Below are 1,101,343 nucleotides of genomic sequence, written 5' to 3'. Positions count from 1 at the left end.
CTGAAATTGACACACATAGAAATATTACTAGGTGCTTACACATTTATGATTGTTCTTGACAATTTACCCTTTTAGCATTATTCAGCCAATTTTCCATTTTGTTATTTACATTTATTTGCCACCTTCTATGTACTGGGCACTGTGTTGGTTGCTGAAATTTTAAAAATAAATTAAAAGTCAGTCTTTCTCTCAAATAATCCATGATGTAGATGTGGAGGAAAACAGCCAAACTGATCATCAAAATTTGGTGTCAGAAGTCCTTTATTTTCAATTATACATCGTGTAATACGAGAGCACAGAGAAAAATGCTCCTTACAGAGGAATTAACACTTGAACAATCTGTAAGTTTCCTCCAGGGATGTGTGTACAACAACACTTTTCTGGACATTTCAGTGTGTCGCTCTGCCTGATGAGGGTAGCTACATAAATTTTGAGTAAAGACGTTTTATCACTGGTATAATCCAATTTTCTGACATTAGAAGGATTGATGTATTGCCTTAAACTCTTGTTCAGACATAAACACACTTTATCTAATTACACCATTCTTTTAAAAGTTTTAATGTGCCTATAACCACATAGCGCGGCTAATTAATAGGATATGAAGTAATTCCAAATATAGTTTCCCTCCTTTATGCTAGGATGTTCTGACTAAATTGATACCCATCATAGGTACCCCTCAGGCAGAATAGAATTCTGATTTAGTGACTGGGGAATTGTAATCTTGTAAATTTGCCAGTGCAGTGACCACTGCCAAGATCTATACTTCCAATGGGTAGTATAGATATTTTCACCAAGAAGCAGAAAGGTCACCCTAGGCTTAGAGATATCACTGTATCTTACCAAATAAATAAAATGATGGATGAAATAGTCTCTCTCACAATTAATAAAAGACAATGCAACCTAATTTCCAAGAGAGGTTGTGTCTGCCTTCTCATGTGGGGTTTCGATTTATGTCTAAGGAACTGTAGAAGCATACTGTGAGTTTCGTTGCTTGAAAAAGAAAGTGATGGATAAATATCATGTCGAGAATTTGTGCCTGTCTACAGGCAGTTATAAACTAGGCAGTAATACAATGAGTCTGTCACCCAAAACCCTCCATCACCTGTCTCATCATTAAGATAGCTTAATTTCCATAATCACCAAATTGCATAATCACTTCTCAATGCATAGTTATTAAAGGCAGTTAACCATTGCATAGGCAAAGTGTCTGGATCATCAGTTCCAAGCATTTCAATGCCTTAAAAGTGAAGCCAATGGCTGTGTCACTCAGGCAGCAGCATGTTTCTAGAAAGAATTAGCAAATTAAGTGGAAAGCATGATATCTACATATTATAGATTGTATGGGTTTTTGTAAGCTCCAAATTGATACATTTCGGTTATTTTACAAGTCATTTGCTCCTTTCATGACCATTAAAATCCACTGAGCTAATCATTCTACAAATCCCTGGAAATCCATAGCTCTCACCTAGATGAAAATTTATGTAAGCTCATCTTTCAGAAGTTAAAGGTAGTAATAAAATATAAAACCTATACACCTTTGAAAATTTAGGGAGTATATGAACACGATTATTAAAAAAGATTTGTGATATTACTGTGCTCAAACAAATATACACTGCATCATAAACGTAATGTGGCCCATTTCCTTTTATCATGGGATCACAGAAGTTCCTTAAACTTTAAAAATACGATGTTAAAAAGGTGACCATTTATAGCCATTACTTTGCAGGACATCAGTAAGTTCTTAGGTTTCTAATCAAGGCTGTCATTTCCCGCTGACTTTTGATGCTTCCTGAGGAAGAAAAAAATATTTTTCCTCTTGATTTATTCTGCCTGTCTAATACACAACCCTAACTCTGAATTTTTATGAGGCTTCTTTCAAACATACATTGGTATGTGAGCTGATGTTTAGACTAATAATTTTTTCCTGTGGGTTTATACAAAAGTATTGGGTTCTAGAGATTTCCTTTTGGTAAAATACTGAAACATAATGTTTATATAATAATTTGGGGTGGGAGAGAGATATTATGGGAATTGGTTTAAATTAAATACATCAGCTAAGGAATGCTGTAAAATTCATGTTCTTTCTCAGTGTTGTGAAAACTTCTTACAAACCCATAGATAACATCTGGATGTACCAACCCTAATTAAACAAACACAGCAGGAAAAGATCTCCTTACTGCTAACCCATCTGACACCTGCAAATTCCTCATTAAACCATACATACCAATGAGAAGAAGGTTTTAGACATTAGCAAAGCCTACCTTTACCCTTCACTGCCAAACCTAACAAAAGTCAGTGAAATGAGAAATCTACTTTGTGTTTAAATGTAGACTCTCAACTCCCTTGTTTTATTTTTAAAAGTTAGTGCTAACTTCTAATCTTCTAACATCTAATCCTTTAAAATACACCACATTTTGCATACTAATTTGACCATGTAGCTGTTAAATTCAGTATGTAACTTTATATTTGAACGTACACTATTTTAGGCTTTGCGTTTTAATAAAATCCGAAATAAGGCCAATAATTTCTCCCTTTAGGAATGTGTTATCTCTTCCTCAAGAAAAATAATCCAAAAAGGGCTCCACGTAACTCTATACTTGAGAATATTCCTTAGGTGTTTTACTGACAAACAAGATTTGGTAAACACTACAGTCTTTATCTATCTTGAATGGTCATGTTTCGTATGAACATATTAAAGTCTCTTAGAATTGCTGCAGTAAAGACTCCTGTTTTCATTGATGATAGAACCTTTTTTCCCACTAAAATTCCTGTTAAAAAGATAAACTCTGGTACAACCTATCCTAGAATATTCACCGATCTTAATTTCATTTAGTATTTGCAAAGAATATTAGTATTCTTAGTTTCATTAGTATTCTTAGAAATTAGTATTCATTAGAAATTCTAATTCTTAGAAATTAGTATTCATTAGAAATGAGTATTCTTAATTTCATTTAGTATTTACTATCTCATAGAGTAAAGCTAAATAGCCCCTTATGTGATACCAGGTTCCTGTGCCCTGAAAGGACTGGCTTGCCTAGGACGATAAGCTGAGAAATCATGAAACGCCCACCATCCGGCAGCTGGAAAACTGGAATGAAAGGTCTGAATCAAAACAGGCCATGGTTTTCAACCCCTAACCCCTCTTATCTTCCAACTTTAAAAAAAAAGTGGAAAATGTCCTTTATTCAAATGTAATGCTAAGTAAGTTCCTCTCTAAATAACCATTCAGTCAAGTGGAAAAGCCTATCAGGACTACTAGAATGCCATCATTTCCATGAATCTGTTGGGTTGAAAAACTGCAGAAGTCTCCTCTGGAGCAGCTTCCTTTATTCCAAAGATGACACAATAATTCGTCTTAGTAATTCTTTTCTTTTTTTTTTTTTAATTTATTTATTTATTTATTTTTATTTTTTGGCTGTGTTGGGTCTTCGTTTATGTGCAAGGGCTTTCTCTAGTTGTGGCGAGCGGGGGCCACTCTTCATCGCGGTGCGCGGGCCTCTCACTGTCGCGGCCTCTCTTGTTGCGGAGCACAGGCTCCAGACACGCAGGCTCAGTAGTTGTGGCTCACGGGCCTAGTTGCTCCGTGGCATGTGGGATCTTCCCAGACCAGGGCTCGAACCCGTGTCCCCTGCATTGGCAGGCAGATTCTCAACCACTGCGCCACCAGGGAAACCCCGTCTTAGTAATTCTTGCACTGTCCTTTTTGTCATGCCATCACAAGACTTCCTTTGATGGAGCACCATGGAATTAAAGATAAACATACAAATTAATTTTTTTTAATTTTATTGATTCTTTTCTCTTCTATTGAGTATAATGTACAGATTTGAAGCATACCATTGAGTTCTGACAAATTAATACACTCATATGAATGACACTCCTATAAAGATTAAAAGTTCTTTTTGGCCTTGCCAGGGGCCCCCCATGACCACCCCACACACGTGGTTTAGTGATTGCTAGGAGGATCCCAGGACTCAGCCTATAACTGTGCTCACAGCAGCAAAAGGATACAAAGTAAAACCAGAGAAGGGAAAAGGCACACACAGTGATGACTAGAGGAAACCAGGTGAGAGCTTTCAAGAGTCATCAATCAGTAGAGTCACACAGAACGAGCTTCATTCCCCCAGCAGTAAGCTGTGACGACACATGTGGAATGCTGTCAACCAAGGGGGCTCCCTGGAGACTCAGCACCCATGGTTTTTATTGGGGTTGATCACGTAGACACAATCGGTCAAGCATGTATGAACATTTCAGACTCCGAGAAAGAAAGCAGATGTTCAGAATCAACCAACTCTTTGCATAAACAGTTTAGTCCATGGAACCATTCTTATCAGAGAGTGGTGGGAACCCTTCCGAAATACAAATTCCCAGATGCCAGTCAAAGGCCAATCTTGCAAGCAGGCCTTGCTAAAGTCTCAGGATTGCTATGCTAACTCTTTTATGCATGTGTGTCCATTGCCTGTCAATCCTTCAAGAAATCACAGATCTATTTTCCAGCAAAATAAATTAGTTTTGACCATTCTATACATTCATGTCAATGGAATCACATAGAATAGCAAAATGTTATTTAACCATTTAATTTTCATGCATAATTCATAGTTCTAAAAGATTTAGGGTTTGATTTAGCTTGCATTTTGAATTGCAACATTTTATATCTCAGGAACCAGGGCCCTCTGCAGCTCCTGGCTCACCTTTACACAGCTTGGCCCCTCGAAAGGAAAATGAAGTCTCCAGTCAAGTGCCCATTTGAAAACCTCAGGTCTCTTAGTCCATTTGAGCTGCTATAACAAAACATCATAGACCAGGTGGCTTATAAAGAACAGAAATTGATCTCTTACAGTTCTGGAGGCTGGAAGTCCAAGATTGAGGCACCAGGATGGTCACATTCTGGAGAAGGCCCTCTTCAGTGTTGCAAACTTCTTGTGTCCTCACATGGTAAAAGGGGCTACAGAGTTCTGTGGGGTCTCTCTTATAAGAGCACTAATCTCATTCATGAGAGCTCTACTCTCATGACCTAATCATGTCCCAAAGCCCCCCTGCCCCATACCATCACCTTGGAGGGTTAGGATTTCAACATAGGAATTTTGGGGAGACCCAAATATCCAGATTATAGCACCAGGGAAGAGTTCTGATTGGTCTTTGTTGAGTGATGGCTCACTTCTGACCAAGGCCTGGAGCAAAGAAGGTGGTTCAGCTGGCATTTAGAGCTTAAGTAGAGGTTATCGGGGAGGAGCAGTTTTCAGAAAGAACAGGATCCAGCCTCTAGGGTTGAGGACATTGAGGGAGACCACCATTCCAATGCAACCATATGATATGATGTTAGCGTTTTAAGATGTCTATGAATTTTCAATTCCAAACCAAAGAATTTTAATTTATTCAACAATGTCATCACTCTGCTAGGCACCTGGCACAATACAAAAATGAATAGGAGGAAGGTTCTCTCTCACATAATTTGTTGTAGACCATTCTAGAGAATGGCAGTTACAGCCAGCCAGGTGAACATTCAGTAGACCATATAAAGTGGACAAAAAGCACTCCACTGGAAACAATTACATCTTCCACTTTAGAATCAAAAATATTTTCCCCATTGCATTTTCATCTTCTTTGACTTCTTGATAAGGAAACTTATCTGACAAGTATTTAGCCAGAAAACTAAATGCCAGGGTTCAATCCAAGACTCACCATCACTCTGCCTTTCCAGGCCGACAAGAGACTGAATAAAAAGTACTCCCTAGTCAAAACAGAAAGTAGACTTCATAAGTTATTTACTACCATTTTTTAAAATTATGGTCCTAATAGTAATACTTATTCTAATTGAACTGCATCATGGATTAGAAGATGACATATTGAGTGAATATTTTCCCAAACTGACCTATATATTTATTTCAATTTTTATCAAAATTCCAGCAAAATATATATATATTTTTTAAATATTTACAAGCTTGATCTGAATTTTATTTTGAAATGCAGATGAACTAGAAGAGCCCACACAAGTTTGAAAAGAAAAGTCCGATTTCAAAACTTTCTTAAAAGGTACAGTAATAAATAGAGTATGCTAATGCAGAAAAGATACACATAATGATCAATGTAACAAAGTAGTGTGTCCAAAAATAGACTCACACACTGAGTTTTGGCCAAGGCCAAAACCAATTCAATGGAGAAAGAATAGCGTTTTCAACAAATGGTGCTGACACAATTAAATACCGTATGACAAAAAAATTAACATTGATCCTTACCTCATATGTTATGTAAAAATCCACGCAAACTGTTTTGTAGACCTATATGTAAAACTTAAAACTGTAAAACTTTTCAAATAAAATACAAAAGAACATCTACTGTGGGTAGGCAAAGATTTCTTAACTATATAAAAACCATGATCCATAGTTGTAAAAATGATAAATTTGTTTTAAAATGATGACACTATAAAGAAAATGTACAGAGAAGACAGCCAGAGACTAGAGAAAATATTAGCAAATCACATATATGGTGAAGGACTTGTACCAAGAATATATAAAGATCTCTCAAAATTCGATAATCAGAAAACAAGTTATCCAATAAAAAATGGGTGAAAGTACATGAAAACAGGTTCAACATCACTAGTTACCAAAGAAATGCAAATTAAAACCACAATGTAATACCAAAATAAATCTAATAGAAAGGCTAAAAAGAGCACCAGAGAAACTTTTGGTGTGATGGAAATGTTCTATATCTTGATCATGGTGTGGTTTCATGACTGTCAAAATTCTGTCAAAACACAAAAATTAAACTAAAAAAGCTGAATTTTACTGTATCTCAATTAAACCTTGATTTTTAAAAAAGGAAAACAATCATGACAGACCAATAGTATTCATACACAGATGAAATTGTAAAGCGAATCTTTTACTTGGCTTTTTGAAGTACGTTCTCCAATTATATTCCAGAAATTATAACTGTTAAGAAAATTGGATAAACACAGTAAAGTTATCACAAGTGAGTAAAAATTATCTTATTTATGTCTATGGATGGAGATATTGATGGATAGATAGATATGACATAAATATGGAGATAACTGTTCATTTTCAATAGATTTTTCTCATAAGCTTTTTAAAAGAGTGATTGTTAAGTAATTACTGACAAGTTATAGTCATCTAAACTAGACTAAGTAACAGAAACTATAATAAAAGACCTAACAACTTTAATTTAAAACAAAACAAAATGAGCACAGTCTAAAGCTATTTTCCTGAGACATCTAAGGAACTGAGTGATTTCTCAATATTTTGTAACTAAAGAAGTACTGGACTTAGATAAAATGCTTTGGCAACGTCATGAAAAGTCTATGTATTAAATGCAACATTTCCTACAGGTGACTCATGATCTGACCTCCATTTACCACCCTTGCAAAGTTTCTATATATATGTCAGGCTGTGTATGCTTTTTCTGCTTCTACTTTTAAGAGAATCGTTTAATGTGTGCTTTACACTTGAACTTAACATTTACAAAAGAGTACAATGAATCACGGAAAATTTTACCAAGATCGATAATTAGTAATAATTAGTAGTGGAGCGAGGCAGTCTGAATCTGAGTCATCCCTCTTAAAGACTATAGAATATCATTAAGGAAAACTCCCTGTGAATTTTGATGTAGATAGATTTATATATCAATCTGTGAGTGCTGTTTGATATTTGACCTTCTGGGCCTAGAGCTTAAGGCAAATACATATCAAATCACATTCATTAAGGATACGTTGGGGATAGGTCATGAGAAAGCATCCCGAAAAAGATTAATTTACCAAGTGGTCCAAGAGGGTGGAGGAGACAATTCAAGAATCAGCAGATGTCTCCTAGAGCATGGCCTGTGGGGAAGCGATCAGTCTTGGAGTCTGGCTGGAAACACAAGAAGGCCAGTTGTATGGGTCAAGGAAAACTCTGCAAAGGAAGAAATCAGACTGGGCCAGGTGTCCTTGAGCACTCCTACTTCTAATTAATTAGGGGGTGCATCGTAAAATGTCATATATATACATATATATATGAAGAATCATTTTTATCATATTTACTATCATGAATATTTCACGTTGAGCGAAATAATGCAGATATTGTTACCACTAATTAATGTTGAAGAAACCGAGCCTCCCTTGCCTGCCAAGGTTATACATTCCAGAAACAGAGCTCAAACTTGTTTCTTTGAACTTCAAATGAAGTGTTCTTTCCCCTTTCCAAATTGCTTCTTGTTTAATAAATTCTAGAAACACAGAGAGCTAATCCTTAATGTCGAATTAATTCATTATTGAGGTATCTGTGCTGCCACACTTAACTCTGTGTATGAAAAGGAAGGAGTGGTAAAATCTTAGAGTGTTGATGTTTTTCAGTTTTAACATAGGTGGTGCTTTTTAGCACCACCTTTTTAGATAGAGGGTCTGCAGGAGACAACAGCTTGGAGTCAAGGGCTAACACTGAGATTGTGATTAAACCAAAATGGTTTAGATAATCCAGAGTCTAAGATACCTGCGTTTATTTTTCATTTGCTAGGAAAATCCAACTACGTATATGTATGTATTTATAATTAATCAAAGTGTTAAATTAAATATGTATATATTACATATGAGTTCATGTGTACTGTGACGCATACCGTATGCCCAGCCCTGCTCACCAAACCCACTCAGCACCAGCCTTCAGCATCTTGTCAAACAGAATTGATTAGTTTATTCTGAAAACTTGATTTCTTAAGTGCCCATCTCCAACACCCAAAACATCAGAATGTTCTGCCTTCAGAAAGGGAGCTCAGCTCGGTGCTCTGTGATGACCTAGATGGGGGGGATGGGGAGGATGGAAGGGAGGTCCAAGAGGGAGGGGATATATGTATACAGATAGCTGATTCACTTCTCTGTACAGCACAAACTAACACAACATTGTAAAGCAATTATACTCCAATTAAACAAAAAAAGAATATATCCTCCTCTGATCACTTGTCACACCTTGTCAAGCCGGTCCACACTGGGCCAACGTCCGTCATCTCTCACACGGCTTCCTCTAGAAGCCTCCTTCTTTTTCCCATTGTCTCCACTCTTTACTCGCTATAGTCCAATCTCTATACAACTACCAAAGGGAATGTTCTAAACTGTAAATTATATTGTATGTGCAATCCTCCTGCTTGTAACTCTTGAATGGCTTTCCATTATTTGTGACATTATATTTGAAATAAATCCCAAACACGTACCCATTGCCAACACAGGCCCATATCATCTACCCTGCTAACTCCTCACTTCTGTCTTTATCACTCTTGACCTCTCTCAGGATAAATCAATAGGGCATGCCCTTCTCCATCTCAAGGCCTTTATATTTGCTGCAAACTCTGTAACTCACCCTTTCCCCAACATCTCCCCAGAGCTGGAATCTTTCCCATCCCTCAAGTTTTTGCTCAAATGTTCCCTTTACAGATAGGTTGTCCATAAACAACTTCTGGGGGAAAAAATACTCTCCCAACTTCCATGTGATCACTATCCAGTTACCCTGCTTCATTTTCCTATGGCAATTATCATGGCTTGAAATTACACAATTTTTGCATTTATTTACTGTCTGACCTCTACATAGGGGGCTCCAAGATAGCAGCAACTCATCTGTCCTGCTCCTTATGAAATACCCAATGCCTCGAACAACTTTGGTTTCTCCAAGGGGCTCACAGTAGATGCCAGTACTAGCGGCCCCATCCTTTCTTCTGGCAAGTGCAGCCATTCCTCAGCTGGAGTGAGTATTGGCTGATAATAAGCTGCCTTCTCAGAGGAGTTCCATCGCTCTCCCCTGAGAGGCTACACGTTCCTTAGCACATGTGGGACTTGGCTAAGGATGACTGACACAGAGGACAAAGGTCTGCCTGCCTTGCACCAACCAACTAAAATGATGAACATTCAGTCCAGTTTGTGCTCCAGAGTTTCTCGGTGGGATTAGAGTGAAACCAGTGCCTAGCTGAGTCCCTAAACCTCATTCTTGCCTAGCCTCTTCTCTGCCATGCTACTCTGCTCCCCTTATTTCCCCTCTGAGAACATGCCCTCAATAAATTACTTAAAATAGAATCAGCATCTCAAGCGTTGCTTCTAGGGAAGCTGAACAAAAACAGCATTCGATAAATTTCTTATGAGTGAATGACTATTGCCCAGCAAGCCCGGTTAATGAAGGCAGCAGACTTTGAGCCCCAAGATTAATTCCTGAGAACCAGAAGAAAGATGTGAACATGAAATGCTTTTTTTATATTGGTTTAACTGAACTTTTCTGAAAGTCTCAAAAACCAACATCTGTTTTTTTAAAAAGAAGAAAAAAGAAATAGATTTCCTAGTCAAATATTTTTGAGAAACATTATATAATCTAATCCTCCCACAAAAATGCTTAGGGATTGATATCAGCATATTAAAGGACCTAAAAATATTTAAGCCCCTATAAAGTATTCACATACTAATCCTGGAACCTGCAATTCTGCCATGTTAGATGGCAAGAGGAATTAGAGTTGCAGATGGAATTAAGGTTGCTAATCAGCTGATCATAAAATAAGGAGAGTATAATAGATTATCCAGGGGGGTTCAGTGCAATCATAGGGCCCTTTAACATCAGAAAGGAAGGCAGAAGAGGAGTTCAAAGTCAGAAAATGACTCTCAGCCTGCTAGTCTGCTGGCTTGGAAGCTGGAGAAAGAGTCCAGGAGCCCTGCAATGAAGGTGGCCTGTAGAAGCTTGAAAAGGCAATGAGTGGATTCTCCCCTAGAACCTCCAGAAGGAACACAGACCTGCTGACACCTTGATTTCAGACCAGTGAGACCCACTCTGACTTCTGACCTCAAAAATACAAGATAATAAATTTGTGTTGTTTAAAACCACTTTGGGAGTAACCTGTTACAGCAGTGATATGAAACTAAGAGATGAAGTAAAGAAGCTGGTTTACTTTTGTTGAATTCAACACTCATCAAATACAGTGGAGCAAGAACCATATTTTCTTTAAATGCCCGTTAACATTTTTTGTTAAATTTAACCATCATTATTATTAAATAAATCTAACCACCATTATTATCATACCTAAGTTAAACCTGATTTTCTGAAATGTAGAAAAGTCTTTTTTTTTTTTTTTACAATATAATGCTTCTGTTTCTGTAAACTATCTACAAATTGTATCATAGGGAGAAAAAAATCATGATTAAATATTTAATCATACTCAAATCTTGGCTTGGCAAATAATGAAAATATGCTTTTTGTATAATTTTTGTAGCATGTGGATCTGGATTGACTCCTTTTAAAATAAATATTTATTCAAAAATGATAGAAAATAATTTTGCTCACCATGTAAAATACAAAGAAGACCTTTAAACAAGTAGTAGCAGTGCTATTAGCTTTTGAAGCCTTAAACATGAAAGAAAGGTCTCAGCAGCATCTCCCAAAACATCCAATACTTTGCCACACACAAAAAAACTTCAATAAACGATGAATAAAGTCAGTTTATCCTCTGTGTCCTCTGTGTTTCCCATTCCAGAGATTCACTACTCTCATCCTCTAGCCTGTAAAATATACAAAAATAAATTGTCTTTGATCTTCAAATTACCCTACCCCGCCTTTCTCTACCACCACTGACATTCTTTTTTTTTTTTTTAACATCTTTATTGGAGTATAATTGCTTTACAGTGTTGTGTTAGTTTCTGCTGTATAACAAAGTGAATCAGCTATATGCATACGTATATCCCCATAACCCCTCCCTCTTGCATCTCCCTCCCACCCTCCTTATCCCACCCCTCTAGGTGGTCGCAAAGCACAGAGCTGATCTCCCTGTGCTATGCGGCTGCTTCCCACTAGCTATCTATTTTACATTTGGTAGTGTATATATGTCAATGCTACTCTCTTACTTCATCCCAGCTTACCCTTCCCCCTCCCCATGTCCTCAAGTCCATTCTCTACATCTGTGTCTTTATTCCCGTCCTGCCCCTAGGTTCAACAGAACCACTTTTTTTTTTTAGATTCCATATATATGTGTTAGCATATGGTATTTGTTTTTCTCTTTCTGACTTACTTCACTCTGTATGACAGACTCGAGGTCCATCCACCTCGCTACAAATAACTCAATTTCGTTTCTTTTTATGGCTGAATAATATTCCATTGTATATATGTGCCACATCTTCTTTATCCATTCATCGGTCGATGGACACTTAGGTTGCTTCCATGTCCTGGCTATTGTAAATAGAGCTGCAATGAACACTGTGGTACATGACTCCTTTTGAATTATGGTTTTCTCAGGGTATATGCCCAGTAGTGGGATTGCTGGGTCATATGGTAGTTCTATTTTTAGTTTTTTAAGGAACCTCCATCTGTTCTCCGTAGTGGCTGTATCAGTTTACATTCCCACCAACAGTGCAAGAGGGTCCCCCCCTCTCCACACCCTGTCCAGCATTTATCGTTTGTAGATTTTTTCATGATGGCCACTCTGACTGGTGTGAGGTGATACTTCATTGTAGTTTTGATTTGCGTTTCTCTAATGATTCCATCACTGACATTCTTGACAAGGTGATTTATGTTCATTAACCACCTTCCATGCACTGTTATCTGATTTTTACTCACCCTCCTCTTTTGGCACCAGGGATTCAGGCTTCATATTAGTAGGTATCCATGCAGCATTTGGTCTGCATTAGCATAGCTTCAGGTGGCCTTGAGAGAAGCGCTCTAGGTCTAACCCATTACGTATATCTAGAGGTCTTGAGTGGCGTGAAGTAGTGTGAAGGCTAGTGTGTTCAAGAGGGCAGGTCCACTGTGGTGGAGGTGCCTTAGAACTGGAAACAACTTTAATTGACTCTATATCTAGAGGTTCAAAGAATGTCTGTGGAAGAGGGCACGTGGAGAGGCCCTCCAGCCCACAGCCCTTGGGCTCTCAGCCAGCCACCGTAGAGAGCTGTTCAAGACACCCAGCCCAGTCAAACATTCAGAGGACTCATCCCCAGCCTCCTTCAGACTACACCCTAGGAGACCCCAAGGAAGAGCTTCCTCTATGATCAGTCAACCTAGAGGACCATGAGAGATCATAAAAACTGAGTGTTGAGCACCTATGTTTTGAGCGTGTTGTTAAATAGCAATAGATAACAAGAGCTAGTTCCCATGTTGCATTTAAGCACTGTTTATTTTTGTTCCTCTACCTGACTCCATCTTCCATCCTGATAGGCAATAAATACTTTTGTGACTTTCCTAGGGGAAAAAAAAAACACGTACACTGTCTGTGGACAGGTTTCTAATCTTGGTAGGTTTTCAGGCAAACAGTTATACATAGGGAATTATATCTCTTATATAATTAAATGTTTAAAAATTACTCTTTTTTTTAATGATGGAATTCTATAAGGAGTAATGGCTTTATTTTGCATCTGAGCTTAATTCAGTATGTTTGTGGCTCTCAGTTTGTGCTGGACAGTTGTATCATAAAATGCATAATACATTTCCCAATTCTTTACAAAGCTCAGTAAACATATGTTATTGTGTAAGTTATTCCTTAAGACTAAAGTAAGTACTTAGGTACTCATTGAGAGTATTCAATTTATTAACTAATACATTAAGTAGAAAGCAGTGCTAATTCAATAACAGAATTACTATGGTTTAATAAAATCCACTGATCTCTGGGTTTTGTAAGTTTATGTCCTCTCGATCAATGTGAACATGCAGAATAACCTAATTAGAACACATGTATACTTCCCCAGTTCTAAGAAATTTAAAGTGAAACTGTGTTTTATTCCATATATTATTCTTTTAATCAATGTTTCTTTATGAAATAGCCAAATACTAACTTGCATGAAATTTATACTTTAGAAAACTTTAAACATACTTCCAATTTCATGAGAAAAGGTAGATGCTCAAAGGCATCAAAAGTATTGATGTTATATAATGGATGATCTTCCAAAAGACTAAGGCACAGCCAGGCATGTAATTTGTAACATCCTTTCTCAAAATTAAAAGCCACATCTTTGGCATGTTGTAACTTTTTCACACTGACATTTTCAAAACAAGCTGCAGAGTTAAAATATCCAAGCAATTACTCTCTATTGCTAAGGGTTTTATTATTTTCTTTAAATCTGTGTTCTTATTTTTCAAATAAGGAAGTCTGTTTAGTGTAAAATAGTTAATATTGATTAAAAACATCACTGAGTACCTGCATTTAATGACCAGGAAAAAAATCAGATTCCATTTTAGCATGTAAAAGTTTTAACTTTTATAGACATTTTAATTTTATATATGGACATCCAAAATTAGCTGTCTTTCAAACATACTGAAATATATTTCCTTCTTTTTTGGGTGAAAATGGGATAAACTAGAACAGTGATTCCATTTACTATGGTTTGAATGATAAAACACATTTCTAGAAGTAACTGAATGAAAATGTGAGACATCTAAGTGAATGAAATGTATTTAATAAAATGAAGTTGTATTTTTCCTATTTTACATTTGTGTTTTCATATTACTTTTGTAAGTAGCAGCTACTTGATTAGACATCCTTAAAACTGGTAATATTATTTATAAAAATTTATATAACTTTTGTTTCCAAAAAAATATTTTAGAAAGGAGCTGGTAACTCAGAAGAATTATTTAAACAATACCAAAAGAAAATTAGGTTCCAACCATAATCTGGAAAGTATGAAAGTTTATAATCTAATGACTCCTAAAGAAAATGTGAGAGTGTTTTTGTTCAGCAAGTTTCTGAAATCTGCAGTTGTATTCCTGCTGAACAGAAGGTAAATGGACCTAAATTTTATAGGCTCTCCATTTCTGTGTAAGAGAGAGTTGGAGAATTATCATTCAATTGCTTGGGGAGCATGGCTTCAATTGGTAGATTTAATTTATTAATATTGATTTTTGTACCAACTTCACAAAGCCACATGTTTATTTTCCACTCAAAATAAAGTATCCTTTTTTTTGCAGGTGAGAGGGGGTTAAATTTTTACCTTAAGTTTTGCTGGTGAACCAGTATCAAGATAATATTGAGCTAATATTTTATGAAATCTACAGTGTGAGACCCTAGAGAGAAGAAAATGAAAGGAAAGAGTAATTTCCTATCAAGATGCATAAATTCTAGTGAGGTAGGTAGACATAACTTGCATAAAGGCTTCTAAGCAGACCTGAGTGCCAGGAAACTTGCTGGGGCCGCATAAAGGACAGATTTTAATTCTGATGGTTGGGATCAGAAATGACTTAATGGGGAAGGTACATTTGAGATGAAGCATGATCGGAGCTTCTCTTGCTGTCAAGATGGAGATGGAGTGGCAGAGCATTCTGAGATGAAAAATAACAGAAAAATATGCCAAAGTGGCTGGGCATGGTAAAGCCAGAGCTAACAAATGGTCTGATGTGGCTGGAACGGATAGACAAAACACACCAAGAGAGATGTAGAAAGACAGTGCAGGTGTTAGGAGAAAAGGATGTAAATTAAGACAGTGTGACTGGTAAGTGAGAACAGGAAATAGTATAGATACCACTGTCCAGAGCTAGAACCTGCCAGACTTTTCCAAGTAGATGCAAATACTATTGTAGGATCCGTGTTAGGAAACCACACAGGCCAGCACCCATCTTTATGTTTTATTTTATTTTATTTTATTTTTGCCACACCGCACGGCTTGTGGGACATTAGTTTCCCGACCAGGGATTGAACCCGGACCCCTGGCAGTGGAATCGCAGAGTCCTAACCACTGGACCACCAGGGAATTCCCAGCACCCATCTTTAGATCTCCTCCAGCTTCTCACACGTTCTTGGTCTCTTTTTATCAGGTCCTACATGTTCAATCTACTTTCCTCCCAAAGTCCCATGTGTGGGTCTAGAACCCAAACCCACCTGTAATGTCTATTCTTCAGAACAATGTGTAAAAGTAAACCATGTGAAGTTAAAAAGGAACTTAAACACCTTTCTTTATTCCTTCATTCTGCTTTAAAAATAGCAAAGGAATCTTCTTTCCAGGAGCCCCCCCTTCCTGGTTTCAAGTTTTAATCAGGCTAAAAATGCCCACAAGTGACTCATTATTTCCTGTGAGTAAACATCATCACACAGGCCTTTCAGCCATAAGTCCAGTCCCCAGGCCTCTGCCTGCTGACGAGAGAGCACCTTGTAGACTCACGTCATCAACGAGGTTTAGGTCCAAGGTTTCCACCTACTGTGACAAGGAAGATAACTGTGAAACTTACCACGAAACAAAATAAGAAGCAAAGAGAAAGAATGGAAAAGAAAAGGGAATACAGGAAATGTGAGGAGAAGACAAGGGAAGAAAATGACTGCTGTATGTGTTTGGTGTAGGCTCTTGGTACCGAAGCTGGGGTTTCCAAGCTCTTGTTAATCCAGGTCTGTGATGTGGATTTCAGGGGTGAAACGTTCTCATTCACCCATGCAGCCAAAGTCTGCATTACATCAGGAGAAAGATACCTGTCTGCTAGTGTGCTCCAAAGAAGTCTTCTCCTATCTCTAAGTACAGACAATGAAATGTTAGGTTCCTGAGTCTTAGAAATCTGTTATTTGTTTTTAGAATTGTGAGGCCTGTATTTGAAATAAGGCAAATAAATTTTTTTTAAAAACTCAAATTGATACTCATATTACTACTTGAATAAATATAACAATGTATGATTCCATATGAAGTCTTCATACATATGTCAATCTTAAAATTTATGCTCTCTAATTTCTGTCCAAGGTCATGTTTAACATTACTTCAGTTTAACTGTACTTTATAAGTTTACAGGAAATTTTCTTTTTTCTAAAGTGTTAATAGTGAACAAGTGGTTGGTACTTCTAGATTCTCTATTTGGCATTTCAATTTCAGTCATCATAGGAGTCAGGGACACATTATTAATGAGAGTTCAGGGTTCATCTGTTCAGATGCACAGAACAGAACCTTGATAAAGGAAGAAAATATCAATAAAAATTCAGATGCTTTACATGACTGTCCAAAGCTACAAAACAACTGTCTTTAATTAGAACCTTAAATGATGTCGTAAAGAAAATTTTTGGATGCATTCTTCATAGTTTATATTTAGTGGATAATGCAATAAACTGTTATGTATACAACATAAACATATCTGCCACAAATAAGTGCCTATTAAGGAAATTAATGCTAAATTCTTACTATCAGTAAGACAGTGTGCTGTACCAGTAGTGATAATGATATTGTTACAGATTACACATATAACATATATTATTTGATAGTTGCTAGTCTAAGTACTTGACATATTAATTCACAATGATACTATGAAGTAGGCAATATTAGTATCCCCATTTTTCAGATGAGATATTGAAGTTTGGGAAGTTTACTCTGCTTGCCTGAAGTCACATTGTTATTATGTTTGCCAAGATTGGATTCTAGACTGTCTGGTTTCTGAGTCTGAGCCTCTGACCACACTCTAATTGCTAGCACTCTAACACATCATGTCTTATTGTGCCGACACTATTTCTATTCCACAAAAAAAACACCAAAATGAGTTCTGCTACTCTTTGTTCTGTAACAAATTAAAATACAAATTAAAATTTTGGAAAAGATTGTTTTGATGGTAATTGTCAATAATAATGATATTTTCCTTCTGAGAAGAAATTGATATGATTAATTTTAAGAGTTTTGGATAATAATTATTCACATAAATATAATTCAAATTTAGAGAACTAAATCTCATGGATTACAAGTTTATTCATGAGATTTCTTGTTAATACTGAATCATTTTCTCATCTAAATCAGCACATTATAATAATAGTTTTAGATATTCATTTATTCAAGAGTATTACTGAATATTTCCTATGTACTAAGATAATTTCTAGGAATATCCGGCCTGGATAAAACAATGGATGTTTAAAGGTATAGATGCAGAGTAAAGAACTTACTAAAAATTCAGAGGAAAAGAAAGTACATCAATACATTACAATTCTTATACTGCTTGCCATAAAAATTACAAGAAGATATTTGAGCTTGGATTCACTTTTATTTCTCAGTGACAATAAAAAGCCATGGGATGAGAATTCAAAATGCAGTTTTAAGCAGCCTCTCATTGTCCTCCACTGAATGATAATTCTTTCATGTCTTATTACAAGACAATATAACTATAATTGCTTAAAGAGGCTCCTGAAGGCGTGACATCACCAAGAGGGTGACGTAGGTCATTCCTAACTTCCCTCCCCCTCACAAGAGGAACTAACAACTGTTCAAGAACAGGACACTACTGAGAGAATTCTAGAACACAGGGGTGAGGCTGAAGCACCCCCTGCACCTCAGAGACCAAGAGACCAAGACAGATTCCATTAGAAGGTAAAAGAAGTGTCTACACACTGGCTGAATTGCACCCCCCCAGGCCAGCACAGCATCACAGGGAGAGGCCTCCCCAGAGCCTCCTGGTCCTTCTTCTGGGAAAAGAGAATCTGGGGGGACTAACAACATCCCCTATCTTGTGGGTCAATTTGGGGAGCCCCTACTCTGACCCTGCACCACGAGGGTTGCAGAAGTACCATTGGGACACTTGAACAGAGAGCACAGCCTATTGCTTCCCCACCAGAGTATACAGGCAAACACAGAGCCCATCCTACAGCCTCACTTAGGTAGGGAACCAGGCCAGCAGTCCTATCTAACTATTCTCAGCCAGTGGCAACCCCCCACCCTGCCCTCAGAGCCCAAACTGTTGTCTTACCAAAAAAATAGGCCATAATATCAGGACCCACCTGTCCAAAAAAATTACCAGCAGTTACACCCAGAGACCCAAACCGAGCTGACTGGTGAAGAACTGCTTCTGCCAAAGAAAAACCTGTGAAGTCTGGGAGAAGAGCACCATCATTCAGGTGTGCAAATACAAACATAAGGGATCAAGGACCACAAAAAATCAGGCAACCATCACCAAAGGAAACTAATAAAGATCCAATAACAGATCCTAAAGAAATGGAAATCTGTGAACTGTCAGAAAAAAGAATTCAGAATAACTCTCTTAGGGAAGTTTTGTGAACTACAAGAAAACACAGGCAGATAACTAAACAACAGTAGGAAAATAAAGCACGAACAAATGAGAAGTTTTACAAAGAAACAGCAACCATGAAAAAAATGCAGAAATCCTAGAGTTAAAACATACAGTAACTGAACTGAAGAAGTCAATAGTTTCAAAAATAGACTCTATCATACAGAAGAAAGAATCAGCGATACAGAGCATAGGACAATGGAAATTACCCAGAGTTCCAAAAAGAAACAAGAATGAAAACGAGTGAAGAGAGCCTATGGTAACTATAGGGAACAAGGAAAGTAAACAATATTTGCATTATGAGAATTCCAGAAGAAGACAAAGAAAAAGGGACAGAAAGTATATTTAAAGCAATAATGGCTGAAAACTTCCCAAATCTGGGGGGAGAAATGGACATCCAGACCCATGAGGCCCAAAGGACCCCAAATAGGTTGAAGCTGAAAGGGTCACACTGGGACACATTATAATTAAATTGTCAAAAGTTACACACAAAGAAAAAAATGTAAGAGCAACAAAAGAGAGAAGTTATATGCAGGGGAAACCCCATAAGACTAGCAGTGAATGTCTATACAGAAACTTTTCAAGCCAGAAGGGAATAGAATGACATATGCAAAATATTGACAGAAAGTAATTGTCGACTGAGAAATCTATAGCCAACAAAGCTGTCCTTCAAAAATGAAGGAGGGATAAGGATTTTCCCAAACAAACAAAAGCTGAGGGAGTTCATTACCTACAGGACTGTCTTACGAGAAATGCTAAAGGGAGTCCTTTGAGTGGAAGTAGAAGAACACTAATTAACATCATAAAAACATAAAAAGGTATCATAAATCTCACTGGTAATGGTGAATATATAGCAATGGTAGTAGTGGTGTATAAGTCACTTACAACACTAGTTGAAAAGTTAAAAATAGAATAGAAAGGTTTCCCGTATTCATGGATTGGAACAATTAATGTTTTTAAACTGTCAATACCACAGAAAGTCTCCTATAGATTTAATGTAATCCCTATAAGATTCTAATGGCATTTTTTACAGAAGTAGAAAAACGCTCCTAAAATTTTATATGAAACCACAAAGGACCCTGAATAGCCAAAGAAATCTTGAGTTAGAAGAACAAGCCGGAGTCATCACATTTCCTGGTTTCAAGCTATGCAAGTAAAGATATAGTCATCAAAACTTTTGGAACGGCATAAAAACAAAGACACCAATTGAAGAGAACTGAGAGCCTAGAAATAAACCCAAGCATATACAGTCAACTAATATTTGACAAGGGAGCCAAGAATACTCAATGGAGAAAAGACAATCTCTTCAATAAATGGTGCTGGGATAATTGAACATTCACAGGTAAAAGAATGCAACTGGACCCATATCTTACACTACTTACAAAAATTAACTTGAAATGCATTAAAGATGTAAATGTAAGACCTGAAACCATGAAACTCCTAGAAAAAAATATAAGAATAGGAGCTTCCCTGGTGGCGCAGTGGTTGAGAATCTGCCTGCCAATGCAGGGGACACGGGTTCGGGCCCTGGTCTGGGAAAATCCCACATGCCGTGGAGCAACTGGGCCCGTGAGTCACAACTACTGAGCCTGTGCATCTGGAGCTTGTGCTCTGCAACAAGAGAGGCCACGATAGTGAGAGGCCCACACACCACGATGAGGAGTGGCCCCCACTTGCCGCAACTAGAGAAAGCCCTCGCACAGAAACGAAGACCCAACACAGCCAAAAATTAATTAATTAATTAATTAATTAATTAATTTTAAAAAATATATATATATATAAGAATAAAGCTCCTTGACATGGATCTTGATAACGATTTTTTGGTTATGATACCTAAATCACAAGTAACAAAATCAAAAATAAACAAATGGGACTACATCAACTAAAAAGCTTCTGTACAGCAAAAGAAACCATCAACAAAGTGAAAAGACAGCCTAGAGAATGGGAAAAAATATTTGCAAACCATTTATCTGATAAAAGGTTAATATTCAAAATGTATAAAGAACTTATACAACTCAATAGCAAAAAGCAAATAACCCAATTAAAAAAAAAATGGGCAAAGGACCTAAATAGACATTTCTCCAAAGAAGATATTTAAAAGGCCAACTGGTACAAGAAAAGTTGCTCAATATCACTAGTCATTAGGGAAATGCAAATTAAAATCACAGTGTGATATCACCTCACCCATGTTAAAATGGCCATCATTAAAAGGACAAGAGAAAACAAATGCTGATGAGGATGTAAAGAAAAGAACACTTGTGTACTCTTGGTTAGATTATAAATTGGTACAGCCTCTATGGAAAACAGTATGGAGATCCTCAAAAAAATTAAAACAGAACTACCAAATGATCCAGCACTTTTGCTCTGAGAACATATCCAAAAGAAAACACTAACTCAAAAAGATATCTGCACCCTCATATTCATAGCAGCATTACTTACATAGGCAAAGCTCGGAAACAGCCTAAGTGTCCACTGAAGGATGAATGGATAAAGAAGTTGTGAGGTAGATAGATGATAGACAGATAAATAGATAGATAGATAATAGGTAGATAGATAGATAGATAGATGATAGATAACAGATAGATAGATAATAGATAGAAGATAGATACATAGATAGATAGATAGATAGATATGCATAAAATGGAATATTATTCAACCATAAAAAATAAGGAAATCCTATCATTTGGACAACACAGATGGACCCTGAAGGCATTATATGAAGTGAAATAAGTCAGAGAAAGACAAATACTGTATGACTCACTTTTATGTGGGATCAAAAAGAAGAAATCCAAACACCAAACTCATAGAAAAAGAGATCAGACTTGTGGTTGCCATAGGCAGAGGGTCAGGGGGAGGGAGAAATGGAGGAAGTTGGTCAACAGATACAACATTCCACTTATAAGAAAAATACTAGGGATATAATGTGGCTAACACTGACATACGATCTACAGGAAAGCTGTTGAGAGTAAATCCTATGATTCTCATTGCAAGGAGAAATTTTCCATCTTTCTTTTCTTTTTATTGTATCTATATGAGAAGATGAATGTTAGCTGAATCTACTGTGGTAATTGTTTTGCAATATATGTAAATCAAACAATCATGTGTACACCTTAAACTTATACAGTGACGTACGTCAATTAGCCTTTTTTTTTTTTTTAAAAGAACTAGGTGCCTCTCTTTTAGTTATTTATTTATTTATTTTGTTGCACCAGGTCTCTTAGTTGCAACAGGTAGGCTCCTTAGCTGCGGGAGGTGGGCTCCTTAGTTGTGGCATGCAAACTCTTAGTTGCGGCATGCATGTGGGATCTAGTTCCCTGAGCAGGGATCGAACCCAGGGCCCCCTGCATTGGGAGCACGGAGTCTTAACCACTGCGCCACCAGGGAAGTCCCTGTCAATTACTTTTCAGTAAAACTGGGAAAACAAAGATGTTCCTCAGTCTAATTATTTATAATGTGTACATTGTAAAATTCATGAATTCTTTCAAAATATGAAAGGTGAATATTTTCATCAAATATCAACTGCAAAGTATATAAATCTCTTATACAAAATAACCATATTTGTATGACTTCACTCACAGCATTTTCTTTCTTTTCTTGTTTGTTTATTACTTGGTTGTTTTTCTTACTACTACTATGGACCATTCCATCAAGAGTTTGAACTAAATAATGGACAAAAAAGAAATAGAAAGTTACAATGTACAACTAAGCCATCTTCTACAGTGAACTCTGCTGTTTTAAAAATAAATAAATACGATTTTTTTAAAAAAAAACGATCTGTGCCTGTGGTATTTCATGGTGTGTCCCAACTACAAAACAAAAGGCAGCATGGAGAACAGGAACTTCTCTTAAATTGAGACTAAGTAACTTTTGTCCTGGTTATACTTCCAAGTCACTTTCACTTGAATAATTTACTTTTCTTCTAAATTAAGCATAGCAAAATCAATATTTCCTCCTCTTTTCTCTGGAGTACACCAGTTCCTAGAGCTACTAAAATTATTTCTGAAAACAAAAACAGAACAAAAAAATCACTGGGGGGCTTCCCTGGTGGCACAGTGATTGAGAATCTGCCTGCTAATTCAGGGGACACGGGTTCGAGCCCTGGTCTGGGAGGATCCCACATGCCGCGGAGCAACTAGGCCTGTGAGCCACAGCTACTGAGCCTGCGTGTCTGGAGCCTGTGCTCGGCAACAAGAGAGGCCGCGATAGTGAAGAGGCCCGTGCACCGCGATGAAGAGTGGCCCCCGCTCGCCGCAACTAGAGAAAGCCCTCGCACAGCAACGAAGACCCAACACAGCCAAAAAATAAATAAATTTTTTTAAAAAACTACAAAACATATCAGTGATTTGATGGTGTTAATATACAAATCTCTCGATGAGACTTTTCATACCCATGAGCTTATTTTATAGGGAGTCAGAAAAAACAGAAAAACAATCACCCAAATAAATAAAAAATTTTATGTTGTAACTCCCAGAAGGAAAAGCGCCTGGGGTCATAAATATTCATAGAAGTGGGGCATCCCTGTTTTGGGGTGTTCAGACAGGACTCCCCTCTGAAAGAGATATTAGATGAGAGAGTGGAAAAGTGAGGTTCCTTGTTTTTTACCCTATCTCCAACAGTGACTCTATGAACGTGTTGTACACCTTTCCCTGTATATGTCATAGCGTTGCTGCAGGTAATGTACCTAGGGGTGTAATTTCAGGGTTTAAGGCTATGCATATTTTCACATTTGCTAGATTTTGCCAAATTATTTTCCAAATGGTGTATTCCAATTTATCTTTGCATTTCCACAATCATTCCCATGATTTGACATCCTCATTGATACTTAACATTATCTAATTTTAAATTTGTTGCCAATCTGATAAACATGAAGTGGTATTTTATGATGGTTTTTCCATCTCCCTGACTACCTGTGCATTTGATAATCTCTCATATGTTCATCAGTCATTCTTATATTCTCTCCTTTAAATTACCTGTTCATTTATGTCTCCTATTTTTCTACTGAGTTACTTATGTATTTTTATTTAGATTTAGATTTTTCTGTCTTAGGAATATTATACATTTCATTAATGTTTTGCAAATACATTTTCCCAACTCTGGCCTATTATTTCACTTTTTACACTTTTTCTTTTTAATTTTGATGAATAGCAAGTTTTTTTCACGTTTCAGTTTTGGAGTTTTTCTTCATTTTAATGTGGTTGACAATATTAATCATTTCCTTTGTTGTTTTGCTTTGTGTTACTGGCTCAAGAAATTCTCCCATTAACTAAAGTCATGAATGGATTCTCTTATTTTATCTAAAATTGTTTAAGCTTTGCATTTTATATTTGAATTACCTGAAGTGTATTTTTTCAATATATAAGGACAGCATCCAATTCTATTCTTTACATATGGATTACTAATTGCCCCAGAACTCTTTATTAAATAATTCATTCTTTCCCATCTGATCTATATGGACAAATCTGTCATGTATCAGATTTGTGTATACCTGTGCCACTTTCAGCTTATTATATTTCTTTGATCAATTTGCCCATTGCTGGGCCAACAACAAACTGCTTTAATTGCAACACTTTATGTCTTTATATCTAGAGGACAACTCCCTTCAACCTGTTCTTCTTCCCTTGTGGGGGTCGGGGGGGGGGGGTGAAGAAGAATCATAGATTTAAAATATCACTATGACAGCCTAGGAAAAACCAAGGTAACTGGCACTAAGGAGGCGGTGATCTGAGAGATGAATGAACACTACGAATATTTACGAGGTAAGACAGATGCAATAGTTGGTTGGATATATTTGGTGATGGAAAGAAACATTTGATAGATGACTACAGTATTCTTCCTTGAAGAAATAAAAGAATGATGGTGCCATGTTTAGAGACAGAAAAATACCGAAAGAGGGTAAAGACGATCTGCTGCTTACTCAGGAACTAGCAAATGTGTGACTCAGCCAGCATTAGACTAAGGTCTAACCTACCAAAACAAAACATGGTTGTTATCTATGATTCACTTGGATATTCTAATTGTCCCTGCACTTGACATACTTGTGTTGAAAAGGAGAGAATGTTACCAGATGGATATTACTTGAATACATGAGGTTGAAGGATAAACTGTTGGCACCGTAGATGCTAGTGCTATTTCTGAATTGATAAATTGGTTTTTATTTTGAAAAATGTATTAGCTCTACAAGATAATCATTTCAGACTTGTCCCAGCTAGATTTCCTGCTTTTTTAGAATTTTATCTTCTAGAGATTTCACTTTCCATCCTATTTTTCTACCTATTGACATTCAAGGGAATTAAGAATTTTGCCATGTTAGAACAGAAAGGAATTTAAAGCTTGTGTAGTTATATTACCTACACTTCAAGGGAAGCAGCTATGACATAGAGGTTTAGAGTTTAGACTCTAAGCTAGATCGTCTGGGTTCAATTCTTCCCTAAAAGTTATATGATTTAGGAAGTTACTTAACTCTCTCTGTCTCAGGTTTCTCCAATTGTAGTGGCAATATTTTTACTACTTCATGTAACTGTGATTACAGTGTTTATGCATGTGATAGTCTGAATGGTGTCTGGAACATAGTAAATAGTCAATAAAAATGCCTACTTTGTTATTAAATTTTACTTCCATAGAAGAGATACATGAAATTCCAAATCACTGCCAATTGCCCTTCTTAATGTAGCCAGCCTCTTGGGCATAGAATATGGACCAGAATCTATTTCTTTTCTTTCTGATTTCAAATTCTTTCCAGAAGTCTGATTTACATTTCTCCCTCCACCCAACATATACAGTAAAGTAAAATGCATATCCTATACTACAATATTTTCATTCATTTATGACTTGCTTATTGATCTTCACCTATGTGCCAGGAGGAAAAGAGAAATGATAGCATAAAATAAATGATAAACTATACTAGTGATGCTTTATAATCTAATGGATGAACTGATGCTAGAGAACAGTTCTTCTTAACACGTGCTCCCTTCTGAAGAGTACAAACACCTACCACAAACCTTCCAGAATGGAGCGAAGGGTGAGTATCCCAACCCCAGACACAGAGCAAGTGAGTTTCCAAATCAGGCCAGTGAGGGTGGAGACAATGGATCTGAGACCTCAAGAAAAAAACTTTAAAAAACTGTAGGAATGGGAGAAAATCTTTGAGGTTCCTGTCTTATTCAACTTTGAATAGATTGTATATCAGTCAGGAGACGAAAGTACATAAATATTTTGAACCATTATAACCATCTATGGTAAGTTAAAGGAAATTTTGGCAATGCACTGTACGTGAATGCTTGCCCAGAGTCTCCAGGGCATAATAACGGCTACAAATCTATTACATTATTGCATCATAAGTAGGGGCATATATTTTCAATAAGGTTAACATACTTCAAAAAATAATCATTTTCTGTACATAAAAGTTTAAAATCCAATCTGTGAGGGTGGATTTAAGAGTATGTATAAATTGTTAAACTGAGGGATATAGCGGAATTTCAAAGGCTTGATTGCAAAGTGCATGATTGGTGAGAAGGGAGGGTTGATTGCAAAGACTACAATTCGGCTTAGTCTGAAGTGTTAAAACAATACTTTTATATCCGCTATTATTTAAATGGCATAGAAAGAAGAGTGGTTAAAACTAAGAGGCAAAAACATTAATAATCTTCTACCGGCTTTAATGTAGTAAAGCAAGACACTTTGTGTTCCATAAAGAAAATTTCATTAAGATTATTTTTAAGAGAATTTCTATTATTAGGAAAGTAAGATAAAAAGCAAAACTCCATTATCACCCCATTACAAAAGGTCTTGCTGGGCTTCCCTGGTGGTGCAGCGGTTGAGAATCTGCCTGCCAACGCAGGGGACACGGGTTCGAGCCCTGGTCTGGGAGGATCCCACATGCTGCAGAGCAACTAGGCCCGTGAGCCACAACAACTGAGCCTGCGCGTCTGGAGCCTGTGCTCCGCAACAAGAGAGGCCGCGATGGTGAGAGGCCCGCGCACCGCGATGAAGAGTGGCCCCCGCTTGCGGCAACTGGGGAAGGCCCTCACACAGAAACAAAGACCCAACACAGCCAAAAATAAATATAAATAAATAAAAATTTTTAAAAAATTATAAACAAAGGTTACTCTATATTTTAAAAACAAAAACAAAAAACAACTGGCTGTTCTCATTTCTCCCCAACTAAGCAGTTCTCAACCTCAAAAAAAAAAAAAAAAAAAAAAGGTCTTGCTGTTCTATGAACACAATTGTATTTCAGGAGAAGTCACCTGCCCCATGTGCATACTCACAGACAGTAAACTCTGGCTAACCTCATGGAAAGCAGTCATGGTAGAGATGTTGTGAAAGGTGCGATTCTTGATCTCTTTAGAGGAGTATGGTGTGGCCATAGACCTTAGAATTTAGTGAGAAACATACTTGGGATTTAATACTGACTCCTACTATCTGCTACTTTTGACAATTAAATTGGGGGGTTTGTTCATAAGATGAGAAAAATAGTAGCCACCTCACAACTTTGTTTCAAGGATTAAATAATATAATGTCTGTAAAGCCCCTTACAAAAATCTTACACCTATCCCATTCACCATTGCAACATAAAGAATAAAATACCTGGGAATAAACCTACCTAAGGAGGTAAAAGAACTGTACTCAGAAAACTATAAGACACTGATGAAAGAAATCAAAGATGACACAAACAGATGGAGAGATATACCATGTTCTTGGATTGGAAGAATCAATATTGTGAAAATGACTATTCTACCCAGAGCAATCTACAGATTCAATGCAATCCCTACCAAACTACCAATGGCATTTTTTATAGAACTAGAACAAAAAATCTTAAAATTTGTATGGAGACACAAAAGACCCCAAATAGCCAAAGCGATCTTGAGGGAAAAAAACAGAGCTGGAGGAATCAGACTCCCCGACTTCAGATTGTGCTACAAAGCTACAGTAGTCAAGACAATATTGTACTGGCACAAAAACAGAAATATAGATCAATGGAACAGGATAGAAAGTCCAGAGATAAACCCACGCATCTATAGTCAACTAATCTATGACAAAGGAGGCAAGGATACAATGGAGAAAAGACAGTCTCTTCAATAAGTAGTGCTGGAAAAACTGGACAGCTACATGTAAAAGAATGAAATTAGAACACTCCCTAACACCACACACAAAAATAAACTCAAAATGGATTAGAGACCTAAATGTAAGACCGGACACTACAAAACTCTTAGAGGAAAACATGGGAAGAATACTCTTTGACATGAATCACGGCAAGATCTTTTTTGATCCACCTCCTAGAGTAATGGAAATAAAAACAAATAAACAATGGGACCTAATGAAACTTAAAAGCTCTTGCACAACAAAGGAAACTATAAACAAGACAAAAAGACAACCCTCAGAATGGGAGAAAATATTTGCAAATGAATCAGCAGACAAAGGATTAATCTCCAAAATATATAAACACTCATGCAGCTCAATATTAAAAAAACAAACAACCCAGTCAAAAACTGGTCAGAAGACCTAAATAGACATTTCTCTAAAGAAGACCTACAGTTGGCCAAGAGACATATGAAAAGCTGCTCAACATCACTAATTATTAGAGAAATGCAAATCAAAACTACATGAGGTATCACCTCACACCAGTTAGAATGGGCATCATCAGAAAATCTACAAACAACAAATGCTGGAGAGGGTGTGGAGAAAAGGGAACCCTCTTGCACTGTTGGTGGGAATGTAAATTGATACAGCCACTATGGAGAACAGTATGGAGGTTCCTTAAAAAACTAAAAGTAGAATTACCATATGACCCAGCAATCCCACTACTGAGCATATATCCAGAGAAAACAATAATTCAAAAAGACACATGAACCCCAATGTTCATTGCAGCACTGTTTACAGTAGCCAGGTCATGGAAACAACCTAAATGCTCATCGACAGACAAATGGATAAAGAAGTTACGGTACATATATACAATGGAGTATTACTCAGCCATAAAAAGGCATGAAATTGGGCCATTTGTAGAGACCTGGATGGACCTAGAGACTGTCATACAGAGTGAAGTAAGTCAGAAAGAGAAAAACAAATATCGTATATAATTGCATATATGTGGAATCTAGAAAAATGGTACAGATGAACCGGTTTGCAAGGCACAAATAGAGACACAGAGGTAGAGAACAAATGTAAGGACACCAAGGGGGGAAAGAGAGGGGTGGGGTGGTGGTGGGATGAACTGGGAGATTGGGATTGACATATATACACTGATATGTATAAAACAGATAATTAATAAGAACCTGCTGTGTAAAAATAAATAAATAAAATTCAAAAAAAATCTTGCACATAAAACAATGAATAGATATTAAGTATTATTATTAGTATTATTATATAATTATTACCCTTATAAAAACAATAATATAAATCTACCAGGTTCAAATCATATACTTGGAGAAAGTGTGTCCCCAGGCAGAGCAATTTTTTTTTAACCGTTATTCAAATCTGATACTTTAAAGACTAATCTATACCCAGTTCTCCTAGGAATCCTATCAGTGGATGCTCCAGCCATCGTTCGTCATCTCTCTTTGTCTGAGAACTCCAACATGTAACACATTGTGATTTCTTTGTAGGTAATCTGACTTTTCTCCCTAACAAATTTTTAATGTCTCGCTTTGTCTTTAATATGTTGCAGTTTTACCACTATGCATCTTGGTAAGAATTTTTCATTTATTTTGCTCAATATTCAAAGCACACATTTGACCAAGACAATCAAGTCCTTTTATCCATCCAGAAAAACCAGAGTTTTGTCTCTTGAGTACCGTTTCTGGTAAAGTTTTTACATCTTCTCCTGAAATTCCCGATGGACATAAGGGAACACAGATCATCTCCTCTCAGTTTTCGTTTAACATTTTAGGTTTCATATTTTCCAACTCTCTGTATGCTGACACCACACACGCTTGTCTAGTTCTCTATTTTCCTGGGTGTAATCTTCTGTCCTACCTGCTGTGTCAGGTTGTGTGGACCAAAGTCCAAAGACAGCCCTGTGGGAAGCTAGCCACGATGTCACATGAATGACGACCCTGGAGGGGCCGGGAAGATGAGACAGAGCACCGTGGAGGGAGAGGCTCTGGGGGCAGTGGGTCCTCCAGCCCCCCAGTGTGGATCAGAGATAAATATTGTCCATCTTAAACTCATCCCAAATTTCCAACCCTCAAAATGTGAACAAAATAAAATGGTTGCTTTGCAGCAGTAACTTAGAGGAGGGGTCTATTTTTACTTGGCCATAGATATCAATGAAACAGCTGTGTCTCTTTTTATCATTTCACCCACTTTAATATTATTTTAGAACTCCCTTTGAAGGTGTCTATGATTTTCAGTTCTTGTGTGACTGATGTCTCTCCTTCATGTTAAGCTGCTCTTTTCTGTAGTTGTTTTGGTTTTGAGTTCATTTCCAATGGAGGATGATTTGATTGATTGATTATTGATTGATTGGCATATATGTGTCCCTGTAGAGCTGCTTTCCCCCCTTTTAGAGCCACATGGTTTCCTTGGTCTTTTCAGCTATTTTCATGTTAATTTGACACACAGAAACTCACACCTAGAGTTTTCCATTTCTTGCAGTTGGCTTTTTCCTCCATTCTAATTAAGGATTTGTTTGGTAGCAGCCATCCTAGCAACTTCCTTGTGCCAGTATACAGAGTTTCCCTAGTCTTTTCATTGTGAATTGGGCAGCACTTACAGAAATCTAGCTTTGGGCAAGGGTATTATTTTAAGCGCCCTCCCTGTGGGCGCTCAAGCATTTTCTCTTGTCTCTTACTTGAATAATAAAGTCACCAACACCTGGGCATTATTTAGGTACCAAACAAATATGGTGGCCATGGTGTTATTTCCCACTTATTGTTCTGCATCTCTCTTCATTTCTGCACATAAGGACTTTCAAACTTGACAACATTTTAAAAATAATCTCTTTGGGTAACTTCTTCCACCCAGGATGCACAAATCTGGGATGAGTGTCACTGCACCCTAACAATCAGAAAAAGCTGGTTATACAATTAAACTCAACCATATATATGAATGTATCTAATTCCAATGCTGGGCAACAACATAGTTCATATATGTAAACTTCTTCTTCCACAGAGAGAACTCTGGCTCCCAAATATTTATATAGTTACTCATGTACTTAAATCTACTCTACAGATAATGTTGTTTAAGAATTTCTTTTTTTTTTTTTTAATTTTATTGGAGTAGAGTTGATTTAAAATGTCATGTTAGTTTCAGGTGTACCACAAAGTGATTCAGTTATACATATATATACATATATTCATTCTTTTCCAGAAGAATTTCTATTCTATGACATTAATAACAAAAACTTAATAAATTCCAAAGTTTTCAGTTTTTTTTCTTCCTGTGTTTAGAATACATTCTTCCCAGATATATATGACTGAAGGTATAGACTGTTCAAAAATAACTTGGATTAGTTCTGTATTTCTTTTTGGAGATGTTATTGTCAATGTGATATGCAGCTAGAGTTAGCGGTTTTTTTCATATCCTTGTTGATATCAATATATAGGTTATTTGTTTTTGTTCATTTGTTTGTTTTTACACTCCTAAGCCCATCTCTTTTGTAAACAGCTTTATTGAGGGGTAATTTACATACCACAACATTCCCTCATTTTATATGTACAGCTCAATAACTTTATTAAATTACAGAATTATGCAACCACCACCACAATCTAATATGAAACATTTCCATCATTCCAAAAAGAAATATCATGCCATTCGCGTCCATCTTCATTCCCACCGCCAACCCCATGCAACCATAAATCTTCTTTCTGTCTCTACTCTTATTCTGAAACAAAGGTTAACTCTATTAAGAAAAATATTAACTAAATTAATTAAATATTAACATTTTTTAATGTATGACATAAAAAATTTGACAACAAAGAAAACAGTTATAAACACAATTGTCAAATCATTTAAAAACATGGTATGGTGAAGTGATATGATATGTGCTTTATTACTAATGCATTAAAGAACAATATCTAGTATTGACTCTAATAACAAACGTAATTTTAAAGTAATGATGAGTATTAGTGATAATTTGAGTATCTGCAACAAGTATGATATGAAAGAAAGATAATTCCTATTGCTGATAAAGTCTCATTATTCTTAAGGTTTTCTACTTAGATTTATAAATGAAGAAAATGTTAAATTTCAGAAAAATAGGATGTACGTATTTTCTATTCATGTTTAATATAGATTCCCCTAAGTTCTCTTCATGGCCCCCTATGAACCATAAAGAATTCCTGTTCTAGAGAAATAGAAGACAGTTTGATACGGTTCAGTCATTGGATGTGACTGACTGTGTGTGTGTAATGTCATGATGGATTCTTTCTTTTTAGAAAGGTCTCTGAAGGTAGGATAAGTGTTCAATAGCCCCAGGAAACCTCAATAGACGGGATTTTCTCCAGGTAAAACTTTAAAGCACTGCCACCACACCCTTACCAGTCACATGGCTTTTAAAAGAAACTCATACAATTAAGAGTCCAATCTCTTTGGAATTTTTATGAATATAGCTCTACTTATGATACAATTTATTGGATTGACATTATTTGAAAAAAATTTCAGTAAAATATTCTTGAAGGAAAAAAAAATTCTCACTGAAAGCCATCTGAGAGGCTTTCCATCTTCAGGTTAGAAAATTTATTTAGTCAAAAAGAGAATCAACAAAAACTATTTTCAGAGGAGAACTTGGCCCTGACATCAGATACTCCTTTGCTCCTAGTTGGCAAATAATTTTGCTGTATCCTCAGTTTTCACAGGTGTCAATTCCACCTCAGTTCAACTAATTTTTAAAAATGTGTTCGGTACTTAGCAAGTACCATGAAATATTATTATAGGTAACTGTAAGGGAATATGATATAGAAATGGCTGCCATTCTGAATCCTCTAAAACTCTGGTTGATAAAAACATATTAATATGGTATACAAGGTTAATAAAGACATGAATTTATTCAATTTTAGATCATGTATATAGAAAAATATTTTTTGTGTTTTCTGCCACCTTTAATTGTTATAAAAAAAGAAATATATGTATATATATATATATATATATATATATATATAGCTGACCCTATCTCTTCCCAGTTTATTCCAAATCATTTTTTTAATTTATTAGTGTAACTAATCATATTTTCAATAGTTATTCAGTATTATTTAGAGTTTATGTTTTTAAGCACTGTGATATTGATTTTATGATATTGGTATTGAACATTTGTCTTTTGGGTTAAGGAGTAATTAACATAATCTAGTATGGTATTAATTTCTAAAACCCCTTCCCTACACTGTAACAGAATAAGGAGAGAAAGAAAAAATACACTTCACAGTTCCTCATTGATATCTCACAGAAAGTATTCCTGAAAGCAAACAACATTATATCACCATCCAAATATAAACTCATCATAAATATAGCTAAAGTTATCAACAAAATAAAGCTATAAATAAAATAAAAGGTAATATTACTCTCTACCTGCCTCAGGTACCAGCCCAGATTAAAAAATCCTTGAAGTTAATGCCATTCTGACTTTAATTTCCTTATCACTTAACTGGTTTATAATACAATATACCAGTTATCTCGTATATTTAAGCCCTCAAAGGATCTAAGGTCAAATCAAGAGCTTCTCACATGCAAATCAAAGAATACATTATTCAAAACAAGAACATAACAAAGTATCATTATGTAAAAATGTCTATTCGGAGAAGTCAAAGATTCTCATATTCTATGATCACATTCCTCAGCCCCTTCAGGTTAAAAAATATCAGGGTAGTTAAATTTGAATTATCTTTTCATATATTCTCTACTCTTAAGTAATTAGAAATCCATTAATAACATCAGATTTTTCTTTACCCAGTAGAGGGCAGTGCTACATATGGAAACCAATATATTACTAGGTTCTTCCAGAGTTAGTGAATGAATGACCCCATTAACTCCCATGCCTGGAATTATTTAATTTGGCTTCTTGAAACAGAGAATCAAATCCAAAGGAAATAAGTGGCGATAGAGATATAGAGCAGTAAAATGTACACATAGCTAAGCAATAACTACAGAGCCGGCCAGCAATGATAACACTAGTCTTATTGTTTAATACGAGTTAGAGAAGTGTTTTCAAATAACAAATCAAATAGATAGGTACATGAGAGTCAGAAATTAGACAGGTTTCAAAATTAATAGTCAAGAGTATTAGAAAATATATAAATTATCTTGTATTTTCCTCTTGCTTACTAGAATTAAGATTGCAAAAGTCATCCAAGACCAGTGTTCTGGATGACATCATAATTTGGTAGGATGTAAATTATAGCTATTGAAATTTTCACTCCATTTGGATCTCCACAGTGAGTGACTCATTCTTTTGAATCAAAAACCCCAACTTCATGATCCAGTTTTACTTTGCTATATATCTTATGACGACATAAATATCCTAGCACCAAAAAAAATTGAAGTATTATTTCCTAATAAACCTTCTTTTCAAAGATACTGAAATAATAACAGAATGACTTTTTTCAGCATTTGAGCACCTCACTATATTATTTTTTTTTAATTTTTATTTTATAATGGAGTATAGTTGATTTACAATATTGTGTTACTTTCAGGTGCACAGCAAAGTGATTCAGTTATACATATACATAAATCTATTCTTTGAGCACCTTACTTTAAAAAACCAAGAGCTGTTATGTGTGTTTGGTCCTTAGAGGAAGACAGCATCTACTCTTTTCTACTATATATAGTTTCATTTGTTTTTACACTATATACATATGAAACCAGCTCCTAAAAATTGCTATGCTAGTTTATCACTTTACAACTTTGTTACATATCACAATGGGTAAAATGTTTACCTTCAAACATTTCCACAATATTTTTCATTTGAATCATTCCTTTAAAATTTATTTGTTTTTTTTATTTGTAAATGTAAATATAATTAACTGTTGAAAATGATTTCATTCTGGATGTTTAGTCCTTAGACTGCCCTCTTTTCAGATGTTACTTTTAGGAAGTAGGAATTGTGTCTTCTGTATTTTGTAAAGTGCTTAGAAATAAATGTTGGGTGATGATAATGATGATGATGATGAAGTGTCCATGGGATTTCTCCTCTAGCCCATTATTGAAATCTTGACTAAGAGGAATGTCTGAAAAAAAGATTTCAATAAGCATGACTTAAACATTTCCAGCTAGTCTATGTGGCAGCACCTGAATCAACAGTGCTATATGCTGACTCTCCTATTAGAGCACTCTGCAGGGAGGAGAAGAAATTGGTAATTTGACAGAAAATTACTATTCGAAATAGTGGCTTTAAAAAAAAGGTACTGCAGAAGGTTTCTGCAGAAATCTCCAGGAAATTACTATAAATTATTCTATATTTAATCATTTGACCTGAAAAATATGGACCCAGATTATTCTGCTATCATAAAAAAATTCATTGATATAAACTATTAAATGAGGAGAACAGAAGCTAATACGAAAACTATTTTATGACTCACAGTGAAATGTTCTTCGTTTAGTTCTAGTCTCTGACACTTACTTAGCTGGGTTAACGTCTGTTCTCCTGTCAGTTAATTGGTAGTAACATTAAATCCCTTGGAAGGTTGATGCTAGCATCATAGGCAGATATATACAGGGCACCTATCTTTATGACCAGGCTGTTTGTTGCTTAGCAAATGCTGATGACTCTCATTAGTTCTGCAAATCACATTTTATTTGATGTTGGGCAAATGATTGACGTCTCTGAATCTTTTCTTCATCCCTCAAATTGGAATTATAATGCCCATCCTTCTTACCAAGGAGTTTCGTTGATTTGAAATGAGATAATAATTGTGCAAGTGTGAAAACTTTGCAAGTGATAAAGTGCTGTATAAATATTAGGGTATATAATTAATTGAGAATATACACAGGAATTAAAACTGGCATAAGAGAAGCTCTTTGGCCTATACCATCTTCTGGGAAATTGTTAGAAAGATCACTCTGAATGAAAGTTTACATTGACTGTAGAGAGCAGTTCATTATTTATAGCATCATTATAATTTTTGTTTGTTTTGTGGAAATCATGTTTACATGTTTCAGAGTTTTGCCTGAATACTGATGGATTGATTTAGTGGGTCAGAACTAAGTGTTGACTATACGTATGAAGTACGAGACTCCCAAGATACATTTACATTTACGCTTCTAAGATAAATTTTATTCCCTAAACAGGAGAATTTCACATTTTCACTCAAGGAAAATTCTGTTACTGCAAATTTACTGATAAGAAAAGCTTGGCCAATATTACAAGGATTTGTATTCAGAATTACTGTATATATCTGTTACTTGGGAGTTCCTTAAGAGGCAAAGGACATGGATGCTTTAAACCTATAGTCTCTGAACAAAGCTATGCAAATGTGGAAAAGCAATCTTTTTTTTTTCTCCTTTTCTTTGTCTTTTAATTTGAACAATAACAACCACAGAAAACCAATTACATTTTATTCACACATAATTATCTGAGCTTAATAACTTGCAATTATGCTATTTAAGGTAGGTTTAACTCACACAGACAGCTCTTCTTCTTTTTGTTTGTATTTTTTGTTATTGTTATTTTTTTAACATCTTTATTGGAGTATAATTGCTTTACAATGTCATGTTAGTTTCTGCTGTGTAACAAAGTGAATCAGCTATATGCATACATATATCCCCATATCCTCTCCCTCTTGCATCTTCCTCCGACCCTTCCTACACCATCCCTCTAGGTGGTCACAAAGCACTGAGCTGATCTCCCTGTGCTATGCCGCTGCTTCCCACTAGCTATCTATTTTACATTTGGTAATGTATATTTGTCAATGCTACTATCTCACTTCGTCCCAGCTTACCCTTCCTCCTCCCCATATCCTCAAGTCCATTCTCTACGTCTGTATCTTTATTCCTGTCCTGCCCCTAGGTTCATCAGAACCAATGTTTTTTTTTTTTTTTTTTAGATTACATATATATGTGTTAACATACTGTATTTGTTTTTCTCTTTCTGACTTACTTCACTCTGTATGACAGACTCTAGGTCCATCCACCTCACTACAAATAACTCAATTTCATTTCTTTTTATGGCTGAGTAATATTCCATTGTATATAAGTGCCACATCTTCTTTATCCATTCACCTGTCGATGGACACCTGGGTTGGTTCCATGTCCTGGCTATTGTAAATAGAGTTGCAATGAACATTGTGGTACATGACTCTTTTTGAATTATGGTTTTCTCAGGGTATATGCCCAGTAGTGGGATTGCTGGGTCATATGGTAGTTCTATTTTTATTTTTTACTGTTCTCCATGGTGGCTGTATGGAAAGGCAATCTTAACATCTCTCTTTTACAAGACTATCATCATCAAGAGCTAAGTCCTTCCAGAGGACTACTGTAGAAAAAAGCGTGTTGAATAGCCTTTAACTTCTTTCAGTATCTCTTCTCCACCAACAACCACAGCTTCCCTGTCTCCTCTGAGTGTCTATTCATATCCATCTTCCTTGGAGGATAGGAAAAGACAAGACTACTTCTACATTTAAGCAAACACTGTTGGTAGTTGTGAGGATATTGGTAAGACCAAATTTTTCTGTCTAATTTATCTACTTACTTAATTAGGATTCCTTAACCTCCAAAACACACACATACACAAATAATCACTATAAAATTTAAGTAGATGACAGTTGATAGATAGATAGATGATAGGTAGATAGATAGATGATAGATAGATTTTAAACTTGTGGAATTGCCAAGCCAAAGGCTCTATCTTTAACTTATAAGTGGTAATGACTTATCTCTCTAATGGACCATATTCATAAGAACCAAAAGTGAATGCGAAAGATACATTGTTCACCTTGATGAGGAAATGCCCCAGCCGAGGGTAACATTAGAGGCCTGTTTGAATTGTTCCCTCCGTAGACATCTGAATGGACATCAGATCCCACAGTAAATCCAGTTGCCTAATAAATCACTCAGAGCATCATACTTTAATACACACATATCATATACTTTTTCCTTTTTTACACCTACAAATTCTTTTTTTTTCAGTTCTTAAAACACATCATGCTACTTCCAACCACAGGCCTGCTTGCTCAACCTGGAATGAAATCTCCCTGCATCAAAGTCAGGCTCCTTTCAGATAGGCTGTCCTAGAACTGAGGCCCCTCCCTTGGGAGTACCCCTCTGTAAACAGGCATTGTATGACAATGTCTATCAATGTGTCTTTCCCACTAGATTGCAAGCCACAGAAGAAGCAGGGCTGGTGTCTATTTTCTCATTACTGTACCTAGAGACCCTTGCACAGTGTAAGCTCATAGTAGGTACCCGGTAAATGTTGCTGAATAAATAAAGTTGGGAGGAATGAGCATTTTAATCAGAGAAGAAGGAATTCCCTTTTGCAAGAGTTTCAGATTATAGTGTCTCATTTTAAAAAGCAAAAGATATTATGGGGCTGTTTTATGGTTAGTTAAGGAGAAAAGAGTTAGCATCAAATCCGCGGAGAGGCAGAAAATTATGGCAACAGAGGGGGGGAAATGATGTGGAAAAAATAAAAGTACGTTCTGTGGAGAATTTTGTAAACAGTGTTGGAAACAGTACGTACATTGAAAGTTGCTCAATGGAAAGTGAGAGGTGACCTAAGAGTATCAAATGGTCCATACACATGAGAGGAGATGGTAACAGAGAATGACTATGAAAGATGATGATACAATACTTGTTATACGATTCTTGCTGCTGTGAAATCATGTACATTTTCTCCTACACCTAATTAGGTCCTTGTGGAGTTACTTTAATGTTTATCTAACCAACTGAAAGTAATATCATGATAATACCTAAATAAGATAGAACAAAAGAATCATAGAAGGGACTTCCCTGGTGGTCCAGTGGTTAAGAATGTGCCTTCCAATGCAGGGGATGTGGGTTCAATCCCTGGTTGGGGAACTAAGATCCCACATGCCACGGGGCAACTAAGCCCATGCACCACAACTAGAGAGCCCGTGTGACGCAACTATGGAACCCACGTGCTGCAACTAAGACCCGATGCAGCCAAATAAATAAATAAATAAATAAATAAATAAAAAAGAATCATAGAAAGTAATCCATGGAAAGATGGAAAGTCAGCTAGTTCAACTCCTCCAGTATGAAAACTCAGAGGCAGAGAGCTCAGTGTTTTGTTTCAAGTAACCAAGCACTTTAAGGATACGGGTGGGACTGATCAACTTCTTTTTCACCAAATTTTACACCAAATATGACAAAGGCTTATTAGAATTTGTTACGTATTTTTTCAGTATACTTTAAAGGGATGCAAAGTAGAAGCTCTTGTTCTACAAAAATTGCTTCTGCTAATTAAATCATAATTAGTTAAAACCATGTAATTTGATTTAATTTTGATGATATGCCTTTATTCTTCAGAAACCGAAAGAGTGTTTCTATAGTTCTGCTTACATTTTTCATTTGGTAGCTATCCAAGTACAGCTCTTTGCAAGTTATGTATCATAAAAGCTAAAAATAATGTCTGGGTATTTGTTTCAGAATAGAAGGAATTCAAGACTAATGTGATAAGTGGCATTCCCCCAGCTGCACCCATCACGATTCCATTTTGGTTATAGAGTCAGCTCCAAGACTGTATAGAGTCTAAAATGTCTACCTTAATGTACTTTAAATTGATGACATTCAGAATTTCAGAGATGGGAATGCATTTGTTTCTGTGTGCTTTAATCCATAGGTATAATAGTGAATTCTAACTCTTATTTTATTTTATTTTATTTTACTTGAGCATCATTTGAATGGCCAACATTCAGAACATTTAAGTGAAAAGTATCAAAAAAGGAGCCATGGGGGGAAGAAAAAAAAAAAAAAAAATATATATATATATATATATATATGTATTTATGTGTCCCAATGCCCAAGTCTGGTAAGGAGAATGCCAAGGTATATATTTTTTCCTCTTTTTAAAAATTCATTTATGCCCCCTTGAAACTCACATGGACATTGCTGTTATGCCAAGTAAGAAGAGAAAACCATTACTACTTAGAGAGCTAAGAATTTAAGGATGTTACAATCACATTACCAATGATCAGAATTAAATTATTTTCTCTCAATATATTCCTTTCTGGTACAATCATGTCTTCAGTTGGAACCACAGAAATAATTTCTAAATGGTGAGGATTTGATTCTAAAGAATATCAAAAAGAGCAAAAAAAAAAGTTCCCAAATTCCACTCTCTGATCCATCCTTTTAAACATTTTTTTCAAACGTGTATTTCCCATAATTACAAACAAATCTTTCCAGCCAGCCCAGAACTAATTCGTCAGCAGCAGAGGAATAGACATCATGGCACCCTGAAATATACATACCATCCTATGTGTCAAAGCTATGACCAAGAAATGGTGACTGTACTTATTTGTACCAATTCCATGGAGTAATAGTGGCGAACAGTGGGAAATGGGGTTGAGTAATCACTGGCAATGAGGAAAAGCTCTATAATCACTTGCTGGTTGTGACAGAGGCTTTGTCCAAAAGGAAGAATATTTTACTTTTGGTTAGAGATGGATTGGCAAGAACTTGACTCTGAACTAGCAATACAATGGATACTCATTAATTTTAATTGAATGAATTGAATGTCCAGTCTAGATACAATTTTTCAAACCCAGTTAATAAGGTACTTAAGGTATTGACAAAAGTCACTGCAAGACTTCTAGCTACAATTTAGAGAATTTGAAAGGTGGGCAAGATGCCTAGAAATTATAAAAGAGTCAATGCAGTAATTCTAGTTGAAAGCAGGAGAGAGGAGACGACGCTGTATGCACTGGAAGACTCAACTTGTTTATATACTTGTGCACAAGAAATCTGAATTTAAAATGTCAGTTTTAAAACACCTGGGTGAGAGCAGAGCCCTAGGGAGCAAACAACACTGCCCAAGAAAGAAAAAGATATGTCAGAGTCCTTCTATTTCTCACTGCGCACAGGAGCCAAAATTAACATCTTGTGCTGGGAACACGTTTAATCTCTTCAAATATTATCTGACTTGTTAAGAATATTCATATTTCGGACTTCCCTGGTGGTGCAGTGGTTAAGAATCCGCCTGCCAATGCAGGGGACACGGGTTTGAGTACTGGTCGGGGAAGATCCCATATGCCTTGGAGCACCTAAGCCCACGAGCCACAACTACTGAGCCTGCGCTCTAGAGCCCGCGAGCCACAACTACTGAGCCCGTGTGCCACAACTACTGAAGCCCATGCGCCTAGAGCCCGTGCTCTGCAACAAGAGAAGCCACCGCCATGAGAAGAAGCCCGTGCACCACAACGAAGAGTAGCCCCTGCTCCCCGCACCTAGAGAAAGCCTGCGCGCAGCAACGAAGACCCAACGCAGCCAAAAATAAAATACAAATTAATTAATTTAAAAAAAAAGAATATTCATATTTTTTTCTTCCTTTGGCAAAATGTTTAATATTTTCTCCTCTAAACTGGCCCATTACTTATGCTTAACCATCCCTCTCCAGGCTAAATTTTACTGAAAGATTGATTTGTACATTCTAGCATGCCTTTTTAAAACTGGTATCACAATATATGCCAATGTCACACGTCACGCTTTCTAAAATAAATACATTCAGATCGAGTTACTTATTCAGTTTGATCTTCACAAATGTCTTGCATGCAGAGCCCTGTTGGCTTTGCTAAGTCAGTTCTAAGTAAGAGAAGGTTCCCTGGGCTCTGATGGTGGGGCTGAGAGGAAGCTGGCAGCCGGCTGCGGGAGGAGGAGGGGCGGGGGCTGTGGCTGCGATCGGGAAGATTGAGAGCTAAACCCTATGGTGTGGGGCATCGATCCAGAGCTGGCAATGCGGCTCTGACCGGAGAGAAACCTGAGTGACAGACAGAGCGGATGCAGGAGGAGGGGGCTGATGCCCTGCGTCAGGTCCAGTAGGCAACTAGAAGCAGCACGGGCAGAAGGAGCCCAGCTGCGGAAACTGGCGGCAGGTCGGGGTGTCAGGTGTAGAATAGGTCCACGTGGGACTCAAGTGGAGCGGCTATGTGGGATCAAGGCTGCAAATCATGTGAGGATGCAAAAGAACTATTTCATGTTGCCCGGGCTCCAGGCTTTAGGGATAGAGTTAATGATTTATGAGACCCTCAGAGTGCAGACAGAAACGGAGGCCATAAGAATGAAAATGCTAATTCTTAACTTACGGAATTATGTATGTTATATTAAGAGAGAGAGAGAAGCTGCTATGTACATAATAACGTGCTAGATTCGGATCATTTTAAAATAATAAACCTACCTTCTGTGTGTGTATGCCTGCGGTTGAATCTAATTATAATCCAATTGAGAATCGAAGCGAGGAGGTATATACTGATCTCAGCCCTCCCGCTGGAGCTGGCCTCACCAGAACCCCTGAAGGGGACACAGGGGAGCCCCGTAAGAGATGACCGAGGGGCTCCAGGACTCAGCAGGAGGGAGGCAGCCCTGCCTCTGGAAGGGACTTGAACCAGTACTGGAATCCCTTCTGATTTTCTTCCTCTCAACTCAGCTCATCTCAGTTCTGTTTACTGAATCTCCTTCCTCATCAGGCCTGCATCTTCTTTTTTTTCCCCTGCCATATGGAAGAGAGAAACAAATGTTCTCTCCATTTCCAGACTTACAGATGTTGACGAGATGAATGCCTGAGGAAAGCACTGCTCATTGGAGCAGATCAGTCACCTCCGTGTAGGGCTGGGTTCAGGGCATGAAACGGCAGCCTGTGGCCTCTGCTGTACTGGAGGGGAGAGACTTTAATACAAATGGGAAGTGTCAAGTTTTTTAAATGAGGTTGTTTTTATGTAGATCTCACATATGGTAAATTTTGCTCAGATGTCTCATTATTTGTCTGGATTATGAAGTCACATACATGAATGAAAGGGTCAAATGCTGCTTAGAAACTTGTGGCAACTGGGTGGGCTTTGTCAAATCCCAGACTGACAGGGAGACAGTTGCAAAGTTGCAGGATCACTGAAACTATGGTTATCTCTACCTGGAGGTATCCTTGTTTTTTCCTTTTTTTCCTTTCCTTTTTTTTTTTTCTTTTTCTTTTGTTTTCTTTTTTTTCTGAGGGTAGGCACCTGATGTCTGGTATTTGTGAAACGGAGGAAGGGGAGTTGGGAAGGGTGAAGGAATGAAAACCAGAGAAAAGTCGACATTTTGCTTGGGAGTTTCCTGACTTCGTTTCCTTCTTTCATTAAGAAAGCTGTGGTTGGTTACTTGTTTAATTCTCATTTTCATTGAAGAGAAAATGTCAGTTTCCAGCAGCAAAACTTCCCCCGGATATTATCTGCAATAAACATCATCACAGCGGGTCCCACATAGGCCATGCGTAGGGGGATGATACACTTCCTTACATAGTGCCATTTCCTGCAGCAGCTCTTCATGAGTCAGTGGGAAACTGCCCCAATGCAGCTGCAATTCTGCAAGCTTTCAGAACCAAATGGTCCCTGGATACAGTGCTCAGGTGATCTGACTTAATTAATGATGAAATCTGAGAGAGGAGAGAGTCAGCTTGGTCTTCCAGAGTAATCCATAATTACAGTCTCTCAAATCACCCTCTGCTAATGCTAAACAGAGACATTTCCGGGTTGTGTTCTTTGGTGAAGACTTGGATTGTAAGTTAAGCAAATCTGCCCACTGATATTTAACTCTATTTTATTTATTTTATGTAATTTCAAATGATTTTTATGTTTTAATATTTTTTAAGAATTTATCCAAGAGAGCATGATTACTTCCCTTGGAAAGTGGGATCCATACTTTTTCTACCGGGGTTACCAATCATTCCTTACCCTTCTCATGTCCTTTTTTGAATGTATCCCTACGCGTGTTATGGGAATACCTCCACACAGTGGCCTGTGGTCAGTACTCTGTGACGCACCAAGACTCTGTGAATCCATGGGGCCAGAAGTATTGTCGTTCAATGATATGCGACCTGTTTCACAAAGTTAACCTGAGATCATTATATTCTCTACCTTGAGACTCTGGACCCACCCAACAAGACAATTTGAGGGTGAGGACTTGAGAAAATATGTCACGGAGCTCTGAGTTGGGGACAGCCTTCATGGAGCAAAAGGCACAGGAAAGTGGGTAGAATGTATATATCCAGACACAACTGGTAAGAAGAAACAGACGAAAAGTTGCAGATGCACAGAGAAAGGGAAAAGTCATGAGTAAAACATATGGAGATTAAAAACTACTTGTCTATGAGCTGCCTGGAGTCCTGCGTTTGCAAGCTCTTCTACGTTCAACTTTTCCCAGAGTCAGAGAGATGCCTCTACATTTTTTGAGCATCAGAGAAATCAGGGCATAACAAACAGCAACAAAAATGGCACGGACCTGCAAAGACCATCATACAAAAGCACAATTGAAAGAAAGCATCAGTGTCTTATGATAAGAGAAAGTTACCTTAAGCCCAGAGATCCCAGGTCTCAGCCCCAGCAATACTCTCCTTACTTTCCTGACCTCTGTAACTCAGATCACTATGGAATCCTTGCAATGAACCACCTCCTCGTTTTTCTTGATCTAGCTCAAGAGCGTCTCTTTTCCTGTAGAAAAAGAAATTCAACATTAATCAGCATCTCTTTCTTTTACTAAAGATAAATAATAAATGCATAACTATGTATTACGTTTCCTTGTGGAAAATACGTAAATAATCCTAGCTGTTACTTATCCATTGTTTTTTATAGCAAATGTTATGTCTCAGTTAAGCTTCACAAAGCATCTTTTTTGCAATGAGGAAATTGAGACATTAGTTGCTATTATTACTATAATAAAAATTCACCTAACAACAGGCCCTCTTTTTTCTTTTTTTAACATCTTTATTGGAGTATAATTGCTTTACAATGGTGTGTTAGTTTCTGCTTTATAACAAACTGAATCAGCTATACATGTACATATATCCCCGTATCTCCTCCCTCTTGCATCTCCCTCCCACTCTCCCTATCCCACCCATCTAGGTGGTCACAAAGCACCGAGCTGATCTCCCTGTGCTATGCGGCTGCTTCCCACTACCCTCCCCGTGGCCTCAAGTCAACAGGCCCTCTTGAGGAGATCAAAGAGATGGCATATAGTTTAAGGTAAAATATCTAAAGGAATAAAGTAGAAAACTATTTACAATTTAATCCCAGGTTAATTGAAACTAGTTTAAATTAAACCTTAATAAAATGTTATAAATAAAAGAATTGACTGAGTTTGGCTTTATGTTATGAAATTTAAAGATAGGGAGTGAAATCGAAACATATTTCACATTATGACTTGCTTATATATATAATTCAAAGCACAAATCTTTATCTTTTTCCCAACTACAGCATATTAGCTGGTTAAGTCTTTGATTGTAACATGTACATATGTTAAAATACTTGGAAATGCATAAAACAAATTATAGCAACAAATAAATTCACTTAGGCATGTTAACATATAGTAAACATGTTAGTTTTAATCATACAAAAATATTTGTTTATTGTCTATCAGTCTTTTGTGCAATGTAATATAATAGCTTTTATGAATCCATTCTACTTGTTTGCATGGGTTGTAACAAAAACAACCAAAAAACAAACAAACATAAAAACAGAGAAAGAGGAGAATTTGTGACTCTATGAGGATGAGGGAATTTATAAACCAGTTTTCAAAGTCTCAACAGGGCATATATTTTTGAAATCCAAATTTTTCAATTCAGTGGGTTATTGCAGATAACTCATGCAGATAGCAAAATGGGAAAAACATAAAGCATTTATGGGGTAGAAAGATATTGACATTACCCCATAAAAATAGAAATGTTAAGAGAGGAAACTAGAAGGATGGAAGGACACTCTACGAAAATGAGAAGCTAAAAACCCAAGAGCTGGCAGAGGCCAAGGAGGAGACTGGTTGGTATTGATCCCACATTAGATGCATCTTGCAAACCCTGTCTGTGTCAAATTCAGTCTTGCACTGGCTCACATGCTTGGCCAATATCCTTGCTCTTTCTCCAGCCTTTTTCAGAATCTTTCTGTTTGATCACAAAGGGGTTTGATGGTATTCTCAGCTGCTAATCCAAAGAGAATTTTCCCAGGCTGATTTCTAAATGTCTAATATGTTAACTGGATCTAAAAGATCTAAGGGGACTTTGGGGAACCAGGAAAGAACCAGAGTGTTTTCTTTTTTCCCACTGAAAATTTAGAGCATTAATATCAAATCAGAGATAATAAAAACCCAAAGATACTCATGAGGTCTCATTTAAACCAGTATTTTCAACTTCTTTCATTTTGAAATTGAGGCCAACTCTAAAACTGAACAGGGAAATGAGTGCTTTGACCTCCGTGTTCTCTTCTACATTTGTCTCTGTGTGGTATGACACTCAAGATTATTGAAAGGGCATCATTTGTGGGCAAGGGAGGAAGGTGAAAGGGAGCAACCGTTCTTTTAACTTCTTTAAGCTTGATAATTAGATCAAAAATATAATGACTGTACTCAAGAATGTTTAACTAATAGAGTAGATTGGGCAGCTAAATATATCATTCAAATATGCTTTTAGCATACATATTTTTTTAATTCATGTACCCCACACTAAACTGTTTATTAGGAACATATTCAATTACAAAGAGTTTGATATGATTAGTACATGTCAGAAGTTAAAGAGAAATTAATGCACACCCCATCTCTTTTCCCATGGAAGGATATTTGAAGGTTGGTCAAATCGACTAGTCTTATACCATAAAGGAACTGCAGCAATTTCTACCACACGGAAGGGGGTAGAAAAGAAAATAAAAAATAAAGGACTTAAGGTTTTCTGAGTGCCTACTATGGACCAGAAACCTCAAGAGGAACTTTTCTACATGAGGTCTAACTTAATTGTTATAAATATTTTACTGGGTATAATTATTCTTATTTAAAGGTGACTGAAGTGAGGCTCAGAAAAACCAAGGCTTGCTGTAGATCACACAAGTAGAAAGTAGCTAAGCTTTTGTGAAATTAATATTCAGGCATGTCTAGGCCCACAAACAAATTATTTTAAATCTGCCAACTTGTTCATTAAGTTCCTTGTTATCACATCAGAGAAACAAGTTTGGCGTTACTGGATCTTTGAAGTCAATTTCTGCTGCTAAAAAATTGGTTGGGAAAGTGGAAATCAAGAGCTACAAGATCCCATCCACAACTTTAACTAATAAAAAGTTAGACTATCTCTTGAAGTACAGATGCATTTAATATATTTAAATCCATGAGTTCATAATTATGGGGAAAAATGCATTGGGTACCTTTAAATTGTACTAAGAAACCAACCAGTTAATTTCAGAACTGGTAGATAACGGAAAGGAATTTGTTTTTCCATGTGTTTTTCCTTTCCTATATGAACTGTACCTTAAGGTAACCGAAGAGTTGATGTGGGAAAGTTCCTTACTGTAGAAGTATTCCAGATGATAAATAAAGTACTGATAGAATTAGGATATCACCAGTTAGTAACCTGGTTAAAAGCATATATCAGTTATCCATTATTCTATGATAAATCTTCCCCAAAAATAGTGGTTTAAAAGAACAGTCATGTGTTAGCTTATAGTTCTTTGGAGAGGCAATTCTGTGAATGTAAGGACTCAGCTGAACAGACCTTCTGTTGGTTTCTCCTGAATCACATCTGGATTCAGTCAGATATGCTGGTTTAAGAGAGCATCAGGGACTTCCCTCGTGGTGCAGTGGATAAGAATCTGCCTGCTAATGTAGGGGACACGGGTTCGATCCCTGGTCCGGGAGGATCCCACATGCTATGGAGCAACTAAGCCCGTGCGCCACAACTACTGAGCCTGCGCTCTAGAGCCCGCGAGCCACAACTACTGAAGACCGCGTGCCTAGAGCCCGTGTTCCGCAACAAGAGAAGCCACCGCAATGAGAAGCCCACGCACCGCAATGAAGACCAGCCCCTGCTCACCACAACTAGAGGAAGCCCGTGTGCGGCAATGAAGACCCAACACAGCCAAAAATAAAATAAAATTAAAAAAAAAAGAGAGCATCACTCACACATCTGTCCATTGGTACTATCAGCTGGGCCTCTATCTCTACACATCATCTTTCACATGTAAGAGGCTACTGTAAACTTCTTCAACTAGTGGTCACAGGCAAGAAGGTCTCTCTTAGGTTCTCCATTTCAAACCCCCAAATTCATGTCCACTGAATTATGTCAATCACAGCAAGTCACAATACCAGCCCAGAGTCAAGAGGGTGAGAAGTGAATATATCCTCCCTATATCTTAATGGGAGGATTGGAAATGTCCATTGCAGACAGAGCAGGGCTAATGGGATGAGAAGAATTTGTGGCTAATTTTGAAATCTATCAATTTTTCATAGCAGCATTATTCATAATAGCCAAAACTGGAATAATCCAAAAGTCTCTCAACTGATAAATTGTTAAACAAAATATATATCCACACATTGGATTATTATTTAGCAATGAAAAGAATAAAGTACTAATACATGCTACAACATGAATGACCCTGAACGACACTGCTATGTGAATGAAGCCAGTCACAAAAGACCACATCGTATGCTACTTTTGTGCGAAATGTCCAGAGAAGGCAAATCTTCCGAGAGAATATAGATCAGAGGTTCTGAGGAATGGGGGATAGTGGAAAACGGAGAGTGACTGCTAATGAATATGAATTCTTTTTGGGTATTGAGAATGTTGTGAAATCAGAGAGTAGTGATCATCACACAAGTCTGTGAATATACTAAAAAAACACCAAATTGTACATTTAAAAGCCTGAATATATAGTATGTGTAGTATATGCCAATTGAGATAAAATTTTTTAAAAATAGTAAAATCTACTTGTGACATCAGCATTACTTTCAATTTAAAATCTCTTTTAGGAATAAATAAAAAGTGCTTAATACTGTATAAATTTTTCAAGGGCAATTTGAAGATATGCCAATTTCTTAGAAACTAGAATAAAAAGTATATTATCACTGCTGAATTTTTAGACCCAGAGTGGGTCTTCCTTATCTTTTCATTTATTAAATTGCCCATTTTAGAATTATCATTCATTGAACCGAGATAAATTGTCTTTTTGCAGATGAATGAACCAAAGTCAAGTGAAAGAATTTAGAACTTTTAAATGATGTCCAAACTTTAAATTATGAAATGATGATATTATCCATTTTAAAGAAATATCATTTCATTTTCCGTTCATGTTATTTTACATTCCTCCTGCTGATAAGCCTAACAGATCAATGAAAAATACTAACAGTATACATTTCAACAGAAGGAAAAAGGAGAGGATCTTGTATGGTGATTATAAAATGCTGATTGTAACCCAGTCATCCCTTATAATCATGCAAACTTCTAGTTTTTGTTTATTATTTTGGGCAGATTTTGTTCGCTTTGATTTATTAGAATGTTTTACACAAGGATATTTGCTCATTGCATATTATTTTAGCTAGCATAAGATATAAGTTTAAAATAGATTTCTACTTTGTCCTTTTAAGTTGTAAATAAAACAACCCAGGTTAGCAGTATTGCTGGAACTAAAGAAATAAAGGATTAAATACATTGGACTTGTCTTTGGAATGATTTATCAATATGCCTAGAAATAACTGGGCTGGTTTAAACAGGAGTGTATTGTATAAAAATCATGGGACATACAGCTGTGTACAATGAAATCACTATCAAGGTTTACTACATTTAAATTCTCTTCTGAAACCATCATTTTCATAGTTGTTTAATTTGTGTATTTAAATAAATTTAGTGATGCCCCGCCCGCCATGTTTTATTGACTCTAAAATTTTTTTTAAATAACTTTTTTTTTTAACATCTTTATTGGAGTATAATTGCTTTACAATGGTGTGTTAGTTTCTGCTTTATAACAAAGTGAATCAGTTATACATATACATATGTTCCCATATCTCTTCCCTCTTGCGTCTCCCTCCCTCCCGCCCTCCCTATCCCACCCCTCTAGGTGGTCACAAAGCACTGAGCTGATCTCCCTGTGCTATGCGGCTGCTTCCCACTAGCTATCTATTTTACATTTGGTAGTGTATATATGTCCCTGCCACTCTCTCACCCTGTCACATCTTACCCCTCCCCTTCCCCATATCCTCAAGTCCATTCTCTAGTAGGTCTGTGTCTTTATTCCTGTCTTGCCACTAAGTTCTTCATGACTTTTTTTTTTCCCTTAGATTCCAAATATATGTATTAGCATACTGTATCTGTTTTTCTCTTTCTGACTTACTTCACTCTGTATGACAGACTCTAACTCCATCCACATCACTACAAATACCTCCATTTCGTTTCTTTTTATGGCTGAGTAATATCCCATTGTATATATGTGCCACATCTTCTTTATCCATTCATCCGATGATGGACACTTAGGTTGCTTCCATGTCCTGGCTATTGTAAATAGAGCTGCAATGAACATTTTGGTACATGACTCTTTTTGAATTATGGTTTTCTCAGGGTATATGCCCAGTAGTGGGATTGCTGGGTCATATGGTAGTTCTATTTTTAGTTTTTTAAGGAACCTCCATACTGTTCTCCATAGTGGCTGTATCAATTTACATTCCCACCAACAGTGCAAGAGTGTTCCCTTTCCTCCACACCCTCTCCAGCATTTATTGTTTCTAGATTTTTTGATGATGGCCATTCTGTCTGGTGTGAAGTGATACCTCATTGTAGTTTTGATTTGCATTTCTCTAATGATTAATGATGTTGAGCATTCTTTCATGTGTCTGTTGGCAATCTGTATATCTTCTTTGGAGAAATGTCTATTTAGGCCTTCTGCCCATTTTTGGATTGGGTTGTTTGTTTTTTTGTTATTGAGCTGCATGAGCTGCTTGTAAATCTTGGAGATTAATCCTTTGTCAGTTGCTTCATTTGCAAATATTTTCTCCCATTCTGAGGGTTGTCCTTTGGTCTTGTTTATGGTTTACTTTGCTATGCAAAAGCTTTTAAGTTTCATTAGGTCCCATTTGTTTATTTTTGTTTTTATTTCCATTTCTCTAGCAGCTGAGTCAAAAAGGATCTTGCTGTGATTTATGTCATAGAGTGTTCTGCCTATGTTTTCCTCTAAGAGTTTGATAGTGTCTGGCCTTACATTTAGGTCTTTAATCCATTTTGAGTTTATTTTTGTGTATGGTGTTAGGGAGTGTTCTAATTTCATACTTTTACATGTACCTGTCCAGTTTTCCCAGCACCACTTATTGAAGAGGCTGTCTTTTCTCCACTGTATATGCTTGCCTCCTTTATCAAAGATAAGGTGACCATATGTGCATGGGTTTATCTCTGGGCTTTCTATCCTGTTCCATTGATCTATGTTTCTGTTTTTGTGCCAGTACCAAACTGTCTTGATTACTGTAGCTTTGTAATATAGTCTGAAGTCAGGGAGCGTGATTCCTCCAGCTCCATTTTTCATTCTCAAGATTGCTTTGACTATTCGGGGTCTTTTGTGTTTCCATACAAATTGTGAAGTTTTTTGTTCTAGTTCTGTGAAACATGCCAGTGGTAGTTTGATAGGGATTGCATTGAATCTGTAGATTGCTTTGGGTAGTAGAGTCATTTTCACAATGTTGATTCTTCCAATCCAAGAACATAGTATATCTCTCCATCTATTTATATCATCTTTAATTTCTTTCATCAGTGTCTTATAATTTTCTGCATACAGGTCTTTTTTCTCCTTAGGTAGGTTTATTCCTAGATATTTTATTCTTTTTGTTGCAATGGTAAACGGGAGTGTTTTCTTAATTTCACTTTCAGATTTTTCATCATTAGTGTATAGGAATGCAAAAGATTTCTGTGCATTAATTTTGTATCCTGCTACTTTACCAAATTCATTGATTAGCTCTAGTAGTTTTCTGGTGGCAGTTTTAGGATTCTCTGTGTATAGTATCATGTCATCTGCAAACAGTGACAGCTTTACTTCTTCTTTTCCGATTTGGATTCCTTTTATTTCTTTTTCTTCTCTGATTGCTGTGGCTAACACTTCCAAAACTATGTTGAATAATAGTGGTGAGAGTGGGCAACCTTGTCTTGTTCCTGATCTTAGTGGAAATGGTTTCAGTTTTTCACCATTGAGGACAATGTTGGCTGTGGGTTTGTCATATACGGCCTTTATTATGTTGAGGAAAGTTCCCTCTATGCCTACTTTCTGCAGGGCTTTTATCATCAATGGGTGTTGAATTTTGTTGAAGGCTTTCTCTGCATCTATTGAGATGATCATATGGTTTTTCCCCTTCAATTTGTTAATATGGTGTACCATGTTGATTGATTTGCGTATATTGAAGAATCCTTGCATTCCTGGAATAAACCCCACTTGATGATGGTGTATGATCCTTTTAATGTGCTGCTGGATTCTGTTTGCTAGTATTTTGTTGAGGATTTTTGAATCTATGTTCATCAGTGATATTGGCCTGTAGTTTTCTTTCTTTGTGACATCTTTGTCTGGTTCTGGTATCAGGGTGATGGTGGCCTGGTAGAATGGGTTGGGGACTGTTTCTCCCTCTGCAATATTTTGGAAGAGTTTGAGAAGGATAGGTGTTAGCTCTTCTCTAAATGTTTGATAGAATTCACCTGTGAAGTCCTCTGGTCCTGGGCTTTTGTTTGTTGGAAGATTTTTAATCACAGTTTCAATTTCAGTGCTTGTGATTGGTCTGTTCATATTTTCTATTTCTTTCTGGTTCAGTCTCGGCAGTTTGTGCCTTTCTAAGAATTTGTCCATTTCTTCCAGGTTGTCCATTTTATTGGCTTATAGTTGCTTGTAGTAATCTCTCACGATCGTTTGTATTTCTGCAGTATCAGTGGTTACTTCTCCTTTTTCATTTCGAATTCTATTGATTTGAGTCTTCTCCCTTTTTCTCTTGATGAGTCTGGTTAATGGTTTATCAATTTTGTTTATCTTCTCAAAGAACCAGCTTTCAGTTTTATTGTTCTTTGCTATTGTCCCCTTCATTTCTTTTTCATTTATTTCTGATCTGATCTTTATGATTTCTTTCCTTCTGCTAGCTTTGGGGTATTTTTGTTCTTCTTTCTCTAATTGCTTTAGGTGCAAGGTTAGGTTGTTTATTCGAGATGTTTCCTGTTTCTTGATGTAGGCTTGTATTGCTATAAACTTCCCTCTTAGAACTGCTTTTGCTGCATCCCATAGGTTTTGGGTCGTCGTGTCCCCATTGTCATTTGTTTCTAGGTATTTTTTGATTTCCCCTTTGATTTCTTCAGTGATCACTTCGTTATTAAGTAGTGTATTGTGTAGCCTCCATGTGTTTGTATTTTTTACACATCTTTTCCTGTAATTGATATCTAGTCTCATAGCATTGTGGTCAGAAAAGATACTTGATATGATTTCAATTTTCTTAAATTTACCAAGGCTTGATTTGTGACCCAAGATATGATCTATCCTGGAGAATGTTCCATGAGCACTTGAGAAAAATGTGTATTCTGTTGCTTTTGGGTGGAATGTCCTATAAATATCAATTAAGTCCATCTTGTTTAATGTATCATTTAAAGCTTGTGTTTCCTTATTTATTTTCATTTTGGATGATCTGTCCATTGGTGAAAGTGGGGTGTTAAAGTCCCCTACTATGATTGTGTTGCTGTCGATTTCCCCTTTTATGGCTGTTAGTATTTGCCTTATGTATTGAGGTGCTCCTATGTTGGGTGCATAAATATTTACAATTGTTATATCTTCTTCCTGGATTGATCCCTTGATCATTATATAGTGTCCTTCTTTGTCTCTTGTAATAGTTTTTATTTTAAAGTCTGTTTTGTCTGATATGAGAATTGCTACTCCAGCTTTCTTTTGATTTCCATTTGCATGGAATATCTTTTTCCATCCCCTCACTTTCAGTCTGTATGTGTCCCTAGGTCTGAAGTGGGTCTCTTGTAGACAGCATATACATGGGTCTTGTTTTTGTATCCATTCAGCCATTCTGTGTCTTTTAGTGGGAACATTTAATCCATTTACATTTAAGGTAATTATCGATATGTATGTTCCTATTCCCATTTTCTTAAATGTTTTGGCTTTGTTATTGTAGGTGTTTTCCTTCTCTTGTGTTTCTTGCCTAGAGAAGTTCCTTTAGCATTTGTTGTAAAGCTGGTTTGGTGGTGCTGAACTCTCTCAGCTTTTGCTTGTCTGTAAAGGTTTTAATTTCTCCATCAAGTCTGAATGAGATCCTTGCTAGGTACAGTAATCCTTGGTTGTAGGTTTTTCTCCTTCATGACTTTAAGTATATCCTGCCACTCCCTTCTGGCTTGCAGAGTTTCTGCTGAAAGATCAGATGTTAACCTTATGGGGATTCCCTTGTGTGTTATTTGTTGTTTTTCCCTTGCTGCTTTTAATATGTTTTCTTTATATTTAATTTTTGATAGTTTGATTAATATGTGTCTTGTCGTGTTTCTCCTTGGGTTTATCCTGTATGGGACTCTCTGTGCTTCCAGGACTTGATTAACTATTTCCTTTCCCATATTAGGGAAGTTTTCAACTATAATCTCTTCAAATATTTTCTCAGTCCCTTTCTTTTTCTCTTCTTCTTCTGGGACCCCTATAATTCGAATGTTGGTGTGTTTAATGTTGTCCCAGAGGTCTCTGAGACTGTCCTCAGTTCTTTTCATTCTTTTTTCTTTATTCTGCTCTGCAGTAGTTATTTCCACTATTTTATCTTCCAGGTCACTTACCCGTTCTTCTGCCTCAGTTATTCTGCTATTGATTCCTTCCAGAGTATTTTTAATTTCATTTATTGTGTTGTTCATCGTTGCTTGGTTCCTCTTTAGTTCTTCTACGTCCTTGTTAAATGTTTCTTGCATTTTGTCTATTCTATTTCCAAGATTTTGGATCATCTTTACTATCATTATTCTTAATTCTTTTTCAGGTAGACTGCCTATTTCCTCTTCATTTGTTAGGTCTGGTGTGTTTTGACCCTGATCCTTCATTGCTGTGTGTTTTTCTGTCTTCTCATTTTGCTTATCTTACTGTGTTTGGGGTCTCCTTTTCACAGGCTGCAGATTTGTAGTTCCCGTTGTTTTTGGTATCTGTCCCCAGTGGCTAACGTTGGTACAGTGGCTTGTGTAGGCTTCCTGGTGGAGGTGACTAGTGCCTGTGTTCTGATGGATGAGGCTGGATCTTGTCTTTCTGGTGGGCATATCCACGTCTGGTGGTGTGTTTTGGGGTGTCTGTGGCCTTATTATGATTTTAGGCAGCCTCTCTGCTAATGGATGGGGCTGTGTTCCTGTCTTGCTAGTTGTTTGGCATTGGGTGTCCAGCACTGTAGCTTGCTGGTCGTTGAGTGAATCTGGGTCTTGATGTTGAGATGGAGATCTCTGAGAGATTTTCGTCTTTTGGTATTATGTGGAGCTGGGAGTTCTCTTGTGGACCAGTGTCCTGAAGTTGGCTCTCCCACCTCAGAGGCACAGCCCTGATGCCTGGCTGAAGCACCAAGAGCTTTTCATTCACAGGGCTCAGAATAAAAGGGAGAAAAAATAGAAAGAAAGAAAAAAAGAAAGAGGATAAAATAAAATAAAATAAAGCTATTACAATAAAAAATTTTAAAAAATTATTAAGAAAAAATTTATTAAGAAAAATTTTTTTTTAATTTTTAAAAATAAATTTATTAATTTTTTATAATAAAAAGAAAAAATTAAGAAAAAAATTTAATAAGAAAAAAAATTTTTTAATTTTTTGAAATAAAAAATAAGAAAAAATATTAAGAAAAAACAATTTTTTAATAAAAAATAAGGAAAAGATTATTAAGAAAAAAAATTTTTAAGTTAAAAAAAAAAAAAAAAACCGGACAGACCGAACCCTAGGACAAATGGTGAAAGCAAAGCTATACAGACAAAATCTCACCCAGAAGCATACACATATACACTCACAAAAAGAGGAAAAGGGGAAAAATTAATATATCCTGCTCCCAAAGTTCACCTCCTGAATTTGGGATGATTCGTTGTCTATTCAGGTATTCAACAGATGCAGGCACATCAAGTTGTTTGTGGAGCTTTAATCCGCTGCTTCTGAGGCTGCTGGGAGGGATTTCCCTTTCTCTTCTGTGTTCGCACAGCTCCCGGGGTTCAGCTTTGGATTTGGACCCGCCTCTGCATGTAGGTCGCCTGAGGGCGTCTGTTCTTCGCTCAGACAGGACGGGGTTAAAGGAGCAGCTGCTTCGGGGGCTCTGGCTCACTCAGGCCGGGGGGGGGGGGGGGGGGGGGAGGGGCATGGAGGAGGCGGGGCGAGCCCGCGGCGTCAGAGGCGTCGTGACGTTGCAGCAGCCCGAGGCGCGCCGTGCGTTCTCCCGGGGAGGTTGTCCCTGGATCACGGGACCCTGGCAGTGGCGGGCTGCACGGGCTCCTGGGAGGGGCGGTGTGGAGAGTGACCTGTGCTCGCACACAGGCTTCTTGGTGGCGGCAGCAGCAGCCTTAGCGTCTCATGCCCATCTCTGGGGTCCGCGCTGGTAGCCACGGCTCGCGCCCGTCTCTGGAGCTTGTTTAGGCGGCGCTCTGAATCCCCTCTCCTCCCGCACCAGGAAACAAAGAGGTAAGAAAAAGTCTCTTGCCTCTTCGGCAGCTGCAGACTTTTTCCCGGACTCCCTCCCGGCTAGCTCTGGTGCACTAGCCCCTTCAGGCTGTGTTCACGCCGCCAACCCCAGTCCTCTCCCTGCGATCCGCCCGAAGCCCAAGCCCCAGCTCCCAGCCCCGCCCGCCCCTGCGGCTGAGCAGACAAGCCTCTCGGGCTGGTGAGTGCTGCTCGGCGCCGAGCCTCCATGCGGGAACCTCTTCGCTTTGCCCCCCGCCCGCTGTGGCTGCGCTCTCCTCCGTGGCTCCGAAGCTTCCCCCCTCTGCCACCCGCTGTCCCCACCCGCAAAGGGGCTCCTAGTGTGTGGACACCTTTTCTCCTTCACAGCTCCCTCCCACTGGTGCAGGTCCCGTCCCTATTCTTTTGTCTCTGTTATTTCTTTTTTCTTTTGCCCTACCCTGGTACGTGGGGGAGTTTCTTGCCTTTTGGGAGGTCTGACGTCTTCTGCCAGCGTTCAGTGGGTGTTCTGTAGGAGCAGTTCCACGTGTAGATGTATTTCTTATGTATCTGTGGGAAGGAAGGTGATCTCCGCATCTTACTCTTCCGCCATCTTGCCGCGATTTCCCCCTAGATAACTTTTAATTGGTGGATGTTATGATCAATAGAATTTTTTGTTACTGTGGTTAATGTTGCTTTCTTTTTTTTTTTGGCTCCTATTTGTTCATTGTGCCATGGAGGATCCATTGTTAGTCTGAGTTTCATGTTTCAAAGCCTCTGTTTAGTGCATACATTATATTTGATTAACACCTTGACTTGGATAAAAATAAAAATTTCCATCTTTATTTTGTCTTGACTGGCTAAAATACAGGGTCTCACTTTCTTCCCCTCAGAATTTTAAACATTACTCCATTATTTTTTCACACCAGAAATTGCTGAGCAGAAATCCTTTTATAATCCTTTTATAATGAAAAACAAAACACAATGAACATTTTAAAAAATCTTGTAGAAAATAGAATCAAAGAAATTCCCCTACTGATTAAAAAAAGCAACAGTATATATTATATTTAACAATAACAAAGAAAGGGAGACTAGGGATAAATTTAATTAAAGATGCCGGAGAACATTTTGGAGAAGATTACAAAATGTTATTGAATGACATTAAAGAAAGCCCAAATAAATAGAAAGCTAATTTCTCAGATTGCCCCATTCTTTGCATAAAAGAAGGAGTGATTTGGAATCCAAAAGCTCAGGCTGATTCTTATTCTAGGACATTTTGCTCAGCTGTTGCTAAAGAGTTTTTTATTCCAGGATGAAGAAGATTCACACAAGGAGTTTGAAAGATGGCACAGACTCAGTCAAGCCTAGATAGAATGATTTTCTTAAATTAAGTATAAAGTTAATTCCCCAAATGCTACCCTATTCTAGATGATTTAAAGAGCCATTGCCTGATACCTCCACCTGCTCCAGCAAGCTGGGTTAGGGCCCAGCACCTAATAAATGTATCAACACATGCAATAATGATCCCAATTTCTGTCTCTACTCCACCAGGACGGGGTCCACAGAGGGAAAGAACCCTTTTACATGTGTCTTTCATTACTGTGACTAGCAAAGAATAGGGGTTAAATAAATAGGTGTATAAAAATGTCCTGGATGTAAGCCCTGACTTCACAACTACATATGTGAATGAATTACCAAATGTGCAAATTTGAATTTTCTCATTTATAAGATGAGGTCAGTGATCCTGCCCTTCCCACATTCCAGCATGGTTTAGAGAATCAAATGAGATCATGTGAGAAGGTGAGCTATAGATTGCCAGTCAATTTTATTAGTATTGATTTTATTGTTATTAATCATATACCTTCCAACAATTACAACTTATATAAACATATGGCTAGTGTTTTATAAATAGTTCTTTTAAACATGAATTGCCTCCAAATTTTAAAAATGTCTTGTATGTTCTAATGCCTTCATACTGTGATGTCCCAAGTGTGACACTTACATTTAAGACGTTATACAGTCATATATTCAATAAAAATGTACAGAAATGAATTATGAAACGATAGAACAGCAGGAGTAAAGGACCATTGATGAAGTAATATAAATAGGTTGAACTTTGCCTTCTGAATTGAGTAATTTATAAATTATTATACAAAGAGAATCAGATGTTTGTGTTGGTTACAAGTCATGAAATTTCACTGTGACAAAGGAACTTGGAGCACTTGCTTAAAGGAAATTAACATATTTATTTTCATTAACCATTAACTAAAATATGCCCTTTCCTTCAATTATGTACTTGTGCAACAAACCACGGTGGTATCAATAGTACTTGTGACTGTCACAAATAGAAATCACAGATATTGTCATATCCTACTGTGGACGTCAAACATCTCAAAATATCACTATTTTGAAATTGTAGAAGTTATCAGACCCAAGGTTAGGACTTGATATTTAATGTGTTAATAATGAAGCACGTAGATTACCATCGAGCAAACTGTTTTATAATTGTTTGATGCTGGCATTTATAATTGCTCCTTTTGTAATCTTATTTATTTTATGAATTTTATTACATTATTTTGAGAAAGGTCCACAGGCTTCATAAACTTATCAAAAGAACGCATGACATGTATTTTTAAAAATGATTAAGAACCTCTGCCCTACAGGGTATCTAATCTCACTCCCCATCCCCTGTGGCCTTTCTACTAAGAGTGATGACCAGCAGCATTGACGAGGAACTTACTAGAAATGCAGACCCTTCAACCCCACTTCAAAACCACAGAATCAGAATCTTCATTTCAACAATATTCTTTGGTGATCTGGACATACTTCAGTGTATAATTCTATAATCTTAACATATTCCCTAGAGCAAGACCCTCTTATTACCTATATACTTCTCGTGACATTACCTAAACTATAGTCAATCAGCCAAGATCAAAATAAAACAGAGAGAGTGGAAGGCAGGAAGGCAGGAATGAGGAAGGAAGGAAGGAAGGAAGGAAGGAAGGAAGGAAGGAAGGAAGGAAGGGAAAGAAAGAAAACCAAAAGAACAGCAATACTCTATTACCAATAAACAATGCATTTTCTGGTTTTAATTAGACACAGACACTACTTACCTAAAGTAATTATTTATTACATTAAATCCATGGAGGAAATTATCTTTCTAGGTTCCAAGAGATATGACTCTGGAACTGCCCAAAAAATGAACACACCTTGTTTCTTTTTAGTCCCACTTTGTAATTTAAAAGTCCATGAAAATATGGGTTTATCTTGGGGGCAGGGAAGAAGGAAGAAGAAACAGGTCACGAGGGAACATGAGAGCATTTGGTTAGCAAAAGCATCTATATTAAGATTTGTGAAATGAGAACCAAGAGAGGAAGAGATGGCTAAAGGAAACTGACATTGGCTAATTACTTCAGTTTATCATACAGTTTTGAAAATTAAACAGATATATTAATATACTCATTAATTTAAAGGGTACTTGGAAGTCACAGAAGTGTCTGCATGATTTTCATAGAAATCCAAAATGATAATGAACTTTTGGAAAGCAAAGTTCATAAAGTAAATGATGCGATATCTTTCTACGAAAATTTTGACTCAGTGATTTCCTGCCAAAAATGTCTTTAGCAGTACTGCTTTCCAAGAATATGAATAAAATGATGAAGCACAGAATACCTTTAAAATATGAGATAAGGCAACACGCTTGTGTAATGACACTTTCTGAAATAAAATTAAATGTGCATTTTTATTATTCCTTGGCAGCAGTATTTATTGACTATGATGTCAAAATTCTGAGCAGCTCGTGAAGAAATAAGTGGAGAAGCAAACACTGATGCTGCAACTTTCTTTTAATTCCATTTATTAAAGTTGAAAAGCTATAAACAGCCAGTTATTTTTTAAAAATAAATAAATAAGATGCACACACACACACACACACCTACTATTTAACCAGGAGATCTAAAGTGAGGATTTTTTTCTTCTAGTTGCATTAGGAAAAAGTATATTTTTAAAAGAATATTTTTCCTGAGGGAGCAATCATTTATCAGATCAGAAACTAAGACTTTTTCATCATAAGAAAAAACTGAAAAATACAAGTGAAAATGATGAAACATACACATTTGGAAATAGAATGGAATCTGTATTATCAAGTATAATTACTATCAGAACTCATGAATAAATGGACATAAACAGTGAGCAAATTTAATTACACTTCTTTCTAGGGAACAGAATTCAAGATTCAGAGTAAAAAAAAAATGGACTCTCATTGAACATGAGCCACTTTGGAAACTAGACGATGATGCAAAAATTACTCATCATTGAGAAGAAATAGCCCAGTTGTAAAGAGCAACTACAATAGAGCCCCTTTCCTATCTCACAGTGAGGTTTTACCCTTATGCCTTCAGGTGTGGAAAGTTTCCAATGTAGTCTGCCATTTTGGATTTCTCTCTGCATCCCTGCCCTGATCGTCTAAGAACACTAATTTATACCTCATTGCCTTTATTTTTTTAAAATTTTTAATTGAAGTATAGTTGATTTACAATATGGTGTAAGTTTCAGGTGTACAGCACAGCAATTCCATTATATATATATATATATATATATATATATATATATATATATATATACTTGTTCAGATTCATTTTCCTTATAGGTTATTACAAGATATTGAGTATATAGTTCCCTGTACTATACAGTAGGTCCTTGTTGTTTATCTATTTTATACATAGTAGCATGTATATGTTAATCCCAAAAGGATCACATACTTTAGACTTGACAGGACAGAGGGTCTCTGTCTCAGTTACTTCACTCCATCATTTTAACATAAAAGCAGCCATAGGAAATATGTCAATGAATGATTATGGCTGTGTTCCAATAAAACAATTTTTGTGGACACTGAAATTTGCTTAATAATCAATCATTTTGCAATAATTTGTGAATATGTACCGTGTTTTCAAGGTTTTGAAACTTATCAGGACACAAGAAAAGTAACTTTTGTGCCCGTGACAGGACATGGAGACGTGCCATCCAGACTTCCCAACAAGGAACGACGTCTTTCCACTGATGCTGATGTGGCAAAGCTGAGAGCCACTTCAAGGACTGCCTCAGCTGCAGAGTCGCCCGTCCCAAGACTGTGGCCTTTGTGGGCAGATCTGCATCCAAAGACTTATGAGGCCGGGCTATAAAGGCGCAATCATTTCATCCAACATGGGACAACTCTTCAGGCCATTGTAGCCCCAGAGCTGCCTGGGAAAGGGACCAAGCTTTTGCCAGTCTCCATTGTACCTTTACTCCTCCCTCTTCCCAACCTGTTCCCTGGGTGATGTTGAACCTAAAGGCACTCCCTAATAAGCACCTTGCTCTCTTGCGGACTAGTACTTTACCTCAGAACCTACTTTCCGGGGAACCCCACCTGAGACGCTGCCACTTTAGAAAACCTAAGCAGGCAAGGATGGTCTTTGTTCTTTTTCTTTTTTTTCTTTTTTTTTTTCCTTCCACCTAATAGACTTTCTCTGTCTAGCAGTCTATTTTTAAAAGTGTTCCAGTTAGCTAACTGCCAATTTAGTTGATGCTTAAGCACCTCCCAAGAGTGCATTTTAATGAGGAGATTTTTGAAGATGATATTGCCTTGACAACCCAAAGGAATGAAGCAAAAATGATAGGAAAAGAGGTAGAGGTCAGTATTTTGATGCAGGCAACTTCTTAGGATCAACTCTTACACCATTAAGGAGCATAGCAATGACAGGAAAACCAATGCTCAAAAGGTCTCTGACCTCAAAAGTAACTCATAGAGAACCAACTAAGAGCAACAGAATGGAGCACATAGCAATACACCAAATGAATCTCTACATTCAAGGATCCACTTGAATTATTCCTTAAGCATCTGGGGGGAATTACACCTAAAAGACCTGGAGACCTCACCTTTACCTCTTCCTAAAACACACTTATAAGGATGTTCTATTGTTTGTTTGGAAATTCTAATGGGTCACAGACGTTAGAATGCTTGCTGATGTCTATCATTCTCATCAACAGCCTTCCCAGAATCATCCTTGGTAATGATCAGAAATCCAGGCCAAGGTGACAAGTTACATGGTGCCATAATTTGGCCTGTACCAAATGCCCTTTATATACTTTATGTAAATCATATAAAAATTATTTATGGAAATGATTTTGGATTTGTTCAGGAGCTTTGTAAATATGTCCAATATGTCTAAATTCTCCTTAAATTCATGGGCATATTAACAGATCTGTTTAACATCCAATACTGGGTAACCTTGAATCCACCCTAAAAAGCAAACTAATCCCCAAGCTACTTTTCGTTTGCATTTTAATTTATGACTTCAAGGAGGTAGGTGTGGAGAGAAATCTAAATTCCTTCTGGCAGATTTTGTTCCTCCTCTGAACAAGAATACTCTTCTCTTGAACAGGTTCCATTTCTTTCATCCTTTTACTTCTGCTTCTGGTCTCTCCTCTTTGTTCTTTTCGTCTCCTTCTTATTAGGTCATAGGTGCTGGGGAGTTTGTGGTGGAGGGAAGCTAATAGTCCAAAAATTTTTTCAGAGCTCAAGGTTTACTTACACAGGTTGTGGACAAAAAGACCTGCCTTTCTTTCCGGGCCCCAATTAACTACATACATTGATAAGTTCCTAATTCAATTAAGCAGGGCACAGGTGGGTCCTCAGCACAAGAATCCCCAAAGATTTGCCTCTCTGTTGCTGACTCCACAAACAAGGTCTATTGCATAGTGCTTTAAAAAGACCACTGAAAAATATAAAGAACTGTAGCTGGTAAATAGAGTTGAAATTATTTGTAAGTAATGGTATCACAATAGTGAAAGAGGAAAAAAAATCACTCTTTACTGAGGTTCACTTAAGGTAAGTACAGTGGGTGTGGTTGCAGTGTCTCAAAACCTATTACAAAATTCAATTCTAGCAAAACTCACGGAAATTTTCAACCATCTGACTCCAGAATTATGTATATTATTTTTCCAGTGGTATGATTAGTTTTATTTCTTGCTAATCTAAAGAGAAAACAATAAAATTTTATTTTTTATTTCTTGAGAAATTACAAATAATATTTAGTAATGAATCTAAATAACCATTGGTATTTTAATAATGTACGTAAAAGCAATAGTGGAATATTTTATCATACATTTATGTATGTACTTATGTACAATTTCTATATGGATTTTTATTTAAGTAATATAGCTTAAATACTATAGATATTTAGAACTTCTTCTGTTACTTCAAACTGGTATCTAGCCAATTACTCTTACTAACAGTAAATCATATACTTTAGGGCAGGGTCAGCCCCGGTGTGTTATAAACTGTCAATGGAATATACATCCTTTAAAAATATATATACTATTGGGAATAATTAGTATGTTAGAAACTACTGAATAGTATAATGAAAAGAGACAAGGGCTAGAAGGCCAAGTATTTTATATGTATAAACTCTCAACATGACTTTAAAAATGTCTCTTCCACTGCATCTCATTTTTCTTGCAGGCTCAAATATCCTCATCAGTACAATTTAAAATTTTAACTAGACTAAATGAGCTCTAAGTTTCTTTGGCCACTTCCAAAAAAGGTCATTATACCAGTGTATCACTTTAATCAATTTTATGATATTCTAAATATCTATTGTTAGGTCTATAAATAAAATATGTAAAATAGTCTGTATTCAACATGTTACATGATATCTATGCATACATATAGCTCTTCAGCAAAAAGCACTCTAGTTACATGGAAATAACTATTTTTTCTTATTGTAAAAAAATAGTTTTGCTTCTTTTATTTTTATATTGAAAAGAACATGTGATCAAGCAATAGAAATTCATAACCACTCATTACATTTAACCACTTAACTTTTCATTCAATATTTGTTAAAGCACTGAGCTTTTTATACTATGACGAACACGTGAGTCAATAGATTTTTTCTGAGTCATCTAATACCCTTGAAAAGAATAAAATAAGTGGAATATATATAACTGACTGAAGCCACTTAACTTTCAAAAATATATCCAACAGATGTTTTTAAAGAAAGCATACTATAAGCATTTTTCCATGTAAAAAAAAGTGAAATATTCTCTTTGGCATAGCAAAAGAAATGAAGTAATTTATTGAATGATTCCAACATAATATGATTTTTACTTGAAATGTGAAAATTCCACTTGTTCTGTCACTGAAACAAGATAGATTTTTCCATAGTTACTTTGTTTGGGAATGATATGCTGAAAAAGTAATCAGTTGGACATTTGTAGTAACACAGGAAAATGTTAAATACCTTTAAAATACTATTCTTAGTGAATTTAGAGATAGAATTATATTAATTTCACTTGCTTCTTAAAGTAATTTTCACTATTAATAGAATATTTGATGTAGAAAAAGTGACATATATTTTAAAGCCATCATAGTAATTAATACATATTTTGTGGAGGACACTCTGAGACTGTACAAATATTGTTTCTTGTTAAAATTTAGCCTAATAATTTTAGCATTAATTTGTAGATCTTGCCTGCCACAATTATTATTGTGATGTTCTCATGATGATTTCTATTTCCCTAATTCCTTCTACATTTATGGAATGGAATTCTCTCATGAGGAAAAGTTGTTCCTTCTATTTATTTCCTTATTTATTCGTTTAATCATTAGTTTATGTCAGTATACTCACAGCATTTGAGTTCTATTCACAGGATTTATTTTATTTTGAGAGTTAAAATCCAAATACTATCATTATTTATTTTGCTACTCAAATTGTTCCAGATTTAGTCATTGAGAGCTCTTTAAGTTTTTTTTCTTATGTTCTTTGGACATGTCCATCTTTATTTTCTCCTTTCTTACTTCTTTTTTTCCCTTTGCTTAAGGCATGTTCTTACTTTCTGGTACAAGACACTCTAGACTCAATTATATTTTCCCTGTCTCAACACCATCTCTCCAAGAAACTCTTCTCTCTTGTGTTAGAGAAGGGGCTTTAGAAACCAAGATCTGGACATTAGGTATATTCATTGCTCAACATGCTTAATTTTATGTACACTAATCGTTTTCACAAAATCATGACATTTCATTAACTTTATTGCCAGTCCATGTCCTTTTTTTCATTTTTTTCTCCTTGTCTCTGTGCTACTCATTCTTCAGTATTTTCTTCTGATAGTGTGATACCAGAGCACACTAAGACATCTTGTTAAAATAAAATAAAACAGAGACCAGGCTTGAAAATCACCCAAGCAGACAAAACCATTTAAGCCACACAAGCAAAACTATATCTAACTTATTTTGTGAACACAAGCAAAACTTAACATATGCTATTTCTTATAACTGCTCCAAAAATCATAAAAGAATTTAAGTCATCTTCCTAAAACGGCATAAGATAAACACTTTTAACCAATCCCCTGCCATCTGGAAACTCCCGTTGTAATGTCCAGTCATTGTAGAGGTCAACAGATTCCTCATTTTCATCTTAGAAGCCATCCTGAGCTTCAACTCAGTTTTGGATTTGAAGACTCCCAATTCTTGAACTGTTCTTTCATGCACAATAAACTCTTACTAAATACTATTTTACTAATCTAGTTTTCATTTTTACTGGATTTTTGACAAGCTCTTACTTTTGGATTTACTTTTCTTATTTTGTCTGTCTAAAAACCCACTATATTCTGAAGGGGTCATACTTCTGCTCTCCTCTTTAGTATCTGTCTTAGAAAGCTTAGCCCATTTCACCGATTCACAATTGACCTACAACGTGGACCTCCTTCCATTTCCTATCTGAGCCCTCCTTTCAGGTTAAATTGCTTCAAATGTTATATTTGTCATATCCGTCCTCAACTGTCTTCAATAATACTCCATTTATTTTCACTAGAATTTTCATGGTGATACAAAAGAGGACTGCCAAAGAGTAGTTTGAAGAGGGAGTTGAATTTTTGAAGGATTTTTTTTGTTTTCCCCCTGGCTTCCTTTCCATTCTTGCAGGATGTCCGCTAGCAATATGAGAACAATAAAGCTGCCTAGAGCTGGATGAAAGCCTTCTCTCTGTAACATGGGTCCTCGGGAAAGCCATCAAATTAGAAAGGGACAAAATCCTGAAATTGTTTAATAGACAAATGCCTCATCCATTAGGACATAAGTTCAGATACTACTATAACAGAAACCCAAATGACGATGGCTTAAACTAGTTAGGAATTTATCTGTCTCCTACATTAATGTTGAGGTCCAGGGTTGACACAGCAGTTCTGCTTTATCAGGTCATCAAGGGACCCTGGTTCCTTCTGACCTGGAATGTTCTGCAGTCTTTAGGGTCCTCCACATGATTCAAGGTTGCTCAACACACTCTCTACACTTCAGCACACAGGAGGGGCAAGGAAATAAAGGAGAGGGCCTTCCAGAAGTCCCAACACCTCTTTTCCCTTTGATATGTTTCCTCTCTACTCTATCCTTGCTCAGGTTGCCATCTCCTTAACTCTGAAAAACCTCACTCATAGATAATTTTAACATGCTCTAAATCACACTCCCTAGATGTTGGATTTTGTAAACCCATTCACGTATCTTCTTAAGGATCCTGTGATATGTAATGTTAACCTGTACTACACACTTCCATGTATATTTCTTGTGAAATTATCCAAAAACTACTACTCCATATTTGTTTTGCCCCCTCAATAAATATCACTAAAATTTTGGAATTCTCTTGATTCCACTGCTTTATTAAAATATTATTTGGAAATATTATTGCTTCATATATTATTAATAACAAATAACAAATTTCTTGTGACATGATACCAGGCCGCCGTTATCATGTCAAGAACCCCCTGTATTCATGATTATTATGAAACACATTAATGATACATTATTTTTCTTTGGAAAAAGTATCAACTGCTTCTCATTGTCTGGAGCCTGGATGAAACTCTTTTGTCTGATTTTTATACTTTTTGGATTTAGAAATTGGATACTTGCTAAAAATTCTATATAGATACTCACGTCACCACTTCTTCCATTCTATAACAGTTAATTTCCATGTCTGAGTTTTTCTCTGGACTGCATTGTTTGCTCACTGGCACAGGGATATGCAAAATTGGTCCCATGGAATATCATATTTGTTTTTAGCAGCCACCCTACTTCTGATTTCCCAAGTCTGCCCATCAACTAAAAAAAGCATTTTCCTACAGAACCAAGAATACATAGTCCTTTGATAAATACAAGAAATTTTTGTTTCTTTGATCCCAGGAATTTTTTTTTACTTGCTCACCTTATTCTGTCTTTCCTGTATTCTAAGTTGCCAATGACCTTACCCTCCTCTCCTAAGGAAGTCCTGCTACTTAGAGCAGCCAATGAAATATTTCGATAATGATAATTTTTCTTCCAACTATTCATTGGTCATTATCCTCTTCGTATTAATAATGGGAAAGTTTCTCCCCTTAAAAATATTTTCTAGTTTTCCATTCTTTGAGGTACATTATGATTCAAGGTATCACACAATGGTCATTAGATTTATGTAAAGAAAAACTAGTGGAAACCATGCTTTATTTCTAACTTATGATCCATCGTGGAATTTTAATCATACAGCATATTTCAGCTCTTCATTTGATTCAACTAGGAATCCCATCCATCTTCAATTCATCTGAAAACAAAACCATTTCAGTTTTACTTTTCATATTATTTTTCCCAGGAGGAAACCATATTCTTAGAAACTTGCACACACATCACTTTGATTTTACTTTCCCATAGAAATAACAGAAGGTCTGAACTACACTGTATGTATTTATGTATTCGCTCCTTCTGCCTGTCACCTCTGTGCTACCTTCCAAAGTTTATCAGGAGCTCCTCCACTATAATTGCGCTGTGAAGCTTGTCATATGGCATTTTTTCAGTTGCCTTTCACAAAATGCCACCATTTTCTGTATTAACACTTAACTGGCAAGACATTATGCGATATAAGCAGGTTCCTCCAAGATGAAACTCTCACATCTACCTCCAATTTAAATTAGCAGTGTCAGGTGTGGGTCCTGGTGCTTGGTCTGGATCAAAAGAAGGAAAGAGGGAAATAAACATGGAAATCAATCATTCTGTATTAAGCCATAGCTTGAACCAATCATAAGAATTAGTATGTTTGCATTCCAAAGCACACTTGGCAAAATATAATTATCTGTTACTCTTTCCAAGCTCCCCCTTTCCACAGTCACAGTCAGGAAAGTTCTGAATTACCTGCAAAATAGAAGACTTAGACCAATGGTCTGACGATAGTTAAAGATGTTATTTTGCTCAGCGGAGTTCCCAAAACGTATCTAATTGGTGCATGTAATTAAATACATCTACAATCATCATCAAATTATCCTCTGTTCCAAGCCATAAACACCTAGATATTCCCACGCTTGAGTGAGAGACGGTGCATCATTCGGAAGAGCATTATAAGAAAGATGGAATAAAGCTCACCTCTGTAATACCTGCCTGTTGTCCTGGAAACTTCTCCTTGTGATTTCCTACCATTTCATGACCTTTGCTACAAGCATCAAGGTCTTTCCAGACGTGTGGCACCAAGTGTTTTGGATCATCCCTATACATAAAATTTTCAGACCCAATGAGTATTAAGGTTGCATAGATCCTACATGAATGCCGGGAGTACCAGCATTATGAGAAAATAAGAATAGAGGGAAAGCAGTCATCAGACGGACATTAGATAAGGAATTACAAAATGATGTTCAACTCTAATGGTTTAAAAATCCTAGGAAGCCTCTAACTCTAAACTCCTGAGGCTAAGGAGGGGCTCTCAGAAGAATGCCACAATCTAATTAAACCATCAATTACCAACTGTTCTCAAAAAGAGCATCAGTCAATGATCTCACTGTCCAGATGAAAACCAATGGATGGTTTTCAGAGATTAGTAAAGACAAGTGGCAACACTTTTGAATACATATTAAAGTCCAATTCCTGATTGCTAAAAAGACAGAACAGGCTTTTTTTTTTTTTTCCAAAATAAAAGTTCAGTGCAAGACATAGGAGAGAGAAAAAGTAGCCACTGGAGAAAAAAGTATAAAAAAATATTAAAAAGGAAAGGTTTAGTGGGAGCTTCTAAAAAATGAATAGAGCAATGAAGCTAAGCAATAACACAGAAAGATGGTAAATTTTGATATGTCATATTTTGGCCAGCAATGGAAGTTGGCTTACTAGTGAAGAGACAAAGATCGCCCTGGGGAGTAATAGAAGCAAATAAGTGGAGAAAGAAAATATGCTGTGTATAGTCTCATAGTTCAAAATCTGAGTTTAATTTTTAAAAAGTCAGGTTTCATAAGAAGGAGATATACAGAAGAAAATAAAATAAAAATTTTTAACATACAATTGAGTATATCTGAAACTCTTCTACTCTTGTTTCTTATTAAATCCAATCTCAAATTAGATATTTAATTCTGGATTTCACTACACAATACAAATTTTTAAAGCCAAATAAAGAAACTCCCCTCAGCATTTTCTGGAAGACTTAGAAAACATATATAAGGCACCGTGTGACTATGCTTATGCTTATTAATTTAATGCTGATGAATCTGAAGAGAAATTTATGATTGTATTATCCAATTACGTGGGTCCAGCCTTGTCAGGAGATAAAATTTGTATACATTCTTAATAGAGAATAACCACCCTTAATGTTCAGATTGCCAATTGTCAGCAACTAAAACACAGTAAGTATACATACCTCTGTTTTTACAATTCCTACTTTCCTACCACTTTCCTCAACCCAACCTCCACCCTGAGTATATTTTCTTAACTTTTCTTCCATGCTGACAACTACATTTCCACTCAAGTTGCATTTCCGATTTCAGGATTGGAGCATCCAATCCTTTCCTGATGCTCTGCATTAACAAAAATGGTCAGCCATTGTGTAGGTGAGTATGTGATAAAAATTTAGTCCAGTTTAGATAGTGGAACAAGGACCAGTACTCCTATACCATCTGTATTAATGTAACCAGAATTTCCTTTACAAAATTACATGGCTTTTTGGGGAGGTGTTTTTATTTTTTATTTTTTTTAGTTGTAATATATAGTAGATATACAATATTACATTAGTTACAGTTGTACAATATATTGATTCACAATTTTTAAAGGATATACTCCATTTACAGTTATTTAAAATATTGGCTATATTCCCTGTGTTGTACAATATTTACTTGTGGTTTATTTTATACCTAACAAATTTAAGTTTTTTAAATGTTCATTGTGCATGTGAACTTTGAGTCATTGCACAAATTCGTATTCAGTGTTCCACAATATTGTAAGTCAAAAGTCATAATCTACATTCATACTTGACTTATACACCCTGCTTATTATTCATTTTGTAGTAATTTTATGTTATCACTTATGTTACTTAGCTTTTGCTGCATAACAAATTATCATGAAACTTAGCCGCCTAGAGCAACCAGTATTTCTTATGTCACCATTTCTGTGGATGGGAATCTGGCACAGGATTTCTGGATGTCAGTGGCTGCAGGTCTCTCACAGGCTGCAGTCAGGGTGTCATTCAGGGCTGCAGTCTCACCTGGAGGCTCAACTGGGGGAGGATCCACTTCTAAGCTCAGTCACATGATTGTGGGAAATCACGTTTTGAGTTTCCTTCTGGGTTTTGGACTAAGTTGTCATAGTTTGTCACTGTCTGTTCACTGGGGTCTCCCTCCCTGTCTGTGGAGCACCACAGAGGGAAGCTCACAAGACGGCAGCTGCCCTCCATCAGAGTAAGTAAACTAGCAAGAGAGGCTGCATAAGATGTCTCTTTACACCCTAATCTCAGAAGTAACAGACTATCCTTTTTTCCATATTCTAAGTGTTCGAAGTGAGTCACTAGGGCCAGCTCACAGAGGGAAATAGATTACACAAGGGTGTGAACACCAAGAGCCGCAGAATTTGGGCATCCTCTTAGGGGTTGCCTGCCACCACTGATTTAACCACTGATTCCCTGAGTCCATGTGGTAGACAAACACTGAAATGACCCCAACGAATCTGGCCTGTATAACTGCATCCCGCCTCCCTTGAGTAGAGCCTATGAATGTGATGAGATACCAATCCAGTGATTAAGTATATGAGAGAGTTGACTAAAGAAAGGGAGATTGTCTGCGTGGACCTGTCTGAATCACTTGAGCCCTTTGAAAGCAGAGAGCTTTCTCCATGCTGTGGCAGAAGAGAAAGTCAGAGGGAGTAGAAGTTTGAAAGGGATTCAAAGTAAAAGAGATTATTCATTGTTGACTTTTGATGAAGGAGGGGGCCACATGGAAAGGGACAGAGAGCAGCCTCTAGGAGCTGTGAGGAGCCCCAGGGTCACAGCCAGCAAGAGAGCGGTGATCACAGTCTTATAGCCATGAGGAAATGAACTCTTCAACTGTCAGGATGAGCTTTGAAACAGAAACTTCCCCAGAGCCTCTGGATGAGAACTTAACTCAGCCAACATTTTGCTATCTACCTTGAGATACCCACAGCAGAGCATCAAATTGCATTGTGCCAGACTTCTGACTTACAAAGTGTGAGATAATAATGGGGTGCTGGTAAGTCACTTGGTTTGTGGTAATTAGTTATGCAGCTGCAAAAACGAATATACCCAGCTAACTAACTTTAGCCTCCGGAGGCACATTCTCCCTAGAGACTCTTTGGTGTTCAGACAAGCTTATACAAATATAAGCATCTGTGTAGTTGATTTGACTTTTTGAATTTTTTAAACAGGATATTTAACAGCATGTATTACTGTTACATGCATGCATATCTATATGTCTATATATAGACATATGCACATGTACACATACATATACACATATATGATGACATATTCAATATATTATATCAATAAGTAATATATATTTAATTGTTTTTAAATATATCTCTGAAGATTGCCTCCTCATTTATTACAACTTGGCCATTCCCCCAAGTTCATAGCTAGTAATCTAGATCAGTAGTTCTCTAACTTTTGTGGGTGGTTGACAGCAAGGTCAAAAATATTTTCATAATAATACTAAGGCTTTAGTTGCTTTCTTTACTTTCATTCTCTCACAAGTACGTAATGGAGTCTTCCAGAAGCTACATGAAGTGTGACATCACAACAGACTGAATGTAGAAGCAGCTATGATGACACAGGTATCTTCTATTAAGGCAGGCATTGAAGAGATTTTCCAAATGAAAACAATGCCACTCTTCTTGATGTTATTTTTCATTTTAGTAAACATAGTTGTTTTCTTTGAAAATATAATTTATCTTAACATGTAATGAATTTACAATCATTATTTTTAAATGAATGAGTACATATGATTTTGATGTATCCTCAGTATTAATTACTTCTATGGTAAATATTGATAGGTAACACCCATTTCAATAAAAGCTCTTTGGGTTCTCAATTGTTTTTAAAAATATAAAGCAATCCTGTGACAAAACATTTAAGAAGTCTTATTCTAAACCTTTTCTTTTTGGAGGTGCTTTATTAGCTCACTGAGTGAAGGAACCACATTTTATACTGGGGTATTTGTTGATTTTGTGACTGTGAATTGCTTCACCTTTTGTTTCAAAGTATTCTAGCAAAATATAGAACCTAAAACATACATACCTTTGATCCAGCAGCCCTATTTCTGGGTATCTAGTCTAGGGAAAACAAGTTGTGATAGGAGAGAGGAGAAAAAAATGTAGTAGCTGTATTAATTAGGGAAGGCCAGGCTAATCCTCTTGGAACAAAGAAACCCAAAATATTAGTGAATTCACACATGAAAGGGTTAAGTCCCATTCATGCTGTATGTCCACAAGGAGGCAGGTGGTCTTTGCTCCACAGGGACCAAGAAAAAATTAAGAACTATTCCGAATACTAGACAATTTATTTATAGATGTATGAGGTCAATTGTGCAAAAAATAAAGCACTAATGAACTTGTTATCTTAAGACAACACTCACTATGCCACATTAGTGTTGTGATAAAAACATAAAAATAGATTGCTTTATGTGGAGAGGATTAGAAAGAAGTCATAGAAAAGTATTTAAGGTTTTTTTGTAACGACAATATAAGGTGGAAGTATATATTATCGTCAATGGCTTATTGTCTTATTTCATCAAACTAAATATCTCATTTTCTTTCTCTTTGCATAATATTCTGCAAAGTGTACCCATACTTGTCTTTTACATCAGTTAAATTTTAAGAGAAATGTATTTTAGATAGAAGATTTTGGATGACGTTCAAAAAATAACATTTTTGTGAAGTTGCTTTGACAAATAATTAGATGTAAAATGTGTATTTAAGTTTCAGACTAGCAGTTGCTGCCTAGCAGTGTTTTTTTTTAAGCCAATAAAGCACAAGTAGATTGTATGGATGACAGATCTAAAAGTTCATAGCTTTTTTCATCAAACAGTCTATTGTAGATACAAGGGAAAGTGGTTGACATATTTTTGAACGGTGGTAAGTTTTTCAGAACATGAGATTTTCAATTATTTTTAAATCTGAGATTCCACTTCGAAGGTGGAAGGAAAATATCAACAAGGTTTTTCCTGAGAGTTTGAGTATATGAGTTAGGTGCTCAAATCTGAGAGTAATGCACTAGTCACATGTACATAAATTGAAAAATATATATAACCTCCAAATAATTCTAGATTTCCAAATCTTTATTTTATTTGTTTGTTTTGGTATCAAACTACCCTGATCAAGGATGATTTATTGCAAAAAAAAAAAAAAAAAAGTCTTTTGAAGATGTCATTGACATAACCCTTCAGGACTTTGAGATTTTTATACATATTTATTCATACAGTCTGAAATCTGGCTTCTGCTGGCATGGATTTGCCCAGCAAACAAAATTGCAGCACAAATTATACCCCCAGATTCTGGTTTTTTCTTCATTGTTGTTTTTGTTGTAAGAAAAGACCAAAATATAAAAAGCTAACTATGCATACTGAGAACATCTCTGCTGTGACATTCAGTAATCAAAGGCCGTGAAAACTGACAGAGCTATGCATGATGAGAGGCATAATCAAAGAGCTCAAAGTGAATTATTTAAAAAGCTATTCCAAAAGATGCAGACGTAGAGAATGGACTTGAGGACACAGGGAGGGGGAAGGGTAAGCTGAGACCAAGTGGGAGAGTGGCATTGACATATATACACTACCAAATGTAAAATAGATAGCTAGTGGGAAAAAGCCACATAGCACAGGGAGATCAGCTCAGTGCTTTGTGACTACCTAGAGGGGTGGGATAAGGAGGGTGGGAGGGAGACACAAGAAGGAGGGGATATGGGGATATATGTATATGTATAGCTGATTCATGTTGTTATACAGCAAAAACTAACACAACATTGTAAGGCAATTATACTCCAATAAAGATGTTAAAAAAAAATAAGAAGCTATTCCATACTACTCAGCCATAAAAAAGAATAAAATAATGCCATTGGCAGCAACATGGATAGATCTAGAAATTATGACACTAAGTGAAGTAAGGCAGAAAGAAGAAGACAAATACCAGATGATATCACTTATATCTGGAATCTAAAATATGACACAAATGAATTTAGCTACAAAACAGAAACAAACTGACAGACATAGAGAACAGACTTGTGGTTTCCAAGGGGGAAGAGGGTAGGGGAGGGAAGATTTGGGAGTTTGGGATTAGCAGATGCAAACTATTATGTACAGAATGGATAAACAACAAGGGCCTACTGTATAGCACAGGGAACTATATTCAATACCCTGTGATAAACCATAACGGAAGAGAATATGGAACAGAATATATATACATATATAGAGAGAAATATCTGAATCACTTTGCTGTATCCCAGAAACGAACACAACATTGTAAATTAACTACACTTCTATAAAATAAATTTTTTAAAAGCTATTCCAATGTGGTGTAGGAAGCAAAAAGAAGTGAATTTGGAATACGGAGAAATAGATGCAGACAGTAGATAATTTTCACGGCACCTCTAAGCAGCTCTATTTGGAGGGAGGAGGATGGAGCCTCCATGGGCTCCCTATGTGGTTACAGCAACTTTCTTGTAGGCACCATCGATCACTTAACCCAAATCAGCCCCACTTGTCCCCTGCTTCAACTTGCTTCAACTGAAGAAAATTCTTCTGGGAAAAAGGAACCATGAGGCAGAAGAAACTTTAAGATAATGTTCTAAACCTAAATAAATATATACAAACAAACATTTGAGGATAGGGGAAAATACCATGAATCACAACATATAAAACTAAGAACAGGGTTTCCCTGGTGGCGCAGTGGTTGAGAATCTGCCTGCCAATGCAGGGCACACGGGTTCGAGCCCTGGTCTGGGAACATCCCACATGCCGCGGAGCAACTGGGCCCGTGAGCCACGACTACTGAGCCTGCGCGTCTGGAGCCTGTGCTCCACAACAAGAGAGGCCGCGATAGTGAGAGGCCCGCGCACCGCGATGAAGAGTAGCCCCCGCTCGCCGCAACTAGAGAAAGCCCTCGCACAGAAACGAAGACCCAACACAACCAAAAATAAATAAATAAATTTATAAAAAAAAAAAAAAAAAAACAACTAAGAACAGAATTCTGTTTGAAAAAGGAAGAAATGGAGAGTTGATTTACGTAGGAAACAAACAAACAAACAAAAAAGATAGAATAATCTTGGAAATGAAGCCTAGACCAAAAGGTTTACAAGGTAAAATTGACTTCAGTGAAATATAATGAGGACCACTGAAGAAGCACTGTAAAATGACAAGAAGAATGAAAATGAGATTTTAAGAAAGGAAGTAAAAGAAGTCACAATGGGAAGTGGTGGCAAAGTGGAAAGCAAGAAAGGAATAATATTCATATCATCGATGTCTCTGGGAAGAAACACAAAACAATGGAACAGACTAATATTGAAACATGAGCCAAGAAAATTTTCCAAAAAACAAAAAAGGGCTAGAATCTAAATACTGAAATAACCTACCCCATAATCCAGAAAAATTAACTCTGAGACATCTCCTAGTAAAACTGTAAGATTCTAAAATGAAATCTTCAAGGCTTCCAGGTACAAAGATAACTTACATGGGCAAAAGACATCAGTTTTTTCACAAACAACACACAGAACAAGGCAACAATGGAGCAGCTTCTTTACAAAACCCATTAAAAGAAAGTATAAGCCAAAAAATTTATACCAGCCAAGTTTCCCTTCAAGAACCAAGGCTTTGACAGAGGTGCCAAGAATGCACAATGAGGAAAGGATAGTCTCTTTAACACAGCATGTTGGGAAAACTGGATATCCACATGCAAAAGAATGAAATTGGACCCTTACCTTACATCATACACAAAAAATCACTTCAAAATTTAAGATCTGAAACTATAAAACTCCTAGAAGAAAACATAAGAGAAAAGTGTCATGACAGGTCTTAGCAATGATTTCCTGTGAGTAAAAAGCACAGACAACAAAAGCAAAAGTAGATGAATGAGACTACATCAAATTAAAAATCTTCTGCACAGCACAGGAAACAATTAACAGAGTGAAAAGGCAACCTATGGAAAAGAAGAAAATAATTGCAAACCTTATATCTGCTCAGGGGTTAATATCCAAAATACCTAAGGAACTCGGACAACTCAAAAGCAAAAAAACAAATAACCTGATTAAACCATGGGACAAATAATTTGAGTAGACATTTTCCCAAAGACATATAAATAGCCAACAAGTATATGAAAAAGTCCTCAACATCACAAACCATCAGGGAAATACATATCAAAACTACAGTGAGATATCTGTTAGGAGACCATTATCAAAAAAACAAGTGCTGCCAATGATGTGGAGAAATTGGAATCCTTGTACACTGTAAGTAGATGTAAAATAACTAGAAATGGTGTAGCCAGTATGGAAAGCAGTTTGGAGTTTCCTCAAATAATTAAATATAGAACTACCATCTGATCCAACAATCCCACTTCTGATTATTTATCCAAAAGAATTTAAATCAAGATCCCAAATGGATAGCTGCACTTCATGTCCACTGCAGCATTATTCACAATAGCCAAGAGGTGGAAACAACCTAAGTGTTTACGGATGGATGAATGGATAAAGAAAATGTGGCATGTGCATACAATGGAATATTATTCAGCCACAAGAAAGAAGGAAATCCTGCCTTATGGGACAACACGGATGTACTTAGAGGACATTATGCTAAGTGAAATAAGCCAGTCACAGAAGGACAAATACTGCATGATTCTACGTACTTAGGTGAGATATCTAAAATAGTCCTTGACAGGACTCTGGACCAGGAAATTTACATAAGTGAGACAATGGTCAAAATTGAAAGTATACAGATTAGTTAGAAATCCTGTGTCAATGTTAATTTCCTGGTTTTATTAAGTGTACTATGGTTAAATAAGATTTTAATATTTGGGAAAGCTAGGTTAAGAGTATAAGGGAAGTCTTTGTGTTATTTTTGTAAGTCTGAAATTTTTTCAAATTAAGAAGTGTGAAAATAACTTTATTTTGAAAAACTGTTGGGATAAAAATATGCATACAAGCATTATGAGGCTAAAATGTATTTACATTTTGAACTGGGTAAGAATAAGCAGAGAGAAAAATAAAATGGAGACAAACTCAAGCACAAATGGAAACTGAGAATATGATGAAAATGGCTATTCAAATCAGTGGGAGAAATGATTATTTCATGGTGCTTAGAAAATTCATTTGCTGTTTAGAAAGGGGAAAAAGATTAGGTGTTACAAGATTTAAGCTTATAAAAATAACTATAATTATAAGTATTTATGAGTGTGAGGAGGAGAAGGCCTTTCTGAACAGGACAGAAATTAAAAACAGAAAATGTAGAATACAAAAAAGAAGTCTAATGAAAGACTATTAGAAAAAATAAAAGGAAAAACAAAGAGTAGCCCAACAGAAGATAAATGTAAGGCCAAAGGCTATAAGTAGGTATGTCACAGAAAAACAACAGGGCACATAAATTTATGAAATGATGTCCAAATTCACTCATAGTTAAATAAGTGCAAATTAAAATAACATTGAGATGCTAGTTGTGGGAAACAAATTGGCCAAAATTTTAAAAGATGTACAGTTGGTGCTCCATATCCTCAGGCGTCACACTCACAAATTCAACCAACCATGGATCAAAAATATTCAAAAAGAAAAAAATTCCAGAAAGTTCCAAAAAGCAAAACTCTAATATGATGCACTTTGGCAACTACTTACAGAGCATTTACATTGTACTAGGTATTACAAGTAATCTAGAGATGACTTAAAGTGTATGGGACGATGTGAGCAGGTTATATGCAAATACTATGCCATTTTATATAAGAGACTTGAACTTCAAAGATTTTTGTACCTGAGGGGATCCTGGAACCAATGACTCCTGAATACTGAGGGACGATTGTATAAATCACAGTGTGGATGAGGTGCTGGGAAACAAGCAATCCCTTGGATGGCTGATGGGTTTGTCAACAGAGGTAACCATTCTGGAGATCAATTTAACAGTATCTAGCAGAATTTTTAAAGTACATACCCTGTCTTTCAACAATTTCCCTGCTAGGAATTTACAGTGTTTTCTACTCTCAACAGTGACCTAAGGATGTTTATTTCCTGATAGCAGAAATTCCATGAGCAAAGGGATTGTCTGTTTATTCCCTATCAAGGTTCTAGAAGAACTTGGCACATACTCAGTGTTCAGTATTTTTATGGAATCAATGAATCAATGAACAAAACAATCAATCAATTTTTGTAGAGCATTGTTTGTACAGCAAAAGCTAAAAAGAAATGTCCATTAAATGACCTATGGTACCTCATATAATGTAATGCAGAATGTTTTTTTTAATGAAAAAAAATCTGTATGTCTGATCTCCTAGATTACAAGTTACATGCAAATCAGTCTATCAACTATTTATTGAGAAAACTTAACTCGATACTATGTCTCAATAACATTTTATGTTTTCTTTTTATTGTCCCTTCAACCTATAATGAGAGCTATTTCGTCCTTAATGTTTGAATGAAAACTTGAACAGTTCTTCATAACCTCCCTAGTCACTCACAGATAATAAAAAGGCTTCAGGTCATTTTCAGACAGTGACACTGTTGTTTCTGAATTAAAATCCCCATCCCCAGTTGCATTTGCAACTCCCTCTCTCCCCCAGCCTTCAGAGTCTACGGGGAAAGAGGCGTGTCTGGTGTCAACTGAAAATTGACACCTGCCATCTGCCTCTACAAGGATTAAGTCACTGGCCACTGCAGCTGCTGACTGTCAACACCCCCTGAAAGGAGTTCAGGGTGGAGATCAGGAATGAGGCACTCTGCGCTCTGGAAAAAACTGGCAGAACAGGTCTTCAGATAGGTAGATATTTTCAAGAGAAGATTTTTATGAGCCCAAATTCTTGCATCTCCTCATATCTAGAAAAGCACTAAAATCATTAACGGTGACATCTGTTCCTCGTGACTAGCAGCCAGCCTCTGCCAACGTGTGTACTTGACTGCACGTGCCCCCTTCACTAAAATCACATATATACTGACCCCTCCCCTACCTCTTTGGACCAGTTCCTCAGAGCTGAGATGCTGTCTCCCGGGCTACAGTCCTCGTTTTGCCCCAAATAAAACTTAGCTCCAACTCTCACCTTGTGCATTGTTTTCAGTCAACACTAGGAGGGGCTGAGATTGGCCATCCTTCCTCTCTCCGAAGCTTGATCATTTTCCTTTCCTCTTCACTTCCCTGAAGTGCCTGTGACTACCTTGTGGGGAGGATGGAGGTGGGGAGGGAGGAGGGATGAGTGACAGGCTCAGGTGCAAGCCAGGCTGTGCCCTAGGACCGTGGCAGATGCCCCTGCTGATTCCCTTCTCTCCTGTCTTCTTGGAGGCCCTCTTGAGCTCGGATTGGACATGGCCCTGGACCAGCTCTCCCCTCAGAAGCTCCCTTGGCTGACTCTCCTCCCATCAGTGAGTCTGGCCCCCGGCAAGGCACATCACCTAATCCCAGCCCCGCCCTGAAGTACCTTCTCCCATTGCCCACCTCCACCTACCCACATGCCCAGAAGGGCTAATAGCACATCTAATAGAGTTGAATCTTCATATTCAGAGTCAAATGCAAGAATGAAGTTTACTTGGGGGCATTTTAAATGACCAGATATTAAAAGTGACCTAAGACTTGATGTGTGCTGCTGAAACATAAGGAGTCTCATTCAGATAAATTTCTTTCAAGCTATTTTTCTTCTTTCAGGCTCAGTCAGGTTAAAACAATTGTTAAATATAACGCATTTAGCCAAGGTTGGCAGCAGTAACCCAGGACTTTGGGGTGATAATCCATATGATAATAATTCTTTAAAACTGAAGAAATGCTTTGCTTTTAACTGTCAATTTACATCAACTCTAAAATACAGGTTTTGCTTTTTAAATTAACAATAAGAACCAGGCTCTATATAACTTTAGATTTTTATATACGGTAGTTTGATAAGGGTTTATAAAAATAAACACATGCACTTTTTATAATGCCAAACACTGAAATCTGGCATCATGTCTAGTGGATATAGCTACAGACGGAAGTGTAGGATGGTATATGTTTTAAAAAATCTATTTTTGGAAACACTGCAATAACAAACAAAAAAATGTGTCTGAAACTCTTCCTTCTTACGGACAATGCCAGCCTGGACATCATTTCTCTGATAGATCGTGTGTGTTCACCTGGCTACAAGGGCATGGTACTAAGTGAGAGGTTTTTAATTACGTTTAAAATTGTTTCACTTACAGAATATTCTTAGCAACTAAGGGATATAGATTCAATTAATTAATAAAGGGACACACACACACACACACACTCTCACACATAGAGGGAGGATTAACGTATTCCACACTGAGCCAAGAAGACCTCTTCTTTTTCTGGATTACATTCCTATACCCAGAGGTGATATGTTGATGAAAGTGTCTGTAGATAAAGAAGACTATAATATTCCTGGAATAACCCTTTCTTTTCCTAAGAAAGTAGGGGTGGGCATATTAGCTGAGGTTATATGTAACACAAAGGCATTAAACAACATGGAAATTAAATTTACAATAATTATGAAGCTCTACAATGCAAATCTAACAGAAATGAGTATTATTTATTAAACTGGATGACATTATTTTTCATGAAGTAGAAATTTTAGGAAGTATATAAAGAAGGTAACATAAAGAGGTAAGAAACTTATATCATTTCTATTAGCCCAGATTAAATGGGGGGAAAACATATAAGCCATGTAATATAATTAATTAGGCAAATCTTATTGATGTATTTATATGAACTACTCTATTTGTATTTATCTGTACAACTTCTTAGCAATTACCCATGAAACATCTGAAAAGCTTACCATTAGCCAAAACTAAAACTTCATGGTATTCTTCAATAAAGCAGGAAACTAAGAAAAATATGAAACATGAATTGCTGTACCACTTAGAGATGTTTTTTAACGATGATCAAGGAACTCTAAGACCAAAAGGAAATCAAACCACAATTCAATAAGATATAGAAAATAATGATGAAGACGTTATCTCCTAGAAATTATCGAATGTCAACAAAGTAGTGCTCAGAGGAATATTCAAGGCCAAAAATGCATTCATCATTTGGCAAAAGTAAATTAAAATAATTTAGGCATGAAATTTAAAAGTTAGAACTAGAACCACAAACTAAACCTGTGAAAAGCATACGAATGAATTAGTAAAGATTAAAGCAGAAAATAGTAGCAAACCAAAAATGTTCAGAAAGAACAATACAAAAATCCAGTGGCTGTTTCTTTGAAATAAAATAATAATAGAAAAAAGATAACTAATCAAGAATTTTCTCAAAAGAAGAACAAATTCACATATCATAGTCAGTATCTTACATACACATATATTCAAGAAATATAAATTAAAAGCAGGAAGCGAAATCCAGCAGTGCATTAAAAAATTCATAAAACAAGTTAAAATGTATTCCAAGAAAGCAGGGGTAGCTAAACATTTGGCAATCTATTAATGCAATTCATCATATTAACACATTAAATAGAAAATAACTTATGAAAATGGTAATAATAAAACCCCCATGAGAGGTAGGGAAATGGCTTGGAAATATTCAACACATCTTTAAGATAAGTTGCAAACAAAGAAGCTAAGAAACTTTCTTACAATGATAAGTGTATCCATTAAAAATCTACATCCAACACCATATTTAATGAGAAAAAAGTTGAAGCATTTATTTCAAAATTAGGAACAAAACAAAGGTAACCACTCTGGCTGAGAATATCAGCATAAAAACACAGTAAAGACTATCTTATACAATAAGACAAAAAATGATAAAATATTTGAGATTGGAAACAAAAAATGAAACTATCATTGTTAAGAGAAAATACTATTTAGCAGAGTATTACAGACAAACTGAATTTATCATAAATTTCAACAATGTTGCTGGTTACAAGATCAATGTAAAATAGGAAGCTTTAGATGAAACAACTGTAACAATTAGCAAATTTATTCAATAAAATAAAAATCCCATTCTGACAGCAACATAAAATAGAAGTTACCTAGGTGTGAATCTTAAATGATGTATAAACCTCCATGGAAGAAATGATAAATTCCAAGTATAAATAAAGATGACTGTAACATCAAAATTTATACTATTATGTAGAATTAGAAAATGTCTATTTAAAAATCACACTGCCCATCTGGAGCTGGTTTTTAAGTACTATGGTGCTAATAGCCAAACTTTTTAAGCATATTGATTGTTCTTCAAAAATCAAGGATGTTCCAAGATCAAAAAGAGTAGTATTCCAAGGGTAACAAATTAGATAATATATTGTCTAAAATGTACTTAATACACAGATTTAAATATGCAGTGTGTTATTTAACCTACAGCTGGCATGGCTCAAGGGTTTTTAAAGCAGCCCAAAGACTCTGTAGATTGCTTTTAACTGACAGGCAACCCCACTGGCACTAATTTCACTTGACCTTCATGCGCATATTCCTGAATTTTCCCAATCAGACTGATTATACTGACATCTATTGTGATGTTAGCTTTAACTCCAGCACACAACTGGAGTGCCCACAATTCTGTCCTCCTTCTTTTTAAATCTTTTTCTTTGTTTTGCTTTTCTTTTTTCTTTTTTTTAAACAAAGCTCAAACAGGACTTCACAGTTGGTACCTTGGCTACTGCCCCATAGGGTTTCACAACCTTCTCTCTGAAGAACTGCTATTTCCAAATTGAATTTTCCATTTAATGAGCAAAATTTCATCAGCCCTAAGTATTTAGGCTTTAGAGACAATTTGCAGGGAAAACATACAAAGAGAGATTTTAACCACTGGATTAAAAACACAGGGTTCAAAAGTGGCCACTTTAAAGGGGACAATAGTTTGGATGGGTAATGTCACTTCACCCCAAATATTTTTGGAGTACTTTCTGTTGAAAGCAAGCAAGAAATTCTCCACCTCTGCTGAGCATAACTTTTTAAATACATTATTTTAGAGTCACCGTCGATTTTTAAATTTAATAATTTATTTAAATATGTATTTTTTTTTACATTTCATTGAAACCAAGGTGTGTTTATTTGTAGAACAATATTTTGTTGCAGGAAGAACTCACGCACCTGCATACAGAACTGTGACATTCTTAGGTCAAAAGTCAACTTGAAATTAAAATAGTTTATTATAGAATTAAAAGATCTAAAATAAAGTCCATCCCAAAATTGTCATCCATATTCATTTTCTCCCCCTTCTGGATGATTGAAATATTTAGAGCACCAAGTTCAGCTACAGGAGGTTTTGGAGGAGATGAAGGGCAGATAAAATCCCTTGAGGCACCTTCACCACTAGGACTTGCTGAGGTCTGCGAACTATTTATCTAGGGGATCTCTCCTGAGAAAATCGTTCCTCAGCCTCTGTTGCTGCTTTCTCTTGCAAAATTTCTCATCCAAATTAACTAAAGAGAAATGGATACCCTAGTTGAATGGCTAATCATAAACAATAAAGAACAATAGAAACAGAAACAAATGAACTATAAAGACAAAAACAACAATAATATTTATGTGCTTCTAGACCAGTGATGCCTCCCATTTATATGTCTTAATAAAAATTCAGGAACTCTTTTATTGGAAATGGGGTTTTTACAGGTTTACACACTTATAACTCTATTAAAAACAAAATTAATGTATTTAAACTAAAATGTCAAGTAAACTAGAAAACAAAGTTTGTATGTACATACATTTATTCACACACACGAATACTAATGCAGCTCTCTACGCTAAGGGATCATAAAAATTTAATGATACAAAGCAGGATATTCTGAAACTGTTTCAAACCAATTTTGAATGTCTTTGAAAAGAATAGTCATTTATAGTTAGAGTGATTTTCTTGTTGTTTCTAGAAGAGAACAAATTCACTCTTCACCATTATCACATTTGAGTTTTTTGAACAAAGTAGTCTCTCAAAAAATGAGGTCTCTAAAAAAACCCTTCCCAAAAATGTTTATAATGGTGAATGTTCAAGAAAGAGTTTGGTTGATTGACTTTTATATTTACATAAATTACTTTTTTAAGACTCCTTAATGCCTTACTGTGCTTCTACCCTAAATAATATATTGATAATAATTTGATAATTTGAACAAGATTGTATTAGTCTCTAATGCTCTTACTCAAAAATAGACAAGTGACATAATGGCATTACTAATTACTTTTATGTTCAATTTTCCTAATCTTGTGAATATTATTTTTGAAGCCATGAAAAATAAAATTTCTTCTTAAACAATTTATTTTTTTCCTCTACAAAGAACCCGAAATAATAGTGAGAACAAAGTACACATCGAAGATTCATACTTTGTGAACAATGCTAGTCAGTTTATATTAACTTTATTGGTTTTACAGTCCTTTGATTTGATTTTTAATTTAGAGACAATTTTGGATTTCTAAAACAAGGAAATAAATAAAAACCATTCTCTTGAGATAAGATGATACCTCTGACATATTCTATTCTATTTGATACTTGTCACCTTTTGATGACAGTGAAAAGAAAACATTCTAAGACATTTTTATGAATCATAAATCTTAAAATTCAGAATATCCATATCCCAGGAATCTAAAAGTAGTAACCCCCCGACCCTTGTGTAGTGCAATCCAATAGAGTTGGCCACAGGGTGCAAACATCAAAATGATACGGAACTCATTCAAAAGGCAGCTTACAGGTTTCTAGAATATTAATTTAAAACAATTACAATCAGATGGAAGGTATATTAAAAGATGATGGAATGTTATACTTATAGGTGATTCTGAAGAAACTGAATCTTGTGAAGTTTTTTCAGTCTTCAATCTTGAAAAATCGTGTGAAGAATCTTTCATGAATCTTCACATGAAGAATGTGAAGAAAAAGTTTCCTTCATATTGTCTTAAAAAATGACGGTTTGTCTCAATGATCTAATATATTTTATGGACCATTCATTAATCTTCTCATGTCTGTGCAGAATTATGTTCAACTAACCCTGGAATTTTTAAAAAATAAAACACTAAATCCATAACATTATTTACAAAGACATTAAAAATTCTAACTATAGAACACAATATTCTATTTCTTGGTCAAATTAAATAGTTTAATAAAGCTAAGGATGGGTATTATTATTTTAATGACAACATTTTTTGCATAACAACAGTATAGAAGTGAACACATCTAAGATTCTGATGAATGAGCTGAGAGATTATAAAGAGAAATACAAGCTCTGTGGAGAGAGGGTTATTCACGTTTTTTAAAGCATGGAATAAATTATGCTTTGATGACGTTACAGAAAAGGATACTTCTTAAAATTTATTTATTTTTTATTGAAATATAGTTGATTCACAATGTTGGTTAGTTTAGAAAAAGGATACTTTTAATAAATTAGCATCTCTAGAATATTATGGTAAAAAGTTATCAAGCAAAATACCTATAAAACATGGTAAAATGTTAACTAAAATTTTACTAGCTATCTGCAACAGAGTGGCATGGTCCCCTATGTCCTAATACATGATACTGGTGTTCAGATTCCTGAGACCACTCTTCGAATTCACCTCTTCACTGCCTGATTGCTTTGGAAAGGCAATTTCTACGTGACCCGCAGACATCTATGAAAATCAAGAGTTCCTTTGTTACAACTCAGAAACAGGAATCAATTTTTTGACACACAGAAAGGAGTGCCTCCTTTAACCTTCCAAAACTTATGCTGCTTCAGTGATTGCAAGTTAATTGATCTTTTCTCCTCTGTGAAAAGCCAGTCTAAATCCATGGTTTTCTCTAAGGATGCTCTAATGAGAAATGTTCTTGCCTCTTTGGAAGTACGTATTTTAAACCAATCTGAAAAAGATTTTAAGTGTAAAAGTCTCCATCATTTCAAGTATACAGTTAATTTTCTCTATAATTTTATTCAAATCCAACCTTAGAAATATTTTTCTCACAAGGTATTTTTATTTATTTATTTTATTTAATTTTTTTAACATCTTTATTGGAGTATAATTGCTTTACAATGGGTGTGTTAGTTTCTGCTTTATAACAAAGTGAATCAGTTATACATATACACATGTCCCCATATCTCTTCCCTCTTGCATCTCCCTCCCTCCCACCCTCCCTATCCCACCCCTCTAGGTAGTCACAAGGTATTTTTAAAATGAAGCTTCAAGAGAAGGACTGGGAGAAATAAAAGAACAACCCACAAAAGTATAAAGCTCAGGGCTTCCCTGGTGGCACAGTGGTTGAGAATCTGCCTGCCAATGCAGGGGACACGGGTTCGAGCCCTGGTCTGGGAAGATCCCACATGCCGCGGAGCAGCCGGGCCCGTGAGCCACAATTACTGAGCCTGCGCGTCTGGAGCCTGTGCTCCGCAACAAGAGAGGCCGCGATAGTGAGAGGCCCGCGCACCGCGATGAAGAGTGGCCCCCGCTTGCCACAATTAGAGAAAGCCCTGGCACAGAAACGAAGACCCAACACAGCCAAAAATAAATAAATAAATAAATAAAAATTAAAAGGAAAAATAAAAAGTATAAAGCTCAGCTTTTTAGTGTTTTCCCTCATGCTTCTTTTGTGAAAAGAAATGAAATGGAGGCGGAGAGTTTTTCTACTGAGAACTTGGGTGTGAGATTTATATATTTGTTTCCTTCCTTTGAGTAGTAGCAGTAGAAGGAAAGCTATCAAAACCAAACCTCTCAGATTGCCGACAAACACATGAAAGGATGCTCAACATCATTAATCATTAGAGAAATGCAAATCAAAACTACAATGAGGTATCATCTCACACCGGTCCGAATGGCCATCATCAAAAAATCTAGCAACAATAAATGCTGGAGAGGGTGTGGAGAAAAGGGAACACTCTTGCACTGTTGGTGGGAATGTAAATTGATACAGCCACTATGGAGAACAGTATGGAGGTTCCTTAAAAAACTAAAACTAGAACTACCATACGACCCAGCAATCCCACTACTGGGCATATACCCTGAGAAAAACCATAATTCAAAAAGAGTCATGTACCAAATGTTCATTGCAGCACTATTTACAATAGCCAGGACATGGAAGCATCCTAAGTGTCCATCGACAGATGAATGGATAAAGAAGATGTGGCACATATATACAATGGGATATTACTCAGCCATAAAAAGGAATGAAACTGAGTTATTTGTAGTCAGGTGGATGGACCTAGAGACTGTCATACAGAGTGAAGTAGGTCAGAAAGAGAAAAACAAATATCGTATGTTAGCACATATATATGGAATCTAAACAAAAGAAAATGGTCAGAAGAACCTAGGGGCAGGACAGGAATAAAGTCGCAGACCTACTAGAGAATGGACTTGAGGATACAGGGAGGGGGAAGGGTAAGCTGGGACAAAGTGAGAGAGTGGCATGGACATATATACACTACCAAATGTAAAATAGATAGCTAGTGGGAAGCAGCTGCATAGCACAGAGAGATCAGCTCGGTGCTTTGTGACCGCCTAGAGGGGTGGAATAGGGAGGGTGGGAGGGAGGGAGATGCAAGAGGGAAGAGATATGGGGACATGTGTATATGTATAACTGATTCACTTTGTTATAAAGCAGAAACTGACAAACCATTATAAAGCAATTATACTCCAATAAAGATGTTTAAAAAAAAAACAAAAAAACACAAAAAACCAAACTTCCTTGTACAGGGTTTCATGTGAGAGAAGTTAATCTGAGTACCAAATAGCATCAGGCTCTTGCAAGTGTCTGACACTTCTGCCCCAGGGCTATTTTTAAACAATTTTCCCCTTTCCTGTCAATGAAATTTGGCATACAGCTCCACGCACTCCCTTATTACTAAAGGAGGAGGGGTAAATAAAGGTCGTTTTCCCACCTAATGAGGTGTCAGAGGTGAAATCAACAAAATAAAGCAAACTCGGACTCCAATGTGGAAAAAAATATTTCACGTGTAAATTTTGTATTATGTGGACTCAGTTCTTCATCAAATTAACAGTAGTCACACAAATTATGGATTAGGATTATTTGGTTTTCTGTGAATTATCTAAGTCCTGATAGTTTCATTTATAAAGATGTATGAACATTAGCAGTATTGGAATTTCACCTGTAATATTATTTGCAGGAAAAAAATTTAATTCCATGATCTCTGTTAAGAGGAAATAACACAATGGAAAAAGTTCCAGAACCATATGTAAAATACATGAATAACTTTTCAGAAATGACTCCAACTCCAGCTGAAATGTTTCTAACGTTTTAAATACGGTCCTTAGACAGAATATGTTCTTTACCTCCAAAGGCAAAAATTTCTCTGATATTTGTTTAGAGATTTTTTTACTTGTTTATTTCAATAGCAGGATGACATTTTTTAAGAAATGTCCTTTCAGCTAATGATGTAACCAAGTTACATTATTTGCTATCAGCTATGATTTTTTTATTAAAACCTACACACACATACTTATAGATTCATGGATATAAGTTTTGCCTTCAAAATAATCTAAAAGTGTTATTTTATTAAAACTGAAGCATAGAGACATTAAACGACTTGAACTTGTACCCAGATAGCTACTAATAGAAACTGAAATGTAATAAATTTCTAGTGTAATGTTTGCTTTCTTGTTCAATGATAAAATGTATGCTACCAGTGAAATACTTGTTATTTTAGTATTGGTTGATAAGTATTAATGAGAATAGTCATAATCATTTGTCTCATGCTATTTGCCTTCTGTATTTGTTTTACTTCAAAGTACTTCACAATCATCTTTGAAAAGAAGATCTAGATTGTCTAATGTCAGAGATGGAAAAAATAAGACAGAGAGAAATTGAAGGAAAAGGTCAGCCATAACTAAAGATTCAAGCAAGAATTACAACTTAGATCTCTCTTGAAAAGAAATTCAGTTCTAAGCTACCTATAAGACACTGTCACTGCCTGTAAAATTAGTTTTTTGTTTAACATCTCCATTGTTGAAGTACCTCATTTGCCAGATTTGCTTTCAGTGCATTGTATCATTGTTTTATTAAGGTTACATATAATAATAGAAGCAAAGACCATTAGAATAAACATTGCATCTCTCAATTTATTTGATAACTCCTTTTTACACATACCAAACTGTAACCTTTCTTTAAAGTAAACTTTTAAGTGCACCAAACATACTGACCCCTTTCTTAAATACTGACATAACATTAATGGAAGTAATGGGATTGTTTCACGGTATTATCAGAGTATTCATAGTGTAGCACATTAAGACTGGAGGTTACAGAGATCTAAAAATAATAATGAGCAATCAGTACAAAACCATATTTAGATTCCCAGGTGTAAAGCTGTAATATCTTCTGAATCCAATTCCTGAAGGGATAGGACACATTTACAGCAATTAAACAACACTCCCTTTTATCTCATGAAATGGTGAAAATCTATTTTCGCAATCAGCGGCCATTATTGGTCCATTATCCCATTTTCCCTCTGAGGATTGTTCATGATCTTGGACCTCCTTAAACACATGAGCTCCCATCACTTTAGCCTTAAGGGAATAGCCATCACCATGTAAAGACAGCTTAGTAACGGCCCATCATGAAATAAAGATAGAGCACTCAGGACAGGTGGCCTCAGAATATTCAAGTAAATATGTAAAATTTACAAGGGCATTCTGAAAATGCACATCATAAAACATAATCAAACATATACTGATTATGTCAATATAAATGGTATTCTCTAGAGCGGAGGGAGAACTCATAAGAATTAAGATTTGGTAATCCACACATAAAAACCAAGCAAGTGCCTAATTATATATGGTTTCAGGGATATCATCCCAGATCAAAATAGCAATAGATAAAATAAATTTATCAATCTAGTATTCAGGGAGATAAGACATAGAAGGAAGTGATTAATGACAGCAGTTTACCTTTTCCCTTGAAGGATTTCAAACTACTTTGTAAACAATAAAATTACACCTTAAAAAAAAAACCCACCATGCAAGTGCCTTTCATATGCAAAGCACTACTGGGGTCTGGTGATGCGGTAGCCTCAGAGTTATAAGCAGAATTCTACCCACCAAAAAATTTAGTGAGGAGGTCCGACAGGTAATGACTTCAAGGTGAAATGTGATTAACGACCTCTAAGTGGGCAAACCATGCTGGACAGTTATAGCCACTTAAATCACTCCTGACTGGAATAGCCGGGGAACATTTAATTTAAAAAAAGGAATATTTCATCTGACTTTTATCCTTTCTGGGGGAATCTCAAATATAGCTGGACAAGTTAAATTTATGCCAATGCATTTTCTGATACAGGGCAGGGTGGAAAGGCATCCCTAAGACCAGTATACCTCTCCGTTCCAGGCTATTATGAAAAAGGAGACATTCATTCTAGGAAGGATGCATAGCTACAGTTCTCAAGCCAATAGGTGTATGGTGGTAAATAACATGGTATCCTTTGGTTCACTAAGGCCTAAAGATTGTTCTGTCCTCCTGTATGCTGTACCAGGTGACCCTCCTTGAGACAAAGGTGAGAATGATTTTTTTTATTGAAGGTAGTTGATTTACAATGGTGTGTTAATTTCTGCTGTACAGCAAAGTGATTCAGTTATACGTATATATGCATTATTTTAATATTCTTTTCCATTATGCTTTATCACAGGATATTGGATATAGCTCCCTGTGCTATACAATAGGACCTTGTTATTTATCCATTCTGTATGTACTAGCTTGCATCTGCTAATCCCAAACGCCCAATCCATCGTTCCCCCATCCCTCCTCCCCCTTGGCAACCACATGTCTATTCAAGGTGAGAATGATTTGAAGCTCCATGACTTAGAACTTCTGACCTCTAAGAAAAGTGACTACATGCTCATAAAATAAATGGAGTCACCTGGGTAAATGCTGTCTGGGTTCACATGAGTCATAGCCATTTCCACATTTCCTGGAATATGATTCCACTGGTTAAAAATTCCCACCATGGAAAAGCAATCCGAGATATCATAGCTATGCAGTTTGTTTTTACCCAAGAGCTTCCTCTCCAGATATTGATCCAACTGACTCTCATCTCTCCCTCCAGCTAGCAGTGTTCAAAATCATTACAGGGCACAGTAAACGACGGTTCCCAGCATAAGAGAGAAAGCAATTTTGTTAGGAAGACTAAAAATTCTCTTATCTTCATGGTACTTTCAAGCTTACCCATTTGCTTTACAAAGAAGTAGTCTCGTTCATTAAGGTTTAGTTAAAGAGTTAAGGAACTCTTTAAAACATTTCCCCCTTACTATAAATTAAAGAAGAAAAAAGATAGAACCAATCGTGCATATGTATTTTGTTTATGCCAAAGTAAAACACAGATCTCATCAGAAAGTCTCTAAAGTGATATCTTAAAAGCTCTTCCTTACAAAACTTTCCACAGTAAACAAGTGTTTATTCTTGAAATCAGGTCAAAGAAACATATGTCTTAGATCCTGCTTTATTCTCTTTCTGTCACTGCAGAGTTAAAGCTATTTTTTACAACTTTAATTACTAATGTTTATCACAGTGCAAAATATTTAAATTTAAATCATATGTTCATATTATTGTGCCAGTTAATTTCTAGTTTCTTATCTGCAGCATTGTTTTTTCCTGTACCCATCTCAATACTTTAGAAGGAAACGAAGGGATGGCGGAAAATAAGGATTCATTCAATGATACTCAAGATTCTCTTTTATCTAACTAGATTAAGGTACTCACTGTAAAGACTTGGAGTTTGGGATTAACAGATGCAAACTGGCATAAATAGGATGGATAAACAACAAGGTCCTACTGTACAGCACAGGGAACTATAGCCAATATCCTGTGATAAGACATAATGGAAAAGAATATGAAAGAGAATAGATACATGTATAACTGAGTCACTTTGCTGGACAGCAGAAATTAAACACAACGTTGTAAATCAACTATATTTCAATAAAAATTTTTTAAAAAGATGCTCACTGTAACTGATATGAAAACTTTCCTGAAGTTATTCCGAGTCGCTAGCATGGTGTTTTCCCTTATTCCTGTGAAGAAAATCCTATCGTTCATTCAAGATTCACTTCAAATCCAAACTCTGTTCAGCATATTCACTATAGAAATTAACCACTATGATACTAGAGCATCTAACGTTGCCACAATCATAGCATTTATCAAAGTTTATATTTTGCCATTATCATTGCATTTTTATGATATCTACATGTTTATTGACTCAATTATTCAATTTTATTGTTTAATAAATGCTGTCCATTATTCTAAATTCTGAAGAGAAGAAAACTGAGTCAGACTTGGATGTGCTACTCACAAATCTTTCTGTCAACGTGACACTTTGGACGTGTACATAGATATGTGTGATGTGGAGTTGAGATTAGAAAATAACATGCTAGGCCCCAAGTAAGAGTTATAGGAGCTCATAAATTGGAAAAGGGAGTATCAGAGGATGATGAAGAAGAGTATAGTGTACCACATGGTTGCGTAGTTTGGGCTTTCCTCTGTAAAATCAAAGTGAAGTTTTTCAACAGCAGAGTTAAATGGTCAGGTATAGCCTTAAGGAAAATTAACCTGACAGCAATGATTATGCTGAATCAGGTGGAGCATGGCTGGAAGGTGAGAAAGCACGACACTATTTGAAATTTAATGGGAACCCAAATTAAGGAAGTGTCAGTGAAAGAAAAGAGAAAGAAACAGTCTCAAGATAAACGTTAAAGGTAGATTTAGCTGCACCCAGACGCTGATGATGAGATATTGGAGGTAAGGGTGGGAATCAATGTTTTGGGAACTGAACGACTGAAAGGTTTGTGAGGAGAGGAATCAGACATACAAGAAAAGAAACCTAGTCTGGAAAAGAGGGCAATTTCAGATGGGACACTCAAGAATGAAGGTTAGTAAGATATGCATCCAAATTTTAGGAGACATGTAAACAATTCCATTACAAAATATGAGCAGGAATTTAAAATCCACATAGAGATATGTGAAATCGTGATCTAATGAAACTTCTGGGGGGATATATAAAAAGAAAGACAAAGTTGGCCCTTCCTTTTGAGGGTAATTCTTACAAGGAATTTTTTAGTAGGTTATGGTTACTCTGGGCTGAACTCCTACGTGGCAGGGACAGACAGTATTGAGAGATTTTTATAGGCAGACTTTCAAAACGTGTTTACGATATTTAATCATTTCAAAATCTGTGCCAAGGATTTTATGCATGTTTTTATAAGGCAAATTAAGAGGAGTGGATTATGCGCTCTATAAGTTTCTGCTCCCATCTTTGCTTATTTCTGCGCAACAAAATTTCTTTCTTTGCAACATAATAGTTTGCTGATAATATTACTGCTAATGGTGAATGAGAGGCTAAATATACAAATGGACGCTAGTCAGACCACGTATGACAATGTAAGTCTGAATCACCACCCCTGCAGCAACCAGCTCCGGAAGCCACACACCAACCTCTGTAAGCTTTAGACCCAGAAAGATCAGGACTTGGTCAATGACTGCCAGCTTTATTCATTTTTGTCCCCGTTAGGAAGCAGGACCAACCAAAGAAAGCCAAATATGTTCCTCTAAGCAATCATATGAGGTGCCCCACTTCTAGTTACCTGTGTTCAGCTTCCCCACGCCAACAGCGTCCAGTTAGAGCACATCTGAAGTCTTCTCCTTTTACACTATAAAACTTGCCCACTCCCATGCCGGCCTTGGAGTCTCTGCCAAATGCAAGTGATGGTGGCCAACCCCCTTTGCTTCAGCAAGCTCTGAGTAAATAGCTTCTGTTTTTCTCCTTTGGGTGGAACTTACTTATTTCCGTTCTTCCTGGAGAAAATTTCTGCGCTGCTCATCCTCAGATCCCAGCCTTCAAACAGGTGCAGGACCCATGGCATCCCCTTGTGCCTTGCCTCTCATAGCTTGTCAAGTCTGCATCGATGTGGTATGTCAACACCAGGTCTGAAATCTGCTCTTTGTGTTGGGGTCCTCAACTATTCTCAGAATGCCTGTAAATATCGTAACAGAAGGGATACTGGAATAAAGATTGTCCTGCCAGTAAAACAAACAAACAAACCAAAAAAAAACCACTGAAGATACTGATTTTTTCAATCAGGACCATAAACAAAATTGTTACCCCTCAATTCCCAGTGGTACCTATCCCAAATATCATCCTGTCTTCAGTTCCTCTGGAGCCACTTATTTCATTGTAATAGAATGTGCCTTTTGCAGTGTGCCTGTAGACTAGGATAGTCAAGAGCTTTACACCTTTACCTGGGGAGGACAACAATATACCTGGACACTTATGTTCTAGGGATTCACTGAAGGCCCCTCCTATTTTTCTGAGGCCCTCGATCAAGACTTAAAAGACCTAAATTTCCTTTGTGGTTCAGTTCTGATACAATAAGTAGATGATCTCCTACTGTGTTGAAAGAACAAGGAAATCTATTAAAAGCATCCCATTTTCTTGCTCTCAAGGTTAGAAGAAAAAAAGACATAAATTTGCAGAAGATAAATTACAATTTTACCAAAACACAGTCCATTATTTAGGCCATGACCTATATCTATGGAATAAAAAAAAAATTCTCTCTCGACAGACTAAAGACTATCCACACTTATCCTAGAGCTCTAACATAACAACAGTTGGGAAGATTTCTAGGTTTAACTGTGTGTTGCAGACACTGGCAACCAAATTTCTCTGAGACTGCAGCTCTCCTTTGTTAATTGCCTCAGTAAGAGACCCATGGCTTTGGGAACCCAAATATGAACAGGTCTTCTAGAACCTTAAGGAGTTTCTTTAAAAGCTTCCTTAACTACAAAATACTTTTTATTTTCATGTATTTATTTATTTTTGCCTACCTGTGCATGAGTGATTTGGACAACCCTTTCTGCCCTTTTGATGGTTTATGGGAACAATCAAAAATTCATCACTTACTACATATAGTCTCACCTTTTACCCAGTTGCAAAGGCTTATCTCCAACCGCCCCTCACACCCATCTTACGGCAATAGCTACCACTAAAAACTCGTCAATACTTGTGCTAAACTAGCTCTAGGCTCCGTACTTCACCTTCTGATTCTCAGTCAGTAGCCACACAACAGCCAGCTAATTGATGCTGTGAGATTCTGTTACTTTCTTCCTCTTATATTACTATTCACCACTACAACATCCTGAGTCCCACCATTCTCAAACCCCTATCTGAAGAAGAGGGACCTTGGGATTATCTTATGTGGGTTAGGAAACTTTTGGTACCTCACTTAGATGTATCAGAGGCTCCCATTGAGAACACTGACCTAATATTACTTGTTGGTGTGTCCTACTTCAAAACCGAGTCTGAAGGTTATCAAACTATATGCTACCACTAATTTAAACTCTCCTTTAGGGACTTCCCTGGTGGTCCAGTGGTTAAGACTTCACCTTCCAATGCAGAGGGTGCATGTTCGATCCCTGGTTGCGGAGCTAAGATCCCACATGCCTTGCAGCCAAAAAACCAAAACATAAAACAGAAGCAATATTGTAACAAATTCAGTAAAGACTTTAAAAATGGTCCACATCAAAAAACATCTTTAAAAAAAAATAATAAACTCTCCTTTAGATACAGTCTTCTACCTGAGATAAAATCTGCCCAGATGGAAGAACTTATTGAACTTGCTAGAACTTTTCAATAAGCCAAAGTTCAGAGTGCATATACATATTGATAGCAGGCATGTTTTTGGAGTAGTACATGACTTTGGGATGCTCTGGAAACAAAAAGTTTTCTCATTAACTGGAACACCCACTGAAAACAAAAATGGACTGCAAGTCAAGAAACTTTTAGCTGTACTCCTACTTCTAGAGAGACGGCTCTTGTAAAGCTTTAAGCCCATATAAAAAAAAAATAATATGGAAACTAAAAGAAATTCTCCAGCCAAACAGGTAAGCTTAACCAGTTACAATTCTATCTAAACCCTCAAAGGATAAATCTCTGGAGAGATTCAAAGAGGCCATTATAGAATACAATGTTTAGTCTCTGATTTTGAAAAAGAAGAATGAAATGATCTGGTTGTACCCTTCACTCTGGTAATCTCACTCCCAAAATAGACTCTTGGTGGTACCAGATGATTTTAAACGGAGATTAGCTAAATTTCTCTATGAAACTTCTTGTCATGATATATATAAATTGATTACTTTCTTCAATCAACCTTAGTGGAGAAAGTTTAAAAAGATAGCTGACATATTTTCATGGCTTATGTCAACTGTCAACTGTCAACAGCATAAGTGTAAAGGTGACACACAGTCATGAACCAAAGCTTCTTAGGTCCCTCTGAACACCTTGAGATGGATTCTTATTCAAGGTCATTGTTCAGTAATTGTATATGTATATTTTCAGGATGGATTGATTTTGTTTCCAACCAGGGGCATACCAAGTTTTTATGAAGAGACTGAGACTATACTAACTTTACAGGATGCATTACAAAAAACAAAAACAAAAACAGAAACAAAACAAAACAAAAACCTCTGTAAGGCATGAACACTTACTCAAATACTACACTGCCATTATTACCTACAATCTTCTGGGAAGGTTGAAAGAACCAATGACATCCTTACATTAGAATTAGCAAAGCTTTCAGAAACCCTGAAGCTCCTTTTTCCAAAGGACCGCCCACTAGCCTTTATGGCCATATGGTTCCTTCCCTCAGAGACATATCCATTATCTTCCTATGAATTGGTAGCTGGAAGACTGGTGCCTGTAGGAATTTCAGCTTCTTACTAGACTCTTCCCTGCTGCATGAAGACATGGCAAAATGTTCCAAGGGACTCATGTACTCTAGCCAGTCCTATCACCAACAGGTTAAGCTCAGCTTCCCATAATATCTTCCTGAACAATCTCTTCATAATGTTCAACCAGAAGATTTCATGTACTAGAAGACACATCAGAGAAGAAGTGCTCTTGAACTGACCTTTGAACACCATCAGATGGATTTTATCCACCTCCCACTCTCCAGGGGATTTGAGTATATTTTAGCTATTGTATCTTATCAGTTAACAACAAATATCCTATTGTTATCTTACTGTTAACAACAAGTACAGCAGTGAAATTTCAGGGAGTCAATCCTTAAGTTGACATTTCACAATTAAAGAATCAGTTCAGAATTCCACACAATTCGAAGACTATTCCAAGAGAAGGTCCCATGCTAAGGATTCTCAGAAATCCAATGCCCTCAGTCTTACAGACTGCTGGATCAGTTGTCCATCACCAGACCCCCTGATATATTGCCTTTGGGCAACTCTGGTCTCATCAAATGAAACCTTAGAGAATTACAGCTGATGGTATTTCCACTTGCTCCTCCATGGGCAAATGACCTTAAACAAATCCATCTATAACCGGAAAAAAAGCCAATTGTTACAATCTGTTTGTCAGACCCTAGGTAATTCTAAATTTGAATTCAACAACCTTCATAGGACAATAAGCTAATTATTTGCCACCTAGAAGACACTGATAGAGATCCAAATATGTAGCCCAGATAATGTAAGACCTTGGTTCTGACCTTATGTAATAATAAGTATCTTTTCTCCTCCATCTCCATGTATCCCGACCAAGTATTACCTTCCTTTGTGATCAAGATACATGGACCTGTTTGTCTCAGACTAAAGCTTCCTGCACTTCAGGATAGTATTTCAAAATTTGTCTATACACAGAGACACTAATCCCATAAATAACCAAGGCAGGAGATTCCAAACAAGACATGAGCTTCAAAACAAGGCCATTCTTGACTATGCAGGCAATCTACCTGGGAGAAATACTGACTCATTGTTTCTGCGAAAAATTAGAGCAGTGTTCCCAAAGGAAGAGAATTATACAAACAGAAAAGACTGTAATAAATTGATCGCTAACTTTGACAAATATAATTAATGATAACATTTTGCCATAAATTGAACGCAGATCAGTCTCAACATGTTGGCAAAAGTCATGATGAACAATTATTTTGCTCTAGATTTATTGTTGGCGAGTCGTGGTGGTGTCTGCGCCATTGCTAATATTTTGTGTTGTATTTGGATCAATGAAACAGGTGAGGTATAACAGGCTATACATCGCCTTAAGGAAAAAATTACTTGGCTCTCTAAGGTTGATTCTCATGCCCTATAGGGTTTGTTTTCTTGGCCTGAGTTGGGCAATTGGGGTTACTGGTGCCAAAGTATCTTACAGGGAATGTTATTTGTTCTTGGTGTGTGTGTGTGTGTGTGTGTGTGTGTGTGTGTGTGTGTGTGTGTGTGTGTGTGATAGTGGTCCTGACGCTGGTCTGATGCATTCTATCCCAGAATCTTAAATCTTCTGTGCAGTTGCTCTCTTGCCAGGTAATCTCCATGATGACACAACAACAAAAAGGTCAAGAAGATCTCTAAATACAGTTGACTAAGGAGAAATATGGACCACCCCCCAAGCCATAAAGTTCTAGAAATTTAGCCTTCCCTGAACTGTTCAACTTCTCACGAGCAAGAGGGGGGATTAAGACTTGCATATACAAATGAATGTTTGAATATACAAATAGACAATGACTAGACCATATATAACAACAGAACTCTGACCCACATCCCCTGTAACTACTAACCCAGGAAGCCAAACCACAACCTCTAAAGCAATCAGCCCAAAACATTAAGGACTTGTTCAGTAATTGCCAACTTCCCTGTTTTCTGTCACCACTTCTAAGTCAAGCCAGTTACTTTTAGCTAGCTCACCTCCAGCTTCTCCATGTCTACACCCGCAATCAGAGCACACCTGAAGCCTTCCTTTTAAATCAATACAGCGTTCCCTCTCCCCTCCCTGACTTTGAGTCTCTGCCGTATGCAGAGTATATACACGGACTGGGCGTTATGCATGGAGTTAGTCCAGACCCTCTGAGAAGAAAAATGGGATCAGACACAGAAGAGATTCACTAGGGAAAGCAGCTGTGCAGGAAAGTGGGAAGAGAACTGGGGAGGGTCAGGAGAGCCCTCGGGCAGCGATGCTGGTCTGGCCCCTGGGAAGGATGGAAGGGAGGAAGGGAGGGAGGGAAGGAGAGAGGGATGGAGGAAGAATTTAGCTTACAGCCATGAATGCTGTTCTAAGAACATTTCCATAAAGCTAAGGGGAGTCCTCAAGTCCTGAAACAATGGCCTTCAGTGTTTCTGTCACACTTGGCCACTGGCCCAGAGGAGCTGCCTGTTGGAAGAGTGGCCTCAGAGTGAACATATTTGGGGTTTCAGAATTGTAGCAGCTTGGGCCTTTGGCCAATTACCTTCTGCAAGGTAGAAGATCCAAGAGGTTAGCTATGGGCTGAATTGTGTCTCTCCACAATTCATGTTGAAGTCCCAACCCCCAGTACCTTAGAATATAACTGTATTTGGAGATAGGGCCTTTCTGGAGGTGATTAAGTTGGGGTGCGGCCATTAGGATAGAGCCCTATTCCCATGCAACCAGTGTCCTTATAAAAAGAAGAGACACCAGGCGTGCATGTGCACAGGGGAAAGGCCACGTCAGGACACGGCAAGAAGACGGCCACATGCAAGCCAAAGAGAGAGGCCTCAGGAGAAATCAGACTTGCCGACACCTTGACGTCAGAATTCCAGCCATTAAAACTGTGAGTAATAAATTTCTGTTGTTTAAGCCACCCAGACTGTGGTATTTTGTCAGGGCAACCAGAACACACTAATACAAGGCACATTTTCAGGATTGCCACAGAACTGTGAAGTGTGGGTTTGTGTGTGTGTGGGTGTGTGTAGATTCATTTCATCTTTACAAAACCCTGTGAAATAGGTACCATTATTATTCTCCTTTTCTGAGACAAAGATAGCTTAAATTTGTCCAAATTTGTGCTGCTAGTAACTGGTGAGGTCAAGATTTGCACTGAGATAGTCTGGCTCCAGAATCCTCTTAAAAATATGGCATTGCACTTCATGTCATGGCATTAGATTCTAAACCATAGTGTTTCCCCTTTTTATATTGTATGCTTCTGTGTAACTAACTTCAGGGATCTCTCATTTTGCCACAATTTTTTTTTGAGGAATTTAGCATATAAAAAACAAATGAGTGATTCTCTTTTAAAACTATTTTTAACTTTTCAGTAATATGAAAAAGTTACAATTTTAAAATGAAATTATTTGATTTAGCAATCTAATGTGGTTTAATTCCATGCTAATCTGTATACCCAGGAAGATATTTATTTATTGCATGACCAATGTGTATTGGTTCTATGTATCATTGTGAATGCTACTCAAGAAGTCTTTATTCTGCTTGAATTCCTCACATTTTATAATATATAAATAATATAAAAATTATAACTATATCATAGAACATTTATATGTAATATATAAATGTAGTTTATTTATATAATGTTAGATTTATTAGATTTGTATCATGTATATATATTATATATAATTTATAATATACATATAAAATTTAATGTCACCTTAATTTCGTTTACTTCAATAATGTTTCTCCTGTTAGGAGATAAAACAGCTAGTAGCTTGACCTCTATGTATGTCTCCAAAATGCATCCTAATTGTAGACCTTGGGCCTTCATAAGACGGTAAGGCAGAAAGACAGGCCCTAGAGTGCAGACAGAACCTCAGAGTTCTCCCACTAACTACCTCCTTGTCTTTGGGACAATTTCTTCCCTCCCTGGGCCTCTATTTTTTTTTTTTTTTTCATCTATAAATTGAAGAACTTGGGATCAATTGCCTAAGACAACACATGTGATAGGCCTAAACCAAAACAGTATCGCTCCCATCCTATGCTACCAGCACATTTTCTTATTAATTTTCTGTCCCTGGGCAACCTGTAATTCTCCCTGCTGATTCATCAGTTAAGCTTTTGCAACTCATGCAAACTTCTTGGTTTAAACAGGAAAAAGTGAAGCTCTACACCAAGGATTTCAAAAGAGCAGTGGCTTCAATAAGCTCAGGAAACTTGAATAGAAGAAAAATGATTCTCAGGTGAATATTTCCTAAATTAGGTATAAAAGATAAGCTGGACACTAATATGTATAAAATAGGTAACTAATAAGAACCTGCTGTATAAAAAAATAAATAAGATAAAATTCAAAAATTCAAAAAAAAAAAGATAAGCTTGAATCAGACATATTTTTGCCCCAAAAAACTAGCATCATAGTGTTTGAATACTATTGTCTTTATACTAATAAATTAACTTTAAACATGGGCTTATAACATCATTATCCTGTTGACCTTGACACTTTATTTACTGAAACAATTTTGGCTTGGTAGTTATCCAGTGGGCATGATATAAGTATAAATTTTTATCATTTATTGTTCACTGGTATTAAAGGTTGCAAAATGTCTTGTGAAAGATGCTGTATCACTAAGTACTCATTTTCAATTATTGTGACTTCTTTTATCAATGTGTATTGGATCCATAAAACTGAATAAAAGCTGAAAATAATTTCATATGAAAAAAATCTATTTAAAAGCTGTTATAGTTTTATAGACCTTGGTTTAGTATCCATGTTCATAACAAAAGTCTGTGTCAAATATTTCTTTTGCTATTAGGAATCATATTTGCTATAGAATTGAGAGCAAAATACAATACTAACTCGTTTGTAATTTGTTCCAGTGTTCCTTTTGATTATGTTGCTTTTTGTGGTAATTTATAGAATAAAAAAATCCTGAAACTTAACAGCTTTTCTTTAACTGGTTGGATTTTTATCTTCTAACTCAAAAGCATATTTAAGTCTATTTTTAGAGATATCACCTCATACAATAACTTTTTAACTACTAAATGTGATCTAACCTAATTTTCATTTCATATCAAGATCGAATATATGAATGAAAAGTATGATCTTTCAGATTGTTCAGAATGTAAAGTTTGGATCCTCTTGAAACCCTTATTCCCCAAGCCTATTTATATGGAAAGGGTATAGACACCAATAAACAAAGTAGGATCTTGGATTGTGTAGTTACTGTAGTATTTACTATGGAAAAAATCTGTGTATAAGTGGACCTGCACAGTTCAGACCTGTTGTTCAAGGGTCAATTGTACTGCATTTTGTTTGTCAGCTAATGGCCATTTGGGTTGTTCCCACTTTTTACCTATTATGAATAATGCTGCTATGAATATGTGTATACATGTTTTTGTGTGACCATGTATTTTCATCCTTTTGGAGACCCAAAACTTGGTCCTCTTACCTAGAGTCCTAGTAGGCCTATGGTAAGTCTGTGACCACACATCACATACAAGAAGTGTGTGAGTGAGTTTGTGTGTGTGTGTGCACATGTGTGCATTCCCTGTGTGTTGGGGGTGGTACCTGTGGAGGTGATGGGTTGTTTGTTTTATGAGATGAAAGGAATAGAAGAGAAATCCTTAAATGGAAATTAAATATAAACGTAGCCTTATAATTTAACAGCAAATATGTTTATTTTAGGTTTCTTTACACACAAAATAGACATAGAGACATAGCATTTATAGTTTGTGATACTTTTTAAAATATTAAAAATATTTCTAACTTTACTCTGTCACCTAAACAATATCCCAACCCTAGATTCTATTTATTACCTGTTTTAATGAAAATACGACTTTGAGACATTGAAGTTTTCCTCATTCTCTTATATGTATCTTCGTGTTAATCAACAATTATGCCATTGTTTCCTTTAGCTTGCTCACATGCTTCAGTCAGCTGAGAAAGACCAGCCTGCCACTTAATGGTGTAGAATGGATGAGAAGAATATCAGATTCCATGATCTCCAGAGCAGGCAAAGTGGTGCAGCAAAGCTGAGGGAGGGAGAACACGCCTCAGTCCAAGCTCATCCACCATTGGCCTCACTTAGAATCTGCTGAGGATGAGCTACTCCCGGAGAGTGGAAAATGGTTAGATCATGGATGAGGAATTAATAAGGTGAGTTAATATGCTAGTAAATTTACTACATTGGATAGCAGATCAATACCTAAATTATATAACAATGTCATTCAATGTGACTTTCCAGCAAGGATAGGCAGGTTTTTTAATGATAAGCCTCTCTTTTATATCCCTTTACTTCCCTGTTAGTTGAAAATGCAAATCCAAGTCTCTGATGATTTTAACCCAGATTCCTCTCTCCTATGGTGTGCTGTAAAACACACCATCCACTATTTCTGCTCACAATCCACTTTAATTCTATTTTCCTGTTTCAACCACCCATATTTTTCTAGTTATTGTTACATAATATGTGAATGGGATTTATGAACTCTAAGGATGAAAAAATTGTACTTTAAAAAAAGACTGATATTTTTCTCATAAATGAGAGATTATTGGTGCAATAATGCAGTTATTCTGTCTGGTCTGTTGAGAAACCTGTATTAGTCTGCTTGGGCTGCCATAACAAGATCCCACAGTCTGGGTAACTTAAAGAACAGAAATTCATTCTCTCACAGTTCATGTGGCTGCAAGTCCCAGGTGATGGTCCAGCAGAGTCAGTTTATAGTAAGACCTCTCTTCCTGGCTTACAGATGGACACTTTCTTGCTGTGTCCTCTCATGATCTTTCTTCAGTTCATGTGCACACACACAAGACAGGAGAGGGGGAGAGAGAAAGAGACAGAGAGACAGAAGAGTTCTCTGGTGTCACCTCCTCCTCCTCTTATAAGGACACCAATCCCATCAGATTAGGGCCCAACCCTTATGACCTCATTTAACCTTAATTGCCTCCCTAAAGCTCTAATCTCCAAATACCACGTGGGGGTTAGGGCTTCGACATGTGAATTGAAGTGGTGGTGGTGGGGGGAGGCACAACTTAGTCCATAGCAAACCCAAGCAGTTTTGGGTAATTATACATGAACTCAGGTTGTGAGTTTTCAACTTTATTGATTACATAATATCGAGGCTAAACACTATATTCTAATGACACATTCTGCCCATTCTAACTATGTGCTGGTTATCTGACTGAGACTTCCATGTATGCTGATACATCAATTCATAAACGAACATCAGCATTCCTGGTAATCTATTCCAATTTTTAAAAGCAGGATTTTAGTCATAGTTTAATTTAAATAATGTAAACTTATTTCTAACAGATCATGAGATAGAGTTGAAAAAATCTCCTTTCACATCAGATATTCTTGAGTATGTTTAGGAGAGAGAGTATTGGGACTTTATCAAACTAAAAAGTTTCTGCACAACAAAGGTAACAATCAACAGAATGAAAAGTCAACATACAAAATGGGGAAAAAATATACACAAACCATATATCTGAGAAGAGGTTAATATATAAAATATTTAAGTAACTCACAAAACTCAATAGCAAAAAAAAAAAAGTATCCTGATTGAAAAATAAGTAAAGGACCTGAATAGGTATTTTTCTAAAAATGTCATATGAAAAAGGTATATGAAAAAGTGCTCAACGTCAGTAATCATAAAGAAAAAGCAAATAAAAAACACTATGAGATATCACCTGTTAGGATGGCTATTATCAAAAAGATAAATGATAAGTGTAGGCAAGGGTGTAAGGAAAAGAGAACCCTTGGACACTATTGTGGGAATGTAAACTGGCACAGCTTCTATGGAATGCAGGACAGAGTTTCCTCAAAAAATTGAAAATAGAATTACTATATAATTCAACAATCCCACTTCTGGGTATATATCCAAAGGAAATGAAATAAGTATCTCAAAGAGATATCTGCACTCCCGTGTTCATTGTAACATTATTCACTACAGCGAAGATATGGAAACAACCTAAGGGTCTCTTTAGCAGATGAATGGATAAAGAAAATATAATACACACACACACACACACACACACAATGGAATCAGTAGACCATTATTCAGCCATAAAAAGGAAATCCTGCTATTTTTGACAACATGGATGAACCTGCAGAATATTATGCTCAGTGAAATAATCTAAACACAGAAAGCAAATACTCAAATATATAAGCAAACATATAAGTGAATGATCTCACTAATATATGAAACCTAGAAAAGTCAAACTCACAGAACCATAGAGTAGAACAGTGGTTGTCAGGGGCTGAGGGGTGAAAGAAATGGGGAGATATTGGTCAGAGGGTACAAATTTTCATTTATAAGATGAATAAGTTCTATGGATCTAATGTACAACATGGTGAGTATAGTTAATACTGCTGTATTGTGTACTTGAAATTTGCTGAGACAGTAGATGTTAAGTGTTCTCACCACACACAGAAGAAAGTAATTATGTGAGGTGATGGGTATGTTAATTAAGTTTATTATGGTAATCACTTCACAATAAATACATATATTGGATCATCCTAGAATTTTTATTTGTCAATTATACAAAATAAATAAGACAAAGAGTATTCCCATCACTAGGATTAATTTTGAATTTTTAAGATAAATAATATGTCAGTCTTGGAAGGCTGCTATTTTATGAAGTTGTCAATAAAATCCACTAGTGTCCCATATTTTTTCTTATGTGTGAAATATATACAGATTTGACTGTCTTGTATACTACTTATTGTTCACAACTGTAATCAATTTTACTTTTTTTTTACTATGCGCAATAAAAATGACCATTAGTAGTTTCTTTGTCTTGTGGAAGAAAATTATGTTTACAAAGATAAATCATGTCTGATACAGAGAAAATGTCTACTCAACTGCTGTTTAATAATCAAAAATTAAAAGACAAACTTGCTCTGGTAAAGCTGCCAACAACATTCAGAAATACCTGTGTATGCATGTGCTTCCCTTTTTCCAGCAAATTTAGACTACTTACTATATATAGAACTTCGAGTGGCATTCTGGTTGTAAAATACAATGTTGATGCATCAAATGTCAGGCTGAAATTTACAATATTAACAGCAAATACTTTTTCATAGTTACCTTCTGCAATTATCACCACATTTAAAATTTTTGCATAATCATTTTGACTGATGTTGGATAATGTTCTTCAACAAGTGTCCGCTATCATTCAATGATGAATCTAGCAAATAATAGGAAGCATGTCAATATCAGTGTGGTATCTTAAAGCATAATTTCATTTCTCTAAATTTTTTTTAATTAAAAATAAGTTATAATTAAAGCATAACCTTGGGTCTGATGTTTCATCTTAACTCCTGCGACCTTGGCCAAATAGCTTATCTTCTTTAGGCTTCACATGCAAAATGAGGGAGTTTATTCAAATGATTTATGATATCCTTTTAGGATAAGACTTTCTGTGATAATCATGTGAAATAAAAAACTCATTTCCTTCAGGCAACAAACATTTTAATCAGACTCAGATTAAAAAGTCTTCTGTTTAGTGGCATCCCTGAAAAAAATGTGATTTCTGATTCAACCCCCGTTTCCTTTCCAAAAAAAAAAAAAAAAAGAACACAATCACTCAACACATACACAAATATTGAATTTAATAAAAACAGCAGTCTAGCACAAAAAATTAATGATTTATCAGGAACACACTTGCACTGTCTGTGTCTTGCCCTCCTATGGTGTGAACAGGAACTGGGGAGGAGTGAAGGTCTAACGGTTCCCTGTTATCAGCCTCGGGTAAAAAGACTTGGAGTGTAAAATATTCGGCAACATCCAATATTTTTATATAATTATACATTGATGTGATTTTGCCTAAATACAGTAAAAAAAAACAAAACAAAACAGAGAGACTCATTATTTGTCTCATGGAAGTGATGTCAGGATTCCATGACAAATGTGGTTAAAACACTCATACAGTATCAGGCACACAAAACGCACACTGATGTGGGTTCTTTCATCCCTGTGGGAGTGTATTTTATCTTATCCCTCACCTCTTCTTCCAGTGGGACAGGCGCTCTTCCCACAGACAAGAGTGGTCTGTCTCCTCCCCCTGAAACTGGGGTGGGGGGGATTCTGGCCCCAACTGACCAATGGAATAAAGGTGAAGTGATGCCATTGACCTTCTGAGGCAAGGTCATTCAAAGAACACGGCTTCTTCCTGGTTTTCTCACTCTTTCTCTTTCATTCTCTCTCATTCTCACCCTCTTCGCACAGGGAACCAGCCACCATCTTGCGAGGAAGCCCGGTCCACACGGGGAAACCACATGAAGGTGTCCCAGCTGAAGGTGCCAGCTAAGCTTTCAGCCAACAGCCAGCATCAAACCCAGATTCATGGGCGGATTAGCCTCAAGTGGTCCGAGCTCACAGCCTTCACATCTTCCATCAGAGACTCCGTGTATGGAGCACAGGACAGCTGTCCTCACTGAGTCCCCTTCAGTTCCTCACCTGCAGAAACTGGCAGGTCAGTAAAGGATTACTAGGACTTCCCTTGTGGCACAGTGGTTAAGAATCCGCCTGCCAATGCAGGGGGCACAGGTTCGAGCCCTGGACTGGGAAGATCCCACATGCCGTGGAGCAACTAAGCCCGTGCGCCACAACTACTGAACCTGCGCTCTAGAGCCCACGAGCCACAACTACTGAGCCCGCGTGCCACAACTACTGAGCCCGCATGCCACAACTACTGAAACCCGTGAGCCTAGAGCCCATGCTCCACAACAAGAGAAGCCACTGCAATGAGAAGCCCGTGCACCGCAATGAAGAGTAGCCTCCACTCGCCGCAACTAGAGAAAGCCTGCATGCGGCAACGAAGACCCAACTCAGCCAAAAATAAAAAAATTAAATAAATAAAAATTTTAAAGAAAAGATTACTATTGTTTTAAGCCACAGAATGCTGTGACAATTTGTTACACAGAAAAAGATAGCTAATACAACTTTAAAAATTTTTCTTCAGTGACGGAACATTTCAAATGGACACCTCCTCAGTACCATTGTTACTTAATAAATGTTGATTGATTTGAATTAAAACAAATTTCATATCACAAGCATACACTAGGGTATACCTCACATGCTGTAATCAGATAAAACTCTTGAGTAATGATTATTATAGTAAAGATAATGATAGTTCTAATATTGGGCCCTAAAAAGATGGGGGAGTAAACATAGACACCATATAATGACAGTTAAAGTCATAATATATATGTTTTACATCTGTTGTCAAATGTTAGTGAAAACATACATTTTATAAAAATCATATTATTTAAATTAACTAATCAGTAATGCAAAAGAATATTTTAATATAAATGCTTCGTTTCCCCTATTTTGTTGCCCCCCCCTCACTGAGCCTTAGCCAGGACCACAGTGGCAGCCTGTGATCCCACGTAATATAGTGTCCCATAAGGGGATCCACTTTACAGCAAAGGAGGTGCAGGAAGAGGCCCATTTCCATGGGACCAACTGTTCAGTTCACATTCCTCACCACCCAGAGGCGGCTGGTCCGAAACAGTGCTGGGCTGGGCTGCTAGAGGCATAGATAGATAGCTAGAGTGCCAGCTCAGAGGCGGCATGCTCAAACAGTGGGTGCTATTCTCCCAGGACACAGCATGCACTTCGAGTCAAAGGCCTTTCAATATCGATGTGTCTCTGAGAAGAAGAGTACACGGGTCAGGAATCAAGGGGTAAAAACAGGAGGTTCTCATTTTACAAACTGTGCTTTCTGTCCTTGCAGTGCTGGGTTCTGCAGGTTTTGAAACCCTGGTCCCCAAAGAAGGGACACTTCCACCAGGGACACACCAGCTGTTGCTGTCCTACTGGTCCTTTGGCCAAGAAGAGAAGTGTATTCATTTCCTAGGCTTGCATTAACACAAATCACTGCATACAGGGGGGATTAGAAACAACAGAAATGTATCCTCTCACAGTTCTGGAGTCTAGAAGTCTGAAATCAAGCTGTCAGCAGGGCTCTGCTCCTTTTGAAGGTTCCAGGGAAGAATCTATCCTTGCCTCTTCCTAGCTTCTGGTGCCTCCATGCCATCCTTAGCTTGCAGCTGCACCTCAAATCTCTGCCTCTGTTCTCCCATAGCCTTCTTCCTTGTGTGTGTCTGTGTGTCCTTTCCTCTAGTAAGGACCCAGCATTGGATTTAGGGTCCACCCTAACCTAGTCTGACTTCATCTTAAGTTCATTGTTGACATCTGCAAAGACTCCATTTCCAAATAAGGTCATATTCTGAGCGTCCAGGTGGAAGTGGCTATTTGGGGGACACTATTCACCCACTCCAAGGAGTCACTCTCCTGGCAAAGTCCACGGACTTTGATCACCAGCAGAGAAAGAAAATACATTGTACAATGGGAGTAGGGAGGAACCTAATAAATACTGGAAAATCCCTAAATATAAGCTATGATTTTATTAATATGTTGTATATACTGATATTTTCTCAGATATATTTAACTGTATATTTTTCTATTAAGGTATAATTTACATTCAGTAAAATTAATTTGGGAGGGGATACTGGTCTATCAGTTGTCAGAAAGGCATTGGAAAAATTTATTAGCTCAAAGGGAAATCTAACTTACAGGATTGTATACGCGAAACACAAGTTTGTTCTTCTAAATCATCTTGGTAACCCATATGGTGTTTATTCTAGCAGCTTATAATATTTCAAGGCTGGCGGCTCATATTTCATATTGGTGAAGCTTGCAAAACCGATTCTCCAAATCACAGAGAATTAGTGTTAAAAACTGCATCCACACATGGGGTCACGCTTCCAGATAATATTTCTTACCGAGATAAGGGATAGCCTTACAAATTCATCCTCTTATATTGACACAACTATGCATTTGGATGTCATAAATACACTCCCCTTTGCTCACAAACAGGAGTTTTGTCAACAAGTTGCTTGACCCCAATATCTTCAAAAGAGTGTGAATATGCTCTGGCACTGGTCACGTTAGTGATGTGACAGTTTTCAATGTTTCCTTGAAACAAAACCCCTCCCAGGGCAAAGCACTAGAACAAGTTCACCTACAAGTTAGTCTTACAAGCAGTCAGTCTTATAAGCAGTCACTCTTACAGGCTGTCTAAGCTGTATTACCTCACCCCGTGATCATTCACAGGGACCTGATAGGGCAAAGGTTTGAAGAGTGAAGTTTCTTTAAAACAATTTGGTAGAAAAAAGTATGAGGAGAGGTAGTAGTTAGTAGATAAAGCATAGACTTCTTTTTCCTCTTTCAACTCTGAAAATCCAGAGTTTTATTTTTCCAGTTCAAAAGAGAAATGCAAAAAACAAACAAAAACCAAAAATGACCCCCAAACCAAGGTCATGTTTCAAAACCCTGCTCACCTTGAAGTGGTAAATCTATTATCCACGTGCCTCATTGCCCTGAGTAATGTACCCTTCACTCCCCATGTGCAAGGTTGTGTGCAAGTTCCTCGTTACCTATGCTCAACAAGTAACGGTAGGTTGTTTATTGATTTCTGGGACATTTTGAGATTTCATGGACACAAACGTGAGTACATACTGCTAAAAATTGTAAATGTATATATGACAAATTAGTTAAATTTCCTAATTTGTTAAAATGTAAGCTTTTCCTGAAGAATCAAGAAACACTTTGAAAGAAAAACTAAAAATAAAAATAGAGCTTTAGCCTGGATCCTAATAAAGCGTAGTTATCGGTCGAGGCAACCAAATCGGGTGAGACTGACACTGAGTTGAGGAAGGGCATTCTACACAAAGAGAAATCACGGAAAAAGGGACTCAGAAAACGTTGACCCCATAATGCAAAATCTGATAGAAAAATCTTATATGGGACATCATACTTTATGGGAAAATTTTACGCTCATTAAAATTCAGTGTAATGAGATAAGGAAAAAAGGTATGAGATTTCAAAAGGGAAGACACCAACCTGATGATTTGTTGACAATATAATTGTCTACTTAGAAAATCAAAGGCAGCACTCTTTAAATATATAGCACCATCTTCTTCACTATTTTTCCTCAGAGACCTTACCACTCACAATCTGGTGGTATAATATGGAAAAATGAATTTCTGTGTTTGCTGTGATGAGGTAAGTAATATTGCTGTATGTTCAATGCCTAGAACATGGTCTGTTGCTGAATTGGTATTTAGTAAATAATTGATGAGCTGATGAACGAATGAGGGAATGATTGGTCCAGGAGAGTGAAATTGAAGGGTGATTGACTGAAAGAGAACTAAACCCTCAATTATCATTACAAGCAATCAATAGATGGTAGCTAAATAGGATAAACCAATCAGTAGCAGAGAAACTTATTTAGAAATACAGAAGTGAACACAGTAAAAATAGATGAAGGAACTAGTACTTAGTCTATTAAGCAAATTGATTCAAAATTTTAAATCTAGCCTGAAAATCTTTTTAACAAATTAGGGAAATCACATTTCTGGCAAAATTTTATTAAGAAATTCATGTAAGTTGCTAAGTAAAAGGCATATGGATTACCTATTGTTAAATTTTGCTGGAACTAGAACAGATTTTATCTTTAAATAAAAGAGACTGAGGGCTTCCCTGGTGGCTCAGTGGTTGAGAGTCTGCCTTGCCAATGCAGGGGACACGGGTTCGAGCCCTGGCCTGGCAAGATCCCACATGCCGCGGGGCGACTGGGCCCGTGAGCCACAACTACTGAGCCTGCGCGTCTGGAGCCTGCGCTCCGCAACAAGAGAGGCCGCGATAGTGAGAGGCCCGCGCACCGCGAGGAAGAGTGGCCCCCGCTTGCCACAACTAGAGAAAGCCCTCGCACGGAAACGAAGACCCAACACAGCCATAAATAAATAAATAAATAAATAAAATTTAAAAAAAAAAAAAAAAAAAAAAATTTTAAATCTAGCCTGAAAATCTTTTTAACAAATTAGGGAAATCACATTTCTGGCAAAATTTTATTAAGAAATTCATGTAAGTTGCTAAGTAAAAGGCATATGGATTACCTATTGTTAAATTTTGCTGGAACTAGAACAGATTTTATCTTTAAATAAAAGAGACTGAGGGCTTCCCTGGTGGCTCAGTGGTTGAGAGTCTGCCTGCCAATGCAGGGGACACGGGTTCGAGCCCTGGCCTGGCAAGATCCCACATGCCGCGGGGCGACTGGGCCCGTGAGCCACAACTACTGAGCCTGTGCGTCTGGAGCCTGTGCTCCGCAACAAGAGAGGCCGCGATAGTAAGAGGCCCGCGCACCACGATGAAGAGTGGCCACGGCTTGCCACAACTAGAGAAAGCCCTCGCACAGAAACGAAGACCCAACACAGCCATAAATAAATAAATAAATAAAAATTAAAAAAAAAAAACTGAAAAGTTTTTCAAACTTTTCAAACTTGCCTTTAAAAAAGACTGAGTTAAATAAGCACAAGTTGGTTGAATACTCCTGATTTAGAGCAACAGCTACTGTAAATCTATCTACTAAAGTTGAAATTTAGTTTTTGGCCACACTTTAGTACATTGATAGTTAAGCAGTGCAGGTAAGTAAGAGTAATTTATGCTTAATGAAGAACAATGTTAAATCATATGGAAAGAGTGAGAATTATGAAACTCGAAGTTAATGGATACATGTCAACCTGAAGAGGTCTCTTAAAAATTGGTACAAGTTAATGAATTTTAATAATAAAATTAAAACTAATTAAAAATAATAATGTAGGAGGGTTTAATTGTGTTAAGCCAAAAATTCCAAAAGAGTACACAGAATGGTGACAGGGTGACAATTAATGAGAAGCAAAGTGACCAGAGGGTTTGAATATTACGTGACAGCTGGGGATGGCAGTGCTGAGAGTCACAGCTAAGTGACTCTGAAGAGGATCCAGGTGGCGTCAGAGGTCTGCTAGGTATAGTAGACTGTAATGGGGCTTAATTTTCATGTCCATACTAGGATGAAGATAGCTTTCCAAGCCGGTGGGGAATTAGATTAGCTGGTGTCACTGATGCTCACCTCTGAATAGAATTAGCAGCAGTTTGCAATAGTTAGGAAATTCAATCTTCCCTTGAAGGCACTGGAAGGAAATTTTCCTAAACAGATCAAATGGCGTGTGTATCCGTTTGTTCCATGAATACTCATGTTCCCAAGGTCTGGGAGCAGCCAGTGCAGGCCTGGTACAGGGGATCAGTGTCCAGAATCTATGACATCCCAAGCTGGACTTGTTCGTACCATTGTTTTAACCTAAGGGAAGGACTTTATGCTTCTCTGCAGTGAATTTCATTTTGTTAATTTTAGACCACTGTGTTCATCTCCTGAAATATGTCCTGAAACTTTATGCTCTCTTTCAATCCTTTGATTTTTATTTCTTGCATGTCCAACCTCATATTATGCTTTCTGTGCCTTCGTTTACTTTTATGAGCTTACAGTATGAAACAGGGCAAGGTCACTTGCAAATCACTAAGAAACCTCTTTTCTGATTGACATCTATCCATTAAACAACCCCAGAAATCCACTCCACAGCAAAATCATCCTGCTCAGTATTTTTCATTCTTTTTGGTCTGGAAGTGTTTTGCCAAATATTTTATTATATGTCCTGGAAAAATAAAGATAGAAAAGTCCTAAGGAAGTCTCGTGATCTCTACCAGAGCAGAGACTCTGTGACGAAACGAGATAGGTATCTTAATTTTGCGTGTGTGCGTGCATGCATGCGTGTGTGTCGTGAAAGCAGAGGCACTCAAGTAACCTATATTGATAAGTTCTTGCTTGGTTATGGCTAGATGTTCAGAGACCAGGATCATTTCAAATGGGGGCAAGAGTTACAACAAGGACACCGGAGACTATCATGGCCTCCTAAGTGCATTAACATTTAAATTATTGCTCTGAGTAATCATAGAAAGGTTTGACTGTTTGCCATGCTCTGCTTAATAAAAAAAGAAATATGCCCTTCAAAAACATTTTACACAACATAGACAAAGTTTGGAATGTTTTTCAGGATCTTGTCATATACTGCAAACTAACCACTAAAACTATTATGATAAATGTGCATTTTATTAGCATTTTTCCATTCTAACCAACACTGAATATTATAAGTGAAGAAGAGTTAGCAAATTTGATAGTGGCATATTGGCATGGTAAAACTGTTTTAATTATTATGCCTATTTTTACTAAATTCATTTCAGTGATTACATTTTACATATTTTTGTGTATTTTATATAGCTATATGTGGGTGTTATAAATATTCCATAATCACATGCACAATCAATCATTTTAAGATTACATCCGTATACTTTTATTCCTAGTGGTACACACTGACTTTCCAAGGGTCTTGTTCAGTTTAAGGAAGTTGCTTTCCATATAATCAATTTCCATATATGTTCTTTAAAAAATGTTATAACCCCATATTATGATTGTTGTATAAAAGGAGAGCTTTCTTCCCTACTCCCCCTTCCAAATTTCCCTCTTTGCCAATCAGACAGAAGAAAGGTGTATCACTCATTCAATCCTAATCTTTTTTATCTTTATGAAATGTTCCTCTTTATCTCAGTAAATTCTCTTTGTCTTAAAGTTCATTTTATAGACACTATAGCATTCTTTTGCTTACTTTTGTGTGGTAGATCTTTTTTCATCTTTTACTTTCAATATATTTCTACCTTTGTATTTAGTCTCTAGTAGGATCTTCCTTGTTACTCAGCTTTTAAATGGAGTGTTTGAACAATTAACATTTAACATAATTATTAATATGGTTGAATTTAGATGTACCAATTTATTTTCTTTTTCTATTTATTCCTTCTTTTTTGTTCCATTGTTTCCCCTTGCCTACCCTGCTTTGGATTACTTAGAATATTTTAATATTCTATTTTAACATGTCTATTGTTCTTCTAGCAATATCTCTTTGTATTATTTTTATTATTGGTTGCTAGGGGAAATAATGCACTACTTCAATGAAGACATAGAAACCTTGCAACCATATAAGCATAAATGCCAACTGACATTTATGTTATAGTTGCTAAATGTGTTACATTTATGTAAGTCAAAAAACACACCAGAAAACGTTAGAAGTCTCGTTTTTAACAGTCATATATCTATAACCAAACTTAAGAGGAGAGAATAGTCTTTTGTATTTGTCCAGATATTTACTATTTCTGTTGCTCTTCCTTACTTCCTAAAGTTTCAAGTTTTCCTCTGATATTTCCTATCAGCCTGAAGAACTTCCTTTAACTTTTCTATTAGAGCAAGACTGCTAGTAATGAATTTTCTTGTTTTCTTTCATTTGAGGATGTCTTTATTTTGCCATTCATGCCCAAAGGATATTTTCAATGAATTTCAAAATCTGGGTTGATATTCTTTTCTTTCTGTTCTTTTAAAGATTTGTTCCATTGTTTTATACTTCCACACCTCTTTTGAGAAATCTATGGGTTTTTCCCAATTGTTATTTTCCTCTATGAATGTATTGTTTTTCTCTAACTGCTTTTAAGGTTTTTAAAACGTTTTAGTTTTCAACAAATTTATTTTGATGAGTCCTTTTCCTTCTTTCTTAGTGTGGTTCTTTCCCCTTCTTCTTTCCATACATAATGTATTTTTTATTGCATTCTGAAAAATTCAGATAATATCTTGAAGAGGCACTGGGTTACATTATTTTTCCTCAAAAAATACTGTTTTATGTTGGCAGACAGTTAAGTCCAATGGGATATGTTGATCTGTCATGCTCTGGTTTTAGGCTTTCTTCAGAGAGGTCTATTACAGTTTTTTCTTTTCTTCCCCCATACTTCTAGATTGTAGCCCTCAGTCCTAACGTGCAGCTAGCTTTACTTTTTGTATGAGTTTGCTAGGACTGCCATAACAAAATCCCACATACTGAGTGGCTGAAACAATAGAAATTTAATTTCTCACAATTCTGAAGGCTGGAAGTCCAAGATCAAGGTCTCAGCAGGATGAGATTCTCTGAGGTCTCTCTCCTTGACTTGCATATAGCCGCCTTCTCATCATGTCTTCACATGGCCTTTTCTCTGTGTGTGGACATCTGTGGTTATCTCTTCCTTTTCTTATAAGGACACCAGTCCTATTGGATTAGAGCCCAATCCCTCTGAACTTATTTAACCTTAATTACCTCTTTAAAGATTCCATCTTTACATGCAGTCGCACTGGGGATTAAGGTTCCCACATATGAATTCTGAGAGAACAGAATTCAGTCCATACACTCTTTAACCTGATATCTCAACTCAATCTTTGATTTGCTCATAAAGATTTTCTACTCTATTTAGGCCTGACCACCCACGTCTCCATAGTACAAAACAAGGTCCAGGCTCTCTGCTCAGCTCGCTGCCTCCCAGCAGTTACTCTCTACCTAGCTTTTATGTGTCTTGTGCCACTCTAATGAACCCAGGATTTGGTCAAGACACCCAAGAGGGAGCTCAATGGAAACTTCTGGATTTCCCTATCCATGACTCCTCCTTTTCAAGTACCCTCTTTTCCAGATCACAACCAGCTTAGTAACCCCCGACTCTGATATCTACCTTTTCTGTCCAGTGAAACTACTGCTCTTGTTTGCATTCTATATAAATGCACCACACCCCAGAAAATTTTCCTAGGAAGAAAACCAGTATAAAAGTAGGACATCCTTTGTAAGTATCCTCTCTCTGAAGGACCTCAGCCTCACATTGACTGCTGTCTAATACCTGGAACTTCTTGTAGTTCATATATTTTGTACATGACATAATAGGTTTTATGGATACTGTAAAGATGTCATCGTTGCATCTCACAGGTTTTGATATACATATGCTTATCATTTATGTGAATATAATTCAACCTTCTTAAGTAGATTTATTCTGAAGTAGTATAGATAAATCTCCTAACAGGGAGAATTTTCTGCTTTCTATTTTTTAAATTGAGTTATAATTAACAAGCAATATTATATTTGTTTCATGTGTACCACATAGTGATTCAATACTTTTATACATTATGAAATGATCACCACAATAGTTATTGATTTCTGACTTAATTCCACAACTGTCTGAGAATATGTTCTGAATGATTCCAAACATTTCAAACTTGTTGTGACTTGCTTTATAATCCAGCATGTGATAGATTTTGTCAAATGTTACATGTGCATTTGATAATATTTTGCATATAATGTGTTAAATTAAATTTATTATTAAAATTAATTTCAGTTGTTATATTTTTAAGTTCTGGAATTCCCAGTGGATTCTTTCTCATAGATTCCAATTCTATGGTGAACTTCTCCATCTTTTCATGTTTTTCTCTATTTATTCCTACATTCCTATATTTTCTTGAACATATTGATCATTATTATTTTAAAAATCTTGTCTGCTAATTTCAATATCTGGGTCACCTATGTTTCTATTTTTATCATAGATTTGTTGATTGGCTATTGGTCATTTATTCCTATCCTTGCATAATAAATTTTACTGAATAATGGACACTGTAGATTAAAAATTGTGGAGTTTTGCCTGAAAGGGTTCACTCTTTTCTCTGTTAGTCAAATAGATGACCTGGTCACCTCTAATGTAATCAGGGACTTTTAGCTGAATTTAGCTGGGATCACAGCACTGTTAAGTGTCCATCTATCTCTGTTTTTCCCAGTTCTCAGAGAGCAACCTTCTAGTAATTTTTAACTTAAAACGTGATGAGTTTCCCAAGACACTATCTCAGGAAGGTCTTGGATGCAAATGTTTTTCTCTTCTGCATAACAAGACTGTTAAAATTATATTCTGATTTTCAGAGGCTCTTCTCTTAACTTTTTAGCCCAACGCAGTTTCAGAAATTAGCAAATTTTTGAAGGGAAAATCAGCCATGTTTCAGCCTCAGTTCTCTCTCTGTTTCCCCCTTCTCACTGGGATCTTGATTAGGTTTTAATTTGAAGCCCTAGGAGATCAGCAAAGCCTCTGCTTGCATCTGTGTCTCAAACGATGACCCTCTACCCAGGAAAATTCTCAAAACTCAGCCTCTTCCACTGCATCCAGTATTGGTAAAGGTTCCAGGGAAAAAGCAGATATACAGCATCAGTTCAACCCTCCATGTCCTCCCCTGTCTGAAATCTTGGAGTCTCTAGTCGTTTTTGCTTCAGCAGATTTCTGATACTTTAGAGAAATATTTTTGGTTTTTATTCACTAATTATAATTATTTTCAGTAGAAGCATTGGGCTGCCACAAGTGATTCCATCTTAATCAGAAATAGAATTTCGATCTATTTTTCAATTGGGATGTTTATCATTTCCAACAACTTGAGAAAACAGTCTTAATTGAAACTTTATTATCATGGAAGAAATCATGTAATAACAGCCAAATGTATAAAATAGAAGATTGGCTATATAATTAATAACCTTATAATAAGAAAGTATAGTCATAAAAATGAAATGGGAAAATTACAAGAATATAATTTTAACTGAATAAGAGGATGTACATTTGTGGACTATAATTTAAAAAACTGCTTTAGTTCTGGGTCATGTGATTATGATTTTATTTCTTTTTCATAATTTTTTGAATTTTCTAATTTATTTATTATGAGAATTTGTTGCTTTTAAAACAAGCAAAATTTTACACAAACTTAATGTTCAGTTATTTGGAAAATTCATCCCCAACAATTCTGCAAGCTTGATGGGTATGACTGCAGGAAATATAAAGTCTAACCAGCCATGTACATGTTCCATGTACACAGACAAAATCTTAGAGAATGTGGGAACTATTCGATAACATTATTATCAACAGATAAACTAAAGTGATAAATTGTATACAATACCCAATTAATGCATATAAGATATATACCATCATGAAATTTAACAAAGAGGAAAGCTACTTGACTCTGGTCTGGATGTTATGCATCTTGGAATTCCTAAAAATTCAGTGAAAGCAATAAACACAGCCGGTTTACAAAATGAAGATCAGTGTAAACTCTCATCATTAGTCTACAAGATATACTTATCTGCATGTGGAAGAAATGCAGTTAATGCTTATTAGGAATAATGAATATGAAAAGCATTCATTGACAAGAGTGTATCACCTCTGTGTCTTGATGACTGAATAAGATACGAACAATCAGATAATAGGTGTGCTTTGCTATAGCAGCTAAAACAGCAGGAGTAAAAGGGCATTTGAATGTCATCACTCATATTCTCCATAATTTATTAGTTGCTCACTGTATGCTAGGCATAGAGCCATTTGTTTGCCATAGATTGATTCATTCATGTAATTCTCACAATAATCTAGGAAGCAAAATTTTGCTTATACTACCTAAAAAATAGGTAATAAAATGAGATCTTCAAGAATTTTAATGAGTAAATTGATTTCAGAATGTGAACTCTATACAAACTTAAGAGTAACATTGGAATGGTGGAAAACATTAAGGAGACCCAGAAACTGAAAATCATTATTCATTTTGGGAGATTGTGTTAAAATCATTGGGTTATGTAGGGTGGACTCATTTTGCAAAACTTTGAACATGACTTCATTTATTGGTCAGTGACAAAAATCTCATCCTATATTAGATTTTTTTAATCATTGATTTATCTTCTAATACGTGTAATTTCCAACCATATTCATGTAGTCATTTCACTGAAAAAAATTTAAATTTCATAGAAATATATTGCAAGGGAAATACTTAAAGTGATAACAGCTGTAGTAAGCAGAGGGGCGAGATTACGAACATATGTATCCGAGATTGCATTTGGCTGCACATAACAGAAACCTACTACAATGGCTTAACCAAATAAAGGTTAATTTTTCTCCCATAATAAGAAGCTCAGGGAGTAGAAGTCCCAAGCTGGTAGAGCGGCTTCAGGAAACTTCAACATCCTTCTATTTTAGGTTTAGCCACCTTTGGTCTGTGGCTCTCATTCTATGGAAAATTCCCAGTTGCAATGTGGCAGGTCCAAATCCAGCCTGCAGTCTGCATTTCAGACCGTGGGAAGAAGGAAGGAACAAGCAACATTGGGGAATTTTCCACAGAATCAAACTGCTCTCTGAACACTCCCTTAGACTCTCACATTTGTCTTGATGACAGATGACATGCAGCAGCAATAGAAGCTGAGAAGTGTTTTTGGTTTTTTTTTTTAAATAAATTTATTTATTTATTTATTTGGCTGTGTTGGGTCTTGGTTGCTGTGTGCGGGCTTTCTCTAGTTGCGGTGAGCGGGGGCTACTCTTTGTTGCATTGTGTGGGCTTCTCTTGTGGATCATGGGCTCTAGGTGCATGGGCTTCAGTAGTTGTGGCACGCAGGCTCAGTAGTTGTGGCGCAGGGGCTTAGTTGCTCCGTGGCATGTGGGAATCTTCCCAGACCAGGGCTTGAACCCGTGTCCCCTGAATTGGCAGGCGGATTCTTAACCACTGCGCCACGAGGGAAGTCTCAGAAGTGTTGTTTCATAGGCGGTCACATGCCTCTCCAAACAAAATTTGGGTCCTGTACAAAAGGAAGATGGGGAAGATAGATATTGGGAAGGTAACCAACAGCGATTTGGACTTAATTAGATTAGCTTGGCTTAATTAGAAGAGTGAATAGAGAAAGTAGAGGATAAATAAATTTGAAAGGCCAAATCAAAGTTCTAAGGCAAAACAACACAATAAATAGTGATATCGACAAATACTTAGGATTCAGGGAAGAAGCTGAATCTGAGGTTGTAAGATTGAGGGAAAATCAGGACTAATTTGTAGATTCTTCCTATGCGTGCATGCCAATTTGAGGCCTGTGTATGTGATTAATCATTAATTATAATTTTTACACTATAAAAATAATAGAATAATAATTAACACGTTTGGTGGGGTCCAAACTTGTTAATGAACCCAGCTTCCCTTCCTGGGGCTACAGTATACATGATTATAATAGATAACTATTGATTTTCCTAAGTGAATCATTTAGATATTTCATTCTCAAACCTATTGAAACCCAATGCCCTATTTCTATAACAAATATTGTATAATGCTTAATTTGCTATTTTGAAAAGAAATTCACAGGTATTAACTGATTTTTAAGGGCCTACACAATACTTTAAGATAAATATAGAGAAGAAACAAAAGGAAAGTTATTTAAAATAAAATATTGTGTTTTTCTTGATGTAAATGCTTGGTCACAACTAGGTTTGAAGAGCTAACCAAATAATCAGATACTTCTCCCTACATGTAGCATCACCAAAATGATAACGGCTGTAACAACAGACTGATACAGGAGTCTTCTTTTGGTGAGATGCATACTACTGGGACATTGTTCTTAATCTTCTGAACAAACCATGGTCAATTTCTGAACAAAACAATGTTAAATCTTTCCATAATTTATATCTTAATAGCATTCCTGCAAAATTCAAGTTATATTAAAAGCATGCAAAAGTTTTTCTTGCTTCTGTGTAAAATGGAGTAATGTAGTAGGCTTAGTTACGTGTGAACAGGTTCTTAACAACATGGATGAAAAGCTGTGAGGGATACAAGATTCCTGCATCCTTCCTCCTGTGGGATTGTCACATATATTGCAGAATGTTTAAAATGTGTGGCTCGTGACCACAAACTGCTAGTGGCAATAAGAAAATACCCTCTTACACATTTCTAAAATGGAAACAGTAATGCTTCCATTAAGAACCATTGACCTAGATGTTTGGTGTAAAAACTGAAATTTTGTTGATGAAATTTTTATACTAAATCAACTCTGCCTTAAAATTCATCTAGAAAGTCTGGATGAACCTTGATAAGAACTTCCCTGGTCCACTCTTTGGATCTTATTTTACAGGATTCTCCTTCCTATTCTTTGTCTGTAGGTATCAAGCCAGCCAGTGTGGGGAGTCAATTCCTTCATCTTCTAGAGGTCCATTAAATTTATAAGCATTGCTGATAAATCATAGCATAACATTTATTTCTCCTTGTTACCAATGCCTGTTATTAAGATCCTGTGTCCAGGTCCACACTCCATAATTTGATGTTTTCTTTCTGTATATGTAATTCACCAATGCCTGTTGACCTAGACTTCTGACTCATTGCCCAGTTCTGATCAGTAATGCTTGACCTTCTCCACGCCTGACCAGCCTACATTGGATTTAGACATTTTAATACTAGGCTGTAACTTTTGATACATGTAGGGGCCTTCGTTAGATCCCTCACTGCTCTTTGATTCCTTCACTGGGTTCACTCCTGTTCCATTGTATCTCCAAGAACCTCAGCCCTTCCTGAACACACTCGCTGTATCCCTCTTCTTGCTTTGCTTCAGTACTTTAGGTCCTATTTCCTCACCATGCTACCCATGTCCTGGCATAAAACACGAAATTCCTGGAAGAGGCAAAAACAATGAGAAAACATGGAAAGAAAGACATTGATTAAAAAGAATCATCAACACCATAAGCATATAGACAATTAGAAAGAAATGAGGCTATATGAGTGTGGTTACCTCGTCAGTGTTTTTCTTTTCTCCCATCATCTAATAACCCCAATTTATAATTAAATTCCATAAGGACAGGGATTTAGTTTTCTTGCCTATTGTGTGCTATTGATTCTCCAAATTTTATCCAGTGTCTGAACCACAGTAGATGCTCAATAAACGTTTGCTGGTGAATGAATGAATGACACCATCACATGAAGAGTAGCAGCAGTAAAAGGTAGTTTGTGTGAAAGGGCGAGGTTTCAAATCAAATAATGAAATAACCCACACATTGGTCTTAATTATAATGGTTAATTCAAATTAGTTAACTTACTTTGAAAGTCTTTTAATAACATTCTCTAGTAACAAATGCATACTTTTATGACCAGTAACAGTGCTTATTAGCCATATATATGTATATAGTTTTGTTCCTATTTTAGAGAATTTGATTTGAAATTTAAATTGCAAATTTTAAAGGAGTATCATTACTCTCTCTGTTTAAATGCTGGACGGCAACAACAGTCACTCACATAGTTTGACTTTCCAACTTGAGAAATTTCCACTTGTTTATCCAGTGGGTAATTCACTTTAAAAATTACAGGAATACTATCTTCTATTTGAACCTCAATGGCAAGTTACATCGCTATATTTAAATCACTTCGAATCAAACAAGAGTGTCACTCTCCTAAAATTGGCATATTTTGAAGTATAAAATATGATACATTAATGTATAAGAATATTTTAAGCTATTTGGTCTTATTCCTAAAAAAATAAGTAAAATTCCCATATAAAATATATTTGCTTCAAATTTTGAAGTGATCTGAAAAATCCAGAGGTAGAACACTCAGTATTTAGATGTGATTTCTGTATCACATAACTCTTTTGATGTAGAACAGAAGAAACAGTAAAAATTTCCCTTTTAGCATTGAGTACTATAATTCGAAAATAATACGTTAATAATTGTCTGGTCTCATGGTGAACTAGGGAATTCAGAATATTCCTTTTCACAGAAACCATCAGAAGCAGGAGGCAAAAGATGGCAGCAGTGAGTCATTCCAAGATCTAACACTACCCAGGATCATTTTATTTTATTTTTCAATATTATCAAATTGTGCATTTACTAATATCTTCAGTTACAAATTATTTTAGAAGAACAGAAATCATCTGCCCTTTAAAGAAGTCTATAGGGACTGCCTACGGGTCATTTCCAAGGCATGCAATTAGTGAATAGGGTTTGCTATTGCTCAGCTCAAAAATAACTCTCAAAAACTTTAGAAAATTATTTTCTTAACTTAGATCTATACGGGCATAAAAGACACCTGTATTTGCTGTGGATGGTATCTATACACCTACTTCAAATTTAATCCAAAGTGGAACTGACCTACCCTCCAAGTCTTCATTTCCCCCCCCCCCACCACCCCCCGCCCAAGACTTCCTGAGTTAAAAGATGCAAAAAGGAGTACAGGTTAAAATTTTTTTTTCTAAAAATCTGACCAAAGCTACGGTGAAAACAAAGAACATCCTTTAAAGTATAATGTGGCCTAATGGATACAGCACTGCTAATTAGTCTTGTACCAAATACTCCACAGTAACTGAACTGCCTTTCTGAGAACTAAAATAAAAAATACAGTTCAACATCTGCTGAAAAATGGCCCAGCAGTGTCCTCCCTCAGAGTAGTCAGAAGTATATTTTTTTAAATAAATTTATTTATTTATATTTTGGGGTCTTTGTTGCTGTGCACGGCTTTCTCTAGTTGTGGCGAGCGGGGGCTACTCTTCGTTGTGGTGCACAGGCTTCTCATTGCAGTGGCTTCTCTTGCTGCGGAGCACGGGCTCCAGGCGCATGGGCTTCAGTAGTTGTGGCACGTGGGCTCAGTAGTTGTGGCTTGTGGGCTCAGCAGTGGTGGTGCACGGGCTTAGTTGCTCTGCGGCACGTGGGATCTCTCCCGACCAGGGATCGAACCCGTCACCCCGGCCTTTGCAGGCAGATTCTAAACCACTGCGCCACCAGGGAAGCCCCAAGTCAGAAGTACTTTAACATAGAGCCAGCTTTAAAACTTGGAGCCAGGCTGAAGAACTACTTTTGGAGGTGAGACCAAGCCTATATATGCCTATCCAGCCTTGAGGTAGGAGGATTAAAAACATACATTTGCACTGTTGTCAAAAGTCCTTGCTTAATCTTGCCCCTTGCATATATTTCTACCCGTTTAACCTGTCTAAACACTTCTCCTTTGCTCTTACTTCAAATTTTAACTTCCTCCAAAGTATGCTAGAGAATAGCCTGGGATAAATGTTCAGGTCATTTAACTTTGTTGGATAATCTCTTCTGACACAAAAGAGAAATACTTTGTTTCTGAGAATCACAAGCCCCTGGAATCCCTCTGATGACAACTTCCTGTATGCTGCCATGCTTATCTGTGTTTTGGAAACCAGCTCTGGGGAGGGGAGGAGTGGAGAAGATCACAACCTCAGACAGTCTAGGATCCACAGGGTCAGGGATGGTGCGCGGTGGCATCGTTAGGAAGGGTGTTTGCCCTGGTCCCCGGGCACGCTGCGCTCTGCCTGCCCAAGTCTTGTAATTGCAACAGGGGTGAGCCCCGTCATGACTTCCAAAACCGAGGGACACGGGCGAAGGCCCAGAGGACTTCCTTGGCACAAGGGTCTTGTTTTCTAACAAGACTTTTCACTGTTCACTGCGGTGATGCTACTTGCTGTATTTCACAGCAAAGAGAGGCAAAGAGAAGTCCCCATGGAGCCAACGAGCTGTCAAACCGGGAGGTGACACAGAAAACCAATCTGAAAGTGACAAGAACAATACAGGGGGTATAGGAAGACTTTGGGGGAAGAGACGGGTGAGGGTTTTCATCTTAGCCTGGGAGAGGGGGTAGGGGAGGAGGAAGACAAGGTGGCAGAGGTGCGGAAGTTGGAAGAAAGAAGAGGCGGCGCTGGAGGAGGAGGTGAACTTAGCATTACGATCCATTCAAGATCCAGACTAGACAAAGGTCTTTCTCGCAGGAAGTTACATACTCCCAGGTTCAAAACCAGAGGGATTTCGTTTAAGGAGAAAGTCTCTCCACCCGCGAAAAGCATGTTTAATCGAAGCACTGGAAGTGACAGAAGATTGGACAGACGCGGTGGGGAAGACCGGAGATGGGTGTCCTGCCTTCTTTGCTCTAGAACCACAGGACTTGAGAGCCTCCATCTCCACATTCAGCCTGCCGCCTGCCCCAAAGCACACACATGCTATCTTAGAACCCCCTCCATCCCTGCCCTTTGTTTGCACGCTGACATCTGCCAGACCACCATAAACTGTCAGCATCTTGCACGTAAATGAAGGCTCTGGCCCTATGAGCACCTTTCTAACCCCGGGTTCCAGGCTTTCCTCGGGTCCTTCCCAGCTTTCGCCGGGTTCGCGAGCATCCACCCATCTGAGGGCCGGAGCGTGCGTTCGCAAGGATGCTCGGCCCTCTCCCAACCCGCGGCCTCCTCCCCTCTCTCCTGCTGCTGCCGCTGCTGCCGCGAAAACCAGGAGAAGTGGAATGCGCGCGGCGAAGCGCGGCGCTCTCGCGGCGGCACTGGGCATGCTCGGCACCCAGGGCAGGTTCGGGCGGCGGGGCGGACGCTGCTTCACTAGCCGGGCGCCCGAGCCGGCCGCTGAGGTATAGGTGGAGGCTGAGGCTGCCGCGCGCCGCGGGAGGAGCCTCGCCCGCGGCGGCGGCGGCGGCACAGGTGGCGCGGGCCGCGCGCGGGGCGCAGCACGGGAGCGCTCGGCGCCGGGCGCCGCGGCGGCCTCAGGCTCGCGCCCGCGGCGGCAGCCGGCCGAGCGGAGCGGCGGGCGCGGCGGCGGCGGCGGCTCTCCCAGCCCGGCCGGCCGGCGGCGGCGGCGGCGGCCGGAGCCCGGAGGAGCCCCGAGGAGCCGGGAGGAGCCCGGAGGAGCCGGCGGGAGTCCGCAAGAGCCCCGAGCCCGCGGAGCCCGCGGAGCCGGGCAGGGGGCGCTGCGCTCGCTGCGCTCGGAGGGGCCGCCGGGCCGGGCGCCGCGCACTGGCGTCGGGAGCCGCCTCTCCCCCGCGGCGCTCGCCCCTGCTCCCGGCCGGCATCCCTTGTCCCGCGGCCGCGCTCAGACAACAAAAGCGGAAGATGCTGCAGTTGGGCAAGGTCAGGACCTTGCCCTGAAGCCGGGCGGCGGCGCGCACGCCTTTCCCCGGACTGAGAAGCTGTCGCTGGTGGCGGGTGCATGTTCGCGAGGAGGCAATCGGGCGCCGCGCCGTTCGGTGAGTTGCCTTCCGCCGGGCTGCTGGGGCCAGGCGCATCCTGCTCGGCGTCGTCCTCCTCCTCCTCCTCCTCCTCCTCCTCCTCGCCGCCGGTGGGGGTTGGTCCTCGGCTGCTCCCGGCCGGCAGGTGACGGCGGCGGCTGCTGCGCGGTCCTGCCAGCCGGGGGAGGACCGCGGTCGCGCCGGGTCCCCTCTCGGAAGGCGGCTCTGCCTGGAATGGGGGCCGGGGTTAGTGCCTTTCTCGGAGCGGTTACCAAGTGGCTTCTCCGCGTGCTCCCGCTCCCCGCCGCCCATCTCTCCCGGAGGAGGCGTATATAGGGCAACACCAACAATACTGCTCCCTGCCTCCCTCCCGAATATACCCGTTGCATCCATGACGTCCCTAATATACGGGAGAAGACGGGTGGGGGTGGGGAGGACTTCCCTCCAGTCTTTCGCCCGTATGTTCAATGTCATTACGATGTTTGGCTAGAACAAAATGGAAATACTTGGTCGTATGTGTCCATGGCTGTTTCTTCAGTCTCCCGCTGCTTGCCAAACCCAGAGCCCCTGTGGTCTATATTTAGCTGTTTCAGAGGAAGCATTTGCAGCTCGATTCACAGGTTTCGGGGGCTTCTGCGTCCTGACAATAGAGAGCGAGGCTCCGGCAAGCGCCGCCTGAAACCCAGGTTCGGAACGCTGTGCATGTGGGTGGGAGGTGGCTAGGCGATATTTGGGTGATCGGTAATTAATGGCCGAAAGCAAAGCTGCTTTTCTTTTTCGCCGACCTTCCTCTCATTCTGGCGTGTAGTGTGTTTCCGTCGATTGCTGCTCAGCTGGTTCCAACCACTACGTTCCGAATTAAGTCGCTAGAGAGGTGGTGCAGCCTCCCTGGTCTGTGTGGTAGGAAAAGAGTCTGAGGGGTTTTGGGGTGTGTGGATGTCTGTGTGTGTGGTTCCCACCACGAACAGTCACTTATAAAAATGCCTAAAGTTGTGTTTCCCTGCGAATGTTGGGGTAGGGAAGGGTGTGGAAAAAAAGATGGGCAGGTTGTGGTTCCAAGATGTTTTTTTTCGCCTTGCGTGCTTCTCTTGAACGGATCTGATTAGCTTTGGCTCTGAAAGGTGTTTTTAAGCATGCATGCCTAATGTTACCAAGCAAATAACGTTAGTTTCGAAAAGGAATATGTTACAAACATAGTGTCAGGTCTGATATGTATATATTTTCACTTTTAAGAACTAGGTGACCGATATTTGAGATGCTTGGAATTTTCTGCAACGACTTCTGTGAAAATAGGGAGGTGCTGAAACTACCTAAGAGTTATCTCATTGTGCATCTTTCCATCTGCAGCTTTAAATTACCATGGCTACTGATGGTAGTTTAGTTCACCTCTTTGCTGTTAGTAGTTCACCTGCAGGATTAAAAGGCTTTAGAGCTGTACCACTTTAAAAATCTCATGGAAGAGTGTTTGATATGACTCATACCGAATTACAGGGCTGAACCTGTGCCGCATTTGGGGGGCTTGCTTTATGAGAAGTGTGACAGGTGGGGGTGGGCATCCTCAAATATGGACTCAATGCTTTTAAGCTCCGTGAAATCTCTTTGCCACATGCAGAATCCATTTTTAATGTTTTGGGGAAAACGTTCGGTGGCATCCTCACTGATTGGTGGGTTACACGATCTCAGGGCTTGAATGAAGATGATTGCATCTGGAGTTAGATGTTGAAATTTGGGAAGCCTGTAATTATACAGCTAACAAGGCTGAGCGTCGCAGAAGGACTAGCAAGGTCTATATGGCTCGAGTTAATAGAAGATTGTGATTAGTTTTACCAGTGTTGCTTTAGTTTCACCTTATTCGTATTCACAGAACTTTCCAAGAGCACTCTGAACACACTCTTGTGCTTGTTGCATTGTTTTAATATCCGATTTCTTGCAGAAAGAAGCAATAGGTGACGTACACATTCATTTCTCTTTTCAATTTTCCTTTTGAATCTAGTGTTTCAGTTTTAAACATGATTCTTAGAGGACTAGTAGAGATTACTCTGTGCCTATGTGTGCACACGGAGAGCAGCTGATGGGCGTGGGAAAAACTACATGTATCGGATGTGTGAGTTTTATGTTATATTGCGGGTTGAAAATGATAGTACTTGATTGAACGGCAATTGTAGTGAGTACAGGAGGTCGTTGCCCTAATAAAATTGTCATAATCTTGTGGAAAGGAGTTATTTAATTTGGTGTATGTTTGTGTCGTTGTAGAACCTAATCATTAGAGATGTCACTAATGTTTTCGTTGTTCGCAATAATACTCATGCACTGTCAAATTACAGTAATTCCAGCAAATTCACATCTTTCACAATTAGAATACAAGCCACTTCTTTCTTCCACTGAAATAGTTCATCAGAGAGAAAAAAGGAATTCAGATGATATTAGTTGAAAATGGGATCTGTAATTTTGTTAAATAACTTCTAAGGATAATATCACATTCATAGTGACCTTTAAAATTAAAATGAAGTTATAATATTATCAAATATAACATTACTTTTGACATGTAAGTGAATACGCAGTACTTTTCCTGACAATGTTTTGGAACTTGACAGTTTCTATTGTGCTTTTTCAAAGTTCTGTTTTATATGGTATGCATTTATGTAGAATTGTTGAAGAGTTCTCCAGAGTAATTTCATCAGGTTGTCTTTATGTAAGAAAATACTAAAGTTACATTTAAAATAATTTATTGTAATTTGTCCATAAAGTGAGGGATAGTTTGTATGGACCAGTATTTCTAGTTGTAACAAGTCAGTTGAACTAAAATAGGAACTGTTGCCATTTTGAACTGCCAAAAGTGTTCTTTTTTTTTTTTTTTCTTTCTTTTTCTGATGATTATCCCCAGAAGATATGAATGCCCATTAATGGTTATTTCTCTGTGTGAACTTTATTTTAATTTATTTAGTGGGGAATTGGTTATGCTAAGATTTACTATTCCTAAAAGTTTTTATTTTTTTATAAAGATTTTTATCTTTAAAAGATGCCACATAGTTGAGAGTACCTAAACTTGAACACACATAATTCAGAGGGTGAACAAATAATCAAGAGAAGACCAACAGGTGTTTTTAAATTCAGTACTTCCATTGAAGGCGTAGTACAGTGGGTCTTTGCTGGGCTGAAATACACCTTCAAGCCAAATTCTTCAGTTGGTTTCCATGATGGTTTTCATGACTCATATTCCAAAGGTGTTCTCAGGGCTATGGTACTTTGATGGCTTTGTGATAAGTGTCACATGGCTAGGGATGAAAAGTTAATTTGAGGGAGAATAGTTCATGATACTTGTTGCTGGCTTTAGTTTATCTGATAATATGCCAAAGCAACAGGTTTTTATATTAATGTAAAATATTAAACATGTCATAGATAAATAATTTCTATCACATTCTGTGCCAGTCTAGCCTACTGATTAATAAACTGCCTGCTTGGCTTTAATGAATCCAGTTATATTTACAAACAGTACCTCCAGCCCAGGAATCTCACAGAAATATTTCACCATACTGTGCTTTTAGGCCATGAAAAATGTTAAGACTCATTACAAAAATGTGTAGTTATGACACCTCCACTTGTTTATCTTTTGATCACGTAGCAGCTGAGTGTAATTTGAAGTTCTGTATCATGGTTAATTGCTTTGTAGGAAATGTCTTAGCTATATTAGGCTATGGAAGTTACACTCTGTATCAATTAGTTTTTGACATACTGCAAATAATGACTAAGTGAAACAGTGCTTCCTAGAAGCTTTCCATCTTAGGCAAATATTCACCTGTGTCCCTTGGTGAGATTCCTGAAAAGTTATCTGTGAAATGAATTACATATATTGAAACTTATTATTCCAGGTCAGAAATATATTTCTAGAGAAAAAGTTGGGCTTCGCCCTATAACATATATATGTCATATTTTTACTATTTAACATATTTATATATAATATTAGAATATATATATCATAGTGTAATGCTATTTTGGATTCTGCTTCGAGTAAGTGGAGAGGTGAGAGAGAGCACTGGCTTTGGATGGATCCCTGCTCTGTCTCTACTAAGCTGTGTGTCCTTGGCCATTTATGTGATCCTCAATTTTTAGCTCAGTTTTTTCAGCTGTAAAATGGGTACGATAAATAAATGTATACATTCAATAAATAAATAAACAAACAAAATGAACGAGTCATGGGGATGAGATGTACAGCATGGGGAATATAGTCAATAATAATGTATAATAGATTTGTATGTCTTATTTTTAAAAATGAGTACAATAACACAGGATCTCAAAGGGTTTTAGGGTAAAGTAAGTGCATAAGTGGCTTGTAATTATAAATATTTGTACAGGTACAAGAGGTAGATATCTACATATTAGGATGAGTACTTATGCTTCATTTATGTATTATTAAATACATTATAAAAGCCACGACCCTCTCTAACAAAGGCTATTAAATAGATATATTCTCTCCCTACTACTATTGATATTATTACTGTGTTATGTAGATGTACATATAAAATATGTTTTCTGCTCTTCAACATGCCAGTCCTTTACATATGAAAATACATAATAGTTAAGCTAAAAGAGAAGCAAATTATATCTCCTGGCACCATTATTTAAAAAGATTCTAATCTAACAGTCAGAAATTGCAAAATTTTAATATTCTCTATTAGCATTATACTATTCACCTGATTACAGTCAAATTTTCTACAAAGATGAACATTGTACAAAGAATATTATAGACAGTTTAATAAACATCCCTCTCCATGAGGTCAGATGTTAAACATCCGCTTTGTTTAGAACCACAGAGCATGAATCCCGTCATAGAATCATTGTGACAAAGAAAAAAAGAAACTTAAACAGCTATGTTTATTGCATAAGGAGAAGACACACCCTACCCCCAATTACAATCAAGTTTTTGGGGAAAAAAAAAAGTGTGAGTCCATTGATACCTTTTTGAAAATAAATGGTCATTTCCACTTGTCCTTTCCCTCTTAGTTGCTTCAGTGAAGTGCTGAACTCCTCTGGGTTTGATTCTGCCCAGCTCCTGTGAGGTAGAACTGAGATCTTCAGCATAATTTTTATGATAATAACGCTTGGATGAATCTTAGACTTTGTTACAGAATGTGACCCGTATAACAGGAGGCTAATTTATCTTCAGTCAGAAAAACATTTTGACGATAAATGTGGGTATTTATATTCAAATTTATGTATTGCCGTGGGAACTGCCAGTTATAAGTTACCAGAGTGAAATCCATGTTACCATAAAAGACCGTTCTGCTTTTTGGATCAAAGTACGTGGGTGAGCCAATTATGTTTGGTTAAATAACTATGTGTCAAAGTTTCTATAAGTTTTGAATGATACAGAGTGTGTTACTAGATGGGATGTTTAGTTTATAACATTAGATGATGGGGAACAGTTAATTCTATCATTGAAATTAGTTATTACTTTATCCTGAATAGGTGAGGACTGGAGATTTTTCATTAATAACATTTTTTGCTTAATAGATGTCATTATAACAACTTTCATTAGACATTTGGTTCGATATATATGTATTAAGAAAAATGCATTTTGTACACATGTTTTGAATAATTTATGATTTGGTTTAGAAGCATCTTCATAATCTTATAATGCTTATTGTCATCTTTTCTCCCTTAAATATGCAACAACATAAATCACAGAAAGGTATGCATTTACCTCAAATTATAAAATGTGCAGAAATGTGGACCGGTGGTGTCTCTAAGGAACCCAGTAAATATCAACCCTCTCTCCAACCCTCCCTGATTCTGAAAAAAGTTGGGATGTGGGAAGAAAAAAGGGATAAAGGGGTGGCCACCATGGGGGATATATCCATTTTGATTAGGTATAGCTTGATGTGATGCCAAATGACATCCAGGACCCTGGCCTTCCTCCCCTCCTCCCTTCCCACAGGGACAGAGCTGGTTCTGAGCTCTAGAGCCCAAGCCTTGCTCTCTGCAGGCAGGGAGATCTCCAGAGGAAGAAGGAAGAAGCTAGCCAAGCTGCTTCCTCTATTCTTCAGAGGCAGAGAAAACCAAGGGCTGGGGAGAGGCCGGAAGTGTTACATTAATTAAGTTCCTTTCGCCTGGAAGGAAGTATCACCAGTAGGGAAAAAGTGTTCCTTTTATTGACATGGTTTATAAAGAATTCTGGTTGTAGAATTCTGGATATAGTAGCTTTAATGGTATTTTGCTTGATGGTTGAACTCTTTAAATATCTTACGGTATTTTGACACTATAACAGGAATTACCAGGGGAGTGTGCAATGCCCTGGCTGATGTATAGAGTATGGTCCATGAAATTCAGCTGATTTATGTATTGCCAACTTAAAAATAACTCATTTCTTCCCTTACTCCCCATGCTAGACTTTGACTGTCAGTAATTGGATGGCCTTGTAAGTGGTGTGGATTGGACATAAAAAGGACAGTGTCAGAATCTGACTTCCCAAACTGTATATAAATGATGACCGATGCTAGCTATTACAGCACTTTCTGCCTCAGTGTAGATAATTAGAGTTTGGCTGTCGTTTCATGTTTTAACTTTGAATAGGAACAATAATGGACACCATTAAGAAAGAAGAAAAAAACTGAATTTCCAGGGACATGACTTTTGATTTGACTTCAAGCATGACTACTCAACCTAAAAAAAACCCAAAAAACAAAAAGCTCATTTCTTAAAATAAATTTTATTCTTCTCTCTCAAATATTTTATTTGGACTTTCAAACATTAGAGTAACATAGCAGTCATTACCTTCAGTAACACAGAATAATTTGGTTTCCAGGAAGAGCAACTTCTTTGGCAGCAAACCAAGTCTTCCGAATATAAAAGAGCCAAAATTCAGCCTCTTGTTTCTAACACATTCCTCATTGGTGCTGAGCGTGGTATTTTTAGGCTCACTGGATGAGGAGGCAAGGAGTTCCCCAGAAAGACAGACAGGTGAAGTGGGCATCGTGTAGACAGTCTCAGAGGCGGCAAGAATCATGTCACATTTACCCAGGGCATGGAAGGTAGTGCAGGAAGACTGGGGCTTGTAGTGTGTGGATCAAACTGTTTGGCTTGAGTTGAGTTGGAAAAGAATATAATGTTGAATGCATAGTAGATGTACGGACATGCAATGGCACCTTTATCCAAAAGAATATTATGTAGCTATGAGTTATCTTTTCAAAGAATAGTTGATTATATGGGCAGTATTCATGGTACTGAAGGTGAAGAAGAAAATCCAGACAAAAATCTGTATTGAATAGGATACCCATCCTACACATCCACTCACGTGGACACACAAACACAAGAACATAGTATTTATGGCAGAGTTTCAAGTGTTTTGTTCTTTATATATTATCTCTCCACCAAATATATCATAACTTGATATATAATACATCACCACACAGGAAAAAAATCATGCTTTTAAATTTTTGAAAAGAATATTATATATTTGCTTTGGGATAAATTTCATTAATCAGCTGAATGTCTGACTCAAAGTTAACAGAGTTCATTGTTCGTGGAGTGCATACTACACATATTCTAATCAGTGCCATACCTAGATTTTCTCTGCTTTTAAATTTAAGAGATGTATTGTGTAGTTTTAGTAAGTTGTTGTCTTCTTGAGAACTCCTCAGCACATTAGTGAAATATTTTTCTCTTTTTCAACTAATGCTTTATTGTTGTTTTCCGTTTTTAAAAGTAATGCACACTTATTAACAATTTGGAAAATAGAGAATTGATTCAAAGAAGCTAAAGTTCATGTATGATCTGAAGCCCCCGAAATGAGTATATTTTTAGTAGAAATGCTATCCCATACACATATATAAATTTAGAAGACTTCTCATATTCTGTTTTGTTACCCTTTTAACATGTAAAATGGTGTTTGTCATATAATTAATATTCATCCATACCTTTATATAACATCAGTTACTTAAATAACTTGCTGTTTTTGGAGATTGATGGCATTTTCATTTTGGGGTGGTATATATGATGTTATAATTAAAGCTAAACAGTTTTCATCTGGTTATTTTCTCTAGGTTACTTCCCTAGAACTGGATGTTTTCAGGACTATTGATATATGTTGTCACATTGTCCTCCAGAAAGATTCTATAATTTATATTTCTTCAGGCAAGGCAAGAGTGTGCCAATTTCCCCATGATTTTGATAACACTGGGTATTATAATTTAAAAAAAACCCAAAACAACAATTTTCAATTAAATAGGGGAAATATCGTGTTTTCCTGTGGTTTAGTTTGCTTCTCATTGAATATGGCTGAGGTTAAATATTGTATAAGTTTATGACGCACTCCTAATTCTTTGGTGAATTATCTTTTTGTATCTTCGGCATACTGCTTAATTGGTCTATTTGCCTTGTCCTTGATTTGTGTTCTTGTTGACAGTAATTACATTACCCTTTGCCATGATTTATCCGTTTATCCCTCATTTTATGAATTTTTATTTTTAAAGCATAATTCTAAAGTTTGTAGTTCAGTATATCCCCATTTCTTAGAAGGAATTCTTTTTTAAGGAAACTTTCTACTGCTCTCCACTTCTGTGTGTCCCAATAGTAAAGACACCAGTGGAACACGTGGAGGGAATAGCTTAATAGTTGTAGCTCAACATGACGGAGTTCATAGGTCAACTTTTGCATTTTTTAGCGAGTAGGTAAGTTACCACTGAGTGTCAAAGTTGATGGAGGGGAAATAAAAATTCCTGTGTCTTCAGGTTTTTGTGTGGGCAAACTAAGAGAGTATGGACTTAAAATACATAGCGAGAACCTAGTACATTAGTGAACCTCAATTACTTTAGTAATTTAGTAATCATATATACAGGTACATATATATCTACATATATCATATATACAATGTACAAGTCATAGAGGACCATGCTTCTCCCGACGCCCACCCCATATTGGTAATCAGTCCCTTTTTATCAACGATTCTAAAATCCTGGGACATAGTTGGCCCACGGTAAACATCTGCTAATCATGGTGAGCTATATGTACACTTTTTAAAAAAAATTTATTTTATTTATTTATTTATTTTACAGCAGGTTCCTATTATTTATCTGTTTTATACATATTAGTGTATACATGTCAACCCAGTCTCCCAATTCATCACCCCCCCGCCACTCTCCCCCAATTGGTGTCCATACGTTAGTTCTCTACATCTGTGTCTCTATTTCTGTCTTGCAAACCGGTTCATCTGTACCATTTTTCTAGTTCCACATATATGCGTTAATATACAATATTTGTTTTTCTCTTTCTGACTTACTTCACTCTGTATGACAGTCTCTAGATCTATCCATGTCTCTACAAATGACCCAATTTTGTTCCTTTTTATGGCTGAGTAATATTCCATTGTATATATGTACCACATCTTCTTTATCCGTTTGTCTGTCAATGGGCATTTAGGTTGTTTCCATGACGTGGCTATTGTAAATAGTGCTGCAGTGAACATTGGGGTGCATGTGTCTTTCTGAATTACTGTTTTCTCTGGATATATGCCCAGTAGTGGGATTGCTGGGTCATATGGTAGTTCTATTTTTAGTTTTTTAAGAAACCTCCATACTGTTCTCCATAGTGGCTGTATCCATCTACATTCCCACCAACAGTGCAAGAGGGTTCCCTTTTCTCCACACCCTCTCCAGCATTTGTTGTTTGTAGATTTTCTGATGATGCCCATTCTAATCAGTGTGAGGTGATACCTCATTGTAGTTTTGATTTGCGTTTCTCCAGTGATGTTGAGCAGCTTTTCATGTGCCTCTTGGCAATCTGTATATCTTCTTTTGAGAAATGTCTATTTAGATCTTCTGCCCATTTTTGGATTGGGTTGTTTGTTATTTTTATATTGAGCTGCATGAGCTGTTTATATATTTTGGAGATTAATCCTTTGTCTGTTGATTCATTGGCAAATATTTTCTCCCATTCTGAGGATTGTCTTTTCATCTTGTTTATAGTTTTCCTTTGCTGTGCAAAAGCTCTTACATTTCATTAGGTCCCATTTTTTGTTTTTATTTCCATTACTCTAGGAGGTGGGTCAAAAAAGATCTTGCTGTGATTTATGTCAAAGAGTGTTCTTCCTATGTTTTCCTCTAAGAGTTTTATACTGTCCGGTCTTACATTTAGGTCTTTAATCCATTTTGAGTTTACTTTTGTGTACGATGTTACAAAGTATTCTAATTTCATTCTTTTACATGTAGCTGCCCAGTTTTCCCACCACCAATGATTAAACAAACTGTCTTTTCTCCATTGTATATTCTTGCCTCCTTTGTCATAGATTAGTTGACCGTAGGTGCATGGGTTTATCTCTGGGCTTTCTGTCCTGTTCCATTGATCTATATTTCTGTTTTTGTGCCAGTACCATATTGTCTTGATTACTGTAGCTTTGTAGTATGGTCTGAAGTCAGGGAGTCTGATTCCTCCAGCTCCGTTTTTTCCCCTCAAGATTGCTTTCGCTTATTCGGGGTCTTTTGTGTCTCCATACAAGTTTTAAGATTTTTTGTTCTAGTTCTGTAAAAAATGCCATTAGTAATTTGATAGAGATTGCACTGAATCTTTAGATTGCTTTTGGTAGTATAGTCATTTTCACAATACTGATTCTTCCAATCCAGGAACATGGTATATCTCTCCATCTGTTTGTGTCATCTTTGATTTCTTTCATCAGTGTCTTACAGTTTTCTGAGTACAGGTCTTTTACCTCCTTAGTTAGGTTTATTCCTAGGTATTTTATTCTTTTTGTTGCAATGGTGAATGGGATTGTTTCCTTTATTTCTCTTTCTGATTTTTCATCATTAGTGTATAGGAATGCAAGAGATTTCTGTGCAATAATTTTGTATCCTGCAACTTTACCAAATTCATTGATTAGCTCTAGTAGTTTTCTGGTGGTATCTTTAGGATTCTCTATGTATAGTATCATGTCATCTGCAAACAGTGACAGTTTTACTTCTTCTTTTTCCATTTGTATTCCTTTTATTTCTTTTTCTTTGACTGCCGTGGCTAGGACTTCCAAAACTATGTTGAATAATAGTGGCGAGAGTGGACATCCTTGTCTTGCTCCTGGTCTTATAGGAAATGCTTTCAGTTTTTCACCATTGAGAATGATGTTTGCTGTGGGTTTGTCATATACGGCCTTTATTATGTTGAGGTAGAATCACTCTGTGCCCACTTTCTGGAGAGTTTTTTTCATAAATGCGTGTTGAATTTTGTTAAAAGCTTTTTCTGCATCTCTTGAGATGATCATATGGTTTTTATCCTTCAGTTTGTTAATATGGTGTATCACATTGATTTGCATATATTGAAGAATCCTTGCATCCCTGGGATAAATCCCACTTGATCATAGTGTATGAGCCTTTTAATGTGTTGTTGGATTCTGTTTGCTAGTATTTTGTTGAGGATTTTTGCATCTATATTCATCAGTGATATTGGTCTGTAATTTTCTTTTTTTGTAGTATCTTTGTCTGTTTTTAGTATCAGGGTGATGGTGGCATTGTAGAATGAGTTTGGGAGTGTTCTTCCCCTGCAACTTTTTGGAAGAGTTTGAGAAGGATGGGTGTTTCTCTTCTCTAAATGTTTGATAGAATTCACCTGTGAAGCCATCTGGTCCAGGGCTTTTTGTTTGTTGGAAGATTTTTAATCATGGTTTCAATTTCATTACTTGTGTTTGGTCTGTTCATATTTTCTATTTCTTCCTGGTTCAGTCTTGGAAGATTATACCTTTCTAAGAATTTGTCCCTTTCTTCCAGCTTGTCCATTTTATTGGCATAGAGTTGCTTGTAGTAGTCTCTTATGATGCTTTGTATTTTTGCGGTGTCCGTCGTAACTTCCCCTTCTTCATTTTTAATTTTATTGATTTGAGTCCTCTCCCTGTTTTTCTTGATGAGTCTGGCTAAAGGTTTATCAATTTTGTTTATCTTCTCAAAGAATCAGCTTTTAGTTTTATTGATCTTTGCTGTTGTTTTCTTTGTTTCGATTTCATTTATTTCTGCTCTGATCTTTATGATTTCTTTCCTTCTGCTAACTTTGGTGTTTTTTTTTGTTCTTTCTCTAATTGCTTTAGGTGTAAGGTTAGGTTGTTTATTTGAGATGTTTCTTTTTTCTTGAGGTAGGATTGTATTGCTATAAACTTCCCTCTTAGAACTGCTTTTGCTGCATCCCATAGGTTTTGGGTCATCGTGTTTTCATTGTCATATGTTTCTAGGTATTTTTTGATTTCCTCTTTGATTTCTTCAGTCATCTCTTGGTTATTTAGTCGTGTATTGTTTAGCCTCCACGTGTTTGTATTTTTTATAGTTTTTTTCCTGTAAGTGATATCTAGTCTCATAGTGTTGTTTATCGAAAAGATACTTGATCCAATTTCAATTTTCTTAAATTTACCAAGGCTTGATTTGTGACCCAAGATATGATCTATCCTATAGAATGTTCCATGAGCACTTCAGAAGAAAGTGTATTCTGTTGTTTTTGGATGGAATGTCCTATAAATATCAATTAAGTCCATCTTGTTTAATGTATCATTTAAAGCTTGTGTTTCCTTATTTATTTTCATTTTGGTTGATCTGTCCATTGGTGAAAGTGCGCTGTTACAGTCCCCTACTAGTGTTGCACTACTGTCGATTTCCCCTTTTATGGCTGTTAGCATTTGCCTTATGTATTGAGGTGCTCCTATGTTGGGTGCATAAATATTTACAATTGTTATATCTTCTTCTTAGATTGATCCCTTGATCATTATGTAGTGTCCTTCTTTGTCGCTAATAATAGTCTTTTTTTTACGTCTATTTTGTCTGATATGAGAATTGCTTCTCCAGCTTTCTTTTGATTTCTATTTGCTTGGAATATCTTTTTCCATCCCCTCACTTTCAGTCTGTATGTGTCCCTAGGTCTGAAGTGGGTCTCTTGTAGACAGCATATATATGGGTCTTGTTTTTGTATCCATTCAGCCAGTCTGTGTCTTTTGGTGGGAGCATTTAATCCATTTACATTTAAGGTAATTATCGATATGTATGTTCCTATTCCCATTTTCTTAAATGTTTTGGGTTTGTTATTGTAGGTGTTTTCCTTCTCTTGTGTTTCTTGCCTAGAGAAGTTCCTTTAGCATTTGTTGTAGACCTGGTTTGGTGGTGCTGAATTTACTTAGCTTTTGCTTGTCTGTAAAGCTTTTGATTTCTCTGTGGAATCTGAATGAGATCCTTGCTGGGTAGAGTGCTCTTTGTTGTAGGTTCTTCCCTTTCATCACTTTAAATATATCATGCCACTCCCTTCTGGCTTGTAGAGTTTCTGCTGAGAAATCAGCTGTTAACCTTATGGGAGTTCCCTTGTATGTTTTGTTGTTTTTCCCTTGCTGCTTTTAATAATTTTTCTTTGTCTTGAATTTTTGTCAATTTGATTACTGTGTGTTTCGGCATATTTCTCTTTGGGTTTATCTTGCCTGGGACTGTCTGTGCTTCCTGGATTTGGGTGGCTATTTCCTTTCCCATGTTAGGGAAGTTTTCGACTATACTCTCTTCAAATATTTTCTTGGATCCTTTCTCTCTCTCTTCTCCTTCTGGGACCCCTATAATATGAATGTTGGTGCATTTAATGTTGTCCCAGAGGTCTCTTAGGCTGTCTTCATTTCTTTTCACTCTTTTTTCTTTATTTTGTTCTGCAGCAGTGAATTCCACCATTCTGTCTTCCAGGTTACTTATTCATTCTTCTGCCTCAGTTATTCTGCTATTGATTCCTTCTAGTATATTTTTCATTTCAGTTATTGTATTGTTTCTCTGTTTGTTTGTTCTTTAATTCTTCTTGGTCTTTGTTAAACATTTGCTTCTTCTCGATCTTTGCCTCCATTCTTTTTCTGAGGTCCTGGATCATCTTCACTATCATTATTCTGAATTCTTTTTCTGGAAGATTGCCTACCTACACTTCATTTAGTCGTTTTTCTGGGGTTTTATCTTTTCCTTCATCTGGTACATAGTCCTCTGCCTTTTCATTTTGTCTATCTTTCTGTGAATGTGGTTTTCGTTCTACAGGCTGCAGGACTGTGGTTCTTCTTGCTTCTGCTGTCTGCCTTCTGGTGGATGAGGCTATCTAAGAGGCTTGTGTAAGCTTCCTGATGAGAGGGACTGGTGGTGGGTAGAGCTGGGTGTTGCTCTGATGGGCAGAGCTCAGTAAAACTTTAATCTGCTTGTCTGCTGATGGGTGGGGCTCCATTCCCTTCCTGTTGGTTGTTTGGCCTGAGGCGACCCAGCACTGGAGCCTACAGGCTCTTTGGTGGGGCTACTGGTGGTCTCCCCGAGGGCTAACGCCAAGGAGTACTTCCCAGAACTTCTGCTGCCAGTGTCCTTGTCCCTGCAGTGAGCCACAGCCGCCCCCTGCCTCTGCAGGAGACCCTCCAACACTAGCAGGTAGGTCTGGTTCAGTCTCATCTGGGGTCACTGCTCCTTCTCCCTAGGTCCTGATGCACACACTACTTTGTGTTTGCCCTCCAAGAGTGGGGTCTCTGTTTCCCCCAGTCCTGTGGAAGTCCTGCAGTCAAATCCTACTAGCCTTTAAAGTCTGATTCTTTGGGAGTTCCTCCTCCCATTGCTGGACCCCCAGGTTGGGAAGCCTGACGTGGGGCTCAGAACCTTCCCTCCAGTGGGTGGACTTCTGTGGTATAATTGTTCTCCAGTTTGTGAGTCACACACCTAGAGGTTATGGGATTTGAGTTTATTGTGATTGTGCCCCTCCTACCATCTCATTGCGGCTTCTCCTTTGTCTTTGGATGTGCGGTATCTTTTTTGGTGAGTTCCAGTGTCTTCCTGTCAATGATCGTTCAGAAGTTATTTGTGACTCCGGTGCTCTCACTATATGTACAGTTATGTTTTCGTTGTCCAAAATGATTCATGAACTAAGATTTGTTTGCTTTTGGTTCGTTTTGGGTGCTCGGCACTGTGGCTCTCTGGAGGGAACACTGGCTTAGACTTCCGAGTTCTGGCATCCAGATCATGCTTGATACTAGCTTTCTATTGTGACTTTGAGTCTGTGCCTATTTTGTCTTCTGCTCATTGGGATCAAAATTCACAGGGCTTTTGTGAATGTGATAATGATAATTCATATGAAAATGCTTTGGGAGGCCGAATCATAACAAGCATTTAAGTCTAAAATATATTCCCTGGAACTTTCGATGTGCTTCAAAAATAGAGTAATCTTTTTTTTTTTTTTGCATGAATTGGAATCAAAAGATTTTCTTGTCTGTAAAACTAAGTCTCTGACCTCCGTTACTAATAGTGTCATAAACTGCCCAATTCTCTGATGGTTGTAAAGATACTGCTACATTTCACACCATTGGGTATCGCCTAAAGGAAGAATTCTCCTTTATCCATCAGCGGAAGTAATTCCTGTTCTTTCTTTATACCACTTCAAAAATTATATGTTATACCAAATAGGCTCAAAAAAATTCCTTCTATTTTTTTTCTTTTTTGCACAGATATTTGCCGCTTAAAAGGGAAGTAGAATGAAGCCCTATTGTTCCTCAGAGATTGAAGTCTGTAGAAATGTCCCAAGAATATTATTTTCTCTCCTGGTGGGCTGCGGAGTCTGGCGCCTGGAAGGCTTTATCAGAACAGTTTTAGAAGTGTGAACCATAGCTGGCTTCCATTTTTTGAGCAGATTTCCTTAAATACTTGGAACAAAATTTCAGAGAATTCTTATCACTGTAACCGTAGCCTGCCAATAGGAAGAAATCATGTGTAAGTTACAGAAAAAATAAAAAACCCCTTTAATTTGTTCCCTATTCTTATATAACTTTTGAAGGAAGGGGAGTTAATATGCGTCATTGAGAGCATTTCTTAGTGAGTAGCAAAGTTTTAGGTACTCAGGAGGAGATGCAAATTATGGTTTTGCTCACTGCTTGGAGCAGGCTCAGGTATGATCCTTTTTTCTTATAAATATGAAGTCTTCTTTCTGCAGCTGAGGGCAGGTTGGGTGATAAATTGGATAGTGATTTCATATTTCCTGGTTCAGCAGTTGAGATGATTCATGGGGTGCTTTTAGCTTGTACATATGAACCCTAGAAAGAAGCAGAGTGTGAGAAGGTGGGGCAAGAGGATGGCTGGGGGAAATTGACACTTGGCGACATTCCATCTTCCTCCACAAATACAGACTGTGGCACACAAGACAGTATGTTCTGGAGAGCTCTGATAGATGGTGTGGGAATTTGCTAACACCTGGGAAGAAGTGTGGAAATTTTAAGTGAGAAGGAGCAGGCAGCTTAAACTACTTTTGGCAACATAACTTTTTTTACTGGGCTGGTCAACTGTTCACTGATTAATCCATTCAGTCAACAATGGGCTGAATATGAGTTTTGAAGGAGCAGTAAGTTATAAATAGTGGCAAACAACATGCAACTTCAGAGCCAGATAATGTGCCCTGCTCTGAGTAGTTTAGCCATTTTCTCTAGTTGGAGAGTAGCTACTTCTGTCCTTTTCAGTCTTGGATTTCAAACTCAGGTGGCCATGCTGCTTTGTTTCCCATCACACCTCTGAAATCTTCCCTTCCTCCCTGCCAGTTCTATTTAAAATGCATTCATTGCTGCTAGGACTCAAGATCTTTCAGTGCTAAACATAAATACTTTACGTTTATATAGTGTAATAATATGAGTTTATGAGGCTTCCTGGCAGCCTGACAAATAATGCATTTTATAATAGCAGGTCTACCTACAGAATGGCAGGTGATACAGACCTACAAGGGGGAGAGCTGGGGGCAGCCTGATAAAGTGCTGTCTTGAGTTGAACAGGGTGTGAGAGGAAATATAAGCAGAGTTATTCCTTTAAGTTTCATAGCATGTAAGTCATTATAGGTGCTTTCCCATATTTCATCTTTTGAAAGGGAGGATAAGGATTTTGAAAGCAATGTAACAGAGTTTTGAACCAATAGGAGATTTTGTCATTTTCGCTTATTCTCGGAAGCTTCTTAGGTGATTTTTTTTTTTTTTATCTGAGTTTAAATATATATGCGGATCCTTGCTGTTATTCATGATTTTAGTTATTTGAGATGTGGCGGGTTGCGGGTTTGGTGGCTGGATGAGTTTTTTAGCTCTGACACAGAGAAGATGCTTTTAAACTCAGAACTAGTTTCACAGTTTCTCTCAGCGTCTTAATGTTATGCTTACCCAGCTGTGTTTGGTGCCTCTTGTCTTTTCTTCTTCTTACTTTTTAGAACAAGTTGTTTTGTGGACTGTCAGGGAGAATTCTGTTTCTTATTTATTGTACCTTATTTTCAATACGTATGCCCATGATTTACTTTAAAAAGCTGCTCACATACTATAGGAGTAATTTCAATGTTTCTGCTACATAGTTTTTGTATAAGTAGATCATTGTTACCTACATGTTTACTGCTAACGTATCTCTGAAGATAGATATCTTTGGGCATTTGGCAAAGGGTCAGGCTGCTTCTATATTCATTTCAAGGCATTGAGAAGGACAGTGCGGGCAGGTGGGTCATCCCAGTATAACCATATGGTACTCAACACTTTGCAGTGATACTGTTGGCACATGGAAAAGTTGCCACCATCATATCAAGAAGCTAAGCTGTGCATGCATATTAAGGTAAAATTGTAGATGCGAAGTGCGATTTCAGGTGTTGAGATGTGCAGATGTGTGACGTTATAGAGAATGTCATGATGTCAGAGGAATTTGTGAAGTTGTTTGCAGATCACCAGGAGAACATGGTAGAACATTCTGACAAGAGATCTATAGCTCCTCTGTAGCACTGAGTGGATAATTGAATACCTTGCTAAATGGTGGGACTTTTACCTCATTCAAAAATGAGAACACACCATGTCCCCTCAGTCACAGAATGATATCATTTCACGACTCACTACTAGCCCTCATATACAACCCATGAAATCCCCAGGATGCACCTAGGGTTAGGGTTGCTAGATTTAGCAAATGAAAATACAGGACACTTAGTTAATTTGAATTGCAGATAATAGTGGGGGTTGTTTTTTTTTTTTTTCCCAGTATAAGTATGTCTCAAATATTGCATTGGACACACTTATACTAAAAAATATTTGTTGTTTTTCTGCAGTTGAAATTCAACTGGACCTACCCATGTAGAATCTTTTGGGCACAATAAGGACCTGCAGTTCTCTGACTTTAATAATAATAATAATAATAATAATAATAATAAAAAGTTGTTGAGCCTTTATTGTGTGTCATAGACTGCCACACCTTACTTGTGGTAGAAGGCCTTCTTGGTTTACTAATCATTCAACATCATTATCTTAAATGCCACTTTCTTGTGCTAATAAGCCTTTTAGTCTTAACCTCAGGCCAAAGTGAACTGCTACAGAAATTTTGTTTTTCATGTATGGAGTATTTCATGTATTGCCCTTTGTATCAGTCATCTAGGAAAGAATCTGTTATAATTCTCTGGGCACCTCATACAAATGAACATAAATATTAAAATATTTTATGATTGAACGAGGAGGTTGTGTATCCTCCTCTAGGATAAGCTAGATTATGCTGCTGTAACAAACAGCCCCGAGATTTCAGCAGCTTAAAAGGGTAAAAGTTGGTCCATCTGCAGCATGGGGTGGTGAGAAGTGGGAATGGAAACTTGGATAATCCTTGTTACTCTGGGACTCAGGCCAATGGCTCCCACATCTTTGCCTATTCCATGATCATTGAGGTAGCGAGAGGGAAATGGAAAACTATGTCATATATCATTCAGTCCTATTCCATGAGGCAAACCAAATTATGTGGCCATGTGCAAATTTAAAGGGAGGGGGAAGCCCAGTCCCACCATATGCCCAGAGGATGAGGAGAACCAGCATACTGGTGAGCAGCCCTGAACACATCATAGGAAAAAAAAAAAAAAATATTGGTGGAATCCTTGAATGAGAGTTGGACAGCTTACATGTACTTTAACTTTAGGAGATAGTCTTTGTGAGCCTACAGTTTTTATTAGTGAAACAAATCTTGCTTCAGAATTCTTATACACAAAATAAAAACCGAGGATTTCAGAAAAGTAGGAGAAGGTGAATGTCAAAGTCTCATTAATGGCACAGACTAGGGAGTGAATCATGATCGGGAATAAATATTATGATAATGTGCTCGAATCAAACGGTACATTCCAAAGCCCTCTTGCTGTTTTTCGATATTTCCATGAAAATTAACTCTTTGATGTTGGGAAAAGGCAGATCAGACTTTTCCTATGTATACACACACATGCATATGAATGCATCTGTATCGTTTTTTAAATAAACTTGAAGACCTGATTTTTACATTTTATATTGGTAGAAACAGGGCATCATATCCAGAGACGCTTGCCAATTCCAAAAGTCCCTTTCGCATCTCAGTTTGTTTTCTGCCCTATCATTTCCCCGCCTTCCCGTCCCTGTCGCTGACGTGTCTGTCCCGAGGAGCTCAGGAGGCCGTGGTGTGCCGGTCAGGTTCCGCGGCTCCACTTGGCATCTGCCTGGCCCCACCCCCCCGCCCCGCCTCCGTGCGGGCACCGTCTCCATGGAAACCGCAGGCTGCTCGGCAGGCAGCTCTGCGTGCGGGGCGGCTGGAGCTGGCAGAGGCAATCAAAGAGCGAGCAGGCCTTGAAGAGCCCTGGAAAAAGCTTCCAGTGTAATTGCGGAGACAGGACTGAAAAATGTTATTAATGTGAGACATCCAGGCCAGCGGCGCAGCTCCCAGGAGGCCCCCCATCTGCCCTCGCATCTTGCAGATGTGATGCTGCCACGTCCACGTGCTTCCTGCTCCCCTGTGCCTTGTGTTCTCTTTCGGGGTCTGAGGAAATCTGGGGAGGGCAGCGTCCAGGCTGAGCCCCTGCTCACATGCAGGAAACAGGCATGGCTCTTATGCAATAATAATCCAAAAAAAGATGTAGACACCGAATTTCATGGTCCATGGGTCTTCAGCTGCAAACTTCAGCTCAGGGTTCTAGAAATAACTTCTAGTCACTGTTGCAGCTCTAGGAGCTGTAGAGTTTTCTAATGTACTCAGTTTGAGTGCTGGGTGATAGAACTCGGCCGGACATTTGCTTCTCCTCTTTTCTCTAAGCATTGATCCACCCTAAGGATGGAAGTAGAGAGCAGTACAAATGTCATTTGTTTCTTGAGTTCCTCTAAACCCTGCCTCACTTGGCCCTGACCTGTTCTCTGGGAAGCTGATCCTGGCGACAAGGAGCAAACTTTTACAAGACATAACACATCTTGGTGAGGAGAGAGAGCAAAGAAGACAGAGAAGAAATTCTTCAGGGAAGAGACTGAGGAAAATGTACGATGTCTGTAATAGTTTTTTAAAAAAATATAGCTCTGTTATAACATGTTTGTTAACACACAATGATGTAGTTTTTCACGTATAAAATGAAAAACAATTCAGGAAAAACATCGCATTTTTGAGTAGGTCTCTGATTGCTTCCCAAATTTCTGTTCCTTTGTGTGTGCCTCTGTGTGTGTATATAACATTGTTAAGCTGTTCTAGAAAGCGCTTTCAAAAGCAGAAAGCTTGAATAGGAGATAATTGTCTTCTGCATTTCTTTTCTTATATGCAAGATTCGCTTATTTGATTCCCGCAGAAAGTTTCAGAATTTTGCATGCTGCTCTTTGGTGCTTACATACTTTTACTTATTAGGTGGATTTATATATAGTCTTATAGACTTTGATGTTTATGACTTGAAATTGTATTTTTCTTCCCTTTGTACTATAGCACTTCTTCCCAAGTAAAATAAGGCATTAGTCCTTCACATTTGATTCTCTTACGTCTTTGTCCTAAAGATCAGTGACAGTTGCAAACAGAATATGATGATAATGATGTTGATGATGATGGTGATGATATTAAAAGTGAGGAAAATTTTTTCCAAACCTTTTATTTTCCAGCTGTGGATCAAGCAGTAATATGAAGTAAAAGCTTCTCAATAATAGATACCTTAAACACCGGGGATTATCTCCAAACATACTCAAGTGTTGGTAATACAGTTTAAAAATTATTTCCTTATCTTTTGAAAAATACTTCTTTTACAAATTAAATATGATTTATTTCTTATAAGTTGGATTTATAATGATAATTCAAAGTTATTTTTAAAAGCTAACTTTGAGACATCATGATGAATTTTAGAAAATGTAACAGAATGCCAGTTAAAACTGCAAATAGCAACATTCAAAGAATGTACTTAGTGTAGTGCATAGAGACCAACTTTTCGCATTCATTGCATATATCAGAAAAGAAGAATAACTGCTAATTAATGAGCTAAGTGTTCATCTCCAGAAATTAGGGAAAAAAAAAAAAGGCACTGGAGTAAAATGAAAGAAAGCAGATAAAAGTCAGCTCTTATACGAAGATCCATGCTACAGTCATTCCTAAGAATCCAAGTATGATTTAGTAATAGAAATTTGTTTCATTAGTCACAGACCGCTTGAGTATGTACAGCAGAGAGAATTTAATGTAGGGGATTGGTTGCCTTAGTTGAGAGAAAAACTGCGAAGTCAAATAAGGAGGCAGAGAAAACTCAAGAGACTAGCCTCAGGAAGCATGACTTCCATCAGCCTAGAGCAGTGTTTCCCAGTCAGGGACTATGTGGCTTCCTCTCCGCACCAGGAGCAACTCATAACCTTTGGAGATGTTTTGATTGTCATGACTGGGTCGGGGTGCTACCAGTATCTAGTATATAGAGGCCAGGGGTGCTGCTAAACATTCTGTAATGCATAGGACAGTCCCCACAGCAAAGAATTATCTGGCCACAAAATGTCAGCAGGGTGGAGATTGAGAAACTATGGCCTTGAAAGATAGGAGGAGGCAAGGCCGCCAGAACCCAAGGCCTGGACTTCCCAGAGGGAGGGAGCCATCCAGCAGGACTTAGAGACAAGGAGGGGATGCAGCAGCTGTCAGAGAGGCTGTGGGAGGCCAGAGGAAGGGAGAGTGATATTCTGCCTCCCCACTCCTCCCACCCAGCCTCCCCACTAGGGCCTCCTGTTGGCTGAACTCAGCTGGAAGTCGGCTGTTACAGAAGCACAGAAAACTGCCTGCAGGGCAACCCCATGAGGCAGGGCAGAGCCAGGAAGGGGGACGGGTGGATCTGAGGACACAAGGAAGAGACCAGCCAACAATCACTACATTAACACGTGAAGGAAAGCCACCAATGATCATTTCAATCAATGTTTTTTAAAAATAATAAATTTTAATACTAGGTCATAATTAACAATTCTTAGTAAACTGGGAATTAAGAATATTCTTAAACTAAAAAATACTGAAATCATAAGTTGATAGTACCATTTTAATCACAAGAACAAAAGAATGCCTGCTGTCACCACTTCTTTGACCTCAGACATCACAATAAGACAAGAAAAGACATAAGAAGCAAAGTTAACTTTGAGACATTATAATAAACTCTAGAAAATGTTTATAACTCAGGGCCAATTAAAGTGGCAAAAGTGCAAAGCAAAACAATACTGGCTATGAATACTTATTTCAATTCATAACATTTTTAAATGTTCATGAATATGTGGTATGTTTTGAAGATAACTTTTTATGCAGGTTAGGCTCTTAGACTATATCTCTCAGCTTCATTTTCCATGCAAAGTTATCTTTCTGTTTTGTTTAAATATTTATATGCATTTTCATATGTATGTGTGTATACACACACACACACAGTTTGTTGAAGGAATATGATTATACTGATTTAGCTCTGTGAGTAACTGTTAAACTTGTAGAATTTTAGAAATGGAATTCTTCTCTATGAAGTGCATTTGTGACCCGAGTTACCTTGTTGAAAGATTATATGTATAAATTTATAAATATATATAAATGTATAATCACACACATGACATAGTCTTTCTGTTCTTTCAAGGGAATAGGAATAGGAGTAGACCTGGTCTTCTTCTTTTTTATGTGAATAGCACCAGGTTAAATATCTTATGTAACATTATTCAGTCATGATATGGCTGTTACGAAAATGGAGAATTTATATGCTTTCTTTATGACTTTATTTAATTCCTTACCAAGGATGCTCCCTTAAGACTGTTGTGGAAGCAGTAACATTCCTGATGGGGAGCCAGTGTTTGACTTTGATGACCTTGATTGCTGTCTTACCGATGTTTATGGATTGGAAGCTCCATGTGCTAGTAGTGATTCTTTCTAGTAAAACCCAGAGTCTAATCCCAAGTGCTAAGGTGCTTTGGGTAGCACTTTTTCTTTGCCGGGTATGAAGATTTTTTGATTGAGTTACATATCTTTGAGTAATAACCATAAAAGCAGCATACTTGCATGAGGTGGATTTAGGGGGTTAGGAAGCAAAAATTGAGACTGTGGGGTAAGGGCAGTATTATAATTATGAAGTTGGCCACTTGGATAGGACAATAGGCTGGTAGCTAGTGTTTGAAACTCAGTAGAATACAGGTTTCTACCAGAATGATTTAGCAGTTTGGAAACCTTTGTTCTTAAATGGATAAAGGCTTTGTAGTTCTATAGGAAAATTATTTCTAAATTACTCACAAAATTGGAGGATGTAGCCATGAATAGTGTAAGAGGTTAAAAGTCTTATTTGTTTTCCACTTGTACAAACAAATATTGGGGGTTAATTTAATTTTTTCAAAATTGGAAATATCAACTTAAATCACTGGTACATATGCATTCTTTTATATTTGGGATTAGTTAATTTTTGCAAAAGTGAAAATATCAACTTAATCACCGGTATATATACATTCTTTTGTATCTAATGTGAAAGGTGTCTGGGTTCTATTTTCCTTTGAAAATTAATGATGGGCTTTTACCTTGACTTAGTACAGGTTATCTGGGTGAGGGATTGTGGTGCTAATTTCCTAATGTAAATGTTATTACACATCACTGGTTCAATGACATTTGATTTTAATACCATGTTTTTCTGCAGTGTGGAGGTTATGATAAGTTTTTCACAAAGAGATGGTAAGAACGAGAGAATTTTATCATTAAAGGTTGCCGTTTTCACATAGAACTAGGATAGGGCCTCAGTGTATGGGTAATGAGTTCAAAGTTTGTCTTTTTCCCCTCTTTTCCTTTAAAGCAAGTCTATAAAAGTGATCAACTCTATTTACCATAGACTAGTAGGGCTTGAAAGTCTATATTAGTCAAGATATGGCTACTATGAAAATGGAAAATTTATGCATTTATACACAAACATGACAATTTAACCAAACTTATAATACCTTTCCCACAAGTTGTTCTCTTTGGGACACAGATATCATGAGCAAAAATGAAAATGTAACTAGCCTATTTTTTATAATTAGAAGAAAATAACAATGTCCAATGAAATGAGAAATGTGAGATCTTTTATGTGTTCTTACGCATGAGCTATGAAAGTGTTTCCCTGCAAAGGGAAGAGCCTTATTGCATTGTCACAAAATGATGGGGTGTGCAGGGGGAAGGTGAGATATAAAGTCATTAACTGGAATAACAAACAGTATGCACCTTGGGTGTTAGCAAAAGCAAAGCTAAGAAGTTATAAAAAAAATGTGAAATATATACAGTGAAAATGATTTCATATACATCTTAATTTAAAATAATGCCATCAGAACCCGTTGTATGACTTTAACCCGAATATCAAATTTAAGAGTCCAGACATGTTACCGTGGCTCTTCTGCACATGTAACACACACACGGTATCAAAAATAATTTATAAACCCTTCATATTCTTGACTCTAGGTTAGTGACGTGTTTCTCTAAAAATCTTCCAAATAAATAGCTTTAAAAAAGAAAGTATATCTTAAGCCTGTGCTAGTTTTCCCATCCCCTGCACTCCCTGGATGTGGTACTATTAAATGGTCTCTTCTGGGCTCTTTCTCTGTTGTCTTCTTTGTCACCACCAGTGAGGGTGTGTCACCCCACTGGTCCTTCTATTGGAACGAATGCGTTGAAGGTCAGTACTCAGTGCAAGGCTGCTGTCAAGTGCATGTTCTCTCCTTCTTATCACCTTCTCCTTGGGCCGATGTCACAGGACAGGCCTCTGTTCCAACCCCTTGCCCAGTTGGGAAGGCTCCACTCCGAAAGGGAAGTTGTAGAGAGGCTGCTCTGGCCTCTAGTCCAAGCTGACAGTTTAGCTCCGCCAGCAGCAAAGTGGATGCTGTGTTTTAAATTCCATCCACTCCTTCCTAATTGGTTCAGAATAGAGAGATGACTTATAGGCAGTGTTGTTTATATTGATTTTAACTTTATGATAAAGTGGTAGTAAACTCATAGACAATCAGTAAAACCTCCTTGTGACCCAGTTCACCTTGGAAGATAAATAGATAGGGGTTAGTGAGGAGAATCCTCAGCCATCCCAGGATACGTCTCGGTCCACGCCCTGGTCCTGGGAGTAGACACACTATAGCTCGCCTTCCGCTGGCTGCCTTGTTTGGTTTGGAAAAGATGGTCACATTTTAGGGTAACTGTTTCCATCTTAAAGTGTCACTTCAGGTCATTTCAGGTGGTATCATGATAGTGATTAACGTTTAGATACTTGTGTATGAGTGTGCTCTGCTTTAAATACTGTAAACATCTTGGAACTACCTTTGGCTTTTTTGTTGTTGTTGTTATTGTGTAGGAGTTTTGGACAGACATGCAAGAGATTACTGAATAACTATTTAGGAATGAATAGGTTTTCTGCAGGAAATATCCAGAAGTTGTCACATCGAATCATACTGCTTCTTTACCCACTCTCCCCCAAATGGTTATTGGTTTCTCCTTCCCAATAATAGAATAGGAAATTTGCCAGTGACAGCTCTTACTACCTCCACTGTCTCTTATTCTTCCCTAATCTCAGGTCTCAAAATGAATTGTGCAGAGCGGCTTCACTTTAAATTGCTGAAACATTACCAGCATCACTAGGAGGAACTACATACTCAATGGGGAATCATTTAGAGACACAAGTAAATCCTCTAGAGGGTGCCAGAAAGTCTGTCTTTGGTACAGCTTATGAGAACTTGGTAAACTGTCAGTTAAGCTTCTGAAGATTTCAGCATCTTTTCTTTCTTAAAAAAATAGATTGTTACAAAATCTGATAGTTCTGAACAAAACGAAACAGTAGAGAGAAACAAGGGGTTCCATGAAATCAGCCTGCATCGAATGCATTTTGTAGGTTTGCTTCAAAAGCAGTATAGGACATGAGCTCACTTTCCTGTGAAAAGGAGACCTTGCTGGGGCCTGAGACCCACTTGGCCAATACTCACATGCAGAGTGACTGTGAGTGGAAAAGAGGTCACGGTCAAGTCCACCACCCCTGTCATAATGGTCCCGGTGAGAGGGCCAGAAGGGAGAGCATGGGGGACTGGCGGGGGCATTGGGTCTGGTAAAAGCCTCTTTTGATCTACATCATGATTCTCATCCATGGGTGACTTCCCACCCCAACCTCCAGGAGACATTTGGCAATCTCTAGAGACATGCTCGTTACAGCAGGAGCGGGGTACCGCTGGCACCTAGCGGGTAGAGGCCAGGGCTGCTGCTAAACGTCCCGCAGTGCACGGGGTGGCTCTTCACAACCAAGAGTTACCCAGCCCGCAACGCCGCGGGAGCTGCGGTGGAGACACCCCGCCCCCGGAGAAAGCTGATCCTACTCAGCAGTCAGTCCAGCCATTAAAACTGTGCTTCCTCTTGTATCAAACATATTCATACTGCATGTAATATACACACAGAGGTAAGCCCACAGTCATTTGAAATTAAATTAAACTTGTCAACGTCAGGCAAATATCTCTCAAGTTTATGGACAAATAATTAATAGTTTTTATTCGCAAACCCACAGGTATCAGTAGACTGGGTGCGACACTGTAAAGAGATACCCCCCAGGCACTAGCGTCCATCGTTCTACTTTCTCTGTCTCTGTGACTTTGGCTATTCTAGGTACAGCCTATAGGTGGAATCACACAATGTTCGTCCTTTTGTGTCTGACTTATTTCATGTAGCATGATGCTTACCGCTGAATAATACTCCTTTGTCCGTGTAGACCATATTTTGTTTATACGTTCGCCTGTTGATGGGCACGAGTTGTTTGCATCTTTTGGCTATTGTGAATCATGCTGCTATGACATGGGTGTGTCTCTTTGAGGCCCTTCTTTCAGTTCTTTTGGGTGTATCCTAGGTGGGGAATTGCTGGATCTTATGGCAATTCTGTTTCTCTTTGCGTCACTGCTCTATGTTTTCCATGGTAATTACACCATTTTACATTCCCACCAGCATTGCACGAGAGTTACAATTTTTCCACGTTCTCACCAACACTTATTTTCCATTTTTAAAAAATTATAGCCATCCTAAGCGGTATGAATCTGTATCTCATTGTGCTTTGAATTTGCACTCCCCTATGACTAATGACATTGAGGATCTTTTTACGTGCTTCTTGGCCATTTGTGTATCTTCTTTGGAGACATGTCTCTTCAAGACTTTTGCCCATTTTTGTAGTTGTTATTGTTGTTGTTGAAGGAGATACTTTTAAAGAACAGGTGAGTTCCGTGGTCTTCTTGATTCTGACCATCGCATCCAGTTGTTTAACAGCAAAGGCCGTTAGTTTGGTTCATTTAGTTTACATGGGTTTCATCCCTCATTTGAACTGGTACTGTGTCCTAATATTAATGTTTCCCATATGAGACTGCCTTGAGGTTGAAATTCACACAAAAATGAGGTCACACAGGAACACACGAAGGCTGTCCTGACAAGTGGTCCGGCCCCAGATCTTAGTTGTGGTCAACCTGGTCATAAAGCAGCAGTGCAGGGAGAGAGGCTGTAAGGGAGGCCGGAAGACCTGCCACACACTTCACATCTCACTGTGGCAGTGTCTACACTTGACATCTAGCCTTCGTTTAGATCGGAGGATTCGTACCTGCATCCCTTCTCTCCCTGGAACCCAGTTCTCTGTCATGGTGCACAGAACAGCTTGGCAAATCTCGATCTGAGTCATAGGATCCACTTTCCATTTTATGGTGAGAACTCACTGTAAAGAGGTTCATCCTAATCATTGCTCATCAGTGTGAAGGTGGCAGAGTTTCTAAATATAAAAACCAGTAAAACCCCCCAGGAACCCTGTGAGCATGGAGGCGGCTCTATAATATCGATGAGAAAGATGCGGATAAGAACGGGGGAGTGACTTGCCAGAGGTCACATGTTGTCATGATTGTCACAGCCGGTCTCTACATTGGGACTCTGTGCGTGCTGTTCCTGCTTCTGCACGGCTGGTTTTTCTTGGATGATCCAAGATGATGCTGAATGGCATCGACCCCATGATGGCTGGGGAGAAGAATCTGATGAGGGTTAGATCATGAAACAAGGAGAAATTTTACATGTCCAGCTCTGTGTAGATTCCACTTCTGTTTTTCATATATTCTTACAATTTATGAGCAGTCGATTATTTTCTTTAGTTACAACGTAAGTTGGCATTTTAATAGGCATGTCGATTGATCTGTGAAAGTTCTTTTTTTTTTTTAAATTTCTTTCCTTTATTTATTTACTTATTGGCTGCGTCGGGTCTTAGTTGCAGCACGTGGGCTCTTTGATGTGGTGTGTGGGCTTCTCTCTAGTTGTGGCCCACGGGCTCCAGGGCAGGCCTCTGTAGTTTACAGCAGGCGGGCTCTCTAGTTGAGGCACGCAAGCTCAGTAGTTGTGGCTCGAGGGCTTAGTTGTCCCGAGGCCTGTGGGATCTTAGTTCCCCGACCAGGGATCGAACCCACGTCCCCTGCACTGGAAGGTGGATTCTTTACCACTGGACCACCGGGAAGTCCCTGATCTGTGAAAGTTCTTGTCTTAGGAACAGCTTTGTTACTGATTTGCTGGGTGCTTCAGGGTCCACGTCTGACTATTTGAGACCTGCACAGGCCTTAGAGAGCATAGATATTATTGTTAAATGAACGAATAAGCGAAGAGTCTCCCTATCTGTCACTAAGGGCATAAGAGATTGTTCTTTCAAGTTACCCTCAGCTTTAATCCACAGTAATTCGAAAAGTGATGACTGATCATCTCTCAAGCAATAACCTCTAAGTTTTCTGCCTAGGTGACAGAGCATTCTGTTGATGGGACAGAACTGCCATCTCCATAGAGGACAGAGAGAGAGAATCTTAAACAATTCATTAAAGTTCTGATTGGCTGATTATAATAATCTGAGACGTTCCTTTTCGTCTGTAATGTTTTCTCTGATTTTGTGTTTTCTTCCCCCAAATAGAAACAAAAACAGCAATTATTTCTTGCTTCAAATAATTATCGGACATCTTTTTCTGAAATCAGTACAAAGTCTGAGCAAAGGACAGTTTTTCCTGGCTAGAATTAACGTGATACAAAATTAGCACTGCAGCCTTTAGCGAGTTCATGCTTCTCTGGAGTAACGTAACTTGTTGACACCATCCCTGGCTTCACCGTCTGTTTGCATCAGTCAACCAGCTGGGTATTCTAGGCAAGGCCATTATGCCTTGACAGTCTAGAAGGCGTTAACCTGCAAGCTTGAATCAGAATCGTGAGGCCTTACATGCAGACTTGTGTTATTAAAACAAGGCTGGGTGGAGAAAATAGAACGCCATATCAAGCATTTGTCACAATGATCGATGTGCTTGCAGACATCCAGAAAAACTGTTACTGCTTATCTACTGCTCCTGATAAGGTGTCAGGGAGGCAACAGCTTGGAGTGAGTTCATGATGACTGGAATCGTGTATCGATAGGGACCACACAGAATAGAACACAGTTATCGATCATCCTGAGGATTCAGAGAGACGCCTAATGGCATGTGATTTGTCTCCCTCCCTGTGTGTTTTGCATGAGCAGAAGTGTAGCTTGTTGTCAGGCCAACACAGGAAAGACTATTCCATTGTGGCAAAAGCTTCTTCTGTTTGTCCTCAGGGGAAATGCAGTAGAATATCCATGATAAGCATTTATTTAGCACTTAGGATGTGCCAGGCTCTGTGCTGCATGCTCTATGTACAAAATCTCCTTAAATTCTCCCAACGGGTCTCTGAGATGGATTTCTTTTTGAATTTCCTGTATCACAGATGTCAGCTAGGGCCTCCTGATTTTCATAGATGATGAACTGTGGCCCACACTCCCATTGATAAGGCTGTTGAGATATGGGCATCTTTCACAGAACAGTCTTTGAGAAAAGTTTCTTAACAATTAGTCCATATTTATATGAAACAAACGTGGATATTTGGTTAAATCAGCAGTTGGAAGAAGTCTTGATTTTTATTTTCCATTTCATTTCATTTCACCCAATTAGAGGAGAAGGTGATAAATGCTATGAAAAAGCATAGAGCGTGGTTAGAGGGATCAGCTTTTAAAAGATAGGGTGCATTATTTGAAATTTTAAAAAGGGTAGTCAGAGTAGGCTAGCTTGAGAAGTGTCATTTGAGCTACACTTTCAAGAAGGTGGGGGTGTTAGCCTTGTGGCTAGCTGCTGGCTGGAGAGCGAGGAAGCAGTGGATGAGGTCCCCAGGTGTTCAAATGCCCAGTGTCCTCAAGGGATAACAAGGATGCCAGTTGTGGCTGGAGCACAGGAGGGGTGACTAATAGGAAATGTAGTCATGACAACAGAGCGGCAATGCGAGGGCACATCCAGTGACTTTGTCCTCACCACCTTGAGCACCCTTCCACTTTCATTTCTGAAGTTTTGAGAAGAGAAGTGACGTGATCCAATCCATGTTTTAAAAGAATTCTCTGATTGCCCCAGAAGAGTTGGGGGGGTTGCCGAGGGTGGAAGCAGGAAGCTCAGTTGGGAACCTCTTGCAGGGATCCAGACAAGAGCTGTTGGCTTGGACAGTGGCGTGGAGATGGTGAGAGAAGTGACCGTATTTTGGATATGTTCTGAAGGTCAAAGAACTTGCTGACCAATTGGACAGTGGCGTAAGAAGCAGAGGGATGAAAAATGACTTCAGGTTTCTGACGGAAACTGGAAGAATTGACTTAGTCCTCTGATGAGAGAGGAGAGAGTGACGGTTGGAATGGAAGTTCAGTAGATCACTTCTGTGATGTTATTATGTTACCGTTATGTTATGTCACAGCATTTTTTATCCGATATTAAAGTGAAGGTGTCCAGTAGGCTATAGATTATGCAGGTATGGCCTTGAGCTCTCTGCTTAATAGGACTAGGAAACGTGAAAGCATGAGGTTGGTAATCGTTATATAGACATAAAAGTGGACTACATATGGGTTGAGAATATGTGTGTGTAGTTTGTTTTCTGTTCAAGTCTTTTCTGTGGTTTACAACTTAGAGAACAGTAACAGGAAGAACATTCCAGTGCTTTTTAGAACGCTGTCATTTAACAATATTATTTAGATTGTGATTTGCGATATAGAGAGATTTCAGAAGACATTATCTTTAACCTTTAACAACAAAAAGAAACTTATGTTTTATTGAGAGAAAAATTCTACTCCCGTAGTACAATGTAGAGGAAAATTTAGTCAGACCTTGTGCCACGCTCCGTACTTAACAACACTTACAGAGATGGAATGTTTTACGTGAGATCTTGGATTAATGGGATTTGCCAGTCTTCTTCCAGAACTATTATATTTAAATGCCACATCACAGTTGCTGAGGTCACTGCTTGAACTAAAGCAAATTAACAGTTCTAATTGGTGTCTAAATTACCTGGTTTAGCTTCTTTGTGTGTTTTAAGGTAAATTATAGCACTTGTTTACTTTTTAACAACCAACTGACCTCTGGCTTCCGTAGGATGTAATTGTTACAAGAAGTAAAGTTATGTGTGTGTGTTTTACTTTTTCCTGTTGTGTAACTGGAACACATCTCATGTGCATTATAGAATTTTATGTATAATTACCAGAAATTCAATTAAGATTCTGAAACAATAAAATTTACAGATGAGCTTAAGAGTACCTAGCTCTAACAGAGAATTGGTTATTCACCTCTGTGTTAAACGTTACTGATCATGTGTCTTTTGAAATGCTACAGAATATATTATTATTTTTTTTTAATTTATTATTATTATTATTAATTTTATTTATTTATTTATTTATGGCTGTGTTGGGTCTTCGTTTCTGTGCGAGGGCTTTCTCTAGTTGCGGCAAGTGGGGGCCACTCTTCATCGCGGTGCGCGGGCCTCTCACTCTCACGGCCTCTCTTGTTGCGGAGCACAGGCTCCAGACGCGCAGGCTCAGCAATTGTGGCTCACGGGCCTAGTTGCTCCGCGGCATGTGGGATCTTCCCAGACCAGGGCTCGAACCCGTGTCCCCTGCATTGGCAGGCAGATTCTCAACCACTGCGCCACCAGGGAAGCCCAGAATATATTATTAAAACAACAGCATTCACAACTGTGCTCTAAAATTTGCTGAGAAGGGAATTGCCCAGCAAATGTGATTACAGGATTGACCAGTGGTTGAAACATTAGTAAATCTGCAAAAAGCAGTTACAAGGAGGGAAGAGTGAGAGCTGTTTTACTTAGAATATGTAATGCGTCTCAACAGAAGAATTGAACGTGAGATTAAACCATTTGTATAGCCAGTACGTCTTGGTTACAAAACATCCCAATTTTTTTTTTTTTTTAATGGTGTGTTATTACAAATACCCCATCTATACGTTCATATTCTCTAAGGATTTAAGAGCATCCCAATGCTATATAATACTTAATGAAATCACTTGCTATTTAATTCCAGTGTGAGCCAGTATAATAGAGGAAGCATACTGCTTAGAAAAGTAAGCTTTAGAGCAGGAATTGCTTGCAAAAAGTAGCAATTTTTTCATTCTCAGTACTCCTGCAATTTCTATTTTCTTGGGAAATGGAAGTGGTAGGGCTGAAATACTGATAGAATCACTGTTCCTCTGGCATTCCCTGGCAGATTAGAAACCCAGGACGTCTAAAGCAGAGTCCAATTTCTGAATGAAGTTGTACTTCACATTTACTGTCCAGGAAAGTTGTAGAGGTTTTACCTTTTTTTTTATCCTAGCATAATCCAGTTGAACCAGAAGTACTTCAGAGGTTTCGCCTGATTGATTTCGATTCATAAGATGAACCAGTGTATGATTGACATGTGCATAAAAATAGAGCACCGATTCAAGTGACATTTTGTTTGGTTTTGTTTTGTTTTCTTACTGTGACAGTTCTTTGTATAATAAGAATATTATACATTCCATCTCTGTAAGTGTTGTAAGTATGGAGCGTGGCACAAGGTCTGACAAAATTTTCCTCTATATTGTTCTTTGTAAATAAGACCGGGGGAGAATCTATTGCTGGTAGTGTCTACACTGTGCTTATACCGCGGCAAGTGTAGGCATTGAGGACAGCGTGCTCAATCCAGAGTAGCTGTACTACCTGCCCTCGTGGTACTCGGTCTTGTGGCAAGCCTGAGCTAAAAGCTAAGCGGGAGGAAAGCAGGATGCTGGCAGAGAGAATACTGGACAGAGGCTAATGTGTGGGGTGTACATGAGAAACAGACATGTAAGTAGGTCTACAGAATGAACAGTAGTTACAAAGGTAGGAGTCAGAGATAGAGAGTTCTGGGGAGAGCGCGTGCAGAGACTCTGGGACAAGAAAAAGCATAGACCCTTCCCTGAATTGAAAGAAGGCCTGTGAGAAGCAGGATGGGGAACAGTGGAGGCCCTCCAGGTCCGGGTAGAGATTCAGAAGGGCCAGATCATGCAAGAACTAGATTTCTCCTGAGAATTGGAAATTTATATTTCCTGTAATAATGTCATGAATTGAAATTGGGTCTGATGATCGGCTGAAAGATGTTTTGATGATTTTTGTCATTGTTGTTGGGTTTTTAAAATACATTTATTTATTTATTTGTTTTTGGCTGTGTTGGGTCTTCATTGCGGTGCGTGGGCTTCTCATTGCGGCGGCTTCTCTTGTTGCGGAGCACGGGCTTTAGGTGCGCAGGCTCAGTAGTTGTGGCTCGCGGGCTCCAGGGCGCAGGCTCACTAGTTGTGGCGCAAGGGCTTAGTTGCTCTGCGGCATGTGGGATCTTCCTGGACCAGGGATTGAACCCGTGTCCCCTGCATTGGCAGGCGGATTCTTAACCACTGCGCCACCAGGGAAGCCAGTCATTGTTGTTTAGTATATCTTGTTTTGTTTTTCCAGACTTGTTGCTACACGAAGGTATACATGTGGAACTTAACTCGTGCAGAGAGAGTGTGAGCTATAGCTCCAAGCACTATGGGTTAGGTATGATACCTGTAGCACAGAAATGACCTGCTTCAATTATTTGTAGGAAGCAGACATCAGTGTTAAAGGAAAGTGAAGATTCCATACAGGAATGGAACTTGGGCTGTGTCTTAGCAGACTGTCCTGAACAAGATGCTATGGGAGGGGTTCAGAGTGTGGGTCTGGGGTCAGGCTGATTCCAACACCGATTAGCCTTGTAACCATGGAGTCACCCTTAAGTCTTAACTGTGAAACAGAGACCATCACAGAGCCTACTTCATTGAGTTTTTCAAACAAACAAGACAATATAGGTAAAGCATTTAACCCAGGGGGCAGCGTATATATCTAAGCTTGCTGACATAGTATTGCTGCTGCTCTACCATTTTTCTTTTATTGTTATTTGATTAAGTTGGTAACGAGAAAGGTGGACAGGCACAGAGTAGTTAATACTTTGGAGCTAAGAATAGGCATCATGATAAATAGATGAAGAAACTGGATATGGGATTCATGTAGAGCAGTACTAGTAGGTAAGATTAGAAAAGTAGGACAGATATTGATGTCTTATTTTATTTTATTTATGTTGTAACCTTACACTTGAAATTCTGGGTTTATTCACTCAATAAACACTTCAGGTTTTCTGTATCACACAACCCTCCACCCCCTCACTCCGCTCCTATCAACTGGATATTTAACTACCTGTAAAACTATGGGGATTTCTTTGTGTGCATTTCCATTGACATCATTATAAGGAAGTATTCCGTAACACCACCCATGCCACCTGTTTCTGTTGTTATTAGATAGTATCCAGGATTGTTCTAGAAGATGTTTAAGAAGGCTCTCAGGGATGCATGCGTAACAACGAAGATCTAATTAAAACTGGAGGGAAACAAGAGTGGACGGCAAGCAGGAGCAAATCTAGTGTAAAGCTACTTTAACGAAGGGTACATAGCTGGGTTTGAGCCACATCGGCTCTAATTTTATCCTATCACATCATTTTGAGGCAGTAAGTCCAGCCACCCAGAGCATGCCGCAAGGAGTCTCAGTCTTGCTGTGGGCCCCAAGCACATGTTCCTAAGGAATTCACAGCGTACGTGTCTCCTATCAGAAAGTTCTCTCTCCTCCAGCCTTGTGCTGACCGTGAGCAGCCCTCGTCAGCCTTTCTTGGATCCCAGTTGGAAGGCTTATTTTGAAGTCGAATATATTATGTTGTGTCTTCTTCTTTTTCCTATATGCTTGTGTACTATATCAAAACACATAACATAGCAGACTGGCATAGTTTCCCTTAGAGGGAGATGATATTTTTTTCTTTAATAGAAGAGGTAGTCAGTGATTAAATATGCACATTTGTAGCTTAGCTTATCTTGATTACATATGACATTAAGTGGATTAACCCATACTTAATGTATATTAGCTCGTATGCTTATTGACCCAACAGATACCCTTATGAGTCAGGAGTTTTTTTTTTTTTTTTACGTTATTCTGGGTCCGGATGACAAGATTTGCATTACTCATTAGAACATAAGCATAAACTCATCGGCAAAGAGTAACTGGATCATATTATTCTTCTGCTTACCACCCTCCCCAGCGATTCAGTGCAGTAGGGAGACCACCTTTTCCGTGGCCTGCAAGGACATGCCCCTTTGGCCTCTGGGTCCCACCTACACGTGGTGTCTCCATTTCTGTCACACACCAAGTATGTTCCTGCCTCAGTGCCTTTGCATCTGTCACATATTCCTTCACAAATGTCTTTGACGGAGCTTCACACCTTGATGTGGCTGGTTGGTCCTTATCATCTTGGACTCTTTTCAAATTTTCCTCCACAGGGAGGCCCATTTCTATATCTGTTATCTTATACCAGATTTAAATTAATCACATGCAAGTAGAGAACATTGAAATATGAAAACAGATGTTTTCAATGTTTAGAGCAAACTTTAGGATTTGGGAATCTAGTCCTGATGTTGGTAGTATAGGAATGATTTTTAAGTACAGATATCTGAAGAAGAACGTGAAATTTTTAAAATGCACATTCTCAAAACAGCTAATTGGACATTGGTATGTCTTTATCACTGACTAATTTCAGCTGTATAAGTGGATTGTGTGGGAATCTGATAACTTCGAGAATAAACAGTCTTGCGTAGTATTAAAGGGGTTTCCATAATCACGTTTCCATTTTGGTTTGACACTCTAAAGTGCTGCGATTTTGGTTTTGTTTCCTGTGCAATAACCCATCATATAAAGCTCAATTTTTTTCCAGTACGAATATACATTTTAAACATATTATACATAGCTTAGCTTCAACCACATTATCAGCAGATGCATCATATCCAATGCCACATGCATGTTGAAGGAAAATATATTTGGGGGTTCATTTTAGTTTTAAACCTGGGACCGTATCTGACTCATGCAGTAAGTAACTCATCCTGCAGATCTAGCCATTGATGCCCTTGTGGGCTCTATCCTAATTATGCTTTGCGGTTTTTACTTCCATTCCATCCTCATCACTTCTCCCTCTCTGCACAGCAGTCTATTCTTCAAATCTCTATCTAGCCTCTTTCTTCCCTGCACCTCAAATTGCTACTAAACTATCATCCTGAACTGAGTTTGGTGGACATGGAGAAACTCTCTAAGACCTTCAACAACTTTGTACTGAAAAAAAGAATAAAGATCAAACTCCTCAGGATGACAACCAAGTCCCAATAGCACATCCAGCCTCCTCTCTAAGAACATTCTTGTTACCTCCTTGCCTCCTGCCCTGCCTGACCAACTACTGTTGTGATCATTCCTTGCGTGTTTAATCTTCCAGAGCCTTGCTCGGTTGCTTCTTAGTTGTGACATCAGGAGCTACATTTGGCTTTGTATTTTTGTTAGTCTTAACGGGTCTGAATACCTCATAATGTTATAAACTCCCAGGGGAAAAGGCCTATGTTGTATTCTTGTTGTCTCTCCTGGTGTATAGGGTGGTGGCCAGGTAGATATTTGTGAGTTGAAGGTTTTGTGTCCTGCCAAACCAAATACAATTTTACCATAAATACTATTTACACTTAATGTTTTCTACAGACATTTTCTTGCAATCAAACACTGTAAACTAGTCGCCTAGATAACACAGTGGAGAGTCAAGTGTGATCCTTCATTGATACCTTGTCTTCTCGTTTGGGAGTTGATGGCTTAGGGCAGTGGTTCTCAGACTTTGGAGCACGTCCCCATCATCTGGGGGCTCGTTATAACTCAGATTGCTGAGTCCCAGACCCACAGTTTCTGATTCATTAGGTCTGTGTGGAGGCCCAAGAATATGCATGTCCTCCAGGCTGCCAGCTGGTGTGGATCCTGCTGTCCCAGAACCCTGCTTCCTAAGGGAACCTCAGGTTTAGGGTGACCAGGAGTCGCTGGTACTCTGTCCTAAAGTGACTGAGTCAGAGAATGCCCACTCTGTGGGTAATCTTAACACTGGAGGTTCAGGCAGAGTCAAGTCATGTCTATTTCATGTCTATTTCCATATCCCCTTTGGCTTTAGATTTTCTTTGTTTCTCCTCCTAATGAGAAGGTGCTTCCGCACCTCCCCTCCACTGGCCTTTACTTAATTGGCAGGGAAAACGTTTTCACCCGCTGTATACATATATTGAACTTTGTTTTGTTTGTTTCCCCACGCTTGGTTACCCAAGAGAATTCCTTGGTTGACTACAGGTCTTTTAAGTGCTCCATAGGTGGTAGCTCATGTAATCCTCAGGCTAAGCCTAGGGATTGTCTCCATTTTTCAGATGAGGGGGAGGTTAGGCAGTTGGTCCGAGGCCATTTACACAGTCAAGGTAGGTGAGCCAGGGGTTGAACCCGGAAGTCTGGCACAGGAGTCCGGGCATCTCACCCCTCTCCTCCGGTCTCTCTCCAGGTCAAATAAGCTGCTGTTGTCCTTGTCTCAACCTATGGCTTGATGCCTTCTCCGCAAATCCTTTTGGCATCTCCAGTTAATCCCTGGTTTAAGGCTGCCTTCTGGGCATCACAGGATTCTCACGCTTGAATGGGCAAACCCAAGTAACCATCACTCTTTAAGGAACTGTGTCTTAATCAGATTTATTTTGGTCTGTGAGTGCAGCTGCACATCACAATTACAGTGTATTTTTATTACTTGCTTTGTAAAAAATGACAGCACATGGCAAATGGTCCAGTGCAGGGGGAAGAGTGGACCCTCTTATATGATCTTGCACTTTTGAATTTATCGTTTTACATGCATCGTCATATTTGGTCTTAAACATAAAAACAACAACAAGAAACTGTGAAACTGTGTATTCTGATTTTATAGAGGAGGAACTGAGTCTTGGGGAAATGAAAGAAATTCTTCAAGGCCAAGTGGTAAGAACGGGATCCCGGCTCAGCTCGAGGCTTTTAATTCCCAGTTCAGTACTGAGTTCAGTCTACATTAGGAATCTGCCTTAAGTTGAAATATACGCCTTTTGTAAATTTTAGGGCAGATTTTGCAAATATTGCATACTATTTTCAAGTTAGTGCTTTGAGTATTCATTTATTCAACAAGTGTTCACGGAGCCTCTTCTTTGAGCCAAGCACTATTCTGGGTGCTCAGAATATATTAGTGAACAAAATGCAGAGACGTGTTCGTGGGGAGTTTGTGCTGTCATGGGGGGGACTGACAGTCAGCAGTAAGCGTAGATGAGTAAACTATAGTGTATGTTAGAAGCCAACAAGTGCCATGGAAAACTAAACAAAACAAGAGCAAGGCGAGGGAGAGCGGTGAGCAGGAAAGAGGTTATTGAAATTTTGCACTGAGCAGTTAGGAAGAGGTGCCCCTGAGCAGTGAGTCAAGGTGAGGGAGTGAGCCGGGGACCTGTCTGGAAGAAGACTGGTCCAGGCACTGAGAGCAGCCGGGACAAAGGCCACATGGACGTGGGATTTAGGAACAGCAAGGACGATATGGCTATGGGGAGAGGGGTAGGGGAAATACATCAGAGAGCTGATGCTCAGCCGGATTTTTCTAGGGCCTCGTGTCCCGTGGAAGGTGTTGATCTCAGGACCGGCGTGATCTGACATGGGCTTAGATCAGTCTGGTGACTCTGTTAAGAATCCACTGTAGGGAAGTGATGGTGGAAGCAGGGCACCAGTTAGGACGCTGTGTCATGAGCCCGGTGAGTGAAGATGGGTCTCAGACTAGGGACAGAGGACAGTGGAGGTGGTGAGAGGTGGCCCAGCGCTGGATGTATCTGGAAGGGAGAAGCAAATGAATGACCCAAGGGGGGTTGGGCAGAGGGTGGGGGGAGGCAAAGCCGGGTTAAGAATGATTCCCAAGATTTTTGGCCTGAGTAACCACGAAGGATGGAGTTGGCACCACATGAGACGTCGTAGAAGGATGTGGGTAGAGTAGGTGTGAGAGGTGGGTGAGCTTGAGAGATCAGTGCTGAGTTCAGAAGGCCTCTTGGGCATTCGGATGTCAGTGTCGAGTAGGTGGGGGTCGGGGAGGATTTAGGCGTCTGGGTCCAGGCTGGAGATACTGATCATCAGCAGGTGCGTGATGTTTGAAGCCACCAGACTGGCTGCAATCCCCCAAGAAGCGAGTATAAGTAGAGAAGAGGACATGAGGCCGGTGAGCCGTGGCGCACGTGTTATAGGGAGGTCAAGGTGAGGAGGAGATAGCAGAAGAGTGAGCTCGAGTATGGCCAGTGAAGTAGGAGGAAAACCATCGGAGTGTGATGTCCACGAAGCCAAACAAAGCCAGTCAAGACCTTGGCTGTGGGGAAACCTGAAAACACTGTTGGTGGATGAAGGAAGGCAGGCCTGAGAATCCACCCTGAGTTTACCAAAAGGATGGCCACGCGGGGACCGTGGCCAAAGTGGTTTTGGTGGAGTGACGGGAGCAAAGCTGAATGGAGCGTTTCCCATGGAGTGGGAGACGGGGAGGGGTGTGGGCACAGTGGATGCTTCACACAAGTTTGTTTATTCAGCTTCCAATTTGGAGATGCTTTGACTAGGTTCCTCGGATTGGAATGTTATTTGATTATTTGGGGGAGGTTCAAAAAGAGAAAGAAAAAAAACATTGAAAGATAGATAACAGGGAAGCAGATAAGAGACAGAGGAGAAAGAAAAGAGAGGTGTAACAGAATGAATGACTCTCCTGATCACTGGGGACTTTCAGCTGTGAAAGTGCACAAGGGCAGATGCATCATGAAATCAGTTTCCTATTGTTCATTTCCAGCCACCTGTTTCTTCTAATGAATAACAGTTGGGTCTTCTGTGAACACGTAACTCAAATACATGTTTTTGGCCTTCTGTTACATTTCTTACCTGGTTAAGCTTCGGATGTATCCCATAAGCCATTTCCAAAGGGTCAGTGGAATTCCAAGATCTAGGAGAGACTGTGTTCAAACCCCGTTTAAACAAAAGTTTTGAGGTTTCAGAATGTAAGTGTAGAATATCTTTTCACTAGATGTGTAGTTTTGAACTTGATGCTATTTGGACGCCTTGGTGGTGTTGAGCCTCTAATGTAGTTTCTCTGACCCGTGATATTGTCATAATCTCTGTTGAGGAAAGGGAGTGTCAGTGGGTTCCTTTGTATGATGCTGTACCATGAGGAGGTGCCCTGTGTTTACTCAAATATGATTTCTTACAGTATCTTCCTCAGTTTTCTATTGATTCTTGTTATTGTTTGTATTACGATTAGACCATCACTGGGGTCAAGGGAGGAAAATAATAGTTTAGAATTGTACTGATCAAGTTTTATCTATCACTAGCAAACAGGGATTCCGTTATCATTTGTTTCTAGTTTGAAGAATGCACTTTTCTTTTTAATCTTTTTTGGACATTTAAATATCACCTTTGATTATAACGAATGGCTCTGCAGTGAGCCTTTCGAGGTCAGTTGCTGGGTGATGTTCTTAGAGCAGTGCCCATGGTGGGCACTGAAAAATGTAAAGTTAATAACTGGAAGCTAATGAATGAAAAAGTAAAGGAAAGGGAGAACAAACAACAAATAACACTGGGTACAGTGAAGGAGGGAGCAAGGCCAAGATCTATAAGCCTATTCTCAGTGAATAGAGGGGAACAGAAGGAGATGGAGAGGGAAAGAAGGCTTGTGGTTGACTTGAGGTAGAAGGAGAAAAGGCACCATGGCTGTTTGACTAGGAAATCATACTCAGAAGCTTTTACTTACTCTTTCTGGAAAGCATGGAATGCATTCAGCTGCCCTCTGACCTAACCCATTTGTTTACCGCTGATTAAAATATGAATAACTTGTTCTGGCTAGGTTTTTGGAAATCAAGACTTAGATTTTTGAGATTACTTTTACCATCAGCACCTTATGAAACATATTGTGTTTACCAACATCACAAATGGCATTGTTTATTGCCAAAATGGAGAGCTGGCAGCAACACACAGGCCAAGCAAACTCCCAGAAATATAAACAGTCTTGCTGGTGGATTCAGGGCTACAAGCAGAATTCAGCACTTATGAGAGAATGTCCTAGTGAGACTCTGTTGAATGACTTTAGAAGTAGGATCACCTAACAGGCTCTGTGTTGATTAACAAGAAGGCAGAGAGCCAGCTGCTCCTGTTGACTGCGGATGGGTGGAACCAGCCACCATCAGGCCCTAGAGTGGAGTTGGGAAGTTACCCTGAGAGATAAGTAGAGCTGAGAATACAGAGCGCCAATTCTTTCAGTCATGCAGAGTAAGGACTTTTCTTCTTCTGATAGGTAGAGTTTAAGACAAGATCTTTTTTTTTTTCTTTTTAAGGGAACGGTATTTATTTATTTCGGCTGTGTTGGGTCTTCGTTTCTGTGCGAGGGCTTCCTCTAGTTGCGGCAAGCGGGGGCCACTCTTCATCGCGGTGCACGGGCCTCTCACTGTCACGGCCTCTCTTGTTGCGGAGCACAGGCTCCAGACGCGCAGGCTCAGTAGTTGTGGCTCACGGGCCTAATTGCTCAGCGGCATGTGGGATCTTCCCAGACCAGGGCTTGAACCCGTGTCCCCTGCATTGGCAGGCAGACTCTCAACCACTGCGCCACCAGGGAAGCCCCCAAGATCTTTTTTGATGGCATTTAAATCTCATTCCAATAAAAGAAATCCACTATGTGGTGAACCACGTGACCATATTCTGTTTTATCCTTGAAGATGTAGATTTTCATTGGTAAATGTATTAGTCAGGATTCATTCTCGCTCTCTCTCTCATATATGTTTATAACATGTAAGTAATATATGTATATATTATGTATAAAACATATTTACATATATCTAGAGAGAGAGATACATATCTATCTATCTATATATGGATTTATATATATATAGATCTTTAATCGATTTTGAGTTTATTTTTGTGTATGGTGTTAAGGTGTGTTCTAATTTCATTCTTTTACATGTAGCTGTCCAGTTTTCCCAGCACCACTTATTGAAGAGGTTGTCTTTTCTCCATTGTATATTCTTGCCTCCTGTGTCATAGATTATGTGACCATAAGTGCATGGGTTTATCTCTGGACTTCCTATCCTGTTCCGTTGATCTGTATTTGTGTTTTTGTGCCAGTACCATACTGTTTTGATGACTGTAGCTTTGTAGTATAGTCTGAAATCAGGGGGCCTGATTCCTCCAGCTCCATTTTTCTTTCTCAGGATTGCTTTGGCTATTCATTTTCTTTTGTGTTTCCATACAAATTATTTAAAAAAGGCTACAAATGAACTTATCTACAAAAATCAAATAGAGTTACAGATGTAGAAAATAAATTTATGGTTAAGGGGGAGGAGGGATAAATTGGAAGATTGGGATTGACACATACATACTACTATATATAAAATAGATAACTAATAAGGACCTACTGCATAGCACAGGGAGCTCTACTCAATACTCTGTAATGTCCTATAGGGGAAGAGAATCTAAAAAAGAGTAAATATATGTATTTGTATAACAGATTCACTTTGCTGTCACCTGAAACTAACACCACATTGTAAATCAATTAAACCCCAATAAAAATTTAAAAAAATATATATATATCTATAGAGAGAGAGTAATAAAATATACTAGGGTTCTCTCTCTCTCTCTCTCTCTTTCCCTGTCTTTATATATAAGAGAGAGAGGGAGAGAGAGTGAGAAAGATACATATCTGTCTATCTAGATTTATTTTAAGGCATTGGCTCATGTAATTCTGGGGACCGACAGATCCAAAATCTGTAGGGCAAATTGGCAGATTGAAATTTTAGATAAGAGTTGATGTTGCCGTCTTAGTCCATTTGGGCTGCTATAACAAAATACCACAGACTGGGTAGTTAATAAACAAATTTATTTCTCACGGTTCTGGAGGCTAGAAGTCCAAGATCAAGGTGTCAGCATGGTCAGGCGAGGACCCTCTTCCCTGTCTGTTGCAGACTTCTCCTTGTATCCTCACATGGTGTAAGGGGCAAGGGAGCTCTCCCAGGCCCCTTTTATAGAGGCATCAATTTCATTTTATTGGCTCCACCCTTATGACCTAATTGCCTTCCAGAGTCCCCACCTCCTAATACCATCATATTGGGGCTTAGGATTTCAACATATGGATTTTGGGGGGACATACATTCAGACCATGGCAGTTACAGTCTTAAGTCCAGAATCTGCATGGCAGACTAGTCAGATAGGAACTCAGGCAGGGTTTCTATGTTGTAGTCTTGAGGCAGAATCCCTTCTTTGGGAAACTTGAGTCTTTTCCTAAGGCTTTCAACTAATTGAATGAGGTCCATCCACACCTGGAGGGTAATCTGCTTTACTTCAAGTCAGCTGATTATAAATATTCATCACATCCACAGACACCTTTACAGCAACATCTAGACTAGTTCTTGACCAAAGAACTGAGTACCATAGCCACAGCAAGTTGACACACAAAAGTAACCACAGTAAATGGGGAAGCTTTAGGTAGTAATTTACTTTATAAATAAATAGTATGTCTGAACTGTATTTAAGGAAGCTTATCTCAGATGGTATAAAGGATTATATCTATTTGAAATGGAAACTTTCATTTTTCATTAATCAGAGGCAAATGTCTATGAGTGAAATACTGTAATCTTAGATTTGTATCCAGGTGCTATTATCTTTATTTATTAGTGCCCAGTAGCAGAATAGATTTGAAAATAAATGAACAAAAGAATTCCCCTCTATAAACAATAAATACTGGAGAGGGTGTGGAGAAAAGGGAACCCTCTTGCGCTGTTGGTGGGAATGTAAATTCATACAGCCACTATGGAGAACAGTATGGAGGTTCCTTAAAAAACGAAAAATAGAACTACCATATGACCCAGCAATCCCACTACTGGCCATATACCCAGAGAAAACCATAATTCAAAAAGACACATGCACCCGATTGTTCAATGCAGCACTATTTACAATAGCCAGGTCATGGAAGCAACCTAAATGCCCATCGACAGACGAATGGATAAAGAAGATGTGGTATATACATACAATGGAATATTACTCAGCCATAAAAAGGAATGAAATTGGGTCATTTTTAGAGACATGGATGGATCCAAAGACTGTCATACAGAGTGAAGTAAGTCAGAAAGAGAAAAACAAATATCGTATATTAACATATATGTGGAACCTAGAAAAATGGTACAGATGAACTGGTTTGCAAGGCAGAAATAGACACAGATGTAGAGAACAAACATATGGACACCAAGGGGGGAAAGTGGTGGGGTGGTGGGGGTGGTGGGATGAATTGGGAGATTGGGATTGACATGTATACAGTGATGTGTATAAAATAGATAACTAATAAGAACCTGCTGTATAAAAAATAAATAAAATAAAATTCAAAAAAAAAAGAATAAAAGACGTTTTCTTATATTAACAACAACAACAAAAAAAAAAGTGTCTTTCCTCAACTGAATTGCTCTTGAACCTTTGTCAAAAATCAGTTGTGTAAATTCAACGACAACAACAAAAAACAACCCAAGTCAAAAATGGGCAAAGGACTTGAAGAGACATTCCTCCAAAGAAGATATACATATAGCTAATAAGCACATGTAAAGATGCTCAACATTACTAGCCATTAAGGAAATGCAAATCAAAGCCACAGTGGGATACCACTCCATACCCATTAGGATGGCTGTTATTTAAAAAATGGAAAATAATAAGTGTTGTCCAAGATGTGGAAAAATTGGAACCCTTATGCATTGCTGGTGAGAGTGTAAAATGGTGCAGCTGCTGTAGAAAAGTTTGGCAGTTCCTCAAAAATTTAAACATAGAGTACGATCCAGAAATTCACTTCTGAGTATATGCCCAAAATATGAAAGCAAACAGATACTTGTACACCAGTGTCCATAGTAGCATTATTCACAATAGCCAAAAGGTGGAAACAATGCAAATGTCCATCTATAGATGAATGGATAAACAAAATGTGGTATTATCCATTAAATGGAATTTTATTCAGCCGTAAAAAGGAATGAAGTATCGATACATGCTACAACATGGATGAACCTTGAAAACATTATGCTGAGTGAAATAAGCCAGACACAAAAGGACAACTATTGTATGATCCCACATATATTAGGTTCCTAGGATAGAGATAGATAGTAGAACAGAGATTGCCAGGGAGTAAGGGAAGAGGGAAATGGGGAGTTATTATTAAAGGGTATGAAGCTTCTGTTTGGAATGAGGAAAAGGTTCTGAAGGCAGATGATGATAATGGTTGCATAGCATTTTAAGTATCCTTAGTGCCACTGAACTGTACACTTAAAAATGCTTAAAATAGTAAATTGCTATGTATATTTTACAGTAAAAAAATTTTTTAAATCAGTTGAGCATTAAAAAAAAAAGAATTCCCCTTATTTTTAGGAAAAATTATGTTTTTACATTAGTAGTATTGGCCTTCCTTCTCATTCCCCAATCCAGTTTCTTCTGTCAATTTAATTACTTATTAAAAATGTGCAGTAGGAATAATACTAGTATTCATAAAGGACATAAAGCTGGATATTTGGTAGAAATAATGCAAATGAATCCATGCTTTCTGTATAAATGAGCAGTTGATTGTTAGTAGCTATTTTATTGCCAATGTATTACCTTTAGAATTTCACATCTAGGAAATGTGCTTGTCTTTATGAAACAAAATATGTTCATCATTTTTAATTTGACACACAATTTAAGCCTATGTTTTCCACTTACGTTTCTCCTTTCCTTGGAGTTTTTGGCAAAGTGGAATGAAACATCCTTCCTGTTGATAGTGTCTTGTCTTTGGATGTCATGTATAAATGAAAACTCCTAGTTTATCTTTGTGCCTAGAGCATGCCCTCTCAGCTGGCTTGATATATTTTTTTATATTTATTTTATTGAAGTATAGTTGATTTACAATGTTGTGTTAATTTCTACCATACAGCAAAGCGATTCAGTTGTACATATATATACATTCTTTTTCATATTCTTTTCCATTATGGTTTATCACAGGATATTGAATATAGTTCCCTGTAGGAACTATACAGTATAGATACAGTAGGACCTTGTTGTTTATCAACAAAGACCCAACACAGCCAAAAATAAAATAAATAAATAAATAAATAAATTTGTAAAAAAAAAAACAAAACAAAAAGATGCCAGTATAAAACAAAACAAAACACTGGATGTTCTTTGTTTTCCTTGAAAGATATACCACTTTAGACCAGGTTATATTTTTTCTCCCATAGAACCTAGAGTGTTTGAACATAAGGAGGCGATTTGGTAAATAGTTTACTGTTCAAGTAGAAAGAACAGAAGGCAACCTTTGGCCCTGCACAGGATGAAATCTGTGAAAATTGTGTGTAGCAGTAGAAAAAGTCCTCATTACTATAAGAATCTTGAATTCTCATTAAAATATAGTAAAGTATTGACTCACTTTTTTTTACAGAATTTTAAACAGTGGCCAACTTTTTGCATAATTACTATTATTATTGAAAGATTTTTTTTATAGTACTTGACAGTGTAATCCACAAGTAATTCATTAGGGGGGGTATCTATGAATATGTTACCGCATACATATACACTTTTCATTAAAAATTTCAGAATGTATTTCCACATTGTTATTTCTAATCACCCCTTAAAAGCACAGCAACTTTGCCTTCTGCACAGCATGAGGCAAAAATTTGATAAATACTTCTTTGAAATGTTGAAAATGTCATTGTACTTGTGTTTTTCTCCAGCTGAGGACATATGGCATATTTCTAATTTTTCCATTAGGATTTCTTTTTTAGTGACTGACATATACTTGATTTTTTAAGAAGAAATGGTAAACAGTTACTTTTTTATCAGCCTATTTCTATTTTCAGTTTTTAATGTTTTACTAAGCATGTTCACCAGTTTGCTCCTGTATTTTGAATTATACTTCTCTGTATTAGCCATTCATTCATTCATTCAACAAATCCTTATGGTTTTTGGCCATAATGTGCTAGGCTGCATTGTGGCTACTGGGGATAAGTCAGTGTACAAATGAAAGTCTTTTATCAAAGGGCTGGTTTAGATGTTCTGATTTAATTTAGTTCATCTGTTTATGCTTTTCTAAACCTGGATTAGGTACAAGATTTAGGGATCTAAACATTAAGTATAGTGATAAACACACCTTGAAAATCTGTTTTTTAGCTTTTATGTACTTTTGATTTTATTCAAAGTTAAACTTTCCACTTTTGTTTGTAAATATCGAGGCATAGTCTGTCTTGATCACTGTTTTAGTTTTTTAGGGCTGCTGTAACAAACTACCACAGACTGGGTAGTTTAAATAACAGAAATTTATTATCTCGCACTTCTGGAGGCAGAAGTCCAAGGTCAACGGTATCCTACTGAGGACTTTGAGGGAGATTCTGTTCTGCACCTCTCCTAGCTTCTGGGCTCCTGGCAAACTTTGGTGTCCCATGGCTTCTACTGCATCACCCCAGTCTTCGTGTTCGTCTTCCCATGGCGTTCTTCCTGTGTGTATGTCGTCTCTTCAAATGGGGTTCCCTTGTGAAGGACACCAGTCATATTGGGTTAGAGGCTCACCCAACTCCAGTATGACCTCATCTTAACTGATTACATCTGCAATGACCCTTATTTCAAATAAGGTCACATTTTGAGGTACTGAGGATTAGGACTTCAACAGGTGAATTTTAGGAGAGACACAATTTAATCCGTAACAAGTACTATATAGTGGATGAGATTTATATATTCATTGAACAGATATTTATTTAGATAACCAACAAGGACCTACTGTATAGCACAGGGAACTATATTCAATATCTTGTAATAACTTATAATGGAAAAGAATATATATATATTTTATATATATATATTATATTTGGGGGAACCTGTATATATTTCACTGTGCCGTACACCTGAAACTAACACAACATCATAAATCAACTACATTTCAATTAAAACAAACAAAACCCTACACATATTTATTATGTTCCTACAGTGGCATTGTGTTAGGGAAAAATGATACAGAAGTTATTAAAAAAAAAAAAAAAAGACACGTTAAGGCCCTTCTTTTATAAAACTGACCACAGGGTCATACTCATGATGGTGGTGAGACAAATGTTGATACCACTGGCTATTCCAGGTCCTAAAAGTTAAGGACAAAAAGCTGCTTTCCACTTTGGAACTGCTCTCCCAGCACAGCTGTGGCTCCCTGGTTAGTCCTTCGTCATCGGGCTACTGGGCAATCAGGTCCTGTGCCATGTCACATTAGGTGACCCGGTTCTGGGCACGCTCCAGCCCCTGTGCGTGAGGAAAGTGGCACCCCGTCATTTACAGGATACCTCCCTGATGTTCACGTTCCCACTTAACTTACAGCAAGCCTGGTGACCTGCAAATTCGACTCAGTCGCTTCCCATGAAGCTTGATTAAAGGCACCAACAAGACTTCCCATGCATGAAGTTTAGTAGTAACAAAGTAGTTTACCAGCTGAATATAGTGATTAATAAGAAAAAGGACCCAGTTAACTGAGATTTCTGAAAAAACCATCAATGCATCAAAAAGCTGGCAACAGGGTAAACATGGCATCTCTAAAAGAGGTGAGGTTAAAGTAAACAACAGGTGCTCTGTGAATCCAGCAGTTCTACAATGAAAAACAAAGTGATATAGATGTTCTGGGCTATACTACTTTATGCTGTAACCGATTTCTCAATTTGCAGAATGAGTGAAATAATTATAGCTAGGAGATTGCTTTCATTTTAATGGGAATTTGCACATGTATATCCTGATTTGCTTCAGGAGTTGCAATGTTAGACTTCAGCATCTGGCAAGGAATGGTGTGTGTGTATGTGTGTGTGTGTGTGTGTGTGTGTGTGTGTGTGTGTGTGTGTGTGTTTCAGTCTATCCATCCCTTACTTAGGAGTATTCATAATGCCTTCAAGATAGATGGCTTTATAAATTTAAAAAAGTCTTTGGGGAACTACTGTACATCCTTCTTAGAAATATGTATTAAAATATTTCTGTAAGGTTATTCAATCTTAAATATCACATAGGCTTTATTTGGATGCATATGGGTTTTCTTGGGTTAAAAAGGAGGTCCTATTTTCCTTCCATTTACATAGGAATATGGACTAAGGAGAGTGGAGCTGGAGGAATGAAAGTTCAACACCCAATGATCTCGTTAAGCACTGAGCAAACTAAAATCTCATAATCTAACCATGATGTGAACTAGGATTCAAACTGAGTTCTCTTGAATCTAAATCCAAATTGCACAGCAGTGTTTGAACCACTTTGGGCTACTGATATTTTTTAATTCAAAGATAGATCCAGCAACTCTTAAGATTCTTTGTGCCGGATCCAATAATATTTTTTCTCTTTAAAAGCCTGGTCTGTTAAAACCACATAGCCCTTGAAAAAATTTACTTCTTGAGATTTCATTGATCCAAATAGGGTCAGAGTCAATCTCGTAGGACCATAAATAATCACTTAGCATTTTTAATAGGCAGCTAGAAGATGAGTTACTTAAATCCGAAATATGAGCCAGAATTTTGTAGCTTTGTCTTGGAATCAAGAGAGTTAATTGTTTTGTATTATCTTCAATATCATATTGGTGAGATAGATATTTCTTGCTAAACTCTATTGTCAGTCTTCATCATATATTGTTGATCAGATTTATGGAAACAGGAGACTGTATTCATTTATTTATTTTCTCCTCCTGCAGTAGTGAAGCAGGCTGGCTGGGAAGCTTGACAGTCTCAACACAGCAATATTTGTTGTAATGGGTGATGTGTAATTTATCCACATAGACAATAGCGAGGTTCCATTGCATCTTTGGGAAGATGTCCACCTGCAAGCGTGGATATCCGTTCCTCTGATGATGCTCTAGCCTGTCTACACCTCCACCAGTCCTTCTCCAGAGACTCTTAGATTCAGTGATGAATCTGTGGAAGTGATGACATTCCCTAGTGGGCGTGTTTGGAAAACAAGAGATTTCTTTACCTGCTCTGGGTCATATAACATTATGAAGTCCTGGTTCTAGTCTTTGGTTCTGTGTGAGGCAGGTTAATATTTCTTCCCTACAGTGGTGCTCCACACATTTGAAAAGAACCACCATGTCTCCTCCTGGGTGTCTCTACAGTAGCACTGTCAGATAGAAATAAAATGGGAGCCATGTAGGCAATTTAAAGTATTCTAGTAAGCCATGTTAAAAAATGCCCATAGATAACTCCATTTCGTTTCTTTTTATGGCTGAGTAATATTCCATTGTATATATGTGCCACATCTTCTTTATCCATTCATCCGATGATGGACATTTAGGTTGCTTCCATGTCCTGGCTATTGTAAATAGAGCTGCAGTGAACATTTTGATACATGACTCTGTTTGAATTATGGCTTTGTGACCACCTAGAGGGGTGGGATAGGGAGGGTGGGAGGGAGGGAGACACAAGAGGGAAGAGATATGGGGATATGTGTATATGTATAACTGATTCACTTTGTTATAAAGCAGAAACTAACACACCATTGTAAAGCAATTATACTCCAATAAAGATGTTAAAAAAAAAGTCCATAGAAATAGGTGAAATTAATTTTAGTAATATATTGGAGTTAATCCAATATATCCAACATATTATTTCAACATATTCAGTATAAAAATTATTAAAGAGATATTTCACATTCATTTTCTTCTTACTAAGTCTTTGCAGCTAGGGGTGTATTTTATGCTTACAGAACATCTTAATTGGGACTAGCTTCATTTTAAGTGCTAAATATTTGCATGTCTTTGGCTAGTGGATTTGTGTATTAAGAGCATATTCTGAACTAAGCATCCCCAGTGCCTTTGAATAATCCTGATAGTTATAGGGGTTTAAGCTTATCCCCTGTCATGGTTTAACTGATCTACATCTCATTAACATGTGATTACAGGTACTCCTGTATTGCAAGTGTGGTCTCCCTAGACTGGACTAGAGTTTCACCTGGTCTGACCTGGTTAAGAGCTTGGGGTGGCACTTCCCAAACTTTGATGTGCATACAAAATCACCTGGGAACCTTTGTAATCTGCAGAGTCTGCTTACGTATGTCTGGGGTGTGTCCCAAGATTTTGCATTTCTAACCAGCTCCCAGGTAATACTGATATAGCTGGTCCAGAGACCACACTTTAGGTAGGAAGAGCCTAGGGCGACTGCCTGCAAGAATCTCTTATTATAGGTTATTCCAACATATACTTATTACTGCTAAAACTCCTAAGGAGATTTTCTTCATATGTGTTGCTACCCAGTCTCTCCATGCAATTCTTGTTCATTTGGTTCTCTAATCCCTAGTGTAGAATTTTGCATTTGTTATTGATAAATCTTACAGGATTCAGCCCATCAAACTGGACTTAAGAGGTCACTGAGGATCCTGGTTCTTCAGCCAGTGTATTCAGAATTGTCTCCTCCCTTCATGTAATCCCTAGTCGTGGTACCACGTCCTCAATATCATCTTTCATATCATTAAAAAAAAAGGTCAGAGTTTCTGCACTGACATTGATTTCATCGATTACAATTTTTCAGGTTATGAGGATTTGGGCAGTAAATAATCAGTAACAAATTAGATATCTTACCTGGTCAACAAGATAAGTTAACATGGAATCCTGAAAATTCCTTGCTAATGTTCAGAAATATTATGTCTGTTCAATAAATGGTACTGGCAAACTGGACAGCACATGCAAAAGAATGCAACTGGACCACTGTCTTACACTGTACACAAAACTTAACTCACTGGCTTAAAGACATGAGTGTAAGAGCTGAAACCATAAATCTAGAAGAAAACATTGGTGATAAGCTCTGTGACATCAGTCTTGGCGATGATTTTTTGTATCTGACTCCAAAAGCAAAGGCAACAAAAGCAAAAAATAAACAAGTAGGACTACATCAAACTGAAAAGCTTTGCAAAGCAAAGAAAATCAGTAACGAAATGAAAAGGCAATCTATGGAATGGGAGAAAATATTTTAAAGTATATATCTGATAAGGGGTTAATATCTAAACTGTATAAAGAACTTATACTACTCTATAGCACACAAACAAACAGACCCCCCAAACAATCTAATTATAGAATGGGAGGAAGATCTGAATAGACATTTTTTCCAAAGAAGACATACAGATGGCCAACAGGTACATTTTGGAAAGATGCTCAACACCACTAATCATCAGGAAATACAAATCAAAACCACAATGAGGTATCAACTCACACCTGTTAGAATGACCATCAGCAAAAAGATAAGTGATAACAAATGCTGGCGTGGATGTGGAGAAAAGGGAACGCTTGTGCACTGTTGGTGGAATTATAATTTGGTGCAGGCACTATGGAAAACAGTATGAAATTTCCTCAAAAAATTAAAAATAGAACTACCATATAATTCAGCAATTTTACTTCTGGATATTTATCTGTAGAAAATGAAAATACTAATTTGAAAAGATATATGCACCCCCAGGTTCATTGCAGCATTATTTACAATAGCCAAGATATAGAAGCAACCTAAGTGTCTATCAGTGGATTAATGGATAAAGAAAATGTAGGGCATATATATATATGAATATTATTCGGCCATAAGAAAGAATGAAATCTCTTCATTTGCGACAACATGCCTGGACCTTGAGGGCATTATGCTAAGTGCAATAAGTCAGACAAAGAAAGACAAATACTATGTGATCTCACTTGTATGTAGAATCAAAAAACAAACAAACAAGAAAACAAGCTCATAGATACGAGAACAGATTGGTGGTTGCCCGAGGTAAGAGTGGGCAGTGGGCAAAATAAATGAATGGGGTCAGAAGGTACAAATGTCCAGTTATAAAATAAATAGGTCATGGGGATTTAAAAAACAAAATTAAAAAGTGTTATGTCTATTTTATAACAATATTTGCTAGTTAAACAGCGTTCTTAGATTAAAAAGAAGAGAGCAGCCCTTGCCTCTCGGCGGGAAAGGTTCATAAGGAGCTGCAGCATGGTGGTAGATTGATGATGTTGGTTCCATTGGAATCAGAGGGTCTTTAGTTAGTAGAACAAACTCTTCACTGTAAGGCTTTCTTTTGAATGAAAGGTCTCTGAGTGACAGAACTTCAAAGCCTGAAGGTCCATTAAGTGCCATTCTAGTCTAATCTCTAATTTTACAGATCAGGAAATTTGGAAATAAAAGGTTATGTGGTTTGTCCAGGGAAAGCCAGCCAGTTTCTAGATAAGCCATAAAATATAATGTCACCTCTGCTGAAATGTCAACCCCCTAGAAAGGCCATCCCTGCCAGGGTCACTCTCTACATTCCTTGCCCTGCTTCATGTTTGTTTCTTACCACTATGTCTTTACTTTGCTGTTTATATCTTGTCTACTTCAACTTCTAGAATGGAAGCTCCAAGAGAAGAGGCATTTGTTGTTTTAACTGTTTTATTATTTTGCCTGTCACGGAATGTGTGTGGTCAGTAAAGATTTTCACTGACTTAATCAATTTAAGGCTTAAATTCGGTGATCATGTTCCAAGTTTAATTAATTCTTTAACTGCAGTGACTTACGGGGGTGGGGAGGACCCAGTGTCTCATTAGATCTTTTTGTTTTATTTTGTCTGGGATTAATTGATTGCTGGTCTGGGAACTAGATATCCTGTAAGGCTGATGGTAGTGATTCTGTAAAGGACTGGCATGAGAAAACAGGGGCTTCTAAAATGGACTAGTGAGAAACAAGAGGGTGAAGATTGCCTGTTGGAAGGTTATCTTACTTCTTTCATTATTGTTTGTTGTGAACAGTTGAAACGATTCCTTGAGCATTTACAGAAAATTGGGTGATTTGTACACTGGGTTTCTTAGATCTAAAATTGAGAGGATATCATTGGTCTTGTAGGTTTGTGGTGAGAATTCAATGAAACAGGTATTTCAGGCACTCAGGATGGTGTTTAAAATAAAATGTGTTTCATTAATACCATTATCATGAAAATATCTTAATTGAAATATTTTGTCATCAATTTCTCTATTACATTGAAAACATATATATGTATTTTTAACATCTTTATTGGAGTATAGTTGCTTTACAATGGTGTGTTAGTTTCTGCTTTATAACAAAGTGAATCAGTTATACATATACACATATCCCCATATCTCTTCCCTCTTGCGTCTCCCTCCCTCCCACCCTCCCTATCCCACCCCTCTAGGTGGTCACAAAGCACTGAGCTGATCTCCCTGTGCTATGTGGCTGCTTCCCACTAGCTATCTATTTTACATTTGGTAGTGTATATATGTTCATGCCACTCTCTCACTTTGTCCCAGCTTACCCTTCCCCCTCCCCGCATCCTCAAGTCCATTCTCTAGTAGGTCTTCGTCTTTATTCCTGTCTTGCCACTAGGTTCTTCATGACCATTTTTGAAAACATATTTTTAAACTTTGTCAGTGGCTGCTTTTTAGGATAGGTATGTACATTAAAAAGTGGAATTTCTATCTGCCTGCTAATGCAGGGGACGCGGGTTCGAGCCCTGGTCTGGGAAGATCCCACATGCCACGGAGCAGCTGGGCCCGTGAGACACAACTACTGAGCCTGCGTGTCTGGAGCCTGTGCCCCGCAACGGGAGGGGCCGCGATAGTGAAAGGCCCGCGCAACGCGATGAAGAGCGGTCCCCGCACCGCGATGAAGAGTGGCCCCCGCTTGCCGCAACTAGAGAAAGCCCTCGCACAGAAACGAAGACCCAACACAGCCAAAAATAAATAAATAAATAAATAAATAAATAAAGTGGCTATAAAAAAAAAAAAAGTGGAATTTCTAAATTACTTTAATTCATAGCACCTGGACAAACAGATTTTGGGTGTTTCTTGTTTTATAGTTGAATACATTATTTACCAACATTACCTACCTCCTATTAAATCTATGATTTCCCCTTGTGCCTAATTCCCATTGAAAATCAACCTCAAAATGTTAATTCTGGAGACTTTTTACCCTACACAGCATAGATTCTCATTCACATATACTCATGATCTTAAATAACATGAAATAACACAGAATTACTTTGGGGGGCTTGGCTTGCAGCATTTAAATCCGAGTGTGCAGGTTTTTAAAGTTGAGTCTAAATCACAGAGAGTGGGTATTGCCCACTTAATGTTTATTTCATTGAAGAATATAAAACATATAGAGCATGTTTGTTGTTTTGATTATTCAGGTCACTAGACCTCACATTTCTCCAGATGCAGTTCATAGATAAGAAAGAAAACCTTCCGCTAACCTGAGATAATTAATTCTGAGGGACACAGATCCTTTCATAGCATTTTGAAACTGGTCTTCCACACATGGTAGTAAGCAATGAATATTTCATAAAGAAACATTATTTATGGTATTTTAAGCAACTTTGTTGAGAGATTTTGTATTGATACAGTTTGTCTTTAGGAAAGGCATGCTTGCAGATCTGTGAATTTTTTTTATGTTGTTTAGAATTGTTTGCCTTGGAAGAATACTTACATGTAGTTATGATATTTTTTTCCTACTAGTCAAAAATATTGCAGTAACTTTGATAACTTCTTTAAGAAAAAAAAAATCAGATTTTTCAGTGATTAACTTTCCCAGTAGAGATTATTTAAAATAGAAGGCTTGACTTTAATGTTCAGAGAATGGTCACTTTTTAAAATTTAAAATACCTCCTTGTGGCAGCTTTAAAACATATCCATAAATTTAATTATCTGCTCCTTGAATATAGACTGGGTTTAGTGATCCAATTCTAATAAATACTATGCAGAGGACTCATGACTACGTAGGCTGCGTCATAAAGAGCTAAGCAATTTCCATAGGCTCTCTCTCCATTTCTGTCTCTCTCTCTGTCTCTGTCTTTGTCTCTCTATATCTATATCTGTATCCCTACCCCTATCCCTGTCTCTACCCCATCCCTATCTCTAACTCTATCTCTTTCTCTTTCTCTCCCTGGAAATACCCACCTTTGGAGCCCTGAGCCTACATGTTAAGAAATCTGACAACTAGAAGCCAGCATCCTGGAGAGACCTCATAAACAGGCCACATAGAGACTGAGAGAGTTGCTCAAGGAACCCAAATGTCCTATCTCCAGCTGTTTGTGTCTTTCCATCCCGGGCATCATATATGTGAGATGCCTCATGAGATGCCTCATGAGATGTCGCTCATGATCTGGCTGCAGCCACATGCAGGACCCCAATGAACTCCACTTAGTTGAGCCCAAAGTAACCCTTGCAGCCATGATAGGTAGCAGTAATTTTTAAAATTGTCATTGTTTTATACTACTAGGTCTGGGATAGTTTGTTATGCAGAAATAGGCAACGCTGGAACGCTCTGTTTTCTGAAGGGTGCTCATGATGAACCTGAGTTTGGTGACCCACAAGTCAAGAAATTCAGAAATGAAATGTGGTCCAAGTCCCTCCATTTCATGGCTCCTGACAAGCCAAATTCACTCTTGGAAGGAAAGACTTCAGTTCTCTAGGTGATTAAATACTAGATCACCATGTCAGTTTCTCTTTTATACTTTCATATTTAAATATCCTAGACTGAGTTAAATAAATCATTTTAATATTGTATCTTTCTGCCATCTTATTTCCATAATATTATTTGAATTGTTTGGTTACAGCTTCTCTCTTGTCTTCATGTTACAGTAGGACTTCCTTATCTTTAAATTTTGATTGTCAGTTGCACCATTATATTTGGTGTTAATGTGAAAGAAGAGATGCTGGCAAATATTTTTAAGATGCAGATTTTAAAACATAATCCCAACATCAAAGACATTAAAATGTGAAAAAAAATGTGTCTCATAGATGGATGCAATATAATATTTAATATTGATACTCTCATATTCTAGCAAAGAATACTAAAAACTAAAAATTACATTTCAAGATAGACATCAGGGAGTGGCACGTGAGTTGGGTGAGTCTATTCTAGGACCTGACTTTCATTCTAAAATATAGAATTTGGTAGTCAGTTACTCAAAACAGAACCTTTCTGGGGCAGCTGAATCATACTACCCCAGATCCACAGTAGTATCTTTCAGATGTCCACATATACCAGAATCCTTGCCGGGAGAGCCTGTAAGGCACAAAAAGGCTGACATTCATTTAAGGAGAGGGCTTGGGCTTCTGCATCTTTACCGAATCTTCCATCTGACTCTCACACACCCCAAAGTTTAAGAACCGTTACTCTGGAACATACTTAACTTCACATCTGGCAGAAAAAAATGCAAAATAAATGTGCCTGATGGTTGTGAAAGCCTTAAGGGACAGCTCAGGAAATCTAAAAATGCAGAGCTGGAAGAAAAGGAGTTCCAAGAAGCATAAGTAAATCCTAGGAATTGTGCTGTTTGGTGGAAGCAAAGGTCTGAGGTTTGGACAATTAGGAAATTCCTTTATGGGGAGAGGAAATATATGAGATATGAGACTGTCTGGGATGTCAGGAAGGGCGGCTTCTCTAAGGAGGGAACACGAGGATAAAAATGAAAGAGAGCTTGAAGAAGATGAGTGGTGTTTTCAGAGCAGAAACTGTGTGTAAACTGTCCCAGCACGGGTGAGGGACCAGAGTCAGGGGAACCAATTATACGTGCCTCGTGCTGGTCCAGGGGGAAGGTAACGAGAGCTTGTCATGGGGCAGGGGCTGTTGTAGTGGAGAAGAGTCGAGGCCCTGGAAATATTAATAAGAGCAAAAGTATATACGTTTGACTCTTTTCAGAATTGATTTCTTCTCAAAATATGATCCAAAGTCCCAGTAACCAACTGCTTTGTGGATATTCATGACCAGAAATTGTGTACATTATTTTCTCAGTCTAGAACGTGTTCTCAAGTCTTTGAGCTGAAGAAACAAATTCAAGAAAAGATTGAAAAATCTTTGAGCTGGGAAAAACAAGAACAGAAACTTCAAACCTCTTGCCCAAAGGGTCTGTTTGGTCCTCAAAGATATTCATACTATAAAAGTTAAAATACATGTACAGATCCATTTTCGCACAATCCAACAGCTAGGGCAGTGGCATAAATGCCCAGCTATGGATTGTGATTCCAGATTGCCACCTGTTACAGTGACTAGTCTTCTCTGCCCTTGACTAGTCTTCCCTCCCTGATCATATGCTGGTTAAAACAAAAAGTAAATAAAGCTAATTAGTTAAAAATTCCATAAAAGCACTGAAGTCATGAGGCCTTATCAGTTCCGTTCCTCAGATATTGACCACTGGCAATAATGTCCTTATTGTATATTTGCAACTTCCAAAGCATTTTAAAAAGGAACCAACCTCAAAAGGTTACATATTGTATGGTTCCATTTATGTGGTATTTATGAAAGGATAAAATTATGAGTGACAGAGAACAGATCAGTGGTTGCCAATGGTTAAGGGAAAGAGGAGGGTGTAGCACAAAGGGACCAGGGAGTTTTTTGAGTGGCGGGTATGTTCTGTGTCTTTATTGTGGTGGCGGTTATGCAAATTTATGCATGTGTTAAAATTCATAGAACTGTACATAAAAAGGTAATTTTACTGCCTGTTAATTTGAAAATAAAATTCAAAAAATGTGAACCCTAAAAGTAACGGAAAGGATAGAGTTACGGTAAAAGCTGCAAAAAATATAGAGAGGATAAAGATTCTTGAGGGGGGAACCTCAAGTTCTCCAAGTCCAAGTTTCTCTGGACTTAGAAAAATAGTATTCCATACACACACACACACGTATTATGTGTGTTTATAGCTGAATTACAGTTGATGAAAATAATATATAACTTGTAAAATTGAAAATTTTAGATTCATTGTCATCTTAAGAAACATAACACTTCTAATATGATCACGTGCTCCATGAATAGATTTGGTTTGTATGCTGTTTTCTAGGAATGAATCTGAAATGCTCCATGTTATGTGATAAATAATCATATAAAAATTATACACTCATCAAGGAGGACAATATATATAGAAAGTACTGCAGAAATTCTAGCAACTGGTTTTGATTTTCTTCTACAAATACACAAGCTATTCATCAACAATTTCTGTCTTAAATATTAGATTAACTTAAACGAACCCGTTAGAGCAATTCGTTGGAAATGAATTGTTTTCAACAGGTAAATTATTACCTTCCAGTGGTGGTGTTACCTTTTTATTATTATCGATTACCAGTATTAAATGGCCATTAATTATGTTTAGTGCATGCCATGTATTTTTTTAAAGTTAATTAATTAATTAATTAATTTTTTGGCCGTGCTGGGTCTTCATTGATGCGTGCGGGCTTTCTCTAGTTGAGGTGAGCAGGGGCTACTCCTTGTTGCGGTGCACGGGCTTCTCATTGCGGTGGCTTCTCTTTGTTGCACAGCACAGGCCCTAGGCCCGTGGGCTTCAGTAGTTGTGGCACGCGGGCTCAGTAGTTGTGGCTCATGGGCTCTAGAGCGCAGGCTCAGTAGTTGTGGCACACAGGCTTAGTTGCTCCGCGGCATGTGGGCTCTTCCTGGACCAGGGCTTGAACCTGTGTCCCCTGCACTGGCAGGCGGATTCTTAACCACTGCGCCACCAGGGAAGTCCCGCATACCATGTATTGAGTAGATTCCTTCAGTAGTCTCGCTTCATGGGAGAACATAGGGTAGGGTAAGCCGAGAGCCTTGTAGAGAGCAGGCACTCAGTACATTTCTGTTCTCTTCCTTTCCTCAGCCATCTGTTTAAGAAGTTCTGTAGTCATGTGTTTCCTACAAGGGATCTCACCTTGAAAGGGGGCAAGTTGAGAGACCTGTGAAATCAGGAGATGTGCTTCTTGTGTTTGTCGTTCTGGTTTCCCCAGTGTCAGAGTCAGAGTTCAGTACTCTGTCATGTAATAAAGCGACACTCACAATGGCATCCATCCCAAGGCCCTGCAGGCCTTGTATTCACCCTGCAGGTGTTCATGTATATTCCAACTTAGCTGAGTGCTTTCAGATCACCTTTTATCTTATGCTCAAAAATCAACACTGCACAATTGCTTGTTTTGGCTTCTCCTGCTATCTAGGGAAGCAGAATTAGAATGCATAGAAAAAAATCTGTGGATACTAGTGGTTGCAGGTGTTGCAGATGAAAGTAAACATGGGTGGACCAGGAGAGAGAAGCAGAGGAAGAGATCATGATTTGTTTTGTAAAGCATTTATTTTCAAATGTGTAGGTTTACTAAAGGGGTGGTCTTAGTATTTTTGCAGGCATTTTGATGGCGCAAGGATTAGGAGTATTAGCTCTTTGTCACTGGGTGTGTGCTTTCATTTTATTCCCCAAAGTCCTCTTTTCCTTTAGTTTTTTTTTTTTCTTTGAGATTTTATTTTTTAATTTTTAAAAACTTATTTATTTATTTTTTTACAGTAGGTCCTTGTTGGTTATCTATTTTAAATCTAGCAGTGTGCATGTCAATCCCAAACTCCAGGGGAGGGATAGATTGGGAGTTTTCCTTCGGTTTTTAATCTTAAGCTACTGCCCAGCTGCTCCGAAAACACACTACCCCCTCCCCTCCTCCAGGCTCAACTGCCTCTTCCACATGTGTTGAATTTGTCACGGCATTAGTCCTTTGGATCTCTGTCATGTGATTCATATTTTTCAAAATTCAAGTATGTTTCAGGATAGATTGAGGCTTTGGTGCATAATATCCATACAATAAAAGTCAATTTTTTAGGTTTAAATCCAATAAGTTTTGACAGATGTGTACAGTCTTATAACCACCACCCGAAGTGAGATATGAAATAGTTCTCTCCTTACACAAAGCTCTGTCCGGCCCCTTTGTAGTCATCCCCTCTCTCCATCACATCCCCTGGCAACCACATCTGATGTCTGTCCCTGTAGTTTTGCCTTTTCCAGAATGTCATGTATGAGATTCATACCATATGTAGCCTTTTGGGTCTGGCTCTTCACTCAGCATAATGTAGTTGAGTTCCACTATACTGTATCTGGCATCAATAGTGCAATAAAAAGCTACTTCATAGCATTCTGTATGGATGTATCATAATTTGTTTATCCATTCACCAGTTAATGGACTTCTACATGGTTTCCAGTTATTAGCTATTATGAATAAAGTTGCTATAACCATTTGCTTACAGATATCAGACATATGTTTTCATTTCCCAAGTCCATGCCTCCGAGTGGGATTGCTGGGGCACATTCTCAAGTGTATGTTTTAGCTTTTTAAAAACCATCAAACTCTCCCCAAATTGCTGTTGCACTTTTCCATTCCCATCACCAATGTATGAGGGTTCCAGTTTCTCCACATCCTTGTCAGCACTCTGAAGTTTTAATATATTTCTCTTTTATACATTTTAGTAAATGGGTAGTGGGATTTCATTGTGGGTTTACTTTGCATTTCCTTAATAGCTACTGATGTTGAACACTTTAAATGGCCTTTTTGCCCTCTGTATTATTTCTTTGGTCAAGTGTAAACACTCCAGTACCACAGTCCATGGTTGGTTGAATCCAGGGATGCGGAAGAACAGAGGGTGTGGAGGAACCATGGATACGGAGGACCCATTATGAGTTCTATGTGGATTAACCCCTCCATTGTTCAAGGGTCAACTTTATTTCAAAGAGCCGAAGTTTTAGATCTTAGTGAAGTTCTGTTTTGTCATTTTTCTCTTTGATGACTCATACCTTTTGTGTCATATGTATGAGATCTTTACTTAACTCAGGGTTATTTATAAAGACTTCCATGCTTTCTTTGAGCATTTTTACACATTAAGTTTTACATTAGGTCTGTGACCATTTTAAGTTGATTTTTTGTCTACGGTGTTAGGTTCCTTTTATGTATATGTCCAAAAATACAGCATCATTTGTTGAGAAGACTTTCTTATCTCCAATGAATTGTGTTGATACATTTGTCAAAAAGCAGTTGACCCCCTATGAGTGGGCATATTTCTGAAATGTCTTCTATTCCTTGGTTCTGTAAGTCTGTTCTTATGTTAAAAAGATATTGCCTTGATCACTCCAGCTTCATATTAGGTCTTGAATGAGACAGTGTAAGTCTTCCAACTTTATTCTTCTTTTTCAAATAATAATGAGTATTCCAATGCATGAGAAAATTACCTTTCCTTTAATTTCCTTACAATTTTCACTGCATAAATCTTGTTATTTTATGATATTTATCCCTACATATTATGTATGCTTTGATACTATAAATAGAATTGTTCTGTTTCAATTTCCAATTGTTCATTGCAAGCATATACATAAAAAATAAATTTTTCTATATTGATCTGTGTCCTGCAGTCTTGCTAAGACAACTCATTAGTTCTAGTAATCATTATGTAAATTCTATGGGAATCAGTACATAACCAATTCTGTTGTCTGTGAATAATTACTGTTTCATTTCTGTCTTTCCAAACGATGTATCATTTATTTTCTTTCTTTTATTTTACTGTCTAACTCTCAATGTTAAATAAAAGTGGTGAGAATATACATCCTTACTGTATATTCATACTTAGAGGAAATCATTAACTCTTTCGTCATTGAGTGATTTTAGTCATTACTTTTTTCCTAGCTCTTTGTCAGGTTGCGATTGTTCCCTTCTGTTCTTAGTTCGCAGAGAGTTTTTATTATGATGCTGAAGTTGGTCAAGTGCTTTTCCTTCCTCTGCTTCCTGCAGAGGTAGGATGGAGGGCTACGCTCTCCTCTCCTCAGGAGAAGGACACTTTTTGCTTCTACTACCCGCCCCCACTACCTCCCTCACTCAGGCCTAGAGTGAAAGCATTCTCTGACCTGCCCCCCCCCACCCCGCATAATGCTCTTTTTCCCATGTGAGAAGGATTTGGGGATGAGGGCTTTGTTTTTTGCCTGTTGGTTGCATTTTTAACTGTGTACTATGGACATTTATGAGGCGACTTCTCATTGGCAGAAACAGTGCTTATGTCTAACTCACTTCTTTTCAAGTCTGGATGGATTCTGAGGGACCTGGTGAGAAGAGCATCTGTCTCATGTTTTTTTAACCTAAACATTTTTATTTGTGTTTATAAATGTTTTCTAAAATTCCAAATATATGTACACATATATACATATACATGCATATATATATACATATATAAAATTATGACATTACACATATATTGAAAGATAGTAAAAACTACAATGAAATGGCATGTATTACCATAGCATCCCTATTCCCTGTGTGTAAGAGCAGTGTAATCTCTTCAAGTTTCACGCCTTTGTTCTCTTCCTTACCCATTCCAAACCCTCCACAAAGCTAATCTGACATTTTATACTTCTCTGATACAGCAGCTTTAAATGCCTTTCATGTACTTCCCTGTCAACATAATCAATCTTTTGGAAATTTCTATAATTTTAAGAATGACTTAATTTAGTCCTACTTCTTGTCCTCAGAGATAACGGTTACAACTCATCAATTAACTAAAACAAACAATTCACTAATGTTTCTGTAAATGTGTCAGGTGGAGGACTCTGTACATTTAGCTTGTTTTTTGTTGAATGTACAGGTCAGAACAGAAATGCTTGATACCCACTTCCTTTTTGATGCTTTCCAATTTTATTTAAATTACCAATAACGCTTTATTATTTTGCTATTGATGCTTTTGTGCAAAGTGCTTAAGAAAGGAAAAAACTATCTTTATTCTTAAATTATTTAACTTTATGCTCGTGTGTATCTATACAAATAAAGACGTCTGTGATAAGCATGCTAGTGACGGAGCATAGCAATATACCGTTGGAGCTTAGTGATTAAAAGCGCCTCACATTGTGTATCACACTTTTCATGTAAACACTTCCCGGGATGTCATTCATAATTTCGAATAAAGATTTAATTTTTAAAGTAAAACTGTATGATATAGCACTAAAGTGGTACCTAATAGCGTAGAAACCTTTCACATATCATCGTGAATACCTTCCCCCCAATTAATTACTAATATGAGAACATTGTTCTACCTTATAAAATTTTTGTCGTGTAAGGAAAATATATAACATCAATTTAGTTAATGAAAATGAGCTGCATAACAGCTAAAAATTCAATGGTTTGATAATGACTTATATTTACACCTTCATCATGATTATCTTCAGATGTGAAAATATCCTCAGTGATTAATATTTGGGTAGGCTGCTAGTATATTTCCATAACTGTGACTGTAATGCTTTTAGTATCAAGCTAACAATAAATAATGAGATGTTGTATTTGAAAATATTTGAGAACCAAATTGAGTCAGTAACATTCCTGATAGACTATAATAATCCTCCCAGTGCAACCCAGCCCAAACTCAAAAACACAGTAATTGGGAAAAATTGCAGACATCTTTAGTGGTTTTCCTTAATTTGATCTTTTCATCTTCTTTTTTAGAGGGCAGTAAGTGTCAAAGCTTAAAATCTTCACCATGTGTAGCTCTTTAATTCTTCTCATTTTAATCAGTGTTTTACTTCTGAACAAAATTTCTATTAATTTAGTTCAATATATATTTGAATTATTGACACAGGTATTAAAATTATGCTTAGGATATGGATTCAAGGAAATTAGAACTAAATATAAATAATCAATGGCTACAATAATTGAATCATTTTAACATAGCATTATTGAATGTTTCATTGTCTTTTGTTTTTAACAAAAAAACTAAACATAACAGCTTAAGGCAATATACATTCATCATTGTATGGCTTCTGTGGGTAAGGAATGGCCTTAAATGGGTCCTCTGTTTCATAGTCTCTCTCAAGGCCTGAATCAAGATCTGCAGTCTCATCTGAAGGTTTGACTAGGAAGAGTCCACTTCCATGCTCCCTCATAGTTGTTAGTAGCCTTGAGTTCCTTGCAACTTGTCAGAGTGAGGTCTTCATATCCTCATTGGCTTTTGACCTCATTGGCTTTTGACCAGAGACCTCCTCAGTTCTTTGCCATGTTGGCCTCTCCACCATGGCAGCTTGTTTCATCACTGCGTGCCAGCAAAGAAGCAATAAAGAGAGTCTACTAGCAATATGAAGTCACAATTTTAACCTAATCATGGAAATGACATCCCATCAACATTGCCTGTTACTGGTTAGAGGGAAGTTATTCATGGGGAAGGAATTACACAAGGCTGTTAATACCAGATGTGGGGGTCATTGGGGTCTGTCTTCAAGGCTTCCTACACATTGAAATAAGCATTCGTTACACAAACCAGGTATTGTTTGAATCTTTTGTAAGACTAACTAAAATTCTTTATCCTAATATTAAGTTGCTTTGGAGAATTTGAAACTCATACACTGTTCATGTTTTTTTTTACCATGTCACCAAAATTTCTTCTCAACCAAAATTTTTATCTGAATTCAAATTGTACTGTAATTTATAACAACCTTTCATTTCAAAACACAGTGTTAGAAATACAGATGAAGATGGTTACTAGGAACATAATAGAAGAAGTCAAGACATGATTTTATTCAAATTCTTTTCCTGCCAGTTTTTACATATCTTTGAGACTCATTTTTTCTTTTTCAAATGGAGATAGCAATGCCATCCCATTTTATAGTTTTTACAGTTTAACATAAGGTAATAAAAATAAAGCACTTAATATAGTACTGGTACACATTGTTATGTAAATGGGCTTTATCAGTATTATGCATATCATTACTTAAAGAATGAGGAAGCCTATTGATGAAAAACTTTTAACTCATCCTTAGTAAACTGAAGTTGTTTGCTAATTTTGGAACATTTTTGCTGGTAAGATTGTTTATTTAAAGTGGTATTTAAGTGAAATAGAATTGAAATGATCAATTATTAATTAGTTACTGAATCGTGGGCTACAAAGGAGCCATGTCTTATTGAGAAGTTTCAATAAATCAATTATTGAGGTCGTATGTCCAAATTTAATATTGTCAAAATGTCCATATTTTCCAACATGATTGACATTGATGCAATTCCTATCAAAATGCCAATGGCATTTTTCACAGACACAGGAAAAAAATCCTGAAATTTGTATGAAACCACAAAAGACTTCAAACAGCCAAAGCAATCTTGAGAAATAAGAAAAAAGATGGAGGTTTCACACTACCTGATTTCAAAGTATATTATGAAGCTATAGTAATCAAAACAATATGGTACTGGCATTAAAATAGACAGATAGATAAATGGAACAGAGTAGAGAATCCAGAAGTAAACCCATGCGTATAAAGTCAACTAGTCTTTGACAAAGACACCAAGAATACACAATGGGGAAAGGATTGTCTCTTCAATAGAAGGTGTTGGAAAAACTGGACAGCCACATGCAAAAGAATCAAATTAGACCCTATCTTACACCATCCACAAAGGTCAATTCAAAATGGATTAGAGACTTAAATTTAAGACCTGTAAGCATAAAACTACTAGAAGAAAACATAGGGAAAAAAACTCCTTGACATTGGTCTTGGCAACACCTTTTTGCACGTGGCACAAAGAGCACAGACAATGAAAGCAAAAATAAACGAGTGGGACTGCATCAAACTGAAAAGTTTCTGCACAGCAAAGGAAACAGCAAAATGTAAAGGCAACCTACAGAATGGGAGAAAATATTTGCAAACCATATATCTGATAGGGAACTAATAACAGCCAAAATATATAAGGAACTCATACAACCCAATATAAAAAACAACAACAGCTATAACAGCAACAACAAATAACCTGATTAAAAAATGGGCAAAGGATCTGAATGGACATTTTTGCATAGAAGATTTATAAGTGGACAACAAATACATGAAAAGATGCTCAACGTCACTAATCAGTAGGAGAATGCAAATCAAAACCATGATGACATATCATCTCACACCTGTTTAGATGGCTATTTTCAAAAAGTCAAAAAATAGCAAGTGTTTGTGAGGATGTGGAGAAAAAGGAACCCTTGTGCACTGTTGGTGTGATTGTGAATTGATGTAGCCACTATAGAAAACAATATGGAGTTTTCTCAAAAAACTAAAAACAGCACTGCTGTATGATTCAGCAATGCCATTTCTGGGTATATAGGCAAACAAAATGAAATCAGTATCTCAAAGAGATATCTTCACTCCCATTTTTATTACAACATTATTCACAGTAGCCAAGATATGGAAACATCCTAAGTGTCCATCAACAGATGAATGGATAAAGAAAATGTGACACACACACACACACACACACACACACAAGAATATTATTCAGTCTTAAAAAATAAGGAAATCCTGCCATTTGTGACAACATGGATGAACCTAGAGGATATTATGCTAAGGAAAGAAGCTAGACACAGAAAGACAAGTACTGCATGATCTCACTTATATATGGAATCTAAAAAAATTGAACTCATAGACACTGAGAGTAGAATGGTGGTTTCCAGAGTCTGGAGGGAGGGAAAAATCAATCAATAGATGTTAGTCAGAGGGTACTGACTTTCAGTAATAAGATGAAGATTTGAAGATCTACTGTACAGCATGGTGACTATAGTTAATAATAATGTGTACTTGAAGTTTGCTAAGAGAGTAAATTCCAATTGTTCTCATCACAAAAAAAGAGGCATATATAGGAAAAGAGAAAGTTTAACTTAGACATAACCTTTTTTTCTAAAATTTGTTACCCTGCGTGGAGACAAAGTGAAATAATAAAGTAATTTGCAATTAAAAAAAGTAAGTTGTGTACGTTAAGTACTCTATATTCACTGTATATTTAAATACCTGCCAACTAGTGTTTAATATTGTCTACCGTCAACTAGAACTCAGTATTTCTTTATGGTTCCTTCTTAGGTAAACTTTACATAAAATGGTTTGAATAAACGTGTCCATTCAATAAGTTCTGATGAATGAATTTTCCTTCAACCATAGTTTATATGTGATACATATTTTAAAAAATCAGTGTGAGAAAACAGAGACAACTGGCCAAAGTTACCTACAAAAAATCATATGAATTAAAGTTATAAATAGAGATTTTATTTTTATAATAAGTGAGAGACATTGTTAGAGAATGCCACGGACATCAGTAGTTTGACCAATAAAAGATGGTTAATTTGTGAATTATGAATCCCTCTGCAAGCTTAATTTACCACTGAGCATCATTTCTGTTACTGTGAAAATGCTGGGACTGTCAGACTACTGCCAATTGTGGAATGAACTGAACTTGACATTTACTGTAAGTGCAGAGAGCGAGCATCCTTTAAAACGCACTTCATGCAATGCCCGAAGTTGCAAGGAATTTACTCAACTTGCTTAATAGAAATAGAGCAACTATCTTAGCGAGTGCCATGTTGACAGAAGACCTTGTATCAAAGTAGCACATTAATTTTCAGACCATATAGAAAAAATCTGAATTGGAGAAATTCTGTAAATTGTGAGAAATTAAATCCTGTTTGTAGGGTCATTGGCCAAGAGAATTTCATTTGAATATGTAAAACTTTTTATGAACACATCTTAGTTTGAGAGTTGGGAATGTTGTCATTGTGTTAATTTACCATAAAGTGTGTGTCAATACAGACTGATTAATTTTGGAGCAGACACGAATGTAGTATGGATAATATTTTGCAAATATTAGAGGAATGCATTTAAATTTCTACGTGCAGACTTGTTTGGTGCACCATTCTCATTCTACATTTGGGCCTTCAGGTTTATAGTGCTGGGGAAGGAGATAGATATTAGCTAGTGTGGAGAGGCAAGTTTGCATGTCAAGTTGACTTTCTTGTCCTCTTAACGTGACAGAGACGTGAATAGCATGGGATGTATAGACATAGAAGGATTTTCCAGATTCCCTTAATCCCATTTACCATATAACCAGGATTGGCAGATTAGACTATAGAGTTTCATATCTGAGTCCTGATCAGATGAGGAAGTGAGAGCTCCCATTTTATGCCTGTGGGTGCTGGAAAGAAAGGAGGCGAAGTAGCGGAATCGGGTAGTTGGACATGTGGTCCTGTGTCCCCCTCTTCCAACCGGAAGTTCTGAAAAGAAGGAGGTGTGTTAGGTCAGTGTAGGAGAAAACCAAAGGCGGAGGGTGATTGAGGGCTCTTTATGTAGCAGTCAGAGAAGAATTCGCTTTCCATACTGCCAAGTAAGAACAGACTCATTAAAGTAAATTTGGGGGCTTTTTGTTTTTTTTTTTTTAAGAGTGCCGGCTTTGTTTAGCTCTCCTGTACCATTCTGAGATCTCTTATCAGGGAATAAGTCACGAAGTGCCCCGACAGGACCCAGGAGTCTGCTGAGATGCCTCCTGGAGAGTTTGCCAAAGGTGTTGCCAAGTCAGAGGGGCCGTGCCATCAAGGATGCAGCAAAGATTGCCTTGGCCTGGATTCATCCGAACCTCAAGAGGATGGAGAGCACCTGTTGGCTCACCTGAGCCCTAAGAGAGGCTGAACTGACTCTGCTCCAGCAGAGCATGAGAAGAAATTCTGACGTTTCACCTGCTTCCAGCGTCTGTAGCAAAACCCAACAGAATGCCAAAGGAGAGTCCCAGCAGCCCTTCGGCTCCCCAGATGGTGAACAGCCCAGACCAGGGAACGTCAGGCATTTGCAGATCCCGTCTCCCTATCCACGTATTCTGGGCACATTCAACTTGGGTACCGTCGGGGGAAGGAAAGGGGTTGGCCAGCCTCTGAAATACTGAGCATTGATCCCAGACGTACAGGTAAAGACTGTTACCTTTAGGCTGTTTAAATTATTCAGTCTTGTAAGAATCACCTCACTGCAGTAAAATTTAATTTTCTGCCAACTGGTGGCTTCAGCTCAGGGAAATCAAAATTGTTATGGAGAAATAGGAGACATATGTTTTTTATGCTGGCATGTGAGTGTGAGTGGACAGCTGAGACTTCACTCTGGTGTTTTTCTTACTTTGTCATTTTTGTAGTTAAATTATTCTAAGGTGTATTTATTACGTGGCGATAAAAACTGTAGCTGGTATATTGCATATATACGCCCAAAGTCCATAAGAAACAAGGAAAAGCATTTTGAATCCCTTGCTTCACCTCTCTCCACTCCTCAGTGTGTCTTCAGGAAGACCCAAGTGGAGAGGACAATAGGAAAAACTTATTAGTTGCTGCCGCCTCAAGCTGCAGAACCCTGAACAGAGATGGATGCACCAGAGCTAGGATAGTTCCTGTGGGGCTGCACCCCACAGGCCTGCAAGCCGTATAGTTGTCCAGCCTCAAGACTGAAGAAGGAGCCTGCAGTCAGCGAGAGAGAGACGTCCGTGGTGTAATGGCTGGAGGAGCTTACTTGTCTGAAGCAAGGTCCTAGAGCGACTCTCCACCGTGTACGGCAGATGGTGGGCAGGACGTGGCAGTCATGTTCGCTCTCGGGGACAGGGGAGGGGTTACCAGTTATAGGGGGAATTGACCTTGACCTCAGGGTGGCTCATCAGTTGCCAGAGAAACCAGCAGAGGAGCAAACCCCTCGCTGCCCCTTTGATAAGCTATTAGGGTGGAGGTGTTCTGATCCAAAGATTAGCACAATCACTAGTTGGGGTGCGGGGTAAGTGCGTAGGCATTTACTGAGGAGGGAAGGTCAGTCAGATGAGTAAGTGTAGGTGAGGCAGGGACTGGTCGAGCGGGGCTTGCACAGAGAGCAAGGGAACAGCCATCGTGGGGGGCTGACCATACATTCCCCAAAAGTATCTGAAAAGAAAATTACTTGAGGTTTTGCACATTTTTTTTTTAAGAAAATAGAGATTTTTGTCGCTTTTACAATCTGTGAACCTTCTTTTCTCTCATACTCATAAAGCCTGATTTAACAGTATTAATTAAGTATTTATTGAATTCCTACCATACTGGTATGTTTCAAGCGGGGTCTCAGTAACGCACAGCCCTTTCCTGCGGCTGGGAACCGCAGCGCGGCTGGTAAGCAGGGCACAGGGAGAAGCTGTTTCCTCTCCTGACAGGTACCTTCTTATATCTCAGTGGGTATCTTGGAGATCCCATCAGTGGCATGAGGGGTGGGAGTGGAGCCTTCCTCTCTGGTCTCCCAAAGTTAGGACCAGACTCCCCACTTCTTAGCGAGTCTTGGAGGAGGCGGACGGCCGCTCATCTCAGCTGCTCTCCTTGGAGGGAGAACCTGCTTTGGGCTTCAGCTCGAATGCCGAGACAGCAGGAAGGGTTCCATCCTTCGTCCTGTTACACTAACCAGTGGTTGACACAAGCTCTGGTACCTGAATGACACCTGAATGACGCAGTTGATTTGATCAGATCTGTCACTAAGGACCACTGCTTTCATGTAAGGTGTGTATTTACCGCTTAGACAGAATTAGATTTAAAAAATTTGGCATTGTAATCCAGGTCATGTTTGTTATACAACACAAAGAGCAACTGATCTGTAATCAGAAGAATTCAGTTTGAGTCTCATAAGGATTTTATAAGATAAAAGTAATCAGCAGCTGTCAGTTGGTTGAAATAATTTGTCAAATGACATCTTTCATTTAAGTATTTACTGTTACTGGTATAAGTATGAAAGTAGGCATATTGTTGGCAATGTTTCCTCCAATTTCAATATGTAAAGTAAAATAATACAGGTAAAAAGTTCTACATTAATGTTGGTTCTAATTAAGATTTAATGTTAATTTTAATTCATTGGTACAGAAACTTCACCTTTCTCTGTGGTTTTGAATTAACTTAAATTTCCTTATTTTCATTTTCATTCCATTCATGGCAGTCTTTGTGTTATCTCTATATCTGGTTGTACAGAACACCTTAGTGATATCTGTCCTCTTTTAATGAACCTGCATTTTGTAGGGATTTGGGTTTTAGATATAATTTGTAGATATGATTTCTTTAGCAAGTAGGATCCTGGCATTCACAAAACTCTCATTAATGAGAATCCTACAAAATGAGAGAAGAGCTTAAAGGCAAGTTCTTTGAAAAGTATTTACCTTTTATAATATAAATCTATTAGATCTGCCCTGGTCAATGATAACTTAGCTGCATTTGGTCATAATAATGGAAACACCAACTCACTTATCTTGTTAAGAAATCCTAACTATAGGGACTTCCCTGGTGGCGCAGTGGTTAAGAATCCCCCTGCCAATGCAGGGGACACAGATTCGAGCCCTGGTCCGGGAAGATCCCCCATTGCCACGGAGCAACTAAGCCTGTGTGCCACAACTACTGAGTCTGCGCTCTAGAGCCCGCGAGCCACAACTACTGAGCCCGCGTGCCACAAGTGCTGAAGCCCGTGTGCCTAGAGCCCGTGCTGTGCAACAAGAGAAGCCACCGCAATGAGAAGCCTGCACGCCGCAACGAAGGGTAGCCCCCGCTCACCGCAACTAGAGAAAGCCTGCACGCAGCAACAAAGACCCAACACAGCCAAAAATAAATAAATAAATTTATTAAAAAAAGAAAGAAAGAAAGAAATCCTAGCTATAAATCTATATTGTAACCTCACAATGAGACTTACGGTGTTTTTTCTGCTATACTTTTATTTGATGTTTTATTTTATTTTGATCAAGTGGAGAAAGTTCTCTACATTTGGGCGACAGACTGAGACCTGGGAATCTCTAGCAAGATCCTTGACATTTGCCCATTAAAACTGCAACTTGGATACGATTCAAAGTAGCTGAGCCCTAACCAGCAGTAGCTCATCATATGCTGTATAGCTTTCTCTTTTCAACTGGCCAGGTGCCATTCACTTTGCTTTTCATACTTATCGTGCAGTTCTCTCCATTCCATCAGCTCATGTACTGTCACTATTGCTTTCAAACTTTTAAGGTACATTTTAGACGGCTCTGCCTTACTGTCGTAGAACTATTTAAATGAGCAATCCATTACAGTGTTAATACATCCATCAGTGATCTCCCACCCACATGGACTTGAACTGCCATCTCTACCACATCTTTTAATTAAATGGGTGTCCACTGGGAACTCAGTGTTTCACAACAGCAAGATGTCTTCACTGTTAAGTATGAGATTCCCGATTGCTCTCTGTAGGTACACTGAAATGTGTTCTGTTTCAAAGTATAGACACATTTAATATTCAGTTTAAAATCTGCAGTGGCATGATTTGAAAAATTTTGGGTACCGCCTAATTGAACTCTGAAATATTTGAATTTCATCAATGTTAAAATAACATATGCTGGAAATAATAGATATATACATTAAATAAGACACATAGATGATTAAAATATTATCAGGTGCATAAACAAGCATAAATTAAAAAGTCCCCAAATTATAATAATAGCATAATTTTATTAGCAATTTTATGGTAGCTGTAATAGATTATACTTCTCAAATAATTAATCAAGTTCTTACCGGATTTACCTGGAGAAGTAAGTGTGCCCATCAGTGACTTGTGGTAAAGCATGAAGATTATAGCTTCATTTTAAAACCTCGTTAACATTTCAATTAAAATGCTTATTAAAATATTCTAAAACAGATGTGGGCTCTTTTAGAAAGTGGATGCTGGCACAAAATGAGATATATGTATCACCAAAAATGTTGGTTGCTAGGGAAATATTTGGATATTCATGTCAGTTCATACAAGACCCAATTAAGAGCCTCAGTACTTGAATATACTTCTGTAACAGGTGATGGAGGAGGAGAGTTATTCAAGCTATTAAAATGATAGATTAACAGAGAACATTTCAGATTGTGAAGACATTCCAGGGTTTGGGTAGCTGAGGCAGAGCTATGCTATTTCACTTTATTCTGGAAGGATGTAATACAAATGAGATTCTGAAAAAGCCTCATGAAGGTGTATATCTGAGTATGTGTGTACATTTTTGTGTATGTGGGGAGGTGGTAGTTTCGGTTGCTTTGGTCCCATAAAGTAGGAAAAACAAAATAGTTGTAGGGATTTATTGCTTGACATATCTGAAAAGTCTGCTGATATTGTGAACTTCAGGCATGGTTTGATCAGGGCTCCATAACATGTCTATGCGATTGCCTTTACTTTGTCTTCTCCTAAGAGGCAGCTTGATTCCAGGCTGTCTTCCATTATCATAAAACAAAGGCTATGACAGTTCTGTGTGTCACATTTCTAAATACATCAACCAGAGAAAGGAACCTTCTTTTTCCTGACCACCAAACAAAAATGCTCAGCTTTGTTTGCTCTTATTTCCCTATCTTAGATTTTGTATACATCTGAGTTGTTCACTGAGGTCAGTGGAATGACATGCTTGGGTTAGCTTAGACCTGGGATACTGACCCATCACTACCCCAAGTTTTGTCACAGTGTGCTGATCAAGTCAATCCAAAGGAAAAGCCATGGCCACTGAAAAAACGGGCTAGAAAAGGAATAGAACTCTGCAATGTCCGCTCCTGGGGAGAATGTGAAATAGAAAACCAGAAGGATAAAACAGGGGCCATGCCATGTCAGCCTCAGAATGGTTTCCAGGCTTGCAGTTCTAAAATGACAGAAGGGATTTGGACCTACTTCCAAACTGAACTCTTAACTACAGGGTATGTTTTTCACAGAATCTTAAAAAAATGTTCTAATATAACCTAAGAATAAAAATAGGGCTAGAATAGCAATGACTGCAAACGTGGAGTAATGATAATAACATGCGATTGTAATTAACGTAATTAACTTGATTCCTGCCCCTTAGGTGCCTTCTTGTCTTTTTCTCAGATGTTAGTGTTCTCAGGGAGGCCATCCTGATCCAATCCGTTTAAAAAGCAACATCTCTTACCACAATTCCAGTTCACTTTCTCTGCTTGATTTCTCCTACACAACCAAACATCTGTAATGCACTCATTTATTTCAGTGTTTAGTGTTTATTTCTCTCCTCTAGAAGATAAGCTCCATGAGAACAGGGATTTTGGACTGATTTGAACATTGAATGGAATGTTGCTTCCTTTGGTAGGTGTTTAATAAATTCTTGATGGGTACATTATCATGTATCCTTTTATTATGTTACAGTAGCACTTGAAGTTTATGAGGATGGCCATTTTAATAAAGATTTTTAAAGAAGATCATTGAATAGAAAAGCACTCACATATCTTGCCTAGGGATGCCATGTCTGATGCTGTTCCTAACGTAAGACACTGCCAACTTCCCTCTGTTCAGCCAAGGATAGTGTAGTAGTCAGCTTGAGCTGCCATAGCAAAATGCCAGAGACTGTGTAGCCTAAAGAACAGAGATGTATTTAGTCACAGTTCTGGAGGCAAGAAGTCCAAGATCAAGGTTTTGGCCAATTCACTTTCTGATGAGGAGACTCTCCCCAGCCTGGAGGGAGAGGGAGAGGGGGAGGGGCAGGGGAGGGGAGAGGGAGGGACAGGGGAGGGGAGAGGGAGGGGTAGGGTAGGGGAAGGGGGAGAGGGGCAGGGAAGGGGAGGGAGAGGGAGGGGGAGGGGAGAGGAGAGGGAGGGGGGGACAGGTGAGGAGGGGAGGGGGAGGGAGCACACAAGCTCTGGTTTCACTTCTAATAAGGACACTAATCCTCTCTAGTCAGGGTCCCATTCTTATGACCTCATTTAACCTTAATGACTTTCTCCTCCAAATAGAACCACACTGGGGCTGGGGCTTCAACATGTGAATTTGGGGCGAGGGGAAGGGAGTGGAGCACAAACATTCAGTCCACAGCAGACAGCTTACCTGAAGATCCGGGGTCTAAAAAGAGGCTGGCTACCAAGTCTTAACTCACAGAGTGACAGTGGAACTCAGTATCACATGATTTTACTAATCAGATCCTCCCAGTATTGAAGTGGAGAAATCATGACTAGTTGTTCCCCTTTATCTTTTTTTTTTTTGACTCTTTAATTTTTTTTTTAACATCTTTATTGGAGTATAATTGCTTTACAATATTGTGTTAGTTTCTGCTGTATAACAAAGTGAATCAGCTATATATACATATATCCCCATATCCCCTCCCTCTTGAGCCTCCCTCCCTCCCACCCTCCCTATCCCACCCCTCTAGCTGGTCACAAAGCACCGAGCTGATCTCCCTGTGCTATGCGGCTGCTTCCCATTAGCTATCTATTTTACATTTGGTAGTGTACATATGTCCATGCTAATCTCTCACTTCGTCCCAGCTTACCCTTCCCCCTCCCGGTTTCCTCAAGTCCATTCTCTACATCTGCATCTTTATTCCTGTCTTGCCCCTAGGTTCATCAGAACCTTTTTTTTTTTTTTTTTTTTGAGATTCCACATGTATCTGTTAGCATACGGTATTTGTTTTTCTCTTCCTGACTTACTTCACTCTGTATGACAGACTAGGTGCATCCAGCTCAGTATAAATAACTCAATTTCATTTCTTTTTATGGCTGAGTAATATTCCATTGTATATATGTGCCACATATTCTTTATCCCGTCATCTGTCGATGGACACTTAGGTTGCTTCCATGTCCTGGCTATTGTAAATAGTGCTGCAATGAACATTGCAGTACATGACTTTTTTTGAATTACGGTTTTCTCAGGGTATATGCCCAGTAGTGGGATTGCTGGGTCATAGGGTAGTTCTATTTTTAGTATTTTAAAGAACCTCCATACTGTTCTCCATAGTGGCTTTATCATTTTACATTCCCACCAGCAGTGCAAGAGGGTTCCCTTTTCTCCACACCCCCTCCAGCATTTATTGTTTGTAGACTTTCTGGTGATGGCCATTCTGACCAGTGTGAGGTACCTCATTGTGGTTTCGATTTGCATTTCTCTAATGATTAGTGATGTTGAGCATCCTTTCATGTGTTTGTTGGGAATCTGTATATCTTCTTTGGAGAAATGACTATTTAGATCTCCCCATTTTTGGATTGGGTTTCTGCTTTTTTGATATTGAGCTGCATGAGCTGCTTGTATATTTTGGAGATTAATCCTTTGTCCATTGATTCATTGGCAAATATTTTCTCCCATCCTGAGTGTTGTCTTTTTGTCTTTTTTATGGCTTCCTTTGCTGTACAAAAGCTTTGAAGTTTCATTAGGTCCAATTTGTTTATTTTTGTTTTTATTTCCATTTCTCTAGGAAGTGGGTCAAAAAGGATCTTGCTGCGATTTATGTCATAGAGCGTTCTGCCTGTGTTTTCCTCTAGGAGTTTTATAGTGTCTGGACTTACATTCAGGTCTTTAATCCATTTTGAGTTTATTTTTGTGTATGGAGTTAGGAAGTGTTCTAATTTTATTCTTTTCCATGTAGCTGTCCAGTTTTCCCAGCACCACTTATTGAAGAGGCTGTCTTCTCTCCATTGTATATTCTTGCCTTCTTTATCAAAGATAAGGTGACCATATGTGTGTGGGTTTATCTCTGGGCTTTCTATCCTGTTCCATTGATCTATTTTTCTGTTTTTGTTTCAGTACCATGTTGTCTTGATTACTGTAGCTTTCTAATATTGTCTGAAGTCAGGGAGCCGGATTCCTCCAGCTCCATTTTTCTTTCTCAAGATTGATTTGAGGGCTTCCCTCGTGGGGCAGTGGTTGAGAATCTGCCTGCCAATGCAGGGGACATGGGTTCAAGCCCTGGTCTGGGAAGATCCCACATGCCGCAGAGCAACTAGGCCCGTGAGCCACAACTACTGAGTCTGCGCGTGTGGAGCCTGTGCTCCACAACAAGAGAGGCCGCAACAGTGAAAGGCCCGCGCACCGCGATGAAGAGTGGCCCCCACTCAGCGCAACTAGAGAAAGCCCTCACACAGAAACGAAGACCCAACACAGCCAAAAATAAATAAATAAATAAATAAATAAATTTATTTATTTAAAAAAAAAAAAAGAAGTCTCACACCTGCATGGTTATCATCCTTTAAAAAAAAAAAAAAAAGATTGATTTGACTATTTGGGGTCTTTTGTGTTTCCATACAAATTGTGAAATTTTTTGTTCTAGTTCTGTGAAAAATGCCAGTGGTAGTTTGATAGGGATTGCATTGAATCTGTACATTGCTTTTGGTAGTATGGTCATTTTCACAATGTTGAATCTTCCGATCCAAGGACATGGTATATCTCTCCATCTGTTTGTATTATTTTAAATTTCTTTCATCAGTGTCTTATAGTTTTCTGCATACAGGTCTTTGTATCCTTAGGTAGGTTTTTTCCTAGGTATTTTATTCTTTTTGTTGCAGTGGTAAATGGGAGTGTTTTCTTAATTTCTCGTTCAAACTTTTCATCATTAGTGTATAGGAATGCAGGAGATTTCTGTGCATTAATTTTGTATCCTGCTACTTTACCAAATTCATTGAATAGCTCTAGTAGTTTTCTGGTGACATCTTTAGGATTCTCTATGTATAGTATCATGTCATCTGCAAACAGTGATAGTTTTACTTCTTTTCCAATTTGGATTCCTTTAATTTCTTTTTCTTCTCTGATTGCTATGGCTAAAACTTCCAAAACTATGTTGAATAATAGTGGTGAGAGTGACAACCTTGTCTTGCTCCTGATTTTAGAGGAAATGGTTTCAGTTTTCCACCGTTGAGCACAATGTTGGCTGTGGGTTTGTCATATATGGCCTTTACTATGTTGAGGTAAGTTCCCTGTATGCCTACTTTCTGGGGGGTTTTTATCATAAATGGGTGTTGCATTTTGTCGAAAGCTATTTCTGCATCTATTGAGATTATCGTATGGTTTTCATCCTTCAGTTTGTTAGTATGGTGTATCACATTGATTGATTTCAGTATATTGAAGAATCCTTGCATCCCTGGGGTAAACCCCACTTCATCATGGTGTGTGATCCTTTTAATGTGCTGTTGGATTCTGTTTGCTAGTATTTTGTTAAGGATTTTTGTATCTATATTCATCAGTGCTATTGGTCTGTAGTTTTCTTTTTTTGTGACATCTTTGACTGGTTTTGGTATCAGGGTGATGGTAGCGTCACAGAATGAGTTTAGAAGTATTCCTCCCTCTGCTATATTTTGGAAGTGTTTGAGAAGGATAGGTCTTAGCTCTTCTCTAAATGTTTGATAGAAGTCGCCTGTGAATCCATCTGGTCCTGGGCTTTTGTTTGTTGGAAGATTTTTTTTTTTTTTTTTTTTAAACATCTTTATTGAAGTATAATTGCCTTACAATAGTGTGTTAGCTTCTGCTTTATAACAAAGTGAATCAGTTATACATATACAATATGTTCCCATTTCTCTTCCCTCTTGCATCTCCCTCCCTCCCACCCTCCCCATCCCACCCCTCTAGGTGGTCACAAAGCACCGAGCTGATCTCCCTGTGCTATGCGGCTGCTTCCCACTAGCTATCTATTTTACATTTGATAGTGTATATATGTCCATGACACTCTCTTACCCTGTCACATCTCACCCCACCCCCTCCCCATATCCTCAAGTCCATTCTCTAGTAGGTCTGTGTCTTTATTCCCGTCTTGCCACTAGGTTCTTCATGGCCTTTTTTTTTTTTTTTTTCCTTAGATTCCGTATATATGTGTTAGCATACTGTATTTGTTTTTCTCTTTCTGACTTACTTCACTCTGTATGACAGACTCTAACTCCATCCACCTCATTACAAATACCTCCATTTCATTTCTTTTTATGGCTGAGTAATATTCCATTGTATATATGTGCCACATCTTCTTTATCCATTCGTCTGTCGATGGACATTTAGGTTGCTTCCAGGTCCTGGCTATTGTAAATAGAGCTGCAATGAACATTGTGGTACATGATACTTTTTGACCTATGGTTTTCTCAGGGTATATGCCCAGTAGTGGGATTGCTGGGTCGTATGGTAGTTCTATTTGTAGTTTTTTAAGGAACCTCCATACTGTTCTCCATAGTGGCTGTATCAATTTACATTCCCACCAACAGTGCAAGAGTGTTCCCTTTCCTCCACACCCTCTCCAGCATTTATTGTTTCTAGATTTTTTGATGATGGCCATTCTGACCGGTGTGAGATGATATCTCATTGTAGTTTTGATTTGCATTTCTCTAATGATTAATGATGTTGAGCATTCTTTCATGTGTCTGTAGGCCATCTGTATATCTTCTTTGGAGAAATGTCTATTTAGGTCTTCTGCCCATTTTTGGATTGGGTTGTTCGTTTTTTTGTTATTGAGCTGCATGAGCTGCTTGTAAATCTTGGAGATTATTCCTTTGTCAGTTGCTTCATTTGCAAATATTTTCTCCCATTCTAAGGGTTGTCTTTTGGTCTTGTTTATGGTTTCCTTTGCTGTGCAAAAGCTTTTAAGTTTCATTAGGTCCCATTTGTTTATTTGTGTTCTTATTTCCATTTCTCTGGGAGCTGGGTCAAAAAGAATCTTGCTGTGATGTATGTCATAGAGTGTTCTGCCTATGTTTTCCTCTAAGAGTTTGATAGTGTCTGGCCTTACACTTAGGTCTTTAATCCATTTGGAGTTTATTTTTGTGCATGGTGTCAGGGAGTGTTCTAATTTCATACTTTTACATGTACCTGTCCAATTTTCCCAGCACCACTTATTGAAGAGGCTGTCTTTTCTCCACTGTATATGCTTGCCTCCTTTATCAAAGATAAGGTGACCATATGTGTGTGGGTTTATCTCTGGGCTTTCTATCCTGTTCCATTGATCTATATTTCTGTTTTTGTGCCAGTACCAAACTGTCTTGATTACTGAAGCTTTGTAGTATAGTCTGAAGTCAGGGAGCCTGATTCCCCCAGCTCCATTTTTTGTTCTCAAGATTGCTTTGGCTATTCGGGGTCTTTTGTGTTTCCATACAAATTGTGAAATTTTTTGTACTAGTTCTGTGAAAAATGCCAGTGGTAGTTTGATAGGGATTGCATTGAATCTGTAGATTGCTTTGGGTAGTAGAGTCATTTTCACAATGTTGATTCTTCCAATCCAGGAACATGGTATATCTCTCCATCTATTTGTATCATCTTTAATTTCTTTCATCAGTGTCTTATAATTTTCTGCATACAGGTCTTTTGTCTCCTTAGGTAGGTTTATTCCTAGATATTTTATTCTTTTTGTTGCAATGGTAAACGGGAGTGTTTTCTTAATTTCACTTTCAGATTTTTCGTCATTAGTGTATAGAAATGCAAGCGATTTCTGTGCATTAATTTTGTATCCTGCTACTTTACCAAATTCATTGATTAGCTCTAGGAGTTTTCTGGTAGCCTCTTTAGGATTCTCTATGTATAGTATCATGTCATCTGCAAATAGTGACAGCTTTACTTCTTCTTTTCCGATTTGGATTCCTTTTATTTCTTTCTCTTCTCTGATTGCTGTGGCTAACACTTCCAAAACTATGTTGAATAATAGTGGTGAGAGTGGGCAACCTTGTCTTGTTCCTGATCTTAGTGGAAATGGTTTCAGTTTTTCACCATTGAGGACAATGTTGGCTGTGGGTTTGTCATATATGGCCTTTATTATGTTGAGGAACGTTCCCTCTATGCCTACTTTCTGCAGGGCTTTTATCATAAATGGGTGTTGAATTTTGTCGAAAGCTTTCTCTGCATCTATTGAGATGATCATATGGTTTTTCTCCTTCAATTTGTTAATATGGTGTATCACATTGATTGATTTGCGTATATTGAAGAATCCTTGCATTCCTGGGATAAACCCCACTTGATCATGGTGTATGATCCTTTTAATGTGCTGTTGGATTCTGTTTGCGAGTATTTTGTTGAGGATTTTTGCATCTATGTTCATCAGTGATATTGGCCTGTAGTTTTCTTTCTTTGTGACATCTTTGTCTGGTTTTGGTATCAGGGTGATGGTGGCCTCGTAGAATGAGTTTGGGAGTGTTCCTCCCTCTGCAATATTTTGGAAGAGTTTGAGAAGGATAGGTGTTAGCTCTTCTCTAAATGTTTGATAGAATTCACCTGTGAAGCCATCTGGTCCTGGGCTTTTGTTTGTTGGAAGGTTTTTAATCACAGTTTCAATTTCAGTGCTTGTGATTGGTCTGTTCATATTTTCTATTTCTTCCTGGTTCAGTCTCGGCAGTTTGTGCATTTCTAAGAATCTGTCCATTTCTTCCAGATTGTCCTGGTGGCATAGAGTTGCTTGTAGTAATCTCTCATGATCTTTTGTATTTCTGCAGTGTCAGTGGTTATTTCTCCTTTTTCATTTCTAATTCTGTTGATCTGAGTCTTCTCCCTTTTTCTCTTGATGAGTCTGGCTAATGGTTTATCAATTTTGTTTATCTTCTCAAAGAACCAGCTTTTAGTTTCATTGATTTTTGCTATTGTTTCCTTCATTTCTTTTTCATTTATTTCTGACCTGATCTTTATAATTTCTTTCCTTCTGCTGGCTTTGGGGTTTTTTTGTTCTTCTTTCTCTAATTGCTGTAGGTGCAAGGTTAGGTTGTTTATTCGAGATGTTTCCTGTTTCTTGAGGTAGGCTTGTATTGCTATAAACTTCCCTCTTAGCACTGCTTTTGCTGTGTCCCATAGGTTTTGGGTCGTCGTATCTCCATTGTCATTTATTTCTAGGTATTTTTTGATTTCCCCTTTGATTTCTTCAGTAATCACTTCATTATTAAGTAATGTATTGTGTAGCCTCCATGTGTTTGTATTTTTTACAGATCTTTTCCTGTAATTGATATCTAGTCTCATAGCGTTGTGGTCGGAAAAGATACTTGATACGATTTCAATTTTCTTAAATTTACCAAGGTTTGATTTGTGACCCAAGATATGATCTATCCTGGAGAATGTTCCATGAGCACTTGAGAAAAATGTGTATTCTGTTGTTTTTGGGTGGAATGTCCTATAAATATCAATTAAGTCCATCTTGTTTAATGTATCATTTAAAGCTTGTGTTTCCTTATTTATTTTCATTTTGGATGATCTGTCCATTGGTGAAAGTGGGGTGTTAAAGTCCCCTACTATGATTGTGTTGCTGTCGATTTCCCCTTTTATGGCTGTTAGTACTTGCCTTATGTATTGAGGTGCTCCTATGTTGGGTGCATAAATATTTACAATTGTTATACCTTCCTCTTGGATCGATCCCTTGATCATTATATAGTGTCCTTCTTTGTCTCTTGTAATAGTCTTTATTTTAAAGTCTATTTTGTCTGATATGAGAATTGCTACTCCAGCTTTCTTTTGATTTCCATTTGCATGGAATATCTTTTTCCATCCCCTCACTTTCAGTCTGTATGTGTCTCTAGGTCTGAAGTGGGTCTCTTGTAGACAGCATATATATGGGTCTTGTTTTTGTATCCATTCAGCCACCCTGTGTCTTTTGGTGGGAGCATTTAATCCATTTACATTCAAGGTAATTATCGATATGTATGTTCCTATTCCCATTTTCTTAAATGTTTTGGCTTTGTTATTGTAGGTGTTTTCCTTCTCTTGTGTTTCTTGCCTAGAGAAGTTCCTTTAGCATTTGTTGTAAAGCTGGTTTGGTAGTGCTGAACTCTCTCAGCTTTTGCTTGTCTGTAAAGGTTTTAATTTCTCCATCACATTTGAATGAGATCCTTGCTGGGTAGAGTAGTCTTGGTTGTAGGTTCTTCTCCTTCATGACTTTAAGTATATCCTGCCACTCCCTTCTGGCTTGCAGAGTTTCTGCTGAAAGATCAGATGTTAACCTTATGGGGATTCCCTTGTGTGTTATTTGTTTTTTTTCCCTTGCTGCCTTTAATATGTTTTCCTTATATTTAATTTTTGACAGTTTGATTAATATGTGTCTTGGCGTGTTTCTCCTTGGGTTTATCCTGTATGGGACTCTCTGTGCTTCCAGGACTTGATTAACTATTTCCTTTCCCATATTAGGGAAGTTTTCAACTATAATCTCTTCAAATATTTTCTCAGTCCCTTTCTTTTTCTCTTCTTCTTCTGGGACCCCTATAATTCGAATGTTGGTGCGTTTAATGCTGTCCCAGAGGTCTCTGAGACTGTCCTCAGTTCTTTTCATTCTTTTTTCTTTATCCTGCTCTGCAGTAGTTATTTCCACCATTTTATCTTCCAGGTCACTTATCCTTTCTTCTGCCTCAGTTATTCTGCTATTGATCCCATCTAGAGTATTTTTAATTTCATTTATTGTGTTTTTCATCATTGCTTGATTCCTCTTTAGTTCTTCTACGTCCTTGTTAAATGCTTCTTGCATTTTGTCTATTCTATTTCCAAGATTTTGGATCATCTTTACTATCATTATTCTGAATTCTTTTTCAGGTAGACTACGTATTTCCTCTTCATTTGTTAAGTCTAGTGTGTTTTGACCCTGCTCCTTCATCTGCTGTGTGTTTTTCTGTCGTCTCATTTTGCTTATCTTACTGTGTTTGGGGTCTCCTTATCACAGGTTGCAGGTTTGTAGTTCCCGTTGTTTTTGGTATCTGTCCCCAGTGGCTAAGGTTGGTTCAGTGGGTTGTGTAGGCTTCCTGGTGGAGGGAACTAGTGCCTGAGCTCTGGTGGATGAGGCTGGATCTTGTCTTTCTGGTGGGCACGTCCACGTCTGGTGGTGTATTTTGGGGTGTCTGTGGCCTTATTATGATTTTAGGCAGCCTCTCTGCTAATGGATGAGGCTGTGTTCCTGTCTTGCTAGTTGTTTGGCATAGGGTGTTCAGCACTGTAGCTTGCTGGTCATTGAGTGATGCTGGGTCTTGATGTTGAGATGGAGATCTCTGAGAGATTTTTGCCGTTTGGTATTACGTGGAGCTGGGAGGTCTCTTGTGGACCAGTGTCCTGAAGTTGGCTCTCCCACCTCCGAGGTACGGCCCTGATGCCTGGCTGAAGCACCAAGAGCCTTTCGTCCACACGGCTCAGAGTAAAAGGGAGAAAAAATAGAAAGAAAGAAAGAAAGGAAGGAAGGAAGGAAGGAAGGAGGAAGGAAGGAAGGAAGGAAGGAAGGAAAGAAAGAAAGAAAGGAAAGAAAGAAAGAAGCTATAATATAGTGAAGTAAAATAAAGCTATTGTAAAGCAAAGCTATACAGACAAAATCTCCCCCAGAAGCATATACATATACACTCACAAAAAAAAAAAGGAAAAGGGGAAAAATTAATATATCCTGCTCCCAAAGTCCACCTCCTGAATTTGGGATGATTCGTTGTCTATTCAGGTATTCAACAGATGCAGGCACATCAAGTTGTTTGTGGAGTTTTAATCCGCTTCTTCTGAGGCTGCTGGGACAGATTTCCCCTCCTCTTCTCTGTTCGCACAGCTCCTGGGGATCAGCTTTGGATTTGGACCCGCCTCTGCGTGTAGGTCGCCTGAGGGCGTCTGTTCCCCGCCCAGACAGGACGGGGTTAAAGGAGCAGCTGCTTCGGGGGCTCTGGCTCACCCAAGCCGCGGGGAGGGGGGGGTACAGAGGAGGCGGGGCGAGCCTGCGGCGTCAGAGGCCGGCGTGTCGTTGCAGCAGCCTGAGGCGCGCAGTGCGTTCTCCCGGGGGATGTTGTCCCTGGATCACGGGACCCTGGCAGTGGCAGGCTGCACAGGCTCCCGGGAGGGGCGGTGTGGAGAGTGACCTGTGCTCGCACACAGGCTTCTTGGAGGCGGCAGCAGCAGCCCCAGCGTCTCACGCCCGTCTCTGGGGTCCGCGCTGATAGCCGCGGCTCGCGCCAGTTTCTGGAGTTCGTTTAGGCGGCGCTCTGAATCCCCTCTCCTTGCGCGCCGCGAAACAAAGAGGCAAGAAAAAGTCTCTTGCCTCTTCGGCAGCTGCAGACTTTTTCCCGGTCTCCCTCCCAGCCAGCTGTGGTGCGCTAACCCCTTCAGGCTGTGTTCACGCCGCCAACCCCAGTCCTCTCCCTGCGATCCGACCGAAGCCCGAGCCTCCGCTCCCAGCCCCGCCCGCCCCGGCGGGGGAGCAGACAAGCCTCTCGGGCTGGTGAGCGCTGCTCGGCGCCGAGCCTCTGTGCGGGAGTCTCTCCGTTTTTCCCTCTGCGCCCCTGTTGCTATGGGATCCGCGCTGTTGGCTGCGGCTCGCGCCCGTCTCTGAAGTTCGTTTAGGCGGCGCTCTGAATCCCCTCTCCTCGCGCACCAGGAAACAGGGAAGAAAAAGTCTCTTGCCTCTTCGGCAGCTGCAGACTTTTTCCCGGACTCCCTCCTGGCTAGCTGTGGTGCACTAATCCCTTCAGGCTGTGTTCACGCCGCCAACCCCAGTCCTCTCCCTGAGACCGAAGCCCGAGCCTCAGTTCCCAGCCCCGCCCGCCCCGGCGGCTGAGCAGACAAGCCTCTCGGGCTGGTGAGTGCTGGTCAGCGCCGAGCCTCCGTGTGGGAAGTGCGGGAATCTCTCCGCTTTGCCCTCCGCACCTCTGTGGCTGCGCTCTCCTCCGTGACTCCGAAGCTTCCCCCCTCTGCCACCCGCAGTCTCTGCCCGCGAAGGGGCTCCTAGTGCGTGGAAATCTTTCCTCCTTCACAGCTCCCTCCCACTGGTGCAGGTGCCGTCCCTATTCTTTTGTCTCTGTTATTTCTTTTTTCTTTTGCCCTACCCAAGTACGGGGGGAGTTTCTTGCCTTTTGGGAGGTCTGACGTTTTCTGCCAGCGTTCAGTGGGTGTTCTGTAGGAGCAGTTCCACGTGTAGATGTATTTCTACTGTATCTGTGGGAAGGAAGGTGATCTCCGCGTCTTACTCTTCCGCCATCTTCTCTCCTCCCCTCTGTTGGAAGATTTTTAATCACAGTTTCAATTTCAGTGCTTGTGATTGGTCTGTTTATATTTTCTATTTTTTTCTGAAGGTTGTGCTTTTCTAAGAATTTGTCCATTTCTTCCAGGTTGTCCATTTTATTGGCATATAGTTGCTTGTGGTAATCTCTCATGATCCTTTATATTTCTGCAGTGTCAGCTGTTCCTTACCCTTTTTCATTTCTAATCCTGTTGATTTGAGTCTTCTCCCTTTTTTTCTTGATGAGTCTGGCTAATGGTTTATCAATTTTGTTTATCTTCTCAAAGAATCAGCTTTTAGTTTTATTGATCTTTGCTATTGTTTTCTTCATTTCTTTTTCATTTATTTCTGATCTGATCTTTATAATTTCTTTCCTTCTGGTAACTTTGGGTTTTTTTGTTCTTCTTTCTCTAATTGCTTTAAGTGTAAGTTTAGGTTGTTTGTTTGAGATTTTTCTTGTTTCTTGAGGTAAGACTGTATTGCTATAAACTTCCCTCTTAGAACTACTTTTGCTGCATCCAGTAGGTTTTGGGTTGTTGTGTTTTCATTGTCATTTGTTTCTAGGTATTTTTTGATTTCCTCTTTGATTTCTTCAGTCATCTCTTGGTTATTTAGTAGTGTATTTTTTAGCCTCCCTGTGTTTGTATTTTTCCTGTAATTGATGTCTAGTGTCATAGTGTTGTGGTCGGAAAAGATACTTGATATGATTTCAATTTTCTTAAATTTACCAAGGCTTGATTTGTGACCCAAGATATGATCTATCCTGGAGAATGTCTCACGAGCACTTGAGAAGAAAGTGTATTCTGATGTTTTTGAATGGAATCTCGTATAAATATCAATTAAGTACCTCTTGTTGAATGTGTCATTTAAAGCTTGTGTTTCCTTATTTATTTTCATTTTGGATGATCTTTCCATTGCTGAAAGTGGAGTGTTAAAGTCCCCTACTATGATTGTGTTACTGTCGATTTCCCCTTATATGGCTGTTAGCATTTGCCTTATGTATTGAGGTGCTCCTATGTTGGGTGCATAAATATTTACAATCGTTATATCTTCTTCTTGGATTGATCGCTTGATCATCATGTACTGTCCTTCTTTGTCTCTTGTACTAGTCTTTATTTTAAAGTCTGTTTTGTTGATATGAGAATTGCTACTCCAGCTTTCTTTTGATTTCCATTTGCATGGAATATCTTTTTCCATCCCCTCACTTTCAGTCTGTATGTGTCCCTAGATCTGAAGTGGGTCTCTTGTAGACAACATATATATGGGTCTTGTTTTTGTATCCATTCAACCAGTCTGTGTTTGGAGCATTTAATCCATTTACATTTAAGGTAATTATCGATATATATGTTCCTATTACCATTTTCTTAATTGTTTTGGGTTTGTTATTGTAGGTCTTTTCCTTGTCTTGTGTCTCCTGCCTAGAGAAGTTCCTTTAGCATTTGTTGCAAAACTGGTTTGGGGATGCTGAATTCTCTTAACTTTTGCTTGTCTGTAAAGCTTTTTATTTCTCCATTGAATCTGAATGAGATCCTTGCTGGGTAGAGTAATCTTGGTTGTAGGTTTTTCCCTTTCATCACTTTAAATATGTCCTGCCACTCCCTTCTGGCTTGCAGAGTTTCTGCTGAAAGATCAGCTGTAAACCTTATGGGGATTCCCTTGTATGTTATTTGTTGCTTTTCTCTTGCTACTTTTAATATTTTTTCTTTGTATTTAACTTTTGATAGTTAGATTAATATGTGTCTTGGCGTGTTTTTCCTTGGATTTACCCTGTTTGGGACTCTCTGTGCTTCCGGGACTTGATTGACTATTTCCTTTCCCATGTTAGGGAAGTTTTCAAGTGTAATCTCTTCAAATATTTTCTCAGACCCTTTCTTTTTCTCTTCTTCTTCTGGGACCCCTATAATTCGAATGTCAGTGTGTTTAATGTTGTCCCAGAGGTCTCTGAGACTGTCCTCAATTCTTTTCATTCTTTTTTCTTTATTCTGCTCTGCAGTAGTTATTTCCACGATTTTATCTTCCAGGTCACTTATCCGTTCTTCTGCCTCATTTATTCTGCTATTGATTTCTTCTGGAGAATTTTAAATTTCGTTTATTATGTTGTTCATCATTGTTTGTTTGCTCCTTAGTTCTTTTAAGTCCTTGTTAAATGTTTCTTGTATTTTCTCCATTCAATTTCCAAGATTTTGGATCATCTTTACTATTATTACTCTGAACTGTTTTTCTGCTCGACTGCCTATTTCCTCTTTGTTTGTTTGGTCTGGTAGGTTTTTACCATGCTCCTTCATCTGCTGTGTGTTTCTCTGTCTTCTCATTTTGCTTAACTTACTGTGTTTGGGGTCTCCTTTTGACAGGCTGCAGGTTCGTAGTTCCCATTGTTTTTGGTGTCTGCCCCCAATGGGTGAGGTTGGTTAAGTGGCTTGTGTAGGCTTCCTGGTGGAGGGGACTGGTGCCTGTGTTCTGGTAGGTGGGGCTGGATCTTGTCTTTCTGCTGGGCAGGGCTGTGTCCGGTGGTTTGTTTTGGGGTGTCTGTGAACTTAGTATGATTTTAAGCAGCCTGTCTGCTAACAGGTGGGTTTGTGTTCCTGTCTTGGTAGTTGTTTGCCATGGGGCATCCAGCACTGGAGCTTGCTGGCTGTTGGGTCGAGCTGGGTCTTAGCATTGAGCCAGAGATGTCTAGGAGAGCTCTCGCCGACTGACAGTACATGGGGCCGGGAGGTCTCTGCTGGTCCAATGTCCTGAACTCGGCTCTCCCTCCTCAGAGGCTCGGGTCTGACACCAGGCCAGAGCACCAAGACCCTGTCAGACACACAGCTTAGAAGAACAGGGAGGAAAAAAGAGAAAAACTAAATAAATAAAATAAAATAATTAAAATTTAAAAAATTTAAATATTATTAAAATTTAAAAAGTAACAAAAAAAAAGGAAGAGAGCAACCAAACCAATAAACAAATCCCCCAGTGTTAACAAGCACTAAAAAGTATACTAAGATAAACATAAAAATCAGAAACAAGTCAGTCGCTGACAGCAAAACCCAAGTCTGCAGTTACTCCCAAAGTCCACCACCTCAATTTTGGGACAATTCCTTGTCTATTCAGGTATTCCACAGATGCAGGGTACATCAAGTTGCTTGCAGGGATTTAAACCGCTGCTCCTGAGGCTACTGGGAGAGATTTCCCTTTCTCTTCTTTGCACAGCTCCTGGGCTTCAGCTTTGGATTTGGCCCCGCCTCTGCGTATAGGTCGCCTGAGGGCATCTGTTACTGCCCAGACAGGACGGGGTTAAAGGAGTGGCTGATTCGGGGGCTCTGGCTCACTCAGGCCGGGGGGAGGGAGGGGTACGGAATGCAGGGTGAACCTGTGGCAGCAGAGGAGAGTGTGACGTTGCAGCAGCCTGAGGCGTGCCGTGCATTCTACCGGGGAAGTTGTCCCTGGATCACGGGGCCCTGGCAGTGGCGGGCTGCACAGGCTCCCGGGAGGGGCGGTGTGGATAGTGGCCTGTGCTCGCACACAGGCTTCTTGGTGGCGGCAGCAGCAGCCTTAGCGTCTCATGCCCATCTCTGGGGTCCGTGCTGATAGCCATGGGTCAAACCCATCTCTGGAGCTCGTTTACGCGGTGCTCTGAATCCCCTCTCCTCGCGCACCCCGAAAGAGTGGTCTGTTGCCTCTTAGGCAGGTCCAGACTTTTTCCCGGACGCCCTCCCGGCTAGCTGTGGCGCACTAGCCCCCTTCAGGCTGTGTTCACGCCGCCAACCCCAGTCCTCTCCCTGGGTTCTGACCTCCGAAGCCCGAGCCTCAGCTCCCAGCCCCCGCCTGCCCTGGTGGGTGAGCAGACAAGCTTCTCAGGCTGGTGAGTGCAGGTCGGCACCGATCCTCCTTGTGGGAATCTCTCCACTTTGCCGTCCACACCCCTGTTTCTGTGCTCTCCTCCGTGGCTCCGAAGCTTCCCCCCCCCGCCACCCCTGTCTCCGCCAGTGAAGGGGCTTCCTAGTGTGTGGAATCTTTTCCTCGTTCACAGCTCCCTCCCCGAGGTGCAAGTCCCGTCCCTAGTCTTTTGTCTCTGTTGTTTCTTTTTTCTTTTGCCCTACCCAGGTACATGGGGAGTTTCTTGACTTTTGGGAAGTCTGAGGTCTTCTGCCAGCGTTCAGTAGGTGTTCTCTAGGAATTGTTCCACATGTAGATGTATTTCTGATGTATTTGTGGGGAGGAAGGTGATCTCCATATCTTACTCCTCTGCCGTCTTGAAGGTCCCCCTCCCCTTTATCTTTAAATGTCAAAATGAAAATAGATCAGAAGTTTAAGTTACTTTTTTATCAATGCATAATATAGGGCATATATATAGGGCATCAATTGGACTCTGTTGAAATTGGGTAGATCTAGCTTTTAAATGGGAACTTTTGCCACCTTACATGTTGGCTTATCCAAAGGGAACTTCTGAAAACCTACTAGATTTATTTTTGTTAATACATCATCTTAGTTCCTGACATTCTTTTACAAAAATCTAATCTAGGATCAGTCAGTTGTGTTACATATGTGCACTCAGTCAGGGCAGTTAAGATGGCAGTATCAGCCAAATCCTATCAGCAGTTTTACCAACCCATTAAACTGAGCTGGAGTTGGTGTTTTCAGTTGCCAAGGCAGTATTTAACCACCTTCTCTGTAGTTTCCGCTCTCTACCCAGCTGTCAATAAAGCAGCAGTGTTGGGCTGGGGAGAGCGTATGGCGATTGGAATTGGAAGACCAAGGTCAGATTTTAGCTCAGCTGCAAGATATGTGAGAAGGTTTGTACAAGTGATGCAGTCAGCTCTTAAGCTCAATTTCCTCAGTATCTCTTACAGAACCTGAGAGTGCCTGCTTCCTAGGAAATCCAATAAGTATTTGTTGGCTGAATGTCAAATCCTCATATATCTCTAATAATGTTTTTTGAATACAAAATTTTCATTTTTAAGATGATTTCTTAAGGCTTAAAGTATAATGAACATATCTGAACCGTATAAAGGGTAGTATTATGGATACCGATATACGAACCATTTTCACCATTGTATGTCACAAAGTATGTCTTTCTTTAAAAATAGGTCCTTACCTACTGACTCCAAGTATTGATTAATTTACCCTAGGATTTTAAGCTCACATTTAAAATGATATGATGGTACTTAATTAGCTGACTTAAGAGGTTCATTGCTTTGCATTTTAATCAATAGCATATGTGTATACACACATACACCCGCAAACACACCCAGGTAGTTTGGTTGCTCTTTAAATTACAGTCATGCCTTATAAAAAGCATTAGAAACAAAGTTGTTTTTCACGTTAATGGTTTTTCTAACACAACACAGTTGATGTAACTGCAACTTACATTTTACAGTAAGTGGAAAATATGCTCATTTTTAATTTAGAAATTAACATTTGTTAAAAGTACTAATCCACATTCAGGAATTTAATGCAATGCACGTTTAATTTTCAAAACATTGCTTCAGGCAGTGGTTTGACATTTCTTATAATTTATCAGATTGCTTTTCAAAATTAAGCTAAAAAATTAATTTGCTGTAGTAAACCCTTTAAAAAATTATGATTATCATCCCAAACTCTACAACCATCCTTAATGAAGGCCTTTATTCTTTTTCATCATCAGTGTCATGGTTATTGTTAATTGCTTTTTAAGCTTATGTCATAATCTTAGCAAATTAACTCAAATTAACATGATAGCTCAGATGGCAACTTCAGCAAATGCTCAGGAAATGTACATAACACCCTTTAAAATTACTGTGCTGTATACCAGATATGGATTTTTTATATAAAAAACAGCATAATATATGGAAATATTTCATAGATTCAAGAATATGAAGTTCAACTTGGGTGCATATGGTCTTAAATTTAGTTCTTATATTTAGGATGCCAAGTTTTTCTGGGCACATGGTTTTTTCAGTATTTGAAATGTGGAGTACTGTCAGGTTCCATGCTTTTGCTTCAGAGATTGACATTTTCTTTGATACATTTACTGGATCATTGATGCCTGCATTTATAGCTGGTAGTGTTTCTTACGTTCTACTCTTCCATTGAGAACTGGTCCAAGTCCTCCCTCCTGAAAGAGAGACTTTTCACGATAGAGTACCAGCGCCTTCCCTCCTACCTTGCACCATTTAACTATTATTGATTGCACCATGCATTTGACAAAAGATACCATTGATTGTTGTTCACAGTTGTTTTCCTGGTTCTCCTCAGCTAAATTGTGAGCCTTCTATGAGCTGTGACCCATTCCTTTATCTTGGTGTAAAATAAGAGCTTTACCTTGTCTCTGTGTACACCTAGTGATAAATCAATATTTGGTGATGATGAGGAAGTATCACCTGATTTTGGAGACCTGGGAGTTTGCCCTCACTGAGTTATTCCTTTGTGTGCTACAAGGTATGAATTTCTTCTAAGGCTCACTCTTTCTTTACCATTTGCTAGATTCATGCTTTAAAGGTATCCCATGGAGGTGAGTAAATTCAGAGTTGGGTAATGAAATTGTGTGCATGTTCCTTGATTTTTGAAACAAGCTTCCCGGTATATAATCTAAGAAAAGTTGACTAAGTTAGATTCCTGCCAATTTATTGTGACACGCATATACTTTTTGAATTTGAAGCTTGATACCTCTCAAAATTCATCTTTTGTGTTCTATTATGTTATGCATGGCTTTACATCACTTTGAGTGGTGTAATTCCGTGGAATGCTAGAATAATGGCTGGCCCATTTAGAATTCATTCGTGCTGAGAGGCTTACAATAAGGTTGCCATAGTTGAAAACCTGATTATGAAAACATCCAGATCCCTCATCCTCATCGCAGAAATGTTTATGCTTTCATGTTTTGCGTACACATTTAGAATTTAGCTCGATGCTCAACCTACATCATTCCCAGGGAGGTAAATTCTGGGAACCCTCCACTTCCATTTTACCCACAGATTAAAGTAGCCCCCAGCAGCTTCGTTGTTGATAATTCTGGCAGCCTTCCCTTCTTATTGGACTTGGACCTAAGTGGCTCAAGTTAATTTCATTAGTATCTCCTTGGCTGTCTTACTGGTAGTTGTCAGTACTCTCGTTTCCACTTCCAAAATCTTTTATAATAATACACATAATGAAATTTATTTATAACCACTGAGCTTCTGATCACGTGAATATTGAGATGAAAATATGCTTTGTATTTCAGTACAAATCTGTTTTGCTGAAATGTTTTTAAAACATGTTCTAATGGATTGGAATAAATAACTAAAGGAGGATAAAATCATTTTAAAGACGAAACCTCAGTATCAGATTTGACATGTGTTTGATTGTTCAGGGGCCAAATAGTGTGGCCAGTGCAAGTATTTGATGCCTTACCCACGATTTGGAGATGCAGAAGGCTTGGAAAACTAAGAGCTCTTTCACGTGTTCATGGAAAAGCCATTGGGGCAACGTCAACATGGACAGATGCACAGTTATACATAATCATTGTTTATCCCACTTATTGTGAATACTCATATTTTTGTCTCAGAAATGTCAGCATGTTTGGTTATGAGTCCTATCCCGGACCCTGCTGTGGGTGTTAACTAAAAATGGTAGATACAGCTTTCTCAGTCCAAAAGAATTTGAACATGGAAACACATGTGATTCCAAGGATCCAGATAACCAGCTGTAAAAGATGAAGGTTAATAATTTTTTTTTTTTTTTACTGAAAAATTGATGGGGTCATGATCAGGATAAAGAAGGGTTGCTACATCTAGGAAGATACAGACATGTTGGTCTCTGCTGCTAATTCTGCAGTGAATGACTGTGATTTCTATTTCCTTAGCCTCGGTGCCTGTCATAGATGAAATAACTGGATGCCGGTGAATCCAAGGTGGTGAACTAGAAGGGGAAGATATTAAAACATAAGCCATCTAGTTGTAACAGAAATCAGCTTCTGACAGCTATGAAAAACACCACAAAACAGTTGGCATGAAACTGCTCGAAAGCCCAGAGGTACAGAAAAGCCCTGAGAGGATCTGATTCTAAATTAAAGAATTCCCAGTGAAAGTTAGGGTTAGGCTAAGTAATGATTGATCTTAGTACTTACTGAGCTGCATCGTTATTGCCTGTTTATATCTCTGTACCCTGCTCTAGGCCACAAGCTCTGAGTGTGGTGGTTTCTGTGTTATGGGGGGAGGGCTTCTCAGCTCTGAGCACGTGGCCTGCCAGGTGGTGGGTGTTCATTAAATATTTGGCCATAAGTGGATGAAGTGTCTTTAGTTATGCTCCAGTGACTGTAAGTCTGCACATTGTATTTCAAATCTATGATGTTTATTGTGGTTTGGTGGAGTAGGGGAGAAGGAGGGAGGTGGCCACAGGCTTCTAGAACCTCTTTGGACAGGGAAGTGGGATTTATTTTCAAACTACAGTGCTCATGCCGTCCATCCAAATTCTGATATGTCCTGGCAGCCTACATCTGATGAGAATTTCTGTTGTAAGGAGCCACTATTACTGGTGGAATATTTCCTGTTTTTGCTTTGTATCAAAGTGAAAAATAAGGGTGAGAACCACTGTAGAAAACAGCACATAATTTAAACAGAATCATGAATGATACCAGTTAAAATATTGGCTTAACAGTTCTAATAATAACGGCTGTTTTAATATATATTTGATAGAAAACCCATGGCATGCATTTCCTTTTGGTTAAGTAAGCCTGTGGAACATGCGGACATAACTGGTATGTCTCCATTCAATAGGTCTCAGTACATGTAAATTACAGACAAAGTACCAAGGGGAAATGTACAATGTGTTACGGTTGGCTTTGCACACACAAATCTATAGCAATGACAGAGTGAACAATTCTAAAGTAATGTTCGAGATTAAGTCTGTGTTTTCTTGGATTTCCAATAAATGCTACCATGTAGATCACAGCTCTGAACTGTATGTTATATACTCTCATTTCTCTGGTCTTGGTGACCTTGGTACCATAATTGCTGAAGTAATACTGGGGAACATTGGTGGCAAAAGAATTAGAGGCTTATGAATATTATTTAAATTTAAAAACCTAACCAATACAGGGACTTAAAGTTCTAAGTACAAAAATTGGGAAGCAGACGAGAGTAGGGATGGTTTAAATGAGCTAAATTCTCCTATATTAAAGTAGGAAGTCAAAAGACAATGTCTAATTTGATATAACAAGCATTCTTGAGATATAATTTATAGATATGGAAGTGACCAGTAGGAGAAGCACAAATAGAAAAATGTTAGAGTCGCCAGCACTAAATGAGGAAATGAATGCAGAAGGAGGTGAGAAAGGGAAGAGTTGCTTTTCAATATAAATCCTCCTGAACTATCTAACATGCAAGTATGTGAATATATTATTTTCATAATATAACATTTAAAAAGAGATGATATAAGCATTACTTAATATATCATATTGATTCAGAATTTTAAATATTTTTATTACAAGTTAATACAGATTCATTAGCAATTTGAGAAATACAGAAGAGCATAAATTAAAATAAAATCACTGGTGATCCATCCACTCAAAGGCAATTGCTACTAGCAGTGTGGTGTCTGTCTTAGCAATTCCACCCCTGCCCCACAGATAACTTAATAAAATGGAATTTTAGAGTAATTACTGATCATTTGTAATGATAATTTCTTCATGATAATAAACATCATCATAATGCTAACCAATATTTTTTGTTATGGTAGGTATCCTCTTAAGTGGTTTATATATATTAATTCTTTTCATTTCCCCAGCACCCCATGAAGTAAGTGCTTTTACACTCTCCCTGTTAGAGATAGGGTAACCAAAACCCAGTGTTAAGAACTTACTCAAGACGCTAGTAGATGGCAGATTCCGGAAATGAACCCTGGAAATGAATAAACAGGAGTGATAAAAGATTGTCAACCAAATTTTGATTGAATATATTCTACCCTATGCGATACAAATTAGATATTAAGATATCTTTGATCCTTTAAAATTCCTTTAGGTATCTATTCTGTATTCGGAGTATAATGTAGACTCTGGGTATCAGTTCCTGTTGCTTTTATTCGCTTTAAATTGTTAAAGTATAATACTTTTTTTGAAATACATTTTAGAACAGTTTTATTTCTACAGAAAAGTTGATTAAGATAATACAGAGAGTTCTTGTATGTCTGACAACTGGTTTCCCCTGTTATGTATTTCTTATATTTATATGGCATATTTATTACAACTAAAGAGTCACTGTTGATACATCATTAATAACTGAAGTCTGTACTTTTTTAAAAAAATTAATTAATTAATTAATTTATTTTTGGCTGTGTTGGGTCTTCGTTTCTGTGCGAGGGCTTTCTCTAGTTGTGGCAAGCGGGGGCCACTCTTCATCGCGGTGCGTGGGCCTCTCACTATCGTGGCCTCTCTTGTTGCGGAGCACAGGCTCCAGACACGCAGGCTCAGTAGCTGTGGCTCACGGGCCTAGTTGCTCCGCGGCATGTGGGATCTTCCCAGACCAGGGCTCGAACCCGTGTCCCCTGCATTAGCAGGCAGATTGTCAACCACTGCGCCACCAGGGAAGCCCCTGAAGTCTGTACTTAATTTCAGATTTCGTTAGGTTTTACCTACTGCCCTTCTTCAATTCCAGGATCCCATCCAGGATACCACTTAGATAACCTCTTGCCTGTGCGTATTTCTCAATTTTCTCTTGTTTTTGTGGATGTTGACGGTTTTAAGGAGTACTGGCCAGGTACACTGTAGGGTGACTCCTACTGGAATTTGATGGTTTTCTCATGTGTGGACCAGCCTTAGTGTACGTGTTAATGTGATTTTTCCATTGGTGATGTTAACCTGATCACCTGGCTGAGGTAGCGTCTATTAGATTTCTCTCGTGTAAAGTAACACTTTTTCCCTTTGCAGTCATTGTACAGCCCACACTCAAGGAAGGCGGAGCTATGTTCTACCCTTTTTGAAGCTGTTGTATCTATATGAATTATTTGGAATTCTTTTGAATGAAAGATTTGGCCTTTATTCTCTGTTTATTTATTTATTTATTCAATCCTTTATTAGTATGGACACGTGGATATGTATTTTATACTTTGGGTTATAATCCCATGTTACTTTATTTTCTTGCTCAAACTGTTCCAGCTTTGGTCAAAGGCGTTCCTGCATCTCTTTGACATACTCCTATTTTTTTTTTTCCAGCACTTCCTTACTTTCTGACACTATAAGATGCCCCAAGCTCACCTTTATTTTCCCCATTGCAGTCCTAGAATCAGCCATGTCTCCAAGGAGCCCTGGTTCCTTTTATTGGAGGGTGGTGTTAAAAACGGAGAGTGGTAGGTGTGCTCATTGCTACTGGGCTGTCCTTGTTTTAGGCCCTCTCAGCTGACTGAGCAACAAATATACAGTGAGTGTATTCACCCGTCAATAATTGTTTGTGTGTGTAACAGTGTGTATCTAGATGAAGCTATCCATGAGTCCATTTGATGTCTGCAACTCGATTCCCTTACCACGTGGATCATTCTAGCCTCTTACCCTTGTTTATATGTAGCTTCCCACTCTAAATATGAGGCATCTGGTTCAGACCATCTGCCATCCTTTTACTTAGTCATTCACTGACAGCTTACATGCTAGCAGGAGCAGAACTCTTAGCCTGCACCCCTGTGGAAAACAGCATCAGCTAGGTGACAGTGCTTTAGAACAGTTTATTTCCCCGTCAGTCTTGCAGACCCCTCATTTCTGAAGTTACTTAGGTCACACCTCTTTCCCCCTGCCCCTTCAGTGAGATTATTTCATACATTTGTAAGGCAGTTAGATTGCTTCGTCACATTCCGCATTCCATTCTCGGATTCCCTGATCTCCTACATGATTTTTAAAATTTGCATACGTCAAGCTTCACTCTTGTACTGTAAAGTTCAGTGGGTTTTGGAAAATGTATAATGTCATGTATCCACCGTTACAGTTTCATACTGAATACTTTCACTGCCCTAAAATATCTCTTGTGCTTCACTATTCAGCCCTTTTTTTCCTCCCTCTGAACCCCTGGCAACCACTGATCTGTTTACTATCCCTGTAGTTTTGCTTTTCCTGAGTATCATATATTTAGAATCATACAGTGTGTAGCCTTTTCAGATTGGCTTCTTTCATTTAACAATAGGCATTTAAGATTCATCCATGTCTTTTCATAGTATGATAGCTCATTTCTTTTTGTTGCTGAATAATATTTTTTTTTCCTGTGGATGTACTGCAGTTTATCCATTTACCTACTGAAGGAAATCTTGGTTGCTTCCAGTTTTGATAATGAATAAAGCTAAAAACATTCACATGCAGGGTTTCTTACCCCTCCACCCCGATTTATTAAGGTATAATTGACATATAATATTATGATATGCATATATCTATTATGTATGTATTTAATGTATATAATGTGACGATTTGGACATGTTTTCAAATAAGTTGGGTAAATACCTAGGAGTGTAATTGCTGGATACTATAGTAAGACTGCATTTAGCTGCCAGTTGTCTTCCAAAGTGGCTGTACCGTTTTACGTTTCCATCAGCAATGAATGAGCGTTAAGTTGTTCTGTATCCTTGGTAGCAATTGGTATTATCAGGTTTATTCTTATTTTTTAGCCATGCTAATAGATGCGTAGTGGTATCTCATTGTTTTAATGTGTAATGTATTATCTAAAAGAAACCATGGCTTTTACTTGAAATAGCATCTAGAAGTTCCTAGAAGTCCCTGATTAGAGTCTTTGCGAATCTTACTCCTGAAAGTTTGGAGACTTTGAAAATGCGGAGAACTCATATGAATCCTCAGAATGAATGCCAGCAGTTAAAATTTAGTAAGACTTTTTTTTTTTTTTAACTGATTTGAGCAGAAAAAAATGAGTGAAAAAAGAAAAAACATAGCAATACAGCAGGACCAGATAAAGGGAAGTGTGGACACTGGCAATAAAACATTGAATTCCAGGAGGAGTGGTATAAAATTTTATGAGTCCTGGGATCTTCCTTTGAAATAGTAAGAGAAATAGCCTATAGAATAGAAATAAGTTCATCTTCCATTGGAAGGGCACTAAGCAATGGCAGCCTGAAAAACCCCAGAAAATGAGCTGCGTTTGAGTCATGTATGGCAGGAAAAGGGTTAATTTCTTTAATATTTCACTAGCCTTCAGTTTGGTGGCACCTATCTTTCTCTTACCCCCATTTACTGAATCACCAAGAAGTCCTATTGAGTCCACCTCTGAAATATCACAAAGCTCCCTAGTTTATGTCATCCATTCATAATTGCATGGTGGCAACTGCCTATTCTACTCCATCTTATCCACTTCAGATCCATTTTCCTCATTGGAACCAAAATAATCTTTCAAAAACGCAAAATTAAATTCCTTAACAGCTCTTCTTCCTGTGAAAGCTGAAACTTCTTAATTTGGTTAAAAGCCTTACGTGAACTCATCCCTTCTTAATAAACTATTTATACATCAAGATACTCTCTTCCTTCTTTTTAAGTCAAGGTCCCTGATCTTTGGTGTTTCAGGAGAAGTCTAGGACACTAGATTGTAAGTTTTTGAGAGCAAAGACTGATTTTGTTATGTAATTGTTCATACAGAGTACTCAAAGGTTATTAGTTGAATGAATATATATTTCATAAAATGTTTATTATAATGCACTTAATAATAATAAGTAAAATTATCCAAATAGCTAATAGTAGGAAATTGTTAAATAAATTAGATAGAGCCGTATAATGAGCTACTATGTACTATTAAATTGTGTTTGGCTTGTATTCTTGGTCAAGTATATGCACTGTAACAAACAATAAATAAAGCTGTTTATATAGTTTGATTCCAGTGTCAGACACATAGGGACATAGAGATGAGTTTGGAAAAAGGGCATCAGAACATTAGTACATTAATATCTCTTGAGTATCAGGACTATTTTTGTTTCTATGCCTTTCCTGTATTTTCCAAATACTCTATAATTAATCATGGAATTGCTTATTTTTTCAAAATTCATTATAAAATGTATGTTTGTATTCTATAGAAAACAAACTTATGGTTACCAAAGGGGAAAGGCGGAGGGAGGATAAATTAGGAGTTTGGGATTAACATATATACACTACTATATATAAAATAGATAACCAACAAGGACCTACTATATAGCACAGGGAACAATACTCAACATTTTTTAATAACCTATGAGGGAAAAGAATCTGAAAATGAATATGTATTTTGAGTCTATAAAAGAACGTATATATGTATACATATATATGTTCATATATATATATATATGTATATTTATAACTGAATCACTGTGCTGTACACCTGAAACTAACATTGTAAAAACTTAAAATAACTGATTATTGTTTAGTGATTTGATATCATAGGATTACTTTTAACTTTGACAAAACAAAGTGCTAGCTTTATGTTCATGCAGTTAAAAGGTCCAATTCTAAGTAATACAGTATAGCCAAGGGTATAGAAGCACATACAAACACCAAAAAAAAAAAAAAAAACTCGCACACAAAAAACAATTTCTGCCTATGGAGATTCCCCATTATATACCTGGAATGTTCTAGCCATTCTCATTTCAAATGCTGTTAGATACAATGTCCCCCCAGCAACATTGCAAAAAATGGAAATGATAATTGCTGAATTATCATAGGTAAGAAAAAGCCAGTGCTGCTTTTACACATCTCTGTGCTACTCAAATTAGGTCATTCACAACTGAGCGAAAGCCCAGGTTTCTTTATTAAACACGGAGCCAAAAACAGATGTGAGTTAAAAGAGATCCAAAAGCAACTGTGTCATCATTTCAATGTTCTGTACTTAGTAAACGCAGCTATCACTGTTACTCACCCTAGGTAAGAATTTGCTCATTATTACATTTGTTCTGTATTGGCTCAGAAAACAAAACCACTGTGTGAACTTAAACAAAAGCACCATGCTTAACTGGTACCTTTCAGCTATCAAGGCATTTTGCCAGTGTACTGTTTAACTCAGGGAACAACAACAGCAAAAGAATGTATTCGTTTTGGAAGATAAAATTGTAAAAGATACTTGTGGAAGAACACCCCCGAAAGTGTCGAAACCATATATCATTCCTGCGGGAAATTAGCTTCTTAAATACCTTCTTTCTTTCAGCACTGGTAGATGCAAAGAACGCGCTCCTGAAGAACAGTAAGGAAAACACTGTCTGCAAGTCCTCATTAGGTAATTAGCATGCTACTAGACTCAACAACAGTATCTTCTGGAAGTCCTAAAAGTACGAGAAGGGAATTACAAAATGCATTTTATTATTTATAAATATCATAAAGTATCTACTACTTTATCTTTGGGCTTTAAATCTAATACTCAATTTTAAAGAAGAATCATCAGGTTTCCCCTTAGCTGATTATGACAAAATGCTATTATTCTGCTAAAAGATACTCTTGCTGCCTGATTATCTCAGTTGATTCCATTTTTATCAATCATTGTTTCATATACTGAAGAAGAGTCAAATGATAATAGTTATAAAATCTTTTTTAGCGGACTGAAGGGTCGGCCATTTTTTTCCACTGTAACGGGTACCCAGCAGAATTTCTGGACCACAACAAATATCCGAAGCATGGATGAATAAATTAAGGAATTTATGCTGTCAGTTTACCCTTGTCAATTCAGCTAATTAGATCATCAGACTCAATAACATTCTTAATATGTATTATGTGATTTCATGACTACAGTACTGAGTATATCATATCTATTTAGAAATTTGAAGTGTATGTCTCCACGTGTTTATGTCATTAAGCATTTTGAATCACACAGACAATGTTAATATTCGGTGCTAGGGGCCCAGCTATCTTTATGCCGTACCATATTGAATCATCTTTGTCTTCAGTTCTTCTCAGCAGTTTTTTGTTTTTTGTTTTTTTTTTTTAAACTTTTGGGTTTATTTATTTATTTATTTATTTATGGCTGTGTTGGGTCTTCGTTTCTGTGCGAGGGCTTTCTCTAGTTGTGGCAAGCGGGGGCCACTCTTCATCGCTGTGCGCGGGCCTCTCACTGTCGTGGCCTCTCTTGTTGCGGAGCACAGGCTCCAGACGTGCAGGCTCAGTAGTTGTGGCTCATGGGCCTAGTTGCTCCACGGCACGTGGGATCTTCCCAGACCAGGGCTCGAACCCGTGTCCCCTGCATTGGCAGGCAGATTCTCAACCACTGCGCCACCAGGGAAGCCCCTTCTCAGCAGTTTTATACCTGCTAATAGGTGGTTACATAGGGAAAGCCAAAACTGGTACTCTGTAATGTGAGTAATTATTTGAAGGTTTAAATTCCATTCAACAACATTTACTCAACATCTATAATGTATCAGGCCTTTTCACATACTTTATTTCATTTAGTTGCTTCAGGGACCCATGAAGTGGATATATTATCACTTACATTTTGGGGAAAATATTATCGAAGTTAAGAGAAATTAATTCACTTGACATAGTAAGTAGCCGGGTGCGCGGCCAGTCTGAGCTTCTGTGATATCCAGCTCTGCCACCCTAGTCTGCTCCTCCTTGAAGTAATTTCAGAGGGAGTTCGGTGTAGTAAAAAATTCATGCAGTATCTTGACATGAGTCTGAATCCCTGCTTTGCTGTTTGTTCGTTCTATGACTTTGAGTAAATTACATAAACTTTTCCAGCTCATTTTCTTTTTTTTTAATTTATTTGATTGAAGTATAGTTGATTTATAATGTGCTAGTTTCTGGTGTACAGCAAAGTGATTCTGTTATACATATATTTTATTTTTTATTTTTTTTTCCATTATGGTTTATTACAGGACACTGAGTACAGTTCTCTGTGCTACACAGTAGGAGCTTTGTTATCCATTCTATATATAATAGTTCGTATCTGCTAGTCCCAAACTCCCAATCCATCCCTCTCCCATCCCTGCCCCTTGACAGCCAGAAGTCTTTTCTCTGTGTCTGTGAATCTGTTTCTGTTTCGTAGATCAGTTCACGTGTGCCGTATTTTATATTCCACCTGTAAGTGATATTATATGGTATTTGTCTTTCTCTTTCTGACTTCACTTAGTATGATAATCTCTAGGTCCATTGGTATTGCTGCAGATGGCATTACAGTACTATCTCTACTGTTAAAACATCGTTTCATGATAAAGTGTTGCTAACACATATGCAACATTAATCAGCCCCTTCTTTACATTTGGACAGAGAAAGCGGGGTTATTTCCTAGTAGAGGTGTAGTAACGTCTCATATCTTCTCCCATTAAATTCTACATAAATGTCTATAAATTGCCTGAAAGAAAATAAGCACATTGAAAATAATATAACTTAAAGGGGGAGTAGAAGTTCATAAAAAGCAATGTTGGATGATTAAATGTTTTGAAAACACACATAACACCTCAAAGGTGGGGGCCAGTAAAAGTGAAGAAATGAACTCTAAGCCATGAAATTCTGCCACAAAATAAAGACATCGAAACCAGCAAAGAATCCAGATCTTTACTCCAAGAGATAAAAGAGTAAAACATGCGGTAAAGCAAAACAATATGGGATTAAAAAAAAAAACACTAGAGAAAGAAAACTACTCTAGAAATTATTAAAGTGACACAGAATGGGAAATTAAATCAGTGAAATAGAAGGTAAAGTCCTGACACAACTGGAGAATGTGGGAAAACTTGTTAAAAAGATAGAGTAGGTGACAGATCACGTAGGACCCAAAGGAAAAAGTACAGAAGTCCAAACTGAATATACTGGTTTCCAAAGTGACAGAAAGTATGTCACATACTAAATTGCTAAGTATTTCCAAAGTAGAAACAGGAATTAAGTTTTCAATTTGAGAGACATTATAGACTACCAAGAAAAAGATGAAAAACACAAACTAATACAGAGAGAATTATTTACAAAGTTTATAAACATTAGGGGAACATTGATATATGGTGTAAATTGAAAAATGTGCGTTGTGTGTAAGTCAACTCTTTTGGATGTTTCCTCTATTAACTGAATATATAATATATATATATATTATATATAATATATATAACTGAATATATAATGTATATATTAACTGTATATATATATATACACACACACACACATATATACACGTACACACATATATATGTATACATATACACATATAATATATGTGCATATATGAATTTCACTAAGTGATATATACTTGTGTAAATAAGTTACATATATATTTCCAGTATTATTTTACTGAAATAAATTGATGTTAAAGAAATGAAAAATTCACCTAAATGTTTCTCCACAGTTTCAGGATCACTTATTCTTGAATGGAGGGCTGTGGCATTGCTGTGGAAATGTATGAATTATGACAATTAGTTATCCAGACAACTTGTATAAAGATACCATTCATTATATAAGCACTAGAGGGAGCAAATGAATATTTAAATAAACAAAGCAAAACTGTAATTTAACAGTATCTTAAATTTAATGCTCAACAGTAGGTCAGTCTTATAATAAGGAAAAAAAAAGTGAAAATACAACATGTTATTGTTATGGTCTGAATGTGTCCTCCAAAATCCATATGTCGAACACCCCCCCCCAATAATGTGATGGTAGTAAGAGGTTTGGGTGGTGATTAGGCTTAGATGAGGTCATAAGGTCTCTTATAAGGATTAGTGCCCTTGTAATAGTCGCTAGAGAGCTTGCTCCGTTCTGCTCTCTGCCTTGTTCCGATACAGTGAGAAGATGGTCATCCATGAGCCAGGAAGTGTGCTCTTACCAGACAGTGGATCTGCTGGGACCTTGATCTTGGACTTCCAGCCTCCAGAACTGTATCAAATGAATGTTTGTTGAAAGTCACTCAGTCTTTGGTATTTAGTTACAATAGCCTGAACTAAGTCACCAAAAGGGATTTGATAATGGCATAAAACAAGCAAACTTCTTCTGCATGATCGTCTGTAAAATCATATGGTAAATTAGAAGAGCTAATAGTGAAGTAAGTGGTAAAAACTTTAGTCCAGTGGGATGTGTGATCTACATAAAGAAAACTAAGAAAGTTTATTTGAAAATATGTGTAATCTTTTTTGTTTAGTAATGTTTTCTGGTGATCTATACTGTTTGATTTTGTACCCACATATTCTGTGCTCCTATTATGTGCCTTGAAGAAAAGGTAGAATATAGTGTTTAGGAAATACTTCTTGATTGAATGAATGGCGGCTCTGAATCAAGACCCCTCTTTCCAGTGGATGCCATTTCCGCTCCAAACTACATGGGTTCATCCATCTTTGAATTCCTTGGGACACATTTACTTGTAGCACACTTTTAGTTAATTCAAGAACTAGTTATATATAGTTGCTAGTGAATTATCCTCCTTAATAATAATGATAAAAATTACAGGTACCTCCATTTAGGAAAGTGTTACAAAATGGAGATCTCACATATTTAAATTTTAAATAGTTGTGTTGACACCAGAGCTTGTTTATTAGGGAAGAATTGCATCTTCACTGATCATGTAATCAACTTGAAATGTGCAATGTGCAGTGATAGTTTCAATGCATTTAGTGCAAAGTTCCTCAGGTAACAATGATAAAAAATGAAATGCATGCGGGGAAGCTAACAAACTTAGATTTGAATGATGCTATTAATATTTTAATGGTTTCTCAATGGTTTAAGAGTATATGGGTTTAAAAAAAAACTTTTTTGAGGATAAGATTATTTTTCTGTGGTAATGTATTTCTAAAATATAAGCCAGCTTGAAAATATGTTGTCCAGTTTCTCAAGAATATCTATCCTAAATTGAAGACAACCTCTTTTGAATTTTATGGATGAGAAATATTTTTTTAATTTGACCTCTTCCTCTGAATCATTCTCGAAAATCCTCTATTTCAATATAAATGTCTCCTCTGGATTCTTCTGGGTAAATAATTTATATTCTAGCCTCATTTGCCATTTGAATCTGCATACAAAGTGCTGTTGCCCATATTTGTCAGTGATATTCTAATTAGTGTACATATTTATGATGTATTGCTTCATGAAAATATTGAATTATAAACATAATTTTCTACTTAATTGAATATATTAGGATAGTGTGTTTCATAATTCATATCACCCAGAAATGCTCCTTTGGAATGGTTTTACATTATTATTATTATTTACAAATAAACGCTAGTACATTGAAGATTTTACAAATTAGTAAATTGTGGTTTATAAAGGTTAACTTACTCAAAGAACACTAAACAAGGGAAAAAAATATTGAAAAAGCAAGATTCAGCCTTAGGTAGTTCAGAATTCTGAGCTAGCATTCTTATTTATGAATGAAACTGCCTGCAATCTCCCTCAAATTCTGAAATAAAGATTATCTGTACCGTGAGAGGTACAAACATTTTCTAAATGATTTACACTACATTATATATGCTGTGTATAATGTATTCAGTACGTTTTAATGCAAAGCCTTTTCAAGGAAAACTTTTTCTGCTGAATACTTGCTGCAGAATAATGTTTACACCTATATAAATTATCTACATTTTAGAAAATGTTGTCAAAGCATGTGGTGTTACTTTACACTTTACACACACACACACACACACACACACACACACACACACACTCACAAACCAGCAGTTATCAGAAGAACGGAAAGATTCTAATATACAAGAAAATGGTTCCCAGGGTAAGAAAGTTATATTTAAAATATTTAATGAAGTACATTCATATCTTGGTTTGAAGAAACATAAGCCATTGAAACACTTTCTCTTTTCTCTTTTGCTCTGTGGTACATTTAAACTGTGTCCAGAGTTAAATAAAAGTTACTTAAAACATACAGAAAAAATAGAATGTTGCATTTTTGCATGGTTACTGATGGGGGAAAGGCAACGCATGAGACCATCTTTTTTTTAAATAAGTCTAGCAACTGGGCTTATAAATTAAATTGTTAAAATGAATTGATACAGGAAAATAATTAAAATTTAAATCTATTGTTAGATAATCTTAAATTTCTAGGGTACTAGCAAATATTTATTGCCAAGCATATTTTGAAACAGTCTATTATTTTCATAATTGTTTGAAAAAATTCCACATGTAGAAATATGATTATAGACATTTATATTAAAATTATTCAGATAAATAACGTGGAGATGTAAGTTTAGACATGAATTACTTGAGAACAGCATATTTAATACTGAACATTTAATTTAGGATAGTATGCTTACAAGTGATTGTTAAATATTTATACAATTTATGTTTGATCATAAAGTTATCCTATAATAACGATACCACTGAACCCTCAATCTTTTTTTTTTTAATTTTATTTATTTATTTATTTATTTATTTATTTATTTATTTATTTATTTATTTATTTATTTATTTATTTATTTATGGCTGTGTTGGGTCTTCGTTTCTGTGCGAGGGCTTTCTCTAGTTGTGGCGAGCGGGGGCCACTCTTCATCGCGGTGCGTGGGCCTCTCACTATCGCGGCCTCTCTTGTTGCGGAGCACAGGCTCCGGACGCGCAGGCTCAGTAGTTGTGGCTCACGGGCCTAGTTGCTCCGCGGCATGTGGGATCCTCCCAGCCCAGGCCTCGAACCCGCGTCCCCTGCACTGGCAGGCAGATTCTCAACCACTGCGCCACCAGGAAAGCCCCTGAACCCTCAATCTTGAGATACGTTCAAAATGAAGGAAGAAAATAATCCTTCTTATCCTTTTCCCATTCTGATAGCCCTGGCTGGGGACCAGGACCTTTCGTCAGTCCAGATGAGGCATGGCCCGGGTGCAGGGCTGTGACAGTGACAGGAATGCAGTGTCCCTAGTGCCCTGTGACTGCAGTCAGGCTACTCCAGCTGAAATGATCAAGGATCATTTATTCAATTGCAGCAGTGAACGGAGGGCACTTTTAAAACTTTTCACAGTTGTTTCATCAAGAGAGCTCATTTAGGAAAAATATTTGCAACATCAATCTATATTAAAATTTTTCTTCTCAGTTAATTTTGCCTTTTTTAGGATCTTTTATCACTCTTTTTCTGGTTTATTTGCTTTTTGACTACTCTTGGTAATGAGATAAATGCAGACACAACCCAGTGCGTGGGGGGGCCTTGGTTCTGTAAAAGACTTTAGTCCAGTGCTAAGTCAAAGAAAAAAATGGATAATAATTACAAACTTGTCTTTGATAGTTTGCGTTTTAAGTTTCACCAACTGCAGTATCACTAAATCTCTTTTTGCTAGGAGTTTTCGGTAATTTCTATAGGTATTTAGTTTTAGCAGCCATTTGTTTTTCTACTGAACTATTCTGTTACAAAAATATAAGTAAATGCATTGTATAAATCAACGTTTAGTTTTCATATGGATTTTTGTGGCACTTGACTATTAGAAGAATGAAACCGTCCTACAAACGGCCCTAATACATATGATTTTAAGTACAGTATTTCAGTTTTTAAAAAAGGTTGGGCTCATTACCTTGAAAACTGGCAAATGTTTATACTTAAAAATGTTGAAGGAAAGCAGTAAGAAGTAAATTAAGTGGTTCCCAGTGTGAGACAGGGTTTTCACAATGCTGTGGCTACAGAAGGACCAGCTACCTGTTACTTGGGAATTCTTTTTTGGTAGGGATTATGCTGAAATATCACTGCAGGTGAAAGTCCTCTCAGTCAAGGCTGGAGGGGAGGAACATGGCCCGCAATGTGCTCTGTTCAGAATAAAATAGCACAAAAATAATTTCTAAGGAAGTAATTGGACTGGATTGGACCTGAAGTGTGTGGGCAGAAACCTGGCGTATGTGTGGGTTGGCGGAAGAGTGGCCCCCAATGTTATCCAGGTCCTAGTCCTAAGAAACTGAATATGTGATGTTACATGGCCAAGGGCGCTAGGGTTGCAGTGAATGAATGTTGCTAAACAACCAATTAATGATCATGGGAGGAAGCAGCTGACCTTGAGAGGGGGCGATGAACCTGAATTACCTGGTGGGTCTGAAGATGAGAACTTGTCCCGGCTGTGGTCAAAGGGAGAGGTGTCTGGAAGAAACAGAGGACTTGACCTGCCCTGGCGGGCTTTGAAGGTAGAGGGAGGGGCCAGGAACCAAGGAATGTGGGCAGCCTCTAGGAGCTGGAAAAGGCAGGGAACCAGATTCTCCCCAGAGCTTCCAGAAAACAACGCAGCTTTGCTGGCCCCTTGATGTAGTCGGCTGAGACCTGTGCTGGCCTTCTGCCCTAAAGAGCTGTAAGGTAATAACTTTGTGGTGTTGGAAGCCACAGAGGCTGTGGTAAAAATTTTCCATCAGCAGTAAAAAATCTAAAAGGTGAGGTTGAAATGTCAGACTTTCCATGCTGAATTGTTCCTTCCTGTAAAGGAATAACATTTTGCATGTTAAGAAATTGCATTCTCCTTCCTGAGACATCTTGGCCTCCTTCCTCTTCAGCTGTCATGTGCCACCAGCCACTGCTGTCTTGCCTTCCACGTTCTGAATCCGTCTCAGATCAGTTTGGTTCTTTCCATTCCCCTTGCTTTTCTTCTACCCCTGCCGTTCCACTTTGAATCTAGATCTGGAAGCCACCTCCTAGCTGGTCTCCATTCTCTAGTTTCACCCTTGCCTTTGAGAGACCCATTAAATCTAGGGTCACGAGCCCTAAATCCCACTTGACCTTGTCAGTTCTCTTCAGGGAAAACTGCTCAGTGGGTTCTCATTACTCACAGGATAAAATCACATCTCCTTCAAGTGTGGTAAGTCTTGCTTTCAGACTTTAATTTCTTTGTGGTTTGTATCCTCACCTGTTGGTTTGATGACTCCTCTTTCTTTCTTCAGTGCTCCGCTTAAGTGTCTCTTCCTCCAGAGACCTTCTTTGACCTTCTAAACAAAGGTGAACTTGGCATCTGCTACCTCTGCCTAACTCCCCGCAGTGGTGGGCATTCAAGTTTACCTGGGTGCCACTGGATTCACAGCCCTTCCTGAATGATCTAGCCCGGTAGGCTCACTCTGTATTTGTTTCAAAATTGAATGAGTTAATGCATAAATAAATGGATATTTATTATCCCTGAAGCATATTCTAATTTATTGTTTTTTTCACCCCATTGCATGATGTTGTGAAAAGAGAGAAGTCAAAAATACATGAGAAAACATGAGGCTGGTGAGGACAAATACAGTAGTATTTGGAAAAAGAATAATAGTAAATTTGTTTTCTATGGGGCTTATAACATGAGTTTTCCTGTGTTGAGCTTACTAATAATGAATACAAAAGTTTAAACCATTACAGATGCAAAAGGGCATTCAAGTAAATATTCCTTACCCAGGAAGACTTGGAGCCACACAAATGGGGAAAACTCATCTGCTTGGGTCCTAATAAGCATTCATTTCATTTCCCGTCAATCATTCATACACTGGAGAAAAGGAGGTCCAAAATCTAATTTTGTAACTGACTGGTGTTTATAATTTTTGCTCTCCCTACTGCTTTACAAGTTATTGTCTTTCAATTCTGTTGGAAAATCAGCATTCCTCGTGGACAAAGATGCTTAAGCACGCTTTCATATTGTGAATTAATTCTAAATACTTAAAAAATATCCCAAACAGAGATGAGTGTACAGATGACAAAGCAAACCAAAGAGAGAAACACACACAGCAAGACTCCAATCCTCTCCTTGATCTAAGCATCCTCTGATCTCTTCCAGCATGGAACATCTGTCTGCACAATTTAGCACCTAATTACACAGCGCCTCGTATCAGTAGCTGTTGCATTTCAGGTTCATAAACTATTTTTTCTAAGTTTAGCTCAGTTACTACATTTTCAATGGACTGATTGAAAAACTGTAAACCCAGTGGATGTATTAAAATACGGTGAGAAATGATAGTGCTTAGTAATTTTGAGGACTTCAGTTGGCGTTTTTGCTCATCCCTTTTCCAGAAGAAAAACGCTTTGGGAAACAGAATTAATATTGAAAGCTTGACTGTGAATAAAGATGAAGAGAATCTCGACTTGGACCCCAGCTGGGATTGCCTGGTGTGTTGACATGTAGCAGGTGGACGGCTTCCCCGCGATCAGCCAAAGAGGGTGGAGGAAACCACAAACCATCGAGCTTCATACCTTTTCCCATATTTCTTATCAGTCAATTTAAAATAATTTTACGCCATGAGTATTGGAGTCAAGGTGAAACTAACACTATTTCAACAAAAACTTGCTTGTGGGAAGAAAAACCTAGGAATAGCCCCAGTGTTAGAAGGGAAACATTTGCGAGTAATTGTATAGGTACAGAGAGACAACAGGATTGGCTGATGTATTGGATACTTTGTTAGTTTGCTAGGGATGCTGTAACAACGTACCACACACTAGGTGGCTTCAGACAACAGAAGTTCATTTTCTTATCGTTTTGGAAGCCAGAAGTCTGAAATCAAGGTGTCAGCAGGGCACTGCTCTCTCTGAAAGCAATAGGGAAGGATCTGTTCCAGGCTCTTCTCCCAGCTTCTGGTAGTTCCTTGGCTGGTGGCAGCATAACTCCAGTGTTCACATGGCATTGTCGCTGTGTGTGTCTGTGTCCAATTTCCCCTTTTCATAAGGATCGTATTGGATGGGGGGCTCACCCTACTCCAATACAACCTCCTGTTAATTACATGTGCAATTACCCTATTTCCAAATAAGGTCACATTCTGAGATATTGGGGGTTAGGATCTGAACCTATGAATTTGGGGGAGGACACAGTTTCACCCATAACCAATACTGTATGTGAAAATAGAGAGTCAAAAATGAGGCAACTAGAAGAATAGAATTGCCCTTCGATGGGAAAGGGAAGACTGAGAGGACCAGATATATGGGGGAAATCAGATGTAGGGCCCTGGAAAAATGGATTTTGATGGGTCTATGCGAAGAGTGTATGTTTAGAGTGAGGATTGGGGAGTCCCATAAACCAGTAAAACAATAAATGACAAAATATTTAATTCTCTGTGTCTGGAAATTTATATCAATAATGCTTGTGTGGAGAAAAATATATTGATTGCATAAGATAATTTTTAACTATCCAAAGCATTTATCATTTTTCTTAATGTGCATCAAGGGGTAATCATCATATGTATTAAAGAGTTATGCAAATGTGGACTGGTTTTTTTTTTTTTTCCTAAATAAATGTATCTTATGCATTTTATCCCTGAGTTAGTTTATCATTTCCAGTCTTTGCTGGCAAGAGTTGATGGGCTGTGAATGGGATTTGGCAAGGAAGCCTTCCTTAGGGAATGAGGAAATGGAAAGCAGAATAGAAGCATTGTGCACTGCTAGAAGATTTTTCTTTTAAGCGGACATTGCTGTTTTATTGGTGGAAGTAACCATGGAATTTGATAATTAAAAGAAAGAATAAGCAAAATTCCAGGCAACAAGAAGTGAGACTTTTATAAGAAGCCATGTCAAGCATGAATAATATCTTGAACACTCAATTCATTGGCCTTGATATACTTCCTCTTAGACCCCTGCTGTAATCATATTTAAATTTCTAAAAGCTTTCATGCTCACACAAAAGGAGACAGGGAAGAAGTGTCTCAGGACTTTTTCTCTCTCTTATAGTAGCAGGCCATGTGATAATAAAATATTCGTGTATTCTTTCAGTTAACCAATATTTCTGAATTATTTGGAAATGGAAAGTAAAACATAAGGATCACAGCTAATTTGATAGTCATACATTTGTGCTAATAATTACCAATGATAGATTTTTAATAGCTACACATTTAGACAATTGAAAGATATGTGCATATATGTTATAAAGAAAATTGGATCTTGGTATCTATATCAGCGTTGCTCAACAATTTTTGAGGGTAGAACATTGCAATAATTATTATCTGTCCTTCCTAACTATGTAATTAGAGCATTGAGTTTGGTAGGAGGTCTCTCATTTAAATTGATGATCATCGGAGAATAAAAACTTTTAGACTGCATGGTCTGGAAAAGAGAAAAGAGAATTGGTGGTGAGAAATCCTGGTTTTGTTCCCAGATTTAGAATAGCTCCATCATATGACTTGGAGAGCAAGTCAATTGATTCTATTTGTAGAGTGTTAAATGCAGTCACCCACTTTCTTGGCATGGTATCCACATCTTTGATCTTGTTTGACCAGAGTGAAACCAGCATGACTACATTTTGCATGCCTAGACTCTCTGATCAGATAGAGTAATGATCCATGTAGCCTTAGTCATCAGTCAGGAAATAGGGAATGATGAGGAAGATGAAATTCTGAAGGTTGAGATTGGCATGATCCAAGAAAGATACAGAGCTCAAGTTTTAGCAGGAATGAATTGATGGGACAAATGTGAGTTACCAGGCAGGAAAGAGTCTCAGTGCCCAAGATGCTTTTTCGTGAACCACTTTCCTGGCAAAATTACATTGGGGATTATGACTTGTTTAGTGTTACTGTGCCCGCAAGAAATTGTGCTTTATGGCAACATTTACTAGACACATTATCAAATATATTCTAGCAATTAACACTGTAGCCATTACCCAATGAATTAATGAGTATCTGATATAACTTTGGTAACTCTTTACCCCAGTTCACGATTATGATAAATGGCCGTATTCTTTGCCCCCTTCTAGCCATGTCCACTTGTGTTCTGCTTGGTGCACAGTTCAAAACATGTTCCTATTTTCATCCTAGCTCGAATAACATTTGACTTAATATCAACACTTTTTTGTTACCGGTGCTGTACCATCTTCCTCTTGGTTTATTCCTTTGACAACCTGAAACTCCAGCCATTCCTGGGTTCTGATCTACAAGATACTCCTAGGGCTGCCATAACAAAGTAACTCCAAATGGGTGGCTTAAACAGCAGAAATGTATTATCTTAGACTTCTGGAGGCTAGGAAAGTGAAATCAAGGTGTAGGCAGAGCCACACTCCCTCCAAAGCTTCTAGAGGAGGAGCCTTCCTTGCCTCTTCCAGCTTCTGGTGGACCCAGGTGTTCCTTTGCTTGTAGATGCATCATTCCAGTGTCTGCCTCTCTCGTCACCTGGCGTTCACCCGGTGTGCTGTTGTCTTCACTTCATCTTCCTTCTTTTTATAAGAATACCTGTCATATTGGATTAAGAGCCCACCTTACTCCAGTGTGACCTCATCCTAACTCATTATATCTGCAAAGGTTCTCTTTCCGAATAAGGTAACATTCACAATCACTGCAGGTGGGATGCCCCTCAACACATCATCTTGGGGGACACGATTTAACTCAAACGTCGCTTTTATGAGTGATATTTGTGCATTTCCTGTGTAAACCCTGTGCATCGCTTGACATGCGAAGGCTGACATATCCAAAGAAACAAATGCTTATGTCCCTGTTGGTCAAGGAAAATCATCACAGTCACTATTTATAGAAAATCCTGTATATACCAGATACTCTATGAGGATTAACTTATTCAGTGCTTTCAGCAGCATGCAGGTAGGTATAATTCATTTTACAGAGGAGAAGTAGGTCTCATCTCACACAATAATCATGGGCCACATCAGATCTGACTCCAAAGTTGGTGTTCATTCTGCAACTGTATGACACTGCCCTCAACCCAGAGGGCTTATTAAAGTGTTCTTTGAACAAGCAGTGATAAGCATATGGTGGGCACTAAGTGGGTGAAACGTAATCTGGGTCAGGGAAACGGAAAGGGTGTCAAGCCAGTGACACAATGTAATTCGAGTTGGTTAACCAAGGGAGGGTTATTTTAGAGAAATTTAGTGTTGTATAAGCAATACAGGACCCCAATACCCAAACCAGAAATGGGTGAAATTATAATTATAAATTATTATATATAATAAATTATATAAATTATTATTATATATAAATTATTATATATTATAAATTATAATTATAAGTGAAATTATAGCTCAACTTCACTTTTAAGCATTGGAGCAAAAACCTTAAATAAAATTCAGTCATATAAATGTGAAAGGATCATAGCAAATTGAGTTTTATTTCAGATATGCAAGGATAGCTCAATATTAGAAAACTAAATAATGAAACCTAGCATATTAATATTAATCAAAAGATAAGCCTGTGGCCATGTCCACAGATGCCTAATATGCATTTGATAAAGTATAATACCCTGTCATAATGAAAAAATAATTATTTTAGGAGAATAACATAGACAGGAAGTTCTTTAACTTCTTGAGTTAACAGTCAGAAATATCATATTTAGGAGTACAGTAGGAGTACTTCCATAAAAATATGGAATATTATGCCTTCTATCACCTTTAATATTCAGCATTATACTTGAGATATTAGGCAATCTTAAACATAAGGGTTAAACGGATGGGGAAGCAAGAGACAGGCCATCATATTTGTAGAAGTCACAGTCATGTACCTAGAAGACACAACGGAATAACTAACAAGCTATTATCACTAATAAAGTGAGTCCATTATGCTATCCAGATCCAATCTCAAAACACAAAAAATCAATAGTTTTCCTACATACCAGCCATAAATAACTAGAACATGTTAAATGGTATGAAATCCCTTCTACAAAAGTAACAAAAGCATAAAATATAGGTAAAATCCTCACAAAAACATGCAAAACTTATTAGGAGAAAAATATTAAATTTCATAAAAGTCCATAACAAAGACCAGAGGAGAAGGAGGATATGTATCAGATTCATGAATGACAAGACTCACTATAGAATCCCTGCATATAAAAGAGAGAATTCTTTCTAGTATACAAATTTAATGCTCCTCCATTCGAAAACTCCAGGATTTTTCAGAAGTGGGAAAAAATTGATTCAAAAAATCACATGTAAATAAAAATGAATAAGATAATCCAAGACAATTAAAAAATAGTCATAATGATAATAAGACAAAGTACACTCAGGCACTTTTTTTTTTACATGAATTACCTCGTTAAGTCCTTAAAACAATAATATAAAGACTAGGAGTAGACTTCTACATATGTAACAATTTCATATATGGGAGGGAGAGAAGGAAGGGACTGTTTCAATCAGTGCGCTTGCCCGAATTGAGGTATCATTGGCTCTCTGTGTGGAAAAATGGAGTAAAACTAGATTTCTGCCTGCACACTATAAAAAAACATAAATTCGGGGTGAAGGCCTAACTGTTTTGTTTTGTTTTGTTTTTAAGTTACCTTTTTTTTAAAAATTTTTTTTAAAAATTTATTTATTTTTGGCTGCATTGGGTCTTCATTGCTGCGCGCGGGCTTTCGCTAGTTGCGGCAAGCGGGGGCTACTCTTAGTTGCAGTGTGTGGGCTTCTCACTGTGGTGGCCTCTCTTGTTGTGGAGCACGGGCTCTAGGCATGCAGGCTCAGTAGTTGTGGCTCACGGGCTCTAGAGCGCAGGCTCAGTAGTTGTGGCGCATGGGCTTAGTTGCTCCGCAGCATGTGGGATCTTCCCGGACCAGGGCTTGAACCCGTGTCCCCTGCATTGACAGGCGGACTCTCGACCACTGCACCACCAGGGAAGCCCCTAACTGTTTTAAGAGGATAAAATAATAGGTAAAGTCATGGAAATGTTTGTTAATGTTGCATATTTAATGTCCTTATGGTCATTAAACATGAAATGGACAACACAATCAAGGACTGAGAAATTTAACCATGTCGATCCTTAAATCTTATGGAGAGAGAAAAAAAATGTCTTCATAACTAAGGTTAAAATCAAGGGACATGCAAATTAAAACAATACCGAGATACCACGACTCATCTATTTGAATGGCCAAAATACAAAATACTGGTGACACCAAATTTTGGTGACGCTGTGAAGTAGCAGGAACTCTCTGTTAGTGCTGAAGGGAATGCACAATGGTGCAGTCACTTTGGAAGACAGTTTGTCAGTTTCTTACAAAACTAAACATAGCCATACCACATGATCCAGCATGTGCTCCTTGGTGTTTACCCAAAGGAGTTGAAAACAGCTCCACACAGAAACCTGCACACAGAAATACACAGCTGTATCCATAATTGCCAGAACTTGGAAGCAACCAAGATGTCCTTCAGTAGGTGAAGGGGTAAATTAATTATGGTACAGCCAGACAATGGAATATTATTCAACACTGAAAAGAAATGACCTATCAAGCCATAAAAAGACATGGAGGAAACTTAAATGCATATTACTACGTGAAAGAAGCCAATCTGAAAAAGCTGTACTGTATGATTTCAACTTGATGTCCTGGAAAAGGCAGAACCATGGAGACAGTAAAAAGATCAGTGCTTGCTAGGGGTTGGGGGAGGGAGGGATGAAAAGGTGGAGCACAGAGGATTCTTAGGGCAGGGAAAATACTCTGTGTGATACCATAATAATGGATACATATAATCATATATTTGTCCAAACGCAGAGAATGTGTAACATAGAGACTAAGCCATAAGATAATCTATGGACATTGGCTGATTATGATGTGTCAATGTAGATTCATCTGTTGTAACAAATGTAGTGCTTCGGTGGAGGATGTTATAATGCGGAAGACTGCATGTGTTGGGTGGGTGATATTGGACATCTCTGTACTTTTCCCTCACTTTTGCTGTGAACCTTAAACCTCTCTAAAAAATTAATTCTTTTTTTAAAAAATTAATTAATTAATTAATTAATTTTTGGCTGTGTTGGGTCTTCGTTTCTGTGCGAGGGCTTTCTCCAGTTGCGGCGAGCGGGGGCCACTCCTCATCGTGGTGCGTGGGCCTCTCATTGTCGCGGCCTCTCCCGTTGCGGAGCACAGGCTCAGTAGTTGTGGCTCACGGGCCTAGCCGCTCCGCTGCATGTGGGATCTTCCCGGACCGGGGCACGAACCCGTGTCCCCTGCATTGGCAGGCGGATTCTTAACCACTGTGCCACCAGGGAAGCCCTAAAAAATTAATACAAAAAATCCAAGGGACTGATGGGAATACACACTTATAAAAGCAAAGAATGAATACTGTGAATATGTAAAGAACTCCCATGAATGAATTTTCAAAAGTCACATACACTAATAGAAAGGAAACAGAGATGGGCAATACACATAAGAAGAGACGCTCAACCTTGCTTGCACTCTGAAAGTGCAAATTAGAAGCAAATGGGGCTTCCCTGGTGGCGCAGTGGTTGAGAATCTGCCTGCCAATGCAGGGGACACGGGTTCGAGCCCTGGTCTGGGAAGATCCCACATGCCACGGAGCAACTGGGCCCGTGAGCCACAATTACTGAGCCTGCGTGTCTGGAGCCTGTGCTCCGCAACAAGAGAGGCCGCGATGGTGAGAGGCCCGTGCACCGCGATGAAGAGTGGTCCCCACTTGCCGCAACTAGAGAAAGCCCTCACACAGAAACGAAGACTCAACACAGTCATAAATAAATAAATAAAAGAACGTGAATTTCTTTAAAAAAAAAAAAAAAAAATTAGAAGCAAATACAGTTTTCACCCATCGAGTTGACGGGTAATTAATGTTGGGTAGTATAATGATTCGCTAAAGGTGTGGGAACTCCGGGACTGAAGCTGAAGAGCAACTGCTTGGGAGGGCACTTTGGCAAGATTATGTTAAATTTGACATCTGCATCACTCATGCTCCAGCAATTCTGCGTCTTTGTCTCTTTCCTGTATCAGTGATTCTAAAAGTGTATCCCCATTCTGGCAGCATCAGTACCACTTGGGATAATATCAAAAATGCAGAGTTTCCAGCCCCACCCTGGGTATACCCAATCAGCAATTAATGGTTCAGCAGGTCCTCCAGGTGATCCAAATGCCATAATTTGACAAGCAGGATGAGGGCCGTTATTAGGGAGATAATAAGGGATGACAGAGCCATGCAGTGGAACACTATAGGCTATAATTAAGCAAATACGGGATAGATCTGTAAGTCTTGCTATGCCAAGTTATATTGTTTCCACAATGCAAGCTATAGAACAGGACGTGAAGAGTAGCCATTTATACAAGTGGTTCAGGTAAGACTTGAGTCTTACCTCAAATGATTCCATTTGTTACAAAGGAGAAAGTATTACGTGTTATGTATGTACATTTAAATGAACAACAACAGAAGGTCTTCCCGAGAGTGACTAGCCCAGCGTAGACCAAATAGAATTCACCATCGCCAAGTGGGCCATGTCTGGCATGGTCTCCAAATTGGGGTATGCCCAAACTATACAGTACACCTTGGGCTCTTGGAGAATACATTAGATATTCTGCTTAAATATGCAGTTTTGGGCTTCCCTGGTGGTGCAGTGGTTAAGAATCTGCCTGCCAATGCAGGGGACACGGGTTCGAGCCCTAGCCCAGTAAGATCCCACATGCTGCGGAGCAACTAAGCCCGTGCACCACAACTGCTGAGCCTGCGCTCTAGAGCCCGTGTGCCACAACTACTGAAGCCCGCATGCCTAGAGCTCGTGCTCTGCAACAAGAGAAGCCACCGCACTGAGAAGCCCACACACCACAACGAAGAGTAGCCCCCGCTCACCACAACTAGAGAAAGCCCGCAAGCAGCAACAAAGACCCAACACAGCCAAAAATAACTAAATTTATAAAAAAAAGAAAATTTTTTAAAAATGCAGTTTTTATATCCTGAAACAAGAAAAAACATTGAATTTTATAAGTTTTCATAATGGGATGACAAAAGGGCCTTTGTTCTGTACATCAGATGGTTGTCTGCTATTTGTAGTACACATGATAAACTGAGGGAAGAGTTGATATTCCACCGTGCAATAATGTACCTCTGTGATTTTTCATTGTCTTCGGTTTATTCAGTTTAAAAGGTTAATGGAACATGTTCTTTTAATATCACAGAAACTTGATGATACTTTGTAATGGCTAGTAAGGGTAAAAACAAATTTGTATTCGATGTTCACAGGTTAAATGATCACTGATGGGAAAAGGTGCAACCTTCACATTTCCCAAAGGAAAAGGTTTCAAGTTTTCCTGAATTTTTCTGTGATGACAGGTGGCTGTCAGAAATATACTACATATTTGAAAAGAAAACACATTTAAAAAGTGGATATTTAAAAGTGGCCCTTAAAAAGTGAAGAGTAAGTTAAATGCTTTTATAAGTGTGTCATTGCTCTGGAAAGAGCATTTTGAATGTTTGAAAGGACTTGGAATGTTTGATTAATCATTACATGATTTTGTTGCTAAAATCATGTAAGCCATCATGTATTTTTTTTCGTATTTGCTCACTTCACAAACCCTGAAAAATAAATGTTCTAAACATTTTTGGTTATTCAAACATACAATTTTATTTGGAATTTGGACCTATTTGTTCAAAGCTGTTAACATGAAATAACTAAACAATTGGATGGCAGGAGTGGAAATAAAAAATTACTCCCTCAAGTTCAATAAAATATACCTGAATAATAATGAATAATAGTTAACTTTAGTCAATTACAAGTGAAATTGATCAAGCATGTGCAGAAAGGAGCACTCAGTCTCTTTGCTGTTCAGCTCTCTCTCTGCTATTCTCTTCATTGCTAATTTCTAATAATTCTGTATTGTCTTCCAAAAGCTTCCTTTTCCTTTTCTTGCCTGTCCCACCCATGCCTCTCTCACTTTGGCTGATTTTATGGAAGTTGTTGAAAGATCATCACTGTCTTGTGCATAAGCCCAGTTCAAGGAACTGATTCACAGCAACCATGGTCACCGGCCAGAGCTTCAGAACATTTGGTGTCACATGCATGTGCTGTCAGGTGCAATAATCATTTTTTATGAAGTTTATTTCATTCATTCAAATTTTCAACCAACACAAACGGGTGTACTTGAGATGAACAAAATATAATTCCTTCCCTCAAAGAACTGGCAACCTAGGGAGGAAACGGTTAATACAACAGCAGTATACATAGTCGTGGGGAGACTCTGGGACCATATGGCTTATGTGACCATCTGGGAGGAGAAAGACATCAAGGAGAGCTTCCAGGAGAAGTAGGATTGGCCAGTTGGAAACAGGGCATTCTAGGAGCATACAAAGACAGGAGAGTGAAAAACAGTGTAGTTTCGAGAGGAAATTACCGCAGTTTGCTCTGCTGGTAGAAAGCTGGTCTGCAGCAGATGAAATCTCCTGGTTTTAGACAGTTTTTATCATTGCATCATAAACTTGAGTTTCTCATCCCTGGCTGTGCATCAGACTTCTCTGGGACCCAACCCTGACACTACTGAATCAGAAACTTCAAGTGGGCCCAGGCACTGGATTTTTTATAAGGTTAGTTAATTCTGAGGGGCTGAGAAGCTTGTCTGTAGGTTGTCTGTATTTAATGCTCTTTTGATATTGCAGACCTCCTACATTATAGTTTATCTGTTTCAGCATGTATCCATGGTATTCTTAAGTTAGTTAGTTGTTTCCAGGCCTTGGTCTTTGCTGGAGTTGAAGGCAGCACTCATGGATTTGAGCAGAGTACTAAGGGTCCTCAGCACTGACTTGAGCATAGTTATTAGTCTGATTTAATGTGCAGGAATAACATTAATAGCCGGACCGTGAAAGTCTTGAATACCATGCTAAGTAATTTAAAATTTAAATTGACTGAAAAGGTGGATAATCAAACAGAGCAAAACCAACCAGAGTTAAAAATTAGATGTGGCCATCAGGTAATGACTTTAGTTTAAAATCTCCTGAAAATACCTTTAATTTGGGTTTGAACAAGAGGAACATAATTGGATTTTCAGCGTCTTCTCCAAACACAGTAAACTCCAAGCGAGCAGTGTTCTACAGATGAGTATCAGCTGTGTATTTGTTGGGAAATTAGGCATTAATTTCTAGAGCCCTGTCAATACATATTCATTTCTTTATGCGTCCATGTAAAAGTGCATTAGAAATGGGACCTGGTCTCAGCAGGAAGTAGAAATATTCTCCCAACAAAATGCAACCGTATTTTAGGATTCACTTTCATCTTTCTTATTGAAACTCCAAAGATAGCTGTATAAAGTAATCGTCATAGAAATAATCCTTCCTAACTCATCTCAAAACTAGAATCAGGCATGCACACGAATGCATGCACACTCACATGTACACACACTGAGAGCCCATTATTAAGTGATGGGAATTTGTGCAAAATCCAATAATTTCTAATATAAACAGCCAAAAATTTCAAATGAAGTTTCAGTAATCCTTTCTGTTAATTAAAAATCTTAAATACTCCCGATTCAGCTTACCAAGAAACAAAAAGTAAACTTTATAAGTGTTCTACATAACTAGATCGATTGCAGATGTAATTAAAATAGTCATAACTGGAAAACCTATTTCACGGTGTAGCTATGGTGGCATATACGTGATTCCCTAGAAAAGTGGCTAAAATACAGTGTTTAATAAGTCATGAATTATGATTGTTAATATCGCTGCATTTATTTTATCTATGATTTATGTTCACTCTCAGATCTTTTTCTGAGTTGTAACATAGTTAGAAATATAGGTCTTGATTATGAACAGACTTTTCAATCTAGGTGTACATATGCATAATAATTTTGCTTAGCTCTATTTAAGCAGAATAGTATATAAAGATACCACTGTTTAAGTGAAGAAAATTTATTAGTAGTACTGAAGACTTGCATTTACAAAAATTTTGTGTCTTTAATAACTTGCCCACTGTAGTGCAGTCCAGAAATTCTGCATTGGGGTGGGATAATTCTATCCATAACATGTCACAGATGGAGAGCTGACTTTAGCTCTGGAGCACATGTAAGTTGTTGCTATGACTTTATTGTTTAACCAATTTTGCATCTTTGTGGCAGCCAAGCATTAAGAAGGTAAAGAGTCCCTTCCTCTGGAATTTTCATGATCTGAGTGCTGCCCTACGACTCCATTCTAATACTTAGAAAAAAAGGAAACTCTTGGGCAATAATAAAATGAAAATGTGGGTAAACCCTAAAATATCACGGGGAATCACAAGCTCAGTATATTAGTTAGCTAAACGTGAAAACTTTGGACCACTGAAGATAAATGTTTATTCATGAGAGTTATTAAGGAAAAAGTGTCAAACTTATAAGGAGAGAGATTTCAAAGAAGAGTTATTCATTTTTTATTTCAGTTCAGTTTCTTTCATCCAAAATAAACTGATTTGCTTTAATGATCCTAGGATAGTTTCACGTCATCTTTGTCATTTCATTTTTGTTTTGTCTAGCATCTGAAAATGTTTTATCTGTATCTTGCTCCAGCCTTTTCTAATTTAAGGAAAGAAGTGAATTTCCAACATCAGTTAATTTTCATAACACCTCTCTGGAAAATCAGTAGCATTTACTTTTCTGGCCTGGGTATTGAGGGGCTTAAGGTGTAATGCTTTATTTATAACCACTGCAATGATTTATGGAACAGAGAGCACCCTGGGAAGCTACATCACTTTAAAAAGTATTAATACATTAATAGAGTAACAGAAAGCAGTCTCAAGGAAATATGCAAATTGAAGAATTCCCTTCTGAGAGGATTGTCTTACACTTTTCTAAAATACAATTATGACAGTTGTAGAAGCGGCTCGTGATGATAGAGAAAGAAGCGGCAGCCCCTGGGGTCCGGGAGCTGTCCTGGCGCCCAGGGCTCCACCTGGGGCTCATCAGCACTTCAGCAGGGGCAGGTGGGCCAGGCGTGCAGCCCCGAGCTGGGTACACGGAGATGCGCCAGGGAGCACAGCTGCTGGAGGAGATAGCAGCGGGACAGCCGTCCATGACTGCCGAGAACACTTCACTGCCCGGCTCGAGAGGCTGCAGGGACAGTTCGCCTTCAGGCCTGGGAGCCGCGATTCAGGAAGGGGCTCAAGTCCAAACACCGTATCCTGGTCTTACCAGCATGTCACTACTTCCGCTATGGGGGAGGAGCTGGGGGAGGAATTCTCTTCCCCTCTTGAAAAAGTTGGGGAAGATGCTAACAGCCCACCTCCAAAATTCAATCAAGGCACTTTCTTCTGCGAGATAAATTCTGACACTAGTTGCTGAGGTTCATTTGTCTGTTTTCACTGTATAACCTGCAAGTTTGGGATACTATTATATTTTCTATTTTGCAGTTTCCGTTTTTTCTCTGTTAACAATATGTGATTGGAGTATTTTCATTCCACTTCTTCTTTCAACTGTGTTAAATAGTATAGATTTATTTTGATAGAACATGCATTAAGCAACCAATTTGTATTTTATTCACTTTAAACTGGAGCTTAATTTTTTTTAATTAGCTTTTAATATTTGATGTTAAGGTGTTCAAGGTACTGTAAAGTATTTAAAAATGGTTATCTTGTTAAAAAACCACACTGATTAACCTTTCTTTAGTTCAGCCATCATTATTTATTATATTTCTTTTAAAAATCTACCTGTCCTACTTCTTTTTTTTTTTTTTTAATAAATTTATTTATTTATTTATCTATTTATTGGAGGCGTTGGGTTTTCGTTGAGGTGCGCGGGCTTCTCATTGTAGTGGCTTCTCTTGTTGCGGAGCGTGGGCTCTAGGTGCGTGGGCTTCAGTAGTTGTGGCACACAGGCTCAGTAGTTGTGGCTCACGGGCTCTAGAGTGCAGGCTTAGTAGTTGTGGCGCATGGGCTTAGTTGCTCTGCGGTATGTGGGATCTTCCCAGACCAGGGCTCGAACCCGTGTCCCCTGCATTGGCAGGCGGATTCTTAACCACTGCGCCACCAGGGAAGTCCCTACCTGTCCTACTTCTAACCAGATGGCTTACAAAATTGTTAGTGACTATTTTTGACCCACAAATTATCATAATCTTTTACTAGGTATATGTAAATATTATAATATTGGGATACATTAATTATGTTTCAGTGTGTTATAATTCTCAGTATACACTGTAACTCATGTTTTGTTGCGGGGAAAACAACTATGCATAAATGTTGCAATTAGATAAACAACTGTAATCAAGAATTTTTTGTTTTTACTTTGTGTGCACATATAAGCAAGATAGACATACATGTAGTCACGTAATTTGCATGCACATTAGAAGAAAAGTATGGCACAAATTGTGCCTGTATTATCTGTTGCTGCATAACAAATTACCACAAAGTTAGTGGCTGAAAACAACACCCCTCTGTTATCTCACCCAGTGTCTGTAGGTCAGAGGTCCAGCCGTGGCTTAGCTGGTCCTTAGCTCAGCACACCGCCAGGCTGAAATCAAGGCACTGGCCAGGCTGCAGCTTCACCTGCAGGCTCGACTAGGGAATGATGCACTTCCACATTCTTTCAGGTTGTTGGCAGAATTCATTTCCTTTTGGCTGTAGAAGTCATGGGGCTTGCCTGTTCATAGCTGATAACAGAGAAGGATAGTCTGTGGCTTCAAGTTTTTTATCTCTAGACCTGCTTTAAAGAGCTCACCTGATTAAGTCAGGCCCACCAGGGCACTCTCCCTTTTGATTAACTGGAAGTCAATTGATTAAGGGACCTTGATTCTACCTGAAAAAAAAAATTCATTCATTTTTGCCGTATAATGTAGCCTAACCATTGGACATCCATCGTATTTACAAGTCTTGCCCACACTGAAGAGGAGGGCATAACACCAGGGCAGAGGTATTAGGGGTCATTTTAGAGTTCTGCCTCCCATCTCCCCTTTCCCAAGAAAAACCTCCCAAATTCAGTTATTACTGGCATTCTTTGAGTTACTAGTATATGATAGAACCTGTATTATTATCATTTATTAAGCACTTAAAATCGTTATTTTCACAAAAATTTTAAATGTGCCACATTTAAAATTTCTCTTATTTTCCATTGTCCACTTGACTTCCATGAACATTTGTTTGATGGCTTGCATGTTTTCCAGTATGTCAACAATTGTTGTCACTTTGCCATAGCTTATGTCATTTCCACCAAGGCACCAATAAATTTTACTGTTATCAACATCGTATTCGTTCACCGATCCCAGCAGAAAGTCTACTTATTCTCTAGTGGTTTTTGTGAACTGTTGTTGTTTTTGTTCTACTCTGTTTTGCAGCCACAACTGTGGGTACAGTGTCTACTGAACATGGTTGCGATGCCCTGCTGTGTAAGTGGGTTTACGGGGCTCCTCCCTGACTCTCCTAGCTTCTCTGTGAGCGTTCTCTCACCCAGGGCGCCACGGAGAGCCATCACCCATGAAGTCCTGGGGAATGGGACTACCACGTGGGTGGTCAGGGCCTTAACTACCCCCCTGGTGGCCTTGGGAAGGAAACTAAGAATTCCCTGAGCAGTGGAGCAATGTCTTTTTTAGAAATAGAGCAGGTGACATAATTGTAGGTGGCAAATGGGAAGCCCTGCCAGGATGAAATAGTAGTGCCTGTTTGGCAGTTAGTAGTGGACATCATGACTGGGTCTGCTTGTCTACCAGTAATTCCATGTGTGTATGCAAAGGGGGAGAAGCTTCTTTTGCCCAGCTTTCTCTTGCCACATGGAGGCCCACCAACTAGAGAAATCATCCCAACTTTTCTCAGCAACTGTGTCACTCCTGTCCCCTTGGGTGCTGCGGAGCCTGCGAACTGGCAGGTGTGATCCCACCCCTCTTTCTTCTCTTTGGGATCTGCCTCTCCATTGCCCTGCTTCTTAATTGGTTAAGTTGGCCAAAGGCACCCTCAGTCCGTCTAGCTATGTATATGCTTCAGTATTAGAATTCCTTCTGACCCACAGCTATAAACCGCATTCACCAAAGTCCACTAGACCAGCACTGAAGGTGAATTTTCTCTGTACATTTGCCTGAATCTTGCATCAGTCTCTTCTTTGATTCTAAACCTGAGCACTAAACATGAGTGCAATTTACTTAGCTTCCTAAAATATTCACATTATAGATGTTGGGGAATTGTTTTATAATCACAAGAGAGATCAACATGTAGAAGAGAAATAAAATTCTTATATCATAAAGAAATATGATAATGAAATATGTGAAAGATATTGTGCATTTCATGGTGAACCTAGATAGTTCAAAGATGAAAAAGGTTAAATTAGGCCCAAGCCAATTTTTGATTCTTTTGGGCATGCTGCTTGAAATAAATTTTTGGTAGTGATATGCGACCATTATTAAAATATTCCAGCAGTAGATAACAAAGGATGAAGTTTTAAAAGAAAAGCATACATATATGTAGACTTGCTTTTATGCCGCCGTGTTGACACAGGATTTGCTTGGATGGAGCCTAGATGATGGGTCTACCTTAGCCATTTTGTTGCCTTGTTAGAGGATGACATAGGGTTAGTCTTCAATCTTATTCCTTAAAAAGCAAATTCTAAATATCGTAAGTTTACAAAAGATAATTTTTTTCATACTTAGCATTTAGTAGAGCAGTAGCTTTCAAACATTGGTACATATTAAAGTTACCTCCCCAAATCCAGTATTCACCCCAGCTCAATTTCATCAGAATCTCTTGGGACAAGGACCTAGGTATCAATATATTGATATTGATATATCAATATATATATCAAATATATATTGATATCAATAAATATCAATATATATTTAAGTCCAGACAATCCCAAAGTATAGACAAGTCTAAGAACCACTGTAGCAGTAATTTAAAAGTAGTACATTCCAAACAGTCAGCATGTAGCAATTAGAGAGAGATGGTGGGTACCAAATACATGGCCACGTTATCAAATGTGGTCATTGTGATACATTGCGAGTGTCATTCAGTGTGGAGAAACTCAAAGGAGAAAAGATTGTGAATAATTTTTTTTGCACCAGTGATAAATCAGTTGTCAGACTGTGTGAATTATCTAATGTGTAAATCGTTGAGTATATTTCAGAGCAAAGCAGACATTTCCCCTTGCATGTTACTCTTCATTTCAAAATCTATCTTAACATAGGTTATGTTCACAAAGCACCCTGCAGTTTTATCAAGTATTCTCCAAATTATAAAACTTATTGCAAAAAGACAGTTGAAGTGCAGTAACAAGCAAAAGCAAGGCCCTTGGGGAAAGGAACCCTCAACCTTTGACTGTAAGCTCCCAGAGGGCAGGACCCAGTATTGTTCATTTCTCTGCATTCCTCAGAATCCTTAACGCTTGATTGTGTTTCCATTAAACTCTGGATACTTGGGAAGTGATGATGGTAGGGAATTTATAGATTGGAATGATGCAGTGAGAAAGGGCAGCATGAAATTGGAAAGGCATGGCCTTTTTTTATTCAGCTGGGTGGACCTCAAGCTGGGTTGTATTTAGTTCCCTCCTCTGTAAATGGGATTAGTGTCCTCTATCTTATCAGCTTGGTTAAGTGAGATAGTATTTGTAAAACTCCTAGGGACTGCAATAACATATGTATGTTAACAAAGTTCTTTTCCATACCTGTCTTGAAAACAGTTTATCAGTGTATTTAGGTAAAGCAGTGGCTATAAAAAGGAAATAAAGTAGTTGGCTTGGGACAAAGGTTAAGGATGTTATCACATTTAAATTTGAAGTAAATGGAGAGCCCTTTATTGGTTAAAGAAACTCTTGTAGAATACAATTCAATTTCAAAAAAACAAACAATCCAATCATAAAATGGGCAGAAAACCTAGATAGACATTTCTCCAAAGAAGACATACAGATGGCCAATAAGCACATGAAAAGATCTTAACACTGCTAATTATTAGAGAAATGCAAATCAAAACTACAGTGAGGTATCACACTGGTATCACACTGTTCTGAATGGCCATCATTAAAAAGTCTACAAATAACAAATGCTGGAGAAAAGGGAGCCCTCCTACAGTGTTGGTGGAAATGTAAATTGGTGCAGCCACGATGGAAAACAGTATGGAGGTTATTTAAAACACTGAAAATAGAGTTACCATATGATCCAGCAGTCCCACTCCTGGGCATATATCCGGAGAAAACTCTAATTCGAAAAAATAATTGCACCTCAGTGTTCATTGCAGCTCTATTTACAATAACCAGGACATGGAAGCCACCTAAGTGTCCATCAACAGCTGAATGGAAAAGAAGATGTGGATATATACAATGGAATGTTACTCAGCCATAAAAAAGAATGAAATAATGCCCTTTGCAGCAACATGGATGGACCTAGAGATTATCATACTAAGTAAAGTAAGTCAGAAAGACAAATACCATACGATATCACTTATATGTGGAGTCTAAAATATTGAATATGATTCAAATGAACTTATTTACAAAACAGAGACTCACAGACATAGAAAACAAACTTATGGTTACCAAAGGGGAAAGGGGGTGGGGGAGGGATAAATTAGGAATTTGGGATTAAAATATACATACTGTTACATATAAAATAATCAACAAGGACCTACTGTGTAGCACAGGGAACTGTACTCAGTATCCTGTAATAAGCCATAATGGAAAAGAATATGAAAAAAGAATACATATATATATCTGAGTCACTTTGCTATAACCAGAACTAACACAACATTGTAAATCAACTATACTTCAATTTTAAAAAATTGTAAATTAAATATTCAAACATTAAAAAAAAGAAATTCTTGTAGAAATCCATGGCCCCAGGTACTTTGCTTTCCTTGTTTTCCACCTAAGTGGGAAAAGACTGGCCAACTCTTGATGGGCTCTTTGGCTCACTGGTGATGTCACTGCCCTGTTTGCTTGTAGGGCTGGCCTTGGGGAAGTCATAGAGAAGGAAGACACCGCCTGCTTTAAGCATCTCCAGGTTCAGCTTTCTGTGCCACCTTCCTTGCACCAAGGAAACACCCCTGCCAGCCTCTCTCCACCTCCCCATCTCTCTCCTTGTAGGAGCCAGTGAGAGAACATCTGTGTGACTCGGGGTGGGCGTGCTAGGTGGGATCTTCTCTTCTCTGAACTGGGGATAGGGGTCCATGGATTCAATCACATTCTACCTTCAGAGGTTTGCCATCTGAGGGCTGTCACTCAGGGGTGATGAGAGGTGCCATTTCACAGAACAGTCATCAAGGCCTCAACACTCCCCGGGGTGGGGGGGGCAGCAGGAGGAGTCATGGTGGCCTTTGGGGGCCAGTGCAGTGTGAACAGAGGCAGTCCCTCCTCATCTTCCCCAGGTGGAGGGGTGGCTCGGGACCCTCCCTTCCCGAGGTCACGACAGTGACTGACAGAGGTGGGCGATGCCAGCACGAGTGGAGAATGACACGCCCTCACCCAGGCTTGCTGAAGTTGACCATCGGGAAGAAGTGTTGTGATGGCTGTCAGACATTGCTTTGAATTTGGGTTTCTGGGCGGTGTGAAAGAAGGGTCCCACCTGTGCCCAGGGGCTCAGAATTGGGCTGCAGAAGGTCGATGAGATGGGAGCCCTCGGCTTCCCAGGGGACACAGTGGTGCGCTGCTCTCAGGCATGTGACTTGAAGGTTGCAGGTGGGTCATCTGGATGGCTTGGTCCCTCCTCTGCAGGGTCTACTGATGCCCAGAACAGATGCTCTGGTCCGACCTGCTCTCACGTGGCATGGGAGAGCTTCGTCTTTCCAGGAGCTATACAGGTGGGGCCCCTTCCAGAAAGGAGACGTCATACTCAACAGGGAACGTCACATGAAGGCCCCATTAAAAAAAAAAAAATCCTGCCCTGACCTTTCCCAAATCCTAGAAGGGGAAGAGAGAGAAGAGAGAAGTTGCAGCATGTAGCCTCCACGCTCTGTACAGTAGAAAATAGATGATTGACTTGAGACTGATGTTGGGGGTCTTAAAATTGACAAGCATTAAGTCCTATTAACTGAAACAAGACTGTTTTAGTAACCAAGTCAATGAAAATTTAATAAATTGGACTGAGCTGTCTTGAAGCAAACCAGCCACCCAGCAGAAAAGGAAAGATTGACAAATCACGGCAGGTAGAAGTTACTGGAGAAGAGAAAACCATTTGATATTTATACATCAACAACTGGCAACTTCTCATATAACCAAGAATAGATACTTTGAGTCCAGAAGCTGTGATAACAGCTGATCTCCATCTAAGTGACTTACCAGGTCTGCCGACTCATTACCAATGTTCTAACCCATGTCAGCACCCTGTTATAAGCCAGTAGGTAACCCATGTTATATGCAGACTGAGATCAGCATCTTTCTGGGCACTCTCTGTACAAGACACCCTATGATTCTCCCCCCAGGGCTTGTTTGTGCCCCTCGTGTTACCATGAATTGGTAATTTAGCTAAATAGCATATAAACCAATGGAATGGAAGGTCAAAGTGAAAGCTGTTGTTTCAATGAAAGCTACAGTAAGTGCTGGAAGGTGAGAATGAAAAGATAGCCATTGGATTAGGGTGTGTGAGAAAGCAGTAAGAAGTATGGTTAAACAAATCATAAAAATCCAAAATTGGTCTTCATTCAATCTGTTTCATGGTTTTGTTTTTTAGTCCACCCACCATTTTCAAATAACTGAAATGTGAACTCATAGAGCTTACACCATGCATTACATATAATGTGTGAGGAGAACATGACCTTCTGATCCAAGGCTCAGATCTCACAATGGCGTGTTCTTCTGTAAAAAGATGGGAGATGTGTATATTATGTTCTAAGATTGAAAAACATTAAGAGATGTATCTATTTCTGTCAATTTTTTAATCATAACTGATTTTTTGGCATTTTCTTCTTATTTTAGAACACTTTTAGACTTACAGAACAATTGTGAAGATAGTATAGAGGGTTTCTGTATGCCTCACACCCAATTTTCCCTATTATTAATATCTTACATTCTTATATTACATTTGTCACAGTTAATGAACCAATATTGACAATTACTCACTTAAGTCTATAGTTTATTCAGATTTCTTCACATTTTTCCTAATGTTTTTCCTAATTTTTTCCTAATGTTGCAGGATCCCATCTAGGGTTCTATGTTATATTTAATAGTCATGTCTCCTTAGGCTCCTCTGAGCTATGCTGTTTTTCTGACTCCTTGTTTTTGATGACCTTGACAGTTTTGAGGTCAGAGATTTTTTAGAATATCCCTCCACTGGGATTTATCTGCTGTTCTTCTCATGAGTAGACTGAGGTCATGGGGTTTGGAAAGGAAGACCACAGGGATAAAGTACTGTTCCCATCACATCCTATTAAGGGTATGTCCTGTCAACATGACTTGTTTCCATTGATGTTGACCTTGATCCCCAGGCTGGGGTTGCTGCTCAGAATCACCTGGAGAAGTCACTGACCATTCACACCCTTGGGCCTGGAGATTTTGGTTCCAGAATGAAAAGATATTGATGACAGGTGGTTGATACAAATAGTGCAAGGACTGGAATGCAACAAATACCATTAAGATCCTTGGGCTCTGAAATTTTTAAATTCTGGGACCATCTTAGAACCAAATGCCAGGTGCCAAAACTTACAAGTTTATGGCATAGACCAGTGGTTCTTAAATACTCAGGTATATCAGAATCACCTGGGAGAGCTAATAAAGTACCCCCAGGGTTCCCAGGGGCCTAGAGTCATTGAAAGAGCCAGGGCCTGGGCTTTTGTGTTTTTTACTAAGATTTTCAGGTGAATTTTGATATGACTGATGTTTGAGAACTAAAAATAAAAATATTGGATGTAGAATAACTTTACTGTGGAAGATGCCTGTTTTTTTGGGTTTTTTTCCTATCAAGCATTCAGTTCCCTACTTCACACACAAGCCCCTAATACTTATTAGAGAAGCCCACCCTTCCCAATTTTTATGGTGGCCTCTGCTAAGATTCATAAGTGAAGCTCTGACCTGGCTAATCAACCAACTCCATGTTCCTTGTCTCAGAACTTGATCTAGGACTGGAAAGATGAACCAAGTGAACCTCATTCACTGGAGTTAAGCATATTGAATGGGAAAAATGAATATATACTTTGTTTCTAACACTTTTTTAAATTTTATTTATTTATTTATTTATGGCTGTGTTGGGTCTTAGTCTCTGTGCAAGGGCTTTCTCCAGTTGCGGCAAGCGGGGGCCACTCTTCATCGCGGTGCGCGGGCCTCTCACCATCGCGGCCTCTCCCGTTGCGGAGCACAGGCTCTAGACGCGCAGGCTCAGTAGTTGTGGCTCACGGGCCCAGCTGCTCCGCGGCATGTGGGATCCTCCCAGACCAGGGCTCGAACCCGTGTCCCCTGCATTGGCAGGCAGACTCTCAACCACTGCGCCACCAGGGAAGCCCTAACACTTTTGATATATTGAATATTGACATATGAAATACCAAGGTAAACTTGACTCAAGAAGTGTTTTGTAATCAATAGTCAGTGAACTGATTCAGTTCACTGAATTCAGTCAGTGAACTTATAGGCAAAATGCCGTTTTTGGACTCATGATGGCTATTGTTAAAGTAATTGTGTATAAAGGCCCTGTTTATTGAAGAGAAAGGTGATTCATTTGTGGCTGAGAGGCAGATTCACATGCCAAGAGATGTTTCTTGACATTTTGCTCATGTGAAGGTCAATTATGGTAATTTATTTAAACAATTCATTGAGTATATTAAAACAAAGTAATTGAAAGTGAGGATGTGCTTATACAGTTAATTTTTTGAAATAGCAAAATTATACCACACCTATATATGTCGTGAGCATTACGTATTTGTTGAGACTCGCTTAATGAAGATGAATGTTTTTAAACAAGTGATCATCCCCTAGATAATCCTTTCTGAAAATCTGGATTTTATATACTGTTTTTATTGGAAGCACCGATAGCCAGTAGTATAACTTACCTAATTTTTTATTATGGGATGCTTCCTAGTTCTCAGTTATTCAGTTATTTTGATCTTTATTGTTAAGAACTTGTAACTATAGAATGTTTAAATATAAAATATTTCTATCCTTTAGTATTCAAAAGTATGTCCCTTTTTTAAAAAAAAGAACATGGAATATTTTGCTTACTACATGATTAACTTGGGAACATCTTGCTGGGGTAAAGCAACCTGAATCGCTACAATCAGGTATTTTGTGGGGGAATCCCAGATCAGTCACTCATCAGCTGTTTGTGAGGTTGAATATGTTAATCTTTCTAAGTCTCGGTTTTCCCATCTGTGAAATAATTGAGATTTTCAATGTTACATCTCTGATTCTGTGGATAAAGAAATATGCAGTAAGCCTATCAATAGTATGTACTGAAATAATGGTAGCTCTTTTAGAGTCTTCATCCATTGCATCTGTTAACTTTTCCCCATCCCTGTCCCTACAGAAACACTTGTATTCTCAATAGAGGCTTACGATTCGGAATTAAATTAACAGAAGATATTCTTTAAAATGCATTGTTGGTAGAATGGGAGTTGACAATTTCAAGTCCCAGTGTTTTCAACATTGTTTTTCTTGCTCACTGGCTGAGAGGTGAAGTCTCTCAGCTCCCCACACCCTCTGCTCTGCAATCTCATGACCACAGCAAAACCAGATTCGGGCACACCTCTCCCTCCCCAGGTGTGTTTGTTTCCTAAGGCTGCTGTAGCAAATTACCATGAACTGAGTGGCTTAAAGCAATAGAAATTTATTCTCTCACAATCTGGAGGCTAGAAGTCCTCAGTCAGCGTGTCAGAATGGCACAAATGCTCTTCGAATGCTCTAGGGGAGAGGTCTTCCTTGACTCTTCTAGCGTTGGTTGGTTGCTGGCAATCCTTGGTGTTCCTGGGCTTGTGGCAACATGCTCCAGTCTCTGCCTTCATCATCCCACGGCCGTTTCCCTCTATGTGTATCAGTGTCCAAATTTTCCTCTTAGAAGGACACCAGTCATTGGATTAGCTCTCACCCCAATCCAGCATGACCTCCGCTTGATTACATCTGCAAAGTCCCTATTTGCAAATAAGATCACATTCACAGGTTCCAGCTGACATAAATTTGAGGGGGACACTATTTAAGCCAGTTCACCAAGGCTTCAGACACATGCTCCCTCCCTAGCACCTTCTGGAAACCAGGGTCTCTCACATGCTTTGCCCCTTTGACCCCTCTGCAAGCAGCAGCCACCCATAAGAGTAACGCATAGCCCTCCATGAAATTCTGTAGGAAGGAAAGAGGCCAAGCTCTCCCTGTGATATTACCCATGTCAACTCATTAGGTAAAATAGCTGTAAATCCCCCATGGGGTGATAGTCTCTAGGAGAAAGTGATGTCAAGTTGCAAGAGAGTTGGGGAAAATGCAGTGGAGGAACATTTGTAGTAGTTACTGAATGTTCCCTGGTGTGGTGATCTCAACCTTCATGTGCTCAGCCTCTCCCCTCCCCTCCCCTCCCCTCCCCTCCCCTCCCCTCCCCTCCCCTCCCCTCCCTTCCCCTCCCCACTCCCCTCCCTCCCCCTCCCCTCCCCCTCCCCCTCTCCCTCCCCTCCCCTCCCCCCTCCCCCTCCCCTCCCCTCTCCTCCCCTCCCCCCTCCCCTCCCCTCCCCTCCCCTCCCCCTCCCCTCCCTCCCCCACCCCTTCCCTCCCCTCCCCCTCCCCTTCCCCCTCCCCTCCCCTTCCCCTCCCCCTCCCCTCCCCCTCCCCTCCCCTTCCCCTCCCCTCCCCTCCCCCTCCCCTCCCCTTCCCCTCCCCTCCCCTCTCCTGTTAGTACTTAGTGTTATCTCAATTTCACAGATGAGGAAATGGATATGGAAGTTACCTGACTTCTTCAAGATCCTATAGCTAATACATGGCAGAGAAGAATTGTATGTCCAGTTTTCTCCAACTCAGATATCCAAATTCTTCCCTGTTCTCCAGGAATTTAGGATATGTCTTTTTCCCTTTGAACTGTCCACTGAATTTCTATCATCTTTTCTCATGTGAAATCAGAATGGTGAAATAAGCCCTGAAAAGACGACCTAGTAAAAACTGCACCTTTCCCCACCCTTTAACAGAGGTATTTGTACCCCATGTGTCCTCTTCATCCCCTTTGTTTTGCTGTCTTTGATTAAAAACCCTCACTGACTGCTCCTTAAAAGTCAGACAAGATGTGCATTTTGCAGGACAGAAGGAAAGCCGGGATGGATTTGGATGTGAGAAATGAATGCTCTGGAAACACTGCTGACTGTGCTTCCAGCTGAACTGTTTTGTAGTTGGAAAATTGCCAGCATTTGAAGTTAGTTAAGGACTGTCTCTCCTGTATACGGAAAAGCATAAGGTAACACAAAAAGAGTAGTATTCTACAGTTGAAAAAAATCCATTCCTTAGATCAAGACTGAGATATACATTATTTCCATTTTGCAAATGAGCATTTAAGTGGCTGTAATAATATAATCAACAAGGCCAGCACAGAAACCAAGTGTTTCAGACAAAAGCCAGCATTGTTTTGTTCTCCATCAACAAATAAGCAAATTGATTTAGGCTTGAAATATATTCCAATGAACTATTCTGTGTATGTATTGAAAAGTTAATGACATAGTAACATTAAGGTTTGTTTAGTTTTTTTTTTAAGTTATACTTGAATTTCCTTCTATTCAATATTATTTGATAACCAGTTTTCTATCCTACAATTAGATTAATGTACTATCACTTCTTGCTTTACATGTTCAGTATTTTATCTCCTTTAACAAATTGTTCAGAACAGCAAGTGCAAAATTTAAAAGATAATGTCTATGGATCAAACCTATTGTTCATTCTTAGTATTAAAAAAAGAATTTAATGGCTTCTACGTGATGATTTCCTTTTAAAATTGATTGGGTATAAATTTGCATGTGTTTTGCATGCTTTTTTATTAGGTCCTGATATATGGAAACTAGTTATAAAGCAAAACAAAATTATGAGAGTTCTGTCCTTAAACAGCATCTAGGGCTAAGGCTAAGCTTGGCATAACTAATTCTATATCACAGTAGTTTCCAAATCAGCTGTCTATATTATTCATACAAAAAAAATTAACTGTTTTGAGCAGTATTTTAATACTGCACAAAATAGGACAGCTATAAAAACCTGAGTTTTACCGCTTGAGAAAATGATTACATTTGCGTGGGCTTACAGACATATTTAAATTTACATGTGGATGCATTGTTTCCTGTTACTTTCTCAAATGGGTGAGTGAACCCTTGCAGATTACTGACAGGAAGTTGGGGATTTTCAGTGGCCTCTACTGGTATTTGAGGTTGATTTCATGGTGGGCAGTCACTGTTCGGCACAGAAAGCTCCCTCTGTGATACTGTCAATCCAGTTTTGCAGTAAAGCCAGACAGTCTGATACAGGATGATGACTTGGGTCATCTTATATTCAGCTGTTTGAGATAAGGGTGCATCTCCCTTAACTAGTCCACTGCATAATTTATTTCGGATTCTACAACTGTCACAAATTTGACTTAGGATGAGTCATTTAGAGAACTTCTATTTGCAGAGGTAGAAGATGAATTCATATGGCACATATTTTGCCCGTTGAACCATATTCTAATACAGTATTTTCAAATTCTGCTCCAGATTTCTAGGATCTGTGACTCATCCTTTAGCAGAAGAACTTTGCTGTATCTGTTGGGCTTTGCGTGACATTTCATTGGAACAAAGGATGGCAGTGGCCAAAAGATCAGATGGCTATGTCTGCTCTTCTGAAATTTAAGGGGATTTACCATCTTTTTAAAGAAAAGGGCCACTGTGTGCTTAATCTATATTTTATTCTTTAAAGCCAAGTTCTTCGCCATTTAGGTTTCATATGCCTCACTGAGAATTTCATAGAAGCTATAAGACTTCTTAGTAAAATTCACAAATGCATAGGCATCCAATTTTCAGAGACAATTTAAAATATTCAAAGTCCACGGTAAGCCCTGGGATTCCAGGTTAAGAACTCTTATCTAAATTTTATATTATTGTTATTAATTCTGCCACCAGAAAACCTGAGACAAAAAGCCCTACCACTTGACTTTATACTCTTTATCAAAATGAATTCAATAGAGGTGTAATTTTAAGTCTAAAAATAAAATTTTAGAAATAGTTGAGAAAATGTAAGTATTCATAGAATATCAGAAAATCAAAGGCAGAAATAGTAGTCAAAGATTGAATCAAGATTAAAACTTCAAATGTCTAAGTAACAAAATCAATACATACATATGCTAGTTAGAGAGTTCATCTCTCTCCTATGTAAGGAACAATCTATAAGAAAATCAATGTCACAATGGTAGAAAAATGGGTAAAGACCATGAATGTGCAGATTATAAAATGAGAAATAAAAATGGTCAAGAGGGGGAAAAATTCATTTTCCCTAGTAATTAAAACTATGAGGTAACTGTTTGTCCTTCAGATCAGCAAAGTTGACAAAAAAAATCCTAGTACCCAGCATGGCATTCTCATTTTCCTACTGAGCCCATAAATCGAACAAGCTACCTGGAGTGAAATTTTTCAGAATGTTGCAAAAGCCCTAAAATGGTACAAGGCTCGAGGCAATAATCCCATCCCCAAGAATTTAAGAAAATGGACAAGCAAGCAAGTTTTCTGTTGCAACCTCTTTTAGTAGTGGAAAATTGGAGACAACGTACAAATTCAAAACAGCAGATGGAGTGGATACATTATAATGCATCAGTTAATTAGATACGGTGGAGTCATTAAGATACTGCAGGAAATGATTACTGATATAGAAGGGGGTCAGGAGAGATATTAATAGAAGACAGCATGTTACAAAGTAACTATAGAATTTTGTGTATCTATGAAAAATATCAGTTTTATATGTCAACATATTAATATTGGTTTTCTCTAAATGGTGGTAGTTTAAGTATTTTCACTCTATTCTTTTAAAAATTATGTTGCTTATCTGTATTTTCTGTTTGCTATTGTAGTGCTGTGCTAATGGGATAATTTTTTTTTTTTTTTTTTTGGTCAGGCAGTTGCAAAGGTTTTATTTCCTCTGACCCACATATCTAATTGTATAAGTAGTCTATTACCTCTGCTTATATTACAAATGTGTAGCTAATTAACTCATCGTATTCTCCCTGAAACACTCTCTTCCCCCTCCTTCTGTGCTCTCAGTTTCTTTTCTTTTCTTTCTTTCTTTCTTTTAATGGGATAATTTTAAAATTTAAGCAAGTTCATACCAAATTCTAAAAAATAGTGCTGAAGATGTGGCTCTATGAAAGATGTAGTTATTTCCAAGATGGTAAGAGATTTGGACTCCTTCCTTTGTTATATCGTAAAGCCTTTAATTTCATGTGTATATGTGATTTCATATATATGTATTCCTATTCACATGCATATATTCGTATTAGTAGGGATATGTGATTCTGACAGAATTCAATTCATATATGGTTAAGAAAAGAAGTGGTTTTTGTTTTGTTTTATAATGATATAGTTGTGTCTCCTGTAACCCAAGAAGAGGCATGTGGCTGTTTCAGGAAACAAATGAAACTAATCAACCCTCTGCTGCTTCTTGGGCACTTGCTGTGTCCCCCCCCACCCCCCATTCATTCTCTCTCTCGCTCTCTCGCTTCCTCCCTCCCTCTGAGTCTCCCTCTGTCTCTCTCTTTGCTTTGCTGGCTGACGTGGTGGGAAACGCAAGCACTCACTGCTTTGAAACTCTACAGTTTTAGGGCTGTGGTCATTGGAGGAAGATGGCGTAACCCCTGCCCCCCCCCCCACCCCGCCGCCCCAGAACCCAAGCCAAGGATCCCAGGCTCTGTCTGTGGCGGCATGGGTCAGATGCCCATGGCAGACAGTTGGCTCGGAGGGAGGTGTGCAGTGTGGTCTAAGAACATGTCAGCTCTCCCCCTGCTCCCTGTGGATTGCAGTGCATGCATGAGTAGTTCCTTGAATATTGGGAAAAGATCAACCAAGTGAAAAATGTATCCACCATACTTAACAGTCTTTTTTGTTTCCTTTTGCGTAATGCCTGACTAGCTAAATCTGAATCTTCACTAGTATTTCATGATCTTTATATATTCTAATTATGTTTACTTGGTATAGTATTAGTTCAGCACTAAACGTTCAGATTACGATTAGAGTAATAAATTGCTATCAAGTTCCGTGAATGCTAGTTCTGTGTTTTGAAAAATATGGTGACCAGGTTTTGGTGCTTCTCCTGCCTCTCTCTAAGTCTGTGGTACTGGTGAGGTCTCCTCAGCTCCAGGGCATGTCTCTTTTGTCTTCTAGCATGTGACTACGGCTTCTCTGCAAAGATTTGCCCAACCCTGAAAACCTAGGCTATTCTTAACGATTTAACCCATGGTGGTAGTTTACTTGAAGAGTTCTCACAGGCTGATTACATTCTTTTACATTTAGCTTTTATGAATTTCATAATTTTCCCCAGAGTTCTAACAGAATATAGTCCTAAAAATATACAGAAAGTTATTAAACCTGGAATTAGACTGCCAACGTATTTTCAAATTGAATGTTTAATTTCATAATTGGAAAATGATACATCTGCGTGGAGAAAATCAGTGGGGTTGGAAAACAAATTGTGTCGACGGTGTTGGTACAGAAAAATTATACATATTTATGAACGGCCAAATCATCTTATTACTGGAATTTGAAAATATAATTACCAATCATTTATAAGGTTATGATTTCAAGTGAATGCCTTACCTCGGGGCATGTATTTTATGTGTGTGTGAATTTACACATATATGCTATATACTATCCAGTATCTCTAGGTACCATCTGATTTGATTTTTTAACTAGAATTCAGATTTTAGGGAATTCAGTGCTATGGCAAATAGATACTATGTGAAATGATTAGTAAAATAAATTGCCACTTTTAAGCTCTAGAAGAATGCTATGCTTTACAGTATTTTAATAATAATGTATAATATACACTTTAAGTACATTGTGTGAATTGTTCAAAGACCATATTAAACTAAGTTCCTTTAAGGATTTCGTTTTACGATCATAAATGTGAAAGGATTGTTCTTCCATATGTGTTTTTATTGTAGTTCATATAATTCTCTCTTAATATTGCTGGGACTGGGTGACATCAACCTTCAGAGGGATACTCTGGAGGCCCCACCACTGCCTCCCACAAAGTTGCCATGGAGACAGCCTCACTGCAGCTTCGTGTCTGGGTTGTCAAAGTGAGGTGCAGGGCAGGTGGTCCCTGCAGTGACCCAGGCCCAGATCCCTGAAGGAATTCTGGAACTTATAAATCTGATTTTCTGGTATGCTGCCTAGAAATCTACATTTTTACCAAGGTCCTCAAGGTGATTCTGTTACACATTGAAGTCTGAGACCCATTGATTTGATTCAGATGGGAAATGCATCCATTATATAATGTATGGAAATCCAAGCATAGAAAACACTCTTCTTTCCCTTTTAAGAGAAATCGACTTTATTATCTTAGCGGAGTGAGCCCTTTCCTGCAGAAATATAAATCTGGGCAGAAAAACTCCATGCAACTTTCCATCACTGAATTCTCCAAATGTCTGAAAGGCAGAGAAAGGTCCCAGGATCCTGAAGACATGGGGAATCTGGGTCCTTAGTGGCAGTCTGTTTCTCTTGGGAGCATCTCAGTGATTCACCTCTGGTACTGCTTTGTCCTCAGAAGTGACTACAGGTAGTTTTTGTCAATCAGCTCGAGATAATAGTATTTGTTTGCACGATGCAGGATGGCATGCTGCTGAGAACACCAAATGCCCAGTCAGACAACCTGGGTTCCGGCTCTAGCTTAGTCCCTCACTGGTTATATGAACTTGGGAAATTCTCAGGGTCCCACATGCCTTGGCCCTTTACTGATTGGAAGGAGGCTTTTTGGGTTTTACGTGGTCCTCACTGCCCATGATTTAGTATAACATGTCCATAATGTAGTACTGCGGTGGTTGTTAGAAAGGCAATAGACAAATTGAGGGATGACAGAAAACCGGGTTCATTTAGTTTTGTGAAGCTTCATTTAAGAACTTTTTCATCCCTAATACTGTAATTAGACCAAAACGTTTGGAATGACAAGGCATGTTAACCCCCATTTTGGGTTATTAATAGAAAAGCAGGAGTCTGTAAATTCAACCTAGAATTTTTATATTTTGAGAATTTAGTCAAACATTATTGGAATACTCTCCTAGTTGACCAATAAAACTATGGGTTATTATGCATATTATTTACATGTGTCATATATTTTTGTTTTCACTTAATGTGAGAAATATTATCCAAAAAATGTACAATGAAGTAGCCGGGGGTGTAGCAACAAAGATTCTGTGGACAGAATGTGCAGTGCTGTTTGTCAGATTGTTCGCCAAATAACAAGCTTGCTTCACGCCGCCTTCGGCCCTCCTTTGAAAGTGGTCATCAGTACCTGGTCAGTGGGAAACCAGCGCAGACTCAGGGAGACTTGTGCCTTATGGCAGTCAGCCTTGATATACATTCTCTAGGAATCTATTTTCAGTATACTAAAAGAGAGGCTAAAAACACGCTGGAAGTTTACCAAAAGACAGTAAGATAAAAATGGGCATTCATCGGACTCATTCTGCAGACATATCATTCTTGTTAGTGGCTCCTTCTAAATCATCTCTTGAGCGTAGCATGTACTCTGTGGTCTTTTGTCTTAGAGACAGAGGTGCTCAGGCTCGCACCCTGAATTTCTGGAAGTGGAATCGTAGAAATTCAGTGGATGTATATGAACAGACAGGGGTAGAGACACAGCACACACACACTCACACCTGTAGTTGTATGGCACCTTAGTCATTGATGGACATTGTGTAGGCAATGGTTTTCCTGCCATCAAAACAGTATTGAAGCAGTGGTGGTGTTCGGGCCACCATGTACAGCTGCACAGGTTGTACACTGCACTACTCTAGGAGATGTTATCCATCTATACCTCTGTCCCTCACACGTGCTTACGATCCTGTTACAACGCTCATTCCGTTCAGCTGCCAGGTGATAGCCAATGCTGCCGGTGTACTGACCACATGGAGTAACGAGTACCCAGATGACAGTGTGGATGGTACACCCGAGTTGTGTGGTGGTGCAGCCCTGGGGCTGAGTTAGGCTCATAGTGAAACGCCACAGTCCTGGCCACAGCTGCGTGTTACAGAGATCAGCCAGTTCTTGGTGCCCCTCACCTCTAGGGTGTATTTCTGTGAATACTTCTGACTCACAGTCGTTGCCCTAAAATACAGGGTAGGTTTGAGATTTTATGTTAACTCTGCTTTAAAATTTAACAGCAAGGAGAGATGAGAAAGAGAAGTTACAGCACATCAGTTCATGGGTGACAGGACTAAACAGCTTCCCTTCATGGCTAGTGTGGGGCTTCCAACACCACCCTGGTCTGAACTGAGGGTCAATTAAGTGTCCCCCAGGCCAACCATTCTGAACATCAAGTGGCTCCAAGTCACCAGCACTAATATCATTGTAACTTGCATTATCTCGACGTAGTGTTTTCCACATTCTCCACATGGGATGTGCATTCACTCAGCCAGCCAATGACATGTTGAATACACAAGTATATGTAAATGATTTATTGCTAGAATGTGATTTAATTATTTAATGTAAATTTAATCGAAAAATAAAAATGTATAACTTGAGTTCTCATTACAGGAGTGAAATAGCTAAAATACCTGTTATAAATACTACAGGATTTCCCAGAATTGAATGTTATAGTACTGGCTTCATGGAACATATTTTAGAAAATCCAAATCTTTGTTTTCTATCTCTCTGGTGACTCTAGTTATTAAGAAACCATGCAAAGTCCACAATGTATAATGGATCTATTCTGATGCAATAAACACATAACATTTTACTATCTCAGTAATTGTTTTTAATTGAAATATTTAATAACTCATTACTGATGAATCACTTGTTATTGAAAAATCATGATCTAACCCTAAGTAGTTTTGAGTCATTTTGAAAAACCCACGTCCATCAAATGGGCTTCTTGATGTTGATTCCTGGCATCTCCTGTCTTTGCCCTTCTCTCCACCTTCTTTTTTTTTTCACTTTTTTTTTTTTAAATTAGTTATTTTTATTTATTTATTTATATATGGCTGTGCTGGGTCTTCGTTTCTGTGCGAGGGCTTTCTCTAGTTGTGGCGAGCGGGGCCCACTCTTCATCGCGGTGCCCGGGCCTCTCACTATCGCGGCCTCTCTTGTTGCGGAGCACAGGCTCCAGACGCGCAGGCTCAGTAATTGTGGCTCACGGGCCCAGCCGCTCCGCGGCATGTGGGATCTTCCCAGACCAGGGCTCGAACCCGTGTGCCCTGCATTGGCAGGCAGATTCTCAACCACTGCGCCACCAGGGAAGCCCCTCTCCACCTTCTTATTTGAGCCCATTATACACATAGATGACTCCAAGAGTCTTGTAACTAAGCTCTCCCACAAATACTACACTTTTTTTCTAAATAATTTTCAGGCTGCATTTAGAATAAAATTTTCAAAATATTAAAATCTTATCTTGAAGGTCACTAGCCCATGGATGAAATCTCATTTTTATGTTTTAAAATTTATTTTATTGAATTATAGTTGATTTATAATCTTGTGTTAGCAAAGTGATTCAGTTTATATATATATATATATATATATATATATATATATATATATATATATATATTCTTTTTCATATTCTTTTCCATTATGGTTTATCACAGGATATTGAATATAGTTCCCTGTGTTATACAGTAGGATCTTGTTGTTTATCCATTCTATAATGGTTTGCATCTGCTAACCCCAAACTCCCAATCCACCCCTCCCTCACCCCCTCCCCCTTGGCAACCACAGGTCTGTTCTCTATGTCTGTGAGTCTGTTTCTGTTTCATAGATAAGTTCATTTGTGTCACATTTTAGATTCCATATATAAGTGATATATCATGTGGTATTTGTCTTTCTCTTTCTGACTTGGTTCACTTAGTATAATAATCTCTAGGTCCATCCATGTTGCTGCAAATGGCATTATTTCATTCTTTTTTATGGCTGAGTAGTATTCCATTGTATATATGTACCACATCTTCTTTATCCATTCATGGATGAAATCTCTTAATTCATGGCCAGGTTCTTCAAAATATCTAAAGAGTGCAAGTTCAAAAGAGAGGACACCAGCCCTTTCTGGCCTGGATCTTCCTTTCTTTCTTGTTACATCTTCTAAGAGTCTTTTCTCTGGGCCTTCACTCCACTGTTCTGGTCCATTTGGCAGCCTGGAGACTTGCTCTGTGTATCACTGCCTCAGGCCAGCACGCATACTCCCCGTGGCTGACACTGCCCCGCTGACCGACTTCTGCCTGTCCCTCAGGACTCAGCTCAGCATCCTGTCCCCAGGGGTACTCCTGACCTTTCCGTGCCTGCCTGGCCCCGTCAGAACATTTGTCTCACTGCAGCAGCGGTCTCTTTATTCAGCTGCTCCCCGCTCAGGACCACAGAACTGCAAGATCCTTTGACTTCATTTCTCTGCCTGCTGTTCCCTGAGCTCAATGCATTAAATAGGGGCTTTGTGAACACCTGCTGTCTGAGCAAACTGAAGGAAGGAAGAAGGAAGAAAGGAAGCAGGGAGGGAAGGAAGGAAGAGCCCTACCTGAAGAGAGATTTAGTGACTCCCTTCTTTTTTTAAAAAAAAAATTATTTATTTATGGCTGTGTTGGGTCTTCGTTTCTGTGCGAGGGCTTTCTCTAGTTGCGGCGAGCGGGGGCCACTCTTCGTCGCGGTGCGTGGGCCTCTCGCTATCGCGGCCTCTCTTGTTGCGGAGCACAGGCTCCAGACGCGCAGGTTCAATAGTTGTGGCTCACGGGCCCAGTTGCTCCGCGGCATGTGGGATCTTCCCAGACCAGGGCTCGAACCCGTGTCCCCTGCATTGGCAGGCAGATTCTCAACCACTGCGCCACCAGGGAAGCCCATGACTCCCTTCTTGAAGACAGATATTACAATATGCACAGTGCTCCGTGGCCAACAGAATCTCGACACATTTGCAGTCTGAGTTTGTGCCAGTTAGACGATGTTCTTTGCTTTTCATCTAGACATATTTTTCTTGGTATGAATATAACTTTTATTCCTGTGAATTGGATGTGCAATATTGGCCATTAAATTGTAAGCCCTTTGTAGTAGAAACTGCTTTTCCTCTTAATGTCTTGACTCTCTGTGTCTAGCACAGTGTCTGGCCCTTGGGAAATATAATTTTAATAGCACAAGGGACCAGTGGTATCACTGCAACCAGGTTAGGTAGCTGGATTGAGTGAAGTGTATCAGTTAGCGTCGTCGGTTGTTTACAAGTCAAAGAACCACTGATTCGCTCAAGGGGGAAAAATTATTTGTTGGAACAATATGAGATGCTCATAAAAGAAAAGGACACGTCCAAAAGCTAGGGTTTAGGAGGGGCAGGACCCAGGAGAACTCCAGGGGTATAGGCAGCAGGGAGTAGCAGATGACTTTGGGGTGTCCCCATCGGCAGAATCAAATTCAACTATTTTTTATCTCTGTGTTGCTCTCCTTAAGGTTCAGAGCCTAAGAGGAGCTCACTGGATTAGAGACATGCCTACAATTGGCCAGGAAAGCATGCTGTATTAGTTTCCTATGGCTGCTGTAACAAATCACCACAAATTCAGTGGCTTAAAACAACACAGATTTATTGTTTTCTAATTCTGGAGGTCAGGGACCTGAAATAATTCTCACTAGGCTAAAGTCAAGGTGTTAGAAGGGCTGCATTGCTTCTGGAGGCTCTAGCGGAGGATCTATTTCCTGCCTTTTCCGACTTCGAGAGGCTGCCTGCATTCCTAGGCTCGTGGTCATCTTCCATCTTCAAAGCCAGCAATCACATCACTCCATCTTATTCCATTGTCCTGTCTCCTCTGACTCTAACCCTCCTGACCCCCTTTCCACTAGTTAGGATCCTTGTGATTACATTGGGCTCACCCAGATAATCCAGGATGATTGTCTCAATTGAGGGCAGCTAATTAGCAATGTTACTTCCATCTGCACTAATCCGCCCTTGCCATGTAACATGACATAGTCGCAAGTTCTGGGGGTTGGAACATGAACATCTTTGGGGGCCATCGTTCTGCCTACCACAGATGGGCACCCTTGATTAGTGAGCACAAGAAACTTCATGCATCCTAAATGAATAACTCCCCCAAGGAAAAAATCAAGGTTCAACCAACAAAAGCAGGGAGGAGGACTACAGATCAGACAAAACCAACAGACTTCCCCTGCACATGTTGAAGTTCCATTTTTAGCACTAAAACGTGCATTCTAAAGATGTTTCTCCTTGCAGTGAAGGTATCTGAAATTAGGTGAGTAAATTTGACAATATGAAATGTTTAAAATAGCATTCAAGTAAGTCATTCTCTTTCTTCCACTGGAAGCTCTTGTAATGCCAACTGGCCAAGTTTGGCAGACAATTAAAGCCAAGTCAGCATTTCTTCTACAAAAGTGTTGCCTTGGTTGGTTGAACCATAGGCAGGTGAGACACTAAATGACTGCTACAGAGAGGGTTCCCATCCTACAATGAAATGGCCTGAAGGCTTTTTAATCAATTTGCATGTTTTCAGAGGATTGCGTTGGCCTGGGTAACCGGGCAGATTGTAATAGCTCTGAGTAAAGGTGCGTTTCTACCATTTCTATTGCCTTTCATGAGCCTTTACTGAAAGCGAGTGGAAAGGGATTCTTGCCCTAGATTAAGAATCGTTGTCCAGGCAGGATTCAATTCATGAATTCTCTTTCTTTTGCCAAGTTAAATGTGTGATTGCAGAATCAAACTTGCAGATAAGCAGTAGAAAACAGGACACAGGCCAGTGTTTGGGGTTGGCTGGCCCCTATAGGAGATGTACTTACTTCCTGTAAGGAGTTGCTCCTGGCCATTCTAAGACAGTTAAACTCGTAATTCATGATGCCCTAGACTAAACTCACAAGGTCACTGCAAAGCACATGAATAAAAACAAGCAAAGGAGAAATTCGATTGAACACTGTCATTTATCTTAAAGCAAGCTCTCCTTTGGAAATTGTAGTGCGTCTTTATTTCATCTTTCATTTACTTTTTGATGTAATTCTTTTTCGGGTCATTTCGTTTCTTGGATACCCACGTGTTTCCTGTTACCCATAAGAGGGTTGTCCAGTGCCAGCTCTTCATTTTGGTTCATTGTGCGAGAGTGCAAGATTGGAAGCTTGCTCTAGACATTACAGTATGTATCTAATAAACAAAACGTATGGTTTTATTCTCTGCTCTGTTAAAGACTCAGGGTATGACCTTGAAAATATTACATAATTCCTTTGTGCCTCATTACCCTCCCATTTATAAAATATATCTGCAAAGAGTCCTTGCTCGCCCAGGCTGCTTTCTCTAGGTCTGCTCGTGTGCTTCTGTACTTTTTGCTGTGTAACAAGAAGAAACATGCATTAGATGTCAGTACTGTAGGGGACTCCAGGATTGATGAAGTGAAATTGAGGTTTCACCTAGTTATATCAACAACAAATGTATTTTTCATATTTAAATTATTACTTTATATTGGAGTATAGTTGATTTACAATGTTGTGTTAGTTTCAGGTGAATCTGAAAAAGAATCGATATATGTATATATATATAACTGAATCACTTTGCTATATTTTTCATATTTAAAGGTGAAATTTATCTTCCCCATATCTAAAAACTAAATATATTAGAAGTCACATATGTATGGGAATAACATAGGTTTTCCTCTTACTAATTCGACCAATAACACTTACTCTACATGATGTGATTCAGTCACTTGATTTTTCAAGTCCCACATTCTTCTAATCATGAGAGAGTCCAGTTTCCAAATTTGCCTAACATGTTAGCTAATGTGGTCAATTTGAATTTTAAATAGGAAGTTGTCTTGGTGACCATCACAAGCTACACATTCTTTTGGTATAAAATCCTGTATGTTGGAGACATTGGTTTTAGATCCTATTCATGGTTAATGGCAGCTGAGTGAGGTCTTCTGCCACCATGGCAGCGTTCCTTATATTCAAACTCGGTTTATCATTTGTTCTGAGATTGTTCGTTCCTAAATCCTTATGTAGTAACTGTAACAACTTGAATATATAAAATTAAAATTCAATGCATTATTATTCAGTTTTCTCTAGGTACTTATACAGTGATTAAATCATGACCAGTTATAAATGATCTTGAAAATAAGATCTGTAAATTAATTTCTGATTAATGTTCTTCACCCTATTTTGTTCAATTCGTTCAACCTATCACTGGAACTTTAATCCTGTGTTCAAAGTTCAGAGATATTTTTTTAAAAAGCAGTTGAGAGTGTTTTTTTCTCAATTGCGCAAATTATATGTGTGGTACACAGAAATTAGATAATGATTTTTCCGATAGGATGATGGGTTGATTTGTTATTCTAAATTGAAATTCAGTCACTTGTACAATTTAAATTTAGCATCGTTCTCAGAGTAATTACTGTTTCATAAAAGCAGTCTATCAGACGGCATTGCCTCATGTGGATGCCATGTACAGACAAAAAGTCACAGGGGAAAAGAGGCAGAATCCATGCAAAACAAAAGGTTCTTTCAAAACCCGGCATCATTTTCTTTGGTGGAATTATTGACATCAACAAGTACCAGTAGCCACTTGTTTCTTAATTAAGTTAATAAATGACTAATTGATCTAGTAAGTAAATGATTCCAGGCAAAACAAATGCTCATACGATGAAAAGACCAACTAAATAATCACATACGGACGAATAAGTTAAACATTATCAATTCACTTGCTACTTTATTCATTAATTCATTCAACAAAGCAGTATTGAGCCACTGGTTGGTAAGAAAAACTCTTAACCAAGGGATTGGGACCAGTCAGTAAAGAGAAGACATTTCAAATTAGAGAGTCATTAAAAAAATACATAAAAGGTATATTCATTTGATTTTGACATATTAATACCTGTGTTCACTGATCTTATAGGACCTGGTCCATTTACGTAAATATGGGGCTGCTCATAAGGGTTCCAATTGAACATTCTTGCAGACCTTTCCTCACCCTAGTCTCCCCTCATTGCATCCTCTACGATGTCCAGTTTCCATTTATCTAAAGTAAGAAATCAACACTTTTGGAGCATTCTGAAGGAAAAATCCTTCTAGATGTGTATAATTGTTCCCTAGCCATTTACAATCATCCCATCTATAAATCCACGGCATTTTAAAACGGGTTTTCTTAAAGGAGTTTCACCAAAGCATTAAAAAAAAAAACCAAAAAACAACAACCTTTTATGCAGTTGTATCTCACTGGTTTACATGTTTAGTTAAATAATAGAATCACAAGTTAAACTGGAATGAATGGATTTGGAAGCAACACAGCGAGCTCCTGGTAAACTGCTCCTTAACCACTGAGGGCGGGGAGGGCCCAGGCTGCTTTGGAGTGGAGAGCTGACCACAAGTGCAGAAGAGGTCGGTCAGCAAGGGTTATAGAATGGAGCCAGTTAAAAGAGCTTCTAGAATATGTACTGCTCATTGTGCTAGGCACGGGGACACTAAAATAATAAGCACTCTGAAGGCATTCTGACTTGTAAACTCTTCCTCTTTAGAACAAAGATCCACACTTTCGATCCAATCTCTGTATTCACCATTTTTCTCTGGGGCACCTCCTAAGTGGGAAGAGACCATTTCCTATTTGTTTTTTGCATCCAGTACTCGATGCCTAGTAGTGGGCCTGGCACACTTTGTGGTCAGTGAGTTATTTTTAAATGAATGAACTGTTTTTTAAATTGGTACCAGCATTGGAGCATCTTATTGATTTGTAGGACAGTATTGTGATTGAGAACCACAGGCTGCGTGGCTTTAAACAGTAGCTTCTCCCTTGGTAACTTAGGGAGGTTAACCTCTCTGGACCTCAGTTTCACCATCTGGGAGTTGGGGATAGTAATAGAAGTGCAGCATAGGGTTGCTGTAGTAATACATCATACTGGTGAAGAGGTCAGGAGAGGGCCTAGTACATAGTAAGTATGCATTAATATTCTTATGATATTGTCTTGTAAAACATTTATTCAATTGTAACTTAAAATTTTAAATATAACTTCATAGCTATTTCCTCATTTGTACAACCATCCATTTATAGATAATATTCTTTTGTATACCTGCCAGGTTGGGTATGACACTGATATGCATTTTTTATTGCTTTTTCATCTAAGACACAGAAAGTAATTGATAGGAAACTTTTTTGTAGGGAAGATAAATATAAGAGAAAATTTTTGTAGTTAAATATTTATGGTTTTTCTAACCAAATTCCATATAGCTACAGTGTTTACATAATTGAAATTTTTAAATAAATACCATGTTGATTTATCTTTAGGTAGATTTTATTTTTTTAAGTCTCTTGGACATTTGGATATAAAAAATTCAATTTCTAGTACTTGTTACTATGCTTTTAATAACCCCTACAGGTTAATAAGGTTTTCACATTAGCTAGAACTTAAAAACTTTTTTCACCCTTTTAAAAATAATATCATCTTTGATTGAAATTTCATCTATCAATTATCTTTTGGAGATAGCGAAAGTTTGTCAACAATATAAAGATATAAAAGATTGTAATCAAGTTTATTCTTGGACCTCTCCCTCCAGAAAGACCAATAAAAACACCAAAATATTACCCCATAAAAAGTACAAAATTCCTACCTAAGTGGCAAAAATTTTATTTTTCTCTCGACATAAAAACCACAATTTCATTTTATAAGGGTTATGCTCATTTTCTTTAAATTTGTCTATATTTGATCTCTTATAATTGACTAATTTTTTTTAATTGACTGATTTTATAACAACTAAGTATCAAAATGTTTGGCATTTTATTCAGGAATAATTTGTGAACTAGAGAGTGGGAACTACTGATCATGGGAGATATTGTAAATATTTAGGAAAAGGAGAAAGAAGAAGTAGAAAGTGGGAAGCCTAATGCTAGAAAGAGACTTTTTCCCATACATAGAAGGAATTAATTGTGAAAGAAATTATTTTTAAAAATATACTAGAAAAATGATACAGATGTATTTTTAAATGTTAAATATTATCATTTTTAAATCAGGAATATGACATCATCATACCAATCCTATTTCCTCATATCTGAGATTTAAAATGTGATGTGATTGCATACAATCACAGAACATATAGAGAAAATTTTTCAAACAGCTTTGCTGAAATTTGCCCTTGGAGATTTGAACAAGTTTATTCTTTTAGAGCATGGTGGACTTCATAACATATTAAAAAGGTGTTGACATAATGGTGACTTAAAAAGGTGACATTCTACTTTCAAGATCTCAAGAGTAGTTGGTACCTTAGTGACAAAAACCTAAGGATTTATCTAAAATTAAAAAAAAAAAAAAAATCTTCCCTGAAACTGATGAGTATTGTTTTGTAGTCAGATTTTTAATGTAAAAGAACTATGACATTCAAACATTGAGAATCCTGAGGTCTAATCAAAAGGATATGACACGATGTCAGGTATTTGGGTTAAAATCCTCGATCCCTGTTGACTTCTGATCTCTGAGACTGGACTTGCTATTTATTTTTTCTGAGTCTCATTGTTCTCTACTCGTGAAATGAAGTTATTAGTAATTACTTTTTACGTTTGCTGTGAGGGTCAGAATTTTAATCTGTAATCTCAGTACGGTGGATAAAGTGCTATAAGAGAAACATAATAACACCCACTTGAAAAGTCATAGAGTGAAAGATGACTCATATTTCTCTGTGGTTGGAATCAGCTTTTTGTTTGCTGTATTTATTCTACAATTTAAAGTATAATTTTATGGGAAGAGGCGCCGAATAGACATTTTTTTCCAGAGAAGATATATAAATAGCCAGCAGGTACATGAAAAGGCACGAAACATCACTAGTCATCTGGGAAATACAAATCAAATCCACAAGATAACACCACACCCCTGTCAGAATGGCTGTCATCAAAAAGAGAAGAGATAGTCTGTGCTGCGGAGGATGTAGGGAAAAGGGAACCCTTGTGCACTGTTTGTGCGAATGTAATTTGGTGCAGCCATTATGGAAAACGGTATGGAGGTTCCTCACAAAATTAAAACTCTAGAACTCCCTTGTGATCCAGCAATCCAACTTCTGGGTATATATCAGGAAAAGCAAACAGGATATCGAAGAAATATCTGCTCTCCCATGTTCATTGCAGCATTATTCACGGTAGCCAAGATACGGAAACCTGTGCCCGTCAATGAATAGATAGAGCAGATGTGGTACATATATACAATAGAATATTATTCAGCCGTGAGAAAGAAGGAAATCCTGCCATCGCAACAACATGAATGAACCTGGAAGGCATAGTGCTAAGTGAGATGTCAGACAAAGAAAAACAAATGCTGTAGGATATCACTTATATGTGGACTCTAAAAAAACTGATCTCATAGAAACAGAGCCTAGAAAACAGAAAACAAATTGGCAGAAGTAGGGCTGGAGATTGATAATCTCCTTTTCATATATCCAATCGTTCATCCATTTAAAATATTTATTGATCCCATACAAAGGATATTTAAACCACTGATGTGTGGTTTATGAATATAAACTAAATGAATATAAATACAAAAATAAGAAAGGTTATTTGCTGTATAACCTTCACAAGTACAATAAAAACCTCTTGTACACATATAATTTAGATTTAATTCTCTAAGCAAAGCTTTCCTTTTTTTCTTGAGGTTGTGTGCTGTAATAAGCTAATTATGTCACTTAAAATTTCAAAACTTCTGTCTGTAGGTAAAAAATGTCAACATATCTTGGCAACTTTCAGAAATGATCATGCTCTATTTAGGTTTTGTTTTATTTTTGTTCTTTTAAGGATAGTAGAGAGATTTATTTTTAAAATTTCCAAGTCTGTGCTAACACCTAAAGTTGTATAGGAGTAGCTGAAACGCTGTGTTCTATAATTAAATATAAAATACTGATTGACAGTTTCCCTGCTGCAGTGGGTTAAATATATCGGCTAAGGAGGACAGATATCTATTTACGGTGTGAGATTTTGTCCTTGAATGCCCATTGATAGTAATTCCGGAAAAAAAATGTGTGGTTGAGCTCCAGTATCTTGAGAAATTGTGAAGTGGCAGATACATATTTGGAATCAATATGAAGGGCAAATTACCATAATTTGAGTAGACACTTTCAAGTACTATGAAGTGAGACCACGTTGCAGGCCAGTGTGTGGCTGGTATTTGGGGACTTGTTTAATAGATTGTGACAGTCAGAGTTGGTACTTCACAGTAAATTGTTGTGGACTGGCTTTAGAGTATGATTTGTTTTTTATTTTTTATTTTTGGGTACCAGACTTCATCTTGTCAATCTATGATTAAGCAAAGAAATATGAAATGCAAAACTGCATGTTTGTGTAAAATATTATTAATGAGAATATTTGGGAAGCCAGGTTGTCTTTGCTTATAAGCTTAGACGTTGTTCAGCCTCTTGCACAGATACGATGTAGGAGATGGATGGTAAGTCTTCAGAAGCTGTGCTAAGGGGAAACCCAGTGCCTGGGACATTTGGCAATGACAGTATTTTCTGGGAAGTCACTGTGTGTGATGTGGGGCGAGCACTGGATTAGGAGCTGCGCTCAGCGTACTGTGAAATTTCAGCCAAAAGAATAATCGCTCCACCACTGAGCCTCTTTATTAGAGAATATATTAGAACTTCCCCTCCTTTTCAGGGGGAGTCAAAATCTAAAGTATTTTACCTGTTTCAATTTCTGTTGAACTTACTGTTACTGTGATGGATCTATACTTGCAGAATCTCAGACTTTATTTCTCTGGCACAAAGAGAAATGTCTCTGTAGCCTAGTAAAGCCATGAAATCAACTGTTAACACGTATTTGTGGTGTCTGGGAGAGCTAGGATGGTTATTGATTCTGGAAGTAGGGTCACTATCTGTTTTTTCGTAAAGAGGAGCCCTAAAATTTTATACTGTTTTTATAATAATTAAAATTGAAATAATTAATTTCATCCAGATATATTCCCACTGTAAATGTAGACACAGGTATGATTAGGAAAAATAGATACGGTTTGGCTACTTTAATATTATATATTACCCAAACTCATTAATTTGAATATTCCTATTTTATAAACCCAGGAAGATTTATAGGACATTTATGTACAATCATTGTTGTAAGTGTAAAATTCCCTGACAATTTAAAATTGGGCTGATGATGCATTATAAATATTCTTTCACTATAACTTATTCAGTAAGCATTTAATGATGCCAACTCTTCACTGGGAACTATTCTAGGTACTGAGGTTGTTAAAATGAATAAGACAGTTTCTGTACTCAAAGAATTCATGACCTAATTAGGAGATATATAATGTAAAATAAAGGGTGTTTCCATAAATCTGAGATGCTGAGCAGTGTATCATTGATTTCATAACACTTTTAGTGGCAAGTGACACAAAATCCATCCCAAATGACTTAAAGGAAAAGGGTGCCAACAGTCACATAAAGAAGCATCCCAATTTTAAAAACATTCGAAGTTTTAAAAAATCCCAGAAGAGGTAAGATCATGACAGCTCATTGTGATAAAGGCACTGCTTGAGGGAGGTTCTAGTTACACAAGTAGCAGTCAGGAGGAAGTGGTTCAGATTGTGGAGTGGTTCAGAAAGGCTGTGGAGAGCAAGAAATGCTTGTGGGGAATTATGAAGGAGGAAGAGAGTTTAATAGCCAAACAAAATCTTAGAAGTGATAAAAACATGCAAGAAGAGAAATCTGCGTGTGCAAAGTTTGATTGGATAAGACATACTTGGAAGTATAGGAAGCTCAGTGTATCCGTGGTGTAAGGTGTGAGGGAAGAAGCAGCCGGGCTTGAGAATGGAGATGTGAGCACTGGCCGGAGCAACGACAGCCTCCTGCGTCAGGCAGAGGAGATTTCACTCCACCCTCCAGGTCACTGGTCTCCAAACTCTTTTGTAGCCATCTATTTAGTGGGTAACCATTAGGATTTTTAAATAAAATTGAATAAAATAGAATAGAAATATGGTGCATCCTATGTTTTAAGGCTTTATATTTCCTGAAATTTTGTTTCAGTTAAGATGTGGGAGTCATGATATAAAATACATTTCCTGTCTCTGTAGGTGTTGGAAACCTCTGTCCTAGGTGTTGGGATCCATTCAACTCAATTTAGAAAAAAGGTGCGTCATAATCAGATTGATGGTAAGAAAGTTGACTCTCCCAATAAATAGTGCAGGAATTTGATTGGGGGAGGCACTTTTTATTGCAGGCAAGCAAGACAGTTTGGACAGTCTTTGTGGCTGTCCAGGCGAGAGATGAGAGGTCACACTGAATTTGGTGCATTGGTGGGGTTTTCAGGGAGACATTTGTAATAGGTAGTGAGATATTTGGATATTAGGTGTGAACTCCCGGGAGAAAACATCTGAGTCATTATTTGCATATCCAGTGTCAGGTGTGCATGGCTTTACCCATGAGAGGTATGGATGGTGTTCAGTGAGAAGAAATGGACCATGTGGAGCCTTTGGAAACTCACATGTAAAACAAAGGTTGTCAATCTTGGTGTACTGGCCCACCGGGATTCCACCAACAGTTGTAGAAAATGTCTCAAGTTACTTGTGAATGTAATAAATGCGACAAATCATTTGTTTTTTAAAATTACCAAGTTTAAGTTCATGATCTCCATCAAATTCCAGGTCATAGCCAAACTTCTTACAATCAAGGATCTCCCTCCAGCCCAGCAGCGGCCCCCAATTACCCCCCTCTCTGTGTTTCCAGGCTCACCCCGATGCTGCCTGAATCCCAGCCCAGGTGTTCACCCTTCCTGCTCCTCTTATCTCACATTATAGATTTATTCTGACCCTTTCCTCTCTGCCAGGAACCCCCAGCCTTTCCAATGTCCACTAGTCAAACCCCAACCTTCCTTCAGCTTTTTCTCTCACTCATTGGGTTCTGAGGGGACCCTGCTTGCAGTTGAGGCATCTGCCAGATGTCACTAAACAATCTTACCTGTTGGGAGACACACGTGTAGGAGGTTGAGGTACCTGCCCCTTGCTTTACCTGTGTGGGCTTTGGCATCTCAGGTCACGAGCTTGGCTGAGGCAGGGCTCAGGAGGGCCAAGGACTCACCCTCATCTGCTGACTCCTCGGTCACGAGTACAACCTTTTCAATACTTTTTTAAGGTATTAAGTGTTGATAGAGTGTTTGTTAAGACTAGATGAAGGTGCCTGAGATGATGCTTTAGAAGACAAGACTGTGAGTTACTGAGAGAAAAGAGCCAAGAGAAGACCCTCTCCTGTCCTCACCAACTTCATTTTGCTAGAACTTTCCTGTGTGTGTGCCTCCCCCAGGCCTCAGCACTGCTATGCCACCTTGCCCTGTGGTCTCCACAGAAGCTTTCTTTTTTTACCTTCAGACATAATTTAGGTCCTTAAGAATAATCATTCAGGTGGGCCTTAAGTCTGTGGTGATATTTAGGTCGGTCCCATTTTCCTCAACAGTTAATAGAGCACGCGATGACTCGTAATGGATTTCCTGACCTTCCGTGTTAGGTTCAGCCTCCTACTGTTCCCTCTTTTCTGAATACAGGTAAAAGAGTCCCCTCATGGTTGACATGTGGACTCAACACTCAGAACTCAACAGCTCTCCACCCTGCCATCAGACATCTTCCACCACAGCAACCAATGACCTTGTGTCTCTGACTCCATGGCTATCTCACACCTTATCCCCAACTTATCAGGTAGAATCGGACATTTCTCCACCTCCTGGCTTTGCCTGCTGGCGCCCCTGTAGTTGCATGTTCTGAATATGGCTCAGTGCTTCTTCCCATCCTTGCATGGTGCTCTCCATAACTTTTGCCAGATTCTTTTTGCAAGTTGCGGGTTGCAAGTTATCAAGTCCCAGAAGCCCCAGAGTGTGCTCGATGGATGGTCCTTATCTTAGAAACCAACAGCCCAGGGTATACATTCTCGGCTAGTGGACTAAGGCAAAAGCCTTACACTCGTTCTAGGATTTGGGAAGAGCAGCTTTCTTGAGTTGAAATAAAAAGATGTCATTTCAAATATCATTTAGAGAAATGTTCTTAATGCAAAGCCCGTTTTACTTATATTACATGCTCTAGTGAGCAACAACTACTGATTTTATAGTAGTAGTTCATGCAATAACTCAACAAATATTTATTAACTGGCTGCTATATACTAGATACTGAGCTAGATGTGGGAAATTGAACATCGACCAAGACAGGTTGAGTGTCTGCCCTAATTGTATTGAGTTTTGACAAATTTTAATTATGATATTGTTTACGTTATTAGGAGAAGCTGAAATTTTACAGTTTTCTTTAAAAGGAAGGAGCAAGGATGGGTATATTTTTACGTGTGCAGAGTGCATGTGAGAGAGAATGATGCTATGCCTATTTCTCTTGGTACTGACATGCTAGTTACAAATACAGAGTTGCAATTTTGGTGACCAGAGTGATTACACAAATGAGGTGTTCTATAGTGTTGTTCAGGTCATTAGTTTATACTAATTCACACATTCTCTGTACCCTAATGTTAATGAGATGTTTAGGCTTATTCTTCCATTTCACATAATCATAGTCTTTTAAATGTTGCCTGTGGAGTGGAAGTTTAGAAAATCAACATGTTAATTACATTCAGTTTTAAAATATTAAATTGCATATGTATTATATATAGATACATATATAAATGATAATATTTGGAGTATTCTAATGGCCAGTTTCATTATTTACTTGGGTGTAAGGTGATGGCCAGTTATGAAAGTGATGCCTAATGATGAGGGTAAAGCTAAAAGTCAGTATTTGCTAATATTTTTGTGTTTTAGAACATAGGAGGGGGACTGTCTTGAAGAGGGTGGAACTCATGAGAAGAGAGTAAGGCTAGGTGTGGCAACATGAGTTTTGCTTGCTGGTTTGGTGTGAGGGGCAAGAAGTCAAGAAGGTTAATAGCAGAGAGTCTTGAAGCCATAGTCTAAAGGTGAGGGAAGAAGAGAAAAGTTCTAGAAGTTTCTAGCAACTGTAAAGTAAAAGGTGAAAAGGGACCTGGCTGAAGGGGAAAAAAGCAGTATTTGGAAATCATCAATCTTTACATTCCCTCATTCACATAAGAGTGTGGTTTCTGGCTAGAGCTGCTGTCTGCTGCCCAGATGTTAGCAGCAAAGAAGACTCACAGGTGTATGTATTTGAGGCTGTAATTTTTCAGGCCAGGTCACCTTCCTCCACCCCAAATCTGTTCCACCTACAGTGTGGACATCTTGGCTGGTGGCCGCTCAGACCAAACCCCGGAATCACCTGCACTCCTCTCTCTTTGTCTTACGTACCATATGCAGTCTATCAACAATCCTGGCAGTTCTCAATTCAAAATATAATTATAATCTGACCACTTCTTCCATCTTCTATTGCCCATGACTAAAGCCGAAGATGAAAGATTACATGAAAGAATTGACTATAGGGTCAATTGGGTATAGATCAAGGCCATCAATGGAGCTTTCTCCAATAATGGAATTCTTCTGTATTTCCACTGTTCAGTGCAGTAGCCACTGGCCACATGTGGCGGTTGAGTACTTGAAATGTGAATAGTGCAACTAATAAACTGGCTTTTTAAAATGTTACTTAAATTTAATGGAGTTATTTGTAGTGAGGTGGATGGAGTTAGAGTCTGTCATACAGAGTGAAGTAAGTCAGAAAGAGAAAAACAAATACAGTATGCTAACACATATATATGGAATCTAAGGAAAAAAGAAAAAAAAAAAAAGGTCATGAAGAACCTAGTGGTAAGACGGGAATAAAGACACAGACCTACTAGAGAATGGACTTGAGGATATGGGGAGGGAGAAGGGTAAGCTGTGACAAAGTGAGAGAGTGGCGTGGACATATATACACTACCAAACGTAAAATCGATAGCTAGTGGAAAGCAACCGCATAGCACAGGGAGATCAGCTCGGTGCTTTGTGACCACCTAGAGGTGTGGGATAGGGAGGGTGGGAGGGAGGGAGAAGAAAGAGGGAAGAGATATGATATGTATAACTGATTCACTTTGTTATAAAGCAGAAACTAACACACCATTGTAAAGCAATTATACTCCAATAAAGATGTTAAAAAAAATGTTTTAAATAGCCCCATGTTGCTAGGAGCTACCGTATTGGACAGTGCAAGGCTAGTTAATGAAATACTTGGTGAGTCCCACTGTATGCAAGGAATTTGGAGACTCTGGAATTTGAAGCAGGTGGGACTTGCTAACCTAGGAGGAAAAAGAAACAGGTCTCCATGACAACAGAGTATAATTGAAAGGATAAGAGGGTGTGAGTTACAGATTGGGGGTGGGCAGCTCAAGAGGAACAAAGACCATATCATGGCCAAAGGAACTTGTTTCTGACTCAGAGAGGAGGAGATCCAGTAATGCTGGCACAAGAATGCTGGGTGTGTCACTGAATTAGATGATTGTGTGACACAAGGGTTCATCAGTTATTTTTTTGAAGATGGCTTTATTTTGGTGTCAAAGTCATCAGTTGCTAGGCAGAAGTGGCTAAAGAAGGAACAGGTTTGAATTACAGAATAAAATAAGGATTTATTTTCCTTCTGTGTGATGGAGGTCAATAAAATATAACATTGAATGGGGTCCTTGAATTGAGAGCAAGAGAGTTTAGCCTTCCAAAGTGCAGATGCGATTTTAACATGTTACCTAGTGTAAATTCATAGTGACTCATGTTTGGGGAATAAAAGTTTAGAACATATATTTGGACCTTACAAAATCTTATTACATATGCATATAAGAGTTCAAGTTGGAAAAGAGTCTCTGTATATGGGAACTACCTGATTTTGCTATTACTGTCATCCTAACCAATTTTCCTGAGTTTCTTATCAGATTGTCTACGAAAGTGGTCGTACTATGGATGTTCTTAAGTTAGTGCTTTGTTCTCCAGGCTTATTTCACAGCCCTGGCGCACATCTTTTTGTAAGCTTTGGTTTATCCAGGTGTGCTGATTTGAAGCAGTCCCTGCCTTATCTCGACACCTGTAGTTCATCTGGGATGAGTGTATTAGCAGAGGGCTGTACTAAATAGTACCACCCTGCTACCCTCCAGATTCCCGGGCCTCCCGTGCCCACCCGGAGGTAATTAAGGGAAAGGACGCTGAGAACAGTCTAACCCTGTTTGTATCAGTCTGTTTGGGCCGCCATGACAAGATATCACAGACTGCGTGACTTAAACAGCAGACGTTTATTTCCTCACGGTTCTGGAGGCCAGAAGTCCAAGATCAAGGTGCTAGCCACGGAGGTTTCTGGTGAGAACCCCCTTCCTGGTGGTCGCCTTCTCTCTGTGTCCTCATGTGATGGAGAGAAAAGCTCTGGTGTCTCTTCCTCTTCCTCTTTTTTAAAACAATTTACCATTTACTCATTATTTATTTATTTGGCATGCAGGATCTTAGTTCCCCAACCAGGGATCAAACCCGTGCCCCCTGCAGTGGAAGCGCGGAGTCTTACTCCCTGGACTTCTCTTCTTATAAGGACACCAGTACTCTCGGATTAGCACCCCACCCTTATGACCTCGTATAACATTAGTGACCTCCTTGAAGACCCCGTCTCCAAATACAGTCACATTAGGAGTTAGGGCGCCCCCCTATGGATTTGGGGGTGGCGGTGAAGGAGGGGAAGGTGACACAATTCTGCCCATAACACAGCTCCTGCATGTGAGAGTGTAGAGCAGTGTAATGTGGGCCCAGGGACGGCTAGTCGTGTTGTTTTGTGTTTTCTAGACCTAGAACCTGTGAGAAGCAAATTCTGCCACAGAATAAACCACCCGAAATCTGACATTACGGTTCCCTCATATTGTCTTTTTTTCTCATGCTGATGATATATTTGTTTAACATGCAGCTTGGGTGTTTGTAGATTCTCATTCGACGACATATATAGAAAGACTTCTTACACAGTAATCGTGTAAAGGGTGTGAAGGGGTACTGTATGTAGGAGGAATAAATCTGTGGGAAAATATTTCTTGTATTCGTGGTAAAATAAAAACAAAGTCAAAGAGATGAGTTTTTCTATATCAAGTTGGTGAAAGCAAGAGAGGGTAATAAAGGCCAGTGTTGCCATCCTCGTGGGGAGGAGACATTTTCATGACACTGCTGGTGGGCAGGTATGTTGATTTGCTGTTGGCTCTCAAAATACGTGCAGATTCTTCATTCCATCAAGTAACACTTTTGGGAATTTATCTATAGAAAATGTCAGAAATGTAAAAATGGGTAAAATGATAAAAAATAAGTGAATTATGATGCATACAATTATTGAATACTAAGTATTTATTACATCATTAAACTATATAATAATTTTTGCTGATGTAAGAACTAGTTCATTATAATGTTGCTGAGTGAAAAATTTTTTAAAAATCAAAAATATTACATTAATACTCCATTATGCAAAGTTCATTATGCAAAATAAGTCAAATCAAAAAAAAAAAATTAGGAAAAAACCTATACCAAAATACCAAAGTAATTACTAATGGTTGCTTTTCCGTTTTTTTTTTTTTTTTTTTTTTTTCTCTCTACATTTTACAGATTTCCTGGAGTTAGAATAGATTAACTACTAATATTTAATGGATTAGCTCTGTTTAAGACTAAAGTACTTAACCATAGGCTGCACAGTCTGAAGGCTTAAGGCTTTTTATACTTATTAGCAATCCAGGGCTTGGTTCTGGCAGTATTTACCCAGCCCTCCCTCTTTCCTGTAAGCTCTAAGCTAAGGAGGTTGGGAGTGGAGGCCTGACAGTCTTTACCACCCATACGTAGTGATGACCAATGGTTAAATTAAATCTGGATGTTAAAAATTATGAACCACAGAAATTATTCCAAGTCATTTTCACTAGGGCATAGAGGTTGCCTTGGATAGCAGTGGCTCTATGGTGGGAAAAGCCTTAAAGATTTCACTTCTCTTTCTGTTACTGCGATCAGGGGGAAGCGGGGGTGGGGGGGGGGCGTATAAACAAACCGAATCATTGCTTATACTCTGTGGGTCAAAGTTGTCAAGTGCCTAAGGATATACTTTGATTCGTTGCCTGTTAAATCCCATATTTTATGATGACAAGTGACTATCATACTTTTAAGAGTTACATTTTATAGAAATTGGTGTGTAGACAGCATTTAGAGAGCAATAGAAATTATGGGAAATAGGCTGAAACATCAAAGCCCACTAAAATAGGGGAAAAAAAGGGAGAAAACTTGAGTTCTAGGTCCACTTATGTTACTTAATAACTTTGGGACCTCAGACAATTTTGTTGTCGAAAAATTGTCTTGATAATAATACTGGCCCAGAGCTTGAATTCAAATCAGCCCAATAAAATTTACAAAACACAGAAGTTAAAATAATAATTTGAGGTATGTAAGAACCCTTCTTTCTCAGCGTAAGGCTGTTCTTACGTAGAATGCCCTTCGGAGGCCACTGCCATGGATGTAGGTGGAGATGCACGGTCAAAGGGGGGGCTCCCCTAATGACCAGAGGTGACTTTTTCTTCAAGAGCTGCCATTTTCCTTTCTTCTTTCTTTCTGCCCCTGCCCTGCTCTCCCATCTCCCAAACTTCCCCTAAATAGAAGGACATGCCTTTCAGGCTGTTTTACCGGGCATGACGTTTGCTGGTCTGTTTATGTCCATCCTTGTATAAGACTTGATCAAATTAGAAAACCACATATGAAAGTAAATTGAACACACAAAAGTACTTTATTTTTAACTTCCCACCCCCAGCATCATAATTACCTACACCTCTTTCTTTCCTCCTGTTGGTATCCATCACCTAATATACTTTCCACTTGTTTGCCATGGTTGCATTTGGCCAAATTATATTTCACTTGATCCTTATTCTTTGCTCGCATTCTGCTTGTTAATGTCATTTGCCCAAATCCTCACATATATTCTTTGTTTGTAACAGATTTATTTTTCCAATGATATTCTAATCCCCATTAGTAATATTATAAAGAACTTCAAAAAATAAAAACAAATCAAAACTAAGTTGGAATGTCCAATGAGAACATTAGGTAACCACGTTTTGTCATATATTTAAAGGAAAATTCTATACTGGAGCCCTTTGGGGTTTGCATATCCCTAAATTATTAACTAAATGCCGCTAATAACATAGTACAAGGGCTGCGAAGAAAATTATGTTGCTTAGTTTGAAACCCAGGATGCTCAGATACAGTATAATAGGAGATACCTTTTAACATTCACACAGCAATGGTTCCTGGAAGGACATGTAATATAATAGCTTAAGACAAGAAAATAACCTTGATTTACTCCCAGCCTTTTATTTGAACAGTGATTTTTGTTGTGCCTGGGTAAAAATTGCCCTGAGTTACTTATTACTTCCTCTGCTGATGACCATTGCTAAATAATACATGTGACAAATACTTCAGTCTTATTTATTTGCGTGAGAAAGAGAAGTACAGTGGAACAAAATAACTTCTGAGAGTCCTGTTTTTAACCCATACGTGTCTGTCCCTTTATGAAGTGGGCTGATGTTGAGTCTCTCCTTTCTTTCATCAGTGAACAGACAGAATAAACTGTGGCAAATGAGTCTCGCCAGCTTTGGAGCTTTGTCTGCTGTTGGTCTCAGAGTTAAGAACTCAGCAAATATTTGTGGAACAGGCTAGCCATTTACTATATTTTATAATACCAACCGAGCTTCTTATGTCAATTGTGGTGTTTCTTAATTACTTATAAATTATTGATTACTTATTTTGTGTGATTTTCATATCGAGGAGAATATCTTTAGGTTTTTTTCTTTTTGTGGTGGAAGTATGTCAGTGCACAAGTAATAAATGTATCTAAATCAGATAGAAAATGGTAGTTTGACGGGCTTTTCAATACTTCTTTATCCCTCTGTTTTTTCTCATCTTACTTGCCTTTTCTGTCTCATCATTTCTTCCTCCATTTATCTCAAAGACAAAACACAAAGTTGTGAGTATATTTTGGAATTTGGTCGGGGTGGATATAGGAGAAACTGTCCATTTGCTTGCTCCTCCTTCTACAGTTATGTCACGTGCTTTCTCTGTAGTTCATACTTTCCATCTTGCCAAAGTGTACCTCTTTGAGCTGCCTGATAGTTACGTCTGTTTACAGGGCCAATATCCAGTGGCATTGAGCGTGTCCTCTTGCATTGCAGGAGCTATGCCTGTCCCAGACCAGCCTTCATCAGCCTCGGAGAAGACCAGCTCCTTGAGCCCTGGCCTCACCACCTCCAATGGGGATGGCTCGGAGACAGAAACCACGTCTGCCATCCTCGCCTCGGTCAAAGAACAGGTAGAAACATTCCACTTTTCTGACATACATGTGGGGACATTTTAAACATCATTCTTTCTGGATGAAAGATGGTGATTTAATTATGTTGGGACGAAAATCATGATTTTCTAGCAGAATGTTGGTATTCATTATACAATTGCTATCCACATATGATTATAATAGCTTTTGACTCCGTTTTTATTCGAGATTTAGGCAGCTTTCCTTGAAAAAATATTCTATAGGAAAAAAAACAAAAATTGCAGTCAAAAATCCTATAAGTGAAGTTTTGGCAGATTAAGTGATGGACCTGATGTTTAATACTGTTAAATGTGTGAAGCCAAATAATTGGTCTGTAGAAAACCTAAAGTTTAATAAAATTTCAAAATATATCTATCCATGACGCTAAAAAACTGGTAAGAGTGAGAGCAGATGAATATCATATCATTGTGGGCCTAAGCAAATTTGTTTTCCCAGTGTTTCCGAGATGGCTCTGGAAGAATGCATTTCAGAACTTTTCCTGTAAAGGTAAAGTCTAAATGATTCTTCCTCTACCGTTTCTTTGCCATAAAAATGAATAAGCAGATAAAATCCGAAGTCTTAGATTTAAAAGTAATTGTTTCATAAAAGTCTTGTTTCTTATAATTAAACTGTCATAAATGATTAAAGAAAGCTGGAAAATAAAAATTTTTTAATTTGTTTCTTTTGCTTACCATGAGCTAGACTACAAATCAATATTTTTTTTAAGTGCAAAAACATCCTGTGTTTGAATTAAATGATTCAGGGATGCTGAATTAGCAGCAGCAATGGGGTAAGAGTGACATAACTTCCCTGATCCCAGGAACCTCTCAACAGAGCAATAGACTAAATGTGGCAATTAAGAACTCAACTAGTAGAAGGGCTCAGTTTTCCTAGAGGACACTGATTTTGTTTAATAAATGGGGAGTGATTTAGGTAAAGGTAGATGGTCAAGTTATCAAAGAGTAGCTAAGGAAAGATTCATTGATGGAAGGGATCAATGATGCTCTCAGTCAAAACTGTGTCACTAGGTCAGGAGAGTGTGAAGCAAAAGGAGGTTCACAAAGGAGAGTCGGATAGATTGATTGGATAATCTAGTTTGTGAAAATGGTAAGTAAGCAGGAAATTGGGTTGAGGCCCAGGCTGTATTGCTTGATTAGTTTGCTTCCAAAAGCCTACCTGTGAGAGTTTTCTGGTTATTTTTCAGGGGTAATGGAAAAGGGGAGCAAAAGTTCATGATGCTCCTTATTCTCCAAATACTGCTTTGTTATATAGCTGGGTTAGGTCGTGGATTTTTATTCTGTCATGGTCTGGAACTCTTGCTAGGCCACTAGCTTTAGAGCAGTGACAAAATGTAAAACACGAGGAATAAATTTAATAAGATAGCCAGACCCGTCTGATGAAAACTATAGTATCTTATCAAAGCACATAAAAGAATTCAGACTAAAGGACAAGGCATGCTACAGTCCTGTGTAGAAGAGCTTGACACCATACCAATATTACTGTTTCCCAAATTAATGTAACATTTAGGTGATTGTACTCAGCATTCTGTGGCTGATTGTTTCTTTGGCAAATTGGATCAAGCTATTTTAAAGATCATATGGAAGCATAAATATGTGAGAGTTGCAGGGAAAATTTTGATCGAAATATTTTACCTTGGACTTATATATACTACCAAATGTAAAATAGATAGCTAGTGGGAAGCAGCCGCATAGCACAGGGAGATCAGCTCTGTGCTTTGTGACCACTTAGAGGGGTGGGATAGGGAGGTTGGGAGGGAGACGCAAGAGGGAGGAGATACGGAGGTATATGTATATGTATAGCTGATTCACTTTGTTATAAAGCAGAAACTAACACACCATTGTAAAGCAATTATACTCCAATAAAGATGTTTAAAAAAAAAGAAAGGAAAGAAATACTTTACCTTACTAAACATACAGTTGTATCCAGTTGGCCCCAAATAGAAAGAATGATCTCTCTAGGACATAACTAAAGATTCAGAACAGATTAAAAAATATAGAGGAGCCTGACTCATTTCACGGTATCTCAGTTGAGTACAAAGCAGTGGTTGAACTGGTGTTAGCATAACTGGCTAAACATCTGGAAGAAAATTAAGGCCCTTAACTCACAATATGTTCAGAAATAAATCTCAAAGGGAAAGCAATATAACTGTCAAAATAAAACTATAGACATGATAGGAGAAACATTGGGAAAATATTCATACAACCTAGAGGTGGAGAAGGCTTTCTAAGTACGTGCAGGAAACTCAGAAGCCATACATAAATGGTTGGTACAGTTGGCAGTGTGAATACCAACAATAATAGCAAGGAATAATTTAACATAAAAACGAATAAAAATAGACCATGGGAAATAACATGCCACAGATATGACAAAATGTTGATATAATTAATATATGAAGACTTCCTAATGTTGATGAGAAAAAGACAAAGGAATAGAAAACTAGGCAAAAAATATCAACAGGAAATTCAGAGAAGAAAAATGCAAACAAGCAATAAACATATGCAAATATTTTTCACCCTAATGTGCCAATCAAGGACATAAAATTCAGAATGAAAACGTGATTTTCTTTAATCTACCAAATAGACAAACATTAAAAAACAATATATATTGTAAGCTAGCTACAGTTAAATTTTGAGGAAATTCACATTCTTTTTCATTCCAAATGAAAATGTGCTTTACTGTAATCTTTCTGTAAAATGGTATGTTGCTGTGAGTTGGTGTTTGAAATGCTCCATAGCCTTTGATTAGTCACGCTTAGTCATAGGTTCTATAGAAATGAGTGACCTCGAGCATAAGGTATTAAGTATGAGTATGTATTGCAGCATTATTTGGGATAGTAAAAAAAAAAAAAAAGTATTGATTGATGAAAAGTTGTAAAAATGGTATCTCCTTTATATAAAATCCTCCATATAAAAGATATATCCTTTCTATGCAGTTATTAATAAAAGTGAGTTACAGATATATATCTAAACTTTGAAAAAAATCCATGAAGATTTTAGAAAGGAATGGTATAGTAATGTATTATCCTGTTTTTAAAAAAATGAAATAGTAAACATATTTTTTGTTTGTACATGTTTATGAGCCTCTAGAAAAGTGTACAAGGAAATAAGCCAAATTATTAGATTTCTTACCATACGTGTTTACAGTTGGACAGAGTTAGGAATGGGCATAGAGGACATAGAGGATCAGGAAGTGTATCAAAAAAGGGGAAAATAATTGGGAGACTGGAATAAATATTAATTGGGTTTGGATAACAGGAAATAGTCCTTCAGCTTAAATAGATGTCTGTAGTTGAGAGAGTGGATAAGCTACTTAAAGGAAAAATACATTACAGTAAATAAAATGGCCTCTCCAAAGCCTTGACGAGAATTTAATAAAAACTTACTGTGAAGAGTTTTTCTCTAATTATTAAAACAAATTCATTGCTCATTTTTGGACAGTAAAGGTGAGATTCTTTGTGGCAGATAAGTAATGTGAGGAGGAGTGAAAATGTCTTGGGAAGCTGAGTTAGAGCAGGTGGGAGCACCCAAGTCAGAGGCGTGGCCGTCAGGTCCCACGTGTGGTCTCTGCTAACTTGAAGGCAGAAATCAACAAGCGGCTAAGCCCGTGGACTCCCTTGGTGTGGCCTCGTGCAAACAAGCAATCTCTTCCTTTGCTGGGACATTTTTGTCCTAAATTATTCTTAAAACGTCCTTCCTCTCTTTTTCTCACGTACAGACCGTCCTTTATGGAGTTAAAACTAAGTTAAATGTATTTTTAAAAAATATTAGCTGAGATTAAGGAAAAGCAACTTTAGAAATTAATACCTTCTATGATTCTTAACAATTACGTGCATAACCTATTTATAAATCTTTTCACATAAAGAATATCGTCTGCCTGGTCCTCTTTAGGTGCTCATAAGAGATAGCTTTCTTGAGTAAAAATCCTATTTATTCATTTAGAGAATTTCAAGTAAAAAAATTTTATGACATTACAATTGTGTACCACTCTAGTCCTGGTTTCTTGGAGGTCAGTTCTGTAGGAGGGAAGTGATTTTTTTTATCATAGCAAGCGTATATTCTGAGCTGACTGGATGTAATAGGTTCCATAATGTAATTACTCATTCATTAAATATATTGCGTACCTTATTTAAGCAAATCACAATAAAGGGTAATAACAGAAATGGATACGTAAAGAAAATTCAGTCTAGTAAGAATTCATTAGAGTAAGTTGTTAGTAAGACTAAGAACAGAAGTTCTGGGGCTGGTAGTTGACATTGCATAGAAATAAATTCTACTCTATAACCATTGAGTGGAACTTAAGTCATGCCAAACCATGAACCATGAAATGCATCCCACGTAGCATGTATGGCACGACTGAGACGTTTTTAAGCTGAGCCCTAAAGTGTTTGAACACACAGCAGCCATGGATTGCTCAGTGAAAAGGTGTTCATTGATTTTTTTCTTTCTTTGTTCTGATTTCCCATCTTGATTGCTTTTTAACTGGTGAATTTTGTACTTTAATATTAACATAAACAGAACCATGATTTATGCTATACTCTATGGGTAATTTTCTGTATTTCAGACACATCTGTCTCATTGCCAACAGTTACCAAGTCTCTTGTCCCATGGGGCTCTAAGAGAGAGGGACCCAGTCCCCACTCCCTCCCCTGTGAGTGTCCTTCACCAGAAGAGGAAGGGAGGACAGAGGTTGGGCATATGATAATTCCCATCATGTCATTTGAGCAAATAACTGAGACAGGAGACTGATAACCCTTCATCACAAAGAGGAGACAGAATGATGTGATGGCTAAAGGGGTGAGAAGGGCCGAGGGATTTCAGGCTGGGAGATCTTGCTATGATGATGGCAGTGACCCAGAAGAAATTAATGATGCTTGGGAGGGGTGTAATTTCAGTGGGAAAATCACTGAGTAGGTGAGAGTGAAGGGGACCCAGTGCACCAGCAGAGGGAATGGCTTTTAGAACAAAGACAATTCATCTATGAGAACAGGAGAGAGGCAGAGTTCATGGCTGCAGGAGGGCTGATGGCTTGGTACTGGAAACATATGTATTTCTCTTCTGCTGTCATCAGGTAGACATGATCAGTTTGTTTTGAGTTGTTTTGGGGTCTGGAGAGCTGGGCTGAGCCGAGATGGAGAGGCACTGGATATGATGAATGCAAGAAAATGATTATAATGACGGATCTTGGAATTGCTGCTGAGTGAAAAGGGGTAAAAGGCAGCAAAAGTGGTAGGAACAGTGGATTCACAGATTGAATATGTAGGTGGTGATAGTATGAGAACTGTGAGCTTAAATCAAGAATTTGAAAGTAATTATTGTTAGTGTCGAGACCTAGGTAATGACTCTGGGAAATGAGATCAAATCAAGAAAAGAGAGAGAGGGGGCTTCCCTGGTGGCACAGTGGTTAAGAATCCACCTGCCAATGCAGGGGACACGAGTTCGAGCCCTGGTCCGGGATGATCCCACATGCTGCGGAGCAACTAAGCCCATGCGCCACAACTACTGAGCCTGTGCTCTAGAGCCCCGAGCCACAACTACTGAAGCCCGTGTGCCTAGAGCCCATGCTCCGCAACAAGGGAAGCCACCGCAATGAGAAGCCCATGCACCGCAATGAAGAGTAGCCCCCGCTTGCCACAACTAGAGAAAGCCCACGAGCAGCAACAAAGACCCCATGCAGCCAAAAATAAATAAATACATAAATAAATTAATTAATTAATTTTAAAAAAAGAGAGAGAGAGAGAGAAAGCTTGTTGCTGACTGTGAAAGCTGATGTGAGAATGAGGACAGGGCAGTGGCTCACATCCCCATCGCTGGAGAGACCCGAGGTTGCCTCATGACTGCAAGAAATACAACATGTTTGCTTGTGGTTTGCCTGGGAGTAGTCATCTGATCTTCATTTTCATATTTTCATTAAAAACAAAATTGTTCCAGTGCTGGTCTGTACTATTAGACAAGAATTTACATTTACTCATGCCATGTGATGTTGACCTATGTATTTTATCTTAAATCAGTACGTGTACTACTTTGCTCTTAAGAAAACCATGGCTTTCCTAAAACTACACTTGTTTTGAAATACATTTCTTTCCCTTCAGTTGACCTATGTCTCCTTTGATCATCACATGCTTCCAAAGTTGGTATCTAAAGGGTCTTCTTATATAAGCTAAAAAAATTATGGGGACTTTAAAAACCATTTTTTAATTGAAGTATAGTTAACTTACAATGTTGGGTTAGTTTCAGGTGTACAGCAAAGTGATTCAGCAAAGTGATTATGTTTTCAGATCCTTTTCCATGGGGAACTTTTTAAAAACCTTTAGAGCTCATATTGATCTTTGTAAATTATTATGGGTCAGATAAATGTGTTTTTTGTAATGATTCTACCAGTGAAATATATTTAATAATGAACAGATTAACTAGAAAATTCTAGGTACATAACAGTATATGCAAATGTGTCATTTTGTTGGGTTTATTTAATAGTGTTTATCAACTGCCTGCTATGTGCGTGAAACTGTGCTTCCCCTGGGTGATACACAGATTTGGAGTTTCATTGCTTGCAAGTAGTTAGCCATGAAGCTAAAAAGATAAGACAAACATATATAAAAAGTTATAAAACTTTAAAAAATTGTAGGTGAAATTTTAAGAAAACTCTCCTCAATATATTATGAAATTCCAAGTGATTTATACCAATAAACTTATTCCTTAAACTTTATAGTGTTTATAACCTTAGATACTCTATTGCTACGGTCATTTCTCCTGTTCTGTACATTCCACAAGGATTGAAGATTACATTATTGCTTTTAGAGGAAATTTTTAGGACCACAATTTAGGGTATTGCTGATTTTCAGGTATTAAGACAGAATTCTCTTGCTTTTAATCAGTTTTGTTATCACGTTTAATGTAGAAAAGTAGGAGAAAGGCATTTTTAGCTCCCACTCTGCAAAACTACGTGCACAGAGGACTTTGTATATGTTTGAACCATATGAAGGTACTAAAAAAGCATTTTAAAGGATTTATCTTACATAAAATCTAAAAAAATTCTGGATCATTTACATTGACTCATGTGTGAGGATAGCATGCCTTTATTTTCACTTAGCGTCTACATTTATAATTTTAAAATTACATAGCTCTGTATAACAAGAATGTTATTGGGAAGGAGTACATTACAAAATGCTTCCCTAATTGGTATTTTTCCAGTGCCACGTAGCACTGCAGAATCTCTCAGTATTATTAGTGTTCCTGTAATGTGCAACAATAGTTTCTGATAACACAATGTGGGAAATGACCTGTATAACTAATCAATTTCCCAACTATATTTTGGAAAACCATTTTATGAAAGTAATGACAAAATTATCATCCATGAAAAAGAGGAAATTAAAACACCTTTAGGAAAGGTCAAGAAGATAGAGAAGGATTATCTGTAAAGACTAGTGAACTTTATATTCATTTAGTCAGGGAAGAAAAGAATTAGATCATAGTGCCACAGGTTGAACTTTCTGCATGTATTAGAATTAAAATGAGGATTATTTGATGATTTTCAAATTTCTTTCTTGTGTTAAGCCAGATATAGATTGAAAGTGAAAAAAAGGGCATGATTTTCCCCCTATTTTCATTGCTAGACCATGGACTGGGTTAAGAGCAGTGAATGTCTGTCTGGACACATGGATGGAGATGGGAAGGCGCAAGCCAGGAATCTGTAGACCTGGGTCTTTGTAGATGGTATAGTTCATAGCAAGGAAAGTGAGGAGCCTGGAGTCAGCAAGGATTAGAAAGCCTTGTAGATATCACATACACAGGAAGGGAGCCGGATGTAGATATGGTGACCAAATGGGTATTAGACTTCCAGCTGGGCAAAGAAAGCAAGCACGTGGTGTAGGTAGAGTTCCAGACTTCCAAGTAGGAGGCAAAGGGATGGTCCTGTGGCACCAGCCTGATAGGACTGGCTAGGTTTGAAGCAAGTCTGTTTCTCTGTGGGTCGTGGATCTTTTGAATCACAAGAATGGTGGTTGAAATTGGAGATCAAAGAAGGACAAGGGTCATAAACTACTTGTGTAAGATTTGGGGGATTAATGCTAGGCGTCCTAGTTATGGCTGAATATTCTGGAAGTGTGGGTACATCATCTGCCTCCCTTCTCCCCACCCTCCCATGCTCCCTCATGTGTATTCTAGTCTTGCCTGTAAGTTATTTTGACTTTTTTTTCCTAAAGCTTGATTTTTCCCGTAACATCTTACTTTGTGACTCTTCTCAAGACACATGCATACTCATCCATCTTTTTAATAACCCCAGATTCTATTCTAAGAATTAATTCATTTGGTTGCTGTCTGCCCCGCCTCTTTGAAGGTATTAGTTGTTCAGTTTTTAGGGGCCTGAAGGCTATAATGGGAAAAATAAAAATGGATTAACCCTGTATATGCTAAGTTAGAAGATAAGCTTTTAATAGGTGGGATTTTGTAACAGGACATCGTAGTGCATTTCTAATGCTTCTTTCATATTTATTGTTAGAATTCATTGTTGAATATTAATATGTGAAATCACATTGACTATTTTAAATGTGATGTTTTAATAGTTTTTAATGAATTTGCCATTGTAAAATAATTCATGCACATTGTGGAAAGTTTAAAAAACTCAGAAAGGAATAAAGACGCAAATTTTCTTTGAGAATAACACTGCAGCTAGAGGCTGCTGCAAATATTTGGGAAGATTTCCTTCTAAGATTTTTATGTGACTATATAATTATTTGCGCACACTTTTATTTTTCTTAATATTTTATACTTTGTACATTAACAGTTATATCAAGAGTATTTTTATATCACTAAATATTATTTTAAAACATTTTTCTAATGGCTATATGAGTAGATACACTGAATTATTTAATATTATAATTTTATTTAACTTTTTCCATCTTAATCGAGCTCTTCGGTTGATTCAGTTTTCTCAGATTGAAAAAAAAATGACATGTCTTACTTTCTTGTACATAAATCATTGGGTCTACTTTGACAGAGGCTGCCTGGAGCAAAGTTTTGAGAATGATTTTAAAGACCCTTACAAACTCACTGAGAAAATCTGTCAGAATTAATTACTGATATGAGCCACAGGCAGGACATATGAAGCAGGAACTCCTGGGGTATAACCCTCTACAGGATTTGTACAGAGCCGGAAATTAACAAATAGAATATTCTAGAGGGAGTAAATGGGGAAAACATGTTTAGTATTCAGAGCAACTGAACCAAATATGGTAGAAATAGGCAAAATAAACATAGGAATTATCATAGGACAAGGAGACAATGTTAAATAGTGTCTCAAAATAACAAAAACATTTTTTAAAAAGACAGATATTAAAAAAAAAAAAAGACAGATATTAAATTTCTTTAAACTTTGTATATTTTAATGAAATATATATTATATATTTCATTAAAATCTGTATGTAAAACTTATTTCATCAGATGTATAATTAAGTAATGACTTTTTTCTTTAGTGATTATTTTGTTCAGTATTTCCTATTTATGACCAAAAGAACTCGAACTTTAAAAAATATTCAGTTTACCTACCATATAGGAAATTGCTATAGAATTGAAATGAGAAATTAGCTTGTTTTTCTCTATGACCAAGGTTTTGCTGAGCTCAAATTAAGTGTTGCGCCTTCCTGTATTGTTCTTATTTAACTCAGAAAAGGGTGGTGGGTCGTTTCACATCAGTTTGATCTGCAATGCGTTTTTGAAATCTGAAGGAATCATTAATGAGACTCCAAACAGATAGAATTCAGCGAACTTATACAGTTCAGTGTTAGTTAATTTCTGTGGAGAAAATGTGGGGTGACAGGAGTCCCGTGGGTTAAATACCGTAACATCGCTTTCCTGGAACATTCCTGTTTCTGAGAGTCAGTGGTTTGGACTGACGTTATCTCTGGCATGCATCGGCAACACAGGTAAACATGCCCCAGGCAGCCCATCGATCATGTTCAAGTTGCTGTCATTCGGCTGCAGTCATTAAAGGATTGTGCAGGTTCATGCCCTGGGCTCTAAAATGAGCCGGCTATCTAGTGGCTGCCATAGAAAAGTGAAGACCAGCCTCCTCTTTTCTCACTAATGACAAGTTCTGACTTTCACATTCTACTCATGGTCTCTGAAAGCAGCTGGAGGACTCAATATCAATGAGACCAACACAAAGAAACAAAAATCACTTTTGACAAGTAATCTTCGGCATTTACGTAGCGAATACTAACTAGTTCTATTCACCAAGTCTATAGATTTAGTTATCTGGGGAAGCATTTTGCAGCTTACACCTCCTGGCAGATCTGCTGTATGAAGAAGTTCAAAATTAAAAACTGAATTACATAACAGTCAACCTAAGGTTGTTCCATAGTTGTAGGCAAGTCCAAGCAATTCCATGCACAGTGGGACACTGCCATCTCTTGTGCTCTGGGAAGCAGGACTCCAAGGTATCAACCAAGGGGGTCTTTACTGCTTTGAGCCGATTGGAAGCTTTTGAAGGGCAACTGTAGCTCTGCTGGCCAGCACTCCCGCCCATCACCTCCACAACTGAGAAGCCCTCCACCCAAACAAAAGATCAGCTTTGAACCTAGCCCATTAGCTAATGCAGACACTTTTAAGAAATAATACCGTTCATTCCAACTGCTTGTCAGAGACCTGCAGTTGCCTGCTATAGACCTGTCGAAAGCCAGAGGCAGTTTATTCTTAAAGTGAATAATCTAGAATGTAAATTCTCTCTATTTTGGGATCTCTGCTCATATCAGGGATCGCACCTCAGTCCTCCGCGGTAATGTCTTCCAAGAGCGTGGCTTTAATAATGCTGCAGTAATGCGATGACTCCTCCTTTAGGGAGAGTAGAGATCAGAAATTACCATCCTGGGAGCTTTTCTGGATTGTATGGAAACCTGATGTTGAAAACCTTTTGCACACTGTTGTCAGTTGATTTAACAGAAATGAAACATTTTAGTACAAGATAGATAATACTGTTATTGCTAGAAATAATAATTAATAATGCTTATTTTCTGAGAAACATGTAAGTTTACTGATTAATTTATTGGATAGGTTGTGACCAGGTCTCCTCCCCTTACTGTGTCACCAGCACCCAGGTGAGTGCCAGACCCAGAGGACATGTTTAATATATTTGTGTTGAGGGTGTAAGTTGACGAATAAACTTACTGTGTTTTCCTGTTCTGTTGTAGCTCAAAAGTGAATGCTTTGTCTAATTGTGATGAAAGCCATTAGTTTAGTTGTATGGCACAAGGGTCTCGTCTCCATTGTTACACTGATCATGTCCTTTTACCCTTATTTGAATGGTTGTATTGCATCTCTGTCTTCCCTGCATATTGTTTCAGAATTAGCCCGTTTACTTTGATGAATCGCAGGCCCCCAAATTGCAATTTCCTCTATAAACAACCCAAATCGAAACTTTAAAATGAGGCATGTTAACTGAAACATATCCTTCACCAATAAAATATGTAGGCGAGTGTCTTTTTTTTTTTTTTCTTGAATGGACTTGGGTGCCTTATTTCAGCTGAAAGTAAAAACAAAAAACAAAAAGCCACCAACTTCCCTGTTAGTACATGAATCAGCAACTTCACACATAAAAAAACACACACACACCCAATTCCTTTTGTTTCTATGCAGTTATACCAAATTTCTCACATTTGTTGAGTATCTCTCTCAATCATTTCTAACTACTCTTTGAAAACATACTTTCCCCCAGAGGTTAGAGCAATCCAGCTACAGTAATTGTTTGCTGGTCTTGCATTTCCTTTGTGTTTGGGAGATTTTTCACCTATTCACACTTGATGGAACTCAATATGGTCATAGTAAAATCTTCTGATTATTACAGATTTTGACGTATGTTGTTCTGTAGTTGCTGTTTATTTGTATGTTTGTTTAATGGTGGTATGCTGTATGTATTGCATATGTGTGGGGTTTTCTTGTTGTTGGCTTTTTTATGTATTGGCATAAGATACATTGTGTCTTTTTTAAATTACATTAATTTTTTAATTGAAATATAGTTGATTTACAATGTTATGTTAGTTTCAGATGTACAGCAAAGTGGTTCAGTTATATACATATCTGATATATCTGATATATATCTGATATATATATCAGTTATATATCTATCTATCTCTATATATATTCTTTTTCAGATTCTTTTCCCTTGTAGGTTATTACAAAATATTGAATATAGTCCCCTGTGCTATACAGTAGGTCTTTGTTGTTTATCAATTTTATATATAGTAGTGTGTATATGTTAATCCTAAACTCCTAACTTATCCCTTCCCCCCATCATGAGCTTCTTTATATGCACTTTTCTGGACACATAGGAAGCTTGCTTCTTCATAACTCAATACAAGAATAATTTCAGTCGTATCTACAGGTTACAGGAAATAGAGTCTTCATATTAAAATGTTATAAGGATTTCTGTTGAATAATCATAAGTGCTATTGTAGCATATCCTGATTGTGTCCCCAGCTCATTTGAGGGTTATTTTGCAGCATTTTCTCATGAGAAAACTCTACAAAGTGAAGATGGCCTTAAAACAGCTTGTTAGTGAAAGCCACTTCACTAAAACATAAAATCGGAGTATACTTTCTATGTCAACACCAGAAGTGAACAGGTTGTTTTTGTGAGAAATGTGGACCCTATATAAATGTTGCCTCATGGTGAATTAAAACAGGTGACAATATATTGACCCTATAATACTCACTGTGCGAGGTTGTATTGTTAAAAAGTGGCCACAGCGTTATTTCCCAGCTCTGTGACCTTCTTCTGATGTGAGTCTGACACTCTCCCATTGACAGATGGGCTCTCTATTCCCTGTCCTTCACTTTATGTGGACTCGAGATCATGGCAGAAGTGACACTGTCTGACTTTTAAGACTACAGTGTGAAGGGCAGTACACTTTCTAGGTGGTTCTCTTGGGATACTCATTCTTAGAAACCAGCCACCATAAAGTGGAGGTGGCTATTTGGAGAAATGCTCAGTCCTTGAGCTCACAGCCCCATCTGAACTTTCAGCTGACACCAGCATCAACTCGCCAGCCTTTCCAATGAGTCATCTACAGTCGAGTCCCAGACAAGTGGCCCCAGATACAGTCTGATCCCACCGATACTTGAAGATTGATGACCAAGCTAAACCATTGTAGTTTTAAGCCAGTTTGGGGGTGGTTTGCTGCATAGCAGTAGATAACCGATTTAGTTGATTTTCGATGCTTATAAAAAATCAGTTGTATTAGACCGTCTGTATACTTTTCTCTAAGTCTTACGTTTCTATACATCCTGAGGTAACTTTAAAAGATAAGCTTATTGAAATATAACTCACATACCATACAGTTCACCCATTTCAGTGGTTTTCAGTGTAGTCACAGAGTCAAGTATAGTCACAGATGCAACCGTCGCCACCATCTAGCTTTGAAACACTTTTGTTGCCTCAAAAAGAAATCCCATGCCCATTAACAGTCACTCCGCATTCTCCCCAAGCCTCACAGCCCTAGGAAACAATTAATATACTTTCTTTCCTGATAGATTTTCCTCTGCTGACCATTTCATATAAATGAAATCATACATATGTGGTCTTTTGTGAATAGCTTCTTTCACTTTTCATAATGTTTCAAGGTTCACCCATGTGGTAGTATGCATCCTTATTTCATTCCTTTTTATTTCCAAATAATATTCCATTGTATGGATATATTTCATTTATTTCATTTATCCATTCATCTCTTGATGGGCTTTTGGGTTATTTCTACTTTTTGGCCATTGGGGATACCGTTGCTATGAGTAGTTGTGTATAAGTTTTTGTGTGGACATATGTTTTTATTTCTCTTGGGTAAACACCTAGAAATGGAAATGCTGGGTCATCTGATAACTCTCAGCTCAATATTTTGAGGAACTGCCAAACTATTTTGCAAAGAAGTTGCATCTATTAGGGTACCACATTCTTCACATCCTGCCATCACTTGTTCTTGTCTGTCTTACTTATTTTAGCCATGCTCATGGGCCAAGGCAACTTGTTTAAATGAACTGCTAGACCAGAGCCTGAGGACACACACCAGACAATCCTATGGTAGATCAATAATACATATTTAAATATTTAAGTATTATATTTTAAAAAATATTTAGCAGTGTATTTATGCCGTAGACAAAATAAGCTCCCAAACATTTGTTATAAGCCCCAGTGTTTCCGGGGCAGCATACTCAGTCCTGTGAAGAGTCCAGAAGCCAAGTTATGTTGAGTTTCAGATGGAAGAGCCAGTGATGTTTGGCTTGCAGACTATGGTGGTAGAGTGGGAGGGATGGGGCGAGGTGGGAAGAAGGGCTATAGGAACTGCCATCAAATATGGAAAAGAAGGAGGAAACATCTATTGAGCAGATGTTGTACGGCTAAGAGAATTAGGACAAAGGATCAACATTTGGAGGAGGCACGTTTCAGTTTTGTATCAGACATGATTCTTAATGGAAACTTAGGCAATTTTAAGCTGAAAAGGAATAACACAAAGACATAGGTAACTCATGAAATATTTTGAAGGTCCAAATAGACTTGGGGTTCATATTGCTAAGGATGATGGCCAGTTTTCTTGCACGTCTACCTTGGGGATGGGTTCAAAAGGTGGTAACTTTCAAAAATGGAAGGAATGTTCTCAAGGATGCTGGCAAATGACAAATTTAGGAAAGTACCAAAAAGTACAACTAGTTATTACTGCCTCTTCAGGAAATTCACCAACAAATAAGGATCAATGGCAGCCCTTTTGACCAGTGGGTGGCAGCACAGAAATGTACCATGGTTGTCTCTAAATGTGTTGATAGTGATCCCTGCAGCCCTGGGCGGGGCTGGGGGGGGCCCTTTGCTGCCAGTTTCATCCATTGTCTTTCCACAGGATGCTCAAAAAATGTTATTCTTTTTCTGACTAGGATATAAAACTAGGATATGGAATTTCTAGGATACTAGGATATGAAAAATTGGGGAAGGATATGTGCTGTACAATTACCTAACCCCCCACCCCCCAAAAAAATTAGACTTCCCATAATTTCAAAGAAAGAAACATCAAATTCTTGATTATTAAAATTAAGCAAGGAGAATCTGAATCTGTCAGGGACTCACTTTGGATAAAAGGTTGAACTAAATGAACTCAGGGCTTCTCCAAATGTTAAATATTTTTGAAGTCTGACATTCAACTTGTTAGTAAATAAAATCTCCTTATTAGTACTCCATCACTAAAGATAAATATTGTAAATTATTTTATAAATATTGGCAAAGTTTGAATATAAGCAGATTTGTCATACCTGCTAAGAGTCTTTTCCCAGTGGTCTGAGATAGTCCTAACTTTTAAATATTTGGTATCTATCAACAGACCGATTATTATCACAGAGCATTAGAAACTATTGCCTCCATAGCAAGTCCAGTTAAAGACTTAAGCTAAGACATTTGATGAACTTTGACAATTAGGGGGAAAGGCAATTGGCATTACTGGGCTGAAAGTGTTTCTTCCAGTTTCAAGGACAAATTAAAACTTCAGAGCTTCTGCCATGGCACCATAGTAAGCTAGCAGTAGCTCCTGAAGGTGAAGTGTGTCATATTGTTTTAATGATTTATTTGTAAGTAGATATGGGATTTGGGCCAATATTTGGCATCATGGGAAAAGTAATAAACTTGGCATCAGTAGATTTGGTTCAAATTCTTCCAGCATTTTCTTATTGAATGGCTTTGGTTAAGGCATGTAACATCTCTCCAAAACTAAGTTTGATGATCTAGTGAAATGAGGACAATCATATATCAGAGTTACGATGGAATGTATGCAAATTATAACACAAATTGTACAAACACGTGTTAATTAATTAGTTCATTATGATCTCATGGAAATCTATGCTCTTAATTAGTTAATATCAGCTTGGTGAATTGCTCTTCACCAGGCTTTCTTAGGCAGTTAAACATATATGCAATCTCAAACTTTGGATGAGTTCATGAAACCCAAAGGTAAATCTGGAGTTTCTTTAGTTACTTAGGAAATTGAGAGAGAAGAGGATATTTGACTGAGAAAAAAACTATATTAAATTAGCTTTTAGAGTTTTACTTATTGTCAGATTATTACATGAGATGGTTGATAAATATAATGCTGAAGAGAGAGTGTGGGAGGTGTTTTGAAGCTCCTTGCTGACACATAACTATGTTAAATTTCAACTTGCTGGGAGAATATGTAGATCATTCTTTCTCTCACTTTTCTAAATCAAACTCTTCATAAAGAAATAAAGAAACATGTGTTTAGAACTCTTGATAATCAGGTCATTTTTGTTGCTGTGATTTAAAATCCTCTGAAACCACAGGGCTGTGGAAGTCCAAACACAGGCCAGTGTCTGATATCAAGGAGTCCGGGGAAAATCAAAGAGAGCAAGTTGTGTTCCTCATATTGGTCTGCACACGGAATGGTTGTTGTGTTTGAGAGAGGAGGGAGCTCTTTCCTACAGACCTGGAGCTCAGAGCCAAAGATGCCTGGAAGAACATTAGGCCCTAGGGTTTGCATAAATCTTGGGCCAGTGGGGATTCTCACAAAATGAAACCGGGGACCCCAGCTAGTCTACTATCAAGGACATTAGCAATATTTGAATGATACTGTGGAAAGTGCTCCTTTTTTCTTTTGTGTACTATATGAAGGGCCTTTCATAGTACCTGGCATATGGAGGCTGCTCTTTGCACAGTGGTTACAATGAAGAAAATGGGCATTATTTTGTTAATTAATAATATGAGTAACAGTAGTAATAAATTTCATTCTTAACCACCAAGGTTGAATTGATTGTGTAAAATTCATTCCAGGAGTTCTGATGTTTTATTGCTATTGGACTGTTTTATGGAAGTAAGTGAAATGAATCCACTTATTTCATTCAAATTGTTGGAATCCTTATAGTGTTAATAAGTGAGCTTAGTGAAACACATTTTATGCCTTTTCCAAAATTTTTATTTGATAACAAAATTCCTAGTATCAAGGCTCCAGTACTCTCTAATTGCATAACTGGTGATGATTCAGTTTTTGGTGGAATGAATGAATGAATAATTAAATAACAACTGTTAGGAATTATATGTAGAAAGAAAATAAGTAGATGAAATATAATATTTTTAGATAGAATTAAGAGTTGTAAGGTCATGATGTGACTATTTCATTAGCAGTAATACCTCACATTTAATTTTAAAATAATTGAACCAAAATAAACCATCTTCCCTACTCACAGTAATGTGATATGTCTGGGTATTTGCTTGAATTTTACCTTTCTGATAATGTGCACATGAAGAATGAATGAGAAATTGCATTTTCACCTTGTTAACTTCATTTATGATTTCGTTCTTTAAACTGCTTAGCTGTGTGCATAACTAAATTGCTATTCTTTTTATTGCAAGGATTTACATTGTTTTCAGCATTATGACTTTATAATGACACAGTGTCACTGCAGGCCTCCAGAAGTTTACTAGCAGAGATGAGACAGCTTAGAGGTGGCTGCCAGGTTATCCTAAGCCCCCAGTTTGTGTGCAGTCCCAGTTACCCGTGTTTCTGTTGGCACAGAGGATTGATGGCCTCTGCGTGGCAACTTGAACAGTTGTGGGCATATTATCACATTTCTCTGAGTCTTTTTGTCCCAGCAGTATATACTGAGTAGAGTCTGATGGTCTAACATACGAAATTTGGACAGTTGGAGGCCTTGTTGTTGACCTGTGAAGAAAGCCAGAACGCTTGGTTGTTCAACTTTTTGAAAAATTCACTGAGATATCCCACTATCTTTCCAATAAGTTATTATTATTTTTTTAACATCTTTATTGGAGTATAACTACTTTACAATGGCGTGTTAGTTTCTGCTTTATAACAAAGTGAATCAGATATACATATACATATATCCCCATATCTCTTCCCTCTTGCATCTCCCTCCCTCCCACCCTCCCTATCCCACCCCTCTAGGTGGTCACAAAGCACCGAGCTGATCTCCCTGTGCTATGCGGCTGCTTCCCACTAGCTATCTATTTTACATTTGGTAGTGTATATATGTCCGTGCCACTCTCTCACTTTGTCCCATCTTACCCTTCCCCCTCCCCGTATCCTCAAGGCCATTCTCTAGTAGGTCTGCATCTTTTTTCCCGTTTTGCCCCTAGGTTCTTCATGACCATTTTTCTTTTTGTTTTTTAGATTCCATATATATGTGTTAGCATACTGTATTTGTTTTTCTCTTTCTGACTTACTTCACTCTGTATGACAGACTCTAGGTCCATCCACCTCACTACAAATAACTCAATTTCGTTTCTTTTTATGGCTGAGTAATATTCCATTGTATATATGTGCCACATCTTCTTTATCCATTCATCCGATGATGGACACTTAGGTTGCTTCCATGTCCTGGCTATTGTAAATAGAGCTGCAGGGAACATTTTGGTACATGACTCTTTGAATTATGGTTTTCTCAGGGTATATGCCCAGTAGTGGGATTGCTGGGTCGTATGGTAGTTCTATTTTTAGTTTTTTAAGGAACCGCCATACTGTTCTCCATAGTGGCTATATCCATTTACATTCCCACCAACAGTGCAAGAGGGTTCCCTTTCCTCCACACCCTCTCCAGCATTTATTGTTTGTAGATTTTTTGATGATGGCCATTCTGACTGGTGTGAGATGATATCTCATTGTAGTCTTGATTTGCATTTCTCTAATGATTAATGATGTTGAGCATCCTTTCATGTGTCTGTTGGCAATCTGTATATCTTCTTTGGAGAAATGCCTGTTTAGGTCTTCTGCCCATTTTTGGATTGGGTTGTTTGTTTTTTTGATATTGAGCTGCATGAGCTGCTCGTAAATTTTGGAGATTAATCCTTTGTCAGTTGCTTCATTGGCAAATATTTATTTTTTGATGTTTGTTTTGTGTCTTTTTTTTTTTTTTTACTTAAACCAGTTCAAATTGAGCTTCTGTCACTTAAAACCAAATGAGTCCTAGCTAAATCATGTATTTGAAAATTGATGGGCAAGCTTGTTAAAGGCAGACCCATCACTTTTCCTTCTTTATTTTAAGACACATAAAAAATGCTTTAAAAAAGCTGTTGATGAGTTAAAGCATTCCAGAATATTGAGTTCCCACAAGACCTCTCAGAACTGAATTCCCAGTAACGAGCAGGAGAAGAAATCTGCTTTCCACATGTAGCTGTGATTTAGACAATATTTTGTAGTTGGTTAAAGGATCTTTTCCTTGGGTAAAAAAAAGACTTGCTAGACTAAGAAGAGAGTTCTGGAAGTAACTATGAAGTCAATTATTTGTGAATACTTGTAAAAAAAAGTCATCACAAGGAGCCAATCATGATGCCTTAAGGGGCTTCCCTGGTGGCGCAGTGGTTGAGAGTCTGCCTGCCAATGCAGGGGACACGGGTTCGAGCCCTGGTCTGGGAAGATCCCACATGCCGCGGAGCAGCTGGGCCCGTGAGCCACAACTACTGAGCCTGCGCGTCTGGAGCCTGTGCTCCGCAACAAGAGAGGCCGCGGCAGTGAGAGGCCCGCGCACCGTGATGAAGAGTGGCCCCTGCTCGCCGCAACTAGAGAAAGCCCTCGCACAGAAACGAAGACCCAACACAACCAAAAATAAATAAATAAATAAATAAATTTATTAAAAAAAAAAAAGAAAGGCATTAAGGAGGAACTTTTACAGATTGCCTTTTTAAAAAACTTTTTTTCTTTTTCAAAAAATAGATTAACATACAGATAAGAGCAGCGACAATCTGAAGATGTAATGCTTTCTGAGTTCAATAAAGCCTTTGACAGTCTCCTGTGAGCTTCTTATGTAAAATGAGGAAATGAAGCGTTTATGCACGACGGTACAGTTCACATCTGCGCTGGCCATGGAAATAAAACTCTTGCCCAGAGAGTACTGAATATTAAATTGGGGCGCTTAAAAAATTCTGCCTGCCTGGATTTATGGCAACAGAGGGAAATCTAATCTAAATTTAATCTAAGACAAAAATCCTGTCTCCCAAAAGCTTAAGATATTTTATTTTTACATAGCTACGATTGTTGCTTTTAATAATGATAATCATAATAACATAATAGCTAAGGATTACATGCCATAATACAAATAAGTGTTTGTCACTCTTTAGCTTCCTGAATCCTTACAACTTACTTGGGAGGAAGGTTGCTTTATCCCCATTTTGAAATGAAGATGAGATTCATATAGAATTTGCAACTTGCTCAGATTATATTATATTATATTAAATTATATATTATATTATATTAAATTTCAGAGTGGATCCCAGCCTAAATTTCCTTGCCTTGAAAGCGAGTTCACGTCCACACTGCTCTATAATGTATTTAAATGAAATAAACAATCAGGGCAACAAGTGTTGGGCTCTGTAACTTTACCTGAATAAGGTGTCAGAGAGGAGAGAGAGAAATTCAGGCAATTATTTTTAGAAAAATACAGAGATTCTCATTAAAAAAATCATCATGCCTAAGAAGATAAAAACATTTAAAGATTTGTTGAGGCATTTGTTTCTCTGTCTGGAAGATCGACTCCAGTCCGTTTTTGCTGGGGTTTCCCTTTTTCATTTTCTACCAGTTTTAGCACCACAGGAACCCTCTTCCATCAGATATGTTCACTTTGTTTTCAGATATAATCACAAGAAAAATCTTTCAGGTTCTCTTTAAAGATAAACCATCACTCACAGGAAACATATTCTCTCTATATCACGGAATTAAATATAGAGGGTAATTTACAATTAGGGTAATATTTCCCTTGCTGTCAGACCTACAGTCTTGTCAGAGACAAGGGTTTGAATGGGTATAACTTGAAATCCTCAGGGTGCCCCTGGTCTCCTCTCCAGGAGAACAGTAGGTCAAGGTGGACTGAGCTTTTCAGACCACTAATTTTAATCTTCAGATCCATCACACATTTTCTTCCAATTTATACCCTAAGAAAGATGCAGAACTGACACTCTGTGTTAAACTTTATTTCTCCCTATTGAAGTGGAGCTGTTTTAAAATATTTTAATGATATTGAGGTTGTTGGTATAGAAGCCTTATCTTCCTGATGAAAATACTAGGAAAAGAACTGTTCTGGTTATGTGCATATTTGCATTTCTTGTGTATCTAGGTGCTAAACATCTCTATAAAGAGTAAATAATTTTTAACTCAGCCTTCATAATAATAGCAAAAATGAAAAAATGGTATTGGTGAAATATCCGAATCATGTTCATTTCTTCATCCTAAAGTGAAAATAAAACACTAAGTGTATTTACTATTTCTGTTTGGTCATATTCAATGTTATTTTTCATAGGAAGATATAAATATCGGAAGTTCTCATTTCTTCCATCTTTTAATCTAATTTGCAACAGTGTATACATACCACCTTTGCAGTGACTGGGATTATAACTTTATTTTTATTTAGCTTTAGCATGATTTCAGGCTCATATAGAAGAAATTATTATCAAGAAATAACCCTACTTTCATATGTGCTTTGGTACCATTTCCCCATAATTATATTGCATATAATTAATCAAAAATTAACTTTATACAGCCTTCCCTTCTCAAACCAGTATATTTGTTTTGTGTTGTTTTGAACCTATTTTAAGCCACTGGATATGGGAACTGTGGGAAGTTACTGAAGTCTAAGTTCTAGAATGAATGACTAGTTAGTGTTATTTTACTCTTTGTTTGCTACATGCAAAAGCAATGCTTATACCTCTAGGTTTTAAGAATATTAAATTATACCCATTTACTCAACATCGTTGCAAAATGAGTTTAAAATAAATAAGGGAATTTACATTTTATTAATGTTTGATCTTTGTCAGCACTATAATATTTTCATCTAAATTACCTTATAAAATTATTTTTATCTTAAGATCTATTTCCTTCAGTGAATTAAGAACAAACACTGAAAACGTTTCCAAGTTTTCTTGATGCCTGGATGTTGTCTATGGGAACACAAAATTTACTGAATTTCACCCATAATTGTAGAAACAAGGGCTATGAAACTTTGAAGAGACAGACCTGTGTCCCAAGACAATCTCAGAGAGTTGCTTTGTTGAGTATATTCCTGAAAGCTGTTTTTCTTTTCTTTTTTTTTAAAAATCATCTCCCACTTTGCCATTTAAAAAAATGTAGTGAAAACATTTAGCTGTGTGAGCTCAGGGACCCTGAAACTTTCTGAAGTGGTAATTGTGGAATAAAAGGTCAAAGCAATTTTCTCCCAGTTGATTTAGTAAAAGTGATAGTTTGTATGTATCTAGTTCTTTACATTTGACCAACTGCTTCTGCAAACACTGTTTGATGTGGTTTTGTGCTACCTGATGTAGTCGGCAGAGGAGGTTTAGCTCATTTCACTCCACAGGTAAAGAAACTGGGGAAACTCGGGGCTTAAGTGTCTTCTCCAACATTACACAGATTATTAGCTCCAGATCCAAGGCTAGAAGTCAATGTCGAATCCTAGTCATAATAATATTAACTAAAAATCATTGAGGATGTACTCTGAGCCAGGCACTGTGCCAGACACATTATCTTATTAATCCTCCCCATATTCAAGCATATACAATTGCAATGCCCATGTGACAGATGAGGTTTAATGAGGTAAAGTAACTTGCCTAATCCCATGTGGCTAGTATGTAGCAAAGCACAAATGCTCAAGATGTAAGAGTTATTCATAACTAAAAGTGTTGTAAAATATATTTTATTACGTTATTTAACCTCTCTGTGTTTCAGTTTTCTCATCTGTTCATACATCAGTAATACTGTCTACCTCATAAGGGGTTGTGAGAATTTCACAGTTCATATGTAAAGAGCTTCAAACAGTGCATGGTATGTAGTAAACACACCATAATTATGAGATATTACTTTTATGTGATATTAGCCTCAGAATATCTGCTTATTTTTTTAATTTAAAAGACAGTCGTAAAACCTGAGCATTTATGTCATATAGCTTGGTGTTAAACCAATTGAAACTGACAGAAATACATTTCTATATGTAAGTGGCAAGTGATAAAAATGCCCTACAGGTTAAAATTAGGACTATGACAATTAAATTATAAACAGTGTCATCAAATAGGACCAGTCACGGGTAAAAAAGAATGTGAATCTCAGTGGTACCGCTTGGAGAACTAAATCAATAAGAAAGACATTTGAAAGTAAAGAGTAGTATCTGTATGGGCTATGTGGAGTGACAGGTGATTAAAACTTGTTTGCCTTCATGTGTTTAAAGTTAATCGGCAAGGGATCAGATTGCATTGTATTTTGTTTTGCCACGACAAAGAATAAAAGAGTAATTTAGCAAAAATCTTACTGCTAATAGTTGGCTCATGCCTACCCTTTTGCCCACTGACTTTGCTCTTGTGGTGGCCCGCTGTCCCGAGCTCCAGCTCCAGCTGCTGGAGGAGGGACCAAGGTAAGGTATTCAGTGAAAACACGAGATACATGCAGTTAAAGTCTGTGACTGATCTTCAGTTCCTTCCCCCCAGACCTATCCTAGAGGATTTCCATGTATAAGCTAATGAAGGAGAAAGTTTGGACATCCTCTGTGTTGCTTTTGCTATATCTGAGATCAGTTTGCAGGGAAACTATTTTAGGCTTCTTCACAACTATTTGACCATCAACTCCATTTTTTTAACTTCCAAGAAGTATTTAGTTTATCACATAGACACAGCCTTGGATTTGTATGTCAAATCTGAGGAATAAATTCCTTAGAACTGTTGAAGATTTCACCCAGTTAAAGTTAGACTTAACCCCTGTATCTCTTCAGATTTATTGGGCTGGAATTTTGAGAACATCAGCTGTAGAGCTTTGTAAGAGACATGCTAATTGAGCTCATTTACATCATACAGGAAAAGAAACAGTGAATTAGGTATACGATAGGGTCTTGAGAAAGTTCATTCATTTGTTCATTCAACTATATATAGATTCTACCGGTCAACAAACATTTATTGAGCTATTTATATGCCAGAACTGGAAAGATTAGTGGAAGTTTATGCCTCTTTGAACAAATCACAATTAGAGTGGTGGCAGTGGTTGTGTTTTAAAACAAGGGAGTACTGTAATCAGATTTTCCTTTGGGGGAAAAAAATGACTCCAGGGGCTTTGCTGGGAATCTGATAGAAAGGGTAGGAGCTTTTGCAAAACTCCAGGAGAGCGAAAACAATCCCGTATCCCAAGGAGGTAGCCTGGGGAGTGGAGTGGGATAAGAGAGAGCTGAAGGTGATGGGATTTGGTCGCTGGTTGGATGTTGACAGTCACAGGGAGGGGTTAGTGGATCCTTTTAGCATAAAACTTCAGGTGATTTAGGACATGGAGACGAAGCAAAGCTGGTCGAGATCCAAATTAATTGTTCTTGGCTCCCCAAAGCCTCCCCAAGGAACAATCATCTCTCCTGTGCCTGCATCTCTCTTGGGACCCATCGTACTTTTCAACTGGTGTTAGAGTTATCTGTGTATGTCTCCTCTCTCTCGCTAGATTGAAAGATCCCTCTGGGTTTAGGTTAATTCTACAATGAAAATGTGTTTAAATTCCATGTATCACAGAATACACAGCATTCATGGATTTTAAGTGAAACACTACGGGCATTTTCCTAAGTAAAGTACCTCTTGGTAATAATCTACCAATATGATGTTTATAGTATCTCCATTTAATCTTATTTAAATGAGGATAATTTCTATTTTTTTAAATATACTTAGATGGCAGTTTTACTATAGGATGTTTTAGCTAACAGAACATGACTTTAATATTAAAATATTGTTCTTTACAAAATCTGTTTATTTTAACAAGATCCCGATCTTCTACTAACTGACAACAGCATTTGCGTTCTTTTCACATAATTTGAGTACCATTTCAAAAATGCTGAAAACCGTTCTCTCTGGGCTGCTCTTTCTGCTTTTTGCATAACTTTTAACTTTGTACATTGTTTTTGCAGTTCATTGCATGTTCTTAGTAAGCAGGAAAGAAATTAAAATAACTCAAAGTACTTGGCATTATTGTGTACCATTTTAGAATACAGTATTAGTTCATCATCGTATTTTATCCGACGTTTTGACAAGTGTCTTAACAGATCAGAGAAAAGAGAAGCTTTTACATGATTAAATTATACAAAGAAACACAGACACACCATGTCACAGTGTAGCTGAGAATTTTCCCAGAGTCAGTAATCATTAAATAAGAGATAATTCATACCTATATATAACTGGGCCTGGGAGTTAACTCTAGCTACTGAGGTCCTTAAAAATGAAAAAAATATAAAAACTCTTTGAACTTTTAAAGTCTCTGCCAGCCACTGCAGATTGGCCAAGTTCAGCCACCGTCTCCCTTTCCAACCTCTGCTATAAAAATGAGAAAGCTGAATTTTACCTTCCAGCCTCTTCTACAGCGAGGCTGACATATATTTGACAAATAAGAGCATAAACCTACCGAGTTTTTTTGAGACAGTTCTCGCTTTCCGGATAATGGCTGATGCACTGTCCTTCCCCATTATCCCTGCCTCAACTGTGGATTGATGCCTGGAACTGCAACAGCAGCTCATGGCCCTGAGTTGGCCAGCAGCACACCCAGGATGGGGAAGCATCAGGAAAGACAGAGCTTGGGTCTTCAGCATCCTTGAGTCACAGCATTGAAGTCCTAGACTAAATACCTCCAGACTCATCATGCAAGGAATATAAACCTTTAGTTTTTAGACATTGTTATTCAGATCGTGCAGATGGACACATCCCAGCAGATATAACAGCAGGTAAATAAAAGAGTTATAGTTAGTGTTATTTTAAGTATTAGAAGTACTAAAATCTCTCTGATGTCTGGAAAGAGCCATAATTAAACCCTTGCAGAAGGATGTAATCTTTTCTTACTTAAAGCTTTTCGTTGTAGGAGATTTTTCAGCCTCCTCCGATATATCTTGATTGTGGTAGTGCTTATACAACTCTAGACATTTGTTAAAATTTGTTAAACTTTATACTTAAAAAGGGTGAATTTTACTGAATGTAAATTTTACATCAGTGAACTTGACTTTTAAAAAGTGTTTGGAGAACACAGGTCTTGAGAAGTTCTCCTCATCCCTCTCCCCTGCCCTGCTCATGTTTTATCACCATGATTCAGATCATACTAATGGAAATAGTTTCAGTTTCAGAATTTTGCTTTTATTTTGTTTTTGGCCTAAAACAGCACACATATATGATTTCACAGCTTCTGCAGGTCAGAAGTCCATGCATGGTTTAACTGGGTCCTCTGCTCACAATTTCACATGAAGGTAATACAGGTATCAGCTGGGTTGGGTTCTCATCCAAAGGCTCAACTGAGGAAGAATCTGCTTCCATGTTCACTCAGGTTATTGGCAGAATTCATTTTGCCACACCTGTAGGTCTGAGTGTCCACACCTGTTCAGCCTGTAAGAGGTTGCAGGCTGCCTTCAGCTCTTACAGACTTCCCTGGTTCCTTGAAATTGCCCACAGTTCCTAGCCACGTGGACTTTCCTAACATGACTGCTTACCTTACCAAGCCAGCCAGGAGAGTCTCTTCAGCAAGGCTGTTAGCAAAGGGGGTCTTAGTAATGTAGTGTAATCACAGATAGTAATGTAGTGTACTTCTGTTGGTTAGAAGCAAGTCCCATGTGCTACCCATGCTCAAGAGGGGAGTATTACACGAAGGTGTGAACACCAGAAGACAGACATCATGGGGGTACATCCTAAAGTCTTCTACCACAGCCAGGGGGAAGAGAGAGGAGAGTTTGCTGGTTACTGGAGAGGAACAGTTCATGGCATGACAGAAGTGGGAGCTGGATCGGGACCAGGGAAGTACTGAGTATGTGAGGATGAGCGTTTGGCAGGGGATGGATGGGGTAAAGGTTCAACTTTGACACAGCATTACAGTACTTTTCTGGAGAGATGTCCACTCTTTCCAGAGACTAAACTCAGCTCAGATCTTTTTAAACTGGTATTTCAAGAGAATCAAAATGTACCTGTATGAAGAAAAAGTAGAAGTTTCACCTTCCTTCCTTTAGCTCATGAGTCAGATATCTGTTTACATCTTCAGATGTTTCACGTGAGATATTTTCTTCATATGCCTACATATACGTATATATTTATATAAATGGGATCAGGCTATATAAACGGTTTTGTAGCTTATTGATTTATTTCTCTCATCTTTTCTTTTTCTAATAATTATTCTTCTTCTTTGAGTAGAGATCTTGCCCACAATTTGCTCAGGAATGAAATTGGGTGGGGGAAGTAATCTTGGCAGGCGTACTTGCTCAGATATGTTCTGTTTCTCCATATATAATCTGTAGCATCCTTTGGACTGGAGACGCATCTCCAGGTGAAGGAGTGGATCATCCTGGCAGAGGGCCCACGTGGTATTTTCCCCTTACAGGTATTTGACTGGCCATTTGGATAGGGTTTATTTCTGTACCGTTGACAAATGTCAGCTCTTCAAATGCTTGTAGTTATTTTCTTTTTCTTTCCCTCTGGCTTCATCTTCAGTTGCTCTAGTTTAATTGTCAGAAAATGGATCATTGGTTGAGACTCTGAGGATTCTCTTATTTTATTCTAGAGAAATCTGCCTTCTGGTCAAGCACTGGAGAGAAACACTTTGGCTTTTGTGTATCCTTAGTTGAGTTTTGCTGGTTTGCATTTGTGTTGTACATATTTTCTGTTTTTAGTATATGTGATTACGTCAGTTATTCTCCTTCATTCCAGCAGGTTCCAGGGAAGAGGGCCAAGGAAATATACTTAGGCAGCTTTTCCCCTTTTCCTAACTCTGAGCTGCAACTAAACTGTAAAAACTACTTCATAACTAGGCTGGACAGAAGGTCTCTAAAGGAATAAGCTGAATGTATATTCATTTAGATGTGAGCTTAAGTGCATTCATCATATTATGGGTTAAAGGTTAGGATGCATCCATTAGAGCTGATACAAATGGACTCCTCTAGGACCAGCACATTCAATTTTAAACCTTAGTGGCCTCGACTAATGTGTGCTGTTATCTGGAAACCAGAACTTGAGCTGCATCCCTGAGGCTCAGGGCTGGGGTCCAGGATCCCTCTGCGTGACTGTGGTGCCTTCAACACTCCGCCACGTGAGAACTGAGAGGCACTCACTCCTATTTTCATCAAGTCCATGTTAAAGTTAACCATCTGCTACTTGACCTAAGTGAAAACTGGTATGTGTCACTTCAGTTCTCATTAGATAGGCATCTGTATTCTGAGAAGCCTTCTTAATTAATCTTCGTGTAGTGAATGTCAGCCAAGGCCATGCATGGAACAGTTCTGAAGTGTGAGCTTCCTTCACACCTTTGTAGGTGCTCCTTTGAGGTCAAGCCCAAACAAGATTGATAGGAAGGGTGCTCTTGAGACTTCTTAGATAATTAATTTCAAAGGAGTTTGACTACATGTAGTCTTCTAGTCATTGCTATTAAAACAGCGTGTTCAGATTTTTGATTCAGAAATCATTTTCTTTCTTCTTTTCTCTTCTCCTAATGAAAGATGCAAAGATTGTAGGATTATGGACTAATGATGCTTTGAGATGAAGATTCCAGTGCAAGTACTAAGATACTATATATTGTCTTTTAAGGTTCCACAAGAATCCCTCAGACAAGAGATGATTCTTTTCGTTTTCTCCCTCCAGGAAAATATTCCTTTATTGCTTCTTAACTAATTCAGTTACTAATTGGTTCTGATCAAAGACAACTTGTTCTAATCAAAGTGTATTTTATATCTTTATTCCAAATTCTAATTCTTTGGCAAATATACAAGATATCCAGATAAATAATTCAAATCCAGTTTTTTAAAATTACCTTTCTCAGACACAAAAGACTGAAAGTCATATGTTTCTTTATTTACTAAATACTTCTGTGCAATTATCTCTCTACTCCCTTGAGGGTAGAGACAATGTTTTCTTCTGCTCTAAATCCTTGAGACAACTAAAGCAGTACCTTGAGCTTAACAATTGCTCAATAAGCATTAGAATGAGGGTGAAGATTTTATTTAAATATATACTTGAGGTTGGCAGGAGCTGTGATTTGACAGTGACAATACAGGTTTGCCTGTGTAGCCTGTGAGTACCTCTGTGTTACACTCTGACTCTGCAAAACTCAGTTAAAGGCAAGATGGGAACATGTTGTTTCCAATAAACAGCATGGTCCAGGTACCTCTCAGGTTTTCCTGCTGGAAAAATCCCCCAAATAGATCAAACCCCTTTGGTTAGTTGCCATCTCCTGATTCAAAGGTAGCAACACTATAGCCTCGATATCTATTTTGTTTGGACCAGGTTAAGATTTTCTTTAAAAATCAGTTGCCAGCTATGTATTTTTTATTTCTTTTGAGCATTTGGAAGATTGAAACATTTTTCTTGGGAAGGATTGACAAGAGCTGGAGTAGCTCTTACCTGCTTTGGATGGAGCTAGCAGATTCTGGTCACTTCTACCCCAGCCAGCCCACTGCAACCATGTGCATTACCTGCCTGATCCTATAGGAATTTGCCTGTCTGGGCCCTGAAAACTTCACCCTAAATTTCCCTGTGGCGGGTTTCTCCTGTTGCCGTGTTTTGGAGGTGACATTGTGACTAAAGTTGACATGACGAAGTACTTGGTCTCTCCTCCAAGTTAAGGTAAGGAGCTTGGTTGTCTGGCTCAGGGTGGGGTCATTAGGCCTCATTTTCATCTGCAGAGAGTTGAGCCAGGAGAAATGGAAGAAAGCATCCCAGGAAAAGAGGGACTCAGTACCTCTGAGTAGAGAGAGAGAAACTGGTTTAATAACCGTGATGTTTTTGAAGAATGTCTAAGGGAAGCCCTCCCTATATGAAGGGATTATATTCACATCTAGGCAGAACAGCCGGACAAGGTCTTCGCCTTGGATTTTCACCACCAGGATCCAACGTAACAATCCTTGACCTTTGGAGAGTGGCTTGGAGATGGTGACACTTGGTTATCTTTGCAGTTGTGTGTGGAAGGACGAAGAGAAGATAAGTGATATTGGTGGTGGATAGAAGCACTAAACGATGTGGAAAAAGTAGAGCTTGGCGGGGTCAAGGAGAATGACTCATGTTAACGTCTTGGCAAGAAATACAGTAAAACAAGTACTCTCTGATACCGTCTTCGTGTATTCTGCGTAACTCTTGGTCTGTGGATAGGGGAAACTGACACATAGGTGTGGGATTGCAACTGATTTTAAACGATGTCCATCAAAACAGGAAAATAAACCAGGAGGTACCTTCAGATACCAGGAGATTGATAGCTATGTCATCATCTGTTACCAAAATTATGCTGTGTAACAGCAACCGCAAAACCTCAGAGGTACACAGCAAGAAGCATTTATTGCTCACATGCTGGGATGTTAGCTCAGTTCTGCTGATTTTGGCTGCACTTCCTCATATGTTTAGGGTCAGCTGGATGTCAGCTGGGACAACTGGGCACCCAGGTCTGCTCTCTATGTTTCATAGGCTCATCTTTGCTTATTTTCATAGCAGTGGCTGAAGCACAAGAGAGAGGACAAACCCAACTGTGCAAGTGCTTTTCAGGCCTTTGCTTGTGTTGTGTTTGCCGTTACACATTATTTGGCCAAATCCAGAGGCAGAGTGGAAGGGCACTGCAGAATTAATCTTCACTAAAATTTTGTCGTGTTAAGCCACTAAGTTTTTAGGATGTCCTTACTGTAGTGTAACCCAGCCTACCTTGGCTGATGGAATTATTAAATATTTTCTCAGCATTATTTTTGTGTCACAGATAAAAAATATACAAATGACAAATATGTATGGTCATACATTTTACAAGACTTTGTGATGGAAATTCTATACTTATACTATAGGGATCTTATATAAAGGAGTATGCCATAACACTCCATTCTCTCTTATTCTTTTATTCTTATATTCATGAACAGGTATTTTTTAATGAATTTTAGTACACAGATTATGTTATAGTAAATGAAGTGGAAAAAAATTATGTCCTCATATACTGTCATCACATATATAGTCACCTATAAAACTTAATAATAATTCAGTATCTTATACTATAGTTCCTGAAGTTTAGCTTAAAGTAAAATAAATATAAATATTGACTGTATAGAAAGCCTTTGAGACATTTATATTGATATAATCACTTTTGTGCAAGATGTCTATTGGCTGAATTTGATGTTATCGTTAAGCTGTCAATTAATTTCAGTTTGGATTCATTTATACTTTACACACTTTTATCTTGAGCATTCAGCTGCCAGTTCCTCATGTCTGTCCAGCAGACTGATTGAATTGCAGTCGTTATCTCTGGTATCCGGTGATGGAATTCCTTACATGGAAAGTTCCTAGCTGATGGCATAGCGCTGGAGTCTCCTCTTAGGAGATTTCATCATGGAGAGGAGAGTCTTATTAAAGCAGAAATAGACACTCAGAAAGCCTGCTGTGCCTTCAAATAAAGAAGAGAAGTATCTACTCGTGGCTCATGATTATCTTAGAAGCCCCCTTTCAGAATTTTGACAACTCAGCTAGACACCCTAGATAATTATTCTATGCAGAATGGTCTTGGGTGATCACAGAATATTTAACCAAAATAAACATCTGTTTAATAAAGCAACTGCCATTTGATTCGGTATGATATTAATGAAGCAGAGATAATCTTCTCTGAGTAATCCAGAATTCACACAGATTCTATCTTCAACTTCTTAATGTATTCTCTCAACAGAATAAGTTTATATTGTAGACCCAATCCTCTAATTTCAGTAGATCAACATGTTTTAACAACAAATTGATCACTTGTTTTAAAAAGGCCTTTCTTTCTCTTTAGCTCAGTTGTTCATTAGGACTCTTATTTCAGGATCACATCTCTCTCTTTTTTTTTTTTTTTTTTTTAAGCTTCCAGGCATTGTTGAGTTTTTAAGAAATTCTTGTGAATTTCTATTGGTATTTATATTGACTGTTGGCCTCAGTGAGTGGACAGGTAACAGAAAAAAGGATGCCAGTGCAAGAAGATGACAGAAAATACAACTGTGTAATGCAAACGAAAAGCTCTCAAATGTGTGTCACTATGTGGCAGATTTTCACTGCACGTTATTTTCCAATCACACTTAATAAAACCAAGTGGGGATTTGATTCATTAAGTCATTATCCCACAATAAACTGTAAGCTAAGTGTCAGGGGCCATCACCTTCAATAATTAAATCTTTGAATCGAAAATTAATTTTCAGTAAATATTGAAATGATATTAAACACACACACACACACACACAAACATTTTAAAACCCAATGTATAAGTGATTTGGACAAAGCCTCTAATATCAGTAAAATGGAGTTGGGAAGCACCCAACTTCCTCTGCTATACAAGAGTGAAGCTAGACCAAAGAGGAGGGAAACCACTTTCTAGGAATTTGATTAAATTTACAGTCTGGTGCATTGTATTCTTTTCATGCTCATCCTTATAATTTCTAATTTCACAAAGGACTAATGAAAATTTTGCTTAACCAAGTATTTTCATTTTGGAAAGAAACTTGTGGACTACACACAATTCCATGTGGCAAGAATTTATAGAGATGCCAACAAGAGAAAGGAGAAGTGGGCCAAAGTTGGGGTTTTTTTTGTTATTTTTTGAGGCTCCTCTTTCTCTTCTTGTCCTTTAAATATTTCTTTTTCCTCTTGTCTCATTTCTGTCCCTCTCACTGTATCTTTGAAGAATATTTTCCTTCCCCTGTTTTCACTTACATTGCTGAAAATTTGGAGAAGTTTTGCCCAATACTTTCTTCGGTGATTTAGACTTTTTGATTCAACTGCCCATGCCCCATGGACACCTTGAGCTCAGCACACCCTTAACTAACCTCATTTTCCACTCACCCCAATCTTCTCCTCTTGTCATCCTCAATCTAAATCCTCAGAAGACTCAGTTATCCTCCCAGTTCCCAAGCAAAAAGCCCAAGGCCATGACATGCTCCTTTCTTCTTTGCACACAGCCAATTAATTACCAAGCCCTCATTCTTCTCTCTTACCTCTTTTTAATACCTGTTTCCCTCCATCCCTACCTCCACTTAGTTTATGCTTCTGACTCCTTACTTTCTACTGTGTCTCCTGATGGGCTCTTGACCTCTCTTCTGATTTGTTCCAACTTATCCATACAATGACGAGCAAAATTTCTGAAATGCAAGCCTCACAATATCATTCCAGTTCTTAATATTATGATTGAGTGTGGCAAACCTATTCTACAGATATTCATTGATAAGTATTGACGTGATTAGTGGCAATTTTTAAAAGTTTGCTCCCTTTTTAAAAGAATACCTACATACTTCTAAATAATACATGGGTCAAAAAAGAAATCTCAAAAGAAATTTTTAAATATTTTTAACTTAATCAAAATGAAAATACAACTTATGAAAATTTGTGGGATGCAGCAAAAGTGCTTTGAGGGGAATTTATAGCATTGAATGCATATGTTAGAAAAGATGAAAGATCTAAAATCAATAATCTAAATTTCTACCTTAAGCAATTTTAAAAGGAACAAATTAGATCAAAATCAGCAAAAGAAAAGAAATAATGAGAATTAGAGCAAAAATCAATAAAACTAAAAACAGGAAATCAATAGAGAAAATCAACAAAACCCAAAACTGGTTCTTTGAAAAGTTCAATAAAACTAATAAGCCTCTAGCCAGAATAACTAAGAAAAAAGAAAAAGGACACAAACTACTAATACCAGAGATGAAAGAGGGGATGTCACTACAGACCCCACAGAAATAAAAAGGATAATAAAGGAATACTGTGAACAACTCTCTGCCCCCAAATTTGATATCCTAGATGACGTGGACCAATTCCTTGAAAGACAATTTGCCAAAACCTCACAAGAAGAAAAAAAGATGAACCAAATTGGCTTATATCTATTAGAGAATTGAACTGACAATAAGTAACCTTCCAAAGCAGAACGTGCCAGGCCCAGATGGGTTCACTGGTGAATTCTACCAAATATTTAAGGAAGAAATCATAGCGATTATCTCTAATCTCTTTCAGAGGATAGAAGCAGAGGGACTACTTTCTAACTCATTCTATGAGACCAACATTACACAAATACCATAAGTAGACAAAGACATTACAAGAAAAGAAAACTGCCAAATTTGCCAGAAAAGACCAATATCTCTCACAAACATAGATGGAAAAATACTCAATAAAATATTAGCAAATTAAATTCCATAAGAGTGTATAAAGAATTATACACTATGGCCAAGTGGGATTCATCCCAGTTAAACAAGGCTGGTTCAACATTCAAAAATCAATTAATGTAATCCATTACATTAACAGACTAAAAAACAAAAATCATCTTAATAGATACAGACAAAGCATTTGACAAAATCCAACAACCATTAATGATAAGAAACTATCAATAAATTAGGAATGGAAGGGAGTGTTCTCAAACTGATAGACTATTCACAAAAATACCCCTACAGTTTACATCATACTTAATAGTGAGAAACTTGAAGCTTCTCTACTAAGATCAGGTACAAGACAAGGATGTTTCCTCTCACCACTCCTTTTGAACCTTGTACTAGAAGGCCTTACTAATTCAATAAGTCAAGAAAAGAAGATAAAAGGTGTACAGATTGGGAAGGAAGACATAAAAATGTCTTTGTTCACAAATTACTTGATCATCCATGTAGAAAATCTGAACGCATCCGTAAAAAAATCTCCTGGAACTAAGAAGTGATTATAGTAAGGTTTCAGGATACAACGTTCATATACAAAAGTCAATTGATTTCCTGTATAACAATAATGAGAAAGTGGAATTAGAAATTTAAAACACAGTGCATTTCCATCAGCACCCAGACAAAAAGAAAAACTTAAGTATAAGTCTAACAAATATGTACAAGATCTGTATAAGGAAAACTACAAAACCTGATGAGCAAAATCAAATAAATGAATGGAGAGATATTCCGTGTTCATGGATAGGAAGACTCAATATTGTCAAGATGTCGGTTCTTACCAACTTGATGGGTAGATTCAATTCAATCTCAGTCTAAACCTGAGTAAGTTATTTGGTGGATATTGACAAACTGATTCTGAAGTTTATATGGAGAGGCAAAAGACCAGAATAGCCAACACATGTTGAAGGAGAACAAAGTTGACACTACCCGAATTCAAGACGTAGCATAAAGCTATTGTAATCAAGACAGTGTGGTATTGGTGAAAAAACAGACAAATCTATCAGTGGAACAGAATAGAAAGCCCAGAAATAGACCTCATAAATATAATCAATTGATCTTTGACAAAGGAGCAAAGGCAACATAATGAAGCAAAGACGGTCTCTTCACTAAATGGTGCTGGAACAACTGGACATCCACATGCAAAAAAATGAATCAAGACACACACCTTACACTCTTCACAAAAATTAACTCAAAATGGATCATAGACCCAAATGTGAAATGCAAACTATAAAACTCCTAAAGATTACATGGAAAAAACCTTGATAATCTTGCTTTTTAGACACAACACCAAAGACATGATCCATGAAGGAAATAATAGATAAGTTAGACTTCATTAGAATTTAGAACTTCTGCTCTTTGAAGACAATATCAAGAGAATTTAAAAACAAGCTACAGACTGGAAGAAAATATTTGCAAGAGACATGTCTGATAAAGGACTGCTTTCCAAAATAGTCAAAGAACTCTTAAACACTCAACAACAAGAAACCAAACAATGCAATTTAAAAAATGAGTCAAAGACAGCAGACCAAAATAGACATACAGATGACAAACAGAATATGAAAGGATGCCCCACATCGTATGTCACCTGGGAAATGCAAATTAAAATTGCAATGAGATACCACTACACACCTATCAGAAAGGCCAAAACCTGGCACACTGACAACACCAAATGCTGGCAAGGATGTGGAACAACAGGAACTCTCATACATTGCTAGGAGGAATGCAAAATGGTAGAGCCATTTTGGAAGACATTTTGGTAATTTCTTACAAAACTAAACATACTCTTAACCACAGAATCCAGCAATCACACTCCTTGGTGTTTACCCAAAAGTGCAGAAATCTTATGTCCACACAAAATCCTGCACATGGATGTTTATAGCAGCTGTATTCATAATTGCCAAAACTTGGAAGCAACCAACCTGTTCTTCAGTAGGTGAATGGGTAAATAAACTATGGTATATCCAGATAATGGAATAGTGTACAGCACTGAAAAGAATTGAGCTATCAAGCCATGACAAGACAGAGGAACCGCCTGTTTCTAAGTGAAAGAAGCCAATCTGAAAGGCTCCATACTGTGCGATTCAAACTATATGACATCCTGGAAAAAGCAAAACTGTAGAGACGATAAAAAGATCAGTGGTTGTTTGGCACTGGGGTTGGCGAGAGAAGAGAAGGGAGACCAGAGAATTTTTAGGGTAGTGAAAATACTCTGAATGATATTATAATAATGGATTTATGTCATCATACTTTTGTCTAAACCCATAGAATGTACGCCACCAAGAGTGAACTCTAAGGTAAGCTGTGGACTTCGGGTGATTATGATGTGTCAATGTAGATTCATCCTTGGTTAAAAAAAAAAAAGAAAAATACTATTCTGGAGAGTGATGTTGATAATGAAGGAGGCTATACATATGTAGGGGTAGAGGGTATATGGAAAAGCTGTGTACTTTCAGTTTTCTTATAAATCTAAAACTGCTCTTAAATCACAAAGTCTTAAAAAATAAATAATAAAAAGATGATTAGATAGCTAGGTAGCTAGGTAAAATTACATACGTGTGTATGCATATTATATATATAAAATTATATATTTAGTTAACTAAAACATAAATTGTAATATATTTTAATCACTTTTTAAATAAAACAATTTTATCTTTTTCTCTTTTTCTTCCAGTTTTATTGAGATCTAATTGACTTATAGCACTATAAGTTTAAGGTGTCCAGCATAATGTTTTTACTTACATACATCATGAAATGATGACCATGATAAGTTCAGTGAATATCCATCATCTCATATCAATACAAAATTAAAGGAAGGAAATGTTTTCTTGTGATGAGAACTCTTAAGATTTACTTTCTTAACAACTGCCATGTATAACATACAGCTGTGTTAATTATATTTATCATGTTGTACATTACATCCCTATATTTGTCTTATAACTGGAAGTTTGTACTTTTTGACTCCCTTCATCCAGTTCCCCGTCCCTCACCTCCTGCCTTCGGTAATCACAAATCTTATCTCTTTTTCTATGAGTTTATTTGTTTGTTTTTGAAGTATAATTGACCTACAACACTATGTTAGTTCCTGGTACGCACCATAGTGATTTGATATTTCTGTACATTTCAAAATGATCATCATGATAAGTCTAGTTTAATTGCTTTTAATAGCACAGTAATATGTGGCAATAGGTAAAAGGAAATATGTCTATTGATATGAATTATGCTTGAATAATTGTATTTATAGTTTAGAATAAATGATAGAATATATCTGTAAATTCTCTAAAACTTTAGTTTTCCAAAAATGACATTCATAATGGATTACATTTGACAGTTCTTACTGTCAACTTTGTTGTGATAGGAGCTCCATTGCTTTTGCAATGTTTTCAATGAATTTACCTATGGCTCAGTTGGATAAGAAAAAAAAAAAATTCTTCCTATTTAAATTCAGTCCCTTATTTCCAGTGCTCCATGGAGAGGGAGGTAGGTGCAAGCCCAAGAGAAAAAGGGAGTGTGTAATTTAGTTTAGGATAATGTATTCCTTTAATATGAGAAATACAGTGATTTATCCTTAGCATCAAGTTGATTTCATGGAGAGTTAGGTTGGGGATCATTGTTTGGAAGCTTTTGAACCGTTTCTTAAATGGGCTCTGGCAGTTTCTCTCTCTACAGCATTTACCCAGGTCTAAGCTGCTATTGTTTCTGGTCTTCAACAACCACTAGCCTGTGTCACCTTATACATTCTTGTCCCCAACCCCCCTTACCCAGTTTCTACGCAGTCACCAGAGTGATTTTTAAAATTAAATCTGATGTGTGACTCTCCTACTTTCAACCCTGCATTGACCCTCCGTTGCCTTAACACGAAAGCCTAGCTCCTAACCATGGCTTCTGGTTTTCCAGGCATATCAGCTTCCTTTCTGTTCCAGGAACAGAGAAATCTTGCAGATTCAGGATCTGAGATGCGCTGATTGGAATGCTTGCCTTTTTCCATGGATGATTCTTTCCCATCCTTTAGGCTTCAGTTTAAATGATCCCTGCTAAGATAGGCTTTCCCTGAAGGCCCCCCTAAGCAACCCTGCCACCCCAAAGTTCCTCCACCTGGAAGTGCAGAGGTTAAGAGCACAGACTCAGCCTCCGGCAGCTCAGGTTACAATCCAAAACCACCATCTTAAGGTTTTATGATGTCAAGAGATTCCTTAATCCTTGAGGATGTCCTTCAGCTTCCTCATCTGAAAGATAGGGATAATAACATCAGAGATACCTTATTTGATAATTTGGGTTTTGAGTATGTGTCATGGCCTCGGTGCATGAGGCCAATGCTTGGCACATAGAAATCCCTACTGTGATTTCTGTTATAATAGAAATTGTGTGATTATAGTGATTATTATGCTACACTGTTATTATCTTATAACATAGAAAAGAATGTTTTGCTTATTTTATTTGCTTATTTTTTAATTCCCTCTTTTATAATAACAATGTCATGGCAGGGACCATATCTTCTTTTTTCTACCACTGTTTCCCCAGTCATTCCTGGCACGTAGGAGAACCTCCGCCAATATTTTACTGAAGTTCTGTGAATTGAGGTTTTTGTAAATTAAATCAAACCATTTTGCTAAGGCACGACCTTTTTTTTTTTTTTTTTTTAAACAGCTAAAAGTGGAAGCAGTTCTCAAAAGCAATTCTGCCATGCCTACAGACATTAGTATGACAAACTGATTCTCAAGCAGGCAGGAAAAGAGTGCATCCACCTTTATGTGAGATCAGAGAGTCCTTTTAGGCAGGGCTGATTTCAGCTACTGTGCCCTGGCCCCGCTAAATCGGTTGTTAAATCCTAGTTGTTCATGCTGGGTGGTATATAATTCCTGTGCGGTTCCCAGAGTTCCTCTGACCTCCCTTAAAATCTATAGGAGCTCAACCTGAATGAGTAAGAAAGGGTTAAAAGCTGGCACTAAATACCACTAATTTCAACAGTGAGAGCTCATTTCTAACATCTGTTATGCTAACAAGCCCCCAATTTCACCACTGACAACTCATCCTGATATAAATTTTAAAAATATCTGCTTAAACTGGGGATCTGCAAACTGCAGCCTGAGGGCCAGATCCAGCCTGCTGCTGGTTTCTCTATGGCCTATGAGCTAAGAATGATTTTTCATAGTTGGGAAAAAATCAGAAGAAGAATATATTTTGTGACATGTGAAAATGATGTAAAAGTCCAATTTCAGCATCTATAAACAAGGTTTTATTGGAACACATTGTTTATGCACCATGTATCACAATTTGGTATTAATATGACTGAGATGAATAATTGGGACAGAGACCTTGTGACCCAGAAATCCAAAAATATTTCCTTGGTGCCTTTGTTGCTGAACCAAACTTGGGTCCTCGCACCTGCACACACACCTGCACACAGTAAAGCCAGTTTACTGACATGGGGCTGCAGTGAAGGAGAGTTCAGTGTTTATTGTAAGGTACCAGACAAGGAGTCTGGGGCAGCTAATGCTCAAAAACCCTGAACTCCCTGATGGGTTTCAGGAAAACTTTTTTTTTTTTAATTTTTTTTTGATGTCGACCATTTATAAAGTCTTCATTGAATTTTTGTTACAATATTGCTCCTGTTTTATGTTTTGGCTTTTTGGCTACAAGGCATGTGGGATCTTAGCTCCCTGACTAGGCATTGAACCCACATCCCCTGCATTGGAAGGCGAAGTCTTAACCACTGGACCGCCAGGGAAGTCCCAGGGAAGCATTTTTAAAGGCCAGGTGAGGGAGGGTGGTTGCAGGGTGTGTGGTCAGCTCGTGCACAATTCTCTGGTTGATGGTGAGGTAACAGGGCAGTGTCACAGGGGTTAACGTTATCAGTCCTCTGGCTCCAGTAAGTCTGGGGGCTATGTGCTCATGGTCATCAAGTAGTTAATTTCTTCCATTTAGTGGTGGTTTTAGCATCTGTAAAACAACTCAGGCCATGTGCGTGAGATACTGTTATCTAGGTCCTTCAGAAAAGAGCTAAAGATTCTGTGACCGCCATATGGCTGATTTACTGTTTAAATTCTTACCAGTTCTCCTGGTCCAATTGCTACTTTTGTCACTACCTGTTCGCATGCTTTGGATCATTAATTCTTCAGCCAGGCTTTTGTGACTCAGGGGAGGCCTGCGAGACTACAGCTTTTCTATAAACAAGAGGCAGGCAGGGAGGATGGGGGGAGGGGTCTGTCCCGGGAAGGCCCCATAGGGTCCTGCTTGGTCACACCTTTACAGAAAGAGTTTGTTGATCCTGGCTTAAACTAACACAGGGGCAATATCACGCTATCTGTGCTCAGTATTTTAAAGCAAATTATAGATATTCGTAAAAAGTGTACAAATACTTATAACAAATGTGGCCAGTGTTTAAATAGCTCAGGCAATACAGGTGTGAACTAAGGCTGTCACCTGCCATATCAGTAAACAAAGGATGTTGCAGCCGTCAGCCAGTAGATCTGCCCCGGGATGGTGCAACTCAGGATGAGAAAACAGGATACTGGCCCCAGAGAGCTGAGGTGCATATCAAAGGAATGATTTCAGTGAGCCCAGATTTTGCATCTTCCCATACACAGAAAAGCGCTAAATTCCTTAACTTGAGATGTCTGGTTTTCTTTAATTAACAGTCATCTTTTGGTGTTCCGACCACCTGGTCTTTGTTACAAAACTTCTTATGTAACCTGGCTCCACCCCGCCTTGCATCTTCAGAGCATCTCCCAGTTATCTGAGATGCTGGGTCCCAGGCTTAAGTCCTCAGATTTGTCCATCAAATAAAACATAACTCGCAACTTTTAGGTTGTGTGATCAGCTCGTGCACAGTTCTCTGGTTGATGGTGAGGTAACAGGGCAGTGTCACAGGGGTTAACACTGAGCCACAGGAACTGTGAACTCTTTTGGAACACTGTTTAGTGACACTGGACAATGCTCATTATGTATGAAATGTTTAAAATAATGCAAGACTACATATATATTGAGATCACAATTTTAATATTAACATATGTATACGTAATAATATGTACATTTATAACGAAACAGAAAGCGGGCATATTAAGGGATTATGGATTTTACTTTTCTGTATTTATTGCCTAAATAAACCTATATTTATTGTACATCAGCCTCATCAGCTTTAAAATAAGACTCCATAATAACATAAAACGTCAAACTCGTGCCAAAGCAAAGAAAAAGGAAGTTTGCGTAGTCTTTTTTTACAAATGAAGTAAACATGAATGTGGCATCATTAGGGAATAAAAATATCTCATTTATTCTCAAGAGATAGTAAAGCACTGTTATAAGATATAAACAGGAAAGCACCTCTGAATTGCTTGTTATTTGTCCATCGCATTATAAAAGAGGAAGGAGAGATGGTGGGTGCGCTCTCTGTAGTTCTTAATGATTCTCTAGAGAATAATTCTACTCTAGAGCTTTAGTGCGGTCAGAAACCCTAAACCAATGCACAAAACACAGAGCTGTCAAGACGAAATATCTTTTCCCCTCATTGCTTGCCAGGAGCAATGGCTTGGATAGATTATGATAGGGTATTAATTTCCTCTAAAGCCAGTTGCTAGACTTTGTCCTGAACAATAAGGGATGTGACAGGATGTGAGAGAATCAGCATTTTTAATAATGTACTATTTAAACCCACTTCCTCCTTTGTGTGATCCCTCTTCTTCCAGGCTGCCTCTTCCTGATCTGACCCTCTGTGATTGTAACTTTCTATAGTCCTTGATTGAAGCTAGTGATTTTCTCTATCAACTTCCTCTTTACTCAACCCCATGTAACACATTTCAATTTCTTCTAACTGTTCCACAGCCCAGCAATGTTTGTTTAAGGCCGTACCTCTGTTGGTAACATCTTTCAAAATAACCTGCTGTATAGAATATTTTTTGGATGGCAACTCTACTGTAAATATTTAAGATGACAAGCAAAGTTGTGAGATTCTTAGTCCTGTTGTGTATGTAGTTTCCATTGGCCTTAAAAATCTCCCAAACGTGCTCATTTTCCTATTTAGCAAGCGCTGATTGGGTGTTTACTGCTTGAAAAGCAGTATTCAAGATATTGTTGAACAGAGAGATGGGGAGAGGAGAAAGGTCTATAAAATTAGCAAGTGTGATCCTTCTAGGAGTCTCTTATATTCCCCATTAGATATACAGTCAGTCCTCATTGTTTGCAAATTTTGTATTTGTGAGATTTGCCTACTTGCTAACATTTATCCGTGACCCCCAAATCAATACCGGTGTTTCTTTTGCAGTCATTCACAAGACTTGCACAGGGTGGGGAAAACTTTTGGTCACCTGACATGCACTTTCAGAACTGAGGTCAAACAAGGTGACACTCTACCTTTTTTTCCCCAGCTCTCATACTATAAACAAGTGTCCTTTTTGCAGTCTACTTAGTGCCCTTTTTTCAACGTCTGTGCTTTTTTTTGTATTTATTTTGCTGTTTCAAATGGGTCCAGGCATAGTGCTTACGTGCTGTCTAGTGTTCCTAAGTGTGAGAAAGCTGTGACGTGCCTTATAGAGAAAATACGTATATTAGGTAAACTTCATTCAGGCATGAGTTATAGTGCTGTTGGCCATGAGTTCAAGGTTAATGAATCAACAATATATCCTGAATAAGGTGTCTTTAACAGAAACTCACATAAAACAAGGTGATATATTGATAGGTTGTTGAAAACGTTGTGACCCAGAGCCTTGCAGGAACCTAACCCTTTATCTCCTCTATGAACAGTGGTTCCTTTATCACTAATTCAGTGTTCCCATTGACCTTGTATAACATAAGAGAATCTACTGTATTATGTTTAGGTTGGTACCTACTTTTAGGGAAAATTGTTAGAATAATTATTGATAATAACAGTAGTTATTCATTCAACAAATAGTTATTGAGCATCTCTGTGTGCTAGGTGAACTGCAGTGATAGGAAGATGAATATTCCTGCCTTCGTTGTGCTTCCATCACAGTTAAGATTTTTTGATTTCTAAGGGCTGTGCCCATCACTTCATGTATATCACATAATCCCCTCAACAGTACCATGAAGCAGATATTTTTAATCCCATCTTAAAGAAAGGAAGCTGTAATTCAAATAAATAAGTTACCCAAGATAAAACAGAGTATCTTCCAAGACTGAGTTTCAAACTCGAGTTGACTTGATCTAAAATCTGTGCTCTTAAATACTATGCTATTATGTCACCATTTATTTTTAAATTACCGAAAACAACATGCTGAGAATATAGTCATAGAAAATCCACATGACTACTGAATATTTGTTTCATATATTAAATGCTACAGAGTAGCATTTCTTCAGCTTCAGTAATTTAGGTGACTATTACATCATGGTACTAATTTTGCTTTACCTTTGGTAGATCTTTTTCATCTTGTTCTTTGGAAATTGGAGTTACCTTTTAAAACTGTTCTTGGTTTCTGGATTGTGAGTTTATGTGTAGCAATATGTGAAGATGGATAACCCAGACATTTTTAGGATTAAACTTTGAAGAGGGATGGAGATTTTTTTCTAAAGTTTTGGGGCCACAGGAAGAAGGGATTTTTATCAACCATCTCACAGTTAAACTTCTAAAAATTTTTAATCAATGTCTGCATCATTTTCTAAATTTCACAGTGGCATTTATCATCTCAGCGTCATCGTCTTTTCTGTCTCATATGCCTCCAGCCTCCTCTTGAGCTATTCCGCATCCTCAGGACCCTCCTCAGTCTTTATGTCCTCTTGTCAACATTTCTTGGCTACCCAGTAAGACAAAGTCTGGACACTGAGATTTCACCAAAGCTGTATCTGTGGCAGCAGGCTCATTACGCCTCTGGTTAGTTTCATTTTAATACCTTGTTCTTTTTCCAATATTTTTCCAATTCAAGTTTTATATTTTTTAAGATGGCTTAGGATTCATATTTCCTTATTTTAAAAATAGGGGTTGTTTTTTGTTGTTGTTATTGTTTTGGTTTTTTTTGTTGTTTTTGTTTTGCTGGAGAGTTTAGAAAAAAGAGCAAAAGGGAGAAAATTAAAATCTCCAGCAATTATATGCTCAATGTCTTCCAACGTTAAAAATTTTAAAATATATTGCAGCCATGTTTCCAAATTATTAAATATTCATCTGCTAAAACACAAGGTTTTAATAATAGCATCATCATTCAAAAATATATTTGTGATGTTTTGAGATATTAGGTTGAGTAAACTTTTTTAAACTAAAGTTTCAGTTGTATACTTTAAAATTATTAGCTACATAACCTTCAGATTTTAGAGAACCACTTCAAAGAAAATGTTAACGTTTTGTGTGGAAAAAAGGCGCTGAGCACATTTAAAAAATATAGTTGCATAATTGAGAACCAGAATATTTCTTTATTTTCTTTATACTTAAATTTTCCTTCAAAAACATAAAAAATTGTATCTGAACTTTGTATCTTTAAGATGACATTCACTTTTCAAAGCATTGATGCTTTTGTTGAGTACTTGTGTGTTTGGGGAACCTATAATTTTCGAAACTCACCCTAAATACCGCAGGCATTCTGTGATCTATTAACCAAACATATCATTTCCGTCAAGATATTTACATCATTCACATTCCTTTGTCTTTATCTTGTGGAGACTCCCTGTCTGATGGATTTTTTAAAAAAGCATCAAAACAATGCGGCTGTTGACATGGTCAGAATCATTACGTTTTGTTAACTAAAGGTTTACTTTTTCTTTTCAGTGTGTTTTCAGGTTAGTATGCTACGATTCTCCTGTGGGGAGTTATTAATTTCATGGTAACCCATAGTGTACACAGCGGTGTTTTATATCATAATTATAAATAGTCAGACTTATTATTTTGGAAACAGTATTTTGTTGAGAGCACAGATTTCTTAAGTCAGAGCTCCCGCAACCTTGAGTAAGAGGGCTGTGGCGTCATTTGTGCATTTTCACTTTGTTTCACTTCTCGTATAATTCTAAAAATGAAGTAGCATTTGAGGACCATGTGGTCTTCAACAAATACACTTTCTTATTCATTTGTAACATTGTTTGACAGATTTTTTTTTTAATGTTTAGTTGTACATTTAAGCTGCTCATTTACTGAGTAAGGATTTGTCAACAGTTACATGATCTTGTGATATGCCAGTGGCCTGATACATTGGATTGCATTCTCTTCCAGCTCACTCCTGGCGCTGATTTTATTTCCCCATCAAAGTGCAATTTTCTTTGACTTTGTCACTTTCAAGTCATTTTACAATTGCGGCAATTTGAAAATCGCCAAACTTGGAATGATTATCTTTTAAAACTTATACTCAGGTTTTTCTTTCTCAAAGAGCAAGACAGATTTCTCCCTGATGTTTGGTGCTACATATTCTTCACAATTTTGTGTAGGAGGGAAGAAGAATGGTGATTCACTCATACTGTACATTTGCCATCCTGCCTGGAGGCCAGGGATTGTAATACTGCTGTGACAAACTAACTTTTACTATATGACAGTATATACTGTTGCAAAGAGATGGTAGGCTCCTCATATTAAGTTGGAGGAAGTAAATTTCCTTACTTTAGCTTTCCAGGTAATTTGATGTAACTCATTCTTTATTTCTTTATGGTCACAAGCTTTTATAGCTACCCCTTGTCAAATGTCACAATATCACCATAATAAAATGTAGAAGTGGTCTTGCTGAATAACAGACCTATTAGACAATTTCTGCAATTCAGTGATTATTAACTGTATGAAAATGTGGCACATTCTATGTGAAAAAAAAATAGTATGTCTCAACATTTTCTACAGTGACATTCACAAATTGATTTATTTACTCAAAAGTTATGAAAGAGAGTGGAGTGTAATGCTGGTTTTAGGTTTTGCTAGTTATCTAGATGGTAGAAAAATTCTTTCATATATATTTTAAAATTATAATAAAATAAAACCTTAGTATAATATCATGTAATTTTAAGGCAACACAATTAATCCACAAATATATATGGAGAGAGAGATTTTCATTATCTCTTACCTTCAGAGAACACATTATCATTTTTAATAACCTACCATATTATTCGTCCTGTAATAAACCTTTAAAATAGACATTGTCACCCCCCATTTTACAGATCGGAAAACTGAGTACCAGGATTAAAATAAATAAGCATGTCAAAGATCTCCTGGGTAGTTAAATGCAGAGTCTCTCCTGAGTCCAAGCACAGTGTTCATTAGTCTTTGGTGCTACAGCTGCTCTGCATTATATATTACAGATTATACTACTACGTCAGCATTAGACTCGACAAAAATACAATATAATAAAACAGCAAAAAATAAAAAATAAAAATAAAAATAAAACAGCAATATGGAGAATAGACACTATCGGGAGTAGTTTTGGTGTAAATACTGTTGGATCAAGTCACCTCGGCAGTTGTTGTCAGCGCCTCTAGTTTTGTGGTCCCCACTGCCTCATTCATCAAAAGGGTGACGCCATCTGTGATTAGTAGGTGCAGAGTGAAATTCTTTCCTGCTTATGTTCTACCCCCTCACTCTCAAAATTTGCTTCCCTGTCTCAGAGGGTTGTTAGCATTTTTCTGCCCCATCCTAGCTCCCTCTGCTGCAGCCGGTCTGCTCTGACGCGGGGGCTCTTCTGTGCTCTCTGCGCTGTAAGGGGCAGAGCTGTGCAGTACAAGCAACCAGGCCCTTCTCACGGGACGTGGGCTCCTGAGTTCTAGGACTGGGTCTGCCTCTAGTCACTTGTTATTTCAGGCCTCAATTTTGTTACTTGGAGAACCGAGATACTTCAGTCTGAAAAGCACAGGGTTATTTTTGAGACAGATTTAGAGAACACATGCAAGAATTTTGAAAATTATAAAAATAATTTTCGCAAAGTAGTCTAGTGTCTCTGAACCTGATTGCTGAAATTGCTGACAATCCGAACATGATGTCAGTGGGAGATATATGCTTATTTTCTATCACCGTTTTTAGAATCTTTTTTAAAAATAATTTTTATTGGAGTATAGTTGATCTACAATGTTGTGTTAGTTTCAGGTGTACAGCAAAGTGAATCAGTTATACGTGTACATATATCCACTCTTTTTTAGATTCTGTTCCCATATAGGTCATTACAGAGTATCGAGTAGAGTTCCCTGTGCTCTAGACCCTTATTAGTTATCTATTTTATATATAGTAGTGTGTATATATCAATCCCAATCTCCCAGTTTATCCCTTCCCCCCCACCCCCCTGGTAACCGTAACTTTGTTTTCTACATCTGTGACTCTATTTCTGTTTTGTAGATAAGTTCATTTGTACCCTTTTTTTAGGTTCCACATATAAGCGATATCGTATGATATTTCCTCAGCTCACTGTGGCATGGACACTTTTTGTTGGCCTTCTGAAAGTGTGCTGCTTATTGTTCATTTGTTTCTTCACCATTTATTCATTCGTTCTTTATCGAACCATCCCTGCCTGCTGAGCACCCAGAAAATCGCTGGTACTGAGGTGAACGACGGAGCCTCGTTGAGTCAGAGATTTGCAAAGGCTTCTGTAATAAATGCCACGATGAAGGTACTAAGTACCCTATGGGAGCAGAGACAGAGGGTTTCTTACCCAGCCTGGAAGATTTGGGTAAAATTTCCCACAAAGATGAATAAGTGCGAATAGCCAGCAGTGGAGTAAAACCCAACATCCTTACAATGGCTCCCACACCACAGCACAATCTGCTTCGCCATGGTTTTTTGTTCTGTTTTGTGTTGTTTTGTTTGGCCAAGCTGCACTGCATGTGGGATCTTAGTTCCTGACCAGGGAATCGAACCTGTGCCCCCTGCAGTGGAAGCTCAGAGTCTTAACCACTGGACCATTAGGGAAGTCCTACCATGGCTTTTCTGATTTTATTCTCACAGTCACCCCGGCAAACCTGGCCTCAGCCTCCCAGGTCTCCCTGCCATCCCCAAATCCACCAGGCACATTCCCTCTGCAGGGTCTTTACCCTGTCCTTTCCTCTGCCTGAATCTTTTTCTCCAGATGTCTACGCAGCTGCTTACCTCCTCGCCTTCTTCACATCTTTGATCAAATGCCACTGTCTCAAGGTCTTCCCTGCCTGCCGTACTTAAAATGACACTTCTCCTAACCCTTCATTAGTGTTCTTCATAGGAGGTTTTAACTTCCAGCATACTGTATAAAATATTCATCATTTTTTTAAATTGTCTGTCTCCACTGGAATACGTGTTCTATGAGGGCTGGAGTTTCCCCTGCCTGTTCTGTTAAGTGTAATGCATCTTTAGCTCTTAGAATAGGGCCCTGCAAGTATTACCAGTGCGTGAGCCAAGCATTGTATGGAAAGCTTTCCATGCGTTATCTCCTTTGATCCTCACAGCTAAGCTCTGAGTTAGGTCCAATTAGGTCCTTCCTATTACAGCAGAAACCACAGCTTCAAGAGGTATAGCAGCTTCCCCAGGCCTGTGCTAGCGAGGCGTCGAAGCAGGTTTTGAATCCTGCTAGATGCTGCTAGAGCCCACATGCTGAAGCTTTACCCTTGAATCTAGACAGGAAAGAGAACACCATGTATCGGGGGCACTGGGAATAGTTACAGCGATCAGTGTGATGGCTGTGGGTCAGGAGTGCCAGAAATTGAGGCGGTGAGGCCAGCAGGAGGCCGTGATGAAGGCTGTCTGTTGGCTTCGTGGTGCAGTTCGTTTTTTATACATGACAGTTATTGTAGGATGCTGAGCAGGGGGTGACGTGATCAGACTTGGGTTTCAGGAAGATCATTCCAGCTGAAGTATGAATAAATTAGAAAGGATCAGTGTTCTGTTTGGGAAGCCAGTTAGGGGGTTATCAGAGTAGCCCAGGCAAAAAATGGACAAAGAACTTAACCCGGTGAATGGCAGTGGAAATAGAGAGAGGGTGAATTCAAAAGACTTTTGAAGGCAAAATGGGCTGAATTGTAGTAAAAGTAGATACACAGAACATGTGAGAGAGAGTCTTGGGTGACACATTTCTCGGAGGGATGGGAGATGAAAGTTTCCATTTTCTTACCTTCTTGACTATGTTTTCTACTTTCCTCTATATTCAAAATATATTACTATATAGTTTATATAATTATGTATAATATACTATTATACAGTATTAAACATTATATATGACTTCCACTAACAAACCATGTTGTGAGATTTTTTAATGAGAATTTTATCAATTTTTTTTTTTAAAGGGAACGCTATTTATTTATTTATTTATTTATTTTTGGCTGTGTTGGGTCTTCGTTTCTGTGCGAGGGCTTTCTCTAGTTGCGGCGAGCGGGGGCCACTCTTCATCGCGGTGCGCGGGCCTCTCACTATCGGGGCCTCTCTTGTTGCGGAGCACAGGCTCCAGACGCGCAAGCTCAGTAATTGTGGCTCACGGGCCCAGTTGCTCCGTGTCATGTGGGATCTTCCCAGACCAGGGCTCGAACCCGTGTCCCCTGCATTGGCAGGCAGATTCTCAACCACTGCGCCACCAGGGGAGCCCTGAATTTTATCAATTAAAAAAAAAAAGTTTTTGGTGAGATTTTTTTTTAACGTGCTAACATTTAGGGATGTATCACCCTCACACATTCAGCAGCAAGAGCTGTTTCATGAGGAGTCAGGGATACTAGCTCTGGGAACCCCTGTCGGGAGCTCACAGATGCTCCTGCAAGAGCCCTTTGAATATGGCAAAAATAAAAAATAAGTATAGTTTATTCATTAGTAATAGTATTATCATTATGATGATGATGTAATTTAATAGCACATCCTCCCCCCTCCACCCCCATCAACTGACAGCTCACCTCCAAAAGGTTGCTTCCCTAACTGCCTGGAAAAGAAGGTTGTACTGAATACAAAGGTGGGCTGCTGCTGGTTATAACCAATGCAGTGGTCTGCTGTTGGCGGGTTCTTCTGCCGTGTCTGGCGAAGTTATCCGCGGTCTCTTTATCACTTTATCTTTTGTACTACAGCAGAATTTTCCAAAGTGCAATGCTTCCCATGAGTTTTCTTTTTTAAGTTGTTAAGCTTGTATTTATAATATATGTGAACGTTAAGGGGACTTCTTTTTAGGGATTGTGAGGAGTTAATGATAAACGCTTCTGATCTTCATTGCCTCGTCTCTAAACTAGGGAAAATAACTCCCATGTAGGCGTGGTGTGTAGGAATTAAATGAGATCATGTCTGTAGAGTTTCTCAGAACAGAGATCAATAAAATTGCAAGTGTTCGTCAAATGGCAATTAGGAGTAATAAGATTGGTATTATCATTAAAATGATTATTGCATTATTTATTGATTTAATTTAACCTAGAAAAACCTTCCAGTGTTTACATGCAAAGCTTGCTGTCTTGAGTGTCTTTATTAATAAGTAAAAGGTTGAGTTTAAGAAAATAATTTTGTTTGGTAAAGTAAGTTGTAGTTAGAAGAAATTGCTTTATTTAAATTAATTCTTACACCTAAATCCCCAAATCTCTCTTGAAGCAACTGGTAGGTCATGTAATCCTAGTCTGATTGTTTACATAAAATTGAGTACAACCTGGCACTTGAATAACCAGAAAACTCAAATTTGTTGTAAGAAAGTCATGAAAGATGAGATTGTGAACTGTCCCTGTGTTTATTATGAGGGCTGCCATTTTCATTTCATTTTTAGAGAAATTGAACGAGTTTTGGCAGAACATGGGTTCTTCAGGTCACTTTGGTCCTCATGACTCCCTTAGTTTTTATGCTCATCAACTTCACACATACACTTCAACTGCTGCCCCTCTTTTGAATGTGTGACCCCAGGTCTAGTGAAGAAAAATGTCTTAGCGGTCAGCATCGTCTTGATATTCCTGAATGCTATCACCTGGGTTTTGTAATCATCTACTTTTCTGAAAGTGGCAATCCACTTATGCTGAACTATATGGAATTGCTGATACTAGACTGTTTTAGACCCATAAAATGGCACTTTTATTAGGTTCTATCACTAATAAGACGAAGGTAATAAGCTGCAAAGCTTCAGTCTAATGCTAGTTTCATGAGGGTAACAAGTAGGTGATCACTTAACAGAGAAGAGGAAAGACAGTGGATCCTACTTGTTTGACTATAATAGTAGGAAGGATTCTAAGGAAGGAAGGTCAAGGAGTTTCAGAAATGGGGAAACTCTTCTTGTCCTTCAAGCAGTTAAGTAAGGAGATGATTCACATACAAATCTTGAGACGTACGGGTGAGATGCCTCACCACAGTGCTTGTCCAAGCACATAGTAATCACAGGAGTATTCAGTGGATCACATGAGAGTACTATAGTAACAAAGTACTGCAGGTACCGTATACTCTGCAACATCAAGCCTTTTGATCACCCACTTTGATGTGCTTTTACTGAATATTATAATAAGCCTAATGTGTTCTTCCTTCTTTTTAGTCTTTGTGAAGTTTTTGGTTCTTTACTAGGGGTTCTCCTCCAATCTTCTGTCCTTTTGTAGCAAAATCAAAAACTGTCAACATGTAAAAAAGTTGTTAATATAAGTAAACATAACTGTGGTTTTAAAAGCCATCTTGACATTTATAATTAGAAAGGAAGGACCTTCCAGGGCTGGGGGTGGGAGGAATACTCCTATCTGTCTAAGAAGTAAAGTTCTGTTGGCATCAAGCACAGACTGTAAGATCACAGCTTCTCTCTGAAAGCGAAATTGCCACGAAAAGCCTATCATCATCCCCTGGGACATACTCGATAGTGTGTTGAACACTGGTCAACGTGAAAATCAGACAAACACACAAAGGCAGGATTTTTTTGCCTATACTTCTCCCCAGATGTGGCACAGCTGCAGAAACCTTTTAAAAATGTGTCACTGTCGTCCCATAAATCATGTGACCCTAGCACTTTTACCATCATAATGCTTTAGAACTGTTCAGAGCTCAGTTTATTTCCTCCAAACCCTTCATGTTACACATGAGGAAGTGGGGACGTGGGCAGGACACAGTGATTGGAGCTTTGACCTGGAGGCTGTCGCTCAATCATCATGATGGAAATATACTGTCATCCTGGCTGGAGCTCTGTATGTTGTTTCTCCATGGGGTTTCAGCGGAGATTTCTAGTTTACCCTGTGTGATTTCAAGTGGCATTTTAAAGGCGCGAGATTGGAAACTCACTGCAGCTGATCAGGGTGATCTGTCCCTTGGACCATTTTAGCCATGGCATTTCCACTTCCCAGAGCGTATTTGCCTTCACTTAAAAGTCTAAGAGGATATGCATTCCTTTTCTCTTTGAGCAGTTTAGAAATAGCAGTCTTGTAGAAAAGAAGCAAAGAATGCTAATTATCAGCAGAGTGCCATGTAAATGTACGGGAGGCTTTCAGCAATTACCAGATCATTAAGTTAGGTTGTCTATGAACCATTGAAAAAGATAAATACGGGTTTTGGGGGGAAAAAAATCATCGTCTTTATACTGGATTATGAGTATTCTACTGGTAATTTTATCATGGATTATAAATCAAGGTTTAAATATGTGACTTAGGAGAAAGTAAATGTTAGGAGCAAATGAAACTTGCTCACTTTCTGCTGCTATTTAACACGTAGTTTGTACAACGCTGAGAATACTTAAAATTGTTTCAGTGAAATTTTTATCACCTCATTGGAGTTTACATTCTGACATGGAAGCTTAATATTCTGGTTAATGCACTGCATTTACAAGAATATTTAAATGTCTTGAGTCTCCACTCTGTGTCTGTGAATTTCTAAGTGATGTACAGAGAAGGGTAAGTAAGATATGTCAGAAACTAGTGAGATAACCCATAAGAACATGATTAGTAGCAGTGCAAACTGAACCTTAAGAAAATACAGGTGAATTTATAAATCGATGCGTGATTGATTGGCAGATATATGATGGGGAAAAATGGGATTTAAATTATGTTGTGGTGATACCTATTCTATTCTGAGACAATTAATAATTATCTGTATTAAATTATTACATTTTCCACTTATAGTTTGTAAATTTTAATTCTCCCTTTCTTTTCCTCCTCATTCATATGTGTTTATTTCTGTGATATTTGTTTTGTTGCTGTTGTCGAATCCTATTCTGAGCAGCAGAACACGTGCCAACATCTCTAGGTTTTTGGTCTGATTATTTGTTGCCTTTCTCTCCAAGACTAAGGACCCTTAGTATTACCTACACTGAATCATTGAACACCTACAATGTACCAGGAACTGGGAATGAGACAGTATGTGTCTCCTACTGTTCACCTTCTGTTTATCGTGAAATGTGTTTGGATATACATTGCACCAAGTTTGTTGACCTTTATAAATATAGCAAAATAAATAAGAAGGAAAATAAAGGCAGACCCTTATTTTTCTCGTCCAAATTTACTCAAGGAAATGTCCTTCCCGTATACATTCAGTGGAATCCTTTGCTTTTGAACGCATTCACCATCTACACATGCTCACATTTTATGAGTGTATCCAGATGTCACTGATATAACGTGCAAATGGTCCTGAGTAAATTGTGTTTGGATCATCTATGGAATATTGTGTGTTAGGGCGCAAGGGCAGTCCTCAACACCTGGCCCTATCTTGTCATCCTGCTTCCATCTGTTAGTTGCCAGTAAATATTGAAACCAGCCCAGTAGAAGTGCCCTGGGCTTCAGGTACAGAGAATCACTTTAATACAAAGATCTGCTTATCTCAGAAGAGGATGTAAGGCTGCCATACGTTAAACCACGGTGCTGCCTCTGCATGTCTTCTCCCTAAAAGCCAGAGAGAATTCAGATGCTACATGACTTTGTGCTGATTCAATGGCGGGGAGCTACAGAGAGGCCAGTGTGCCGTTCCCAGGTGCCTGGGGGAGAACATGCAGCACATTTACCTGCACAGAAGGACAGCAAGCTGTCGCAGTCATTTCCATGTAGACAGCTTGTCTATTTCCTGCTATATGGTGATAATTACTTCAAAAGGTGGCCAGGGGAAGGCTGCTGAGAAAAAGTAACCCTTTCCTGACACGTCAGGAGATTCTCATAACAGGTAATTAGTAAACTTGCAGGTAGCTGGCAAGATCTGCCTTTCTGAGGGATGTAAGCCGATTTTTTAAAGGAATTTTGCATAAACTTGTAACATGTATCCTGGAATGGTCAGTGGTAATTACCTTGTGATAAATGACTCTACAATTAAGATTACTGTGTAGTAATAAAAAGTGTTGGCTTGTACAAATAAATGAGTCTTTATACTTTTCTGTTGCATTTCTCCTCCCTTCATTAACTTACCCTGTTGGAAATGGAAGGAGAGTGGTTTGTTTACTCAAGAGCCAAGATTGCAGAGAGTCCTTTAGGTAGTACACAGTAGAGGCACTGTGGAATGGGTAGCAAGATCAGGTTTGCTAAAGAAACCAAACCAATACTGTATGATATCACTCGACTGTGGAATCTAAAAAAGCCCCGTGCATAGCAACAGAGACTAGAATGGGGGTTACAGGGGCTGGCGTGGGAGTGAGGAATAATGGGAGATGTAGGTCAAAGAGTACTAACTTCCAACTCTAAGATGAATACATTCTGGGGATCTAATGTACAAACATCATGACCGTAGCTAATAACACTGTACTAGAAAGATGTTAAGAGAGTAGATCTTAAATGCTGTCATCACCAAAAAAGAAATCGTACACATCTTCCTTGATTTACAACGGGGTTACATCCCAATAAACCCGCTGTAAGTTGAAAATATCCTAAGTTGAAAATACATTTAATACACCTAACCTACAGAACATCATAGCTTAGCCTATTCTACCTTAAGTGTGGTCAGAACACTTATGTTAACCTACAGTGAGGCAACATCATGTAACACAAAGCCTATTTTATAATAAAGTGTTGAACGTCTCATGTAATTTGTTGAATTCTGTACTGAAAGTGAAAAGCAGAATGGCTGTCTGGGTACAGAATGGCTGTAGGTGTGTTGATTGTTGACCCTCGTGATCGCACGGCTGGCTGGGAGCTGAGGCTCGCTGCCACTGCCCAACATCACGAGAGAGTATCCACCACGTGTTGCTAGCCTTGGAAAAGATCAAAATTCAGAATTCTACATATGCTTTTCACAGGATGCATGTCCCTTTCACACCATCGTAAGGTCAAAAAATCATAAGTTAAGCCATCATAAGTCAGGGATCCTCTGTAGTTATGTGATGTGATGCAGATAGCTAACACTCTGGTGGTAATCCCTTTGCAGTACATGAATGTATCAAATAAACACAGACCCCCCCTGAAACTTACGCATTGTTGTAAGTCAATTATATCTCAGTAAAGCCAGGGAAGGGGAAAAGCCAAACCAAGAAAGAAAAAGGTAATCTGAAAAGGCAGGACTCATATGTCAGTGCAGACACATGCTTTTGACTTTAAAAAAGTAAAGTTTTTATTAAGTTCCAAAGTCTTTAATTTGGGATCACTTAGATTCATTCATTTGAATATTTCTTGAGTGTCAACTGTGGACATGGTTCTGTTCTTATTTTACTTCATCTCCAGACTCTGTGCTATAGTGTTGAAGACTCCATCCTTCTTGAAATACTTTTTTGGCTGCTGAGTACAAAATATTCTTCTTCTCTGGGTTTGCCCTCTGGCTGTTCCTTTCATTTCCTTTGGCCCCTTATTCTTCCCACCTTTTTTTTTTTTTTTTGAAGTATAGTTGATTTACAATATTGTGCTAATTTCTGCTGTGCAGCAAAGTGATTCAGTTGTACGTACACATATATATGTATAATATATATATATACATTCTTTTAAAAATTCTTTTTTCATTATGGTTTATCACAGGATATTGAATACAGTTCCCTTTGCTATACAGTAGGACCTTGTTGTTTATCCATTCTATATATAATAGTTTGCCTCTGCTAATCCCAAACTCCCAATCCATCCCTCCCCCACCCCCTCTTCCCCTTGGCAACCACAAGTCTGTTGTCTATGTCTGTGAATCTGTTTCTGTTTCATAGATTCATTTGTGTTAGGTTTCGTGTCCCACATATAAGTGATATCATATGATATTTGTCTTTCTCTGACTTACTTCACTTAGTATGAGAATCATCTCTAGGTCCGTCCATGTTGCTGCAAATGGCATTATTTCATTCTTTTTTATGGCTGAGTAGTATTCCATCGTATATATACCACATCTTCTTTGTCCATTCATCTGTCAATGGATATGTAGGTTGCTTCCATGTCTTGGCTATTGTGAGTAGTGCTGGTATGAACAGAGGGTTGCATGGATCTTTTTGAATTGTAGTTTTGTCTGGATATATGCCCAGGAGTAGGATTGCTGGATCATATGGTAACTCTGTTTTTAATTTTTTGAGGACCCTCCATACTGTTATATGTAGTGGCTGCACCAACTTACATTCCCACCAACAGTGTAGGTTCCTTCCCACCTTTTAAATGTGAATAGAATTCCACGAGGCTCTGCTGGAGCCTTTCTGTGCATCTCGTCCTGGTCTTCCTAGATGAGCTCATTCATGTCCGTCACTGACATCTGTAATTAACAACAGCCCCACCTTCCCTGCTTCCTCTAAATCTCCACTTCACTGCTTCAGAGGCACCTCAAACTCACCACATCCAACTGAATGTGTGTTTTTTCTCTCTAAAAGCTGGTCTTCCTGGAGCCTCCCCTTGTTGGTGAATGGTACCTCTACCTGCTCAGTTGCAAAAACTAAAACCATAGGAGTCATTCTTGGAACCTTCTCTTCCCATGTTCCCCCAATGGCTGATTACAAACAAGCCCCTTGGGCTTTGCTTCATGACATTTCTTGAATATGCTCATACTTTTCACCTCTACAGCCACACCTGTCTGTGCCGTCATTTCTGTCCTGTCCTCCTGGAGCAATTCCCCCTTTGTCCGCCTCACATCTACTCTTGCTGTCCTATTTATTTTCCTAGTAGGAGCTTCAGTTTTTTGTTTGCGTGAAGTACATTTTGTGCACATTTTAACTTGGTACTTCTCTGCCTAAAACCTTTCTAGGGCTTCCCATTGTTTTAAGGCAGGGTTTCTTGACCTCAGCACTGTTGACATTCAGGCCAGACAACTCTTTGTTGTGGTGCTGTCCTCTGTATTGTATGATGTTTAGCATCACCCCTGGTCTCTACCCACTAGATGTCAGTAGCACCCGCATCCTCACAGTTACAACAGCCATGAATATTACCTTATGTGGCAGAAGAAATTTTACAGGTGCGATTCAGTTAAAGATCTTGAGAGATTGTCCTGGATTATCTGGATTTTTCACAAACCATCCTTATAGGAGGGAGGCGGAACGGGGGATTTGACTACAGAAGAAGGCAATAGGATGATGGAAGGAAGAGGTGACATTGCTGGCTTTAAAGACAGAGGAAGGGGCCATGAGCCCAGGAATGAAGGCATCCTTTAGAAACAAGAGAAGGCAGTTAAATAAAGTCTCCCCTAGAACCTCTGGAAGCAAACAGCCCTGCTGATACTTTGACGTTACCTTAGTGAAACTGATTTTGGAATTAAGCTCTCCAGAACCTATAGTGCATTAAACCATTAAGTCTGTGGTAACTTATTACAGCAGCAATAGCAACTAATACATCAAGGCAAAGTTCTAGTGGTGAGAGAATCTATGGAGAGAAGATAGTTTTTGGCATCAAAGATTTTATAATCTAAGTTTAAAAATACACATAATTATAGGACAAGATAAATGGGTTATAATTGAGATACAAAGAATATGCTGTTCTGGTGCAAAGGAAAGATTGGCAATATCCTGTTAGAAAGATCAGGAGAGGCTTATTAGAACATTTGCACTTTGAGGGGGTCTAAAGGACACATGGTGTTTGGATGCACAGAGATAATGTGAGAAAAGTTCAGGCAGTAGAAACAGCTTGCAGGAGGGAAGGATGGAAATTATGAAGTACATTGGGGAAAAGGTCTAGTTTATCTTGAGTGTCGAATGCCTTGAAATTAACTGAAATTAACTCAACAGCATGAGTTTGCTCAGTAAGGTAGACTGGGACAGATGACAGAGGATCTTGACTGGCAGCTATCCAGTTGGTCACATTGTTCAGTAGCCCATGAGAAATCACTGAAGTTTTTGACCAGGGCATGAGATGATAGAGCCCTGCTATAGAAAGCAAGCCTCGGTGCATTGTATAACATGTGCTTGGTTAGAGAGAGACTGGAGACAGAAAAACAAAGTAGGTGTCTTATCAGCCGAGGTTAGAGATAACTAGACCTTGACTAAGGGTGGTAACAGAGGGAATAAAAACCAAAGCAACATCTGGAGAGACGTTTTGGAAGTGGGAGCCACAACAATGTAATGAAAGGTCAGGAGAACAAAAAAATTGATGTTGTCACCAAATAGGGATTTCCATCTGAGAAATGAGGGTATCAGAGGAATGAGCTAGTTTGGGGTTATGATGGTGAGTACTGAACGAATTTGGCTCATGCGTGGGACGTGCAGGTGCAAATGGCCAAGTGTAGGTCAGAAAGGGCAGCTCCTGTTCAGAGAGCCACAAGCTGGAGATCCTCCATCCGGAGGGTTAGTAAGTGAAACGCTGGAAGGTGGGTGAGATTGCCAAGAAGGTGGGGCCTGTGAAAAGGAGCAGCCGTGAGGGTTTAGGGGAAATTACAGGATGCTTTAGGCTGCAAGAAACAGAAAAATCTCACCTCAGACTAGCTTAAACCACAAGATAATGTGTTATTCCCCAAAGCAGGGTGTATAAAGATAGGTTGGATCTTAAGTCTTGCTGCTCCACTGTTCTTTTAGTCTTGCTGTCCTCTGCTCATAGACTCAGTATTCAGGCAGGTGGGAAGCAGGCTGTAGTACACGTAGACATGACGATTTCCAGACAGAGAAGAGGCTAGCTCTTCAAAGGTCTCTTTCTTAGTAGCAAGACAGCATATCACAGAAGCATCACCCAACCCTCACATGTCTGCCTGCCAGTTTCAAACTGGTACATCCCTGAACCAGGCACTGTCAAAGTGCCCGGGATGACCATGATTTGCTTGGTAGACCCTTCCTGATCTCCCTGCTTCATGTTTCTGACTACCCCCTTCAACACACACTGACCGTGTGGAGGAAAAGTAAACTCCTGACCAAATCCTGGTCCTGGGGAGGGATCAGTGTTTGGTAGGCATGCCAACAGTGTCTGCTCATGGTGATGTTTAGGAAAGGCATGGAGGACGAGGAACAAGTCAAGCAAGCATGGAAAGAAAAGTCAGTTAAGAATAATTCGAAGACACTGGTTCATCAAAAAAAGACAAGAAAGGAGAGTTTCAAGAAACTGTTCAGCAGTACCAGAAGCCACAGAAATGGTGCAAGGTAAGGTGATAAGAAGGTCATTGGGTACATGAGAGGGGACATTTCAGTGAATAGGTAGGGACAATAAATCAGGTTAAAGAGAGGCAAGAGCTTGAAAATAATGAAGATTCACTCTTGGTTGAAAATGTTTGACAACAAAGGCAAGATCAAAAGAAACATGACAGCAGCTTAGAAAGATATATTATGTGGAGTTGGTTTGCCTCTGTTTGTTGACATGTTTATGAAGGTAGTATGTAAGAGTCCTGAGCATATTTAGGTACAGAAAGGAAGGAAGTTGGCAAGAGTGGTAAAAGAAAGGGACCACTGAATTAGCCAGTAAAGCCATTGAGGCAATTATTTCAAAGTCTATCCCTAAAGCTTTGGGTTGTGGTTAAAGTTATTAGCACCTGAGAGGGTGAGACCCAGCCTGGATGAAAATTCCTTGACCTTATTGCAGACTGTGTTTTAGACTTGGTTGTACACTTCCATTGATTACAGTACTTTAATTGGGATAGAAATGGATAGCAGCGTCAATTTTAATTCCCATGTTTCTGGCTTTCTAGGGCTTTGCACAAGGCCTGACCTATACTAGATACTCAGTAAATAGTATCCAAATGGATTGAAAAAAAAAAAATGTCTGTAGTAGACTCATTCTGTGTGGTTCTATTGGAATGGTTGATTTTAGTTGTCAAGGATAGGAATGTGACTCATGTCTGGCCAGCGTAGGACTTCATCTCCTTGATCACAGTGATTGGTTTCTGGATGGACATCACCCCATGAAGGGCCAGTCAGAGTTCCTTCATGGAATATGGTTATAAGGATGCTGAGAAACTGTATGTTTGTGTCCCCCACAAATTCATATGTTGAAATCTAATCCTCAACGAGATAGTATTTGGAGACAGGGCCTTTGGAAGGTAGTTAGGCCATGAGGGTGGAGCTCTCATGAAGGGGATTAGTGCCCATGTAACAAAGACCCCAGAGACCTTCCTTGTCCCTTTTGCCATGTGAGGACACAGTGAGAAGACTGCCATCTATGAACCAGGAAACAGGTCTCACTGACACTGGATCTGCTGATCTTAGAATTCCCAGCCTCCAGAACTCTGAGAAATGAATTTCTGTTATTTATAAGTCGCCCAGTCTGTGGTGTTTTGTTATAGCATCCTGAACAGATGAAGATACTCTTTCTCCCTCTGGTATCTCAAACTTCCAGAATGTTGTAACCCTAGAACCATCTTTGTCTATCTTGACACCATGTGGAATATGTATATCTGTTAATGGGACCAAGCACAGGCCAGTAAAGGAAAGAAATGGTAAGGAGAAAAGGATCAAACAGACATCTCTTCTTGGTTCCTGGAACCAGCTATGCCAGAAACTCAGGTACCTGGACTTCTCATTTATAGGAGCCAGAAAAAAAAATTTTTTTTTAAACTAAGCTATAATTCGCCACAGTCTTATTAACACAATGCATTAGAATAGTGTTTGTAACTTTTTACTGAAGGAAGAACAGCCTTAACTCTTTTCATGATCTGCCTGGTTTAAGTTATTCTAACCAGATTAATTTGCAGGGTGGATTGAAGGACACAGAACCTCATGTTAGACTTAATCCACTGCTTGTATCAATATCCAGTAGTACTAGAGTGCTGTGCCTTAATATTTAATTTCCTAACCAAGCCCCATGGTTGTTATAGCATTAACTAATCCTTCTTATTTCATCTGAGATCTTTCATAGACTCTGCTGTGTGCATTGTGGCCTCTTGACCTGTCCAGATGAAGGAGTGCTGGGTTTTATTATCGCTCTGGACTCAGTAGAGGCCCATAGTTCTAGACAATTCTATTCAGGTAAAATACAGTCCTGAAATTCTGAAGTCATCACTCAGGAAACCTAGGCTCCCCCCAGTAGATATTGGAGTTGTTAAGTTGCAGCTATTTGAATAGTAAATGAAAGCACATTTCTATCAGAAGAGGAGGTAACTCCAAGTTGGCATACAGAGGATTGATCTGATACGAAAATACCTACTCAGATTATTTTCCTGACAGTGAAGGGAATTCTGACATTCCATATTTGCTTCATTGTCAATGCCAAGTTATTTTTAACTGCTTATTGTCAAAGTTTTGTCTATTTCCTGCTCATCAATGATTTATGATGGAGTGGATGTTTCTTCTGATTTGATGAAGGAATCCTTTCTCTCTCTTGTAGTTCACTATCCATTTATGGAATGTTGGGCCAGAATAGTATTCTGAAAGGGTAGAAGATAAGGAAAAAGAAACATTTCCAACATAAGTAAGACCCCTGAAGTGTTCTGCTTGAAATCTCCCGAATCAGGTTAACCTGACCTTTGCCACAAATCTGGACTTCTTGTTAGAAATGTCTTGGACAAGCACTGACAAAATCTAGGTATTTGGTGAGGAAATGATACATACTTATGATCAAAATAGAATTTACTCATAAAATGTTCATTTTCCCATTTTTGAACAACAGTGATTGGAAAAACAACGACTTGAATGCATGGGTTTGCCTAAGACTGTATATATACTTTTTAATTGCCCACATTTCTTAAATACATTATTATACCTCAGAGTTTTAAATATTTCTGCTGGAAGCCTTTTCCACCTCTTAATATTTCTTCATATTAACCTCTGTTTCTAGGAATGGCCATCACTATAATAATCTGTCTGGTGTCACTTTACTGGAGAACCACTTAGAAACAAAAAGGTCAGCAGAGAGTCAATTAAGCAAGCCAGGAGAAAATGAAAAGATTGGTTTACAGTGGAAGCAACCAATTGAGAACCATCCTTTTAGAGAGAAAATTTTGAAAAAAATGGAATGTTTGGTAAACTTTCTATCATTTACTGGTAATATATTAATTTGCACAAAAGGGAAACAGATTCAGTATTAATTGGAGTAGTATATTTCATAGGAAATGTCCTGGGCTTAAGAATTTGCAGTCAAATATGTGGCATCTAAGAAAATGCTACAAATGAACTTATTTACAAAACAGAAATAGACTCATAGACATAGGAAACAAACTTATGGTTACCAAAGGGCAAAGGTCGGGGGAGGGATAAAGTAGGAATTTGGGAGTAACATATAAATGCTACTATATATAAAATAGATAAACAACAAGGGCCTGCTGTACAGCACAGGGAACTATACTCAATATTTTGTAATAACCTATATGGGAGAAGAATCTGAAAAAGAATATACATATATATGTATAACTGAATCACTTTGCTGTACACCTGAAGCTAACACAGCACTGCAACTATACTTCAATAAAAAATTAATTAATTTAAAAAAAGAATTTGAAGTCAAGAAGAATAGCAGAAAACCTTAGTAAACATAAAATACAATTTATCTACACCAGTGAGGAATGTCTCAAGTGCCTTCTACCCTTGAGAGAAAAACCCTGTGAAGGAATGATAAAATACGGCTCAGATTTAGGGTTAAAAGAGTTTTTTCAGGTATTGAAAAAATAACTCCAAGGGATTTGAAAGATGTACATCTTGTTTCTTTTAACTTTTGTGAGCATCCAAAGATTATTTAGACTAAGTTTAGTATTCTGATCGCTACCCTAAAACTTTGGAGATTTACATCACTCGTAAATACTCAATCATTTCCAATCTGCGAGCTTCTCCTTAATGTATTTAATCACTGAAGTTCACCCCACTCTCCTCCTGTCTGACTCCTTGCCCCATAAATCAGGCCCAGGATTGACAATGCTGAAGATGTGTGAAACATCTATTTCACTTCCATATTTTATGACTCTCTAAGACTTTCCCACCTCTTTTGTCAGTAATTGTAACCCTGTTGAGAGTGACACAGCAATCGTGACAACATTCAGCAATGATGTAGATTTTCTTACCACATCTAATAAGGCCTCTTTAGAAAGTAAGCTGCTAGAGAAAGCTGTCTTTATACCTGAAAGGTGACAGAGAAAAAAGGGAAATTTATGTAAGCCATTGAAAAATGTTATGCATAGGTAGGACTTGGGTTCTTTAAAAAAAATTCATATTTAGTGAATTTATGGATGTTTCATTCACAGGGAAAATTTTTGATTGTTGCTACATTAAAAAATCTCTTTGGGGTCACCTATGATTTGAAAGACTGACAACAGAAAATGCAGGAGAGAAAGGAAGAAACAAAGAAAAAGAGATAAAAATTGGGGAGGGCTCGGGTGACACAGAGGTGGTGAGAGAAGATGGGGTCCTGGGAGGAACAGGACTAGCCCCTTCCAGTTTCTCCAGGGTTTCTCTGACCTCTTGTGTTTCCCTCCCTTCTGTCCCACTGCATTCCCTGACTGGAGGCCACCATCCCACTTGGATTCAAAATGTCTGTACTCGCCTGGCAGACCACAGGTTCTATTTAGATAAGTCTCTGTTGGCCATGCCGATGGATGTTTCAAAAATGAGATGACAAAATTGAAACAGGGGTTAGAGTAGGTGGTATGGGAGACAAGTTTCTACCTGCTGCACTGATTGGCTTATTCTCCATTTCAAGTATGTGTGTGGCATATCAGGTGCTTTTTGTTGTTATTGTTTTTGTTTTTGTTTTTGGTAAATGCTATACTTTCTTTAGTTCAGTGCCTTTCAGAATAGTTCCATCTGCAATCTTACTTTGAATAGTTGAATCAACTCAAAAATTCTGCCTTCCTTAAGTAGGTTATAAAGCTCTTAATGAAACTTGACACATGTGATATCAAACGAGACTCATTAAAACTCTCTGAAAGTCAGTGGATTATTTCATTAAGCAAAAAAGCTCTAGATACTATTTTACTTTAAAATCTGCTGGTGTACCTTATGTTTGGCATTCAAAAGACGTTCAGAGGTTCAACACGTAGACTAACCATACTGTATACTTGTTTGGGGTCCAAGAAGTCATCACATTTACTCATTTGAATTTATGGATGACTTTTTCTTGTAATTAGATACTTAGATCTATTTCCCAAATCTCTGTGAATATATGTGGCTTCACTTCTTTTTTTAAGGAGATGAGTGTGCCCAGGTCTGGTCAATATGGTTTAAACTGAATTGATCTTCCCTAGATCTTGAACTTATCCAGTCATAATTATGGTCTAGGGGAGACGCACAAATCAGAAACCTTGCCAGGAGCCAACACCTGGGACCCTTTCCTCTTCCTTTCTGTGGTTCTGATGTAAGGACTTGATCAATGAGAGAGCCTCCAACTAACATCAGTATATAGATGTGTGTGTGTGTGTGTGTGTGTGTATTCAGTTTTGTATCCCATTCTCTTATTTGAAGTTATGAATAAAGCCCTTCCTAAAACACCACTTTAATTTTAATGTAAAAATCAGTTATTCCTGATATTGAATAAGTACATCAGCATGCTAACATCAACTCGAAACCTTAATGCTTTTGGCTAGAGGCCATTGTAAAACTTCCAGAACAATAAAACACAGCCTTCGGAATAAGATTTTAAAAACGAGAAAAGGAAGATTAGACTGAATTCCCAAATGTAAAGCCACAACATCCCAAGTTAATTTTAACTCATAAAAACCAAAGCATCTGCATAATTACTTACTGCAATTTGAAATAAGTCTTTGCTCAATGTTGGAAGCAACTTTTCAAAAAAAAATACTGCAAAACCACAAACATGCATTTCTACAGTGACATTTATATCCATATCTATCTATATACATAGTGAGAGCTATATCTATAAATAGATGGAAAGATAAATATAACGAGAGAGAACTACAGGCAATAAAATCAACAGCAAGAAGTACTGCCCTCCTGCTGCGCCCTGCTTGTGTGGGGAAATCAGATTGACCCCACCTAACACTGCATAAGTTCCAGACTTTCTGGAAAATTCAGGAGTGGTGTGTTTCCAAAATGGAGGTCTTGGATTTCCTGATTGTATAACCTGTGGGTATTGAAGCCATCAACTAAAACATTATAAGTGATTTGCCTGATTTGTGTCCCAAATTTGTGGCCTTCATATCAGTTTCATAGAAATCTGATTCTCTCAACTTTAAATGCAAAAGAATTCGTTCACTTCACATTACGAAAGAGTGATTAAGACTCTCCAGCGCGTTCTTTCTTTTGTTTATACAGAAATGGACCAGGCAACAAGCTCTGTGTCTACTACTCAGATGCAGAAAGAGAACAATGTGCAACGATGGGGCGCAATTAGTGCCGTTTTACAGTCTTACAACAGTGCACTTTTATTTTTACCCAAACGTATTCCTCCAACTTAATGTGTGGAAACTTTTTTTTATTTTGTCAGTTCTGACTATTGAGATCATCCCATCTATGAAAAGTCTTCTTTAAAACTTCCTCTCTGAAGGGTGTGTGGATCTTTCTAGGCAAAAGCATTCTTTCCTTGGTCTTTGTCCTTTTCTTAAGGTACTTGTTTTCTTCTGAGTCTCTAAGATTTGGTTTCCCCTGTGGGATGCAAGCCTATTGACTTGGGATGTTCATTCTAGGAAGACAGAGCCCTGGAAAAGGGTGCGTAACTCAGCCAGTGTAATGAGGGTCAGATTTCAGCCTCTAGTTACTTATTCCTCCAGCAACTTTTTTGGCAGTGCACAAACTGTGCAACTGGACATGGGGGCTATGATGTTATGTCAGGTTGCAGTTTGTGTAAATGCCTTTATCCCCCTTAACCTTTGGTTTCAGAATCATCTCATCTTTCTTCTCCATCCTTCTATAGCACAAATCCAATTTGTGTGAAGTAAATTTAATAATTATTTGCTCACTCCATCCAGGTCTGGTGAAGAGTTCAGATCTTTGGAAATTGTTTATATTTCTTTGCTCATGATACATATGATTCCTAAGTGATGTTTAGCTAAAAAGTATGCTGTATTTTCTTTTCCTCTGACACATTTCTGCTGTACATCTTAAACATGACACTGTATTTGTGAAGCAGGAGGGTAACTGGTCCATTTGGAAGTACAAAGCAGAGGGATTCAGGCAAGGTGAGGCAGGTAAGGCTGAGGGGATTGACTGCAAAGAGTCCTTTCTTGTCACTGAGCTGGTCTCCGAAGACACATCTTACTCAGTTCTCAATTCTGCATCAACATTTTAAGATAGAAGTGGATACATTTTATTTAATATATGTGCAGTTATGTAAAGCTACCATTTTAGAATGTTAAAACTATCCAGGAAAATAGCCATGCTTGATGTAATATCCCATATAACATTAAAATATAAAACAAATTACAACACCTGAAAAGAGAGAAAACCCTTATATCACGTAGTCTATTTTCTCTTCAAGCGAAATCCCTTACGACAGTAACTTTCTGTCTGTGGAAATATGGTAAGAATTACACACAGGTCTCAGGAGTTCTGTTTGTATTATGTCGCCTGCTGTATGCTACAACTAGATACTTTGCAATTTATATCAACCTGTACAACAATTCTTAAATATAAGTGTTATTATCCCAATTCTAGCGACGAAGCCACTCAGCTTAACTTGTTCACTATCTCATCGCTAAGTAGTGGGGCTGAGATTCACAGGCTCAGTTCCCAGGGAGTCTTTGTACTCATCACCATATCTGTGAGCTACATAATTTCATTGTTGATATATACTGTGTGCCAATTCCAAATATTAACCCAGTTACCTGTACACTCAATCATGACTTTAGTTATTCAGCGGACATCTGGTTGGGGAAATTAATTTCCATTTCACCCTCGGGCTCATTATTTAACGAGGGCCAGCACCTTGAACACTAGAAAACCAGATGACGCCAAATATAAACATTTCAGCGATTTCCCATTCAGAGGAGCCATTCCTTTAGCTGGGGTTCTTCCTTCAAAGCAGTGATTTCACAATGAAATTAATTTGTTTTCGTTCTACAATTACATACTTAATCCTGCAGTGAAGAGCAACTTCATACTTCATTCCCTGAACAAGAGCTAATGAAGCAGTTCATTTCCTGGAGAATGGAAAACTAAGTTGTCAATTCCAGCTTTCCCCGATAAGTATCAGTGGGGGGAAGTAGCAAGGCAGATGAATTAGAGCTGATAATTTGGATGAAAATGATCTCAGCCTTCTGAGACTCAGGCAATGAGCACATGTTTTTCTGTGATATTTTAATTTGTTCATGAGTTTATGTTATGAGATTAAGGTATCTATTTTAATTTTTTAAAGTCTCCTTAATACAATTAGTCCTGAAATTGTATTTTATTTTTTTTCACTATTTTATTTATTTATTTATTTATTTTAACATCTTTATTGGAGTATAATTGCTTTACAATGGCGTGTTAGTTTCTGCTGTATAACAAAGTGAATCAGCTATATGTATACATATATCCCCATATCTCCTCCCTCTTGCGTCTCCCTCCCACCCTCCCTATCCCACCCCTCTAGGTGGTCACAAAGCACTGAGCTGATCTCCCCTTGCTATGCAGCTGCTTCCCACTAGCTATCTATTTTACATCTGGTAGTGTACATATGTCCATGCCACTCTCTCACTTCGTCTCAGCTTACCCTTTGCACTCCCCGTGTCCTCAAGTCCATTCTCTATGTCTGTGTCTTTATTCCTGTCCTGCCCCTAGGTTCTTCAGAACCATTTTTTTGTTTTTAGATTCCATATATATGTGTTAGCATATGGTGTTTCTCTCTTTCTGACTTACTTCACTCTGTATGACAGACTCTAGGTCCATCCACCTCACTACAAATAACTCAATTTCGTTCCTTTTTATGGCTGAGTAATATGCCATTGTATATATGTGCCATATCTTCTTTATCCATTCATCTGTTGATGGACACTTAGGTTGCTTCCATGTCCTGGCTATTGTAAATAGAGCTGCAATGAACATTGTGGTACATGACTCTTTCTGAATTATGGTTTTACATTTAAAATTTTTTTTAAAAAATTAAAAAAAATTTTTTTCTCAAAGAATGACCCAGCAGTGATCTTTTTTTTTTTCAAATGCTCTTTTGACAATGATATGGTATGTATGTAAGTATTTGATAGACATACGATATTTTGAATAAAGATGTCAATGTTAGCAACCAATTTCTATTAGTATGGAATAGCATTTTCATTAGCAGCTTCAGCTGAGGCATTCAGATCTGAATGAATTTCAAGACTAAACCTTTTTTTAATTAACTTCTCTGTAGCTTTGAGAGATGTTGGTAACTACTGGAATTTGAAGATGGAATAGCCATCTGGTTTTAAAATGGTTTCTACCTTCTTGGCTCACTAGGAAGTGCTAATGTGGAACATTGCCAATCAACTCCCTTCTACCATCATTAAAGTTAATTTCACAAACTAACATAATTCAGTGACATAACTTAGAGTTACTTAATGCTATCAGGCATGAATGCAATGGTGAAATAAAGAGTATCTTTAAATATAATTATTTTACCTATCTAATATCTTATACTTATTGTCTTATTCTTCCTGAGTGAAATTCTGACTCCTTTCTGGATTATTTTATTAGACATAATCCTTGATTATTCAGGGTCTTTGAATTGAATGTGCATGTTTGAAGACTTCATGAGAGTTTAAACTTTGGCTTCATCATCTCCCATTTATAAATACTGTACTAGAATATAGTCTTTTAGAAGGGTAATTAAGAAGAATGCTTATCCTCTGTTAATTGCAAACAGATACATTCTATACATACACACATATAATACTAATTCATGGTCTTAGGAGCACATCATACTTCAGCGGTCTTTCTGGTTATTATCATAAAGAAATTTTGATTTTCCAGGAATAGATATCTTTTCTTCCAGCAATATCTCCATCCTACTCATTAAGCACCTTAACAGTTAACTTGACTCTATTTTCCATTGGATACATAGACAGGCTGTATATATTACAATGTCACTTGCAGATAAGAATGGAAATTCAAGTTCATGGTTGAATATTTCCTCTTTAGTGGGAAAATATGATTCTCTTTTAATTATAGATCAACCTATGGACAGAGAACATTAGGATAGTGGAGAACATTAAGATAATCTAATTTTTATTTCAAGTTTATATTTGACATTAATTATGCAGACATGTTTTTCTACAATGCCATGGTCACTTTTCCTCCAGAAAGTCCAGATTCATGGAAAGTCATCTGCAGTGACTCGGTGGGTGCTGTGTTTGAGTCTTGCCTTCATTAAGACCCAGATTAGAGGCATTTCTTTAAAATGAAAATCTTAAAAATAACTAGGAACCCTTTGGTTTCTTCCTGACTCCCAAAACCCCTTTAACTCATGACTTAATACAATCCTCTCTGGTACTTTCTCTCTCAAGTGAGTAGAGACTGGAGAATTTTGGCTACTTTATTTGTTCACTGGTGGCTTTTGTCTAAGCAGTTGTGTAGTAATCATGTTAGGCTCATAGAATGAATTAAAGTAAAAGCCTTAATTTGCTTTCCTTATTATTTACATCAATTAGAAGGACTTACTCTTTGCTCTGAACTTATTTCTGTCTCCAAAAGGTAATAAGAAAAGAAAAAATATCCATCTCTGAACTAGAAATCTAAAATTCTTTCTTATTTGGTCTTTCCAATCAGAAAGAAGTAATTACTTTCTAAAGAGGGAGGAAATGGCTCTCTTTCCATTTTCAGTTCCATGAGTGGCTTTCTCAATGGCCTAGTAAAGATAAAATTTGCAGCAACTTTAGAGATATACTTTTATAAAATTATCTCATCTGTATATTTTAACAATATATTAAAGTAATTTTGAGATGATTTAATCATGTTTGGGGAAAATTAATTTTGAGAAATATAAACCACTGAAGAGATCACACTGAAGAAAGTCACAAGACTCAAAAAAGTTGGCATTTCAAGAGACAGGTGATGGATTCCATAAGAATCAGTGCCTTAGTTTAAGAGATCAGGAACTAAGTTTCTAAAGGGTCTGAAGAGGCAGTAAAAAGTTAGAAGTGTAGTTCCAGTTTTGCTGCTTTTTTCAGTGTAAACTTTTGCCAAATCTTCTCACCTTTCTGAACCTCAGATTTTCTTCTCTAGAAAGAGCGATCTCTAAGATGTCTTCCCAGTAACATCTTGGGATCTATGTGGCAAAATAGAGAGTATTCTTGCTTTTATCTAATACTCTTTTCAAGTCTAGAGGCTTTTTGCTCACTCTCACTCCTTATTATAATTATAATCAATTTTTTAAAAATTAGTTGATTTCCTGGTAACTTTTGTAGCAACTGCTTTCTTTGGGTTTAGTAGGAAAAAAAGAACAATCGTCATACACTTATATTTATATCCCTAAGAGTTTATTTTTCAGATATAATGGACTGACTTTTTATGTTTTCTTATTTTATATATTTCACGGGGAAAGTTATCATGGTTAGTAAATAAATATTACGTGAATAATTCTTTAATCCAGGAATCAACTACACATTTCAGAAATTCAGGCACATTTTCAAATGCCACTAACATTCTTCTTTACAGTTTTCCATTTATTATTTTTTCTCAAGATTTTAAAATTAAATTTTGCTTTTAATGATACTCATCCTACATAGCTTTGTGTGCTTTAACTGTGTTTTACTTTATTATCACCTGGATAATATTGTGTCATTACAATGATAACCGTTTTAAGGTTTACTATGTCAACTTGGGAAACACAGACACACACACACACACACACACACACACACACTCACACACACACACTGGCTAGATTAATACTTTAAATGAAAAGACTTCTAATGGTCCCAAAGTATGAATAATTGAGACCATGTAGGTTTTGCCATCTTCCCTTTCCCAATTTGGGTTTTTCCCCAAATTCTATCTTATGCTAATGACTCATTATCTCTCCTTATGTAACTCATCCATCTCCTACATATAAACAAATATTCTCAAATTAATATCTTGAATTTAGTCCTATCAGGAGACTCTAGACCAATATTATCAGCTGTCTGTTGGTCCTTTCCATCTTGGTACCTCCTTTTTCAATGTTTGCTATCCTACCAGCCCTCCCACTCAAAATGATAGAGTTGTTCTTGAAATCAGCTACTCTCGGGAATTCCCTGGCAGTCCAGTGGTTAGGACTCCATGTTTTCACTGCTGAGGGGGCTGGTTCAGTCCCTGGTTGGGGTATTAAGATCCCACAAGCCACATGGTGGCCAAAAAAAGAAAAAAAAAAAAAAAGAAAGAAATCAGCTACTTTCCCCACATTCCTCATTTCTAGTGATTGTACTTTCCCCCTCCCTCAGATCAGGCAGACTCAAAACCTTTGGCTTGTACTTTTCTTGCACCACACTAGTCTAGTTGTAATCCTTCCAAATGGAGTGCACTACTGTCCTTGCACTAAATTCCTCACTGTCCCCATCCTTGTTTGTGGCCGTACCACCCCAGGTAGCAGCATCTTCACTGGTCTCTCTGTCTATGCAGATCTCATCCCTTTTCTGGTCTCTGCTAAAGCTCAGCTGGATTAAACTCCCTCAAGCACAAACGGTTGACCTCATGCTATTGGCTCAGGATTCTTCAAAGCTTCCCCTTTGCCAATCTATTGGAGTAAAGACTCTTTATTGGCAGCTAAAGAAGTCCAATATATTCAATGGAATATGACTCAGCCATAAAAAGGAATGAAATTGGGTCATTTGTAGAGACATGGATGGACCTAGAGACTGTCATACAGAGTGAACTAAGTCAGAAAGAGAAAAACAAATATCGCATATTAGAAAACGCATATATGTAGATTCTGAAAAAATTGGTATAGACGATCTTATTTACAAAGCAGAAATAGAGACACAGACATAGAGAACAAGCATATGGATACCAAGGGGGAAAGGGGGGGGAGTGGGATGAATTGGGAGATTGGGATTGACATATACACAGTATTGACACTATTTATAAAATAGATAACGAATGAGATCCTACCGTATAGCTCAGGGAACTCTACTCAGTGCTCTGTGGTGACCTAAATGAGAAGGAAATCCATAAAAGAGGGGATATATGTATACATATAGCTGATTCACTTTGCTGTACAGTAGAAACTAACACAATATTGTAAAGCAACTATACTCCAATAAAAATTAAAAATAAAATTTTAAAGAATAAAATAGGATGGACCAATGGGGAAAAGAAATCTGTTCTCCTTCTTTTTGTTCTCTTTTATTTCCTTCTTTTGGATTCATTATTATTATTATTATTGTTATTCTTTTCCTTGCTAGTTTGTAAATTATGTATTCTATTTTCTTTCTTTCAATAATTACTCCACAAATAAAAATATTTACACGTTAAAAAAAAAAAAAGAAAAGTCCAAAATCTGATTCCGTCTATCTTTTCACTACTTCAGTAAGAGTACCTAATATTCTAACCTGTTTAGTGTTTACTGTTCACCTGAAAATGTTCATTATGTTAAATACTATTACTACAGTAGTAACAATTCTTCACGTGTATTTGACTGGAATTCTGCTTCTGGTCATAAAGAAGCAATTAGTAGAAGGTGGGAACTTATGACATTAGCAAATGTAAACACTGAACAAATATTGTATATGATGCAGTCGTTTTCAGGCTTTGGCCAACAGGTTGTGCAGGACTTGATTCTTGAGAGAAAAGAAGCATATGAGGTGTCTCATATTTGTCTCAGCCGAGGTGTGGTTTCCCAACACTGACCCAAGGAGAGAAGGTGGAGCTTTGTGAGTGAAGGAGCAGATATCAGAGAAGAGGAAAATGTAAGATCTGCATAGGAGGGTCCCTCAGGTCCATCTTAGTGCACCTGAGGGCTGAGTGCACATGCACAGGAAAAGACTCCCAAAGGCTTCAGGTAGGACAGCCTCTGTTGAACTAAGAGTTGAATGGAGATTCAACTCCACAATCAGAGGTCATGTGGTGCTGAGTGATGTTGGAGTTCTGGTCTCTCCAGAATGAAACAGCCTTGCTGAGCACAGTGGACATTCAGTTGAGATCCCAGAAAATCCACATTTTGGAAGTAACCACAGCCAAGAGTAAAAGTGATGTCTTAGTACTAAGGAGAAAAACAGAATACACTGACACTATCATGCATGAAATCAAGCCTGACTCTGGAGTGTTTTCGAAACCTAATAACCAGTTTTCCGATTCTCTGGATACCAACCAGGTGCTCAACAAGTAAATTCTGACACTAACTACCCAGAGTTACGATAGATCCCACAGCCTAAGGGCTCAGGTCTGCAAGACTGCTTCTCACTTCAGATGCCAACTGCAAGTCCCGGAGTCACCTGTACTTCTGATCAACCAGCTATAAATCGGGGGTTCTCACAACCCTCTCGTCAGGTCTCATTTGCTAGAACAACTCACAGAAATCAGGAAAACACTTTACTTACTGTGACTCATTTATTGTAGAGGATACAGCTCAGGAACAGCCAAATGGAAGAGATGCACAGGGCAAAGTACGTCTTGTGGGGAGGCGTACAGAGTTTCCATGCCCTCTCTGGGTGCACCAGCCTCCCAGCAACCACAGTGTGTTCAACAAGCCAGAAGCTTTCTGAACCCCAACATTTAGGGGCTTGCAGAGGGGGGTTATGGAGGTTTCATTACATAGGCATGATTGAGTAAATCATTGGCTACTGGTGATTATTAACTCAATCTCCGGCACCTCTCCGTACCGCCCCACCAAATCTGGGGGCTGGGACTAAAGTTCCAAGCTTCTAATCAAGGCTTGGTCTTTCTTACAACCAGTCTCCATCCTGAAGCTGTCTAGGAGCTAGCCAAGGGTTGCCTAATTAGAAAAAAAGGCATGCCTATCTATCACCCTTATCACTCAGGGAATTCCAAGGGTTCTAGGAGCTGTGTGCCAGGAGCCTGGAACAAAAAAACAAATATATATTTCCTGTTATACCACACTGAGAGAATCCAGTTGTTCCACTTGTAGCTCAACTATCTGTTAGAGAAAAAGTTAGCACACTTTACAGGGGAACAACATAATCTACACTCCCTGCAATGAATCATTAACAAATAGAAAAGTGTAGAAATATGGTAGATTAAATTCAACCTTATTAAAAATTACAATAAATATAAATGGACTAAACATTCCATTTTAAGGGTAGAAATTGTCATATTGTGTAAAAAGAAGACTAAAATCTGTCTACAAGAGTTACACTTGAAGTATAAGGTCACAGACATTCTGAAAATAACTTAAAAATTATACAGGCATAAATTGTTTCATTGTGCTTCTTTTTATTGCACTTTGCAGATACTGAATTTTTTACAAATTGAAGGTTTGTAGCAACCTTGCATTGAGCAAGTCTGTTGGTGCCGTTTTTCCAACAGCATTTACACACTTCCTGTCTTTGTGATCACATTTTGGTAATTTCTGCAATACTTCAAACTTTTTCATCATTATTATATTTGTTACGGTGATCTGTGATCAGTGAGTTTTCATGTTACTATTGCAAAAATATTATGATTTGCTAAAGACTCAGATGATGGTTAGCATGTTTTAGCAATAAAGTATTTTTAATTAAGAAATGTGCATTTTTTAGACATAATGCTATATAGCACACTTAATAGACCACAGTATAGTGTAAACGTAACTTTTATATGCACTGGGAAACCAAATAAATTTGTGTGACTCACTTTATTACGATATTTACTTTATTGCAGTGGTCTGGACAAAACTTGCAATATCTTTGCGGTTTCCTGTGTGCAGATTTTTTTTAAATTAATGAAATCTAAATTGACCTTTTAAAAATTTATATTTAGAGCTTTCCTAGTCTCTCTAAAATATTCTTCCCTAGGTCAAGATTGCAAAAATATTCCCTTATAACAAGGATAATGCAGCAACTGGACTTTTCATATATTACTAGTGGGAGTATAAAGTGATATAACCATTCTGGAGAAAATTCTGGTAGTTTGTTATAAATTTAATCATACATCTACCATATGACACAGCATTCTACTTCTGGATATTTACCCAAGAGAAATGGAAACATTTGTCTGAAAAGAGATTTGTATCGGAACATCATGGTAGCTTTATTAATAGCCCCAAGCTGAAAACAACCCAAATGTCTGTGACGATAAGCATGTTGTGGTAGAGCCATAAAATGGAATATTGCTCATCAATGATATATGTATGTATGTATGTATATGTATGTATACACACTTCTGAAACATACAACAACATGGATGAAACCTCAAAAAATCATTTTGCTGAGCAAAAGACCCTGGACACAATTTATTTATGATTCTGTTTATATAAAATTCAAGAACAAGCAAAACTACTCTCTGGTGACAGAAATCAGATAGTGGCTGAGGCATGAATAAAAGGAACATGAGGGTACTTTTAGATGTGATAGAAATGTTCTGTATCTTGACTCAAGTGTGAATTATCTGGTTGTATGTATTTAGCAACTTATCAAATTATATACTTAAGGTCTGTGCATTTCACTTTAGGCATATGTTATCTCATATTTTCAAAAAGATAAATAACTACTTTAAGAAATTCAGTTTGACCTGGAAACAACAAAGAAATGAGAAAAATACCTTTGAATGCCCCCTTTTCTGACTTCTAAAATTTTCTAATTTATTTCCTCTTATTTAAATCCTACCAGGCTTCCAAACCCATTTCAGATGGTTTTTCTAGGAATTACGCTAGATATAGATGGGTGCGTTCATAGAGCAACTATCAGAAATGATCTTGCCTCACAACTGTTTGTATAAATGATACATCAGCAAACATAAATGTACACTGCTTAAGGCAAATAATTCACCTGTTCATTCAAGAAAAAATAATTGAACCAGACATTGGGCTGAGTGTTGTTGAATCTAAGAAAAGGTGCTGTCTTGGGCTTCAAGGCTCCTTTTGTTGTGAATGAATTTGTTCACTAAATGAATCTATTAATAGCATTTATTCCTCAACATTTATTTTACAAAAAGTATTACCTACCATATTCAATAAAACGTTCCCAGGCATTAAGGATAACAATGATGTCTAATAGAGTATGGCTCATGACTTCAAAGATCTCACAGTTAATGTTCAAGTCAAACAACTGAATAAGGAATTACAAAAATTTAGACCTGTGCCAAATGCTTACATAAGGTTAAAAAAAGCAGACTGGGGAAATACCCTGGAGGGAAGGACTTTTAAATTGAGACTTGAAGAGAGAATATTAGGGTAAACCTTACAACCTTGCAATATTGCTGAGATTCTGCTATTTTTGACCTACAGAAATGGCAAATCCATATGACTCAAGCTAATACCTACAAGAGCACTGTTTCTAGTAAGAGGACCTGGGGAAAGGCCCCCAAAGAAAACAAAGTATGATGCATTCAAGGAACTGAACAATTTAGTTCAGTTCTAGTAAGACCAAACCCTAGGGTGAGAGTTGAAACTGTAGCACAGGGTCAAAATTATAGAGTGAGGCAGCCGTTATTTCAGAATGGCAATGAGAAGAAACAAGCATCAGAGAGAGATAGAGGAAGAAAGCACAAAAACATCAAGCCTGAATTCAGGAAGTGATGGTCATGATCACAGCTGCATTTGGCCATCACACCGCCTGAGCTTGATGTTCTGGAAGATCCGTTACAGCTGCGTAGATAACCCACTGAACAGGTATCATGAGTCCTTATTCCCATGGTCCCTGTTCCAATTCTATCTGTAGAGACATTTATGAGCTGGTGCTCCTGCTTTAATGGACCTGCTGAGACTGGGAGGCTATGATGCACTAGACAAATCGAAGAATTATGCCTGGATGTCTAGAGTCTCCACTTATGCTTATTCTTCTATAGGACTTAGTGACTCATTCTAAGAGCATATACTACATTAAGAATCTTTGCAAGAAATAGCCTACCAATTGTGCACAACCTACTAAAATGAATTTTTTAACTTCTTATGAAAATGTGAAATGATTCTTAAATGCTATCTAGTTATACTCACCATTTAATGATAATACTGAATCATTGTAGATCTATACATTCTTTTCACTTATTCTTTGTAAACTAGATAAAAATGTGACTTCTTTTTATTAAAAATTATTGTAATTTTTATTACAATTTTACTACAATTGAAGGACTTCAATTTAGAAAATTCTAAATTCTGTACCTCTTTTCAAAACACATCTTAGCAGCCAATAATGCTAATTCTCAGGAAATGTATTCATATAGCGCCGTGTAAACTTGTAATTCACTAATTTGTCACTTCCTCCCATTAGGAAGCAACCGCCATTTATGGAGAGCTTGAGAGCAGAGTGCACAGAGCCAGAGGGCTTAAGTGACTTCAAGATGTTGACTGTAATGTTACTAGGGCCTTCACAATGATGAGGGATGTCAAGTTTTTTCGGTTTAGTGAGTTTCCCACTGAATACAGCAATTCAGCATAGCATAGGGAGACAGGAAGTAAGAGCTTTCCGATAATGGATTCTGTTTATTTGTTGGTTGTCAGTAATTGACTTGACTCCTGATCCACTCCAGAACAGCTGATGAACTCAGAATGCACCACCGCCATCAAGCTACTGTAAAATACCTGATGTTCAGACAGGCTTTCCTTAATGCGTGTTTCTTTTTTTCTTCTTTTTGCTCTTGTTCTTGACCTCTGCTTGTGGTGATTATATTCCTTGTTATCTGTGAAAGGTTTGTTGAACCAAGCTCATGTGTCAATATGAACACTCATACATATACATACAAGTTATTGTCAGGAAATATGTGTTAGTCTCATTTGGTGACAAAGATATAATAATGCCAGTTTCACCTTCTTTATAAAACTTGAAAGTTTATTGTAACTTGTGGATATGGACATTCAGAATATGTTTGTTATGTGAACTAGCAAATAAAAAAGATGAATGCAGTAATTTTTTAAAAAGAAAAAAATTACTTGAATAATAAAATAACATTCTCTTGGATGATGGTTTTGAGAAGATGATTTTCAGCTACTTTGAAGATTATAAACATCTATATGGCAAAAGTCATGGAGTGAATAAGAAACAACCCAGGTGTTTATGTCATTTAAAATATAAAGCATTAACTTGATGAGTATTTGAATTTTAAGTTCACTAGGGTTATCAGAAATACTTTAAAAATATATTTTGATTAGTATGCCATTTAAAATGTACTTATGAAAACATATTAATTGGAAAATTGCTTTTTGTATGATCAATCTTCAGATTCATTGTCACTAATTGTGTGACTAATTGTCAGAATCACTAGCACTATTTAAATTATTGCCAAATTTCATAAAATCTGAGACACTTTAAATATACAACTAAGAGAGAAAGGAAAAGGGAAGAAAGGAAGAAAAAGAGGGAAGAAAAAAAGAAACAGCAGAGTAAAGGAAGGGGAGGGGGAGGGGGAAAGGGAGAGAGAGAGAGAGAGAGGGAAGGGAGGGAAGAAGGAAGAAAGGAAGGAAGTAAGGAGAAGGAGAGAAAGAGAAAATTAGGACGCAAAGCTTTTTTTTTTTTTACTTAAAATTTTGTTTCATTCCTATTGGAAAAGCTCTTTTAGATTCATCTAGATACAGATTTTTTGTTATCATATATTATTGTACATTCTTAAAAATGAAAGTACAAGTTCCATAAGTTGGTGAAGTGTTCCCAAAACTTTTCCACAGTCTCTCTTACGATTCACTTCTGATGTTCTGTCATCAGCGTCTTAGTTTTCCATGCACAGCCATCCTCAGTGACACTAAAAGTGGTGAGGGTACAGAACCTTTTTAAGAAGGGTTTCACGGTTTCCTCTGTGATTGTCTTTCCAGCTCTTGTGACACATTCTGCAAGTTTTCTTTTCTTGATCTCACCAGAATATGTCCCTGGAAGGTTTTCAGATAATAGTCAGAACTGATATTTCTTCCTCAAAGTCCTTCAAGTGTTTTTTGAATGAAACACAGCAGGCCCAAGTTCCCACCTGTGGCAGTACTTGAGAACAGTGTCATGACCACCGTCTGGCTGAAAGTGATTGTAAGAAACTACTGGCTAGAAGATGCATTCTGATTTCAGAGATGTTAAGATATGAAAAGTGTGCATCTCAGAATTGTTGGAATGCAATAATTTTATCATTGACTTCTTTTTTGTCACTCTTATTGAGTTTGTATAGTTAAATTCAAAGGTGTTAAATGTCTGTCTTACGGGGCTCTGCGTTAAAGCTCATCTGTGTAGGACAGGTTGAAGGCTTTCCTGTCTGTAGGTTTCTGCGGCTCATAGGTCAGTAAGAACAAAAGTTATCTCTTGAGATGGAGAGCTGGTGGGTTCATTGGCGGAGACAGCATGATACAGGTTTGAGGTAACGTCTGCGGTGACTGGGACAGAGAATCCAGAGCACAAAGAACCTTTAACAGATACTCTGAGGACCAAAATGGGGTTGTACAGTGGCTCTGGTCCATGTGAGTACGGCACTTCTCTCTGGCAGCATTCAGCAGAAAGGATAGGAGCAGAGATGTGGGGTTAATCAGAGGTAGAGGTTTTATAAAGCAAGCTTCGAAGGAAAATCTCCTAAATCTCCTAAATCTCCTAAGACCCACCCACTCTTACTTAGTTGAGTTTTGTACGACCACTGCAAAGGGTGACATTGCAAACAGAATTAAGGAAAGAGCAGAGAGGTAAAAACACTTATTGATTATATTTCTGCATAAGGTGCATATGGATTAAAACAGAAAAAGAATATAAATATAGATTTTAAAAGTTCAGATTCGTCTTGCTTCACCTGCCAGTCTTCTTTGGCTGCAGTTCAGTCTTGTGCCAATTTATAGGTGTTCACATTTTGTGGAACTCTCTCTAAGTTCTGTAACCGTTTCAATGACTGAAACCACAAGTGTGTGTAGTGTTTACTTCCCGGGTAACCATATGTGAAATGTGTGAGAGTTGCTTCCGGCTGCTTCTAGTGCATTTGGATTGATCTCATTTGATTCCTAAGCCCTGAGTGAAAATAATCATTCAATATAGGCAAAGCCTTCTGCCATTTGCGATTTCTTTCAATCAAAAACACATAACCTTGGGCTGAACAATGAATGCCTTCCTTAAAAATTACTTCTAAATATAATTTATTATAGTATGATTTTTAAATGAACTCAGAAGGATTAATCGCAACAAGAATGAGGAATAAACTTCTCCTCTTGCCTTTCCTCTGTATTTACAAATGCCAGTTGTTATCTATCCATACTATGGAAATCAGAGTTCTCCTGGGCGATACATAGCTTTCTTTTCCATCGAATATATAGCCCTATTTTGTAGGATGTGGGAGAGCTTTGGTACCCTATAATAATGAAAAATCCAGGAAATGATAGTCACTGACTGAATGTAAGAATCTCAATGTTATTGTTTTTTAATAGGTTAGACAGTACCTGTCTTAAAAAAAAAACAACCCCCCCCAAAAAAAACCCAAAATAGTAGAAGTTCTTTTTTTTTTTTTTTTTTTAATCCAACAAACATGTAGGTTTATTTTAAATCAGTTTGGTACATGATACAGATTGGTTTTGCAGTTTTTAATGAACTGAAATAGAAATTTCTAAATACAGCAGTGTCTGTGCAACAGATATCTGTAGGGATTTTAATAGAACTACAATCTGCATGAACAAATCAGACGAAAAATCTGAAAAGGTTTCTATATACCTTCTGGATTAAAAAGAACCCCAAAATTATTAATGGCTCAAGATACTAAACTGCTAAAGGAAGAGGGGAAAAGGCTGTGAGTTCTGTTGTAAGAGCTCTTTTTGTAAAATCTAATTCCATGTTATCATTCTGTTAGAGCAGTATTCAAAATTACAGAAGATGAGAGGCTTCATCAGCTATATTTTCACAAAAATAGCTATAGTGTTAACATTAATGTGTGGCAAGGTATTCCTATCTAGGTAAATGACAATTATAACATTGTAGCTAATTTTTACCACTTTGGGAGAATGGAAATTCTGTATATTTTCAACTGAATCTTGTATCTTAAAGCACTCACTAAAAACTAATAGCCATGGCACTATAATAAAATTTTTTGTGTGGTACCAAAAATATTACTACTGAGGGAAACAAAAATGTGAGGTAAGCCTACCTTTCCCCAAAAACCTTTGAAGCCAGAGATTTTAAACAATTAAGGCACTTGAAAACATTAGGTATATATACCAATGTGTAAGTAAAACAAACTTTAGCTGTCCCAGCAAGTAAAGAAGAAACAGTAAATCTTCATTTTAAGAACCTTTAATTATCTAAATGTAAGGAAGTTTGGTTTCTGAAATGGACCAAAGCAACTTGTCATTTCTTACTATAAAATATTGAAAACCAAGTGCTAAACACAGCCGCTATAGGCTAAAGAAACTAAAACAAAAAACCTTAATGACCTAGAAAAGCAAAAGCTCATTTTAAACTGATTTAAGCCTCTGAACTAATCCAATGTGTCAAAGGCAGGGAAGAAGTATCCCTCTAAACCTGAAAACACTAGTGCTTCATAGGGAAACTAAAGAAATATAAGTATGCATGCTTACTATACTACAGGAATTGAAACTAAGAAGAAGAAAGGATGGAAAAGGAGAAAGAAAAAGTACAATCTGTTTATCCAGGGCAATCATTATTTAAAATCTGCAGTAATCTAATCAACTAAAATTTTTTCTGAAATTACACTGCTCACATTTGCCATCTCAAAACTTAAAATTATTCTTATTGAAAGAGTTAATAAATGATTCTAAAACAACTTCTTTCTTTCTTGCCTTATAGAAGTTACTTTTCCAGAAAGCTTGGTGGAAATCCTTTTAAGGTACAACAGTGTTAGGATACGTTTTTGAAGTACAAAGGAAAATATAATTAAATCGACTTTATACTTTTAACAGCCATAAGCAAAATGTTGGGAGGTTCAGTAAATGAAGGCCTTTGACTTTGTGTAACATCCTTTAAGTTACTCAGGCTTGGAATAAAGTAGGTAAGTTTTCAATTAAATACTAACATTATGGTATCTAAAAGCAGGTTTACTACTGCTCACATCAAGAGTTAACACCCTCAGTCCAACCTTTCCCTTCATTAATGTGAAAGAACAAATCACCAACATTTTAAGTTCCAGTCTACCTTTCAGTCTGTCTTTTAAGGCACTGTTCTTTATTTTCTCAACGATATAAGGTGCTTTACAAGTATGAACAATAACCTGCTACACTTGAATGTTTTGTATCCTTTCCATTCATTTCTTTAAATCTGGAATGTAATTCCTTGTGTGGCATCTTTTTTCTAACGTAGAAAAAATAACTTATCAAGCACAAAATTCTACTCTAAGGATACTAAATTTATAAATTTATTCCACTTTTGCAATGATAGCCCCAAATCCACCCGATTGCTGTTCATTTGGCACATTTTTCTCAATTCTGGTTACTAAACTACATCCCGAGTTAGGATGAAAAAATGCAGCTTTCAGGCTTTAAAATGACTGCATTTGAATTGCTAAAAGAGTCATGAGGTCGTCTGCGCAGGACAATGTTTTTCATCACTTACAGAGTTACATTTGGCATGTCAAGGAGAGAGAACATAATCACACAGCAGCAGCCATTTAAAATAAAAGAAGACAGCCACAAGGATTCACGCAGAATATTTTAAATATTCCCGTTGAGCAAATAGATCTAACTGATTTCTCTCCAAGGGCGATGCTCCTATATGCATCCTTTGAAAAATTAAAGATCCTAGAATAGCGTCTTCCATGTGGGACATCTTGAAAGAGAATATTTTGGTTTCAGTGAGTTACACACCAGTCCGTGTTAATTTAGCGGGTCTGTTTACAGAGTGCGGTAGTTTCGTTCTTTCGATTTGCAGAATTTATAGAGAAAGAAAATTACAGCCTGCACACCCAAGACAAGGACAGTTCCTCCAACGAAACTGGCTGCCCCAAAGGTAGACTTGCGCGCAGGTTGTGAAGTCTGCGTTGAAGTGGTGTCCGGTGTACCTGATGTAGTAGCCGTGGTACAAGCTGTAGACGGGGAGGGCGGAGTTGTGGTTTTCGCCGCAGGATTGGTTGGCAGTGGTGTGGCAGGGAGCCCAGGACAGAATTCTGTGCTGTTCACCCCCTTGCAATCACGCACTGTGGGATTATCTGAACAGTAGCTTTTACCTTTGCATTCTGGCCCCAAGCGGGTAGCATTAGCATCAGAACAGGAAACCCCGTGCTGCGGCTCTCAAGGTTTCTGGGGCTGGAGTGGTGCCCGGCGGGAGCGGCGGCGGCGGCGGCGGGGCTGTGCTGGTGGTAGTCGGTAAAGCCGCGGGTGTAGTCGCGCTCGCGGCCAGGGAGGTGGTGTGAGCCGCGCTCCTCCCGCAGAGCGCGGCCAGGCAGCCGGTGGCCGAAAGCCGCGGGCGCCGGAGCCCGGGCGTCGCGGCCGACGCGCTGGCCTTCGAGCGAAGGCTGGGACACCCAACGTTGCGTCCGCCCCTCAGACGTTCTTTTACTAGAGGAAAACTAGCGGCATTACCCCTAAAGTGGGATAGGATGTCTAATGCAAAATTATTCATTTAAAATTTGGGGGAGGTGCTAACCCAAACAGTTTTTTGAAAGCATAGAAAAGGATACATTTTGCATATTGAGAAACAAAACCTAGCTGTATTTTGGTGACTTCCCTGAATAACCCGAGATAATCAACTGATAAATCGTTGGAATTTATAACTTTTCAACAGGTTAGCAAGAAAATATACAAAAAACCGGGCTTGCCTGGTGGCGCAGTGGTTGAGAATCTGCCTGCCAATGCAGGGCACACGGGTTCGAGCCCTGGTCTGGGAAGATCCCACATGCCGCGGAGCAACTAGGCCCATGAGCCACAACTACTGAGCCTGCGCGTCTGGAGCCTGTGCTCCGCAACAAGAGAGGCCGCGATAGTGAGAGGCCCGCGCACCGCGATGAAGAGTGGTCCCCGCTCGCCGCAACTAGAGAAAGCCCTCGCACAGAAACGAAGACCCAACACAGCCATAAATAAAATAATAAATAAATAAATTTTAAAAAAAGAAGAAAATATACGAAAACCAATGCTTTCCTGTAGACTAGCAATAACAAGATAAAAATAGATTGAGAAAAGTTCCACTGGTAAATATCAAAATATATGAACAGGTAGAAATATAGTACTTTACCCATGATTTGAGAGGTAAATCTGAGAGCTTAGTAGCCAAAGTCATGGGTTCTGGAGCCAAGAGAGTGTAATAAAAATACCAGCTTTGTCACTCACTGGCTATGTGATACGAAGTCATTTAATGTGAAGAGCCATCTCTGTGCTTCAGTTCCCTATCTGTGAAATGGAAATAATAACAAGGCCAACACCATAGGGTCACGGTGAGAATTAAAGTAGTTAATATTTGCAAAGCATTTAAACAGTGTCTACAGTGTGGTCAGTACTCTATAAATATTACTTCTATTGACAATATAAAACTTTAATGAAGAACATAAATAAATAATTGGATAAAGAATAATCATAGTACTGAATAGGAGGACTTAGCATTCAACACTGTCAGTCCTTCCCAAATACATCTAGAGATTTCATCCAAATCTGAGCCCAATCTCAACAAGAGTTTTTATTAAGGAAGTGATGCCGTGTCGTCATACACGGCACAAGTTCTAGAATCAGACAGCCTGGGTTCCTTCCTTAATGGTTCCAGTGATTGTTCTCCTAATCTATAAAGTCAGTATAATGATGAAGTATATCTCATAAGATTAAATTTAATGATCCATGTCAATAAGGCCTTTGACCCAGTGCCTGACCCACGGAAAGCAATTTGCAAGTAAAAGTTGACTGTTATTAATATTTGGGGGGGAAAGTGTTTTACTAAAGAAATAACTGTACAAGAGTAGAAAAGTGATTTTTTTTTTTTTTAAATAAGGGAAGGACGGAGAGGGGCAGTGACTCAGGGAGATTATTCTAGACAGGAAACTGCATTCTCTTTCTACAGCAGTTAGAACAGTGCGGCACAGGCTCAGAGTTGAGCAGGTGAACAGAGCTGAAGACGAAGTATCTAAACAGATGACCCTGATAATCTACAGGAGCAATTAAAGATCTGCTCTGTGTCAGTCCTCTTTTGAGCATTTTACTTGTAAATTAATCACAACACTGAAAGATACTATTGTCGTTACCCCTGAATTACAGAGGCCCGGGGAGGTTAGGGGACCTGCCCGAGGACTAGTGAGTGTCAGTGTGGGGTTGGATCTGAGAAGCTGGCCCTAGAGTCCACACTCTTCTCCACGCCCTAGGAGATTTTACTGTTTGGTAGAGCCGAAATGTTAGATCACGGGAGAATATTTAAAGAGTTTGATAAATAGTGCTAGGATAACTAACCAACTGGAAAAAGAAATATATATATATATATATATATATATATATATATCGCCTTACTTTCCAAATTGATTAAAGATTTCAGCATGCTAAGTAAATCTAAATAAACTTGGAAGAAATCCTCATGGGAAGGACTTTCCAAAGTGTAGCAAGGTGTAAAGCTGAACCCAGATGGGTCTGTTGATTTCTCGTGGAGAAATGGATGGGTCAGTGGCTTCATTGGCATCAGTTAGCAAGAGTCGATAAGGTTGGAGAAGGGGGCTTTTGAAGAAGATGTCTGTGCAACCATCCCTAAAAAGTGAGAGCTGAGGCATGGAGATTAACAGGGCAGGACAAAACTGCCTGGCCTTGGTGGCCTCTGTATGGAGAGGAAACCCAGGAAGAATCTAACTCCATCCAGTTCAGTTCATCTCAGTAACATGAGCACCTGTGTTGCAAATACAGTGTGGAAAAAAATCGGTGCTTTCTCTGTCCTCATGGGGCCAGTTTACAGTCACCTGAGAGAGACAAAAAAATTGTGTAAGAAATTATAATACGGTGTGTTAAGTGCCGTGATAGAAGTTCAGGCTGTTGTTGAATAAGAGGGGCACTTAATCCAGATTTAGCACTTAGAGAAGGCTTCCCGGAGAAAACAGTATCTAGGCTGAGATCTAAAAGTTAAGTAAGATGTAGCCAAACATGACTGCTCCTTTTCCTATGCCTATTTGTGAACACAACCATATTTCATCCAGGTGGCAAAGGCAGAAACCTGGACTTCTAAGGAAAGAGGCAAATGAACAACTAGATATAGAGGCTCCAAATCAGGAGCAAGATTGGATGGATGTGTAGAATGGAGGCATCATCAAGCCAGCTGCTAGTGATGGAAAACACGTGAGAAGAGGTTGTCAAGGGACAGAGTGTAGAGTTAGCACAGGTCCTAAAGCAGCCTCCCGAGTCACCACCAGTTCTGGGACAGACAGAGAAACCCAGAACGTATAGTGGGAAAGGGGAAAAATCATATAGCAAAACACTAGGAGAGTGAGGTGTCCTGGAAACCAGCGGAAGAGGATTTCAGACTTACAGGAGAGGTGAAGTGAGATCATCACTGACGAGCGGAATTGGTGTGAGAGCTCTGTCTGCAGAGGAGTTCACGTGGAAGCCAGACCACAGTGGGCAGAGTGATGGGTGGAGAGGAGGGGCCAGGTGACTGGGGACCTAGAAGTACTGTAGAGAGAGCTGATTCCCTGCAGCATGGGTTCTCAGGGACAGCAGTCTGTGCATTTGGGCTATTTCTCCAGCAGAAATCAAATAGTTGGAACTCAGACGTGGAGAAGGCAGACAGCCTAATTGGATGTTTTGCCAGACTAGTAATGAAAGGAAATGGACCAGGTATTTAGAGGTCCTTGAGGAAAGCTGGCTGAGGGTTTTAATACAGCGGGGAGTTCAGCTAAGGAACGACGGGAGTGAAGAGCACTAGAGATGCCGGATAGGCAGAAATGGTGATGGGACAGGCCAGTCGTCACGGGTCGAGTCACCCATGAGCACAGGAATGATTTTACCAGACCTAACGGATTGGAGGTGCTGGAAGAATAGAAGGCTGAAGTGCACTAGAAGACAGAAAAGGAGAAGGCTGTTTTTACGAGGCTCCCCTGGACTTTGTGACCTGGGCACACACTGCTCTGGCATCCTGGAGACATTGTGAGGGGGGTCGGGAGAGACGGTCAGTTCTAAGGAGGAGAGTACCCAGTGTGCACGGGGACCGAAGAGACCAGACCCCAAGTGTCGACAGCTCTGTGAGCATGGAGGGACAGCACCTGGGGCCAGGATGCACCTTTGGCATCTAAGGGTTTGACTGCGTTAGGAGGTCAGGCAGCGTTATCCTTGGACATCCTCAGGAAGCCTGGGTCAGTAGGCTCATTCCTCTGGTGGGCTCAGGAGGGTTGAGACTGGAGAGAAGACTCCTACCTCAGCAGATAGGAACAAAAAGGCAAATTGAACAAAACTGTTATTAAATATTGAATAAAGAAAATTGGATCCCAAGAAGTGGAAAGCCAAGAACTTCCACACATGTTTGGCAAAATGTGAATTGAAGGTCATTTGAAAATACATGTCACAAGTTTTAAATTAGGAGTAATTCCACTGTGGGAAATTTATTCTGAGAAAAATGTTCTGGCAATTTGAGTTTCAAGGTCTGTTTCAGTGAAATGGTTAAGGGAGGGTTATAGAAAACTGACCCTCCTGGATTTGGATCTCAGCTTTGCCGCCTACTATTCTTGATGACCTTGGGCAAGTCCTCTGTCTCTCTAATTCTCACTTTTCATTATCAGTAAAATGGGTACATTAGTACTGACTACTTAGAAAGTTTTGAGGGAAACTATGATGACACACATAAAACCCTGAACACAGAAGCTGAGATACCACATGGGAAGTCCTCAGTTTATTTTAATCATGCTAAAAAAAGACAAAAAAAAAAAAGCAGAGGGAGAGGAGAGAACTGAGAAAAAGAAAAGAGAAGGGAAAAGAAGAAATCATTCACAGCCTACTGGTGAAATAAAATACAGTGTATTGAGAAGATGAATACTATATTATATATTTGTGCATATTGACGAACAGTTGTGGGAAACAGGTTTTTTAATTTTACAAAAGCAGATTATGAAACTAGATAAATAGTATGATCCCATTTTTTAAAAATTTGAACATGGTTAATTTTTATAAAATAAGTATTGATACAGATGTAGTTTTTATTGTATGATTTTTATAGGTGGTGTGATGATTATTTTCTTCTTAATATTGTTTACTTTTCTGAATATCTTATGGTAAGGAGGTAATACTTAGATGATCCGTAAGCACACGGAAATTTTTATTTTCCTGTTTCTAAAAAGGAAACTACTACAAGTGAACGAGTAATACAGAAAATGTGTCTGGAAGTGCTACAGACTTTTTCTTAATTACTGCACCAGAAGAGAGTCCCAATCTATTGAAAGACTATAATGATTATTATTGACACATTCAAATATCTCAATAAAGAATTGTTCATATATGGTTTAATTTAGCAGAAATAACTACAGGAAATGATTTTAATGTCTCTTCTTTTAAAAAATGCTATGAAGAGGAGCAAAACGTCTGGGTATAATTTTATGTTATATATACCTGTTTCATATTCTGCTGGGTCATAGTATAATAAATATATGGAAGGAATCATTATAGCTTGGAGTTTGTATATCAGAGAAAATTAATAGTTTGCTTCTTGATGGTTTTATAGCACATCTACTAGGTTTCTGCCATCAAACTAAATTACTTCTGTTATCTCTACTTGAAAAAAGTACCCATTGAGTTTATTTTAATATTTAACCTCAGATTGATTTATAGGTGACGAGTATCAATTGTCTAATTTTATGCATGAAGGGCCAATACAATGATAGACAGTCATGACTGATGTCCTCTGTCATTAAGTATTTATAAAACCAGCAGAATTAAAAAAAATACATTGCAGGGTATCACTCACACAATTTAAGTGTTGCTGTAGTTAGAAGTAACAATTACAGTTGTTTACCTAAAACATGTTCCAGATATTTACGACCAGAAAATAAGTTAATGTATTGCCGTACATATTACACAAAGTGACACTTTGGTATCTGTGTTCTCTATCTGGCATGACGTGTTCCTATCAGCCTTTCAGATCCTATTATCTAGGTTGTTTTCACTTTTTCCTATTGATCCATTTATTGATTCAACTATTAATGAACCTTTTCCCACTGTGGAGAAGATGGCCAAAAGTAACAGAGTTGGACTCTAAGTGATTTTCTTGAACTTCGTACACTGAATATTTAAGAAACAAAATCGAGGGGCTGCTTCCCATCATCGGCCTATCTTGTGTATTTGACAACTGGAGTGGGTCATTTTTTAACATTCCCTACTCTAGACAAAAAGTTATTTCCAATAATAATTATGAAATCAGATGAATAATAGTGATGACCAGAGAAAAGGTGAAATTGAAAATTTCTTTGTACTTTTTTGTATATTCAGGCTGGTAAAAAACAAACAAATATAACGGTAAAAAGGAAATACGTAATCGTTTCATATTTCTTAGTTACATTAGTGCATTTTTGAGGAAAAAAATAGAAAGGAAACATATTGCTTTTTGGTGTCTCACAGTAATAGATAATATTACAGTTTAATCAACTATATTTCAGTAAAAATTAAAAAATAATACTGCAGTTTAATAAGTTCTGATATAAGAGGAATAACAATTTTAAAATAATTTTCTAAAGTTGCAGTTGAAAACAAGTAAAATATTACTTGTATGAACTAAAATTTGCACACACACACAGAATTACACCTTACAGTTGGCAACCTGTTTTGCTGTTTTCAATTTGAAACACAAGTAAAATGCCAAGAGCTTACATAGAATATAATTCAAGATCTACTTCTTTGCCATTATAATCACTGTCCTATCCTGACTTTGAATCTAAAGGCAGGATCCTGTAGTACCACAAGGATTGGAGACACAAACTGAATCCAGAGCAAATTCAGGCAATCTGGATCATTACAGACTTTTCTCCTGCAATGAATACCTGTGGCTGAGTTGGCAGCTTTTAGGGGTTGACTGATAGCAGGAAGTTGTACTGTATGTCTTACATACAATTAAAATTTCACAGTAACCACAGCAATCATTTAGAACTTAGACCAACAGAAGATTTAGGGGTTGAGAAGTATTTTATCTGTGACATTGCTTAGAGTTGCTGGCACGTGATGTAAAAGAAAAGCATAGTGATTCCAGTTGTGTTTTTTTTTTTAAATTAAAAAATGTTTTTTAATTGAAGTATAGTTGATTTACTGTGTTGTGTTAGTTTCAGTTATCAGCAAAGTGATTCAGTTATACATATACATGTATTTATTCATTTGTTTATTCTTTTTCAGATTCTTTTCCATTACCAGTTGATTTGTTATTATCATTAAATTTTCCACAAACTGTATCCTTATTGCCTGTACCTAGGTACTCTGTCCCCAGTGTCCCACTCAGGGGAACCCTGCTTCCTCTTCTTTTAAGACCTGGCAGGTCCCCCCTATCACCTCTTGGCCCTCACCTGCCCACCTTGCCTAGCTCCCCTTCAGGCCTTGTGCATACCAGTTTGGTTTAACCTCAGGGCCTTTGCATTGCTCCTTCCTCTGCCTGGAAAGCTCATCTACTATTCTTTTTAAAAATACTTGATTAGCATTTCCAATCAAGTATAATACTTGATTATATAATTTGTTATAATAATCATTATTTATTTTCTGCCTCCTGCTGCTAGTATCTAAGTTCCATGAGGACAGGGATTTTTGTGTGTTTTCATCACTGAAGTTGTCCAAACACCTGGGCAATATCTGATACATAACGGTACTCAATCAGTATTTGTTGAATAGCTACACCTTGATTTTTACTATGTGTAACTGGGGTACAAAGTTATTTTCAAAGCCTTGTGTCTTTTTTTCACTTTTAAGAAACATTTTCCCTGATCTTACATGTCAATCTTGTGCAATTTAATATCCACTGAGGACAGTAAACAATAATTACATTAAGCCTTAGGAGAGAAAGATGTGATTATATCATGCCCCATAAAGAAGAGGCTATTGGGAAGATAATGGGATCAATGAATAGCTTTATCATTTTAAACATGTAAATTATTTTATGTTACCTGAGTGAATTCTTTGAATAACCTTGTGAGTGAGGGGGAAAAAAATTTTTTTTTTCCTTTATTCTTGTTCTGAGAAGGAAATAGATGCCAAAAGAGATTGAACGACTTTTCTGATAGGACATGGACAGTCATAGCAGAACTGAGATCGGAGTAGAGTTTATCTTATTCCTGGACCAGTGATGTTTCCAGTGTAGGCTTTTAACCCTCACATTGCACACAGTAGGGCAAAATGTCTGAGAGAATTAAGAGGTACCTAGCTGATGATTCTATACTGTCAAAGAATCAAACTGTTCAGGAATTTCACATGGAATCATAAAAGGGGAGGATGGCTCACCTTTTCCAAAATCCTCTACCTTGTACTCGGAGAGGGTTTGAATCCATTCATGGTCACCTTTAGAAAAACCTCTGCCCAACACCTTGAACTCAATCACGCAACTCATAGTAAACACTTGATTTTTTTAAAATATAAATGCTACACTCAGTAAAAGTTAAGTACTTTTAAGGTTTGCTCCTAATGCTGTGTGGCTCTGGCATTTATCACTCCATTGATCAGCAGAATTGATGTGGTTCATTATCCCTTTATCACACCATTGATTGTCACAGGTGATTGGGCTCATTTTTCCTTATGGGAACTCTGTCTAAGAGAATGACTTTGATAAACTGAAATGACTGTTTTTCACCCAATGATGTCTCAGTAGCTAGGTAATATCTCAGTAGCTAGGAAGCCTTAAAAATATAAATTTAAAATAAAATGGTAGTAGTTGCTGGTACCACACTGCCTTATTACGTACAAGATCCCTGCTCTGATAGCTCAGATCTCTCATGTCACGTTGGTACAGGTGTTTGGTGAGGAAGGTATAGTGCTTTCTTTTATATGGCTGGGGGTGCCAGGTATGGGGAATTCAGGCCTTAATAAGGGGGGGCTGTTGAGGTTTGAACCCAGACATGTGTGACTCCATGTTCTGGTCTTTTAACCGTTATTCACAGATATAAAGGTATGCTTTTTTTTTTTCTTGTAGTGTAACGCTGTATCTATTTATAGATAAGTCCATATCAACATTAAATGCCAGGGATTCAAACTTAGTGTGTAGCATCCCTAAGGCATTGTTAATTGCTAAGGAGATGTCCATGGTTTTTGCAAAGCTGTGGCAATTCTATTCATTAAGTGAATCTTATATAACCCTTAATATGATTAGTGATGAAAAGAGACAGTCTGTGACTACACATAATTTATGAGCATAATAAAGTCACCATTGGCCTTGAATTACTTATGTCTTTTCCCTTCTATTTTGCCATTTGTTCCAAAGAATTGCTTGTGAAATGATTTTTTTTTTTTTTTTTACTATGACATTCTGAAGAAAGTGTTACATCACTAGAGCAGTCAGATAGTATGAGGAAAGCATGTGTCTTTTTAATATGATTTCTGAACAAGGAGATTTCATCTTCAGGCCTAAAGTTTGTTTGTCCTTTCAATATGCAGTGCTACCCAGGAGATTCTTCACTGTCAAGGCAGGCCTTGGGTTTTGTCTTTTGTTGAAGCAACATGTGGTATCATAGGTAATAACTCATTCAAGACTCTACTGAGAGAGATCTGAACTTTAATCAATTTCTCTTTAGTTTCCATGCTGAGAAAAGGAAAATGTGTTCTGTGAAACCTTAAGCCTATTAAATGCTCCGAGGAAAAATAGATCCTATGGTTAAGTAATTTTGGGAAATGGTACATATGATAGCTCTCTCTTGGAGATTATTAAGGTACATTAGCCTATTAGAGATTTCAATACATTTAAGTTTGCTCTACATAGAATTTTCTGTATTATTGAGCAATGGATTTTTTTTTTTTGTATGTAACAATGACTGATATCCAGTGGAACTAGTGGTAATAAGCGTAATATTGTATTAAAGACAAGATGCTGTAGCAGTGAGCCTATTATTTAAGTTAAGGGTATTCTTTTGGGCTATGAGACAGCTGATCTTTTCTAACGCTTAAGGATTGACTAAGTGTTGTATAATCAGTGCTTCTCAAACTTGACAGTCCACGTGAATCACCTGGTGATCTTGCTAATGTACATTGATTGAGTAGGTCTTGTGGTGGGACTCAAGTTTCTAAGAAGCTTCTAGAAGAGCTCAAAGCTGCTGGTATGAGGACAATACTCGGAGTAGCAAGAATTCAGATCAAGGCTCTCACCCCGGCACTACTGACAATTTGGGCATCTTTGTCGTGTGTGGTGTCCTGTACGTAGTAGCATGTGTAGTCCTGTCGCCGCCCTCTATCCACTAGATGACTACGTGGCACCTCCTCACTCAGTTCTGACAGCCGGAAACGTCTACAGACATTGCCAGATACCCCTTGGAGGAAGAATCGCCCTCTTTGAAAGCCACTGATTACGATAGTTTGTCCTGAGATGATGTGCTGTGTCTGATTTCTCAAATCTTTCTTTTCAGTTCCAGTGGAAATGATTGGCCAAAACCAGGATATTTAAATTGTCACAGATCATGGAAGTGTTTTCTTCTTAAAAAGCAATAAGAAGGTAGCCTTTTGCAAAATTGGGGTTACTGGAAAGAGAGTAGTCGGCACCCATGTTCTGTTCAGTTATAGGGATGGTTGGTGTGCAGTTAACGACTTTTTTCCAGGGAACATGTTTATAATTCAAATGCACTTTGTAGAACTGAAGAAGTAAATGGGAATTCAGAAAATTTAAGGACGTATGCAGAGCTAAGGAAGAGAATTAAGGCATCCAGTGTATTGCTAGAGTACCAGTTATACCTCAGACTAATGCTAGTGCCTCTTGCTAATTTTTAAAGTGACAGTAGAATTGAGGCATAAATAAAAGATTAGGAAACATAATATAAAATGCCAAAAATTAGTGTTGATAGCTTTCCGAGGAACTGGATTCTCTAGTGAGAGAGTCCTTGGCAGAAGTTTTGGGAATGGATCATTCAGTCTGGAGGCATATTCTTTTTTAAAAGTTTTTTTACTATTATTATTATTATTTTTTTTTTTTAACTGAAGTATAGTTGATTTACAGTATTGTGTTAGTTTCAGGTATACAGCAAAGTGATTCGGTTATACATATATATGTATATATCTATATTCTTTTTTTTCAATTCTTTTCCATTATAGTTTATTATAAGATATTATAGTTCCCTGTGCTATACAGTAAATCCTTGTTGTTTATCTATTTTATATACAGTAGTGTGCATCTGTTAATCCTATACTCCCAATTTATCCCTCCCCCCTTTCCTTTTTGGTAACCATAGGTTTGTTTTCTATGACTGTAAGTCAATTTCTGTTTTGTAAAAACGTTCATTTATACTATATCTTAGATTCCACATATAAGTGATATATCATATTTGCCTTCCTCTATCTGACTTACTTCACTTAGTATGATAATCTCTAGGTCCATCCATGTTGCTGCAAATGGCATTATTTCATTCTTTTTTAAGGCTGAGTAATACTGCATTGTATATATGTACCACATCTTTATCTGTTCATCTGTCAATGGACATTTAGGTTGCTTCCATGTCTTGGCTATTGTGAATAGTGCTGCTATGAATATTGGGGTACAAATACCTTTTCGAATTAGAGTTTTCATCTTTTCTGGATGTATGCCCAGGAGTAGCATTGCTGGATCATATGGTAGCTCTGTGTTTAGTTTTTTAAGGAACTGTGTGCATATTCTTTACAGAGCCATAGAGAAGAGATGTGCTGTAGCCAGACCTGGACATTAGTGTGCTGTAGCCATTAATCTCCAGGAGGGGGCAAACGCTACCCCCTCATCTGATCTAAAGTTCTCAGAATATATTCACAAAACCTTAAAAAGTCTGAAGTGAATTCATTTGAATTAAAAGAGAGAGAGAGAGAGAGAGAGCTAGAGAGGCTATTATCTTTTCTCATTAAAATCAAAGACTCTGGAGACCAGTTCTTTACATTAGATTTTACTGATGCCTTGTTCTAAGGTACTACTTTTCTTAAGCAGATTAGCCTATATCCTTCTATGTATTTCTTCTCTGGGCCCCAGTGTCCTTCCCTATAAAGTGAGGCTTTCAAGTAGCTGATCTCTGAGGTCTCCTCCAGTTTCAAGATAACGTGGTTATTCTATAATGGGTTTTTAATGGAGGGAGAAGAAACCAAAGTGAGTTTGAAAAATGAATCATAGATGATAATTAAAAAAACAAAAATGTATATATTTTATAAACAGTGATTATTTGGTGAATAGTTGGTGGGCTGGTTTTTAAGGTCTATCTTTTTAATGTTTTTAACAGACTATAAAGGTCATTATCATAATTTTCAAAATGAGGACTGAGACATTCATGCGAGTTAGAAATCGATACTACAGACTATTTGTGTGTTCCAGCCTAATTCTGAGTAGTATTGTTCTGAGGCTAAAGAGGTGAAATTCTATACTAGAGGTTTTCATAAGCAAATCAGAAGCAATTCAAATAAGAGCAACTTGTTGTATAAAAGTTTGCAGGAAAGGTAATTGGGGGAAAATTAAGTGCTAGGTATTGATATGCATACTCTCAAGATGAAAATATTTGTGATGCAGATTTTGTTTGAGCAGAAGCCAACTTCTCAACTGGTTTTGGGCTTTTGTACTCATTATTTCAAGCGAGCTGTTAGCAAGAAGGTCTTTTAATATATCTCTATACCCCTGAGTTGTGTGTTCTGTTACAAGAGTTCATTGGCAAGAACTCGGTCTACTCAGGGGCATACACTTTCCCTCTATTAGTTACTTAAATATTCAGAGGACACTTAGAAATATAAAAAGTTAAGTATATATTTTCCAAGGTCATGGTTGTATTTTGAAGGTGTTGTTTTTCTTTTAAAACTTTACAGCTACGAAATTAAATGGCTGTCTTTTTATTCCGATTGCCATCTGTTTGAGGTAGTGACTCCTTTTTCTGCTGGTATCCCTTTTTTTCCCCATGGTTTTCTAGATCATGATACTATTTATTCCTAGTACAGTCCGCCTGCACCTTGGAACCCAGAGAAATGAATTCTAAATGCATAAAAGTCCATGTGAGGAATTGCCTCCAACTTCTAAACGGAAGGTCATTGCTTAATATTTATGCGGTCTCCACTGCTCTTTCTTCATGCTCTATTCAACACCAGTGTGCAAGTCTTCAGCTTGCTCTCTGCGTGTATTGATAAATAGATCTGCTCCAAGTGGATGCACTCCAGCTGGTTGCTAAGATGACACACTTTACAATGTTTCAGAAGTATCTTCCAAGCTCGAACATTGGACCTGATTTTCTTTAAGAGAGTTCCACTTTTTCAGGCAGTAGAGGTGGCTTGCCAAGTTGTACTGGAGGGTGGGATGTAATCAGGAGGGGGTAGAAATACTCACTGAAGGTTGCCTGCACTGCCGTCAACTGCCTCTTATTAGTGGATATTAGTCATTTGCACAACTTCCTCCACCCCAAGTCTATATTTCCTTTCTAGTAAAAGTTTTATCTCCATAATTACTGAGGACGGGAAATCTCTGCTATAACCGCTATCTAGATGGAGATAGCAAAGCAGTATGCCCCTTCACAAAAAATTACTTCCTACTTTAATAGATATTTCATCGCAGAATGGGAAGAAGGGGAAGGAAGGCAAAGCTAATATTTCCTGTAGAATGATCCTGGGGCAAAAGTAGATTTGAGATTGGCAGTAGTTACAGCTATAAAAGAGTCTATAGCCAACTTATAAACAGTTGTGTTTGTGTGTGTGTGTGTGTGTGTGTGTGTGTGTGTGTGTAACTTCCATTGGAAGTGTAATATACAATTGATTATGTATCAAAGGATCATTTGTAGTGTTCATTGAAGGGGCAGTTTTTTCTCATTTTTCTTTCATCTCCTTTAAACTCCATTAAGGTGATAGTAGAAACATGAATGAATGGGGATTAAACTATTGATGCTGTGTTCTTCATGTCCTCAGAACATGAAGAATTTGAACCCAGTTCTAGAAGACCGCAAATTAACAGAAGAGCTTTGATTTATGACATCAAGTAGAGGACAGAGAAATTCAGAATGCTTGCAGAAAAGCTGGCATCCAGGATGAGGGAGGGCTGGGAGCTGGGAGCTGATCTGCTGGCAGAACCCAGAGAGGCTCCAGATCCCAGACAGGAGGTCTGCAAGGCAAGACCGAAAAGGGGCCTGAAAACAAGGGGTTAAAAAAATAGCCTATCTACCTTATAAGAAGAGAAAGCAAGCTCTTTCCTGTGGGGAATGTCAGGAGCTGATTTACTAAAGTACAGTCATAGAAACAGGAAAAGAAATGAATGTTAGAAATAGGATGAGCATATTAACCGTGTTGAGATGTGGCTGAGTTGTGGTGATTCTGAAAAAGAATTTGGAGAACTGTAGATGTTAATAATAGAAATGCATTCTCCCTGGCATCCCTTCGGAAATAATGAAAGTTCCATCCTCCCAATCTCAACTCTTGAAGCGCCTGTGGAATTATTTCAGTACATAATAAACAAGGCCCTGGTGAGCTCCATTCCTGCTCCTCCATCTCCTCCCTCCCACAAGCTTCCTGCTCTCGTTTCCTTCCTGCTTAAGACTCCAATTTCTCATCTTCTATCCAATCATTACCCCTTTCTCAGGGGTGGTTCCTTCTTTTTTTTTTTTTTTTTTTAAAGCGATCTTTCTCAGTTTCTTCCCAAGAGTTACCACTTTTTTTTTTTTTAATTAATAGCTACTTTATTTATTTATTTAGCTGTGTTGGGTCTTTGTTTCGTGCGAGGGCTTTCTCTAGTTGCGGCAAGCGGGGGCCACTCTTCATCACGGTGCGCGGGCCTCTCGCTATCGCGGCCCCTTCCGTTGCGGGGCACACGCTCCAGACGCGCAGACTCAGCAGTTGTGGCTCACGGGCCCAGTTGCTCCGCGGCATGTGGGATCTTCCCAGACCAGGGCTCGAACCCGTGTCCCCTGCATTGGCAGGCGGATTCTTAACCACTGCGCCACCAGGGAAGCCCCCTTCTTTTTATTTATTTATTTATTTTATTTTTGGCAGTGTTGGGTCTTCGTTTCTGTGCGAGGGCTTTCTCTAGTTGTGGCAAGCCGTGGCCACTCTTCATCGCGGTGCGCGGGCCTCTCACTATCGCGGCCTCTCTTGTTGCGGAGCACAGGCTCCAGACGCGCAGGCTCAGTAGTTGTGGCTCACGGGCCCAGTTGCTCCGCGGCATGTGGGATCTTCCCAGACCAGGGCTCGAACCCGTGTCCCCTGCATTGGCAGGCAGATTCTCAACCACTGCGCCACCAGGGAAGCCCCCTTCTTCTTTTTAAAGATAACATTTAATCACACTCCTCCACACTCTTTCCTGTCCATATTCTTCTGAATCTTGCTTCATACCTTATTCTTTCTCAAATTTTTAATAACACTCTTCCTATTGCTCCATATTCTTTGCCTAAAGATGTGCCCAAATCATTGCCTCCATCCTATATTTATAGGGGAAAAAAATCTTTGAGTTTTTCTTTTCAAGCTATCTTTCCCTTGCTGTTACCACCAAATGTCTTGAAAGGGTGCTGTACACTCTTTGCCTCTAATTCCTCATTTCCTATGATCTTTCAACCTCTTGGCTCAATCTTCTGCCCACAGTATGACAGTAAAACTGCTCTAAAGGCTCATGATCTCCAGGCTGCCAAAATAATAGCCTCTTTTTGTTTCTTAACCTATTGACATATTCACAGCATCTAATACTGTGGGCTGCACATTTAGGAAACTGTTTTCATCCTGAATTTTCTTGCACCATTTTTCTTGTTCTCTCTCATTTCTAAAATTCTTCTCATTTCAAGCACTGGTTCATTTTCTTCCAGCTTTCCCTTAAATATTACAATGCCCGTAATTCTACCCTGATCCTCTTGCCACTATTCACATACTTTCTGGGTCATTTCATCTTACCTTCTCTTTAACTACCACCTACTTAAAACAGTAAACTATTTAACTTTCCTGACCTGTCTTTCAATGTTCAGTGCGTAGAGTGCATAGAAACTGCAGCCATTGAGAACTCAGCCTCCCTTGGGAGAGAGTCCTGGTTTGTCACCTCTCCTCTTCCAGAGTAGCAGGAGGACTGCAGAGATGGTACGCAGGATTGGGACTAAGAAGAAAAAAGCCTATCCATGCATTTTACATCCCCATGAAGTGGAAGGGAAAAGTGCTTATCTACTTTCTGCTGCCCAAAGTCCCAAGATGTGAATTCTCCAGAGAATCCATTGTGAAGTTTATGAGTACTTTCAAGAAGAGGAAACAGCCGCCCTGCTCATGGCTCTGTGTATGTGAGCCTGTGGTGCTGCTCTGCTTCCACTGGGGCTAAAAAAAAAAAATTGGAAAAATATGGTACTAGGTACAACCAGATAAAGAAAGGATAAAGTTCTCTTTTTCTGGTGAGGGTATGGTTCCTTGAAGGTAGAGAAGATTGATCCCACTGTAGCCAAAGGCCCAAGAGTTGGGAAAGGAAGATAGATGCGATTGGGGGCTACGAAAGCATAAGGCAGAGCTGTGTGCAGCAGAAGCGTGAGCCTGACTCTGTCGGCCGGATGTTGGACTAACAAGGTACCTGGGTTTCACAGGTCATTCCCAGGGGGTGCTGCCCGTCACCATGTCCCTTATGCGTCCTCAGCCTCCACCAGCTCTCACAACGATATTTCTCAAGTTGCTGGGTGTGCCACGATAACCAGCACAAGGGGGATATCCATCTTTTCACTGTGATTGGAATTCCGTGGTAGAATTGTTCTTGTGGTTGTCAAACCCAAGTTCGTGTGGCCGACACACAGTGAGGCCAAACAAACTGCCACATTGGAGTCTTGTGCAGAGAAAGGTTTATTGCGAGGGCCAAGCAAGGACTATGGGCAGCTCATGCTCAAAAGACCTGAACTCGCCAATGGTTTTCAGGCAAGAGTTTTTAAAGGCAAATTTTGGGGGGAGGGCTGCAGGGTGTGTGACTTTCTTCTGATTGGTTGGTGGTGAGGTAACAGGGTGGTGCTCCAGGAATCTCAATCGTCAGCCTTCTGGTTCCAACCAGTCTGGGGTCCACATGCTTGTGCTCAGCCTGAAGTTACCATCCTCCACCTGGGTGGGGGCCTTGGTTCCTGTAGAAGAACTCAGAGATATGTTTCGGATTGTTATGTTTATCCCCTGTAGAGGAACTAGGCCTCTGCTTTATGCTGCATTATTGTTTCTTGACTGCTTTTCCTTCGTTTCTGTGTTCCCTCACTTCTCTGATTAGTAACTGTTTGAATTTGCCCTTTAGAACTGAGGGAAGGTCTGCAAACAAGAAATGAGGGACACAGAAAGGCTTTTGTGCCTGGGAGGGCCCTACAGGGACCTGCTTGGTTTCAATCCTCTGTTTTCTTTGATACTCCTCAATCTTGAGGGAAAACAGGTGAGGGACAAGAAAGGGAATAGCGTTTTGGATACAGAGGTTAATTATAAACTCAGCAGAGAACTTGGCTTTAGGAGGACTGGGTTTCGTTGTGTTTACAAATAATTACCCACTTTCAATGACAGCTTCATAAACAAACACCTTCTTTTTCCCTGGTTAATACCCAAGAAGAAAGATCAGGTATAAGAAGATGGACTTCGCCCCTATCCACTCAAAATCACTAAAAGCCTCAAGTCTAGACCTCATTGGAAGAAGGAAGATATTTGATTCCAAGTGAAGGTTTTACACAAATGGATAGAATAAAGTCTTAATCTGAAAGACACTGTTTTTAATAACCTAATATAACTAGAAAGTTATAGATAGTATTAATACATTGAAGCAATTCTAAATACTGATTCGATTCCTCCCCTGACATACATGCCTGGGCTTGTTGTTTCCATTGTTTGCTTCCCTAATTTTTTAGTGACTTTGGTGGACTAGTTTAGTGAGGTCTGTTTTCCCTGGTCATCACCTGATGTTGTTCCTCAGAGGGTACATCCTTAAGCATACACACAGTAAGTCTTACTGCCTTCCTTCACTCCATGGTTGACTTTGGTTTAGCCAGGCTGTATTTCCCTGTCTCTTTCCTTGATCTCCTGAGTCTTTGAGATTTGCTCCATCCCCAGGAGCTGTCTGCATAGCTATCTGTTTCCTGGATTCTCTCTGGTAAACTTCTAGCTGGTCTGCCACTTCATTTATTGCTATCGTGGAGCTGCCAGCTTTCTCTTAAATGCCTATCACCAAGATCATCTTTGTTTTCAGTATACCCTTAGGCTTGAACTTCCCTGTGCTCTGTTTCTAATACATTCAGTCCCATCAGGGAGAGGACTGGCGCTCTCTGTTCTTTCTTACACCTCCCTTTCTGCAGAACATCTGCCCCACTGCTCTGGAGGTGGGACCAGGAGAGTGGCCCACTTCTTTTGGAGTGACACTCCTGCTCTATGAGCAGAGCGCTGAGCTGGGATGGTAATTCCTGGTCTCAGCTTTCCTCTCCCAGCGTGGAACCATCTCCTTACAAGCAAGATGGGGCGAGACCAATCAGAGCCAGCTTGCTGCAGCTGGGATAGAGCTTTCCTCATATACATTGGGCTGGGTGGAGGAAGAGTGCTCCAGACCTCTCGGTCACATTGCCTGAAATAGAGCTTCTGCAAGATGGAGCTGCAGGGGATAGATAAGTAATGCTGGTAGTTTGCCCTTCCTGAGAAGAAACTACAGTCTTAGACTCAGAGGTGGTGAGAGAGGAAACCGTGTCTTCTTGGCCTAGCCACACAGAGTAGAGTTTCCATTCCATTTAAGGGCAAGGAGGGGAGTCTGCGATGGTTCCAATGCCACAGGTTCTCTTCATACCAAGATTTAGTTGACTGTCTTATGTAAAAATTTCTCCCTTTGTTACTTGCCCTTAATATAATATCCAGAGACTTTAAATGGTTGCTTGGTTTTTTTAAAAAAGAAATCATTCTTACCAGTTCGTTTCATTGGAGAAAGGGTTCCTGATGTTTGTCACACCCCCATTCTTGGAAGGGCTTCCCTACCACATTCTGGTTTTAGAATCTCCCTTACCCTAAAAACTTCTGTGTCCTTTTCCAGTTAATCCCTGTTCCCAATCTCAGCTTCAGGCAACTACTAATCTGCTTTCTGACTCTATAGCTTTGCCTTTTGTAAACATTTCATATGAAAATGGCATCCTAAATATATTATCTTTTGCCTCTGGCTTCTTTCATTTTTCATAACGGTTTTGAGAGTCATGCATGTTTTAGCATGCATCAGTAGTTCATTCCTGTTAACTGCTGAATAGTATTCCATTGTGTTGATATTCCATATTTTGTTTACCTATTTCCCAGTTGGTGAACTTTGGTATTGTTTCCAGTGTTGGGAAATTTGGAATAATACTTCTATGAACATTTGCATCCAAGTCTTTATGAGGACATAAATTTTCATTTTTCGTGGATGTATCCTTAGGAGTATAATTTCTGGGTATGATGAGTTTATGTTTAACTTTTAAGAAACTGCTGAACTTTTTCAAAGTGGCTGTATCATTTTACATTCCCACCAGCCATGTATGAATGTTATAGTTTTTCCACATCCCAGGCAGCATTTTTTATTATCCGTCTTTATTTCAGCCATTCTGGAGAGTGTGTAATGTTGCCTCATTTTAAAATTGTGATAATGAAATAGTTATTTTAATGCCCCTAAGTAAAACTTCTTACATTTTTTAAAATTACTATAGATTTCCTCTAAAATACCTGAAGAAACTCAATTTTGTCTGAGGGGAACACTGGTGTAATTATAAGTTACCAGTATTAAGTGATATTACATATCATATTTTTGAAATAATGATATGTATTAAAAATGATGTACTATTTCCCCCTGAGATCTCACAAAGAAATATTTCAATAAATGTTCTATAATGTTTAGACATAGAAGGGTGCCTTTTTGTCTCTACGTAAATTTGATTCATAAGAACATATTTGTACAATACCATTTTAGAAATACAGACTTGGTTTGATGAGGTACATCTAATCCTTTTATCTCTTGTTTTATTAAATTGCTCATCTTCAGTCTTGAAGCATGTTACGTTAGTAAGTATTAATTTAACATAAATTTTCATAGTTCTGTGCTGTTTTCACTATTTAATTTTTAATCAACCTACTTTGGAACGAAGGAGGTTTCTGTACCCTCAGTTGGTCTAGATATGATCTTATGTTTGAGACAAGGCATGAAGGTGAATGCCTGAGAAATCCTACCTTCTAGGAAACTTTTCCAGAAATAGAGATAGATTACCTTTTTCACTGAAATTTCTATTTGGGTGATTTTTATAGGATCGTAAAAAATTTAGAGCTTAAACAGACCTTCAACATCATCATGTCCGTTCATTTTATTTTAGAAATGTGAAAACCACGTCTTGGCATCAGATTTTAGTTGTAAAGAAACCTCAAACCTTATAAAACTTTCCCTTATATTAAAACTAAATGTTTATACTTCACAGGAAATATGGTGAACAGAGTCCTTATCAATGAAAATATGTGGATGTCTCTGTGATAACTTAACAGTGTGTCCCTTAATCTAGTATGAATATTATCAAGAACTTAATGTTATTATTCAATATTGTAGAATACAGAATGGGACTTTTTAAAATTAAGTGTCTTATCTTCAGTATATTAAAATAGTAAGGCCTTTTTTTACCATATAATAAGAACAGTTTCATAGTAATAAAGTCTGTGTATGCTTGTTCAGGAAAAGAAAAACAGATCTTTGCTTCAGAGGAGTCCAGAAAGGACACCCATGAATATATGCAAACTTGATACATGATAAAAGTAGTATAACTTGCAAGGAAACTTCTCTTACAATGGGAAGAGAGTATAAAACTTCTGATCTTTTAGAGACCTAAATGTGATCCCTGGTCAGGGAACTAAAATCCCATAAGCTGCACGGTGTGGCCAAAAATATAAGTAAATAAAAATAACAAATAAGTACCTAAATGTGAAAGGTAAACCCTATAAAATGTGGAGAATAAAATGTGGAGAATGTTTTAATGACATCAGGATAAGAAAAGCTTTCTTGAACAGCCTTTTTTTTTCCCTAAAAAGCAAAAGTCATAAGGGAAAACAATTGACATTATAAGACTATATTAGAATTCGTATTTCTATTCAGTGGAAGAGAACATGGAGGAGTAATTTAAGAGATGTATGAAATCTCTTACATCTGAGAGATTGGGAGAAGGCATGTTTATTTACCAGCAGAGAATTAATACCTATAATATATAAGGAAGCAATAGAAATAAATTTTAAAAAGGAGAGCTTATCCTAGTGGAAAAATGGGCAAAAGCATTTAGCTGAACAGGTTGCCAAAGTAGAAACCAAAACCTCTTCTTAGCAATTTGTGTATGCAATTTAATAAAAAGGTTATCTCTTTATAGCAGTCAGTTTGGAAAAAGGCAGATGATATCACGTGCTGTCGAGAACAGGGAAAACAGAATCCCCCCTGCGGTCCTGGCTGGCATGTGGGCTCATCAGCCCCTCCAGAAGCCAGTGGGACTGAACTGGGTGAAAGTCGGTCTGCATGTTGTCCAGTGTCCTGTCCACCGTGGCGGATGTTACCAGGAACACTCTCCTAGCTCACAAGGAGCCCTGCATTGCAGGCACCCATCACAGTATTCTGGGTAGCAAAGAGCAAGAGAGATGCCTCAAGGAATGAAAAAGCAGTGCATGGAGAATTCAGCATCGACCTCAAGTAATGAGCTGTCTCTATACAGGCACAAGGACTCAGAAGCATAATGTTAGGTGAAAAAAAAAGGCAAACAGAATTGAAAGACACAATGTGTCTTTTTCAAAGATACACATATAACTAGATAACCATATGGAGAATGAATTAGAAGAATGTATGTTAAATAAACTTGGGTGAGTTACTATGAGGGAATAGGGATTGCATTGAGGATAGAAGATGAAGAGGAGGAGGATCAAAGCAAACACATACAAACACAAAAACAAACACACAAAAAAAATAGAGTGACCTTTCATAGACCAACAATAAGAGTTTAACCTGGGGGAAAATATGCAGGTACATTTCTACATTTTCTTCTATAAAAAATAAGGTAGTTTAACTTCCCGTTAATTTAATTAGCTTTGTTTTCTCAACCATTAAAGTAGGACATATCATAGCATGTTTGATGTGGGGACTGACGCTACATTTAAAAAGAAATTGAACAGGTGTTCAGATATAAACAACGTGTGCCTTCAAATAAAACAAAAAATGGATAACACTGTAAATGGGCAAGAAAAGCCAGTGGTGTTACTCAGTTCTTGGTCACTATGTCATGATCTCCCTTAATGGCTGCTAGTTTTTCTGTTTTTTTTTTTTTTTTTATTAAGTTCAAACTGTTCTGTTTTAGAGGTAGAAATATTATTTCCACATAAATACTATTATCTCTCTTAGTGATGTGAGCATCCTGGAGAACTTTAAAGAGATGCCTGGAGTCCCTATACCACCTGTGGAGAACAGCTGTTACAATGTGTACCAAACAGATCTGTCCCGTCTCCTTCTGTATCTTTATTGGCTTCAGGTTTATTGACTCATATATGAGTTTTTTCCCCCCCTTTTCTGGGTTAGGCAATGAGAGTATAGCCATGTTCAGTAACTCAAAGAAATACTTGATATGCATTTTTCCAGAATACTGACTCGGAACTTAGTTTTTGAATCATAATTAACATTTTCATCTGTTCTGCTAACTAGGTCATTGGTCAATATAGAATTACAGATACTTAGGGTGGTGAGGCACCTCTCGGGTCACCTGGTCAAATCGGCTGGCCTGGTTTGGCTCCCTGAACTTGCATCATGCACCTTCCAAATGAGTACTCTCCTATGTAGAGGAATTTCCCATTTCACAAATTAGACTGTTCTATTTGGGGGCACTTGTAATTGCTAAGTAGTTTTTCCAGTTGGCTCTTGTCCCACCATCTGGAGTCAGGCCAAAAAGGAAAAGTCCAATTTGCAAAGGACAGTTCTCCAGATATTTCAAGATGGCGGTCATGTCCTTCCAAGTCTTCTCAAAAGTTGTAACCATTTTTTGTTTTTTTGGATACTTTACCATCCTGGAAATGCTGTAATTTGGACAACCATAATTTTATAATGTACAAAAAGTGGTGAAGAACAATCACCCTTCTTAGTCTGGACATAATACATCTATTAGCACAGCATAAAGTTATAATATTTTTAGGGGCCAAGTCACACTTAGACTTCATTGAGAATCAGTGTAGCATGTGGATCAAGAGCATGGGCTTTGGACCTGGAGAACCAAGGATCTCACTCTATGTTGTGTCACACATTATTTGTGTGGCCATCGGTAGGTTACCTAAGCCCTCCTCCCGGTTTCAGCTGCCTCATCTTTTACTTACAGATTCTGATATTACTACCTTGTAATGTTATGAGGATTGAGCTGAGTGATACCTGTAAAATGCTTAGCAATTAAACTGACGAAGAAGAGGTGCTCTAGGACTGTTTGCCACTAATTTGTAGTCTTCTATGCATGTTATGGTATTAAGCTTCGGTGTCTTGATCCTGGACCGTAAAATATTTTAACTTGAGATTAGGACTTTTTCATTTATCCTGATTAAATTCTACCTTTTAAGCTTTAACCCATTGTTCCAGCATCGTGAAAATTCGTCGAATTCTTTCTGTCTTCCAAGTAATAGCTATCGTTAGCCAAATCACAAGTTAATAAGAAAGTCATTCGGATACTGTAAGATAACTCTCTGTCATTTGAAATAGTAGATACTGTTTCCATGTTGTCATTAAGTATCAATCTATATCTAGTGTTACTCTAGTAAATTTTTAAAGTGTTGTCTGAAGGACTTCAGTTAACAGCTCTCTACAAATATTTTTGAAACCTTAATGCAGGCCAAACATATTCTATTACGAGTCATATTCTAGTAGAGGAGGCTGGTGTTAAAACAAATTATTAAAAGCACTGTGAGGCACACCTGATAAAACGACACCATAGAGAACATCTGTTCTAAGGAACTCGTGAACAGCTGCTGATGACTCTACCTGGATTAACTAGGGTCTGCTTTGCAGAGTTGGCCACATCTGGATAGGTCTTAAAGAATGACCAGGAATGATGAGAGTTAGAAGGGCATTCCAGAATACTATGAACAGACTTCTCAGATGCTGTACTAAAGTCCAGAAACATTGTTTTCACAGAATTCCCTAGCTCTTCCAGTGCTCATACATCTATCAAAAAGACAAAAGATCTGTATTATGGGACTTGTGCTTCATGACCCAATTTTGGAGCCTAGAGATCACCAGTAATTTTTCAAATGCTTTCCAAACACCTCTGCAAATTAACTCAAATTTTATTCACCATCTCTTCTCTACCTGGCAGCTAAAAATAGATGAAACAGGTTCCTGGCTTAGCAGAAATAGTGAAAGATCCTCCAGCACAGCAAATAAGGAGAAAGAAGAACAATTTTGCATGACTTTTAGATGAAAACACCGATGGGTAATTTGTGTATGTGCATGTGTGTAAAACTCTTCTTACGTTTTTGCTTTCCTATTTACATATAAAACTTATTGCATAGTCTAGAGCAAGTATTTCATCTTATAAAAAGCACAAATGACTGTATTTTTGTGGGGGGCTATGGGTGTCATGGCTTCTTCTATCAAAGGTAGTGCTAATCTTGCTGTCTTTGCTTCTCTAAAAAGAGAACATTAATTACACAGTGGCAACCACCAGAGACAAAGTCAGAGTGTCTAGCAAAACTGCAAACACATTCCGAGACCCAATTACTTAACAACTTGTTAAGTGGCTTAAATACCCTGACTCTTCAATTTGTGGTGGTTGATGGAATATAATTTTGTAATTAGCAATGTGTACATTCCTGATATGATAGTGTTTTATACAATCTCAGTGAATTATGTAAATGTCTTACCTGTAAGCTCATATTTTAGTTTTTACCTAATTACTAAATATCACACATGCTATAGTGTTCACTTTTAAGACAATGCAATTAAAAACTTTAAGTGAGGTAATCAGGAGGCCACGACAAGCAATCAGCCTGAAATATGCAATCAAATGGAATAAGAGGTAAATGTTACTGAGTGTTTGGGGGAACAAAAGGCTTGGGTGGGAGAAAAGTGTCCTTTTTCTGTGCTTGCATTGGGAGAACTTTCTAACCAATGCTTTCTTAGATTTTAGTTGGGTTTCGTTTCCATTAGGGCCTCAAAGTTTATTTCACATTAGGTATCTGATATACCTAGTACTTTGTATTCAGTCTTTTAAAAAGGCTGATAATACTGTCCTATACTGGTCAGCAGAATATTTAAAAATATATATTTTAGAATATGTGGATGTTCTTTGTCTTCAACTTGTTCTGTATTACTAGATTTTGGCTGTGTGCTCATATTTTTTCTCACTTCTTGATATTACCCAGTGCTTCTTGCTCTAAGTGTCCATGACTCTAAGCCCCTGGTCATTTGCAGCCCTGGTCAGAGATGACTGACCTTCTCGGAATTGTGTCTATAACAAAAAGCAATGTCTGTGGTGGAGAGGGGATGCCAGGGACTGGTCTAAGGGCTGCTTATGATTCATGATTGGATTGTTGTGAGGTCCATTTTGACTGTTTAGCACTTTTGTATTGTATCTAGGATTTTGAGTGTGATTCAAATAAAATTCTCAAGGCAGTGGGCTAGTAGCAAAATCCTCAGATAGGATTGGTCTATCTTATTTCATAAGTTTCTTGGGATGGCTGGTTGCTTTCCACAGTGGAATCCTCCTCAGATGAAGAGGTGGAGAAAGATAGATTGACTCTCCCTAACATAGATGAGGATAGTTCTTTCTTTCACGACGTCATGAGCAAGACCTTGAACTCTAAGGATAGAAACCTAGAGACGCCAGGTCTTTGAACAGACCCGTCAAGAATTGGACACCAATGATATTAGTTAAAGAGACTGTTAAGTTCCTGTTGCAAAGTTTTTGTTTGTTAGTTAGTTTGTTTGTTTGTTTAAATCTCATTCCTGAAGTTATCTCACCAGTCTTCTCACCATGCTCATTATTGGTCCTTATCCTCCCACATCATCACAGAATCCTGTACCACCTTTCATGTCCTCACCTGTGACCCTGCTGCTGACCTTCACCCTGCCTGGGGGTGAGTCTAATTGGTTCCTGGGTGGTCAGTGTACTCATGTCCATCTCTTCCTGTGCTAAAGCTGCACTATAAATCTGGGCCACATTACTTCAAGGGAACTGACTCCTCGTCTTCCTAATACTTTTCCCCCTGTATTCTATATTGCTGAAAGAAGCTGAGTTAACTTTTATATTCCCTTCCTTTCTTTGGCAGTAGCTGCCTGACTAGAAGATACATCCACAAAGGAAGTATCCTAGGACAGTAGAGATGATCATGTTTATGTTCACACAAATGACAGCATTTTACTCAGAATGTATTAAGCTGTATTCCCCTGGAATATATATTTGGGGCGAAAATAATATGCTTGTAATTTTAAAGTTAAAAAAGTAATTCTGTACCTGAATTATTATCTAAAAAATTAAATCGGTATCTAAACTCTGCAGCAAACACCTGTACTATTGAATTTTTTTGTTAGACTTACTGAAGTATAATTTACAAAATCATAAAACTGGACAATTTTAAGGATGTAATTTGATGAGTTTTGGCAAATGTATTCGGTCATGTAGCCACCACCACAATCGTGACTGGAAACCTTCCCATCACCCTGAAAAGTTCTCTTGTGCCCCTTTGTAATCAGTCCCCTCCTCCACCTCCCTCTGACCCCTGGCAACCATTGATCTATTTTCAGACACTGTAGTTGTGTCTTTTCTAGAACTTCATGTCGATAGACTCAGAGTACTTAGTCTTCTGTGTATGATTTCTTTTAATTAGCAAAATACTTTTGAGATTCATCCATGTTATTGAGTGTATCAGTGATATGTTCCCTTTTATTTTTGAATAGTATTTTATTGTATTTGTTTATCCAATCACCAGTTATTTCCATTTTTTTTGTGATTGTGAATAAAGCTGTTACGAACATTCAAGTACAAGTCTTAACATGGACTTGTTTTCATCGTCTTGGATAGATGCATAGAGGTCGAATTGCTGGATCATATGTTAAGTGTATTTTTTTTTTTTAAGGAAACCACCAAACTCTTTTTCGAGTGGCCCTGCCCTTTTGCTTTTCCATCAGTAGTTTGGGAGCTTCCATTGCACTACATCCACACATAGTATTATCAATCTTTTCCATTTTAGCAAATCTAGAGTTTGTTGTAGTATCTCATTGTGATTTTTTTTTTTTATAAAGTGTATGTCTGTATTATTTTAAATTTTTATTTATTTATTTATTTATTTTTGGCTGTGTTGGGTCTTCGTTTCTGTGCGAGGGCTTTCTCTAGTTGTGGCAAGCGGAGGCCACTCTTCATCGCGGTGCGCGGGCCTCTCACTATCGCGGCCTCTCTTGTTGCGGAACACAGGTTCGAGTCGCGCAGGCTCAGTAGTTGTGGCTCACGGGCCTAGTTGCTCCGCGGCATGTGGGATCCTCCCAGACCAGGGCTCGAACCCGTGTCCCCTGCATTGGCAGGCAGATTCTCAACCACTGCGCCACCAGGGAAGCCCTCTCATTGTGATTTTAATCTGCATTTCTCCAATGACTAACTATGTTGTGCATCTTTTCATATGCATATTTATCACCCATATATCTTATTTTTTTAAATGCTCAGTCAAATCATTTGCTCATCTTTTTAATTGAGTTGTTTGTAATATTGCTATGATTGAGTCATAAAAGTTCTTCATACACTCTGGAGAGAAGACCTATGTCAGATGTGTGTACTGCAGATATGTTATTTCAGTCTGTAATTATTTTTTCATTTTTTTAACAATGTTTTTTGGAGAGCAAAAGTTTGCACTTTTGATGAATTCCAATATATGCATGTTTTTATTGTGTAGTTCATTTGTGTATGTCATTTTAAAGAAATCTTTGCCTAAACCATGGTCACAACAATTTTCTCATGCTATTCTCTACAAGTTTTATAGTTTTAGGCTCCATATTTAAGTCTATGATTCATTTAATTAATTTTTAATGGCATGATATAAGGGTAGGATAGAGATTGATTATTTTTCCTTTTTTTATTTTTGCATATCATTTCTTAATTGTTCTGACACCGTTTGTTGAAAACATTACCCTTTCCCCGTTGAATTGGAGGGACCCTTTGTTGAAAATCAACTGACTGTTTATATGTGGTCTTTTATTACAAGTTTTAGACAAAATGCCCCGCCCGCCAATCATCCTAAAAAAAAATTTGGTGGAAAGAATTTTTGAGGATAAAGTCCGTTTCCTATGAAGACGAGAAGTGAGAAACAAAGGACATACTGTCATTGATTAATTTTTTTATCTCCTTTTATGCTCTAGCAATTTCAGCCATGTGGTCATTTCTCTGTATGCTATTCCAATGCATTTTGTTGAAGTTAATTGTAGTTTTGTGTTTTGTTGTTGCTGTTAGTATTGCTGGATTTTTTGTTTGGCTTTGCTCCTAAAAATAGAAATAAAAATAGTAGATTACATGCATCTTTAAGTACAGCACCTGGCATTCAGTAGAATCTAAAAAGATGTCAGTTGAATGAATGCACAATTGATAGATACAGGTTTATCAATGGTAGTTATATCTTTGAATTTTATTTTGGACTTTTTTTCAATAAAAATTTGGAACACCTGCAAATTTCAGGGAGAGGAATGATCTATCATTGCGAAGTTCCTCCTGTTAATTTTCGTTAACTGGAAAAGAATCATTTTGTTTTATTTTCCTTTTCTAACATCTTCTGAACCAAAATCACAAAAACCACTTTAAAAAAATTACTCTTAATAAATATAAATTTTTCTGAATATTCTTGCTCCATTTCTTTCAAGTCTCCTTTTAATTTTATATTTGAAATTACATCTGTTTAACAAAATTTCATCTGAAATTAAATCTCTTTAACAAAATACAACCTACACGGTATATTTTGTCAATGACTAAAATGTCACAGTTGTCATTAAGTATTAAAAGGAATTCCTTATTGTCTTATGTAAATGAAAACAGTAGTTCAATATTTTTATTCATCCCTAGAGACAGATTTCACATTTGTGCCTCTTTCCTCTTAACAAGCCAATTGATGTGAGCTATTTCTTTAGTTAAAGGAGATGGCTTGAGAGTTCTCGTATTTCTGAGTGTTCAGTCTTCATCAAGGCATGATCTTTTTTCTTATCCTATAAATTGCTAATATAGTATTCTCCATACCATTCCTACCTAATTTGCATAAGATTTTTTCCCAAATATATACACTTTTTGTTACTCCTTGTTATATTTTCTTTCACTTTCCTGACTGCCAAGGGTTTTTGGTTTGTTTGAATTCATTCCTGAACCCAATTCATATTAATTTTCATCCATATTATATTTTCATCTATATTATTCCTACACACACATACACACACACACACACACACACACACACACACACAGGAGGAAACACAATTTTGCACCAAGAGAACTCATCCAGTTCTAAACTGGTGGGAATTGAGCAATATAGTTCCCTCTTCTCTTTTAAATCTGAGCTTAAATTCTAACTCTTTAAAAGATCCTCTTGTTATTCTAGATCACAGTGACTTAATGAATTTCTCCATACAGTTACTCAAATGTGTAATTTTAAAACTGTATTTAATTATTATTCTCTGTCTCGTCCAATAAAATGGAAGGCAGGGAGGGACCATTTCTGTCTTTCTGGGTTTATATCCCCACCACAGAGCTGTGCTAAACTTCTAGTCTTCAAAGGAAAGGGACTTTATCCTCAAAAATTCTTTCCACCAAATTTTTTTTTAGGATGATTGGCAGGGGGGGCATTTTGTCTAAAACTTGTAATAAAAGACCACACATAAACAGTCAACTGATTTTCAACAAAGGGTCCCTCCAATTCAACGGGGAAAGGGTAATGTTTTCAACAAACGGTGTCAGAACAATTAAGAAATGATATGCAAAAATAAAAAAGGAAAAATAATCAATCTCTATCCTACCCTTATATCATGCCGTTAAAAATTAATTAAATGAATCATATACTTAAATATGGAGCCTAAAACTATAAAACTTGTAGAGAATAGTATGAGAAAATTGTTGTGACCATGGTTTAGGCAAAGATTTCTTTAAAATGACATACACAAATGAACTACACAATAAAAACATGCATATATTGGAATTAATCAAAAGTGCAAACTTTTGCTCTCCAAAAAAATCTTTGTCTATAAAAACAGAATAATAGATCCTCTCTGGGGATCCAGTGAGATCTTATCTTAAAGCCTTTGGCACTGAATCTAACACATAGTAAGTACTCAATGCATGAAGGGTTGTGTGGTCCTAATTTCACTTCTTTACCAGCCTATAAAGAAATAAATATAATCCAGTGCAAATTCATCAATGCATTCTTCTCCTGATTTGACATTTTTCCCTCTAAAATGAAGTGCAGTCTGCCTGGAGGTTAAAAGTCTCATACATGTATGAAGGAAGGAATAATTCCACTGGGAAATTTTCAAAGAACAACTGGGTAATTTAAGTTTCTCGTTCAGTGGGAGCAGTTTGCTGGTAAATATTCTCCTTACGCTGCCAGAAATAAACCTGTCATTTTGTTAATGTTACTTTGAAGGACATAGTCATTGTAGACTGATAATAGTGGAAATCGTACATGTTTTGGAGCAGCATGCCGTTTCAATCATTCTGAAGTTTAATGTGAAAGATACAAAAGTTATTTGCTAGTTTGCTTTTTCTTTCTTTCTAGGTTTTTTTCTCTTTGATATAATTGTCTCAAGTCCATTTTGAAGTAGACAGGATATAAATAAATACTTAAGAAGATATGGTTGTATGAGTGTGGGGAAGCTTTCAGATCCATGCTTTTGTGGTGACAAGTTTGCCTCTGTGGAGGCCATGTTTTTCTAGAAAACACTGGACAGAGCCATAGTCAATGTTATCATTTAGCCATTTTAACTGCACGGTCAGTCCAAACAGTTTTGCCATCTCGGATGGTTGGAATAAAACCAAATCAACTGTTCAGTTCACGAGCCGATAGGAATACAACTGAGACCTCTATTTATTGACAAGGACTCTTTTCAAGAAAATAGTCAAAACTATCTTTTATTATTACTGTGTTTACTGCAAAATTCATTAGCTGTATTTGCTTTCTATTGATGTTTGATATTAAGCTGGGTAGTCTTATATCGTCAATCAATAGTATATTCATTACGTTTTATGTTGGTAAGAAAATAAGTTCATCTAATTTTTGGTCATTTAATGTAAATCTTCACTTGGGAAATAGAATCTATTCCGTGTAAATTCCTATATACAATCATCATTTTAAAGTATATTGAGAGCTAGAGGAACGAGTTACATGATTCCTTAACAGAATTTTATGTTAGGTAATCATTGGTAAATCTGCAAGAAGACACAAGTGTTGTTCATTTCTCTAAGTAAGCATTATGATTTAAACCCAGTATTTGGAGCCCAGTTACTCATATTTACTCATATGTAGAGACTGTTGAATTTTCAAGGACCCATTTGAGGAATTTGAATTTAGTTTTATTTTGAAACAATGAATATTTCATTTTTAAAATAGTATATTTTCATTTGTAGATTATATGTGCAGGCCACAGAGGCTTTGGGATGAGGGAAGGAAAGATGATTAAAGGCAGCTTAAAGAACAAGTCAACTCCAGCAGGCAAACTTTCATATATTTAATGAAGCAATCCTTAATATAAGACATAGCCTAGGTCCCTGAGGGATGGGAAATATCACAGAACAATTTTAGTAGAATCTTTCCATAACATTAGTGCTAAAGCTCCTTCCCTTCTGAGTCAGACTTTTTACCATGTTCTCTTTTGTTGCATGAAGGAAACTGGGCTGGGTTGATACCTCATCTATACACAGCTAAATAAAAGAAGCTGTGCCACATTGTGTTTGAAAGATATGTATCATGTTTTTACATTATTTAAGCATATTTATATAAACTGTACATGTGGCCTATTTACAGTTTTTTCTCAATAAAAAATATAAATTCCACATTCAAGGAAATCTACTATCATCTAACAAAATCTCTAAAAATATAAATGAAACTTCTGGAACAAACCCCACATTAATTCTCAATTGTGAAATCAGCACGCAGGCTACTGGAAAAGTAAAATATTTACATTTGTCTTATAATACAAGCAAAATGTAATGATTAATGTAATCAACATGAAATTTGTATTTAACAGATTTTTTTCCTTTGCCAAAATATAATTACCGTTGTTATCTGCCAATGAGTGTGTGTGTGTGTATACACACACATATATTATAAAATTATTTTCTAAGATATGCAAACATGGTAGTCCAAAATCCGATATTGATTTTCCATAGTTTCGTTGATATTGATTTTACACGTTTACATACAGTAGAATTATTTTAAGAAAGATACGTGCAAGTGTACGCGTGTGTACATGAACGTGTGTACGTATACACGCATGCAGGCACTCATCCACGGAACTCCTGGGAATGCTGGGTAAATAGCAATGAGCCAGGACTTGGAGCTGGCCTGGATCTCTGGCACGAGACAGTGTCAGGCAGACCAAATGCTGGCTAACAGGTTGTATTTTCTGTAGCCATAAACAGTTCATCAGGGCCGTACTGGGCTTGGTATGCCCTGAGCACCAGAAGAACCATTCAGGCGTTTGGCATGAGGAAACGCTGGGAGTCCTATCAGAGCCACTGGGTTGAGTGTCATCTGACACTTGTGCCTGGAACTAGGAACCCAGATAGAGGGGTGGGGATTCATAGTTGACAAACGTGGAAACTTACAAGCAGATATTAAGACCTGGGCCCAGTGACCTATTTTTTTAAAATGTAAGTTTTATTAGTATTCATGTATAGCGAGGCCAGCAGATCAGGGGATGGTTGCCATTGAAAAGTCACAGATCCAGAGAGGCAAGGAAGGATGTGCCACATTGTGAGGGGCCTTACCGAGAAAGGCCAGGGTCAGTCAGGAGGCAGAGGGAGCAAGGGGATAATGTGGGCAAGAATCTGTGTCGTGTTTTCCATGGGAAGGAACAGGTGAGGCAGGGAAAGCAGGTTTAGGATTGGCTAGCTTCCAGAATAATATCAGGGGGCTCGGGGGTGTAGGGGACGCCCCAGCTTGTCTGTTTCCTGGCCCTGGGGGTGATGAAGGCAAGAGAATATTGACCCTGAGGGTGAGAGCCCAATGGAGGATGGGGTGGGGAGCCTGGGCTCTGGACTGGCTCATTTGCATATGAAAGGCCTGCTCCTGGGGAGGGTCATTTACTATGCCTGGGAGGGGCAGTCTCTCCAGAGGTGTCAAAGCATCAGAATTACAGAAGATAAAAGGGCATGATTCGTACACCTATGATACAGAATACTCTGGGGAAGAATAACAACAATAACGATACAGCTGCTATTTTCAGAGTTTTTATTTAAGATGTTGGAGATTTTTAAAACCTAGAAATGCGAAACATCATTGATTACGAATTTCTTTTTGTTAATATTAAAATGCATTTGACACATTATTTTAAATATTTCTTGAAAGCCTACTTAAAAACAAATATAAAGCTCAATGTTTGGCCTCAAGTTCAAATCAATATAACTGGAAATGAGCTGTGACACCAAGTAGAGGGCACCCACCAGAGATGTTTCCTGCTTTGTAAGGCAATAGAGCAATGTGAAAAATTGAGGCATATACTATGATGATAACTTCAGAATTCAAATAATAAGATGACTTGTGATGTTTCCTCAGTGAAATATCCGAATACCTTCCAATTTGGATGCTCATTCCCTAAGTACCAACAGATGGCACCAGTCGTTAATGGTGAAGGGTTATGACTCTGAGATAAGTGAGGGAATTAGAGGGTCTCAGTTCCTTGTGCAACATTGAGAAACTGGGATATTTTGATAATGTCATTTTTGTATACTCAGCTAAACCAAAAATACTTACGCCTTCTGTTTGGAATGTTTATCTAAACTCTACCGTCATGGAAGCAAGTTCAGAAACTTAAAATATATTAATTATGACCCACTTTAAAAGTACAGACAGGTTCTGATCAGCAGAGAGTCTTGCACATGGGAATGAAAAAAGACTAAATAATGAATAACCCACTGGATCACAAAGCCCCTGTACTTTCAGACCACACACAGGGCAAGGCAAAGGAAGGGAAAAATATTGAAAATATATTTTGAATCATTTCAGATTTAGATTAGGCTTTTTAAAATTAAGTTTGTAGCTCATATAAATGGAAGTCATACACCACCAGAAAAACCCCAGAAAGGAGATAATGGCTTTTTAAAATGATTGTCTATTAATTTTTACAAAATTCTTATTTGGATTCATCTCCTAAAATTACATAACTTACAAAAAAATTGGAGGGCAACATAGTTTCCGGTTAATTGGTAATATGTTTAGTAGAATTTTATTTTATTTTTCACAAAATGAAATAAACATTTGAGAGATAAAATAATGTACTGATAAAGTAAGGATGCAAACGATGCCAAATATATGTAGAGCCTCATCTAATTCCTGAAAGATTGCTTGGGTGATAATCATAGTGTTTCTTGAAACTAGAATAGGCTATAATTATTTGATTATAAAAAAATTATTTATTGTAAATCGTACCACTGAATGAGAATTATTTCTTGTTATTATCAATCTAATGTATTAAGTAGTATTTTTACCAAATGACAGTTGTTATCATTTAACTCCAGAATCTGTGAGGGGTGTGTGTGTGTGTGTGTGTGTGTGTGTGTGTGTGTGTGTGTGTGTGTGTGTGTGTGTGGTGAATATTGGGTTGTGAAGATGTTTCCTGGGACTAATTAGCAGTATATTGCCAGCAAGGTCTTAAGGAAACAAGTGACCAAAAGTTTTTTGCTTTTTGAGTCTAAACCTGACCTGAACTTATACAATGTATTATTATCATATTAGTTAATACAATGTGCCAGAATTATTTCCCCATAACATTTGCGAAAATATTGTTCCCTAGAAGACATTTGCTAAAATGGCCCATATTCCTCAGTATACCAGTATTACACAGGAATGGAGGTCAAGAGCCATATTTTACTCATATTCATATTAATGTGTTCTTGAGCTAACAAAGAGCCTAGAAGAGCTGTTCAGTAAATGTTTGTCAAGTGATCACATGAAAAATAACTCTTATCCAAGTACACATTACAGTATCCATACTCCATAAATGATAAATGAATGGTGTGGATGAGCTAAAAAAATGGCAGTATGGAAGGCACAGCCTGAATCAAGTTGAGAGATTATGACATCCAGTGCCTTGCAGGTGTTAGATGAGATGAGAATGAAATGGTACCAGGTATCCAGCTAGTGAGAAATGCCCAGGAATTTCTCTCCAGGGGTGAGAAATAATAAAGATGGTCTCACTAGAAGTAAATGAAGGGTCATATTTGACAGACACTCTTGAACTTGGAAATAAATATAGGAAGCAAATGAGCAAGATTCAAAGCTAACATCATGGCTTTGAGCCTGGGGGGCAGGAAGAATGTAATGTTATAAACCAAGATAGGGAAGCTAGAAATAGGAGCATTTGTGTAAGGGAGAAAAATACTGTTGTGATCATGATTTTCAGTAACCCCTTGCTCATCCATGGAGGTAATGGACAGTTAGAAATATATTCCTGGGACTTTTGAGACAAGAGATGGCTGGAAGGGTGAAACACGTAGTTATGATGGATGATGCTTTGGGGGCGGACAAAATAATGGAAGAAACGTATGGAGAAGAATCAATCCTTGGAGGCAGAACCTAAGAGAATGGCTATGTTTAGAAGGAAGCAAGAGGGGACAAAAAGACTGGCAAAAATAAATGGTGTAGAGATAGAAATTAGGATAGTATTAACATCACGGCCAAGGTATGAGAACTATGTAAAGAAGGGTGGGTCGTCAACAGTCAGATATGACAGACATGAAATGAAGTCTCTCGGGAAGGCAGTCACCCTTTAGAATGAGGAAACCATTGACCATGTTTGACAAAGAGTTTCTGTGGAGGGACAATGGTAGAAACTCTTGCAGTGGACTAAGACGTGGATGGATGGGAAGAATCGAACGCAATATTTTGCGATGCTTGACAAAAAGTCACAGTAGAAAGTGTCTTAACCAAAAAGGTTGAAGGAAACTACAAAGTGAGCATTTTTGTAGTGAGAATGGCCCAACGAAGAAAATGAGATTAAATATGAAAGCCAAGTTAGGGGTTAATTGAGCAAGCCAGCCCTGGAGGAGCCCAGCAGAATCGTAAGCATGAGCCCAAGCAGAGGGAGGAGAAGAATCTTGGCTGCAGGAGCAAAGAAGGGGAGGCTTCCTGAAGACCCAGATGGATTTTGAAGTACAAGGAAGTAAGAAGTTGCTGCTGGGAGTTGAGCGTCTGTTGACAGTAGAGGTTAAGATCGGAGGACTTGGAGGCTGGAGAGGCCGTTAGGCCTCAGGGAGACAAGAGGGGCTCCTCAACCCCATCTTTCTCCCCTCAGGGTCTTTGGGAAGCTGGGCTTACTGCCTAAGAAGTTCCTCTCGGACGTATCCACAAGGCTAACTTCCTCCTAGAAGACGTTGCTACATCCCACCATCAACAATACAGCTCAGAAAGTCAGCTCAACTCTTGTGTTATGTGTTATACTTTTTTAAAATGCATTTATATGACGTACTAGAAAGAAAACTTGCTAGCAGTCCATACATGTGGTTTCTAGTTATTTTCCTGTCCCCAACTCATGTAATAGTGTTTGGATTTTTGGGTCTCAGTCTTCCCCATTTGAAAATTCAAGGGCTTTGAATACATGATTTCAAAGATTTACTCCAATTTGGAATTTTTTTCTGTTTCTAAGAACTGTCTCCATCATTTCTAATTTCAGCTTTTAATTGAAGAATGTATAGTTATGCTAAAGTGCTTATTTAGTGAGTGGCCTTACATTATTTTTAAGAATAGAGAGTATTTTAAATATAAACCCAGTTAGGATTGGAAAATACTTTATATTGAGTGTCTACATGTTTCCTTAAGTAACTGCGGATGAATAATAACTACTATCCTTCAAAGTTTAATAACTGCTATAGTCCCAGTTAAATATATCCGAACTTTTTCGTATGTTAAATATAGCAAATATAGTTACGCTATAAGAAATAGAATGGATCTCTTCTACATGTACTTAAGAAATATGAACATTAAATATATTTGAATTTTACTCAAATCCTATATTCTAGTAAAATATATTTCAAATAGTGAGAACAAACACATACGTAGAGTCATTACCCGTTCTAGGTGCTGTGTCTGTATATATACTCATTAATTCTCACAAAGGCGCTGTGAGCTGGGTACCATTATTCTCACTCTCGAGATGAGGAAACTGGGAAAAAAGAGGTTACAGAATTTCCCAAGGTCACACTGATATTAGTGTCAGAGCTGGTCCGGCTCCTTCATTTGGACTCTCAACCCCATGCTACCCACTCCCACAAAATGGTGAAACACAAATTTAGATGGCTGCATGCTGTCCCAGCTGTAGTTCATTGAATTCATTGCTCTGGGATATTCAATCATGTGACAGTACCACAATTTGTCCATTCACCCTTCATGGCCATTTGAGTTGTTTCTGAGGTTTTGCTATTATGAACAGTACTGTCATGAATGGTCTTGTACGTACCCCTGGCTTTATTTACAGTTTCCAAGAGTTTCTCTTCATTATATACCCAGGAGTCAAAGTTCATCTTAATAAGTTAGTACTAAATTATTTCCCAAAGTAGTTATATAAACTATAGGATATATTCCTATCAGCAATAGAAGAGATTCTGTTGCTTCACATTTTTCTACATCACTTGCATTTCTTAATCTTGGTAGACTAAAGTGGAAAAAATAATCCATCAGGTGGTAAAAAGGAAGTCAGTATTTGATACAGAGGCAAAATATGGCTTTAGAGGCAACAGAACTTTCTGTGTTTGAAATCTTGTTTCTTCAGACTTATCAGAAGTCATACCTCAGGTGCAATTTTTAACCTTTCTGAACATTATTATGTACTTTTGTAAATGAAAGATATTTTATCACTCAGTTAAACATAGTCACTACATAACAGGCAGTCAGTATAAATTTGCTAAAAATGTGAATGACGTGTAAGTAATTGGAAGTATAATTGTACCTTCAAAGTAATTTAAAACAAAAGTATAGAAAAAAAGGTATATTATCAAGCAAGAAATTGAATTTTGTATCAAAATAATAAAACTTTTAAAATTGGCATCCATATTTTGTCTTTCTGTACACAAATACATGTATGTTTTATATACAGTCTGATTTGTCACCGTGGATGCAAAGATGAACAAGATGTAAAGGAGTTGATAAATCTAATAAAGTGGAAATGGGGATTTGGTTGGTGAGTCAGAGGAAGAGAAGGGGTAACGAAGTTAAAATACCCAGATCAGTTGTTATTGAGCTACAGATATGCACTAACTATTACGAAAACACAGATTAAGGTCTAATCCTAATTCCAGCCCTAACCAGGCTGTGGAAAGTAGGGGAACAGGTAGGAAAGAGGTGACACAGGATCTGAGACTTCCATGGGCAACACAGCCTAATTCCTTGGGCTATTTACATATGGTTATCTCTGGGAGGAGTGTGCATGCAGTATTTAATTCAATCCTGAAGCAATCAATTGCCTGTAGCAGAAAGAGCAAATTTTTGTATAAAAATTAAATTCTGAACAGGTCAATTATGATACCTTTGAATGCCCTGATTGGACCTCAGGTTTGGTTAGCTACTTAGCTCCTAGCAGTGGTTTATCTTCTGGATCTGTATACCATGGCGGTCTTGGTGATATTTTCTTATCATTTTGAAGGAAGCATCAGGGTTTGCTTTTGTCTTTCATAAATGTCACAGGCAATTTTAATAAGAAGGACTTTTAAAAAGATTATTTTAATTTAAGCTTCAACAAATGACATAGACATACACACACATGCATATGTCTACACAGTTGTGGGAAAGAAGCAAGTTAATCTGTAATTTCATTACTTATACAAGCTACTTTAAACAGGATAATTGCTATATGAATGCCATCTTGACATTAAACTAAAGACAACTCCAAAGCAAAATGGATTTTGATTAAGAAATCTTGACATTGGCAAACAATTATTAGAAAATGTCACACAAGAAGTAGGTTGGTACCATACTCCACAGCCGTCTCGTCAACAGCATCATTCTGTTCAAAGGGGGAAAGATGGGGGACTTCCCTGGCAGTCCTGGGGTTAAGACTCCACACCTCCACTGCAGGGGGCGCGGGTTCGATCCCTGGTCGGGGAACTAAGATCCCACATGCCGTGCAGTGCGGCCAAACAACAAAAACAAAAGTAAACAACAACAAAAGGGAAAAGGTGGGCTCAAGAGACTGATGTCATACCCAGGACAGAAAACCTGTGACTCTTATCGTAAGGTGTTGTTAATTGACCCTTAGAAAACACTGAAAGTTTTTATGTTTTTTTGTTTTTAGAGATAGGAAGCACCTAGTCTTATTAAGCAATATAATCTTAAAGCCATGCTTTCTATGAACAGTTTTTCTTTATATTCAAATTTACCATGTAACGTGTACCATGAAAGAATAGGAAGATGCATAGCTGGTATTCAGTGTATCGTGGCATAAATCTGCTTATTTAGGTCATTAGTAATTTAAATATATTTCAGGAATACTGAATTGTTTAATATTATTTTTTAAAGATGATTCCTTCTGAAAAATTGTGGTTTCTATAAAGACAAAACTTCCAACTCAGAAGGCATGAGAAGTGGTATACTGAAAGATAGGGATTAAAATCAAACAAAAAATTGCACTTTCATATGTTCGTTTTGCCCAAAGTCAACACCGTTTAAGTGATAGAGCAGAGTGCCCACTCTCTAATATTTGGGGTTTCCTATCAGAAATGCTCATATATATATACAATATTAGGTTTAAAGCTCTATATTTCTACATTTTGTGACTACAATCTAGGCTTGGCGAATACCTAGAATTGGGACTTATGTCAATAGAAATGAAAAGGATGTGATATTTTGTTTTTAGTGTCAAATGTTGCTTGATTGCTTATTTGTATTGGGAACACAAGTAGGAATTAGATACAGTCCTTGCCTTCACAGAGCTCAGAGTTTAGAGAGGACTGGTGGTGAGAGACAAATGTTTATCATACACTGGACTGAGAGCTGGGATAACACATCTGCCTGGTGTTTTGAGCATGTGGTGGTCCCTCTCCTTGGGGGGAGGAGGAAAGCTTTGTATGGCAGTTGACCCTTGAACTAGGCACGAGCTAACGTTTGCCGGACTGGAGTGGTGATTGCTAAGGGATTCCAGGCGAAGGAACCGAACCTGCAAAGGCTTGTGAAGCAGGGCTGAGTGTTCACTCCAGTGATGCTGTCTGTCATCATAGAGACACCTGGGGTACCCAGGGCCTGCGTGCTGAGCAGAGCACAGGAAGAGGAGACCTGGTCAAGGCGTTCACCTCATCTGTTCTGGGTTCAAGAAGACCTTTATCATTGCATCCTGACCAACAGAGTATAAAGTGAAAAATACATAGACTCCATGATTAAGTGTAGACTAACAGGATGGTCCTAAATCTTGCTTAAAATGCAATTTTGAAGGTTTTAGAGTTGATAGATTTTGCTGTTAGAGAGACTTTTTCTACTGACTTAGACCCTAGGTCTGCATCCTAACTCTTGGCTCGAAATTGCAGTCTACCTCTAAGCTAATTGCTTTAGGTAAAGTGTCTCCTTTCAGCAGACAAGAGCTTCCTTTGATAACTTGCAGTAGCATTTTTTTCCACCTAAACATACATGCAGCTAAAGTTCAATAAGGCAACCGTGTAGCCAGATCTATAATATGTCATTTCTATTAGAAATATGAATTTATTGCACTTCTTTGAGGTAAGTAGAACTCTGGATGATATTTTTGAATCAACATATTTTTCCCTAGGATTGTTTCAGGCAACATTCATGATAATAATATTCTATTGCTTAAAACTTACAGACCATCAGCTAGAACCCTAAGGGTTTGTTTTCATAAGCAGAGGAAGGAAAGTGGCTTATTGGAAGGTGGGTGCCCTTGGCTGAGAGGAAAACTCTGGACAGCCCTCTGGCATTAAAATGTAGTGATTTATAAACCTGGGAAACACACTTCACTCCTCTAGACCGAAGTTTCTCACCCTGAAGTGGGAATACTCTTTCTCATGCTTTATTGGGTTGTGGTGAATAGCACATCGGTTATCACAGGTTTATCTTTTTGAAGTATTTTAGAATGTTCAGCTATTCTTTCTTTTTTTTTTTTTTTCTTCTTTTTTTGGCTTCATTGGGTCTTTGTTGCTGCGCGCAGGCTTTCTCTAGTTGCAGCGCGCGGGGGCTACTCTTCGTTGCGGTGCACGGGCTTCTCATTGCAGTGGCTTCTCTTGTTGTGGAGCACGGGCTCTAGGCGCACGGGCTTCAGTAGTTGTGGCACATGGGCTTCAGTAGTTGTGGCTCGTGGGCTCTAGAGCACAGGCTCAGTAGTTGTGGTGCACGGGCTTAGTTGCTCAACGGCATGTGAGATCTTCCCGGACCAGGGCTCGAACCCGTGTCCCCTGCATTGGCAGGTGGATTCTTAACCACTGCGCCACCAGGGAAGCCCCTCAGCTATTCTTATAAATACATTCTTCAAGATCTTTTCAACTAAAGAGTTTGAAATCATTGGTATTTTGAAATACAATATACAAAACAAGATGAAGCTTTTGAATGTCATTTCCTTGATGGTACGAACCAAATGTTTGTCCTTCCCAAACTACACAAGGCGCTGGGTTTTTGCTTAGGATCCATTTATGAAAGTCACTACTTTCCTTGGGGTGGCTGGTCGTTAGTCAGCTCTGGCCTGGAGACTTTAGTCTGTGCCTTTAGAGGGAACTCAGTGTATGGGGAATGAAAGTCGAACTTTGGGTCCGGAACCAGTCATAAAACTCTTTGTCATGGGCACTTATATTGTTATCATAAATCAACATAACAGATACTAGGACTCAAACCAAATTGCTGTCAAATAAATCAGTTCTAAATTTCTCCTCATGTTTAAAGGAGGTCACTGTGTAGGTTAAAAGATTCTCAATGTGATTTTGTTAGGAGGAAACTCAAATGATAAAAGGCTAATAGAGTCTGGCCAAGTGGAAGAACTTTATTATCACCATGTTGTGAGGTCAAGATCCCAACCCTTGGGGTGGGGTGAGGAGGGCCCTCAGGTTCAGGCCTCCCCTTGGCAATTGGCTTCAAACCGAAGGACTCCTGGGTCCAGACCAGGCTTTGTCTAGACACATCTTTCTAGGACTAGAACACAGTCAGACCTTCAGACAAGGCATTCCTTTCTGTTATCTCACTGGTCAGTGGTGGGCATTATTAATCTCTACTGGACCAAAAAATGTTTCAAAATTGTGTCCATCATCAGTATTATGAAATAGACTATTGTTCTCCCAAAGGTTCAAGAATGTCATTCTCCCATTAGGGTGTCAGTGATTAATAATTCTCCCTCAGTTAAGACTATCATAGTAACAGAGGGTCAACTGAGATCCACTGATTTGGAAGGAAAATTTATACTCTTAAAGAGTGCACAGGGCTTCCCTGGTGGCGCAGTGGTTGAGAATCTGCCTGCTAATGCAGGGGACACGGGTTCGTGCCCTGGTCTGGGAAGATCCCACATGCCGCGGAGCCACTAGGCCCGTGAGCCACAATTACTGAGCCTGCGCGTCTGGAGCCTGTGCTCCGCGACAAGAGAGGCCGCGATAGTGAGAGGCCCGCGCACCGTGATGAAGAGTGGCCCCCGCTTGCCACAACTAGAGAAAGCCCTCGCACAGAAACGAAGACCCAACACAGCCAAAAATAAATAAATTAATTAATTAAAAAAAAAAAATGTCTCCAGAGATTGCAACTGTCCCCTGGGGGAGGGGGCAAATTCCTTCCCTCCATTTTAAAAAAAAAAAAAAAAAAAAAAAGAGTGCACATATTCTGTGTTCAGTAGGAAAAAAAATAGCTGCAACCTTAGGTCAACTATTCATAATTCATCAACAAGAAAAAAAAACCTTCCTGTTTTGTAAGTAAATAGAAACTACACCATATTGATTTACTGGGGGAGACAATAAAAGTATAAGTAAAAACAACAATCAAAGATGAAAAATAAATAAGCAGTACCTATAGTTTCAGGTAGTGGTCGGTGGTATGAAGAAAATGAAATACATGGGGCAATGAAATTGAGCGTAAATGGGGGAGAGTTGGGCAAGATTAGGTGGGGGAAGACTTCTTTGGATAAGCAACATGTGTGCTAAAAGTCAGAGAAAGAGCAGGAGAAGCCAGGTGAGAAAGAATGAGCCAGGTAAAGGAATTGCTTCAAGGGTCTAAGGAAGAAAATGCCATGTTTGGAGCTTAGCGAAAAGGGGGGACACTGGAGGAAAATAAAGTCAGAGAAGTAGGCAGGGACCAAATCCAGGTGCTCTGTGAATGAGATGCTACTGCTGATGCTGATGATGATAATGATGCCGATGTTGATGATGATGATGATCACGGGAAGCCATTTGAACATTTTAAGCAAAGGAGTGAAATGATGTGATTAAAAGTTGGAAAAAGCTCTCTGACTGCTTTGTGGAAAATAAGACTCTAGAGGCAGAGAGGGATGGGACAAGAAGGGAAAGAGGGAAACCAAGTAAGATGCGGTTGCAGAAAAGCAGAATAGAGATGAAGGACTAGTTGGCATCAGTAGGGACGATGTGAGGTGGAGGAGTTCAGGATATAGTTTGCAGGAGAGCAGAACAAACAAATTTGCTGATGTATTTTTGTAGGGTATAAGGAAAAGAATCTGGTCCAGAATCTCTTCTGTTTTTGTCCCCAAGGACTGGATTGATGGTGATCCCATTTTACAGAGCTGAGGAAAGTTTGGGAGAAGTGGGGTAGGGATAATGGGAGAAATAAAAAATTCTATTCTTGTGTGTGAACTTATGAGAAGTCTGGTAAATGAATACCCAGTGGAAATGGGCAGAAGGTAGTTGACTAGACTGGTCTAGAGTCAGTGGGGAGGGCAGAGCCAAAGATGAAAACATTGGGAATCATCAGCATATAGATGATGTTTAATGCCTTGGGCATGGACAAGATAACTGTATGAAATTTCTCCTCCCAGTCATTTGTTTTCTGGGTTTCTATGAATCATAGTTTTTCGGAATTTAACAGGACTCTTCACAGCTTCCATTGCTCTGGGTAGGTTCACATTACATTTAGCATAATACATTAAGTTTGCAGCTTCTATTTCCAGGTTTGTTGCAAATTGTTGATAACATTCACAAGTGCTCTATTTTATAGCAGTGCCCTGGGTTCTTTTCTTTTCTTTCTTTTTTTTTTTTTTTTTGTTTAGGATCTTTACATTTATGTTCGTCTGTGAGACTGGTTTTTTTCTTTTATTTATTTATTTATGGCTGTGTTGGGTCTTCGTTTCTGTGCGAGGGCTTTCTCTAGTTGCGGCAAGCGGGGGCCACTCTTCATCACGATGTGCGGGCCTCTCACTATCGCGGCCTCTCTTGTTGCGGAGCACAGGCTCCAGACGCGCAGGCTCAGTAGCTGTGGCTCACGGGCCTACTTGCTCCGCGGCATGTGGGATCTTCCCAGACCAGGGCACGAACCCGTGTCCCCTGCATTGGCAGGCAGATTCTCAACCACTGCGCCACCAGGGAAGCCCATGGGTTCTTTTCTTATGGTTGTTAATGAGTTTGAGAATTTTTTATAATGCATAGCGTCAACTTTAAGCACGTTTCCTTGCATGGGACCTAATTATGTATAAATTTCTGCTTATAGCAGAAGGTGTGTTCCTTTTAAAATTGGAGGTGGGTTGATGCCTGCCGTGTTCATAGACATTCAGCCCAAGTTTTGAGTTTCTTCCACTTGGGATGTTGACAGTTTGACATGTTTAACGGGTCTAAGTTAAATAAAACAGTATTTGAATAAACGCAAGGAATATCGTGGCGAAGTAGATTCATAACTGAGACTGTTGGGCACCTTTCTTTCCGTAATTTTTCACCGGCTTAATAGTCAAATAATAGTAATTTATATCAATTGAATTGCAGTTGATTTTAATATCATCTAATAAAAGAAACTTAAACTTCTAAGTGAATTTATGCATTATAATTAATATGTGTTTGCTGTTTCTTAAAAAATTAAATACTTAAAATTATATGATTACTGCTGGAATTATTTTAATAGATCATTTCTCCTTGCCATATTTTCAGTGATTTTATTTATTTTAAAATGGGTGATAATTTTATATATGCCCATTTTATATATGGAGACTGTACTCAAAATACATCTCAAAATATATCTATGCAGCTACCTCGGGGGTCAACTTTGCAATATTAAGTGTGTGATTTAGTTAGTTAGGGCTGCTGTAACAAGGTCCCACCAACTCGGTGGCTTAAACAATAGAAATTTATTGTCTCTTTATTCTGTAGACTAAAGACCTAAGGTCAAGGTGTTGGTTCCTTCTGAGGTTGGAAGAGGGAATCTGGTCCATGATCTTCCCAGACTTCTGGTGGTTTGCTGGCCTTCTTTGGTGTTCCTTGACTTGAGGAAGCATCACCCTGGTATCTGCCTTTATCTTCAATGATGTTTCCCCTCTGTGCATGTCTCCGTCCAAATTTCCCCTTTTCATAAGGACACCAGTCATTTTGGATTAGGGACCACCCTAATGACTAATAGCCTAGTCACCCTAATAGCCCCATATATATGTTTATAACACATTTGTGAAGCCAGTGTACATCTCCAGCCCTGACCACTTCTCTACGCTCCAAATTTGTATTTCTGCCTGCTTTCTTATCACCTCCAACTGGATGAATGATAGACATTTCCAGCTTAACATGTTCAAAACAAATTTTTGTTTTCTACCCCATCCTCTAATGTTCTTCCACCATTCTTTTCCACCTCAGTAAATGATTCTTCTATTCCCCTAAACTCTGTCCCAAGAGCTAAGTCATCCTGACATGTCTCTTTTCCGTATTCCTTTCTTGTATCTATTCCATTGCTGTAGTAGTTTCATATTGCTGCCGTATCAAATTACCACAACTTAGTGGCTGAAAAGGACACACATTTATTTATCTCTAGTCCACCATGTGTCTCACTGGGCTAAAATTAAGGTGTCATCGAGGTTGCATTCCTTTCTGGAGGTACTGGGAAGAATAAACCGCTTCCAAGTTTATTCAAGTTGGTGGTCAAATTCACTTGCATGCAGTCCTAGCATTGAGGTTTCCATTTCTCTGCTGGCTGGTGGCCGAGAGCCATTCTCTGCTTCTAGAGCCCACCTGTATTCCGTGGCTCGTGACTCCCTTTCTTCATCTTCAGAGCCAGCAGCAGTGGCTTTGTATCTCTCTGACCTGTTCTCTGCCTCATCTCTTGCCTCCTCTATTTTATCTCTCTGGCTCTAGCTGGAGAAAATTCTAGACTTCTAATGGCTCATATGGTTAAATTGGACCAACCTGGATCCAGGATAATCTCCATATTTTTAGGTCAACTCAGGTGTGGCTAAGTTTATCTTCAAAGTCCCTCCGTGGTGGAATTTAGATGACTGTTTCTATAACCAGAGCACAGGCATCTTGAGGGGAGAGGGACACCTTTAGAATTCTCCCTTTTACAGCTCCCATGTCCTGTTTGCTCCATTTCAGGACACTTTTGCTTTTTTCCCCTCATCACTGTAACCATATTCCCAACCACCATTACTTTTTCTGGATTATTACCATATCCTCCGCACTGGTCACCCTACATGATTTCTATGAATCATAGTTTGTCAGATCCAAACAGGACTCTTTTTTCATAACTTGTATTATTCCAGGTGGTTTCACATTAGCTTAATATAGTAAGTCGATCTTTTTAAAAACAATGCCTAGATAACCAACAAGGACCTATGGTAGAGCACAGGGAACTCTACTCAATACTCTGTAATGGCCTATATGGGAAAAGAATCTAAAAAATGAGTGGATATATGTATACGTATAACTGATTCATTTTGCTGTACACCTGAAACTAACACAGCATTGTAAATCAACTATACGCCAATAAAAATTAAAGCAAAACAAAAAAGTAAAACAATGCCTGTCACATCATGTCACTTAGATCCCTCCAATGGCTCCCTTTAGCGTAAGATACAAACCTTAAAATGCTCTACAAGGCCCTGTTTACTCCTGTCAAGTCTTGGTCACTTCACCAGACTACTTTCTTATCCCTGCAAGAAGCCATCTTTGTCATGTATGGTGGGTGTGAATTGTCTGTGATTCTCTGTTAGAATGTGAGAACCTGACCTGTTTCCTTAGCGCCAAATCTTCAGCTCCTACAGCACACTGACATTGGGATCGTTGCACATGTTTGTTTCCCTGTAGAATCTAGGTTGCTTTCTTATGTGTACATTCATTCCATAGCATGTGAGGCTGTCACAGTGCTGGGTGCCCTCTCCTCTTGCTGATGAGGAGTTCCCCTTAGACACTGTATGTGTTAGACAAGTCCTTGACCCCCCCCAAAACTTGTAGCTTTACTCTCGTTGTATTCCTATAAGCTTTTCTTGAACCAGGCTGTACAAATCGTATTCTAATTTTATAAATAAAGGAACTTCATTGAAGAGAAGCTGAGTAAGTTCCCCAAGGAAACCTGCTTCTGTGGCTAGAATTCCAAGCAGTTGTTTCTATGGCAGATTCCTTTCTGAATCATACCAACGTTGTAATTTATCCCAACTTTTTTGAAGCCCAGCTAAATAAATTAATTATTCAATATTTTTTCCAAAAGTGAATATTGTCTTCATGTGAATGTTTAATGTCTTCTCTTTGACATTTTTCTTACTCTCAAACATGAAATTCTATGGAAGATGCCTGAAAACTACTGACAGGGTGAAGCCACACAAAATAACACTTTTCCAGAACCAGAAAGGAAGGTTAGAAGCAGAGATCATCTGCTGAGCGGTTTGGGATTGGCACCTAAGACTTGTCATTCCTTTACTACTTGGTACCCAGGCCTGACTGTGTCTCCCATATTTCCCATTACACGTTTCCTAGTTCCTGGGGTAGCCAATGTGCAAGCAAGTCTCCAAACTCTAAAACTAAAGGCTGACAAAAAAGCTCATGAAAATCTCCTCTTCGTTTCTCCACTGATACACTTGGGATTAGAAATGCATCATTTAATTTCCCAATCAATGTGATAACAGCAAAGTGACTTTCTGAGGTCTTGGGACACGAGTGTTTAAATGGGGTCTGGGTCATGTTACTGCACTGGACACATCTGGAGAAGGTGAGCCCCAGGCTTTCTAGGAGAGAGAGGAAGAGCTAAGATTTGGAAAGCTCGGAGAACAGGGGACAGGAGAATAAGGCTGCATACAGAAGAGGGGAGGGAACTTGCAAAACCTGGGGTTAACATGCTTCAAGGGGGGGAGACTCAGGGCTCGAGAGACAGACTTGTGCTCAGGCTCATGCTTCGCAACATACCAGACTGGTGCCGTCATGACCCTGGTCCCTCCCATTCCTGAATCTCTCTCATCTTTTTTTTTTTTTTTTTAATTGAATATTTATTTATTTTTTGGCTTCGTTGGGTCGTCGTTGCTGTGTGCCGGCTTTCTCTAGTTGCGGCGAGCGGGGGCTACTCTTCGTTACGGTGCATGGGCTTCTCTGGTTGCGGAGCACGGGCTGTAGGCACGCAGGCTTCAGTAGTTGCAGCACGTGGGCTCAGTAGTTGCGGCTTGCGGGCTCTGGAGCGCAGGCTCAGTAGTTGCGGTGCACAGGCTTAGTTGCTCTGCGGCATGTGGGATCTTCCCGGACCAGGGCTCGAACCTGTGTCCCTTGCATTGGCAGGTGGATTCTTAACCACTGTACCACTGGAGAAGTCTCTCTCTCATCTTTAAAAGAGGAAAACAGCGCTTTGTCTGTAGTGGTGAAAATTGTTCTTGATAGAGGTAAAGAACTTTGCACAATGTCTAGGTCATGGTTACCGTCCAACTCACGGTAACAAGGAGAGTGTTTGTAAATTTCCCAGGCCAACCGGTTGGCTGTGAAGACATGCGGGCACAAGTGGCCTCAGCTGAATGGTGCATAAATGAAATACTGCCTTTATTCCAAAATCTGATCCCGCTTAGACCACATTCCAGCAACTGACACTTCAGTGGTAAAGGGAGAACCAGCCTATGAATACGAATGCTCACCAAACATGCAGAAGGAAATACCTGTGTTCTTCTTTCCACCCTCTTATGTGTGATAGTAAAGTAACATAAAACTTCGGAGTTTCAGAATGTGCCTTAATACTCTACATTTATCAGTTATGAAGAAAAATACCACTCAATCTGTCAGGTCACAACTAAATGCTTACTATGTGCAAGCCACTGTAGGAATAAATAAACTGATATGTTTAAAAGAGATAAAATTGCGTTTCTAGAAGAAGGAGGAGCAGATTGCCGGATATTAGTATTTCGAAGATAAAGGGGAGCTGTAAGCTGTGTGAGGGTGGAGCCACATCTGTGTATTTCACCGCCCTTCAGAATAGTGCAAAACAGATGTTTGATAACTATCTGTTGAATGAATGAATGAATAAATTAATGAAAATCTAAACAAGAGCCTTCTCAAATTGAGAGATTTCTCAACTTTTTGAGCTATGTAATAGACTTCTCTACAATATTCGTCATCTGTCATAAACTCAACCTCCGTCTACATTGGCTTTTATTTTTAGGGAAAATAATCTTCCTGGGTTTTACATTTTACATTAAAATCATACGATTATGTAAATCAACCATACTTCAATAAGAAAATAATAATAAAAGAAGAAAAAATAAAATAAAATCATATGATTATGAAGTGGAATGCAGGACCTCTGTAATTAGCCATTAACCATGGATTCCTTTGGGAATCCAGTCTATTTCAAAGCAGGTACTGGCAGGTAATCTTGGTTACTTAAGATGAGGCAAGGTTTTTCAGGAGTCCTGATGCAGCACATGAAGTCCTAACAGTAATACCAACAAAGGGTAGCAAAGTTGAAAACCATCAGCTGCTGCAGCTGTGACATTTACAATTATGATGGGGATAACTACGTTTGTTTCATGGTATGGTTCACGTTAAATTCGTATTCTTTGAATCTATTTTAAAAACTAGAATTGACAACTTTCATATTACAAGAGTAGGTGGCCTCTTTTTTTTTTTTAATTTATTTTATTTATGGCTGTGTTGGGTCTTCGTTTCTGCGCGAGGGCTTTCTCCAGTTGTGGCAAGCGGGGGCCACTCTTCATCGCGGTGCGCGGGCCTCTCGCTATCGCGGCCTCTCTTGTTGCGGAGCACAGGCTCCAGACGCGCAGGCTCCAGACGCGCAGGCTCAGCAATTGTGGCTCACGGGCCCAGCCGCTCCGCGGCACGTGGGATCCTCCCAGACCAGGGCTCGAACCCGCGTCCCCTGCACCGGCAGGCGGACTCTCAACCACTGCGCCACCAGGGAAGCCCGTGGCCTCTTTTTTAATACACTAAATGCAGTTGAAAGTTGGCTTCCTAGATTTATGAATCTAGGGCATCTCTCCTTATAAGCTGATGATATTTCATGTTGCATTTTGCCAAGGCATAGTCAACAGTTTGTTCGGTTCTTAAGATGCCCATTGTGAAATACCCTCTTCTCAATGCCTCTTTACAATGTAATAGGGTAGAGAATAACCCAAGAAGCAGCTATACTTTTAAGTTACCAAATGATTAATTTGTGTTATATTTATCAAAATCTTTTCATAAATCATCTCACAGCATTGTACTGGATTTATCCCCTCAATGATTTTAGGCTACCAGTGGCACAGGAGAATTCTAGAACAAGGATTGCTTCATCTACCATTATGCATTAATATTATCAGCTTGGAAAATGAAAAGTAGTATTCTAGATCACTGATATTTTTGTGTGTGTTAACATTTAAAGAGAAAGTGAAACTATCTCTCGCTTTCTAGTGTCCCCACTGGCTCGGTGTGTTACTCTTCCATCTGGACCGACACTGGATGAGACGCTCTAGTCTCCATGGCCAAAGGGCAGTGCCCTTGTCTCTTGCTGCAACTGCCAAGAAAGTGTTTGAATAGTGCTATCTAATGTCATCGTGTTTATTATGCAGACTGACACATGTCCATGGGGAACTTGCCTGAAAAGAAGTATTCGTTTGTGTTGCTTCTTAAATCTTCCCAGATGACAAAAATCATGGAGTTATTCTTGGTGCCAACAATGAAAAAAAAAAAAAAAAAGCTGTGCTATCTCTCTACTTATAATGTCCCAATTATGATAAAATTAGTATTGAAGTGGTGATGCAAGGTATTGTTAGGAGCCATTTGCAGTGTTAAAAATTAAATTATTATGATGGCATATTTTGCAATAATAAAATAGATAAAGAAGAAATTCTATCATTAATTTCCATAAAAAGAGAAATTGAATCTCATAGTGCTTTACACCCCTTTGTTGTTAAGGGACTTAATTACCACACCCTTGGAGAAATATTCCTGTCTGCCTGAGCCTTGGGAACATAGGATAGTGAGGGTGGGCGTCACTTTTTACTACTTGGCAAAAACTTCTATAGAGTTGAGGGTTGGGAGAGATGAGGGTTGAAGGGAATCCAATGACTGTTTTGAAACAGCACTATCCAAGTACTTTCTTTAATGAGCAGTAGTACCTAAGTATATTTCAATATGTGCCTGAGTATTTTTTGTAATTAGCTTGGTAATTTAACTTCCTAAATAAGAATTTTGATACAAATTCACTTTCTGTTATTAAATTTATAATACCTTTCTGGTTTTAGATATTAATATATAATTGATAGAATATGAAGAAGATCAGAAGTGATAATTTATGTAAAATTATTATGTAAACTATAAGGCAATAGGTATATTTATATGCTTATCATTATATTTCTCATGTAGAAAAGTATGAGTTATTAAAATCTTAATGAGTTGTGAGAAGTGAACAATTAAATATCAACAATTAAATCTATTAAAATAATTTTAATAAATCCACGACTAAGGATTTTTAAACAGACTCGGTTAGAATTTAGAAATCTAGATTTTATTTTAATGACTTGAATTAGATCTGTTCCATTTATTTATGGCTTATGATGCCTCTTCCTTTCAGGGCAGTTTTGTGTAGAAGAAAATAAAATATATACAATGTACCATTTTCCATAGTATTGGAAGAAAGAGTCTGTACAAAAAGGAGAGGAGTAGAAGCTGATCATTTTAATTAGGTCACAAACAGAAAAAATGTGAAAATTATACTATGGAAAGAAGAAACAAAATATGTGTGATATTAGTGTTCCTATAGTTCTCAAAGCATGTGTTGGTCAACATTACATATATGTGAAATGTGTGTATGCATGCTCTTGTTCACACATATCACTGCAAATACATATTCACATATTCTTTATTCTTTCATTTCAGAGATGAGATATTCTAAAATATTTCTACATCCATTCATAGTATTACTAAAGGAGTGTATCATTCATAAAAAATGTTCTTGCTGCTTTACACAAGCCAAATTACAGTATTTGTTAGATTTAGAATTCTTTACATTCTTTTCATTTAATTCAGCCATTTTTCTGTGAGCTTTCAATCTCACCCGTAGACAGGCACTCGTGGAAACCTTCACAGTGTTGTTTCTATTGCATTTCTGTCACCAAAACTCTCATTACCTTCAACTTCTGGGCTGCTGCGGAGGAGCTAGTTGCTGACATTTCTTTCCAGATCAGCCTTTCATTACCGACATCATTGTCTGTAAATGTGCTGCCCAATCATTTTGAAATATAATTTCCTGTGCTAGTCTTCATTTTAGAAGATATACACATATATTGATTTAATTGTGACATATTTTTTCAACTTTGAAAAATAAAACACACCATGTATTGTACTTAATATACCTGTAGAAAATATTTGGCACAGATTATACATAGATGTGTGTGTGTGTGTGTGTGTGTGTGTATGTATATATATACACACACATACATATTTTACATAGATTTTATATAGCTTTTTAGGGTGCTCCAAATATTGCTTAGAATTTGAGTGTCAGCAAATGCTTTTCACACATTGATACAAAAAACAATGTGCCCGGGCTTCCCTGGTGGCGCAGTGGTTGAGAATCTGCCTGCCAGTGCAGGGGACGCGGGTTCGAGCCCTGGTCTGGGAAGATCCCACATGCCGCGGAGCAACTGGGCCCGTGAGCCACAACTACTGAGCCTGCGCGTCTGGAGCCTGTGCCCCGCAACAAGAGAGGCCGCGATAGTGAGAGGCCCGCGCACCGCGATGAAGAGTGGCCCCCGCTCGCCGCAACTGGAGAAAGCCCTCGCACAGAAATGAAGACCCAACACAGCAAAAATAAATAAATAAATAAAATTAAGAAGTGTTGTAAGAAAGGTTTAAAAAAACAAAACAAAACAAAAAAAAAAATGTGCCCACATATTGATATTTTCATGTCGCTATGTAATCAATCCTCTAAGTAGATAAATACCTCGGTGACTGCCTTGGACATCCAACAGTGTCAGATGAGGAAACACAGGTGACTGATAGAGAAGTGGAAGTCTGAGTCACATATTTTAATCATGAGTCATTTACCCTCAGATTCATATTTATATCCGTGTGTTGGTATTGGATAACGAACATTTATGGTCCCAATATTTGGGATTTCCTGAAAGTAAGAAGGAAGTAGTAAGTTGATGCATTTTTGAGCCACTTCTAACTTTGGAATCCTCAGCACGTAACTCAAGTATCCATTCAATTGCAAGAGAATGCCATCAGCATGTCAGAAGAAACTCTTTGAGATTCCTTTGAGATTCCCATGCATACATATAATAAGACTCTTAAGAGACTGGGTAGTCATATCCACGTGCCATTTCTCATCAAAACAATAAACCTCGTGGCTTTATGAACCTCAATAGAAAGGCTAAATTATATTTCATTAAACCCTTTTCCATTGCTCTCATTCGGCACTGAATTGTACTCCCAGGCATAATTCTCACATTTGAGCCACACCGACCTCATAGGTAAGTAGGGCTTCCAACCTTTTTGGGTTTTAGGAACTAGCAAAAATAAAACAAAAAGCAAAAAATCCTTTGACGGCCATGGATATCACACTTGGGGGAAAAACACTGTATCTGGTAAAAACTGTTGTTGGCAAGTTCAAGATTTCATTCATGATTGGGCATAATGAAAACAAATTGCAAGAATGTCATTAAATAAGCACTCAGATATGTTGATACCTACAAAAATGTTCTAGAACACGCAAGCTTCCAAAAAAAATCTGTTAGAAATAAAATACCTGTTTGAGATAAAACTTGCCATGATAGGTATTTTCTCCTTTAACACTGTTTCTTTCAGTTTTCCAGGAAATATCCCTGTAGTTTCATGATCTACTAAAGCAGATTGCCCCACACATTTTAGTTGTTATTACAGGCACTATACTTACTTTTGATATTGATAAGCCAGTCCTTAGTGAATATTAACTTTAATGAATATTAACATTTTTACACTTGCCTTTATTGATAAAATGTTTTGGTTAAGTCCTGTACTTCTCATAAATTTTCATGGTGAGTGAAGATATGTTTTTTTCAGCTCTCCGTCTTCAATCCATATATGAAAAGGCTATACGTAGTAGACACTTCTTCTCTCTCCTCATCTTTAAACCATCCCCTAGGAGGCTAATAAAGGAGAAATTGAAATGTGTTTCCTTTCGTTTAAAGAAGTACAGCTAAGTCATTCAAACGTAAGAGGATAAGACATTTTTAAATTTCTGTATACAATATTGATCTTAATGACCTTTGAAATGGTCCGCAAAACCCTAGTTGGTGAAGGATTACTTAGTAGGTAGACTGGATTGGGGGGGTAGCTCCCTTAGGAACGTGGCTGATTCTTAGGGGGCTGGAATTTCTCCTCATCAGAACCTTCTTCCTTGGTAGGGGGTAGGGAGATGGATAATCCACTTCTGCATTGCTGTGCAAACCCCATAAAAACATGATGCTGTTGTGGTTTTGGGGCATGACTCTAGGAGACAAACTTAAACCCTTGCAAATAATGATAGGTATCCTCGTGGTTAATAATACCAGTTCTGAAGTCAAACTGCTCAAGTTTATACACAGGTTTCATTACTTAAAATCTGTATGATTTGGGGCAAATTTTTTAATCTTTCTGAATCTCTTTTCTCATCGATAAAATGAGATTTAACTTGTTGCATTTAAATGTGTGCAGAAACAATGGTAAAATTCCACTCTGTGCTTAAGTGGCTTTTTAGTACAACAAAAAAGGCAGCTCTTCCTTATCCCCTGAGGATATGGACTGAGGCAGTTCCAGGGGTGTGGGAAGTGAGTCCTCCTTGTCGTCCAGTGGTGAGTTACCTACCCAGTAAAATGCCAGCTTTTCTCATCTTCATTATTTTTTTAAATATGCCCCAGTCCAGAGTGCTCAATTGTGAATTAAGGGAAGCACAGCATTGTGGAGGCCAAATTGTGAATTTAGAGCAAGAACTAGGGAACATAGCACAAATCTGCAGAGCTAAGTGAACCGTAAGTTTTCATCCAGTCCATTGGATGACCTGAGAAGTTTTGAAAATGCCAGGGAATCATTTCATTCTAGATGAGCTACAGTTATAAAGAGAGCAACCTCAGTCTTTAGGAGCTTTAAAGAGCTGTAAGCTAAGCCTGTAGGCATCCTAACAAACCCTTATTCAAATATGCAATATCAATTCTAGAACCAACTTGAGCTGTATCATACAAAGGCCTCCATGTTTTGGATACCCGTGCTTGGGCAACGTTCAGAAATAAAGGTACATTCAAAGCGTCTTGTGGAAAATTCTTCAAAATTCTCAAAAGAGAATTTAACATTTTAACAAATGATAAGGTACTGACCCTGTAGTGATTCACACGTGTTTAAGATACAGAGTTACAATATCTGCAAAGTCCTTTTATTAAAGATCAGTTTGGACTTGTGTTGGCTACCTCCCTACCCTGCTCCACACACACCCAAGCCCACCACGGGACAAAGAATGGACTTAGAGATTGTTCTCAGGCATCCAAGAAGAAATGCAACAAATACACTATAATTCAGATTATAGTGAAAGATTGCTGAGGAAATATTTAAATAGTGCTCTCAGTTAAAAAAAAAAAAAAAACTGCGGAGAAGCAAATAAAAAGCACAAAAAGGACACTAGAGTCCTAGAGTTAAAGGAACACCAGCCATATTGAGCCTCTTCACCCATGTGTAATCTCCATCTCCATGACGGAAGTCCCACAGCCACTGTCCTCTGTATCTTAACTTCCCACACAGTTAAATCTTAAAGTGAGAGGACAGAATGTTCCAGGCTAAATGTAAGAAATCGTGCTAAGACCCAAGGAGGATGAATATCTTCTACAGGGAATAATTATACCAAAATACTTAGAGTTATGACTTGATGTATTGAAATGTATGTTTTCAAGAATTTCCTCATTTTTTTTTTAAAACACATCCTTCTGATTTCTTTGAACTCTAGTCTTTTTTTGCAAAGAACTATTTTTAAAGTGTTCCCTTTGGCTTGTGTCTTTGCCAGACACATTGTGGGAAGAACTTAAAATGCTTAGTCATGCGCGTTTTCTTATTGGTATTCCTGAGGTGCCTCGGCCTAGGGCAGTGACATCATACCGAACTCTGGCCAAAGGGACAGGGCCCACTGTGTTTTGAGAGAGCATTATTCATGATCACCACTTTACAGAAATGTTAAAGAATATCACATAAAGACATGAGCTAATTATGCAAAAAATCAAAACAAAAGCTACTTTTAATACTGGGAGATGAAGACCCAATAATCTTTAGTAGTCAGGGAAATTGAGTTATTTCTTAGGAGATAGTGCCTCAGATATATGCTTGAGATATGGAAAAGGGTAAAATAAGGTAGACATTTTCCATCTGAGTTCTGCCGTAAGGAAATTTAAAATGTCGCATCATTCTGCCAAGGAGTGTGTGTGTGTGTGTGTGTGTGTGTGTGTGTGTGTGTGTGTGTGTGCGCGCGCATATGCGCAGGCTTGTGTGAGAGACAGAGAGAGAACTTTAAAAATGAGGAATTCTGCTTTTGTTATTACCAGTATTTGGAAAGCGTGTATACTCATTGTAACGCTGTTGCATTGTGGCATTTTAGGAGTAGTCTATAGAGCAGATGTGTTTCTACCTCTGATTAATTAATGCATTAAAAAAATTGTGTTCTAAATTCATTCTCTTGCTGTCTTTGCAAGCATGTATTCAGTAACTGGAGATTCCTGTCTTCAGGCTTTGTTTATGCCTAAAATATAAATTTATATGAATTTCATGGATTGACAGTGTACAACATCAGGGATGCCAGGGGTTTGCTGAACTATAATCGGATGGTCAGTACACATTCTCTGTGAGAAACCAAGAGTGCTTTGAATACAGTGAACTTAATTTCATACCAGAGGAGAGCCCTGAAATCCTTTTGTCTTAATCCATCATTGTATGAGCTTTAATTTAAGGCAAAGAGTGAAGGAAGGCAAGTGTCTTGCTCAGTGTAAAAGGTCACAAATAAGAGGTTTTTACCCCAATAGGGCAAATGAGAACCAAAGTATGTTTTATTAATGGGATTTATTATAAAGATCCTACACTCCTAGTTAGAGGGTTCAAATTTACACCGATTCGTGAACATGAGCTGGTGTGTGAAGGTACGTATTTCCAGCCTCTGAGTTCGGAGAGTCCTACTTCTGAGTGTGTCCCACACCAGATCACCAGGGTTTAGCAGCAGCGGGCGCCATGGGAGTTTCGGTTTTATTTGAGTCGTTGTCACTACCAGCGCCCTGGGCAAAAGGCCAGCGTTGTTTGTTTGACTTCCTTCCTCTTCCTTTCCTCCCCTTCTTTCCTCTCCCACGTCCTGCCATCCATTCTGGCCATGGACAGCAGAGGTAACTGCAGACTACAAATGAAAAGCTGAACTGGCTCTAAAAATTTGACTCCTTGCAACTGTTTAATTGCAAAAGAATCTTTGTGCTGGAGCTTCACCATGCCCCTCAGAAGGCCTACTCAGTAATTTGGCTGTCAATCATTTGTAATTTTATACCTTAGAGTCTGGAGGGATAATAAATAGAATTAGAGTTTTCCATTGGAATGCTGATTGTTAGAAAATGAAAAGCCAAAATTGCCAGAAGAGTCTTTAAAACGTCTCTTCAAGAGATCTGGTTTTATCAAAATAAATAAATAAACTATTCATATTAAACTTATTTAAAATCACTACAAAGTCTGTCACTTATTTATGTTAAGGCATTCCTGTATTATTGCTACTTGTTCTTCTACCCTGCTGTCAGTATTAGTAGATAAAAATAGTCAAGACGTTAAAATGCAGTTTCTTTCTTTTTATTTGGTCTGAGAAATTGGATTATTTGCCCAAAAGAACCACAACATAGTGAATTATTTTAAAATGGATGATAGTACACCAAATAGTGAGTCCTTCATTCTTTGGTTCTACTTTTATTTTGTAAGACTTAGAAATCCTTTATTTTCTTTTCAAACAAAATTGGTAAGGATATTGCTGGAAAACTCTAAGGTTAAAATGGTATTTTAAAAAATAGAGCACATTAGAAGGTAAATAATATTCCTGTTTTCATCCATGCCTATTATAATGTCCAAATATCTGGGATTGAAGATAACTTAGGGTTTTATTTTTTAAGTATACCATACATACAAAAAAGAGCATATGCCATCAGGTATAGCTTGCTCAAAATGATGTGTATAACACTCGACCACAATATTGCGTTTGGTTATTGGCTTATTTTCTTTGCTAAATAGCATTTCACTGTGCACATATAGCATACTGTATCCATTCTTGTAACTGGGCATTTCAGTAGTGTCCAGTGGGGGCGGATATTAATATTGCTGATATGAGCATCCTAGGTGATGTCTTCTGATGCACTTAAGAACATTTCTGTTGAGTGTATACCTGAGAGAATTTCTGGGACACAGAATATGCATAAAAGAGCTTTAAAAGAGATAGACAGACATCAAATTTCTGTTACCATTTTATATTCCCATTCACAGTCTATGAAAGTTCCGATAACACCCAATATTTGCCAATATTTGGCATTTCCTCTCCTCTCTCTTTTTTATTTTAACCCTTCTGATGGGTATGTATTGACATCCCATGAAAGTTTAAATTTCATATCCCTTGTGAGTAATGAAGTTGTTCATCTTTTCATTCGTTTATTGGCTATGTGGATATCCTATTTTATAAAGTGCTTGTCCAAGTATTTTGAAATATATATGTGTGTGTGTATATATATATATTTATATATATATAAATTTATTTATATATATATATACACACACACACATACACTTGTATATACATACACACACGCATGCACACATACACAGAATACAATATTTTCTTCCATTACTGCTCCTTCACTTTTTCAGTGGAGTCTTTGATAAACTGAATTCTCCAATTAATATGGCCCAACTTATACCTTTTTTATTCTTTTTATGGTTAGCAATTTTTGTGTCCTGCGTAAGAAAGCCTTGGCTACTGTAAGCTCATGCATGTATTCTATATTTCATTTTCAATGCTTTATTGTTTAATCTTTCATATCTAGACCAGCACTTTTCATGGAATTGATTTTTGCATATTTTTGAGATGGGAATCAAGGTGCATTTTTTTCACCATATAGATATCCAGATGAAAGCACCATCTTTTCCACTGCATGGCAGTGTCATCAGCCTCATAAATTAGGAATATGTGTGGCTTGGTGTCCAGATTCTCTCTTGTTCCACTGTTCTGTCTCTCCTTATGTGGACACCACATGGTATTAATTGCCACAGCTTTGTAATGTGCCTTCTTATCTGTTAGGTTCAGCCTTCCGGATTTGTTTCTTTTCTTCAAGACTACTTGCTGTTCTTAGCAACTTGCATTTTCATGTACATTTTAGAATCCACTATCCATTACCTCAGCCTCTCCCATGCCTGAAAAAAACAGGCGGAGGTTTGTATTGGAATTGTGTTAAATCTATCAATTAACCCAAGGAGATTGAAATCATTACAGTATTGAATCTGTCAATCCATAAACACGGTAGTTCCCTCCAATGATTTGGGTCTGCTTTAATTTCAACAGTGTTGTTGTTACCACACTCAGGTTAGGCAGCTTGCTGCTCAAAAGCCAATAATCGAGGGGCAAGTGTCAGTAGAAAGGAAAGATGCTGTATTCAGAAAAGCCGGCAGTCTGGGGAGAAGGTGGACTCATGTCCAGAAACCAACTCTGGAGATTGTGCTCAGCCATGACAATTTTTAAAGGGAAGAAGGGGAAACAATCTCAGTTAATCATTAAGGTAGGAGGTCGGATTCTTCATCATCTTTCCATTGCATGCAGACCTGCTGACTTCTCCTGATCTTCCTTTGGATGCTTTCTTGCCTGCATGGTCTGCCTGCAAATTTACTAAGGGGAAGCTGGGAGTGTAGAGTCAGACATTCTTTAACTACTTAATTCTTCATTCACTCCTCTAATCTAGGAAAGGAATCAACAGGTTAGGCAAGGCATTGTGTACATTCAGTAAAGCAAGAATCAGGAGCTGGCCTAGTGATCTCATCTTTATGATGAAGGTCTGAGGAAAACAGGGATGAACAAACAGAAAAGGGGCAGAGGAGCTGCTTACATTGTGTAGTGTTTAGTGTGGAGGTCTTACAGACCACTTTCACAGATAAGTTCCTAGTCATTGGATGTTTTTCTATGATATTTATATATATGATTATTGTTTTAATTTCTTTATTGCTAATGTACATAAAGAAAATTGATTTTTTTTACATTTCCTTTTTGTTTTTACTTTATTGCCTAAGACCTCCAGTATGGTGTTAAGAAGTGTGGTGATAGCAGTGAATGACATTTCACTCATATTTAAGGAGATGTTTTCAGTATTTAACTCTGATTGTAATTTTTTCATTATCAAATGGAGGGGACTCCTCTCCATGCCTAGTTTGCAAAGATAGTTTTTAAATTACAAATGACTGTTAAATTTTGTGAAAAACAAGTATTTATGCTTTTTTAGGATATAGTTTTAAACCATTATTATGAATATTCCACAGTGTTCAGCTCATTCTGCTTCTTTCCGGGAAACACTAAGATCAACCAAGAATACAAAAAATTAGAAATATGATTCCACTTACAATAATGCTCGGAACAGAATCAGCCACAAACTCGTATAAAGAAGGTATGCCGAGTTTAGAAACCGCTTTTCAGATTTCATTCGGTATGCAAATTTCATTTAAAAAGAAGGAAGGAGGGAACGATGGATGGAAGGAAGGAAGGAGGGTCATGACTCAGCATTCTTCATTGGAACACAGAGCCCTGAAGACGTGGGGGAACATGGGAGTGACAAAAGGCCCCAAGGAGGACAAGCTCCAACAAGAGAGAATAATCTTGAGGGGGTGTTACAAGAACTGCATTTTTAGTTTTCACTTCCTTCATACTCAGCACCCCTCTCTTCCTCAATCTGTTTTCAAGCAAAAGTCAGGCCAAGATAAGGTTGCCATAATTCAAAAATAAGTAATAAACTGAAGAGTTTAAATAAAGACAGTGGGTTAACACTACCAAAAAATGTAACAAATCAGAAAGAGAAGAAAGTAACACAATAATATACAAAAGGCAGAGAAAGTATAACTCCAGAAAATAAAATTACCCCCAGGAAACCTAAGAGAAAGTTAGCCATATTCTTTTTTATAGCCTGAAGACATTTAAAATCCTGGGGGAAAAATGAAATCAAAGAGATGATGATAAGACAAAAAAGACATGAAAGGAGTAACAGTGAGCTGGTGACGCTCATGGAAAGATAGGAAAAAATGAAGCCATTTCCTGAAATGAAACCACATTCAAAGCCTCAAGAATAGATAGTGCAGAAATAAAGAGGACTGGTGTGGGGAAATAAAAGAGAAAAAGACACATAAAAGCAACAAAAAAGAAGGCAATAGATATGGAAGAGAGAGAGCTGGGAACTAATGTATGAGTGAGTGGTCATTGTTCTCACCTGGGAAAGTAATTTTCTTAAGAGAGAGACTATCAGCCTCAGCCAGTGTTGTCTTCTTCAGTTTTCAATGTCAGAGGAGACCTGAATGACTTATTCACACACATTGTAGAACCTCTACGTAGGGCCATGAGTTGCCCGACTTCAGGGGTATCGTCACAGAAATGAAGGTGAGCTGAGCTCTGGAGGCACCAGGAACACCCCCATTCTAGGTGAATAAAGCCCCCTGGCCTTACGGGACAGGGATATTTACCAATCTTGCAGGTGACAGGAAATCTTATCAAATCTGCACTGGCAGGAAACACAGGCACCCATGAAGCATTCTTGCAAAACTGTCTTAGGGACGACATAGTCAATCAAGACCTAGATCAAGGTGCATGATTTAGGTCTGGACATACAACTGTATTAAGGGAGAGTGGGATTGGTGTTGGTGTGTGGAATAAGAAATACCCTTTACTTTATAAAATTACGTACTCTTTGAATTTTTAATAGTAAGCTTGTATTGTTTAAAAAAACTCAAAACTTAATTTTAAAAAGTCACTGTTTCTACTGTATATAAAATAGATAACCAACAAGGACCTACTGTATAGCACAGGGAACTATACTCAATATTTTATAATAACCTATAAGGGAAAAGAATCTGAAAAAGAATATATATACATATATATAAAATATATATATATAAAACTGCATCGCTTTGCTGTATACCTGAAACTAACACAACATTGTAAATCAACTGTACTTCAATTAAAAAATTAAAAAAGAATAAAACCACAAAAAATTTTTTTCAGTTGTAATAAACTATAAAAATGTCACCCTGTTTGGTTCTTATTTGAGCTAATACTAACTACAGTCCTTTTCAAATGAGGACTAGTAAGTAGTACTTCCTTTCAACATCATCAAGTATTATCCTAACAATTATAGTTGTATAAACGTTTAGAATTAAAGACAGTATTTCATCAATAAGTTATCACCTTGTTAATACTCTCAGTTACCTAATTACATTGAGCTGTCATCTCTGTTTTAAATAACTTGCCCCAGTTTGTATAATTATAAAATGTGACCTGAGTCCCTTCGGTACACTGTTCAATAAAAAGTGTTTAAAACACGTTGTTCAATTCGTGTGTTTGTAAGTCATGGCTAAAATGAGGAAAATCGGGTAAAACATTCAGAGGAGTGTTTGAGGTATTATAATAGCTGGGGGTGGATATCAGTATATAAAGTTTAGTTTCAAAGTCAGCATCTAGACAAGTTCTCTTTTCTGTGAGCCTTTTGGGCTGCTTAGACTTTGCCGTATTTTTTATTTCTTTTGAATTACAATCTCATTTCAAAAAATGAAAAACTTTTGAATAAACTTGTGTTGGCTGCAGTGCCCATCTTTGAAATATAACTAGACTGGCTTTGAACGTGAACTCTAAACAATCTTGACTCTATCTCCTGCCTTTGAATTCACCACGGAAACAAAGTCTAGATTCAGTTTGAGAATAATTTTATGATTCTGTGGGGAATTTATTTTTTCAGTGTTGAGATGCAGATAGGGATCCAGATACAAATTCAGGGCAAAGCAATGGAAGATCAGAAAACTAGAATTTGCTAGGCAGGCTAGTGGGAGGGTCCTTTTGTGATGAAATGTTGCATAAATAATGCCGATGGGGGTCTAAATTCACTGTTGCCATGGAGACCTTTGTGCCTGGCTGAACTCAATTCTTTGCTCTTTTAAGACCGCAACCACTAGGCTGTGGTATCTCTGATGCTTCTTGCTTTGCTTTCTCTTCAACCGTTTGCAAGTGAAAGCAGAAATTAAACTATGATAATTTGGCGTCCTGACTTTTTTGAGGCTGTTTTTCCACGCCATTCGTGATTTTTGAGCTCCTCTGGGGTTCCTTTTAGCCCTGGTGCGGGGCGGGAGGAGCAGGAGGGGGGTCGCCTGGAGCCGCCTGCGTCGTTGCTTGGGAAGGAGGGAAAAGTAAGCCTGCATCTTTGTGACTAGTGGACTTGTTTGCCTAGACTACGGTTTTGAAGTATTTAAGGACCATTTATTTCCAAAGGTAACAGAGAAAAAGTGAAAAGTAAACGTATTCGTTTCTTGAATGCTCTCATTGTGAATGTTGTTTTTGTGATGGTTTTAACTAAAGTTTTAAAACTGCAGGTTGAGAGTTCTGTGTAGAAAACATGGATAGAATTTATTTCTGGCTTCACAGTTGTCAGTGTGTTCAGTGTATTAATGTTGAAATTGTAAAAGAAAACTAAATACCAAATTACCAAATACCAAATTAAACAGAAAGCAGTTGTAAGGATCGATGTGCCATTTCCCTTTCAACTAACCATTGTAACTGCTTAATAATTGTTTTTAGTAAAACTTGGTGTGTCATAGATACATACTTTAGATTTTATGAAAGTTACGGTTGTTCGTGTAAGTAGCCATTTATAATTAAGTGCGAATTATCTAGTAATTAAAAGCTGATTTGGAAATTGTGGGTCTTTTTTTTTTTCCTTTGGCACAGAATTAAATGAATAACCTCACCCAGAAAGAAATTATTCATAGGGAGTAAAGGCATAAAAATCACTCAGACACTGACACTATATAAGGTAACTAACTAAAAATTCAATATACTGGGCAGCTAACTTGTTGCATTGCATACCCTTTCTTATAGAGATAATTTGGTCCCTTTCTTATAGGGATAATTTAGTTCTCAATGATGAGCTTATATTGGAACTAGAATACAATAATTACATGTTTTGATCATTCTAAATGGTGCAGGTGTAAATGGGATGCAGTCATCCCATAATTATAGAAAACCTTTACCATAGAAATGTTTCCAGGTTGCTTTTATTCAGATAACTCATTGAGAGAATCATTGACCAAATTTACAATGACTTCATAGATTTTACCTGTGTTGTTGCTAGAGTTAAAATATTTGTGATACTCAAGAGATTAAAGAAACAATTTCAGCATGCTGGCAATTTAACAAGATGACCGTCTGTGGGTGTTGTATATCAGACTGTATATTTGTAGGAGAGGTGTACATTGTAGAATTGTGAGTATAGTAAAATGGAATGCCTCATAAAGTCTTTAGGTTTTTATCTTTAGAGTGTTTCCAAATGGATGATAATAGCAAAAGAGAATGACTCTCAACTTATGATAATCACAAATGAACAATTCTACATGATTAATATTATTTGAAATTTGAATGACTTTGTAACTCAAATACTAAGTACAAATAATGACCATGTTGACATAAATGATTCATTTTTATCAGATACATATTGTTACATGTTTTAGTATTTTAATTGCCTAGCATGGATAAATTTTATTTTAAAGAAGCTAACAAAGGAAGGCTTGCATATACTCTGGGGGTACCTCTGAATAAATATTTCATTTAATTAAAGTTAAATGTATATGTTAATCATATTAAGGCTAAGAAATCTTTTCATGTTTAAGGAATGGAAGTAAACCTGAATGGTATAGATTGAGGATAGTGTCTTAAGAAAACTTTGACCTTTGAAAGATTTTCCATATATTGACTTATTTAATAATACTGCCTAAATATAAAGGTGAATGACTGTTAAGCTTCACTTCAGGAATATAGTGCCTAGGTACTCACTTTGGGTAACATCAGTCTAATGGGTACAAATGACATTAAATCTTTAAACCATAGGGCACAGTATATGCATTTTATCCAAATAGTTTTCTAAAAAAATAAAAAGTTAACTGACATGCAGAGATGCTATTACCCCACATTGCCAAGTATAAATATTTTTATGGGAAGGACATTTAAACTATTTTTAAGTAACTTCTTTTTAAAATCCAGGTATTTATATCATGTGGATATATCTGAAAACATACTAAATAGGTCCTTTAGATGACATTCTGAAACATAAGCAGAGAGTCAAACAAAATATGATTTAAAAAAATATGCATTCTGAGAATTTCCAAATGCCAAATGGCAAAATCCTTTCTGGGCTATTTCACTCTTAAGTTTTATGCACACAATTAAGAAAAATATTTTCACATTTGCCCAGGCGATTCCAGATTTGGTCCAACTCAGCTGATTATATTGTCAAGTTGCAGAATTACAGTGAATAAATCTGACCAACAGTTCCTGTTGGAATGGTTTTGGAACAAAGATTTGTGTTTGTGTTTCTACAAGTAGCTTATTAACATGTGAATTCTGATTTAGAGTTCTGTTTTATAGCCCTTTTATAATTCTTGTATTTCACAATACCTTCTATTCACCAGATCTTTGTTGAGTCCCTTTTAGGTGCTAAACATTGCATCAGATGCCAGGTACAAAAATCGAAAGAGGTATTTTCGAGGTTCCAAGAACTGAAAAATCTGGTGGGGATGCAGATGTGAGAACTAGTAACTGTCATGCAGTAGACTCATTGCTCTCATGGAGGTGTGGCCAAGGAGACCATGAAACAGCACTCAGGTTTATACAGCACGTTAAAATATGTTTATTTGATCCTCCCAACCTGAGATGAAAAAAGGTTAAGTGACTTGTAGAAAATGACTGTGAATGAATGACTATAAAGATTATGTCTGTGTAGCAGTCAGAGATACCCTATGAAAATGTAAATCCTATCATGTTACTACTCTATGTAGAGTAGAAGTCAAAGGCCACACAGTGGTGGGCAAGCCCCTCCGTGGTCTGCTGCCTGCCGCCCCTGTCTCCCCCGCATCTCCTCGGAGTCTTGCCTCTTGTTTACTTGGCTCCCTCGTACAAAAGTCCTTGCTTCTCCTGGAGGGTGCCCCCAGCACAGGGCCTTTGCATTTGCCCTTTACCTCTGCTTAAAACCCAACAACAGCCTCCCTCCACCCCAAATCCAGCCCAGGTAGACACGTTGCCTCACTCCATCAGCTCTTTCAGATCTTTGCTCAGCTATCGCCTTGTCAATGAGTTCATTCTTGATAACTACTTAAATTCCCTCCCCATCTTTTCCTGAATTGTTATTCTCCATCGCCTTTACCAAAGACAGTGCTCTATGTAATCCACCTGTCCGTTTTGTTCAATGTTCATTTTCTCCACTAGATTGTACACCCCACAAGGACAGGGATTTTTGTCTGATTTTTTCATTGATGCTTTCCTAGCACCTAGACCCATGCCTGCCTTTTTTACTGAATGAACAAATGAAGGTCTGAATGTTAATTGCCTCTTTGTATTGGTGGGTCCTGCATCCACAGTTCAACCAACTGCAGATCGAAATATTTGGGAAAAAATAATTCCAGAAAGTTCCAAAAAGCAAAACGGATTTGCTGTGCCCTGACAACTATTTACAAAGAATTTACATTGTATTCACAACTATTTATTGTTACATAGCATTTACATTGTATTAGGTATTACAAGTTATCTAGAGATGGTTGAATGTGTGTAGGAGGATATACACAGGTTATATGGGACTACTACACCATTTTATATAAGGAACTTGAACCTCTGTGGATTTTGATATCCACTGGGTGTTCCAGAATCAATTCCTCAAGGATACTGAGGGATGACACCAAATATATAGCGTTCTACTTTGTTGTTGTTTCAGATTTTTAAAAATAAAGTAAAGGTTATTGAAAGTTATCACTTGCAACCTATTATTGTAGCTTAAATATGAAAGCGGTCAAATACAAGAAGCAGATTCATAATTGCTTGTGCATGAACATTCCTAGCCACCTCTCCTGTGTTATTACAGAATAGGAGCTGGGAATTTCCCTTCTGTGGCATGGTCTGTGACATCAGATGGACTCTTAGTGAAAAAACCCAGCTTCTTCTCCCCTCGTCCCACCCTCCAGCTGTGGAAACTTGACCAATGCCTTCAGTTTCTATAGCCTTAGGTTGCTTCTCACCATAAAAGGTGTGGTTGTCACTATGATAGTCCAGCTCTCCCTAAGGTTCTGTGATTTACCTGCATGGTCTGCAAAGTATTTTTTTTATAAGAAACACACAAAGAAGTATGTACAGTCTCTAAAATGTTAAATCATGTATTTCTTGATGTTTCTAATGTCCATTAACATGAGAAAAAAAGTCAACGGCCTGAATTATTTATGAGATCATGTTCAGTCAGCAGCTCGGTTAAATAAAATGCTATTCAAAAAGCAAAATACATTCTTGGGATCTTAAGAATTACCAATCAATATTAATCGTGTCTGTAGTGATATCTTGTATCGTTTGGCCATGTCTCATGCTGGCTCACCTAGAAAACATAACATTGGATATACTTTGTTATTTGTGGATCAGATCACCTGCCTCTGTCTCATCATGTTCATTGTACATTTGACAAGTTTAATTAAACTCAGTACTTGTGGTTTTAAAAATAAACTCTGCAAGCTCTAGGAATTTAATAAACACTACAGTGTGGTTAATTTCATAGTGACCTTCTCTAGCGTCTCAGTAGTTTTCAAAGATGTGGAGGTTACTTCCTCTAGGAATAAAACTATTGAGTTTGTCTGTGGATTCCAGTGGTACTAGCTCACTTTTGAAGAAGAAAAACTAATTTTCAGTGACGGTCAACTGTCTGTTTCAGTATGAGGCAGATAGATTATTGAACCTTTCTGTATGCCATAAGCCTCAGCTATTTGCATGTAGAGAGTAATGTTTGTACGCGTGTCCGTCCAACGAGAGGGACTCGGAATGTGATTATTTATTGCATGGCCTCCCCGTTGGTCACATGGCCCCTCTTCATGAATTTCAGCTGCTTCAGTTCATTTCAAGCCCTCATGCTCTTCTGAACCAATTTCTGATCATTTTCATCAGCATTAATAGAGTTTCTGCAGGAGATACTATATTTGACATGGAAATGTGAAAGGCAATTAAATTTAGGTGGCATGTTTGGGGATTAACTGCACCTACATTGTCACAGAGAACTTCTGCCAAAAATAAAAAACCATCAGTGCAGAGGTGAAGATGAAAAGACTTAATGAGGGAAACTTTGAGTGGGCTGTCGCCTGTGTCTGCGAAATCACAGGCCCCTGGGTTGCTGGGCCGTCTGGCCTTGCTGCTCCCCAGCTGTTTGCAGCCCAGGGAGCTGTGCTGGAGCTCAGTCCTGCCTTGTACCTGATATTACTTTGCAGACTCTGTATTGTATTTGGCAAACAAAGTACACAGATATTTGTCAAATATCGTACATTTCCCCTTTAGGGACTTATTTATTCTCTAGGTATATGGACTTAAGCAGGAACTTAGCATTTCTTCATTTAAAAAATGATTAACTTGACCCTTCCTTTTATTATTGCTCTGAAATTATAAGTGATACGCTTACTGAGCACATGCAGTGCTCCTGAGTATGTGTTTACTTACCGTATCTCATTAAATCCTCACAAAGGCCTTATATATGTTAGATATTATCCCTGTGCTATGGATGAGAAACAGTAAGCTGAGTAGTTATTTTGTTCTGTGGTATGTCCAAGATCACAGAGATAAATTAATGTAAGATTTAAAATCCGTGTCTGCTTGACTCTGCAACTCACTCTTCTTCAGCCTTCCATGCAATGGCACTGCTCACTTTTACTGTCTCACTTAGATTTTGGAAAACCTTTGCTGATTTTTGCCTTTTCACTTATATCCACCCCCCACCCATCCCCCCCATTTCATGTCACTGCCTCTGGTTTTTTGTGGTTTTTTGGGGGGTTTTTTTTACTAGTCACCTCCAGCCCAGGGGCTCCAGTCCGCTATCCCTTTTACTGTAAATGGTTTTACCCACTAATCAGCATGTTCCTATTTGGAATCCTGCAGGGCCTAGAGCTCAGGGATGGGTAATGGTGTGCTCCGGAAAGCCCTCCCGTATCAGATTCAGCAACTGTTATAAATGCAACCGTTATAAATGCAGCTTCCTGACTCAGCGTCTCAAAGGCTGGGCTTGGACATCTGCATTTTTAATAGTTTTCCCTAGAAAACTGCTAGATCCATGAGTACTTGAGAACCACCTCTCTGATTCTACAGATGGAGAAATTGGCTGTACAGGAGGTGGAGGGTCAAGTTCAAGGGCGATCTGACAGTTCTCTGCAGAGAATAGGGAGCAGGATAGAGATTGGAACAGTCCTATCTGCCACCTTGGAGACTCATGCAGGTGACAGATTAAAGGTGATAAGAGATTGGAGGGGTCACCGGCAGGTGATTAGTCTCAATCTTGTATTTTTCCAGGCCCTCTCTCTGCTGTGCTGTATTTGTGCATGCACACATAGACACAGAGAGGGAGGCAATCAGACCGGGGGGCAAGTTCTGTTTGCCTGGATACCAGCTGGGCCACTCAGTGCTAAGAGGGTCCAGGCCTGATCTTAGGAGGTTGTCCCCATTTCTCAGGCCACTTCATTTTCACTCCATTTAATAAGTCTACAGATCTCAATATTTCCAAAGCATCTCACAAGGATGTTTGAATGCAATGGCATACATCGTGCAGTTGTTTTTACAACCCTATTTACTGAGCTTCTACTACTTGCCATTCCCTCTTCTAAAAGTTAGGAGTAAAGAGATGCCAAGCCACTGCCATCGTGGAGCTGTCATCCTAGTAGGGACCAGAAGATAAATCAATGACTACTGTTACTATCACTCCTCCTTTCCAGAGCACCACGATCTAGGAGTAGAGTGTGTTATGGTGACACAGAGCCTATGCCCCTCCTAATGAGACCCGACAAGTTTATCACTGTCAGTGTTCTGTAAGACCTTACTCTTAACTTCCATTTCTAAAAGGAAGCCAGGGCAACTTTTTGTACCGTCCTTGTTTGTAGGTAACATTGATGTTTTGTGGGAACTTCAAGAATGTGTGTTTTCATTGGAGACAAAATTTGTGGTGTATTTAACCAGGTATGAAGTAGCTTTTCATGGTAGCTTTTCACCCTTATCTGGGGTGTAGTAGGAAAAAACATGGGCCTGGAGGTCAGAGGCTTAGTTTCTTGTTTGTTTGTTTAATTTTTTTTTCAGAGGCTTAGCTTTATATGCAGGCCTCGGTACACTCCAATTGTAGGATTTTAAGAAAATGTAGACATACTTTGTACACAACTTTTTCTCTGTAGGAATAGTGACATTCTTCTTATCGTGCTCAGGTGCAAGGTGATGGCATTTATAAAGTATATGGTAACTTCCTTTTCCATCTGCACAGGAACATTTTACTGGATCAAGGTTCCCCTACTGTAATCTTGATTTATTTTTTGGCAGTGTATTATTCATCTTAGAACCATGTGTATGTTCACAGCTTTTGAAGGTAGCCTTCTAAAGGGGTTTAAAGTTAGAATATGAGTCTGCTCACTGAGGGATGAGCTGAAAGATGCCGAAAGATGTAGTTAAGTGACTATCTCCCTCCAATCCCTTCTATTTCTGTTCTTTCTTTGTTGTTGTTTCTGGCTTTTGGTTTGTTTGTTTACTTCCTTATTGGGGTAATATATTTGGAGTAAGAGCAATAGAGTGGGATCAGGTCTAACTCTGGTGTTAACCTTATTTCATTTCATTTTCTTCTCCCTGGTATGTCCCCAAAGGGCTCTGAGGCTCTCAATCTAGTCCCTTAATCCCTCTGTACCTCAGTTTTTGTACCTGCGAAATTAAAAGCTTCAATTTTGTGATCCCTTCCAAATGAACAGGGTTTTATTATCTCTCGTACAGGGGCCTCCCAGTGCTGAGTTGTCACCATTTAGCTGTGGAGAAGAGCAGGTTGGCTGAGGCTGGGACCATACTCAGGTTCGCCTGCTCGCTGCTCTAAAGCCAGTACTCGAGAGGCAAGTGTTGGTTGGAAAGGAAAGGTTGCTTTATTCAGGAGGCCAGCAACCTGGGAGAAGGTGGATTCACATCCAAAAACCTATTCCAAAGATTCACCTCGGTCATGACGGTTTTTAAAAGGAAAAAGGAGAAGCTAGTCGCAGTTAATCATTTGGGGAGGGGTTCAGAGTCCTCTTCATCTTTCACTGTGTGCAGACCTGCTGACTCTGTGTAATCTTTCTTTAGATACCATCTTGTTTGTTTGTTCATGGGATTATTGAAGGGGAAGCTGGGGGAAAGATCTCGTCATCTGTCAATTACTTATTCTTCATTTCTACTTCTTTAATCTAAGAAAAGAATCAACAGGTTAGGCAAGGTATTTTGTGATCAAAAGATTTGAAAGGTGTGCTTGGGCTGGAGGTTAGTTAAGCATGGAGCGTGGGGGCACCTGGTGTAAAGGTTAGTTAAAGTTTAGCTTTGCTAAACTGACAAGACAGAGGGCCTCCTGCAAAGAGCTGCTTCCTGCAAAGAGCTGCTTACAAGGTCAGGTCTTACCTGGGTCCCTGGCCCAACCTGTGTGTGTCTCTCATCCAGGGGTCTCCAGCCTTTGTCAGTGTCACTGCTTGATTAGTGAAAGTCTTTTGAGCAAGAACGTCCATTATGTGCTTATTTATTTATACATGATATATATATATATATACTACTGTATCAAAACTGGCATGTTAGAAAATATAAAAATCTCATTTAAAACATAAGAAGAACAATAATTTAAAATATAGCAAACCTTTGCTTCCCCAGCTCCGGTGGGTTGTCTGGTGCACCCACTTGAGACACAGTTGCTGCCACATCTGAGCTGAACATCTCAGCAGTGTTGGGAAATTAACAATCAAATTCAAATTCAAAACCTGAGATATGAGAAAGAGGTATACTTGTAGAGCTCAGCCGTGTGTCCCTTTAAGACCCTCTGCCTAGACTATAACTAGATTTGATGAAGAAGATCATATCGTTGTGAATGATCATTCATCATTTGCAAATGAGTGCATAATAACCCCCAGGCATTCTGCAGGTGGGAGGCCAGTCAGGCAGTGTGGACATCACAGCGTACTCCATCTGGGGACTAGAAAGCAATCCAAGGCTTACGCTGTGCTTTGTATGCTGATGGCATGTATTAAGCATGTGCTTATATATCCCTTTGGATACACCATTTAGTAGATTGTTGAGAACTTGAAATAGAGCCTGCATGAGAGAAGCACTGAGCTATGTGTGTTCTATTCAACACTATAATCAAAGAATGGAGCTAATGTCTTCAAAGCAAGCTTATAAAATGTGTAGATTATACAAGGCTAAGAAAATATGCATACATCTGATGCAAATATGCATGCACTAGATTTCAAGAAGAACCTAAAATGCTGAAAAAATTTGAGATAAAAACAAGAAGTTGAAAATTTGGGATATATGTCCAGCCTTGTCTGTAGGTTCAAAGGTATCAACTGCAGACGTACATCCTGTACAGAAACCTAACTTGGCAGCCGTTTAGGGAAAAAAGTACTAGAGGTTTAGTTGAATTCAAATTTCATATGAGGCAACTATTTGACAAGGTGAAGAAAACTAATGCAATCTTAGGTTACATCAACAGAAGTTCAATTTTAATGCTACAAGGCAAGTGATGCTGAAGTACTTGGCACTTTTCAGACTATATTTGGAATAGTGTGTGAAATGTTGGGTATTAAGAATTAAGGGTGGGGGGAATCTACAAACTAGAGAGACAATACAGAAGTGGGGCGAGAATGATGAGACCTCTAAACACGATGACGAGACTTCTGAACTGCCCCTGTGTAAAGCACAGGAGAGAAGGTGAGTTTTCAAATATTGGTTGGTCTATCGTATCAATGAAAAAGTCAGTGTGATGCTTTGGTGAGTCAGAAGACAGAACTAGAACAGAAGTCAGAATCAGAATCAATTACTAGATTTTTACTAGAAGGCATATTATGGTTTTGACAACCGGAGCTGTCCTTCAGTAGAATGGCATGCGTCTAAGTTTGAGCTGCTGTCCGCGGTAGCTTTTCAGCCAGTGACTGTCTGAGGGGCTGACTCATCAAGAAGGATGGATGATGAGGTAAATGACCCTCTAGGTCCCATCCACTTATGAAATCCTGTGAGATGTTTAAGACATTATATGTAGGTCGATTAGAACTAGATGTAGACTGAGTGCATCTAGATTTTGACAAAAATCTAGAAAACTCATAATGATATTTGCAGCACCCATTTTTCTACATGCTAAGGTTTTTGGAGGTAGGAGGAAGGCTATGAATTTTGGAAACACTGCCCAAGTGATTCATGTACACCCACTGTTTTTAAGACAGAATAAAAATAGGGAAGTTATAATTTTCATGTAAGTATTTATTCATTCTAGACATAAAACTCTATGAAAATACCTTAAACTATATATTAAGTGTCTGTTACCTTAGCTTAGCAACCAGTTAACTTTGGGTGATCTATTGCACTATTGCCTCATCTATAAAACAGAAATAGTAATTATTATAATAGTGATATTATTACTATTATTATTATAATTATTGTTATTATTTCCTGAATCCCTAAAGGATATTCACTCTACTATGGGAAGAGGAGTAGGGCATTGCTTTGTTAGGGAAAACAATGACCATGGCCTAAATTAATTAAAATAGGAGGGTTCTCCATGCTGAGTTTAGTAGGATATGGTTTAAGTCATTTTGCTTAAAAAAGTATAAGTTTTACAATATTTATAGATAGGCACGTCTTGTTGACTAATTTATGACTAGACTATTGCTTTTCCCACTTGAATAGCAAGAGGAAATGGTCTGGGAGAAAATTGGCCTAATATGTGCAAAACAGCTGCCGGAATCACTAGCAGCTTGCTGCCCAGCTCTGTGGCCTGGGAGGCTGATGTTGATCAGCTCTACCCTCTCTAGCAGGTAAACACTGCAGCTGATGGGAATTACAGTCCCTAGTTTCAGGGGACACGAGGATAATTTGGCTGTTCCTAAAAAGACATAAACAAAATATTGGCTAAGCACAGACAGATGTTAAGGTTATACTCTGTACATGGATTCATGTACTTGAATGCCCCTTAATAGCGTGGAGCTTATGTTGTAAGATCTTGCAGCTCGTTATAACTAAGTTGTTATGGGCTGCTAATTTTCTAGAAGCTGCTGTATCATGAGCTAGCCCAACTACCTTGATGGGTCTCCTGGTAGTTAATATGGACTAAATGTGAATCTTTTCTTTTTTCCCCTGTGGTCTCTCATAATGAGATTAGCTTTGTCTACAGTGTGACAAATTCAGTGTACCAGGAGCATCTGGTACACCCTTCTTTATGACTGAAAATAAGCCTGCAAACTTGATAATGCGCGTCCATTAAGGCACTTGCCCAAATTGGGGAGATGGGGAAGGGATTTATGGGTCACAGTTCATTTTGCTTCTCAACGGTGGTACAGCCATCAACACGGCATTCCTACAAGTTCTTGTTTGAATTTCAGGATGCAAATATGCGTATATTCCTTGATGTATTCCACTTGATTCATTTCCAATAGAGAAATTTTGAAAAGGAAAAAAGCAAATAAAAGGAAAAGAAACTAAAACTTTCATAGCTTGAAGATAGGTTTAAATTCAGCCTTTGGAAGTTGATTAGAGAAAGGATCACAGTGAGATGTAGCTACTCAAGCCATGAAGCTACTGTAGTAAAGAGGGTATTTTTTAAATCATCTGTGTAGTATGATGAGGAATGAAAAGTAGACTCAACTCCTGTTGTTCTATTTGTATTTAAACAAGTTAATATAATAATGTTCATGTTTTGAATGTATTACTACCTAAGCAATGGGGAAATACATTTCACAGATGAAACAAAAGAGTTGATATGCATATTACATACCTGGTCAAGAATAGGAAAGACTGCTGGGCTGGCTGTCACTGTGTTATTGTCTCTGCGACACCACTAACTGGGTAATCTTGAATTATTCACTTAACCTCTCTGATGGCCAGTTCCTTCTTTACACAAATGGATTGTATTTCATATCCTAAATCATTCACTGGGTCATTTGAAGACAAAATAATTAGAGTAACAGTACAGCTGTTGTTATGCAAAGAGTAAAACCATTATACTATTATATCAGGGCACAATTACGTATAATAATAACTCCCTCTTACCTGAAGTCAGCCCCGTGCTAACCTTGGGTCCCTCAATCAATAGCATATGTAACAGTAGCAATTAAAAACCACTCTGGAGGCAATGAAGAACAGGAGTTCTGAAAGATATACACAAAAGTCACCAGAAAGAAATGTCAATAATATAAATGTAGCGGAAGAGAAATGAGACCATTTCTTTGGTTGTAAGAGCCAATGGCTGTCTGTGTCCACAACCCCAGAGGACTTGACTGTCCAGGTAATTATGAAAAAACTCTACAGTTGACAGGGACATTTCAGGACAGGCAAACTAACATCCTTGCAGTACAATATCCTTATAATGTAGTACAGGATCTATGTTAACACTACTGACCTGCAGATGTTAAAAAAAAAAAAAAAGTTAAATTTTGTTAGGTATTTTCTTATCAAGGAAACAGATGAGCTCAATAAAATTTCAAAGGGCTCTTTACTTGGAGTATGGAAATACATGAGATATGGTGCATCACAGTCAATGAATAATGAAAATCAGGATCATTGTTGAAGGTAACCTTTTACTTCAGTCAAAACTTCCAAGCTAATTTGCCTAGTATTCAGTCTTGCTCTATATGCTTCAATCAAACTGAACTCCAATTACTCCCTGAAACACATAAGCGCACATTCAGTATCTGCCTACTTCTGTGCCTTAATTCATGCTGTTCCATCTGTAATGCTTTTCCGCTACCCTTTCACGTGGTCAAATAGTAACCTCTCCCTGTCCGTCTCAGATGCTACCTTCTGCTTTTGCCATTGTCCTTGATTTCTTCATTCTCCCCACTCCCTTCCATCTTCCCCAAGTGGATGTTGTTTTTGAAATTCATTTAAATCTCTCATCACAATTTAGTATTTTACTTTGTACTCTAGCTGATGACGTACTTTCAAAGAATTGAAAAAGATTTCAACAATTTTGCTAGACGTAAATCAACAAGATCTGTATTAGAAAGGAGCACAATGAAACATTTAAGTCACGAAGATACTTTAGTATAAAGAGCGTATTTTTTTAAATCAACTGTGTAGAATGATAAGAAATGAAAAATAAAATCAGACTCTGTTGTTACATCTGTATTAAACAAGTTAATGTAAACGTGTCCTTGTTTTTAACATTGTAATTAACACCATCTTGAATGATGCCCGCCTGCATTGGTGAGAGTGATCTCTTCTGTACTTAGTCTCTTGTTTCAAATGTCAAACTCTTCCAGAAACACCCTCAGAGATATACCAAGAAATAATGTTTTACCAGCTGTCTGGGCATCCCTTAGCCCTGTCAAGTTGACACATAAAATTAACTATCACAGGATCCGTACATGAACTAGTTTTGTACCCATGCCTTTCCTATTTGTGTCATTCAGCACCTTGCAGAATTCTTTGCACGTAAATATCTATTGCCCTGCTTTTATTTTATTCATTCATTCCATAAATGTTTATTTGGCGTCTACTGTTTAGCAGGTACTAGAGATTTGAATGGAAAAGGTAGTATTGTTCTTGCCTTGGAATCAATCATAAGAATAATCACTCCAAAATAATTGGAACTTGTGGTTTGCTACCAGGCAAGTAAGTGTTGATGGCTCAATCCCCTCCTTAGGTTGCTGTTAGTGAGAAGTGTTACTTTTGCATGTCATTTATGTGCCAGAGGAACCTGGTATTGTAGTACTGAAGAGAAATTAAGAAGCAAAATCACCAGATTACTGGAGACAAATTTTGGTTTCTAGGGATCTAATGAGAGAACTCTCTAGGAATTTTGGAGCCACTGAAGACACTGGACACATCTCCTAGTTCTGAAATAATGACAGGTGCTCAGTAAACTTCAAAGAGCTACCAGTAAATTTCATTAGAGAATTTTGTGCTAAGAAGATGGTAAATCATGGGAAAATTGATTATTCTGCCACACAAATGATATAGCATAAAAGTAACTGACAATGTCAGTTTTACAGTTGAGATTTTTTTTTAAATATGGATTTTACAATCTCTCAAGAGAACTTTGGGGGCTAGGTCACTAGAAAGCAAGTACTTCCTGATGCTTTTCTCAAAATCAAAGATGTGTTCTTTCTTGCTCCGAAAATTATGACATACGTTTCTTGGTGGCCAAAGGGAGAATGTGTTTGAACATGGGAGTAACTGAGTTGTAATTACCACAAAAATTGTTTGATTGTAATTAAACAGTAGTAAAGTTTGGAAGAAAATGTGATGACAGGATTAAGTTTCAGTTAATTATTTTAGGTTATGTCTATAATTTCAAATTAATAACTATATTAACTAGAAAAATCTGTTTTTGTGTAAACAAAAGAAAAATATGAGTAGGGACAACCAGTCAGACTTGTTTAACACATTCAAGTCCTCCAATTAATATATAGACTTAAGAGAGACATCATGACGCTTATGGTCAGGAATATTTCCTTTAATGTTATAAAGCACTCAGCCATTGGAGGATTAAATGTTAAGAACTATTAATTTTTATCTTTAGGAAATCAGGAGTCATTGAAAGGTTCTAGGTAGATGAATAACGGAATCACATTTGTTTATTTTTTTAAAGATGATTTTTGGCTGTGTCATGGAGAAGAGATTGAAAGCAGGTATGAACGAGAGGCAGACACCCTAATTAGGATAATGAGTTTAGGTTTCTGGGCAGGAGATACTGGTGGCCAGAATGAGAGCAGGGTCACTGGGGATAGTGGACAGATGAGAGAGTTATAACTCTGCTGTCAATTTCAGCTTGGGGTTCTCCCCTACAGAAGCAATTCTCTGGTACCTGCTGGGTGTCCTACAGTTCAACTCCATTCTGACACTATCTACCTGGAGATGGCAACATCAGATCCCATAGGCTAAAGGCTCAGTCCTACAAGATCCTCCCCTGCCAGCCACCACCCCAACATACACTTAAGATGCCAATGGAAAGTCCAAGTTGGCACTTGTTCTTCTAACCAACTGACAGTCTCCTTTGCAGGTTCAGTGAATTGGCTAGAGTGGCTCACAGAACTCAGAGAAACGTTTTACTTACTAAATTACTGGTTTTTTATAAAAGGATGTAATTCAGAAACAGACAAATGGATGAGAGGCATAGGGCAGGGTATGGGGAAAGGGCCCAGAAATCTCTCAGAGGAGGCCACTCTCTGCAAATCACCACGTGTTCACCAGCCCAGAGGATCTCTGAACCACATCCTTTTGGGTTTTTATGGAGGCCTCGTTACATTGGCGTGGTTGATTAAGTATTGACCATTGGCACTTGAACTCAATATCCAGCTCCCTCCCCCTTCCTGGAGGTCTGGGGGCTGGGACTGAAAGTTTCAACCTTTTAGTTACCTTGTTGCTTCTCCTGGCAACCAGCCCCCATCCTTAGGTGTCACCTCATTAACATAACAAGACACCTTTGTCACACTCTTCTCACTTGGGAAATTCCAAGGGTTTCTGTGATAGAAATGGGGATGAAGACCAAAGGTATACTTCTTATTATAAATCACAATATCACAGTGGTACTTAATGATTTGTTATGTCTATTTAGAGAGGACAAAGTCCAGAATGATACACAAATTTGGGGATTAGGCAACTTGGGTAAATGAAGGTGCCATTTACTGAAACAGGAAAACAAAGGAGTGACAGCAGGTTTACAGGCTGGCTGTGATTTCAGTTTTGGACAGAACCTCTGGGTTTTCCAGAAGAGATGTCAGTGGACAGTTGGATATACACCATTATTGGTTATCGAAGATGTGGGAATGGATGAGATTATTCAGAGGAAGTTTAAGAAAATAGAAATTTAAAAGAATTCCAGGGAGAATGGTTGCTTAAGAGAGAGACATCCACTGAGAATCAGGGCAGCCAGAGAGGTGGGAAGGAAAGCAGGGGAGGGGTGTATTGAAAACCATATGAAGAGTTTGCTCCAGGAAGGAAGGAGAGGCCAACAAAGTAAATGCTAACTGTAGGTCAAGTAAAATACTGATGTGGTTTAGTTATGAGAGCATATATAATTATTCCACTGGTATGAATATTTAGCTATTTAAATTTCAACAAAGAGCAATGAGTGAGAAAGGATAAATATTGGCCTTTTGTCACTCAAACATTTCTGTTCTGAATAGAATTCTTTCTTTTTTTTAACATCTTTATTGGAGTATAATTGCTTTACAATGGTGTGTTAGTTTCTGCTTATAGCAAAGTGAATCAGCTATACATATACATATATCCCCATATCTCCTCCCTCTTGCACCTCCCTCCCACCCTCCCTATCCCACCCCTCTAGGTGGTCACAAAGCACCTAGCTGATCTCCCTGTGCTATGTGGCTGCTATTTTACATTTGGTAGTATATACAAGTCCCTGCGACTCTCTCACTTTGTCCCAGCTTACCCTTCCCCCTCCCAATGTCCTCAAGTCCATTCTCTACATCTGCATCTTTATTCCTGTCCTGCCCCTAGGTTCTTCAGAACCATTTTTTTTTTTTTTTTTTGGATTCCATATATATGTGTTAGCATACGGTATTTGTTTTTCTCTTTCTGACCTACTTCACTCTGTATGACAGACTCTAGGTCCATCCACCTCACTACAAATAACTCAATTTTGTTTCTTTTTATAGCTGAGTAATATTCCATTGTATATATGTGCCACCTCTTCTTTATCCATTCATCTGTCAGTGGACACTTAGGTTGCTTCCATGTCCTGGCTATTGTAAATAGAGCTGCAATGAACATTGTGGTACATGACTCTTTTTGAATTATGGTTTTCTCAGGGTATATGCCCAGTAGTGGGATTGCTGGGTCGTATGGTAGTTCTATTTTTAGTTTTTTAAGGAACCTCCACACTGTTCTCCATGGTGGCTGTATCAATTTACATTCCCACCAACAGTGCAAGAGGGCTGCCTTTTCTCCACACCCTCTCCAGCATTTATTGTTTGTAGGTTTTTTGATGATGGCCATTCTGACTGGTGTGAGGTGATACCTCATTGTAGTTTTGATTTGCATTTCTCTAATGATTAGTGATGTTGAGCATCCTTTCATGTGTTTGTTGGCCATCTGTATGTCTTCTTTGGAGAAATGTCTATTTAGGTCTTCTGCCCATTTTTGGATTGGGTTGTTTGTTTTTTTGATATTGAGCTGCATGAGCTGCTTGTATATTTTGGAAGTTAATCCTTTGTCAGTTTCTTCATTTGCAAATATTTTCTCCCATTCTGAGGGTTGTCTTTTCGTCTTGTTTATGGTTTCCTTTGCTGTGCAAAAGCTTTTAAGTTTCATTAGGTGCCATTTGTTTATTTTTGTTTTTTGAATAGAATTATTCTTACAGTTCTTATCCCATAATTCAAGTTAGTTATACAAAAGACATATAATGAAAGAGAAAGAGAGAGAGAGAAATTCTTGGAAAAGATTATAGAAATTTTGCATTGGAAGTGCCACAAAAGTAATTTAACTTCAACTTCTGCATTTTATCAGATGCATTAGTAAGTTTGCTCTATGCATACACACTATTGCACACTTTCTTATATTGACCCAATATAATATATTTGGGTCATCCATTAAGTCATCCATCCATCCATCCATCCATCCATCCATCCATCCATCCATCCATCCATCCATCCATTTACTGAATGCACTCTATGCTTGATGAGAAGAAGGTGATAATGCAAAGGCATGGTCCCTGCCAACAAGACATGTATGTTCTAAGAAAGAAGACAAGTATGTAGTTAAGTGAATTTGATACAGCGCTGTTGGTGCTGTGAATGTCATGGTCAATTGTTGTCTTGTGTAAGGAGTGAGGGGCAGGTCATGAATGTACTTGTATAGAACAGATGGAATTAAATGAGTCAACGCTGAGATTGGCACCGTAAAATTGAAGGCAAAGGCATTTTCCCTAGACTTAGAATCAGGGAAAGAGTGGGGAAGAGGAAGTGGATATTCAGAGCAATGGGTACAGAGTGAGAACGTTCAGAGTTCATTTGAGGGACTGCAAGTCATTGATCTTGGCTGAACCTAGGGTTCTGGTACTTCTTCTTTCACCCTTTGAGTATTGGAAGGCTGGTTTCTCCATTACGGGCTAAATATAGACAAGGACATTGAAGTGTAACTCCTGAGCATCCTCACTGCCCTCCTGGGGTGTATCTGAGTTTGGCAGTGGCTCTCTTAAAAGTCAAGGGCGTTTATTAGAAGAAAATATTTCAGTGGTGGTGTGAACTTAAATGGTACAGTGAGCATAATTCTTCCTACAACTGGATGTAGTAATTCCAATATTTTATATCTAGAAAGGCAAGAAAAACTAAGATGAGTGAGCTGTAGTCATTCCTCATTAAGGAGAGCTGTGTTATTGTGTTGGCTGTGTTGTTCCTAGTTCTATAGCTTCCATTAAAACAATGCGAATAAATACTCAAGGGCTTTGAGGCAGTGGGGTTCTGAACAGTTAGTCTGAAATAGACTTCTAGTCCCAGCTAATCTTTGGGGAAGCTAGTTAACATCCTTAAATTTGAGATGTCTTAGAAAATAAAATGCCTCCCTTTTTGAGTCAATATGAGGAATAAATAAGTTAACGCATGTAAAGCATTTAGTTGAGCATGATACATGGTAAGTAAATACATAAAATATTGCTTGCGATTATTGTGGGCTGTGTCGTAAATAAAAGTTATTCCCAAGTAGGTATGGGCATAAAAATCACTAGTAGAAAATTTTCAAGATGTACCTTAGGGCCCCATTACCAAGAAAATTTTATTTTGTAGCTCTGAGTTACGTACCAGGCATTAAAAAAAGTTCCAGAGATTAGCATGATGTAGGTAAGAGTCACCCTTATATAGTAGCATCACTAAACTTTGTATGCAACCTAACGGATTCTTACATCATCTTAAACTCCCAAGAAATGTGGCCTTCTTTATTTTGTGGAGCCCTGCTATTTAGTGGAATTAAGTAAATTTTGATAAACAAGCTTTATTTGGATATCAAGGCATTGGCTAGAACAAAGCAGATGGAATCTTACAGATTGAAGGAGTTGGTCAGAAAGAGCTGTTTGTTATATTTTATTTTATTGAACCTGTTTTGGAAAGGTGCGTATGATTCCGCTTCGGGGCACTAATTCCTGTCATCTGCTGTCTTGCTAGGTGACCCAGGATGACCGCGTGATTGTTTAAAACATTAATCTGTCAGTTTTGGAGACTTTCACGGACAGCTCTTTGCCATAGTTTTTGACTCATCGATGAGGTTTACATAGCTTTACAGTTGACATTGATTTGTTCCATTCCATCTCGACATCTGGGCTTGTTCTTTCCAGACTTGTTGGATGCTTTGCTGTAAGCCTCTTATTATTACCCTTTCATCTGTGCCACCTTCCCTTCAGATTTGGCTTACAGAACATGTCTCCGTGGGATGAAATTAACGTTGCCCAGAATTTGTGGCTATGAAGTCAACTCGTTCATATGAAAGGAGAATTAAAAGTGATGTGAGAATAAAGGTCCCCCAGGATCACTTGATAATACAAATCCTTGATGGATGCAGAGATGAGGGAATCAGGGGGCAAAAACTCATCTACACAGTGGAAAACTAGTCTTTCATCTTTCCCGCAGAGATTCAAGCCAGAGGACAGAGAACAATTCCTAGACCCTGATTCTCTCCCAGGTAGAGAAACATCTGAGGACAATATTTATACGATGAAAATGACTATAATTCACTCTCTAATAAAATATTTCAAAACATTTGAACAGTCATTTTGCTCCACTATTGCAAGCAGAGTCACTAAGTCAGATTCCCTAAAATCATTGCATCTTAGAGCCTGAAAAGAACTAGCAGTGATCTTCCATTTCTCTCCTTTGACATAGAATTGAAGTGATTGTGTTGATATTGGTGCTTCTAAAAACTAGGTCTGATCTGCAGAAAAGATGGCAAGACATTGCGGGGGACTGAAATAGAGAGGGTGTAGTGAGCGTCTGGGTGAAATAGACAATGTGCTGAGTCTCCAACAAGGGGCAGGGAGATATTAGCCAACGGGCAGCCTTAGACGGGAGGATGGAAGAGGTCAGGGGAAAGCAGAGTTATCTATTGGGTGAAGGGCTCATTGGACAGGCCAAGGGACCATCGAATGAAGCCAGCAGCAGGCAAAGAAATGGAATATAGAGAAAGGGCATCAGTCCCCAAGAAGGTTGATTCCTTAACAAGATGCTCCTATAAAGGCCCCAGGCCTAGAGCATGATTGCTATCTTTATTACTGACCCAGGGATTTACTCAAAATTAAAACTAGGTATGGACCAAATGGAAGAAATAGAGGACACAGTAGGAAAGTTGACTGAGTCTTTCAACTTTCCTCACAGGACTAGCACCTTGAACAAGACCAGTACCTTCTGTGGCTCATTGATAGGTTTTCCTTCCTCGTCTAACTTGATTCAGCACGAGGGGCAAGTTTTCCTGAGGGCTCATTGAGGAGAGCCCTGGAGCGTCCACTGTGGAGGTTGCACCCGTCAGAGCCCGCGCCCCTTTCTGCCCTCCGCCCTCATGCCCACCACCATTCCGTTAGCAAACAAGAGGAGGACTTTTCACAGGACCACCGCTGTGTGTCTGGGTCCCTGCTGATGCTCAGTATTCTTTTCTCCTATTGGAGGGGAGGGTGACAAAGAAGGCTCGATGCCTGAGTGTGTATTGTCCACACAAACAGTCTCAGGATGCTTCAGGTACCCTTCCCATTTTGTCTGGCTGGCACAGTCAGTTTTCATCTTGAGTCCTCGGACTTCAGCAATCAGATCAGCACTGTGGGAAACACCTTTATCTTAAACCATCCAACATCTCATCCATTGTCTCCATTCTCCACTTCTGTCCAGTCTCCTTTACATCTTCTCATATGCGTAAAATCAGGACAAATCTAGTTTTACTTAATGCTCTGTTCAGTCTAAATTTTTCCACTTTCTCAAACCTCAGACTGATGTTGTGCCACAATAAATACAATATTTATTGAAGGAATTAATGAAACTATGTGTGAGTGTTTTCTGATTTCAGTTTTCATACTGAACTAGCTAAGCCCCCTTAAGGGACTTTACGTGGTTTTATCCATTTAAAAACATTTAATGGGGCTTCCCTGGTTGCGCAGTGGTTAAGAATCCGCCTACCAATGCAGGGGACATGAGTTCGCACTCTGGTACGGGAAGATCCCACATGCCACGGAGCAGCTAAGCCTGTGCGCCACAACTACTGAGCCTGTGCTCTAGAGCCTGTGAGCCACAACTACCAAGCCCGTGTGCCACAACTACTGAAGCCCGCGCGCCTAGAGCCTATGCTCTCCAACAAGAGAAGCCACCGCGGTGAGAAGCCTGCACACCACAGCAAAGAGTATCCTCTGCTCGCCACAACTAAAAGAAAGCCCACATGCAGCAACGAAGACCCAATGCAACCAAAAATAAACAAACAAATAAATAAATAAAAATAAAGTAAATTAGATGAATATAAAAAAACATTTAATGAACATTTAATTAAGTCAAGTGAATTATTAATTTAGGCTCTCTAGGAAAAAGTTATAAAACTATATGATAATTTTTCTTATAATAGTCATAATCTATGATGTGACTCAACAATGTGCTATTCTAGGAGTGAAAATCATTTAAATCTGGCTCTTAGTAAATTTTAATGAACTTTAGTATCATACATCCGCTACTTCTATAAATTTTTATGATCTCGAAAACAAGATAATTCCCGCCCGTTGGGGAGGTTAAGGTCCTCTGACACTGCTTGCTTTCTTTAAAAACCTCCTTTACTGTAGGATGCCCTCTCTAATCCACCCACTTCTTTTTTTTTTTTTCTAGTTGACGCACAGTTGATTTACAATGTTGTATTAGTTTCTGGTGTACAACAAAGTGATTCAATTACATATATATATATATGTTCTTTTTCAGATTCTTTTCCATTATAGGTTATTACAAGATATTGAATATAGTTCCCTGTGCTATACAGTATGACTTTATTGGTTATCTATTTTATATATAGTAATGTGTATCTGCTAATCTCAGACTCCTAATTTACCCCTCCCACCACTTCCCCTTTGGTGACCATAAGTTTGATTTCTATGTCTGTGAGTCTGTTGCTGTTTTGTAAATAAGTTCATTTGTGTCATGTTTTAGATTCCACATATAAGTGATAACATATCATATTTGTCTTTCTCTGACTTCCCTCTAGGTCCATCCATGTTGCTGCAAATGGCATTATATCATTGTTTTATGTGGCTGAGTAGTATTAAATTGTACCACATCTTTATCCATTCATCTGTCGATGGACATTTAGGTTGCTTCCATGTCTTGACTATTGTAAATAGTGCTGCTATGATTCACCCACTATTCTTAATTCCCATGAAATCCCAATTCTCTAGACAGTTTCTAAGTCCACATCTTGGGGGTATTTTTTTAACAATTTTATTTAGTATAATTGATATACAACCTCCACCCCTCACCCCGCCGCCTATATTTAATGTATACAGTTTGATGAGTTTGGACATATACATACACCCAGGATACCATCACCGCAATCCAGGACATAAACGTGTAAACATACCCACCACCTCCAAAAGTTTCCTTGTGTCCCTTTCCTTTTTTTTGAGGGGGGTGCTATAGAAAGACTAAAAATGAGATATACTCTCTTAACAAAATTTTAAGTTAACAATTTTAACACTGTTGTTAAATATAGGAGATCTCAAGACTTATTCATCTTGTGTAACTGAAACTTTATACCCTTGAACAACAACTCCCCATTCACCCCACTCCCTAGCCCCTGGCAACCACCATTCTATTTTCTGCTTCTGTTGTAAGTTGGACTATTTTAGATACCTATGTAAGTGGAGTCATAAAATTTTTGTCTTTCTGTAACTGACTTATTTCACTTAGCATGTCTTCCAGGTCCATCCATGTTGTCGCAAATAGTACAATTTTCTTCTTTTCAAAGGCTGAATAATGTTGCATTATGTGTATATACTGCATTTTCCTTATCTGTTTGTCTGTTGGGCATTTAAGTTGTTTACATATCTTGGCTGCTGTGAATAATGCTGCAGTGAACATGGAGGTGCAGGTATCTCCTTTAGATCCTGATTTCACTTCTTTTGGATATATATACCCAGGAGTGGGATTGCCAGATCATATGGTAGTTCTGTTCCTAATTTTTTTTTTAATTAATTAATTAATTAATTTATTGCTGCATCGGGTCTTCGTTGCTGCGCGTGGGCTTTCTCTAGTTGTGGCGAGCAGGGGGTACTCTTTGTTGCGGTGCATGGGCTTCTCATGGCAGTATCTTCTCTTGTTGTGGAGCATGGGCTCTAGGCGCGCGCGCCTCAGTAGTTGTGGCTCGCGGGCTCTAGAGCGCAGGCTCAGTAGTTGTGGTGCACAGGCTTAGTTGCTCCGTGGCAAGTGGGATCTTCCCGGACCAGGGCTCGAACCCATGTCCCCTGCATTGGCAGGCAGATTCTTAACCACTGCGCCACCAGGGAAGCCCCTGTTTCTAATTTTTTAAGAAACCTCCATACTGTTTTACACAGTGCCTGCACCATTTTACATTTCCATCAACAGTGTACAGTTTCTCCACATCCTCGATAATACTTGTTATCCTTTGCTCTTTTGATATAGCCATCCTAACAGTTATTAGATGATATCATATTGTGGTTTTGATTTGTATTTCCTTGATGATTAGTGATGTTGAGTGCCTTTTTTATATACCTGTTGACCATCTGCATTGAATCTTCTTTGGAGAAATGTCTATTCAGGTACTTAAGGCATTTTTTAATTGGTTTGTTTTTGTTTTGTTTTTTTACTATTGAGTTGTATGAATTCCTTATCTATTTTAGAAATTAACCCCTTTAAATATTTTCTTCCATTCCATAGTTGGCCTTTTCACTCTGTTGGCTATTTCCTTTGCTGATAGAAAAGGAAGCTTTTTAGTTTGATGTAGTCCTACTTGTCTATTTTTGCTTTTGTTTCCTGTGTTTTTGGTGTCATATCATTTTTTTATATAGCATGATTTATATCACCACTTCTCCTCGGAAACTGCCCAGGAGAAGCCATATTAGTGGTCTTGTGCCTTATGGCTATTCTTGTACTTATTTTGCTGACTTCTCTTGTTCCTTATCCCTCCAAATCCAGATAACCTGCAAAGATCTTTCTTCACTCTTCTTCTCATCTCTCTTTATAGTTTCACCTTCACTGAATTAATTTAATAGCACATACTCACTTACAACCAGTATTATAAAGTTCACTAAATATATTTACGTTTATTTTTCCCGTTAATTTCTTGGGTACCCACCAGGTCTTATTAGCAACATCCCTCTCTTGAATGTTCTCTCATCTTAAAGTCTCTAAGATACCCAAGAATTATTCAGTCCTGAGAGGTCTGTTCTCCCTCCAGATATCAAACTGAGTTAGAACTGGGGAAGGTCATCTTCCCACCCACATCACAGCCTAAGTATCTCCCAGTGGCATAGAAGCTCATTCACTGTTGTAATGATGCCCTGGAGGATACCACAGAAGCCTTTACGCCACAGGAGTGATCCAAGTTTGAGAACCTCAGTTGCAGCTCTGCTAGTTCCCAATTCTAAGGTCAGTTTTCAATCCCAAGCGTAAAACCATACTAGGACCAGCTTAGGTCCTGGCAGTTCCCATCCCCAACCATGTGCTGTGGCCAAAACAGCCCTTCCTATGAGTCTTAGGCCCTTGGGTTGGGGTAAGGTAGAAAATGGCTGTAAAATAAGTGACAATGCAGTAAGGCATTTTGGAACCCAATCTCTAGAGGTCATACAAATAAAAACTATTTAAATAATGAGTAAATATGAATGTTAATGAACTTCATAGTTTACACTGACATCACATGTCTCTACAGTAATGGACTGCTGTGGTCTCTGAAACAAAATAATTGGCAGTATTGGGAATATTTAATTCATTCAATATTAATTCATTCATTCAACATTTCCCTTCTCTATGTCCAGATATCCTAAAACATCATCTTTGATCTCATTCTCTTTCCTACTTTTGAAGGAAGAATTTCTTTCCTGGCCAAGGCTAATCCTTTCATCCCATTACCTTAACATTTTTGTAAAGTAAGGAAAAAAACAGAACCTAAGAAATAACAGGTTTATGATGTTTATATAAGGCAATGCATGTAAAGCACTTAGTATAGGTACATTTATTTAATAGATATTTTTTGAGCACCTACTATGTGCCAGGACTGTCCTAGATACCAGATACAGTGGCAACTCAGCAGGAAAAGTTTCCTCCTTATTTGCTCTCCTAGTAATTATGCACTCAGTAGTAAGTGCTCAATAAATATTTTTGCCTCCAATTTTATTATTATGTTTTGTGTTATTTTATTAATAAAATATAGGATTTTAGGTGCAGAAGAGAAACCTCCTTGCTCCTGGAAGACCTTGACATTTGCTGTGTACTCCTTAGAGAAACACAGAGGGAAAATTCACTTAATTACTTGCTTGTTTCACATATGCAATGACAAAGTAAACATTTATGGAATGGACATTTTAAAAGGCAAAGCATTGATTCAGTTTCCTTAATAAAGAAAATTCCAATTCAATTAAAAAGTCATCATGCAAACTAAAGATACAAGTAACCCAAAAGGAGCTTCTATTTTTAATACTGAAATAGTGAACAAAATTAAATGGGTAAAAACTTCAGTACTTAGCTGTTTAGTAGTACATTTAGTATGAATTTTTAACTACAGTGGAAAATAAGCATTTACAAATCAAGCATGGGGGAAAAATAGTTAATTCTTAATCTTTCAGCTTTCAGCTAAGAAAGTTACAGTGACCCAGAAGTAATACCTTCCCACCTGAAACAACAACAACAACAAAAAACACCAGTTTTCAAAACACTGCACTTTAGGCAATGAAGGACAGTGATTTTTTTTAAAAATTTTTATTGAAGTATAGTTGACTTATGTATATATATATTTTCAGATTCTTTTTCCTTTTAGGTTATTAAAAAATATTGACTATAGTTCCCTGTGCTATACAGTAGGTCCTTGTTGGTTATCTATTTTATATATAGCAATGTGTGTGATTATGAGTGTGTGTGTGAAAGAAACATAAAGCTCTGTAAGACAACTTTTATTTCTCAAAAATGCATTGTGTGGGGGGTTCCCTGGTGGCACAGTGGTTGAGAATCTGCCTGCCAATGCAGGGGACACGGGTTCGAGCCCTGGTCTGGGAAGATCCCACATGCCACGGAGCAACTAAGCCCGTGTGCCACAACTACTGAGCCTGTGCGTCTGGAGCCCGTGCTCCACAACGGGAGAGGCCGCGACAGTGAGAGGCCCGCGCACCGCCATGAAGAGTGGTCGCCGCTCCCTGCAACTGGAGATAGCCCTCGCACAGAAACGAAGACCCAACACAGCCAAAAATAAATAAATTAATTAATTAATTTAAAAAAATGCATTGTGCATATGTTACAAAAACCTATATATATATATATATATATGTTATATATATAGATTATATACATATATATATAACTGAGTCACTTTGCTGTACACCTGAAGCTAATACAACATTGTAAATCAACTATACTTCAATTAAAAAAAAAAAAACTGAAAAAAAAGATTCTTCAGATACACAAAGCAAATGAGGTGAGCCCTACAATTGCCCCAGCTTACTGCCTTGAGAGAGTTTCCCCACAACGGTGGAGAAATGGAAGGGGGACCCAGGCAGAGCCCAGAGGACTCCCTGAGTTGGGGAGAAAGTACTGAGGGTCCAGAGAGGTAAAGGTGGCTGGAATTTGCAGGACAAAATAGAAGAAAAGTGATTGCTGCTCAGAAAGAGAACCCTTGAGATCTACAGAGGGTTCCCTTGGACTGTTCAGCAGAGAACTGAGCAGCACATGTATGTAAGGAAACCACCAGGGGGCAGGGAAAGAACTCCCTGAAAGGATGGGAGGAACTAGTACCTGGTGCTCACACCAGGACCCAGAATATGTGCTTACACCCTCCAGCCAAGCTGGGAAACCAGCTGGGAACCTGATGCAGATGCTAGAATTAGCAAATCAGGACAGTGAAACAGTTTTTAATATGTATATTCCATATGTTTAGAAAGTTAAATAGAGACATGGAAGATTTAAAAAAAAAGATCCAAGTGAAACTTCTAGACATGTTTGATTCAACAGTGTTTGAGATTAAAAATACACTCCATGGAACTGATGGTAGATTAGACACTGCAGAAGAAAAGACTGGTTAACTTGAAGACACCAGTAGGAATTAAACAAAATGAAACACAACGGAAGAAAATAAGACTTTTAAAAGTGGAAAAAGGAATCCATGACCTGTGAGACAATTCCAAGTGGCCTAATGTACACTTAATTGTAGTCACCAACGGAGAGAAGATAGTGGGAAAGAAAAAATTTTTTTTGAAGAATTAATGGCTGAAAAATTTCCAGATTTGATGAAAACTATAAAGTCACAGATCCAAGAAGCCCAATGAACCCCAAGCATAAGTAACCTGAAGAAAACTACACCCAGAGAACTTTAAAATCAAGTTGTTCAGCACTGATGATAAAGAGAAAATCTTAAATGGAGGCAGAGAAAAAAGACACAATATATTCAAAGACATGAAGACAAGGAATATCATAGTTTTGTTTTGTTAGAAACAGTAAATGCAAGAGAGAACAGTGGAGCAAAAATGTCTTTCAAAAATGAGAACTTTACTAGGCATATAAATCTGAAAGAATTCATCACTGAAGGAGCCACATTACAAGAAATATTAAAAGAAGCCTTTCAGACAGAAAGAAAATGATGCCAGATGGAATTAAATAGATGTACACAGATGAAGAGCACTGAGTATTGTGACTATAGGTTTGGAAGGCAGATTGCATGAAAGAAATGTCTCCTAACACACCCCCCTCCCATAAAACTGATGTGAAGAAAACATTTAGTGAGGCCACAGCCTTCAGCAAGCACATCCAAAGGTAGTGTCTGTCCTAGCAGAAGCCCAAAAAGGTTTGTAAATCCTGACTCAGATTTTCTTGCCGTATTGGACTGCTTGTAACATATGCAAACATGCAGCAAATTAAAGTCCTTTAGATAATACCAATAATGAATTTCTGTTTACCTATGAGGAGCTCTGTATAATCTTTGTGTTAATGTTTTTAAGGTGTTATCAATTCAAAGGTATGAGTTGGTTTCCTGTTATACAGACATATTTAACATAAAATATACAGACATACCTCATTTTATTGCACTTCACAGATATTGCATTTTTAAAAAAATAATTAATTTTTTTTGGCTGCGTTGGGTCTTCATTGCTGCACATGGGCTTTCTCTTGTTGCGGCGAGTGGGGGCTACTCTTCGTTGCGGTGCGCAGGCTTCTCACTTCAGTGGCTTCTCTTGTTGCGGAGCACGGGCTCTAGGCACGTGGGCTTCAGCAGTTGTGGCACGCAAGCTCAGTAGTTATGGCTCACGGGCTCTGGAGCACAGGCTCAGTAGTTGTGGCGGACGGGCTTAGTTGTTCCGCGGCATGTGGGATCTTCCCGGACCAGGGCTCAAACCCATGTCCCCTGCATTGGCAGGCAGATTCTTCACCACTGCACCACGAGGGAAGTCCCAGATACTGCATTTTTTACAAATTGAGGGTTTGGGGCAACCCTGCATTGAGCAATTTGATCAGTGCCATTTTTTCCAACAGCATTTGCTCGCTTCATGTCTCTGTGTCATATTTTGGTAATTCTCACACAAGTTCAATCTTTTTCATTATTATTATATTTGTTGTGGTGACCTGTGATCAGTGATCTTTGATATTAACTATTGCCAAAAGATTATGACTCGCTGAAAGCACAGATGATGGTCAGCATTTTTAGCAATACAGTGTTTTTAATCAAGGTATGAATGTGTTTTTTAGACATAATGTTATTGCACACTTAGTAAACTACAGTATAGTATAAACGTAACTTCTGTTATGCACTAGAAAACCAAAAAAATTCATGCAGTTTGCTTCTTTGTGGTAATGACTTTATTGTGGTGGTCTGGAACCTAATGTGCAGTATCTCTGAGATATGCCTGTGTTTTATAAAGATTGGAAATGAGAACCTTCTAGAACTTGCATATTTTTAAGGAACTGCCCCCCAAACGCAGTAGAACTTGCAGGGAGAAGAAGGAGAGGTTAGATACACAAAATGCAGCCAGGAGAGGTCTTGGTATCATTCCTTACAAATCATCTTTGCTGTCCTTCAAAATATATAAGAAGAAACATTTGAGCTTCAACAATATGCTTCCTTGGTTTTAACACCATAAATGGAAAAGCTGAGCTCTCACTTCTCAAGTGTTCTTACTTAGATCCCTGAAATAATGTCAACATAAAAAAAAATCTGCTCTTATAGAGAACAAACTAGTGGTTAACAGTGGAGAGAGGGAAGAGGGAAAAGGCTTCCCCCTAAAAGGGGATTTAAAAAAGGGAGTTATTATGGGAGTACATGAAATCATGTGTGAAACTTTTGAAAATTGTAAAGCACTGAAAGAATAAAAAGAAAAAAAAAAGAAACCATCACCTAACCAAAATCAAAAACAAAAACAAAAAAACCAAACACAAAACAACAACAAAAAAATCTGCTCTTGTGGAAAAGAGCAAGGGTATTTTTAACATATGTAGAGGACACACCAGATCCTACTTTTTATAGGTCTCACCCTAGAGCATCCCAGGGTAGCAAATAAAATAAACTCATCTTTTCTGGGAGGACAAATCCCTGTAATGCTGGGTGTTTTAGTTCTCCCAAGTTAACCCCTACCCTCTTTCAGTATTTTTCAGCATTCTTAGAAGTTTTCCCATCCCCAAAACACAACTGTGCAAATAATTTATTTTTTAAAAGAAGTTAATTGTGATATTATGAAAACTTTTTCTGAATTTTTTAGTTAAAATACATAATTTACTATAATTATGTTTATTAAAAACTTAAGTGTGTGGAAAAATAAAACATAAAGATTACAATATGGTATGAAAGTCCTGTAGCTGGAACAGCTAAAATCCTTGCCGTACTGACTGAATCATTTTTCATTAAAGTTAATCTTTTAACAGCGGGTGTCAGGCAGTTTTTTAGAAACATTCTTCCTTGGTTCAGCTGGCTGTTTTTTAAGGTGATGTATCAAATATCGCAAAGGTTATTCACTTTGTAATTCGCCGTGTATTAGACCTTTGTAATTAGAATCAGTGTCCTTGTCGTTCTGCTGGAATATAAAGAATGAAAAGTGTAGGTTTAAAGCATTGTTTTCTTCAATCTGCAATATGTAAGTAATATGAAGATGCAATTAGTATATAGAAGCACCTAGATGGCCAGTAGGGACTAAACACAGTACTCCAAATCATATAAAAAATAAATTGTCTATTTATTGTTTCACTTTTGGTTACAGGAGTATTAATATCTGTTGGGTACTGAACATTTGCCACACATAGCACAGGCTTATTTTTCATGGTCAGTGTCTCATTTAATCTTCACCTCAACCTAATGAAGTAAGTATTGTAAACCCATTTTACAGATGATGAAACTGATCCTTAGAAAGACTGTATAACTTATTCAGGGCCCTGCGGCTGATGGGTCCCAGGACTGTGATATGAATTCAAGTCTGTCTGAAATCCTCATCCTTCTTCGAGACCACATCAGCAACCTGTGCTTCTCAAATTTAACGTCTTGAGAAATCCTAATTTCCCCTTTGACCGTACCGTCTTTCTGGCCTGATTTCCAGTTTCCGTATAGCTGATAGCATTCATCTTTTTGATGGTTTTCTTTCAGGAATTACAGTTTGAAAGGCTGACCCGAGAGCTAGAGGCAGAACGCCAGATCGTCGCCAGCCAACTGGAGCGATGCAAGCTTGGATCCGAGACGGGCAGCATGAGCAGCGTCAGGTACTGAGTGCACGGCTCCTCAGGGCTGGGCTTTGAGTTGCCAGTAAAAGGGAATTGTGGTGTCTATCTTCTCCTTACAAACCTGGCAGTGGAATTAGAACATTCAGTCAGATGTTGGAAAGGAATTGTAACCGACCCGATTTAAGATGTTCAAAAGGTGTCCGATCTGATTTGTACTTGAAATTCTTCACAAAATGAACGCCGGCCCTGAATGCAAATTACACATCATTTTACACGAAAAGGAGGCTTTGCGTTTAGTCAGCTTACTGGAAATGAGGAGATGCCATGTCACAGTCTCTCAGCTTGGTTCTTTTTTCTAAATGATCCAGAGTTGCAGGTTCTGGAAATGAAGGAGAGAAGGTTTTGATGTAACTTGCATTATTCGCTAATATACAATGCTAAATTGTAAAATTGCTCCTCAAACATCAACCAATGCGATTCCTGTGTGTGAAAGCATTCAAATCCATAGATAGAATGGATTGCTTATTCAATTAGGGGTGGGTTTGAGATTATGAAATATTTAAAAACAAAACTTAATCACTTGACCGCAAAATAAATTATCTGCCTAAGGACCATATGTTCATATTTAAAAGTAGAAGTGTGTGTGTGTGAGCATGTGAGTGTGTGTGTGAAAGAAACATAAATAAAGCTCCATTAAGATGACTTTATTTTTCAAAAATGCATCGTACTTTCCTGTCATCTTGTTCTGTATTGTGGTTTTGACATGCTACATTTTTAGGGAGGTATCTTCGTTAAGGAAACAACAGTTGCTATGGCAAATAAACTCCAACATTCTAGCGACTTAACGCAATAGCGGTTTGTTTCTTATTCATGCAACAGATAGAGGTGGTGGATGCTGGTCGGGGGCTGCTTCCCTTCCATGCAGTAATTAAGGACCCGGCTTCTCTCTTGAGAGCCCTGCCATCCACTACGGCCTCATGGTCAATTGCATTGTCAATTGCATCACTGCAAAGACAGTCCATTGGTGAGAACCAGTCACATGGCCTCTCATAGATGGAAATGGGGCAGGGATTCCTAGTCTTGGCGTCTATAGCCACTCTGCCTAAGAGGCAGGAACATGAGTTTGAGGGTCTCTTAACCAACTACTGCCACAAAAGAACTAAAACATGCTTGAATCCATTGCTCTTAAAATATTCTGTCATTGTAAGATTAATTTGTAGTTGGAATGTTTCCTATTGGAGCTACCTGCCATTAATCTTTTAACATTGTTCTTTGCTTTGTCCAACAGTGATAACCTTTAAATGGAAATCATTGCACCTCTTGTTAGACTAAATTGCTTTGAAATATCATTTTCAATAGTAAAGCCTTAATTGCGGTATGTTAAAGCCCATCTGCTTGGGCACCCAAGTACCTAGGTTATGCTAGCTACAAATAGGTACATTGTAATCTCTTAAACTCATCACAGGCTTATCTGAACATCCACATTAACTAAAGTAGGATGGGCAAGAAAAAGGAGAAGTGAATTGTGTCCACTTGAAATTGTTTTCAGAAGGTTGACTGGTTGAAGTTAGTGAGACTAAAGTATGGGGAAAAATAATCTTTATAAGTGTGTATTTGGTTTAGTACATGTGGTTGTACATATTTGAAGAGCTCTTTTTTAATGGTGAACATGGCCTGAGGAGCTAAGTCTGTCAGATTTTTTTAGGTCCATAAACACTGGTTGAGTTGACATCTACATCATTTGCCTTGAAACCCATTGTTTCACCATTGGTCAGATTACCTTTTCAATTTGTATTCCTAATCTTTCTGTGTGATAACTTTGCATACTCTCCATCTTGTATTTTGTTTCACCCCGCTCCAGCCCTTGGTAGCAGCAGGTCTGGGGGACCATGTTGCATCCTGTATCTCAATTCCCAACTTCTCATTGGATCAGAAATGGATATCTGACCCAAGGGTGATTCATCCAGTAACTGGCCTGCAAGAAATTAGTCTTGTGCTCTTGAGAATGTGAACTAAGTGACCCCAAATCTGTGACATCTAATGGTTTGTGCTAGGAGATGGTGGCCATGAGGATTGGGTGCTGGTGGAAGAATCTGTGGTGACATAGAGTAGTCCAACAGAGACTCTGTGGTTCCTGAAAGTCAGAGACCAGTTTAGTTCCCATTAGGACTGGCTGCGTTTAGATGTTGCATCTATGAGATTACCTTTTAAATTCTTAAAAACTTTCCTCCTCCCACATTTGATTTGATTGAGTTGATATCTTTTCTTAGGTCTAATGTTTCATGAATAGAACACATCAGTGAACTGCCAAAGTAGGCAGAAAAAGTATCCCGTGACAACTTGTGATTATTTATACTGTCTCTTGTATTCCCAGCTCACAGCCCATGACACATAATCAATAATTCTGTATTAAATATATATTAAATAATAGTGCTGAGTGTAGATGACCCTGCCTAATTATTTCCCCTTGCCATATAGCTATATAATATGTCTTCATCAAGCTTGACTACTTTGTATTTTGGAAATGTCTAATGTATGAATCTGCATTTGAATAATACAAGAAATTTACTGATATTTCACTGGAGAAAATCCAATACAGAGCTTCCACTGTTTTTTTTTTGTTTGTTTGTTTGTTTGTTTGTTTGTCACAACCTAGTTGTTTGCTCAGCTTCAGAAATGCACCTTTGGAAATTCAAGTCTTTATTAAGGGTGATAGACTAACCTAGTTAGCACATCAAAGGGGATGTTTAAAAATAAACAAAATAGAATGTAAACAATTTTTGAAAAAGGAGAACAGGTAAAGAAGTCTGTGATGATTTAGATTTGTTTCCTCTTCTTAGGGACACTAGGGAGGAGTAAGAGGGTTTCTTAGAGGAAATGAAACAAAATCAAATATTTTTCAGATTTTTCTATAAGTGGTAAAAATGACTGGTAAATATAGTTTGGTTTTCCTCTGCCTGTATTGGCGTTAGGAAATTGCTCCGTTTCCTAAGACCTTTCCTGGTAGTTACACTGACAATTTAAACTTAATGAAAAGATATTGTTAGTATGCATTTATAACAGCCAACTTTGTAATAGTCAATCAAATCATAAATGAGAATGCCGAGAATTTGGAGAGGGGAGAATCTGGAGATAGCTATTGTTGCAGCAAAGCAACTTCTGCATCCTCATATCTAGGGTACAAGTAGCTGCAAATAAGAACACTGTGATCTCTTAAACTCTTCTCAGACTTTTCTAAGCAAATTCATATCATAGCTTCCAGAAATCAGATCAATTAGTGGTTGTTGAAGTGTTATCAGTCTTCTAGAATAGAATTATTGTTGCTTCTTACTGTAGCTGTAGTTCCACTATGTCCCTTATCGCCTTCCTCTCTTGGCTTTCCTCACTGGTTTCAGGCCAAACCTTTCCAAGCTCTTGGATCCTTCTCCCTCCTACAACAAGAGAGTTTGGTTCCCTACCTTCTCCCTAATTCCCCAGAACCATCCAGATCTGAATCAGGAATGCTATTTATATAGAGGAGGCCCTTTATTTAGGGTCATGACCAAATCCTTCTTGCTAATAGCCCATTTCCACCCTCTGGCCAGTTGCAACTACTTGGTTCTCACTCATTCCTCAGGCTAAGACCTGTCAGGGAGGTCTTGATCCGGCAGCCGTATGAGACACCTGGTCCTCTTCTAGATGGGGCCCTGTGTTGCTCTTGCAAGCCCCAGAGGACCTGCCTGTACCCATGCCCTTGTCATACTCTCTATAGACCCCTGGAACAGCATTCTAATTCATCCCTTTGCCTGCATTCTGCCCAAATCCATCCTCCATGTGGTGTGAAATTGATCTACGTAAACACATACATCAGAACCATGTCTGTGAGGGACCTGTTCCCGCTTCTGCAATTTCATAAATGCACCATTCTTTCCCACCTCACATGGTTATAGGCATGTGATCCCTTCCATCTAGAATATCCTGCTTCTTTTGCCAGGTCACCTCTTCCTATGGATCCAGTTACCCAGCTCAGGACTCACATTCTTCTGAATGTCTTCTTGATCTGTTCAAATTGGGGCCAGATGTCCCTTCCTTGGGAGTTATTAGAACTTAACAAAGTTTGGAGTCTGGGACTCTATTGACCCTTCTAGAAGATCCTTGCCACAGAATGTTTTAACCTTCAGTCAAAGGACACTGGGGATTTTCTCAAGTGCTGCTGAAAATTTAAGGGTACCAGGCTAGATGCCTACTCATATCCCTTGATTCCCATGGGCAGCAGGAACATAATGGGGGAGAAATTGAATTCAAATAATAGTTGGACCTATCTTACGAACTCTTCCTAAAGGAGACCTGACGCTTGGAAGACTGGTGATGATGATAATGGTGACGACGATTTTGACAATAGTCGGTCTGGAGCTCAAAGACAATGTCAAAAAATTCAAAGCTAGAGAGATTTGACACATGATAAATTCTCCTTTGCTGGCTTTAAAGATGGAGCTAAAAATGTGGCTAGCAACACATGTGGCTTCTAGATCCTGAGGGTGGTGCCCAACTGACAGCCGGCAAGGAGCAGGGGACCTCAGGCTTAGGACCAAAGGGAATTGAATTCCGCTCATAGCCTGAATGAACTTGGAAGCAGGTTATTCCCCAGAACCTTCAGAAAGGAAAGTAGCCCAGCAGAAACTCTGATGAGAACCTTGTAAGACCCTGAACAGAGAATCCAGCCATGCCACGCCTGAAAAACTTAGGAAACTTACAAAATTTACAAAACAACTGTTAGCTAAAAAAATTATATGTTTTCTAAGCTGCTCAGTTTGTGGTAATTGGTTATGCAGTAATAGAAAATGAATACAGTGCTTTTCTATTGGTGGTATTATATATTGCAACAAGCTGAATTATGAAAGTTTTTTAGAGAAAATAAATTTTATTCTGTGAGCATCTGTATTCCATTCAAAAGTTTAATGTCTGTAGCCAATTTTATTTTTCATGCATATACACATGCATTTGGATTCACATATTGAAATAATCTATAGCTTTGATTCTAAGAAGTAGAGGTATTTGAATGTAGAGTGGAGTCATTATTTACTGTAGAATAAGGAAAACTAATAAAGCAATCATCTTTAGCCTTGTCATTTTTATAATATAGATACCCAAGACTCCAATTGGAGTAATATATGTTTAAAAAGACAAAATGCAGGGACTTCCCCGGCAGTCCAGTGGTTAAGACTCTGCCTTCCAATGCAGGAGACAGGGGTTTGATCCCTAATCGGGGAACTAAGATCCCACATACCAGAGGGGCGCAGCCAAAAGTTACAAAATGTAATATATGTGTAAAAAATGCTTGCTCCACATAAGAAGATGCTCTTTCTTTCCAGCAGATGAATTATTGAATTGCTCACAAACCAGTTTCTTCAAAAGTCTGCCATATTTTGGAGATTGGGATACAAAAGGAATTAACGTTGTAAATGTTATCAAAGGTCATTCTCTTTATTAACTAGCTTCTGTGAGTATGCCAACAGTTTTTTTTTTTAATTATTTATTTATTTATTTATTTTATTTTTATTTATGGCTGTGTTGGGTCTTCGTTTCTGTGCGAGGGCTTTCTCTAGTTGCGGCAAGTGGGGACCACTCTTCATCGCAGTGCGTGGGCCAACAGTTTTATAAATAGTCTAAAAATCTTTTCCAGACCTACAAAGAAGTCAGGCTTCTTTTAGAGAAAATACTGATCTGGTTAAATTAGCAGTGAAGAAATATGTCAAGTAGTCACAGACTTTTTGTCAGAATGAAATGTATTTATTTAAAAGCATAATTTCTACATTTTCTTAAGAAATCATATATGAATGTAATTGTTTTCCAAAGTAAGGCATATTGTGTATTTCTTCATTATCCTGCAGGGTATGATATTGAAACAAGTAGATATTTCCATTTATTCTTTTTAAATAAAGAAGGAAGAAATTTGCCAAAATACTTCATTTTGGAAACCAGACATATTAAATAATTACTTAAAATTTTTCAAATAAAGTTTTTTTAAATTATGTAGATATTTCTACACATACACACATTCCTAAACAGTCATGTAGCCAAAGGCAAAAAATCACTCAAAGCCATAAGATTCTAGATTCTTACCACCAGTGAATACTTTTGCCGTCAAAAAAAAAAAAAAAAAAAAAAAAGAGCTTTTGAATAACTTTTAGTTTTTAAGAATTTTTTTTTCATTAAATGAAGTTTTTATTTAAAATACCTGGACAAAAACTGCTGCCTCTTCCTCCCCTGCACTGAGACTTTGTGAGCCTCCTCAGCCACTAGAAGTAGGTTCTGGGCCTCTTGTTTCTTCCCCTCATCTCTAAGTAATTCCCCAAGGACAGAGCCTCAGAAGTCTATGGCAAAGCAGTGGCCAGCACATAACAGTTCAATCAATGCCGAATGAATAAAAAATGAATGAGTACACAGTACTTTCATTACTGTTCTTATTCTCATTGCTATTTTTTTTTTTTTGGCAAAAAATCACCAGTCTTATAGTGTTATCTGTACATATTTCCATCTCTATACATTACATATAAAATATTGTATATTATTCTGACCTTGCCAGATTCCAAAGTAGTACTCTGGAATCCAAGGCCTGTTGGTTTGATGTGCTCTGTGGTGTGGAACTGTGGTTGACCTATTCTCATATTTTCACTCTCATCTTAAGAAGATGATGATAATAGTGATAATTTTAACAATAATAATGGTAGTATTTTTGGAGCAATTTCCATAGGCTGGGCACAATATTAGCTGGTTTATATAAGTCATGCCATTTACTCCTAGTTAACCCTATGAGTTAATAAGTCTTACTTGTATTTCATTTTGTAGATGAGAAAACTGAGATTCTGAGTGAGAAATTGCTTTCCCAATATCCAGCAGCTAGTGACCAGACATTGGTTTTTGAACCCATGATTTTTGAACCCAGGTATCTTTACTCCCCAAGTACACATTTAAAATGCCTCGCTGGAATGCTGTTATTATTGTGTCTTAAATGGTGTCTTGAATTATGTTGTGAATAGCCATCTAAATGTCTCCAGTCCATTTTCACCCTAGAGGTAAAACGGTTTCCAACTGATTTTCTTCTTCTTCCCTCTCCTCCCCCCGCCTCCAATGATTATAGCAGTTTCGAAGTTCTTCATCTGAATATGTTTCTGATTTTATTCTTATACAAATGACTTTAAAGAGTGTCAATAGTATACATTATCATTGCTTTTAAGTGCATCCAAAGTAACTGTTCAGTATTCTCTTGCAAATTGCCAGTGGACAAATTACACTAAGTCTATAAAATACTAGTTATCACATTGTCTTAGTTTGTTCAGGCTGCTGTAAATGAATGCTATACATTGGGTGGCTTACAAACAACATAAATGTATTTCTCACATTTCTGGAGGCTGGGAAGTGCAAGATCAAAGCACAGACAAATTCACTGTTTGGTGAGAAGCCGCTTCCTGGGTCATAGTCTTTATGCTGTGTTATCACATAGTAAAAGGGACACGGGAGCTCTCCAGGGCCTTCTGTATAAGGGCACTAATCCCATTCATGAAGGCTCCATCCTCATGACCTCACCTCCCAGAGGCCTCACCTCCAGATACCATCACACTAGGGATTAGGTTTCACCATAAAACGTAAATTTTGGAGGGACACAAACATTCATTCTATAGCACAATTAAACACATTGTTCTAGATTTCTGTGGGATAAGAAATAGTCAACTGTCCTGAGAATTTTATGTAGGTCCTAAAAATATTTAATAGTTATAATTATCTGATACATGTCTTAGGGCAATTATTGTATCTTAACACTTTTGCATCAAATTTGAAGCCTGTCCTCTTTCCAAAGTGACATATCAACAAACTAATATTAGTTTTATATCTAAAAATAATTAATATACCGAATTTTATTTAGAGGTTTTACATTGTAAAACAGATTTTTGAGGAAAACTAACTCTAATATATTTTGAAATTTAATATTCCAATTGGTAGAAAACTGAAAATCTTTATAAATATAGTTAGTCTAGAAGATGCTTCATGTTTTCTTTCATCCTTACAGCATTTTTTTTTCAGACTCATAGATCTGAAAGGTGAAGTTTGTGGCTCCATAAATTGGACCTAAATTTCATCATTGTGTTTTTATGGTATTGCCTAGCTTTCCTATTTTCTCTGAATTTTACTTTTCTCATCTACACAAATGAGGATAATGCTTTTCAGTAATTTTGTAAAGATTAAATGAGAAATGTAAGTAAAGCATCTCACACAGCATCTTGCATGCTGTTACTAGTGAATCATATATGTTTTTTGTTCCTGATACAGATAAGTTTTTCATTGACGTCTCCTTAATTTTTCTGCAAAAAATTATAAAATAGTTCCTCCACTAGGAGCTAAAACGATCTATCAGGATAGCACCACTTTTGTCTCTTTCATGATATAGACTAGAGAACCACCTGGAAATTGACACAGTGAAATGGAAGAAAGCCAAATCAGATTCCCTTTCACATGGGGCAACTTAATGTGTCTCTGGACCCACTGCTAGAGCTGGAGATGGGACTTTTGATATTGTGTCATTATCAAAAGAAGAACAATAATGCAAGGATAACATATGTATGGCAGGAAATAGTAAATTAAGATATAAAAGCCAGTGACTCTCTGAATAGATGTGTTTCAAACAGGGAACAGCAAGAGATGAATACGTTGACCAAAAGATGCATGCTCATTAGTCTCCTGGTTGTATAAATGTGTTGAGAAGTAGAAGGGCCTGTTGATGAAGGCACTTGTGTGTCCTTCAGGTCCATTCTGCCTTTGCTCAGATGCCGAAGGTCCAAAAGCTTTTACCAGGTTTACTTAAATTTGTATTTGTCTGTTATGCTCATGTCAGAGGACTGGAAACCAGTGATATTTCAACTGACAAAAAAAACAATGAGTATTTGATCCACTTAAGAAGAAAGAACTTCAGTTGTCAAGACTGGATGATGAACACCATGAACCCTGTATGTTCAGATTACTAAGATGAAAAGGCAGTAGGGGCATAGCAGGAAGATCATGGTCTTGGCACCGAAACGCTCAAGCTGTGACTTGGGACGAGTCATTTGGGTTTTCTGGGCCTCTGTTTCCTCACCTGTAAAATAGGAAACATTGAGCACCTAAGTCTGTTGCAGATGTGTCACTGTGCCCTTCATCTCATTTAAACCTTTCACGATACGCAGTAAGTCACGTCTGAATGTTTTAACATGGGCACATTTCTTGGACTTGAATAATAGATCCAAGTAATTCAGTCATGAGGATGGCAAGATGTTACCAAATAGATTTGGTGCTTCAGAGGAAGGCAGATAGATGTCTACATGTTTATGTGGGGAGTTTTTTCAATATGGGAACCTCTCCAGTTGGGTTATGGCATGGCCTTTATATTTGGGAAAACACAGTCTAAAAGAAGTTTGTAAGTATATTGTAAACTGCCTCAGATAGTCTAGGTGTTTTCTACATTGGCTAAAAACTGGGGTAAAGGCAGGGAGCTGGAAGAGAGCTTTTCACACTGAGAGATCACGTGGACCGGGACTTTTAAGAAGTAATCGCTGGTTCTATTTATTTAAAAAAAGATGCTTGTGAAGGACTGTATGGACCCAACATGTTAGCAGGCACTCCTTGGGCTTCAAAGGTGAATGTGATGAAGCTCCTGGTCTCCAGGGGGTTACTGTCAAATACAGAGAGAGGCACATAAGCAGACAGAACATGCTAGAACATGTTGGTGCCATGAAGAGAACAGGAGGCCGTGCCAGTGATGGTTTCACAGAGGGATATTTGTGTGTCAAAGATGTGAAACATTGGCAGGGAAAGAACTGGGATAAAGGCATTGCTCAGAAAGAAAGTACAAAGTCAGAAAGACAAGGGTGGATAGGAATCAGTGTGGTTGGTATAGCGAGCCCATAGGTGGAGTGGTGTTGATTAAGGGTGCAGACAGACGGGACCATTTGGTGAGCAGTCAGGCTAGAGACTTTGGGTTTTGTTGAGTGGGTGATAGAACGTGGAAGACGGTTCTCCCCAAGGAAGTGATATTCTGGAAGGAAGCATTGGTTCTGCCAGCTGCATGGAGAATGGATTGAAACCCGTGGAGGCTGGTGACGGCCACATAAGATGCCATCCTCTGTCCAGGAGATGGGTCATAAAACTGAAACCAAGGTCATGAGCGCTTGACAGTGGTTTCAGAGTTAGAGTTGGGAGGGTCTGGAAACTCACTTGTGTCAAAGGAGAAAGAGCAGGATTGCAAAATTACTATTTTTTTTTTTTTTTTAAACTTAAACATTTGGGTAGGCTAAGCCAACACTGTGAGCTTAGCTCCAACGCAACCGTTGCCTATTTTCAACAAGGAACCTTTGATTTTTTTATTTCATGGTATGTGAATGTATGCTAATTCCCTTTTATCCAGGAGAAGCTATCATAGAGTTTTAAATTTAAGAGATTGCTGCGTTAGCAGCAGGCAGCAAAGATGTTGCCTAATTTGTTGACAGTAAAGTGGTATTCATAAGCCCCAGTCTTCGGAAACATCTGTTTGTTTAGTACCTCAAGAGCTGAGGAAGTTTAAAACTTGTCACAAATTGTTGCTTCGTCTTACACACTTATTTGAGAATGTAACTCTCAGCAAGATTTTATTGAAAAGATCTGTCCAAGGAATTGACTGCCAGCTTTACCCCAAATCTAGCAATTAACCTTCTCTTTCTGATGTGTAGATGATGGTCTCCACCTGTTGAGACTCGCTGTCATTTTGACATTCCTCATTTAATGTAAAGAGTTCATTCTGTCTTTCGAGATTCTTGGATTGCCTGTCGTATCATAAATGCCCAGGAAATACTGAAGCTCTAATGTTTAGGAGGTGGTCCGGGTGGTGTTTAAGACAATGCAGTTTGGAACCGGTAAGTTTTGGATTTGAATCTCAGCTCTGCCTATTGCTAAGTGTGTGACATTGGGAAATATACCAGTCCTCTAGAAACTCAGTTTATCTGCCTGTAAATTGGGGCGAATAGTACTTATCTGAGATGTTGGTTATAAGGGTCAAATGTGGAAAAGTGTTTAAAATAAATAAAATAGTGTTTGTCACTGAGAAAATATTTGATATATGTGGGCTGGTCCTCTTCTTAATGAATTAATTAATTTTTATAAATATTATAATTATGACTCACTTGTCACGTGCACAAGTAGATAGGAAATGCCCTCATCTTCATGGAGCACTGTTATTTGCTCATACCTTTCCTTCTTTTTGTTTTATTTAATGGATGATTATGATGATATCAAATTAACTGAAGACAGAGTATTCTGACTGTCACCATTTTCTGTTAGGGACACCACAGTATGGTGATATTCTTGAATTAATGTGTGAGTAGTATGTATGTGATCATATAGCCACGATGTACTGAAACATCACACTGTTTGATATGGTCTCATAACCATAAAAATTGCACTTGCCTCAGGCGGACAGTTGCTCAAGTCACTGTAGTTTTGAGTGTCTGTGTCCTACTGTTATTAATAAGCTCATTTAATGCCTTTGTAACCTGGTACTAGAAAATAATTTTACCAAAGAGATGAAGGTGGGAATAGAGAAGTTCCTCAATGTTACTGAAACACTGGAATTGTTAGCACTGTTTTAAAGCCTTTTGGGGTCTTTGAGGGACTGTGGAAGCTAATAGCATCCGTCTGGGACTTGTGTTGAAAAGCTGAGGACCGCCTATCTAGTTCCCAAATCAGAGAAGTGTTGCCCTCGGCCATGTGAGTGGGTTGCTAGGGCCAGCGAAACAAGGACAAGTCTATAAGAACGTGGGTTTGTGGAGTCCTCTGTTAGGACAGGAAGGAGTGCAAGATCTCATTCATCCATTCGTTCATGGCTTCGTTAAACACACATAAATTATGGCCCTACTATGTGTCACACAATGTAATAGACACTGGGAGTACAGCTCTGGATGAGAAAAGCACATTGCCTGCCCTCAAGTAACTTAGTCTTCATGCTGCCTTAGGGATGTTATTTAGGATAATAGCAAGATCTTTCTCTGCTATCCTAGTGTCTATAGCAAGATGTCTATCAAGCTAACCTTCATGTGTGTGATCAACCACTTAATATGAAGATAACGCAGCAAGTGCAAGAGCGAAACTGAAGAGACAGAATTAAGTCAGCTCGATTCTATTTAAACTGCCCTTTGGGGTGCGGGTACAGAGATTTATTTTAAGCTTGAACCTGGCCATTTCAAGCACTTCTTATATTTGGCTAATGAACTAGCATTCCAGAGGGAGAAAATTCATCAGAACTTAGTTTCCTATGCAGCTCCTAGAGTCAGAACAGAGGAATAATAAACTAATGAAGAAATAAAGCTCCATAGGATATTTGAAAGTTTATAGAGAAATATTAAAAACTTCAAAATAAGGGAATTTTAGGAAACAAGATATAAAGGAATCAGCAGTGTTTCTGCCAGGGAATTGAATTCATCATTTTTCACGGAAGATTTCACTGGCATTATTATTCCCAGGGAGAATTCTTTCATGTTAAGTCAGAAAAGCACAAAACCAAATAAAACTCTGAGATGCTAATTGAATACAGTGATAAAATAAGGTACTTCCAAATAAAAGTATTCTATTAAAATGTACTGATAACTTATTTTTAAAATGTTATCATTGATTCATAAGGCTTTAGTTATGAAGTGAATTTTTTGAGATTATGCTATACAAATGATTCTCAGAAAATCTTATATTTTGAGATAGTGGGATATATAGTATAATGAAATATATGATATATACAGTCGAAAATATGTGGTATGTTTACATGGATGTTTTCAAAAATGCCACAGCTATACTGAGGAAACAGAATTCGACCAATGGTTGTTCGAGATGCTTTTCTGCCTTTCTTTAATTGCCTACTTCACCGTCTTAGAGATAAATACTAAACTGAATTTTCATGTTTCTTCATTCCCTTGGATTTCTTTGTATTTTCCCACATGCAGACATCCAGATATGCAAAATATTATTTGGTTGGCCTGTTTTTGAATCTTACATAATTATGTTACATATTCTTTGCAACTTGCTTTTTTTTCACTCAACCGTCTCTTTTGCAGATTTATTCATGTCGATATGGGCGCTTGTAGTTCATGAATTTTTTTTTTTTTTTCACTGATGCCTCCTAGTTCAGCATCTGACTATGCCAAAAAGCATTTATCCTTTCTCCTGAGAAGAACATTTGCAGAGTTTGCAGGGTTTGGGTTTTGGAAACATATGGCTTGGGACATGGTTGTGTGGGACTCCTAGCGTAGGTGTGCGTGTGTTTCTCTTGGGCACGCACAGAGCAGCTCTGGCAGCCTTGCAGGATTTGAACGTCTTCAGCTTCCTATATAAAGTCCAAGCGCTTTCAGAAGTAACTGTACAAATTTATGGTCCCATCAGAGATGACTAAGCCATTGCTCCGTGTACTCAGCAAAACTTGCTACTTGCCAAGTTTTGTTGCGAATCTGGTGGCTTTGAAATTGGCATCTCCCTACCTTCTGCACTAACAGGACTTTTTACATATTTATTAGAGATTTGTGTTTATTTTTGCATTAAATGCCTATTGATGTCTTTTACACATTTTTCTGTTACTGGTTTTCCTTTTTCTTAGTTATTTTAATTCTCAGTGCATTTGGACACTCATTTTCTGTTAGTTTAATGTGTTTACCACCATGTTCTTCCAGTTTGAGCTTTTTCACCTTCTTATGGTGTCGTCTGATGAACAGAAGGGCTTATTTTAGTTTTGTTAGATTGATCAGTCTGTTTTCTTTAGGATTCATGCTTTTCGGAATCTTGCTTAAGAAATCGTATCTACTAAAACAACATTAAAACAGTTTCCTAAGTTTTCTTTTAATAGTTGTAGAATTGTACCTTTTTTTTTTTTTTTTCTTTTTTTGGCTCTGCCACGCAGCTTGTGGGATCTCAGTTCCCTGACCAGGGATTGAACCTGGGCCACAGTAGTGAAAACCCGGAATCCTAGCCACTAGGCCACCAGGGAACTCCCTATAGCTTCTTATATTAAAGTCTTTAATTAATTCACTTGTAATTGATTTCCTGGTTTGTTTGTTTTTGTTTTTGTTTTTTTTGGAGGGGGGGCCTGGAAAAGGTAGAGATTCAGTTTTTGGTTTTTTTTTCATGTAAATAACTGATTGTCCCAGTACCTGCTGTTGAGTAGATTGTCATTTGCTCCATGAGCTTAGAATGCCATCTCTATCATATGTCAGATTTTCACATATGTGTGGTCTACTTCTGGGATATTGGAGGAAGTTACAGCTTTATTATTTTAGGTCTTCCTACTCATGAAACTGATGTCAATCCATTTTGTTTACTGTCTTTCAGTGAAGTTTATACATTTCTTCTTAAAGACTTAGCGCTATTCTTTTCTTCATTCATGCTTAAGACCCTTCGAGTTTTCATTGCTCTTGGAAATGTTATCCTTTTTATAAGGTGCCTCTGCTAAGAGCTTCTTTTTATATAGAAATGCAATTGATTTTTATGTATTGATCTGATACCAAGCAAACTTGCAAAAAACTCTTTAAGTATTTCCGTAATTAGTTTTTAGATTCCTTCAGGGTTTTTATATGAGTAACCTGTGAAGATTACTATATTCTGTTTCCTTTTAAAATCTTTTAACTCTCATTTCGTTTTGTTTTCTTTTTGTACTGGTAAGAAGTGGGCAAGGCTAGGCAACCTTTTATTTATTGGAATTCCTTTATCATTACAAGAATTGCTGCAGGTGTTTTTAAATAACAACTTTATTGATATATAATTCATATACCATTCAATTAAAATGTAAAAGTTAATGGTTTTTAGTATATTTATAGGGTTTTACAGCCATTACCACAGTCAATTTTAGAACATTTTTATCACCCCAAAAAGAAGCCTCATACCCTTCTCAGCCCTATAGATTTGCCTTTTCTAGACATTTCATATAAATGGAATCATGCCATATGAGGTCTTTGGGGATTGGCCCTTTTATCTAGCATAATGTTTTCAGCGTTCATCCATGTTGTGCCATGTGTCAGTATGTCATTTCTTTTTTATTGCCCAGTAATGTTCAATTGAATGGACATAACACACTTCATCCATTAACCAAGTGTTGGACATTTAGGTTGTTTCCAATTTTGGGATATTATGACTGGGCTGCCGTGAACACTCATGTACATATCTTTGTGTGCACAAATGTTTTCATTTCTCTTGGGTGTATAGCTACAAGTAGAATTGCTTGGTCATGCTATGCCATACAGTTTTTTAAAAAATAGACTCATTTTATCTAGTTATCTTTCCTTTTAATTCCTAATTTGCCAAGTGTTTTATCATAAAGAATTATTAAATTTTAATTGTTACTGATATCAATAGCTCATTCATTTTTGGTGCTGAGTAGTATTCCATTGTATGAATGTAGCACAATTTATGTGTTCATTCGCCTGTTGATGGACATTTGGGTTGTTGATAGTTTTTGCTATTTACAGATGAAGCTGCTATGAACAAGTCTTGTACACAAGTCTTTGTATGACATATACTTCCTTTTCATTCAGGTAAATATCTACATGCAGAATGGCTGGGTCATATGGCAGGTGCATGTTTAACTTTTCAAGAGAATGCCAAACTGTTTCCCAAAGCGGTTGTACCATCTCCAATCCTATGAGCGGCATATGAGAGTTCTATTAAACTATTTCTAATATGCTAATTTAAATTATGTTTTTCATTTCTCTAAGTTCAATTTGTTCTCATTCATATTTGCTTTGACATATTGGATGCTCTCTTTTAAGTTTCAATTTCAAAGTCCCCTTTATATCTTTAATCATATTAAGTATGGTTTTTTTTCATATTCTGAATCTGATAATTCCACTGTCTTCAATCTTTGTGGATTTTATTCTTCTGCTTATTGCTTCTAATTAATCTGGCTCATAGGGACTTACTCATTCTTCTGTTTGAGATTTCTGATTGCAGGTTCATGTTCCTAGGAGCTTATGTGCGGGCATTATATGAGGTCTGAGTTTAAAGGTGGTCCTCCAAGGAAGATATGTCATTTCTTCTGCCAAGTATGAGAAAGCCCTGGTGACTTAAAAGCACTTTAAACTAAATTACTCGCCTGAATTTGGAGAGAGCATCATAAGTAGTATAAACATGGCATTAAACTCAATTGAGTGATGACTTTTCTATTTTTTTTAATTAATTTTTATTGGAGTATAGTTGCTTTCCAATTTGTGTTAGTTTCTTGCTGTACAGCAAAGTGAATCAGTCATACATATACATATATCCAGTCTTTTTTCAATTTCCTTCCCATTTAGGTCACCACAGAGCATTGAGTAGAGTTCCCTGTGCTATACAGTAGGTTTTCATTAGCTATCTATTTTATACATGGTAGTGTATATATATGACTTTTCTATCTTGTAATGCCTGTGATTCTCCTCTGTGTTTAGATTGAGCTGATAAAGGATACATAGCATACTTGTTTTAATTGCTTCCATACATACTTGTGGCTTTAAACAGAAGTTGTTGACATCATCCAACTTTTTATCAATGAATGAATGAGTAAAACACAACAAAATAAAACAAAGCAAAGCAGGACAACAGTAAATCTCCAAACTATTTAGTTGCAAACATGAATTTTACAAGTAATAATAGGGCTGTTTTTATTTGTAAGTATTCGGTTAAAAGAAGTATCTTCTGCCCTAAACCCCATCTTCCTTACATCACAGAATGCTTCTATATGTGGAGTACACTTACTTTGAGTGGAGAGCATACCTCATTACCTTTCTGATCAATTCCTACTATATTTCTATGTAAAGAAGCATTATTGGGGGCTTCCCTGGTGGCGCAGTGGTTGGGAATCTGCCTGCCAATGCAGGGGACACGGGTTCGAGCCCTGGTCTGGGCTCACATGCCGCGGAGCAGCTGGGCCCGTGAGCCACAACTACTGAGCCTGCGTGACTGGAGCCTGTGCTCCGCAACAAGAGAGGCCGCAGTAATGAGAGGCCCGCACGCCGCAATGAAGAGTGGCCCCCACTTGCCGCAACTAGAGAAAGCCCTCGTGCAGAAACGAAGACCCAACACAGCCATAAAATAAATAAATAAATAAATAAGAAACAACAAAGTTTGTAAAAAAAAGAAGCATTATTATGAGCCTGGAATATTCGAAGACTTAATCTACAGAGAAAATGATGAGAGGACCCTGCCTGTTTTGGCTGTCCCTGAATAGTTTTCAAAGTTAGACCTGAAAAGAATTCAGTGATTTGACTGCAGATGATTGAGCAGCCTCATAGGCAAAAGAGGATTTCACTTACTTGAGATACCTGTTTGTAACCCCAGAGCGCAGTTAGATGAGGTATACACGTGTTTATCCGAGTTCTACAGATGCCAGACAATTACGTATCTTGCCTATTCTGAGATTTTGATGTGAAAATCCAGTGTCAATAAATGAGAAAACTAGAATTCAGAAATAAAGGGCAGGGACAGACTGTACCCTACCCCAAATGTTTCGCCTCTATTTCCCATTGCTGTGGGTTTTGCAGGACACACATAAATCGGAGGTAGGGTGATGCATTATTAAGGCTTTGTCATTTTCCAGAAGAGGCATGGGTTTTGATCCACACACAAAGAGTGAAGAGTGAAAATGGAAGCCACCGTTTTCGTAAGTTTATTGAGAAATTGCCATTTCTTTCAAAAGTGTAATTATAATAACTTGACTGGATTATAGGCCTTAAGTTTATTTGTAAATACATAATCATTTCATCACCTTTCCATTATTTAAATAAGATTATATAGCAAAAGCATTTTTAAATGGTAAAATCCAATGTAAATGAAAGTTGTTATGGATAGTAATAACATATTTTGCATTACTAGCTGTTATACATCCGCAACTTATGTTGGCAGCAGTAGCCATCAAATTGTTTATTTTAAAACTAAACAAAGTTAATACTCAGAATTCTCATTTTGAGAGTTTACTCAGAGAATGAGCAGAAAAATCTAGAACGTTAAGAGAACATTTCAGATGATGGATAAGTGGAGTCATTATTTTACAATTACCCATCAATTTACCTTTCCCTCAAAAGAAGGTGGTATTCACCAAACAGTAGGATTCTGCAGCATGATATGGGTGAGGGGTTAGAACTTGACCCAATTCATTATTGATTATGAGTATTTACTGATTCCAAGATTTAAGACTATTCTTTTGGGTTTCCTCTGAAGCTGAAGTGAGCAGCAAGACAAGAGACTTTGAACACAGCTCATTTGAAACTGGAGCCATGTTATATAGGGGGCTGTCAATTTGTAGAAATGTTTGGTCAAACTTATGAGATTGCTAATATCCAGCCCCTTGACCCACAGCCATAGTAATTTCATATGGTTCAGCTTCTGAGAGAGGGTGATCCCGGTAGAGAGACTAGCAAGTGACAGGGCCATGAGAGTCCCTGTGGATGCCGACCGGATAGCATCAGCTGGAGAAGGCTGAGACCTCCGCTGGCCATTGGCGTCATCCATGGCTTGCTGATTACATCAGTGTTATATCCAGGAGATTCTTGAACTTGAATGACTTGTTCATTTAGACCACAGACCTGTACTGATGGTCCCCCAAACAGCAACAGTACAGAGTGACTCAGAAGTCACTAAGCCCCTTGTAATTGACAAGTTAAAATAGGTGATCAGAAGAGAGTTGGAGTCAATGCTTCCTTCATTAGGGCTGAGAGCTCTCAAGACTGAACAGAACTGAACCAATAAGGCAAACCCTTGGCTAGGTCCTGGGCCTCAGAGATGGGTGAGCTCTTTCCCAGAGCACCAGCCCCCCAGAAGGAGTAAGAACTCAAGTGTGGGTGCACTCTGTAGTCAACTAGAGCAACTTCCAAGTCAAAGAACCGTCTTCACACGCACGCAATGTTTGACGAATCCTGCGTCTCACATCTGCCGTGGGGCGCACCTGGAGAACAGTGACCTTGACATCTCCACCTTGGACTGCCCCCAAAGTCTGAACGTCGGACATCAAAGAGCACTGCAAACTTGTAAGCTGAACTGACTTGAAGTATATCTTACGCATTGAGGAAGCAACAATTAATGTTATAAGCAACAATTTTAATTAACTTTAATAACAACAACTTAGGGATTTTTAAAAAATTGAATGTACATGCTACACATCATTTTTATAAGAAATACTTACAGTTTTTGTTGATTCCATTTAAATCTTATCATAGACAGCCAGGTGAAAAATCTTACTAGCGTACTGGAAAACTATTGAGAATTGTTTATGAGAACTTTGTCATTAAAAATAACATCCTGTGACTTGTTGGAGAGCTCTACAAAACAGAATGCATGGGCCTAAGTGTTCCCAGCCAGTCTGATTAGGAAAGAGCTCTTCACAAAAAATAACTAACAAGACACCAAGAAATAGATAACTTACATTTCCCTTCATTAAGCATCGATATCTCAAGTAGAATGCCATTGAGTAACGATAGAATATATAAAGTTGATCAACTGCCAAGATACTGGATTTCCTAGCATCCAGACAGTGTTATGAAAATAGCAGAAGCAGCAGCATTAATGGCAGCAATTAATCTTGGAAATTAAGATCAGGAAAAAAATTATTGTAATAAATCTCTTTGCCCTATTTATGCAGCATTCTTTGATAGGCTAAGAATACTATTAAAGATAGTGGGCATTGGCTAAATGAGCAAAGTATTACGTCGATAAAAGTTGAAATGAGTTTGAGTTATAGCTGGGCTTCCTTTGAATGAGCATTGCTTAGTGACAGAAAATTATTACACAATCAGCACAGATGTGTATGCTTTGCTGGGTGTCCTGCAAAGAGCGTGCAGTTTTCTTCCTTTCCCCCATGCTTCTGTTAGATGAAAAGCCTGACTTCTAAACTATTCCATTACAATTGGAAACTGAGTTTATGTAACTATGGTGTAATTCAAGGCTATGGTCAGTCTTCCAGTCTCAGGGAAGGAACTGGTTTATGGACACACTGCTACTTTGCTATTTGGAATAAACCAGTATGAGCATGGATCAACTGTTCCAAAATGGTGCTCATGCAGGAAGAGTTTCTTCAAATTCAGTTCAGGGTGAATCCAACAAATGGTAGATAGGCCCTGGAGTGACTTCAGGATATTCTAGCAATACTGTCGGTGAGTATAGAGAGTCTTAAATTGGTGATTAATGAGCTCAAAAGTAGCACTTGTGATGCCACACTCTATAATATTATCTTCCAGGAGAATATAATGGAGAAATATTTATAAAAGTTTTATGAATATGTATTTAAACAGATTGCTTTTACTTTACTTTTCTGTAGGAAGTTAAGATATGCTTTTCATAATATTATTTACTAAAAATTATGCTTTTACTATGTATCCTACCTTTCTTCTTGCTCTTGGGAAGAGTACCATCCTGTATCCCCACTACAAAAGTTCTCATTCCCCCAACCTGAGGGCGACTATCTTTATCATTTGGTCATTGCCTTTCTTTTCCATGTCAAAATAGAATGAAAAGGAAATAGCATTTTTAAGGTAACTATTAACTCTGTCTATAGGATACTAATGCCCAACTCAAAAGAATCATTAAGCATTGACTTATCATTTATTAATCATTTAATATCTGAGAATGAATGGATTTTCAAAACTATGAGTGCTATGTGTAAGTTCTATTCGATCCCATAATGTTTTTTGATTAAAATAAAGTTTTTAATACTGATATTTGCTCTTAATTTTGTGTGGCATTATATTATAAGAGAAAGGAAAATTTTAACATTATATTTTAGTTATCTAGTTTGTTAACCTGAGGATGAATTTTGTCTCAGAATGCCTAAGATTCACAGAAATCATTAATTAATGTTAAAGATGCCTGGGTCAGCTATACTCTAGGTAGTGCTTTATAGCTGTTAACCAACCGTTCCCTCACCACCTCAAATTAATCCATAAAAGAAAACTGGAAAACCATTGGGAATTCATATCTATAAAAAGGGTCAATGGTATATTCTGCCTTTATCCCAGTGGTTTGCAAACTTAAGAGTGCATTGGAATGACCAGGAGGCTTATTAAAAGACTAATTGCTGTCCCCCTCTTTTCTGATTCAGTTGGTCTTGGATCAGGCCCATCAGTTTGTAATTCTAAGTTCCCAGGTGATGATGGTACTGCAGGTCTGAGGACCATACTTTGGGAATCACTGCTGTCACCTATTAAATGCATTTCGATGTAATTAGCACTATATTTATTGAGTACTTACTATGAATCAAGGGCTCTTGTGAGCACTTTGCATATAGAATTGCATTTAATTCTTACAACAAGCCCATGAGGGAGGTTCTTGGCTTAGCCCTGTTTTATGGATGGGGTAATGGAAGGTCATAGAGTTCAAGATACTTTTCTAAGTCACCTAAGCAGTAAATGGTGTCTCTGGGATTTAAGCCCAGTAATGAAGGTCCAGAGTTCATGCTTGTAACACCAGGAGAAAATGATCTTTGTAGGTCAACCCTTTCATATATTTTACTAATTGTGTAATTTTCACACTGCACAGTTTTCATATTCCACCAATTCCATTTTTTCTGAGATGTGTCAAGCATGGAAATACCATATTTTTTTGATAATATTCTGTGAGATTACAGATGCAGTAATGCTATTTGTTTCCCTTCAATCTATAAATACTCAAGGAATAAACAACGAAAAAAGCTGCCTTTTACAAGATTACACTTGTAAAAAATGCTCATGTTATAATGGAGAGTAATGAAAGCAGGGTAAGAAATTTCACACTCAGCATGATACTACCTATGGGGAAAAATTATGTATAGGAAACAAACAAATTTGAGAAGAAAATACACCATAATCCTAACACACACACACACAAGAGAGTGTTGTTGTATGTTAGTTGAGGTATTTTGAAGCCCGTTTTATCCCATAGCAGGCTGTTTCTTTGACAAGGCAGTATAGTTGAGTAGATTGAGAAAGTGAAATTGTTTTATTAGAATTCCTTTTGTATATTAAATTAGTGCAGATTAATGTACCATAAGAAGTAGATGTAGTCATCTTTACTTTTTTAAGTGTTTAAGAACCAAAGTGAGAGCAGGGAGAATGGTTTGTCAGAAAAGTCTTTGAGGGAAAGATAGCTTATGTGTTTCTTAGAATATTTAGACCACAAACAGCTAACAACCTACTAAAGAAGGAGGCATCACTCCCATTTTCAGACAAGGAGCCTGAGACTCTTATTTTAAATACATGTTGCCATTCATCTGTCAATGTGGTAGGTATACACAATGGAATATTCCTCAGCCATAAAAAATGAATAAAATAATGCCATTTGCACTGACATGGATGGCCCTAGAGATGACCATACTAACTGAAGTAAGTCAGATAGAGAAAGACAAATATCATATGGTATCACTTATATGTAGAATCTAAAAAAATAATAATACAAATGAACTTATTTACAGAACAGAAATGGACTCACAGACATAGAAAACAAACTTATGGTTACCAAAGGGGAAGGGGCGAGGGATAAATTAGTAAGTTGGCAATTAAAATTTATACACTACTATATATAAAATAGGTAAGCAACAAAGACCTCCTGTGTAGCAGAGGGAACTATACTCAATATCTGGTAATAACCTATGATGGAAAAGAATCTAAAAAAAAGAATAGATATATGTATATGTGTGTGTATAAAACTGAATCATTTTGCTGTACACCTGAAACTAACACAACATTGTAAACCAACTATATTTCAACAAAATTTAAAAACAAAAAAACAAAAAACCCCAGCATCTGAATAAATAAAGCATGGTGCCAGGACTGCGGCAGAGAATCGCCCTGGGGTCTCTCGGCCTCCGACCCCTATGAGCTACATCGTTTCCTAACTCCTTCCAAGAAAATGGGACCCTAGTCCCTCCCAAGCCTGGGAAGCTATGGCGGTTGCAGGTATTTGCAACAGCTTTGTGTTACGAGTCCAAGCTCGCTCTCCTCAGCGCAAGACAGGCCAATAAATCATGAGACGAGGTGCTGAGGCAAGGAATAGGACTTTATTCGGAAGCCGGCAGACCGAGAAGATGGAGGACTAGGGTCCCCCAAAACCATCTTATCGGGGTCTGGTTGCCAGTTTCTTTTACAGAATCAGAGAGGGAGAGGCAGGGAAGAAGGAAAGTAAAAAAGGGCCATCAGTCTTGCAAAACATCTCCCGGAATGGCCAGCCTCAGGGAGGGGATGTGTTAATTTCTTCTTTCTTGCAGCCGTCCACAGGTGGGCAGGGTCAGGTTGTCTCCCTTAGGAGCTGAACAGAGGCACTTTGACACTCAGGCAGAGGTGCAGGGTTCCCCGAGGCAGGCCATCACGTGTGATTATAATAACAAAAGCAAGGAAGAACAAAGGTTAAAGTCAAAGAAACAGATCCAGCATGGAGTCCGATTTAACTCGTCCCTGTTACACTTGGGGTTTTCAGTCTTTCCACAAGATGTTCCTGCTCATCAAGGTAATTAAGGAAGGGGAAATGGTTTACAAAATAGAAACAGTATAAAAGCGGAGAAGAAAAGGATGGATGTTGATTGCGGGGGAGGGACACTAAGAGGAGGAAGTGTTCGATAAAATGATCCTGTAAAATTCACTGCAGTTCAGAAGCTGGTGTGCAGTGAACGCAGCTCCCGGTAATGATGGCAAGCTTCCCCTCCCCCTACAGTCTAGATCTCCAAGCCTGGCTTTCAAAGTGAGGTGCCCGGGGCTCAGGAATATCATCTCTTGGGAGCTTGTCAGACACACAGCATCTCAAGGCTCTGGGGTGATGTCAATACACAACAGGGCTTGAGAGGATGTTGACGTGGGGAGGGGAGGCCTTTGCCCAGAAGGGAATTTTCCTGGTCCCCCAGGAGAGATGGAGTTGTCTTGGAAGCCAGGGCTCAGCCTCCCGGCTCCTGCTGGACCTCTGTGGTTTGGTCAGGGCTAAAGGGTGCTGATGGCCTGAGGTCCCGGCAGCTTTTCCTCGTGATTCCCAGTGGATCTGCTGGAAACATGTGTTCTCCTTTGGCAGCTGTGGACCAGCAAGTCCCATCCCAGGTGGAAGGAGTCCTGAGGTCAAGTCCCCTTAAGACTTCCCGGACTGTTCCTGAATATGATTTTTGCAGGGCTGTTGAGGGCTTTTATATACATGTAAGCACGGCCGATTATGTTGTTCCCTATTAAAAATGCTTATCCATTTAGGCATTAAAAGTCTTGCATTTGATGCGAGAATTCATGTCAATTCCATATTTTTAGCAAAGATGGTGACTCTTAGGCATGAGATGTGAGCTCTCCTAGACTGCTGTTAGCTCTGAGCGTCTTTGTGATGAACCTGCATTTCCTCCTTTCCCCTCCTCGGGCCCCCTGGGGCTGCACTTCACCGTGAACACTAGTGGCTGGTGTTTCCACTAATTGCCTTATCATTTCATAAAGAGGCATTAATTGCTCACATAATTTCCTCTTTTTCTCTGACTTGCATGCTCCTTTTACGCAAAATGACTACTTCAAATGCTTTGCTCTCTCCCTCCCTCTTTTTTTTTTTTTTCCTGTCATAAGAGAACAACAAGCGAGCCTTGGGTGGCTTTGGAAGCCAGCATCCAACTCATCCAGCATCCTCAGCATTTACTCTGTGAAGTAGTGCTTAAAGTTTATTTCCTGAGCTAGCATGATTTTTTTTCTATTTTGAATATATAGAAATAATTTGAAATGATAGAACAAAATATTTTTATACACGGTGGTTTTCTTATTTCCCATTAATTTCATCAGTTTCATACCATATTGTCAATAATTCTGTTCTCTGTAGACTCTTCACCCCAACTCACATACGTACGTACAATACACACACACACACACACACACACACACACACACACACATATCAGTAATCTCCATAGGATCTACAGAGCAAGGACTATGTTTGCTTTAATATTTTCAGCCCCTGGCAAGGTGGATACCCTGCATTGGTGCTCAATAGCTCAATAAAATTTGCTTTTTAGTTCAAAGGTCTTAAATATCCTTTTGAGTAGGTATTTTAAAATTTTGAGATTGAAATTGTCTTGTAGAATGCTGTCTCAAAAATAGTTGGAGATTAAAGAGCTTACGTCCCTAATAAATGCTTGTCTTTCAGGCCGGGTTCCCCAGGAAGCTGACTCTGACATGGAAAATAGCATACAGGAGGCTTCCTGGGGTGCTGTTGGGGTCAGCACTGCTCAAGGGACGGGAAGGGGAGGGAACAGGACACTGGACGGGACAGAGGGAGAAGTTGGGCTGTGGTACAGTCACAACAGAGGCCCCAGCTGACCTACAGAAGAGCTGCAGGGCTTGCTTGGGGCAAGGGGGCTGGGCCTACATATCCTCACAACCAACCAGTCAAGGGTTGTAGGCTGCTCTGGAAGGGAAGGGAGCTTGATTCTTGGGCTGAGCCACACCCCAGGGGGCTGACAGCTGAGGGTTGTCTGGCAGCTGGGGGAATAGATCCTTCCTTCCTGGGAGGGATCTGATCATAGCACCCACCCCAGTCAGTAGGTCTTGTAATAACGTCACTGGACCTGATTTAGTGGACAAGCAAATCAATGATCAAAATCATTGTTAAATGGCATTAATTGTAATCTTTGGTGACAACAGCAGAATATAAATTCCTATGTGGTGACCTAAATGGGAAGGAAATCCAAAAAAAGAGGGGATAGATGTATATGTATAACTGATTCACTTTGCTGTACAGTAGAAACTAACACAACATTGTAAAGCAACTACAATACAAATTTTTAAAAGATAAATAAATTCGTATGTGCAGTGTTTCAACTGTGTAAAAATATTCATAGGAAAGAAGCTTGGAAAATCATATAACAAAAGGATGAGTGTTGTCTTTGGGTGGTTTTTATTTTGTTCTTTTCTGAGTTCTCCAGCTTTAATAATACCTTGTGGTAAAAATCCCCCATGGCAGTGGCTCACCCTAGCTTTTTGAGTGCACCCCTGTGAGCCAAGGTCTCCTACCATCCTCCATGTCCTCTTCCCTTACCTGCATAGATTTGATTCGTTGATATATTCCCCTCTTGTTTGCTTTTGTTCCCGTACGTGACCTGTTGCCATGCCCCTATTCCTATTTTCCTTGGCCAGCCTTGCTTTTTTGGAAACAACTGTCTCATCTACTTTAGCCTGACCACACTGGATTAGGCCCTTTTTGTAAATTCAGAATTAGTGGTTCTAATAAGCTAATAACTTTTGCCATCACTTCCTGTCCCACCAGTGGAGTAAGCCTGTAATGATGGTTATGTCTGCAGGATGTGTTACATTGTCCAGAGAGTAATTTATTTTAAAGATAGTTCAGCGTGAAATGTGTGTGTTTGCAATTTAACATTACTTTTCACCCTAGGCATGGATGATTAGCAGTTGAGAATCCCAATCAGGAGTCCATAATCTAGGTATGGTCACTGGGCCCTTCAAAAATGGATACCAAGGTCTACACCAATGGGTTCTGCCAATGCAGAAGGGGTGCTAGAGACACGTAGTCATGGATGAGATGAGCAGGGTCAAGTTATATATATGGTTAGAAATGTTGGCAAGGCCCTGCCACCCTTGTGTGACAGGGTGTCAGATTCTGGAAAATCCTGGACTCTAGAACTTTGGGTGCAGTGCTCAGGGCTTGAGGTCCGAAGTCTTGTAGGTCCCACATCTCCCCAGCTGCAGAGGACTCTGTCTCCTGGACTGATTGGAGATTGGCCATGGAAATGCTGCTGTGTCCATCTTGGAGTGAACTTCAGCTTTCTCCTGGAAAGTGCTGGCCCCAGGGCCTAAAAGCAGAGTGGGGAAGGAACTCCCCGAAGTCACAAACTCAGGCTGTGTGACTTTTGTATCTACTGGGCAATGATGCCAAAAGGGGTCTAAAACTGGATTCTTTTAAACCACGTGGGTGGGACAGGATTATTCCTCTTCTACCCATTTCTATTGATATTTACCAAAAGAATCTTTCAATTGTTGTTTTCATTATGTGTACAGAGATTATACACCTTTCTGGAATCCTCACCTCACACTTGCTTCTCAGCTAGAATTATAACAACTTCTTTGATAATGAAAAGTTTGAGGTGGACACTTAGAGAGTGAAAAACCAAAGGAACTATTGTACTCAAGGAAAATCTGGGATGCCCGTTTAGTAGAAACATTTTGGTAGCTGAAACTAAGCTGACTTCAGGGTACAGTATAGCTTAAAGCTCTGGAAAGCATACAGCTTAAAAAGCAATCTCATAGCATATAGTATGCAATTTTCAAGGTAAATTATTATTTCTAAATAATGGAGGGATGGTAGAGTAATCAGTACAAAAGGATTTTGATAATTCTGTTCTAGATACCTAAGTGCATATTGTTCTGAGTAATTTTTGAAGACAATAAACCAAAGCAAGATCTTTTAAATCCATGATTTTAGATTGTTTGAAGGATGATTAATCTCTTTACAGCCCTTTTTTATGAAAATATTTCTAAATCTGTGTGAAATTTTGCTCTGAATAAAGCTTAAGCTATCTGCATAATCTTGGGTTACTTGGAAGTTCCCATTCATATTCATAGTTTTGCTGAAAATCTAGTAAATCCATCGCATGCTTTGTATTTAGGAGACTACGAAACATATTTCCAAACTAAGCTTTATTTGATTATGCTCCCATGAGGATATTGCTTTTTATTGAATCATTTTTTCCCTGTGAGTTTCTCTGGAGCAGGAAAGCAGAGTTAAAAATAGATCAGAGATGGCTCAGGTTATGTAGAACCGGAGTGTATATTTCTTGTTTATGAACTATAGAAGAATTTCCCTTTCTTCGTCGCCTTTTTTGAATATCTACAAAAAAATGTATTTCATTGAAAGAAGATTTTGGATTTACAGAGCATTTGATTTTTTAATAGAAATTGGATAATCCCAATTCCCAAACATTCCCAAACATAATGATATCTCTGTTTAAAAAACAAACAAACAAACAAAAAACCTGTTTGTACGCACTTGATAGAACATTCAAGCCAAGCATTGTTCCACCCCTGGGCAGGGTGTATATAATTAGCATTCCCACTTTGATTTGGGAAGACCTCTTAGTAGGATGGAAACAGCACTGCCTTGGGTCAGGCCTTGATTTCCATCACCTTTCGGCCAAGGATAAGCAACCTTTACTCCTCCAGACCTCTCAGTAAGTAATGCAGATGTGCCCAAGCACCCTTGTTTTCCTCATTGCCATTTACTGCAAGCGTTCATTTACCAAAGTTTAGCACAGTGTGAACCTGGGGTTTCTCTTCCCCAATATTTTCATCACCCCACTGATGTCAGCATAGGCCTGCTGCCTCCTGTTAGAGGATCGGAGACTCAGGTGGGCCCCCTGAAGCCGCTAACATAAACTGCCGACCGCAGGCAGCTCTGCCTGGTCCCAGGGGCCATAGGGGCCACCTCCATGCTGATGATAAGCAGCTTGGTGTCCCCACTAAAATCAGGCTAGATGGGGATTAATTCAAAGAAAGGCCTGCCACACCTGACTGCCTTATTCTATTCAGCAAGTTCGTGGGTGCTCACATCCTGTGTGGCCTGGTCCAGACCCTGCCCCAGGTGTTCAGCTGGGAATGGTCATCTGCCCTGAGGTAGGGCCAGGCAGAGTTGGGCGGGGTTTTTTGGCGTCGGTGTGTATCTGACCATTTGGGACGGAGTTGTGAGGACCTTGGCCGTGCTCAGAATCTGGTACCAGACCCCGATCCTGCACCCCCCTTTTGGTGGTTTCCGAGGGACCTTGATTCCCATTCTAATCGGGGCTGTCCCCATCCCTCTGATACATTTCAATTAGTTTGAGTTTCTAAAACCTCCAGTGAGGTGGAGGACTAACTCTTGAATATATTTAGTAAGATATTTCATTTTTAAGTGAATCGTTGGGAAAAGATACTCTTCATTTCATGGGTTGCTGTGTTTTACTTGATGAACCCAAAGTAAGCATACAAATGAAAAGCTGGCCAGTCATTCTTTAAGAGTATGGCTTTGAAGCTCTGAGAATAATCAGTGTTCCAAAAAGCCTCTGTGCATACAGCCCAAGGCAGGCTTCACTTGAATTTACCGCCATGCCTCCTTGATGGATGATGTTGTCATTTGACACCAAGTACGATTGCGGGAGTAACAATATGTTCATTCTTTCTGAACCCTGTATGAGAGGGACCGTGAAATTGACAGTGATTGATAAGTCCGCTGGGAGCTTTTAAATGTGCCTCTCTTTATGTGGATGCTCATATGGCATGCTTTCTTTTTTTTCACTGAACCTGTTAATATTATTATGTTACTATGATGTTACTCAAGTTTATTTACTTTTCTTGAGAAATCTGTTTAATTCTGTTTAGCAGAAAATGCGCCAGACCTGTAATGCGTCTCACTCTCCAAGTCACAAACTGTTGCCGTTACCTCGATGACTCCCTAGTGTGTCTGTTATGAAGACATTTGTTAGGCAAGTGTTTATTGCACGTCTCTGTGTCCGCTGTTCTCTGTTAAGTGCTGAGGGAAAAATAAAACATAAAATCACCCTCTCTTCTTTAAGAGGACACAGTAAAATTTCGAAGACAGGTTTATAGGAAATGTTAAATACAGTGACGTTGTCGCTTAGAAGAGTGTTATCTGGCCACAGAGTTCTTGGTGAGAATCTGTAACTGGAGTCACAAACAAACAAAAAGTCCGAGAGATGTGTACCGGAATGTTGTAGAAGATGTTGGTGGAACAGACACTGATGGCTGATGGAACAGCTCCCATCCGTGCTTCAGTTGATCCAAAGTGAAAACATGCAGGAAATAGGAAAGGTGATCTTGAGAACCTGGAGATAAAGGGAAGAGGGTGTAGGCGGTTAGCTGAGGTAGGCAGGGTGCTGGGAGACGCAGAGTGTGGGTCAGAGGTGTGCGTGAAGGAGGGTGGGAGCCACGGGCAGGCTGGCAGACGGCCTTGTCAGGGTCTAGTCGAGGCTTGGCAGGTGTGCCAGTGTGAGCTGTGGTCTGCCACGATGTGCCTTGCGCACGAGCGTCTCTGCGCGTTCCCACGACTAGCACCGATGGCAAATGTGGGTGCAGGTATGTGAATCCAGCAGCCACGTACCTAACATGTGGCCTCTGGTGCCAGACCCCCTAAGCTCTAGGCCAAGCTCTGCCATGTACAGGCTCAAGGATTTAGAGCATGACACTGCACTTGTACCTTATTTTTTTTCCTTTTCTTTCATGGTGGTAAAATATAAATAACATAAAATCTATCATCTTGGGCTTCCCTGGTGGCACAGTGGTTGAGAATCTGCCTGCTAATGCAGGGGACACGGGTTCGAGCCCTGGCCTGGGAGGATCCCACATGCCGCGGAGCGGCTGGGCCCGTGAGCCACAATTACTGAGCCTGCGCGTCTGGAGCCTGTGCTCCGCAACAAGAGAGGCCGCCATAGTGAGAGGCCTGCGCACCGCGATGAAGAGTGACCCCCGCTTGCCACAACTAGAGAAAGCCCCCGCACGAAACGAAGACCCAACACAGCCAGAAATAAATAAATAAATAAATAAAAAAAAATTAAAAAAAAAAATCTATCATCTTAACCATTTTAGGTGTGCAATTCAGTATCATTAAGTACATGCACGACGTTGTGCAACCATCACCACTGTTTCTAGAACTTTCTCATCATCCAAAACTGAAACTCTGTGTCCATTAAATAATAACTCCCCATTCCCCCTCTCCCCAGCCTCTAGTAACCTCTATTCTACTTTGTACCTCTGTGAGTTTGACTCCTGTCGGTACCTCATGTAAATGGAATCATACAAGATTTGTTCTTCTGTGTCTGCCTTATTTCACTTAGCGTCATGTCTTCACATTTCATGCATGTTGTAGCTTACGTCAGAATGTCATTCCTTTTTAAGGCTGCATAATATTCCACTGTATGGATAGACCACATTATGTTTATCCATTCATCTGCTGATGGCTGTTTGGGTTGTTTTCCTCTTTTGGCTGTGGTGAATAATGCTACTCTGAACATGGTATACAAGTATCAATTCGAATCCCTGCTTTCATTTTTTTTTTTTTTTTTTTTTTTGCAAATATATCTGGAAGTGGACATTGCTGGTTCCAATGGTATTTCTGTTTTTAACTTTACACGTTAGTTTTCTTATGTCTAAAATGGGTATAATGATAGTTCCTAGTGAGCAGGCTGTTGTGAGGATTAAATGTATATGAAGTGTTTAAACGTGCTTAGAGGCATATAGCAAGCTATAGGTAAGCGTCGGCTGGTTCATTTTACCTGAAAGCACAGCCTTGTGCAGCCTGCGTGGTGAACACCTGCAGATGAGGTCTAAATGTCAGCACTTTTACTAGCAAGGCAGCGTGCCGCTGCCAGTAGTAACGGACAGTCCTTCTGAGATGCGTGCCGTCCGTGGCAGTCCTGCTTTTCCTCCAGCTTTGGATGTTTCTGGTGTCCCACAGGTAGGTGATAGAAAATTAGATCTCCTTACCTGCAAAACCTGAGATCTTAAATCAAAATGTTTAAATTGAACTCCTTCCTAAATTCTTTGGGAAAATCAAATATGATTATGTGTTTTTAATGTGAACATTTTATTCATAATATAAAAAGACAGTATATCTATTGGTGTACCATCTATTAATTTTAACTCTGAAACATCACATGTGTTGGCAGGAGCGTCCTGGTGAAGGGGGTGTACCCGGAGAGGTGGTTTCCTGTTGATAATTTAACAATTATTGGCAACTAATAATTCGGTCACCATTTCTTGTTGATAATGGTGCTCTAAGTGCTGTGAGTTGAACTGAGGGTGAAAAATCTCCTTGGATACATAACTCCCACATGGATGTTTGACCATATTTAAAAGCACTAAAGTCCTCACTGGTGCATTTCTCCTGAGGAAGTTAGCACCTTGGATGTATTCCTCACTGTCCCCAGAAAGACCATCTCTAATAAACACAAAAGCCACTTTCAGCTTCTTTAGACAACCTGCCTTTCTAACTTAGGTAAAATTACTTAAATAGTCTGTTGAAATTCCTTTGTCAAATCATACCATACAAACAATTGTAAGCTGTGGATCAATGAACACAGCATATAAAGGATGAGAGTTAAAGGATTCAAGTAAAAGGACACCATTTATATATATATATATATATATATTTTTTTTTTTTTTTAATGTTTGCTTCCTTCACATGATGGAAAACAAAGAGAAGCTTTGCAAAATGAGTTGACTCTCCATACATAATTGGACGTATGATGCAAGGCCCAGCGTATGTTGCCACCAGAGAACATTCATACTATATTTATTTTGTTATGGGCAATAACTTTGTGGAGGTGTGTCGGTGCTTTGTTGAAAATAGAAAAGGTGGACTTTTTTAGAGACAGGAATTTGCTAAGAAGCAGACAGAAGCTATTCTTCACCCCCTCAAACCCCCCATTCGTCTCTAGCACCAATCTTCCTAGTACCTAAAATCCTTTTGGAGAGGGCTTTGTTGGGGAAAGAAATGTGTGAACACAGCTTTCTGTGTGCATGCCATGTCACTGTCACCATTAAAGCAGCAAGGACTGGCGCATCGCTTCAGTGGTCCTTCTAGACCCCAAACAACAATAAAACTGTTCTGTTTGCTGATGCTTCAAATTATGTTCGCCAAAGAACAAAAGCTTTTCATGCCGCAACTTAACAGCAAGAATACTTTGGGTTTAATGCTTTAGTGTGATTGTGTTGAAGTTGGGGTGTAATAAGTCAAGGAAAGCATTAAAATGACTCTGTTTTTGTAGGAAGAGAAAGGGCACACTTGTGACTGAGTGCCTGGTATTGGGGGTGTGCGGGCAGAGGGGGCGTGGGAAGGCAGAGATCCAGGGTGGGGTACACGGGGGGGGGGGGTGGGTGGGATGCCAGGGCGCTGGGGGATTAGAGATTCCAGCAGGGGCTTTATGGCTCCTCCTGTCTGTCATCTTACCTTCAACAGAGACAGTTCTAAAAGGAGCTGGCCCTGAAGGGAATTTTTTTTTTTTTTTCTTCTAAACAAGCATTTCTGCCCATCATGATTTATGAGGATCACTTTTGAAACATGGCCAAACTTGCATAATCAGGGGATTAATTAGCTGAAGAATCACTGTGACAATAATATAGATAAAGCGCCAGGACCCGGGGCTGTGGGTCCATGGGTAGAGGATTGGAGACCAGACAGATAGTGGAGGAAAGGAAAATGGGAGGTGCAGGCGTTCCCACCACCCCCGCCATGCACAGCAAGGAGAGGTCAGTGTGTGTTGACTAGGTCCAAGGAGGGCTGATGAAGAAGAGTAGGATTACTGGACCCAAATAAAAAGTGTGGGCAGGATTTGGATATGTGAAGAGGAGGCATTCTAGCCAGAGTGGGGAGAGAGGGGGAGAGAGAGAGAAAGAGAAGATTCAGGAAGCCCTCCATGCATTGGATCTTTCAGACACCAGCGCATAGACCAGTCCATTCTTGTCATTATATTCCACTTGGTGATGCCCTGGCATTTTCACTATTCTGTATTCTGCATTCACCCCAAATTTCTCTCTCAAGAGATGTGTTGAGACACAGATGTAGAGAACAAACGTATGGACACCAAGGGGGGAAAACTGCGGTGGGGTGGGGATGGTGGTGTGCTGAATTGGGCGACTGGGATTGACATGTATACAGTGATGTGTATAAAACTGATGACTGATTAAAAAAAATAATAAAATAAAAAATAAAAAATAAAATAAATAAATAAATAAAAAGAGAGATGTGGACTCCAGCCTATGGTACTTTGCACCTGAACCACTAAACCTGTGGGCACCTGAGAAATGCCCCTTTGTGGGTCTGAGATTATCCTGGTACAGCGTGATAAAATATAAACATAGGATTGAAGTTCCTGATCTGCATGCCGAAGTTCAGGATCATTAATTGTTGAGGGATTGATGGCTATGCAACTATGCCTCAATACATATACTCTGGGCATTTATGTCTACTGGGAAATTATCTTCAAAGGCATAAAAACAACTCCAAAATAGAAACCAAATATAAAAAGTAATCTTACGTGATTTAAAAATAGCACTGTTACACATCTACTTTTTTTTTTTTTTTTTTAATTATTATTTATTTATTTTTGGCTGTGTTGGGTCTTCGTTTCTGTACGGGGGCTTTCTCTAGGTGCAGCAAGTGGGGGCCACTCTTCATCGCGGTGCGCGGGCCTCTCACTGTCGCAGCCTCTCCCGCTGCAGAGCACAGGCTCCAGACGCGCAGGCTCAGTAGTTGTGGCTCACGGGCCTAGCTGCTCCGCGGCATGTGGGATCTTCCCAGACCAGGGCTCGAACCCGTGTCCCCTGCATTGACAGGCGGATTCTCAACCACTGCGCCACCAGGGAAGCCCTACACATCTACTTATTGCTGCAGATATTGTAAAATGATTTGCTTTAGAGCTGGAACAAGCATTGGAGAAAACCTAATTGTTAACCTTCATCATTTTGTTCTGTATTAAACTCTGAACATGGCCAGTATTTGTGGATTATGTGTGAAATTAGTACCACGGAAATTTTCTTTTTAAATCAACGTATTCAGTAGCAATGACATGGCAAGCCAGCCCATTGCATATAATCATGCCACATCACTCTACTATAACTTCTTGATATCAGAAATATTAGACAGTGTATGTTGAAAATTTCCTTGTTTTCCCACAGAAACTTGATTTTTAAAGTAATTTAAAATTTATGTGTGCTGCTATACCGAAATATATGTGTATGTGTAGCTTATAGAGACAGTATTTATCGTATCAAATTTTTCTAATGTCCAGACATTTCTGTCTGCTCCTTTATTATCCAAGAATGGTGCCTGTGTCTATAGGGGATAATGGGATTGAATTAGTCCTGAGTAATGTGATCTGATACCAGCTATGGCCCAGTCTGCCATCTTGTCATGAGTAGGCTGTGGTCAGAATGAATGGGAAATACTGGTTTATGATATCTTTGGACTGTGTGAGATGCGCATTCACATGGAGAAAGAGTTGGCTGGCTGCAACAAATCCTCATTGTGAGCGCTGATTTGATATTGTCTCCCTGCAGATAGAGCCAGGATAGAATGTTGAATTCTAACGTGGAAAATAGAGTTGATTGTCATCTGTGGCAGTGCTTCCAGAGGCAGATAACTAACAAAACACCGATTGTGATGACGCGGTTATTATTTGAAACTTAGAGTTTTACAACTGGAAGGGAACGGACAGGTTTCAGTTGTGGAGGTAAAGTGACATGTCCAAAGTCATGAAATTGAGACTAGACATCTGGATTCCTGTGACTTGCTCTCCAGGACCCTTTCCACTAAACCAACCAGTCTGGAGGCTGAGTAATAAATTGTACCTTCCTCGTGTCTGTCATGCTAAATTTACAATCATAATTGCCACACACACATTCAAAAATCTGTTTCAGTGACGGTATTAAATGGATTACTCTCTATTTTATATCTACCTACCTATTTAATATTTTAAATTCTCACACTCTTTGATGCCAGAATTAATAGCCAATAACCACACAGTGTGCCAGCTTGATGTGAGATGGATCTCTTTCTTCTCTGTGCTTTAGTATCACCACGTAAAGGTGGTCCCAGACAGCTGTGTAGACGCTATAGGTTACAGAAATGTTCTTATACAAGTAATCAGTTAACAGTAAGGAGCAAGAAACAAGAGTTTATAAATTATTCTTGTTGAGAGTGGATCTGGTGTCGCTTGTCACTGTAATGGAATACATAGGTCTCTGCATCATTTCCTAATGGCTGTTGAACGTGGGCTGTGCACTCTTCATTCAGTGAGTATCTGTTGAGTTTGCTGTTCCTAACACTATATCCAGCCTTGGAAGGGATGCAGCGTGACCTTTATCTCAGCAGAACTACAGAAGAGGATGGTACATGAACAACACTCCGTATACATTTACTAAATGCTTAATTTCTGCCAGATGCGGGGTTGGGACCAGAATCCTCATAACGTGTGGCAGACTACTTTGAAGAGTGGTAAGGAAATTCAAAGTAGGGGTTGATTAAGTATTTGTTGAGTGGTGATGGTGACGAGGATGACGATGGCAAACGTGTGTTGAGCCTTTACTATGAACCAAGCATGCAGTAAATATGCTACCTGGATTATTTCATTCAATATTCAGAACAAAGGTCAGAGCTATTATTATTCCTTTGTAAGCATGATGATGAGGAAACAGAAGCTTCGATAGATTAAATAAATTGCTCAAGCGTTATCAAGGAAGGCTCCATTAGAAAGACGAGTCCTTTGATAGGCACCTTGATGTTAAGATAGGATTTATTTGACTTGCCATTGCTGGGGGAGGGGACAAAATTAAAAGTACTATTGAAAGGTAAATAGCCTTAAAAATGTATGACCATCTTAATTTTGAAAAGAGCCTTTGATATGTCATTTTTCTTTTGATATGAATATTTATTATATTTCTAAGTGTTAATAAGTATATCAACTGCTTGAGCATTCAGATGACTCCTGTACTTCTCTGTGAATTAACATAGGAAATATAGAAAGTAGGAGAACAATGAAAATTGCATTCAGTAAACTATAAACCAAATAGCACAAAGTAGTCATTTCTTTTCATTTGTGTCTTTAGGTTCAGAGAATCACACTGTTCCCTTGTGAAATGTAAATCATTATCATCATTAGCATTTCTCCTAAACAGAAATCCTGACTATATTAAGTCTATTTATTGCAAACTGCTAGGTGCTGAGCTCTGGCATATGGTAGATGAAATAACACAGCTTCCTACAAAAGCTGCCGAGGAACAGCTGGAGATCGGGGCTGCCCATCTGACTGGGGAAAGCGGAAGCATGATGATTGATGAGTTGACACTGGATGCAGGCCGTCAAAACTGGAAGGACCACACTTTGAGGTCAATCTAGACAGCATCAGGCGGGACTCTAAGGAAATTAAATAAAGCCTCTAGTGTCTTGTGAGCGACAAGTCGCTATGACGGAAATCAAGGCCTGATGCTAAACTGTAGGTTTCTCAGAAACACCTGTAAAAGGGATTCTGCTATGAGCTTACTCACTTTAGACCTAGTACAGACTTCACTCTGCTTCTCTGAGTTTTGGCTTCCCTGCTTGTTGAGAGGGTGGTTAAATCCAGCATGACAGTTCCCTTCTGGAGAGTTTATACTCGTACCATGTATCACAAACTGAACTGGTTCAACTTTAATCTATTTCAATCTCAGGATTCAATAGAGGCAGGTCAGGATAATACTCGGAATCAACAATTCTGATGCAGATTGGCCAAGGAAGTGGAATTCAGACAAAGCCGACCCAAGCTTTGTCAGAAAAGAGAGCCCTTAAAGTAGAGATATTCTATGGTCACTCCTTACCAGGTCAGGTCACAGTTTTTCCAAGAAGAAGACATTAAAGTTTATACCCACACTGCACTCTCTTCCTTCCCTCCTTCCATCCATTCATCCATCCATCCATCCACACCCACCATTCATCTATCCATCCATTCATCCATCCACCCACCATTCATCTATCCATCCGTTCATCCATCTGTCCTTTGATCTAGAAAACACTTACTAAATACTTCCTATGTGTCATGACTCATGGATCTTAAGTACTACTGTGGGGAGACAATAAATCAGTAAAGGAGGAAATAAAATCCAGATAATTTCAAACAGTATCTTCTGTCCACCTCTGAAAATGCAGATGCAGAAGCCAAGTTGCCAATGGTATAGGACTGAAACACCCTAATATTTAGCAGTTGAGCAGAAGAAAGAGCCCACGGAAGAGAATGAAAAGCAAAGTATAAGAACCTTGAAGTCATAGGTGACAAGAAGAGAGGATTTCAGTGCTGCTTAGAAGGTGTGGAAGATGAATCAAGACTAGGAACTGTTGGCTTGGCTAACATGGAAGTCATGGGTGACCCTGGCAGATCAGTTTCAGTGAAATGGTAGGCATGAATGTTCTTAGTAGGTGAACAGTACCCAAAGAAGTAGAAGCTTTTGAAAAGTTTTGCTGTAAAAAGAAGCAGTAAATGGTTGCTGTTAGGAAGGTAATAATGATCAGGTATGGGGTCTATAAAATTAGACTGAGTTCAGTTCTGGCTCCAGTGGTTGTGAGCCATGTTACAATGTACTGGTCACTTAGCCTTCATGGGCTTCAGTTACTTCATCTGTATAATGATTTTAATAACGCCTATTAAGGAAAGACACACAGGGCTAAATGTTTTCTTTTTTTCTTTCAAAGTACTTACATTTGTATACGTGTTTGGAGGTAGGGAGGGGCATAGAAAAAAAAGAAGAAGAAACAGTACATGTTTTGGGGGTAAAATTATATTGTCTTAAAGTCGCTTAAGTAATATAATCACTTAAATTAGTGTTCCCCTCTCTTAAATACAAGATTTTAGGCATACTAGGTTTACTTGAACTTGATTTTGTGTGCAAGTAATTTAATTTCAATGGGGATAGATGTAAAGGCTTGACTTTTTTGTGTGTGTTCTTCTTAGATTTATTAGTAAGTATATATCATAGTCAAAGTAGATGTAAAATTATGGAAGATCAAGTTAAGCTGGTGACTGAAGACATAAGAAGATAATCCACATGATTTGCGTATATTTTGTGCTGGGTATTTAGCAGCGTGTACTGCACAGATCTTATATGGAACTTACAATGGTCAAGTATGCTTATCCAGATACTAAGACTTCCTGATGTCTGGAATATTGAAATTCCTTTTGATATTGGAAAGTAATTATCATGTACCTGCCCAAGAAATATGTATTTCATCTGCAAGATTCATTGTAGATGGTAGTTAACAATATAAACATCAACACCTGTAATAGTTATTACCATTAATAACTACAGTTACTGTATTTATATGAAAGTACAGTGCCTCTAAGTAGATCTTTTTATTTATTTATTTATTTATTTATTTATTTATTTATTTATTTATGGCTGTGTTGGGTCTTCGTTTCTGTGTGAGGGCTTTCTCTAGCTGCGGCAAGTGGGGGCCACTCTTCATCGCGGTGCTCGGGCCTCTCATTATCGCAGCCTCTCTTGTTGTGGAGCACAGGCTCCAGACGCGCAGGCTCAGTAGTTGTGGCTCACGGGCCTAGTTGCTCCGCGGCATGTGGGATCCTCCCAGACCAGGGCTCGAACCCGTGTCCCCTGCATTGGCAGGCAGATTCTCAACCACTGCGCCACCAGGGAAGCCCCTAAGTAGATCTTGTTTTGAATTTATAACGTCTTTTTGAGGTAGGAATGGTGAAAGAAAATCCCTCTTCCAAACAGAAATGCTTGAGTTCCTTGGTATGATCGTATGGTAGCAGACAGACGACTGCAAGCAAGGCCTTCCGATGCTCAGCATAGGGCTTTCTTATCTAGAGAAGCCTCAGCGTAATTAGATTGATACAATGCAAGCAAGAAAATATCAAACACAGCTCATACCAGTGTGCAAGTAGTTGGTCTTCATTCTAAGTACTTTCTAATGGCAGCCAAAACATCTCTGGCCCAATTTATACAGTTTTTCAATGAGCAGAAAATGAGTATTTTAGCTATAGTTACACATTCTCCATGCCAAAGAAGCAGTGGTTCTGTTCCTGTAAAGATGATTTTTTAATAACAGCTTTATTAAGTTCACATGCCATGAAATCCACACTTTCAAATGTACACTTCAGTGAGTTTTAATATAGTCACCCTGTAGTGCAATTATTACCACTATCTAATAATACTAGAACATTCTCATTAACCCCCAAAGAAATCCGGTACCCATTATCTACCACTCCTCATTCTCCTCTCTGCCTATCCCTCTTAGCCATGAATCCACTCTCTCTGTATTTGCTTCTTCTAGACCTTTCATATAAATGGAATCATACAGGGTGTGACCTTTTGTAACTGATTTCTTTATCTTAGCACAATGTTTTCAAGGGTCATTCATTTTGTAATATGTATTGGTACTTCATTCCTGTTTATGGCTGAATACTCCATTGTATGGATATACCACACACTGTTTATCCATTCTTCAAGTGATGGACATTTGATTTGTTTTCACTTTTTGGCTATTATAATAATGTTACAAGAACATTCATGTACAGGTTTTTATGTGGAGGTGTGCTTTCGTTTTTTGTGAGTATACGTCTAAGAGTGGAATTGCTGGGTCATATGGTAACTCTATCTTTAATAATTTGAGGAACTGCCAGACTGTTTTCCCAAGTGAGAGCACCATTTTACATTCCCAACGGCAAATGAATGAGGGTTCAGATTTCTCAACATTCTGGCCGATACTTGTTAGTGTCTATCTTTTTTTTTTTTTAGTTTTTATTGGGGTATAATTGATTTACAATGTTGTGTTAGTTTCAGGTGTACAGCAAAGTGAATCTGTTACACAGATACATATATCCACTCTTTTTTAGATTCTTTTCCCATATAGGCCATTACAGAGTATCAAGTACAGTTTGCTGTGCTATACAATAGTAGGTCCTTATTAGTAATCTATTTTATATATAGTAGTGTGTATGTGTCAATCCCAATCTCCAATTTATCCCTCCCTCGCTTACCCTCCTGTAACCATAAGTTTATTTTCTATGTCTGTAACTCTATTTTGGTTTTGTAGATAAGTTCATTTGTAGCCTTTTTTTAGATCCCACATATAAGCAATATCATATGATATTTGTCTTTCTGTGTCTGACTTACTTCACTCAGTGTGAGAATCTCTAGGTCCATCCATGTTGCTGCAAATGGCATTATTTTGTTCTCTTCTATGGCTGAGTAATATTCCATTGTATATATGTACCACATATATACATTTCTCTGTTGATGGGCATTTAGGTTGCTTCCATGTCCTGGCTATTGTGAATAGTGCTGCAGTGAACATTGGGGTGCATGTATCTGTTCGACTTATGGTTTTCTCTGGATAAATGCCCAGGAGTGGGATTGCTGGATCACATGGTAGCTCTATTTTCAGTTTTTTAAGGAACCTCCATGCTGTTCTCCATAGTGGCTATACCAGTTTGCATTCCCATCAACAGTTAGGAGGGTTCCCTTTTCTCCACACCCTCTCCAGCATTTATTGTTTGTAGGCTTTTTGATGATGGCCATTCTGACCGGTGTGAGGTGATACCACCTATCTTTTTATTTCATTTTAGCATCCTAGTAGGTATGGAGTGGTATCTCATTGTGGTTTTGATTTGTATTGTCCCAAATGACTAGCAATATTGAGGAACTTTTCATTTGCTTATTGGCCGTTTTTATATCTTCTCTGTAGAAATGTCTGCTCGGATCCTGTGCTCATTTTTAAATCGGTTTTTCTTCATATTGTTGAGTTGCAAATGTTTCCTAAGATTCTGTGGTTTTTCATTTCAAATTCTTAATTGTGTCCTTTGAAGCACAAATATTTTAAATTTTGATGAAGTCCAATTTATCTAGTTTTATTTTTTGTTGCTTACTTTTTTTTTTATATCCAAGAAAACCATTGCCTACTCCAAAGTCATGAGATTTATCCCTGCATTTTTTTCTAAGAGTTTTATAGTTTTAATGTTTACATGTAGGTCTGTGATCTATTTTGAGTTAATTTTAGTATACGTTGTAAGGTTAGAGCTCCAATTTCATTCTTTTGCATGTGGCTATGTATTTGTTGAAAAGACTATCATTTTTCCATTAAATTTTCTTGTCATCATTGAAGAAATCAGTTGACTGTAAATCTAAGGATTTGTTTCTGGATTCTCAAATTTATTCCATTGATTTACACATCTGCCATTATGTCAGTATATCACTGTCATGATTACTGTATCCTTTCCCAATTTTGAAACTGGACAATATGAGTTCTCCATGTTTGTTCTTCTTTTTTAAGTTTGTTTGACTACTCCATGCCCTTGCATCTACATATGAATTTTAGGACCAGCTTGTTAATTTCTGCAAGGAAAAAAAAAATAACAGCTGAGATTTTGATAGAGATTTTGTTGAATCTGTAGGTTACTTTGGAGAGTATTGCCATCTTAACAATATTATAATTTCCAATCTGTGAACATGGAATGTCTTTACATTTATTTAGATCTTCTTTTATTTCTTTCAACACTAAAGAATTTTTTTCAGAATGTAGGTTTTGCACTTATTTTGCTAAATTTATTCCTAAATATTTTCTTTTTGATGCTACTGTAAGTGGAATTTTGTTCTTAATTTCACCTTCAGATCACCCATTGTGTAGAAATGCAAATGACTTTTTGTGTATTGATCTCATGTCCTGCAACCTGGCTGAACTTAATTATCAGTTCTAAAAGTTTTTTCTGGATTCTTAGCATTTTCTTTAGGCAAGATCATATCATTTGTGAACAGAGGTAGTCTTATTTCTTCCTTTCCAATCTAAGTGCCTCTTATTTCTTTTTCTTGACTAATTACTCTGGCCAGGACTGCTATTAGCATGTTGAGTAGAAGTGGCTGTAGTGAACATCCTTGTCTTGTTCTTGGTTTTAGGGGTTATGATTTGTTTTAAGATGTAACTTGTAATGAGGTGTATTGGTGGTGACTCTGAAAATTCAGATACTCTTGTTCTCTTTCTTGTTTAATAATAATGAAATTATTGTACTTAATAAGTTAAGTAAATTTTTTTTTTTAAATTTTTATTTATTTATGGCTGTGTTGGGTCTTCGTTTCTGTGCGAGGGCTTTCTCCAGTTGTGGCAAGTGGGGGCCACTCTTCATCGCGGTGCGCGGGCCTCTCACTATCGCGGCCTCTCTTGTCGCGGAGCACAGGCTCCAGACGCGCAGGCTCAGTAATTGTGGCTCACAGGCCCAGTTGCTCCACGGCATGTGGGATCTTCCCAGACCAGGGCTCAAACCCGTGTCCCCTGCATTGGCAGGCAGATTCTCAACCACTGCACCACCAGGGAAGCCCAAGTAAATATTTTTGACCTGAGTGGAACTATTAACAAGTTTTCTATTTACTAAAAGATTTTTATTGTTGACTCTATAGCTATTTTAGGGCTTTTTAGCAGAAACCTGTATCTTTGAATATTTAGATTTTCCTGTAATTAACACATGCACTTCTGCTGAAATTCAAACATGAGTGTTATTTTAAAGCCCAATGTGGTGTTATGCACATAAAAAGACACTTTGTATTTTGAAGATTGTGTAATCACATATTTGTGTTTCACTTACGTCTGGGATTACCAATACAAAGGAATTCAAAGATATATTGGTATAGAATATGGTATAACTCAACCTAGTTTGCCCCTTGGTTATAACGTCTTGAATTGTCTTAACCATGAATTAAATACCTATATGTATGTCTATATGCTATCTAGTAAAGTGGAGCCCCTGTTCTGGTAAAAATATGTCATAAACTGAATTTCTGTCTGAGACTCTTTTTTTTTTTTTTTAAAGCAAATTATTTATTTATTTTAATTTTTGGCTGCGTTGGGTCTTTGTTGCTGTGCGCAGGCTTTCTCTAGTTACGGCGAGCTGGGGCTACTCTTTTTTTTTTTTTGGGGGGGGCTACTCTTCATTGCGGTGCACAGGCTTCTTATTGCGGTGGCTTCTCTTGTTGCAGAGCATGGGCTCTAGGCGCACGGGCTTCAGTAGCTGTGGCACACACACTCAGTAGTTGTGGCTCGCGGACTCTAGAGCACAGGCTCAGTAGTTGTGGCGCACGGGCTTAGTTGCTCTGCGGCATGTGGGATCTTCCCGGACCAGGGCTCGAACCCGTGTCCCCTGCATTGGCAGGTGGATCCTTAACCACTGTGCCACCAGGGAAGCCCCCCGGTCTGAGACTCTTGATCTCTTTTCTAATTTTTTCACATTGCATTACTATGGTCTTGTCAGCAGAAAGAGGATAGTAGCTTCATTTTGCCTGCAGGGTTTCACATCATTAACCTTCCAGTATCATTTTTATTTTATGAGGAAAAGAAATGGACTAATATTTGAGGAAAAGCACACAATATTCTCCATGCTGAGAAAATACACTTTCAGAGTGTGATGACCACAATACTCTACCAAAGGAAAGCTTCCTCTTTTGTAAAAGAATTGATTTTGTTGGTGTGAATTAATGGGATGCATGTTTTTTGCTTGTGTGTTTATTTGTGCGCTTGCCTTGTTTTAAGGAAACTTGATTGATTTCACATTCTTATTATGTGACACAAACATTAGAATACATTCTTTTCTTTACTGCAACGCAAAAAGTATTTGAATGTATTCTATAGGAATATCATTGCCTATGATTTTTTGAGGTGTGTGTGCCTGTATGTGCGTGCACGGTTACATGTTTGCAGCTTATGCAGAAGTGAGGTCAGAGTCTAAACAAATGGGTACTTTAGAGGTTTGTTTTAATACTTCCTGTGCATATGCCTAAAATGCCAACTCCTGTGCATAACTGTCACTGCACATTCATGCAGTGTTGCTTTTTGAGGTCACACTTTGACATTTAAAGACAAGAAAAATTTTATTTTGTAGAGAGTTTAAAGGGCACAATAAAATAATCTTGAAGCTGGTCATCCTTGAAATGTGTTAGCAATTATATAGAGAGAAAACGATTTTTAAATATTTGTTTTACATTCGTACTCTTAAACATGTTAGTAACACAATATCCATCATGTGAATACAGCCAGCTGTCAGGGAAAGAACATAACTAACTTCTTTCCAAAACAAGACAAATGTATACAACATCATTTTTAAAAGCTGAATTATCTTGCATGTATAGCCAGGTAGTAGGTTTTATCTCAAATCTTTTAGTATATCAATCAAGATGATTATTGCTGAATACTGGTTCACTTCTTAAATTATTTCTTTATTATAAATACATGGAAATGGAATTGCTAGGTCAAAGGCATGCTTGTCTTTAGGGCATTTGATACTTATATCTACCTTCTATTATCTTACGATGTATTTGTAAATATATCTCTCTTCCTTTTTAGATTATTGAGTTATATGTTTCTCGACTAAGCACAATAGTTAGTATGGATTTAATAAATGTCTATTAAATAAATGGTTCTACTTATAGTTAGGCTATTTTGGAAATTAAGACATACTTGAAGAGATTTTTTTAACTATAGGACTGAATTGCAAAAAAAAAATTTCAATCATTTATATGTATTTGGTGATCTTCAGTTACACACTTTCACCCATCTTCTATTTTTTTCTCTAATAGAGGTGGTTTTTAATGTAATAGTGAAAATCATAATTTTCAAAGTGAAATGGTGAGGTACAGAAAAGTTGAGTGAAGTTTTTCTTACAGGAACATAAGGATTAAGAAGGTTAATCCTTTCTCCATCCCATTGACCAAACATTTTACAGCCTATCTTATGAAATAGATATGAAAAGATCCAGAAATATCAGACATGGCCCTTGCTGTCAGGGATTTCACTGTTCGTTGTTAGTTGGGACTAGTTTGTAGAACAAGCATGGTGTGAGGTCACGCATTCAGGGGCATGAGTTCAGGTCCTTTATTCCTTACAGAGAGAAATGGAAAAGAAGGAGAGGGAATTTGGGACTGTTGACAGTCCTGCAGCCCCTGGAAGGGGTGAGGTGAGTCAAGTCATGCACAGAGCTAGGAAAGCAGCCATGAAATGAAGTAGGCCATGATTTCAAGTGGGTGGGTTAGTGCCATCTTCAGGAAGATCTGGAAGGAAGCATTGGGAGAGTTTTGTACCACAGAGAAGGAATGAAGTCAAGAAAGGAAGGATTTGGGATTTGTATGAAAGGACTAGCTTGAACTGATGCCCTGGAGAGAAGATGCGGTTTGGGAGCATATGTTTTTTTCTCCCTCTGACTTTGGTCAAAGCCAAGGTAATTAATTACCTGCCCAAGTTTCCTCACCTATTTTTGTCATCAGCCACGCTGCTGGAAGAAACCATGGGCTGGAAGAGAGTCATTCCTTATTGCCCTGGAGCCCTAGGTAAATCAGCTGGTAATCACTTCCCGTGCAATACAGTTGACCCAAGGTGAGGGGCCCTACCCAGAGAGAGTGATGGAAAGCGATGAAGAGCCATATACCTCATTAGTAAAATTGAATCTTGAAGGATGGGTAGAGTTGTCAAATATAGAAAGGAAGAAGTGACTTGAAGTCCATGTGATATTGACACAAACACATGAAAGCCAGGGTGGGATGCCCCCTGTAGGTAGGTAGAGGTAAAGATGCTTGGGAATTTACACTGGTGAATTAATTGCAATCAAGGCCCAAAGACACTTGTTTTAACTTTACTCTTTGGGAAATTGATAGCAGAACTTTAGTCTTTAAAAACAAAAATAATGGAGGTGAGAAGTGCCTAGATTTGATTTAGGAAAATAATTCTGACAACAGCATGTAGGGACATTATAGAGAGGCAGGACTAAGGACAGAATTTATAGGATTTGGGGACACGGCCAGTCATAATTCACAGGGCCCAATTCACAATGAAATGTGGAGCTTGTTGTTCAAAAATTATTAGGAATTTTGAGATAGCAACAGCAGAGCATTAAACCAAGCACAGAGTTCTTCTCAGCACAGGATCCTATTTGACTGCCCAGCTTGTGTGCCCATGCAGCCGGCCCTGGTTGGGGAATGAGTGAGAGGTGAGATAAATCCAAGAAACCTCTGTGTTTATGTTTGAATGGATGAAAGTGCTATTGTCCTATTAAATGAAAACTGAATTCAGAAAGAAAATCTGCTTCATGGGAATGCAAGTAGATTTATCCTGATGATTTTGAGCTGATTTCAAAAAAACTCTTTGGTAACATCCAAGGGCAATCAGAAATATGAATCTGGACCTCAGAGGAGATGTGAAATCTTGAATAAAAAGCTGAGTGTTAGAAGGTGGTTTGTGATACCCTCAGGAAAACTATATAAATAAGAGTAAAGGTGACCAAGGACAGAAGCCTGTGGGACACCAGGATTCAAAACGGGGGAAAATTTCTTAGGATGTCTTTTTATCTCAAGTTTCCAGCTCAAGCTCAGTGCTTGGCATATAAGAGGGAAATTAATGGGCAGGAGAAAAATCAAAGATGAAATAATTATTTGAGACAAGATGGAAACTTTCACTACATTTCTTTAAAACATTTTTTTTTTTTTTAATTACACTATACTAGGTGTGCTTTTTATTTATTTATTTATGGCTGTGTTGGGTCTTCGTTTCTGTGCGAGGGCTTTCTCCAGTTGTGGCAAGCGGGGGCCACTCCTCATCGCGGTGCGCGGGCCCCTCACCATTGCGGCCTCTCCTGTTGCGGAGCACAGGCTCCAGACGCGCAGGCTCAGTAATTGTGGCTCACGGGCCCATTTGCTCCACGGCATGTGGGATCTTCCCAGACCAGGGCTCGAACCCGTGTCTCCTGCGTTGGCAGGCAGACTCTCAACCACTGTGCCACCAGGGAAGCCCTACATTTCTTGAAATTAGACATCCCATCCACCGAATGTCCCCAGATGGGCTTCTTCGTCACCCTCTAAATTTGGGGAAAGCCGAATGCAATGGGAAATCCTTGAAGTTCGGGCTCCTTGTCTCCCCACTCTCTAAGCTTGCCTCCATCATTTACCTTCCTCCTTGAAACCATCTCGGTACTAATGTAGGATTCCTGCCATCTCTAACCTTCCCCAAAACCATGGCTCTGGATCAATTATTCTAACTCCCCAATACATCCTGGGTTAAAACTTTGGTTGTGATCTTTGCCTACTGCAGATAGAAACCAAATAAAATGATATGTCTCTGACTCATTAAATGTTAGGTAATTTTTTCTTAGGAAAGTGAAATGGCCTTTAACATTTTCTGAAAAAACATGATAGAAATGCTGAGAGTAATGATTCCTTTAAAGCAGGGGTCCCCAACCCCCGGGCCGCAGACCGCTGTTAGGAACTGGCCACACAGCAGGAGGTGAGCGGCGGGCAAGCGAGCAAAGCTTCAACTGCAGCTCCCCACCGCTTCCCATGGCTCGCGTTACCACCTGAACCATCCCCCCATTACCGCCTGAACCATCCCCCATTACTGCCTGAACCATCCCCCATTACCGCCTGAACCATCCCCCCATTACCACCTGAACCATCCCCCATTACTGCCTGAACCATCCCCCATTACCACCTGAACCATCCCCCATTACCACCTGAACCATCCCCCCATTACCACCTGAACCATCCCCCATTACCGACTGAACCATCCCCCATTACCGCCTGAACCATCCCCCCATTACCGCCTGAACCATCCCCCATTACCGCCTGAACCATCCCCCATTACTGCCTGAACCATCCCCCCATTACCTCCTGAACCATCCCCCCCATTACCGCCTGAACCACCTCCCCATTACCGCCTGAACCACGCCCCCATTACCGCCTGAACCATCCCCCCCATTACCGCCTGAACCATCCCCCCATTACCTCCTGAACCATCCCCCCCATTACCACCTGAACCATCCCCCCATTACCACCTGAACCATCCCCCCCATTACCGCCTGAACCATCCCCCATTATCGCCTGAACCATCCCCCCATTACCGCCTGAACCATCGCCCCCCACCCCCCGCCTCGCCGTCCGTGGAAAAATTGTCTTCCACGAAACTGGTCCCTGGTGCCAAAAAGGTTGGGGACCTCTGCTTTAAAGAATAACTGCAGTCAGCTCTCAGCAAGACAACGTGAAATGCCACAGGGCTTTTACTGTGCAAGGCCTTATTATCCTAAAGTTCAAATTCTTGGACATAGTACCGCAGTATGAGTTTCCTGTTTGCCATGTAGAAATTCTGCTACGTGTTCCCCTTTCATGAAATGATGACGAAAGCTAGAGGCAGAATTTCTATGCAAATGCATTGTAATGTGAGTCTATGTACTTTTTCATTACTTTGAATTTGGTTTCTTACATAATTTTTAATGCCACTCACAAATATGTACAATTAGAGTCTTCGTAATAACTAATAAAAGAAAAGTTGGAATTAGGGCTGTTCAAATTATATAAACATAACCACGAGGTAAAGTTGTCATAAATGATACCCACCTAAACAAACTCAGTTTATCTCTCATAACAGTTATTTAAACTAGTGCGTCTGAAACTACTGATCGTAGGAATCGAGCGTCTTGCTAAATGCAGATTCAGACAGGGTAGCTTGCTGATGGAGCCTGAGAATCAGCATTTTTAACAAGCTCTTAGATGACTCCCATCTTGCCAGGATCAAAGACCACACTTTAAGTAGCAGGGGTTTTGGTCTGAGTGCAAAATGCAGGACTTTTTTTAAAAAATTGTCATTTTTGTACCTTGTAAAGATTTGATTCTGTTCCTGAAAGTTACGACAAGTGTTTCTGTCTTTCTAAGGAGGGGAACCGTCTCTAGAGAAGGTGAGAAATTTAAACACACTCCCCAGTAAACCCTGTTTGGAACAGCCATGTCTGTGCTATAATGTAAATGCATTTCTGCCTTAAGAAAGGGAAAAGGGCTACTACATGGACTCTCAAGATTTTTCCTACTTCAGAGATTTTATATGAGTTGTACCTTTTTAAAAAAATAAACAAACCAAACACTCATTTCTTATTTATTTTCCTTTGGAACTCTTTGTGGCCCTTTTCTCTACTGGTCAATTTATATTTATAATTATAAATATTCTCCAACTTTCAAGCTCTCTTACATGATTCACTCTCTACCGCCCCCCCCCCATACTTTTGGTTTTTTTTTTCTTTTTCTAAAAAATTTATTTATTCATTTATTTATTTAGTTTTGGCTGCGTTGGGTCTTTGTTGCTGCACGCGGACTTTCTCTAGTTGCGGCGAGCAGGGACTACTCTTCGTTGCGGTGCGTGGGCTTCTCACTGCTGTGGCTTCTCTTTGTTGCAGAGCACGGGCTCTAGGCCCGTGGGCTTCAGTAGTTGTGGCACACGGGCTTCAGTAGTTGTGGCTCATGGGCTCTAGAGTGCAGGCTCAGTAGTTGTGCCGCACGGGCTCAGTTACTCCATGGCATGTGGGATCTTCCCAGACCAGGGCTCGAACCTGTGTCCCCTGAACTGGCAGGCAGATTCTAAACCACTGCACCACCAGGGAAGTGCCCCCCCATATTTTTCTTACATTTTTCCATTATTTACTTTCTTTTCCTCCCCGCACCCCCCAAGTCTACTATTGGATGGGAGAATCAGAGGAAATATAAAGCTGTTTCCAAGTAGATCAATGTCATAGGACATCCTATGGGATGCCTTTTTAAATAGATTTTTTTTTTTTTTATAGTTCCACTATGTCTGTAATTTCTGGCATCCTCCCTCTGTATTACAAGTACCTTTTATAAGTCAAAATGCCTGTATTTACAGACAATTGTTCCCTTTAGCCAATAAAACTCAAATCTGTTCACTGATGCAATCCCTTAGGGAACCCAACAGAACGCCAGACTTTAGAGTTACTGGAAATGTAGTCTTTTTTATTAACACTTAGTTATTTGATCTTCATGGTACTCTTGCATTTTAAAGCAGTTGATTGGTTTTTGGCTCTAAAAAAATCAAAAGATATCGATAAGTTACCTACGTTAAAGTCAAATCACGTTAATATCATATTAAAGTCACCCCGACTTAATGATATTTCTAGTGATTCCCTTCAGTTCTAACATCAATATTACCTGTTTTGTCATTTAAATGACGACTTGGCAATTGAGCTACATCCTGGAGGAATTTTTTATGTTACATTTCTTTTTTTCTAACTCTAAGCATTTCTTATTTCCGCATGAATATTAAAAATTTTTCAGAGTGCAACATAAAAGAGGTGACTTCACTTGATAATGTGTCGATAGATGGTGTTTGGGGCTACATTAAAGAAAACTAATTTTCTCCATTGCATTATCATATCAGAAGCAGAAGGGAAACCCCTTCCTCTCCAGCTCTGCATCTGTTGTTTCAACCTGAAGTCTGATGAACACAGTAATTGTTTGCTTAGCCAACTATCAACATAAATGCAAGGAAAACAGGATCCCCTTCAGCCTAAAGCTTTGTATTAAAACGCTATGTGGAAGAGAGAACCTTGGCTACAAAATGGTTTTGTCCCTAAGAAAAGGAAGTGTTTTGTAAGCGAAATTTTTCTGGGCCAAGGAGAGACCTGCAATGTCTAGTAGCTGAATTATTTTCTTAGAATAACTCCTCAGAGATAGTAGAATATTATTTCATATACTTAAAGTAATTCTAAATCCTAGCAGCCATAACATAAAGTTGAGTGCCTGAAGACAAAGAGGTAGCGTAAATGACGTGCCTTCATCTGCAGCTCATGCTGACCAAGTAAAATTCTACGGCTTTGTATGTCCAGCGCATCCTTTCCTGATTTGCTGGAGCTCAGCCCACTCAGGGTTATTCTAAGTATTCCGGAGCGTTGCATGTGGGACCTCAGTGCCACGGCTGTGGAATACATCCTGCATCGCTTGCCCTTCAATTCCTCCGGTCCCCAGGGCTCTGTCGATGCCGATATGCCCAGGAGTGTGTGATCTGGGCAACTCCAGGTGGTGGGCTGGACCCTCATCATCCGGTTCTCATAGCACCGATCACTGTAAAGACTTGGGAAACCCCACGAGGAAAGGGTGTACACGTGCTCTCAGACCCAGCTGCTGGCCATCCACGGGCCTGTGACAGGCTTTCAGCAGCCTCGTGGCGGGGCTGGGGACGCCGCGTAGCTCATTGCCACACCCGCGCGCCCACGGGGACCACCCTGTGCCACTGAGGAAGAGGATCCCTTCCCCGCTCAGAAGCCCCGCTCCTGGAAGATGGAGATGCTCGGAGCAGAATCCCCTGCCCACCTCTGCAAGGTGGACCCTGTAGCCTGCATAAGACTGTCTTATTAGTCCATTCGAGCTGCTCTAACCAAGTTCCACAGACTAGGAGGCTACTAAAAAAACAGCAGTTTCTTTCTCACAGTTCCGTAGGCTGAAGTCTGAGATCTGGGTGCCAGCGTGGAGGGGCTTCTGGTGAGCTCCCTCCTTCTTGGTGGCAGAGCTGTTTTCTCACTGTGTCCTCATATGGCAGAGAGTGGGTGACAGAGCTTCCTGGGGTCCCTAAAAGCGACTGATCCCATCTTGGGGCTTCACCCTCATGACCTGGCCACCTCCCAAGGCCCCATCTCCTGAGAGCATCGTGCTGGAAGGTTAGAATTTCAACATGCGAATATGGGGTGGGGCGGGGCAGGGCGGGGGGCTTGGGGACACACAGTTTAGTCCGTTGCAGAGACCGTCACAATACACAGCAGTGAGACTGGGCTGTCCTCATCTTAACCGCATGAGGTTCCAACAATAGAATCCAAGATATATGGGGCCAAACTCCGTCTGATTTCTAGTCAATGGTTTTTTCTTTAACGAGAGTTTAAGAGGGGATCAGACCAGCCCTGATACCCACTCCCCACCCCCTACCCCAGATTTTCTGAGAACTGTGTCGAGTAAGTATGAACATGTCTCAAACACAGGCATTGAACACTTTCTTCCTCTTCACAGGCATAATCCAGCTGAAAATACACCCAATTCATATTACTAAGCAGCACTTAAAGTCTCGGGCTGAAGCACGTGCTGGGTTCACATTTATCTGCCATCTGGGTGCCTGAAAGGGCTCCCTAAAGCAGTATCCCACCCAAAGAGAGAAGGGTACCGCGAAGTTGAATTCCATTTGGCATTATCAAAGGCAGGATTTACAATACTTGAGGAAGCACCATTTCAGCTTCAAAAATTCCGAGATCCTTTTCCCCAACAGAACCCCCATCATCGTGGAACCAGAACATCATAATTAGCTGAGGATATCACACCGCCATGGCAGGAAAATGACTGCATCTCCCAAAGGCATCTAACTTGTTCCCCAAATATGCATCAGCCACTTGGGGGTTCTGGAACAATTGTCAGGATAAAGAATAAGAACTTATTTTCCAACGTGGAGTGTTGTCATTTAGATGGAATCAAAGCCTTGATTCTTTCAGGTTTGTTCCTTCCACCAACATTTAAGGGCTGATGACTCCAGTTGGGGATTTGAATAGCAGTAGAAGATATTTAATTAAAATAAAAATAGTTTCTATCCTCTAAGCACTCAGATTTCCTAGTGGTGCAGGGAGTCAGATGTTTAATGCATAATGAGGTGATAGATATTAAAATAAAGGTGTGAAGTAAAGCACACTGAGAGGAGCATCAAGGTAGGAGATGGCCCTTGGAAGACTGTTGTCTAAAGTGTGTGTTGAAAGGTAGAAGTTATCCATGCTGACCTCATGGTACGATGGCATGCATAAAGAGAATGGGTAGAAGTGGAGAATCTAAACATTGTACATATCCCTGTTATCTAATAAGGTATTGAATGTTTCCTGAACTATGGACACAAATTATAGTTACAGTCTTCTGCAGGGATCTCTTTTCAGTGAGACTTCTGATACTTCTTTTCTTCACGGCTTTTGCCTTTTTTTCTTCTCAAAGGGGCTTTCTGTCGAATTGTCCCTTATTATATACAAATGGGAGATCATTCCCTAACACCCAGGAATTGGGTCTCTCACCAGAGACTTCTATCAGGTTAATAGACTCTCCAGGCATCTGTTAAGGAAAGGGTGCCAAGTTCCAGGAGAGAATTTGGTCTCTGGAAGTTTGAGTTGGCACAGTTTGCTTGTCCTAGGAGTGTAGCATGTGGAGGCAAGGGGCCAGATACATCTAAAGGAATATCTTTAAAGGAGTAGTCAAATAAAAGTGCCAGGTGGGTCATCCCCAGACTGTGTACCTGGAGGTCTTACACAGAGGGGAAGAAACTATCAGAAACCCAACAGGACTGGAGGTCGTAAGACAATGGATGCTCAAAGTAGAGAGATGGAAGGATCTAGAAGGCACCAGGGTATTTTATAGGATTTCTGCCCCCTGTAATTGGAATATGTGAAAAATGTAGCACAAAGTGAGTCTAAGTCCATCTGATTTGAAGTCTGATCTTCATTGTTCAGCCAAAAAGTTTTTTTAGATTGTAATAAATTTATAATAGATAACATATAAGCCAGTGTTGACTAACAACTTTGGGGATTTATTTTATATAATCTGGAAAAAAATGTGTTTCCTGCCATATATTTTATAACACATTTCAAAATGCCATAACTCACAGGTAGATATGTATATAGCATAGAATATATTCATACATTCATTCATTCATTTTTGAACCCATCCACTGCTCTGTTAGTGAAATTAAGATAAGTAAAATCCTCAGTGAGCATGTAGTCTATTAGTCTATAACATATATGTATGTGTCAAAATATATTTGTATATAATGTCTGCGTGTGTATAGATTATTATTAAACATGGAAAAATACATGGTTTATGACAGTTTTGAGGAAGTAGCACAGAACGATAGAGAAGGAACTAATTCTTTAATTCCAAAGAAAGTTTATTTAGGAGAACATCAGGAAAGTGATGGGCTTTGAAATACAGGTAGGACTTTTATGGTCTGAAATGGAAGCAAAGTTTCTTCTGCACAAGGGGGTACAATGATTGGAAGACTGGAAATCTGAGAAAGTGCCACGTGCAGGGAATCACAGGTGCCTGCCTGCCTGCACCTGGGAGAGGAGGTTGGAAAGGTGGGTTGAGGTCAGGCCATTCGTTGCTTAGAATCACCTGGCTTGATTCCTCAGGTGGTAAAGAGCCATTGAAAGTTTCTGAGCCGTTTAAAGACAGTATTACGTAGGGACATTACTGGCAACCGTACAAGGGTGTTTTCTAAGCCAAGGGGAGCTATTATGGGCTAGTACTCTACAAGGGAGTCCATTGTACAATGACGCAGTGAGGGGCCTCCTGCAGGGTCTAGATGAAAGGTGACGAGGGCCCAAAGTAGGTCAGTGACGGTGGGAACATAAAGAGGAACACAGCTCAGCTTTAAGATTTAATTTTTAGATTTTGGGGGAGGTTGGGGGAATGGGCGGGATTTGGCAATTTATTGGATGTGAGGCTTGAGAAAGAAGTAGAAAATGACTCAGAAATTGATTACTAGTCTCAATGATTAAAGCTGTGCTAATTCAGTTACTGAAGCAGGGCACAGAGGAAGAGAACCACTTTTTGAGTTTGAGGAAATAGGTTAAGGTTTGGACAGATTTGAGGTGACATCCGTGAGGTGCTATCTAACAAGCAGTTAACAAAGCTGCTATTTGTGGAGGGCTAGCTATGTTCCCAGCACTTTGTAAGTCCTTGACATGCCTCATACTGTTTATAATATAATGTTTGTCATTTTATTATCATCAGTGATATTTTATTATCACTTCTGTAGCCCAGATAAAGGAAAAGAGTCTTTTTTTTTAATAGTTTTTTTTTTTTAATTAATTAATTAATTAATTTTTGGCTGCATTGGATCTTCGTTGCTGCACGCGGGCTTTCTCTAGTTGCGGTGAGCGGGGGCTACTCTTTGTTTCAATGCACGGGCTTCTCATTGCGGTGGCTTCTCTTATTGCGGAGCACAGGCTCTAGGCACACGGGCTTCAGTAGTTGTGGCACGTGGGCTCAGTAGTTGTGGCTTGCGGGCTTTACAGCGCAGGCTCAGTAGTTGTGGCACACGGGCTTAGTTGCTCCGCAGCATGTGGGATCTTCCCGGACCAGGGCTCGAACCCGTGTCCCCTGCATTGGCAGGCGGATTCTTAACCACTGCGCCACCAGGGAAGCCTGGAAAAGAGTCTTAATTAAGCAGCTGTCCCTGTTGGACACTGCCCAGTGATAGCCCCCGAGTATGTGGATTTGGAGTCTGGGGAGAAGTCAAGGCTGACAGTGGAAGTTAGCCATTTATTCATGGGCTTTACTGAGTCCCTGCCAGTGGCAAAGTGCAGTGCTCTCAGCTGTGGGCACCCGGACACCCTTGGCAACACCCTAGAAGCGTGAGTTGAAATAACAAGGAGTTGTGAGCAAGAGGAAGAGAATAAGCTGAAACAGAGGACCTTGGTTGTGCCCATGAAGGCGCCATGGAAGAAGAGGAAAAATAAGTAGTCAGAGAAAGAGGAAGAAAACCCAGCCCAATAGCACAGGAACCAGGGTGGGCACCCGTGTCGTTGCTCCAGGAAGTAACTCGATGGAAAAAGACTGAGGAGTTTACTTTGGGGGGCAATGAATTCCCTTCATGGAAACCAGCCTGTCTGACTTTCTGAGGGATTATGAAGTGCAAAAGTGGAGATATAAGTAGACTAATAGAATTGGGACTTGAAAGAAAAAACAGATAGGGGAGGATGGCTTAAGGGAGAACCAACATGAGAAGAGGTTTTGTTTTTGTTTTCTGCCTCAGATTTTTTTGGGTTTTCCTTTTGTCTCCTGACTCCACCACCTGAGGCAAGGAGACGACAGGGCAGAATGGAAGCTCCGCGTGCCCACAAAGTCAGCAATGGTGCGGAGAGGGTCAGGCAGTTGAAAAACCTGGTTCAAACAGAGAATCATAAATATGATACATGTGTACATTGGGTATTTTATTTTGACATACACCTTGTGAATGTGGATTTCTTCACTAACTTTTTGCTTGGGAGCTGGGCCTTTTCTCTGCATGGGGGCCTGCTGCTTGTGTTGCCTCCCCATCCATTCTGTACAAACTGCACCCCTAATGCTACAGTCCTGCCCCTTCCAGGTCTGGTGTCTTTAAAGAGAAGCGGACTTAGAGTTACTTGTGAAACAATTTGAATACAGAGACCTTCTTGACTGATTTTTTAATTTTATGGTTTTTTCCCTCTTTGTCCATTTTTTTTCTCCTAAGTTATTCAATAACTTTTGACAATGCCTTTCCAGAGCATTCAACCTAGTTTTCTTAGAAGCATCAACTCTCTTTTATAGAAATTTTCTTAGAAATGCATCAACTCTCTTTTATAGAAATGTTTTATACTCTGATTCAAGCCTGCCCAGCCTCCAGGCAGGAAACTGGCTGGAGTGGCCCACGGCAGCAGAGCGCAGGGCCACAGGAGAGAAGATGGCCCTTTGGACTGTAGGGCAAAAGCCAGGTACGGACTCTGGGGTGGGTGCCTTGCTGTGTCATTGGGAAAGAAGCCCACTCAAGAGACCTACCAGGAGCAGGAAACTTCAGCAAAGAAGGCTGCAGGGGCACCCTCAGGTGCTCACGCAGGGCTTGGGGTGGGTCTTAGCAAGGGAACAGTGGAGAGCTACTGCCCACGTCCAGTGCCCAGGCAGTGGCCTTCAGATGTTCACTGTTGAACATCTCTCCCACAAAGAGTCAGCTCCAGAGCATGAAGGCTGGGCCACGACCTGCTCCTGCCATCAGACTCTCCCGTCCTCAGCACTCACTCCCACCCACGGTGACCCCTGCAGAAGTGGGAAACCCCGGCCAGCAAGCTTGGGTGTGAAGAAAAAGAAATGCAAGGCAAGGGGGTCAGTGAAAAGTCCCACACCCTCGACTGTACGACCAGAGACTTCCCAACTGAAGCACGTCCTACCTGGGAAGACTCATGATGAAACCGTATGTATATTTTGGAATTTTGACTCTTACAAGAGATTGGGCATTTTAATTACTGAAATTATCTCACTTTTATGATTAGTCGTGACCAAAAGACTTCTAAAATTATGATCTGAGGAATCAATGTAAGGATAATAAGAATGGGGATAGGCATGGGAATGAGAAGGCGGAGAAAAAGGAAGAGAAGGGGGAGGGGGAGGGGGAGGACGGGAAGGAGGGGGAGGGGGAGAAGGGGGAGGGGGAGGGGGAGGGGGAGGAGGGGGAAACAAAGGCCATCCGCCTAGGATTTTGTCCAGGGAGTGGAAGTGGCCCCTTAGAGACGGTAGGTGTTGCTATGGGACAAGCAAATGCTGTGTTTATATTCTCTATAGTTATCCTATTCACATGTAAAAGCTGTAAGTAGTGACCAAACATTTACCTTCCAGAGAATGTCGATTATAAATGCAATGATTCTCTTGTACTCTCATTCATATCTTTTGTGCTTCGATAGTGATCTTTCAGGATGAGGTAATAGTAAAGCCATTTAAATGCAAATACTGATTTGATGTCCTTCAGGCAGAGTTTTTTCTCTGTGAGTAATTTCCATGGTGTGCTGCTCTCTGAATGTCCCCCACTCCCAAGACTGGAGATTGGAAAAGGAGGTATAAAGAGAACATATGTAGGTTTAGATTTTTTTCTGCCTCCTATTCATTAGAGTATCCTTATTTGTTCCGTAATTAATTGTCACAAGGTATGGACAAGGCATTTTGGAGGTACAAGCATATTTAAGTCAGTTTACAGATAGAAAAATAATGCCAAATCTAATTGCAAAATACGTTGAGATGTTCAGCTCTCTCTGGCTTCCCTAGAGTTTGGGTGAAAATTTTTCATGTTTTCGCCCACATGACTAAAGCTGTCTTTATGTGAGGTTAATAAACCTGCATGGATCTGTTGCTTTTGAATACAAACAATATCAGAAGGTACTTCCTTATGCCATTTGAATTTCTAACAAAGATGCATTTATTATTGCTTATTTTTGAAATCATGTTACCACATGGTTGGTAGCTTACCGAATTCATCCAAAAGAAATGTTGGAAAGCAAAAACTTAAAGTAATAATATGAAAATCTTAAATAACTCACCTGTGATATCTGGGGGTCACCAAGGCCACTGATCTTTCAGTTGAAGGGAAATATTCCCAAATTAAATGTAATAGCCCAGAAGAAGTAAAGAGCTGATAGTCATGGTTTGTTTTTGTCACAGTAGGGTATGCAAAGAAATTAAGACTTGCAACTCTCATGAAGCATGAAAATATACCCTTACCTCGTTCAGACACTTGATAGCACAGGAGCAATGGTAAGCTGTGTTCTCCCTGTGTGCCATGTGCATTTGCAGGCTGCTGAGGCAACATTGATTGCTGGGGCGACAGATGGCAGTCTGAAGATGCTGAGGGGGGACATGCAAGCTGACCCCTATGAAGTCATAAATACTCCCTCACTGCAATTTTTAGGCTTGTTTCTATTGCTATGTACAGTTTCATCATCAATACTGTTTCTAATATGAATATAATAATCCAGATGACAATTAAATTTTCATACGCTAACTATGGACATTATTAAAACTTTTATTAGTGCTCATATTTGATGTTAAAATACAAATCATACACTTACACATGCCTTTGCATTTCCAGTACATGATTCATTGTATTTCCTTTGTGTGAAATACGTGCTGCCTCAATTTCTGACTATAAAATTTCTATCGGTATTTTCAAGGTCCTCTTTGTCATGATTTTTTTTTTTTTTTTTTTTAAGAATTTCACTTTTATTTATTTATTTATTTTTGGCTGTGCTGGGTCTTCGTTCCTGCGCGAGGGCTTTCTCTAGTTGCGGCAAGCGGGGGCCACTCTTCATCGCGGTGAGCGGACCTCTCACCATCGCAGCCTCTGTTGCTGCGGAGCCCAGGCTCCAGACGTGCAGGCTCAGTAGTTGTGGCTCACGGGCCCAGCTGCTCCGCGGCATGTGGGATCTTCCCAGACCAGGGCTCGAACCCGTGTCCCCTGCATTGGCAGGCAGATTCTCAACCACTGCACCACCAGGGAAGCCCTGTCATGATTTTTAAAAATACACTTTTTTGGGATTGAGAGCTTCCTTCTCCATCTTTCCATGAAGACAAAGTGGAAGAGAACACAGTGGAAGCGTTCCAGAGGTTAGTGAGGATGCAAGATGGACTTAGACAAGAGATGCACAAAGCCTCATGAGGATGATGGTCTAGGGGCTGATGGGCATCCAGGGTTCCTGGGCTTTTTTGGTGGCTGGTGTGAACAGGGATGAAAGCACACAGAGGCTTCCCCTAAGAGTTGTCAAGGTAGATGGCGGAGGTGAGACAGGGAGTGCTGGCATGGACGGTGTGGAAAGCAAGGATAGAATGTCTTTTTTTTTAAGAGTGTCTTGCAGCGCTATTCACAGTAGCCAAGACATGGAAGCAATCTAAATGTCCATGGACAGATGAATGGATAAAGAAGATGTGGTCCATATATACAATGGAATATTACTCAGCCATTAAAAAAAGAATGAAATAATGCCATTTGCAGCAATATGGATGGACCTAGAGATTCTCATACTGAGTGAAGTAAGCCAGAGAAAAACAAATATCATATGATATTGCTTACATGTGGAATCTAAAAAAATGATACAAATGAACTTATTTACAAAGCAGAAATAGACCCACAGACATAGAAAACAAACTTATGTTTGCCAAAGAGGAAAGGGGGTAGGGGAGGGATAAATTAGGAGTTTGGAGTTAACATATACACACCACTATATATATACATATATATATATATTTTTTTAATTTTTGGCTGCGCTGGGTCTTCGTTGCTGTGCGCGGGCTTTCTCTAGTTGCAGCGAGCAGGGGCTACTTTCTTCGTTGCGGTGCGCAGGCTTCTCATTGCGGTGTCTTCTCTTGTTGCAGAGCACGGGCTCTAGGCACGCGAGCTTCAGTAGTTGTGGCTTGCAGGCTCTAGAGCGCGGGCTCAGTAGTTGTGGCTCACGGGTTTAGTTGCTCCGATGTATGTGGGATCTTCCCGGACCAGGGCTCGAACCCACGTCCCCTGCATTGGCAGGCGGATTCTTAACCACTGCGCCACCAGGGAAGCCCCACACTACTATACATAAAATAGATAAGCAACAAGGACCTACTGTAGAGCACAGGGAACTATACTCAATATTTTGTAATAACCTATAAGGGAAAAGAATCTGAAAAAGAATATATAGATGTAGATGTAGATATAGATACAGATATGGATATATAACTGAATCACTGTGCTGTACACCTGAAAATAGCACAACATTGTAAATCAACTGTACTTCAATAAAAAAGTAAACAAAAAAATAAAATTGAGTCTCATTGTATACACATGTAATTTCTATATCATACGTTTTTGCTTTGTAAGTAATTCACAGCCGTGTATGGTCTCCACCACTTCCTACAGTCACTAAGTAACTAGCCCAGCCACTGCTTAGATCCCACAACCAGCACAGCTGATATTAAATCCCGTGACCAGCCTTCCATCTCCCAACTCAGAGCAACCATCAGCTAGAGCTAGTTGTGTATTATGGGTTGTGTAAGATTTGGTCCCCCCAACAAGACTCCTTGAGTTTAGTTTCTTCGAAGAAAGGTATCAGTTTGTTCAGCACCATATGACCAGCACCTAAAAAAAATGCACAGCACATAGTGGTTGCAAAATAAGCATTTGTTGAACCTATGAGTGTAACGGTGACTTTCAAATTGTGGTATAAGGCCCTTTCAGTGTTGAGAGGCAGGGCTTCAGTAGTTTCTGCTTGGACGGTCCTTGGTCAGGTGAGAGGTCCGACAGTCACTCTTTGTTGGCCAGGAGCACAGATTCTAGAGTGCCATTCTCCTGGGACAGTGGGGCTCTTACCTGGAAAGAGTCCATCATGGAGGCTCCTGCCTTCTTCTTGGAGCACAGAAAACTCTGGGGCTTCTCCTTAGCGCCCAGGAATGGGTTCAAGAGGGATGCAAAGAAGTAAGTCTGTTGAGGACAAGAACTGTGACCTTTTATCCTGTTCTGTCACGTTGGCTAAGCTTGTAAGTGTAGTGTTGCAACAAGTTGTCTAATGAAAGCATGAACCATCAGATAACCCGTCTTCCTTCAGTGCCTAAGCCAGAGTCATCTCTGCTTTTAAGGAGTTTTGAAATACGCTTGAGAAGCACAGAAAGTTAAACACCAAGAAAATTCAGTAAGAGAGATATTCCAAGGCAGTTGTTGAGTGATTGCACATTAAGCAGAGCTGACGGCTGACATGCTTATGTTCTACCAAATGCGGCCCTCACATCAGGGTTCATTAGGCTTTGTCTATATCAGTTCTAATAATAATCCTTAGTTTTCTCCAAGTAGCAGATTTGAAGTCTACCTGAGAGAGTGCAAAAAAATCAATTCTGTTTATGTTCTTCAGATAAGATCATAACCGACTTTGAGATGCATTTAACATCACATACTTCACAGCCTGGTGTCCAATATCTCTGTTAGAATGTGTATCAGTAGCTACTAGAGGATGAAGCTGGGTGGTTTGTGGGGTGACAGACTGGCGATGAGTGCCTGGAGGATTCATTTTTCCTGTGACTGTATGATGTGAACCAACTACGATACTTTTTTGCCTTCCTAAGTTGTATTGAGTATTCAGCCTTTTCACTGGGTATTTTTTTTTACTGTTTGGTTTATCAGTTTCCGGTACCAGATAAGCACACAATTCTGGAGAAGCTGACGTCATGTGTAACCAAGAATGGGAAGGGGTATTCTTATTCCGTTGTCAATACAGAGAATCTTGGTTTATGTTGTGGTGAGTTGTTTTCCTTAATCCAGAAACTGATTATTTATTTTAATAACTGAGATAGAGTTATTGGGCGTAATTGATGAGATTTCTTTCAGTTCAACTTCAGCCAACATGGAAGACCTGGCCATTTTTAGGGGGACTGTGTCAGATGCTTCCGTGCATATTGTATGTGGAATACACTTTATTACAGCCCATCTGCTCTTCAAACAGATCACATACAGGAAAAAGATAGTTGCTTTATCAGGAAAGGCCTGTTCCTTAGAAGAGTAATGAATCAGTAAAATGATGAAAACACTTTTATAAAAGACAGGAGGGAAGTTCAGATTGAAAGGTAAAAATATGTCTTCCATTGATCCTACTCTCCACTGAGTAAAGGGATTCTCATAGACTCTTGCTCCCTTTTAGATTAAACAGAATAAAGCCGAAAAGAAACATCACCTGTCTCTAATTCCCGTATTTTAGGGCCTCATAGGATGGAAGAAGAAATTCAATGAGAGTGCAGGGAAGTTATTGGCCAAACCCGGAACGTGGGAGATTCTTCGAGAAAAAAAACTAAACATTCTTTTTAAAACAAATCAATAAAAAGAACATTCAGGAAGGGACTAATAAATAGAAAAGAGTTAAGAGATAACAAGCAAATTAAATGTGCAAATTTTGGAGAATCTTGATTTAAACAAACCAACTGTTTAAAAAATCTTCAAGATGAGAAATTTTTTTTTAATATTATATGGTCACGTTATTTATTTATTTAGCTGCACCAGGTCTTAGTTGCGGGATGCGGGATCTTCACTGTGGCACGCAGGATCTTTAGTTGTGGCATGCAGACTTCTTAGTTGCAGCATGCATGTGGGATCTAGTTCCCCAACCAGGGATCGAACCCCGGGCCCCCTGCATTGGAAGTGCAGAGTCTTACCCACTGGACCACCAGGGAAGTCCCAAGATGAGAAATTTTAATATGAAGTTGGAATTAGACGATAGGAGGGATTTCTCCTAATTGGGATAATGGTATATCCTCATCATCTAGAGATGCACATTGCAGGTTTCATGGATGAAGTAGTAGGATGCCATGGATTTGTGTTTTTTTTTTTTTTTTTTCATGGATTTGTTTTTAAAATATCTCAGCCAAAAAAGTGAGGGAGGGGGAATAGATGAAACCAGGTAGCCAGAGGCTGACAGTTAGAGAGAGCTGGGCGACAGATACACCACAGCATAGTAAATTTCTCTCTAAATACTTACGAATGTTTGAAATAAACCAGAAGCAAGTTGACAAACAGTAATCCTGTAGTGGTCTGGCCTCTGTCCAGGCTTTCAACCACCACTGAGCTTGCAGGGCAATGGGGAATTAGATGGATAAAACAGGAAAAATGATTCACATCTAGAATGTGGACAAGATCAGAGCTCTTATTCTGGAGACCATGAACTCATGAGATGTCTGTAGATGGGTTTCAGAATGGTCTGAACTCCCTATAGGTATATACCAAGTTTTGATATGAATTTTTTTCTGGGGAGGCATCTAGGTTTCACTAGATCCTGAAAGGCATTCATGACTCACACAATTTGAGATACACTAGGTTACAGCAGTTCCAAAGCCTATTTCAACTCTAAAATTCTGTAAACTCATATATCTAAGAACAAGAAATTTAACTGTCCTAGTTGAAGAACTCTCTGCGTAGTGGAAAGGACTCTAGATTTCATGAAATCTGTATTTTAATATATTTAAATTCTTAGGATATGAGAATGTTTAAGAGCCATCAGATACATTTTTAAAAAATCACATCTAGATCTTAGACTGGTTCAGCAATTAACACAATGGCCAAATATATCAATGCAATTTTCTCTCTTATAAGTGCCTTTCAATGTCATCCTGGAGTCTATGCAGTAAAACCACACTGTTAAAAGACTTACTTCAAAAAAAACCCTTAAGAAGTGGGAAGCATTATAGCAATATAAAAATCCCCCAGTTATACACAAGGGAGCGAGGTAATAGCTTTAAGTGCCAGCATCTTATTGGCTGTAAAGACATGTGCTAGAAAAGACGGAGATTTCCCTAAGCTGGAAACTGAGATGCTGTATGTGCAGCTGCTCAAAGCAGTTCTCTTTTGCCATTGCATTTTACTGATATCCTTCCCTTTTTTTTGAGTAAAATAATTTTGCAGAAGATCTGAAATATTCTGTATAATGGGTTTATAATGAAGCCAGAGCAGTGCAGTCAGTAGTATCAGCCTGGTTTAATTCGATTACAAAGTCATGGTCTAACTAGCCATCTAGATTTCATGAAATCTGTATTTTAATATATTTAAATTCTTAGGATATGAGAATATCCTAAGAATTTAAATATTTAGAGCTCTGCTCATACTTTCGGCTTAGTGTAGTGCACAGAGTGTGCTTAGACCCTGAGTCCAGTAATACTATGGTTTATGTCAAAGAGTGTTCTGCCTATGTTTTCCTCTAGGAACTTTTATAGTATCTGGTCTTACATTTAGGTCTTTAATCCATTTTGAGTTTATTTTTGTGTATGGTGTTAGAGAGTGTTCTCATTTCATTCTTTTACATGTAGCTGTCCAGTTTTCCCAGCACCACTTATTCAAGAGACTGTCAATCTAAAAAATGACACAAATGAACTTATTTAGAAAAACAGGAATAGACTCATAGACATAGAAAACAATCTTATGGTTCCCAAAGGGGCTAGGGGGGAGGGATAAATTAGGAGTTTGGGATTAACAGTACTGTATATAAAATAGACAAACAACAAGGACCTACTGTATGGCATAGGCAACAATATTCACTCTCTTGTAATAACCTGTAATGGAAAAGCATCTGAAAAAGAATATATGTATAACTGAATCACTTTGCTGTACACCTGAAACTAACACAACATTGTAAATCACCTACATTATACATCAATAAAAAGCTGTTTGTTTTGAAAAAAGAAAGTAATATTACGAGTGGGACGTGGAACTAATGATCATGAGTGACACCATTTCCATGGGCAAATGAATTTGGACTTCAAAACAACTGGCTGAGTAAAGGGCTTTTGGAATATGGTACTTAAACAGAGGATTCTCTCTGGTGAGTTCCCTTTACTGGTACTAATGAGGAAATCTCTGTCTCCCCCGATTGCATTGACCTCTCCCAAGTTTAACATCAAGATGTGTAGTATTTCATCCAAGTTCCTAACGTGGCGGGTGGCGTGGGGGACTGAAAATCCCGACTGCAGCTTCCAATGGAATGCAGAATGCCAGTAGCTGCGTCCACTGAAGAACCCCATTTTATGCATCCTGGGCCTGAGGAACAGCTCTGATGGCGTTAACCCCATGAAGAAATCTGACAGTAAAACCACCAATGCCCTGAATCACTGCTAGGATGAAAACCAAACATGCTGTCAGCGTGACAGTTCTGACCCTGCACTGTTTGGTAACCAGGGACAGGGGGTAGGGAGTGGGGCGCACAGGACGTGCCTGATGGAGAAAGAAGACAGCTGAACCTGGCCTGGCTGTTTGAAACCTATTCGTTCCTGATGGTCCTGAGGTTACCACACACAGTTTCATGGTCCCTGTTTTTTTAGGGCTATTTTTTCATGCCTTACAACAACAGATAAATAAACTTTAAAACTCAGCCTTGGCGGAATAGCCATGGAGCTATCTTATCCAGGTAAGGAGAGACAGACAGGGAGGCGCCTGGGGCATTGTTTAATGTAATGCTGTCCGTTCAGAATTATCGTGATAAAGGATGCTGAGTGAGTGAATCAAAAAGGAAGAGCTGTGAGGCAGGATATAGGGTGAGGAAAGGAGAGGCATGGTAATAAAGTCGTAGGAAATGATTTCAGACACTGTTGGCCTCATGGTTCCTCTCGAAGGAGAAGCATCTTTGGGGCCCTTGGGTTGAGGGGCTGTGGAAGAGGTGTGTGGGATGCGAGGGGCAGAGAAGGAGCTGGGGCTCTGTGTTTCTCCATCCTCTTCAGGCCCCTGTAAGGGAGGATGGAAGTTAGAACTTGGATGAGTTTCTGTTGCAAAAGTCACTTAAGGGCTGAGCTTCATGACGTGGTCTGCAAGGGTCGGGAGATGCGGCAGTAGGAACTCAGAAGTTGAAGAGCCGGGGATGGAAGCTCTGCTGTGACTCTTGTAATATGCAATATCCAGCGAGGGCCTGGGGCGTCCGCCTACCACTGTGCAGTGAAAGCGTCCGAAGCACTGTGTTCCAGACCTCAAGGGGCAGTGATGGTCTCAGCCTAAATATCGGCTGTACACTGAAGGGCAGTTCAAGGTCAACGCTAGTATAAGAAAACTGGATTAAATCTCAGTTTTCTTGAGTCCTTTAACATTAGCCCATGGCTTACGTGGTTGGACACTATTCCTTTAGTCTGCAGGTACATTTTGGAAACCCTGTAAATCTTTGGCATGTGGAATCATTGATTTGAATAAATAATTATTTTAAAGGAATTGAAGAAATATTGTAAGTACCAGCAATGCTACTCAATATTCCTTAAGACAACTGCTCAATTGTTAAAGTGAAATAATTGACATTTAGCATACCATGATTAGCATTTCAATTTGTTAAAATATTTTGATAAATAATAAATATCACCATTTGATTCAAAAAAGTTTCAATTTCAAGTAAGTCAGTTAAATGAAGTCATTAAAAAAATCATGGAGCCTCTTCTTATTATAATTATTGATTAGACTATAGTAAGAAATTATTTCCTAAGCAGTATCTGTTGCTTCAAACTTAAAGCAAATTAATTCCTTAGGAATGACAGAAATTTTAAAGAACTTACAATAAAAGCAAAATTTGACCCCTACTCTATTTAGAGAGTGGAATTAGTAAAAAGATACTCACAAATATGAGAAATAATGAATGATGAAATGAGACATGAAGTCTAAATGGAATGCTGAGTACAGAAGGTGTATGTGACCTTTCCTAGTCTTTTGTTCAGTAGAATAAAAATTACCTTTTATTGCCTCAGTTGGTTGGTATGATGGGCATAGCATTAATATGCCTGACCTCAATAAAACTTGGAATGTTCTCCATTTCTAAAATGGATCTTTTCTACTGCTGTATTAACATTTGGAAAAATTACTTCATATCAGCGAGTCTGAAACCTATCGAAAAGAGTGGGAGCCATCTAAGTAAGAAATTCCGACGACATCACAGAATTGCTTATGATTCTGAAATGTTCAGTCATTTCATTCAGGGCTTCTCCTGACTTCGTGAGCTTTCAGGAATGAGTGTATGCTTCATGGAAGAGCAACCAAAAGATGGCAGCATCTCTTTGAAAATGATTTCTATTTATTTCATGTCCACATTTCTTTTTCAAATACCACTGCCACTTAGTTGAACCATGTTATAATAGGCATTTATAGATCAGAAAGCACCCTTCCTTTGCAAATGAGATGAATGCAGTAATAGCTATTGATACAATGGAACTTCAACAAATGTTTACTTTCAATGAAGACTTATCCTTCTCTTTAGCCAAATGGTTCATCATGTCTGATGACGTAGCAACAAAGCCACATCTTCTTCAGAGTCAGAAAATATTAACGGAGTCACCTAATCGTTAACAATGACTATTAATTATTATCTGGAAGATTTAGAATGTTGCTTGGCAGGATATTATGAAAACTGATATATTCTTAAAAACCACGAGTAGATCTTTTATTCCTGAAGGGTGGGCTCTGAATGAACAATCCTTTAAATGTGAATATTTTTCCTTAAGCACAAATCCTACCATTTTTTTTTTATAAGAAGTTTTAAATCACTGTGATATTTGGCAAGCCTTTAATGTTATGTATTTAAAATTAAAAAAAAAATAATTCAGATGTTCGTAAATCTGAATTCTCAACTACAAATCTACCTTTATCCTAGGTTAATGTTTTTCAGAACCTTAATGTTTCCGTATACTGAAGACTTATAGAGAAAATGAGCAAAGCTGAATTCAAAATTTTTCTTAAGATAATAGTTTGCTCTTCTGAAATAAGACATTATGTAAAACCTCATTGATTCAAATAAAATAAGTTCTGAAGATTAGTATTCTGTTAAATGAAATTTCATTACTGTTGAGCACTTACGGTTAACCTAAATTAAGCAACCTTAGGCAATAGCTCATATCAGAGTCTTGCTTATATATATATATAGATACACATTATAGATAGTTAACAGTGACTTCTAGACAATTAGATTGTCAGCTCCATTAAAACAGCAATATTAGAGGGAAGAGATATGGGGACATATGTATATGTATAAATGATTCACTTTGTTATAAAGCAGAAACTAACACACCATTGTAAAGCAATTATACTCCAATAAAGATGTTAAAAACAAAAAACAACAATATTGTACTTTTCTGTATTTTGCACATATGCGTAGAGAGTGAAGATGCCATGCTATATGAGGTCACAGTAAATATTAAGATCAATGTGTCTCTTTAAGGAATTAAATGACAAAAAAGTACTGTAAGTGCTATAAGTGGCCTTAAAGTTCAGAGATTTTCACACAGGTTTTGATCTTGAATTTCTAATGAAATCTTCCTCAGAAGTCCAGTCTATAACTCAGCCCAGAGAGGTGGAGTTTTAAGTTGCTTGATGGTGTGAAGCCTAGAGTCTCACCTCCTCCCCTTGCACCCCAGACACCCCGAGACTGGAAACTCAGGGACTCTGCAGACCTTAGGTTGAAAGGTACTGGTGTCGTCCAGTGCCTTAACCAAATCCCTTTTTTTTCCCAAATGGCAAGTCAGGATTCAATCACCTAATAAGCAAGTGGTTCAAAGCCATTGAGGTCCATAATTCAAACCCAGTCATTGTAAGAATAATTATATGAATCAAAATCTATATTTCTTTTTATTTTACTATATTCTATGTTAGTCCATTTTTTCACACACACAAAAAAAGGCTGGCAGGAGAGAGAAAATCTAGATATAAATATAGGTATAGCTATATAGACATAGATACAGGTATCAGAAAATCAATTCACAGAAAGCACATATATAGGCATACTGTATATATGTATATACATTTTGTGATATATACACATACTTATAAACATATGTAAGACATACCCACACCATTGAATAGAACTTTCCTAGCACTGAGACATCAAGAAACACAGAATGGATAGTATTCTGTAAAGGAAAGAACAGTAGTCTAGAAGCTGGTTCGCCACAGGGTAGCCATACAAGATTCATGTTTAAACCTGTTCAAGCCTTGAAGAACTTCACTGAGAAAGAGCAAGTAGAAATACCTACTTACCTACCCTACATGGTGGTCGTAGAGATCATGTGAAATAACACAGGCAAGTGTGTTTTGCTAACGTTATAAAGCAACGTATGGATGTGTGCAAGAGAGTATTACAGGTTAGGAGATTTGAAGTTAATATCCAAGTGCTGTACCCAGTTTCCATTTCACGCCTAAAGATACCAACAGCTTATTTCAGGATTCCTCACATTGCAAAGGTTATGATCATTTTTGACAGCTGTCCTTGTTCCTTTTTGAAAATATTTTTGCTAAGCAACTTCTCATGCATGAAATAGCAGTATTTTGGTGACAGCAAAGTGTCTACAGAGAACCAAATGTGCGATGGTAATTAGAAAGAATGCGTCACAAGTAGTTGCTGAGTTGCTAGATTCTTTCCAAAATATGTTATTTAAAACACTGACTGGGTATCTGCTTGGAAATCAGACTTGTCACCGTAGCATCTTTGCATTTTGGCATCAGCAACTGCTTTCAGGGTCCCCCGCTCTGACAGGGAACCAGGGTGCTTGCAAAGAGGAGGGAGTGAACGGGATGAGAGTTGGAGGGAGGCTTCAGTCTTTCTAGAGCATCCACTGTAGAAGCGATGTCTGTATTCTTGGGAGGATGTTCTGTGTTCCTGTCTTCCTAGGAGGCAGGCAGCGGTTAAGATTGTGGACCCCCAAGCCAGACTGCCTGGGTTGGAATCCCAGCTCTGCCTCTTCCTAGCTCTGGGGACCTGAAAAAACTTTTTATCTTCACCATGCCTCAGTTTGCTCCTCCCAGTGTTGGGGATGGTATTAGTAATGTCCTGATCTCCTAGAGTGGTTGAGAAGATGACTGAGATAACAGGAAAGCCCTTAGAATAGTGCCTGGTAACCACCCAGTCAGTGCTGTTTAAGTGTTTGCACTTATTATAATAAAGGATCCAGCCCATTACACATTCCAAATCCTGTCATCAACGTAAAAGTAGAGGCCTCCCCAAGGTCCTGGAGGCGACCATGCATCACTGGGGAAGCTGTGTCTTATCAGGACAGGTGGACCCTAGGAAGTGATCGTCACCATAATTGTGTAGCACTGTGGAATTTTAAAAGCCACAGGCCTTCTAAAAATGTACTCTTTCTACCTTTTCAAAAATTTGGGAATTAATAGTCACATTCATCTTACTTTTTGATTTTTTAATAATGGTTACATTTTCCATCATAAGCAGCCTCTCGTATTTTTATTTTAATGTGTGTTCTTTCGAAGATTTCATTTCAAGGAGGGAGTTTACTTGAAATTTATTCAAGACTTCTGATTAACTGTGATCGTGCATCCTGATATATTTATTAACACTGAAGAATGTGAGGTTACAGATTATCTAAGCAATGAAGAAACAAAATTAAAACATAGAGAGTGGGTGTGCCCATACACACATATGTTCCATTTTGTTTCTTAAAGCCAACGTTTGTTGTCAGGCACAAAAATTGGAATATAAAATTTTAAATGAAAAGGCTTGAGATGTCTAAAGAGTCCTCATTACATTTGTCTGGCATTTTGTGGATCTTTTAGATCTCTTGGTGAGTGCCTCGACTCGTTTTTGCCCAAGAGTAAATGTGGGATAAGTATGCATTGAATTTCAAAAGCTATGGAAGAAATGAAAGCTATGGAAACTAAATCTGTTTATCTTTTAATGTTTATGTTTTATAAATAGAACATAAGGAATAAAACTCCACATAGTTCTCAAAATATCTTTTCATTTTTAATAGATAAAACACAAGTGTGAACCATTTTCCTATTCTTTGACTTTTAATATCTGGCTTCAAAACTGCATGCATCATTACTTTTTCATGTGGAAATTTTGAAAATCTCATAGACCAGAGTTTTAAAATATGCTGTTGCAAGCTCTGGGTAGCAAAAAAGTCAACCGTTAACACGATCAGTCTAGAAAGTGAGGTTCTTAAGGAGAGGTTTAGGTTCTGCTTTACTTTGAAGTTTGCACCACCACCAGCATGAATTCGCATCAGGAATTTTGTGCACCTCCAGTGTAGGCTGGGGTTGCTGCTAGGCTATCTGGGAAGCGCTTTCTAGAATAAGATCTGAGCCATTACAGAGCAGGTGGAGCCAGGATGCATTGGAATAAGCACAGTAAACCTAGAACGCAGTTTGCAAAGACTACCTCGTACGCGTCCACCAAGTTGTCGGTTCATACACAGCTGTGCCTGCAGATGACAAAAATGCTCTCCTAATAACAAATCTAGTTTTTAAAAAACCTATAAATAAAACGAATAACAACTGAATGTGTGTTAGGACACCTCGATGAGCAGGTATAGAGAATAAATTTATGCGAATGTAAAAGTTATGTGGGCAGCTGTGTGCCAATCACTGCATTACTACTCATTAACTTTGCTCTCTTTGCATATTTGGTTACATTATCCAGAATGCATCTCCCAACTCATTCTGTTTGCATTTCACTCGAAGGAAGTAAAACTCTGTGTTGAAAAGCTCCTCTATTCACATGTTTATTTCTATTCAGTGATTTTGAGAGCACATTTATGGAATTTATAAAAGCAAAATGAGTTGAAGGCGTAAGGAATTCAAAAGGATTGCCTAATCCAGCCATATTTTTATAGCCTATAGATCTTATCTACAAAAATGAGGAAGAAGAAGTATCTCTGGAGTTTAAAATGAAAGCATATACAGAGGACTTGAATAGACACTTCATCAAGAGGATATGAAGATGGCAAGAAAGCACTTGGGAAGATGTTCTCCATCATTAACTATTGGGAGAAAGCAAATGGGAACCATAATGAGATACCAGAATGGCTAAAATTTAATAACAAACAATTTTTTTTTAAAACCCTGACAATACCAGGAACACACAGGAGCTGGAACTCTTACACATTCCTGGAAGGAATGCAAAATACTACGACTGTGGAAAACGAGTAGTTTCTTATAAGGTTAAATATCTACTTACCGTATGACCCAGAATCAAACTTCTGGGTATTTACCCTAGAGAAATGAAAACTTATGTTTATATTAAGACTGAATATGAGTGTTCGTGTTAACTTTATTTGTAATAGTCGAAGCTAGAAACAACCGAAATCTCTTCCAACAGCTGAATGCTGAAACTAAATATGGTACATCCCCAGAGGGAATACTACTCAGCAGTAAAAAAGAACAAACTATTAATTTTTCATTTTTACTTTTTTATTTTATTGAAGTATAGTTGATTTATAATGTTATGTTAATTTCTGCTGTACGGCAAAATGACTCAGTTATACATATACGTATTCATTTCATATTCTTTTCCATTATGGTTTATCACAGTATACTGAATATAGTTCCCTGCGCTATATACAGTAGGACCTTGTTGCTTATCCGTCTTATATATACTGGTTTGCATCTGCTAATCCCAAACTCCAAATACTTCCCTCCCCCTTGGCAACCACAAGTCTGTTCTCTATGTCTGTCAGTCTGTTTCTGTTTCGTAGATATAAAAAAGAACAAACTATTGATACCTGCCACAACTTCAACAAATCCTAAGACATTTGCTAAGTGAGAAAAGTCATGACATTCTCCAAAGACAAAGTTGTAAAGATGGAAAACAGACCAGTGATTGTCAGATTGTCAGGGGCTATAAGTGGGAGGAAGGAGTGTCTAAAGGGATTGCATGAGGGAAGTTTCTAGGGTATTGGAACTGTTCTGAATTCTGATTATGCTACTGGTCACATGAATCTATGTGTTGAAATTCACAAAACTCTGCACCACAAGAAAAAATACCAATTTTATTGTATGGTCATTAAAATTATTTTTTAAAATCATGGGTTAACGTATTTCTAGTTAAACTGCATAAGAAGCTAAAGTCACATATGGAAAAGGTCAAGTCAGTGGCAATATCAAAAACTTTAAAATATGTAATGAAATTATATTTTTGGTTAACATGTTCTTTAACAACTTTGTGAACTAGAAATACCCACCTCTCAGGCAGCGCTTTCTAAGTTGGGGGAGTGAGCTGGTGCCCTATGGGATGGTTGCAGGTGGCTCATGGTTGAACCTTTTCATTTTAACAGCTATATATTTCTTTCAGTGAGTACTTAAAAAACACAAATAACATGTCAGATCCGTAATTTCATGGATAATGTTGCCTAAACGTAGGCAAACTACAAAAATGGCAGAATAATTTAAAGTCATTTAAAGATTATATAAATAATCATAATGGGTGATTCAAAGATAGCCAAGAAAATTGTTTGAAATTTAAGAGACTTTGAGCAGGTTAGTATTTTCAGAGATAACGAGCTTTTTGGATCATATACAGTAGGAAAGAAAAGGTTATAAGGAAATGCCCATATAGTCAGGTTTTTAAGTTACAGTAAAAATAGTAGTTTGTTTCTGAAAAAAGAAGAAAACATTATACTGAGAATTTCCATTGCTTAAAAAGTGTGTCTGGGGCTTCCCTGGTGGCGCAGTGGTTGAGAATCTGCCTGCCAATGCAGGGGACACGGGTTCGAGCCCTGATCTGGGAAGATCCCACATGCCGCGGAGCAGCTAGGCCCATGAACCACAACTACTAAGCCTGCGCGTCTGGAGCCTGTGCTCCGCAACAAGAGAGGCCGCAATAGTGAGAGGCCCGCGCACCGCGATGAAGAGTGGCCCCCGCTTGCCGCAACTAGAGAAAGCCCTCACACAGAAACGAAGACCCAACACAGTCAAAAATAATAAATAAATAAATAAATAAATAATTAAAAGACTTTAAAAAAAAAAAAAGTGTGTCTGTGTGGGCCTGTGTTGTAAAGGTAAATTCTAAATGTAGAACAGGCAAGAGAAACCTGGTTTCACATTTTACAAAATAAAAACTCATAGTATAGGTAAAAAAATTCAAATAATTGTTCTTTCTTGATTTATCTATTTTAAATTATTTCTGACATGACCATTTATATCCTATATTCCATGTTCAGTCATGGATATCTCAGTAAGGAAAATAAAATCTCATTAACATACAAGTAAATAAAAATATTTAGCTTGTTTCATATTTTCACTGAGCCAAGTAAAGAATTGTTTTTACGTGAACATAGCTATGGGCATTAAAATAATTGAACAATTTTATATATTGTCCGAAGATTTGGGTTATGGCTATGTATGTCATCTGCTTCCCAACAAACTGTGGGTATTATAAACTATATTTATAAACAACAAGAAGGAAAAAAAAAAACCATAGCTAATCAAGAGGTGATTATTTATATTAAAATTTAAATTATTTAGTAGACAGCCTTGGGAAGATTTTTCTCAAGTTAGAGATTCAAAAAGATAGTTTCACATTGTCATAATACTATGAAGACTACTTAGGTTTGGTTTCTCTGGAGATAAACTGGCGATGATCGTTGAATTGCTTTTCTTTCTCAGTCAGTCTCTCCTTTAGTTCTTTTTTTAAAAAAATTTTATCTTATATTGGAGTATAGTTGATTTACAATGTTGCATTAGTTTCAGGTGTACAGCAAAGTGATTCAGTTATACATATACATGTATCTATTCCTTTTTCCTTCTTTCTCCCTTCCTTCCTCCCCATCTGCTTTGCTCTTCCTTCCTCTCCCCTCCTTCCATCCCTCCCTCCCTTCCAGCCTTCCTTTATTTTTTCCTTCCGTCTTTCCACCTTCTTTCTTTCCTTCTTGCACAAGGAGCTTCCGGATCGAAGAGTAGACACACTGATGTTTCAGTCGTTACTGACGAAACTGATTTCCTGAAAGGTTCTGCCAACTCACCCCACCTGCTGCTGTGCAGATGAATCCTGGATATTATCAATCAAGGATATCTCATTCTTATATAAATTTGCATTTCCCTGACCACTAATGAGGTTGAGCGTGTTTCCATCTGTCTCTAAGCAATTTTTATTTCTTCTCCTTTTTGAGTTACCTCGTTGGTCATTTTTCTATTGGGCATTTGTCTTTTCTTAACTGACTGGGCTTCTTTTTATACTATTTTTATTAGCTATGTATATACTTTGCAAAAATTTTTCAGTCTTCTTTTGTATTTTTTTTTAACTTTGTTTTATACTGGAGTATAGTTGACTAACAATGTTGTGATAGTTTGAGGTGAAGTGATTCAGTTATACATATACACGTATCTCTTCTTTTTCAAATTCTTTTCCCATTTAGGTTGTTACATAATATTGAGCAGAGTTCCCTGTGCTATACACTAGGTCCTTGTTGGTTATCCATTTTAAATATATCAGTATTTTAAATTGTTTATGGTATCCTTGGACTTACAGACATTTTAATTTGATCACTTCTGCCTTTTGCATCTTGCTTAGGAAGACCTTCCTCAATACAAGATTATAAAATAAAAATAATGGCCTCATATGTTTTCATCAAACTTCATAGTTATTTTTTTCTTCCTTGGATTTTTTTTGTTTCAAATTTTTATCTAGCTGGGATGTATTTTCAATATCATGACACAGAGTTCTATGTATTTTTTTCTAAAATGAGTATATAACATTCCTAACACTTATTATTTACTAAATAATATTATTTACAAAATCCTCACATACTATGAGTTATTCTGGACACTCAGTTATGTCTCATTTGATATAGTTGTCTCTGTCTGTCCTAATAACAAGCTATTTGAGTTATTGTCATTTTAGAATACATTTTGATAACTGATAGGTCTTTTTTTTCAAAACTGAGTTTACTGATTTTCTATAGGTAGTATTTCATATGAATCTACTTTGACACTGTAAGTAAAGAAAGGATCCAAATAGATTTTGAGGGGATTGCATTGAAGACATATATATGTTCTGGTGAGAAGTGGCATTAAAATAATATTATCTCTTTCCATCTAGGAATATGATTTTTTTTTTCCAATTTGCATGAAATGGTTTTATTTTGTTTTCACTCCTTCAATGAACTTTTATGGTTTCATTTTTTACATTTCTTTCACCTTTTCTGTTAAATGTATTTTTAGGTATTTTATAATTTGATCCTACGGTGAATTTTTCCCCCAGTAATATTCTACATTATGTTGTGTTTTTGCCAACATATGGAAAAACTATTGCGTTTTTGATATATAACCTGTCATTAAGCTGATTTCTTTTTTGGAGACGTGGTAATTAAAGATATTTTTCGGTTGATTTTTTTTGACCCTTCTAGGTATATGATAAAATCAAGTATCGGTAGGGAGGGTTTTGTATCTCTCCTATTACACTTCTTTCGGAAAGTGTTGGTAGGCACTCCAGGACATGGTTAGATACCCTAGTGAAGGTAAGGGTTGCTGATTGTAGGAGCATTTTCTAGTATACATTGTGCTCGTCATTTTAAAAATTGCTCTCTTTGTTTGCTACCATTTTAACTAGAATCTTTGCTTTTCTTTTCATAAATAAGGTAGTATTTATTTGTCTGAGTTTTATGAGTTCATGCTTGTTCTACATAAATACATACAGATTCTCTCTCATTCTCTGTGCTCTAGAATAGTTAAAATAACAGAATATGATATGCAGAATTATCAAGGAAAACTAAAGGGCCTGGAATATAGAATTTCCTCAGTAAACTACAAGGTAATAGTTAAGAGCATAGAGTTTGGAGGCAGATCTAGGTTTAAATTTCAGGTCTGTCACTGACTCCCAGTTTGACCTGCTGCAGTTTACTTCGTCTGTCCAAGTGGCCATTTCTTGGTCTCTAAAGAGCAGATGACAATAATATCTATTTTCTGAACTGCTCTCACCTGTCTCTTTGATAATAGCCTCCCCCAACATATAGTCTGGCCTGCTGTTCCATATCCATCAGTTTTCATGTTCTGAATTAGATTATAAGACTCTTGAGCATCCTATATTTACATTGAGTCCCCTGAAACTCAGAACCTACAGAGCGGCATGCAATGTATTGTCTGATTAATTGAATTTCAGTACTTTCTTATTCTTTTTTCCTCACATCTTTTTCAGGTTATGATTCTTAATTTTGACGACATAACACATTTTATTTATTCACCAAATATCAGTCGACTCTGGTAAACTCTACTATTCTAACCAAAACCAGGAAGCTCATTTTTAAACCGTAGCTGAAATGCCTTAAATGCCTTTGAGAAGTGAAGAATGTATTTGTCACCAAATATTTATCCTCCATCAAAGGTAATTATTTTACAGTGTCAGGTATAAAAAGTTAACTTAAGAAGCAAAGGATTGCTTTTGTTATCGAATAATCCAATGCATCGGGTCTGCTGATCGCTGTGTAATTACAAAGTCGGTACCCACAGATGTTGATAGGAAGGAAAGGTGCCTTTGATCAGAATGCTGGCCATCTGGGGAGATGGTGGACGCAACATCCCCCAGAAACCACCTCTGAAGATTCTGCTGGGCTGTGAAAGCTTTTAAAAGGAAACCGGGAAGCAGCTCAGTTAATCATTGAGATGGGGGTCAGGGTCGTCGCCAAACCCCACTGTGCGCAGGCTTGTTGACGCCTCATGATTTCCCTCTAGACGTTATCTTGTTCACACAGTTTGGTCACACAGTTTGTTCAGGAGTTTACTGAAGGGGAAGCTGGGGAAGAGATCTGGTTGTTTGTTAATTATTTATTCTTCACTTCTACTTCTTTGATCTACGGAAAGAACCGACACATTACACAAGGTATCGTGTGATTAAAAGATTTGAAAGATGTGCTAGGGCCGGAGTTGAGTAGAGCATGGGGGTGCCGGGTTTAAAAGTTAGTTACAACATAGCTTTGCTAAAGTGACAGGAGAAAGGGCTTCCTGCCGAGGGCGGTTTCCTGCAAAGAGCTGCTTACAAATCCCCACTTGTCAGAGATCCCATTTCTTTGGGATTAGGGGCAAAGGTCTATCTTCTGTAACTTCTTCATGCTGACATAGGCACCGTATTCTCAGAGTGGGTCAACAAGGGTCTGTAGCATCTCTTTCCTGACAATTTTAATTGCCTGCTTAAATATACGGGCAGAGCAAGCTGTGATTATTTGATGCCCATAAAGATATTGGTTATTATAAGCAATAATGTTAACCCCATTCTCTTGAGGCCAGTCCTTGGCACTGCTTAGCCATAGATTCAGTACTGCTCAAGATGGAGCAGCTTATGTCATGGCTACTTCCTGGGCATCACGCAGTTAGCTTTTTTTCCTCTGGTGTCAGTTATAGTAAAACGACTCAGGAATGTGCATCAGACACTGAGCCTGTGACCCTGTCGTCCTAATCATTAACTGCTCAGTTTTGCACTTGGCGGAGGGAGGGGTGCCTTGCAAGTTTCTGCTTGGTTCCACTTTGTGAACATGAAATTAAAAAGCAAAACCGAATCCCACATGGGGGCAGGGAAGAGTTGGCCTTGGGTGACCCATCTCAACATGTTTGGGATCCACGGACTCCTCTCTACAGGATAGAGTTGCTGCCTTCCCTAGTGGGTAGATGGTGGTTTCCTTTGGATATAGCACCTTCCCATGAAAGACTGACCCTTTCTTATTTGTCGGCTCTCTGTTTCTAGATCTTGTGCTACATCAAGTGGAACACACATTTACTGGCTCTTCCATAGGTGTTGCACTACTACCCATACAGTATACCATGTATATTTTGATGCACGTGAGCCAAATGACTGATTCAGACCTGAAGTCAACTCTGCACACCACCGTGTGACAGATTCTAAAGTTTATATGAAGTAGTGATGGGAGATGTTCAAAAGCAAACTCTTGGTGAGAGCTTTGAATAAGGAGTGAGTGTCCACAGGTAGAACAGTAGAGGAAGGGCCTGGAGAAGAGCCTGATCTAGGAGGTGTGAACAAACGTGGATGTGTGTGAAATGTGGAGGGGTCCTCAGTTTAGCTACTTGAACATCGAGTGTGGCTAAAATGCAACTGGAAAACCAGACTGGGGAGGCTGATTTGTGATGCCAACAAATTTGTGCCGCCATGTTGACCCAGACTGGTTCTGATCTCTAGTTCTAAGGCCTGCTTTTAATGCCCTTCTCAATTCGTCCCTCTTGATTCACTTGTATTAACAATCCGGTTTTCCATCCCCTAGGTCTGCCTGCTAGTGAAAAGTCCATTCTGGGACATTTCTTTCTTCTGAGTCTGTTTCCTGCCTCACTTTCTAATCTTCCCATATACTCCTAGGACTTAACGTTCCCCTAAACTTTGTTGAGCCCTTTCACTGTTCTGCACCAGAAATCATTCACTGGTTTGCCAGACATTTACTGAGAATCAACTCCACGCCAGGAACATGCATCACGGAACCATAGACAGCAAGATCCCTACTCATTCGTGAGGAGCTTACAGAGAGCCTGGGCATCTTACAGGTGGAGTAGGACAGGTATAAAGCAAAAGAGAGTGATGGGAGCAAGAGAGAGTAATCAAGGGTCACATGCTCCATCTAATGACACACAAATTCTCCTTTAAAACAACCAACAGCACGATGAACCAAGCCTGCCAGTTGGGTCCACTCCAACTTTAAATGCTATCTGTTCTCTGCCAACTGCCGAATATCTATCTCCAGCCCAGAATCCTCTGTGGAACTCCAAATTCCATGAACTCCAGAGCTTCCAACTCTCATGGCCTCTTGGATGTCTGATGGGCACCTAACACTCCCCATGGTGAAAAGTGAACTTCTGCTCTCACCCATCCCAAACCAGAGTTTCCGCACCCGCCTCTCCAAGTCAGGAAATAGCAATTCCACACTTCCAGCTGGTCAGATAGGAAAACTCAGGTGTTATCTTTGATTCTCATTTTTTACCACATCAGGTATTCAATTCATTAGAACCATTGGCTCTAACTTCAAAAATTATCCAGAATTCAGACAGTTTTTTCTGCTCCTCTGCTGCCACCTTTGTCCCAGCCACCGCTGTCCTCCACCCATTTTCACCTTTGTCCCCCAAGCAAACTCATTTCCATAGCAGCCAGAGGGAGCCTGTAAACAAAAGTCAAATCATTTTACTCCTCCCTCAGATACCCCTCTAAGCTTTCCCATGTCAGAGAAAAGTCCAAGTGCTTACAGGGGCCTCAAAGACCCCGTATGCAGTCTGCTTTCTCCCTCTTCCTACTGTCCCTCCTTCCCACCCAACTCCACTCCCTGCACCCACCCACTCACCCCTTTTGGTTTCAATACTTTAGTCTCCTTGCTGATAATGAGTCTTCCAGCCAAGCTCAGCGTCAGGGACTTGCATTTGCTAGAACTTTCCCCCCAACCCCCTAGTTCTCCACTCACCCCCTCACCTGATTAAAGTCTTTGTTCAAATGTCACCTTCTCAGTGGGTTTTCGGTGAGACTTTTTTTTTTTAATGTATTATTTTTTTTAATTGAAGTATAGTTGATTTACAATGTTTCAGGTGTACAGCAAAGTGATTCAGTTATATATGTATATGTATATATGTATTCTTTTTCAGATTATTTTCCATTATAGGTTATTATAAGATATTGGATATAGTTCCCTGTGCTGCACAGTAGGTTCTTGTTGTTTATCTATTTTATATATAGTAGTGTGTATCTGTTAATCCCAAACTCCTAATTTATCCGTCCCCCCCTTTCCCCTTTGGTAACCATAAGTTTGTTTTCTATGTCTGTGAGTCTGTTTCTGTTTTGTAAATAAGTTCATTTGTATAGTTTTTTAGATTTGGTGAGACTTTTTTTTTTTTAATGACCAACCTACCTAAAATGACATCTGCCCACTATGGGCGGTCTCCACCCCATCCCTGCTTCATTTTCCTCTCCAGCACTTCTCTCTCTCTGGCTCACCATCTGTTTTACTTACGAATCTATTTATTGGCAGCTTTTCCCCACTGGAATGTTAGCACCTTGAGGGCAGGGAGTTTTGATCCTTTTATTCACTGCTTCACTCCCAGCCTCTAGAAAGGAATGGGATACATAAAAGGCAGTCACGAATTCTTTGTTTAATGAACGCATAAATGAACGCATTCAGGAAGATTTCCAGGCACTGAATCTTGAATACTGTTGGGGTCAGTGCTCAGAATATTTATCATTTAAATGGTGTGTGCGTGGAGGTAGCAGGGGAGCGTTTCGCAAAGGGGCCTTGCTCTACAGACTGATCCCTAAAAACACGATGTGCTGGGGGGTACACACTCCAGACTGAGGAGCTGCCGGAAAGATGCAAAGTATAGCAGCATGTCCAGGAAGGGCCCTGGGAAACCACCCAACACTGCTTCCTACAATATTGAGGTCTGGGCCAGGGCAAAATCTAGTTCATGTATGAGGCTGGGCTTCAGTGGTGGGAGAGAGTTGGACTTCTGAGCTATATCTTTTGAACTGGCACAAAGACGTTTTCCTCAGACCCGGGGAAGCAATAGCAGGGGGTCAGGCGCTCCCTCCAACCCCCAAGGCTGTATGTTGTTCTTTACCCGTTACAGTCGAAAGGAATTCAGAAAGAAACAGCATAACTAAACACTTTCCAAACAGTGGGGCTTGTACTGACTGCTGGTGTCAGTGATTCCCGGGAGACTCCCGGGAGAGTTTGGTCTCCCTGCACCAGTGGCTTTCCAACTTGTTTGCCTGTGACTGCAGGAAGAAATACATTTTCTAGCCCAGGCCTCTCAGTGCAGATATGAATGTTTAAAATAAAAAATACTCAAGCTTCCTATGGATGAGGCACCCAGATGATTCCTGTTTTGTTCCCTTTCATTTTATTACTACTACTTTCTTCATGCTGACTGATGGAGCAGGTTTAGGGTAAAGCAAGTGAGGAACTTCCAGAGGCACAGAACTTAAGGGGGAGCCAACAACCACAGTTAATAGAGAAAAATGCTATTTTAAGTCAATATTTTTAAAAGCCCAGGTTAAGGCAGACAATCCATCAATACGATGTGGAGATTTTAGATAAAGGCAGGTAGTTGTGTTTTATGACCCTGATTAGTGGCACCCTTAGTTCCCGTTACAGTGTCCTTTGCAGTCAGCCGCACATCCCCTCCAGCTGTGTGTACGAGGGTTGACAATGGCCTGGGAAAGATTGAGCAGCATGGGGGCTTTAAAGTCATGCTTTTTTTTTTAATTAAAAAAAATTTTCTTGATGTATAGTTGATTTACATTGTTGTGTTAGTTTCTGGTATATAGCAAAGTGATTCAGATATATATATATATACACATACATGTATGTATGTATACATATGTATCTGAATATATATATACATATATATATATATATATATATACACATATATATATATATATATGTTCTGTTTCAGATTCTTTTCCATTATAGGTTGTTACAGGATATTGAATATAGTTCCCTGTGCTACATAGTAGGACCTTGTTGTTTATCTCTTTTATGTACAGTAGTGGTGTCATGCTTTTTGATTGTAGAACGTATATTAACTTATTCTACTTATTCAAAATATGGGAGTGTGTTTTGATGAGTGGATGTAGGAGCACATTTCTCCTTTGGCCTCAGGCTCCGACATGGCTCAGCACAGCACTGTGGGTTGACTTACGCCCACATTTATTTCCCACACGGCTACCCTGTTACCTGCCTTCCTGGAGTCTGTGGCTCCACCAGCCTGGAGAGTTCACTTGATGTCAACCCCTTCCCACCCACCAGTCTCCTAGACAGCCCACCACCCCACACACCTGGAAACTCTCTCACCTGCATTGGGGCTCTGTGTCCCTGCTTCTCTTCCAAGAACTTTTTTTAAAAAAAAATAATTAATCTATTGAATTATATATCTGTGTAAACACACACATTTTTAAATCATAAAGAGGGCTCATTATATTTGGGGTTTAGTTAACAGAAACATGTCTAAGTGGTTTCAGCAGAGTAAAGAACTATTACTGAATTGACATGAGACATAATATGCTGGGGCTCTGAAGGGAGTTTTCAGGGTTCTTCATCTGCGCACCTCACTTACATCATGGGAGCAGCAGGTCGGAGAGGAAATTTCTATAATCAGCTCCTTCAAACAATAACACCAGAGATACAAAGAGTGTGCTCTGTGCTTTGCTGGTGGAAACTTTCAATCGTGAAGAGGTGATTACCCTGCCCAAGGTTGCTCAGAGTGGCATTGAATTAAAATTCCAAGTTGTTTTCCCCCTCTGGTGTTTAGTTTTTTTTTTTTTAATGTTATGGTTAAACATGTTTGCAGACTTCCCTGGTGGTGCAGTGGTTAAGAATCCGCCTGCCAATGCAGGGGACACGGGTTCGAGCCCTGGTCCGGGAAGATCCCACATGCCGCAGAGCAACTAAGCCCGTGAGCCACAACTACTGAGCCTGCACTCTAGAGCCTGCAAGCCACAACTACTGAACCCATGTTCCACAACTACTGAAGCCCATGTGCCTAGGGCCCATGCTCCACAACAAGAGAAACCACCGCAATGAGAAGCCCGTGCACCACAACGAAGAGTAGCCCCCACTCACTGCAACTAGAGAAAGCCCACACACAGCAACGAAGACCCAATGCAGCCAAAAATAAATAAATAAATAAATAAATAAATTTATTTAAAAAAACAAAAACATGTTTGGACCACAATGTGACTTTAAGCGAGGGAGGTCATCAGAGTGGATACAGTTTTCATCTAGTGTCTCCTAACCTTAGATCTAATCCTATTTGCATTTCTTTATGTTCAGATTTAAGCTTAGCAGATAGACTGTGTTAAAAAGTTCCAAGTTCACAATTAATTGCAGTGGAGATGACTAACATTGCTTTCAGGAAGCCAGAGTACTCATGGACCAGTGCAGATTACAGAGGACTGTGAAATAACATGCATAATTATAGTAGGCCAATGAGAAGTTCAGCCCGTCAAGGGGAAAAATAATGTATACCTTTGGGAAGTCATCAAGCAGCAGCAATATGCCCTATCCAAGAAGATCTTAAAAGAAAAGCTGTTTTCTCTGGTTCAGATAAATGAGCAGATATGGCTGGTCTGATGTGTTTTGACAAAGTGCTCCAAAGACACGGTGCTTAAAAGGCTGAAAAGCCACTGCTGCAGCAATTCTCATCTTCTGAGAGCCGCGCAGCCAGATTTCACAGGTCTCACACGGGATATGAAAGCAGTTTATGAAAGTGCAAGGGATGTGGGCAATTTCAGAGCCACGGGTAAAATGCAGGATTTTACATTCAATCAGCTGTGCTATAAAAACTGCTTTGGTAAAATAGACATCAAATTCAGAGGTCCCCCAAGCACAGCAAAGGCAGTGGGTTCACGATATGATGGATACAAATTGATAAAATAGGGTGGGAGAAATTTAAGAGAAATTACAGTCTTCTATGAAATAGAAGGAAAAAAATATGTGCACACACATTCATGTATCAGTCAATTCATACATACAAGAGCGAAAGCCTGGCATGAAGTCTACTATAAGTGGGTAATGAAAAATCATTCTAATAGGTTAGCTTTTACCAAAGTCATATTGTTTTTTTGACTGAGTTAATTTGAGATAAAACGCTTTCACCCAAAGCTGAATGATTTAAGGTAACACCTCACTATTTGACATCAGTCATATTTGCTTGATCCTAAATCCCTAAAAACCAGACAGCACAAGAGTACAAGAGTTAATTGCCAGTGGTTCACTATTTGTACCAATGTTTTCTTAGCCTCCACCCAACTTTTCTAAGGAAAAGTGAAAAGCATTACCCAATGAAAAGAAATTCTTCATAGACCATTGAAAACACAATAGAAAGATAAACTTGTAAGCAGTGGTTTTGTGGTCATATCAAGATAGGTGATGTGTACTAACTCATAAACATTTTTCCCTAGGGTTGAATTTACCTCCCTATCAGGTGTGTCTACTCTGTCCAAGATTACCCTCATATCGTTGTTAAAAAAACAAAAACAAAAATAACTTGCTTTTCAAAGACCAGGTCCTATAGAGTTGAGAGTTAGTTGTCATGATAATTGTGATATAAATCATGATCTGCTAATAAAACAGTGAGATGTAAAAACTCCACCTGTAAAGCTATGGGACTGATTTCACTAATGATCATTCAACACAGTCTCATTCTTCTTGACATTCAACTTGTTCTAGTCAAGTTAGAAAAGACATGACTAAGGGCCAATTATTTCCTTAGTCAAATATTCTTAAATGTGAATCCACCAAGTTTCTGTGTTAAAATGAGACCCTTATATATTGATAAAAAGGGGGACAGTTCACTTCAGGTCATTCGAAGGTATCTTGGACCCTTTCCGTTCTGTACAATGTTATAATTTAGTTGGAAGGAAAAGACAAGCACAGAAATATCTCTAATAACACAACTGTGGCTTCAATATTACACAATAGTTTAGTATTATTTTTTACTATAAAGTGTATTAAAACCTTACATTTATATAGCACTTTACTTTTTTCAGTGTTTGGGGCTATCCTTTAATTAAATTCTAACGATAATCATGTGCGTTTAGTCTATATTTCTTGCTCTACCCAGATATAATGCCCTCTGGGCATGTCCCCATACTGGATAGGAAATGGATGTTATTATTTACAGAAAAAGAAACTTGTGGGAAGCTGTTACAGAGAAGATTGTTGAGTGTGTGGGTGTGTGGAGCTGTAAATATGTGAAGGTGATTCAGAATCAGCTGGAGTTGTGTTCAGTTTTGCCTCCAAAGTTACCTTACCTATGTGGGCCCTACATTGCCTCACCTGAAAAACATGAATGATAATACTTACCTTGCATTATTATTGAGAAGTTTGAGTGAAATTGTGCATGTAACTCACATAGTATGTTGTCTGGCACCTAGTAAATCATCCAAGTAATAACTTTTATTGGTAATTATAGCTGAGCACAGAAGAGTCAAGTGGGAATTTAAAGGCATTCTGAAATTCTGAAAAGTCAATAATGTAAAACTATTGATAGAGTTACAAGTTCGTAAGTGGATAATCCAAGTTAATTCGTTTCCCAAATTCTTTGGTTTGAGTCCATTCAGGTTTAGCAACATGAGGTTGTCTATTTCTTTCCTTTATGTAACTATAGGACATAAGATGCCCAAAGCAACCCTGCATTTAAAGATGGAAAGTAGAAAAATATAAAGGTTTAATTGTTTCAGCTTTTGCTTTCCCTTATCAGTTGACTCTGCAATGTATTACAATATCCAGGTTCTTACTTTAACTTGATAGCATTGGGAAAGCTTAACATATCAATGTTTAGGCATTCCTTCTGTCCTGATTAGAATTCACTCTTTACATGTGTGTCTCCCCTAAATTCCTTGAGAGGAAGAGTCTAACCAAGTGTTTTGCACACTCAAATTAGGCGTATAATAAATGCTATTGGACCCAAACTGATTCAGAATGGTGTATTGGAAATTTTTATGCCATTAGTTGTTCACTTTTAGGTTCTAGGGTGGAGAGAAGGCAGTAGGAATTAGTCATCCACTGCTCCTTGTGTATCTGGAATCCTAAATTTAATTTCTTGCAGTTTGGCTTCTCAAGTAAGCTTCGTAAGACATTTAACCCCTTGGTCTTACTGGACAAAAAACAAACCAAAAAAACAAAGACAAAAACCTTTCATCAATTCTATATTCTCTCACTTTCTGCCAATATCCAGCGTAGCTCACACAGGCTGTGTATGTGAAATATACCTCATGAGCCACATTGCCTTGTTTGCAGTGTGAATGTGAGACTTGCTTAATTTATAACTTCTACCTTAAAGTCTTTCCATAGAAGTCTGATTGGTGGTTCAGAAAATTATCCCTGTGGAAGCAGCACAGCTTTAATAATCACACCTCAACTTTGCTGGGCAAATGTAAATGGCTGACAAGGAGATGCCCCAGAAGCACACAGAGCCAGTGAGAGGCAGACAATAAAAGTGCTGAGGACACTTCAAGGGTACCATGTAAGATACTTTGTAATATAGTAACAAGAGCTGGGAAGAAACCATAGGGAACTTGCTGAACTAATGGGACTCATCTAAGGGGCTCGGTTTGAACATATATAATGACATCGAGACTGAGAAATTACAGTTATCCTGGTCTTCAAAGATACTTCATAAGAAAAACAAAACTTTCCCATCCAATATTCACAATGATGTTCCAAGCCAAGCCATGACTTTGGAGTAGACACATGCCAGGGCCCATTTTGTCTTGGTGCCCTCTCTCTGATTTTCCACCAAGAAAATCTCTAGTCCCCACTCTGTCTTTTGAAAGCTACCCGGTGCCCAAGGCCAAGGTCAAATACTACTTTCTCCAAAATAGTTTTTTGATTCTCACTTCTTGATTAAGTTTTGTCTTAGTCTGTTTGGGCTGCTGTAACAGAAGTACCATAGCCTGGGTGGCTTATAAACAACATAAATTTACTGCTCACATCTTTAGAGGCTGGAAGTCCAAGATCAGGGTGCCAGCATGGTCTGACTCTGCTGGATTCTTCTTCAGGGTTACAAACTTCCAACACATGGCAGAGAGCAGAGAGAGAAAACAAATGGTCTTTTGACTCTTATAAGGGCACTAATCCCATTCATGAGGGCTCCACCCTCATGACTTCATCTAATCCTAATTACCTCCTTTGGGTCTACTACCTAATACCATTGGAGAGGGAGGGAAAGTAGAGCGACTATTTTTTTCTCTTTCTCCTGGGCTCTCCTGATACCATTTTTGAAACTTGATTCTCACTGTTATAAAAATATTTTTTTGTATTACAAATTTATGTTCCCGCTGGATAGATTGGAAGATCTTTGATAAGTCTTGCTTATTTAGAGGAGGGGGGTGGAGAACACAGTATCTTGCCCAATGCATAGAGTAGGGGCTAATAATGAATTTAATCGTTAAATATATAATAAGTATCTAAACAAATAATTAATCAAAGTCTTAACCATACAAACCATGCTTGATTTTTTTTTTTCTTCCAATTTCACATGGCCAGAATGCAAAAATCTGCAGTTACAAAGGTTTGGTTTTTCTCTAGACAAATCTCAGTAGAAACCAAATGATCATATACAGATATCTCTCTTGTTTCTGTGCCCTCGGCTCCAAACAACATCGATGCTTTTCTTAAGGTTCTTTTGTTTGCTGCTTACCAAGGAAAAAAGGGCCCTTTAATTCTAGCCAGGCTTGGTCACATGCTCGTGCAGGAGCTTAAAATTATAAGGGGGGTAAGGGATATGTTCACAATTGTCACTGCAGTTTCACTAGGATGAGTGCAGCTCCTTTACACCCTGAGGGTTATACCCAGCATACCCATTGGAATAGCTGTGTGTCCTACAGAGACTCTTCTTAGATACCATGACCTCAGACTTTGTCCTGCTATTCATAATTGTCCTTGCTAACTTCCTCCTCAGTTCCTGATTCAGTAGTTGGTCTTCTTACAGTGTTTTGACTGTGTGCATACCTGCTGTATCCTCTTCCTGGTGCACCAGGAGAGGTTTTTAACTCTCGCCTGATATGAACATCTTCCCTGGGAGAGGTGATGGAACCATTCCCTCTCTTGTTGTTGACTGTACCAGTGAATTCTTCTCAGCATCAGTGAGAATAAACCTGCTTGGGCTCCCTCCTTTGCTCTGGAAGCCACTGTGAATGCTGCCCCATCCAGAACTCAATATCCCCTTCTCAATTGAATGGATGCCCTTGGGATGCCAGGTGTTGCTTAAGTCTTTATTACTTGGTCTAGAGAAAGCTTATTACTTACAATAAACTATGTGGACATTCAATGCCCGGAGTGGGCTAGGAGATGCTACAAGTCACAGTTGCTTCTTATTGATTTTGCATTTTCTCTCCTCCCCCTCTCATGCTATTGGCATGCCTCTGTTGTGTGCTATAAAATCTTTGAGAATGTGATTGTCATCTGTTCTCCTTAGTCCTGTACCCAAAGGCTCTGGCTATAAAATGAATCCCATTACTTTAGCTCTTGAGGTCTGGCAATCCATTTTGTATTTTCTGCTGAAGATTTTGACCTGCCACTAAATTTTGCGTATGGGTGACACTGCTAAAATTTAATCAGTAAAGGTCTCTCATCTTAGATGAGACTAGGAAACATTTCAGTTTTATCCATTTCACTCTTTGTACCAAACTTGATGTCACATAATTGCTGGTCAGTCTAACACTTTCATACTGTACATCTTTCCAAATTAGAAAATATGCTATAATAAAAAAATCAATAGCAGCCCTAAATATCTGTAAGAACCTGTTAGAAGACTTAACAGTATAAGATCTCAAATTCAGCGGCTGCAGAACTATAACATTCTTGGAAGTTATTTCAACCAAAACTGCTTGAAATCTAAATGCAGAAACTTATAGAAGTGATAAAAGTGTTATCTATTGAGAGACTTTGTGTAAAAACTGCACATTGAAAAGATGTAAGTTCTTCCCCAACACACTTATAGATTGAATACAGTTCCAGGTAAAAAAAACAATTCATTAAGGATGAGGCAAAATATAGGAAATAAAAATTAATCTAAAGTTTATCTGGAAAAAATCAATGGGTGAAGCAAAAATACTTAGGAAAAGCATAATAAGGGGCGAAATTTATCTTCAATTATGCAACAAAGGATGGTACTGGTGCCAAGCATTTTATACAAAGCTATGGCAAAGCATGAGAGTATTCTGCTGAAAGTTATTGCTGGTTATCCCATAAGCTGTAAAGTGAGAATCAACACATTAGTAAGAGTTCTGTTAAGTTCAATGTTTTCCAACAGTCATAGGACTCAAATGAAAATCCACCATAAAAAAAACCAGGATGAAGTAAGTACTCATATCAGATGAGAGCCTCACACAGTCGTACCTTTCATTCTTCAGCATTTAATTTTAAAGGCAGGAAATTAAACAGGTTTGGGGGATGTCTTTGGATATTCAAATGTTTGCTCCTGAAAATAAAGGCTGAGTTGTTTTTCATATGGTAGCAGGAAGGACAAGTCATTTTGCCAGCCCATATTATAGCCCAGACATAGATTTATTCACCTTAACAATTTTAATAGTTAGATAATAGCAAATTCCAGTACCCTGTGGCTTTATTAAACCTAATTTATTAAACCTAATTCCTGTTCTTCTTAACAGTTATATTTATTCTCTTTGTCATGGGTAACTCCTACCTGGAAATTAAGTCTTTACATTGACAGGGAGTTCCCATATCAATTTTTCTCAGAATGATTTTGGCACGATACTTAATGAACCCGTTTTTGGCCTTTACGGAATGAACTGTCTGAGCTTTTAAAAGTCATCGTCAATATGTGTCTGTCAGATGGAGAGGGACACGCTGATTAGTAGCATGTGTCCCCCATTTGTTTAGCATTTACTGTCAGTACATACCTTTATCAAAAGCAATATTCTCTTCCTGGAATTAATTTACAGACGTTGATGACATCACTAACTGTGCTTTAAAGACAGTAGGAAACAATAAATTCTGAGTATAATCAGTCCTTGTTTCTCCTTGTTAAAGAAAAAAAAAATGGAAGAAACTTTATTTCGGTAGAAGAGGGTCCAAATGTGTCTAATTTCATTTCTTATACTACAAAATATGTCATAAGATCATATAAAAAGAAAATAGAAAACAATTAATAGCTAGAAAATGCATTAAAATTATAAACTTTGCACCAAATAGTTAAAATAGAAGGATTTGGAGACTGAGAAATCTAGGTTGAAGTCCAGCTCTGCCCATACTAGTTGTGTAATTTGGTGAAGTTTCTTGACTTAGCAAAATCTGTTATTGGGGATATAAGTATCTACCATGTTAGAACAATATAAGCATTAAATGAGTTATAGAATCCAAGTGCTTAGCATAGGGCCTCAAAAAATATTAACCCTCAGTACCTTGGAACCATTGTTATTTTTATGGTTTTGTTCAGATAAAGACAGTGAATTTTCTATTTCCCATGAGGAATGTTCCTTCTGTGTTAACTGTCATAAAGCCATTGGAGCAAGCTGAGGTTGTGAGAGGTTCTGCTCTATTCCATAGTTCAGGAGTTAGGTAAATAATAATTACTGGTCATTGAAGTAGACCTCTCTCCCTATGGTCCAAATAAGAGGATATAGCGTAAAAGTAGGAACACAGATTTTTATCTTTAGACATCTTGGGTTTAAAACCCTACTCTAGCGGTTACTTATTAGCTGTGCAAGTTTGGACAAGCTTCACATTTTTGTGTACAAAATGGCAGTAATAATCTTTGCTACTTCCTAGAACTATGCAATAGGACATGCAATAAACGTTCATTATTCCTGTTGTTTTAGTTTGCCCCATAAGAAGAGGAAACCATAGTTCTGATGGCCTACGAAACTGGCCAGTGATCATGCAGCTGGTAACTGGCAAAGATTTAGAGGTTTTACTACCTCTTTGGGGTTTAATGTTAGCGGGGGAGATAGGGTGCTTGGACATGCAGTGAATTAAACAACTAAATTAAAACGGGTATTTAAGAAGAATCCACAGAGAGGTTGGATTTTGAAAGACAAGTAAAGTATGGATGTGTAGAGATAAGAGAAAAACATAAGCCCATTTAACTATAACTTATATAATTATGGTTTTTTATTAGGACCAGCATTGAGTATGATGAATACTTATGAGTTAATAATAACCCAGCAAACTAGAATCCAATATCAGAGCTGGGTACTTAAGGGAACCTTATATTTGGTGATCTTGGCATCATAAGTCACAGGATAAAGATGATGTTCAGTGCCTGATGTTGAAAATTGGCTCACTACATGGAGAAAAATTAGTCTTATCTCAATATCAAATCGTATAAATTAATAATCTAGAATAGTATATTGACAACCATGAGAAAAATATTTCTTAAACAAGATACACAAAGGCCAAACCATAAGTTGAGAATTTGATGTATTTGACTACAGCAAAATAAAAGATTACTACTTTGAGTAAGGACATCATAAACATAGGTGAAAGCTGGGACAAGGTAATTGCAGCAGGTAAAACTGATGAAAGATTCATATCCAGAGTATGCAAGAAAATTTAGTACATCCACTAGAAGGGCAAAATCACACAATACAAAACAAAAAAAAAAAGAAAATGGACAAAGGATATGATTAGGCAATTCATAGGAGGCAAACAAATGGTAAGACTTGTAAAAATAAGTTAGACCTTACTAATTGTGATGGTTAATTCTCTGTGTCAACCTGACTGGCCATGTGGGGTGAGAGAACCCTGACTGATACACTAATAATCAAAAATACAAATGAGAACAATAAGGATAGACTGCTTTATACCCATCAATGTGGAGAATGCTGCAAAGTCAAATAAAATTAAATCCTGGGGAGGATGTGGGCAAAGAGGCACTCACATCCCACGTGAACAGGTGCAGGCACTTTGGAGCTGGATTGCAAAAAGCCCCAGGACCCAGTGTTTCTACCCCTGGGTAAATACGAGGGGGAAATTCTCCCACAGGACCATAAGGAGACCATCCCAGGAATTAACTCAAGCATTTGGTGTGGACACAGAAGCTGGAAGTATTCTAGTCTCCATCATTTGAGTCATCGATAAAAGAAAATACGGTTGATAAACCCAAAGAGCCATTAGGCAGCAGTCAGAAGTAAAGAACTGGATGGTTACCCAAACCTAATGTTGTTTGAAGAAAGTTTCTTTAAAAAGTTATTATAACATGTATGTGTTTTTAAGATTATGCATGCAGAAATACCACCTTTCATCTAATAAGGATAGAGAAGATAAATAGGACGGTTATACATTTAATATGTTAAGAGGATATATTGGGGTAGGTGTGGCATGGATGGGTATAGGGATAGAGGATGAAGGAAAAAATAATAAAATAAAATTGAACAAAAGAAGGACCTCACAAAAAGCCTTCTTAAGTGTGTGCCGTGAACTAATGTGTGACCAAGATGCAAGTGACGAGTGGATGCACCAAGGAGTCCTGAAAAGAAGGGGAGAAACCTGACAAATAAACACTACCTTAGCCAAGTCATGAAGATCCACATCAACAGGGATAAGTCACGTGGATGGTGTGCACCCTTGTTCTGATGTGATGAAGTGCTCCCTTCCCTTCTGGGGTCTTCCTCCCCAAAACCTACAATCTCAGTCTTATCATGAGAAAATAGAAAGATAAATCCCAATACTGGACATTCTACAAAACACCGGACCAGCATTCATCAAAACTGTCCAAATCATCAAAAACAAGAAAAGTCTGAGACACTGTCTCAGCCAAGAGGAGTCTGAGGAGACATGATGTCCAAAGGCAATGTGGGATCCTGGTGGATGGGTTCCTGGGACAGAAAAAGGACATTAGAAAAAAACTGAAAAGGAAATTGAAGAAACTATGGACTTTAGTTAATGATAATGTACCAATATAGGTTTAATAATTGTGGTAAATATGCCATACTAATATTAGATGTTAATAATAGGGGAAAAATTGGATGTGGGGTATATGGGAACTCTCTGTACTATTTTCTCAATTTTTCTAAAACTATTCTAAAAAGTATAGTCTAATAAGTAAGTGGAGGCAAGGGCAGAATGGGATAACATAGAATTATTATATGCTGTACTAAGCAATTTGGAAGATATTTTGATTATCTTTGAGAGCCTCTGAAGGATTGAATTAAAAAATATAAATTTCAGGAACGCTGTGAAGGCTCATGGCCGAAGGAGCAGGTCAGGGACTTAAAAAAGCCAGAGGAGACCAAGCTAGCGGTGAGAATGAATAGGACACAGGACGTAAGACTACAAAGCATTGGAGTTAATAGCACTTAATGGGGTGAGGTGGTAAAAGGAGGGGATGGTCTACTGTGGTGGTTTTCAAGGTGAAAGTGGAATGCTAAAAAAGTTTACAAAAGAAAGGAAAATGGTCTAATTAAGTATTTAAAACACTAAGAAAAATCTGATGAGAAAGTCCTGAATGGAAATTCACAGAGGTGGAGAATTTTCCAAGCAACTGGCCTGAAATGTGTGCCTGTGGGGTTTCTGGTCTTAAGCAGACAATACTTAGAAGGCTGTCTTTTGTCAGCCACTGTGACATGATAATTTCTGTTTGTAAGGAGCCGTGTCAGTTGACTGACTGACTTCTCTGAAGATGGATCCAGGTTTCAGTGCCCTGTTGCTCCAATAAATGCAGCAGCTTTACATCTTTCTGTACTGAATTTGAATTAAGAGGGTCCTGGGTTCAGTGTGCTTACTTCAGTATTGATTTATCCGACTTCCAACAGCATGGCTGACCCAGCTGATGTTGGCTGGCTTTCTTCCTGTGTACTCTTAGAAATCATCAATAAAATAAGACCAAATAATATAATACACAGCTTATCTCCAAGGAAAGAATGGGAAATCTCCAGGTACCAGAAATGGAGAAATCGAAGCTGATGGAGCTTAAACTCAAGGCTTTACGATCCAGATATAATCCAAGAGGAAAGAGGACCAGATGCTAAAGGCTCACTACCATAAACTGAATATTTTTGTGTCGTCCCACCCAAGCTGCAACTTCATGTGTTGGGACCTAATCCCCAATGTGATGCTATTTGGAGGTGGGGCCTTTGGGAATTGAATCATCATGAAGGTGGAGCCCTCAAGAATAGGATTAGTGCCCTTATAAGAGAGACCCCAGAGAGCTTCCTCATCCCTTCTGCTATGTGAGGACACAGCAGGAAGGTGGCCGTCTGCCAGCAAGAGGGCCCTCACCAGAGTCCAGCCCTGCTGGCACCCTGATTCAGACTTCCAGCCTCCAGAACTGTGAGAAATGAACTTCTGTGGTTTATAAGCCGCCACCCAATATATGGTACTTTGTTGTAGCAGCCCAAGCGGACTTAGACATCCACCAAGAAAGAAGGACATGATTTTAAGCTGGATGAGAAGGGAGCTGGAACAGGGTCTCTGCACGATGCCTGGGGGACTGAAAGGGCAGCCCCACCTGTGGAAAGAGCTCAAAACTCCTCATCACTGATTTGGGATCACCAGGGAAGCTTGCCCTCTCTGGTGCTTAAGTGGGGAAATTTTTCTTCTTTGAGAAACCAGACGTGTTTGAGGGCAGGGTCTGAACTTACAGCTTGTCTGTTGTACAGAAACTTGAGCTGAAAAGAATAAACTGAAGACTTGTCTAGAAACCCTGAGGATCCCAGCATTAGGTGAACATAACACTTTTCTGCAAAGCCTTTCCACACAGTGGATCATGCAAGAACCCCTTAGGAAAGAAGAGAAACCCCACTGATGATAAGCTCAGAGTTCAGAAATGTCAAGGACAAGACAAATGAGTCACCAGGAAGGAGTCAGCAGTTTCAGCAAACTCAACGATTGGGGGTCCAGGAATTTGAGTGACTAGAGCAAGCTGAAAGAAATCATAAAATAAGAGACTATAAAAATTTTAAAAGGCCCAAATAGAATTTCTAGAAATGAACAGGTATAGTCACTGTAAGTAAAGCCACCCGGGAATGTTTGACTGACTCAAGGATTGTCCCTATGCCCCTTGGCCATTTCCAGATAAACAACGTGCATACTGTGTCTGGAGAGTGATCTGAAGTCTTGCTGTTCTTTTGACAGATCATCTCTTCTGTGGTTTACACCATGCAACCACTGAGATGGCTTCATTCTCCCCCAATTTTTATCCTGAGTGACTTTGCTTTGATTGAAAAGTACTTCATAATCCGCCCCCCTTTTCTTTACAACAAGAATGTCATAAGTGTATTTACTGTTTATCTTAATGACTTTCTATTTTATGATCACACAATGATAAAATTATTTTACCCTTTCCCCTTCACCTCCAGTGGCCGGAAGACCTGACTGATACTTAAACTCTCATTCCAAAGGATCATATAACCTATTAGGTTGCTGTGATTCCCTCTTCCACGGGCTGGGGATCACCTTGATCCCAGGTTACCTGGCACCCTGGAAATATCACAACAGTGCAGTTTTATTGTTAATTGAGCCTTGAGTTTCATTCTCCCTGCTGCTTTTGCCATTTCTTAGTGTAGATTAATGATTCCAGCTTGGCATTTTACACTGAGACATTTTTAACTCTAATTTGAATTAATAAAAGAAGAAAAAGCAAATACTTTAGTTAAAAGGAAAAGAATAGCACAGTATCACTGAAAGCTAACATGTACTTTTAATCCTATTCTTTTTATTAACTAACTTTAAAAATAGGAAGTTTTTCTTATTCATCTTTATGCCCCCTAAAAATATTGTATATGTGTTAGATGCTTAAAGACTTACTCAACGTTTTAAATAATTCTGTATATCCAAAAACATGGAATGTTAGTTGTACAAGACAACTAATTGGTCATAATTCACTGGAACTAAATCCCCAATAACTGCTGCTTGAATAACTAAAATTTCTGTAAGTACAAAGATACTCCTAGGAACCCAATCACCTTTTCAAAAAATCGAATTAAAATGTACTTATTTGTTTACTTAGTTATTTTTTGACATACCTACACACACAGAGAAAACAAACCAAATTATATTTCAAAGGCCAGAACCTATTACAAGTTATTTACCTTCAGGAATGTTCTGGGTAGCGTTGGGCACCAGCCCAACTTAGAGAACAGGAACTGACACAATAGCCACTCACCCCAGAGGCCTCAGCTGTCAGGACTCTCCTCAGCCTTGGACATGTAGTAAGACTTGTCCCAATGAGGGAAGAGGAGAGAGGGGCTTCTCAGGGTTGGTCCATTTGAAATAAAGCCAGGACAAGTGGAAAGCACACAGGAAGAGGAAGGTGGGGAGAAAAGAGGGAAGCAATCACAGGTCTAGGTGGCCTGTCGTGTCTGGGGTGGGGGCAGGTGAGCCTGGAGAGCCTGGCTCTCCTCACCCTCTGATGGAACCCACAGCCTGTGCTGGTTCCAGTGACACCTCCTGCACGTGTGGCCCACGGTTCAGACCAACGGCAGGCAATGACGTGGGTACCAGCCTTGTGGAGTAGCTTATGCCTGTGCTCTTTGGATGGCTCCAGTGAGTACCCTTGTGAGTAATACTACCCTTGGGCCTGGGCATCTGGGTCCTATTGTGGGCTCTATGTCTTTGCTGTGTCCAGCCCCTTCTTCTTGACCACACTCGGGATCCCTGGACCCTGGAAAGATGGCCATAACACGGTTATTTTTCCTTGTTAATTCTACCCGTGTAACATTTCTGCTTCTGTACATGCGTGTGTGGAAACCTGACCAACACATAGAACATTGTTTGCCCCGAAAATGAGCCTGTCACAAAGAATTGGTTGGTTGATGGGGGGGAAAAGCAAGTGGATGAGAAGGCATCAGTCACTTTCATACTGACAGTCTTACAGAACAATGATGAACAGGGGCCTTGGAAATGCTGTCATCTTGTCAGTATTTCAGGAGTCTGGGAATAAGTATGCTCTTTAGCAAGCAATTTTTTGACTGTCGTTATTAGAGGCATGATTTTTTTTTAAATGCTTCAAATTAGAATGCAAGGTGGTAGCTGGTAATTTTGAACACATTGGAAAAGGAAGAGAAAGGAGATAAAATTTTCTTATTGTTCATAGTAATTTTTACACTTGAGTCTGTAAACTTTCCTCTAAATGTTATGTGTCATAGTCTAGTGTTGATTTGATTGTAGAGTTTGGAAGACATTGGCTAGTCCATTTTGCCATAATTTCTTCAATTTTTTTCAAAGACAGTGGATCCAAAAGAACTCATGAGTAAACTGACGGATGAGTGTCAGGATATAGGATACACTGATAAAAGGTCTAGAACTCAATGATAATCAGTAGCTCTTCCAAATGAGCTACCTTCCAGGTGAATGGCTGTAGGACAGAACAGTCTCTTTTTAAAAATTGTTTTATCTTTTTAAATTAGGAAATATAAGTCCCATGAAGTTTATTTTTAGTTGTACTCCCAAACTGTTTCCATAAAGTCTGCCGTTAGGGAAGGTTACTCAAAAATGGCCATCTGTACCTGTGGATCGAAGTTGACTACTGTCTTCGACCACGTTCTGTGTGAGTTAGTCCCCGTATGCTGTAGCAATACCCACATTCTTATAATAAAACTCCAAGAAATATCCACAAACTCCAGATGGATTTGGTCATCTTCTCTCCAGTATTTTCTGAGAGGCTAAACTGGACCACCCTGCTAAATTTATTTAATCGCCTTAATCGGTTTTAATATTTTCAGGGTCTGAACGATTTTGGAGGGAGAAACAGATGTTGTGTGATAGCTCTGAATTTTTCAGGAGTTGCTCCTGAAATAATTACAGATCGGGAATCATACAGTCAAAAGTCATCTTCATTTGAGTCAGTTTGGCAAAATAAAGGTGACAGGAAAGCTGTCTCACTTTTGTTTGCTTAATCCTTACATTTCAAATTTGGGGCAGAGATCATGTGAGAATGCCCAGGTGCACAGCTGCTACACTTATTATGTTTCAAATTTTTTACCATTTGCTGAAACATGCATATCCATCTACAATAATTGAGAGCAACCCATGAATTGTATTCACTTTGTGAAAGTAACAACACGGATTGGAAGAGAATGCAAAAAAAAGAACAGTCTAGTTTGGGGTATCTTCTACTATTTCAAGAAGAACTTTGAGTACACATAGTGAAAGAGTTTTCTAAAAAAATATTTTACAGTTTAATGGGAAAAGGTATGCAGATTAATAACAATGTGAGCAGTACCTATGTGAAAATATAAGATATATTTAGTAATTTTTAACGTAATTATTTAAGAAAAATGTGTGCTCTGAAAGACAAAAAAAGTTAAGATGCTTATAAAGTCTAAAGAAAATATTTGGCGGGGGAGAAGAAAGAAATATCTTTTCAATGAGGGAAAGCAAAGCATAAAGGGAGAAATCATTTTGGGATCCCTACCTGTACTCAAGGTAGCTTAGAAAGATTTCCTTCTTTCATGTTGTTAGGAATTCATAGTAAATATGGTCACAATGAATGAACACCTACGTGAAACCCATGACTGACTATTCCTATAATTTTAGTTAATAAAGCATATGAGTCAATCTTGGCTCTTTTTATCTCTTAAATCCCATATTCTAACCAATAACCAATCCTGCCACCTTACTTTCATGATCTAGCCAGGATCAACCACCTCTCACCACCTCCTTACCTGCCTGGTCCACTGGCCCATTGAACCTAAATTGTTACCTTTACCCCATTACCAGCCTCCCGGCTTCAGTTCCCCAACAGTCTGTTCTCTACACCAGAGTCAGCATGATCTTTAAAAGCATAAATTAGGTCAGTTCACTTCCTAGTTCAAATACTTCCTACGGCCTTTCAGATACTCAGAGTAAACATCAAAGTTCCTACAGTGACGGACCATTCTCCTTCTTGCTGGAGCCCTGTCGCTCCACTGAGCTCGTCTTTTTTTTTTTTTTTTTAAATTGCAGTCAATGCAGTGTTCCCTTTTTTTTTTTTTTAATTTTTATTTATTTATTTATTTATGGCTGTGTTGGGTCTTCGTTTCTGTGCGAGGGCTTTCTCTAGTCATGGCAAGCGGGGGCCACTCTTCATCGCGGTGCGCGGGCCTCTCACTATCGCGGCCTCTCCTGTTGCGGAGCACAGGCTCCAGATGTGCAGGCTCAGCAGCCGTAGCTCACGGGCCCAGTTGCTCCGCGGCATGTGGGATCCTCCCAGACCAGGGCTCGAACCCGTGTCCCCTGCATTGGCAGGCGGACTCCCAACCACTGCGCCACCAGGGAAGCCCTGAGCTCGTCTTTTGATGCTCAGCCCCTTTCTGGGCTGTAGGCCACTGTCCTTGGGGTGCTCTCTCCCCTCAGAGACATTGAAGAGGCCCCTCCCTCACCTGGGGCTCTCCTGACATCTCATCACCTGCCTGCTCCCTCTCAACATCCACTCAGTGAAGACCCCACAATATTTAGAGCTGAACCCTTGACACTACGTATCCCTGTTTCCTTTATATCGCCTTCTGACATACTCTATATTTATTTACTTATTTACTTTATTATCTTTCTCTCTCAACTACAAATGAAGGAATTTTTGTCTGTTTGGTTAACTACCAAATTTCCCAGTGCCTTAAAGAGGCGTAGGCACATTGTAGGGTATCAGTAAATATCTGATGAATGAATGAAAAATCCAACATATTTACAATTTAGTTTTAGAATCATTTACCTAGATATCATCTCAAAAGTAAATCTTAGTTCTGGATCACCTCTAGTTAACAAAAATTAACTCGAAATAATTAATTAAAATTGGTTCTAATTAATTTTGGCAATCTCTGTAGAGCTTGCCACACTAATCAGTTGAGAGTGGAAAAGAAAACCAGAAATCTGTCTCTCTCATTTACAAATAAAATCATATTTATAAGGAACACTTTTCTGGCTGCCAAAGCTTAGCTCGACCTGGAGTTCATGAACATCTGTCTCCTTCACTCAGTGCTTTCCAATTCATTAAAAAACAAAAAGAAAAGAAAAGAAATTGAGTCAGTGTTTGCTTTTTTGCATGACAAAGGAAAAAAAGGATCCTTAAGATTAGTTTTTTTTTTTTTATATATATTATAAACACATCCATATATGCTTTCTCGAGTATCTAGGACAGGTAGAGCAAGGGGTTTGTGCTCTGACTTAATCCTGGAGAAGGATAAGTCAAAAGCTGGGACATAGGGAATGATGCCAGGAACTGCTTCTCTCTCTAACTCATAGGATCGACTAAGCACAAGTGATTTCTCAAAACACATAACTGGGAACCATATTCCCATTATGCATCTGTTTATAAGCCTGAGCAGGCAAATGAATGTGATCTCTGGTGTAAATTTCTTATTAAAAACACAAGTGAGGGACTTCCCCTGTGATCCAGTGGTTAAGGCTCTGTGCTTCCACTGCAGGGGGCATGGGCTCGATCCCTGTTCCCGGAACTAAGATCCTGCATGGCGCACGGTGAGCCCCCCACCCCAAAAAAAACACACACACACAAGTAAGAGATAGAAAAGTGGTTGTACAAAAAGCCAAGACACCCAAAGGGTAAATAATTAGCCCTTCTTATGGATTTGTGGATATTTACATAACCACACAGTTTAAGGGATGGATGGATAGATAGATGGATAGATAGATGATAGATAGATAGATAGACAGACAATCTTACTTCTTTAGACACATAAATACATTTTCAAGTTTTGTGCATAATTAACATGAGAAATAGTGCTAAGAGTGTACCATATACCAAAAATAGGATTATTATTTGAATAAATTTTCTAACTCGACCAGAAGCAATATAATATAATTACAATACACTTGAAATGAAACGGTAAAGCGGGAGCATTTTAATTGGCAAAGCTATCATGTTGGACTTGTGTGATTAATCTTTTCGAGGAATTGCAAACAGATTTTTAATGAGTTTTAAATGTAGGACTGAGATTGATGGATAGTCCACACTTAATCAAGACTGAAGAGTGAGGAGTATTCAAATACAGAGAAGGAAGGGCACCCATGCAGAGTCCACATGGGACAGAGGCGGTTTCTGGGTAGTTAATTTGGTTGTCCTTTTGCTTGCTTCTTTACACTGTGGCGGTTTATTTGCTGTAAACCAAAGTTAAGAAACACATAGATTGGAATGGTAGCAGCTCATTTCTTTGCTGAATCTGTAATTATTTAAACAAAACACTCCGTAATATAAAAGTCAGTTACTTTCCAAGACCCCAGTAATGGAATTTATTTCCCATTTATATTTCTAACTTCACTTTTTATTTGAATTCCTTTGCTTCAGTTTTCATGTTGACATTTTTTCTCATTGTAGCCTATTTCAGTATCCAGCTTATCATTCTGAAGAATTTCTTCCATAAATGCACTTATAATATCCTAAGACTGAAGCCTATGGCCGCAAATGGTGAAATGTCCACTGCCACACCAGGAAGTGGGCAATGAAGAACAGGGAAGCCAGAAGAGGCCAAGGCCAGGACTCAGGTTGAGAGAAGTTTTGCAGATATCAGTGCTTTGTAAATAGATCAAATCCAGACTGAATGCCAGGGATCCAGAACATGCCTGAAGTGGGAGAGGCAGGTTACCTGAGTCCTCTGCCTGACAAATCATTAAAAACGAGGCATGAATAGCCTAGACTTTAAAACTAGAACTGTGATCTCTCTAGTCCTCAGCTCTTTGCTCTTAGCCAGGAATTATGCCCTCTGTTTGGTCCAAGTGGCCACAACTTGCAGAAGTGTGTTTAGATATCTTTGGATTATAATGAGGAGAGGGGCGTTCATTTGTCAGCAAGGTCAAATTTCAGTGACCCTCTGTGGACACCTTGAAACCATCCGCTATGGTCTGAATGTGTCCCCCCCAAAAGTCATATGTTGAAATCCTAACCCCCGAATGTGATGGTATTAGGAGGTGGGGCCTTTGGGAGCCACTTAGGTCATGAGGATGGGGCCCACAGGAATGGGATTAGTGTCTTATAATAGAGACCCCAGAGAGCTCCCTCATCCCTTCTGCCATATGAGGACACAATGAGAAGTCTTTGACCAGAGGAGGTTCCTCACCCGACCTTGCTGGCACCTTGATCTCAGACTTCCAGCCTCCAGAGCTGTGAGCAATAAATCTCTGTTGTTTATAAGCCACACTCTGTGGGGTATTTTTGTTAGAGTGGCCCAAATGGACAAAGACACCACCATGGCCTGGTCACTCACCTGGTTACCTCCTGCCCTTGTTTTCCTCTGTCACCTTTTGTTAGTTCAGCCCAGACCACAGGACTCAATATACCTGAGTATCAAATAACAATGTAGCACACTGATAGTAACATTACTCTATTCTTCTGTAAATTTTTAAGCTTCACCAGGAATTTCTGTGGATGCTACATAGCATCTCTCAGAAGCAATGACTCAGTCCTTATTTCTTTCTAATCTAAAATTATTTCTCGGAAGATAGTTTCCCCAAGCCTTGAGTGCAAACATTTGAATTTTTAAAAATGTCACTCTAGCTTTCGGATCCTCCATCTGCAGTGGCACCGCCACCAATATGCAGATTTTCGTGAAGACCCTGACGGGGAAGACCATCACTCTCGAGGTCGAACCCTCAGATGCAATAGAAAATGTAAAGGCCAAGATCCAGGACAAGGAAGGAATTCCTCCTGACCAGCAAAGACTGATCTTTGCAGGCAAGCAACTGGAAGATGGACGTATTTTGTCTGACTACAACATTCAAAAGGAGTCCGCTCTTCATCTTGTGTTGAGACTTCATGGTGGTGCTAAGAAAAGGAAGAAGAAGTCTTACACCACTCCCAAGAAGAACAAGCATAAGAGAAAGACGGTTAAGCTGGCTGTCCTGAAATACTATAAGGTGGATGAGAATGGCAAAATCAGTCACCTTCGTCGGGAGTGCCCTTCAAATGAATGTGGTGCTGGAGTTTTTATGGCCAGCCACTTTGACAGACATTGTGGCAAATGTTGTCTGACCTATTGTTTCAACAAACCAGAAGACAAGTAATTTTATATTGGTTAATAAAAGACATGAATTAATGAAGAAAAAATGTCACTCTATTGTTTACTCGTTTATGAGGCGTGTTGGCTCAACTATGCAAAAACCCATTCCAGCTTTGAAATTCAAGGATTTTATAATACTAGTTCATTGGAGCCAGAACATGCTCAAGATGAGTTAGGTCATCCACATTGAAGGGCAGGGGAATAGACTCCACACTGATCTTGACCCCTTGTCTCTGGGCTTAATCCACCCCTGAGAAAAGCCAATCACAGAATTCTTGAAGCTAGACTAGCAGAGACATTCTTAGTTCTAATAGCTGAGAGGTTTGTGAGCAATCTCTGACTCTAAGTCTTAGTGGGTCTACTCCCACCTGGCCTGTTTCTCACTCCTTGGGCTTATTTTTACATTTAGTCTCAGGTTCTTATGAAAGGACTGGGTTTGGCCTGACATGGGGACTGTTGTGCCTTCTGCACTCTGTTTGCATATTTGGCCATGTGCAGATAAGATTTGAAAATGCTTCACTTATTTATTCACACAGTTGATCCAATGAATTTTTATTTAGTGGCACTTTTATTCCACAAATTTCCAGGGCTTGAGATTCAGCAGTAAACAAAACAAGCAAAGTTTCTGCCTTCATGACGTTCACACCTAGTGAGGGGAGAAAGAAAATTGAAGAACCATAAAGAACAATGAAGCAGAACAAGGGGGAAAAGAGTGAAGGGAGGGGTGCTATGGTGAAATGATGCTTGAGCAGAGAACCCTACAGGAAGAAGAGAGGGAGAAAGCTGTGTCCCAGGGTAAAGTACTAGGAGTAGCAAGTGCAAAGGCCCTGAGGTATTTACAGGAGATCAGCATGGCTGGAATGAGGCCAGATTTAGGAACAGATAGAGAAATGCAGCAGGGCCACTTTTGGGGGTAGAACATTAATCAATTAATGAGGATGGCATAGTAGAAAACAGTAGAAAGGTACATTTTGGGTTCTCATGCACACATTTCTCAATATGAAAATATGAGTGAAATCTAGTGTCTCAACTTTTAAGCTCTTCTGATGTAAGTTAAATTCAGAAATTGACTGGGCAGGACTTCCCTGGTGGCACAGTGGTTGAGAATCTGCCTGCCAATGCAGGGGACACGGGTTCGAGCCCTGGTCTGGGAAGATCCCACATGCCGCGGAGCAACTGGGCCCGTGAGCCACAGTTACTGAGCCTGCACTCCACACAAGAGAGGCCGCGATAGTAAGAGGCCCGCACACTGCGGTGAAGAGTGGCCCCCGCTTGCCACAACTAGAGAAAGCCCTTGCACAGAAACGAAGACACAACACAGCCATAAATAAATAAATTAATTAATTTAAAAAAAAAAAAAAAAAAAGAATCCGCCTGCCAATGCAGGCGACACAAGTTCGATCCCTGGTCCAGGAAGATCCCACACGCCACAGAGCAACTAAGCCCGTGCGCCACAACTACTGAGCCTGCGCTCTAGAGCCTGCGAGCCACAACTACTGAGCCTGCGCACCACAGCTACTGAAGCCCATGCACCTAGAGCCCATGCTCCGCAACGAGAGAAGTCACCGCAATGAGAAGCCTGCACACCGCAACGAAGAGTAACCCCCGCTTGCCTCAACTAGAGAAAGCCCATATGCAGCAACGAAGACCCAACACAGCCAAAAATAAATAAATAAATACATTTATTTAAAAAAAAAAGGGAAGAAATTGGCTGGGCAATTACGGAAACAGATGACAAATATTAGACATAAATTTATTCTCTGCATTTTCCATTGAATTTCTTCCTTAGGTCATCCGTTTTCTATTCCTTCTTAGATTATTGTTTTCTGAGACAGACCTATGCTGAGTGAGATGGGAAGCTTTTAGCAGGCTATTAGTGAGGAATACCAGTCTCACCTATGTTGGAGGCACCCTCTGACTATTGAAGAATGAACTTTTGAGGGCAGAATGTACTGGAAGCAAGACCATTAAATCTTTTGTCAAAAGGGCATAAGAGTTGTGTCCATTCCAGTTGGATGATCTTGTCAAAATGATGGGTAAATATTATTGTTTGAGAAAGGTTCAGCTTCATCAAAATTCAAAGTGTAAACTTTGCAATATTGCAATATCATTTGATCAGATTGCTTCAGGTATTAACCGTCATACCCTTTGTCAGTACACAGACCACAAGGTTTGTGAGAGGTGAGGAGAAGAATGTAGAATCTGATTTCATCTGAAGGTACTTGCAACATGATATTGACCTAAATGTATATGTAAAATCATAAAATATAAAGCAAAAATACAATACTGACTAAACACACTCTGGCAGGTGTACACATGACTCCTTCCACATGGGTTAGAATAGTTTTATCGTTATTGTCATTTGTTTGGAAGTTTTAAATGAAAGTATCTTTCAATATCTTTCTGCAAGTTTGAGGATTCATGGTCTGTGGAGAAGAGGTGCTTTCCTTGCCTGGTGGAGAAATAAAAGAATTATCTGGAAACATTTTCCATTCTGAGATCAGATACCTCAGTTAGCAGTGTGTGCTGACGAAGTATGTGAAGGTCGGCAGCTTTAAGTCTATCACTTTATTTGTTGTTTTTCTTCTTGGCTTTTAAAAAGTGCAAAAAAGCTGAATATCATTCTTTTTCAATCTATTGTAGTTAATAAGACAAAGCAAAACCTTTCCATCGCCTACCGCCAAGTAGAACTTAAGGCACAATTTTCATATTTACGACACTACTTATTTTTCTAAATTGGCAAATTTAAAACTGTTTCCAGATATAAGATTTCAGTGAAAATCTAGGACTCTTGTCCTCATATTTGGAAGACAGAGTTCTTTTTATCACCAACAGTGTTGTTGTACTCTAAATAGTTTAAGCTTTTTTTAAATTAATTTTTATTGGAGTAGAGTTGATTTACGATGTTGTGTTAGTTTCAGGTGTACAGCAAAGTGAATCCGTTATACATATACATATATCCACTCTTTTTTAGATTCTTTTCCCATATAGGTCATTACAGAGTATTGAGTAGAGTTCCTTGTGCTATACAGCAGGTTCTTATCTATTTTATTTATAGTAGTGTGTATATGTCAGTCCCAATCTCCCAGTTTATCCCCCCTCCCTTCCCCCTTGGTGACCATAAGTTTGTTTTCTGCATCTGTGACTCTATTTCTGTTTTGTAAATAAGTTCATTTGTACCATTTTTTTTAGATTCCACATATAAGCTATATCATATGATATTTGTTAAATAGTTTAAGCTTTTGAACTCTGTAAACCGGGGAGTAAAATAACGATAATAAAAGTGAAACTTGTAATATCGCCTTTATCTGTGTCAAGCCCTCTGCTAAGCACTTTCCATGCATTGTCTCATTTAACTTTCACCTTCTTTCTTTTTCCTTTGAGTCAGACCAGCACTATAATCTCTACTATATAGATGAACAAAGTGAGATGGCAGAGTTCAGGGCGTTATCCCCCAGTATTTGCATGGAGAGCTAGTTTTTGGAATCAAGGAACCCAGTGTTTTTCTCTTATACACGTGAATCACTAAATCCAAACCATCTCTGCAAAACTGAACTTCCTAGAACTGTGTACTCTGGTATCTTTTTCTAACATGGTCTTGTATCTTGTCCTTTATTTTCTCCACGGTAAAAATCTCACATCTGATCTCCTGGATTGGGGTGAAGATAAGATGAAAATAGGATAAATAGAAGTTAGGAACAGGAGAGCCAGGCTGCAACACAGTTAAGCTTACTGGTTTACAACAGGAGTTCTAAGAAACTTCAATATGTGAATGTGCCTTAGGAGTCTCCAAGGTACGAGGTCACGTCCGGGAACAGCTATTACTGTGTTCCCCTTCTCCCAGACAGAGGAATAATGAACTGGAGAGGAAGATTTGCTTGCTCTCTGATTCACTTCCCAGTCTTTTCACCCGTTCTGCTCAGATACTGTTTCCTTGAAGGGAATTTCACATTCACACATTCACCTGGAATTCCCCAGCCATCAGGCTTGTGTGAAAATGTGCGTTAGGCCGACTCATCCCTGCCTATGTTTCCTGGGCTCACAGTGTTCCCAGTTTTCTCATGTTACTCAGAATCCAACAGCCAATCTGGACTTTGCTCCCATCCCTGTATCTGTAAACCCCATCATTTGTGCTTCTTTCCATGCACCTGTGTGTCCCATGCATCTGTGTCGGTCTAGGAACCCCTCTCTGATGGAAGTTAGCCAGCGGGTTTCCATTCCTTCACAGATTCGCAGTCACAATTCTCAGGGATTTCCCCCAGTATACACATTGGTGAAGACTGGAGAGAAACAGGGGGTCAAAGGTTGAAGGGCTTAAAAAGATGCTATTTATTCAGCACTAACTAAATGCCAGATTGTTTGGCTCTTTACATGTATTATTAACTCTTTTAATCTTATCAACTTTTTTAGGACCATGACACTAAAACTTGCCCAGCTAGTAAACTGTAGAACTGGAATAGGGTTGAAGTCCAGGGGTCAGATTCCAGAGCCCATGAAAGTAACACTGTGCTGTTTTGCCTCTCATCAGGTAACATGATTAAGTTTCTAAGGGGTTACAGTCAGAGAGGTGACAGTGGATTCCAGGAGGTGGCTCAACTGGTGGGAAGCAGATTTCTCAGCAGTGGAGACAGGCAAGGAGCTGAAGGGCCATGTTTGGCGTTTTGGAGTCACCCAAAACGATGGCAAGAATCTGCTCTAAGGGAGGCTATGAAAGCATATCCTGGCATGAATTGAGAGGTGACCAAAAAAGTCCACATCTGGGGAATAATCAAGCATGACCCTTAGGAGCTGAAGATACATTACCTCTTCTTTACCAATGATGAATCGATGAGTATTCCAGTTTCTTAAGGAGATAAGGTGGAAAGAATGTCAACTGTGGAGTCAGAAGTCCTGGTGCCACCACCAACTAGCTCTGTGACCTTGAACAAATGATGTCACCTCTTTTGATCTTAAAAATGTGGATAATACTATAAAGGGTGTCACATGAATTAACGTGGTGACATGTCAATTGTCGTGCAAATAAAATGTGGTGAATTAATATTGCTTCTCCATGGTGGAGCTGATATATATAGCAATTCTGCTTCTAGAACATTTTACGTTTTGAGATTATCTGTACAAAATAGCTCCTAGACCTGTACTCTGGATAATATTTTGGGCAAAAATAATTTATGATAAAATTTTTAATTAACAGAACATATTGAAGGCTACCTTCCCAGGTATTAGGACTGAAATGTAGAAACGTGCAACTAAATGCATGAGCAGAATTTTCTCTACTCCCATGTGATACAGCTCTCTGCTGGGTCACGGCACCTGTGTCTAGCCACTGACGTGAGACCATAAATCTGTGTATAACTTCCTGTTGCTATAAATACAATATCAGGTAAAATTGGAGGGTTTCCCTAAAATGAGTCTCTATTCCATGCTCACCACGCCCTATTTTACACAGCAAACATGCAGAGCAAGACTGTTTTTACAAGTGGGTAGAACCAACACAGTCTCTCAGATGCAGGGAGGAAAACCAAACAAAATCCTTCATCCCTTGGGGCACATCAAGAAGTAGCAGAACCCATTAAAATCTATTGCCCAGATGATTGAATTAGATTCTAAATGAATGGCGGTAATAAGTGCACATTTGACCAAGTGGATAAAGACAGAAATATAATTTGCAGTCTTGTGGGTGCTGTGCTGTGCAAAGACTAATTCATAACAGTGGATAAAAGTTCCATTGTCTTTAATTGTATTCATTTAATAGCATTCATTCTCCTGGCATAGGAAAGGTTTCTTTTTTTTTTTTTTTTTTCCTAAATAAATAAATAGATTCCCATTGCCAATAGGGAAGATTTATGCTGACAGAATCTAATAGCCTAAGTCATCTTGTGTTGTTTCTCAAAGGCGCTTGAGCAAGCAGTCTTGGTTTGGATGGAAAGCAAAATGCTAAACTCCTATTATATATGATGACTTTAATTCTGAGCCAAACAAACCTTCCTTGATAAGCATTTGTTACCATTATTTAAAGTAAAAAAGTCATCTTTTCTCATGCCCTTACTTTCTCTCCTGTTAGAAATGTATGATCACTTCTTGAATGACAAAATGATTGATTTTTAAACCAACACATACAAAACTGAAAGGCAAAGAGGAGGAAGGAGGAGGGAATGATTCCCACAAAACTTTCTAAGCGGTCTCTGGAAGAGACTTTTAAAGGTCACCTCTTGCCATTTAATTTGAAATTTCCAATGGATACTTGGAAATCTAAATCAGGAAATCTCACCATGAGACAGCAGGGGTGAGCCGCCTCTGTGTAACACATCGTTGTTCACACAAATATACGTGGTTTGGGTAAATTATTTGCGCTAACAGTAGGAGGACCATGGTCATAACGTGTATACCCTGCAGTAAGGTGACCTGGAAAAAATTAGAAGGGGGTCAGGAAAACAGTGTTATTATCCTTCTGCCTGGCAAAACCGACAGGGTTCTTTGCACCATGCTTCACCTTGGAAGCAGGGAAAATAATACTGAGTATCTCTTCCTTCTCTTCTGCATCAGAATAAAAGCAGCTTTTAAAATCTACATCAATTCCATGTATCAGTCGTACCGTTGGACTTTTGTACTACCAGTGTTTGAATAGGTGTGCAGAACCTGGTGCCATGCATTCTTCCTGAGTCTACTGAGAAAACCAGCAAAAGCCAGAAATTCATGCCTACCTTGTCCAGCTTAGACCTGGAAAACGTTAATTGCTTCCATCTTCAATGTCATGATGCAAAAGGGGAGTTAAATTATTTGTCAGTATTCAGTTTCCTAATCCTCAGAAAATGTCTCTTATTTGTAAGAAAGAATCCAAAAAAGTACTCTTCTCAGAAAAACCACTTTCTATCATAGATAGTCTATTATATCTTTTTTTTTTTTTTTTTTTTTTATTATTTATTTTTGGTTGCATTGGGTCGGTTGCTGTGCGCGGGCTTTCTCTAGTTGCGGTGAGCGGGGGCTACTCTTCTTTGCGATGTGTGGGCTTCTCATTGTGGTGGCTTCTCTTGTTGCGGAGCACAGGCTCTAGGCACGCGGGCTTCAGTAGTTGTGGCTCGCAGGCTCTAGAGCGCAGGCTCAGTAGTTGTGGCGCACGGGCTTAGTTGCTGCGTGGCATGTGGGATCTTCCCGGACCAGGGCTCGAACCCGTGTCCCCTGCATTGGCAGGCGGGTTCTTAACCACTGGGCCACCAGGGAAGCCCAGTCTATTATATCTTAAGGGTGCATAGCATGGAGAAATCAGAAGATTCCTCTAAACAAAAATTATATTCGATTTGAATATAAATAAAATTGATTTAGAACCTAGGAAAAACAAAATAAATATCACGCTAATCACATTTGTTTTTCTTCTACCAGTTGTATTGAGATATAATTGACATACAGCACAGTACAAGTCTAAGGTGTCCAGCATAATGATTTCAATTACATCCATCATGAAATGATTATCACGATAAATTCAGTGACCATCCATCATTCCATAGAGAAATGAGATTAAAACAATAGAAATAACATTTGTGTATGTGATGAGAACTCTTAGGATTTGCTCTCTTAACAACTTCCACGTATAACACGCAGCTGTGTTCATTATATTTGTCACGTTGCACGTTACATCCCCAGTACTCGTTTGTCTTATAACCGGAAGTTTTGTAGCACCCTCTGACTGCCTTCATCCAGTTCCTCCTTCCTCCGCCTCTGGTAACCACAAATCTGATCTCTTTCTGTGAGTTTGTGTGTATGGTTGTTTGTTTTTGAAGTATAATTGACCTACAGCGCCATGTTAGTTCCTGTTATACAACATAATGATTTTTTTTCTATACATTTCAAAATGATCACCAGTGATCTTGATATGGCATCACAAAGATATTACTTAGTTATTGACTACATTCTACACACTGTGCATTTCATACCCAATGACTCATTTATTTTGCAGCTGGAAGTTTGTACCTCTTAATTACTACCCTCACCCCTCCCTTCCTTCCTTCCTTCCTCTCTCTCTTTCTTTCTTTCTTTCTATATTTATTTTTTATTATATTTTTATAAGTAGAGTCCTAATATAATCAAGGAAACATTACAGAGAATACAGGACAACCCATATGGAGAGAATCAAATTAAATACTTTGCTATTTAATAGTTCACCCTGTGGCTCATTTTAAATATGTTAAGGCTTATAAAATGTTAATGTTGATAAGGTAAATTTTTATTGATAACAGTATTCCATAAGAGAATGAGTCTCAATTCTCCATAAATCAGTCCTGTTTATTATTTATTTATTTATTTATTTATTTATTTATTTGGCTGTGTCGGATCTTAGTTGCGACACACGGGATCTTTCGTTGCGGCGCATGGGCTTCTCTCTCTAGTTGTGGCGCACGGGTTCCAAGAGTGTGGGCTCTGTAGTTTACGGCACGCAGGCTCTCTAGTTGAGGCACAAGAGCTCAGTAGTTGTGGTGCGTGGGCTTAGTTGCCCTGCAGCATGTGGGATCCTAGTTCCCCGATCAGGGCTCGAACCCGCGTCCTCTGCATTGGAAGGCAGATTCTTTACCACTGGGCCACCAGGGAAGTCCCAGTCCTGTTTATTTTTAAAAAGTTACTTGTCATCAAATTTTAAATGACTTTCAAACACAGTAATACAAATTTAACAAAAAAGATAGAATGATCTTCAAAAGGAAGAGTACAAGTATGCATGGAAAGAATAAAAAGAGAATCATGTTATATTTTTACCTAATGAAAAATGAAATGCTTAAATTGCATAAATGCGATTTTGAATTTGTTTTTTAATGAGGTGTTTGTTTGTTTGTTTGTGAGGAGGGCTACATCATAGCTGGTAATCCTGGGTTATATATTCTTTCAATATACTAGAACCAAGATAGAATCTTGCATAGATGGAAAACTCTTCCTATTTGTCATAAATAATTCTGAGTCTCATCCTTTTGGTTCCAACTCCATATGATTTACAATAAGCAATGACAAATTTTCCAGTGATTAAAGCATTGCAGGACAATAGGAAAGAGATTGTGATTAGGTCTCAATACATCTACAGGTGACATAGTTTCACAGTCTCTCCAAAGAGAGCTAAAGTATTTTGCAGAAACATTGGGACAGCTTATAGTGGCTGGTGATTTCACTCTTGATAACACGGTTTTTAGTGTTAGAAGTCAGCCTCTGATATTAGCTCTCACCGACATGTACCCATTAACTTAGGATGGTGGTGAAGATTTATTGATACAGTAGTTGTGTCTGTTATAAGTAAGAAGCAGTGTTTTAGGAGAGAGGTGTAGTGGAGAGGGTACAAGTTTTGAAGTTGCTGAGATCTAGGCCAGCTTCCTTTGTCACTTTCTAGCTCTATGGCCTTTGGCAAGTCACTTCGGTTCCCAAGCCTGTAAAATGGAGGTGATGCCACTTGCTTTTCTGGGTAGTTAGCAGAGTCTCAGTTGTATATGTAAAGAACCTGAAACAGGCAGGGACTCATCACTGGTAGCTGTTGATGAGTAGGATAGAAGATTTTTCTCCAGAAATTTCTTTCTTCATCCTAAAGTTGATCAGTGTAATATACTTACATTATGATGGATTTCAAACATATGCATTTCAAACAAATGTTGCACATAGTCTGCAAACCACAAAATTTTTCAAATTTTCACTCAAATGAAGTATTTCAAAAGAAGTTTGAGTTTCCTGTCTGAGCTTTTTTTTCTTCCTGAAAACAGCCAATATTGTAGAAATTATTGGATACAGGTCAAAATGCTCATTGGTGTAACAGGCTACAGAGAACAGATAGAATTAATAGAATCTTGAATAACTACACGTCACTCAACGTCTAGCTGTGTTTTGCTTTTTTAAAAAAATATGGATCAGACGTTGTCAGATAATGGCATCCATTATTGAACCCCAAAGCAAAGTCTTTAGAAGTTTCAGCAGAGAGTTGTAAAAAGTGAATTTTCTGTGAGAAAAGAGCAGCTTTCCAACAATTTCCCAGCTCCTCCCTAAACATCAGTGTTTCCAGTCACATATATATATATTTGGAATTCTGCAGTAAACTTGTTAAAATTGTATGACCTAAAATATTTGCATTTCTGAAAAACTTGAGACTTCCCAGCATTTTAAAAAGGTTTAAATTAGTTTTTGGGTTTTGAATTTTTTTTTAGAAAAAGTATAAAATTTTATCATTATTTGGGGGTATATTTTTCCATAGCAACTCAATTTCCCTTTGTGGAGCATGAAATGCATTTCTATTTACCAGTGTATTCTCTTCATTAATTCAGAGACTTGCCATAAACTATATCAGCCATAATAGTTGAAAGACTAGGATAAAAAAAGCAAACACTGAATTCCGTTTGCTCTTTTTATTGATATCCTATAGCCTGGCTTTCCATCCTGTCTGTGCCAACATTGGGTTCTTAGCCCAGAGGGATGTAATAGTTCTTAACCACGCAAACGTGTAACATCATTAAAGTAAGCTAATCCATTATTTTTAAAGTTTCTTCCTGAAGCATGCTTAGCCATAGAATTTACAGTTATGCCTGGGATTATCCTTGTAATTACCATAGAAATTATCACTATAGGGGCAAACAACAGAGAAAAGCAATCTTTGGAGTGCTGTGGTTGCCAGTTGTACTTATTTGGGTATAAATAACTAAAGGATAATGCTAAGTAGAAGGATATGCCATTACATTTTTTTTTTAATGAAAGAATGTATTCACATGTATTGTTTAATTCGAAAAAGTCCTGATGGGTTTTCTGTTACAGATTTAAAATAGGCATATTTAGGATTTAGGCAAACATATTAGATCTTTAATATGTGAATGATATAAGTAAAAATAAGTTGAAAAAGTCTTTCATAATAAATAATGTGCCGTTAGAATTTAGTATTTCAGCCTGACGCTATTGTAATATCACCATTCTTAAGATAATTGGGAAGGAAATTTTTCAAAAAATACAAGGCTTGTATGTGTCATTGGCATACACAGTTGGGGGAGAAGAATTTTGCTGTACTTGATTTGTTTCTAAAGCCCCTGGTTCTGGCTATGACTGCAACAAAAGTAGGGTGAGCTTAGGAAAATATATAATGCCTCTGTTGTAGGAAAAAATGGGGTGCGAGAGGATTGTCATGTCCCAAGTCTGGAGTGAGTCCCTGGGTCGGGCTTCCAAGTGAGCATCCTTGGCTTCGTGCAAGAAAGAATTCAAGAGTGAGCCCTAGTGAAGTGAAAGCAGGTTTATTTAGAGAGATACACACCCCACAAACAGAGTGTGGGCCATCTCAGAAGGCAAGAGCAGGCCCCAAAGTGTAGGGGTGGTACGTTTTTATGGGAATTGAGCCACCACCCACTGTTTGGCCTTTTATGGTGGGCTTTGGAACTGTCATGGCACCTGTGGCTGTGTCATTTAGATGCTAATGTGTTATACTGAGTATATAATAAGGCTCAAGGTCTCCTGGAAGTCAAGTCTTCCAGCATCTTGGGCCTAGTTGGTTCTAGCCAGTTTATGTCATATCCTGTTCTTAATGGTTGTGCCCTGCCCCCTTCCTTCCTGTCTCATCTCCAACCTTCAACTCTTATGTTAAGTATGGCTTTTCTATTAGCTGAGCTACAAAGCCTTTTTTTGGGGGGTCCAGGTTAAAAGCTTATATACTACTTCAAGACTGTGATTATTACCCCAGAGGTATATTTCTAATTCAGAAATGGGTAGGTATCATACGTATACGCCTAATCTGCATTGCAAGAGACTCTGGTCCTAAAGTTAATATTTCTGTCCTTTTTAAAAAAGTTTCTATAAGCCTCAGAAATTTTGCAACATTAAACTACTCCTTTGTATTAAAGACTGCTCCTATATTTCCTTCTTATGTCTACCCTATATGTTAACTTACAGCAATGAGAATAGTGTATTAAAAGAGACACCGGACATTTGAAATGGGAATAAGGAATTATTAGTATTATTAATAAAGAAAGAGCACTTACAAATAACAACAGAAAAATAACAAAAATTCTAATGGAAAAGTGCAAAGGACATGACATAAAATTACCAAGAAAAAAGTAGATATTTACAAGATAAATAAAAATGGAGTCAAGGTTTTAAAAAATCAGAGACACCAAAATTAAAAGAATTGTTAATGGGCTAATATTTGTGACCCCCTCCAAAATTCGTAGATTGAAATTCTAACTCCCAATGTGATGGCCTGGGGTGTTAGATCATGAAAGGGGAGGCTTCATGAATGAGACTACTGCCCTAATAAAAGGGACCCCAGAGAGCTCTCCAGCCCTTTCTCTGCCATGTGAGGATATAAAAGAAAACAGCTCTGCAACCAGAAGCAGATCATGATGGCACCCTGATCTCTGGTTTCCAGCCTCTACAACTGTAAAAAATAAATTTCTGTTGTTTATACGGCACCTAGTCTCTGATATTCTGTTTTAATAGTCCAAACACACTAAGACCAGAAGATATACTACTTTTACCTACAAAATTGAGAAATACATGTTCTGAAACACCCAATGCTAGCTTGGATGCAGGATCCCAATAACACTCATAAACTACAGGCAGGGCAAGAATATAGGTCTCAATTTTTTTAAGTGGCAATATGTTCGCCATCCTTAAAAATGATTACAAACACTGACTATTTAATTCAATTTGCAGAAATCAGTTCTAAGGGAATAGAAAAAAAAAGAATATGCATAAAAGTTTAGATATAATTTAATAAGAAAAATACAAAACTAACCCTTAATGTATGGTGAATAGTTAAAAAAAAAAATCACAGCGCATCCACTGGTTAGAGCATTATTAAGCCATTAATTTTTAATGAGATGATATAAGAAAAAAATTGACAATAATATTGAGGGACAATATCACATATGCCAATAATACACTCATAAAAAACAGGATACCACTGGTTAAGTTGTATGTTAGTATAAATTTTATATTTCTCTCTCTTAGCTGTGGAATATGGTTAATTTCTATATTAAATATAAATTTACTATTTCTGGAATTTCAACAATAGTATATATTGACCTGATAAGCTGAAAAAAGGAGACAGTCTGGACACAATTCACTCTTTAATATTGGTAAATTATTGAACTCATTTTCTTGTTCAGAATTATGAACTTGAATAAAAGGCTATTTTGGAACATATTTTTAGGTTTGAAATCCATGTCTTTCCAGAAACTCATGTTTTGTCTTGAAGCTTTGATAGGACAAGGCCCTTTGAAGAAGCCAGCTGTGAGCTGGGCATTAGTGGTGCAAACCTGGAGACGTGCTGGCTTCCCTCCCTATACTAACATGTTGGACCAATGGATGTGATAACTGACGATACAGCTCTCTCCAGTGCCGTTAGTCATTCTTAGGAGCTTGAAGTTCTACCCACTGACACCATCACTGGAGACATGAATGTTCCATTGCAGAGTCCTAGAAATGGTTAGGATGACATGCAGAGTAACATCTTCTGTAGATTTTATGATAAAATTTACCAGTAGCAGCTTTGACTGATCCAGATTTGACAAGTATGGTGGCCCAAGGGTAGAATCTTCTGAGCGGAATTTACAGTATATATTATAGACATGGAAGAAGTAACCCATTTTATAAAAATGATATGTAGTCAAGATCTGCAGAAGGCAAGGAGTGTGGGCATGAGATGTGTGGGTCAGTGGAGACAAACCATGTCTTTCCTAAGAGCTAAGTCTGAGAAGGGCTTTTCCATCACTCAGCTTATGCTAATTCTGTAAAAAGAAGGGCTCTTTCCAAATCTCTCAGAATAAAACTGTAGCACATCATGCTTTCAGGCAACTGTAAAGGTGGAGAATTCCTTGGACTAACATTATATTCATTGGATCCAGCAAAAGCTGTCTTATATTCAGTCAACATTTATTCACTGTCTGTGTGCCAGATGGGGTAGATATTGGGGATACAGCAGTGAACGAGATAGAAACTATCTTCACTCTCAAGGAAGGTATATTCTAGTGAAGGATACAGATAGTGGGTGACTGAGCAATAAATAATATAATTTCATGTTACACTAAGGGACATCTAAAAAATAATAATATCATATCAGTTAGGATGCTTTCAGCTGCAGGTAGCAGAGAAACCAACCAGCACAACCAATTAATTTAGTATCTCACTTCTCTTGAAGTGACAGTCGGGATTGGTTGTGACGCAGTGGAGTCATTAGGGACCAGAGAATTTCAGAATCTGCTCTTCTGTGTACCATGTTGTCTATATCCTGTGAATGCACAACCTGTACCTCCATTTCATAGTCCTCAGTTGGCTCCTGGCCTCTATAAGGCCACCTGTTATTTGTCCATGTTAGATGGGAGAGACCAGCTTCTTGATGAATAGCTGATCTAAATCTTGTTGGCATCACAATGGCCATTAACCAAATGGGTTTTGGCTGCAGTATTGTAGCTACATGTGCTCATTGTCAAAGCCTAAAGATGCTGAGTTTTCCATCCATTCACTATTCATTTGAAACAGTTGATCAATTAATTTGCCTTCAAATACAGGGACAATGAAATGCTCATGAGACAAAAGCTTAGCTTTCTCTTCTAAACAATCATATTATGTATCTATCAATAACCTTAACATAAACAAATGGCATTTTTATAACAGCATTGAAAACATTTATTTGACCTCATAATGAGCCAGAACAATGACTTGTTTGTGTATTTTTAAATTTATTTTATTGACGTATAGTTGATTTACAGGGTTGTGTTAGTTTCTGGTGTACAGCAAAGTGATTCAGTTATATATATATATATATATATATATATATATATACACACACACACACACACATATATATATACACACACATATATATATATTTAGTTATTCACATTCTTTTCCATTATGGTTTATTAAAAACTATTGAATATAGTTCCCTCTGCTATACAGTAGGACTTTGCCGTTTATCTATTCTATATACAGTAGTTTGTGTCTGCTAGTCCCAAACTTCCAATCTATCCCTCCCTCACCCCCCTCCCCTTGGCAACCACAACTCTGTTCTCTATGTCTGTGAGTCTGTTTCTGTTTCGTAGATAAGTTCATTTTTGTCATATTTTATATTCCACCTATAAGTGATATCATATGGTATTTGTCTTTCTCTTTCTGAATTGTTTGTGTTTTGATTAGAATTAACTTTAAGTGAAAAGTTTAGATACCTAGACAATTGTGTTTTTCTTTTTCATTCTTTGCGCTTTATTAGAATCAGAGCCCAGGTACTTCCCTGGTGGCACAGTGGTTAAGAATCCGCCTGCCAATGCAGGGGATACGGGTTCGAGCCCTGGTCTGGGAAGACCCCACATGCCGCGGAGCACCTAAGCCTGTGCGCCACAACTACCGAGCCTGAGCTCTAGAGCCCGTGAGCCACAACTACTGAGCCCATGTGCCACAGCTACTGAAGCCCGCACACCTAGAGCCCGTGCTCCGCAACAAGAGAAGCCACCGCAGTGAGAAGCCCGCGTGCAGCAACGAAGACCCAACACAGCCAAAAATAACTAAATAAATTTATTAAAAAAAAATGAATCAGAGCCCAAATTCTAGGATTAAAAATTATATATTAGATAAGAATGGGTGGGTAAGCATTTTCTACCTTTCAAAGGCACTTGAGTAAAATAAAAACTTTAAAAAATTTAAATTAGACCCTTTTACTTGCATTCTTGTAGTAGCACTTGTAGAACTAAAACCTGATTCTTTTCTTGTTTGTTAAAAAAGAAAACAAAGCAAAATCAAATACACTAATAAAACATTAATAAAGCAAGCAAATCTAACCTCTCTGAAGGTTTTGAAATATCCTGATAATATTCTGTTTTGTTTTTTTCTTGGCTCATGGGTAAGGACACATGTATCCCGCCTGTCACCTACTGATATAAAAAAAAAAAAAGAACTAAATTTTTAAATAATTTTAATAAGCCTAGCACAAAAATCCATAAACTCAGTGTTCAAATTGATGATATTCTAGATCACATATCAAATGTTTTTAGAGTTATATATTATTGTTGGCTGTTTTAAACCATTTGGTTTGAACAATGTCAATAGCAGTAACAACTGGATGGCATGGCTAATCCTTAAATGTACACAGCTAGGATAAAATTACAATTTTGTGATTCCACACAGGGACTAATCCATCACCTTTTTCCCACCATTCAGAAGATTTTGCCTCTCTCTCCTTCTCTTGCTTCCCAGAACAATTGCTCATTGTTTTATTTGGGGGCCAGTTTCACCTCCTAATTTCTACAACCTCACCCTTAGGAAATTGAATATGGTACAGTTGTAGATATCAGACCATCTCTAATCAGCTCATTAGTTAATATAAATAACTAGTATATCAGTCAGTCAAGATTCATGGGATACAATCACAAGCATTTTTACTTAGTTCCCATTATCCCTTTAAAATGTATTCTGTGGGAAAACTCGTTCCTTGGCCCATGGTTTTCAGGCGGCCCTTGACAGCCAAGTGGTTGTTAAAATATCAACACACTGCTATATGGGTTGATAACAGCCATCTGCCTTGAATATACCTCACCCATCCACTGCCAGCCAATGACAGGGCAATCCACGGCCAGCCAATGACAGGGCACCCTGACTTCTCCCCTGTAACCCGCTCTCCCCAAATTCCCCATATCTCAGCAGCTTAAAAGCACAACAAAGGGCCCCCAAGACTCTGCTCCAACATCACTGGTACCCATTCTTAGTGACTGGTGCCCATGCCATACTGGTTGTTAGCTATTTTGAATATTTGGTTAATAAATATTTTTTAAAGTTACTTTAATTTTTAAAACAGAGCTGCAGTTTGATACTAATAATACCTACTCCCTTATAATAGTCAAAGCTTCCAGTTTCATTCAAAGTTACAGCTCTTCAATCTCCCTCCATGGAAGGTGTCCTATAGGAAGGGTTTTCTTCCAGCTGCCTGGGAAGGGAATGATGAACCCCTTGCGAGGGGCATGTGTGCGTGTTTGTGTGTATAGGTAGGTGTGTAGGTGTGTGTTTGATTATGGTGGGGAAATAGGGAGGAAAGGACCCCAGAGAGTTGAGAGGTGCAGGAAGGTCTTGCACCGCTGGCACTGGTCTGAGCTGGCTTCTCAACATCAGCACCCCTAGCACCACCCTCTCTGAAGAACTCTCACCTGCAGTTCCCTTGTTGCAGACGATGTGCTCTCCTGCAGCCTTTCTGCTCTCTCTGTGGCGGTCTGCCTGTCAAGATGCCCCTCATCCCCGACTCACTGTCTTGCAACCCACATCAGGTCCATGGAATCCACGCCCCTTTCCCACCCCTGTCTCTCGTGCAGCTTGCATCCTCTGTAGCCACCTCTCCTTCAGACCATCACTCGGCAGCCAGACGGCCTGTCTCTTGCCCTTGTTAGCTTTTCCAGTTCAGACTTAGAATATGAGTCCCTTGTGTCCCGACAAATAGTCACCGCAGGCTTGAAGGCACACAGGAGCATCTGCCTGAAGAACTGTGGACATGGCAGGTGGTACACTGGCCCCATAAAGCTTCTTCCTGTGGCACACCTCACCCCTACCCACGTGTGGTCGGCCAGAGGATGTCACGTGACTGCTTTTAACCTGTGGGGCTAGGAAATCCCAACCCTCCCCTGCATCTGGGAGGAGACCAGAATTTTTGTCAGCATCACTGATTAGTACAAGTCAGGGAGCCGGATTCACTGAAAATTTGCATCTAAGTTTGCACCTCATTTGGTATCTGATCCATGCTGTCTTATGTCTGTGCCCAAACTTCCATTTAAGTACTCTGTTGCATTTACATTTAATGGTTGAGAAATAATATGTTGCACACTGACATTGTATTTTAGAAAATTGGTTTCGTGTTATTATTTATAGAATTCGCTGCCTAACAAAAAAAAATCTCCGTGCCTTGTAGAGCATTTGCTTTCCCGTTTTCAACTCTGTCACCCAGCACTCGTGCCTCACCAGCTCTATGATTGATTGTTTTGCCCAAATTCCCTCCCTCTGACATCACGGCTCCCATTAATGGGCCTTCATTAATATTGATTTTTTTCTGTTGGTTCCCTGGGGTTCAGTCTTACTGTTTGGGTATCATCAGCGTAGGGGTCCGAGACATGGGTGCAGAAAAGCATACAGAGCCTGGCAGTGTGGCAAAGCCAGGCTGCCAATCCCTGGTGTGGCACCTAGGAGAAGACTCTTTGCTCTTGGGCCCCCAACTCTCACAGACTTAAGGGAAAGGGAGGTACAACCTGCCATTTAGTTCTGGTTCTGACGTGTTGAAGTCCTAACCCCAGAAACGGCACGTGACCTTATGTGGAAATAGGGTCTTTGCAGATGCAATCAAGTTACAATGAAGTCATACTGGATTAAGGCGGGCCATACCCCAATGTGACTGGTGTATTTATAAGAAGAGGACAATCTGGACACAGAGACACACACGGGAGAGTGCGACGGGTGGCAGAAATGGGAGTGACGCCTTTGCAAGCCAAAGAATGCCAAGGATTGCCGGCAACCACCAGAAACTAGAAGAGGAAAGAAAGGATCCCCTCTAGAATATTCCAAGAGAACATGGTCCTTCCAACACCTTGACTTCATACTTCCAGCCTCCAGAACTCTGAGAAAATAAATTTCTGTTGTCATAAAGCCACCCAGTTGTTGATAGTTCGTTACGTCAGCCCTAGGAAACTAAGATAGTTCTCTCTTGGCTTTCTGTGGCAAGCAGACCCTCACACCCACTTGGGGTTGAATGGGTCTTCTCTACCCTAAGCAGACCTCTGCTTGTCAGTTCTTCCTATATTTGGACACCCCATCCGTGCCCCTGAGTACTCCCACATCCACAGAACCTCAGTGCAGCTCAGGGCTCTACCCACACTCGATTGTCCACAGCCCCCAAGAGGCCCCCAGAACAGGAGAGGATAAGAACCAGGGTCCTACAAACTCCTACAAACCACCAAGTTCCCAGAACTGCTCAGTTATTTATATTTACTGTTTCAAATACATGGACTTGTTCCATCTTATACTCCTGATTTTCCCATTGCTCTTAGCATAGCCACTGGTGCCTTAGAGGAAGTGAATTGAATACTTTTTGGGCATTTTAGAGAATTGCTTTGTCTATATGAGGATCCACAGTTCTCTCCTGTTTTTTACTTGAGTCATTTAAGGCAATGGTAGGAAAAGTCATATTTTTGTGAACACTTTTCAGTGTATAAGGTTCTAAAGAAGAGAAAATGCTTTGTCTGTTTTCCATATAATCCCAAAAGTTATTAGGTGATACTAGTTCTCCAGTAACCTAGTGATGTATGCAGGACACATATCACTTCCACAGTGTATTAGACCAGTTGTTGAGTTGTCCATTGCTTACTTCTAAGTGTCTTAATTCTCCTGAATTCTGGCAGTAAGTCAATGTTAGGGTAGATCCTTTAGATTTTTTAGTTACTGTTAATGAACTGAGTTAAACAAAGCCAATATTCTGCACTACTGATGGAGAGTAATTAATCACTTTATTTATCCATATGTGTAGATGAAATCATGCCATTGCTAAGCACCCAATAAACAGTTGGTGTCAGTGTGGAATAAATAGATTAAGTGGAAGGAAACTAATGTTTATCCAACGCATACTTTTTGTTAAGCCCACCCATTAAGGTTGATATTATAATGCCTTCTTGGAGAAGAAACCTGAAACTCAACAGTGTTTAAAAATCTTACTCAAGTTTATGCTGTTGAGAAATCACAGATTGAATTTGAACCTGATTTTCTGTGATTTCCAAATGAAAAATGTTTCCTTTGTTGTCCAGCTGTCTCATTCTCATTATTTAGAGTGCTGGTAAATGGTCACATTTGGTTTAGTTTTTCTTAGGGTTAGCAGTACACAACTTAAGGGAATGTAAGGACAAATACAAAAATAGATCATCAAAATAGAGAGGAAGATAAAGATAAAAATTTGGAAGAGAATTTCTAAGTAGGGAATTTAAATTAATCTGTATCTATCTGCATGTGTGGGTATATTATATATATTGAATAATATAAAATAATAGTAATATATTACATAGTTGAAGACTGAAGTCAAAATCTGGACTTGTCATAAAACAGAAGTGCCTGTGTTGCGTACCAGTGCCATAGTGCCAAGGTATTCTCATTGGGTCACATCAATGGCTTTTCTTCATGTGCAGAATAAATCAATATATACTTTGTCTATATGCATCGTGGTAGATATCATGATTGCAATCCCATAAGATATTCCCGCCTCCCTGTTATGCTGATTCAAGTGCTTTTCTTTCTGCAAACTTCAGAAATAGTTTAGGTTCAAAGCCGGAACACAACACATCTGAATTTACCCTACTGTTCACCTCTTCAGCACTGAGCCTTCAACAAAGAGAAACACATTTCACAAAACTATTGATACGCACAATAAGGAAATCTTGAAGTTTCTGCAGACTAACTCTTCTTTCTTCTACAAATGGTGATTGAATAATTTTTTAGTTTTTATGTCATATGTTTTTAATCAGCTAATGCAGTTGATTTTCTGTGTTTATTTATTCAGTGTCAGTGTTAATTTTATTTCCACAATAAGGAGCCGCTAAGCCACATCTTTAACAGACTAATTAGATAACTTTTTTGTATATGCATAAGAAATACTAATTTGGCAATCTATCCAATATACGTCTCTATCTTTTTCTATATATTTTTATACAAAACTGAGTTAGAGAAAAAATATCAATACACAAACTATTTTAATAACATACACATGTGTTTTTTCCCCACATATTCTGTTTAACAGAGTACTGGTGGCCCATGTAGAATGTATCTGTTGGGTAGATGTGTAGTACCTTTTTCGTGGTTATTTCATGGAAGCTACAGCAGAGTATTGCATGGATATCTCTTCATTCAAAGAAATATTAAGCTATTGTTAAATAAAAGAAGAGATTGATGGGATTTTTGCACTCATAAAATCTAGATTCAAATTTGAGATACTGTAATTGTAAAAACATGAAAGAATGAAAAATTATTGGCACCATGTCAACTGTTTACCTGTAAGCAGTGTTATCAAGAAGGAAATGATAACCCCGTGGAAAATTCAGTCGTTCTCTCTTGCTAAATTAAGTTGAATTTGATCAGAACAAAACAAATTCAGCCAGTTATATATAAGCATGTGGAGTTTTAATATTAGGGAGTATTGTTTTTATAGTTCTTTTGAGGAACATAGGGATAACATAAAAGTAGATTTATTGTGTGCTTTATAAAGGGCAGAGTGTTTTTTCCACATTTTAACCTATTTGGACTTAATTTGTATATAATTTATTGATCTTATATATTCCTATATTTTATGAAATTAGGAATTTGACCTGTTGAGAATTTTCAGTTTGTAGTTGAATATTAATTTAATCTTTTTTTTTAAGATTTTTTTTTGATGTGTGCCATTTTTAAAGTCTTTATTGAATTTGTTACAATATTGCTTCTGTTTTATGTTTTTTTGGTTTTTTGGCCATGAGGCATGTGGGATCTTAGCTCCCCAACCAAGGATCAAACTCGCACCCCTGCATTGGAAGGTGAAGTCTTAACCACTGGACCGCCAGAGAAGTCCCTATGTAGTTTAATCTTAGTATGAAATTCAGATTTATTTTAAAAAGCCGTATATGACTTGAACTTTTGTCAAACTAGCTGTAAACAGTATTTTTGGAAAGGAATTTGTAAAATTAATTAAGAACACTAAAAATAGTTTGGGTTTGTCCTCACAATGCCACCTCTAGACATCTGATTAAGGAAAGCAATTGAAATTTTGTAACAATTCATTATAACCATATGTATACATTTATATATATATATATATAAAATGATATATCTACAACATTTATGAAAATAAATATATAATCAAAATAAATTAGAAATAAACTAAATGATCAAAAATAAGGTAATTTTAAGTGTTTTAGTGCATCTATAATGATGTGGTATGCAGCCAATACAAATTATTTCCTTAAGGAGTAAAGACTAGGAGAAATGCTAACAAAACAGTGGCAAATAAAAAAGGAATATGATTTTAAATTTGTAAAGTATAAAATAAAAAATAAATATATGTTAATGGATAATGGAGGAAGAAAATGCAATGAAATGTTCACAGTGATTGCCTCTGACTTACGGGATTAAAAGTGATTTTAATTTTTTTTAACTTTACTGAATTTCTCACTTTTTTACCATAAATGTGTATTACTCTTATTTTTAAAAAGTCTTAAGAAGTAATCAAAAGAAACTGGATTAAAAGGCACACAAAAGAATGTCATCCCTGACAAGTTTGGAAAAAGACTAGATGAGAAAGCCACATGGGTCTATATGCTACTGCAATTTTTATGTCAGATATTTAAAGATGAAAAAAAGCATAAGGTAATTAGGGCCCAGAATTATGCTAATGGAAGCACATATTGGAGAAAATATCTTGTTAATAGTCACATTAACTGATGATTAAGGGAGAAGACAGTTTGACTGATAGACTTTCCCCCAGACATGGTAACAGAGCTGATCGGTTGTCCCGGCTCCCATCCCTTGTTGGAATTTGCACCATTTTCCTTGTTTTTAATTGTGAATATAATGACCTCAATAATAAATGGCTTGATGAGCAGTTTTTACACTTATACCAACTCTGCTCTATGCAACCGAAATTAAACATTACAAGATTATACATAGTTGTAAGAAAAATTCTAAAATTTCACTAGTTTATTCGTTATTAATTCTATGACATATTTCAGTAACAAACATAATTAATTACCAAGCATGATCTTGATGTCGTATTTTTTTAACTTTACCTCACAGCAAAACTATCATCCTTTTAAAAAAAATCAATATAATTGTAATACATTATGTTTTCAGCTCTCTAGATGAAAAGAAAAACATATTATTCTCAATCCAAAACTGTCTTTCTGGCAACTGTGGATATTCTCTATATAGTTTATATCTTTTCATGAAGGACAGTCAGGCGTTGATAAATATATATTCTCTCTCTGCATGATTATATTCACATTATATTTGTTTGCATACTAATGTGCTTAGCATATAAAAGCTAAAAGATAGTTGACAAATGTGTAGATAATAGGGCTTTAGGAATAACTTTGTGCTCTCTGGAAGTTAAATTTTAATTTGTGGAGGGAATAAATCTGTGCATAGTATTTTCCCAACACCTACTTACTTTAGCATAAATATGTAAAAATATTCATATTAGCCCTCTAATGTCATTCTAGCTTTGAATATTGGTACATATATTTTATCATGTTGTGACTGTGAGCATTTCCAAATAGTAGTTACAATTCAAAATATACTTGAGCCTTCTCTGTTTCTGAATATAAGGCTAGATTATTTCCCAGTATTCCTCATTTGGGGATTCTCTAGAGTCAACATGGTCTCATCCAATAATAGTACCTAAGGATTTAAAAATACATTTTATTTGCTTGGAGCTTTTCATAGGAGTTCCAATATTCTCAAGGTGAATTGCCTGTCTTATTAAATAGTTTTAAGAACCCCACACAGCTAGGATCATATCCTATCACAGCTCTCTACGGCCAGTTTTTTAGGAAAGTATCAGTAAAATTGAGCTTGAGGAGAATAAAAACCGACATCATTTCTTTTTAAATTTGAGATAAGATGAAGCATCGCTTCCAGAGAATTTTAATGCAGGGGGTGAGCCAAGTTTCTCCATTGACTAAAATAGTTGCAAAGTTGCTATTTAGTATACATTAAAATTAATGAAAGAATATGTAGAGATGAAGGGACATTTGTTAGATTGAGCAAATAATCATCTAAATAATACTTTTACTTGAATATTAACAATGAAATCCTTAAATTTCTGGTTAATTATGGCGAGAAGGCCCTATTCCTTGTTTGTCCAGAACAGGCTAGTTTATGCCAGTTGTCCTGACATTATTATTAAAAACCTGCCCTCTAGTCTTTCTCTCCAAAAATGTCCCAGTTTGGTTCTACTATTAGTAATAGTTGCTACTATTCACATTCATTTATCCCATCCTTTTCCATGGAGCCCATTAACAAGAAATTATAGGAATAAAAGGGAAAGAGTGTTTGACTTCCCCTTTTTGGCTAATGAGGGTGCCACAGAGCTTCTGGCTAACTCATGGTCAGAAGACCCACTCTTTGCAACCATTAAAGTCTGTGGGGACCCTCTGTCCCCCATCACCCCCAAAAGAATCCTCTGTGCAGTCTAGGTGTGATTTGCCTAGGGAATGATTTGATGCCAAGTTAAGCATACTGAATGGTAACTAGGAAAAGCATCGTATGGCTTGACTTTCAAGTTGAACAGTGTGGAAATGTGTGGCTCGTCACGGAAACCTGAAAAGCCCATGCCTTGGGTCCCAGGCTTGGCTGGCACAGAAACTGAGACCTGATTAATGAGCTGCCTCTCTGCCAGGTAAATGCCCTCTGTGGGAGAAGGCGTGTCTGCTGCTAGTTGTAGATACACACCAATCATGGTGGTGTGATTCATATCTCACAATCAGCATTGGATATTTCATTGAGTGCTATTGCGAGTTGTTGAACTTGTGTAACTTTTAGGTGTAACGACTTTTTCGCAGCTCTATTCACTTGCTCTGGGAGAAGGAATAAAGAATAAAGAGAAGAATTACGTGTAGATTAGATTTGCCATAAAGGAAGTAAGTCCCTTAAGCAAGGCTATGTAATTTATTTCCTATAAAGTTAAAATCGAGACATGTCTTTTGGGAAGAAGTTAATCATGTTTTTCTAGACATTGATTAAATAATCTGATCTCAACTGGCCTATGTAATAAGGACATGGGTGATAATGCGAAAATGTTGTTTCTCTTGTATGTGAGACCATCCAAATACTCTCCCTTTATAAACCATAGATCACTAAGATTAACTAGTATTGTGTTCATTCTTAGTAATTTGCTGCTTCTTACATTCTTTAAATCTTATAACTCAGAACCTTTTATCAAGTGTGATTGTGAAACTGGGTACACATTTTTAATATGGGACCATATGTTTTTCTCAAGACCACGGGTAGTTCATATATTAGAACTTGGAAACTCCCTACCTACTCCCAGAATCTTCCCCAGACAGCTCACCGTATCCATTCCATGTGGATTCTGTATTCACACTGGCACTTCCTTGTCTGTTCACCATTGAATCCTTGGCTTCCAAAAGTACCTGGTGCATTGTGGACACTCATATATATCTGTTGACTGATTGAATGAATGAATGAATGAATGAAATGAAAAAATTTTAAGTGCGTGTACTTTGGTAGTTGTATATTCTCTATGAGATGCCTTTACCATACTGGTACTGAATGTCCTTTTAACATGAAGATCCTGCTCTCCCAGTTTTGTACATTTGGTCCAACATTGAGCATCTGGCTATTCTGTGTACCTTTGAGATGCTCTTAACCTTCCTCCCCGACCAAAACTCATCAGCATCAGTTATGGATGGACTATGGCATCTTCCCCCGTGTTGCTGGTGTCTGACTGCACAGACACCCTGGGATTGCTAAGTTGAGATACCACATAGCAGCCTATACTGAATCTGCAGTGAGCCACACACATACCACTTTTGAGATCTAGAACCTCAGACAAGACTCAGCCACCCCTAAGCTTGTGATGCTTGTGTGAAGGTGCTTGTGGGAAATTCTTCCCTCCATCTTCTTTCATCAGGCCATTCTACTGCTCAGAAATCTTCAGTGGCACCTAAGGCCTTCCAAAACAAATGCCAAATATTGGCATTTGGGGTCTCTCACAAACTGGCTCCAGTGTATCATCTGGGACCATCTTCTACTACCCCTTCTGTCCTTTCTTTCCCTTCTTGAAGGCACCTCCTTTACTTCCGGCATACCAGGGTATTGTCTGGGCCCCAGACTTACCCTTTAGGTTCACACACGTCTTTATTTATCCCAACGTACTCTTTCCTTCATGTACCCAGTCCCCAGCTGTAATCACACTCCCACTATTTGTTCCTCAAAAATCCCCCTCAGCTGTACAGTCCAGCTCCCACACCATGTCTCCTTGGACGTTTCTGCTGTTTATTCCCTCACACCAAATCCTTCCTAACACTGCGCTTCTGATGCCACAGTATCCTAGACTTGGTGCCACCCCATGCCTGTTCTTGCCACTGAATCCCGAGCACCCCAAGGGAAGGAACGCTGTTTGTTATCTTTTCCCTCCAGTGATGGGCACAGTGTTGGGTGCAGATGAGGCACGTTAAGGTGATGCTAGATGATCTGGACTCTTATTTGTTCCCTCCTTGGAGAACACTCTCTCAGAAGAAAGCAATGAATCTCTAAACCTAACTTGATGTCTTGTCTGAGGAATCAAGAACTGCTGTTATGAAGGCACAGGGCTCCTGGACCTCAGAGTTCAATAAAACAAACATAAGGAAGCAGTTTAATTGTCTTAGTCTTAAAAGGTCTAAAATACATAGTAATAATTCAGTAAATTTTCCACTTGCATATACTGACAAGTGCATTACTGAGTTTTTAGAATGCTTCAATATTTCCATTTGGAACTCCAAATCATTTGTTACAAATGATGAGTTTATTTCAAAATATTAGGAAAATGTATGGCTTCAAACATGGGTAGGTTTAGTATAATAGACTAGCCCATATTTTTAGATATCTGTCATTTTCACTTGTAAGTTAACATTTTAAGGCATGACTAATAAACTAACAAATAAAATACAGTGTCAATTAATTGAGGTGTTATAGTTACTTAATTTCCATTACTTTTATCTTTCAATTCACAAGGAAGTCAGTATCAGGGAACTAAAAGATCTTAAAAGCAGTCAGTCTCACCTGTGTCATTTTGAAAGTGTCAGCAAAAAATAATGGGTGAAATTTTGTTAAATTCCATTTTCTAAATAAAATAGCTTGCTTTAACCCCTGATTTGAGATAAAGAGGCAGATGGTTTACAAATGTTTCATTCTTTTTTCTAAATCACTCAAACCTTAGGAAAATTTAATGAACATCTTTGGAGAGGAACTGATCATTGTAGTCTGCTGAATTCTAGGTAAAGAAAAAAGTTGGTACAGGTAAAAATATCTTCAAATACTGTGCACAACGAGTAACAAGGCCCTGTTACTAAGTATAATCTGTTTAATCGGATATTTTCTCTCTTCAAGTAACAAATTAGATTTGTAAATTATGACCATGTGTCCGCTTCTGGATTTAGTCCTTCTAATTGAGGCATTGTTCTAATATGCATGCCTGACTGGGGATCATTTGCTTTTCCTTGATTAGTTCCAGAGATGGTGAGCTTCCTCTGTCCCCAAGTATAAAACTCAAATCAGATGACTGCAATTATAGGAAGGCCTTTTTAACGGATGAATTTTTCTTCCATTCACCTCTTATCCGTTGTCCTACTCCCAGAAGTTAACTAACAGTATAAGTTCCTGAAGGGCAGGAACTAGGTCTTGGTAGAGGTTGGTTCTCCCACCTTGCCAGCACTGACTAGGAGCTAAGTAAAGGGAGTGAACCTACTCTCCCCTGCAGGGACAAGTCCTTTGAAGGCCCTTATTCTATCCAGCCAGGTCTTCTTTCTCCTACCATGATTCTCTCAACACTCCTCCTAGTTATATCCAGTACTATTACTTTATCCTCATCATTATACGTGAATAATAAAAACCCCAAGCACTCAAGGCGCCAGGACATGTGAACATTTTACACCCAGTGAATTTGAAAGCAACACCTGGGGCGCAAAGCAAACCCAACCAGAAAAATATCCTGTAAAAATAAACCTCATCAGATAATAGAACTATGTCCCTAAAGTTATTTGAATTAGAAGACTTGAAAAAAGTAAGGTTGACATACTAGTTGAATGTACTCTCTAAAACCAATATTCACATTATAAATTCTACAATATCTGTGATGCAGGGTTGCAGTATAATTCAATTATGAATACTCTTCAAATAGAACAGGAGTTAGCAAACTACAGCCCGAGACCCAAATATGGCCTGCTGCCTGTTTTTGTAAATAGTTTATGGGAACTCAGCCCATTTGTTTAGGTGTTGTCTGTGGCGGCTTCTGCATGCAACACCGGAGTCCAGTAACCGTGGTACAGACCTTGTGGCCCACGGAGCCTGAAACATCTGCCCCTGACCCCTAAGTAGAATATCAACCAAAATAGACATTCCTCTCATAGCCCTGAATAGCTTAGATATTTCTGTAGTAAAATAGAATATTTTATTTGGGTTAGCATTGGAGAAAAACCATCTCAAGCATGTTGTCAGTGATTGTATGTTACACTTGTGCATGCTATATTTTCTATACAGTTATCCAGTTAGATTAGATTAGATACACTCTTTACTTGGGGAATTTGCTTTTTCCATTCATGTATACTACACAACATGTTTGAGCCAGGAATATAGGATTCATTCTTTTTCCAATTATTTTCTAACATTTAATTATGAAAAAAAATTAAACATGCAGGTAAGTTGAATCTGTTTTACAGTGAACATCCATAAACCTACCACCTATATCCGACCACTAACAGTTCGACATATTTGATTTATCATATTTATTTATGTATTCATCTATCCATTCTCTATTCATGTTATTTGTTATAACAAACAAATGTTATCTCCTGATGCATTTCAAAAAAATCACAGACTTAACTACACTTCCCCTCCAAAATACTTCAGCACGCACGTCAATAACTAGAGTTTAATATTTATCTCCAGTTCCTATTTTTTCCTTTGAAGTATAATTTATATGCAAAGAAATGCACAAATTTTAAGTGTACCATTCATCAAGTTTTAATAAATAACACAGATGTGTAACCCAAACCTCTGTCAAGGTATAGACGTTGCCCATCACCCCAGGAAGTTGATTCATGCCCCTTCCCAGTAAATCTGTAAACCTCCACCCTACTATCTCAAAGGCAGCCTTGTTGTTACTCTGTTGTTTTTTTTCCTGCCATCAGTTAGTTTTGCCTGTTCAAGAGTTCCATATTAAATGAAACCAAGAGTATGCGTCATTTTGCCTGAATCTTCCTTTATTAGGCATGAAACTTTGGGATTCATCATTACTATTGTGTGTATCCACAGTTCTTTCTTTTCCATTACTAAGCAGCATCCCATTGTATGAATGGACCACAGATTTTTTTTTTTATCCATTCTCCTATTGTTGAGCATCTGGGCTCTTTCCAGTTTGGGGCTATTATAAAGAAAGCTGCCAAGAACATTCTCGTACAAGTCTTTTTGTATATATATGTTTTGATTTTCTTGGGAAAATATCTAGGCTTGGAATCTCTGGATCATTGAGTAGGTGTATGTATAGTTTTGTAAGAAACTGGCTGACCTTTCCCCACAGTATTTGCCCAGTTTTACAGTCCCACAAAAATATATGAGTTTCAGTTTCTTCGCAGCCTTGCCAACTTTTGGTAGTATCAGTATTTTAGAAATAGCCATTCAAGTGAGTATGAAGCACTATCTCATTTTGGTTTTAATTTGCCCTTCACTTGTGACCAAGGGTATTGAGTATTTCTAAATTTTCTTACAGATAATTTTAACATAGGTATTTACTGCTAGTACAGCAATCTTAAAACTATGAAAAACTTGATGCGGGGAAAATGCACATACATTTTCATTTTTTTTTTTAAGAGCAGTTTTCCCTATAAAATTTCATTACATAACTAATTTTAACCCCCTTCTTTCCAAGACACCTAAGATATTAAAATATTTGCTGTTGCAAAACGTATGTGCATGAACAGAGAATTATTGTAATTTCTTCAAAGCAAGGTGCCCGTGTAGTAGTTTCTCATTACTTTGTATGTCTTTCTATTTGTTCATTTGTTGGTTGTTTTTGGGGGGGAGGGGTTTGGTTTTTTTTGCCTATCATTTTATTTGGCTTATTCTCTCACACTCTTTCTCCTTCTGATAGATCCCAAATATCAGTGTTCAGTTGAAATGACCAATCTCCCCCCTGATACTTCCCTTTTACCACCACAATAGCGTTAGAAGAAATATTTCCCAGGCTGAATTACATTCTGCAGAGCTGAGCTAGGATGTTGTCTAGAAATGACTTACTTAATGACTGACTTAAATAAGTTACTGATGTTTATTTTTCTTTCATCTTTAGCTCCTATTAGAAACCTGCCACGTCAGTGCTCCCTTGGAGTTCCCCTCCATTCTGTTGTCTAATTTTATCTTATCATTTTTTTTTAAGATCTGTTCAAACCACATTTCTGCCCAGATAGCTTCCCTGGTGAATTTCACTTTTTTTTTTTTTCCTAGTTTATGTGGTTATATGCCGGTGTATGCTAAGTTAACAGTTTCTATGTTACCCACTATTAATTTATAATTTTATACATTGTTTCCATTTCAAACTGTATTTTTCCTCAAGGTAACAAGCTTTAAGTGTTTTACTTTTTTTTGAATCTCAACCCCAGAAGCTTATTGTATGGAGTCCATCTAGTGTGTATTCACTTTCATTCAATGTAAAATTAAATAAAATACAAGATTAATTTACTCAGGATACAATGAAGCAGATAGTTAAATGTTTGACCCTGTATTTCTGCAAGTATTCTTCTCTTCAAAACAAAATGCATCAATTTTATACACATCACTGTATACATGTATACAGTGATGTGTATAAAATTGATGACTGATTAAAAAAAAAAACAAAAAAAAATGCAGAAATACGTTATCCCTTGTAAATTTAAAAGTCAATCATTAGATCAGTTTCCTTTACTACTGTTGGCTGCCAAGGAGTGTTCTGTGCTATGCACGTTGTTTTGATTATCTGTTACCTTTGATAAACTAACCCAAACCCTAGTGGCTTTAACAACAAACCCCGTTTTACTTGCTCAGGGTCCTGTGGGTGAAGAATCCAGGCAGGGTTCCTGTGGGTAGTTCTCTTGCATGTGGCGTTAACTGAGGTCATCCACTCTACTGTCTGGGCTCTCAAAAGGAAGCTCCAGGAAGGACCTCCACGTGCCCCTCTCTCTCCATGTGTCTAACTTGCGCTTCCTCCCAGCATGGTTGCCACCAAGTAGTCAAACATCTAATATAGAGGCTGGCTTCCGAAAGGAACGTTCTGTCATGAAGGAATCTACAGCTGTGTATCTCTGAAGGCCCAGCCTTAAGAAGTTAGGAGGTTACAAAGCATCACCTCTGCTGCATTTCAGTGATCTAAGCAAGTCATGAGCAGTCCAGATTCAAGGGGAAGGGGAGTGAAATCACTCCTCTGTGGATGCAGTGGCAAGAATTTGCAGCTAACTTTATCACTCATCTTCCTGACATAAGTGTGTCTAGCTAGTTTAACTGGCTAGACTTGTTTAACCAGGATTCACTGCTGCACTGGAGCTGTAGAGTATTAGTCTGAAAGCTCTCGGGTGATTTTCTGACCTCCCTATGAACTTGTGGTTTTAGCTGAATTCCCTGCAAGAGCTCTTTGTCACCTTTCACCTCTATGTGCAGAACACTGGCTTGGGGTATGACAGCAATGCAACACCTGCCACCAAAAGAGGGCTCAGGAAAAAGATGAAGAAATTACATAAAAATCCTCTAAAGATGACATAACCTCAGGAAAGAATAGCTACCTAATGCTATTTTATTTTGCGTAAAAGTATTTCTAATGACCAATTCTCAATAGGTAGTATATGCTAATTATTTTTTTTTTTCAAACAGTGATGATACCTTTCAAGGACCTGGACATGTTAAACTGCTTAACCCTGTTGCAATACGGAGCCCACATTTATGGCACAACAGGCTAGAGTTCTTTACTGGATCTCTGGAAAGGATAAAAAAGGGGAGATACAAAGTATGACCCCTATGCTTAGCTTATTTTGTACCAACTTTACATTTTCCTTATGTTAATGCTAAGGTTAGATAATGGCATTTCTGTTCTCTACTCCCTGACCTCCCTGACACAAAATACTGTTCCAACATCCAAATTAGGACAAAAGAAGCTTGGTGCTTTTGGTGGTAACGGTGGTGTGAAAGGTGTGTGTGTGTGTGTGGGCACACACACGTGCAATTATATGACGATGGCAAGGGGACAGGAAATCTAAGTAGATGATGGGAAAATAAAGAAACACTTATTTTCATGAGTTTAATAAATTGACACTCTGAGTCTAGCTTGTCTAGTCACCGTGGGGAAAATCAAGTCATTTTCTAGGATAGTGCATTAATTATATAAAATTCTAAGTTTGGGGGAATTGAAATTTTTGGTATTTTCCTATATTTTGAGGGTCAGAAAGGACAAAAGAAAGGAATTATGATGTTTATTTTTGTTTTGACTTTCAGCTTCCTTTTTAAAAATTTCAAATTATTCTTGCCTAATAATTGTTTATTTTTCTTCCAGGTTTATTAAAATATAATTGACAGCACTGTATAAGATTAAGGGGTACAGCATCATGATTTGACTGACATACATCATGAAATGATGACCACAGTAAATTTAATGAATATCTGTCATCTCATCTAGATACAAAATCAAAGAAATAGAGAAAAAAAATTTTTTTTTCCTTGTGATGAGAACTCTTAGGATTTCCTCTCTTGACAACTTCATCTATATCGTACGGCCGTGTTTATTATATTTATCATATTGTACTTTACATCCCCAGTACTCATTATCTTATAACTGGAGGTTTGTACCTTTCGACCACCTTCGTCCAACTGCCCCTCCTCACACTCCTGTGTGTGAGAACCACAAATCCGATCTCTTTTTCCATGAGTTCGCTTGTTTGTTTTTGAAGCATAATTGAGTTAGAGCAGTATGTTCATTCCTGGTACACACATAGTGATTTGATATTTCTGTACATTTCAAAATGATCACCACGATAAGTCTAGTTTACTATCTGCCACTGCACAAAGATATTACATAATTATTGATTATATTCCCCACACTGTGTGACTCATTTGTCTTGTAACTGAAAGTTTGTACCTCTTGATCTCCCTTACCTATTTCTCTCCTCCCCCCACCTCTGGCAGCCACCTGTTTGTTCTCTGTACCTATGACTCTGTTTCTGTTTAGTTATGTTTGTTCATTTGTTTTGTTTTTTAGATTCCACTTGTAAGTGAAATCATACAGTACTTGTCCTTCTCTGTCTGACTTATTTCATTTAGCATAATACCTCTAGGTATTTTTTTTTTTAAGTGAAGTACTTTTATTTTATTATTATTTTTTATTTATTTATTTATTTTGGCTGTGCCAGGTCTTAGTTGCAGCATGTGGGATCTTTAGTTGCGGCATGAGAACTCTTAGTTGTGGCATGCATGCGGGATCTAGTTCCCTGACCAGGGATCGAACCCAGGCCCCCTGCATTGGGAGCATGGAGTCTTACCCACTGGACCACCAGGGAAGTCCCTTTAAACTATTAACCATTTATACAATAAAGCAAGAGAAGTATGTCTTGCTTGATTCTGGAGGAATCATTTTATTCTGTTTATGTTCCATTCCATTATTCTCTCACATTCCATGATTCTCTCACATTCCATGATTCTCTCACATTCCATTATTCTCTCTTTTCATATATATATATTTTTTTTTTAAGATTTTTTTTTTTTGATGTGGACCATTTTTAAAGTCTTTATTGAATTTGTTACAATATTGCATCTGCTTTATGTTTTGGTTTTTTGGCCCCGAGGCATGTAGGACCTTAGCTCCCCAACCAGGGATTGAACCTGCACCCCCTGCATTGGAAGGCAAAGTCTTAACCACTGGACCGCCAGGGAAGTCCCTCATATATATTTTTAAAAAATAACTCATGTTAATTTTTAAAAAGTCACTTTTTAAAGTAATCAGTAATGCAGTTCAACCCCACCAATAACAAATAAAACAAAACAAAGATTACATTTGTTCCCCTGGTTATCTCATTCTGAACAGGAAAAGAAAATGAAGAAAGTCTCTCCTCTGGTTGGGATAGCATTTTCTCCCAGGTTGATACTGACCTGTGCTTTGAGGGGTGTGATAACCTGCTTACTGAAGACACTTTCATTTTACTTTTTTGATGCTTTTAAAAAATCTATGCAGAATACCAAGATCTAGTTTCCATGGTACATTTTCTGTGAGAAGAGCTCATTAGAGTAATGTATCGGGGCTTGTATGACTTAGAAATGGGTCCAGTAGGAACTAAACCAATACCACCAACTCATTCAATGTAGACCATTAAGCACATTAGGTGATGAAGATTTTGTCAGTTCCCCTCCAGCCAGATTAAACCAACAAATTAATAATGAAGGATGCCCGCATTGCCTGCGAATTTCCTGAGCTGCTTTATCAAGGCTTCCTCTGGGGTCCTGATTTGCCCTATTGCCTTCGACCAACATGGAGGCATCTGAAGCAGAACAGGGGCGTGCTAATGACAGTGGCCACTGTTGACTTCAGATTGATCTTCATATAATTGTCCCCAATTAGCAACCCCTAGGAACACATTATGGAACATTTATAAGTGAAAATAATGTTTCATTTAACAGGAAGCTTGAGTGAATGAAATATGACAATGGGCTTAATTAGGGAGAGGAAAATTAGTGTGTTCAAGTCTGTAGGATAAGTAGAATTTAACAATTAAAAAAGAGAGATATTACTACATAGTGACATTTTAAAAAGTAGTACTTCTGGGAAAGGACGGATTTTCCTTATGTGTGTGGACATCACCCTCACTCCCTACCCCGCAGAGGAAACATTTTGCCCACTGTGGCCTTCCCTTGAATCAAGATATACACTGAGTTTTAGAAAAAAAAAAAAAAAGTTATATGTAAATTTAGATATATAGAAATGTAATAAAAGTTTTGTTGTTTTTATAAAAGGATTTGTCATGGTGCAACATTAGATAATATGTACTCTTTTTTTTTTATATAAATTTATTTATTTTATTTATTTATTTTTGGCTATGTTGGGTCTTCGTTGAACATGGGCTTTCTCTAGTTGCGGCGAGCGGGGGCGACTCTCCGTTGCGGTGCACGGGCTTCTCATTGCAGTGGCTTCTCTTGTTGTGTAGCACAGGCTCTAGGCCCGCAGGCTTCAGTAGTTGTGGCACGTGGGCTCAGTAGTTGTGGCTCGCGGGCTCTAGAGCGCAGGCTCAGTAGTTGTGGCGCACGGGCTTAGTTGCTTCGCGGCATGTGGGATCTTCCCGGACCAGGGCTCAAACCCGTGTCGCCTGCATTGGCAGGCGGATTCTTAACCACTGCGCCACCAAGGAAGCCCAATATGTACTCTTGAAGTATTTAATATTTGGGGCGACTGATAGCCTAGCAGCCGATTAGTGAATGTTTTAATTCCAGGTGAGGTTGTACAAGTCAAAACATCCACTCAGGAGATTACTTGCTTATTCCAGTGATGCTTTATGACAGAAGTATAATGAAAGTGTTAGCATTCCCTTTTTTCACAGTGCAGTTCTAAGGAAGACAAACTTCAGGGAAATAAAGGATACACTTAGAATACGAAGTGAATGTCCTGCCTTTTACTGACTGTGCTCATCTCCATGTGTGAACAAATTTTTTGAGTACCAGGCACAGAACTTCCTATTTTGAAGTACAGAGATGTGAATGCTATTTGGTCTCTGTCCTCAAGGAGCTGACAATCTGGCAAAGACAAATATTAAAAACAAATCATCGTAGCATGTTTTGATAAGTGATAAAGCTGCTCTGGGGTCTCCAGGGATGCAGAGCCTTGATCAGCCTAGACATCTAAGGCAGGTGGCTGAGACTGCCTTCTTAAGGTGGGCACAGGGTCCTCGCAGACGGAGCATGCTCTGTAGAGGAGTTTGCTTGGGTTTGATCTCACAGACAATGGGAAACCACTGAAGGCTTTGGAACTAGGGATTGTCATGATCAGACTTCTGCTTTAGGATGTTGATTTCAGTGAAATGGAGAGTAATTGATTGGAGCAAGAAAAGACTGCAGACATGAAGAACAGGAGAGAGGCAGTTGGGTGGAGTGAATCGGGGAGAATTAGGAGGCACTGGTTGATGTTCTGTTTGTGCCCGGGACCTTCATATACATTATCATTTCATCCCACAGCAGCAAGCTGAGGTAGCTCATGTGTAGAGCTGGCTATATAATCTGCAACGCCCAGTGCAAAATGAACATTTCAAGCTTGTTGTTCAAAAAGCAGGAAGGGTGGACTTCCCTGGTGGCGCAGTGTTTAAGAATCCACCTGCCAATGCAGGAGATACGGGTTCAAGCCCTGGCCCGGGAAGATCCCACATGCCATGGGGCAACTAAGCCCGTGTGCCACAACTACTGAGCCTGCGCTCTAGAGCCTGCAAGCCACAACTACTGAGCCCGCGAGCCACAGCTACTGAAGCCTGTGTTCCTAGAGCCTGTGCCCTGCAACAAGAGAAGCCACCGCAATGATAAGCCCACACACCACAACGAAGAGTAGCCCCTGCTCACCACAACTAGAGAAAGCCCGCGGGCAGAAACGAAGACCCAACACAGCCAAAATATTAAAAAAAAAAAAAAAAAAAAAAAAAAGCAGGAAGGGAAATGCCATTAAAAGTACTAAAAAGATACTCAAGCTTTTTTCTTTCTTCCATGGTCTCTCTCTTGACTTGTCTTGATTTTTTTTTTTTAATTTATTATTTAACATCATTCTAAATAGAGAAAAATTAAAATTTCAAATTATTTACATGCAATCTACCGTTTATCTGTATATTTTGCAATGTCAGATTTAAATACAAATACAAGAGCATTTAACTTGTATGCAGAATCACAGAAATTACACAATTCATATTTTGTAGTCTATACATGCATATGTATTTCATTCTTACCAAAACAGTAGAAACACTGCACCAATCTGCCTCAGCTGGTTTTGCTTCACTTCTTAATATGAGTGTATTCTACCAAGTTCTCTTACTGAAGACTGACAAAGGACTGGAAGGAAACAGAACTGTGGGTTGACACAACTTCCCTTTCCTCCTAGGTCATCATTTTCAGTATAAATAGTTGGCTAACCTAGGTGAATAATACGAGTAAGAAAGGGTTACTCTGTGATAAGGTTCCTTGATCATTCATGCTTCTTGGAACATCATTGCCTTCTTCAATCAAAGGCAGTTCTGGTTCAGAGGGAGCATGGGGGCTGTTAGCCCTCTTGCTGTCTCGTCATAAATGTAACACACTTACACTGTGCTCGCCCCGAGTCTTACTCAACTCCCGCAACACGTCATGGCCCCAGTAGGGCTGGATTGCGGTATTCACATATTACAAATGCTATGTGTGAATGAGGCAGCAGGGAGCAGAGGAGTCTACTCATGCGCGTGTTTCATCGTCCTGTTAGATTTCACTTGCAAAACACAAGTTCAAAGATAGGATTATTGGGAGTTCCAAGATGGCAGCGGTAGAGAGTTAAACCAAGCTTGGGGTCCTCTGAGCATGGAGCCCTATATTACTGCACAGGTCTCAGACCCATGAAGCTGGCCCTGATAACTTTATCTCAGTACATGGGAGGAGACTGAGGTTAGAGAGGGCATGGGACTTCGTCCATGTTCCTCTCTGGCAGGGGGAAATTGTGATGAGTTTAAAGAAAAAATTATTTGATGACACCTGTTAAGGAACAGTAAGGCAGACTTTATTCAAGTAGGGCTACAACAGTGGGGTTTTGTCGTAGTGGGGAGAGATTGGGCTCAACGCCAAACATAAGGAAGAAAGGGAATTTATTGCTAAGGAACAGGGTGGGAGTCAGTGGATGGAAAATCACGAACAGAAAATATCAGGAGGAAGGGAGAGATTCTGGCTGAACAGACCTAACAGGATTCTTACTGAAGGCAGGCCAGCGATTAGACCTCATCACCTGGGGGAGGAGGGTGAAGGATGAGGAACTTGACCAGACGTCAAGCGTGATCAGATATCGAGAGTGGGGGGTTCTGGTTGACCTGACTTAGCAGGATTCTTGCTAGAACTGGACTTTGCAAAGAAAGACATGAGAACCCAAGATTGAGCCTAGTTGAAAAGAGAGTCCAGAAGAGCCAAACCAAAGTTTGGACAAGGAGAATGTCATCGTCCATGGGAAGAGTTACTCCTGTCCTCTGGGTGAGAGATAACAAAACTTGAGTTTCCAGGGACATTTACAGTGGAGAATGGATAAGTAGAGGCTAAGTATCTTAAAAATGAGTTAGGGGAAGAAATGCTTTAAATATTTTGAGAGCATTAGTAGATATTTCGATTCATTGCTTTTTAAACAATTTTATACATTTGACAGGCAGTACAATTGTTTAGTGACACCTCACATTCAAATCCTCATTCTTTCTTCAAAGGAGGAAAAATACAGCTGCCATGTGATGGCAAAATAAGAGAAGGTGGGGAGGCTGATCTAGCTTTTCAGTTTCAAATATCTGATGTTAAATGTTGGAAAGAAAGTGATTTTTTTTAATGCATGATTTTTGTCCAGTGCAATAAATATGGGAAGAAATGGCCAGGTGTAGCCACATAGACCGGTTTCAAGGAGTCAGGATGAGGGTAGGGGATCATGAAAGTCGATTGGCACTACTAGTCCCACTATGAATTAGCGGGAGGAGAGGTGCGTACCTGCCAGGTGAGAGCCTAACTTGAATGAACTTGCTTCCCAGAGAGCCAGTGAATTATATCGTGTGAGGTCTCTTAGACTCACGTAGAACGCATTAAGACCTATGCTTTGCTTTAGTACTGTCAGCCAAAATGCCATTTTTAATTTTCCTCGAAAGCATACAATGGTAGAAGTGAATGTGGGGATGAGCAGGAAGCTGAGATATAATGGATAAGTTTTCATTGAGAAGCAGCACAATTCCTTGCATCTGATTGGCAGTGGGCAGTATGATTGGTATATTATGCTCCAGGGATAATGCCTTCATTTACAGAACAAAGCAGAAATGAGCCGAGAGCAGGGCCACTTGAGCTCTGCCTGTTAAGGATCGAGAGAACAAAAAGGATAATCACAAGTGGATACTGGTGTGTTTTTTTCTTTTTCCTTTCTCTTTACTCCACTATTCTCCATCTTCTTTTAATCCTAATTTAATTATTACATGAGAATAATTAACTGATTGCATGTAGAAAAATCAGTTCAGGGCAAAGAAATAAAATGACACCAAACCATACCCCACTGAATTGTTTTTTACCTTTTTATTTTGAAATGATCCTAGATTCATAGGAAGTTGCAAAATAAAATCCACAGAGAAGTGTACTATAACTTCTCCCAGTTCCCGCCAATGGCAGCATTGTGCATGACTATATATGTAGCACAGTATCAAGACCAGGAAATTGACATTGGCACCATCCACAGATTTCCCCAGTTTTACATGCACTCATCTGTGCGTGTGTGTTTAGTTCTATGCAAGTTTATTACCTAAGTAGCTCCTGTAACCACTGCCACAATGAAGATTCAGAACTTTTCCATCACAAGGCCCCCTCCTGCTACCTCTGTTATAGCCACACCCACACTCATCCTCCCGAAGCCCTGATGACCACTAATCTGTTCTCCACTCCTATAATTCTGTGATTTCAAGAACGTTATTTATCTTCTTCCCTCAGCATAATGGCCATGAGATCTTTCCAATTGCTGCTTGTTACATATATCATAATTGGTTCCTTTTTATCGCTACTTACGTCTCCTTGGTATGGATGTTTCAGCTTGTTTAACCACTCACATGTTGCAGGACATCCGGTTGCTTCTAGTGTTTGGAAATTATGAATAAACTACTTTGAACATTTGTACACCCATTAAACGTTTGAACTGAACCTTCAAATGGTTTGAAGACCACTCGCTACTGGTCATAAGGAAGTAAAGATACGATGAGAGCCGTTCATGAATATTACATGGTTCCTGCTCTATACGGGCACTAAAATTGAAATTTATTTTCACAAATCATCTGTTGGTACTCAAAGTCATAAAACAGAAGATTCAGGTTTGTCTTTCCTATAAAACAGGCAATGGTGATTTGCATAAATTTTCCTTAAATATCTAAGGGGTATTAGCTTCACTTATATTAATAAAATTATATCAATTCCAGTCAAACCCAGTACCCAGGGTTTAACATATCTGCAATAGTCCACACACTTATGACAGAAGAGCAGGTGAAAGAAAAACTTTGAGTACATCAGTGTGTTTTAGAGGAAAGGAAAGGTGAGATGGACCCACACGCACATGCACGTTCACACACGCTCACACATAAACACACTTTTCACCCACTCACGCACACGCAAGATCACCCGATCACAGGAAGCTAGGAAAACTTAAACCTGACCCCTCCTTTTGCCCAGCAATGTCCCCGAGGTTAAGGTGCTCGCTTCACTGAGGGGACCCTAACAATGGGCATATTTCTGGGAAATTGAATGCAAAAGACTGAAACTTGGAACATCTGAGAACCTTGGTAGGGGCTCCACCTCTGTCAGCGAACACACCAACTAACCTCCTCTTGCCTAAGAAATCAGTTATGAATGATCAGACTGCAAAATACAGAGACTTTCTGTTCACGCTCAGGATCAATGAATAGGGCGTTCAGGTTAATCAGAGACCTAACTGTGAGTTACGATGAATACCAAAGGAGATTATTAATATAACAACGTATAACACGGTAGTAAACACTGAGCACTTTTGATGGTTTGGAAAGCATTTCAAAATATTAAAAGATCTCAGAATCATCTGATTAACAGTATCCCTGGTCATCTTCAATTGCGATTTATATATTCCAATCTGTGGAATGCTCACAGACAGAGATAATATAGTACTTTATTGCCTAGTGTGGCTGGCGTTCAGAAATTTTGCTGCAACTGCTGTAAAATTCTTGTGTACTAGTATAAGCATCTTAAAAAACACCTAGTCCGTGCGTGAGAAGTCTCCCAAAAGACTGCAGAGGGAAATATAACATGAGAATTTTCTAGTTTATAATTCCCCATTTGTTCCTTCTTCTGGTATTGAATTTTACACATAATATATCTATTGTAGTATAACTACAATCAACTCCAAAACTGTGAAAGCATTTCCAAAAGAGAAAGTTGACAGTATGTCTTTCCCATGGTAAGAACTTGGCTTTATTTAGATAGTACATTTAGGGTGATTGAGCCTAGGGCTAATTCTTTCTGGTTACTAGAAACGGGAGTATGTATTTTGAAGGGATCAAGACAACACAGAATTCCTGTTTATTCCCCCTCATTTCGCTCTAGCTGGCCAGCTCACAAAACTGACAGTGTTGTGGTGTTCTGTGATAAACACTGGGGCCATCTGTATCCAGGCCATGGCCTGGGAGCCTTACGGCTTTGCGGTATCAGTTGCCTGGATAACTGGTCAGCCGCCACGTCCAACAAAATTAGCTTAGGAATATGAATTTCCCCTGCCTCAAACTAAAAAGAAATTACTAATAGCAATTTGGGTCTGATTCATTTTCTTCCAGGGTTTTGAAAATAGCAAATGGTCTTTATGCTTTTTACTATGGCAAGAACAGTAGTAGTTGTCAGGTGAGGCAGTCTGTGTGGGGTTTTTTAAGCCCTAGGAAAACCTAGAGTTTGAAAAGCAAGTCATCTTTCTTTGGATATCACAGACTGCCTCTTTTCCTTCCCCAGTTTAGTGTGGGGAAAAAAAAAAAAAAAAAGGTAGACAATTTAAACTCTGCAAAGCCTGTAACATATATGCGTGATAATATTCATTGGCCTCCAACATTGACAAGTGGGATTCTGTAAGATGATTATTGAACTTTCAGTGCTATGAGTTATTCTCTCTCAGGCCTCTATTCTTTTGCATGTGATAATGTTAGCTTCCTTTGTTTTGTTATTTTTTAAACATCATTATTGGAGTATAATTGCTTTACAATATTGCATTAGTTTCTGCTGTATAACAAAGTGAATCAGCTATATGTATACATATATCCCCATATCCCCTCCCTCTTATGTCTCCCTCCCAGCCTTCCTATACCACCCCTCTAGGTGGTCGCAAAGCACCAAGCTGATCTCCCTGTGCTATGCGGCTGCTTCCCACTAGCTATCTATTTTACATTAGGTAGTGTATATATGTCCATGCCACTCTCTCACTTCGTCCCAGCTTACCCTTCCACCTCCCCGTGTCCTCAAGTCCATTCTCTACGTCTGTGTCTTTATTCCTGTCCTGCCCCTAGGTTCATCAGAACCACTTTTCTTTTTAGATTCCATATATATGTGTTAGCCTACGGTATTTGTTTTTCTCTTTCTGACTTACTTCAGTCTGTATGACAGACTCTAGGTCCATTCATCTAACTACAAATAGTTCAATGTCCTTTCTTTTTATGGCTGAGTAATATTCCATTGTATATATGTGTCACATCTTCTTAATCCATTCATCTGTCGATGGACACTTAGGTTGCTTCCATGTCCTGGCTATTGTAAATAGAGCTGCAATGAACATTGTGGTACATGACTCTTTTTGAATTATGGGTTTCTCAGCCCAGTAGTGGGATTGCTGGGTTGTATGGTAGTTCTACTTCTAGTTTTTTAAGGAACCTCCATACTGTTCTCCATAGTGGCTGTATCCATTTACATTCCCACCAACAGTGCAAGAGGGTTCCCTTTTCTCCACACCCTCTTCAGCATTTATTGTTTGTAGATTTTTTGATGATGGCCATTCTGACCAGTGTGAGGTGGTATCTCATTATAGTTTTGATTTGCATTTATGTAATGATTAGTGATGTTGAGCATCCTTTCATGTGTTTCTGGGAATCTGTATACCTTCTTTGGAGAAATGTCTATTTAGGTCTTCTGCCCATTTTTGGATTGGGTTGTTTGTTTTTTTGATATTGAGCTGCACAAGGTGCTTGTATATATTGGAGATTAATCCTTTGTCAGTTGCTTCATTTGCAAATATTTTCTCCCATTCTGAGGGTTGTCTTTTCATCTTGTTTATGGTTTCCTTTGCTGTGCAAAAGCTTTTAAGTTTCATTAGGTCCCATTTGTTTATTTTTGTTTTTATTTCCATTTCTCTAGAAGGTGATTTGAAAAGGATCATGCTCTGATTTGTGTCATAGAGTGTTCTGCCTATGTTTTCCTCTAAGTGTCTGGCCTCAAAACTCCATTTTGAGTTTATTTTTGTGTTTGGTGTTAGGAAGTGTTCTAATTTCATTCTTTTACAGGTAACTGTCCAGTTTTCCCAGCACCACTTATTGAAGAGGCTTCTTTTCTCCATTGTATACTCTTGCCTCCTTTATCAAAGATAAGGTGACCATATGTGCATGGGTTTATCTCTGGGCTTTCTATCCTGTTCCATTGATCTGTATTTCTGTTTTTGTGCTAGTACCATACTGTCTTGATTACTGTAGCTTTGTAGTATAGTCTGAAGTCTGGGAGCCTGTTTCCTCCAGCTCCGTTTTTCTTTCTCAAGATTGCTTTGGCTATTCAGGGTCTTTTGTGTTTCCATACATTTTGTGAAATTTTTTGTTCTAATTCTGTGAAAAATGCCATTGGTAGTTTGATAGAGATTGCATTGAATCTGTAGACTGCTTTGGGTGGTATAGTCATTTTCACAATGTTTATTCTTCCAATCCAAAAACATGGTATATCTCTCCATCTGTTGGTATCATTTTTAATTTCTTTCATCAGTGTCCTATAGTTTTCTGCATACAGGACTTTTGTCACCATAAGTAGGTTTATTCCTAGGTATTTTATTCTTTTCGTTGCAGTGGTAAATGGGAGTGTTTCCTTAATTTCTCTTTCAGGTTTTTCATCATTAGTGTATAGGAATGCAGGAGATTTCTGTGCATTACTTTTGTATCCTGACACTTTACCAAATTCATTGATTAGCTCTAGTAGTTTTCTGCTAGCATTTTTAGGATTCTCTGTGTATAGTATCATGTCATCTGCAAACAGTGACCGTTTTACTTCTTTTCTGATTTGGATTCCTTTTATGTTTTTTTCTTCTCTGATTGCTATGGCTAAAACTTCCAAAACTATGTTGAATAATACTGGTGAGTCGGCAACCTTGTCTTGTTCCTGATCTTAGAGGAAATGGTTTCAGTTTTTCACCACTGAGAACGATACTGGCTGTGGGTTTGTCATATATGGCCTTTATTATGTTGAGGTAGGTTCCCTCTATGCCTACTTTCTGGAGAGTTTTTATCATAAGTGGGTGTTGAATTTTGTCGAAGGCTTTTCTGCATCTATTGAGAGGATCATATGTTTTTTTCTCCTTCAATTTGTTGATATGGTGTACCACATTGATTGATTTGCATATATTGAAGAATCCTTGCATTCCTGGGGTAAACCCCACTTGATCATGGTGTATGATCCTTTTAATGTGCTGTTGGATTCTGTTTGCTAGTATTTTGTTGAGGATTTTTGCATCTATGTTCATCAGTGCTATTGGCCTGTAGTTTTCTTTCTTTGTGACATCATTGTCTGCTTTTGGTATCAGGGTGATGGTGGCCTTGTAGAATGAGTTTGGGAGTGTTCCTCCCTCTGCTGTATTTTGGAAGAGTTTGAGAAGGATAGGTGTTAGCTCTTCTCTAAATGTTTGATAGAATTCACCTGTGAAGCCATCTGGTCCTAGACTTTTGTTTGTTGGTAGATTTTTAATCACAGTTTCAATTTCGGTGCTTCTGATTGGTCTGTTTATATTTTCTATTTCTTCCTGGTTCAGTCTTGGAAGGTTTTGCTTTTCTAAGAATTTGTCCATTTCTTCCAGGGTGTCCATTTTATTGGCATATAGTTGCTTGTGGTAATCTCTCATGATTCTTTGTATTTCTGCAGTGTCAGTTGTTACTTCTCCTTTTCATTTCTAATTCTGCTGATTTGAGTCTTCTCCCGTTTTTTCTTGATGAGTCTGGCTAATGGTTTATCAATTTAGTTTGTCTTCTCAAAGAACCAGCTTTTAGTTCTATTGATCTTTGCTATTGATCTTCATTTCTCTTTCATTTATTTCTGTTCTGATCTTTATGATTTCTTTCCTTCTGCTAACTTTGGGTTTTTTTGTTCTTCTTTCTCTAATGGCTTTGGGTGTAAGGTTAGGTATTTGAGATTTTTCTTGTTTCTTGAGGTAGGGTTGTATTGCTATAAACTTCCCTCTTAGAACTGCTTTTGCTGCATCCCATAGGTTTTGGGTCATCGTGTTTTCATTGTCATTTGTTTCTAGGTATTTTTTGGTTTCCTCTTTGATTTCTTCAGTGCTCTCTTGGTTATTTAATAGCGTATTGTTTAGCCTCCATGTGTTTGTATTTTTTCAGTTTTTTTCCTGTAATTGATATCTAGTCTCATAGCGTTGTGGTCAGAAAAGATACTTGGTACGATTTCAATTTTCTTAAGTTTACCAAGGCTTGACTTGTGACCCAAGATATGATCTATCCTGGAGAATGTTCCATGAGCACTTGAGAATAAAATGTATTCTGTTGTTTTTGGATGGAATGTCCTATAAATATCAAATAAGTCCATCTTGTTTAATGTTTCATTTAAAGCTTGTGTTTCCTTATTTATTTTCATTTTGGATAGCTGTCCATTGGTGGAAGTGGGGTGTTAAAATCCCCTACTATGATTGTGTCGATTTCCCCTTTTATGGCTGTTGGCATTTGCCTTATATATTGAGGTGCTCCTATGTTGGGTGTGTAAGTATTTACAATTCTTACATCTTCTTCTTGGATTGATCCCTTGATCATTATGTAGTGTCCTTCTTTGTCTCTTGTAATAGTCTTTATTTTAAAGTGTATTTTGTCTGATATGAGAATTGCTACTCTAGCTTCCTTTTGATTTCCATTTGCATGGAATATCTTATTCCACCCCCTAACTTTCAGTCTGTATGTGTCCCTAGGTCTGAAGTGGGTCTCTTGTAGACAGCATATATATGGGTCTTCTTTTTGTATCCATTCAGCCAGTCTGTGTCTTTTGGTTGGAGCATTTAATCCATTTACATTTAAGGTAATTATCGATATGTATGTTCCTATTACCATTTTCTTAATTGTTTTGGGTTTGTTTTCGTAGGTCTTTTCCTTCTCTTGTGTTTCCTTCCTAGAGAAGTTCCTTTAGCATTTGTTGTAAAGTTGGTTTGGTGGTGCTGAATTCTCTTAACTTTTGTTTGTCTGTAAAGGTTTTAATTTCTCCATCGAATCTGAATGAGATCCTTGCTGCATAGATTAATCTTGGTTTTAGGTTTTTCTGTTTCATCACTTTAAATATATCCTGCCACTCCCTTCTGGTTTGCAATGTTTCTGCTGAAAGGTCAGCTGTTAACCTTATGGGATTTCCCTTGTATGTTATTTGTTGTTTTTCCCTTGCTGCTTTTGATATTTTTTCTTTGTATTTAATTTTTGATAGTTTGATTATTATGTGACTTGCTGTGTTTCTCCCTGGATTTATCCTGTATGGGACTCTCTGTACTTCCTTGACTTGATTGACTATTTCCTTTCCCATGTTAGGGAAGTTTTCAACTATAATCTCTTCAAATATTTTCTCAGACCCTTTCTTTTCTCTTCTGGGTCCCCTATAATTCGAATATTGGTGCTTTTAACGTTGTCCCATAGGTCTCTGAGAGTGTCCTCCATTCTTTTCATTCTTTTTTCTTTATTTTGCACCCTGGCAGTTATTTCCACCATTTTATCTTCCAGCTCATTTATCCGTTCTTCTGCCTTAGTTTTTCTGCTATTGATTCCTTCTAGAGTATTTTTGATTTCAGTAATTGTGTTGTTCACCACTGTTTGTTTGCTCCCTAGTTCTTCTAGATCCTTTTTAAATGTTGCTTGTATTTTCTCCATTCTGTTTCTGAGATTTTGGATCATCTTTACTATCATTACTCTGAATTCTTGTTCAGGTAGGTTGCCTATTTCATCTTCATTTATTTGGTCTTGTAGGTTTTTTCCTTGCTCCTTCGTCTGTAACATATTTTTTTGTCGTTTCAATATTTTTTTGTTTTTTTGATGGGTGGTGCTCTGTTCCTGTCTTACTGGTTGTTTGGCCTGAGACATCCAGCACTGGAGTTTGCAGGCGGTTGGATAGAGCCGGCTTTTAGTGCTGAGATGAGGAACTCTGGGAGGCCTCACTCTGATTAATATTCCCTGGGGCCTGAGGTTCTCTATTAGTCCAGCAGTTTGGACTTGGAGCTCCCACCACAGGAGCTTGGGCCTGACTTCTGGCCTGGGAACCAAGATCCCACAAGATTCATGGAGCAGTTAAAAAAAAAAAAGAAAGAAAAAAAATGAGGAGTACAGTATCAAGGAATAAAAAATAAAATAAAATTAGAAAGATAAAAAATATAGTAGGAAAAATAAAACTGTAATTGAAACAGCTGGTCTCTGGGTGTTCCTCGTGTCCCCTTAGGTATCCCTGGTACCCCATCCGTGCCTGGTAGGTGCCCTAGTTTTGCGGAAACGTGAATTCCACGTCCTCCTAGTATGCCATCTTGACTCTGCCCTCTGCTTACTTTGTTTTTAATCGCTCCTATGTTCCCAGCACTGTTTTATGGGTTTTACATACATTACACACTTAACTTTTACAAGATCCTACTCAATGCTACGTAATAACCTAAGTGGGAAAAGCATCTGAAAAAGAATAGATATATGTATATGTATAACTGAATCGCTTTGCTGTACACCTGAAACTAACACAACATTGTTAATCAACTATACTCCAATATAAAATTAAAAAGTTTAAAATAATTAAATTAAATTAAAAAAATACAAGATCCCTATGGGGAAATTTCTAGTAATAGCCCCATTTTACAAATAAGGGAACTGAGACTCGGAGTAAGTGATGTGCTCAAGGTCCCATGGACCTGTGTGCAGTAGTTCCTGAACACACCTCTTCCTGAATGGTCCTTCCTGCTCTGTGTGCTTACTGTCCCATCCCCCATGGGAATGCCACAACATGGGGAGCTGTCACCGTGTCTCTCTGTCTGCAAGCCCAAAGTCATGGTGAGCACTCACCTAGGGTTTGTGGTGACGTTGTTTTACATTTTCTCCAGGACTCGCTGTGACCGAGAGCCTAGGCATGGTCACAGCATTCCTGGGTATTTCCTTAATGTCCCCTGTTCCCATTTCTTCCCCATGTCTGTCCCCATTTTGACCCTCCCACAGTGCCTGCAGTGTACACTAAAGGATGAAATAGATTAGAATAAGCCAGAATCTATAAGCATAGAAACCATTTTAACAATATATAATAAAATAAGACACAGTTGCATACTTAGTCAACATGTGCCGGGTCCTGATCACTTAATACATAAATCACTTGATATTAACTAATTTCTTTAAGCCTCAAAATGTCTCTATTTAGGCCCAGAGAGTTTAAGTAACTTGCCAGATGTGTCCTATATAGGACAGAGCTGGAGGGAGTCTGGCCTTTGAGCCCACACACCTGGACACCATGCACACAGCCTCCTAGTTTGGGAGCTTTGTGGTCCTATGACTACCCACTGTATCCCTGTAAACATGATCATAATAGCTGTAAAATTACATGTTGATGAAAATAGTTAAAGCAGGTAGAAGATGTGTGACTTAAGAAAGAAATAAACATTCTAATTGCACAGTGGAGATATTATGACCTTCATTTGGGAATATATCACAGATACTTATAGAGACTACAAGGCAGTAGACTGAAAGGAAGTCAGCTCTGCAGAAAGTTCTGGGGGAAGCACGGTTACTCACCAACCAAACTGATAAGGGTTGGATACAGAGCACTAAAGTGCAAGGGCAACAGCAGCCTAAACAAAGCTCCAGGGGTACCACTTCTCACTATTTTTTCTAAATATGTTTTATTTCCATGGTATTCGAGACTTGACCACGGTCATTTGATTTTGCCACCAATGCCTATTTTTGTGATATGGCTGCATGCAAAAGCCATATACCAAAAAAGACTTTATGTCATAATACAGTTTCAGGTCATATGGACATCATAAGTATAAGGCCCTTTGTTCCTGTGACCTGAGAATCGAACATCAGTTTGGAAACAATTTACTTCACAGTAGTTTCTCTGGCTTATGTTTTAGGTACATTGCTTAACTTGAAAGCCAACTAACCAAAAACTCATAGTTTCTTTCCTTTATTTCATTTTGAACGATATTGTGAGCTGTACTATGCCACACGATACAGTGCAGAGATTGATGCCTTGGACATCAAAAAGTTGAAAAAGAAAATAAGAAAATGTATTCGAGCAGGTTCATAACAGGCAGAGTAGCTGTAGTAATGGTTTGCTTTGTGCCTTTTCCTGATGTTAAGAAAGCTCTCTGAACTTTCTTATTTATTTATTTGTTTGTTTGTTCGTTTGTTTGTTTGTTTGAAATGGCCCAGAGGTGGATAAGGAGACTATCATGCTAAAAATGATGAGGGTGAAAGTCACTTCTCGAGGAACTCAAAGTTTATTCTTTGGTTTAAACTAGTTTTTCCCCCCACCTCATGCCCTCAGAACTTGAAAGTTATTGTTTGCTTACTTGAAATGTTCAAGCTATGTCAAACTTGAACCACAGTAAAAGTGATGCTGTCATTTTTCTCATGTGCAAAATAGAGGAAAAAAGTAATTATATTCAAAACCATTATTTTTCCTCTATTATTTATACTTATAAATTTCAGAATTGTTTTGTATCATTTGAGTTTCAACTATGAGTGACTCCCACAATGATGAGAATATGATGTAGAATTGAATGACAAGGTTTTATGAAAGCATTTAACTAAACGTGTTACTAAATGTCAGATTCGTGATTTCCCTATTTCAAGCATCAGAGACATTCTTAAAGTAGTGTTAACATTTTCCCTCATTTTTCATAACATAAAAACATAGAGATTAAAGTGAAATTCCCTTTTTGCCCCTCCTTAGACTTTTTTCTCTCTGTTCTCCCCCAGAGGCCACCACCATCATGAATTTGGGTGTATCTTTTTAATCCATGTTTGTTTGATCTGTCTCACACACATATATGTGTGTGCGTGTGTTTGTATATATACACAGTATTATTTAGTCAGTGTTTTAAGTATTTTCGTAATTGGAGTCCTGCAGTACACGTCCTATGTGCAATTTACATTTTCCACTCTTATTTTGCTTTTGAGCCTGACCCATGTTGATATATTGTGTATCTGGCTAATTTGTTTTACTTGCCAAATAGTGTTTATTCCATATTATGTCATATATGATATGGAATCATATTATTATATTTATCCATTCTCCTATTGCTGATCACTTAGGTTATTTCTCTTGTTTTGCTACTGCCAAGATAGAGGCATGAACAGTCTTGTACAAGTCTCCTGGGCACAGGTGCACAGGTTTTTCTCGAGGCTCTACCTAGAAGCAGAATTACTGGATGATTGGGCATTTGCTCATAAAACATTATCAGGTATTGACTGATAGCTCACCCCAGTGTTTCACTAATTTACTCTCCCACATACAACGTATGAGAGTTCATATTTCCTCATCTCCTCTTCAACACTTAGTAGAGTCAGACTTTCTAATTGTTTTACAGCCTAAGGAGTGTAAAGAGGCATCTTTCTGTTTCTATTCTTTCAATTCCTAATAGGGTTGAGTATCTTTTAATGTGTTTGGTGACCATACATTCCTGATTTTTCTGCTCTGCAACCGCTTTACATATATTTGTTGACCTCTCTTCTATCTGATCGTTTAATCTCTATTTCATTGATTTGTAGGAGTTATTTATTTGTTCTGGAAACTAACCCTTTGTAAGCTGTATGCATTGCAAATATCTTCTCTCAGGATGTGGCTTGTTTTTTCAACTTGGCTTCTGGTGTTTATGTTTATGTTTTCGTTTTTAATTGCATAGGAGTTCAATTTTTGAGCCAAGTGTGTGAATAGAATATTAGTTCAGAATGTGGCCTCTAGAACCAGATGGCCAGGGTCACAATCCTGGCTTCATTATTTGCTGGCTGTGGGATCTCCAGCAACTTCCTTGAGCACTTTTTACTTTAGTTTCATTATCAATAAAATGGGAAAATATCACCTCTCTCAAAAGTTTTGTCATGAAGATTAACTATAAATCAGTTAGAATATTGCCTGTTGTAATGTGAGAGCTATCTATGCATTAGCTACTAGGATTTTTGCTTGTGATATATTGTTTTAAAAATTCGTTCCTGGGTACCACAGTGGCTTTGGGACAAGTGCCTGCGTGTGGCCACATCTGCAGGAAAAGAGTGTTTCCTGTCTGTGCCCTGACATCTGAGGAGAGGGGCTGCCGACTTTTTTTTTTTTTAACATTTTTATCGGAGTGTAATTGCCCCACAATTCTGTGCTGGTCTCCGCTGCACAACGAAGTGAATCAGCCACCTGTATACATGTGTCCCCATATCCCCTCCCTCTTGCGTCTTTCTCCCACCCTCCCTATCCCACCCCTCTAGGTGGACACAAAGCACCGAGCTGATCTCCCTGTGCTATGCGGCTGCTTCCCACTAGCTATCTATTTTACATTCGGTAGTGTATATATGTCCATGCCACTCTCTCACTTCGTCCCACACTGACAACTTTTATCCAGGATATTTTTTTCTTAAACAGCAGCACGGAATCTTCCTTTTCTGGAGGCTCCCACGTGGTTTACTCTCTATTTTCTCAGGTTTTAATTCTAGAAGGAAGAATGTTTCCACCTGCTAATATAACCATGATTCCACTGAACTGGAAGTGAAAGCCGCCGCTCAGGAACTTCAGATTCCTCATGCCTCTGGCTCAACAGGCAAAGGAGGGAATTATGGTGTTAGCTGGCATAATTGATCCTGATTACCAAGTGGAAATTGGTCTACTATTCCAAAATGGAGGAGGGTTACCTGGCATATGAACACTTCTGTTACTTGAAATAAGTCACAAATTAAGTGAGTGGCAGGATTCTACTTCCCATTAAAAAAAAAAAAAAAAAAAAAAACTGAAAAGAGGATGTCTTCTCTTTCCTTCTCCCTGGCTGTGGGGATGTTTTAAGTTTAGTCAGCTGGATGCCTCCACCTGGGACTTGAAGCTTGACCTGGTGATGCAAAGAACCTGAAACAGTTGGAGATTTTTAGGGTGGTAGCAGCAGAACCAAGTGGTTTCCCATTCATGCTGCTCCTGGAGCCTGACCTCGGCTGTGCTTTCAGCTGCCTGACCTCTTCACTCTTGCACATTTTTCGTGGTTGGTGTTTCAGCTTTCTTGTCAGTTTTGTGAGGTCCCAGAAATCCTTCCAATAAATTTCTTTTTTGCTTAAAAAAAAAAAATTTCTTTCCTAGCACTACCAGTCTTACGTGTATATTATGTGTATGTTTAAAAGGTAAATGTTACTTATGATAGTTTTTGTTATAAATATTTTTTTTTCTCATAATAACTGAGTTCTGAAACTTATACAAAGTTATGTTTAAGTATAGACTAAATTACATCTACATTTTTATTAATTTTAATTCTTTAGGAACTATTTCTATTTAAAGAAATAGAATTTCAGTAGTGAAAGCAAACTTTATTTCCTGAAATTGAACATGAGTGGAAGTTACAGCAACCTCAGAAATGACTTTTATGTTATATTAAATTGAATGATATAATTGGGAGAAAGCCACGAGTAATTCCTAAACACCTGAAATAAGAGTGTCTGAGACATAGGCATAATTTGTGTTTATCGAATGAATAAAGAGTTTGCTTTTTATAAAAGCATCCACCTTAGAGCAGTCTTTAAGAAAAAGAATCAAGTGCACAAAATATGCAGTTGTATAGAATCCCCTAACAGAGAGAGTAAAGTGTGCACTTAGAGGAAATAAAATCTAAACCCAGTTTCTCTTGGGACTTCTATTTTCTGTGATCAGTCATACTTCTAATGCATTTTAACTGTGCTAAAGGAATCAGGAAACCATTTAAGTGATTACTGCTCTTTGTCTACTCAAAAGGAGGGTGCCCATGCTTTGAGAGCATAGTTTCATATTCAGTGTCGGTGGTATTTTTTCAATTTTAATAAAAAATATTCCTTCTTGTTTCTGTTGCACATAAAATCGAAACACTTTTGAAAGAGACGAACAAAAAGTAAATATTATTTAACAGTGTGATGTGTAGCTCTGTATATAAAATCACCCATTATGGTGGATGAGTGGATAAATCTCAAAGGATGCGTGAAAGTGGTGGCACCACCTTGTTTGTGCTAGGGTGACCCGATACATTGTCTTCCAGCTCTAAACTGTGGAAATGAAAGATGGAGAAGTAGAAAATGCCTTATGAACTCAAATAATGGTACATTTCTGTATTAGTCAGTGTGACATTTATTCTACCAAAACAAACAACCCTCCAACTTCAGAGTTTCAGTAAAACAGTGGTTTATTTCTCACTGGCGTTGTGTCTTCTCTGGGTTGGCGGAAATCTTCCCTTCGCACGGTTACTCAGAGACCCACCTCAACTCAGGGCTTGACAAGCGAGAGCATGGCGATCACGTCCCTGCCCTTCTGTGCTTGGGGCAGGAGGTGGCACATGCCCCCATCTACATGCAAGGGGGCAGGGAAGTGTGCTCTTCAGTGTGCCTGGAAGGAGAAGAGAACGGGGCTTTGATGAGACATGGGAGAAGCTTCCAGTGACTTGGACATTCTTATTGTTTCAAGTGGGAAGTAACAAGTGTGTTTCCCTCCATGCCTTTTTTCTTGTTTTCATTGAATGGAGGATTCTTTAAATTCTGTGGTGCTTTACAATTTTCAAAAGTTTCAGACACATGATTTTATATAATTCCATAATAACCCTTTTTTCCCTCTACCCCTTTCTTACCACTCCCTTCTTCCCTCTCCCCACTGGTAACCACTAGTTTGTCTTCTACACCTGTGAGTCTGCTTTTTTCCTGTTTTATTCTCTTGTTGGGTTTTTTTTTTTAATTCCACCTACAAGTGATATTATACAGTATTTGTCTTTCTCTGTCTGACTTATTTCATTTAGCATAATGCCCTCTAAATCCATCCATGTTGCTGCAAATGGCAAAATTTCCTTCTTTTGTATTGCTGAGTAGTATTCCATTATATATCACATCTTCTTTATCCATTCATCTGTTGATGGACACCTCAGTTGCTTCCATAGCTTGGCAATTGTAAACAGTGCTGCTATGAACATTGGCGTGCACTATCTTTTCAAAATAGTAAGGTGTTTTTTGGATATATACCCAGGAGTGGAATTGCTGGGTCATATGTAGTTCTGTTTTTAGTTTTTTGAGAAACCTCCATACTGTTTTCCACAGTGACTGCAGCAATTTACATTCCCACCAACAGTGTACAAGGGTTCCCTTTATTCCACATCCTTGCCAACATCTGTTATTAGCGTTCTTTTTGATGAAAGCCATTCTGACAGGTGTGAGGTGATATCTCATTGCGGTTTTGATTTGCATTTCCCTGATGACTAGCAATATTGAGCATCTTTTCATGTGCCTGGTGGCCATCTGCATTTCCTCTTTGAAAAAAATGTCTATTCAGTTCTTCTGCCCATTTTTTAATTGGGTTGTTTATTTTTTTGATATCGAGTAGTATGAGCTATTTGTATATTTTGGAATTAAGCCCTTTTTGGTCATATCATTTGCAAATACCTTCTCCCATTCAGTAGGTTGTGTTGTCATTTTGTCGATGGTTTCCTTTGCTGTGGAAAAGCTTTTAAGTTTAATGAGGTCCCATTAGTTTATTTTTACTTTTTTTTCCTTTGCTTTAGGATATGGATCCAATAAAAAAATATTGCTGAGATTTATGTCAAAGAGTGTTCTGCCTACGTTTTTCTCTATGAGTTTTATAGTATCTGGTCTTAATCCAGTTTGAGTTTATCTTTGTATATGATGATAGAGAATGTTCTAATTTCATTCTTTTACATGTAGCTGTCCAATTTTTCCAGCATCACTTACTGAAGAGGCTATCTTCTCTCCATTGTATATTCTTGCCTCGTTTGTCATAGATTAATTGACCATAAGTGTGTGGGTTTATTTCTGGACTCTTTATTCTATTCCATTGATCAATGTGTCTGTTTTTGTGCCAGTACCATACTCTTTTGATTACTAGAGCTTTGTAGTATAGTCTGAAGACAGGGAGAGTGATTACTCCAGCTCTGTTCTATGACTTTTGGGGTTGGACAGATTAGTTTAAATCCCTGCTGAGTTCCTTATGATGTGTGTGGTCAAGTTATTTAACATCAATAAGCCAGTTATTCCCCATCTACCAAAAGATGTTAGTGATTGTTGTGAATTAGCAGAGCCTTGGTATACAGTAAGTACTCAACAAAGGACTGAACTGGTAAAAGGAATGTAGTAACATAGAGATAGTAGTAAATCTTGAAGGATATAGCATGAGAACATTTTTATTGTATCAGAGAAATAACTGTATGGGCTTCCTTGGGCTGCCATAACAAATTACTACAACTGAGTGGCTTAAAATAAAAGACATTTATTATTTCACAGTTTGGGAGTCCAGAAGTTCAAAATCAAGTTCTGTTGACAGGGCTATGTCCCCTAGGAAGGCTAAAGGGGAGGAGTTTTTCTTAACTCTTCCAGGTTCTGCTGGCTCCAGATATTCCTTGGCTTATAGATGCATAAATCCAGTCTCTGCCTCTGCCTCTGACCTTCTCCTCTGCATCTTTCTCCTCTAAGGATCTTTTTTAAGGACACTTGTCATTGGATTTAGGATGATCTTATCTGAAGATCTTTAACTTAATTACATCTGTAAAAACCCTTTTCCAATAAGTAACCATTCACAATTTCTAGGGATTTGGTGTGGACATATCTTTTGTGGGGGAAGGGCACCATTCAACTCACTACAATTATGAAAGCATTTTCCACCCCTATATTAAATGCCACTTACTAAGTGAACATGCTTTGTAATTTTTAAAATATTAATTATAGGATTACATTTCTGTTTTTAAGTGTTAAACTTTGCAGTTAGACGTTACTACTCTATCATGCTACATCTTTTTGAAGCAAGAAGTTGCATTGGACTGAATTTGTAATGTTATCATTTCATGTATCAATTGTCTATAGCTCTCATCATTGCAAAACCATTTTCCACTTTGCTAAAATGGATTGGCTGAGGAGAAAGATAGCCTAAAAAAGTCATATGTCTCTTAAGGGACTACTCTTATATTCATGTATATCAATCATGGCTATTCTGAATGCTGATTTATACCAGAATTTCCTTTTCCCCCAGCAAATGTATTCAGAAGCCATCTCTAAGGTACAGATTAAAGTTCTAAAAGCTACTTGCTGTTGTGAAACTGATGAGCTATTCATAGAAGCTGCTTGATCAGAGTAAAAGATCTAGTGAAATAAGGGTAGAAAGTCATTCTCAAAATGATACCTGTGAGTAATTGGCATCTAGATTTCTCACAAATTATTGACATATTAAAAAAGGGTATGCTGGAACTATTTGCATATATAATGAAAGAGCTGTTCATATTTAGAAATTTTAAATTTATTTATATATTTTAATAAATCATTCAGAATAAATTTATGTGCCTACATCGTTACAATCTGCACAGTATCTTTGGCATATCATTTAGATGAGCAACCCTTTCTACCTGGGTCATTTTATAAGATGTACTTATAAAGTGAGAATTTGGGAACTGTATATTCAATTGGTGTAAAGTGTTATAATTTTATATTACTTAATTTAAAATATAATAAGCAGCTGAAAGGAACTCCTTATATGATATGTCTAGAAGAAGGTATAGATTTATTTTATCTCTTTATAATGAAAATGGAGAAAGTTATTTCTTTATTAGAATACCTTAAAAAGTCTACATGAAACTATTCAGATTTGTATTTTAAAATGACTAAAGCTGAATAGAACTGCATGTATGTAGAAATTATTGTAAGGAATAAGTATGATATGTTGGGATTTGTAAAAAATGAGCTGTTCTTCTGAAAATTACTGAACGATGTCCATTTATAACATGCTATAATACCTGTGATTCAGAAGAGGTATACATCAAACATATTAAAGTTAAGATCGTGTCAAAATGGGATCCCTTTTCTCAGTCAGAAATTAAAGGGAGTTCCATGGAGCCACCATTACTACCCTCATGTGCCTTTGTGTCTTATCGTCTAGAGTTCTTTTGTTCCTAACCGATTCATTATACCTATGTATTCTCTCTTTTATAGTTCAGCAGAAGAGCAGTTTCACTGGCAATCACAAGGTAAGGTACAGCTTCTTTTTTTTATTGAAGTATAGTTGATTTACAGTTTTATGTTAGTTCCTGGTATACAGCAAAGTGATTCACATATACATATATATATATTCTTTTTCATATTCCTTTCCATTATGGTTTATTACAAGGTATTCGATATATTTCCCTGTGCTATACAGTAGGTCCTTGTTGTTTATCTATTTTACATAAAGTAGTTTGTATCTGCTAATCCCAAACTCCTAATTTATCCATCCCCTACCCCCTTTCCCCTTTGGTAACCATGAGTTTGTTTTCTATATCTGTGAGTCTGTTTTCTGTTTTGCAAATAAATTCATTTGTATCATATTTTAGGTTCCACACACAAGTGATATCATATGGTATTTGCCTTTCTCTCTTTGACTTACGTCACTTAGTACGATCATCTCTAGGTCCATCCATGTTGCTGCAAATGGCATTATTTCACTCTTTTTAATGGCTGAGTAATATTCCATTGGATATATATACGCACCACATCTTCTTTATCCATTCTTCTGTTGATGGACATTTAGATTGAAAGTACAGCTTCTTGAGGAGCATTTATACTTACTGCTACATATATCTCTATTGATTAATTTTCTTGTGAACTTTAGGAAGAGACTTTTGAAAATGAATATGACAACACATGACACTAAAATTAGATGAAGTTCTGATAGCTCAAGATTTCGTGGGAGTTAAGTTCTCCCAATTCCCTAGGAACTTTATGTTCTTCATGGATACATAGACTTGGCTGGCCTTGGTTTTTAATGGTGGTTGACCAAGGGTTACAATGTGATATCTAATGAGAATTTCAAAAAGATAATATCTTTGGTTAGGATATTTTTGATTATTAAATGATAGTCTTAAGCTTTAATATTGACATTACCATGTATTTGTTCATGTCTTTAAAATATTATATTTCAGATGGTCAAAAAGATATCGAAGATGAGCTCACAACAGGTCTTGAATTGGTGGACTCCTGTATTAGATCACTGCAGGAATCAGGAATACTTGACCCACAAGACTATTCAACAAGTGAAAGTAAGTCAAGTGACAGTTAAGCTTGAAGACAATTAAAATATAGGATCATTATGTCATTAATATTATAATATTATTATAATTAATATCATGAGTCATATCTAATAGGACTTCAAGATGTGTTTATACTTGTTTTATCCATTTCACTCCTCTCTCACCTACTTCCTTCTGACATTACCCCACACTAATTCACATTTGATTAGAAACTCTCTTAAGTCAGTAATTATCATCTAGATTTCTCACCAATTATTGACATATTGGTGATCCTCACCAATTCTCTGATATCCTTTTTGGCATCTAGAGTAGCACATTGTATGAACTCATCATTTAGTTGTTTAATCAACACAGTGTCTGCTTTAAAGTTAACTATCAATGCTTTACTCATACAGATTATTGTTGGTAGAGATCTTAAACGGTAGAGCAATTATATAACAAAATAGAAAAAAATGATGTAATATATGCAGTACTATTTAGTACCATGCTATAGTACTATGCAATAACTCCTTCTATTTCTATGTTTAGCTATCTTGCATGGCTATATTAATCTCAATAGAATATTTAAAGATTTCTTTCTTTTACTTAATTACATATTTTTCAAACAGAGTAGCTGAGGCTTTGAAATTAAAGTTCTATGAATTGAAATGAGCCTCACTTTAATAAATTATAAAATTCTCTTGACCTATTTTAATAAAATCCCACAAAAAGCTAAAAATTAAATCATTAAAATGTACATTACCCTGATAATTTCTACATGAGAAATCAGTGGAGCATTTTATTCCTTAATTTAAAAAAATAAAATTTCCTTGAATACCCATCAAGGTTTGCTATATAAAAGAAAGATATAAGAGTAAGATAGCATAGTGATCTCAAAACCATTTAATTTATATATTAGTTCATTTCTCTATGGTCTTTATAATACCACGACTCTTAGGGTAACATCATCATGAATATCCAGATTTATTTTAACCATATGCATCCCCTTAATAAAACTCCTAAAGTAAGATGCATGATTTGTATTATACTTGTTCTCTGCGTTTTATATTTTAAAATGTAAGATTGTTACCTCTTTTTTCTCAAAGTCTATAAATATATTTCTTTTGTAGGGGTAGTTGTAGTTAGAACTATATTTAATTAATATTTGAGGCACATGTACTCATTTTATTATAGAGTAAGGAAAGCAGAGATAAAATAATGTGTCTGGGGAGGATGATATTGGCTATCTTATTTTTTATAGAATAACAGAGAAATATATTTTATTATGATTTTAGGAGGGGGATAACCTTTTATTCATAGAAAGTACAGAAAAAAGAAGGAAGAAAAGAGTAACTTATGAAGCAAATTAAAATAGAAGTGATAAATCAAGTATATCAATCTAGCACTATATGTAAGGACTGAATTCTCTGAAAAGAATGAAAATTCAAATTTGCAGTAAACGAAAATAAAATAGTGATGTTATGTTTAATATACACACTTATATTAATGAAATAAATGTTGAAATTAAAGGAATTGACAAAGTAGTGACAGCAAATACAATGAACACAAGGAGTGGGATTGGGAAGAATAATGTGAGGTGAAGTGGAATTTAATGCAGAAGCACTAAACAGGGTCAAAAAGGAATTATACAGTGAAAATATTTTAACTTATAATTATGTGGTAAAATCTGGTGAATATGTATGTGCCAAACAAAATAGCATCTGAATATTAAAAATTATTAAAAATGAAAGAAGGTGATGAAAAATATTGTGAACATTTCTCAAAATCAGACTGACTACTAAAAGAAAAAGCCACAGAAAGTTGGAATAAATAATTAACAAATCAATGCATTAAATAAATTTAAAAATTTTTTTGAATAATAATAAACACTTGCTATATATGTCCAAGGAAAATTTAAAAAAATTGATCAGCTGATGGACTGAAAAGACAATCCTAAAAATTAAAAAGGGTAGAAAGGCCACATTCTTTGATGATAATTCAGTACAATTAAAAGTAAATAATAAAATGCTAAGCAAACATATAATCACATTAAAATTAAGAGACATACTTTTGGCTACTGTGAATCAAAACGGAAGCAAAAAGAAAATTCCATACTATGTACAAAGCAAATAGAACAGCAACATTTTATAATGAAAGCGTAAGTGTATGGTAAAACTGCACTCAGAGGAAATCATAATTTTATTATTAAAAATAAAAGACAAAGTAAAGAGATGTGTATTCATTATTGGGACACCTTAAAAAGAGTTAAATAAACCAAAAGAAGCTAGGAAGATGGAAATACTAGAAGCAATGCAGAGACAAAGTAATATAAAAAATAGTAGAAGAAATAAATAAATGAATACTAAAAGAGATAAATAAATAAAATAATAGAAAGGATAAGTATATGAACTTCAAAAACAAACTTTAAGTCAACTAATAATCCTGAATTTCTGAATTGAGACACTCTGCTACACCCAGGAGAAGTGGAAAGAACTTTTAGCGTTCACTTTCGTATTTCTGCAGAATGTTTTCAAACACTGTCTACAAAAGATGTATCTTTATTATGGGAAATTTAAATACTCCAGTAAGATTTTTTTTGAAATATATTTGCTAACTGCTGAATTGGTTGGTTTTCAGAAATATTACTTAGTTTATGTTATTAGGTAGTGAATTATCTTTTTGAAGACTCCTAGGATTTTAGTTAATTATTCTTTTTTGGAAGGCCCTGCTTCCTTGTTTGAAGATAGGAAAAGATACAAAGCAAAATCAAAAAACGAACAAACAGACAGAAAACACAGGTGATGAAAGTGCCACTTGAAAATTTTATACCAGAAGATCTGAACCACAGTGAAATGTGGAATATTCGTGTTCTTATGAAATGTTTGTTCTTAACATTTTCAGAGTCAGTTTGAGACTGAACGAATTGAATAAAGTTTAGGAAGTTAATTTAAAAATATTGAGTAGACAGCTATCATTTGGGGGATCAATTATTGCTAATTTTAAGTACTTAGACTATCATAAAATAAAAATCCTAATTGCTGTTTGTATTTGCATCAGGGTCCAGATGGGAAATAAGAGTCTACTCAAAAAAAGTCTAACTGAAGAGAATTTAATTAGGGGGCGATTTACAAAGAAGTGAGCAAGATTCAGGGAGCAATCAATGCCTGCAGAGGTACTCAGGGGGTAGCAACTGATGGAAACCCTTGCCACCCTTAGTCCCGAAGGAAAAATCGAGGGACTAGTGCCAGCAGGGTCAAGAGGCGAGGCTGGCGGGAGCAGAGAAATAAATATCCTGGCCTCTCTCTCCTCTAACCTCTGATGCCCTCCTCATGCCTCTCACTGGCCAAGTCCAGTCGTAAACCAAGTGCCAAGTGACCCTTGTGATACAGTCTCTGTGGGGAGAAGGGTAGAGAATGAATATGTGCAGCAAAGAGAATAACCAGCACAACCTTCTACTCAATACTAGAACAATATACATGTTTATATTTCTATAAACATAACACATATAATATGTAATGGCTCTGTGACATGTTTCATATAATTAGCACAGGCCCATGAGATTCTGCTCGTCCCTTGTTTGTGTGATGATTCAATCAATGGACTCATTAGCTAGAACAGACATGAAAGAGCTGATGCTAAATTGGACCTGGCGCGCTGCCCTTGAGAGCCAGTGTCTGAGTCCTAACCCGAAAGAGACTAAAACAACACGAAATACAGTCTAAAACCAGCTTGAAACATTACTACAGTGGCAACCAGTCTCAGCCCCTAAGCACATAGTATGTAATTTGTTGTTTAAAAGCTTTTGTTATTCTTCTTTCCAAGATCTGTTTAAAATAAAATTTGAATCTTAGTAAACCCATCTTCTTGACCCTAAGGCAAGCAATAACTGCTCTAGTATACAGACTGTAGTGCCCTACAGTTATCAGTGTTTTCCAACACTTCGCATTTTTTACAAAGTGCTATCGTAAACAGTATGTAAATCATGTGTACAACCTCTGCCACCCCACCACTATTTTGTGACTGCCAGCTGTGTAATTTCAGTTCTAATAAATACGTGTCACCGAGTCACCAGAATTGCTGCTGCTTTACTGGGGAAAAAAAAGTTATTGACAGAAGCTCAGGGCCATTAGCCTCTCATATAATATACAGCTTGACTTAAACTGCCATGGACCAAGTACCGTATTTATTCCATGCATCCTTGGAGACACAAACTCAGAAATAAGGGTCATTATATCTCAGCCAAAAATTAATGAAAGTATTTGTCAGTCGAAATCAGAAAGAGAATGGACAACTTGGGGGAAAAGGGCCTATATGTTTATAGAGATTGTTAATTTGTTTAATTATTTTATTTTGAAATAGCAATTATTTTTCTATAGCAGCTGGACAAATTGAAATTCCACCATATCCTAGAAAATCCCAGCATTCAGTAGGAAGGAAATCTTAGGAACTTAAGATATTCTGAGTATTATGGCAAAGAAAGGAGTGTTATTGAGTTCTCAAATCAGAATATATTCAAGAAATCAAGAATCAATCATGTAAGTTACCATTCTGAGCAGGTAAAATCCAAATAGAATAATCATATGTAGTTTGACAGACTGGAATATATTACTTACTCTTGATTTACAGTCTGTCATTTTCATTTAATTACTGTGAATATACTTAATTCTATGCGGTGAGAAAATTGTTGAGAGATCAGGTTATTAAAATGCTATAAAATATTATCCCATATATTCTTATGTAATAATAACAAAGGTAAGAGACATCCTTGTGAAGTGAATATTTTCATAACTCTTGGCAAGCATGGCAACAAAGGATTCAGAAGTGGTTTAAGAGTATAAGATTTTTATAATAATTAGAATAATCAAAATAATAGATATATACATAATGTGGCTCACAATATTGATAAGCTGTTATGGTGGAAACTAGGTCCTCAGTTAGACCCGATGGGATGGAGAGCCTCTGGGTAGGGGTTCAAGGTAGCCCATCCCGCCCTTGGAACCATAAGACCTGGATTCAAGTCCTACTGTTCCCCTCACTCTACCAGTGGTTGTCGACTGTCACCTGGGCTCTGGAGACCCCAAGTCCTTTCCTGGACATGCATTTTTTCAAGTTAGTTGAGTACATCCTTGAATTGTTCATTTCTTGTGAAATTACTTCATCATATGCCCTTTGGTCCAAATGTTTGAAATACAAACACGAGAGTCTCCTCTGCAGAAGTTTGTCATGGTTGAAGCCTAAAGTTGTCTGATGCTACATGTGTCCTTTTGTTTCCTTTCCAAATTCTCTCACACCCACCTCCTCCACTGCCTTTGGCGTTATAGAGCCAATGGGAAGTTAGCAGTGGAAGGTGTGAGCAAAAGGTGAGGGAAATCACCCGGGTAGCACACAGGCTGTAGCGATATCCTCCAGGGAGCTATCATTATCTTTCCCTCCAGATTTTCTCTCCACCTGTTTTTCAGCTAATGTTCACTTCTTTCTCTTAAATTTCCTTCTTTCACATAGACATTTAAGAAGCATGCTATACCTTCTCCAAAGAGGTCACCAGCTCAGAGGCAGACCTCGGAATTGAGACCTTGTCTTGTTCTTGTGGCTTCAGCTTCCACCACTGATGTGCAAAGATGTAAAATACCAAGTGCTCCTTATCCATTCCCTAAGCAAGAGAAAACAATGTAAATTTCTCACTAAAAACATCATTCTTATCTGTGTTATCCGGGTCTCCTGGAATCAAGCACAGAGTTTAGAGCCTGGGGAAATTTTTAATGAAAATATAATTGGGTTTTGAAATTGTCAAGGCACTATAGGTGCCCAGCACACAAATATGAGGGTCAGATGAAAGCTGGTGGAAGCGAGGAAAAGTAAAGAGGCAGAAAGCTCTGGTGAGAAAGTCAGATGAAGCAGACTTTTCCCCGGGGCGCAGTGGAGGGAGGGGCCTCCTGGTAATACCTTATGGAGATGTCATATAGGATTCCCCCAGAAGTTAAAACAACATTAAAACTGCCACTGATCAAGCAATAAGTCACTTCAACAGCAACTGATAAAATCAAATCTTAACATACTGGCTTTTTATTGTATCACTATAGACACAGGTAGGTGTTACATTCTTTTTTTAAACGTCTGTATTAAGCACTTATTAACAGTAGCACAGAGAATCTCTGCCCTTGTGACATTTACATTCTAGGCAAAAAAGGCTGAAATCAAGCACTCTAAATACTGTAAAGTCAGGTAGGTAGGTAGTTGCCTCCAGCAATGACAAAGCCAGTGCGGGGTAGAGTAGGGCAGTGTTTCCCAGAGTGCACTTGGGATTCCTGGGGGTCCTTGAGGACCTTTCAAGGGGGGCTGCAAAGGCACCCATTTTCACAGTAATCCCATGATGCTCTTTGCCCTTCCATGCTCATTCTCACACAATGAGAGAGAGTGAGAATGAGAGTCACGTAGAGAACAGACTTGTGGTTGCCAAGGGCGGGTGGGGGGGGTGCGGTGGGAGAGGGATGGATTGGGAGTTTGGGGTTAGCAGATGCAAACTACTATATATAGGATGGATAAACAACAGGGTCCTACTGTATAGCACAGGGACCTGTATTCATTACCCTGTGATAAACCATAATGGGAAAGAATATGAAAAAGAACGTGTATATATGTATAAATGAATCACGTTGCTGTACAGCAGAAGTTAACGCAACATTGTAAATCAACTCTACTTCAATAAAATAAATTAAACAACAACAACAAAAGACTGAGAGTCACACATGATGAGTGTTCAGTGAAGCTTCCCGAGTGCTACGTGGCACTTGAAAGCATCATCGCTCTGACGGCTCACGGAAAGTGTGTGATGCACGCAGCCTTCTCTTTTAAACGCTTCCCAGTTTTAGTATCGTAAATAGTATTCTGTGTCACTCATATGGTAAATAAAAGCTCTTTGGGGCATGTGGGGTCTTAGTTCCCCGACCGGGGATTGAACCCGTACCCCCTGCAGTGGAAGCGCCATCTTAACCACTGGACCACCAGGGAAGTCCCAAAACCACTCTAGTTTCGAGAGAATGATCAAAGGGCCAGGAAGTCATCCTCTGTGAGAAGATACTTGATCAGGGACCTGAATAAATGTGTGAGCAAACCATGCAGGCATCTAGGGAAAAGTCTGTGATTTGCGGCAAATCAAAAACTGGTTCTTTAAGCTAGTGTAATTCCATAAATACATTGTAATGTTTTCAGAATTTAGCTTTTAAATTTTGTTTTCTCCTAAACTGATTTGTATTAGTTTTCTATTTCTTTTCAGTTATTGATAGTGAGAAATATGAATCTATTATCTTTAGACGGTTAATTTATAAAGAAATATATGTAATGCTTTTCCTCATTTTGTGCTACATTAATTTTTTTAAATGGTAAATAATCCAAAGACAAAACTGTTCAAGGAAATAGTTGGGGACTAGAGCAAGCTATAAAAATACCATTCTATGATTAGAACATGATGTAAAAATCCCATGCACAATAAAATTCTTGAGCTGTACATTTTAAACCAAAGTTTTATATTTGAAGTTTATTTTTTGTGATAAATGTCATTTTGCTCATTTCCCTCCATTGTATACAGATGTAAAGAAACTGAGTTATTGTATTTAGTGTGAAAGCTTTACCCATCTTTGGTTATTTCACATAAAGTAGTCAAACTTGAAAAAGCAGACTAGTTAGGCCAGTAGCATTGACTGAATCTAAATCAGTTTAAAAACCAAATGAGTGGGCTTCCCTGGTGGCGCAGTGGTTGAGAATCTGCCTGCCAATGCAGGGGACACGGGTTCGAGCCCTGGTCTGGGAAGATCCCACATGCCGCGGAGCAGCTGGGCCCGTGAGCCACAACTACTGAGCCTGCGCGTCTGGAGCCCGTGCTCCAGACAAGAGAGGCCACGATAGTGAGAGGCCCGCACACCGCGATGAAGAGTGGCCCCCGCTCACCGCAACTAGAGAAAGCCCGCGCACAGAAACGAAGACCCCACAGCCAAAAATAAATAAATAAATAAATAAATTTTAAAAAAAATAACAAAACTAAATGAGTACTTCCGTATTCTTGGGACCATTAAAGTTCTCACTTTTACTAAAGCATTATACACTGAAAGGAGCTGATAGATGAAACTGATATTCTGAAGAAAGAGACTTAGAAATCAAGTTTAAGAACACATCTGCCTACGGAACAACCACATCAGCCCTGAGCTTTCTTACATAAATGGGCCGCTCGACCTTTTGCCCTCAGTTAATTTTAGGGATGGTAGATTTTAGGTTAGTGAAACTCCTACCTATGATCTTTTCAAGTTACTAGTGAAGATCAGGAGAAAACAACTAGTTTATCACTACTAACTACCTCTTATTCCAAGTGGGTTTGTAAATTGGCAAGTTCATCCAGAGCCCATAAAGAAGAAACTGCTGCTATGAATGAAACCGATTAATAGTGCAACTTAAGCAAAAGTCAGTACTTTTACGCTGTAGAGTTAACTTGTAGTTAGATATGACTAAAATGCTTTAAGCTTGATTTAAATCAGTTCAATCACCTTACAAATAATTGACAATTTTTCTCATTGATTTTGGAATTTATAATAGCCCTTTTGTGTGTGTGTGTGTGTGTGTGTGTGTGTGTGTATATATATATATATATACACACGTATATATATATAATTTCCACTATCTATTTCCTTTCTTCTTACTCAACATTTTCCACTAAAAGATTTCCCCTTTCTTTTTATGTGTTGCTGCTCTAAGAATTTATTCTCATTTAAAATAAAATAATACTTAACCTTCAAATTATTCTTAGCCTTCCACAAAGATTGGATAACAAGAGGGTGGAAATGAATGCAAATTCTCTGACGGTTATCGATGTGTGTGAATCATATTGGCTTTATTTTTCATGGTCTACGTAAAGATAAGATTTTATATTATTTTGAAAGAGTCAGTTTAACCTAAGAGTAAGTAAAGAATGTTTCTAAACTTCCTGACAAACGGAAATCTAAACAAAGCTGCCTTTGTCACTTATTCAGTCCTGAATTTGTCTGTCTCAACTTGTGTGTTTATTATTCCTGATTATCCTGAATTAACAACCTAACAAAACATTCATTGAGCGCCTATGCGAGACATTGCCTAGATCTCATAGCTGTTTATTTCAGTGCATTCTTGTCAATAACTCTTTTGATGGTAAAATAATCCCTCGGAATTAAATTGATATCTTAGTTACCACTTAGAGACCTTGTCTTCTTCTTGTGGCTTCAGCTGCCACCACTGATGACTTGGATAATTACATCTCTGTCCTAAAATTTCACTAACATATAACCAAACTTTGATCTTGGAAATTATTTAAGATCTAGAAAGAGAGTCAGGTCTGTTAGAGCCAGTATTAAAATCAAGCCCAGACTCCCTTTCTAACTATGTGAACTCCCACCATCTCCAACAACTCTGTAATTTTAAGATTAAGCCTGTCCTTCCCCAAAACACGGGGTCCCCAACATATGTCTCTTGCTAATCCTTCCCTTGGAATGACATGTGAGGAGAGTTTTTGCTTTTTTCATACTCCTTTAGTGAATATTTGTTGAGTTCTGGGACAGATGTTCAACTGAAGCAGACCAGAATTAGCAACTGCCAATAAATCACCTTAAAACTTGTAGAAACAGAAGGTGTGCACCTGACCCTAAGAGTGCTGTCTTGTCTGCTCGGCTTTCTAGAAGGACTTACTCTGCACTGTGGGAATCTCCCCAGCACCTACTGCAGTGTCAGCGAGATCCTGCTAGAGATCAGCTGAAGAGTGTCCAGTCCTTTCGGGTCCTTCCCTTCCTGTCTACTTAGTCCCCAAGTACCGATGAGCTTTTTAAAAAGAATGCCTCTTAAATGTGCACTGTCTCTTCCTTCCTACCGTGGCCACTACCGCAGTTCAGGTTTCCTCCATTATTACCGGTTTCCTTTCTCTGCACTCCAGGAAATCCCTGGCCTCTAGTGTCTCCAAGTATCTAATCCCAGAGTCCTGCTGCCTTCACATAAATGTTCAGACTCCCTGTTTTTATCCTATTACTCTCCTTCTGTGTAATACTGTACACATGTCTCTGTTGAAATTCCTCAGAGTCTGGTCTGTGCAGAGTGATAAGGTAGCATGATGGGGGTAGGGTTAATTTCCCCAGGGCAATCAGGCATCAGGGCAGGCTGCATGGAGGAGGTGACATTTAAACAGCACTTGAAGTTTGAGAATGTTTTGAGGTTGATAAAGACGGGAATTTCAGGCTAAGAGAGAACTTTCTCTTCCCCATCTCTTGGCTCTGACACTAGGTTTTATTTGGTTTGGTTTTAATTGCAAGCCATTTTAATGATCTATGCCTTGTATGTCTCCTTTGCAGAATGAAAGCTCACAGGCTGTTGAAAGAAAACACTGATATATGGGACAGTACTATAATAAGGTTTTCAGGACAAATTCCAATCAGGGTTTTATTCTCAGATCATGTGGCTCAGTAATTAGATAATTAGATAATAATACTAATAACCGACATTTGTGTAGCAGTTTATATTTTTCCAAGCACTTTCACATCCATTATCTCATTAGGTACTCAAATTTGTAGATATTGAAATTTTAGAGAACGAATAATGAAGCGTGGAAAGAACACACACTCTGAAGCCAGACTGCCTTGCTTGCACCAGGCGTCTGTGTGTGTGGTCTCAGTCATTGGGACCTTCAGCTCTGTCATCATAAAGGGGGATAACGGCACGTTTATTGGGATCTTGTTAAGATTCCAGGGGTTAATAGATGTAAACTGCTCAGGACAGTTCCTGGAACTTAGCACTCAGGAAAGGTGAGCTGGTATTGATATCCTCATCATGATTTTCATCATCATCATCATCATCTTCTTCTTCTTCTTCATCCTCATCTTCATCATCTTCATCATCATCATCTTCTTCTTCTTCCTCCTCCTCCTCATCATCTATGCTTTCATAAACGTGGAAATGGACTAGAGTCCACCAGGTCTGCTGAGTTCCAGTCCTGGATTTTTTTCCAACACACACCTGCTCCAACCGGCATGATTGTGACCCAAATAATGACTTGGGAATGCCACTTTGTAGACCTCTGACCTTTTCTTTGTTATTGCAAAGTATGTAATTTAATTAAGGTTTACAGTTTTCTGGGACCAATATTTAGCTAAAGGAGACAAGAATAAGCAATTCCAAATGAAGTCTTTTTTAAATCCATGTAAAGATAATGAGTGCACATAATCAGGAAAACTCTAAACTATCTAGTTAATTTAAGGAGAAACTGACTATATGTTTTAGTGTATGTTAATACAACCTATAAGTGAGTTTGAATTTTTATACAAGAAATGAACACTTCAGCCTTTCCATCTGCTGAGGTTGACTTCTGCCCTACTCCTGGAGGACAGCAGACTTCCTCCAGCCAACACCTGGAATCTCTAAGGAGAGGTTTTTTGGGGAAACAGTACCACAATCTGAGGCATGAAGATCTCTCCCGCAAATAAACTGATGAAAGAATTTTTCAACCTTAAAATGTTGATGTGTGTATATGACTTCAATATGCTTTGATGTTAACAAAAACACAGTTTGTGGTTAACCAACCACAACTCCCAGAGCTGAAGGTGGAAGACGAGAATAGGGTCTCATCTTCATTTTACGGAGTGTACGACACTGGCTGACCGCTTAACCTCTCCACACTCCTGTTTACACTTCTCAGAATAATGGCAAAGATACAGGGCATTTTTTTCACGAGTTGTTAGGTGGTCTTTAGTCAATTCATATATTGATATTTGAAGACATATTAAGATATTGGTATGACACTAAGATGCTCTCCAAGGATCAGTGGTGGGTCCCATGTCCCTCAACTCTGTAGTTCCTTTGGAATTTCTCCCCTCTGTCCATTTGGAACTAGTGTGTCTTTTTTTTTTTTTTTTTTTTTGTCCACACCATGCAGAGTGTGGGATCTTAATTCCCCAACCAGGGATCGAACCAATGCCCCCTGCCTTGGAAGCGCGGAGTCCTTAACCACTGGACCACCAGGGAAGTCCCTGAACTAGTGTGTCTTGAGCAGATCAGGGGCACATACTCTTTTGACTTCTATCAATTCATCAGTAAACAGTTTCCCCTCTCCTTCCTAGCCCCCAGGGCTGAGATATTTTGAATAGGACTCCTGGGCTTAGCTTTGAGGACTGTCCCGAGATGGAGAAGGTCCAGAAAGGTCAAAGAAGTCACCTGTGACCTCTTAGGTCAATGTCCTGGAAGCATACATGCGAGAGGGTGGCCTCTGCTTTTGGTGACCTAATAGGACATGGTGATCGACTGTTACTCATAGTTGAAGTTTCTTCTGGAGCAATTAATTACACTAAAGGCAACATTCCATTTCCCTAGGTGGAATTTTAAATCCCAGTCTCTTCCTGTCCCCACCGAGCATCCCAAGAAATCCTCTTACATTGTCCCCATCCCCCAGTGGTGGATATACTTCATGTCCTCAGGAATACAGCCTAATTTTACCTCTAGCCCAAACAAGACTTGATGGAAAGTCCTAAGTTCTTGAGAAAAAAAAAAATCATCATTTAAAGCCCAAAACTAAATGTTTTTGAAATCTCTGGAAAATTGTATTTTCTACCCCAAGGCACAGTAATGTTAGCAAAGCTAATCAAGAGTTAGTTACATGTAAGTTTTACTTTTATTATAAAGTAATTAAGAATTGTCCTATAATTTTAACCTTTTTCATATTCTCGTATATCTGTGCTCTCTAAAATTGGAGTGAATAAATGCCATTCATTTGAAACCTAGTAAGCAATGGGAAAATCATTCTAAAATGCATGTGGTGTCTTGGCTATTGTCCTGGCTGCTTTGTCCTTGCCAGGTGCTATGTCAGGGTTGTAATATTATGATATATTGCTTATTGTCGCAATTACCTTTGTCAAAGTACATCTTGGTTCCGTACTTGACATGTGTGAACAAAGTAATGAGACAGAGAATCTTGGTTTGTTTTCATGGAGTATTAATCAAATACACAACTGATTCTATAAAAGATGCACAGATTTGATTATTTCATGATGCATATTTCAGGAGCACATAAATCATATTTTTGATTGAAATTGCTTCAAAATGGGACTATTTGTAGTGAGGTGGATGGACCTAGAGGCTGTCATACAGAGTGAAGTAAGTCAGAAAGAGAAAAACAAATACCATATGCTAACACATATATATGGAATCTAAAAAAAAAAAAAATGTTTCTGAAGAACCTAGGGGCAGGACAGGAATAAAGATGCTGACGTAGAGAATGGACTTGAGGATAAGGGGAGGGGGAAGGGTAAGCTGGGATGAAGTGAGAGAGTGGCATGGACATATATACACTACCAAATGTAAAATAGACAGCTAGTGGGAAGCAGCCGCATAGCACAGGGATATCAGCTCGGTGCTTTGTGTCCACCTAGAGGGGTGGAATTAGAGAGGGTGGGAGGGAGACGCAAGAGGGAGGAGATATGGGGACATATGTATATGTATAGCTGATTCACTTTGTTATAAAGCAGAAACTAACACACCATTGTAAAGCAATTATACTCCAATAAAGATGTTAAAAAAAAAAAAACAAAAATGGGACTCTCAAGTGCCACCTTTAGATCCTGCCTGGAGAGCATTTGTAGGCTTCTAGAGACTATTTTATGAATCTATTCAGAACTGACAAGTTTGTTTGACTTGCTAGCTACATATGCAAGTTCATCAGAGCAAAGTCATATCATCTCTTTAAAAAGGCAAATAACCAGGGCATGCAATGTTTTTGCTTTATAGATTGTTAAATTATTTATATGACACTAAAGATTTTTTTCCATTTTATTGACATCTCCAAAAGTCTTTGCGCTATTGTATCTGTTTCAACTTTCATTGCCCTGGAGATGCATTATCGTAGAGGAGGGGACATGGCCAGTGCAAACCATTGCGTCAGGGTGGACTGTCCTGAAAGAAATAGCCAAAGAAGTCTCAGTGGGAAGCTGCCCATTGGCAGGTAGAATGCTGACCACTAACCTTAAAGGTCCTCTCTTATTCTGCCGTGACTCACTCCCCTCCACTGAGCAGTGACCTTCAGGAAGGAGGGTAGGGACCAGGGGGGAAAGCCCTTGGCTACAGTTCATCACTTTCGTCCCAGTACCTACCTCATCCTCCTCCGTTTTGCAGTCAGTTCCCATCTGCCTCTGCCCCATCATTGGTCCCTCTTCCCTTCCAGAGGCTCTCCCACATCTCAGCCTGCCCATGGCCTGGGCATCAGAGACCACCCCTTGACCCCGTCTCCATGCCTGACAGTTTCGACAGCAGCAGTGGGGAAAATACGTTCTTGGTATCCAGAATGAAACTCTGATTGCACTCCCCATAGATGCATTATATTCTGGTGATTAGCCCTATTATACCATTAGTATGGATTAAATGATTTCTTGCAAGCTATCGCAAACTTCACCATCTGGTATATACTATTTTCTTGGGACTCTGTTTTCTAAATTGCAAGAAAAAGGATTACAACTGTACTTTTGTTATGCCCTTCATGATGAAATTGGGACTGGATGGAAATGGTTTTATTTCCTTGCTTGACTTTTTTCCAGAAACTGTATAGATTCTGAAATACCAAGTCTTACCTGTTTTAGCTAATTGACTTATTATCCAATATCTGATGATGAAAAACTATTTTTGCATTGTTTAGACATTCCATCAGGGAATTAGAGGGAAGCGTAGGGTCTTGAAGGCAAAGATTATGTGAACCTATGAGTATTAAGAGAAGACATGTTATTTTCCCGCAAAAAAAATGGCCCATGTCATGTCAAATCTGCAGTCTCATTTGAAATAAAAAGCCATGTTCTGTCCTTAGAAAGAAACAAGTAAGGAACTTGAAGTTTGCATACACTTATTAGAAATTATACTATTGTCTAAAATAGCCAAAGAGGCAGATTAAGGATGGGATAATGATTATACCATAATCCATGTGTATATAATTACCCTCCTTCAAAGAAGAAGTGACTTTGTACTATGTTTAAGATAACATGAGAAAACTTGTCATGCCACGTCCCCCCTCCTCCACCCAACTCACTCTACTTATCCCAGTTCCCTCTCAAACACACACAGTAGAAAATAGTAGTATACTTACACTCTTCTGTACTTCTTTTCATTCCCAAAGTGAGTATGAAATTTGATTAAAGAAAATTTGCTTACAAAGGAAATGGACAAACTTTGGCAAAGATCCCATCTAAAAAGAAAGTAAGAAAATAAACCACATTTTCTCATACAAAGTATAATTAAATAATGAGGCCAGGAACTCCTTCCTCCATCACTTGTAGTATCAGCCACTTTAGCGGCACCGATTTAAACACTGTATCTCCTCTTTGTTCTCCTGCTGTGCACTGCTGGGATGGCAAAGATAACTAGCCATCAGAGATCATGTGAGATCAGGGTGAATTCTACACTGTATGAGAGCTATTAATATTTTACATACTGTCTACCCTTCAGGCATTGAGGTATTACATCACTATTTATACAATAGAATGTGTTACTGATTGGAAGGTTTTGAGTGTTTTAGCATCCTGATAATTAAGTAGGAGATATAATTATATTAACACAATTAACATGTATCAAAAGGTAGACCTTTCAATTATTTCAAATGTTTCCAATATTGTCTGATATAAAAACAACTGCTTGATTAACTAATTTGTCTTGTAAGAAATGTCTTTATGTAGGTCAGGATGAGATCATTTGAAAAAAATCTACTCTTTGGAGAACTTTTAAACCACCAAAAGAAAAAAAAAAAAAAATCCCACTTAAGACCTGGAGTCGAATTATACGGTCATTTTAGTTCTCAGAAATCAAAGCATAGATGGCTGGAATCATGTGCGTGTGATAATTCTAGGCTACTCTTCAATAAATAATACATGTCATTTCTGCTTCACTGAAGCTGTCACTTACTGCTCTAAATGACTTTCAATGCAGGGCCCAGCCTGCTCTCCCAGAGTGCACTCCAGCTCAATTCCAAACCTGAAGGGTCCTTCCAGTATCCAGCCAGCTACCATAGCAACCAGACCTTGGCCCTGGGTGAGACAGCCCCGTCGCAGCTCCCTGCCCGCAGCGCACAAGCCCGAGGTGCAGGCCAGAGTTTCAGCCAGGTACGTGCGGGGATGGGGCCCTCTGCTGTGTTGGTCCTTTGGCTCCAAGGAGCCAGGCAGGAAGCAGGCCTGTCAAATGGCTATGGTGTCCCCTCCTGCCTTTTTTACGAGTGCTCTACAACTTTGGAGAGACGCCCTCTGTGCTGTGAGTGAAGGAAGTGAATAATACAATATGATTATAGAGTAACTCGGAATTATAAACATGTTTTCTACAGGAATGTCTGTGAATTGCTCATGTTCTATCTGCTTTATATATACTTACCTATGTAAATATGCAAATGTGTGCCTAGTTCCTATTTCCGTGTTGATATGTGATATAAATATGACATACATTCTGAGTTTGTAAGGGCACCTGGAATACATTTTCTCTCCTTAAAAAAAAAAAGCACGAAATTATTCTTTGGGGTTAATCGTATAAAGGAGCACAGTATAAATGCATCAACACATATACAGAACTGTTCTGAAGATAATTGTGATTAGGGTAGGAATAGTTACACTTTGTCAAGTTTGATTTTGAAATGTGCCCTTAGTTATTTATTTAAGATACGTACTTGTTCTTATAGTTTCAATATACACATTTATTAGCTGCAGTTAAAATAAGCTCTTGGTAAAAAGTGGCTACCAACCTCAATTTTTTTTCAAAAACATGTAAATGTTGTAATATGTGTGTGTGTGTGTGTGTGTGTACCACTTAATACTTCAGTTTTGATAATTTTCGGGTTCAGGCTATATTCAATCAACCCTCCAGAATTAATCTATTGGAGGCCTATCTTGTTTTAAGCTATTTTATACTTCTTTTCAGTATAAAAGGGCCTGAGACCTTTTAATCTCTGTGCATTCATTCCTGGAATGAAGAACCCACAACCCCAAAAGCACTCCTTAAACTGAAGAGCTTAATTTCATCCTTTCTGCATTTATTGGGCAGTGCCTCTGGGCCAGAAACCCTTCCCCAGGCCCACTACCTACCCCAGGCTCCTGTAACAACAAAACTCATATCTGTCACCAGTTTATGGTTATTACGCATCCATATGTCTTTCCAACTAAACTAAAAGCTACCTGAGGGCAGGGCCATTTTCATCTTTTATCATTAGCCCCTAGCCATCACATGGCCCCCAAGAAATGTCTGCAGACAGAGAGGAGGCAGGGCGAGTTAGAATGGCATCATGCATTCCCTGGTGGCGCAGTGGTTGAGAGTCCGCCTGCCAATGCAGGGGACACGGGTTCGAACCCTGGTCCGGGAAGATCCCACATGCCGCAGAGCAGCTAAACCCATGCGCCACAACTACTGAGCCTGCGCTCCAGAGCCCATGAGCCACAACTACTGAGCCCGCATGCCTAGAGCCCGAGCTCCACAACAAGAGAAGCCACTGCAATGAGAGGCCCGCGTACCGCAACCAAGAGTAGCCCCGGCTCAGCGCCACTAGAGAAAGCCTGCGCGCAGCAACGAAGACCCAGTGCAGCCAAAAATAAATAAATAAACTAATTTTTTAAAAAAATGGCATCGTACGGTCACCATGAGATGCTTTTCATAGGTGATATGCACATAAATGAAGCATAAGCTGAAAAGTCTCAGTGCATTTCAACTATTCAAGTTAAATGATTGTCCCAGCTAAATATTAAAAACATGATTGTCTTTTTCAGGTAAAACCCTGATCCCTCAGTGGCTTTGTAACTTTTACCTTCTTGTGATGCCAAGGTTATGTGGATAAAAGGGGATGGTAAATAAAACATCCCACTGAGATGGACCTGCCCCCCGTGGTGGTCTAGTGCATGACCCGGTTCAGAGGTTGCACCCACTTTAGATGGAGAGCTGGAGGTGTATGGTGCTTGGGAAGGGACGGACCTCGAAGTCATTGAGTCCAGGTCCACGCACACAGACTAACCCTGGAACTGTGCTATTTCCCAGCTCCTGGATCATGCTCTTTCAAAGCACTGGTCTGTTCTACCTCCCTTACAGAAATGTTTTAGGACACAGGAGGGAATGTCTAAAAAAAAGTTTATTTTAATTAATTAGAAAAAATTATTCGATATACGTGCATTTATCATATATACAAAATAGTCCTTATTGTTTGCTTATGTAAGAGCATATAATGTTTGAAATACTGAGTGATGTTATTAGCATAGCAAACGTTATTAGATTTTTTAATCTCATTTTGTTTTATTAAAAGATGAAATGGAAGCTATAGGATTTTTTTTCTCTAGGTATAGTTTTTTTTCTCTCAAAAGCATCCCATTCTCGAAAGGAACTATTTTTCATCTTCCCATCTATATTGACTCTCTTTGACAATGATACAGTGATCACGGTGGAATATAAGTAATTTTGAATCCTTTGGAAGCAAACAAGTGGATTACAGCCCTTTTTTTACCCTTCTATCTGTCCACACTTCTAGGTCCAAGAAGCCAGAAATATTCAGAAATAAGGAATATTTTATACTCAAATTAACCTATGAAAGGTATGAATTTAGCTTTTACCAGTTTTCTAGAACTTCTAAGACATGTAGCTAGTAAAACAATAAAGTTCTGCCTTTCTTTTATTTTTATCTTGAACTCATTTAATACTCATCCTTGGCTTTTTCTCATAAATATCTAAGACCCCTATAATTTGAGTTGAAAACATTAAGTGAAATTAAAAAAAAAAAAAAAAATCAGATTTCCCATAGCTGAGCATCATGGAAAATGGAACTATCAGTTTCAAAAGAAAAAAATCAGTTAATTATCAGCTTGATTTGTGAACATCTTATAAGTTCAATTCACACATAGGACTAATGGTTAAATCAAAGCTTTCTTATTTATAAAATTTTATAAAATTCATCATTACCATTTATTGAGGCCCGGAAGTAATCTGTTTTACATACATCCTCTTATTTAATCCCCACAACGGGGCTGTACTAACATTTAGACTTTAAAGATGCAAAAACTAAAACTCAACACATTTAGAGAAGTTGTACCATTTTAAGGCAGCAGTAGTAAGAATGGGGACAGATTCTCGACTGAATTGAAGTCTAATCATTTCGAAAGAGTGTTTCGTAGGTTTCCTTTTATATGTTGACTGTTTCAATTAAATACACCTACAGCTTGACCCTATTAAGAGCTCTATACATGTGGACAAACAATATGGTGATTGATCTACTTCCATGTTGCTGGAGTTATTTCTGTCATCTGCCAGTCGCCATGGAAGTGAAACAGTGGAAGCTCAAAGGACAGATTGGGCCTCATGTTAAAAGTCTGCCTTAAAGTTTAATCAGAAAACTTGGCTGTAAAGATATCAAAGCTCTATATTTGAAGGCATCTATAAATGTGCATGTTCAAGGTGATAACTTCAGTTTGAGCCAAAGGTTACTGGCCTACACTCATTTACCTGCCAGGTGGGTGGTTGAAGTCTGAATATTCAAACCAGGGGGTTATTCTAATCCACTTCATTAGCAGGAGGGAGGCTGCCAGTGGATAGCTGAATCCTGTTTATTTTAGCAAAGTGGCGGATCTGGTACCATGATTCACTTTCAGCTTCAACATGCTGTAGTGTGAAAGGCGTGTTTTATTGTGACTTCAAAATCATGTCGGAGAAATGCTGAACTAGTAAATCAGTATTTTTACTCAGCATTTAGTGTTACACCCTTGAAAGTAGGGAGGCTACATCCCATTCCCGTAACATCTCCTTTGTTCAGATTATCCTAAGAATCCCTCTCTTCCAGCGGTTTTGCACAGCCCTGTGACATTCTTTTCAATATTCTGAATGGCTCAATCCTTCCGGGCTAGATTCATTTTTAGAATATCCTATCGTCATAAAGTGCCAAGAGGGCCAGTAAAGTTCAAATAATGGCTCACAGATGCCAGACCAGGTTAATAAGGTCAATAATCAAGTAACACAAAAACACTTCCTTTTTTTTTTTTTTTTTTGGCCTAAAAAAAGTGTGTAATTCTAAAGTAAAGCAAATGGTTTTCTATCTGACTCATAAACCATGTCAGAATATAATTTCAAAGGAATATCATGTTCAAAGATTCTACTTTCAATTTTTAACAAACGCTCGTTTATTCAACATAATAAATGTTTGCTGGGTGATCATCACCAGGCTGTACTCCAGGCCCTGGTGCATAGCCTGCCTTGCCCTACCATGTCAGTCTGAAAGAGCTGTGAGTCACAAAATTGCCATAAAACACTAAAATCCTTGAAAGTCATTCTCTTCGGACTCTAAGATGAGTTCACGGGACTGGGCTGGAGGAGAGAGCGAGCGTAGGATCCTTCCCATCAGACCCCAAGGCCTTTCCAGAAAGTGACGTGAGCTGACTCGTAGTTATTCTTTGCCCCACCCCAGCGGTCTGCTCAGCCGCCCTGCAAGCTCGCCATCCCAGCCTGTAAACAGGCTGTGTGTAGACCACCCCTGCCTCCTTCTCCTCCTCCTCTGAGTCAACCTGGGGCTTTGTGTGGCTCCTGTGAGGTGCCCCAGTCAAAATAGAGCTGCTTTTCCAGTTGCATTTCTGTATCTCTGGGCTATTCTTTAATGCCTTCAAGATGTTATGTGTGCTTACTGTATGCCATGAGCTATTTTATGTGCTTGGGATGGAGAAGTAAAGAGAACAGACATGATGACCCCTGTCCTCAAGGAACTTATATTCTAGTAGCAGCAATGGGAATTCAGAAAATCAACACAGTGAATAAGTAAGCGGCATAGTTTGTTAGAAGGTGATGAGTTCTATAAGGGAGGAACGAATGCAGACCAGGTTGAGCAGGCTTCAGAGCCCAGGATTGGGGGGTGTAGCATATGGGGCCTTTGCCGCAAGTTTGGGGCAAAGACACGAAGGAGAAGAGAGGGAAGCTGTGTGGCTGTCTGGGGGACAGCAAAGGCAGAGGCTCCTGGATGAGGTGACCTGGCATGTTGACAGAACAGCAAGGAGGCCCAGGTGGCCAGAGAGGGGAGCAGGAGTTTGCAAGTAGATGGGAAACCAAGTTGGCCATCAGTTGATGATCATGATGACCTTGACTTTTACTGGAAGTGGAAAGAGGAGCTGGTAGAGACTTTTGGGCAGAGGCACAACGTGGCCCGACCTTTGTGTTGAAAGCATCATTTTGTCATTTCACATATAATATCCTATAGTTAGTTGCACATAAGTCTATCTCTTCCTATCAGGTGGCCTTGCTGCAAGAGAGGAAACCATACAAAATTAATCTCCATATCTTGAGTGACTGGCCCAGGGTTCACCAAATATTCATCACGTTCCTCAAACCGCAGCCTTCTTCTTGATACTCGTACTGCAGAGGCTGTGGGTGGGTGCAGAAGTTGGGTCTTCTCCAGGTTTTGCCTGCTTCCACTCACGTCCAATTTCCTGTGCATTATATGAAATGCCGAACATAAAACTTCTGGCCCAGAAGAGTCCCTCTAAAAATGTTGGTTTCTCCCCATGTCCAAACACAAAGTAGTCTTATCAAGTGTTTCCTTCCTCAAAGAAACGAAATAAGCAAGAAATAGGAAAGTATACACCTGTACAAAGAAGTACAGGAACCGAAAGATTTTAAAACCACTTTCATGTCCAGCAGAACTGAAGTGAGCCTGTGTGCATTCATAATCCTAGGAAATGCCTGCTTACTGCAGGAAATTAAGAATTATATGATAGTTTACTAAAATAAAGCTTGAACAGTGGCAGATACACTAAAAAAGCAGTAAGCTTTTCGAGAAGCAAATTGCCATTTCTTTTTGACCTGGCCTGTCTATTTAATGTTGCACTGACTTTTAGGTCTTAAAAGTTCGCATTTGTGCTATATTATAGTTATAAATACACCATCTGCTTACTCCTGCCAGAGGCTGATGAGTTTGGAACATTGCTTATTGGTGCACTTTTACATCAGGTAGATGTGAAGGTCAAGGGGATGGAGAACTCTGTGGATGGTGGTGGGATGGACACAGAGACACACAGGGCTCAAAGGAGGCAGCAATCCCCCAGTAAACACCTGCTTCTTGATTATTGAATGCAGAAGGTTATACAGAGAGCTGGTGTGACATCACTCCAGTTTGTTGAATTAGGAAAGAAGTTGTTGCTGGTAGCACCTGTAAAGAGAAAAGTCATTAAAAAACTTGGAGAACACAAAATTGGTGAGATGTCTTTAGTGTAGAATGTATATATTATGCTGCATTTAGAGGAGAAATCATGTCATTTTGTATACTTTGTCTGGTGTATCTGTGGGAAACTGGCAGTTTATTTGTCTTTAAGATAGGTTTCAGAAGATTACCTATGGGAAATCCTTTCTCAATGCTCTGCTTTAAAATCTTATCCATTTTCTCTTTCCAGTAGAAATACGTTTAATCTGGTTTCAATAACTGAAACATTTCTCATCGTGGGGAGGGTGTGTACGTGTTTTACTATAACATTTCTTCTGAGCAAATGTTTGGGGGTATTAAAGTTATACAAGTGAGCCTCTTGCTGAAGTAAAAGTTTTACATAGTGTATTTTTGCCAAGGCTCATGTGTTTTTGGAAAGAGTTGCCATCAAAAAATCTCTCTTAAAGATAAATTTATATGACATTCATGTCATTGTTTTAGTTTTTTCTACTCTATTTTCTTTCCGCTTGGTAGACTATAGAAATGGTCACGTGAAATACTTTTGAGAATATTTATTGATGATGACCCTAATCATACTTTTATTAAAGGGATGTCAGAGGGAAGGAAAAACCAGTACCCAGCGTGCAAAAGTCTGCACTACCCTGTTTATACTAGTGACTTAGGGGTCCTGGGCAATGTATACACTACCACCCCCTTCTCCTTCTGCCTGCCTGCAGTGACAGGGGTGATGTGGTTTGCAAGATATTTCTCTCTCTCTCTTTCTCTCTCTCTCCATCCCTCCCTCCTGATCCTCCATAATTTGGGGGCCCTCATGCAAAGAGAAGGCAATAAGGCTGGTCCCCATTATTATCTCAAAAATTATAGCTCTTATTTAATTGAGATGTTCTCATCCGAGGAAGAAATTTTTTTCAAGTGTCTTCATCATTTTGCAATTACTTAAGTTTAATTTGCTCTGGGTACCACCTTTCAGTGTTAGTGTGACTTCACCACCAGGTAAACCCAGCCTTCCTTTCCTCACCTCATCCCAGTGGTGATGACCTCAGGGATGGTGTGTGAACTGCACACAGAAGCTGTCTCTTCATTTTATGTTTCATATGAGTTTTCACCCAAAGCAGCACTCCTCAAAGGAACTGCTAGACAAGGCACTTGATTTTATTTGGCTATTTCCAAAATCAAATCTTTTTCACAGAACCAGGATTTTCTATCTTGGGAATTATTTAGAGAGTGGCCTTTCTTCTGAGGACAATTTCAAAAGAGAAGTTATTGAGATTTGGGGAGCCATGATAGTAGTGTTCAAGCAAATTGATTTCATCCCAGAGAGTCAAGGGCACAAAACTTACTTTGGGGGTGTAGATTCATTTTACTTGCATTGTATTGTATTACAGGCACGTTTCATAGAATACCGAAATGAGACTTCGGCGTTTTGGAGTTGGTGGTTTCTTCTTGTTTCCAAGTTGTGAGAGTAGATGGCTTTGTCCATCTTCCTGTGCAAGCCTAGAACCCTGTGCCAACTTACCCTAGAAAGTTCAACACATTCTCAGACATTTTAATCAGCAGCGCGGAGCTGATATTACAAAATCATGTTACCAGATCGTTCTGGTTTAGCAGTGGATTTCTTCAAAGATGTCATCTTAAAGCCATGTCCTCTTTTTTTTGTTTGTATTCAAAAGTTATTCAGGCTTCTTAACTCACTGAAAGCATGTTCTCTGGTCATTGCTATTATTTTCTCGCCACTTACTCCTATCTGCATTTGCATTCCTTCAAACACCAGCCAGACTCCTTCCCACCAAATCCACTCTCCATTCCTGTGTTTGGGCTCTTCTGTGGCCCTGGCCCTGATGCCTCTGCCTTCCTTTGAAACGTACTCTCCAGCTCTGCCTCTGTGACACCGTTTTTGCCCAGGGGCACCACTCCTGGCAGTGACCTCAGACCCTACAACCAGGGTGACCTACAAAAGGGAGAAACCATGAGATGAGCGATGCCGGGAAAATGAAAAGTGATGAATACGGCTGCTGGGGGAGCAGACTGCTGATCCCAAGTCATTAGGCTCCCATCTGGGAGGCCACAAAACACAGGCTCCAGCTTCCCATTCCTGACGTTGCTGGCCCGGGTGCCCAGCTTTCTGGGCAGATATTCCTCCTGACCCAGAGTTAGGCGCCTCACTGACAATGCCAGGAAGCTTGGCAGGTCTAAATGCATCTTCACAAGGACTGCTCGTAGATCATGGGTCTGCTCTATAAAAGGTGCTTTTGCTCGGTGACAGTGCTAGCTCATGATCTGAAGTCACGATTCCTTAGAGAGTTCGGGCTGTCATGTCCCTGGTTAACTGGCTGTAAGCATTGGGTTTTTGTTTTGGTCTTCTGCGCTGCCAAATCGAGAGTGAGGCTTAAGTAAGTTTCCAAGTTTGAAGAATTTTTCCCCCTTGTCACCCTTATGCTGTCTCTAACCCTCTTTACAGAAGATACAACCTGAAAAGGTCAGGAAACAACTATGCTGGGTATTCAGGCCTAATGCCATGTTCTGGTCCAAGAGAGCCATATTTCGGGGGTTGGAACTTCCCAATAAAAAACAAAACAAAACAAAACAAATAATGTAATTGTGAGCCAGATATTATTCTGTAACAACAAAAATATAGCAATTTTAGATCTCCAAAATAATGTCAAGATAATGTGCACCAGACTCTGCCTACTGGAAACTCTTTAATCAGAGCATCTACTTAACAGTGTTCTGCTTCCTTGTCAATTTCACATAGACGGGTTTGCCACTTTGGAGGGGTGAGAAGGACAATTAAAGTAGTCCTTTGGTTTGAGACTGATTCAAAGAGCTGGGAATGACAGCCCCAGTAGGAATTGTCCTGGTCAGTCGCCCATACTGTGTGAGCCAGGACAGTATCGGGGCTCCATCTTCTCCAAATGTCTCCAAAAAATCTTATATCATCATTTATCTTTTATTTATCATTATCAGTAAAAAAATTTTCAATGCTCATCACTTGTACACACACATTTCCAAATAGTAGGATGTAGTAGTCATTAGTTTAAAAAAAAGTTAAGTTTTGGAAATTTAACATTGGATTTACAGTTTTATTTATATTTCTAACATATATTTAAGGTAGAATTGAGCTTCCATGACAGTAAAGTAGATGAAATTCTACGTCTGTTGAAATGTGCTTGTATTATCTTTAATCCAATGACCTAGATCATAATAAACCATCCTATGAATCATGCAGCTGTCTTGAAATGTATCCCTAAGAGTTACTAAATGAAATTACATAATGGAACAAAACATAAACACAAGAATGGAGATAAGCTCCCAAAAGATGACTCTTTGTTCAACTGATGCTAAAAATAGATTTTTCTGTTTAGCCAAAGGACCATTCTTAGGTACTTATTATTTTGTAGACTATTGGAATGGAGTATAATACCCCCAGATTATTTATTAAAAACTGCAGAAGGGCTTACATAACTGTGCAGTCCAGGAAGGTAGCCACTAGATACATTCGACTGTTTAAATTCAAATTAATTCAAATTAAATGTGTGTTAAAATCCAGTGCATGTGTCTAGGGCCCATGTGTCTAGTGGCTACCATATTGGACAGTACAGATATAGAACATTTCCAACATAGACAATACCCATCTTAAAATGCATATACAATTTTGTTTATGTTTTTCTTTTTTTCTTGTAAAAAAGTTACTGGCAACATTTCACCAAGATCCTACTGTATTCTAAAAGGTTTTTGAATTGGTTGCTATCGCCTGTCAAAATACCTGGAAATAGTTTGGCGGTTCTCAAAACTTTTATAGATTTGTGGGCCATTTAAGAATCCTTACAAATAATATTCAGCAGAATTAGCACTTCTCCAATTGGAAGTTCCAACATATTAAAGGGAAAATAAATTATTTGCAAAATTTATTCAAGGTTTCCCTAGGATCCATGTTATTCTAATACTTAAAGACTAGAATACTACATGATGTTGTTTTAATTTATATTAGTGTACTTTAGTATTTATTTTATGAAAACTATGCTACTAGGGAATAGGATCTTTGATGTCACAGAGGGTTATTAATATTATATATCCAAGACATACCAAAAAGTATTTGTTCTGTTGTAAGCAGGGAACTCTCCTTAGACCCTCTGGGGTTCTTTCTCCTCCTCATGCTCCTGTGGGAAAGATTTCCAGAAATTCCTATTGGAGGCTTTTCTGTCACTTGACAGCTGGGTTCTGCACAGTGGAATGTTGCTCAGGCCCCAGGAGAGTTTCCAAAGAAAAGTGAAGAAAGACAGTCCCTATCTGCACCTTGCAGCATCTTCCGGGAGATTGTTAGCAATGCAGACCCTCAGGCCCACTTCAGAGCCCTGAATCAGAATCTCTTCTCGATCAGAGGCTTGCAAACTTTAAACAAGCATCATAACCACCTTGAGAACATGATAAAACACAGATCCCTGGGCCCCTCCCCCAGAGTTTCCCACTCAGTAAAGGTGGGGTGATGGTGAGGCCACTTCTGATGCTGGCTGATGGAATGGGGACCACACTTGGAAAACCACTGCTCTAGGGATGACTTGTTCTTATATTCGATTGTACATTAGAATCACCTGGTGAGCTTCCCCAAAGCCTGATGTTTGGGTCCCACCTCCAGAGATCCTGAATTAAATGGCTAGTGGATACAGCCTGGGTACTGAGATTTTTTTCAAAAGTTCCCCATGGCAATTATAACATGCAGCCAGGTTTGAGAAGCCCAGGCTATACATTTCATGCTCAGAACTTCTACTGGGAGGGAAGCACAATTAGATGTAAGCAGCTCCCCCCCAACCCCCATGACTCTGGATGATACTAGACTATATCTCTGGGGTCCAGGTGAGCGCACCAGCTCTGCAGTGCTTCTCCACCATGGATACCCTCATGCCAAAGCCTCGGGACCAGTTTTATTAACCATTCCTTCAGTGATTCCACAAACATTCGTGGTATCTCTGCTATGAATCCTTCTTGTTCTCCTTGCTGGAGGCGCATTACTGAACAAAATCATGGAGCTTACGTTTTACTTCCACTCCTACTGTTGGACTCAAAATAATTGCTTTGTGATGCTAAAGAAAAACCAGAACTGGATAGTAGTTAAAGCGGTAAATACCGTTTCGATTCAGAAAAGAATTTAAGTATTGCACTAGGGGAAGAGAGACCTCAGTATAGAACCGGGCTCAATTTTGAAAACAACAAGGAAAAGGAGGAATGTTTAGCCAAGGAGTAGGTTGGGGGTCAGTGGGTGGAAAATCACTAAGAGGAAATGTCAGGGCTGGGGGGAGATTCTGGCTAAACAGACCTAACAGGATTCTTGCTGAAGGCAGGCCAGAGTGATGCAACATTGCCCGGGAGATGGTGGAGAATGAGGAACTGGAACAGGTATGGAGGGTGACCGGACACTGAGAGTGGAGGATTCTTGCTAAAATTGGACAGTGCAGAGCCATGTTGAGAAGGGAGTTCAGAGGAGCCTGGCTAGAGTTTGGTCAAGGAGAGAAACTTTGTCAGTGGATTGATAAATACATACATATACACACCCACATATGCAAATATGTGAAATATATATATCATATATAAATACACACATATATATACCCAAGTATGCAAATATGTGAAATATATACATCATATATGAATAAATACACACGCGCGCGCGCGCACACACACACACACACACACTTCCCACAGAATGTCTTTCAATGGACCCTCTTCCTAGACTCTTAATAGAGGATTTTGATATTGGTCGATTAACTCCCTCAGATCTTCACATGAACCTGACATCCAGATAAAATTTGGAATGCTGTGTGTGCGATGGAAGTGCCTGGTCTGTTATTTGCCAATTGCCGTTCCAAAGCGAGTGGAGAGGCAAAATTGAAACTCTTAATGGAGAGCATCTGTTCAGTCTCTCTACCCCTTCCCTCCATCTCACCCGCGTCCTCTTCCCCACCTAATTCCCACCCCTAATTTCAGAACCTGCCCTCCCCACTTTCTCTTTTTCTGTGTACAGTCCTACCCCCTTTTCATACCAGCCTGCTCTCAAAAAACTTTTCTGCTCCTCCGGGAAAGCCTGGAAGATCCCAGAGCTCCTGCCCAGAAGTGGTTGACAATGTAGTGTTTTCATTCGAATGCAAATTTGTCTCTGGACCAGATTCAAGGAAAGTGCTTTCCCCTCCAACTGTCTCTCCAGCTCCACCCCAGCCCTTGTTGTCTTTTGTGTTCTTGAAAATAGACGAGAGGCAACTGGTTTTCAATTTGAAGACACAGCTGCAGGGGGCTCTTAAAAGCGAGCTCGAGAGAGAGATGCTGAAAGATTTGGAGCCCAGCGTTAAAATCTAGAAAAGGGAGGCGTTTTTAGTCTTTTCATTTACAATTGCTCTGCTTCCTCTGGAAATGCTTTTTCTTTTAAAGCCTGAAAGCCCAAGCATATTTATTCCGACTTCATATTTTCCCCTCCTTTTAACTTATCCACAAAGAAGAACCAACGGGAAAATGGCAATAGAATAAACTCCACGAAGTATGCTTATTTCTTACGTTCTCCAGATAAGTAGGCAGCTTGGCCAATTTCAGAGGTAGAAACTGTATCCAATGAAATGCCCGTGCGAGTGGGGGGCGGGGGAGGGGAGAAAAGGCTGGACGCCTGAATTTCTCGTTAAAACGAACAGATCGGGATTGCCTGCAAGCAGATCCCGGTGGCCCCGCTGGCTGGCCTTTTCAAAGCGTTCGGGGACTGTTGCGATGCCTCTGCTCTTCCAGAAACCTCTGAGATTTGTGAGCAGCATACGTGTCCCACTTGTCAGACGGGATCCCCATCCCCTGGTCAGCCGCCCTTTGCTCTCCGGTGTTTGTTTGTTTGTTTTCTTTCGGCCGGGCAGGAGCCGCTCCCGAGCGGCCGGAGGGGCGTGTGCGTCTCCACCCCCCCGCGCGGTTCTGCTTCTCCGGGGCCCCCGTGCGCCCGCGCCGCCCGGGGTCGCCGGGGCCGGGCGGCGCGCGCGGGGGGTCCCTCTGCTTGCCGCTGGCTAAGAGCGCGTGTTCTCTGCTCTCCCGCGCACAGGGCACCACGAGCCGCGCGGGGCACCTGGCGGGGCCCGAGCCCGCGCCGCCGCCGCCGCCGCCGCCGCCGCCGCTGCGGGAGCCGTTCGCGCCCAGCCTGGGCAGCGCCTTCCACCTGCCCGACGCGCCTCGCCGCCGCCGCCGCCGCCGCGCTCTACTACTCGAGCTCCACGCTGCCCGCGCCCCCGCGCGGGGGCTCCCCGCTGGCCGCGCCCCAGGGCGGCTCGCCCACCAAGCTGCAGCGCGGAGGCTCGGCCCCCGAGGGCGCCTCCTACGCCGCGCCGCGCGGCTCCTCGCCCAAGCAGTCGCCCAGCCGCCTGGCCAAGTCCTACAGCACCAGCTCGCCCATCAACATCGTCGTGTCCTCGGCCGGCCTGTCCCCGATCCGCGTGACCTCGCCCCCCACCGTGCAGTCCACCCTCTCCTCCTCGCCCATCCACCAGCTGAGCTCCACCATCGGCACGTACGCCACCCTGTCGCCCACCAAGCGTCTGGTCCACGCGTCCGAGCCGTACGGCAAGCCCTCGCAGGAGCTGTATGCCACGGCCACGCTCCAGAGGCCGGGCAGCCTGGCAGGTAACGGGCTCGGCCCCGGGGGCGCCTGGGCGCGTGCTGGGGCCCCGGGCAGGAGGCAGGCGGACGGCCGGGCTGGAGCCGGCTCAGGCTGGGCGTGTCCGTGGGCGGGTGTGTGTTCAGTATCCGCTGAAGGTAGGGAAGGCCAGGGTGTGTGTCCCTAGGTAGGCTTGGTAGCATCTGAACTCAAAGCTATGGGTTGCCTCTGTTTGGAAGTCATGCAGTCTCTCAAACTCTTAGTATCCTCTCTCTCTCTCTCTCTCTCCTCTCTCTGTCTCTGTGTCTCTCTCCCTCTCTCTGTCTCTGTGTCTCTCTCCCTCTCCCTCTGTCTCCTTCTCCCCTTCTCCCTCTCCCTCTCTCTCTCCCTCCCACCCCCCCGCCAATCTGAAGCCGAAGATATCCATCCTTAAAGTCAAGTTTAATAAAGAATCACATAGACCTGTTGATCGTATCCAGAAAAAGAGTGCAGAGAATAAAAATAACACTGTTTCTGTGATCACCCAGGTAGTTATCTACATTCAGTTGTAGAAAAAAGTAAGGAGTTTTCCCAAAGCAGACATTCACCTTACAGAGATTTCGATAGTAGTGAAAAAGTAACCCATGATTAATTGCCTTGAATTTTTACTACTTTGTGATGGCTCGAATTTATTATATTTTGTCTAAGTTTAGTCACTGGGAAAAGGAAAGGACGCTCCCATACCTGTCATTGAAATTACGTAGTTTCCAGCAATGGGGAAAAAGTAACCCGTGATGAAGTCCCTTGAGTTTGTTGCCTGCTTATTAAAGGGACGGAGGAGCTGGGCTGGACTGGGGTTTTGGGATGAAGCCTGCTTTTCTCTGACAGTTCAGAGGAGGTGACATTTCTGTGTTCGTTATGCCTATCAAAGACCAGGCTGAGCTGGTGATTGTCTGCTGGTAGCACCATATGTTCAGCTTAAACGAGACACTGTGATTGAACGACTAAAGTTTTGTCTCCTCAAACACCTGACAACTAACCCGGATTTATTGTCTTTTTTTTTTTTTTCCTGTTATGAAAGTATTTGGTAATTGTGTCACTCCAGTAAAATGCTGCACTCATATGCTTCCCTTCTTGACATAAATGGATGACTGTGAAGTTAAATAAGATTAAAAAAAAGGAACTTGGAAACATGCGAGAGGCATGTCCAAGGGCCTTTTTAATTCAACACAGTAATTGCTGGTGTGGACTGGCCCGGCGTAGCAGGACACAGGCTGCAATTCCGCTGCCCCCCAAATCTGCTAAGAATGCTTATTCTCTCACTCACTCCTTCTCTCTCTATAACAGAATTTGGGAAGTGACACTCACTGATGCCAACCTAGTGCCAGTATCCAAATACCTATTATGTAGGGACTCAGGAGTGGCAATCTAGTTGGAAGACAGGGCTAGGGACCTGTATGGAATCTTCTTTTATATAAGTTTGGAAACTTTGTTTTAGAAGTTTGTAAAATAAGTTACTAGATCGTGGCAAGGAGTGGGAACCTGGGGGAGCTTGTGGGAGACTCAAGCCCCAGGACCCCCTTCCCAGCCACCAGAGAGAAGAGGCAGCTCAGCCCCAGAGAGGCCCAGGTGACTTGCTAAAGGCCATTTCGTTCCCTGCACAGACCTGGGGAAAGAAACCAGTAGTCTTAGCTTGCAGCTCTTTCTCCCAGTGATCATACATGCTAAACTTGGGCATGTTCCACTCTATCACTTTAGTAAAAATAGGGAGTGTGGGTCTGGTGGCGGGGGGATGTGAATGGGGCGGGGAGAGAGCCTGACAGCTCCTTATGTCACTGAATGTAGGAAGAGGCTTTAAAAGTAAATGTGTTGTGAAGATCGCTTATACTCTAATATCTGGAGTGAATGTTTCTGAGGATATGATGCATGTTGTGTGTGTGTGTGTGTGTGTGTGTGTGTGTGTGTGTGTGTGTGTAGGAAGGCTTTGGCCAGAATTAAGAGAACTTCAGTTGTTCAACACAATCCCATGTGCCTTCACTTCCCTCCTCATTTCCATCCATTCCTCAAATTCTCTGTGATGCGATTTCATTTTTGCTCCCTGGTGGGAAAAAAAAATCATCGTGCCATTGAAAATTCTTGATTTTTGAGCTACAACGAGCACTTTTAATGTTTGAATTACTTTGTTTCAAATGCATACTTTTAAATATTCATTTAAAGGTTTTTTCATGCAAATCGCTGCTGGCGGGTTTTTGAGTTCCAAATTATTCTATAACTCTGCATAAATACTTGGGTTGCATAAGATCGTTGGCTCTATTTAGAATTTAGCAAACTATGGCCCAGGAAAGGTGTGGGGACCGATTCTAACCTTTGTGAGAGATCAGGAATCCTGGAGCTTTTGGCCTCCATACCTAAATCTGTATGCTTGGTACCATTCCAGGCATCGTAAAGTTTTGAGCCACCTGGTTTGCTAACTGAAAGCACCAAGTCAAGACTGAAAAATAGCTTTTGCGTTTTCAGGATTGTGATTTTGGAGATTTGTCACTGATAGCTAGGAAGTGTGAATACAGGATAGACGGTGACTTTCACTGTTGGATGCATTCATTCCTTTAATTATTTATTAAGCACCTCTTAGGTAGTGGCACTGATTTAGACCCTAGGAATACAGAATTGATCAATATCAACCAAAATCCCTGGCCTCATTTCAGCTGGAGAAGACAGAAAAGTCACAGGAATTTTTAGCAGAGTGGCCAGGGAAAGCTCCACTTAGAAGGTAACTTTTGAGTCAATTATGAAGGCAGTGAGGGTGCTGGCCATATTAATATCCAGCGGAATGGTGTTCTGAGCAGGAGGGACAGCAGGTTCAAAGGCTGGTAAATGGAGGTGTGTCTGATGTGATTGCAGAAGAGCAAGAAGACCAGTGAGGGTGCATCAGAGAGAAAGAGGGCAAAGAAGTGACACAGGGTCAGCAAAGTGACTAGCAAAGTGGGGCTGGAAGGCCTCATATCGTCAGTCTTGATGAAGATTTCAGGGTGCTGGCTGTACCCTCCCTGGGAGCTGCTGAGGGTTTGAGCAGAGGAGTGACACAATGTGGCTTAGTCTGTAACAGAATACACTGTAGGGGATCAAGGGCAAGAGCAAGAATACGTGTTGGGAGGTAATTACAGTAATGTAAGCAAGAGACAGTGATGGCTTGGGCCAGCATGGTAGCACTGGAGGTTATGAAAAGTAGTGTAATCCTGGATATGTATATATGGTAGAGCTGACCGAATTGTCTCATGGACTAGGTGATGACAGTAAGAGAAAGAGGACTCAAGGATGCCACCGACTCAACAACCAGTAGAATGGAGTCACCATTGACTGAGATGGGGCAGGATACAGAGGGATCTGGTTGGTTTGGGGGCAGTGCTGGTATATATTAAGATCATGGATTTGGACATGTGATATCTATCAAAAGGCACATGTGAAGTAGACAGTTGGATACACAAGTTGGAGTTCAGGGGAGAAGCCCAGGCTGGAGATAAAAATTAGGGAGTCATCAGCAAGTAGATGGTATTTGAAACCATGAGTCTTAGAAGATACTACATAGGAAGTAAGTTTAGAGAGAAGAGGTCCAAGGACTGAGCCCAGATGCCTCCCACAAATGTAGAGGTCTAGGAGCTGAGCAGGAACCCAAACAAAAGAAAGATAAGCCAAGAAGTGTAGGTCAGTGTCATTTCTTAGAAGCCAAGAGAATAGCATGTCTCATGTAGTTTCAAACAAAAACTTAACGAGGTAGGTGTGATTCTTACCCCCATTCTGCAGATTTGAAAACTGAGGCTTATTATCAATGATAAGTCCCTTGCCCAAAGTTATTGATACTTTGGCTGGAAATGACAGGGATGCGATTTGAACCTAGATCACTTTGAATCCAGCATCTCTATACTCTTCAATACACATGATACATGGATAGAGGTAGTGTATTTTGTGTTATTGAAGAAAAACAGCAAAGATGTAGAAATACAGTATAAGTTTTCAACTTATTTAAATGACCAGTGATTTTTAAGAAACCAAAATATCTCAAATGTGTCAACATCCTGTTGAATATGACCAGCAGTACCAATTTTTGTTCAATTTCGTAAAGCAGATAACATCATCCTTTCATTTTCCGGTTTAGAGCAAAATTAATCCTGTTAAAAATAGAAATCTGAGTTGTAAATATGCATTAAAGTTAAGTCAAACATCAGAAGCTTATTTTTAGGTAAAAATGAAATGGATTAAATGAAGATTCTTAGCCAACGATTGTAATCAAAACTGACCTAATATGGAGAGGAATTTGGTCCAGGCGTGTCTGTCTTGTAACCCTGCCAAAGGGACATCAAACGCACTGTTTAGAGGGGATCACACACTATAAACCCCACATTCCACATATTTGGAGATCTGATTCATTCCCTGATTTGTTAATACTTTCAGGTGCACCTGTTATAAGAAAGAAAAAGAAAAAAAAAAAAAGCCTAATCCTGGATAAAAGCTTTGCAATCTGCACTGTCATGTTCTCAGAGGAAACCTGAAGTCTCCTCAGGTGATGAGCGAGTTTGTTTATCCCACAGCACTTGGGATGTGGTCGGAATGCAATGTGATACCTGGCTGCTTCAGCCCCTTTAAATTGCATTTCCTGAAGGCGATCTCTCCCTGCCTGTGGACAAATGCTTGAACAACTCTTGTGAACCTTCTGGCTCACGCTCAAGTAAAAAAAGAAAATAAAAAATCCCAGTTTAGATTTACTAATTAGAATGTGATCAGCCTGTGATATCAGTCAACACTTTCATCTTCTTTCCAAGGTGGTTACAGCTGGCTGTCAACCAGAACTTCCAGGGTTTCTTTGGAACTGGACCTCCCTGGGGACCCTTCCCCAACTGCAGAAGCTCCAGTGCTTTCCCCGCTGGCCACGCCCCTCAGCCCCTTCCCCCTCCTCAGAAGCTCATGCTCTCAGAGCCCCAGCCTTGCCCAGGCATCTCCTTCTGGCTCAGAAAGTAAAATAGATCTCTCTCCTGCACTGTGCACTCAGCCATCCTGCACCCCAATGCACTTGGGGAGTATGGGCTGATTCCCACTCATTGACTGTCTCCAGCTTCCACCAACAAAGTGATTATTCAGCCAGCCATTTACCCTCTACGACTCTGGGATCCCATTTCACAGCAGGGAACCCACGTCTGAGTGGAAGCCCGCTCTCTCCAGGCTCTCTCTCCAGAGACAGCAGGTACTAAAATCTCTTCAGCAAACCTCCTCTGTACTTGCTGACCCCTGTCTAACAGCCTCCGTGTGCCTGGAGGCCCGGGACTCCCAGACATTCCTTTTAAAGTCACTCTGCGCAGCATCTGATTGCAACTTACATGGTATCTGATTGCTGTCCAATTGCTGTCCGTCCAGGTCAGACAGCAGCAGGCAGAGTGTCGTTTTAATATCCCGTTTCTGTGAGTTAGTTAATAGCTGGATCTGGAAATGTTTGGGATGCTAGGGACCCCAAAGGCTTTCCTGATGCCTTTCTTTTTTGTTGATTCACAGAAATTAATATATCTTCCCTTCTCTCCCTACCACATGGCGACCTTGCTAGTTAAAATGGGGTAAACAGGTCTCTTTTGTTCTGTTGTAAGAGAGTGGCATCTTTATGTAGACTTCTGTGCTAGCCTTTCCAATGTTATTGATACTTACATGATTTTGATCATGCTTTAATTTAACGGGGAACATGTAAATTTAAAAAATGACAGCGTGTCTTGGACAACAGTTAAGCTAACATGACTCTCTCAGCTCATTTGCCTCCCCCAGTCTCAGACCCTCTGAAAAATAGAGTACAGAATTACAACGGGGAATGCAGTCACAAAAGAGACAAGAACACAGAGGCCAGCGGGTGGGTGTCGCCAACAAGCAAGCCATTGAAAAATTTTTTAGAAAGCAGAGTAGATAGGAGTGATAAGCAATGAAAATGTAGACGGTTCTCCCAAGAATCTGCTATGTCAGCGTGGCTGTCTCGCGTGAGTGTTTGGCCAGGTTCAACCTTCAGAGTTCGGCTGGGGGGCTGAAGAGAAGTGAGGCTTAAGGTGGAGGGATTCACTGGAAGCCAGAGCTTGAGACAGTGGCTCCCTCCTCCCATCACAGCCCCTCCCTCCTACCGAGATGGCGACCCTGTGGCCAGCGTTTACTGCAGGGAGAAGACCAGGTGTGATCGCTTAAAAAAAACTGAACAAACTGCCTGAGGAAGTGAGAATTCAGTTATGGCTGTTAGTGGCCTAGATAAAGTTCATTGCCTACAGGCTTGTGGGGTGATGGGCTGGCAGGGGGCTGAGAGCTGCCGCCCACATTCTCATTCTGCAGGAAGGCTGCCAGCCCATATGCCCACCCTCCTCGTCATAAATTCTAATACAGGGACGCACAGTGGAAAACATTTCTGTTGATGTCGTAGCAGAAGACGCTGCCTCTGGGTTTCTCCTTCTCAAATATGAGAAATCAGCAAGGATTACTGAGGAATTTGGGTGAATTAGTGGCATTGAAAAAAAAAAACAGAAAAATGAACTGCCTCTCAGAAGAAACAGATGATTTACAGAAAAGGGGGAGATTAAAAGAAACAAGACAAAACTTTAGATTCAGTACTGAGATTTAAGAAGATCTTGTATTTATTAAGTAAGAACTGGGTTGATATGTGAAAGGATCAAAGAACAAGAAAATCTCTTTAGGCTGTAAAAAATATAACTACCCATATTAAAAATTTGATAGAATGAGTGGGAAATAGTCAAGGAAATCACTGAGAAGGGAGAACATAAAGGGAAAGAGACAGAAAATGAGAATAATGCAGCAAGAGCCATAAAGGACAAATCTGGGAGATCGGACATATTACTACAGCCCCAGAAAGAAAATGGAGAGAAGCAAATTATCGATGAAGTAATGCAGAACAATTCCTCAGAGCTGGGGGGCCTGTGTCTTCATAGGAAATACCCTACGCTTGGAATAGAAAATATTTTGTCTTCTACATCATGAAATTTCACAGCACCGACGTAAAATAGACCCTGAAACCTAGGGAGAGGAATAAAACAGATGCCACCTGACTTGCAGTAGTGATACGGGAGGAAAAAAGAACACTCAGGTGATGCTCTCAAAGTTCTGAGGGGAAATAAGTTTCAACCTAAAATCTGTACACGGCCAAATTATCCATCATCTATAAAAAGAATATCAGATATTTTCAGACTTGCAAGTACTCATGAAGTCTATCTCTTAGGCACCCTTTCCTAGAAAGTTACCACAATTGGAGGATGTATTCTAGCTAAATAAGGGCATAAAACAAGAGGAAAACATGGTACCCAGGGAAGCAATGTATACTGACCAGAAGGACGATGAAGAGAAATCCCTGGGGGGTGGAAAGATGGGACTCAACACATGAATGTTGACAGTCAGGAATGGAATGTTGGGGAAATTCCAAAGGAGTCTGAGGCATTTTAATATTGATGGACAGAGCAAGTAGAAGCATGCGTAAGAGTAGTGAATTTACTTGCAATTATAGAAGAAATCATTGCATTCTGTTGAGTTGCACAAATACAGGACGCAGTGATTAACAGCATGGATTGAGGGGCTAGACAGACATGGGTGCATATCTTGGTTCCGTTACCAGCTCCGTGACCTTGGGTAGTTGGGTTTGGTTCAACAAGTCTTTACTGAGCACCTGTTTTGTGCCAGCCGCTCTTCTAGGTGCTGGACACACACCTGTGAACAACAGAGGCCAAAGCCCCTTCCTCTTAGAGGTAATGGTCTGATGCTGATAGGATATTAGACGGTGAGAAGAGCCAAGTGGAGAAAGACTGAGAGAATTAGAGATGTTCTAGGGCAGGGTGGCCAAGCTCTCCACGATAAGGTGTCCACTGAGCAAACACCTGAAGCCGGGAGCCATTGCGGATGGACCTGGGGAAGGATGTACCAGGCAGAGGGAATAGCCAGTGCAAGGGTCCTGAGGTGAAATCATGCTTAGCCTGTTTGGGGAACAAAATGGGGCCTCTCTGAGATTGTTTGCATATCCTATTGTGGGGATAACAATACTGCAGCAATTATACAGAGTCATTACAAAGATCATATGAGATTGAGATCATGCCTATCAGTTGTTTATTAGCATGTCTGCACGTTAAAAGGGCCCAATAAATAACTATCGTTACTGTGGAGAATCATGATATCAGCCCGGCTCTACTGGGCATTCACATATACATACAATGAAAGTCATGACTCCGGGGGTCTCCCTTGACTGGAAGCGGGTAGGAGTGCCGTCAGTTCAGAAGTAGCTTGTGATACCAAGAGCCGTGAGAGAGGACCAAAGGCTGGGGGCATCCGTGGAGGGATGAGGCACATCCAGGTAGGAGGATCAGGAACGGGATCTTGAAGAAGGCAGCATTTGAGGGAGTTTAACGAAGTGCACCCGGACAGGGTCAGTCACGTAGGAGGACGAGGTGTAGCTGGGGAGGGACCTGCATGTCGGTTATGGGTAAGTGTCCAGTGGTGCCCTGAGTCCATGCAGGTTTAAGGTGGAGCTTAGGGCAGGCACCGGGGATGTACATGAGGTCAGAGCCACACGTGGTCTGAGGTCTGCTCTCCTGAGCTTGGCTCTAAGGAGGTCTGGCCACATTCAGGAAGCACGGGGGAGCTAAGAATGGTTTTTCTGAATAGAGACTTTTATCCCACTTCTTTTTAATAAGGGTCCATGAGATTTTTTTGAAAGAATAAATTCACCAGAACACCTTGTAAGCTTCTTTTCACTTGGGATTAGGACCCCAGGAGTATGGGAATGACTATCTGAGATGATGGACATGGAGGCAAGGTGAGGGCGTGAGGGGTTTGAAGAGGAACGGATTAAAATAAGGACCCGATGCTGCGCGGTGAGGCCAAAAATGGATGGATGGATGGATGGATGGATGGATGGATGGATGGATGGATGGATGGATGGATAGATGGATAGATGGATGGATGGATAGATGGATAGATGGATAGATGGATAGATGGATGGATAGATGGATGGATGGATGGATAGATAGATAGATAGATAGATAGATAGATAGATAGATAGATAGATAGATAAAAATAAGGACCTACTGTAGAGCACAGGGAACTCTTCTTAATACTCTGTAATGACCTATCTGGGAAAAGAATCTAAAAAAGAATGGATATATGTATATGTATAACTGAGTCACTTTGCTGTACACCTGAAACTAACACAACATTGTAAATCAACTATACTCCAATAAAAATTAAAAAAAAAAAAAAAAAAAAAAGGGACAAGTTCTCCAGCCCCAGAAATGAACCAACTCTCAGGACAATCCCCTTTTCCCTCGTTGAGAAACAGGCCAGGTAATGTTCAGCCAGATGTTTCTCTGGTCCTGAAGTCTAGAAACCCGTCTTATTTTTTCAGTGCGGCAGATCACATGGACGGCTGGTAGAAATAGGAGTCTGCTGGCAAAATGCTTTTAGATATAATGTCGAATCAGAGAAGGAAGTGATAGGATGGGAAGGGAGAGACACGGAGACACACGCAGTCCTGCCTTGGTTGGTCATCTGGACTGTGGCTTCCGAGGGGGTCCCCAGCACCCAAGAATGAGAAAGCCTAGCTTGTGTCTGACCCCATGGTGTGAGTTTCTTCCGCTCTTCAGACTCCGTGCCTCTGAACTTAGGGTCCATGGGACATCGATGGTAAAATATGCCTTGGTTCCTCGGCAGTGCTTACACATTTTAGATCACCGGTGTGGGTTAATTTGGGCAAACAGGTGTCTATGGTAGCCACTCACTTTAAGTATCAATGATCCTAGTTAACCAGTATCTCTGCCTTAATAAGTATGAGGCTTCTTTTAAACGTTTTTTCTTTTTTTTTTTTTTTTTATTTATGGCTGTGTTGGGTCTTCGTTTCTGTGCGAGGGCTTTCTCCAGCTGTGGCAAGCGGGGGCCACTCCTCACCGCAGTGCGCAGGCCTCTCACCATCGCGGCCCCTCCCGCTACGGAGCAGAGGCTCCAGACGCGCAGGCTCAGTAGTTGTGGCTCACGGGCCTAGTTGCTCCGCGGCATGTGGGATCTTCCCAGACCAGGGCTCGAACCCGTGTCCCCTGCATTGGCAGGCGGACTCCCAACCACTGCGCCACCAGGGACGCCCCGTTTTTTCTTTTTATCTAAGCAAGAGGGATTATGGAGAGACCAATAGTTTTAGTAGCTGTGAAAATAACCTTCAATAATTAATAACTCAAAATCTCTCAAAATGGAGTTCATTTGCAACCAAGCCTGCATCAAAATCCCTCCCACCACAATATTTAACCAATGTGCATTTTATAATTTTTTAAAATTTATTTTATTGAAGTATAGTTGACTTACAACGTGTCAATTGCATTTTGTAATTTTTAAAAATTCGTCATATTTAGCCCATGTTATACATAATATATGTTATGTATAATACATATTTCTGCTTATTATCTATATTCTAAATGTATGACAAAAATCACTATGCACACACCCATGTGTATGTATATATACATACACATATATGTGTGTTATATATATATGTGTGTGTGTGTGGGTGGGTAGTTTTATATATGGATAAGACTTTGCATTTGCCATGGGATAACTAAAGTGAAATACCTACAATCTCTAAAGGCTAATCTCAAGCAGATCTATTGATCAATATATGTATTTTTTCTGCTGTGTATTACGAAAGCACTGACTTTGCTACAAAGAAGAAAGTATCCTGAATTTTCCTCCAATCAGAAGAGGCAGAGCATTTAAATAAGTGGGTTTATGGGCTCCCTGAGGGCAGCTGAGCCCTCTGCATATTTCAGAACTCCTCACCACGCCTCATCTAGTAGATATTCAACAAATGTCTTCAACTAGCTATTATAAAGCTAGCTAGTTGGTGAAAGTGTTACATCCCATTGATAATTGGAAATTATCCTTAGTACAAAGCGAAGCATGAACACAAAGAGATACCAGGTTCTCCCCAAAGTGAGTGAAATATGAAAATATTACCAACAGCTAACAGAAAAACTTGACTCAATGGGTATTAAAAATCTGAAGGGTAAAATACCTGTCCTCTCACCTCTGAGTTTCCCAGTGCTTTGGAAAGTGGCTTCCTATGTCTTTAGGTATCACAGTATTAACAGACGCCCAGACAGCAGTCTGTGGAATGTCATAGGCTCACCTGGAGAGCTAGCAGCTCCCTGTGTGTAACTCCAGAAACAAAAGCGATCATAAAAACAGACTGCTTATTCCGTGGCGTCTGTATATGCTAAGGACCTGCCCAGGAACCTGCAGGTAGAGACTTGGCAGCAGAGGAACCAAAGAAAACCATTAATGGTCTTGACCCAGTGGACTTGAGCAGCGCTTCCAATTTCTATTTGCTTGTAAATATCTTCACACATACTTGATAGCATTGATTTTTCCTGTCTGGCTTCCTGGATGGTGCCTGGGCCCACGGGTGCCATGCTATTAAAGAGGGGGAGCCCGTCCTGATCTGGAATGACACCTGCCTGCATTCCTTGGTGTTTCTGGCTTCAACCCTAGCTCTCCTTGAATAGACTGGCAACATGTGAAAGGGGTCAAAACCTCCGCTAGGAGATAAGTGCACACATATGCGCGTGCGCGTGCACACACGTATTCATTTAGGTCACCACCTCAGCTGGTTAGAATCAGATCATGCCACAGTCCCTTCTGTGGCTGAGTCAGTAGCTGATAGTGGTTGACACTGCCACACACAGACCCTTCACCTTGACAGTCTTCTAGCATATGTAGTATTTGTTCTGCACTGGAAGAATCAATACAGATTTCTGTACTAGGAAAGCACCGGTAACATCACTACTGTACCATAGCAATTGGTGGTTAGCAGTAACTTCTTTGGATAACGTAACAGACCAAAAAAAAAATGGGTGGGAGAATTAATAGGCCTCATCAATCGTGCATTTATTAGGGAGTTAATGTTTTAATATAACTTGTATTCAAATAGTAATTATTCATGTGTAATTCAGTGACTAACTGGATTCTAAAACACACACATACACATATTAAAGCTTTTACCGGAAAAGAATCAAGGAAGAATTTTAGTCCTCGGAACTGTTTATTACACAGCATAATTCCTCTCCTCTCAAACTCCTTTTTTTGTATGCCAAGTATTATGTTGAGTAATGTAATAAAACTTTAATAAGAGTGTTGATATACAGAAATTATAAAATGTAAACATAGAGAATGACTAATCTATGAAACAGCTTATTTGCCATTTTTCCCCCCAAAATTATGTTGAGAGTTAATGGTGTCTTTTGCTTCTGGAATTATCACTAAGGCCATTCCATGGGTATTGGTGAAACATAGAAAGCAGTAGAAAAATGATACAGGGAGAATACTTTTGAAGTTTGCATTTTATCAGCTAAATATCAAATTTTTGAAAAGGAATGTATACATCTAACTCAGAATGCACAATCTGAGTAAAAGACCTCTCTTTCAGATGCTGAGATGCAGAACATCTTAGTTCAGATATTTTTCAAAATATTTAAAGCAATTTATGAAGAAAATTGCATACCTTAGCCTACTTTTGCCTGATACAACCCTTCTCCTTATCCATACATTGAGAATTTCCTCTGTGCCCTTTGATGGGCAAAAACCACATGCACAAAAATGAAAACTGAGCTTCAGTCCCCACAGCAGTCAGCTCTTTGGAAAGCAGAAGGAAGATTTCCCATCCCTCCCAGCCGAAGTCTGTCTTTGCATCTCGGTATAACAAAAAAGATGGGTCAGGAGCACCTTGTCCTGGATTCTTTTCTTGGAAAGATTCGTAATTGTCCCTAGAGATTGGGTCAGGAAGCCAGACTCCAGATGTACTGTTGGCACATTGCACTGATGGGGTATTGAGAAGCATCTGTGGAGAGATAAAATGACACTCGTTGAGTGTTATCTGCCTTGTTGATAAAGAAGAGTATCTGTGTGGATGTGAGACTATCTCCAGGGCTCCAGAAGGATGCCAAAGTTGAAAACGTCTAGCAACCAAGATATACATCCATAGCTAAATCAGTAAGTCCTGGCTTCTCAAAGGGTGGTCTGCGGACCAGCAACACCAAAATTGCCCAAGACCTTGTTAAAAATGCAGGACCTCAGGCCCTTCCCCAAACCTGTTGCATCAGAACCTGAATGTTAATCAGGGGACTCGTGTGCCCATGGCATTTTGAGAAATGCTGAAACACACAGCTAGTCCACTCAGAGCTACTCTCTACCTACCCTGAGATAAGAAAACAAAAGCAGACGGGCGCCAAACCACCACTGTCTATCTTGCATGTTTCACTAGTACTAGTACCATCTTAGACAAGTAGGTTTCCCCAGGCTCTTTGCTTGGAGCTGTGTGTGAGTTGACATAGCACATCATCCAATTCAGTGTGGACAGGGAGCCACGTGACCCTGGACTGAAAATAAAAGTGGAAACGGTCCATCCTAAGAATGCAAAGATGTCCGACTCCACATCACTCATGCTTCATCGCCACTGTCTCCTCACTTTGTGCAGTCCTGCCTGTCACAAAAGGAATTGAACAAAAGAAGCCTATTTTTCTAACAGCTTGGGAAGAAATGCTTGTGGTTAGGGAGGAAAGACAAGAGGATAAGATCACGGGGGCACACTTACTGCTGCATCCTGACCAGGGATTTTGGCCTTTAAATTATTCTCACTGGAAAGTATTTGAGCCCCAATAGATGACAGTATTCATTTGGTAAAAGGTGAGGTAAAGTGTCGTAATTACGATAAGTTGTATTGGAAACTTTATCAAGCAAATTGCAGAAGCAAATGCTTCTGCGTTTATTCATTGTCAGAGACCGTGTGAGCGTTCAAGTTCTTCGTGATAGCAGCAAAGCTATATTACGTTGGCAAAATATAGGAAAAATCTAGGATTTACGAAAAAGATGAAACAGGAGGAAATTTTTTGCTTTCCAAAACAGACTTATCATAGAATCATTTTATATCATCAGATGGCCTGTTTGTTACATTGAAATTATTAAGCTTCAGTACAATTTTACCACTGAATACAAATGAATTAATAATCTCCCTTCCAAACAAATATGGCTTGTAGCCTATAGTATAGGAAATGTGTCCATATATTTTAACATTTATAACAATATGAGATAAGATGTCAAACTAATTCAATGAATGCTGATCATTTGCAAATGAAATTTAGTGCATGGACTTGACTCAAGATATACAGGAAATATTTGAGGGTCCTTTAAATAGTGAAATTAATATGTGAATCGGCATAGGAGTAGGAAGTAGATTTTGGAATTTCGATTTGTGTCAAAAGCAAAAATCAAGAATAAATCAAGTAAGTATCATGGTGAGCATTTCTTACATCTAAGGTGTAATATTTGCATCTCTCGGCCATTTACTTAGAACCCATTTATGATATTAAAAAGTTAACCAAGATTACGTGACCTTTTGTATTTCTGAAAGTGCTTTTGCCAAGGTCATTTTTCTCCCAGGAGTTTAATAACAGATATCAAGCCGGACTTGTTAAGAAGTTCAAAGTGCACAAAATAACTAGTTCAAAGCCATAAACTCTCACAGAGGGAAGGCGTTCTGCCCACACAGGCCATGCTGCTTGGCCACGTCGCCTAGTGATGCCAGCATATCTGCAGGGAACATACCCTGAAATCAGAGCATTCAGCAAGGAGGAGGTGCAGTGGGGATTTGCGAGGGCAAATCTGCTTTTATTCCAGGCTCTATGTGTCTCTATAAAAGTCCTATTTTGCCCTTCAAAGATGTGGTTTCACTAATAAATAGCAATGCATGAACTGATTGCACACAGAATTTTTTTAAAAAAAACCCTGAATTCTTAGATTTTACTTTGGACTTTACGTCATAGCACAAGAAGGTTATAGCTCTTCTTCTGAAGACAGCTCTTTATCTCAGAAGTGAAAGCACTCAGCTCTGCCACCTGGTCACAAACTCATCGAGTCAGCTTGCTCTGGTCCACTGACCGGTATGTCATTTAGGTCCTTCTTTTCCTCCTTCCATTTCTTTGCAAATGAGCATGTGAAACTGGCTCCCAAATTTGAAGAGAACAGGTCAATGGCAGTGTGTCCTTAAGAACCTAATATTGATATTTCCAAATGAAAACCTACAAACATTTGTTTCTTTGCAAAAGCAAGTGAATTCACATTGAATTAGAGAGCCAGAAATTGTAGAGTATAGAAATAAGAGAATGTGAATGGGTCCCAGTGAAAAACAGAATGAATTTGTTTCGTTCTGTTCAGTAAGGTAATTGGCATAATGTGGTAGTAAATGATATTATTTGAAGAAAGCAAGAAATGGTAAATTGAGGGTTGTAACACATTAGATATTGATTTCTTTCGGATATGCCTGTCTCCTCTCTCTTTGATTTATCTGGCACAGGGAAGCTGTCAGGGTGATTCCTGTAGTAGAGTGACGAGGCATGGGGTGCCCATTAAATGCACCTCGCTGCTCCGCGCTTAGATGGACTGAGTTAGAATCTTTTCGGGGTTGTGTTCGGGAATCAGTGTTTCAAAGTCTCGCAGATGATTCTGCAAGGAAGAAATGAAGATTTGAGAACTAATCATATTCTAAGCAATGAAAATTCAAATGCAAATATATATGTATGTATGTATGTGTGTGTATATATGTGTATGTGTGTGTGTATATATATACACATATATATATATGTATTTGAGCTGAATCTTTGGTCTGCAGTTCTCATGAGTTCCTTATGTGTGATCTCCTGTTGAATATTTCAGATCCTTTTGCTGAAAATATGGTTACTGTGATTGTGAAATTGTGAGTTAAAAAATATCTGTTCAGTTTTTATAATCAGTTGTGGTATGAACTTATAAAGAGTTCGTATACTAACTGGCATTTCTTTTAAAAGACAATATGGATTAAATAGATAATAAAATCACTTCTGTAAGTATTGTGAACTGACTCTACTACAGAGGGCCATTGCTCTCACTGCTGGTCCCCTCTATCTGAGAAACACATGAATCTTCCTCCAACACAGCTCCCTTGAATAGTCTTCTGCTGGAATGTCAGATCCTCATAAAGAACTTTCTTGACCACCGTATGAAAACAGTATACCCTCCGACACTGTCTACCCTCCCCCCCCTACTTTATTTTCCTTCAGTACCTTTATCTCTAAATGTGATGACTGACTTATTTTCAAGGCCAGGGACCTTGTGTGTCTTAAGCATCATGGTGTCCAAAACTCCGAGAAGTTGCTCACTTAGTAAATATGTGTTAAATGAGTGAACGTATCAATCAATATGGATTAACTGGCACGGGTAAACGCTCTATGTAAAATCTAGCAAGTAGAAATTTATTTGCAAATCAGTCTAGAAGTGTTTTCTATTGCTGGTCAAATGGAACAGAGCCTGTTGGATTCTCTCTCTGTGGATTGGAGGCGTGAGACAAGCAAGGCAGTGAGGATACTTTACCCTTTCAGCTTCGTAATTATTTTCCATGTCAAGAACTCCCTGCAAGTCCGTCACTGGCTTTCCTCTGGATCTGCAGATGTTTGTTATCTTCGCTCAGCAGGTTTAATTTATGCCATATCCCTTTCTAAAAAGGATTCCACCTTCTCTTGGTTATTTCAATATTTCTTTCCCTTTGAACTTCATTCATTCATTCATTCTTTACAATTATCCATTAAAAGGCAACATTAATTTTTTAAGAAAAAATAAAACCTTAAAATTTACATTTTCCAATAATACTTCACAAAATTATCCGTTTTTTTCCATTTATAATATTTCACAATTAAATCTCTTAAGTTGTTTTTGATATTTTGATAGTTTAAATTATAGTGTTTGTGTTTTAGAATCAAAAGGTGTATTTTCATGAGATAACAATTTCTTGATTCTAAGATCGAATGACGTGAGAATACCTATTTTTACGCTGCTTTATCAACTGCAGAGCCCTTCACACAGATTTCTCTGACCTTGATCCTCCCACAATGCCATGTCATACAAACACATGTACTATTATTTGTATTTTTACACTAGAGGTAACCAGGGCTCAGAGAGGTTTAGTGACTTGCCTTGATTTGCCCAGCTGGTTAAACACAGATCTGGAGCCCAAATCATGTCTCCCTATTTCAGTTTGTTTGGGGAAAAAATGACACAAGAAAAGAGCAGTAGAATTACTACTTTAGATGCTACTTGAGTTTACTTCAAACTGCTGGGCATTATACATCTGTGCTCCTAAGGCCCCCTTTTGTGTGCAGAATCAGGGGGCAGCCATGCTTTCAAGCTTCTGTTCCCCGAAAACTGGGTTCACTTCTTGGTGGGTGTCGAGCCAATAGCCACAACCAAGCCAAAGAGCAGGGAGAGGAAAGATTTATTACTTGCAGCAAATAAGGAGAACACAGGGGATCTTTGCCAAAGCAGAGTCTCCCCAGACAGCAATATTGGGGACGTTTTCAGCTAAGGGTCCATGCACATTCATGAGGGGGCTTGAGCAGAGGAGAATTCAGCATAGAATTGGGGCACAGGTTGACAGAGGCCAAGCTTTAGCTGGTTGAAGTCAGGAAGGTCAGCATCATCCTTCCATCCTCTACCTGGGTGAGGGTTTTAGTTTCTGCAGAACTCAAAGGAATACTGTTATGTATATCCCTTAAGGAACCAGGACCCTGCCCCAAGGCTGCACTGTTGTTTCTTGAATGCTCCTCCCTTGTTTCTGCATTTCCTCCCTTAAGATCACTAATTACTGAGACCTGTTCAACGGCAAACACTGTAGCCAGGCGTAGATCACAAAGTGGCTTAGGCCAAAATGGGTTCTCTTCTGTCAAGAAAGCCATTCCTGGTTCTCTTTCTCCAGGGACCCCCTAACCTACCTGCTTACACTTCTGTGTAGGAGTTGCTCTTGTAAGTGGTGGTGCTGGAGTGAAGGTACCTACAGAGCTCCAGGGGATGTCCCAGGTCTAGGGCCCCTCTACTCTCCAGGGTCCAGTCTGCCCTCTGAGCCCCTGGAGCCCATACCTCCATCTGTTACCTAATGCAAGTTCCTGTGCCCGACGCACAGTGAGGCCAAACAAACCCGAACGTCAGCGATTGGATCAGAGAAAGGTTTATTGCAGGGCCAAGGCCAAGCAAGGAGAATGGGTGGCTCGTGCTCAAGATACCCCGAACTCCCTGAAGGGTTTCAGCAAAGCGTTTTTAAAAGCCAGGTGAGGTAGGGGGTCACAGGGTATGTGATCGTGCACAGTTCTCTGACTGGTTGATGGTGAGGGAACAGGACAGTTAACATTATCAATCCTTAGGCACCTGTAGGTCTCGGGGCTCACAGTCATCCAGTAGTTAATTTCTTCCATTTGGTGGTGGTTTTAGCATTGTAAAACAACTCAGGAAGCGTGCCTCAGATACTGTTATCAAGGTACTTCAGAGAGGAGCTACAGCAGAGGACATGGGGGGAGGGGTCTGTCCCAGGAAGACCCCATAGGGTCCTGCTTGGTTACACGTCTCTGCCACAGAACTGAACCTCTCCTCTCACCTCCCATCACCAGCACCACAGCCGAGTGGCCAGGAGTGACCAGTTCTGAGCCATCTGAGCACCCAAGTCAGCCCTAGCAGCAGTGGGCCAGTGACTGAGGTCCTAGGACACATGGTAGCTCTTGTGCAGCAAGTGTCTCAAGCCTGTTCCTGCATCAATTTGCTGGTTCTTCCCAGTCCTCTGGGGCTCCTGGACCTGCAGGAGGGCCTGGCCTGCACAGAGCACCCATGTGGTTGTTACACTACCCTTCAGCCCTCCTGGATCACAACCTCTCTTAGCCTGTAAGCCGAGCATTCATGCTTCAGATGTGAGTCTTCAAACCCATTGGTTTCAGAAACATACTATATATGAACACTGCCAGGGCCTGGGCTCTCTAGACCCAAACTTTGTCTTCTGAAGAGGAGAAGTAGGATGAGTAAAAGCATATGATAGCATTGAAAGGTTAACATGGGATGCTGAAAGCGTTGCGGCAGAAATTGGTCATAAAGTCTGGACACAGGTATTATACTTGCATGACCTGGGTCTGCAATGGCGGGGGACTGGTTGATGCAGTTGGGCTGGTCCGTGGGGTCTGCTTTCCCTTTTCTCTTGGGCCCATCCATGTTTCCATTGCCCTTTGTCACACTGCTGTTCTGAGCCCTCAGCTTGGTCAAGGTGAGGTTCTCAGAATTGTTCTCCACCAACATAATTGGCCTGGACATCCGTGACATTTTAACGAAGTCAGAGTTTCTCTAGCGTTTTTTCTTGTTAACGTTGTTCCAGTTTCTGGCAAAGATGCAGATGTTTACTAGTGGTGTTTTGAGTCCAGTGTTACGCTGAGCACTCACGGTCAAATAGACCGTGATGGTAAAAGAAAATTACTACTAAAGAAAAGCGTATTTTCTTTTTTTTCTTGTTTTTAAATTGGAGTCTAGTTGCTTTACAATGTTGTGTTAGTTTCTGCTGTGCAGCAAAGTGAATCAGCCACATGTATACATATATCCCCTCTTCCTTGGATTTCCTTCCCATTTAGGTCACCGCAGGCACTGAGTAGAGTTCCCTGTGCTATACAGTCAGTTCTCATTAGTTATCTGTTTTATACATAGTAGTGGATATATGTCAATCCCAGTCTCCCAATTCATCCCACCCCCAACTTCCCCCCTTGGTGTCCATATGTTTGTTCTCTACGTCTGTGTCTCTACTTCCGCTTTGCAAATAAGTTCATCTATACCATTTTTTTAGATTCTACATATATGTGTTAATATACGATATTTACTTTTCTCTTTCTGACTTACTTCACTCTGTATGACAGTCTCTAGGTCCATCCACGTCTCTGCAAAAGGCACAATTTCGTTCCTTTTTATGGCTGAGTAATGTTCTATTGTATATATACACCACGTCTTCTTTATCCATTCCTCTGTTGATGGACATTAGGTTGCTTCCATGTCCTGGCTATTGTAAATAGTGCTGCAATGAACACTGGGGTGCATGTATCAAGAAAAGTGTATTTTCTTTGAATCAGCAAATATATACACCATCTCATGAAATTTTGGAGCCTATTCAGAGAAGAGGTGTGTGAGATTTTTTTTTTTTCTTGAAATTGCCCCAAATAAAACAGGCCTTGTTAGTCGGGGCCTGATATGTTCTTTCTTGAGCAAGAGTGGTAGAGGGCATGAATTCCAGAAGTTTCACTTTTAACCTTTAATTCCTTGCCCCTCTTTTTTCTCCTAGTTCTGTCTCTCTTCCCATTAACTGTGCCCACCCAGCCACGAGCAACTAAAACCTGACCACAGTGAATAAAAGGGGTGCAAACAATGCTTGGTTTAAAATGCCGTATCTCAGCTCTATGCATAATGCTTAAATATGCAAAGGTATTTTGCACAAATGTCTCCACAGGGAGACACTATGAACTTACAGTTCTGTCAAAAGCATGCTAATAAAAAAGTGTAGTATACTCTCCAAATATTTAATAATTGTACTATTGCATTTTTCTTAATACCAGCACATAGAAATTCTGCTATCCACAGAGGTAGGCCTTATCTTAAGATTCTTGCTCCTCACCTAGGACCCTTGGTCATTAATTTCTGATTTATGATACTAATAAAAATTTCCTAATGTCCAGTAAATGCTTATAAGAAGAGGATTTTCACACATACCACTTAAAAGATCAGCAGGTCCTTTTACTGTTCATTGTTGGATATTTTTAGCTGCTTAGAATCGAGGAATGGTGATGAAGTTACACCTCTAAATCTACCAGGGATGGATAACTTTTATTTAACTATATGACATTTGGATGTAATGACTGTTTCCTTGTTTTTTACACTTCTAAGTTCTTGGCAATATTATCAAAACCTTCAGAGGTAGAAAGAACTGACAGCAGGAACTCGAGGCTTATTGTACTTAAATAGATTCCTGGAAAATACGAGCATGTGATAATATTCAGTGTGATGTTGGCATTTGATAAATCAGATGCAATGAACCTAATTATGTAAAACAGTTATTTTGAATCTATCACTCATCTGAACGCTCTCTAAATCAGAACTTATTTAATTACTAGCAAAGGGAAAGGTATGGAACTTGCCTACTTGATTCCCTTCCTTTCCTCAAAACATTCAGTGATTGTTATCAAGACTGAATTCATGGAAGTCTTAGCACTGCCCCAGTCCTTCGGAATTGCTCTGTTCTCTGTTGATTTAAATGTAAAGCAGCCTGTGTAAAATATACCAGTAAAACATTTATCTGTTGGCAATTTCAAAACTTTTGAGTGGCTTTGTCCTCAAATATACTAGACAAGAATATCAAAATCTTTGGGGTTAGATCATTCTGAAGAAGCAGCCCAATCTTTGAGCACTGAAGATGTTGGCTTTAAGGTGGCCACCGGTGAAGGCCGGGGCGCAGCTGGACCGAGGGAGAACTGTCCACAAACACAACCAAAATCAAGGAATTCCAACTCCCTCTAACTTTAAGCTGGAATGGAGGGCTCCCAGTTGGGACTATTCAAAGGCAGTTGACTGTTAAATCCCAGTGTGCCATGTGGGTTATTAGCTTTGGAGAGTTAGCTGAAGTGTCTTTGCTAAAATCATCTGTAGCCTTGTTTGGGTTTCGTGTGTGTCCTGTACTCACCATTGTTAGATAACCGTCTCTCCTTGATGCCCCCTCACTGTCCCTAGATGTCCTCCACCCCATCTGTCCCCGTGGAGATGATTCTCCTGGCATGTCTACTCCTGTGACTCTGGCTTTCCCTCGGACGAAATATTCGCTCTCAGTCAACGTCTTCTTTTTCGTGTGTCAACTCAAGCTCTTAACCCTCTTGAGAGTGTTTCCTCTTGCGCAGAGATTCCCTGGCCCACAGCACTGCTTCCAAGCCACACCTCTTCCCATACAGTGCAAGAAAGAAAAGAAAAAAAAAAAAAGACACAAATAAGGATTTACGAACACTACAGGCACATGCTGTGTAGCCTCGATTTATAAATTAAACCAGTTTGTGGCAACCACTTGAACTGTTTCAGAGGAAGGTAGACTAAATGCAGATCCTTTAATTTGGAGGGTAAGAGTAAAGGAAAACGTAACTTGAAAAGCTTTTTCTTTAAAATCTGCTTCTCTCAGGGATTTAGACTACTGTTAAGTCCGAACATTTTGGTTCATTCATCGTCCAGGGAAGAACTGCTGATGAGAACAAATTCTGGTCCACTTTTCAAGAACAGCATCAAGACGGCTTGACTTGCCACCATGGCTTGTGCATTTGCTCATCGTTTTAAATGAGAATTCCTGTTGTAAAATTTCAGGTGCAAGGACTAAGAGATAATAAGAGCTTTTTAGGTTTGACTTCAGTCTGCCTGATTTCTTTAGTGAGGAAACCTGCTACATTCGTTAGGCTGGGAAAAATGCTGTTTCACTGGCCCTGTTCAGTGCGGATTTATCTCAGAATCATTATCATCCTTATACAGAGATCAGGTTTGGGAGCAAAGCAAGGCAGCTGGGTGATGCAGATAAGCTGATTAGCTTGACCTCTTGCTGCCATTCATTTGATTTTCTGCAGATTTCAACATTCCTCTCCCCGCCAGATTCAAATATGTCTTTGTTCAAACAAGTTCTGTTTGAATGTCGGTCGGGTCTTACTGTCTCCTTGTCCATTCCTTTCAGCTGGGTCCCGGGCCTCATACAGCAGCCAGCACGGCCACCTGGGCCCGGAGCTGCGGGCCCTGCAGTCCCCAGAGCACCACATAGACCCCATCTATGAAGACCGCGTCTATCAGAAGCCCCCCATGAGGAGTCTCAGCCAGAGCCAGGGGGACCCTCTGCCGCCAGCACACACGGGCACGTACCGCACGAGCACAGGTGTGTATTCAGGACCCCCGGTGGGGGACCTGTCCACAGAGGGTGGGCCTGACCACAGAACGGGGGCCTGTCCACAGTGGAGTGGCCTGTCCACAGAGGGCGGGCCTGTCCACGGAAGGGGGGCCTGTCCACAGTGGAGTGGCCTGTCCACAGAGGGTGGGCCTGTCCACAGACGGGGGTCTGTCCACAGAGGGCGGGCCTGTCCACAGAGGGGTGGCTTGTCCACAGAGGGGGGCCTGTCCACCAAGGGTGGACCTGTCCACAGAGGGGTGGCTTGTCCACAGAGGGCGGGTCTGTCCACAGAGGGCGGGCCTGTCCACAGAGGGGTGGGCCTGCTTGGAAGCTTAAAGAACGCTCCCTTGTGAAAGGGGTGTGTGTGTGTGTGTGTGTGTGTGTGTGTGTGTGTGTGTGTGTCCTGTTTCCTCAGAAGCATTATGATATGACCTGCTTCTCTCATTAATATTTGTGATGAGGAAAGAAACCAAATACGACTCCACTTTAGCTCCCTGAGTAGACTGTAAATGAAATAAGTACAGGGGGGTTGTCAGCTCATTTTGTCACACAGGCAGATCGAAGGAAGCAGTACCAATTTTTTGTACGTCATTATTAACGTATTTAATGAATATAACTACTTTAGGAAAGCACAGTCGCTATACAGGACATATAAAGGCATATGCCTCATGCTGGTAAGTGTTTTTTTAATGACACAGTCTACCTGTTTGGCAAGCTTGGTGGGAAAGAAGCATATTTACTAAAAAATGTAGCATATTTTGTAAAGCCAACTGAGAATTTATTTCATACACACTATTAGGTTGAATCATATGAAATTATTTCTGAAAAGTCGGTTATTGGCAATTGCGTATGGTTCAGTCAACTGTATAGCTTTCCTGGATTAAATATATATTTTGAATTGACACAACCTTAGGCCACGTGAAGAAGGACAAGTGTTTTCCAGAACATGAAGCCATTTGCAAAATAACTGGTTAAATGTCATGATTAAATGTGCTAGAGCACATTTATCTTAACTGTAAAATCAATATCATTAAGAAGATACAGAGAATTGCACTTCCTGTAAAGCCTCCCGTGGCTAAGTTAACTTAGAAAACAGTATGCTGCCGGTTTGCAGACAGTAGAGCTGTCTCCTTCATTTCTAATGATACACATTATCCCGGGCAGGGGCCGAGGTGTGGGGACGTGGAAGCTCCGGTCCAGGCCTTGGCACCGGGCACTGCATCTTCAGACTGTTGTAACTTCCAGTTCCCAAGAAATAGATCATAGCAATTTTGTTAAACTACATTATGATACTAAATTATATGTTTTGAAATCCAGGCAAGCTTCGTTGCTTTTCTAACTGATTATTGATATTTACATTTCAGTATTTCACTGCATCATAGGAAGAAAAGCACAAAATACTCCTTGATTTTACTCTTGACATTGTAAATGCCCTCCAGTGTTAATAGTACATATCTTAGTTTAGGTAGAAAGAATACCCATTTATTCTTCTGTCAGAGTTTCTCTCACCTTCAGCCTGCTAAATCTACTCCAGTCTGAGGCTGGGCTATTTTAACATTTAGCTTGTTGCATATTATTAACTAGGGTAATTTTATTTCCACCCACTCCTTATAAAAGACAAAGATAACAATCTCGGTGACATTCAATATCTAATATGAAGAAAAACTGACAACAAAAGGGATTATGTTGATTCTCTGTTCCATATTCATAGGCTTTTAGAATTAGCTCTCGTTGATAAACTTCTGGAGGTTTAATGAAAAATTAGCTACAATAGGAAAAAAATATTTCATTCATCGATCGCAAATTAAGGACCAGGAATGATGTTCACACTTTAAAAAAAAAAAAAAAGAACAATGACAACAACAAAAGTAGTGTTTTCTCTAAGCCTGGGGTTGGCAAACTATGGCTCACAGTCTAAACCCAGCTCGTCACCTGTTGTAGTAGTGCTTGTGCGTTAAAAACGATTATCACATTTTTATCTATTTATTTATTTTTTAAATGTATTGGGTCTTTGTTGTTGTTCTTAAACTCATTTTTAATTAATTAATTAATTTATTTATTTATTTTTGGCTGTGTTGGGTCTTCGTTTCTGTGCAAGGGCTTTCTCTAGTTGCGGCAAGCAGGGGCCACTCTTCATCGCGGTGCGTGGGCCTCTCACTATCGTGGCCTCTCTTGTTGCGGAGCACAGGCTCCAGACGCGCAGGCTCAGTAGTTGTGGCTCACGGGCCTAGTTCCTCCGCGACATGTGGGATCTTCCCAGACCAGGGCTCGAACCCATGTCCCCTGCATTAGCAGGCAGATTCTCAACCACTGCGCCACCAGGGAAGCCCGATTATCACATTTTTAAATGGTTTGCAGTCAAAAGATGGATAATATTTGGGGATATGTAAAAGTCCTATGAAATCCAAATTTCAGAGTCCATAAACAGTTATTGGAATACAGCCCCACCCTTTTGTTTCCAGATCATCTGTAGTTGCTGTCACCCTGCAGCCGCCCAGCTGAATAGTGACAGAGACCATATGGTTGGTCAAGCTGAGAATACTTACTTACTGGCCCTTTACAGAAGTTTGCTGACCCCCGTTCTAAGCCATCAGTGGAGAGCCAGGCTGAATGAATAAACGAGTGTTTTTCTCCTCTCTCTCCTCTAAGAGAAGGCAGGAGTGTCCTCTGAGTGCTTCAGAGGGGACAGTCTGTTTGCCCAGCCCTTTCCCAGTATTAGTAACCTCTGCCCTGGCCGAGATCTGTTGAGGTGTGCCATCCAGATGCCCAAGACACCCTCCCCTGCCCGCATCTTTGAACTTGAGGCACTTTTGAGGAAATATGCTGATTTCCACAACACTATGGAAATTTCCAGAAGTGCATGGGGTGGTCTCTTGGGGACAGGTGGGGAGAAGCCACCTCTCCAGTGCCTAAGTATAAAGCCACAAGCCCTCTCTCCCTCACACCTGCTCAGGTTACTCCCTGTTTCCATCCTGAATTCATTTTGAGTCCTTACCCTTTCCCAGCTAACCCTGCACCTCCAGGAACTGTCTCTGTCAGCACCCACGTGTTTGAGAAAATGCTTTTAATACGGGTATATATCTCTCACTTATAAATTACATACATATTATACAATAGTATTAAATTATATCTAGTAAAGGCAAGATTAAACTTCAATAAAGAAACATTTTAAGATCGCTTTCCCAGGAATTCCCTGGCGGTCCAGTGGTTAGGACACCGTGCTCTCACTGTCGGGGGCCCCGGTTTGATCCCTGATCGGGGAACTAAGATCCCACAAGCTGTGCGGTGCGACCAAAAAAATAAAAAATAAAGTTAAAAAAAAAAAAAGATTGCTTTTCCATATCCAGAGGGTTATTTTTCACATCCCCTGTGCTATACACACCCCACACTTAGTGCCACCACTGGTACAGACCTTTAAGAAGCTTCCAGAGTCAGAGCAAATACCCTATTTCCTTGGGAAGAAGAGGACAGGTTCTTATGAGGCCTGTTAGACCTGAACTGTTCCGGGGTCACTGGCTTTTGGCTCAGATCGGTGGCCGAGGTGACTCTTCAGCCTTACCTCTCTGCTGTGAAGTAAGGCCACTGGCCGGGGGGCCTTCAGTTCCATCTGTAGAGCATTTCCAGAGGATACTTCCAGGAGAGTGGGGCAGGGGAATTGAAGGCCACTTGCTGCTCTTGAGGGAATCCCCACTTGGGAGTGAAGTCAAGTGTATTGGCCTTAACAATTTGGGAATTACTAGATGGTGCCAGAGCCTCAAGCAGGTGAGACAGGATGACAAAGCATATAGCACGTCGCCACTTTCAGCGACGGTTCTCAATGCTTTGAACGTATTTACTAATCCTCAGAACCGCCCTATGAAGGAGGTGCTGTTATGAGGCTCACTTTACGCATCAGAATACTGAGGCACAGAGATGTTGAGTGATCTGCCCAAGGTCACACAGGTTGTATGGAACCAGTCTTTAAACCTTCACGCCCAGGCAGTTTTGCCCTGGGACCTGGGCTCTTAACAGTCATCTTGGTTGGCCCTGCGTTTGTAAAAGTCATCATTCAAAAACGAAATAAATATACACCCATTTTCATCTAGAGAGCGTCAGGATTTCCTGCGTCCTGTGTTAATCAGATAATATCTGGTGAAGACAAACCACGTGCTCGATGGGCTTCGGGTCCAAAGAAGCTTAAACCAACTCCTTGTCCTCACGCATGCTCATTTTAGTTTCAGAGAAGGACCTAAAATAGGAAAAAATAACTGGTAACGGAAGGTAATACATTAAAGGCTAAATGAATATTCTAGACAAAAATGAAGACAGAGGATTAAGAAAAGCACCAAAAAAAATAGAACATATTCAAAATTAAGCAAGCAGGATCATTACAAAAGAGAAAAGGACATCCCTCAACTGGTGACACTGGACTCAGAGGCTCAAAAGTAACTCCTTTGAACGGTCAACCATTCAAATTAGTTTCTTGGATGCCTGACTCACTTGCTTAGATTGGGCACAAATTCAACTAAATTGAAATAATTTTACTTACTAATATGTATTTTCCTCTCACAGGAAAAACTGGGAAAAAAAAAATCCCGTCTTCTTTATACAATTGCAAAATTAAAATGACCTTATCTGTAAAAAAAAAAAGGCACAAAAACAAAACATACTGTCGTTTCTTTTCTAGATAACATGTAACTCAAGATTGCACTATACACGATTCCTGACGCCCTCCCAGGTCATCCTTTAGTTTCCAGCAGGGAGTGGGGCTGTGGAATGGTACCCACCCTTGGTCCCTCAGTGCATCAGGTCTGCTTCCACCTGGCTCGGGGTCCCGGGCATTATCTCCTGTGGCCACTCTTCTCTCCCATCCCTGCTCAGGCCCATGCTGACCCCATCCCTGGGCCTCCCTTTCCAAACACCACTAAGGCCATCCTGAGTTATAGATTGTGCTAGAGCTGAGAGATACACCAAGATAACTATACCGAGAAGAGCAGGAAACAGCTGTAGTCCTCGAAGGTGAGACAGATTGAAGCTCCCTAAACTTCCCCTCCAAAGGCAATTTCTCAGTTAGCTTCTCCCCCTATACCCAACCTACTGCCATCTTTTTTCCATCCCTCCGTCTTGGCCGCCATAGTTACCCTCTCACCCCTGTTACTTTATTATGAAGACTGACTTAGATCCCGATTCAGACAAGGAGCACAGTCTACCTTTGGGTGTTCAATAAAGGTCCTCGAGCCTTTCCCAAACCAAAAAGCTTCCTAACCATAATGTCAGAGCCTTACGCACGTGCATTTGTATACATTTGTGTGCGTGTTAGAGAATCAGGGTTGACAAATCCCACTTCTCCCCTCTCCCGCTCCAGGCTGGTGGATGGTAAAACGTACAACAGGGTTCACAACTCACACACAAGAAATCAATCGGATTTTATTCAGCTGGGCCAGCACTCTGTGGGCCACGGCTGTGCCAGGGAGCATGGTCTGAAGAGGGTCTTCTGCCCGCACCCCAGACCTAGCTCTGACCCTTCCTGCTCAGGCACCCCAGCCAGTGCTGGACAATGTCAACTGAAAAAAAAAGCACAACGTGAGAGGTGTGAGTTAAGTTTTATTTGGGGCAAAATGAGGACTATAGCCTGGGAGACAGCATCTCAGATAGCTCTGAGGAACTGGTCCAAAGAGGCAGGAGGGGAAGGTCAGTATAGATGTGATTTTGGTGAAGGGGGAGTACATGCAATCAAGCACATAGTTTTTGCAGAAGCTTCTGCTAGTCACAAGGAGCAGACGTCACCATTAATGATTTTAGTGCTTTTCTAGATGTGAGGAGATGCAAGAAGTGGTCTCATAAAATCTTCCCCTGAAAGTATCTAACTATCTGAAGACCTGTTCTGCCAGTTTTGCCCAGAGCACAGAGTGCATCATTCCTCATCTCCACCCTGAACTCCTTTCAGGGGGTGTTGAAGGTCAGCGGTCGCAGCAGCTTGTGATTTCATCCTTGTAGAGGCAGGTGGCAAGTGCCAGCTTTTAGTTGGCAACAAGGACCACAGACCATTTCCCCCACGCAGTCCCAGCAGAAGGGAGCGGGCTCGGAGGATGACCCCGCAGCCTCCCTGGGCCCAGATGTGACTTTGTAGGGTGGCAGAGACAGTAGAGCAGCTGCCCCTAGGGGCACCAGGACAGGACTGAGACAGGAGCCAGCATGATGGCCCTGGAGATGTAGCAGCGCGAGAGAACATAAAAGGGTCACTTCCTGAATCAGCAGTGGTCGCCACTCAACAGGGCTCCCCAGAGGGGACCCTCTTATCAGGTGCGTCCGTGCTGTCTCCCTGGGCAAGGAGACAGGATGCTCTGGCTGCAGCAGACGCCAGGCCACTGAGCGGTGAGTGCGGCAGTAGAGCGAACATCCCCACCTGCTCTTCCAGGACCATCCACCCAACGTCTGAGTCTTTACTTCTTGCACAATGAAAATTTAAAGAGGTACACTTTTAATGAGGGCGTCGGTTTAGATAAAACGTACCTTTTGTCCAGGATAAGCCTTGTCCAAACCAGAGCTTATATAATAAGGAGCATGGCCAGATAAAGAACTTGTGACTCTCATGGATTTGCTTATGCTAAAGTCTATTAAGATGACACAGATTTTTATTGCAAACTCAAACATATCAATGACTGTCAACTTAGGAGTCATTTGATGAACGTAAATACTTGACTCTGACAACCCCCCAAACACATCTTTCTAAACTAGCAAAAAATGGCCAACATCGGCTGGGTTGATAGTCACATGAATTTCCTTTTGGATAAATGTGATCCTGAGTGGAGAAAACAAGCTTTCTGTGATGAATGTGTCAGCTTCTAATAAAGAATGAATTAAGGGCTTCCCTGGTGGCGCAGTGGTTGAGAATCTGCCTGCCAACGCAGGGGACACGGGTTCGAGCCCTGGTCTGGGAAGAGCCCACATGCCGCGGAGCAACTGGGCCTGTGAGCCACAACTACCGAGCCTGCGCGTCTGGAGCCTGTGCTCCCAACAAGAGAGGCCACAGTAGTGAGAGGCCCGCGCACCGTGATGAAGAGTGGCTCCCGCTTGCCACAACTAGAGAAAGCCCTCGCACAGAAACGAAGACCCAACACAGCCAAAAATTAAAAAAAAAAAAAAATGAATGAATTAGCGTAGGTACGCTGCAAGGAGAAAACCTGCTAAATATCCTTATGAGGTTGACAAATATTGCAACATAACAAGAAGTAAGAATGGGATGAAAATATTTGCCCATATGGAGAAAGCATTTTTTTAAAAAACTTAACTTTCTGCAGTAATAGCCAATACTTCATAAAGTTATAGAGGGATTACATAGAACCTTCATATTCATAAAATTTTATTGCTATTCTTCAATAAAATATAAATAACATTTTCAATGAAATTCATCTTTTGAGTCCACAAAAGGTGGAATATTAACAGTTTATTACTTATTAAAGGCTGTTACTTCAAATTGTAAAAATGATTGCTTCCCACTGGAGCAAGTCAAATTAGATCCTCCATAACCTCTTAGTTAAAATTTTTACCTCTTTTAAGTCTAAAAAGTTCAGGGGCACATGATTACCCAACTGGAAATTTTTAATGAGCCCAGTGATAAATATCATCTTAAAACCAAGAAGAGCTTCCAGATGCTTACCTATATCAATTCACCTAAAATGGTGTAAATACAAAGTCTAATTACAGCTGAAGGAGAACAGAGTGTTTGCTGGTGGAACAGTCGATACAATTTAGAAGCAGCAAAATCAACACCAGTAATCAACATCAACACTAATAATAATCCCTCATGAAATGCGTCTCCCCCACAAAAATAATGACATATGAAGTTAAAAGATGATGTTAAATTTACCCTTGAATATTTTTCCATTGAGCTTAGCTTGGATCAACCTGTGCAGAGTGCAGAAAATTGGAAGACATGTATAATTTAGTTCTAGAGGATAATACTACTGGGAATATAGTAGATTGGGTGGTGAAGGTTCCTCATTCCTGAAATGATAGAGTTGTTATTATTTAAGTAATAACTTTAAAGGTATATAGGCCATGTTTTTGGACCCATTGTCACCTAAGCCATTTTTATTCTCTGAGCTTGCAGAAGGAATGTTATTTAATTAGCTTATTGTTTGCTTACTTTGTATTCTGTAACATGTGTAAAAGTATTTTATGTTTTCATATCTCTCTATGTACAAATATACATAAAAGCAAAGATAAATAATACAAAAACAAATGTTTTTTTCTTTTTTCTGTTGAACCCTACTTTATATTCCATCCCCCAAGTTTCTTCATGTGCCAGAGTCTTGTATTTTTTTTTTTTTTTTTTTTTATGGCTGTGTTGGGTCTTCGTTTCTGCGCGAGGGCTTTCTCCAATTGCGGCAAGCGGGGGCCACTCTTCATCGCGGAAGAGTCTTGTATTTTATTCTGTTCTCCTTTTTTTCCCATTGTCAGTAAATAATGCATGTAACCATCTATCCTCATCAAAATAGAATGTTTGCTTTTATTAAAAAGGATCTCCCTTCCCTTCTTTCAAACAAAATACAACACATAAAACATCTATTTTTTTTTCCCTTTACGCACTAGACCTTTATTTGTGTAGCTCTTCGGAAAACAGGTAATTTCATGAACAGCGTGAAAAGGTGAAGTATCAGGTCAACTGCTGAAGAGGCTACTTTTAAAATCTCCCCGAAGAGACTACTTTTAAAATCTCCCTGAAGAGACTACTTTTAAACTCTCCCCAAAGAGACCAGCAGTGTGATTCACTGAGTTGGAAGAGCTTATTGAGGGGAGAAGGGGCTGTTTGCAGAGCAGGTGGGAAGAGAGAGGAGTGTTTACAGAGCTAATAAAAGCACCTTTTACTTCAAATGTTTGCCATAAGAAAGTTCAGTTGAATAGAGTAATCCTCCAAGGTGGGTGATTTGGTCAACTGAGCTCTAAAACTCAAATGAGAGAAAACATAGGCCATAACGTCCTTTCGGGTCCTCCGTACCATCTTAGAAACCCGAACGCACTTTTTGGCCAACCGAGTATAACAAGACAGAAATTAAGGGAAAATTTGTGTTAAAGAAAAGTCTTTTAATCGTGTGATCAGTATCGGCTTATCTGTATTAATAGAGAGCCACAGTCTGCATCAAACACACCGCAGTCTGAACAGACAAGGCAAAAAGGGAGAAATCAGTTTTAATGTGTTGAAATCATTCTTTTACCTCACGCTTAAAAAAACATAAGGTATTACATTGTTACATTACCGATGGCTACTTTGAGATCTCTTAGTTTCTCATGCATTTTCTTCTATATGATCATATAACCTACCCTTTAAAATGGTGTATTTTTCTCCCCATTTGTATTGCTATTTTGCATTATTTTCCTTGCATTGATCAGTCTCTAATTTATTTGAATTTGGCAGTATCAGTTTGAGTTCTAATTTTATATTTTGAAATTCTCATCAGGTACTCTATTTATTGTGACCTAAAAAAGTTGAAACTTATGGCTTCAGGAATACTTCTGAAAGGCCATTTGTCAAGTGACAGAAATGTGATTGTGATTTTTTTTTTCAAATATGATCTTTCTGGAAGTTGTTCACCCGTCTTAAATTTCATAGTCCACCGTCTTTTTTCTTAATATAGTAGTATCACTGATTAAACGAAGACTCAAAACACTTTAAAATAAAATTAAGATAACTATATGTATCATATTCTTGATTTTCCTATAAGTGAACAAAGTTAGATTTTTCTGCATATCTCAATAAATTCAATTAAATGAGAAATGGTGTAAATTAGCTAGCCCACCAAGGTGTAGTAGTTTTTTCCAGTAGAATATTCAGATTGTTGATTCCTATTATAAATCTGTCTCTTCTCTGTACTTTTGGTAGACATTACCCTTAATTTTAGGGCTCTCATCATTTTTCTAAGTTTTCTCACTGTGTTAGGTAATTCAGTAATACACATATTTGAGGTTATAAACCTAGTTCAGCTTATAAACCTGTAAGCATAAACTCTGGAAGCAGGGTGCAAGGGCTTGAATTCCTTCTCTACTAAATATAAGGCAAACTTGGGCAAGTTATATCATCTCTCTGTGCCTCAGTTTCCCACCTGTAAAGTGAGAATGACATGTTTATTCTTCTATAGAGTTGTTGGACAAAATATGAGTCCACACAAATGAAGTGCTTACAGGAGGTATAAAGTCTGATATCCAGTGGCAAAGGCCTGTCACTCCAAAGCAATATGTACAATCCCTTTTCTAATGTGAGCTCATTTCAGCATTCTTAGGCAATAATAATAGCTCAGTTGTTTAACATTTTGCACATATTAGGCATTAAACGATTTCATGCATTTAAAGCAAACAATGATCCCACGGGGTCATTGTCTTCTCTTCACTTTACAGTCAGGAAACTGGAGCTTTGAGAGCTCAGTTTCTTGCTTGATACAAACAATTGACCAAAAAGCCCAGATGTGGACCTGATTCTCTAACTTCAGAAGCCAAGCTCTGAACACGTTCCCTGACATTTCATTTGGCCCCTGAAAAGGCCAAAGTAGAATACATATCTGAGCCTAACAATGTTCATAAACTTTCCTTCACCTTTTCTCCCTCCTCATACACTGAGATGTTGCCTTCTTGTTTCTGCTCAGTTAATTGCATTTCACACCTTATTTTCTCATTTTGCCCCAGTCTCCCTTATCCTCTGCATAATTTTTTGTTTGCTCCTGGGATTGTTTTTCTTAAACTCCTCTTGTTATACTATATTATTTTTTTTTTAATACCTTTTTTTTTTTCCTTTTTCCTGGCCGTGCCACGCGGCTTGCAAGATCTTAGTTCCCTGACCAGGATCAAACCTGTGCTCCCTGCATTGGGAGGGCAGAGTCCTAACCACTGGACCACCAGGGAAGTCCCTATTCTTTTTAAATGTATAGTCCTTTGAGAGTTTCTGGTGTGGCTAGTTAGCTTGTTTCCCTTACCTATATTATCAGTTTTTTAACAAGAGTGTTTCTTCACGTTTCATTTTTTTTTTTTTAAGAGAATGGCTGCATTGTCAGTGAGGTAATGAAGCCCGCGGTATTTTTTTTTTTTTTTTTAATAAATTTATTTATTTATTTATTTATTTTTGGCTGTGTTGGGTCTTTGTTTCTGTGCGAGGGCTTTCTCCAGTTGTGGCGAGCAGGGGCCACTCTTCATCGCGGTGCGCGGGCCTCTCACTATCGCGGCCTCTCTTGTTGCGGAGCACAAGCTCCAGATGCGCAGGCTCAGTAGTTGTGGCTCACGGGCCCAGTTGCTCCGCGGCATGTGGGATCTTCCCAGACCAGGGCTCGAACCCGTGTCCCCTGCATTGGCAGGCAGATTCTCAACCACTGCGCCCCAGGGAAGCCCACGTTTCATTATTAAATCCTGGTCTCTGCCATTTTGCCCTCCCTTCCTGTTAATCACTATATCTAATGTATTAATAACAAATAATTTTGTATAGAAAAGGATTGTTTTCTGATATTAGTAACCCTTTTCAGCAAGCTTAAGCGCAGATATTTAGTTCCTGAATGGAAAAAATGCATTTATCTGAAAAATGTCAGGTTATAGTTAGTTTTCCCCGTTTGCCCTTGATTTGCCGGCTGGCTTTTCACAACTCTTCTAGAAAATGAAATTTTGTTTACCTCTTTGCATTTGTTCTTCCAAGAGCATGGTTATGCCTGACCTGAATTTTTAACCCCTGCCCCCATGACATAAAGCACATTGTTCATAAATTTTAAAACATGAATTTTAATTAGACATGCTTGTAAAATTTTGGAGACAATATAAATGCTCCATAAATTGCATAAAGACGTAAGACAGATTTTCTGGTTGTGAACTTAATGTTTATTAGTCTAATCTAATGACTTTGAAACTTAATCCATCAGGGCAGCCCTCATCATTTCAAAATACTGCTCTTCTGGGAAAATACACTTTTTGATTAGAAAGTTTTCTTAAATATTTTTCTAGTCTTCACCATGTCACAGTGCCTAGTCTCCTAATTTTGGTTATTATAAGATTAAGTATTAGAAGTTCATTGGAATGAGAAGCCCTGAACTCTGTTAAAATCAGCTCTCATATTAGGATATGTTTCTCCAGTTCACTTCGCAACTTTTTGTCATTTCGACAGGATACCCTTAACTTTTAACATTAACATTGTTTCCTCAATATGACATAATTTCTTTTGTATTTGATTTCACATATGTCTTCTAATGAGAGAGAGGATAAAATAAGCTCTATCACCATCCACTATGAAGTGCTCAGAAAGTCCGAGTTGTGGGGTGTGATTCATAATTGGAAATTAATTCCACGTAGAGCTCGCATGGTGTAAATGGCCTTATCTAGACACTGGCTGTATTTGGGATATATTCTGATCTACAATGCTAGAAAGTAAAGGTGCTATCTAACATTGATCATGGCTAAATATCACAAGAGTTAATAACAGGTCGCATTCTATTAATATGGAAGATGCTATTTTCATTGTATATGTCAGCTAAACCTTAGACGTCAAGTATTTTTGAGAACCGGATAAAAATAATGACAGGAGACAAACTCCAAAGAACCCAGGAAGGAAACAAAAAACTGAAATGCAGTTTGGAAATAGTCAAATCAATTTTAGTAACTGGTGTCAAATCTTCTCCAAACAATTTAGGTGTATTGAAAAGATGCAAATACTTCTGGAAAAGCCAAGTCAGCTCCTTATTTTGTTTGCGTTGCAGTCGGGCAGGTCTTCATCTCCTCTCGCATGCCCACCCTTCACCAAATGTATTTGTTACTATGACAGCTCAAGTTGAGAAGAGGCATATAAAAATCCCGTGGGTGTTTGTTAAACTTTACAAGAACTAGGACAGTCCTGCATTTAATGCTCGAGTACTAACTCTGGACCTGTGTCCACCTCCACCCCCATGCATACACATCCTCTCACGGTTCCTTATTTTCTTTTATTTAGGAGAAATTAACCACATTACTAAATTTCCTTCACACCCTTAATAGAATTAACGTAACATCACCTGAGCGAGCACTTTCTGAGTTTTCTCCCTAAACAGTAGAGAAGTCCCTGTCCACGATTCCTTAGAAGATATTCCTTACATTTCTTCTGGGTTTTAGCTCCTCACAGAGTTTACATTTCCAATTAACAAACCTTCTCTTGGAGGTTGGTAAGCAGTAAACACAACCGCAGATGCGTTTTCGCCCTAGAGTGGAAAGGTTTATTCCTGAAATAACATGCTAATGATCATTTTAATGGGTAACATCGAATGTGTTAGTTCAAATATGACAGAATTTTTTTTTTTTATTCTTTCAAACCCTTGTTTTTGTTTTTGTTTTCGTATGTGTGTAATTTTCCCCCCTGCCTAGACCTGGTTAACCGTTTCTGTGAGCAGGTCCTCAATTTTTTACTTTGTCCCTACTTTCCTGTCCTAGCCCCGTCTTCCCCCGGTGTCGACTCCGTCCCCTTGCAGCGCACAGGCAGCCAGCATGGCCCGCAGAGCGCTGCCGTGGCCACCTTCCAGAGGGCCAGCTACGCCGCCGGCCCAGCCTCCAGCTACGCGGACCCCTACCGGCAGCTGCAGTATTGTCCTTCCGTCGAGTCTCCGTACAGCAAATCCGGCCCTGCCCTCCCTCCCGAAGGCACCTTGGCCAGATCCCCGTCCATCGATAGCATTCAGAAAGATCCCAGGTGGGTACCAACCTTTTTCTCTTCCTGATCACTGCTAAAGAGGTTTTCGAACCAGGCCTTGTTACTACATGATTTCTTTTTGCGTTGTGTTATTGCATCCATGTCACTGGCTGAGTATGAAAGGGTTGACTTTGGTTGGGTTTTATAATCTTCTGTTTGATTGGGAATATTGGTATCGATCATGGATCCCTAGTATCTTCTTGGTTCAACAGCAGAGACGATCTTTTGATCAGAACATTTGTAGGTGCTTGAGGGTTTCAGCTATTTGATGAGATGTTGAACAGTTTTCTTTCATGCAATAGAAATGGAGGATTGGGGAGTTATATCATTTGACTTCAAATACTGTGGTCTAGGTATTTTCGTGTCTCAGTAGAAGCATGCTTTGTCGCGTTGTATGTTTCCATTCATCAGAGTGGAAAGTGGCACACCTACCAGATTATACTAAAAATTGGAAATTTAGAAAACCCTTATTACCTTCATTTTTGTGTCTGAAAATAAACATTAGGCTGAAGTTGATGGGCCATTGATTAAAAACTTGAATATAATATATTAAAGAAATTGTTATTATTGAGAGAAGTGTTTCTTTTTTGCTTTCTTTTTTCAACAGTGGTGAGGGATTTAGTGATACTCTACTTCTGAAATTGGAATTGAATTCCTGTAGAGTTAAATGATGTTTTATTCATAGGCATTTGATTTATGCAGAGTCCCACAAATATATATCTGCATCTGTGAATACTATAGATATATCAGATTCCTGGTATGTCTTTGTAACAGGGCGTGTGACTTGAATCTGGTGGTGTACTTAAAATTCATCTCAAGGAATTTTTGGGTATTTTCTCTGATAGAGCATACAAGCCCATGTGTACTATATTGAGAGGTTTGCATAGATTCTTTTGTAAAAAGAAATCACTTCTACATACGTAAAAGGCAGAATGGGACCATTTCATGGTATTCTTTGAGATAGCTTATTTAGCACAATTCAAACCTGCTTGGAGGGTTTATGTTAAATATTATATGTGGTAGAACCTCCATTGTAAAGGTGAATTGTACTAAGTGCTCACTGTTAACTACTAGAAATAAGAATTCTTATACTTACATTGTCCGGCGTCCTGCTTCTCTAGATTTTCAGTCGAAACAGGGATCTCTATCGTCTTGGTCCTGAAATCTGCCCCAGATCCTTCAGTATTCTTGGCATGTGTGGGTAGAATGTTCTTCAGATAACAACACCTCAACACTATTTCTTTCTTTCTTTCTTTCTTTATTCAATATTTATTATTTTTTTATTGAAGTATAGTTGATTTACAATGTTGTGTTAGTTTCTGCTGTACAGCAAAGTGATTCCGTTATACATATATATGCATTCTTTTTTATACTAGTTTCCATTATGGTTTATCCCAGGATATTGAATATAGTTCCCTGTGCTCTACAGTAGGGTCTTGTTGTTTATCCATTCTATATATAATAGTTTGCATCTGCTAACCCCAAACTCCCAATCCATCCCTCCTCCAACACCCTCTATTTTTAAATAATTTTTCTAGACATGCTATTGAAAACATGTAGAAATAGAAGTAAACTCTTAGGAAATGCTAAATAGAAAAATACATAATTGGATTGGCATTGCTTTATTTAACACTGTATACTTCAATTGAGGCTAAGCGTTTAATCTTCGGTGGAAAGGTTTTAAAATTGCATATTAGGGGAATTTGGCTTGAGAGGAACCCAAATTTATGCTTCTCTAGCTACAGCTTCGCTTCTTTATTTTATACTGTGTATTAAATGCATTTTATTTTATTAAATGGCATAGCCTTCTCATTTTATGTTACTGTCACTTTTATAGCCTTTTTTCTTCTTTCAGTGTATCATCATGGCTATTATCTTTTTAAGTTATGGATTATGTGACATATATTTATTGCGTGCCTACTGTAAACCAAGAAAGAGAAATACCAATAAGAAATGTGAGAATGAATAAGAGTATACTGGCCACTGACCTTTTGTAGGTGTAAACTTATATACAAATCAGTGTTATAGGAATTACAGTTTACTATGTTATTTTTAAGAATGCCAAGCATTGGCTTTAAATATGTGTTAATTCTGAAAAAAAATCATACCACCATCCTAAGGTCAGGTATAGAAGCAAAACAAACAGAACCAGATCTAGAACCAGAACTGAATTATTATGGCTTAATATAAAAGGAACTAATAATAATAACCTGGCATTATGCAAAATGGGTATATAAAATACAATAATGCCTCTCTTGTAGAGTTTTTTTTTAAATAAAGGAATATGTCAAATTGTTCAGATTTAATTGAGACAGCCCAAATCTGATCTAAAATTCTAGTCCACAATCTAATGCTTCTTTTATGATAACATTTTTGCATCTTCTTTTGAATAATGAATTTTGGTTCTTCCTAGGTGAATATTACTAGAACGGGTATCTTTTACTTTGGGGGTTCAAAATTGTTTATTTCAGCATTATAACTTATGATTTAAACTTTTCCAGCTTTTAGACTTCTTTCAAGCTTTTATACATACATTTTTGAAGAGAATTTGTTAAAGTGTTATTTATCATTAAATACCAGACCATGTAAGCCTCTTTGCCATTGCAAACATGTATTTATAGCACATTACAATTCTCAAAGCACTTTTCCTTACATCTTTAACTTAATTCTCCTTTGTGGGAGGAAACTGATATCCCCATATTTTGTGCCTTAAATAAATGGAGAATTGGAATAAATGACCCGTGGGTACACAGGCTAGAATCCACACTTTTAGGACACGGGGCACGTATTGGCATGGGCATTTATATTTCTTTATAAAAAATAAAAAGGAAAAAGAAAGACTATACTCACATGTTTTATGATTTTCTTGGAGGATGAGTAAATGATAGCACCAGTTTTCTGTGTGTAGGAGTGAATGAAGGAATGAAGGAAATGATACAAATTGTCTAAATAGGTCTGGTCTCTCTGATAATTGCTTATGGATTTGTGGTCTTTGTTTTGTTTTTCCTTTCTTTTCTCTTCTACTATCTGCCTATCTGACTTATTGCACACCAGTATCTTTTTTCTATTAAGGAGCTTCAGTGAGGAGTTTTCAAGCAAATCATCCATTTTAAAATAAGAATTTGAAATCAAGGTAGCCCCAATTCAGTCATTAGACTTGAAACCAGAAACTCCCTGTTATCTTTTTTTTTTTTTTGATATTTTGATGACATTTATTTATTTATTTATTTAGGCTATTTTATTTTATTTTTTTAATTTATTTTTTTAAATTGAAGTATAGTTGATTTACAGCATTGCCTTAGTTTCAGGTGTACAGCAAAGTGATTCAGTTATACATATATATATTCTTTAAAACAATTTTTAAAAATTTTTTCTAAGCCATAGGATATGAAAGGATTGGTTCTGAAGGATTAGGTTTTTCTAGCTTACTTGGCTGAGTCATATAGATCGGGGCAAAACTTTTCACTTTTAATTGCCCCTACTGTACTCCAGCAAAGAATGCACAGAAACCTTTTATACAAGGAGACGGTAGAATCTGATTGCCTTTTTAAGTCAGAAATCACTTTGAAAAAAAAATTTATATATATATAATGTTTGCTTTACAGCCACGTTCGCTGAGAATTTTTATTTGTTAATTGCATGTTATCTTCCATAAAATGTGAATTTCTTAAGAATTATCACAGCTAATACGTTGTTGGTACTATACCAGATATTGAGTTTTATACAGTGCTTTTAAACATGTAGGTCAAATATAAATCTTTAAATTATATGAAAGGACTCATCCCAACTCAGTGATGTTGGGAGTGATAAGTCATAGCATCCTTGTTGTGAAAATGTGATTGATGAAATAACCAGAAAAAAAGCAAGATTGATGTACCTGGTGTACTAGTGGTGCTATAAATGTTCTTGCCTATAAAAGAAGAAAAGTTATGGCTAAGGCATTTACTGACAGAACTTAATGTGTAGGTTGCAGCATGAATGGCATCTTTTAATCAAGTTGGATTAACCCCTTTTCAGGATATTGTAATCCTTGATGTAAACTACCTCAAAAGCAGTTTTTCAAACATGCTAAAGGAATCTAACTTACTGTAAACATGATTCACAATAAAATTCTATCTTCTTTTTGTTATTCAGTGTAACAGAAAAATAAATGCAATGACACATCTTTATGCTGAACTGGAGCCCAAATTAGCAACTGCATTTTCAGTTGGCTCTATCAAACTTGTTCTCCATGTTTTGTTTCACGCCACAGTATTTGACCAATAATCTAAAAATATGCACTTTTAAGGAATTACCTAGTGTATTACTAAAATTATTTTATTATTGGATGTTGTATTAGTATATATTATTAAGTAATACTGCTTATAAATATCATTAGGTAAACCTAGGTTAAGAATGTTTTCCAAATGCTGTTTTTTTTTTTCATTGCTTACCTGCCCACTCCATAACCACACATAGCATATAGTGAAATGAATGCGCAGGAAACAAAATATATACAAAGATGCTTTTTTAAAGGTGAAGATTTAAAAAATATTTTTAGAATCTTTATTAACGTTTAAAGCGCCATTATTATGTCATTTAGGTAACATGTCTGAAGTGTTTGCAATAAAACAGTCATAATATTCTTCCTAGTTCAGTTCTGGGGTGGTGAATCTCTGGGGAGTGTGTTTTCCACTTCAGATGTTCAATAATCATTTATTTAACTGGGGAAATGTCAAAGGGGGAAAAAATACAGCATCTGCAATATAAAGACCCTCAGTGCGAAGAGCACTTGGACGTCATTTATTCAGTTAGGCCAAAAGCAAGCCCAACAATTGGCCATTCAGTCTCTGTTTGAATGCCTCTCGAAATGGACCACTCACCATCTCTTGAAGCATTTTATTAATTTCTTGAATAATTCAAGCCTTGTACACTCATTTATATTGAAATCTTCACCCCTTGTAAGTTCACTCCCTGATCTTGTTTCTGACCTTTGCAGTCACGTTAGAATACGTCTGTCGCTTCTTCAGAGACAGCCCTGAGGACAGTTATTACTCCTCCCCCCAGCGCCTTCTCAGTGAGACTTTTTTAAAATTTATTATTTTTTTATTGAAGTATAGTTGATTTACAGTGTTTCAGGTGTACAGCAAAGTGATTCAGATATCTATATATATATGTATATATATTCTTTTTCATATTCTTTTCCATTATGGTTTATCACAGGGTATTGGATATAGTTCCCTGTGCTATACAGTAGGACCTTGTCGTTTATCTATTTTATATATGGTAGTGTGTATCTGCTAATCTCAAACTCCTAATTTATCCCTCCCCCACCCCCTTTCCCTGTTGGTAACCATAAACTTGTTTTCTATGTCTGTGAGTCTGTTTCTGTTTTGTAAATAAGTTCATTTGTGTCATGTTTTAGATTCCACATATAAATGATATCAAATGGTATTAGTCTCTCTCTGTCTGACTTACTTCACTTAGTATCATAAGCTCTAGGCCCATCCATGTTGCTGCAAATGGCATTACTTCATTCTTTTTCTTAATGGCTAAGTAGTATTCCATTATATATATAATGAAATTATATATATATATATATATATATATATATATATATATATATATAAAATTTTCTTTTTAACTTAAATGAGGGGCTTTACATTCACTTCTTGTTGGGTGATTCCATTATTTGATACTTCAGACTCCAGTTTTGTTATCCAGCATGATTATTATAATGCACTGCTCATGCCACTTGGAAATATGAAAAGCACACATATATGTCCTCCGCGAGGTTTTATCAACACATGGCCACAGCTGGGCTGGGACACAGCCCTGTAGCTCTCATTCCTTTAAACTCTTCCCTCCAGGTCCATCTGAAGGCACATGTGTTCTCGGTGACTTTTCTGGGGAATGTTGTAGGGTGAACTCTGCAGGTGCAATGATAGCATGAAAAGAGCTTCATTCTTTAAGGAGCTGTTAAAGGTATGTGAGAGAGAAAGGTATATCCACAGATGACTGTAGTGCGTTGGGTAAATAAGACAGATGTGATAGAAGAAGTACAGAGGCGGAATTGAGTGGTTGGCCGGAACCTTGAGGAATAGTTGATATTTACATATGAAAAAATGGGAGGGAAAGCTCTCTAGTTGAAAAGAAAAGAGGGCTGGAAGTCGGGGGTGGTGCCTGTTTGAAGTACTCCAGCCTGGTTGGGCTGGGATGGGAGGGCAGCTGTCCACCCACCGAGTCAGCAAGAAATGTTAGCTTGCATCTCTGTATGCGGATTTTTTCACTTATAAATTATGAGCATGGTATGTTCATTTCCTAGGGCTGCCTTGCCATACAAATTACCAGAAACTGGGTGGCTTCAACCAACAAAAATGTATTCTCTTACAGTTGTGGGGGCCAGAAGTCTGAAAAATCACGGCCTGAGCAGGGTCATGCTTCCTCCAAAGGGTCTGGGGTGGCCCTGCCATCCCTTGAATGTGGCTGCAGAGCTTCAGTCTGCCTCTGTCTTCACTTACACCTTCCTCTCTGTCTCACGTCTCCCATCCTGTTCCTATGAAGACACCCGTTGCTGTATTTAAGATCCACGCTAATCCAGGATGACTTCATCTTCACCCAATTACATCTGCAAAGACACTATTTCCAAATAAGGCCATATTCTGAGCTTCTGAATAGATATGAATTTTGGGGAGACACCCTACTCAACTAACTACACGTTTCAGTGTACTATTATACTATTTACACTGTAAAACAGATGTGCACTAAAGATAGAACTTGAAACAGGGGATGTTAAAGATAAAACACCACAATTAAAAGTTTTTATTTCAGTTTACATTTTTAAAATTTCTTTTATTGAAGTATAGTTGATTCACAATGTTGTGTTAATTTCTGCTGTACAGCAATGTGATTCAGTTATACATATATATGCTTTCTTTTTTATATTCTTTCCCATTATGGTTTATCACAGGATGTTGAATATAGTTCCCTGTGCTATACAGTAGGACCTTGTTGTTTATCCATCCTGTATATAATAGTTTGCATCTGCTAATCCCAAACTCCCAATCCATCCCTCCCCACCCCCTCCCCCTTGGCAACCACATGTCTGTTCTCTCTGTCTGTGAGTCTGCTTTGTAGATAGGTTCATTTGTGCCATATTTTAGATTCCACGTATAAATGATATCATATGGCATTTGCCTTTCTCTTTCTCACTTACTTCACTTAGTGTGATAATCTCTAGTTGGATCCATGTTGCAGCAAATGGTACTATTTCATACTTATTTTATGACTGAGTAATATTCTATCATATATATACCACATCTTCTTTATTCATTCATCCGTCAATGGACATTTAGGGAGCTGTGAAAGACCAGTATACACTTTTAATCGTAAAGACCTGTCTTTAGAAAGAGCAATATGGTTGAATATGTTAGATCTGAGTATATTATCGCTGTTTTTGCTGGTTAACATGTCTGATGTTCATCACTCCAGGTGTGGATAGATGGGGGAGCATAGCTATTTTCTTAGCCCTTGGCCATGCTTGAATCATTTGTGCTACCTTGTTCATATTGGGAGGGTTAGTTTAAAGCTAGATCGTATAATCTAGAACTTCACATGGACCGGCACACATCGCATGGACCGACACACGTCAACAGCAATAAGGAGCCCTAGTGGTCAAATTAGCAAGGGTGTGACTGTCACCCTTGCTGTGTTGTGGCTTCCAGTAAAAAATGCACCGTCATCTGAAATGTGGGCCCAGTGAGAGGGCCAGTGCCAACCTGTGGAGTAAGTATGATCGTTCTGAATTGCTTTATTCTGTTTGGTTAAGTAAATAAGTGGAATTTCAGATGTTCTCCCCTCTCAGCCCAGGTGCTGATCTTGGGCAGCCCCGCAGTGCAGGCTCCCGTCCAGCACAGGAAGAGGAGAGGAGGTCTGGGCTGAAAAGGGCGTCCAGTACCCAGGGGAAGAGGGTTCTCAGCAAGTCATGATTCCAGGCGTGATGCTCACCTGCTCAGCCTTCAGTGCCCATGTGCGTAAAGCGGAAATGATAAAAGCACCTTCCTCATGAAGGTGTTGTCAGATGACACGTGTTCAGACCTCAAGGTCTTTGGGGGCGTTTCCCGGCATAGGGACGGGCCCACTGCTGTCACCACTGCCCCTCTGCTGCCAGCACGGCGCCTGCCGTCAGGAGCACCTGTGGCCCAAGCCTCGAGCCGAGGACGGCACTTGGGAGTCAGAGACGTGGAAGAAGCGTGTGAAGGCACAGAGGCCGTGTGCTGTCGAGTGGGAAAGACCGAGGAGCAGATCCTGGGGGGATGCCCTGCTGGGAGGCCAAGGATGGGAGGGCATCTGGGGAGGCCAGAGCACAGGCCATCGGGGGCAGCGAGGAGGGAGAACTGAGACCTGGGCCCTCACGGCCAGGAAGCAGAATCGGAAGATGGAAGGGAAGACTCCAACTGCGAAAGGATTTTGTTTGTTTCACAAAAGCCTCCTTTTCAGGATTCCTTTTATCAACTGAAAGGAAAGCAGTGTTTACACACAGTACTTGTCTCTGCCCATCTTGATTCTCCCAGAGCCCAGATTACTCATTTTGCCTTCTGTCTTCGGAATCCCTGGTAGGAGTGAACAACTGCATTTCTAAAAGAGCGACTCATTTGTAATACTACGCCCTCAGCTCGTTTATACCAAAGCGGGTTCTGGCACAGGGACCTCGGCGACATCGCAGATGCATCCTTCTACCCAGGGTACTAATTAGCTGGTTAATGAGTCATTAGCAGACACTCCATCAGTTGTGAGGGTAGAAATCTCTGCTTTGTGTTTTTCTGGTTTTCAGGCTTTCCTCCTGAGAACCAGCCCCGTCCTTCCCCTCAGTCCACGTGCTTTTGGTAAAACAGGCTCTACCCCAGGTTCAGAAGGGGAGCCTGTAGCTCACACCTGCTCCAAGAGCCAGCCACTCACTGGGGCCTCCACCCACTAGCCAGACCCCCAGGGGTGCAGAGGAGCCTGAGAAAATCAAGTCCCTGCTCTCGAAAGTGGGCCACTGGACTTTCCTGCCTCATTTAGGGCAAAAAGCCAAATCCACGCTACCTGGAGCCTACCACAGGAGCAAAGGCTATTGTACACCCTCCCCTTCTTCCCAGCGGAGTTCCCCCTCCTCCACCCAGCCTCTCTGAAGGTGGCGGTGGTGATCCTGGGTTTGGTCTCCATTATGAAGCCGGGAATATTTGTCTTTGGTCCCTTAAGTTGTGTCTCTAATGATCTACCAGTGTGTCTGTCATATATCCTGATGCAGTCTTTCCAGAACTTAACTTTAACCCCTCTACTTAAAGCCAACTACACTCATTCCCTGTTTTAGGAACAGAAATAGCATCTTTCCCCTGATTCAAAGCAACTGAGAAGTGCCATTCAATCATTTAATTATCATGAAATCTTTAGCAAATCCGTTTATAGGAGAGATGAACTCTGGTGATACCATTTAGCATCAGGGGACCACCTCAGCTCCCTAGAAGTCAGAACTCTGAAACATCAAGCATCTTTAGTCTTAGTATTAAGGTCCCCAGTAATGATGAGTACAATGATAACATCAAAATAAAGATAATTGATGGTTTAAAGGAATGGCATATTGGATTCCTAAGTAAAACAAATAATTAGTTTTCAGTGTCGTTATCAGCCCTCAGTGTATTACTTTTGCTAGTCATTCATATTACTTCCTGCCTTAAGGTTAATCTCTATCTTCTCACTGATAACCACGCTCATATGTTTGTGTCTGTGTGTTATCTGTTGGACTTAGATATTCTCATGCTGAAGAGAAAGTAGTATCTTGCAGGTGAAGTCATTCTTTGACAGTCATTTAGGATGAAGCAGACAGCTAAGCCACAGGTGGGAGGGAGGAAGTCAATCTCTCTCTTCATCTTCCTTGTGAAAGAAATGATCAGAATATTGAAGAGCCCAAAAGGAGTGTGAATATTAAAAACAGTGCCCCTTAGAAACAAGCTGAGAACCAAAAATGAGGCCGCCTCTTTCCTTGGAATCTCAAGGAGGGTTAGAGAGGCCCACAGACCTGGAACAGAAGGTCCTAAATCTCGGGGCTCCGTTTTGGGGTCTCTGCCTCTATTTCCCTTCTGCGTGCTCTCCTTTCACTTCCCACTTGATACTTTCTAGAGTTCTGGGAAGTGGTTTGAAGGAATCAAAAGAAGGGTTTGTGCTTCAAAAGGAATCAAAGGAAAGTTTTGTGGGTCTGGTATTGAATAAGATTATAAAAACGGACAAGAGCATCCCTCTTCCCCAAGGTTGGTTCCCACGAGTGGGAGTCCCCCAGGAAAAAAGAGAAACCAAGAAAATCCAGGGTGACAGAACTGGCTTCCTTGGTCAGTCGTTCCTCAAGGACTGTCTTCTTCTAGGGGGAACCTTGACAGCCCTGCATTTGATTTTATTAAGGAAAGTGGCATCTACATATATGCCACATAGATTATGTGTATACATATACATATATTATGTGTGTATATGTATATGTACATAAATAAACTATCTGTTAATCGGCTCTGCCCACAGTTACCCAGAGATAAGATTTGCAAAACTTACATAAGAACTTGATTTTTAATGGGACAAAAGACACATAGTAACAAGGTATTGATTTTGCTTCTTGTCTGTTTATCCATCGGTCTGCTTTCCCAACTTTTGTGCTTTGCTTTTGTTTTGTTTTACCATTTAAAAAAAGTCATTCTAAACAGGTTCCATTCTTCAAGTCAATGTTGATAGAATGTTGAAAACTAAAAATATAAATTCACGAAACTAGAGAAACGCAACATTTGTTTTCCCTTCCGAAATCCCGGTAGCTGTGAGAATATTGGAAAGCACATCCTGGCTGTTTATTTCCGTCTTTAATCGGCACCCACGTCGTTATGCTCAACCTTTTGAAATTATGTGCTCTTTAAAGGGCTCTATGCTTCTCAGAGAACCTGACCATATTATGCAAAGAATTTCCTTTCTTCGTTATTCAACTTATGCTGCTGTAACTATGGAAAGCCAATCTCAGTCTATCCTCAAAACCTCCCCGTTTATCCTACCACAAGCGAGAATCTGAAATCCCCTTTGGTCATTCATTACACACACAAACCAGTTTTAATATTTTTCTGGATGGCTTCAGTCACTTTTCTTCACCATCTGACTTTGAACATTTAATTGAGGACAAAAATGGTGCGTTCAAAGCTTTTATTGTCTTACCAGGCAGGTGGTAGTTGACTGTCAGTTTGTAATTAATGGAAGTCAATTTCCGGTGCTTCTTGAGATGTTTTGCAGCCAACAGTGCTCATTAATTTGGAGGCACTGACATCTGTAGAGAGACAGTGAGCATTTTACAGTAAGAAAAAGTACATTTTGAACGGATATTTCCATTGTTCATGATACATTATAAATCTAGTAACTTAAATTCTTTCATCTACTGAAGATCACGTTCAACTACCTTAACTGGTTTGCTGAACTGAGTGTGTTCTAACATCCACTTAATTCTATAAGAAGAGTAGAAGGATGAGGAGGGGGAAGAGTAGAAGAGAAGATACCCAGTGGGAAATCCAGTGCGCAGGTTTCCTGCAAAACAATATTTTATGTATTGAGAGGCATCTCATCAAGTGAGATGAGACATGGGTCCTCCTTCTTTTCATTGTTTTACCTTTTCAGTTTTCTAGGGGCATTTCACTCTGTGCTTTGCTCTTTTAATGTGCCTATTGCTTAAAATTTCATGCTAGAACAGGACCCATGGGCCACCAGTTTTGGAAGCTCTTTAGAGCTGAAGCCACCACACCAAGAAAACTCTGATTGTGTTTGATAACTGGGCCGTTTGCATAGAGGCCCCAAAAGTGAGGGCCTCCATCTACACTCAGCTGCTCTGTACTGACAGATGCTACAGTGAGTCCCCGGGGTGACTCCCCATGACTGAAATGTGACACAGTGATTCCCAACATTTTTGGAATACAACAGTTCCATTAGTTCCACTAGTTCCACTAGTGGAACATTCCACTAGTTCCATTCCAAAAGCCATGTGGGTGGCAGCCCAGGGTCGCTGGGCTTTTACTTTGCAAATAGTCTCCTCCAGCCACTTCTTAACACACAGGAAAGGCAGACGTGAAATAACCTTGGAATATAGGACAGTCTTTTCAGTTGCATAAAGGGGCCCCTATGAAAAAAAATCAAAGTTGGTTTCAGACAAACGTTTGGGAACCATTGGCTTCGAAGCCACAATGTAGCAGAAATCATTTCTCTGAACAGGTGGGTAATGTAAAATTAGCTTCAGATGCTCACGATTATCCCAGTGAATGTGAAAAGGAAATCCTGGCCTTTTACCTTATTTTCTTTGCTTGTGTATACTGGGTGTTTTTTTCTGTTTTTGTTTTTAATTTTGATTTTTTTATTGAAGTATAGTTGATTTACAGTGTTTCAGGTGTACAGCAGTGACTCAGTTATATGTATATATATATATATTCTTTTTCAGATTCTTTTCCATTATAGGTTATTACAAGATATTGAATATAGTTCCCTGCGCTTTTCAGTAGGTCCTTGTTGTTTATTTATTATTTATTTATTTATTTATTTATTTACTTACTTATGTCTGTGTTGGGTCTTCGTTTCTGTGCGAGGGCTTTCTCTAGTTGCGGCAAGTGGGGGCCACTCTTCATCGCGGTGCGTGGGCCTCTCACCATCGCGGCCTCTCTTGTTGCGGAGCACAGGCTCCAGACGCGCAGGCTCAGCAATTGTGGCTCACGGGCCTAATCGCTCCGCGGCATGTGGGATCTTCCCACACCAGGGCTCGAACCCGTGTCCCCTGCATTGGCAGGCAAATTCTTAACCACTGCGCCACCAGGGAAGCCCCTGTTTATCTATTTTATGTATAGTTGTCAGTGTCTGTTAATCCCAGATTCCCAATTTATCCCTCCCCCCCTTTCCCTTTTGGTAACTATAAGTTTGTTTTCTATGTCTGTGAGTCTATTTCTGTTTTGTAAATAAGTTCATTGGTATCATTTTTTTAGATTCCACATCTAGGTGATATCATGAGATATTCATCTTTCTCCATCTAACTTCACTTAGTATGATCATCTCTAGGTCTATCCATGTTGCTGCAAATGGCATTATTTCATTCTTTTTTATGGCTGAGTAATATTCCATTGTGTATACACCACATCTTCCTTATCCATTCATCTATCAGCAGACACTTAGGCTGCTTCCATGTCTTGGCTACTGTAAATGGTGACACTGTGAACATTGGGGTGCATATATATATACAGTTTTGAATATATTTGCTGACTGACTAGAATTATACATTTCTTCTGAATACTTTCAAGTTTTTCAAAGCAGTAATATTCTAAAATATTAATCATTTCTGAAAAATCTCCAAATATGTAGCCTACTTTATATAATGAACAGTAATAAGGTTTGTAGTAGGTGGTGTCCAAGATGTGCCCAATCACACTGTCTCCTGGTGCTCACACCTTTGTGGGGCCGCTCTCACTCTGAATCAGAGGTGGCCTCTGTGACCAGTTCAACATCCTAAGGCTCTCAAGCATTCCAGGGGAGAGGCCTGCATGGGGAAGAACCAATTTGCCCACCATGTGAGGGAGCCACTTTCAAAGCACATCCCCCAGTGCCAGTCAAGCCTTTGGGTCTCCCAGCTTAGCTCCCAGATATTGTGGAGTAGAGACTAACTGTCCCTGCTCTTCTCTGTCTTGAATTACTGCACAGTGTAGCCATGAGATAATTAACGATGCTTATTGTCTTTAGCCTTTGAGTCGTGGGATGATTTGTTATGCTTAATCTGACTGGTCATCTCACCAAGGTAGCCAGCCTTTCCTTCCAGTATCTTCTGTGAATCCCCCTATCCCCTTTTCTTGTTTAAACCCAAGCATCCATCAGAGGATGAATGGATAAACAAAATGTGGTCTGCACACTGGATTGAATATTATTCAGCCTTAAAAAGGAAGACACACGTTACAACATGGATGAGGCTTAAAGACGTTATGATAAGTGAAATAATCCGGATATAAAAAGACAACTCCTGTATGATTCCACTTGTATAAGGTCCCTAGAGTAGTCGAAAGCAGAGGGACAGAAATTAGAGTAGTGGTTGCCAGGGGCGAGGAGGAGGAGGGAGTTGGGAAATTTGTGTCTAATACATAGAGACTTAAAAATGGTTGACATGGTAAATTTTATGTTATGTTTATTTTACCACAATAAAGAGGAGAGAAAATAAAACAGCCAGCTAAAGGCTGCCCAGGCGCTACTAATAGACAGAAACCAAGGTCATCTGGAGGAGCAGCAGATGCGACCATGGGGAAGAAGAATGAATGGAAATGGCTCCGTGGCTCTTGGAACGTGACCCCTTGCAAAACAGTGCCTTCCACCACTTTGTGGGAAGCTCTGAAGCCCTTTTGTAAGGAGAACATAACTCAGTGTCCTATAGCATTTATTACTTGCCAAATATGTTAACCTAATATGAGCTCTTTAATCTCTTGCTAACGTTTTCTTTTCTTTTTTTTATTTTATATTGGCACCTAGTTGATTAACAATGTTGTGTTAGTTTCAGGTGTACAGCAAAGTGATTCAGTTATACGTATACTTTTAATATACATAATATACACTTATACATAGATATTTAATCTTATGATTAAATAAAATAATAATATATTATAATCATATATTAGCTAATATATTAGCTGTAAGACAGTTAAAATCATGAATGTGAAGGAGCTTCTTCTATTAGATGGCACAGTATTATTCTGTAGAATAAAACTAGTTATTAATATTATTTGAGAAATACTGCCTAAGGATTATAAGTTTGAAATGTTTTCATTCAGTCATTTAACAAATATTTATTGAGTACCAACAGCCAGCCAGCACCGTTTTGGACACTAGAAACTTTTGGATAGGAGCGATGAGGTAGGAATATTAGCTAGGAAACAAGTAGGAAAAAAATCTCATTTGAAATCATATAAATTTAAAAATAAATCAAATTTAAACAAAAACTCTCTGCTACAGTTTTATTAAAAATTTCCCTTAGTAACTGGTTATACCAGCTACCACATAATTCTGTTTTAATAACCTCAGGAGCTCCTACTGTGGTTTTTGCTTTCAGAGCCAAAGTTCTATTTCATGGCTTCTACTGGGGTTCGTTTTCGCTCACACTGAAGATGAAGGCGGTAACTCAGACCTCAAAGGTCCTAAATCAGAAAGCCTGCAACCAACACAAAGCAAGCAGACAGAAAAGAAAAAGCGTCCCATTTCTCCCAGGAACCAACAGACCTCCTATTCCTGTCTCTTCTTGACAAAAAAGTCTGCTGTATTTCAAGCCAGGCTATTTTATATCAGAAAAGAAGTCATTAAGATAAGTGGCAATTAACATCTCTACTGCAGTAAAAATGCTTCTGACTTTAAAGAAGAAAATGTAAAACATAGGCTCTTTTAGATAAACTACCATGTTTCTGCAGGGGGCCTTCCAAGATATTTGCTGGGCTTTGTTTTGAAGATTATGGAAACATTACCAGATTTAAATTCACCATAAATCAGCGTGAAAGTAATAGGCAATACTGCTAATATTGTCAAAGTGGCCATTAGGAACACAGAATCTGGGCGTGTCTGTGAAGCAGTGTGCACACACACACAGGCCAGACCTGCCCTGTTTAAGTAACTGCGAATCCTTGATGACTATAAATTTTCATTTGTATCCATTAGAAAGGAAAGGAGTTTCTGTTTGATTACCCTACACTGTTGCTTTAATAAAAATGAAGGCAAAGCATGCAACATATAATGAGACCCTTATGTACATCTCCATAGAACATACAGGTCATTCAAGCCGTACCATCTACTGAAGCGCTTGTGTGTAACATGCAGCATTAGCTCACTCACTGCAATAAGCACTTACAAATTGCAAGGAATAAAAATGCTCTCTGGTCATCTCAGTCAATAGGAGCTTGTTGTAAGTTTCCAGAGGAGAATGAAAGAGACAGGAAGCTGTTTGAGCAGCCCCAGCAAGGCAGGTCTCATTGAAAACCAGATCACGGTTCTGGATACAAAAGCTGCTTTGGGGCCCTGGCAGGAACTCCCGAGCACGGCCCTGAGAAGTAGGCATTTGCTGGGGCCTCGTGCAGAGCTTTGGGGTGCGGGGCCTCTGCCACTCTGCCACTGCCCCCTGTCCCCCTGTGACCCCCTTCCCTTCTCCTTCTTGTCTCTTAACACTGACTGCCAGGACTGTCCTGTCTTCTCTCTGCATCTCTCTTCAATTGTGTGTCACTCTACAGTGCCTTGAATTCAGATTTGAATTCAAGAGGGCTGAAATGTGTCTCCCCAAATTCATATGTTGAAGTTCCAACCCCCAGGACCTCAGAATGGGACCGTATATGGAGAGAAGGTCATTGAAGAGGTCATTAAGTTAATGAAGCCATCAGGATGGGGCCCTAATCCAACAAGACTGGTGTCCTTATAAGAGAAAAGGCCATGTGAGGACACAAGGAGAGGGCGGCCGTCTGCAAGCCAAGAAGAGAGGCCTCAGGAGAAACCAGACCTGCTAGCACCTTGATCTTGGGTTTCTAGCCTCCAGAACTGTGAGAAAATCAATTTCTAGCCTGTGGTTTTTGTGATGGCAGCCCTAGCAGACAAATACAAGAGGCTGTGTTTGGATCTACCAGTGGGTGTCCAGGGTAAAACACATTGGATGGAGCTCTTAGGCAGAGCTGCCTTTGGTTCAGTGGGAATCCCAAAGGTATTCAGCTGTGGTGAGATTTTACAATAATCTAAGTTATATGTGTCCCCAAAGGAGGGCTTTTGGGGGTATGATCGCCACTCTCAGAAGGCCCCAAAGGAGACAGTTTACCTGGCCAGTCATTTTGCTCATATAGATGTACCTTTTCTGAAGATGAATTTTGTATAGTGTTTAAAATATCACATGTAGGTCCACATGTATACTTTATCTTCTGTAAATTTGAAAAGGTTTGTGTAGGTTATGGAAAATGAGATTCCAAATCAAAGAGTAGTTTTACTAGTTTTACACGTAAACCATTAAACCTATGACCAAATCAACCTCATATAATAAGTCACTAGTGCTTTGATAAGTTGGTCATACCCACTTACGGAATGGAATAATTTCTACAAAATAATCACTGTCTTTTCTGTTTCATTCCATCAGTTTTAAAATCATTGAAATAAAATATCTCGATCCACCACATTTTGAATCTTATATTAGACTATATCTTTGTACTTAAAAAATTACAAATGCTAAAATGACCAAAACTTACACTTTCTCGCTTCTTCTCTAGAGCATTGTTATCCAAACTGTGGTCCAGGACCTGGGTGCTGGTTAGAAATCCATTTACTACATGAGAATCTGCAATTTAACAAGACACCAAGGTGATTTCTGTGCATGTGAAAGTGAATCACTGATCTATAGTGAGAAACTTCTCTCAAATATCACATCTGGTTTATTGCAGAAGTTAGAAATCAAGCTATGACATTAAGATGTTAATCATATTTGACCTCGCAAATGTGCTTTTTATTGTATTGGAATATTAGTGGCATCATAAGGCACTAGGATCATTTGACTTTTGCTGTCAAGAGTTTTCTCTTATTTGATGAGAAGTGTGAATTTAGGAACCCCTGTGTTCAAAATATATAGTTGATCATATAATCAACAAAATTTAAAGTCGCCTTTCAAAACGTTGCAGCATGAATTTGTAGAGACATAATATACTTTTAAAAATTTTCTCACAATATCTTTTCCCCTTCTTTTGTATTTTTGCACTAATTGTATCATATCTTTATTATTTGTGGCTCTCTTTTAGTCATGTGATATGTCTTGGTCATCTTTTCTGTCAAAATATGTAGGCTGACTTTATTCAGTTAACCATGGCATCCACAGTCTAAGTTGTAAACAGTTTACTTCATCCCCTCATGGATTGTTTTCAAGTGCTCTCTTCAGGGAACTGTTTTCTTTGATTATTATCCAAGTACTGGAATTTATGAGACGGTGTTGTTCCCTTTAAAACATCAGAATTTTCAGCTTGCCTTTCAAAGATACCCAACACTTCCTTCCCTTTCCCTAATCCCAGCCAAATCCTCCTAATGTCTCTTTCTTCTCCTCTGGAGCCTTCCTCGGCTAGCTGAGGTCATCTGAATGAATCGTGCCGGAATCGCTTAGATTTGCTCACAACCTTGTTATTTCTCGTCTCTTTTCCCTTACCTGCCTGCCCTTGACCTCCAGCAGACCCATCATCATACTGAGCCACATCCAGTCTCTCTGATTAGTTTCAGCCCAGAGCATTCCCCTGTAGCCTGAGCCCCCTCATCGTGGAGGTAGGCATTTCATGCTCTTTGGGGATTCAGCCTTGCCTTGTGCGCTGCTCCTACCAAATCAGGTGGCCAGCATGGAGGTGCATGCAAGACCATGCTCTACAGCCAAAGTGCCTCCCAAGCAGAGCCCTTTGGGAAATGCAGAATCCCGGACCCCACCCCAGACCTGCTGACCAGAATCTGCATTTTAACAAGATCCCTGGGGATGCATTTTGCACTTCAGTTTAGGAAGCCCTCATCTGAAGGTCAGTATTGCCCAGGCATTTTCATTCTGCCTCATTAAGAAAAGGCCTTGATATGTTGTCCCACGTTGTTGTGGAGTTTGCACCCCCGATGAAGAGTCTGGGACTAAGCTGTCGGGAAGCACAGGGACCTGGAGCCCTTGGGAGGGAGGAGAGAGGAAGTAAGACACACCCGGAAGGCAGCAGCAATACTGTCTCTGTTGTGCTGATGCTTTCTGAGGTTCAGAATAGGAGTCGTACCCCCTAAATCCTGGGCCGGGAGCTTTGAGGCTGAGGCGGCGTGTCCCAGGCGGGGTGAGGAACACTGAGCATTCCAAGGCATCAGTTTCAAGATGCTCATCTTCACCGACATCTATCTGCCTTTAACCTATTCTCCTTTCCACCTCCCCTTCTCTCCACCTTCTTTACAAAGAAAGGCCAACCTCGCACTCATCCAGGACCTCACTGTATAGTTCTGTGAACACGGTTCTCGAAACTGGCATCTATAAGAGCCAAAAACAGAAAGGTTGGTCCTGACCTGTGTCATCCTAGCAAAAAATTACATTCGTTCATGGAGTCATAAACTAATTTTTTAAAACGCTATATCCTTCTCATTAAAGGAAGCATTTTAAATAAAATTATGTCTTATATTTAATAATAGTGTATCAAATATTGTATGCTCTACTCATCATATGTTTTGATCATTGAGTACTATTCATATCCATGATCATAGCTCAAACCTAAAGAAAAAATTTACAGTTAGATCTTTATGATTATAGGAAATAAAGGATATCAAGATATATGTATATATGGACCTGTTTACACGATATTTTAATGAAATAACCAGGCACTGTCTTTTGATCTCCTACAGATGATTATTTTAAGGGGAAAGATCATGGAGGTTCCTTCAACACCTGAGATTACTTCATCATCTAGATTTTACTGGGTCAAGCTCTGAGCCTTTCATTAAGCCTGCAAAGGAAAATAAAACTTCTGAAGACTTCCATTAGGCTTGACCTTTGAACTAGTTTCTCAGAAGAAAGGAAATGCGTAGTGTCCGCTCTTGTTAAACACCAGTTCAGGCAAAGAGGGTTAGTTCTTGTGCTTCAGACTTTGATTCCCATTTAAGGCTTTCACTCTTTAGAAAAAAAGGATAATGTGTCCCTAGGTTGAAAGCTGGAAAAATTAAACTTGGCTTTGTGTTTTTTTGAGAAATCAGCACCCATTCCTTAGCAGATTTCAGAAGCAAACTATTTTAGCCACAAAACAAATGGTTTCTTTCAATTAATACACAGCCAGTGAGGATGTGTGCAGTCCCTTTTAAACAATGGGCCAACTATACTTTTTCCCATCCTTTTACCCTCTCCGCGGTCAATGGCACACTGTGGCAGCGATGGCAGGCTGCCCTCAGGCTGAGAAGCCTTGGGCGTTCCATCTTTTCAAGGAAGCCAGAATTCTCCCCTGCCAGTCACCTGATGTGCCCCCGACCCTGTTAGGATAGACACCATTTAGTTTTTTCATATTATTAAGAAAAGAGAAGCAAAAGGAGATACTCTCAAATACTTGCAAGGTGGTTAATGCAAGCAGAGAGCACATTTTCTTTCAATGATCCTTGCAGTCGATGGGAAAAGTCTCGTTAGTGAATCTCAACAACAAAGAGAGCATGAGATTACCTTCTAATACACACCTTTTAAGGTTTTCCCAGGTGGGTTTCAAGTGGTTACGCGTGGCAAATAATAGGTAGGCTGTAACCTGGAGAACACCGCACACACGGAGGCAGTTGCATAGGTGTCGTGTAGCAGGATTTCTGTCTGAGGGGAAACATTACCTGTAAAGGGGTTTGGGCGTTATTCTTTATTGTTGCTTTGGAACCTGTGGGTATTTGGCATAGGGACTTAAGAACAGGGTTCCTTGGGCTTGTCCAGAGTCCCTTCTGCCCCTATCAGCAGGTGTAGCCCCTCCAGGCCCTGGAATCAGAAACGATGAAGACAGTGCCAGTCATTTTCGTAGGATTCAACAGCAAGTTGAATCAAGGGCCTGAGCCCACCTTGAAAATGCAGCATCTCAGCTCAGCGCCCCTAGAGTGAGGTGCTTATCTGCTCTGGTGATTCCCATCCCTTCGTGGAGGCTGGAATCCCATCCTGGGCTCCTTGCTGGTCAGAATTCCCAGCTGCCGTCTGCTTAACCTGCCCACAGCCCACCTGCCCAGACTATATCCCCAACGCCAGGCTCCTCTCCTGAGGGCCATGTTTGCACGCATTGGATAATTGTTCCGGATACCTCAGAAGCCTTCTGTTTTATCTCCAGACTCTAAATCTGTTCTGGTTCCTCAAGTCTGTGCCCCCTGCAGCCTTCTATGTCCTAAGCTAAAAACCTGGACAGAGTTGTCAAGTCCCTCTCCTCCTCCCAGATCACAACATTGGCCATTGGCTTTATCTCTGACATCCCATTCATCTAGACTTCCCCCTCCAGCCCCACTGCTTTTCCCTTCATGCAGACCCTTGTCATCACTTACCTGGAAAGACGCAAAGCCTTTCACCTGGTCCCACTGACCCCAACTCTCAGTTCTAGGCATTCTCCTTCCTGCCCCCAAAACACGGTCAAAACTACCTTGATCACATCATTCTCCTTCTTAGGAGCTTTCACTCATGCTCTGTGGCCTACGGAATAAAATCCAAATCCACACTCTGAAATAAAAGACTCTCTGCAACTTTGTACCACCTGAAGTCCTGGACCCCATCTCTACCCTTCTCCTCCATTCCACTGTCTGTGTGATCCAGCGCTCTGCCTTTACAGGAGATTTTGTGCCCTTTGAGGCTGCTGTGCTTTTTCACAGTCTCTTCTCTCAAAGGAAAGGCCCTTTTCCCTTCTTACTTCTGGAAAATTCAAATCCTTCTTCCAGTATCAAGTACGATCTCTTTGCCTCTCTCTGTGCTCCCCCTGGAGGGTCTACAGAAACCTGCAGATTTGTCTAAAGAAAGGATGGGAAGGGAAAGGAAAGAGAGGAAAAAAAAAAAAAAACAGAGCCCTATAATTTGAGAAATTTGGAAGCGAAAAAGATTTTCCAGAGGAATGGAACCTTGGCAAATACCCAATTTTCACACACACACACACACACACACACATACACGGAGTTTAATTCTGGAGACTAGAGATCAGTATGCCCCAGATTTATCTTTTAGGAAAAAAAAAATCACGAAAATATTAATAAAAATATTAGCACATTGAAAAGAAAGTAGGGACCATTAAAGACCACCATAGTTTTACAGAGATAGAGTAATGGCAAGCTAATGTCAATTTAGGTTTTTAATAAAGTTACTAGATTTAAACATTAGGAATGATTCAAAGATATGCCATTTATTTTGAAAAAGCCCTTGAAAAAGTTTCTTATGTTGTTGTAAAGAAGCGATAAACTAGTTGATTATACAGTGAGATAGTTCAAGGTCTATATTATGTTCTTTTAAACTACCTAGAGGTAGTAGGTCTCCTGCAGGAACTTACTTCTTGCCACTGTCTTGAGTCCATTTACTAATAGCATAGGTGACTTTATAGCTTCTTTCTTACTTCACTTTTACTAATATCTTATTTGACAACATTCATAGTTTTTAAAACTAGAATAATATAAAGTGTGTGCCTCTTCCCCAAACTTGCCATGGTTTGCTGGGCTTGGGGTGTTTGAAAAGATGTGGAAGAATCTCATCCTCAGAGTCGACAGAGACCTTTGTGAAGCAGGTCTTTCTAGTGGAGAAGTGAAATGGAGTGCTGATTTTAAAGTCTTTGAATCCAAAGAGACTTGTCTTTGTCGTCTACCATCTTTTAAAACTCTCCTCAAGATGATAAGGAAAAAGTAAGCATAAAGCATGAAGTATTTGGAAGAAACATGAAATGAAGTTATCAACCATGAGTCTTATTAGTTGCCCTCAGGAAGTTTTCAGCATGTGATGCTTTTTCTCTGGGTGGGGGGCACGTTCAAATCCAGGGAGGGCGGATTGATTTCAAACCTTTTCAAAATGGCGCCACTGGGAGGAAAGAACTTACCTAGTGGCCGCCTCCTCTCCGATGGCAAGACTGACTAGTTACCTTTCTCCACTAGTTTGTCATCCTAGATCATGTGACTCACTGACTTTCAAAATGCTTTGAATATAAGAGTCAGAGTGTGTGGGAAAAAATCAGAAGTATATCTCACGTGCTAAAGTGGTGTCTCATGTATTCATGAAATAAACTACACTGTGGACAAAGATTGTTGACAGATGATCACATCTGCCCACTGAACTAAAGACCGTGTTACTTTTGCCCTCTTATCGCTTAAGTTTACACATATATCTTTCAACAAAATGCCCTGTAGCGTTCCCCAGAGTGCAGGTATCTCCATGCACAGAGTAGGTATACATAGGAGCTTTTTGAAAGTATTTAATTCCTCAAAAAATTACATACATGTGCTTTGTTACCTGCCAAAGGAGAACACCCATACTTTAAGAGAAATCTATTTTGACTTTGAGTATGTTTCATTCTATACCATACACATTATTCAAGTTTCTTGCTTGTAGTAAAATAACTTTTTATCTTATAGCTGTCCAGATGAACAGAGCTTACATAGTAAACGCATTCAAGAGGCCACTCAAAATACATATATATTATTGTGCAACTCCATAAAATATCGAAAACAAGTATCACCCCAATGTAATAACTTTGCTGCTTTTTTACATACAAAAATGACACTTCAATGAAACTTTTATGGGGGATAGTGCATTTATGTCGCTAATCTTTTTGGAGGCAATTCACAAATACTTATTACATATTATTCTACAACTCTGCCTTCCTTATGTCATCAGAGATTCTTTGCAGCAAATACTGCAATATCATTAAAATTATGGAGATGATTAAGATGTATACACATTTTCAAAAAACTTTGAGATGTCTGTGGAAAGTGACAGATCTCCAGTTCCATTCCTATAACATGTGCTAGTAAAATGCTGAGCTCTGAAGCAGGAGCATTTAATGACAGGAGGTAGGGAAAGCTTTTTTTTTTTTTAGCAATGTTTGAAAATTTTTTTTCTCTTTTTTAAAATTAATTTATGTTTTGGCTGCGTTGGGTCTTCGTTGCTGCTCACGGGCTTTCTCTAGTTGCGGCAAATGGGGACTACTCTTCATTGTGGTGTGTGGGCTTCTCATTGCGGAGCACAGGCTCTAGGCGCACAGGCGTCAGTAGTTGTGGCACGCGGGCTCAGTAGTTGTGGCTTGTGGGCTCTAGAGCGCAGGCTCAGTAGTTGTGGCGCACGGGCTTAGCTGCTCTGCAGCACGTGGGATCTTCCCGGACCAGGGATCGAACCCATGTCCCCTGCATTGGCAGGTGGATTCTTAACCACTGCGCCACCAGGGAAGTCCTAGAGAAGACTTTCCAGAGCAAATTGCACGAGATGCTTGGAGAAAAGGCAATTCCTAAGGCAGGTTGATGATGAGTTTCACATGAAAGAAAAGTATGGTGCATGCAGGGAGCAAAAGTTATCCAGCATGGAAGGTGCAGATATACGGAGGAGAGGTGGGGACAGGACACCACCAGGGGGCACGGTGTGTGAGCCTTTGCATTGGTCAGAAGGACTTGGGGCTGGGAGATGGTGTAATCAGATTTCATTGTGTCTCAAATCAAGGTCATAAAAGGTAGGGGAATGAGGCTGGACTTAGGAAAATGGCCTCCGCTTTAGGATCAGACATGGGAGACAGTGCTAATAGCTAGTCTTCTCTGTTCAAAATCTCTTCACCAGTGACCATATCTTGACCAAGTACTTGTTCATTACACTTGTGTGCATGTGTGTATGTGTGTGCGCACACATGTGTGCATGCGTGTGGTATTTCTGCAATCTCTTTTAAACTAAGCAATCTGTTCCCGCACACGTTTCCCATCTTTCTCTTTCAACTGTATTACCTTCCATTTTTTATGAACTTATCACAATTGCAACTTTACATTTTTATTACATCATTATCTAAATATCTTGTGTTGATCAGGCCATAATTTGGGATGGCTTTTGCATGTGATGACAGGTCTTTCTTCAACAGTGGTATGTGCAGGTGTGATGAAGAGTATAATATTAGCAGTAAATCAGAGCGACTTTCTCTGGCTTGATGACTGTCGTCTGAATCTTTAAACCTATGTCCTGTTACCACTGTCACCTGGGTAGAGCATGGAGATGAACCCAGGACAATGGGCTGGCGGCAGCCATACTGCAGAACACAGTGGGTGATCTATGGAGGGTAATATTGATTTGACCTGATCATCTTTATTATCATTCACGTCTGCAGGTGACAAAAATGGACAAGTAAATCTTTTCAATGCAGCAACATGCGTATATAGAAAATCACTATTTTATAAAATATTATCCACCTTTCTGTCGAGTTTTCTGATAGCTCAAACTGTTTGAATTCTACTTTGCTTGGTGGTGGATCCATTACCATTTCAGTTTTATGTCACATATATTAGAAAGATGATAAACTGATTTTTAGAATGCACTGTTAAGCTCTGCATTTATCTGAGAAAGAAAGGATACTGTGTGTGAATTTTTAACATAGTATAATATCTACTACATAATATCTACTATAATAACTACTATAATACCTACATAATATCTACTATGTTAAAAATTATATGTCATATAAATATGACATCTTCATATTTATCAAGCTGGAAAATAGATTACATAAAGCTATGTTACATTCTGTTTCTTTAATCTTAAGCATTGGTGTTTCTTTTCAGAATTTTTGAAGATTAAAGAGTACCTTTTTTTGTTTCGCTTTAAGATACTTTTCCTTTTCAATTTGTGGGCTGATTAAATGTTTAATATTCTATACTATTTCCTCACCCACAGAGGTTTTTTTTAAAACTGTAATTTAGTTGCTGGTTTGTCTGAGGGCACCAATATTTAGATCAACAAAAAAACTGAGTGAAAAAAATAACAAAAACTGAAGCAATTTTACTTCTAGGAGTGAAAGTGAACTAAATTAATATTCCCAAAGAACTCTTTCCTGCCAAAACCTGTCAACTGACTTGACAAAAACTAAAGAAAAAAGAGTTACACAAAATGCATTTGAGCATCAATTTAATATCCTTTTGATACTTGCTTCTCTTGTAAGTGGACTGTGCCAGTTGAATCGAGTTAGCAATGCATGTGACTTATGAGCTTGAAGGTGAAGTCCGTGTAGAATGGTACAACTGTTCGGTTATACAACGGTACAACACTCGGTATCATTTCTATTTCAAGTGTGATTAGTGTTTTCAAATGCCAGGTCGGTGCACGTGCATCTACAGCTGTAGGCATAATGGCTTCATGGAAATAGGAAACATGCTAATCATTTCAGAGTAAAATATGATCTACTAAAATATTCTGACCATCAGTTAAAGAAAATCCAAATATGAAAAATTGGAAAGAACTGTGGACTTAGCCTGTGATTTGTCATGCAAAAAAATTTTGCAAATGACGTGGCAGGATTACTTTAAGATGTTTGTTGAACGTACATTTTTTAATTTATAAATATTTATTTGGGGTCTTCTTAAAAATATCTATATTGCACAAAATCATGGTGTAGGTATTTAACATTCTTTATTTAACAAATACTTATATGAGCATCAACCGTGAACCTGGCACTTTTTCAGGTGTTGGAAAACAAACACAGTTTCTATTCCGTTGGAACTCACAGAGTAGTCAGAGGAAAGAGATGTTAAACAAAGAAATACAATCACAGGTAGATATAGAAAATGAAGCAAGATAAGGAGCTAGAGGATGAAGTGGTGTGCTGCTTTACACAAGGCAGTGGGGAAAGCTTTTCTGTGGAAGTGACGTTTGAATAAAGACTGAAATGAGAAGTGGGTGTCATTCAGCAGACAGCTGGGAGAAGAGTATTTGAGCCGCTGGGAACTGGATGTGCAAGGGTCCTGAGGCACAGGCCTGGGTGGTACGTCTGAAGTAAAGTATTCTGAAGGCGGAACCCACAGGGTGTACTGGTGAACTGACTTCAGGGTGTTAGAAACAAGGAGGAGGTAAGGACAATTGCAGTGGTTTTGTCCTGAGTGGTAGGAAGAACAGGGATTCCATTTCCTAAGATGGGAGATTCCAGGAGATCCGGAGGTTGGGGGGAGGGGGGAGAGGGAAACGGTTTGGGGCTTGTCCATTCTGAGATACTATTTTATATCCAAGTAGAGACTGGAAACTGGAGCTCAGGGGATAGGTGGGAGAAAACTTTGGGAGTCATCAGTATGTAAATCCCAAGAGATTGGAATCTCCCAGAGACAAGCGAAGACATGCAGGAACCCCTGCAGCTTGTAAGGGCTGCGCAGAGAGGAGGGTCCAGCAGAGAAAACTGAGCGAGCTAGGAGACCCAGGTCAATGCCGTGTCTGGTATCAAGAAGACAGTAGCCAGAGAAAGACGAGGTAATCCTGATGGTCCTGTGCTGCTGACAGGACCAGTATGATGAGGGTTGAGAATTAACCACCGGATTTCACAGCATGAGGTTTCGGGGGGTGAGGTGCTAAAGCCCGATTTACTGGCTTCACCAGAATATGGCAGAGGAAATGTAGGCATGGAATGCAGATAAAATTCAGAGAGATGGTTGAGAGTATGAGTTACCATGGTTCAAATCTTAGCTCATCTGGGTCTTGGCTGATGTGACCTGGGACATTTAACCTCCGTGTGACTCCGTTTAATCGCATGTAAAATGAGGATGATAACGGTCCTTACTTTATTGTTAACAATTACAGGATTGTTGTGTGGAGTCATTAAGTTAATACGTGCAAAATACTGAAGACAGTGTTTGGCATTACATAGGTGTTTGCTATCATTATTAATATTTTATTTTTGGTACCATTATCATTTTAAGCATTTCTAAGAATTTTTTTCTAAGGAGAGCAGGGAAGGGAAAATAGCATAGTGCTTAGAGGTCAGCGCGGGGTCAGGAGTGTTTGTGTGTGTGTGTGTTTGCTTGCTTTGTTTTATTTCAGATAAGAGATTGTACAGCATGTTCTAATCCTGGTGGGAGTGCCCCAGAAGAAGGATTAAAAATTAGTGGTGCAGGAGGGAGAGGAGAATTGTAGGTAAGGATCTTACATATGGAAGAAGCAGTGGATTTAGCAGTACCAAAGGAAACGGGGACACTTTATTAATTTGAAGAAAAGGAGAGGCAGAGGGGATTGGTACAGACATAGCTGGGTTGGAAGATCTGGTGAAGAAAGGGGGGCTGATTTTGCTTTCTAGCTGGGGTAAAAGCCTGCTTCTCAGTTGAGCATGAGGGGAGGGGGCGGGGGACTGGGGAGCAGGCATGCGCTTACCATCCCAGGGGGTGGGAGGGTGCAGGGACTCGAGGACAGATGTGAGATTTCAGGGCAGGGCTGAGAGCCCACTTGAGGTGAGTGGTCGTAAACTAAAGGGAGACCCTGTGGCTTGGTTTGGGATTTGTCTTCAGTGATGTTCAAGGCCCTAGGCAGAGCAGGCAGTGAGCCCAATGTCACCAGCCTAGAGGTTTTGCCAGGTGACTCAGTGGAGGGATGGAGGAACAAGGGGGCGGTCGCATCTCGGCTCTGAGTGTTGGCCAGTGGGGAGAGCCAGGGTGCGGGAGCAACGCATAGGTGACAGATGGTGAAAAGGTGAGAGGGTCTGTGTGTTGAAGGTTTCCTTGAAAGAAATAACAGATTCCCTGAGTCTGCCAAAGTCAGGGGTCGTGAGACTCAAATCCTGAATTTCCACCGGGAGTGACAGAGGGCTCCCTGGGCACCTCTGGGCACCTCTGAGCACGCCACCTGTGCCCCTAGCAGGTGTCCAAGGGCTGAGGCTAACCCTTAACCCAAGGACTCTTCTCAGCTGCAGCAGGAGCTCCAGTACAAAGAAGCATCAGAATCCAGGTATTATTTTAGTACCGTAATCCACTGTGTACTACACTTGAAGTCATGGACTTTTTAAAAAAATAATCCTATGAAAGCTATGAACATCTTAACATTACCAACTTTGCATGTACTCAGATATCCTGGCAAAATTCCATATACAATTCCAGTGTTACCTGAGGGCTAGGGAATTCCATCCATAGGCCTGGGAACCCCAGGTTGAGAAGCCCTGCTTTAAAACTCTGCGTTACATATTACATAAAATAATAATTATCATTTGAGTGTAAAGCAATGGTGATATTCAGAATTTAAAAATGCTTTGTGTAGAAGATATGCTCTTGGCTGAAAGGAATTCATTGAAATTAAAAGATAATTAAAAATTACTTATAATTAGCTCAAGAGCTATACTTTAAAAGGACAAAGTACAATATAGGCATACATAAAGGTTTATACGATGTTCAAAATTCAATCCAGTGGGTAATTTGGAATCTATTATATATTGTAGGGAAAAAGCAAGATGAATAGTAATAATATTTAGAAATTATGCAAGAATGTACCTAACTAAGTATGCTCTCTGGGTATTAAAGTATTATTTTTCTAGCTGACTATGCTACCAGAGGCACCAAGAAGCTGTTATCAGTGAAAAGAGGATGTAGTAAATGGTGTACAGCAGGTAAAACCAGGGAATCTACAGTGAATGGGTTCAAATCTTCATTTGCTACTAATTGGCTGTGTGACCCTAAGCTACGTAATAAACCTCAATAAACCTCAGTTTCTTAGCCTGTGACATGGGGATAAAATAATAATACTTACCTCATGGAGATGTTTTTAAGGATTAAAAGAGATAATGCATCTCAAGTGTGTAGAATATATCTAGCAGCTAATAAGGGTTCAATAAATGGTAACTGTTGATCTTGATTTTCAACTTTAAAAAGATGTAACTTAATGAGATATTCAAAAGGTAGTATTTTTTTTCCCCTTGGCTGTAACCTTCTAGTTGAGGTCTGGAATCAGTTTTAACATTTAGAAGTCTTGTTAATAAAAAGAACTGTAAAAAAAAATCTTAATTAATGGGATCAAATGCTTCTTACCTCTTGGTCTCTGGAGGCACATTAGTCCAGGTGGGTAATGGCCAAAAGTGGTCTTTTTTATTAACTGCTCGAGGATTATCTGAAATTAATTTCTGTCTGCTGGCTATGGGAGGTCTGAGTGTTCCAGCCCAATGTTATTTATAAATTCACTCAAGTCAAACTCTGCTGTCAGGCTTACTGTGTAGGACCAACAAAAGATGAGGAATTTTAACCATCCATTTCCATGGCCAAGGCAAAGCCTGCCAATCTCGACCAGTGAGTAGGTCATTGAACTAGAACACTGAAAACTGAAGTTTTTAATAGCAGAACTCCAACACGTTCTACAAAATTAATTAGCTCTCAGAATAACTGAGAGGAAAAGTTGAAAAGCTGTGAATTTCTGCTACCCAGCCACAAAAATCAATTGATCTCTGAATTTCCTGTGTTTAACATAGATATTCTCATTTATGTGTGTATTAATAACATATTTTAAATCAAAATATTATTAATTATAATTTCCAAGTTATTTCATCAGGTGGTGCTAACAATGATAATTCTAAAATAGAAACTTCCTTGATATAAATATTTACCATAAAAGCTGGTGAAATGCAAAAAAAAAAAAGTCAACAGTATAGAATTATTTATAAATTAATTTAATATTTCAGAAACACGGAGTATAAAGTAATTTAAGGTCTCCACTAATCTCTAAATTATATCATCTTTAAACTAATAAAATGATAACAAAAAGCCCTACTCCTCTATTGAAGAGATTGTCATATGGGATTATTGCTTTATCTGCTCCTCTTTTTATAGTTCAGTGTAGTGTAAAGAAGACCATCATTCTGAACACATTACACTGATGTATTTCATTCCCGGTGAATCCTCTGCTACTAGCCACACCTGTTTCTATGTAGAGTTCTTACTGTGAACTAATAGAACCTAATAGAAAAGCTGGGAAATTAGAATTAATAATTATTTTTAGAGGTAAATGAAGATACATGACACCCAGTTAAATTTAAATTTCAGATAGTCAATCAGTTATATTTAGTATGATATGATTTGTGCAGTATTTTGGACATACTCATACTAAAAGTTTGTCAATATTGTTTATCTGAAATTCACATGTAACTGAGCGCATTTAATCTGTAACCCTGCCAGCCACACCTGACTGGTCTCTCCCACACTACAGCCAAGGCACTCACTTCTTCAGCGAGACAGGAATCCAAGAACTCGAAGATTATCCCTCAGCTCTAAGCTTCAAACAGACATTGGAAAGCGGTTAGCTAAATTTTGGTGTGCCAACAAGATTCTTTGATTTTAAAAAGCCAGGCTGTGATGTAGTTGGGGAAAGACTTACGGGGTCCTCAAACCACAGCTCGGAGGTTGGCCAGAGAGCAGGCAAGAAACCAGAGAGAACACCAAGCAGATTTCCTGAATTCTGGAAAAAAGTTGAAAGATGGAGCAAAAATCAGGAAGTCAAGAAATTCAGAGAAGGCGGGTCTGGGGTTTGCCGCTGCGTGGGACCTTCACGAAGGCACCTGGTGGATCCCACCTCCTGAGGTTCAGCCAGGGTGGGTAGGAGTTGACACATCAGAAACCCCAGAAAGGGTGGTTCTCCTGTGTGGGCTTCTGGAAGCTCCCAAGTAGTTAAGCAGGAAGGCAGCGTGGCATGGTGGGACCTCCCCTTTCTCTCAGCCTGCAGGAATTCCACGTGTTTCCCCAGGATCCCTGCAGAAGCGTCGGAGTGTCAGGCACTTGAAGGAGGGGGTCAGGACCAGGAAGGCCAAGAGGGGTGGTCCTTGGGTCTTTGTTGCCGGTGCTTGTGCTGCCCTTGGACCTGAGCACCATGGAGACCCTAGCCTAGCTTCCTGCCCATGACCCAGGTCTTGCTCAGGGAGGAGAAGGAGGCAGGGGAAGACATTCTGAACAACGTGAGGATTTTCCTCTGGGTAGCAAGGTTGAAAATCAGACACATCTCTAGGAGGTGACTGTAACTTACGAAGCACCAGATTCTAACGGGAATGGAGGAGAGTGTCAGGCCCAAGCAAATAGAGGCTCTGGAACCAATAGGAGCTTATTTAGAGGAAAAGGAGGCAGTCCCATTTCTGCACTAGAGATTAGGAATGTTGAGATTTCCACCTGCTCCAGCAGGATGTGATAAGGACAAAAGGAGCTGGAAAGCACAGGCCCTGTAATTCTCCATGGAGAAGGGGGAGTGGAAATTGATTTTTACCCATGTTTTGAAATGCAGATAAAGTTATCCTAGAAGGATGGATGAAACACCAAGCAAAAAGTTGTTGAGAAAATACAGGAGTATGCGCAAAAGGCAGGCTGTCCAGGGGACTGTGGGGGGATTTGAGGGTCTGTGTCTCAAAGGAGGGGCCTGAGAGGGATGTGGGCTGGGGACGAGGCACCCCACACTCAGAGGGAGCGCACAGGTAAATCTGGGTGCTGAGGGTGATTTCCACATCGCAGAGCAGTGGGCCTTTGTTTTTGAAAGTAAAAGACAACTCCCCAGGTGTTATGAACGAGGATTGACAGAATCAGATCTGAGTTGTAGGAAGATTACAGTGATTATAATGTGTAGGATGGAGTGAAGGGACAGATCCGTGAGCTGTCACGAAAGATGACTTTGGGGTTTTAAACCTTAGACAACAATGTTATAAATAGAAGGAATGAAGGCAGAAGGAGAAATCAAGTTTGAGGGGAAGATAAGGATTGACTTCAGATGTGTCAAATAGGATATTGAAGTTCAGTTTATCAACAAAGATGTTTTGAACACCTACTAGGCACCGGCCCTGCCTCAGTGCTGAGTTGTGATGAACAAGGCACTGAAAGCGTTCAGGCTCCTTGGAGCAGGAACCCTATAAGGGGGTAGTTTGATTTATTTCTGTTTAGACACCACCTAGCACAGGACCCAGCCCATTGGAAGAGCTCAAATATTTGTAATAAATGAAGCAGGTAACAAACAGACTGTGGTACACTCAAATGGAAAAATCTAAGCAATTACACATGTTGCCTAGATTTGCATCATTACTAATTGCTTCTGATTACTTTTGCCTTGAATGAAGCTAAATTCATTTTTCAAAATAAAAACAAAACCAAAAGCTATTTGAAAATTAACAAAGACTTCACGTTGCATGGAGTTCATCACTAATTTTCAGTTTTTGGTTAATGGAGCCCGGGGGAAAGTGAACCTACATTCCCTAAATCAAGGTCGGCAGATCCAGCCCACAGCCTGATTTTTAAAGTTTTATTGTAACACAGCCATGCTCACTGTTGATGTATTGTCTGTGGCTGTTTTTGTACTACAAGGAGGAACTGAGTAATTGTGAGACTGTCCTGCAAAACCTAAAATGTTTACTGTCTGGATCTTTACAGAAAAAGTTTGCTTACCCCTGCTTCTAAACCAGTGTGCGGTAAGTTAAAAGCAGGTTTGCAAATGCAATAGATTGACAGCTTGCTTAAAAAAATGTAATCTAAGCAAAGGGTAATGTTTCTTAGGCATGCAGTTGGTAACACTGATTACAGAACATCTTTACATGTAGTGATTAAAGTAAGGCTCTTCATAGGCAGTACTATGAGTCCAATGTAATGAATATACTTAAAAGTAATAAATTTCCTTTATTCTGCAAAATTTTCGATAATCCACGGTTTTTATATAGTTAAACCAAACTATGTACTGATGTTTGTTTTCTTAGGGAATCGTGATATTTTTCCCCTAGAAAATTGCTTAGTGAGCGCCAGTTAATATGAGCATACAACGATCTTATTAGACAGTGAGTTAATATAATGCAAATTATTATCAGTGTGAACCTCTTTAAAAATATAGGCAACACTCAACTACTGGAGTGTCCCTTAGCCCCTTGGCCTCTGTTATTTGTGTTTACAATACGTCCGTCACAAATCGGGTCTCACGTGGTCTGTCTCATGTTGGAATAAGAAGACTTTCCTTCCACCAGGCTGCCTCCACCAACTGGCCCCTTTACTTTGTGCTCCGTGCCCGTGAACACACGCGCACACACATGCACACACATAGCCATATGTTCACACACACAGGCACGCACCCACTTACACGCTCCTCTGTGGTTTGGGTATTATCTCAGCGACGTGGGCCTCTGATCTGCCCTCACTTTATGATCGACTCAAAAGCAGAGAAGGAGGGTGAACATACTTCTGAGTGTGGCAGGTGGAAAGAATCCCTATAGCCATAAAGAACACTGGTTAAAACTCCGCCACCAGGCCTCATGGATGAGCCCTATGGAAGACCAGATTGTATGAATTTAAGGTCAGACCTGGTCCGCTGTGCCTTTTCCTTTGGGCACAGTGCGAGCCAAACCTTTGAGACATTTTGGCATTTTGACTCAGCAACATGGTAAATTATCAAAGCATCAGACAGTCCTGTGCATACATGTGGATATAAAAGCACACCCCTACATTTTAAAGATAGCTGTGCCTTGTGTAACAGGGCCCAAGGTGAACCTGTGCGTTCTGAAAAGTTAGCAGATCAAGAAACCTAAATTCTTCCTGTTTCCAAGGCAACTGAATGACAAGTAGCTTGAGTCTCAATCAAATGGATAATATGATGATGCTGGTACCTTTTCAATTAGAAAATGACTGTAGGAAAACAGACATCCCTGGATTCACCCCATGCTGGCCCAAGGAGCCTATTTTCCAAACAACACTGATGGAAGCATCCGGCTTCTGACCTGTTGCCAAGAAAACTGTAGGCAGAAAAAAGAGAGAGATAGTTTGATAACCATATATTGTACGTTATCATACTAACTGTGTGGGATTGGTTCCAGTGCCTTACTTACTTGGTTTATATATTCTTGAGAAAATATGCTGGTGGAGAAAAGAGGAGAAAGAGTGATGACCCCACACTGGGGAATTAGAAAGGCTACAGACTAGGCCCACGGAGCTTTGAAGGATGAGTAGGATTTGGAGGCAAAGAGGTAGGGGAATGCGAACCTGGCAGACGTGGAATGAGAAGGATGATCAGTGATGGCGGCAAGGGGTCCATTTAAGGAGTGCTGATAACTGACGGTGCCTTGGTCCTGTGATGGGAAAGAAAGACACACAGGTTGGAAGACACACACCATTTTCAGAAATGTGGGTAATATCTTGCAGGCAGAGTGCTATCAGACTTAATTTTAGAAATAGAAATCTAGGAACAGGATGAGTAAAAGAAGGAAAGGATGAGGCCAAGAGCCCATTCTTTAATTCACATAACAGATGTTTATCGAGAACAACCATTTGCCCAAGCCTACCCTCCGACTTTAGCACAAATCCATTCAGTCATCTTCAGCAGCACCTGCGTGTCCTTGCCCTGAGCTGGCATCGTCTCCTGCCTGGACCACTGTGGACCAGCCTCCTAACTGGCTTCTTCCCGCTTCTTGTCTTACTGCCTTCTGACCCATTCTTCTCACAGCAGACAGAATATTTATTTTGCAGTTATGGAAATCAGCTTGCCTCCCTCCCCAGTGCAAATCCTTCAGTGTCTTTCCATGACATTTAAGATCAAGATCTGAAGTCGTCAACAAAATACCCCCTAAGACTGTGCCTGGTCCAGCCTGCCTGGATCTCATCTCATCCATGTGTCCCATCCCCCTTCATCCTGTACATGGTGAATCAGCTCGAGAGGCCTTCTTTCCGTGCCTTCAATGGGCCAGTCTCATTTCAACCTCAAGCCTTTCCCACGGGCTCCCTCTGCCTTGGACACGCCCTGCCCTTCTCACTGGACCAACCCCACTGGGCTCTCAGGTGTGCACAAGAGAAGCATGTTCTTGACTTCACCACCACCTGCACATCTAAATCAATCACATTCTTTATTAAAAGCCTTCCTGGCATCCTTAACCTTTCCTCCTGGAGCCCTCAACCCTCAAAGGGGAGGGACGGGGGTCTCTGGAGGAGAAAGGGCAGCTGCAGTGGCCTCCGTGACTTCCCTCTGCATTTGTGAAACCTGCCAGGGGATGCCTCAGGATACAGGCAGCATATGCCAGGCATTTTCACCTCCTCCCTTTGCCAGGAGGTGGATTTCACCCCACTGCTATCAGTGGTCCCAGGCAGCTTGGCAGAGCTGGGGACCAGAGGCCGCCTTTGTAATCGCACGTAACTCTTCAGCATGGTTTCCTCTCCGGTGTTAGTAGAGAGCAAGGGAAGTATCATCAGAGAACTTGGGGAGGCTTTGTTTTTTTCTGCCTGTCTCGAAGTCATCCCGAGGCTGGTGAGCTCAGTTCTTCTCACATTCAGTGTTTATGGGATTTGCTGTGGGCCTCCAGCCTCGCCCCTGATGCAAGAAAGGTATGCACTATTCCTTTCTCTCTCCCACAACCCCATATAAATAATTAGCACAGGAGTGGATGTGAAAACCAGCACGCACACCTCCGAGATTTCAGCCCAGAGGATCCCAGGGTGAGAACAACCATCTCCAGATGGGGGAAGACTCTGTACAAACAGCACCGCCTCCATCTCCCTTGGCCTTTCCCTATGCCAATGGCCTTCCTTCTGATCGGGGCTGATGGTCATACCTAGCTGCTAGGAGAGCACTGCAGAGAGAAATACAGCCCTCCATCCCTTCATCCTTCTTAGAACAAATGAGACAGGTCAACCTTGGGGGGAAGAATTTTATCCAAAAACCACAGGGAGCAGAGACCGATTAATGACAAAGCAAAAGCCAGAGGCACAAGCCTAAGAAAGCGAATTTAGTGTAGGTTTCTGATTCGACAACGATCTAATTCCCACGCCGGTCCCAGCTACAAGCGCTCCAAGGATCTGGCTCCCGGCTGCTCCTGTTCTTTCTAAGGACTGTCCCTGCCCTCCTCTGATTTGCCCATTTTCCTGAGGACACACTCAGTTATTCAGGTTGAAAGCAACGCAGGATAGAACATAACGGGACAGTAAAGGCCATCGTGTTCCAGGAGAAGTGTCATTTCCTTAGGAGAGATGATTGGAAAATCTAGGGCAATGGAGTTTGCAAAGAATGGAATATTTTCTTCTTTCCTGGGGTAGGAGGGGCAGGACCAGGTGGAGCTTCCAGTGTTTGTAATGGACATGAGGTATGTGATTTTAATGTAAAAACGCACATTTTAGGATTGAAACGAAAGTGTTTTAACTCACTCCCTGCCTGCCTGCAGACTGTCCTTCATTGTGGTGCAGAGTGGAGAGTGAGGAGCTAGAAATGGGATTTCTTCTCTCTCAGGGATGAATCTTCAGGGGAAAAAAATACATCGTTTTATATTTTTTGGTGTCTTGGAAAGGAGCCAAATAGGGGAAAGAGCATAAAGTTTGAGGAAGTCCTTTAAAAACAAGCCATTCCTGGTTGTTTGTATTACATTTTTCCAGTGGTGATACAGACCCTCCGTGGTTCACCCCTCAGCCCATAGTCTTGGAACCACAGGCTTTGGAATCTACTTTGTGAATCTACTTTACCTCCTAGTTCATTTCAGCTACTCCGCTTGAGAGGATCAAAGCTGCTTCCTGTTTTCTGGACCCTAGATAAGGAACGTGTGGGAGGATCATATACTAAGATGCTAGTTACTGTTTAGCTCTGTTTTATTTTCCTCCCCCGCCGTCATCTGTAATCCCAGGGGAAGATTGTGCTGCAGCCCCATGTTGTCTGAGGACAGCGTCCCTGCCTGCTCCCCATTTCCAGAAACCTGTTCCCTTCAGGAGATGGGATGGAGAGGGCGGGGCCGCTCCGAGGAGGAGGAGGAGGGGCTGAGCAGATAGTGGGGTGGGGCTGGGGGCGGCCAGCTAAAAGACAGGACATCCAGTTAAGTTTAAGTTTCAGATAAACAGACACATTTTAGTATAACTATGTCGAAAATTGCATGGGACATACTTACACTATGAACTTGTTATCTGTCTGAAATTCAAGTTTAATTGGGCCTGCTATATGTTTATTTGCTAAATCTGGAAACTTCTGGGCTGGAGGGGGGTGTGGAAGACTAGGGGGTTCTGTAATCAGTGGAGCTCCTAGCCTGGTCCTCACACTGGAAATGTCCAGGAGAGATGCAGCAGGTGGGGAGGCTGAGTGGACCCAAGGGATCGTGAAAATATGACAGTGCGCATCTCTGAGGTTGCCGGTGATGACCAAGGACCAGAGCGCCACCAGACAGAATAGTTTCCTCCGCTTGTCTCCCCAGATGTGACGTAGCCTTGTGCTTCCTACACCTACCCTGCCTCTTGGTGGAGTTCCCACCCACATTTCCTTCCCCAGGACCACCATCCTACTCTCTTCTCACAAGAGCAGGGAATCTTATCTGTTTTCCCCATTCAAGGAATCTCAGTGTTATCCACAGGATTTATGATGCCATGGGCATAGGGAATTGAGATCCCTCCTGAACGGGGGCCTGTGCTCCCCCAGAGACCACAGACTCCATAGCATTTAAGATGATCAAACTTAGAAGTGAACAACTGAATGACAGCAACCAGGAAAGCTGATTATTTCTTTTGAAAGCATCATGTGTAATGTTTTCACATGTATGTTTTATTCCCATCAATCCGCAAAACATAAAGGCCACTGTTTTTACATGATGCATCAGAGTAATGAGACACCTACCCTTGCTGAATCTCCCTCACCAGCCCCATGACTACTTAAGGACCCAAGCTATCTGCAAATGCCAAGGTCTTTTCATGGCTGGCCAAGGCCCCCTGGCATTCTGACGGTCAAGGCTTTGCAGTTGTCTTCCTCAGTGGCCTTAGTCTGGAAGTGCCCTCAGCGAGGGATCAAACCCATCTCAGGGCCACACAACAATATGGCCCTTACAGGTGTTTCTACCCTGGAGAACCCACAGACCCTGCTGGTAGGCTGTGATAGCTTCTCAAGAAGTTTCTCTCGAGATGATGAGTGTGTAGAGTAGAAACACCTGCATGGGGACCGTGAGATGTGACAACAGGAAAGACTGTAGCTCTTCCGGACTATCATCCCAACAAATGTGTGTCCTTGGCGAGTGTGGAATTGGGAGCCAAAAAGTTCGAGTTCCGTCTCGCCTCGGCTACTTTGAGTTTTGTGACCTTGGGCGGGACCCTTCCTGTGCTGAGCCTCACTTTCTTCAACTGTGAAATGGAAGTGACTGTGTTGAGGTCTCAGCTTGTTGAGATAAAAGGTATGAAAAGAGCTTGGCGTGTGCTTGTGTATGATAAATACACAAGTGGTAGTTAAACCTTCACAAGTTGAACATCTAAATTTAGACAAAACAGCGCAGAACAGTCAATCAAAACCCTACGAACTAGTAGGTAAACAAAACAGATACTAAAGATGAGAAAAGAAGCAAAGAGAAAGACAACCTAAAGAGTTGACTTAGACCTGATGGAGATGCAATATATCATTTTATTCTCTAATAACATAATCCACTAAAGAGACCCTTAACTCATATCCAGAGGGAGCATTTATCCATTTGTACCACAAGAACTTCTGCATGCTGGTAATAGAAAGATGACCCAAGTAAACAGATTTATCAGCTATATTATAATAAGTGGCCACCACACATCAGACACTGTTCTGAAGTGTTCACCAAATAGAACTCATTTTAATTCTCACCAAACTCTCTGAAGTACTATTACTAACCCCATATCATAGCTGAGCAAGCTGAGCCATAGACACATGGGTAATTTGTTCAGCATCACTCAGATGTATATGGTGGAGTTTGGCTTCATCATTATAGCCTGTGCCCTGAAACATATTTTTATACCGACTGTGCAAACCGGCCTGGCAGAAGCAATTTACAAATTTCCCCTAAGAGGGAGACTTCCCTGGTGGTCCAGTGCTTAAGAACCCGCCTTCCAATGCAGGGAACGTGGGTTTGATCCCTGGTCAGGGAAGTAAGATCCCACGTGCTGCGGGGCAACTAAACCCGCACGGCACAACTACTGAGCCCGCGTGCCACAACTAGAGAGAAGCCCGCGCGCCGCAACAAAGATGCCGTGTGCCACAACTAAGACCCGACACAGCCAAATAAATAAATATTTTTTAAAAAATTCCCATAAGGAACGTTTATAGATAAAATCACCAGAAACAAGATCATAGAATTCATAGAACTAGCGTGATGAGAGACATAATGAAATGAGAGATAATCCAATTATTCAGACGTTTTCAAAGTGAAGTATAAAGAGTTCAGGAGAAAAGGAATTTTACCCTTCTGACAGTCTGGAGGACTGTCAGGTGTTTTGTGGGACGCTGCTCTATTGGGATTTGTCTGCTCTTTCCAAGCTTTAGCATCTAGTTAGGAAACAAGAGACAACCATTTATTTCCTAAGCATTTTGTTATAATTTTAAAATTGTCGTGCTTTTGGTAAGGCATGAAGCTTTGATGACGGGATGCAGTTTCAGTGGCTTAGTGCCTTATGTAAAAGTTACTCACTTAGAAGTGCAACTTCCTTGGGCAGATGGAAAGAAAGGCAACTTTGTAAGGCTGTGCTCGGCACCAAAGTCCTTTGTCAGCCAACTTGTCCAGGGTATAAGGTGCTAATTGGGATTTAAACATTAGGATGGATGGTGTTTTCATTTTGTCTCAATTGTCACTGTGCATTTTGAGCTGAAAGTAACTAAAAATGTGATGCTTGGAAATTTGTTTGATGATGGGAGGTGAAATACATTTCTGCATCTTGGAATAAACTCCAGACTCATGCATACTTTAGCCTGTTTTTTCATCGTCCCCACTCCTCCCACCCAAATCCTTTGGGACAGTGGTTCTCAAACCCTCTTCTACAGGCTTAAAACATACAGAAAAACTCAAAGAGCTTTTGTCTATGTGAATTTTGTCTATTAATATTTACTGTACCAGATACGAAACATGGAAATGTTAAATATGGAGTTCAACATGTTCATTAAGAATTCATTTTAAAGTTATAATAAACCCATTATATTATCGATATATTTGTTTTAAAATTACTACATTTTTCCAAATATGGCATTCTTTTTTTTATTTATTTACCTATTTATTTATTTTTTAACATCTTGATTAGAGAATACTTGCTTTACATCGTTGTGTTAGTTTCTGATGTATAACAAAGTGAATCAGCTATAAGTATACATATATCCCCATATCCCCTCCCTCTTGAGCCTCCCTCCCACCCTCCCTATCCCACCCCTCTAGGTGGACACAAAGCACCGAGCTGATCTCCCTGTGCTATGCGGCTGCTTCCCTCTAGCTATTTTACATTTGGTAGTGTATATATGTCCATGCCACTCTCTCACTTCGTCCCAGCTTACCCTTCCCCTGCCCCGTGTCCTCAAGTCCATTCTCTACACCTACATCTTTATTCCTGTCCTGCCCCTAGGTTCCTCAGGAACATTTTTTTTTTTTTAGATTCCATATATATGTGTTAGCATATGGTATTTGTTTTTCTCTTTCTGACTTAACTTCACTCTGTATGACAGACTCTAGGTCCATCCACCTCACTACAAATGACTCAATTTCATTTCTCTTTATGGCTGAGTAATATTCCATTGTATATATGTGCCACATCTTCTTTATCCATTCATCTGTCAGTGGACACTTAAGTTGATTCCATGTCCTGGCTATTGTAAATAGAGCTGCAATGAACATTGTGGTACATGACTCTTTTTGAATTATGGTTTTCTCAGGGTATATGTCCGGTAGTGGGATTGCTGGGTCGTATGGTAGTTCTATTTTTGGCTTTTTAAGGAACCTCCATACTGTTCTCCATAGTGGCTGTATCAATTTACGTTCCCACCAACAGTGCAAGAGGGTTCCCTTTTCTCCACACCCTCTCCAGCATTTATTGTTTGTAGATTTTTTGATGATGGCCATTCTGACCGGTGTGAGGTGATATCTCATTGTAGTTTTGATTAGCATTTCTCTAATGATTAGTGATGTTGAGCATCCTTTCATGTGATTGTTGGCAATCTGTATATCTTCTCTGGAGAAATGTCTATTTAGGTTTTCTGCCCATTTTTGGATTGAGTTGTTTGTTTTTTTGATATTGAGCTGCACGAGCTGCTTGTATGTTTTGGAGGTTAATCCTTTGTCTCTTGCTTCATTTGAAAATATATTCTCCCATTCTGAGGGTTGTCTTTTCGTCTTGTTTAAGGTTTCCTTTGCTGTGCAAAAGCTTTTAAGTTTCATTAGGTCCCATTTGTTTATTTTTGTTTTTATTTCCATTTCTTTAGGAGGTGGGTCAAAAAGGATCTTGCTGTGATTTATGTCATAGAGTGTTCTGCCTATGTTTTCCTCTAAGAGTTTGATAGTGTCTGGCCTTACATTTAGGTCTTTAATCCATTTTGAGTTTATTTTTGTGTATGGTGTTAGGAAGTGTTCTAGTTTCATTCTTTTACATGTAGCTGTTCAGTTTTCCCAGCACCACTTATTGAAGAGGCTATCTTTTCTGCATTGTATATTCTTGCCTCCTTTATCAAAGATAAGGTGACCACATGTGCATGGGTTTATCTCTGTGCTTTCTATCCTATACCATCGATCTGTATTTCTGTTTTTGTGCCAGTACCATACTGTCTTGATTACTGTAGCTTTGTAGTATAGTCTGAAGTCAGGGAGCCTGATTCCTCTAGCTCCATTTTTCTTTCTCAAGATTGCTTTGGCTATTCGGGATCTTTTTTGTTTCCATACAGATTGTTCAATTTTTTTTTTTCTAGTTCTGTGAAAAATGCCACTGGTAGTTTGATAGGGATTGCATTGAATCTGCAGATTGCTTTGGGTAGTATAGTCATTTTCACAATGTTGATTCTTCCAATCCAAGAACATGGTATATCTCTCCATCTGTTTCTGTCATCTTTGATATCTTTCATCAGTGTCTTATAGCTTTCTGCATACAGGTCTTTTGTCTCCTTAGGTAAGTTTATTCCTAGGTATTTTATTCTTTTTGTTGCAATGGTAAATGGAAGTGTTTCCTTAATTTCTCTTTCAGGTTTTTCATCATTAGTGTATAGGAATGCAGGAGATTTCTGTGCATTACTTTTGTATCCTGACACTTTACCAAATTCATTGATTAGCTCTAGTAGTTTTCTGCTAGCATCTTTAGGATTCTCTATGTATAGTATCATGTCATCTACAAACAGTGACAGTTTTACTTCTTTTCTGTTTTGGATTCCTTTTATTTCTTTTTCTTCTCTGATTGCTGTGGTTAAACCTTCCAAAACTTTGTTGAAAAATAGTGGTGAGAGTGGGCAACCTTGTCTTGTTCCTGATCTTAGTGGAAATGGATTCAATTCTTCACCATTGAGAATGATGTTGGCTGTGGGTTTGTCATATATGGCCTTTATTGTGTTGAGGTAAGTTCCCTCTATGCCTACTTTCTGGAGGGTTTTTATCATAAATGAGTGTTGAATTTTGTCGAAAGCTTTTTCTGCATCTATTGAGATTATCATATGGTTTTTATCCTTCAATTTGTTAATATGGTGTATCACATTGATTGATTTGTGTACATTGAAGAATCCTTGCATTCCTGAGATAAACCCCACTTGATCATGGTGTATGATCCTTTTAGTGTGCTGCTGGATTCTGTTTGCTAGTATTTTGTTGAGGATTTTTGCATCTATGTTCATCAGTGATATTGGCCTGTAGTTTTCTTTTTTTGTGACATCTTTGTCTGGTTTTGGTATCAGGGTGATGTTGGCCTCATAGATGAGTTTGGGAATGTTCCTCCCTCTGCTATATTTTGGAAGAGTTTGAGAAGGATAGGTGTTAGCTCTTCTCTAAATATTTGATAGAATTCGCCTATGAAGCCATCTGGTCCTGGGCTTTTTTTTTGTTGGAAGATTTTAAATCACAGTTTCAATTTCAGTGCTTGTGATTGATCTGTTTATATTTTCTATTTCTTCCTGGTTCAGTCTCGGAAGGTTGTGCTTTTCTAAGAATTTGTCCATTTCTTCCAGGTTGTCCATTTTATTGGCATATAGTTGTTTGTGGTAGTCTCTCATGATCCTTTGTATTTCTGCAGTGTCAGTTGCTACTTCTCCTTTTTCATTTCTAATTCTATTGATTTGAGTCTTCTCCCTTTTTTTCTTGATGAGTCTGGCTAATGGTTTATCAATTTTGTTTATCTTCTCAAAGAACCAGCTTTTGGTTTCATTGATCTTTGCTATTGATCTTTATTTCTCTTTAATTTATTACTGATCTGATCTTTATGATTTCTTTCCTTCTGCTAACTTTGGGGTTTTTTTTGCTCTTCTTTCTCTAATTGCTTTAGGTTTAAGGTTAAGTTGTTTATTTGAGATTTTTCTTGTTTATTGAGGTATAATTGTATTTCTATAAACTTCCCTCTTAGAACTGCTTTTGCTGCATCCCATAGGTTTTGGGTCGTAGTGTTTTCATTGTCATTTGTTTGTATGCATCTTTTGATTTCCTCTTTGATTTCTTCAGCGATCTCTTGGTTATTTAGTAACATGTTGTTTAGCCTCCATGTGCTTGTGTTTTTTACAGTATTTTTCCTGTAATTGATATCTAGTCTCATAGCGTTGTGGTTGGAAAAGATACTTGATACGATTTCAATTTTCTTAAGTTTACCAAGGCTTGATTTGTGACCCAAGATATGGTCTGTCCTGGAGAATGTTCCATGAGCACTTGAGAAGAAAGTGTATTCTGTTGTTTTTGGATAGAATGTCCTATAAATATCAATTAAGTCCATCTTGTTTAATGTTTCATTTAAAGCTTGTGTTTCCTTATTTATTTTCATTTTGGATGATCTGTCCATTCATGAAAGTGAGTATTAAAGTCCCCTACTATTACTGTGTTGCTGTCAATTTCCCCTTTTATGGCTGTTAGCATTTGCCTTATGTATTGAGGTGCTCCTATGTTGGGTGCATAAATATTTACAATTGTTATATTTTCTTCTTAGATGGATCCCTTGATCATTATGTAGTGTCCTTCTTTGTCTCTTGTAATAGTCTTTATTTTAAAGTCTATTTTGTCTGATATGAGAATTGCTACTCCAGCTTTCTTTTGATTTCCATTTGCATCGAGTATCTTATTCCATCCCCTCACTTTCAGTCTGTATGTGTCCCTAGGTCTGAAGTGGGTCTCTTGTAGACAGCATATATATGGGTCTCGTTTTTGTATCCATTCAGCCAGTCTATGTCTTTTGGTTGGAGCGTTTAATCCATTTACATTGAAGGTAATTATCGATATGTATGTTCCTATTACCATTTTCTTAATTGTTTTGGGTTTATTTTTGTAGTCCTTTTCCTTCTCTTGTGTTTCCTGCCTAGAGAGGTTCCTTTAACATTTGTTGTAAAGCTGGTTTGGGGGTGCTGAATTCTCTTAGCTTTTGCTTATCTGTAAGGGTTTTAATTTCTCCATTGAATCTGAATGAGATCCTTGCTGGGTAGAGTAATCTTGGTTGTAGGTTTTTCCCTTTCATCACTTTAAATATGTCCTGCCACTCCCTTCTGGCTTGCAGACTTTCTGCTGAAAGATCAGCTGTTAACCTTATGGGGATTCCCTTGTATGTTATGTTCCTTTTCCCTTGCTGCTTTTAATATTCTTTCTTTGTATTTAATTTTTGATAGTTTAATATGTGTATTGGTGTGTTTCTCCTTGGATTTATCCTGTATGAGACTCTCTGCACTTCCTGGACTTGATTAACTATTTCCTTTCCCATGTTAGGGAAGTTTTCAACTATAATCTCTTCAAATACTTTCTCATACCCTTTCTTTTTGTCTTCTTCTTCTGGGACCCCTATAATTCGAATGTAGGTGGATTTAATGTTGTCCCAGAGGTCTCTGAGACTGTCCTCAATTCTTTTTATTCTTTTTTCTTTTTTCTGCTCTGTGGTAGTTATTTCCACTATTTTATCTTCCAGGTCACTTATCCGTTCTTCTGCCTCAGTTATTCTGCTATTGATTCCTTTTAGAGAATTTTCAGTTTCATTTATTATGGTGTTCATCATTTTTTGTTTGCTCTTTAGTTCTTCTAGGTCCTTGTTAAACATTTCTTGTATTTTCTCTGTTCTATTTCCAAGATTTTGGATCATCTTTACTATCATTACTCTGAATTATTTTTCAGGTAGACTGCCTATTTCCTGTTCCTTTCTTTGATCTGGTGGGTTTTCACCTTGCTCCTTCATCTGCTGTGTATTTCTCTGTCTTCTCATTTTTCTTACCTTACTGTGTTTGGGGTCTCCTTTTCGCAGGCTGCAGGTTCGTAGTTCCTGTTGTTTTTGGTGTCTGCCCCCAGTGGGTAAGGTTGGTTCAGTGTGTTGTGTAGGCTTCCTGTGGAGGGGGCTGGTGCCTGTGTTCTGGTGGATGAGGCTGGATCTTGTCTTTCTGGTGGGCAGGACCTTGTCCGGTGGTGTGTTTTGGGATGTCTGTGAACTTAGTATGATTTTAGGCAGCCTCTCTGCTAATGGGTGGGGTTGTGTTCCTGTCTTGCTAGTTGTTTGGCATGGGATATCCAGCACTGTAGCTTGCTGGTCGTTGAGTGGAGCTGGGTCTTAGCATTGAGACGGAGATCTCTGGGAGAGCTCTCGCCTGTTGATATTACATGGGGCCGGGGGGTCTCTGGTGGTCCAATGTCCTGAACTCGGCTCTCCCACCTCAGCAGCTCAGGCCTGACACCTGGCCAGAGTACCAAGACCCTGTCAGCCACATGGCCAGGTATGTGGGGAGTTTATTGCCTTTTGGGCAGTCTGAGGTCTTCTGCCAGCATTCAGTAGGTGTTCTGTAGGAGCTGTTCCACATGTAGATGTATTTGTGGGGAGGAAGGTGATCTCCACATCTTACTCCTCTGCCATCTTGAAGGTCTTCCCTCTTTTTTATTTTTGAAAATCTCTCTACTTTCTGGCTTTTTTTTTTTTCTTTTTTGCTGGTATTCTTATAATAATTTAATGAAGCAATGACTAGTTTTCTAGGGTTTTACAATTTATGTGAGTCTTTCAGAAGCATTCCATCCTTGAGTTTCAAATCATTCCCTGTGAAGTTTTCTAGGGTTTATGAAGGGGCCTCCCTGACCAAACAGGAGGAAGCCAAATTGGGGTAATATTATGACCCCCCAAAATTCAGTCTATTGGCTTTTAAAATTTTATATTGGAGTGTAGTTGACTTACAATGTTGTGTTAGTTTCAGGTTTACAGCAAAGTGATTCAGTTATACATGTACCTGTACCTATTCTTTTTCAGCTTCTTTCCCCATATAGGTTATTGCAGAGTGTTGAGTAGAGTTCCCTGTGCTCTACAGTAGGTCCTTATTATCTATTTTATATATTCTACTGTCTGGCTTAATAGAAGGCAGCTATGTTCTCATGCCTGCTTCTTTGTTTAGTCTGTTGTGATATATTTTGTTTGAAATATGGGAAGAAAATCTGGCCTCACATAGATACGTAATTGGAAAAGGTAGGATTATTTTCGTGGCTTTTTAGATAATTGTGGATATTCTTTGATACTACACCAAAACTCTATATGTTATAGTCCCTTAAATGTTAGTAGAAATAAGGAATTTTCAAATATAGCAATGAACTTTTTGGACTGTGTTACTTAAAATCCATTGCTCTATCTTGAATGGATCATGAATGTGTTGAATGGATCTCTTGCCCATGATGATGTTGGCATATGTTGCTGATTATGAAGACATTCTACATGTTGATACATTTTATTAAATGATATATTTTTTTCAAGTTGTATTCGTTAATATTACCAACAATCTCATGAGAATGTCTTTAAGTACTGGGAAATGTTTAAATTCAAGGTGACTGGTCCAGGTTTTCCCACATTCTAATGTTTTCATGAACCTTTGAAGACTGTCAGTAACTTTCCTTGAAGAGGGAAGCTCCTTGTCATTGTGGTCCATAAGAAAATGCCTGCACAAAGCCAAGTCTGAGTAACTGTAGCTTGTCTGTCAGTCTTTCTTTCACGTAAAATTAGTGTCCCACGCAAAGAGCAGCCAATTCATTTCACAACTCAACACACAAATATGTTTCTCCAGGAGAAAACCATTTTAAAGCAGAAGAGCTTTATCTGTATTTTCCACTTTATCACCCAGAATATTAAACAGAAGTGCAATCAAGGGTCAAGATTTAATAAAATTAATCAATTTTTACTGCTATGTCAAGGACAGTCTTAATTGGAACTGGCTTTTTTTTTCACTGTGAGTATGTGACAACAAAGAATATAATAGCTACAAGAACAGTTTGATGTCACTGGCTTGAATGCTGCAAAGGAAGGTACCAGCAATTTTACCCACCGTTGCTTCTGCAGCTTCAGTGGAAATGTCAACAAAGTTGAAAGTACAAATAAAATCTTAGTAGCAATCTGACAGTAGTCTTATAGAGTCCCAGAATGGGGTTCCTGGACCAGATTTTGAGAACTGCCCCTCTAGATTAGCCCCGGTCTGTGCTGGTGTGAGGACTGCTTTCCCTCAAAGAGAATTTTACAGAAAAACTCACAACTCTCCCCTGGGATATTTAAAACAAACAAACAAAAAACAAACTACACATTTCTTTGAGTAGTGTTTAATGCGTAAAGAAAAGGCAGTTATGTTCTATATTTAGTAGTTTACATCATTCCTCTCTTTGAAATAGCGAGCAAATGTTTGGGTTGTTGGTTGCTTTTTCATTCATTCACACACTGCATATTAAGACCAAATATAAATTTTGAAATGTCTTCAGAATTTAATTTTCCTTGTTTGTGCACAGCGTGATGCTACCATTTTAATTTCTTTTAGCAATAGCATGTTTGCCTCATAAAAGAAACAGTAAAAAATGTACAGCCATCATGTTTGATTTGTTTATGATTCATTTCAGTTTAAATAATACATCTGATAAATTAGATAAAGATAAAGTTGCCTTTGGGACCTTTCAGTGAACGTGGGCTTGTCTAAAATAAAGTGAATTATTTTATTCAAGTTTCTATTTCCATGCAGCACCTGAAGGAATATCTTAAGTGGAAACTCTATAGTGTAGAGAACTGAAGCTGTGTGAGTGCCACCTGTGTGACCTTGTCCCAGCCTGGGAAGGTGTCAGAAGAGGTCCTCCAGGGGCCAAGAGTAGAGTGGATATGAGCTTGAGTTTTGGAATCACAGATGCTTTGGTTTGCTCTGCTATTTATATCTGGGAGATGGCCTCAGTACTTAATTTTTCTAAGCATTTGTTTCTAGCTGTAAAATGGGGTAATGGTGGTGTGAACCCCTAACTGTAGATGACCCCCTGGCTACTATGAGCATTAAATAACTGTCAGTCTGAAAAGCCTCCCAGCACATTGGCTGGAACTCAGCGTATTAGTTTACTAGGGCTGCCATAGCAAAGTGCCAGAAACTGAGGGGCTTCCACGATACAAATTGACTGTCTCCCAGTTCTGGAAGCTGGAAGTCTGAGATCAAGGTGTTGGCAAAGTCACGGTCCTTCTGAAGGCGCTAAGGGAGGATCCTCTAGTAGCTTCAGGAAACTCCAAACTGCACGTGGCGTTCTCCCTGTGTGCACATCTGTGCCCGGATGGCCCCTTGTTACGAGGACTCTAACCAATCATACTGGATTAAGTGGACTCCATCCACCTTACTGCAGGATGACCTCAGATTAACTAATTGTGCCTAATAAAGACACATTCTGAAGTACTGGGGGTTAGGACTTCAACAGATGAATTGGGGGGGATACAGCTGAACCCATAACATTTAGTAAACCCTCAATAAATGTAAGGTTTTGCAATTGTTGTTTTGTTGTTATCTTGCAATGCAGGTAACTCTTAAATGGTGAGTAGGAGAGGTTGGCACTGAGGACAATTCTGAGGTTCTAGTTTTGACAGCTACTGGATAGATACATAACTGCCATAACAACTGATGGAAACTCAAAAGGAGGAGCAGAGTCGTGGGGGAGGAGGGGGAAGTGGATGGGTCAAGGGTGTGCATTTTTTTGTAATTTAGGAACATTTTATATATCTGGTTGGTATATCAAGTAAAAATTGTAATGAAATCCTGAAGAAGAAACATGGGATTAAGGTAAAATTTTGCCAATCATCAGAAAATAAAAGTTTTGTCTATGTATTACGTACAGATGCTTTCATTCAGTCCACAGACACTCATCAACTGCTTATTCTGTACCAGGCATTCAAATAATTTTTGTTGCAAGTTATCAGGTATTTGGGGGCGTTGGGGGAACTAACAAGTTGTAAAACTAGAGACATGTTTGGAGAAAAATGAATAGACTAGTTTGACAGTAGCCACAAGGGAATTCAAGAGATTCATCTGGAGAAGTAGGTTGGAGCCAGGTAGTAGAGGACCAGATTTTTTTTCTTTAATTGTTTCCCTAAAGGCCATGGGAAAGCATTGAGGGCTTTGCGCAGGTAATTGGCATGCGCAAGGCTGTATTTTCGGAAGACTGATCTGGAAGTAATTGTGTAATGGATTGGAAGTGGTGGGCGCTGGCACGAGGAACTCAGGAGATGATCAGATTCACCCACAGGAAAGGGATAAAACAGGGACCAATGAATACGAGAAACCCATGGAGGAAATCATGATGGTATTTGGAGACTGAACGTAAACAGGGAGAGGGCAATTGAAATTTACTCCAGAATTTCTAGCCTAGGATAATGGGAAAACCTGGTATTGCTGAAGAGGAATTGAGAAAGGGAAGTCCAGAGGGGAAACAGATTTGTGGGAAGAAGCCATTTGCCTTCAGTTAACACCACACACCGGGTGGAGGAATCCCACTCAGAGGGAACCCGGGTCAGAAGCAACGACCCCATGATGTCAGAGAAGAACCTGACACCAGCCATTAAACACGTCGTTCCCTGAAGATGGCTCATACTTGATGCCTCTGTCTTAGCTTCTCTGCTAAGTATCCAACTTCTCTCTGTCCAGTAGCTTAACTTCGTCTGTCAGAACCCTAAGGTAGGTGAAATGTTAATTCCCTGGGACTCTGCTCCAATCGACAGCACCATTAAACCGCACAAAACCAGCTGCCATCACACATCCCATATTTGGGGCCCAGCGTATCCTGCTTTACTTTAATAAGTTAAAGTAACAACTGAGGTTACTTTTTGTTAAACCCATAAGAGTCTTTTAAAAAGACTCAGATTTTCATTTATCTCTTTTCATGTGGAAGAGGGGTCTGAGCATGAGGGATGACAACAGAGATTACGTAGAAAGACCAATGTTGGGTAAAACAGATGTTCTCAATGGAACGTATCCTTTTATATGATCCTTTTATAGTTTTTAAAAAGCCCTCTCTGAAGGTCAGTTCTGGTTGCATTCAGGATCATTTGTTCATCTGACATCATGAAATTAGGGGCATTTATTCATATGAGGTCATGTATGTATGGATAAAATGTAACTCTCAAAATAAAAGTGAAGGAATAAAAACATGGTGGAAGTAGAAATGGTCCAAGACAAGTCATCATCTTTATTGTTGAAACTGAAGGTGGGTGTGGAATGCACTATCCTTGACTACGTGAGCAGCAAATCCAAAGTGCTGAGAAGAAAGACATAGTCACGTGTGGTTAGTGGAGCTCTTCTTGGGCCAGAGCATCCTGTTAGGTACCTCACAGGCAGTTCTAAACAAAATTAAAAAGCTACTTTTGTTCTCATATAGCTTAAAATCTGGTTTAAGGGATGAGATGCAAATTTAAGTTAGTTACTTAAAGAGACTTAGGCAGTAAGAGAGTGGATCTTTGCTCGTGAGTAGGGGCAAGTGCTACAAATGAATATTGTAAAACCATGGATAACATGTAAAACCATGTAATCTCCATGAAAATGGAGATACACTCCAGGAGTGTGCAGTAGACACTCATCAGTTTCTGTGTCCAGAATAATAGCTCCTCCCTCTCTTCTGGAAAAGGTGTATCTCTGTGCTCCATCCACGTGGTTGCCAGGGGAGCAGCCGTTTTCTGAGGCTGCGGGAGGATGGCGACTTGTTCCAGTGGCGACCAATCAGGGCCTCCCCCCTGCTGACGGTGATGCGCCACGATTCAGCACCTCACCCAGGCGGAGCCGTGACAGCCGTTCCCTGGAAATTCTGGACTTGGGACCAGATAGGCTGATGTGCATTTATCTCTGGTGGTGAAGAGTGAGGAGCCGGAAGCAGGGGAGCCCTTAGAAGAGACGAGGGGCAGCCTTTGGAGAGAAGCAGCGATGGGGACCTGGGGGAGAGGGGCCCTGAGGCTCCCTTTGGAGCCTGCTCTCTTGGAGGTTACTGAAGCCCGATGATAAAGTCCCCTGGCCTGGGGAGCCACTGTTGTTGTTTGCTCGCGTGTTGTTTTTTTCCTCTTGTGCTGTTGGCACTTGCAACCAAAGGATTCTGATTAATACAGAAGCGCACCTCAGAACCTGATCTGCAGGAGAATGAGTCTGTCCTCATCATGCACTCTTTGGAGAGCGAGGGGTTGCTCTCTTGTGAGTGGGCTATGAATAACTTTCCCAGGGCTCAACGGGTGTTCTTTTGACCGAATCCAGTTTGATAAAGAAGATGCCAGATGCCATATGCATTAGAATGTGTAGAATGTTTTCATTGTGCTACTAAGTAGTTGCTCTCCCTTTGAGAAATGGCATCAGAGCGCGAGGTCAGGATATGGGCACCTAGGAGCATCTGAGTGAAAATGTAAAGGACAGGATATGTTTTATTCCTGTCGTGGGCGTCTGATGGCCCCCTGCGTTGTGGCCGGTACTGTGTGAGGTGCGCGGGATGCTAAAAATAACACAGGTTCCGTTCTTCAGGCACTCAGGGCCACGTAAACAGATGACAGCCCCAGGATCTGATGAGACTAGAGGTGTGCAGTGACGTGGGGACACGGCCAAGGAGGCGGTCAGGCCAGGGAGGCTTCCGGGCAAGGGGAGCATTCGGGCTGAGACTGGCAGGTTGTCTCTAGCTAGACGGAGGGGACCGTTAACTCTAAAGGCACGTGGTCGCTTTTCGGGCAACAGAGCAAGAAGAGTGGTGTAAGAAGCAGAACTGATGATTTTTTTTTAAAAGCCTAGAATATATCAGAGGTAAAGAAATTAAATTAAAGCTATATCTTTGCAACTATTTTATGACTTTATATCCTAATTCTGAATCTAAAAGTATGATACTGCTGAAAGGATATACAACATCTTAGCAAATGTATTTTCTGGAAAAAATATAACACAACTCATAGTTTTTCCATTTAAACTGTGTCTTCTGTTAACTACTAAAATTAATGGAATATGGACTGTATAATCTGATACTTTATCATGAATCTGACATCGACACGTAAAATTCTTTGAAAGACAGAAAGGACTTCTGTCATCGGATCATCTCCTCTTCATTATGCCTTACTTTTACCAAGTAATAAAAGCAAGGCACAAAGAGCACGGATGGTATCTTCAAGCTCCTAGGAACACTGGTCTAGACGAATGATTTTTAAGCTGCAGGTTGCAACTGATAGGTAAGGGTTTTGAAATCAATTTTGTAAAACAAGAGTCAGAGAGAAAGAGAGAATATGACAGAATGGAGGAGGTCAGATTTCATCATGTATAGTAGGCATAAAGTTTCATGACCTTTTTGTTCATTTATATACCCAGTGAATATCTAATAAATATAAATATGCCTATGTACGTGTGTACATGTACATAAGCTCTGGCTGCCAAGCAAAATGTATTTCTTAGCAAAGGTTGCAGGAAAAAAGTGGCGAAACCGGTAGTGGTCTGGGCACTGTGTCCCAGCGGAAGTGAGGTCAGCTGACGGCTCAGCTGCTTGGGAAACAGCAGGATTCTTAGAATTCCGGATGGATGCTCTTCAGGCCAGCATCTCCGCATCTCATTACCGCACAGGCCCGCGGCTCCCCTCCCCACCCGCAGGCTCCCCTCCTGCTGGTACCTCAGCCGGACTTGTCCTCCTTCTCCCCTCTGACCATCCTGCTTTCACCAGGCAACCTGGCGATTCAAACCAGTTTGGTGATCTCTCTTCTCTAGCGCTGGCCAAAGTTGGGACCCCTAAGAGCCACACCTGAGACAAAGACTTGGACGCAAGCGGGAGAGTGAGTCAGGGAAGGAGGGAAAATAACCTAAGCATTGACCATCAAGGTCACTGCCTTTGGCGCTGAGTGAGGGGTTGAATTCTAGGAAGCAGACGAATGCTTCCCCTAGTGGTCCAGGGAGGTGGGCTGTTTATCCACCAGCTTTCATTGGTTGTGGGTTGCCTGGGGTCATTAACTTTCCTGCGCTTCTGGGCTGTGCTTACTTGGAGCCAAGTGGGCTGCCGGGGGTTTTGGTGATGGCCCCAGTCAGAAAGTACAAGACTATGGCAGACACTCCTGTGTCATCTGAACTCACAGAGAAACGTCCCCGGCAGCAGTGGCTGAAATTAGAGGTGGGCCATGAGACACCGAGAAGCTTCTGCTCTGCCCGGTATGGCTCTCATGTCTGTCACACGATTTGGATTCGGGCGCTTTTCATCTAGTGAAATAACAAAAGGGGAGTGGAGTCCAGCATCCTGAGTCCTAACACAGCCTGCTCCTTCCAGGATCGCCACACTGACCGCACCGCGGATTTTAGTTTGCAGACTTTCTGGCTTGTTCTTCTTCAGTTGGACTAATTTATCTGATACTCCCTAGAGTGTCCACATTTTTGTAGTATTAAAAAACTGTATTTACAAGAGAAAATTATTTGTTTTCTACACAAAAGAAACATTCTATCTGACTTGAATTATTTATGTCTCTTGGAAGAAGGCTGAACATAAAGGTTCATTTACATCCCTGGCTTCTCATCACTTAGGAATCCAGTAGTAAAGGCAGCCTGGGAATTGCAGACGCTGAGAACGGGAAGGATAAATCACCAAGAACTCTGGTCCCTCATGGAGAAGAGGCCCATACTGAGATGAGCTTTTCCAGAGCACACGTCTATCAGGCTGGTCTATTAGGAAATGAGGATTCGAACCCAGGTGTTTCCATAAACGTAGAGAAGATTTAGTGCCTTCGTGTCTGCCTCTGCTTTGATTAGGTTTCAACATTTTCTTCGAACCTCAGTGGAATTTAGAAGTGGCGAAATCCTAATTATAAACTTGTCAGATTTATAAGCAAATATGTGCCATGTGTGGTTTCCCAGAATTCACTTTTTTAGGCATAGGTGGTTTGACTAATTGCACACACGTAGTGGAGAAGCAGGGAGGTTTTCGTTATCCTAATTAGCCCTCCGTGTCTCCTGGGGCCCATGACAAGATGATGTCTTGAACTGATTGCTGTTGTAGATGTAAAAATAAGTGCTTTGCCATCCACTTCGCTACCTGATCATTGAAATAAGTGTTTGCTCTTTGGAGGTGTCAGGCCCTTTTCCCATTTATTCTCTTCCTACACGATGAGGGTGGCAACTTGGGAGCCTGAAACCAGGTGTTACTTCTCTACCACCCAAGAGCCATTGCTGCCTTGCAAATTCATTTATAAATAGAAGAGGAGAATTTTCAACGTAAAATCCTCTGTTTGGTGGGCAACAAGCTCAGTCATGATCTTATTCCTGTTTCTTGTTGCAGCCTTCTCTTTTATTAACACCCCTCTACTGCAGCGCTAAGCTACACCCACAGACGATCGATATCAATCCCCTCAGTGAACCCGCTGTCTCTAATTTAGGAGCCTTTAGGCAATGCTGCTTCTCTATGTGAAATGCCTTCCTGCCCCCTCTTTGTCAACAACCGTGACATTTAGAACTGTGCTCAAATGCCATCTCTTCCAGGAAGCTCTCCTTGATTCTCAGCCTGGATGAGGTGCCCCTTATAGCCCAACACACTCTGTACTACACTTTCTGGCTTACTGCTTCTGTCCCTGCCAGGCAAGCATCCTGCTTTAAAGCCCTGTCTGTGTCTTATTTAGTGGTGTTCCCAGAACCTAGCACAGGGCCAGGCAAGTAGTAGGGACCGAAATGGACATACTTGCTTTGCTGGGGTTTCCACATTTAGCAGCGTCTGAAGTTACAATGTCCCGAACACCCCCCAAGGAACCCTTATATCTTACAGCATAGAAGTTGCTGTAGATTTATATATTTTTCATTGTACAATCGCGTATAATCAACCTGAAATATGATAATGTCCAAATTGCCCTATCCACTGTTTCTGACTCTTTTTAAAAAAGTTAGTTCTTACCCCTCAGTCCCTTCCTGCCTTCCAGGATATTTCATTTCCCTAATGAGCATCAATTAGCCTACCTCCATGGTACCTTAAATATTAGGCTATCACCATTAATTTGCCCAATGCTTATGGCAGGCAGAACTAGATATGTCAAAAGAGCTGTATACAGCCAAGCCCATTCTATAGGTTCATGTAAACTTAATAAGTATCTGATGGCTGACAGCCTGTATAATAATTAACACACATACACACGTACAACACACAAAGAAGGACTGATTTATATCACAAGGATTTTAATTAGAATTTTATTTGCATAATTGACATAGTGTTAAAATTAAATAGCAATTCTTTTTCCTGAGTCATCTTTAAAGAAATTTCTTGAAGGCACACTAGAAAACATTTTATGAGCTGTTTCTATACAAAAACAAGAACATGACTGTAGATGATTTTTAATATATCAGTGTCACTTAGTATTTGTGTTTCTTTTGGAATTCTGATCTCATAGGGCTTTAAATATACAGCAGGTGGTTCCCATGCCACATCACCTTAAAATATTGGCATAATGTTTCATGCAAAAAGAGAAATGACCTGCAGCCATGAATCTTGCTTACAGTAACATAATAACTTAGAATGCATTGAATTATTTGTGTCATACCTGAATGATGTCTGACATGGTCCAGAAACCAGCACAGCATATTTTTCTCTAATTCATAATGAAAAAACACATTGTAAAGTATAATACACATTGGCAGGTAAATTATTTTCTGTTACAAAATAAAAATAAAAATACAAACGACAGCCCAGGAAAATGGGTAATTTGCACTGACTGTATCGATTGATGTGAAGTTTTTATTCTGATATAACACTTCAGTACAGTTTTTAGAACTGGTCCAGTGATTTAAATTATAATTGAGGAAAATCAAGTCATCTTAGTCTCATGCTGGAAAATGAGGCATATTCACTTTCCTGAAAAATGAAACTCACTTGAAATGCAACTCTCGGAATTGTCTGTCCCCCAGCACTTCTTGCATGTTAATGGGAATTTTAAACCATCCTCTGCAGTGCCATGAAGGTTGTGTATGGCCCACTCTTTATTACACTGAGAAATAAGCAGGACATCACCGTACAGCCCTAGGAATGTCATTCACTTATGTGTGTCCATAAACTGCTTTGTGCATTTGTGACATTTATATCATCATCTCTATGAGTCAGGCTTCTCCAAAGAAACAGAGCCAACAGGATGTATAGATAAAGAGAGATTTATTTCAGGAATTGGCTCATGTAATTGTGAAGTGTGGGCAAATCCAAAATCTGCAGGGTAGGTCATCAGGCTGGAGACCCAGGGAAGAGTTGTGATCTGAGTTCAAAGGCAGTCTGCTGGTAGAATTCCCTCTCCTTCCCAGAAAGTCAATCTTTTTCTTTTCAGACCTTCAGCTGATTTGATGAGGCCCACCCAGATTATGGAGAGCAATCTGCTTTGTTCAAAGTCTGCTGAATTGAAAGTTAGTCTCATCTAAAAAATACCTTCACAGAAACATCTGGGATAATGTTTAGCCAAATATCTGAGTATCATGTTGACACATGAAATTAACCATAACAACATCATACTACATAGATATAGATATGGATGTATAGATCTACCTAAACCATAGATATAGATATGGATGTATAGATCTACCTAAACCATAGATATAGATATGGATGTATAGATCTACCTAAACCATAGATATAGATATGGATGTATAGATCTACCTAAACCATAGATATAGATATGGATGTATAGATCTACCTAAACCATAGATATAGATATGGATGTATAGATCTACCTAAACCATAGATATAGATATGGATGTATAGATCTACCTAAACCATAGATATAGATATGGATGTATAGATCTACCTAAACCATAGATATAGATATGGATGTATAGATCTACCTAAACCATAGATATAGATATGGATGTATAGATCTACCTAAACCATAGATATAGATATGGATGTATAGATCTACCTAAACCATAGATATAGATATGGATGTATAGATGTACCTAAACCATAGATATAGATATGGATGTATAGATCTACCTAAACCATAGATATAGATATGGATGTATAGATGTACCTAAACCATAGATATAGATATGGATGTATAGATCTACCTAAACCATAGATATAGATATGGATATACAGATCCACCTAAACCTTGCGTTTTTGACTCAACCTTGTTGAGATTTATCCACATAAATGTATGTATACATACTTCATGCATTTTTTTCTGCTGTGTCGTATTCCATGGCATGTGTAGACTGCAATGTATTTATCTGTTCTCTGATTGATAGATATTTAGATGGTTTCCACACTCTTCTTGGTGAACATTTAGCAAGTAAAGACTGTCCTTGTATGTGTGTCCTTGGACAAATGTGGGGCATTGAAATTGTTGGACCAGAAGGATGTGCATCTTCAAATTTAAGAGCTCCCTTTCATTTGTCGTCTGAAATGGTTGTGCCAGTTGACACTCTCACTATCAGTTAGCAGCAGTTCCTGTTTTACCCCATATGTGCCAACTCTTGGTATTGTCAGCCTTTTAAATCTTTGCCCATTTGATGGGTCTGTTGTTTCAATTTGCATTTCCTCAGTTATCCCTGAAGTTTAGCATCTTCAGAGTTGGTAGCTGTCTGAGAATTGCCTGTTCACACCCTTTCCCATTTTACTATTGGATTAAGAGTGAGGGTGCTGGAAGCAGCACCTGAAGGTATTTTTTAGATGAGACTACCACCTGGGTGTAGATCCCACACCTCTAATTGTGCGCTCTTGTACAAATTTAATCTTGATTGTCTGTAGTTATAATCTTTAAAATGAGACTAATACAATTATCTACCTTGTTAGAGTTGTATGTTCTTAATAAATTACAACACGTACAGTACTTAAATGGGCTTGGTGTTCAGTAAAGGAAAGCCATTATTAATAAAAATAGGAGATATTTATACATTCTTGCTGTTATCTTGATTCTAATATATTCTCCCAACTTATGACATGTCTCTTAATGGGTTTTTTTTTTGCTTTTAAATTTTAATGTATTCATATTTTGTTCTTCCTATCTCTAAGAAATCCTCCCCTCAGCTAAGTTCATAGTATCATTCTTTATTTTCTTATTAAAATATTTAAGATTTAATTCTTCAGATTTGTTCTTTAATGGATCTTGAACTTATTGTTGTGTATGGCGTGAAGTAGGGATCTAATTTTATTTTATTTTTCATATTAATATCAGTTTCTGGAAGGGCCCTTATTTTTCCGGCACCTTTGCCCCCTCTGATTTGTAATATTACCTCTGACTTTATAATGTGGCATCACATTATTTATCGGCATCCACCTATGCTCTCTTATTAACACTTACATCATGGTGTGTATTCGTAAAGATTTTTAAAACCACGTTGTGTTTAACATATATGTACAGGTCTGCCTCCCCTCCCACTCCCAGAAATACACCCCAGCTTTCAGTTCGCAGCTACCTTCTTCATTCCTGTGGGCAGCAGGAGAGACCCCAGGGCTCATAAGAACTACTGAGGACCCAGGTCGGGAGGGGAGGGGAGGGGAGGGGAGGGATGGATCAAGAGGAGGGAGCTTTATCTCAGGCCCCCCTGCTCAAAGGCACCAGTTCTAATGCTGTCATGCCCCGTCCTTGGAGAATGGCCACCTGCCTACTACTCCCTGGAGGGCAGAGGGGAAAATCCCCCTCTTTTGGGGTCCCTAAACCTAAGGGGCAGAAAGTATGGTCTAGCACCTCACACTAGCAGCCATATCCTCCCGGTTTTCTCCTCTAGTCTTTTCTAGAACTCTTTGTCCTGGTCCAGAGAGAGTTCTGGTCTCTTCCTGGCATGATGTCAACTTGTGTTCCTCCCGGTTCTGTGGCTCTCAGTAACCTCTCTAAACCAGGCTTGTGTTTGATTTACAAAGCCAAGTTTTTGTTTAGCATTCCAAAAGTCTTTTTTTTCTGTCTCTTCTTCCAGTGAATGCACTCTGGCTGTCAGACTAGTGTATCCACTTCAAAAACTGTCTTTTGAAACCCAAAGTGGCTGTGAGCTTACATTGCACAAAGGGTGTAAGCTGTGTTCTTCCCTAATGCTCTGAAGCACCTACCTTTCAGTATTTCCTAAAGTTCTTAAATGTCCTAATATTTCCAATATTTCCTAAAATTCAAGGATGGACAATACAAGTCATCCAAAAATTAAATAATAATGATACGCATAAGAATACATTGCAAAGGAAAAAAAGCATACTAGAGGAGCATTACAAGCCATATAGATTTTATTTGGTAACAGAATCAGAGACTAAAAAACTTATTACCCATTATGTGACTTTCCAATTCTAACCATTACAAACGAATTCTAAGATAGTGTCTTTTGATTTAATCCATACATACCAATGGCCACCTTATACTTCAGTCGTTGTTTTTAGGCCCAGTTTAATTCTTTTCTTCTGCCACATGCTTGAACAACAAAAGGAAATACTAGCAAGAATAGTCATTTCTTTTTCAAAGGAATGTGAAATTCAGAGGATACAGATATGTGAAGTCTGTAACTGCAAAACTGCTCACCAAATAGAAGGCATTCCTCCCTAATTCGGTGGGTGGGCAGAGGGGAGATGTACATGGCAGGTGGGAGGGTTAATAAGCATAGGTGAGATCTACCAAGAGTCAGACATCAGATGTACCTGTGAGCTTTGGTCTTCCTCTGTTCTTGTTCAGGAAAACTTTTAGACTGGGGCCTGTCAAAGGGAACCAGAGCTGGACAACAGTTAAAGTGGCAAAACCAGATTTTATTCAGGAATTATTGCAACAGGGGCAAGGAGACCCCAATATAGACCTGAGCTCAATCCTGAATCCAAGAAATAGTGGGTATTTATAGCCAAGGAGTGGATGAGGAGGTCAGCGGGTGGGAAATTACTAAGAGACTGTGGAAAAAAGAAGAAAATTGTAAAGGTAACCACATTTTTGGAGGATTTTAAGACTAGCCATTGAAGATTAAATCAGGTGAGCTTGTTAGGTTGGCTCCAGGGACTTCATTTTTCACTCTTTCATCTTACAAAGATCTGAGGAGAAAAAAATGCTAGATTGCAACAAGTTTTAACATGAGTTTCCTGAGTTGTGAGTAAAAGTTCTGTGGCAAAGATATATTAGTACTTGGAGGGCACAGTAGCAGGGATATTAATTGTTGTTAGTTAAGGTTGTAGTTAAATCTATATAGCAATTAAAAAGTAATAATGTGTCCGTATTACATTTACTCATGGTTCATTGTTCTATAAGTGTTAAATGCAAGTCCACTACTCATGAAAGTCTACTTTTTATCACAATTAACCGATTCAAAAAGAGATTAAGTCACACCCACCTGGGTGCCCTAAGTCAATGTTGATTCCTAGCACCTTGGAAGACACAACAGTCATACCATAAAAGTGGGCGCCTGGGAGTGCTGACTTCAGGTGGTCACTACTGGTCTTCCATAAACCAAGACCACAGTGGGGGCTTGAAGCTTATTAGAACCATTTTTTTTTCATTTTTTTATATAATTTTTATTGGAGTATAGTTGATTTACAGTGTTGTGTTAGTTTCAGGTGTATAGCAAAGTGAATCAGTTATACATATACATACATCCACTCTTTCTTAGATTTTTTTTCCGATATAGGTCATTAAAGAGTATTGAGTAGAGTTCCCTGTGCTATACAGTAGGTCCTTATTATTTATCTATTTTATTTTTTAATTAATTTTTATTGGAGTATAGTTGCTTTACAGTGTTGTGCTAGTTTGTACTGTACAGCAAAGTATATATATATATATATATATATATATATATATATATATCTGTCTCCCCTCTTTTTTGGATTTCCTTCCCATTTAGGTCACCACAGAGCATTGAGTAGAGTTTTCCCTGAGCTATACAGTCAGTTCTCATTAATTATCTATTTTATACATAGTATCAGTAGTGTATATATGTCAATCCCAATCTCCCAATTCATCCCACCCTCCTCCTTTCCCCCCTTGGTGTCCATACATTTTTTCTCTACGTCTGTGTCTCTATTTCTGCTTTGCAAATAAGATCATCTATACCATTTTTCTAGATTCCACATATATGCATTAATATACCATATTTGTTTTTCTCTTTCTGACTTACTTCACTCTGTATGACAGTCCACCACTTTTTAACAGGTGCTTTTAAAAGAGTGCTTTTTGAAAGGACACATGATTCTCTGGCTCATAACATTCCCCACATCAGGTATTTCTTTCTAGAAGGGAGAGTAGTATACCAATGCCCAACCCTCTTGAGTCTCCCTATTAATATACCTTCTTTGGTGATTTAAAAATCAGTATTTTTAGGGCTCTGAAACTACTTGGTATGATACTTTAATGGTGGGTACATGTCACTATAAATTTGTCGAAACCCATAGGTTGTACGTCATCAAGAGTGAACCCGGGTGTAAACTGTGGACTTTGGGTGATTATGATGTGTCAGCATAGGCTCAACGTTTGTAACAAATGCTGCCACTCTGGAGGGGATGTTGATAACCAGAGATGCTATGCAGGGGTGGGGGCAGGGGTCGTAGAGGAAATCTCTGTACCTTCCACTCAGTTTTGCTAATGAACCTAAAACTCTCTAAAAAACAAAGTCTATTAAAAAACAAAAACAATTCAGTATTTGTTTAATATCTGCTTCGTGCCCGTCACCCCGCTGGGTGTTGGTGTAGAAAGGTTGGAAACATCAGACAGAAGGCTTGACTTGCCACCTCTTGAGCATCCAAGAACGTTGACTGCTGCTGCTGCTGGGACGGAGCTCCCTAGCCCATAACCCCCGCCCCATGCTGAGTGCCCAGCTCACAGCCAACCCCACCAGCTTGTCGGCCGTGGTCATGAACCATCTGAAGAGAGGATTCTCCAACCCCAGCTGAGTCTCCCCACATTACACAGCCTGGAGCAGAAATGATCTGTCCCTGCTGAGCCCTGTCCAATTAGATTTGTCAGCAGAATAAATGATTGTTGTTTCAAACTACTGAGTGTTGGAGTATTTGTTAGGCACTATGTTATGGGCTGAATTGTGTCCCCCCAAATTCATGCTTTGAGGACGTACTGCCCCCAGGATCTCAGAATGTGACTGCATTTGGACATAGGGTCTTTGAGAAGTGATTAAGTTTAAATGAGGTCATTAAGGTGGGCTCTAATCCAGTAGGATCGGTGTTCTTATAAGAAGAGGAAATTTGAACATGAAACACCAGGGATGCACAGACCCAGAAGAAAGGCCGTGTAAGGACGCAGAGAGAAGACGTCTATCTACAAGCCAAGGAGAGGGGCCTCAGAAGAAACCAACCCTGTGTTCGCTTCAGCAGCATAGATACTAAAATTGGAAGGATACAGAGATTAGCGTGGCCCTTGGGCAAGGGTACCCTTGCAAATTCATGAAGCATTGCGTAGTTTTTGGTGCTGAGCATGCTGTAGTGTGACCAGAAGTCAAATTATAAGGTAAACATAAACTTACATAAGCCAGTGTTACCTCAATTTAAAAAGAAGAAGAAGAAGAAGCCAGATCTGCTGACACCTTGGTCTTGGCTGGACTTCCAGCCTCTAGAACTGTGGGAAAACAAATGCTCATTTTTTAAGCCTGTGGTATTTTGTTACGGCGGCTCTTGCAAACTAATACACACGATAGGAAAATAGATTCAGTCTCCAAGGTTTGACTTTATTTGTACAATCCTTCAAGTGTTTGCTATTGGCCATTCGTTTCCTGTTGCTTCATGGATGTGTTTCCTATGATTGAATGATTTCAGTAGCACTAACACCTTTCATGGGGTAACAACGTCAGTCAGTTAAAGGGAACATTTTATAAAAGCTGGTGGATTTTCTGAACTTCTCCTAACACGTGGCTTACCCAGACCTCTTCTAGTCAGTAATGTAAACATACATGACCTTTCCTTTCCCTCACTGAACTTATCTCCTTGGGAATTCACTGGGCTTGGGTAATTATTTCTGAAAGGTGAAGAAAACATTTGCCCCAAGGAGCAAAGAGCTGCTATTAAAAGGCTAAAGAGATAAAATGTTTGATACAATGTTGTTTGCAGTCAACTGGCTACACGTTCATTAATTCTGATTTATCTTGAGGATTTCACATGTGGGAATCGGTAGGTACTATTTCAAAGAGGATAAATCCTGATATTCTTGTTACTTGTTGGCCACCACTCTCTGGGTAACACAGAGCTGTTTCACCTGCTCCCAACCTGGGTCAGGAGTGAACCTTTCTCCAGCCAGCGCCATCCACATCCATTCCTGTTTGCTCATTGCTGTGTCCTGGGAGTTGAAGACACACAATTGAAGGGGGCTGGGGGTCTGCAGGAGGAGGAGACTGGGCTGGTTAATAGAATATTCAGGGCTGGGGCAGAATGAAACCTTCAGAGAAAAACTGTGGGGAAGGAAGAGACCCAAGGGACACAACTGAAAGCATTTGGTGATTGTAACGCAGTGTGTAAGAGAGAAACATGCAAGTAGACACTTTAACCTGTGGACTGAATCGTGTCTCCCCGAATGTATATGTTGAAACCTAAACCCCCCTGCATGTGACTGTATTTGGAGATAGAGCCTTTGAAGAGGCAATTAGGTTAAATGAGGTCATAAGGTAGAGCCCTGGTCTGATGGAACAGGTGTCTTTGTAAAAGAGGAAGAGACACCAGAGCTCTCTCTCTCCCCCCGCTGTGAGGATGCAGTGAGAAGGCTGCCGTCTGCAAGCCAGGAAGAGAGCCCTCACCAGAACCCAGTCAGGCTGGCACCCTGACCTTAGACTTCCCAGCCTCCAGAACTGTGACAAATTATGTCTGCTGTTTAAGTCACTGAGTCTGTGGTCCTTTGTTAAGGCAGCCCAAGTAGACTAAGACATCTATTATTCCACCCATGGTACTGGTCTGCTTTTAGTACATTGGTATTAATACTGGCTGGCCTCTGTGTATCCCTCTCCATATGCAGTAAGGTATTTCTCGATTGTAAGTATCTGAAATTTACAGTAAGTGCTGCTTATAGAGATGAGGGGGAGGGGAAAGCAGATATAAGTTACATAATAGAAGACATCAGACTTTTAAACTGAGTGTGGCTGGGTCTCTTCCTCCATGTGAGATGAGACACCAAAGGGATTGAGCACCAGAAGGGCAGGACCTTACTTAGCTCTGGGGTGGATCGCTCTGACTACCTTGAAAGTAGACTCTAGGGGGAAGATTCGAAGCAGGGAAGCTTGCTGTTGAGGAGGCCGCTGCAGAAATCTGGGGTAGGGATGGCAGTGGCTTAGGCCAGTGTGGTGCAGGGCTGGGGGTAAGGAGTGCTCAGGTTACAGGTATATTTTGAAGGTAGAGGAGACAGACTTGGCTGGCATCTCAAAGCAGGCTTTAGGCCCAGGTGGCTGCGAGATTGGGGCTGTCATTCACTGAGATGCCGGAGATGGTGAGGGGAACAGTTCTGGAGGCAATTTCACAGTCACCGTTGGGTCACGTTAAGTTTGAAATGTCACATAAACGTCTGCGGGCAGAATCACAGAGACTCCAGTAGCCAATTCTGGAAGACAGGTAGTTCTGGATTGGCAGTGTAAACCCAAGGGTCATTTGTTTACGGAATCAAGCAACCATACTTTCTCAGATGCCCAAGATAATCCAATGCCGTTTTTACCCCCAGTGTAATTATCCAACAAATTTTATCATCAGTTTAATCTACCCCTAGTCTGATTAAAATCATGAGATGAGATGGGAGCACCATGGCAGGGGGTGAAGATAAAGAAAAGAAGAGAACCGGAATGAGCCCTGGGGATGCCGCCATTTAGAGGTCAAGCGATGAGAGAGGGCCAGCAAAGGAGGCAGAGAAAGGGCCTGTGAAAGAAGGTGACCAGGAGAGTGTCAGGTCCCAGAAGACAGTGTATTGAGAAGGTAGGATGACCAGTGTAAGGCCCCCCCACCGCCCAGGCACAGCCCTTGGGTGTCTTCTCTGTCCATCTTCATTCATTTCCCCATGAGCTCATCCAGGCTCGAGGCTTTCATGACCAAGGTGTATGTAGACTCATCTGCTTACACTTTGAGCTTCCTAACTGGCCTCCCTACTTCAATCTGTGCCCCCGCCCCCGTCTCCTCTCCTGATGGCAGCCACGTAAGATCTCCACGGATGTCACCTCCTCATCAAAGGCTCCCCTGGACACTGGCTTTTATGGCAGCCCTTTCCCCATTTCATTTCCTGTTCGTTCTCTTCAGCACGTAGGAATATTGGAGGTACTTTCATGTCTCCCCTACTGCTCGCCTCCCCCAAAGGATGTGAGCTCCATGGAGGAAGGACTCTTTCTCTATTTATTTCCCTGCCTGGCACATAATAGGTGCTCCATGAATATTTGTGGAATAAATGAATGACAGAAAAAGAAACAGGACCTGTGAAGGAAGCCCAGCGAGTAGTCAGAGGGGGGAGGGAGACAAGGATGGTTCAAGTGCGGACACTGATGGAAGGAAAGCTCATCCGTGTTGCGAAGAGGTTGAGTAGAATGGCAAGTGCACAGAAGCCCTGGGTTTGCCGGTCCCCTGAGACCACTGACGGAGATGTCCAGGTGGAGTGGCACCGAGAGAACTGAGCTGATGAGAAATTAAGGGGCACATGATGGTTGAAGGGGCCGGCGGACGATGCGGGGCCGTGTTGAGAAGATGCTGGGGCAGAACAGAGGCGCTGGAGTGGAGGGGAAATTAGCAAGCAAAGCGGTGAACCGGGAGGGACGCAGGGAAGCGAGGACAGCCTTTCGGCACAGGTGCAGATGTGGAGGTCCACTGAGGGGGAGGGCAGCACGGCTGAGGCTGAGGTTGGGTGTCCAGGGCGGAGGGAGCACAGGGGAGCTGCCATCTCCCAAGTGCAACAGCTTTGAAGCAGAAAGGCCCAGAGCAGCTACACCACGGCCGACCACAGCAGTACCTGGAAACTGGCCCTTGCGGTTTCTGGGACTCAAGCTGTTCTACGGTTCTTTTCTTTTTTTAATTAACACATGAGTTCAACATGTTTTATTTTTTAAGTCAATTATTTATTCTTCCTTAAAGAGGGAAACTATAAAAGCAGAAAAAGAAAAAAACCCCAGTAATTTCTGTTGCTCATAATAAAAACGATAGTTTTAAATGCTTATGTTTTCTTAAAGAATGTTAGAGAACCAGCATACCTGTTGAGTTGTATGCTTAGATTATGCTCTTAGGATTATTGTTTAAATCTTTTCTCCCACTGCTCCAGGGGAGGAAAAAAAGGCAAGGGGCACTTTCAAGTAGTTCTGTACATTAAAGAATATTTTCATTCCGTGGTTTTCTTTTTCTCTTCAAAAATATAGTGTATTTGCTTCATACGGCTGCCATAACAAATTACCCGAGAGCTGAGAGAACTATATTCTCTCACAACTCTGGAATCCATACATCTGAAACCACGGTGTCAGCAGGGCCACACTCCTTCCGAAGGCTCTAGGGGAGGGTCCTTCCTCTCCTCTTCCAGATCCTGGAGGCTCCAGGGGCTGCTTGGCTTGGGGCTGCATCCCTCCCATCTCAGCCTCTGTCTTCACGTCACCTTCTTCCCTGTGTGTCTGTCTCAAATTCCTCTCTCTTTTCCCTTATGAGGACACCAGTCATTGGACTGAGGGCCCACTCTAAATCCAAGATGGTTTTGTGTTGAGACCCTTAAATACGTCTCCAAGGACCCTATTTCAAATAAAGTCACATTCATAGGTACTGAAGGTTAAGACTTGGGCATATCTTTTCAGGGGCCCCTTTGCAACTCACTATGTGTCATTTTGTAATTTGAGATGTGATTTATTTCTTGCATTCATTGTTATTTTGTGTTCTGGAGAGTTGCATCAGTTAAAATAACTATATAAATAAATAAAGTAGTTTTCAGTTTCAAAGAAACAACTAAGTCCATTCTTTAATTGTATTTTCTAGATCATGTGTAAGGAATGGATGACTTGGGAATTAAAATCAGATATTCAGCAATCTGCAAATTATATGTTTCTCTTGCTGACGGTAAATCGACTAGAAAACACAGTTAGGAGAATGTCTTTTGAGGAAATGTATTTTGTTCAGCACATTCTCCACGGATTGGCACAAAATAGAATCCTGATTAATTTGAAGTCATGTCAAACTTCAGTTCTGCTTGTTTCAAATGATTGTTTCCCTTGAACGTTAAGCTGTAGGAGTTTGTGAATAAGCTGGGAACAGAGAGACGTTTAAGATGTGTGGTGTAAGGGGGAGGGAATGATGTTTATTAAGCATCTACTTGATGAAAAGTGCTCTCACCCTGGAATTTCATTCATTATCAGAGCAACTCAGGGAGATGGATTGAGTCTGTCCTGTCTCATTGTCGAAGTGACTGAGAACCAGGATGTGTCCAGGACACGGCCCAGCGCACAGCTAGGAACCAACAAAGGCAGGATTTGGAGTGTGAAGGCAGAGCAGAGGTCAGTTTTGTTCCTGTTCTGACTTCACCACTTACCCACCCGTGAACCTGAGTGCTGATCAAGAGATGGGGCTGTGAGGGTGTTGAGAGCACCCGCCTCTGGCACAAGATGCCAGGTTTTGAAACCCGTCTGTGCTGCTTGCTTCCTCTGTGACCTTGGGTCGTTTCCTATGTGCCTCAGTTTCCCCGTCTGTAAAGTGGGGATGATATTAGCGCCTCCCTCATAGAGTTGTGTGAGGATTAAATGGAGGGATTTATACATAAAGCCCTTGCGACAGTGACAGGCACTTAGAAGCCCTGTTGAGCACACCTGGTCCCACCCTTCTCTCACCAGGGTACATTTATTCAGGTAAAGAGTGTGCGAGTCGGTCCTTTCACCTCACCTTCAAATCCTGTATCATGAGATGGCTAAAACTGGTGAAACGCCCTACGAGGACCAAATGCCAGTTAAGCCCAACAGGTACTGTTTTTATTTCAATACAAAGATTTTTGAGATTTGCATTAGCTATTTATTAACAAAAAATGTTTTAGTTTTTTTTTTTTTAGAACTTTCTTGTACATCTGTAGTTCTAAATCTGCCTAATTCTGTCACTGAAAACCAACTCTTTGTTCAACAACAAAAACAACCTTTGCTTGGAAAAAGAAAAAAAAAAGAAACACTATTTTTATCAGAGGCTTAAGGGCAAAAATGAGCTATAGCATTTTATGCAGGGAGAAAATAATCATTAATTATTAGACTTGATTATTTGAGTTTAGAATCTATTTCCAGAGGGTTCATATTTAATTTAATCTATGTGCCAAGACTGTGCTAAATAAATCTTGAACAAATCTTGTTCCAGGGAAATTTTTAACATGTCCTGTTGCTTTTTTTTTATATCAACTAGCTTTTTTTGTGGAAATAGTTTTATTTGTTTCTGAATGTTGGTTTTCAAATTACTTTCCAAAAGATGTTTGTAATTTGACATTGAGGATGTGTTTTTCATGCATAGTTTTCTCTAGCATTTTTACTGATGAACCTCACTGTCTGTTCACATGAAATGGGGATTTAACAACATAGTAGTTTTATAAGAAAAAGTTATTATGTATTGTTAAAACAGACATACAACCAACAACAATTTAATAAGGACCCAAAGCAGACATACAAATTGCCACACATAAATAAACCCAAAGGCCTTAAAAACAAGGCTTTGATTAATATGTCATGTGAAAATTAAGATTTTCATGAAGTTGTAAAATATTGTCCACAGGATAAGTAAAACCATCAATGATCATGCCAGTAAGGTACACCTTGGCTCACCCCCTAGTTAAAACGCAAACAAGGGATGAATATTGATGAAGATCGTTGTTTAAGGTTTTCCATTAAGCGTGTTCTAAAGAGAAGTATTTATGATGGTTGGAAAGAGGGAGAGAAAGAAACAGGAGCAATCAAGGTAAAACATGGCAAAAATTAAAAGCAGAAAACGTAAATACTCCCCAGAAAATCTTTGTATTTATTCAAATTGTGTTTGTCCAGTGCTAAATTTTAAAACCTTAATACCCAAAAGGGCAACACATCTTTTTCAGGGAAACTTCCTGTGTATCAGGGTAGAGTAAAATTTTTTTTTCTAGTGGAAAATGTACACAGAGGGAGCTCAACCATGTTCCTTCATGTCCACCTGAAAACAAATGAGAATTTCTTAAATGTAATAAACATGAGGTTGTTCAATAGCCCCATTTATCTGGACCCAGAAGTGGCAGTTATCCAGAGTGCAGTTGCTATGGTGAGGAGACAGGAAGTGCTCCTTTTACTGAGATGCTTATTAAGTCGACCGTCTCCTGCTGCAGCTCTGTGCGCCTCCTGTGACATCTCCGGAACTAGGCGAAAAGTAATTTCATTGAAAGAAAAGCCCAATTTCCCTTTGAGCTTATGGATCTTAATAAAACAAAAGCAAAGTCATTTTTAACAAAGGCGTCTGAGTTGCCTTGGCTACAGAGAGATTCTCCTCTTCAGGGGAATGGTTTTCCCTAGAACCAAAGGGATAATTTCACATCCGGAGCTGGGGAGTGCGGTGAGGTAGGGTGGGGAATTCCTGCACTTGGTCATGAACCTGGAGCATCTGTCACCTGTGTGCTCACCTGGGTACCAGAGTGTGGTTAAGGCTGCAGTCAGATCACTGTTTAATTAACACTGATTAGTATTAATATAAATCATTATAACAATTTAAAAATGATACTCTAATGCATGGGTCAGCAAAGTTTCTGTAAAGGGGTCAGATAGTCAATATTTTAGTCTTTGTGGGCCAAGGGGCAAATCGAGAATATTATGTAGGTACTTATATAAGAAGAGAGGAAACAAATTTCTACAAAATTATTATTAATGAAATCCAAAATGTAATAAAATGTTAATAATAATGTTTTTTAATAGATGTCTGTCAATAAGAATGAGATTATTTGGGGGAGAGAACATTTCGTGTAATTGGACTTAAAGATTTTAATGTTCCCTCTCATCAAATTTATTGTAACTGCCTGTCTGTTAAAGCCATTTCTAGCTGGCAGGCCATACAAACACAGGAGGTGGCTTGGATTTGGCCCAGGTACTAACCCTGCTCGAACATATTGTTGATTTTATGTGCTCATGGTTATAATTCAGGTATTCTTCTCGTAAATATAAAAGTTGATATTTTGCCCTTACATGTTTTAGTAAGGTAGCACTTTGAGTCTAAGTGATTAAAATGAATTTCTATATTTTTATGAAATAGATGCATCCTACCTATAGAATCTCCTATATCTATCTATCTCTTATAGAAGTCAGGAGTCCATGGCCTGATTGGATTAGTACAGTTTTGTTTTCCAAATGGGGACCACCTATGAGTGAGTAGTCAAGTCAATTTAGTGGGTTTTGACCAGCATTTAAAAGATTGAATAGGACAGACTAGAATGATTACAACGCCCATAGTAAGGAAAGTTTGGTTTGGTGTCTTGGAAAAGGGGTGTCAGACATGTGAGTGTGTGTGTGTGTATGTCTGTGAGTCTAAGATATATTTTTACTGTGGATCTTAATGCAAAATATATGCAAAACGCTGAGAAGTATTTCCTTTCCCACAATAATACGTTCAAAAAAATCTCCTAGATGCTGACAGAGTAACAACATTATCAAATACCTCCAGCTATTTGATGCTAATAAATTATGTCATAACTGATGAGTATAAATTAATTTGTGTGGCTATGGCGTAGTGTTTTCCACAGTAGACGATGAGTGAGCAGAGGAAGAAATGACATAATTCTGTCAAGAAAATAATGTCACATTGCTGTGTTTTCTGAATCAGTCCACAAGTTTGAGTGCAAAAATAATCTAAACTCTTCCTTTATTTGTCAGGAATTGGTATTATAACTGCATGTCCTTGTTAGAAAATGGAAATTATAGTTGTAAAAAAAAATATTTTTAAATATTTTAGTTCGCATTCTGAAAACAGCTTAGGCATCGTATTTTACACAATTTTTCTCTTTCCTTGTAAAAGTTGTTTTCTCCTTACGTTAAGTGGGATGGTTTGTATCTCAGAATGAAGTCTCTTCTCTCCGCCTCTTTATTTCAACCTCCCATTCGTTTCTCATTCAGCCAGTCCTTGGTAGGGACTCATCCAGTACTTGGAGCCGAAACTGTAGGTGACATGAGATACTCAAAGGGACCACGTGGTCCTTCCCCGTGGATCATCGAAGCCCAGTGTTCCCTCTTCATTTGAATATAAAATATTTCATAAGGGCAGTAGGGCCCACCTGAGAACTGAGAGGAGCGTCCAGGTGGAAGCGGGTGGTATTGTCACTGTCACTATCGTTCTCATCATCTTCATGTGTTTCTGGAAAGTGTTTCATATGTGTGAAAGAAGGCAAGGGGCAAAGTGCTGAGTAGACCAGGAGTTTAAATAAAATTAAAGCCATCTTTCCCCCCAGTCTAATTTTAGCCTTTAAAGTTAATTATTACCCAAATTGTTAAACAAGTATGATTTTATATGCAATACTTTATATGTGATGTGTGTATGCATGATTATCTAACGCTCATATTTAATATATACATATATGTATATGCATGTATTGTACATACTTATGTACATAGATGTGTGTGTATATATGTGTGTCTATATACATATATATGTGTATATATGTATATATGTGTGTGTGTGTGTGTGTATACACACTTTTTTTAAAATAATTAATTAATTAATTTATTTATGGCTGTGTTGGGTCTTCGCTTCTGTGCGAGGGCTTTCTCTAGTTGTGGCAAGCGGGGGCCACTCTTCATCGCGGTGCGCGGGCCTCTCACTATCGCGGCCTCTCTTGTTGTGGAGCACAGGCTCCAGACGCACAGGCTCAGTAATTGTGGCTCACGGACCTAGTTGCTCCGCGGCATGTGGGATCCTCCCAGACCAGGGCTCGAACCCGTGTCCCCTGCATTGGCAGGCAGATTCTCAACCACTGCACCGCCAGGGAAGCCCACACACATTTTTTAAATTGCAGATTATGACCCCTCAGTGGGTAGTAAAATCCTTTTATTGGTCATGAATAGTGGTTTGGAAAATAATTTAATAGAATCGAACAGAGTAGAATAGAACAGAACAGAAGCTATCTAAATGCATGTATCTTAGTCAGGATACCTTTTCCCCGCTGAATTAGGTACACATTTATGTGTGCTTGGGTTTGTATGAACTGAGTTGTAAATATTTCACATTGTGTTTCATTGGAAACAATCCTGAGAGACAGCACTAAAGTCTCAGTGACAGCAGTGATTAACATGTGCCTTTTATTCTCCTAGATAGAGTGTATTTTATCACCAAGTGCCAAAGCATAATAATTAGTAGGTTACTTCCTGGAAGTGCATCACATAATTTAATTTAGATAAATATTTGTATGTTTGGTTCCACATGGCATTCACACGAACTATTATTTAGTTAGCTTTTTCTATCTGCTGGTTATTGTAGAGTTTCTTTTATCTGCTATTTTAAGCTTTCTTTCGATAATAAGGCTAAGCATTGGGTTGCAATAATCCAATAACGCCAATCAAAGAAGGTATTAAGAGACATAACCTGGTGGTGTGATGAATTGGGAGATTGGGATTGACATCTATACACTAATATGTATAAAACGGATAACTAATAAGAACCTGCTGTATAAAATAAATAAATAAAATAAAATTCAAAAATTCAGAAAAAAAAAAAGAGACATAGCCTGGAAGTATAATGTTGAACACTGATTTAGGGAGAAAAGAGCTTAATCCTCAGTAATACTGCTTCTAATGACACCATGTGTTGAAGCAGGGATCCTGTATTTTTTATGTGTTACATAATCTATTGTCTCCCTGTTGCATAAAAGTCAATCCAGCCAGAAATCTGACACTGCAAAAGCGTGAGAATTCTCACAGTCCAAATATTACAATGGATTTTTTGTTTGTTTTTTACCATATTGTTTTCCTTTGAATGAGTACAAACAGTAAGCTTATAGAAATCACAATAATGTACCTGATAAGTGGCATAGTTGTTATGTGTGGTATTTCACCAACTGGTATTAGCCAATGTATACTAACTACATATAAATGCATTACTTAATATGTGGGTCTCTGGGTATATAAATTAGTAGTTGCTTGTTAGAACTTGAGAAATAATGTAGAGGCAAAAATCCTACCATGCTTGAACTTTTTGTTTGTGAACAAAATAAAAATAAAAACAGCCCCACGTTGGGGAAGCCTTCTAATAGGAACAAATTCTAGTAAATTCCAGCACTGTGGAAAGTGAACTTGAAATTGAGGGCTTAAATACAAATTTCATTCAAGTTCATCTTGAAGATTTTGTTTGCACCTTGGAATTCAGAAGTGATGAAATACAGTGTTTGTGAATGTCAGTGTTTTACACACATGGGAGCTTTTGGGAAATAGTTATTATATGATTACAATCCCCAAGGTTGACATAATCGTGCAGTTCCAGGCTCCATGTGTAATAATTTTCCATCACTGCTATATTTTTTTATTCTATAGTTCATAGATAGACATCTAACTTTCTGAACATTTCTGCCTTTTGGTTTACATTATGTGAATGTGAATATTGGTGATGTCCTGCATATCCTGACGGGGAGGGCTTACTCCTGTGAAAATCATCCTGCAGGGTTCCCAAGGGCAAGCGTAGAGAGGAACTCTGGCAACAGTTTCAAAAAGAGGCACCCTTTTTGTAAGTATTTACATTTATGCCAAATATGTACTGTGAACTTCATGTACGTATACACTTTGTTGAGACCAGAACACCGTTTTCTTTCATTACACATGTAAACCTGCGTCAGTTCATTCGGCCGTCTGACAACACTCCGAGTTCAGTATGTGCCGTGGTCCAGTTGGACGTGAGGCATGGACGCAACATGAATGTAGGTTGAAGTTTTTAAGTGAAGAAACAGTCTGCTCTTTTTACATTGAAGACTGTATCTATTTTGGTCAAGAACAGTAAACCAGAGAAAACATTTTTCTAGCGTTTCCATTATAGCCCAGAATAGATTTCAAATCATTCAGATTTAAGAGCCCAAAGTGTTATAAAGCTGTTCTCTTATATTTCTCAAGGCCAGGGAACGATGAAAGATGAGTGAGCTGGTATCTCTTGCTGGGGCGGGCATTGTGCTAAGCTCTCTCCCTGCCGTACCTCCCTGACTTCTCTGTAACCCTATAGGCTGGATGCTGGTATCTCCCCATTTTGCAGATGTGCAAACCAAGTCCCACGGAGCCCATGTACCTGGCCCATGGTCTCACAGCCAATAAGTAGAAGAGCCTGGCTCACCCCAAGGCAGGTTGCCTCCAGAGGCCGAGCTCTTAGCCATGATGTATTTTTAAATGAAACATTTGATAAAAGAAAGAAAAGGAACAGAGTAAGTGTCAACACCGTGGTTGAAATGAAGATAGCTTAGCTTGGTTGACGAACACCCCATATGTCTTCAGACACCTGTGAGAATTCTATTGGGAAAAAGGTCAGTATACGTATTGCTCATTATTATGAAAATCCTATTGCAAAGCAAAAGACACTTATGCATAATTTTGAAGAAATAAGTACAAATTTAATTTAACTGTTCACCAGACCCATGAGCTCTAACTGGTTGAAAAGTGACGCTATGAGAAAAATACAGATTGCTGTGTCATACATGAGCCTTCATTATATAATTTTCATTTTGTTTAGTGTAAATAGTGTGATAATGCTTGGCATGCGTTTGTTATTTTTAAGTTGTACGTTTGGTGATTGAGAAAGTAAATAGGTATCTTAATGAAATGACTCTTTAAGCTCCCTCAGAATTTTCTTTAAAATAGGCTTCAAGATTCTAATACACATCTGGAAAAGGAAATGTGGAAATAATTCGGGTAGAGGAGACACATGTCCTGTGGCTCATGGAACAATCTAGATTTTCCAGAAACAACACTGAAAACCCCTACTTCATACAAGACCCCTGAATCACACCTTCTGCCATCAGCACTTTCACATTACAGGCAGAGTGTCTTGGGTTTCATCGTCATCGATTAGATCCACCTGCTTCCTCTAGACTTTTCTTTTTTAGTGTTTTTTCGCCTAACAGCAACAACTTCTCACCCCTCTCTAGACTCATCCTCTTAACCCTTCTCTGATACTGTCCCTTCCCTTTCAGTGTTGCAGACTCACAGGGAACAAATGCCCCAGTCTTCCCTCTGAGTAACAAATAGAAACAATGCAGGGCTTGGTTAAAATGTTAACACCAAAACCATTGGCACACGCTCTTTTGTGAAGTCATTTGAATAGTTAAATATCCATGCAAAATATAATGAGCTACTAGAACTGAAGATTTTCCTTTAAATCAGATGACTTTGGTTATTATTAGGACAAATTTGCAATACTTGCACAATGAGTGCGGTCCTACTAAATCACACAGTAGGTATTTGCCGGTTTAGTGCCAGATGGGTGGGACGACTCCCTGTCATGGTTGGTTGGTCTCCCGCAAGGGAGCCTTGGAAGAGGGTCTTGCAAGTTGGTGAAAATCTCTTAAAGGCCTCATTTATCTGTGTCTCAGTTAATAACTGATGACCTCTGGTGGTGGGTGGATTTGAGACACTCAAATGGCCATCCCTTGCAGATGAAGATCCAAAATGAACGGCAGAGATGTTTTCACACCTCGGACTAGACATTTTACAGACTGATGAGGGCAAACCCCAGCACCACGTGGCCCAATTGACAATTGGTAATTATGAAAGGTGAACCCTCCAAGGGCTGCTCCTGCCCTCAGAGGACCATGGCAGTTTGGGAGATTCCATCAGGTCCCCTCCATGCCCTTCCCAAGACTCACCTCTCATGGAAAGTAGCCTTCAGGTCGTCTCAGTGCCTTTGTGGCCATTCACGAGCAGGAGGCACTTGTCTCTCCTCGTGATGTTCACTGGAAGAGTTTCCACGTGGGGAGCTAAGCTATCATGGCAGCTTCTTTATTCAAATACGTGCAGTGGAAATTATGCTAATTAAGCTGGAGTGTAATTATAGACCAGAAAGATTCTTTGCAGTCTGAATTGAATTGTTGTAGATAAATGTGCATTAAGTTAATAGTGTGCAGCTAATTATGAAAGGTAAAGGAGAGGAAGAGAGGTAATCAGTTTCGTGATGTTTTAGAGATGCCGCTGTCCCAGGCGAACACTCCCATTAAAAGCCCAGGTAACCCTGATGAGGAGAATTCTTCTAGCGTTTGCCTCTGATTTTCAATACTGCAATTAAAATAGCCACCAGTGACTAATTAACCCATTTAACTCTCTTTGTCTGTGGCATTTATTACAGCAGAGAGTTAATGCAGTGACACTCTGCCGCTTTATGTCCTATCCCAAGTATATGTGTGAAGTTAATTCTTTATTCTTTATTTATGCTTCTGTGTGCATTTATGATAATTACGAAAATGAGGCGAGGATCCATGTCCCAATGTGATTTTGCCAAGCTCCACTAAAGCTGTATTCTGGGAAATAAATTCTTTTTACTTAGAATCAAAACAAGCTCAAGTGGCAGTCATCTGCCTTTTGTTCCAAAGCTATCAATTCAAAGGATCTGAGAGATGTTATCATGCTGTGAGTACATGAAGAAATAGTTAGTCATTTAATCCTTTCAGCTGGAGTCTTATCAGTAAGGTGGGTTTCCTGTGTTCCTTGATCAAAGCCACCTGAACCAGCTAAATGAGAGGTACTATTTTTTTTTTTTTAACATAGAGAATACATACAGTGATGCTGAGTGATTTTTCAGCTAATTTGGGAAAATGTAATGTTCACGTGTCTTCTGAGCAGAGTGGCCTGACACCCAGTTGAACACGGCTAGAGAGTCTGGAAGAATCTAGCAAAGCCCTGAGTGTTAAAAGGACCTGATGAAGAGGGGTCCTTTACAGAGGATGTGACCGTCCAGTAAAAGGAGGGGGCTGATGTCATGGGACGTCACACCTCACTGTTTCTTCTGTGTTTCCAGGGAACTTTAAAAAACTCCCTTGAATTGCTTTTTTTCCAGCTAGAAAACCAACAGAAATGTTGAGATGTGCATGAGAGTTTTACTGATTCCTTTAAATATCTATTTTCTCTCATTTCTCATTTACAGTATTGCTGAGTAGTCTTACACATAGATTGTTTGAGACACTAACAATCAATAACCCTGAGTTTTGACTGGAATTTCCTAAACCTTTTCTGACATATCTGTACATTCTTTAGAGCATTTATAGCAGTTTCTTTTTTGACTTCATAAAATTTAGCCTGTCTTTGTTGTACTTCTAACGTGTTGTTACTTTTCTTTATGCCAAGATAGTACTGGCATCAGAAAGTTTCTTAAAGTTCATTATTTAATCAATACACTTTTGAGGAAAGTATGAAACTTTTCTTGCCTGTGAGATGAGACAGTGTTGCTGAATGATTACAACCACAGTTTCTGAAGATTTGATGTCGGGTTGAGACTCCAGAGCTACCCCATAGTAACTGTGTGACTTTGCACAAAGTTTGTAACTTTCAGCCTCAGTTCCCTCACCTGTGAACCAGTAAAATCATCGATTATCTTCCTCAAAGGGTTATAGCAAGGGTCAGCAAACCATAGCCCAAGGGCCAAGTCCGGCCCATCACCTGTTTTGTTTTTTTAAAAATAAATTTATTTATTTATTTATTTTTGACTGCTTTGGGTCTTCGTTGCTGTGCATGGGCTTTCTCTAGTTGCGGCGAGCGGGGGCTACTCTTCATTGCGGTGCGCGGGCTTCTCATTGCAGTGGCTTCTCTTGCTGTGGAGCAGGGGCTCTAGGTGTGTGGGCTTCAGTAGTTGTGGCACGTGGGCTCAGTAGTTGTGGCGCACGGGCTTAGTTGCTCAGCAGTATGTGGGATCGTCCCGGACCAGGGATTGAACCCATGTCCCCTGCATTGGCAGGTGAATTCTAAACCACTGTGCCACCAGGGAAGTCCCTCCCACCACCCGTTTTTGTAAATAAAGTTTTATTGGAACACAGCCGTGCCCAGGTTTTACATTTCGTCTGTGGCTGCTTTTGAGCTACAACTGCAGGGTTGAATAGTTGTGACAGAGACTGTGTGGCCAGCAAAGCCTAAAATATTTATTTTCCATTTCTTAACAGGAAAGGTTTGCTGATCCCTAGATGGAATAGTAAATTTGGGTGTTTGTGTATAAAACATAAAAACCTTTGTGTGTATAATACAACCTACATACATGTGTGTGCATATACGTATGTAATATGCATATAAAGGTTTCAGCATAATGCTTGGCACATTGCAAGCATTCAATATATGTTGACAATTTTCATTATTATTATTTAAATGTTATTATCTTGTTAAATCCACTTTTACTTCACTGTTAGAGAATTAGTTATGAAGAGGACATTAGATGAGATATCATTAAGCCCTCAAATTAATCACAATTAAAATACTTTTCTTTAAAAATATTTTCTAAAGTAAAAGCATTGTTTATCACTTAAGCAGATGTTGATTATAAATACATATATCATGGCACATTACCCAATGTAGTAGTTTTCTGGAATGGCCATAAAAATTACCACCCGTGATGAAGAGTGGTCCCCACTTGCCACAACTGGAGAAAGCCCTGGCACAGAAACGAAGACCCAACACAGCCATAAATAAAAAAAAAAAAAAAAAAAAAAAAAATTACCACCCACTTGGATGGCTTAAAACAGCAGAAATTTATTGTCTCACAGTTCAGAGGCTGAAAGTCCAAGGTCATGGTATGAGCAGGGCCATACTCTCTCTGAAGAATTTAGGGGAGGGTCCTTCCTGGTCTCTTACAGCTGCTGGTGGTTGCAATCCTTGGTGTCCTTGGCTTGCAGACACACCGCTCCAATCCCCGCCTCTGTAGTCACAGAGCGACCCCTGTGTCCGTCTTCACATGGTCTTCTCTCTCTGAGTGTCTGTGTCCCAGTTTCTCTCTTGCCTTAAGGAGGCTGGTCATTGGGTGAGAGCCCACCCTAATCAAGATGACCTCGCAACTCTATTCCATCTGCAAAGACCCTATTTCCAAATAAGGTCACACTCACAGGTTCTGGGGGTTAAGACTTTAACATAGCAACATATCTTATCAAAAAATACAGAATCCAACCTATAATATCAAGTAACTACCCTTTAGAAAATGGATAATTGTCCTTATATTTTAGAATATATGTTAGAGCAAAAGAGATGATTGAAGTAAATATTTCAGTCAGTCATTTTGATGCCTGGAACTAATAATAAAGACTAACCAAACTGCTGTTAGCAACACATTTTTTGAAAGGACATCTCTGTTTAGTTGATTGAAAGGTAAACATGAGATTTCAGATGCCAGGCCACCAGAGGCAACATGAGCTCAGATGCCCGGTTAGAAGGACCCTGTCCAGGGCAAGGGGGACCACATCCACGGCACCTGAGCTAGGCAGGTCACACCTGGGACACTGTGTCTGCTGTTGGCAGCTTGTGAAGAAGGCAAACCAGAGTGTATTCAGAGGAGAGGGCAGAATACTCAGAATCTCACCAAATGAGGAAGACTTGGTATTTGATGTAAGCAGATATGAAGGGTATGGAGTGGGTGTGAGAACAGAGAGGCAGGCAGTAATTATAAGAGCCATCGGAAATTCCCACTGGAGCATCATAGGTCATATGTAAATAAATTAAATGACTCGGACTGGAAAGTCTTCTTTCAAGAAACAGATTTTTTTATAACCTGTTGTTGAAAGGAGTTGGAAGGAGCAAGAAAATCGGCCTGTGAATGTAAAAAGTGCCCATGAAACTCTTGATATCTTTCATAGACAAACTGTGATTTAAATAACTAACATGTGGGATAAGTTCTAATACACCTTGATTTCTTGATTAACTTAGACCTTTGACGTAAGGTTTTTTTTTTGTTTTTTTTTTAACCTTAAATCATTATGTAACATTGCTGGTCTGGGTAGTCACTGAGTTGTTTTATGTTGTATCATCCTAGTACTTTAACTTCAGGTTGACTTTCAGAACGGGAAATTGTGAGCCAATTCATTTGCAGATATAGCTACAAAATCCATCCAATTCCACGCTTTTTCTTTTTTTTCATTTACCAATACTAGTTGTAGGTTGGAAAGACCAAAGGCCGCTGGAGGTCCTCACACATTCTATCTCTGCTTCAGGGCCAGGAGAACTTACAGGTCGAGCCTATATTTGTCCTTCGGGTGTCCCACTCTAAAGCTGGAGAAACAAATGGCCCTTGGTTTGTCCAGCAGGATTCTGAGGGGCTGTTTAGTGTCTGAGACAGAGGCCAAATAAAAATGCTAAGTGACTCTGTCGTGGGGAGAGTTAACTGCCTTTTCAGCTGGTGGATTTTATAACTGGGTATCTGTCGGTCTCCCTTGCCAGCCACGCAGGAGGATACTGGGTCGCTTGCCAAAGCCTAAGCATTGAGTCAGCATGCACAAATAACAGATGAAGTAGTCTATCAGCAAGCTCTGGAGGAAGGAACCCCCCAAATACAAAGAGTCTCAAGCCTCACCTCCTTGTCTAACTTCAGGGCAAAACCAAGAGACGGCACGGATCCGTGAAAGGCCAGGACCTTGTTTCTAATGCTTACTGGATCATTTGCCTCCATATTTAGAGCCTTAATTTTAATTTTTAATTTTTTATTAGAGTAAAGGAAACCACCCTAAATCCCTTCTGGGCCAAGGTGAAGTGCAAGTACATACATGCACACACATGACTGTGGCTCTGTATCATACTGAAAACATCACAGCCCTGCCTGCGTCAGCCTGCACTCGGAGCCAGACTCATCCCTCCAAGATGCGTGTGCCAACGGCAGTGAAAATCTTCGGCATCCTGCTCTTGGGCTAGTTGTAATTATGTCAGAATTAATTTAATAATAATAATAATTTAATAATAACCTTTATACAGATCAATTCTCTACCCACTGACTCATCGAGCCCACTTCCCAGTAACGGTAAATTTAATGTTACTTCCTTAATGACCACCAGGAACATCATAATCTTTATTTGTCACCTTGCTCTTTTTTTCAGATTATCGACTGTCCTTTTTGTATACATTAAAACTCCAAATTACATGATATCTTAAAATATTTTTAGATTAACAAATTAGTTGTGTGGTCTTCTCACTGGGTTTTCACTTGAGATCTTGTGTTTTTGAAGCCCCCCCCTTTTAGATTGTAAGTTAGAGCCTTTAGAAGACGTAAGACTTTAAAAATGTGTCGTACTTTATACAGTATAGTGGTCATTTGTTACTTAATAGCTCCATGGGCCAGACCTTCCAGAGAGGTCTGACCACCGGGAAGGACCTTTTTGTCCTTTAACCTCTCTGCACGGGCGAGCGGTTGTCTGTGTAACACGTTTGTACACCTGCTCTATCCCTCCTTCTCGTTCTCATCTTCTGTTCCTCACTCCTAGCAACACACATCAGGCGGTAAATATTAGACATGCACACATCGCTCCAGAAAGGGCCCTCTCCGCTTGAAATGAAACAGCCCGATGCAGCCAAGTGCCATAGAGAGAGGCGCAGGTGAGGGGGAGAAGTTAGGTCGCATCTGCATTATCTCCATTTTAGGACAATTTCCAAGTGGCTTAAAGAGCGTGTGTTTTTTATTCTTTTATGAGACCGTCGGTCAGGTGCGGCCACATGAGGAGACAGAGGAGAGTCTGTATTATTCTCACAGATCTGAGGACAAGAGGCCCGCACACCCCACAGGGCCACGTGGAGACACCAGCACGCTCAGAGAAGGCAGGAGGAGGGTAGCACCCAGGCCCCGGCCTTGAATAGGGTTTCCGTGGGAAAGGCAAGGCAGGACAGAGAGAACAGCTTAGGGCTGGCTGGTGGGAATAAGCCCAGTGGTCTCTCAGCTAGAGGGATGCTTCCTAGTGGCCTGGCCTCGGGCCCTGGGATGATCAAGGCAGAGAAATACTGCCTTAATATTAACATCCCGGCGTGCACAGGCCAGACGGAGGCGTGGCTCTGGGTTAGTTAGTTCGCTGGGTCCTTGGCTACCCTAAGAATTGGGAGCCCCAAGAAGGGGCAGTCTCTCCCCACCAGAAAGGTTTTCTTAAGATGTCAAAACGTAGCGTACAGGAAGTTAAAAATACATGCAATACAGTGAGTTTAGCCCTTTAAAAATGTTAGTGAGAAGGCTAGGAGATGAACTCCCCCCCAGACCCACCCACAGGCTTTTTCTTTTTTAAAAAAAAATTTTATTTATTTATTTTGGGCTGCGTTGGGTCTTTGTTGCTACGCGCGGGATTTCTCTAGTTGCGGCAAGCAGGGGCTACTCTTCGTTGCGGTGCGCGGGCTTCTCATTGCGGTGGCTTCTCTTGTCGTGGAGCACGGGCTCTAGGCACGCGGGCTCAGTAGTTGTGGCTCGTGGGCTCAGTAGTTGTGGCTCGCGGGCTCTGGAGCGCAGGCTCAGTAGTTGTGGCGCACAGGCTTAGTTGCTCTGCGGCATGTGGGATCTTCCCAGACCAGGGCTTGAACCCGTGTCCCCTGCATTGGCAGGCGATTCGTAACCACTGCGCCACCAGGGAAGTCCCCACCTACAGTCTTGATACAGGTGAGGCAGGTCCACTAGTGCCGTCTTCTGGGTTTTTAACAACAGGCTGATGGTCTCAAAATGGTTCTCTCAGACCTTTTATTCCTGTCTGGTGGCAAAGAATTTAACAACATCAAGGCACTGTTTGGATACATTGTATCCAGCTGCACCTTAAGAACAATGTGACAAAAGCTGTTCCTATAGGCTGTAGTTACCTGTTGCCTTATAACAAACCACCACAAAATTGAGTGGCTTAAAACAACCATGTATCATAACCTCTTGGTTCTGTCCACTGAAAAAAGAAATGCACAACCTAAAAGTTGAGAGTTATGTTTTATTTGGCAGACATTCTTAGGACTTCAAGCCTGGGAGACAGCATCTCAGATAACGTGGAGAAAACTGTTGGGGGATTGGAGGGGTGGGTCGGGTAGGCCAGGATATACAGGAGTTTTTGCAACAAAACCAGGTAGTGAGAACAAAAGATCATTGTCAACAAAAGAAAATGAGATATTTCAAGTTAAGGAATTTAGTGCTTTTCTATGTATAGAAAGATGCAAGAGTCTGGGCTCACTGAAATCATTCCTTTGATCTGCACTTCAGCTCTCTGAGGCCGGTATCCTGTGTTTTCTCATCCTGAGTTTCCTCAAGCTGCACCTTCGGTTGCGGGGTGGGGGGGGGGGGGGGGGCGTGGCTGCAGTCTGATGACTGCTAGATGGCACGCATTTCCTATTTCCATCCTGAGTTCCCTCAGGGCTCACCCCTGTGGGTGGCTGAAAGCACTGATGGCTGCGACATCCTTTGTTTACTGACGTGGCAGGCAGCAGTCTTGGTCTCCAGGTCTCTGGGTAGACTGGGCTCAGCTGCAAGTTCTGTGTATCTTCCTGAGGATTTGATGAGAGGCTGGTGGGACTCCGGTTATGTAATGGCCTCACAGAGGGCTGGATGTCGTAGGGGAGGGAAAGTAATTCTCCCTCTGCCCTTCTGAGTTATTGGGTGAAATTCCTCCACCCCTGGTGATAAAAGATGAACAAGAGAAAAAAGAAACAAGTTTATTAACATGTATACTTCATATATACGTGGAAGATCGCCAGGAAAAATGGGTAGCTCCCCAAGATGGCCCAAGCCACCATTTAGTAACCACCTTCAGCTAAAGACAGAAAAGACGTTGAGGGTAGGACTGGTGGGGGGAATGGCCAGTTATGGGAGGGTACCAGGAAAAGCATGGTAAATTAGGGTAAGGTTTGTTATGCAGATTTTAAGTTTCTGCCTTCTCCATTGACAAGTTTCCTGTAATTTAGTGTCATCTTACTCTTCCTGGTACAGAGAGGAAGACACCGTTGCAAGCGGAGATCTCTTTTATAAAATGTGAATGTTTGTGACAAAAGAGTGGCTTCTCCTCTGTTTTCGGAGCATCTTCTGTGTCTGTCATTTCTCCAAAATATTCAGCTCAAAGTAATACTTATGCCAAAGCAGCCTGTTCGGGGGTGGCCCACTCTGCCACCCTTTGGCCTCCGAGGTGGTCCCCTCTCAAACAGACAGTTGATTCTGGATGCCAGCTGGAAGCTCAGCTGGGGCGGTTGACCAGAACACCTGCGCCGTGTGACTTGGGCTCTCGGCATGGTGGCTGGAATCCAAGAGGGAGTCTCTAAGAGCAAACATCCCAAGAGACCAAGATGGAAGCCATGAGGCTTCTTATGACCTGACCTCAGAGCCATACTCTGTTAATGCAGGCAAGTCACTTAGCCCAGCCCCAGTCATGGAGGGGGGCAGGGGGGAGACAACAACACCCCACCTCTTGAGGTGAGGAGTAGGTGTGAGGACAGGGCAGGGAAGGAACTGGCGGCTTCTTGAACTTCCCGCAGCACCAAATACCGCCACCATTTGAGATCTGACGTAGAGAATTCCTATTTTCTCTTTCAGTCTTTATATAAATGTATGTGAGTGTGTGTATACGTGTATGTCTAGGTACTTGTATACATCACACACACGTACACAACACACACACACAAACACACACACTGAGAGAGAGAGAGAGATGTAGATTTTAAGAAATTGTCTCATGAGATTGTGGTTAGCTGGTCTGAAATTTGTAGGACAGACCAGTAGGCTAGAAATCAGGCAGGAGTTAATATTGCATTTCTGAAACAGAATTACTTCTGGAAGCGTGTTTTTACTCTTATGGACTTTCAGTTGATTGGATGAGGCCCACTCTTGTTAGTGAGGGTGTTGTGGCCTGGGGGAGAATCTTCCTGAGTTCTTTTGGCTGGTCTGATCATTAAATTGGCACAGACAGATTAACAGGAGAAAAAGAAATATTTGGATGTACAGAGGTCTTATAGATATGGAACCCAAGAAGTGGCCAAAGCAGGAAGCTTTTATAATTTTTAGACAAAGAGACAGTAAATTTGTGAAGAGCTGACAAGACAAAGAAGTTTGGGCTTGGGCAGTAAATTAGTGAAGAAGTAACACGGTTTGTTTATACAGGCTTCTCAGCCCCAAATTCCTTCTCTCTGGTGATAAGAATGTCTCTCTACCTCCTGCTGCAGGGAGGGGGGATTTATTTCCTGCTCTCAGGGAGACAGAAGGGAGGGTCAAGGGTGTCCTTCTGGCACTGGCTGTTTCTTAAGCAATTTTAATTCAAAATAATCCATATGCCACTTTGGCATATTTGGGGGCAGCTTGCCCTGAGCCCCAGTAGTTTCCGCCTCTGAAACGTCCCTGGAAGTTTCACGTATGAAAAGCTGAGCTGGTACGTTGCTCCGTTATTTCATTGAATCCCTTTCCTAGTCTTGAAAGTAGGTCAGTTCAGTTCATTTCAGGAGGCAGTGATAGAGTTCGGCTACATTACCCAAGCAATCAGGTGTTTAACAAGAGGCGTATCTAGGGAAACAGAAGAAAACAAAGGTTAATGATTTGGAGCTGACCCTGCTCCAGTTTCTGAGCCCAGGGGGCAGCTAGTCAAGAGATTTCTAGATGTCAGGGTCAAAGCATCTTTTGCAGTTTGAAATGTCCCAGAGGATGGCATCAGGTGTTCAGGCAAACTTTTGAGTGGCTCACACAGCAACAGGCACAAAGAAGGGTATCGAAACATAAACTGTGGTGGCAGTTTTTCTGAAGATTGAATTAAGTCATCCAGCTTCGGTTTGGAGGGCTTCTGGAAAAAGGGCAGTTGTAGTTCTCAATGATTCCAAGTTAAAAGGATGGGAAAGAAAATTGGAAATGTTAGTTTGGAGAGTTGCAGCCAAATATGTAGGAAACTAGAAGAATTCGGGATCCAGTCCAGCTTACAAGTAGAAAACAAAATCTCAAAGACATTTAATAGAACTAGAATCTGATATCCACAAGTGTATAGTATTATTTATATAGAAACATAATTTTCTTCTATAAAATCACCTCCATTTTTGCCAAAGATACCCAAGTTAAGACTAATTTGTTTGCAAAATAAGTCTAGATTCAATAAGCTGGGCCTGGTTATTTACAGAAGTGCAGCATGAATAACGGTTGATCATATAGGCTCCTTTAAATTTGCTTTGCTGGAACCTTTTATGAAGAATCTCCAGATTGAACTTTCAGTAAGCTCTTAAAGCTAAGAAGTCAATCGAAATATTTGCCATCAGACTTTGCTAGCAGTACCTATAAATTTGAATGAATTCCTTTCTTCTTGAGGTTTCTAAAATACCCTGAGGTTCCTGGGCCTGCCAGGAAGTGACCTCCCTTATTCACCTAGTAAGGCTGCTGGGAACTCTGTAAACAAGGTACCAGGCCGATTTTCCAAGGGGCTTTATTGGTTTCATAAAGTCAATATTAGCTTCTGAAAGCTGTCTGGTCATATCTGAGCCTATGTTTGTCTCTCTCAAATATGACACTCTGGTTAAAGCCTTGATAATATAACCAGTTTCCAATTGTGTTGTGTTATAAGGAGAACAGATTTTTATTGAATTTATGTAAATAAATATATTTTCAAGAAAATAAGAACGCTCACTGAGAGTTTCTAAATTCTGGAGGGATCGGATAGGGAGAAAAAGATAAATGTTTCTATTCCACTTACAAAGGTATAATTTACCAAATTTCTCCAAGTCATAGTTAGTTTAAGAGAAAAGAGCAGGAAGTTTCTTTAAATCTGGCGAAATAAAACAAAACAAAATCAGCAGTTTCAAATTTGAAAAAAAACATTAAAAATTATAATCATCCTCATCAGGTCATTCAGTCCCATGTAATTAATTCTTTTGCTGCTTGTTGTTTTGTTAGTAAGTTTTGAAGCCATAACGTTTTTCTTTTTTTTTCACTTAGGGTTTGTAGATGTTTACCCGGGTCAGTGTTACGATTTAAAGGTTATCAGAAATTTGTATTCTAGAGTACTTCTTAGATTCCTTTTCATGAATTTCTCTGAAGATAAAACACATTCGCAAGAAGCTTTTGTAAAAACATCTGAGCAAAACAATAACGGTAAATGATAAACTTTCATTTTTGAAGATCTGATTCTCTAATGATGGAACTGACAAGACAGTTTGGTTATTTCTGTGACATACAGCATTTAAGATAATGACTACAATTATGAATGATAACATTATACCACAACATATACAAATTTTAGGAATTTCGTATAATTTCTAGAACATTTATGTTACTAACATTTACCCATACAATATAACCTAAGACAGCTTATCATCACTTATTTGACAATGCTTCCCATGTAATTTAACATTGCAAATAAGCCTAATTAGTTTAATATCTCTCTTTTATAAGGAGGTAAAGCAAATCCTTTGAGTGTTCCAGGGGCCCTCTGGAAAACCCCAAAGTTATTTCCAGGTCAGTAAGACTTACTTAGAATTTGATTTGGGGAAGTTTGTCCAAAATATCAAAAGGTTTTAAAACACTTGGTCAAATAGGATCGTAGGTCACTGTGAAACAGTGCTTAGTTATGCGTTAACCAAAGTGGCACAGACATCCTAGGCAAATTCAGAAGGTTAAATAGTTGTAAAAAGTCTTAGCTCTTTTAACATTGAAAAGACTTGGTTTACTAAACTAATCAAAAGCCTGATGAAGACAGCAAATACAGGATATTGTTTTGATAAAACAGAATCTTTGTTTTTGTTTTCTTTTGTTTATAGGCAGATTACTTTAAAAGGTAAAGAAAACCTTTATAATTGCTTACCAGGAGCAGACCAATAGTCCAAGTAAACTTTGTTCTTTCAGCAGATGAAAACAATTAAATTCCACATTTACATAAGTACACTAATGATATTAAAGCTTGTTTTTAAAACCTTTATAACAAATGCATTTAATCTTATCCAGCTTGATCACATAAAATTCCTTTCCCAAGATTCCTTTTCAATAAAACTTCTATAACTTTCTGTGTTCATATTAGTTTGTCCCTTGTTCTTTTTCCTCTTCTTAAAATAACCAGCTTTAGTACTCTCTTTTTTCTCAAGAAAACGCATCTCCATACCTCATACCTTTTCTTATCCCCAAATACATTTTATTTTCCTTGCGTACAGAATTGCTTCCCTTATTATTTCTAGGAGGTTTAATCACATATATTAGAATTTTTAACCCTTAGAAACATTTAATTTCTAGTGATAACTAGAAAGTAAGCAATTATGAACTGTCTTTTCCATTAACATTCTTTGGGTTAGCAAATGTATAAATGCTCTTTATAATTTCTAGAAACATGTCCTTTCTCATAGAAAATTTCTCAGTGTGTCATAAAACATGCTTACTAATAGATCTAAATATGTTTATTTCTGTTGGGAAAGGAAGCCAAAAGTAGATAAACCTGTGTTGAGGAATTAATGTTCGAATATTTTATCTTTTTTAGAAATGATCTAGATATCCAATGAAATTCTATCATTTAGTTTAACTTAGCAAAATTCTTAACAGTGTAAGTCACCAGAGAGATTTGGGTACCTATTTTTAAGTAAACATACCATAAAACAATTATTGTTTAAAAATTCACCTAAAAAGTTTTATTCCACTTATGTCTATTTAATTTATTTGTTTTCAACAATTGGGTTTAGATTACTCACGAACATTTCATCATACCAAGTTACTTTTTTTTTTGCTGACAAATTTTGTAACGTGAACTTATTTGATTAAGAAGCTCGGGTACTATAAAAGTTGCATGTTTGCATTATATTCAATGTTAATAACTTTAAAGTATGCCTGCTTTAATTTAACCAACATCCTTAAACTAGCTTCAGCTTACTAAAGATTAATCTTAGACCAGGTGAACTTGAAAAGCATTTGGGTTGGTTTCTCTTATATTTTAATTCATATAAGCACTTCTTTATTTTTAAGTCAATTAAGTAGAGCTCTTTTACAAAATAATTTTGGCAACACCGTCTGAAGGTAGAAAAACACCATACCTGTAATGTACATATATAGACGTATAGACAGATACAAATAGAGATCTCTTAACTTCCATTTTAAAATTTTAGCCATGGGTCAGGTACAATACAAAATTCACCAGTTTGTAACTAACAGTTGGACTAAATTCAGTTTACTCACTGAGATGGCTAAAGTCTTTTATTGTTTGTGGAGAAGACTTTTAAGATTTGTGTTTGTCCTTGACAAGCAGTCTTAAGGAGGCTGTGATTTAGAATTTGAGCAAGAGGGCACTTTAGCAGTTTGTGTTTAAAAAGGCTTTTTTCCCTTTTTTTTCCCTTTCATTATCAGGTGATTGTGGGCTGTGTTTACATTTTAAAGACTTGGTAAGATTTACACCTTCAAGAGACAGAGGAAAAAAATATGTTTTCTTCTAGGAATGTTGGAGCATATTTATCTACTATCAGAAGTCTCAGGGGAATTACTTTTTTTTTTTTTTCAGTAGAGGACAATTTTGTTCCCAGTATCTTGATCTTTTACAATATCTACTGGCATTTTGAGAGGAACAGGCAGGGTTTGAGGATTGGTGAAGATCGGTGGGCCTTGACTTGCATTTCTGGTTTTGTGGAGATTTGCAAGACAAAGACAGTTGCTTCTATTAGCCTTTGAATACTGGCTTCCAGCTGATCCATTTTCTGATTGTTTGTAGGAGGGCCTGGGGGAAGTGCTGAGGATATCAGGGTGGATTTCAAGAAGGGGAATTTACATTGGTTTTTTTGGTTTTGTTTTGTTTTGTTTGGTTTTAAACCTGATTTCTGGGACTTCTCTGGCAGTCCAATGGTTAAGAGTTCGCCTTCCAAATGCAGGGGGTACGGGTTTGATCCCTGGTCAGGGAGCTAAGATCCCACACGCCTCAGGGCCAAAAAACCAAAACATAAAACAGAGGCAATATTATAACAAATTCAATAAAGACTTTAAAAATGGTCCACATCAAAAAAAAAAAAAATTTAAAAAAAAACCTAATTTCTCTTCTTTCATCTTGTTAGGGCATCCCTAAGGCTAGCCCTTATATACTATATATATGTATAATATATATATATTTTTTTTTAACAAATTTTTTTTAAATTTATTAATTTATTATTTATCTCTGACTGTGTTGGGTCTTCGTTTCTGTGCGAGGGCTTTCTCTAGTTGTGGCAAGCGGAGGCCACTCTTCATCGCGGTGTGCGGGCATCTCTTGTTGCGGAGCACAGGCTCCAGACGCGCAGGCTCAGTAGTTGTGGCACACGGGCTTAGTTGCTCCGCGGCATGTGGGATCCTCCCAGACCAGGGCTCGAACCCGTGTCCCCTGCATTGGCAGGCAGATTCTCAACCACTGCGCCACCAAGGAAACCCCTATATATATATTTTTAACCCACTTTTTAATTTGGTTTTAGGTGAAAGCTCTCTATATTTTTTCTTTTTAAATATAACCTATTCTGGGACTTCCCTGGTAGCACAGTGGTTAAGAATCTGCCTGCCAGTGCAGGGGACACGGGTTCGAGCCCTGGTCCGGGAAGATCCCACATGCCACGGAGCAACTAAGCCCGTGCGCCACAACTACTGAGCCTCGCTCTAGAGCCCGCGAGCCACAACTACTGAGCCCGCGTGCCACAACTACTGAAGCCCGCGTGCCTAGAGCCCGTGCTCCACAACAAGAGAAGCCACCGCAATGAGAAGCCTGCGCACAGCAACGAAGAGTAGCCCCCGCTCGCCACAACTAGAGAAAGCCTGCATGCAGCAACAAAGACCCGATGCAGCCCAAAATAAATAAAATGAAAAGTAAATTTATTTTAAAAAATATATATGTATATATATATAGCCCATTCCTAGGATCCATCTTCTGGCCATTGTTGAGTAGGATCTTATAGTAATATCAAATAGTGACTCAAACCAATAAGCCTTTTTATGGCTTAACTGAAGATCCACGAGGCGTCCCACAAGAGTAGGCAGTCCTCAAAAGATCCAGAAAGTTTACTCTCAGAGTTAGTCTAAGAAAGTAAAAGCCCTTCAGTGTTACAGGTGATAAGAATGGTATAGTGAAAATGGTATTTCCAGTTTCTCAAGGAACATGAGATGCCTACAGATATAAACCCGCTAATCTGTGACACCTGGCAGAGCTACTGGAATGGGATTTTTCCAGCATTAACAAAGCAACGGGAGGTTGAGACAACAAAGGCCCCTTATGGCTTGGAACCCCTTATGACAAACTCCCCTGAGAGCTGTCACAGCTAGACGAAGTGCTGCTTGTGACTTCATGTCTCAGAACCTTAGTCTCTTTGGCCACCAAAGTGCACCCTGCTAAGTGCACCCTCCGGATGGTCATAAAGCCAAGCTCTCAGGACATAGAACAAGATGACAGGGAAAAACCTCATGTGGTTTTTTACGTAGGGAACCCACCGCAAAGTTGGTCTAAATGGACACCTGTCTAGTGAGAACCATTAACTCGCCAGCCTGTAAGGCTGGCTGGGACAGCAGATTTATGGGGACTTTTCTTGCTGTTCAGCCCTGTGGTTCTTCCTTCTTATGACAAATGACATAAAAGACAAAGAAAAACAGTGACCGTCTCTGGGAGGAGATGTTCAATGCCAGAGTGGTTATGTCTAAGAAACTAGTTCCCCAAATATTTTCTCTTGCTAATATAAGTTCAGAAAGAGGGAAAAATGATTCTTACCACTTTCCCTTACACTAGGCCCTGCAGGCAGAGATCTGGTAAGAAGTCTTACCTTCTGCAGGCCTTTGTCAGATGTCCCAGGATTTCTAAGCTGCAGCAGACTCACGGGAAAATAGGGTCCAGCCAGTATCCTGCTGACTATGCCAGCTGTCGGGGAGGGGGAAGTTACCCCCACCCTTCTCAGTTCTTTTGACTGGTCTAATAATTAAATTGCCGCAAGACAGAATAACAAAAAAGAAAAAATCAAATTTAAGTTGTACATACAGAGGTCTCATGGATATGGAACCCAAGACATGGCCAAAGCAGGCAGCTTTCTACTTCTCAGACAAAGAAACAATGAATTTGTGAAGAACTGACAAGACAAAGAAACTTGGGCTTGTGTTAGTAAATTGTGAAGAACTAACCAGGTTTGCTTTTACAGGCTTCTTGGCTCCGAATTCCCTATCTCTGGTGGTAGGAATGTCTCTCCACCTCCAGTACAGGGAGGGTACATTTTACATGGGAGATTTGTTTCCTACTTTCAGTGAGACAGAAGGGAGGGTCAGAGTGTCCTTCTTGCACTGGCTGTTTCTTAAGTCATTTTAATTCAAAATAATCAATGTGCCACTTTGGCATATTTGGGGCGGCCTGCCATGTGTCCCAACAAGGGTAATCTCCTTAAAGTCAGCTGCTTGTAAATGTTAATCTCAGCTGTAAAATACCTTCAAGGCAACACCTAAATTAGTGTTTAATTAAATAACTGAGTCTGTAGCCTAGCCAAGTTGATGTATAAAACTAACCTTCACAGTATCTATGAAGAAACAGCGGTTAAGGTAGTGGAGATAAATGAAAAACAGGAGAAGGACACGAGAATCTTCTAATTGGCTGGTCTTTTGTATGCAGAGGGAAATCAGAAGTAAAGAGTAAATAAAAGATTATGGAGAATGTACAGACCTTTTCTGTTTCAGTGCACCTTGGTTAAAACCTTATGAAATCTAAAAATAGGAATACTGTTTTAAATGACCTAAAATTCTTGGGAGTTTTTTTTTTGTTTTTGAATTTCCCAAACTTCAGAAGCATGACTGCTTTTTCTCTTGATCATGGTGAAGATTGTTTCCTTTCTTTTATTTCCTTTATCTCAGATACAATGACCTTCTTTTATTCCAAAGATGAAAAAATTACTTAGTGTTTTGTGTAACCTCTTCAATTAAAATTTTAAAAATCTTTTTTTGTACAAAAATGAACAGTAGTCAAAAAGTGAAACTTACCAAGATTGGGTGATTTCCTTTTAATAAGGATGAAGTGATGACCAGATGCTCTTGACTTGGAGGAAGAATTAAAACGTGGAAATCTTTTTCAGCTTCTTTAAGATTTTTCTGTGTGCCCTTGAATCATTCGCCTGCCAAGTTGGTGCCTGAGCATACGCTTATTTTACAGTGTTGACAAGTTAATGTTTGAAAGGGTTTGAGGTAACCAGATGGAAGCCGCTATGTTTCCAGGGGGATAAAGTTAAGGAGAGCAGCGTCCGGAGACAGCCCCTCCAAATGCTTTCAGCTTTACCAGCTTTCCAGCCCCTCTGGCCCATATGTCTGTTGCCTGCCTTGCCTGTGGTCCTTGTTACAAGGCAACATATGATGGGATCCCTGGTGGGAAGGGTTTTGTGCTGCTCTGATGTCTGGGGTTTGTTACAGGAAATCCATTAAGCCTGAGGTACCAGGCTGGCTTCCTGCCATCACGGTGCTCATGGAAGCGGGGCTGAAAGGATCTGACTTTCAGTGAGATCTCAGTTTGACTGAGACACCAGATCAGTTGCAGAGCTTTATTCACCCCGGGAGTGTAACGACTGAAAATGCTACCCCAGCTCTAGTCCTTGATGGAGGAGGATCTGGCAGGGTAACAGGAGAACAAGGATATGGTTAAAAGGCATGAGGAGAGTTATTTAGTACCGGGGCACCCAGGTACCTTTTCTTGCAAATATATGCACAGACTCCAGAGCGGCCTGTGGGGAGACAGCATAAAATAGTCATCCCTTCAGCCCATGGTTGTATCGAGCTCTGAGAAGGCAGGCCGTGCTGTAGAAGGCCGGGCGGCCATCAGTCTGCCGCCGGGGTGGCTGCCGAAGTCCTGGAACGTCCCCTCTCCACCTGCCACCTGCCATGTGGTCCTCTGCCCCTCATGCAGGGCGGACGCCTATTCATTCACTCAGGTGCCTGAACCGAAGGTAAAAGAGGTATTTACTGTACACCTTCCCCCTACTCTTTCCTTCAGACCCACAATCTAGACCAGAACTCCCTGAAATCCCATACAGGAAGCCTGCTCCGTCTTTTGGCAACTTTATCAGCAGGAAAGGAGTTGGCGGAGACCCACGTCATAGGACCAGAGCCGATGAGTTTCCTGTGGCCTTTCTCCAGTGGCATCAGAAATCTTCCTTACACCAGTGGTTCTCAACAGGGGGCGATTCTGCAGCCCCACTCCCCAAGACATTGGGCAATACCTGGGGACATTTGGGGTTGTCACAGCCGGAGGGAGGTACTGCACATCTCCCCCACTATCATGACGTAAAGTGTTCCTAGGAAACCTTTCATAAGCCGAAATGGTGTGAAGCGAAGAAGCAATTTTCACTTTTTGCCTTTTTTTTTTTTGTAAAAGGGGAAACCCTTTCCGGATTTCTTTCGGTTAGCAAACACAGATACTAATGTAGGTCTTTCCTAAAAGCAAAGTGGTGTAAGGGGATACCTGTACTGGCATCTAGTTGGTCGAAGCCAGGGATGTTGCAAAACCATCTTACAATACAAAGAAGCCCCTCGCTTCCCTAACCCAGAATTTTCCAACCCCAAAAGTCCATAGTGCGGAGGATGAGCAGGCCTGCCTTAGTCGTGTGTCTTCCCCCCTCCCCTCAGTCCTCAGCCTCCCAGACGGAAGCTCCTGGCGGCCCCCTGATCTTACATTATTCGCTGTGTCTCCTTGACACTCGGTAAATAGTGAAGAATGCAGGAATGGGGTCAGGGAAGTATGGCAAGCAAGGGAGCAGGTAACTATTAAGTTAGCACTTAAATGATATTTGCATTTATATGCTTTCTTTCGTTGTTACTGTTTGTCCTTGAGATGTTTTTACCTTGGAATAATGTCATTTGTTCACTGAGTACCTACTAAACATAAGCCAGTGTGCTTATGTACACTAGGAGCGTTGTAATGAGTTCAAAAAACCCATGACCCCTGCTCGCTGGAGTTTACTTCGCTAGTGAAGAAAACCATCATTAACCAGTTACACAGATAAGTGTAAAATTTCAGGGTGACAAGTGCTACAAACTCTGTTGGCTTGCCACAAGAGAAGCCAGAGAAATTTCCATAGTGTTAGGAACTAGAAACCATTTTCTCCATAGTGGTGTGACCCACAAGTATCTAGGCTAACATACCAATATCTCTATAGATATTATCAACTTCTTTGTCATCAGAAAAGGGCTTTTACAGGTGCTAATGCTGGTGCAGAATAGCATTTGCCAGGCAAATGGGAAATGAGCCCAGTCAGCAGTGGAAGAAGTGGCGCTGCCAGGCCTGAGTAAGGAACTACAAACAGTACAGCAGTGGGAGGAAGCAGGGGCCGGTGTATGGGGATTTTTCTGGAACAAAGTCCTGTGAGTGATGGAATGCAAGTGGAGGGTTTCTAGAAGGTCCGTGAGACGTTCGGGTTTGCCTTTAGAAGCATTGTGGCTTCTAAAGCTTCTAGAACACAGCAGTGGTAGTGTGCAGGATAAACTGGGGGTTCCAGCCTGGAGTGAGGGAGCCCATTAAGAAACGTCACAGTTTTCGAAGCAAGGGGTAATGAGGCCGTGGGCCACGGCTCCAGCAATGGGACTGCTGTGGAAATTGAATTTACAGTTCTTGTGTCTGATTGGATACTGTGAGTTGAGAGAGACGGAGGAACTTAATAACCACTCTTTTATTTGCGGTAATATTTCCTTCCCAACTGTTAAAGAAGAAAGAGTCCCTTGTAAATATTCGTGTTCTTATGGGATAATGGTGCCTGCCTAGCCCTTCATCAGCATCCTTCTCAACTGGGTAACCGTCATGCTCATGGCAACTTACGGAGTTTACACTTCAGAGAAAATGAGACAAGGTTGACTTCTTCTCTATGTTATAATATTATGATGATTTTAGTTCTAAGAGTCTTTTCCCAAAAATAGTTGCTATCTCCCCAGCTGCTACATGAACAGAAAAAGAGCTAGGATCCAAAGATGCTGCTTTGTCATACACTTGCCTGCCTGAAGTTCTGGTTGGGTTGTGTGTAAAACCAGCAGATGCAAAGTCTGGGATGCTGTCTGGGAAGGGTGTTCTGAGAGAGCTGGATGCCAGACCGTAGCAGGAAGGAGCCCAGACCTGGGAGTCTCGGCTGCAGCTGGAAAGGCCCATGTTTTCCGTAAATAAGGTTTAGTTTTGTTCCATCCCCTCCCCTACATTACTGATTCCAGCCTCTAAATCACACAATAGGCAGTAACTTACAGTCTCAAGTACTTCAGAGACTCAACGTAAATAGGCCAAGGCACAGTTACAAGCACTCGTCGATGACACGTACATAATAGGGGAAGAAGAGAAGGTGTTTACAACGGATCCCTAAACTTTGAGTTCTGGCGTCATCCAGAATACAGATCTTAACCTAAAACAACCACCCAAACCACTTGGCACTACTCTGAGCAATGAAGATACTCAGCTGACTTGTCAGTGTTTTTCACCTAAAGTAGTGCCTTTTACAGCTGATGTCTGGACTATCAAACGGAACATAACATTTTAGTCAACCATAAGTATTTTCAAATCTGCGAAGGAGGGTGATACTTGCTTCTGTTAACTCCGAGAAATATTTCATAGATCTTACACCTCCTATTTGGATTTTAAAAACAGAAAAATCTAGACCAAATCTTCTGCTTTTTCATTTTTACATCCCCGGTAGAATGAATCTCAGTGCTCTCATAACTTGAGGAAATGTGCATCTCCTGTGACCTAGTGGAAGAAAGCCTTCTTTGAGATCTTGCCTCTGAGCACAGCCTGCACCTCTGTTACTTATTCAGATGGAAGTCAGGCACTCCCTACAGAGCACCAAAAAACTTGAGTGTGTTTAATTTTATCTTGCAAAATAGGAACAGTATTCTTTGCACCACCTGTGAATAAATTGCTCCTTTGTGCCCAAAGTCCAGCTTCCTTAACCATCCCTGAGAACCACAGCCATGAATGGGATGGGTTCAGCTTCATGCAGTGAGCATGTGGTATGGACTTATGGAAACCCAAGGTGACTCTTGGGGCTTCCTTCTACCAACTTTGGGCAAATCACTTAAACTCTCTGACCTCAGTCTCCTTATCTATAAAGTAAAGATAATCATAGACCCTACCTTACAGAGTCCTTGGGAAGAAAACTCAATTGACTACTGATATATATTTTTTTAATTAATTAATTTTATTTTATTTTTGGCTGTGTTGGGTCTTTGTTTCTGTGAGGGCTTTCTCCAGTTGCGGCGAGTGGGGGCCACTCTTCATCGCGGTGTGCGGGCCTCTCACTATCGCGGCCTCTCTTGTTGCGGAGCACAGGCTCCAGACGCGCAGGCTCAGTAGTTGTGGCTCACGGGCCCAGTTGCTCCGCGGCATGTGGGATCTTCCCAGACCAGGGCTCAAACCCATGTCCCCTGCATTGGCAGGCAGATTCTCAACCACTGCGCCACCAGGGAAGCCCTGACTACTAATATTTATTTAGCAACTACAAAGGCCTATCACTCTGCTAAGTCAGATAGATTAAAACTGGGGTGATTCATGTAAATTTAAAAGATCTAGTCAAGATTTTAGCTTATTAGATTTAGACAGTCTATATTCTGAATATCCACGCAATGAAAAGCTTTTAGCTGGTCCTCTTAGTGGATTTTAATAGAAAATACTAAATAGTTTGGGGATAAGGTAATATATTACATCAGGTAAATAAATATAAATAAATGAATATACTGAGGGTAAAGAACGAGAACTAGTTTATATCAGACCTTTTTTAAAGAACATATCTGGATTTAATCCCAACCAGCAGATTTTGATTGGCATAGAAAATCCCTTATGGAAGACAAAAAGGGGAGAACACTAAGGTTAGTAGAAGAATAGAAATTAGGAAAATGTATTATATCTGAAAAATGTTATTGCTTTTTCTCCGGTAAGACCTCTCATTCTCTGTTCCATCACTTGACTCTGGCACCTGGGATACTTACAGTATTGCCTGAAATTGTAAATAGAGGAAGCATAACAGACATGTTTGCTTAAAAATCATGTTGCCTCTTTGTAAAAGTCAGTGATATAACATGTCTTTGTGTGTGTTATTGATAATTTTAAAATGATACAATTTGTGATTTAAAGAGAGAAATCAATTGCCATTGGAAAATACATAATAGACATGGTGTTAGTCCTGATTTAGATGAATTCTGTCTTCTCCTAATGAAATTTCTAAGGGATAGGTATGCATTCTAACTTCCAGTGGTTTGTAGAAATAGTAATGAAAACTGTTTGGTTAGACAGTGTAGCATCCTGGTTAAGACTGTGGGCTCTGAACCGAATCTCTCTGAATTTTAATTCTGGCCCCGTCACTCGACTGTCTCTGGGACTTCAGGCAAGTTGTTAAAGCCCTCTGTGCCACAGTTGCTACATCTATAAAATCAGGATATTAATGGCACCGCCCTGATGGGACTGCAGTGGGTATGAAGTAGGTAAGGTGTCCAGAGCAGCTCCGAGCACGCAGGAGGGGCTCAGTAAACGTGAGCTCTTAACTGCGCTGACTTCTGTTTGTGCGAAGGACAGTCATGTCAGTGCTTAATGTCAAGTCATGTTGTGTAAGGAGATTTTCTCTCTGATTATTAAATCTATAACGGTCTCTAGAGGTAGCGGATAAAATATTTTCTCTGTACAATCTGTGATCATTCCAGTGCCGTCAAATCTAGAAAGAGTGCCTGTTACATTCACCTGACAGCAGAGTTTTCACATCGCTGACCCCATTTGCTTTCCGTGGCTCTCTCATCCCTCCTGTGATTTCTTATCTGGCAATCTAAGTCCATAGAGCCCAACAGAGACCCTGGAGCAAGGGCAGGAAGTGCGTATGCAGGAGGTCCCTCAAAATCAAGCGCACGAATGAAAACTTTAAAGGCAGTTGAAGACGGTAAAGAACGTGTTGGATACAATAAAAGAAGTGTTTACAGTAATGCCGCTGGCACTAAAGTGGAATTTTTGTCGTGAACATTTCATGAGTCCATTTACTATACTCTTTCTTGCTAAAGAGAAGAAAAAGAAAGAGAGAGAAGACAATTTTAAATGTTGGTACCTCCCCAAATTCTGTTGTAAGCATCTTTTAAATACTTGAAGAATCATTAAGGAATGCTGATTCAGGCCTTTAAAAGTCATAAATAATACATTTGAAAACATTTACAAAAGGAGAAGTTGTTACAAATAAGTAAGAATATTTTCCCAGATGACAGGTGTTTTTGTTCATTAAACTTATATTCTGCGTCACTTAATTGAAATTCTATATTTAAACTTACAGTAGAAAGTTCCCTTTCCCCAATAATTCTTTGTTATGCTAAAATTCCTTATTTAGGTTTAGGTCATAGCTATTGGAAGGACCATTCATTTACTGCTGTTCCCAAGCTGTGTTGCAAGGAGCCCCAGGGCGACACAGCAAAATCACAGGGGCTCCTCAGGATCTTTTAAGTTTTTGAGGGAAACACAGCATCTGTCAGACGCCAAGTGAAGCATGAGCTTGAGTTAGTTCAGTTTCAAAATTCAGTTGTACCCAGATTTCCCTGGTGGTCCAGCGGTAAAGAATCTGCCTTCCAATGCAGGGGACGTGGGTTCAATCCCTGGTCGGGGAGCTAAGATCCCACAGGCCGTGGGGCAACCAAGCCCGCGCACCGCAGCTAGAGAGCCCGCATGATGCAACTAAGACCTGTCACAGGCATAAATAAATAAATATTTTAAAAAGAAAAGGTAACACCTACTGGTAGAAAGGATATAAAGAAGAAAAAAACTGAATCACTTTGCTGTATGGCAGAAATTAAGATAACATTGTAAATCAATGATAGTTCAATAAAATAAATTCAGTTGTACCACATTGGATGATGTCATAACTTTGCAGACCTGGATTTCCAGAGATTTCTGTCATAAAAAGCAAATGCTGGGTGGAATGAGGGGGGGGAGGGAGGTCCAAGAGGGAGGGGGTATATGTATAGATATAGCTGACTCACTTCACTGTACAGCAGAAACTAACACAGCATTGTAAAGCAATTATACTCCAATAAAAATAAATAATAATAAAAGAATAAATTAATTAAAAAAAAAAAAACAAATGCCTTGTGAACATTGATACGAGAGGAACCCAAGATGGCAATGTTTGAGAAGTGTGCAGCCCAGAAGGCACTAGCTCGTCAGGACAGAGACAATTCTTAAGTTGTTTCGACTTGACTCCTTTTTTTTTTTAATTGAAGTATAGTTAATTTACAATGTTGGGTTAGTTTCAGGTACACAGCAAAGTGATTCAGTTCTACATAAATATATATATCTATTCTTTTTCAGATTCTTTTCCCTTATATGGTTATTACAGAGTATTGAGCAGAGTTCCCTGTGCTCTACAGCAGGTCCTTGTTGGTTACCTATTTTACATATAGTCGTGTGTGTATGTTGATCCCAAACTCCTGATTTATCTTCGCCTCCACACCCCGACCTGACTCCTTAGCAAATGAAATGGTCAGGCATCTCTTTGGGCCCAGGGGCACCATGTGAAAAACTAACAGACACAAAGGGCCCTGTGATCTATGAGGTTTGGGAGCCTCTGAAATGATACAAAGTCAAGCTCTGCCCATTTATTGTGTTCAGTCACTTCTCACGAAGAAAAAGTATTTGATTCAAAAATTGAGTTTATACAATTAAATATTAAATTAGTTTTCTTCAAGAGCCAAATTATTTGTTTCCTTGTGGTTTCAGTTCGTTGCTGAACTTAAAACAATGTTTTTCTAGTGAATAAAGAAATGCTTGATGAAGAAACCGTAATTGTTAATTAGTGGGAAAATGTAAAAGAAACATTGTATGCTTTTATTATCTGCATAAAGGAAACTATATTTATCTGTCATTTGCTCTTTTTTTTCTGTAATCAAAACTATTCCATCAGCCCTGTTCACCCATCTACCTCGGTTTAAATTGTAAGAGTCTGTGGCAGCGATAACAGTGTCTTTAAACTCATTGCAGTTTTCAATTAATTTTCAAATTAATCACAGCCATTCCACTGAGAGTTAGGTGGACACAGAGGTAATAAAAGCCTAGTCTAAGACTTCATCAATGTGTAGAAATTAAAGGTTATTGAACACTATCATCTTGAAAGAAATACTTTCTTCTTACTTCTTTTTTCTTTTTTTTTTTTTTTACTATGGCACTTTAAAAAGAAGCTTTAATGTATTCAGTTGCGCATGTATGGAATCTTTCAGTATAATGGTATATAGCTGGCCGGTCCCTACCCCTTTCACCCATCATCTGTAAGACCTACTAATAAATAGCCAGTGTTTGTTATTTTATTCAAAATAAAAGGTGATTATATCCTCTGCATTTTATATTTGGAAACATCCAGATACCAGAAATGGAGGTAAATTAATAGTTTTGTAGCCAAAGTACTGTGAAATATGATGAAAGGAAATATCTATGGTTGGAATTCCTTTGCCCCTAATGTCTAGTCATGAGAAATAATTGTGAATGGCCACTTGAACACTGTATTCTTTTTTTTTTTTTTTTTCTTTTTTCTAACATTAAGAGTTTACCCAGAGTATTCACAGCTTCTTTAGAATCCCTTTAAGAGCAAAGTGAATAGACCCAGATAGGCGTGTTTTTGATATGGACACTAGTAACAACAGACCTAATTGAATGTCCATAGTTTGGGTTGTTTTTTTTTTCCCTATTTTAGCAGTTAAACAACGACTCCCAAAATCTTTCCTTCCATTCCTAATGCATTTCTTCAGGTAACAACAACAAAAAATGCTAAGAGACATGATACATATGTGTAGTCATTCATCAGGATTTTATACCCAAGTGTCAGACTTGCTGTCTATAAGATTGCAGAATAACCAGTCAGCGATACAAAAAGAGTTGGAGTGTGGCTTCATGGAGGCAGAGCCACTGGTTTCCTCTCTTTTCTTTCCTTTTCTTGTCACTTGTAGTTTTGGTATCATGTTGACAGAGCTTAACAACACCATTTAAGCCCCAGAGTGACACCTCTGCAGAGGCAGCCAGGGTCAGAAAAGGACGTTTGTCTTTAGCACCTTCCCGTCCCTTTCTGTGACCCCCTGGTTCTCCTCACTGGGCAACCCAGGCCTCGTGGCCAAGAAAGAGAAGAGCTGGTCAGGCATCCACAGTGAGGCCTGTTTTCCTCTTGAGCATAAACAATTTCACAGAATATAAACATCTCATGAGGCCACTCTGATGAACCACAATGATGGTTCCAGACAAAATCAAGGCCCCCTTATAATCATGTCTGAACACAGACAAAACATGAACATTGTCTGAACCACAGAACTGATGAAAACAACCACCTTTCCTGGATCATTTGAATGACTGCTGTTTCTTCACCAGTCGTGGTTTGAGCCTTGCTCAGTTCTTCCTTCTTCTCAATAAGAATCTTTAAGATACTCAGTCACAGAATTTCCCCCTCATCTTGGCAGCAACCAATCCAGAACAAAGTCCTGCTCCCTTGAATCTGCCCAAAGCACGAAGCCCAAATCCTGGAAGTATATTCTAACACCATCTTATTGAAATGCCCCACAGTCCCGTGATGTAGGTTCTTTCATGGAAGCAATAAGCCGTGGGCATGTGTGGTCCTGATGGTCTTGGCTGGATGGCATCAACATGGTAGCAACTTGGTTTTTGAAGTTTACTCTTCCTGAATACCACCCCCTTTACACCACATGACCCCGTGTCCATCAGGAAATTATCCACAAAACCATAAGAATTAGCGCTCTCTTCCTTCTTAGGTAACATGCTTTTTCTACTAGATAATAATGCTCCCACATTACTGACTGCTACAATCCAGAGGCTGGAATGTTTGGAACTAGAGGCTGAGTGCAATGCAGCACAGACTGATGGATGAGTTAGCTTGGGCAAATGCCACTTTGATTAAGCTTTGAGTCTTGACAGTTGGGCACCAGGTTCCATTCACAGGCTCATCTGTGCCCTTGGTCAAGTCACTGAACTGTCTGACCTGAATTTCCCTGTCTCCACTATAAGCACAGGAAATGCTAGCTAAGGTCCCTTCCCACTCCAAAATGTAAAGAAAATCAAACAAAAATACATATGTGAAAGTTTTGGAAATTATAAGCCATCATTATGGCTACTCATGATGGTATAGTTATTTATAAATGTTAGTAGTAACGTAACTGAACTCAGGTTTGGCCACTCACCGCTCATAAGCCAATAACTCGAGAGGCAAGTGTCAGTAGAAAGGAAAGGTTCTTTAATCAGAAAAGCCGGCAATCTGGGGAGAAGGTGGACTCGTGTCCAGAGACCAACTCCGGTGATTCTGCTCAGCCATGGTAGTTTTTAAAGGCAAAATGGAGGGGCAGGAGGTTGGGTTCTGCGTCATTTTCCATTGTGTGCAGACTGGCTGACTGTTTCTTCAGATGTTATCTTGCCCACGTGATCTACCTGCAGGATTGCTTAGGGGGGCTACTGGGGGTAGAAAGCTAGTCTTACTTTTTATCTAGGAGAGGAATCAACAGGTTAGACAAGACACTGTGTACTTTCAGGAGAGCATAAGTCAGGAGTTAGTTTCAGTTGTTTAGTGATCTCATTCCTATAATTAGGTTTTTTTAAGGTTAGAGGGGAACAGAAATGGGCAAACAGGAAAGGGGCAAAAGAGCTGCTTTCAGTTCCTATTTCTGTTATTGTTTAGACTGATTTGAATCCAGCACCATCCTGAAGGAGAGAGGTCACCTACAAGGGCTTTAAATGCAGCTCTTGCATTTTCTGAATAATGTCTCTTACTCAGTGTATGATCATTACCTATTTATAGTCTGTCTTCTCCACTAAACTATAAGTGGTTTGTAGTCAGGACTCAATATTCGTATACCCAGGACCTAGGACTAGTCCTAATTCATTAAAAGCCCTATCAAATACTTCTGGAAGGAGACAATGCATGGGTGCTATTTTCAGACAATTGGTTACCTCATTTTAAAGAATATCTTCAATTAACTTTCTCACTTGGTACCTCTTCTAAGACCAAATTTTGTTAGAAATTAAGATTTTACTAAGATTTTATTTAAAGGAGGTATCTCTGTTCAGTGTTATCTGAAATAAATTAAGTCGTCATCCTTTGGAGAACTAAAATAAGGTGACAAAGATGTATGTGTGAAACATGCTTCAAATATTTGCAGGACTAAAATCAACAATGCATATGGTAAAGTAACTGCTATCGCCCAGATCGGACTCTGGTTAGCAATCGGCCCTGAAGTATGCGCTCACAGCTTACATTGTAAAGACACCATGACAAGTGCCATGGGACACGTTCTCAGGTCCAGAAACGTGGAGCCTCCCATGGAATCTTAAGAGATGGTGTCCCTGCATTTAGAATATATCTCCCAATACAATGTGACTTCTGTCAGAAGTTCAGAAGTTTTCATCAACAGAATCATTAAAAGCACCGTTTTAATTGTTTCACAGAGAATTGTCAGATGATACAGTTACCTGATTCATAATTGTGCTGCATTCTATGATTTATACACAGTACATTTCTAGTCCATTATTTGATATTATTTAACATTAAGTCCTCTTTAATACACACACACGTATATATATAGTATAGTAAAACCTTTTGAGGATGATCCAGGCCTTTGTGGCCTTTTCTCAAATTCTTAATCTAATCCTGAGGTAGAATCCTCATCATCTCCTGATACTGACAAGGTAAAAACTTGCTTAAAAATACATGAATGATATACTCCTAACCAGGATCTTGGGCATCAAATCCCTTCCCTCTTGTTGCCACTGAAGGTTCACAGGACCAGGTGATTTTCCTAAGCATAATGGATTGTTAATTTTAAAATGGGTACGTAGTCGTAGAATATAAACATTTTCCATAAAGTCATTATGGCTTACAAGGAGAAGTTTATGGGTACTAATTTGTCGTTCTTTTCCCTTGGGCTGTTATCACTAAGCGCACACCCTTTTAGAATTTCCAGGGCAACTAAATGCTTATAGGTATGAAGTTAATTTTTTATTGTGGGACATATTTCTACTGAAAAAGTCTAGTTGCATTAATGAATGAATAAATAGTATTTAAAACTCAATTGTTACTGAATAAGTATTACAATAAAACTGATAATATTCTTTGTAATCTAATGCACTTTTAGAAGTCTTCAATAGAAGCAGAAATTCACTGGTACTTAAAATACATGTGATTAAAAATGGTAAATAATGGCATAAATTTTGCCTGAACATTTTTACATTATTTTCACCTCTCAACCCCTAAAAGCCTATTGCTGGGCTAAGATTTACTTAAGGTGCCCAGTATCCGTAATAGTTCAGAAATAACCGATTTCCCCATTATTTTGCTGTTTGTCTCTCTGCAGTTCAGCCCAGTTGAAAACCTGCTAGTTGAAACTGCTCCTGCTTATTCTGAAATAATAGACGTCAGTCCCCAAGAGGGGGTCCTAGCCTAACCCGTCCACCCCACTGGCTCCAGGCTGGGCCTGAGGTATAAGGCAACAGGGGTCGCCAGTTAATGTGGACCAGCAGATGGGAGAAGGAGAGGGGGCTTCCGGGAGGGATTCACTGGGCATCTCTTTGGCATCCATCCTGACCCCTACAGTCTGTTCTCAACCCCACAGCCAGAGGGATCCCCTCTGTAGACCCAGCGTTATCAAGGTATAATTATTAGACAATAGGCATACCATTTTAGGCCTGTAGTTTATGAGTTTTGACAGATGCATACATCCTTGCAACCACCGACAGAGTGATCCTCTAAAAACAAAGCAAAGATGTGTCTTTTAAACGTGATTAACCATATAAAGGGCAGCTTTTTGTTTTGGCCACAGACTATTCAGCGATGAGAATTAAGACATTCGTGCTTCCATGTGTTTATCATTGGATAAGTTCTTATCTGTCAACAAGCATGAAAACATCTCCATTTTAAGAAAAAAAAAGAAATCTTTCCACCTAACTTATTCTTGTGACCACTGTCTCTGCATCCCGTTAACCCCGTCATTTCAACAAGACCAAATCAAAAAACAAGACACCCCATCTCATTGGCTCTGGATGGAAAAGTTAAAGCAATATGGTCTTTAAAACTTTTAGCTGGAGTTCAAAAGATTATAAACGGTTGAGATTTTCATACCCTTAAATAATGTCCCTACAGTCCCTACAGCTACCAATGTAGCTTATTGACCTTGCAGTCAGTGAACTCTGTCCCTCCGACATAAAGCTTTGCTGAAAAATCACAGTTGGAATTTCTGAAGACTCTGATTGTCCTGGGGCTCTTTTCGACACGGAAGTCAACTTGATAAAAATGTTGTGACAGTACATCAGCTCTGTTTCAGCGGCAGCCTAACACAGTAGCAAATTTCAAACTGTTTGCTATTTAGCTCTGTGCTAAGCGCCTTGTAATTTTAACAACTCAGAGAGTCCTTATAAGAGTGACGGTTTAGTCACAATATTGTCGGTCTGTGTGACAAGTTTTAATGGAGAAAAGGTTACATTTGCATATTCTCCAGTTCCATGAACATTTCTCAAGTGAAGCCCAGTAACAAATGAGAGTTATGAGCTGGGCTTCTGTAGAAAATTGTAGATGGTTCTTACTTTTCATTCTTCTCTTCTTCATCTAGTTATATACAATACCTGACATTTCTTGAGGGCCCACACTGTGTGCCAGACGTTGCTCTAAGGGGTTTCCTATATATTACTTCTAATCATCCCAACAATACTCTAAGGTAGAAATTATTATCTCAGTATAACAGATGGACTCCATGGACGTTTACTCAGAGCAGACCTCGCATGCCAGCCAGTGGAGATTCAGCAGCAAACAAGACACAGACAGGAGGAACGCTCACAGAGGAACAGGATCTGAACCAACTCTGACTGTATCCAAAAAACTTTGCCCTTCCTAGGACTCTGCCTCTGAAGGGAGATGGGGGAAAAATCATTTCAAAATGGCACATTTTAATGCACAGTTTTTACTACAGGCTACAGTAGTGTTTCTTCTTACACTTATATTCCTTCAAATAAGTCTAATGTCCAAATGAATACACAACAGTAAAAGGTTATTTTTTTTTAATTAAATGGGTATGATAAAAATTTTAAAAATATACAGATATATATATATATATATATATATATATATATATATATATAACCCTTATAACAGTCTTAGAGTAACAATTAGTAGTATATATCTAGCTTCTAATAGTTTGCCAAGCACTTTCACTTTCATATAGATTATTTTATGGTGTCTTTTAAAAAGAAGTCCCATGAAATAGATGGTATTATTCTCTATATTTGATCCATGGAAACCAAGACCAGCAAGCACTAAGGGACTCTCCTGTATTTATAGTCTAGAAGGGAGAAAGCCAGATGCTCAAGTTCTGAACTCTTTCCTAATTATCCTGATGCCAAATCCTGTGCCAGCTCTACTACAGTAATCATGGAGTAAAAGATTCATAACATGCTTACTCAACAAAAATGATCGAATGCAGTCCACGTTTAGACCGGGGTATCTCAGTCCTGGCTCTAATGATACTTTGGGACGGACGGTTCTTTGTCGCAGGGGACCGTATCTGCGTTGTAGGATGTTGAACAGCATCCCTGGCCTGTGCTTCCTGGATGCCGGTAGTATCTTCCAGTGGTGACAACAGAAACTGTCTTCCGGCATCGTCAGATGTCCCCTAGGGACACGGTTTTAAATGTGTTTATTTTTTAGACATTTTCTAAAAAAAATCACTGTTTTAGACGGTATATCTGTTTTAGACATTACTTCAAGACAGTGATTACAGCAGGCATCATTGTTAGACGGTTACATTTATCTATGTGAGAGCAGAAAGCTAGAGTTTTATTTCCGCCCCGCCACTTCAGTTCCTGAACATCTCTAAGTGTAAATTTCCTCCTGCGTGAAATGAAAGGAAACTACATAAGGCTAGTTAAGGAAGCGTGAAAGCATGTGAACAGGGAACCTTGGCAACCGACTTTTGGTTTGTACTCGCAGTATTACTTAAGATTATTTTTTTGTCTGTTCTATAAGCCTAAGCATATCTAAATGTCCTCAGATTTCTTTGTCACAGTACTGACCACAGACCAGGCCCAGACTTTTTTGTATTTGAGTGAAAGGCTCTTCGTGATCTCATGCTAACCTTGCTTTCCAGCTTCATCTCCACCACCCGCCCCGCAATTCCCAGGCAGCCCCCACCCCCGTGGCCTCCTGTCCCACAGCCAGCCCGGCTGAATGCACACCTTTCCCAAATCTGTCAACCCCTCTTATGGCCCCATATCTTCCCTCGTGCTGTTCTTCTGCTGGTTTGGTCTTTTCCAGAGCTTTTTTTTGTCTTGTGATCACTCTTTGTTCTTAAGGATTAAGACCTCGTGTGAAGGATAACCAACAAGGACCTACGGTATGGCACAGGGAACCATACCCAATGTTTTGTAATAACTATATGGGAAAAGAACGTGAAAAAGAATATACACACACACACATATACACATATATATCTGAATCACTTTGCTGTACATGTGAAACTACCAACACTGTAAATCAACTATACTTCAATTGAAAAAAAAAAAAAAAAAAAGACCTCATGTGAAGAATCCATGCCTTGTACTGAATTCTGGCCCAAATAAGACAGACATTTTATTTCCTCTAGCTCTTCCCTAGAAGCACATGGGCAGCACAAAATCCAAGCAGAATCTCATCTAGGTAACACAAAGCTTTTCTAGAAAAAGAGGCTTGGATGACTCTTTGGAATTTTCCTCCTTCTATTGATTTTGGGCTCTGTGTGTGTGTGTGTGTGTGTGTGTGTGTGCACGTGTGCGTGCGCGCATGCACTCTCATGTGTGCATCTGTGCATGCATGCATCGACACAAGCAAGGCCATGTGTTTGCATGTGTGCAGAGCCCCTAAGACTGTTCCTCCAGAGCTCTTGTTCAAAGACGTTCTTGATCTATGCCGTATAAGCCTAATAGAGCAATTCCCATCTGGTTAATAAAATAGGCTGAAATGAATTCTTTACTAATCACTTTCCAATAGCACGGGCTTACCTGAATTCATCTTAGCCCTCCAGTGTCTTTACATGACACTTCTAATTTTAAGTTACAGGTGTTCTGTAGATTTTTATTTAACTTGAACAAAGGATATAATTTTAAGAGGCTGTTATTATAAGAAAAAAGACTGTGCTTTCTGGATGTTGCACATTGAGGTGGTTTAGAATCATGCAATGGAAGGAAATGAAATTAAAAAGAAAAACAGGCTTCCTGTGTTTTCATCCATAATTTTTTTCTACTGTGATCACCTAGCCAAAAAAAAAATCCGATAGTTTGTCCATTATCAGCAATCCCTTAAGTATGTTTTGTGGCAAAGGTGCTCCTGTACCATATGCCCTTTTGAAAACGGGTGTCTGCCTAAGATTTTAGGTAAATTTATTAGGTACTTACTGCACATCAAATCGAATGCTTTATCTTTCCCATAAAAACTGAGCCAATTCGAAAGGAATTCTATTCCATATTGTCTTCAGTAGCTGTAAGGAAGCACCAACATGCTTCGTGGTTTGCTTGACAACCTCTACCAGTCGTGATAAAGAAAAGATAAAGAGAACAGGTTAGAATCTATGAGGAAACTTTTAACCTTTGTCTGCTCCGTCTCTGTCCCATTTTTCACGCCTCCTCTTCTGAGATGACAACACTGACCTGGCATCAATAGGATGTATGCTTTTGAGTTGTTTTTCCAGGAGTCGAGTGATTGCTGCAAAGCTGTCTCTCTTCCAGCCTGGCCTTCGGAGAAATAGTACCCTTTCGTGGCTCGTGGGGTCAGGTTTTTATCTGTGGTCTCAGAGGTTGCTTTTTTATGTCTCTGTTAAAAATTGGCTCCCTGATACAAGAATGCAACCCATACATCCGGCCCTGTTAGCTCCATGCTCTAACTGGCTGAGCTGATCGATTTCACGAAAGAATGTTCATTTGCATAATGGTACAGTTAACCTTGTGTTTTAGAATGGATTTAAGTATCCTGGAGCATGTTTCTTAAAGTTAAATAAACAACCAGCTTCTTGGAGTAGCTCAGATGTAAACAGGAGGATACAGGAAAAGAATGCACCATGCATAAGATTTATTAACATTGTTTGAATAAACCTAACTCTTTAAATAAATAATTTCCTTTTATAAAGACTTCTTTGTTTCTTTTTTTACAGATGTATTTATTTGTTTTTAATTTATTTTATTTTTGGCTGTGTTGGGTCTTCGTTGCTGTGCGTGGACCTTCTCTAGTTGTGGCGAGCAGGGGCTACTCTTCGTTGCAGCGCATGGGCTTCTCATTGCAGTGGCTTCTCTTGTTGCGGAGCATGAGCTCTAGACCTGCGGGCTTCAGTAGTTGTGGCTCCTGGGCTCTAGAGCGCAGGCTCAGTAGTTGTGGCTCACAGGCTCAGTAGTTGTAGCACACAGGCTCAGTAGTTGTGGCTCACAGGCTCAGTAGTTGTAGCATGTGGACTCAGTAGTTGTGGCTCACAGCCTCAGTAGTTGTAACACGTGGGCTCAGTAGTTGTGGCTCACGGGCTTAGTTGCTCCGCGGCATGTGGGATCTTCCCAGACCAGGGCTCAAACCCGTGTCCCCTGCATTGGCAGGCAGATTGTTAACCACTGTGCCACCAGGGAAGCCCTATAAAGGCTTCTTGTTACAATACTTTTATCCCTAGAAAATTGTTACATTATGATAATAACAATAATAATTATAAATATAACAAAGATGGCATTAACTGCTATTGTGACATTTTAGATTGGACCCATCCAGTTATATTTTCTCTTGTCTGATAATTTACCTAAATGCTGTACCTGAACAAGACTGTTGAAATAACATATTAGAAAATAAATGTGATCTTATAAATTATCTACTGAAGCCTAAATGAAACATGTCTATATTAATAAAATCATGTGCCATTTTAAGTCATTTTTTTCAATCTTCATAAACATGTAATTTCAGTTGATACATTTAAGATTATATATGTATATGTGCACATGTATATACTTACAAACCATTTACTCAAGGAAATCTTTTCAAATCCTTTTTTAAGTTGGTGCATGGGTAAGGAACCAAAACAATCAGTTGTGAAATATTCCTGTGTAAACTCTCATAGGCGTTACATAAGAGAGTTAACCATAGGTTAACAGTACCGCAGGATTTCCCTCTCATGTTCTCCTGCCTTCCTTTTGTTCAGAGAATTTGGATGGAGAGACCCGGAACTGCCTGAAGTGATTCAGATGTTGCAACATCAGTTTCCTTCGGTCCAGTCTAATGCTGCAGCCTATTTACAACACCTCTGCTTTGGAGACAATAAAATTAAAGCCGAGGTAAGCACTACTTGGAATCGCAAATGACTGGTGTCAGATTCATCACCTCTTAGGTGTTCAGAGTAATGTTGAAAGAGAAAGGAACGTGAAACTTAAAGTTAGGTTATCAAAACTTAGATCCACATTTATGACTGAAGCATTGCACTTTTCATCTAAGTATTTGGCATGCCTATGTATGCATTCTTCTTTTTTATATTTGAATACTGAAGGAATAGAGGACCAAGGATATATGCTAGTATCACAGAGATAAGATTATGAAACGCTATACTTTTGGTGTGATTTGCCTTTTTCTTCCCAATTCCATCTCTGGGGTCATCTCTGCTCCTAAATCCTAAAGAAATACAAAGCATCTTTGTTGTCTCGTCAAATTACAGCAAGATTCCCACATCAATATATGGTATCCTCTGTCCTTTCTGGAAAACTCATTGGTAGGTGGGAACTTTAGGCAATAAACCAGCTTTGTGTTATAACCTAGCATTCTGAGCCATTTACGAAGATGCCAGTGGATATCATACACATACATGTGTTCTGTTAAAGAGACTACTATCTATGTCCAGCATGTAAACAATTGTTAACATGCTCTAAGTTTCTGGAATACTTTAAAGTGCGTAAATTGTGGTGTGTGATATTTCTGGAAAATCACAGTGGTCAGCACAGCTAACTCTGATTTTTTAGACGAGGGACAAAGCGTTTGCATGTGAGCAGCTGAGTAATCAAATTTTTAGAAGAGATTTTATAAGCTACAAAGAGTCATCTCCATAACATGTAAGCAATTTTGAGGATGAGTCTAAATTAGTTTAAGAGTGGAAAGAAGAGATTTGAAGATATAATTGCAATTTATTATAGATTTTGCTGGCTTGCATTGAGATGTATATAGCCTAGCAGCTTTTCATCTTTTTTCTTTCCTGTCTCTCTTCCCCCGTGACTACGGAGGGCTTGACCCATGCTCGTTCTTACTAGAACAGTCATATTTCTTTATGGAATGAATATAGGGCAGTGGTTCTCAAAGGTGTGATTTTGCCTCCCGAGGGACACTTGACAACATCGGGAGGTATCTTTGGTCATTAGAACTGAAGAAGGTTGTGGTGGAGGCTTCAGCATCTAGTGGGTAGCGGTCAGGGTTTTAACCCAACTCAGGTTCAGTTTCTCACCGCTCAAAAGCTGATACTTGAGAGACAAGTGTTGGTAGGAAAGGAAAGCTTGCTTTATTCAGGAGGCCGGCAACCTGGGGAGAAGGTGGACCTGTGTCCAAGAAGCAACTACCCACTGCTGATCAGGGGGCAAGAGCTTTTAAAGGGGGGTTTCGGGGGTGTACAGGTGGCGGACGTGGCTACCTGCAGAACAGCACCGTCAGCTCTGACGGTCATCTCGAAATTGGTCATGCCATGGTCTGATCAGGGTCATCTTGATTATTTTAAGTACAGTTAGTCTTCAGTTCCAGGGTCGGCTCGTTCCCATTTCCTTGAGGCCAGTTCTTGGAATTGTGCAAGATGGAGCAGCTTATATCACGGCTTCAGTCTGGGCATCATGTAGTTAACTTCTTCCGCCAGGTGGGTGTTTCAGTATCTACAAATCAGCTCAAAGAATATGGCTCAGAATATTATCTATAGCCCTTGGGGAGGAACTAAAGGTCTTCGACTTTGTTTAATGGCTAAACTATTATTACTTTGTCTTGCTTGACTGTTTCCCTTTCTTTCTGCATTTTCTCACTTCTCTGATTAAGTTTATTCTTTGGCTAAAGTTTTTCTACAGACAAGAGACAGGTGGACAACACAGAGGGTCTGTCCTGGGAAGGCCCCATAGGGTCCTGCTCGGTTACGAAGGATGCTGCAGAACATTCTATAATACACAGAGCAGCCTCCATAATGAGGAATTATCCAGACCCAAGTATCAGTAGTGCCAAGGCTGAGATAAAAGAAATTATTGTTCATCTAAGATAACCTAAAAGTGTCAAAAAATACTCTTTTTTTTTTTTTTTTAACTGAACAAATGAATGTATTTGCAATTCATATATCCAATAAGAGGTTAATATCCAAATATATAAAGAACTCATACAACTTTATAGGAAAAACAATTTTTTTTTACATTAATTGTCTCATTTACTATTTTTTTTTCACACACACACACACACTGTATTTTATTCTTACAAGAGATAAATAGACTGACACCAAGCATTGTACATGGATGACCACAACAAAAGCAACAATGATTGCAATTACCAAACATGAAACACACTCATACTATGTCATAATATTGACATTCAGTCCAGTAATCCTCCACTGTAACAGCTCCTTTACTTTGCAGTGAAAATTGATTTGTATATTCTTTGCCTCTGAGTCCTTGTTGGATTTTTTTTTTTTAATTCAGACAGAAAGTCACAAAAATTATACTCATCCTCATCAGTTCACAGTTTAAGAGTATTTAAAAATACTCTTAAAATGATATAAGAATAAAGTTATGTGGCTCCTGTCCCAAATAGTAATTATTATAATCATTCTCTGCCTTTAGTAAAAAACAAAATAGCCATTCAAAATGAAGGATAGATTTCTGATTAAGGGGTAACATACCATCATTTTTGGAAGATTATGCCTTTGAGGGTTTCTCGAAAGACCATGAAAGTGTTTCATCCCATGACTGGCATAAAGTTGATTCAGAAGTGGCGTGCCTACCCCTCAACAGCAGGACTCCGCCCCCACATTTGGTTCCGATGTCAAGACTGAGGACACTGCACACACCTCACGAGGGTGTGAAAAGGTGTGTGACTCACATAATGAGGCTTATGAGGGTGAGCAGGGCGGCTCCCACACGGGGCTGAACTTGGCTGGAGAGCACAGGAAAGAAGAACGGCTCAGGGATTTGGCGGTGGTTATGGGCTGTACCAGGGTGGGGTTTGTACGTGCGGACAGGGACTTGCATGGCTTGAACCTCCTACTGGTGCCAAAGGAAGAGGCATGAGAGCTTTGTTATCAGCTTGCTCAGCTGTGGGCAGAAGAGAAAGAGCTGTCAGAGGCCAAGCATGAAACAGCACAGTCAGATGCCATGACTGGGCAAGTTCAAAGTCGCTGCCTCTGTCCGCATGACCCATGACTGGCCTTGAAGCCTCTCCTTAGCAATGGCGCCCAACAGCTGACTGACTGTGGACTTGTGTATGGCCGCATCAGAAGCGTCCCCGTGCCCTGTGGGAGACAAAAGGTGGTGTGAGGGAAGGGGTGACCAGCGCACACATCAGTGTCCGAGAGATACATCTTCCCACACCGCTTCCCTACTCACCAGCTGTGTCTCCCTGAACAAACTGATTGTCGACTCTTATCTTTAAAACAGAGATGCTGGTACCTCCCCTGTAGAGTCTCTGTAGGGACTAAATGACTTAATGGATGCAAACTGCTAAGTGGTGACGTGCTCATTTATTCATATTCTTTTTTGGCCAGGAACACAGTTAAGATACTTAAGTTACTATTTCATGTGTGTATGTATATGTCTGGGTGTATGTGTGATCATTTTTGAATTTTGCTGTGGGTGCCCCCAAGGTTGCCTGTATCACCTCTCCCGACAGCTGCTCCTTAGAGCTGTGGTTCATGTGGAATTCATTCCTCTCCTCCACCTCCTAGAGGCTCCGGATGCAGACGGGACCTCATGATAATGTCCCCCGGGTACCTGGGAGGCTGGGATGACAAGGAAGGAAAAGGTATGTAGGGCACAGCCTGATGTCGTGTTGACAAAATGAGATCAAAGTTAGTAAAAGTGAGCCAAAGGAACCGGGCAAATGTAGGAGGCATACATAAAATGCAGAGTGAGCCATCTGGAGTTTCTCTTCGTCTCTCCTTCAGTCACACTGGGAGCCCACTTGTGTGCGTGTGTATACGCGCGCGCACACACACACACACACAGATACACAGATGTGTAGGGATTTTGCACAGACCTATTTTGTTCTCTCATTCTAACTCAAGCCCAAACCATCATTAATGGTTCTCCCTTTGTGACAGATGGCTGCCTGTCATCTCTTCATATACGGGCATTGATTTTTGTAATTACCTATTGTCCAAATACTTTCCAGATTTACTCAATCTTCTAGTCTTTCTATTGCGTTTTATTGAATTGATTTAGCCCTTCCGTCTACATTTCATTATTGGTATTGACTTTGTCCACACAATGGATAGGCCGCTGAGCAAAAGGCAGAATTAAATCTCCTGTATGTGGAGGGTCATAAATCATGGCTTTCTCATTCTTTATTACAGTGCTTTGTACAGTTTTCACAGAATGAAGCCAAGAAATTCAGTTTTGTTCAAAATGATGCCGGATCTCATAGGTACAAAGTTGAGAATTCACTTCCATAAATCAGCAGACAGAAAAACCCTGTCCCTAACTTTTCCTATTGGTCTAGTGAACTTGGATTTGAGGCATTCTCCTGGTTCCCTCCCAGCAAGGAGGTGGAAATGAGGGGAGAAGGATGGGTGTGGTTAGTTCAGCAACCACCAGTGACTATGGGAGAGTCTGCAATCCACTGGGTGCCCTGACCCGGGGCACAACATTCAGTTAGGAAATGCTTTGAAGACCAGCAAGTGTCCAAAAATTGGGATAGGAGGGTGTCATGCAAACAAGAGTTCAAAGGCAGACTGAGATAAGATCAGAAGAAAAGCAGGTGAGGAAAAACGAAAGAGGAGGGGGGAAGGAGACAGTGGAAGCAGAAGATCCAGGCATTGTAGCAAACACACCACAGCTTATCTGGTACAGCTCATTTCCGTGGGCTGACGAGTAGCTAAGATGTAGGCAGGTCCCCCAGCTTTAAAGAGCAGGGGTGTGATTGGCGTGGATGGTTGTCAGTAATATTTGAACTATGTCTGCCGTCCACGCTGCCTCCAAAATTGTTGGGAATGTCATAATAAAATGAGCTTTAGATAATCTAGGTAGTTTTTAGACATGAAAACCTGCTCGTGTGTATGTACTATAGGCAGCTTTTAGGAGGTGCCTAAATGTTGATAATTTTTTAACGGTTTTTCAAAAATCCTTTTTTCATTCTTTCTGGGAACCTTCATCAGTTAAGAACATTAAGGACATCCCATTGATTTAGGGATAAAACTAAGTGCCTCTCATGGGTTATAATGATTTGGATTTATTTACGCTCCTCCCTCCTGTGTTTTCCCCCATTTCTTCTCATGCATAAATAGAGTAGGCAGGTGGGCACCCCCAGTTCACACCGGGCAGGCATACACAGACAAGGGCATGTGTATCCATGGGTGTGCTACATGGTGGTATTCAAAGCAGTGTGTTGGCTAGAGATAAAAAGGTATTTGCACATTTTTTATGTGACAAGAAGGGATTATTTTTAAATGTTTGAATACTTTATTTCATTATAAATTAATAAATTAAATTTAATAAAAGTTTAATACAATTAAATCTAAAAATTTTAATAATTTTAAAATGTATTTTTTAAGCATAAGACCATTCACTTCAATAGAGTGCCTTTGTAAAAACTCAGACTTTATCGTATGATGTTACACGTGAGAAGGACTTATATCCATGTCTCTGTAACGGATGAATGGCTGGTGACCACCACTGATTTAATTTAGATTTTGGCCTGATGGCCTCTTTGTACATGAAAAATTGTCTTCAGCCATCAAATGTGTAACCCAAGTATTTGAAGATCTTAGACAGTAAACGTATGCAATCTGAAGATAAGAACAATTTCTCTAAGAAACCAGCACTGATTTTATTTTGCTAACTCCCAACGAAACTCTTCCCAATTATCATCATCCTAACTCCAATAAAACATTTCTTGTTTTTAAAGAAATGGAATTTCCAGTTCTAGTGGAAAGAAGAGTTTATTGACAGCCTGTTCTGGGTTAGTAGGAGAATCAAATATTAATAACATAGATCCTACCTTTAAGGGATCCACAGCCCCCTGGAGGAACAACATGTAAACAGGGCAATATAACACCTTGTGCAAATAAGCTCCATGGAAAAGCAAATCCCCATCCTGTGAGACTGTTTGCAAAATGCTTAAAACCTAGCCTTGTGGAGTCAGAGAAAAATTCCCACTTCCTACAGTGATGAGTACACTGGATTCTAAATTAGAAGTTGCCAGAAAATATAGCCAAAGTCACACTCACTTAGACTTGATGGAATAAGGGTTAGACTTAAGGGTATCACTCCTTTGGAGAGCGTGTGTGTGTGTGTGTGTGTGTGTGCGCGCGTGTGTGTGTGTGTGTATGAGATCATGTCTATATAGTTTCCATATATTTGTACCATTTATACTCAGTTTTTCCCAGTAGCATTATTTTCTTTAGTGCTGTTAACTAGAACATGGAAATTGACTTCTCTGTATAAAAATATGCATACTGTCCCCCTCGCCCATAATTTTTATTCTACTCAAACTGATTTAGAGCATTTCATATGTTAAAAAAAAATTCAGACTTGTTCCTATCTACTACACTTAAAGTGCTTCGTAATTTCTATTTTATTCTCTGTGCTTTCTACCTCACAGAATTCAAGAGAAGGTGCTATCCATCTTTTCAGTTCATTAGTTTTGAATCATTTCTTCTCTTTCCTTTATCATAAATTGTTTCACAGTTTTTAAAAAAGAGCCTCTATGAGTTACTAGATGTCAGGAGACAGCACACCACTGAGCTGACAGCACGGGCCCTGGAGCCGGGCTGCCTGCCTTTGAACCCTGGCTGCTCTCCTACTTTCTAGCTCTGTGATCTCGGGCAAGTTTCTTTACCTCTCTGAGCTTTCGTCTCCCAGACCGCAAAATGAATCCGCATCGCTGCGGAGAAAACGCACATAGACTGCCAGTCAGAGTAAGTGGGTTAAGACATGTGGGTTATTGTTAGTATATGTGGAAAATATAAATTAAGGAACTCTCTTCCTGACAATCTCATCGTGTTATAGACAGAAGGTCTATATGTATCTGCTTTACTTGTATTGTTCATGATTCACGTTTTGAAATCCGTTATGGGCTCTAGTACACATTGAAAGCATGCACTGTGTGTGACCCTGTGCTGAGCCACTGTTGAAACAAATAGATTCAGCCACTGCCGCTGGGAAGTTAGAATCAAAGGACCGTTTGCACATGCCAGCATAAAAGAACAAGCAAACAGGTCCCAATGATTAATACACTGATAGTATGTGGAAGTGGAACTCATGAGTATATTCATTCAACAGATATTCGTTGGTCAGCCATACAGTCCCAGGCTCTGTTCTTGGCCCTGGCGGTACAGCAGTGAAGGAACTAGACCCAGATGAATGGGGGGAGGCAACAGTAAACAAATAAAGATGTCGGTCTATCACATGTCAGATGGTGGTGCTGACCATGAAGAAAACGTAGCAGGGAAATGAAGGCAGAGGGTGATGGAGGGCGGCAGGAATCAACTGCTATTTCGTGTAAGATGGTCAGGAAAGTCATCTCTGAGGAACAGCGTTTGAGCAGAGCCCGGAAGCAGTGAGAGGGAAGCACAGACTTGGTCTCTGAGGAAAAGTGCCCCGGGCACAAAGCAGCCCGAGGCAGGCTGGGCTCTGTGTACTCCAGGAGTGTGCTGGTCCCCTAGGGCTGCTGGAACAAAGTACCACACTTTGGGGAGGGCCTAAAACAACAGAAATTGATTCTCCACAGTTCTGGAGCTGGAAGTCCAAGATGAAGGTATGAGCAGGGCCAGGGTCCCTCGGAGGCTCTGGTAGAATGAATGCTTCCTCGCCTCTTCCTGGCTTCTGGTGTGGCCCTCGGTCCTGGCTGTTCCTCGGCTTCTCCATGCATCACTATGATGACGGCCTCTGACATCCCATGGCCTTCTTCTCTCTGTGTGTCTCTGTCTGCATCTCTTCTCCTCTTAGAAGGACACCAGTCATATTGGATTAGGGCCCACTCTAATGACCTGATGTTAATTTGATTACATCTGCGCAGACCCTGTTTTTATTTTTTTTATTTTTATTTTTTTCATTTTTCTTTTTTTTTAAATTATTATTTATTTATTTATTTATTTATTTATTTTTGTCTGTGTTGGGTCTTTGTTTCTGTGCGAGGACTTTCTCTAGTTGTGGCAAGTGGGGGCCACTCTTCATCGCAATGCGTAGGCCTCTCACTATCATGGCCTCTCTTGTTGCGGAGCACAGGCTCCAGATGCGCAGGCTCAGCAACTGTGGCTCACGGACCTAGTTGCTCCGCGGCATGTGGGATCTTCCCGGACCAGGGCTCGAACCTGTGTCCCCTGCATTGGCAGGCAGATTCTCAACCACTGCGCCACCAGGGAAGCCCCGACCCTGTTTTCAAATAAGCTCACTTTCATAGGTAGCTGGGGTTAGGATTTCAGTGTATCTTTGGGAGGGCACAATTCAACCCATAACCCTGACTAACAAGGAGTATGTCTGGAAACTGGTAAGTGAGGGGAGGAGGGCTGAAGATGAGAGCAGAGCGGTGAGTGTCCAGGACTGGGTCACATAGGCTTGGCAGGTTACCTTCAGAGAAGAGAAATCTGGGGCCCACTTTTTGGCAGGGTATTTTGGGAAGTAGCACATTTCAAGAAAGGATGCTTAGGGAGATTTTGGAACCTATGAAATGGTTCAGAGGAGAGGGTAGCCGGTGATATGAAAAAGCATGAGGAGAAGCATGAATAGAGACAGTAAATGGCTAAATGGAGTGGGCAGGATTGTCCCAGAAAATGTAGAAAGGTAGACTTCTGAGTCAGAAGAAGCCAGAAAAGGAAGGGAAGTAACCTCGGGTAGCCTCTTGTGGCTATCTCAAAGTGATTGAGAGAGTGGGAGAAGAGCAAAGTGGCCGCTGGATCTGAGGGAAGTGTGGGTAGTTTTGGAGAGGACAGGGGAGCATTTGGAAAACTCTGACATAAAGGAGGAAGACTTAGAAATGAGAGGCTCTCCGTCCGTAGGAGGGGTGGCAGGACAGCTAACTGACAACCTTCCCGAAAACACTGTGGAGAGGTGGCCAGGAGCCAAGCGGCAGATGAGGGAAAGTGAGGAGGTGGAAACGGCTGATGATAAGTGACGTTAGATCTGCATAGAGAAAAAGGAGAAAGGCAGTGACTTTAACAAGCTACGCTCTAAGACCTTGTTGTATTTGGGGGTCAGGGGGTAGCAAATTATGCTCAGAGACTGATATTGTCTTTGCCTGTAGTTTATTTAACGCAGGTGCACAGCGGGATTTGTAATAATTTCACAAGCTAATAGCAGAGAGGATGAAGTCTCTTAATGAACCAGTAGAGAAATAGCATCCTCCAAACAAATGATGGATCAATTACACTTCTGTTCCAGGCAAGGAGAGACGACAGAAGGAAAGTCCCAATTAAGCTGAGATGCACCTTTTATGCAAGTTTGGTTTCTCAGGAGAACTGGCTTCACAAAGCCGGATCTGACTTCTAGCTGCCAAGGCAAAACCCAAGTCCCTTGTTGCTAAGGCCGGTTGCTAGGGAACAAAGGCACCTGAGTGGGCGGGCCGGCCAGGGTTATCACTCCAGGGATGGCTGCAGAGCTTGGGCCACTGCCTACAAGGAGTGCCTTGCCGAGGCAAGAACAGTGGCCCTTCTCTTCCTGGAGCTGCTGTTCATCTCAACACCACTGCTGGACCCCCGGCCTCAGCAGGAGCAAGGGTCTCAAGACCTTCGGAGGGCTAGAGCAGCCAAGGGTGGGTTTGCCCAGACCGAAACTCTCAGGATATTCCTCACCAGTTCCCGGAGTTTATAGTCTAAACGTCCACTTGCTTCTCCACGTGTTCTTACTGAGAAGCCCCCAGCGGGCCCCTCCGCAGCTGGGCTACTGAGTGCTTATCAGTGACAACAGATGAGAGGTTAACATCCTGACATGAAAATGACGAAAGTCATAAACACGTGAGTTTGAGATCATGTCACACCATACGTAACAGACCTGTTTCCAAAATGTGTGATCTCATCATTTTTCAGTGCCATCAGGGCAGCAGGAGGAAGAGTACACAGCGTGACAAAGGCCAGGATTGCTGGTCACTCACAAAGGAGATTGCTTCTGGGTGTTGGGGAAGTGTTGGCTCGATGGAGAAGCTCAGGCTTCTCAGGGACCACAGCCTTTATGAACGCAGGAGCCATGTGATATGTGATCCATGCTGAGCTGCATCGAAGCCGGGAGCTAAAACAGAATGGATGAAGGAAACAGCCAGAGACCTCTCTGATTTGGTGGCCTTTTCTGTTGAGAAGTTTAACAGAAGTGGGAGAAAGAAGGAAACCATGTTGGGGAAAGAGTGGTCATACGGATGAAAACAGGCCGTAGTTTGTAGGTGGCAGCAAAAAAGGAAGACTGGCATCTTCTTCCCAGACTGGCTGTGAGCTCAGCTTCAGAGCTGGTGACTTGCCTTGTGCCACCAGAGCACAGGGGAGAGACAGCATAGAGGTATGGTCAGACGTAGTGGGCAAGGACCGTGTTCCCTCAAGTTGAAGGTCCCTTCAAGGAAAATGGGCCACTGCAGGAGAGAGGAGCCCGGGGGTGTCCCAAGGGATGTGGGTGTGTTCCTGCAGGAGTCTGGAAGCTCAGGGTGAAGCAAGATGGGGTCAGAAGATGCAGAGTGAGGCCGTCCACTTGGGGCAGCAGAGAGCTACAGCCACCTGGTCGCATGGCTTCTACAGCCATGGACCACATAGGCAGAGAAGACCAGCGTCAGAGGCTTGGGCTCCTTCGGTGCGAGGAAACATCTCTTCTCCCTGCCCGCAACAGTACAAGAGAAAGAAAGAGGAGGAAGGGGAGGGGAGAGGAGCACCAGGGGCTGGAGGTCACGGTCCAGCCTGCTCCCTGAGGCTGGGATGTTGGAGGATGGGTAGGAGACTAGGACTGAAGTAAAAATGGTCAAGCATCATTCTTTGTAACTGGAGTGAGACCATTTTAATAACCTAAAGTGAATGAAAGTTAAGCAATCAGACTGATGTGGTGTTGAAATAGAACCAGCCTGCCGCGAGAGTCCTGATTAAAACCACCAAGTACAGAAGGTTCTCTTGGCAAGACAGGGATGAGTCAGAGAGCAGTTTATGGGGTCAGGACTCAGGAACAATGATGTAGCAGGTATTTTTCTAATCTTTGAAGTTTCCTTGCTGAGATTGCTAAAATTCGCCTGGGTTATTTTCACTTCATTTCGTCTTGGGGCCGCGCTCTCCTTCTATTTTAATGAATTATCTTTTTATCTGCCCACCCCCTGAATCAGTTTGTATTCTTTCCGATAATTAACAAAAGAAACAGATGACCTATCTAAATGTCAACCTATTTACATTTCTGTCACAGGTAGAAGACCCCGGGTGTAACCTAGCAATTTCTCACCAGGCTTTTTTTTTCCTGCCACATTTCCGAATGAGAGCTCCTATATCATATTTTAGAAAAGAAGACCTCTACCTGAAGAACAAATCCCTCATTCAGGGGCGTAGTCCAACTGTATATCCACCCTAAACTTCTTCAGCCTGCATTTAAGTCACTTTTTTCCTTTGGCCTTTAGGAGAGACGGCAGAAAACACCCGGCCTCTGTCATCCTGCTAACACTTTGCTTCTTACTGCTGCTGATTTATCAGCATTAGACCTTGTTTCTAGGTGAGAAATCTCTAAATCATTGAACCAAGGAAGAGGCATCTTGTTTATCTGTCATCCTTTTGATTTTTTCCCTTCTAAACAGTCTCTAGGTTTTCCAGGCACAGAGAACTAGAGAGAACATTTTGTCAAAATACTGGTAGAAACAGCACAGAAGCTTCTATGTCAGATTAGGCTCATACATAGATTATGGTGCACACTTCTCTTTTTTATGATGTCCTTGTGGCTCTGTGCTTGCCTATATTTCTGCTATCAGTTTCATTAATCCACTCTTAAGTAAATGATTTTGCTCTCACCTCTTTTGAGCCTTTGATCACTTCTCCAACTTCACCAAGGTTATTGTTCCAGTTCATTCTAAGTCCATCAGACCTCATCAACCTGATGGCACTTGTATATTCATTAATGACCCTGCTCTCTGTGTGCTTGTGTGCACCATCTTGGAAATGGTTAACACCACTGGAGCCAGATACCATGCAGGACAAGAGCCTCTCTGACTTATTTTAAGCATATGTGAGTTTCTAGCTCATATTTCAGTCATTCAGAATCAGATTCTTATTGGAAGAAATGTGTTTTTATACCCAAACTATCCTGCAGATGTTTTGTCACACCTCTTCCCTATTAGGTGCACTTCATCATTACAGCTGTTTTTTAAATGTTTCAAGGAAAGCTACCAGTGATCATTATATGATAACGGTTCATGTTTGGTAGCCCCAGTGCACTTTTCAACCAAACCTTTAATATATGTGAAAGAAAAAAATCTCTTTTGTTAAGGGCTCTTCAGAATTCAAATTGGTCTCCTGTATTTATAATCCTCCTTCATTAATTTGCCTCTTGAACAAAAAGTAAAATACTGAGTGGGCATTAATTCTTTTGTTACTTGTATTTAATTTTTGGATGGAGCAATTTGTGCATTTTCTTTGGATCTATACAAGCTGTCTTCAATTTCCAAAGATTGTTTGAAAGAATCTTATGATTGAAATGTATTTTCCATTAACATAGTGGTATATAAGGAGACCAGTCTCCCCAGGACAGCTCAGAAAAGCTTCACTATCCCAAAATGTCCCTGAACTATAACAGTGGGTGAAATTGTAGCAGTGGGTGAACAGTACTACAATATCCAGTCTGTATTCATGAGGAAAGGCAAAAAGTGTTTCAGTGGGAAGGTGGGGATCTCACCTCCAGTGCTCTGCTTAGAAGGCAGGTTCACCGTACCTTCCCTGTGGGTGTTGGGGTGGGAGTGGACACCATCCTTGCTACAAACCACAAGTGATGGAATCTGCTGTCTGGGGCAGGGGCTCAAGGAAAATAGAGACAGATGAAAGGGAGCAGGAAAACAGTAAGTGTTATTTGGGGGAGGGTGGGTAAGCTCTGAGACTCCGTGGTGTGGACCGAACGAAGGGGGATTGGGGATGGGTCAAAACTGGATTCTAGGAGGTTGCAAACTGAAAAGATGTGGGGAGCAGGAGGTCTGCTCTGAGTTACCCTTGTAGCCCAGTGAAAGTTCCCAGACCTCACCGACTCCCTGACACTGGCTTCATTTGCTTCTCCTTTAACTACTGTCCTTTCTACTGCCACCACCTATAGCTCTTAAGCCAGTGTCTCTCCCTCCTGGTCCACTAGAGAAGAAGAGGATTATCTTCCCAGCCATCCCCTATTCTTTTATACATAATGCAAATACGCTCAATGTTGGTGTTTTATATAGATTTTACTGCCTTCACAGGTGATGGAGAAGCATACCAGGAATAAAATGTTTCCCTCATAAATATCACCCCTCTGTTTTCCTCTTACATCTTAAAGGCACAGATAATGTCACATATAAATGGTAGAATGGCGGCTCGTACATTTGACAGAAAGCTTCCCTCGGTGTCTCGTAGCGTTCTCCTTTCAAGATAGAGCTGTTTGGGGACTCCTGGTGAGAAGCAGGGTGGAGCTGGGGAGGTGGGGTGAGAACTGGGCCCCCTATTTGCAGGCTGAAATAACCCTATCCTGTTCTAAGAAATACTGAAATCAGATCACAGGAGAAACAACTCTCTGTCAGCGGAGACTCTGAAATTCCATCGAGTTCTTTTAGTCAGGCATGTTTCTGAATTCCTGTTTCACTGGATATTTCCTCTTTCTGCCGATAAAGATACTCCAGAGTCACCCCTCTCCCCGCCACATACACATCCAGTTATTTCCAGTGGTCACCTGACAAGTATCTATGTTCAGAAACATGCCTATCAGCTGTGGGATGAGAGGCACCGTTTCTTTCCTCTCTTGCTGCTGTTGGCTGCATGGAGAGGAAGTCCAGTGCCCTCAGGAGTCAATGGTGGTGATTATAAGCAAGCCATCCTTAGCTGGTACCCTTATTCCAAGTGCTCCCTCCTGGCCTGGCCTGCCAAGCACCTCCGACACTCTCCATCACTGTATTTCACCAAACCCGGCCACCCTTGCCAGGCACTGTTGCCCCTTCTCGTGGGTATCACCATCTCCTTGCATCAAGCATTACCCGCGCGATGAGTGTGATAGATCTCTCAAAGCCTAAAAAATGTCAAAAGTGGTGAGACTGTATCTGTACTACTCCTGATTTAGTGTTTCTGTTTCTTATATGGATCAAGAAAGCAACAAAATAAAACAGATACCACCAATTTTGCTTATTACAACCTCCATATTTTGTATGGTCCGTATAGGACTTCAAGAAAGGCCAGTTAATCCAAGAGTTAAAAACCAGGCTGTACCCAGAATTATCCCTCTTCTTAACCATTAAGTCTTTGCTACTGGATCCAGCTGCCCAACTCCCCCTTTTTTCAGTCCCCAAAGCTTGTTCGGCGTGCCCAAATAGGTCTAAGGGACAGCAGTTCACCATTTAGGCTCAAACTCCTTGCCATGTTCTTTAATTTACAGAGAAACTTACCTGTACCAAGCCAAGAATGTGTCTCATCTCTAGTGGGTGGTGACTGTCCCTGGGCTCCCCAGCCTCTCAGTCTCTCGTGGGAACACACAGCACCGTTCAAATCAACCATGCAGATTGGTGTCCAAAGTGGGATTGATACACAGACTTCAGACTTTGTTAAGATGGTGTGGAGCACACATATGAAAACTGAAAGGGATGGAGATAATTCTGTAATACCATCTTGGTGGCCAGATGATTCTTAGTATGAAACCATACAACTTGGCATCTATGAAAGAAAGGAACTATTTCAGTGGAATATGTCCACTATCCCCTTGATTCTGGGTGTCACAACATTATATTGTGTAGAAATTATAATCCAAAGAGAAAGGATTGTTTCCATTGGGTCTTCCCAAGCAAGCAGAGATGTCTGAGGCATTTAGCAAGGATATAAAATCCAACATGTAAAAAATATGAAAATTGTACTTTTTGTGCTAGTATCTCTATTGTAGACAGGTGGGGCAGATGTGAAAGGTGAACTTGGCTCTTGGTAAAATGTTCTCTTCAAGGAGTAATGTCTCTCTTTAGTCCCATCTGTCATTATTAGACGTGTCCAGAGAGCCATGGACTTGGGACTGTAGAGGTTTGGGCGCAAAAGAACTGGGAAATTTTTCCAATGAATATAAGCAAGGATTCAGGTAAAAATATTACCAGGGATATTGATAATGAACCAAAGACTAGTAGTCTCCAATGGATATTAGTGATATCAGGCTTTAAGTAGACTAAGTATTAATCATAGGTAGTAGCTATGCAGCCTAATGCTTTTGCCTCTAATCCAAGGTTATGTCCCTCTGACCTGTGTAGAAAACATGGTGTATGAGGCTTACCCCAAAGGGTAGAATTATCTATATTGCCTCCAACCCCCTCACTGATCCTGAATAGAGGAGGTATGGACAGATGAAGCCGACTTGGATTGATCTGTGACCATGCCCCAAATCAAATGGCACCAAATATCTTTTTGGATCAAACAATGGATGGTGCAGTGATTTGGGGAGCCCTCTTTTAGAGGATCCCCATATTTCTTGATTTTATAATTAGTTGAAGATGGCCAAGAGGAAGTTAGGGCACTCTTGCCTGACTTACCATGAAAGAGGCTAGTGGATTCTTTGGTTAAGCTGGAGCAAACAGCCATGAAAAGATGAGGAATCACAGGCAACAGAAAGGCTAGACAAAAATGCGACAGGGCAGCCTAGGACAGATTAGATTTGGGAGGTGTTTGTATGGTCATTAATGAAAGAAGTGGAAAAACAGTTGTCATATAGGTTGTATTAGTTTCCTCTTGCTGCTATAACAAATTACTGCAAGGGGGTGGGGAGGCTGAGTTACTCTTGTGACATTCCCAACAGGAGAGTTGAGGCCACATGCTGAGGCTTGTTTGATTGGCAAGAGTCTGGGAAACCATATTTTCTGGGCTTAATCAATGTAATTTTATCTGGCCATTACACTAAAGAATTTGAGGTTGTTTGGAAAGAGAATGGTAAGGTAGCTGTTCAGAAACAAAGGGTAATTTTTCATACCCACTGGCCTAGACATACCACATGTGCAGACCACAGTGAGTTTACATTCCCATAACACACAAGGGGAATAGGTATGGTAAAAATGGTGGCATAATCCAGTTGTGATTGTATAAACTAAGTGAAAGCCCCTTGGCCAACCAAGGTCTAACATGCTCAAAACTAAAACAAAATAGATTTTCTAGAGATTTTCTAGAAATAGATATTGCTAGCAATATCTATATTAACAAAGGAGGTAGTAGGAACTGGTCCCCTGGCTCCCAACACCTCCTTATACAAAAGATTTATTTTACCAAAGCAAGTCAGCTTTTCTAGTTCAGCTTTGTAGATTATTAGGGTCTAAATAGAATGTTCTCCCTATGGCTTTGACAGTATCCAATATAGTTCAGGCTAATAAGGAAACTCAGAGGGCACCAGGGATTTCAGTGCTGTCATTGATCTGGAAAATTCTTTTTTTTTGCCTCAATTCCAATTTCTGAGAAAAAGCCAATCTCATTTGGCCTATACCCGAGAGACCATACGGTCTATTGTAACAGTTCTCACACAGGATATGTTAATTCTCTTACCCGTGGCCAAAATTCTTGTGAAGGGACTCACTGATGATAGAAGATACTCTGATATATGACTTTGATGGTGTAATGATTATCAGGCCTATAAAAGAACAGGCCAACAGAATTGCAACTAGGGTGACTCATGACAAGGTGAAGCTGGCTTGTAAATTCTGCAGAATTATGAGGGGTGACCCAACAAGGAATATTTGAAGAATCAGGGCTATTTTTCAATTGATGAAAAATATTCTCCTGATGCCACCCTGAAATGAATAAGAAACATAATACTTGGTAGAACTCCTTGGGTCCTGGAGAAATCATATCTCAAATCTGGGGATATTATCAAGTCCCATTAGAATAAAAGAAAAGAAGGGAAAAGAGAAGGAAAAAAAGAAAAGGAAAGAAAGAGAGTCGCTTTTGAAGGTCGTCCCAACAACAAAACTTCTTAAGGTCTTCAGTGGATAAGAGTATCGAGTATAACTTCAGATGCCTAAAATCCACACTTCTTTATCCAAACAGTGACAAATACCCAATGAGACTGGAGTTTATGGCAAAATCGAGTAAGGGCAGCAGAAAGACAAACTTAAGGTTTTGAACATACTGACTGCCTCACTCCACCTTTAGGTATTTACTTTGTAGAAGGTGATCTGTGGCTTGCTCTGGGCACTAGTAGAGATTGCTTGCATCTTCAAGAGACATTTGAGGCCTGAAATTCCTGTTGAGCCTTGGAGAAAACACTGACATAGAAAGGGTCTGTCCAAAAACTCTCTGATTAAGTGCAAGGATTTGCTCAAGAACCTCTAGGTTTGGCTTACCAAAGGTGTCCACTAGATGCATGAACAGGATGCCTTAGATGCCGTAGAACCTGGGTTCCCTGCTTTCTCTTTTTCGTCCTCTTCTACAGAGAAATCAGAGGCTCAATCTATGCCTCCTTACCAGAACAAGTCCAGCAAGAGCAGGACTTGCAGACAAGAGCATTAAAACGATGGAGGAGGAACACTTTGGGAAGGCTGCCTCCTTCCAACCTAGTTTTTCAAAAAGTTAATGTTAACAGGACAAAACCCACAACCAAAACACCAGAGTTTATCTTCCTAGTTGGCCATGTTGTATTCTTCTGAATGATCATCTGAAATACTAGTTATAGAGAGTCATTCATTACTCGTATAGACAGGGTCAGCCTTCCAGTGTGCAACCTGCCCCATTAGGAGGACTCTGTCTTTCCTCATTGAAGTTATCTCAAGAGAGAATCATGTAACACTGACTGGTGTGCAGTGGCCAGTGGATTAGCCGTTGAGTCCAGAAAATGGGCAAAGAGCGATGCCCTATCCTTGGTACTTCTTTATACAGAGCAAATATACAGAGAGATATGAGACTGCCTTGGTCCTACCAGACTTAAATTTGTCCAGGTGATCTAGATACACGTCAACCAACAGCCAAAGAATAAGCCCTGGTGGTAAGGCAGGAGGTGATCTGTTGGTCCTGACTATGTAGACAGTAACTTAGGCGTTGGAAATGGCTGGGCAGAACAGCCCTGTGCTCTTCCACAAGTGGGCTGATAGAAGCAGTGAAGCCTGGAGGGCAGCTCATGAACACATGATAGATCAACAATAGATCGACAATAGATTGACTGAGTCCAACTGTGTATGGGCTTCGTATTGCTGCTGTAACAAATTACCAAAAACTTAGTGCTTTAACAGAATGTAACTTTATTATGTAATAGCTCTGGAGCTCAGAAGTCCAAAATTGGTCTTACTGGGCTTAAATCCAGGGCTGCAATTTTTTTTTTTTTTTTTTTTTTGGAGGCTCTAGGGAAGAGTTCGTTTTCTTACCTTCTCCTGTTTCTAGAGGCTTCCCACATTCCTTGGTTTATGGCCCCTTTGATCTTTAAGACCAGTGGTAGGTCGGTGAGTCTTTCTCATGCTGCCATCCTTCTGATTCTGACTCTTCTGTCTCCCTCTTCCTCTTATGTAAAAGAACTTCATGAAGACACTGGGCTCACCTAGATCACCCAGGATAAACGCTTTAAGGTCAGCTAATCAGCAGCCTTAATTCCATGTACAGCCTTCATTCCCCTTTGCCATGTAACGTGCATATTTGTAGGTTTCAGGGATTAGGATGTGGACGTCTTTGGGATGGGATGGAGGCATTATTCTGCCTACACAACCTGTTAGAGCAAAGAAACCTTGGGAAGCCATACCTCTGACTGAAGGATGCCACGTGACCTCCGGCTCTGTGGAGCTCTCTGCCTGCAGATAAGATTTTGGATTCTTCCCACTAAGAAAGCATTTTTCCCTTGATTAGGTTGGCTTTGTCACATCAGTCTGTTTCATCTTGATGGCCACGGGTCTCGAAAGCAAGTACACTGATCATGTGTTGGGCAGGTGCCAATTCTTGTTATGAAAATTCCCTTCCAAGTATTTTAACGTGAATCACAATTTTCTTCATTTTGTCATTCAAACTTGCCAGGTCCCCACCCCTGTGAGCATGGATATCTATATTAATAAATATCCCACAGTTTTTCGTATTACCTCACAGAGTTTCCAAAGCTAACATTTTTCTCCTTTTTGCTAGTCTTCCAGGCTCTAGATTTAATTTTTTTCTGCAATAAGCATCCTAAGAAATGAATCAATAGATGATAATTTGCTTTGCAATTTAGATTTTTCCATTTTAGTGTCTTAAACCCTGAAGACTGACAGCGGAATGTGAAGATTTTGAATTATGAATAATCTTCCTTATTGTTCTGACTTTTATCTGTCTCTTTACTGTTTAGCCCAAGTTCATCTAATGGAAATTGGATATTCAACTATGGGCCTGAGTGCTACACTATTTCACATGCTTTTATATGTTTTTTTGCATTAAAGAAGATGAAATTTGCATACCTATAATTAGCTAATATATTCAGCATTGGCTCCTATAAACAAGATGCAGGTGTATGTAGTGCAGAAGCATTTTATACATAGTGTTGACTTTCACTTGTGGGAAAAAGTACTCTCACTTCATGAAGTGAAAAGATAAAGTTATAAGAAAAACATTTTTTAAATGTGCATAACATTTGCTGGTCCACTCTCATTATATTTACAGTTGTACCATATTCTAAGGTTCTAAGATCTCTTTTTAGGCACCGGAAGTCTTTGTTCTTAAGTTCTAATTTGCTTGCTTGGCATATGACATTTCTCCTGAAGGGTGGACTGTAAAAATTGGCTTTATTTCAAAATTTCAAAACTGCTTTATTTCAAAATTTCAAAAATTTCATCATCAAAACTGCATTTGCTCAAAAAATAACATGGATCACCTGTGTGCCAGGAAATTCTCTCAGCCCTGGGGATTCAGTGTTGAACAAATCAGGCAAGATTTCTGCTCTCACAGCTTTATATCCTTCTGGGTAGGAGTGGGGCAGAGAATCAACAAACAAGTATGTATATGAAATGTACCAGGTGGGAAATGGGAGCGAAGGAGGACTCCAGAGATGGGGACGTGGACCAAGAGAGGAGGGGGAGGAGTGTAGAGTGGACGTGCTAGTTTTGATGGTTTATCAGGTTGAGTGGATTCTGACTGACTGCTGTGTGTACAGAATTTCAAAACAAAACAAAATTCTCCCTTAAGTCCCTGCTTTGTTATTAGTGCTCCACATCTACCAGCCTGTTAACAACAGAGTATAACTGTCGATTTCCTTCTAGTCTGGAAAAACAAATGTATGCAATAGCACACGTAACTCATTTGAAAATTCTTAAAATTAAAAATGCAAAGCAAAGCATTTATGTATCCAGCATGTTTTAAATGCATAATTAGAAAATCAGTAAATAAGACAGAAAATAAGGAAACTTTTTAAACCTGGGATATTATATGTTGAAGATTTTTAAAAAGAGTGTCGATAAACTATGCGGAGAACTAAAATCTGAAAATAGGGTAAAAGCATTTTATTCTTTAGAATCGGGGTTCTTATTGTTTAACCTGCTACCTCCAGGACTGAAGATCTTTGAACCGAAATTATTAATTTAGAGAAATAACAGTCTTCTCAGTCTCTGTGGCTGTTTTGTTTATTAGAAGGTAGAATACCTACTGGGCAGGTCCTTTAAACCCGCAAGTGTGAGTTATAAAAACAAGGAAAATCAGTGCTACAAAACTTAAATTGGAATAAAATAATTGAAAGAACTGAATGAATCCCATGTTGGTAGGGGAAGGGAAAGGAGACATTTCTGAATTGCTTTCCCTTTTAAATATGTACATATAGGCGTAGCTCAGAGATATTGTGGATTCGCCTCCAGACCACCACAATAAATGGAAGATCGAAATATAGCAGGTCACACAAATTTTTTGGTTTCCCAGTGCATATAAAAATTATGTTTACACTATAATGTAGTTTATTAAGTGTGCAACTGCATTATATCTAAAAAACAATTTCCATACCTTATTTAAAAAATACTTTATTGCTAAAAAATGCTAACCATCATGTGAGTCTTCAGCGAGTCACAATCTTTTTGCAGTTGATCGCTGATCAGAAATCACCAGAACATGGTTACCAGAGGGGAAGGGTTGGGGGGACGGATAGTTAGGGAGTCTGGGGTTGACATGTACACACTACTATATTTAAAATGGATAACCAGCAAGGACCTACTGAATAGCACAGGGAACTCTGCTCAATGTTATGTAACAACCTAAACAGGAAAAGAACTTGAAAAAGAATAGATACATGTATATGTATAACTGAATCAACTTTGCTGTACACCTGAAACTATCACAACATTGGTAATCAACTATACTCCAATATAGAATAAAAAAGTTTAAAAAATAAAAAATAATTTAAAAAAGAAATAACGATAACAAATATAATAGTAATGAAAAAGTTTGAAATTTTGCGAGAATTACCAAAATGTGGCACAGAGACATGAAGTGAGCAAGTACTGTTGGAAAAATAGCACCAGTAGACTTGCTCAACACAGGGTTGCCACAGACCTTCAACTTGTAAAAAGCACAGTATCTGCGAAGCACGATAAACTGAAGTACAATAAAACGAGGTATGCCTGTATAAATCTATATTTATTTGTTTATACATATACATTTATTGGTAACTATATTTGTTATATATTATTATATGTGTGTAACACTCTAGTGTATATGTATGTCAAATTATAGACATGGGTGTGATTTAGTACTAATCACTTACTAAAATTACTAGGGCAGTTGTGATGCTGTTAGAATTTCTAAGGTACCATCCACCTGATGCCTGGAGTAAAGTCTCTTTCTTCATAAAGGATGACACACGGGTTTAGGCTGCACTGCATTGCATTTGATGGGATTTCTTAGTACCTAATTTTTAAAATTTCAAAGGTCACAGATGCACCAAACAAGTGTGTTTTCTTATTACACCAAGATCCAAGTGTCATATAAATGTTCTTCTTGGGCTGATGGACAAAATGAAGAGTGAATAACATTTAATCAGCTGAGCAGTATCACTGAATAACTCATATTTCAAGATGCCATGTTGCAGACGGATTTCCCTGGTAACAGCTTTCTTTGTGTTCAAGAGAAACATGGGGGGAAATGAGGTTGACATGTTCCGGTTTGTGGATTCTCAAAAGCGCTGGTCACAGTGGTTGAACCCGACAGATGGGGAGCTCTGAGTGGTGGAACTTATGGTTTTACCTTTTACTCAGCTTCTGGGATCCGCTGCAGCCTCCACTCTGATCCTGGAGGCAGAGCTAACTGGAGAAGTATGAGATGGGCTTCTCCAGTTTCCTTGCTGGGGCTCAGAGCACAGAGCTAGCAAAATAAGAAAATCAAAGTTAATTTAAACAAATGATTGAGAGATGCAGGAAACCCAGCATGCATGTTACACTCTATAAATTCCCAGATGCCAGGAAAGTGGTCAGAAAATGTTTGATATCTAGGATATACTTCTGCACGACACGTAATGCCTTCTTTGTGACACCGTCAAGTTAATTCTCTTGCCTCATTGCCACAACTATCATCCCTCTGCTCTAAAAGCGTGAGTGGGTCTCCACATCCCAGCACCTGAAATTTTCCTTGTTCTTGTGGTTTTCAGTGCCAGCCTTAGCCTGGCCCCTTGGTGGCATCCCAACACTTCCTGGGTCCCGCCTCTGGGGGGGCGCTCTATGCAGACAGATGCTCCTCTCCACGCGCCTCCCATGCTCTCCCACCTCCACTGGCGATCGCTCTTCAGAGCCATCATCCGTGTGAGCTGCAGGAATCCTGGGCTATTGGCCAAAGAAACTTCCTACAAGCATACCGTTCCCTTAAGTTCAGCGATTTTTCTTTAAAATCCCACAAGTCTTATATTCTACTTCGTAAAGTGTCCAAGTCTGATTATAAAATAATAGTAGTAGTAATAATAATAATAATAATAATACCCCCCAATCTTTGGGTAAATTTAAGGGGCAAGAAGATGTACCACCATCTAACACACTGATGCCTACTCTTCCCCCCCAAGCCTACCATAACTTGTCCCCCACTTTATAAGCATGGATTATCCCAAGCATTTTAGAATTTAATCCTGTTCTACACTGTATAGTTCACCAGTTTCAAACTTGTTAAAATCAGTTCAGCTGTTATTTCTTCCAGAAGTAATTCCCCCGCTCCACTTCCCAGGGAGGCTGGTTTCATGCCCTTCCTGTGGGCTTCAGAGCACCTTGTTTGTTCCTGTGCGTGTCTCCTGTCAATGAGATCCTCAAGGAGCATAGAACGGTGCTTAGTAAATATCAACTGAACTGAACAAAACTAATATTCTTTTCTCAACCAATGTTTACTCCAGTAAATGTTGGCTTGTTGCTACCACAAAAGAGCCTATGAGCAAATATATCTTCAGGACATATAGGTGACTTTGTCACCTAAAATAGAAAAAAAAGAAAGAAAAAAAGACATATGCACATCAGGAAAACACTTAAGCAAATTTTATATTCTGTACAATTTTTGTAGGTATAATGAAAGTTTTACTTCATATAGTTTAAATTTTTAAAAATTTAGATATTTAACTTAAAAATAAAATAAATGCATAGGAAAGTTTTCTCTACATATCTATCATAACTCCTTTTGGTGGAATATGTTAGGTTTACTTTAATATTCATTATTTGTCATAACCATAGGCTATCTAAGATATGAAACAATTTCTCTTATTGCTATGTCTGTATTTAGCATAATTTTATATTTTAGAAAGATGTTCTTTTCCATCTGGCAATAACAGAAGAATCACAATTTTTTAAATGTGCGCTTTTGTAATGCCAGTGAAATAGAAATTTAAATGAGAGGCTGTGTCTTTCATAAACACTTTGCCATCTGTCGGTCAACCAAGAACTACTATTGTGATGATTATCAACATACTTGTTTTATTAAAAATGAAAGGCCAAAAACCTTAGTCACTAGCGATTCCTTTCTTTCGGTCAGACCCCATATTTTCCCCATTTTTCTACCTGCAACACAGATCTAGAATTTCACCATTTCTTGGCACTTGCATTCCCATCATTCTGCTCTAAAGCTACCGAGTTTCTCAAACCTGGACAATCTCACTGGTGTCCCTGCCTCTACCTTTGGGCCCCTACCGTCTGTTCTCCACATGGCACATGCAACAGTCTTTAAATAAGCGTGTTAGGTCAACTCTCATTCCCGTCTTCTTCAGAGTACACCCAATGCCCTAGTGACCAAAAGGCCCCAGATCCAGCCCTGCACCACCTAGCTGTCACCCCATCTCATCTCTCCTTCACTCTGCTCCAGCCACGCCGACCTCCTTGCCCTTACTTGGGACCCTCCATCACTCCCTCGTGTCATTGGTCTCTGCTCAAACATTCCCTGATCATGGTACCCGGACTGGCCCCGTGCAACACCTTCCTGCATGCTCCATCCTCTTTTCCTCTCTTCTATATGGTTCTTATCACCAGAGAAGATCTGGGTTTTGAGGGGCTTAAAGCTTGTACAATTTGATGGATCCTCTTTAAGGATCAAAGTTATAACTAGAAAATTGCTAGGTCCTCCTTCAGGTAAAGCTGCCTCTGTTTTTCACTACTGAAATGATCTTATTAGCTTCTTTCCTGGTTTCTTTGGTTTCTGATTCCTCTACAGATATGTGGATGCCTTTAAAGGAAGGACCTGGTCCATCTCCCCCACTCTGAGCCCAGCACCTGAACAGACTAGCTATTCCATAACCATGGGTCAAAGAGGGACTGTCCAATCTGTACAACAGTGAAAACTTTGGGGGTAATATTTGTGGGCTTCCTGCATTCACATCCCGAGATCTTTTTTTTTTTTTTTAACATCTTTATTGGAGTATAATTGCTTTACAATGGTGTGTTAGTTTCTGCTTTATAACAAAGTGAATCAGTTATACATGCACATATGTTCCCATATCTCTTCCCTCTTGCATCTCCCTCCCTCCCACCCTCCCTATCCCACCCCTCTAGGTGGTCACAAATCACCGAGCTGATCTCCCTGTGCTATGCGGCTGCTTCCCACTAGCTATCTATTTTACATTTGGTTGTGTATATATGTCCATGCCACTCTCTCACTTTGTCACAGCTTACCCTTCCCCCTCCCCATATCCTCAAGTCCATTCTCTAGTGGGTCTGTGTCTTTATTCCTGTCTTACCACTAGGTTCTTCATGACCTTTTTTTTTTTTTCCCTTAGATTCCATATATGTGTGTTAGCATACTGTATATGTTTTTCTCTTTCTGACTTACTTCACTCTGTATGACAGACTCTAACTCCATCCACCTCACTACAAATAACTCAATTTCGTTTCTTTTTATGGCTGAGTAATATTCCATTGTATATATGTGCCACATCTTCTTTATCCATTCATCTGATTATGGACACTTAGGTTGCTTCCATGTCCTGGCTATTGTAAATAGAGCTGCAATGAACATTTTGGTACATGACTCTTTTTGAATTATGGTTTTCTCAGGGTATATGCCCAGTAGTGGGATTGCTGGGTCATATAGTAGCTGAGATCTTTTAATAATTTTTAAATAGTTAAGTTGTACATCTGCCTTACACAGGTTTGTGTTTTCAAAGTTTATGTGCGCTCATCTAAAATTCTCTTTTGAGATGCTGAAGTATCTGAGTTTAGTGTTGCCACTTACGATATGTTAGATTGAGTTCAGTTTGGAACACAATAAGGGAGACTTCTATTGGAGGCATTCTTTGTAATTGTCACTACTTAGTGATTTTGTATCTTGTATCTGCAAGGACAGCTCAAAACTTACGCCAGGTAATGGAAACCATTAGCCATATTTAGAACATTTGGGTGTGTCTGAGTGGCATCTTTAGAAAACGAATTTGTGGAATCGCCTGGAATTCTTGCTTGTTAAAAAAGAAAAGAGGGGCCTTTCCTGAGTGCTCTTACAGAATACTGTTGAAACTCGCAGCAATCCTGAGCGCCCGGGAGTGTTTGTGGAGGGTGTCAGCTCTCAGTCTCCAGATGCACAGTTCTGAGGCCCCTTTTGACCTCCTGCCCGCTTCACGGGTGGCAGCACATTTTTCAGTAGAGAATCCTGCTGCTGGCTTTTCATCCACTTAGACTGACTGTATTTCATTCTGCAATGGGGGAGCGTCTAGAAAACTTCTCTGCTTATGATCACAGTTAACAAGAGGGGAATCGGAAGGGCCAAGGACTCTGGTATATGTAATTTGTTTGCAATGATTCAGGTGTTTTTTTCCTTTTAAAGTGTCTTGTAAAATGCGTCGCTGGATGGAATAATGATTCACGTTCAGACCAAAAGAAAGGGCTTTTCCCCTTTTACCTTTATCTCTTTAAATGATAGGATAATGAGAGTGATGAAAACATGAATGTTCAAACTGCTGTAAAACAGATCATTTCAGAGATTTTGATGGGAAATAGTTTTCTTTAACCAGAGATATGGACAGGAACCTTTTACTAATACATAACTCGTACAGTATCAGCTACTTCTCTTAAATTGAGGATAGTTTAAAAAAAAAAAAAGGTGGGCTTCCCTGGTGGTGCAGTGGTTAAGAATCCACCTGCCAATGCAGGGGACACGTGTTCGAGTCCTGGTCTGGGAAGATCCCACATGCTGTGGAGCAACTGAGCCTGTGCGCCACAACTACTGAGTCTGCGCTCTAGAGCCTGCGAGCCACAACTACTGAGCCCACGTACCACAGCTACTGAAGCCCGCGTGCCTAGAGCCCGTGCTCGGCAACAAGAGAAGCCACCACAACGAGAAGCCTGCGCACTGCGATGAAGAGTAGCCCCCGCTCGCCGCAACTAGAGAAAGCCTGCACGCAGCAACGAAGACCCAACACAGCCAAAAATAAATAAAATAAAATAAATAAATATATAAAAAATAAATAAATAATTTTTTTTTTAAAAAAAGGGAAAACATGTTCAGATTCTCCCCTTCCATTTTCTTATAAGTTCATGCGGTTACCTCTGTGATGGTCTTCAGTGCCAGCTGAGGTCAAGTTCGGTGGGGTGGGAGCTGGATTTGGAAATCTGTCCAGGGTGACAAAGATTCTAGGAGTGTAGGGGCCTTTGGATTGGAAAAATAAGGGAACTCAAAGAACAATAATAATGTAGTTGTAGACTTGTTTATTCTTTCCATGTCAGTTTCAAAAACCAAAGAGCTTTCTGCTAGACACAGAGATGAAACCGAAACTCCTACTCATCCTACATCATGGCACATGAGTAGCATCTGGGAAAATCTACGTGAAACTAAAACCTTCACAGTCATTTAACTTGTTACTGGTTATATGTTTTGTTGCTGGTTGCATTTTTTTATGTTTATTAGAGGCTAATTTGTTAAAATCAAAACATGGTCCTTCTCTCTTTTTGCCTAATAATTCTCTCTATATTTCAGGAAAAAAATTTCTCTTTTTCCCAGAACTAGTATCACCTCAAAATTATTTTGAATGCCTTTTTTTTTTTTTTCCTGGTCAATTCAGTTACTCTAACAAAAAAAACCATTGCATTTCTGTTCTTCTTAAAATGTAGATCAATTAATTCACTGTACTTCCCTTGGAAATATATCTAGCAAAATATCTCAGGGGTTCAATATTGATACAGCAGACTTTGATATTATTTCTTAAACATGACCAATACAATTCACACAGCTCATTCTAGAATAAATATATCCCTTATATAATCTCATTAGTTGTATACCAGAATGGATTAATGACATATTCAATAATATTCAGTTTATACACTCAATGAAATTGATGAAGTTATAACTCTGAATTATATGCCTTTCACTGATTCTATCCTATGTTATATGAGCATATTATTAAGTTGAGTCATATATTGACCAGGTAATAAGTCAATTAAGAACATCCTTTAACAAGTTGATACAGTGGGTAGTTCCTTGACAGATATTTACTGAGCTCATTGTTAAATAATTCACATTTGAGATTTCATTTAATCCTAAAAACAACCCTATGAGACAGGTTCACATTTTGTTCATGTTTTACAGACATTTAAGTAACTTGCCTCGGGATACACGGGTTTTAAGAGGAGAGATGATTTGAACCCAGTTGCTCCAGCTTCATAGCCAGCACCACCAAAACACAATAGACCCTCTTCCTAAAACATAATTTAAAAAGAAACATAATTCATCTTGGTTTACCTGTTGAATGGAGAAAGTAGATCATTTCCCACAACTGTAGAGAGAGATGTATTTTCTCTCAAACTTCTCAAAAATAGTTTCTATCATAAAACCGAAAAAGATTTTAGTCTTTAAGAACTGTACTTCTATTTCACTCAGAGGCAACTGCATGTACATACATCAACTCAAATTATACAGAAACTCCGATGGCTTAACTATGAGGATGAGAGGTGGAGTTCGTTGAGGTAAAATATGTATTTTACAAACTGATAACCTTGCAATTTCTGCATTAAAGTTGACAGTGAGATTCAATTACCTCTGGTTAAGCCTCTGGTTTCAGATCTACAGACTTTGTATCTTCCAGTAGCTTTTTAAGCAGAGAAAGTTACTTAATTTTTAAACATTCATAAGGAATATAAAACAACTGTATCTTTTTTGCCAATTTTTCTAACCAACACCATTGAAAAATAACAGTTAATTGGAAATTTACTGAAATCACTGAGTACTTCTTTTTAGTCAGCTTTCTATAAACCAGTTCCCAGACGTTGTGCCTTGATCATAAATATCTAGAGCAAGAGGAAGTACTATGTGTTATTAGTCCTGCAGACTAGGATTTAAATTTACTTTGCATCACAGGTCCAGCCTAGTTTCTTTTAGCACGAAACCAGAGGCACGAAAATATATCCATTTTGCTTCCAGTGGACTAGATCCCAGAGAGGCAGAGAAATGTATACCCAGGTCCTTAGCTGTTTGAGGTCCTTATCTCACCAACCAGTAGGTTAACAAAAGGCTACTCCAGTCTCTTCTCTCTTCTAATCCCAGCTCCAAATTCCTCTCCCTTTTAAATGCAGAGTAGGCGAGCAATCTCTTTTGTTGCCATGAACACCTGTAGCCCATGCCCTCAGGGTCTCACTATCCTCAAACTAACCTTTCATACTATTTTTCTAAATGAAGACAGGTACCTCCCAAGAGGAATCCTGTTCCCTGATAACTTTTCCACCCCATAATGCGTCATCATCGTCATTAAAATTTTATGAAGGCTGTCATTAACATACACACACTGCTTTACTTGGGTATGTTCTAAATTATTCATCCATGTTGATATCAACTTAATGATAATAGCTAATTCATTTGGTAAATATAGTTTCTTCTCAATAAATGCAGATAATGTTAAGAGCACCAGATCCATTAAATGGTGAGGCCCCATTTTTTGCAATGGGTGTTATTGCATTACTCGCATTTTTCTTGTATTTAATTTAATTGCCCAACCATTTGTTTTCTGAATTAAAAGGGTTTTATATCTATTCTGCCTTGTTATGAAAGGACAAAGAAGAAAACCATTGCATCCTACTCCTGAATGATTTTTAGATAATCTTAGTTCCAGAGTTTAAATTGAAAAAAGCTCTTTTAAACAGTGAACTGGATAGCAAAGGTATGTAAGCTCTTTTCATTCTTCCCTGGTGCAAACTGGATGAGCTTTACTGATTCTTGGCGCATACATCCCAGCTTTCATCCCCAAGAGACTGTCTACATTAGGTTTAAGAAGGTTCTCTTTGTAAACAACTTAAAATGACAGGTAGCAGGGTGAAGTTTTGCTTTGTTTGATTGGTTAATTCATTTTTATTTCCCCTGGGTATGGGGTTCATCAGCCTCCAACTTTCTTACTTCTTATATAGATTACTCTCTCCATCTAAATTCCTGAAGTTCACAGCTTAGCAGAGAAATAAACATGAGCTATTGGCACAGGAACTAAAGTGGACCATGTATCAAAGAATCATTTAATAAACTAATTTAAGATTGGCTAATCAGATTATGTATGAAAAGCCCTTTCCAGTCATTCTCTGTCAAGTTCAAGAAAGTAGGAGATGTGAGATTTGTTCAGTCCAGATCCAACTCAAGCTATTGTTTCCCTATATGTATTTCAGTATTGATAGTTTTTTTTCAATCATTTGTATTAATGTAAATAAATTGGAATCACACAGTCAGAATGAAAAGAGAAAGAAACACAACAATAAGATACTACTACAGCCTAGTAGAATGGCCAAAATGCAGAGCACTGACAACACGAAATGATGGCGAGGAGGTGTAGCAACAGGAACTCTCATTCACTGCTGCTGGGATGCAAAATGGTACAGCCACTTGGGAAGACAGTTTGGTGGCTTCTTACAAAACTAAACATCCTCTCACTGTACAACCCAGCAGTAGCTCTCTTTGGTATTTACCCAAAGGAGTTAAAAATTTATGTCTTCACAGAAACTTGCACACAGATGTTTATAGCAGCTTTCTTCCTAATTGTCAAAACTTAGAAGCAACCAAGATATCTTTTAGTAGGTGAATGGATCAACTATGTTACATCTAGACGGTGAAATGTGATTCATCACTAAAAAAACACGAGCTGTCAAAACCGTGCAAAGACATGGAGGAATCTTAAATGCATACACTAGGTGAAAGAAGCCAGTCTGAAAAGGCTGCTTACTGGATGATCCCACTCGATGACATTCTAGAAAAGGCAAAACCGTGGAGACCATAAAAAGATCAGTGGTTTCTCCAGGGGTTAGCGAGGAGGTGGGGGGGAATGAACAGGCAGAGCAAAGAGGGCTTTTAGGGCAGTGAAATTATTCTATGTGACACTATAATAATGGTGGATACATGTCATTATACATTTATCAAGACCCACAGAATGTACAACACCCAAGAGTGAACCCTAATGTAAACTGTGTACTTTGGGTGATAATGGTGTGTCAGTGTACGTGCACAGATTGTAACAGATGTAGGGCTCTGGGGAGGATGTTGGTAATGGAGGAGACCGTGCATGTGTAAGGACAGTGGTACATGGCAAATCTCTGTACTTTCTGCTCGAATGTGCTGTGAACAAAAAACTGCTCTGAAAAATAACGTCTATTAAAAAAAACTTTTTAAAGAGAGAGAAGGAAACTGACATACGATAAGCACTGTACCATTCTTCCACTCATCTGATGCATATTTATTGACTCGGCACTCTATGACAGGCATTCTGCTAGTGGATTTGATTTTGTTATGATTTGTAGAGATTGGATATAATATTATATAGTATTTTATTGACTTGGTTTCAATAATAGTAAACCTAGAATTTCTTAAGATTTGACTTTTGAAGAATTCCGCATGAGGACGATGAAGGGAGAAAGAAGTAAGGGTGCACTGGCCTGGAATGATAGCATGGGGACCAAAACAAGGGCCCCGTCTCTTGGATGTGGAGTGATCGATGGGGAGGATTAAAGAAAAATAGACTGCTTTAAGGAAAAATAGTGGGACAGGAAGTAAAGGTACCTTTTTAAAAAGGAGAGTTTCCCCTGATCATCTTTCAAAGAGAGTTGTACTTTGTTAATGTTTACAGTGGGTTTGTTTGGAGCCTTATAAGAGTTTAAGGTTGGACACAAGAAGAAACTAGAAGAATTGGATGCCAGGAGAAGTCGAAGAGAGGGAGGATCCAGGGGAAAAGCAGAGGGGAAGTGAAGAGGGCAGCATTGGACCCATCCGTACCACCAGAGGTCCTGCAAGGAATAAAGACCCTGCGAGAGAATGGAAAGTCTGCCCTACGGCTCTCTTTCGGATCCTGCTGGGAGCGGGGAGGCTGCAGGAGGGGCAGAACCAAGGACCTGACCATCACATTCACGTCTGTGACGGTCAACTCTGACGAATGTTTGGCTTCAGAAAACTGAAGTAGGATTCTCATATGCTTAGGTAAAATTCAGTCCCAATAAAACAAAAGTTTTTTTATATTGATGATTCGGTGACCCTCAAAATAAGAGCAAATGAAAAAGTTTATCATCTTATTTGTGTTGCTCTAAATGGGTTAAAATAGGATTGAAGGTTTCATTATAAATTTGGATATATGGCATTCATTAGGGTCACACTGAAAACAGCATTTTCTCATACATTAAGAATTGATATTGCCTTCATTTTGAATACATTTTCCCTTTTAAAGCTTTGGAATAGTATTTTAATAGCTTAATTCATTAAGTTATATAAATGGGAAATATATTATCATAAATTAGGAATCTTAACTATAATATACAGAATAACTAAGGTAGAGAGATGGATTTACTGTACCATTTACCTTTAATACATAACCAATTGGTGAACTGTAAGAATGGCTTTATTACCACTTTTATAATAGTTTCATCATTATTAAAATAATTGAACCTAGATAATTTTAACATACAGCACATACATGCAAACACAAACATATTGAGAAAATGACATTCATAGTTTAACCTTTTTTGTACAAATGGAAATAAAAATAAAATGCATGTGTTAAAGCTCAGATGTATTTACGGGACACGTGTATAGCAATAGACTTCATCTCTCTTGGGTGAGTACCAAGCAGGCCCTGGGTCAAACTGTAAGTTGAGAAAAAGTGGTTTTCTGATCCTTTGGTAGCTTTTTCTAATTGCCCCAATGGTCCCTTTAGCCACCTTCCACCGGTGCTGTCACCAATGCAGACTGTACAGGCACCTTGGGGACATGAACGCCTGTCTCTACACCCCTGCCCCCCTCTGGGGGTGGAGGTGTGTGGAGGTCTCCTCTCCTCTCCTCTGTCCCTGGTCCTGATCTCACAGGAGGTGTGATACCACAGTCATATTTTCTAAATTAGGGACTTAGAGTCCATGAGTTCTGGGAGGATTTCAACTTGCTCTGTTTTCATTTGGTTGATGGATGAAAATAATTCCTCCAGGCATATTCTGAATCATGAGATGGTCCACTTTATGTGTGAGACATGCATCCTCATTTTTTTGTAAGCTGGTCCCAGAAGAGCTGCAGTAGCCCCTTGGAGACATTCTTAGATGTTTACAAAAGGGCTTCTTGTTTGTTTTGTTTTCCTTTAAAGAGGAATATTACTCAGTTTTGAGTTAGCTGACCTGAGAAAGAAACACTGCTGTAACAAGTAATCCACGCTCCCTCCGCATTTACTCAAATACTTACTGAACTTCTACTATGTGCCTGGCATTGCACTTGGAATAGGGACGGGGATCTACCAATGAACAAGACAAAGAGACTTGCCTTCCAAGAATATACATTCTAGCAGAAGACAGACAATAACAAGAAACGTAATAAAGAAGTTAGGACAAATGCTATGAAGGATTCTATGATAGATTAAGGTGAAACAAGACTGCTGGATTAGGGAGGTGGTGTGATTCAGATGGCAATTTTAAATAGTGTAGCTGAGTGGCCTCCTGGAGAGCATGGCACTGGAGCACCGTTGAAAGAGTCTGGGGATCCAGCCCTGTGCCCCTGCACATCTATGGGATGAATGAGTTTTCTGTAATCAGAAAACTAAGTAGGGAAGGTGTCAGATTATATCCATTCATGCCAAATTATAATTCTTCAACCCCTGAGGGATATTGAGGTTAAAAAAAGGAAAGAATATTACTGAGTATTACTGAGTGAATTGTATGTATTCTTCTTCCAAATGCAGAAATATTCAAATACAGCTCTGCTAATGAAAACTCCATGAAATGGTCTGTATGTTAACTAGACAATTTGTTTGCAGTCTAAATTTTGAAATGGGTCTGGCTATTAAAGGACAGCAAGGAGAAAACACATCTGGAAACATAGCGCAAGGGCTTCTTTTTTTTTCATTTACTTATTTAAAATAAAAAAAAAACATTTTCTTTGGGTAAAAAGAACACCCAAATGTAATATTATTTTACTGTTGTTATTAATCAAATACCTACGTTAAGCAGAACATGACTTGGTCCTAGTGTTCAGACCAGCTGCCATTGTGGGTGACATTCTTAGTTTCCAGGTCTTCTCAGATGAAAAGACTTGTGTCATTTCTGGTTTTTCATTTGGCTTCTGGTTCCTTTGAAAGGTTGGGAGCATTCCCCTATTAAGCATAATTTTCACATTTTGTACAGCAATCCTGCAGCCCTTTAAGACAGCGGTTACATTTAATAAGTCTTAGGAGTGAGAAGCATTCTTTTGCCCGTCCATCTGCTTCATGTCCTGAGTATGTGGCATTTTGTTTTTAAAGATTGATTGATTGATTGATTGATTTCTATGTTGGGTTTTCGTTTCTGTGCAAGGGCTTTCTCTAGTTGCCGCAAGCGGGGGCCACTCTTCATCGCGGTGAGTGGGCCTCTCACTATCGCGGCCTCTCTTGTTGAGGAGCACAGGCTCCAGACGCGCAGGCTCAGTAGTTGTGGCTCACGGGCCCAGCTGCTCCGCGGCATGTGGGATCCTCCCAGACCAGGGCTCGAACCCGTGTCCCCTGCATTAGCAGGCAGATTCTCAACCACTGTGCCACCAGGGAAGCCCGTGGCATATTTTTATAGAGAGAAATGGCTGAGACACCCATTAGGAGGTTAAAATCACCTTTTCAAAATTCTGCACCTCGAAAGGAAATGCATTTGAATTTTTATTGGTAGGATATTAAAACAAGTAAAAGCAACAGAATCTAAAGAGAGCAATAATTTGTTTTCTTTTCACTTTGTAAAAGGCCTTCATTCAGTTCAGCGTAATTAATTGTATTGATAGCAACTACCTCATATGGGAAACCTGTTGGGGTTTAAATAGTGAAATCATCCTCTCTAAGGCAACCTTCCTTTCTCCTTTGCTCTTTCAGATAAGGAGACAAGGAGGTATTCAGCTCCTGGTGGACCTGCTGGACCACCGGATGACGGAAGTCCACCGTAGTGCCTGTGGGGCGTTGAGAAACTTGGTGTATGGGAAAGCCAACGATGACAACAAAATCGCCCTGAAGAACTGTGGCGGCATCCCGGCGCTGGTCAGGTTGCTCCGCAAGACCACCGACTTGGAGATCCGGGAGCTGGTCACAGGTCAGAATCCTTATTAACAGCATGACTGACTCTCAGATAAATTTCCCATCATCCAGCACGGTCGCAATGTGCTCACCAAGTATTATGGTCCCGGCCTCTCTGAGAGCTAATAACACCAGTCGTCCCGATGTGTCTCTGTAAATAACAAACGTGAATGAAAGGGTACCAGGTGTCACGCCGGTAGATGGGTCATATTAAATAACTAGCATCCAGTAAACATAACCCTCCTAAAATTCAATGACCGTATTTCAGTCTTTGTCATTTGATTTAGAAGTAGTTGACATCTTACAATACCCATGGGTCATCATTAGAATGACATTAATCATAATTGATGAAAGGACAGGGCATGTGAGTTATTGGTAATCAGGTGTATATTTCTGGCTTGGAGTGTGGTTAACAATAGAGAGCTTATTGTACTTAGCAGTTAATTTCTTGGATAAAATATTTATGCCTAGTAAAAGCCCCCAGGTTATATAATATTACAGATTAAGGAATTTCTCAAAAGTGATCATGAGAGAAAGCCTTTCCATGAGCATAGGACTTTGGAGTTTTGTGAAATGGACATAATTATGGTAACTACCTTATAGAGCCATAGGATTAATCAATGAAAAAATGTAAAGCATTTAGCACATGCCTTTGTGGAATATGTATGGATACAGGAAACATTAGTCATTTGCTATTGCCCCTCACTTTTTAAATGTGCAGTTTTACTTGTTGGAGGGCTATGGGTATCGGTGGTCTCGGTACAGAATTTCAAATCACTCTTCTTGATTATATATATAAATGCATATATTGCTGTTCTATGTGATAGTTGTTTTCTGGCTCATCAAAGTACTCCTTCAAGTATTTGGCAAGGGGATTGCAAGGTTGACTCTCAGAGAAGGATCTTTTAATTATCCATGATTCCACTGACCTTCTGTCTCGACTCTAAAAGTTCCTTGAAACTATGCTGATGAGCATATGCACACCTGCTCATTTAAGAAAATACATTACCGAAGCTAGAGTCATAAATACTTGTTCATTCTTGGGTCAGGACTCCCAGCTGCAGCATATTTTCTTTAACTTACACCCTTTAAGATTATTGTCACATCTCCTTTGCACTCTTAGCTAAATTAGAACTAGACTCCCAATTTTTTTTCCTTTTGTTTTTTCTTTTTCCTTTTTTTCTTTTCTTTTTTTTCTTTAAGTGGAGGATTGTCTTTGTGGGGAAAAAAAAAAGTTGTCAAGGGTTGTGTTATGATAGTAATGTTTCACACTAAAGTAGCATGGGGTGACATGGTTAGGGAAGGAAAAACTGTTGTTATGCACATATTATGATGTGTAGGATAGTTTGGGGATGAGTGAAATAACTGAAAGCATACCCTGCCATTAAAGTTATGAACACCTGTGCTTATTTTTATGGATCATGTTTAAACTGGAAATGCCTGCAAGTGAAAGGACTCAACGTGCATGATGGAAAACAAACACCATGGTGCTTCCGTGCATTGGCTTCCTTACCAGTGGATGTATGAGGCCAACACAACTAAAGGAACACCCTGCTGTGTACTTACGCATCCATTTCCTGATTTGAAAAGAATTGGATTCTACCAAAATTTGGATTTGCTCCAGCACAAATCCCTTGTCTTGAAGCACTCTCTGTGGTGGCTTATCTCATTGCCAGAGAAACTCAGCCCCATGCAAAAGGTTGAGGAGTTGATGGCTTCAATCAGAAAGGAGATGGCAGCAGTGCCTGTGCCCCATGACGCTGTCTACCGCAGCACGTCCTGCGCTTCTTGTGATATTTGAAGCTGCTATGAAAGAAACAAAGGCTGGCGCCTCCCTTGCCTTTAGCTCTGCTTCTGACAGATGCTGGGTGTCACTCATTATGTGCCCCTGAGCAGCATCAAAAATTTCTGTGTGAGCCCCATTTGGAGACATCAAAGGCAGAGAAACTCTTCAGAATGTCCACAAGTTTCCTTTCCTGGTGAAGCTTCGGCTGTAGGAAAGATGCTTGGACTTGTTATACCTAGAAAGCGTATGCCTCTTATTCTGCTCCTTTTGAGGAGAACAAAAGTTTGCACCCATTATCAAATCATGACCCACTGTTTCCTGATCAGCATGAGCCTGTGGCCCAGACTCTCTCCTAGAAAAAATGCTGTCTTCTGCCATGACGCCATCCAAGCCATCAGAGCCGAATGGATTCAGCGTGACAGTGGTTGCTACTTCAATAGATGTTTTCTGCCTTTCCAGAGGCAGGGTCTTATTGTGCCCGGCTGAACTTCAGGCATGAATTTCACCTTTTTCAAAGAAAACTAGGTTGTCAAAACATTTAGACTGGCTGAAGCTCCTGGTTTTGGGAATTGCCACGGTGGATGCTGTTGAAAAACAACAAGCACGTTGGCCAAGCTACCCCTCTAGGAAAGGAAGTCCGAGGCAAGCATCTAGGAGAGCAATCCAGCATGGAAGGAATCGCCCCCGCAGGTCAGTCTTTAGTGACAAAGCCTTCTAAATTTCCACGCTGGTGGAAACCTGGGGCCGCCTGGAAGCCTGCCAGGCTCGCTGATTTCCATTTAAACGGAGTGGCAAGATGCAAATCTAGCCAAAGCTGACTCCACTGCCTGAAGAAAAAGTCAAATGAGGCGAAGGGATTCACCTCCGAGAGGCTTAGAGAGTCATTTTCATCTTCAGCACCAGCCATGGTCAACCGCCAAAGTGAGCTGTGAGAGCTGGGATTCCGCTGGCTCCCGCAGAGCTTTGAGAAGCCACGATTTTAGTACCGCCAACCCAATTTAACTTCAAGGTTATCCAGTCCTCCATTTCTCTTATGTGTTATCCTCTTTCCTCTCCTCTGAGAGTCTTGGACTCGGCTTCTGTGCACTGGTGCCGAATCGAATCTCGGAGACAGAGTTTTGGGTGAAGTAGAAAAGAATAGCTTTATTGCTTTGCCAGGCCAAGGGGACACAGCAGGCTCCTGTGTGTCCCCGTGCATCCTAACCCAGGGGCATTTGGTGAGGAGTTTTATAGCCATAGTTCAAAGGTGGGGTTGCTGATAAGATTAGGGTGTGTGCAGGGCCTGCACTCCTTTCATCTGGTCTCAGGCGATCTTCTTGATGAGCTTCTCTGGTTCCTTTTAATCTGGCCTCAGGTGGTCTTCTCGAGAATGAAGAATGCTGGCATCTTCCATTTATTGGGGGTTTTAATTCTATAAAGAGCTCAAAAGATATCGTTATGTATATTCCTTGAGGTGAACCAGCACCCTGCCCCAATGCTGCACTGTTGATTCTTGGCTGTTCCTCCCTTGTCTCTATGTTCCCTCCCTTCTCTGATTAGCAAATGTTTGAATCTGCCCTTTGGGACCCAGGGAAGGTCATGGAAGCTGCAGTCCGTTCCCTACAAACAAGGAACGGGGCCGGGGCAGGGAGAGGGGGACACAGAAAGGCTTCCGTGCCTAGGAGCCCCACCGGGTCCTGCTCGGTTTCAGTCTCTGCCCAAGTGTGATGAACTTTCTCCTCCAGTAAGCCTTCCTCTGTGAGTGCGGGCCTTTCGCTCATTCCTTAGCTGCTCATTTCTCAAATGCTTTTGAATGTCTGTGGGCATCGGGTGTGTGCTAAGCCTTGGACATCTGCACGTGCAGGCTTGGCGGTCAGCTAACCCACACCAGCACAGCCACCTTGATGCTTCTGCCAGCGCCTGCTGTAATGGTTGGGGACCCTGCTGTGAACTGTCACACCCTGGCGTTACTGGCTGCTAATCATTAAAAGAGATGTCCTGGCAAACGTGTCCATGTTTTAGAAGCTTAACTAGACGAGCATAAAAAGAGGTGATGGCGGGCTTCCCTGGTGGCACAGTGGTTAAGAGTCTGCCTGCCAACGCAGGGGACACGGGTTCGAGCCCTTGTCCGGGAAGATCCTACATGCCGCGGAGCAACTAAGCCCGTGTGCCACAACTACTGAGCCGGCGTGCCACAACTACTGAAGCCCATGCACCTAGAGCCCGTGCTCCTCAACAAGAGAAGCCACTGCAGTGAGAAGCCCGCACACCACAACGAAGAGTAGCCCCCACTCGCCACAACTAGAGAAAAGCCCGCGCGCAGCAACGAAGACCCAACGCAGCCAAAAATAAATAAATAAATTTATGGAAAAAAAAAGAGGTGGTGGCTTTGGAGGGTGGAGTAGAGGGTAAAAGGATCACTTCAGTTCTGTTGTCACAAGGACCCTCCTCAAAACCTTTTTGGAATTAGGTTAGAAACTTGTGCATGGATCAAAAAAACAGTGATTCAAACCAAACAACTCTGCCCATTACTTCCTTTGTAATTCTTTGGCAGACCTAATCGTTCAGCAAGGAATAAAGACATCCCAGGCCCCTCTAGTACACGAAGTTTTTTCTGTTGTATTTTCCTTCCTGCCTGTTAGTGAATTTGTGAAAACAGGTGTGCATTGAAAAAAAAATTATAGAGGAAGGGAGGGTGACAGACGCTTTGAATTTGTCTCTAGATATTTACAAACTAGGATGTTTTGTAAACAAATGTTCGAAAGAACAATTTTAGTGATTTAAAAAAAATAAAGCATGTTTATAAACCAGACTTTAGATTAGACTTAAGCTCTATATCCAGAAGGATCGAGAGCAACAAATTATAAACAATAAAAGACTAAAAGAACTAAATGACTTTGCAGAACTTTACATTATTTACTGAGTATTCCTTGGCAAACAGTTTGAACAATAATAAAATGTTAAAAATTGAGGTATTTACATGCATTTACATTCAACACCTAACCATGCTTGCTTAAAAAAAACAGCTGCCTGTTTGCACTTCAGTATCTATTCATAGCAGAATATATTTTGCCACTGCCTGTTAGGCCTTGCAATAAATAATTTTCTTCCTATGCAATAATTACTGTGAGATGATGATCAGAATTTTATTTAAATCCAGTTGAAGCTATTTTATGCTGGCCATTACTTGAAATGTTCCTAAGCAAATAAACCTTGATTAGAACTGCTGCCTGTTCTTTGGGCTTGACTAATGCAATTTTTCTCTCCCTAAAGATGGAAATAACCTAAATTTTGAAATGCCCAACTAAAGATTTCAGAATGCTTTACAAATCATAATAAAACAATCTTTATTAAACCATAAAACTTAATAAATAAGTTTTATTTCGGTTGAAAGCAAGTGTCCTTAAGAGTTCTACTTCTCCAAGAGCAGAGTGTATTTTTTCATTTTATGCTTCGTGTACCCAAATAGTCTTTTCTTTTAATTAAGGAGACAGGCCTCAGTTTAACTATTTTACTTACTAGCATTAGGTCATTTGATTTAATGCCTAGTCTCCAAAGGGCTCCAAAGTTGAGTTATATGCCCTCAAAATTCATATGTTGAAGTCCTAACCCATAGACCCTCAAAACGTGACTCAGATGTAATTAGTTAAGTTAGGATGCTAGAGTAGGATAGGCCCCTAATCTGATATAGCTGATGTCTTTATGAAAAAAGGAAATTTGGACACAGACACATACAGGGGGAATGCCATGTGAAGATGAAGGCAGAGATCGAGGTGATACTTCTACAAGCCAAGGAACACCAAAGATTCCCAGTAAACCACCAGAAACCAGGAGAAAGGCATGGTCAGATTCTCCCTCACAGCCTCAGAAGGAACCAAGCCTGCTGACACCTTGATCTTGGATTTCTAGCCTCCAAAACCATGAGTCTGGTAGACAAAGTGTAAATATTACTAAATATTATCTCTACTGCCGATGGAAGCCAGGTTGGAGGCACTACTCTGTGTCTGTTAGCCAGTGGGCTTACTATTTCAAAAGAACTCTGGGGTGTAACAAATACCCTTTATGGAAGGAGACATTGGAACAGAGGAGAAGCATTTTTCCCCACTAACATCCTCCAGCCTTTTTTTTTTCTCTTATTTTATTTCTGTGATCAGCCAGAGGCATGGCTCATCTCTCCAAAGCAGGAGGCAAGCATTTTGTCAAAGTAGCCTTTCTTCCATCTTCCTGGGGCTTTTTGGTCTTCACCTGGGACTCCTGGTGGGCATTTTATAAATTATACCAAGCGGTACTGAAATGGGTCAGAATAGCACATTATTTCAGTCAATCCGGGGTCACTGTCTTCCCAAGATTTAAAATTAAAACCCAGATTTATTTCTTATCCCACATAATGTCCAGCCATGTTATCCAACATAGCATATCAGAGGTTTTGCAATAATGTTAAGCATCATCATAAAGATAAAAATGAACAGAGACATTCAAGTAATGAAATGCCAGCAATGTAGAGATGCTTTGAATTTTAATATAATCCCCACCAAATACCAAATTCCCAAGGAGAAATTAAAAATCAAAGTTTAAATCCACTTTCATGTTGAAGTCCAAAGACATTAAAGTTCAAAGGAATTAAAGCCTAAAAATCAATATCTCTTGGCATTGTGTGTTAAAGTTCAAAGACCACAATTCTTAAGTTAACTAAAGTGTAAAAACCATCCTCCCCAACTTCTTTATTCTGCATAGTCTCTGCCAGAAGGGTTCTCTGGGGTTTGGTTTCTTCAGCAACAGGGGCTACCTCACACTGGAACTGGTGACATACTTGCAGGGGCCTCAGAAGATGCATTATTTCAGTGTCAGCTCCCACTCATCTCACTGTTTAAGGATGTGAACCCTGGCGTGTGCCCATCACCTTTAAGAAAGAAGCCACCCTCGGCCCTCAAGAACGGTTATCCCAGACATAGGTGGGTACCCAGGACCAGCCAGAGTCAAGGCCATGGCAGTCACTTACTGAAGTCCGTATTGATTACCTATTGCCGCTACAACAAATTTCCACAAATTGAGCCCTTAAAACAATGCAAATTTATTATCTTCCAGTTCTGGAGGTTAGAAGTCCAACACAAGTCTCACTGGGCTAAAATGGCTAAAATCAAGGTGTCAACAGGACTGTGTTCCTTTCTGGAGACTTTAGGGGGGACAGGCCTTGCCTTTTCCAGCTTCTAGAGGCCATCCACATCCCTTAACTGTGACCCACTTCCTCTGCTTTCAAAACTGGCAACATGGCATCACTGGTGAGTCTTCCACAGTCACATGTCCCATGACTGCCGCCTGGGATGGTCCCCTGCTTTTAAGGACCCACGTAACTAGATTGGGCCCACCGGCATCTCCAGGAGCCTCTCCTCATCTCAAGATCCTTAAATTAATCGCAGCTTCAGAGTCCCTTTTGGCATATAAGGTAACGTATTCACAGGTTCTGGGGGTTAGGATGTGGACATTGTTGGAGGACCATTATTTTGCCAGCCACAGTATCAGAGGAAAGATGAGTAAATGAAGATCTCCTTGGATTCGGTGAGTCCGATGAGGCCAGTCTGGTGGTACCGGCTTCCAGAGTCCACAATGGGTGAACTTAAATTGACTCAGGAGAAAAAAATCCCAGCAAAAGGTTAATCTAGGTGTTATGCATTCATGCATATAGTCCCCTCTTTGGGAAATTGGAATTGTATACGTCGCTGCCCTCTTGGAACATTTAGATGCCTTCACCAGGTGTGTCAGGTGGGGTTTGAGCAGAGAAGCATGAGCAGACTGAGTGGTATGGAGAAAGGGATTCATTATCAGAACGAGACCTGACATCCCAGCAGGAGCTGGTGAAGAAGTCTGCGGAAGGCTGTACCTCTGTGTCTGTTGCTGGGGCTGAAGTTGACGTAGGTCGGCAGGTAAAGATGAGGAAGGAAAGCTGATTATGAAGCAGGGGAGAGCGAGGGCCAGCGGGCACCCGTGAGGACAGCCTGACGCCCTCTTCTGCCTCTCCTTGGCTTCACACTGGCTACATGAGAGACGCACGACAGCTGGCGCCCTTTGCCATAGCCCTTTGCCTGGCCCAGGACATGGGGAAGCACGGTGCCCCCCAGCCTCCAGAGTTCACCGCCTGCTTCTTCCCCGAACCTTCCAGATTGCCTGCAGATTTCTCCCCTGCCGACCTCAGCCTGGAACGTGCAGGGACGGGACTTCTGGGAGGCGTGGCTGCAGCTCTGCGGGGTGACACAGCACAGACCCACCACAGCACGTGTCATCAGAGGGGGCTCCTTTCCCTTCCTACGTGCCTGCAACCTTTGACTGTTCATTTCCTCTTTGGGAGTTGGGTGTCTCAGCTCTGCGCCGAGGGCGTGCGTGCCGTCTGATGACATGCCTTCCGCGCTCACTTGTTCACAGATGTCTCTCAACCCTGCGCCACACAGCTCTTTCCCTGCTGTGTACTTTGTGAAATCGCCTAGCCCCAGGCAGGGTGCGGAATCACCCTCCAAAGATTCCCAGACTGAAGACACTCTTTCTTTTTTTTTTTTAAGTTTTTTTTTTTTTTTTTGGATGTGGACCATTTTTAAAGTCTTTATTGAAGTTGTTACAACGTTGCTTCTGTTTTATGTTTTGGTTTTTTGGCCACGAGCCACGTGGGATCTTAGCTCCCCGACCAGGGATCGAACCCGCACCCCCCTGTATTGGAAGGGGAAGTCTTAACCACTGGACCGCCCAGGAAGTCCCTGAAGACACTGTTGATGTCGCTGAAAAGGGTGCTTCCAGGAGCACCTCTGCTCTGTGCTCCTCAAGTCTCTGTCTCTGTTCGTCTTCTGGGCCCTGAGATCCACGTCTTCCTTTTAACCGCTGTGATGGGATGCATGTCTGCGAAGCATTCCCCTCTGCTCGTGCCCCCTACCTTTCAGGAGAACTCAGTTGAGTTTCCACCTGTTACACCGTCTTCCTCGGTTGGACACTCTGCTTCCCAGCATGCGTAGGGAGAGCATTGCTTGCTGGAATTGAGTTCTGCGTTCCCTTGACTTTCCCTTTGCCCTTGAACCTGAAAGCACTCTAGCAGCGACGTGCTCTTCTAACATTCCTCTAGATTCCAGAACAGGAGTTGGCAAACTTTTTCTGTAAAGGGCCAGATGGTGACTGTTTTAGCCTGTAGGCCATAGAGTCTCTGCTACAACTATTGAGTTCTAATACCGGGTGAAAGCAGCTGTAGACAATACGTACACAAATGGGCGTGGCTATGTTTTAATAAAACATTATACATAAAAGCAAGTGGCTGGCACCCAGGTCATAGTTCGCAGGACCCTCTATTGCCCCGTCTCTTCCACAGCCAAGTTCAGAAGGCAATAAAGAGGGAAGCCACCTCATCAACTCCTTACTGTAAGGGGTCAGATTGGAGGCCAGGCTGCAGGTTTGTTTGCCCAGCAGCTTTGCTAATCCAGAAGCTCAGAATTAGGCAGAGGTATCCACCAGCGCACAGGCTGCAGAGGGACCAGGACAGCCTTCCTCCCCCGCCACCAGCCTCCAGGGACCCATCCCGTGGAGCCCAGGGGAACCAGAGTTCCCCGTGGCCACTCATTCCCGAGAGGAAGAAGGACGGAGCTGATCCAAGCCCCGCGTGCCCACTGACTTATTTGAATCAGTCCCCTGCACTCCCGGGGAAGAAGGAGTGAGGGGTGTGGTGTTTTACATTAATTGGGCTCCATTCAGAGAAAGGAAACAACAGCCCTGGGGAAGACTCATTCCCCACCAACCCACTGCTGTGAATTCTAATGGATCCCTGAAGGCGAGAAGAAATCAGTGTTTGTGCTTCGTCTGCCTCTTGACCCCAGCTCATCTCCTAACCAACTTTGTATCTCACACATTTTTTATAGAGATGTCTGCTCTTATCCTCTGTCATTTTAACCATTTTCAGGGTTACCTCTCTCTATAGTCGATTGCCCAATTATATCCAAATATATATATATATATCCAAAAGACAAAAACAAACCTCAGCACTAGTTCTGATTTCTGATTTCCTCTCCAACCAGACCTAATCAAATTAGGAAATTAAGACCATTAACTTCTTGCCCACCCCTACTCTTAGTCCTAGAGACTGAAGGAGGTCTGTAGGCCGTGGGTCTAATTTATTCATTAAACAAATGCTTGTGGAGTGTCTACTATGTGGCAGTGAGGTTTAGGTGCTTGGCATATAGGAATAAGTACCCAGGTACCTTCTAGCCAGAGACCATCTCTAGGGTATGGCGCTCCTCCTAATGGCCAAGATGGTGGTACCTGTGCTCCAGGGAGCTGGATGGAGAAAGAGAGAAAAAAAGGGCACAGTTGGGAGAGATTGTGGACTTCAGTTGATTTCGAAGTAAAGAAGTGAACTATAGCAAGACTTTAAGTGTAATTTCAATATGCATCAACAGAACCATTGCAGAATGTTTCAAGCTAGGAACTCAGAGGCCTGCCCCCATAGAGCTTATGTTGCAGTGGACAAGACAGATAATAAACCTATAATTTCAGGGAGTGGCAAGTACCGTGATGAAAAATGAAGCAGGCTAAGGAGATCAGAAAGTGATGGGAATTTATTACTTGGGATGAAGCTCAGCTTAAAAAAATGAAAAGCCCCAAATAAAGCTGTGTTCACTAAGATGGACGTTTCTTTCTCTCTCCCGTAAATGAAGGCTGAAGGTTGTAGGTGATGACACAGCTGTGTCCCATAGTCTTTAGAAACCCAGCCTCCTTCCCGGCATAGATCACATTCTTTAGGGAGTGGCTCTCTTATTAACGACCAAGATAGTGGCACCTGTGTTCCAATGAGCAAGACATTTTGATATACCGTGTTTTAAAGGAGTTTATGCTTCCTTATGTTATGGTAAGATAAGACGTTGACTGTAAATCAGTTCTACAACCCTTCTGTATTACACGTTCCATAGGGCAGAACACCAGTGAGTGTATCTAAAGCTGTCATGTCACATTATTTCCTGTGTATTACATTCTTCCTGCTCCTCAACGTGCCTAACCTAAGAATCAGGGTATTCTCTGCATTCTTGTATCCCCGAAAGGGATGAACAAACATTCCTCAATACCCACCACTTACCAATCATTGTGCTGGGTCCCCTGAGCCTGGAATTAAAGGAGTTGCTCTGTGTCACCGCTGGGCTCTGGTACATGCCTGGTCCTCTATTTCCAGTGCCTGTCTGCTTTACAACAATGATTTCCCAATCCCCACCCCCAGCAATCAAATACAGATTTCCAGGCCCAGGATCTCTATGGTAATAGCCTGGGACTCCACGTTTTTAATAAAATCCGACAGCAGTTCTCATGATCATGGATGTTTCAGGAGTATCACTTTCTATTCTCTCCAGGCCGACAGTTACCACTGTGGGTTAGGAGGCATGGACGTAATTTGAGAGATGCCAGAACAGTTTGTTGCTAATAGTAACTGAGTTATGAAAACATGTGGCTCATTTAGCATTTTTTGCAAATTAGAAAGAATTTGAGGTTACCGCTTATTCTAATGTGCTTGCCCATGTGCGAGAGAAACAGTGGGGTGACTTCTAACAAACATAGCAGAAATGGCCTATAACAGTTCCCTAACTTACAGCCCGCAGTAAGCAACTGTTGTTGGTGGTACTGGGAGCTGGGATGGGGCTTGCCACTGTCACAGCCCTCTACTTCCCTGCAAAACCTTTTGAGGTTTCCTCAGGACCTCTGTGCACCCATCTGAGCCTATTGCATGAGTGCACCCCATTTTCCATGCTGCCGAGGTAACGTGTTGGATGTTCCCAGACTGTCTGAGGTTGTCTTCATTTTTCACTGCCATGATCACTGGTTGCTGATGACGTGAAACATACCCATGCTTACCTACAATTAAGTTTCAGAGCACGCCAGCACGTCGGAAGGTTCAAAGGAAAGTATTGCCAGGGCCACTGTGTCTTGCTTTGTTTATTTGTCCGGATGGAAATGTACAGTGTGTTTTACTTGTTAGGTCTGACAGTGCATAACTGATTTGTGGCTCTACTTTGCAACCCACGAGTTACAAGTAATTAGAAGCACTTTTCCCTAATTATATTTGAGAGTTTGCTCTATTTGTTCTACAATTATCACAAAAATTACATTAACTAGTGTTAACGAACACAAATCCCCACCTGATCCTGGAGGAGAGGAGAGAATTAAAGAATGTCTGCATCCCCAGCCCAACACCTGGTTTCCTTCCCAGCAGATGTTTTTATTGTTATTCTCCACGAAATGGTCAAAACAAACTTCCTTCCTGGTTGTCCCTTAGAGCAGCAGTCCCCAGTCTTTTGGGCACCAGGGAATGGTTTCGTGGAAGACAATTTTCCTACGGACCGGGGGTGGGGGGGAGCGGGATGGTTTTGGGATGATTCAAGAGCTTTGCATTTATTGTGCACTTTATTTCTATTATTATTACATCAGCTCCACTTCAGCTCATCAGACATTAGATCCCAGAGGTTGGGGACCCCTGCCTTAGAGGATGAAACTCAGCCTGGCAGGGAGAAGCTTCTGTTTGGGTTTGCGTGCACTGAATTATCTTCACAGAGCGACTTTCTCTTCCAGTGGGCTGCCCATCATGACTGAGGGTACATTTGCCATCACGGCAGCTGGGTGCCATTGACGAGGTGCCCCCCGCCCCCATGGGAATGCCCAGAAGAAGAATCTCTGTGAAATGATTTCTTAACGCAGGGACCTGTATCATAGAGACCGGTAATCCCAGAGAAATGAGGAAATTGTCCTTAGCAGGCAGGCTTCCCGTTCATCGCTTTCTTTCCTGGGTTCTCCAGTGTATACCTGAGCAACCCTGTGTGCAAGGTCAAGTGGATGACATGAAATATAAAAATGATGTAGGTATGAGCTGTGTCCCCAAGGAGTTGTCAGTCAAGTATGAGAGAGGAGACACATGGGTACAAAGTAAGCACCGAGAAAGAGCCATGAGAACTTACAGGAGCAAAGAGAATTCTCAGGCGAAGAGATCAAGAAAGACTTACTGAGGAAAGTAGTGTTTGAACAGTAGTCTCCCCTTATCCGAGGGTTCACCTCCACAGTTTCAGTTACCTGCAGTCAACCGTGGTCTGAAACTATTTAAAAATTCCAGAAATAAGCAACTGCTGATAAGTTTTAAATCGTGTGCCGTTCTGAGCAGTGTGATGAAATCTTCACGCCCGGAAGTGAATCGCCCCTTTGTCCAGCGTGTCCCGCCCATTAGTCACTTAGTAGGCGGCTAGGTTATCAGATGGACCGTCGGGGTACTGCAATGCTTGTGTTTGAGTCACCCTTATTGCACTTCATAGTGGCCTCAAAGTGCAAGAGTAGTGATGCTGGCAATTCGGATATTCTCTTACCGTGCCTAACTTATAAATTAAACTTTATCATAGGTACATATGTATAGGAAGAAAACATGCTCTACGTAGGGCTCAGTACTGCCTGCGGTTTCAGGCATTCATCGGGCATCTTGGAACGAACGCATCCCCCTCAGACAAAGGGGTACGAGTCTCATGGGTTCTAAAGATGGGCATGAGTTTGGCTTTCAGATAATTGTAGCAGGAGAATAAAACACGAGGCCAGAAGGTAGTGGGGTTAAAGCTCCCCTAGGTGATCCTAGACTCACCTCTCCTCCAATGAGAATGAACCGAGTGCGTCACCCCCGCGCATGCGTGGGAGAGCGTGCGCGCTACCCCACACCCGCACCGCAGAGTCAGTCCCTTCTTTATCTCTGTTGTTGCCCCTCTCCTCGCCTCAAGGCCCAAGGCCGCCTGCTTCAAACAGTTCTGGTTTTCTCTCTCCATCCATGTATACCTTTTAATCTCTTACCCTTCTAGAAGCCGAGCGCCTTTCGCGGGGAGGGCATCCTCAGGATGGTGCTTTACCATTCTCTATGTAACTTGATTTGCTTCACCTGAATATTGATGGAGGTCCTCCCAGGGCCAGCATTGTTCCCTTCAATGAGAAACAACGTGCACACGCTCTTAATTCACAAACAAACAGTCATCAGGAATTAATTTACTATGCAAATGACAGCTGTCCAACTTAAAAGTTTGGAAATTTTTTCAAATAACTTTTAAAACACGGAAACTTGAGCATAAAAGTATTCAGTACTTCACCTTGAGCAGTCCCATAACAAATACATGTAGTACTTAAAATAATGAGAGACATTAGCTGAAAGAGCCACTTGCCCTACATTCCATGGGGCTTTCATGCATGTTGGATTTTTTTTTGTTAGAGAAAATGGATTTTAATTCATAAACTGATTTCCATCTTCAAATGGCATACCTGCTCTGTTCAGAAATATAGTTTTGAAGCTTATCTTTTCAGTTACTAACTAAAAGCAAACATGAGCAGGTATTCTAATCTGATTTCCAGATATATTTAATAGTTATAGTCATATTTTACATTCATAAGTATCAGTAGTAAAAAGGCTACTTCCATTCCTCACATTTTGTGTTGAGATTTTTTTTTAGACTAAAAAACATTATCCTCCATTTTTTATTCTTCATTCACAATTATTTTCCTGTAAAGTTAGTGAGAGGCTGTAACAAGCTTGGAATGTAAGGCTGGGAAATACGAACTCCAAAGCAGTCAGAAAATGTTTTTATTAATAAAAAGAGATCTTGGATATTAACTGTAGCAGTTTTTGTTTTGTTTCAGTTCTTTGTTTGCTTTTTAAGTGGCTTTATAGTCTGGATGGAGCAGATGTTGAATTTTATATTGGTTCCAAGCATGCTCAGGGCAATGAAAGCAAAGAGTTTAAAAAAGAGAGAGAGAGAAGAAAAGTACATTCGTTTCTCTTTGGCAGTGGAGACTCAGCTCCAGGGTATCTTTTCCAGATGCTCCCCTTTTTCCTTTGACTCTGAAGACGTTTTCTGATATGTGTAATCACTTATACACCCCCCATCACACGTATCCTTCACGAAAGGCATTATAGGCGAGATGGTGTTAAATTGCTTTACCCTCCATGCCATTTTCAGGAGACTTCCCAATGCTTTGTTAAATTAACAGGAAGTAGAAATTTGTGTTTAACCCTCAGTTGTGGTTATAAGATGAACATGCATCATTTAGGATTTTCAAGCAGTTTGTCAATTTAATAATTTTCTGCAAAACTACCCTTGATATGAACTTAGTTATTAGAGTATGTAAACACGATGTGAAATTTTATTGTCATGTATAAACTTCACATTGAGCACAACTAGGTGTTTATGACTTGAACCTAATGAAAATAGGATCGAAAAGAAAGAAATGACCGTGTGATTCCAGGATGAGAACTTTCCTATAGGCAAGCACTAAGTCTGACTAAATAAGCCACACAATCAGTGAAAGGAAAGGGATACCTTGCTACAGTTTGCAGATGACCCTCCAAACATCAGGGTCTTATTAAAAGTCTTTTTACCCCAGGGAGTCCCCTTACCATCTCTAGGTAGCTTTGCTACAGCTTCCATTAGGGCCGAGATGTAATGAAACAGTATCTGAGTTGCGGTCGAAACAGCTATATCTATGCAAATTAGTTTTAAAAAATCATTAGGCCACAAATTGTCTGACAAATGAAATTTTCAAGGACCCTAGCCTACAGCCACTCTTGGCATCGTGTCTTCCAACTGTCCCCAATTTCTTCTGCTGTATCTGTTTTATACAAACACTGTTGAATCCTTGGCAGAGATCACCAGTAGTAACAGCTGAAGGCAGTAAGTTGAGGGAATCACCTGCAGTAAGTGTTCTGAGAGCTTTGGGAGATGTGGAAGAATAAAGTTACCCAGACACGGGTGGGGGAGAGAGAGGCTGAAGTTAAGGTAAATCTACTTAAAATGCCAACTGTCTCCCATTCATCCCTCTTCTCCAAAAAACAAAAGGCGCTGCCATACACACGCCTACCTAGGCATACACACACTCATGCAAGCGTGTCTGTGCCATGCAGGCGTGCTTACACAGACACACACACGCTGACACACACACGTGCGAGGAGCCCCGGGTTTGTCAAACATTTAGGTCCTTTGCACAGCCCTATCCTTACTCTGCCAGGCTCAGTTCTGCCTTAGAAGGACTGCTGTCCCCAGCTCCCTTTGGGTAACTGTTTTATGCACTGGACTTAGCAGGGACCTTGTAATTCTCCCACAGAGCTTTGCAGTTTCCTCCCCGCGGCTCACCGCAGCTTCCCTGGGCGTGGCATGCACTGCTCACCTGTTGGCATGGGCTCGCCTGCTGCCCCCTGGGAGAAGTACCCCCAGAGGTGTCTGTCCTGAGCCCCCAGGAGGCTGTAGCTAAGAGGTAGTATGTGACCCAGAGAGGAGGAATGACCGGCTGCCCTTTGCATTATAATTTGTTCTGGAATCCCCTACAGAGCTTCTTATGCCCCAGGCATTACACGAATACCTTTTTTCCATCTTTACTTCTGTGCCTTTCTGCTTGCTGGGCTGGAGACGGATCCAAGTAAAGGCTTCCCCTCTGGTCCCTGAGTCGACGTTCCCCATCACGGCATCCTGCTTGTGGTATCTGGTGGCTGGTTCTCACTCAAGTCAGTTCTCTCCTAGGAGGCTTTCCCGCCCCACTGGTCAGTTACTGCCTAGCCTGACCGACCTCCCCAGATACATCTAGGTCCCCACGGTGCACAGGGCTTGAGTTTTTCCCCAGAACGTCCTGAGCCTCTGTTCTAACAGATTCTGCCAGCTCCATGTCTCCAGGCTGCCAGGAGTGCCCCATCCTGTCTGAACTCAGCAGTGGACACAAGTACCAGCTTAGATTTGTGTCAGCATCGCTGCCACCCATGAATCCTTACGGCAGTAGTCAGCTCGCGTCGTAACAAGTGTGCATATTTCAGCTGGGTTCTCCGAGGAACCAGCTTGCATCTCCATGTTTGCTGTGGAGTAGCAGGACCAGGGGGGTCTTGCCCAGCTGAGCCCTTGGTCAAAGACGGAGAAGGGACAGGTGTTACCTGCCTTGGGGGTCAGGGACCTCAATAGATCAGCCCACCTCCTGGCAGGCGCCGTGATGCAGAGATGCTACAACATGAGAGGCATATGAGCATCATTTATGATTCAGTGTCTAAAATTTTAAAGTGAGTTCTCAACCAATCGCAATTATCTTTTTTTCTCTTAATGCTTTAAATGTTAACCTGGAATTCTACCTTCGAAATAAGTGTGTTACAGTTGAAAGCCCACATTATCCTACTTTCTTTGCTAGTTACAGAATGAGCGCCCTAGGCTCAGCCTTCCTTCCATGAAGATCAGTGTTGTAAGTTATTTCCTCAAAGAGCAGAGTCCTTAGTTCATTATTCCCAGCAAGTGAAAAGTGTGTCGTTGTCATTATCGCCATGTTGGGATGAGAAGGGAACATTGAAAGGCTAACATCATATGTCCCAAACCAAAAGTTCTTTCTTATTTAAAGAGAATCAATTATTAGAATACCAATACATGCTTTCTCCAAGCCAATTACATGTATTTATAAAATTAGATATTATCCAGGCTTACCTATTCTGAGAATAATTTAAACCTTTAATTGGAGGGTATAAATAAGATGAAATGTCCTCAGACCTCAAACTTACTAACTTTTATGAGTGAAGGTCAGAATATGATTTCATAAAACCACATCTCTAACAAAACATCCCTTTGTGAAAAGAACTGGAGGTATTATAGAGTGTCAGTGTGATATATCTGTAAATATACATATATATATATATATATATATATATATATATATATATATATATATATATATACATGTATTTAAAGGCATAGTCCATATTTTAAACTATAGCCTTGCTTTAGAAAATACAGTAGTGTTCTGCTTTTATCTTTAAAATGAATGTCCATGTGATTTATCTTGAAATGTTTCCATCGAGGAAAATGTGCCCATCTGAAATGGAGAAAACTTAATCAAGCTATGAAAAATTGCTTATTACAGAACATACCAACCAACTCCATAATTAATAAATAATTGTAAAATGTTCGAGTTATCTCTGTGGGGTAATTTTAAATAAGAATTTTTGAGCTATGAAATATAGTAGTTATGTAGTCTCAAAAAGAACACTAAAACATAGGTCTTTTTTTTTTAAGACTTATCTTTCTAACAGCTAGATTTAAATAGAAGATTCATAATATATTTGTCTTCCATGTACACTAACTTGATAACAATCATTATATTCTTTTCTAGGTTGAAATGATTAAAAGTTGCGACTCCTCTGAGTCTAATTAATTTTAATGACGAAAATTTATACACTATAAATTTCTAATTTTACATACACTTTTAAAAGTTGTAAAATTCTACAAGGCTCCATCGGCTCCTCTCATCTCAGATACACCAAGCTTCCTCATTTGCCCTTCCTTTCATTTTGTGGGTACCATCTTCCATCATGAGCCATTATTAATCATACTTTCCCCAGCCAGTGCTGATAGGACAGATTTCCCATTTACGTTGCATAGCAGATATTTGATATCATCTTCTATTGTGAACATTAACCCATAAGCTCCTTAAGGGCAGGGACAGTGTCATAGTCATCTGTGTATCCACAGTGCTCAACCCAGCACATAGTTAGAGCTCAAGAAACCCCTCCTGGATTAATTTGGAAGCTCTGTTCCAGGTTTTCCTTATTAAGCTGCACATCTGCTCTCAACCATATTCCTCAGCTAATAACCACTGTTCTCCTTTCAGTTGCTAAGAGAGAGGCTTAGAGCAGTGCTGGACTTACTCCGGTTCAGTGACTACTCATCTGTGTCTGATTTCAGAGTTGGAGCTTGCTAGGTGAAACTATGTTAACCCTTTTGTAGAGAATACCAGAACACTATTGCAAGGGTCAGAATGGGCAAAGAGATCTCATTACCACCTCAAACAGTATAAACCCAGCTTGAATTCTAGGCCAACTTTTTGTCTTTTTCAACTCTTCCTTTTCTACTTCATTACTTTCAGTGCCATCACCATCACCACCTCCATCACCATCACTATCACCACCATCATCACACCATCAACACCATCACCTCCTCTACCACCATCACCATTACCACCTCCATCACCATCACCACCCCCACCTCCATCACCATCTCCAGTTCCACCACCATCACCATCACCACCACCACCACCACCATACCAGTAGCTACCTGGAATCAATGTGTTACCTTATATACTTTTATCTGATATAAACAACTTAACATAGTTTTTAGATAAATTGATGCATGTTTTCCTGTAATAAAATCAAGGATACCTTCCATTGAATGACATGTTTTATTATCACAAAGCATAATTCACTTGGAAAAATAATTGACAATGCTATCTAAATATTGCCATAAGGAGCAACTCAATATCAATGATCACAAAACTTGTTTTTGCAAGATATTTTTCAGAATGTAAATGGATGATACAAACATTTCTAATAGCTAACTTCATGTAGTTTAATGATATTGTGGATCTAATTACTCTGAGCAAGATCCAAAGAAATGATGACCGTCAATATCTTCTCATAAATATTTTTTTCAGTCTCTAGGAGATGATAGTTAAAAGTTGTTCTTCATCATTTGCATTGCATATATGTTTTACGTATATTTTGATTATTTTTCTCTTAAAAACTTTGGAGTCTAAGTAGTGCCTTTGATCCTTGAGTAGACAAGGATTTGTTTGCTGTTTTTATTTTTTAATAGCAATGTGAATCCTGACTCACAGATAGTTTGTTAGATATCACATATTGTAGATACAGAGTTGGCAGGAAACTGAAAATCCAATGCCTTGAATTTTGTAATTGAACATCAGTTTTCCTATCTCGACACCTAGAAACAAAAACACAAGGATTTTCCTTGAGTCTAAGGCACAGAATATCTACAACCCACTCTTCTTAGAACTCTAAGCTCTTCTTCACTCCGTGCTGAAAATCTAAGTGCTTGGGAATTTGTTGAGGTTAGCTAAGAGATATAATACTCACCCAACTTTACAGGTTTTATAAACTCCATCTGTCTATAACGTTCAGTCACAGGATTGTGTACCTGCACCTCATTAGCTCAGACCCCAGAAGAGAGCTTGTCTTTTAACGTTACCATCCTTAACTCTTGTTAAGAGCTTATATGAGAAACCAGTATGGAAAACATATCAGCAAATCCTACCACCTTGCTCTTATGTCATTTGCTGTCTTATTCTGTCATTTTTTCCTTAAATCTGTTGGTGACGGGGCCAAGCAGATGGTTGTTGAGTAGGGCAGTGACATGAATCCCTACTGCTGGGTAGGAACACTAATCTGACAGCAGTGACATGATGGATTGGAATAAATAGCCTGGTTTGGGGGTAAACAGAGGTGGTGAGAACAGTCAGATTATCGTGGTATTTCAAGTTAGAAATGATGTGGGATTTTAAGCTAGAAATAATGAACCAGAATTGTGACAATAGAGTCCAATTAGGATGATACTGGATCCTGAGTTCCCATTATTGCAAGCTGGGGTAAGGAAACTGGGCTTCACAGAGTAGCATGGTGTGGAGAGAGGGGTAGAAATTACTAGATAAGAGCTCATTCCATGGATTGAGTTTATCCTGCTCTTCAACCATACCAATGCTACCATCTTCAACCTACAAACACGATACAACGGATATACTTACTAACGTGGATGACTAGAGCTTTATGGCCTTAGACTCTGGCAACAGAGGAAAGAGTTTGCCGTTGAAGCAGTGTATAAATGTTAACATCCACTGTCAACTGTACATGTCCGTTGGCTGCAGGTTCTCAAAGTCTGTTTACACATTCTGTTTATAATTGCGTAAGCTTGCTCCTAGCAGGACACAAGGTAGACAAGTCATGTCAGGGGGAAACAGCAAAGACAAATGTCAACTGGATTTTAAAAAGAAGTATTAGTCATAGAAAACAAATGAATTAAAAGGTGCCATTAAAAGTGAAATGTAGGCATCAGTAGACTAAGGGTCACAAAAAGATGAAGATTAGAAATATAAAGAATAAATAATGGTTGTGGGCATCAGTACTACTTCTGATACCTTTTAAATTCTTCGGGATCTTTACAGCTTTGCAACGTTTAGTAGCTTTATTTATGTGTTTGTTCCCATGCATGACCCAGTTGGGAAGTACAATAACAAAAAATATGAACTGGCATTTCAAAAAAACAACATGCAAGTAGCTCATATGCTCATAAGAAGAGGTTTAATTAAAAGGAATGCCAATGGGAAGGAGACACTGTGTTTGGTATTGGATTTCCAAAGGTGAAAATGATTGCTGGCATGCAGCGTTGGCTAGGGCTTGCAAAGTGGGCACTATTGGTGAAAGTGTCATGACTACTATCTTTCTGGAGAGCATTTTGGCAATATGCCTCAATATTTAAAATGTAAAGACTCTTTATCCAGCAATTCAAGTTTTAGGAATTTATATTGAGGAGCTACTAAGAAAAATCTTCAGAGCAGATGAGTTAATATATAGCATGTATTTAAAATATTCTCTGGCACACAGTAGGAGCCAATGTCAGGCAAAAGAAAAAAAAAATCAGAAATGATCTAAATGTCCATCAGTACCCAATTGGATGAAAGCAGTCCATCAAATAGAACATTACCAGGCGTTAAAAATTAACATGGGTCTAGATATTTGTTGATATCAAAATATATCCATGACATATGTTGAGTGCAAAAAACATATTAAACAGCACTTGTCCTGTGGTTCTGTTTCTGTAAAGTGACACACGTGTGTGCATGATAAGCACAGAGAAATGTACAGAAAAGTGTTCCCTCAAATCTGAATATCTCTCGGTAGACTTTTTTTTTCTCTTTATCCTTCATCCTTTTTTAATAGACCGTTTTTAAGGTTACCTTGTGTTAATTTTATAATCAGAAAAAATAGCTATTGTTTTCTTAGAAAACTTTAAAATATATAGCAAAACATGCACTTTGGGAAACTTAAAATCTGATAAAAATTAACTATACTGTAAAAGAGAATTCATTTTATAGTCTATATATCCATACAGAGAAATTGCTAATGTCAAAAAAATAGATGCATTCTAAAATTTGGTTTGAAATAGACAAAGCCTAGAAACTCCAAAGTTTTGGCATGATGACTCAGGAAAAGTTGCCTTCAATTCTCAGGAAACAGTGTAGTTTTTACACTAACCTAAGGGTTAGTCAACAGATAAATGCGCTACATTTGTTCAGCATATTCAACAGTATCTCTAAAAGCCATTTTATCAATTTTGTAATTTTACCTGAAGGAATAATACTGAATGTCACATAGCATTTAAATAAGCAAGATTGTCACTTTTCCTAAATTGTTTTCTGAAAATCCTATTATGTTTTACATTCCAATCATAACAGAGGCTTTTCCATTATGCATGCTTTGCTACACTCTGGTTCTGTTGCTACTGCTTTGATTCAGGAAGTACCTAAAATAAGTGATTTTATCCCCTCATGTCATTTGTTCTACCTAAAGTCACTGAATACATGCTGTAATGATCATCTGGATAACGTGTTTTCATTTGTCCTCAGTCAACCCACTGATGGACCTAAAACAGGTTCTTTTAAATGAGAACTGCGGCTGTTTTTCATGAACGCGCGGAACAAAAGAACTTGAACTTTCAGATTACCTGTGATTGAAACAAAACACAACAAAACAAAAACAGTAACTAACAGAGGAAGGTGTCAGCTCAGACTCTTGGGAGCAGTGTTTCCCAAGGTTAACCGTTTGTGCAGCTAAATTTTTTCTAGTGCTTTTCTTCTTCGTGCCAAAATGCCTTCAGCACCAGACTCTAAATGTAGGCGTGCTTAGGACCAGCCCTGGGCTTTCGGTTCTTGGTTTGAACGCTATTTCTGTGACGTCATCTAGTCCCACAGTTTCAAATCCCATCTAAATGTCTCTCTCGGGTGCTGCGCTCCAGACTCCTGCATCCAGCTGCCTCTTGACATCTCCACCGGGTGTCTAATTGGCATCTCAAAGATAACACACCCAAGGCTGTGATCTGCACTTGCCCTCCAGACCTCTTGTCCTGCAATCCTCCTCACCTCTGTTGCATAAGGCCGGAATGTCTCTATTTCCTCAACCCCTCCACCCAATCCATCTGCCAGGTCTAGCTTGACCGCCTCCATCTCTGCCGACCTGATCATGTCTCCCCTGGAAATCCGAAGTAGGCTTCTCACTGGTCTGCTCACTCCTCATCTCATTTCAGCCCATTCTCTGCTGAAAACCTCCAGAACGGTGTCTTTAAAAACCAACTGTCTTTTAGGGGTGATGGAAATGTTTTGGAATGCATAGACGTGATGGTTACACATCATGGTGAATGCCCTAAATGCCACTGATTGTATACTTTAAAATGGTTAATTGTATGTTATATGAATTTCATCTTAATAATTTGAAGAAAATTTTTGAAGTTACCCTTGTAGCTGGGCAACCAATTGGGAATTTATGTTGCACTTCGTGTTTTCATGCTGCAGATGCACCAGGAAAGAATGAAACCTTGTGAAACAAAGATCCGATCATGACAGTTACCTGCTAAGTGATGTCCCTCTGCACTTACTGATTCAAACAGAAACTCTGATCGTGGCCTCCAAGGCTCTTTTTAAGATGTGCCCCCCCTGCTCACCTGCTCTCGTCAGGGTGCCAGCAGGACACGGAAGGCACATTCAGCTAGGATGCTGGAGAGACTTATATGAAGGGACTCTTTTCCAAGGTGTGGGCAGCACGAAGGGACCGAGCCAGAGGTGGTCAGGCAGCTAGTGGCTATTATCAGTGGAAGCAGTGGGAGGAAACAGTGTTTCCAGAGCCCAGGAGATCAGGAGCCTTGGACTGGGGGTGCTCTAGTGACTAAGGGTCTCAGCTCTGCAGGTATAACCGAGGAGGGGGGAGCATGGGGAGGAGAAACACCCCAGCCCTCTCACCTCGTGCCTCCTGACCGCCCACAGATTCCTCCGTTGGCTGAACCCAACTGCATGTTTGAGGGCGTGGGTGCCTGGGGGGTTCAGCACAAGGGCACAGGTGATTTTTTTTAAAGAGCAATGTGAATCCTGACTACAGACAGTATTAGACATCATAGTGCTGGACTTCCCTGGTGGTGCAGTGGTTAAGAATCCGCCTGCCAATGCAGGGGACACGGGTTCGAGCCCTGGTCCGGGAAGATCCCACATGCTGCAGAGCAACTAAGCCCGTGCGCCACAACTACTGAGCCTGCGCTCTAGAGTCCGCGAGCCACAACTGCTGAGACCACGTGCCACAACTACTGAAACCCACGCACCTAGAGGCCGTGCTCCGCAACAAGAGAAGCCACTGCAATGAGAAGCCCGTGCACTGCAATGAAGAGAAGCCCGTGCACTGCAATGAAGAGTAGCCCCCGCTCACCGCAACTAGAGAAAGCCCACGCGCAGCAAGGAAGACCCAACGCAGCCAAAAAAAAAACTAAAATAAAAGACATCATAGTGCTGTAGACACGGATTTGGTAGGAAAGTGAACATCAAATGCCTTGACTTTATCATTGAACATCAGTTTTCCTATCTAGACATGTAAAAGACAAAAGCACAGGGATTTTCCTTGGATCCTAAACACAGAACACCTACACCCCACCCTCTTCTCATAGTCTTGACATCAACTATATCGTCCTTTCTGGAAATCACTTAGTGCAGCGGGAGCAGGTGTAGTGCCCGTTACGCCCCCCCAAACGCTGTCTAACCACACAGACCTTCCTTCTGTCTCCTAAAGAGGATGTTCTCTCTGTCTGATGTGACTTTTGCAAGACCTTTGGACATACCACTCTCAGTAGCTCCACCAAATCTCCTTGACACGTGAGACCTCTGCTGCCGCATTTTCATTGCTGTCTCCCCAGCTCAGCTCCAATAAAATTGCTGAATTTTGTGAAATTGAATTCTTAGGTGGCTTGCTCGCTCTAAGGCTTGAAACAGTTCTTCCAGACAAAGAATATTCTATTGACTGGATGGACAAATAATCCAATGAATGAACAAATAAAGGATTGAATGATGCTGTTGGGTCATGATGATGTTCAAGTACCAAGATCTCAAAGTATGAGGCTCATTAATCCCTTTCCTTTAGTCATAACTGGTAGTTTTTTTCTGTGTTCTTCAGAGAGAAGTCATCATGGAAGAAACTGACCGTAACTCAGTTAAATTCACCAAGGCTAAGGTACAATAAATTCCAGTAATTCTTCACTCTGGCTACTTTAAAAAATATGCTGGTGTCAGGGCCCACCCGAGACCACTTATATCAGAATTTCCAGAGGTGGAGACTGTGCATCGGTATTATTCTTAATTTCCCCATGGTGGATAGCATGACAACTGCTGTTCTAATGTAAGACTATGATTGTCTAAATGATAAGTATCCATTTGATTGTTGAGAAATGTATTTTTTTTACTCAGTGACATTTTAGTGGGTATCTACCATACAATTAGGTCCATGGGCATTGACTGTCATCTGTTACCCATTCACACCTGCAAGCATTTGCTTTCTCTTTCTGGGCACCTGGATGCCTTGCTCAGATTCCCTGGATAATTCTTCTCATCCCTCAAGGGCTCATTAAAGACCCCACCCCCCCGCCATATAGCCTCTCTGATCCCCTCCCTTGGTGATCTTTTGTAACCTGAATTTTCCTGGCATATCATCTCTGGCAGTTAATGGGTTTTATTGTATACAATTCTATAGTGTAATTTCATTTTTCATCAGGCAAGTGTGCATTTTATCTTCCCAAGTAGACTCTGCTTAATTTACTATATACTACCCAGAGCTCCTAGCAATACCTTGTTTTTAGGCACTCAGAATGTCTGCTGAAAAATTAGAACCGTAGAAATGACACAAAGAAATGCACATTTTCCCAAATCTCTGATTTGGGTAATAGATTTTCTTGAGGAATATAAGAGAGAAGAAAATATGTTTGAAGGAAAGTATGCAATAATGAATGTTCGAACTTGGAGTTATGCAAATGAAACTCAGAAATATAAATTTGAGAATGATCATCAGAGATTATAGTTGCGTCTTAATGTTCTAATTCACTGTCATCATATTTTCCGTGAAAAATAAGCTCTGAATGGAGTCTCTCTAAGAGGCAAGATAATTTGGAGTGTGAGAGCCTGTATTTATAGCCCAGCTCTGTCTCTCTTGTTTGTTACCTGTCCTTGGGAGATTGTGTAACCTCTTAAATCTTTAGTTATGAATCTGTAAAATGAAATCAATAGCAGTACCTCCCTCCCAGGCTTGGGTTAAGGATTTAATAAAACAGTGCATGGGACCTGATATTGGCCCTATAAATGAGGGCTTATGATTACCATTAGTATTATTATGATGGAGCACCAATGTCAGACAATTTTGATGTAACTGAAAGTAAGACCTAGTTTTAAAATGAATATGGTGGACAGAGGAAGGATTGAGTTTTTTAAACTACCCTTCATCTCAGTCTGATTTTTCGTTCAGTATTTTCCATGGACGATTGTAGCTATGTATGTATAATATTTTTATTAGAGGTCAGCAGAATTAAATGTTTGCAAGAAAAATTATTTGTAAAAGTTGTTTCAAAACTGAATGTTCTTCATTCTATGAACTTAAATGACTTCCTGAAATTTCTCAAGTTACATGTCCTGAGGCTAAAAAGAAACTGGCAAGAGATGAAAAGGAGAACATTCTCTCCTATTTATGTATTCTGCTTCAAAGGACTGCATGCCACATCACCTCTCTCCAATTTCAAGTAACAGATTTATATGTCTGACATTTGTCTGATTGTTCATATATATCATGGTCAGACTCTTATCTGACCTTCACTTTCACCTACAAGTGCAATGCCATTGGATGAGGGACTCACTTTCTCTGTGTCTGTTTCCTCATCTGTAAAATGGAGTTGGTTGAAGTTTACCTGAGTTAATACATACTAGGTGATTAGCAAAGACCCGAGTGTATAACAAGAACTCAGAAATGTTAGGTATTTTTGACTGTTATTATTCTTGTTTTTTTCACTGTGATCTTATTTTGGATGCCTGACTCAGCCATGCTCTGTGAAAATTTGAGAGCCTTGTACATCATCATATCCCAGTAACTTCATTCATTTACTTGTTCATTCATTCAATTACTCATCCATTCAGGAATGCACCTATTGCAAGCTTACTAAAACTAAATTCTCTTCAATCCTGATTATGTGAGAGCTGAATTAAAACTTCAGTCTCTGATTCCCAGCTGTTTTTACTCTACCCACCTGTGTCTTCATCAAGACTGCTTTTTTTCGAGAGCCATAGGAACTAAGGGTGTGCTTTTTAAAAAAAATTTTCATTGAAGTATAGTTGCTGTACAGTATTATATAAGTTACATGTATACAATACAGTGATTCACAATTTTTAAAGGTTATACTCCATTTCTAGTTTTTAGAAAATATTGGCTGTATTCCCTGTGTTGTACAGTATATCCTTGTAGCTTATTTTATACCTAATAGTTTGTACCAGAAATTATGGTGGTTTACTTCCCACATTTTTTCCCAATCATTATATAATGAGAATGTTTGCCTTTTTCTCTCTCTCCCTGCATGCACACACACAAACACACACACACACACACACACACACACACAGTCTGTCAGTTTCTCTCTCTTTTTCTCCCTCCCTCTCTCTCTCTTTTCTCAGTCATTTACAAAAGGCCCAAACATAAGCTGCTTTATTTAATACATATAATTTGAGGGCACAAAACCGCCGAGAAACACAATCAAAGTAATAAGAAATTATTTTTATTAGCACGTATAAGAATATGATAATTGTCAGAAAAAGGACATCATCTTTAACTGCCATCACTTTTAGAAAAAGAGGCCCAGGGCCAGTTTCCAGAGATTATAAAATTTAGCCTGGGTGCTTTGGTGACATTTTTCCAAGGTTCTGACATATCCAAGCTCATTGGGGAAGGCTATAGTTTCAAGCAAGCCCACTTTTATATTCCCAGTTTGATCACTTGGGAATTGAGAAATAGAGAATCCTATGGTTCATTTACAAAATGCTGTGATCAGACGTGAACCCATGACTGTCACAGATGGTTACTATCAGACATTGACATCTGTAGGGGAGGAGATTTTTTTTCCTGTGCCCATCTTAGGTTGTCCAGCTGAGGTCCTGTAATTTAGACAGGCAAAAGACTGATTAACAAGAGAAAAACAGAAGTTTATTAACATGTGCATGGCACATACCCATGGGAGCATCCAGTGATGAATAACCCAAAGAGGTGGGTAGACCTTGGGCTTATATACCAGCTTAGGCTAAACAAAGGAAAAGGAGTGTGGACTTGTAGGAGGGGGAGATAAGTTATGGGACAAGGATTGTATGTTTAGGTTTGTTATGCAAATTTTAGTCAGTGCCTTCTCCATCGATGAGTTGTTAAGAATATTCCTCTTCCTGGTATAAGAGAGGTAGACTTCTTGACGAATGGAAATTTCCTTTATGAAAGGAGAACTTGCGCTGATCTGAGAGCTTTTCCTGCCTCTGTTGGTGCTCATTGGCCTTTAGCTCAAAATTATACGTATGCCACAGAGACAGATTTCAGGGCAGCACATTCTGGTACCCTTCACATCCAAACTATTTTCAACTACAATTTAATTTTTTTAAAAAAATTACCCTGGGAAGAGCTTCCCAATTCTTAGACAGGTGCTACGTTGCCTTGTCCCAACTGGGGACAAGACTCAATTCCCGTGAGTGGAATCTGGCCCGTTATTCCTTTGTTGTAAACACTTAATAGAAGAATTCTAAAGAAACTAGAATCTGCAGACTCCAACATAGACACACCTGAGTCTTGATTCTTTCTTCAAAAAAAGTTAGTCATCATCTTTTGTCTGTAAAATTACTTTGTTTTAAATGAAATTAATTCAGGCTCTGCAACAACAGTAAAGATCAGTTTCTCAGCTACTCATCAAAACTTTAAGTGAACATGGGCCTTTTTTGCTCGAGCTCATCTATACCAGCTTGATTTAAACTTTTCATATAAGCTGGTGGTGCTAAAATTTAAATATGAGAGTGTTACTGGGGATCAGTTTTGGCTTTGGAACAAGCCAACACCTCAACGCTGATGGCTGTATCGTGTAACACAGTTGATTTAGAACTTCAGGAATTAAAATGTCTCAGGGGGGCCCAGGTGGATTTAATCGGCTTAAACCAGAATTTGCCTGGTGTGTCATAGCGAAGATCTGAATTGCTTTCTAGTGTAAAGAATAGCCCATTCTTCATCCATCCCGAAGTTAACCACATTGTGTACATATTTTGAAAGTAAGCAAGGATAAATCTGTTTGATCTCCCAGTGTTTCTGCATATGTGATTATTTTTAAAAGAATTCTGTATTTGGACCGGAAGCCGTAGGTGGCAACAGTAGGGTGACAGTTTATGGTTATTGACCGTGACAACCCACTTCTACTGCCTGCTCACCACAGACATTTCCCAGCCCCTGCAGCCCTCTGATCTGGTCATCATCTCTGTGAGACTCTCAACTTACAATGATTCAGTGAGTCCGATTCTAAGAGGGTTAACCTTCACCTAAGCCCCAAGGTCACCGCAGTTTCCTCCCCGGGAATATTAAAGAGGAGAACTCAGAGGTCACTTTTCTGGTCAGCCAACTCCTGGGACCCCTAAAAGAAAACTTGAGGAGTTTTGGTCTAAGGAACTACCCATTTTTTCATTTTTTAAAATTATTTTTCGATGGTCTCAGGTTTATTATAAATTGGTGGGATCATTTATTGTCAAAGAATGAATTGGTCTTGAGAGAAGGTTTACAAAGGAAGACAAAAGTTCAAATAGAACTTATTTCCCCACACATATCCTGAAAATACTTATATTCCATTGATAAAGTCCATCAAGGCTCTGTCACTATATCCATCATCCTACTCTAATTTTCTGAAACATTAATATATACAATTATTTTTAAAATTTCCTAAGAATCTGGAAAAAATAGATATATGTCTATGTATAACTGAATCACTTTGCTGTACATCGGAAACTAACACAACATTGTAAATCAACTATACTCCAATATAAAATAAAATGTTTTAAAATAAAGAAAAAATAAAATTTCCTATGATGCAAGACACTAGGTATTAAAATAAAATTCTTTTTCTTTGTTTAATGCGCTCATAACCATCTTTATTACGTGTATTTTTAAACAGTTCCCTGCATGCATTACACACACATTTCTTACCACATCTATTACCTGAAATAACCCACTTATCAAAGTGGTGTTTACATAACACACTTTTAAAAAATAATTTCTATTTTTTTAATGAGATCTAATTGACATATAACATTGTGTAAGTTTAAGGTGTACAATGTGTTGATTTGATTCATCTTTATATTACAATATGATTACCATCTTTGTGTTAGCTAACACTTCTATCATGTCACATAATTATCATCTTTTTTGTGGAGAGAGCAATTAAGATCTAGTCTCTTAGCACCTTTGAAGTTCATAATACAGTAAAGTTGACTCACTGTGCTGTGCATTAGATCTCCAGGACTTATTTAACCATTAGTTGCAAGTTTGTACCTTAAACAGTATCTCCCCAATTCTCTGACCCCAGTCCCCTGGTAACCACCATTCCACTTTCTGTTTTTATGAGTTTGGCTATTTTAGATTCCACATGAGTGATATCATACAGTATTTGTCTTTCTCTGTCTGACTTATCTCACTTAGCATAATGCCCTCAGGGTCCATCCGTGTTGTCCAAATGGCAGAATTTCCTTCTTTCTCATGACTGAATAATATTCCACTGTACCACATCTTCATTATCAGTTCATCTGTTGAGGGACATTTAGGTTGTTACCATATTTTGGTTACTGTGAAGAATGCTGCACCAACATACATTCCTACCAACAGTGCACAAAGGTTTCCTTTTCTCCACATCCTCATCAGCACTTGTTATCTCTTGTCTTGATGATTAGGCATTCTAATGAGTATGAGGCAATATTTCATTGTGACTTGGATTTGCATTTCCCTGATGAGTAGTGATGCTAAGCATCTTGTTATGTACCTGTTGGCCAGCTGGGTATCTTCCTTAGAAAAATGTCTACTCACTTCCTCTATTTTTTAATCAAATTGTTTATTCTTTTTTTTGTTATTGAGCTGTATGATTTTCTTATATATTTTAGAGGTGAACCCCTTTTCTGATCTATGGTTTGCAATTATCTTCTCCCATTTCATAGGTTGCCTTGTCATTTTGTTATTGTTTTTGTTGTGCAGAAGCTTTTTAGTTTTGATGTAGTCCCACCTGCTTATTGCTTTGAACTATCCATTATTATAGCAACATTTTGGTAAACTTTAGCATCGTCTCAAGATCAATGCTTTTATTTTTAAAAGCATTAAATGAGCGTGATTTATTAATCTTTTGAGGCTATCACATATACCGTCTGGAAGGATTCTCAAAACACTTCTCATTCAACAATTGCACCTTGAAGATCATGATGTCTAAGGCACAAGGTTAGAGTATTTATGTGATGCACGCAAATACTCCTATTACAGTGTGCACACACACATAGACACATGCTTGTGTGTGCATGTGCACATATGTACACTCACGCATATACACACGTGCATACTCTTGCATGTTTGTATATTCATACACACATGTGCTCACACACAAATGCACACAGTACAAGTTCAGGGCCCCGGTTTTGATCAGCCACCCTCTACCCACCCATAAATCAAGGTGTAAATAGGTGGGGATGGAAAAGATAGTGGTAGCCATCCATCCCCCCCCCAGTCCCTATATCCAGGCCTGACCTTGACTTTTTTGTAAGATAAACTTCTTGGCCTTCTTTTGTAAGATAAACTTCTCTCTTCTTTCCCTTTCCCAGGTGCACAAATTTTCACTCTCCGAATAAGATAAATGATAGATTAGTTTAAAATAAATCTTCATATATACATTAAGTTTATTTTAATTAGTTGATTAATCAAAAATAAAAATTCAAAGCATTCATTTAAAATGAATTCAACCCAACTTTTCTTTGGTTTGAGCCTCACCTATGTTCAGGGATTGTGTTTTAGGTTTAAAAATTAAAAGCAAATGAGGAGGTCATAGGAAAGTCTTACATAGCCAAAAGGCAATGTTTGATTTTATCATGATTTAAGACTTGCAATTATTAAAATCCTTTTTTGTGGTCAATCTGAATTCCTTTTTTTAAATATAGTCTTTATCTCTTTTAGGAAGAAAAGCCCCACAATTACCCTCTATTAAAACAGAGTAAAGGATCCAATGAAAGTAATTAAGATTTTATTAAAGAAATTTTAATAAACCAGTTACTGCTCGTGCATATGGATGATCTCAAGGAAAAAGCCGTCCTGTGCCTGAAATAAAAATAAACTATATTTGAAATGTATCTAGCATACATAACTAGTTATTTAAATGTCTTCTCAACGAAACCTACTGTCAGAATTATGTTTGGAGCAGCAGTAATTTTATACTGATAAAGGAAAGTTATTGAATACATATAATTAGAGGAAAGATGCTATAAAACAATTTTATTACAGATTAAAAGAAATTAGCATATTTTCATCAGGTAAATTAACATTTGCTAGTGACCATCAACCATAATACTAAAACATATTTATGTTACTTTCAGGTAAGAATAAATGAGCTGGCTTGTTACGGATGCTGAGTACCACTGTGAATTCAGTTTATTCCACAGTTTTTCCACAAATTGTAATTTTAGTATTACCTTGGCTGATGTAGAATTATCAGGGAATTAATATAAGAAAATTGCCCAAATGATGCACTAGAAATAAGCCTTCTAATGCTAAACTGATCAATGTTTTTTAGTGATAAAAATTTTTCTCTACTCGCTAAAAGTAGAATTTCTATAAAGTCAAGGGTTATACTTCCATGTAAATAACATTTTTGTGTTCTCATTGGGATTTGTTACTTTTTAACATTACATCTCGCATCTGCTATTTTATTCTTTCAAATCATTACTTCATTTTGCTAACAGTAGAATACTTTAAAAATGTTCACTGCTTGGAGCACGCATCATCCTATAAAGGTCGTATCAGCCAATTATTAATTCTTGTAATCATTTAACACCGATTAGGTGAGCACCTAGTGTGTGTCAGAGCATATTCTGTGTGCTATACGTGTTCTGTATGCTCTGAACACTCAGGGTCCTTGCCTTCATGTCTTGGCTGCGACCTTGTGGAGAAGAGCAGTGAGCGAATGATAGAAAAGCAAGTAATGAAAAAGCATGGGATTGGGGGGCTGGGGGAAGGAGAGAAATAGGTGAGGGAGAGGGTAAGAGATAAGAACTTTCAGTTATAAAATAAATGAGCCACAGGTATGAAACGTACAGTGTCGAGAATATAGTCAATAATTACGTAATATTTTTGTATGGTGACAGACGGCAACTAGGCTTATGGTGACCATTTCAAAATGTAAGGAAATATCAAATCACTATGTTGTATAACAGGAACTAACATAGTGTTGTAGGTCAATGATATTTCAAAAACAAACTCATAGAAGAAGATCAGATTTGTGGTTACCAGCAGCAGAGGATGGGAGAAGGGGGAATTGGATGAAGGCAGTCAAAAGTTACAAACTTCCAGTTATAAGTACTAGGGTTATAACATACAACATGATAAATGTAGTTAACACTACTGTACGTTATATGTGGAAGTTGTTAAGAGGCTAAATCCTAAGAGTTCTCATTGCAAGAAAATATTTTTTTCTATTTTGTTAATGTTGTGTCTTTACGAGATGTTGGATGTTCACTAAACCTATCGTGGTCCTCATTTCATGGTGTGTATAAGTCGGATCATTATGCTGGACACCTTAAATTCACACAGTGCTGCCTGTCGATAACATCTGCATAAAACTGGGGGGAAAAAGAAAAAGCATGGGAAATATGAGATGGTGATGCGGTCTCTGCTGAAAATTAAAATAGGAGATCTGAGAGCAAGAGTCTGGGAAGGTAGTTTAGACGGATCCAAAAAAGCTTCTCCGAGTTTATCACATTTAAGGTATATGTGAACAGAAAGAAGGCTCAGCCTTGGAGAGTGTTCCAGACTGAGAGAGCAGCAAGTCCGAGAAATGTGAGTTACCAACGAGCTTGTCGTCCAAGGAGAAGAAATAAGGCGACAATGACAAGAGCGTAATGAGTTGCGGCGATGGCAGAGCCATGAGGGCAGGGACTTTTTGTTTTGTTCACTAATGTTCCCACTGTATCCAACAGAGCTTGGTCCTTAAAATGCGCAGACTGGGTAAATGAATGAACCGAAGGATCTGATTCAAAATGAATTTAGAGAATGAGGGAAAAGGGCCTGATCATGAAACTACGGTCAGAAGCTTAATTTTATTTTTAGCATGACAGAATATTTTAAGGGATGTGTGGCAGACTGAACAATGGCCCCCCGAAGATGTCCACAGTCCTAAATCTCAGAGCCTGTGAATGTTATCTTCCGTGGTAAAAGGGACTCTGCAGATGGGATTAAGTTAAGGATCTTGAAATGCGGGAGGTTATCCTGGATTATCTAGCCAGGCTCAATGTAATCACAGGTGTCCTCGTAACAGGGAGGGAGGAGGGTCAGTCAAAGAGGGTTTGATCATGGATGCTGAGGTTGGAGTGATGCAGGCTTCCAGCCATGGAGCGGGGGCAGCCTTTAGAAACTTAAAAAGACAAGGAAATTCTCCCCTGGAGCCTCCAGAAGGAGCCCTGCCTGCTGGTCCATTATAGACTTCAGACCTCCAGAACTGTAAGATAACAAATGTGCCTTATTTGAAGCACTACACTTGCGGTAACTTGTTACGGCAGCAGTAGGAAACTAATACAAGATTATTCCAAATTAAAGAAAGCGTTTGGCCATCTCGTAAGTCACAAACATGAAGAGGGATACCTTTTTAAAAGTTAAACATCATTTGTCACCTAAATTAAAATGCATTTTAAATTTAGTTACAAGGTTGAGCTGGATTCCCTTCCTGTATCTCCTGTACTCTCACAGTAGACTTTAGGAGAGGATGGAGGGCGTGTAGGGAAGGAGAAAAGCAGTGAATCTAAGTCAGAATGAGAGGTGTAACTAGGAAAAAGTGCTGTCAAGGAAAAAGAGTCCAGCAGACAGAGGGAAAGGGGAGGGAAGGGAAAGGAAGGGACATTAATTACCATTGCTGCATAACAAATTATCCCCCCCCCATTTAACAATTTAAAACAACAGGCGTTTATCCCATGCAGTGTCTGAGCGAACCCAGGAGTGGCAGGGCCCCACGCGGGGGAGGCTGTATCCTCCGAAGGCTTGACTCGGGCTGGAGGGTCCACTCCCAAGACGGCTCCCCGCTGGCTGCTCGCGGAGGCCTGCGCTCCTCTCCCCACAGGCCGCTTCTCGTACCGCTTGAGGGTCCTCACAGGGTGAAGCAGGCGCCCCTGCAACAGGCAACCCCAGACACAGCTGGGCGGGAGCCGCAGTGCCTCTTCTCTGACCTCGTCTCAGAAGTCGCTCGGTTATCCCCTCCGCATTCTGCTGGCCAGAAGCGAGGCACTAAGTGCAGCCCTCGCTCGGGGGGAAGGATCGGGCTCCTGCATCTGAAGGGAACGTCAGAAAACCGCCCCAGAGGACGGAGAGGGAGGAGTGAAGAGAAATTTGAGCAAAACACCTATTTCTCCTCTGTTCACAGAGAATGCCTAGATATGGCCGTTTTTCTCCACTAATCTCTCTCTCTTCGTCGGGGACTAATGGATGTGTGTGTGTGTGTGTGTGTGAGTTTGTATATGTATGAATGTGTGTATGTGTGTATGTGTAAATATGTTGTGTGAGTGTGTGTGTATGTATGTGTGAGTATATGTAATGTGTGTGTGAATGTGTGTGTGTGTAGATGTGTGTGGGGTGTGTGTGTGTATGTGTTTGTGTATGTATGTGTGAGTATATGTAATTGTGTGTGTGTGAATGTGTGTGGGGTGTGTGTGTATGTGAGTGTGTGAATGTGTGTGCGTAGATGTGAGTGTGTGTGTGTGCGTAGATTGTATATGTGTGCATAGATGTGTATGTGGATGTGAGTGTGTGTGCATAGATGTGTGTGTGTGTGAATTGTGTGTGTGTAGATATGAGTGTGGGGTGTGTGTATGTGTGTGTGTAGATGTGAGTGTGGGGGTGTGTATGTGTGAGTGTGTGTGTGTAGATGTGAGTGTGGGGTGTGTGTGGATGTGTGTGTGAGTGTGTGAATGTGTGTGTGCGTAGATGTGAGTGTGTGTGTGTGTGTGTGTGTCTGGCAAGGCAGGTGTAGGCTTCCCAGCTGTTTCCCACTTGTGACTCCTGCCAGACATACCCACCTTTATCTCAGCGTCCCCAGAGACTGCTGATTCTACACTCAGGCTTGTCTCTGTGTCCAGATAATCTAACCAAAACTCCAGGTTTGGAGGGCACCCTGCAACTAACTGGTTTGCTGAATTCCCCCGAAAGAAATTCTGCCATGTTGCATCCACTTGACCAAGTCCTCATCCAAGCAGAAGTGGTAAAGCTGCCCCTGACCAGAGATCCGCTGCGGTTCTTGTAAGTCCAGGAAGCACACGTGGGCTGCAGATAGAAACTGGGATAGCAAGTTCAGAGATTTGGGTCAAGCACTGTGGTAAGTTCATTGGAATGTGAAACACAGATGGAGCTGTCTGGAAAGGCAGAGGGAATGTGAATAGGAAACTTCTCTCCATGCCTGATTCGGAATTAGGTTACACTAATTAATGAATTAATGAGAAAGGTAGTGCAGAGAACAGCCCGATAAAGAGTTACCTGAAATGCCATCTTCTTTCCCATCCTTTTCACTTCTCGTCAGATATTAGATTAGGCCTTTACCTTTTCTTGATTTCCCCCCTTCCTTTCCTACCTCTTTTCTGTTCGTTAGGAAACAGTAAAAATTGCTTTATTATCATAGAACGCCTTTAGATTCTTTTAAATTCATTGCATGGAAAAATGCAAAAGTCTTTTACTATTTAGTCTGTAGAGGAAATGTATTTTATAGCAAAATATGCCACCCATATTTTAAAACATTTACAAGCCTCAATTTTCATGTATTGGCATTTTCAAATCAGGATTTAGGAATGAAAAAAAATCGTTTTGTGTCTGCATAGGTGTGTTGTGTACTTAGAAAAACAGAATAACCTATAATGGAAAAGAATCAGAAAAAATATATATATGTAAGTGAATCACTTTGATGTACACCTGAAACTAATGCAAATATTGTAAGTCAACTATACCTTAGTTAAAAAAAGAAAAACAGACACAAACCCTTTAATGTGATATTTTTAAAAGTTATCCTCATATATGGTGTAAATAGTAATTTCATTTAAATGTGCTTTTTTTTCTAACAAAGCTTTTTTTTTTTTTTTTTTTTTTTTGGCTGCCTTGGGTCTTTGTTGTTGCACGCCGGCAGCCAGCAGTGGCTGCTCTTTGTTGCGATACATGGGCTTCTCATCATGGTGGTTTCTCTTGTTGCGGAGCAAGGGCTCTAGGCGCACGGGCTTCAGTAGTTATGGTGCACAGACTCAGTAGTTGTGGCCTGTGGGCTCTAGAGCACGGGCTCAGTAGTTGTGGTGCACGGGCTTAGTTGCTCCGCGGCATGTGGGATCCTCCCAGACCAGGGCTCGAACCCGTGTCCCCTGCATTGGCAGGTGGATTCTTAACCACTGCGCCACCAGAAAAGTCCTAAATGTGCTTTTTTTAAACTGAAAACTGATGATTTTACTAGGAAAAAGAATACTGTTGTGAGACTACAAGTGAATGAAAGTATTCATTTTGACTATTTTGATAACCCAAAATTCAGTAAAATGTTTCCTAATGGGATGAATTAAAAAAAAAGCTTCATATATTATTTAATTCAAAATAAATGCATATGATAATACTCCTAGCATTTCACATCTGTCCAAGTCAGAATATATTTTGAGCAACTTCTGTGTACCAATAAGCATTTTTTATACAGTCAATTTAGGGTACTAATGGCAATGTAAACATGCACACGGAAATGTATAGAAAATGATCCACATACTAACACAGAGGTGCACAAGATTTTTCTGTAAAAGGCCAGACAGTAAATTGTTTAGGCTTGTGAGCCATACTGTCTCTGTCACAAAATCTCAGCTTTTCCCTTGTAGGACGGAAGCAGCCATAGATAATATGTAAATGAACAGGCAGGGCCATGTTCCAATAAAACTTTATTTACAAAAACAGGCAGACAGGATTCGCCCTCAGTCCAACCCCCTGTACCGAAGGACTGATTCATACATTCTCAGCACCAAAACCATTTTGTTTCCTTTGTATTTACCTAAGTAAAATTCCCAGCAAATGTTCTTTTGAAAGACCAGTGGAAAAGTTTGTCTCTAAAGTCACATATTTTATAGAACTGATTTAAAACTGTTATTTTAGTTATTAACAAGCAAATATCATTAACTTTCAGGTTAGTATTATTAATGCCTTTGGATAGTTCAACATATGCAACGCAAGAAACTAATAAAACAAATTTCAGAAATAAGTGAGTTCTGTTTATTCATAACATGATAAATGAAACACAACCTCATTTTAAAATCTATTGAAAGCTTATTAAACAAGTAAAGTGGAAGTTGTGTTTCTAAAGACGACTATGATATTTTATTCTCAGTATCTGCAGTGACGGTGTCTATTTAGGTTAGTCTTGAGGGAAATGCAGTCTTTCTTTCATACGAAAAGAGAATATTATTCTTTGTTGTAGTTTTTTTTTACATTTAGGTGTACAATTTTGAACAACAAAAAGAGTAATTATTTTAAAAGCATCTTAAAATGATATTATAACATATTTGTAATTCTTAAGGCCTTTTCTAAAGTTAATCCCACTTTAAAGTCTCTTTGCCTATTGTTGACACACCCTCCCCTTTCTCCTGCTCTCTTTGTTAACAATTTGTAGGTCCTCTGTGAGCATTGTTTTCAGAGAAGAGCTTTCAGAAGGTCACAGGTGACAGTAAATTTACATTTTGTGTTGAGCTTGTTATCATCAGACCTGATACTAGATTCTCGTAAGGTCCTGCACAATGATGGCTGGTTCTATATGGAAACTAAGTGAATCAAACAGACCACAGGTGCATATTGAGGTCCTGGATCAAACAAAGATGTCTCACTAGTCTATTTCAGATGCCTTACTAGTCCATTTCAGATAACTTTCACAGCTCTTTGGTCTTGGTTAGAATTTGGGTACTTGGGTCCATTGTACTAATTGTGACAGGAGGCCTGGTTGGTATCCTCAATTCCATCAGCGCTCTCAACCTCAGTTACTCTCCACGATGGAACAAAGATAATCATGTTACAGTTCCTCTGCCTACTTGTCAGATTTTCACAGCACTTTTGTAATGGCTTCACACAGATGCTCTAAAATGAAGGGAACGCCCTAGCACACGTGCTTATACACCATCTTTGTCCCTCCTGCCTGTGCTCTTAACTGGGGAAAACAGTGGCCATCCAAAAGCTCTGTTTGTGTGTATCTTGCAGGAGTCCTTTGGAACCTTTCGTCTTGCGATGCACTCAAAATGCCGATCATACAGGACACCCTGGCCGTGTTGACCAATGCCGTGATCATCCCCCACTCGGGCTGGGAAAATTCACCTCTTCAGGACGATCGGAAAATACAGCTGCATTCCTCACAGGTGCTGCGAAATGCCACTGGTTGCCTAAGGTGAGTCCCGTGTCGTTGCTACCTCCCTCTGTCAAGAGGTGCTTTTTGTTTCTGTAACTTTAATTGCTGTTTTGCTAAGGATCAGTGTGTTTTGGAATACTGATACGGCCACAGAGTGCAAGAAGCTGGCGAAGATCATTTCTAACGAGGTACTGAAGAGGTATATGCATCTTCCACTGTCCTCTACCTACCCCAGTATTTGACTTATTTCACATGTTTTCTTAGGTCTTAGGCAAAAAAATAAACATTTTCATTCCAACCAAAAATAGTTTTCTTTGATTGAAAACAATAGTTAACAGTCATTTCCCTTGTTGTGATATATCATGCATCTTGAATAACCAGGCAGACCAATTGGTTAGAAGAAGAGTCTATGACAAATACATAGGGATCTAGTTAACTGTCTCCAGTAGCTATTTTTATTTTTTAAAAATTTTCGATGTGACTGCAAGAGCCTGTATTTCTTGAAAATAGCTCTTTAATAAGGACTGTGGTGTGGAATGTCTTTTTTAAATAATAAAAGTAGCAAATGTGTTGTAATTATCTCCCAATGCCTTCTTACAAAACTCATCACCCGGAAATCTCTTGAGATGTTTTAGATGTTTTGTTTAGTTTTTGCTCTCAGAAAAGAATGTAATAATCAAGGTATACGTCTTCCAGACTCTAGAAACCGTGTTTCCAAGGATGTTGTACGTTGTACCAAAGTGGGAAATCTCTGCCGGTTAAGCTTAATGATAGGATGGGTGTGATTTAAAATACCTAGTCAAATAATCTATATTTCAAAAGTAAAATGTACAGAATTGCTTCAGCTTGGCTGCCTCAAATCTACAATTTCTCTTACAGTTGATCAGTTTCTAGGTATAAGAACCAGTCTCTACTGGAGAAGGAACAGAATCGCCTTGGTGACATTAATAATAATGACCTCATGAATATTTATAACAGTGCTCTCAGCCTGCAGTCTTGAGAGGGGTGTGTGTGTTTGTGTGAATGGGCATGCATAAAGGGAGATAAAGAGAGTTGGCCTCCACAAATATCAGTGTGCATTCATGGGCAGGAATAGGAAACCCTCTGACAATTTTGCTTTTCCTCAAGGTCACGAAATAATGATCTTTTGACATGATTTCTCTGGGTAGGCTCCTCCATAAGTCAAATTTACAGTTCTCTAAACCCCACTTTTGAGACGTCCATTTTATAACCTCTTAAATTCTATTATCCTTCAGAAACCTCCTGCCCCCCCAGCAGAAATATAACTCTTCCAAAGTTAAAACTATAAGCACTTCTGACCCTTCTTACCTGATTTTTCTATTTCACTTATATGCAGCTGTTACAAGTAGTTTTCCTTTCTTAGCATCCTTGACTTGTAAAGAGTGTCATTGCTCCTAATGAAAATTGTGGAAGGAAGTGCCTCAGAATCAATTGTAGACATATAGTCCGTAAAGATCTGCTAAGTTCCATCAGTTAAAATTCTCTCTGAATAATATAGTAACATAATTATATATTCATGATGTTTGACGTAAGGATGAAGGATACTGGTATATGAGCATTCAGCTTCATTTGATGAAAAGTCAGATGAAGAAACCAGACAAGTGTCGGTTCACGGGTCCCCTCTGTAGGTCATCTGGCCAAGTTCACATCCACAGAGGCTTGACCGGTGCTGCTTCTGCTGCCCGCCAGGATTGACCACATCACAGGAAGCTAAAAGGAGGACATCTGATTTAGAAAGTGTTTCATGTAGCCTAATCGGTTTTTCTTAGTCCAGTTGAAACCAGGTTTAGAGTTTTCCCACTTTTCAGAGTTTATCATGTGAATGACAAAGCAAGATCTTTCAAAATATGATGAATATTTCACTTCCCTCTGAATTCATTAAACTCCTTCTGTTGCCAAAACTTGGCCTTTGTTCACTGGTGCCAAATAGAAACTCAGAGACAGAGTTTTGGGTGAGGTAGAAAGAAATAGCTTTATTGCTTTGCCAGGCCAAGGGGACCACAGCGGGCTACTGCCCTCAAGACAGTGTGTCCCACCCGGGAGGGGGTAGTGAGGAGGGTCTTATAGTGTTCAAGGTGCAGGGCGTGATCAGCTTGTGGACATTCTTCTGATTGGTGGGTGGTGAGGTAACTGGGAGTCAGCATTATCAACCTTCTGGTTCCAGCCAGTCTGGGGTCTATGTGCTTTGTGGGCAGCATACAGTTAACTTCTCCCACCTGGTGGGCGTTTCAGTATCTGCAAAACAGCTCAAAGGACATGGCTCAGAATATCATCTGTAGTCCTTGGGGAAGAACTAAAGGTCCTTGACTTTGTTTAATGGCTGAAGTATTATTATTTTGTCTTGCTTGCCTGTTTTCCTTTCTCTCTGCATTTTCTCACTTCTCTGATTAAATTTATTCTTTGGCTAAAGTTTTTCTACAGACAAAAGGCAGGTGGACGACATGGGTGGGAGTTTATTCCGGGAAGACCTCACAGTGTCCTGCTCGGTTACGCTTCCCTTCTTACAGAAAGAAATATAATTTTTTCTCTCTTATTTAAATGTGTTTATGAATCAGCCTACATTAATGAACAGGTTGGGCTAAGAGAGGAAGAAAATAGCCTTGGGAAGGGGCCAAAATGAACTTATCAAATAAAGACTCAGCAGATGAAAGATTTCAAGAAATTTCTACTATTACCATTTACTTAGAACCAAGTTGGAAACACACCAAAACAGTTGTAAATATTTATATCATGATGGAAGATTCTAGATATTAGTCTGTGAGGTTGTAGTTACATTCTTAATTTTTTCAACAAAACCTGGATCTTTATTTACCATAAAGAAATTACTGTGTATGCTGTTCCTGCCTTTCAGCAGTTTCGTCCATGAGCATTTGCTAAGTGCCTGCTGTGTGCCAGGGAAGGGCCAGGGAGGCTGAAATAGACATGGCAACCTCTTCTGCCCTTCAGAAACTCCTCTTTCAGTGGAAGACAATGGTACCCATACAATGAGTCCTACTATTATATCTTAGTATAATATAAAGCTATGATTAGGATAGTATAGAAGGAAAACCTGGGGAGGGAGTGGCTAACTCAGTGAGTGTGGTCGCAAAAGGTTTCAAGAACCAGGTGAGACTGGGGTCAAGCAGAGAAAGGGCATCACCAATCAACGCTTTGGGAGATGCTCGAGGCCAAAAGGAACAGCAGGAACACGCTGACGCTGACATGGGAGAACTAACTCCAGGATCCGCAGGCAGTCTACAAACCTAGCAGAATTTAGGGACTGCAGCTTGTTTAGTTGTTCCATTCCAGGTGATAAAGGGCGTTCAAAGCAGAGCTAAGAAGAATGGACTTGAGTCTGTGAGGAACAGAGAGCTATAGCGAAGCTTTGACCAAGAGAACACAATGATCAGCTATGTCTGGGAGCAATTTTACAGGACAGAGTAGAAGCGGGTAGGGAGGGGAGAGGTGACATTAAGAGCAGAGCTGTGAATTTATGGGCTGTCTTGCAGGCTTCATTTCTAAGGTACCTCCTGTAGACAACAGTAAATATCAATATTTTGTTCCATTCGATTAATTTAACCATCACTGATTTGTAGCTATGAGAACTATCTCCATAGCTGTTGTAGTTCTGCTTTTTATCTTGGAAATTTTTTCTTCTTTTTAGTCATACTATTCTTGTTAAAATGGTAGCTTCGATATCTTATCAAATGTTAGAGAAGTTTTATGGCACATACCGTTATTTGTATGTAACTGAGGTTTAACAAATCAAATCCCCAAAAACAAAAGGAATTCAAACACACATAACTATGCTAAATTATGGATAATGCAGTAGACTAAGCAAAAGTCTTCCTGGAACTGCAGAAATGATTTAAATATAGTCCTTAAAATGTAAATTAATAACCAGATCATCTCAATTTATAAATCAGATCTGGGCTTATACCTTTGCAGGGAACAATTTTTTTTCTATCACAATATTTAGAAAGAATTTGGTTCTTTGGTGCTTCTTAAAGCAGAAAATAAACTCACAGCACTTGTTCTTCTAGTCATTTCTATGTATTAAATATATATTTTATATGAAAAATGATACAGTGAATTTGTACAAGAAGATGATATAGCGGGTTTGTGTAATATTTGCATACCTTGATCTGGTCCATTAATTTGTAGCTTAAATATTTTTTTTACTTTTAAAGACATTTATTGTTTTCTTTCAAATTTTTATAAGCAATACATGTTTATTGCTGATTACTAGAAATACATGAAAGCATAAGCTAATAATTAACAGTCACCCATAATCCTCACCCCCCGGAGATAACCATCGTTAGCATTTTTATACATTTCCTCCCATTGTCTACATAACTTCTTACTCTTTTTTTTTTTTTAACATCTTTATTGGAGTATAATTGCTTAAAATGTTCTGTTACTTTCTACTGTATAACAAAGTGAATTATCTATAACTATACATATATCCCCATATCCCCTCCCTCTTGAGTCTCCCTCCCACCCTCCCTATCCCACCCCTCTAGGTGGTCACAAAACACCGAGCTGATCTCCCTGTGCTATGCAGCTGCTTCCCACTAGCTATCTATTTTACATTTGGTAGTGTGTATATGTCAATGCTACTCTCTCAGTTTGTCTCAGTTTACCCTTCCCACTCCCCATGTCCTTAAGTCCATTCTCTCTGTCTGCAGTTTTATTCCTGTCCTGCCCCTAGGTTCAACAGAACCACTTTTTTTTTTAGATTCCATATATATGTGTTAGCGTACGGTATTTGTTTTTCTCTTTCTGACTTACTTCAGTCTGTATGACAGACTCTAGGTCCATCCATCTAACCACAAATAGTTCAGTTTCCTTTCTTTTTATGGCTGAGCAATATTCCATTGTATATATGTGCCACAACTTCTTTATCCATTCATCTGTCGATGGACACTTAGGTTGCTTCCATGTCCTGGCTATTGTAAATAGTGCTGCAATGAACATTGTGGTACACGACTCTTTTCGAATTATGGTTTTCTCAGGGTATATGCTAAGTAGTGGGATTGCTGGGTCGTATGGTAGTTCTATTTTTAGTTTTTTAAGGAACCTCCATACTGTTCTCCATAGTGGCTGTATCAATTTACATTCCCACCAACAGTACAAGAGGGTTCCCTTTTCTCCACACCCTCTCCAACATTTATTGTTTGTAGATTTTTTGATGATGGCCATTCTGACTGGTGTGAGGTGATACCTCATTGTAGTTTTGATTTGCGTTTCTCTAATGATTAGTGATGTTGAGCATCCTTTCATGTGTTTGTTGGCAATCTGTATATCTTCTTCAGAGAAATGTCTATTTAGGTCTTCTGCCCATTTTTGGATTGGGTTATTTGTTTTTTTTATATTGAGCTAGATGGGCTGCTTGTATATTTTGGAGATTAATCCTTTGTCCATTGCTTCATTTGCAAATATTTTCTCCCATTCTGAGGGTTGTCTTTTCATCTTGTTTATGGCTTCCTTTGCTGTGAAAAAGCTTTTCAGTTTCATTAGGTCCCATTTGTTTAGTTTCGTATTTATTTCCATTTCTCTAGGAAGTGGGTCAAAAAGGATCTTGCTGTGATTTATGTCATAGTGTGTTTTGCCTGTGTTTTCCTCTAAGAGTTTTATAGTGTCTGGCCTTACATTTAGGTCTTTAATCCATTTTGAGTTTATTTTTGTGTTTAGTGTTAGGTAGTGTTCTAGTTTCATTCTTTTACATGTAGCTGTCCAGTTTTCCCAGCACCACTTATTGAAGAAGCTGTCTTTTCTCCATTGTATATTCTTGCTTCCTTTATCAAAGATAAGGTGACCACATGTGTGTGGGTTTATCTCTGGGCTTTCTATCCTGTTCCACTGACCTATATTTCTGTTTTTGTGCCAGTACCATACCGTCTTGATTACTATAGCTTTGTAGTATAGTCTGAAGTCAGGGAACCTGATTCCTCCAGCTCTGTTTTTCTTTCTCAAGATTGCTTTGGTTATTCGGAGTCTTTTGTGTTTCCATACAAATTGTGAAATTTTTTGTTCTAATTCTGTGAAAAATGCCATTGGTAGTTTTATAGGGATTGCATTGAATCTGTAGATTGCTTTGGGTAGTATAGTCATTTTCACAATGTTGATTTTTCCAATCCAAGAATATGGTATATCTCTCCATCTGTTTGGATCATCTTTAATTTCTTTCATCAGTGTCTTATAGCTCTGCATACAGGTTTTTTGTCTCCTTAGGTAGGTTTATTCCTAGGTATTTTATTCTTTTTGTTGCAATGGTAAATGGGAGTGTTTCCTTGATTTCTCTTTCAGATTTTTCATCGTTAGTGTATAGGAATGCAAGCGATTTCTGTGCATTAATTTTGTATCCTGCTACTCTACCAAATTCATTGATTAGTCCTAGTAGTTTTCTGGTAGCATCTTTAGGATTCTCCATGTATAGTATCATGTCATCTGCAGACAGTGACAGTTTTACTTCTTCTTTTCTGATTTGGATTCCTTTTATTTCTTTTTCTTCTCTGATAACTCTGGCTAAACCTTCCAAAACTATGTTGAATAATAGCAGCGAGAGTGGGCAACCTTGTCTTGTTCCTGATCTTAGAGGAAATGGTTTCAGTTTCACCACTGAGAATGATGTTGGCTGTGGGTTTGTCATATATGGCCTTTATTATGTTGAGGTAGGTTCCCTCTATGCCTGCTTTCTGGAGGGTTTTTATCATAAATGGGTGTTGAATTTTGTGGAAAGCGTTTTCTGCATCTATTGAGAGGATTGTATGGTTTTTATCCTTCAGTTCCTTAATATGGTGTATCACATTGATTGATTTGCATATGTTGAAGAATCCTTGCATTCCTGGGGCAAACCCCACTTGATCATGATGTATGATCCTTTTAATGTGCTGCTGGATTCTATTTGCTAGCATTCTGTTGCAGATTTTTGCATCTATGTTCATCAGTGATATTGGCCTGTAGTTTTCTTTTTTTGTAACATCTTTGTCTGGTTTTGGTATCAGGGTGATGGTGGCCTCTTAGAATGAGTTTGGGAATGTTCCTCCCTCTGCTATATTTGGGAAGCATTTGAGAAGGATAGGTGTTAGGTCTTCTCTAAATGTTTGATAGAATTTGCCTGTGAAGCCATCTGGTCCTGGGCTTTTGTTTGTTGGAATATTTTTAATCACAGTTTCAGTTTCATTGCTTGTGATTGGTCTGTTTATATTTTCTATTTCTTCCTGGTTCAGTCTCGGAAGGTTGTGCTTTTCTAAGAATTTGTCCATTTCTTCCAGGTTGTCCATTTTGTTGGCATATAGTTGCTTGTAGTAATCTCTCATGATCCTTTGTATTTCTGCAGTGTCAGTTGTTACTTCTCCTTTTTCATTTCTAATTCTGTTGATTTGAGTCTTCTCCCTTTTTTTCTTGATGAGTCTGGCTAATGGTTTATCAATTTAGTTTATCTTCTCAAAGAACCAGCTTTTAGTTTTATTGATCTTTGTTATTGTTTCTTTCATTTCTTTTTCATTTATTTCTGATCTGTTCTTTATGATTTCTTTCCTTCTGCCATCTTTGGGCGTTTTTTGTTCTTCTTTCTCTGATTGCTTTAGGTGTAAGGCTAGGTTGTTTATTTGAGATTTTTCTTGTTTCTTGAGGTAGGATTGTATTGCTATAAACTTGCCTCTTAGAACTGCTTTTGCTGTGTCCCAGAGGTTTTGGGTCATCATGTTTTCCCTGTTATTTCTTTCTAGGTATTTTTTGATTTCCTCAGTAATCTCTTCGTTATTTAGTAGTGTATTGTTTAGCCTCCATGTGTTTGTATTTTTTACAGTTTTTTCCTGTAATTGTTATGTAGTCTCATACCGTTGTGGTCAGAAAAGTTACTTGATATGATTTCAATTTTCTTAAATTTACCAAGGCTTGATCTGTGACCCAAGATATGGTCTGTCCTGGAGAGTGTTCCATGAGCACTTGAGAAGTGTATTCGGTTGTTTTTGGATCGAATGTCCTATAAGTATCAAATAAGTCCATCTTGTTTAATGTGTCATTTAAAGCTTGTGTTTCCTTATCTATTTTCATTTTGGATGATCTGTCCATTGGTGAAAGTGGGGTGTTAAAAGTCCCCTACTATGATTGTGTTACTGTCTATTTCCCCTTTTATGGCTGTTAGCATTTGCCTTATGTATTGAGGTGCTTCTATGTTGGGTGCATAAATATTTACAATTGTTATATCTTTTTCTTGGATTGTACCCTTGATCATTATGTAGTGTCTTTCTTTGTCTCTTGTAATAGTCTTTATTTTAAAGTCTATCTTGTCTGATATGACTATTGCTACTCCAGCTTTCTTTTGATTTCCATTTGCCTGGAATATTTTTTTCCATCCCCCCACTTTCAGTCAGTATGTGTCCCGAGGTCTGAAGTGGGTCTATTGTAGACAGCATATATACAGGTCTTGTTTTTGTATCCATTCAGCCACTCTGTATCTTTTGGTTGGAGTGTTTAATCCATTTACATTTAATGTAATTATCAATATATATGTTCCTATCACCTTTTTCTTAATTCTTTTGGGTTTGTTTTTGTAGGTCTTTTCCTTCTCTTGTGTCTCCTGCCTAGAGAAGTTCCTTTAGCATTTGTTGTAAAGCTGGTTTCAGGTTCGGAATTCTCTTAACTTTTGCTTGTCTGTAAAGCTTTTAATTTCTCTGTCGAATCTGAATGGGATCCTTGCTGGGTAGAGTAATCTTGGTTGTAGGTTTTTCCCTTTCATCACTTTAAATATGTCCTGCCACTCCCTTCTGGCTTGTAGAGTTTCTGCTGAAAGATCAGCTGTTAACCTTATGGGGATTCCCTTGTATGTTATTTGTTCCTTTTCCCTTGCTGCTTTTAAGATTTTTTCTTTGTATTTAACTTTGATCGTTTGATTAATATGTGTCCTGGTGTGTTTCTCCTTGGATTTATCCTGTATGGGACTCTCTGTGCTTCCTGGACTTGATTAACTATTTCCTTTCCCATGTTAGGGACGTTTTCAAGTATAATCGCTTCAAATATTTTCTCAGACCCTTTCTTTTTCTCTTCTTCTTCTGGGACCCCTATAATTCGAATGTTGGTGCATTTAATGTTGTCCCAGACGTCTCTGAGACTGTCCTCAATTCTTTTCATTCTTTTTTCTTTATTTTGCTCTGCTGTAGTTATTTCCTCTATTTTATCTTCCAGGTCACTTATCCGTTTTCTGCCTCAGTTACTCTGCTATTGATTCCTTCTAGAGAATTTTTAATTTCATTTATTGTGTTGTTCATCATTGTTTGTTTGCTCTTCAGCTCTTCTAGGTCCTTGTTAAACGTTTCTTGTATTTTCTCCATTCTATTTCCAAGATTTTGGATCATCTTACTATCATTACACTGAATTCTTTTTCAGGTAGACTGCCTATTTCCTCTTCCTTTGTTTGGTCTGGTGGGTTTTTACCTTGCTTCTTCATCTGTTGCATATTTCTCTGTCTTCTCATTTTGTTTACCTTACTTTGTTTGGGATCTCCTTTTCGCAGGCTGCAGGTTCATAGTTCCCATTGTTTTTGGTGTCTGCCTTCAGTGGGTGAGGTTCCTTCAGTGGCTTGTGCAGGCTTCCTGGTGGAGGGGACTGGTGCCTGTGTTCTGCTGGATCTTGTCTTTCTGGTGGGCAGGGCCACGTCTGGTGGTGTGTTTTGGGGTGTCTGTGAACTTAGTATGATTTTAGACAGCCTCTCTGCTAATAGGTGGGGTTGTGTTCCTATCTTCCTAATTGTTTGACATGGGACGTCCAGCACTGGGGCTTGCTGGCCATTGGGTGGAGCTGGATCTTAGTGTTGAGACGGAGATCTCTGGGAGAGCTCTCACCGACTGATATTTCATGGTGCCAGGAGGTCTCTGGTGGTCCAATGTCCTGAACTTGGCTCTTCCACCTCAGAGGCTCAGTCCTGATGCCAGGCCTGAGCACGAAGACCCTGTCAGCCACATAGATATGTTACAGGGTCTTTTTCCTCCTAGGGACTCAGCCAGGATTTCAGGCAGTGGGCTCTGAGTCCAAAAATTGCCTCTATTTGGGAACTTGCCAAACACGACACAGGAGAGGCTTCAATATTTTCTTGGAGTTGGATTTGCTCTCTTGTACTTCTCCCATTGCCACAGAAAAACCTTCCCTGAGTAGGTGCTGCTCCTTTATCCTTAATCCCCAACTGAACACTCTTTACTCTTGAAAGTTACCTAAATTGTATAAAAATGCCTCAGTTCCGTGTTATAAGTCTTTTCCAGTGTGTCATAACCATCACTATCATATTCCATGAAATCAGGCTAAAACATAAGCACGTGATTTAGGACCTTGTTTATCTGGTAAAAGAAAACAATAACTCACATTTGTTCTACAAAGTGTGCCGTGTGTGTGTGTGTGTGTGTGTGTGTGTGTGTGTGTGTGTTTAAGGAATTCTTTAAAAACTCTGGAAGCGAAATGTGACTACTTTGGTATAAACCAAGTGAGTTGTCACAACCGGCAAACAATTCAGTTCCCTTGCTGTGATTTATGGGTATTCCACTGGGTCAAGGCAAAGAAAATTAGTAACTGTAAGAAAATAAACTGTGTACAAAATATTTCTTACTACTGAACTTCTCTTCCTTTTTTAGATCTTCTTTATTAGGGAACCATCTTGAAAACTAAGGCATTATTGTCAAGGACCATTCTGTTGTCTAAAATTCTTTTAAATTATTTCCTTTTATATACTTCAGTTATAGAAATTCTCCAAAGCCTTTGTTGGGAGTTAGATATAATACAGTCCTTGACATAATCATACATTTTATAAATTTGTTTTGAGATTGTATTTTTCTCATTACCATTCATTGTCAAACAATACTTTGTATAAAAAAAAGTACAAGTAGCAAGATAGCATGAGGTCACTATTTAATATATTTAATATGTGAGATGTCAGTTAAGTTGGATTCAGTATCTGTCCTCAGGTGATGTTATCCCTGATATTGAGTTGGAATAGGAAGTCTCATTTCTCAAGAATTGCAGAGAAATTGAAGACGGGAGCTGTGTGTGTGTGTGTCTGTGTGTCTGTGTTTTGTGTGAGTGTATGGGGGGGGCAGTTTGTTCATTCATTCATTGCAAGTTATGACCTGGCAACATAGTAGATATTCATTAAATCATTTTACACACTGTCCATAGAGACACGATTTTTATGTAAAGTTAAAATGAGTATTTTTATTCATAAAATTCCTGACTTCCAAGGACCAGGAAGTTCTGCTTTGAATACATCATTCATTCTCGTATTTATTATAAGTTCAAAAGCTCATGTGTAGTAAGTCGTGAAGCCAGTATTTTCACCCACATCCTGACTCCTGATCCACACCATCCCCACTATACCACACTAAGGGGAAATATAATGTTATGTGAGATGAGATTGCAGATCTGTGCTAGAGCAACACAAACAAACACACGATCAGTGAATGGACAGCACTCTTCTTTGTGCCGGTTCTTTTGATTTGCTTCTCAACATTTACCAAGTGACATCCACTCAGCCAACATCCCTTTTGCCTTTAATTGTCATCTGTCTTCTCCCTCCCCCTTACTTCTTACTTTCCCTTCTCCTCCTCTACGATCCAAAGTATGGATGGCAGGGGACCCAGACAGAGTTAGTCACAAAGCCCCACCTAAGTCCCTTCTCTCCACCTCCATCCTAAATCTTAATTTTGACAATTAGAATGATGAGTGTCTTTTTTTTTTAAGACTACGTTTTAAGGCATGTTCTAGATAGTAGAGTTGACATTATTTTTCCAGTCTTAGATTCCTCCATCCTTTTACTGATGACTTAAAATGAGTTAATATTTTTGACTTGTTTCTATAGCTACAGTTTCAAGAATATATAAAGAAAATGAAATGTAAAAGAAAATAAAACTCTTTTCAAAGGATAGTATTTCCTAACCTAGTGTAGCTTATAACTCCAGTAGGAGCATATAGTAGGTAAAATTAAATTGATCAGATCATTATCGGAGAACATTATTCTCAATTTTTGTTCCTAGCAGGATTCAAACTTGTTTATGTCATTTCAAGGTGGGAAGCTGAGGTTAGGAATGTAAGCAATTACTATTCTGAAGGAGTATACCTCTTTATTTTTCAGAAAGAAAAAAAAGATTATAAATGCAAATTGTACCACTCTTAAATATTCAAAAGCTTATCAGAGTGAAATTTAAGTTGGAAAAAAGGTCTATGCCTTAGTAAGCTAAAATCTAGAACACTAACATTGTCCAATCTTTAGACAAATTAAAATGCCTTAAAAGACTGTCCAGTTTCTCAAGCCTTCTCTTCGGCAGTACGTGTTGTACCAATATCGATGGTGGTGCCCACCCCACCAGCCTCAAGAACAGGACATACTAACTGGGAACATTCTAAAGAGAAGAGCCTCTTGGCTTTGCCTTTTCTTTCTTTTTTTTTAACATCTTGATTGGAGTATAATTGCTTTACAATGGTGTGTTAGTTTCTGCTTTATAACAAAGTGAATCAGCTATACGTATACATATATCCCCATGTCTCTTTCCTCTTGCGTCTCCCTCCCACCCTCCCTATCCCACCCCTCTAGGTGGACACAAAGCACCGAGCTGATCTCCCTGTGCTATGCAGCTGCTTCCCACTAGCTATCTAGTCCATTCTGTACATCTGCGTCTTTATTCCTGTCCTGCCCCTAGGTTCTTCAGAACCATTTTTTTTTTTTTTTTTTTTTTTTTTTTTTTTAGATTTCATATATATGTGTTAGCATACGGTATTTGTTTTTCTCCTTCTGACTTACTTCACTCTGTATGACAGACTCTAGGTCCATCTAGATTTCATATATATGTGTTACCATATGGTATTTGTTTTTCTCCTTCTGACTTACTTCACTCTGTATGACAGACTCTAGGTCCATCTAGATTTCATATATATGTGTTAGCATACGGTATTTGTTTTTCTCCTTCTGACTTACTTCACTCTGTATGACAGACTCTAGGTCCATCAACCTCACTACAAATAACTCAATTTCATTTCCTTTTATGGGCTTTGCCTTTTCTAAAAAGGCATGGTGAATCTTCATAGGAAGATGGCATGTCACATTGACATAGCAAAAATTTAAGCACATATAAAATATAAAATGAAAAGGTAAAGCCCTTAGTCCTTTTCCATTTAAAATTCATTTTGGGGTAGGAAATGAAATTTTTCAAAAGCTGACCTATTTGTTCCTGAAATATCTATCCATCACCGAGAAAAGAGGATAGAAATGGAAAAGCAGATCTCTTAAATTTTGTTGGAGGAACAAGTTGGTAAGAATGATGGCAGCTAGATTATAGGATTCTGGGAGGTGGTGGCACGTGGGGCTGGCGGCAGTTGGAGCTGGGGGTGCTGGGCAAGGGGTGGGCCTTGTCTCTGCACACTTCCTACCAGCCCCACCCTCTCCCACCCTGTCCCCAGTACACATGCCTCATTTGTCCCCCTTTTCTAATTTTGTCTTTTGTTCCAATTCTGCTCAATTAAAGCTTTAATTTTTAATAAAAAATTATAAATATGTCCTAAAATAAATTTGGGAAAATGATAGATCAACCTAGGACTTAATTATGCATGAAGTTATTGTGCTAGTTTTTTCTTTTTTATGCTTAAGGATGCCTCCAGGGAAACCACTTTTCTGTGGCCTTAATCAGGTGATTTAGACCTTGAAATCGATTCAGTTGTGTACCTGTGATTGTTTCACTGCACAGTGTGTAATCAACTGCCTTCCAATAACCTTTGGCTGGAATAATTATCACCTTCAGCCAAAATGTGTGTTGACCAACAGCACACTGAAGGCTCACTAGTGAAGGTCACACTGACTCAGCCTATGGACAAGCTCATTTTGGCTGAGGTCACTGCAGTAGGTTGGATAAGTGTCCCCCCAAATCTGTGTCAACCAGGAACCTCAGAATGTGACTCTGTTTGGAAATAGGGTCTTTGCAGATATAATTAGTTAAGTTAAGGTAAGGTCATACTGCAAATACCATATAACTCATATGTGCAATCTAAAATATGACACAAACCAACATATCTACGAAAGAGAAACAGACTCACAGACATAGAGAACAGACTTGTGGTTGCCAAGGCGGAGGGGGTGTGGGGGAGGGATGGATTGGGAGTTTGGGATTAGCAGATGCAAACTATTATATATAGGATGGATAAACAACAGGGTCTACTGTAGAGCACAGGGAACTATATTCAATAGATTGTGATAAACCATAATGGAAAATAATATGAAAAAGAATGTGTATGTGTACAATTGAATCACTTAGCTATACAGCAGAAATTAACACAACATTGTAAATCAACTATACAATAAAATTATTTTTTAAAAAATGAGGTCACACTGAATTAGGGTAGGCCCTAAATCTAAGGTGTGGTATCTTTATTTATTTTTTTTAAATAAATTTATTTATTTATTTATTTATTTCTGGCTGTGTTGGGTCTTGGTTGCAGCGTGCAGGCTTTCTCTAGTTGTGGCAAGCGGGGGCTACTCTTCATTGTGGTGCACGGGCTTCTCATTGCGGTGGCTTCTCTTGTTGTGGAGCACGGGCTCTAGGCACACAAGCTCAGTAGTTGTGGCTCGCAGGCTCAGTAGTTGTGGCCCACAGGCTCAGTAGTTATGGCTCGTGGGCTGTAGAGCGCAGGCTCAGTAGTTGTGGTGCACGGGCTTAGTTGCTCCGCAGCATGTGGGATCTTCCCAGACCAGGGCTCGAACCCGTGTCCCGTGCATTGGCAGGCGGATTCTTAACCACTGTGCCACCAGGGAAGCCCTAAAGCGTGGTATCTTTATAAGAAGAGGACATACACACAGAGACACACAGAGAGGAAATCCGTGTGAAGACAGAGGTGGAGACTGGAGCGATGCAGCGGTAAGCCAAGGAATGACAAGGGCTGCCGGCAACCACGGGAAGCTAGGAGGAGGCAAAGGGTTCTTCTCCAGAGCCTTCAGAGAGATCACAGCCCTGCTGACACCTTGATTTTGGACTTCTAATCTCCAGAACTATGCAAGAATAACATTCTGTCGTTTAAGCCACCAGACCGTGGCACTTTGTTCCGGCAGCTCCGGGAGCCTGATAAGGTCACCCTAGTAAGGAACCCAGTGGAGTCTGCCAGGCAGAGCAGCCACCCGAGGACACAGCACCAGAAAATAAAGGGGTGAATAACTCAGAGAAGCTGCCTATCCCCAAACAGTGCCCACACCCTGAACACATACAAACAGATCCAGATAGAAAGCCGTTTTTCCCTAAGCCAAGGCCATTCCCCTCCATAGCTCACGTTCAAGGCGGCTCACCCCCTGCGGCAGGACTGGCTCTGCAAGCCCAGGTGAGGCTGCCTCCGCCAAAGAAGTTCAAATCCAACCTCTCTGATGGGTGGCTGTGAAAGAAGCATCTCCCCACGTGTGGATCCGAGGCTTATGTTTTCTGCCCATTTATGAGCCAGCCTCCCTTTCCCTCCTGACTTTGAACTTGCTTCTGAAAGTTAGGAGGACTTGTTGGCTGTGAACTTGTTGGGTACCATGGACAGCCAGCAGTCATTCTCGGGTCTCATGCAGAGCACGTGACATAACTTAAGTCTCATTTAAGGAAGTCGGCTCCAGCAGCTGTGTACAGAATGAATAGAATGCTCTCTGGATTTAGTGTGAAACGTGACTGTTTTTCCATTTAAAATATCACAAATCAGGGACTTCCCTGGTGGTGCAGTAGTTAAGAATCCACCTGCCAGTGCAGGGGACACGTGTTCGAGCCCTGGTCCGGGAAGATCCCACGTGCCACGGAGCAACTAAGCCCGTGCGCCACAACTACTGAGCCTGCGCTCTAGAGCCCATGAGCCACAGCTACTGAGCCCACGTGCCACAACTACTGAAGCCTGCGCGCCTAGAGCCCGTGCTCCGCAACAAGAGAAGCCACCACAATAGAAGCCCGTGCACCGCAACAAAGAGTAGCCCCTGCTCACCACAACTAGAGAAAGCCCGCCCGCAGCAACGAAGACCCAACGCAGACAAAAATAAATAAATAAATATATTTTTTTAATGATAAAATATCATAAATCAATATCCTAAAGATCCCTTCCTGGCCATTATTATCATTTTCAGTGTGAACTGTGGGTAAAGCCTCCGATCCTTTTTCACTTTTTAAAAATCTGCCAGCGCAAAATGGCAACTCGGATCGGATCGGCATTACTGTCTGGCTGTGTTACATTTCGTCGTGAGCACGTAGGACTTTATCTCCAGCGGAAATAATTTGCATAAGGCTGGCATTGCTAACTAACATCCACAGCTCATTTCCTGGTGCCACCCAGTCATTTCTTTATTTTTATTATTCTGTTCCCACTTCAGCATCTTGTCCTGAAGGACGACAATATACAACCCTAATTTTTTCCATCTCTCTTTGTGTACAGAGAACGTTATTAAGGCCGTCAAAAGGGCTGCACTGTGCCTTTGCTTATGAGTATAATTAAACTCAGACCCTCAATTAGTCATTTTAACCCATATAACGGATGAGCGCTTGGTCCCGTGGTGCCACTAATTGTAGAGTGACCTTGAGAAAACCCCATCACAAAGTCATACTAGTGATAATCACACTCTCCCTAGAAAGCTCCTAGGAAATTTATTTTATCTGGTTTACTCTTGCGTTAGATGCAGGAAAGGAGAATTATTATTATTTTTATGTTAAGTTCAGTTGGTTGCCAACATTATGCATCTAATAAAAAAGAATCTGTCTTTTAAAGTATTTTTAAGTCTTGTAGAATGAGCTCTGGATTTATCCCAGTCTTGTGTTGCCGCTGAATTGAGTACGCTTACCCAGGCCCTGAAAAGGGGAGGACCTAGTCTACGCAGATGCTATGCACAGACACGACACCACTCACCCCACCCACACTCCGTCTCCCCACACCTGCTCCTAAAGCAGGGGGTGCTCCCCACCTGAGCGGCTCTCCACTTCCTGGTCGGTGTATCTATATGGAGGCAAAGTGGATGGTTTTCTTGAGTCATGACTCAATAATAAAGGTCCTCTTTGAAGGAAGGGGACAGAATTCAGGGGGGCAGAATGAGTAGGGGGTCTTAGGAGTCCATCAGAGAGGATGGTTGGGCTGCCCATCTCTGCAGCTCCATCAGTGACGGGGGCTCCAGTTTCCATGGTGCCCCCCAATGCCTCTAACTCACTTCCTCTTACCTAATCAGAAGGCGGTGTGGTGGTTTGTACCCTTATCACTTTGCTTGGGCTGTCGTAACAAGGCACCACAGATGGGGTGGCTTAAACCACAGAAATGTATTGTCTCGCAGTTCTAGAGCTTAGAAGTCTAAGATTAGGATGTTGGCAGGGCTGGTTCTCCGAGGCTTCTGTCCTCAGCTTGCAGGTGGGCACCTACTGGCCATGTCCTCACTTGGTCTCCCCTCTGTGCGTCTGTGTCCTGATCTCCTCTTCCTCTAAGGACACCATTCATATTGGATTAAGGCCCAGGCTAAAGACCTCATTTTATCTTAATTACCTCTTTGAAGACAGTTTTTAAATACAGTAACATTCTGAGGTACAGGGGGTTAGGACCTAACATCTGAGCTTGGGAGGGACAAAATTCAGCTCATAATAATACTCCAATAGTTGGCTTTCACTGTTTGTTCTCACTTTGGGAAACAATTTTTAATAAATGAAAACATTCTTCTAGCAAGGTCTTGTTGACCATTATGAAGCCTATTTTAATTTATTGTATAACAAAGCCAAAATCATACTTATTCCCTAGCCAAAAAAAAAAAAGCTAATGTTAACTTTCTGTCTCTATTTCCAAGTGGAAGTAATCGTAAAAATATGTAACAGGCTGACACTTTCCTTTTCTTACCTTCAAGGAGAGGTGGTCACCAATGGAACTTCAAGAAATTATATAGCAGCATAAGAATTATAAAAAGCCAATTAATGAATTTGTTCTTGAATTGGGGTTTATGTACTGAACTATTGACATAGTAAATTCTTGTACTTTGATGAAATCAATAAGTTAATTTAACAACCAAAGAGGGATCTTAGAAAATCTATTCATCTTAAATTCTAGTTATCGAATGTATATGACCTTTGATTTGAAATTAGGAGATCTGCATTTGAGCTTTAATAGTCTTGCCAATTGTCCTGAGGGAAACTAGGCTACATTATCTTGGTGTCAAATTCCATGGCTATAAAGGAGTGGTTTGGACTAGATGTCCTTGATGAAATGTTAAAAAAAAAAAAAAAAAGAAGAAGAAGTAAAGCATGATCAGGGTATTTGCTAGCTGACCCCAAGTTGGAATCCCCAAAAAAGGCATCCCTGAAGGAGGTATCCTCAAGGAAGGCATCCACAGGCTCTAGGGCCTGGCCTTTGTCCTTACCTGGTAAGAAACTTGACCTTCAAGCTGCAAGACCATCAGGAGAAAATTAGCTCTTGGCTTAGTACCAACTAAAAGCTCATCATAATGCTGTGCTTCTTTAATATGCATGCTGTTTAATGCAATTGTCCCAATAATCTAGTGAGGTAGGAGTTCCTATCCCATTTTACAAATCGAGAAGCTGATATCCTTAAGGGCAAGAGTAACTTGTCCCAAGTCATACAACTAGTAAGAGACTGTGAAAGGTGATGTAAGTTCCAGGTTGCAGGATGCCACAGCTGGGTTCCTCTCCCTTCACCATATTCCATAAGCCAGAGATGAAAGGCAGCTTAAGAACACGTGTCTATTTACACAGAGGAGAGGTTGCTGACTCACTTGGGATCCTATGAGAAGCATTCACTGAGATGGAATTAGATCCATGCACAATATTTAATTAAGGGAAACCCCCGAGAGGAAAGATGGGTGGGAACCAGAGGAGCTGGGAACCATGAAACCATGATGCAGGTCTGACCCCAAGGGAAGGCAGGCAGGAAGGAAGGAAGGGAGGGAGGAAGGAAGGATTGAAATGTCTTAGACTCCAGGGGAGTTCGGCAAGACCACTGGAGGCTTCTCCAGCCCAAGTCATCCTTCAAAGGAGTCCCCCATTTCCCAGGAACAGGCTTGTCTTTTCACTGCCACTGAGCTCAGTTGCTGGCTGGGAGCCTCTGTGCGAGGTGAGGCCTCTGCAGGAAGGCAAACACTGACAGATTTCAGGGCACAGCAGCTGGGCAATTGACATCGATCAGTGACGCTCCTGCAGTTAGAGATCTGAGCGGGTGCACGTTCATGGATGTTCCATCAGCCTAATCTTTTACCAGTGCTCTCATTCGCTCTAGGCTAGCCACTAAAAAGCCACACTTTCATCAGAAAGTCACTTGGTGGTGTGGAATCCAAAGAAGAGGAGTTAGTTACTTATATTGACTGCAAGTTTTATTCTCTCAACATCTATTCTTTTCACTACGTTTTAGGCCCTCTGGTAGGCATGAGGCTACAATGATGAGCAAACGCTAGACACAGTCGATGGAGTTGACCATCAAAAGCAGTGGACAATGTCATTGAAACAGCCTAATGCCTCTAAGTCCCATTAGGCTGCTGCAAGACTGGACAAATTGGAGTGTGTTTTTCCTAAATAATGCCTCAGAAAGCCATATTTTTTTTCAATATTTTCATGGCTGAACAAGCTCCCTCTGACTGATACATTATTTCTTTACATATAAAAAACTTTTTGCCTTTAATTGGTTTATTGTTACAGCTTGTAGCCCTGAAGCTTTCTGTCTCTTCAGGATTTTGCATTTCTCTTATCTTTTCTATTAGGAAAATCTGAAAAAAAAAACTTTATTTTTCAGTTCTTTCAGAAGACCTTTCTGTGTCCCAAGAAGACTAACTATAATTTCACCAAGTTCTTCCTGGCATTTATGTTCCATGAAATAGTATTAGAGATCATTTCTCCCAAAACATTATTTCCCTAAGCTAGAGAAAGTGAGAGTTTAACGATTTCACCTTAAAAATAATTGATTAATATAAAATACCCCATCATGCTATTCCTTCTTAAAGTTTCCATCACTTATTTCTGCAAAATCTGATCTACTTAATTATGAAAATTTGCAGGATCTAGCTAAAACTTGTTTTTAATTATTCTATAATTTTCTTGCAAATATGGGCTTCTTTTAAAAGGACAAGCAAATATTAAATTTTATCTTTTCAAAGTCTACAAACAATAAATGCTGGAGAGGGTGTGGAGAAAAGGGAACCCTCTTGCACTGTTGGTGGGAAGGTAAATTGATACAGCCACTATGGAGAACAGTATGGAGGTTCCTTAAAAAACTAAAAATAGAACTACCATGTGACCCAGCAATCCCACTACTGGGCATATACCCTGAGAAAACCGTAATTCAAAAAGAGTCATGTACCACAATGTTCATTGCAGCTCTATTTACAATAGCCAGGACATGGAAGCAACCTAAGTGTCCATCGACAGATGAATGGATAAAGAAGATGTGGCACATATATACAATGGAATATTACTCAGCCATAAAAGGAAACGAAATTGAGTTATTTGTAGTGAGGTGGATGGACCTAGAGACTGTCATACAGAGTGAAGTAAGTCAGAAAGAGAAAAACAAATACCGTATGCTAACACATATATATGGAATCTAAAAAAAAAAAAAAAAGGTTCTGAAGAACCTAGGGGCAGGACAGGCATAAAGATGCAGACGTAGAGAATGGACTTGAGGACACGGGGTATGAGTAGTCATTCTTCCTATCAGAGTATGAATATTCAAATCTTCCACTAGTATGAACAAATTACTTCCTTTAAAAAAAGGTTAAATGAGAAAGTTTAGTTAATTCCCAATTGGTAGACAATGGTGTTTAATATTTATTCCTGTAAACCATTGGGTTATAAAGCGTTAGCTCCCTGATAAATAAAAAGCAAATTGTAAGTGCTGGTTCCTTCTTAAAATCTTTCATAACTTCTTGATATTAAAAATATAATTTTCCTCCTTCCGCCTCCCAAATTATATTACATTGCTTCAGAAGTAGCTTCCCTGGAGGAAAAGCTAAGAAACAAGTCTATTAACCGTAAATTGAAGAAGAAAGAGCTTGCCAAACAGTTTTACTTATTGCTTACATACTAAGCTTCTCCAAAACTTCAATCCATCTGTTTTCATACCATTTCTCCTTTCCCTTTTCAAAGTGACATTTATTTTGAAATAGAGCCAATATTTACCAGAGTTGGGACAAAACAACCAAGGAGATGGTACAATTCACAGAAGAACATCAGAGCACACACAGAGGCTAGCCCATGTTCAGTAACATTGATGAAGATCTCCAACTTGCAGTTATGATTGCTCTTGGAGGAAAGAGAAGCATAGTCAATGAGAGCCACGAATAACATTGTCCAGAAGCACCAGTTCAGAGAGTGCCCTCCTAGCCACCATGTTCTGGATTCAGAGTGAAGAGCTGGACGTGCAGCTCTGCCCCGCCCAGCCTGTCTCTTAATTCTGCCGCTCTCCTTCTTCTCTTCCTTGAGTCTATTTGAAATAAATTTAATTTCTTCCTTAGGTGACCAAGCATATTTGAAAAAAAGAGTAGAAAATTTTCCAATTGCCCTCCTGCTCTCATAGGCCCCCTTTCCTGGGTTAGTGATTTCCTTGTGTCCCTGTGCAGGTGTCCACGACTGTTCACTGCAGGGCATTTGACAGACAGCTGCAGGGGAGGCTGACCGGGATGTCTGGTTCCCTGGGTTCCTCTCCATCACCCTCTGAAGCTGCGATAGGGAGGGATGAGAAATGGGGTCTTTGTACTCAGAGAGCTATGGCTGCATGAGGATCATAGGAAGCAGAGGTGCAGGTGGGCAGAATAGAGACTCCCCACTGGGGTGCCTGCATTGTGGACCTCCATGTTGCCTCTCTGCTACGCGATCCTCAGCATCTCATAGAAAGTTCCCCGAGCACTGGGGAAGCTACTGAAGGTAAAAATCATTCTTTAGTGCTTATTAGAAAGTTCTCATTCTGAGCTGGCAGAAGCTTCTGGAAGTACCAACCACAGTGTTCTTCTTAAGCAGAGAAAAGTCCAAGAGAGGGGAGCCCTGTCCAGATTTCATGCTTGATCTACATTTTCTTGCCTCCAAAAGGCTTAAGCAAAAGAAGCAATAGTTAGGAAAAACGTGACAACCTTCACACTAGATTTTCAGGACCCTGTGCTTTTCTAAGTCTGTATCATAAATTCACTTTCAGTTTTGCAGTCTGCTAAGTAAAAGGACAAACATGCCAGGACTTCAGACTAAGCCTACGTCCTTTGTTATTGTCCCATAGAAAGACAAATACATCATTATTCCCCATTAACAGGCACTCCAGTAGCAAGGAGATGCTGTGCTGTGGATGCACTGACCGGGGCTAATGAATCCCAACAACTAATTACGTTTCTCTTAAGGTAACTGATTACCAGAAAGGAGCTGTGTTAGCACAAAGATGTTACGAGAGAACGGCGATACCCAGGAAGAGGCCAGCTAATTAATGATCCCCCATAATTCTCCATGATAGCCCTGTCTGGACTTTCGTGTCCACACCATTGTTCTTCCCAGCATTACATTTGGCCTGACCTTATTTTGGACCAACAGTGTTATGGATAATTGCAGGCTAATTTATATAAACAAATGAGGGCCCTGCCAAATAAAAGCATCGTCATTGCAGTTGGCACTCACTGCTCTAAGAGCTCTCTATTTTGCTCAAGTTCGGGTCAAGTGGTTACAGCCAATGAAGCTTACTGCAAAAAATAATTATTTCAGGGAAGAAAAAGCACTATGTCCTTGTAAAACCTTCCAGGAAGCGTGGCTTGTGGTCTGTCGCATAGAGTGGGTCCTCCCTCCCATGTTTTGGAGGAAACTGGTTTCAGGTCTTAGAATCTTAACAGGACCTGAAAGGCTATTTTTCCTTAGCACGTATGAAGGGAGTGCTGATAAGTTTCTTCCTAGAACATAAAGGAACTTTACTTATTTCTCCTCTGCAGGCAGCGCCGCCATCCTGACTAGCAAACCTGATTAAATGTCATTTGTCCTTGAACCCTGTCACTTTTAAGCAGCTGAAATAGATTAAGAGGCCGGTGCTTCCCAAATCAGAGGGAGCCAAGTGTCAGCAGCCAGAACCCCTAGCGATAGACTCACAAAGGAACTGATGCTGGGGTTTATTATGATCTTCCAGGGCTCGTTTCTATTTGAGGGGAGATGATTGAGACAGATTATCCTCCTGTTTCCTCTCAAGCACCCAACCAGGTTCCCCTGCAAGCTTAGACAGAGACCTTCAGAAGACAAGTGTCTGAGCCTCCTTCCACCGAGGCCAGCAGGGGACCACAGCTCAGAGAGGCAAAGCTGTGGGTCTAAAGCACCCACGTGGCCACTGAGACAGGAACACTGCTGGAGAAAGGGAGCCCTTACCTGTCACCTCTCAAGGACTGTAAGATTCCTCTTCTTTATATAGGAACTTTTTACGCTCCGAAGGCTTTGATTTAAGTGAAGCCAAAGGTCGAGAAGTACGATGAACCACAAAGATCAGATTCACCTCGCCCGTGGGTCAATCTGACCAGCTGCAAAACTGCATTCCTCTCCTCAAGGGGCCCCTTCTATTTTGACTCTGTCATGACCCCCTACTTCCCCAGCATTTCCTTCCCCCCCGCTTATTTTTCTTTCATTTAACATAAAATGAACCATTTAGAAGTGAACAATTCAGTGGCATTTAGTACATTCCCAATGTAGTGCCACCACCTCTATCTAGTTCCAAAATATCTTCATGACCCCAAGAAGAAACTCTGAACCCATTAAATGGTTACTCCCCATTCTCCCTCCTGCTGGCCCTGGTGATCACCAGTCTGTGTTCTGTCTTTCTGGATTTACCAATTCTGGATATTTCATTTAGATGGAGTCATGTAATGTATAGCCTTTTGTGACTGGCTTCTTTCACTTAGCATAATGGCTTCAAGGTTCATCCATGTTGTAGCTTGGATGAGTACTTCATTCCTTTTTATAGTGGACTGGTGAATATTTCTTTGGATGGATATACTACATTCTGTTTATCCATTCATCCATCGATGGACATTTGGGCTGTGTCTGCCCTTTGGGTACCGTGACTAATGCTGCTATTAACATGTCCCTCTATTTGTTTGAGCCCCTATTTTCATTCTTTTGGGCATACATTTGGGAGCAGAATTGCTGGATCGTATGGTCCCTCTTGGTGTAAGTTTTTAGGAACTGTCAAACTGTTTCCCTACCTATTTTATGTGTGTCCATCCCATTATATTTTCTGGGCTAGACTATTCTCTTTTTTTCACCTCGTTTGCCTTTTCTTTTGTCTGTTCATTCCAGAGAAGTTTTCTCTCCAACTGTTGGATTATTAAGGCCATTTGTCTTTATAGCACTCTGCATGAGTCCTTAAAAGAAAGGCACTACGTTAATGTTACAGTTTTCACTTTAAAACTCTGAGGACTGGGAACAACTCACTGCAGCTACATGGTCAGAGCTGGCCAGACACTCCGAGTCTCCAGCCCCACACTGGGCTCCTCTGCCTTCACTGTGTTTGCAATGCTGGCCTCTTTTCTGTTGCTCTACACACTGAGATCTTTTCTACCTCAGGACCTTTACGTGTGACTCCCAGCACCTGGAGGACTTTATTCTCTCTTCTTTACCTTTAGGCTCAGTTTAAATGTCTTCTATTCAGAGAGACTTTCCTCAACACCTTCCCCTCCCTAATGCCTTTGCAAAGCATACTGAGCTCTTGATCAGACCTTCTGAGAGTTTGGAGTGATGTCCTTGCCTGTGTTCTTGTGTGTGTGAGGCCAGTTGCTCCACAAGCTACGTTCTTATCTACATGACGATTGTGTCTTTTATCGTCATAGATTTCCCTGCCCCAGAACAGCCTCTGGCCCTGATAGACCCCTATAAATAGCTCTTAACTGAATGAATGAATGAATGAATGAATGAATCAGTGAACAGTCCTTCTCTTGCTGCTTTGCTGGCTGCCTAAAAAGTGTCCTGTACTAATTTTCACCAAAGCAAGGAACCTTTTAACTTTCCTGGCTACTCATAAAATCTTCCCAGTTGCAGAGAGAATGTTACTTGCATGGTCACCAGTTTCCCCGTGAGATCAATTTCTTGGTTAGAGCCACGTACCTGCTTATTTTCCAGTGTGGGTGTTTGTGATATTTCTGTTAAATAAAAGCACCACATCAATCAGTTTCACCAAATGGCAGAATATATTTTCTCCTGTTTAGTTCACTTTGTCCTTGCAGTTTGGTCTTATTACCCCTGGTTCTTAGGATGCTGAATTCTTCTTCCACCTCATTGAAAGGAAGCTGTAGGACTGTTGGTTTATCAGCGCAGTTAGATAATAACTATGGACAAAAACTCTCTAATATCACTAATCATCACTTAATTCTCACAACAGCTTTATAAATGATAGGTTACTGTGTGGGGTTTTATCCCCCAATTTTAAATAAGAAGAAACTGCAGCTCAGAGAGGTTCAGCAATTTGTCTTAGAGCTCGTGGTAGAAAGCTGTGAGCCAAGATTTAAGCCTGGGCTTTCAGAATCCAAATATTGACTAGAGTGCTCTGCCATGACGTCAGCCTTGGCGTCAGCCTATCAGCACTCAGCACTGAAGCCAGCCTGCCCCACTCGTAAAGAATTAGGACAGCCACAGCCATCTCATCATCGGCTCCTTGGTCAAGTGCTAAATCAACAGCGTAGATAAAATGGGTGACGTCTCTTGTTCCACACAAACAGATATTGAGTTTCTAGTATGTGCCCAGGACTCTGCTAGGTACCAGAGAAACACACATGAATAAGACATGAGACTTATGGCCTAAAAGGGTAGAAGGGAATCTGAGCTATATAGGGCATGATGTGTGCACTTAGTGCCATAAAAAGTTTATGCAGAATTTCTAGAAGACCTCTGAGTGAAGGAATCATAGATTCCACCTCCAGGACTCCAGGAAGACAGCCCAGAGGGCTGCACTGGGAGGAAGGAAAGCTTCCAGGGGAAGGGGGTAGAGGAGCGGTGTGGTCCAGGCCATAGGGTCCGTATGCAGGAGGAGCCCGAGGCCCACTGGGGCTGCAAGTGGCTGAGGGGGGCTAGTCAGGGTGCGGTTGGCGGGGAAGGACCTGAGAGGCCCCTGGGAGGGGAAGGGTCTTTTGGGAGCTGATTGTTAAGATTGTTGGGAGGGAGGCTCATTTTGAAGAGGTTCCTTTATTTTTGTAGGCCACGGGGAACCGTGGAGCGGTAAGCTGTTAGAGACACGACGTTCCCTGTGCCGTAGAGATTCAGCCATGCCCACAGGGAGGAGGAAGGATGCGGGCGGAGGAGAGGCAAGGGGAGGGGACTGTGGAGCCGGCAGAGGGGCAGGTGGGGCCGTGATGGCACTGACTCTGTTTGCTGAGCCTGGACCAGCCCAGGCCACGCACTAGAAGCTTCGGACGCCCTGTCTTTGAGATAGGTGTGATGCTGTTATGGGATGCCATCTTAACTGTAAAGTCCAAACCTAGAGGAGTTGGCCTTCAAACCCAGATCTGACTGGAAACCCACTAGCTGTGTGATCTTGGGCACCAGAGGTGGCCTCTCCAAGCCTCAGTTTCTCCATCCATGAACGGCGGTGATGGTGTTGATGCAGGGTGAGGCGGGGAAGGCTGAGCTGTGCAGAGTTGGGGCCCTCTTTTGTTTAAAATGTTGATATTTGGGGGAATTCCCTGGCAGCCCAGTGGTTAGGAGTCTGTGCTTTCACTGCTGGGGGCCCGGGCTCAATCCCTGGTCAGGGAACTAAGATCCCACAAGCCGCATGGCGTGGCCAAAAAAAGAGAATTTTGTTTTTAAATTAAAAAAATGTTTTAAAAATTAAAAAACAGGAAATGATCTCATTAGTACCAAAGTTCTAAAACTCCAGTGCCTATAAGCACCAGAGAACTGACGTTAATAACAGACAGGCATAGTTGTTCCATAAGGGCTACTTAATTTAAAAAACTTAAAAGTAAGTAAATAAAATAAAATTTTGATATTTTGTTCACCATGGATTTTTTTCATTAATTTTGATGAAAAAATACTGTGTTAAAATATTATTTAGTGCAACAATGTAAAGGTACTCAACACAACTGAACTGTACACTAAAAAATGGTTAAGATAAATTTTGTTATTTATATTTTATCACAATTAAAAATTACCTATCATTTCTGATGATCAGTGAATTTTTGGAGTACCGCCCCTAAATTTTGCTCTGAGTAAAGACCTCGTTCACCTCACCCTTATGCTGGCCCTGCAGCCGTGCACATAAATAGCTTGGCACAGGGCCTGGCCCACAGGAAACTCACTTTAACTGCTGGCTGCTGGCTCTGGACAGCAGCCATCATGTAACTGGAATGAAAGTCTTGGGAGCTACTGGGAATGATCAAGGGAGAGTTGAGGGCTAAGCGTTGGGTCCCCTCTGGCTCCTAGGTGCTTCACAGACTATGCCTCGTCTAATCCTCTCAAATATAAGCCCACTTTACAGATGGAGAAACTGAGGGTCAGAGAGCTTAAATGTGTTGTCCAAGGCCAGGCTGATAATATCAGAGTGGAAATTTGACACCAAAGCTTTTCTACTCCCCCAGGCTGAGTTTCAGAGCATAAAATACTTCCATTCTTTACAAATGAATGCCAACATTTCACAAACATTGTATTACACAAATCAGGACGTGCTGAGAGAAGGGTGTGGAGGTGTTCATGGCGTGTCCCTGTGCGTATCCTTCTCCCTGGCTCCCCAAGAAGCCCCACTACCTGCAACTCCGGAGTGTCTTGCCTGAAATTCCTTTAACGAGATAAGAAGGTGGCCTGGTCTGTCTCTGAACTCCCTATGGACCAAGGCTGGAGAAGGAGCGGGCGGCTGGAGGCCGCTTTCCAATTTTATATCCTTTCTGTGGCTACAGTACATTAGTATTGCTGTCACTTAGTCCTCTGTCTCCTTCCCATGCTAGAAAGTTATCATGCACTTGACAAGCAAAGAAATCAATCACAAGCAGCCATGCATATTTAGTCACAGACCAAAATCGGCCCTGGGTGGAGACACAGGACCATCGAGGGCTGCCTGCTGCCAGCCTGTGCTTCTGAGTGCAGGAGTGCAGACACGCTGGCCGAGGGCATCTGTCTGCTTTCTCCTAACCCTAATCGGAGTTTGTCTTCACTTTGTCGGCTTGCACGGCTGCCCATCCTTCCCACAGCTGCCCTTCTTGCAGGCCAGCTGCCCAGCCTGTAGCTCTTTCCCCGAGTAGCACGATGCTCTGTGACCTCAGTGTGGAATGACCAGATGCCAGGGGGCAGTAAGCAAGTAATATAAGTGGGGTGAGAATTATGAAAGCGTACAATGAATGAGCATAGAACAAAGGGATTTCACCCAGTCAGGGGAACGGGGAAAGCCTTCCTGTGAAAAAGACAAGAAAGATGAGTAGGAGTTGGCCAAGTGACAAAGAAGGAAGAGTGTCCCAGATATGTGCCACGGGCAGGACCTTGAGTTTGACTCTGAGTACAATGGAAGGTCTTGGGGTGGTAAACTCGTGCTCCAATGTACATCTTAGAAGAATCACTGAAGCTTCCCTGGGAGGTGGGGGAACTGTAGCCAAAATTTGGCCTCTGGTACCGAATTGAATCTCGGAGATAGAGTTTTGGGTGCAGTAGAAAAGCATCGCTTTATTGCTTTGCCAGGCAAAGGGGACACAGCAGGCTAATGCCCTCAAAACTGTGTGTCCTGGCCTGGAGGGGGGGTAGTGAGGAGTTTTATCGTAATGGTTTGCAGAGGGCGTGTTGAGCTTGTGGACATTCTTCTGATTGGTTTGTGGGGAGGTAAGTGGAATCAGCATCATCAACCTTCTGGTTCCAACCAGAACCAGAAGGGATGTGTGTGCTTGTGGGCAGCAGACAGTTAACTTCTTCCACCTGGTGGGGTTCTAGTATCTGCAGAACAGCTCAAAGATATTGTCACGTGTGTCCCTTGAGGGGGAACCAGCACCCTGCCCCAAGGCTGCACTGTTGTTTCTTTTGACGGCTCCTCCCTTGTCTCCACACCCCCCCACTTCCCTAATTAGCAGCCAACCGTTTGAACCTGCCCTTTGGAACTCAGGGAAGGTCATGGAGGCTGAATGAAGCCTATTTCCTACAAACAAGAAACGGTGGGGGGCACAGACAGACTTTTGTGCCCAGGAGTCCTACAAGGTCCTGCTCAGTTTCAGAATGAGGGCAGAAGCAGAGAGACCGATTAAGAGACAAGAGATGCCAGTACTATGGACCTGGCAGGAGCCATGGAGGAGGATTCTGGAGATGCTTTGACATTGGAGCTGACCTAACGTGCTGGCTGATTGGATGTAGATGTGCGGGTAACACAGGATTCGAGCAAGAGTGACACCATATTTATCCAGCAAGTTAAAGTGTTCGGTGTGCAACAAAATAACGTTTAAGGAAACCCTCTGAACAGGTCCCAGTTAGCACTACTTTTCTTTTTCTCCGTTACGTTTTTCTGTCTTTTTTTTTCTCTGCTTTTAAGATTTCTTCTTTAGTCACCTCTGTTGATCACTGTGACCACAAACATACTTCGTAAAGGCTCCTTGTCACCCTCATTCTTCCTATTCTGTTCATCCCCAGTGTAATTCAGGGGCTCCATGGTGAGGGAAATCAGAATTAAAACCAAACAAACAAACCAAGGACACCACCACTGATTTAGAGGTAAGTGTCTCTGCCCATCCGCTGTGATGCAGACCAGGCGGAGAGCAGGGGTAAGGCTGTGGCTGGCTTCCTTGTAACTGCTTGTTACCCACAAGCCCCCCCGACATCTCCCCACACTGCCAGTGGCCAGTGCTGATGGGAGGGTGTCGGTCATGGACACACTGTCCTTGAGGTGTGTCCATGTGGGAGAAAAAAGGGAAAGAACTTTTGCTTTACGCCTGAAGCAATTCTCAATTTCTTTGATGTTGAAATAAACTATATACTTGATTTTTAGCATGTTCTGTAAAGAACAAATTCTGTGGTGAGTACTTGTGATTAAAACTAAAGTAGCACATTGTGTTTCTCGGGGAATTTTAGGGGAATATTGGATTATTGGAAATAATGGATTCGATCACTGCGTCTACTGGTCTGATAGCTGGTGAATCTGTATAACATATAAGGATCCTCTCCTTGCTTCCCTTTTGCACAAAAATGGAATCATTCTATCCTGTCTTTGCTGTACCTCTTTTTCTTAGTTGATTAACAGATGAAAACCGTCCCATATTAGCACATATAAAAGGATTGGTAATAAGAGTAATTATAATAAAGGGAATGTTAGAAAAACCTTCTGTTTCCAAATTATATTTTCTAGATTATTTTGATGGTGCATTGATGCCTTGACATTTTTCCCATGAAGTCGTTTTGTGTGTCTTGTGCCAGAATTCCAGGAACCATTATCGTTTACAAAGGGCAGTGAAGCCAGGCAACACACGTGCCCTGGGCCCGTAGTGAAAGGTACAAGTCTTGTCTTTTGTTTTTTGGTTATTCTCAGGGTGGCCCCTGAGCTGGTTAAGGGTATAGTTTTTAAATAAAACCTTAACATTTGTTCAGCATCAGGAGAATGGCACCAGTACCGTAACAGGTGAGAAGCCCTCTAGTTGAAGAACTTACTTAGAGTGACGAGGAGAGACAGTGAAACCAGACTCTTCACGGGCAACCTGTGAGCTGTTTTTAACAAGGCTCTGTGGCTGCTCGCAGTGTCTTTGCTGTGTGACCTTTCTATGCAGCATTATAAATCTTGGATTTTTTTAAAGCATTACTCGCTTCACCCCTAAAGCACTAAAAGGAAATTTGCACCCAGCGGTGCCATTATCCTGTACTAATGTTGAGGGCAAGCCATCTGATGGGAGTAAACCAAGAAAAGTCACATTAGGTTATCTGGAGTTGGTGAGAGATGCATTTAGCTTACCATTCCTGCAGCAAGAGTCATCTAAAAATCCTAACGACGGTATCTCATCATTCAGAACCTCTAAAATGCCTCCACTGGAAAATGCAAAAAGTTTGTCTCAAAGTTTTGAAATACTTTAGCAGAAATGTTAAAATGAACATTTATGAAAGATAGGAATATTTTTTTTCTTCTGTGGCGGTGCAAACGAAGTGGTTTTTCCATCGCTGTCATATCAAATTACCACAGATTTAGGGGGCTGGAACAACACAAACTTACTGTCTCAGAGTGGTTTACATCAGAAGTTCGGGGAGCTTGGCTGGTCTCTCTGCTTGAAGTCTCACAAGTCCAAAATCAAGGTGTCTGCCAGCGGGCTCTTCTCAGGAAGCTCTGGGGAGGACCTACTTCCTGGCTCTTTTAGGTCGGTGGTCACATTCATGTCCTTGCAGCTGTAGACTGAGAGCCTCATCCCCTTGCTGGCTGGAGGCTGGGAGGTGTTCTTAGCTTCCAGAGGCCACCACCTGCCCTGGATGGTGGTCCCCTTCCTTCATCCTGCCGAGTGAGCAACGTCAGGCCCTCTATCCTAACCTTTCCCCATCTCTCCTAGCCCCTCAGTCAGTCTGGACTGACCTTCTGCCTCCCCCTCTTTTGCATTTAAGAGCTCGCGTGATTACACTGAGCCCAGGAGGATAACTCAGGACCATTGCCCTGTCATAAGGTCAGCTGATTAGTAACCTTAATTCCGTCTGCAAAGCCCCTTCACAGCAGTGCCTAGGTTAGTGTTTGAGTGTTTGATGGAACCACCAGGGGACAGCCATCTTGAAGAGACTTTTTTTTTTTTAAGTGGATTTTTGGTTTTTGTTTTTTAATTTTATTGGGGTATAGTTGGTTTACAATGCTGTGTTAGTTTCAGGTGTACAGCAAAGTGATTCAGTTCTACATATACATGTATTCATTCTTTTTCACATTCATTTCTCACATAGGCTATCACAGAATATTGAGTAGAGTTCCCTTGCTCTACAGTAGGTCCTTGTTGGTTATCCATCTTACATATAGTAGTGTGTCTACGTTCATCCCAAACTCCTGATTTATCCCTCCCCCCCACGTTGCCCCTTTGCTAACTGTAAGTTTGTTTTCGATATCTGTAAGTCTGTTTGTTTTGTAAATAAGTTCATTTGTGTCATTTTTTAAAATGAGATGCCACATATGCGTGATGTCACGTGATATTGAAGAGACATCTTTAGAATTTGCCCTTCCCACAACCAAGAAGAAAAAGTCTAGTCATAGCAATAATGGAGGCAGACAATTAAACTTGATTTTAAAATGTGAGTTTCTTTGAATTGTTCTGATACTGACTTTTCCAACAGTATTCCTAAATTGCGATTAAGACCAGTGCACGAACTCGAAAGACCACATTGGCACGCCTCTTTAAGAAGCTGGCTCCTGCTTTCTTTTAATAAGTCTCTCAGAAATTTCTTCCAGAAATTAAAGATGTTTCAGTATTTAAGATTAAATGTATACTGTTCTCCCTTTCAGAAAAAAACTAAAAGACAAGTGATCTTAGTTTTACTGAGTTTTCTGTATGTTTTTCTCGCACAAATTATATATGTATTCTTAGAGTTTCTCCCCCTTCCTGTCACCCCACCACTCCTACACTAGGTATTTCCATTCCAAACCAAGAAGAGAAGAGAGTGGTCCAGAGATACCTTCTGCAGCTTTAATTCATTTTTGGCCAAAGATTGGCTTTCTTTGTTCGTTTCACTTAGCTAGAACTATACAATAATCTCTGGCCAAATTAACTGGAGTCTAGATTTTTCATCATTTATCATGTTCTTTGCCCCAAATAAAAGGCTGCTGCATGAGTCATCCAAACGTCTAAATTCATGAAATAGCAATTAGGAGAGATGGGTACATTTTAAGAGATTAAAGGAAAAGTTTTTTTTTTATTTTTAATCACTTCCTTCTCAATTGGACATGAGGCTTAAACTGTTTTGATCCAGGGACTATTTTTATTAGCATTTTGGCCACAAATTTAAGGAGTCGTTTTTCAAAAAAGAAATGTAAGAAAACAAACCAACAAAAATGTTTGAAGCAGAGAGGGATGTTGTTACCAGCAGGCATCTGGCCTGGAGCAACGGAGTAACAGGGGCTTTTGCCTTCTGTTTCCGGTGTCTCCCTCTTCTAACCCCTTAACCCTCCCATGCTGGGCAAGGACAATGAGCCCTCAGCTTAGAGAAAGGCTGATGGCAGCAGTCGGACAGTAAACACCCAGAACAAAACCAATTTGGGAGGGGCTGGGGAATTGCACGGAGCATAGCGGGGTAGAAGCAGAAGGAAGAGGGAAGACACAAGAGTAAATGCACTTCTTTGCCTCTGATGATACTTTGAGTGTTTTGATTGTTGTTACTGGGATTCAGTATGTTATATGTGAGTGATCAAAGCAATTATGAAAACAAGAAATGCACCTCAAGGAAAATGTATCATCTAGATGAGTGAGCTTTAAAAAAATCACATGGATTCCCAGCTTTAATAAGTGTTTGAAGTATGATTTGTTAAAATTTCCTGTAAGTAAATAAATTGAAAGACTACCTGACTGCATATGGAGAATTAGATGATGGATTGGAATGAAAATTAGAAAGGTGGTTTTCATAATAGCGATTAATAATCCAGAACATAATGCCAAACCTTGAAAGTGTTCAAACCCACAATCTGACATTTAAAAGGCAAGTAGCCAATTACCTATAATCCCTTATCAGTCAGCTTTGTTCTCCTACTTCTTAGAAGACGGAGGACTCAACATACACGGAATTGGATGGCCTCAGCGTTACTCATTATTTATTTAGCCACGATGCTCATTTTCCTGGAAGCTGTCTGCTTGGTGAAGTGAATACTGCATTTCTATTTCAGTTTCCTAGCACATTTATTTATTATATGTGTTTTAAAACTCAGGTTTTGTGATTTGTGTTAACTCGATCTGGTTGATCACTGGTTTAAAAGAAAAAAGAAGAAAACACTGTTTTAAATTCATGTTTGAACTTCATTTGCGTTTTGACCCATGGCATTTTCTTTTTGCTGTTGTTGCATTTGTAATCAGGCCAGGGCTGGCAAATGGTTTCGTTCTATGGAAATGCTCATTGCAGTGGTGATGGTGGTACGTAGACTTGACGGGCTGCCGAGGTGCCAGGACGGAAGTGGGAGCTGGGGGCTTCCAATGTGAGTTGCATCCTGATTCTGAGTCTGTGCTCCAGAAAGAAGAGCCCGCCACAAATGTACCTGAGTGAAATATTTCAGGAGTTAGTGGAAAACAGGGCAGGTGGGCATCAATCGGGCCACATGGCACCGCTCCAAGCTCACGATGTGGTCCAGGAGCTACAGGCTAGAAAACAATTGTGGGTGTTCACAGAGCACAAAAAAAACCACGGGCACAATTAGGTTCACAGGTAACGGTTTTAGCCACACAGCATTCACCCTTTTTTCCCTACAATTTCCTTGTAATTTAGCCCAACAGGAAACTTTGAGCAGACATTTCATAGAGCACTTAACTCTGTGGCGTCCATCAATTTTAATTGGAATCGTGGAGCTGAAACCCTAGGTAGTACTTGACAGCGATAGGGTGTCTGTTAACGCGGGTGTTTCTGATTCTGCTCTGGGCATCTCCGGAACAGCGTGTGGGATGCGTGGCTGACTTCAGAAGCCACGCATCTAGGTGGTCCTCGAAAGGGACAGCATTGAACCGTCAACGTCAGAGGGGCTCCTCCGTCTCTCTCTGCTGGTTTACTTTCATGAATGGAGGTGGCAGTGTCAACAAGGGGCCTTCGCTCTGAGGACAGCATGGCAGCGGGGTTTACTGCTGGCCCGGTATGTAGTTGTTCTTTAGGCCACTGAAGCATTGTGTCTCTGCAGCTCAGCAAAGCAATTACTGAGCTATCACTGTCCTGATTTATAAAGAAATTGCCTTCCTTGGGAGAAGACAGTAAGGTGCATAGCAGGAATCTAAGCAGCAAGACGGTGCCAAGGAAGGAAGGGAGGGAGGGAGGGGGGGAGGGAGGGAGGGAGGAAGGAAGGGAGGGAGGGAGGGGGGGAGGGAGGGAGGGAGGAAGGAAGGGAGGGAGGGGGGGAGGGAGGGAGGGAGGAAGGAAGGGAGGGAGGGAGGGAGGAAGGAAGGGAGGGAGGGAGGGGGGGAGGGAGGGAGGGAGGAAGGAAGGGAGGGAGGGGGGGAGGGAGGGAGGGAGGAAGGAAGGGAGGGAGGGAGGGGGGAGGGAGGGAGGGAGGAAGGAAGGGAGGGAGGGAGGGGGGGAGGGAGGGAGGGAGGAAGGAAGGAAGGAGGGAGGAAGGAAGGAAGGGAGGGAGGGAGGGGGGGAGGGAGGAAGGAAGGAAGGAAGGAAGGAAGGAAGGAAGGAAGGAAGGAAGGAAGGAAGGAAGAGAAAAGAAAAGCAAAAAGAAAAGAAAAGAAAAGGAAAGAAATAGAAAGAGGGAAATTGATTTCTCTGGAAATTGTTCTGACTTGACTATAATGAAGTACCAGCTTTAAAAACACATATGCAGAGAGAGAAATCAAGAGCTTTTCAAGTGAATTCAACCTCCCATTATTTGTACCCAGTAAAATTTGTGGCAGTGGGGCTATTCCTCATGCTGTTCCTACCATTTGGTAGTTAGGGTTAGCATTTCAGATGATGTTCTGGGAATTCACTTAAAGCAAGGAAGCCACACTACAGACTTCGCTCAATCAGAGCTTGGAAGCTGCCTCATTTCTCTCCCTTACAATCCACGCACTCGTTTCCCACGCAGTGTAGAGTACCAGCTGCTGCACTTTCTGTTCCCTGGAAGCCGTGAAGACTGAGGTTTTCAGGCAACTCTTCTGCCAGAAGGATGACTGGCAGAAGTGAAGGATTTCAGCTAAGCAGGAGAGCAAGCTGATACCCACTGACCTGGTGGTGCTCTTGTGGTTAATCAGATCAGAGATGGGGGAAAATAAAGCAGCATACTTTATGGTGCATCATCATATCACATCAATATTTCCTGTGCAGAGGGCCTTAGTATGCTCTGAGTTACATAGAATATCTCCTGGCCTTGCACAGTCAAGGGCAGCACCTCATCCCATTAGGAAGAATTTTTATTGTCTTATATACGGGGTATTTGGGTCTTGATCAAATCAATACAATTATTTAATCATCTGGAAATATCTTCTTAAAACTTGCATGAGCCCATTGCAGATAAGCAGTTTTCCAGGCAAAGGATGGAGTGTGAAACATTTAGGGATGGTGTTGAGAAGAACTCCACTTACCCTTGAGTAAAAGCTAAATGCTGTGTATTTGTTTCCTAGTGCTGCTGTAACAAATTACTATGAACTTAGTGACTTAGAACAACACAAATTTATTATCCTACAGTTTCTGTGGATTGGAAGTCTGACTCCAGTCTCACCAACTTAAAATCAAGGTATGGGCAGGGTTGTGTTCCTTTCTAATGGCTCTTGGGAGAATCTGCTTCCAAGCTCCTTCAGGTTGTGGCCAGAACCCAGTTCCTTGTGGCTGTAGGACTGATGTCTCTGTTTCCTTTCCGGCTGTCAGCTGGAAGCCAGCTGCCTCTCTCTCATCTTTGCATGTGACCCCCATACGTCAGAACCAGCAACGGGAAGTTGAAACTTCATGCTGGGATCTCTCTGACTTCCCTTCTGCTGCATCTCTCTGATTCCAGCCAGAGAATGTTCTCTGCTTTTAAGGCTCATGTGATTAAATTGGGCCCACAGGGATCATCCAGGACAGTCTCCCTATTTTAAAGTCCATAATCTTAATTCCATCTGCAAAGTCCCTTTTTCCATATAAGGTAATCCATTCAGTTTCCAGGGATTAGGACATAGACATCTTGGGGGGCCATTATTTGTCCACCACAGTCCACCCTCTGGTCCCCAAAGATCCACAACCACCCCACGTATTTTCATCTCATCCCAAGGTCTCATCCCAATTACAGCGTCAACTCAAAGTCCTAAATCTCTTCAGCTCAAAAGTCCATAACCAGAATCATCTAAATCCAGCGTAGATGAGTAACCCATGAAGTACAGCTGCTGGGGAACAATTTCTCTTCACCTGTGAACCTGTGATTCTAAAGAAACAGGTTATCTGCCCCCAACATACAGTGCTGGGACAGGCACAGGATAATAGTTATAGACATTCCAGTTCCAGAAAGGGGGACATGGAAAATAAAATGGAGTGCTGGTCCAAAGCAACTTGGAAACCCAGCCCAGCAAATCCCAATTGCAAGGTTTCAAAGCCAGGGACTTATCCTCTGTCATCCTTGGCTCTGCTCTCTGGGTAGGATGTCAGAAAAAGGCAACACTGGAAATGCTTCTGGAATGTCTTGAATTCACCAGGCAGGTGGGGGGAGCCCAAATGTCATAAACGTTCACCAGCATGTTCCTGCTGAGCTACACCAGGCAGGAGGAGAAGGTCTGGCGATGCACTGCCTGGCACTCAGAGCACCCCACCTGGGCTGCCAGCAGCTAGATGTCAAGGAGGACTTAGCACAGGTTATGTGGTTTGGGAAGAGCATCAACAAGGTTACGCTGGTGAACCATGAGCCCACCATGGTCTTAGTAGACACAAGGGGCTGGCTTAGGATGCCAGGCTTAGTAAAAATGTATCAGCTATGTGCCAGAATTGATATTTGCCACGGAATGCCACCTCTCCCTGCCAGGTCCTATCCTGCGTTCATGCCGAGAGTGGCCCAGAGACCCCACCTCTGCATGGCTGTGCTTGGTTGATATTTACACAGGCTGTTCACCTAAAAGTACCCCTAAGCCCATGTGTACCCTTCAAATTTGAAGGTACTTTCCACTAAATTTGCACGAAATGCTTTCTTACTAAGAACGCATGTAGTGTGCTCTGTGTTCTTACTTCTTAAGTCCCAACCCATGACTTGATGCTACAAATGTTAAAGAAAACAGTTGATGTCCAAGTTTACAGAATTATAACTTAAGCAAAGATTTTAATTACACCTTAAATAAAGGTGAGTCGTAAAACTTCCATCCATGTCATCCTGTGTTCGCTTTCTAGGAACATGTAGATTTCACTGGAAGTGCCTGGACATCGCTTCCAAGGGGGATTGGTTCCCAAATTCTTCATACTGCTGGTTTCATGCTGATGATATCAGATTCAGGCACATCAAATGTATGTCTGCTTACTTTCCTGGACGGTGAGCTCCTAAGGTCAAGGGCCAGGCGTTTTCCTCTTTATCCCAAGACTTGGCACTGGGTGTGGAGCACAGTAGGTGCCAATCAGGGTGGGTCGTTTTGTTGGTTTGAACTGATTTATCTCTGCTACCCTTTCTCCCTAAAATGGTTCCGCAGGGTCCACCTGGCAAAACTCACAACTCCTCCAAATTTCAGCTTAACATTACTTACTACACTAAAGAGTTTAAAATAACTTGGATGTCTATTAATAGGATAATAATTTTAAAAAATAGGCAATGATCTGCTTTTGAAGGACACAAGCACAGTGCCTGAGGAATCGCTGTGGCAAAAAGCAAAAACATTCCTACGCGTTTTATTTGTATGAGTAGAAAACGATCTTGAATGATAAACACCAAATGGTCACAGTGATGTCCTTGGACAGAGGAGAAGGAAAGTGTGGATGTTTACTTTTACTGATACATTCCCCCCCCCCCCGTTGTTTTAATGCGTTTACATTAGTTTGAGATTGTTTACAAATCAGTGATCAAAGTTAAGAAAATGAGGTTGTCAGCGCGGCTGTGAAACCTTGCGTTCCTCCCCACCCTCCCTGAGTGCTTGCGGTACAGCACATCCCCCACGGTGCCCCAGTGGTCCACATGGGGTCCCGCTCACCCCTGGGTGGGAGGCTCTGAGCGAGAAGCAGCTGAAGCAGTAGACATTTATCTCTAGGACCCCGCTCAGGCCCTGAGCACCTGGCTGTGTGTCCCTGTGATGCAGTGAGGTCACACCATCCCTGTAGGCTCGTTCCAGATGAGGAGACCGAGAGAAGGCATTTATGTGCCTTCACCCCTAGGTAGCCCCATACCAGCTACACAAGAGCATCCGTCTTCATTGAGGTTACTGAGTGATAAGAAGGAAACAAGCTGCTCCCTTTCTACAGAGAAGCTACAGATCAAAAGGATGAACCCTAGTGGCTTCTGTGGCCCAGCTCCTCTGAGTGAAGAGAGAGGGGAAGGACAGACGTGGCAGGGCTCGCGTGACACCCAGGACCCCGTAACTGTCACACCTGGAGTGAGAGGATCTGGCTGGGTGGCTCTTGCTGTGTTGACCCAGCTGGCCGGACAGAGGACCCCTTCCTCCCAGGCCCTGCACACTCAGCTTTCCCAGAGAGGAAAAGATTGGGGGCTTCTGGTCGGTGATCTTGGAACCCAGAGACAAGTTCTCCCAAGGTGTTTTGTAGGAGAGAACGAGGCATGGCTGCTGTTTCCCCAAGGAGACAAGTACCCTTGATTCCTGGAACCCAGATTTGGGAGCAGTGTCCTGCTCACAACCACGGCACTGTTGATTTTGATCGGAGGTTCTTAGTAACACCCCCTCCCTCCGCATTTGTGACAACCAAAATGTCCTTTGGTGCCCAGACATCAGTAAATGTTTCCCGGTGGCAAAATCACCCAGGCAGAGTACTTCTGGTCTAGAAGGGGACAGACCTGAAAACAATTGTGCATCATTTCATTCAGCAGTCACTCACTGAGTTCCTATTCAGTGCTATGCACTGGGGACCAAGGAACAGACCACCAGAAAGAGGCTGCATCCCGTCCCTCCTCCACATCATGGAGGGACCAGCTGGAACATCAGGTCTGCTCTGTGCTGTCATCTGCGGTGGATTCTGCCTCTCTCCCTGCCTGTTCTGATGGGTTGGCATCAAGGCCCTACTCAGTGTGTGGCTTCGTATTTCAGCTTTGCCTCCAAACTACCTGTGTTTCTTGAAACGATCTCTGCTCCGCTCTCTAAAGCCCTCCGGCAGCCCCATCCCACTCTTGACACCTGTATATAGTCTCAGGAACCCAGCCCAGATCCTGCAGAGACCCAACATCTGGGCTCTGCTGATTATAAATTGGGAAATGAGACAAAGTTGCCCAATGAGCAGCAGCGCAGAGTTGTGTACGGCTGTAGGGAAGGATGGTTCGGAGTTTTAGCAGGGCTGGAACCCAGGCCTCCAGGGACTGGGGGTGGGCCAGGTATGAGATGACCCCCTATGGAGGCCAGATTATAAAGGCCCAAGGATCAGGTGGGGTGGAGAGGAAAGGAGGTAACAGAGAGCACAGCAAGACAAACTAATCTCAAACCAGAAAACTCTTCCTACAAGCCCGAGGGTGAGGTGGGTGTGATACTGGGAAAGCCTGGTTGGCTTCAGGTGGCGAAACTGTGCACTTCCCTCCGCACACAGTGTGGATGATCAATATTATTAACAAGCATAAGAAACTTGAAACTGAACAAGTTTCCTCCCCCAAATTATACACTTTGCAACTGCTTTATCTTTCTTTGCAAATTGAGACAGCCCTGAATAATCCAGGATGGGGGTTGTAGTGGTAGAGCACAAACCACAGGGTAAGAAGGCTGCACTGATGGTGTAACAGACATCTGATACTTCCCCAATAAGCGTGGAGCACAGAGGTCAATCAGTCATGGACTACCTGTGAATTCCAATCCCGTGGAAGAGCTGAATGCGCATGTAATAGCCAACTGGCAGTGAGCACCTTGGACGTGTTGGGCACTCAGCTGCATGCTGGGTATACAAATACTCTCCTGAAGGCCCCAAGGCAGCAATAAGGTCACAGCCTAAATAGTTCCAATTCAAAATCAATGGTGATCAATAATGGAGATTCAAAGAGCAAAGGGAGCACGGAGAAGGGAGAGATTAATTTCAAATAGATTGATTACTCAAAATCTCATCCCTTGGTTTTCTATGTGATTTGATCCTCCGTATCCTGACCATCTGAAGTGGCATCATGCAAACCAAAGTCTTTCATGTAAATTCCACTTTGGATCTTATGAGCACTGGATATTGATTTTTTTTTTAAAATGAGCATAGTGAGTGATGAAGTCTCTGAGAAATGAGATGTGAAACAGCACTGAAGATAGGGAAAATAGAGCAGTTTAGCTAGCTACCTTTGAATAAGAGAGACTGTAAGAGATTTTATGTCTTTTAATTGTAAGATATAAAAATAAATTGTGTTTATTTTTCATCTATTAGATAAAAAGATTATAGAATCTACTTTAAGCAGAAATTTCCAAATGACATAGCAACTGGCAGTTCAATCAAGATTACAGAGATTATTTCTAAGGAGTAGATATTATAGCATCATTGTGCTTTTTACGAAATAATTACAAGTCTTTGTTTTAGTGTTACGTTTATGCATAGAATTTTGCTGCACCAGTTTCTAGCCAGACATGGAAATCACCTCCCTCAAGACGGGCAGAAGATGATTTAAGTACAACAGGAGGGAGGAACTTTGTAGGTTGGACATTGGCTCTTTATCAGAGACCTACCTGGGACCATAATTACAACTAACTGTTCAGTGACCAACACATAAGGCTATTGGGATTTTTATTTTTAAACAGTGAAATGCACAAGTATAGTAAATTTTGTGTTGGGACAGGGGGTAAGGAAGGAAAGGAAACCTCCTCTCCTCCAGAGTGAAAAACCAAAGGTAATCTTGTGATATGTTTCACTTGCTCGGGAATAGTTGCTAAAAAGCGGAAACCCAACCCCAAAGGCTTGAAGGACACTGTTACTCATTGAAAAAGAGACGTGTTCACACCTCAGTTCACTTAAAAATATATGTGGAGCCTCATCCTACCTGCAGACACTGTGGTAACTGCACTCTCCCCTCTGTATCATTGCGAGGGGTGGTGTTTATGTGTGCGTCCTAATTACTTCCTCTTCCCTGCTGGGACCTTAACTTATAATATTAGTCTTTCTCATTTCTCAGTATCTTACACATTTTAATATGTAGTATCTTGCATATTTTAATATAGTAGGCAGTTAATAAATTTGTTTAATTGTGGAGGAGACTAGACTAGAACAAACCAGAATAAGAAAATGCTCAAATTAATATTGAAAACATGTAATGTTGACAAAGTTGTTAATTCCTGACCTTTCCCATCGGTTGCCCCTGCCCATTCATTGACTACCAGTGAAACTAGGGCTGATCATGAGGATATTTATTTGTGAATCAGGAGGCAGCCTGCCCCCATCGTGAAGCCACTCAAAGGAAAGACTGAGCATTCGTGGATAAGGGGAAAGGCTAGAGGATATTCGAGACTACGGTGCACATGAGCTACCCCTACAGTTCTTTCAAGTCCAAATTCCATTCTTCTGTCTTTGGAAACATGACCTCATCAAAGCACAAAGAGGCAGGATTTAAGAGTGACAATCCTACGTTGCCCCCAGTGTTCTTCAGACCAAAGAGGTCTGATTGGATTTTTTTTTTTTTTTTGAATGCTATGATTGGAATTTTTGACAAACCTAGTACGCTAACAGTGTCAGAGCTCAACCTGGTGAAAATCATTTCAAGGAGGAATGGTCTAAAAATGCTCTTTTACAAAGACCATCCTTCTAATAATTATACCAGTGTGCCTCTCACCACTTTTTCTTTTGCAGAAAGATTTCTTTCCTCCCTCCTAGAGATGCTGTCAGAACGAGGGTTGGCCACCCCAAGGCAGAATCTATAACACTTTCCATAAAAATGCTGCCAGTATTTGCTCAGTTATGTTATCTAAGGAACTGAGGAGTTGTGTTTATATTTTAAGATCAGCAAATGCCAAAAATACTAATGTGAATTGAATAACCTTTCCCAGTGTTACACTAAAACACTGATAGATCGTCTTTAAACATGTCTGCAGAACTTTTTAGATATTAAAGAAAACATTTATGTTCAGTAGCATTTTAGCATTGAGCCTATTTTATTTTGATTTAATTCCTAAAAGGCATAGTCCATATTGTACACCAAGCCTGAAGCCTTTACTTTCCCGTCCTTCACAGACCTGGGTTTGTTCTAGCTTCTCCACTTACTACCTGTGTAGCCTTGGACAACCTCTCTGAGCCTCAGTTCTCTTATCTGTAAAACAGAATGAAGTATAACAGGGAAAGATGTTGGAAAAATGAAATGAGAAGACTTGTGTCAATTACAGCATGGGTTTGAAGATTCATTCAGTTCAGCTACTCCTGTGTGCTGTAAGGCCACAGGTTCTTGGAATCTGCCCCATGGCTGGCCCCAGCAGGCACTGAAGAACACTACCCTCCCCAACCAAACCCTCCCCCTAGAAGTAGAGTTAGAGCTACTTTAGTTTAGGTCTTCAGTGTGAGCATTACCAAGTATGCAAATTACCGGACTCCACCAGTGATCTCAAGGTGAGGCCCAGCTATCTCCATGAACACGCCCTCCAGGTGATTCTGATAATAGCCATAGCTTGAGAACCATTGCCCTACCTAGATCATTCTCTCTTTCCATCACCCTTCCCCACAGTTTCTAAATTTTTTCAGCCCCTTTGTACCTTCCATTAACTCATCTCCTCCAGCATCCCTCTAATAGCCTGTGCTGTCTCTCATTCAGTTACTGCAAAAGTTCTCTGCTGGAACTGAATCCTTAATCACGGTTGGAGAGGAAGACCAGAACACCCTCTCAGGTGGTGGAATAACTAAAAGCACCCAAAAGATTCACCTTTGACTAAATTGTCTCATATCTTTTGTACCTTCTGGAAGCTCTCTCTGTCTCCCAGCTGTGCATTTCATTACAAGGGGCCCCTTCTGTTGGCTTTAGCTCAGCCTGTGCCATTGTAGGAAGGAGTTTGGGCAACTCCTACCCATAAAAGGTGCCATAGGCATCCCGATGACTAAATTTTCACAGAAATCTCTGTGTTCTTAGAATAAATTTCTAGAAGTTTACCTCTGGGAGGGCCAAGGTAGGTATCTTTTTGAGGCAGGTGAAATTAGATCTCTAAAATACTTCAGTAAGTTGAAAGCTTTGTGTTTGAAAAGTATTTCAAACTTCTCAAAGAAGAAGAATGCTTTGAATCAAAGAGCTTCTGATTCCCTGGTCAATGCAGGTCGAAGCAGACCTTGAAGACTTGGCCAAAGTCTCCCTTCTTAGCGGTCACAGGACTCTCACGGATCACGTGTTTGGAATTCTGCATTCTCCATTTAGAGAGTTTCCTTGCAGATATCTGTGACTCACCTAATTCTAGGATGCTTTTGTGGAGGCCATCCCCCCTGATTAAATTATATTCTTGGTAAACCTGAAAAGGCAAGGAAAGTGTTTTGATTAAAACTATGAGAGGAGGTGACCACCGTGAAGGGCGCTGACACATCCTTTTGCTTTGCAGGAATGTTAGTTCAGCCGGAGAGGAGGCCCGCAGGAGGATGCGGGAATGTGATGGGCTCACGGATGCCCTGCTCTACGTGATTCAGTCTGCGCTGGGGAGCAGCGAGATCGATAGCAAGGTTTGTTGAATTTGCATAGGTGAAGCATCTTAGAGAAGAAGGTTGCCCAGGGGACCAAACAGTGGCTAACAAGGATGGAGAGTTAATGCGATGTTTAATACTTTCGCTCTGAGATCTATATCGACTTTTAATCCTAGCCTAGAACTAGACACTTAATTCTTGATTAGTAGTGAATAAAAATTTAGATTAAGTTATTGTAACTACAGGTGTTCCAGATGAGTGTATAGACTCTCATATACCAGGTTGCCCACGATCTTCTAGCTTTATTTTCTAAAATCCATTGGCAAAAGAAAAAGAAATACTAAAACTACCTGAGAGTCGAATAATCCTATATTCTTACAAGATAGCTTTTGAACAACTTAATTTTGTCCAATGCCATGTAAGGAATGCCTGATGAAGTGTAAATAAATGCTGTCAAAATGCTGCATAAACGAGCCTGTCAAGACATTGATCATCGATGTCCATTTAGTGCTTTAGTTCGCAAACCAAAATAGAATTGGGCGGGCTTCACCAGTGTTTGAGCTATTTTGTTTTGTCTTCACTTGTCTTTTGATTAGTTTTGGTTCGTTTTCAATAAGAAATTTGTAATTTCATAATATCCTGGTATCAACACAGACTTTACTGATGCTTTCAAGTAATAACATGTGATGAATGTGATACCTTAATAAGACCTTCTCCAGAGCCACTGTGTTGACATTTGGGTCCAGTTCTTTGCTGTGGGCTGCCCTGTGCACTGTAGGAGGTTGAGTAACATCCTTGGTCTCCACCCACTAGATGCCAGTACCATCCTTCCTGCAGCCCAGTTGTGACAAACAAAAATATCTCCAGATATTGCTAGATATACCGCGGGGAGCCAAAAATTGGCCCTGGTTCTGAACCAGAGCCTCAATCCCATGGTTTTCAATACCAGCTCTTCATCGGAATTGCCTTTGGAACATTTAATAAATGCATGTGCCTAGACCCCATCACAGCCCCCTGAGTGAATCTGAGTGTCCAACTCTCGTCTCCGATTTCTATTCCTCTGAAAGTTCATCAGGTGATTCGATGTGCATCTTGGATTGAGAACGGCCTTAGTAGATACAGCTTTAAAATGGACACTAGTAGGGAATACAATATAATGTAACTTAGTTGTCAGGTCAGATAAAGAACAAATAAGAGTAATTTTATCCATTTAGTTACTCATTGGCATGGGGATGATTTGGCATGGCACTTCTCAACCTTGACTACACATTAGAGTGACTGAAAAATTTAGAAAATTACTAAAAAACTAGAAAACTAAATTACTAGAAAAGCTAGAAAATTACTGATGCCTGAGCCCTACTCCCTAAAGTTTAGGACCCATGATATTTTCTGGGACTCTGACCCTTTGAGTACCAGCTGACTCCAGTCATGACACTGTCTGTCATCTTATCACTGCCACTCAGTTACATTTGCATCCATTCATTTACCGTGTACGACATCAATTTCAAAAGTGAAATATGATAGAAAAGATTTAATCAACCTCTCTTGTAAATGCCCTTAACAGCCATTTTAGACCTTTTAATATCATTGACAGGAAAATTAAGTCCCTAAAGAAGCAACCAGTCAAGATGTCTTGAGTATTTACAAATACCCATTAACACAATAGAGGAATTTTGAAAAGAGCTACTGAAGGTAATTCATAATTCACAGAAGCTTCAATGCTAATGATCTTAATATTCAAAGTGGTAAAGACTAAGGCAGGGGATGCTAAGCCTTATGGATACCAAGCAAGCTTTAATACTGTCTGGGCCTTGCAGTTGAGAATAAAATAAGAGTCAACAGCCTCTGGTCTTGGCCCAGTGCCCACCACTGGGTGGGTAAGGCAGCCTTCAGGAGCACGGTCCAAAATCAGAGTGCTCTGAGGCACGCACATGTTTCTTCTGATGTGTCAGAGGACCAGACTCCTCAAACTCTCGGGAGACCTTGGAGATTCTCCTTGTTAATGTCCACATTTCCTCCCAAAGAGGAAACTGAAAAACTGAGGACCATTTAGGGCTGGAGTCGGAAAACTCAGATATTCCTTGAAATAATGCCATTTGCAGCAACATGGATAGACCTAGAGATGATCATACTAAGTGAAGTTAGACAAAGACAAATATCTGATACCGCTTATATGCAGACTCTAAAAAATATGACACAAATGAACTTATTTACAAAACAGAAACAGACTCACAGACTTAGAAAACAAACTTATGGTCACCAAAGGGGAAAGGTGGGAGGGAGAGGGGATAAATTGGGAGTTTGGGATTGATGTACACACCACTATATTTAAAATAGATAATCAGCAAGGACCTACTGTACAGCACAAGGAACTCTGCTCAATATTCTGTAATAAAGTAAATGGGAAAAGAATTGGAGAAAGAATAGATACATGTATATGTATAACTGAATCGCTTTGCTGTACACCTGAAACTGAGACAACATTGTTAATCAACTATACTCCAATAGAAAATAAAAATTAAAAGAAGAAGAAACAGAAGACTCAGATATTCCTGATTAAGCCGCAAGAACACTAAGCTTGGCCCCAGGAGCGTGCTGGAAAATGTGCCATCTCTTCCTCCTGATGACCAAGGACAGGACCCGGGTGACCTCAGCTTGGAGACAAGGAGGGTCCTTATAGCTGTTGAAAGGATCAAATGTGATAAACTACTCAGCAGTGCTTTGCTGGCCAGAATGTGCCACTGAGTTTTAACGTATTATTATTGTCCCATCACTTTCCACTCAGCCCTCTGCTGGGCCACTTCTGAGCTTTCTCAGTGACAAGTTAGAGGAGGGAAAAATGTGTGCACGCTGTCTTTGAGGCCAGCGAAGTTAATGAGTGAAAGAGCCTGGATTCCACGCACGCTCTCAGCTCAGCTCCTGTAACTGGAACAGTTTGTTGAAAGGGTAACATATGGTGGAGCGTTCTACAGACACCTTCCAAATTAGCCCTTTCTAATAGAAAATAAGGAGTCAAAATGACCCTGGTGACCAAGAGGAACCACTGAAATCTCTGCTGACAGCAATGGATATGGAAACCAAAACCACCAGCTGCCACCCACCTTCTGCTGGTGTCCCCAAGGAGGGCGGTGGCTGTCTTCTTTTATTTTCTTTTTTTCCTGCCCCTGCAGAGAAAAGCTCTTGACTTGGTAACCCTCCCAAACCAAGCTTAAGGAGAGATAAGTTCAATCCCTGGGGTCACCCCCATCCTTCCCTCTCTACCACTTCCTCCGTCTCCCTTCCCCCCTCCCCCTCCCCATTCTCTCTCTCCTTTCTCTCCCCGCCATCCAGCTTCTCTCAAAATCATCCCTCAGCCACAGGTAGATTATAAAACATTTCTCAAAACGGCGGATTTACTCCGCAGTAGTCATTTGTTAAACAGAGGCGTGGATGTGCCCCCAGGGAAGATGAACAGCAGGATGAGAAAGAAGTTTGCTCTCCCAAGTCTTTGATGTAAGAAAAATCAGTTTGAGCTGATTTAAAAATCGTTCTGACTTTTGCCATAACGTTTTCTTTTCAGGGAGAGACTATTCTCCCTTTCATGCATTGTCCTGTGTTTACCTGCTTTCATGCCGGTTCCTTTTTCGATGCTGAGAGGATGCTTGAAATAGAAAATCAAGTTTGACTCAAAGCTTGTGGGATTAGCAGCCCATGAAACCTTGAGAAGCTGACAAGAAAGGTTTGGAATGGCAAAGGTCCAGAAATATACCCTGAAAACTGGTTTTCCTGCCCCCAGTAGTCATGTCACACATATACAGTGCCTTTTGCCAGATTCCAGTCCCAACCTAGGACTAGAAAAAGTGGTGCAATCTGGTATAAGTTACTGAAAGCTCCAGACCTCATCTGTAAAATGGACCGATCTTCCCTGCCTTGAATGGTGGCTTTCACACAGTTGGTGCCTGAAAAATGATAGCCAAGTTGGCATGCTTCTAAAAAGACAACTTACCTCTTCTTTTTCAGATTTTGTACGCCTGAAACTGACATGACATTGTAAATCAACTATACTTCAATAAAAAAATGTAAACTTAAACTTAAAAAATAAAATAAAACTTAGTTCAATTTTTTTTCCATCATTATTTTGTCCTTTGTAAAAATGTGGTATTTTTTTTCCTCTTCCCTCGGTTCCTCAAATCCAAGACAAAGGTCAAAAGGTTGATGCACTGGTCTGAATGTTTGGTTCCCCCAAAATTCGTATGTTGAGACCTAATCTCCAATTTGACAGTGGGGACTTTGGGAGGAAATAGAAGCACAGAGAGATTTCACACTTTGGCCAAGATCACACAGCTCATTAAATGGCAGAGCCAGGACTACATCATGGACCCATTAGATCTAGGTCACAAGCTCTGGACCTCCCAGCAGTACCATCTCCACCATTGTTAATGATATAAATCCTTGTATAGCACTTGCTGTGTGCCAGGAACTCTTCTCAGTACCTACGTACCGGGTTAGTTTCCTGTTGCTGCTATAACAAATAGCCACAAACATGCCAGCTTAAAAACACAAACTTATTATCTTACCATATTAGAGATCAGGAGTCCAAAATGGGTGTTTTTGGGCTAAAATCGTGTCGACAGGGCTGCATTCCTTCTGGAGGCTCAAGGGACATCTGTTTCCTTGTCTTTACAGCTTCTCGAGGCCGCCCACACTCCTTGTCTCATGGCCCCGTCCTGCATCTCTAAAGCCAGCAATAGCAGGTCACGTTTTTCTCACGTGGTTTCACTCTAACTCTTCTGCCTCCCTCTTTTGCTTATAGGGCCCTCAGGATTCCATGCCCCACCCCCCGGATAATCCAGGGTAATCTCCCCAACTGATTAGCAACCTTAATTCCCTCCACCACATAACCTAACATATTCACAGCTTTCAGAGACTAAGATGTCGACATCTTTGGGGCAGAGAGCTTTATTCTGCCTATCACATGTAAATACTCTAATTCCCCTATTCCACACAGCAGCCTAAAACGTGGCCACTATTATGGCCGTCTTACAGAGGAGGATATGGTCACAGAGATATTGGGTGCACTGTCCGAGTCACACAGCCAGTGGTCAGAGACCTAGGGTTCTACAGGTATCCAGCTCTATGTGTGTCCTTAACCACTGTTTAACACCCCTGCCAGGAAAATGGGAGCACCAGCCGTCTCGAAGAAAATCAGCATGGAAACATTGATGCCCCCAAGTGACCACAGAACCTGGCTTGCCTGGGACGACCCTGGTTTGCACCTCTTGCCCTGTTTCACTCCCAGAAAGTGCCCTGGTAGATAGTAAATGTTAGTGTCGCCCTCCCAGAGCTGAGCTGACAGAAATCCAGTTATCTGTGCTCTTGGTGGTTCTGAGCCCTAGTCCTCACGCGGCCGTTGTCCGTAAGTGGACGCCATCTGGGACCTCTCGTGGTTGTGGGTTCTTCCTCACTCACAAGTGAATTTCAATCAATGACAGCTGCTCATAAAAGGACCTCTTGTTGATAAGTAGTATCTTTGGGGGGAGAAATGGTCTTAAGACTTTTCCAAGCTTCTCTAAATTCTTTCCACTGTGGCTGTCAAGGGAGCCTTTAGGGGCAGCGGCTACATGCATCAAAAGAAAAATGTGTGTGTGAAGATGGATTGCTTTTCTGGATAGAGGAGTGCTGGTTAGTTTTTATTCACTCCTCCTCCTTTTTTTTTTTTTTTTTTTTTTTTGGATTCTCCAGACCGTTGAAAACTGTGTGTGCATTTTAAGGAACCTTTCGTACCGGCTGGCAGCAGAAACGTCTCAGGGACAGCACCTGGGCACAGATGAGCTGGACGGGTTGCTCTGCGGTGAGGCCAATGGCAAAGATGCAGAGAGCTCCGGGTGCTGGGGCAAGAAGAAGAAGAAAAAGAAATCTCAAGATCAGGTGATGTGGGGGACTCGCAGCTGCATGCAATCAGCCCCTGCCCTAATCACAACATGCATGTTTCGTCTGTGTCTGCAGGTGCAGGGCTCTGCGTTTCTAACACGCGGTCACATCACTAACGCGTCTGCACAGGCTTTCCGTGGGGATTTCACAGCTGAGACACTGGAGCATTACATGACTCCCCTGAGGTTCTGCAGCCACGCCAAGATAGGAAATTTCAAGAAGGGAAAGAGCCGCTTGAGTCCAGGGCAAGCTCTAAGGTTCCAGCTCACACAGTCGAGTCAGATGCAGGCGCTGATTCTTCTGTGGCAATGCACACATTTACTGCGGTCCTTGCGGGGGCCAGGCGGGTGCCTTGCAGGTGGTACAGTTGCACAGGATAGGTGTGGTCTAAGAAGGGAAGCTGAGGAGAGAGGCGCAGAAATCCAACATGTATTGTATAGGTCATTTGGGAACTTTTGGATATGTAATCTTGCACTTACTGTTGGAAAACGGAGTAATTCACAGCCCTCCCAACAGAATGACATTAGAAGCTTGGCCTTGGGGGACAATTCCGATTACTCCAGATAGCTGTCCGGCTGGAGAGGCCTCTTCAAAATGGAACGGACTTTCCTCCAGCAGCTGTCGGTTGCCCTACAGTGAAGTGAAGGCCCACAGGCTGGGATTCTCAGCCTTGGCAAAAACACAACAGCCTCCAGCCCTGCCCCTCGGGAGCCTCTGGGAGGTAGAACCCCTCCCCCACCAGGCCCCCAGGTAAGGGAGTAATGAGAAAAAGTGCCCGTCCTGCGGCTGCCAGAAACCCCTGCCACTGAGATCTTCCCGTCTCCTCCGGACACTGTGGTCATGTTCCCAGCCTTCCCCTGACACTGTGGTTATACCTCCAGCCTTGCCCTGGACGCTATGGTCGTACCTCCAGCTGCTGAGGGTCCCATAAACCCAAGATCTGACTGTCCTCAGGAGTGGATGGCTGAGAAAGTGGGACAGAATCCCCAACATGCTCTCTTGCCAGGGTTTTAATTCAAAATAAATTTGCAAAAGTATCTGTTTAGATCACAGCACACTATTTTCTAAACTATTTTTGGAATAGTTTAACTCCGAGCGAGGGTTAAAGGAACTATTTTCTTCACGGTAAGGATTAATGGGAATGTGTCCTTAAACATAATTCCTACATTTAACCTGAATGTGTCAGTGTTAGAATTTTTGTACGTTACAGTTCTCAAGCTGTTTGTAGCCCCTGAGGCTCCAGGTCTTTCTACAGCTTCTGGATCTGCGTGTTCCAGCTTAAACACGCCTATAATTTAGGAGGTACAGGCTCATTGCCTCTTTGACAGTGACCTTCCACTCTGAGAAAGAAATCCCCAGCCCTGCTTTTTCTCCTGTCCTGGATCAGTACTCTGTGTCTTCCATCTCCCCCTGAATTGGAGGAGCCTTCTGGGAGGATTGGGCCATGGTTCTTAATTCTGCCTCTTAGAACCCTCCTACCAGGGGGGATGCGGTGGTTAGCCAGCACCTGCCACGTGCCAAGTATTATACTAAGTGATGTCACACACTTCAGTTATCCTACCTGGTACTTAAGGGCGCCGAACTATTATGGGTTCTGAATATTTTTCAATATCAAATAAGTTAAAGATGGCCTAACAAAGGTACATGGGTTCTTCTCATGGTTTCCTTTTGTGGTATCGTGTACCGTGGGGCCCAGTGCCTACACTGCTTTACCCTGGAAAGCAAGCTCAGTAAAGTTGAAAGGAAGAAAAGCCTATGGGCAAGAATATGGTGCTTTACAGTCTGCCCTGTGACCAAAATCACCTACAACCTAACGATTCAGAACCTCTGGGATGGGCCCAGGCAACTTTGGAAATCAGATTTGTGGAAGTCCATTCATATGACATTAACCTTGGCAGGCAGAATGAAAGAAAGAAAGAGAGAAAGAGGGAGGGAGGAAGAAAGAAAAGAAAGAAAAAAATTTTAAACTGAGGTTAAATTCACTCTGATTTCATGGTTTTCTCTTTAGTCTATGGCTTAGATTTTGAAGCACACCCTTCTGATGGCTTCTGTGCCTGGCCCTGGTGTCTCCTTTCGTAAGATTCTACCCTGACACTGAACCCTTTCCCCAACTATGCCAAGGTGTGCTCACGTGGCTTGAGGTCTTTCAAACGACAGGTGAGATTAGGAGTTGATTGGGTCCAGAGAAGCCAGGGGTCAGAAGAGAACATTCATGGACATCACCCCAAGATAGAAAGCCCTTCTTCCAAGGTGTTAGCTGCTTCCATGAAACCTCCTGGTGAGCGATATTCCACCTCAGAACGCTGTACTTCAAACCATAATTTATGACGTCAGTGAGCTCTCTTCTAAGTTCAGTCAGCTAAAATGATGAGTAGAATCTTATGATTTTTGCCTGAAATCTAAATGAAAATGTGTACAGTCTGTTCCATTTTTCTTCTTACAATATTCTTTTAAGGGAGAAAAAAAGGAATTTCTTTAAGAATGTTTTGCTGAAACCACCGTAAGTTAAAATACAATGGAAATTTGTTGTTTATAAAGAAGCTTCAAAGTTATTTCAACCAAATGATAGTTTTTAAAAATGTTTTCAAACTGTTCTCCTACATAATACAAAAATATTTTGAAGTGCCAGGAAATTCAGTATCAAGCTTAATGAGGATGTAAACAGATGGAGCTCTAGGTTTGCAGCTATAAAAATGGTCAGATATAATACATCCCCTGGAATCTCTACTGCTCATAAAGTCAGTCTTTTTAAAGAATAGGTAGTGATTATAGAAAGTGTATAATGCAAAGTGAAATGAAGAAAGAGGTATATAGATATAGATACAATGCAGATACAACCTGACCAGTTTAGTAAAATATGTGTCATATGCAAATACAAAATATATGCATGTACAAAAAATATGTTTTTTTAGAAAAAGTGCAGTACATCAAAGATGATAGAAGATAGTGACTGATTCTTCTTATATGTATTTGTAAATTTTCTACAACGGGCATTACAATTGTAATCTTTTCAAATATTATTTTAAAATAATATTCAAAAAGGAACTAACTGACCAAATCAGTGTTTGTTTATGCAAATGTATATGTTTTTTTCTCTTAAATTTGAGTTGCCTCAGAGAAAGTAATAAGATAAAATGAAAAGTTATCTAATCCATGGCAGATCCTTCCCAGGACAGAGGAGCCAGAGATTTTACCAGGAAGCAAAAGTGATGAAAATCATAATATTGGTTTAGTGATTGACTCTGTCACTTGCTGAATTCCAGAAATTTATGTTGACTTTCACCTTGGGCATTGGTATTCTGTACCTTTGGAAAATACTATACTTTGCAGGTCAGATTTAGTTACAATAAAAATCTTGGAAACTTTTTTCTTTTAGATACTTGATAGGGATAATTCAAGAAAATATATGATACAGAACCATCAGATGTAAGCCCCTGTGTGTGGCTGTATTGGACACTTCTATGCATCGTATTCTGGTCGAAAAGGACCTTGCAAATTCATTAATTTCTGACTTTGTGCTCAGTGCCTATCGCTCAATTATAAGAAATGACTGGTTTCTCTAGTAGCTCTTTTCAATTAGACCCTCCGTCAAAGCAGTCTACATGTCATGTGCCAAGAGGCATATCTCACCCGGCATGGTCCTCACCGCCGCTGGCAGGGCTTTGTGCCAGCAGCCTGGCAGAGCAGGGCAGGGGTGGCAATCCAAAGACTGAGGTCCAGGGAAATAGCAGTAGACAAAATTGATTTATCTGCTTTCCCACCCTTTGTAGAAATAAGCATTTTTGTTTGTTTTTCGATTTGGGATGTGGCCAGGGTTCCTGCGATGGTGTCCGGGGTCAGTGGTGCTCAAACATGGATTAGAGGTCACAGGGTACCGCTGGCTGATGGCCCGAGCAGACCTGGGCCTTCAAGACCTACTCCGTGTGAACTTGACTGTGTACAGAGAAACCCGCAGAGAAAAACAGAAGTAAAACAAGCAAGATCCCCTAGAGTTCAAAAATCTCTCTTCTGCTTGAATCACCTCTGAATTTTTTAGTTCACAGGGATATTTATATATCCACATGGGTGAGGATGTAAACCTATCAGAATTCAAAGATGATTCTGATCCAGCATTTTTATATGATCAACTTTCTCTCTCTCCTGATAATCTTTGTTTAGTGAGCTGGGATCAATTTAAGAGAAGTATTATTACTCTTTCTCATCTCTTTTCTAGGTGGTTGATGCCAAATGCATAGATTGTGGGAAGTTTCACTTAAGATATCAGCATGATATCTTATCCACAAAAGCAATAGTATTGGGCTTCCGTGTAAAACCTTTAAGGCCCCTTAATTTCTTCCATGACTATAGACATGTCTTCGCAGAAGCTCAAGGCCTTTACCCTGCACACTTTCCCCGCCCATCCCAGCATCCCGCAGGCCAACTCCTCACTTCTGCTCACGCTGCTTCTCTGTCCAGCGTTCCCCTTCCCTTCTTCCACTCCTTGGAGAATTATCCTTCAAAACCAAGTAAATACATCACCTCCACCCTTTCAAGAGTTCTCCCAAGTAAAAAGTGAATCCTTCTCTAATCTGCATCTGCATGGTCTTATTTATAAATTTATTTATTTATTTATTTTTGGCTTTGTTGGGTCTTCGTTTCTGTGCAAGGGCTTTCTCTAGTTGCGGCGAGCGGGGGCCACTCTTCATCGCAGTGCACGAGCCTCTCACTATCGCGGCCTCTCTTGTTGCAGAGCACAGGCTCCAGACGCGCAGACTTAGTAGTTGTGGCTCACGGGCCCAGTTGCTCCGCGGCATGTGGGATCCTCCCAGACCAGGGCTCGAACTCGTGTCCCCTGCATTGGCAGGCAGACTCTTGACCACTGCGCCACCAGGGAAGCCCTGCATGGCCTTATTTAAACTTCTCCTCCAGTGCTCATCACATTATCAGTCACATACAGCAGTTGATCTCCTAGAGGGAGAATTTTCTGAGGGGCAAGACTGTGTGGGTCTTCTTTCCATCTTTGACATCTAGCCCAAGGCCCAGCACCAGCTGTGCTGAATGGCGGTCCAGCTGTGGTCCACTAGGGCCTCTAGCTCTTGCTGTGAGGTTATTGCCAGTTGGTGGTCCCAGCCTCATCCATTGTCTTCTTGGGACACTTGGCTTCCCAGGGCTGCTGTGAGCCAGGAGCACGGCATAGCCCTTCTCTTTCCATTTGTGGTTCAGGCTGTTCCTCAGCTTCTCATGGCAGTGCTGCATTTTATTACCTTCTGACTCTGCGATCACCAGCAAACCTAATGAACATTCTAGGTCATGATAATCATCTGAGAACTTGCAGTTCATGTCAACAAGTGTAGATGCATGTATCTCAGAGTACCCCTGGAGAAGCAGTACTTTGATCACACCAGACTAAAAGATGCTTAGTTCTGAAGATGTCAGTGTGTGACATACATAAATGGGATTAGATGCCATGAAATCCCATCCCCTGAAAAGTTTCCTTGGAGTTTCAGGACTTTGTATTGGGGGCCTCCTCAAGAGACTCACACATAGCCCACTGTGTCCCATGGATGCTGTTGGTCCAGAAGTGGGACTCTGAGAATAAATAGCAATCAATGTCCCAAAGCACAAAAATGAATTTTATTGCTAGTTTAAATCAGTACATTGCAGATTTGAATTTTAAACTTACTTAAATTTTAAATAAGTTTCTCCTTGAGACAAAATATGTATTAATTATAAGTAAAAATATTATAGCTATAAAAATATTTTAAATAACTTCAAAATTTTTATAGATATTTATATTAATAAATACATGCACACGTAATATGTAAATAATATATGAGTAAAATAGCAATAAGCTACAAGAAGAAAATAATGCACACATCCCCATCATCTTCCCTTCTAGTGTGAGCCACAATAAAAATGTATACCTGGGCCTCTAATCCTTTCTGATCTCTTTCTCTCTGTATTTATGCATAGCTTTGTTTAACCTTTCAAAATACAATTATACAATATTGGTTGGAGTGTGAGTTAAGACACATCCTACCACATCAGACAGCCAAGTTCATAGTGACTTAGAGAAGACAAGTGTATTTCCCGCTAATGTTAAAAGTCGGCACTGCTGGCGGCTCTGGTCTGCAGAATCTCCGGAGGCTCCTTAGATCTGCCATGCTCGCCTCTTTAGGATGCTGCCCTCCTCCTCATGGTCCAAAGATGGCTCTGTATCCAGAGTCCAGGAGCAGAAATGGAGCCAAGAAGACAGAGGGGAGTACCCTTTCCTCTAGAACTGCCCCCGCTGAACGTCACACACATCACTGTTGCCTACACCCTCTCCTTCTGGATGGGACACATTAGCACCTGAGTTGCAGGGGTGACTGGGATGTGTAGTATTTTTGTGGGGCAACTGTGACCCTAGGTGAACCTTGGGCATTCTCTTAACCAAAGGGAAAAGGGGTACAGTGGCATACTAAGGAGGTGCAGTAGGAGTTCTCTACCTCGGTAAGGAGGGATATTTTATCATTGAAATTGTTTAGAATTGTCTGCACGTGCTAATAAGAAAGACCAACTTTTATCCATTTTGCTGTTTGCAAATTCTCTGCAGACAGTGTAGCCCCCGATTACCTGCAGCCAGGTGACTGGCACACCACTGAAGGGAAGGACAGGTGTGGGTGCAGCACCCACCCTGCCTTGCTCTGCAGGCTGTTGTAGACACTTTATCACTTGGCTCTTCATGACCTCTCTCCTTGCCAGTAAAGAGTCATCTACACCAGAATATGGAAGGGCTACCAAGAATTCCATTGTAGGGGTCTGCCGTGTTGCATGAACCAGTCCCCGATGATCAGAAAATTAGGTTGCTCCCAAATTTTAACTAACATAAACTGCAATAAACATCTGTGTAGTTAAATCTCGCCTATACCCTTAATCACTTCTCAAGGATAAATTCTTAAAAGTAAAACATCTAGTTTTACTTTTACAAAGAATGCTTTTAAGGCTCTGGCTACGTAGCCAAAATTTGTCTTAATCACTCTGGATGCCAGTGACAGACAGTGTGAGTACATTTTGATTTGCTTTATTATCACCTGATGGATCTGCCCCTTTGTGACGTTCTTGATGCTTTGAAGTCCTCGTTTCCTAATATCACAGGTTGTTTTTCTTTCTTCCAGGCAGTTTCCGTTTCCTTATTAGTAACCATACTTTCTCGTTTGTGGCTTAATACCAGTTCCTTTCTAACCATCTGCTGATTTCAGCTGCCGCTCAGCCCTCACGGCTGGTAGCAGTGTAGTCTCGCTCTGCCGTCACCTCACCATATGCCAGGAGCTTGGTGACTCAAGACATGCTATTTCATGTCCTCAAAGCAATAAATCGCCTGCGCCCACAAAGATCACGGCTGCACATTTTTGTGTGGTGACTGTCCTTTGCCACTCCCTGTGAATGAGTGAGATGCTTCTCCTTCTTCTGTACCTCTCATGTAAAATTTATCCCATCACCTAGAAATGCTGCTTTTCCACTTTCAGTGGGTTTACAGACTTAACGCTCAATTTTTGGTGTCTCATTTAGTTTGTGTTTACATTTTACCATTCACTACTCCACGCCATCAGTCAATAGTCTGTGTCTTACAGACTAGACCTGGGTTTCTCAACCTTGGCACTGTTGACATTTGGAGTCGGGTAATTCCCTGCTGTAGGGCTGTCCTGGGCATTGTGGGATGTTTATCAGCATCCCTGGCTTCTACCCAGTAGACACCAATCAATAGCACTGCTTTCCCTAGTTGTGACAACCAAAACTGTCTCCAGACATTGTCAATTGTCCCCTTGGGTGTTAAAATCACTCCAGTTGAAAACCACTGTATTAGATAGACTGTCTTTGAGGGATGTATCACCAAAGATATAAACAAACAAGACTACAGGACTACCTCAAGGAAGTTGGCGAGTCAGGGACAGAGTCCCTGGACAAAGCAGGTAGTGGGGTGGGTCATAGCCCAGGTTTCCCTAGATGTGGATGAGAAGTTAGGAGCAGAGAGAATTCTAGGTGAGCATTACTGGTGTTGCAGTTGGTTCCATCAGGATGACTTGGGGAAGCGGCAGGCGAGCCTGGTGATGTAGACCAGCCTTGATAACACTCCTCTGTGGTCACAACCCAGTGGCCGCCTTGTGCCAATCTCTGGAGCTGGCAGCATCACCCGCCTCCCTCCCGCCTTCTCCTGAGGGGTGCGGGCCCACACAGGCACGGAGGTGAGTCAGCAAGGCTGTCCCTGAAGGTCTTTTGTTCTGAAGCCTTGTTTGGAAAACACCATAGCCAACCTCACCTTTAAGACAGGTTTCTAATCTCTCAAATGCAAAGTTCCCTGTATCTTTTGCAAGGAGAGCCTGGAGACACGTGTACCACATGAATACAAGTCACTGGCCATCACCTCTGTCCTCTCTTTCCGTAGGTCCAGCCTCTCTGTAGTCGACATCTTCTGAACAGCTCCCAGGGGAAGTCAGACGCCCGAGCTACCCTTTCCTTCCAAATTCCCAAGTGTCAACACAAAAATCCTTTCTCTTTTGGCTTTTGACAGTGGCTTGGAGTTTTTTTTTTTTAATAACCAATACTTCCATTCCCTTGCCCTCCTCCTTTTCCTCCTCCCCTCCCCCCATTAGCTGAAAGTAATGATGAAACACGGTCAGGGCAAAAATCAGTTAGTAACTGCTGTTCAAACCTAATCAAGCAAAAGTGGCCAACAGTGGATGGACTGTGTTTAGGTTGCAGCCTAATTTACCCAAACCCTGCATGAAGGAACATTCCCTGACAGTTTACCATTTTAGACATCTTCTCTTCCTACACTCTGTGATGTGTAACTTCAGCGGGGAGGCAAGAGTGGGATTTTAACATCAGACTGTTTTCCTGTCACTGCACATCCACTCCCTTTCCCTTGCAGTACCTCTGGCCCATTTGTGTCACTGAAATCCCTTTAAAAGAGAAATGAGCCTGCACATATACTGACTGTCATTCTCTGTCATTGGTAGAGAAATTTAGGCACTAGAGATGCCTTCCACTGGTGAAGAGGCCTTTTCTATTTGTGTTCCAAAGATACAGCAGCGAAAGCTCTTTTCCGTACGCAGACTGGAATGGCTGTGACATATGCGACAGTAGGAGCTGTGTATTTTAGCAGCGCTCCTCCCAGAATGTAAATCCTTCTTCCATGTAGGCGAGAACGTCTTGTTAGCATGTCCATGGTACCTAGCCCGGTGCCTTGGAAGTAGAAACTGGGGTAGTTGTAAGCTCCTTCAGAGGGAGGGGCTGAAATTCCCTCGTTAATTCTTCTCATTCAGTAGGGGCTTTTATGAATGTAATAATTAATCTCGTGAGCCACCATCCCCTAAAGAATCCATTTACACAGTCTCTTTGTAAAGTGTACACACATCTTTACTTTCTGGTTTTTGAACTTTCTGATTTTTTTTTTTTTTTTACGGTACCACACAGCATGTGGGATCTTAGTTCCCCGACCAGGGATCGAACCCACACCCCCTGCATTGAAAGCACACAGTCCACTGGACCTCCAGGGAAGTCCCTGAACTTTCTGATTTTTATCCCTAAGTCAGTCCTCTCTTTTCGTATAAGGAGCAAACAGCTTCCATGATTCCATCCTCAAACCAGCTAAGAGAGAAATCTTTAAAATAGAATTTAAGCCCTAAGGAGAAGTAAAAGTATTAAAAGCCAGTCTAAAGAAAGGCTTTTTTAAAAAACCCACACGTTGAGCCCATTCCCACAGGTGTGTGATTTTCTTCCTAAGCAGGCATTCCTTACAGTCAATGGCCAGTGTGTATCTCCTTCCCTGACCATGACCACATCAAAAACCACTGTGTCCAGATTTCAGCAGACCCTTGGCTTCTAACATGGGAGCATCTTATTCTCTTCCTTTTTAAAAATGTTTGAGCACTACCTTCTTGGAGAGAGAATACATATTTTCAATTCTAACAGTTTTGGATAGTGAATGATATAAACTGTTCGCTCATTTGTTTTATTGATATTAGTTGCGCAGTCATGCATTTAAAGCCAGTCAAGCAAAGTACTGATATATAAAAAAGAATGAAATGATGCCATTTGCAGCAACATGGATGGACCTAGAGTTTGTCATACTGAGTGAAGTAAGTCAGAGAAAGACCAATATCATATGATATCGCTTATATGTGGAATCTTAAAAAAATGATACAAATGAACTTATTTACAAAACAGAAATAGACTCACAGACATAGAAAACAAACTTATGGTTACCAAAGGGGTAAGGAGGAGAGGGATAAATTAGGAGTATGGGATTGACAGGTTCCAACTATCAATACTACAAGTAAAATAGATAAGCAATAAGAATTTACTATATAACACAGGGAACCATGTTCAATATCTTGTAATAACCTATAATGGAAAATAGTCTGATAAATATACATATATATATATAGCTGAAAAAAAATATATATATATAACTGAAAAACAAAAGTGCTGATAATATGTTAGGGAATGTGGTGCTACTTGGGATGACAAGTCAGTCTATTGGTTTGTTCTGTGATCTACTGTCAGCATAATCCTGCCTTACTCACTCCTTCTTTGCTGCCAGCGTGTCCCCAAAAGAGATTCCAGGGCAGGACAGCCAGGATGTAGCTGGAGGGTCCTCGTAACACTGACACCAAACTTTCTTAGTGCTTACTGTGACTTCTGTCTTGCTCAGCTCGGGCTGCTGTAACAAAATGCCCTAGACCAGGTGGCTTACACAACAGACATTTCTTTCTCACGGTTCTGGAAGCTGGAGGTCCAAGGGGCCAGCAGATTCGGTGTCTATTGAGAGCCTCTTTCCTGATTCACAGATGGCCATCTTCTTGCTGTGTCCTTACATGGCAGAGAGAAAGCTCTGGCCCCTTCATCTATCAGGATACTAATCCCGTCATAGGGGCCCCACCGCTCATGACCTCATCTAAACCCAATTACCTCCCAAAGGCCTCACCTTTAAATACCATCACATTAAGGGTTAGGCTTTAACATATGAATTTGGGTGGGACACGAACATTCAATCCAAAGGTTTTGCTTTTTGTTTTTTGTTTTTTTATTTATTTTTGGATGTGTTGGGTCTTCGTTGCTGCATGTGGGCTCTCTCTAGTTGTGGCGAGCAGGGGCTACTCTTCATTGCGGTGCGTGGGCTTCTCATTGTGGTGGCTTCTCTTGTTGCGGAGCATGGGCTCTAGGTGTGTGGGCTTCAGTAGTTGTGGCTCGCGGGCTCTAGAGTGCAGGCTCAGTAGTGGGGCGCATGAGCTTAGTTGCTCCGCGACATGTGGGATCTTCCCGGTCCAAGGCTCGAACCTGTGTCCCCTGCATTGGCAGGCGGATTCTTAACCACTGCGCCACCAGGGAAGTCCCAATCCAAAGTATTATCTGTGGAGAAAATCTAAAATACTCTGATATAACCCACTCAATCCTTAATTTCTTAAACTTGAAGTATATTTGTAAATTCTCAATTCCTATAAATAAGACAATGAATAAGAGGAGCTTTAATGCTAGAGATTATCAGGGTTTTTTCCTATTTAATAACATGAATGACCTGCATAAAGTATAATTTGAACACTTAAGTACTAACTTTAAGAATCAAGAACAGATAGAACTTTTGCAAGTTTTATTCTTTAAAATATAGCAGATAAAATTTTAAATGTGCCTAAAATTAAGGAACATTTATTTAACTCTCAAGCCTAAGTAGTAAAACTATGAGGAGGAAGGGATATTTCCACTCAACATTTCCCCTGTGCTGGAAGAAAACTTTTTAAAACCACAAATGCCTTTCTCCTTTTTCTTTTGCTTTCCCTTTGTCTAATTTCTGTTTGATTTTTAAACTTAAACCTGATAAATGAAGACATATAAACACACACACACACACTTCTGCGTGTATGTGTGTGTGTTTATATGTCACAACTTGGCAATAATGCAGCCAATATAATAAAAAAATACTCTGCTAGCTTTGCCCCTGTTGGTTTCCTGGAAATACTTCGTTGGTTGTGCTTTGTCTCTATCACATAGAAAGTTTTCCCTCCTGACCTGGCAACATTTTGTTTCTTTATATATTATTTTCATATTTCAAGTTCTTCTTAGAAAATTTTTGGTAATATGCCCTCAAGGTACAGTCAAAAACAAATACAGTTTGCATAAGGCTTATTTATAAATTTAAGTTCTGTGTTCTTAGGACTAAATAGCTGGGTGATCAGTGTTTTGACTGTGTTAAAGATTTAGCCACTGCATGCCTTCAAGCCATGTGGCAGTTTTGAAGAAATTTTAGGATAAATTCATCTTGTATTTAAATTTATAAATGATGTGTTTCCATTTTTTTGGTAAAAGAGTTGCATATCCCTTGATTTCTCGTGGATCCTCGCTCTAGAAGAAGGTTGGCATTAAACGTTTTCACGTGCAGAACTGTTTCACAACTTCAGTCTGATCCTGATGTCACCATTGCCCTGTAGTCCTGTTGGTATTGATTGGCTAGGCGACATGACCTCAAGTGTGTTAGCACAACTTTTAAAAAGACTTCCGGTCTTTTATAGGTGATGAAAATCTATTTTTTTAATGGACAGTTGATAGATACTTCTTTCCCTATTAACTCAATAAAAGTTTGAATAAAATACCCAGATGAAGGCAGGATACACTGACTGGCTTTGAAATAGTTCTTTATCTTCTGTGTCGATGTGCCAGGGTGCCATCAGCGTTCTGAAACAGCAGAGAATCCCCTTTGAACTTCTTTTGTTGCCGTCAAAGGCTATCCATATTCACATCAGTTTTCCTTTTATTTCCTTCAGATTCTCTCTGTAGCCACTAAGAAAGGATTGTAATAAAAGGTATTTAAGAGCTACATAGATCACATGTCAGAACGGAAGAAAATTGTCTACGGATTTAGCCATTTGTCCTGTTTTATTTGCCCAGAAGTTAGAAAAAAAGAACCAGATAAAACCCAGCAAATGATAACACAGCTTTTTTTTTCCTTTGCTCTTTTTACAGTTTGTCTGTCACATGTTGTAATGAGCATGCAAATAAAACTTCTCTATACCTCATGCTGTTATGTTGGCTCTTACATGAGAGGGAAATTCCATCCATGCTGAGTTCTAAATCTTTATATGAAATCTAAATCTTTATATGAAAATGATAGCTTAAAAGTATTAAGGAGATAACAAAATGAAAAAAATAAAGAAATAATTTTGCATTTCCTGTTGCACTAGCTAGCTGAGAGATTCAATACCCCCAGCTGGTTTCCTTTGAGAAGACAATATCACTCCTGTTTCGTCATCAAAGTCATCAAATCTACAAAAGGGCTGTTATCTTTGCCTAGTGCTCTCGTTCTATCTGGTGCAGTGAGCCAGTCTCAAATAATGAAGCAGGAGCAATGTGACAAGTTGACTCTTTCAATTTTGTTTTGTTATGTATTTAAAAGAGATGGACTGGTTTTATTGATAGGCTGTGTACAGGTGCAAAGTCCGCTTTGAAGGGTTTAGAAGTGGCTTTGGTTGAAAGAACAGGAAGATCCCCACATTGAGTGTCCTTGTTATAAAGTTGAGATAGAGTGACACTCTGAATGAAAATGACCTTTAATGGGATGGCCGTCACCCGTCGATGGGATGTCATTCATCTCTGAGCTTTAGCCTTGAACTAAGTTAAGCCGTATCATAGTTGAGAAAAAGAAGGCGTGACTTTTTAATTTTTCTTTTGGAAGGCAGCTATGCTCACCACTATACCACCAACGCTGCACTTAATTTTTCTTTTGGAAAATAAGTGATAGAATTCTTGAAATTATTTGTGACTGAAATACAATTTTGTTTTCATAGGTACACATACATATATATGTACACAGGTGCACATATATGTATGTACATAAAATATCTGTGAGAAAGCTTAGTATTGATATATATGTCTTTTAGATTATGTTTTAAGCAATCATTAATAAACACAAATAAGCAGTTAAATAACTTAATATTCCCACTCTGATACTATAAAGTAATTCTTTTGTTTTACTATGATTTTTCTCAAAAATGAATATGGGAATATTTTTTCTACACATATTACTTTATTTCTACCCTCATTATACTCATTGCCTTTATTTTTAATGAAAGAATAAGGCTATGTGTGATCAAAGATCAGAATCATTATTGGAACTTTTAATATTTTTTAAATTATAAGGATAATAAAACAGAAAATTAGAAAGGTAGAAAAAAATGAAAGACAAACACTTTATTAATAAATTTTTATTATCATTACATTTTTTTACTATGCATTTTATTTGGAATCAAACACAAACCCCCTACTACTTTGCATCCTGCTTTGTTTATTTAACTTTTATCATAAACATTTGTCTAAATTGCTACATGATCTTCATAGCTATCATTTTTAAGGCTCTACTGATATGCCTTTGTGCATATAATCCATAATTTAAAATGTATATGTAATTAATTTTTAATTACATATTCTGTTATTTATTAGATTCAATTCAAAGCAAACATCAGAATTTCTATAAGATCAAAATTTGCTTATAGCTCATGTCAATGTATGTAATAAACCGTAACAATTTTCTCTCCTTTGTCCATTCTGTCATTTGTTTGACGCCCATAGATGCAATGACAGAATATGTATTTTACAAGTGATATAGGAATTTATCACAGTTAACACTTGTGTATAAGAAGTGAGGGCATCTGATAGTTACTAACTACTATGCTATGCCTATAGTATGCTTACTGTAAAGTATGGTGCCTTGATGTTTAGCTTTCTTCCACCCTGACCGATTAAAATTAACCCATCTCTTCTCCCTTCTTCCTGTAGCAGTGTGCTAGAATTGTTCTCAGAGGGCTTAGCCATTCTACTGCCAGTTACATTCATTTATGTACATGCTCCAACCCCCTCCACCCTCCATCATAAGCTCTCGGTGGGCAGGAATGGCTCTCCCATTTTTGGTGGTCCTTGGACTGCTGATGCAGTATCCTACCTACAGTAGATGCTCACCAAATGTCATGACACCCTGCTTTTGTTTTTGTCTTTGATGTTTGCCAAAGGCAATACTGGGAAGTGTAAAGATGTTAAAGATGTTTACTCTCTCATTTCTCTTCCACCAGTGGGATGGAGTAGGACCTCTTCCAGACTGTGCAGAACCACCAAAAGGGATCCAGATGCTGTGGCACCCATCCATAGTCAAACCCTACCTCACACTGCTCTCTGAGTGCTCAAATGCAGACACGCTGGAAGGGGCGGCAGGCGCCCTGCAGAACTTGGCTGCAGGGAGCTGGAAGGTATGATGAGTTTGTTACAATAAGAAAGAAATCTGGAACGATGAGAAGGTCCTTAGGAAATATGAGAAGTCCAATTTTGAGAAGTGCAATTCTAATAAAGTTTCTAAGGGTGTTAGAGAAAGACCAGTTCCATTGAACTGTTGGACTTAGAAAGGTATTTCTTTTAAAAATTCTTCCTAAGGGCTCAGGGGTCGTTGAAGATCGCTACAAAACACAGAGGAATAGATGTAAGTATAGTCATTGAAGATGCTATGAATGCTTTCTGTTCTATTTGTGTAGCTGAACTACTTCATTTTCAGGGGAGACTGACATGTTGAGACTTTTCAAAGCACTGTCATTGACAGTTAAGGGAGCTGATACCCAAACATGTCATACGAAAACCCCTGTGAATCCTGTAATGTTGTAGCTGGTCCTGTCCCCAAAGGAAAAGAACCTCTTGCATTTTTAAATTACAGGATTACAGAGGAAAATACTTACCTTTGGCAAAAGGTTACAGTAAAGCAATTGTATGATTGGGAAAGAGGTTAGGAGGGTCTTTTTCTCTGGGTCTTTACAAATACACACTGTTCCAGGTCAGTTCTCACCAAAAATGTTTCATGACCTTCTTTGTGGGTAGAAACGGATTCATGATAGCAAAGAATTCTTGAGTTTGGTCACTAATAGTTACATGGGCTAACTTGCCTTATCGCACAAAAGAGTGTAACCCCTTAGAAGAACTGAGGGCATATAGGGGAAATATCAAGACCTCCACCTTCAATTCCTCATTCATTTAATATCAATGCCTGGGGTTTGGGATATTCATAAATCACTCTTTTCTTTACCATTCATTTTCTTCAAAACAGTATTAATATAGACACATAGCTACAGATAACTCTCAGAAGCTCAGTACCATGGGTACCACACGTATCGGCTTCAGTATCGTGTAATAATACATTCCCTTCTTATTATACCTTCCAACACCTGCCTCCCGTCACTTCTCTCTCTGCCATCTTCCTTTCCATTGCTATAGTGTCAGCTGCAGCATTTTCTTTCTTGGATGTGACATCCCAGCTCTTGGGACCCAGCCCCTGATGATACTTCCCAGGAGCTGGCTACTTACTCATGCATGGCGGGCTCACCTCTTCTCTTGAGAGTCTTAGGAATGAACATAATTATCCCTTTCCCTCCCTGCCCATAAGGCATCACTAATGTTGTACCTGAAGAATTCACTTTGGGCTGGGCTTGAAGTGAATTTGTCTCTTGCTTTCAACCAGAGAAAAGCTTCAAAAGTAGAGTCTCACCAGGAAGAATGCCAGAGTATAGCCTTGCATAAGTAGGAAAGAGATAGTAATGGAAGTCACTTCCTTGAACTTGCCCTTAGCATTAACTTCCCTCTAAAGTTAGGAGGCTTCAACTCAGATCACAATTCAAACCTAGGCTCTAACTTTTCTAAGCTTTGTGGTCCTGGGAAAATTAAAGCGCCTCAGTGTTTCTCAGATGCATCGTCTTTAAGCAGAGGAGGAGATCATGGCGGCTTCACCCCACATCATGCAGATCAGTCGCAACACTAGATGCAAAGATGCAGGATGTTGTAGGCTAAGGGGTTGTCACTGTATATACCCAAGAGCACTAAGTTGCTGCAAGTCCCCACCCAGCTCCCTGGCCTTGGAGGATGGATTAGAAGGGGATGGGAAGAGAAGCTCTGGGTTCCAGGCCTGAGTCTGACCTGAAATGCAAAGCCATCTAGATGGTGGCAAGTCAAGTTTGCCATCTCTTGATTTTTTTTTTAATGAATTATTGCTTTACTTGAGAAACACTTAGGTTTTTATAAGAACAAGTTAAAAATGGAGAAATGTCTTTGACCTCTAGAGGATTTTGAATGTAAGACTTCCACCTTTGCTTTAAAAGTTAAACTCTATGTTCCATGTGCTGAAAAAGTTAACTGGAAACATGGAAAATTTATAAAGATACCAATAAAACTTCTGGAGTTGAAAACAACATCTGGAATGAAAAATACATGGAATGGGATCAACAGCAGATTAGACATTGCAGAAGAAAAGATTAGTGAACTGAAAGATAGCAACTGGAAACTATACAAAATGAAACACAGAGGAAAAAGAAAAAAAAAAATTGACAGTTCATCAGTGAGCTTCAAGTGGCCTGATGTATGTGTAAATGGAGAACCAAACAAAACAGGAGAGAAAGGAGGAAGAGAACAGAAAAAACTATTTGAAGAAATAATGGTTGAAAACTTTCCAAATTTACTGAAAACTGCAAACTCACACATCTAAGCAACTCAAGAAACTCTAAGAGAAACATGAAAAGTTATACCACGTTACATTATAATCAAGTTGCTCAAAATCAGTAGTAAAGAGATAATGTTAAAAGCAGCCAGAGAAAAAAGATATGTTACATACCAAGACTGTACCACATCTCAACATCACATTCACGGATCAGTGCCACCAATCATTCATTTATTCATGTGAGTCCTTGTTGAGTTACTAAGAATGTCCTCTAGAAGACAATCTGGTCTATAAGGCTTCTAAGGGCAGAAACCCGTTCCATTTATTTCTTTGTACCCCACTGCTCAGCTCTATGCTTGGCTGAGCAATAATGCTCAAACACGAGCTTTTAACTGAACTCGTGTCTATGTCCAGATGTCTTCCTTGTGGATAACAGTCTTTTATATTTATAAACATCTATCAGTCACTAAGCAGTTAATAGCTCATATTGTGACCAGGCCATCCTCAAATGGTCACACTTTATGATTCTTTATTTGGTCCTTCGATTCAGATGGGAATATGTAGTCAGTACAATCTAAAATTGATAGAAAGGAGGAGTTTTGGGAGAACTATTTTCATTCCAGTTTCCAGACTCATCAGTGCTTTTCAGGATGCAGATTTTGATATCATTGCCCAGTTCCACAATTCCTGCTGCAGTGTTGGACTTGCTGTTTAGAGTGGTAATTAAAGACACAGGCTCTGTATCTCAAGGTAGCCAGGTCAGCTGGGCAAGCTGCTGAGATATGTCTGGGTCTTTAGGTGTTTAGAGTAATAAAACAATAAATTTATAGTTTATACTATTTTATACTAATTTTTTTATACTGATTTATACTATTTTGATATTCAAAAATTCTCTCCTACTTTGGGTTATACAGTGAGAATTATGGAAGAAGTCTGATAAAAATTCTCAATATTTTCTAGCAATAACATCTTGCTGACTGTTTTCAGTGCATAACCCTGAACATTAGTTCAGGACATTTATCCCCACATATCCAGATGCACTGATTTGGTAAATTTTTCTATTACTAATAGAGACCACTGAGAAAGAGGCAGAATGGTCTGGAACAGCTGAAATCAACATCACAAAAGCTGTTCTGTACTTTAGACAAAGTTTAACAACTATGACTCTCGGATTTCCCAGCCCTCATCAGAGTTCAAGCAACAAATTAAAAAATACAAGGAGTTACTCTTGTAAGCAGGCACACAGATCTGCCTTAAGAAGTTAGGGTGGATACCCTGACGGCAAAGTGAAAAGATAGAAGAGTTAGAAGAAGTAAATACAAAGATGCAAGAAAGAAAAAAATGTCAGAGGCCATTCAATGTTTCAGCTGTTTCATTTATTCTAATCGCGGATGGTCATAATGCTGACCCTCTGTTATCACAAAATGTTTAATTATTACTAGTAACTTTAGAAGACAAAGCATTTTAGAAAGACTTTTATCCCAATGGTTGAGGTAGAATTTTGAGTCTCAGAATGTCAAACTTACTTATAGGAAACACTGGCTTTCCTGATAACTCTAGACAAATGGGATAGTCCTCAGGCAGGGCAAAGGGCCGTTAGGACATATTTGTGTGTAGTTATAAATATACATACTTATATAAGATTTTTCTTATCAAAATACAAATACACAAGTATGCATAAAGGTCAATCATGTTATCATCATCTTTTGTATAATTTATTAATGTACCATATTAAATGGTAAGGGAATATGTAGGAAGGAAAGATAGATAATCTATAGGAATGATTTGAGAAGATTGTCATTAAGCCAAACACTGATAAATAGTTACAATTTTTTAAAGATCGAGAATAAGTTGTACCAAAACCAAACAAAGAAATCCTTACTTTAAAAAAGCGTGATTTAAGTAAAAAAAAACAACAACTGAGCAATTAAAAGATTGACTGAGGACACAGAAACAGCATCAAATTTCATGCAGACAGCATTACCATCTAAAAGCTAGGGTTCTAAGAATGTGTTTTTATAGCAACTGTTGAAATTTAGTGGCATTTTTTAAGTGTCCTTAACGTTTATGGCACAAACAAAAGCAGAAATGTGAAGGTAAAACACCAGAATTTTGCATGGAGAGAGCTTTTTATAGACCTCATCATCTGAAACAATAACTTCTCTTTATGGGGAGATCGTGCACACTCTTTTTCCGTGACAAATTGACTAGCAAGCTAGATCTTCATAATGGCCCAAATACTTCTTAAACTTTAAAACACTCATTACTTGGTTTACGAGCATCAGAAAAACATAATGGTAGAAGCAAAGTGAAATGTTTTTATTAGCTAACATGGAGTTCGGTTACGTTTTTCTCATTTACAGTAAAACGATTTTGTTTGTCACAGAATATTAAAACAGTCGGTTATAGTAGTTTGAGGAGTTCCAAAATGTGAATGAAAGCTCTTTCAACTCCCATTTGTGGGTTATTTTTATTGTAATTGAACTCTCTGAAAACTCAGAATTAGAACTGTAGAAATATATCTGTACTTGCTATTAAGTCAAACATTTTAGATATCTTTGTATGGTCAGTTTTCTCCCTAAAATGTGACTATTCTCAGAGAGTCTATTAGTTGCCTGTTTATGTTTAAAGTAAGATGGAATAAAGAGATACTTGGATATTAATCTGTTAATATTTAATGAAGTAACATGATAGCAACGTAGATTTACTGAGAAGGAAACAGAATCTCTGGCCATGTGGCACAAATGAATAAAAAATAAGAGAACTGGGAAATTTGAGACTTGTTCCTAAGGACAGGGGCAATGCTTTGAAGGCATTGAATTTAGTGTAGCTTAGCAATTAGTGTATCATTAAAAGTGAACCAGGGCAGATGAGTGGAGTGCAAGAAATAAAAGTAAAAATCATGGTTTAACATCTAAGACAAAGGTCTTTGTCCTAGTGAACAGTGTGATATAAAGCATAAGGTTTAAATGCAAAGAAACAGGGTGGTGAAAGATCATGATGAAAATGGGACATGAAGCATCATGCTTAATGGGTTAGAAATGGGACCAAAATAAACACAGAGGTTATGTGAGGACTCTGCCCAATCAGCAGGCTCCTAGAGACAACACATTGAGTTGGACCTGATGCCCAGCCTGAGGCACAATGACGATGGGCCCAACCTCAGGAGGAGATGGAGAGGAGCCAGGGTCACCACCAGGTCACTGGTTCTAATCACACAATATTTAGTGGTTTCTTCTAAGACCCCAGTAAGTAGTACTGATGCCGAGGGCTGCACCTGTATTAGAGATGCCACATGCATCCAAACTGACTAGAGAATAAGCCCATTTTTGGATAGTTTGGCTCTACTTTCATCATTGTCATTGAATAGCAAAGTGCTAAGTTACAGAATTACATTCAGAAACTGTAGAAACAGCTAAAGCTGAGGGATTTCCGCTTCCACCCAAGTTGCCAAGATGGAGCACCAAATTCCTTTAAGTAGTAATAATAACAACAACAACAGCAACACGCCAGAGAAATATATGAAACAATGGTTGTTAAAACACTAAGCATTAGTCAATGAAGAAACTGATCTCTGAGAAACAGGAAATAAACAAGGTGAGCCCTATGATTGTCCCAGCGCACTGTCTTGAGAGAGTTTCCAGACCACAGCACAAAGATTAGGAACCCAGGAGGAGCTCCTCAGACTCTCTGAGCTAAGGAGATGGAACTGAGTATCTAGGGAGACCAAGGTGACTAGAGCTCATAGGACAGAACACCAAAGAGGAGAAAGTCACACATAGAAAGAACCCTAGAAATATGCAGAGAATCCCCCTCAAATATTCAGCAGAGATCTGTCAATGCATGCATGTGAGAGAAATACCCAAGGCTGAAGAAACAACCTCCTGAAATGATTAGACAGAATGAAACTTGGCACTTACACAGGAATGGGCATAATGTACATTTCCAAGAGCCAGACAGGAAAACCTCATAATTCATGGATCACTGGGAAGAATACTCTCAGGGTCTTGCCTCAGTATTGAGGTATAATTAGCCCTGGATAAATATGCTCTAGTCTTTCCTATCAAATCTTAAAAGTAAGACCCAGAAGAATCAATAGTTTCCAAGTAAATTAACTGCATCCTTGAATAAAGTTTAAAAACACCTATAGGAATACAAAAATATCCAGCACCCAATGCATTAAAATTAATAATGTCTGGCATCCAATTGAAAATGACCCTACAAGCAAATAAACAGGAAAATGTGATTCATAATGAGGAGAAAAATCAACCATTCAAAACCAATTCAGAGCCAACAAAGATGTTAAAAATAGCAGGCAAGCAGTTATTGTAACTCTACTACATGTGTTCAAAAAGTTCATTAGAAAAAAAAAAAAGTTCATTAGAGTCATGGAAAATATATAAAAGGCCCAAATAAAATGTCTAGAGTTGAAAATAAACTGTCTGAAATGAAAAAAAAACACATGGAATGGGATTAACAGCAGGTTAGACATTGCTGAAGAAAGATTAATGAGTTTAAAGATGGCAGTGGAAACTATACAAAGTGAAATGCAGAGAGATAAAAAAACCCTACAGATCATCAGTGAGCCTCAAGTGGCCTAATATATGTGCCATTAGAATTCCCAGAGGAGAGGAGAGAGAAAGGAGAAAGAAAACAGAAAAAAATATTTGAAGAAATAATGGTTGAAAATCTTCCAAATGGTTCCAAATTTTTCAAATTTAATGAAAACCACAAACTCACATATCCAAGCAGCTCAAGGAACCCCAAGCCCAAGAAACGTGACAAAACTATACCAAGGTGCTTCATAAACAAATGGCTCAAAATCAGTAATAAAGAGAAAATCTTAAAAGCAGCCAGAGGACAAAAGACATGTTCCATACAAAAACAAGGATGACAGCTGATTTTTCACCAGCAATAATGTTAGTGAGAAGACAGTGAGACAGCATCTTTAAACGTCTTGGGCCTAATAATGTATAAAGTTGATTTTGGTTTGGTATCTAGCAGGTACAACCTGTCTCTATAGGAAATTCCCAGGATTCCTAGAGCAGCTGTAAAACTGTGTGTAGAAGAAATCCTTTCTGAGCCCAGTTTAAAACATGGGCTACCCTGGAAGCCGGCATGGTTAATTACCTGAGCAGGGGGGACACAGAGGAATTCTAATATGGAAACTTCATTTTAACTGTCCCAGCATGATCAGAGCTGTGGTGGCCCAGGACATGCCACTCAGTATTGTGTTCTTCCAGCACTGAGGGCAAGCAAATATTCATAAGCCCTGCATCAAAAGTTCTGTTCCCACACACAGAATTGAGGGATGAGTTTGGCTTTAGGAGAGGCTCCCAAAGAAATGTACGATCTCTTCAAACCCTGATTACACTTTTGTGGAAGTGGTTGGAACTTGCTGATCCTAGCTAATTGCAGTGGCTTTGATCCTTTTTATCTAGTGCCTTTCAGTGGAGAATGCTGTTCTTAAGTAATACACACGTGGTACTAGAAATCAACCTGACATTTTCTTTCACCAGTTAAACATTTTTACTCTCCAGCTGTGAGCCAGAAATTAGAAGACAGTTGACATAAAGAGATGAATGTGACTTGGTAACTTCCCTCAGGTACCGATAATAAACATGTAAACAAAAAGCCCAGAAAAAAACATGATAGATGCTATAATAGGAGTATATACACAAGGGTGTATACATTCATATATATATATACACACACATATATATATACGCACACACATATACACACACACACACACAAGGCACAAGGGTGTCCCAGGGGTCATTTTTACAAGGAAGAGGTCAGGGATGAGGAACCCCACTTCCAACATCACTAGTTAAAACCTAGGGCTAGGAGTCAATGATTACAGTTCATTTTAACACACTAGCACATCTCATTAGTTAGAGAAATTCTAGCTGCTGTAACAAAGAGACCCCCAAATATGCAAGGGCTCAAACAAGATAGGAGGTAGAAGCTATTTTCTCTGGTGTAACAGGTAAGGGAAGGTGCGTGAGGAGGGAAGCTCCCCTCCATGAATTATTTCACCCAGGCTGACAGCTGTTCTGCCATCTTCAAGGTGTGGTAAAGATGTGATCTTCCAAGGCTACTCTTAGGGTCATCATCTGCTAGCGAGAAGCAGAAACATTTACACAACCAGAAATGTTCTCTTTTGAAAGTCATCTGGAGCCCTTGTTCTGCCTGATGCAAAAAAGGAAAAAAAGAAAGAAAAATCACATAATCTAGACACGTCTAGCAAACTCAATCAAATTCAGCTATTTCCCAGTCCCTCAAGGTTTAGCACTTGGCCACATTTATGCTTGTCAGCCTTCATCTTCTCCTGCCCCCCTGTGATTGCTGCTAAACTTGGGGGTCTTACAGGCATTCATATCCCTGCGGGGGATGGAGATTGGGTATTCATTTCCGTCTGGAATCATTTCTCTCCTATGCTGCCTCTTGCCCAGGACAAGCCTCCTTGTCCTATTGGTTTCCCAGCTGGGACAGGGCAATTGGAGATTGGACCGCCTCTGGTCCAAGGTGCTCTCCTGGCCCACACCTGCCTTCCCCACTGTTGAGCTTCCTTAAGATGCAGGCACAGTCCATGCCTGCCATTCTGATGCATCCCAACCTCCTGGCCAACTAACCCTTCTGCAGCCCTGGATCCTTAGCCTTTTTCCCTGGCTAACTTACACAGCCCACCCACTCAAGACCACAGAAACTCTCAGGGGCTACCCCGTGCCACACTGGGGCCACAGGAATCCTCTTCTGCCCAGCAAGTTCTGTTGCCATTCCTACTGTGCGGCCCCTGCTCCGTGATGGTTCATGGCAGGACTTCCTGAGTCTTGTGCAACCAGCACTGAGGTCCAGGAAGGGCAGCAGAGCTTCTGTCGACTCTCTGCTCTTCTATCTCCCAGGGGGTTTTATCACCAGCCTCTCACACACTGAGGAGGACCTGTCCACGGGCACTTCAGGTGGCAGCCCCCAAAGATACTTTTACATCTCTCGCTTCCTCCCCAACCTGGATCCTTTCTCTCCCCTGCTAGGAAGCTCTGTGTGGGATCTGAGGAGGGGTCATAATATTTTCTGTCTATTCTCATTCCCTTTCAAGTCTATCCCATCTTTCACCTGCATCTGTGCTTTCTACCCTTAAACACTAACTGTTTGCTGCTTTGTTATCTGTCCCATCCTGACACCACCTCATTGGGCCAAATCGTGGTGGAGCCTCTCTCCAGGAAGAGCCATGGGCAAGGAGGAAAAGAAACAGCATTTATTATTTCAAATTGTTGTCCCATCACATGCAAGTAGAAGACATCCTTTCCTGGCACAAGGCCTTTCTCATTGTCGTTCCAATTACACATGACTTCTTGTCTCAGATTTGCTAAATCCTGGCAGGTAGTTCTCAAGAACAGACTGAAATGTCCAGTAGCTCCATTGACAGTACTAGAAGGCTCTTTAACTCAGGAGTTTAGAAGAGTGCCAGATGGGTTATTGGAAGACTAAAATAAAAACATGAATTGTTATACCAAAGTGAATCGGTGAATTTGTAAGGGATTAGATCAACTAGGCGTGCAGATTGTCTAACTTATCCTGTGTTTCTGAGAAGCATATGAGAGTGGTGGTCAGTCACACCAACTCTGGGGCACTGCTCCCTGGGTACAAGACCTGGCTGAGCATCTACAGCGTGTGACCTTTTCTCATCTGTCTAATGCGAGTAACAGCAGTGCCCACTGCATAGGGTTGAGATGAGGACTAAATGAGGTAGTACAGGTCTAAGTGTGAGGTGTGTCTCAGCTGAGGTTATTTTGAGGGATCATAACCCTCCTGAGGTCCTCATTGGGAAAAAGCATCTCACCAGGAGCCATCTGGGTCCTGTTTCTGTGCTGTTTCCTCCTGGACCAGAGCTTCCTCCTCCCCCCCTCCCCTCTTCTCCTCCTCCCCTTCCCCTCTTCTCCTCCTCCCCCCTCCCCTCTTCTCCTCCTCCCCCCTCCCCTCTTCTCCTCCTCCCCCCTCCCCTCTTCTCCTCCTCCCCCTCCCCTCTTCTCCTCCTCTCCCCCCTCCCCTCTTCTCCTCCTCCCCCCTCCCCTCTTCTCCTCCTCCTCCCTCCCCTCTTCTCCTCCTCCCCCCTCCCCTCTTCTCCTCCTCCTCCTCCTCCATCTTTTCTTTCTCATCCTCCCCCTCCTCTTCCTTCTCTTCCTTCTCCTCCTTTTGAATCATCAAGGATCCTCTCTTCAGCTCATGGACAATTCTTCTTAAAGCCATCCTGGTCTACCAGCTTTGTCCCTTCCCTCCTCACTGGTGGACTCAGTGCATGACACTCTCTTTCTGTTTGCAAAAAGTCAAGTTCTGTCCAAAGATTTCCACCTCAACCACAATGAATTAAGGTACACTTATCTCTCTTGTTCATCTATTTTCATGCCAGTGATACTTCTTCTTTTGTTTCAATTACAAAGCTCTTGGCAACTCATACACGTCGCTAACCCCAGGGGCTGCAGTGCCGTCCAAGGTAACTCACTTCTCTTTTGGAAAAACTCTGTATGAGCCTCGCACTTCTGTGTTGAGTGCACTTGGGAAATATTCCTCATCTCCCCAGTACTGTATCACGTCCTTCTCTCTTTCCACCTCTCTGCTGTCTTTACTCCTTCTTGTTGGGTTGCACATAGGTTCACATGTGGGTTATACATGACCTATTCCAAGACTGCTCGGCTGCTACTTAAAAAGCATCAGTATCCTTGCATGTTAAGAAAACTTTGGAAACTTGCATCATCTTTTGAATGAAATGTAAATAATTCATTCTGAATTGTCATATACTGAGCTAATACTGGGGATTTTCCATACCCACACAAACACACACACAACTAAAAGTTTCAAAATAAAGGTTATTTTCTGTATATTGATAACATAAGATCAAATCCATTGTCTGGTTTTCCCTTTTCACTTAGAACCTATCACTGTTGACCATTTTCTCATAGCAAAAAGATGTATCTACAACTCATACACATTTTTGGCCATGCATAGCCATTTTTGGTTACTCTCAAATCAGTCCTCAGCAAAGCTGAAGGACTCTCATTATTTTCCAAACACCAAATCATCTTTCCATCCAACATGAAGGGATAAAATAGCTAGACTTCTAAGGAGGAAAAAGTTATAGCCTACCTTTCCTGGTTCATTTCAGATATAGTCAGGTTCTCCCCTCTCAATGTTTGGAAGGATGGAGTGGAGGGGGAGGCAGTTTCTGGGAGACCGAGCCCAGAGGTGTAGGCAAGAGAGAATGAGATAATGGCAGAGGAGAGAGTATTGTCAGCATCACAGAGCAGATAGAGGAAGAAGACTGGGGGCCAAGGGCACAGGTGACACCTGTGGGCAGGTTGTTTAAAATCTTTGTGTCTAGATTTTCTCATCTATAAAACAAGAACAGTAATGTCACTCCCCCAGGAGTTTGGGGGATTAGAAGAGATCACTAATGCACAAGCCAGCATCTGGGGTCTGGGAAGAGGTGGTTCTGGGAAAGAGGTCATTTTTGGGCCCATGCTTCAGCCTGCCCGAGTTCCCAGAACATCCTGTCTGGTCTCTCAGAAGTCCCAGAATATCTCCCCAGTGTTCAAATATATTGTTGATGTTTACCTTACAATATGGAAATGTTGACCCCCCCCCACTCTGATTTCCATTTTCTTCCATTAGCTTCTTTTCCGTTAGCTTCCCTCCTTAGTCTTAAGGAAGAACCCAGCAATGAACGGGCTGCAGAAGCCCAGGTGTCTAGTCTTTTCTGGGCCCTGGAGACCAAAAGGTTCACAAGCAGGGGAGGAAGTAGATGAAAATCATGTCTCAGCATATGTCAAATTGCAAATGACATTTCCCGTGGACATGACGGAGGTTTCGAACTGTCTTCATGAAACGCCTTCCCTTGGAAGGGATATCCCATCCTCACAGCCAAATTTCAATAAGCGGCTGCCAAAGCTCAAGCTTTTTCCATGTCTAAGACTTTCTGACCATCCATTCCTTTGCTCCCTGAGGTTGGGACTATGAAATAGTTAACTGCAAACAAGAGATGCTCTAGTGAGTTCCATGAGCGTCCCCACCCCCTCAGGCTTCGTAGAGCTTGAGGCACAGAGTAGGGGCAGGAGAAAAGCACTCGGTCTGAGTTGATGGTGATAAGAAACTATGTGAATGTGACTTCTCTAACGTAGGACAGGATGAAGTTGTGTGTTTTTTTAATCTCATATTTCATGCAGGGCTGGGCTGAGGATGTGGCAGGCATGGCATATGCCCTACGTTCACTGCCAGAGGGGGCTCCCTGCCTGCCACAGGTGAGAGCCAGCTCTGGGGTGCCTGCCCCAAAGGGGAAAGGGGGTGGAGGGACCTGGCGGGGAGGGGTGGGAGCTTTGTCCACCTTTGGTGGTCCCCAGGAGGACTCTGCCACAGAATCCAGAACCTCATGTTATGAATTTAATTCTCTTAGATCATAACTGAAATTGTAACAGAGTAAACCCTTATATTGCTTGATTTTTATGGTGCATGCTCTTCTCTGGAACACTGTACAGGAGTATAAAGTGTACATATGCAAATGTCTGGAAAACCTGAGCCTACCTGTATTCCGTTAAATGAATCTGAATACTTTATGGTCCTGATACTGCAAGTACATTTCTATAAAGAGCCTTAGGTGTGTTCCACTAAGGCCAATGACTGCCAACCCACAACAAATTGTATGCTTACTTTATAAGTTAGACATTGAATTATGGCCCTAGGTATAATATTATATATTTCGATTTTTTTAATTTTACAATTTTCACCCTCCATCTTCGATGTCATATTTACCTCTCCTCACCCCTACCATTTTCTGACTTATTTCCTCCTAATTATTCAGCAAACAACTTAATTGACAGTACTTTCTGTAACTTATCTCTCTGCCCCACCTCCAAATTCAAGTCTCTTTTTAAGAAGTCACCTGTAGTCTACCTTTTATCGTTTTCTACTTTTCCCAGGATTTTTTTTTTATTCCTCTTAATGTCAATAGCCAGCCTTTCCTGTCCCAGACCTCCATATCTTACAGTACCGAGTATAGACACCACGCAAATGGCTTCCTAACTCAGGGGCTGAGAAGGCTGGCACCGGCGAAATGAAGAGTGCTTAACTGATTAAAGCTGAAGCCTTTATCCTATGTTGGAGACAAAAATAAAGTTAAAATGTTTAAGTACATGTCTAACACACTCAACCCATTCCACAACGAGGTCTTGATCATCCAACCTTTTTGGCACCTGTAGACGGCAGTGTGAAAACCCACACGTGCTGTTTGCTTGTAGGGGTTCCACCCCAGCTCCTAATGTCTTTGCTTCCCCTCATTTGCAGTGGTCGGTGTATATCCGAGCTGCTGTCCGGAAAGAGAAAGGCCTGCCCATCCTTGTGGAGCTGCTGCGGATAGACAATGACCGAGTGGTGTGTGCAGTGGCCACGGCACTCCGGAACATGGCCTTGGACGTCAGGAATAAGGAGCTCATTGGTATGTTCCCTCCGATTCACAGTGTCTGCATTTTTCTTTAATTGAAGTATAGTATACTTCCTGTGGTTGAATCCACGTGCAGAACGTATAGGCATGTACAGAAACAGAGCATGTACAGAGCCCAGAGGCCTTGCTTTTCCGGCTCTCCTTCTAGTGGAAATCAGTGCGCTAATTTATCTTTTAGACTTTAGAGGGAAATGCGATGTTTGTTGACATTTCTAATCTTTGCAAATTAAAAATGACCGCAGTGCTCAGCACTGGATACCATCGTCCTGATCCTCTAAATCCTTGTCGGCTGTTTGTTTGCTTTCCACGCTGTGAACTGGAATTCTAATGGGATACAGGCCACTTTTCTTCCTCTCTCTCTGTTAAAATTTACTTTGGATTAGACTATACTGGCTCCTTAATCGTATTTTTAAAGAATCATCTCCCTTTAGTTTGGTGGTCAAGAAATAGGGAGGCTCTTTTATTAATGAAACATTAAAGAGGCATACATTCATCTATTTATTCAACAAATTTTTGTCCATGACCTACTTTGTTCCAGGCCTGTTCTAGGCCCAGAGATGATATCAAAGCAGCCAGGAAGCCTTGCCCTGGTGGAGTTTACATTCTGAAGAGGGGAGATGTACAGCCAACAAAATACACACATGAATCCCACGGTGTGGTAGAAATGTTCTGTGGGGGAAAATGGAGGTGGGTCAGGCACAATGTAATTAGTAAGGTTGCAATTTTTTTTAAGTGAAGTGAAATTTACATAACATAAAATTAACCACTTTAAAATGTACCATTTAGCATTTTGGCAATGTCGTACAACCAGCACCTATGTCAAGTTCCAAAATAGTTCCATCACCCTAAGGAAAGCCCTGTACCCATTAGGTAGTCATCCCACAATTCCCCTTCCTCCCAGCTCCAGCAGCCACCAGTCTGCTTTCTATGGATTTTCCTATTCTGGATATTTCCTATAAATGGAATCACACAAGACGTGAGCTTTTGTGTCTGGCTTCTTTCACTTAGCGTAAGGGGTCGTGATTTTAAATGAGAGGTCAAAGTCAAAATAGGAGATGTTGGGAAGGTAACGTTTGAGCAGAAACTTGAGGGAGGTGCAGCAGGGCCCTGTGGCTCTCTGGGGGGAAGAGCATCTAAGCGGAGGGGGCAGCCTCTGCAGACAGCCTCCCAGAAGGGGATCTGGAAGCATGCGGTTGGGTTCAAGGCCTTTGCAGGGCCTGGTGTGCCTGGTGCAGAGTGAGTGGTGGGAGCCCAGGTTGGAGAGACCTTCTGGTTCCTCCCTCTGTAACTGGGAAGATGCCCACCCAGGCCAGGACGATTGATGCTTAGAGAATGATGAACCACAGGGACCTGCCCAGGGAGAGGCACGGCCTCCACACATACCATCGTCCTCCTGGGATCGAAGAGATGACTCTGGTAGGGTGGTTGATCAGTGCAGCATGAAGCTTGCCCACAGGGAGCAGGTATCAGCGGAGGTCAGGCAGCAGGGAGCTGGACCACCCATCGTGGCAAAGGTTCCGGTTATGCAGCTTCTGGGGGATTTGGGAAAAGCAGTTGAGAGCGGGTAAAGGGGGAAGATTCCATTCCTGGGGCAGTTGGAGTACCAGGCGTGGGTCCAAGTCTCGTATACAAATTATGCATAGATACAACGGTCTACCTCCACTATCCAAATTCCTGAACGTGGCGTACCAAGCCCTTCATGACCTGGGAACCAGCCACTTTTCTCTTGACATTTCGCAATACCCATCATATCCTCCAGTGAATACCAAAGTATTTGCAGGTCTCCAAGCCGTTTATTTATTCACAGGGACCAGATTTCAAATCTACGTCTAATAAATGCAATTATTTGTTATGCTTGCAGTGCATCATAAGGCGTGACATAAACTCACGATTTTATAATTATACTTAGTTTGAATTTAATTTAAATGGTGGTGGTGGATGTTAAATATTTAAGCTACGCTATTAGTCCTTTCCTTTTCCTTGCATAGGTGTTTTAGGCAGGACAGAGCTGGGGCTTGTAATCAAATCCTAGGGCTCCTCTATAAAATGCAGGGAAAATCAATAGTTAATCAGTCTACTGCTTGGGTACGAACTACTAGGTGTTGTGCATTTGGATGTTTTATTTCTTTTGGTAGATTAAAATATAACAAAATAGGGAACTATTGATTTGTCTTCTAGCTTCAAGGCGTCTCTTCTTTCCGAGAAGCCAGTTATCTAGAACTGTCTCTGAGGCAGGAACATTTGGAAGTCCATATTGCCCATGTTAAATTAAGCCTTTACTATCAAATGTCACCAGACAGGAAAGGGAACCAAACGTTTAAAAATAGGAGTGAAAATATCTCAGCCATAGGCTTTATGGAGTCAATAACTTTTTTCTTGAGTAAGAAAAGCAGAATTGAACCAAAAAGCACTCTTCTATTCTATCTAGGAGAAAGGAAATGTGACCTTTGCCAACTCTTTTGCTTTAAATATTGTATCAAAGTAGTGGTTCTTTATAAGAAAATGCTCTACAGAACTTTATGTATTGAAAAGAAAGTTGCAACGACTTTGAACCAAGAACAAAGACAAAATTAAACTTGGACTTTTCTATCAACTCTCAATCAAAGCTTTGGTGACCTCGTATGGTTTCCTGGTGTTAAAGATCATTTATATTCTGAAAACTCCCCGATAGATATCTCTGGTATGAATCTCACATCTCTGTATCCAGTAGTCTGTCCACCACCTGCACCGGATGTCTGACAGGCATCTCAAGTATAACATCTCCAGACCTGAGTTCCTTGTCTTTTCCCCCAAAACCAGTCCTTCTGCAGGCTTCCACATGGCAACCTGTCCCTGCAGTGGTCCAGGATAAGCACCTTGCTCTCCCCTTTGATTCTTTACTCTCATATCCAGTCCATCAACAAATCTGGTCTTCCTTCTGAATTTTCCCAGAACCTGACCCTTCTCACCTTCATTGCCTTGTCCCCCCAGATCCCATCCTCTCTCACCTGCGTTATTACCATGGCCACTTTCCTGGTCTCCTTGCTTCTACCCTCACCCCCTACCATCTACTCTCAAAGGAGCAGCCAGAGTGGTCCTATCAAAACCTTACAGCATGTCTTTTCTCCACTTAAAAGCTTCCATCAGCTCCTCATTTCTTTCAGTGTAAAGTTAAGTCTTTGCAAGGCAGACACTGCTCTGTACAATCCAGTTCTCTGTTCCCTCTCCAACCTCACCTTCTTCCTCACTGGCATTAACCTTTCTGTGGCCACTGCTTCACTACAGTTCCTTTATAACCAGAGCCAAAAACCTGCCTCAGGGCCCTTGAACATGCAGCTTCCTCTGCCTGGACTCCTCTTCCTGCCGATGTCCTTGTGGTCAGTCCTCACCCTCTCAGGTCTTTACTCAAGTGTTACTTTCCCAATACAACCTTTTCTGGTGCCCATTCTTAAAATTCTATCCCCTTTTCTGCTTTACTGATCTTCACAGTACTAATCACCCTCTAATATATAACATATTATTTATTTATCTTGTTTCTTGTCCATCTCTCCACACTAGAATGTAAACCCATTAAGAGCAGGAAATTCCACCTTGTGTGTTTACTGATGTAGCTCGTGTACCTAGAACAATGCCTGACCCATACCAGGGATTCATCAATATTTGCTGAATGAATAACTGAATTTTTTCCTGTCTGGCCTTTATCTTATAATGAACTCCACATCAGCAAAACATTAAGTAAGCAAATGAAATAAAACATTAACTAAAGAAAAGGATTTTATATTAATAAAGAAAATCATCCAAAAACCGTTCATTTTCCTACTAAAGTTTACTAGATGTATGCAGACACTCAGAATTTCAGAAGGAATCCAGTTGTTTTCATCACTGGGGTCCAGTTTAAATTACATCTCTTCTTAGATCATTCTTTTAATTGGGGGGGGCAGCTACCACAACTCTGGTTAAGGAAAGGTTCATCTTCCTTGGACTCCATGATAAGGAATAGTCCAAATAAGCTATTGAACAACAATCAGTCCACCCCATCAGCTCTAATGAGGTTCAGGTAGTAGCACACATGATCCCACTTGATCATGGTGTATGACCCTTTTAATGTATTGTTGGATTTGGATTGCTAGTATTTTGTTGAAGATTTTTGCATCTATGTTCATCAGTGATATTGGCCTGTAATTTTCTTTTTTTGTGGTATCTTTGTCTGGTTTTGGGATCAGGGTGATGGTGGCCTCATAGAATGAGTTTGGGAGTACTCCTTCCTCTGCAATTTTTTGGAATAGTTTCAGAAGGATAGGTGTTAGCTCTTCTCTAAATGTTTGATAGAATTCACCTGTGAAACCATCTGGTCCTGGACTTTTGTTTGTTGGGAGTTTTTTAATCACAGTTTCAATTTCAGTACTGTGATGGTCTGTTCATATTTTCTATTTCTTCCTGGTTCATTCTTGGGAGATTGTACCTTTCTAAGAATTTGTCCATTTCTTCCAGGTTGTCCATTTTATTGGTGTAGTAGTCTCTTATGATCCTTTGTATTTCTGTGTTGTCCATTGTAACTTCTCCTTTTTCATTTCTAATTTTATTGATTTGAGTCTTCTCCCTTTTTTTCTTGATGAGTCTCGCTAAAGGTTTATCAATTTTGTTTATCTTTTCAAAGATCCAGGTTTTAGTTTCATTGATCTTTTCTATTGTTTTCTTGGTCTCTATGCCATTTATTTCTGCTCTGATCTTTATGATTTCTTTCCTTCACTAGTTTTGGGTTTTGTTTGTTCTTCTTTCTCTAGTTGCTTTAGGTGTAAGGTTGTTTATTTGTGATTTTTCTTGTTTCCTGAGGTAAAAGTGTATTGCTATGAACTTCCCTCTTAGAACTGCTTTTGCTGCGTCCCGTAGGTTTTGGATCATTGTGCTTTTGTTTTCATTTATCTCAAGGTATTTTTTGATTTCCTCTTTGATTTCTTCAAAAAAAATTTTTTTTTAAAGATAGCACTAAAAGTAGTGTCAAATACTCTGCCTCTCCTTGTCTTTCCATTCGGGCTGTTTCCATGGTTCTGTGTATGTCTCTGCCATCAGGTGCTAAGTAGGATACAGGTAGATCTTTGTGTTCTTCCAAATGAAGTGGTGCAGTGGTCCAGGTGAATGCACATCCATCCATTTCTTTGCAGCCTTCCAAAACTGTTAATTATCCTTCTGCATAAAGTGTTATTTCATCATTCAGAAAGAGTTTTTTTTTTAATGGTAATAATTAGCTTCAGAGAAAAGAACAAACAACACTGTATTGCTCTAATAAGTTTACCAAAATGCCATCCATTTCAGCACATTGACAGTTCCTGATGAAGATGGCAGGTATTTCTTTTGCCAGATTCCCTATCCTCTCTGCCAACAAACAAACAAACAAAACTAACAAAATAAAAAACTTCAACACCTATGAACACTGGACAGGAGAAGTACTGGGTGGTGTTACCAAACGGCCTCTTACCCCTAACCACTCTTTTTGATGAATTATTCAGCCAGACCGGTTTTTGTACCATCATCCCCACTCACAAACCTTTACGCAAGCTGTATCCCTCCCTGGCACGCTGTTTCATCTCTGTGCATTTACTCACCCCCCAGCCGTCACTCAGAGCCCAGCTCTGGGTGGCCTTCCTGATGAACACTGCTCCTTGAATACAGAAAGGAGGTGGGTAATACCTACTTGATAAAAAATCTTTTAATTTGTCTTGGATTTCCATTATGTAATTTTATTTTTGTGTTGTCTTTTTTTGTGTGTATGTATTGCATTTCCCCCCAATGAGATAAGAAGCAGGAATCAGGTTCCATATTTATTTGTATGTCCTACCATGCCTAGCCCTTTGCTATGCTCAGTACATATTTGCTGAACTAATTCTCTGATGGGAGAATAACACGGGTTTTTTATTCTGGAGAACAGATCTAGAGGAGGTTTGGGGAATCCCACAAAGAGAGAAGGAGGGGGTAGAGGGGAGGTCTGTTTCAGCCTCTTTCCACAGCATCCAGGGAAGAGAGGAAAGAAAGACAGCTCAGATGCTGCCTGAAGTCCTGGACTCTAGTCAAACTCATTCTGCTGCCACTTTGGAAGAGGTTTAGGACTGGGTAGGAAGTAGTAACACTTTCTGCGTATGCCCAGATAGCTATCAGAGATTGGCAGAGCCACTGCACCCCTGCGGGTGGCACTGGCGGAGCTCGCAGGGCACCCTCCCTTCGCTCCCCTGTGTGGTGACTACGTGCCACATTTTCCGCCACATTTTCCGGCAGGTGAGCCAGGGCTGGGGCGCTGGAAGCCTCCTCCCGGCTGCCTCACTCCCCTCCCCGGACTGAAGAGAAGGACCTTCCACTGCTTTGTGAACCTGGCCCTTCCTTCCCCAGCTCATCTCAGTCCTTTAGCCACGTCCCCTCTGCCCTGCGTGACCCTTTCCCTGCACTCTGTTATCGTCTGGAGGCCAGGTCACCACGTTTGGAATTGCAGAATGCTGCCTCCATACATTCGTATGATATGACCCGTTCTTCGCATTGGGCTGACCTTCTTTTCACGTTGTCAACTCTCTGAGCTTCTTGTATCCAGGCAACACCCTCTCAACCCAATCCAGCCTCAAAGGGAGCACCAGACAGAATCCGGACTCTCCGGCATCAGGGAGGGCCGTTTCCCAGGGGAGCCTGCTGGCTCCTAAGCACAGCTGTCCCCCAAAAGGGACAGAAGAGAAGGGAGCCCCAAATCTCCAGGGACACCTAGCAGCGCACGTCTCACGCTTTTCCACACTCATGAAATCAGGAACAAAAGAAGGGCAGTTTCTTGCCCGGGAGTTAATTATGATTTAAGCAACAAGCCCGTTTTAAGCAACAAGCCCGTTGCTGCTTCTCTCAAGGTTTTCAGATCGTCCCTTTCATTCATTCTGGGGAGGAGGGGGCAGCGGGGCTGACACAAGGGACATTCCCTTCCTAGCCTTTTTTCTTGCCACAATCTATTTTAAATATTCAAATAAAAGATTTTAGCTGACCACTCTAATGATTCTTTATAGACAGTGGTTGCTTATTTTTAAAGGATTACATAAAAACGTTCTGTATTTAAGTGAAAATAAAGACGGAATAAAGGAGAAGGTAATGTTGATGGAATGTTAACCACCCCTCCCCCGCCAGCCCCTGCCCCCTGTGCCAGATCTTTACTTGGTGAGAAATGTGTTTTCCTTTGCAGAACTGGAGGAGGGAAACGGGGGGAACCTTCATTGTATCTATACTGTCCTAAATGTGTGTAGCTTTGTAAACATTCTCTTTTGTTTAGTCATCTCACAGCTGAAATTTTGAGATGTGTATCCATGGAATTCCACACCTGGCAGCCCTGATCTTCATCCAGACTTTGGGATCTGTTTTACCCAGTTCTCGAATCATGAGAGCATGTTCTCTCGGGGAATAAACAGACACCTAAGCCTGTGTCTCAGTCTCCATGAAGCAGCATTCCAGATGCTACTCAGGAGATCATTTCTCAACGTTTGTCTCAATTCTTTGGCGTAGGAATGAAACACATCCTGGCCATCATCCTCTGAGTATTCAGAATATCACAGCACTCACAGTGTCTCCTAGGGCTCTTAAAACGTATGGCACTACCATCAGTTAAAATACACACGTGCGTGTATTTTATTACATTCTCATCTCATGCCAGTGGCTTCCGTGTAGCAGAACCCGCTGGGATGTGGGCACCCCATTCTGGAGGGCAGACTTTTCACAGGCCACTCATCACACATGGGCACTTTCTTTATCTGTGTTCCTGACCCTGGGGAATCCCCCCTGTGCCCAGGGAAAGACTTGAGGCTCTGGAAACGTCAGTGCAACCTGGGAGGCAAAGTAATATTTTTATTTCTGGGAATGTATAAGCATTACTTTAGTAGGTTTGAGGATATTTTTAGAGACATACCTTCTCTGCATTTCAAAACATGTTTCTTCAGACCCTGGCAGATGTTGTTTTAATTAAAACACATGTAATTTCAATTAGTAATTTTAAGAGAAGCCCGGTTTCCCAGACAAGGTGATTTTTCAGAGCATTCTTTGCTGACTCGCTTTAATAAGTTGATTTCACGAGCCAAATTCTAGGCAGCTGGAGAGCTGTGTGCTTTGGCCAGAACTTGGTATCTTCAGATTAGGTGCCTGTGTTAGAGCTCTCATCTCCCAAACCCGAGAGCCTAATCTCATGAATGCTGCCCTCCTTTCCAGCAAAGACATGGGTTCTTTGTTAATGAACTTCAGACACCTGTTGGGGAATTTTGGCGGCTGGGTCTGGCAGATAAGAATTCCTTGGAAGGGGAAGTTGTAAATAAATTGAAGGGCCAATAATGATTTTATTAAACAAGACTTCATGATTGGCCCCTTGGAAATACTCCATGTGGGGAAAAGGCGAAACTGAGTCCACTGAAATTTCCAGCTGATGCAGATTTCAGAACCTCCACTGTAAGAAAAGAGGGAAAAAAACACCTAACTTTATTTGGGCCATTTCGGTATTTATTGTAATGCCTGGTCAAACAGTTTCAGAAGAAAATCTTTAGAGAAGAGAATGCATAAGAAATGAAATGGCTCTCCCAAATACCCCCACTCTTGAGAATCAAAAATAAAAAAGAGGGGCTTCCCTGGCGGCGCAGTGGTTGAGAATCTGCCTGCCAATGCAGGGGACACGGGTTCGAGCCCTGGTCTGGGAAGATCCCACATGCCGCGGAGCAACTAGGCCCATGAGCCACAACTACTGAGCCTGCGCGTCTGGAGCCCGTGCTCCGCAACAAGAGAGGCCGCGATAGTGAGAGGCCCCGCGCACCGCGATGAAGAGTGGCCCCCGCTTGCCACAACTAGAGAAAGCCCTTGCACAGAAACGAAGACCCAACACAGCCAAAAAAATAAAAAAATAAGTCAGGAGCGCTTTAAAAAAAAAAAAAAAAACCTAACCCATGAAGGATTTAAAAAATAAAAAAATAAAAAAATAAAAAAAATAAGAGGATTTTAGCAGAATAATGTTTTTAAGTTATATTCCTTCTCCATGTTAACTGCTAGCTCTTCCCCTTGCCAAAAGGGGAGAAAAACATTTAATCATGTGGAAATAAATTGTTATTTTTACTTTCTAATACTAAAAATAATGGATTAGAAAGTAGTTTAAAAGTTTTAAAATGAATACTTTTTTAGCCATTCTGCCTTATGTTTGATTGTATTTATTTTGCTGGATCTTGAGGAATTGCAGAGCAGGCAAGGGTAGATGTAATTGGGGGTTCTGCTAAAAAAAAAAAAAAAGGGTGTATAGGCTTGTGCCATAAATTGAATAGTCCAGTGGATCTGACCTGGAGGACACATAAGGCAGTAAGACGAAGAGAAGGCAGACACTGTAGAGAGGTGAAGCAGCCATCCAGGACGAGGGACACAGCAAGCCCCAGAAGAGGCCGGGGACCCAGGAGGTGATGGAAGATAGGCAGGGCAGCTCCCCTAGCATCTGGGCAGCTGAGGCCAAGAGCTAGGATGCTGGTCTGTGAGATGGCACAAAAGCAGATTTTGCTCCTTGAGAAGAAGCAAGCTTCTTGAGATGCTTTGAGAAGAGAAAGCCCATCTGTTCATCCTGCCAGACTGAGGTCAAAGAGGAGAAGAGAGGCAAAGAATCAGACAGTTCCCCACAGCTCCTCCTCAAAATGTCCCAAAAGTTCTTTCAAGACACTTAGTTGAAATTTAGAGATTTCTTCTCTTATAACCAAGAAAGCTCATGAAAATGTACTGTCTCTGAGGCAAACCTGTTTTTTCAAATTTAAAATGGAATTCCCTATTCAGTTTTGTGTATGATAACATCTTTGAACAATGTCAGGTAAAATACTGGCTTTGGAGTGAAATGATAAAAGACAAGCAGCTTGTTTCCTAAAGCACCTAATATCCTTTGAATCCCAGATTTGATCATCCTTACTATTTAATGTAGGCAGTTGAACTCGAGACAGCACAAACCAGAATGGTGCAGGCGTATGGTAATGTACAACGTGTTGCTTTTCATTAGGAGTTACTAATATTCCAGCATCAACATTAGAGGGTATTCAATGTGCAAGGTAGATCAAAGGATAAGAAATTACCATGGTCCTCACTTGCAGGCTTGAACACTTTAATTTACTAATCAGAGAGGAATGTCATAGCTATGAAATGAAAAGTGATGTTAAACTTTTTAACTGAATATTAACTCCACGGACTAATACCAACTAGTGTTTGTGTGAGAGTCAGGTCCATTATAAGTGACCTTGTTACTCTTTTCCTTTTCTTTTTTTTGGGGGGGGGGGACAGGTACTTATCTATTTTTTTTAATTGAAGTACAGTTGATTTACAATATTGCGTTAGTTTCAGGTGTACAGCAAAGTGATTCAGTTATATATACATTTTTTCAGATGCTTTTCCATTATAGGTTATTATAAGATACTGAATATAGTTCCCTGTGCTATACAGTAGGACCTTGTTGTTTATCTATTTTATATATAGTAGTGCGTATCAATTAATCCCATACTACTGATTTATCCCTCCCCCACATTCCCCTTTGGTAACCGTAACTTTTTTTCTATGTCTGTGAGTCTGTTTCTGTTTTGGAAATAAACTTATTTCTATTATTTTTTAGACTCCACATATGGTGATATCATATAACATTTGTCTCTCTCTGATTGACTTCACTTAGTATGATCATCTGTAGTTCCATCCATGTTGCTGCAAATGGTGTTATTTCATTCTTTTTTATGGCTGAGTAATATTCCATTGTATATATGTACCACATCTTATTTATCCATTTATCTGTCTATGGACACTTAGGTTGCTTCCATGTCCTGGCTATTGTAAATAGCGCCGTTATGAACATTGGGGTGCGTGTGTCTTTTCAAATTAGAGTTTTCATCTTTTGGGGGGTATATGCCCACAAGGAGTGGGATTGCAGGGTCATGGTAGCTCTATTTTCAGGGGTTTTTTTGTTTTTTTTTAATTAATTAATTTATTTATTTTTGGCTGTGTTGGGTCTTCGTTCCTGTGCGAGGGCTTTCTCTAGTTGCGGCAAGCGGGGGCCACTCTTCATCACGGTGCGTGGGCCTCTCACTATCATGGCCTCTCTTGTTGTGGAGCACAGGCTCCAGACGCGCAGGCTCAGTAGTTGTGTCTCACAGGCCTAGTTGCTCCGCGGCATGTGGGATCTTTCCAGACCAGGGCTTGAACCCGTGTCCCCTGCATTAGCAGGCAGGTTCTCAACCACTGCACCACCAGGGAAGCCCTATTTTCAGTTTTTTGAGGACCCTCCATACCATTTTCCATAGTGGCAGCACCAGTTTACATTCCCACCAACAGTGTAGGAGGGTTCCCTTTTCTCTGCTCCCTCTCCAGCATTTATTATTTGTAGAGTTTTTGATAATAGCCATCCTGACTGGTGTGAGGGGATACCTCGTAGTTTTGATTTGCATTTCTCTAATAATTAGCGATGTTGAGCATCTTTTCATGTGCCTGTTGGCCATCTGTATGTCTTCTTTGGAGAAATGTCTATTTAGCAACCTTGTTACTCTTAAAAAGTGAGAATAGAGGCTGTGTGTGAGAGACGAGCCACAGCAAATAGTTATGGAGGGACCACTGGGGCTACTGCAGGGAACAAGGCCTCAACTTGCTTCCTTAGACCAGAGTTCCCCACACTGTGTACCATGAGTGGGTCACAGATGTGCCGCAACTTTGATGCTCTCAGCCCTCAGGAAGGTCTGGGGAGCAAGCGCCTGGATCCGTAGCCCCCAGCAGGGCACAGCTCTGACCCCAGGACACAGTACAGGTATTAGCATTTTCTATGTGTGCCATGCTGAGGAAACAATTTAGAAGTTCTACCCAAGACAGGCCTCCCACCTCCACAGCCCAATATGAGACACCTGTGCTCTGTCACTCTACCTGAAACTCAAAAGGTTGAACTTTCAGGTCATCCTCCCCTTTACTCCTCATATACTAACCCAAACCCTAGTTTTTTATTTGCCCCTATTTTTCCAGTGACAGAAATGGATAGACACTTTGGGGTTTTTTCCTTCTTTTCTTTATCCTTAGACAGTAAATCCATCAGGATATCTTGTTGACACTTCTTTGGGGAGTTTCTTGAATTCCTTACTCTTCATGTGTATTTCACCTTCCAATTTCAGCCTGCAGCATGGCAAGTCCAGGGCACACCCATGGCATCCTACCTGGGTCACTTTGTCCCTCTCACCCTTTCTGAGCTCCCACCCCCAAATCACTACTGCCACCCTGATCTTCGTAAAATCCTCCAGTAAAGGAATATTCGGTGTTTCCATGATATGCATGATACAAAGTGAACTCTGCCACCTGATTTTATTTTTCAGTAAAACAGTTTGTATTAAGGCCCCTCCAAGAGTCTCCGTGCTTCCTAGTATGGGCATGTCTCTCTTCTGATCTTGCTCCAACCTCTGAGAAGCATTTGAAATATTCATACATCTTCATTCCTAAGAGAAAACTTTCCTAGTTTTCTTCCTTCCTCTTTCTTTTCCTTTGGCTTTTTCTCCTCCACTCTGCTTCAAGGCTCTGTCCTGGGTCAATCTTCTGTAAAGCCCATCACATAAATTCATTATTTCTGACATTGTATTTTGCAGTTCTAGAATTCCCATTTAGTTCTTTCTTATAGTTTACATTTCTCTGCTGAATTTGTTCATTTTTTAATCATGCATGTTGTCCATTTCTCCACTTGATATTTACCATTTATATCACAGATCAAGTCCTTGTCTGCTTATTCTAGTATCTGGGTTATTTGTGGATTTGCCTGTATTGGCTATCCTTTCTCTTCATTTTTGGCCACATTTTCCTGCTTCGTTACATGTATTGTGATTTCTTGTTTATGCTAGACATTGTGTGTTAAAATATTAGAATTGACTGAAGTAGATAATACATACCTCCAACAAAACACCCCATTTCTTCTATCAGTCTGCTAAGGTGGAGAGCTGAGTTAATCAAACATGTATTTTAGCTGTATCTGGGCTTTAGTTAAATTCAGTTTTTACCACTGATTCAAATGTTTCAAGAGCGTGATCAGTATTTAACCTACAGTTGGGCTTAGAAGCTGAGCACATGCAGATTCTGGAGATGTCTCTGTGCATCACAGCCCAGTCATTACTTTCTGAGTCAGAGGAGATGTTTAGATCCCTGCACTACCTACATTTTTCAGACCTTAAATAATTTTACTCTCACTGTCTCTATCCAACCTCAATACTTACTTTTTTTTTTTTAAATAAATTTATTTATTTATTTATTTTTGGCTGCGTTGGGTCTTCATTGCTGCACGCAGGCTTTCTCTAGTTGCAGGGAGCGGGGGCTACTCTTCGTTGCGGTGTGCAGGCTTCTCCCTGCGGTGGCGTCTCTTGTTGCGGAGCACGGGCTCTAAGTGCGTGGGCTTCAGTAGTTGTGGCGCATGGGCTCAGTAGTTGTGGTGCACGGGCTTAGTTGCTCCACAGCATGTGGGATCTTCCCCGACCAGGGCTCGAACCCGTGTCTGCTGCATTGGCAGGCATCCGGATTCTTAACCACTGTGCCACCAGGGAAGTCCCAACCTCAATACTTACTGTTCCTAAGTTCACAGCTGTCCTTCCAGTTGGGCTCTCTCCCCACTGTCCCTGCTCTTACCCTTCTCTTTCCACTTGAGCTATTCTATCCCCCACTCCCCACAGCTGCTCTTTCACCACCTCCTTTCTATCTACTCCTTACCCGTCCTCCAAGACAAATTCTAGTTCCACCCCTTTTACAAAGCTTCCCTGAGAACTCTTTCTTTAATTTTGTGCTCTATTTGAACTCTTTCATGTTTATCAATGTATCTTCCCAAATTTAGCACATAAGGAGTATTGTGCACAAGACACATATGAGTGCATAATGCTAATGGATGCAGCAGTATCGTCTCCTCGGCCAAGCCAGTAGCTCTTTAGGAACAAGAAAAACATCTTTCTCTGTTTTCTCTTTTTATGCTTCTTTTGAAAGTCCTGGCAATGCCTAGCACCGTATGAATGTGATGACAGCCACAGGGAGGTGTTGCATCGTTCTGCTAGAATATGAACTCCAGGGCAGCAAGGGGAGTAGCTTCCTTGTTTGCTGCTGGAACCCCCAGAACAGGGCTGTTCCAGCATCTGGCAGATAATTTTTAGGTTTTATTTGAATGCACAGTAGGTTGAAGTCATAATATTGTGGTTTCATCAACCAAATTACCATTGTTATCTGTTGATTTTCCTAATTATTCAAAATTGGTTTGCAGTGATAACCTATAGCATAACATCGTTGACAAATGAGACCTACATGCCTACCCTCACCCTCCTTCCTCACCTTGAACACACCACCACCACTACATCCCTAAAAATAGAGCTCCAAGCCTTATTTTTATTATGTAAACAAAAGCAGATGAAAAACACTTTTTCAGACCATGATTCTTGATCTCAGTTGTATATTGGAACCACCGGAGCCCATCCCCAGAGACACTGAGTTATTAGCACTTATTTTTAAGCTCCCTGGGAGGTTGTAATATCTAGCCAAGGTTGAGAACTACTGCTTTAAATCTCTGTAAGACCCATCGTAAATAAAAACAGCCTGCTAATCTCCTGGAAAACTGTGTTCTTCCAATTTTGAAATGTTTTATAATGACTACGGTCTAAACCTGAAGTCATTATCTCTGAGCATTTTTCTCTGAGACATTCCATTTCTTTGATTGCAACAGACACAGAAATTTTCTCCAGAAATTATTCTGATTCAAACTTCCTCTTCACATTATTGTATGTAATGGATGATGGCTTTGAAATAGCTGATTTCAGTTAACATTGCCAGTAAAGGTACTGATAGCTAGAGTCAAAACAAAGCATGAATGCTTACAAATGTATTTATACATAGTAGGAATATCAAGTGGGCATCAGCTCCCTGTTGTAGAATAATCTTTCATAACACACACTTAGGTGAAGATGTCCTGAGTCTCTTCAGTTTGGCAAAGGATTCTAACTTTACCTTTCCACTTAATAAAGCCCCTTATGGTTAAAGACTAATTGAATCAAGAGGATGATTGTAAAGAGCTTTTTGGAAACATCAAATTCAAGGGTAAGGCTGACAATAGAGTTCAGGGCTGAGAAGGCTACAGGGACTGTCTCGATTTTTCTGATGGAAGCAGGGTGTCTCCTTGATGCCATCCTTCCCCACTCAGGGTGTCTGAGTTCCCCACCACTTGGGAAGCCTGCCAGTTCCCAGGGAAAAAATGCCCGCGGGGTACCAATGAGCAAGCAAAGAAGGAGAAAAATAACCAGAAAATATACAAATCAATACTTTGAGTTATAACCCTGCCCTACAAGCATCCTTCCAAAAAACGAGAGTATTAGCATTACCTTTCTGAGAGCTGCTTTTCTTGAGTTAAAGCTACTTATCACTTCCCAAATATACTTTTCTTTGCTGTGACCTTATACCTCTGCCTGGATGATTTATAAAAATGTGTTTTCTTTGATGTGCAGAGGTGATGCTGGGCAGTGCGTGCTTTAAGTTGCTTTTGAATCTGGTATCTCTGGGGTTTGGTATGGGGGAGGCCGCATCAGCTACGGGAAGAAGCTAATGGCTTCCCTTGAGGATCAAACCTTTGACCTTGCTTTCTTGGCTGGATGCTAATCTGCCGAACTAAGGAAAGTCAGACAATGGGGAGACCCAAGGAATCATTCCATTGGCTTCATTGAACATCCCTCAGTTGACCTGATCCTGTATACCCTAGTGTTAAGTGTCGCCTTCTCCTGTGACACCTCACTTACCCCAAGGAGCAACACTGGAATTGTATTCCATTCTCACCAGTTTTCACTACTGGCCCAGGCTGGGGGAGAAGAGCTAGTGGATAAAAAGATGTAGGGTAGGTGATGAATATTGGCAAGGCTATTTGTTGAATGAAGGTAAAGGGTATTGTTTCTGAAGCATCATTATAGGGGAAAATAGAGGATTGTTCAGTTACCTATTTTCCATTAGGCAAAGGACTAGAGCTAGCTAAAAACATTTGAATTACAAAGTAGAACACCTCCCTGGATCAATGTTTTAAATGGTAAGCAAGTGACTGTGCTACTCAGTTGGATAGTAATGATCTGTGAGCAACAGACAATGAATGCCGAGCATTCAGTAGTTAAGTACAGTTTGCCACAAAGCCCATCTTAAATGGGTAAGGAAGTGACCTCCTATGTGTAAACATGACTGCATCCACGGTAATTAGGTGCAAATGGGAAGGGACAGACTGACTAAGTCAGGTTTTGTCTTCTTCCCACATTAGCTTAAAGCAGCACATATAGCCACCCTGCTTTTCATCTTTCCAGTTGGCTCCCTGGGTCACCCCCAGCCAGCTGGGCGGGTGGGCTCTGGGCAAGAATGGAGCAGAGGATTTGGGGGTTTGGAATGAGAGTGATCCTTGGAGAGCAGTGCTGGGGAAGTGGAGGAAAATGAGAACTACAGACAAGAGACAATACCAGTGACAGTAACAGCTACAGCCTAGCCCCCATGCTTCATCTGCAAACACCGGCTCCTGCTCGGGGCTGCTGGAAGGAAGCTGAGGGCCTGGCATAAGCTGGATGCAGAATAAACAAATGGCAACTGGCAACTGCCTAGAACTAACTAGACAGACAAATCAGTGAGTCCAACTATTTGGGTGTCTTCTTTGGAAAAATGTCTATTCAGATCACTTTTAATCAGACTGAGTTTTTTTCTATTGATTTCTCTGAGTTCTTTATATATTTTAGACATTAACTCCTTATCAGATATATGATTTGCAAATATCCTCTTCCATTCCATAGGCTGCCTTTTCATTTCCTTGATGGTTTCTTTAGCTGCACAGAATCACATTTTTAAATATAAACTGTTGCCAAAGATGTAGTTTCCTGTGTGGCATTTCAAAGGTAAATCTGACACATCCCTCTTTTAGATATACCTGATCTGAATATCATAGTGGTTTAATATCTACCATCATCCTTTTAAATAATTTGTAAGGAAGTTCTTCATTAATGTTAGAAATTATATATAATTTCTGTTGCTTCTTGAGCATGTGACCATTCGACATTCCCCAAGAATTTTACTAAATGCTTAAAAGTCTCTTATTAAACATTCTTTCTGCAAACAAAAGACATACAAATTTAAAAAAATTTTTTTTAATATTTCTTGTAGTATTAGGCTTTAAGTTTCTCTTATGTATTGTTACTACTGTAGTTCTTAGTAGGACACGAGCAAAACAGCAACATATATGTGTCATATATCTTGATTAAAAATTTTAGATATAAAAAGTAAAATTGTATTTGAAATGTATCCCTTAGATGGATGAGCCCTTTTATCCCAATCAATTGAGATATTCAAAAATGAGTTTTACTTCTTGCTTGAATGAACAGGATTCAGTATCTTTCTATTCTCATTGTGTATGTATGTTTATAGATTTAAATACTGAGAAACATCACTCAGATAAGGTGAAAGGAATCAAAGATCTTTATAGCAATATCACTTGATTCTTTCGACTTCTTTTGGATTTTAGTTCAAAATCTCATTGAGATCCATCACCAGAAGTTAGTTTTAGTTACCTATCCAATGGCAACCTGAGTAAGTTCTCCTTCATTTTGGAGAAGGTAAAGAATTGGAAACTACCTCTTTGGAAAAAAAAAAAAAAAAAAAGGATGAACTGCCCATCATTAGAGTTGTTTCCTTGTCAACCCAGACACTAACACTGTGCAGAAAAACACCTTGGTTTGGACTCAGAGCACGTTTGCCACTCAGGAGCAGGGAGGGACTAGACTTAGGTTTTGTACAGTGAGGTAAGGAAGGCTGTGAACATGCACATGGGAGGGTTTTCAAGCAGATCAGTTTTGTTGGAAGAGTGCATAGGAAAGCCAAGGGTCTGAAAACGGGATCCCTGAAAACCCCAAGGCCCTGGGTTCCCTCAGAGAGTCTTCATGAAGTCCCCGGGCACACAGGGCCCAGTTTGGAGACCACAGCCCCAGGGTAGCCTGACCCTGACGGACTCCAGATATGACCTTCCCGTTGCTCCCACATGGCCAGGGGTTGATGTTAGGAGAATGTGCTTCTCTGATGGGTTAGCTGTGTTTTCACAAGCTGCTTCCACATGCGCCAGTTTTGAGCTGCAGTTCCTCGGGGTGGGGTGGGGGGAGCTTTACCACATAGAGAAAAGCAGCCAACTGCGTGGTGAGAAACACCAGGCAAGATTTAAGGATTACATTTGAAGCTAATTAAGACTACAGTATGAATTGTGTGCTCAATCATAATTTCTTATCTACGTATAAAGTATCATTATTGAGACAATGGGTAGAGTATTTGAAACTTCCTGGGGACTAATTAAATAGAAAGAAGTCTGGCTTTCAGACCGGAAGCTCCACAGTTCAGTTCTCATACCATAAATGTCTGATGTGATGGTTTAATACAGTTGCCAAGATATTATACTAAGAAATAGCTGGATATTTCAAGGGGTTAGTGTATTTCTGTCCTTGTCTGCTGACTTCAAAAATGTGGAATTAATTATCTCCTCATTCATTCATTCATTCATTTGACCAATATTTATTGAGTGCCTATTATGTGCTGATCCCAGTAGAGCATCAAAGTTTCTGCCTCCTGGAATGTATGGTCCAATGATGGAAAGAGTTTCAAAAGGAAGCAAAAAATATTCACTTTCTGCTTTGGATGTGAACAAAATATTGTAGTTTAGGGGATTAGGGCATAACAAGCAGAGGAAAGTGTTGGATGGGTGGTCAAGAGAGGCCTCTACCAGGTGACACCCAAGCAAATCCTGAGGGATGGGCAAGAGCCACATGTTAAGCCAGCTGGAGAAAGAGCTTTCTGGGCAGAAGCAGCAGCGAAGCAAAATCCCTGCTGCAGGATGGAGCTTGGCATGTGCCTAAAATGGTGAGAAGGTCAATGTTTTGCAACCAGTAAATGAGGCAGGAACGGTTGGAGATGGTGATGGTGAGTGAGAGAAGCCTTTAAGCCCAGAGAAGGAATCTGAAGACTTTGGCTGGGAGAGCATGACGGGATTTACAGTCCTTGAAGTCCTCTCTGGTTGCTGGTCAGAGGCTAGACTGTAGGAAAGCATAAAGGTCAGTAAGGGCTTGATTTCAGGAGTCTGGGAAGGAGATCATGTTATCATGGTCCAGAGCTGTAGCAGAGGGGTTGGGAAAAGTATTTTGAAGGTGGAGCCAGCAGGACTTGCTGATGGATAGAATGCAAAACACTATAAATAGGAAAAGGAAAGAGAGGACACAGGCTAGTAGAATCAGGAGTTTGGTTTGGGGCTGAAAGTTTGGAATGTCTATTAGATATGAAAGGAGAGATGTCCAGTAGAAAATGGGGAAAAATGGCTTTGATGCTTAGGACTGATATATTCATAGGTGTATCATCAGTGGGAAAAAAAAAGATATTTAAAGTCATGGTCCAATTATTTTAATTCTCTAAATACAGAAACAGCTATAGGAAGCCTAATCTAAAAATAAAATGCCTAGCCACAGGTAGACAAGCATTTCTTGGCTCATTAACTAAAGATAGGTTTCTTACATAATTGTATTCTTTTTCTTTCCCTTTCAGTAAAGCAGGCAAGAGATAATGTTTCTTTTGTGAGTGCTACTGAAAAATATAAGACCACATACGCACAAATAATTTTAGAATTATCTGTAGATCACATTGTGAGCACTTTTAAGTTTGTCTTGTTTAAGTACAGTAAGCAGAGCTTATTCATACACTATAGTTGAGGCATCATGCCTGTTGATCCAACCCAGGAAAGAATATAGCAGTGGGGTGGAGAGAGGGTCAATCAGTTGAGATTGATGAGCAGTGTGGTTTTCCATTCACTGGTCTAGACTCTCTTCTTGGGTATTATTTGTTTTACTTTGATTTCCTAAGGCTCATTATTCTGCATAGTCACATTTTACTACTGCAGTTTTCGTCTGTCAAGTAATTTGTGTGTGTGTGTAGTCATCCCTTATTATAGTGCTTCTGGGAATTGATGAATCCCTGAGAACAGGACAGCATACCTAGTCATTCTATCTTGTTCAGTTTGCCATGTGGCAGAAATTGTTTTAAGGGTGTATATATGAAATGCCAAGTTATTTGAATGGAAATGCTTCTTTGCTAGTACATTTATAAACACAGCTGGGTGGCTACCTTCCCTTGACCCACTCATACAAATGGTCTGGTAGTGAAGTTATCTTCCATTTTTCACCTGTGTGCAAGTCTTGGCAGGTAACTTTGTCAAACATTTAGAAGTGAGAATAGCCTGCAGTGAGGGAACTGCTTCCAGGAGATAAAAATCTAATTGATAGAGGACCATTATAGACACCTTGTAGTCAAGCTTGCTTTATTTTGCAGGAAAAAAAATATTTTGCTTCCTCCTTCTTTTGCAATTCTAAGTAAGGCTCAACTAAATTACAATTCTATAGATAGATAGACAGATAGAGATACAGATATGAATATAGATATTGGAAACAGAGAGTTTTGTGATACTTTTTCCTATAAATTGAATACTTTTTTTTCATTCGTTTGAATTTTAATTGACTGTGGGTGAATGATTTTCCTAATCTTATATATAACTGGATGTTCGTATGCCACCAGAGTTTTTTTTTTTTTTAATAAATTTATTTATTTTATTTATTTATTTTTGGCTGCGTTGGGTCTTTGTTGCTGCGTGCGGGCTTTCTCTAGTTGTGGCAAGCAGGGGCTACTCTTCATTGCGGTGCGTGGGATTATCATTGCGGCGGCTTCTCTTGTTGTGGAGCACGGGCTCTAAGCACGTGGGCTTCAGTAGTTGTGGCACACGGACTCAGTAGTTGTGGCACGTGGGCTCAGTAGTTGTGGCTCACGGGCTCTAGAGTGCAGGCTCAGTAGTTGTAGCGCACGGGCTTAGTTGCTCCGTGGCATGTGGGATCTTCCCAGACCAGGGCTCGAACCCATGTCCCCTGCACTGGCAGGCGGACTCTCAACCACTGCGCCACCAGGGAAGCCCGCCACCAAAGTTTTTGTAAGCAATGTGATTTTTGTCCCAAGCCATTTTTAGAGATTTATGTGACTCGTGAAATGGAAAACTGTGGTGGTTCTGCTTTCAAATTCCCAACAGAACTTGTACATTCGTTTGCTCAAAATGGAGACCCAGCTCTGTAGTACGGATGATCCACACAACCCACGCCATTGAACGATCAACATTCTTCCTGTAAACTTACTGTTTCCTCTGGTTTCCTAGCTGCGCCATGAATGAGGCCATTTTCTGGTCTTGATAGCATCCTGGGACAGCTGCCCTATACTCAGAGGCATGAGTTGGAGTTCAGGTATTGACGAAGACATATGGTTGTCCATAATGTTGGTTAAAGGATAGTTACGGGTATATAGATAGACCTATGTCACAGCAATACAGCACAAGCAGGGACTCCACACACAGCGAGTAAATGAAAAAGGCTCAACATGGAATCACCTTTGGAAATATTCGGAACGACACATGTGCTGACTTGACCCCAGACCCCCTAAGTCCAAGTCTCTGGCATGGGACCTGAGCATCTCTATGTCTCCAAAGCTTCACAGGCAATTCTGATACCAGTCAGGGTGGAGATCATGTTCACTGTACTGTGTTTGCTCCCTCACGAGGCCAGCCATTTCCTCTTATGAGTTCATACTGCCCTTTTTACAATTACGGGGCCACTTCTGACTGAACTCTAAATTATTATTTACAAAGGGTATTAGCATCCTTAAAAGACTCAAGTGCCACTAAGATTGTTCAAGGAGCCCATGAATTTAAAATGCATAAGCAGTGCTCACTTCAGCAGCGCATCTACTAAAATGGGAAGGATACAGAGAAGATTAGCATGGCCCCTGTGCAAGGATTACACACGAATTCATGAAGCGTTGCTTATTTTTATAGAAAAAAACTTACGATTACCTAAAGGGAAAGTGGGGGAGGCATAAATTGGGAGTATGGGATTAGCGGATGCACACTATCATATATAAAATAGATAAACAACGAGGATTTACCGTATATCACAGGGAACTATGTTCAATATCTTGTAATAACCTATAATGGAAAAGAAATGAAAAAAGAAGACTATGTATATGTATAACTGAATCACTTTGCTATACACCTGAAACTAACACGATATTGTAAATCAACTATACTTCAATTTTAAAAAAACATAAAAAAACGAGTAATTTAAGAGACAAATTGACGCAATGCAACATGTGAGTCTTAATTAAAAGAAAGTGTAAAAAAATAAAAATAAATGAAACAATCAGAGAGTTTGAAAAAAATACATAAGCAACTTGAAGAGGAAACGTCATTATTTTGAAATAAGTTATACGAACTATGTCCGGTTCTCTAACACACAAATATAGGAATAAAACTAAATTTTTCCCAGATTCATTTAAATGTATTTATTCTACATCTCATCTGTCAATATTTCTTTAGTAACGATCTAAGTTAACTCATTCAGTGAACATTACCTTATTCAAGGCATCATGCTAGGTGCTGTGATACAATGATGGCATTTATTTAGATTCTCAAAAGATGATTTACTAATAGTATTGAGATGTGAAGGACTTATTCTCAGAAAAAAAAATCTGTTGCTCAAACACCTAAGTCTGATTCCAGCATGTACCTAGTAAAGGCCCAGTGGTGGGAGACAGCCCTGGCCCAGGGTCCCAGCACAGGACTCAATCCTCAGGAGCTGGTGTATCTGAGAGCCCACGGTACCACGTGGGCTATGGCCTTGGGAGACGACTTCTTTCTGCAGCCAGGTAGCCAGCTCAAACCCAACTCGGTGGTGCAGGTGGACCTCCCCTGTCTTCAGCAGACGCAGATAGCCCACCGTGAGCCCTGTCTGGCCAGGTAGCTGCAGCATGCCCCACTGTGATCCCATCACACCTCATCATCCACAACAATCTCAAGTGTAGGCCAGTAGCAGTTCAGTCTCTCCAGCCTTGCTCTTCATGGTAGGGTTTTCTTTCTCCAGAGCCAAAGACCACGTACGTACAGTACCACCAAGCACAGCCAACCTCTAAAACAACCCACCACTGGCATGCTCTGGCACACCCAGCTCCGGGCTTCAGATCAGACTGTGGGAGGAAAACTTCTTTTCTACCAACTTAGGTCTTAGTGGTCTGGGGTGGTGGGCAGGAGTGCAAATTAATTGACAATAGAGTCACATGCATGCGGGGTACTCAGTAATCTGAGTAATTCACTGAACAGCCAAGAGTAAAGGCTTATATACCAGCTTAATAGTGGAAAGGAGGGGGAACTAGGGCTTCCAGGGGAAATAAATGGAGGGTATGGCAGCTTCTATAGAGTTTATTTATGCAATTTCTCATCACTGTGCTAATGGTCGGTCTCCTTCTTGGCTGGAAGCTCCTCAGAGAGAAGATTTATGGCATCTACCTTCTCAGGAAGCTCTGCCTTTAGTCAGATAAGGGGAACTCAGAAAAGCCTTCTTTCGGCATCTGCTGTATCTCAGATGTCTCTAGCTGAAAATAATCTTATGTCATTCTGTTGGGTCCCTTTAATAGTTTGGGAGTATTTGTTTAGGGAGCCTTGCTTATGGCTCCAGTTCTATGTCCATAATCCTACTTTCTCAGACCTTTCCACTTCCTTCATTCCTCAGTCAAGCCTGTGGTGTGAAAGAGATGATTCAGGTCTTGCCAGACCTCAAGCCAGCATTCACATGACAGTGGCAACTCTGACCCTCCGCATTGCTAAAGCTTCAGCCAGGCAAGTAGCTGGCCTGAAGCCCATGCCTTGTTCTCAAAAACCAGGTCAAAGATCTCAGTCTACTGTTCAACTTTGGCGAGTACCTTAAAAATAAACCAGAAATAAACAGGCAATATTATATGATGGCAGTGTCACAACTCTTTGGATACTTGTAAACGTAGAACTAACTGGGACCGCTCAGTGTGGGGAAAGCAGCTCTTCATGAGAAGACTATTCTACTACAGAAAAATAAGTGGTGCCTGCACAAAGACCCTGAGTCATCTAGAAACTACTGAATTGTGTTTACTATGTAGCAAGCCTTCAGCTTTTACAAACTTCACTCACAGCAGTGCCAGGCCAAGGGTAAGTTCTCTTTTCAAGGGAGGGAGGTGTGATACATGGGGTGGGAGGTGAGAAATGGGACGAGCTGTAAGGTTGGGGCTGAGAGTTGATACATGTGGCCTGGAACCACGAGGTGGGGTTTGCAGGGAACTGCTGATGAAGGTAATAGGAAATGTGTTTCTTGCCCTTGGTATCTCTGATATTCCTTTTAGTATCTTTTCCCCTTGCTGACCTTTTTTTTAAATTTTTATTTTATATTGGAGTATAGTTGATTTACAACGTTGTGTTAGTTTCAGGTGTATAGCAGAGCGATTCAGTTATACATATACATATATCTATTCTTTTTCAGATGCTTTTCCCATATAGGTTATTACAGAGTATTGAGTAGAGTTCCCTGTGCTATACAGTAGGTCCTTGTTGATTATCTGTTTTATATATAGTAGTGTGTATATGTTAATCCCAACCTCCTAATTTATGCCTCCCGCCCACCTTTCCCCTTTGGTAACCATAAGTTTGTTTTCTAAGTCTGTGAGTCTGTTTCTGTTTTGTAAATAAGTTCATTTGTATCATTATTTAGATTCCACATAAAAGTGATATCATATGACATTTGTCTTTCTCTCTCTGACTTACTTCCCCTTGCTGACATTTTATTTCTGGCTCAGTGATGGGTGTTGTGCATTTTCTAGCTTGAATCACTCGGGCAAGTTACTTACCTTCTCTCTGCCTTTGATTCTTCATGTTTAAAATAGAGATAAAAATAGTGCTGACCTCATAGGACAGTCGTGAGAAATAAATGAAGACATAGAGAGTACTTAGAACCGTACTCAGGACATGTCCCGAGTTCACCACTGGCCCTGAGTTCACCACTGTTATCATTAGTCTTATGCCTCATGGCAATAGCAGCAGGACTAGTTCTAACTAGTTCTGGTTCTAGTAGTAGTGTCTGACTTGCTTCTGCTTCTGCATAGGTTTCCCTTGGTCCAGTGGAGGCTCCCAGACAATGGTTATTCAGTGCACTTGTTCTGTGAGAAAGAGATTGAAAACTCTCAGTATATTTAAAGTTATCTCAGGCCTATTGCGATGAGGCCTTTTCTCCAAAGCCCATTTTTCGTTTTATTGCAGGCACAAATCTTTTTTTATGCAGATGCTTAACATTTTTTTCCCAATAAAAAACACTCCTTTCACGAAGACTTTCTATTGGGCCATCGTATCTCTATTCTTCTAAGAAGCCCACTGGCAAATAATGGAACAGTGAGGGAAAGTGTTGGCAATAAAGAACTATCTGCAAATGACACAAGTAGCTGGAATCCCCACTACCTGTAATTATATTCGCCTGCACATGTGCAGAGCTTGATAAAAAGAAAGAGCCTGTTTTGTTGTTCCTTAATTTCAAGAGGAAACAACTGCCAAGAACTCTAGTCTTTAATGACCAAAACAAGCTTGCCTGAAACAGATTCAGACACATGAACACAAAGTAGCAGGTCAAATACATTTTGTGACCCGTTGCACCCTCCAAGGGGTTCCATCCATGTCTCTCTTTGATATGCCATTGTCCCTGTACCATCTACATGGTGCAACAAAAAGGGCCATCTCACGGTGTCTCCCGTGAACCACGAAAAATCTCAGGTAAAAAGTACATTTTTAGGCAAATCCTTTGAGATGAGGATATGCCGGAAGGATTTGAGTGCAATATCCAGTGTAGTTGAATTCCTCCTTTGGTATTGAATCTGCTGTGCTTTATACCAAAGAGCTCAGCCTCTTCCTACAGACATTGAAATTCATTTATTTCACTCATGGCACCATTTAAGCTTTTTTTTTTTTTTTTTTCCTCTGAAACTTCTCTGATAAGCTTGCCTCCACTTACAAAAACATCAAAGCCTGGAAAGAAATTGTTAGACAAGAAACAAGAAAAACAACTTTAGTTTAAACTTCAAATGAGACCAAATTGATTAGTCATCTGAGATTAAGTTGGCTTGGCAGTAAGCTTATAGCCAATCATGTTTATCACCCTGTTCCTATTCTAATTTCTCTTTTGAAACTTTCAGAAAACTGCCTACATTCAGGCATATGGTTAAGAGAGGCTGATTAAATCTAAAACCAAACTAGCTGTTGCCCTATTCGTGTCTTGTTTATTCTAAATAAGAAGAAAATAAACCAACTCATGGAAAAAAAGCATTATAGGCACAGACCAAAAGTAACAACTTATTAACGAAAATTTAAGTGTTATTTAATAATTTTATAGCATGTCTAATGAAGGGCAAAGGCAGAAGGCTTGTTACGTCAAATGCCCTTCCCCATGTGAGTTTTGCATGAGAAAAAATGGTCCTTGATGGCGTCCAGTGCTGGTTCCCCCAAAATCTCATCAGAACAGCCTGTTGCTAAAACCAAGCTGAGTTTATTGTTCACCTTGGCAAGGGACATCACCACTCAATGGAGCTTTGTCAGTGTCTCAGGGGGGTGAGGTGACATCAGATCTTGTTGAAGTTTGTCTTAAGGCGGGTCTTTCAATGCTGGGACTTGCCACAGTTCAGGATTGGTAGAAACGGGAATTCAAGGCATCATAGGGCACAAACCGTCTGTTGATGTTTTGTGGAAGACTTCATGGGTCTTTCCCAAAGTTTCTGTATCGAACAGTCAGGTTATTTGCCCGGGCAAGAGTCTCCTGGGATAGTAAGTGTCGTTCATGAGTACAGTGAGATAATTAAGTGATGTTCGTGAAGACAGTCAGCCCGTACTTGGATCCTCCTTGACCGAGTTGTGTGTGTGCAGGAAGTGGGGATGGGGAGTTGGGAGTTGGGGGCAGAGGGTTTCAGTTCTCCATGGCCTGAGAGGGTGCATGCATCTCAAGAACTGCTCTGTTTCGTCGTGGACAGGTAACCAGATGATACTGAGAGGAAATAGAGGGGCAGGTCACGTAAAGCTGTTGATTATTCAAAATTCATTTTCATTTAACTTTAACAGCATTTGGGCTCCAATGTCCCTACCTCTCCAGCTGCACTCAGTTACTCCCTCCCAAGTAGGCGTGGAAAGTGTGACAGGGTCTCTGCTCTCAGGGACTGGGTCATTCAGCTAGAGGCTGACCCCTGGCCCAAGAAACCACCCTTATATGTTTATTCACAGACATTCAGATTACAGCGCACGCTTTAAGTACTGTGGGAGTTCATAGAAAATAAACATAATGGGGTGACAAGGCTTATTAAATACACGGGTTTCAACTGTGAAGAAAGAATAAGCAAAAATTGAGTATGTTTAATGTAAAATTTATTTTAAAGTTTATTCTCAGTTGCTTTAGAACATAGGTCTGATCATGTCACTCCTGTTTGCCTTTTGAATGAGTCCTAAGCCAACAAAATCTCTGACTGTCAATCAGTATTTGTTGAATGAACAATTGGTATTCATGCTTTAAGTTCGTAGAGAACAGATATTACAGAATCTGTAGCTTAAAAAAAAAAAAATCTAGTTCTATAAAAACAGAGGGAAATTCTCAATTCTCATTAAAAATCTCTTGCAAGTCTGATTTTCCAGCATTAGAACATTTTCATATATCCTACAGACTTATTTATTAGTGTCAAAAGTCTGTGTTTTTCTATTTCTCACTTTTTTTTTTCTGCTAGAGGTAGACATGCCAAGAGAAGTTCCAAATGCACAAGATGGAATCGGTGATTCACAGTGGCTGGAGCTCCCGTCCATCAGGGCCCAGGTTCTTGTCAGTTCATCTCCACTCCCTACCATGATGAGTGACGTTAGCCACAGAGTTGCGTGTCCATTTTTCACAGGCTCCTTGTCCTGGCCGAGTTGCTGTATGGCCGATTGCATGTCTCTCATCCAGAATTCTCTTCAGTTTCAATTTGCTCGTGTATCCCTCTGCATGTTCTACATCTATCCTAGGGAGGGTAGCATCTTTTAATAAAGAGCCTCCTTTGGAATTCCCCAGTTGTCCAGTGGTTAGGACTCCGTGCTTTCACTGCTGAGGGCCCGGTTCAGTCCCTGGTCGGGGAACTAAGATCCCACAAGCCAAAAAAAAAAAGTCTCCTTGAGACCCTTGGGAAGGAAAGCAGCTGATCTGGCAGTTTCTGTAAGAATGCACACCCGCTCATGCTGGAGAGGTGGGTAGTATAGAAATGAACAAAGACCATCCAAAGCTTCTGTCTCTTCTGAGCCTCCTGTAGCAGGGAAGTTGGCCACCATCACTTGTGTGTTTGGCAGAGACTCATAGGCAGGCAGGGGAGTGGGAAAACTTCATAGTGGAGGAAAGGGGAGGCTTCCACTGGGCCCTGATGCGAGGCTGTTGGCCTGGGGAAGCTGGGGGAGGGCTAAGGAGAAGCAGACCATCCTATGTGATTGTTAGGGGTGCATGCTTGGCTTTCTCTGGTTGGTTTTCAGTTGGTCTCCAAATTAGGGAAGCTGCCAGTTATTAATCAAGTACTAGCCATTTGGGGACAATTGTTAGTTATTGTGTAGCTTCCTGGATTGTCACTAGAGGTAATGTGACTTTCCCGATAAGTCTGCCTTAGAGCAGGCTGGCTTCCTGTGTTTATTGTATAAGGAGCTGGTTTCCTGGGCAGGTTGCTGCAGGTTGTGGCTCAAAGTTCTATTTTTACACATGGTCTGGCCACTGCCCATTTGTATATTCCATCTTGCAGTGGGGATATATGTGAAAGTTATAATGTAACAGGGCTCTGATTTTTAAAAATACTTTATTTTCAAATTGTATTTAGTTACAGTTGTAATAAAACTAAACATAAAATCACAGCAAGACCCTTTTTGACCCACCTCCTAGAGAAATGGAAATAAAAACAAAAATAAACATGGGACCTAATGAAACATAAAAGCTTTTGCACAGCAAAGGAAACCATAAAAAAGATGAAACAACAACCCTCAGAATGGGAAAAAATATTTGCCAACAAAGCAACTGACAAAGGATTAATCTCCAAAATATACAAGCAGCTCATGCAGCTCAATATCAAAAAAACAGACAACCCAATCCAAAAATGGGCAGAAGACCTAAATAGACATTTCTCCAAAGAAGATATACAGATTGCCAACAAACACATGAAAGGATGCTCAACATCACTAATCATTAGAGAAATGCAAATTAAAACTACAATGAGGTATCACCTCACACCAGTCAGAATGGCCATCATCAAAAAATCTACAAACAATAAATGCTGGAGAGGGTGTGGAGAAAACGGAACCCTCCTCCACTGTTGTTGGGAATGTAAATGGATACAGCCACTATGGAGAACAGTATGAGTTTCCTTAAAAAACTAAAAATAGAACTACCATACGACCCAGCAATCACTACTGGGCATATACCCTTAGAAAACCATAATTCAAAAAGAGTCATGTACCACAATGTTCACTGCAGCACTATTTACAATAGCCAGGACATGGAAGCAACCTAAGTGTCCATCAACAGATGAATGGATAAAGAAGAGGTGGCACATATATACAATGGAATATTACTCAGCCATAAAAAGAAACGAAATTGGGCTTCCCTAGTGGCGCAGTGGTTGAGAATCTGCCTGCTAATGCAGGGGACACGGGTTCGAGCTCTGGTCTGGGAAGATCCCACATGCCGCGGAGCAACTGGGCCGGTGAGCCACAGCTACTGAGCCTGCGCGTCTGGAGCCCGTGCTCCGCACCAAGAGAGGCCGCGATAGTGAGAGGCCTGCGCGCTGCGATGAAGAGTGGCCCCCGTTCGCCGCAACTAGAGAAAGCCCTCGCACAGAAACGAAGACCCAACACAAGCAAAAAATAAAATAAATAAATTAAATAAAAATTAAAAAAAAAAAAAAGGAAACGAAATTGAGTTATTTGTAGTGAGGTGGATGGACCTAGAGACTATGATACAGAGTGAAGTAAGTCAGAAAGAGAAAAACAAATACCGTATGCTACCACATATATATGTAATCTAAAAAATAAATGGTTCTGATGAACCTAGGGGCAGGACAGGAATAAAGACGCAGACGTAGAGAATGGACTTGAGTACACGGGGAGGGGGAAGGGTAAGCTGGGACTAAGTGAGAGAGTGGCATGGACATATATACACTACCAAATGTAAAATAGCTAGCTAGTGGGAAGCAGCTCCATAACACAGGGAGATCAGCTTGGTGCTCTGTGACCACCTAGAGGGGGGGCATAGGGAGGGTGGGAAGGAGACGCAAGAGGGAGGAGATATGGGGATATACGTATACATATACCTGATTCACTTTGTTATACAGCAGCAGCTAACACAACAATGTAAAGTAATTATACTCCAATAAAGATGTTTAAAAAAAAAAAAAAAACTAAACCTAAGCAGGTAGTTTGGAGTAAATTATCTACCATAGGTTTTTCTCTCCCTTCAGTATTAAATAGATAGACCAGTCTGTAGCAGTGTGCACTAATTAATTGTAAAGAAAATATAAGAACCAGGGTGTTAGCCAATGACAAAGATTTAACATAATTTGTTGTCTCCTTGGATATATTTTCCATTGAGACCTGAGTTGGTGGATACCCCTGAGTGTGTTTCTTGCAAGGAAGTGTTCATGAATTCTTGGTCTAAAGGTCTAGGGACCAGCAGACCTGGGTGAAGAAAGAGGAAAGAAATATATGGCTTGAAAGAAAAAAGAAATATATCAGAGATTGGTAGAGACGGAAGAAAAAAAGCCTTCAGTTAAAACTCGACCAGCTAAGAACACACACAATTCTATTTCTAAACCACTTAAAAAACAAATTGCTGGGACTTCCCTGGTGGCACAGTGGTTAAGAATCCACCTGCCAATGCAGGGGACTTGGGTTCGAGCCCTGGTCCAGGAAGATCCCACATGCCGCAGAGCAACTAAGCCTGTGCACCACAACTACTGAGCCCACGTGCCACAACTACTGAAGCCGGCGTGCCTAGAGCCCGTGCTCCGCAACAAGAGAAGCCACCACAATGGGAAGCCCACGCACCGCAATGAGGAGTAGCCCCTGCTCACCACAACTAGAGAATGCCCAAGCGCAGCAACAAAGACCCAACGCAGCCAAACAATAAATAAATTAATTAATTTTTATAAAAATTGCCAAGAAGAGGTTATTGAAAAGGTGCTTTATGGAACTCGTGAGATTCTTTCATTGAACATTTGTTGGGCCCTACTATGAACCTGGCACTGGAAATATCTCCACTATTATTTGCTAACTATAGTCTGTAATCACACGGAGGAAAACACTATATATTTTCACTAAGACAGTGAATAGCTTGTGGCTTCCAAATTTAATATTTAAAAGAAATGACTATCAGGAGAGATAAAAGGTGAGATAATTCCTGCTTAAGGAAAAAACACTCTTTATGTTACTTTTGCACAAGTGGTATTGAAACCAATTATTTATTGAACACACACTGTGCACAAGGGACTGGGTCAGGTGTCTGGAAAATGGAAAGTATTTCCAGAGTTGAAGGAATTTCGGGAAGCCTCGTAGAAAGGATGGACGCATACATCTGCAATGCATTGGTAGATAGTAAATGCGCCTCCTGAGTGGTATAAACTCAAGGGCTCCCTGGGGTCTTCTCTGGAAGGGTGCTATTTCCTTGCAGCTGGTGAGCAAGGGAGTTATCACAACACATTTGACAAGTCTTACATTTTCATTTGTCAGGTTGAAAGTTAGTACAAGGTCCATGCCAGTGCATGTTTAGACATTTATTTTTCTTATATTACACTCTGCAGACAAGTGAGAGAGGAAATTTGACAAGCAATTTGTGTTATGTCAGTTACACCAAATCACATCCCTCGTCTGCCCCTCTAATCGCACAAAGCCCATGAGGCGTGAAGTTCCAGGGGCTTACGATGTTACTGAGAAGTATGGAAAGGACACAAGGAGATGTCAGCAAAAAGAATCTTCCCATCAGCAACTTGATATGACTGTCCCGTGACTTTCAGAAAGTGACTTACCTTCACCCACTTCTAGTAGTTACCTGGTGTTTTGAGGTGAATATTTGTGTCCCCCCAGAATCCATACAGTGAAGCCTTAACCCCCAATGTGATGGTATTCAGAGGTGGGACCTTTAAGAGGTGATTATGTTTGGATGAGGTCATGAGGGTGAGACCCTCCTGATGGGATTAGTGCCCTTATAAGAAGAGGATGCACATGCACCAAGGAAAGGCCATGTGAGCACACAGAGAAAGTGCTGTCTACAAGCCTGGAACACCAGGAACCCAATCTACCAGCACCTTGATCTTGGACTCTCCACCCTCAGCTTCTGTGAGAAACAAATATCTATTGTCTAAGCACGCAATCTGTGTTATTTTGGTACAGCAGCCCAAGACAAAGACCCTGTCTCTCCTCACTGTGAATCTCTAGAGCAGTGACTCTCAAAAAGGCACAATATTCCCCCCCAGGGGATATTTGGCAAAGTCTGGAGACATTTTTTTCTTGGTATAGTGGGTTTGCTACTGGCATCTGGTGTGTAGAGGCCAGGGATGGTGCTGGCCATGCAGCATACAGGACTGCCCCCCACGGCAAAGCATGATCTAGCCCAAAATAGCAATAGTGCCGAAACTGAGGAAATTAGCTCCAAATTCGGTACAGACATCTCCCAAGAAGCCCTGGAAACCTGACACCTCTCCCCAACAGCATTATTAACTCCTGTCTTTTTCTGATAATTCCAAAAACCACCACGACTAGGAAACCCATCAAAACACTACTCTTGGAGCCAGATGCCATTAGCTGGAATGTGTTCCCTACAAATGATCGAGCTGGGCCCTCTCATCCGCTCTTGAGTCAGCACACCTTCCTCTCCCTGTGGGCTCACCCTGCGAGCTGTGCAGAGTGACATCTTCCAGCAGCTCAAGTGTGTATGTTGGGCATCCGTGGGGCAAGTGATGACACCAAGAGAGGACAGTCCAGAAGCAGTTCTGTGGCCAGTTTTCTTCAAACCATTTCTCTCACTCTGCATAGACCCTTTCTGTTTCCCAGGCAACTAAATGCATTACCGAAAAATATATGCATGCAAGATTTGTATGGTAAAAATAAAACAACATAATGTTAAATTTAGGACTAACATTTGAGATCATTCAGATCTCTGAAAGCAACTCCCTTCACTTGGGGAATAGCTTATGCTTCAGTTTTAAGTACTGTCTTGGGATGCCTGACTGGTGTTTGCATTGGTTGGGGTTTGGTGGGTTCTGCTCTTTTTGTTCCTGGCTACCATATAGGCGGAGAGATTGGAAGGCACGTCGTTCAGTGCAGTGTTTGTGGAATGCCTGCCTTGATCCAGGCCAGTCCCAAGTACCAGAAGCTCAGGTGTTAAGTGCCTCAAGGACATTACTGAGGTGAACAGACCCTCACATTCTGCTAGAGATAAGCCTGGATTGGAGGGTGGGGAGGAGCCAAAGCATCTTCGGGAGAAGGGGACATAGGAGCAGCCTCCTAAACGGTGTGACCCCCGAGCTGAGCCCGGACAAGTCAGAAGAAACCAGACAAAAGAGCAAACAATGGAGGAAGCAAGAACACCAGGAGTTATACCCCAGTGACCCAACTCCTGTGCGTAATTCACAAAACTACAACCAGGGCCACCTGGTGGGAGGAGAGAGCTCCCGAGACCTGCAGGGGCGCTGTTTGCCCGTCCCAGAGAGCGTGTGGTTCATCTGGTAAGCGAGGGGCTGCCGTGGATGGGGTCAGAGGATGGTGACACACACTGGCTCGTGCTTCCCAGTTTAATTCTGCTGGGATGAAAATCTGCCCGATTTGCATATGTTGGGGCATATGCAGACCTATTCCACGGTATCAAGTGATGGGATAGATTGACTTTCCTGTTCTTATTGACCTCCCAATGAACAAAGTCACAGTATTGAAGTAAGCGTCCCAAATTCCCCATCCTCCTAACTCCACTCACATTCTGTCCCTCCCGCAGGTAGACAAGAAACCCCTTGGTGGATAATGGCCTTTTTTTTTTTTTTTTTTTCCTGGAGCAAGTCGCCAACTTTATTTCTACGTTTTCCCAAGACAGCTGAGGGACCTGGTCCCACTGGGACGGGCACGGGCTCCTGCTTCCCTTCTACCCCAAGCGGGCCCTGAGAACTGCACACTGCGGGGCTCCCAGCTCGCTCACTGGCATCCCTGGGGACTTTCTTTGCCCTGAGAACAGCCCTCACCAGGGAGGCCAGGAGCCGATGAGGAGTGGGTTTGGCTGAAGGCAGGGCAGCAGGGGAACCCGACAGCCCCTTCCCACCTTCCGGGGCCCCCTCGGGCCAAGTCCCCGGGAGGGGCAGGGGCGCGGGGTGGGTGTCAGATACAAACAGGGTTCCTGGAAACGGCAACGCAGGGTGACAGCAGCTTTGAGTCCTGACTGCAGGGCCCTCACGTTCTTGCCGAGTTTCCCAGCATAATGCCTTTTACATGGAACAAAACCAAAAAGCACTTTTTTTCTTTTTTGTCATTGCCGTTGGTGGTAAACTGTATGGGCTGAGACTTATTTCCCGTGTTCCTTCAGAACAAGTGTCCCAGCCCCTTCCTGGGCCATCAGCTCCCGGACGGGGGGGGAGATGTGCCCTGGCAGTTTCCCCCGCTTCTCTGCAGCGTGCAGAGCTGTGTGTGGGAATCTTCTTTCATTTCCAAAATAGGGAGCCTTTCCGGTCACTGATTTCCCGGAGAGAACCACGGCCTTCTCCAGGTATTCCCCGTAATAAAATCTATTAAAGCGCCTGAAATTCACGAGGAGACTCAGTTGAGAGGAGTAACTTAGGACAGAATTTAAACTTGATTTTCTGTTCCCAGTAAAGTGGGAGATTATCCCCAAGGAGACACCTGGGCGGCTTTCTGTTGCTGTTTATTCAGAAACTGGTCTGCTTGTCTTCGCGTCCTGAGTTGGGACTGCGTGTTGTTGACTCTGGGGAACACGGAGCGAGTTTTCCTTCTAACAGAGTAAGATGAAGCAGAAGTCAGTGGTAATGACATTTGATGATCACAGCTGGTGTCGTGGGCTGAATCATCATTTTTATTTAAGTAAGTCATGTTTATTTGATTTTGCTTATTTTGTCGCCACGCTAATCTTAGGGACCTAGAAGGTGGGGAGGTGATTCAAGGGATTTCCAAGCGTGCTAGAAGTGGAATGACAGATTACATGGGATCACATGTGACGGAGGATATGAGAATATTTGTCAAATAAAACGAAAGATAGCTAACTGTTGTCTGTGGTCTCCTCTTCAAAGGAGCTGCTCTAAACATGGGCCTAAATCCAAATGTTGCCCAGTATATTCACTTGCTTCGGTTGCTCTAACAAAGTACCACTGACTGGGTGGATTAAACAATAGATATTTATTTTCTCAGGGTTCTGGAGGCAAGGTCTCGGCAGGGCGGGTTCCTTCTGAGGCTGGGTGGGAAAATGTGTCCCATGTGTCTCCCCTAGTTTCTGGCATTTGCTGGCCATCTTTTGTGTTCTTTGGCTTACAGAAGCATCACCTTGATCTCTGCCTTCATCTTTACTTGATGTTCTCCCTGTATACGTGTGTCTGTCTCCAAATTTCTCCTTTTTAAAAGGACATCAGTCATACTAGATTAGGGACCTACCTTGTTCCAGTATGACCTCATCCTAAAAAATGACATCTGCAGTGACTTTGTTTCCAAATAAGACCGCATTCTGGAGTAATGGGGCCTAGGACTTCAGCGTATGAATGGGGGGGGAGGGGAGATACCCAGTTCCACCTGTGAACAGTAGCATTCCCGTTTCCACCCTATTTCACCCAAAGTAGCCCCATCGGCTGCTAAGCAGGCAGCCACTCTGCCCTTCACCACAGGATGGGGCTCAGCCACTTAATTTTACTGGTTAGAACCAGCAAGGATGGCAGTCCTGAGTGTCCAACTAAAAAGGAAGGAAAGAAGAGAAGACAGAAAGCCCTGCTGACACCTGGATTTCAGACTTCTGGCATTAAGAACTGTGAGAAAATAAATTTCTGATAGAAATAGATTTCTAACACCCTGAGTATCACCAACAGTGGCTAAGGGGACACCTCCCTGAAGTTCCAAAGTCCTCTCCAGCTTCGCTCTGGCCTGAATTCCTTGTTGAAGAACAGAGCCACCAGATGGTTCTATGCTCTTTCCCAAGTCATGGTTGCCCTTCCTTGAACCTGGCTATTTATTCCAGTCCCCGCCCACCTCTCAGCTCCTGTACTTGACCTTTGCAATTTGTCACTGGAAGGAAAGTAGTTGGTGCGAGACCGCCAGGCAGCTGGTGGAACTATGTTAGCCCTAACTGGCCCCACTGAATCTTCACGCCTTCAAACAGGCTAATGGCCCATACCTTCTAGGAAGCATATACTCCAAGTTTCTATTGACTTTGAAAATAAGGTAGCAGAGACTGTTGCTACTGGTTTATAAGATGTACATAGCAAAACTTTTCTGTAACATGAAGACTCCTAATTGTTTTTGATTGATGCTTGGCGTGGATTTGCATGGATTGTTTTGGTTTGTTTCGACGGTGCTGACCACAATCACTGCATTATCATAATTAAGTTGTTTGTACACCAGAGTTCAGGCTCTTGGGTGATCCTTTTAGATTACGCCAAGTCAGCTTGACACAGTGCCGGGGCAAAACCTGCAGTGTCCGTTCTAGAAGTTGACACTGCTAAAGAAGTCATCCTTACCAAAAGAATGGCCCTCTCATCACCACACCTCACTGCCATGAGGGCAGACAGCCAGGAAAATCAGATTTCTGAAGATGAATGCATACTTCAAGTTTTCAAAAACTGCAGCTGTTTAGATAAGAAAACTCAGACACCAGCCACTTTGCTGGGCTTTAGGGCAACTGATCTGCAGAAACCCTGTGTCTAATATTTTCCTGCCTTTTTTAATCTTCCCTACAATCTCTTCCATTCACCGTATCTTCCTCCTTTGCTACAAGTGAAATCCCATTACAATAAAGAAATTGCCTAAGGACTATCCAGTTTTTTTCCTTTTCCTAGAATTTTGCAGTATTAAGTGTTGCTTGTAATAAATGTGTCATCAGCTGGGCTCAGATCTAATATTTAGTCATTTTGATTGAGTGGGATTAGTGGAAATAATCTTTGGTCTATATTTGGTCCTCTAGGCTCATTTTTTGCTTCTGCCTTTATTCTCTTTTATTCTTGTATTCTTTATCTTCATGCTTTATCTTTTTTCTATTTATCACCTTATGGAGAGTCCATATAATTATAATAATTGTTGATTTTTATTTTAGTATAGCACAAACACACCAAAGTTTTAAACTCATCAAAGTATAAATACTTTAAGTTTTAGTTGTACACACGGAGCATAAGCCTACAATATAAACACTGGAATTCTAGATACATTAATAATGCCAGCAATTCCATACAAAACGTCCACTGTGGTTAATTAATAAAGAAACAGGCAGTATTATATAGCCCAAGGTATTTTTACAGTTCATAGGAGGAATGCTTTCACTAGCTAGGGAATTTGGAGAAATATCTAAAACATGACCAGTTTTTATTAAAATAATTTAACATTATCTTTGGGTTCCAATAATGAACCCAAAATTGAAATTGGAATTCTGTCTACTATAAAACTATAAAAGATGCCACATTTCTTTATTCTGAAAAAAATTTTAAAATACAGGCAGAAACTGAAAAAAATAAGCTTTGACCTAGACATTGAGTTTTATAAATAAATTCTGTTAAAAATTTATCTCAAAGTGAGGACAAATGAAGAGAAGGTTTTTTTTTTTTTCAGAGTTGCTAAAAATTTATTTTCAACCCAAAATTACTAGATATGCAACAGAGTGATGTGTCTCATTCACAGAAAAAAAGGCAGTCAATAAAACCTGACTCGTAATGGGCCACATGCTGTGTTCAGCAATGACTTTAAAGAGGCTACTATAAAGAGAAGTTTTATTTTTAAAGAAAAGGTATCTTTACTGTTGTTGGTAGGGGCTGCTCTAATCATCTTATACCCATGGAAGGAGATTATCTCCTAAGCATAAGGAGACAAGGATCTTTTAAGACCTGGAACAAGTGCAGGTCCCTGGCATATAATTTAGGGTCCCATGATGTGTGTTAGAAGGTTAGAGTGATTGATGATCCAGATAGCCCCAAGATGCCTCGAGTTACCTGCAGTCTGAAGTTTATTTCAGCAGTGACGGTGGATCTTTCATGCCCTGGTTTTATAGAAGCAAAATCAGACCCTGGGGAACCAGTCACCTAAAGCCAGATAAGACCTACTGGTATCCAAAGCTCAATTCAGTAATATAAATTAGAATTAGAATTGCCTAGTAGAAACCAGTGCTTGGCTTGACTGGTAGGTACTGGGAAGAAAATCAACTTGGGACACAAAATTAAGTGAATTTCAATCAACGGACATCCTCATTTGAGAACCTGCACGGGGCATTCATCCATAAGCAGCTCATTGGTTAACGAGGAAAGTGGAATTATAGGCAAATAATTATAACTCCTTCTTCTGTGAGATTTATCTCTCTGGCTTGTGAAGTCCTCTGTGAACGAAGTATGGGGGTAGGGGGTGAATGTATGAAATCAGAGCAAGAAAAATGCATTTAGGAATAAAGTGTGTTTAGAGTGAGTGGCTCCCATCAGACAATGCTTAAAATACACTACCACACATTCTCTCCAGCCATCTTTTTGCGTAGTCGGAGCATTTCTTTTATTTCTGATTTTTATCAGCATCAAATCAAGTTGCTGTGAAATTAAGATGTCTTTGGTGGTACAGATCTGTGGGTATTTGGTGACATATAAGCATAGTAACAGGAACAGAAATGTAGCTGCCCTTATCCACCAGGATCACCCCAAGCGAGCCCCCCAGAACCCCAGTGCTCTGGGAAGGGAATGGGTGTCATGCACGAGAAGGTTTCTCTTTTCAGACAAATTTGGGAAACTCTAGGTTAAACTAAATTCTCCAAAGGGTTGCATTTTGTCTAACTGCAGGACTGCAAGAGGCTTCGCTTTGCTAATACACATTGTAAATTTCTGAGTTAAGCATCAGACACAGCGTTTCCCACGCATATGCTACAATGAAACCCTTTTTAGAATACAGCATCCTGTAGAACTGGAGTTCCAGGGATCTGTCACAGAGGTAGGTAACAACAGCAGGATAAATGTGAATGAATTCCCATCAGAGTCCTGTGGTTGCATTGTGTAGTCAAAGAGCTCATGTAAATTGTTTATTCATTTATCAGTAAACATAAGGTTATTAGATGTCATCCTGTCCTTGGTTTATATTATTGTTGGGAAGATTAATTACATATATAAGCTAACTAGAGGAAACTTCAGCGAATGTCTATAGAACAACTGAATAAATGAGTTACGGGGTAGGTGTCATACAGGTGGTACAGATTATACCTGTGAAAAAAGCTCAGAGGAGGGAGTGAGGAAGGCTGGTTGGAGAGAGGAGTTTCTGGCCAAGAGACTCATGGAAAGATACCAAAGCCAGGATACAGTCAGCTCTGCAGCCTTACACACATCATTTAATCTCTCTGGGCTGCAGTTGTCTTCTATACAAATTGGAAATTGTACCTGCCTTTTCTATAGCCCTAGGGAGATACAAAGTGGAAACTGAAATAGATGTGACTTTTCTTGAAAACATTAAACCACTCTCTAATGTAATCTATGAGTAGTAGCCCTATGTGCCCTTTATTGAAACTGTCTTTTATTTTGGCAGAGGGGTAGATCAATTTGAGAAAGCAAGAACATGGGAATGCAATGTTAAAATTCTTCATTAGGCTACTTGCATTAATCAATGCATTACTCTTATCCCAATGTGCTAATATCAGGCCAGAGGACTAACTGCAGGTTCTATTCCTGAAAACAAGCTTTTCTTACAGAAATACTGACCTCACCTTGTCTCAGACACACTATTGTCTGAAATTTTCATCCTAGGAGAGTTCTTGGATCTTTCTTAGACAGAAATCTTGACCTAAAAATAAAAAACCTTCCTAGGTTTCTCCCCTGAAACTAGAATCAGTGTTTAAATTTTCACCTCTACTTCCTTTCTGCTTTTAAAATGAGGCAATGAATTGAGATAATAATTTTTTTGCTATCATGCTTAATATTTAATCAAATTATTTAAATCTTGTTAAAATGTATTATACCAGTTACTTGCCTCATTTTCAATATTTCTCAAAAATCAATTTATTTCTAGTTCAAAAAGGTGCTTCAGCAAACCTCCTGTTAATTAACTGTGGTTTTTATTTTTAGAGTGATTCTTCTACAAATTATATATGCATATCTTAGCCACCTTCTTGTCCGTATTTCTACTCATTACCTTACTTCTTGACATTTCAACAATGTGAGAATTTCTCAGAGCCTAATTCAGTGAAATCCTCTGCGTAAGACCTCAAGGTGCTAAAAAATACAATTCCTCTTGTCTTCCAAACAGATGGAGTAGGTTATTTATTTGGAGATGGTAACTCTTGAAAGAACTGCATACCATATACCGCAAACCTATAAGATTTGCTTTACTCGACATTATTTCTATTCAGAGGGTTGAGTTACTGATTGCATCATTTTCTCAGACCAACTGCTTACCAATTCTGGCATGTGAAATAGGTTCTGATGTGTGTTATAAGGCTGTGCTTGTTTTTTCCAAATCATAGTTATTAGAAAAAAGCATAAGGAACTTTAGTGTTTCTTCCAGAATTTGTCTCAAGCTCTACCCACAGCAACCACTGGCTGATTCCTTGACTCCAGCTGATCTCTTCTTACTATGACTTTTCCTCTCTCTTTCTATTTGGATAAATCGTTAATTAAAGCAGCTAGCAGATACATAAAAGAAGGTTCGCTTTTTTTAAAAAACCAATGCATTTCATTAAATATTGATTCTAATCTGGCAGGAGCAAAGGGGCAGATGTAGAGATGAACAGGTCCCATTTTGGGAAAAAAGGGGCCGGCGTGATGAAACCAGAGGGTCAGTGTTGTCACACCCATTTTCCAATCTGAGAAAGGAAAGCATACAGACAAAAGCATCAAGAGAAAGGGATTTTTACTAACAAATTGTTGCAAGGGATCCAGACTTAAGAAAAACCAGCCTTCCACATTTAAAATAAAAAAGCACAAATGTACCATGGTTTGTAAGGTCACATCTTGTCCATTCATGGTGGACAAACAGCAGTTTTCTCACAAGATAATCATACCGTCTGTCACATATCAGTGTTGCAAACATCAGAGATGAAGTTGATTCAAAAGTCAGCAGCTGCTAGAAAATTACTCAAAGATTCATTCATTGGGATTAGGGCTAGAAGGGCGAGCCTGTGTTTCTTTCCCTTTCTCTGTTTTGGATTTGTTTCCCTGAGCTGGTTTCGAGTTTTGTTCTGTCTTCCTGATTCTGGATTGTGTTGAGCACATGATGTGTAGACAGTCATGATGGAGTCAGAACAAGGTACCAGTTTTCCTTCCTGATCCCTCCGATGTTGAAGTTCTGCCCCTACAGTGGCAGTGCAGATTTAACCACCGATGTTTGTGGTTTAGCAGTTTTCTGATTTGGGACCATTAATTTGGTGGTTGACCAGTTGTACAGACTTAAGTATATCAAGCAGTGTGGATTCATTCACAAAGACCTCTGTGCATGGTTATCAAAACTAGATCTATGTGATAATAAATCTTGAGAGTTAACTTTTGTTTTGTTTGTAGATCCTAGGTCTGTAATTTTGTTTCCTTTATGTAGCAGAAATAATTTATTCCCTTTCACCTCATCTACTGGGATCAATGACACAGCAGTGGCCGAGGCATTTCTGCCAGTCTTCACCTCCATTACCTATAACTCAGGGATTATTCCATTTCTCTGAGCTCCAACTTTTCAGTACTCCTGGCCGTGCTGCCTGTAGGGCTAGGATTCCTTAAGCCATACAACATGAGCCAAGCCAGTGTCCTAGGAGGATACTGTAGACCTCAATCCCACATATTAAATCTACTTGTTTTTAATGGGCTTGTCATGCCTAATTAAATGATATTTGCCTTTAAATGTGGCATCTATGGCATGGTCATGGGTACAGATTTGATTTTTTTCAATTATGTTCTAGTAGAAAGGAGGACAGATTCTAGTTCAATCTATAAAAACCTATGGTCAAAGAAGATAAACAGGTTAGTCAAGGCATTTTTATATTATTTAACTATTGTTTTAAGCAGTGTAGACAGGACCACTCAACATATGTTGTTATACTAAAAGGATTATTATTATTATTAACTTTTCCTGATAACTTATTACCTATTTTACAAATTTTCAAGAGATTTTTTCTGAATTCTGAAGAATTAATTAGAACAAGATTCCATTTAAAGAACGTTTCATCTAGTTTTTATACACATAACCTGTTAAATCAAGCATTAAAGAAAGAGGAAGTAGAAAGAAGAAGGATTTTATAATAAGCCCAACTCAAAATAGAACATGAACCACAACTAAATTTGTGTCATTTACTCTAAGTAATTAATCCTTGTTGTCTTGATCTTGGGTTAGTTCGAAGTCCAGATTCTCAAAGTGAATGAGTTCTGGAACCCTGACTCAATCCCTTGGTAGTCTGAAAGATGTTCATTTGTTTCGAGGATTTCAGCTTAACAGGAGTGTCTGTAACCAAGAGGCTATTTTCTATGGTATCAAGTGTTAACAGTACCCGTTAGAGTTCTTTGATCAGGCTCTTTTGATGTTTCTTCCAACAGACCCAATTATTGATCTGTGGTTCTGGCAGGGTCTTTAGGAGAGTGTGGGAGAAAATCAGAAACCACCTATTGATGATATGGCTGAATTGCTCTGATTATTTATTCATTACAAACAACAATATCAAACTTGAGACGAGTTTAGTTTTGTGAGAAGTTAGTCAGTGACTAGCATTACAGTAACTATATATTACGGACAGTGAGGGTAATGAAAACTCTCCAGGATCTTTTAATTTATTCCATAAAGAGTGTGTTAGGATTCCCACCAACTGAAAAGGCTCTTTTAAACCTAAAAATGGAATCTTTCTTTTATTGGCCATTATTTTTTATTTATTTAATTATAATTACATAATAAATAATTATTTATTGTTTTATTATAATGTTTCTTTTATTGCCATTCTTTAACATGAAAGGGAGCATGTTTCTAACTGAACTGAAAGGTTCATAACTGCTGAAGTATCATCCTAAGACTTGTCATCACTAAGGAGGTTGGGTTTCTCTTTTTTTCATTTGCCAGGTCTTTTTTTTACTGAAGGCTTGATAAACAGGACAGCTCTTACAACAGTAATAAACCAAACAAAAACTTGCAGAATGCCAAACATTCCTAATTATTTCTAACAAACATCCCTTATTTCATAAGGTGATGAAGAAAACTCTTTGATGTTACCCAGCAGCAGTCTGGGAAATGCCAGAGACAGTTTAGATATAAAAGACATTTTTTTAAAGTTTTATTAGTTTGACTCTGGGGTGTAGATTTGGAGAAGGCAATTTCAAAAAGAGCTATCAATGCAGCTCAATATTAAAAAAACAAACAACTCAATCAAAAAATGGGCAGAAGATCTAAATAGACATTTCTCCAAAGAAGACATACAGATGGCCAAGAGGCACATGAAAAGCTGCTCAACAGCACTAATTATTAGAGAAATGCAAATCAAAACTACAATGAGGTATCACCTCACACCAGTTAGAATGGGCATCATCAGAAAATCTACAAACAACAAATGCTGTAAAGGGTGTGGAGAAAAGGGAACCCTCTTGCACTGTTGGTGGGAATGTAAATTGATAGAGCCACTATGGAGAACAGTATGGAGGTTCCTTAAAAAACTAAAAATAGAAGTACCATACGACCCAGCAATCCCACTACTGGGCATATACCCTGAGAAAACCATAGGTCAAAAAGTGTCATGTACCACAATGTTCACTGCAGCTCTATTTACAATAGCCAGGACCTGGAAGCAACCTAAATGTCCATCGACAGATGAATGGATAAAGAAGATGTGGCACATATATACAATGGAATATTACTCAGCCATAAAAAGAAATGAAATGGAGGTATTTGTAATGAGGTGGATGGAGTTAGAGTCTGTCATACAGAGTGAAGTAAGTCAGAAAGAGAAAAACAAATACAGTATGCTAACACATATATACGGAATCTAAGGAAAAAAAAAAAAAAAAAGGCCATGAAGAACCTAGTGGCAAGACGGGAATAAAGACACAGACCTACTAGTGAATGGACTTGAGGATATGGGGAGGGGGTGGGGTGAGATGTGACAGGGTAAGAGAGTGTCATGGACATATATACACTACCAAATGTAAAATAGATAGCTAGTGGGAAGCAGCCGCATAGCACAGGGAGATCAGCTCGGTGCTTTGTGACCACCTAGAGGGGTGGGATGGGGAGGGTGGGAGGGAGGGAGATGCAAGAGGGAAGAGAAATGGGAACATATTGTATATGTATAACTGATTCACTTTGTTATAAAGCAGAAGCTAACACACTATTGTAAGGCAATTATACTTCAATAAAGATGTTTAAAAAAAAAAAAAATCCAAAAAAAAACAAAAAAACAACTCAATCAAAAAATGGGCAGAAGATCTAAATAGACATTTCTCCAAAGAAGACATACAGATGGCCAAGAGGCACATGAAAAGCTGTTTAACAGCACTAATTATTAGAGAAATGCAAATCAAAACTACAATGAGGTATCACCTCACACCAGTTAGAATGGGCATCATCAGAAAATCTACAAACAACAAATGCTGTAAAGGGTGTGGAGAAAAGGGAACCCTCTTGCACTGTTGGTGGGAATGTAAATTGATAGAGCCACTATGGAGAACAGTATGGAGGTTCCTTAAAAAACTAAAAATAGAATTACCATATGACCCAGCAATCCCACTACTGGGCATATACCCTGAGAAAACCATAATTCAAAAAGACACATGCACCCCAATGTTCATTGCAGCACTATTTACAATAGCCAGGACATGGAAGCAACCTAAGTGTCCATAGACAGATAAGTGGATAAAGAAGATGTGGTACATATATACAATGGAATATTACTCAGCCATAAGAAGGAACGAAATTGGGTCATTTGTAGAGACGTGGATGGACCTAGAGACTGTTATACAGAGTTAAGTCAGAAAGAGAAAAACAAATATCGTATACTAATGCATGTATGTGGAATCTAGAAAAATGGTACAGATGAAGCGGTTTGCAAGGCAGAAATAGAGACACAGAGGTAGAGAACAAACGTATGGACACCAAGGGGGGAAAGCGGGGGGGTGGTGGTGTGATGAATTGGGAGATTGGGATTGACATATATACACTAATATGTATAAAATAGATAACTAATAAGAACCTACTGTATAAAAAATTAATTTAATTAAATTTTTTTTAAAAAGCTGTCAGGAGACACAAGATATAAGTTCCTAGTGCCTAAAGACAGAAAGTAACTGCTGTTTTGTTCAGAACTTTCCCATGTAAACAAGCATTCAAACTTTTCAATAAGCAAACACTACCATCTTGAATGCCTCACCTCTTTGGTCGGAAAGCCACATAAACCAGTTTTAAAATATAGATTTTTTGCATATGTTTTCTCCCCTTTTGTGATAAACTGTTCCTATTAAATGTCCTTAAAGTGGCAGATTTTTATGAAACATTAGTCTCCAAACGTTGCCAAAAAGAGAAAGGAAAGAGAAAAAGGAGCTAGCCGCATTGCAGAAAGAGCTGTGACCGCCCACAGAGTACTGTGCTGGGAATCCTTGGTAAGGGCTAACAATTTTCCTTTGGCAAAGGAGGAAAAGGCTCTTTTCACATTTACCCGTAGACACACAGTCACAAGGAAATCAGTGCCTCACTTTTACATCTTCAACCACTGAGCAATGTAAATTCAGTGTGGAGAGAAGATTCTGGAAGATGGTGGGTGGGAAACCCAGGAATCTGCCCCCCGCACACAGACAGCAGTCTCACCGGCAGAATCTGTCCAGTGTAACTATTTCGGAACTCTGGAGTCTAATGAAGGCTTGCACCTGTTAGAGGAAAGCTTGGACGGTGAATTATGGTTAATTTTGGTCATCTTCAGCTCTTAGCCCAGTAACAGCTACCCATTCTCACACCCAGCCCTTGGCAGGCAGCTATACACATGTTCATGGGGAGCTTGTATGCAGCTGGTGGGAGCTAGGGTGGGCAATAAGGGATCCGTCCTCTAAATACTGGGCACTCTGTGTTCAGATTGTTGCTACTGATCATGGAGTTGCAGACACAGAGGCAGCTGTTGTTACACACGCTCCCCAGTTGTCGAAAACCCCTCCCTCTCCGGCTGAAGTGACTTCCAGGGAACTTAAAGGGCTGGTGCCCTTCCCTCCCCCTTCATTGTTCTCTTTTTCCCCTTTTGGGAGCCAGATATTAAAGATTAGGACATTCAAAAGCAAATGTGTATGTGAGGGAAATTAGAAAGTCACCACGTAGGACCAGGGAAAGGCACAGGTTCAGAGAAGACCTGAGGAGACCTTCAGTTTACACCTCAGCACACAGACATCCTACAGCAATTAAAAACAAAACCCAGCAAACCCGCACAAGGGGAGGAATCTGAATTCCAGGGTTGCTACGTTGTTAGATTGCAGTGTCCAGTTTTCACCGAACAACAACAACAAAATCACAGTGGATACAAAGAAACAGGGAAGTATAGCCCTTTCCAAGGGAAAAAATGAACCAACAGAAACTTCCCTGAGAAAGAGCAAGTGGCAGAAGTGCTAGACAAAGGCTTTAAAACACTGGGTAATTATAAAAGCTAGTCTTATTGTAAAAACAGTTTGTAACTCCACTTTTTTTGTTTTTTACATGATTCAAGAGAATAATGCATTTTAAAAAATTATTAGTCTAAAAGCTAGTATTATTGTACCTTTGGCTTACAACTCCATATTTTGTTTTCTATGTACTTTAAGAAAGTGACGCATTAAAAAAAGTTATCATTTTATGTTTTTGGACACAACATATATAGAGATGTAGTTTTGTGATACCCATAATTGAAAGGGTTGGGGGTGGAACTATAAACGAGCTGAGTTTCTGTACATTATTGAAGTTAAACTGGTACAAATGTAAATTGGAGTGTTAAAACTTTAGGACATTAAATGTAATCCACATGGTAACCACAAGTAAAATGGTTACAGAATGTACACAAAAGGAAATGAGAAGGGGGTTAAAACATTTCACTGCAAAAAAAAAAAAACAAACACAAAAGAGAGAGTAATGTAGGAAATAAGGGACCAAAAAAGCTACAAGGCATGTAAAAAACAAATAGCAAAATAACACAAGTTAAGTCCCTCTTTACAATAATTATTTTAAATATAGAGGGGTTAAACTCTCCAATCGAAAGACAGAGATTGGCAGAATGGAAAGAAAAAAAAAAAAACATGATCCAACTATATGCTGTCTACAAGAGACTCACTTTAGATCCAAAGACACATAAATTGAAAGAGAAAGGATATTTGTACACCTCTGTTCATAGTAACATCGTTCACGATAACTGAAATAAGGAAGCAACCCAAGTGTCCACCAACAGATGAATGGATAAGCAGAATGTGGTATATGCATACAGGGGAATATCATCCAGACTTTAAAAAAAAAAAAGGGGATATTCTGATATATTCTACAATATGAATGAAGCTTGAAGACATTATTGCTGAACAAAATAAAGACACACTCTATGGTTCCACTTATATAAGATACTTAGAGTTGTCAAAATCATAGAGATGGAAAGTAGCACGTTGGTTGTTAATGGATGATGTGGGGAGTTATTGTTTAATGGTTTAATAGAGTTTAATAGAATTGTAGTTTTGCAAGATGAAAAGAGTTCTGGAGATACGTGGTGGTGATGGTTGCACAACAATATGAATTTAATCAATATCACTGAACTGAACACTTAAAAGTGGATAAGATGATAAATTTTTATTATGTGTATTTTACCACCATAAAAAATGGAAGAAAAAAATTAGTTTAGAGCAACTCAGCAAAAACTCGCAGGTCAGTTTTAGCATCTCCAGAAACAGGAAAGCCAAAGATGTGCTAAGACCTCATAGACAAAGGAGTTGTAATGTTCCTGATCCAGGGCTGTTCTCAGCTGACATTTTTTTTAACCTCTTTCCTTTAATGTTGGTTTGAGAGATTTGAGTTTACCAGAGTGCATCACAAAGACCAGCTATACAGAGGACCATATGAACGATCCAGAGTGATATACAATCAGCTTAGGAAAGGACTCAAGATCACAGGTGGTTAGCCCATAAAACCACTCACTACTCAATATTGCCACCACCAGTGGAGAAACCAAGGGGTAGTGCAGAAATCAATACCAGGAATAGGCTTAGTGCTGAAATAGAAACAGAAACAGGCACAGTCAGTGAGAGCAAAGCTCTGTTATCTCATCGTGAAATTCCCACCAGCTCTTATGTGTACAGGAGCTCAGCAAGGAGCTCTGCTCTAGGGCAACACAGTTTGTTAGGTCCCCTGAGTCCATCCACACACGTCCACATGCCCACCAACTCTAAACAGAAGACCCCAAAAAGAAACATAAAGAGAAAATAGTTTTTAATTGTAAATTACAAACACACCTGCCCACACACAGGGCAGGAAGGGTAGCAAAGTTACAAGGTTACAGTTAGTCCGTCACTGATAGGAACAGTAGTTGTTTTTTTACACAATTGTAATATGTCCAATAGTCATCTCATATCAGTATTACACATGTCAAAGATAAAGTTATTTTCATGAGAGGCTAAGTAACTTCAAAGAAATGGCCCGAGGATTCATTTCTGTTGACAATTTGAGCAACACAGAGTGACCTTTAGTTGTTGGTGGTGGTGGAGTTGTATTTGTTTTGTTTTCATCTCAGGGAGCATCTGTCTTAATCTCGGAGCAACATGCTTTTCTTTTGTAACATGTGATGCCAATGAGAGTGGATAATGGAAAGCATCTTGGTTCCCAGTGGTGGCAAGGTATTCACTTTGTTTTCACCAATCTAAGTGTCTTTTGAACCTGATGACCTGTTTGTCTCTCCCATGGGATTTTGCTCTGTGGTTCTCCCATATGATGTTCACTAGTTGTGCATGTTTTTCTTTTTTCTTTTCTTTTCTTTTTTCTTTTTTTTGGCCATAGCGTGGGGCTTGTAGAATGTAAGTTCCCCGATCAGGGATTGAACCCAGGCCCCTGCAGTGAAAGCGCCAAGTCTTAACTGCTGGACCACCAGGGAATTGCTAAGCATGTTTTCCTTTGTGTGGAAAAATAAAATAGAAATCCAACTTGCCCATTATTATTAAGTTTCAGAGTTCACTTGATTTCCACTACCCGCCTCATTATCCCCGCTAGAAATTTCTGAATCCTCTTCCCCTGCGTTACCGCCACCGTTTCACTGGGCTCGAAGCCTTGTCTGAGGACTCTCCATCATGGCTGCTCTTCTGTTCCTGATCCCCTGAGGGCCAGGTCTTTGTAGGCACAAGTTCCTTGCTCTCGTCCTGAAATATTAGTCACCTGCTAGGTGGTATGGTCAGCATGAGTCACTCTGTGATGTTAGGCTGTGTCATGTTATTTACTTATTTTTAACCCAAGTTAAAGCCAGAGGAAGGGGGAGTGGTCTTCAGTCTGCAGTGGTTGGTGGCACCCGTTCTAAGACAGGAAGCTCCTCTATTTCCTGGCAGGCTTATCCACAGGGTGAGGCCTGTACTCTTATGCTCTCCTCCTCTCCATCCTCACAGCCTCCCAAAGCACTGCTGAGCCCCAGGTGCCCTTGATGTCCCTGTGCCCATATATATATGGCAGTGACTCCTGCTGTTTTCCACACTGGGGAGCACATGCAAAATGACAGTATTTGTCCAGCACACTGGGGCAAGTCGAAGAGGCTGCTCTGGGGAAAGTGGTGGTTCCTGCCACTTGAACATCATGGCGACACCTTGCTTCTCATTCAGGGCTCACGGGTTGGGAAGCTGTGTAAGATGAAATCACACTTTCAAGTCTGTTGTAATTTTTTAAATGATGATAACAAAAACTAAAAAAAAAAAAAGCTCTAGCCTAATCCTCTCCCTCTCATCATTTTTGCTCTCAACTTTGATGATGTCCAAGGCCACACAACCAGTCTTCTGTGCTCATTCAGGAGTGGGGATGCCCCTGCATGCACAAGGATTGAGAGAGTTTGCTGCTTCCCTCCTGCATCACTTCCCTGATAAAGAATGCGCCCATCTTCTCACTTCTGTGAATTCAAGTTGGTCTGACAGTGGTTTGTGCGGGGTTAATGATACAGTCTCCAGCCTGCTGAGCTCAACAGAACTAAACTCGTAGCCCGAGCTGAGTGTGATTTAATGATGAGTAGGTAAAACCCGGTGCTCAGAGGACTATCTTGTACAAAGGATCTTCTCCAACCTGTCTTAGGTGCTGTCATTGGAAAATAAATATGCTACATTTGGGGGTTTTCAGGCAAACCATTTTTGTCAGACACTTCTCGGCTGTTGTCAAGTGAATGAAGACACTTTCCTATTTCGGTAATTTAGACATCAGCATTTTTTTTTCATCCAAGCTAAAATAAGCCACCTAAACATAGGATACGAGCAGATACCAAAATTACGAAGTCTTATGTTTTATTTATTACTGCCTAGAATTAAGATGTCATTGCCTCCTTCCATGGTTCCATTTCCTGCCCCCCAAGTACCACATGCCAGAGAATTAAACAGCAAAAGAAGTTATCCTTTAGAGACCTATAAGGAGGAAAAATATTTAAATGGCTTTTAGGAGCTACCTAAATATGTCTAATTGGGGGATGGGAGACAAGACAGGAATTTAACTTCGGACACATGCCGATTCCACCTGAAAAATTTAAGAACAGGCAACTTTGCTACAGGCATTTCTTTACTTAGTTCCAGAAGTAAATTAATGGAACAGAATTGGAAGCTGCAGGTGGGATGAATTAATTGTCTTGCAGGGTTATTGGCAATGCCTAAATGGCTTTGTAAACTAAAAGTATTCCATAAAGATGTCATTATAAGTACCTCTATCATGGGGAGTAGCATAATTAATAATGATAAAGTGAATTAAGGAAGCAAAGTTGCATTTTATCTTATTTTTTCCACGGGAAGTAAAATATGTCAAATTAGTAAATGTTATATGGTAGAACCATTCAATAAAATCCCATCAGAGAGACAGATCGATCATCCAGTTACCCTAGTTCAAAGGACACCTACTTTTATATATTGTTTGTAAAGTTTCTCTCCCTTCTTTAAATGTTTCTCTTTGCTTTATAGGGACCAGAATGCAGATGTCATATATACACACATTTTTGTGATTTGATTCTTATTTGTTAAATAATACAAGTCCCAACATAGCTCCCGTCAAGGCATTTTTGAGGTTATGTTAGAATTACCCTATGTTTTCCTGACTTCTGTGAATAGCAAGCAGGAACCCACCGATTGCTAACCTCTATTGAGTCCTGAGTCCAGGGTTATCACTGTGTGTTAAGTGCTTCCCACACATTTCTTCTCAACAGCCTTGTAAGGGAGGTACCATTATTCTTGCTGAGGCTCAGAGGCATGAAATAACTTGTCCAAAGAGTCAGTCCCACATCCGCCCAGCACCAAAAGTCCAGACATTCGCTGTGAAGAAATACCGTTTTCTCTGTGTATGTGTCCACAGTTACCCCATAAAGAATAATCAGTGATGGGGAACAGACAACATTGCATTAACGTGGCCTCTTGTGTTCTCTTTTTCACCCCCATCTCCACCTCTCCCTCCACCCTCTTCCTCTGTTTTGACCGCATTTCAACTCTTCCCTTCGTTTTCTTTCCCAAAGGCAAATACGCCATGCGAGACCTGGTCCATCGGCTTCCAGGCGGGAATAACAGCAGCAACGCGGTGAGCAAGGCCATGTCGGATGACACGGTGACAGCCGTGTGCTGCACCCTGCACGAGGTGATCACCAAGAACATGGAGAATGCCAAGGCCTTACGGGACGCCGGCGGCATCGAGAAGTTGGTCGGCATCTCCAAAAGCAAAGGAGACAAGTAAGTCAGACGGTGACTTCCTATCACGTAGAATTGGTATTGGTAGAATCGGTTCTAAGTGTGCCCAGCATACCCTGGGTATGGGTAACACTACGGGACGTCGCTGGGAAGCACTGGTGTCTGATAATCAAGAGAAGGAAAACAGCAGATGGTTTCCAGTCTTCCCACCCCACAAGGAAAGCTGATCTTACTAGTAATTTTGATTTGGTAAATAACTCATGACTTGGTGAGTCCTGGGATGTTAGTAAGATAGGCTTGACAATCCAGCGTCCAGTCTAGTGCCTAGCATGTTCCTTCCATACAGAAGAGATGACCCTGATTCACGAAGGTGTTTGGTGGCAGCTGTTCCTCTGTGGCTGCAAGTCCAAGTGTTGATGACGGATCCATATCCTTTTGTTCTGTGCCTCTTCAGTTCTGCATAGCAAGTCAGGGAGGATGGGGGAGAAAACGGTGTGACGGAGTCAGAGAGAAATCAGCGTCCAACCAGCACCCTCCCTTACCAGCTGTGCCTTTGGGACAAATGATTGAATTTAACAAGTCACTGTGCTCATACTTTCCAATCTAAAACTGAGGGAGGGGCTGTCATAAAATATTTCCTGAAAGAAGTAATAATCAAGTCTTAAAGACTGAATAGAAATTTCCGGGGCAGAGGGGATAGAGGCAGTGAGGAAGGAGGGCTTTTATGCCAATGGAATAAAGAGAGAAAAGGCTCATGTCAAAGGCGCGGCACCGCCAGAAACAGGAATGTCCCCAGTTTGATTTAAGGATCGATGGTATCTTACAGTATGTAACCAAAACATATCTTCACAAGCCACAGTGTCAGTATATCAGCGAGCTGTCAATTTTACAAAAACATTCACTAACCTTAATTCAATTTTGCCTCCTGGAAGTCCCTCAGTGTAATCAAGTAAGATTAAAAGGGTAATAAACCTTTTGTTATCAAGGGTCTACTTCTTGACTTTGCATTCCTGGCTGCACCCCCCACCCCCATTCCTTTATATCTAAACGCTGAGTAATTTTTCTCCTGTTATTAAAGGCTGTGAAGGGTGCACTTTGAGACTTTTTGGAAATTCTCTCATTTAATTCAAGATATTATCATTGCATAATAAATGAAGTTTCAGGGCTTCTGTTTAAGCCCCCTGAGACCTCCAAATAGGTTCAATGAACAGTTCAGGATTAGGATTTGAATACTTTCCTATATCAAATATAGAGAAGCCCCTCTGGACTCGTGTAATAATTGTGCAATGTAGATGGATGGCTTGAATTATATCTTATAATACTTACGGTAAAATGCTCTTCTACATGGGCAGGAAGCCACGTGGTTTTCTTTTTTATATAGCTTCAGTAGACCTTTGGAATCTCTAATTGAAATGCTTACCTGTTTTGAGCATTAGGAACTTAATATGTTGATGCTTTTCTTAAGCAAACACACATGCACACACAGTAAAACCATAGTCCACAAAAACTCTCTGATACATTTGTCTATATTCATGGGACATTCCAAGAAGAAAGTGTTTTCTCTGAATCGTAAGACAGTAGAGCTGTGGGAGGTGGTTACATGAATTCCTTCCATCTGTGTGAGCATCCCTACTGGACCTTAAAGAGAAGAGATGCTTTTATCAGTCCTATGGTCAAAGAAAATTATTTGATGAAACTAATTAAAAACTCATTTGAGGAAACCACCTATGAAACAGTATATATCCACACTGCCATTCCAGAAAATAGTCTTGTTCAGTCTGTTCCCATCTGGATTACTGTTAATGGGAGATTCCTTTCACTACAAATAATCTCAAATCTGTGCTTTAAATTGACTGAAAATGTCTTTATGGGATAGATACTCGTTTCATGTCATTGTTTCTTTATCTCTTTTCCCCAGTGTTAGCAGTCTGGATTTATGAATTTAATAAGAAGTGTGGAATTGCTTTGAGTCAAGCATCTTCCCAGTTATAATTCTCCTGCTTAGTCAGCCTCATCCATTATTTTATGTGGTTTATCTCTTTTATATTTAGTGACTAATTTGGGGATCAAAACAAGGTTTTTATAACTGGAGGTAACCTTGTCAGCCACCTACACTTCCATTTGATTATTACTTCTCACTGCTCTTAAAATGAATCCCGAAGAATTGCTCTGGATCTTACCACTAAACTCACCATTTATCACTCAATTCTGTCATGATAGTAGGCACTGAGACTCCCATGGCCTTCTAGACGGGTTTTAACAAAATAGAAACACTTTATTGAAAATAGAATCTTTGGAATTGGAGATGATTTAATAATTGGAAAAGGGAGGAATATCAGTTGGCTCTAGTTAAGTTAAAAAATGCTTGCAAACTTGCCCTCCTCAAAAAATTATTCAAACTTTTAACTTGAGATCGCGTGAGAAAACACAGATGAAAAAACCTACGTAGCTATGATTCTGCCTTTAACATATTTATAGGTTTTATTTCTAAACATACACAAGCTTAAATATGCCGTGATACTAATGGGTCAGCCTGGCACGTTGCCAATCGCAGTCTGTTTGAACTGTATAACTCACCATGTTTTGCCAATACACTGGAAGAATTATTCTGGAATCCTGCGGCTGGAATGGCCGTGCCTAACACCCACAATGAATGGCATCAACTGAAATTCTCAGCCGCCCCTAATTTGACACCTCTGGTGAAGATCAGACATTGTGTAATCGTTAATGACCCTTACAGGAGTCTTTTATAACTTACCATTTTAAGTCTTGATAACTTACTCTTTTCACATCATTTGAAACAGGCAATATGGACAAGTCCATCTGTTTCAAAAGTACGTTTGTATTTTTTCAGATTTTAACAGTTATGTAGGAAATAGTGTTGAGTGTGTCACTGTATTTTGTCATAAGACAGCAAAGCCATTTAACAGCCTCGACTGTTACTTGTCAGTAAGGAACTCTGTTTGTGGCTGAGGTTATAATCACTTGTCACATTAGAAGTACTCAGTTGTTCAAGTCCTTCAATCAATAGTTACAGTTTTTCAAGTAGACGTTGCATGGGACCAGTCTAGTGGATGAATCAAAATTAAAGTCTAAAAAGAAAGCGATGTTTCTTTGACCTTCATCAGTTTTTTATAACACTGTGATGTATTGGCATTTTAATTGAGAGGTTAAAAGCTGCTATTCATTGCATATTCACAGTCTCTTTCTATTTTGTAACTAAGCAAGGAGTAGAAAAAAAATTATACCATCAGAGGAATTTTTGCATACTAAATATGTTTCAACTATATTATCGCTACCTGAATATTATTAATATGTATTCCTCTAGAGTTGCTTGACTTTTGTCATAGATACATATCTAGCTAGTGGTGATAAACTACAGCAAAACATAGCATTTAATCCTTGCTCAGCATTGATTATATAAGAATAACACGTGAGGATCATCACAGTTGCAGAGGTTCTCCCCAAGGAGCCTACATAGGGCTCGCCAGCACCAGGAAGACCAGCCCCCAGATGGGAGAGTTGGAGGGACGCCATAGGAAACACAGACTCCGCTCTTAGAGGGCTCACGCAAAATCTCACATACCTCAAAACAGAGCGTGCAGAGGCAGCAGTTTGAAAACAGCCTGGGTCAGACCCCTTGCCGATCTTAGAGAGCCTCTCAGAGAGGCAGGAGGCAACTGAGACTCCCCCCTGGGGACCGAGATGCTAACAGCAGGCATTTTGGGGAGCTAGTTCTACCAGGAGGACACTGGTGCTAGCAAGTGCCTTTTGGAGTCCTCCCTCTAGTCTGTTAGCACCAGAGGCTTATCTGCCCACCAGCCAGTCAGCCCCAGTCCCGGGACCCCCTACGTCGAGCAGCCGGCTGTGTCAGGACCCAGCCCTGCCCACCAGCAAGCCAGCAGCCTCCACACAAGGCAGGGCCTGGCAGCCAACCGGACCAGGGGCCAGCCCCCCTACCAGTGCACCAACAGTAGTTGGCCCTACCACAAAAGAAGGACCCACACAGACCACAAAGGGGGCACCCCTAGAGCATACATCTCTGTGACCAGAGGAGAGCGTGCTGCTGGGCCCCATGGGACATCTCCTACATAAGACCACTTCTCCAAGATCAGGAAACGTGACAGACCTACTTGATACATAGAAATAAAAACAGAGAATAAAGCAAAGTGACAAAGGAATATGTTGCAAATCAAGGACAACTAAAACTCCAGAAGAAGAACTAAGTGAAATAGAAATAAACAATCCACCCAATAAAGAGTTCAAGGTAATGATCCTAAAGATGCCCAGGAGAAGACTGAACACAGTGAGAAGTTTAACAGAGAGTTGGAAAATATAAAGAAGAACCAAACAGAACTGAAGAATACCATAACTGAAATAAATAATACACTGGAAAGAATCAATAGTAGATTAGATGACACAGAGGAATGGATCAGCAGACTGGAAGACAGAGTAGTGGAATTCAACCAAGCTCACCAAATAAAAGAAATTTTTAAAATGAGGATAGTTTAAGATACCTTTGGAACAACATTAAGCATACTAATATTCGCATTGTAGGGCTCCAGAAGGAAAGAGAGAGAAAGGGGCAGAGAACTTGTTTGAGGGGATAATAGCTGAAAACTTCTCTAACCTGGGAAAGAAAAACAGACACCCAGGTCCAGGAAGTACAGCAAGTCCCAAATAAGATGAACCCAAAGAGGTCCTCACCAAGACACATTGTAATTAAGATGGAAAAAATTAAAGGTAAAGAGAGAATCTTAAAAGCAGCAAGGGAAAAGCAACTAAGTATGTACAAGGGAACTCCCATAAGACTCTCAGCTGACTTTTCCACAGAAACTTTGCGGACCAGAAGAGAGTGACATGATATATTCACAGCGATGAAAGGAAAAAACTTCTACAACCCAGAATACTCTATCCACCAAGATTATCGTTCGGATTTGAGTTTTACAGGCAAGAAAAAGCTAAAAGAGTTCAGCACCACTAAACCAGCTTTGCAAGAAATGTTAACGGGACTTCTCTAAGTGGAAAAGAAAAGACCACAAGTAGAAATATGAAAATTACCGAAGGAAAAATGTCATTGATAAATATACAGAAAAGGTAGTAGATAAACCACTTATAAAACCAGTAGGAAGGTTAGAAAACAGAAGTAGTAAAATCATCTATAACCACAATAAGTAGTTAAGGGATATACAAAACAAGAAAAGATACAAAATATGAAGTAAAAAATATTAAATGTGGAGAAGGGAGATCAAGATGGTGGAGTAGGAGGAAACCAAGCCCACCTCCCCCCAGAAAACACACATCAAATCATCTTCACGTGGAGCAACTCTACTGAAAACAACCTGGAGACTGGCAGAAAGGCTCTTCTTCGACCAAGTCTGTAAAGAAAGATACACATGGAGTCTGTATCTACAGAGGAAGGGAGGAGTTGTGGTCAGGTCAGGACCTGTGCCCTTAGCAGGGGACACAGAAGAAGAAGGAGCTATCATGGCCTTGGGGATCCTCCCTGGGCAGCGAGGGGTTCAAATCACACACTGAGCACCCCAGCCCTGGGGTCAGACACCAGGAAGACAAGTTGCCTTACCTGGTTAAACACCAGTAGGATTTACAGAAGAAGAAAACAAGACTCGCTTGTTAACAGCCCATGCACAAACTTGCTTACTCCTGGGAATAGCTCAGAGGAAGCAGATTGAAAATTGTCTGGGGCTCTAGCTGGTTTCCCAAGACCATGCCAGCCCACACTGGGCACCTGCTCCAGCCCCTCTTGCTCCAGCGCTGCTCTCCACTAGAGTGGAGGCCACCATGACCAAGGAGAGTGTGCACACTTAGAGAGAACAGAGCCAGCTCGGACTAGACCCTCAGGGCTTCTGCTCTAGCCACTGATAGGGTGGTAACTGCCACTGAGCACAGAAGTAGCCCTGGTTCACACCTGGCTCTGACTCTAACCCCTCCATCTTCAGCCATATCATCCAACAAGGTGGTAGCTGCCAGCACACCCCAGAGGAAGACGTGACCCATGCTCACTTCAGATCCAGCTCTCCCACCAAATCCACTGGGCACACACGCAGATGGCGTAGGGATGCTCCCACACAAGGACACCCCTTCAAGACTGGGATAGGTAGCTCCTGCACCTAATTTCATAGAGACAGAGAACGTTAAACAAAATGAGAAGACAGAGGAATATGTTTCAAACGAAAGCACAAGAGAAGACGGTGGAAAACAGCCCTAATGAAACAGAGATAAATAGTTTACCAGACAAAGAGTTCAAAGCAGTAGTAATAAGAATGCTAACTGAGCTTGGGAAGAGACTACATGAACACAGTGAGAACTTTAACAAGGAACTAGAAAATATAAAAAATAACCAGTCAGACAAAGTTGCAGTCATCAAAACAGTATGGTACTGGCAGAAAAACAGACACATAGATCAATGGAACAGAATAGAAAGCCCAGAAATAAACCCATGCACTTATGGTCAATTAATATATGATAAAGGAGGCAAGAATATATAATGGAGAGAAAAGACAGTCTCTTCAATAAGTGATGCTGGGAAAACTGAACAGCTACATGCAGAAGAATGAAACTAGAACATTCTCTAATACCATAAACAAAAATAAACCCAAAATGGATTAAAGACCTAAATGGAAGACTGGAAATCTGAAACTTCTAGAGAAAAACATAGGCAGGACACTCTTTGACATAAGTCATAGCAATAGTTTGAGAGGTCTGTCTCCTCAGGCAAAGGAAACAAAAGCAAAAATAAACAAAAGGGACCTAATTAAACTTAAAAGCTTTTGTATAGCAAAGGGAACCATCAACAAAATGAAAAGACAACCTACTGAATATTCACAAATGATATAACCAACAAGGGGTTAATATCCAGTTGTATGTATCCAAGATACATATATATATCTAACATACAACTCAATATCAGAAAAACAACCCAGGGCTTCCCTGCTGGCACAGTGGTTGAGAATCTGCCTGCCAATGCAGGGGACACGGGTTCGAGCCCTGGTCTGGGAGGATCCCACATGCCGCGGAGCAACTGGGCCCGTGAGCCACAATTACTGAGCCTGCGCGTCTGGAGCCTGTGCTCCGCAACAAGAGAGGCCGCGATAGTGAGAGGCCCACGCACCGCGATGAAGAGTGGCCCCCGCTTGCCACAACTAGAGAAAGCCCTCGCACAGAAACGAAGACCCAACACAGCCATAAAAATAAAAAAATAAAAAAATGTAAAAAACCCAATTAAAAAATAGGCAGAAGACCTCAGTAGGCATTTTTCCAGAGAAGACATACAGATGGCCAACAGGCACATGAAAAGATGTTCAGCATCACTAATCATCAGGTAAATGCAAATCAAAACCACAATGAGATATCACATCGCAGCTGTCAGAATGGCTGTCATCAAAAGGACAAAAATAACAAGTGTTGGCGAGGATGTGGAGGAAAGGGAACCCTCGTATGTTGTTCGTGGGAATGTAAATCGGTGCAGCCACTATGGAGAACAGTATGGAGGGTCCTCAAAAAATTAAAAATAGAACCACCATATGATCCAGCAATTCAAGTTCTGTATATTTTTCCAAAGAAAACAAAAACACTAATTAGAAAAAAATACATGCACTTCAATGTTCATTACAGCATTAATTACAATAGTCAGTATATGGAAGCAACCTAAGTATCTATCGATAGGTGAATGGATAATGAAGATGTGAGATAGATATATATATAGAGAGAGAGAGAGAGACAGAGACAGAGACTATTACTTGGCCATAAAAAAGAATAAAATCTTGTCATTTGCAACAGTATGGATGGACCTAGAGGGTATTATGCTAAGTGAAATAAGTCAAAGAAAGACAAATACCATATGATTTCACTTGTATTTGGAATCTAAAAAACAAAAGAATAAACATAACTAAACAGAAACAGACTCATAGATACAGAGAACAAACAGGTGGTTGCCAGAGAAGAGCGGGATGGTAGGATTGGGGGGGTGAGTGAAGTAGGTGAGGGAGATTAAAAGATACAAAATTCCAGCTGCAAAATAAATGAATCATAGGGATGAAATATACAGCACAGGGAATATAGTCAATAATATTGTAATAACTTTATATAGTGACAGAGTTATCATGGTGGTTATTTTGTAATGTATACAGATATCAGATCACTAGGAACTAACAGAGTGCTGTAGGTCAATTATAATTCAGTTTTTTAAAAAAGAATAAAGTGTACCTGTGTCTGTATCCATGAAAAGATCTAAAATTCTCTAAGTCAAAAATATTTAATACATTTAGAGCATGATACTAGCATAAATGTGAGATCATTTAGCAACTGTCCATTTTAGTGAAAGAAAACATGTATATTACTTAAATACAGCTTATCTCTCAAAGAGAAAAAATCTTGAAATTTATAAGAACTCTGTATTTTTTTCTTTTAAAAGTACACGATATAACTAAGAGATTTTCAAACACAGCCAAAGTTGAATTCCAAGTCAGCAATAATAATGGTAAGAATGACTGTTACTGTTTCCAGTAAGTAAACGGATGAAGAATACTTAAACGTAGTTGGTCTCCATTGCAAACGTGAAGACCCAGGAAAATAGCAGACATTTAACTGATCGTGTATTAGCATCCCGTCATTTCATTTGCAGGTCCTCACACATCCATTCGCTCTGGCTTTCAAATCCACGCTCAACCTGATCCCATCTACCCATCTGCTTACTTTGCATTTTAAAAACTATTTTATGTCAGAAGCAGTTTTGATCTCAATTCAGATGTTCTCTTTGAGGGATCTGTGGGCCACTGCACCATGGGTCAGCTTCAGGGGTGGACTTCACCTTGGAGTCCTCATGAGTGGTCATGTCCTGCCCAACTCCAGGAGTCACCACATAGACCAGGGGTCGGCCAACTGCAACCCACAAGCCAAATCCCACCCACCACCCGTTCTTGTAAATAACACTTGATTAGAACACAGCCACTTCCATTCTTTTGTCTATTATTTATGACTCCTCTCGTCCTGCAATGGCAGCGTTGAGCAGCTGCGACCGAGACCATATGGCCCACAAATCACAGAGTATTTATTATCTGACCCTTTACAGCAAAAGTGTGCCAGCCCTTGCGATCAGGCACAGTGCCACAGCAGCCACTCAAGTTGTGCAGCTGTTGTGGACCCAGCCCGTTGGAAAAAAGAATCCGCAGGTAGTTAATAGTTGCCCTCACCACTAGTCAAAGTGACTTCCAAGAATTGGATCGAATTTAATCAACACGGATGTATAGTGTCTGTTCTGAGATGCAGGTTGGCACTGAACCAAAAGGCGAAATATTTAGCTATAGTTTCATAGGGATTTCAAAGCCATGACTCGAAAAAAATGGTAAGAATGCTAGTCCAAAGGTTTTCATGACCTTGCTTTCTCACTCTGATCCAGAGGACAGAACTTTAATTGTATGAAGGGCTTTGTTTATAGGTGCTTATCCACGCTCATCCCTCCATATAAACGTGAGCGAGTGTGTGTGCCAGTGTGTGCACACGTCAGCGTCATGCCGGTCACTCGTGCTCGGCGTCATCAGCAAACGGAAAACAATTGCCTGTAATCCCTCAGGTGTGTAGAGCCAACGCTATACGTGCTCTCACGCTTCAGCTGAGAAAATGAGTATCTTTTTTCCGCCTTACTTACTACACAGGTGTTAAACAACACGGACATTAAAACCCTTTAATCTGGCCTTTCCTAGTCGCTCTCCTTCTCTTCTTTCTGTTCCATTTTGCAGTCCAGTGCTAAATCTGCATTCTGACTCTTGGGTTTGCATTTGCGATGCACAGCTCTTGGGTTTGCATTTTGAAAATTCTTTGCCAAATTGCGTTGCCTTCCTGTCTGTCCCCCTCATGGGTGTGTGGGTGAGAATGAGGCTGGAGACTGGTGACAGCCATCCCTTGTACTGTCCAGTCTGGAAAAAAGAAAAGAGCCAGAAAAGCCATGAAGCTTTTATTCTTTTTATTCTTGCTGTTTCCTGACAAGTCAATTTGACGCCCAGCTGTCCCGCTCACCATCTTGCGTGTCCTGTCTTTTCTTTATCAGACACTCTCCGAAGGTAATCAAGGCCGCATCTCAGGTTCTGAACAGCATGTGGCAGTACCGAGATCTGAGGAGTCTCTACAAAAAGGTAAGGCTTGCTTTACCTTCTTGGCTCGTTAGCTGCACACAGGCCCTGAGCCCAAAGACACAATATTTGGTCCTAACGAGATGTGTCATAGATATGAAGGGACCTCGTCTGAGAGTCTGAGCAATTGAAACACAGCTGAAACAAGAGATCAATGAAGAAGCAAAAGAAAAGGGTCACTAAGTGTCCCCTGAATATATACTAAGATTCATGAACTTTCTGGATTGGACAGACCTATAGCCATAGAGAAAATAAGCTTGTTTTTCTGAGCTTCTATATTGTATAATAGACTAAAAAGTAATGAACAGAGGGAATATGCCAAAAAAAACAAAAAAAAAGCAGCAACAAGCATCAATAAATAATGTAGTAATAGTAGAGAGGAGACAGAAAAAAATGTAAAAAGCAGTTCAAGAGGTTGAGAAGAATTGCAGCCCAGGAACATTGAGTAGAGACCCGACAGCCTGCCCCGTGTTCCTAGCCTGAGACCCTGACCTAGTTACTGATCAGGTTGAAGGGCTGATGATCCTAATGACAGCCGTAGATCATAGCAAGAGGCTGGGCATTCGTTCAGTAGACTCTCCCCAGACCGGCAGGAATTTATATCATACATTTTCAAAGGAGACTTCATCCCCAAAATGGTTTAAAAATAAACCTTAAGAGAAAAAGGTCACATCTAGAAATTTTAATTCTACACCTCCTTCCCAAATGCTGCTAAACAAAAGATGCATACTTTTCTTTTTTGCTTGGGAGGGGAGAGAGTCCTTTAACAACATCTCCCAGAAGTTGTCGTTTTGTTGTTACCAGACCAGCAAATGTGAGTCGTTTAAATGATCGGAGATCCCAGGATAGATTTGAGTTAACAAACGGGGCAGAGAACACCCCTGACAGATTGGCAGGGAGAATAGCCTAGGCATTGATCTCCGTAGGATTTCAGAAAACGTGAACAGGGCTTCCATCAACAGCTGCCCAAAGCACCTCCTTGCAGCCCCTGGCAGCCTGCATGGAGGAGGAGGGGGAGCCGGAAGTCATTGCCACCTTGGTCCCCCGCCTCCCAGTCTTGGGATCGGGAGGTGGGGTCACAGCAAGAGGCTCACATCAGAGGGGGCAAGACCCATCTTGCCAGAGGGAAAATTTGTCATTTTCTAAGCCAGTGGGAAAAAGTAAATATTTAATACTGGTCCTACTAAGTTAGTCTATTTCTAGATTTCCCCGAGGTCTTTCTGTTTCCCGTAAGCATTCATTACTTTGTACTTTAAAGTTTAGCCTATATATTTCAAAATTCTCTTTCAAGATTTTTATCTTCCTTAAGAGGAAGTATGTTTAGGCTGAAACATTGCAAAATTAAGGGTTAGGGGAGTGTTCTGGATTAATTATATCCTTTCCTACGTATCTTGCCGTTCATCGAAAGTGTTTGGGGTTCCATTCTGTTTGAAATGCACATCCCAGCATCCCTACGTGGTTCCTTCCGGGACTCTTCCAGGAGACAAATGAATTCTCTCCCAGGACAGGATCCTTCAGCTAAACAGGCAGCCAGACATGAAGAACACGCTATAAATTAGAAAAGAGCTGGTCGTTCTGAATCGGTGGCTCCAGAATTTCAATGAAATATTACTGCCTCAAATAAACTCCACTTTCCCTCGGATCCCAAACATCTCTTTGCTGAAATGCACCTTCTCATACTTCTGTGCATTGAAGGGAAACGGCTTTTAAAGACTCTACAAGTTATTTGTTGAATAGTAGTATGAGTTTTCCATCTTAGTTTTTTTCTGTGTTGGTAGTAGGGTTCAGAAAGTGTAATTGTCTCTCTCCGTGAAAAAAAAAAAAAAAGAATGTGTTGACAGAAATTTAATGGAGCTAAAACTCAAGAGCTAAAGAGGGTTTAAAATGTGGTTCATATGAGGAGACTCAAGAAAGATGGGCTGGAGAAGCTGATGGTGATGTTTTTCATTGACCCAGGATTTGAAAATATTGAGAAAGAGTTTTGTTTTTTTTTTTTTTTGGTTGTATTGGGTTGCTGTGCGTGGGCTTTCTCTAGTTGCGGCGAGCAGTGGCTACTCTACATTGCGGTGTGTGGGCTTCTCATTGCAGAGCACGGGCTCTAGGTGCGCGGGCTTCAGTAGTTGCAGCATGTGGGCTCAGTAATTGCAGCACCTGGGCTTCAGTAGTTGTGGCTCACGGGCTCTGGAGCGCAGACTCAGTAGTCATGGCACACAGGCTTAGTTGCTCTGCGGCATGTGGGATCTTCCCGGACCTGGGCTCGAACCTGTGTCCCCTGCATTGGCAGGCTGATTCTTAACCACTGTGCCACCAGGGAAGTCCCAAGAGATGTTCATAATAACTTCCATATTATGCAGTCGTGATATGGAATGAGGACTTTGTGCTCAGTATAAGTGCTGCTAATAACAAAGCTCAAAATGCACAGAAGCTTTTCTTTTTTGAAAGGTCCTTTGGTGAGAAAACCCAAATTCATTCATCCTTATGAATTGTTTTTAATCAGCAGGACAGTAGATTTCCATTTTGTTCTTCATTAACAATTAATATATCATTTAAAAAATGCCTGATCCATGTCTTTTAATTATCCATGCTTCAAATCTATTTACTAAATACCTAGTATAGGCTTAGAAAAGGAAGAATTCCAAAGAAAACATGACACGTAGAGCAGCTACTGTGGATAAAAATGAAATGTGGAACAACGATCGGCAACTACATTAGATTCAGAGTTACGTACCACAGGTTTACTGGATAAATTAAGAGAAGGAAAATTATAGAGCAAAACCTTGAATCTGTAGAGTGTGCATAAGTTAGGAGGTAAGAGGAAAGGGCATTATGTCTAAGAGGAAAAACATGAGTAGAGAGATGGAAATTGAAATAAAAATGGCATATCTATGAGACGGAATTAAAGGTCCATCTGGCACTGGCTTATTTCCTCCTAGGACACAAGCGCAGAGGCCACAATCACAATTCATTAGCTCAACTACTTTATTTTACTTAGAAATCCATTTAATACATCAGAATATTCTTTTGGCTGGGAGTGCTGACCAAATTATGTTGGATTCCTGATACATTGTGAGCCAAAACATTTGCATTATCCAAATCTTCAACTTCAGTGAGGCCTGGACTTCTGATTTTCTCCCCTAAGGGAAAATAAATAACTGAAGAAGAATGTTATCACCAGCAGGCTAAATAATGCATCACGTTTTTGTATTTTTTTTAAACCAATCCTTAAGATTAGATAACCACAGAGAGAACTTTAAAATGTCTTTATCATCTGTATTTTTGCAGAGGATGTTTTCTAAAGGAAAAGAAGATGAGCCTTGGAACAGACTTGATAAAGGGATAAAAGAAAAGCAGGACATCAAAAGTTCTTGACTTTTTTGAACATTGGTACTTTAAAAAAACGAGGTCACTGACATAGTAGAGTGATTATGTTTGACTACGGTATGGTCTGTTGGGACAACTCGTTTTGCAAGGAGATAAATTTGCTGGGGGTGTGTATGTACAATTATTATAGAAATCATCTCTTACAAACCCTTATATAATACCTTAATCCTATGTACATCTCCAAAAAATCGTGTTTGGTTAGGGCCCAGGCTAAGCCACTCTAACAGAGAGACTCAAAAATACAGAAGCTCCAGCTAAGCAGGTCTCTCTTTCCCTCTCATGGAACTGTAGCTGGTTAGGCAGGTGGTCCAGGGTCAGCAGGTAACCCTGGGACCCATCTTGTTACTCTGCCTTGTACTAGGGTGTCATCCTTGCCTGTGTGGACAAAGCTCCCTAGCTTATCTCTTCCCCTCTCATTCCAGCCCATAGGAAGAGAGAGAGGACGAGTGAGGGCAAGTCACGCTCTTCTTTTTTTTTTCAATTAATTAATTTATTTATTTATTTATTTTTGGCTGTGTTGGGTCTTCGTTTCTGTGCGAGGGCTTTCTCCAGTTGCGGCGAGCGGGGGCCACTCTTCATCCTGGTGCGCGGACCTCTCACTGTCGCGGCCTCTCCCGTTGCGGAGCACAGGCTCCAGACGCGCAGGCTCAGTAGTTGTGGCGCGCAGGCTCAGTAGTTGTGGCTCACAGGCCCAGTTGCTCCGCAGCATGTGGGATCTTCCCAGACCAGGGCTCGAACCCATGTCCCCTGCATTGGCAGGCAGATTCTCAACCACTGCGCCACCAGGGAAGCCCAAGTCATGCTCTCTGAAGCAAGCAGCAAACTCCTGCTCTCCTCCCAGGAGCAAGAACTCAGTCATGTGGCCACGGCCAGGTACCCAGCTGTGAGGGAGGACAGGAAAAGTGGGACGCCGTGACACCTGCTAAAACTTGGTAGCAGGAGGAAAGGAGTTATTTTACTAAAAGAAGAAAGGCAGTATCAGCTCCAGTAGTCATTTGCTTTTGTTCAAATATCTTAAATATTCATTGTAATCACTACCTCATGGGGCATTTTATTCCATTTCAGGGTGACCATGATTTTTCAGAACTTCTTACGTTAAGCAAAAATCTCCCTACCTGCAACATCTGCCCTCCAACCGCATACTAAAAAGTCTAATTTCTCTTCTCTATGATAGCCTTCCTGTTTTTGAAGCTAACCAACTCTGTACAAGGCCATCCCTTCTCAGCTGTAGGGATAGCAACATTTATTATTATTACAACTGTTGACTGAGAAAAAAATGCACAACCTGAAAGTAAAAAGTTATGTTTTATTCGGTGTACAAAACTGAGGACTTAAGCCTGGGACCCAGCATCTCAGATCACTCTGAGGGACCGCTCCAAAGAGGTAAGAGGGGGAGCCAGGATACACAGGAGTTTCTGCAACAAAGACCAGGTGGTCGGAACATCAAACGATGACTGTTAATTAAAGAAAACCAGACATCTCAGGTTAAGGAGCTTAGTGCTTTTCTGTGTATGGGAAGATGCAAGAGTCTGGGCTCACTGAAATCTTTGCTTTGATTTGCACCTCAGCTCTCTGGGGCCAGTATCCTGTGCTTTCCCATCCTGAGCGTCCTCAGGGGGCACCGTCAGGGGGTAGCTGCCACAGCTGACTGCTAGATGGAGGGCATCTTGCCTCCATCCTGAGTTCCCTCGGGGCTCACTGTCAGGGCGGCTGTAATGCGATGGCTTGATGGCTGCAGCATCCTTTGCTTACCGATATGGCAGGCAATATTTTTCACTCACACAACTCATGCTCAGTTGTAATATATCAACGTTTCCGCGACCTTCACCACTGCCGTCACTTTTTTCCACGTGTGTGCAAGTTTATCAGCATCCCTTTTGTAATGTAGCACCCCGAAATGAATATATTCTTCCAAGTTTATTTGCAGGCAAAGAAAGAGAATAGTGAGACTATACTTCCCTGGTGCTGGGCACTGAACTTCAACTAATGAAGCCTGGGAGTGTATTAGTTCCTGGGGGGCTCATTGTACCAGCTGGTGAAGTACACAGAGCACAGGACTTAGAATCAAACAGCCAGAGGTTAAAGGCACAGCCCTGCCACTTACTAGCAGCATGGCCTTGGGCAAGTTATGTGAGCCTCTCTGCCCATCGGTGCAGCAGCTGACTTCGGGCAGTCCTGTGGCCCACTCCTCAGATGGACAGGGAGAATTCACTGGGCCTCACAGTCGGGGCTCAGCGATGCACTGGTGTTGTTTTGTATCCAGCTCTCTGAACCTGGTGGGCAGGTTCCTGACACAGAGTCTCCAAAAAAGTAAATAATCTCTAAAAATGGTCTAAAATGGACCTCCGTGATGCCTTCCTTCTGCTTTATGTATCAGAGACTGGAACTTTCCTCAACCCTTGCATCCGAGAACCTTCACATCTTTTCATGGAGACTGCGGGCATCTCCCCATTGGTCCCATTCCCGTCCCTTGCTTTCCTCATCCGTGAAGTAAACGCCATACACCTGCCTGGCCACATTGCTGATGACCTCAAAGGGGACAGCGGTCATCTCAGAGCTTTGTCAGCTGGAGAGTCACATACCAGTGGGAGTTAACTGCTGTGAATCCTAGAACCGTTTTCATGCCGTTTGGCTGACAAATGCTCTGTGCCGTCCTGTCCACAGGCAGCTGGACATTTGGATCCTAGTATTTCATTTTATCATCGTCATCGTTGTTCACCTCCACCTGCATTTTCACGATTCCCTTTCTTTGTTCGTCTTCCCTCTTTCCAGCCCCTCGATGCCTAATCCAGGGCCCCCTTCCCACGGTCTTTCTCCTAAGCAGCTGTGCCAGCCAACGATACTGGCAATGCACAGCCCCAAAGGGAAGACTCTTGCATGGTGGGGTGTAGGTAAACCAAACTACACACATAGGGTTTTGTAGGAAGCCCAGTAGTGACAGTGAAAGTTGTCAGGGTTTTAGAGGTAGCTGGAATGCTTTTATTCCATTTTAGTGCGGAATTTGTGTACGTGGCAGGTCGAGCATGCTGAAGACAGGCTCGTTGGATTGAGGGTGGTGCAGAGGGTTGGAATGAGAAGGGGTGAGGTCAGGCCCAGGCTTAGGAAACAGCATGCCGTGTCCCTCCGATAAGAGGCCCTGCCGTGACCCTGTACGTTGATAGTTTGAAAATGTGATAAACGGCGTCACTCTCAGAAAGTCTCCCGACTCCCCGTGACACCATCGTCCCCTGAGTTGCCTCAGGCTCTCTGGTTGTCCCTCCTCCATCCTTTATGGGCTCGTCTTCCTGTTCATTCCCTAAATGTTGGTGTCGCTCAGGGCTCTGTGTTTAGATCTTTCTCATCTCGCACACAGCCTCTTGCTGGGTGTCTGGAGCCCTTCCCTGGGTTCAGTTACCAGCCACGTGTAGTGGTCTCCCGCATCTCTTTCTCCAGGCCCGGCCTCTCCATATATCTAGCCATCCGCTAGATGACCTACTCAGATGCCTGCAGCGCCTCACACGAGCCCACTGTTCCTGGATCCAGCTCCTCTCCCTGCGTTCTCTGATCACAGCCCTCCACCCGTCACCCTAGCCAGGACCCAGGAACCACCACTGGCTCTTTCCTCTCCTTCACACATCTGCGTCAAACCCACCAGAAAACCCCAGTCTTCTGTCTCCATCCATCTCTCTCCACGGTCATGGCCATGAAAAGCTGCTTCCGTCTTCTGGATCATCAACCCCCATCCTAACTGGTCTCCACGCCTTCTGGCTTCCTCCACTCCTGTCTGTTCTCCAAAGGGCAGCCGGGGTGAACTTCCTAAAAAGCACATCTGATTAAATTACTACTGCACCTCTCAGTGGCTCCCACTGCCCGCAGGAAGAAATCCAGACATCTTCGTGCAGCCCGTGAGACCTTTCAGGTGCAGCCGCAGCCTAGCTCTCCATTTAATTCCTGGCTCTGCCTGCCCTCAGCCGCCAGCTGTATCTAACTTCCGTGCTCCCAGTTCCCTCTCCCTCCTTCTCTCCCACCCTGTGGAGCCTTTGCAAACATCTGTACCCCACCTTCCACCCTACCCGCCTCCCTGAATATTCTTTTTAATATCACCTCCCCTGAAAATCAGTTTTCCGACCTCTTCACCACATCTGAATTAAGATCATTCCATCTGAAATAATTGTAGAGCAGATTAATTTAGATGAATGATAACTGAATCACTTTGCTGTACACTGGAAATGAACACAACATTGTAAATCAACAATACTTCAATTAAAAAAAATATTCAATTCAAACTTTTAAAGAATGACTTGTAAGCATCATAAAGAGCGTGAACTTAGAGCTAAAAATTGTGCAACATAATGGTGCTATAATATTTAATAACTAGATGATATTTATTTGTACTTTTATAGAAAAAACAATTTTCCTCCTTGGTTCAGATATTAATTTGGGGAGGATGTGTATTACAAACTTACACTACAAGTCATTTCTTCATAGAAATTGCAGTGAGACTTGCCCCCAACTGTAGCATAATTAATGTCAACTCCTAATGAACGGAATTCTGAATGGATACCTTAAATGTATATTATGCAAAATGAACAAATGCTCCCTGAAAAAGACTGTGTGACTATGTGCTCGAAAACAAGAATGAAGTAAATGAAATAAGTTAAATGAAGCATGTCTACATCTTTGGCAAAAATAATGTAGATGGTTTAACTTTTTTAAAAATTGCAGTTTAGGGACTTCCCTGGTGGCACAGGGATTAAGAATCCGCCTGCCAATGCAGGGGACACGGGTCTGAGCCCTGGTCTGGGAAGATCCCATATGCCGCGGAGCAACTAAGCCCATGCGCCACAACTACTGAGCCTGCGCTCTAGAACCCACAAGCCACAACTGCTGAGCCCACGTGCCACAACTAATGAAACCCATGCACCTAGAGCCCGTGCTCCACAACAAGAGAAGCCACCGCAATGAGAAGCGTGCACACCGCAATGAAGACCCAACGCAGCCAAAAATAAATAAATAAAATAAATAAATTTATTAAAAAAAAATTGCAGTTCATACTTACTTTGATTTCTCTGTTTCTGCAAACTTCTAAATTTCCCTCTTGGCTACCAGTGTCCGTGAAGGTTGTCAATGCAGCCATCAGCTTAATGACAAGAAAAAATGACGTTTATCTCATTCCCAGCCAGTACAGATCACTGCCGGTGTTCGTGAGACGTTAGGTCCAAGACCAATATAGTGGGGCTTCCTAAACACAAATTCCATTAACAGGCTTTGGTTTTAAAATTGGCGTGGCCCATTTTGCTTTCAAATGTTATTTACATAGCAGTCACTTAAAATGTAAGCTTGTTTATCACTTAAACAAGATCTTCACATTTGCTCTCATGTTGGGGCAAAATAACCTCTTATTAAAGAATTACAGCCAGCATGCCTGAATGTTGCACTGGATGGTGGTTAATTCCTACCTGGTCATGGTCGGCTCCTAGGTCAAGGTGCCAGCCAGGAGGTCCCCTGCCAACGCCCATGACATCTGCCTTATGTAGGACATGTTCCTAGAGTCCCAGGGTGAACATGCCAGCCCAGCACAGCAGCTTTTTGTCCTTTCCCGGCTCCCATCTGCACCTTCAGACAAGCACTGGTCTCTGGGTCTCAATGGGACTCAGCGGGTGAGGCCCCTCTGCCCCAGCAAAGACCCTTGGGAACTCCAGGCCACCCTAGAAGGTTCTGAGAAAAGCCACAATAGCAACATGGAGTCATCCCAAGCCATCCTGTGTGATACCATGGGAACCCTTCTCAGGGTGACGGATCTACGGGAAGTCGTGGAGCTCCAGGTACAATGAATCTGCTCTGTCCTGAGGCACAGACGTGTCCTGAGATGGAGTGAAGAAGTAGCAGGAAGCCTCGGGGCATCACGGTGAGAATGCCTCTGAGCATTGGGTACCAGAAGACGGTGATGTTAACTGAGGGGGCACCACCTCTGTTCTACTGTCTTGCTTCTCCATGGGCTGCTCGCCAAGAAAACACGCTGAGCCTTTAAAACAGACCCTGTAAAGTCATCATGGAAAGGGACAGGGCAGTCCCTATTGTCAAGTAGACAATTTGTCCAGTGTTCGGCTTACAATGCTGAGGCTCATTATTTCGCTCTAAGTATCTCAGAGGGCTTCAGAGACAACAGCATCTACTCAAACACTCTCTGAGCGAATTAAAATCCTGCGTTCGTAAATGCAGGGATCAAATCAAAGACAAATCAAAGGTCAGAATCCAACCTGTTGACAATCACCAGGGTTCGAAACCAGACTCATTTTACCCCCACTAATAGTCGTGTCCCCGTGTTTCTACAGTTGTGTTCCTGTAGGGCACCCCATCCCCCTACCCACCACATGAAACGTTGGGATCTTGCACAATGAGCTTGTCTCAGAGATTGCCCAACCACCTGTGCTTGAAATAGAAAAAGGTGGTGTTTCTGCAGATAGCGATATTGTATTCACTGTTGCCATTTGGATGAGAGAAACAAAGCATAAAACTAATCTTTAAAGATAGACTCTCAGGTTGCAGGTACCATTCAGCCAGTGAGTAATGAGCTTTGATGGGAGTGGAGTCATGCCCTTCACGGCCTGAATCGCGCAGGACTCTCTTTTCTTACTGCCATGGGATTCATTTCATTGGCCCTTGCCACCACTGCACTCACAAAAAAAGAAATCAATAAGTAATTATGGATAGGGAAGGGCGTGCCTGCAGATTTCCTCAAATGTCCAAACTACAGTGGATGAGAGAGTGGACACAGCACTCCGTGTTGTCTTTCGCAGCTTCCAGGAGACTGACCTCTGTACCTAGATGAGCCAGTGGTCCTGATCCCTGCGAACTGAAGTCACATTTCATGCTTCACATCCCTCATCACCCTCACCTGCTGGATATTTAAAAATCAATACTGGATTGCAGCGAGAACTAGAAAGATATTTTGAAATACTGTCGAGGAAAAAAACACAACATGATCAAAATTCAAAATTTTGATCTTTAAGCTTTGCAGCAAGAAGAGCAAGAAATACTTTGATACTTGCTTTAGCATGTTGCCATTTTGAAAATTAAGAGATTTTTACTTGGGGAGTATCTAAGATGGTGATAGAAAGGTGGTAAATCCTCTATAGAAATAAATTAAATGACTGAATGTAGAGCTGTCATTTGAGCAAGGAAATTGCCTACCAGGAATTTATTAATCTTTCTACTGTGCTGGAAAATTCTTCACCAAGAGATGACCGGAAGGACGTGAAGACTTTTGGCCAGACTCTTAAACAACCTGAGTGCAGTGTCCTCAAGACTCAAAATTGTAGCTCCTTGAGTTCTTTCTTTTCTAAATCACTGCGTGTCAAGCTGGGGTAGGAAACAAAAAGGCTGAGGTTAAACTCAGCTATGACACACATTCGCATGTTGATTTTTTTTTTTTTTTTTTGATTTTTTGTATTGACAAATAAGATCCACCTTCATGTGGTCCCCTAACCTCTCGGAGACAATTCGCAGACACTAATCATATGATATCTGTCCAAAAACAAAGGCGCAAATGGGAACAGAAGCAAAAATCAATTGTGCAAAAGTGGAAATCGATGCACATGGCAGTTTCTAAACAAGAAGTGAGTAGTTAGAGCTGTTGTGGGACTGGACCTCCAAGTTGGGGAAAATCCTCCTGAGCGGTGTCCAAGCTGAATGTTTCCTTCCTGCCTCTGCTCTGCCAGGTGGCTTTACTGTAACATTTTAAATCAGAACCTCCGAAAATACCCCAGAGACAAAAGGCAGAGGAAAAGGATTGAATCAGGAACTAGAAAACTCACTAAGCTTTTTTTTTTTTTCTTGGAAGTATAATTGATTTACAATGTCGTGTTAGTTTCAGGTGTACAGCAGGGTGATTCACTTATACATATATATACAGTTATATATGTATATGTATGTATAGATACACATACATACATATATATGTACATGTATGTATATTCTTGTTCAGATTCTTTTCCATTGTAGGTTATTACAAGATATTAAATGTAGTTCCCTATGCTCTACAGTAAGACCTTACCTTGTTGTTTATCTCTTTTATATATATTAGTGTGTATCTGTTAATCCCAAACTCCTAATTTATACACCCCCCTTTCCACTTTGGTAACCATAGTTTGTTTTCTATGTCTGTGAGTCTATTTCTGTTTTGTAAATAAGTTCATTTGCATCATGTATTTAAATTCTACATATAAGTGATATCAAATGATATTTGTCTTTGTCTGACTTAACTTCACTTAGTATGATCATCTCTAAGTCCATCCATGTTGCTGCAAATGGCATTATTTCATTCTTTTTTATGGCTGGGTAATATTCCATTGTATATATGTACCACATCTTCTTTATCCATTCACCTGTTGATGGGAGAGGACAGGTCTATCATCTATCATCTATCATCTATCCTTTAGGTTGCTTCCATGTCTTGGCTACTGTAAACGGTGGCACTGTGAACATTGGGGTGCATATCTCTTTTCAAATTAGAAAAAAACTCACTAAGTTTCATGTAAATCTACCACCATTCTTGTTATTTACTTTGGGCAGTTCATTCAAACTCCCCCCACCTTTTCAGTGGATCCCAGTAGATGGGATGAACTGCGTCTAAGAGAGCCTTAATTTGACTGGGGAGAAAGAACATGATCAATTTCTTCTCTCTTCCTACCTCCATCTGCCCCCCGACCTCTCAGAAGCTGTTCCTTCCTGTGTCCCAATGCCCCCCCCCCCCATCAGGCTCTGGCAGGGAAGGGGGATTAGCAGAGAGGAGAGAGAGCCCGGCCCATGCGGTTGTAGCCTGGCATTGGTATCGCGCCTATGACAGATGCCCACGTGCTGGCTCCTTCTCTCGTGGGGGCAGTGGTGTGGTTTGCTGGCCGGTACCAGCCTCCACCTGAGGACTCCTGGCCTGGACCTGGAGCCTCCAGCTAAGTGCCCCGCACTCTCCATCCACCTCATGTTTCTGCTTCTCCACTGCACATAGACCAGAGTGGATACAGATTTGGCGCCCTGGAGCTTAGGTAGTTTGGGTAATCCTGTTTAAGAAGAATATACTCTATGAATATAAAATTTCCTACAGGCCTTGGAGGGGGGGGGTCATGCAGTGGACAGGCCTGAGAGCTAAGCTTCTTAAGCTCCATGGTCGGTCCACCTCTGGCACTGAGGCTGTGCATCACCCTGATAACAGTACTGCAGACACTGGTCCCTGCAACCCCCAAACTCCAGAGAGCCTGTGGTCAGGCGGAAGAAGGAGTTCACTTCCCGGGCTTCAGGAGAGGAAGGATGGGGAATGCCCAGCCCGTTGACTGCCTCCGAGGAAGCCCTCCCCACTGGCATTCTCCACCCACCAGTGAATTCTCAGCCTAATCTTGTATAATCTGGAGATGGAGCATGTCTTAATGCTGCAGAACCTTATTTTGTCCTCCACTTTCACAACTATGAATGGATGATCTAATTCTTTACTTTGAGGATATATCTGGAGCAATGGGGCATCTGGTATTCACTGCTTTGGGACCTTAGCCAAAACACAGACAGTGGAAGAAAATTATATTCACATCCTGTCGCAGTACCTTGTTGCACGTATTTAATCATCTTAAGTTGTCCACAAGTCTGATTAATTGTGTCTAGCACACCCCAAATAAACATGGCTTTAAAACAAATTAATTGCTCTCTGTTAGTTTCCTATTGCTGCATTAACAGATTACAGCAAACTTAGTGGCTTCAAGAAACACAAATTCATGATCCTACAGTTCTCGAGGTCAGAAGTGCAAACTGGGTTTCACTGGGCTGAAATCAAAGTGTTGGTCCTGGATGCACCCCTTCCTGGAGCTGTCTAGAGAATCCATTTCCTTTTCCAGCTTCTGGAGGCTGCCACTCTCCTTGGCCAGTGGCCCCTTCCTCCATTTTCTAAGCCATCAGCATAGCTTCTTTGATTTTCTTTCTCTGCTTCTATGGTCACATCACCTTCTCTAAATGCCACCCTCTTGCATCTCTCTTTAAGGACCTTTGTGATTACATTGGGCCCCCTCAGATAATTCGGAGTAATCTCCCTCTTTCAATATCTTTAACTTAATCACACCTGCAGAGTCCCTTTGCTACGTAAGGTAGCCTATCACAGGTTCTAGGTAACTAGGACATGGATATCTTTGGGGGGGCACATTTTTTAGCTGGATCTCCATCACATGGCCATACAAACTGCAAGGCAGGCTGGGACATGTGGTCCAGGTGTGTGTCTAGGAAGAAAAGGAAATGGATTTGTAGCAGTTCTGGCCACATCCTCCTCCCTTACACGATCTCCTCCCGGGCTTCTCCACTGCCGCTCTCCCCTGGGTGTTCTCTGAACTTGCAAGCCTCCATCTCAGTCTTTTTTGCAGACTCCTGGTCTTCCCTGAGGCATCTTTGCTTTTCATCCTATTCCGTCTAGTGGAGATGATCTCATCTGGCCCATGGTTGTTTTCTTGTTTGTTTGTTTGTTTCTTTAAATAAATTTATTTATTTATTTATTTAATTTTGGCTGCGTTGGGTCTTCGTTGCCGCGTGGGCTTTCTTTAGTTGTGGCGAGCGGGGGCTACTCTTCGTTGCGGTGTGCGGGCCTCTCATTGCCGTGGCTTCTCTTGTTGCAGAGCACAGGCTCTAGGCGCACGGGCTTCAGTAGTTGTGGCACGTGGGCTTCGTAGTTGTGGCTCACGGGCTCTAGAGCGCAGTGTCAGTAGTTGTGGAACACGGGCTTAGTTGCTCCATGGCACGTGGGATCTTCCCGGACCAGGGCTCGAACCTGTGTCCCCTGCATTGGCAGGCAGATTCTTAACCACTGCGCCACCGGGGAAGCCCCTGGCCCATGGTTTTTAAATACATTTGAAGGCCAATGGCATCCACATTTATTTCTCTGTGTGGTCCTCACTCCTGAACTCTAAGCTTACAGATACACAACAACCCACGTGACATCTCCACTGAACTAGCTCACAAGCTCTAACCTTCCACACATCTAACACGTACCTCTCAATATCTTCCCCAAATCTATTCTTCCTCCACTGTTGCCCATCTCTATAAAGAGCACCTAACCCACCTGGTTGTTCTTTCCAGAATTCCAGGACTTATTTAATACCTCCTTTTTCCTTATCTCACTACATTTGGCACCAAGCCCTGCTGATTCTATTCTCTGAATATCTCTCAAATCCAGCTACCTCTCCCATCCTTATTTTCACATCATCTGTCCCTATGCCTGATGAGATTGCTGCCTGCTTGGTTTCGTGGAATCTCCTTCACCATCTTCAATCTCTTTTCCCTTAAAAATTCAGAATACACTTTTATAAATCCAAACCTGACCCAGTCAGTCTCCTGATTAAAACTTCTCAGTGGCTTCCCGTTTCTTTCACTTTCCTACCCTTCTCTCCAAGCTCACCTTCCTCAACCTCAGTGCCTTTGCACTGCATAGGCGAAGGTTCATTCCTCAGCCAAGAATGCCTTCCCTCCTCTCCCACCAAGCCTGGCTATTTCAATCTCAGTTTGTCTCTTCCTCAAGGTAACCTCTCTCTCCAACTCTCCAAGGCTAGTAAAGATCCCTCATAATAACCTGTGCCTTTTTCTTCCTGGCTCTTTCAGAAATGCAATGTGATATAATCCTATTTTAAACATCCATCTCCCCTTTATCTTCCCCTCAGGAGCCATGCCTACCTCTGTCTCTGTTCTCGCCCCTGTACCCAGCACAGGTACTTATTAATGTTTATTAAACAAATCCAACCATGTAGCTACCCCAGAGTTTAAGATCAGCAGAGGGCTCATTCCGTGACTCCGCTTCCATTTCCATGGTTTAAGGCATTCTGAAGCAGCGCGGAATGTGCAGACATTTAGGTTAGGACCCAGGGTGAGCTTTGAACTTGTTGGCCGCTGATGAGTATAGATGCAGAATACCTGGCTTTTCAAATGTCAGAATGACTTCGCTGCTAGAAGCCAGACATTTGGATTTGTCAACCTGAAGATGGGACTTTGTTCAGTTTCACCCCAAATGTAACTTTGCAGCACTAGTTGGAACACAAAGCCCATTGTTAAAGATCATCCACATCAGATCTTTGTTTTAAGGCCTCCAAAGTGATGCCAGGGAAACAAAAGGCCTGAGCTGCTCTTATTTCAATTTGCCAGGTGGTTTTCTGCATTCCGTTTGGCACCAGTTAACTACTGGTAGTTAACCATGATATACTTTCTTCCACCAAATTGTATCAATTTCTTTCCAACTTGTCAAATCTTCTCAGTAATATTGGTTCTTTAGAATTAGTTCAATGGTAATAAATGGAATTCCTAAAATGGATTTACTCAGTATTTGCTTTTAAAAGATGGTACATACTGCAGAAGACTCTTATCCTTATGTATCCTATACCTTTAAGTAGCCAAATCAATTTAATTAAATTTCATTAGAAGCACCAGAGCTGAAACAAACTAATGAAAGTAACCGGGTATGTCAGGTGGTATTTACTTCTGCACATACTTCCTTTTGGCCCTTAAGATTTAGTTTAAATATTTAACTCTAATAGCTTTTGGAATTGTTGATGGAATTAGTTTTAATGAATCTTTTAACAAACAGTTTACCTTAAAAATAGATGGAAGCTTGTTTTATTATAGCCAAGAGGAGCTGTGGTTTCATCGACAGGCAAAATCTGGCTTGGTCTTCAATCACACAGACTCTGAATATTCTATTTCCATGTTTTTCTCTATAATACCTTTTACTGAAGTAAGGAGGATGTGTGTATAACTACCGCTAATTTGGAATCTTTTCTTTCTCTTCATGTGATTACATCAATAGGTTTATTCCACTTAAAAAATGACTGGAAAACTGGCACAATTTTGAGCAATCAAGTTTTTCTTAAGTGAGCAGTATCTCAGCTGGTTACCTTTTTCAGCGGATGGCAACAACTCAGGTTTTAACTTTCATTTGAAAAATAGGTTCCTGACGAAGTGATTGAAGTATAAGCTGTAAGTGTTCTGGGTTGAATGAGTGGACGGACTTAGTTTGCTTAAAGCCCCAAGGATTTTCAGCACACTTTCTTTATATCTCAAGTCATCATAGCAAATTAGAATTGACAAGCTCTATGGGCCGAGAGACTTCAAGGACAGCTAACACAAAAAGCTTGTATTTGTTACTTCAGAACTAAAGAGTCTCTGTATGCCCCCTGAGGAATCCTTGTTTAGATGCCAGCTAAATCTTATCAAATTAAGGAAGCTCCAGAGTTGTTTTCAAAGAGAGGAAAAACATATACTGGCGTAACAGTGTCTTAGTATCTATTTCGGGGGCCAATTAATATCCTCAGTGGAAAGAACAACTATTCTCCATTTTCAAGGTTAATTATTTTCTGAAGCTTTTGTCCAAGTCAGAGATGTCACTTATCACTAGAAAAGATTTGTTACATCTAAATTCTTAGAAGATAAAACTTCCAAAACTCACTTTGAAAACAGAACTGCTGATGGGAACCTCCCCGTTTAACTTATCCATCACAGCTGTAGATATTCACTAACTTTGTCACTTTCCACCCCACCGTTGTCTAGTCACTGAAGGGCGCCTCTTCCAGAGGTCAGAGATCACAACATAAGTAATGTGAAATCCCATGCCCTGTTTGTTTGGTTTTTTAAAAATTTTTATTGGTGCATAGTTGATTTAAAATGTTGCATTAGTTTCTGCTGTACAGCAGGGTGAATCAGTTATACGTATACATATATCCACCCATGCCCTGTTAATCTCATCGCCTGAAGCACGTTGATGAAGATTTGGTATTTAACCCCTTTTCTGTAACCTCCCTCATCAGCAGATTCTCCGAACAGCCCTTGAGGTATTCACTCTTCCTCTCCACTTTCGCCCTAAACTCTTTGTTACACAGATTGAACAAGTTCTCTCCCTAATCTCTTTCCCCTCCTGGTCCAGCTGGCAGTGTCCTCCATCCCTTCTCTGATCCAGCGCTAGGGGCGGGGTGCACTGCCCTGCTCCGCTGGCAGTGACAGGATGCTCTTTGGCGGTCAGGGAGGAGAAGGTCTGGGAACACTCCCGCCTGGCTCCTTTCATTCCCGCACAGCCGCATGCCCTGCACACCTCCTGTTGGCACGCACAGCGCCCTGTTCCCGCTCCAGAGCAGCGACCCTGGTCATCAGTGTTCCCTGCCCAGTAATGTTGCCACAAGGTGACCCCCTCCAGAAACCTGCCCATCAGTCCAATGGACACGTGTCACACCTCACAGCAGGTGTGGGCCCCTGTACCCAAACTAAAGGACATTGGAGCATATCTAATGAGAAATGTGATGCGCTCTCCCTTCTCCTCCTTTTTCCCCAGCTCTCCTAAGGATTGTGTTTGGGGAAAACTGAGTGTATTTGCTGTGGACGGGGGCTCGTGGTTTCTGAGCTGCAGGATGCAAGAAGCAGTAGAGATTGGGGGCGGGGCATGTGCAAGAGGTAAAGATGTACGTGCTCCGAGGGCTGTGAATGGAATCAGCACCAAGCCAGGCCCAGATGTGGCAGGTATAATGATGCACCAGGATTATTTACAAGATTGGTTAAAGAGGAGACAATTTTATATACCTCACATTGAAACACGGGGAACAGAGAGAAATTACCATTTCACGTAGAGTAGGCAATCCGTAGGTACCAGTTTACCTAAACCAACACTGCCTTCAGCCCAGAAGTAAGTATGTCGTAAAAGACAGATATACCAACAGCAGCAGAATAGACTGATGAGGTTACTCTAAGCTAAAATTAAGAAAACAAAAAACCGTAAGGCTCCGATAACCTTCATTTGTTATAGAACTGTACGAGTGTAAGAACTGTGGAGTTAGCAGTAAAGACTATGACATTGATTATCATTGCGTTTATAACAATTAATGCAGTCATCTTAAATCATTGAATCCATCTAGCAGCATTTATTAGGCACTTCTGTATTGCAGCTACTAGGCTAGAGACCAGGAAATAATAAGGCCCAGCCCTGCCTCACAGCTGGGCAGATGGACAGGCTTGCAGCAGACATAAGTGTGAGGTCTTAGCATTTTGTTCGTAGCAGGCAAGGAAAACCATAGCTGTATTGCTAAAAGCTCCCCTGAACCTCGGAGGCATGATTCATTTAGCAAGAGCGATTGAATGAGCACGTGCTGCCTGCCTTCAGTTTACCTAGCACAGAACTGAGCCGGGTGAGTAAGATTTGACAGAAAAAGAGACGGTGTTGTGTCAGGTCTCAGAGCTGCCTGATCAAAGGTGTAGACTGGGAAATTGAATCACGTGGCGATTGCTGGGTAATCGGGTGTGATTGGGGCTCATTGCGGCAGGCGGGATCGGGGGCCACCTCTCTGCTCTGAGGTTGGACCTATTTTTGTTCCTGTAGAAGTCAGTGCCTCATCTGACACTGAGAAATGGAGTCGAAGACCTAAAGGCCTCCTAGGATTTAGCCCTGTAAAATGTATTCTGTATCCCTATTACTCACTGCCAAGTGTGCATGGAAACTCCGAGCCAGTGGTTCCCAGCCACGCTATTCATTAACATCTCCTGAGTGCTTTTGAAAATACCAACGCCCAGACCTTACTCAGAACAATTCCAACAGAATCTCAGAGCCCGAGGCCCAGGCAGGACTATATTTAAAACTCCCAGAGCTGATTGAATCATTTTGCCCTTAATTTATGGAAAAGAAACCGAGACAGAGCTGACCAGTCAATGTGGTCCTAATGGGTCGTGGGACAGAAGGGCTGACTTGAACAATTGTCTAATTCCACCTCTCTCAACAGAGACACCCAAGGTGAAAGCAGGTTTGAGCCTTGACAAACAGCTCTATTCATTTCTTTGCACACAAACCTAAGATATTCACGTGCTGATCTGAAATGAATGTCCTGCACGGGTTCCAGAATAAGAGGCTATGGGGCGGGTGTGTGTTGTACTAGCCTCGTGTAGACGGGTCTGAAAACCACTTAGCCCCTTCATCTGGGCTCTGTTGGTGGAAGTCTCTCCACCAACTCTCTCTTCGTGGAGATGTTTATAGGATGGTAAAATATATATATATAAAGGAGATGGTTATAAATTCAGGGGCCTCAAAACACTTAAGGGAAAGATCTGTAGGAAATAGTGACCACCATGTAGTCAAACTGTGAGGACCCAATGGTCATGAGGCTGTGAAGAAAGTTACCTTGATTCTCGCACTTTCTGGACCATTGAGAGTAATGATGAGGATGAGAGTAGCTTTGGGGAATAAAAGAATTTCATAAAGAAACACGCCGGGAACTTTCATACAGAAGCTGAAACTGGTGGAAGGACAGTAAAAAGGTAAGATAAAGAAAATCAGATTATTTCTGGTGACAATTTAAAGTTCAATGACTTTGAAATCCTCTTCTCTTTTGGATTTCTATTTCTTATACTTCGAACAATTTAACAATCTCCAGTTTTAAGTTTAATGTGTTAAAAATAAAAACCAATCTGAGGTGCAGATATCATATCACATTTTTGACATCTTGGCTGTGTCTTGAGCTGAAGGGCACAACTTTGCGGTCATTTTGCTGGAGGGGAAAGACAGATATTAAAAGAGTTCTTTATCATCAATATTAAGGATTAACGGCCCTGCCCTAGTTAATGTGGCTATTCTTCATTCTGTTTCCTTCCTTGAACTTTCTTATCTAAGCCAAAGGGATGGTATGAAGGGGAACTGTGGTTAAGCACCCAATAGAATTTGGGGAACAACCTCTGGTCTACAGAGACTTAAAATGTTAAAGAGAAAACATCGTCGTTAAAGAGAAAACATCGTCATCAAAGAGGCAAATAGGGCTTCCCTAGTGGCGCAGTGGTTAAGAATCTGCCTGCCAATGCAGGGGACATGGGTTCGAGCCCTGGTCCGGGAAGATCCCATATGCCGTGGAGCAACTAAGCCTGTGGGCCACAACTACTGCCTGCGCTCTAGAGCCCGCGTGCCACAACTACTGAAACCCGTGCGCCTAGAGCCTGAGCTCTGCAAGAAGAGAAGCCGCTGCAATGAGAAGCCCATGCACCGCAACAAAGAGTAGCCCCCGCTCGCCGCAACTAGAGAAAGCCCGCGCGCAACAACGAAGACCCAACGCAGCCAAGAATAAATAAATTAAATAAATAAATTTATTAAAAAAGAGACAAATAATGATTTAAAAGCTATGTGCCCAAGTTGTGTGTGTTTCTGTAAACCACTTTCAAGTCTTTCTGAATGACAGTGGGAAGTAAATGAATAATAAATTTATTGCAGGCTGGCTAGATAACAAGTATGTCCATGGCTGGTTGGTTAAAAGAGATGTTAGCTCAGCAATAACTTTCCCAAAGAAAATATATCTTCATGTCCTTCTTCTTTAGAAAGCAAAACTTTTTTTTTTCAGTAGAATGACTAAAAATTTCATGCAGTAAAAGATGTCAAGGGTCATGAGATCTACCCTCCAGGTAGTTATTCAGCATCACTAAAACGAGTGTAGATTTATCTGTACCCTGGTCTCTAGCATCCGAGGTTACACTTTTCCATGATGTGTGGAAGGATGTGCCATCAGAATTAAAACTGAGGTCCCTTCTGGGCGTTGGTGACGGTCATGATGGTGGAAGTCTTTGTTGGTCATCACACCTTTCACTCTGCATCCGTGAATGAGGGGGAAGATGGATATGGAGCGGGGACCAGGTCACCTTCCTTGCTCCTCCAGGGGGTCCCAAGCTGTGGCTCTAATCCAGAGCCTTAACTGGGTTTCCACTCTGCCCTGTTCATAAGACTCCCCATTCCCACCTCCATTCAAAGTTTCTGTGCCCACATGCATACGATCACTGGCCATAAGCAGAGGTGTCTGGCTGGGGCGACATTCTCGGTGCCTCTGACACACTCCCTGCCATCCTCAGGTGTCCGCTAATCCCATCACCCACAGACAAGTCACCTGCAAGACTCACCTCTGTCACGCGATTGTATTCTCAGAAATGGGTCTTATAAAGGATTTGAAATCTTTTTCTGGTGCTTTCTTATGAGTTTCTTCCTTCATAAGAAGTTTTATTATTACATCCATTTTGCTGACACTTCCAGAGATGTAAATACTTACCTGGTCCCATTGGAATCTAAGCGTCATCAATTGTGAACCGTTGAGCAAAACGTCTCCACTCACCTGCGTAAGAGGGAGACGCTGAGTACAGTGCCACTCGCCAAGCAGAACCAGACCCGGACTCATACCACCTTCACGTCTGGTGTCTCCTTTGGTCTTAGGACATATCAGATATTAGCCCACATTCTTATTATGAAATACCTTGCCCACCTTTCATGACATATGGAGTATCATGACTTATTCATGACCAAAGAAGCCAAGGGTTTGATTAAAGCAATTTCCTGAGCCACTCCTTGGAACCCTGCCCCACCCCACCCCCCCGGAAAGAATATCTTCTAAATTGCAAGTGAGACAAACATAAAATGGTCTGCCTCTGTTTAGTCATATTTAAGGATTTTTGCTGTCAATAAAGCATTCCCTTCCCAAGAAAGGAACGTCTTCTTAAAACAAATTTTTTAATTGTTCCCGTTTGTGAGTAATGGGTCCATTCACTTCTGAAGTACTTTACAGGCTTTTGTAAGACCTCTCCTCCCCTGTGCCTACTGCCATCCTCCCAAGGGTTTAAGGGAAACGCCCAGAATTCCTGCAGAGACAGCACATTTTCTCCTCCTGCCCTGACACCTGCCTATTACCACGGCTCCCACCCTTCCTGGGAGAGGTTTTAGCTATTTGCCCTTAGACCCTCCTTGCCTCGGTCACCACCAACTGCCCAGGACTCCTGGCTCAGCCATCATTTCTGGACTCTTCTCACTCAAAGGCTCTAAATAACCAGTAATCCGCCCCAGTATGCCCCCTTTCTCCCTTTCTCCTACCCACCTCTCATCCTTTCCCCCTTGAACCCACAGGCTACTGTCAGTAAGACCCCCTGTATCCAATACCCACCCCTTCTTTTCTCAGTCTTCTTGCTGTGACACCGGCTGTCCGCAAGGACACCCCCCAGCCCCCGGCAACCCTCTCACATGGTGGCTTGTCATGTCCCATCCGCTCTGCCCCACATCACTAGGCTTGGAGGTGGACTGGGTATCTCCCTTGCTCCTCTGTGCTCTTTCTGGGGCGTTCTCCTCTCCTCCCTCAAGGAAGCCCCTAGCATCTGTGAAGTGCCCCCTTCCAATAGCTCTGACCCTTTTCCCATCCTCAGTCCACTGGCTAGCGTTCATTCCCCGTCTCCTCCCTCCATCTTCACTTTCCTCTCTACCCAGCTTAGATTCCGTGGGCTTCCGTGACATGCCCTTTGCATCCCCTTGTCCCTGTCTCCTTCCAAGTCACTTTTCTGACCATCCCCATCCGATTCCATCTACTCACACCTGCCCCAGGGCAGCTGAATGTGGCTGGAGGAAAACAAGCCACCGTGGGGATGAGTCTTCTCCTTTTGGATTCATTGCCACGAGCCTCAAGTCACCTCTCAGCTCCTGGCCACCAGACTACATGGCCACGGTCAGCCTGCACCCCGCCTACCTTCAGAACTGTCTCACGCTTCTCTTCTTGCTCTCTCCTTTCCTCCTCCCTCCCTTCCCCTTGCCCCTTCCATCGTCTGAATTCCAACTCCTTCTCATTCTCAGCGGATGGATGACCTCACTTCTCATCCCCACGCCCCCTCCAGAAAATGTCAGAAGACAGAACAGGACATCTTCATTGTCCCATCATCAGACCAGCCCATCTCCTGCTGCGTCTGTGGCTGTGCAGCCTGTCTGTCTTCTCTCCTGATCCCATGGCCCATGACCCCACTGCTCACTGAATCCCATCAACCCCTCCTTTCTTAAGAAGTGTTTTCCTCTCTTCTCCTGCGTCCCCAGTTTTTCTTCCTCTATGTCGAGTCATTCCCATCAGCATGCGAAATGCCGCAATCTCTTCCAGGTGATGTATTAAAACTTCTCTTAGTCGCTCTAGCTCTTGAAGCCCCATGTCTGGGCTCCCCTTAATCATCAGCTTTTGCCAAAGGCTGTCTGAACTCACCATTTCTCCACCAGTTCTCACTCTCTTTTGAGCCTACCTGAGTTAGAGATTTACCAACCAGACCAAAGAAAGTACTTTCGTTCCAGTCACGCTGACTTCCATCTTCCCAAGGCCAAGGGACTGTTCGTGGTCCTCCTTGTGATTCAGCTGGCCTCCTTCTCCTCCTTTCTGCATCTTCTTTCCTGTTCTTGCCTGACGTCACACCCTCTGGTTCTGCGCCCAGCTCACTCTGCTCGTTCTGAGTGTCCTGTGAATTTTCTCCTTGCTCTCTGTGCCCTCTAAGTATTGGAGTGTCCCAGCCCTGTGTCCTCTGCTTTCCTCTATTTGCGTTCACGTGCAAGGCTTCCATCCGTTCTCTTAGCTTCAAGTGATATCTGTATACTGAACTGCAAAAGTTTACCTCTAAGTCTGACATCACTCCTGAAATCCCAGTTTTCGGGTTCTGCTTTATTCTCTCTCTTTTCTTTCATGTCCAGCAGGCATCTCTAACCCAGCACATCCCGGATGGCAGTACTGATCTCACTTTCTAAAGCCACTCCTCTTCCAGTGGTCCCCTGTCTCAGTGAGTGACATCTCCAGCCCCCGTTGTTCACACCAGCAGCATCGGGGTCAGGCTTGATTCCTTTCTCCCACACCCAGTAGCTGAGTCATCAGTAAATCCAACTTAGATGCAAACTCTGCACCTTGCTCACCACCAGCCCACACCCAAGCCAGGGTCATCTCTCCCTCCCTCTAGTGGAATATCTCCTTAACTAGTCTCCCCATTTCTGTTCTACTCTCCCCAGACTGTCCTAGACACTCAGAAGGCTTCTTGTCTTCCTGGTCCCCCTTGCTCACTCCCCTTCAGTCACAGAAACTTTCTGCTGTGCTCACATCAGCCAAGCACTTTCCCACCCCAGGGTCTTCACCTCTGCTCTTCCCTTGGCTCGGAAACCCCAACCTGTGTCTTCAGTGTCTGGCTTCTTGTCATCTGCCAGGTCTCTGCCACAATGTTAACTGTTCCCAGAGCGCTTGCCCAATCACACACCGTCAAATAGCATCTCAATCCCCTCAGCTTACTTCCAAGGACTTATCAATATGCCACATGTTTTTATTGACGTGTAGTTGATTTACAATGTCTCAGGTGTACAGCAAAGTGATTCAGTTATATATATATATATGTGTGTGTATTCTTTTTCAGATTATTTTCACTTATAGGTTATTATAAGATATTGAATATAGTTCCCTGTGCTCTACAGTAGGTCCCTGTTGTTTATCTGTTTTATAAACAGTAGTGTGTATCTGTTAATCCCAAACTCCTAATTTATCCCTCCCCCCTTCCCCTTTGGTAACCGTAAGTTTGTTTTCTATGTCTGTGAGTCTGTTTCTGTTTCGTAAATAAGTTCACTTGTATCAGTTTTTTAGATTCCACATATAAGTAATATCATATGATATTTGTCTTTCTCTGTCTGACTTACTTAGTATGAGAATCATCTCTAGGTCCATCCATGTTGCTGCAAATGGCACTATTTCATTCTTTTTTATAGCTGAGTAGTATACATACATTGTATGTATGTGTGTGTGTGTGTGTAAATATATATATATATATATATATATATATATATATATATATACATACCACATCTTCTTTATCCATTCATCTATCGATGGACGTTTAGGTTGCTTCCACGTCTTGGCTAATGTAAATAGTGCTGCTATGAATGTTGGGGTGCATGTATCTTTTCAAATTAGAGTTTTCATCTTTTCAGTATGCCACATTTTAGTGTTGACATGAGTCTTCACTTGTTTACTGTTTGACTTTGGGCGGCCCATTAACTTTCTAAGGCTCAGATTCTTCCTCTGTAAAATGGAGCTAATAATAGTATCCAGCCCATGGGATTGTTGAGAAAATCTTGCCATGGAGTAAATACTCAATAAGCACTAGGTAGTAGCTTTTATAATAGCATACTTCTAATTTTGGCTTTATCCTACGGGTCAAATAGAACAGGAATAATGAGAATTACATAATGAAAGACACAAATATTGAAATGGGTTTAAATTCTGTTCTTTGTTAACTTTCGTCCATTTATGTTTGCAATGATTCTTTACAGAGAATTGAGTCCCTTAAAAATGTCAGAAAATGAAAAAACCAAAAGAGTTAAAAATGGTTGCCTCTGTGAAGCAGGAACTGGGAGTGGAGCAGGTGTCTGCTTTTCCTTGATAATATCAGTACTCTTTGACATCTTGCTTTGAGAAAACTAAACTTGAATTAAAGAAGAAAAAAGACTGAAAGGAAATACTGTGACATCTCAACAGAAGTTCTCTGGGGAGGAGGAGAGTGTAATTGTTGGCTATTTTTATTTTCTTCTTTATGCTTTCTAAATTCAAAAAATGATCCATAATGTATTTATATGGCTTTCATGATGAAAAATGGTATATATGCTTTTCCTATATTAACCAGATATTAGAAGGCTAATGGAGGATTGATTGGTAGGAGGCATTTTGAATATGCTCTACATTGAAAAATATAATTCCTGGGGCAAATCAGAGAACGTAGCAACCTGGGTGTGCGTACTTGGCAACAGTCATGCTGAAGGCCTTGAGCTGGTGGGGACGGGGCATTTGAGGCAGAGAAGGACCTTGAAACCATGTAAGGGAGATAAACGGGAAGGGACGAAGGGAAGGGACGATGCTTCCCGGCATTCTGATGACTAACAGATTGGTCCCGAGGAAAGAAGAGTAAACACTTTGGAAAACTTGGAGGTGGTTGAAAAGAGAGCCAGACAGAGCTGGAGCAAGGCAGGCAAAAAATAGACAGTTTCAGGCTCATTCTGAGCAGCATGTTTTCATTTAAATACAGTCTTCAGGCCAAAGCAGGTTTGCAAAGAGACCACTTATCTCACAGCTGGGGAGGAAAGCAAGCACTAAGGGCAGGCCCTCCCCGAGTCAGGCTGTCTGGAGGGAGCAGGGGGTGGGTCTCACTTGTCACTCCTCTCTGTTGACCTGGATGATGGAGGAGCAGAGATCTGAGATCTCTCCTGACAGGCTGGAGAAATGTTTTGCAAATTCCAGTGCTTGGAACGTCCAAGTGTGAGGAGGTGAGGCATCTCTCTGCCTTCCCCAGTTAATAGGAGCTGCTGTCTATTGCAGGATGGATGGTCACAATATCACTTCGTAGCCTCATCTTCAACCATCGAGAGGGATCGGCAAAGACCCTACTCCTCGTCCCGCACACCCTCCATCTCCCCTGTGCGCGTGTCTCCCAACAACCGCTCAGGTAAGAGGGACCCCGGGCCAGCGGCTGCTTCTCTTTGATCCAAGGCCCCCCTCCCCGACCCCTTAACTGACCCCGCAGACAGGAATGCCATCCTGACTGGGACATTTGCTAGAAATATCAAATGAATCTCTTTTCTTTTTATAGTGGTGGTGACTTTGTTTCATACATACACAAACTCAGAACAAACATCTTTCTAACAGGTTTCTAACAACCTCTAACAGGTGTCACAGGCATGAAATGCACATCCTGGACCTGCATTCAGGGAGGAATAGGAATATATAAAACCACCAAGTGTTTGCAAGTCAGGGTTTTCCATGGACGTTTTACCCACTTAAGATAGTTTAGGTTGCATTTTATTGCTTAGATTTGGGATAACAGAGTAGGGGAGAGAGGGTGTGCTCTCTCCTCCTTGAGAATGACCTACGTTTGAAAACTGTCATTGAGGCTTTCTTTACTGTTCTGTACCTGATTTGCTTTTTATTATTACCTGTAAACCAGCAGATAAATCATTTCATATATTCATATTACAATCAACTGTAACTTTTAAATCATTCAATTTAATTTTTTCTAATTTTATTTCATTCTTTCTTTTGAATTTTTTTATCAAAGTATAGTTGATGTACAATATTATGTAAGTTACAGGTGTCCAATACGATTCACAATTTTTAAAGGTTATACTCCATTTATAGTTACTGTACAATATTAGCTGTGTTCCCTGTGTTGCACAGTATATCCTCATAGCTTATTTTATACGTAATAGTTTATACTTCCTAATCCCCTACTGCTATATTGCCCCTCCCCCCTTGTCTCATTCTTATTAGATTTGGAACTAACTTCTCTTATCTCCTTGTAAAGATACCTTATTTTTACACCCTTTTTCAGTGACATTATGTAATGCCAAGGATTAAAGACATAATTAAAGGCAAAATATGAGCACACTGTTAGTATATACGTGATATAGATTTTATTGTTCTTTTATTCAATGTGTAATAAATAATTTTACATGGGCGAACACACACACGCACAGATAGAGGCTTTTATTTAAGAAAAGTTTCTCCTTGCTCTTCGCTGCCCTCCTCCTGCTGAGGAAACTATATTTTCTGGAACTGAGTCTCAAGGGCATGGTACGGAGCACTCCCCAGCAGGGTGGCCCCCCTGCCCTTGAGGATGTTTGTCGTAAAACTTTACGCCATACTTTACTGTCATAACGATGGGGAGAATCGGAAATGAATGGGGAATATTTGACTGAAATAAGTTCCCCTCTCCCAGCCCCGTGAAAACTTATATTTTTAGTGCAGTGTTATCATTTCCAACGTTTAGCCGCACGCTGAACGAGAATTAGGAAGCCCCGTGTAACGGGAGGAACTTCCACCTGCCTCAGAAGCATGGAGGTGGCCTTTTACACATGTTATTTTCACAGTTCTTAAAAAGATAAAGAGCAGTGAGTCTTGGAAGCTAAAGGACAGTGTCTTTAAGAGCTCTAATTATGAAGAACCAATCCGTGTCAGGAAGATGGAATAATATAATAGATTGGAAGGCGTCCAGAAAGAGAAGCAGCGCCTTACAGGACGTCAGCATCCCAGGGATGCAGGTGGGGCACTTCCTGGTGGTTCCCAGGCAAGGCACTTCGAAGACACCTAAGAAACGCTTGTTGGCGTGTTGTGATTTTTCCAGGAGTACCCTCCTGGTTTACTGGAGACTCGGACCACTGTGTGTGAGGTCTCAGGAGATAATTACACACTTGACATAGTTTAATAAACCCCACCATCTGTGCAATATCGGATTCTCATTTTAAAAGCTTTGGTCAAGAGGCTGCAAAATATTGTCCCTTCACGATTGCCTGGCAGTGACTCATAAAAGGCCAATCTTTATGCAGAAGACCTAGGAGCAAGGGCAGGAGGGGACTCTCCCCAGAGAGGAAGATGGAGAGAGAAGAAAGGAGATGGGGCAGAGGTGGAGGGGGTGAGCGAGACGCAGCAGCCCGTGTTCTGAGAACACGCAGAAGCTGGACCCAGAGCCCAGTTGAGTTACGTGGAGCAATTGCAGGTTTCTTCCCTGCCTTCCCATTGGATTTACACCCAGAGATTCTGGTGCAACTGGCTGGGGGGCATGTTCAAGCATCAATGTATCTTTAAGTATTCTAGGTAACTAATTCTGATGGTCAGCTAGGATTGGAAATCTCTGAGGGTTTCAAGATCTCAGCAGTGAGCCTCGATTTTATTTGACAGGTCTGAGAGGTGGGTAGGGGGCCTTTCAGGAAAGGGTAGGCAAAGGCCCCCTCTGTTACCTTCCCAGCGCTTGGCTAAGACATCCACTGAGCCGTCTTCTGGTTTCACTTCCTCACCCGATGAAGAGCTCCTCAACTTCAGAAAGTGTGCTGAGACTCGTGTTTTTGTCCCCCGTGTCTAGCACGGGGCTTTGCACATAGAAGATACTAAGTTTGGTGAAATGAATCAAGTGACTCAGATAGGCAACAAGCAGGCCCAGTGGGCTGGAGCTGGGGGACCCTGCAGAGGGTGTGAACGAACAGCTGAAAGGTAAACTGAGGCTTGTTTGGGGAGGGGCTTGGACACTAGTGAAGGAAAATGAGCGTTATCGTAAAACTCGGAGTTCCCCAGAGATTCACCAGGCATGCTTGCTAAATTTGGATTCCTAGGCCCAACTGAAAATTCAGATTCACAAGGTCCAGGGTCGGGTTTTGTGATCCCCAGGTTCTCAGGTGAGTCTTAAGGTTAAACAAGCTTATGAAGCACTGCCCTCGGGCATGGAAGCTGGGGAAGGCTCTGGGACCGAAGAGTAGCACGGCTGCACTCAGAATGGGTGAGACGCAATTGACTAAGCTCGGGATGCGAGTGGCCTCATTGAGGAGCATGGAGACCAATGTGAGGTCAGCCCATAGGATGGGCGCATGGTAGCTGCCTTAGCACCGGCACACACACTTGACCTCCACTTCTCCCAGCACATCTCTGCACTGGCAGCGTGGCTTAGTTGCTTGCAATCCATCCGATCTTTAAAGAAAACTAAGCCTCTTTTTGTTTGCTTCCTTAAGTCCAAGTTCAGCTTTTCCTCTGTTCTGGGCCCAGTTTGTTAAAGAATCGTAGAATTCCTAAGGGAATCCTCTAATCACAGCCCATCACTGAAGACATGAAGACACAAACGGTTGACAGGGCTCAGTCCCCAGGTCCGACAGGCAGCGAGGGACCGGGGCTCAAGGTGTGTGTGGGAGATTGTTAGGGGCGTTTGAGATGGAGCAAGGACCCCCATCAGGAGACAGGTGCTCTCACGCCACACCCCCAGCCCAGCCCCCAGGCTGATGGAGAAGGCCTCGGTGGGTGGGGCTCTACTGGTCCCCCACATCATCCTCTGCCTTCCTTTAGGGCCGTTTCTGCGTGAAACGTGTTTAAGTAAAAGCTCATCTGATTTAATCAGGGATTCTTCAATATCAGTAATCGCTCCTCTGAAACACATCTAATTTTTTCAAAGGAAGGAAGGAAGAAGAAAAGAAAGGAGGGAGGGGAAAAAAAGGAAAAGAAAAAAGAAAGAAAAAGCAACCAAGACGGATCTCATTCTTGAAACTGTCCTTGAGCAGGTCACATCCCCACGAGGATGTCTCTGTAGGGAAGATGCTCCCGGGATATAGGCCTTAATTCCCTGCCTCCAAGTTGAGTGTCCCCTTAACTCTAAAGCACCAAGTGACATGGAATGAGGGAAGGGGGAAAGACAAGAACCAAAAGAACAAAAATAAAAATCGACAGGTCCACGTACACATACTGACCTGTGTTGAGCCAGGTGCATTTATGACTTTACCTGTTTGTGTGAAAAGCTATACGTGCTGTGGAATGAGACACAGAAAGTCATCCTTCCAATTTCTTTATGTAGCAAGTGCCCCAGCTTCACCTCGAGAAATGATCAGCCTCAAAGAAAGGAAAACAGACTATGAGTCCACTGGCAGCAACGCCACTTACCACGGAACTAAAGGAGAACACACTTCCAGGAAAGACACCATGACAGGTGAGCTTGGCTGTGCACGGTTCCTCTGCAGAGTTGGTGACAGGACCTGGGACAGGGCAGAGGGCTGGGACATCAGGCTTCAGCTGTGCTTGGCAGCTCTGCAGGACTTGAGAGCTTGATAGCGAAGATTCCCAGGGATTGGCCATGAGGAGATGAAGCTGGAGGTATAAAAACGGAGCATCTTATTCCTGGAATAGCTAAGAGAAAATGCTCTCTGCACAAGTTTTTTCTTCTGTCTTTTTTTCCCTACCCCTTTCCTTCTCACTTGCCCAGTTCGTGATATTTTCTCAAATTAGAGAGCGAGGTCACCATAGATTTCTTCTTCGTTGGCATAACCCAAGATGGTGGGCCAAGCTTTGCCCATTAGGATGGGGAAGAGAGAGAGGATAAGAAAAGGAAGGGAGGGAAGGGGAAGGGATGGGAGAGAAGCAGAGGAAGAGAGGATTTCAGGGAAACCCACAGAACTGCTGTGGGCGTTTTCCCCTCTTGACATGAAACCACTCTCTGGCCATGACAAACTCCAGGAAGATTCATCAGAACCACTGACCTCAGTTTCCCTAGGGAGGCGTTGATCTTTCATGCCCTTTTGTCCTTCACTCCCCCAATCACACCCATTGGCTCATCTGCTTGGACTCTGTGGAGGCCAAAATTGGTGCCGTTGCCCCCCAGCGCGCCCGGGCCAGCCTGCCTCGTGGCCAGCCTTGACTCAACTCTCCTCTTACTCTGTACCACTCTCCTTGGGGTGGGGCTCAATGTCCTCTTTCATCGTCCCCTCCAGGCTCCCCCCACACCTCCCTCCTGCCCCGTTTGCTCTTCGTCCAGGAGCACGATTTGGTGGTATTGATGGGGGGCAGGGCGGCGGGGGTTATGCCTTGAAAGCAGAGCTGCCAGAACCGTCAGGATCTCTAACCAGCGATTCCACACTCTTCTTTGCCATGTGGATGTGGAGATGGACCCCTCCTGAAAACAGACCATAGGGACTTCAACAGAACAGGGTCAGATTAGGGCATTCATAAAACTGCAGTACAAGGGTGCAATCCTAAACAGACACTGAGACCCTCTTATTCAGAAGAATCTTAAAAGCGTGTGGTAAGTCTCCCTGATATTATTTAGGTGTAGACCTGCAGGGAAACAGAATAGACAAATTGGATGATTTATTGACATGTCTTTTGGACCCAGGACGTCTAAGATAAATTTTTCTCGTGGTAACTGTATTTACCCCAGAGGCCATGGTTTCCATGGTAACTCTCCCCGGCTGCAGAATGGAAAGCCTCATAAACAGATGCTCGTGGTACCCAGCCCAGCTCAGCGCTCTGCCTCCACGTACACAATCCACCAGGGAAAGCCTCACCCTCACGCCTGACACGTCCCCTGAATGGAGAACTGAACGCATGGCGTAGGACATACCTTCTTTTTTTTTTTGTGGCTGTGCCCCGCAGCATGTGGGAGCTTAGTTCCCCGACCAGGGATTGAACCCACACCCGCTGCACTGGAAGTGCAGAGTCTTAAGCATTGAACCGCCAGGGAAGTCCAACATAGGACGTACCTTCTGATTCTCATTCTCTGGTTCTTTTTTCCCCAAAAGTGTTGTCCCCTGTTGTAGATGAGCATGAACAAAGAAGCTCATGAGTCTGAATGCCAAGTTCCCAGAGTCGAGATATTCAGTGGAGAATCTAATTTGTACTGATTACTCCAGAGCAGTGGTGACACCAAATTCACCTGACCCCTTCGTTTTTCGATTATTATCGCCCTAGGTAGCCACATCACCAGCAGGCAGGGATAACAAAGTGAGACTATAATTACAAGAATAATTGTGAAATCGACTGCACTGTTATTATTTAAGTTGATCTTTTCTCTTTAACTCTCTTGGCCGGTAGAATCATTCAAAAGGTTTTTCACTGTGGGTGTGTTTGTGTTGAAGTAGTTCCAGTGGTACACGATCCTGCTCTGCACACGTCAGAAAATAAAAAATAAAATCTAATATGTTTCTAGATGTTTAATCTTCCTAGAAAATGGCAGGGATCTTGACAACTGCAGCATTGAGATATATGTAACTTTTCAAACTTTAATTTAGAGGCTTAAACGCTTTGCTCTAACTTACTTAAAAATGCAGTTCAAAACTACACTGTCTGTTGCTTTGGTTGTGGTCATCCATGTACAATGCTTGGTGTCAGTCTATTTATCTCTTGTAAAAATAAAATACAGTGTGTGTGTGTGAAAAAAAATAGATAAATAAATAAATTACTTTGGAAAAAAAAAAAAAACTACACTGTCAATCATGTAGCAAGCCTAGAAGAGCATGAGGTCATTATTGAATAATATGTTTATACAAGAAGGTTCCCTTTAAGCCAACAAGTACTGGGTAAAAGTTAGTTATTAGCATCACAGTGATGTCGATGGTGATGGAGGAGGTGGGGGCAGTGTTGGTGGTGAGACTGGTGGGTGTGTTTGTCCCTGTCTACGATGGTGTGAGTAGCTCCCCAGCCAAGCCGGGTGGAAATCAACATTTCATGTAGGGATGGAAATGATGAATTGCCAACCTCTGTTCTGCTTCCCTTTAGCAAATGTCCATCATTCCAGCGTTTACTGGCAGATCAGATTTCTTGGGACCTCCATATCCGAAGCAGTACTTTTTTTCATTCACCAATAAACCCAGGGGGCATTTAAAGTTCAGTGCCTTGAAAAAACATCTGAAAAACGGCCGTCTTCCTTGTTTCTAAGGCATCAGGGGATGTCTTATACCATTTCCCCCACAGGAAACATTCCCTTTGCTGTGGGAAAACCATGGGAAACGTCACCCTCAAAACGCAGCACGCAAAATCTTTAAAGTGAAAAGCAGTTCCTTGCCTGGGTCATCATCTCCTCTCCTGAGCTCTCAGAAATACAGATCCATCTGGGTTTGTATTCAAGGCTTCCCCTCCACCCGCCTTCTCTGTATTCATTTTCTAGCTTAGATGTCTCTTAAAATGTGTTCTCTCCTTACTGTTTCTCTGCCTCTGAGGAGCCCTCAGAAAGCCAAAGGCAGCTGTTCATTCAGGCATGCAGCACTGTTATAGCTATTTCTCGCGGTCATGATTCCCTAGGAGCATTACGTGCTCAGAAGCACGCATCAGAGGAGGGCTGTGTGATCCCAGCAGCTACACAGCCTGACTTTAAAATTCACCTGGGGATTTTGCCCTCCCACCTGAGCTTCCCAAATACCTTAACATCCAGTGGTCGATTCTGTTTCTGTCAGTATCTCTCTTATGCCTTTTAAAGCTGCTCTAATCTTCAATCTATTGATATAGTTGGAAATTGGGGCCTATAAAAAAAAAAGAAAGGCATTTCCCTACGAGTTGACTCTTTGCTCAGACACATACATGGCAGAGCACCTGTGAAGACATGTGCTTCATGTATCCAGAAAGGCCACAAGTTCAATGTCAGCTACACAGTCTCCTTTAAACAGGTGAAGTGTGCCAAAGGGCAGGAGGAAAGAACTTCCAGGAGAAACATCTTCAGCTTGGAAGCCACAAGCACAACGGGGAGGGAGGCCAAGGCTATAAAAATGCACATTCTACCAAAAAACAAAAAATGCATTTTATTCTGAGTAATAGAAACAAAATTTCACCTTGTCCTTGGAGTAACATTTTCCATCAGCAGCTTATAGCTGTGAAGGCAGACTTTTCTAAGGTTTAGTCATTCATTCATTCACTCAGCAAAAATGCACTCCCTCTGTGAGCATCCCTCAAGGCCAGGCGCTGTCCCAGATGCTGGGGCAGCCTACAAAGGTGGCGGGACAGATGGATCTCTGTCCTCATGGAGCTTCTTATCTCCTAGGTGAAGGGAGGTAATACACAAGGTAAACATGAAACAAACTCACTAACAAGGTAATAGCACTTGGCATTGAGTGTGATGGCGGAAATAAGTGGGGTAATGAGATAGAGGGCCCCAGGTGGGCAGGGTAACTTTAACTAACATGGTCAAGGAGGAGACGTTTGAGCTGAAACCCGAATATCAACAAGGAGAGGTAGTCCAGAGTCTGGGGCAAGCAAGTTCCAGGGAGAAGCATCAGGAAGTCCAACATCCCTGATGCAAAATAAATTTGGACGCTCAAGCCAGGAAGGAGGGCCAGCACAGCTCCCTGAACTGTGGGAAGAAGAGCAGGAAATTCTGCAGGAAGTCAGGCCGGGACCAGATCACACGGAGCCTCGAAGACCATAATGGGAGCTCAGCTTTTACCATAATCACAGCGGGCAGGGCATTGAGTGACATAATCCGTTCTGTCTAGCATGATGATCGCTCAGGTGATGGGAACAGGGTGGATGGAGGAGCAGGTTGGGCAGAGTGGAAGCCGGGCCGTTGAGAAGGATGCCGTAGCGGTGGTCCAGACGAGGGACGGTGGTTTCCGCAGTGATGCAGAGACAGGAGTGATGGGCGTTCAACCAGAGAGTCTGTCAGAGTGGTCTTTAAAATGGGAAGTGGGCTCTCAGCTCTCACATTCTAAGCAGAATTTCCCAAGAGGAGTTTTATTGCACAGCTATTATGTGCTTTTAGTAATAAACATGGGTGAATGATAGATTATACTGACTTGGTGGCCTGTATCTCTGAGAGAATAGATGGTGTGTCATCCTATTTCATGATCCCATAGATACTGGAAGCAAAAGATAAATTTTTCTTGATATCTAGAGTGTTTTAGATACCCGCTGACACTCGACAGACAATGTTTTCCAGAGCTTTCTTAAACCAGGACCTTTTAGCAGCTATGAGGGGAGTCTTGCCCTGGGCCCTTCCTCTAGGCCTGTGACAGCAGCCTCAAGGGCCCCAGGTGAGGAGGCAGGCAAGTGGGCGTCTTGCCCAGGACTTTGGAAGCTGCTGGCAACCGGAGGAGACCTTCCTTTCTTTTGTCTAGAACACAGGCTGGTCACAAGACAGGGTGGGACTCTTCCGTCTCTGTGTTGAACAGGACTCCGAAGCCGCAGCCGCCCAGATGCACAGGGCAAAGGCGGGTGGTGCTTCCCGCCCATCCTTCAGGCCGTTGAGAAATGAGCTGTCTCAAAGATGATCAAGCACTTCTGTGAGCTCAAGTTAGAAATTTCATTCCTGTCATTCCCCAGCTAAAAACTAAGCGGCCGATCCAGATTCCTGCATGCTTCAGTGCAGGTGACAAGCTTTTATTATCTGCCAGTTTTCACCAGAAAACAAGGCCACAGAACTGGCAAGATGACCATCTGTTTGATGCACCTGCCTTGACCCTGTCTGCAAGCTGAATGTTATTGCAAGAGGCTGACATGCAACGGGGATTTTACAGAATAACTGTTCTTCTTTCTTTCTTAATATCTGTATGTAAAATGAAGTGTTCAGGGCTAACGAATTTCTTCCATCTGGAATGATCCATGAGACACCGAGCTTTGTCAGGGCAAAACTGGCCTCGATAACCATCATTCCTCATTTGAAGTCTGGCGTTCTGTGCTAATACTTTTGTTTCTCTTTTGCTTTCAGCTCAAAATACTGGAATTTCAACTTTGTATAGGAATGCATATGGTGCGCCCGCTGAAGACATCAAACATAACCAGGTAAAAGAGAGGTGGCACGTTGGTGTTCGTTTCTCCCTTCGACTCCTGTGAAATGTCTTGGAAGTGTAAAAAATAAGTTAGTTTCTATTTAACATGCATAAAAAATGGAAAAAGAAAATAATGGTCCCCGCTGCTGTCCGCCCACGTGGGACACAGCACACACGTGGGTGGTGGCAGTCACAAGGGCAGCCTCAGATTTGAGAGCAATCTTTTTTTTTTTTGGCTGCATCAGGTCTTATTTACGGCAAGTGTAAGATGCTGGTTACTAGACAAATTGTCTAATTACTAGACATGGATTAAGTAGCTCCTGTAACCCAGCCAATTCTTATTCGGAAGAAAGCATTCATTACACGTGACAGTTACCAATAAAATAGACACATCAAGTTCAATGTAAACAACTGAATAGAAGGCATGGTGTTATGCCTCGCCGCTCAGGCTAGTGGGGGAACCAGCAACAAAGGCATCCCTTTCTAACAAGGGAGCTTGTTAGAAACACAGAAGAGCTGTTTCTCTGGCCCCTAACCCTAACCCGTTCAGGGTCTTCTGTATCAGAGCTGCATTTTATCAAGGTGTCTAGGTGATTCGTGTGGATGTTGAAGTTTGAAGGAACCCTGGCTGGTAGATACTTAAAGAATCCATCTGCGTTTGTGCGTGTGTTTTATTTAGCAGATATTCGTTGCAGGCTCGTTTTCTCTCTGGTTCTGCGGGGAACTATAAAAGCAAGAAGGCGCCGCCTCTGCTCCTTTATTGATGAATAACCTCACCCTTTTCTTTCCCCGTGGTGGTCATCACAGAAAGACTGACATTCTTTATAACTCTTGGCTACTGGTAATCGTTTCCGGAACTGGCTTCTGCTGATGCTGTAGATTCCTGCCATGTGTCATGAAAATAGTACTGAAAAGATAAACCTGAAAGCTGTTTGCTTGATCACAGTAACCAGATGAAAGTAAACATGGAAGGGAAATGTGTGTTTTTGATCAGTTCTCACCACCCAGCAGGGCAGCATCTTTGAAGAGGAAAGGGACTCCCTTCCAGCAGGTAGAATGTCTGGTGGTGCAAGACCGTTTCTAAGGGAAGAAGGAGTAGGACACAGTTCTGGTCTTTGCTAAAAGCAAAGAAGTCAGTGAATAAATAAAGAGGGGCATGAGTTCTAGACAAGAGGTCACCAGGGGTGGCCGCCAACTATTTCTAGATCAACATGCCTACCCAAGCATAAAGGAAAATGGAAATGCCATCTCTATTTATGGAAATCGATGCTTTTTCTTTCAGCAAATATCAGGTACAGTGAGCCAGTGGTCTCCAGCTCTTAAAGATATTTGTCAGGATGTGATAGGACCCTGGTTTTGCATCCAAGAGCATAAGATCAGTCTTCAGCTTCTATAGGTCAAGAGAAGCTCCTCATCAGAATCAGCCTGTTCTACATCAGCCTTTATCTCCAGGGAGTCCCACTATTGTTGGCAATGAAGAAACACCCTGGTGTGGCCCAGGGGTCCTTGGCATCGCACAGTGTGGCTTCAGTAGGTTCCAGCAGACTGCTTGCAATCTAGATTTAGAGGACAGTCCACAATGGTTCTAAGAGGCACATTCTTTTCACCCAAGCCTATTCTGAGCATTTAAGAAAATTGGAATTAATGCACTAAGATGGCATCCCTGCCCCAAGAGAGTGAGCACAGCCTATTGTATGCAGCCTTTTGCCCAGGAGGCCCTAGAATGAACTCGACTCAACCTCGGTGTGAAACATCAAGGCCACGGTGTCTCAGGTGGATGTACTGACACTCAGTCTGGATGGAGAGCAAGCTCTGAGGCACTTGTCAGCACAGGCGGGATGTTGCAGGCTGGCCCCCAGCAGAGCTGAGTCCTGTGGCCGTAGCTCAGTGCCATCGTTATTCCCTGAGCTGGTCCAGCCGAGGGAAGGGGGCAATTGGACTGTTAACTCCATTCTAATATCAAGCAACATTTTTGAAATGTCCACCAAAGAGAGTTGTTTTTTACCTAAAAAGAAATTTCCAAGAAAATCATTATGACACTCCAGTGACTTGAGAAAATAATAAAGCTTTTACTTATTTTGGACTCTTATCAGAATACACTTTGACTTTGCTTACAGCCTTCCCTCTTGGGAATTCGGTAAAGGAAGACCATCCTAACCATTCAAAAAAGTTGGCCATTTGGTCCTCTTGCAGATGGGTGGTTCTGGAGATGAGCTCGTAAACAGCATCCATGATTTGCATTTTCTGCCCATGTGAGCCTGGTTGGTTATCACAGATGGCTTTTGTTTTTGGAACTTTTCTGGGCTAAAAGCCACCTCACAACCTCGTAGCTAGTAAATGGCCAGCTTGAAAAATATAACCGGGAGGGATGTGCTTGGGTCCATTCAGTTTCGGTGTCAAAGCTGGGCCTCATGAGCTTTGCAGAGGAGTCTGGACAGAAATTCATCTTAGAGAAGAAGTGATTCACCGAGGGAAACTAGTTTCAGGGGGATCTCTGGGACGAGGCAAAAGACAATGAGATGTGAAAATAAGGCAACAGCCCTGGATGCGTGGCCAAGCAAGGGAGGGGCCGGGGCAGGAGCTGGGAGGCGGGCTTCCCCTGACTCGGCAGAGAAGCAGCCAGGGGGCCTCTCAGCTGGGGCACAACCCACGGGACTACCTGCCACTCCAGTTTCGAATCAGTGAATTCCGAGCGTAAGGACTCCTAGAAGAAACAACCATGAGTGTGAAATAAGATTTGTGATCCTTGGTTTTATGTTTGGGGTCACAGATATTATTTTAAGAGTTAAGTACTCAAACCCTTCAAAACCCCTGCTGAGCTTCTATCAGCCCATCCCATACTTATAAAGAAAAACAGCATGTTTAACCGTATCCCGCTGGCAATAGGATTTTTGTTCATAAACTAGAAACAAAGGGTTTTGGTGTTTTGCTGACTGGTTTTCAAATTATTACTGACAACAATAAAAATGGCATCTTGAGTTCCTCAGTCTGGCTGCCAGGTGGGCAGGCAAGTAAGATTATCCCCAGAGCTGAGGAAATTGGGATTCAAGGAGGGTCAGGGTTCGCCCCCAGTCACCTGAAGAAGCTAGGAAGAGGCAAAGACTCCAGCCTGGTTCTTCTGTCCTCTTGTCCCATGTGCCCTCCTGTATACCACTGGTTCTCAAATTTGAGGGTGAGTCAGGATCCCCTGGAAGACTGTTACACACAGATTACTGGGCCCCAACCCCAGATGTTCTGATTCAGTAGGTCTGGGATGGAGCCCAATAATTTGTACCCCTAACGAGTTCCTGGTCTTGGGACCACACTTTGAGAAGCACTGATCTTCACCACAGCTTCATTCATTGTATAATAACGCCCTGAGTCTTCAGCTTTCACTGCGCAGTGGACTTTGAAGGTCTGTAGTGGGCGGCTATTTCCCTTGTGATAGGAATACATTCAATTTGTGGGCGAACTCAGTGAGGAATACAAAGAAGTCTCCTATCAGTGTGCTGGGATGGGAGGTGGAGAAGGAGCATGTCCTTCATAATTTAAACTAAACACTCTGCTGCTGAGGAACGCTTTCAGCAAGGATGGCTTTGTGGGGGCAGGATCCACAGGACAGAGCACCGAGAGCGTGGACCCCAGTGACGGCCACGTGGGCCAGCTGGTGGCACCTTCCCTTCCCAGAGAGGATGCTGCCTTAAGCAGAGCAGATGACAGCCTCAGGCTCCTTGGATGTGCCAGGGCTCCTCTGGACCACAACAGACTCAGATTCAGAATACACCAGTGTGGCATATGAGCATCATTCCACCTCCTTTACAGAAGTCTGGCTTGTCCACACTGTGTGATGTTTAAAAAAAAAAAAAAAAAAAAAAGCATTTATTTTAGCTCCTCTATGGGGAAGGCTGGTATTGGGGAGCATTTCACCTGCCTAATCTTGAACACTGTCAGATAGTCTCTTAAAGTAAATGACAAAATACAGCCAACATACCTCCGCGGTGAATGCATCTCACCAGCTGACATCCATACCACTGGGCCAGGGAGCAAATTTAATCCCTTCAAACACAGCTGTGCCACCATCAGCTGTTCCGGGTGGTTCGTTCACACAAATTCTCCGAACTGCAGAACTCAACCTGAGAAGGGGTTGATATGGGACCTTATGAACAATACAAACGAACTGAAGAAGGTAACTCCTGATATAAGAGACTAAAATAAGCTTGTGCTCAACCCAAAAATGTCCACCAGCCAGAGGGAACATAGCAGCAGTAAGAAATTTGAAACAGGCTGTGCCAGAAAAGAAAAAAAAAAAGAAAAGAAAGAAGCAGCCGCCGTGGAGGAGGGCCACGAGCCTCGTGAGTAGCTTCCCCTGAAAACCTCCCAAACTCTAGCGCTGCCCCTCCCCTGGTTACTGAGACCAGCACAGAGAAGTCAGGCCTTGTCTTGGTTTCCTTTGTCCATGGCCCCCCTTCTCATCACAGGGTCTGGAGTCAACTCAGTGAGGCTGCCCGCCCCCCGAGGTGGAGCCACCTCGGCTCAACTGAGACTGTGCTCCTGTCTCGGAGAGAACATGGACTTTGGAGTCAGCCAGGTGTGCATTCAAATCCCAGCCTCACCCCCACCACGAGTCATGGCATCCTGCACAAGTTTCTTATCTTCTCTGACCTTCAGTTTCTTCATCTATAAATCGGGAATTGGATGGATAAATGGATGGATGGGAAGGAAGGAAGGAAGGAAGGAAGGAAGGAAGGAAGGAAGGAAGGAGGGAAGGAAGGAAGGAAGGAAGGAACGGAGGAGGGAGGGAGAAATTGAGAGAGAGGAAGGGTGGAGGGAGGGAAGGAGATAGATTAGATAGATAAATAGGTAGACGATAGATGGATAAATGGATGGATGGATAGACATACACAGACATAAACATGCATCCATATATGTACACATACATGCATATACAAGAGTAAACAAAGAAGAATTTGTTAAATGTTGAAGATAGGGCCCACTGAAATAGAACCAGTAAATTCTAGTTCCCTCCCTGTGTAATTTTTCCAAACCTCCCAACTCTAATCCTTTGTATGCTCCACACTTGGGTAGCAGCACCGGGTTGGAGTGGAGAAGTTCCACGTAGCGCTCAGCTCTTCAAAGACCAGCAAAGGGCACCTTAGCCTATCCCAGTGATCAGGTAGACGTGGTCTTAGCAATGTGTAATTGCAGATGTTGAAGTTCCAAATGTCCCCCTCATGCCCAGGCTCTTAGGCTAACACACATTTACACTCTGAGGACTTTCACAGGTAGACAGAAACCTCATTCATTCAGCCGCCACTATCTGGAAGTGTGAGGCCTCCTGGATGGCAGCTATGATGAAGTTCACCACTTCTTTGAAGAGAAGGTCGATTACTAATGTATATCAATTACATATAAAAGAGGGAGTTTCGCTTACTTGAGAGAAGAGTTACGGGCAGGCCATTAGAAGCATTCATTCACACACAACGTGCTAATTACAAATCATTATCTATTAAAACTAAGACCAATTTCTAGAGGATGTTTCCATGCTGAACCTTAGTTAAATTAGTAGGGAATTACCGAGTCCACTGGCAGGTGATCAAACTGTGCTTCTTTAGGAGTGTTCCATCATTCCCCCCAGACCTCCCGCACAATCATTGCACTCGAGGAGCTTTGTGGATGCCATTATGCAGTGGCTGTGGGGATAGTCCTTCCCCCATGCCTTGCGGGTATCCTCACTTTGGGAGCGTGATGCTTAGGAATGGACCCCAGAGGCAGTGGGAAGGGGATAGCTAGGCCCTGACGTATAAATGCTAATTATCAGCCTATGAACACTGTCTGTTTTACTGTCCTTAAAGCCAAGCGGAGGGAACTAACTCTAGACTTCACGTATCCCGAAGAATCCTGTGGTCCCTTTAGCCCCTGAAGGCCCCCCTGCATCAGACAGTAACCTGCAGAGAACAGGAATGGAAATGGGGAGCACTGAGGTGGGCTGGGGGACATGGGACAAGTCTGAAGACCCCTCTACCCTAACCAAAGTCTTCATAATCCCACATTATTCTCGAGTCCCATCAATTCTTAATTGAACCAAGTTAGGAAATGGTTTGGTTCTCCAGAGCATAGAGTATTTGAAGTGGATTCCCTCTTCTTCTTACTTGCTTCTCTGTATCCTTCTAAGGCTGTGGTACCTGGTCACTTAGGCAGGTGTGATGGAATAGCCCTATTACCGAGAAGCCTCCATCCTCCAGAGAGGTATTGATCACAGCAGCCCTCCAAGCTGGCAGGAAGATGCCGAAGTGACCATTAGACCTTGTACATCTTCACTTTCTCTTTGTCTGGGATTACAGCACCCAGGCGTGATGGAGAAAATGCAGGAAAGATGAATATAAATTACTTGTGTTCTGTAGTGTCTAGTGTATACCTCTTTAATTTGAAAAAGGTTAACTAGTAAAATGGTTCACCTGTCATGGCAGTTTTGGCAATTTCTCAAAAAGTGAAACATAGAATTACCATCAGATCCAACAATTCCACTTCTTGGTACATACCCCCCAAAAATTGAAAGCAGGGACTCAAACAGATACTGGTGCACCCATGTTCACAGCAGCGTTATTCACAATAGTCAAAGGGTGGAAATAACACAAGTGTCCATCAGTGGATAAATGGATAAACAAATGTGGTCTCTCCATACAATGGAATATTATTTAGCCTTGAAAAGGAAGGAAATTCTGTCACATGCTACAACATGGATAAACCTTGAGGACATTATGTTAAGTGAAAGAAGGCAGACCCAAAAGGACAAATACTCTATTATTCCACTTCTATGAGGTACCTAGACTAGTGAAGTTCGTAGAGATGGAAAATAGAACGGCGGTTGCCACAAGCTGCGAAAAGAGAGGGGGATGGGGACTTAAGCTTAATGGATGCAGAGTTTTTGTTTGCGATGATGAAAAAGTTATGAAAATGGGTAGTGGTGACGGTGGCACAGGCGACGAATGTACTTAATGCCACTGAATTATACACAAAACGATTAAAATGGTCCATTTTATGTTATGTATACTTTACCATAATAATAATTAAGAAAAAAAAAAAAGATTACCTAGAATGCTAGCGCATGGACTCAGGAACCAACTTTAAAAAGGAAAGTCCATCAGGAGAAGCTCGATGCTGGTGTCTGCGTGGAGGAGTTCGGAGCCTTGACTTTGAGAGAGGGTTGAGCGCATCGGCAGCGGGGGAGGACGGGTCAAGGGCAAACGCGCTAACCCAGGTGGATCTTCTTTTCTGGGCAGGTTTCAGCACAGCCAGTCCCACAGGAGCCCAGCAGAAAAGACTACGAGACCTACCAGCCGTTTCCGAATTCCACGAGAAACTACGACGAGTCCTTCTTCGAGGACCAGGTCCACCACCGCCCTCCGGCCAGCGAGTACATGCACCTGGGACTCAAGTCCACGGGCAACTACGTCGACTTCTACTCCGCTGCCCGTCCCTACAGTGAACTGAACTATGAAACGAGCCACTACCCCGCGTCCCCCGACTCCTGGGTGTGAGGCAGCCGGCACCGGGAACAGTGCATGTGCATGCAGACCACAGACATTGCTATTTTTCTTTTCCCCTGCAAATTTAGTTTGTTAAAGCCTGTTCCATAGGAAGGCTGGGATAACCAGTAAGGAAACATTAAGAGCTATTTTAGAAAGCTAAATGAATCGAACGTTAACTTGAAAGTCAATAGGAAGTGATCCTCAATCTGACCTTGTACAACATCTTTCTAGTGCGGGCGGGAGAGTCTAAAAAGTGCTTTCCACTGAATGTGGCTGAAAGCACAGAAGGCGGTCGGGGTGACGGTTGTAAGCACAGAGGCGCGTGGTTCACACACTTCAGAGGGACGGCTTCTCACGCTTTGTTTACTCTCTTCATCCGTTGTGATTCTAGGCTTCAAGTTGCACTGGGGTTCCTCTGTACAGCAAGATGTTTCTTGCCCTTTGTTAATGCATTGTTGTAAAGTATTTGATGTACATTACAGATTAAAGAAGAAAAGCGCATTGTGTATATTACACCAATGCTGCGGCGTTTCCTCATCTATGGTTCTAAATATTGCTTCAATTTCAAACTTTTGAAAGATGTATGGATTTCCAGTTTTTCTTTTCTTTCTCGCAGTATGTTTTAACAGAAAAAAAATGGGAAAAAAAGGAATATTTAGCAGTATTGTTTGTTCTGATATGTGAATTTGTTTGTGGCAACTAAGCAAGGCATTCAGCAGTTTCTGACAATTAACATCCATCATTCCACACTCCTTGTCAACAAAGTGCTTTTTCACTGCCTAAAATTTTAGATGTAGATATTTGAAATAGATTTTTTCATTTATACCAGTTTTCTTTATGATGATACAGTGTTAAAAGAAAATAAATTACAATTGATCTGTCATCCATATTTGCTAAGAATGTCTATTTCCAAGGACCTATCTTACCAAACACACATTCTTGCTTGTGTGTCTGTGCGTGTGTGGGTGTGTGTCCACGTATGTATAAAAATGACCTGTGTGAGATTTTATTTGGATAGAAGCTATTTCATTTGCTGTTCATCTTGTGCAAACTTTGTTTTTGGTTTTTAGTATGAATGTACATCAGCTGTTCCTTTTGTACTCTATCTATACTTCCGACCATCTAGTGACTCAGGATATTAGGCCAGTGGAGGTAAAGTTATAGGATTTTCACACATTCACACATTCTTGGATACCAACCCTTTCTACGGGCCCATTTCCTTCCATGTTTCATGCCCTCAGAACATGATAAACCATGGCCAACTCAATAATTTCACTTTGGAGCCAATTACTTGAAATAGCCACAGAAAATGTAAACTGCTCGCCTTATTCCCCCCAAACTTTTTTGTTCATGTGGCAGGGAGCAGTAGACAATTATGGTTTAGATTATTAAAATTGAACTTGAAGCTAATGGTAGAATAGTTGTTAACAGAGCTAGGAAGTAAGGCTAACCATTCAAAAGAACACGGGCTGTGGGTAAATTAGCTTTGCTCTTTAGATGCAAGTGACTGAGGCCAATAGGTGCCTAGTAAATGTTAACTGTTCTTGAAAAAATAAAACATTAAATAACAAAAGAAATTGGCTGCCATCTTCCTTTAAAACTTTCTCCCCTTCGCTCTACGTAGTTTAATTCAGCTCAAAGTCTAAAATTCATGTTTCTTTCTCCAAATTCAGCAACAACCAAACGATTTCTTGTTCATGCATATTTGTGCAAATGAGAAGCTCATTTCTAGAGCAGCGTGGTAGACAGACATTTTCATATGAATTGTCCTACAGTTACTTACAAGTTGGCCCTTCTCACCCTGTTTACTATAGGAATACACGTTTCTGGGTCCCCTCCCAGGAATGCTGCAGCCCCTGAGAGAGATATAAATATGTAGCTCTGAGGGCAGCGTTTCCACTTCATTCCTGTCATAGAATGAAACAGTAAAGTTCATCAAGGCAGAGATACGGCACAGACATGATTTGTCCATGACCAAATAGCTGGTTTAACTTTTCCAAAAATAAGCAGTAGGACTCATTCCCTGGCTTGAGTTGTGCAGGGGGAAGTTAACGCATGTCAAAAAGTCCTTGTCATAGCGGGAGCTTTATATTTCCTCTGTGACTTTGAGTCTGTGCAAGCCCAACATTTGCAACCCTTGAAGACCAAGGAGGTCTCTGCTGCCTGTGGTTTTTTAAGAGCACATTGCACCAGGCTGACATGAACGAATTCAGCCAGAAGCCTCTGGAATCAGAGTTAGAGCTAGGAGAAAGTCAATTAAAAGTGTTCATAGTTACTCAAGTTGATTCTTTTATCCTTTTCATACACGCGCACACATACACACACGGAAGTAAGAAGTAGGGAGAGAGAGAAATGACAGATGGTGATGGTAGATAGATGATAGGTAGATGGTAGAGAGATAGATATAGATGATGGTGATATATGAGATAGATGATAGATAGGTAGATAGATAGATAGATAGGTGATAGATGAGGTTTTATCTGAACTGTGAAGTGGCCTAAAGCCAGCCCATCTCCTTGGCAATAAAGGTTGATCAATGGGTGATTTATTATTTATAACATGTGTGCCTGGGACAAAAGCCGAAAGTGGCCAGAAGCGTTGTTTTTGCTTTCATTGTACTGAAGTGACCAAGTGTGACCCTGCCCCCCCAAGTGGCTGCCTCGTGGGTCTACAGGAGCCTCCAGATCTTGGGTTTTCTACTGAGGTGGGAATGGTGTTTTTCAGAGAAAAAGAGGGAAAAAAAGAAAATAGAAAATTTCTTTTTCCTCTCAATCCTTATGGTGGACCATACATACACCCAATGTATTTAATAGGATGTGAAATCCACCTGTTATGTATGAAAAAGGACCCATTGTTTTTTTCACCTGAGAGCTTTGATCACCAGGGCCTAAGTAAGGAACACTTAAACTATATCACTATGAATAATATTAAATTAGATTTTTAATATTGATTCAATTTTAATGCCACAATTAATATGTCAATCCTCATTGTCAATCGTTAGTTAGACAATAAAATGTCAGACAGGTTTATAAGAATGAGGGTTATGCAAGATGTCACATCATACTCGGAGCTAACTAAGGTTAACCAGTGACAACGCATTTCTTGTTGATAAGACTCAGGCATTACAGAAAACTGCTATGAAAAAAAGCAGTGTTTAAATTCAGTGTTCATTTATATATATATATAAATTTATTTAGCCTGTTTTGTTTCTCTTAGTTCAGCCTTTCTTCAGTGACTGATACTGTCCCCCTATATCTGAGAGCTGTGCCCCTGAGAAGTGAGGTATGACTCTCTGAAGACACGGTATCTTCACTCAAGAGATTTGCAGTTGGGTTTGGGCTCCCTGAGGACAGATCAGCTCTGCTCCACTCAGAATCAGCTGCTGAGGCTCAAAGGCTGGAAGCTGGAATCACTTAACGACTCAGTCACTTAAATGTCTGGCACCTGGGCCTGGAAAACTCCAGTAGCTGAGGGCAGGAATAGCTGCAGCTCCTCAGACATCCTATGAGGTCCCTCCACAGGCTCTGGCCAGCACGGATGCTTCAGGGGGGTCAAACTTCTGACATGTCATCTCAGGGTTCCCAAAGTCTATGTCCCAAGAGAAAGAACCAGGCACGAAAGTCAAGATGCATTCCATTACTCAACGCAATTGCAAAATATTGCTCAGTTCCAGGGCGCAGGGGGCAGAAATAGACTCCATCTCTTGATGGGGGTGGGGGAGAGGGGGCAGTAGTGGCAAGATTATGGAAGAGCCTGTAGCATTGGAAATACCGGTGTTGCCTTTCTGATACAATCTACCAATCTATCATAAAACTGATAACATTTTTCCTTAATAAATTCAGCTTCTTTAACTTGTAGCCAATATGTCTTAATAATGGCAAAAGCAGTGAGTTTTATCATAAGTAAAAAACAAATAATTTAGCTAACAAAAATGAGAGAAAAATCCACGTCCTTATGTCAGAAGGAAAGGTTTGGGGTCTTGGGTTTGTGTTTCCCTCCAGGTGAATGCAAACATGGAAGCAAATGGCGACTCTGGTTCCTGGCAACCATCTAACAACCAGGAGGGGGCCAGAATAAGTTGAAGCCGAAGCTGAGAACAGCAGATTAGAGAGACTGAAAGAATTTGGCTCTCCTCTGAAATCACTTGAAGAGCATCTAATTCCCAAAATATTCCAAAATGGACCATCAGTAAGCACTTATACCCACATTCTGGAGACTCTCCCTTGCCTACTCCTAGGAAGTAACAGAACGCTGGACTGATGAAAAAAAATCTCAAGGTAAAGACTTACATAGTCACATCATCATGTCCTCAGAATAGGAATATGCTTTTCTGAAGAGTCAGGAAAATAGATTATAAAAAATAACCCCATTATTAATTTTTGGTAAGCAGAAAGGCATTCTGTAAACACTTTCTCTACTCATCTTTCTATCTTATTCTTTTAACGACCAGTAATATATGCTATGGATTCATAACTGAATGGGTCTGAAGTTGTGTTATTGCCTCAATACACTATCAGTATAAGAGGAATTTTAGGTTCTTAAACAATTACACTCTCCATGGGATCATGCTCTATATCCAACGAGAACAAAGGAAAGATGATTAAAGGGTTGAAAAAGCTAAGGAGTAAAACAGGTCTGATGTATTATTGAACATTGATTGATACAGCTTCCTTCTGAGTCACACTGTCTTTGGGAATGCATAGTTTCTGAATGGGAGTGTCTCCAAGTTACATCGCCCTTTATCACTTCCTCTTCTGGTAACACACGCCACCTGAATTATCAACGTGACGTCATGACTGCCTTCTCTGTTTCCACAATTCCCAGCCCCACACCTTCCGCTCACTGACACTGGTCCCTGGGCCCCATGAAGGTAAAGAAGATTCAGAGCGTTCACAGTGAATGAAACGTTGCTACAGATGAATGGCTCTGGCTTCCAATCTCCAGCCATCCAATCACAGCACCTCTTCCAACAGCTGCTTCACCGGCCCAGACCTTTCACAGGCTCCGTTAGGGAAGCATCCCCATCCAGATGTTCCGTTCATTCACGACCCAAGATTCTGAAGGGCAGAATCTTTACTTACCGAGAACTTACTATAAACCTTGAAGAAGAAGAAGAAGAAGAAGAAGCTGTGATGACAACAGGTAACAGAACTGTCACCAAATGTGCTCATGGCCGTTAGGACCAGGAGGAACTGACTAGTAAACTGCCGTATGAAATGGACACGAAAGGACAAGGAAAGCTAGGTTTCTTAATGGTTCTATTTTGCTTTAGACTACTCCACAGATGTCTAAAAAGCCAGAGAGGAGATGATTGGCAGTCCCTTTTGGGTGGAAGTTCACTGGGACAGCCAGTCGCTAACCCAGTTACTAGGGAATCATAAGCATTTTTCTGCAATTAATTTTGACCCTAGTAAAGTTTGAAAGTTAGAGCTATATTTTTTTAATAATTTAATAGGACTATAGCAAGAAATCTTCCCATCTTGCTAATATGTAAACAAAGAGTATTTAATTAGGCTTACCAGATTCAGCAAATTAAGATACAGAGCGTCCAGTTAAAATTAAATTTCAGTGAAATAGCCAATAATTTTTTTAATATAAGTATGTCCCATACAATACTTGGAACATATGTACACTAAAATTTGTTTTCATTGTTATCTGAAATTCAAATATAACTGGCACCTTGTATTTTATCTGGCAATCCTAATTTAACCTATACTTCTGCCATTATTTTTCTAAGGAGTAATACTTTATAGAAAAATTAAAATAAATTCAAGAATTCATTACTTGATTAATCTCATTATAGATGTATACATATATACATAATTATATATATGTGTGTGTGTGAAAATACAGAGTTAGGACTCAGAAACCCTGTTTGAATAAGCTAGGTAATGTTTGGGTATCTCTTCCCTTATTAGTAAACGGGGGTGAGTGTGACAATATATGTTATGCTTCCACTTTACAATTTTTGTGAAGATCAGATTGGGCTTATGTGCTAGTGAATGTTTAACAACTGACTCTTAAAAAAAAAGAAAAGAAAGACAGAAAAGAAAAGAAAAGATTTACACGAGATTTCCTCGATTTACAGTATTTGCCAATTTCTGTGCTGTAAATACACACACCATGACCAATTTTAAGCTACCAATATGATGTCACCAAATGCAGACTCGAAAGTGGCGCTCAGTGACAGACCAATATATTATTTCCAGGATACAGATAAAATAAACATAAATAATTTAGGTAACCTCAAGAGCATAGGTAATAGCAAAAATGTAGTAAAATAATTAGGTTGTGATGGGTTATGAGAATTTATTACCATTATTTTCTAAATAATTCATTTAATTGTAAATCTATATAACGTGATACTTAATAATGGCTGTATTTAACCATCACCTTGCAAATTCCTGCTGACGCAGGCCAGCTCTAGGACACCACTTATGACTGCTTATGACACTGTGAACTGCTGTCCAAACGTAGGTTATTAACATTCACTCATTTACCAACATTGACGGAAGTTACCACATAAGAGGTATGGTACAAAACTTCTTGGAAAACAGATACAAGGAAAAGAGTGCTGTGCAGAAGCGTGGCTAGCTTTCTAAGGGGGCAAGTCCGAGTGAAGGAGACTGTTTTCTGAGGGACGGAGGGCAGCGCTGTCACCCACGCAAGTCGAAGTAGGAGCCAATGCCCTGCCCTGGGAGGAGAGAGGGCCTAGGGGGGTAAGGGCTGGGAACTCTCGGGGTGGGAAAAAGAGCAGTCAGCAGGGTGGCAAGCTCCGTGGAGGACCGAGGAAGGGAAGGCCCCCAAGCTGAAGCACGTGGAGAGGCATTGGGGAACAGAGCGGTGCAGAAGAGGAATCCATGAATTGGAGGGCAAGGCGACCGCCCTGGACCATCTCCCCACCCAGACCCAGACCAGGGCCAGCAGCAGCTGGAGTGGGAAGAGATTGAGAACCTGGGCCATTTTGTTGGACCCTTTAAGCCTCGGATTCTGCAAAAGCCCAGAGGAGAGAAAGCAGCCATAAAAATGACAGCTAGGGCACAGTCTTGTTTTAGAAAAATAAAGAAGTAGAACACTGTTTCCCACCATGGGCGTGTTGAGGCAAATATTCCCTCTACCCAGTAATAACATTACACAGTTGCTTCTGGCTCCTACAGTAAATCAATTACAGTAGCCTATTAGTTTTCTACAGCTGCTATAACAAATCACCACATATTCAATGGCTTAAAAACCAAATTTATTATCTCTGGAGGACAGAAATTCAAGATGGGTGGGCAGAGTTGTGTTCCTTTTGGGGACTTTTGGGGAGACTCTGTTTCTTTGCTCTTTGCAGCTTCTACAGGTCACCTGTGTTCCTAGGCACCATCTTTAAAGCCAGAAACACAGCATCTCTGTCTGATGTCTCTCTCTCTCTCTTAACTTTACTCTCCTGCCTCCCTCTCTCCCTTATAAGAACTCGTGATTACGTTGAAAATCTCCCCATCTCGCTCTCTCTAACTTAATCACATCTACAAAGTCCGTTTTGCCATGTAAGGCAACATATTCACCAGTTCTGGGGATAAAGATGCAGATATCTTTGGGAGGCCTTTATTCTGTCTACTGCATCTGGCTTTTGCTGTAGCATCATCGCAGAGTCCATACAAAAAAAAAAAGTCTTAAAATAGCTTCTTGCTGTATTGATATCTGAATTCCTAGAATAAGACCCTAAAATAATCTAGCTCATAGTACGTTTCTTGTGGGGGGCAGGGGGAATGAAACTCATTTATTTCCTGTAGCTGTACGCTTCCAGCATCCCTAAAGCGGTGGCAGTTCTCATACATATTTCTGGTTGTAAAAAAAAAGATTTCTTTTGCTAAATTTATTTACATTACTTAACAATATTCATACATCTTGAGGTGGAAGGGGCAGGATAGATTAAATCCAAATAAAACAAAAGGAAGAGGAAATGGGAGGAAAGGGAAGCCCTTGCATAACAAAAGATCAGTGTATGAATTTTTTTCCAGCTTTATTGAGGTATAATTGACAAACAAAATTATAAGATGTTTAAAGTGTACGATGTGATGAGTTGATATACATATACATTATGAAAGGATTCCCCCCGAGGTAATTAACATAGCTTATATTAATCTCTGCTCATAGCTTATATTAATCTCTGCTTAGTAACGGGAATTACAATTATAATGAGGCCCCTTGTATTTTTGTCTCATACAAAGAAATAGGCTTATTTGCAACACGGTCTGCTGATCACAGGTGGATGAAAATTCCAGCATAAGTGGAAGTCAGGTATAAATGTCCAGACGGGGATCCCTACAGACTGGGATTCTCTCAGGGAAGATGTCAAGCTGTTCTCCCAGCAACCCCGCGAGCCCCCCTCCCCATTCATGCAGGTCCAGGCTTTCGGAATTGAGTCATGATTCTGAGGTCTCCTTCTGGCTTTGGCTCATGGCTCTGCCATCTCACGTCTAAACATTTCTTGAAAGACAGTCATAACTTTCAGAGAAAGAAATGTGTCAACAAAGAAGGGCACGTAATTTGCTCACTCAGCACCAAAGTGTGAAATGGATTGTTTGTGGCTGGAATATAGCACACCCCCAAATTCATATATTGAAGCCCTAAACCCCAGTACCTCAAATGTAATCTTATTTGGAAATAGGATTGTTTAAAGGGCGATTAAGTTAAAATGAGGTCATTAGGGCAGATCCTAATCAGGTATGACCAGTGTCCTCAAAACAGGAGGAAATTTGGACACAGACACGCACAGGGGGCGACCACGTGAGGACACAGGGGGAAGACCGTCATCTACAAGCCAAGGAGAGAAGCCGCAGAAGAAACCAACCCTGCCAACACCTGATCTCAAAATCCCAGCCTCCAGACTGTGAGAAAATAGATTTCTGTTGTTCAGGCCATCACTCTGTGCTACTTTGTATGGCAGCCCAAGCAGACTAACACAGAGATCAAAAAGCAGCCTCACTGAAGCCAATCAGCCTATGGAAAAATTTAACTCAAACATGCCAGCCTCAAATCTCAGTCTGGGGGTACTCGCCATGAAAACTGGATTGAAAAGCACTGGTGACCACACAGGAGGCAACAGAAAGACATCCACGCTTCCCAAACTGGGCTTCATGATGCTTCTCCAAACGTCACAGCATTTCCTGACTCAGCCGCGTCCCCGCTATGAAAACAGGCCAGCGCAGTCACTGACGCTCTCCACCCCCCGGCCACGTGAGCACTGAGCCATGGCATCCTCTCTCTTCCCTTCCCTTCCCACTTGCCTCCACGCCAACCCTTCCGTTTGGTCTCAGCCCTCTTTAAGGAGCATGCCTTTCCCAGGACCCCAGGAGCCTGTAAAGGTTCTCTCCAGTCCACTTGGGAGTGCAGAAATTCAGCAATCTGATAAGCGTGGTAAAGAATGGGACTTTAAATTTGTTTAAGTGCCTTAAGTTTGTGTACTGAATTGAATAGTGTCCCTAGAATTCATATCCCCCTGTGGATATGTAAGCTCAGAATGTGACCTTATTTGGAAATAATGTAACCAAAGTAAGGATCCAGATGAGGTCATACAGAATTAGGGTGGGCCCTAAGTCCAACGGGCACATCCTTTTACAAGACAGAAACCCAGAGAACACCACGTGGAGATGCAGGCGGAGACTGGCGTGACGCATCCACACGACAAGGAACACCGAAGATTGCCAGCGGCCCCCGGAAACTTAAAAGAGACGTGGAATAAATTCTCCCTCAAAGCGTCCAGAGGGAACCGACCCTGCTGACACCTTGATTTCTGACATCTAGCCTCCAGACTGTGAGAGAATACACTTCCACTGTTTTGAGGCATTCAGTTTGCTGTAACTTGTTAGAGCAGCCCTGGAAAACTAACACACTGTGTTCAGGCAAGATGACATCTAACTGTAATTAAGTCTGACCTTGCTCTTGATATTTCACTGCTTTCTTTTAAGTCTCACTCTCCCTTCCCCTTCGGCCCTATATCTGGACAGACTCATAGGAAGACCCTGAGCTCACTTCCTCCTCTGGAGCCAGAGGGAAATTTAACCTTCCCACGCTTGGGAAATTTTCCACTGTCCCACCCCTTAGCCATTTATTAGAGATGCCTAAACCCACTCCCTCTGCCCGGCCCAAGTCAACCAGGACTTGCTGGTGTCCACCCAGCTCTTCCTGGAAGTCCTCTGAGTGAGTATTACTACCTTCTCTGAAATTCTCTGGTGCTTGGAGAGCCATCAACCTCAATATCCAAACCAAATTTTAGGTGGGGTGTTTGCTGCCTTTTTTAAATAGTGATTATACTTTTACTATCCAGTGATTAAGGAAATGCATAATGACAAAGTTGCTCTGAATTTATTAATGTTTTGAAATAAATTTGTACTTTTTGGTTCAACATGATATATGCATTTGAATATAGTAAGTATATGTGACAGATGTTGTATATTCACTCTAAAGACAATGCTCATTTGGTATTCCAAATTCATTTTTTAAATCATTTTTTTAATTGAAGTATAGTTGATTTACAATGTTGTGTTAATTCCAAATTCATTTTAATTCATTTTAATAGTGAATTGCCAGGTCAGAAGTCAGGGCACTAGACTAGCTCAATCCCAAAGACTTTTGTGGAACATGATAGATTCTCTCCAAAAAGTAAAAAATTTTTAAAGTTTAAAAAAATTTTTTAACAAGCTTCCATGGTGAAAAAAATCTAGGAAATACTGCACATTAATCTTCTTCCTCTTGGAGTCACAAAGCAAAATAAATTATAAAATTTCCGAGAAGTCCTGCAATAATGACAGCTGTTTACTTTTGTTTACCCTGGACTCTAAATCCTAGAGTCTCCCAGTCATATTTGAGTACAAAACCCTTTCTTCCCATCAGACCTGTTGGGAGCTTGGTGCTTTTGCAGAGGGGCTATACAGCACTAAAGAGGGAAGCAGCACCTCTGGGAAAGACACTGGCATTGAATGACTGACATCTACGGAAACCAGCAGGACCCTAAAGTTCTTCTCCAGCAACTGGGACACCAACCTTCACATTCAAGTTCATCAGCAGACCCACTTCTTTCCTCGGAGTTCATGAGAAGAATTCCAGAGGTCATTAAGACAAGCTGACATCAGAAAGAGCCAGTCAGTGTCTTTGAGAACTTTGTCCATGATGGCGCCATTGACTTGATGGCATCTCACTTCAGCTTTAACCCAATTTTCAACAAGTTTTGTCAAAGTTAGCTTAATTAGCAAGCAGACAATGGCAGCAATGCAACATAAAAGAAAAAAAAAGAAAGAAAACTCCTATGGATCTACATGGTGACGACATATTTCTCAGCATCTCTGATTTGGTTCCAACTTTTGCTTGCCATGAGACACAGACTTGGCATTCACCTCCTCAGGCCAGATGCTAAATTAAGTTTGAAGACATTCCAGGTATTCATTATTAATCAGGCTTTTGGCAGCAAGAGAGGGAACTAAAGAAGAAGCAGCTGTGGTTTGAAAGGTACCATCTCTAAGTTAAGAGCTGCCAAAAATAACAAGCAAACTTTTCAGGACGTTGAGTCTTTGATGCATCAGAGTCTGCTGCCCTGGGGTCTCAGCAGAGACGATCAAGGAAAACAATGCCCCCAGTGTCCCCATAGCTCCCTGCATGGAAGAAAGGAGTAGCTGCCAGGTTGAGTGTTCACATTAAGTAACAATAATAAACCTATAAAGAAGTGAGAATGTCTCTCTCAAGGACCACATCTGTCACAATTCTTTGGTTGCACGTGACTGAAACCTTGACCCACACTGCAATAAGTAAAATGGAATTAATTTAATCATGTCCATGAAAAGTCCATAAGTCAGCAGGCTTCAGGCATGACTGGATTCAGGGGCCAGATAAAGTCACCATGGACCTGTTTCTCTCTACCTCTCAACTCCGTCTCCAGTGCTCCTGGCTGTAATAACCAGGTGCAGATGTCATAAAATCTCCAGGAAGTTTATCCTCTCAGCTTTAAATCCATTAAGACAGAATAACTCCAAGAAGCCTCAGCAAAGGTCTCAGGGCATCTCATTAGTCATTATGGGGTCACATGCTCATTCCTGAATGAGTTACTATAGATGGACGAATGGAAAGCTCTGAAGATACAAACTGTTTAAAAATTATTATTTTTAAATAATAATATAAAAATTTATACCACACTAAGAGTTTTACTGTGTATTTCTTAAACTCTTTTTTAAAAAAATCCTAATATTAAAATATACTTTGAGGGCTTCCCTGGTGGCGCAGTGGTTGAGAATCTGCCTGCCAATGCAGGGGACACGGGTTCGAGCCCTGGTCTGGGAAGATCCCACATGCCGTGGAGCAACTGGGCCCGTGAGCCACAATTACTGAGCCTGCGCGTCTGGAGCCTGTGCTCCGCAACAAGAGAGGCCGCGATAGTGAGAGGCCCGCGCACCGCAATGAAGAGTGGCCCCCGCTTGCCACAACTAGAGAAAGCCCTCGCACAGAAACGAAGACCCAACACAGCCATAAATAAAAAATAAATAAATAAATAAAATATACTTTGAAATATTTTTTAAAAATTTGATTTTATAGCCAAGGAAAGAGAGGCTCAGAGAGGTTAAATCACTTTCAAAGGTCACACAGTAAGTGGTGGGATTTAGAGAGTTATGTTGGTGTTTGGACTCATATACTTGAGTTACAGTGGGGCTTGGGGGCCATCTAGTCCAAAGCAGAATCATGTTTCAGCATCCCTGACATATGTTCACCTAGATCCTCCCACCCTTCCAGGGAAGCACACAGAATAACGTCAGCCCAATCCAACCCAGTAAGTAGCAAAGAAGTTCCCTCTTATACTGAACTTGCATCTATTCACCCTGTAAGTTCCTTCCTCAGGGTTTCTTGGACACTGAGCCTTAAGTTTTCCTTTAGTTTGCTCGACAGTCAAATCACACTCTGTGCATCTGAATCTTGAATCCATTAAAACTCTAGGTCACTTTTATCTGAGGGGTTTTGTTGTTTCTGTTTTTGTTTTTGCAAATATGAATTACTATCATCAGGACCATCTTTCGTTGCATCTACGCATTTGATCTTTTTAATTGCACTTGGATTTCACCTTGATTGTTTCAACCCTGTCTTTCTGCATCTGATTCAGCAATGAAGCAATCAAGCGCCTCTCAGTGCCATAAACCTGACCTTGCAGGGCTTCATTCTGATCCCCTATTCCAATAGGAGAGAGCCCTTCAGCGATATGGAAACCCAGGTGACTTTTCAGAGTCAAACAATTTTATCAGTGGGGAATATTGCTCACCTTGCTGTTTGCAGCTCGGAAGAGCCATGCACCTTAGCTTGTAAACATCGCCCAGATTTTTACTCATCACAACGGACACATTATAGAGATATTAGCATCCTAGTCTAACCTTGTCCCATGCTCTGCCCTTATGATGTGGCCTTTTAAACTTGCACTATCTCACTACCTAATAAGTGACCTTGGGCTGACCCCTTTCTTGCCAGGGACTCTGTTTCCTCCATTGGCAAAATAATAGTATTGCACTAAATGAGCATCAAGGGTCCCTTCCTGCAAAGTTATTCTCTGGTATCTCCGGCTTTGCTTCCCATACAACCAAAAGCTCAACAAAGCTTTCACTTCTGGTTCTAATGGCTTGGTTTTGAATTTAGACACTATTTTTAAAACACCCTCAATTTACTGCAGGATTAGACAACAGCTAGTTCAGTGTCTCACCTATTACGTTCACAGCCCATCCATTTACTTGCTTGTAGATTTTTGTCATTCTCTCTCATCCCCTTTCAAAGGTTTGCGCAACAAAGTAGCTTCCTGCCTGTCCAGAAAAATCTCTCTGAGTAATTCTTGGAGATAAGTGAAGTGTACCATTCAGACATCTGAATGTATACCTCTGCTCGAAGCAATTCCCACCAGAAACTCCAAGTGATATGCTTTCAATTACAGGCCAGGAATAGGCTATTTTCTGTTAAAAAGACAAGGAGTCAATGGTACTTTATTAAAATAGCATTTCCTATCTTCTGTGACCACATCTTGTCTAATTGACTCCTGGGAGCTGTGTTCTCTATTAGCATCCTGGTTCAGTTGACATATTTAGGAGTCTATCAGGATTTCCACTATCAGCTACCACTACCCACACTGCTTTAAAAGCATGAGCATTTATTCATTTATCTCTGCATCATGCCAAGTATGCTCATCTTTCAAAAGAATGAACTACACGTGTAGTGGGTACATGTTTAGCTTATGAATGTAAAGGAATGAGAAGTTATAAAAGGAATGAGAAGTTATAAAATTAATGAATCCAGATGCTGTTTCTAAATCTCCTATTAGAGAAAGCCATTTGTCAACTGAATACCTTGATTACAAATTACCTTGATTACAAATGTCCCAGCTATGGAAATGTTGATGAAGCCTGGAAACTTGTTGCAGAAAAATCTATGATTTGGATAGGGCTGACACAGGTCGTTAAAATATCCAATAACAATCACTGTTTCTCTCTACCTTGGATTTAGAGAGAAATCCAACAATCACTAGACTAACAGGAGAGTTTATTTCAAACAGGAAAATTAATACAGTTGATAAGAGCAAGAGATAAGACCCTGAATAAGTAATGTCTTCACTTTCTTCTGGTCTTGGGCATCCATCCATGACAGACACAGAGAGCTTTTAAGTAAGGACGCTGATCTACTTGGAAGAAGCTATTTGAATTTAGCTTTTCCTTTTATGGATAAAGTGATATCCATTTTTTGGTGTACATCTTTGTTTATAATCCTCTACTAAATCAAGCAATAATACAACGAAGGCAATAAGTTGTCCAAATAAGAGTAATTGATTCTGGGGACTTCCCTTGTTGTCCAGTGGTTAGGACTCCGCACTTTCACTGCTGGGGCCCAGGTTCGATCCCTGGTTGGGGAACTAAGATCCCACAAGAAGCCGTGCAGCACAGCCGAAAAAAAAAAAAAAAAAAAAATAGGAGTAATTGATTCTGGCTGATGGAGGAGGAAAAAGGAGGTTTTTATAGGACTGTTGGGAGGGCTAGTGAAACAGAATTGAGGGTAAAACTGCAGACATGATGCCTAAAACCCAGCCACAGAGCTGCCTAATGAGGAACCCATGCTTTTGCTGCTGCCTCTGGGCACAGAGGGAACTAGCCCTGATGTCACCTATCTATGCTGCTTCTGTATCAGAGAGGGATTTTGCCTGACAGCTGTGCAACCACCCACTCTAGGAGAATGGATTCTGCCCAGAGCCTCCCTCCTTGAGCCACTCACTTCCCAACTGAAATACCCTGTGACGGAGGCTGGGAGTCAAACTCAGGTCACATATTTGCCTCAAAGACAGCTCAGGATCCGAATGTTCCAGTCTCTCCTTGGAAAGGCTGGACTCAGTTCAGGCGAAGATGTCTGAACAGTGCCACACCTCCAGAAAACATGATAAACACCACTAGGACATCCTTGGGAATTAAAATTCCATCTACCTGTAAAAAACTAAAAATAGAGTTACCATATGATCCAGCAATCCCACTCCTGGGCATATTATCCAGAAAAGATGAAAACTCTAATCCAAAAAGATACATGCACCCCTATGTTCATAGCAGCACTATTCACAATAGCCAAGGCATGGAAACAACCTAAATGTCTATCAACAGATGAATGGATAAAGAAGATGTGGTACATATATGCAATGGAATATTACTCAGCCCTAAAAAAGAATGAAATAATGCCATTTGCAGCAACATGGATGGACCTAGAGATGATCATACTAAGTGAAGTAAGTCAGACAAAGACAAATGTCATATGATATCACTTATAAGTGGAATCTAAAAAAAATGATCCAAATGAACTTATTTACAAAACAGAAATAGACTCACAGACATAGGAAACAAACTTATGGTTACCAAAGGGGAAAGGGGAGGGGGAGGGATAAATTAGGAGTATGGGATTAACAGATATACACTACTATATATAAAATAGATAAACAACAAGGATCCACTGTATAGCACAGGGAACCATATTCAATATCTTGTAATAACTCATAATGGAAAAGAATCTGAAGCTGTACACCTGAAACTAACATAATATTGTAAATCAACTATAGTTAAAGTTTTAAAAATTACATCTACCCTCTGTCATTCATCAGCAAACTAGCAGAAGCTGTGAGGAGGACATCCAACAGAACTCTGCTGCCAATCAGATCCCCCTGGCTCGTCTGTCCATTCCACGTGTCCTCCTTAGGCCTGGCCTCCCTCCCAGCCAGACTCAAAGTATTCCAATGTCAAAGGCTGAGATGGAGTAACAGGAGCCAGATTTGCCCTCCCATCTTCAACACATGGAAGACTGGACAAAATATGTGCAGCCAGGGTTTGGACAAAGGGCTGCCCGGGATTATGGTCCATGAGAGGAAGGAAACAAGGTGAACCCAGGATTGCACAAGCACACCGTCCAGGGCAGGGAGGGGAAGAGAACCTGGCTGAGCTGAGGAGAGCTCGAAGTTTGGGAAGGTCAAGGAGACACGAGTTTGTGGCCCAGATACAGGAGAGAAGGGAGCTGCACAAGTTAAGTTGAACAGGGCTCCTCTCCCCCATCATGAAAAGTTCCTCCCTTGTCCTCCCTTCCTAGACTCCTCCTAGACCAATACACTGATTTTCTGTCAGTCTTCAGGCATGTTAAGGAACAGCTATTGGGCTACAGATTTCTTCAATTAGCACCGTATGGTCTCAAAACTGTACACATTTTAACTGGACATGAGTGTTTCCCAAGCATCCCAGCACATACTTTTAAAAAAAAAAGATCATCCCTTGAGTTCCTTCTGCAAAAGTATTAATTAATTCAGTCTAAAATGGTCTTCTAACCAGCCCTTCAGCTCCAAACATTACACTAAGTGATAGAGAGATTGAGATAACATCCTTAACCCTTAAGGAAATCAGCTTGGTAAGGAACACACCTCTGACTCACTCTATAAGGTATATTTTGGAGGATCATGTTTTCAGAGGGTAACCTTTGCTGCATATCCTGGGAACATCTTCTTTCTCTCGAATTTTCTGATAACTGCAGGCATCTTGACTACCTGCAGCACCCTGAGAATCTTCAGTAAAAATTTTGTACTCATCTATAAAATTGAACTGCTTTAAATACATAGAGACCAAGATACATGCCGGCTAATGTTTTCCTTTCCGTCGCAGCGGATATTTGTTAGGTTCTGGCCACCAAGCACCCACTCATTCTGCTTTGGGGAATAATGACAGTTTTCTTCTTTGGCACTGCTACCTTCCTCACCCTCTGACCCTCGCATTGGGTAGGGAGTTGGCCCTTCCCCTGGCCCAGGACTCAGATCTGACCAATCAGAGTATGGTATCTCCCTAGTCACTATGATTGGTTAAGAGATGATCATGTCATCCAATCAGAACCAGTGAAATACAAGAAGACTTTTCCTGATGGCTCTTTAGCAATAAGGAAGATGAGAGTCAGCTGCCAGCAAGACCACCACATGGAGCCCTGAGAATGAAGCCAAAGATGCAGAATTCAAAACCAGTAGATGAAGAGACATAAGGTTCTCCATGGCCATCTTAGAATGCCTTGGCCAAGTCTCACCTTGAGGATTTTAGTAAATGAACCAATTACTCCCCCTTTTCTGCTTACGTTAGTTGACTTTCCTATTGCTTGCTATTGAAGCACCAAACCCTACCTGAAGCAGATCTAATCTTAAGCTTTTAAATGAATGAACCTATAATTTCCCTTCTTCTGCTAAAGTTTGAGTTGCACTTTGCAGTACTTGCTATTAAAATCCTCCTGATACACCAGCTGAGTAACTTCTCTGCCTCATTTTGTGCCGATTCTCCAAACTGCTTTATTGCCTGCTCATCGCTGAGGAAGACAGATCGTTTTTTACAGATCCTTCCTTTTATGTGTGGTCTCTGGTCATCCCTGGTTCTGTGGACAATATGATGGGAAATACTGAACAACATTAGACAAGTTATTTGGGGCATTTTGTTTTCACACATGCCAATGTGCATTATGAATTTCCAGTTTATTTGGCAACCTCCAACTAAAAATTGGCACTTACCATCTGCCTCTACAAGGAGTAAGTCACTAGCCAGTGCAGTCGCTGACCTTCAACACACACTGAAAGGAATGAGGCACTCTGTGCTCTGGGAAAAACTGGTAGAAGAGGTCTTCAGATAGTTAGATATTTTGAGGAGAAGATTTGTATGAGCCCAAATTCTCGCATCTCCTCATATCTAGAAAAGCACTAAAATCATTAACAGTGACATCTGTTCCTCGTGACTAGCAACCAACCTCTGTCAACGTGTGTGCTTGACTTCACGTGCCCCCTTCACTAAAGTCACATATATACTGATGTTCCCCCCACTTCTTTGGATCAGTTCCTCAGAGCTATCTGAGATGCTGTCTCCCTGGCTATAGTCCTTATTTTGCCCCAAATAAAACTTAACTCAGAACTCTCATGTTGTGCATTTTTTTTCAGTCGAAACAACTGAACCTATCTTTCATGTGGGAATGATTACATGCTAGGAAACCCGTGTTCTAAAGAATTCTAGTTAAAGCACTGCGTTTCCAGCAAGCCCAGAGAGAATAACAGAATAAGGTACCTTCACAAGAACCAGGTTATGAGATGTGTGACACCTGGAAGGAACCTGATGACATTGCTCTCAAGAAAAGACCTTCAAAGCTTCATGAAAGATTCTGGAAGGGAGTGGAGGAGTTAGGTGGGAGAGCCAGGTGAGGCTCTGCCTCAGGAGGCTTTGAAGAGTCTGCAAAAGAGCACTGAGCACCAAATGAAGTAGGAAAAAGGGCAAGTAGAGTTAGAAAGAACAGGAAAGGGTAGGTGGGGGAACACGTGACACTGTGCTTAGAACAATCTTTGGGAATAATAGATGACTAGAGATGGACTTGTTCTATAAATATGTATTGGTAATGGACAAGCCTCTCTCAATTTGGATTTAAATTACTTTAAAAAAACCACATATTAACAGAGGTCTTTCTCATTCCAATAGAAACTCTTGCAAATGAATTAACACTTCCAGATCATCTCTGTGGGAAGAATTTCTCCAGCATCAAGTTTTTGTGTGATTTTTAAAGTGGTTGTCCTTGGGAATTCCCTGTGGTCAAGTGGTTAGAACTCTGTGCTTCCACTGCAGCGGGCACGGGTTCGATCCTTGGTCGGGGAACTAAGATCCCACATGCTGCACTGCGCGGGCAAAAAAAAAAAAAAGTGATTGTTCTTAAAGTGGACCAGAGCACTTTTATATTGTTTACTAAAAGATGAGAGAAACAGGAAGATAACTGAGAGTTCAACTCATTTATAAATACACTTGTAGATAGTGACACAATTCTATCCTGCTTTTAAAATATATTGTAGGACTCATTTTGTCTGTTGGAGTTTTAACTTATTTTAGTTGTGCTTGTAACATTAAATATGCTACTTAAACAGATGAGACTTTTAAACATAAAAATCAATAAAATGCATTTGCTCTGGGACTCTGTTGAAGTCATGGCGTGATGCTACTTATCCTGCCCTCTGCCCAGCACACAATGGGGCATTTTTCAGGCTGCCACGATCCCTTGTGTTCTCTCCTATCTTGTCTCATAACTTATCCAGAATTGAGAGCTCATGTTATCATGTGCAGGCTGCATATTCCCTTGATATATTAAAGGTATATAATCATTACTCCTACGTTGGTCCTTTGAAAGTGACTGAGTCAGAATAAAGCACGTGCAAAAGTGGAAGACAGAAGAGGAGAGAGATGGAGAATACACTTGGCCTCTAGAATCTAGAAAAGGGAAGGCAATGGGTTCTCCCCTAAAGCCTCCGGAAGGAATGCCATCCTACCGACGCATTCTGTCCCTGTAAGACTCATGGCAGGCTTCTGATCTCCAGAACTGGAAGATCATCAATTTGCATGGTTTTCACCCACTGAATTTGTGGGGATTTGTTACAGCAGCAATAGGAAACTAATACAGACTCTATTCCATCTGGGTCCACTAGACCTCTTTCTCTCTTACAAGCCTATTTCAATTAATAATTTACCTAGAAGATATTAAAACACTCTGATTATGAGTGGGAAATATTTTTATACCTCTATTTTAAATTTTATTTAACTCACTCTGTTGGGGTCAAAAATGTTTGAAGGGTACATTTTCTTCTACATATCTAAAACAGTGGATTTCAAAGATGAAGGTCAATGTTACACAGTTTTTAAAAATATTCAATGAGAGAAAAAAACCTTATAACAGTTAGTAAAATTTATGTCAAGCTCTTTTCTTATCAGAAAGAGACCCCTCTTGAGATGTTCATATAAACCAGCATATTTTAGTATCTGATTTTGTTATTCCATTTCTGCTGGGTCTAAAAATGATGCAAGTAGCAAAGAAAGAGCTGGAATCTCAGGAGAGCCAACTGGTCATTTCCCTGATAAGTTGTAAGCAATCAAATTATCATACTATGTAGTCGTTGATCATTTCCAATAGAAAGGATTGGGTAAGTACAAAGAAGAACGGTGCCTCAAGGAGTAAGCAATATAATGTAATTAAAGCTCCCCTGATATAGTGAAAATGCAAGCAAATGAAAGCAAAAGAAAAGTTACAAGGGCATTGACACCTGGAAAAACCGATTTAGGGTCTTTCAATAAAAAACAAGTGCTGAAGAATAAAATCATATCAGAGTGAATGAGTTCTTCATAAACTTATAACAAAAAAGAACCATGCTAAGCAGTGATTGACAAAAGTTATGTTAATGAAAGATATCTAACTGTAGCTGAGTTTTTTATTTGTTCAAATTTTCTCTAAAATGTGTACCATTCTTTAAAAATACTTATTGATGATCGGAGATTGGTATGCTTTGTTCCCGAAGAAGGTCATTTTAATTATATCCTAAGTCTAAGAAGAAGTAGCCTTTCTTCAGGACATAGAACCAAAAGAACTAATGATGGATGGAGCCACATAATTCATTAGGTCACTGAGAGACAGGGCCCGTCATTATAAGAATGTTAACCAAATGTGGGGACTTGTACAGTGAAAGGAAATATTTCCATTCATCTTGAGGAGTTCACAAGAAGAAAGGAAATTGAGCTGGCAGCAGTGAAGAAAGGCACGTCAACTCTATGGCAACCTATCTGGGATGTGAAGTGAAGATTCTGGAACAATCCTGGTCCTCCCTCCATCTCCCTGATGATTCCTTTCCTGGCGTTGCCTTGGAGTCTTCTTCCTCCATTCATTCCCTAAATGATCATCCTCTAACCTCTCCTCTTCTTGCTCTGTGCCCTCCCTTTATATAAATCAATGATTTGAGCCATCAGCTGTTTGCTAAATACCTACAAGTTTGTATCTTGAGTCAAGACCTGTGCCCCAAGGTCCAGACTCAAATGTGAGAGTCTTCATACTTCTCCCATGAACCTCTCACATGAGCCTGTCACATGTGCCCACTGATTCATTTTCTTCCAACCCCCTGTAAACCTCCCCTTCTCTGCATCCCCTAGCTCAGAAGATGTCCCCACTGCCCATGCAGCAGTGACAGTCTTTCTAAACCCTCCTCCCTCCTCTGCCCACATCAGTAACTAGTTCCAGTGCCTTGATATTTCTCAGTCCTACACTTTCCTTTCCTTGCCACTGTCTCTGCTTTTATCAAGCCCGATTTCTTCTCACTGAAACAGCATCCTCATTGGCTTCCCTCTCTCTATGCTCCCCCTCCAACCTATACTCTACACTTCGGCCACATCTATTCTTGTGCGACATAAATCAACTCATATTGCTGCCCTGCTTTTCAATTCCTTTCTGAGAACTTTCAGCATAAAGTTCGAATTTCAAGACCCTTCACAATCAGAAATTGCCTCCACAGTAGCTCCTGAAACTTTCTGCCATACCTGTCCTTACAACCATCCCAAACAATTGGCCATGACACAAAGTCCCCATGACATGATATCTTTTACGTCTGGAATGCACATTGCCACTCTTCAAGTCCCACGCATCCCTCAAGGATCAGACTAAACACCGTTGCCTTTAGGAAGAGTTCTCTGGTGCTGTGATCTTATTTGGACCTCTCTCGCTTCCCACAACGCCTACTGCGTACCTCTGTGATGTCCTTCCCACTCTGTATTGTAATCATTGGTTTGCTTTGCTGTTTCCAAAACAGAAGGCAACTTGACAGGCAGGGATACTCACCACTATACTAATGAGGAGAGAAGGCAATTTGAGGTCCTCACTGGGCATCTCGATGTCTTGAGCTTCTGGCACATGCCTGGCACATAATGGGTGCTCAATAAATGTGGCGACACAAAAGTGTGCTGGGTAATTGTCAGGGGGAGGGAAGTTATTGAAATAATGGACGAGTTACACAAAAATAGTGAGATGGGCCTCTGCTCAGAAATTATCTCATGCTTGGAAAAGACTTGGACGTATCAATGGAACCAACCAGCAAGAAATTGTACTGTTATTTAATTGAAAGTGAAGCATATAGAATTTGGGGGACAAGAGCAGTATTTGACAGAGAAATTGGCCAGGTGACAGTTCTTGGGTCCCTAAAATAGGAGAGATTTTAGGCGAGGTAACAGACTGAAAAAATGATGATTTAGTTCTTTGGTTAACTTCTTTTGGCTCATTCCCCATTTTACTCAGACCATTGATCAGAAATCATATGTGGAGGCAACACCAATAAAAATGACCTCTATTCTATGAACAGGGTGTTTTATAAGACTCTATAAAATGGTAAATAAAATCTTATGTGAAGTCTTTTCAAATAATCCCAAAATACTACTCTGCCTCTATTTGGAGGATACAAATCTTTCCTTTGAAGACACAATATCTCTCCTATTATAAACCATTGAAACTTTCCCTTTTTTAACTGTTTCTTGATTTATGAGGTATTGTCATCCATAAGATCTTTATTTCCTCTAATATAAGCATTTACCCGACAATATTTCAATGTACCTCAATATCTCAAGAGACCAAAAAAACCCTAATGCAATGTGGATACCAATATAGGTTCGGTGGTTAACTGTTTCTCATTTAGTAAAGAAAAGCCTTCCACGCTTCAGGGGCATTTTCCAAACTCCAATAACCACTGGATGTCAAGGCCATTTCTTTTATCCAGTTGGTAGCCTCACACGTAAGAACAGAGTTCAGACGTTAAAACGCTATTAAGATCACGTTGGTTGTAAGATTCCCACAGGCTCAGCAAATTTGGGCCTAATTACTGCCACCTTAAATGTGAAAAGAGGATATTCTGAAGTTGCTTACAGGAAGATCTGGCACGATTTAAAAAAATGAAAATCAACAGTGAGACAGTGGACGACTTTAACTTAATTAAAGAATAGCTTCTGGTGAGAAAAGCAACATGTACTCAGAATTGCTGTTACAGAAACATTGAAATACCTGAAGTGCTCTGATAATTAAACAAAATTCTTCAGCAATCCTGTTTTCTTCCTCTACACTGCAGGAGAGTTCCTTGCTTCTCTTCTCTTTTAAAGAAGGAAGGCAGGAAGGAAAGAATATGACCCCATGAAAATGAGTTTTAGATAGGAGGGGTGACCAGGAAAAGGACCTATGAGAAATGTGTGACCCTTTTCAAGGCCAACCAGAAGAGACCACAATTTAGATCCTCTTAAACCTGCAACCTTTTTTTTCCACACTCTTTCAATTCCAGAAAGACCCATCTCCTCTTTCAATACAGCCTCTTTCTAATCTTCACTCTTGTACTCACCTCTCTCTTAATCCATTCTTCATTTCCTTCCTTCTTCTTCCATCACTGTTGGTGATACAGATTGGACAGCTGGGAGATGGGGTGCAGAGGTAAATAATTGTGGATTTTCCAATATTAATGTTGGCTTGAGAGGGATAGTAAGAGTCTGAGTCCACATTCTTGCAACAGCAATTCTATCTCAGTGTATCCAAAGTACAGTGAGCTTTGAACTGGAATTAAGTTAAATATAGAAAACCAGTTCAAAAGACATTTGAATATTGTATCAAATCCTCTGGATCCTCATTTACAAGACACCTCTGTGTGTCTTTCATTTAGTTAGGTACTAGGTAAGATTATAGATTTGGAAGAATACACAATCCCTGTGCGACCTGGAGATTGCTAAAGAAATTTCGATCTTCTCTCCATAGACCCTGAACCTCCTCCAGACCTCCTGGGTCGCCCCTGTGTGGGGCTCAGAGCTACTGGAAATAGCCACACAAGAGGCCGTGCTATGACCCACCCATGGAGCCAGGGCCCTCCTGTTTCCCTTTCTCTTCCAGAACCTAGAAGGACAGTGAACTGTAGAAGGCCCATCCTTCCATGGTCCACTCAAATCCCCAAAGCCAGCACACCAGACCACTAAGTATATAGGGATGGATTACCTCGGTCCATAAGCTTGATGTTCAAGAGCTGTAGCAGTGTTTCTGCATCCAACCTAATTTCAATTCAAAGCACCCCTCAGTTCCTCATGTGTGTGGGCGAGGCCTCAGTCCTCAGGCTGCTGAACATCTCTGCTCTCCTCTGGCCCATCTTAGGGACAGGTGGAATCAGAGATAGGAGTTGGAGCAGGGTTGGGGGGGCAGGTAGTGGGAGAGGTGGATAGTGCTCCAGATGTAGTCCCATTTACCCAGGGATGAGACCTGCCCACTACAGAGGACATGTGGGCGGGGAGCTAGCAGTCTCTGCCTCAGGGGGTCTTGAGTCCCTTCTGCAGGGAAACTAGCCCAACTGACAAGCCCTGATGAATGGAAACTTCAGGAGCAATCATAGCCCCGCCGCTGCCGCCACCTGGGCCCCTATCCCATCTTGGCCAGAACGGAGGTGGTGCCAGAGTACAGACTTTCCTAGGAACTTGGTGGGCCATGGTGTGGGCATCTGGGAGCCTAAGTCAAAACAGAAAAGGAAGAACAGGGTGAAGATGGCATGGAGACGGCTGTGAAAACCTGTGCAGACTCATGGGAGGCGCATCAAGGGACTTGCTCCCAGAAATAGCTGGCTGTCTTTGGAGGGGGTGACTGAGGTTCTGCGACTACAAAAGCTGGGGCCATGGTGCCGTTTAGCAGGGGGGTTCCCGGTGAGTTCCAGCTAAGCGACTAGAGCCTGAGTTCCTTGACCTCGTGTGTAATGACCTTTCACCTTTGGACCCATGACACCACCCACCTGTCCAATGTCAGCTCTGTGATACTGATTAACATTTTGGAGCAATTGTAGAGATCAGCTCATTTGTTTCCCTTCTCCCATGATCACTGTCCTAACATTTTGGACCTCCGGGAAAGTAGGAACTTGTCCATTTCATTTGCCCAGCGCTTAGAATGGTATCTGGCATATAATAGACCGCAAGACATATTTGGTGAAGAAATAAATATGAAACAATCTCACACCGCATGCTCTTCTCCCCCATCATTCCCTCTGTTACATATATTCTCCCTCCCCCACCCCACCCCTTAACCCCATCCATACTTCTCCAAAGCCCACGTCCAATGTTGCCTCCCATTATGAAACATTTTCTCCAGGGCAGAATTAGCAAGCATATCTCCCAAAAGGCAAATGAGAATCAGCTCATTCCTGTACTTAGCACTTACCCTCTTGGTCCAGAGATGATTCTAAACCCCATCGCTGGTCATGAGTTTCACTTAAAGATGACACATTTCGTTGCTGCGGCAAAGAAACTAAACCTTAATTTAATCCACCTTCAAGATGCACCTTCTTCTTTAAACCATGATTGAAGTACTGATGATGCCAAAAGCCAAAAAGGGCTGAACAATATATGCCAGGAGAAAAATGAAAATGACAAGTCTCCATTTCTACCCCCTAATTAGTTAAGAATTACAACTGCCTTCAAGTTACTGTAAGGAGTCGCGATTGTTGTAGAGCTGTGACTTCTCCTGAGAGGAATACGCTGCTGAGTGTTTCACTCCTGGCTCTTGAAATTAAAAATCTCATTATTCAAAGAGCTTCTAGCAATATCTCAACATATTAAATTCAAAAGTTCATTCTCAAAAGCCTTATTCTACCAGATGCTGTGTTAGGCGGAAGAAAAGGCTCATGAAAAAAATGGAATAACAAGGCTGGAAAATATCTAAGTCATGAATTCCATCCTCTTTCCTTCAAGTAAGACCCATTTTAGCTGCTGTGCATGGAGGAAACTGACCCCATGTGATCCTTAAAGACCTTCGGAGAGCATGCCACCAGTCGAGGCACTGTTACAGTTGAGACAGTACTTACATTAAAGTCAAGCCCAACTATCTCTTCTTGTGCAGCCCTTTTCGGTTTGGGCACCATGATTGGGCATGAAAATTCCAAATGCTACCAAACTAGGGACATTCACTCTTGTGTATTTGAGACATTCACTCAGACTCAGCAAAATTCTACTACAGCATGATTCAGAATCAGATATACTGCGACCCAAGCCTTACCTTCTGAAACATAAAAGTTCCAGAATAGTCTTCACATAACACAGTTACACACATCTGCACATCAGCAGTGTCCAGAGTCTCAGTGGAGATGCATAAACTTCAGTCTGCCACGTGAGGACCATTGGTTACCAAAGAGTGAAGGGAAATAGCATGGAGACTTGTGGCTGACGCACAAATCCCCAGATATAAGATTAACTGTCACACTTTAAGAATTAAGGCCCCCTGGGACTTCCCTGGCGGTCCAGTGGTTAAGACTCCGCGCTTCCACTGCAGGGGGTGCAGGTTGGACCCCTGGTCAGGGAACTAAGATCCCGCACCCTCCACATTGTGACCAAAAAACAAAACAACAACAAAAAAACAGAAACACTTTCCTCAATAAAGTGAAGAAAATATTTTTTAAAAATAGTATTAAGGCCCCCAATAGGTGCATGAAAAGATGCTCAATGTCACTAATTATTAGAGAAATGCAAATCAAAACGACAATGAGGTACCACCTCACACCAGAATGGCCATCATGAAAAAGTCTGCAAATAACAAATGCTGGAGAGGGTGTGGAGAAAAGGGACCCCCTCCTACCCTGTTGGTGGGAATGTAAATTGATACAGCCACTATGGAGAACAGTATGGAGGTTCCTCAGAAAACTAAAAATAGTGTTGCCATATGATCCAGCAATCCCACTCCTGAGCATATATCTGGACAAAACTATAATTTGAAAAGATACATGCACCCCTATGTTCATAGCACCACTATTCACAATAGTTAAGACATGGAAATGACCTAAATGTCCATCGACAGATGAATGGATAAAGAAGATGTGGTATATACGTATACAATGGAATATTCGCCACAAAAGAGAATGAAATAATGCCATTTGCAGCAACATGGATGGACCTGGAGATTATCATACTAAGTGAAGTGAGTCAGAAAGAGAAAGACAAACATCATATGATATCATATATGTGGAATCTAAAATATGACACAAATTAACTTATCTATGAAACAGAAACAGACTCACAGACATAGGGAAGAGACTTGTGGTTGCCAAGGGGGAGGAGGGTGAGGGAGGGATGGATTAGGAGTTTGAGATTAGCAGATGCAAACTATTATATATAGGATGGATAAACACAAGGTCGTATTGTATAGCACAGGGAACTATATTCAATATCCCGTAATAAATCATAATGGAAAAGAATATGAAAAAAAGAAAAAGAAAAAAAAAGAATTAAGGCTCTGAAGACAGAAACAATGGGGAGTCACCTCTTCCTTTCTCCTTCTTCTAGTTTTATTGTCCTAACCACCTCTGATGATGTCTATATGAGACATTTCTAAGTAGATCTAGAGAAGCATTCTACTTTGAGTCCATTTCACTCTATTAAAAAAAAATACACAGAAGATGTCTTTAAATTTGGCCGAAACTCTCATAACTTCACGTCATGATTTCTCTGCGGCCTGAAATTAAAGAATCAATAATACATTCAATTGCCCTAATTGGTAGTTACAGATCTTATCTTCAATTCATAGAGGCAATCTCCTCCGGCATATTTTAAAGTCAGCTTTTACAGTTCACTGTGCAATTTGCAAAAGATCTTTTGACTAACAATTGTTTTGGCTTGGTTGAGGCCCTTATCACATCTCCCCTGGATCCTTTCAAGCCTTCCCAAGGCTCTCAGTCAGCTTGTAGGCCAAGCTGTTCCCATCCTCCATCTCCTCCTTGTAGCAGACCAGATGAAGTCACGCCCCTGCCTATGATCCTTCAGAGGTTCTGCTCAGACTTTGGGAAGAAGTTGAAACACCTTACAAGGCTCTTTATCTCCCTGCCCTCACCTCTCCCATGCTCCTTGCTTCCCCCTGCCCTTCTTTCCAGCTGTACCAAACACTAACTGTTGCCCTAGATGTCACTGTACTGATGGTCTCCAGACCTTTTCATATGCTCTAGCCTCTGCCTAAAATTCTCTTTCTTGAGCTTGAAGCCTTAGGTTAGCCATTCCCTTCTCCAGGGGTCCATCCTCCACCACGGTGCTTCCCGACACTCATGTCATGACATTAGAGCTACAATAACACTTCAATAGCACCAAATAATGAATGGATTGAGGTGAAAAGAGAGGCCACCGGAGGTGTCTCTGGCCAGAGAGAGAAGACCCTGCCCACTGGTCACTCCATGCCCAACCCGGCTGCTCCAAAGGCAGAGGACAGCTTGGTCCCTCTCCAACCTGGTGTTGGCATTCCCACTGGGCAGCCCCACTCTGAAGATGCTCCTCCGCAATCATGAAACAAAATGAAGTTGTTTAATTCTCCATTACAGCCCAGACGAGTGGTGTCGTTCTGTAGATTCTATAAAGGCAGCGGCTGTGGACTTTTGTGGGCAGCACGGTGACCCCAGCATGATGTCCAGGGCATCCTCGGTGCTCAGAAGGTGTGTGTCGGCTGCTTTGCAAGCATAAGCAAATGCTAAGGAGGGACCTGGCACCGTCCCTTTGCACTGAGGTGCAACTGCACGGGTATGTGGCAGGAGGGAAGACTTAGCCAAGCAAACCTTGTGGCTGATTGCCTTTATTCTTCTCCCGGCTGGTGTACGGGAGCTGGGAAAATTCTAAAGGCCAACATAGAAGGCATAAATGGCATCTCCTTTACATCGTAAATATGAGAGTCATCCCCACTACCAAGGAGTTAATTACGTTCCTCCTTTTTTATGTTCGACAGACCCAACGTCTCTGAACTTGAACGATCCTCTGTACGTTGCCAGAGCCGGTGGCGATGGAGAGTTTTCTTAGGCTACCAGGCAGCCAAGGACTTCCAAATCCCTCCCTGAGATGTCCGCTTCCACTGGCTTCTTGTCTGAGAGCCTGCGACCAGCTTCTCGTGCCGATTCCAAACTGAAACACAACATCATCATAATTACACGGAAATACCATCCTAATAAATTGCCATGGGTTGTTCTGTCTCATTTGTACTGCCAAAACATATTTTTTGTATCCTAAGTACCACTGAATAGACACCCTCCCGAACTTACTAGACACCATCATGAACTTACTTTCCCAGAGAGGTTTCATTTAACAGTTAATATCCAGGACCTTTACGTAGCTCTATGCAACCCTAGCACATCTGAACAATACAACTGAGAAGCGTTTGTCAAAAGGAGAATGTATTCAGAAGAGACAGATGCTTACATTTTTTTCCCCTTACCTTGAGCTTAATGCTATTTCCACAGCGAAAATTACAGACTTGCTTTGTTTCTGGCCATGGCAGCAAATCCAAACAAAAGCTTTCCCGGCAGCCCCAAAGCAAACCCGTGACCCCAAGCACCTGTCACTTCTGTCGGTTGTCATCACCACTCTCTTCTCCATAAAGAAGTAAATTTTCAAAAGGACAAAAATAAGCAAGCAGAGCTGTCAGTCATTTCAATTCTTTATTTTTCTGAATAGAATATCTGTCTTGGTCTATTAAAAAATACTTGGCCACTCATTCGGAATCCCTTCATTAACAGGAGGTATTAAGTCTAATCCATTTTGCCATTTTGAAGAACTATCTCCTATGCATTTAAAAGCCTGTTCTCGTGGTGAGGTTAAACCCTCCACCTCTCAGCACGGTTTCGTTCTGCTTAAACTCCTGACTTCAGGTACACAAGGCATTTTCATTAAGTCACCATAATTTATTGGAGAAGAGAGTCTATATTGTATCTAGGAGATGAATATATGCAACATCATTTTTAAGCTCTAAAGAAAAATACAAGCATTAGCTACCTTTATGTTTATTATCCCTTTAGCACCTAATGCATAGCAAGGACTCAATAAATGTCTACTTAATTAGCGTAAATGTGGACAAACTGTAAAGAAACAAAGGGAAATATTTCATGAGGATAATAATAAATTCAAAATACAAAATCTCCTATGGTGCCAGCATTGCTGACCCTACAATGTTGGTTGGGGGCCAAAGTGGGCTCCCACTCCTGGACGTGTACCCACGGAACCAGACATGGCTGTTGTCCTTTGGGACCATCTGGCGCCAACCTAAGGTTGTACTCAGGGCTCACATTCTTCAAAAAGAAAAGTGACTGCACCAGGCATTAGTGAGCGATGAGATTTTACTGGAGATTCCACAGGGAGCCCAAGAATATCGCATCACACCCTGGGAGTGACAGCTCTCCCTCCACCCACCCCAGCGGACACCAGCCCCTCCCTCGCTGCTCCAGACGGGCGTCCTCCCGCTCTCGATTCAACGCTGTCATCAGAGAGGTAAAAGGCAGTCCCAGCTGAAGACGCTTATCACATGGGGGCTTTTCCAAATATGGGAGAGAGAAAAAGAGGTATGGAGAGAAAAGAAAAATATTCCATCCCAGGGCCATCGCGCAAAAGACAGACCACGTGCTAAACCTTACCACCGTGATATGTTGTAAACGGACACAGCATTTTGTAAAGGGAAATGATGGCACACAGAAAGAGCACCGGTAATACCCACGGCCCTTGAGTCGCTCCAGAGAACACAGTCCAAGAACATACGCCCACAGGAGGAAGCAATGTCCGCAGGAAGAGGCTCTGTGAAGCATTGTCCGCGCTGGAAACCAGAGAGGGCTGGGCCGGGGTGAAAAACATGGTAAATGTTCTTTCTAGGAAATGATGCTGCACCCGCACAGTGAAGTCTTCTTCTTTGATTAAAAAATGTAATTAAGGTGGCCACCTTGAAATGTAGAAAATAGTTATTTTTCACTTAATCGTATTAAATGAAAAAAGAAAAATTAAAAATAAATCAATAGACCGTGATTATAGACTATAGTTGCATTAGTAAATATGTGTATGGACAAAGGTCTGGAAGAACTTTTAGAATTTTTAAAATGACGACCATGAAAAGACTAAGTTTATTGTTTTGTTTGAGAAAACTTATTTAATAGTTACTTCATAAGCTTTTGAGGTAAAAAGAATAAAAATATTTGACCACACTCAAAAAGGGACTTTTAAATTTAGTTATGGATCCCAAATAACTTTTGACATAACAGTTTAAACTGTTACTTAAATGGAGAATAATTTTCCACATGTGAGAGTTATCTCAGACTTAATATGGTGGATACTCAGCCTGCAGGTACAGAAATTAAGATAAAAACAAGCTTTTTACATTTGTTCTAATGATGGGCTTTCAGATGGATGGGGCCTTTGGAGTTCTAAAGACAAATCCTCTATTTTAACTTTCCCGAAGATCAATGAACCCACAATTCTAAAGGGGAGTAACAGGACACTTTCAGACTCAGATTCCATTTTTCCTCTCAAAAAAACTGTATTCTGGAATAATATCATTTATCAGGATTTGCAGCCTAGCCTAACAGCACCAGAGGAAACTGAACAGGTGAAAAGCATGTTAGCTTAAAGCAAGATGAGAAGCAAAGCGTATCTTTGGCTAAAAGGTACGACGAAGGATGAACAGTTAGCCACTGACCCAGTGTAACCAGGCACAACATACAAGAATGTGCAATGACTGAAATTATATTACAATGCTTATAGCAAATCATTAGCTAGATGGAGGTGGCACGGGTAAGTAACACAGAGGGACAGTTTTATATTTTTCTGGGCTGTCTCTGTGGTTGAGTCTAAAGATGTGTCCACCCCAGAGAGCAACCCGCCTCCTTCAGCAAAGGCTGGGGGGTGGTGCTGGGAAGAAGAAGGGTGGGGTCTCCAATTCTACCCTCTTATAGGAGCATACCTATCACCTGAGGTACCATTGTATAAACCCATCCGGTCCCCTTAGCTCTCATAAACAGGCTTGTTTCTCATTGAATCTGTAAGGTACCAATAGTGTTTTTTTAATGTTTTAATTTTATTGGAGTAGAATTGATTTACAATGTTGTATTAGTTTCAGGTGTACAGCAAAGTGATTCAGTTATACGTATACATATATTCATTCTTTTTCAGATTCGTTTCTCTCATAGGCTATCACAGAATATTGAGTAGAGTTCCCTGTGCTGTACAGTAGGTCCTTGTTAGTCATCTATCTTATATATAGTAGTGTGTGTGTGTTCATCCCAAGCTCTTGATTTATCCCTCCCCCTAAGTTTCCCCTTTGTTAACCATAAGTTTGTTTTCAATGTCTATAAGTCTGCTTCTGTTTTGTAATTAATTCTCTTGTATTTTTTTCTTTTTTTAAAATTAGATTCCACATATGAGTGATATCATATGATATTTGTCTTTCTTTGTCTGACCTACTTTACTTAGTAAGGCACTAATAGTTTTAACATGCTTTCTTGGTGATGACTCACAGGCTTTTGAAAGTGGGTTCTGGAGCCCCCATAAGCGCGATCCAACCCTAACTCCTGAATTCTCATCATGGTCTCGTAGAGATAAATTTCAACCAAGGCTGGGGGGAAATGGCATTGAATGGTTTCCCCTAAATACTGAACAGTAGAACTGTTGTTAATGATTCAAACCTTAACCAATTACCCCCCATAAATAAATATATATGTGTATATATATTTCATATATACATATGAGATAATGTATTTCTGTGTTTACATAATCAGGAGCTTGAAATTTCAAAGGGCTGCTCAGAAAAGGAAAATTATATATTCCTCTGTTAAAATGAATAACCCAGTAACCTTGCTTCACACCTTTGTAGTGCCTCAGGCTTACCAAGGGAAAGAGCTTAGGGTATCTGTTCAAAATTCCTAGTGTGTAAGGAGGAAACTCCTGCTGAAATAGCTGACCTTGGCCCATGTGGCCTAAAGTCCCTTCCAGACCACTCTGTGTAGGTCTGGGCGTAGGAAGCAGTAAATGTGGATGGGAAAGCATGTTTGGGACCTAAGTTGTTATTATTTAGCAATTTTATTTTATTTATGAATATTTTATTTATTATATATTATTTATTTTATTTATCTATATATTATTTACTTTTTTTATATTTGCTTATAAGCATTAGCTTATGAAAGTGGGAGAAGAATATTCTTCACCCATTTCATCTCCCCTTGCTAAGTAAAATACAGAGACAATGATATGTTCCACAGAGATTTAAAATGGGGGGAGATGCAATA

At 39.9% G+C, this 1,101,343-nt stretch overlaps 1 protein-coding gene and 2 pseudogenes across 3 annotated transcripts; 2 read left to right on the top strand and 1 right to left on the bottom strand.

The window, feature by feature from the left end:
• The first annotated feature begins 126,624 nt into the window (after positions 1 to 126,624).
• On the top strand, positions 126,625 to 1,069,532 carry CTNND2 (catenin delta 2). The gene is given in 24 exon segments (XM_082382599.1): positions 126,625 to 126,993; positions 292,013 to 292,149; positions 469,718 to 469,830; positions 630,079 to 630,113; positions 631,044 to 631,160; positions 647,088 to 647,260; positions 660,374 to 660,501; positions 660,503 to 660,948; positions 683,526 to 683,720; positions 697,140 to 697,395; positions 808,764 to 808,896; positions 843,592 to 843,805; positions 882,939 to 883,122; positions 927,251 to 927,368; positions 933,051 to 933,236; positions 948,317 to 948,490; positions 960,936 to 961,010; positions 962,050 to 962,200; positions 1,013,947 to 1,014,157; positions 1,024,182 to 1,024,266; positions 1,050,771 to 1,050,897; positions 1,054,777 to 1,054,908; positions 1,060,387 to 1,060,460; positions 1,067,707 to 1,069,532. Coding segments are annotated over 24 exon segments (3,759 nt in total). The 5' UTR covers positions 126,625 to 126,956; the 3' UTR covers positions 1,067,965 to 1,069,532.
• On the bottom strand, positions 371,795 to 375,933 carry LOC309624500 (sialomucin core protein 24 pseudogene; annotated as a pseudogene). The gene has a single exon. The product of its transcript is annotated as a sialomucin core protein 24 pseudogene (transcript).
• On the top strand, positions 564,473 to 574,396 carry LOC309624504 (ubiquitin-ribosomal protein eS31 fusion protein pseudogene; annotated as a pseudogene). The gene has a single exon. The product of its transcript is annotated as a ubiquitin-ribosomal protein eS31 fusion protein pseudogene (transcript).
• Positions 1,069,533 to 1,101,343: the final 31,811 nt, after the last annotated feature.

The sequence above is a fragment of the Balaenoptera borealis genome, assembly GCF_965194805.1.
Source record: "Balaenoptera borealis genome assembly, chromosome: 2".
Taxonomy (NCBI): domain Eukaryota; kingdom Metazoa; phylum Chordata; class Mammalia; order Artiodactyla; family Balaenopteridae; genus Balaenoptera; species Balaenoptera borealis.
The sequence above is the reverse complement of the archived record's forward strand: the minus strand, read 5'-3'. Positions and strand labels throughout refer to the sequence as shown.